Source organism: Panthera pardus, unplaced genomic scaffold, assembly GCF_024362965.1.
Source record: "Panthera pardus isolate Hobbes unplaced genomic scaffold, ASM2436296v1 HiC_scaffold_2, whole genome shotgun sequence".
Lineage (NCBI taxonomy): Eukaryota > Metazoa > Chordata > Mammalia > Carnivora > Felidae > Panthera > Panthera pardus.
This window is the reverse complement of record NW_026526765.1, coordinates 70,379,435-71,532,867: the sequence shown is the minus strand read 5'-3', so window position 1 is coordinate 71,532,867 and position 1,153,433 is coordinate 70,379,435. Positions and strand designations below refer to the sequence as shown.

The following is a 1,153,433-nucleotide window of genomic DNA, read 5'->3' as shown; positions in this document are numbered from 1 at the left end:
TCCTGAGATAGTGTAGTTTGGGGCATGCCCAAAATCTTCCAAACTCCTAGGGAGAAGTATGATTTCATTTTTAAGCCTGGCTTCCTAGGAGTTGCCTGTGGACTAGAGCAGCTTATATTGTCCAGTGTTTGGTCAGAGGTTGTGCTCAAACCGCGTGTGCCAATAAGGCTTCCACCCTGTGTTGAGGGATCAGTGTGCAGCTTGGGGAATAATTTCAAATCAAGCCTCAACTCCTGCTCTGATTGCTGAATAGGTACCTAACATATGGGCACTGCCGTTCTGACCTGTGATTCCAGGAAGGTTATTCTTGGCTCTTTCTATGGTTCTCTCTGTAAAGCTTCTGGCTGTTCTGCTCTTTCACTTGTTGTTGCCAGAATCATGGGGTACAAAACCCTCTTAATTGTTCTCCACCCATATCTCCATTGTTTTCAACAACACCCTTAGGCCTGGAATTCTGCAAACTCTGTTCCAAATACAGTCTGTCCCCTCCCAAAGAGCTATTAACAGACTGCCTCTCACGCTGAGAAGAACCTCTACACTGCTGCACAGGAGCTGAACAGGGACAGTGACCTGCCTCTCTCTGATGATGGAGGCATCATGATGGAGCAGTGGGTGGTAGCCCTTGGTCTTCTCAGCCTGCCACCCACCCCCACAGCATGGAACCTCCACACTGCTGGAGCAGGGGCAATTGGGGTGCCGGTATTCTTGGCTGGACACACTCAGAGTAAAGCTTTTGCTCTATGAGTAGCAGCCAGTAGCAGATGGGAACCTCAGTCCCTTCAGCCACGTCTGCCCTAAATAAAGCCTCTGCAACACAGGATGGGGAGGACAGAAAGGGGGGCCTGCTGACTGCCCCTTATAGGGTGGAGACGTAGCCCTAGACTGGGAGCTGGGGGAAAAAGGAGGCCCCTCCTCTCCACACCCTTGTCTTCTTGGCCGCACTACCCAGAGTAGAACTCCCAGGAAAGTTTTCCAGACACAGAGCTGAGGGGGAGGAAGTCATAATGCAAATGCCATGGAGTCTCCCTGTTCTTACTGAGATTTAGTAGATTTTCTTGAATACATGTTTCTCCATTTGCTATATGCTCTTGGGATAATTTTCAGAGCTTTGTAATGATTATTTTTTATATAATTTTCATCAATTAAATGGTTGTTTTGCTGAGAAAATGGCCTGCCAGTCTCCTCAGTCCGCCATTCTGGAAGTCCCTCTATATTCACATTAACTACTGTTGCTGTTAGTTACAAATCCACGAGTCATAAGCCATTCAAGAGCTTAAAAAGTTATCTAGTCTATTCCTTCTGCCTTTGAGCAGGATAATACCTTAGCCAGCCCAGATAGATGAGAATCTATACTAGTTTTGAAAACCTCCACAGAAAAAAAAATTCACAGCCTTCCTTAATAACCTAAATCAGTGCTTAACAACCCTCACTGCCAGGAATTCCTTTCTTGCATATAACCTAAAGCCCACGTGGTACAGTTTAAAGGCCTCTGCTCTTCATCTGTCCTGGAGGAGATAAAGAACAGCTGGTCACCACACAGCACACTTCCTCCTCAGGAGGGGCAGTCTCCAGCCTCCATTTAAAAAAAAAAAAAAAAAAATCCTTATTTGGCATTGGGATAAATAATCTTAATATTTCCGCATGCTGTTTTTCACTTGGTGAACAACCTCTGTGCTCTCTTCTGAAATCTTTTCATTCTTGCCATTATCCTCTTGAGACTGGAAATATTTCTCAAAGTGAGGTCTAAGCACTCTACTCATGGTTCTCTTAGAGCACTTGCTAGCTATGCAGATTCCCCTGCTTCCCTCTGGACTCAGTGAATCATAATCCTGACTATGGATCTGGGGGTGAGCATGCCTGTCAGATTTCCTAGGTGGTTCCGACGCACTCAAGGTTAAGATCCTCTTGCTACATCATAGCCTATTTGCTACCATTGGATCATAAGTTGCAACACGTTGCCTGCACAGAAGAATCTGATGGGAGCTTTTAAAAATCCTAATGCCCACGCTCACCCTGGAAGTGGAGGCGGCACCCAGGCCAGCTGTCCTTTTACATCTCCCCAGGTGAACTCCACATGTAGTCAAGGTAGTCAGCTTCTCCAAGGCAAGGGCTAACAGTGTTTGCATCCCAGCGCCTACTAACACAAAGCCTACCACAGGGAGTGGTAGCTCTCAGTGTTGTGAAGATAAATCTTGTTACTGTTTGTTTTGGAGAAGAGGTATTTGAAGAGGGAAGGGGCAAGACTTCTAGCTGGGAAACGTACATGACTGGAAATGCTGAGAGTCGCCTGTGTGAAGACTGCTGTAGCCATTGTGGGCCTGCAAAATGGGGATGGTGAGTGCTAAAATCTTCACACCGAATGATGTTAAGACTCACTTTCTGCACTACTTCTGACACACTTAGCCTATCCTGCCTCTGATTCTACCATCCCGCTGGGGGACAACTTGCAAGTTCTACCCGCACTGTCAAGTAGTGTATACTTGATGCCCACAACATTAGCCCCTTTACTCCTACCTAAAGCTTACCCAATGACCCAGAGATAAGGGATAAGGCAGACCCCGGTGGCGATCACATATGGGCTAGCCCTAATTGTGAAGAAGTTAACGTTCCAAGGGGGCAAATCTGGCTAGATAAATTTGTCCCCCTTTCTCCACACCTTCCAGGACCCACCCCTCTGCCCCCACCATGTAATGAGCTAAAACAAAGATTGTAAAGCCTCTCAACGACGTTTCTCGGAGTTACACTTGTCAGTTACACTTAGTGTTGGCCAAATCAGTAGTACTTGCTTGTATTTCTCTCCCTCTGGCCCTGCTTCCCTGCCCCCATCCCTCATTCTTAATCCCAAGTATCACATTCCTTCACAAGAGTAGGGAAGGCCCATAAGCCCTTTCTGAGCAATCCAAGTTAAATAGATGGTATTGAGACAGGTCATTCATTTTTATATCCTTATCAGGGTGCCTACCACAAATTTGGTGACCAATAAATATAAACTGGCAAGGATCAGAAAACTGGACAGAGAAAGGAATGCACCAAAACTATCCATCATGAGAAAATGTGAGAGAATAACTGAAAGATTGTGACTAAACTTTCCCCTCTATTAGCTGTGAGACCATAAATAAACCAGCAGCCTTTTGGATATTCAACTTCTTTATAAAATGGAATTCTGAATTGTATCTCAACCTCATGAGAAAATAATCGTGGTAGTTTCCTGAAAATGATAAAACTAAAGTGTTAAGTTACTGCTTTGGTATAAAAGGCTTATATGGTAGCTTTTTCCCCCCCTTCAGACATGAGGGTAGTTCCATATGTTAGCAATTAACACACATTAAAAAGAATTTTGAATAGCTGTGTGAGAATGAGATAACCATAATAAAGATTGTGAGTGATTACCTGAGATGAACATTTTCAGTTTTTGCTTCATGCTATATTTTTTTAAATATACAATACAGTATTATTAACTGTAGCCACCATGCTGTACAACCCCAGGACTTAATAACTTCATAACTGGAAGTTTGTAACTTTTGATCACCTTCACCCTATAGCCCAATCCCTACTCCCAACCCCTGCCTCTGGCAACTACCAAATCTGGTGTGTGTGTGTGTGTGTGTGTGTGTGTGTGTGTGTGTGTGATTTCTTGGGGGTTTTTTTGGTTTTTTTAGATGCCACATAAAAGTGAGATGATATAGTCTTTGTCTTTCTGTGACTGACTTCACTTAATTTAATGCCCTCAAGGTCCATCCATGTTGTCACAAAAGGCAGGATTTCCTTTTTTAATATGGCAGAATATATTCCATGTATATACCACACTACTTTATCCACTCGTCTGATGATGGACACTGTTTTCATGTCTTGGCTGTTATAAAAAATGCTGCAGTGTACATGGATGTGCAGCTACCTTTTTAAGTTAGTGTTTTTGTTTTACCTGTTTATCCAAAACTGGAATTGCTGAATCATACTGTTTTCCTCCACACCGTTTTCTATAGTGACTGCACCAACTTACATTCCTATGAACAGTGCACAAAGGTTCCCTTTTCTCCAGAGTGTCATCAACGCTTATTTCTGGTCTTTTTGATAATAGCCATTGTAACATGTGTGAGGTGATTGTGGTTTTGTTTTGCATTTCCCTGATAGTTAATGATGTTGACCACCTTTTCATGTACTGTTGGCCATCTTTGGAGAAATGTCTATTCAGAACTTCCCTTTTCTTAATCATATTGTCTGTGTTTTGCTATGGAGTTTTAGGAGTTTTTTATATTTTTTGGATGTTAACCCCTTATCAGATACGTGATTTGCAATTTTTTCCCATTCCTTAGGTTGCCCTCTCATTTTGTTGGTTTTCTTTGCTGTGCAGAAGCCTTTTAATTTGATGTGGTCCTCTTGTTTATTTTTTATTTTGTTCCTTTTGCTCTTGATGTCAAATCCAAAAAACGATTGCTAGACAAATGTCAAGGAGCTTACTGCCCATGTTTTTTTCTAGGCATTTTACGGTTTCAGGTCTTTCATTGAAGTCTTTAATCCATTTTGAATTAGTTTTTGTGTATAGTATAAGAGAGTGGTCTAGTTTCAACTTTTTCATGTGGCTGTCCAGTTTTCCCAACACATTTATGGAAGAGATGGTCTTTTCTTCAATTTACATCTTTGTAACTTTATTGTAAATTGATGACATATGTGTGGGTTTAATTCTAGGCTATTGTTCTATTGATCTGTGTGTTTGTTTTTAATGACTATACCATACTGTTTTGATTATTATAGCTTTGTAACATATTTTGAAATCAGGAAGTGTGATGCCACCAGCTTTTTTTTTTTTTTTGTCAAGATTGCTTTTGTTATTCAGGGTCTTTGGTGGTTTCAAACAAGTATTAAGATTGCTTGTTCTGCTTGTGTGAAAAATGCCCCTGGAATATTGTATTTTTTTCATTTAAAGACTTTTAATATGTCAAGACTCCTATTTTACATGTTTTACTTTATTCAGTACATAATTATTATTTATTTTCTTAAAGAGAAAATGGAGACCTAGAACTATTCAGTAGTTTTTTCCAGATTCACAAAGTAGAAAAACCAGGATTTGAAACCAGATAGGCTGATTCCAGAACCTCAGCCTAAACTATATGCTTCCCCTTTTTGTTTCCTCAGTATTTTTCATTTCATGATTTTGTTTTTCTTTCTTTATTGCACATTTAGACTCTTATGAGAAAATTTTAGATATGTTAAGATGATACTTTAGATACTTTAACATTTATTGTTTTTTTGTTTTTGAGTTTTCAAATTTTATTGAAGAATAATTGATAAACAATATTGACATACAATTTTGTATTTGTGATTCAGTATTTATATGCAATACAAAATGGTCACCACAATAAGTCTAGTTACCATCTGTCACCATACAAAGTTGAGACAATATTATTGACTGTATTCCCTATGTTGTAAGTTGCATCCCTGTGTCTTATTTTATAACTGGAAGATAAACCTCTTAATATGCTTTGCATATTCCCTTCCATCCCCTTCCCCTCTGGCAGCCATCACTTTCTGTATCTATGAGTCTTCTTTATTTGTCCATTTGTCTTGGTTTTTAGATTCCACATATAAGTAAAATCATATAGTATCTGTCTTTCTCTGTCTTATTTCATTTAGCATAATGCCCTCTAGATCTATCCAAGTTGTCACAAATGGCAAGATAGCATTCTTTTTATGGCTGAGTAATATTCCATTGCGTGTGTGTTTATACATGATGACACTTAGGTGTGTCCATATCTTAGCTATTGTAGAGGTCTTAGCATAGAGGTTTTTCCCTTCCTTGGTTAAATTTATTTTAGTCTTTTTATTTCTGATGTAAATAGGATTGGTTTATTAATTTCTCTGTTTGCCAGTTTATTATTTAGTATATAGATACACAACAGTTTTGTCTATAGATGTTGTATCCTGCAATTTTACTGAACTGTGATTAATTTCAACATTTTTGATAGAGACATTTTTGTGTATCTATTAGAGGTTTTTGATTTGTGGTTGCTATAAGCTGCATATATAACAACCTATGTTTAAGTAGTTTATTTTAAGCTGGTGGTCACTTAAGTTCGAATACATTCAAAAAACACTGGATTATTACTCCTTCCCCCTACATTTTAGTTTTTTGATGTCATCTTTTACATCTTTTTATTTTGCATATTCCTTAGCTCATAATTGTAGATACAGTTGATTTTACTACTTTTGTCTTTTAATCTTACTACTAGCTTTTTACATGGTTGATCTACAACCTTTATCATATGTTCGCCTTTATCAGTGCGATGTTTTTCTTTCATGTATTTTCTTATGTCTAGTCATGGCCTTTTCTGCTTAAGGAATATTTCATTAATATTAATATGTCCTCTAAAGTCACATTAATAGTAATGAGCTCCTTTGGTTTTTACATGTCTTTATATATACGTACAATGGCATCTGAAAATAGGGACAGTTTTATTTCTTTCTTTCAAATTTAGATGCTTTTTATTTCTTTTACTTTCCCAGTACCTCTTCCTAGGGCTTCCAATACTGTGTTCAATAAAAGCAACAAGAGTGGGCATTCTTGTGTTTTTCCTGATCTTAGAGAAAAAACATTGAGCTTTTCACTGAGTGTGATGTTAGCTGTGAGCTTGTCACATGTGGCCTTTATTATATTGAAGCCCATTCCCTCTACACTCACCTTGTTGAAGGTTTTTGTCATACATAAATGTTAAGTTTTGTCAAATGCCTCTTCTACATCTATTGAGATGATCATATAATTTTTATCCTTCATTTTGTCAAAATGTCAAAATTACATTGATTTTGCACATGTTGAACCATTCTTGGTCTCTTGAGTACCACTTGAATATGGTGTATGTGTATTACTAATTTTGATTTGCTAATATTTTGTTGGGGATTTTTGCACCTACGCTTACCAGGAATATTGGCCTATAATTCTCTTTTCTTGTGTCATGCTTGCCTGGTTCTGGTATCAGAGTAATGCTGACCTCATGAATAAGTTTGGAAGTATTCCCTCTTCTTCTATTTTTTGGAAGAATTTGAAAAGGATTAGTATTAATTCTTCTTTAAATGTTGGGCATAACTCACCGTAAGCCATCTGGTCTTGGACTTTAGTTTGTTGAAATGTTTTTGATTACTGACTCAATCTCCTCATTAGTATTGGTCTGTTCAGGTGTTTTATTTCTTTAATGATTCAGTCTCAGTAAGCTGTATCCTACTAAGAATTTAGCCATTTTATTCTAGGTTGTCAAATTTATTGGCATTTGTTCTTTGTCATCTCTTGTGATCTTTTTGTATTTCTGCGATATAACTTGTAATATCTCTTTTGTTTCCGATTTTGAGTTCTTTTTTTTTTTTTTTTGCCTTAGTGATTCTAGCATATGGTTTGTCAATTTTGCTTATCTTTTCAAAAGACCACCTTTTCATTTCATTGATCTTTTCTATTGTTTTCTCATCTCTATTTCTGCTCTGATCCTTATTTCTTTTTCTAGTTCTTTAAGTTGTAAATGTAGGTTGTTTGAGATATTTCTTATTTCTTGAGGCAGGCATTTATATTGCTATGAACTTTCCTCTTAGAACTGGTTTTGCTGCATCCCATCAGTTTTGGTATGTTGTATTTTCATTTGTCTAAAGAAATTTTTTAATTTCTGTTTTGAGAACTTTTTTGGAGAACTGGTTTGCCCAATTGCTTGTAGAGGTATAACATAGTGTTAATCTCCACATATTTGTAAATTTTCCAACTTCATCTTGTAGTGGATTTTAGTCTCATAGCACTGTGGTTAGAAAAGATGCTTGGTAATGTTTCAATCTTAAATTTCTTAAGATTTAATAAATGTATAAAATTTATTAAAATAATTTTGTGTCCTAATTTATATTTTCTGGAGAATGTTTCATATGCAATTGAAAAGCATGTGATGTTTTTGCTTTTAAATGGAATGCTATGTACATGTCTGTTAAGTTCTTCAACTCTAAAGTGTTATTTAAGGCCAATATTTCCCTATTGATTTCCTGTCTGGATGATCTATCCATTGGTGAAAGTGAGACATTAAAGTCCTGGGCTGTTATTGTACTGATGGTTATGTCTCCGTATAAGTCTGTTAATATTTGTTTTATATATTCAGGTGTTCTTATGTTGGGTACATATGTGTTTACAGTGTTATAGCCTCTTGCCTGTTGATAAACAGGTCAATCCAGTAATGGCCTTTGTCTTTTATTACAATTTTTGTCTTATTTTGTGTGATATGAATATATCTACCACAGCTTTCTTTTGATTCAGTGTTGAACTATCTTTTTCCATCCCTTTACTTTCAGTCTCTGTGTCCTTATATCTAAAATTATCTCTTGTAGGCAGCATGTAGTTTGGGTCTTATTTTTTATTCATTCAGCCAAGCTGTGTATTTGATTGGAGGATTTAGTCCATTTATATTTAAGCTACTTATTGATAGGTATGGACGTATTGTCATTTTGTTTCTTTCTGATGGTTTTGTAACTCCTTTGTTCATTCTCTTGCTCTCTTCTTTCATGATTGGATGATTTTTCTGTAGTGTTATGCATAGATTCCTTTGCTTTTTGTGTAGGTACTCTAGGTTTTTGCTTTCTAGCTATCATGAGTCCTCCATAAAACAACTTATAACAGTCTATTCTAAGTTGATAACTGCTTAAGTTAAAGCACTATACTTTTATTCCCTCCGCCCATGTTGTATGTTTTTGATGTCAAGTTTTTTTTTCTTTTTCCCCCCAGTTTAATTGAGATATAATTGACATACAGCCCTCGATAAGTTTAAGGTGTATACCATTATGATTTGATTTCTACAGTTTGTGAAATGATTACCACAGTAAGTTCAGTTAACATTCATCATCTCATGATACAAAAAAAAATCAAAAAATGCTTTTTTTTTTCTTGTGATGAGAACTCCTGGGATATACTCTCATAACAACTTTCAAATATACCATACAGCAGTATTAACTGTAGTTATCATGATGTATATTATATTCTTCATATTTACTTGACTCTTAAATAGAAGTTAGCACCTTTTACCATCTTCATCCAATTCCCTCTCTCTATCCCCCTCCCCACTTCTACTAACTACATTATCTGATCTCTTTTCTGTTCCTTTTTTTTTTTAAGATTGACTACTTGAGATTGTACAGTATTTGTCTTTCTCTGTGTGACTTACTTCACTTAGCAAAATGCCCTCAAGTTCCATCAAGTTTGTCATAAATGGCAGAATTTCTTTCTTACTGACTAAATAATATTCTATTATATATATGTACCACAAAGTTTTTAGCCATTCATCTGTCGGTAAACATTTAGGTTGTTTTCACATCTTGGCTATTGAAAATAGCAATGAACAAAGGATGCACATATCTTTTTGACTTGGTCTTTTCATTTTCTTGAAAAAAACACGTGGAATTGCTAGATCATGTGATAGTTATATTTTTAATTTTTGAGAAACCTCTATACTGTTTTCTAAATGGCTGTACCAGTTTACAGTCTTACCAAGAGCACACAAAGTCTCCTTTAATACACATTTATACCAACACTTGTTTTCTCTTACCTTTTTGAGAATAGCCATCCTAACAAGTGTGCAGTGATACCTCGTTGCTTTTTTTATTTGCATATCCCTGATGATTAGTGATAATGAGACTTTACATGTAACTTTTGAACATTTGTATGTCTTCTTTGAAAAAATGTCTATTTAGGTTCTCTGCTCATTTTTTTTTTAATTTTTTTTTTAACATTTATTTATTTTTGAGACAGAGAGAGAGAGAGAGAGAGAGAGCATGAACAGGGGAGGGTCAGAGGAAGAGGGAGACATAGAATCTGAAACAGGCTCCAGGCTCTGAGCTGTCAGCACAGAGCCTGACGTGGGGCTCGAACCCACAGACCGCGAGATCATGACCTGAGCCGAAGTCGGACGCTTAACCGACTGAGCCACCCAGGCGCCCATCTCTGCTCATTTTTTTTTTTTAACGTTTATTTATTTTTGAGACAGAGAGAGACAGAGCATGAACGGGGGAGGGTCAGAGAGAGAGGGAGACACAGAATCGGAAACAGGCTCCAGGCTCTGAGCAGTCAGCACAGAGCCTGACGCGGGGCTCGAACTCACATACCAAGAGATCGTGACCTGAGCCGAAGTCGGACGCTTAACCGACTGAGCCACCCAGGCGCCCCTCTGCTCATTTTTTAATCAGACTCTTGGGTTTTTTGCTATCAGGTTGTAGGAGTTCTTTATGTATTTTGAATATTAACCTCTTATCAGGCATGATTTGCAAATATTTTTCCCATTTGGTAGTTTGCCATTTTATTGATGGTTTTCTTTGCTATGCAGAACTTTTTTTATTATAAGTGAAGAGGCTTACTGCTAATATTTTTTTTTTTTTTATAGTAGTTGTATGGTTTCAGGCATTAGGCTGAGGTCTTTAATCCATTTTGAATTTGTTTTTGTATATGGTATAAGAGACTGGTTCCATTTCATCTTTTGCACATGGCTGTCTACTTTTGCCAGTACCATTTATTGAAAAGAGTTTCCTTTCCCCATTGTTTACTCTTAGCTACTTTGTCATAAATTAATTGACCGTGTGTTTGTAGGTTTATTTCTGGGCTCTCTATTCTGTTCCATGAACTTTGTAATATAGTTTGAAATCAGGAAGCATGATGCCTCCACCTTTGTTCTTAAGATTGCTTTGAGGGGTGCCTGGCTGGCCCAGTTGGTAGAGAATGTGACTCTTGATCTTGAGGTCATGAGTTTAAGCTCCAAGTTAGGCATAGAACTTACTTTAAAAAAATAAAAATAAAAAAGGTTGCTTTGACTATTTGGGGTCTTTTGTGATTACATACATATTTTAGGATTGTTTCTTCTATTTCTGTGAAAAATGCCATTGGAATCTTAATAAGGATTATACTGAATCTGTAGATTGTTTTTAATAAAATGGAGATATTAACAATATTCTTCCAATCTGTGAGACAGAATATGTTTCAATTTACTTGTATCTTCTTTAATATTTTACATCAATGTCTTGAAGTTTTCAGTGTGTAAAGATCTTTCACTTCCTTGGTTAAATTTATTACTAGGTATTTTATTCTTCTTGAATTATAAACAGGAGTGTTAATTTCTTTTGATAGTTATTAGAATATAAAATTGCAACAGATTTTTGAATGTTGATTTTTGTATCCTCAAGCTTTTCAGAATTCATTTATTCTAGTAGTTTGATATAGTCTGTAGGGTTTTTTAATATATAAACATATATTTAAATAATATATTATCATCTGTAAATAATGACAATTTTACTTTTCTAATTTGTATGCTTTTTATTTAGGAGTTCTTTATAATTTTGTATATTAACTCCTCATTAGATATATGGTTTGCAAATATTTTTCACCATTTTGTAGGTTGTCTTTTCATTTCGTTGATCATTTATTTTGCTGTGCAGAAGTTTAATGTAGTTCCAGCTGTTTATTTTTTACTTTTTTATTTCTTGTGCTTTACATGTCCTATCAAAAAACCATTGCCAAGACCCATATAAAAGAGTTTGTTCATATGTTTTCTCTTAGGAGTTTTTATGGTTTCTGATCTTAAATTTAAATCTTAATCCATTTTGTCTATTTGTGTAATGTAAGATACAGGTCTAGTTTCATTCTTTTACATGTGAATATCAAATTTTCCCAGCACCATTTAAGATACTGTTTTTTCTCCATTAAGTATTCTTGCCTCCCTTGTCAAATACTAGCTTACACTTGCATCAGTTTATCCCTGCGTTCTCGATTCGGTTCCATTGGTGTACATGTCTGTTTTTATGTCAATACCCTACTGTTTTTAATTACTATATCTTTATAATATAGCTTGATATCAGAAAATGTTATACTTCTGCCTTGTTCTTCTTCCTTAGGATTTCTTTGGCTATGCAGAGTCTTTGTAGTTCCACATAAATTTTAGAATAGTGTTTCTACGTCTGTAAAAAAAAAAAAATGACACTGGAAATTTCATAGGGACTACATTGAATCTATAGGTGGCTTTGGATAGCATGGACTTTTTAACAATATTAAGTCTTTTGGTCCATAAAAATACAATATCTTTCCATTTGTGTCTTCCTTAATTTCTTTTATTAATGTCTTATGGTTTTCAGTGTAGAGATCTTTCACCTCCTTGGTAAAAACATTCCTAACTGTTTAATTATTTTTTTATGCCATTGTAAATGGGTTCATTTTCCTTATTTCTTTTTCTGATAATTCATGTTAGTGTATAGAAATACTACTGATCTTTGCATGTCAGTTTTGTATACTGCAACTTTACTTATTAGATCTAACAGTTTTCTGGTATAGTCTTTAGGATTTTCTGCATAAGATATTATCTCATCTTCAAATAGAGCCTATTTTACTTCTTCCTTTCCAATTCTGATGCCATTAATTTATTTTTCTTGCCTCATTTCTCTGGCTAGGACTTCCAATAGTTGAATAGGAGTGAAGAGAATGGGCTCTTACCTTATTCCTGATTTAAAGTAAAAGTATTCAACCTTTCACCATTGAGTATGATGTTGGCTGAGGGTCTGTCATATCTGGCATTTAGTATTTTAAGGTATGTTCCTTCTATATCTAATTTAAAAGTGTTATCAAGGAGTGTTGAATTTTGTCTAATGCTTTTTTTTACACCTATTGAGATATTTTTTTCTTGAATTGTATTAATGTGATATATCATTTTGATTTTGCAGATATTGACATATTCTTACTTCTCAGTGATAAATTCCACTTGAACATGGAGCATGATCTTTTTAATGTGCTGCTGAATTTGATTTGCTAGTATTTTATTGAGAATTTTTACATCTATATTCATCAAGGTATTGGTCTGTAGTTTTCTTATAGTATCCTTTACTGACTTTGGTATCAGGATAATGCAGGCCTCAAAAAGAAAAAGAGTTTGAAAGTGTTCCCTCTTCTATCTTTTTGGAAGAGTTTGAGAAGGATTGGTATTAATTCCTCAAATGTTTGGTAGAATTCACCAATAGGCCATCTGGTCTTGAACTTTTGTTTGAGAGGGTTTTCTCTTACTGATTCAATCTCTTTAGTAGTATTTGGTCACTTCACTTGTTTTATGTCTTCATGATTCAGTCTTGATAGGTTGTATGTTTCTAAGAATTTATCAATTTCTTTTACATCGTCCAATTTGTTGGCATATAATTGTTCATAATAGTCTCTTATGATCTTTTGTATTTCTGTGGGTTCAGTTATAACATCTCTTTCATTTCAGATACTATGTTTTTCTCTTGATGAGTCTAGCTATAGATTTGTCAATTTTATCTTTTCAAAAAATAATTCTTATTTCAATTATCTTTTCTCTTGTCTTTTTAGCCTCTATTTCCATTCTTTTTTAAATGTTTATTTATGTATTTTGAGAGAGAGAGAGCATGTGCATGCATGGAAGGGGCAGAGAAAGAGACAGAGAAGGAGAGAGAGAATCCCAAGCAGACTCCATGCTGTTGGCACAGAACCCAGCATGGGGCTCAATCCCACAAACCTGTAATCATGACTGGAGCTGAAATCAAGAGTCAGATGCTTAACTGACTGAGTCACCCAGGTGTCCCTAATTTAGTTTCCATTCTGATCATTGTTATTTCCTTCCTTCTATCTTTGGGCTATGTTTTTTTTCTTTTTCTAGTTCCTTATGGTGTAAAGTTAAGTTGGTATTTGAGAACCTTCTTGTTTCCTGATGTGGATCCTTCTCAGGCCTGCTTTTGCTGCTTCTCATGTTTTGGTATATTATTTCCATTTTCATTATCCTAAATACTTCTTTATTTCCCCTTTAATATCTTTGTTAATCCACTGATTTTTTTAGGAGTGTTGTTTAATTTCCATGTCTTCTTGACTTTTCCAGTTTTCTTCCTTTTATGGATTTCTAGTTATTTCTAGTTTCGTTGTGGTTAAAGAAGATGCTTGGTATGATTTCAGTATTCTTGAATTTGCCAAGACTTGTTTTGTAGTATCACATGTGGTCTATCCTATAAAATGTTTCACATGCACTTGAGAAGAGTGTGTATTCTGCTGTTTAGGACAAAATATTCTATTTATGTGTATTAGGTCCATTTGGCCTGTAGAATTGTTCAAATACACTTTTTCCTTACTGATTCTCTGTCTGGATGAGCTATTTGAGAATGGGGTGTAAAGTCCCCAATCATTATTGTATTTCTGATAATTTCTACATATTGATCTTTTATATTTTCTCTACACATTTAGGTGCTCTGATGTTGTGTATATAACTATTTGCAAATGTTAAATATTCTTGACCCCTTTATTAATATAATGTCCTTCTTTCTCTCTTTTTTAAAAACATTTTTAGTTTAAAGTCCTTTCTGTCTAACTATCCTTGCTTTTTTTTTGTTTTGGTTAATATTTGCTTGAGATATCTTTTTCCATCATTTACTCACAATCTGTATGTGTCTTTAAAACTGAAAGGAATCTCTCACCGGCAGCATATCTTTGGATTTTTTCCAATAATTTCAGCCTTTGTGTTTCTTTTGTTTCAAAAACTTAATCCATTTATATAAAGTAATTATTGATAAGGATTTATTGCCATTTTTTGTTTCTGGCTATTTTGTAGATCTATTGTTTCTTCTTACCATGTTTTTTTGTATGTGTGTGTTTTGATATCTTTTGGTATCACTATGCTGACATATTTTTTTTAACATTTATTTATTTTTATCTTTTTAATGTTTATTTATTTAATTTGAGACACATAGAGCACAAGCAACGGAGGAACAAAGAGAGAGGGAGACAGAATCCCAAGCAGGCTCTGCACTGCCAGTATGGAGCCTGATGTGGGGCTCAATCCCATGAAACGTGAGATGATAACCTGAGCCAAAACCAAGAGCTAGATGCTTAACTGACTGAGCCACCCAGGCACCCCAGTATGCTGACTTCTTAATCTTTTTTTATGTGTGTAATTATTATAGATTTTTCCCTTGTGGTTACCATGAAGCTTACACAAAACATCTTAAAATACATAACACCTTGTTTTAAACTAAGAACTTTGATAACAATTCTAAACTTTACACTTCTATTCTCCTCCCCCTCACATAGTAGGTTATTGATGTAACAGGTTACATATTTTTTTATAGTGTGTCTAATAACAGATTGTGATAGTTACGGCTATTTTTACTACATTTGGTTTTTAACTTCTATTTTTTTAGTTATTCTTTTAAGGTTTATTTATTTTGAAAGAGAGAGAAAGAGAAAGAACATGAGTAGGGGAGGGGCAAAAAGAGGGGGAGAAAGAGAATCCCAAGCAGGCTCCATACTGTTAGCTCAGAGCTCAGTGCGGGGCTCGAACCCTTGAACCGTGAGATGATGACCTGAGCCAAAGACAGATGCTTAACCAACTGAGTCACTCAGGCCCCCCTGGTTTTTAACTTTTAAAGTTAAGTGAAGTTGTAAGTGAATTTCACACCACCATTACCTATTATAGAATCTAACATTGACTATGTATTTATCATTACCAGTTTTATGTTAGCTTATGTTTTTATGATGTTCATTAGTATCCTCTTAGTTCTATTCAATGAACTGCCTTTAAATGTTTTTGTAAGGCAGGTGTAGTGGTGATGAACTCCCTCAGCTTTTGTTGGTTTGGTAATCTTTATCTTGATTTCATTTCTGAGGGACAACTTCACTGTTTAAAATTCTTGGTTGACAGTTGTTTTCTTTCAATATTTTGAATCTATCTTCCCATTCTTTCCTGGTCTGAAAAGTTTCTGCTGAGAAATTTGTCTGCACCCTTATGCTGGGTAGGGGGATTCCCTTGTATTTAATTTTTCTTTTCTCTGTCTGCTTTCAAAATTCTTTGTCTTGAATTTGATGTGTGAATTGTAATGTGTCTCAGTGTAGCCCTATTTGGGTCCAACCTATTTGGAGTCCTTTGGGCTTCATGAATCTGGAAATCTATTTTTCCCCCTCAGGTTTGGGACATTTTTAGCCATTATTGCTCTAAATGTACTTTCTGTCTCTTTCTCTTTTCCTTCTATTTATGGAATTTGATAATATGTATAGTATTTGTCTTGTGTCCAATAGGCCCCATCAGGTTTCTTTACTCTTTTTCATTCTTTTTTCTTCTTGCTCTTCTGACTGAAGAAGGATTTGCTTTCATGTTTTCTGGGTTTTTTGTTGAACTTCTCATATTCTTCATGCTTTGTTTGCTAATTTAATTTCATTTTCTGTGTGTTCTTGTAGTTTTCAAAACTTTTTCTTTAATTTTTTTAAATGTTTATTCACTTATTTTGAGAGAGGAGAGGGGCAGAGAGAGAGGGAGAGAAAGAATCCCAAGCAAGCTCCATGCTCAGCATGGAGCCCAACATGGAACTCCATCTAAGGACCACAAGATCACAACCTGAGCTGATACCAAGCCAATATCAAGAGTTGAATGCTCAACCAACTGAGCCACCCAGGGACCCTTACAAAACTTCTTTTTAGAAGATCATTGTGAATTCTTTTTTTTTTAGTATGTATTCATTGACAACTAGAACTATAGTTATAGCTATATAACCATAATTTTTTCACTACTTTGTCTTTTAACCTTCATAATAGATTTATAAGAGATTAATCCACCACTTTTACAATGTCAAATTATTCTGAATTTGACCATCAATTTACCATTACCAATGATATTTATATTTTCATATATTTTCCTGTTACTAATTAGCACCCTTTTGTTTTAGCTTAAGAAGTCATTTTAGCATTTTTGTAAGTCCTGTCTCGTAGCAATGAGTGACTTTATCTTTTGCTTGTCTGCAAAACTTTTTATCTCTTTTTCAAATGAAGGACAGTTTTGCCTGGTAGTGTATTCTAGGTTGGCATTTATTTTATGGGAGTCCTTTGTAGGCCAGAGGGAGTGATAGGGTATATTCAAAGTTCCTGCTGAAAGTCTGTCCATAGTCTTATGCATTTCCCCTTGTATGTAACCAGTTATTTTTCTTAATGCTTTTATGATTATCTCCTTGTCTTGAACTTTTGACACTATAGTCATAATATGTCCTGATGTGTCTGTGAGTTCATCTTATTTGGAACTCTCTAGGCTTCCTGGATCTTGATGTCTGGTTTCTTCCCCAGGTTAGGCAAGTTTTAAGTTTTCAGCCATTATTTCTTCAAATAAGTTTTCTGCCTTTTCTTTCTGTCTTCTCCTTCCATGAGAGCTGAGTTTGGATCCTCCTACATCACCATCTTGAATCAACTCCTCCTCCACTCTTCTTCTTAGGCTGATAGAAAAATGCTAAACAACAACAACAACAATATCAGGACATGGAAAAATTTATCTTTATTCTTTCTTAAATTACAATTTCAAAACCTCAGATAATAAATATCCACTGGATTAAACCTGTAAATGGGACCAAATCTTTGTAATTGTACCTGGTAGCAATGCCTGCTTGCTTTAGTTTATACTTACTGTATGTCTATTGACTAAATGAATAAATAGGTTGAGCAATTATTCGATGTTTGTTTTTTTCTGGTTGTTACCAAATGCTTTTTACAATCAGGGGCCATTTCATTAAGTGGCAAAGGGATGGAAACAATGTTGAGTCAGAAGTGTGCAGAAAGGCATACAGACATGGCAGAAAATGCTCCTCAGTGCTACCAAAAATTTGGGACACATACTCCTACTCTAATTAAAGACGTTTCTAAGTGGTAGATAGACCTGACATTGAATAACTTTGAGTGCCATATGAAGAAATGCATTTCCCTTACAAAGGTCTTTCAAGCTTTTAGAAAAACAGATGAGACTATCATGTTTCTTCCAAACTTGCCAGTTTATCTCTCTCTCTCTCTTCTCTTTTTTTTTTTTCTTTTTCCCCACTCTCTCCCTCCTTCCCATCCCCTTCCTCCCTTCCACTTTCTCTCTCTCTCTCTTTTAACAAATAGTAAGGCTAGGGCTCAGAGCATTTGGCAGCAAAATTACCCAGCTAGAATTTACAAAAATTGGTTTGGTTTCATTATATTTATTTTTATAGTATGTCAAGACAAGTGATAGTGATTCATCCCTTTATAGTAGGGACATAAATTTTCCTTTAAAAAATATATCCAAAGAATGAAGATATAGATATAGATATAGATATAGATATAGATATAGATATAGATTTAGATATAGATATATATCTCCAGAGTTTTTTAACTGGACCATTTAAGGAAAACATAAGCAAATAATACAGATGGTATGTAGATTTTAAAAGTAAAAATATGAAAGAAGTCCAGGACTGAAGTTTGAGAATCATTATGCAGGCCTCAGTAGAGTGCCTATGCTGTCTTGTTCTCTGGACTATAAAGTAAATGAATGAAGTCTTCCTTATTTTCTATGACTGTTTCAAATTTTAATATTAGTAGTAAAAGAAAAATACAGTCTTTTTTTGTTGTTTTTTTGTTTTTTGGGTTTTTTTTTTTTTTTTTTTTTTTTAGCCTTCGCTAATAGATTTTCTCCTCAAATCAGTCTTAGCTTTCAGTTAGATCTTTATGGGATGCATCTGTTAAGGATAGCACCTCATTAATGTGCATCAGAGAAAGGTCAGAGCAGGAATTCATCTGGCACTCTAGGCTTAATTCAGTAAGATTACCCATCATATTCTTTTAACTATAAGATTGTGCCTATATATACACCTAAATTCATATTATCATTGTTATTTCTATGTCTTATTTGCACTCTGACAATTTACATACAGAGAACTACAGAGACTACTATGAAATAATGATTAAAAGAAATTTTCATGTGGAGTGTCTGGGTGGCTCATTTGATTAAACCTCCAACTCTCCATCTTGGCTCAGGTCATGATCTCACAATTTGTGAGTTTGAGCCCCATGTCAGGCTCTGTGCTGATGGTGTGGAGCCTGTTTGGGATTCTCTCTCTCCTTCTTTCTGGCCCTCACTTGGGTCTGCTCTCTCACTCTCTAAATAAATAAATAAACTTTAAAAAAAAAAAAAAGAAATTTTTACAAACTGTAAGCTGATTATAGAAAAACATGTTAGGCAGAGGGGATTAATTCAATTTTTTTTTCAGACTACTAATGAAATGACTGTTCAAAACACCCATATAAAATAAAAACTTAGGTTCTAAATCATGCATGTATTTATTTGTTTTATTACCTTAGCTGCTTTTTTGTTTCTCTTTTGGTTTGAAATTTACATTGTTTCTTATTTGTCATGTATCTTCTGTCTGGTTATTTAAATATGCCGGATATCTTTAAATAGACCAGAATACATGGCAAATGTTATTCACATAGCAAATAATTGCATAAATTTTTATAAAGTGCAAAATCGGTCTGAACTAAATAACTTTTTAATCAATAAATCTAGACAACTCTATGAAGAAAGAAAAGCATTTTTTAAAAGTATTTATTTTGAGAGAGAGAAAGAACATGAGAAAGGGGCATGGAGAGAAGGGGAGAGAGAATCCCAAGCAGACTCCAAACTGTCAGCATGGAGCCAGACAGGGGGCTCCAACTCATGAACAGTGAGATCATGACCTGAGCTAAAATCAAGAGTCAGATGCTCAACTTGACTGAGCCACCTAGCTGCCCCAAGAAAGAAGCAATTTGGTCAATGTTATGAACTAACACAGAGATGGCAAGATGAAAGGATAGACTGGTTATTTGGAAAACCAAAGGGAACAGTTGAAGGAGGCAAGTAACAGAAAAACTGCCATCACTTAGAAGACGATGAAAGATAGAGTAGGGAATGACATTTTTGGCCTGATTATTGTGATCAGTTATTGACAATGATCAAATTCACTGGACAAGTGTTGACATCATTTTTCTGGTACAGATATAATCACAAGTTCCAATGAAATCATGAGTAAGAAGACATACATTGAGCCAGCTTTGACTTGAATGTTCCTACTAGTGGTTTCCTCTATCCTCTTTATGACAATTATTGTGGGATTCGCATTTTGAGTTTAAACCCCTATGGGATATAAATTGGAATCATTTATTTAAAATTATGGAAATGTGGCACAAAAACAGACACATAGACCAATGGAATAGAATAGAAACCCCAGAACTAGACCCACAAACATATGGTCAACTCATCTTTGACAAAGCAGGAAAGAACATCCAATGGAAAAAAGACAGTCTCTTTAACAAATGGTGCTGGGAGAACTGGACAGCAACATGCAGAAGGTTGAAACTAGACCACTTTCTCACACCATTCACAAAAATAAACTCAAAATGGATAAAGGACCTGAATGTGAGACAGGAAACCATCAAAACCCTAGAGGAGAAAGCAGGAAAAGACCTCTCTGACCTCAGACGTAGCAATCTCTTACTCGACACATCCCCAAAGACAAGGGAATTAAAAGCAAAAATGAATTACTGGGACCTTATGAAGATAAAAAGCTTCTGCACAGCAAAGGAAACAACCAACAAAACTAAAAGGCAACCAACGGAATGGGAAAAGATATTTGCAAATGACATATCGGACAAAGGGCTCGTATCCAAAATCTATAAAGAGCTCACCAAACTCCACACCCGAAAAACAAATAACCCAGTGAAGAAATGGGCAGAAAACATGAATAGACACTTCTCTAAAGAAGACATCCGGATGGCCAACAGGCACATGAAAGGATGCTCAACGTCGCTCCTCATCAGGGAAATACAAATCAAAACCACACTCAGATATCACCTCACGCCAGTCAGAGTGGCCAAAATGAACAAATCAGGAGACTGTAGATGCTGGAGAGGATGTGGAAAAACGGGAACCCTCTTGCACTGTTGGTGGGAATCCAAATTGGTGCAGCCACTCTGGAAAGCAGTGTGGAGGTTCCTCAGAAAATTAAAAATAGACCTACCCTATGACCCAGCAATAGCACTGCTAGGAATTTACCCAAGCGATACAGGAGTACTGATGCATAGGGGCACTTGTACCCCAATGTTTATAGCAGCACTCTCAACAATAGCCAAATTATGGAAAGAGCCTAAATGTCCATCAGTTGATGAATGGATAAAGAAATTGTGGTTTATATACACAATGGAGTACTATGTGGCAATGAGAAAGAATGAAATATGGCCCTCTGTAGCAACGAGGATGGAACTGGAGAGTGTGATGCTAAGTGAAATAAGCCATACAGAGAAAGACAGATACCATATGGTTTCACTCTTATGTGGATCCTGAGAAACTTAACAGAAACCCATGAGGGAGGGGAAGAAAAAAAAAAAAAAAGAGGTTAGAGTGGGAGAGAACCAAAGCATAAGAGACTGTTAAAAACTGAGAACAAACTGAGGGTTGATGGGGGGTGGGAGGGAGGGGAGGGTGGGTGATGGGTATTGAGGAGGGCACCTTTTGGGATGAGCACTGGGTGTTGTATGGAAACCAATTTGACAATAAAATTCATATATTAAAAAAAAAAACCAATCTGACAATAAATTTCATATATTGAAAAAAATAAATAAAATAAATAAAAATAAAAAAATAAAATAAAATTATGGAAATGTGGGGCACCTGGGTGTCTCAGTTGGTTGAGCAGCCGGCTTCGGCTCATGTCATGATCTCAGGGTCCGTGAGTTCGAGCCCTGCATCGGGCTCTGTGCTGACAGCTCAGAGCCTGAAGCTTGTTTCAGATTCTCTGTCTCCCTCTCTCTGACCCTCCCCCATTCATGCTCTGTCTCTCTCTGTCTCAAAAATAAATAAACGGTAAAAAAAAAAATTTTTTTTAATAAAAATAAAAATAAAATAAAATTATGGAAATGTGAAAAAAAGAGACCCTAGAAGTAGTGGGCTTTTGTTTGATTGGTTGGTTTTGGGTTTTTTGTTTGTTTGTTTGTTTGTTTGTTTTTGTTGTTTTCTTTTTGTTAAGCCAAGCCATCTTGGCTTTTGTTAAGCCAAGCCAACTTGGAGAGTCCAACTAAGGGCTGCCATGAGCTCATAGAGTACCGTTGTGTAAACTGGAAAAGGCATTTTTTCGTTTGGGCTTATGCAGCTCCGTTTCACAGCATCAAGCTAGGCAAGTGGAGTGTAAGCTGGATTTCAGCCCTCACTTAGTCCCTCCCTTAGCCAGTAACATGCACAACTATATGGACAAGCCCTGAACAGAACCAAAAATTTCTAAAGCATCATACAGAATATATATTTGTGTGCCTTTCCTGGACAACTTGTTTGAATGTTTAACAACCAATTGAATCAAAAAATTTTTTCAATAGTTAACTACCTTAACCAACTAGGTCACTTACCTTTCTCTATATACTAAAAACCCTTCTAATTTTGTTTACAAGAAACCCACTGCTGGTCTCTTTTGTGAAAAAGAGATGCCCTGTTATGGTAATAATCATTGAAATTTTCCTCAAGGAAAGCAATGATTCAAGACTTCAAATAATTTCATCATTGACCCAGTGGCGGGGGAGCACAAAGCCTCAGATAAGAGCAGAGCTTATATGGCAATTCAATTTCTATCAGGTGGAATTATACTATAAATCCAAAAGACAATAATAGTTAGATCCATCGAATTAACATCTATGACAATAAATACAATAAAAACGTCTTTTAATGCAGTTTGCTCCACCAGACCAGGATTCAGATGTGATTGATTTTAAACCTAAAAACATCTTTAAAATTAGATTTTAGGACTACATTCTATAGTTCTCTAAAAGTAAAATGGGGAAAAATATATTTAAAATATTTTGAGCTGGTTTAGATGTCATTGAGTTTATAATGGGTATATTTTTCTTTGTTCCAGATCATTAGGAGTCTCAAAAACATTTTTTTCTTAAGCATGGGGAAAAAAAACAGAATCAGGAAGGGAGGTGACCTTTAATTTAAGAAGGCTAGAATTACCATATCATGTGGTGTATTAAACTTGCAAAAATGCAATGTCCTCATCTGGCTTGCTTTTGGGAAACTAGTAATCTATAAATTTGACATTATTTGTATAAAATACATTAAAACAAAAAATGTAAGCTGAATTGTTATTAAATTTGTGCAAATGCAGTCACTAAATTATAACAGTCAAGCATTATTATGCAAATTGGAGCTAATTTTACAATATCTCTATCTAATTGTTTACAGAGCAGTAGAATTATGGTATTGTTAAGCAGGACAGGATGTTGTGTGAAAGAGTGTGTTTTTAATTTGAACCATTTTTACTTCCTGTGATTTTTTTGTTTTTAATAGTGAGCATGGAAAAGGGATTTAGCATGGAGAAAACAAGGGCAGATGTCTCCTACATTGTATACTCAAGGACTTAGCTAATTAGTATTTTCTATGTACTTTATATGCAGCCATGGAGATGGGCTCTCCTCAGAGGTGCACAAGCTTCCTCTTCTCAGGCTTTATGAGATGTCAGATAGAACAGTCTACAAAGACCACGCCAAGAAATAGTTTTAAGAGATTTGTTTTGAGATGAAGGGCTACTTGAAGGTGCAGCATCCTAAGTGGTCCTAAGCTTCCAGCTGTGTTCCTTAGCAGAAGGGGTTACAGAAGGCTGCTCCGATGTGACAGCATGGAATTACGTCTGAAACAACACTTAAGGAAAGGTTTAGGGAAGAAAGCAAGACCACTCTCCATCCAGTGGAGAAATCACATTGAATAAACAGTTTTAGCAAGAGGTCAATGAACACTGCCTCAAAGGAAAGACCCTTCATCTTCTTAGATAAGCAAAAATCAGTGTCTGGAATTCATTTGTGGAGGGTATTCTGCTTCCTGTTTCTCTTACAATCCTTATTTTATCCTTCTTATTACTCAGCGATTTCAAATAAGCTAAACTGTCAGCATATGAGAAAGCTCTCTGCCAATGAGATGACTTTTTTTTTTTTTCCAGAAAGCCTTGCCAAGTTTATGAGCCAAGAAATAGCTGAATTATAATGGCTGGAACTTCAAAGAGAAAGAAGAGTGAAAGGTATTATAATATTTTGGTAAAATTTCCTGACTCTTAAAATCAGCAGGGGCTGATCGATAGGAGAATAACAGTAAATTTTATGGTTGGGAAAGGGAGGGGGCTTAATATCTCATGATAAGAAGGTGCCCCCAGGTGGAGCCTTCCTGCCTAGTTATTCTTCATCCCTAGAGGAAAAAAATGTGACTGGGAAATTCGAGGAAGAAACATATCAGGAACAGGATCGCATTGTATTCCTTTTGCTTAGCACGATTTGTCCTGCTAATGTGATCTGCATTTTTAAATTTGTTTTGGAATCTTCCAAAAATCTTAATGCATTTATATTAAAATGAGCCACTTCATTAATTATCTTTTTAGTTGTTTACTTAGTATGCCTTCCATGACATCTCCAAGCACCTTTTATTCACTCTGAAGATTTTTATCTCCACTTTTGTTCTCCTCTGCAAAACCTGCAGTATAGAAATGACCTTAAACTGAACAATGTTTTCTCTCTGGGGACTTGGCACTTCAAGAGAGATCATGCTTAAGACTAAAAAGACCCTTTTCCTCCTAAATTTAGACAGTAGTGAGTATTTTACTTCAGATCTCAATTAGGAATTGCATTTGACTGCTAGTAATAGACTAGAAATAACAATGCCTTGAATAAGTGAGTTTCTCTTCCAGAAAGAAAGTCCAGTGATAGGCATTTAAGGGCTTTGGGTGCTCCACAGTTACCAAGGATGGAGTCCCTTCTTCTTTTCTACACCTTTATCCTGAAAGCATAAGTTTCATCCTGAAGTTCACCTCATAGTCTAAGATGGGTGCTGTTATGATTGCACATCCAGGCAAGAAAGAGGACAGGGAGGGTGTTGAACTATAAAGGAGTCCTAGCTGAATATCTCCTTTTATACTGACTAATCCCTTTTATGCTGTTTCCTGGAAGTTCTCCCCCACCCCCAAAACATTGGCTTACATCCTTACCAACTGTAATTTTTAGCTTCGGAGTATCTCTGCCATAAATAAATCTGAGGGTTTTGCAATTAGGAAAAAAGGGAAGTATAATTATTGGATAGGTGACGAGAAGTTTTTGCTGTGGCACTTAACTGCAAACTCCTGGACAGTTACCTACCTACTTCAGTTATGTCCAAGCCCAGTCCTTGTTGTTGGTCCATTCCATCTCTTTTTTAAAAGACCTGCATTGTAGTTAATCTATGGAATGAAACACATAATCAAGAATGTGGTTCATTCCTTATTCTCAGCTATATCAAGAATATCCAATTAAGCATATTTATTGCTCATTAGTCCTTCATGATTAGGCAAACCTTAATTTTTCACAGTAATGGGACACTAGATTATCATGGATAACAACAAACAAAGGCAGCTGGAGAAATGCCCAAATTAAACTCCAATTTTCAGAGTTAAGAAAAAAAAATTTAAATTGTCAATTGAGTTTCACACATATGAAAGTAAATGAAGAAACCAAGTAACTTTTTTTTTTTTTTTTTAAGTAGGCCCCACACCCAGCATGGGGCCTAACATGGGGCTTGAACTCAGGACCGAGATCAAGACCTGAGCTGAGATCAAGAGTTAGATGCTTAACTGACTAAGCCACCCAGGTGCCACAGAAACCAAATAACTTTTTTAAATAATCTCAAATTCTGTGCTTGTAGACAAACCTACACATGGAAAACACAAATTAGAGGTTGTGAAAATTTTAAGTGCAAAAGACAGAAGGAATTTGTGTTGTTTAAAGGAAATTATAAAGAAATGTGTCTTAATATTTTAGTGTGCTGATGTGAATTATATAGCAGCTAGGGATAAACAACCAAAGTGGAATTAGAGAGGGGCCAAATGATAAACTCTGAAGAAAGCCAGTGTCAAAGACTGCCAGAAAAAACATGGGTAATGATAATCTGAAAGAGCAATGAGAGGACTGACTTGAATCCACAAAGTGTTTCATTAACAGCCACGAAGCTCTTGAATTGGCCACATCGTATTATAGCCTCTTCCCCTTATTCAATTAAGACCTTTCTAGAGGTCAGTTCGTGGCTTTGGCTCAGCCCAGTTTGAGTCACTGGAGCCTTTTGGTAGTTTCTGGATTTCTGTATATACACAGCTGGCTTCAAGTTCTGGCTTTACTCCTTAGGAGACTCTGGGCAAAAGACCCCAACTTTCTGGGGCTCTATTTCGTCATCTTTAAAGTGTTGTTATGGAGATGAGGGAGACAGCGTGAGGGACAGACTTGGCTTGAAAATAAGTTAGGTGCCAGGGAGACAGGGAAAAAATAGAGGACAGTTGGAGACTTTTAGACAAAATCATATATTCTTGTGCTTTTTATAAGGGTCCCACGAGGAACATGATGGTCAGTCAAACATGTGTAATGATTGAAATTAGTTCTACATACTGCACATGAATCATCAACATGAAGGATCAATTGTGAGAGACTATAGTTATTATAAAATATGGTTAATGCCACAGCTATAATCAACATCACTTTAAATTAAGCTAGAACATATAATCTAGGAGTTTCAGGTGTACAATATAATGATTTCATATTTATATATTGCAAGATGATCACCATAAGTCAAGTTAATTCTAGTTAACATTCATTACCAAACATAGTTATAGTTTTTTTCTGATGACAAAAACTTGTAAAATTAAGCAACTTTCAAATATACAATACAGTATTATTTTTTTTTAATTTTTTTAAAGTTTATTTATTTTGAGAGACACAGAGATAGTGCAAGTGGGGGAGGGGTAGAGAGAAGGAAACAGAAAATCCCAAGCAGGCCCCATACTGTCAGCCTGGAGCCCGATGTGGGGCTTGAACTCACGAAACTGTGAGATCATGACGAGTCGAAACCAAGAGTCAGACGCTTAACCGACTGAGCCACCCAGGCACCCCTACAATACAGTATTATGAACTACAGTCACCATGCTAGACATTATATCCTTGTTACTTATTTATTTTAAAACTGGAAGTTTGTACATATTGACCACCTTCACTCATTTCACCCACCCCCAACCCCACCACTTCTGGGAACCAACCTGCCCTTTGTATCTCTGAATTAGGTGAATGATTTTTTGGTTTTGTTTTTTTTAGTTTCCACGTATAAGTGCGATCATAAGATACTTAGCTTTCTCTAACTTCTCTTATTTAGCATGATATCCTCTGAGTCCATTCATGTTGTCTCAAATGGCAAGATTACATTCTTCTTTAAGACTGAGTAATATTCCATTGTACGTGTGTATATATACTTATATATAAACCTCTTTGTTTCTTCATCTATCAATAAGCGTTTAGGTTACTTCCACACCTTGGTTATTATAAATAATGCTGCAATGAGCATAAGGGTGCATATATCCTTTCAAATTAGTATATTTTGGGTAAATTTCCAGAAGTGGAATAGCTGGACTATATAGTGGTTCTATTTTTCATTTTCTGAGGAATCTCCTTACTGTTTCATAGTGATTGCACCAATTTATCTTCCCACCAACAATGCACAAGGGTTCCTTTTTCTCCATAATCCTTTCCAACACTTGTTATTTGTCTTTTGATACTAGCCATTCTGATAAATGTGTGTGAATATTTCTTTGTGGTTTTGATTTGCATTTCTCTGATTAGTGATGTTGTGCATCTTCCCATGGGTCTGTTGGCCATCTGTAGGTCTTGTTTGGAAACATGTTTATTTAGGTCCTTTGCCCATTTCTCTTTTTTAACACAGTGAGCAAACAATTCTATACATTATTCATTGTTCACCAAGATAAGTGTAATTTTCATCTGTCACCTTACAATGTTATTACAGTATTACTAATCATCTTCCCTATGCTATACTTTTCATCCCACTGATTTACTTATAACTGGTTTTTGTTGGTTGGTTTTCTTTTTTAGATCTTACATATAAATGAAATCATATGGTATTTGTTGGTCTTTCTCAGTCTGACTTATTCCACTTAGCCTAGTTCTCTTAGTCCATCCATGTTGCAAATGGTAACATTTCATTCTTTTTTATGGCGAAGTGATATTTCATTGTATATATATGCTTCATCTTCTTTATCCATTTATCTATCAGTGGGCACTTAGGTTGCTTCCATTTCTTGGCTAGTTGCAAATAATGCTGCAACAAACATAGGATAGGAGTGCATAGATCTTTTTGAATTAGTGTTGTTGTTTTCTTTGGGTAAATACCAGTGGAATTCAGGTCCTCTGCCCATTTTTGATTGGATTATTTGAGGGGTTTTTGTTTGTTTGTTTGTTTGTTTGGGTTTTTTTGGTGTTGAGTTGTATGAGTTCTTAATATATTTTGGATATTATCCCTTATCAGATATATCATGTGTAAATATCTTCTCCCATTCAGCAGGTTGCCTTTTTGTTTTGTTAATGCTTTCCTTCACCCTGCAAAAGCTTTTTATTTTGACATAGTCCCAATAGTTTATTTTTATTTTTGTTTCCCTTGACTAAGGAGACATACCCAGAAAAATATTGCTAGGTCCAATGTTGAAAAGATTATTGCCTATATTGTCTTTTAGGAGTTTTAGGGTTTCAGGCCATACATTTAGACTTTTCATCCATTTTGAGTTTATTTTTGTGTATGATGTAAGAAAGTGGTCTAGTTTCATTCTTTTGCATGTAGTTGTCCAATTTTGCGAACATTAATGAAGAGACTGTCTTACCCAGTGTATATTCTTGCCTCTATTGTCATACATTAATTCACCATATAAGCATGGGTTTATTTCTGGGCTCTCTATCCTATTCCATTGTCTATGTGTTTATTTCTGTGCAAGTACTATACTGTTTTATAATAGCTTTGTAGCGTAGCTTGAAATCTGGCATTGTTATACCTCCAGCTTTGTTCTTAAGATTTCTTTGGCTATTCAGGGTCATTTATGGTTCCATACAAATCATAAAATTATTTGTTCTAGCTTTGTGAAAAATACTATTGATATTTTGATAGAGTATACTTTGAATCTGTAGATAGCTTTGGGTAGTGTGGACAGTTTATTAATCCGATCCATGAGCATGGTATATCTTTCATTTGTTTGTTCATCTTCAATTTATTTGAATGACTTAAAGTTTTCAGAGTGCAGGTTTTTCCACCTCCTTGGTTAAATTTATTCCTAGGTATTTTACTATTTGGATGCAATAGAATTGCTTTCTTCATTTCTCTTTCTTTTTTTTTTTTTTTTATGTTTATTTATATTTGAGATAGAGAGAGAGAGAGACAGACAGAGCATGGGCAGGGGAGGGGCAGAGAGAGAGAGGGAAACACAGAATCTGAAGCAGGCTCCAGGCTCTGAGCTGTCAGCACAGAGCCCAATGCAGGGCTCAAACCCACGAACCGAGATCATGACCTGAGCCGAAGTCGGTTGCCCAACCAACTGAGCCACCCAGGCGCCCCTTAATTTCTTTTTCTGATAGCATATTACTAGTGCACAGAAGTGCAACTGATATTTGCATATTGATTTGGTATCCTGAAAGTTGACTGAATTTGTTTATTCTAACAGTATTTCTTGGTGGAGTTTTTCGAGTTTTCTGCAAAATGTCATCTGCAAACAGTGACAGTTAAACTTCTTTCTTTCTGATTTGGATGCCTTTTATTTCTTTATCCTGCCCAGTTGCTCTGGCTAGGATGTCTAATAGTGTTGTTGAGTAAAAGTGGCAAGATCGGGCATCCCTGTCTTGTTCCTGATCTTAGAGGAAATGCTTTCATCTTTTCATCATTGAATGTGATGTTACCTGTGGGCTTGTAATATATGGCTTGTTTTTATACCTACTTCTATACCCACTTTATTGAGAGTTTTTATCATAAGTGAATATTGAATTTTGTCAAATGTTTTTGTACCCATTGAGATGATCGTATTATTTTTATCTTTCATTTTGTTAATGTGATGTATTACGTTGATGTAGGAATCCTTACATCCCTGGAATAAATCTCACTCATGACGTATGATCCTTTTAATACATTACTGAATTTGTTTTACTAATATTTTGTTGAGGATTTTATTATCCCTTATATTCATCAGGGATATTAGCCTGTAATTATCTTTACTTAGGGCATTCTTGTCTGATTTGATAATGCTGGCCTCATAAAATGAGTTTGGGGGTGTTCCCTCCTCTTCTATTTTTGGAAGAGTCTGAGACTGATAGGTATTAATTCTTCTTTGCGTGTTTGGTAGAAACTTACCATTAAAGCCACCTGGTCTTGGAGTGCCTAGGAGGCTCAGTCAGTTGAGTGTCTGACTTCAGCTCAGGTCATGATCTCACAGTTCACAGGTTCAAGCTCCACATCAGGCTCTGTGCTGACAGCTCAGAGCCTGAAGCCTGCTTCAGATTCTATGTCTCCCTCTCTCTCTGCCCCTCCCCTGCTTGCTCTCTCTCTCTCAAAAACAAATAAAAACATTTAAAATTTAAAAAAAGTAATAAAAGCCACCTGCTCTTAGACTTTAGTTTGTTGGGAGGTTTTCTTCTTACTGATATAATCTTGCTAGTAGTTGGTCTGTTCCATTGTTTTATTTATTCATGATTCAGTCTTAGTAGGTTACATATTTTTAGGAATTACTCATTCCTTAGAAGTTGTCAATTGTCAGTTATAACTGTTCATAGTAGTCTTTTATGATCTTTTGTATTTCTGTGGTATCATTTGTAAACATTTCCTCTTTCATTTCTGATTTTTTGAGTCCTTTTATTTTCCTTAGTGAGTCTAGCTAAAGGTTTGTCAATTTTACTTATTAAAAAAATACTTCTTAGTTTCGCTGATTTTTTCTACTGTATTTTTAGTCTCTATTACATTTATTTCTACTCTTATCTTTTTTTTTCCCATCCTTTCACTGTCTTTGGGCTTTGTCATTTATTTTTCTAGTTGTTGAAGTGTAAAGTCATTGATTTGAGGGTTTTTTTTTGTTTTTGTTTTGTTTTTAATGTAGACATTTACCACTATGAGCTTCACCCTTAGAACTGTTACATTGCCTAAGTTTTAGTATGCCTTATTTTCATTTGTCTCAAGATATTTTTTTAAGTTTTTTGATTTCCTTTTTGATCCATTGGTTTATTCAGTAGTATGTTGTTTAATCTTTACATATTTGTGAATTTTCCATTTTTCTTCTTGTAATTGATTTCTGGTTTTATACCATTGTTATTAGAAAAGGTGCTTGATATGATTTAAGTCTTCTTGAAATTATTAAGACTTATTTTGTGGTCTAAAATGTAATAAATCTTGGAGACTGTTCCCTGTGTGCTTGAGAAGAGTGTGTATTCTGTTGCTTTTGGGTTAAATGTTCTGTATTTATCTAAGTCTATCTGATTAGCATGTCCTTTAAGATGAAATGTTTTCTTACTGATTTTCCATCCAGATGGTCTATCCATTGGTGAAAGTAGGGTACTAAAGTCTTCTATTATTGTGTCACTCTTCGTTATATAATTATATATAACAGACTTGTATAATAAATCTATTAATATTTGCTTTATAATATTTAAGGGCTTCTATGTTGGGTGCATATATATTTACAAATGTTATATTTTCTTGTTGAATTGACCCCTTTATCATTATGCAATCATATTTATTTCTTAGTATAGTCTTTGTCAAAAAGTTTATTTGTGTGATGTTGCATATAACTATCCAAGCTTTGTTTTGGTTTCAATTTTCAGAATTACCTTTTTCCATCACTGTATGTCCGTATATCTAAAGTGAGTCTCTTGTAGGCAGAATATAGGTGAGTCTTGTTTTTTTGTTTGTTTAGTTGTTTGTTTATTCATTGAGCCACTCTGTATCTTTTGATTAGAGAATTTAATCCATTTACATTGAACTTATTGATAGATATGGAGTTATTGCCATCTTATTGATTTCTGGCTGTTTTGCAATTCTTCTGTTTGTCTGTTTGTTTCCTGCTCTTGCTGTCTTTGTGGTTTGATGATTTTCTGTAGTGGCATGCTTAAATTCCTTTCTTTTTCTTTTGTGTATATACTGTGGGTTTAGGCTTTATGGTAACCATGAAGCTTATATAAAATAACATATTTGTAACAGTGTATTTGAAGTTGATAAGCTGGATTGCATTCTAAAGCTCTACATTTTCCCTATGTATTATGTTTGTGGTGTCACATCCCTTTATTCTCTGTATCCTTTAACAAATTATTGTAGTTATATTTTTTACTATTTTCTCTCTTAACCTTCATACTAGTTTTATAAGTGATTAACCCACCACTTTTACAACCTTTTATTATTCTGAATTTTACTATATACTTAACTTTACCAGTGATATTTATACTTTCACTTTTTGTTGTTGTTATTTATTTGCATCCTTTCATTTCAGCTTAAAGAGTCCATTTAAGTCTGGTGGTAAGGATCTTCTTTAGTTTTTGCTTGTCAGAAAAAGTCTTTATCTCTCCTTCAAATAAAGGACAACTTTGCCAGGTAGATTATTTTTGGTTGGCTTTTTTTTTTTTCAGTACTTTGAATGTATCAGGTCACTCTCTTCTTTCCTCAAAGTTCCTGCTAGATAAGGTGCTCATAGTCTTAGAGGTGTTCCCTTGTATGTTACAAGTTGTTTTTCTCTTGCTGCTTTTAAGATTCTTTCCTTGTCTTTAAATTTTGACATCTTAGTTATGATGTGTCTTAACGTGAGTGTCTTGCAAACAATTTTGGTGTGGGTTTATTTGAAAGTTTCTGGGCTTCCTAGATGTAGGTGTTTGTTTCCTTCCCAAGCTTAGTGAGATTTTCGAACATTATTTCTCTAAGTTTTCTGCCCAGTTCTCTTTGTTTCTGGGACTCCTATGGTGTGAATGTGGATCTCTGCTGTCTTCCCATGAGCCCCTTTAGCCATCTTCATTCTTACACATTCTTTTTTTCTTTGGCTGCTCTCACTGGGAGAAATTCACTGCCCTGTCCTTGAGTTCATTTTTCCTTTTCTTCTGCTTTGACTATTCTGCTATTGAACCCCTCTATTGTATTTTTCAGTTTAGTTACTGCATTCCTTAGTTCTGTTACTTCTGTTTGGCATTTCCTTGTATTTTCTCTCTTAATTGAAATTTTGACTCCTTTCATCCATTATTTTTAAGGGCTAGGTAAACCTCTTTATTAGTTATTTTGAAGTAGTGTCAGATAAATCACTGACCTTTGTTTTTACCGTTCTTTGAAGTCTTAGCAGATTCTTTTTAAGGACATTTGCTGTTATTTCATTTTCCTTGACTCTCTGTGTTGGTTTCCTTGCATTGGATAAAACAGGCACCATTCCTACTCTTGAAGGAGTGGCCTTGTGTAGGAGATGAAACTTATCATTCAGCCTTGCCATAGCTCTTGGTTGTCTCTCAAATCTTTGTGACTGTCTAAGCAGCCTACTTTATTTTTAGTGGCTCCCAATATTCGAGGGTGTGCCAAGACCTGTTGGTGTCCCAAAGGCAAGGATTTCAATCAGCACCTACATTCAGGCTAATTGAAAACCAGACCCTCAGGCATCAGCTTTTTAAGTGTGCAAAAATACCTCTTTTAGGGGAAGACTGAGAAATGGGGATTTCTTTCTAGTCCCTCTGCACTATTCCATGGCATAATCACCAGATAAGAACTGTTTCTTTGTTACCATTCCATTGGACTCATGAGCACTAGACCCACTGGCCAGGTGATCAAGGAGATTTTATGTGGTGCACAAACACCAGGGCACCATATATAAAAATTGGAGTACCAGATATACATACAAGTTGCCCTCTGGGCATTACTGATACTCTAGAGCATGGCACAGGGACAGACCAAAGATAGTACTTGCCTTCTGGGGTCTCTAGAGAGGATTATGGTCAGCCTTTAGATGTGTGTTAAATTAGAAGCCTCTCAGGACACAGCTATGAAAATAAGCTAATAGGCCTTTTAATAGAAGGACTGGGTGCCTTGGTTTGTTGCCTCTGTGATGTACCCTGGGGGTAGTAGCTTATAAAAACTTTATCCATTTTCTACAGTCTTGTGAGATGTGCATGGACAAGCCCTGCTAGCCACGTAAGCCAAGTGATCTAGAGGTGCCTCTGGGTGATAGTGCAAAAATCAGGGTGTCAGATGAGGGCACCATTCCCTTCTAGGCAACATGGAGTGAGGCAGAGAGAGTGCCAAGATGGCCTCTGTCTTTGGAAAATATTTCGGTTGGTCCTTCCATGTGTGTTACATTAGATGTGTGATAGTCAAGCTAATACTTTAAGAAAAGCAAATAAACCTTTTTCATAGAATGTCTGGATGCTGTTTAGTCAGCTGCCTTTGTTGTACTGGGTGCTGGGATCGGTAAGTCCACACATGTGAGCCCTTTAAGAACTATTTCTCAGTTCACCAGAGCCTTATGGGTCTTGTGGACATGAGTCCCATTGGCTTTTTCAAAGCTAGATGTTTTGGAGGCCCTTTTCTCAGATGTAGGTTCTAAAAGTCAGTGAGCCAGATATATGCTTCAGAGCTTTCACTCCTCAGGGAAAAGCTCAAAGTTGAGTTCCCTTCTGATTTGGAGTCACAGCATCCAGCTGGGGTTTATGATGAGACTGTTTCAGCCTTTCTTACCCACTTGGATATGGGTCTTATTTGCCCAATGTGTAGGAGTTGATCAGCTAGGTTTTGGATTTTGTTTTCATAGGAAATCGTTCAGTGTCTACCTGTAGATTCAGTGAGTCTATTAGGATCCTCCTCTGCTGCCATCTTAAACCAGAATCTATCTCAATTTATTTATTTATTTATTTACTTATTGAGGATGGTTCATAAAGTGTGTTATCCTGTACAGCCTTGGGGTGACTATGATTATAGGAGATTTTCTCTGTACTTGCCAAAATATAGTGGTTAACAGAAAATTCTGGTTGACAAGTTGCCCTGGAATGGAGATGGAGAGCAAGTTTGGTATGTTCAACTCTATCTGCCTTCCCGTGCCTTGCAGGTATTATTAATTAGTTTCTAGGCCAAGATATTTTCACTAGGTCACAAGTGCTTTTGCACAACATGTAACATGCACATCTTGAGCTGATGAAAACAAAAAGTCAGATCCATTCTATAGTAAATATTCCTAATTGCTAAATTTTCACACATTTTTCGTGACTTGGTGTGCTACAGATGAGAAACATTACCATCTCTGCGTCTATCAAGAGTGGCTATAAAGTGATGACTGATAAACATGTATATATATATATATATATATATATATATATATATATATACACATATATATATATATATATACACATACATATATATATATATATATTTTTTTTTTAAACACAAAGGGAGTTAAACAGCCAAAATAGTTGTCATTCAAAGGAATAACTTTTGAAACCCATACTGATCCCAGAAATACTGAATTTATTCAAATATCTTTGGACTTCATCTCAGGAATTCTTAAAATCCATGCAAGAAAATCATATAGACGCTTTGCAGATTACATCTCATTTTGCCTAAAAACAGTACTGCCCCAATAGGTCACTCTCTATACTTACCAGTTTTGGTCTCAAGGACTTCAGCCTCTTTCTCAAAATTAAATGCATCTCCAAAGCACAAAAATTTATCATCACTGAGGACATTGAAAAGATTTTTGAAGCAACTACAAAAGGAGAATGTTTTAAAAAGTTTTTTAAAAGAAAGGTAGCAACATTCAGAGTATGGCTAGGGCCTCCAGGGAACTGGGAGCAAGAGACTCTACTTTGGAGGGATAAATTCCATTGTTGTTCTTTTTATAAAGCTGTCATCTCATTTGTACCATTTATTGAGCCTTCCTGATTCTCTCAGACAGGAACATTTTCATCATTTCCTCCATTCTTAGGGAGTATGAGAAGTGATAGAGACCAGGGTAGAATTTGGGAAAGTTATACATTTGCATCTCAGGTTAAAGAAAAGTAGAGAAAACAGGAGAAGATACACACTAAAAGGCAAAGTAGCAAGAAGTAGTTACTGTGTTCAAATATTTCAGAGGTACTCTTCTTGTTGATGACAGTTATTGGGCATTTACCATGAGCATATAGCCATGCTTATTACTTGACATAGAATAACTTAGATAACTCTTCCAATAACTATATGGAAAGGAGGTGTCCTTACCAGTTCTTTATGGATGAAGAGACAGAGAAATTTTTTCTTGTAAGTTAATGGGCTAGACAAGATTAAACCTTAAGTTTCTCTGATTCCAAAGCCAGTGATTTCTGCAATTGTACCAAGAATCTAACCAAAACCAGCATCTCACTCATGATTTTTAGGAAGATGGCAAGTTCAGATACAACTAAGACACTCTCACAGGGGATCAGGACAGATTGTCACTCTGAGCCTAGCTCAGGTGTGATTTCTATTGATTCCACCAGGTACATTTATTTTAGACTTGGTCTATCTGTTGAGATCTCAAAGCAAATGTTTGAGATCCAGGGAACCACAATCAGGTTGTAACAAGTTGGCCATTGTGGTACTACATGGTACTATTTTATTCTATTGATTAACTTTCTTTTTAAAACTGCATACATTTTTTCCACATAGGTTGTTAGTCTGTGTCTGTTCTTCCCATGACCTTAATACATCTATACCATGATAGGCCATCATTAGGAATTTTATTTTAGAGAGAGAGCATTAGCACGCAAGAGGGGCGGGGGGGTGGGGGAGAGAGAGAGAGAGAGAGAGAGAGAGAGAGAGAGAGAGAGATTCTCAAGCAGGCTCCACACTCAGCATAGAGCCCAACACAGGGCTCAATCCCAAGATCCTGGGATCATTACCTGAGCCAAAATCAAGAGTCTGACCTCAACTGCCTGAGCCACCCAGGTGCCCTGGGAATTATCTTAAATGCCTGTCATAAAGAGTTGACATAGACTAGCACTATTTCTCTACCAATCTTTATTGTCTTGGGTTTTCCATTCTTTTTTTTCTCCCCCCTCTCATCCCACACATCCTTTCCTACTCTTCCTTTGTAAACTGAGATGAAAAGGACAAGAAGGCAGGAAGTCTTCTTTTCACTTGACTTTTGACCACATATAACCACACAAACAGGCTGTTTTAATTGTTCAGTTACCTCCAGTCTCTGTTATGGATGCTTTAACTGTGTATTTAGACATCAAGTCCTTGATAGAACTCATGTCCAACTAAGCATCAAACACAGCTCTTGGCAAAATGCAAGGACCTCAACTGACCAATTGTAATCATGCTACACTTGTCAGAAGCAAAAGCTGGACTCAGGGTCCTGCTCTTTGTCTCAACGTTGTGATTTTTTTTGTCCTGTCCACTATCACCAGACAGGGTGGCCAAATATACTGTTGTCACTCCTGATCGGTTAGAATTAGGTACGTTGTAATGAGACTGTACCTACATAGAGCTCAGCTTTTGTTTGTGATTTAGGTTTTTGAACTGTATGATCAAAAATAGAAGACTGCTTATTTTCACTAAGAGACTTGAGTTTTTGCTGTTAATGAGGTAGCATGGGCAGGGATTTCCTTCAAAGTCTATTTCTTAGTCTCCTTTCTGTTAGTATTTCCTTCCTCTTCTTTATTCTGCCTTTGTCCCTTTGAGCTCTTCCTCCTCTAGCTCTGTTACTAATTCCCTGGGGAGGCAAGATAGGGTCTACCGTGTGAGAATCCAGTTTCCAGTGATTCTTTTTGGTCTATGAAATACCTATCATCGGTTCTTCAAATTTTAATATCTAGACAGATGTATGTGCTCTATTAAGGGAGAAGTGCTGTGGAATGTGATGGGTTGTGTGCCAAGACTAATCTTCTATTCCGTAGATGTTGGTACTCAGTTAGTCTTGGTTGACTGGGCAATTCCCATGTAGCTTTTGCTTAATGTCTGACTAATTGGAGGGAGAAGGACTTTGGTCTTTGTCCTTTTTTGACTTCCTCTTTTTGCACTTTATTTGAGATTATGAGCGGGTGTGATTTCAGATGAGAAACACTTAACAGTGAGTCAGGGAGATGAAATTTCACCGAGATGCAGAACACAGGAAGAGAAAATGTGTGAAAAATCACGTTGACGGGGTTGTCTTGGTAGCTAGTAAAGCGGAGAAAGGAAATTCCCGCACAGCAGGCTTTGATAAAATTGGCAGGCAGGGATGTTGGATTGTGTGAGGAGACTGGTGAGGAATATAGAGATGGAGAGCAAGTGAAGCAATCATGGGGGCCTATTGGACATTCTTTCTCGGCACCTAATTTACTCTTTAAATGAGTCTCCAGATAAGAATTGTTTTCCCATAAATTTGCATCAGTAGATTTAAGAGCATGGTTGTGTACTCACTTCCCAACACAGGGGGTAAGCCAAATATCAGGCAGTATTATGGTTTGGTATTAAAGATTTCCAATCCCAAGGACAGGTTATGAAGAAAGGACATTTATGTGTGTATAAGCCAAACTGAGTGTCTAGAAATTCAGATTCCCAAAGGAGCTAAAGCAGGACATGGTCATTACTTAAGGGATTTATCATGTAATGCTTTTAAAGACACATAAACACTATTCAAGGGCTTGAAGAGTATCATTTGATTTTCATGTAACTTTTCTGGAATATTTATCTATGACATCAGGTAAGCCTATTACCAAGAGAAGTGATGGAAGTCCTACGCCCTTGTTGCCTGGGTCACTTTCCTAAGGATCCAGAAGTTATTTGTTGGACTTATTTTTTATATTCTCTTTCCCCCTACCAGTGTGTAAAACGCTTGACAAAAGGCCATTTGTTTTTTTCTTCAAAGATGTACCCTACATGCCTGGCACATTTTGTGGCATATAGTAGGTGGTCAGTAAATATTTACTAACTGAGTGAATGATCCTGGGATATCAGAGCAAGTTCACCTCACATGAGTAAATCACCTAAGCCAAAGGTGACAGCTAGCCCAGAGGTCCTTGATCTAACCCCCCATTATGTCAGTGGCTGTCCTTTGAGGCCCTGCCAGGCTTCTCATATGGGAGGGTGGTTTCCTCCCAGGGCTGGCTTCCTGAGACCAGGACCTGGGACATAGAGTGTCCCTACATGCCAGAGTCTGGCAGGCTCACATAGGCAATTATTTGCTCTCGATACATGAAATATTGGTGGAGATAACAACTTTAACGTTTACCTTTTAGGAACTTTTGTTAAAGGCTCTCCTTAAGCTGAGGTTGGTAGTCCATGAGTTAGTCTGCAGCCTTCAGAGCAGGCCCAGCAACTTGGGCCTCTACCAACTGCTTTTTAACTAGTAACTGGCTTAGAAATGGCAAAGCAGCAAATTCTGCTGGTGACCCATGGCCGAAATCAATACTGCCATTATAAATGGAAGGTCACTTGACAGCGGTATCTGTCACTCTGAACTTCCTTTGCCTCCAGAGGAGACCATGAGCTTAGGCACAAAGTAGGGATGAAATGCCTATTTTAGCTGATGAAATCTGTTAAAGCGAGGGAGGGAAACAGACCCTCCCTTTGCACCTCATGCCCCTGCTTTGCACTTGGTTCTGGGAGAGAGGGAGGAGAGGCCCTTAGCCCCTGCTGTTCTCAGTGGGGTCCCTCCAAGAGCAGTTCTTGTATTAACCACTTCACTGTTTTGTCCCCTTCTCGTTATCTGTTCTTGTTAGAATCTTTATTATTCATGGATGCAAAAAAAAAAAATCCCATCATTAAACCATCATAAATATTCATAACACTTTGCAATTGTGTGCATTTCATTTAGCCACTTGGCAAAACTTCTCTGAAGTACCAGAGTTTTAAGAAAATCTGGCTAATGAGACCAGAGCCCAGGAAATGCAGGGTGGCTTTTCTACTTTCTGTTATTTGATTTTCACCTGAAAACAAATGCAGAGTATAAATAATAATTAAAAGAGATAAGCAGGGGAGGCGTTCCCTTGCAGTGAAGAGCCACAAATTCCTTGGCTTTGTCTTGATTGTGCTTTTGTGTTGAGCAAAAGATAAGGGTAAACACTGTACTACAAGAGAGGGAATCATGAGGCTGCAATGCTAATGGATTTATACAGGAGTCTACAAAGGCCAGATAAACCCCCTGCTTTGGTTAACGGGGACCTCTCTTCTCATGTTCTGTATAATTACTGACGTCAGGTTGCAGTTGAGATAAGCAGGGCCCTTTTCTTGGACTTACTATGGCAGACAGCCACCCCATTTTTAGTGTCTAAGGAAGAATTATATACATCTCTCTCTCTTCTTCTAATCCAGTTTATCTAAACTGTGCACTCTCCATCAGTACTGAGAGCTTTTCACGGGAGTGAAAGAGAACCCAGCAAACTTCTGCAGCACCAGAGAGGAATTGGAACACGGTGCTTCCCCACTGCCTCCAGTCCAGAGCACACAGATTTAAACCGGGGGGGGGGGGGGGGGGGGCATTTTTTTGTTTTGTAACACAAATTCATGCCTTGAAATGTTTCTTTCCTATCTTTTCAGCCTGAGGACTGTCACCACAAAAAAGGAATTTTTAAACGGTATGAGCTTGTGGAGAGAAAATATTTATACCCGTATGTTTTGTAGCCCTTGCCTGCACTGGTTTAGGGTTCCTCCATGCCATTACTGACAGCATTTATGTTTGAGAACGAGATGCCTTCCCTGCACAACAGCTAACAGGTGCTAGAAAACACTGGTAACATTCAAGGCTGCTCTCAGCAAGTTCTGCTTTCCCTGAGGAGCTTATACCAAGTAGAAATAAGTTACCACCAATCCAAGTGTTAGACTAGCTGTTCGTGTACAGCACTTTCTTAGGAAATGTCACATGTTAATGGGAGAGCGCTCCAGCTTCCCAAGCAGAGGACCAATTAAGGAAAGTTTGCCTTGGTCCCCATTCCTGTGGAATTAGAGTGGGTCCTGTTTTTCCAGTATTGATCCTTGAGCTCATTTGTGGTGTTTGGCATTCGTCTCTTCGTTGGTGGGCCCATCTCAAATACTCTCTAATTAGAGTCTTACTATGGTACCCCTCCCTGTGCCAACTGATAGGGGATATCAGCAGGGAGAAGGGGTTCCTCTCACCATTTATTTTATATTTCACCCTGTCAAGAAAAAAAGAAAAGTCTGAGTCTTCAAGAAAATCAAGTGTGTCATTCTATATAATTCATCATGTCAATTTAGATGTAGTGACCTTTGAAATATGGCAAATTTCCTCAGTACTGTAACATATTGAAATTCAAAATCAGGTTTTCAAATTCTAGCAGTGTTAATTACTCCCTCTGTGCTTCCATTGCACTTTCTTCATAGCCCTCTTATCCTATCATATTTGTTTAATGGACTATTTTGCTTGCAAACAACCATGATTCACTCAGCCTAACTCAAATGATGAGGGCTTATTTTAAGGATGTCAATGCCAATAATGGAGTCGGAGTGTCACGAAAACCTCAAAATAGAAGCCAGATAACGACCAGGCATTATAGTGACAGGAACTAGAAAGTGCTTCTGGGTTTAAGAAAACAGCGCTATGGAACTGAGCAGGTACAAGTTACGGCTTTGCTAAGAAGAAACAGGAGTAAGAGGATTTCTGTATATCTGTTCCTTTTCTTTGTTTGTTTAGCCCCCTCTCTTCTGACTCATTCTATTTATATTACCTCTCAAGAGGGACACATTGATTGTCCTGGGTAATTGCTAAACAGCAAGTAAGAGCAAAGATACTTTCTCCTTGCCAGAACACCCACAGGACCCTGACTAGCCTGTGGATTGGCTGCGTGTGAGTCAGGTGCCCAGTCTCTGTCCAATCAGCTGTGAGCACAGATGTGATGGTGCGATATCTTACATGGCTGCCAGGACTGCCTCCTTTCCCTTCCTTAAAAGGGACTGTGTGTTTGACAAGCTCCTTGACTGATTTGTACAACCTCATAATGACTGGAAGCTTTAACTGGATGAAGCCAGTCTCCTATTAAAAATACCTATAGTGTGTAGCACAGATTCTGGCATATAGTAGGTACTCCGTAATTTATTTATTTATTTATTTATTTATTTATTTATTTATGAGAGGACACACAACTGGGGGAGGGGAAGAGAGAAAGGGGAACAGAGGATCCAAAGCGGGCTCTGCTCTGACAGCAGAGAGCCTGATGTGGGGCTCGAACCCACGAACTGAGATCGTGACCAGAGCCAAAGGCAGCTGCTTAACCGACTAAGCCACACAGGCTCCCCATGCTCCATAAGCTATAGCCAAAAGAATAAGTGAATCTTTATATTCTCCTTTCCTGAGGCTGTGGGTGAAGTGAAGTAATGGAATCTGCATGTGATTTGGTATCATTTACTTGCCAAAGGCAGGGAGTTCCAAAGTTACATAATCCGTTTTGAGACTTGGTATATCTTACTTTACCTCTGTTGTTTCTAGATTTCTTTTCTTGATCTTTAGGAATCTAGCCTTTGTGGAGAGTCAGCAAGTCAGTATTCTGTGAGGCTGTCTTAGCTTGAGCTGCTATAACATAGATCGCAGACTGGATGGCTTAAACAATAGAAATTGCTTTCTCACAGCTTAATTTCAGGCTTCCTAGCCTCCAGGTGCCAGAATGGCCAGGTTCTGGTGAGAGTTTCCTTCCTGGTTTACAGATAGCCATTCTCCTCATTCTCTTGCCGTGTCCTTACGTGGTAGAGAGCAGAGAGTGGGTGCCTCTGGTGTCTCTTGTCTCCTGTCACAGACTCCATCCTTATGACCTAAGGACGTAGGGTCACCCAAAGGCCGTATCTCTAAATATCATCACTTTGGGGATTAGGGTTTCAACACATGAATTTTGAAAGACACAACCATGTAGTCCCTAATTTAGTATAACTTTCCTTTTCAGACGAGAAACTGGCTGTCATTCCCGCTATTCTCTCTAGCACCCCAGAATCATTCTCTGTAGGACACTATAGAATAAACCCACTAGCTTCCGCAGGAAAAAGCTATTTTGAAGAATATAGGTTAGCATTCTGGTTTCTTGTGGATCTGGCACTATTTCTGAGAGGGAAGGCTAGAGATCCTCCTCAGAATATGAACTCTTTCTGCTACACTGTGAGCTCCTCAGTGCCATGGGCAGACATCACAGGTGTTGAGAGTAGGGATTGGGGCAGGAAGAATATGTCAGGTCCCTCTCAAAGGGATTATAGGCACGCTGCATGATGGCTCCCGTCCCTCTATAGATTTGCCAGTAGGATTGTCTCCAAGTGACAGTTGCACCAAGATTCTGTAAGCACAGTGGGCAGTGCAGACACGCAGCACCCAGTAGAGGATTTATTACGCTTTGACAAAGGCCTTTTCATGCCTGGGAATTCCTCTGATCACATCATCATCATTCACTTGCTCCTTCCTCTGTATCCATAAACCTGATCAGGACAGAAAATGGGCTTAGAAGCAGAGGAAATATTGTAGTGATTGGAAAATGAATCTTCCCTTTTACTAAACTTCCACCAAAAAAAAAAAAAAAAAAATGAATATCAATTCCTTTGCGGTAGGATCTTGGTTATTTCCACATAGCTTGAAAGGAGAGCTTTCCAGTACTTGGAGGTCTTCCGAAAGACTGTATATACCTGTTGCATACAATAACTAGGTTTCATGACAATAATTACCTTTGCTTCTTTCTCCACTACCATGTTTGCTTCCCTGAAGCCTTCGGAAGAGTCGTGGTCAATTTCTGTGGAAACGTAGTGCTCACCCACATTTTATTCCTCCTCTCTATGGAGCTGTCAGAGCTTGGGCTAGAACAGTGTGGTATGTGAGCCTGCTGTGAACAACTTAGCAAAGGAGGTTGGTGTCCTCAACTAGACAGAGTAGATAATAAGTCTTGTGGGCAGGATCGATGATAAAAGGAGGGGGGAAAAAAGCTGAACTAAGAGATGGGGACAGCCAAACAGATTCCAGCTAAAACTGGTGCAGCCTGCTAATGAATCCACTAGCCAGTACTGAATTCTTGATACTCTCCTCATTTCTCAAATCAAGTTAAAAAATTGATTCCGTGCCAGTTACAAGGGGCAGAGCTGTCACTTACCAGGGAGATTAACTTGCTTTGTTGAATACTGACAGGGACTAGAGAAGGGCAGGACCCACACAGAATGCAGGGCACTCTGATTTGTGGTAACCTCGAAATCTGAAGTAGAAATAAATTGAGAGTTTGTAATTTGCACCAGCATCCAGACTAAGGTAAACCGACAGAGGGAATTTAAGGAAGTCATACACCAACATGAATTTTTGCCCTCTCGATGGATCCTTTTCCCAGACTGGCCAGCCCTTTGAAGGTACAGATCCTTATCCTCCAGTGTTCAGAGTCTGCACTTTATATTTAGCCATCTATACTGATCAAGAGAGGTTGGGCCCCAAACACTGGTGAAATGATGGCTCTGCCCAGCTCTGGAACATTGTGGAACTCTTGTGGGTGGGGAAGTCAACTGAGTTGAGTAAAAGACACCAAGGATTCCGAACACCAAGTGTTGCCTCTCACTAGTGTGGGCAGTTTTTTGTTTACAAATGGGGCCCTAGGAGATTCTCTACACTCTAGTCACATCCGTGAACACCACAGGGCCTGGCTGGCCATCCCTTAGCAGGATTTCTTTAACCACCACATTTGTGCTCTGTGGCTTTAGATGTTAAGTCAGACTGATGTTTAAATGTATCTAAAGTGACCTTCAGTGTCCTTTTAAATATCACCCTGCTTAGCATAGACAATGCCAAGTAAAAAAGTGCTGTGAATACATAAAGTTAGAAAATATGTAAGACTGTGAATGTGTGCATGTGGCACAGGGGGAAATTACTGAAAGAACTGACAATACAAATTATTCTTCTCTTAAGTTCTTCCTAATTTTTAGAGAAGTTTTAATATGCACAGAAACTGGGGCATCCTGAGAAATTAGAGAATTAAAGTTATCCTTTATAATAAAACCGTTGACTCACAAAAATCTGGGAAGCTGCCTAGTGCCCCTCTCCCAATTACACTGCATTTGAAACTTGAAAAGGGGATAAATGCATTGTTTGTTTTTCTTTAGCTCTTAATCAAGCTCCTAGGAATGAAGAGTAACAGACTGGAGGCCTCTGTCCAAATCTCGGATCAACTTGACTTTGGTTCTTTCCCTGGGCTACCTGAGTTAAGTTGCTTTCTTCTGTTTCTTCAGGGAAGCATGATGACAATCTTCCTTTCCATTTAATTCTTCCCAAGCTTGTTGGAAAGAGCCATTAGTTTATGTTTTATTCTTTATGCCTGTGAGATGTTGGGATGAAATACTCTCGATAAACCACAAAGCCTATTACTATTTTAAGTACCTGCATCTTCCAGGAGAAGGAACACGCTGGCTCCCTGCAGGAGAAATAAATGGAGTCAGCTTTCTGGCTGGCACGCTGTCTTTAGGAAAAAATAAAAAAAGACACAGATCTTCTTGTTCTGTCTCCTGCAGAAAATGTGTCTAGATCTAGTAAAGCAAAGCACAAATTTCAGAGGTGTTACGTGTCCCACATTCTGTGCTACACAAATCGGTTTTTTGTTTGTTTATTTTTTGGTCCAAAAGAACAAGCTTTGAACACAAAAAGGAGAGGATACTAAGGGTGTTGATGAAATGTGTTTTCTAAGATGGGTATAGGAAGAAACACGTTCTTTCTCATTTTAGTGTCTTGTTTCATGGCTGTGAAGGAAAGAAAGCGATTTTGGCTATCTACGTCTCAAATGTTCTGTGCGGTTTGCGGGAGCACCTGGTACTTCTGAACAAAACAGCATGCAGAAATATTTTGTTCTGTTTTCCCATTGTAATCACTCTGAGTTTGGTGTGTGTGTGTGTGTGTGTGTGTGTGTGTGTGTGTGTGTTGGTTCCTCTCTTTGTGTTCTTGTCAAGATTGACAAGCATCCATGTGTTACCAGTGACATGGAGTTCTTGCTTGAATAATCATGACTAAAACCAGGATATTTCAAAACACATTATTGACTCAGAGAGCCACCCACTAGATTGGATTCTTATGAATTAACTCTGACAGCATCGGTGAGGTGGTACTTGGACCCCAAACTGTCAAGTCATCCCATGCTTCTACTATAGCTCCAATGTGGCATCCTTGCTCCAGGTGCTAGGATATGCTTTGTGTTGCTTAAAAGGTTTCTTTAATTAATGTTGCAGAAAATCCCACATTGAGGGATTAAATTGAGTCAAAAAGTAGACCATGAGAAGAGTAACTCAAAGTTCTTTTTATTGGAACTGGGTGGCACTATCCTATTGACTCTCCCTCAGGGTGAACCCTAACTAATGCCTTTGCTGGGAGGAAGATGGCAGAACTCAGGGGACACTTGGAATGGAGCTGGGGATGGTTTTTAATGAGAAGTAATGAAATTGTGTTTCACTCTTAGCATGTACTCAGCACGTACTGAGGTTCTGGGGAGGAGAGCATGACAGTCTTTGATGGAAATTGTCTAAAGGGTCATTGCATTGGGATATGCTGTGCACGAAGCCTTTAGACCCTTGTCTTCTGCCTATTAGTAAGGCGTGGCTCCAGAAATGCTATATGGGAAGGGCTTAGAAGCTGTTTTCCTTTGGAAAGGAGAGGAAGAGAGGGGACTTGCCTAGAAGTAGAATTTGTGCAAGCAAATTCTTTTGTTTACTGAGATGCTCTCTCTCTCTCTTTTTCTTTTTTAAATGAGTGGTTTGACTAACCACCCTTCCCCGAAAGCAAAGAAGCCCATGGGTGATGCCCTTAACTGATTTCTTGGGCAATGCAATTCCATGCCTTTTTTTAAAGCTTGTGCATTCATTTATCATCTGTATAAAAAAAAAAGAAACACAATTATTGCAAAATGACTGCTCACAGGGCCCATCAGCAGTAATAATTCCATTTTAATAGGCATATATGGGGACACCTGGCTGGTTTAGTTGGTAGAGCATGTGACTCTTGATGTTAGGGTTGTGTATTTGAGACCACGCTGGGTGCAGAGCTTACTTAAAAAAATGAAAAGAGTAAAAAAAAATAGACACAAGTATGGATTTAACCACTGGACTTAACATAGCAGAAAGTATCAAACTAAAACTGATGGAGGATATTGGCTTGATTAGTTATTTATCATCATTTCTGAAGCACTTGTTTTCCAAAGGGGAATCAAAATGGGTTTGCAAAAATCATAATGGGTTTCACAGCATTTTTGCCAATGCTTTCTTGAAGGATGCTTCTGTTATCAACAGAATATGAGAGTAAGCTTTGCAAATAATCTCAAAGAAAATGTTTGGCAAATAAGTCCTAAGAAACCAGAACAATCAGTGCATAATCCATCAGAATGATCTTGAACATTTTATGACACCTAGATTTTATACATTCCCATACTGAGGTGATCCAAATCATTATCACTGAGAAAAGAGATTCAAATACATATGTGTTTTATATTCACTAACATTTCCCCTATGATTTTTTTTTTTTTAATTTGGTGTGCTAGAAGACTCAAGTTTTCTACATACTTTGTTATCTACCAAACAAATAAAGTGTGGTTCCTGCAACACTGCTGCTCATGGTACCACCTCTGGTCCAGACTGCTTTCCCATTAGAGTGGGTAACATTATCTGCTGGGAAGGAGCCTCTTCGTCAGGGATTCACAGTCACTTTAAAATTATATTAGCCCCCGATTGTGCATGTTCTGCACTTTATCCCTCTTCTCTAATCTGAGTGTTCTGTAGCCCACCCCTTCGCTGAGGTCCTGGACATCTCACAATTTGGTGTAGTTAGTCTCAGGTTCAGGAGCAGCAGGAGTATTAAGGCCGAATCTAAAATTGTCATCTTTTCATCACTTCCCCTACTTCTGTAGGGCACTGTGGTGATTTCCCTGAACGAACAGCTTCATAATTTCCTTCCGTGCCCGTGCCACTCAGGTGTTGTCTTGGGTTTTCTCATTCCCATGGTCGCCTTTTAGCTACTATGAAAACTTAACTCCACGCATTTCACCATTCTCATACAGCCCACGGTTTTTAAATCAGAGAGTTTTGTTTTGTAAGAAGCTCCTAACCCCATTTTGACAATTTGTAAAGATAACTTACTTTCACTCCAAGCTTCCTAATCTTAAAATCCCAGTCTTCTCTTATTTATGCGCAATATAAATGTTTGAGCTTTAGATTTCCTCCATAAATAGTTACTATGTTACGCTTATACATGTCTGCCTTTTGTAAACTTGGTAAGTACAAATTGTAAACATTAACTTTATTCTGCGCAGCACTGAGCACAATGTCATGATCACTTAAATGCTTTTGATGATGAAGGTGAAGATGATAATGACCATGTAATGCTGTTCTGGTTTGAAAATATCACATAGGTAGTCCGGTACAGCTTTTTTTTTTTTTTTTTTTTCTTTCTTTTAAATGAGTTGTTCCTCATTCTGTAAAGCTGTCATTCTTCATTAGCAAAAAAAGGTTACAGTAAGTTATAATTAGTGTTTAGTGCCCCGTCAAATAATTAAGTATAATAAAAGGCTTTCAGTGAGTTTAATGTTAACATGGTATAATTAAAGCCAAGTCTTGAAATGCATTAGTTGTCTATTATGTCAGATATTTGATGCTTTTTCCCTCTACACATGTGATTTTCAAATTGTGCTTATAGTAATGTCATCAAAGACAAAAACTCACATGACTCAGATGCAAAATGGGCTTTGCAGTGCCCAGCAAGGGCAGTATTCAGAAAATGAAATCACTTAAAGAACTCTTTTATTTACTGGTAAGGAAACTGAGTCCTAAAGATACTGTGTGACTTGCCCAAGGTCACACACTGGTAAGTTAATTCTTCCTGGATAGTGAGAATTTGACATTCAGTGTTGTACTGAAGTGATTATTATTACTGTCATTATTTCTCTGAAGTATGGGATGTTTGCTGGAAAAATGCTCATTCTGTCTCTATTTTGATGGGGTGAGAAACTACACGAGGTGAAAGAACATAATTTTTGTACTTAGCTCTTAATGTATTTAAGTGGTTTTAGGATGCAGGGCTTTGCCTTAGCACCTGTTTTAAGGCTTAGATACAGAGACAAGGCTTGAATCTCACCATTTTCTCATCAGAATAACTGGAATGTGCCCAGATAGTTGGCCATTTCTAACCCTGCATTGTTTGAGCTTCTCAGGCCTTCTCTTGTGCATATCATATAATCTTTTCTATCCACAAAGATTCTGAAAAATCAGCAGAGTACAAGTAGCCCCTGAAATAAAGGCGTCATTCAAGGAACAAAGTAGAAGGAGGGCTCCAATTAAAATGATGAAAATCTTTAATTTTTATTTAGGTATACTTGTACGGACACGTGTATATACAAATACAGATTGTATGGTTTGGTTTGTGTGTGGGTTTTTTTTTTTTTTTTTACATTTTCTTTTATGTTTATATAATGTCAGCATTTCAAAACAGCACTCGATGAGTAAGTGCAAAGGAACTGCAAAGCAGGGCAGTACAAGCACAGGACCACACGGAGCTGGACTTCACACCCAGACGCACACACAATGAGTGGCTTCAATGGGGTGTCAAAAGTAAGCATGGAAAGCGGATTTTGACTCATGGGTAACCTCCAACATGCCAGCATCTATTAAACTGTACAGACAATGGGAGCAAGCCCATTGTAGGGAGATTTGTCTCACATCCGAGCAGCTCTTGGGCAAATGCATGGGAAAAACTCAGTGATGCCAAACCAGAGACAGACCTGCCCATTCACGGTTCTGAGGGAAAATAAAACGTGGGCGGAAGGAAAGAGACAAAAAAAAATAAACATCTAAAAGGGGGGGGGGGTGGTAGGCAAACGGGGGTGTTGGTGGAGGTGGTTTTCAAAAGAAAAAACGACTGACCACAGCTCTGAGAGCAATGAATGGAGGGGAATTTAAACTGTTTTATTAATTTTGGAGAAACTAATGAAAATGGCTGCTGCCGTTGCTAAGGCACCAGAGAAAAACAAAGTCCCTGAAAATCCACAGGTACTGTGCGACTCTTCCTTTCACAATGACACAGGGAAACAGCTCCCATTTAACCTTCCTAAATGGACTGGCTTGAAACCCTTCCCATGCTTGAGCCACGTGGGATTCTGGCACCTCTTCCTGGGGAGAAATGAAACAGTCTATGAAAACCACCACAAACAGAAAACCAAACCAAAATCCAGAACTGTTACTAAATTCCCTAAACCTTTTTAAACCAACATGCTGGGGGAGGAAGAACACCACAGGGCTCCAACATCAGACCTTGAAAACAGTGAGGATAAAATATTGATCAAAAAAGTCATGTTGTTCCAGGTCCCGAGATGATGGAGTCTTACGACTGGGCGGGTGATGACCACACACGAGTCCTGTATGGAGCAGTGTCTCAGCCATTTGTGACTCTTCTTAGCCACGTATACATTGGATGTTTCAAAGCCTCAATGCATGTTTTGTATCCTGAAAGACTATTGTTCTCACTTACAAAAGACATAAGAATCAAATTAATACTTTATTATCAAACACTATATACAACAGAGGTCGCTAAGAATACAGAATTTAAAGAACGCAGTTTTTTTTTTTTTTTTTTTTTTTTAATGTTTTACTTTTCTTTCCTCTGCCACCCAAGAAAGTACAGTACAAAACAATAGTCTAAACTAACACGAACTGTTACCTGGTCTATTAAAGGATACACAGTATCCACTAAACAGACAGATCCTTATTTCCCTGCTTCATGTTGCAAAGCCCTTGGCAACCAGGGGCAAAGGTCGCTGGGGTTTGACTAACTGGGGCTGAGAGGCAGCTAAGGCTGCCCTTCAGACTTTTGAGTTGTTTTTTGAATTAAAAGCTGCTACAAAATTGCATCGACATCCTCCTAAGCCCCCAGAGGGTTGTAACACTACCATAAAAGGCCACCAGCACTTTCTGGACAAGATGAAAACTGTCTGATACCAACCATTTTCTTGGAAACTCCGTGGCAAGCATTACCTACAATTACATCACTTAAAGGTAGAGAAGCACACTGTCTACTGGTGTGGATAGTCTTGCTTTTTTTTTCCTTTTTAAACTTAATTTGTAGTGGCATGATGAAGTAAAGGGGTCTAATTTCACTGTGAAAAATGAAAGACAATGGCAGAGAGGGCCATGAGTAATTATTTTATCATTTGTTAGAGACAAATGCTAGCAAAACCACAGAAGTCACCATTTCTAAAATGAAATTAGCACTGCTAATGTAGTTATGACTAACTGGAATCATTATAGGATCATTTGATTTCCTTGTGGTTATAGAACATGCAGTATTATTTTGGTTCTGACTATTGATCCATTTTAGAAGGTATCCGCCCCCCACCCCCACTCAAATCCCACTGGACCAACAAGCCGGTTAACTATTAATAAAAAGAAGTATTACTGGGTATTACTGAGAGTGCTGAGCATATACAGAGTTAAAGGAAAAAAAAGAATCCAATGCTGTGAACTTTTGTTTCAGTGAAATGGTGGCTGCCTTCTGTGACAAGACTCTGCCACTCCACAGAAGCTCCTGATGTCTGGGGGAACAGCACTGACGGTGTCTGCAAGGCCAGCAGCCTCACTCCCATGGTTCCAAGTGTGAACAGACACGGCAGTAACATCCATTCCACATGGATCAGGTAAGCCCAGATTACATTTCAACATGTGTACAACTCTCCAGGGTGCAAGTGCCTTTACAGCTGCCTTTCATTCACATATTTTTCTAATTCAGAATTACTCACAACTTCGTAGCCAATTCCCATTCATAAAGTCTGTCCATACTGTGACCCCTCTCTTTTTTCATCTAGACATTTTAAAAAAACAAATACATATTTTTAAAAAGCCTTATTTCCTGGACCGCTTCCAACTTTTCACATATGACATAATCATGGCATTTGTTTTTTTGTTTGTTTGTTTGTTTTATTTTGAAAGGCATGGTTTCTATTGACATGCCAGGCAGTTAGTAAAAAGGCTAGATTTCTTTTCATTGGTCTGACACTTTCCCCTGTCTAGGCTTTGGAGCTCAGTTTGTGAGCCTCACCAGTAGTAACCCCAAGCTTGTATTTCCTGGTAACCAACTGGAAATGTCCCTTGTTGGCCATGCTAAGATTCCTCAAACAGGGTCATCTTGCGTTTATTCTCCTTCTGCCCCGCCCCCACAATGAAACAAGATAGCCCCCTATATTTCTAAATGTATCAAGGGATACCACTTTTTTTCTCACAAGTTTAAATAGGACAAGCATATATACTCACTCTCAGCATAAAGTATATCTAAATAATGTATTTTCTATTCTAGTGGATTTTTAAAAAAATATTTTGTTAAAGTCTTTGGGACTCCATCTTGTTTATCTCCCACAGATAAACACATGTTCCCCCTACGCTTCAGGCTGTGTCAGAAAGGGAAAGAATATAAAATCAACACTTGAAATTTTTTTATTCCAAACTTTGGAATTTTTATTCCAAATTTCCCTTTAGCCCTCCCAAGTAGTGCTGACTGACTCTCCTGGTGACAGGGGTGTGTGTCTGAGCCCCTGCAGTTGTGGAGTGTGGAGCAAAACGTGGGTACTAGGGTGGGAGTCGGGGAAAGGCCACAGCACACTGGCGCTCCAGCAAAGCCAAATCACATCTCCTCTGGCCACTGACCTCCTTTGCTTGGTACATATTGTCTCCCAGAGGAGTATCCAAAGCTATTCCATTATACACTCATCAACCCTGGCTTGTCAGCCTTGGGGAAGGTCACTTTATTCATAAAAATGCCTCTTTGAGTTTCTTTAAAAAAAAAAAAAAATTGTAGCACCATGGTGATCTGTATTCAAAGGAAAAAAAAATCTGGTGTGCATTGCCCAGTCACCAAAAAAATTAGAGGCACTCACACATACACACCCCCACCAAACCTAATTTTCTCTGTTCTCACACTTGCTCTGTGCTAGCATTCCCGCACCCGACCTGCTTTCTAGAAAAAAAGGCTTCTTTCATGGAGCATAAGTTTTGCCGTCAAGAATGCTTTAAGACAGTCATCTTAAAACAAAACAAAACAAAAAAACCCCCAGTGTCTCAACCTTTTAGAAGCCTGTTCATTTATGTACTCCTAGAGGAAAGGGTGTAATATTATATCTATTCTTAATACCTCCCCTCTGGACTCGACACGGTGACACGATGCCCCGCACGATCAGCTTACAGTCCTGAATGAGAAGGCATAAATATTGTATGGGAGAGCACAACCCTCCTGGGCCTTGCCGTTCCTGGCTGCATCTGCCACTATTCTTCCTTGTCCGTATACCGCTGACACAGGACGCTAACGGAGGTGGGCTCTGAGAGGAGAATGCACAGGAGCTGACGACCACTGGTGTCACTGTGACAATTTGGCATTTTCATCTGGAGTCCATTTAACTTGGAAGGGGTGAGAGAAAGTCAAGGGCAAGGGCTAGGGGTGGAATGGGGTAGGGGAGCAGCCACTACTTTAGCCCCTCCTGGCCCCAAGTTGTTGCTTAGAATTCAGGCTGAAAGAAAGAAAACAAAAATCTGACATCTGCCAAAAAACCAATAACAAGTCCCTTCTTAGGATGAGCAGTTAGGTGGATCTCTGGTGTTCCAAGACCCTGATGTTTTCTGTGACAGGTGACGGGAGGAGACTGTGCTATAACGTCAAAAGCATCGCCAGGAGGAACAGTAGGATTGCCAAAAGGCGGCTGGGTATCCTTGGTGTTTGTGCCGCGTTCTCACCGCGGGATGGCTCGGCTGACTCATGTACGGTGTCATCTGTTCAAATAGAAAGCACACATTCCAATGAGATTTCACATCCTTAATAACTCTCTTGCAGCAGCCTGCTGTTAACAGACCTCGCCACCCTCTGCAAAGTAGGGTAATGAACCTTGTGCCACCATTGACTTTCATGTCTGCATAATCACTCATTATTTACAGCAAACAAAGGAGAAGCAGAGAAAATTGGACTTTTTCAGCAATATTATTACTTTCCTTAAAGAGTGAGGGGAAAAACTGTACACAGACTGTAACCTCTGGCATGTGATCTCCTTTGGTTTGCTCACTAACACACCTTGCACAAAGCTGAGATACCTGAATGCACCTTTTAAACCCAAGATGCCACGGAGAAGCAAGTAACATGTTTGGCAGGGGAGGCTGTAGTTATATTGGCATGTTGGTGGTTGACCAGAATGGGCTGCCCGTTTCCTGCTTTCTAGCTGTTTCAGAGGATTAGTGTTGAATGCCTGGTTGTTGGTTACCTACGTGAATTGTCAGATAAGAAAAATTAAATGCCAAAACCGCATTTAAATTAACTACACATAATGCCCACTAAACCTCAATAAATGGTGCCCACTAGTTTGCCTACAATTGGGAATCAATTATGGTGCTATTTCCATTACAAACCCTGTATCTCCAGGATTAAATTACTTGAACTTGACTGTTTTTATTTTTATCAGGCTGAAGCTTGGCACATAAATTATCGGCGTGGATGCAAATTTTCCTCTAAATAAAATGGATTAAGTGAGGTAAGCTTCTTTTATTTAGCTATAAAGTGTTCTACGAGGCTGCCTCTGACTTTGGATAGCCTTCCTGATCTGCATGATTAACAGGCTTAACTTTGAAACAGGAACTTTGCAGCAATTAGTACCCAAAGATAGATTGGAGGCCTGCCTGGGAGCCATGCTCTGCTCCAGTTTTGTCTGTCTTCTTCCTTCCTCCTGGCTTAACTTGTGCTTTTAGACTACATGTTCTCTGAATTACACGTTCTTGGGGCCAAGGTGGGGGGGGGGGGTTCAGTTGTAGATTTTATTTCAGCATCAGGGGGCCTTCCTGTAAGAGTGCAGAGACTGTCATCTTGTATTCACTCCAAGTGAGACTCTAGTAATTTGGGTCAGTTTTGTAGACCTCAAAGGATAATTCCTAAATATCCCGGCAGGACCCACGTACAACCCCTTAATGGACTGTTAATTCAAACTCCTGTAGATTGTCACACCACAAGTCACAATGAGGATGCTTTCTTTTTCACTAGGTATCATCACCATCACACTCCCTATTCTTGGTCCTGCAATGACCACTTTTCAGGCTCACAGGCTGGCCCTGCTTCAGACATGCTCAGGTAGGCCGTTCCCGTTCATCACGTTCATTGCCACTCTGAACTAGGCAATAGATCCTGGCAGTGTCCAGGCTCTGCCCTGCAGTGCTCTTAGCACCTGAGCCTGTCCTCACGTAGAAGCTCCTGCATCTCTGTGTCACGTCTGCTCCCCTTTCCTGGACCTCAGCAAACCTGCGTGGAGTGGCTCTTCGCTTAAAAGACCAGAGAAAGTTAGGAAGCAAGAATGGGAAGTTAAACAGATACAGAGGAAAAAAATATAAAGCCCCACATGGTGCAGCCAACGACTTGCGGTCTCTTTTCCTCTGTTCTTCGTCAGCCTTGCAAATGTATTAAATATGTAGTGAGCAGGACTTAGACACAAGTGCCCTGAATGGCCCTGAAATTAAAATCCAGATCACTTCAGGAGCATTGATGTGTTGTCCATCAGAACAATAGAGAGTACTTCAGGTTTAATTTGTACCAACCAGAAACTCTGAGGCTTCCAGATTTCATTTTGAAATACCGTTTATATTTATACACCTGAAATTACATCAGCTGTTGGGTTCTTCTCAATCGTGTTTTCACTACCATGTTACCCAACCCTCTTCCTTGTGAAGTGTGGATGTGTCCTGATAAAAGGTACTTAGGTAATATACAGGTACTCAGCATGCACTGAAAGTAGAGTTGCCCTCCCTGTTCCTCCAAGATGCTCCGCAAGGCCTAGCCAGTGCTCCAGGCAGCACAAGACAGGGTGAATGACTTTGCGGACATTGAGAGGAGGAAAGCTTTTGTTTTACCTACAAGTGAAGCATGAGGTTACATGTACATTTCAGTCTTCTAATTGTGGATCGATTTTTGGAAGTAACCCTTTTCTAAACAACTAACCAGGAAGTGCCACTTTGCACTCAAAGGGGAAAATCTGTCCCTTTAGGGCATGATGGTTCTTCTCTTCTCTCTGTAACAGGCTGGTCCTGGCCCAGGATTCTACAAACCATCCTTTGATTATAGCAGGGCCTCACCGTTGGAAGATTCCATGGCCCCTGCGCAGCAAGATGAAAAACTGGCTGTCATTTGGGTAAATCTGAGCAATTCCAAAATTCTAAGGAAGGATTCTTAAGCAAAATCTATCCCAGTAGAAATCACATCTAAACATCAGAGAATTTCTAACACTCATAATGGTGAGTGTAGCTTAAAAGCAGAAAATATTCCTCCTCTGAAACCAAATCAAGCCTTGCCTCCTGCCTACCAGGATTCTACACTATGAGGGTTTCAATGGTTAATTGAGAAAACACGAGCAATATTTTGGAGCATATTATGTGGCATATGTCTGCCCTGAGATCATCCTGTATCCCTGATGATAGGAAACTGGCAGGCAGAGTGTGCAAGCAAACAAAAAAGACAAATACATTCCAAAGACAGGTGAATTAGTACACATTACCGAGAACATGCAGTGGGATCCTTTCAGGCTTTCTGCATTCATAAAGTCTAGGTCTATACTCAGACATTCAACACAGTGGTGCAAAGCCACAAGTCTGACTGAAGTTTATGAGGAATAAGATGAACTACTCAAAGTTATTACTGCATTCATACAGCCAGGGATGGTAGCTCAACCTTGTCATAACTTTTTTAGTGAAGATGCTCACCAGAAAGCCCTTAAATACAGTCACAACTGACTCCACGAGCTTTTCTTGCACAGATCCCTATACGTGTGCACCCGCATTTCCACTCTCCAACGTATGCACTCACACCACATTCTGTTAAACTTCAAACTTCCATCAGTTATATGTGCGTAGATTTGGGGGCCATCATGGATTTTAAATGCTCAGTGAAAAAACCTGTTTCCCAAAGACCGTGAAATATGCTCACGTATGAATGCATCTTAATATCTTGCATTTTACCATTATTTGAATTCAAAGGTAATTTTCCTAATGCAGAGCAGTCCTCAGTGTAGCTACTGGTTACCAGAGAAGAACACGCAATCTATTATTTCTAAATAGTCTCTTGCTCTCTTGATAGGCAATGGAATTTACCTGGAAAAAAGATTATTGGAAAGATATGCCTACATCTGCCACAATATGCATTAAAAAAAATCCTAATTCAGAATAATTTATGCTTACAACTTAGGCCTGACTCTGCTGGTCATTCTACACCTGACTTACTAAGAAATGCAAAAGAGTAAAGTTCTCATTATGAACATCTATGTTTCTACTGACGGTAAGCAAATCCTACTTTTACACTCACGTTGGGATAGGAGTTGAGAAATTTGAACATTACATTTGGATCAGTCTCAAACTAGTGATGCAGCCTGGGCAAGTCTCAGTTATCAAGGGAAGAGTGTAGACTTTGTGGTCCTTAGGAGACAGCCCCTCTAACTCATACATCCTATGAGGGACCAAGTCCGCAAGCTTGTGAGGAGTCTCGTACCATGAAAAGCCACAGTAATGCTTCCAGATTTCCAGGACACAATTAAAATGGCTCTGTGTCGGCATTCATTCCTTGCAACTTTCTAAAGCAGCTAACTGATCCCTGGGGAGCCAAGAAGGCCTCTCAGAGCTTTCTTGTACACACCTCCCATTTGTGCTGGGGTAAGACGCCTGCCTTAGAAAAACAAGAATGCTTGGGGAAGAAAACCTGACTCTTAATGTGAAAGCTGTTTTATGTCCTGAGGCACCACATTTACTCAGGGTAAGTTTCCCTAAGGCTCACTGACTGTCCTAGTAACAATATTCCAAAGAGAAAGTGGACTACACAACACTTTAATTTCTAGGACCATAAAAAAAGAGAAGTTCCACTATAAATAGATGAAAAAAAAAGTCTCTGTTCACACAAGGTGGGGCGGGAGGGGGGGGCTCCCATCTTTCTGTGAAGAAGAAATAATTTTAATTCCATTAAGCTTTGAGAGTTTTGTGAGAGTTGGGTAAGGAAACCAGTCAATATCTCAAGCCAAGTAGGACAAAGAGAGGAAACCACAGGAAGGTAGGCATATGGGGGCATCAAGGTACAGTCCTCACTGCACAGTGGATATAGGACTCCTATCTGTCTGAATCAGTCTAGTTACATTTATAACCAAATGGATAGTATACAGCACCATTTTATACTCAGTACACTACAGTGTAGTTACAGTGTAAATACTTTGATGAGCGCTTTTGTGGGTTTTATTTTTCTTCAGTGACAGGAAAGTTTGGGTGCGTGGAGATCAGCAGTAGAAAAAATGTATCCTTAATACTTATTTTGCCTCAGCCATCAAGGATCACATTGCACTGGGTCGATGACATAAATTCGGAGGAGCCACAAGTGTGTGATTTGTGTTGGGCAACATGATTATACTTCTTCAGACCAATTGCTACTGATAACAATAGCACAAATAATATTTGAAATGAAGGTCTTTCGATCAGTTCAATGACTGCACGTGAATTGCTAGAGAAAATGAAATATGTTGAATTAGCTGCGATTGTGTGTAACAGTCTTGATTACTTTCATCCATAGATTTGGAAATAATGTAAAAAAATTTATAAGCATACACGATAGAATTTTTTTCTGTCTTAAATGAAAACAGATCCATTAATATTCACAGTGATTCACCAGCATGCTCGGAGGATATGGTAAAAAGTAGTGAGATTTTAGCATTCTGATGGGGCTTCTATATTAGGATACTGCATTACATCAAACCCATGTCCAAAAAAGAAAGGTCATATTTTATCTAACATGCATTACACGAAGATACTGGAGAATGAAGTAGAATATAAGTAATATTAGCATTGCTAGCAATGAGCAAAAAGCAGAGCAACTATAACGTGCAAACATGCGGAGAAGAAGAAAGGAAAAAAAGTACGGAAGCACCAGAGAGAGATGCATTTGTTAAAAGAGATTCTCTAAGCATACTAACCTGCTGGTTCTAATGAATTTTCTACTTTGTCGTTAACATCGAAAACACGATCATGAACACCTATAGTTTTCATACAGCTATCTATAACAAAAATAGAGATAACAGCCAAATATGTTAGTGAAGACACCCTTAAACTCCCATTTCTTTCTTTCTTTTTTCTTTCTCTCTATTTTTTTCCTTTAATTTATGTAGAGATCGTTTTACAATCAATGGCATGTGTCCAAATGCCAATATTGTTCCCATTTGCTGTGCACGTACAACAGTCTAAGAAACAACAAGTTAGCAACTGCTGTGTACTTAAAAATAAAAGCATCATGAAGAATGATGAGAAAAAATTTGATGAAAACTAAAACATGGATGTTGATATACAAAACAGATACCACACAGGATTTAACAGTAAAAAAAAAAAAAAAAAAAAAAGTTTTACCGCCGTGAACCAGACCACACAATAAAGCATGCGCAATGAAGCCACCCTCTGAAGCTCATTCTAGTCAACTTACTTGTTGGTCTCACAAAGACTTTGAGCTTTAGACAGGACCTTCTTCCATTATCTGGGATTGCAGAGGCTGTGGATAAGACAAAACGAGAGAGAAAGGCGAGAACAACAACACATTATTCTTCATTTTCAAATGCAAATGGTCTACAAGAAACTGTTTCCTCAACAACAGGAGCATACTCTACTTTTTCCCAGAAGTTAAAACAAAAATACTTCTCAGATTGATGGAGACTGCTACAAAGAGCTACTTTCCCATCCCTATCTTTTCTTTTCAATACAGTAAGGACTCATGCAAGAATGTTGGTAATCTACAGGAAAATACTTTGGATTTTTATTTCAAAGGCTCTTCCGTTTAACTTTATCTGTTATCAATTTTCTTTAAAATAAGAAGATAATGCTTGAGCCCTCCGGCCTTCATAGAGCTCCTCGGCATCTCCTGCAGGAAAAGGGGCCCAAGGTGAAAGTGCTGGCAAAAACCAGTAACAAATAGTTACAAGGCCAACTTAAACATGACCTATTTTTGCTGGGGAAAGCAAAGCTTTGTCTGTCCTGAAAGCCTGTCTGTCAGTGCTTTGCAGGTAATTCAATTAGAGGTTTTACTCAGAACTTGGCTCTGCATTCTATATGACTAAACCGAGCCCAGCAACTTCCATCATGCTATTATAAGTACAATATGCTATTGAGAAAGCACACTGGTGCAATGGTACATTTATTTTAAGAATTTTGCCACAGAGAAGGATGGAAGTAATAAAGTGGGCTTACCAAAACATGACAACATGTTTCAAGTTATAATTCATTTGAGGAAGAAACTTTCTTCTCCTCTTCAAGATAATAAGACTGTAAACTTTCTCTGCATTGGAAAGATTATCTCCCCTCAGTACACACAGCATAATGTCAAAGGGATTTCCAAGGGCGGTAAGACCCTTAACAATCTCATATGTTCGCTAATGCATTCTAGAAATGACAGAAATTACAGAAACGAGTGCTGCATACTTTCCTCCCTGTGTGTTTGCTTCAAGTGGTTTCTTCAGAAAATGCAGATGACAGCAATTAAAACTCACATGGCTTACGGTTATTTGGTAATGCCCTCAGTGACAAAGTCAGGACCAGTGTTTGATACGCCTTCTCTCTCCTTTATTTTTTATTTTGATTCCTCATGGGAGCCCAGAAATTGAAAACGCTTAGTGCATAGGTGAGGGGATTCAAGATGCAAACTCCAAACTAATTTTACACCAGTCTCCTCCAGTAACTCCAGATCCATGTGCTGGAGAACTTATAAATTCACCACCTAAAAGACATCAAGCTGTAAAGGACCCCTAGTGTCACTATTCAGCACCTGTTGAAAACTCTTAATTCTAAGACTAAAGTATACAGAAAAGAGGTTTTTGTCTCTCCCCTTCTCCCCTCTGACAAGCAGTTAAGAAGTGCTAACAGCTGGCTTTGCTGTAAGCTTTCATTAAATCAAAGTCGGAAAAACTCCCTCTACTGACATTTACAGTAACTAGTGTGTTATTTAGGGCACAATATTTGCACTCTGCGGTTTGATCCAGGAAATGGTGTCCTTCCTCTGGACCCCAACTGCACATGTGCATGTCACAAATACAGTCCGCATAGGTGACTCCAATTCATTAGAAAAACCATGGGTTCTTGAGATGGTTTATATCTTGTTCACGAGAGGTGGTGTGAAAAGGTGACACGTGGATATTTACACTGCCATTTTATGGACTTTGGAGCTGAGATCAACTCACTGCAAGCTTCCTGAACTTGATCTGCCACATGCAAGAACGGACTGAACCAAAGATCCTGCAAGACACAGTAGGCTTGCGGCAGGATCAAGTGTTTAATTATTTTAGTGGGGGCACTTTCTGGGAGTTGGTACAGGTCTTTCAGATTTATATGTCAGAGAAATCCTGTATATCCAGGACAGAAAAATCATTGTAGGGCACACAGGAATAACCAAACAGCAACAGATGATAAGCTGGTAAAAACTGAAGAGCGATCTCTCACCAGCTCTGAGAGATGGACAGTTGGCCTTAGCTACAGGCTGCTAGGTTCTTCTGTGAATTAAGGATATAACACTTAAAAAACACATAATGTACTTAAAACAAAAACCTCTTTTCCGATCTAACTTCTCCATTACATCCTCCTCTCCCATCACCAGAAAAGCTGTAACAATCATGTGACCTACACGTTATACTATAACTATTAATTACACTCTAATCCTGAGAAAAATTGATGAACAAAGAATAAAAACATATAACATGAGTACACAACGCAGATGACATTAAATCAGCTACCTCTGCAACCTCTGACCTGAACTCATGCAATCAGTTCTTAACCCTTACAAGCTAACCTGAAAATGTAGGACATGCCAGGTCAGCGATAACTTTGGGTTCCTTGCTCACCCCACAGAGAAACAAAACCAAAAAGCCTAAAAACTTTTCATGTAAGATTTTAAGAAGCAGGAGTCTGGCTTTATTCCATGTTATGTTCCAGGTTTCTTAATCCCATACTCCCCAGATGACAAATGTAGGATGCCTTTATACTATGTGCAAAACACAACACTATTAATTATGAATATTTGAAGACTAAAAGGTAATCTAAAAAGTGCTTCACCGGTCACAAGTAAACAAAAAGCAGTGGAGTGAACATTAAGAACACCAAATAACAGAGGAATTGAAAAATGTAACCATCACACAAGTGAAGTTATAAAGAAAATCCTCTCGGGATCAATTATGAGCAAAAAGGAGTTGCACATGGACACAAGGGAGTAAAAGCTGAAAATGTGCCTGACTTGTCTCAGGAGGTAGGTAGTGTTAATCCTGATAATTCTAGAGCCATGACAGTTTATAATGGCCAACACTATCTTCATTAAAAAAAATCTGTAACTTCATATCCTCCTTTCCTTAGAAAATTAATAGTCAACATTTGAAAACCGATGGTAATTAACAGCTTCATCCATCCATTCAAATGCTTTAAAATTCCTACTATGTGCCTGCTTCCCTGTTAGGTACTAGGGGTACAAAGGTATGTACGACACACTGTCCCTCTCCTTGTGTGGGTGCTTATTCCAGCCGGGGACATAAATATGAACCACATGAATATGAACCACAGTGTGATAACGGAGGTCTGTGTGAATTGCCAGCAAAGCTTTAGGCATGGACTTAGCTTGGTCTAGGAGTGGGAAGCTGTCCCAGACGTGTTTATCAGAGGGAATTTTATCGCCTACAGAAACCAATCAACAGGATATGGGACAAAAGAATTAAAACAGTTCCTCCCTTGGGGCGCCTGGGTGGCTCAGTCGGTTGACCGGTCAACTTGGCTCAGGTCATGAGTTTGAGCCCCGCATGGGCCTCACTGGTTCCCTCTCTCTCTCTCTCTCTGCTCCTCCCCTGCTCTCTTTCAAAAACGAATCAACGCTAAAGACACAAAAACAAAAACAGAACACATTTCCTCCCTGAGTTGCCACAGTGGAGCTTTAGCAACCAAAATTAAGTCTTAACCAGCAACAGATGAAGAATAGCTGGACCTGAACTCTTCCCATAAACATACATGGATTTTCTAACAGACTTGGTCAAACTAAAATATAAATACAACTCCTGTCTCAAACATTTGTCACATAATCCACATTCATATCCTTTTATTTGGTTTATTGCTGAAAATGTACATTTGGAGTCCAGAAGCTGGGAATAGGGGTAGGGGACCATTAAAACAAGTACAACCTCTCATTCCCTGATCTTAATAGAAACTTTATAAATCAAACCACAGGGTCCTTTCCCCCTACTGATCTGCAAAAAAACAATCAAAATCATACAACACGTAATGAAATATAATCTGAGGGTCTTCTGTGTTTAGAGTATCATGCTAATAAGGCCATGAAGGCTGCATATCCTCAGTCTGTTCCATGACCTCAGACAGGGGCCCCAACTCCAGCCATTCCTGAAAACCTGTTTCCTGGATCTCCTGGGGTCAGCTCAGCTCAGCACTTATCAGCCAATCTGATACATAAAGGGGACCACATTCAGTGCCCCCAAATCAGTACTTCTAGAAGATTTAGCGTTGTAAATGTGACAGTATTCACATCGCAACTCACTACAGGCTTATCAGGTGGACATGGCAAACAGTATAATGGCACCATGCTTTTCACAGGTAGCTTGTGACCTGGCTCCAATTATTCTCACTTGAGAGCGGGCTGAACCTAGCTGTTTTTCCTTCTAACGAGTAGAATACAGGAAATGTGATAGGATGTCACCTGTGAGTGTGTTGCAAAAGACCATGACTTCTTTCTTGCCAGCACTGTTTCTCTTGCTCATGAAGCAAGGTGCTGTAGTGTGAGAATCTCAATGCAGAGGCCCAGTGGCAAGGGACTGAGGGAGACCTCCAGCCAAGAGTGTGCAAGGAACGCAATCAGCCAACAATCTGATGAGGAACTAGAGAGTGAATCCTTCTCAACTGAACCTTTAAATGATTGTTACCTTGTCGGAGACCCATACCCAGAGGACCCAGCTAAGCTACTTCTGGATCACTCATCCACAGAAACTGTGAATATTAAATGTCTTGGCCCCAAGTTTGGGGGCAATTTGTAACTCAACAGCTAACTGATACAGTGCTATATAAAAACAACTTTGTGCTACCAAAAGCTTCCCATGGCCGACTTGAGTAAGACCTTAAAAGCTAAGGCACTGGGGTCTCCTGTCTGGAAAACCACCATGGCCGTTTCCACAGGGCAGCTCCTGCCTTATTCGGCTCCCACGTCTAAACAACTAGATCCCTTCCTAGTTTACTTTTCAAGCTACTGTTACAAGTCCACTTAAAATATGCCTTGAAGAGAAGTAATTATAAACTGCTGTTGAAGAAATACTACAAGATGTATCTATTTGTTTTCACTCCAGCCCTTAAAAACGGTTTTTCATTTTCCTGCCCATGCCACTTAGTTTGTTTTTGCTAATGCAGCCAACCTGTGCTTTTCTGTGCAATTATCGTGTCTCACTTTAACTCCAAATTGCTGGGTGAACTAAAAGGAGCTTTGATACAAAATGTAAACTTAAATCGTAAGACAGAATGCCCTTCCTCAAATAGGAGAAATAGCATGTACAGATGAGCTTAAAAACATGTGAACTAAGGGGCGCCTACGTGGCTCAATGGGTTGAGTGTCCAACTTTAGCTCAGGTCATGATCTCACAGTTCATGAGTTCGAGCCCTGTATCAGGCTCTGTGCTGACAGCTCAGAGCCTGGAACCCACTTCAAATTCTGTGTCTCCCCTCTCTCTGCCCCTCCCCTGCTGGCACTCTGTGTCTCTCCCTCAAAAATGAATAATGTTAAAAAACAAATGTAAACTAAAAGGACTGTAATAGTAAGTTAAAATTCTCTTCGTATCGAAAAGCTTGTATCAATTATCTTATACACGGGCTATTAAATTAAAAACAAACATTTTGAGATTTCAAGCAACTAAAAGTAATCAAGGCAGCAAACATCCTTTTTTGTGAAGAACCAGAAGCTTAGCAGATAGGGTGATATACTCTGGTATTTTCTTTCTCCACATTTTTAGGCCCAATACTGTACTCATCAGTCAACAATATCTCTGCCTAACCTTATTCATCCCCAAATCTTAATTCTAAAAGCCAAAATCCTTCTCCTTTACTGTGTCCCTTGTCAATCTGGGTACCTCGAGAAGTTGTATTTTTAAGAATAGTCAGCCACTTTCTTCTTCCTTTTAAAGAAATGAGTGTGTGTGGGAGCATTAAAAATGCAGTTTTCCATTATGTTTGCCACAGGCAATAGTTCTCAATTTGTGCAAGTCAGAAGAAGAGATAGGCTATTAGTTGTTAGCAGAACCTAGTCTTTTCTCTGCATGTTTTCATGTAGTTTAACATACAACACAGATACATGCAAATTAGACCAGGCGACAGCAGAATTAAGCATTAATATTCCTTTCGCAATAAATGCTGAAAAAGTAAAGTTCACTTAAATAAACAGTACTACTGAAAATGTCTTCCAGAATTTAATGAATCAAAATCCATTTTGTATCTGTGCATGGAGGTAGGGAACAGAAGAAGTGGTGGGTGTAGGATAGAGATTAACAAAAGCCATATGGACTTTTTGGAAAATGGTTACCAGACCACAGAAAAAGTCTTAAAAGTTAGGCCTCTTGTTAGGAAAGAATATCCCAGCAACAATTGCAACTGGCCATCTGCCCTTTTTTAAAAGGCAGCACAACACCTAATTTTCATATTAAGAACAAAATGACCAGTTACGATGGAATACATTTCACCATTTTACCTTTTGAGGTTTAAAACTCACATGTTTTAATAACCTGCTCTTGGCCCCAGGTTTATTAAACTTCTATCCTAAGAGCAACCACAGGAGCTGGCTACATTTGCCCATACCTTTTATCCTTCCCAGCCAGTGGTGTTTCAAGACTTAAATCACTGGCAGGTTAAGGTCAAAGCCCCAGATGTAACACTTGGAAGAGAGGTTACTAAGTAGAGGTAGGAACCTTGAAGAAACTTAAAATATCATGTAAATACTAGAATCTCTGATAGGGCTCTAGGGATGTGTCTTTTTAAAAAAAAAACTAGAAAAGGAAGAGGGGTGTTTCCCTCTGTATACTAAGGGTAGAGCAATGTACTCCAAGAGCTAAAACTTGTGTTTCAACACCAGGGAACTGTAACAGGGACAAATAATTAGAGTAAAGTTCAGGGAGAGGGAAGTGAAATTAGTTCCAGCTGTGCAGCCTCAGACAAAAGAGAAAATAGAAGGTACCACCCATCACACCCATTGCCCCCCTTTCCCTAGCTCTCCACCCCCTTAGGCCAAATTCTCACTGCAAATGCTAATTTAAGTAGTATTTAAATTCCAGGAGCTAAGCCTCAGAAGATCAATTATTTTTTCTTTGCAACCTCAAATAAATGGCTGAGGACAAGTTTCTTGCCACTGATTTCTAGGAAAACAAACAGGACATTATCATGCTTTTGTACAGATTTATTTCAAGGGTGGGCAGACTTTTACTTGCCTCTTAAAGCTCAATGACAATGAACTTATTCCTACTGCTACTCAAAAGGGTAGGGTCTGTCTCATATACTTTGGTATCTATTAAGGCATGACCAAAAAGTAACCTGGATTTTAGAGAATGCTTTTAAATTATCCTCTATACAGGAAGAATTTTCTAGTTCTTTTTAAGAAAAAATGAAGTCAGCTTAAACGTATCTCCTTCCATGATGTGACTGGAAAAATCCAGTCCACATAGGCACAGAAAGCGAGATAATATTTAGATAGTATTTTAATTGTTAACTGCATTACCTCGTGTTCAGAGTTTTAAGTTCCTTCCTGGATATTTTACTTTAAAAAAAAAAAAAAACGGACAGGACATATTTTAACAGGAAAAGTAAGTTTCCTATTACAAATTGTATTGTAACTATTTTCTGAGACCTGGACTAGCCTGAGGCCACACTACTGAAATGACTGTCCCAGGTCATTAAGGTCAGATAGTTCTCTCTCTCTTGTTTGTGTTGATTTTGATGAATTTTGCCTGCTGTACCAGATAAGTATAATCTGACAAAAAGAAAACAAATAAGCAGAATGACTCACTTACAAAAACTCTTCTTCAGCTAGAAGCCACATAATAAAGGTAATAACAAAAACAAAAACTTAGACAAAAGGCAGAATTCCTAGAATCCCAGAGAGGAACTATTTATATTATTCCCTCTCCACAGGCTCTTTATGGCACCTCTATGATCTGTTACTGGAGTTTCTGTTAACTGGTAAGCAATGAGAGCCACAAATTCCATTCCTCATTTTTACAGTATTTAGCAGGAACAGTGTATCATATAGCACAAAGGCAGCAAGACAGTAATAAGTCATCAAGTTAATACAATTCAAAGAAGCTCCAGGAAAAAAGCTATTATTTCTTTGCAGTTTCCATAACCACTATCATCCTGATCTTCCCGAGTGAGGGATCTTGGAATGGGCATGGTTTAGTGGTTCAGTACATGCACAATGATGATCTCAATTTTTTTCCTGGTTCACCTGTTCTGGCTTCTGTGGTGCCTTTCAGTCAGCTGCTTAACCTAAGTGGGCCTCTGTTTCCCTATGGAAAAAAAAAAATTAAGTATGACCTCCTCTAGAGGAGCGGTAGGCTGTTAGCTTGCACTTGGAAATGCAGGTGACAGATCTCTTTAGATCTAGAATATCAGGTCACTATTCCACAGATTGACAGAATGAGTTCTGCCCTTACCGCTCCTTCTGCACTTGGATTTCCCTCAGCAAGTAGTCCCTAGTTCTGAGCATACATTTACAGGAAGGGGAGGGGTCGGGTTATGGATAGTTGTGACAAAGTTCTTAGTCATAAGGAAAACCAGGGGGACACGTGTGACCTTTTACTTGTAGCCTAAATTAGGAAAACTGTATTCTACCATAGTTTTGATGTGGACATGGGGGGTAAAGGGGTTTATGTAAGTGCGCTTTGGAGTGAGAGTTCAGAAAATTACAAAGGGCACTGGATGACCTGTTCCTTTTGAAAATCATGCTAAGATTCTCTGAGTTCTTTTTTCAATCCATGTTAAGAGTGTGACCGTGCTATTGTATTAGAGAGATGCCGACCAAAGACGAGGACGTAGCTCCCACAGAGCAGTTACGATGCCAGGCATGGAGACCGCCTTTGCTGCTGGCCACAGAGACAGAGTGGAGGGAGCCCTGGTGCTCAGGGACCGCAGCCCAGAGGGGAGACAGCCTGCTGCCACGCCCACACCAGTTCATGAGAAAGGTTCCTGCACCCGAATTTGATATTCTTTTGCATCCTATTTGGGTAAATATCTATTTACACATGTCAATTATGTCTTTGTTTTTCTTGGCCAGGAGGCTACGTTCTCGCAATGTCTGCCATTTCTGGAGCTAAGGTAAGTCTCTGGGCAAGGGTAGCCAGGCCCCATGGAACCCCAGAGGCCTGAACAAATGAATGTTCTCTCTTTAGAAGGCTAGATTCCACCAAAGAGGAAGTCATTTAGGTACCAGGACTGTACATTTCGTTTCACACCCAGAATGCTTTCCTTGATGAAGGTTTCAATGTTGACAGAGCAAATAAAATCAAAGCTAAGGCTAAGAACCAAATGCTGGTTTGCTCTGGTTGTCTCTAACTAGGACCATTTCCAGGCAAGTTCATGGCTGTGCACTGCAGGGCAGCACAGTAGCCAGTCTTTCACAGTTGGCCCCAACTTCAATTTCTTTCTTTAACTCTCCCGCTACTCCCTGCTTTAATCCACATTAATAGCTAGTCCCAACAATATTCCCTCCCAGAACCTCCCTGGCTCCCAAGTCTCATATGACCTTTTCCTTTGCCTCTCAGAAATCCCAGCTCTCTCTGGCCACTTGAGACCGTTCCCCATTCTTCCAACACGAAAATCCTCTTCTGGCTTCTTCCATGGATCTGTTTCTATCAGGTAATAGCACCTAACCCATTCTGTTTTGTCTTAGAGCTGTTACCCTGTGTCTCTGCTGCTCGGATTGGGAGTTCCCTACAGAAGGAGACCTGCTGGGTCCTCAGTGCCTGTGAATCCACTGCTTTGTGTGTAACATGTTTTCCAGAAAGATTTGGAGAAGGAGTCTACAAGCCACAAGAATCTGTGGAGCTGTTGACCAAATGTGAACGAAAACTCGGGATTAGAATAAAAAAGAAAATGGAGAGACGGGTGAAGAAAAGAAAGAAAGAAAGAGAAAGAAAGAAAGAAAGAAAGAAAGAAAGAAAGAAAGAAAGAAAGAAAGAAAGAAAGAAAGAAAAAGAAAGAAAGAAAGAAATCTTTTCCTGGAAGGCTCCTCCCCATCTCTGCTGTCTTCTTAGGAAATGATCTTGGAAACTGTGACCTAATAGTCAAAACCTGGGGAGATATACAAAATTCAAGGAGGTATTATTTTTCATGTCTGCAATGTGTGGTTGAGGTGATAAGATGGAAATGAAAGGAATGTGCACATCTTTAGGAGCCAAAGATGTGCAGAATCTCATGAAATGATCAGTCTGTGTGGAGCTGCAGGCCCCACCAGTAAATAGGAGAACAAAGGCAAGGTGATGGGAGGATCCGGTGACCTCACGCTTAAGGATAGAAAAGTGACACTGGGGCATCATAATCAGAGGTGAAGAGTGAAGCCATCCTGCCTGAAATCCTCTAGTCATTAAGAAGGTTTGGCAAGTTAAGGTACCTCAAACACTACCTGAGAGAGTAATCCCAAAATTGTGTTAGGGGATACGGCTGAGTTTAAAAACTAAGCATAGGCATTTTTAAGAGAATCAAATCACAGAGCAAGTATTCTTTGTGTGTTAAAAAAAGCACCTGAGAATGCGGAACCTTAATGCTTTCAAAGCGTATGACAACTTTGGCCATTCAGAGTGGTCAGACATGTCAGTCCAATTTAAAATATGTAATGGAACAATTGCTTTATACTTTTTGACTAATGACATCTTAGGTTACACAGAGTTTTAAAACATTTAACAGAATTAAAACATATTTTTCATTTTCAATTACTGTAAGAATTACTTAAATACTTGGGAGGGTTTTACAGTCCCACAATTCAAGTACTTAAAAAGGAAAGACTTCTCGTGGTGAGCAGTGACTAATGTGTAGAATTGTTTACTCAATATACTGTATGCTGGCAACTAATATTACTCCGTGTGTTAATTGTACTTCACTGGAGATACAATACATTCTCTTTACTTTTTATTTATTTTTAATTGGTTAAAGGAGTTTAATTAACTGAGTTTGTAAATGGAACCAAATATTTAAATTTCCTAGTCTTATATATAGAATAATAAGATGATGTGTAAATGAATGTGAATAGGCTAAATTTGAAAATTTAAACCTTTTAAAAATGTGTTATCTTAATAAGTCAAATATCAAATTTGAAATCCAAACTAACCCTTTAAATAGACTTTCCTGTGGACATAAACTATCCTCTGTGCACCAAAAATATACTTGATACTTTCTTTCAGGCCATGGCTCAAATACTGCCGCCCTAAAGAGGCTTTCCATGACCACCCACCTGACTGAAAGCCTTATTCTTTTTCTCTGTCACTGCATCTAGCTCCTTTTATACGTCCTAGCATAATTGGCAGTTAGAGATTTGTTTGTTTCCTGGTTTATTGTCTATTTCCCAATTAAACTGTATGCTGCAGGTGCAGTAACCATTTTTTAATACATCACCGTGTTTCCAAAACCTAATACATCACTGTGTTTCCAAAACCAACCTTTGCTTGGTACAAAGTAGGCGCACAGAAAGTATTTTTGAAGGAATGAGTAAGTGAATGAATTAAAAACCAAATAAGCCAAAAATACTAAGGTCCATATATTACACAATATAACCAACAGAACCAAGGTGTTCTAGAAATCGGAGATCTTCACAGATTGATTGGCTAGGTTTTCCACTCTGTGAATATTACTTTTATATTTCTCTTGCTAAAATACAGAGCAATTTCATGGCTAGATGAAAACTTTGTCCGCTTTATTGCCACAGCAAACTTTTTGAGAGATTTGTTTACTGTTTGATTTGCCAGAAACCCTAGTTTAGCAAGGAGATAATGCACAGATGGCACCAAGATGCACAATAAAAGGTTTAATAAATCACAATTATAACTTTAACATGAAGTATATTAAATATCTCAATGATGTATTTTTTAGGAGCTTCTAGTATTTGAAAAGTACACAGAATGGAGAAAAGGATTACCATACTTCAAAATATGTTTCCATTTCTTAAGAAATCTGTGAAGCCAGCATATAAATACAAGCGTTCTATCCACTAGCTATGATATTAATACCAGTGTGCTATTTAAGTTTTAAGGAATCATTTACATTTTGATGCTGACTCTACATGTCATATAAATAGGAAGATTTTTTGTATAGCTTAGCATTTTGGGCAAAAAAATTCATTCTATTTTTCTTCTGCTTAGTTGAAGAGAAAGTACGTACTCTTGGGTCAACTTATCTTTTTAATCTAAGAGGTCTCAGTTGAAATTGACTTTGAAGTTTGCTAATTACAAAACTCAACAGGGGTTTTTCCTTATTTGGTATAACTCATATTTCTATTCTTTAACCCCAGTTTTAAAAAGATTAGAAAATCTGAATAGAAACAACTTAAAAGTTTGAAGAATAGCCTCTTCCCCTGTGATATCTTCAGATACTTCAAGTGCAAACTTCCCCTCATACAATCTAATTACAAATCTTTTGTGGTTGTGGAAGGAGAAGGTTATATTCGTACATTTTGAGCTTCCTAACAACACAGTGCAGCAGGGAGATGAGAAATCGGTTGAATTTTTTTTTCATTCCATATATTGGGAAAATTTATGTCTACCTGAGTTACGAGAAAATCGGGGTACTGACGGGCAATCCTGCTAGCTGCTTTTCGTGGGGCCAAGCCACTGGGTTCAGATGCTTTCATTCTGGTGAAAAGATCATTACCAGGCAGCTCCGGGGAAGTTGGCCCTCCTGTAAGTGCGCTCCTTTGTTATGAATATGGAACAGATGGAGCCAAATCTATCTGCTCCGTAGGAACAAAAACACTTACAACCCAGCTCTCTCTATTAAAGACTCTACTTAGCTCCTTTATACCATTGGCTTTCTGTGCACTGCTGTGAGGTTTTGACTTTATAGAAAAAGGCACTTCATAAAAGCAACAGTTCTTACTCTTAAACCAAAGTGGCCTAAGAACTAAAGAAGATGAATACATGGTTTCACCCACAGGACTCCTTGGAGATATGCAGATATTCAATTAGGTGTGTGTGTGTGTGTGTGTGTGTGTGTGTGTGTGTGTAGGAGAAAGACTGTATTCAGTTCTGGTAAATGTCTGCTTTAAAACAACATGAAAATATAAAGGAGAACGATGAAGATGTCATGTTTCTCATTACGAGGATGGCATCTAATTGCTCTAGCATAATAAAATGCCAGGATTTAATTTTGTGTGTATGTCTGTAAGGCTAGCGAGGACTGTCTTGAACAAAAAATATGACCACGCACAACAAAATCATGCGGGTAAATATAATTAGTAATTAGGACCATGCCACAAAACAAAGGCTATATGATGCTTCCTCCCTATGAAAAATAGTAATAATTACATTCAGTATCATGCCCATTTGCTTTTATAATCAGAAAGACGTGAATGCGGCAGGTAAATCCAGTGCTTGTGCCTATTTATCATGCCGATGGGCTGAAACACATCCAAAGGCCATACCTACAATGTGTTCTTGCCAAGATGTGTGTGTTGACAGATAGGTAGGTGAGTCTCACAGGCTTCTCGGAGAGGATGCAGGACTGGGTGTGCACCTCCCCTCCACAGCAACATGGGGAAAGGAGTGTCTGCCTTATTTCATTACATTTATTATACTGATACATTTAAAGTCTGGCTGCCTCTTCGAAGATAATTGAAAAAAGAAATTCTGTGGCAGGATGCTTTGATTCTGACTCAATCAAGTCTTCGGGCAAATTTCCTCCTGCCAGTGGAAGCACAGCTTGCCTGAAGTCGTAACCTTTGTTGGAGGAAAGGAACTGGCCTTGAAGCAGATCATGAAGCAGATGTTTTATGCCAAATCAGAGTCTGGGGATACGTAGGCTACTGCAAATAAAACTCTTCTTCTGTCTGTTCAATCATTTCAATTCCCTGCAGTGTGAAATATGAACTTGCCAACAAATGGCCAGCGTGCTGTGCCTCGCAGCAGGGGAGGAAAGTGCCACAGCTGTGCCAGAGACTGGAAAACTCGAGACGCGCGTGACATGTTCATTATTTCTCTACAGCCAGGGCCTGAGCCAGACCGTTCCCCAGAACCCAGACGGAGGGCAGGAGCTGGACTGCCCAGTACACCCAAGGGTGAAAGACATGATTTCCACCAAAATGAGACACATGACTTGGACTGATCTCTTGGATGACCCCAGAAGGTCAGTCTTTACGACAAGAAACCAAAGGGCAGATCTTCTCTGGGTATGAATAGATTGAAAAAATAGGTCTGCCAATGATCACAGCTTTTTTTCTGATTTTATTAGCAGCCTGCTCTGTGAGCAATAAAAAAAAAAAAAAAAGAAAAAGAAATAATGAAATACACTTCGAGCCTCAAAGCAACTATGGAAGATTGAAATGGCCCAGTGAAGAACTTATCAAAAAGATATCTTGTCTTTATCAGAAAGACGGAATTCTGGAAACCATCTGGCATACTTGTTGCAGGCAAATGTAATACTAGTTCCTTCTAGTGTTCTGCACTGGCCTTCTAGTTCATTCTGCATTACAGTTTCTCAATAATCAAACAGCTAATTTATCTAAATTAAAGAAAAGTAAAATTAACAAGTTTCAGTTTGAGGTCCTTTGCAACATATTGAACATGCATATTCACACATACCCTTATAGCTGTAATCCTAGATTATAAATATCCCATATTCAGTTCTATTGTGAGATTTTTCAAAGGTTATTCACATGCTTTCTAGTGCCACATTCTTTCAAGTTTTAATCACGAGCTCCTTAAATAGAAGTCATTTGCATCTGTAAACATTCCCTTGCAATAGTATTTAGCAGTATATTCTCTTTGTGCAGAGCTACTTTAAAAGGAAAATAACCTTAATATGGAATAACAATCAAGCACAGGCAGAAAAAGATAAATTAGAGGCTTGAGGAGCCTCTGTTGCCCCTTTATGCAATTTCTGAAAAAAAAAATGTTTGAAGTTTCTCAATCTTAAAATAGCCCAGAATCACAGTTTATTTTGGATGATGGATTATAGGAATACCACTCACATAATCCAAAGCATGACCTAAATTATAAGGACATTTTCAAGAAAAGAAATGAGTTTGAAATAATTTATTATTTTGAAAAGAGTCCAAATAAGTACACATGGTTCAAGCTCAAAATGATAGACCATTATCACAACTAATGGCCAAGTCCTCATTAGTTTAGCATTTCTAAATGGATGCCGTAGTCAATAAATCTGTCGCGGAATGGTTACAAATGATTGTTGTAAGGGATTAATAACAAGACCTATATTTTTATTTTAGGATTCTTTTGGCACCAATTACTCTAGAATATTATTTCTCCATAATGTTTCTTTTTCTCTATTTAACTTGACCAAATACAAATTAGAAACATGAAATTATTTCTTAATTGATACGGAGCTTGGTGGGAGGGAACTTCACTTCAGGATGCATACTACTAATATTATTATAATAGCTACCATTTATCTACTCTTTCTACACACCAGGCACTGTGCCAGGTTTATTAAATTTAATCCTCAGAACAGTTCTGCAAGGCAGGTATTATTATCTTCAGTTTAGAGACGAGGAAACTGAGGCTTACTGGGATCAGTAGTTAGCTGAGGACATACGTAACGAGTGTATGGCAGAACGGATATTCAAATCCAAGTCTTTCTGATGCCAGAACTATACAACCTCAGTTTATAGTATAAATCATACTTTTCTTCATGACTGCCCTACTTCAAATATTTGTTGCATAATTTCCCAGAAGCTCTTAAAAGTCCTTCCAAAAAAATCTGGGAGTAGGTTAAAACTTGGTAGAACTTGACTGTGTAATCTTAAGCATTTGCAAGAGGTTTCAGTAAGAAAACCAAGTGGAGGTTGTGCCTGCAGGGACATGCCCTATGCATAGTTCCTAATCAGGTGCATATCAAGAAAAAGCCTTTTAATATTATATTACTATAACTGATGTGCTTCTAAGTACCCATGTGCACCACTGTAGGAGAAAATACGAAACAAAACATAGTAACCAAATGTTCCAAAAAGAAAACAGGGAAAATTGGCTGCATTCTTAGTACACGCTCCCTGGTGCAAGGAGAGGTTTCTCAGCCTGGCACTGTTGTCTCTGACCCCATGGCATCCCTGGGGATTCAGGCAGTTCTTGCCTGTTCCCACCCCTGTGGTGCCTTAGTCTTGGCCTGGAGAACATGCTGACAACATGGTGGCATAAGAACCAACATTAACATATAAAGCAGAACCTCCTCTTATCCAAGACCCAACTGAGAGGGCTCTGTCTGGGGGCGGGGCCTGCTGAGCCCAAAGCCACCTGCCTATTTACATATAGACAGAGTCGGTGGCCTTTCCTGATGCCTCAGAAAAATAACAGATGCAGCAGATTCCCTAATTTTTACTTAAATTCAATAAGGATAGGAGTTCATTGATAAGGTCCACCAAGAACGACTTTGTATCTTTCTATTTTTTTTTTCTCTCTCACTATGTAGGTATTTGATCCACTGTCTACTCAACAGCATATGTAACATTCCTATACCATCTATTTTTCAAAAGCACTTCCCTTTATGGACCACATCCAGAGGATCCCATCCAGCCAGAGAAATAAAGGATTCTGCTCCACTCCAGACATTGGACCGGAGTCCAGAGTGATCCTGGTAGAACCTAAGTCAGATCATGTCATGCCTCTGCTCAAAAGCCTCCAACAGCTCCCATGTTGCTCTGATGAAAATCCTGGATTCTTACTGTGGTCAACCATGACCCTGCCTCCCAATCCATCACACACACTGACACACAGTTACAGAGTTCTCCAACCATGCAGGCACAAAACTCTCCCCAAGCCCTTGCTGTTTTTCTGTTCCCTCTACCTGGACAGCCCTTTGGCCAGGTAGATGCATGGCTTGTTTCCTCACTTCTTTTAGGCCCTCCTTCGAGTGTTAACTATTAGAAAGACCTTCCCTGATCTACCTCTCTCTACCTCTACCTACTTCTCTATTCTACATAGATATCTTGCCCTATACTATAATTATGTAGATGGATAATCCTGTAAGTATATTTAAATATATTTATATATTCTTACATATAAAATAGCAATTTCCCCACTTTTATATTCTCCATTCTCCTATTTTTTTTTTCCATCATAGCATTTGTCAACTACCTGACATATTTAATATTTATTTATTTCCCTGTTTATCCCCATCTGCACTCCCTGGCTCCCCAGCAGAGTGTAGGGTCTATTAAAGCAAGGCTTTTTTTTTTTTTTTTTGCCTATTTTTTTCCTCTACTGCGTACACAGAATCTTAAATACTATCTGTTCAGCACTGTGACACTCAATAATATCTGTTGAATGAAAGAAGGAAAGAAAGGATAAACAGATGAAAGACAAGGTCGCCCCCAAAAATGCTTGTTTGCTTACTGATCTACTATAAATGCGTACAAAATCACAAGGTTGGAGGAGAAAAAGTAAAATATAAAAGCCAGTAACCAAGTAGGCATGTGAGCTTCCTGCAATGTAAGTAGGTCCTTAAGCCTGCTATAAATGTGAATAAGTGGCTTATTTTTCAAGATAGAGTGGTTTTTCCCCCCACATTCAATTAAGATGCACTAAAACATATTTGTATAAAGCAAAATGATTTTAAAGTACTTTTGAAAAAGCTTCTACTAATAACCCGGTGCTTGTTTTCAAGGCATTCTTGTGAAGGGTAAAGGCAGATGACAGCAAAATATCAGCCAAGCATTAAGTCCGAGAAGGAGGTCAGGTTTTTGTCGGTGGCCTTTATTTGGAGTAATGCTGAGCAGCAGCCCCGATTCACCTGGAAATGCATGAGCGGGTAACTCGGACCTGGAGACACGTCTCATCACCATCTGTCAATAGCTAAACATCAAGCACTCTTGCATCCTTAAACCGACCTCCAGCTTAAATCACTGAATCACAAAACTCATGGTTGTGAACCTGGGGGACAACCTAGTTCAGTCTTCTCATTTTACAGGTTTAGAAACCTGAACTTTAGCATTTCAGAGGGCTCAAGTAACCCAAGCAAAGTTTACTGTACTTGGGAAAAGGATGTTGAATAGGCTGCTGTGGCCCAGAGACATTCATCACAAGGAAAAGTGTTCACTCAAACTACCTTGGACAGAACTAGGGCAAAGAAATCATCCCCAAAGCTCCTCTTAAATACAAAGAACCAAATTATTAGGAATTAAATATTTAATGAATTTATAGGATAGCTAGTTCTGCTAAAATTTATGAAATAGTTTAGTTGAACTTTTTATTTGCTGAACATATTCTTTAGAGAGCATGTAAAATCAATGTGTATAATACGTTTATATCCCTTTTATAGAAAAGAGTATAATTTTACTATTTTAAATAACTGTGGAAGGTTATGGCCACTGCATCTTTGCCTCTGACATTGGGTCGGTCATAGTTATGATTTATTTTTTCTCAAATATATGGTCAGAGACACAGCCTCAATTAAGATATTACTCCTGGAGGAAAATGGGAGGCACTTTACAACTCTCTGCTTTATGATTCTATTTCCAGAAAGCACAGTGGTGAAAAGTGGGAGCTGTCTGTGATACTAATTTGAAAAACTAATGAAGTTATAGAACTGTTATTTCTCATAAGTAGCTACCAGCCCCTATTCTCTGTACAGTGTAGTACTGTTTTTTACATGTACAACTCCAGTCAAGGCCAGAGCTATTGTCACAACCCGCCCTCAGCAATACAACACACACACCCAACACCCCACCTCACCACCATATTAGTAAGGAAGAGGTTTATAAAGTTTTATCTCAGTTCTCAGGCATTGAGAATTTCATTGCACTCCCAAAGAAATGTTCTTCCCACTCAGCTACAGCTGCCTTTTCAAAATTTCCAACTACTTTTGCCCCTTGCGACCAATTTGATTCTGAAAAGTAAACGTAAACCGGATTTTTAGAAGTCAGATCATTTAAAAATGCTCTAGGCCTATTGAAAAGAATTCCTCTTCTGTAAATGGAATGATCACTCTGCAATTTATCTTTTGTAAAATCCTAATTTTCGCACGTCATGCTTGTTTAAAATGATACAGACCTGTTCAGATTTCCTCAAGGGGATAAAATCAACACCAATTATTTCTTTCTACCCCATTTCAGTTGAAAAGTTCCTCTAGAATAGAAAGCAGAATTTTAAAAATACTTAGCATCGTCTGCCTTGTCATTTTCTTTAAATATGCATAGATCAAAAATGCCATAAAGCAGGAATCCTCCCTGTCAAAGCCTTGTGGTCTCCACTGGAATCCCTTGGATTCTCACAGAGGTAGATAGTTCAATCCTTCACCTATTCTCCCCTTCCCTTCCTTCTTTCACACTTTGTTTACAATAAGAAAGAAGAGATACACAGTCCCTGCCCTCAGGACATTACATTTTAGAGAGTGAGGTACAAAATTTGAAATTGTCATCATTGTTCTGAAAAAAGAAGCAAGGAGTTTGTTAGACAGGGGTTGGAGGCTCTGAATGGGATGGGGTGGTCCCATCAATTGTAAACTCAAGGACCTAGTCCAATGTGCTAAATTCTACATCAAACTTAGGCACAAAGACGTTAAAAGCCTGAAAGGGCAGATTCAATTAGGACCTTTTGGCAATCCGGATATACTTGCTAATCTGAAGGGAGTATCAGACAGGAGGCAATTAAAAAGCATGTATTGAATACCTATGCTATGTTCACTCTAGGAACTAAACATATGGGGGTAGGGACTACGTTTCACTTTTTGTTTTTGGGTTATAGGTGCAGGAAGCTCCCATATAGCTACATCCTAGAGTAGCTTCCAAAGATATCAAGGCTTTGGTTATGCTTTGGGCCCAGCAAACAGAAGTTAATGATTTAAACCACAGAGGGCACTTTCCACACAAGTCTGTGGGGGAGCAGAAGGACTCAAGAGGTTGCACAGGGGACAACGTAGTGGAGCAGCCATGTAGATGGCATGACGCCTTTTGCAGAACAGTAAGATACCACATGAAAAGATTACCACATAGTACTGGGAAGTGCAAAACTGCCTAATGATGCGTTACAAAAACAGGACTAACAATGCTCAGCACCAACTTTGAAGCCATATTAGGGAATGCCTTCTTTCCTCTAGCCCCCGGCTTAGTCACTTTCCGGGTGTTACTTAATTTTCATCAAGGGACTCGAGATAGATCTTAGACTAGGTTTATGAGTAAATTATTTGGATGGAGTAACTAGCTCTTGAAGACAGCTAGTGAAATGGTACTTTAAAGTGGGATCGAGTTCAAGGCAATCAATGAAGAACAGAATAGCAGAGACTAAGCACAGGTGTATCTCAGGAAAAACAAAACCCACCTAAGCTGCAAACTGAACTTGTGTCACACAGGTCTACTTCTTTATCAGATCTGATCAAGTGTTGTCGTAATGTTTGGGATCTATATTTAAAATAAGGCTTCAGAAAAGTGACAAAATTTATTTTCAAAATTTCAAACAGCTTTCCTAAGAATAGCCAGAGGAATTAAGGTGGCGTGTTTCACCACAAATACATGAATCCTTGAAGGAAGAGACAACTGGTCTGTATTTGTTGCTCACCTCAATGGAGGATTAGATGCAAGGATGTGGATTCAACTATACAGAAAGTCTGATACACTAAGTACATAGAAAGGGCTGGATGATGAAAGGTATTAAAATAGATTCCACATGTCATGACTAGGAGAAGCATATACTTAGTATGTTTTAAAGCTGAGTGGGGTTTTATAAATAATCTAACCTTCCATGGAAACCAGGTCCTTCCAGATGTTCCAGTGAAAGAGAGGTTCCTAAGTCTAATATGTTTGGTGAGCAAAAGATATCTCTCCCTATGGAGAGTTGCAATGCATGGGGGCATTTAACACCCCAAGAAGTCTTACCTTCCCTTCCAAAGAAGGGGAAAAGAATTGACTTCAACCCAGAATTTCCCAAACATAAACTTGATATCAGATATTAGAACATCTTAAATTTCTTGTTCCTTGGGACCGCCAATCTAGATCAACTCCTTCATTTTGTTATTTTTTTAATTTTTTTTAATGTTTATTTATTTTTGAGACAGAGAGAGACAGAGCATGAGCAGGGGAGGGGCAGAGAGAGAGAGAGACACACACACACACAGAATCTGAAGCAGGCTCCAGGCTCTGAGCTGTCAGCACACAGCCTGACGTGGGGGTCGAACTCACGGACCCTGAGATCATGACCTGAGCTGAAGTCGGACGCCCAACCGACTGAGCCACCCAGGCGCCCCAACTCCTTCATTTTGAAAGCAGACTCAGTTACCTGACTGATCCCATATCTGACTAGAGTTGGACAGAGCCATAATGGTACTTAACCCATTCCACTTCGCATTTCTTAAATCCTGCTGATGTCAATGAAAGGAAGCTGTAAATCAGCACATAGGGTATTTTCCATTATTTGTCTGCAGTTTTTGCTTTTTTCCATTAAAATAAAGAAAAGCAAAGGAATGTGACAGAAATTCTAACTGAAAAATGAGTCACTTTCTTTAATTCGTTGGAACATGGTAAAGCGTGCAAAAGTACTAAACAAAGGAAAAATATTACTGTACAACAAACTCGAAATATAAATGTTAAATTGATGCTCTGCCATAGTTGCACATAAAGGATTTGCTACATAGGTTTTCTATTTGTTTTGAACAATTCTACATATTCCCCACTACTGTTCAACAATGAAAGATACCTTTGTTTTGGTCAGTGGTTGTTTCTGCCTATTCAGCATCAATGCCCATCTTCCTTAGGCTCAAAACCAAACCATCACCAAGAAAACTTCGAAGAGCTCCCCTTTCCTGATTTCATGCAGTCTTGGCGGGCTTGTCAATCAAGGTGCTCTTTATTCTTTTCAAAGGATAGCTATCTATGCCAACCAAATTCCTTCTGCCAGGAACTGGAATCCCAAGTACAGTGACACAAGGAAGGGAGACATGTTAGAGATGAGAAAGTAGAATGGCTGGGTCTTGACAAGGTCATTCTAATTATCCACTTGTTTCTAGGTTCTGGATCTGCAGCATTGCCTTGGTTACTGTTCATCCTGAGGTCTTCAGTTAAACACATCAATCTCTTTACTAGGGAGAAAGTTCCTCTGTTTTTGCTTAATTTAGCTAGAAACTGATAAATACTGTTTACAAGCTGAGAACCTTAATGAATATATAGTCCTCATCTGTGGTGTACTTTGCAAATGGAGGAAGCATCACCAAGTATTCATAATTATATAAGGGTCACACAGTTGGTAATGAATTATCCCAGAAAGACAGGATATAGAAATTGCAAGTAATATTAAAGTAACTTAAGTGTGATGGGTAAAATACAGCTGCTAAAATAGCTGGATTAAATAGGCATTTTGCGTATTTTATCTATAAACAAGGTGCCACAATTAAATATACGTATATGGGTTTGGTGATATTAATCTTGGGCTGTGTATTAATTAATCAGTTTCTGATGCTAGAAAGAATCCTACTTTCTCGTGTCTTCATTGTGTAAATTCTATCAGGGAAATGACAAGCCTCGCTTTTCAGAAATGCCTTGAACTGGAGTGTACAGTAAAATACAGATTTCCTCAAATGAATTGCCAAAACCATTAATCTTTATCTAAGGACCCATAATAACAGTTTGTTCTCAGTAGCAGGTGGGGGAGGGAGAGAAAATGTCTTCCAGAAAGCACTTTGGCAGTCAATCTGGTTGATAATAAAACTTGATGAAACATCTGTGATTAATATTAATTCTAATTCTCCCTTTAATGGATAATTGTGAAAAAGATAATTTATCCTATTTCATTTAGACTACAGCTGAGTTTTTCAATTTAGGAAACGAACATTTTTCCATGTTTCTCAGGTACGAGACTCCATTGCGCAAAAAAACAGGTGCAGAAAACCTGTCAAAGGCAATGCTACTTTTCAGTTAGCCCTGGAAAATATTTTGTATGAAATCAACTGACCACTGTGGTCTTGGATGTGACCCACAGAATGGTTCTCTAAGTGGTAGACTGGTATTTCTGCATCTTCACCACTGTAGAACATTCTACATAAACCACAGTGAGCTGACAATATATTTTGATCATATTTGATTCTGCAAAGAGACTGTGAAAAATGCCCTTGTGAGTAAATGACAGTAAGCTATTTCTGACCACCAGTGTATTTCAAACTAGTTGATGATAGGAACTATTTTTGACACATGCAAATGTATAATTCAAAGTACCCATAAAAATTTGTCATGGAAGCTACCATTAATTTTGACAGAAACTAGGAAAGTAACTAATTGCCTTTCAAATATCAATATTAAGAATACCATTTATTAAACTAGCACTCTAACTCATTTATAAATGGGAAACTTGAGGTATGGGTTGAAGCCCCCTGCCCAAATTAACACACCTAGAAAGTAATGGAGTTAAGACCCAATTCTCCTCATTCTTGTCTCATCTACTTTTCTATACTTACTAATATTTAAAAAGGAACATATCAAATAATGGTCTTATTTTCTAGGAATCAGGGCATATTATACAGTTAAAAACATGACTGCTGTCTAACCCAATATATAAGTAGTAAACAGTGATTAAATATACATCACTGTTGACCTTTAATCATAACCGAATCACGGCTTCATTTAGATATACTCCTTTTTTCATCAGACTCCAACTAAGCATCAGGGAGAAGAAAACATAAACTGACAAGCACGAAAGGTCATGGACAATAGGCAGCCCCCACTTCTTCAACGTACCTTCCAAAACCAAAACCCTGTATTATGTAATTAGAATATTACAGGAACTACTCACTATTCTGTCCTTTCTCCCCAAGCACACATTATCCTTCTGAACTGTTGATCCAAAATGGGTATTTCTTACTGCTTGATATCATGCCCGTTTCTTCTCCATTTGCATGTGGCTTTCTGATTCTTGCCCCACTTACACCATTTACCACTAAAAGGAATTCATTTTATAATGAAAATTGTATACAGAAATTAAAAAAAAAATTGTATGAGAAATACAAAAACCCCAAAGAGTCACCTGGTTCTTGTTTGCATCAGTAGGGTAAAAGAAAATCTTATTTATAGATGAAGCAAATGAGATAGTTTGTTTAGTGGAGCAGAAGGAAGTATTTGTATGACAACTGAATGAGCTGCCTCCCAGAATCTTGGTCTATCTGAGTCTTTATTCTTAGACTAGCTTGGTCTCTCTGTCACCAGAGCTCCCTGGGTTGTACACACCTTCACATAACAAAGACTGTCTCTTCTCCACACCAGTGCTGCTGTTCCATTTACTCAAATCTTCCAGTCCCTGCTTCTTTCTTGTCTTGAATTCAGACCCATCTCCTCCCACCCTTTAAGCCAGTGTTCCCAGAGTGTGGAATGAATATCACCTGCTGGAGAAACTGCTGGAGAGCTTGTTAAAAATGAAGATCCCTATAGCAATCTCATAAAATTTAATGAATCGGACTTTCTGGAAGTGGATTCCAAGAAGCTGTATTTTTAGTCCTGTCTGTCACTAAAGTCAGGATAGTGTCTTAAGCCCTGAGACCTGAATTTCACCTTGCTCCTCAAGTCAGCATGTCACGAGGTCTTCCCCCTGAAGCTGTCCTCTCTCTTTTTTGTGGACAGTGTCAATCTTGGAATTTACTTTGTTTCTCTTTGCTGTCATTTTCATGGGTATGTTTTTCTCACATTCAACTGTGAGCTCTTGGAGGAGCAAGATTACATTGAGTGCTTTCTTTTTTTTTTTTTTTAATTTTTTCAACGTTTATTTATTTTTGAGAGAGAGAGAGACAGAGAGACAGAGCACTAGTGGGGGATGGGCAGAGAGAGAGGGAGACACAGAATCAGAAGCAGGTTCCAGGCTCCCAGCTGTCAGCACAGAGCCCAAAGCGGGGCTCGAACCCATGAGATGCGAGATCATGACCTGAGTCTAAGTCAGATGCCCAATGGACTGAGCCACCCAGGTGCCCCACATTGAGTATTTTCTATTGTCACATTAGGTTGTCTGCAACACTGGCCTGATGGCTACACACAGTTCAGTAAGTACTGATGGGTTGGCTAATGAGAAAATAATAATACTGAGGTGTCTCCTTCTATGACCATTGTAGATTGTTCTGTAGCCACAAATTTAATGATGAACATGTACCAACAGCCCATGGAGAGTTTAATGAATGGTTTTATATAGCATTTTTGAATATAAATATTTCAACAAAACAGCTGCAATAAATCTTCTAAAATGGTAAACACATCCTATCAAAAGGTCAGAAATTCTGTTATTTGATTAAATAACCCAGAAAATGTTATTTATGTAGCAATTCTACTTAATAAAAACATCATAAAAGCTGATGCAAAAAAAAAAAAAATTTAAAACTCTGCACCTATGGCAGAGAAGCTGAATGGACACAGAAGACAATATAGAAACAATAGAAATTCAAGTAAAGGGTATTAATATTTAGAACAATTTCTCCTCAAGTACTGGTACTTTTTATGGAATGAGCTTCCGAACATCACTTGTCATATATGGAAAAGAGCTAAAAGCATGAACAGTGGAGTCAGAATCCCTTTGGCTCAACTCAACTCTGGGCTCCACCACTCATGAGCCATGTGGTTTCCAGCAAGTTATTTGACCTTTCTGTGCTTCGGTTTCCTCACCGGTAAAATGAGAACTCTAACAGTGCCTAACACACAGTTGGGATAAAGTATGGATAAGACAAGATCTAAAAATGTGTGGGGATGGATAAGTGGCCACTCTCTGATAGCTATGATTATATAACCGGCCAGCATCTAGCCCTAAGGTAAATTATTTCAATGTATTTATATGATAAGGCCCAAATGAGTTTCCCCTTCAAAAACATGCTACTCCCTATTGCCTTCCAGATAAGTTCTAAATTCCTCCGAACAGAAGTAATGGCCCTCCCTGATCTGGCCCAATCTATCCAGTGGTATTTTTCAAATACTTCCCGTTCCAGTCGGACTTGTCTTTTCATTGATGCCAGGAGTCTGGCTGTTCTGATTTCCTTATCAGCAGAGTAGAGGCAGGTGAGAGAGGAAGTCCACGTGAGGCTCGTTCTCTGGTGCGCTGCTGGGTGGTCTCCCCATCCCTGGCAAGTGCCCCCCTGAACCGGTGCCACACCCTTGCCGTTTGAAACCCTGGAGCTGCCCACAGGTGCCGCGATTTCTGAACTTCGTTCTAAAGATGTTATTAATTCTCCAGGCAGCCCTTCTCCTCGTAGAATCCCTACTCCTTTTTCTTGGATGTGCAAAAATGTGTTCTAAAACTCCAAATTTGGGAAAAACTGGTGGATTTAAAAATAACAGCATCAAGCACAACTGGTAGTAATAATGGACACAGTAATTCGCTGCTGCTGTGCCGCTTACAAACAAGGTAAAGCAGTCCCCAACACGTCATATTAACAAGCTGAGATGTTGACACAGTTGGTCACAAGGCTTTGCAAGATATCCACCAATGCCTACGCTGTGCTATTGATTCTGTTAATCAGATTTAAGCCTCTGAAAAATGACTCAGAGTACCAAAGAGACGTACACTTTCAATAGTCTTGCTAATCATTACATGTTTTCATCACAGTTGAAGTAGGGAGGGTGAGTGACACACTTGATTCTGTATTCATGTTCTGACCCCACAAGCCACTCGATAGTGCTCTACTTTGTTTTGAAAACACATATGGCCCTAGTATGTATGCTGACATGAAAACATCCCTCTAGAGGTCACATGAGCCATTTTTAGAACTGGGTTTGCCTTCGTGTCGGTAGGACTTATGTAAAGACTTGCTAGGGATGCTTGAACTCAGTCTCATTTTAACTTCTTTTAAAATATGTATTATGAATTAAGTGAATAAAGAGCTGAGACTTGGGAGTCTAAGAGGGTCTGAACCCTGACTCTATTACTAACGATAGGATCTCAGGCAAGTTACTTAACCTCGCTCAGCCTGTTTCCTCATCTATACAATGGGGATAATAACAGTACCTACATCTTACGGATGAGAATACAACAAGGGAAAACAAGTCTAGTGCCTGGCACATAGTAAGCTCGCAATAAATGCTAAATCATTGTAATTATGATTATTAGAACTCCTACCTGTCAGTCAAGGTATGAGTAAGCCTTTAGCAAAAGGCTGCTTCTACAATAATAATTGCTCTGAACTAAACTTCATTGAAATCATTGCAATATTCATTATATGGTCTCGAAATGGAATCAACTGCCCAAAATATAAGCAAGACCTTTAAGCGATCTATTAAAAGTTAAAAATAAACTGCCTATTCATATTTTTGGCTTCAATTTTACACTCCTTGTTTAGATTTGTTCTTTAAAACTTAGGTTGAAAATAAAGCAAGAAGTTCTAAATTCAAAGTTGAGGGCCCACTGAAACTGTTAAAACACACAGGGAAACAGCATCCATTCAGATTTAGTCAGAGCCTGTGATAATGTACTTAAGGCAAAAATTAACTTGAAAAAATTTTTGTAAAAAAAAATTAGAAAAAGCAAATTCACATTAGAAACTAGACATTGGAGCTAATAAAAACTGGGCAAGTTTAAATTAAAAACAGTGTATATTCTCTATTAATGACTCAGAGACATGATTTGGTTTTAAAGATCTGGGGTAGAAAAGGGACTGCTAACTATAAACTAAAACTTAGCTAACCTTACTGTAGATCAAACTAGCTGGAAATATTGTACATCTCTGAAAATAGTACAATGAGAAGATAGTATTTCAATTTCTAACAATAATACACTGGCTGGCTATTCTCCAATTTGTGATATTTCACTTCTGGGGCTCAGAATGAATTAATATTTTGTAAAGCTTTAAATTTTAAAACCAAACCTGGATGTGGCATATATACTGAAGTTCTATTCCTGATATGAATTTTCTACCAACTGCCTAAAAATATTCGATGGTAAAGGAAGCCTGTTGCCGAAGTCCACACATTTCCCCTGTTAAACAGAGGTAAGCCATATCCCCAAGAAACTGTATTTCAAGCCCACAGGATACTCATGAACTAAAATAATGAATGATAATGCCTCGTTCCCTGCATTAATATTAAAGAAAAGAGAAAATAGAAAACTTTATAGCCACTATCAGCTCTCTGAACCATAAATCTCAAGTTTTGAGAATTGCTTCCCAAAAGGGTAGGGAGCGGGGGGGATGAGCTCTGAGAGCACTTTGGAGCCTAGAGATATTTTTTAGCAAGCCAGCAAAGCACTGACACAAATTTCTACATATCTCTGGCTGTGAAAAGTCTCATTTGTGGTGATTTATATTTCCTCATAAAGAACTCTGTAGATAATATAAGCCTGCTGTGAGGCTGTATGACAACTTTCAAACCAAGAGTTACATGACCATTCTGTTAAAATAGAGCAAGAACAGATGAGTGGGAAAATCTGTAGAAACAGTATTTCTTCTGACGAAAGGCCAAAATCTGGCTCTTCCATCATGCACCTTGGTCCGAGATTCACCTTTCGCTCTGTGTACATGTCTCCTGGATAACATTTTGGTCGTCTGTATGAGAAAGTATTATATATTTTTTTCCCCGAAGATTGACTAAGCGCATTTGGTGTGTGCGTGCTTGTGTAATTTACAACAAATGACACTTAGACATCATCACACTGGAGTTCAGTCGCCTTAATAAGTTACTAAGGGAAACACAGAGAATAGCATGCTGACAACCCAGAGTCAATGAAGTATAAACACTGTTATTCCAAGTGTCACTGGTGTGTTATTTCCATTTCTCCTGGCATCTGCTCTATGTAACGCTGCACATACACACAACACAGCAGCTCATTAAACTGTTTTCAGTTAACTCTGCGACCAAATTAGTACATTACATGTTTGTAAGGCTGAGAATTACTGCTATCCTGAGAAATTATACAATTAATCAGGTGCGTTATTTCTCTGGGAGATGTGGCCACTTCTGACATTTAGGGATTAAAAACAAACAAACAAACAAACAAACAACAACAAAAAACCCCAAATCCTTTCATTTGTTCCATGTCGGCATTTAGTCTCAGTGTGGTAAAAGGAAGCAAAAGGTGGCATAATTCCTTCCTCCCCCTTAGGAGGTCAGACTCTCCCTGTTCCCCCAGTCTCGTAATAGCACAAATAAAAATTATTGTTTTTGAACTTCTTATCTGAGTGTCACAGCCTTTGAAAACTTCAAACAATGCAAAGAGTACTTACGAGTCTTTAGTGTCTTACTGCTTATACCATGAATTTCCATCAAGCCCCAATTATTCAACAGCTTTTAAGCTCCCTTTGCGAACTTTAAGGCGACTCCCAAAGTCAAAACCTATTAAGCAGGGATGTTAGTTCCAGCTTCCTTTTCCACAGACCTGGCATTTACTTCTCTGATTCTAACAGTGCTTCATCTTTTAGGCAAGTCATTTACCAGGACATGCGTTTCTTTTAAAAATCCTCCCCACCTGACCAAATAATACTGCCAAATTTTTAAAAACAATAAATTGTTCTAAAACATCCTATGCTCCTATTAATTGCCCCCTCCACCTTTGGTTCTACTCAGACTATGTGAAACATGGGTCAAGCATCCACAATCCAACCAGGCCTGAGCTGATGCCAAGCATTCTTGTTCAGAAGGTTAACAGGGCACCTGGCAATAAACAACCGTTTTCGTGAGAGGAACGCACAATTAACATAGAAAAATATCCTGAAGTCTCTCAATATCCTCTTTTATGTTCTTTATTTAACCTTCATTTAAGAGCCCTTGAAATCCATTCATGCTTTCCAAAAAGATGGCTAGGGACAACTTGAAACAGACACAATTCTCTGAACTCATTCTTTAAATAAAAAGGTGCATTCTTGCAGGTTCACTAAAGACCACTGAAGTACACAAAAGAAATAGAACAACTGTTTTCAGACACAAATCTGATGTGTTCTAGATGAACTTCCAGTGTCCAGGTGGACAGCAACTATTCCACTCACTGGATGTTCAAAAAAACCAAAACTTAAAAAAACAAAACAAAACAAAACAGAATAAAATCGATTTCAGTGACTAGGATATACTCTGTATATGAACAATTACCATTTGATGTTTGTGCCACATTCATGCTTTTCCACTTTAGCAAATATTAAAATGTGTCAATTTCCTAACACTGCCCTTCAACTCCTTTCTGTATTAATATAAATATGCCTTTCTCACTACTAAGTTTTGGGTTTACATATTAAAAAAATTATAAGAGGTGAACTAGTATTCGACCACAGTCCTGAAAATTCCAGTTATAAACCCCTTGAATCTCAGCTGATGTATATGCTATGGTATTTAATGCTAAAATAAGGCTCTAGTAATAAAAACAAGTTTTTAATAATAAAAGCAAAATGTGCGCGCGCACACACACACACACACACATTGAAGCAAATATTGAGTTGTTCATTTTAAGAAAGAACATGGTACTTACAGGTCACCTCCCCTGCAAGAGTAAAGACTAAGAAAGATGAAAAAGATTACCTCCTGCTTTGATAAATGTGCCACTTTGACACTCTTGTATTTCAGTAAGAACAACTCAGAAAAAAGGCAGATTGTTGTGAACTGACAGGACCAAAATAATTCTTAATGTCCATTACTAAGGTAAGCTGCTGAAAGACTGGATATCCAAAGGGGAATGAAGACTTCCTTAGGCATATGTAATCCTAGCATAATGTTCCTTCAGAATATAGAGCACAGACTTAAAATGTGAATCTTTCCTAGGCATTTGTGAAAATTTTTACTTAAGTATCAATGAGGGCTGTTCGAGGTGCAGTAACTTTTCAAAGGGCATACAAATTTTTGGACGTGGATTGTGGAAATCATTTTTTTGGTGGTCAACTGATCCTTTAAGAATATTTATTTTAGCCTTGGAAATAAGAAAGACTGTGATGATAAACTATTATTATATACCCATCTTACAGATGAAGAAAGTGAGGCTTAGTTACCCACAGACACATGGCTACTAGGAGTATAGGAAGATTCAAGGGCAAGGCTGCATTTACCAGAGTCTGTGCCTTTTTCTTTTAAAACCATGTTCTACTCTCCCCTTTGAGGTATCCTCATCATATGATCAAAAAACATTATTAAGAAGCCAGGGAAGGGTGCCTGGGGGCTCAGTTGGTTAAGCGTCAGACTTGATTTTGTCTCAGGTTATGACCTCATGGTTTGGGGAGTTCAAGCCCCGCAATGCACACTGTCGGCTCAGAGTCTGCTCGGGATTCTCCCTCTCTCTCTCTGCCTCTCCTCAGCTCATGCTCTGTCTCTCTGAAAAGAAATAAACTTTTAAAAAAAGTTGTGGAGAGCCTGGGTGGCTCAGTCTGTTAAGCTTCCAACTTTGGCTCAGGTCACGATCTTGTAATTCATGGGTTCGAGAGCCATGCCGGGCTCTGTGCTGACAGCTCAGAGCCTGGGGCCTGCTTCAGATTCTGTGTCTCCCTCTCTCTTTGCCCCTCCCCCACTTTCATTCTGTCTGTCTCCCTCTCGAAAGAAACAAAGAAAGAAAGAGAAATAAAAGGAAGAAAAGAAAAGAAAAGAAAAGAAAAGAAAAGAAAAGAAAAGAAAAGAAAAGGAAAGGAAAGGAAAGGAAAGAAAAAAGAAACCAGGGAATTGCGACAGTGGGTTCAGTAAAACCTACAGCTTCCAATTTATCTGTTTTTCTCATACATTAGCATGTAAGGAAAAAAAATTGTTTTTTTTGTCCTTGGTTTACTAATATGGCATTTATTCATTCAACAAATATTTATTGAACACCATTCTAGGTGCTATTTTCTATTTCTTACCAAAAATACACAGTTTTAAATCAATACTATGGTTAAGCAGATTCTCCACATTATGGAGAGTTTGCCTGATTTTAGCAACACTTCTAGAGACACTATTACTCTACGTTCCAAATACTTGACCTGCAAATAAGCTTTTGGAACATATCCACTTGGCAAGTGAAGGACTTTCTTTATGTTAATATTCTCTGGATTTACTGGATATTCTTTTATCTTTTAAAAGGACTGTCAATAACTGTACTGTACATCAAATGATTTCTGAAGCTGATCTTGATCACTCCTTTAAGATATCAGAATTTAGGTTACTTATATTGTCAGCTTTAAAAATTGTGTAGTGCACATTAAAACTGCCTCATAGCTTGAGGCTGTAAACTTTTAACTAAAGCACATAAAGCAAAGAATTAACAGTTTACCACCTGCACTCAAGGAGTTATAAACTGTGGGTTTAAGAATGATGCCCATAGTAACATAGACTGTCCCCATGATTTTCTTTTTAATTTTGAAAAATGTGTACACCAAAAAGACTGGAGCGAGAGTCTTCAGCTCCCTGAGTGTTCTTTTCATTGATGTTTTCAGGATTCTAACTTCAAAGAAATGGCCTTTGTAAGCTCTGCACTTCTATAACCCTATCAGTATGAAGGCTTACGACAAAAACAATACGCATGTACAAGTTTACTTGCCAGTGAGTTTAGGAAGAGTGTGTTCCCCAATAACCTCTCAGAAACTCCTGGATTCTGTCTGGGTGCTGTGACTATAAATCATCTTTTACTCGGAGTATCTTCTTTTAAAGACAATCAACTGTACCTTAGATGTGACAAATGCTAAAAGATTTCTTTCCCTTTTTAGTATCATATTCAGAAAATAACATTTGTCTTCTTTACTGTAGGTCTTGCATTAAAACTCATGCATTCCTGGGGTGCCTCGGTGGCTCAGTCGGTTAAGTGTCCAGCTCTTGGTTTTGGCTCAGGTCATGATCTCATGGTTCCTGAGATCAAGCCCTTAGTCAGACTCCACCCTGATGGTGTGGAGCCTGCTTGGGATTCTCTCTCTCTCTCCGCCTCTCTCTGTCCCTCCCTGCTCACTCTCTCTCCAAATAAATAAAAAAAAAAAAAAAAAAGAAAGAAACTCACTCATTTCTAAATTAAGTGTGCAATCATGCATGATTCAATCTAGAGGCTGAATATTCACTGGATTTAATAAGAATTTATTTGACCCAAATGCTGGGTCAGAAAGTTATCATATTAAAAGGGTCACCCATCTGGGAAGATACAGCTGAAATATTATTTGGAGATGGATGAGTATTCTTTGGAGAGCAGAAAATGCATACGCGTGTTTAAAAAAAATCTATCTTGCTACTATCTGAGTTGGGATTTCCAGCAGAGTTTATAAAGTAAAATTCTCTCAACAGTAAGGCTCACTGATTTTAACCTTTAAAAAAATACAAAGTAAAGTATGTTTTTGCTTTTTAAGCATATGAGACCTAGGACTATATCTCTCCTTCCTTTTAGTTGTTTATTCACTGAATTTCCTCTCAGATCAGTCACTTCTTATCTGTGTGAACCTTTCTCAAGTTACCTAACTTCTCTGTGCCTCTGTTTTTTTGGCTGTAAAATGGGAAAGAAGAACAGTATCTCATCGTGCTTTTCTGAGAACTGCAGGGGTTTAGAACAGTGCTTGGAATAGAGTAAGTGCTCTGTAAACAGTGGTGACCTTTACTTACTGAACATCTACTATGTGCCAAACAATGTAATGCAGGGCACAGAGCAGGCATAGCCATGAACAAACAACCATAAGTACATAATGTCAGGCGTGAGGAGTGCTTGAGGGAAAATAAAGCAGGGTAAGAATGTAGAGAATTATGGAGATGTTATCTTTATATAGGGAGATCAGAATGCCTCTCTGATAAAGGAGTTTTTTTTTTTTTTTTTTAGTGCAGACCTAAAGAAAGTGAGAGTAAGGGATGTGGATGCTGGAGCAATAAGAACCCCAGGCAGACAGAAGATAAAGTGCCAAGGCCCTCCTATGGAGCCTGAGGGAGGCCACTAGACAGGAAGGAGGGAGGGGGTGGGAGTGGTGGTGGTGGTGGGGGCTGGAGTGGAGACCATCAGGCGCAGTGAGAGCACAAGAAGTCCAAGAGGCGAGGGTGGGGACGAGAAGGGTGCCTGCCATGGAGGACCTTGTTAGTCAGGCTGGAGACTCAGGATTTTTGTCTTGCTGAGGTAGAAAGTCACTCTGGAGGGCTCTGACAGAGCAGCAACATGAGTGGGGAAAGCAGGAGCCTGCTGCACTAGTTGAAACCACAGCTGATGGTGACTTGGATAGGTTGGCAGGGGTGAACAAGTTCAATAATGCTAATATGTGTCTCCACCCTGGATTTCCCCTACAGATGCTCCTTTAACTGGCATTTATTGAACACCTACTAAGTAAGGCATTGGGCTGAGACATTTTATAGGGGTTATTTCTTACAGTGATGTACAGATCCTTAGATAAAATATAGTAAGATTAGGATATTAGAGCTCCAAGGAATGTTAAAAATCATCTATTCCAACTACATTATTTTGCAGCCGTGGAATTAGAAATTCAGAGAGATTGAATGATTTACCCAAGATCATACAGTTAGTTAGGTCAAGAGAATGGCCCAGGACTCAGTTTTCCTTACTGTACAAAAGAGAACTTTCAAAATTAGTCTCTTACTGACTTACAAAAATAACTTAAAGTGCCTTATTTAACTTATTTCCCTTTGCTTCTTCTGATTTAAAAATAACAGCAGCAAAACTTTTTTCAAACTTGTTCTCATTAGGTTAATATTTATGAGAATCATTTTTAAAATGAATACTTCTGAAGTTTCTAAAATAACTCTTTGCCTTAGGAAATCTATATAAATGACTATCGCCATAATCTATTGACTGGCAGTTCTGCAAATCTATCATGGATAGAAAGACCACTGACTTTCTGTAATTACTTTAGTATGCCAATCTCTTACCAAAATAACTTCTGTAGATTAAAAACAGTATTTGTCATATTCCAGAATGGGCTCAGTCTGCCTTCGCATAATTAGCCACTGTAATAACTTCATAATACAGCCTATTCCCAAGGAAAGAAGGACATAGCATAGAGTCAGTCTTGGGACAAATAAAGGATTTAGGACAGTGAAGGACATTTTATTTCTAGAGTAAGCAGGAAATTTCATATACTTCCAACGACTTTATTTTCTTGATTTTGTATAACTCACAGACATTAAGAAAGAAAGAAATGTTACTGAGGATAAAGTAGAACTTGATAGGAATGTTCTGAATTGTGTCTTCTCTGAGTAAGTGATGAGTAGATATCCTAGTATGAAATACATGCTCTTTTCTTCCCCCCAAGGCCAAGTATATCTGAATTTTGGTTCTCACCACTACACTCAACCCTCCCTCTAGCACCACCTTAAAGCAGGACTGCCAAAAGGCTACAGCTTTCTTTTTCCTTTTGGAAAACTTGTTAAAGATTTTAAGCCCTGGAGGATCTGAAATATAACCCCGATCCAGGGAAGAACATTCTAGAAAACTGACCGGTGGGTAGTCAGGCTTGTTCCCGAGATGGGCAACAGAGTTTCTTGTAAGGTAATAAGTGTGAAAAGAGCCATTTCCCAATCATCTTGTTCATTCCATGCATATTAGGAGAGAGGAAAATTCAACTGAGGGCCAATTGTCCCCTAAGAATCCTTTAGTTTAATTATGACCACAGTAGATTAAACGTCTGTATGACATCCGCGTTAGCTCCGCCGCTCCTGCTCTTGGCAGTGAAGAAAAGAAACACTTTCACTACTAAAAAGACAGGGAAGCATGCTCTTGTGGTTCTAAAACATGGTTGAAAATTCAATTTAACTGACTACGAGGCCAGTGTGCTTCTTATAAATGAACATCTCTTTGCTGCTAATTTTGTGCTATTTTACCTTTCATTAAAAAAAGTAATTCAGGTTAAACTCAGCTGAACAGCAAAAAGCTCTTGATATTTTGAAGCATTTTGGAACAATTACTTTGACAGGAGCCCTTGACAGTTAAATGACTCCGTTAAATGAATGTTATAGAAGACACATAATGATTTTTAGTGAAATATTGAATTTAACCACAAATGAGGAAAAACCAGTCATAAGCACTATGGGTATATTTGAATAATAACATCTTGCTTATGAACCTCAATGGATTCTATAATTTCTAATAATCATGCAATCAACTAGTTAGCTGGTATGTTTCCTATCTCAGTGCTCTCAATTTAGTTTTGGTTTTTGTTGTGGTGTTTTAATCTGAGAAATCAATGTGTAAATTTTGGAAATGGCAGTAAGTTCCTCTTCCATCAGTAGGATATTTTAGAAGTAGGCAATTAATGATTGCCATCCTGCCAGTTAAGTCTTCCTCTTTCCTTTTTTCCATTTGCTGAATGAGATTCTTTCACAAAGTAAAAAATGAGGAAAAGGCAAGAGCCTGCTGCCTGAGAATGTATGAATTCACTGGCTGCCAGTGTTTCCTCCATCCGTGGGACTCCAATATTCCTTTTCTTATTTTATGGATCGAATGTGAGATAGTATCAAGCCTTTTACGTGTTTTCTCATGACTAATGACCAAAATATGTACTGAAATAATAAAACTGGTACTGTTCAATTTCCTTTTTAAATTCAATCTCAATATAAGTGGGAGTGCCCGTGTATGGTGGTGAAATCCAGCTCATTATAAAATTCTGTTTTCTGGAGAAGAGAAACTAGAAATCCTTGCAGACTGAAAAAACCATGTGGGTGAAGGGTCTGTGGGGACATTCAGGTTGAAGAAACGAGTCGAAAAAACAGTAATGTTTTTGTCTTGTTTGTCTGGCAAAGAGTGGTGAAAAGTCAACGCCAAGCATCCTGGGTAGTATTGCCTAGATCTCTACACGCTATGTGCAGCCACACTTCTGGATTCTTTCAAGCACGTGAGTTACATGTACCCACGTACCCACTGCTGCCTGCATTTACCTTCATACAGCAACTGCCTGTTTACATCTACTCCCCAGCAGATGGTCACTCCCTCAGGACAGGCGTGTCTTTTGATCTTGCATCCCCCAACATTTCTGAGCCACAATAAGTTGTTCAATAAATGTACTTTTGAACAAGAAACGTTGAACTCCTTCAGCTGATACTGAAAATACTTGGAAAAGGCCATATAGTTTCAATATGTGACACGAGTCAAGTCCATACATACAGCATGCTGACTAAATTAAGTATTACTTGTAAGCATACTAACTCAGAGTGTGGTTCACAGACCAGTAGCATCACGTCACATGGGAGCTTTATAAATATGTAATCTTGGTCCCCGTGGCAGACCACCTCAATCAGATCTGCCTTATACCAAGATGCCCAGATGACTTATGCACAGTGAAGTATGAGAAGCCTTTACTTAGCATATATGACCAGTACGATGCCTGAAGAAGTGATGGTGTCCACTGTGGACAAGAACCAAGGCCACGGCAAGATGAAAACTACAGAGGTCAGCTTGAGAAACTTTTAGAGCTCTCTCAGGACAGAGGCACAGGTGGGAAACTCACTTATACCAGTTCCTTTGGAACTTTCTCCATACTCTTCACGCTTTTTCCTGTTTAAAGACACAGCTGCTCTTAATAATTGTCTTTTCTCCTTGGTGCAAAGATAGTATTTATCGCCAGCATGCTGACATTTGCAGGAGTTTTGGCTTTCTCCACTGCAAGTGTGGATGATTGAAAGGATATTGCTGACACCTGAATAAGAAATCCAATGACTCCAAGCTATGTAAATTTAATTATTTCCTTTAATTTTTTTTTTCAGGAATCTCTTTTTATTTTCCTCAGCTTTGGAGAAGTCCTAGCAATTTTCATTTAAAAGAAATACAAGTCAGCAGTGGTTCACTGAACAGGCTGACACGCAATTTCATAGGGGGAGAGGAGCTGTGTCTTTAATCTAATTTGTGCTCTCAATTCCCAGCTAATGTATCTAGGGATCCTGATGTATGCATTTACAAGGAGACATCTGTAATGCAGAGTCCAACTCTCTGCAATTCTCTGAAACATGGGTAAAAAATTAGTCTGGGTTCTTGTAGCTGCCCTCCAACACAATAAATCTTGATATACTCACAGATGTAGAAATATTCCCGGCCTGGCCTGAATTCAAATCCTAGAGAAAAGGGTGTGAAGAGCTGGAATTTTTCAGAGAACTTCAGTGGTCCATTTGGAGAGTGAGGCCGGTTACATTCCCATCTCTTGAACCCCTTGGAAGTATGGTCGCAGGCACTGTAGCCATCAAAGTTCACCATGTAGAGGACATAACGCTCAGTCTTATCTTCTGGGACCGAGTCCTCATAGTGAGGGCAGAAAACATCCAGGTAGTCATTGATACAGACGTCGATGTGGTAGTCACCCCTCTGGAATCTGTTGGAAGAAGAAGAGAAAGATGAGATTATTCATAAGGAAAAGACTTTCTGCTTGGAATCAGTGGTGGAATAACTTTAATCATGCTGGTGCTAAGAGATTTATTATAATAAGTTTTTATTGCAGCCCATTATGATTCAGGATATGTTTCTATTCCAAATACAAGCAACAACAATTTTACAGAGGAATTCTATTACGTTTGTTTCAAAACATGCTGAAAATGGAACTCTTCACATTCATCTTAAGTAGTTAAGATACTGACTTGCTGTTTTCCTTTCATTCTTAAAATCACATATACTGAAGCAAAGTTTTGATATTTCAAAATAGTGTTTCATTTGATGAGTGTTTTTGAATGAATGAATAAGTCATTTAAAGAACAAATGAATGACTGAATTGGTTTTGCTATAATTGCTACCATTCTCAATTTTCTATGCAAATGTAGAGAACTAGAGTTATCAAACTGAGAGAATTAGGACCATAAAATTTAAAGGTTGGAAAGAAAAGTCCTAGGACACTTCCCCATTAGAGGGAAATAAAAATCTAAGGCATAATGTCAAAGCAGTGAGTGACTGAGCTTGACCAGGAATGGTGACTTCAGGTCCTAATCAGCTGTTTCCATTAGTGAATCTGCTTACGTCACAAACTCATTTCAGCTCATCTCTTTTGATGCCCCATCCCTTTCTATATTAAGAAAATGAAAACCAGCTAAATCAAATCATCTTCCTCCCCTTCCCCTCCATTTCTTTTAACTTTATAGGTTGTGTCCTAGGGCTGGACTGACGACACAGATGAACACAGCAAACCCAGGACCACTTCCATCCTGAAATAGTTAAAATAACACACACACACACACACACACACACACACACACACACACACACCTCACCTTACACACTGCACTGTTTCAACTCTTACCTTACAAAAATTTTGCTTATTTGTGTTAACTAATATGTCTTTCCTGATTGGATGAAGAGATTTCTCAGGAACTAATGATGTGTGAAACAGGAATTGTTACGTATACCGCTTTCTAAAGTCAGCACAGAAAAGTCTACAAAACCCCTCTGTTTTTAGCTAGTGAGGAAATTCTCTGAGGCCTTAGAAGATTCATCATAAAACTATGTTACTGCTGAAAGACAAGCTGAAAGACAAGCACCCATCAAGCCATGTAGTCTTCAAGTCAGATGGTCTCAGTGTAAACATGTCAGTGAGCTGGTCTACTCCATTTTTGGACACGCCTACATTTTAGCCAGTTTCCTCGTATATGGAGCATCAATTTGCTTCTGTGTAATTTCTATCCAGTGATCCTACTCCCACTGCCTGACATCGCCAAGAACAAATCTAATTCCTCTTCTACCAGGCACTCCATAAAACATTTGGACGTGTCAACTAGGTCTCTGTATCTTCCTTTCTCACTACGTGAAAATCCTGACTTGTTTGGTTATTTCTGTTCCCAGGCTCCTCACATTCTAGTTTCTCAACTCTCCTTATGCTCTCTAGTTTCCCAGTGTCCCCTTAAAATGTAGCCCCCAAACACAACAGACACCTCCAACAGGCTGTTTTGACCAGCATTCAGCCCAGGAGATATATTACCACCTTCACTCTGGATACTACACATTCATTGAAGAAGCTGAGATTCCTTTCTAAAATGCAACGTGATCAAAGTGGACACTACTCATTTTAGTGAGTAGACCTCAATTTAAGGACTGGATTGCTGCTGGTAGGGTGGGGGAGTCATAAACCGTCTGACCCTCAGTTTCCTCATATGTGAACTGGAACAATCATGAGAATCTGCCTCGCTAACCTCACACAACTGCTTCAAGTCTCCGATGATGAAACATCTAAAAAGCACCATGTGAATGTGCAGCACTATTATCAATATATTAAAGCATATTAAAATCGATAACTAACACAATACTAACTCTTAAGCAACATCAGTAAATGTATATGACAACACCAACGATAATCCCCGTGTCCCTTTTTAAAAATAATATAAAAATCCTACATTCTGTCCTCACATATCAAATGATCCACAGAAACTTCCATTTGATCAATGCTTTTGAAAAGCAGCATGCTGATTTATACGAGGAGAATAAGGAAAGATGATCAGATCACTTTTTCTGTTAGAGGGTCTCAAAATGCATAAACATTTAAAAAAAAAACCCACTTGGAAGTATTTATTTCTTTATATTTACAATGATCACGGAACTAGGTTTACTCTTTCTTCATTACTGGCAGACGATGATTTGTCAAGATGCAAGGAAAGCCTGTGTTGCTTTTAAAAGATTTCTGAACATCAAGGTAACATCACTGCCAAAGTACAAAGAAAAGACACTGCCACGTTCAGATAAAAGGGTGCTGGGATATGAATCATCAGCACTCAAAGTAGCCTGACAGTTCTGGCTGAGAGCCAGGCAAGAAATGCAGCAGGAGGCAATGCCCAGATGCACTTTATATTATTATATTATTATTATAGATTTTAGAGACATTCAAGGGGGAAGTTTTTCCTTCCCCCAAGTGTCACTCATTTGAGCTTCTACTGGCACTTGACACTGCTTAAAAGTGTAGGAAAAAAAAAATTAAAACTGCCACTGTCCAGACTCATTTGTTTATTGCTTTATTCTACAAATTGTCATGACTTTTTTGATGCCCTGAGTTTACTTTCCCTTTTCCGACTTTTCTCCCCGTTAATGCTGCTTAAGTTTCAATAAAACAAGCCATGAAATTGAAGACACATTTCATACTGGGTTGACCTTTTCCCTTTCTGATGACATTATACTCTGTGTGGGGTGTTCAATGAGTCACTGTGAAGCCTATCTTGAGTATGTGATCACCCCAGCGGTTAGTAGTTCTACCCCTCTATCCACATGACAAAGATGATGAGTCACCATAGAATCAACTTATGCTTCTGTTTCACATCTTCAATTTGTATAAATTAGTTTAATAATGTAATTTCCCCCCCAAATGGACAATATAAATATAAAAACATCAATAAACAAAAACTCATAAAAGGCATTTCTATAATATACCCAAGTACGATCCAAAGAAAAGTTTAGGGTTAGATAGGGAAAGATATTACCCCAAATCATGCTCTTTGGCTACAAAGTAGTACTGGACCATTCTTTTTGGGCCTTACTGTGAAAAGGCACATATGTATAGCTAATATAATTGTTTATTATGTTATATTCATTATCTCGATTTAATCTCCATCATAAATCCTAAAGAACACTATACTATTGGTACTCCCGCTTAAAAATGAGGATACTGAGACCGAGAAGTTAAGCAATGTGCTCAATGTCACCCAACTAGTAAATCATGGAGGCAGAAGTCAAGCCCAAGCATTGAGACCTCACTCAGAACTGAAGTTCTTTATTATTCTACTTCCAGAGAGAGTAAATTGCTCAAGTTCTTAGGTCAACCCTTTATTCCCCCAGAAAGGCAGTTCTAATTCTTGATGGGGTTTCAGTTCTCTCCTTCATTCACTGATGCAACAAACACTTGCTGCATCCAGGATATGCTGTGTTATGGCTTTACATGTGTTGTTATATGAAATCCTTATTAGGTAGTTACAATTAGTTTTATTTGAACAATGAGGAAATGACACTCAGGTTGTTATCCTCTTAGATCATTTTTCCCCCCCACAGGAAATAAGCAGCAGAGTTAGGATTTCAACCCATATCTTATCTGGCCCTGAAGTAAATTCTCTTTCCTGCTAAATGCAATGGTTCCAAAGTTTTACCAGTTGTTGTAATTCCCCTGACCTGAAGGAGCCCTTTTAAGGGTTTTGGTGCCATTGGGTTCCCTTATGTTTACATTGATCTTCTAGGGAAGTCTGCTGCAAGGTGTGCTGGCCCTGCTCCCTCCCCACTCCATTGGTCCCAAACTCCTAAACTGAAGGGTGTGTCAGCATCCAGAATACATCTCAGGTCGCAGGGTTAGCTCCTGACCTGTGTATACCAGTCTGTTCTTTGATAGAAGAAAGTGTTATTAAGCTCAGTAGCTGCTGACATAAAGGCATCTTTTTTCCCCCCATCAGGAAACAGCTTTCATGAGCTTTAGTTCCTATTAAAAGAGCAAATTCAAACCTAGGAAGAATGATTCCACATGACAATATTTACAAATGTCATGGGCGGCACGGCCACCACTTTAAACGCACTGATAAATTTCTTGGAAATTTTCTTGTAAAGGTCTCCCCTTTATTCCTTTTCTTTAATTCCATCCACTCTATCTGTGGTGCTCTTCCTCTCTGAAATCATTGCATATTATGAGGCGTAAGAATTTCTGGCTCCACACCAACAAGCCAGCAATAATTACAATACAATCTCTACTAAATTATCACAGTGGCTTACAATGTAAAAGCATGCACCGCTACCACACTTAGAAAAGTGATTACGTTTGAGTAATATGATTACTGCCCTGTGTTCTCATAATACAAAAGTCTCAAATACCAGGAAACATCTTGTATGCATAGAAAGACAGCCCTTGTTCGCCACTGAGTTGCACTGCTACAGGGCCAGGGTTCCACTTAACATACAATATATATATATATACCCTGTTGTGGCAAAAATACATTATATACATTTGCCAAAATTGGACAGTAGGCTGGTTAAGAATCAATGTCATATATATGTGTATATATATATATATATATATATGTATGTATATATGTCACATATATATGTGATATATGTCATATGTGACATATATGTATGTATATATGTCACATATATATGTGATATATGTCATATGTGACATATATATATAATGAAAGGGTCATTCTAGTTAATTAAAAGAAGGAAAATTCAGTATGGCAACTAGTTCTTTTTTTATCAACTCAATTACTAAACATGAGTTATGCACTTTATGGTAGGTCTTGATGTCCCAGAAGCTGCCTGAAAGGTTGGATATAAAAAGCACATTTCACAGCTATTGATAGCAAAAGTAACAACTGAAGATGGGATTTCAACTAGAAGGTCTATTTGCAGACATGTGTGTCTTAGTTTGTCTTCAGTGTTTATCTTCAGTGTTTACCTGATGACATGCCACAGCTAACCGTAGTTTTGTTTTTTTTTTAATTTTTTTTAACGTTTATTTATTTTTGAGACAGAGAGAGACAGAGCATGAATGGGGGGGGTCAGAGAGAGAGAGACACACAGAATCTGAAACAGGCTCCAGGCTCTGAGCAGTCAGCACAGAGCCCGACGCGGGGCTCGAACTCACGGACCGCGAGATTGTGACCTGAGCCAAAGTCGGCCGCTTAACTGACTGAGCCACCCAGGCGCCCCATCCGTAGTTTTGATTATACCTTTAGCACTATTGTTAATATCCCTCTCCTTATTTAACTCGTCTACAGAGAGTGATTCATGACTTGGACTCAAACGAAATAAAGACACAGATAAGGAACAGTCAACAATTTGCTTTTTCATTTAAGTTATCAACAGTGCCCCGGCTTTGTCCCCAGACAGGGACCAAACATTGCTTCCTGACCAGAGTCAGCAAGAACCATGAAGACTTCCCTCGTTCTAACTAAAGAATTCATCTGCAGACTGAAAGAAGCGCCATCTAGTACTTGAATACTCTGGTCCTTTACCAACTTCAAATGGAAGGCCTCCACTTACTCTGACGCGGTCCTTGGTTCCTCTCCACTCTGGTAAGTAGATGTGCCCCTAGCTTTCTTTCTCAGTGGATGGTTCCTCATGCCATTGACCTTACGTCCTCCTCTGCCCCATATGCTCGTGTACGGTGGATACTGACAGCTGGGAGGGCTAACCGCGAAGGGCACGTGGGCAGCGCCCCGGGGTTTCGGGCTGCAAAGGAGCAGCACGGTAACCATCCTTCTTTGAGCTCCTCTTTAGCCCCTTTCCCCTGCGGTGTGCCTCCTCTCCCTCCTTCCTCATCTGCTAAAGCCAAGATGCATTTCATTTTAGTAACTGGAAAAGGAAGGGTATGGTGCATATTTAAAACATTCTAAATTGGCCTTTAGCATATGTTGCTGGCACAGCAGAGAGCCTGCTTCCAGGGAAATATGTACTGAGGTATTTTATCAAGCAGCTCCTGAGTGAAGTTTCTTCACTCCATAAATATAGAAACAGCATTTCTGAAAGGAGACAGAGTAGTTATTAGAGGTTAGGAAGCTGTGAGACACTTTTATCCCCTTTTCATGTAGTGTTTTAAAGGATTCAGTAATGAAAATGTTATTTCTCATGAACTGGATAGTTGATTATTACATTTTAAATGCATTTTAATCTGTCAAAGGGGTGATTGTCTTAATGTTCCTATTTGAACAGAACTACAATGTCACTTCTTTAATTACAAGGCAACTTAATGTATTACATTCTGAAATTGAAATGTAAAAGAAGGATATGATTTATGGTCAAAGATTAAGGAAATTTATCAGCTTAGGGTTCCTCCCAAATTTTGAACTAAATCTAGAGTGAATATATCTTGGCAGCACGGTCTTTTGACTCTACTCTTATTGATTTAAAGGCTAATTTCAGAGTAAGATGTCTCTTCTTAACCAGAAGAATTTCTCATTTGTCCTGGAAGTCCTAATGGGCCCTCGACAGACATGGGGTTTGGTTTATAAACACGTTTCGTGAGGAGATGGGCAGGATGGCAGTCTCTGTCGCAAACATGTCTCTCCTTGTCTCCTTCTGTTATTCTCTCAGCACAGAATGCAAGCCTTATGGCTTTCATATCCTGAGTCTGAAGATGCTCTTTTTGTTTTGTTTTGTTTTCCTGCAGAGGTTAGAGCATGAAATACAAACAGCAAATCAAACTTAGGGTAGATGAATAATAGCACCTGGGGGCTGAAGCAAGATTTGTTTTGCTGGTTTTTAATGTCTTCTTTCTCTCACGGGCTGAAACATGTCTGTCATCCGCATGCATTGGTAACTGACCTTCATTTTTGGCTCTGAGACGGAGTCCTGCACAGTTTCACCACTACCAGGCCAGCTGCTAAGGCTCAATGAAGTAAGTATGAATGAGGTTTGATGACCAAAACACATTTCAGGCAGTCCAATCCACTCTTTCAGGCTCTAGAACATACCAATCCCAACTAAAATTCCCAGAGAAGTGGAGATTTACAGGCTAAAAAATATTCAAGGATGAATTTCAGAAACGTTTCTTACTTATTTTTGCAGTTAAAGCACTGTATGCCATAACACATACACTTTTATCCAACGGAGCACAAGGTACTGACATAACAGTTAGAACCCGGCGCTGGTGTTCTATCTATCCATTAACATCAATTCCAATAAAGTTCTTATGCATGCATGTTTTGGTAATTATAAATTCTGCAGCATAAGAGCTTTGCCTTGAATTCAGTAACTGCTGGTGATGGGAATAAGATGTAATTTGCGTGGCCAGATATTTGGAATTCATTCGTGCTTTAGTACAGTAACCTGTCACCTTTTTTCTTTCCACGTGTGTACGTGGGTGTACATGTGCTTTAACAGCAAGCGGTTTAAAAATTTCACAAAACCTCTACTAGCTTTTGTTTGTTGCTTTTCTGCTACAAGTCACAACAGTCTGAATGACTTTTTACAATCGGTATCTCCCAAGAGTAACACCTGTTTCAAGTACAAGGCCCACAAAATCTTCTCTCCTCCAGTGTTTTAACTCATTTGGAGTTTGTTTTATTAGCTTGACTGAGGAGCTCCAAAGGAAACAAAGCATTAAATTGGCAGAGCCTAAATAAGACTTGCCTTCAAGAAGGGACTGGGAGCTTTGGGTGACAGTCTAATTGCTTCTAAGCCCCCAGAGCGGCCTCACGCATGGAGTAAGAATGTGTCAACATCAACAGGCTAAGTCAGCCAAAGAATTAACCAGGCAGAGTCCCACACACCCAACACACTGCAGATCACTAAAATGGCTTTCCAAAAGGGAGTAAAATAAAATAAAGAATCACAGTGTATGTCCTAACAGAGGTCATTTCCACAAAGCAAAACAGGCTCTTTCTTGACTCCTGCTGGTCTGGGGCTTCCTGACAAAGCTGCCCTTCGTGCCCTAAGTTATCCAGAGTTTTACATCATGTCAAGCGCACAGAACAGAGCACCTGCCACATAAACACGGGTCCAAAAGCAGATGCAGGAAATCAGTGAACAGGTTATCCAGCCGCTGTCCTAGGAGAACAGGATTAAACAAACTGATTCTGTTCAGGGGATGCAGGAGTCAATCAAACAAATAAGCCACCTGCCAAACTGCTTACATACAGGTAGCCCCTTTGTATCTTACGGGGATGGAGTTACCCAGTGGAATTTCAGGCTACTCCCAGTTTTAAGAGTAATTAACACTAATTAACAATAACCAAAGAGCTATAATAAATGTCATTTCTGTTAACCAATTCAAATAACGGTTTAGTGGTTCTTAAGTCCTGATATGCGAACAGTGAAATAAATATTTGTCTTCTGTCTTGATCATAACTTATGGGACATTTTACCATCAAAATCTAAAATCTGGCCCTGACTTTTCAAAAATTCAGGGTGGGGGACCCAAGACCTCTGTGGCAAGGAATTAATCTCTCTTATAAATTTATTGTTAGACAAACAAAAAACAAGCCAGTAAGAAAGAAAGGAAATAACACCTTCTTCTATGTTTGATCTGCACACTGCAAGAGGAGGCATATATTTGGTAATACTAGGGCAAAACACTAATAATAATAGTGTTTCATATAAAGCTTTAGGATGCAAAGCAAACATTGTTGCTGGTCCTATGCAAATTGGCATGGGAGAAGCAGTTACTTTCATTTGGTTGGTTATAACCCTGTGAGCAAGTGGATACAAATCTGGAACCAGAGAAGAGCCTAAGGTAAGAGAACAGAGATCTGGAGGTGAGCCATTAGAGGTGAGGTGGTGGGCATGGTCATGAAAGGTCGTGAAGTCACTGAAGCTCAATACATAGATTTAGAAGGAAACTGGGTCCATGCTGAGAGCAAATCGCTGTAACAGAAATAATGATCATTACTGTATTTTTATACAGACCTTTTTTTTAGAGAGAGAGCTCCTTGGAGATAGTGCTGGTGTTTCATCATCTCTGTACCCCCGGCACATAGCACAGTGTTTGCACATGGCAGTGACTTGACACATGTCCAAAGAAGGAAACTGTATCTGAAGGATATTTCAGGGAATGCTTAAGAAAAGAACTGGGTAAAGTGCCCCATACTCTCCTTCTGTGTCCTGGGTCCCAGTACTAAATTCTGAGAAGAGCTACGTAATATTATACGCAAGGGTCAAGATCAGAAAACAAAATAATGGCCGGCTGCAAAAAGGAAAATTATAATCAGGACCGCGGTTCAAGCAATGCTAGAAAATTATGCCCAGCCGAGTAGACAACTTAAGCACCTAAGGCAGAATGAAAGTTTCTCTCTTGTCATTAAGTCCTCTATTCAATTACCATTTATCGGGGTAATTAAACACTGGAAAGTGATGCCAGGCTAATTGTTAGATTATGATAATTACATGTCTTTGCTATGCTACAGCTGATCAAAATAAGATGTGGTCCCGTGCACTTAGCTGCTCTGTAATCGTCAGACTTTCGTAGAGCGCTAGGCCATTTATTACTAATTCATTACAAATCAGGCGGAGAAGCTTATTATTTGTAATGCTTCTTTTTTCCCCCCACACACAGTCTCCTGAACAAGACTCCCAAAAGGTTAAGCACAAACTGTCGCCTCTCATTGGCCCATTTCCATCCCAATTACACAGCTGAGCAGCATTAGGTGCCTCTATTTGAGAGGGTTCATCAGACTGCTTCACAAAATCCTGCAACCGCCTATCACATTGGCAGCAACAGCCAAGGCTCCCTTTCAGCCTCCGCCAACCACTGTTCTGCTCTGAGCTGTGTCCCAGCAACCACGAGCTAGCAGTCCAGAGGGTCTGTTGCTTCTGAGGCTCCCTTCTGCTCAGGTCAGGACTAGACCGGGCTGGGATGTGCTCAGGGTTTGCTCCAGTTAGCAGGAGTCATGGGGGGTACAGATGGTGCCCCTCCTACCAGAACGTCTGGTCTCTGCCACTCAAGCCAGGGTCAGGAGAGGAAAGCAGCTTTCTCAGGAACTGACCAGAGTCACCTCAAAGCTGCCAAATAGTGACTCAAATCCTTGTCAGGGAAGACTAGGACCAATCCATTATCTTGGGCTTTTCTGGGAGTTAGTAATTTGTTCTTTCATCCCTCTACTAAATACTCCAGGTCCCTGTTGGCAGGTGGGAAGGCAAATGGGACCTGAGATTCTTCATTTGGCTTTATCCTGGGACTTCCCAACTCTCCCCTGCAATCATCGGAATGAGTTCACATGCGCCACTGCTAGGTGGAGGAGGTGCAGAGTGTCAGGTTAAAAGTTCAGTAACTGGTACAAAGTTCAAGCCATGGTATGCTCCTCAATTTCAGGATTTCCCCCCCATCGGGTGCCCTACCCTGATTCATATGTTTAAGTTGCAACCTCCGATGTGAGCCTGTGTTTGGAGATAGGGCCTTTATGGAGGCAATCAAGGTTAAATGAGGCCATAAGGGTGGGGCCTTGACCCAACAGGATTAGCATCCTTCTAAAATGAGTGCCCCCTGACCCCTGCCTCTGCAAGCTATGAACAGTGCTCTTACCAGAAACTGACCTGCTGGGCCTCGACCTGGGATTCCAGCCTCCAGAACCACGAGAATAAATTTCTGTTGTTCAAGTCAACAAGTTTCTGGTATTCTGTCATGGCAGCCTGAGCAAACTTATACAGGTAAAGTTTAATTAATGGAAGGGTTTGGGGTGGGATGGTACTGAATTACAACAAAAAAACCCAAAACACTGATGAAGAACAAGGTAACAATAGCTGGGAAGGAAGGGCGTCGGGGAGGGGAGGGGGGGAAGGGAGCCAATGCCGGCAGCCCCATGGTACCCTGCACACAGGAGACACTCAATATCCATTTGCTGTTCCAAGCAAATGGCCGGTCTGAGGGGAGAAGGCACCTCATTTTCCTAAGCAAGGATAGTTTCACCTCTGAAATTAACTCACAGCACCATGAAAACGACTGTATTATCACCCAGCAACTGTGTTATCTCACTGTTTCAGCAAGGCTTTCACCCAAAGATAGAATGAAGGGTGTTACAGAAAAGTCACAGACTCTATTTTACCCTTCCTAGACCCTGGAAATTGAAACAGAATATGCCACCGCCTTTCAAAAATCCTGTTAAGTGCATTCTGGGGACAACACCAACCACGAGGTACCTTTGTTAACACCAGAATACATAAAACTGTCATTTTATGCACACATTTACTGGTGGCCTGTGGCTTAAGACTGGGGAGCCTAGGAACAAAGGTACTTTGGTTCATCACATAAAAATGGTTTTGCACTACTTAGTATTATTATTTCCTCCCACACTCATTAAAAGGATATTCATTCATACAGCTGGATCCTCTATTTACTTTTATAGCCTGGACCACAGAAAGATATATGCAAGAATAATGCAATCATAAAAAATAAGAAACTAATTGCTCTATCCCAAGGAAACATAAAGGGGAGAAAGAAATAAACAATTCACCATTTATTTCTGAGAAATAAATCTAAGCACTTTAGGGGATTCTCAAGTGCCATAATATCTCTACCTACTTAAATGCTTGTCTATCTCCGTGGCAGAGAATAGAGTTGTTGCCTTTCCCCTTCCCCTTTCATTTTAATAAGCTCCCTTTTAAAATGTCTACCTTGGAAGAGAACTACAGTTCAAAGCCAATGCACATGACCCTCCTCTTGAACTTTCAGAATGTTTGGTCCTGCTACAAGCTCTGAATCAGCCGCTTGCAGGGACTGTGAGGTTTCAGAGGGATGGTTAATGCCAAGACACAAAGATGATGAACTAAGAGGGTGATAACGGGCACTTCATGCTGGGTGACAACTCAGCATCATGAGCCTTGAGAGGACAGGGTCACAACTGGCTTTCTTCAGTGCTGGGTAGTGCAGTCCTAGATTCCGAAGTTTCTTTGACATGCACATTAACATTTTATTGCCCTTCACACTGTTCAAGTCCAAAAGAGAGAGCGAGAATGCAAGTTGCTGTTAAGTTACAAACTCAGTGTGGATGAGCTAGTCAGGAAAACAGCAAACCTCGTATGCAACACAGAGGGGCTGTTAAATGAGCCTGAGACTCAGCATCGAATCTGGATCTAGAAATGGCATTATAGCTCACTGATCACTTTATTTACAAAACAGGACAGTTTCATTTATTGATTATTGATGTTTTAATTCAATATATAGGTACCTACTCAGTGTATGCCAGATACTCAAAGTCTTAGCCCATTTTGTATTCTAAAAGACACTTTTTTCCCCCATTCCACAAACACACAGCATACTTTTCAACCCTATCTGTGGGAAGCAAAGATGTAGGCAAACCAGGAATTCATGTTGATATACTCCAGATTTTCTGTCTCAGAACACTCTGTAGCTGAGAAGAGACTCATCACAGCTAAGACCCACCCAAGGATGTTTTAGGAATCCCAGTCATTAAATGAAAAGTCTAAGTCTTGGTCACTGAAAGTGCTCGTTACTATGGTTTTACAAACACAAGTGGAGAAGGAAACACGTGATACACACTGGTCAAGGAGGCAAGCCTTGGCGCTGTGAACCCCGCCCTGAAGCAGCCCCCATATGCAAGGCTGGCGGAAGGAAGGATGGTGTCCACGTTGCAGAAACGCCTTCTCCTTTTGCTGCGCAGCAATAAAGCTGCGCTGGCACTGCGTTGACCACATGACTGGGACATGACCTGAGGCTTACACACACCTCCATGGGGTTTGGAATCCTAAGAAGTTACCAAGTATTCTAAGCCACTACAGGAAATTAACTGGAAATTAGGAATCATGGGAAAGGCTTCTTTTAACCTTTTTTTTTTTTTTTTTTTAGTTTGAATACAAGTTTCTAGGATAAAAGCTGAAGGAATAAATTATAAATTTACATATGCACAGTAGCACTTCCTGGTAGAGTATTAAATGTATTTTTGTTTATTTTTTAAATCAAGGTGGTGGCTTCGAGATATGATTGATCTCTCTAAAGACGTCAGAGATGTTTGGACATGTCTGGAAATATGAAATATTGCTATTCTCTGTTAGACAATTAAGATATTTAAAAATTTATATCACCTAAGAGGAAGCTGTATTGGTTCTAATGACTAGAAAAATTTATAGGGAATCTCAAGTTTAAACACATTGCTCCTTTTTTTCTAAATGGCATAGTGTAAGCCAGCGTGCCCAAGCGCTCATGGAATTAAAAGTGGAATTCTCAGCATTGTATTTGCAGCTAAATATTTATGTGTGCTATTGAATCTAAGAAAATCATAACTTACCACTCCTTACAAACACCAGGTTATTTACTTTTGTACTCATAGACACCACTACTGTGGACCAGTCTTAACCTACAGTGATTATAAATTCCTGAATGCACACAGCATGCATGACATAGGCTTGTAAAGAGATGGCCTCTAGTTTTCCCTTGGTACATAATACTTGATAATAATTTCACAGGAACACTGCTTCTGCATCAAAACGATAGAGAGAGACACCAGTGGAAGGGACTTTGAGGCACCATCTCTTCCAGCTGTTTCCTTTCAGGACTGTTAATTATCTAGTCTCTTTTAAAAAAATCTCCAGGGAAAGTTTGAGTCTTAAATAGTAGCTCTTCCCAGGACCTGTAGATGTCATTCAAAATTCAATGCATAAAGAAATTCTCTACACAGGGGGACCCAGCTTTCCAGTGTTGATCAGAGAATCTTTCTCACCCCCACTTTATAAGAAGATTTAAAAGAAAAATAGAGGAAATTTAGCTCAAGTTTTCCTAGGGAAGTCAAGCTGATTGTATTACTGTCTACGGCATTAGCAATTTCCAACCGAATTACAAACTGTTTCCCCACATTATATTGCTATTGTTCAATACCATTTTCATTGCCCTAATGAAACAAAGCAATGTAATATAACCATAAAGTACTGATTACAGTTAACCATAATGGAAGAGAGCTAAGGAAAGACCTATTTTTAAAATATGCAAAGAAAAAGATAAGAAATGCCGATACTCAACAGACATTTTTTTTTTAAACTCTTTTTTGGCTTTCTGGATTGAGATCAAAACAACACTGACAAATTAATTCTTCTTTCTTTTCCAACAATACAGATGGTATTTCCCCTAAAATAGAATTTCTAGAAGACTTCCCAAAGAGCGAAAGTTCTCTAGGTGCTAAAAAAAAAAAAAAAAAAAAAAAAAAAAAAAAGGTAGCATTGTGAATTTTACACATATCTTAAAAAGTGCCTACTTCAAACCAGAGTATTCCCTAATATCACAAAAGAGGATATCCAATTTTCCCTGGAGTGCAGATTTCTCCTCATCTATAGGTGAGCTCTTTGAGAAGTGCCATTATGAAGCCAGTAGGGTATTTCTTCTTCAGCCAGGAAGACAAACGATCAGGTTGCTGTGCCGGCCTGAAGCTGCCCGAGTGAGATAGCAAAGCCATGGTGGACATTTCTGCCTTTTAGCCAAGGCAGTGAAGGCTACTTGGCAGCCCCTTGTATACCCAGTTCCTTTCCCAAGACAGAAACAGTAAACCAAGAGTTGGAAGGAACAGGAAGAAGTGGTAGAGAAAGTTCTTGGATGTTACTAATTATTTACTGTGGCTAGAAGCTGTAGTGCCAGACACTTGCTACCCTCTGACATTTGTGCCCGAGCCAGCACACCCCACCCCACCCCACCCCACCCCCAACAGAGTAGCATTGGTGTAATGAGAAAGCACGCTGCTGATCTCACTCCCTGAGAATTCCTTGACCGCCACTGGTGACACTTAATGAAGTTACCGTATGATGCTACAGTGGCGGCTGATCTGTGCCTGCCCAGGTCCTCGGCACCCAGCCACTCTACATCTGACAAACACTTCCTGCCGTTTGCTTAGTGGATATGGCGTAAATGTACAGTGGAGTACACTGAAAAGCCCTGAATGTCAGGATCAGAGACTGCTTTCTCCAAGACAAACCCTGGTCATGGAACAAACCTTCCTCTGGAGAGCTTTGTTATTTATACTGTTATGAGCAACAATAATGACAATGTCATCCATGTGGACATAACATGCTGAATTCTACATACTGTATTTGATACACTGATCTGATTTCAGTGGTTCCCAGCAGCCACCTTGAATGCTCAATTTACTTGCATTTTCTAGTTCCAGTACCCTTGAAAAAAGGTAAAAATAAATCAAGGCGGTGTCTGTTAGACCTCTTTCAATAACGTGTATTGCTTCAAAGATGGAAAAGTACATGCATTTATCTTTTCCTATTAGAGTGCTAATTTATGCAAGTTCATTTGCTTTTTGCGACTATTGATTAGATTCTTGTTGTCTCATCCCCGGCACTCCATTAGAATCCTCGCTGACTAAACAATAATGCAAAGCCACACAAAATCTGTACAGATCTTCATATGCTCTTACATCTACAGCCCTATTTAAAAGTTTGCATAAGCTAAACAGCGTAAGGGGAAATTATGGGTGCCACGAAAAAGTACTTCACGTTATCACATCAGAGGGAGAGTCTCTGAGAAGATGAGAATACTCACTGGAACAACTTCTCTTTTCAATTTTAAGGAGTCATGTCTGAACATTTGAAAAGCATCCTGTGCTACTGTAGGCACGCTGAAGTTAAAATAGAAGCGCAATTTGAGATTACAGATTATAAAACCTTAAGCAAGCACAGCTGCCGTACGCAGGGCAGAAATGGCTCTCCTTTTCTGTAACCACTCGTGTAAGACAGTCAGGCTTCGAAGTAGAATAGCCTTTCCTGTGAAAACTAGCAAAAGGGCTAAATCCCCAGAGGAATGATTTTTCAGACGTGGTTTGCTATTTATTTGCTCCCAGTCTCAAAAAGGGCTTTTATTGAGTGCTTCATTCTGGAGGGGGAAAACAAAACAAAACAAAACAAAACAAAACAAAACAAAACAAAACAACAACAAAAATATATATATATATTACCACATATTTTTCAATATTTATTAGTCTAAATGCCTTATGTTTATGGGTTCAAATAAACAAATCTAATCTGAGTTTTGGGACTAAGGATAAAATCACTTGTTTAAATATAAAGCCATCCAAAAGCTTTTGATAAGACAAAAGAGTACAGACGTTGCCATTATGAGAGATGATTCTTTAAACCCAAAGAGTATTTTAATCCACCGTGTGCAAAGCACACATGTGCTCTATTGAAGGATTTATAACTATCTCTTCCTGTTTTCACTTCGCTGATTTACCTATGTCCAAAAAGGAAGAGGGGATATGCGAAAGCCCAGTGAGAAGCTGCTGTCGTCCTCCTCCGGGACAATTACCGACACCATGGATGTGACAATGGAGAAATCACAAGATGTTGAGTCTATGAACAGGGAGACTTCTCAGCTTATTGAGCATTCTAGAATTGCTCAGGCAGGGATGTTCGACAGGGGCAGAGGGACACCTGGCAGGTGTGGAGTTCAGCCACCTAGACCTCTCTAAGGATGGTTGCAAATCGTACAAGATGTCCAGAAACACTAATAGGCATTCTCTGAACCACTTGGGAGGTGTCACTAATAAAAAGTGGAAATCAGAGTGGAAAGAAAATTTCATTTCTAATCCTCCTCGTGGCACCTGGCTTTTTCAGCACATATGGTTTGTAAAGTTTGCTAATGTCTGGTGGTTATCAAGGAAATCAGAGTTGATTAAAGATATTTCAACTTTATCTTCATTTCCCAGACTTTGCAGGCATCCAGCTGATAACTGAGAGGAAACTACTATCTTATTGGTGTGGCAGCCAGCACAGGAAAGAGGTCAAGAGAAAAGGATTGAGAGCCACCTGCCTGGTTTCAAATCTGGGATCTGTTTCTACTAACTGTGTAACCTTGGCAAGTTACTTTACCTTTCCATGCCTCAGTTTCCTCATTTGTAACATCTGAATAATAACTCTTTGGACATTATTTAGGATTACATGAATGAATTCTATGAGTAAACAAGGATTGAATGGAACATGCTTGGACAGTGCTTGACAAATAGTATATAGAAGAGGAATATGTACAATTATATTAGTTGCATAACTAAGAATATTTTTTGACCAAAGACAAAGAATTTTACTACTTTGAAAAATATCTCAAGAATCTCAAAGACGTCTAGAAATAAAAATTGTGATAATCATTGCAACACCTCGAGTAGGTAAAGTGTAATTATAACAAAGTTTTGTTTACAAAGTAATGAACAGTGATTTTCAAAAAGTTTATAGAGGAGTGCCTGGGGGGCTCAGTCGGTTAAGCTTCGGACTTCAGCTCAGGTTATGATCTCACGGTTTGTGGGTTTGAGCCCCATGCGAGGCTGTGCTGACAGCTCAGAGCCTGGAGGCTGCTTCGAATTCTGTGTCTCCCTCTCTCTCTGTCCCCCTACCCTGCTCACACTCTGTTTCTATCTCTCAAAACTGAATAAATGTTAAAAAAAATAATAAGTTTATAGAAATGGGGGATGAGAACATGCTGACTCTTTGGAGAGACTGCCTATGCAGCCCCAAAGACAAATCAGGTGCCCTTTGTAAGTATGTTGGATATATAAATACACTGAGAAGAGATGGGCAGTTGCCATTGTAGTATGATTTCTAGGACACAAAAGCCATCTTTAAACAGAAATGTCCTCTCAAAAGTGAATTTCAGTTCTTAAATATGTGTAAAGTGTTATTCTGCCTAGAAGAGAAATCATACTTGCCAGCTAATGCATTAATGTATTTTCTTTTTTCTGACTCATTAATACCTGTCACCTTGCAGAGTTAAGATCCTTGAGAGACTAAGGCATATGGTGGGTAAATTTTGATGAGAAAGAGGAAGTGGTCTGCAGGGTCTGGAGAAGAGGGTTCAGGAAGCAGACACCAGACAGAATGACAGGGGTGCAGGGTGAAATACTGGAGAAATACTTGAGCTTCCCAATTCCGCTGAGATCAGCTCTACCGATTGTCATCACAATGCATTAGAATAAATGACATTTCTCTACAAGAAGGTCTATTTTAACTTAAACTTTAAAATTACACTTCACTTGAGCAATATGATATTAGATTGACCCTCCATTCTTTCTTAATTTGATTGACTTTTCACATATTTACGCCCTGCCTCTCTTCGTTAATTAATTCATTCAGTGCATTGACGGCTTCCTGTAACTCAGGCATTGTACTTGAAGGTGGAGAAACAAAAATGAACCAAGACATAGTCCCGACCTACAAAAACTGACACTCTAGAGGGGGAGGCAGGCTCACAAACAAATCAGTGCAATAAAACGTGATCAACGTTAGAAGAGAAATGTGTACCAAATACTGTGGAAAACAGGGAATAGGAACAGACTTTCGAAGAGTTCAGGAAGAGCTCATGGGGAGCCAGGTCTTGGAAGATGAACAGAATTATCCCAAGAGAAGGGGAGAGAGTAGGCTTTCGAGGAAAGAGTGAAGGGCAAAAACCCCAGAAGGCTTGAAAGCAAAGAGTTTGTTGAAAGGGCAAATGAGGCTGCCAAGGCAAGCGAAAACTTTATTTGGAGAAAGGAGTTGGGCAGGCAATTGAGAACCCAAGAAGAGTTTTAAGGAGGTGCAGAACATGAGTGGGTTTGTATTTTTAAATGATGGTTCTCTTAGCCCTGGAGGAGACAGAATGCGTGGGGAGAAAGTCTCAAGGAGGAAGATCCCAAGGACTCCACCGCAACAGACCAAGCCAACATTTACACACAGACATCTCAGGCGGCAGCAGAGGACTCCTTACTTCCCGCGGCTGACAACGGTACCTTCACTTCTCCAGCCAGTCAGCAACTATCTGCAGAGACCCTACTCCCTGCAAAGTACTCTGTGTTGTGGAAACTACAAGAAAAGTCAGATGCAAGCTCTTCACTTCAGTTTCTGATGATTGCCTAGACACGAAGAGCCTGAAGTAGAGCATTTGTGGGATTTTAAAAAAAGGTCAGGAACAAGAGAAAAGCAACAGGCAGAAACATCAGAAGAGGTTTAAAAGAAATCGCTAACATTTGTTCATTGTTTTTGCAATGCATGAGTATGACCAAATGTGTTACAAGTTCAAGTAGAGCAGCTGAAAGAACAATGAATGTGAAGTTAAGAGATCTGGGTTGCAATATAGTCTTTGCTTTAAATGTGGTGTGAATTGGTCAGGTTACTTAATCTCTTTGTACCTCACTTTTTAAAATAAATAAATGGAATACTAGATGTCCTCAGGGTTCTACAATGCTCTTTTAGTTCAGCACAGGGATCACGCAGGACAGGTGATACAGATTTGGTGTTTGAATTAGTTCAGATATTGAATGCTAAGACTTGGTAGAACACTAAGATGACACCCAATTCCACTCCAGATCCCATTCATTACACCCATTTCAGCGGGGTGAGGAGCAGCTCTAACCACACACCCGAAGCTGGTACAACACCTAGCACCCAGGGGACACGAGGAGGTCATGACGATGAGGATCTAGCATGTGATGTGGAAAGCTGCCAAGGGCAAAAATATGACCAAAATCAGGAAAAGGATTCCACTCTTCCCACACAGAAAGTGGCAGAACCAGAGATCTTTTAGGTGGTGACAACTGACAGAAACGTCACCATTGATGAAAAGCTAGAAGAGAAGCTATAGGTACAGTTTATCACATGATCATTTACCCCCCACACCTGCTTTCAACCCTACCAAGGGCCTAAGCAGCGCAACAGGAAATGACAAGCAAAATGATGAGAAAAATCAGTGAGGTCACTGTTGAGAAATCCCCCCCCCCCCCCGAGTATCTTCTGAAACGGTTTCATAGAATCTCATAACACCTGAAGTCCTTGAGGAGCTCTCTGGCTTCCAACATCCCCGTTACAGGGATATAAATATAGAACGTGCACTTAATCAAAATTGTTTTACACCTGTTCCCTCCTACTAAAAATGAGAGAAAAAAAACCCATCTGTATTACCCTCTCTGGACAGATAAAACTTCCTCTCTTCCAAAGTCTTTTGGAAGGTAATTAGGTGCCTTAAGTGCAGGGGTAATTTAAGATTTTGTCTCTCTCCAAAACTGTTGACAATATGTTAAGCAGATGGAGGTCATTTCTTTTATTTTTCTAACTTTCCCTTTTGGTTCTCTGATGAAGGATATGCTGACATAAATGTTTTGTTGTTATGCATGGTAGATAGGCCTGCGGGTCCCAGAGGTGAGGCAAATCATGTCCTTTCAAATGATCTGTTATTTTTGGCAATAAATTTGGATTACCTATGACAGAAAGCCTTGAGATACTTTATATGCCTCAAGTTTAGAATTAGGAGGAAGGAGGGGGGTTCTAAGGGAGACAATGGGATATGCCAGACAAAAAATGTGGTTTTTTTGGTCATTCTGATTCACTGAAACAATTTTTTTTTAAGCACCTTGGGACCTCTGTATATTTGGGTTTAGGATTCCAAAGGCAAAGTTCTTGGCTTCTCTGGATGACAGTGACATTTTGACTTCCTGGAAAACCTGTGCTATCAGCTTAATTGTGACTCGATGTAAATTAAGTCACAGGTCTTCAATTGTGAACTGCCTTCTGCCACTCTCCTGCTCCTCATCTTCCTAAACTAGTTTTGCTGACTAAATAGTTTCTCCTCCTGATGTCTTTAAGCATGTTCAAAGCTGTAATTCATCCATAACATTCATGACAGCCTAATGCCCGAAGGTATTCCTCAGTAACTCAAATTTTTTTCTACTTTTGCCCCTTAAATTTGCTTATAAATGATAAAAGCATGAAACACTGAGCAATTAGAGGGCGAAGGGTGAACACCGGGGCACTCAATGTATGTGGTTCATCTACTAAATCCTCCAACAAAGTATTCATTATTTCACATGAACTGGACTCTGTTTTGTAAGACACACTGGGGGTGTTTAGAATTCTAAAATTATATACTTTTGCAGAGGTCAACCAGAGACCACTCAAACCAACCAGGATAAGAGCGTTTTGCTGATATGTCGCAACTCATAAGTAATATTTAAAAGGCCACAATGCTTTCTCATTTGTTACTTTTTTTAAAGAGAACAAAGGTAATCTGGCTTTTCATTTTCTTTAGACAACTGCAGGAAACCGAGAGTGGCGTGGCCTTGGCATTTGATCCCTTAGGGTTAATCCCCTGGGAAGTCAGAGAGCTCTCTTCACAATGTGTAGAGGATCACACTATTCTATTGCATAAAAGCTATAGAACTCACCAAGATGGAAAACCTTAAATATAGTTTATTAGACTATTAAAAGTTTATGACATCACTCCTCTATTCTCTGGTGTTCATCAATAAACCCCCATTGATCTCTACAGGAATCTTAACGTAGCCTCTTGTACAGTAATACCTATGTGCTCAAGCGTCAAAGACCCATTTACTTCACATGTGTAATTTGCCCACTTATTCCTGCTGAGATAATACTCCTGGTTTAATTGCCCATAGAGCAACTGGATAAATCAGCTACTTTGGTTTGTATTAGCTGTCTCTGCATATGTGTATAGCAAAAAAACATGCAAGATTGTTCAAGCTATAAATGGCAAAAATGAATCACAAGTAAAGCCAACAAGTATTTTTAATTTTGTGACATGTAAAGAAAAAGAAACCTTAAAAATACACTCGGAGAAATCAACTGCTATACAGTTTTGGAGGTGGAGAAGAAATATATGAGAATCATATTATATAGTATGTAGTAGCATATAATAGTATATATAGTGTATATATATATATAGTATACATTCTTTCTACATAAATAAATCTACAAATATAAACACATATTGATTACATATATTTGTAGATTTATTTATATAGAAATAATGAAGATGAATTAATGAATTCACTTATTTAAATTTCACTATTGAGAATGAAAGCTTAAATGAGTGAATAAATATATGCATAGAGAAATTATATAAATTACCCATGCCCAGACCCGCTTAAGAAATGTCACACTCACGAAGGTGACATGTGCTTATAAAAATTGCTTCAATTTTTGAACCCTCATTTTCATTTAATGATCAGAACTATGATGAAAGAAAAATCTTTATATAAAACAAATGATAGTTTCTTATGTATTAAACGCTTAAAGAATCATTTTCTAATTGATCTTCCCTATTAGAGTCATTAGCTAAATATAAGAATTATAGTGCATTTATACGGGCTAACTCATGAACACCGAGATATGAATACACACAAAGACCTAACTCAAAGACATAAAATTAATATTTTAGTAAAATACCTTAATCTTTCAAATAACCACAAAAGAATGCTTATCTGATTTTCCTTTATTCTTTTTAAAAAATTTATACGAACATTGTATCCTTATAAAAGTAGCAAGTCTCACAATGTTAAAAAAAGTCTCTATTTGATTTTCTAGCTTCATTCTGAAGACACTTCTAAATGATAATATACCATTTAAACTGGATATTGAAATGAATGGCATATATTTGACTACAAAATCCTGGAGCATAGTTATGTTCTAGACTTGAGGTCTAAAACTGGAAGAATGCTCAATTAGAAAGATATGAAGGCTATTTAGACATAGTAGATATTAAAGGAGTGTCTAAAAGGCATTGCTTTTTGGGGGGCACCTCGTGGGCTCAGTTGGTAGAGCACGCAACTCAATCTCAGGGTTATAAATTCAAGCCCCATACTGGGTGTAGAGATTACTTTTAAAAAGTCTTTAAAAAGAGAAAAAAGACATTGCTTTTTTGATTAAAAAATTTCTAGCATCTGGTAAAATCAGACAATGACCAGACTAATATAACAAATAAAATCTATTCAGAACAAAATTTATTTCCCTTGAAAACAAAATCTAAATGTAATATTGCCAAATGTGTTTTATGTCATTCTGATTTAAGTAAGCCTTAAAATATTCTAGGCCTATTAATATATGGGATTCTGTCTCCTGTACTGCATCGACATGCATTTTACATAGGATACAAACTCTATAAATTGTGTTCCACAAGTGCATAAGTACAGAAACAAATGGAAATCTATTTATAGGTAATTGATTTCATGATTTTTGGAGCTATTGACTAGGGGATTTAAAAATGGCCTTAGCAATGAGGGCTGCCAAGTTTCCACTTTTGAAAATTTCAATACCTTGTGGTCTCAATTTAAAATAAACAGGAACTCACAAACTCAAGCAAATCCAGAGATGAAAGGCAGACCCCAGCAGCTGCAGGTGGAGCTGAGCAGGTATTATTGAAAACTTGTTGATATGATTCAAGGGTCCTCAAGGCCATCGGATGCTAAGGGCCACATGCAAATCAGCAGAGGTCTAACCTGGCTAATTGTCTCCCCTGATTGTGACAGTTTTGATTAGAACTATAATCAGCTCTCAACAGTATGTAGGCAAAAATGCCAACTGAGAGGTGTGTGTGTGTGTGTGTGTGTGTGTGTGTGTGTGTGTGTGTGTGTGATGGAGGCATAGCTGAATGAAGACACACGACCATTAACCCACTCTTCAAACATTAAAGGGGTTCCAATATGAACAAAAGCAATAATTCCCTTCATAATTAGTGCAAACATTTTCCTTCTGTCACTTTGCAATTGCTTTTATAGAAACTAAAGCAAATGCCAATATTCAGGCTTTCTAAAAGTAAAACTGTATTCCTATTTTGTCACTGAAATTCTGAAGATTGAAAACTGAAGTCATGCAATTCCATAACCCCCTTCTGAGTAGTTATTTTGAGAGAGTTTATGCTACACTCAATGAGAAATTGTTTTAAGATAAATACAACTTTTTCCTTAACAGCTTCTACTTATTTTATCTACATATCGATAAAACGTATATAAATATAGCTATATATTTTTTAAATAAGATGAAGAATAAACATGTAATCACCCAAAATGCTACATAAAAACCACTTCATCATGCGGAGCCTATTTTGTGATCTTCTGCTTCTTTCAATTTTACATTAAAATGACTTCAGCCTCTCATTACCTTTGTGCAAAGAATTCTGTACTTAGAACGGTAATCTACATCAACTATTGTTCTTACAATAGTTAGAAATTTTTAAACCTCAAGCTTTAGAAACAGAGAACTTCCAGAAGTTACTACACTCTTAAAAGTAAAAATTTAGGGAAATTTTGTAACATGGAAATACTAGCATTTTCAGTACCCATAGTAAATTTAAGGTTGTTGTGTTAGAATAAGAATATAAAATGTATTATGTATATCTTTATTTGCTTACAAATTTATCATGTTCAGTATCCTCAAAGATGGGCAGCGGTAGAATAAGGCAGAAAACATTCCAGGAAAAAATATTTTACACCTGTTTTATAAATGTATGTTTTACTTTTTAAACTCTCTTCACATTGTGGCTACAAAAATGAGACCGTGTGAGAAAACTAGAGGGAGCGAGCGAGCGAGCAAGAAACATTTAAGTCTGAAGAGCTAAAACAAGGTTATTTTAAGCTCAATTCTACGGTCAGGGGTGGTTTTATCCTTAGTTAAGTGTTTAAAGACATGTGATAACATTAAATGCAGATTTCCATCTACCTGATGGACTCGACAAAATCTCAACCCCTCAACTGGTGCTTCTGAATGTAACTGTCACTTAGCTGATGTCCAAACCGAATGTCTTTGCCACGGCCTTACACATCTGGTCCCTGTCAGTGTCAACGGGGTTTGTAGGATGTGGTGTTGTGGCAGGCAAGATGATTTATACACACGGAACCAAAGATCTCGGAGCTCATTCTGAGGATGCATTTCATCTGGTGTACTTGCCATCAACAACTGACTGACTGAAATTAAACAAAACCTTATATCCTGAAATCTGAGCAGTCTCTGCTCCTCCCCTCATTCAGATCATGAACATATTTAGTCAACCAGGGAATTCACAAAAGACCCATGTCAACAGTCTATTAGTGAGATAGAAAAAAAATGTGCATTAAACACCTCCATGCGTTAGCCTCTGACCTCCTTAAGCTGGTACATTTTTAAAATTCTTTGTGGGATAAGGATTTACTAACCAACCACACGGGGAACTCATGAAAATGTGGTGTTCAAAACAGACCAGCATTTTCCTTGAAAGTCTTTAACCGAGAGGAGATCAGTCATCCTATACATATATATCAGAAGCAGGCATTGCTTTTATCAAATAAATTATTTAAAATACTGTATCAGAATAGGATGGAAAGTTCTTCACTCTCTGTCTTTAATCTATCATGATTCCATCTCTCTGCTAGGACAAACACACAGGCTTGTAATATAAGACACCCAAAATGCCTCTGTTTCTTTACTAGTAAAGCTCTTAATAGATACTGCTCTCCACTTTACTCAGTGTGAATTACTCTTTTTCACAAGCATCACAATGATCTGTAAAACTAACACTTTGGTCCAGTTAGCATTAGCATATGTTCAGAACAATTTTAATGCAGTAGTGCCCTGACTGGGTACAGCCCAACTTCTGATTTTGAGGACTTCCTGTAGAGACGCAATCCACAGACTAGAAATGCTCCGTACTCTGCTACTGTGTGACTAACACCGTGTTAGTTTGGGTAGGCATAATATACAGTAGACATATTATACGGTACACATATTAACTGTCATTTTAATTTCGAACCCTTAACTGAAAAAAAAAATTGGGAACCCCGTGAACAGCTACACTTGTATATTCCGCATGAGGAGGGCTGAGTAAGAGCTCTCGGGTGCTGAGTGTGTGGTTCAGCTCCTAACAGAAGGTGTCCATATTTACAACCTCAAGTTAATTTAACCTCCCCTAACTAGGGTGTGACAGATATTTTTATCCCAGTGCTCTAGGCCATTTCCCACATACTTCTTTTCTAACATGCTGAAACTTGCTTAAGCACTGAAGGAAGGAAAAAAGTAAGTGACGGCTGTTTAGGTAACATCGGGGCAGTGCACATCAGCTCCTGAGGAAGCCAGCTGTTCCTGCAGTCATCTCTCCAAGAGGGCTTGTTTGAACGTGCAAAGCAGCGGGTTACAGTGCTTTCCATCTAGGTAAAGATGTAAAAAGTGGCATGTGTAGCAGCCAGCAAACAGAAGCAAAATCTTTTCAGATCTTGCAAAGCCTCTAGAGAGCTGAAAAACATTCCATTTTAAGAAGAGATGTTCTGAAACCACGTGCTGATGCAACGGTGCCAGTGATTGGGATATTTGTGTCAGTTGAACACACCGCTCTTGTCCCAGCAAATCAATCCAGTCTCAATGCGGCTTCGGATGGGGGCTGATCCCTCACCACCCTTGCTTCCTCACTGCTCACCTCCTGTCCACATTAGCTCCCTGGCTGCCCTAGCTTTCCCCATGTCCACCATTGCCCTGCAAAAACTCTGTTTGGGGTTTGAAAATCCATTTGCTTTAAGAACAAATGCTACCTATAATCCAGAGAGTTTCCTAAGAGTCTGCATGACCCCGAATGGGCAGTGGCTCGGCCCTCATATACTGCTTATTTTCACACCCCCTGTGGTTTTCTGGTTGGGGAGTCCCCCCATTGGCAGGTCCAGACACCTCTGCACTCTTTCCTCTTTGCCCAGGGTCCATGGGGCCCACAAACTCACAGGCCCTCCAGCCTACCTACCAATGAACAGCCCCAGTGATGCACTCAACTCCACTTGCCAACTACACCCCCTCGTGTTTTGTTTTATAACAGACACAAATGTGGAAATTCTGAATTCCAAATTGAAAGAAACACATCTTTCATGACTTCCCTGTTTTGACTTTTACTGCTGACTTATTATGGTCTCAAGTTTCTTCACCCAAAGAAAGTTCATTTGCCACTTAATATTGTCCTCCATAGAGGTGATAGAAAAAAGCCAAATAGTTGTTACAGACAAAGACATTTACTTGGCTTCTGATCCTATTAATTCCATATTCAACTTAAAACTCCAACAGTTAACTGCTCTAAAAAAGTAAAGTCAATTCATTCAAAACAGCAACAGAAAAACCATAGTGATCTTCTGAAATATGAGCAAGTACATTCACTTCACATACATTAACTCATTGACTCCGTAGCACAACTTGATAAAGTAGGTGTTGCAGGTGCGAGAATAAGGTGAAGAGAGATTCTAGAATTTGCCCAAGGTTACTAGTAAATAGCAAACCTGGATTCAAATCTCTTTCTCTCCCCCTCCAAATCCCTGCTGCTCCCTCCCAACCACGCTGCTTTCTACTGTATTTTGGCCCAATTCTGTTTATCGTTGGTCTTGGCTGCCAGACAGCTTAGAGCTAAATTCAATGCCCCAAGAGAGTAAGATATCACCTTTGACATGTTTGTCTTCCCCTTCACCTCTTTACATCTAACAACAACAACAACAACAACAATTATTAGAATTGTCTCATGCGATAAGCCTTTCTTTGTTAGTCATTCAAAAGCCTTCACTGAACTTTACCTATCTGCTAGGTGTCACATTGGACGTGAGGTAGTAAGATAAATAAGATGACTCCCTGTGCTCCCAGAAACCATCCTAGTCAGAGTGACTTGCAATTATATTTTGAGACGTAAAGATAGGATCCAAAATATATCCTTGGAGATAAGAAAAGTTTTCCTAGGTCAAATTTGAACAAGTGTTATCTCAAGTTAGCAGAGGCCATCTAGGCAGGGTGGACAGCATGAGGAAAATAAAGGGCAGAGAGGTGAGGAACAGGAGCATGGACCACTTATGCCTTTTGGGAAGCAGACGATAAGCCATGGTTATAAATAAATACTTTATTACAGCAATTTTGTGACGCAGAAAAGAGAGTGCTGGAAAACCTTAGCGCAGGTCAGTATCATGAATGATTTGCTGCAATCATGAGAGAAACTAAGCCCTGAACTCCCTTCTGCTTCACAACCCCATTTCAAACATTTGTTAAAGGGACCAGGACTCTCTATGAAGAGTGAGCTTTTCGGCAAGTTTTGTTTTGTGTTACTGCCTCTGTGGTGTGTGCAACAGAAACTTCCATCATTCGTTGTACATCAGGGAAAAAAAACAAAATCATTTTAAGTTTTCTTTGGAAACTTCAGGATCTTACTGATATTTCAATAAATACATTTCAGACCTTTGGTTTTACAGGTTAGATTCTTATAAAAGCTCTCTAGACATACTCTTGATTTTTACCTTGAAATCAAAATACACTTTTTGGTAAATGATCATCTGAAAAGTCTTTGTTCTTTGACCTAAGCGGCATCTCTTCCTTTAAATTTACTTTTCAAATCAGCATTTAATTTTAGGACTTCAACCATCAACTAAAACACCTGGGGTTTTTTGTTGTTTTTTAATGCACAGGACATCAAAAAAAAAAAAAAAAAAAATTGAAATGCTTCCAGGAACAAGGAAAGTCTAGAACTACAGGCAAATAGAAGGCTGAGGTCAAGAATGCCTTGGAGGTCACTCATTCTATTCCCATTGCTTTACAGCTGAGCAAGGGACACCCTGAGAGGTTGAGTCACTGGGTAAAATCACCAAGTTTATTAATGACAGAGCTCAGAGCAGAGGGAGTTCCAGGACAATGTTGCAAAAATCACCTCCTGGAGCTAGCTCTATGAGGGCAGAAGACCTGAACACACACCCCGTGAGGTGGATATTGTCTTCCACAGGAAGATCATCAGTGCACAAACATAGGTGGGAGTGGTCAGAATTGAGTTGTCAAGCAATGTCACAGGGTGAAGAAAGTTCTGAGCTCCAAGTGTGCTGGGTGAGTTCACCCCACTTCCTCAGTGGGACCACACCATTGGCATGTCACACGGGGAGACACGGGCTGACAATGGGCCCTGCAGCTGCTTCTCTGGGGTCCACGGTAATGGCCACAACTCCAACTCCAGCTCCAACAGATACCAGAACCTACAAGACACTGGCAGCTATGAGCGGTGCCACGTCATTTCGTATTTTTTCTTCTGCTGTTTCACTAACTCAAACGCTTGTCCTTAGGATTGTTCAGCTACTGAAAAGATAACATTCTGAGTGCAGTTTTAGCTTTTCTGGTTTCATGCTGTTTTTTGAATTAGGAAAGACTACTGTGCCACACAGATGGCTACTAGAGCCAATAAAGAACCGCATGCAGGAATGGTCTGCTCTGTTAATCAGAAGGCACAGAGACCCTTTCTGTCCCCTTGGTTAACAATCTGTATTAGAGATAAAGCAGAATTGTTTGTAAAGGTTTGTAAAGTATCTGCTTTTTGATTTTGCTGATGCCATCCTCATATTGATGACACCAGAACTAAAAAAAAAAAAAAAACCTACTAAAAATGAATGTTAAAAATGGACCCAGAGTCGGAGGAAAGGATTATGGGCCCCATCCATTTATGTTCCTTGTCTTCTATTATTGCCTGCTGACTATTTCTGCTCATAAGGGACCGTGAACTATCCATGAGTGCAAAATGGATACAGCACAAATTGATTTGGTAACATCACACAGACATGTATGAATAATGAGCTTTAGTGGCAGTCTGTCACACGGCAAGCATATCAGTGTAACTGATTTATCGAAAACTTGACTGAATAAAGTCTCATTCTTAAGAGAAGGTATCAACGGTTTCTTTACTTTTTTGGTTAAAAATAAGTTTTTATTTAGCAAACTCAGACCCTTTGTAATTTTAAATGTAGCAAAACCTGAAACTGGCAGAGAACTGACCTACTTCCTCTCTCTTAACCAAAAAAGGAGGAGGAGGAGGATAAAGGGGAGGAGAAGGAGGCAGAAGAGAAAATGATACCCACATTACCATAAAGCTGGAAGGCTCATCAGAGATGCTAATCAATTTCAAATTCCCTAAGGATAGCTGCGTCTTTGTCTTTGTATGGGTGTCTAGGACTGTTAGAGGAATATAGCTAAGTCATTAAAACAAGAGAAAATGAGCTTCCCATTAACCCCTCCTTTAGAAATATCCTAGGATATTCTGAGGAAAAAAACAAAAGGATTCTCTGCATTCATTCCACATTTGTCATGTAAATATGGTGGGTGTGGGTGTCAAAACCCAAAGGGAGCAGTGACCACCTCAGGCCCAAGTCCAGCATCTCTGAAAACTTTCCCAGTAATCCCCTGGGTCTTCAAAGTAAGGAAATTTCAAATTCCACCACTTGCCCATTTAAAGGAAAGAAGTAGGAACCAGACTACATGACTCCTAAGGTTTCTCCCAATTCCCAGGTTCCAGGAGACCTTGAAGTTTAAAAATAAAAGAGAACAAGGAAGGTTAAGGTTTTCTGAAAAGAGAAAGTGATGGAACGTAAAAGCATGGGTTAAAATACCCATAATTACAACTTGTAGTTCTATGCAATTGTCAGATGAAGCAAGGACAAAGTGTACAGATGTAGAGATTGAACTTGCCTCAAAGTAGAGAGAAAGCTATTCAACAGAATTCTTTAAGGGTACAAAGGTACCACTTAGTAAGTCACTGAGTTCAAGCCCCAAATAGCATCTTTGTGAATCCAGTCGATACACCCCTAAAGAGAGGCCCTATGTGCCAGATATTAAATACAGAGAAAAAGACCCTTTCTACAAGTTGTCATCTAGGCAAGAGTGTATGGGGAGGGAGGTGAAGAAACACTCAACTAAATGGACCAGCAACACCTTACAGATTCAGTGTGGCTTAGAATAACAAAGGATCCTGTTATTACCTCTTTAAATACAGATATATAGATATCTATATATATATATATATATAGATATATATATATATATGGGGGAAATTAGGCAATTTCAGCGATAACTTGATTAACATATTTAGTCACATTGGTTCATAAAAAAATCAATTATTTAATATAGGCATTAAGTAAAAAAAAAAATTTTTTTTTTAAAGCATCTGTAATTTATTCACTTGGCCCTAGGGATATCTTTGGAATCAAAGACAGCTTAACTGAGTTCTGAAGTTCTCACCAAATACTTGTACATGTTTTCAAAGGGCCTTGAAAGCAATGAGACACTTTCTGCTTCAGGCTACACATTAGCTAAATTCCAATGTGCCCTGCACAGAGCAACCTCTTGATCAATTATTTCCTGCAACTCTTCAGAATGTTCTTTCTGCAGAGTGTGTGGTTAGGCCCTGGGATCGCTGCAGAGATCCTGAAAATGCCAGGAGACACACACACACACACACACACATATTCTGGAGCTCCGGGGTCCTAAAACACACACAGTTTTCATCTCTACAGCAAAGAGTGAAGAGTGAGGGACTTCAGAATGAGTCAAGGAGGACACAGTGAGGGAGGGGGTTTGCAGAAAGGAAAAACCAGAGAGGGAGAAAGAGAAGGAAAGCTGGGCAATGGGAAAAAAGAGAGAGAGAGAGAAATGTTTTCTGCTCATATAAACTTTCAGGATTGAGATCTTTATTTTATGTTGAGAAATCAAGCAGACAAATGGGACAAATGCTATTTTGAGGACGGGGTATCACCATTTCAGATAGAAACTTTGTCCCACAATATACACTTACAATGCAGGAAGCCCCATACTAACTGGCTGCAAGTCCAAACTATAAGTCAGACCTAGAGCTTCACATGCAGCTAATATGTTCTTGAGACCCAGCATGTAAGTCACTGATTTTGGAAACACCATCCCTACCAATCTTTCTAATTGCCAAAAACTGAGAACAGAGATGAAAAAACTTGGCAAACTATAAAGCTGTGTCCTGCTGTGAGGGACAGAATTACCCAGAATGGCTGCTTCCTATAACTGAGAAGCGTGACCACCTGCCCAATAAGCAACCAAGTTTGTATCCTTCTTCCCTCTGCTACCACATCCATTGTAGGCGTGGTTCACGCCTTTTTTTGTGCTAAGATTCAAAAGGTTCATGAACCTAAAGTTCGTTCACGCATGGAAAGTAAGACACAGGGCAACGGTTTGTACTGGAGAGAACACACAGCTGGCTGTGATGCAGGGGCTTTGGGTTTCAGTCCTTTTTCTGTCATCAACTTCCAGTGTGACCCTGCATATGTCAGACACTGTCCAGGGCTCCGTTTCCTTATCTGTGAAGAGAGGGTGCTGAAATGAGATGAGAGGAGGGGGCAGTTGAAGGGCTCTAGCCCTACATTCCTTAATGCTAAGGTGGCATATTGTTCATTTTGCTCCAAAATATAACCATAATCTTTCTCAAAATATGTTGAGAAGGTTCAGTTTGGTCACTGATCTAGCAAATAAATGTCTGTCGTATCACTACATGAAAAAGCAGATTATAATACATAAAATAATTTTGGTCATGTTAACATATTCACACATATGTATCTTAAGTTCTGTATAAGAAAATCAACAGTCTCAATGGAAGTGTTAGGAATAAAGTTTACTTTTATCAGCATCCTTTTTAAAAAATGTTTATTTATTTATTTTGAAAGAGAGAGAGAGAGAGAGGAATGTGGAGGGACAGAGGGAAAGAGAGAGAGAGAGAGAGAGAGAGAGAGAGAGAATCCCAAGCAGGCTCCATGCTTAATGCAGAGCCCAACACAAGTACCCATACCCCAACTGTGAGATCATGACCTGAGTCACCCAGGCACCCCTATGAGCATACTATTTATTTATTTATTTATTTATTTATTTATTTACTTACTTACTTACTTATTTTTTACTGTAAGTAATCTCTACACCCAACATGGGGCTAGGGTTCGAGTCCCAAGTCAGGCTCTGCACTGAGAGCCTGCTTGAGATTCTCTCCATCTCTCAGTCTCTCCGTCTCTGTCTCTCTGCCTCTCTGCCTCTCCCCCACTTGCTCACGCATGCGTGCGCTCTCTCTCAAAATAAACACATAAACTTAAAAAAAAAAATACTGCTTTAATTAATTTGCAGGAGTTCTAGCTAGGAGAATTCTCTTATAATCAACTTAAAATTCATTAAGATTGGGCTTTTCTGTATCCTTCCTTATACTTCCATATCTTCTCTTTCCATAAAGTCTGTACCACTTTGCTTCCTGTGGGGATGAGCTGAATTTGCTGATGTGACATCCAAGGCGTGAAGCCACACCTGCCCCAGTACATCGAGGTGCTGATTGTGAGCATGCTGCATGTAGCAAACCTCACACTGGATCGAGGTTTTCTCTGTATGAGAGCAGCAAGAGAAATGGGTTGAAAGCATTAAGAAAATAATGTTAAAGCTCAGGAGAGCTTTCAGGAAGTTGTAATATCAATCTCTGAACCAGAAGCAATGATTAGAGAGAGAGGGGACAACAGGAACTTTATCAGGTTTAAATAGGAGGCAGGGATATAACTTCGGCATCCCTGTCCTGATCTCCTCACCTTTGAGACTGGGCTGGCTTCAGGTCAGCCCCAGAGCCAGCGTATCAGCGTATCTGACTTCGAGAGCCAAAAGGAGTTTCTGTCCACTGTATTGTCCTCTAGGGATGTGTCTCAGCCTGTCCCCATGCTCTTTGTCGCCCCTGTCACAACTCACGCCCTGGGATGCCTTCTGATGAAGATGAAACAGCATCCAAGCCGCCCCTACCTCAGGGTAGACTAGAGCAATGCTGTGTTCTAGCAAAGGTGGGGGCAAAACACGGAGGCGATGCTGCTTCAAAATCTATTGTCTGCACATCCTCAGGGGACAAGGGGGAGAAATTCTGCACATAATTTTCCAGAGAAACAAAGCATTACAGAGGATTCTGGGCCCAGACGCTCTCCTTCCCTGCTGCAACTCCTTTCTCTGGGGTGCTGAACAGTTTCATTTCCTGCCTGAGCTTTCTACAGTGAACTCGAATAACTCAGCCCTCTGCCATCCTGACAGTTTAGTTAAACCCACAGAGCAGAATGTTACAAATAGAATCCCAGGCAAGAGGGGAGTTGCCCATAGGCTCAAATTAACTACCAGTCCCCAAGTAGCTAACCTTCACTTATCACACAGAAAGAACTCTGAAGCAAAACCAAATCCATGAGCAAAATTCATCATGCCAGGAAGGAGAAGAGGAGAAAATAAACACCTCAAGTCCGTAGCTACTGTTTCCAACTCTCCCTCCTGACTCCAGGTCCTGACAGAGACCGCGTTTGTAGCTGTTTCTCTGCCTGGAGAGGCAAATCTGTTTTTAATGCAAAACTTCTTTTCTCTCTCTCTCTCTTTTTTTTTTTTTTTTTTTTTTTGTCCTTGAGACCAGCACTGAGCTCACTGAGGAAGCAGGGCCTAAGGGTTTACACCTGTGACCCAAACTTTCCATTCTGAGATTTTTTTTTTAAAGAAAAACAATTCAAGGCAAGTTTCTGAACCACTGCTTTTTCCTTAGGCCAATGGTCACCAACAGCGATAGAAGAGCTTTCCCCCCCACCCCCTTTCCAAATGTGACCTAAATTATGACTTAAAATACAGCAGACTTCACCTTCAGTGCCTTCCAAGTCCCTCCCCAAGGCCATCTATTCTTGCATACCTGGAAGGAGTGAACATCAACAGTTAAGCCTGTAAAGATCATGGCTGATGGCTGCCTAAAATCACAACCCCATGTCATTTCTTTTCTATTTCTTAGATCTCACTCTGTCACAACACAGGTAGAACACCAGAAGAATTAACATGGCCAGGTGAATCTGCAAAATGAACTGTGGACTTCTCTTACTAGGGTACAACACCAAGGTTCTCCTGTTCTACTCCGAGGATATCACATAAATATGGGGCTCTGCCTCAGAGAGCGTGAGCCGACACAACCGTGAAGCCAGGATGGCATTCAGGAAATTATGGTAGTTAGCTTGTGAGAACTTAAGTCCAACACAAATGAACATCAAATAAATAGGTAGCTAGATAATTACCAGAGGTTTTATTCCCAAGCAAATCCATCAGAGCGGCATTAAAAATGTAATGAATGGTAATAATGATCCTCTTTCTCTCCATCTCTGGCTGTTCCAGTTTGTTTGCAGAAATGTTCCCTCATTTTAAATGTATTGGTGTGGTGTCTCAGTACACCAGCAACAAGGGAGGGGGGTCTCTCAAAGATACACACACAATCTAAGCAAACAGAGGCTTCATGACTGCTGGTGTCAGACTGCACGGTGTGCTCCATGGTGTAGACCCAGCAACACCTGAGGTAAGAACCGATCCCTCACGGCCCCCTCCAGCTTGCAAGGAGGCTCACTCGCACAAGTCACCAGCTTCTTAAGTGCTGGCCTGGGATTCGACCCCAGGTATTTCTGACTCCAAAGCACTCGTCATGACACCGTGATTCTAGAGGTGGTGCCTGAGGTATTTAGAGATGGCTCCCTTTGCTCAAACACTCTGTCCTTGCACTACCCATGTTTCGCTCTGACACCAAAATTCCACTGTGGATTCAGAGACAATGAACAGCTCATAAATCGTGTTAAGCCATGGTCTGTGTCAAAGGTGCAGGTATTAAATGCTGAGTCACTGCTATGCTTTGCAGAGATAATACTTTATCCTCCCTGTCCTCATATTCCAGCCAGTCAGCTAGACTTGGAGAAAAATAACTCAAGCAGAGCTGGGCACCAGTGCTGAAACGATAGAAAAGGTTTCTCTGTCCCGAAATCCCTCCCCGCCTCCCACACCTCTGCAAGCCTCCGTGCCTGCCTGTTTTAATGAATCTCACACACAGGCACACAGCTGATGTCACTGAGCCTAATTTGGGTGAGTGGAACGCTACCCTTCCCAGCTGTGTTGCATCAGGAATATTCTTGCGAAATCAACTTAGAAACACTTGCTTTGTGACACTTGCCTTTTCTTGTTTCTGTCACAGTCAGTGAAGTCAGGTCTTCTGTTCAAAAGCCACTCCCTTGGTGTCTCATAGAGGAGATAAGGCAAGCTCACCACTGGCCATGATGCAAATCAGTGTGTGGGGGGGGGGGTCTGCCAGCAAGATGCACAGAACCGCCAACCTTTGGGGTAGACTGCTAGGGAAGGTGCAGAGGTCTTGGCACTTGAGCCCAGTCTTGTACAGGTGTGACAGCCGGAGTCAGGGGGAGACAAGCAAGACTGCTGGGCACAGAGAGATACCTTACAAGAAATTCCAACCCGAAGTTCATTGCAAAGAGTGTACGTTTGTCTCAAGTCTTTCATTCTTGCACAGTCCGGATCTCTAGCCTGTGCCCTTCTTTGGTGGAGCCTTAGTCTTAATAAGGAAAACCAATCTTTAGAAGACTACTAAGAGGTTACAGAGCAATTTACATTTAAATAGGTAATTACTGAACAAAATCGAAATATAAATCTAAAGGAATGATTATAATGGTGGAATCTGAGACAACATGACAAGTGAGGGGCCCTCTCAGCATCCATCAAATCTCATCACTTGAGGCAGTATTTTCAAAGCAAATGATCTAGACCTCTAGCAGTATTATGAGAACTACAGGTGATACATAGATATAGCATTAACAAACAATGGATCACATAATAGGAAAATTATTCCTGCATGAACCCTCTTTCAAGTCGTCAAGGAGAAAATCTCAGTATGGTGCTAACAGGTCTTTAACACTTCTCTAACAATGGCTAATCTCTACTTTTAACAAACAGAAAGTACAGCTATGTCTGCTTACTTATGGGAAGTAATATTATTCATGACAAATGGATGTTTAGGAGGACATAAAACTTCCATAGAAAACAATTAGGTAAAAAAATCTTAGGCTCTATTAAAAACATATATATTAAGTAAATTCTAGCATAGACAATACATGCACGTAGCAAAAATTCTGACAGTGGCACATGGATGACCAGATTTGGGGAAACAATGTCTCATAGCCTGTTCATAAGGCAGCTTTATGTTTTGGCTTTACTGACCAGGAAGTAAAACCTAAGATTGAGAACCAGAAGGAAAAGCCAGCTCTGAGCACTAATGGCGGCCAGACCCTGAGGCAGGGCATGGAAATGCTAGTGTGCTCGCTTTCCCAGGCAGCGGCAGGAAAGAGAGCCGTGTGACCCACTGTCCAAAGTCCTTTCCTTTGCACAGCAGACCAAAAATAATCAGGAAAAGTAACTAACGTATGGATGCATACACACATCTTGACATCAAGATCAGGCTGAAGGGCTTTTTTTTTTCCTTCAGTAAATTCATAATCCTACTATAATTATAGGAAGGAAAACATTTAAAGCCAAATTTTGAGATGCAACACAGCATTTAGTTCTTTTCGTGACCTATTTATGCTTCATTTAATGCTCAACACCACTGACATCTCTGTAGAATTGTTAATACACAAAGCCATATAACTTTTTTTAAAAGCAGAGTTATATAAAATGTGCTTTAAAACATGTGTAAAGAAATGCAAAATCACAATTTTTTAAAAAGGAAGAAATCTTGGCTGTCCTTTGTTTTGTCAGAAAGAAAGTTTATCACCCAATAAAAAAGAAATTATACTTACAGCTTTAAATGGGCAAGGCTCACATTGTCAAAATGCACATATTTTGTTGAAAACAGTCTCCCTCAGGCAGAAAAACAAAATTGCTCTTAATGACAGAACTTTTTAGATTGTACTTGGGAGGGAAGGGTGTTTATGCGAAATAAAGCTAATGAGTCACAGAGCAAAACAAAATGAATGGAGTCAGTCCTCACTTGTCAGTGCATAACTTGATAAGAACTCGGGCCCTGCCAGCAGGAATCAGTAAAGGTCCATTCTGGGCTGTACCCAGAGCCAGGTGACCTTCTTTAGAATGTGCTTTTGAAATCTTCCAGGGCTAAACAATCACACCTGTAGAAATCAAGGAATGTGCCCCAAGGTGTGAGTTGAAACCTCACCATTTTTGGTATTCCACCAACTTCAACAGGTTTTTGTTTGTTTGTTTGTTTGAAACATACATTTAAGCTTATAGTTTAGGAAACTCCTCTTAATTAATCCTTCATATTTCAACATGAATTCAGAGCCTACATAGGATACAGTAATGCCTAGTTGAAAAGTAAAAACAAAAAAAATGAGGTCAAACAGGTTATTTGGCATCCCTTAAGTACTAGGAAATACAGCTACTTAACTAAATGACTTTTTTTTTTTTAAAGGAACAAGCTTGCAATGTTGTCAAACCAGTTTGTGTGTTGATAAGAGTACAGAATTTAATTACTTATGGGTGGTTGAAGAGAATCAGGCTTCCAGCACGCTTGGTGAAATTCAAACCACGTTCATTGTGCTCAGCAGGACCCACTACACAATACGCAGGGCCCAGGGCAAAAAGAAACCTAAGACCCTTTTGTCAAGAATTACTAAGAATTTCAAGATGGCAGCAACAGAACATTAAATCAAGTGCCAGGCCCTGACTTCACAGGTCCAACATCCACGTGGCCGTTACTCCTCCTTCCAGACCCTAAAAAAGTTCTTTCCAAATCAGTGTCACAGAGGTGCCCATCCTACGTTCAAATGAAAATGCACCATCAGATGCCCCAAACAATATTTCCCTTAACAGATTCTAATATTGATATAATTCTGGTATTTCCTCCTTCTCTCAGTTGCCCCCGCCCCGTGCCAAGCCCGAATAAAGACTTCTCAAAATATTTCAGTTTCCTGCTGCGGAGCTAAGACAGGAATTGCGTGGTTGTGAACAACAGGCAGTTCAGTATATTGTAAAGGAAGATGTTAACAATCATCTGAAAGTCAAGGCCTGTAGCCCACCACTGTCTGGCTGACCTTGTCACAGTGGCGTCTTTCTTTTCTTGTTAATGTGTCTTTCAACACTCAAACAGGATGTCAGCTATGAGAGAAAGTTACTGCCCTTTTCCTATCATGAACCCCAGAGTCGTTTCTTGTTACCACACAGGAATCCTTGTTACTTTCCAGAGATCCCATATGCATTGTGGCTTAACCTCCAAATGAAGTAGATGTGTGATACCTTAAAAGTAGACAGAGGCACACACAAACACCAGGAAGAGAAGTCATTCTACAGATTCTGCCTCGGAATTCTAGCATCTTTTCTTGTTTCTCCATTTAGAAGCTTCAAATTATCCTCTTTGAGTTTAACAACTCTTTCTGGCAATGAAATATGAAGAGGTGATGATTTCCTCCAAATTAGGAGGACATTAACAATTAAGTGTTAATGCGAACACCGTTAACAGTAATGCAATTATAACTGTATTCCACAAAGGGCAATAGGAAATAATTACTCTGATTCTCAAGTGATAGTTCTAGGAGAATGAGATTCTCAGTCTAAAATTCATCAAGAGGGGCTCTGAAACTCAGAAACACACCTACAGCTGGCGGAGCCTCTCCTTCCCTGTAAGGATAAGCCCATCCGGCGCGAATGCAAGCGCTCTCTCTCTCTCTCTCTCTCTCTGTCTCTCTGGCCGTCTGCTTTTGTTCCTGTAAAATGGCTGTAGTGGGGTTCCTGGGACCCTAACTTGCTGCTCTCGGGGCTGTCACACAGTCCTGAACAAGGCTTATCTGAATAGTCATAGATGCCATTTTAAGCTTCCCAGCTGGACCCAAAGTAAATGACATCCAATCATCATTGTATGGCTTCTAAGGATGATGAAGTGTATCCCAGGAAATGACTAATCTCCAATTACCATATGCATGTCAGCACTGAGACTTGACCAGAGAGGTATGATAGCAGATAAACCATTAATGCCTGTCTCAGTCTTATTTGATTAAGATTGGAGAACTACACAGAGCAGCTGATAGAATCAGTCAATTTCTAATGTTTTCCCTTAATGATGCAGAGATGGAAGTTTAAAATGTGCCTCCAAATTCCACAACAAACTTCGATTTTAGCAGTCCTTCCTTCAACCATCCATAAATCCTTCTCCCTTTTCATTTACCAAAGATTATTAATAATAGATGAAATGACTTTTTTGAAATTTCACTTCTCTAGTCCCTACTTTCTGATGGGCTTGTCCACAAGAAGAATCATAAAATGAAATCAGGGGAAAGGGGTCTTTTTTGGTTTTGGTCTCTTTCCTTCAGTATAAGCCCATCTATTAACAAACTCTGAAGATTTCCTTTTTCACTCTCTTGCTCAGAGACATCAGAGTGTATTCTAACACGGCAACTTCATCCAGGACTTACTATCCCATGTGTGAGTTACTGTTTTCATTTCCCAGCAGACTCTCTTTTCCTGCTCTGTTCTCCTCTCCTAGTTCATTAGGACTTCCCAGATGAAGAACACCAACGACTCCCTGTTTTTTTTTTTTATCTTTTAATTTTTTTTTAACGTTTCTTTATTTTTGAGACAGAGAGAGACAGAGCATGAACAGGGGAGGGTCAGAGAGAGGGAGACACAGAATCTGAAGCAGGCTCCAGGCTCCAAGCTGTCAGCACAGAGCCGATGTGGGCCTCGAACTCACACAGACTGTGAGATCATGACATGAGCCGAAGTCGGATGCTTAACCGACTGAGCCACCCAGGCGCCCCCAAGGACTCCCTATTCTGTGAAAGCAAATCGAACTCATGCTTGGTCCTTCACATACTCCACGTTTTAGTACCTTTCCAACTTTAACTCCCAGGACTCTTCTGTCAACCTGGTCTTCTCTCCTGCCCTGCCACCTCCCACCTCCAGCCCTCTGTTGATTCGTCCTTTTCCCTCAATTCCCTCACTGTTCCCCTGGGCGTTTTTTTCGGTGGCTAGGCTCTTCTATAAAGCTTTTACCACCTTCATAGTCCACAAAGAACTCTCCCCTTTCTGAGATCCAGAAGGACTGAGAACATTATTACATGTGAAACATGTGTTTATAGAGATCAGCTGTGCTAAATTCAGGGCATGGTCTCAATTGCACTTCATTCTTATTCCTTGGCATCGATAAGGACCATGTCTCCATCTTCTCTTTTGGGCTACACAGTCTACAAGTTCATGTAGTCACTGAGGATAGAAACATCAGTCCTCTAACTGAACAGTGTAGCCTGGATAACTGATAATGAACCACTTCTACTAATACGTTAGTAAGCTTATATAATAAACAATATAGCTAACTATGAAAGTAAAAATAAATAGCCCTGTCTGGGCTGAAAAACAAAAGTTCTAGAAACTGTAGAAAAAGCTATAGCTATTCATAGAAAACACATACGCACATGCAGAAAACCATACACACAAAATATAAAATATGTTAGTAATTTATGACTCCAGAAAAACAAGAATAAATGTGGATGTTGAAAGAAATAAACACAAATTCCATCTTTACAGTGCTTGGGGCTAGTTTCACCTCAGTAATTGGACATCTTGCAGATCTCGGAACTAGTCAAGCCAGTCCTTCCAAACACTTGTTTTAGTATGTGTTTTATCACTATCTCACAATGGTCATTTAAGGGTCTATGCCTGTAATGGGTTAAGACCGTGTTTCTCCCAGATACTACAAATAATAACATTAATAGTATTATTAATTATAAAAATTTTAATTTTTTGACTGTTAAAACACCTGAAGTTAATGATCCCTTGAGATTTTTTTTCTCAGAACCTAAAGGAGAGCATGAGGCAATTTTTTACATTCCTGGTTCTTCATTAGCAACCATCAACACTCCAGTTTTCATATTAAAAGCATGGGCACTTGAAGACTTGAGCCCATCATAAACTTTGCCCAAAGTACATTAGCAAGAAGCATGCAGCAGGTGAAGGGACAGTGCCTCCCAGGACACTGGGATTTGTCAGACTGTGTAACAGGATCCCACGGACCTGTCTCAATCGAGTTAATTAGAGACATCTGCAGCACAGAGATCAAGCCAGGCTAGCCCTGGCAGCTGATTTGCACCAAAAAGGTACAACTCACGTGGGAGGTAAGAGGGTAGAATGACAAGCAGATAGCAATCAGTAAAGTGAGCCGGCTCAGTCATCTGAGCATACTCACTGCTGAAATAAAGCTGGTAGGACCAAGGGATGCAAATGTCGAGCTGATGAAAGGGCTGAAGGATATTTGAATAAACCTTTGATATTCTTAGCCCTTGCAGGAATCTCAACACTGTAAATGGAGCCCCCTCCACACCAATCCCCAGCACCTGCTTGAACCCTTTATTCACCTTCGCACTACCTTGAAGGGTTGCTCACATTCATTCCGAGGACCCTGACCACTGTTTTCCTACAAACAACTCTGCCCTCTTCCAAGATGTTGTTACTGATGGAGCTCAGGGACAACCGGTGTTTGAAGTTGTAGCCTTTGTACAGCTGACACTTTGAAACTTTGTCTCTAGAACGGACACTCTACGTATCTCAAATCTTGGCTTAAGAAAGCCACATCATTCCCAAATACTGCATTCCAGGCCTGGTTTTTAAGCAGTCTGGCTCTAGTGAAGTTAGTGGAATATGAGTCTTTAAAGTATTTCTTTTAGTCATCCCTTTTGTTGATACCATTCTTAAATTCGCCAAAATGATAGCAGCCAGCTTCTCACATATTCCACTGGATTCCATGGAGTCTGCTTTGCATACATACACTGAGAGGAGCTACATGTTTTCACCAATGATACACAGGCTGTATATGAGGGATGCTGTCTGGTGTTAGTGTTAACTATAGCTCACTATAGAGGGGGATAGAACTATGCCCAAACTCAAGAGTTGTGGTTATGAGAGACCCAATACTCAAAGCTCCATAAATCTGAAAATACAGTTAGCTTAATCATCTATAATTTGGTAGGGGGTGGATGTCATATCATGACACACTTTTCCAGCTCCAGACCATGTTTTGATTTGATATTCTAATTTATTAACAGTGATATCTTCATGTGACTTTTAACATTGATGTAATTAATATACCCACTATCATGGCTTACACATAAGTCTCCATAAAGATGATGGCCTGGTGGCCTATGGGCCAATTTCTTCTCCCTATGTGTAAGTTTTGGCCAGCAGAGTGTTTCTTCAGAGAAATGAGAACCAATATTTAGAAATCCCAAGATTCCATACAAAAGTACATACTTCTGCCTTCTTGTGAAAAATTAGAACATGTGGCATCATTGGTTCCATATTCTTCATTATTCCATATTCTGGAAACATTCTGGCAGAATGGGCGAGCGGCCATCCCCTTCCTTAGGGTCCCTCCTTTGCAGGGCCTGAGGGTAGTTTATACACCAGGCCTAATTTGAGGTACGTGCCTGGCTGCAGCAACCACATAAGCCTGCATCCCCTGCAAAAGAACCTCTGTCTCTGTCACTTCGCAGAGTTTGCCACGTAATCAATAATATTTTACAGATTGTCTTCTACTTTAAGAAATATTCATCAGCACAGAACAGCCGGAATAGAGTTTTCAAGGATTTCAGACAGTCTGAATTCCAATTTTGAATGTAAAAACTCCCCAAAGGATCAGAAACCCTTGCTGAGTTTTCCTACAAGCATGACTAATACAATACAGGAAGGTGTTATCGTGTAACCATACATCTTGGCACTGGCAATGAGAAATGAAGGGCTCACCTGCAATTCTCCCACCTACAGTGTCCTGGGATAGCTTTAACGTGCTGGAAAGCCTATCTCTAGGCCACCGACTTTGTTACAAGGTGCCAGGCCTGTTGCTATCAAATGTTGGCTAATAGAAGGACCAGCACTTTAACCTTACTAAATCTGTTGTGGAAGGAAAATTACTGATGTTGGGCCACTGTGCTCCAGCCGAGGGTCACTCCGCCTGAAGACAGAGGGCAGACTGGCAATTGTTCCAGAATGATGCTGGCTGACCTGCTAGTGGGAGGCGTAAGAAGAAGCCATGACGATCAAAGACGATGGAGTTGGGTGACTATTTAAAGCCACTGTAAGAAAGGACAAAATTATGGCAACTCATAACTGTCCATGCTACAACCATTCAAGGGTTATTAAATTTCCATAAAAAGCATGGTCTATTACAAGACTTCTGCCCCAGTGCTAAGGTAGTGATTGTGCAACGAGGTGACTTCCTGCTTATACACTAGGACTACACCTTACTAAATAAACTTCAGGGCTAAGATGTTTACCTGACCGTGGAATGACTACTTACACGCCACTGAAGCATATATCCTCAAGTTACTACCTGTGGCATTTATAACACGTTCCCTGTTGAGCCAAGGTGTCACAGTGGCGTGGTGAACAAATAGTCCTGTTTTCTTCCTGTAAGTTATACGGTATTAAATGTTAATAATTAATTTGCCTTCGTGAAGTAACACACACGATCTTTTCAAACAGGTCCTGGTGTAACCTCACCCCACCCTTGTGAGATGGCTAATCATCTCATGCACTTCACACTTACCCAGCTCTCAGTATCACTGACCTTAGCTAGCTAAGTGTGAAACGGCAGATGGTTTGCAGTGCTCAGGAACGCCCTAGGAAAACTTGGCACAGGAAACTACAGAAGGTTTCTGAAGGAGGATGGTGGCTTACCTGAACTTTCCAAGAAACTCAAGAAAAACAAAATGCCACTCCTGTCCACGTCAAAGGATTTGGTGAGGGTCCTGGGAGGCAAATACCAGGAGCTTTCGAGGCTTTCAGCAGCACAGTATTTTCAAAGGGTTTCACAAGTTATTTTAATCTGCTGCATTGCTAAAAGGGGTACAGAGCCTGAAAGGCCACTATAATTTTTAAGGCTGCTCAAGGCCTATGTGAACAACACTATAACCTTGCCAAAGACTTCTGCATCTGAAGATAGATTTGTCTAGGGTATCCACAACCTTATTACATATTTTCCACGAGGACGTACCACTTTGACCACCCCAAAGTGAGAAAGCCCTTTGGAATCTTTGAGATTACAGTACTTCAGAGTCTCAAAATGCCTAGGCTGAATGGTTTCTGGAGCAAAGGGATGTTGTTCATTAATATCAACACTTTATAGATCCTTTACAATGTCTAATGTCGAAATATTTTACAAGAGTGAATTTCAAAGTGTGTTCATGTTTTTCACAGCATGGCACCTGTCTGAAATGGTAGAGTTTGAAAATCAATAAAACATGGATGGAAGATATCAGGGTAGCTTGAGAGTTTTTAAGGAACTACACTCCTGAGAGGAAAACAGAGTACACAACTTACAATGAAAATATGTAAACCTTCACAAGTCTCTATTTTCCTAACTCCCTAGTGAAGGGATCCAGTGCTGTTTTACTGATAAACAAAGCCATCAACTGGCTTGTTGAGAGTTTGGAAACAGATTCTGCTATTCCTGCTGTTTCTCCCCTCTGGTTTAGTAAACCATAAAAAAAAAAAAAAAAAAAAAAAAAAAAAAAAAGACCAGTTCAAGGAAAATATCTGAGTAGAATCCTTGGGGGTGGGGGGTGGGAAACTTCATTACCTTTTCATCAAGTCCAGTTTTTGGAAATTTTATGTGTCAGGATTTTTTTTTACTCTAACTTCCTAAATAAATATTTTATTCTTAGTCCATTTAGTTGCTTTAAAAAATGTTTATTCTGTCTCTCTCCCCTCACTCAAAGAAACATCCAAACCATGTTGTTACTGTGTAACAGAGGCATGTTCTCTCCATGTTTATTATTATATCTTGACTCCTTCACAAAAGGATTTGATATGGTTCATAGCTAAGAATCAGCCATGAAGAAACCATTAAACCTTAGACAACTTAAAGACAAAAACAAAACAAAAATAAAAACACAACAAATATAAAATAGGCAATTATTTATAATGCAAAAAGGCTACGACTGTCTGTTTCTTGAGCAAGTATTACTGTGTGCCAGGCGGTGCGCCAGGTGGCACAGCAGCAGGAACAGGAGAGACTGAATGGCAACTGAACACAAAACCTAGCTGAGCTTCCAAGTGGCTGAAACAAAAAGTGAAACACAATGTATCACACGGTTTCAGAACTGGAGGGTACCACCTTATCAAGAAAGTTTTTCTTGGTAAGAGGAGAAACTTAGCGAATAGTCAACATATATATGAGATACTAAACATAATGTTGGTATTAAACGCAAGTGTTTTTGTACATATCTTAAGGCTTCTTCTTCTTCTTCTAAAACAGATCAGATAATTTGTAATGTTGTAAACTAAGCAATAACAGAGTATCATCTGGAGAAACCCTAACCTTTCTGGGCTGTCTACAGGTGCAGATCTACACCTAAAAAGTTCATGTGTAGACTAAAAGAGTAGGAAAGGGCACGTGGGAAAAGGTCTTTCTTTATATAAGGTATTACTGCTCTTGAAAACTGTCGATATCATATTTGTAATTGTAAAAGAATCTCTGGCAATTACATTTATTACATTCTTTTGTTTTTTCAAGTGTCTTTTGGTTATTTATTTATTTCTCTATATAATCCTACTTTCTTTTGGGTGGACCTGATAGTAATAATCAAGCCACCTGGTGAAAGGTGTCTAAGGGTGTGGCTTGACTAACTTTCTACCTGAACTGCTTCCTTTTCATAAGATGGTTCTTATGTGACTAATCTAGGCCACAATATAGGAATATAATTTTTTTTTAATATTTAGGTAAGAGTAAATGTCTCTAGATCTTTAATTATATAGTGCTTTATTTGCTAAATTATGCAAATCAATACCCCCTAAATCAAATACATACCTACTGTAAAGAGAGTTCCCCCTTGGTTTTGAAATTCACTTTAACAAGCTATCAATCAGAGGCTGATATTTAGAGGCAGTATAACTGATTGGTAGCAGTGGGATTTCTGGCCATTTTTAGTGATAACCACTGTGATATAGGAACAGGTTTTCAAGCCCTAGAAAGACTAAAGCCTGACAAAAAAAAAAAAAAAAAAAAAAAAAACAAAACAAACCTGACAGATATATAATGCCATGATAGAAATACTACTCATTATGTCCTACCTAATAATCCACATGTGCCTCATCACACAGCTGTTTGTTACACCCTGTTGCCAAAGAAACCTCCTTGCTTCTCTTCCTCATCTAGCAATTAATATGCACATCAAGCACAGTGGCCAGACATCCACAGAGAAAGAAGAGGCAGGCAGGGGATCTACAGGCATAAAGACCTAGGCCAATAATATTCTCAGCATTATTCGGGAATGTTTAGTTGCTTGCTCAAATTCATCATTAACAAAGGGCCTATTTCCCAAAGGTTTGCACTGTGTAATTAGCAGCAACAAACACTGCCCCTGCTCAGGTCAACCTATGGGATTAGTTACAAAGGTTTTGTAAATTTCAGAAGATATCTACACAGATGTCTGGGAAAAAACACACAAACACACAGAACAGCATAATGGATGCAGCCACAGCCATTAAGTAGTTTAGGATTTGTGAGACTCAGACAACCAATACATTTTATGGGGGAAGTCATAAAAGTCAGACGGGAAAAAATATACAGCATGAAAGTTGCAAACTTCTAGACAGCAAGTAAAAAATGCTGAAAAGTGGCAGGGGCAAAGGAATAAACATACCAACCAGAGCTCATCAGTCTAAATGAATAAGACAGGGTCACCTGAGTTTACTTCTGGAACCAATAGAAGTCTCTTAGTATTTAATTATTTTTCTAAAAGATTGAACTTTTTTCATGCCCCCATTTACTGTTGCCATTAGACAGGTTCATACTTCATTAGTCTGCTTTCTAAAATGTAACTTTCATTTTATTTATGAAGTTTTTATACTTCTCTAAGGCTGCTCCCAAAACATAATTAAGCAATGCTCACCTTTCAATCTGAAAGGCAGACTATACTAAAAGAGATGCAAATACATGTTGACAATTCATATCGACGAAAAGGACTCAAATCATCACATGTACACCTTAAGTATCTTACGATTCTGTCAATTATACCTCCATAAAGATGAAAAATGCCTTAAAGAAAGTAATTTTAATTCTAATGAAAATAATTTGTTAAGTGAGGGGGTCTGAAATAATATTGCAAACAAAAGTTAAAGCTAATGACCTCATCTTAATGAATTACTCCAGTTTGTAGAGATTTGTTCATCCTGAGTAAATATAAATAGCACTGCTCATTTTTTAAGATGGTTATTAGTGCTTAAAGAAGTTTGCAACTTTCAATTCAGAAGTCAAAATTATTTCTTGGTTGCCAACAAAATTAATTAATAAAATGCCTCTCACCCCAGGGTAAATACGTAAGCAAGTGCATGGCAATGGATAATAAAAATAGCACTTCCTTCTACATCTGGTGCTAATTAAAATCTGGTCAGAGTAATAATTGAGCAGTGCCCAGGCTACCCTTGATTTTTCTTGTCAGATTTCAATTGTTCGACACAAATGCACTGACCTCAATAAATGAAAACATTAAAAAAATCCTAAGTTATAGCTATCCTTATTCAGGATAAAACGTGATTCACTGTCACCAGAGGGTTTAGAGGTTACAGGAGACTTAAGTGGTCTAGGGAATCACTCACTACCACTGTTGTTCATGAATCAGAATGCACCAGGAGGTCCATGAGGCTTCTCTTCAGAGGTTTCCCCATCAACTACATACTCTCTCCCTACAGAAATCCCAATTAAAGCAAAAACATAATATTTTCTAACATGCACTGAGTATGTGCTAGACAGTCTACAAAGGGTTTTACTGTGCTATCTCAAATCTTCACAACATCCTGATGGGGTAGGATCATTACTGTCCCCATCTTACAGATAAGGAAACTAAGTCTCAGATAATCTGATTCCAGAATCCTCATTCTTGGTTTGCACACTATCTTAAAGTAATAGGGGGGAAAAAAAAAGTATACCAATATATTTTGCAAAACAAGATAAAGGAAATAGGGTTTCCAGAGAACTGAAAGAGTACTGATTGAATTCTACAGTGCGATTACTAAAACCTGCTTGCTTATATCAGGTTTTTAATGTTATTAGAAAATACAGAGTAATAATTATTTCCCTGTCCAAAGTGCCCTACAGATATGCTTCATACATACAAGGCTTTTGTGAAATTGTAAAAGCCAACATGACTACTATTTTGATTTGTTTGTTTAATGAAATGTACTCTAATGCTCAAATTATTTTTCTATAAATCAACATATTGTTAGAACTGTCTGCATTTTTATCCAATCAATATTCACTCTTTTTATTTAAAATAAAATTCAATCCCATCTGTGTGAACTTACATCTTGTCCTATGAAATGGTACAAAGATGTATCAGAGATGCTCTGTGTTCCTAAGGAGTTTAATGCCAATTATCAAATTTCAACTATAATTAATGGTAGAATATAATAAGCGTTAGAATTTAATTGTTTTTAATGTAATGCACCAGGCTACATGTAAAGGTATGTCCTAGGTACTATATGATAGACACATTTTTAAGTTTATTTATTTACTTTTGGGGGGAGGGTAGAGAGAAAGGGAGGGGGAGGGAGAGGGAGAGAGGGAGAGAGGGAGAGAGGGAGGGAGGGAGGGAGGGGGAGGGAGGGAGGGAGGGAGAGAGAGAGAGAGAGAGAAGAGAGAGAGAGAGAGAGAACCCAAATAGGCTCTGCACTATCAGTGTAGAGCCCGGTGTGAGGCTTGAAATCACGAACCATGAGATCATGACCTGAGCCAAGATCAAGAGTCGGATGCTGAACCGACTGAGTCACCCAGGTGCTCCACGTATGATGAATATTAAGACTAAGGATACAGATTCTTCCCTCCAAAGCTTTTGAGTGGAGAAGAAGTGCCTAATAAACTCGTTATATGAATACCTGGTTCCCTTTGACAAAAAAGGGAGAAGCATAAAAGGCCAACAAAGCCTTAAAGAAGAGCTTCATGGGGACATTCTCATAAACCACAATTAAAAAAGAACCCGATTGCTGAGAAATTGAGAAGACTGAGCCTGAGTGGGAGGACCCAGAAGTAAAGAGTGAACTGAGATGGAATAAAGGGCCAGATTGAAAGGAGCTTTGGATGCCATTAATCATGAACCATCTTGACTCTGTTATGACAAGAAGTGATCTTATGCTTAACAGTATATTCAGATTTGTGACTGGGAAAGCAATTCTGATTAACAGAGTGGGGAGAAAGATTCTTGGAGTGAGCAGTCCAGGAAAGACCAATTGCTGGCAATGCACAAAGGCCTGGTGAGGGGGGAGGGACAGTGGGGAAGCTGACCTCACAGGATGGGTGACTGCTTGGAAGTAAGCAGAAAGGAGAACTTGGAAATGACTGAAATCTGAATCAAAGGAAGGAGGAGAGATGGCCCCAAAAGACAGGACCAAATGAGAAGAAGTCACCTGGGCAGACAAGAGAAGTAGGTGTGGTGACAGACTTGTCGAGTTTGAGGAGCTGATGGGGGACATCCTGAAGAGTCATGCATTTAATTCATTCAGCATATATTTGTTGAATTCCTACTACATGGCAGGCACTGTTCTAGAATCTAGGGATACAACAGTGAACAAAACAGACCTAAGAGATATGCAGCAGGCAGCAAGGAGTTTGCATTTCTTGCTAAGAGGCAAAAGCCAGGAATAAGGGCTGAGAAGTGTCCAGCTGTAAATAAGGAAGCCCTATAGCCTTCCTGGATTCAGAAGAGTTTCAAAGAGGGAGAAGATAAGCTACACATTGAATGATAGAGTGGGGTGGAGGTGACAACTGGCTCAAGGAAAATTGAGATCAGTGGATCTGATAATAAAGATGTCTTCAGTTACTGCTGAGACAGCTTTCTCCCTAGGGCTGGCCAGCATCCAGTGAGGAAGAGATAGTAACAAGTGTGCCTTTAAGAAGTTTGATGATGAAATAAAAATAAAGAAGATGGTATTTTTATGTCTAGTTTTTGTTAAAAAAGAAAAAAAAAAAAAGACAACAGGCTAAAAGTAGAGTCACATGTGCTAAACCCATACCACCAAACCAGGACTGATACCTAACATAATTGCAGTTCCAATCTCTCCTAGGAATGACAGCCATCTTAAACCAGTCCATCTGGAATTTCCAGGTCAGCACCAGTGAAGAAATCCACCTGATGGACTCCTTCCACCCCCTCAAGAAAGATGAGGTGATCTGCTCTTTCCTTGCCTCTGTCCCCTTCGGCCAATAAAGGTTCCCCATTTTGTTCAGTTCATTGGAACTCCTTTCTATTTGCTAGATGGGATGCTGCCTGATTCATGAATCGTTGAATAAAACCCATTTGATCTTTCAATTTACTCAGTTGAATTTTAACATTTTATACCTGGTTCTCTGAGAGCACAGGAAGTAGTGACCCATTCTAAGACCTGGGAATGCTTATGGGAGGGAGCAGGAATGCTCCTGGTTTTGGGACACATGAAGAGAGGCAGAAAAGAGATGATGGAGAGTCAGAGTTACATCAGAGTTCACCTCCTCTCTTAATAACATATTTCTAAGTTAAATCTGCAAAAAGATAAAATGTGCTACATTAGAAAAAGAAAAGCTTACTATTCTAGTCTCCATTAAATAAATATACTTATCTGTTATTTGGGAAATAAAAACAGAGTCTTGGCTGGTCCTCCACTCAGAAAACATGCGACTTTAGGACAAGCCAACAGTAAATCTCTTGTTTGAACCAGGGCATGAGAAGTGGAGCGTGACAGGTGCCCCACCCCACCCTCACTCTGGGTCCTCCCTGCCTGCTCTAGGGAAGGACCCGACTCCTGGGAAACAAATTAAAGATGCATCCACTGAATTGGTCCTGACCACTGTGGGGGCTGCCAGAGTGCTCGGAGCAGCAGCAGGGATTCCTTTGGGCCTTGTCATGACATCATTTGTGCAATGTAGTCTGTGATGGCAGAAAATGAAGCTGGTATTTATACAGGGTATTAGAGGAGGACCCTCCCGCGCCAGGCTTAAGATGACAAAATGTCAGCCTCAATCATCTGACAGGCTTTGGTCTCCCTCTGTAACCTCTTTCTTTTTGGCTGCTCTTTTTTTATATACATATGACACGAACAGAAAAATAAATTGAAAAGGGCACTGAGGCAGAGTGTATTTCACGCACTGGTGCCAATGTTTCATATCTCATGAACCTCGGGAAAACAATTCGTAGAACTAATTAGTTTACAGTGTTTAAGCAGCTTGTTCCTCGTCTTTAATCTTCTTTATGTAATACTGTGAACAAAGCCATATTATCTTCTGATTTTTTTATACAGTTTAACAAATATAATCTCCCCTTTCTTTCTAGAGATTACTTCATTTAGACATCAAACTATGTTGTTGTTGTTGTTATTGTTGTTGTTTCTTCCTGGGGAGAAGGGATATAAATAAATTGACATCCATTCACATAGGTCTCAATGGTCTAGGAGATCCACCCAAACCCTAATCCTCTTTGTTGTCATGGAATCCACCTGGCTTAATTATATTTACAGTTGTCAACCACACCTCGTGGCACGCAGATTTTTCCTGAACCCTGCACATCTGACTGAATCCTGGCTATAAGTCACATCTAGGCTGCTGTCTCTTTCTCAGATCCTGGCTGATGACAAGGCAATCCGTGCCTTGCCTGAAACTAAGCATCAGGTCCCTTAAAGAACAGAGTCCTGTGAAATCTCCCCTCAGGAATTTTTACAGCCCACTGAAGGAACATGATTTAAGGGCCCTCATGACCTAAACCCAAGTGAATGGAAATAGATACATGTCTGCACAAATTAGTTGTGGGGGTGGAGAATCAAGAAAGTACAGAAACTTTAACCTGGGAAAGTTTTACCTTAAAATACGGCTCATCAAGTATGACTTTTAAGAGAAACTAAACCTTTTGGTGCTTTCCTGTTCTAGAAAGCTATGTAATTGCTAAGCTTCTGTGGCTATGATATATTAGTCAGAAACTAGGCAACTGAACTTCAAGAACTGGTTAAGGCTAGTGTTGAAATAATCACTCATCTGGTGGGTGATACAAAACCATGTGCAGTACTAACGATTTGACATCGCGTCAATCTCTGAGCAAGACCCTTTACAAGGGCCAGAAAACCCACTCCAGACTTTTATTTATACTTTGAATCCACATTATTAAAGAGATGTTATGGTTTCGGTAAAGCACAGTACTAGGGGCAAATTTTTATTTTGCTTGCCTGAGAACTCTTTACTGTCCCAGGGTACCGATCTGCCTTAAAGTTCACTCTGTCCTTAATTGTCAAGCAGATTCATGGTAACTCCTAATTAGTGCAAAACAGGAAACACAGCTGCGACTCTGCAACACCTTTAGCATCTATATCAAGCTGAGCTCAGGAGCTCTCTCTGCTCCCCCACCAAGGTTAATGGTCTTGAATCTTCTGAGAATAATGGAGTAGGTGCCCACATTGAGAGGGGATGCCTGGTTTTCCAAACCGTTGCTTCCACTACTAAGAGTCAGCGTAAGAAGTTGCCAGCTTTCAGCAACGAGAACACAGGAGCAATGTTCTTCTCAATGCACGGTCTCCGGATCATGTTGATCTGATTCAGAACTGATAGGGATGTTTTAAATGAATCCAATGCAACAGACGTTGTGCATGTAGACACAGTGGATGTGGAGGGACTTGTCAAAATGCTCCAGTGGCACCAGATGTTCTCCTGAGGATTCTTCTAAGATACATGAGTCAATGACACAAACTAGGTAATTGTGCCACGATTCTACTCTCAGAGCTTCAGCACCAGAGTAAGACTATTAGGCAACCCAGCTCTGCCACTTCCCTGATTTATGACCTCAGGTGACATACAGTTGACCTTTGAAGAAGAGGAGTCTGAACTGCACGGGTCCACAGACACGTGGATTTTTTTTCAATGCAGTACAATAAAAGTACTTTCCTCTTCTTTTTGTTTTTTTTTAATAGCATATTCTTTTCTTTAGCTTCCTTTATTGTATGAATTTACAGTATATATTACACATAACATGTAGAAGTGGTATGAATCAACTGTTCATGCTACTGGCAAGGCTTCTGGTCAAAAGTAACTATTAAAGTTTTGGGGGAGTCAAAAGTTATAGGTGGATTTTCGACTATGCAGGGGGAGGAGGCTGGCACCCCTAACCACAGGTTGTTCAAGGGTCACCTGTAATTAAATGGTATGGTGGTTAAAGATCAGAGATGGGGCACCTGAAGCCCAGGGCAACTAGGTAGGATGCAGGGAAGATGACGAGCCATTACTGTCGTGACGGTTAGGACCATTCTGCATTTGAGACAGCAGTGTGTGCAGGCGAAGGAGGTATACACAGAAGCAATGGAGGTATGCACAGAAGAGGACATAGATCTGAAAAATAAAGGCGCCAAGGAGAATGAACAAGTAGAAAAAGAAGATGGGAAAGACAGGGACAAAAACTTCAGGAGGAATGGAATGACGAGGTAGAAGAAAAAAAGGAAAACAGTAGGAAATAAACATCTGAGAAGAGGGTTTGAGTTCCTCACCCTGTTCTTTTCCCTTGCACTTCTACTCAAATTCCTCTTCTGCATCTACGCTCCATGGCTGCTTCGGACCAGCTTCTACTTGCAGCAGTCTTGAGGCAGAAATGACTAGAGAACAGAGGCTTCCCTCTTAGCCATGAAGGATGAAAAACATCCAAATGCAAATTCAACGTAGAAAAGAAAGCAGGACTATACATACTCTTCACATGAGCAAATTCTCATGCAGACATGGAAGCCAACAAGTAACCCCCTGAGGTGTGCTCGTATAATGTAAGTGTTTCACGTTTGCAGGATGACCGAGCAGCAGCAAGCCCTGCTACTACTGAATGGATCTCTCCTTTTTTCAGGGCATAAAATGTGTGCGGTAGAACTGGTCCTTGAGAAAGAGTGAATTGATCTGTTAGCTTTTTTAGTTGGGTCAAAAATAATTATTGCCATACCTCCTTCCTATGGATTATGCTCAAAAGCTACAGATACTCACTTATTCTGTCTTTATTCTATGGGGAACTCATCGGAAGCAGGGTGTGCTTCACTGACTCTCACTTATTTTAAAAGTCAGGCTTAGTAGGCAAGAAAAAGTCAAAAAGATTGATCAAGAAAGGATGAAATGTGCAGTCTGGGTAAGCAAACACTGTTTCAGATAAAGTGCTCCATGGGTCTCAACCTCACCTTCCACAGCATATGAATTCATTTTGTGATACTCCTTTTTTAAGCGAGATCTTTGTGTGCTTATTTTCAACAGGGGACAGCGATTGATTTGTTTTCTATTGAACCTCGCCAACTGGATGCTGAATAGAGGATGGCATATTTAGATGCTCTTAAACTTTCACATTCACCTTTAAAATGTGCCAAGGCAATGCCACATTCAGGGTAAATGCTGTGCAATTTTTTGTTAGGCCGGGACGAGAAATGAGGGTCCCACAGGCAAAATGACATTAAAGGCTTTACAGTAAAACAGACTCCAACCTCCACTGATTCATTTTAGTTCAAATCAAACTCCAATCATCTGATGGACATGAAATCTGAAACAAAAATGAATCAGGTGATTCCTGAGTGGGTGTGTAAAAAAGTACCAAGGCCCAGATAGAAAAAAGTCAAACCTGCCAAATTCAACCCAATGTGTTTCACAAGCACCTGCTTAGCTTCCAGGCTTGTCCTTCAGTGTCAGGACCCATGAGAGACCGTAAAAGTAAACAGATGTAGAAGACACAAACGCATCCTGGAGAACTTACCAGGTTCAGGCAGCTAGAGAAACAAGACACATCTACAAGAAATTAGTAGAGGATTCTAAGCAGATTCATTATTAAATAGTACCAAGTGTATCAGGTAATATACAGAAATCCTGAGGAAATTAAAAAAGAAAAAAGACAACAGATGATGAAGTGGCAGGGGTCTGAACAGTCCACACATACCCATGTTCTTTGGAGCACACGCAAGTGTTGTAACACCCTCCCACTTTATAGTTGGGCAGAGCTGTGAGCAAAAGGGAGGCAAGTCACTTGGGGACTGAAGCAACACCTTCATGTTCTCCAGCATGGAAGCAGGTGTTGAGATGACAAAGCCACAATTCTGAAGCAGCCTCACTGAGGCTGTGATCGCTGAATGGATCACTGAATCTCAGCATGGAGAACACCTGCAGTAAGAAATAACCTTGCGATGCCTCTGTTATCCCGGGCTGTTTGTTACTGCAGCGCAACCTACCCTGTCCTGAAAGATAGATGTGGACCAACGCAGAGAAGATGTAGGGGAAGTGACACCGAAAATTACTTTAGGATCTCCTCATTGCCTTTTCCCCTCCGGCTGGGACTATTCAAACACTCTTGCCTCCAGCGTCTCTCAATCAAATCCTCTACACTGCTGCCAGGGCATTCTAAGACCCACATCCATTCATACAGGTGTTGAAAGATCCAGGTGGATTTCCCTCACACAAAAAAATAAAGAACTCCTTGGCACAGGAGTCAAGGCCCATGATAATCTGCCTCCCAGATTTCGCCAGTGCTGTTTTTGCCCACTAGCATCCCTGCTATATTCCTGCTACCAGCTTCCGGATGCAGCCACATTTTCCATTCTCCTGTGCCTCCATGAACTGCTTCCTACTGTTTCTGTCTATAATGCTCTCCCCTGCCTCTCCTCCTTGGTGAGCGCCTAATCAACTTCTGGCAAGGTTCCCTTCCTCCGCCGGGCCTTCATCTCCTCTGTGTTCTCTCAGCACGTGGTGCATTCTGTTATAACACAACACACCGTTCCTTGTCTCTGTCTCCTCCCACTAGATGGTGAGTTGCTCACGGCAGGGACTGATTCATTTTTGTTTCCCCCAGAGTACTTAGCACAGCATCTGACAAGCAGTTGGTATTTGCTGAAATAATGAATGAGTAAAGGAAGGAAGGAATGTGTGAATGGATGTGTTCATGACGGTATTAGGCAGAAGACAGGAGCAGGGAGGTCTGTTGGATAGTAGTAAAACATAAATTTAAGCGGCTAGGATGGTGTCAAATTATGAAGACTGGGAATTTTTTATTTGATTCAAAACGTGATAGGGAGTCATTATAACTTCTTGAACAGAGAAATGATTAGAGTTTTGTTCAGCCTCATAGCACCTTGTGCCTTGAGTGACAGCTATGTTTGTACCACTCTTATTCCCCCTTTGACTGTAAAAGCTCCTTGAAAACAGGGGCTGTGCCTTAATCATATTTGTATCCCCTATAGCAACAAGCACAGTGTTTGTATAACAGGTGCCAACAAATATTTGCTGAATTTAATACTAGAAAAATTACTCCCTATGCTGCAAGGTTGGAGAAACCAGCCAGCAGGCTATTGTATTATATACAACATCAGATAGGAAATGGATTTAAAGGGGGTAGTGCCTATGGAAATGTGGAAATAGAAATCTCAGAGTCTAATAGTCCAATTGTCCACCTTCAGGATTTCTTATATAAATGAATCTTTTGAGCCTGGGATCCAGGAAAAAATAGTGGTATATATTACCTCCCAAATGTTGGGAGGAAGGTGTGTTTTCCCCATGGACTAGATGAGCTCAGTGCTGAAGATGTAGCTTCTAAATCGGCAATGGGACAAACAAAAGAGAATGTACTATAGCTACAAGCAGCTAAAAATACTAATTGCAACATGCAAATTTTATCCCCTATCTTGAGATGTGGTTAAATTTTTACTTGTTAATTGATTCATTCATTTCTTCCTTCATTTAATATTTACAAATTACTTACATTGTGCAAGGCACTGTTGCTTCCAAGGCTTACTCAAAAGTCTATTTGGATTTACTGTCTGTTTCACGTTGACCTTTTTCACTTACTCCCCAAAGGCTAAGATGATGTGTGAGGTCAAAGAATGATGTGCCTGTTTCTTCTATGGTGTTTGGTTGCCCAAATATCCCTGGTTATTCACTATCAGACAGCGTTTGTAGGGGCTTCTTGTTGAAACAAATTTTTGAAAGCTATGCCTGTCAACATGTAGTCCTACAGGCATCTAATTATTTTATATTTCTCAAGTCAAAAACGGATCTCCATTTAGAATCCATACCTGGTTTTATTTTGAGCTTCTTCTTCTTAAGCAGATACACACACAAATACGCGCACACACACACACACACACACACACACACACAATTACCTGGTGGAATTAAATCCTTAAAACACATATTAAGAGGGAAAAAGAGGCTATCTCTCTTAAGAGATTGTCTAATACTTGAAACTGAGGGAATCAGTCTTAAATCTTCCAAGGAAGATGATGTATTGGGAACAGAACTCAAGGTATACAATATATTATCAGTAACTTAAACATTACCATTGTTACTCACACATTCAATATGTCATTTAATCTATAGTAAGCTCATATACTGAACTAAACAAAATTTAAACAATAGTTCACAGATCTAAATTGGCCTTGGGTGGATCTTAAAAGGATAGCTGAAGCAGTATCATTCAAATGTAAACTTAGAAGGTAACTAAAACTTCCTTCATTGCCTGAAGTTTCTGAGCACTTCTTGGTTGATACGACTATCACCTGCCACCCACAAGGTTCAATATCAATGTTTTCATTCCTGCAACTGAACATGATCAGTTTTTCAAATACTTTGTGACAAAAGGAGAAAAGGACATGTCCACGGCAAGGACCATGCCTTCACAGTATATCTATTTTTTAAACTCATCCACTCACACTTTCAACGGAACAATTATTCTTTCTCCATGAATTGAATTAGGCCTTCCAAAAAGTCATCACTTTATTTCAGAGGAAGCCAAGTATTTCTTGCACACTTGCTCTGCTGCACTTAACTGCCAATGGGGAGGATGCTACCTTCACTTCACCCATGGCCTGAGGCTGGCCACAACCTATACTCCAGACTCCATCAGACACGGGAGTTCCCAGCGGCTGAGGGAAGGGGGGAACTACATTTGACTCGTGTCTGTCACTACATAGGTGAAGGAAGCTGATACAGGTCAAGACGTCTACATGTGCACACACACAGCCAGTGCATTACAGTGGATGCTCAGTTCATCTTTCCTTGCTGAGCCACCATTCACTGAGGACAAGAAACGGTATTCACTGCAGTTACCCAAACTCAAACATGACATTATCTTAACCATTCTGACAGCGTCATGCTCCCTTTCAGAGATGTTATTCATTACACGTTTCAAAATAGAATGCGATTTCATTAACCCTTTTACTCAATGATCTTAAAATCCAGCTCCAAGAGAGCAAAATGGACTTCATGGCTGCTTGAAATCAGGTTTTAACATTTATTCTCATTCATACCATATCTTGACATCATTTATCAATTAAGAAGCACAAGTGTTATCAGAATATCAAATATTCAGGGGCTCTTGGCTTTGTCACCATTGGGAACAGGACACATGTTGGGTCTTATATGGTCCAGTCAGACGGCCTCCAGTGTAGTGGTTGGAGGACAAGGCTCTTTCTCTGGGCATATTAAAAATTATGAGGTGGCATATGCTCCAAGCAACAGGACTCAATTCTAGCATCTTCTCAGTGGGGATGCAGAAAGCTTCCACTATGGCCTTTCTTTCTTCCTGGGGACCAGAATAAGGGTAGTCGGCAATTTTTATGTTTTTGTATCTGTACCCACAAAACCTATGAACAAAAGTTGCCACTTGAGAGAGGAACTGGATAGGTGGAGAACAGGAGTGAGAAAGAGACTTATTTTTCACTGTGGACCCTTTTATGGCTTTTGAATTTTGTATCATGTCATGAACTCACACTCAAAAAATAAAGACAATTGTAACTTTAAAGGAATAAATCAAAACAAAAAACCTACAAAACTTTCCTAAACTACACTTAAAGGAAATCGCCCAGTGTTGTAAAGTTACATAAATTTTTTAAAAATTCTTAAAAAACAAACCAATACAATATTCACAACCGATTTTGTAAAAATGCTTCAAAGACTTTTTACCTTAAACGCTGCACTTGGATAGACACTATTAAGGAAGAGTCATATGTCATCCTTTTATTATGATTACTATTCAGCTAGAAAGATCATTACCTACTTCAGTATTATAAAAGTTAGACATTTAAAAAAAGAGATAATGTGTTTTAAAAGCAAAGCATGCTATTTTCCTCTCTAAGGTATTCTTGAAGAATATTCAGCATTTCAAGCAAATACATATTATTTCCTCTATCTATTGTGATCATCGTCTTCGCTTCAAGATGACCCAAGAACCTTCCTGAATGTGCTTTCCCACATCATTCATTCTCATACACTAGGATCCCATTAGAGGAAAAAGCCACCTGTTTGTGGTCTTCGTAGACAAAATTAGGCTGATCAGTGAGGTCCCTTAGTTTCAGCCTGGCAAGGAAATTAGCCTAAGGCCTGTTCTTGTGTTTGATTTTCAACTGGAGAGCCAAAAAATGCTAAAAAATAATGGAGTCAAGATTTGAAGCCACCAACTAGGGAAAAGTAACTATGTCCTATTTGTTACTAATGCCCCTCTGCAATAATTACTTTTATTTGTTCATTTTCTGGAGCAGACACAATAGCTTTGTCTTTATCTTTTACAACCAAACACATTTTAGTAAACAGGAGATAAAACACCAATAAAACCTTTGTTCTCCCTCCCTTCAGCCAACCCCTAAGGCCTATTTTATCTCTAGAGTTGTTATCTAAAGTGAATTACTGATAAGAAAAATTAAAGGACTCCAAGCTGCGTGTGTGAGGTAATTGCCAGTGCTTCCCACACCTCGTTTGTGTTCAACCAGGCCCCATCAAGACTCATCACATTCTGACCCACCCGTTGGGCAGGCTATGAAAGGAAGCTGCCTAAGTAGAATGGCTCCAAGGCCTAAATTCCTTTTTCAAGAAGAAAAACCAGGTAAATACCAAGATTCTGGGAAACCAAAGTCATACTTGTACTGTACTTATTTAGATTGCACACTGCTCCGTGGCAGGATAATATTAACTTGTACTTTTAAGGGACGTTTGTGTGCAAACACATTAACTTTCAAAACAACCTGCACAAACTTCACCATGAGTTATTGGAGCTTTTTTCTGGCTCCCTTAGCCAAAACTGATATATGTTGCCTTCAGAATAAAATAGTGTATGTTTACTGAACACAGGCCAAGAGTTTTACATGTATCAACTCATTTGATATTCAAAACAACCCATGGGCTTCATATGATTATGATCCTTGTTTCATAGATGAAGAAACTGAGGTACAGACATTTACCCAAGGTCACATGATTGAAATCCAGGTAATCAGGCTCTAGACTCTGCATTGTAAACACTATTTTGCAAAAAGTTAAATTCTCTTAAAATGACTAGAAACAAAGTATAAAACAACCTCTTTAACTTTTACCTCAGTCATTTTTTTTTGATGTCTGACTCCAGCCAGAAACACCCATCAATTCCTTACTTATTAATATTATTCATTTTTTAGCAAATATTTATTCAATTTCTGGAACATGCCTAGTCTTGTTTCAGATACTGGAGAAGAATATGAGCAGGTATGACAAATAACATGTGTTATCAAGTAGACTGAAACACCTTGGCCACTCTTCTCCTTCAAAAAGGAATTAAAAAAGTAGCAACATTAAAAAACACATTTCTAGTCATTCTTGGAAGCCAGATTCTTCTTATACCCATGGCCTTTGGTATAAAGAGGCCCCCTGGCCTGGTGCTGACTGACTGCTGGGTGAATTTAGGCAGGAGAAAAGTACTGTTCCGAGATGAGACCATGAATTTGACCTCCCGACTGGTTGTCCACCTCTCTTCTTTCCTTCCTACAACCTCAACATATCCCCCCCCCTCCCAAATTAATTTTAAAAACAAAACAAATCCCACAGTTCTTTGCCACAGATATGATGAAAGGATCTAGTTCATACCAAGTTTCTGAGAGGTAAGGTCTTGGTGAGTTTTTCCATTTTAGGCTGTTTGTATTTCAACAGAGGATGATAATTTAACCTAAGGAGGGGTTGTGAAGTCCCTAACACAAACCTACCTATACAACAGGTAGGCCCTACCTCACCCTTCCTTCCTGCTCTCACAAAAACAGATTTGTACTGGAAAAGACAAACATGCCTTTCTTGGGGAAATGTTGCTGACTCCAAAACAACAGTTTTGGGCTTGCTAAGCAACAGAATGTACTTGAGGAATAACGGCAACTTCCCACCAATTCCTAGCGAGGAACATGCCAGAAGAGAAATGTAGCTCAGCAAACCTATGACAAAACTGGATTGGGGGTAGGACTTTTAGCTTCTCCTTCTCACCCCAGGCTATTATTGATCCTGAATATTAGTTTTATAAAAGAATCAAGTAGACACTCCATGTGGTTGGCTTCCACAAGCAAGTCATTTTGCTTTTAGAGTTCTGGCTTTATGCTAACCTTTGGGAGACGATGTCCCCTGGACTCCTCTGGAATGGCTGTCTGCCTTCCCCCTGATCAGCTCTTCCACTGGCCCAAAGTAGGCACTTGTGGTTTTATACCAGCTCCCTGAGGTTGCTTTCATTTATCAACACAATCTGGATCTAGAAGCTGGTTAGTAAGTTGCCTTGGATGAGAGTGGTATATTGGCTTACGCAGTTATCTATCATGAGTGAGGCATTAGTCTGGCAGTATTTCTGTCTGTGGTAGCAGGCACTAGTTCATCAGACAACCATTGACATTCACGAGGGCAGATAAGTCAACACGCCCACATCTCCTAATTCATTTGCAGGAACAAGAACACATTCTGCCAAAAAGAAGTCAGGAGACGGTCAGAGGCAGACGCCCTGGCAGGGAGAGGTATTTTATAATGTTACTAGGCTGGTACAAAACTCCTCTTTCTGGTAACCACATCTAGAAGGTAAAAAGACCCTCACACATCACTGGAGAAAATAACAGTCATGAAAAGGTCTGCTGCCTGAACACAAAGTCTGCCAAAGTTTCTTTGAACAGGTAGAAACTTTGAAGTATGGTGAGATCTAATTAAATGGGAACCTGGCAGGTCATTCCTTTGCATCAGCTAAGACTCTAAAGAAGGCACAGATGTATGTCTGTTTGGTGTGTCTGTGTCTCTAATGCTACCTGGGGAGCATTAGGAGATCTTAGCAGCCTCTTCAATTTGACCCAGTTAAATGCGAGACTAGAGACCATTTGAGTAGGGCCCACCACATAATTTGCAGGGCATGGTATGAACCCAAAAGACCCCCTGTTCAAAAAGCAGGAAAAAGTGCCATTAAGGGCACTAGAATATAAAGCTTTTTCCTTTCTTGCATGGTTTCTCTCTCAAGTTCTCATGATGTTATTTGTTATTTAATGTTGTTCTAAATAGAGAAAAATTAAAATATTTAATTATTGGCATGGATTTTACCATTCACCTTCATATGGTATAATAGTTTTAAATGCAAATACATGAGCTCTTGACTTGTATGTGGAATCATCAAACTATACAACCTGTAACATGCAGTCTACATACGCACACCTGTTGTGTTCTTACTATAGAATTAAGAACACTTCATGAAGCTAACTCCATTGAACCTAGCTCACCTGTTATACTTTCATTCTTTGATGCATGCATATTCTACCAACATGCTATGCAAATGGGCTGCTTCTATAACATGCTCACCTTGTACTCACCTGGAGTCTCCCTCAACTCACACCATCACAGTCTGTGTTTACGGGGCATCACCACTTTAGGCAAATGCACGTTTTTTAATACACCCCTTCACTCACACATGTATTCCACTTACAAAACACTGGTTCAAAGATAAAAGTAAGAATCTGGAGATGGCAACAGCAAAGCCTTAATTAAACCAAGTTCTGAATATGGGGCCCTGTGTGATGCACTGGTTTCCATGATGCTGGCCCTGCAACTCAAACCCCTGGCCATTACTGTGAGAGGGTCCATCCTGATCACTGATAACAAAGCCTTCCAGAGGACCTAGGTTTGATGGCAATAAAACACACTGTGGTAAGGCTGCAGGGGACTGACTGCATATGGTGATTACCCCGTAAATTACCTGTTCATACAGTTTCCCAGGGTTGTGTGCTGGAACCTATAATTACATGAGACTGTCTTCCTTAAGGAGTTTCAGAATGTGGCCTAGCTGCTAGCCCAGGAAACAATCCAGATAATTATTTATAGCAGCCAAAGGAATCTGTCATTTCTCTTACTGCGAGCTCTTCTTTCCCACTGGAAACAGAGATGAGCACATACTTTGCTGTCTTCTCTTTGTTTCAATATGCCATAACCAAAGAGCAAGCACATAGATTTTGGTTAGTCATTTGAAATCAAAAAGGACACCAAAAACTATATAGGAAGATATTGAAATAACAGAAGGCAGAGCAAGATGTGTGGTATCTTCACGAATCAGGAGAAAGTAAAACACACCCTAGATACTTAAATCCCCCATGAAACACACCAAGAAAGCTACTCTTGTTACAGGCAAAGCCATGAGCACACTTCTCTCCTTTCTGGTCTCTGAATAGCAATGGGTTTCAAACAGTTTGAATTAGGGAGCCAGGCTGCATCTGCAGCCAACAGCTGGAATTCAGCAACTGTTGTTAATCCACCTTAATTGCTTATTATTCTATCAATTCTTGTTTGTGCTTTTGTTATTCAAAGTAATTTTCCCTACACACACAACCAAGCATGGTTTTTGCAAGCTGTGGCCAAGGAATTCTTGTGTTTCAATCCCAGGGCTGTTATTGTTTTGTTTGGAAACAAAAACATATTGACAGTGGATTAAAAACGACAACAACAACAACAACAACCCAAAGTTAACAGTGATGCTGTAGATGGGCTAACTCGGGCCTCTATGTACAGAGATGCAGGTATTAGCCACCCCTAAATAAGAACAAGGCTCCTTTCAAGGTTTTAATTAGAGTCACAGTTAGCATGGTTGTTATTTTCCCTAAACAATTCTTCCCCTCCTTGCTTTAGGGGAGGATTTTCACTCCAACACTTTATTGCACTAGTGAATAAATGAGATCCCAGGGTTCCAGGAAGAAAAAAATTACCAATATAAATGCATCAGGTGCAAATTACCAAGGTAAATAGGCCCATGGAGACTGTAAAGCTGGCAACACCAACTGGAGTATCTGAGAGGGGCCAGCAGGAGAAAGCCCACGGGTCGCGGGCCCAGTTCTGCAGCGGATTGCGCAGGCGTCATCCTGCAGCCTGCAGGAAGGAACCCAGAGCACAAGGCAGTTGTGACTTGGCATCGACAATTTTCTCACTAAAGCTGCAGTTACAGCTTTTCTTTCTCACTCTTTCTAATTCTCCCAAATGCTGCTCTCTCAAAGCAGATGCCCCCATCCAAGGAGACCACTGCAATATCCTCTCCATCTAGAAACTGATCCCTAGTCCTAATTTGTACTGTGGGGCTTTGTTTATCATCTGTGATGAGGCAAAGCTAACGCACATTTGTTAGTAACCATAATCTGCAGGTCATGAAGGCTGATCTAGTCTATCCTCCTTACAATTCTATCCCCTACAGAATGCATTTGTGGCTTTGCATATTCTTCTCACCATAGCACTACAGTGCCAAGTCTTTCTTCTTGAATGATTTCGCCAGAATAAGCCTAGTCCCTCTATAGGCTTACTACAAAGCAGAGATACATCACATACTTGTCTCTTCCACAGTGCCTCACTATTCACTGAACTGAACTCAATTTCCTCCAGACAAGAAGAGACAAGACTCACTGTTAGCCTGGCCTTGTGTCTACCTGGCACATTCCTCATAGGGTGTGGTTGTCTTACCTCTTACCTTCTTCCCGGTCCGTCTTGCACACATACCTGTTAGTCTTATTTCTCTCCCTATTTGTGCCACTGAATCACGTCCCTTAAAAATTAGCCTGTTCTACCCTGACTGGAACATGAGACACTGCAGGCAACCAAGCATATGTTCAAATATGATAAAGAGCTATATTATGACAAAGGTCTTTAAGGGATATTTGCCTTGCCCTTAAATCACCTTGACTCTATTTCTTCACACAGCAAGAGCCTGAAAAATATTTAAGGAAAGTGTTTCCTAGGAACATTCTGGCCAGGATCATTCATCCTGGAGCCTACAGGAAGAAACGTATGAACCAGTGGGAGAAGTCACACTAGAGTCAGCTATAGTCTCCAACTCTTATTATTTATTTATACCTGATGTCACCTTAGTTTTTATGCTTCCTGTTTTGGAGCCTGTACCAGGTTAGGTAAAGAGATATTTATGCACAATATAAGCTAGCTTGAGATGATTTCTACAAGCCTTCTACAGCATACATCAAGTGTCATTTCCTAAAGCCCAAAGACCCTTGTTACAACAATTTATTTGTATAGATTAAGCCTCATTCGCAGAAAGTGAATCAACTGCATGATTCCTAGATGTGTTTTAAAAGGATTTCTTTGCTCATTCAGGGTATTTCTTACTGCTTTCATAATATCAACTATGATATCAGCAAAATATAGCCTTTATCTGGAAATTAAGCCTCTTATCCTATTTGTGTAACAATTGTTACATAGTTTGGCAATGATCTGCATTTTAAACACATTATATCCTATTCTATCAGAGATGACATGTAAATGCAAATATTATAGCTTATTAAATCAGCTTCACATTCATCAGTTCAGTAGCCATGAATCAAATTGCCCTGATTAGCAAAGAAATTCCCGGAAATGACTTTTTCTCTTTTAAGATTGGTGATCTTAATCCTTTAAAATATTTCTGTACTTGTATATTCACTATTTAAAATGTTTTTAAGTGTAGTAGTATTTTACCACAGTCATTATTTATTTACTAAAATTTAAGATACAACTCCAGATGACATTTCTGTTGTGGTATCTCAACCCTCACTTTGCTGGACCTGCAGTGATTTTTATAACCTGAATTAAAGAGTGCTGATTTTGCAGGTGAGAGATGGGGGCGGAGGAAAACCCCCCACTTTAATTCATGGCACTAAGAAACAAAAAAATAAAAGCCATTATGTCAAAACGATAGGTCACAACTAGGTGAAAAATGTAGTGGATCTGGTATGCTGTGAGATTTTATCAGATTTAACTTCTTTCTTGCCTTAAAGAAAAGTACTGCAGCTCGGATACAATTCTGAACCTCCCTCCCAACTTAGAAGCTGAACTCAATGAGAAATACCTCGTGTGATGGGTTTCTAAGAGGACCCTGGGCATCTCCTACAGAAGCCGGTTAATGATGCCAACTGAGTGGTTAGCACCCAGGCATCCCTCCGTCTCCCCCCAACACAGGGCAGAAAACGATGCTCTCACCTCACTGATCTAATTGCAGTTTTCAAGTGCCCTGGCAATCTACTGCCTCCTTCCCTCACCTTCCTTCTCCGATCCTTTCAGAAAACGAGATGAAGCTAATTTATGTTCATTTTATCCATTTCCCCTCATGCCTCGCTGCAACAGGAAGCTGCTGTCTCTGCGGTGTTTAGACCAGGCTCCTCTTAGCCATGAGCTAACGATACCATCATCATTTAGAAAGAACCCTCATCATAGTGCAGTCAGCATCGAAACTGTTCCTCAACATTCTAAATTTATCTAGCACATCTTCCCCATCTGATGCAAATGAACCGGCAATAATTTCAGGAGAGGAAGCAGTGCTTTAAAGAATCGTGAGCTTGACACTGAGGAGGTTTACGCATCACATTACGGAGCACAGCTGTATCCTGTTGTTTGGTCTGTGGGGCTTTTGACAGCACATGACTATAGCTGCTGAAAAGCATGTACACGGGGTTGAGAAAAATACACACATACATACGTACTCGCAGCATGCAAGGGAGAATGTGGCCATGCTTTAAGTGTATCAAACTATGACTTCTAAATTCCTTTCCATCAAATGCCAGTAGAAGCACTTGATAAATGGCCCCTAGGAGAGCACTTCTCATTGCCTCAGGATGGAAGGACTCGCAGGCATACGACACTCCATCAATATAGAGAGCTGGCAGATTGAAAGGCGGGAAGGACTATCCCTGATATGGTGCATCTGCTTACTAATAGCAGCGGGTTCCAATCCTCTTCCCATTCATCGCCTACAGAAACCACTCCTCCGAGAGGCACGCCAGTCAACAGATGGTCTCTGGCTAAGGTGTAATCAGGAGCAGCTTGCTAAATTTACCCAAAACAAATAGAATTACAGGCTTTTGCCCGAGTCTGAAATTGAATTGAGAACTGGGGTGGTGGATAATGGAGACTAAAATGGAAGAGCTCAAAATGTGTCACAGCACGTTGGGAAGGGCCAGCGTGGGGAGAAGTCTCTGATGCGAACTTCACTATTTACTATCAGGTCATCTATTTCCAAAAACCTTTTGTCTACCATGCAGGATTGTCTGCCCTTACTCTCACAGTGTTCAGAAAGGGTACAATCATCACCAGCTAATGAAGTCATCTGCCTCTATCAGATGTGTAGCAAACGAAACTCTATCCGGTATTTTGAATATGTTTTGCTCAGTTCCGATGCCTTCATTTTAGTATCAGTAAAATGTCAACACCATGCTTGCCTCAGAAGGTAAGGGTCATTAAGGGCTCTGAACGATCTTAATCAGAGCACTGGTGTTCTCAAGTCTGCTCCCAGCATTCTTCACGGTGTCGAATTATGCACTGCTCAGAGTAACAGCACTGTAAAGCCTTAGAAACTGCCTGAAAAAAGGACAGCATAAAATTAAGAGTAAATCATTTAATCTATGTCTGGATTTCACTACCTATATAGTAAAAAACTGTGCCGCCCATGCATATCACTGTATAAGGACGCTGTAAAAATAAATGAGGCAAAATATGTAAAGACACTTAAGTTCTAAAGAAATAAGGTCTTAAAAGGTAAGGCCATTTTTAACTCAAACTATCAGCAATCACTTGAAAATTATCCTCATAATCATTAATATTTATCAGTAGAAAAACTTGTTTACCCATATAAAAAAAAATCTAAAAATTGCAGACAGCATGCATGAAACTATTTTTAAACCAATAATCAGACAATTTTCCTCATTCTTCATGATTTCAAGTGTCACATTATGAAAAATTTCATTTTCATGCACCAGTCAGACTAACATTTTTAAACATCAGTTATAGGAGAAGTGTCTGAAGAGCTTTCTGGTTTCTTTTAGTATTTTTGTTGTAAGGAACTCTCTACCATGCAGAAAAGGAATCCCCAAAGAAAGGTCTTTCTTGTGGCAGGATGAAACTATTTGGGGAGGGAATATTTGAAAAATTATCTGAATAAGGGCTTCATTATTCAGGTTTGCATTACAGACTAATAATAGTGAAAGTATCTTTTAACATAATTGTTTTAAAAGGTGGAGGTTTTAAAATGAAACTAACTTTTTTGTTAAATGCATCCATTAATGAATTTGACAAAATGTATCTCTACTCTCAAGGAGGACACATTTGTAGTGATACATTATGAAAAGTTAGGTGCTAGGGGAGCCTGGGTGGCTCAGCCGGTTGAGCGTCCAACTTCAGCTCAGGTCATGATCTCATAGTCCGTGGGTTTGAGCCCTGCGTCGGGCTCTGTGCTGACAGCTCAGAGCCTGGAGCCTGCCTCAGATTCTGTGTCTCTCTCTCTCTCTGCCCTCTCCCCTGCTCATGCTCTGTCTCTCTCTGTCTCAAAAATAAATAAAAACATAAAAAAAAAAAATTTTTTTTAAAGCAAAATTAGGTGCTAGACCCACCTTACTAAAATATGTACCCTCTGTATAGAGAACTTTGTCTGCTATCCTCTCATACTGTATAGAAATCAAAAATGGATTACCAAAGTACTAATATTATATATGCTTATAGGAATAAACATCTTGAGCAGAATAATCTAATGTACAAAACAGATACTGATGTCTAATAACTGAATAACTGTGGGCAAATCATTCAGTTTATCCATCTGTAAAATCAGTGGAACAGGCTCCCTACCCACCCATTTCCAAGGTGTTTGGTCAGAGCCCAGAAAAAAGTACCGATGAAACCTATGTAGACACCAAGTCTAAAAGTTCTGGCACATATTTGTGGAAATACAACTATAATGATTTTCATTACCATTCTAGTACATGCTGAATTTTCATCTTTAGGAATAATTCTTACTATTTTATTTTAAAATCCTTCAAAAATATAGCTGTAACAGAAAGCCTACCATACAATTATTAGTAAATTTATGGCTCTATAAATATTGTCGTATTTATTATTCAATTATTGCTTCAGTAAACTACTTCACATACTAAAAAGTAGCTCTTTGTTTTCTGTGTTTTTAATGCAATTTGTTCGCAAGAACCACTGTGACATTAGTAACAAAAGACCAGTCCTGTAAAGAAAAAGCCCCTAACAAGGACTTGGCACTAATCTCAGTTAAAGGCAAAAATGCTATCAATTTTAAGAGGAGGGACTTTTATATACTGAGTAAATATTCATAGTTTATAATTTGTGAAGCAGTAGGCAATGTATATCTGTGAGGATAAAAAAAAACATTGTTCAGTATATGAAAGGCAATTTTAAATAATACAAATGATTTAAGTTAAAATGACTTAGGAGAGCGTCATGACATGCCCATGTTATTAATTTCTTACACATTTCATTAGAGAAGTAACAGTCCTACACAAAAGACGTGCCACTGTAAGGTGCACTGCGTACTGATTCTCCATACAACCAGTCTGCAAACACTGCCTATGGCATGCGGTATCAGAAATCTAGGCAGCTGGAAATCACAGCAGAGAAGAAGTTTCAGGTCATTGATCTCAGAATTGGAAAATTTCCCCTAGTGAGCCAAAATGAACCCAGCATATATCATCGACACACACACACACACATCCCTCCCATACCCTCCAACAAGTAATGTAGCACTGAGAGGTCACATCACTGAGAGGTATCGCCACAAAAAGTATGCTTCCATAACAGACAAAGGGTATGAATATAACTCATTGATTGGTGGCGACGTGTAATCATTCAGTAAATATTCACGAATACCTTCTATGTACATGGCACTGTAAGAATCAGTAGTAAGAGATACAAAAATAACCAACAGTTAAGGACTTTCTATTCTAAATTCTTTGAATTTAACTCATCTAAAACCCCCTCCTCCTCCTTCCTTTTACTCTTTTTCTAGCTTTCTCCAAAGAAAATTACCTTCATCCCCACATTCCATTTGAGAATGGAATAGAAGCACAAAATGACTAAACTACATGCTCAAGTTGATGGAGCTAAGTGACAGAGCCAAGATTGGAACCCAGCCCATCTGACTCCAGTCTGCACACTCCATCACTACACCACACTGCTGGAAAGGAGGACCATGAAGGAAGCACAGCGAATACTCCATGCTCTCTGGCAGTCATGCTTTATTAGGGCAGTTCCCATTGCCTTAAATCACTCCCAGCTTAGGAATCATCAGCCCATGGACCCTCCCCAGATTTCTCTAAGTTAACAGTTGTCTACTCCCTCCTCTGGTCCATCAAGGTGCCCTGCATATAGTCTGATTTTTGCACTTATCAGGTCATTGTAATTACTTGCTTACCAATTTGCCCTTTTTATGTCTGGGGCCTGACCTGGAATCCAGCATCCAATAGGGCAGTAAATAAAAGATCAACCTGTCCTTAGAACACTGCAACATAATAGAAGGAAGAGTCCAAACTTTATTGGAATAAATGTTTGTGTTGGTTAAAGGCAACATGTGATTATGACAAGTAAGAGTAAGGGTTATTTCAGCACAGGCTGCTAAATTACGGATTGGGGTGAAGACAGGACTCTCACTCTGTCTGGTCTTAAAGGCTGGGAATGATCCTGGTAACTGGAGGAGAGGAGAGGCAGTCTGAGGGGCAGAAGAAGAGGGGCAAGGGCAGAGAGAAAGGATTGCCTGAGGCACGTGTAGATGGGATGGGCAGACCAATCTGCAATTAGAATGGTGATTCATGGAGGACTCCTGCAAGGAAGAGCGAAGAAGGCAGGCTAGACTGAGCAGCCAGTCCCTTTAATGCCAAGCTAAGGAGGCTCACAGGTATTCTTTGAACACTGAGGAGTTTCAAGCAAGGGAATGACATGACCAGAAGAGCAGAAATCAAGAGCAGAAGAGCAGATAGAAAAATCAAACAAACAAACAAACAAACAAACAAAAAACACAAATATTTTGAGTTGCAGGAAAGTTAAAGGTGATGGAAGAAAAATATGCAATATCTAGTTTAAGGCTGAAATCCACTCAGAATTTCTTTAGTAAGAAAAAAAGCAGCTGAAGCGTTCACTACTTGCTGAAATACCCCAACCACCAAGCAAACTGTAACTAATGCTTTTAATGTAAAACTAATGTTTTAGTGCAAGTACAAATTCATTTAACATTCATTGCCACCTTATGATCTTCTGTGCTAAGGATACAAAAACAATGCCATCATGTTTGGGGATAAGAATCTCAATTTTTGAAAATGAGCAGAATATGGAATATAAAAGAAATTCATAAAAATTGTCACAGGTTGTTTGCAAAGGTCAGCAAAGGAGAGCTATTATTCTTCTATAATATTATCTGTCAAAAGCAAAAATTCATTTGTTCAAACACAAATTACACAATCAGAACGGGAAAGGACATTAGAAGTAACCTCATCCCACAGCATTTTACAGATCATGAGATTGAGAGGACCAGAAACTTTAAGCAATCAAGCCTTAAGTCACACAGAGGGTTGGTACCATAATACCGATTATAAACCCTTATCTCCTAACAGCTCTGCCTGCGCCACCTCTTATAGCTGTAAATGTGACTATACTATAAAAAGAATTTCTAGTATATTTTGGCACAAAACAAATCTTAACCCTTTAGGAATATCTACATGAACTTTAAAAGCTTAAAACAACAGAGCCAATGAAAATGGAGCATTCATTCATTCTCATCCATTAGTTAAGGACCTTAGCCAGACAATGCAGAGGTAGAGGAAGGTAAATAAGATGCCAAGGCAAGCCCAACTCTCTGGATGTTCACAGTCTCTGCGATCTGTTGCCATTATAAAATACACCCCAGATTTTGAAGAAGTATTATAAAAAATATAAAACTTATTAATATTTTTTTTATTTTGATTGGGTGGCCAAGCACAAAATTGTTTCACCTTTTTTTTATGGTTTAAAAAATTTTTAGCTGTGAGGAAATTTAAAATTACATATGTAATTCACATTATATTTCTGCTGGACAGTGCTGCTCTGGAGAATGAGCCAGATTGACCAGCTGTGGGCTTTGGAATGCCTCGGAAATCCAGGAAAGGAGACAAGATGGAATCTAACCAGTGTAAGGATAAGGATCTTGAAGGAAAAAAAAAAAAACTTTTCTTCAGGGCATTATGTTATCTCACAGGAAAAAATGTGGGGAGTTACCCATGAGAAAGGAATCTTTCCCATCATCTTTGGAACTTCACAGTATAATGCCTTTGGCCAAATCAGATCGCCTCCCTCCTCCCACTGAACTAAGCTTGCACTTTATCTTTCTGCTCTCTGTGGAATCATGAGCCAAGTGAAGTGTAGACGGATGGCTTCTTAGAATATAACTGAAAAAATTCCAGTCTTTATGTTCAAAGCATCCACCTTCAGTGACCACAGATACCATGTGAACCTCATAGGTTCTCATGCACAAGGTCGCCAGATTACAGAAGCAGCTCTCTGGGTAATTAAGTACTTAAGTGTGGATACTCACACACACACACAAACACACATGCTATAGATATCACAGAGTTGTTAGGTATAAAGTACTATTTCCATATATGTCTTATGCTACACAGTTTCTTCAGTTCCTTGGAATGCTTTCAATTTTTGTTTTTTAATGTTTATTTATTTTTGAGAGAGAGAGAAAGAATATACGCACAAGCGGGAGAGGGGCAGAGAGAGGGAGACAGAAGATCCAAGGATCTGAAGCGGGTTCCAAGCTGACAGCAGAGAGCCCAAGGAACTCACAAACCACAAGATCATGACCTGAGCCGAAGTCAGATGCCCAACCAACTGAGCCACCCAGCTGCCCCCCTTGGTATGCTTTTTAAACATAAGCCTGGGCATCATCTATATTACGCCAACCTCAAATACATGATTTGCTGACAAACGTTCGGAATGGCATTCTGGCTATCAAAGTGGCAAGAGCTGAAATATCAAGGTCAATTTTGCTATTTTTCTAATAATCTTTGGGCATTGAGACATAAAGCAATAGCCTTAACTAGCAAATTCTTTTTTTTTAAGATTTTCTTTTTTTAACATTTATTTATTTTTTGAGACAGAGAGAGACAGAGCATGAACAGGGGAGGGTCAGACAGAGAGGAAGACAGAGAATCCGAAACAGGCTCCAGGCTCTGAGCAGTCAGCACAGAACCTGACGCGGGGCTCAAACTCACAGACCGCGAGATCATGACCTGAGCCAAAGTCGGACGCTCAACCAACTGAGCCACCCAGGCGCCCCAACCAGCAAATTCTTAAAACCTAGGGTTAACATTCAAAGTAAATGCAACACTATTTTCCAACTGCAAATAGCATACAAAACGCTAGTAATACAAGTATGCACAATAATAAATCCGGTTTTTTTATTGATGAGAAAAAAATCTCTATACTTCGTTTTACTTAAAGGTGTTTCAATATTTATTTTTAGTAAGTTGTTTTCTCATTTCCAGTATCATCAAGGAATTAGGTTCTCCACTACTTAAAACATTTCATTAAATCATTCATTCATGTGTTTATCTTGTGGTATTTCTTCATTATATGCTATAATCATTCTGATATTAATACTTTTTCAATTAAATGGATATTTGGAGTCTTGTAGTCTAAATTACCTAGGAGCAAGCTTCAATGTTTTAAAATTCTATTTGGACAAAGTGCTATTGAGCTAATCAGAATTTGTGTCACTTACATTATTGACTAGCAGGACATGTCAGTCTTTGATGCAATTTTGCCTAAAAAATTTTGTATCCCTTTAACACCTAAGACTAGACTTCTTTAGGTAACCCTTTCAGACTCTAACAGCTGCTAGTTCTTTTCATTTAAAAGAACATACAAGAATAAACATGGTGTCAACTTTTTCTATGTTCATTAAAAAAACACAAACTTATATTGGTGCAGTTATCAAATGATTTTAAAATATAATTGATAAACAGTGGAATGTGTCTTCAGTGGGCCAAAAATTTTTGCATGTTATACTCATTGCTATATCCCTAGACCCTAGAAGAGTTCTTGACACAGAGTAGGTGCTCACTAAATATTTTCTGTATTGAATGACACATAATAGGCACTCTAAATGGTTAATGACTGAATAATTCATGGTAATGGTGAGGCCATTAGTTATTAACAATATGCTATGTGATCACCACTTCACTGTATGTTACAATGTGAACACTTTAAATGGTAGCTATCAGAAATTATTAAATGTTAATGACAAGTGAGTGCTTAATAAGTTTTCTTGAATAAATGGATGAATAAATAAACTGCAAAGACTGGGTCAGGGTTTACAAAACCAGTCACTGAAACATCATGATTTCAAAACTGCATAGTTATTTTGAAAAGGTGCTGAAGACCAGAATTGCGCAAATTTCTTATAAACCTCCCCAGATGCAAGCTTTAACATGGTGTCCAAAAAGAGCCGTGATCAGGTTTTCCAAAATGACATATAAAGACAAGAATGACAATGAACCATCCAGTCAGGAATTTGTCAGAAACAGAAACCTCTTCTTGATACAGAATATTCTTAGATACTCAAAATTTTAGACTAATTGGTAAGTTCAACCATGTAGGCTACATGGTCATCACAATGATTACATAATTATTTTAACATAACCACATGCCTGGATATAATCCTCTCACACAGTTTGAAAAAATGATGTGATATCAAAAATGATGTTGATGTTTTGAACTCTTAAAGTAAATGATTTAATTGTTGCAAAAAAACATTTGCTTTTAATTTTAATCTTTATTTTTGAGAGAGAGAGAGAGAGAGAGAGAGAGAGAGAGAGAGAGATACAGAGTGTGAGCAGGGGAGGAACAGATAGAGAGGAGGAGACACAGAATCCGAAGCAGGCTCCAGGCTCCAAGCTGTCAGCACAGAGTCTGACGCGGGGCTCAAACTCACAAACTGCGAGATCATGACCTGAGCTCAAGTTGGCCGCTCAACCAACTGAACTAACTGGGCACCCAGATGCCCCCAAAATAAACTTTTGCTTTTAATATGTATTTTGCTGTATTGACTTCCTATGCTTATCCAGTCTGGTAGCACAGCTCTAAATTCATCCTTACCAGAGCTGCCTCTTTACATCAAAACTGTCCATTAAAAACAAACTCAGGGAACCTGAGTGGCTCAGTCGGTTAAGTGTCTGTCTTTGGCTCAAGTCATGATCTTACAGTTTGTGAATTCGAACCCCACATCAGGCTCCTTGCTGACAGCAAGGAGCCTGCTTGAGACTCTCTCTCTCTTCCTCTCTCTCTGTCTGTCCCCATCCCCACCCGGAACTGTCTCTCTCAAAATAAACTTAAAGAAAAAACTCACAAAAATACAGTTACCACCTATCCATGCATGCATACGTTACTTTCTTCAGAAACAACCACCAAATGGAACAGACTCTAGTGTGGCTCACAAACAGGTGATGCGGACACATGGTTTGTTCAAAGGGTGAAGAAGCAATCATAGCCCCATCCACTCACAATGCATTTTCCAAAAGTTTCATTAGTTTACATCATCGTAAGACTTTACAAAATTTTCATTTGAAAAGACCCACTTTCCTTAAGCTCTTGAGGACAAAACACCCAAAAGGTGCATTTTGGGAAAATGAAGAAAATGCCATGATGCTATCTCTGGCAGCCACAGCACTTGCTTTACTTCCTTTTGTAAGAAGAAGAAAGTCAAAGGAGATTTCAAATGGTGGGCAGATGTAAATGGCATTTGGCTGAAAAGACATCAAGCAGCATTCAACAGGGAAGTCCCACCCCACTGAGTTTGTATAAATGCTCACTCCATCTCTGTTGTAGTTGAAGACAGCGGCTGTCAATCAATCCACGCTCTATGGTTCAAGAACCCCACGTAGCCTCCTCAGTAGGGTGTAAATTGCTCTAACAGTCTAGGTAGAAGCAACCGATTTGCAAGCGGAGGGGGGAAAAAGCCTGGTTTATTCTTCACATAGTCTGAAGTCAACGCTCTTCCTTGTTTTCTATCTTCTCCAGAAGCTTAAGGCTCTTGTAGGCCCATCATGCAGAGAGCACCAGAAGGCACAAAGCTCAAATAGCTCACTCAGGTTAAGAAGTTAAGGACGTTGTGCAGATTCTATATCATTGCTCCCATTAAAATGGAGCAATGGGGTAAAGTTTTGTCAAAGCAACGCAAACATGGAGGTATTTTCGCCCAAGTATATACGAGACCTTAACTCTAGGGGGGACAGCTCCTTCTTACTGTGTTGATTGCCAAAAATGTTACAAATTAAAAGGTAACCCTGCCAACCACTGTTTCTGAATACATCACTTAACCTCTTTTACACCTCAGGTTGTTCATTCTGAACTACCTCCACATGGGTTGCTTACTAAATAATAAAAATAATTGTGAAGCTCAGTGAAGACCTAAAATTGCTGAAGGGAAAATCAACTGTGAATGTTAATCTATGTTTTTGGTGAAGAAGTCGTCAGGTGAGCTAGTTTTCATTAAGTCTCTCCTTTGGGCTGTTTCTCCTCGGAGGGGCTCTGCTCCTTCGCTAGTGGGCATTTGTATCCACAGCAGCTGGGAGCCAAACCAGGACCTGAAGAGAGGACAGGAGACTGGCCCCGGCTGGGGACCCTCAACCACCCAGGGTGGTATGTGTTCTCTCCCCTTGCCTCAAGATCCTGCCTCTGAGGCACAAATCCCTCAACCACGAGCCAGGTCCAGCTGCTGTGCTTAAGCACAAATATAGTCACAAATCCTGGACTGGGAAAAGGGAGGACGCTTTTTCCAGAGAGGCAGCTTAGTACCCTTCTGAGCCAAGAGGAGAGTGTTAAACTCGATCAAAATAAAATGTCTGTTGAGATTTACAAGGAAACACTTACTTGGGAGCTCAACGAATAATAAAATGTGGTGGGCATGTTGGTTCTGTGGGTTTTGTTTCCAATATGCTTTCCTATCATTTGCTACCTGCCCCTGCCCCCTTTTAGTGCATTCCAGAAACAAGCACTGTCCCATTGCAAAGATGGGGAAATTAGTCCAAGTGTCCCTACTGTATAGCAAGTGGAAGCCAGATGTCAGAAGCCGTATGCTGGGCAGATGTTAAGAGTTTTAAAATGAGAACTACCTGAACAGCCCTGGAAGAAAACATGGTATTCTAAAAATAGGACACTGACGCCCCACTGAAATCAACTGTTCACTTATTTATTCTACATGACGGGTGCTGTGGGGCACCAGCTTCTTGCAAGCCTGCAAAACTGCGCTCGTGGATTTGTAAGATGCTTCTTAACAGAGATGCAAGTGGTACCTGTCCATTAAAAACAGACCTGTCACCGGGATGCTGTGCTCCGTATTGTTTTCCTTTTAATTCCAAAAACTCAGATGGAGGGACAGAAAGGCTGGGTGGATAGCTATGGGTGGATGAGCAGAGGACAGAGGGAGTAAGTGTCACATGTAAGCTGATCTTGGAGGTACAGTAAGAGTAGAGGATGTTCCAAAGAAGGCCTGGGTCAGTGCCGCACAGGTGCTGGCACTAGAATTCGTTTCCTGAACATCTGTGCTGAACACAAAAACAGCCAGGACTGTGGGGGCAGAAATAACAAACCTCACACTGCCTTAACAAAAACAACAAAAGAGGACACATTCCTGGTTTTTGCTGTGTCTGTCATGCTCAATGACATCCCTGTCCCCAAGTTTAGCTGTTTCTTACTACTTCATAAAACCCCAAGCAACCTTCCTTTCTCTCCCGGCACCAAGTCATCAACACCCCTGATCTCTCAGGGCTAAAGAAAACAGCACTGAGACCAGGCCCCCATCAGGGGGAGGTTTCCTTTTTGGTCAGGATTGAGACTAAATACAGATTGGACTATTCACTTGGGAATTCAACAGAGATCCATCCTAAGGAAAATCCCACGTACACAATCCGAAACAAAGCATTTGTGTGCTTTGGTGCCTCTAGAAGAATGCAAAGGGAAAGAAAAGGTTTACTGTTTCATGTGAAGTGATTTCCTCCTTGTAGTGGTAGGCAGGGTTCACATCAGCCCACCTGGAATAGGAGGATTTGTGAAATGTTTGTGTTTAATTCAAACTTCTCTAACAACCTCAAGAGAGACATAAAAGGGGAGATTTTTTCCATAAGAAGGGAACCATCTGTCCAGTGGCCAGAGGTAACCCTAAAAAACAGGAATGTGTCAACCATTTTTATAGGCAAGCACAAACAAAACAAAACAAAACAAAACAAAACAAAACAACAAGCCCATTATTCTTCACATAGGGGAGAGAAATGCTCTGATCCCTCCCTGGACGCTGCCTCATTCAGAGTGAAAGCCTGAGTCTCCACAGTGGTCCTGGGAGGACCTGCCTGACCTACCTGCCTATGCCCGCAATCTCCTACCCCAGCCTCCCCTTACAGCTGCCTCACCCCAGCCATGCCAGGAACATGCAGTAGCCACAGAGCACTTCATTTCACCATTCCCTCCACCTGCAAGTAAGTGCCTTTCCCCAGAAATCAGCAAGGCTTACATATTCCTGGACTACTCTGGCTCACCGGATTTCACTTCATCAGAAAAAACTTTCCTGACCATGAAATTAAGACGGCTCTGCTATGGCCCTCACTTTGAGCTGCACAGCACATGTCAACTAGCTCAAGGTCCTACCGATAGGGCCATGCCTGGCTCCTAAGAGGTGTTCAAGAATAAGTAATTTTTGAATGGTAATTTACTATTTCTTGAAAAGGGCATCTTCCCAAATAATAGGCAACCTAAAATGTGATTCTCCTTTTCACCTGGTAGCAAGATGTGGGCAGTGGCTTTCTAAGTGCTCTATTTTATCTACTCAAGGCCTGGACTCTGCAAATATAATCAGCGAATTATAATATAGAACTCTGGGTACGTCCTAATCTCATAACGTGGTCCTACTGGTGCTCATACCCCAGAGGTCTTTATCCATCTTTGAGATACACTGTATACAGGAAAACCCAAGACAGGGTGACCGAAAATCATTGCAAAGTAGTTTTAAAATGAACAAGGCTGATTTCATTATGTAGCTTGTTATATCATCCATTTGTTGAATTATCCTTTATGTTGTGTTACTTATCCTTACAATTCAAATGACTTACAGTCCTAGACACTGTTGAGTCTTGTCTGTTAAGCAGCTGGAATATATAGGAATTAAGAGAGCAATTGTAATTCTCAAAACTCAGGAAAGAAAGAAAGAAAGAAAGAAAGAAAGAAAGAAAGAAAGAAAGAAAGAAGAAAGAAAGAAAAGAAAGCAAAGAAAGCAAAGAAAGAAAGAAAGAAAGAAAGAAAGAAAGAAAGAAAGAAAGAAAAGAAAGATAAAACCTCTAGGAATGGAATGATACAGCTACCCAATGCTCCCCAAAACCTGTTGTTCTGCTAACCTGTTAATTAAACAAGCATTTTACCTTTTAATATAAGAAATGATGGCTTCAGTCTATTACCTTCACAGTGTTAACTGCTTTTGTTCGTCTCAAACTGCCTAGATGACCCAGTACCTATGCAGCCGTGAAGAGGCTATAAATAGCATGAAGCCCATATATAAACCCTTAATGATCTGGAAGGCTCACGATGGTGGTGGTGATGTCTCCCTCAATGGTTAACTTCCGAGTTCCAGTACGGCCACCTAGACCTGGTGTTACAGCTATAAACTACAACATTTAGTAAAACCAGGACCTCTGCACTCCCATGGGGGCAGCTTTCGAAGACATTCCAAAGAGGTCTGAAAATAATGAAACATTTTACATACATAAAAGTTCATTATCTAGAACCTCAAAAACATGATGAAAGAAGTCAGACAAAAAAGAACATGTGTTGTATGGTTCCATTAATATGACATGTGCAAAAAAGGCAAGTATTTAGTGAGAGAAAGTAGATTAGAGGTTGCCTGGGGCTGGGGATGGAAGGGGGAATGACTGTGAATAGGCACAAAGCCTCTTATTAGGATGATGGAAACGTTATGAAATTAGACTGTGGCGATTAGATTGTACGACTCTGTAAACATACCAAAATGTATTGAATTACACATTTAAAGCCCTTGAATTTTATGGTATGTAAATTACGTCTCAACAAGGCTGACTTAAAACAAGAATGAGGGGCAACACACTCCAGGATATATAAAAAACTTCCAATTTATGGTGTAGAGGGAGAGATGTGAAGAAATGATGTGTCCATCATGCAAACTATGGCTTCTATTCTCTTCCCCACTCCCGTGTGTTCATGATGAGCCGTAAGAGGGTTTGAGCTGTGTCGTGCACAGCACAGGTACAGGCAGACCTCTGGGCCAGACTGCCTGAGCTCAGCTGGGGGAGATCACTTACTGGTTGGTTCTGTGACTTCAGGGCAAGTCACTTTAAGGCACTTGCCATGCTTTGGTTTCCTCAACTGTAACACAAATAATAATAGCACCTATCTCACGGAATTGTTGTAAATACTAAATACAGTATTTGAAAAACACTTAAGCTGTCAGACACTTCTGAAGTGTTTGTGATCATTATTGCCTTTAGCCTCTTCCAGTGTGTACTATAAAAATTATACTTTTCTGTGTATGCAAAGATATGAGAAAAGTTGGGAACCATTGCACATGAATCAAACTGCTTGATGTCTGAATCATCTTCTACGACAAGTCATGTTATAAGCGGTACTATTAATGTATGTGATAATGTGTGAGAAAAAAATGAAGCGGGCGATATAAAAAGACTTTTTCAAAAATCGGAAGGTTGGAAGCCACTCAGAAACACATTCCTGAGGATCTACTGAACTCACATTTTCATTATAATCTAGTAAGTGTGAACACTATAGAAGTACTTTGTCTACTCAATTGTCAGGGTCAAAGTACAATTGGGTTGGGTTTATTGGTGGGTCTTTTAAAAATACTGTATTTTTCTCATGCAATGAAGTGTACCCAGCAGGGATCCAAACTATATATGCAGCAACAAAACATGATTAAAAGCTTTTTAATGAAGGCACTGTAAACAGCATTTTCCTTCTGCTTTAGAATATTTCAAATACAAAATTAGCAAGCCCCAGAGACTGGAATTTCTGCTACAGGAGAGATGAAAGGTTAACTGTCTAAAAAGGAAAGAATATGTTTGACATATTCTATTTAGAAAATAAAAGCGTTTCCTAATAAAAGCAGAGCCCCACTTGATGCGCCTAATACCCCTTCAGTGTTTGCATACACAACCAAGTAATTAGAAAGCCCCACTCCAAAAAAAAAAAAAAAAAAAAAAAGTGAATAAAAAGCCATTGCAGACATGGGTCCCTTGTTTACCAGGCTTGCTGGAGGCCCCTGGAGGTCAGTGTGATTGACAGGATTTTGGTGTTGGGAGGAGGGTTGATAATGCACACGCATCTCTTGAGAGGAGAGCTCTGGAGTCCCGACCATGGTTAATAGAAGGGCAGCTACTAAGGAGAACAATGTAAGAGGCAAAGCCTGGGGGGCTGGTGGGCGGAAGGATGTTCAAGGATTGCAAATGACATTCCCAGTTAATTAGTACCCATTGGGAAGCTGAGGTACACCATGCCAAAAAAAGAAAACTAAAAATTCCCAGGGCAAGGATCTTCCTTTGCCAAAGGCAAGGCACCCTGTAGCCATTTCCATTAGGTACACTTCAGTAACCCCCAACTCCCAAAAGCGTCCTTATGAGCTGCTGAAGCTCCAGACATTTTGAGAAAAGCAACACTGGTTTCTGTAACATGTGGCAATGTTAATTTCATTAGGCATGTCCGAAAGGCAAAAAACCACAGCCTTAAATCACAAAGCCAACTTTATCTCCTTGTCTTACTTGAATTCCTAGAAACTCAATGAAAAGTATTTTCTACATTTCCAGTCATTGAGAGGAATCATGTGAATTATTCCCAAGGTCCTTACATTTGAAGATCCCAAATTTAACAAGAACATCCAGCCAGCTTCATTTGATATAACGATGTTCGGGTTATGTGCTTACAGAGAATAAAACTATTTCCATGATAGGTTATTAAATTAGTTTAATGAATGTGGCTTCAGCCAAGGAAGATGTCACTCTTTGAGGTACACAGAGACAGCTGCCATCAGAAACTTGTATTTTCTTGTCACTGTGCTAGACTTCCACTTGTTAATGAGACCACCTATCGGCTGCTGCCCACACAAATTTTTAACCATCAAAAAACCCTCATTTTACCAGTCAAAGCCTGGTAAGTAGAATCACGGTCCATTTGCTGATTCTGCTTCATAGCATATCAATTAAAACTACAGGAATATATATGCTGAAATGTAGATTTTTTACAAAATTGGAAATTTTCCTTTTTGTGACTCTTTCACCTGAAAACTCAAGCCATTCCTTGAGGCAAAGGATAAAAATAATCTTGTCTTGACAAGGTTACACCAGGTTTTTCCTAACTTAATCCTTGGAAAACTTTTCACTTAATCTACTTCATCCTGTAGAAAGCCCTGTTCAGAGTTTCTATATGATATTAAAACAATAAACAGACATGTAGGGTGTCAAAGTTCTAAGGGGAAAAATACACAGAGATCTTTAAAAAAGAGTGTTTTCTTTTCCAAAATCCCCCAATTGAGTGTTCTTTCTTTGGGGTACTGAGTGATACGTTCCCCTTAAAAAACACGTACTGCCGAAAAAAATACAAAATTACACATCTAATGGAACACCACAGATAAGCTAAAAAGCAAGTATTCGAAAGACAATTTGAGTTAAAAAAATTTCAACTTGGCTTATGTGAATGTATTTGAATATTTTCCCCTAAAAAATAATTTTAAGAAAGGGTTGTTAAAACATTTTCATTCTGAGACCCCCATAACTGAAACACCTGTGAAGGAAAGCTTCTTTTCCCCTTTGAACTCTAAGCACCGTGCTGGCCCCATGAGGCGTGCTCAAGTGCAGCCACAGTGACAGAGCACAGGGACTCATTTTCCCATTCTCTCACGGTTTCTCATTCATTGCTTTGTCTCCCTTCTTAAAAAGGGGGAAACGACCCTCCAGTCATTTGCCACAAGGTCCACACAGCCATTCCAGGGCTTGTGGGACAGTGTGTCACCAGGACAACTGAAATAAACATGAAAGACAGATGTGAAGGCCGGAATTCTTCAAAGGCAGGAGGGTTTGACACTTCATAAATCACCGTGTCACTCTGCTATAACAAAAGCTGTTCTCATGTACTGTACTCCAGGTTCGCTCCTGCCATACTTGCTGGTGGGGTCTGTTTGCATACCACATCTGGCTTGTCACTGAAAGCTTTATTATAAATGCAACAAATCAACGCCAGGGAGAAAAGGGCAAGGCCTTTGTTCTTAATACAATAAAGCCTTCTTAATAAAGAATCCACGGAGCCAGTTACTTCAAAACTCAAAATACTAAACTGTCCCAGGTATGAAATGAAAATACTTAGAACTGAACATGTACAAAAAAGCCTACGCACGTGGTAAGTTTTACGGTCTCGGTTTGTACACTCATGATGACAGTATTCTCATGAGGGTAAGTACAAAATGGTGAGTAGCTATTGGTACCCATGCTCAGGTGGGTCTAAGTCAACTCTGTCTTTTACTTGGTAGGCAGATGAAGACTCCAAGTGAGTTTTTTAAAAGACTCAGTAAACTATTTGTCAGATTGGACTGAGTAATTCTGTCATCTTAAGATTTTCCTCTTAGAAACAGGTACAGTACTAGAAAAGCTGGCCTTCAAACCATAATTAGCAAGTTTTCAGGAATGTGTGAGATCATGTTTCTGCCTGCTAAGTACCATTCAGGTGTGCCCAAAGCACAGTGAATTGATACTAATGACTACAGATCAAAATGTTTCTGCTGTTTCTTTTAAAAATTGTCTTTACAGTGATAGCTCAGGGTACTTAGTAGTTATTCATATCCTGGTCATACAGTTATACACAATATTTAAATGAATCATATTGAATAAAACACCCTTATTTATTTTCTAAGCTCCCACTCTCTTAAATTTAGCCCATAAATATTAATTATCAGATAAGTGTAATAGGATCTGAATCTAAGGGGAATATGAATGCATGCCATTTTATCATTAGACATAATGTTAGTCTATGCTCTCTTGTTCTGCTAGAAGGGTGGGCCAGTCATCCACGTGCAGCAGAAATGCATCTACCAAAAACTACCAAATACAGCACTGGTGCCCGATCTTTTCAAGAATGGCCACCCCTAGATGAAAGCAGTTGTGTTTCTTTTATTTCAACACCAACGAATGCAAAATGACAAAAACTACTCTAAAGGAGGTAACTTGGTTTTTATTTGTTTGTTTTGTTTTTTTATGGAGGTAACATTTTTATATGAGATTGTATTTTGTTAATCCCAACAGCATGCTTATTTGTTTAAAAATAATTGGGGGCAGGGCACCTGGGTGGCTCAGTCAGTTAAGCGGCTGACTTCGGCTCAGGGCATGATCTCAGAGTTTGTGAGTTCGAGCCCCACATTGGGCTTCTGACAGTGCAGAGCCTGCTTGGGATTTTCTCATTCTCTCTCTCTGCCCCTTCCCCACACTCTCTCTCAAAATAGAAAAAACTTAAAAAAAAAAAAATAATAATGGTATGTATATCTCCAAAACACATACGCACATACTTTATGGCCCACCATCATATTTTGTGGTACAAGAGGATATAAAGACTCCTTTAAAACATCCCCAGGTCATTGAGGACTCTGCCCCACAAAGCCACTCAAACCTGTGTCCTTTGGCTCTTTCTCAGTTTTCTGCTCTCACATCCTTGGGTTTTATTTTTGTATTCAAATCACCACTATCTCCAATTCTCTTGTACATTCATTCATTTGAGGATTGTTTATATGTATCCCTTGCCCCCAAATGAAGCTCCAGGAGGGCAGGGATCCTGCCTTTTTAACAGAAGAGTATTCCCAACACCTCAACAGGGCTCATTGAATTTAAAGAGCATTTAATTTCCACCGATACAGATTCCAAGAGACCAAGAAAAGAGACAAAATGGCTTATCAAGTAAATGTTATTAAGCTCCATCAGTGTTGTTTCTTTTTATAATAATAAATAATATATATTTGTTTAATATAATAAACAATGGGAAATCTTTACACAGCCTCAAATATTGTGTCCTCCCACCCCCGCCTTTTTTTTTTTTTTTGGTTTGTTCTTATCTTTGCTTTAGAAATGGTTTACATACCCCAGGCCCCCTGGAAGGGCAGCTAACTTACTATTATCTCGAGTTAGGAAATGGCCATGATTATCAATCAGTTGGAAAGTGAAAATGTGTCTTGCCCTTATTTTTTTAGAAACAGTCTCAGATTTTCAGTTTGTGTGTCTTCCATTTGTTTAAGTGCAAAACCATCTAAGATGTGTTGAAGACTTTTGCTGTCCCACTGCTTTGCAGCCGGCACACAGCTCACAAATGTGCCTGGCCCTTTGTGCAAATATCCAAAAGGCTACACCACTCAAAAACTCCGGTTCACAAGGGGGCCAGCAGGTGGACAGTGATAGAATCAGCAGTGAGTTTGTGCCTCCTGCCTGCTAAGAAGCAATGAGGTGGCATAAAGAGAGGATTATGGTTCCAGGCACAACATCAGTTTGACCATGAGGCTCAATCATTCACAGAGAATACGGAGATCATATTTAGTACCCAAATTCTACAAGCTTGCTGTAATGCTCAGAAATTTTAAGTGCACTTATCTGTCATCCCTTCACTCCATTTCTTTATTGAAATAAATCCCTTTGTAGTAACAAAGCAAGTTTCCTTCTCCTTATGCAGATGAGCAATGCATGGCTGCTTTCCCATTTGGTTGGTAGGGAAGAATGGCAGGTAGCAGAAGCAGACTGTGGATTACCACTTGCATTTAACAAGAGCAGATAATATCTCCTTTCTTCCAATTCCTTTCACTCTTCTAACAAGAAATAATTAAATCGTGTGGCAACTTATGGTAACTGACTGGTTTCTGAGTATCTTTAAGGTGGCACAAAACAGTAGTGATTAAATAAAAGCTTCTTTTTTAATGCCAGTGGTTTCAATCTTGAAAATCAATCAGGTGTGGGTTCTTCTGTTTTGTAATTCATCTAGTTAATCAACCAAAATAATACCGCTTAACCTCTTTCTGCCCATGCCAAACCTTACTGTCGATGAAGTCAGTGAGCCATTGCACTCTGTAACTTACAATCACCATGAGGGACTCTTTAACTGGAAGCTCCTCACCTGTGTTCCCGGCAGACCAGCTCTGTGAGCACGAAATTCACTGGATATTACCTCAAGGCCATTCTTGGCACCAGCTGTCCCAGTAGGAATAATTACTCAGTAGGTGGGAAGGGATATTAATAATGGCAAAACACTTGTTTGCCAGGTCAGAAGAAGGCCCAGAGCACAGGCTGAGTGAGTCACAGTTGAGCACAAACGGTCTCAAAACAGACAAGTGTCTGAGCATGTTAAAAATGCAACAACAGCCTAAGGTAGGTGGAAAACAAAGGGTATTTTATGTAATTTACACACCATCCACTATTCACTTCGTTAATGTGACCTTAACTAATTGCAGCTCTAATGATATCGATGATATCAGGAAGGGAGAGAAGAACTTTGAAATTATGTTGCTTCACTAAAAGCCAAACTGGGGATTTTGTAAATGAGGTACAATTGGACCCCATAATTCAAACCAAGGAGGGGTAACTTCACTTGGCAACCTCTCAGGCCTGCAGTGAACCAGCAGAAAATCCAGAAATGTAGACCAGACTTCATGTTACCCGTATCCATCTATCTTTGCCTGTACTGATGCCATGTGACATCTTTACTAGCTTCTGGAATAGTTGCTTCACACTCCTAGGAGGTCATGCTAGAAATTTCAATTGTAGTCAATAAATTCATAAGAAATAGTAGTGTATAAGCTCACAGGTTTTAATTATATTAATGCTGTTAATGTAGATTAGGCATGTACATGTGTGTCCTACACAAATTGCACTTCTGAATTATATTGAAAAACCTTAGAGTAATAGCACTGTGTAAGTGAAAAGAACATGAGCTTTGATGTGGGAGATGCTCTGAAGGCATTTTCTTTCCTATCCAGCATTGCCTATGGGACCTCAGACGGAAAAGTTAGTTAACCTCTCTCAGCCTCCATTTCTTACGTAAAAACGGAGATAGTTATATTACAATTTGCGAGGGTTATGAGATTATAAGATTAAGGAGGAAATGTATGCGAGAAAGCACAGTTCTTGGCACACAGTAGATATGTGGATAGCAGATACACCATGGATATGAATATGGTGTATGTGGCATATTCAATATATGTCACTTTATCTCCTTTTCCCCTATTTACATGTTAATGTGAAAATTTCAAGGTTGTTTTTTTTTTTAGGCAATGCCCACTTCACTTAGATGTGAAGCAATATGAAATGCTCAGATTTTCCTAAAATGCTCAGTATTTCCTAAAACCTAAAATACTGAATTTTCTCTTAATGCTTTTGTTTCATTAGCAATCAAATTTATATTGCCCTGCAGAAGCTCTTTATAATGGACATTCAAAAAGACCAGAAACTGCCCAAAAGAGTTGATCAAAAGACCTGATACTAATTTGCTTCTAACCATCAATACAGGATCACAGAAAACAACGGAAAGTTATTATTCAGTTTATCTAGGAAGGTAAAAGGATAAAGAACTTGTATCATGCAGAATGATTCTAGAATCTAGACTGATTTTAAGATGAGGACAGTGGTGTTTTTCTGTTGTTGTTGTTTGTTTGTTTTGCAGTAACAGTAGGTTTCACCTAAAAGATGCAAAGGCTCAGAAGAAGCAGCCTGATTTTGGTTGTAGCTCCGTGAGCCTACAGCCGCAGTTGCATTTTCTCCACATCAATTCATTCCAACATAAGCTTCCCATAGAAACAGTCTTCCTGAACTAGTGCTGAGCTTTACACGGGATTTTTGCGCACTCTGACAGGACAAAGCCAACAGCCCAGACTTGGCTGCATCTCAACATGGACACCCTCTGTCATGGGTTGCTCTGCAGTATTCCAGAAGGCGGAAGCTCCAGGAGTTCTGCCTTTCTAGAAATCATCTTTATGTGTGCTTTTATCGTCAGTCATGGATTATAAATAGATTCTCTGATTAAATAGTTCCCCAAGTGAAAAGTGCATAGAGAATAATAGAACAGGATTTACTTCCGAATGTGAAAGTACATTATTTTATCCTAACAACTAAATCAGTGGAGTAGCAAGTGATCCCAAAATGATCAGGGATGCTTGCAAACTCCTAAATCATAAGGTGTTCTGGTAGAAAGAGGAGTATGAGGATATACTGTAAGTACAATTCTAGTTTCTTCAATTATAGTAGTATAATAGCTTAGAGTGACAAGAAAACATGTCAAGCCTTTAGAAAAGTCTACAACTTATAACAAGTAGTTTAAAGTAGTAAGGAAGAGACTACCTATGCTATTCTTTCAATATAATGAATATAGGTACCACATGTAGTTACATTGTGGATATAGAATAAACAACTAAACCAACTAGGAAATACCCACTTTCCATTTTATCTTCTGTGTAAACCAGGAGAAGATGCTTTTGTGTGGGGAAAAATTATTTGTGCCCTTCCCCCCGCCCCTCCAAGTTTCTGGCCTAAAAGTACAGCCTTACATTTTTGTTTAAGAACTAGAAAAACCAAACATTTCATGTTCTTATGGTTATTGAGATAAACTTTATTTTCTTCTAAAAAGACTAAGATTCTTCTAGATGTGTGTGTGTGGTAGGAGAATGGAAGGAGGGAAAATAATAATTTCAATACCACTATATTGATAAAATTAATTTACCTTTTTGGGGTATTCTCAAGTACATGATCTTATTTCAGAGGGACAACCACCATTTGTGGCGGCTGGGGAGTTTTCATAATCACCTCATTTACCAGATGTGAAAATTAAGATGGAGCACTGTGCAGGAAATAAGAAAGGTCAGGTAAGGACTGACAATGGCCCCATCAGGCAGCCAAGTAGGATTCCCAGTCTTCTCCTCCACCACAGAACATGAAAGATTCTACAGTTTCCACGCCATAAAGTAAATGTTGTTCACATCAGTCTCCGCAGATGTTATTTCAGGAACCAGGAAATAAAGTGACTTTCAGGAAACAAAGCCTGGTGGATGGACCAGAGGAAGCCGTGTTGTCCCTCTTGTTAACACAGAGTCTCATCTCTAAATTGACACAGAGCTGGTGATTTACAGAAAGGCCAGAGGGAATTGTCAGCTTAGTCATCTATAAGATGGGAAGTACCCACCCTGCTCACCCCACAGGGCTGATGTGGCAACTGACTGGGATGACACAGGAAAACATCTTTCCTCACTTACAGACCTCAATGTTGAAACTAAGCCAGCAAGAGGACCTCTGGTCCTTTAAGACTTATTCTGTGGGATGTTAGTTATTAAAAGAAGAATAACAATGGCTTTACTGAGCTAGAGACACACAGCTTACACATGATTAGGAAACAATTTGGGAGGCTTGTTTGTTTTTGTTTTTGTTTTATTGCTATCGCAATCAACATCAATTTAATTTACTCAGAGGATCTCCTAAGTGCTCTTCAAAGTCCATCTTAAAAAAAAAAAAAGGCAAAACTCAGAATTTAATAAAAATGGAAACATGAAACTTGCTTGAGCACTCCAACTATGGCAGTATTAGGGATGTAATACAAGTCTAATTTTTTTTAATGCTTATTTATTTTTGAGAGAGACAGAAACAGAACATGAGTGGGTAAGGGGCAGAGAGAGAGGGGAAACACAGAATCCAAAGCAGGCTCCAGGCTCTGAGCTGTCAGCACAGAGCCCAATGTGGGGCTCGAACCCACGAGCTGTGAGACCATGACCTGAGCCGAAGTTGGATGCTTAACCAACTGAGGCACCCAGGCACCCCTGTAATACAAATCTAAAGTGATGGTCTCAAAACTAAGAAAGCCTCTAGTTAACTTCCATGCACTTCTATCCCTGGTTGCATTAATAGTTCATTAATTTTCTCTCTCCATCTTCTCACAGCTGGAATATTCTTCCTAAATACAACAATAAAAACCATTTGAAAATTGAGTGTTTAGCATTTCTCTCAGCAATGTTGCCATGGTCAAAAATATTGCCAAGGAAATTTAGTATTTTTGTTATATATATTTAGGTTTAAAGGGATTACATTATCATATACAATAAATTGTTATAGATGGATGGATGAGGTATGTTTCAGGCTTTTCAAACTGTGGATCATGACCTATCGGTGGGCAGTAGTTTTTTTTATAACAGAACTGAATGGAACATAGGCACACCAAATTTCAAGTGGTTTAGGGGGTGCAATTCAACCATATGTGGGAAGGTAAGAGAACCAAAGCCTTTGTAAAACGTCTGAATAACTACCATAGAAAATATATGGCGTAAAATTATTTCTAGTACAGGAATCTTTTGTTCTTGGTCTCCTTTCCATTGACCTGCTGTGGTTTTGAAGGGCCTACGTCAAATAGTGAGGAATATGGGAGCTTATCTTAAAAAGCAAATTAATGCACACATTTTAACACTGACACCAAGGCAGAATGACAAGAGAGACAGGGAGATCTGGGCTCAAATCCTGTTCATGCCCCTTTCTAGAGTCATAATCTCATTTAAGTCACTTAATCTCTCAGGCTGGTTCCCACACCTGTAAAGGGGGAAACAACAATATCCGCCTTGTACTTTTATTTTAAGGATGAGAAATAATGTGTGATACTGTTCCACACTAGGACTGGCACACAGGATGCACTGATAAAAAGCAGCTGGCCCTGGTGGTGCTTTACCAGGAGCTGTGCATGGCGTCTCAGGTAAAGACTTTCCTTTTGCCTTATTTGTATATTTTACTAGTACAGCTGCATCACTTTCTAAAGAGATTTTTTAAATTAAATCTGCCTATAAATCAAAGCTATAAAAGAGAACAAATTTGTAATTAGACAAGATGCTCTTTGATAAAGACCTTTAAAAAAAAAAAAATCCTTCATTCAGATTCACAAAAGTCAACTACCTAAGAGCTAAAAGGGAGGGGAGTCTCTACCTTAAGTCAAGTTCATATGAATTAGCCTGCGGGATTTTGGTTAACTGCAAGCTCACCATGAACCAGAGAGACAGGGCTGTGCCCTAAATCCTAGAGTCTGAGTCAAGAGACGCGACTGACACCTTCACCTTTACACAGCCAGATCACATACTGCTGCAGGGCTTGTGACACCCCTTTGTAAACCTCTGCTGACAAATGAAAGGGGCAGACAGGATGGTGGGTCTGCAGGTAGCATGATCGATGAGGAATGGCTGAAAAAAATGGAAATGTTTAGGTTGGAAGGAGACTATGTGAGGAAACACGATGCCTACTCTCTAATACCTGAAGGGCTGTGTATAGAATACATCGCTTTCATTGGTGCTTTAGAGAACAAGAGGAGGAGGAAGCAGCAGGAGGAATTACCCCCTTGGCTGCTGGTGAGATCACGGCCAAGTAGAGGCCAACTGCTGACCTGCTGAGGACATGGAAGCAATTCCAAATGGGCAGGAGCTGGAGCTCAGGACATTTAATGTGCCTTTTTTTTTTCCTTCCCCCCCAACCCTAAGCTTCTATTAGTCTTTGGAGGCACTGTACTTGTTCTAAATAGGCATCCTCTCCTTTCCTTTTTAATAAAGACATTATAAAAATAATAATGTAATGTGCAGGAATTCATTTACACTGCTTATGCTACAGAAATCTTGATTTAGTAGATATCCCTTCAGGTTACTATTTCTGCTGCTGGCTGCAATATAATAAAGATGCTGACAGTTGTGAATTACTTTACTGAGTTCTACAAATTATCAACTCTAATGGTAAATAGGAGAGAAATAAAAGGTAAGGTAGGTGGCTAGGTCAACGAGGGTGAGGCCTGCCTTTTCTGCATAATTTAAGGCCTCCTGAAAATGATGGCTAATAGATGCCTCTTGCTGAGGAAGAAGAGAAAGTATATACGCCTCTAAGTTTCAGGACATAGAGGTTAATGGAAAATGGGAACGGCTTTGTTTTATGGGCCCTACTGAAGATGGATGACTGGGGAGATGGGCAGGAGGAATTATTTCTTATCTAGAAGAAGCTGAGGTTAAGAGATGAGGCAATGGCGTGTGAACGCTGCCCGGGACAATTATTAGTGGAGAGCTCTGACTAAAGGTGAATGGCCTGCTGGGAGATGGGAGACATCTGATAGGTAAAGTCAGTCTTGCCCTGGGGCCATGACCTCATTAATAGTTAAACAACAGCACTGAAAATTAATGACCCACACCTGACTGCCCAGTGAAACGGCACTCCTCTTCACAACCGCCCGGAAATCCTCACATGCACATTCCAGCAGGAAGTCTGGCCGCCATGGTTACAGCAATCCCTTTGGGAACTAGCTGGGTTAAATGAGTAGTGGCAAGACAGATGAAGAAATAGCCTCCATCCGGCCTCCACGATGTAACATGGGATAGAAGAAGCATGGAGCTTCTAAGAAGTAGAGATTGACCATATTGAAGTTATTTAGAAAGGAAAAACCATGAACGCTCCTCTGTCAGAATTGGACGTGTGGACGAATGGCACTAATCTGAGTGAGGAAGGCTGGGCACCACAGTGACCTCCACCCCATCTGCCATATGGCTGTCTGACAAAAGCAATTCGTCAAGCTTCCTGGTTGCCAAATATGCTGGCTTTAAATTGCCAGGTGGAGGGGAGAACATTTTAAAAGAGCAATTTGAACAACCTCGTAATTTTAAAGCAGAGGACTTTTCTCCTTGCCACACACAAGATTACCTAAGGTGTTCACACCACTGTTAAGGTCTGAGGAAACAAAGACCATCCCCACCCCCACCCCTCAGTCTCCAGGTTGTCTTTCTGCTTTGTGCACAGATTTTTGAAAATAGAGTACAATAAATTCTATGCATGACAGCTTACTGCAGCTAAAGAGTGAGCTCCTGAGATGCACCTTTTTATTTATTGGGGTTGGGGAAGGGAGGTGGTAATGTTTCCTGTATTGGATGCCTTATACTTTGCAGACCTTTGGGGACTCATCTCTGCTGAATTCTTTAACAGCTGAGATGACAGGGATGTCCATTACCCAAATGGACAGCACTCTCTATTGATCAGGGCTCCACTTAGCCATCTCATTTGTCATCCTATTGTCTCTCATCTTCACTGCTCTCCCTATGAAGGGGGACTCTTTTCTCAGGTGTTAGAGAGTTAATCTACATTCCAGGCACCACTGAGCAATTAAAACATATAATGAGCAAAACACTTTAGTGCTTCACCTACAGAGAAGCCCGACTCGGGCTTCTCCCTATCTCCCCCATACAGGCCACAGGAAGTTAAACAGGTAATCCACTCCTGGAAAAGCCCAAAAGAATAACTATAATGCTCTTCAAACCTTAGCTGTGTCAAGTGCTTGCTTTGCCTCCATTCCTTCTTTCAGAATCTCATTTTAAGAGATAAAAAGGAATATTACAGGAGGAAAGCCCAAATCCCAACAAAACAAAGGAAGGTCTACCTAATCTTGCCAGTTAATCATTTGGGGAAAGTCTTGCTCTGCATCTAATTAGATCTATGCAGTTAAACATCCATCAAGAATTCTCCCATATAGAGTATGTTTTATGTAGTTCTCATACAAGGGATTAAATTGGGCATGTGGAGAGCAAAGTTGATCCACTTAATGGACTCCCCCAAAATACACATCAGCATCCGTGTCAAGGAGCTAGACAGCTTCTTTATGCTTTCACCAAAATGCAATAACAGAAATAATTAAACATCTCTCAAACCTGAACTGCAGAGTCATTAGGCAACAGTCAATGACTGGAACCACCACAAGAGCCTGAACCACACTTCACCATGGCTTTTCTAGCCATTTCTATTCGGAAAGCTTTCCATATCCGGATTTCCCCTGAGAACCATTTTATGATGCTATAAAGACTGTCAACCAGAGGCAGGAGCTCCCCAACACCTGAGCCACACAGAGAACTATCAAATAACATTTAATTGCTAGATGACACTGTGTGTCTGGGCTTGAATTCTGATCTCCAAATATTATCCATGCAACTGTCTGCAGAGATAAGGTTGTTATGATAACAGCAGATAAAGCCAATTAAACCTGGGAGCAGCAAATACTTCAAGATCTTGACTTTCCCCATAAATAGAGTTTGAGGATACATAAACTCTAAGAGGTCTGATACCATCTCTCTTATGTAAGGAACATTACTGGAGGCCTCTTTCCTTCTGTGTATGTGGGTGAGTGTTTCCATGTAAGCACATGAGCTAAGAGAGTTCAACACATGCAAACTGCATGAGCTATTAATTAATTTTACGGCTAGTGTTGGAAAGCAAACGATGATAAAAAATCTAAATCTGGTTCATTTTTTAATACATGATACCAGTTGTGGTTTCACTGATAGACTCAAGCATGCTATCATAAATACACTCTGCACAATTTTCTCCTTTTCGTGTTTTAGAGGCTTTCCTGCTTTGTAGCTGACAAGAGTCTACTAATGTCTCTAGCTGTTTGTATACATGTTATATCAGCTTTGTGATAGGTTTGCAGTGCCAAAGCCAAAACACCAGGAGGAAGTGCCAAACCTTAACCCCAAGTTACTTCTGGTAGACCGCAGATAAGGAAAACAGCACTGAATTGGGGTGACATGAACAGTGTATGTGAGCTCCCCAGAAAGCTTATCAAAATCTGACAGCTAAAGAGGACACTAGGAAACTTACCAACCAAATGATGTTCTGAGGGAAAACAAAACTGATAGAAAGTAGAGCCGTATAGCTTCAAAGGGAGCCTGATTATAGAAAATGTGAGTTTCTTTCATGAAAAATAAATAAACATATAATGGAAGTTTGTCAGTAAGGAAAATATTCCATTTTTTTTGTAAAAATTACTTTCTATGTTTTCTGAAAAAAAAATATATATACCCTCCTACATGTATGCTTTTCTGAGAAAAAGAGGAAAAAATATTACAGTCCATTTTATTTAGCTCTCTCTCATACCTAGGGTATAAATAGCGGATAATAATCTGTATTGTCCAGGAGAGGAGCTAACAGCACAGTGACATTCAATAGGGGTGGGTGGGTAGGTAGATAGAGGACTGCAGACTTAGAAATGAAAAATAACCTCATGTGTACTAGGTATATAATGACTACATGTAGATACAGGAGAAAAGAGACTGGAGGCCTAATGGCCCCCACCTAACAAACAAACAACATCATGTAGAGTTTAAAAACAAACTAATTTACCAGTAGTATCAGATGATAAATAATACTGAACAACTTTAATGTCACTGTCTTACAATATAAGAGCCTGACTGTGTACCCTTACTAAGACTGTGAGGATCTCAAGGAACAATACAGAATAAATGGAGTCAAGAATAAAATAAGAAAAGAGAAACCTGACCTTCTTAAACTTAGGCTGAAATACCAAGTTCTCTTATAGCAGCACAAATAACTTTTACTAGCTAAAAGAACAAACTTCCAGATTTGGAAAAGTCATACGCAAAGAAAATGTGTCATATGCAAAGAATGTGCATAGTGTCTGGTCCCCTCTCTTACTCAATGACAGTTATCTCTTGTGAGGTTTTTTTGGACTAAAGCGTTGACAATTAATTTTCATCACAAAGATTATTATCATTACTCACAATTAATATTTACGCAACAACTACTATGTGTAAAGTCTAGAAGAAATGCTACCAACATTGCTTGTTTTGCCAACAGCCACAATTCCTTACCCAATGTCTTATCTACCTGCGAAGTTCCTATTTCATCCTCTGAAGCCTTTCTTTGCTCTTTCAAGGCACACTGCACCCCATCTTCTCCTCTGACTCCTTAGCATTTTCCACATTGCTCTACTCACTAACCTAACCCTCATCAATAGCGTCAACCGACCACTGCTTGAGCAAGTCTGCACACTGAGCACAAAATGACCTTCTATGAACGAGTATTCACTGAAATTCTAGACTCACAGGACACCATATAGTTGTTCCACTCCCCCTCTTTGATTCCTTTGCAATATCCATACTGCCAGAAAAGCAGATATTTTAATAGTAAGACATCAAATGACAACGCATGGAAATCTTCAAATAACCTGCTCATTTCATTCTGTGCACCTATACCAACAATCGGCTGACTCTCTATGCAGAAAAGAAATCCTCATTTAATCAGGGTAAAGACCAAGTAGCTGAAATTTGGGCAACTCAGGTGATTGTAATATGTAACTAGGGTAGAAAATAACTGACAAAGAGTTATAACTTCTTTTAAACCTTTTCCTTCATTTCCTACCACAAGCCATTCAACTACATTGTTATATTGCTTGTGGTTATGTATAGTGTTAATAAAAATTATTCTGTATTTTCAAAACTTATTCCAAGCACACCTAGGACACTGTTTATAATCTATTTTTTCTAATAGACAGTCAACATACCAACCTTGAAATGAAGACAGACATGTCCAAATTCTTAAGTCAGAAAGCATTTATGAAAAATATGAAAAACAGAAGCTCCAAAATCTTTCCATCAGCCTACCAATATGTCATCCCCCCCAAAACAAAACACATCTACTTTCCAGCATTATGTTCCAGGCAATGATTCTCAGTTTGGGGATACAGAGAACATAGAATGTTCCCTCAAGGAACTTATATTCATTCAGCAGGATAAGAATCGTTTTTTTGTTTTGTTTTGTTTTAATTTAACAAATGACAACAACAATGTTTTTTTTTTTCCCTTGATGTATTGGTTTACAATTTTGAAACATTTGCCCATCTGTAATCTTATTTAATATTCATGATAATTTTGTGATAGACTATAATTACTTTAGTAATGACAAAGCTTAGGTTCAGAGAGGTAGAGTCATTCGTTCAGTTCACACAGTTATAGGTAACAGAGAATGTAAACAAAGTTTCTAAATGCTTTTCCTAAATCCAGGGACAAACATCATGCTAATTACTGGGTTGTATGCAAAAGGATTAAACTAGGGTCCTGAGACCTCAAAGGAGGCTGCAATCTAGTTATGGAAGGCAGCCAGATAAAATGATTGGAATATAATGCACTGCAGTATTTGCAAACACTAAATAAATGATGGAAGGTCAGCTGTTCTCTAGCACCCCAAAGAAGGAGCAGATTGAGATTAGAAAGATGGGGAAGGCTTTTTTTAAAAAAAGGTGAACCCTGGGCTGAGTCTTAAAAGGATGGATCAAGTTAAATAAGCAGGAAGAGGGGAGGCAGAAGCTCTATAGGATAATGTGTCTCATTATAGTCAATTCTGAAAGTTCCCACTAAAAGTAATTCCACAAAGTATGCATCACCAATTTTCACTTAGTATATGATTTAAAGCCAAGAAAATTTCACCACTACAGCCAAATTCACTGACTATAGGGAGCACCTGGATTCTCTCTCAGAGTTATCCATTCAAAACCACTTTCTTAAAAAAAATAATAATAAATTCATCATTGAGGTATTTGGTGAACCTCTACTATGTGCAAGATAATATGCTTGTGTTCTGTGAAGTACAAAGTATAGTTTTTATTCTCTACCAGTTTACACTCTTGTTAAGTACAGACACAAAAATGTAGATGCTCAAATTAAGTATCATGTGAATAAGGAACTTAAGAATGGCTGGAGCAGTGGGGCTCCTGGGAGGCTCAGTCAGTTAAGCGTCCAACTTCGGGTCAGGTCATGATCTCACAGTTCATGGGTTCAAGCCCTGTGTCAGGCTCTGTGCTGACAGCTCAGAGCCTGGAGCCTGCTTCAGATTTTGTCTCTCTCTCTCTCCTCTCTCTCTCTCTCTCTCTCTCTCTCTCTCTGCCGTGTGTATGTGTCTCTCAAAAATAAATAAACATTAAAAAAATAAATAAAAAGAATGGCCGGAGCATAAGTGCAGCCACCATACAGAAGATGGGATTTAGATATGCTGGATGCTGGGATGGTAGTCCTGGCCAGTTAGCAGCACAAGCCAACAGTGTAAAGTATCAACATGAGTAACATGTATTCAGTAAACTCATCTGACACACTGCACAGGGTCTACTTGGTGTAGGAACTGTGTAAGGCAGGAGTCACAAACTTACCAGGAATGAAGAGCAGTAATAGAAGGCTCAAGAAATTAAATAGTCACTTTACGTTATACTCATAATTTTATATTCCATCAGTCCCGACTCAGCTGCAGTGACATCGTTGAACGTCTGAGTCTGGGTGTAAGGGACTGGTGCAAGAATGTATACCTTCCTATGTAGTAGTTCCTTTGAGACACTCAATTTCTCTCCTTTGTTAAGGCTGCCTTGCTTTGATATGGTTTCTGCATTTCTGGTTTATATAATTGACAAGTGCACACATCAGAACAAAATCCAGTGCCACAACCTTCACAACTTTTAAGCTGTAATATACTGCATGTACACTGGGTACACTACTGAAAAGGCAATCTTTAAAGTCCCATTCGTGCCCAGAAAGGTCATGACACACCGACATACATGTCTTTCGGAGCTGCCTGGGAGACACTGGGTTCTTTGAATGTGGCCCTGATCATTTTCCCAGAAAGATGATCATGCCTTCCATGCCTCGGCTGTTTTAGGGCCACATGTGCTAATTTAATTTATAGTGTTAAGAAGAACCATACCAGTTTGGAGGGCAGTGCAATGTGAAGAGCTACTCCTAGTTTTGTAACCACAAGGGATCCCCGGCTTCTCTGAACAGGAGAGAAGGGAGAGCAATGGAAAACACTAAACTTGGCCTGGTTGCTGGTAATGTACTTAATCCATGACCACCACAGGTGTGGAGGCAGTGTCTGGAAGGAAAGTGAGATTTAAAGGGGGAAGGAGGAAAACACTGGACTCTGAAAGCTCTTAAAAGGATTCAAACCAGTCCACATACCACTGGAGGAAAACTCTGGTTAAAAGAGACAGGGGGGAGGGGTATCCCTGAAAGAAGCATTAATGCCAGAGCTCGAGGTCAGAACAGACTTCTGGATGTGGCCTTTGAAATCACACCTTAGCCAATGGCTTCTTGTTGCAGGCTACACATAGAGATTGTTAAGGCGCTAAGTCTGCCTTTCATGCAGAAATGCTCATCAGCTTTTCTTTAGCCATGGATGATTCCAAGAGGGTGAGAGAATGCTAACTCCTTAGACAGATGACCAGACAGATGGACCCAAGGGAGGAGATGATCTATCCTAGAGGAGAGTTGGGGGCGGAGGCAAGAGTCAAAAAGCAGACAAGAAAAACACAAAGGGCGTGCTACTCTTTACGTTTTACAAATATACATAATTATACTTATAATGAAAATACACAGTCAAGACAAAAGAAACACAAAGTAGTCATTCTGATGTATCATCTAAAACCAGATTGAGAGTGTGTGACAAAACCCGTTTACGTAACAGTCTACTACTATAAAAAAAATCCTGTTTATTCCCTTCACCTATTAAAAAAGGAAAAACAGGCTTATTGAAATGAAATGATGTCACTCAAAAAAGTTGATTGGCCACAACCTTTTTGCCCTAAGTTTATGAAAACATCACTGCAAAGAATATGAGCAGACTGAAGAAATAATGCAAATGTAGAAAACACATGAAAATCCTCTTCCTTAGTGAGGTAATCAAAGATATGGAAAGTCACTTTTGCTACAAATTATTAAAGCTGATGAAAACATCATTCAGTACTTTCAGATGCTTTAGGATTATAAATTTGTAAGAGATTTATTAAAAGCAATTAGGCAATATACACTCAAAATCTTCAAGTGTTCATAGATTTTGACCAAGAGAAGTCCAATTCCAGGAATCTGTCCTAAGGAAATGAATAAAATATGGAAAAATCGTTGTTTATAAGTTTTAATCAAGAAAAAAACTTTTACATAAATATTTTAATGACACATATAATATGGAGAAAAATTAAGACAGAATTATGTTCCCAACATGATCACAACTATATAGAAAGAACAACAAAATCAAAGTTTTCATGATAGACAGAAAATATTGAATGTTAATGTACCAAAGCACAACCAACAATAATCTATGAATTTTTATTTTACTTGTAACTTACAGAACCTTACAAATAGGTTACAAATGATAAGCATCATGATCAGAAAAATGTATTTAAGAGTCTACAACTCCAAAAATAGCAACAAAAATTACCACAAAACTACTCCATGAACTATTTATGAAGGAGTAACAAACATGGGATAGAGTTGATATGGTCAACTAATACAACATTGACGTGAAACTGGCATTGGTTATACATTGTATAGAGAGGCCTATATCATTATGTCTCACAATACACACACACACACACACACGCGCGCGCACACACACACACACACACACACACACACACGGCAGGAAACCTCAACCTCAAGCCCAAAACTGTAACGAGGAAAAAAATTTTCTAAGGAGCCAGAAGCCAACTCTATAGATTTTGTACTTGAACAGTGAATAAGAAAAAAAAATAAGAGATGTTCTTCGGGAACTTGACTGAATTACACATGGGGAATTTTCATGGTTGACCTCGACAAACAAACAGGCCAACTAACATTTGAATCATTCTCTCTATTCTATTGATATCTGCAGACACCCAAATTATTTTTGTATTACAAACATTTGGTAGATACATCATACTTTTTTTTTTAATTGCTGTTGTTATAGGATAGAGTGAGCATCCTTCAAAGTCACATGTTCTCAAGCAGATGAGATACGAAAAAAATTTAACACTGGAAATTCTTCCAGAAAAATTAACTTTCCAAAAACATACTAACATCCTGTGAAAATCTGATTCCACCCAAGCCTTCAATTTCCCGTATGCTCAAGGAGCTGGGCACACAATGGTGACCACATTTTAAGGGAAAAAAAAAAAAACAAAAAACACCAACACACCAAGTCTTCTTAAATGTTGCCTAACTTAAAAGTTTTTAATATCCTAAGATTACTTATAAAAAGTTACAGTCTTGAACCAGAAACGAGAACCCCCAACTCTCAAAACCTTACAGAAAGCAAACTACCAAAAAGAATGTCAAGTGAACTCTGAAAAGAGCTGCATTCTCTCTAGTCCTTAGCGGCACAGCAAGAAACTTCTGGTGGAAGGGACAAGTACAGCTGATAGTAAATTAGTAAAAGATGGCAATGAGAGAATATGGTTACTGAGGGTCTGTCCTTTGAAAATAAAAATGATGAACTCTGGTTTTCAAGTACAACAAACAGAATTTGCTGCTTGCATTCAGGCTGCTCATAAACTACCCACCTTGCTTTACTTTTTATATCTGTGTTCGTGAAAAAGCAGAACACAGAGGGCCTCGCCTTTTCTTTAAAAAAAATTTTTTTTTAATGTTTTTATTTATTTTTGAGACAGAGAGAGGCAGAGCATGAGCAGGGGAGGGGCAGAGAGAGAGGGAGACACAGAATCTGAAGCAGGCTCCAGGCTCTGCGCTGTCAGCACAGAGCCTGACGCGGGGCTTGAACTCACAGAGTGTGAGATCATGACCCGAGCCGAAGCCGGACGCTCAACCGACTGAGCCACCCAGGCGCCCCAGGGCCTCACCTTTTCTGTTGGCAAATATGACTAATGGGTGTACCAGAAGGAGGAGAAAAAGCGCTTCACCCGGATATCAGCTGGCCTCACTCATGTCTCATGGCATGTTATGACACCAAGTATCCAGAAACTCTAGTTGGTATTTAGAGAGATGCCTATCAACTTTCCCAGCATCCAGGCTAATGAATGCACTTCTAATCATTTGCAATACATAGTAGTTCAGTTCTTGGAATTATTTTTAATCACCTAAGAGAAAGTAAACGTGTTTGCCTCACAACGTAACAGGTAGCACATTCAAGACTTCACTGTTTCTATCCTGAACTGCTAGGCTGCAAATGCTCAGACAGCAGATGGATGGTCACAAGTGAAAACAGAAGCAGTGACCTAAGACCAGGCCCACTTATTTATTTCACACTATTGCTACACAGTGTGGTGGCACCCCCAAGCCTGTGCTCCCAAGAAATGGAAGAGGGTGGCAGGAAACACCCACAGGTCAGCCCTAAGCCCTTCCTGGCCAGGGCTCCCCAGCAACAGTTCCACAATTTCTGACACATGTGAGATACATTCCTGGAGCCTCTCCTCTGCTAAGAGCCACCTTTACCTCTCAGTCTCAAAGAACAAAGTAGAAGGGAAAAGAAGTTGAGGACTCCAAGTTAAAAGAAGAAAAAAAAAGAGGTTTTCAAAGCAACTTCTTCAAAGGCCCTTTTACATTTATTTTAAGGAGACATTTGAATTTAAGTGACACTGTCAATCATCTCCTTTTTCAAATATGACAATGCTATTCTACCCCTAACTCTTTCTCATGGCTTGATGGAAATGAGGGGGAAGTTATTTTTCTTACCTAGAAATTCACACAAAGAACATCCTGGCAGGGGCAAGTAACTCAAACGTTTTATTTTCAGTGTTCTTTTTAATTTGGCTTTTTTACATTTACTTAACGATTAAATAAACTTTTATAGAGAACGTGTACAAAATTTTCTGAGGACATCATCTGGCAATATGATAGACTCAAAGAGATGAAGAACACAGAATTCAGGGAGAGTAACAAAGTGGTGAACACTCCAAAGTATAATTGTTTTTTCCCTTATGATTTCCAACTTTTCAGAAGCCATGAAGCCAAATCATAAACTACAAGTATCATATCCTAAATATTATCTTTGGTGAGGCTATCAGTTATATATTTCAATGTTTAATAGGTCTTTAAAAGGAGGTTAAAAATGCTTACCATGTAAGTATCCCATTCCTTCTGAAAAATACAACAAAAAAGTCAAAGGCACAGCGACTGGCTCTGGGTCACTCCCCAAAGGGGGCAGGAAATCAGGGTACAGTCCAAGAGGCTCTGAGTTCCGGGCAGTACAGGTATTTGAGAGAGAAGAAGCTTGTCAGGTGGGCCCTGGAGGGAAGCCCATTATAACTGTGGGGGTCCTGACATTTGGGGTAATCTAAACCTTGTTACTGTGTGAATCTGTCCTGGTGGGAGGGAGATTTAGAATGGATGCCTCTTTACCCAAGCAATTAAGATCATTTAGGAAACAGAGAAAATGGGCAATAAGGATCTCCCTCCTAGAGAGCACTTGCTGGTGTTCAATCAGACAGTTTCAATGACAGCTCGATGGCAGAGATGCAGCATTTGCTGAATAAAACACCCAAATACATGCTGGGGCTCAGCCCCACAGTGGGTTTTGAAAAATCTCTTTGAGGGCCCTGCACAGAGCATCTGAGAGCCGTCACTTTGTGTCCATGATGTCCCTGAGTCCCTGACAGAACTGAGCAGAACAAGGATGGTTCTGCTAGGGGTGACCTCTGAGGGGTATCAGACCCCTGGAGCAAGTTGGCTCTTAGTGGTTGTGTGCTGTGTGTGAGTGAAGATGCATCTCTGAACTTCCAATCACATAAAAGCAGCAATTGGGAAAAGCAAATAATAAATCCTTATAAGCTCCAAAAATGATCTTCCGAGCCTACACAAACAATGAGAAAGGATAAGAGCAGGGGCTGGTCCCAGAGAATCAACCATTCCCTCCTCAGCACTCTTGGAACATTCCTGTTACAGCGCTCCCCGAGTACCACAGTTATTAATCTATTTGCCATGCGGCCTGAAGGTCTTGAGAGCAGAGAGTGTCTTTTTCACATCTTACCTCCAATGCTTAGCACAACACATGGCACATTTTAACTGCTAAATAAATATATGGTAAAAAAACAAAAACGAAAACAAAACTGATGAACTTTTTCAGTTACGTGATAAACCCTAAAAGACTATTACCATCTGATTGTTCTTCAATTCACAAAATGTCTACCCATCATTTTAGGTATTACCGTCCACCTCTCCATCCTTGATGTGGTCTTTGAAGCCATGTGACTTGTAAAAATATCACTAATGACAAGCATAACTGACAACTTCTAAACGGTGAATGACAAGTGAAAACACATGTTTTCTTCTCTCCCTACTGAAGCCCTGCCCAGGTCTCCACTAACAGAGGAAGTAAAAGTCACACACTGAATCCTTTACTTTCCTTAATTCATCAAAGCCCCATCTTTCACAAACATTGCTTGCCTGTCACGGTATCAGGGCTTGGCCGAAGGCCTTAGTGTTGGTTCAGTAACATCGGCTGTAAGCCAGCTGTGTCCAGGGCTGCAGGCCACATTTTCAAAAACACATGCAGTATTTCCGATGGTCTTATATGTTGGGTATATTGAGTATGAAATTGTTTTTCTACCAATCTGATTAAAAAGAAATCACCCGAAGGAAAATATTCAGGGAGGGACTGAGGGAGCGAAACAGAGGCCACAGAAGCACAGTGATAACATTTCAGCTCCACCTGGGTTTTGGCACGTCAGTCCTAACCCCGTCTCAGGGGTAAACCAGCTCTGCTTCTACACTTGCATGCATTCATTAAGAATGAAGATGCATTTTCTCCCCCAGATGCCCTTGGCGGACTATGTGGCTCCTAGATGGTTAATTACTCCAGGCCAGGGTCAAGAACCTGCGGTTGGAAAGCCACATGGAGCTCCTCAGCAGCTTGTATTCAGCTCTTCAATCTGCTGACATCAGACAGTAATTTTCACCAGTACACAAGCGTAAAGGAGTTTTGTTGCAAGAAGACCCTTTGACGGCTCTGTAACCAACTCAGCTTCAACAGGCCTTGTGACAAACTGAAAGCAAGTCAAACTTTTGGAAAGCTGTTCGTTTTCTCCAAGTAAAACACTGTCTCTTGTCTCTCCTGATGCTGTCCCTGCGGAAATGACTTCCGTGAACTAAGACAAATAATTCTGTCTGTAACAGTTTGAAACAGAGCAGAGGACACTTCTGCAATCCTGACATTTGTGTTTTGTTTTGAATTCAAATTTAACATAATGTATTTACTGATCAGGAAAGAGAGAGTGGACCTTTGGGCAAATGGATTTTCAGGAGATTTAACTGCACTGAGAGACTGAAGTGGTTTTCCATTTCATTAAGATCTCCCCAAATGGCTATGTTTTCAAACATGGTAGCACTAGGTAAAGAAAGGCAGCCTTACTTCTTGTCCCACAGTAGAGAAAAGAGCTAGTAGGCAACAGTCTCAGAGATAACAATTTGTAGGGGCTGCCCTCTAGCACTAACATGGCTGCTCTGCTCATCCTCACGGATCAATCTGGTCGTCTCCAGCACATCTGCTCGTGCGTTGACAAATGATGAATTCCATCTCTGAATCCATAAGCAGAAAGAGGCCGGCTGATAAACAACTATGAGCGGAAATGTATGCACCTTTCATAAGCAAGACAAATCACTCATTCTCACCAAACGCTTCCAACAGGAACACTAATTTTGTATTTATTTGCACGGCATATGTACCGCGTCCGAAGCAGTGCATTAAAAAAGATCTCAGGCAGCCAATTGCTTTGATTACATTTATTCATTGCAGTATTACAAGGGCTCAATGACAGAGCAATGAAATAGGAAGCTAGTGAAGACTGAAAACACCTCATCAATGGCTTGTCAGGGTTGGAGATTTTTTCTGGTGCATAACACACACACACACACACACACACACGCACACACACACACACACACATTCATCCCTGATGTAGGGAAGATTTTTTTTTTTATTTTTAAACAAAATACTGTGGCCCTGCATCTTAAATCTGCCAGATGCCTTTCCTGTCAACCAGCAGTTATTTTTATTAATAACTCCAAGAACATATTGTGGAATTCTTTTTGTTTTCGGATCCGGTCACGTGACTCCTTTGGCACCAGGGAACACTGGGTAAATTGTAATGTTCTAACATGCCAATGAATGGTCCCTTTCAAAGTCAAGTTGGTGATGAATTGATATTTGCTAAGGCCTAAGCAAGCACAGGGCACTATATATATACTCCTTCTATGCTCTCTGCAATGATGGATGGAAGCAAGAGGTAGAGAAGAAGTCACAGAGACAAGCTCAAGCTGCCAACCAAGCAACTACAAGTGGATTGTTTTAATCAATCCTCAGAAGAAGTGGCTTTTTGTATTACTTACTGTGGCTTCATTCTCCTACTGTACACATAGATCATGGACATACTGTACCATACTGGCCTGGCTTAAAATTAGAATGCAGTAAAAAAAAAAAAAAAAAAAAAAAAAAAAAGCAAAGAAGATACAGCTTCCTTTAGGGCCCTAGAGGAAGGCTGTTTGGGCAAGGCACTTTCTCAGAGATGCCTGAACTGAAAGTTCATATTCCATCTTCGTGAGAGATCTGACTTTCTAAAGGAGGCTCAAGATGGATTTGCAGTTTTCCTTTAGTGACACTGGCCCTCCCCTAAAACAGAAACCTCTGGAATCAGGACACAGGTGTGATGGGTCACACAGCATCCTCCAAACCTCACAACAAAGCTCCCATGGTCAAGGGTTTTCCGTTTACAGTTTGTAATGTTAGGGCAAGATATTGATGTTGTTCAAAGAAATAGACGCCTACAGCATGAAACCAATGCATGCTGTGCAAATAAATACAGAATTAGTGTTTACCCTTGGCAGGACATTTTTGGTTGAATTGGCTGCAGAACATTAAAAAAGATTAAATGGATTACATATTCACATGAAGTCGCCTGTGATTTTTAGCCATAAAAAAAAAAAAAACAGCATTTTCTGATGATGTGTACTAATTGTGAATGATTACAAGATGTGACTGTGTAATTGTGGGTTTTTTTCCCCCTCTATAAATTTTGTGGTAATATAATTTTGGTAGGATAGTTGAAAAGAATCCACTTAAAGTAAGTGCTTTGGCTTGGATGGAATCACTTTTTTTTTTTGAACAAACAAACAAAAATCATACCCTAAAACAGCATTCCATTACAGAGAAAGTGGTTAATTATTTATGTAGTAGCCTGCAAGTTCCTAAGACAGTCTCCATAAAATTCCGCGATGGTTGCCTAAGTTCAGAGCCACAAAAATCAAGCACTCTACAGTTTGATTTTACAATCAGGAAAATGAGGAAGACAGAGGCAAACTAACCTACCCAAGAAAACATAGCTAGCATAGCTGAAATTAGAGTCAAACTTAAACCTCAGAATGCAATTCATTATTTTAGTTGGGGCAAAAAGCTAGCCATGTTTTCTTTCATTTTAATTCTTTGAAGTTTAGAACCAACATAAACTTTATGAAACAATGGACTTGTAAAACAATCTCTTCCCACACTTGGACTTGTATGGGAAAATTGGATATCACATACACAATGCCACCATTAATGATCAAAATGTATTTTTTTTCTACAATTTTGCCTCATACTTAACAGAAGATGAGTAGTATTTTCACAAGATCAACAACCAAAACTAAAGAAATGTTGCAGATACACCTTCAGACCACCGTTTTTGTTTTGTTTGTTTGTTTGTTTTGTAGGGAGAATATGTTTCTGAAAAGATAACAGGTAAAATTCATTATTTGGGAAATACTTGCTTTGATTCCTGTTACACCATGGGCTACAAGACACTGTCACATAAATAACCCAGTGCTGAGATTTATAGCTGATGTGAGATGCAAGTAGAAGTCTGTAGCAGAGGTAAAGACACTCATGCTGACTATCTGTTGAATCAGGCCTTTGTTCTAGGACCAGATGTGCAAAATGTGAGTCCACCTGTCCATTTCCTCGTCTATATGAGGCAATCTTTCAACAGTGTGTTGGCTTTAATGGATTGTGGTGGTAAAACTAGTATTCCACCAAGTTCAACAGTGCAAAGCAGAATTTTGCAGAGATCCAGCCAAAAAGTCCTTGAGAGAATTTGCTTCAGATAAGATAAAATATCTCCAAGCCCGTAGTGGCTACGTAAAACAGAATTCACACACTGAGTGGGAAAACATACATACTTGTGCCTAACACTTTTTTGCAAATTGGCTATTTTTCTATACTCAAGGAGAGCAAAAAAAAAAAAAAAAAAAAAAAAATCATTCAAAGCTTGCCAAAAATCCTGTTTCCTAAAATAGTCATACTGATACCTTTTAGAGAAACAAAAAAAAAAAGCCCAAATAGTATTTGGTTTACATGATAGTTTCAGTAATGCCTATTTTCTTTTTGACTAACAATTAACAGTGGTCAAAAGGACTGAGGTTTTCAAGTATATAGGTACCTTAGCAATCTCCATCTGCCTGGTAATTAATCAGGAGAGAATTACATGCCATAATCCTTCTATTAAGATTAAACAGACATTATTTCATTTGATCTTCACAAAGTCTTTAAGTCAAAGCAAGTCAAGAATTACCTGCAATTTACAGGTGAGAATGTGGATGGTCATAATTGCCAAACTCATAGAGCTAATAGAAGGCAGCTTTCCAGTCTCCTGGAGCAGACAGAAAGTAACAGATAAGCATCGAGTCCCTAGGAGTAAACTGAGGTTTTCACGAACAGATGGGCCTACACTATCATATTTCATGAGCAACCAAATCTTTTAGTGTCTTCTGCACACTTAGATCTTTTCAGACGTCATCTGAAACATGATGCGTCCGAGGTTTCCCATGGGCGTAAAAGAAAGTGGTGGCCCTGTAGACTCCCTGCCTTGGCGTGGGCCTTGCAGACTAAGGTGTGACCAGCCTGAGCCCTCTTCTCTCCAGTTATGAGGAGCAAGCAGCCACTTTTGTAGGCCCCATACACAGTGACAATTCTCAGCATTCACAGGGCTGCCCCCACACAAGCAGAAACCATGCCTTTCTCAAATGTCAACAGGGATTGCTTAGTACTTGTGGCTCTCTGGAAATGGAAGTCAGTCCTGCTAAGGAACATGTCTACCTTCCAGCATTTAGACTTCTGCCTCTTAGACACATTCTTGGGAAGGCACGCTGCACTCGAGTAGGGGACTGCTTGTTACAGGTCTTCTTCAAGCAGAAAAGACATTAGCAAAGAATACTCTAAAATCACTCTTGGTGCCAGCCAAGTGCTCTCCCACAGTTCCACTACATGCAGAGATGTTTTTAGATGAGCTCTGATTTCTGGTGGGCACACAAAACTGCTGGTCCTTACACATAACTCTTCTCAGCAATACTCTCATAGATGTCAAACATTAATGTAACATAGAAATATTTTAAAAACTTAATTCAGAACGTTTTTTAATGCCATTGAATTAACTGATACTTAATCAGAGGTTACCATTTACACTATCTATCAGAGTTTCCTCATGTATTAAGAGGCGGTGTTGGAATAGGACCATAGGAAATGGGAGTTTATTCGTCTTTAATGGTGTTGTAGATGAGAGTCAATACGTGCTTATCATCTACATTTTAGGCAAATTGGCTTTTCTGTTTGGGCTTCAATTTCTCCCTTCATTTCTCAAATGGGGGAAAACAATCCACATACCTTGCAGTACTACTCTGAGAGCTAAAGGATAAAATGCATGTGATACACCTTAATTATAAGGCACTTGCAATTTTTGCTCCATTTTCTATTTTGAAATAAAATGTATACATTCTATTAGATGCTGACCCAAACAGAGTACCAAACTTTGCAGTTTTACTGCAAGTTTTCCACCAGCATAAGGGAGCCCAGGGTCAGCTGAAGCTACCTCAAATGCCATTCATAATTGGCAATGTGACTTCCATAGTTTGAGAACTTTTCCGGGCCATACCAGTATTTGGGCATTCCAGAGAGAATACTATAGTATTCCAGGTAGTATTCCTCTGGGTCGAAAGGAAATGGTCAGTTTCTGTAACTGTCAATTTAGCAATTTTACAAGTTTTAGAATGTAAATATCCGATGTTCTAGAATTAGAATCCTATAAAAAGTGTCATTTAATCCAACAGTACCTTATATTAGCCAGACCACTTTAACAGTATCATGTAAACCTCACATAGAACTTAGTAAATGCCAGGCAAGGCGCTAAGAGCTTTATTATGTGTATAATTATATGAGTGAACTCATTTCACAGTCTTGGCCATCCTATGCTATTGGTACTACCATCTTCTTGTTACATGTCCAGAGATGGAGATACAAAAGGTTAATTCACCAGTCCAGGAGATGGCACAGATAGGACTGAAACCCAGACCAACTGGCATTAGAGTCCATGCTCTAGACCAGGAGTCTGCCAGGCTTTTTGTTTTGGTTTGTCTTTTTGTTTTTTTTGAGGGGCCACAGAGTAAATACTTGCAGCTTTGTGGAACACACACACTCTGCCACAAGTAATCCATAAAGTGCAGTTTGCCAAGTGCTGCTCAAAAGCATCACACTCTGCCGCCTCTGAGATGCTTTATGATTTTCGAAGTAGTTTGATGTGTAACTCATTTGATTCTCACTATAGTCTTCTATAGTCATGATATGTTTGACTGTTTCCCTTTGGTCAGCAAGGAAACTGAAGCCTGATGTGGATCTCGCTTAGAGCAGCAGCAGCAGGGAGGAGCAGAGACCACGCGCCTGCATCTGGATTTAGAGACAAGGACTCCTTCTGATCTACTTTCCCCACTCCCTACAAATCTCCATATTCTCCACCAGATGGTACTTACGAGATAAGATTATCAAAGTGGCAATGAAGGTCATTTTACTCTTCTGTAGTATTGATTCATTCCCTCTCTCTACTATCCCGTCAGAAGAAATTTTAAAATTTCCTTAATTTCAACAAAACATGTGCTGACAAGTCTTCTAAGACATGATAAATCTTTTAACTCTGAAAAGGAGCTACAAACCAAATATGTAAGCTTAAAAAATATATAACATTTAGGGGCACGTGGTGGCTCAGTTGGTTAGGCGGCCAACTTTGGCTTGGGTCATGATCTCACAGCTTGTGGATTCGAGCCCCGCGTTAGGCTCTGTGCTGACAGGTCGGAGCCTGGAGCCTGGAGCCTGCTTTGGATTTTGCGTCTTCCTCTCTCTGCCCCTCCACTGCTCGCACTCTGTATCTCTATCTCTCTCTCTCACTCTCTCTCTCTCACAAATAAATAAACATTAAAATATTTTTTTAGGGGCACCTGGGTGGCTCAGTCGGTTGAGCCTCCGACTTCGGCTCAGGTCATGATCTCACAGTTCGTGGGTTTGAGCCCCGCGTCGGGCTCTGTGCTGACAGCTCAGAGCCTGGAGCCTGCTTCGGATTCTGTTGTCTCCCTCTCTCTCTGACCCTCCCCCATTCATGGTCTGCTGTCTCTGTCTCAAAAATAAACATTAAAAAAATAAAAATAAATAAATAAATAAATATTTTTTAAAAATAAAATAAAAAATTTTTAGAAGTGAAAAAAAAAAAAAAAAAAAAGCCTGCTAGGAGTGCCTGGGTGACTCGGTTAAGCATCCAACTCTTAATCTCCACTCAGGTCATGTTCTCAAGGTTCATGGGATCGAGCCCCATGTTGGGTTCTTCGCTGTCACCACAGAGCCTGCTTGGGATTTTCTCTCTCTCTCTGCCCCTTTCCTGCACTCTCACTCACTATTTATTTTGAGAGAGTGAGAGAAATAAACTTTAAGAAAAATTTAAAAGAAAAACCTGCTGGATTTTACAAAGCTGAAAGAATCCCCACTATGCTCCTATGACCAACATATTCAGCCATAAGTGTACTTTCAGGGCAATCTTTCTTTAATGTCTTTTTATAATTCAAGTATAGTTGACATAAATTATATTCAAGCATGCACCATAGTGATTAGCATTTGCACACATTACAAAATGCTCATCATCGTAAGAGTTGCTATCATCTACCACCATACAGGGTTATTCCGTTATTATTGATTTTTTAAATTAAGATCTCAACTTTTTTTTTAATACTGCCAAATATATCTACTATTTTAAAAAAATGACTGTTTTTACTATGGCTCTGAGAGCGATATGCAATCCTGGCCACTTACTATGGCCCCAACACTGACTGGTGTTCTCATGGTCTTTGGTAAGTTCTGCTGGGAAAAAATGGGGAAATGCCCAAGAGGTTTTCACTTACCAGCTTTATGGGAAAGGATAGTAGCAAAATGAAAGGGGGTGGGGGGGAAGCTACAGTAATGATACTACGAGTGATTATAATAATTGCCAATATTAACTGAAGGCTGATTATGAGGCAGGCATTGTTCTAGGCATGAGTTAAATCATTTGATCTTCAAGTGACCCAGAAGAGAAACACTATTATCATCTCCACTGAAGAGGAGGAAATTGAGGCAGAAAAAGGCTGGGTAACTTATGAGAGAAGAAAGCTGAAAATTAATAGACCCAGCTGAGAGTGCTGGCTCCCAGACCTAATGTTAATCATTCTTACTGTTAACCATTCTTCCACTGATGAAACTATGTGTAGAGTTTCGTTAGGACTAAGCACTGTTCACATGGCTGGTAACTCAAGTTAGATCAGTCCAAAAACCATTCCTATCAATGGGCTTCACCCTATCATGTAGTTCTTTTCATGAAACTCTATTTTACAAAGCCAAGGTGATAAAGATTTTTAAAACCCAGAAAAGACTAGGTTTTGTTTGCCCATTTGTTTTGTTTTTTTCTATTCCACTTATAAGTGACATCATGGTATTTGTCTTTCTCTGTCTGACTTATTTTATTTAGCATAATACCCTTTAGGTCCATCCATGTTGTCACAGGTGACAAGATTTTATTATTTTTTAAGGCCAAGTAATATTCCATATACATATACACCATATCTTCTTTATCCATTCATTTATGGATGGACCCTTGGGTTGCTTCCCTATCTTGCCTATTGTCAATAATGCTGCAACCAACATAGGGATGCAGGTATCTTTTCAAATTCGTGTTCTTGCTTTCTTTGGGTAAATATACAGCAGTGGAATTACTGGATCATACAGTGTTTCTATTTTTAATAAGGTATGTTTTGATGTTGCCCATGTGCAGATATTGTAGATAACTATCTACAGACGGAGAATTGAAAAAGACTAACCCATGTTTTGGAAAAGCAGTTCAGGGTCCAGTTTCTGGCTCTATCGCTTTTGGCAACAATTTCTAGAAGGTATGACATTAGAGTGATAATAATTTCCCTCTGAGAATTAGTTTGGGGTATAAAAGAGACAACGTGTGTGAGGGCACTTTGTAAAGTATCCAAGGATAAGTAAGTGCAACTAGTTATTTTATTATTACAGCTCTCCTCTAAGGAATTAAGTTTTAGATATAAATCTCCCTCCAGAAGGGAAATCCTGACCACGAGGCAATATAAATACTCCAAGAAAGAAGGAGTGATGGGGAAAGAAAAAGAATTTCTACTGATTCAACTCAACTAAATACCCGGAAACCTAAGACATCTGCCTGGTTTCCCCAGAGACTTTATTAATCTGTGGGCAGGCACAGCCAGCACCAGGATGGGCTGAGCATGAAGTGCTGGCCATGCAATTGCCAGTGGCCCAGCTGTAGCCTCAGGGAAGAAGATGATCTGACACAGGAAGGGGAAAGATGGAAGCCAGGAAGGATCGCATGCCTGCTCCACCAATGCCCTGTTGCCTCCTGCTTTCTAAGCTTGATGACTGTCATCTACCCCAAAAGGTCAAGTCCATAGTAACCCCAGAGCACGTAAACTCATCCATTAGATTTTATATCCCTAAAGGGAAGAAACCATCTCCATTTTACATCTCCCCAAGGTACAGTAGTTTCAACATTCAGAGGAGACCTTGACCTTGCACAGAAGTTCTTGTTGGCCTAACACACACTGCCTTCTCCTAGTGGTAGGGCAATTATCTGGCAGAACACTATACATTGTGGCCATTGCTAGTGACATTAATGTATTTTCTTCGAGATCCAAGCGAATTCTATAGAATTCACTAAATGCATAACAGAGAATTTGATTTTTTTAATGGTTTTCCTTTTACTAAATGAAGTATACTCAATATTAACGTTTTTTTCTAAATTATATATACACTACAATCATTCTGTGGGAGTAATTTTTTATAGTCAGTGAAAAAGCATTGAATGCTTTTTTAATAAAAACAAAAACAATCCTACACCCACAAGGTTCTTCCACACATTATTGTATTTTTTGTCCATATTTGCAGGGTTTTTTTTTAATTGCTATTTTACCTGGGCTGTGAAAATACCTCTTCTGATACTTTGTAAAAAAAGAAAAATACTAACATTTAAGAGTTCAGAAGTAATTCCTTTAAAAGGTAGAATAATTTTATAATGTATTCTGTATGCAGAATAAAGACTTATTTCAAAGAAAAGCCAAGCTGCAATTGATGTCCAGAAAGCCAGCTGGTCACCCTATAATTTGTTAGCCCTGTTTAAAGTGGTCCTGACAATAACCACTCATTTATTGAGGCATTCCAGTCTTTTTCCTATAAAATATTTCAAGGTTAACAAATTACAAAAGGGAGAAATTAATTACTCCAGAATATAAACAGATGTATATTAAAAGCATGCATCTCATTTGTATTAGAAAGAAAAATAATTAAAGCTTTGAGCATCTTTTTTAGAAACCTCCCATTTTGATGTTCCAGTTGAATCTTGTACCCAAAATAGAAGAAGTATTACTGCTGGCGATTTTTCTATGTCACCGATATGGGAGCAATTAATATTTGCATAACACATGTAAGATCCTAATAAAACAAAAACATACTAATGGTAAGTAATTGTGAGGTTTCTCTATTTATCCTCATAGAAACATTAAGTGGAAGAGAGGGGAACAATTATAATCATTTCAGAAAAAAAGGTAGCGGGAAGAAACTAATTGATAGGCACAGAAAAACATCAATGATGGGCATAGAGTCCTCAATTTATTTAATCCTTTGATTATGCCTCCCAATTATCATGTGCCAAATCCTGGGAGATGAGTTTTAATCCCAACAACCCATGAGCTAGGCACTATTATCTACATGTTGCAGGTAGGAAAACTGTGTCTCAGAAAAATTAGCTATCTTGGCCAAGATCCAAACGCTACTATTTGCCAAGGTCAAGACTGTAATGCCTACACTCCGCACACCTTTGAAGGGACACTTGTTGTTCGATTCTGCAACAGCAGCTTCTGCCAGCCGAGAGGTGCTGGGGTCACCGTGCCGTCTGCAGAGCAGTTGGGCATTCCTCTACTGAGTTCTCAACAACTGAGAAATGTTCAGCTCAGTCTGCTGCTGGGCCTTAGTCATTCTGTCACTTGGGCCCTCCTCTGCATCCCCCACCTCTTGCTCTGTGCAGAACACTTTGTCTAACATATCCTGCAGAGACAGATGTACAGTGTAGGGCAGCTTAAAAAATCATGAGTCTTGGCAAACTCTTGGCTTATTAGCCCACACACCAGTTCACAGATGACTGGAATTCTCAAATCAGATTACCTGACAGGCAATTTCATTATCTTGCTCTGGTACACCTTCCGAACCTTGAGATAGCCAGATATACATCGCCCATTAATCTGTTTGGCCAGTCAATGTGTAGCTTTGTAATCCTGTTTGTGCAGTTACCCATGTTCAAGGTTTTCCTAGTCCCTTTGTGTCCACGGTTATATGTCACTGTGTGTATAGAAAGGGAGCAGAGATGGTCTCATATTTTCAACAGATTGAAAGTCATTATTTCATTCTACAGCAATTGAGTCTTAAAGTCATCGATTTAAATTCTTACCGGTTTACTTCTCATCTAATCATCTTAAACCCAATGTTAAACACTCTGCTGTATAAGGTAAGTGCTGACCACACATGAGTTTAATTAACCTGTGACAGAAGGAAGGAATGCAAAGAATGGCTAATAGCTTCAAGTAAGATGTGAGATACACACATTCTATAATGGGAGTATACAAAACTCCTCTGATCTTACAATTCCTCCTCATGAAATCTCAAGCTTAAAATAATGGAAAGGAATTTCTTCCTAAGATACCAACATAGTGCAAAGCTCCATTTCAAGAAAAGAGTTAATACTAGCTTTCTTTCCTGTTGTTTCTCATCTTCCATTCCGGAGGCTGGGAAAGGAAAGAAAGCTTCCTTTGGAGTACCGGGTTAATGTTTTGGCCCTTGTTCAGTATCACCATCCAGCTTACCACTCAACCCTCCCTATGAAGATCAAGCATTCGAGGAAATCAAACAACTCAGTCTTTGTTACTAGACACACTTATGTTCTTTCTTCACCATGCCTCTATTCTCTAGAATATTCCCTTCTTGAACCTCTACACCACTTACTGACTATTTAGTAAGTCAACCCAACAGCCTCTCTTTGGCCCACATGTAACACAAACTGCCTTTTTTGTGGATAAACATCCTGTGTCTATCAAAATCTGGTATGCACATTGTCTCATCCACTGTGGTTTCTCCCACACCAACTAGTTACAAGGAGAACGAAGTTGAACCAGTATTTACTATATACCAGGCACTGGGTGAACTGTATGTATACCTCTTTTCTTAATTGTCTTAAGAGACCTATAGATTTTTTTACTGTAAGACCAAAGACCACACAAGTTATGAGGTGACAGAACCCCAAGTAAAATTCACATTTTCTATTGTACCTGGAATTCTGTTCCCTTGCCCAGAACAATCTTAAATAAATTTCTCAAACTCAGTGGTCTGTCTGCAGTAAGAGGAAGTTACCTGAACCAATGTCCTCATGAAGCTAATTCATCATTCCATTTCACATTCCACTGATGAAAATCCACAGGAAGACATTTTTTGATCAAAATTTTTATCTTATTTAAACCTATTCAGCACATCTCATCGATCTTAAATTATCTACTGTGTGGGAGACAGGTCCCATCAAAGTGGTGACACAGGAAGAAATCAACTGACTGCTTAAGCCCAAACTTCAAGGCTCCTGTTCCAAACCCACCCCACCCCCCCCCCATCCTGTCATCACCTACCTCTCTTTCCTTTACTAATCTCAGTATACCTAGAATTTTATGTGATGATTTCCATAATGTCTACCTCCCTACTGAACAGTCAGCCACATGAGGGCAGCGGCCATGGTTGGTGTCTGTCACATTTAGCCCTGGTCCCTAGCACAGTGACTGGGATGCGATAGGTGCCCAATAAGTGTCTGCCAAAGGAGAAGGGGTGGGAGAGGCAAGGATGAAGACCAGGCAGCACGCATCCTAGCATGAATCTGGACCAAGTGTCACCTCAAGAATTATGCCGCCCAGTGGCTGACCTGACAGGAGCTCAGAAGCTGTGCTGCCTAGAGCAATATGGTAAAAGTTATTTTGCTTTCTCCTATCTGAATCATGGTATTTGTCAGCCAAATACACACAGAAGTGAATTCAGTCCTGGTGAGTTGTGAAATTCTCCCTGTATTCTGCTCGGACTTCTCTCTGTGTGCTGTGTGGTTCTCCTCTGTGCAACGGGGATAAAGAAAAGAACTTCTACCACTGGTATGAAATCTTTTGCCTACCAAGTAAAATAGTAAATGACCTTTCTCAGAGTTCCTTTAAAAACAAAACAGTTTGCATATCAAGTTTTGTTACTACTACATTTGTTTAGATATGTGTTCACCTTTGAATAACTGAAATATTTGGCTTCTTACAATAATGATCTAATAACAAGGCAATCAAATACAGTGGTTCCTAACAGATTTCCAGTCTAAGAAACTTGGGTTCAAATATTCATTGAAATGTTATGCAATGTAAAGTAAACTCCAATGATATGATAGTACCTACCCTACAGTGTTCCTGGAGGAATTAAGTGATCAAATATAAAGTGTTTAGACTATAACGTGCCAGACACATGGTCAGTGTAAATGCTTGCTATTCTCATTATTTTGTGATTGAAAAAATGTGAGCCCTAAAGAGATCAAGTGACCTGCCCAAGTTTATACTGCAAGATGCAAAGATAAGGCTAATAGTTCTCAACCCGCACTCCTGAACTCCATCATACATGGATTATGCTGTTTAAAATATACATATAACCAGCTTTTATTCCTTTTTCCTTTCTCTTTTGCATTTTACACTAAGCAAATATTTTCCTGGCTTTCAGGAAATTGTCATTTTTAAATGCTTACTACCTGATTATATTCATTAAAGATTTCCAAATAGTCCTGAGTCTAGCAAAGTAGAAATCTTACCATGATTATGTTATTACAGAGCGGAGGAGAGAGAATGTATTTCTCTTACAAAACTTCTATGAGAGTCAATATAATTCCCATTATACTTTCTGTGCTATTTTATTATCCCTTTCTTTATTAGAGGTTTAGATTTGAAGCTGCTCTAAGAAAAAGGATAGGAATGGCAAGAGATTTAAATTGCTCTTTGTCCATATTAAGGCCAAAGCTTTAGCAGATAAGGACAAAGGAAAGGTTAAGACACAATGGTCAAATGCTGTGACCTAATTGTCTTGACTAACTTACTTTTTGTCCTTTCATTAATGAGAACCATCCAATTTAGACTCCCTTATTATGCAACAATGAAAGCCAAGTATGTTTAAGGGTATAGTTTTCCCTTGATGTCATTACTTTCTTCTAAATGGGAAATATTTATGGAGAAGAATCTAGGTAGAACCTAAAGAAAGAGAACACAAAAAAGTTGGTTGATATGAGATTGTTTTTCCCTTGTACATGCTCTGGTACTTTCATGTGTAAGCAAAATGTTGGAAGTACCCATGATGAGAATTCTAAAGCCAGATGGGTCTTTAAAGGGCAGAATGGCAAGAAAAGAGGTTAGGGATAATCTTAACAGTTGAAAGAGTTGACACAGACAAAGGTGCAGTGAATCACAGGGATCACAAATGGCCAGGGCTGGGCCAGATGACTCCCAGAGCTGCACACCTTCTCCCTGGCCCCCAGTGGATCACCCTCCTCCCTGATACTCCCCACCCCTTTTTTTTTTATACCAGTCATGCACAGTCCCACTTTCTCCCAAAGTCTTCTTCACAGTGACTTCTGCTGAGAATTTATTTTCTGATCATTTACTGTGACTCTTCTGAAAAGGTCCTAACTCTCTCTTTACTGACAGAGTAACAGGACAGAATGCATGAATTGCTGTTGACAACAATGATGTTTGTACACAGCACTCTCTACAGGCCCCCCACCTCACTTTTTTCTCTCTCCCATGAGGTAATTCATGACAGAATGCTAACTTCAAATTCGATCAAAGACAAGATTACATTTAAGTTCCCCCCAAATCTGAGAACATGAATATACTTTGAAACAAGGACTGTGCATATATATCCTTTGCTTAATATGTGTTCTGAAACTGACTAAAGGAACAGACTCGCTGTGAGGATAATATATTCATATTGGATCCCATCTCAAACGCGTTACTGTAAAACACTTTGGTATTCTGAGTATTAGAGTAGTTATATAAAACTAGACACTCTATTTTCTCAAATGTTACAACATTGAAAATTCAAGTGTCTTATGCTGAAAGTTTATTTTTAAAAGATCACTTTTACATTCAAAAAAGAATGAATTACTTTCAACTTCTAATTTTATCTAATGCTTACCAACCAATATATGAAAGATTTTCAACTTTTACTTAAATATAGTCATTGGCTATACTGTTATAAATAACAGGCCAATAAAAGCTTTTCAAATAATATCAAGTAGAGAGCGACAGGGAGAAGAAATGGTTACCTGATTCCTTAAGCAAGAAATTACCTCTTCTGTTTACTTACTATGTAGTCTCCGTCATTAAGAGCAGGTCAATTTGGCTCTTTATAAAGAAAGATGTAAGCGAAAATACTGTTCTTATCTTTTGATTAATCACATACTCACACTTTTAACATTACCCACCTGTCCTTTCCACTCAATGACTTGAGCCATCTCCCCACTGCTGTTTGGAAGGTGGCTCAACTTTCGGCTGCCCAGAAAAAAGTCAAGTGATCTATTTTTATACATTCTAATTTCATGGATGCTCCTACCTGCATGGGTGACATGGATATGTGACCTAATGCCCTTGCATATCGGATTCCTCACCTGTCAAAATAGGGGCTGGATTCCAATCGGGCTCCTCTCCTTGCCCCAGACCCCAACCACTCTCCATACAATACTGAGGGACGACCCTCACCTACCCTAACAGCTGCTTGCTTGGCCAGCTCCTGAAGCCAGGCTCCCTGAGAGGACAGCGGAGTCTGGAGTCAGCCATTACTGCAAGGCTAGCCTTCAGGCCTGCAGGTATGTATGGGAGGGCTACCTCTAGATCAGGTTCCTAAAGTATGGTGCCCTTTCTTCAACCAATAGAGAGTAACAGCTTTAAACCCTATGATAACTTAACTGCCTATTAACTACTCCCATGGAAAACAGGTGAAGCATTAGATAGTAAAGGGAGGCAGCACAGGGATAGAATCCCTGTTCACTTGTCCAGATTCCCTAAACTCCATCCGTTTTAAGACCAGATAACCCAATTAAGACCCAGTGTCTTCTCTAAATTATAATTCAAAGCTTTAGAGCATCATTAATAAGAAAGAGGCATAAAAGACAATTTACAAAACTCCAAGTAAACTCCATACCCTACCTGATCCCATTTATATTAGGAGCCATGTGACAAATACCTTTTGGTCTTGAGAAAATGACAAGTATATCAATGATCAGGTTTATCTTTTCCCACAGCTACCAGGAAACCAAAAGTCATATTTAATGCTTAAATAGATCTGAATTCCTCCACTAAATTCTCCCTGAAATATTCTCATCTAAATTTCTGAAGTCTTTTAGAATCTTTACTTTAACTGACTTTAGAAATTTGCATCTACTGCTTCAAAATAAACTTAGAAATAAGTGAAGATATCAAAATATATACTAATACCTCAGCCAGTCTTCTCCCCAGGATAAAGACTTAACTCACAAGGCCCAGAATGGTGGCAAAGCAAAATACAAGGAACCCGAGGCATGTGGACCACGCAGCCTCCTTCCCCACCCCCCACCCCCAGGTCTGTGTATCCTGCCATCCACGGCAGTTGTGGCCTGGCCACTGGTGAGGAAGGTGTCCCCAGGTCAGGAAACAGTAAACAGTCCTGGGAACTCAGTGCTGAATTACATCAACCACACAAGCACTTGAGACCTAACCACGCGCAGCTAGTTTTTTTGGAGCTCAGCAGTGTTGCTTCTTGATCCCTTGACAAAATTAATGATGGAACAATTCATTACTGACAAGGCAAAAAAATTTGCCACAATGTTTACAAGTGCTAATAAATTATGGATAATTTACCAAATTAATACCAGTGAAACAAAGCCCGCCTTTTTAGATTTTCATTTATCATTCTATCGAGCTCTTTCCTCCCACCCTGTCTCTCTGTCATCTATATGTAGGTGTCTCTCTCTCTCTCTCTGTCTCCATGTGTGTGTCTCTCTCTTCCCGTGTGTGTATCTGTCTCCGGGTGTGCGTCTCTTCTCTCTCTCAGGCTTCATGTGTATGTCTCTTTGTCTCTGTGTGTGTGTGTCTCCTGTGTCCATATGTGTGTGTTTGTCTCTCTCTCTCTGTCTCCAGTGTGTGTGTGTGTGTGTGTGTCTCTCTCTCTAGCTTGGTATTTGTATGTCTCTGTCTCTCTGCCTGTGTCCCTCTCTCGGTCTCTGGGTGTCTGTTTTTTGTGTGTGTCTGTCTCTCTGTGTGTCTCTGTATGTCTGTCTCTGTGTTTCTTTCTGTATCTCTGTGTGTTGGTCCCTATGTCTCTTGCTGTGTGTCTCTATGTGTCACTGCATATATACGTCTTTGTCTCTTTCTGTCTCTGACACACATGCACACACACACACACACACACACACACACACACACACACACACTTTCTGTAACAGATTTTGACCTGAAATCAAAATTGGAATACAGTCTAAATGGTGTGTGCTGGTGCTGTGGATAACAAAAAACTGGAATTACGCTTAAAGAACAGATTCTACAGGAAGTAAATGAGCATCAGTATTTTTTTAAAAAGGAAGAAATAGTAAAAAGAAAACATTTTCCAAACCTAAACTCACTAGACCACAGTGACAACAACCTTCGGTGAGCACATGCCATGCAGAAGGCTGACTCTTCCATCAAGAAACTTTTAATCTGGTACAAGAAATAAAATTGAAAGAGCTTCCCTTTGTATTTTTTATGTTTTGGTTTGGAAAGAATACACTGGTATATGACCTTATAAAGCCGAATTATTCTTAGCATCCAGATAATTTCTTGTGGTAATAATGGGAAATTAAACTCATAATGTAATATTTATATTGGAAGAACCAGCATTAAATTACTGGGCTGACTGTTTGAGTTGTAAAATGTGAGGGGAAAGGCTTCATTTTCAGTGGATTCACAAACCAACAAGAAAGTGGGTGGGATATGAAAATAATCCTCCCTCTGGCTCTGCAACCGTGTGATGAGGTCATGAGATGGACTCAAATGCTCTCATAAAAATGTACCCAACTTCTTGTGAAAAAAACCAGATTCAGGGTCCTTTGGAGAAACAGGTCTTCATTAACTGTTCGTTCTCTTTGTGATAAAATTGTTTTACAAGAGATCTCTTATTTTCAATTTTTGAGTAATTCCATACTAACACCTCATCCCCAGCTTTCTATCCCAAATGAAATCTGATTTTTCTCCTAACACCCCCTTCCCCAATTCCATCCTTAAAATGTGCCTGTCACCACCTGCTCCTTCTGTGCCCCTGACTGTGGCCAGATGCCTCCTGTTCCAAGTCTTGGAACACCTGGTTTCCTCTCCTTTCTCACTTGTATCCAAACTCCCATCCCTCCATCTCGCACTACTGCAGTGGCCTCGTAAGAAGGCTTTTCTTATGTCTGGGGTCTCCCTACAAGATTAGTCTGTCTAAAGAGCAATTCTCAAATCATCACTCAAAGTCAGCAGAGCTCTGCACTCCATTCCTGGTGCAAACAATTCTGGGACTTTTGTCCAAGCATTTCCTCAATGGGCCCTTGTTTACATCCATCACCCACTAGTCAGACAATCTCAACCACTGTGTTCCCAAAGGATTACATCCTGGAGAGAGGGGGTGGAATAGGGACACGTTGCAGGACCTGATGCTTCCCAGCCTTGAGCAGCTGGGTCTATTTGCCCAAGTCTCCTGCGTAAATTTTTTTCCAGAACATGATCCAGGCAAATTGGGCTGACAAATTATGGTTAAAGGCAGACCTTCTTCTCTCTTTCTGTCTTGGCTCCTAATCTTGCCTCCATTCTGAATTTCAAAATGCTAACATTTCATACCCATCGCTGCTAAGAAATCTTTCCTGACTTCCCCTGACTTTTTTTTTTTTTTTTTGAAAATCCAAATGTTTTTATTAGTATCACTATCAAGTATTTTCACTGGCTTATCTCTCTGTCCCTTCGAAGTGAAATATATCCAATATTGCTTTATTAGACTGTGCATATATTGTAATAAGTAAATGCTACCTAGTTTCTAGGCCAAAATTTAACAGATTAGTTACAAACCAGTGAAGAAACACAAATCTACTTTGGTCAAAATAGAGTATGATTATGTAAAACTTCCTCAATTGACATCAATATTTGGTGGCTAATCTAATAATTAGAAAAATATATTTTTTGTTCTTGGTGCTTGTGATTTTTTTCCATGTACAGCTGACCCTTGAACAACAGGGGTTTGAATTGCACGGGTCCACTTACTTACACACGGAGTGTTTTTCTACACAGAACTGTATTTTCTCTTCATTAGAACTTTCTTTAAATCCCAACAGCAGGTGATCTATATTTGATAGTGTTAATTGTATTAGTCCTGCTTTAATGAATGATAGTGGTACTTGTCCCATTTCCATTTTTAGGCTATAAACCATGTTGTACACCCAAAGTCATAATGTAGGCACCCCATGAATGTTTGTAGGCCCAAACCACAGTTGGGATATTCTTAATTGATTTGCTATTCGTTTTCCGATCTACTACTCTCCATCAGATGACAGTGTAACTCAAGTCTTCTGACAGTACCATCAGTAATGACTCAGGCAGCTCTCTGTAGGGCCTCTTGCCCTTATCCTCAGCCTCTTCCCTTCTTTTCAAGGGTCCTTTATCAGGTTTAGCCTTATTAATGAGCTCAGGATGCATGATAATAAGTATCTAGCACTCATTTCCTCTCACCATCTGATCTAAGAATCAGATCTTTGGCTGGAGGAGTTCCACAATGACTGTAAGGATTGAACATTAAAAGCCCACACTTGCTACTCTTCGTCATCCTCCCAAAAAACCACACACACCATCCCCCAGCATGTGTGCTTGGCCACTGGCTGAGTTGTATGTGACCTTTTTCAGGGGTTTGGTGCTAGAAGATGGAAAACTGGAACTGTTCTGGCCAACGTGAAGACCAATAATATGGTATCATTCCAGCAGAAAGCCACAAACAAAGTCCACACTGGAACTAATTGGCACCAACCAGGAAGTGTGATACAATACTCTCCCTTCCACTGAAAACCTTCTGTGGTTTCAGGGTGAGGACGAAGAGAATTTTAAGAAAATAAACATCATATGAAATTTAAACCACACCAGGAACAAAAAAAATAAGGACTGCAAGACCACAGAGTAGTATTTTTATGGGTAACTTTCAATTTTATCAAGACAGTCAGGAAAATAGTACGTGTAGCTATGTTATGGGACTTAAAAGCCAAGTTTTCATTTTGTTTTTACATTAATATTAGGAGTTCCCACATTTCATCTCTGTGTATGTTTACATAAATTACATTGATATCAAATCCAGATTTGGAGCATCTTAGCATAAATGCTTGGTTAATTCTCCTTAACACTTTCATAGGTCAGCTTTTGATTTTTTACGTTTCTCTGGGAAATAATACCTGTGCGTACAAGTTTAATTCAATCACATTACTATATTGCTACATTATGTTTTCATCATTTATGCAAGAAAACTCGTTACATCTAATATATAATTTATGTCCCTCTAGAAACAGGTATTTTTCTCCCAATTTACAGAAGCATTAGCTAGGTCTATCAAACACCAAAATACCAAAAGGAAACTTTTCCCTTTATCACATTCTTTTCCAAGTGTTAAAGGGGGCATGATTTTTTTTATAGCCTAAGTGGCTAAATCATTAAAGTAGTTGAGGGACATCGGGGGAAAAGAAGAGCAGCACCAACTTTCAACTCTAAGAAAGAGGAGGTGGCGAAAAGGTTAATTTTACATGATGCTGCATATTTTAATTTAACTGCTGTTTCATTCATTGTCTAAAAACACTATTTGGAAATATCCTTTTGTCGTATGTACAGAAGGGCTTTGCTATTGTCCCTCAGGAAGGCTGGCAGCTGGCCCTGCACTCTGACCTCCAACCCTGTCTCAGCAAGGGGCTCATTGATATTCCCAGAAGCTCCTCTCAATTGAAGAAGATCATTTAAAAAAGAAAACCCCACCTCAGGGCTGGTGGTCCTCTCACTCCCACCCTCTGCTCCGGCCCCCCCTGAGTGGTGGCATGCAGGTCTAGTCAAGCCCAACAATCCCTGGGCCTTCATAAACTCACTATTTTTCATGTATATTTGATGGGTCCTTTCCCTCTTATTCAAAGCGGCTTTCACAGTCATGTTACTGGGTGAGAGCCTTCTATTCTAGACTTACATTTGATTAATTTGTGGCATTCATGTGTCTAATTCTCTGCACACAAAGGGAATGAACTAGCTTGGACTCTATCGACAAGCCATTTCTGCCAGGAAAGTTCAAACGTAAAGGAAAAGGCGAGGTCAGTGGAGATGGTTTCCAGCTTGCTAAAAGCAGCTTGGAATCAAACACAATAAAATAGTTTAGTTTCAAAAAAAAAAAAAAAAAGGCAAAACAAAACCTAGCTATCATCTCCAATGCTTTTGCTAACGATACTTTAAAACATGTAAAAAGCAAATACCTAAACGCTGCATTCCTAGTCACACATACGTAGATGTGCACAAGAGGGAGCGCCCAAAACTACCGCAGCTTTACAGACATCACACACATACCAAAAGAGACTCTTGGCTTCCTTTCAAATTCTATCAGTCAACTTTTATCAACCATAGTAAAAGCAGAAGACAATCAAAACTGGCTGCAATATCGTTTGAGTTTTAAGCTTTGGATCACTTCCAGTTATGTTTACAAAAGTGTGAAAGTATTAAGGAACGGAATAGTGACCAAATTCCTTATTCCAACTATGCAGTTAATGCATCCCTAAATGCAATCCGTTGTAATTTCCTTAATTAATCTTAGCTAATCCTTAAATAATAATAATAGCAAAAAATTTAGTGTCCACACTAAACTTCCTACGACAGTTTCCTTTGGTAAGTTCTCATTCGAATCTGATTGGTTAATACTGGCTTTTTAAAAGTCCACAGAATTTTATTCTATGGCTACTTGAACTTTTACAAAATGTTTAAAAGAACTTACAACAAGATACGGGTTATCTGAAGTAGGCAGGGTGAGGAAGGGTTGTCCTATGTGTATCACAACCCGCATGTGTCCTTTCATAAAAAGCAGGACGCTGGTCATTCCATGATGTCACTGATATTCCATACAAAGAAGTCCCCACAGACCAAATTCCACTTCCTTTCTTATATTGCCAAAGATGAAATAAATCTTTAAAAATTCAGGGTAGAAAAACAACATGTATCAGGTTTTTTTTTTTTTTTTTTTTAAGAATATACAGGGGAGTCTGCAGGGAATAATGAGAGAAAAAAAAAGTTAACAACCCTAGCTTCTTCCATTTCTGCCATTTACTTCTAGGACCTTGGGCTTACCCTCCTGCTCTAAGTACACATGCTCAGGCCCTAGGACCTGAACAATCATCTGCCTATTCCGGAAAGGTGAGAGAACACCATGCCAGGTAAATGGAGTTTGTGACCAAGCATCCCACTCCCGTCCCAGGCTGGGATGCCTGAAACCAAGACACCCAAGGCTCCTAAGAAAAGGAAGACACAGGGTAGACATTCCCACAGAGTTCTAGAAGCATTTTCTTTAATCGCACAAGGGAAACAGAACCATTCACCTTAAAATGCCAATAACCAGGCTCCACGAAGAACAGGCAAGGGAAAACCTAGGTTGTGGTCTATGTGCAATTTCTAGGCTACCCTTGGAAATTAAGGCGTGTGGCACTGGGCACTCCAAGTATGTGCTCTTAGGCAAGGCAATGTGTGGTGTAGACTGAAGAGTGTTTTTGTTGTTTCTAACATTTACATTCAAGCTTTAAACAAACGTACATATACTCCTTTGCCTATGTACATGCACCTTCCTGTGGGGGAGTGGAAGAAGTCCAAGAGCCAAAGAGGAAAGCCAAAGATCACGGGGAGAGAACAGCCCATGAGAGAGCCAGGAAAGGCAGGTGGGAGACAGCTGGCTGGGGCAAAGCCTGTGAAGTCCTACAGAGGGGACACTGAGACGGGCAGCAAAAGGGACAGAATAGCAGAATAATGTCCACAAGAGGTACTGTACTGACAACAATTAAAGGGTAAAAACTAAGGAAAGAAGGAAACCACGGGGCACCCAACAGCTGCGGTTCTTAACTGCCTCAGCTTAGAGATGCAATCATTCCCCTTCTTCCACTGCCCATCCTCAGACTCAGGTCTTGAATGTGCCCAAGTGCCTCTGAGCAAGGTTGCCCCAGATGGAAAACACATAAATTGCAACACATGAAAGAATCAGAAGTGCCAACATAAATAAGACTGAAGAGTTTGCTACTTTGAGGCTTGTGATGAAATGGACTACTTGAAAAATATTTAGAAACTTGATGATATAAAGTGTATCTTTTCCACAAAACTTCAGTTCTGTAAGTTCCATAAAATTATCAGAAGCCCTGCATATTTTTATAAATCTATCTCAGCTCCTAGATTCAGCGGATCTGTGATGGCAACTGGTCCTGAGAGTCCGTACAAAGTATAATGTCAGGACAGCCAAAATTATGACTTCTCATTAATTTCTCCCATCCTGATTCTTTTCAGCCTGGAGACCAAGTCCTCTCCCTGAGCTCCTAACAAACACATGCACATATACATACGTAGGGTGCATATGTTGTATGGAAGCACAGGTATCTCTACATATTAACATTAACATATTAGCCTATTAACTCCAAAATGGGCATACAGTCAGAACAGAAGCCAACTCTGGTGAACTTAAGCAGAAATGCTATCTCTGATAAGAAAATGGACTCTCTTGAGGTCCCTGGGTGGTTGAGTTAAGTGTCTGACTCTTGATTTCGGCTAAGGTCACGACTTCATGGTTGGTTTGTAAGATTGAGCCCTGTGTCGGGCTCAGCATGGAGCACGGAACCTGCTTGGGATTCTCTTCTGTTCTCTCTGCATCCCTCCCCCGCTGGCATGCTCTCCCTTTCTCTCTCAAAATAAACATTTGTTTTTAAAGGAAAAAAAAAAAAAAAAAAAAAAAAACACAGAAAAGAAAACAGACTGTCTCAAAAACTCCACTAGAGGATTGGAAGGAAATGGGCCCAAACCTAAGAAGGCAGCCATGGAAGCTAATAGCTTTGGGTACTCCTGCATACTGTCTGCTGAGCTGTTGGACTCAAGGTCCCACAGCCACACCTACACCCCATCAGCAAACCCTGAAGGCCAGTGGCAAGGGAAGGAGCTCTCAAATGTCCATGATTCTGTGGTCCCTCTCCCTAGACTTCAAGTCCCAGGCAGAGACATCAAATTGGTGAGTGCAGGCCATGTACCTATGCCATAATTGCTGGAGATCACAGGGAACAAAAATCTAGCCGTTGGGAGTCTGCTATACTGGAGGTGAGCCCTCACTTCGTTGAAATGGTCTCCAATGGTGGGTATTCCAGCCCTCTAGGAAGGGCCTTCAAGATGCTAGGCACCTCCAAACACCTTCCTCCCCTGCCCCCCAAAAAGCACAAAAAACAAAAAGGTGACAGCTTCACTCCCAGAGACTTATACGCTATGAAGCAACTAACCACCACTGTTTGAGTAAAAAGGGTGGTATTAAACTTACCAACAGAAACTATTGCTGAGGACCTTTTCAAAAGAATACATTACTAGAGGAAATGGTCTGTTAGAGAAGGACAATGAACTATTAAATCCCCCTCCCTAACCAAGTATATAGTAATTCTCACATTGAATTCAAACATTAAAAGATCTTGGACAGAGAGAAAAATAGGCCAGAGTCACCTGGATTCTTGCCCTAACTCCAGAAAGTTGACGTAACATAATCAAGACCTATTTAAAAGCTAGTTGTATCGGTTTAACACAAACTCTGAGCAGAAAGCTACCTCCTAATGGCTAAAGAAACTGTTTCCACTTTCTAAGAGGCAAGACCCATAAAGGAAGGACCTCTAATTTCTGGTAATTACCCTGGTACCTTAAAGTCGGTAATTACATGGAGAACCATGCCCTGAACTGGCCTTCAGTTTGTTCCAAACCCAGTGCATGTAATTAGCCTTGATTAATATCCCACATTTCACATCAACAGAAACAGTGAATCCAAATGATCCCCATATTCTGCTGCCTCAGGAAACCTCGCTGTTCAAATTCTGTGCCTTTATCAAGGGAACATGCTGAGCAAATGGGATCAAATGATGCCTTGGCACCTACCTTGGTCTAACTATTCAGAGGGAAGCAGCAATGCCTTTCATGTAATCATCTTAATCCCTTGTATCAACTAATTAATACACAGAGAAAGCTTTTACTTGCATGTGAGCAATTATACCAAGTTCCTGGTCGGTGTCCAAATGGATTCACAATATAATTCATGAACAATGAGGCAGTGGGAAAGACAGTTTCCAAAGATGACTTTTAAAATGAAAAAGGAGCTGGGGGGACAGGAATAAAATGACTTTGTTAACAGTAGGGAGAGAGGACAAAAAAAGGTCAGTTTCTCAAAAAAATTCAACTTCAGAACCCTATTTTGCATACGACTTGCTTAAACAGGTGAATTTATGTGAGCAAAGTAAGACCCAATAGAGAGTAAAGAGCTTTGACTCTATGTCCTTACAAAGTTGAAATACCATGGAGTTACTTACAAGGGGCTTGAAAACAAAGAAAACTGATGCCATTAAATAACTAGCTTCAACTAAAAATAAGCCAAAATAGACTCACTGCACACAGACTTTTGAAAGGCAACTAAGATTTGAGCTCAATGATTTCACATTCCTCCTTTGGGGTACCTGTTGCATGGTCTTTTTTTTTTTTTTTTTTTTAATGCCAAAGACAGTGCATCAGTATTTACAGCAGCCTGAGAACTCATCCAAGAATTGGGAACACGGAGCAGCAGGGGTTGGGGGGCAGTGAGTGAGCGAGTAGGGAAGACTGCTCGGGTGCCTGCACAAAAGGACATCCAAAGCATCGGCACCTGCTGTAGGGTTTCTGCTCTCGTGTCTGCCCCAGCCAGAGTGGGAATCGCTCCAGCGTCGGGGCAGCTTGTAATCCAATGTGGGGCAGAGGGCACAGGAACCTAGTGGCTCAGGCATTCAAGGAAAGGCTCAGTAATGAAGCACCACATTGTGGTAACGAGCCCCGGGTGTGTGCTGTGAACTTCCCCTGCGCAGATGGCTCACTGTCTGGGGAAAGCATTATCCAGCACAGCACAGTCAACAAGTACACTGAATCCAAGATTCAAGAAACAAAACACTTCTCCAATCACCCCCTACCACCAGACCATGCTGAAGCTGCTTAAAAATTGCCAAGGGTCTTCTTTTTTTTTTTTTTTTTTAAGAGTAAGATGCTGATCACATAGGTTTGGGCTCTCTGATTTAAATACTGTACTGAGCCACCCTGGGAACCAGACAGTATCCTCCCGGCTACAAGGCTAAAGAATGAGCAATCACCAGCCCGTGGAATTTTCATGATCCAGTTTCCCCACCTTCCCGCCGCATACCCACTGGCAGAAACCAAAGGGCTGTCACCCTGATGAGAGAAAACAAAGCTCTGCAACTGTGTTATGAAACAGGTTTCTCCTTTCCCATAGACATTCCTTTATGGCTAGGTCATGTAAAACAGCAAAATGCTCAATGAACACACTTGGTCCTGTTCCCCGCAGGTGACTGTGCCCTTCAACTTGACCTGAGATACAGGGAGAGGGAAAGAAAACCACTGTCCAATTTCTAAGTAAAAGGTGACCAGACAGCAGCTATAGCAAAGCACAGCCTACTGTTAACAACAAAAAGAAATTGAAAGCAGCAATGTGGACAGCACAGTCATACAGGTGTGGGCCAGGACCTGAGAGGGCAAAATAAAATGCTTCTGGGGTCGAATCTGGGGCCAAATTGACTAAAAAGGCCAGACTGGCAGAGAACCTGATTTGAGCGGCTCTGGCACAGACAAACCTGTTCTTATCTGGCAAGGGCACCCCCTGCTGGCAGCTGGGCCGAACTCCGCCTCTTGGTCCAGCTCCAGACAGCCTGCAAATCCCTTTGGAGGAGGCCAGGAAGGGGCAACGAACTCGGGCAAAGAGAGTCTCTTGTAAGGCACACAATGGGAGCAAAAGGTCCTGTCATAGCACAGTCACTGCCCAAAGCCACAATCTTTGTCCAGTCACGGTTCTGTGCAGTCAGATAGATTCCAAGCAGGCTGAAAAGAATGAATACAAACCTGATTGCTATTTTGCATGTGAGAAGTTGAGAAAGTTAGGGAGGAGGGGGGACACAAAAGGGACCATAAAAAGATTCTTAAGTCACTTGCATATACACCGCTTTTTCACTGGAGGAAATCCTGCCTACCCTTTTAAAGGCAAGAGTTTATCAGGACATTCTTAATAGTAATTATTTCAATCCTTAGCCTAGGACGCTGTAGCGCTTGATTAAAATGCATTCCAACATTAGGTCAGAACTTACTGCCAACAAAATAGAAGACTAAAATCAGTTTTGCACTCCCATTGTTTCTCTTGTACATGATACTACCATGCACACACACATTTTCATGTCCCTCCCAAGTTTTTACTTCCCTTCCTTTTCATCCAGTTCTTTTCCATTTCTTTTTCTGTTAAGCTCTTACAAAATCACCCTGTTGTTTTATAGTATCAGCTCACTGCCCCCTAAAATGATTGCCCTCAAAAATCATAGCATCCAATGTCTTCAGCAGAAAATCCTATGTAATGCGGGCTTCTGTGTAAGCTCATTCCCACTGTCATCAATTGGAGATGCTTACTTAAGGAACACTGCCAAGACGTTCAGCTAGGCTCCATCAGCTAAGACAACCAAAGAGAAACCTGTTTATAAAGGCCCAGTGGGTCTCTCCCCTACTGGCACAAATGTCATACATGAGTATCTTTAGCTCACGTTATCTGCCCTTAGTCTCAGTGAGTTCACCAGCTCAGGCTGAACTTAGCTTCTCCCTGGGACCTCAATCTCCTGTCTGTTCCCAGCTCTCAACTTCAAACACAGGGGACAGAGAAGGCAAGGCATCTAGGCGTGAGCAGAGAAATATAATGGGCAAAACAAACATGCTTCATCTCCTTTGGGTCATTTGGTTTGGTTTTCATTTTCTGGTTTACATATGAAACCAGGGGGGTAAGAAATGCCAGTGGCACACAGGCCCCAAGGACAAATGCTCTCATTTCAGAATTTAAAAATAATTTCCAAAAGCTAGAAATCTCAGGGCTTGTTCTTTATTTAATCATCCCTGCTGAAATTTTTAGGTGACATTTCTTCATATCACTGACGCAACCAAATGGCTGTCCAGGTGAAAACCACTTGTTTTTTTTTTTTTTAGCTTGTACCATAGACGTCCATCCCCAGGAATAACATGATTATTTGAGCTTCCATGCTGTGGTTTACACAGTTCAACCTTTACCTATCAAAAGGTCTGACAGTGAGTGTGTGGGTCTATTCTATTCTTATTTATAAGAGGGGAGAACAGAGCAGTTTTAGAATGAACAAAATCAATCCCTACCAGTTTGGGGAATAAGCCTCTGCTTTGAATGAACTGTCAAGACATGTGCCATCTGTTTGGCCCCATGTCCAAGGAGGCTGAAGGTTTCATAATCAAAATGTAAGATTTTTATTCTTTACCACTCAGATAGCAGGAGCCTCATTAGACTTGGTAGGATTTTAGCTATTCTCTTATACCCTAAAGCACAAAAATACACATCTATATTTAATACTCTAATGCACATATGTACAAAATAATCTTTAAGAAAAAAAACCAGAATCGTAGGATCATGCTTGCTTTATTTCATGTGTGGGGATAAGCATGATAGCTATCAACTGGCCTTCTTAGTGAATTTGAGACCTATTCAAACTTTTCCCAATACGGTCTGGTACAAAAAAGTTGCTTGGAAGAATTCTGCGGATTTTTATCATGGCATCAAACATCACTAAATGATAAGTGACATGTAAGTATGAGGGAAAGTGCCTTATGAATCTAAACTTGTTTTCAGATACTGTCCTTTTCTCATATTGTAACAATACTAAGACCCCTCCCTTGCCAAAAAAAAAAAAAAAAAAATCAACAAATAACCTCTGACTGATACCAAACCCCTTTAGATTAAGCTCAATATGCCATTAATATGAAAAGAATTTGACAGTTTACATAAGGGATGTGACCTAGTGCCAACAACCTCTGGCTTCTCCATTCTCCAGATGGTAGCAGATTAGTAGGCAGCCTTTATTCTCCTAAGAAGATTTTTTTCCCCCCATGGAAAAACTATAAAGGCCAATTCTGTTCCAAACTTCAAGTCTCCTTCACAAATGTCTACTCAATTCTGGGCCTTAACTAATGCCTATTAAAAGAAGCCCTTGGGCTTGAAGCTGTGGAAGGGGGGAAAAAGACTAAGGCAAACTTAACTCTAATGCCTGCCTTTAAAAGATCTATTGACAGAAGCAGTGGGGAGAGTTTGAACTAATGTTAACTTAAAGAAAAAGGCTGGTGAGATTCAATTGTGGATGTGAATGCTTGCTTGAGTTTGATCTTGACGGGGCTTAAGATAAGGGAGATAAAAACCTAAGCCTACTTACATATTAAAAAATGCAGTTGTGCTAAATTCACTACATACCACTGTTCTCAATTTGATTTATGCCCATCATCACCAAAGACGTTGAAGGACATCCCTGTCTAATATGGTAAAAAGCCACAGCAGAGGGCACTTGCTCCGCTTTGCTATGCTAACATGAAAAATCATTTCCTACAATGCATGATGTTCTTTCCCATTAATTCTTCAAATGCAACAAAGAATAAAAACAGAATTTTTCTTTGGTCCCTTTCTGGAGGTATAAATAGAACGGTTAATCAAAAAGATCCGAGGGGTGAAAACCAGCTCTTAAGCTCTAAGAAATTCTTCCCCCAACACATAGGAAGTCATCTTGAATAACCAGAAAAAAAATCTTATTTTATAAACAGACTGACCCCAGTAAAAATTTTAAGAACATTCAGCTGCATTTAAAGTCCAGAAAGCTAACTAGATACCTCCTCAAAATGTCTGGCTTGTCCTGAGGTTGCCAGGACACATACTATATTTTCCAAAGGAAAAAAACTGTTTTCTAGGAATCTTTCAAACATGTGTAAACTTCTTTTAACCCTCTACTTCATAAAGTTGTTGAGACACTTGTTATGTAGAGTTTATTATTTCTATTAATATTTTCACAAGTTGGTGACATTGTGGTAAATTTTACCTGGGTTTTTTTCTTCCCATGTAAGTTAGTCATGATCTGTGAGATCCTGAAAACTAGAAAATACTCCTTTTTAAACCTACTATGCACAATGAAAACAAGTAGCTTACAGCACATGGTCCCTAGCATCAAGGACTTTACAACCCACTAGGAAAACTGGACCTGAGAAATGACAAGTGTTAGTAAAAATGCAACGTGTCAGGGAAGAGGACATCAAAAAGAAAAAAGACACACGTCTAGGATCCCCACTATTTAGCATGACCTACTTCCACCAGTTTCCAAAATCATTTAGTTAAGAGAACATCAGCATTTGCCGATAGCAAATATACTTAGCGGTCCCCAGAAATAAAAGTTTTCATGGAAATCTCAAAGGCAATAAAAAGAAGAGATTTATTTAATTTCTTTTCTGTGAACTGCCTCATTTCCTTAAGGAAGAAATGCCAGGCAAACAGTAATTTAAATGATCATGTTAAACACTCACCCAAGAATACCTGTCCAAAATGACGACAGCCCAGAACTCATCTAAAACAAATGTTTGGTTCTCCAAAGGCACTGCATGGTACAAAATGGGTTCTTTTCAAATAATGTTTTCTAGTTTCCTGTTCTTACCACAGTATTCTAACAGAATGTCCATTTCTATGGTCAGTATCCTATTTTTTTTCTTTTTTTAACTGAGAAAAGTTACATCCAGTAAAGGAACTATCCCTCAATCCAATAAGTGGGACCATCCTGGCAATCAGATAATATGTTTAGGAAACGGCTTAAGGAAATGAGCTAATAACTTGACTGAACACAAGCAGATTATCTCTGATTGCTACAAAGAATGCTATTAGGGGGCACTATGTTTTCAAGTGATCATTTTTCCAGCCTGTTGCAGAAAGGTTAATCTGCAGCCTTATTCATAAAATCAATTTTGAATCATGCCAAATACAAAAGAATTACATTAAAAATACATCATCAGGAACTATGCTGACATTTCTTTCAATTGTCTTCAGAAAGACTAATTCAGATATTTTCCTGACCCTAAGCTTACCCATGAAAATAAAGGCTGTATATATGACTTTATCAATGAACAATCTGTTCACCTATCAAGTTGGAATAGACTTGAGTGATGGGAAAATACAACGGTTGTTTATAAAGGCTCTTATAAGGCTGTTAATCTCAAAATTCTTTCGTTTGTGAAGATGAGGGAAAATGAACAGAGAAACTTGCCTTGGTGTTATTTAACTCAAACACTAAGCCTCCTTCCTTTAGAATCTCAGGAGAACTGCTTAGACTATACAGTACTTAAGTGCGATGAAACCTTTCCTCTAATCCACCAAGTGATAGTCAAGTCACCGCGCACATAAACTTCCCTCACTCCATAGATCAGCATTCCAGGGTTATCTCTGGTCCAAAACACAGAACCCTGTTTCAACCTGCCCATCTAGCTAAGCTTGAGTCAGAGAATTTAGGCGAATAGTAAGTCTATAGATTTCACTCTTGGTTCAAAAAGACCCAGTGGTGAGTTGCACCAGTTTTTCACCCTTGGCTGGCAGCAGATCAGATTGTGAGATGTAAATCAAAATACCTTTCACCTGCAAAATGACCAACATAAATGTCAATACAGATTTCCTCAGGCCCCGGGGAGGTTTGTAGAGGCGCTCCAGCCCACCTGGTCACTACACAACGAGTAGATCGAGTAGATCGTGAATGTAAAACTCAAACCTTGCTTGAGAAAGGAGCCTGGGAAAAGGGGAAATCTGCCATTCCCAGATGAAGTCAGTTTCTCAGCTGGGCTGTTTTGTCTATGAACAACATTTCATAGTTCCTACGAAATCTAAATATCAGATACTACTGCAGGCCAAAAAAAGACGAGCTACGTTCCCTTTTCAGACAGAGAAAACCCTGTGAAGTTTTAACAGTAAGGAATGGATCCTAACGGAACACAGAAACCGGGAAATTTTAGGATGCCCCACTCCAGCTGGATTACATCCAATACCCACTTATCTGAGATAGAATTAGACCAAATGTCAAGAGTAAAGAATGGATAGGCTTACCCCTTCGTGTATCGGGAAGAGCTGGTCTTAGTGTTCTGCTGACATTTTAAGTATAAAAGGGTCTTATTGTAAACTCTGGACCCCCAGAAGGGCTGTTTCTAGAGAACTCTGAAAGGAGAGATTAGTTGGGGGAGCCTCAGCATCGGATTCCACCCTTCAATCACGTTAGACACAGAGCTTTAGCCACTTTTTCGCTTAAAGTCATGCATGTGGTCAAAAGTTTAATTATATCACCGGCTGCATCAGCAAGCATATTGTCTGCCATCCACAGGAGGGATAAAACCTTTTTGGAGCACTGGGGTTCAGACATCACTGTGGAAGCCTTCCCAAAATGTTGGGTTATGCCTGACAGTTGGTATTTTTTCCCTTAACTGATCAAAGAACACAGCCTGGATCCTGGTAAGATTATAAAAGGTTTCCCTCAAATTCTGAACTTTGGAGACAGAGTAGGGACCTTACCCAAATAGCTGATTTTTTTTTTTTTTAATGGATTGAGTCTAAACACAGTCAAATTGGCACCTTTGACACAACTGACTGGTTCTTTGCCAACCACTCATTCCTTCATTCAGTCGACAAGAATTTATTAAATCCCCGGGTGTTGAGAAGATGCAAAAGAAGGCCTCTCCTAGAGAAGTTTGTAAGCTAAGCCAGCCAAACACCAAGGCATTAAACTAGTTATGAGTCAAACTGGTTGTACATGTGGACTGGGCGCAAATCCATGAAGTCTGAAGTAACCCTGAGTTTCATTCTGAATGTTGAGAAATGCTGACTGTAATCAGTTTTGGGTTGTGGATTTGAGGGGTACCAGGCAAAAAGATGCTGCCCTGGAATCAGCTTCCAGCCCAGAGAGGACCCAGAGGGGTCCATGTGAGGCCAAAACCAGCTGCCAGTTCTAATCAGTAGAGAGAGAGAGAAAAACAAAAAAAAAAGTTAGAAACTACTCCAGACTTTTCTATAAATAGCTTTTGGTATTAATACAAGTGGTCTGAAAGTTCTAAGATATGTCAAATACCAGAAGAAAAAAAAATGATAAATGGCGTAAGCCAGACTAATCAGTTAAGAGCCATCCTTATAAGCATCCATTGTTATGAACATCTGTCCAGCTAATACCAATGACGACAGATTTCCCTTCCCTGCCTATACACCCTCACCCATACACACTTGCTGAGGAGAATTCACATTTCAGTGAAAGGACATAATGGCAACACGATCCACCAAAGACAAAGCCATTGCTCTGAGGCTGAGAGTGAGCCTGTGATGCTATCCGCCGACTTATAACGGGGCACAGTAGGCCCAGTGCCTAGGGCCCACGCAGTGTTTTCATTTCGTTTAAAATAAAAGCAAAACTAAAATGCAGCTTTGATTATACTCCTCTTTAGGAGTACACAGTCATAAGACAGAATTTTTAGTATTTTTTTTTTTTTTTATGAAGGAACAGGCCCATGAAGACAAAAGTGCTTGGGGCTACATAAATCATACTGTGGCTCTGATCAGAAATGCCACTTTCTGTGTGCCTCTTGGATGCCATGAACTCTACATAACCTCTCTACCCAACAATTCTAGAAGTATTAACATTGTCACTATTTTATATATGTGGATATTACAGTGCAAAATGCTTAAGTAATCTTGATACACAAGAAAGAACATGCATTTTAGAGACAAACACAGCTGGATTGGAATTGTGACTCCTCCATTAAGCAACTATAGATACTGAGCAAGGTACAACCTTCCGCGGCTAAGAGAATTGGATAAAATGTATGCAAAGAGCCTGACACAGAATAAGTAATAAATAGTGGCCATTACCATAATCATTATTATTGCCCAAGGTTAAATAGCTAGCGGCTGAACCAGCATTCTACTTCAGGTCTGCTGTGGAATTCTTTTTTTTTTTCTTTTTCTTTTTTTCTCTCCATGCTACTGTGTCCTCTTCAGACCCATACAACAAACAAGAAGCCCCAAGCATCCTATACTGTATGTGACTTGGCCTTAAAATAAATAAATAAGTAAATAAATAAATAAAACAAATAAATAAAGAAATGAAATCCTTAAATAAAATTGTTCTATGCAGAACAGAAAAAAATGTAAAAGCCACACAAAATACTGCCACTCTTTTTTTCTTCCTCCTCTTAGCAGACATTAGCAATAGGACTTGGTAATTCCAGTTCCAAAAAAAAAAAAAAAAGCATCATGAATTAACTGTTCAGTTAAAATGCTTTCATCCACCAAAGAGGCTGCGCCCTTGATTCACTTCTAGCAGAACTTTTACATACTCCACATTTCACAGCGTGAGCTGTGCTTCTGACCTTTGTGTCATTCAGCAATTTCACTTATTAGTCAATCCAACTCTCCGCAGTTGTTTACAGTGTTTCAACTACAGAAGAGGTAGCATGTCTAATCAACCACAACTCAGAATATTTTTAATAAAAGTCTTTATCCATAAATCTCCTAACAGTTTGCCGTTGTCTATAGCAGTGCCTGGACCTTCAAGACCGATTTTCTATGCCTTTGATGAGGACTTCAACAATAATTCAAGCCCTCAGAAAGGTGTATTAGAGGACTAGCATAATCACACTTCTGAAGGTACTTGACAAGTCTATATAGCTACACAGAAATTACAATTTAAAGAGCTCCTTTCAGTTACCAACTGCCACTGCAATTGAAGATACTTAATTCTACAAGTTAAATCTCTGACAAGACCACATGAACACAGGGAGGAGTGTTCCATTTAGAGGGCAGTGATTTAGTACACCAACTTCTATCTTTGAATTTAAAAATTAAAGACATTTGCATGAGAACAGGGTCTATACCATAAACTCATTTTGTCCTGCTGTTTATTTATCCTTGCCCACATCTTCTTTTCATGATTATCTGAAATGATGAAAAACTGGGGTGAGCAACCACAAGGCACAAAGGTGGACAGAACCCATAACACACACCCGTTCATGGAAAAAGAGAGAGAGGGAGAGACAGAGAGGGAGGGAGAGACAGGGAGGGAGGGAGAGACAGGGAGGGAGGGAGAGACAGGGAGGGAGGGAGAGACAGGGAGGGAGAGAGAGTGGGGGGGGGAGAGGGAGTGGGGGGGGAGAGGGAGTGGGGGGGGGAGAGGGAGTGGGGGGGGGAGAGGGAGTGGGGGGGAAGAGGGAGGGAGAGGGAGGGAGGGAGAGGGAGGGAGGGAGAGGGAGAGAGGGAGGGAGGGGGAGGGAGGGAGAGAGGGAGAGAGGGAGAGAGGGAGAGAGGGAGAGAGGGAGAGAGGGAGGGAGAGAGGGAGGGAGAGAGGGAGGGAGAGAGGGAGGGAGAGAGGGAGGGAGAGAGGGAGGGAGAGAGGGAGGGAGAGAGGGAGGGAGAGAGGGAGGGAGGGAGGGAGGGAGGGAGGGAGGGAGGGAGAGAGGGAGGGAGGGAGAGAGGGAGGGAGAGAGGGATGGAGAGAGGGAGGGAGAGAGGGAGGGAGAGAGGGAGGGAGAGAGGGAGGGAGAGAGGGAGGGAGAGAGGGAGGGAGAGAGGGAGGGAGGGAGAGAGGGAGGGAGGGAGAGAGGGAGAGAGGGAGAGAGGGAGAGAGGGAGAGAGGGAGGGAGAGAGGGAGGGAGGGAGGGAGGGAGGGAGGGAGAGAGGGAGGGAGAGAGGGAGGGAGAGAGGGAGAGAGAGAGAGAGAGAGGGAGGGAGGGAGGGAGGGAGAGAGAGAGGGAGAGAGAGAGAGAGAGAGGGAGAAAGAAGCACACACACACTTATGTTGTGCCATTCCATTAGCTGTGTATGCCCAAAAGTTTGGCTGTTCTGGTCTATTTGTTACCTCCCAAATAGTACAAATCTCTGACCTTAAGATCAGTGTATTGAAAAAAAAAAAAAAAAAAAGCCTAGGGAATTTCCTAATCTCAGCACTGTGCCAGTATATTAATAATTTTTACTGTAAATTTGTGCTCTAGGGTATAACTGGAAAATGACTTCAAACAAGACATTTTTAAGATGTGTGTTTGTGTACAAAATAGATCTTAGTACAGTTATAGCAAAATCCAGCTAAAATTGAGCAATTCAGGCTGTGAGCAATAGAGCCAGCCAGCCCATGTAACTCGGGCCCAGCTCCTTCCTCCCAGCATGCTCATCTGCCAGAATTCCATTAATGGCTTCCAGGACATCATATTTTTTCACCTTGGAAGAAATGAACACGGGGTAAACTGTTTCATAGGCAGTACTGAAAGAGGCTTTAGAAATAACTTAGTCTACCTCTTTCCCCACCTGCTAAAGTTTCATTCCCCTGTGATATGATCCTGAGAGATTATTCATTATCCTGGTCCTTTACCCCTGAGACATATGAAGAAATAACAGAGCAACTGTGCCTTTAGGGATGGTAACAGCCAAAAACAGTAAAAAATTCCACTAGTCAAGAGCACCTTGAATATCTGATTAAACTGCAGGACAGAATTATACTTCAGTTCCAATGCAAACTGTTTAAAATCAGTTCCAAAGTCATCTATGCTGGTGGCCCACTGCTGCTGGAGCCTCCACTGCCAGGTCCAAGGATGGGATTGAATTTCCCCAGACAGTTCTCTACTGCAGACAGTAACAGTTGCCACATTCAAGTTTCATATGTTATAGCACCCTGTGATTTAGACTCAAGTTCCACTTGTACAGCTGCCTGCCTTCGTGTGTAAATAGGCACAGAGAGTAGAGTCTAGGTCCCTAGCGCAGGCAAAACAGATCTTTTTCTATCTTAAGAGACAAACTTGCTGTCCCAGTGCCTCAGGAGAACCAGAACTCTTGTATCATTATAGCAGCCAAAACATCTTTGCTCAATACTCAGAAAAGGATGTAAGTGGCATGTTGTGGATTCTCCTTAGATCACTTATGTCAGCCAAGGTCAATGCAAACAAGTAAAAAAAAAAAATCAGAGACGAAAGCACCTTGAATTTCGTCTCTTCAAAGAAAGGGAGAAAAAAGAATCACTTTTTACATGTACCTTGACAACCCCGGTGGCCCAAAAGTCTCACTTTAGGTACCGGAGTATAAATTAATCATTTATAAGTGGAAGATGGGTGTGAAAAAGACAAACTGAAGACTTTTTCAAACACAGATTGGTCATAGCTCTCACAGAGTCATACAGTATTACTTCCAAGTCCATTTTCACCATTTAATTAGTATAGGGTTTTGTGCTTGTGACATGCTAGAGCATCCCACCTAGTCCCCAGTCTGGCATACAGCAGGTACTCAATACATTTTGGTGGATTGAACAGGTATTTGAACAGGTATTTGAAAACTACTTGTATTTATGAATCCTTCAACTTACCTGCACAAGAATTTAAGCTCATTTGGGACTGGGATGATGTTTTGTTCACTGAAGCATATGTAAAACTCAATGTTACAAATAGCATTTGACTTAATAAATGTTTAGAGCGCAGAATATACGCTTCCTGAAGACTTTAAGACTTGTACATTACATACCCTTAGTTAAGAAAGGTAAGCCAGAAATGTTTTGATGTTGCTCAACCTAAGCAATCAGAAGTAATTATCCAAGGAATTCTGCTATAAGCTCTAGAGTATAATATTTAGGAATATACCTAAGTGACTCCTCCCCCGCCCCCTCCCCAGCTCTTTCTGTTCCTCTCCTCTTCTACTCTCTGCCTGGATCAATGTCAATAAATTCCACATTCCATCTCCAACAACAGATGAATAGAAGATTAGCTTTTCAAGGAAACAGCTGTAAATAACTATAATCTAGTTAGTAGGATTCCTTGTGGCTCAAAGGTTAAAACAACAGGAGTCCTAAGTTTCCCTGATGAAAAATTTTAATTCCCTCCTATAGGAAAACAACGGGACATTTTCTAAAGTTTAAAAACAAGGTCATGTATATAACATTTATATAGATCAACTAGTAATAAAGAACCAGGATTAAGAATTTTAATCCTGTAAAATTCAGGTAAGCAAAGATCCAAGAGTCTCATAACTAAGTATTTTCTGAGAAAAAGTAAGAAGCTAGTTTAAGGTAAATTGGCACTCCTTGTCCTAAGAGTGACCCTCACCCCCAAAACATAACAGCCTAAGAGAATGTACAAAATTTGCTAAGTTTAAAACAACTCAAAATGAAGTAGAAATAACTTGGTCAAAAATTGTGATTCATATTAAGAACCTAAAAAAGGAAAAAATGAAAATATCAGGTTTTAATGGAACACTAATTTGGATATAAAAATATTAATTGTGCACAGCCTTGTACCAGGCATTGGCAAGGCAATGGGAATATGAGGGGTATAATTTCCTCTTTAATGTGAACTTGCTTCTTCAGATGTCTTTCCAATGAATGAGAGCTTTGACGGAAATGATTATTGCTTGTTAAGAACAGGAAGGGCACTCTGTAGGACTGAATCTGCCTCTTCAGAGCACCTGCTCCCTGAAGGCCAGCATGGGTCACAGTATGGCTGGAGAGCAAAGGCAAAATGGACACAAGGGAGAAAAAGCATCAGTAAGTGGGACATCAGCACTGCTATGGGAAATCAGCTTGTACCTTATTAGGCAGACGCAAAAACTGCTTATTGCCAACAAGTACTTTATTTGGGAGAAGACAGATCTTATGTAATTAAAATAGAGGATGGCTTTTGTTTGATGATTCAATAAGGTACAGATAAATTGAGTATTTTCATTCTTTTAACCACCAACTCTGGAAGATACAGCTAACCAGATGTGATAGATGCAGGTCAAACACAGATAGATCTGTGATAGACCACTAAGCTGCACACCTCAGAGGAGAGATGCAGGTCCTACTCCGGTCACAGTTCCACAGGAGGACCCATCATGGATCCAAGCAGCCTCAATGTCCATGAGGAGTTACACAGCTCTAGGGAAGGAACACATGCAAACACTCCCAAAGGTTCCAATTAGCTCCATGGGAATACTGTGGAGTTCCAGGCTGCTCTGGGAATACCAGGACTTTCCCCACAGAACCAATCAGAATCCCCTTAGGCAGTCTACCAAACAGAACTCTGTCCTTAAGAGACCAACGAATTGGGCAGTAAGCCAAGAGCACTGCTTGAGTTGTTTTCTGAAGCAATCTCAACCTCTCAAGGTGACTGGAATCCAGTAATCACCATATTCACCTATACCAATGATCTCTAACCCCAAGCAGTCAGGGTCACTGAAAATGAACCTTTTTGATCACCTCATAGTAGAACTCCCTATCTACAATTCAGTCCTTTTGGGAAAAGAAGCAACCCAAGGCACAGTCCAGGTGGCTGGCTGTATTTTCCCTGAAATTTATATAGTCCCTGAATTATTTACCTTTAAATGCAATACCTGAACATTTTTACTTCAAATATAACTTAAGTCTTTCCTCACCTTCTAAACATTGCCAGTCTCTCCCCAAGTAGTATGAAACTCAACCATTAAGAAATTTAATGGGACAGTGAACATCTCTGTTTGGTTTTCCTTCCCAACAGACAGCATTTGCTAGTACTTATTGATAGCAAGTTGCTCATCAGCAATTTTCATAGTTGCTCTTGCTTGCTAACTATTGGACCTTAGGTGAGTTTCCTACTCTCTGGTAGGTACTCAATATTTGCAGAATGGATGAATGAACCAAGTCACTATTAGAATACTACAAGGCCGTATATCAAGAATCTAAGAAGGAACCTGACACAATGGAGGCACTCAATTATTGTGAGGCAGAGCAGAAGTGGTCGTAATGGTGAGAAGGTGGCCAAAGCAGTCATGATAGTAACACGTCTTTTAGTTTTTCTACTGTAGCAAAGAAGATCAGATAAAGAATTCCCTGGTCAGGCGGAAGTCATCCTCCAATGAACGTGGGAAAAAACAGGGTAGGATTTGAAGAACAGTTTCACACAATATCCATGGCAATAGGTGGTGGGTACAATTTCCTGCTTCTCACCTATACTACAAACTACCCAATGAAAATTCTAAGTTAACTTGTATAAAATGTGAAAGTCAAGGGCCCTTTCACAGTTGCACCCAAGCAACTGGCTCATTCCTGTTGTATCAGACAGAGGGCAAAAAGGATTTACCTCATACCCTCCAATTCTTCCCATTTCTAACAGTACCAACAGCCAGTTCGAGTAGGAAAGAACTTTGGGATCTAGAAATATAAAGTCTTCCAAAGTAAAGAATGGTAATTCAGTCACCAAGTTAGGATACTGATAGATTCTAAATAATGTCAGACCATATGTAAAAATAGAAATATCTATCAATAGCATCTTTTTTCGTACCTGAAAATTGCAAATACAACGAACAGTTTCATATGAAATTGGGGTCAAACAATGACACGAGACCTGATACCACATCCACTACCCAAGATAGGTGAACGAACCACAAAGCAGGGGAGAGGGGGCAGATTTTATGGAGCTAGTGAATCCTTTAAAATCAAATCAATCCCCAAATATGGAAAGGATAATTCTCTTCTCCATGAGAGAGGTTGAGACAGTGGCCATGGCACCAACTAGCCCTAAATATCTCACAACTGTGACGAGAAGTTAAGTCGCCTAAGAACATCTGGATGGCAATAAATTAGTGAAAGATATTCTATGGCATAAAATGAAATTACATTTGGGAGCAGATCAGTTCTCTGATATGTTTAACGCTTTGGGTAGCATGGTAAGTAAAACTGCTGAAATGAAGACTCCCATGTAAAGCAGATCACTCAAAGAGAAAAATCAGACTGACATCAAAATCCCCATCAAACTAATGCTGGAGTGGGGACAGTTTTTTAAATGTGACTTCCCATGTCATTGGACTGAACAAATATTGTGTTTACAGTGTTTCCTTTTGTTTCTGAATTTTTTGCTTGACTCATGGAATTGCTCAAATTCAGGTATTTTTGTTTTATTCAATCATGCTTAATTAAGAATAGAGCCTGCCTAAATAAAACTCACTACATAAAGATCTGCAATTATGGAAATAATTGCTCACAGTAATGGTTTTTAAAGGCATCTCATACCTAGAAATCAGCAAAAATAAGCTAGCCTTTCCTATAAAGACCTAAACAAAAGACAGTAAACAAATACACCTCTAGCCCTAATTAAGGCTATTGAGTAAAATGAAACAGCAGACCTCATAAATCTGTCTTATAAAGAAGAGCTAAAAGCAGGACATTGAAGAAGGGCTTAGAACCATGAATAGAATGTAAAAATGTGGAACACACTGCTCTACCCATGCACCTAGCCCATGAGAATGTACCTAGTGCTACTGTATTCCAGGCATCCTTAGGGCATTACTAATTGATGACTATTTTTACCATCCCGCCCCCTCCCAAATAATTATTATCCATTAATGTATACATATTAAATGCAGGGAATGGTCTGAATGTGTTTTTCAGTTTTATGATACAATTCAATGGGAAAATAGCTTCAATGGTCTTATATTCATAGAAATGCACCTATCTTAAACAAACACATCTATGCTTTAAAGTGAAGCCTCTCAGTTCAGAAAGGGAGCCAAGAACACTTCTTTAAAAATTAGGTATTTTAAGCGAAGAATTTATATTCAAAATTAGAAACAATTTTGTCTTTAGAAGTTTTAGCTTTTAAGCATATCAGTACATTACCTAAGAACACTGCAGCGTCTCTATTTCTGGAAAAATAATTTTAAGAGTTAACCACTGCCTTTCAGAGATGACTAGGTGTAACCTTACATGGACACAGAAGCATTCACCAGATTATTTCTTACCGAACATTTTCAGAGCTGTAGGTCAATGTGGATGAAATGGATACCCCATCTCTTAGAGATCACATTTATTTTCACCTGTGTCTTACCAAAATATAGAAGGCAAGGGAAAATTAGGGAACACAGGCTAATTTTCTAAGTTAAAATCATAAGAGCATTCAATAGCCACGTAAATGATTGACATATACGAAACAGACAAATACTGGGTAACATGCTTAACCAAACCAGGCACTTGTCGTTCTCTGCTTGTCCTCATCTCCTTTTTTTGATGGAAAATTAGGCAAGTAGTCAAAGTAGAAGCCTCTTGGCCTCCAAAGAAACCTGAAAGTTATTTCAGGACTCTCAGAAGACTTCTTGACCTACTTGTGTGCTGGGGGGAAAAACGGGAGGGAGGAAGATAGCAGAAATAATATGCAAGGTTTTCAGAGGCATGAAAAATCAAGAATTTACACTTCCAGCTGTCTGTTTAACAGTGTTTATGCTCTATACCATCAAGACAATGTCATCCCTTTTCTCCTTGCCTTTGCAACCTACCATTTTAAGGTATGATGACTGTTTCTCTCTTCCAGGGCCACCAAGCTGTAACAAGCAGAAAAACAATCTTGGCAGCAGGAGATGCTAAGAGAAGACAGTAAACTAATGACTACGGGACCTATGGTGCCAGGCATCAGGCTGCAAACCAACACGCACAGCACAAAGTCATCAAAACTGGACAGACTGAGGGCTACGGAGCATGTGCAAGGATGAAACTCTGCACTCGCAGTGACCTTTTTTCATGGCCTTTTTTCGTGGCTCATGTGGTAGCTCATTGAAAAATCTGGGTTGGCAAGAAATTAGTCAGACAAACACTGTCTGGGAAGAGTGTTCAAGTTCGACTTGCTGCCTACGTGGTCACAATTAGCCTTGAAGACAACCAGATTTTATTTTCATTAAAAACAAACCAACGAGGCAGCCACTAGGCCCTTTGGCATGCTGCTCCACCGTTACAACACTGGGCTGGGGGGCCTATTCTGGCCACCTCAACTGTATCCTCATGTCCCAGACAAGAGTCTTCTCGTCATTTTTCTTTTCTTCAAGTGATGTTTGTCACCTATTTATCCTGGGCTCTCTGCACTGACACTAATCTGCCTTGAAATTGGCTGATTCCGCTGAAGCCATGTTTACAGGGGAGCGAGTTACATCAGGCCATCCTTGTTCATAGCCCAGTTTATGCTCTAAAGCAGAGAGATTATTAAGAACTATAGATTGCATGCATACACTTGAAAATGACTCAATTTGGGGAAGATAACTGTATCAGATCTGCATTGCTTGGGTTGTTGAAAGAGGCCAGGTAGCACTACAATCTTGAATGGAAATTGTTCCCTAAATATATTATCCTCCCTAAGACACATTTAACAACTGTTAGTGCCCAGGAGACAAAGGCTAAAGGGAAAAAAAAATACACGTATTAGAACATAGAGATGCAAAGACAGGGAAAAGCCTCATTTAAATTATCAAGCTGAGCATTAACCACAAGGAGAGAAAAACAAATGTTCTATGTTTTGCACAAACATCAATTACGTCTAGTAATTTAGCTGATTCCTCTCACTGAACAGGTGCTCTGGCTGCAGTGCAAAGTGAAAAGCATGCACACCACTCTGGCTTCTATGAAAGGTACCAAGGGTCCTCAACTTGCTCTAAAAAAGATTTCCAACAGTCCCTGGCACTGACATTGACTGTTTTTCCAAAACTCCTACCAAGTATGTGGCACTGGGAGAGTGAAACCTAGCCTCGAGACAGCCTGCAGACTTGCCGTTTCAATAGGCTGCAAATGCGGGGCAAAGAGAATGCACTCAGAGAAGAGCTCTGCAGATGGTCATGAATTTAGGCACATTAACCCAAATGAATTATGTTTGACAAGGAGGGGCAGGACGAATGAATTAAGTCTACAGATAGTCACAAACTCTAAATATAAGCAACAGATTCCACTTTCTCACAGACTATGCCCAAAGCTGCTTAAACAACAAAAAGCAGTCATCTGAGTTGAATCCCCAGATCCTCTTCACAATTCCGATTGTGAAAAGCAAAGCGACTGAAAGACCTAGAACTAGTAGGAGGAAAAAGATATAATTAAGCCCCCCCCCAATATCCAAGCAAGTCAGGCAGCCTCCCCAAGATGAAAAATTATAAACCTAGACACACACCAGTAAAGTGAGTAAATATTCTTCCCCATAGTATGTATTTTTAAGTGGTGAAATCAAGTTGAACTATGTGGAATTTCTTCTGCAAAGAGGTACAAAACTAGTAAGTGGAACATCTTCCAAATGGGACCTGAAATAAAAAGGAGGCCATTTGCCTGTATCTTGGTTATTTTATCATTATCTTAAAAAAAAAAAAAAAAAAAAGAAAGAAAGAAAAAAAAAAAAAGGTCCAGGGGCACCTGGGTGGCTCAGTGAGTCAAGCATCCAACTTCAGCTCAGGTCATGATCTCATGGTTCATAAGTTTGAGCCCCGCATCGGGTTCACTGTTGTCAGCACAGAGCCTGCTCCAGATCCTCTGTCCCTCTTTCTTTCTGCCCCTACCCCACTCATCCTCTATCAAAAATGAGCACTAAGGGGCGCCTGGGTGGCTCAGTCGGTTAAGCATTCGACTTCGGCTCAGGTCATGATCTCACGGTCCGTGAGTTCGAGCCCCGCGTCGGGCTCTGTGCTGACAGCTCAGAGCCTGGAGCCTGTTTCAGATTCTGTGTCTCCCTCTCTCTGACCCTCCCCCGTTCATGCTCTGTCTCTCTCTGTCTCAAAAATAAAGAAACGTTTAAAAAAATTAAAAAAAAAAATGAGCACTAAAAAAAAAAAAAAAAAAAAAAAAAAAATCAAGCCCAGAAGAGATCACCCTTTAACACTCTTTGTTTACGGTCTACCTATGTTTTTGATGTTGATCCCAAAGGAAGAGAGGGGTTTCTTCTCTGAAAGAATCGTCTTAGATACTAAGGCATCTGTTGGCTTGCACTTGACCCCTTGCTAAGTGACTTGGGTTGTTCTCTCTCAGATTCCTAAATCCTAATTTACTTCCTGATTCCTAAATTTCTCCCTCCATAAACCCTGCCCAGAAAAGAATTTCTTCAATGCTCCTGCCTTCTCTTGATGATGAATTGCCGTATTTCCTTCTCTTACACAAATATATGGCTGGCCAGTATTTATATAAAATCTGGGAATATAGCCATTCATTCTTCATGGCCTGGCTCCTTCAAGTTCACAGCTCTGCACACGCCAGTTTACACATATCAGCGTGATAGTCTGCTCCAACAGGAGGGATCCCCAGACATGCCTTAATGATGTTGGTATCTCCTTAGAGACAGAGATATTGGAGAGACAAATCAGGTTTCCAGATCTTGGTTTCCTCACCTGCACAACAAAAATGGCTTCTACAAAAACAATTAACAGGGTAACTGCAAATGACTAAGCAAGTCTATAAAAGGCTTTCATAAAAATGCTAAAAGCAACAGGCATAACTCCTCTTCTTTCCTGCAGTGGTAGCTCCTTCCTAGAGCTCCAAACGCTACCCTCCAAACCACAACCTTAGGAGAATGACATTCTTGAAATGCTTCCAAAGACGTTCATCCCGAGGGAGGAGGATTTATAGTTGTGTGTCAAATGTCAGTGATCTGAGAGCTCTAGTCACCGGCATGATGTTATCCTACAAGTGGCGTGGACACATAAGGCAACAATCTCCCATGTTTCAGGGCCATAAGGCTGGACCAGGCTCACTGCAACCACAACTGCTTTCAGAGAGTGTTTTGAGAAATAATGGGACCAGAACTCGTTTAGTCATTGCGATAGTTTATGTGCCCATATTGATGAGCATTTTCCACGCCAATAATCACAGACACTTGTAACCAGTTTGGTTCTTAATGCAAAAATTTTAACAGTTGTGTGGGTGGGTCAAGAGGGGAGTGTCTGTGTGGAGTGAATCTATCACTGTGCATATTTTATTACCATCTGTTGTTTCAATGATTTTTAATTACTTGACATGTAATTCTCAGTGCTGAAATTATATTTAAAAGCAAGCTACCCTGTTCAAATAGTTTCCATGTGTTTGAGGGAGAATGGGGAACAGGGACAGAACTACAAAGATCAAAGGTCACAAAAAGTCCTCAGCCTACACACATGCTTTACTTGGCTGGTGCAGGTTTTTTTGTTTGTTTGCTTGTTTTTTAATTTGAGTCAAGACTTAAAAGTCAGTATTGAATTAACCTAAAAATCTAGATTACTAGTTTCTCATAAAAGTATGGTAACATCTGGCAATACTGATTAATATTCATACCCTGCCATAGCTGAATAACAGCTGCCCCTTGAGGTAGGGCCTGTCCTCTCCAGATGACAGTCCCCCTTTCTTTCTGCAGCACCCTATCTTCATCACTTATTTGTGTTACCCACTTGGCCTTTATTGGCATTTGAGTTTGAGACACCTGAGATAGATCAAGAAGTTTAACACATGGCAGGTGCTTAATAAAGATCTATTGAATGAGTCAATGAAGAATTAAACTTTAAAAACAGCAGAATAGACAAGCCCAAAATATATTCCAGTCTACTTCTCAAGGCAGTTACTTTTCCTACTTTCAATTACATAGAAGTACTAAAGTACTTTTTCAAAGTGGTTTCTGACAATTAAAAACTAGTTTGTAGACAGGAAACTTCAATTCCACCAATGTTCAGTCTCCACTAAATCACAACACACATTTGGTACACAAATCTGACCAAGAAGTCTGTTGATAAATGCAAACACAGCCCCCATTCTTGAAGAAAGCTAAGCCCAATACTCCATAGTTATCTGTAAAATGGACAGGCTTTAAATACTCTAGGAATCTCTCATTCTTTTAATCTGTAATGCCGACCACACCCAAACCCGCTTGCTCGTCTTGATGTAGAGGAAATGAGGCAGAACAACAATTTCTTTCAAATGACTTTACACTTACTAGGTACGGGTCAGGGGAGCACCAGACCCTAGTCCGAACACTGCCACCGAAGAGCTGCGGAGACAGACTCATCCCGCAGCGGTTAGATGGACACGACCCCAGAGCCAGAATAGAACCTTTTCAACATGAAGGAATTTGCCTCAGTGAGCAGTGCTTGCTGGGGCACCGTGCATGGCTAGGGAGGTGAAATTAAATGCTGAACCAACACACTTCCTAGTTTTCCCACCAAAATGACAAACTAGGGAGCCCTCTGCCATTTTTTTTCTGTGAAGAAGTCTGACTCACCAGCCATAGCAGAAATGGGAAAAACTAAGCTTCTTTTGACCCATTTTTCTGAGTAGCCATGAGAAAACATCAAGGAAACAAAATCCGTCAAATTTAACGTTTCACAAAAGCGACAGCAAAAGATAGTAAAAGGGATGTGAGAAACTAACCTCCAGAAGTTGTAGCACGTGATCTCTGTTCATGCTCCTACTTCTCTGTGTAATTCCTTGCTGTCCAAGGATGTACATTAGCACCTGTTTTGAAATACCTCTGAGAGCAGCTGAGTGAACCCACGATTGGGAGAAGATACCCAACGGGGTACTGGGCCAGTATGTGCACTCCTTGCTATCAGTCATCCATCCAGGACTGTGAAAACAAGGCCAGACTGTTTCCAGAAGGCAGCGCCTTCCCAGCACAGGACCGGACTTCAACATCGAGCCATTCCGTGGCTGTGCACCAGGAGAACAAATCTGCTCTCTCTGGAAGGAGACGAGATTTCCAGCCAATCTGCTTGATTACTCTAATTCTGTCAAGAATGCCAAGACCACGATGGGGGAAACTGCACTGCTTTTGACTTAAAATCCAACCTCCTCTGTGGTTCTTAAGGCATGCCCCGTTTTGTCAGAGATTTTTAAACCTCCACAGTGGAGGTTCTCAATTCTAGCGCACATTAGAAACACCTGGGGAGCTTTTAAAACCACCAACACTCAGGCCTCACCTGACTCAAATTAAATCACACTCTCTGAGGGTGGGGTCTTGGCACTCACTCCCCTTTCCCCAAGGAGGTTCTAAATGTGCAGCTAGTAGTGAGAACAACACATCTTGGATGATTAAATTGAAAAAGGCAACAGAATCAGAAAGGAAATGCGAACTCAAAAGAAAAAGGCAGAGGAGGGACATCTGGGTGGCTCAGCTGGTTAAACGTCAGACTTCAGCTGAGGTCCTGATCTCATGGTCTGTGAGATCGGGGGCCGAAGTCAGGCTCTGCGCTGGGTGTCGAGCCAGGTTGGGATTCTCTCTCTCTCCCTCTCCTTTTGCCCCTCCACCGCTTGCGTGCACTCTATCTCTCTCTCAAAAATAAATAATAAAACACTTTTAAAAAGTCCAAAAAAACATAAAAAAAAAAAAGAAAAAGAGGAGAAGATGGGATGTTATGACAAAAGGGCCCCCGACCCACTAAGTAGTTATAAACCCACCCTTGGTTTACCAGGATGGCTCATATCAAATTCCTTTCCTGACCTAGCTATCACCCTCTTTCCACCTGATAACTCCTTCAGTTATTTATAATCGAGGGTTTTTTTTTTAAAGCTACTAAATTAGAATTACACTCTGCCTACTGGAGAATACTTGATTCTAATAAAATAGTTACGTGATTAGTAAGAGGTAAAACAACACAAGGTGTGTGCTTGTCTTCTCATTGCTTTTCATTACTGGCTCTTTGAACAATTAAACGTGAACTGGAAAAAATAAACCCTTTTTGCAAATAATACTGCAAGCGTGGGTATTTTTGCTTCGTTGATACAACCTGCTTCACCTACACTGAAAATGCCAACCTCCATGATGGGTTTTGAAGATTGTGAAGTTCTTTTATCACAGACCAATTTAGAAGGTAAGGTACACGGTTAAAGATTATGTATGCTGACACATCGGTAATTACCTTCTAAATAATGTTGTAACTGGATGAGTCATCAAAGCTACCCCAGGCTTATAATGAGGGGTAAAAAGAAGGGCTATCTGGTGGCGGTACTGAGAGGCACGGGGCCAAGAGCAGGAAAGCAGGAAGGCAGGCGGGGCAGGAGGAGAGAGGAAAAAATGAGCATGGTCACTGCAGGGTGTGACAGCAAGGGGTTTGGATATCTGTGCCAGCTGCTGTAATCACCACCATCCACAAGCCAAACCCTTACATATAAGCTCAGAGATTCAATTTTTTTCAAAAGTTAATTTTTTAAAGCAAAACCCAAGTTAATAAAATGTTCCAGTAATCCCCTATCATCAAATTTTACTCAATTTGCGGTGTGGAACTTCATTTATTCATATTTTTAGCTACACAGTCAGGGCCTGCTTTCTTCCAACCATTTTCTCATCCTTCCCCTCACACAGCGTGCCACAGACATGCCCTGCTGCTGGCCTCGGCAAATGGCAGTCCCCACGCTACGCTATAGATGGTGAGGCGCCTGGCTTGAGATTAGGAAAACAGAAAAAAGAATGGAATACAAATCATTACTCCCAAATACGGATGACATTTAGGTCTTTTCCATTGCTCATTTTCGTGACCTGCATCCTGAAGGAGCCTTCTGGCCAAAGTGGTGGTGAGCGGGTGGGTCACTCCTTTTATTACTGTATCTCATATCAGATAGTTGAACTTTGTGTAATTTGCGGCATATGGCTGGATTACAAGAATAAACAAAATGGAATCAAAGAAAATCGAGAAGAAGAAGAAAGTGGAGTCACTGGTCCCCCTGTTTAGTAGCCAAAAAAGTGCATTCTCAATACCAACACCGAACCTCTGGTTTACATTTTTTTTTTTTCTTTTTTGACTTCGATTACACAGTTGGGTTGGCTTATGAATACGGTAAGAGGTATAACCTTTAGAGTGGAAGGCAGGATGAGCAGACAGAACCTAATTAATAGTGAAAAATTATTAATCTGTCTTACTAAGAGAAAGTAAAATCAGTCGTAACTTACAAAGGAACTTCTCTGTACAATTTAATAATGGCAGGACTCACTGTATGACTGGGGCCTCATTATGAAATGAATATGTTTAATATAAGCCTGCACCAAACCCCAATAATTAACACCACCTCACCCTACCATATAAAGCTTAAAAATACCATTAACATGAAGTCCAGTTGTTAAATACTGCAATGTACCCTTTTAAATCCATTATTCAATAAATACCCTTTACAGAAAAAGAAGCAATAACTCATTTTTGGGAAGCTGAGAAAGGGAAAGATACGCTTAATTTGCTACGAGCTCAACTTTATAATTTCTCAGAAATTACGAAACTTTTTTAGAGAAGGGTTCACATTTGGGTGGCCTCCCTACAAAGCCATAAGTAACACCCACCCCACTCACTGTCACCACCACAGCACGGGGATCAGAAGCACAAGATTGCGACTTGGACAAACGGAGATTTCATCCCCAGCTTTGCTAGTGCCAGCTGTGTGCCACAGGCAAGATAATTAAGCCTTGCAATCCCCCACTCCCTCATTTCTAAAATGGAGGTAAAATTAGTACTTCAAAGTGTCTGGTACATGCATATTCAATAAATGACACCTATTGATAGAAAATGATATGTAAACCTTAAAAAGTAAAAGTGGGGGAAAAAAGCACTTACGTTACTAGGTGGTGATCAGCAAAAAGACTTCTATTCCTACCAGGTGATAATCAAAAGGCTCCAAATATTTATTTTTCTTAAGTCGTCTGGGAGAAAATACTTCCGCCTTTCCATTATTGCTTGTCAAAACAAGATTGAGAAATAAAATCCAAGGGTAAGAAGTAAAGCTACAATTTTACTTATAACTATTTGGTTAGAAGAAAATGTAATTTCCTTACTCAAAAGTGGTAACAAATGCTCTTTGCTTTTTTATTAACTATCAATGATAATTTCTGTGATTTGGAAGGGAGCCCACATTTATCTCTGGCCTCAAAATGGCTGAAAAGTTATTCAACTTGTAAAATTGGAATTCCTTTATCCCCAAAGCAATAGGAGTCATATGGAATTAGCAGGTTGGACCACACTCCTCCACCCTCTCCGGTCCAAAATAGACAAAGGGAAAATACCGAGGCTTCTATTTTTGTCACCACAGAGATTTTATATTCTGAGAAAAATCAACAAAAAAGTAAGTCCTAAAGTGAACTCTCCCTGGCATTTCACTTAGACAAAAAAGTCAATCAAAAACTGGATCAGGTAGGGGTACCTGGGTGGCTCATGTAGGTTAAGCATCTGAGTCTTGGTTTCAGCTCAGGTTCAAGATCTCACAGTTGTGAGACGGAGCCCCATGTCGGGCTCTGCACTGGGTGTGGAGCCTACTCATGATTCTCTCCCTGTCTCTCTCCCCCACCCCCTGCCTCTCCTTCTGCCCCTCTCCTGCTTTTGCTCACTATAAATAAATCTATATTAAGAAAGAAATTGGACCAGGTAGATGAGAACCCCTAAGACTCCAAGACCCAGCATCTAGCTCTGGTACTTAATGACTGTGTGGCCTTGAATAAGTTACTTAACTTCTCTGAGCTTATTTCCTTACCTGTAAATTGGGGTTAATAATACTTCTTTCAGGACAAGCGCAATGATTAAACAAGATAATACAATTAAACAGCCAGGCACCTAAGAAATTATTTTAGAAAACAGCTCGTTATTTTCAAATTTGATTTCAAATACTTCTTACACCACCAACCAAAAAAGAATTCAGTGAGAGAAGTAACAGCTACTATTTTAAACTTTTTTTAAACCTAAAATTAACTATCAAAATGAAATTATATTCTATGTATGCGTGCGTGCGTGTGTGTGTATACACACACACACACACAGCATAAGGTATACAAGAGTATGCAAAGACAGATAATGTATACAGCCTCATCTTGGTCAAATTTGGTTTCTATCAAACAACCTAACAAATTCCAATGTAAGCTTCTACTCAGCCAACATTACTTGGAAATGGATTCATCTTCCGCAAAATTATTTCCTTCCACTGGCACTGACCCATCACCACAAACATCATCTAGTTTTTTCAGAGAACTGAATCAGTAGCTGGATGCAAGAGCTGAAGAACATCTTGAAACACAGCCATATTGTATCACACAGAACATAGCTTGGAAAAATATTACTTTTCACAAACAAAAAACTTGGCTAGAGAAGAGGGGAAGAGAAGATTAAAACAAAATATCTCCAAGTAAAAAGTGTAGAAAAGGAATTGAAACAAAAACACTGAGAATTAAGTGTACTCAAGCCTTGTGCATTGTTGCTGCTTCCAGGAGATGCATTTTGAATATAACAAGATGAATTTCAACAGACCATGAACCAGAGATTTTCAACATGATAAAGGGGAAGCGATATATATTCAATTTTTACAACCACTGAATGAGCAGAAAACTGAAAATTCTTCAGCTGCTGATAATGTGCTGATAGAAATGCATCTCCCAACAGAATTCCTAATGAACTGCCAGTAAAACGGAGAAGTATTAAACAAACTGCAGAGAACAAATGATTATATCATGCTAACATAGATCTCTAACAACTTCTATAGTCATTTTCCTAGTTTTGAATGAGAAAATCATTAACGATCGAATACTTTATTCAACCATTTACAATAACCCTTGAGTCCTCAAAGACAATAGAAATTCGTGAAATAACATATGTAGGAGATAATGTAGAACATCTACTATTTCTACTGTTTATGAGTACCTGGAACATGTCAGACACCATGCTAAGTACTTCACATCCCTCATCACTACCCACCTCTTAGTAACATGGAGGAGAGACACAGTGTCACTTTACATTTTACAGGTGAGAAATCGGAGGAGGTAAGTAATTTTCCTTACCTGGAATCCTGCCCTGGGTTCTGCATTTCTCACATCTTATCCATAATGTCCGGTTCTGATACCAAACCGAGTGGGATAGTAAATGATCCCAAAAGGACAGATGATAAGCAAGAAACTGAATTCATCTATGAATAAAGGAAATTAAATTCTGGGGAAAGACTCGTTATGCTTTAAATAGACAAAAATCAAGACTCAATAATGGACCACAGACTCTTTGTGTAAAACTAGATGTGATGGGAAATATAGCAAAAAAGAAAGACTGGAGAATAAAACAAAATTATTCACTTGAAAAGTTTACAGTCAGAATTCAGAACTGGAATTATGAATCCTGTCTGACCATTATACTTATGACACTAATTTGTTGCTCATCCGGTGACATTTAAATTCTCTACTCTTAAACTCCAATATAACAGTTTTGGGTTATTTTCCTTAAGGTAGCCAACAATTTAGTTAAAATTTTTAATATTCCCTTGTATGGCAAAATACCGCAAGGGTGAACTCTTTAAATACATTTGAATATGGAGTGCTTCTTCTGAATTATGTTCATGGTCTTTTAGCTCACTTCACTGAGTTAAAGATGCCCAAAGAGGCCAGAATTAAGACTCAAAAAAACACAAGAAGTCTGGACTGGAGGCATCCTACAGTTCAAAACACTGCTTCCCTACGTCAGGAAGTATTGTGGATACATTAAAGCAGATAAAAACATCATGCTTACTCAGTTTAACAGTGGCTTACAAGGTCTACAAGGAAATGGGCAAGGAAACAGGATAAAAATCAGTAGGTATGCATTTGAAATAATGTGTGTACAAGGTTATTCACTACAGCACTATTTATATAGTGAAATACTGAAAACAACCCAAGGGTCCCTCACTAGGGACCACCTAAATAAACTACAGCACATCTACACAATAAAATGGTATAAAGTTATAAAGAATAATGAGGAAGTTTTCTATGCACTGATACAGAAAGATCTCCAATTTAAAAAGCAAGGTACAGAACACAGTATATAATATGCTCTGAATAGAAGATGCTTTGAGAAAGAATGTGGGGATTTAAATATAGATATTTGGATATGCTTGTAGTATTTGCACAAAAATAGAATATTCAAAAAACGAATAAGGGAGGTTCTCTGTAGGGGATAGTGAGAACAGGGGAATGAAGACAACAGTGGAAGGCAAGGTTTTTCAATATATATCTCTTTTATACCATGTTGCATTTTTGAACCTCCTGAATGTATGAATCATTAAAAAGTAAAATAAAATAGAAGTTCTACAGAAAATTAAAAATTGATAGTCAACCATACTTCAATAAAAAATGTTTACGAAATTGATGGAAAAATTTTGACAATATGTAGTAACTGTAAATAGCACTGCAGCCTAGAAGGACCTATCAAATATTTAAGGAAAAGTGGCTGCCTACAGATCACATGACAACACAAAGAAGATTTGATGAAGACAGAAGAGTAATTCCATTGTGTGTTTCCAGAAAAAATCTTACTGCAGTGACTTTGCTATAAAGACTCCAGTGAGAGTTCTCATTTGCAGACACACATCTCCAAGGGTGTAATGGCGGCTGCCTCTAGGAACATACCTGGAAAAAACCTGAGAGTATCAGCTATAGTCCAAAGCAGCAGCTTCCCTTCAGGACTCTCACCGATCTCTTGAATACCTTCCAAACCCAGTCAAAAGGAATATGAAGCAGACTCAAGAAATAATTACAACAAAACCCGAATGACAGAAGAACTTGGACACTGAAGTCCCTTGTCATCTGGGTGATGAGTATGAGTGATCAGTGTCAGTCAGGGTTAATCACGGGCTACTTCCCAGAGGAAGTGAATGTGAGCCAGGGTTTGAAGGTGACAAAAGGGAAATGAACGCCAAGTTGACAAGAGATGAATTGCAGTAAGATTTCACAGGGCTATGTGAAGAGACAGAACAGTGGCACAGAGCTGAAATGCGGGCAACTGTAATGGCATGCATTTAAGGGAAATGAATATAAATTACACTTGGAGGATGATCAATGGGCTACAAGGTGTCAGTTACAACCCAAGAAGAGGAACTGCTGACCACTGATGACTATTCACTAAAGATTACAACCCAATATACTGCTGTAGCCCAAGGGCCAACAACAAATGGAGGTAATCAGCTAAAGTATTAAAATGTTTCCCACTTAATGTACGAACCGAAAGTATGTTTACACCTGGTATTCCGTCTCAAATCTGGATCCTACCACCCTAAAAGCTGGAGACAACTGAAAGGAGAGATACCACAGTGATAGAGATAGGGACAGACCCTCAAGAATGCAAGCTGAGAAAAAGCAGTGATCGAGGTCTTGGTACCTTCAAACCCAGTAAACCTGAGAAATTCAAACAAGCAGTCTTTATAAAGTATGTGGCAAATTTGGAGAACCCATTACCCCTAGAGGAGGTTTGGGATGAATCTAAAATTAACTTCTATAGAACTTTAGAGGGGCACCTGGGTGGCTCAGTTGGTTAAGTGTCCAACTTCGGCTCGGGTCATGATCTCATGGTCCATGAGTTTGAGCCCTCATCGGGCTCTGTGCTGACAGCTCAGGGCCTGAAGCCTGCTTCAGATTCTGTTTCTACTTCTCTCTCTGCTCCTCCCTGGCCTATGCTCACTCTCTCTCTCTCTTTCTCAAAAATAAATAAATAAACATAAAAAAAAAAAAAAAAAGACCTTTAAGGGTGGCTAGGTGGCTCAGTTGCTTAAGCATCTGACTTCAGCTCAGGTCATGATCTCGCAGTGCATGAGTTCAAGCCCCTCGTTGGGCTCTGTGCTGACAGCTCAGAGCCTCGAGCCTGCTTCAGATTCTGTGTTGCCCTCTCTCTCTGCCCCTCCCCCCCCACTCTTTCTCTGTCTCTCAAAAATGAATAAATGTTAAAATTAAAAAAAAAAACAATTTTAGATTGTTTTATATGAAATACATTCACAATATATTACTACTAGAGACAAGGATTGTTTTTTAGGGAGGGAATCTTTGTCTACAATCTTTTGGCCCCAGCGGTGAGCAAAGAACCCACAATGCAATCCCACCTCTGTCTCAGCTGTTAGGTCCACTGGCAGGCATGATGGGAAATCTCAAAGGAGAATAAATAAACCACAAAGCAGAGCATTAGAGGAGCACAGGTAATTCCCTACCAGTCTCTGCTCACCATTCCTTTGGGCTGTACCATCTTCTCAGGACTGAAGAAATACATGTCACCGAAAAATCTACCCAAATGAATAAAGTATATAAAAGTTAATGAGGTTAAGAAACCTGTATCATTTAATCTCCAGAAGACTGCAAAATAACAAGAAAAACTTCTCTGTTGATTAGGAGGATAAGGCAATGAGCATCTTTTTAAAAGAAGAGGTGGTAAGATTTAAATACAGAAAAGACTGCCCACAACTGACATGAAGAACCTTTCCTAAGGGACAGTCCCTGAATTGTGCACTTAACCAGTTGCTAGATACTGTGCCAGGTACCCTAAGCTCTTTATGTTTTCATGTTTTCTCCTTTTACTTTGGGTTGATACCTTTAAAGAAACTAGGAGGAAAAAACCTAGATAATGTGTGGGGGTAACGTGGAGTCCTGAGTATGTGACCACACGGTGATAACTCAATGAAACAATAAACTCTGCGTGCCAAAACATTCATTAAACACATTCGATGTTTTCTCAAAAACCTATATGTGTGGATAGAGTCATTCACAGCTTTCCGGGAACTAATTATTTTTCCCTTTCTAGCCTTAATGCATGTATTTAAATTTCCTTAATTTACTGAATACTTACAATGAGCATTACTCTGAATTTAACACTCCAGTTAATCTTGGGAAAGAGATGTGAGCTCAAAAGAAGCAAAGAAGGGATGAGAATTTATGATCACTCAGGAAATGTGCACATTATTAACGGAATTCAAAGCAAAGACATGTTCAATATGAGGAGACCTTTCACAGTCTCTATTTAATACAGGAGTTGAATTTGGAAAATCGACAGACACTTAACTATCGACAACCCGGCCTTTCCTTAAATGTCTGTAATTCCAAATATTGTTGAGGGGTTAGTGGGCTGGATTTGGGACTTCATTACTTCTAAGCAGGCCTGTTAATGTATGTGAATGCATAGTCCTAACAAATCACCATTCCAAGGAAGAGAAACGGCCAAGAGACTATGAACTTGGAGTCTTTAGAAGGGAAAGTGGAATTGCTTCTCGTTTGGCAGTCAAAATTCAGTCATGAAATCCGTAACATCAGAAACAAAACAAAGAACATTCAAACTAAATGAACACGGCCATTGCAAAGCCCGTGTACTTTATCAGGAAAGTGGCCAGCCCTGTTCCTCCTCCCTACCAAACACTTCACAGGTCGGAGATAGGGACAGGACTAATCATCTGTTGTAATTACACAGTAATTCTTATCTGGATTCAACCAGAAATCCTCACATTTCTCCCAGATTATAAACAGAGAAAGGAAAGAAAAAACAATTTGGGATTCTGGAAGTCAGAGCAGGCTTCCAGTAGTTAAAAGGAGAATAGAAATTATCAAAATAGAATAGAAATTATCAAAAGGGAGCAAAAAGAAAGAAAGAAAGAAAAAAAAAAAAAAAAACTAGTTAGAAGAGCACAGTGACCAGAGGCGGTTGGGCTTTGGGGCTAAAAATCCCTAGACATTGGCAGGAGGCAAAAGAACCAGCCATCTGGGAAAAATCATAAAAAAGTCAGGCTAAACCTACAGACCTCAAAGGCTCCCAAGTACATTCCAATATTACCAAAGAGTTCAATAACTGGTGTTCTTAATCAGGGTCCTGGTTCATTGAGAAAACTCACCATACTCTACCGGACGATGTCTGGTAATGACTGTGACATTTTAGAACCATTTGCAAGGAGAGCAGTTATAACTGTTTCATTGTTTAAAGGATTAAGCAGATTTAGGCAGAGCTTCTCTTTCCTGCATACTCCAGATGAATCAGTTGCCCTAAGGAAGGTTGTAGTTCAGGTGTAACTAAGAGTCACTATTCTTTTTAGTAGAACCCCCGCCTCCCCCCAAGGCCAAACACTCCCAATTCCATTTTTAGTTTAGAAGGAAAAGAATACACGGAATTAATTATGATTCTTCAAGAAAACATCTTGGCAATTTTTATCCCTTACTTCCACATAAATTTACAGGCTTTTCTAAGCAACAGGATAAATCACTGTCTCTGTTACATGAGGACTTCTACTTAACACAGATTAATAGGCCATACCTCAGGAGAACAGCGCTCTCCTTCCGCACGATACACGCACCAAAGGAAAGGTTCCATTTCAGTCATTTACTTCCATAAAATGTAAGTCAGTCACTTCAATTACTGCTGTGACTCACCTACTAACTACTGGCCTCAACAACATCAAAAATATTCGTTCACCAAATTTGTCATCAGTGTTTTTAGACACGTTTCCCATGCTCAGTAAAATGCCTTTGTTAAGAGCAGAGAAACGTTAAAAGTGGAAACACACTATCGACACCGTTCTTGTCTTCCTGCCATGCCACTCTACCCGTGAGGAGTTGTGACTTATGCTAGCAAGTGAAAACTGGTAGGCATGAAATTTCTTTTACAAGAGCAATCAAAACGATAGCAGAAATTTACTTCATATGTATAGTTTTACAGAGCTGCAGCACGTTTCCTGCTCATAGAACAAAGTGAGCTAATCTGCTTTGCAAGAGACAATGACCTTTGAAAGCAAGCTGTGATAGGTTTATTCCTTACCTTACAAAAAGACTTATCAGTTCTATAGCAGAATCATCAGAACAAGGTGATTCTGTACAACTAAATCAGGTACTCCTTTTTCAAGGTGAAGTACATACATTTCTCACATCTTAGAGGACATGAACCAGTAGTGTTCTGCACATATGCAATAAAATTCAGATAATCAATAAATCTTGAAGAAGTCATTATTCGAGAGCTAAATATAAGAGAACGACTGTTCCCTGTCACTAACATTAACTTTTTTTTTTTTAAACTGGACTAATTTCATTTTTTAAAAGTCACAAGAAAAAGCCATTGGCTGTGTGAATTTCATGTCTTACTTCTCAGCAGCAATAAGAAATAAACAGGAGCTGGAAGACAGAAACAGAACACTAGTTTCAGTGAAGGAAATAACTTAATTTAGTATTCTGCCTGCCCTGGAAGCATCTGGTTTTGGCCTCACTGTATTAAAAAAAAAAAAAAAAAAAAAAGCATGGAAGAGAGAATGGAGACATGAATAAATCACCACAAAAAAATAATCTAGAACTTTAAAAAATGAATATAATAGTGCAAGTTGAAACCCACTTCCCCTGAAGACATGTTGGAACACAAATCTGTTTAAGTCTACACTCCTCACTCCCAGGGTTGTTAAAATAGAAGACAAACAGACGGGGAAGGATTTGGGCGTGCGTGTGAATTTTTTAAACACTCTAGATCATTCTCGTATGCCATTCTAGGTCAAAACCACTCAAATCACAGTAGTGCACTCTGTGGCTCACAGTCTCATTTATTTGGTCAACTAGTTTCATGGAGTGCTTAACTGGAGGATATTTTGGTAGGTCCACTGGCACCGACATGGGTTCAGACTTGGTTCTAAGTCTCTCCCAACTACAGATGGTATCTCCTTCCTATTCATGGGCACCTGCAAACCAGCCACCTAATGACAGGGAACCTAACCTAGTAGAACTAGCTGATTCTTCCCAACTGTTTGCTTTCGCTCAAACAGCACAGCAGGGAAAGGGACAGCAGCTCCATCGGGAGGAAAGCCATGTGGGACAAATTAGGTGCCGCTGTTAAGATTTAAAAGCTAGGGGCTAAAACAGAGCTAACTAGAGGCAGCTGTTAGGATGTGGTTTCTGTGTTTATGTTCTTCTCCTTCACCCCAAAGCCTCTTATGGGTATTAGGAAGGAAAGCATGTGTATGACCCAATGAAAAGGATCAGCTCTCTAGACTGTACATGAAGCTGGAGACCATAATTCAGCACGTTAGAGACAAAAGTTACCTGCGAAGAGAATGAGGGAAACTGCTGTAAACCTTTATTTGATAATTTTTCAAAATCCTCTCTTATCTAAATACAGTAATACAGCAGAAAATTGCACTGCTAGCAGATAACGGTCATGATAACTAAGAGAAACCCTACAGGAGCAATAAACCTGAGCGAAGGAGAGATTCGGGGCTGACCGACCCATCTGCAATTGGTACATCCTGTTGCTGTTGTGACCTCTGCACTTCCCCCCAATTCCACCTTCAAATTCTCAGCCCAAGATTTCACTATGGCTCACTGCCAGCACCTTTCTCCTTTCTTGGGTGCAAAAGTAGTTCTGTTGATCCATACATATTTCAAGAGGCTTTGACTTTCCGCTTTAACTGAGAATTAATGTCACATACTATTTAAAATAACACAGAGAATGTATTGTTCTTACAAGAACCTCCCTTTCCCCTGCCCGCCCTGACCTCTCTTCCCTTCAATATTGTCCTCAATAACGGGCTTTCTTCCCTCCTTGTAAAGCCAATATGGGTAACTGAGAGGAAGCAGGGGGAAGGGAAGTATTTCTATTTCTCTTGGCACTGAATAAAATGGTTTTCCCAGGGATGGAGTATTACTCCCATTTTAATAAAACTCCTGTTTCCTATATAATATCACTCAGGTCACTTCAAGGCGAGAAGGTGATCAAAAACAGAGACAATAGCAGAAGACCAGACTTGTGCATAGTAAACAACACAGCCCACATGCTGCACATCGACGCAGCACAAGCTAGCTAGCCCTCCACCCAATGCTCGAGCTACTCCAACACAGCAAATCTAACACTTTTATGTACTCAGAAAAATAGCTGTTGCAAATGCCTAATGCAATTAAGCCACATTACACTTAACTTTACAAAAATCCTTTTACTTTCCCAAACTCTAGTATGATCACCTGTAACACAATAAACACCCATCAAAATTGACTTTTCTCTGGCTCCTATGATTCATTTACACACAAAACTTTAATGCAGAATAAAAAACAGACTAGCACAGCATTGGTCTTAACTGTCAAAGTAGCTTTTCTCTCCCCACTGGGTGAATGAGTCAATGAATCCACTTGATTCACAAAGAGAGACTTTTATTCCTTCTTTCCTTCCTCTCATCCATCCATGTATCCATCTTCTTGTTTTGTTTTTAATTGCTTTGATGCTTTAGTCCCTGCTACTCTACCCTGATCATAGACACACATATGCATGTACAACACACACACACAACAGACACACAGACAGCCAGTAATGTGGTGTGGCAGAATTTTTTACCTGAAATACATACTGGCTTGTGTTACTCTGGCAAGCTACATATATTTCCAAAACCTCAGTTTTCTCCTTCCATAAAATCAAGATGATAATTCCTGCATCACAGGGCCACCGAATACTATCACTACATAGCAATGATAGGCACTCTTAAATATTAGTTCCCACCTCTTCCCCTCCCCCCCCCCCAGGCACAGTGCACTTTAATGTCTTTTAAATCTAGACTTTACAGGTCGATAAATAAGAAACGGTTTCTTCTGGAGTTTGCTGATGCTGGGAAAAGTCCTAAACTTTTTCTTTCCATTTTCAGTTTCTTATTTAAACGCTTCTTACCTCTTCTTTCATAAATCTGTATCCTCAGTGGATTGTTTTCTTTGTTTCTCTAATCTTTCTTAAAGGTAAAGAGATCTAATATATCAATAACAAATACCAATTTGAGACAAAGTCGTCAATATAGTCATCCTGTCACTAGCCCTGAGTTTTAAAGCTAAATTTAAAATGTTAAAAATTTCCCACTGCATGAAAAACCAAGATGAAGTTTATGTCCTAAAAGCCACTGTCCATAAGTTCAAATGAAAACATCTCTGAACCAGACTACTAGGACTAATAAGTATTTCAACACATTAGGATAAAACATGGGAGAGGTCGGCGATATCCTCCCACCTGTCCGGAAGGAAGCGGACTCACACACACTTAAATAAAACAGTGAGCGGCCTAATCCACTGTCTCCTAAGGATGGCATTGCATGTATTTTTTCTCCACCTCCTAACATTTGCAGTAGAGTTTGAGCCCAGCTAATCAATATCTTTAAAAAACTTGTTTAAGATAATACCGTCTGTTTTACTTGCTGGCCATTTAATGTACACATGTTTAAAACTAATGATTTTTTCCCCCATGGATTTCAGGTTTTACTAACCTATATTACAAACAATCAGAAAAAATCTGGTGCTACATTTTAAATCAATACTCATCATGACAGAGACTATGATATTGGGCAGCTGAACTTGTATCTTTCTGGCTGAAAATTCAAAGTGTATCTTATTTTTCTTCTCCTCTCAACAAAGTCGGGGGTGGGCTGAGGGGAAGAGTCAGGGTGAGGACACAGGAGAGAAGAAAATGAAACATGAATAAATCTTCAGGGTCAAAGCTTACCACGCGTGGCCCACATCTAAAGAAGGACCTGGACCAGACAAACCTATTCCATCCCACACGGTGGACTGGTCTCCCTGACATGCCTCCGTCTTGCCCCCGACCGAAGCCACCAGCTTCACAATGAAATGCAGAAAAGCTGTCAGAACCTGGTGGTCCAAGCTATCTCCTAGCCATCTGCTCACAAATTTTACTGAGTTGGTTTTTTTTAATTCAGTGCCGTAGGAGGAAAACGGCATTCAGCAACACCAAAAGGAACACACACCAGTTCTTATCTGAAGAGGGCTGGCACCAGGTACCTCACTGCTGCTGCAGCTCATTCGCTCATTCCGAAGCAGGAGTGGTAACAGAGAAATGTGGAACTCTCACTGAAACAAGGGCTTCAAAAACTGATGCTGGCCCCTCGGTGTCTTGTTGTCGTTTGCCACTCAGAACATGTGCCTCTCAGTTCGGTCCCCACACCACTCGGCATTTCCTCACCCATTCTGCGATTCCCACTGGCGCCCCTCCTGAGCAACTGTATTAAGAGACTCGATCTAACTAACCATCGAGCGACAAAACAAAGCCAGATTCCCGTGCTGTGGCCCACGGCTTTATACACAATCTAAAACGGTAAACCTCATTCACTGTGGAAATACACTGCTCAGACCCTAGGCTCCCCTCTCGCTCACGGAGACTACTTTCAGATGCTGTGTCCCACACACGCAGGTCTTTCTGCCTGCCTATTTCAGCTGAATACGCTCTTTGCAAAAGGTTCTCTTTGTCCCCTGCGTGTCACCGTTCCGGGAGTCCGCGAGCAGCGGGGCTCCCGAGATGGAGGCTCCGAGGCCTGGCACACACAAAGCATAACCCAGCTCTCGGCGGAGAAGCGGGAAGGGAGGCAACCTCAACCTCCTGGCCGGGCGTGACCCCCCCTGCTGCTGGGCGAGACACAGCGTCTCCACCACGGCCTGCACAGCCCTGCACACTGCCGCAGCAGAGCCCGGGGTGGCCACGGCCCTCCTCCCTCATCCACCATGGCGCTAACGATGGCCACGAGTAGGCCACTCGGGGCTCGGCTGATTCCAGAGGCTAAAGGAAGACTTCGTCCAAATACCCAGCCAACAGAACACTTGACTAGAATTTGGAGGGCTCTAGGCTTTTTAAATTAACCCTAAACAGTGCTTTCTAATGGCGATATGCCCAGCGAATGGGCACTACAAAACTTCCCTGTCGTCTTCTTCACGCAGCATGTCCTGAGTGTAATATTTCTTCTTGTGAAACATGGATTTTACACATTCCACACACATCTATATGCAGCTACACTAATTTATAAAAGAAAGAAATCTCAAATAATCAAGTGGCTGTTAAATTAGGTAAGAAGGAAATTGGAAGGAGACCAACTAAAATTACACAGTGTAATTAAAAGGGTGTCCTCTCTAAATTTCTAATAAAATGCACTTGGTTGTTACCGTTTATGGCTGCGCACGATTTTTACGCCAGCATTCAATATCACACAAAGAAACAAAAACAATGAAAATTTACTATCAATAATTTCCATTCATTTCAGCAACAACTGAAATCTGTCATTACTAAAATTACCTATAAAACTAGTCATTAAAACTAACTGTCTGCCGTGCCAGCCCAGGCTGCCCTCCTCCCGTTTTCCTCGGGCTTGGCCTCCTTTGATCTTTCTCCCCTGGCTATTAACATTAGTGGCAGGAGTGGTAGACCCACGTCACAGTGAGAAAAATAATTCCTAAGCAGGAGACGGCTTACAACACAGCAAGCGTCCCAGATGCTGATCCATGCAAGCGGGGGGAGCAAAGTCACCCTAGAGCCCATTTGGGGCTCAGAGGCTGTACTACTACGGAAGCCTCACTCCGCGTCCACCATCCCGCCAGTAGCATCAGGCAGAATGAACAGATCGTGGTTAGAATTAGTTCTCCCCAAATTTACCTGCTTCCCAAAGCCACAGTCCTCCAAATATATCCAGCCCTTCAGCCTTCTACCTTAGCACTCCAGCCACTGGGCCCCTGCCGGCCGACGATTAAAATAGGATGACTGAGCCGTGCCTCTTGAAAGGTCGCGATAACAAATCCAATTTACGATTCTCAAAGGGACAAAACCAAAAGGTGGAAGAGTCTGAATAAGTGAAAAATGGTATTATCATTTAATTTTATTCATCAACAAGATCACCTCTCATTTAAGAAGCTAGGCTAGATAGTAATGTTCAACAGAATGGGAAGGGGGAAAATTGCAGGGCAGGGGTGGGGGTGGGAGGGAATACCACCTGTCCTTCAAAGTATAACCCTGAGTTAAATTCTCTCCTATTATCTCCATCCTTAAAATAGTCAGATAGCAAGATGTTCAAAGAAACACAAAGCAGTATAGGAGAGCTGCCTTCTTTCAAAGGGCCAGGGCAGTGATTTGAAGAGTTATTCAGGTCACAGAGAAATTACACTTCTTTATGCATCTATAAAGAATTCAGAGTTTTCCATTTTTATTAGCATTATTACAATATTGAAGGTTTTCAGGCATATCATGAGAGGAGCATTTACAGAGAAATGCTGAGCAGACCAGCCTCACACAGCACCCGCCTCCCTTTATGAGGCTCCACAGCCTGGCAGACATTTTGAAGAGCCTAATAAACACATAGTACTTCAATCGCAAGATCTTGTTAATTTATATCTACACATAACACCAAACACTTTATGTGAAAAAGCAAATGAGTTATTTTTGTCAACTACTAAGACACACCATGATACTTGTCTTTGAGGACGCAGACAATTTGGGGCCACCCTACTTTTATAGAATTGTCATGCTATCATTGGATCGTCACAAAAAAATGTCTTTTTTAAATCCTTTCTTTCTTCAATATGGCTATTGAAAAACTAAAATTACCCTTTGATTCTTTTTCAATGCTTATGGTGTCCAAGTCCCATGTTTCTGATACAAATTCCATGAACACTGAAAATAAACTAACACAATTGTGTCACCAACTGCTCATTTTATTCACATCTCTCCTGCAGTCTCCCCGGCACTTTTTATGGGAGCCCTGATCCTTCTGTAGCGGCACTGAGACATAGGCACATATTCAAAGGTGAGAGACCAAAAAGGTCATACAGCAAGCAGAGAATATTCCAGCAACGCAGGTTTCGATCTTTGCTATTTCAGTGTTATTCCCGCTGAGCCTCGCGTGCCAAGAATACCGCTGGCGCTGTTCAGAGACACTCATGATGACTCAATGGAGAATCAGGAGACCTGGGCACTTAACTATGCGCCTATTCCCAATGATATTCTGTCTCAACTCATTTCCATCCTCATAGAAACATGAAAGTGGGGCAATGACAGATATGAAGCCCAGCATGAACTGCCTGGCAGAACTCTGCCTAGCAACACAGCTTTATCACTCCACCACACATACGAGGCCAGAGTCCACAGGCAGAAATAATGACATAAAAACCAAGCTGGAAATGCCATAGTTTAAGGAAGCGCTACAAAAATCATATCACAAAAGAGAGCGTTTAAAATAGTTTTATATTCAATCAGTAGGTACAAATGAAACGTTAGTAGATATCTTAACCCACAATGAACCAAATGCTGTATTAGCATATGCTTTTTGGCTATGAAAAATCTTGCATTACCTACAAAAGCCTAAGTCTGTAAAAATTCCATGGAAGACAAAAAAAGAACAATTTGCTCAAGCTTGACTTAAAGTTTGGCCCTCTATGTAGGAAAGAAGGTTGAAGTCACATCAATGATCATTCAAATTTTGTATGTAAATACGAGAGGGTGTTCTTTATTCTATTTCCTTGACAGACACTAATGTCCAGAAGGTTATTTCTTTGGGGTTGGTTGGTTTGTTTGATTTAAGGATTCTAGGTACTAAGTGCAGATATGTGAATAGAACAGGTCACAGAGCATGAATTTGCAATTTCTTTCTTTTCAAGGAGAATATGGGTTTGTGATGCTGTAGTCACACAGATTCTCTCTCTCTCTCTCTCTCTCTCTCTCTTGTTTATTTTATTTATTTTGAGAGAGAGCCAGAGAGCAGGGGAGGGGCAGAGAAAGTGGGAGAAAGAGAATCCCAAGCAGGCTCCCTCTGTCAGCACAGAGCCCAATGCGGGGCTCGATCCCACAAACCCTGAGATGGTGACCTGAGCCAAAATCAAGAGTCAGATGCTTAACCAACTGAGCCACCCAGGGGCCCCTTCACACTGATCTTTCCACTGGTTCCAAAGGTAAATACTGGTGAACTAGCAGGCCAGGGCTGAGATAGGCATTTTTAGCCTTGGAAAGGAATTTAACTAGCTAGTCAAATGCAGCCTGAATCTGACCTGATTAGTAACAAAAAGCACTTTAGCAGCAACCAAGGACTACATTAACATGCAAGGTGTAGTGATTTCAAATCATTTTCTCTCCTAAATTTCATTTAAAGAAACTGAATGGCTAACTGCTTCTGTACCCAGCTATGCAACAATTTTGACAACAGAGTAACATAACATTAACACAGGATAGGAGGTGGGGAGTTAGGGATGATTAATAGGTATCCTTCAAATACATCCACTTTTCTCAGGTTAACAAAGAATTTTCGCATAAAATTTACATTTCTTCATTCAGTAGGGAACTTCAAACTGTTTTTTGCTATGGTAGGTGTTAGATACTAGCACCTGCATGAAAATTATCTCAGACCAGAACTATTATTTCTCTTAATCATTTCTGGTGTTTCTTAGGAAGTTAAATTTTACTGGTAAATATGAAACTTGTTTAATTGTAACTTCCATGCCATGTATAATGAGTTATATTACAATAGCTCAATGAAATTGTATGGAATCAGGAAAATACATGAATCATTGAAGAATGTCTAATAAGGACATCTTAATAGACTCTGGTCTCTTACAACCAGGAAAACCTGTATGTTATCAGAACCTGCATTCATCAACAGCCCAAGCAAACAAAAAAGTTGGCCACAAAAGTGAAAATTCTCTTTTCAAAATAGACTTTGAAACATAAAACAAACAAACAAACAAAAAAAAAACTTGGGGCACCTGGGTGGCTCAGTCGGTAAGTGTCCGACTTCAGCTCAGGTCATGATCTCATGGTTCGTGAGTTCGAGCCCCACATCGGGCTGTGTGCTGACAGCTCAGAGCCTGGAGCCTGCTTCGGATTCTGTGTCTCCCTCTCTCTCTGCTCCTCCCCCTCTTGGGCTATGTCTCTATCTCTCGAAAATAAACATTAAAAAAAAAAAAAAAAAAACTCATCCAAAATATTGACCTTATTGGACCTGAAAGCCTACTCGGTAGCTGTTTGAGGCCCACACAGAATTAGTATTAAAGAGTTATCAAGGAGAGCATGCTCTTTGTTTAATCAGGATATAGATGCAAAGAGAATCACTGACTGCAATGCACAGTGAAGATCTGGAACAAAGCTGTGAGCAGCTCTCCAGCATAAAGGCCCTGGTTGTGATATTCCTGTCAGTCACTTTATTAATACAGGGGAAGCCTACTTAATGAACTGCTGAGAACGGAAGAGAGCCACTACGAGAATACATTTTCTGTTTATCAGACTGTAAAATCTGCAATAAGATCCCAGAATCCTCTTAGATGAATAAAAGTTAAAGGAAATAACCTTCCAGGACATCCAAACTCAGGGGCAAAATAGGGGCAAAACAAATTGTGTCCAAAAAAAATTTCAGAAAGACTTGCTGCTTTGGCAACAGCCACAAAAATTTGCTCCATCATCTACAAATCGTGATAAAGTGACACAAACAACGAAAGATAATTTCCTAAAAGACTTGAAACTCTGTAATTGTAACCATTTTCTTTTATGATAAGAGAAAAAAGAAAGGAAGATGAAGGTAAACCTTGGAAAAGCTGTGATTTTGTTCATTTTATTAACTGAGCAATATAAACTTGAATTATATCACTAAGTTTATTTGCTAGTTACTCATTTCTAAGTGTCTCATACTAATAAAAATAAAATCTCAAGTGTTTTATAAAAATAACGGGCCTGGAAAAATTGCTGAGGGTATTTTTTAATATCATGTAAGTTTCTTTTATTTTCATGCCTTTGGGGTTGAAGAAATGGCGTGCAAGTTATTAACTGTAATGTGGCCACTGTAATTACTACCACCAAATTAAAATAAACATAATCTTCAAGATGTTTCAAGTTTCCTAAAAAGGAAGAAAACTCTGAAAATCCATTATAAATTGGTGATTGGATGGCACAGCATGACCCTTGCTGTATGAACTTCTGTTCTCTCTCTATTTCTTCCTGACAGATCATGCCTCTACAGTGAAATAAATTAAAAACAATTTTCAACTGATTGATAGCTTTTTAAACACAGTGCACCCTGAATGAAATAATTTACATAAAGTATTTTCAAGAGTTACATTGCTAAGTTAAAAATCAAAGTAATGACCCCAATAAGAGATTCCTGAATCACTAAGCAATTTCAAATAAATGAAAAGAGAATGAAAGGCATTTTTCTCACTGGATGATAGAGTCCTGATTAAATCTTCTTCTGACACTAAAGGAGGCCTTGTAGTCCTAACAACTCTTCATTTCAACTAAGGTCATCATGAAAAGAGTGATTATCAAATAAAGCCAATCAGAAAAGACCTCAAAATTTTTCAGGACCTCCAATTCCTTAAGATTTCTAAGGCACCCTGACTGACAGTCTTGTAAAACATAAGGGTAATTAAACTGACATGAAAATCACTACCCTGCATAAATCCTAAAAGCAGTTTATCTAACCTTTTGATCCTTAGAGAACTCGTAGTCGTCCTCACACCTGTTCCTACTCGCCGTCCAATGACCTTCATAAAAAGATTAACACCCAACTATCACACCCTGTATAGTTTACACACATAATCCACATCCCCCACAGTATCATCGCTGCGCTAATTATGCAGATAATGCTTCTTGCTGGAACTGATTCACAGCAACTTCAATCTCCTCCCTCGGCACGAGATAGAACTGGATGGGTCTTCCAGATGGAAGCTTTGTGATGTTCAGATAAAATAAAAATTTTATTTTTAAACTATAAAATACTGAATACTTAACATATTAACGTGGGGTTGACACTGTTAACATTTCAAGAAGTTTCACAAAATCAGGCACACATTGTGAGCTTTTTAAAGAAGCTCACATTGTATAGAATTTATCCAACGTAAAATCTGCAATTATTTTTAAGTTGCTGCTGAAATATACTGATAAAAAAAAAAAAAAAGCTAGTCATATGTGGAAACCCTTAACTTTCACTGGCTTTCTCCCAGGCAGAAAGATGTTCAGACCATTTATCATGTGTTCATTTATAATTCTGCCTTATTGTGCAGGCAACACACACACAATCTTTGAGTACCTGCAGCTGACTCTACATAAGGTCCTTTTCTCTAGTAAAGATCAATGGTTATTTTAGCTTTCAGGAAAGCCATGCAGACACAGTCACATGAATTTCCTGTAAGATTCTTAATTGTGTAAACATTCTCTCTCAAAAATCCAGAAACCACTACTGAATATTTTGTGTGATATTAAAGCAAAAAAGGCACAAATCCCAGTAATATAACCAACAAATGTTATTAGGAAGTGATAACACTATGAACAATATATTTAAATGTTCAAACCACTCCCTAACAACTTTGTTTTTAAGTGATACAGAAAAACAAAACCAAACCCTATGTGAAGGGACAGCTCAGCTTTTATTGCTGCTTTCTTTTTCTATGTGGGATTTTTACTTTATCTTGTTCTATTTTGAGTGAAAACAAATCATTTAGGAGCCGCAATATTTCAATGTTGAAAAATACCTATGTGAACCGCCAAGAGAAAATCGGGTATCTACTGGATTTTCATGCAAAAAAGCATTGAGAGAAATAGCCAAGTCCTGCTTCTAAAAAATATTACCACTAACCTCTTTTTCTTCCTTTTTTTTTTTTTTTTTTTTTTTAATCCTGAAAATGACAAGGTAATCTCAAGTTTTAAGGGGCACCTGACTGGCTTGTCAGACTAACGTGGCATATTAACTACACTCATTGTGGCACCAGTGGAGCCTTAGTTTTTATCATTTTGATATCCCCTCCAGGGTTTCAATCTTCTCTCTTGGAGCTCAATCATGCTCTGTGATGCTCTATTCCTACATGAGGATGCAAGAGAACGTCTATTTAAAAATACATTCGGGGAGGGGGTGTCAGGCACTACTGATTGAGAAGGCATTCCATGATGATCCCTATTTTCAGTTAAAATGCGCACTTACGGTTTTGGATTTAACACCCCTGCCTTTGCAGTCAGACAGTCATTTAGCTGGAGTCAATCAAGCGTGTGATTAGAAATAATAACTCACAAGCAATGAATTCAAAAAGATTAGATCTTTGCCGAAATGCACAAGTACAGCATCCCATTATGCATCCTTTTCTCTCTGGTTTCTAGAGAGCAGACGGAAAAAAAAAATCAGCCCCCAAAATTGTCTTGCACTCTAAAAGCTGACTTCTCTTAAAATCTCACTAAAAACTCTCCTATCCCATGATCAGTAACCTCCGCCAGTTGGAGATATAATCAGTACAAGGGGGTGTCTCCTATCTTTTCTCCTGTCTCCCCAATTATGCCACAGACTATGTTTTGCACTGAATGGGTCAGAAACTGGACACACCTTATCTTATTTACATAGAATAAGAAAGATACAGCATGGTTAAAGCCCAAAGATGGTTAATATCTAAAACAAACAAACAAAGTCTTCAAATTATTTGTCACTTACATATCAAGTATTTTATTTAAGTACGGGGTTAGAAAAGTAATTAGAGAAAACTATGTTTGGATTTAATAAGCATTGTATTGAAACCACTAAGTCAAGTTCAATCCAACTTTTCTAGATAGCATCTTTGATCAAAGGATTTAATTTCACTAAGGAAGTTTAAAGATTTAAAGTGAATTATAAGATTTCATATTATGTGGTGTTTTACCTTTAATCAGAGTGCATATAATTCATAGTCAACAGTGTTAATAATGGGTAGAATGATCCCAAAGGGAAAAAGATTGACAAAAATGATGAATATTTTGCCTTAGAATGTAATGTAGAGGGGATGGGTTGATTTGCCTTCCCAGCTATGCTTGGTTTAGGCTGATGTAATGCAGCACACACTGATGACACTAACATAATTCATACAAATGAGGATAGCAGAGAGCAGCCTGGGATTTGACAAATTTCTGCAGATAATTCCCAAGGCTGAATAAACCACATGTGGGTAACTGGGAGCTAATGCAGTGCAGGAGATATAGATGAATAAAGTCCACAAACACTCACTTAAAAAAATAAAAATAAGGAAGTAAAAAAGCTCCAAGCCTTATGTTTTTTTTTTAAACAAGGAAGAAAGAAGAGTCACATTTCAGTTGCTAATAGAAAATACCTTGCCAATTAAGAAATATCTGAACATGTTGATCAGTTAGTCGCACCAATAAAGGTTTCTTTACATAAAGAGCCACTATGTTCATTCCAACTTGTGGTTCTAGAAAATACCACTAAGAAAACTGTTAGGAGCCAATTCATTTTACTCAACAAACAAAACTTAAATTAAAAAAAAAATCCAAATACTAATTTGGATGAGTTTGGGTACTTTCGACTATATGTGAGAACAGCCAGACCTCACAATTTGATTCTCTTCCGGAAGCCAAATAAGGGATCAATTTCTACCCCTTTGCCTGATCTTAACATCCAGGGGCAGAAGGCACATCAGTGGTCTTGTGGAGGAAACTATGATGCCTTATCAATGTAGTTTTTGTTTGAGTTTATTTATTTATTTTGAGAGAGAGCGCGGACGCGTGCACGCACGCAAGTGGGAGAGGGGCAGAAAAAGAAGGGGGGAGAGAGAGAATCCCAAACAGGTTCCGCACTGTCAGTGCAGAGATAGATGTGGCACTCAAACACAAACTGTGAGATTGAGCTGAAATCAAGAGTCAGACACTTAACAGACTGAGCCTCCAGGCGCCCCTAAATGTACTTTTATGGAAAGATCACCAAGAGCCAAATCTAAAGGGTTTTGCACCCTGCATCTCTCCACCTTTAACACATGGAAAACTAACCCTGACTCAACTGATACTACTACTGCCTGTCCTACTGTACCATTATATTTCAACCCATAAGAAAGTGACCATCTCTCCCTCCTTCTCTCCATCTTTCCCTCCCTCTTTCTCTCTCTTTCTTACACATACACCACACACACACACACACACACACACACACACACACACACGGAGAAAATGGCTGTGGAGCAGGGTTCCTTATTCCTTCCAACATCAAGGTTAAGGTTCCATTTAAGAAACATTTGTTCGCCACCAACCAGATACCGGTCACTGCACCAGAAACTGGGAGAAATGCTAAAATCAATAAAATAGGTTTTCTGCTCTAGGGAAGTTTACCTCCTAATCAGCGAAGCAGGTCGAGAGTCACCTCCAGCACCACCCCGTGCTCACAACTTGCCCAGCTATGATCGGCAGCTTCAGATCTTACTATGACAAGAGGCAAAGAAAGTAAAATAGAAAGAAAAAAAAAAACCTCCCAATGAAGACAAGGTTGTCTCAAAGAGTTTGCCTTTGTTCATAAATGAAGGAGAAGAATTGCAAACCACTACTAAAATTAGTACCATTCTTCCTTTCTGCCATCTCCAGTAGGACTATGAGATGCATAACGCAGGGTGAGCACCCAAGTGCTCGGCTGGGGCTCAGTGAAATTCAAAAAGAAGTGAAAACAAAATGCAGTTTAATTTTCTGAAAAACATCCATGTAAAATAGGTGAACATGTTAAATATTTATATTAAAAATCAGGCATTTCAAGAAGAAAAAAGATATATATAAATCTCCCCCAGCACACTACCTACAATCCTTCCTTCACTCATTAAACAGATTTGCTGAGTTCCTACTACGGGCCAAGCCCACTCTAGGTACAACATCTTTGTGTGTGTATCTTTGTGTGTGTGATACATATGCAATCCAAAGATTTCATATTTAATCCTGTCAGAAAATTTTCTCTGTCTCTTAAACAAGTAAAACCACAGAAGGAAAACTTGAAGCTTTCAGTGCTAATTCGAATACAATCTTGATGTATTTCAGTTACTTCATATTGGTAAGAAAATGTGTGAGCAGGAAATTCATTTTAAACAAAATTCATTATATGAACTTGTGACATTCTCATGCACTGGTTTTTTTGCCTCCATTTCCAAACACTAATTGACAGCACTTGAACACGGTGATTCAGCTTCCGCATGTCATATGATTCCCGGGGACTGTAGCTATATTCCTCAGGCCAGTAGACTGACAAATCAAAAGATAAGAAGTACCTCTCAGCTTGAATCAACTGAAATGTGTCAGAAAATACATTTGGCATAATCTTCAGAAATGTCAGGTTTGGCGATGACAGGATAGGCACAGTTTTCCTGACAGTTTTAGCACACCAAAGTTTTAGAGTCCAAGTTAGAACGAGGAGAGGAAAAACACTTTTGTCTGCTATTTTGGAGAAAACTACTACACGCAACAAGAGGAAATGTATGACATGCCACTTGAGTCTCTGACAAAAATGTTATAAAATGCCTGACTATCTAATTAATGAAACATATAACCTGGAAAACGTCCACTAAGATTAAAAGGATTAAGGTATCTTTGAGTATGTCTGCTTATGAAAATCACGCGACTTGCTCTTCAAGACGTGCCCAGCTTCATTTCTCTTCATATTCCCACTGTGCCTTGCACCAGTTCAGTATTTTTATAAATGTGTGTCGAATGAGTGAATGAACCAACAGCATCGAGCGAAAATGTTAAGAAACCCAAGACTGAGCAGAATACGTTCCACGATATGCCTCTACTGGACCCTGCACTCCATCTTGCCTTGCCATGCCTATGCCTTGGCAAATAAGAATAAATGCAAAAAAGCAAATTAACACACAAGCAGGTGAATTCTAATATACATCAGGCTCCTTTATGATTTCTACATGAGCTGGACCTTCCTGTGTCTTTTATCACCACCACCATCCCCCCTAGATGCACACTTATATGATCATATTCTGCAAACTGTGGATAAAAGAAGAAACAACTTAATCAGTTGTACAAAAGGCACTACACAGAGCCAAGACTCACGTTTCTACCTCTGGCTACAAAACTCTGACTCCTCCAATTTCCCATTTGTAAATAGATCTCCAAAAGAAATCAGCCTGAGGGCACTGAATGGCTGTAGATCTCTGTAGGAGCACTGTAGTCTGACAATTGCAAACCCCAATGAGCAGCTCAGACAGGAGATGCAGAGTGCCTCATTCAGACATACCCCTTCCACGTAATCTAACAACTCCAGCGCTGTCAACCTGCATCTGATTTTCATTTACAAATGAAGTTGCACCAATCTGCAACAATAAAGAACAGTGGCAAAATCTCTAACACGTGGCATCTCTCCATTTTCTTAAAAACAAAAAAGATCCCCATTTGGGAAACTCCTAATTGTGCTGGCCATGTTTCATTTACTTTCACACCAATGCAACGACAATCTGTCAATATTGGTACTGTAAATTACCAAATACTCTAAAAGTACTTATTTTAAATGGATCATACAACTACATATTTATGAGTGTTATACACTGAAAGGTAAAAATTATTTCTTTAATGCCTAAGTCTATACGTACTGTCTCCCAAATGAAAGAGGTGCCAAGTCAGTTAAAAGATATACTTAAAAAATACATTTTTCTGACTTAATATGTGTTCTGTATTTTCAGCATGGCTTCACAATCTTTTTCCTTTTCAAAGGAGCAAAGTCAAATGTATTTTTCACTATATTGGGCAAATGTAACATACTGTTACATAATACATCCCTGCAAAAGCCTCCTATTCCACTATATTCCAAGAGTTAGCTCTTTCAGGATATATATTCTTCAGTAAGCATTTATTGAGCATGAACTATGTGCCCATTACCATGCTCGATTAAGGAAACAGAGTGGGGAAAAACAAAGAAAGTCCCTACTATTAACTTACAGGCAAAAGAGAGAGAGAGAGAAACTAAAATGATTAGTACAATAATAGTTTTGTCTATAAAATTTTAGGTGCATGGAAGCAGGAATGACTACTACTATGGCCTGGAGACTTGAAGAATAAACATGAATAACATGGAGAAGAGGGGTAAGAACATTCCAGATTTGGATCACCATGTTTGAAAGGAGGTGAGAAAGTATGAAATTTTAAGAGAAAGGAAAGTAATGTGGAATGTCTAGAAAATAGTGGGAAAGCAATGGTAACATTAATATGAGAAGATGGGGCTAGAAGGTAAAGAGTCATCCTACAGGAAATGTGGAACAGTCAAAGGTTTCTAAGCAAAAGAAAGATGTGATCCCCCATGTTCACCACAGCATTATTTACAGTAGCCAAAACAGGGAAACAACCTAAGTGTCCACTGATGGATGAATGGATAAAGAAAATAAATACCATATGATCTCACTTACATGTGGCATTAAAAAAAAAAAAAAAAGCTCGTCAATAACTGGCAGTTGCCAGAGGCAGGTTTGGGTTGGGCAAAAGGGGTGAAGGGGATCAAAAGGTACACTCTTCCAGTAATACGATAAGTAAGTCCTGGGAATGTCAATGTGCAGTGTGCAGACTACAGTTAATGATACTGTAGTGTGTACCTGAAAGTTGCTAAGAGAGCAGATCTTAAGAGTTGTTATCATAAGAAAACAATTTTGTAACAATCTATGGTGATGATGTTAACCAGACTTACTGTGGTGATCATTTTATAATATATACAAATATTAAATCATTATGTTTTACACCTGAAACTAATGTAATACTAAATGTCAATTTTACCCCAATTAAAAACACACACGCACACACATAACAACAACAAAAAGGGAAAGAAAGATGTGATCAGACTAAATGTCAATTTTACCCCAATTAAAAACACACATGCACACACATAACAACAACAAAAAGGGAAAGAAAGATGTGATCAGATTCGTGTTCTCAAAAAATAACCAGACAAGTTAGCCAGACAGGCTGGCAAAAGAAAACTTTAGCAGAAAAATCTAGCAGAAAATGGATTGGGGGGCAAGAAGTAAAGACAAAAGGACATTAAGAATCCACCACAAGCAAGGTTCCATGGTTCGGAAATAAGGTTCTGTGCTCCCAAGCGTCTGCTTCCATCCCTTGAATCACTGACAAGGGTTCTTGTCCCAGGAAGCAGGACTGGCCTACTCTCTACCTAGGGGAGGTCACTCATCACACTAGGGATGAGTGCCTAATTCAAGGTAAAAAGAAACACTAGTGCCCAAACTTACTACTTTCATCGCCAAAAGAACCCAACTAAAACAATGTGGCCTGGCTAAGGTCAAGTTTTTAAATTAACAAAATTAAAAAACTGATTATGTGTAGAAAGCCAAGGAACACCAAGGTTTTTAGAGAATGTGTTTTGGAACTGGAAAGACTGAATATATCTGCTTGGCTGCACCCCTGCATGACCCTGAGGGAGTTACTTCCCAATCTGTTTTCTTATCTGTCAAACAGGAATAATACCTAATGCATTGGTTGGTAATGAGGGTTAAATGAGAATTACTAAAAACACTATAACTATCATCATCATTATTAAAATGGGGATAAGAAAGAGGAAAGAGGGATGCCTGGGTGGCTCAGTCAGTTAAGTGTCTGACTTCAGCTCAGGTCATGATCTCACAGTTTGTGGGTTTGAGTCCTGCATCGGGCTTTATGCTGACAGCTAAGAGCCTGGAGCCTGCTTCAGATTCTGTGTCTCCTCCTCTCTCTGCCCCTCCCATGCTTGTGTTCTGTCTGTCTCCGTCTTTCAATAATAAATAAACGTTAAAAAAAAAAAAAAAAGAAGAAGAAAGAGAAAAGAGAAGAGGATGTCACACGTACCATTTTGGAAGATCTGAGTTGATCTTAATATAAAAGAAAAAGCAAGTTAATATGAGTTTGGTTTTAGATGAGCTGTTTTTAGAGTGAAGAGAGTCTGGTATTGGAGACAGACGTGCACAGGTTATTGGAGATAAGAACCTCCTCCTGTACATGACTTTCCCTTGATTTGATATTGTTTCCAGAACTTCTACTGAATCCCTGTATTGCCCCATTTTTATCTAAATGCATGGCTGCCTGAAAACAAATAAAACCCTTCATGTTATAGGCTGGGCCTTCCTTGCAGATAAATGATTAAGTAATGGCCAATGTGACACAGCAGATGTGAGAGGATATGCTCCTCTTCATTCCTTTTTCTATCCTGGAGCCCAGAAGTTGAATCTGATGACTAGAGCGTTACGGCCATTGTGAATCATACTGACTACAACTTACCTAATACCTCCATTAAGCTACTGTGGTAGGCAAATCATTTCATATTCATTCTCTAATTCAGTCTCTATATCTCTATAACAACACTCAATATTACCATTTGATTTTTACTTCTTGGAAAATGAAGGTGTATTGAGTTTGGGTAATTGATTTCAGAGTCCCACACGTTAGTAATCAAGTCAGAATTGACTCAATCAAGGCAGTTCTAACCACTGCACAGTCCTGCTAGCATCCAAGCCCAGAACTTTCTAAATCCAAGGTATTCCTCCTAACCACCACATAGTAGTGCTTCTCCAGATGTGTTTTACTTACTTTCATTTCATCTAGGGGGTGCCAGTGAAAGTGCTAATGAGCAGTGAGGTGATGGGAGAGGGAGAAGGAAGAAAAGAAGGAGGACACTGGTAAAGTTTAAGGTCAATCTCCTCTGAATAATGTAGTTAACCTTACTACTTGGGTCCTATGATTTGCTCAACACTGAACCTAACTGAAAATCACTTTCCTTTAACCATCATGTAAAGCTACTTAGTAAAGGTTTACATTTGCTTTCATGTCAAGTTCTCTCTTATCTAAATCCAGAACTGTACCAAGTTCAGATTAAATTCCAAAATGTGAACAGAAGCACCAAATCCTCACCTATTTTCAGCTTCCTGGTTTAGATGTATAAATAAATCATGTGAAATGCATAGAAAAACTCGTCTCTTTCTCTCCTAACATTTAATGATAATTTATAGCCCTAGAACATTTGTAAATTTAACAGCCCATCAAAGTGTCTGAGAGCACACCAGTTCTAAAGACTCATTAAGTGACATTAAACATAACTTTCCATGAAGTACTGTACCGCACGAATGGGTGGGCAGGCTGGTGAACAGCCACCACTACAATAATTTATCGTTTGTAATTTTGCCTTATTACTTGCAAAAACATTTGCTAAAGGGAAGGCAGTCACTTACTTCACTATTTTGTCAATGCTATAAATTACAAAAGAGAAATCCTTTATGGTCATAAGAATGTGCTAATTCTTTCTCCAGTCACCCACAAATGACAAGGAAGAAGTTTTTGGTAAAATCTTGTAGGACTTTAAAAATTCATTTCTTTGAATAGGGTTGTAATGTTTCCAATGCATCTCCCCCCATTCAAAGAACAGCAGCAAAATGAAACCAAAAAGTATAGAATTTTTTCCCAATACACAAGTGGGAGACTCTCCTAACTTTATCCAACTTTCCATAAAATGGAATTTCTTTTGCTCCACAAATAACTAAAGAGATAAGGCCTGTGTATCCAGTGTAACTGGATTTTACAATACCACAAATAGCTACCTCAATTTTGTCAAGCCACTCATCCTACCTTTAATAAAATTGGAACAATAACCAATGTTATAAAAGGGAATATTAACTTGAGGCTGACAGTGACCACAGACTAAGTTATAACGACAAAAGTTGGGTGAAAGTTTAGCATTCCCACTTGTGTAAGAAACACCCTTCCCATGTTTTCCTTAAAACAATCCAAGCAGATAACCAACAACATTATGCAACCGTCACAGTTTTCATTTTTTCACTAAACACTATATGATTGCATATTTAACAAAATTCAAAAGTTTTAACGACAGTGCATTAAGCAAAATATAATAATTGAGCTGATAACATAATTTTTACCAATATAAATGTAGATCACTTATTTGGTTTAAGCTTCGCTTAAAAGTCGAGGTATTTTTTTTTCCCCTCGCCTTCTAGACATGTGGTCCCCAAGTCCCAGCACAACTGTCTGCATTTCTTTGCCAAATCCTGCACATCATTTTTACTAACTTTGTTGATGAAAAATATTCTCTCCACAAATTTCAACAACTTCGTGGTGAATTTCTGCAGCAGAAATAGTTTTCCTATATGAAAGTTAAGTCATGGAATTAATTTCACCTCAAAAGAGCAGTCATTTTGAAAATGACCCCACGAGGGGCGCCTGGGTGGCGCAGTCGGTTGAGCGTCCGACTTCAGCCAGGTCACGATCTCGCGGTGTGTGAGTTCGAGCCCCGCGTCAGGCTCTGGGCTGATGGCTCGGAGCCTGGAGCCTGTTTCAGATTCTGTGTCTCCCTCTCTCTCTGCCCCTCCCCCGTTCATGCTCTGTCTCTCTCTGTCCCAAAAATAAATAAAAAACGTTGGAAAAAAAAAAAAAAAAGAAAATGACCCCACCAAAGTCACAAATAATCTTACCTAATTCACTTTATAGGATTCCTATATATATGTGACGTCTGTGATACTCCCAGAGAAACTGGTGGCTGCTATATGTAACGTGTTGGTTGTTTACCTTTTAAACTTCCTTTCTGAATACCACTATTTAAAGGGAAAAAATACAGCTTTCACAAAGATTGTATTTTACCCATAAAGGTTCACTTGCCAACTACTGAATATAGTCCCAGACAAACAGTTCAAAAGCAATTTCAGTGATTTTTATCAGGCTCATTGTAATGTTTCCATAAACTTTCTGTGCTCAGATATAGCATGCATGAGGCCGACCCATCTAAATATGGCTGACAGATTTGTCAATTGAGAGAAGAAACACTGTCACCAAAACAACTTCCAAACTTACGCTGCAGTAATGAATTTTAAAAATTCTATGCAGGGTTGGGCACCTGAGTGGCTCAGTCGGTTAAGCGTCCGACTCTTGATTTTGGCTCAGGTTGTGATCTCATGCACAGTCCATGAGATCGAGCCCTGCATGGGGCTCTGAAGTGACAGTGTGGATCCTGCTTGGGATTCTCTCTCTTCCTCTCTCTCTCTCCCTGCCCATCTTCCCCGTATGCATGCTCGCTCTCTCTCTTTCTCTCTAAATACATAAATAAACATTTTTTTTTTTAATTCTACTCAGAGCTTGTAATAAGGGAGCTCTTTTTTTTTTCTTTGCCTGAATATACCCAGTTGTTTGACTCAGTCGATTGAATTTAGTTGGTCATTCTGACTTTAAGTAGCTTGGCTGAATATGCTCCAATTTGACAGGTGAGGTGTTTTGATACTGTCTCACGTGCATTTCCATATCTAGCAATCACCAGTAAGTTAGCATGATTGTTAAGTCCACAATTAGCCAATTTCTTCCAATATGTATGTACAAAGCAGAACCAAGACAAGTGAAAAAAATCTTCAGGCAGCATGCTTCTTCTTTCCTGTCACTAATACCAATTTATATAAACTACGTAATATGATAATTTGAAACACTTTGTTCACATCTAAAATTATAATTTTAATTCCTTATTAATTGGTGTTAAGTAAGAATTACCAGATTATTCCAAAGCTAATATCCCATAATAGCAAGCAGACACAGGTTGAGCAGTCATCTAAAATTAGCTTATTCACTGTAAAATAAAGATTGAACGTTAAGGTATAAAATTATTCTAAATCCCCAAACACACCAGAACCAATTGTGAAATTAAATGTGACACTTTCCATAATTCAAACTACAGTACTTGATTTTCGTCTTTCTCCTCAGCTACCTCTAAATTAAATTAGTCTTATTGATTATAACTCAGAAATCCCTGTCTTGTTACCATGATTTTCAAATTTTAATAAAATGTACAATTCAGCTGTACATCGTTAAGTTGGTTTTCTTAAATTACAATATATAGGAGATCAAATATAACCTCTATGAGTATCTCAATACTACAGTTTACAAACACAGTGAAAGGCAATTTCTTTGCCAGCTTAAAACAATTGATAAATTCATGCATCACAAGCCTGTTTTCGGTCTTCCGTGACAGATGATCACTCATTATTGAAGTAAGATCTTATGAATTGATTAGCAGTGTTATGCAACTAAGTGCTGGCTGTACAGAGGTCCTGGAATGAAACAGAAGCCCTAGTCCAATTAATATGTGTTACTATATACAAATGATTGTTAATAACTTTAGTAAAAGCAGAACCACCCAATTAAAATGCACAAGTTGTTATGCTAAGAAACAGAAGAGTACACTGTACATTTTCCATAAATTTGCTAATGAGATACGTATACCATGGATAGCAGCTTTGTTGGTGCAAAAGCCCATACTGGGTACTTGGTTCTGATCAAACATCTCTCTGGTGTTTACATACATAGTAATAACAGCCTCAAAGAACACATGTATTCAACTCAGGCAGTTTCGGCATGACTTTCAACATATGGGGATTTGGATTTGGTTTTGATTTTTTGACTTCAGAGAAAATATTTCTTAACAGCATTTCCTTGACCATCATAGTTGATGGAGCCCTGAATCCTGGTCCTTACTAAGAACAGAGAGGATAAGTTAACCCTCTGCCTCACATCCAGACCATTCCTCCTGCCTCCTGAGTCCAAAGCTGTGAACCCAATTCACAAGCTGTCCTTATTTGTAAACAGTCCTGAGATGACTCTCATCATGGCTAATATTGGATATTATACAGCATCATCAAATATGCTGTAATGATTCCTGTTATTTCATTAACTGTTGCTTTTTTCTATTAAAGAATAGATGTGTACCCCCTTTTCGGTCTTTTTGTTATAGTAATATTTAGGTGATTTATTTCTAGCTTTCATTTTTTCTGTTTAACTTTGGTGAAGTTAATATAAAAATAGCACTAAAGAGAGATATTAGAGGACCTGGAGGAACTGATTTGAGCTCTCATCTCTCTTCTTCCAACAAATGGGGATGAAACATTCATTTTCCCCACACAGATATAATAATAAATGTTATTAGCCCCTTTATCACCTGAGGAATTGTCACCGAGGGAACGTTTAGCATGCAAATGCCTGTATCAGAGTTACCTTCTGCCTCAACTGAATGCAAGCCAAGGTTTCATTAAATAGTGCCTGGTCATTTACAACACACAGCAAAAATAACTGAGGATGCTACGTAAGATGAGAACACATTAGCAGTTAAAGAGCATTAAGCTATTGTTTCTGTGTCATAAGTCACCAATTCTCAGCTGTAAATACATTTATACATTTAATTGTAGTGTTTCATTTATCGAATCATGTATTTAATATTATGATGAATTTCAACTTCCATTACCACAATGATGTTTACACAAGCTGCAAACATTTGTTTTTACTAGAGGAAAATTTAAGTCCTATTCATTAGTACTGCTCACTGTCAATTTATGAAATACATTTATTTTCACCATCAGAGCTATACCATACTTAATTTCAAAATATATGTCATTGCTCAATGAGAACACATTACAATGAAGCGTCAAGATTAACTAGGCTAAATCTACAATAATCCACCAGTCAAATAATAAAAATGAGTACTTATTAATTTCTTACGATGTGCCATGCACGAAACTAAGCACTTCACATACATTAACTCATTGTCATCTGTAAGATAACACTGTGAGGTAAGCACTGTTATCATTCCTATTTTACAGATAGGAAAAAATGATGCAACAAAAAGTTAAAGAACTTGCCTAAGACTGCACTGTCAGTAAGTGGCAGGTAATTAGTTCTAGAGCTTACACTCTAAATTCTAAATAAGCCATCATGACATAATGGCTCTTAAAAAGTCTTACATGGGGGCGCCTGGGTGGCTCAGTCGGTTAAGCGGCCGACTTCAGCTCAGGTCACGATCTCGCGGTCCGTGAGTTCGAGCCCCGCGTCGGGCTCTGGGCTGACAGCTCAGAGCCTGGAGCCTGCTTCCGATTCTGTGTCTCCCTCTCTCTCTGCCCCTCCCCCGTTCATGCTCTGTCTCTGTCTCAAAAATAAATAAAACGTTAAAAAAAAAAATTAAAAAAAAAAAAAAAGTCTTACATGAATCAAATGCTGTGTATTACCAGATCCAGGAAAACTTTGATTTTAAAAACAAAGTAATAGGCTTATTAAGTTATGCATATTGTAGTACTTTAGAAAGTTCACGTTAGGTATAGTCTCAAAAACGTATTCACATATAAAATGAAACTCAAAACACAAAGCAACTCAAAGAAATACTTTGTATAAATTCAGTACCTCTTGCTCTACTTTCCCAAATCTACTCATTATGAAAATTTGTCAGTAGGCATATATAATACTGGAAGTATTTCTTTTTGTTTGCTATTTAGACTACAAGCTATTCATGGTCTGGAAAAGCAGCTAATCTATACATTATTGAAAATGTCACACCATATTGTACCCGGAGAACCTTTGATAAATACTAAATATTACATTGACAATGAGTAATGGCAACTGAAAACAAAATTACAATGTAACTCAAAGATGAAATATGATGCTGAAATAAAATGGATGTGAGTCCCATTTAAGCTGTCCCTTAGTCTTTTGAGGTCTGTGAAAAGAGTAGTCCTTATTTAGGACAAAGGGAGGTCGTATTTTTGAGGTCTGGAAAAGATAATGACAACACTCCTGATTAATTACACAATACTAAAAAATGAATCATGTTTTAGAAATAAGGACAAGCCATCTTATATAGTTATTTTATTTTCTGCATACAGAGAAGAAAATGCAGAAGGACTAGCATATTATCTGAAAGTGTGGGTTTTAGGTATCCTCAATGATTTTCTTAAAGTCTCACTTATTTGCCTCTGGTGAAAGGAACAGGGGTAGAAAGAAAGGAGACATTTTCATTTCATAACTTTGAACTGCTTCTATACTGTTTGAAAATTACTATGTGCATGTTATTACCTACTACTTTAATATAAATAAAACTTTGTGAGTCTATAGTCAATCAAAAATTGTGATACTTAAGCAAATTCTACTTATAGTTGTTTTAAATAAATAGTCAACAATTCTAAATATTCTGCATCTAAAACAATAGGCCAGAGAAAAAAGTACAAAACTGTATGTAAAAATATATATAAGCTTTATACTTTCCAAATGGAAATATGGAATATATATAGGCATATATGTGAATTCATATACATATTTATACTTCTATATGTGTACTTCTATATATACTTATACAATATATAATACATAGAACATAATACACGTATAAACATGTAAATATACATATGTATAAAGTGTACATATATATGTATATAGTACAGACATATATATAACTTTTGCCTATAGTAAAATTAAAAGAGTGTAATTGTATACATGCACCTTGCAAATATAGTTTTCTTGGACAACAAAAAACTACTATTTTACATGAAAACAATTCTTCCTATAGAACACTGATGGATATGAAATAAGTAATTCCTACCAAATGTTTATTTTATACCTACTTTTTTATAGAAGTGAAGTATAATTTGGTGATGCAGAGATGTATATTTTCTAACAAAAGCTAAAGACAAATAGTTATTTACAACCTCTTAAATTATCTCTATACCAGAAAATATTTTAACCATCTTCAAATGAAAAAAGAACTGACTCCCTTAAAGAAAAAAAAGAAGAGGAAAAATAAAGTTATCAGAAGGGCTTTTCAAACCTTTAGTCAGGATCAGATTTCACAAAGCAATACATGCATTTGGATGTTTTGCATTTATTTGAAATTTCTTAGGTATCACTCTGATTTTCTTCCTACATTATAATGGGCTGGAGGCCAGTTCCTAAAGGAAAAAGGAACAAGCCTCTTGAAAGGGAGCCCTGCACCAGCTCCCAGGCGGCCTTGGAGAGGCACTGGCCCCAATACCTAAGTCTCCCAGCCACCAGTGCCCAGCACAAGGCTTAGAGAAGGAAGAACAGATAGGGTGACGTGAGGGGTAACACAGTACAAACAACTGCCTGTTTCATTCACTCTTGTCTTTCTCCTTTCTCTCCTCTTTGCTTTTTCTTCTCTCAAGGACCCTGTCTTTTTTCCCCATCTCCCTTAGCTCTTCTTGTTTTATTCCAGTCTTCCCTTCTCCTCTTGGTCTCACTCACTCTCCACTACTTCCTTCTCCAGTGTATTTTTTCTCTCCTCTGACATATTTCACTTGTAAACGATGCCCGTCCAAAAAACCTTGGCATGCTTGCAAAAATACACAAAATTCTAATACTTTGGGAAAAATATAGACACAGTACATGAGTAAGACTAGCAAATATTGGATCTTTCCTCTCTCTCTTCATTACACCTGCAAGCCCCATCTTGTGGACTATCTACTTTTTCCCTCATTTTAAGCACACTATTCTCTACCTTCTTGTTTAGCCTTCCCTCCAGTGTCCTTTCCCCCTCTTCTTTGTTGTTCTCTGCATCCTTATTACCCTCATTGAAGAACATTCTTTCATAATTAACTGAGTGCTCCATGTCCTTCCACCTCCAGTACACGCAAGATCCCACCAAATTTTATCCAGGAAACACTTCCTTCACTCATCTTTTCCCCTCTCCTTAATAAGGCTACAGCAGAAAATCTGGAGGGTGTGTCTCAAACGAACATTCCCCTGGGATAGAAATAACACTGTGCGTAGCACACTTTTTAACCCACCATAGGGAATCTCCAATATGGTTGTTGAAGACATCCTTTGAAAATATCTTAATCTATTCATATACCCAAAAAATATTTTATTTAAATTAAATTAAAAAATACCAAATTAATTGGGCCAAGATTACATTTTAGAATTCACCTCAAAGTTCAGTATTTCATGTCTCTTTATTTGCATTGAAACCTGCACTAAATTCATTCTCGTTACAAGTGCACTTTTAGAGTATTTTCCATTCCTTGCTTTCCAATAAATGTACACTGAGGTATAGCCAGAAAGAAAGGTCCTTTAATAGTCTAAATTGAGTTCATTTTTTTACGTGCACTCTGCTTTTGAAAAATCTCTTCCTGCTTTCGTTATTTGTAAGCCGTTTGTTAATCTCAATACCAATCAGGCCAAGATTCAGAGTCCTTTTCTGAAGTGAACTCCTCCTCCAAAAACGTAATAAATGTGTTTTTCATGATGAATTACATGTAAACCAGCCAGCTCTACTCAAGAGCCAGGACCAACATGCAATTAGCCTGCAGAAATCTGATGTGCTGACTCTTTCCCCCTTTCCTGTTCCTCTCTGCATGGAAAAAGCAAAAAAGGAAAAATTTCCTGACCAGACGCCAAGTAAGCCCCAAACTTGAGAGGCGTCCTCGGTGATGGGCAGTGGCCCCGCTCCCACTCAGCCCAGCCGGTGGAGCCCCCGCCGCCTCCCTGCGCTGCTGTGGCACATTACTTCCGCTTTTCTAACTTTTCCACTTCTGAGCACCATCAATTATGCACTAGAATAACAGAGGCCTGGCAAGGCAGTGTAACATAAAGGCCGATTATGACGATAAATAATTTAAACACCTGCGTGCCATGTTCCTTTTACCACTGATAGGAGGCCGGGGGCATGTGACTCGCACTGAAGATTCAAATGCACACAATGACCAGTGTGGAGAGAGCGGACAGTACACTCACCAGTGAACCTTCCTGTTCACTGTGCACTGGGAGGAAAGGGACAAAACCAATGCCCTGCTCACAAAGGTACTCACACTTGCTAAAAGTGATTAAGAATTGTAAAAGACACAGATCCTAATAAATGACATGGATTGTTAGCTCCAGACGCAGCCCAGGAAGTGCAGGGAACAATAGTGTAGATGTCTTTGGCATCTTTTATCTTCCAGAAAAAGGTAAACGATTGCAAACACAATGATTTTAAGAAAAAAGCCACACTGTTTTCATGCAAAGTTACTCAAACCTGACTAAAATCCAGACCTGGAGTGCTCTTTACTGCAGAGTTCTATACGTCTGGTGGTAAAGTATAATTGGGGGCTGGCTGGAGATTAACAGATGTAGGGATTTGTGGTCTAACATTTTTTTAAATGACCCTCCCCACCTCTCAACTGTGATTCAGAAACACCCCAAGTATCTCTATTAGTATGCTACTTTTTAAATTGTAATTGGAAAATTCACGGCTGAGAAGAATCTTTTATATGTTCAAAGAGTGCAAAGAAAACAAGTATTCTCCCCGCAATGCTCTGGAAAGCTCAAAACTCAGTAACACGGACTGTGTCCGAGTGCCAGGAAGATATTATTCCTCATCCGCCATAGGCCAGCTAAGTTGTAAACTGGGTCTCTAATGGTGTACACCTAAACAAAAACAATTTCAATCTGAAAAAAAAAAAAAAAAATCAGGCAACTACCAAAGCATCATGCGACATTTCAATGCTTGAAAAGGGTAGAATAATCACAGTAGTCTATGAAAGAGTACAGGGAAAGGAACAAAACTAGGTTCCAGTAAGGACGTTGATAAATCAAAAGCCAACCTTAAAATACATGAAATTCAGGAGAACAGCACTTAATTCATGTCAAATGATACTCAACTTCATTTTTGGAATGAGGCTCCCATTATCTAGAAATATTCCAAAATTAATCCTTAGTCTACATGAGAGCTAATATTACATTTCTAAATGCAAATTGATGAAAACTCTAGGGGGAAAAACCATTTTGAACTGTGGTTTCCAGAAGGCTTCAGGTTTAGTCATGTCAAATTAAAGGGGAGCAAAACTTCTTAAAATAACATTCTTCTCAAATCGCATCCATATGATTTAGCAAATTGATATGGCCAAAGTCAATAAATCATGATGCAGAGTTTTTATTTTAATGTACGAACGCTTTTATTTTATTTTCTGGTTTGAGCCAACTCCTTATAATTTGTAGCCCAAAGTTGGATATATATTCTTGTCTAGGCAAAACAAGATATTTCTCACGTAATGGGTTCCTGCTTTTCAATGTCAACCCGCCACCAATGAAAGAAATCATCCCCAACAGTTCAGCAGGGCACAGAGCTAGCTGCCTCTGTGGTTGTACCAACATGCAACCCATTAACTGCCTTTCAGTCGGCAGCATTTGAATTTGTAGATTTTCACCACTTTTCATTGTGTAAGTGCTTCTTTTTTCTTAACCCCAGGGATTTCATTTGTGCTGACACATACCCAAGAAGCAATCTCCATGAAAGTATCCTTTTAAGGCAAGCGTTTTGTGCACTCCTTAATGATGGGTGTTTAAGAGAAATGGTAATTATGATAGATTTTGAGCCTTAGGTAACAGACAGCCTCACAGTGAGAGGGTTCACTACATTTAAGACCAAACTCCTCATTAAGAAATGTAGATGTATCAATTCAGTTCTGTGCAGACACACTGGCTAGTGAGGTCCAGGTTAGTAACCGCATCCGTCGTAGGATGGACAGTCTCATGAGTGAGCCAACACGCCACAAGGTCATGCTAGTTTGCCTAGACTGTGAGCAAACGAAACTTCTCAGGGACAATTAAATGTAGGAGACATTGCTGTAAATATTAAAAACATCAATGCCCTTTTCTTCTGTTTTCTTCCTATGACTTTAAAACTCTTTTGGCTTAAATGTGTTGTGTAAGCTATCACATTAGATAATCTTCATGCAAAACTATGATTCTGAAATCATAGTTTCAGACAGAAGCAGTCCACATGGTCTTAACTAATGTTAGTAATAAAACTACCATGAAAACACATTTTACATATGTGTGTGTATATACTTTGGATATATATTTCTGACCTAGATGACTCTCTCAAAACACATTCCAGATAAACATTACTGTTAAATGAGGGGAAATAAATGAACCCTTGAACCAAGATGTCATGACCTCAATCCTTTCCCCACCCATGTACACGTAAAAGTTTTCCTACACACCTTGCTTGCAAATATGGCAAACAGAATTTAACTTTTCATGGAGCCCAAAGTACAAAGCAGGTTCAAATTCAATACAAAGAAGTGCTTCATCTCATCCTTTATCGATTAAAGAGCTAAAACTGTAAGAAATTTCAGAAAGCCAAGACGAGTTTCAACCAAATGACATTTAAGTTTCATCTGGTACCCTCACTCAAGTTGTCAAATAAAATGGAAAATCTGATATAAAGGATTTATTTATCAGTTTACTTCAAGATATTGTTTCAAGAAAAGTTTCTCTATCAAGTTACATTATTTATTACAGCTAACATAACTTAGAAGCTTATCCAATTCTTGCTCGAGAAGTTAAGATCAAGTTCTCTAATATGGATGGCATAAGCTTCGTCTCTTGCATGACACGACTCCTACTAGAAAATTTAAAAGCCAAACTCCATGAAAACTGTCTAGAAAGGAAAGGGAAATGTGGGCAAACACGGTCCCATAATAATCAGCAGTGAAGGTTATTAGGTTCTGGCAGGGGAGTGGGCATGATAATACTGACACAGGGCAATAATCTGTAAACCATCAGAAAAAAAGCATGAGAAGTATTTAACATTTTATAAATATTTGAGAGCAAAGCAAGTATTTCTGGTTTAAATCAACCATATTTTAAACTTTCTGGTTTTATAAGAACATCCTACTATAAATCTTTCTAAAATTTGCCTGCTTTTGTTTATTTTATTTTCTTGAGGCCAGTAATGACCACAACAAATACCTAAATGCTGAACTAAGCAAAGATTCTATCCCTAAATTTTATGTGGGAGGCTTAAATTTCTTATGTAAAGCCAACGACAGTAAATAAGTTCATTATTGGTCACTTTCCTTTTGTTACACCATAACCAAAAGAAAACAAAGTAATAAAATAAATAAAAATAAAACCTTTATGGAATCATAAGGGGAATCAAAAGTCTGGAAAAAACAAAATTATTGCCATATTCTCTCCAATCCCTAATCCACCCCAAAAAAGATTTCTAGTTAAAATAAGTCCTTTCAATCTATAATATTTAGAATGACAAGAGAGGTCCTGTGACTCCATCCTGCTTCCAGCATCTGTCAAGAAAATCACAGACCTAACTCTCAATTCATGGGAGAATGCTAACAGGGGATGGATAATGCTTCAGAGGGAGAAAGCATATTATTAGAAAGGTTCAAGACCAAATATTCACAGCACTGCAAAGTTTTGGGTTTTTTTTGTTTTTTTGTGTGTGTTTTTTTTTGCTTTTCAAGTATGAGTTATTGAATTTAAAAATACAGATTAACAAGTTATTTTTGGTGGATAATCCTCAACATAGAAGACAAATATGAGATATACATGATACCTAATGAGATACATATAAATATACTCATGTGTGTGTATCCAGTTTAAAATTTTTTTTTTTTTTTTTTTTTTTTAATTTATTTTTGGGACAGAGAGAGACAGAGCATGAACGGGGGAGGGGCAGAGAGAGAGGGAGACACAGAATCGGAAACAGGCTCCAGGCTCCGAGCCATCAGCCCAGAGCCTGACGCAGGGCTCGAACTCACGGGCCGCGAGATCGTGACCTGGCTGAAGTCGGACGCTTAACCGACTGCGCCACCCAGGCGCCCCCAGTTTAAAATTTTAAAGTCCTGAGAGAGGAAAAAAAAACACAAGCTAACAGTTTTACTTTTCTAGGTCTTTTTTTTTTTTTTTTTTTTTTTGCATTTCAGTTACTTTTAATCATAAAACTGCCTTTAGGGGCTCCCACCATCCAATCTATACACCAAATCTTATCAAAGATACATAAGCTGAATCCCAGAATACTATAGAAGCAGAGACTCAACAATGCAGGTCTGCAGGTACTAAGAATCCAGGCTTCAGTTACAAAGGTGTTTCTTTGAAAGCACAACATGTTACTTGGGGAATTTAACAGTCTCCCACTTTTCTCCAGCCCATATCCTCACTACAGAAGAATAACACGCATACATTGGGATTTAACATACAGGACATGATTGACACTTTCTAGAATATTACTGCTTTGAAAATGGCAGCGATAGAGGTGCCTGGGTTGGGTGGCCGACTTCGGCTTGGGTCATGATCCCACAGTTCATGGGTTCGTGCCCCATGTCGGGCTCTGTGCTGACAGCTCAGAGCCTGGAGCCTGCTTGAAATTCTGTGTCTCCCTCTAGCTCTACTTCTCCCTCAGTCACAGTCTGTCTCTCTCTATCGAAAATAAATAAACATTTAAAAAAACTAAAAAAAAAAAAAGACAATGGTAGCAATGGGCAGCAGTATTCACTTGGTAAGATTAATAATAGGACACATAGCGGTTTAAATAATAGTCATAGCAGAGGCTGCACAGAGAAATGGTAAAAGGTACAGTCTGTGGGGGTTTATAATCCCAGTTCTGCCATTTGCTAACCAAGTAACCTTCATCAATATATTCAATCTATGTCTTCATTTCCTCATCTGTAAAATGAAGGTGGCAATAATGGAAACTACCTCACTATAGAAATTATAGGACTTAACATATCCACAGTGCTTGAAGAGACTGATGCAAAGTAAAAGCTATGTAAATGCTTTCTTATTTCAAGACGGCCATGCAGACTATGAACATAGTAAGCGCTCACTCAGCAAAGGGCCCGATCCAGCACAGTGGGAGCCAGCAGCAACACTTTCATTCTAATGGCACAGGTTAATAAGGGCAAACTTTACCAGGTCCTAGTGCCTTTAGAAACACTGAACAAATAAATAAACAAGCACCTCACCTCACTTATTGATCATCAAAGAAATGTATGTCAAAACAATGGCTCTTTCTTGTTCATTAAATGAGAGCCTTCAACAACAACAACAACAACAACAACAACAACAACAACAAAATACCCAGTTCTGATTAAGAGTATAATGAAACTATAAAGCAATCTGACACTACTACCAAGAATTAATACAATGTTTATGCTGTTTGACCCAATAATCCTACTACTCTATCCTAGAGAAAAACCAAAACGTGACAAAAGCTTTAAGACAAAAAATTTTTCTTGAGTTATTTATGTGCCATTTATATTATGAAAAACCAGAAGTGATATATGTGTCTAATAATAAGAAATAGTAATTCAGTATTTTTAAACAGTAAGCAGGTTTGGAATATGCCACATGTAACTGAATTTCTCCTTCTTGAATTATTCATGATTATTCATATATTACAAGCACTGACTCAGACTTAATGTCATTTCTTTAATCCAGTATTTCCCAAATATACCTATAACAGAAACCTGGAGTGGGAGATAGTTAGTATGTACTATTTGTCATTAAGCTGGAGTGCCATGGAACGGGGTAGAAAAGTATTGGTTAAGTAAGTGATGGTTAAGCTTAATAAAAATTTATACAGCCGTTAACAAGAATAGCTTTCAGTACTACACAGGCTGCTTCCAGCAATATGAGAAGATATTTACTATATGAGGTTAAGGGAAAAAGGGTCAGACTCAATCAATTAATTAATAGTCAAGCATATGAGAAAAGCTCAAATGGAAATATCCCAACATGAGTTGTAGAATTATGTGTAAATATTTCTGTAATGTGATGCTACTTCTCTACTGAAAACAAGTTCATAATAAAAATAAAACCAATGTGATTCAGCGATATCAAGTCCCATCTTCCTTCTTCCCGATTTAGAAGTGTAGTTTGTTTGTTTATCTGGTTGTTACTTTAATAAGGCCTGAGGGGAGAATCCTTACTGAAAGTGACCTGTAACAAGAAAGTAGAAAACAAACAGAGCGATCTTTCAGCTTCACCAGAGGAATACATGGAAGCAGCCAGCCCTGTCAATTTGAAAGAGGCTAATGAAACATTATCTGCAGGTGAGCGGACTGTCTCCCAGCATTACAACTCTAAACTACAAATGATTTCCTAACCACAGAGGTAACCACTATACAGATACTTTGAAAGACAAATGAGAATGTTGCCACATGCAAGGTCAATCACAAACTTCCCAGACAACCTGGCTGTCCCTTCTTCCCCGGAAGATGATCTAGGGGAGCCGGTGGGGAACACACCTGAGAGAGTGACACCACAGTCACTTTCTGAGTGTGGATTTTAGCAGCCTGGCATACATACCTATTTGTATTTGTGTATACACAAAATAAAATTTATGTATAAATTTAAAAAAAAAACATACTGGGGCGCCTGGGTGGCGCAGTCGGTTAAGCGTCCGACTTCAGCCAGGTCACGATCTCACGGTCCGTGAGTTCGAGCCCCGCGTCAGGCTCTGGGCTGATGGCTCGGAGCCTGGAGCCTGTTTCCGATTCTGTGTCTCTCTCTCTCTCTGTCCCTCCCCCGTTCATGCTCTGTCTCTCTCTGTCCCAAAAATAAAATAAATGTTGCAAAAAAAAAAAAATAAAAATAAAAAAATAAAAAAAAAACATACTTCGGAAACTGTGACGTTCATTTTGTTGGAGAAAATAAATAAACAACAATTTCCAATCCTTATAACTGTCTGAAAATGGTTACCACAGTTTCAGGCTATTGTACAGAATCATGGTAAACTAAGAACTATGGGGGTAGAAAAAAAAAAGCTAATCAAGGAGAGACAGTTCACTTTTACCTATGAACGTTATTAATATATCAACTCCCCATGTTTGCTGAGACCGTGATTTTATTTGATGCAATACAATCTATTCAGGGATTTTTTTTTCTTTTCTTTTTATGACCTAATGATGCATTTTATTTTTAATTAAATTTTATTTTAAAGTACAGAGTATGTATAAAAGCCAAAGCAAGTATGCAGCATCTGTTCACTGCATCTGCACTCCACTACCACAAAAATTAACCTTAATCTAAAGAGGCACAAATGGGTTTTTATGCCATCAGGAGACCCAAGTATTTAAAAATCAATGACTGTCCACCCAGACAAAGAACAGCTGTTTCTTAATATTGCAACTCTACATTGAGCCCATGTTCAACCCCCAATGACTAGCCTAAAACTGCCCACACTCTTGCTTTCCCCAGCTGAAACTGTCAGAGAAGGACACTGTCTAAAAGCCATGAACTGGATTAAGTATACACAAGGCAGACTGGACCTGGCCTAACCAGATGGCATTTTGAGAGGCACCTTCTATTGTCATCACTCAACGCTTTAGTAAAATCCTAATCAATCTTACTTCCTGTGTCCAGAAATCTACCTAAGGACATAATTTAGCGACTTGTGTTAAAAAGGCCAAGGAATATTGAGAGTGGAGTGATTCCCAACCCTCTGAAACAGGGGTTCTCTCCCTAGAACCCAGGCGACCTTTACAGAATGTCGGTCGCATAATCAAGGCTGGCCTAACGTCCTCTGAAATGAATGTGCCTTTAATTTTCTCAAATGTTATACGGAGAGAGAAGGAAAATTAGCATGTGCAAAATAAAAAGAAAACAAGCTTGGGAGAGTGGGCACGGTTTTCCTTAGAACACTGGGATTTTTCTAGAAATCCCAGGGACCATTTTAATCCCAGAATTCCATAGGGGAGAGTAGGAGGGAGAGAAATCTCAGAAATCATAGATTAGAAGACAGAGCTATGTTCTGTGTGACATCTAAAATGTCATTTTGCCTCCTACCTACCCCACCTCAAAGCAAAACACTAGATTAGATAAACTTGAAGACAACCCATGTGGCACCATCCTTATATGGTTTTCCTGATTCACTCTAAAAACCAAATTTTAAAAGACACATATTGGGACAAATGATTAGATAATATAAGAACACTACTAGACAGCTCCCAAAAAGAATTAAGGAACAATGACACATTATTTTCTAATTCTGAGGTACTCTGTACCACCTGACTTCCAACAGGCTCATCTCTTTAATTTTTTTTTAAGTTTATTTATTTGTTTTTGGGAGAGAGACCAGGGGAGGGGCAGAGAAAGAACATGAAGCAGCCTCTGCACTGCCAGCACAGAGCCCAATGCGGGGCTCAAACCCACAAGTCGTGAGATCATGACTTGAGCCGAAACCAAGAGTTGGAGGTTTGGCCAACGGAGCCACCCACGCACCCCAGGCTCATCTCTTTAAATGATGTCTCAGGAGATCTAATGAATGAGGTTCTTTTGCCATATTAGAGCCCACCCCTACCATGAGGGGCTCCCTACCACAGGGGTTCTGATAAGCTTTAGACCTTATGACTTAAGTGGTGGCACCCCTGGTTGGTCACAGAATCAGTTCCAGTGATTTAAGGGAGCATGAGTTAAGTGGGTTGAGCAATTATGGAGAGTACCCTCTCCTGACTACATAGAAATCCATCCCTCCGCTTTCTTCCCAGTCTACTCTTTGGGACCCATGGACTCCCCCTTACAGTGATCTGCTATGCCCCTCGCGTCCTGGGGTACCTCCTGGACACAACCATCTGGGCCCTGAAAGGGACCACGGTCCTCAGCCTGAATGGTGATTGTCTCCAGAAGCGTCTTTACTGTGTTTCAAGCATCATGGCTTATTAAAACCCCGAAGGGAAGTAATCCCTGAATGCCACTAAAAGATCTCCAGCTGCTACCGTTTATGAAGTAGGCTTGACAAGAGAGGGGGGAGGAAAAGGAGGGGGGGAAACAGGAAGGATGGGAAGAGAGACGAATTTAGACAAGGGCAAGTTATCCAAACAGAGCCCCCATCAAAAAAGAGTCATGTTTTATCAGCTTAAGCTTTCCTGCCTCCTTTCCCAAAGGTATCCCCCCCCCTCAACTCTCATTAATTCTCCTTTATAGCTGTCTGCTTGCTTTAAAAAATAATAATAGTAAAAGCAGCACATGGCAAGAGAAAGTCCGTGAATGTGTGAAAATTAGAAAGACGAGCTAGATGAATTACCTGGAAACAAGACTGAATACATCTTCCCTAAATACCTAGGAAGAAAATGGTTTTTTCATGGAAAAGAATTAGAGTAGCTCTCAGTATCTGTCTCTCCCTTCTTCATTCTTTTGAAAAGGTCTTTTCATCTCATTAAGTTAAGCTGATTAATAAAAATTCAGCAGTTTGTCCATGGATCCTTTAGAAGTGGTGATACAAGCTGAAAGATGCAGGCAGAAGGTTTTTGTGCTGGACACAATAAGGGGGATGACTTCTTAAATCCATAGTTGTCATTCTCCATTAGAGAGAAATAGTCACCTGGGCTCAGATTCGTCAGAAAAACATAGTATCGTCAGAAAAACTTGTCATCTCCTAGTACCCTTCGGAAAAAGTTTAGTGCTCACTTATAAATAAAAGGAAAGAAAAAGAAACATTTAGGAAAAAAGTACAATGAGAATATTTTGCTTCATTCCCAAAATTATTTACACAAATTAATGAACAAAACTTAGCCTATAGAGAAAGCTTCATTAAAGGGAAAAAGCAGTGTTATCCAAACAAGCAGATAAATTTGGTTATTTATTCATGAATAACTGTTTAGTCTGTCATCAAAAATATTTTTGTTAGTTACCTAGTCAGTACCTAACACACAGCAAATGCTCAGGAGTTCATAAACAAATTTCCTCAACAAATTTTTAAAAACCGTTTACTTTTAGAGATGACAACATTGTCAATTATATAAAACATCATGACTTGCAAATGTTTTCAACTGTTCAAGTACGAGTTAAATTCATCCAGAAAAAAAACCCATAAAATTATGCAATATCTGTTAAGTGACAAGCTCCAAACAAGGGGATAGAAAGATGAGTAAGTCTGCCTTGTAGGACTTGTATTTTCTTAGCCATCTTTAACCTGCGTAACACGTTAGTTGTTAATTTGTATTTTATCCAAAGCATTTTTCCCAGCTGAATAAATTAAATCTACACTACCATTCATGAAATTTTGTTTAAAAGTCCCCCTAAATTCACTATTCACATGTTAACAACACTGCCCAAATTTCTCTCAAGTCTTTGGATATATGTGACAGAGTTTTTACTACCCTCTTAACTAATCTGCCCACAATATATTGGACCAAGTTTTATAGTCTGGTTATATCATTAAATTTGCCCTAAAACAGCAAGCCAAATAAATATTTTTGTCCGAACCTCACTTCAAAAGGATTTGGGGGGAAGTTTTTCTCTTTTACTCTTATGATATGGACATTGCATATATTTAAAGTCATCAAGTCTTTACAAAACCACCCCCAAATATTTCAAGTGTTAGGCATTTTTAAAGATGTAATTCTTGATACATCTAAATAAATACAGTAATAAATAAATACCTAAGCACCATGAAAGACTCATCCTAAGCTTTGACCAAATCAACTATTTAGCTATTAATGTTTCCTCTACATAAATATGGAGGATTCAGTACATTAAAAAAGCCAAACTCATTTGACCACACATTCTCTGTGGCCAAAAGCCTGTCACCTGTTTTGCCATCATCAATCCATCTCTTCAAATATCTAAGAGGCTGAGACCAAACAATCAGCTGAGAAAAACAAGGAATAGGGATCTATTTACACTTCTGTGAAGAATAATCATAGGTTAGCTGTGGCTGACAATTACCAAATAAAAAATGGGTTAACTAAAGCAGAGCCCCTTTCTACGAAATACAAGGTGAGCAGAATCTAAACAAATACTATATGTGTAATGGCATTATCATTTTGATACTTGAAAAATTCTACAAAGTGCCTACTATGTGTCAAGCAGTATGCTAACTACAGTAAACACAGATTAATAAGATGTGACCCTGACCCCAAACCAATTACAATGTATTTGGTGTAACTTTAGTGAAGTGGGTTAGTTGTTATTGAAGGATACCACAGGGTAACGGGGAAAAGACCCTAAATAAACAAGTTGGTGAGAATTCTTCCTTTTACAAAATGTACTTAAGTTCTTGGGTCTCCTTGTAAACACAGAAACAGGACGGGTCACGCATATTCATTCACGTTGTACGTGTCATTTTGAAAGAGGTAGCTGTTGAGAGAACCTCAAAACCACTGCTTCTGAGAAATAAAGTATTTACTTGGAGATAGGGGGAATACTGTTACTTAGTGCCAGTGGGTACTGTTACCGAACACGGTTCTTAAGATGGAATTTCCTTCATTCCAAAGAAATGTGAAAAAAATCTTAGTGAAAAAGCTTCATCATGTAGGATTTTGTGTGTCTAAAGTATCCACATTGGAAATCAGTTCTCCAAGTTCCTCCGAACATAGTAATTTTATTATATAAATTCCACTGAAATGGGGACTTTTGAATATTTCTACCAGCACACCGTAGGCAGCTAACAAGCATGTTTAAGTTAAATATATATGATAGTTATAATATGCATAATAAGAGCCCTATAGTACAAATTAGATTTTTTTCCCCACATAGGATCTTGGTGACGTTATTACTCTGATAACAACATATTAAATACAAGCAAATGGCACAGTAGATAAGATAATTAGCAGGAAAGATAAAATGCAGCTTATGTATGTATTTAAATAAAATTATCTGTTTTGCATATTAACTAATACCGATGCATTTCTATCTTATGCAATTCTGGACACCTAGGAAGCAGACCACCTTTTCAGTGTAAGAATACAACTGCTATAAATAAATTTTCTTCAGCATCTCACAATTGTGCCATAGGTACAACTATCAGATTAATAGTAACCCAAAATCTGTACAAAAGAAACAATTTAAAATCACAGTCCCATAAATAGCATTGTTCTAACAACGAGCTCTTATTTTAAAAATGTATCTCGATACACATAACTATATTGTTAACTGGAAGTGAATATTAACAAAATAAATCTACTTTAATATTCATTCTGATAACCAAAAGTCAAAGATGACACAAGTACAAGCTAATGGAAAAAACAAAAACAAAAACAAACAAACCCAGATTCCACAAAAGTTAAACTTGCATTCTTAAATTTAGTCAGACTGCTTTCATTAGCGACCAAGGAAGTGAAAAACATTAAGTTCATGTCCAACAAATTACCAAATGCAGAAACACACTGGCAAACACATATCCCACTGTCGGTAATGGCAGCGGCTCACAGATCAATCTACTTGGATGAGACCAAGACCTCACCTCTAAGAGGACACATCTTCGTGCTCTGTGATTGTGATTAGTCCACTGAAAACCCACAGTGCCACAGGAAATGGGGTGAATCCAGTCCAATCTACCCATGAAACTGATTAAGAATAATTTGACTACAAACTGCTGAGAAAATAGACCCTGAAGTGGGTCAGGCGTTTCCAAACAAATGAGACAATTTTTTCTCTGTAAGCAGGTCTGTCCCATGCAAGGAGGGCATAAAACAGGTGAGTTGGGTAATAATTACTTATTACTATGTATTTACCTATCTCTACGTTTACCATAATCGTGATGCACATGCATTTAATAACTTGTTAAAAATTTAATTGATTTTCTGACTGAATCACTCTTGCTTGTATAATGAGCTGGCATCTTAAACTCATTTGAAAGATTCAGTGTGTCTTGTCCACTTATGTTTATAATGGTTATTAAAGTAACTTTTGAAATGTTAATTTCATATTACAGAGTCTACCATGATGATACCATTTTTAATAATCATATACAAAATCAATATGCAAAATTAGATGAGCTATATAAAAAAGGACTGTGACAGTGGATTCCTATTTATATAACTTATGATAAAGATTTATATTGTATAATTGTATGCTGTGTTCTATTACTTATACATTTACCCAATTTTCTAAAGTCCCCCCATTCTACTAAGTATTTCCTCCTAAAGACAAAGGAAAAACAAATAAAAACCAAAGTTTAAGTATATCAATTTATGATAAATCTTAGAGCTGTGAACTAAAAAACAATTTTTATCCTAGGTTCTTCTTTCTCTTCTTATGAAACAGTTTCTCTTTTTTTTTTAACTCTTCTGAATTTTTAGAACCAAACTAAATTGGGAGTTTCAACAGACACGATTCAGTCAGATCTCCCTGTATTAAATTTCAGGATTGGACTCATCAACTTAGATGAGACTGGCCGGCTGGTATGGGTAGTTATATACCTGTCATGCATTATTTCTCTTACTGCTTCACTGGAACCTCAGCATGTTTGTCCAGATAAATCCTTGAAATAATGTTCAGAAATAGCAGAAAAAACACTTAAAAAAAAACTGTTAAGTCATGTTTGAAGGTAAAAAAGCAATATAACCTGTGTGTTCTCTTCAAAAATTTATACATGTTATAGATACATATGTATTAGTTCCACTGCACTGATAAAAACTGAGGACAGGTGGGTGAATAAACTGTATGCTTTAACTAAGGAATTTGGCGACCAAAAAAGATTCATGGAAAGTTGAAAATAACCTCCCAGAGGACAACAATCCTCTTATTTCACAGATGAGGAAACTCAGCTTGACCAAGGTTAAGTGACTTGCCCAAGGTCAAACAGTTAAGTAGTGTCAAAGCCTTGACACATCTCAGACCCTCGAGTCAGATGCTCTAGCTTAAGAGATCAACTAATCCAATCACTTTGTTATAAAGATGAATAACAGAGTCCCAGAGCATTCGGTGATTTGCTTAAGGTCAAATATCTAGTGGGTAGAAAACAAAAAATGACATCCATATCACCTGACTCCAGGGCTTGGGGTGTGTGCGTGTACGTGTGTGTTTTAAGATATTACTTCATCTGTCAAACACACAAAATCAGAAAGGAGAATTTTCACACAATTAACACATGAGTTCAGTTAGATTACCAAAACATTTGGCAATAGGCAAGCAAGAAAACGAAATGAATTAAGGAAATCTATGGGCAAGCAATACATCTACAGATTAATACTCAAATGATTAATTCTCCAAATTAATCAGAACAATAATAATAATACCTAGATAACAGAGGGATTATTATAAACCAGGCATTTTGCATGTGAGTACTTTCTCACCGAATCACCACGGATTATACATGCACACTATTTTACAGAAGTGGAAACTGAGGGTTAGAGAAAAGAGTTGGCATCAGAACCTAGGTCACCCCAACACCGCAGTCAGTCAATGCTCTCCCCTTGACCCATTTCTGTATCATTATAAAATTCTTTTGTACATAAAAAGATAATGAAAAAATACAGAAATTCGTTCAGCAGTATTACTAGTTAACATTTTAATAGCCACATACTACGTTCCAGGCATCGTTCTCACGTAACACATCACTTAATCTCCACAGTAAGCCTATCGGGCGAATACATTATTAGTCTTATCTAAGACGAGGAAGATGAAGCAGGGAAAGGTCAAGAACTTGTCCAGGACCACTGACAGCACCTAGTAAGTGTAGGGGCTGAGAACGGTACCCAGAACCTGCCCAGACTCTTAACCATCACGGTCCAGCTCTTGTGTATAGTGTTTCTGCATGCAAACCTGATCCTTGACCCCAAGAATCTTATGATCTAGCAATGGCAACAGAACATACCCAAAGCTGCAGACAGTGTACACAAGCTACACTATTACCCACATACCAACATTATTCATACAAACAACTGAAGTGGAAGGAGGGGCGACAACTTCCGCTGCAGAGGCACAAAGGGCTGTGCATGACAGATGAAAGCACCTAACATGTCCAGGCACACATTTCAACTAAAAGACCTGGGTGAGTCTAACAAAGCAGATGTCCGTAATGGATAAGGTGCCAGAAGTCTTTCTTTCCCCTGCATGTTGTTCTTCTGGAGATTAGGTGGGAATCTGATCCACCCACATCCTATCGGGAGACTTTTGTCTTTGAAACTAATCAGGAATAATTTACTGGCTGTTAAGCAATAGGGCAAAAACTCCTGTGCCGGAAGGAAGCCACAGGAAGGGAAACGAGATGAAGGGTGGGTTGGGGGGGAAGATTTGTGACGCAAAAGAACACAAAGTCCATTTAAGCGTTCACATACTGCTCCCCATAGCTTAAAAAACACTTATTTCTTGCTGAAAATGTGTTCACTGTGAAGTAGGCAGAGTTGCATTCAAAATCTGTAAGTAAATCCATATCGTTATTATGCAAACCAAACCTGACTGAAAGAGCAGGAATTGAGATTAAGTATAGGGGAAAATTTCCTGACCATATGATTGTTAAACTCTGAAACTTTATTTAAGGAATATTCAGAATTTCTTCTGAAATTTTTCAAAAATAGCTCTATCCCTTGGCCAGGCCTCCGGAATCAGGCATACCTGAATGCTGAGGAGGAAGGCCAGCTGGCATGTGAACCACCTAGCAGTCTGATTATTCTTCACATATAATACACACCGTATATACATGTGGCCTCACAATTAGCTCCAAAAACAAACAAACAAAAAAAAACAAAAAACAATCCACAGAACATTTAACCCCTGGCTGTACTGATTATCTGGTGTGAGTGCAAAGTTGTGGTTTGCTACCTCAATTGATTACATGCTCTACAAGGAGGAATGTTTCAGTGTGCATTTTTAACCCTCTTTTCAGATTAGCATACATACAATCCTCTATCATTCCTCGCCACTGTGCCTCCTTGGAAATTCTGCCCAAACGTCACCTTTTAACATTTCACTGAATTCTGTTAGACAAAGTGTGTCCTCACTCCACATAGCCTGCCTAAGCGGTCAAAGGTCACTTAATTGGCCAAGTTCAAAGCGTATAAAACTCCGTTTTCTCATCTGTAAAACAACGATCATTATACCTCCCTCATAAAAGCTGTTTCCAGGATTAAATAAATGATAAGGAATGTGAACTCTGTAATGGTATACAATAAGTGCTCAATAAGGGAAGCTATTCAGAAAGGCTTCCATTTGTAGAGGGGAACTCAAGTACTTCTGTGGCCTAGCAAAGCAAAAGTGAATCATTCCTACTCGCCTCTGAGTAGCTACCGAGGCATTCAGGGGTTTGGAAAATCTGATTCCAAACAGCCATACGAGGGTCCTCACAGGCCTCTCAGAAGGTTGAAGAGAGGTGGGCAGAGCCCCAAGTCCAAGCTCTCCTAAATACAGCCTGATGCTTGTTCGGTGGTTTCTGCTTTTTTTTTTTTTTCTTTCCTGTTTTACGTATTAGGTTTCTGCTAATGATTTTTACGAACAATGTGGTTTTTGGTTTAAAAAGAAGGCTGACGGTGCCTGGGTGGCTCATTCGGTTAAGCAATCGCCTCTTGACTTGGGCTCAGGTCCTGATCTCGAGGTTTGTGAGATCGAGTCCAGCGATGGGCTCTGTGCTGATGGAGCAGAGCCTGCTTGGAATTCTCTCTCCCTCAAAACAAATAAACTAAAAAAAAAAAAAAAAAAAGAAAGAAAAAAGGTTTGAAAACAACTGCTCAGTCCATGAACCAGTGGAACAATTGAGAATGCAAATACAATACAGCACCCCCAAATTCTACCTGGAAATATTAAAATTGCCCTGATTTCTACCACCCTACTACCTAACCACTTACAAAGCAAGCCTAATTTGAAGAACTTCAGCATTTACCCCTATTCAGTACTATTTATAAAGCAATTCAACAGTGGCTAAGATACACAATAGTGTAGAACAAGTATAATACATATGAGAACCCTGTTAATTCATCCACTATAAAGAGTAATTCATCAGAATGACCTTACCTCTTGATATTAGAAACACAGCTTAACAAGGACACCCTAAAACATGGCTAATACACCTTTTCACCTCACATACCTTCATCAGATCCCCTTCACTCTGAATAAACTACTTTCTGTGTATCCCCCCAAACCTATCTACAAGGTTATAGCCAGCATGTGTGTACTCCTGTTGCTATGGATCTCTGTAGTATTCTTCTATTACTTCCCCTCATCTCTATTAGAATCATAACCATCATCCAAAGACTAAGTTATTCTTATAGGAAGTAGTTCCTTTTACCCCTGAGCGGATGTACTTTCTCTCTGTCCATAGCATTCCACGCTTTATTGTGACATTGATTGGTTGTTCATTAGTAGTAGCCTGAGTGAAGCAGAACATTTTGATCACTGCCTTCACAATTAATGAATTTTTCTAATTGTCTTGGCATTTGCCTGCATGTGGTCTTTAGCACTGACATGTTCACATCAAATATCACAGACGACTAGGCATTTAAGATGAAGGGATGCTTACAATATCAGTCAAAATGAATAACAATTCAAATACGCTATTGGTTTTACTGTATATTTATTAAAAAACACTTTGCAGTCAGGACACATGAGGATTTCTTTTTAAGGATGTTTACTTTTCCAGCTAGTAAATGTATGAGGTGGTTTCCACTAAAACATAAGTCAGCCAGCTGTTTGTTTGGGTACTTGAATTGAATGGTAAAAATACAGGCAGCTTTTACTCAAAGTACTCCACTTTAAACAAGGGAATCTGTTCCATATTTAAATGACTTAATTTTCTCTCCCCACCCCACCCCCCCAAAAAAGTAAAAAAAATTTCATATGGTAAGAACAGCTCCTCTTCGAAACTTCAGAACTTTCATTTCAGATGGCATATGGTTCTCCCTCACCCATCTGATACCCCCGGGGGAGGGGGGGGGATGCTGAAGCACTTAGCAGACCCAAGAGAGTGTGTAATCTGACATGACAGCTGAAGGAGGAAAGGCTGACAGAAGCATGAGAACAGGTATCAGGGAGGGAGGAGGATTATTCTGGAATCCAGGTTTACCCCTTATCTTTCTTTCAAGTCCACCAAAATGCGACGTTTCATTTGCCCTTGAGAAGACAGCATCGCTGGCATGAAGGTTTCACTCGGAGACGGGATGACGGACCCACCAAAACAAACAGCTTCATGTACCTTAAACTTCTCTGAAACAGCCAGGGCAGAGTGTTTCTGCACTTCAGTCTCTCAAATTCTCTGTAACCCAGCATAAGCCCCTGCTGGCTTTGTAGTCGTCTTTCCTTTCCTCTATACGGCGCGCATTTACGAGTTCAGCTGTGGGCCCGCTTAATTTCCCTCCGCAGGCTTTCTTCTCCTCCTAACACATGCGCACTTGGGCCTGGCTCTGGGGTGCTAAGGAGGAACAATGGGAGGCTTTGAGCAGGCCTCAGCCCCAGACCCAGTCAATATTTACTTCAGTTTGGAGCCACAGTTTCAAAGCTCCTTCCAAGCAGAACTCAACAGTGGGGGGTCTCCGGAGGTTTCTAGATTTTATTTTAACACGGGGGAGAGAGGGGGCAGTGGAGTTGGTAGAGAGAGAGAGTAAATAGATTATTATCCAAACCACTTTCTCAGAGAAAATAAGGGATGCAGTTCAACGAAACAGGTTAAACTTTCAATACTAATTAGCAATTTATAACAAGAAAAACCAATCGTCTTCCGACACTGATGACTGCAGTCTTAAAAGTGCAAATCCACTTAACGTGACCCCTGGATGTCTTGCCAGCACAGGTCTGATCCTATCAAGCACCCAAGCTTGCCAATGTGTGCCTGCTCTGCCTGGAACGGCAATGCAAGGACCATAGGTAACGGTTAGTCCGCACTCCTTGACTGACTTCCAAAGCAGATCTTACGTATACTACCAATGCGAGCATGTCCTCAAATGAAGCTGTGGTTATCAAACACTGTGAACCAAGAGTATGGTACGGTAGATACCATATGGTATTTCCATATAATAACTGCTGTCTGGGCAGTATCGGGAAGGCTGGTCTATGGCTTTGAAAAGATAAGTGGAAAAACAAGTCACTTTCCCCCTAGTGAAAGTGGCTTACTCCAGGATGGCAAGCAGGAGACGGGCGGGAAGGGTGGAGGGTTGGCTGTAATACTACATCAGACTCAACGGAATTTGCCCATGGATTTACACTGCCTTTTGTTGAGATAAACGTAGAGACACTCACTTAATTAAAAATAAAACTATTTAACTGTAAATAGTTTTATATTTGCCTAGTTGGCTTAATTAAAAAAAAAAAAAAGGCAATTGTAGTAAAACTAACCGGAAGTGACATTTGGGAAATTTTACTAAAATGATTAAGGCCATGTAAAATACTAAAAATTCCAGTTAGATACCTGAGGAAAGAAATTCATAGTCGTCTGCTGTAACCAATTATAAAGCTCATTATTCCATTCAAATAAAAAAGTCATCACCCTCGTCTATATACTGAACATGTAAAATACATTGACATAATTTGGTATTTCACAAAGAGAATAAAGAGAATTCAAACCACCCCTCCTCCAAAAAGTATGAGGTAACACATTAGGTATACTAGAATTGTCTTGTTCAATTATGTTTGTCTAAATTCATCAAATGTATTGGAATATGTTCAGCTCTAATCTTTACTACCTTATTTACTGTATTAATAAAAGCTAAATAATAAAATGCAACTCAATCCAATCATTTCAACATCTTAAGGAATTACTGGATTGCCATACACTCAATTTGATCAATCAATATGCACTCCTGGAAAGAATATACCGAGTCAGCCTAGCTGAGACGAAGTCACTAGCCGATATTTTTGAACCAGTTTATAAGGGTATAAGGAATTATTTTTTCAATAATGCAAAGCGTCAATAAGTAAGTCATCAAAATTTAAACTTCGTAAGTACCCTTTTGCCAAGAAAGGAAGCCTGAACAAGGGAGGGATTGTAACCATCAATCATTAATCAGAAGCTGAATCCAAGGAACATAAAATTACAACATTTTACACTTGAAATAAACACATAGAAAGCTCATTCCCTTGATAAATCGTAACTTCTAACTTAGTAGGACAAAAGAAATCGTACAATGAAATGAAATGATACAAAAGTAACAAGGGTCAGTCTAGCATTCTGGTGAGTTCAGCAATTCTAAATATTAGAATACTGTATTTTTAAGGAAAATCAGTTATGCACAGTTATCAGTGCTCTTTCAGATAATTTTTTATTCAATATTTTTACTTTTATTGCTACCTACCAAGTGCTGCCCTCAGTTGTCACTAAATTTCTGGGCACAGCATATAGGATCATTGATAATTTTCCTTATAAATTACTATTTTGTTTTTTTGGCATAAGTGAGGTTTATACCTTCAGGAGTAAAACATCATTATAAAATAATCGTGTAAGTATATGATTGCAATTTTAAAACAAGTAACAGGCACATTTGCTATTCTCCTAAATAACTATAAACATATGAAGTAAAACCTGCTTTGAATAACCACCAGACAATGCTACAGAAAAGTGGCCCTTTGACAGTAATGGGTTACTCAGGTTTCAATGCATTAAAATATGTGTTCCTTGACAAATTCTGTTTCCTTTCTCAGCTAGATGTTGTTATGATCTATTTATGTTCCTAACATCATTGTGTGTATAATTAATATGTACTAAGTTTAAAAGCAGTCGATAACAGAAGTTTTTTAAGCACAGAGGCGTCAAGAGGCTAAACCCTGTTCTTCTGGCAGCAGGATTCAGAAGAATCCAAGGATCCCAGGGACAGCCGGGCTGCCTGTGAGGAACAGCCCCAGACAGGAATTGATTTGTTTCAACAAGCTCCTCATTGGCAATACAGGCATTCTCCAAGAGGGTGTCGGTATTCATTAATTTCTCCTTTGAGATGGAGATATCTCATTATACCTGTGAAGTCCAAAGCAGAATATTAGGGTTTTAAAAGGCAAGAGGAAGCAACATGGAAGAGACAGAGAGGAGACGAGTGGGCATTAAAAATAAACTTGACCAATGTTACGGAGGAGATCCAAAATTCCCTTCTGGGGAGAAGGGCCTGGAAGACATGCCTCTAGCATGTCACTATTTGCATCTTATTACTCTTGTAGAAATCACAAGATGAAGCCTAAAACATAAGATACAACTCACAACTCAAACTATCTTTTAAGAAGTCAACTCCTCCATGATGCTCTGAAAGTAAGTTTTCATTTGTATTTTCTACACCACTTACAAGAACATAGAGCATTATAATGATGCACCAGTACAAACTAAAGTGGCCTCCTCATTCTCTGTTTTTAGACCTCCGTTTTCAAAGTCCCTTCACAGATATTCTTTCCCTCAAATTTTCACAAGTCTGAGGAAGACATTATTTTTATTATGCCCGTTTCTTTCCTAGAGTGAAGGAATTGAGGCCCAGCTTCATCACTACAAATGGCGTACGTATGAATCCACGAGAGCCGAAATTTAATTTAACAAGTTCTGAAACAAAACCCAAAAAAATATTAACAAAGACAACTGAAGGATCATCGGCTGGTAGGTTTTTAAATAACTCACTCTCTGAGCCCTTGCCTATACAACACCACCCAAACCCATTTAAAGCTGTATCCAAAAGAGCCGCTATGATAAAAACTCAAAACAAAACAAAAGGACATGAATTCATCGCTTTTACTTTATGCAGTCAAAATGTAAATATATCAGTGTTCCTAAGAACTTGATTACAACCTATTAATCTGATGACAAATCACTGTTAGTAACTCTGAGTTAAAAAAAAAACAACTCTTCAATGTATTTATTTTCCTTTTTTATGAAAGTTAAGAACAGTAATTAGAACTACTCAGCATCTTCTACCTCACCGAGCACAGCCACGACCTAAATCTTAAGGGTATCAACTCATTTTTAACAAAACCACTCTTCTGGGGTATGCGAATGACTTCATTTCAACCAGTGAAGATACCCTATTTCTAAATGTAATCATCTTCCAGGCACATAGCATACTTCATTTTTAGGAAACACACAAGTTCATACATGGTCACAGAAGATTCTCAGATTCCTATATGTATGAGAATCATAAAACTAGTAACTAAACAGATGTCACCTCAAAGTCATTGTCTTGGAAGGCTTACTTATATTACACCATGGTGAGCAAAAGCATAAAACTATGAAAAACAAAACCATAGTGTCTGTATTTACTATTCTTCATAAGAGTCATAGTTCTTATAAAATGCTACTCAACATTTTAATTAAATTCAGTTTATCAAGGATTTAAAAATGATTTGCTTCTATTTGATAAATAACTTAAAAATGTTGGTAAAATTTGTTACAAAAGTAAAAGGATACTTGAATTAAGAGTGTTTGCCATCCTCTCCCTCTTTTTTTTGGGGGGGGTTTGTTTTTATTGAAATATAGCTGATTTACAGTACAAACAGTTCCATCTTTCTTTTTATCGTTCCGTAGAGGTATATTTCAGTTAAGTCAGTTTACTCGCTGGTGCTTTCAAAGACTTTAAAGTTCACCTAGGAGATTAGTAATATTGTATTTACACACAGAGTGAAGAACAAAAAAAGATAAGCAGGCAGAGTAATCTGAATTTAACTAGTTCCATCCTTTATTTGTTAATATAAGCATCACATGATATTTGTTTTGCAAATCAAATGATATATATACTTTGAAAAAAGTGGAAGCATGCTTACAGACTACCTGGACTGCAGAGGAACAAAGATTTCTCACAAAGGACACTAGCATGAGAGAATTTTAGAGCGGGGAGGAATTTTCCCCCAAGTCTTTTATAACTCCATTGGAAGTATGGGCTCCTGAAAGCCACCCACAACAAACCCAGCCAGTGGAAGCAGAGATACTATTAGTCATCGTCTATGCTGAATGTAAAATGAACATTTTGGGTTCACTTAAGCATACCAATTTAAATTGGAAAGTGTTAAAAATCTGTTTCTGAGGTGTAATCTGGCATTGCCACATAAAATACATCTGGGGAGGGTTTGCAAATAAATATCCTTAGACGTTTATAACAGGATCCTCCTAAAACTTTTTGGATCAAGGCAGTATTTTCACTCCAGTACAATCTGTCTAAGCCAAACTTTCAACAAAATCTTTGGCCTATTACTTTTGTCAGTGGTGGATTCTTAATGCTGCATAAACCTCAATGTAAAAAACTATTTTATTTGAGATTTGGGAGAAAGTGGCTAAAAATGAAGACTACTAGGCCTTAAGACAAATAACTTTCACTTATGCAAATTCTAAGCCATTTGAAAAATTATAGAGCTATCTAGGAAGTTCAGGGCAAATACAACCAAGAGACTCTGATGTGGAGCCAGAAGTAATCTCTCTCCCCACTCACTTATCTAGAACCTTCCTGCCCAAACTGTGGTGCACAGGCCGAATGCATCATAACACCTGGAGCTTGCTAGAAATGCAGACTATTGGGGCCTGCCCCAAATCTACTGAATCAAAATCTGTATTTCAACAAGACCTCCAGAGAGGATCTGCATGCAATTAGAGTGTGAGAAGCAGTGATCTAGAAATTGCTGATGGAATACTCATGCAGGGAGGCTGTTCACACTGTTTACTGTGGTATCTCCAGTACAAGAACAATACCTGGCCTACAGTGGACACTCAATAAATATTTGCTTAGTAAATCCATATGTGAACACTTTTTATAGTACTTTCTACTCTGTACTGTGGTTTTAAATATAAAATTGTAACTGCACAAAACTTGCAAGTTCCCTCAGGGTATAGATGCTGTCTTCATTTCTGAAGCTGCTGTGTGCCTCCCAGTGCATGCACATATCACTCAATAAATATTTTATCAATTATAGCTTTCAGATATTCAATACAGGAATATGTTATTACTGTTAGATATTAGCTATTATTTTACTTTAACGCAAAGCTTTGGAAAAAATAAGTTAAAATCAATATGTAATTCCTAAATTCACCCATTTGGCTTTGATTTTAAATACACTACAGAGAATTCACCCAAGGAACCAAACCAGTAATGGAAAACATTATATATGGCCAACTCCTAATTCCACATGGTACCAGAGAACAGGGATGGCACGGATGGTTGAAATCCAAAATTGATTCCAAAACCTCATGTTATATAATAGCCTCAAAGTCTTTTCTTACCAAATCTCACACCAAAGCTGCTGTAAGTTTCAGAAATGTCATTTTTTAGTTGTAGTTTCCTTCTCGATTCCACGTACCAATAGGACAGGCCCAGAAATAGTGAAATGGCCAAAGCCATCAAAAGGGAAAGACTGTGATAGAGAGATCTACATAATAAACAAAGTGATTAGTCCTCAAATAACCAGATTATCAACACAAAAATCTAGAGCTATCCGTACCATTTGTAAAAGAGGTAACTGTAAGAAATAATCAGAGATGTTAATAGCATAGATGTATCACTAGCAAGACCATTCCAAAATAAAACTCAAAATAATGAGGTATTCAGAGTCAAAATTACTGCTGGTTCTCTCAGTCCATATAATAAAGTCAGGATACTAAAGGACGGACTCCCTTCCCAATAAAGAATGCTTTGTTTCTCTTCAATTAGCCGAATTAGATTGTCCTTTATGCCTTTTTTTTTTTTTTTTTTGGCTTCAGAGAAGCCAGAGTTTCAAGTTAAGTCACCAGATATGTGACTGACCCCATACATATTATACTCATATGGAATATCCTATATGTATAGGCACCCCTCCCAACACACACACTCTGTCATGTTTTTGTTTTCCCAAGAGTATAGTTGACAATGGTGATAGCAGAGTGTGTAATTAGTTTTCATTGTTCCCCTGACAGCTATAGTTCCATACAAGACCCTTTCCTTTTTATGTTGTAAATGCTATGGAAAAAATACACTAATAACAGGCATTTAATTACGGGTCCAGCAACCATAGTGGGCACATTGCCAAAAGAGAAGGGAACCTCTGAGACAGCAAAAACATATATTTGCAGGGGAGGAAAAAAAACAACAACATATATTTGTTCTTCAGTTGCATTCACGTGCAAAATAGTGATGACAGGCATATGATGGAAAATTTTTAAATTGTTCCCTGAGTCTCTATCAACAGTAAAGTAGATATAAAATGATATACCAATACTAAAACCAAGAATACTACTATATCTATACTAAAATATTAATAAGAATAAAAGCATTGCTTATTAATAAAGGAAATACTCTTCAGAATAGCTTTGTTTTGATACTATCAGTAAAGAGTACAGGATTGTTTCAAATTTTGCTTTTTGCTTTGCTTTTAACAGAATTATATTAGCACTTGTGAAATCAAATATCTGGGTGCTCCATTCCTTGAGGCTTACTTTAATTTGTTCTATACAGTATTTAAGATAAAGCATCCCCCCAGTTGCTGTCATGGCGGACACCAGATCTGTCACTGAGGTCCTTTCTCGCCTGATTAATTAGTAATTGGGAGACACATTTTGGCAGCTTTCATTTCCCTATTATTTTCTCCAGTTTGACACAAAACCCTGTCAGAAGCACCACTATTTGAACTGTACCCCTCTTAGTGCTGGGTCACTAAATTTTAATAAATGGAGCCCCCGCCAGAAAACTACTGAAATAGGCATAAAAGTTTATTGAGGCAGTAAGAGTAAACAAATATATGAAGAAACACTGAATGCCACAGTATCTAAAACATTAATGGTCTGTCTGAACCCAAGGGTTACTGGCAAGATTACAGAACAGAAACTAAAAGAAAAGGCCTTTAATAAAACCACCCTTTCATCTGTCTTTAAAATACATATATTAGTTAAATTAAGTAGACCAACACTTCAGTGCTAGGGAGCCATACATCTGAGCCTCCTCCGTTATCCCAGCCAGACGAATAAATTTATTGGGAGGCAAAGGCTGACAGTGGCTACAGGAATACAGAACCCATCCGGAAGTCACAAAAGCTCTGTCTGAGCCAAACAAAGAAACATTTTTCAAAAAAGGTAAGGGAAGGAACTTAAAACTGAAGCTAAAAAGACTGATACTTCAGAGACCTGCAAATAGCTACAGAATCAGTCTCAGGTTCTCCATCTCAAAGTGTCAGTCACTTCAAAACAGCATCCTGCTACCACGGTGGCTCAGGACACTTGTGTGCCATGGCAGTGGCCATGCTGTGTGGGTCAGAGGTCACAGCTTCCACATTCCGACATCTGTCTGTATTTTCTTGCCCTGAAACAATAGAAGGGGAACCAGGCTCATTTGCTCTCACTTTGTTTAACCTAATTGTTAAACAAAAAGGAACATTTCCCCATATTTAGAATTAGTTTTCCTTTTCTTTCCATCCCCATTTGTTTCCATAAAATTAGATACTATAAAAACTTAACCGAGAGGTTAAGCCCCCTATACATTCTTACAGTTCAGTAAATACGACAAAGTCATACATCCCACTGGTCTCTATGGAACATGAAACATCAAGTGTCATGTCTACCACCATCAAAATCTAGATCACAACTTGCATTATAATTATCCAACCAAAATAAGCCTGGACTTGATTTTATTCAAACCACAAAATTGCATTTTAACATGACAAAATACGCTCCTTATATGTATTTTCACAATAAGAAGCAAGAGCTAAATGTTAACTGCACTCTCTACATAAATAAATAAGTCACTAATAAGACTCAGAATGAACACTCTGACACCTTAGAAGCAACAAGAAAAAACAAAAATATTTGTTAGTCCATTTAAAACAAAAAGGTCACTTTCGACACTCAGTTATTCTAGTCTTCTCCATCAGCCAAAAAACAACAACAAAAAATGGATGATGGATACCAGAGGAAAGTTTTTCAGTACAAAAACTGTCAACTTATACCTGGACTTCAATAAGAAGTCCATGAGATGTATACCCATTCTTAAAACATGCATTTTATTTATTGCCTTTATATTGCATCTGCGATCACCAAAAATCCTACTTCTAATGAACTGAGGCAATCTGTGACATAAGTAGTTTTCAATCTGTGCCCAGTTTAATCAGACTGACTGAGTCAGGTTACTTTGAAATTAATCTTAAGGAAGTTCTGTTTTTACTGCAGTTCATGGGAATAATGTTCCCAGACATCATCAAACAGATGCAGTAGCAAGAAGTTTAGTATAAATTTTTGGTAAACTTTACTAGGCCACATGTTCTTCCAAATGTATCCAAAAATATAAAACGTGGTGGAAAATACAGCAGACTCAGTTGATACATTCTCACATTTTAATAACAAATATGAGTTTACTTCCAATATAATTTTCTATGAGAACCCATAAGAATGGTTTAGAAATGAGAGAGTGAACACCTATATTTCAGGGACAAAAAGGCTCTGATTTCATATAATGTTTCTGAAAGCACCCCAAATGTTTCATTTTTAAAGATACCTACATTTTTATCAGTACCTCTTACTAGAGAAAGATTCTTGGTACCGCTGAACATTTGGGGGAAAAAAATGTTGGCTGACATAAAAAGGACTACTTGGAATAATTAAAAAAAAAAAAAAAAAAAAAAGGAAATCAGGATGGGGAGGGTGACCATAGTGGCTATTAATACATTTCTTTGAAATTAACAATAAACTATAAGCTTCAAGAGAAAAATACATATGTAAACATGGTACAGCCCAACATTTAATGTTAAAATATATCTGGGCTTAAAATGTATTATTACTAAATTAAACCATCCTTTTTTTTCAACTAAACATAAGAAGATAACATTTTAAAGAGCTCACAAAAAACTTGATAGAGCTTTAAATGTAGAGCCCTACCAAAATTATTATCAAGTGGTTTAGTCCTTTTCTATCGTCCATATTCATTTCCAGACCATTTTCATGAAAGAAATAAAATCGGTCTTAAAACAAGATGGCTGCTTCTAAGAGGAAAAAAAAAAAAAAAAAAAAAAAAAACCCCGCTGATTTAACTGAAAGCCAAAAACCTAGCCTTTCTAAATCAGGGAACAAAAACTTATATTTTTTTCTACTCTCCAAACATGTATTCACGCATTTCCACATGGACACCTATAGATTACACTGTGCAGTTATTTAAAATTATTAATAGCAATTTTTAAAAAAGGTTTAATTTTTGTGTGCCAATTACATAATTGTCCAAAGCATAAACACAGAGGTATCACATGACCAAAATTCCCACTTATACTTCATAGCAGAATCATGATCATCAGTCATGGAAATCAGGTCACTTGATAAGTAATGATAGGAATAATAGTGATGTATTTTTACATCTCTTAAAGAATGCCATCACAAAATGTCTGGTGATATCCTGCTATAAACACAACTGTATGGTACTTTTCAAAGTAAATACCCTAGGAACTTAGTTGTTACGAGTCTCTCCTTGAATCGTACTTTGCTGACCTTCCCTGAAGCAAATGGCAGATTAATTCTATGACATACATTATAAATATTAAAAGCATCCTCTTACATTTTGAAATAATTTTTAAATAGATTTTCATAAAAATCACTCAAAACTATTTTTATTTCTCACTTGAGTGGAAAATAAGACCTGACAGTAACATTTTCTTCCACCTGTCAACTGTCAATTGTATGAAGGATGTTTCTAAAGATGACAAAGGTTTATTTTTCCTTATTGAAAATGATAGAATTCTACCTCAATGAAAGCTGAGGTAACCATCACTGTGGTACACTCTGTCTCTCAGAGTGTCTCTCAGCAACTAGCTAACTTAAGTAGGAGTTTTCACTACCTTAAAATAATGTTTTTATTGAAATCTTTGGCTGTTGGAAAACTATACTCAGAAGCCTCAAAACCAAGAGTTTATATCCACACACATTTCAGATTACAAAATAGTGCACAGATTTCAGTAGTTTACAATGAATCCTTCAAAGGACAACAAGGAGTATAGATTATCAAGGATACTAAGATACAGGGAACTTTTTTTCATTCACAATCAAACTATGCATAATAATTATAGTACCAAAGAACCCCACATTATTACTTCGATATTTTGAACTAAGTGGCTCTCTTGTCTTTGCGCTGCCTTGTTTATGACTGACTAAGTTTGAAGACATAAATGCAGACAAATTTAAGAGGAAATAGATCTTCTAGTCGTGAGTAATATCCCATTCAGAAACACTGGAAGTTCAAATTAATCACAAGAAACTTTTCTACCAAACAGCTCAGGATATAGGTTGAGAAGCAAATGAAAATATAACTCTAATAATATAAATCAGGTCTTTAAAAGAGACAGTAATGTATGGATGTTTAGCTGTCTAAGACCACCATCATAAGACAAATTACTAAAACTGAATATTAACACCTCATTTCTTATACTACTCTTAGAGGTTTTTATACCTGAACATGTAGGTGTTATCCGTCACAAATGATCAAAAGGCATTTTTTTCTCAGTTCGGAAGACTTATCCTGTCTGAATATCCTGGGTAAGTGGTAGGGGCCTTCCTCACTGTACTTAGGGACATACAGTCTTCCTTTTCAACAAGAATATTTCTGATCAAAGCTGCTATTTTAATAGTTTGTATACTGTTTCTGAAAAGAATATTGATAATGTGGAGTCTGTCAACACAGACTGGTTCATTACTAAAAATAAATATAGATTTTAAAATCCTTTTTGCTACTGAAAGTTATTCAGAACAAATGCAAAAATGAAAAGTCTTGAATGGCATCTTTTTAAAAAGCAAATCATTTATATTGGGAAAACAAAAAACACTAAACAATAGATAAATGCTACCCACATATATAATTGTTCTTAACATTTCTTATGTTTTGTTCATTTTATATTTTAATGTATTCTCTTTCTCAGAGTTACATTCTTTTAGCATATACTTCTCCCCAGCTTGTGAAGGCCAGGACTCCTGAAGGACTAATTGTATTCATTCATTTTCTTGGCCCAGCATGAAGCTGGTAGCTTGCTTGGTTCATAGCAACAGGGGAGAAAAGAAGGCGCTCATCGTTATCTGTCCCTATCCAACAGGAAATCAGGCCAGTGGACAGAATGCAATGCAATGCCTGTTCAGAAGGCATCTTGCAAGATTAAATGGCAAGAAATCCACAAGGTTAATTTGCCCCCAAACAACTAAGGGCTCCTCCCAAACCTGATCCTCCGCCTTCAAACGTGGAAGCCTCCACAGCTAATGATTATCAGCCAGAACACACGTGGCAACAAGATATTCCTTCGGTGAGCCAATGGTTTAGTTAATACCACTAAAATCAACTAACAGGGAGTAATGAACAACTGAAGGCTCTCTCTGGTTCTTTTAATCACAGGGAGTTTATTGACCTTGGTATCATGCTGGAAATGCCAAACTAGACTGTACAGCCAAGCGTGCCTCATATAGCACTGATGTTCCAGTCACCTAAAAAACAAAAGACAGTTGACTATTTCTGAAAGCATATTTTGAATATATAACATAATGCATAAAATGGATAGAACAATTGTCTCAATAGTTAATTTTGCTTTCAAACTCTTTTGGAAAAGTGGACAAAAACAAAAAGCATATTTGTCTTATAATAATTTGTAAAGTAAAAAAAAAAGGGGGGGAGGGAAAGGATTCACTTCAGGTCTCCTACAAATGGGTCAGAGTAAAAACATGTGATATAAATCTCTGTCATACTGCTTCATTTTTATACAGATGTCCACATAAATTCTGATATAAATATAAAAATAATAAAATTACCCAATTATATCTAATAAAGTGATACACTACATTGAAGCTCAGAGTTAATAAAGTTAAAAGATTCTAAGTAATATTTTACTTGAAGAACTTTTAGGTTTCTAACATATAAAATAGTATTTAAACATTTAAAATTTTGAAAATAAAGTTAATCCTTTACAAGTTTGGTGATAAAATTCATTCAAAACCAGGATCAACTTTCCATCTTTCCTCAAAACAAAATCTTAGATTTAAATCAAACTGATTTCATTTATGTGTCGGTGGAAAAGGCACAGTGCTGGGACACTGGTCGACATATAATAAAACGTTGATGGCTCAGATTTTAAAAAATAAAACCAGTTTTATTTTGAAAGGCAAAGAAATAGCCGAGGGATTATGATTAGGAAATAAAATGTTACTAGCTCTCTCTACTTAGCTGCATACATATGATCTGTAAGCCAGAAAGGTTTTGGAGTACTGACAGAGAATTCACATCACTTTCACAACTCCAAGATTACATGTTAACAAAACTAAATGGTGTCAATTACCTGCTACTCTAACATGAAATGTTTAATTTACAGGTCCCTACAAGAATTTTAAAAGTCCTAAGAAAACATACGATTAGGTTAAAATTTAGTGTATCCCAGGTGAATTACAGAGATATTTTTTCCCATCAAAGTATAACACTTTAAATTGGTGATACTCAGAACCTAACAGAAGCAAAGCACTAAGTGAGGAGAATCAGTATTCTTAAAGTATGCTGGTATTATTTCACTATTCCATCCATAAATGCCAACCAGTAGGTGACATGTTTAATTATCCTATCATCATTTTGGCAACTGGTCAAAAGAAACCAATAACTTTTCAATATACACACAATATTTAAAAGAATATTCTCATTGGAAGCACCAAACTGTTTATAGCACTCTTCAGATTAAGAGGCATGTTCTTATATGGAGTCATCTCTATCTTTATAAGCGTAGCTGCTACAGGAGAATGTAAATAAAGTTTTATTACTGAAAGTCTCTTTAAAAGTTACTTAAAAGCTTTTTACATTCTTAAAGAAATTAAAGACAAATAGTTATATTCTCCATGATTTGGAATTTCATTACTCAAAGTTACTTAGTACCATGCTGATTCAGAATTCAGCATAACATTAAAAGGATCACTCTATTACTCTCACTATTTAGGTGAAATGTAGACAACTTTCTAGATTTTTAAAATATGGAAGATGCATTTAGGCAAATGTTATCATATATTTCTAACCAGATTGATAGTTCTCAGTGGCTATTTCAGAGATTTGTGCCAATTCAAAACATAAAATTAGTTTTTGGCCCGCCACCCAATAAATACTAGCAACTAAAAAGTTATCAGCATTTGAAAATTGAATATCCCCTTTCCAGAAGCGAATACCTAGGATGATAGATTCTAACAGTAAGACTATCTGATCAAGCACTTTTAATATTTTTTTTCCTCTGTTAATCTAGATCTATGGATGCTTGTGGTAGCAATGGAGTCAATTACGAAAACAATAAACTCAATAAACTCAATAAGCTCAAAACAATAAACTCCTAGGATTACACAAGTTACAATATAAGATATTTAAACCCTGTGATCAAGATGTAATACTTAATTTCTAATTGTATTTAAACATAATTTCAAATTTAAGTCCATTAGTATAAGCTAAAATATATTTACTTCATTTTACCAAAGTATCCCTTATTATCAGCTTAAGTGTCTACCGAACTTTTCTTATCTAAGAAAAAAATATTTTTTAAATGTATGGAAGTTACAATTAAAGTTTTCAGCTTTTTTCCAAAGGATTAAATCTTCTGATCTTATTAGTTTAGCCAATCCTAAAAAAATAGGATTTGTATAAAATCAGAAGGCACGGCATGGTTACTTTCCAAAACGATAACATTATTATTGAAAATAAATGAAAATAAATGTAAAATGTAAAATGAATTTATAAAATTTAGTAAACCCCTGCAAATTTTCTAAAATGTTTCTTCACTATCTTATGAGATAAACTGTGTTTATTTTAAGTTAGTTATTTTGCACTGGCTCTTTTTAAATTACATCCAAGCTGAATTATCTTAATACATCAAAAAAAAAAACAAAAAAACACCATCTTCTTCAACATTTCCGAGGTAAATCTGCCTATCGGTCCCTACTTTTATAATTATGTTATTTTTTAAAATAAGTTTTACTGTGACAACATATGAAGATAAATGTACCCACAAACCCCTAAGAATACTAAAGTTAGACATGAATCTCTTAGGCAGGGGGTACATCATTCTTTCTTTTGAACATTATCAAAATGACAATGATCAAATAAAAAGGAATTTCCACAAGCCTCAAATTAGAATACTGACTTGAGAATACCCTTGGTGTTTTAAAATTCTACAGATTAACTTTGTCTGGGCAGGTTCAAAGCCACCATGGCATCCTGAGCAGAGTTTTCTACAGGCAGGGCAAATCTATTAAAAAACATGACCTGTGACAAAAATCAATGTCCTAATCTCAAACCAAACAACAGTATCAAAAGCATAAAACAGAGATAACCTAAGATAAAATGTCCTCAAACTAACTCAGACTAGCTTGACAGGTTAAGAAGGAGGGGTACGTGGGGGTGCTTCTGATTCCTTCTGTTTTAGCCTAGGATGACTGGAACACCCAAGTATCCAAATAAATTAACACTATGGGGAAAAGATCACACTGTGAAGTTTGGACTGGGAAAGAAGACAACTAAGCACAAAATGCCCCACATTCAACTCACCAATTTCACTGGTGTTTTATTTAATAAGGCGCTGAAGTTTAGAAATATAAATTCCTCTATTTCATATATGCTGTTTAATAAAGCCCAGGGGGGAATAAAACCAACCAACATAATGAGACTTGCTTTTAACACCATCACAACTGGAAAGCTTGCTCTATTTGTCTTGTCAGCTTTAATAAAAGGCATCTCCTCTGGCAGGAAGGCTTCTCTTTCTTTTCCTAATAGTGGTAAGTGGCATGTCAAAGAAGAAATAGCTTCCCATCCCACCACCCACCTCCATGAGGCTTTTTTTTTCTTAACCAAACTTTCAGGGATGTCTCCACTTCTGCCAGGCGGTTTAATTTAGGATTTGGGCTACCTGGGTGTAACTATCTTTCCTGAAGTAGCAGGAGGTGGGGGACTCTCGGCCACCGGTAGACCGCTAATGGGGAAATCTGCCCATCTTCATCTGAGCTGACATTACTTCAAGCGAGGAATCCCTCCCATGTCTGCATAAGGGGGGAAGGCGGGAGGCCGACGGACAAGGCCGCCGGGAGGTAGGAAGAACCGGAGGCGCCAGCCAGCCCCCTCTCCCCATGCGCGCTGGGCGCGCAGCAACCAAAAACTATCCCCTGGACCTCCCGCCTCTCTCCTCCCAACTTCCACTCCAGCCCAAGGGAAAACCTGGGATTTTAGGTGTAACCGATGCTATTTCCGTCTTAGGCAGGCACCGAAACCAGCCCGCACCTGGAAGCTGGCCTCCGTCCCAGAGAGGCAGAGCATTATGGGCCCAGCGAGGCCGACTGCTGCCCACAGGCCGGGGAGAAAGTAGGGCTCGGAGCTGCTCTGGATCCGGAGAGGTTCGCCCGGCACTCAGGACAGCCCTCACCCCTCCCCACTTCTAGAATCCCCGAGCAAGGGACGTCTGCTTGTGGCCAGGGTCCAGCAGGCGCGCTAGGGCGCGCCCGGGCGCCCACCTCTAGCCTCCCGCGTACCCGGCAGGCTTCGGGGATGCCCACAAAACGGTTCCAGGTAATTGCGCGTGTTCCTCCGGCTGCACACCGCCAGGCCGTGGACTAAGAGCTCCCACCTCCCGTCTCCGCCAACTCCAGCAGCTCGCTCCGCACAAATGACGTAACCCGGCATTAGATCAAACTTTCTGGCACCTCGAGCCCATGGGGGGTGAGGAGGTGGGAGAATCCTCTCCACTGCCAGGCGCGCCGAGCCAACAGTGGCCCAGGGGCCAGATGATTGCCTCGCAGTTAAAGAGGAAAATAAAAGCCTAAAGCTTCCGCTCCCCAACCCCCCTCTCATCCCCCAGCCCGTGCACTCTCTGAACACACCGAGAAAGGGAAGAAAAATTTAAAAAAAAAAAAAAAAAGAAAAAAAAAAGAAAAAGAAAAAACAACTTTAGGGATGTTTGGAAGGTTCTGCCTGCAGTTCCCCTGTGCACCCACGATCCACGCGGGAACTCTTGGTGGCTCGTACCCGAGGCTCCCAGTGCCCAGGCGCTACGCCCGGATCGAGATGCTGGCCGGCTTGCCCCGGTGAGGAAGCGGAGAAGTCTCGACTCCCCAGCTCCCGCCTTTTCCGAGTCTCCCCGCGCTCTGCAGAGGCAGCGGGTCTGGGCAGCCCCGGGGACTCCCAGGGACTCCCGGCGTCTCTGAGGCAGCTTAACAAAGAGAGGCGCGACGGGTGCGCTTCCTGTGGGCTCCTCGAAAGCCATCAGCGCCCGGGCGACGCAGGCTCCGAGAGTGCGCGCCGCCTGCAGCTGGTGCGCGCGGGTCCCCGCCGCCACCGCCGCTCTTCCGCAGGGCGCCGAGGCCCGAGTATCCCCGGCTCTGCGCTCCCCCTATTACCTTACCTGGGGTTGCTGCTGTTCCAGTAGACGGCGTAGCGGTCGGCGACGGCCTTGGAGCCTGGGTCCTGGCTGAACACACACATCCAGAGCACCAGAAACACCAGCGTCAACATCTCCACGTGCAACATCACGCCTGGCCAGCGGCGGAGCCCCCGACAAGCCACTCCGGGGAAAGAGCAGGGATCCGGAGGGAGGGAGGGAAGGGGAGAAAGAGAGCAGGAGCCAAATAAATATGAATAAATAAGAATGAAGAGTGGCGAGAAAAGAAAGAGGCGCACACCAAGCTGGGGAGGGGAAGGAGAACGAGAAGACGGTGGAGGTTGGGGGGAGGGTGGGGAAGGGGTAAAGACAAACTCGCACCCCCAATGGAGGGTTCAGGAGGAAAAAAGGAATCACAAGATGGAGAGAAGCATGCGTGTGTGTGGTGGCGGCGGCGAGGGCGGGGGAAGGGGTGCCAAGCTGTGTCTCAGCGGCGGCGGCAGGCCGGTCACCCCGGGAGAAGGAGGTGCGCGCCGGGCCGGGCGGCGGCACCGCGGGTTGGGGCAGGCGGCGGCGCACGCTGCACAGTCACCGGGAGTTGCGCGCCGCGGCCGCGGGGAGACATACACTGGCCCGCCGGGCCCGGCTCAGTGTCGGCGCCGCGGGCTGCGCACGGCTCCGCCGCCGCCCAGGGCCCTCGCACTGCGCCCCGCTTCGCTCCAAGTTACTTTGGCGGCCGGTGAGAAACTGCAGGAGGAAGGCTCCGTGTGGATGGAGGGCTTCGCGCCTGTGGCCTTGGAGTGTGAGAAACCCCTTCCCCCTCCTTCTGTGTGCCTTAATCGGGAGACCCCTGGAAATCTCGGAGGAGTCGTAGGTGCTGCGGGTTCGGGGCGGTGCGCCGAGAAGGGTGGGGATTCGAAGCCACAAACCCAGCCCCGCCGGCGTCCTGGAACTGGGTAAGCGGCAGCTAAGCTGGCGAGGAGCGGTCTTGCCTTGCAAACCTCGAAGAAAAGTTTAGCTCTTCGTGTCTTCCGGCAGGTCCCCCGGCGGAGTCGGACTGCGGCGGCGGGAGACGACACCCCGGGCACTGGCGGAGCCTCGGGGATTTCTCGCGCGTGCTTTTTTTTGGCCGGGTGTGGGTGCACCAGAGTGAATGAAGAGCAGAGGTTACGAACCAGCCGGCCAGACGGAGCTGGGAAGCCCAAGCCTGCAGGACGACGCCAACCCAACTGTTAGGCTGGAGAGCGAGAGGGGAAAACAATCACTTTTAAATGAATCCCTCCAACTCCTGGATGGGCTGATGTCAGTCTCCGATCGCCTTCTGGGAGCAAGACTGAGCCCCCAGACGCCGTGCCAAGAGCCTCGGGTGAGCGCTCAGAAATGTCCCTGCGACTCCGACCGGTCCGGCCCCAAGCCCGACAACTTGTAGAGATGCATCAATCAGTTTGAAATGGGAAAAGAGGAAGAAAAGAGAGAGCGCAGGAGCGAGTGGCACCTCCCTGCTGACTACATCAGAAAACCTTCCCGATCCTCCTGCAGCTGCTCCTCTTTCCCTCCTTGGGCACAGCAGCAACAAGAGGTGAAAACCACCAACCGAATCCTAAAACCTCTACCAGGCGGGAAAATAAACTTGAGTGCAGCAGCAGCAGCAACAGCACGAACAGCCCGGGAGGGATTGAAATGACTGGCGAGAAGTGGAAAGAGGTAAAAGTCAGTTTTGCAAAAGAGAAAAAAAAAAAAAAAAGAGAGAGAGAGAGAGAGAAAATGCTTTATGGGAAAAATCTTCTCGGGCACGCCCCCTCGTTAATGACCTGCGTGTAAAGCCGACAGCAGAGGCGACCCAGCCGCAGCAGCAGAAGCAGCAGCAGCAGCAGCAGCAGCAGCAGCCGCCGCCGCCGCCGCCGCACCGGAGCGCAAGGCCGCGCGCGTGAACGTGGACGTGGGCGGCGCGGTGATGGGGGGGGGGGACGCCCAGGCGTGTAGCGCAGGGCACGGGGCAGGCGGGCGGCGCGAGCTCGGGTGTGAGCTCCGGACCTAGCAGGGGGAGGCGCCGCCAGCCCGCGCCCAGCCAGCGCTGCTGCCGCCGCGGCCCGGGTCATGTGGGCTGCTTTTTTTTTTTTTTTTTTTTTTTTTTTCCCCCTTCCCTCCCCAAGCAGTTTACTTGGAAAGCGGGGGGTGGGGTGGGTGGCTGGAGCAGCCAGTCAGGGAACGGCCTGCTGTTTGCTTACAGGTCGAGGTTTTTTCCTCTCTCTTCACTCCAACAGGATTGGTTTGTTCCACGAGAAAGAGGCGTTTTCTTAATCTCCTCCCTTCCCCACGCCTCCTATCCCCCTCCCCGGCCCCACCTTCCAGAAACCTGACTAATTGAATTACTGGGAGTGCCGAGGCGCCCTCTCCTCCGCCCGAACCCAGCAGCCGCGCGTAACCCTTTGGATGCTGAATTCCGTCTGGGCTGAGGAATGATTTGACATCTTTTTACCTGAGAGTGAGGTCTTTCAGTTACAATGGGACCGGTTCCCACCCTGTAGCCGGCGAGCCAAAATCTGTCTCCCAGGCCCCGCAGGTGACATGAAGTCCCAGCAGACAGACTGGCAGGGAGCCTTAATGAATACGTGTTCTTGTAAATCTGTGTCCTGTTCACAACGTGCATTACCCGGCGCTGGGTTATCTTGGAAACCTGAGCTTCTCTCAGGTGCCTTTCAACTCGCCTCTTCCTACCAGGGACTTAAAGGTTCACGAACAGGAAGCAAGACTTTTCTTTATAGTGAGTGATGCTCTGAAAACACGTTTGTTGTTTTTTTTTAATTTTTAATTTTTTTTTTTTTTTATTGAGAGAATCACAGTATAAAGTGATTACAATTCAATGCGATCCTTCAGAAGGAAGGAAATGAATGCGGCAGGGGAGTCCATCAGAAATACCTTACACCTTTTGCATTTCAACCCCGAGGTTGCTTCGCTGCCCACTCCCCGAAGGATAAAGTCTTTGAACGAACCCTATGCGGGAAGAATCGGAGGTCGGGATAGGAGTTGCTTTATTATTGGAAAAGGCCTCGCGTTCCCGGACCTCTAGAGCAGGTTGCAGCGCCTTGGTCCCCGGCGGCCACCGAAGTACGATCGCTTGACAGAGAGACAGTCCCCGGCGCTTCGGGACGCGTCCTCCTGTCTTCTAGCGCCCGGGAAGACAGCCCGGAGCCCGGCGCTCTGGGTCACCAACCCCTGGAGACTTGCCCTTGCGGGGCTCCGAGGGCTCGGGCCTTCATGGTATTATTCCCTCCTGCTCTAGGGAGTTTGCTGCCTCTGTGGGAAGGGCTAATCCCAAGAAAGCAAGCAGTTTAGTTTTGCTTTCAAACCTTCCTGTTTCTCCCTTTACTTATTAGCCCAATAAAATCAAATATCACGTCCTCCCTCCCGTCTTTACAGTTTTCTAACTCAGACTTGCCAGGCGCTTCGAAGCTGTTTGGAAGCGTCCAGACGCCCTCCAGTGGTGGGCCTGAAGTCCGCACCCAGCGGGGGTATTGCCTGCAGCTCAGCCCGGATTGAGTTCCATGGAGAACCTGGGGTCAAGATCAGTAACGACTTGAAGAGAAAGCAACAGCTCACATCGGCTTGGAACTACCTGGACGTAATGAGCTCTTGCCTAAAAGTTGAGTCGTTTCTCAGTTGCAGAAATTTTTCCTACCTGAAAAGATCCTGAAATTTTCCTAGGAAAGTAATTCCTTTATTTACGACTAGGTATAAATTGCACCCTGTGTAATTATAGACTTCGTGGCAGACCACCCCAACAAACCAACCACCTTCCTAATTAAAAAAAAGAAGAAAATTCGGCGTATTAACACAAATGTTTGTCTGCCATTTGTATATTTCACAAAAATTCCAGGAGTGAGAAAGAAGTTGGAAAACCAAAGCCAGTAGATTGAAGGATAAGCAGTTAGTTTTTAAATCAAATTTTTATTTAAAGCTTTATTTACAACACCCCCTCACGCCCCCCCCCCCATCTGTAATCTTGCTGATGTTCAGGTTCTTGGCCTGTTTTATGGTGCATTTGTTTTTTTCCTTTGCAGGGATGATGCATCTCTTAGCCTTTCTGAAGGAGCTGTACTAAGTGCTCAGATGACTGGGGCAGTTTTGCAGGAAATGTTCTGGACTCTTTTAAGGGACATGTGTAGCTTTAGGAAGAAGAGAATTCACACTCCTGTCTTGGGGAAAATGCTGATCCTCATCAGAAAGTCTTTTTAGTCAGGGAAATATCAGGTATCAGGGAGTTAGCAAGCTGGCTTCCTGTGGTGTCAAAGCCAAAGGACTAAAGAAAAAGAAATTATATCCAGTTATTTCTATTTGAAACTCATACTGCAAATGTGAAAATTCAACATATCAAAAGAACATAGATGTCCTAATATTTTCAATATCTCTAATTTGCTTAAAGTCTGGATAATCCAATTTTAAACAGAAAAAAAAAATCATACATTATGGTCTTAAAATGATTCAAGGAGTTGGAATAAAAGATACTGGAATTTACAACTGTTTCAGAATATAGCTCAAATGTCTCTGTAAAATAATTCATAAAACAAATGCCTCCTTCTGGGGTGATATACCTAATTATTGTTATTGGCATAACTAAGCAGCAATGTGATAGATACATACTTAGATAGAAGGACTTTGAAGAGCTGGACTTTGAAGACCATACATTCATCGCTGGACAATTTGACTTTGTCTCTTCAGGGAAATATTTAAGTGATTGGAATTTATACAAATCAGTATTGTATAAAATAGCCATATTATGATCGCCCCAGTGTTACAGTGGCAATGACTCTTAATCAGGCTTTATCAGGTAAATAGCATTCTGCCAAGTGTAGAAGAAGGTTGAGTTATGACAGAAAGAAAACAGCAAGTGAAATACCTGGAGGAATAAAAGGGTAGCGAGTGTTCCAAAAGCTTTGCATTAACAAGACTTGAATGGGGTTGTAAGGAGCTGAGACCTGAAAAGTCTGTTAAGAATGGACTGTAAGAGGATTTAACTGCAATCTTAAAATGTTTGAATTTACAGCTACAGGCAACCAAATGTACTGGTGGTTTTAAGACAAATAGCAAGCAAGTATCATTACATCTCAAAATACAAACGGGTGGATTTATTTACATGCCTGTTTATTTATTTATTCATTATTTTGGCCTTGAACTATCTAGATTGGTGTTCTAATCTTGGCTACAAATTAGAGTCACCTAGGGAGCTTTTTTAAAAAGAACACCATCAGGGCCTCACTTCCTGTTCCCACTTTTCTGTAATTTTTAGAAGCTCTCCAAGGAATTCTAAGGAGCATAGAGAACTGAGAATCACTGAACCAGGTAATTTATTTTTACCTTAACTACTTTAGGATTTCAGGCAGAAAGTAAGTTCTATACTTATTTGTCTAAAATGTTTCAACTAACCATCAAGGCAAGAATGTTGATATTTTAGAGAACTGAACTTTATGATCCTCTCTATTCAAATGAAGTGATCCTTTCACAGGCACCTGGGTGGCTCAGTGAGTTAAGCATCTGACTTCAGCTCAGGTCATGATCACCGTTCCTGAGTTCACACCCCATGTCAGGCTCTGAGCTTACAGTTCAGAGCCTGGAGCCTGCTTTGGATTCTGTGTCTCCCTCTCTCTCTGCCCCTTCCCTGCTCATGCTCTGTCTCTCTCTCAAAAATAAATAAACATTAAAAATAATAATAAAATAGTTTTCACATGGCAGGAAAGAGAATGCCATCTCCAAGATGATATGGGTTAATCTTTCTTGGACTAGTTTGGTTGAAGTAGAGTTCTGCTGGGTCAAGTGTCCAGATGAATAAACGAAACAAGCTGGTAAATCAAACCCCACAGTCCACAGACTAAGCAACTCTTGCCTAATACAGTAAGTTAGAACTGACCCCCAGAAGATATAATAAAGGAAATAAACTCAAGAATAAAGATTAAGGAAATAACAATTAGACACAAAAATTTCTAACAGATGACTAACATAATGGTATTTAAGCTAACCCTGCTATCTAACATCCTAGAACATTGAGGATTCATTCCAAAGCCCCAAGAAACCCAGGTTCTATCACCAAACTGTCACCCAGTTATCCTGCCTGTACACTGAAGTTATTTAATAAAGACTTTGCCCCTCCTCACACCTTTTTATAACCAGTTTCTCAGAATCTTTAGAAATAAATACTTGCTAGCTTCTCTCTCCTTGGAGACCTACGGAAATGATCCTTTTCTATTTCTAATCTAGGTGTCTCTTCTGTGTACAACCTAAAAGGAAAAAAAAAAAAATAGAACAAAACAAAACAAAACAAAAAAGCTGTCTGCTAGAGTGTCGCGTCTCTACCTTCCATCTTGTGACCAACTTCCATCATGAATTTTCCACTTTTCCTCATTCTTTCTTTGCTGGTGCTTCCTGGAGTTTGTTTCATAGCATCCCTTCTCTTAAAGTCTGGGGATAAGTAGGAGCAGTTTTACAAGTTGCTGCAATATTCTGAAAAAGGCATTTAAAAATTTTTTTATTTATGAACTGTTGTTGTTTTGCCTGTTTCAAAACATAGGTTAAATAAGATCTACCTAGCCCACTTTTTAAACATACAGAAGTTTGGGCAGTCATTTTGATAAACAACTAAACTATATAATTAGACACATATGTAAATATGTGTTATATTCCTGCATATCACAAATGAGTATGTGCTTACATGTAATTTAAAAAGAAGCAAACAAGAACTAGTTGATTCAACCAATTTCCACATCACTTTTTGTTATCTAAACTTCACTCTGTATACCATAGAGTTATGTGACCGTTTTTCAACCATAAAGCTGAAATTGGTAGGTGATTTTATTCCCAGAGGAAATTTTCGTGGTGTCTTTACTATTTGAACTGTGTGTACCTTTCACTCTCCTGTATTTCCCCCCTTCGAATTTTTAAATAAAAATCACAAAATAAAATGTATCTACATTTTACAAATCAAATCCATCAACCAGTATAAAGTATACTGTCCTAAAATGTTCTTTGTGAATTGTTAAATAATACTACATTCTTTGCTTAAATGAATATACATGACAATGAATGTATATCACCAAAAAAAGTTTGTATTCATATTTTATTACAATGGCAATCATAGACATCTATAGCATAGCTTTATTTAAATAAAAATAACACAACCTATTCAGAAACAAAGTTAATCTGTGCTTTTTCTCTGTATTCACACTGATAATTAGGATATGTTCATCCCATCAGCCCCATCTACCATCATCCAAAAAGCAAGTAAGTATGCATTGTTATATTCTTTTACTTGTTTAGAGACTCAAAAGAAGCTAAAGTACCTTTATTGTTTATTTCATATATATGTATAGCATGTATAGAAGCATGTAAATATAGATAAAAAGAGACAACTTGTTTTTTTAATCAATTTTCACCCAAGACTTTTGTCAACTTCTGGGAGAATTGTGTTTAAATACAAGTAAAAGATATAACCCTTAGTCAGTGAATATGATTTCATAAAATAGGAAATGCTGTCTCTAAGCCCCTTTTTAGCTTGGGCCTTACTTTTCCCCCTTCCAGATCTAAACTGGCTAACCAAAGCCAAGTGTAGAATTATGGCAAATTAAGAAACTCTTTCCTCAAATTATATGCATTTTTTCAGATAAAAGTGGAGGGATTTGGGTCCTTGTATTTTGGAATGTGGATTTTGCTTTGTAGTCACCTAAAGAATTGTGTCAGGAGGTTTTTTGTTTTGTTTTTGTTTTGTTTTTTTGTGGTTTTTGTTTTGTTTTGTTTTCACTTCTCTTGGCCACCTTAGAAATAATCTTTTAAAATATACTATTAATTTTAGGAGAAAAGTGTCCTTTTACAGCAAATTTATAACTCTGTTCTGAGACTTCCAAATACCTTATGCCAACATTATAAATTTTATTGTGATGTTGTAAAGTTACAGTTAAGGTACAATTCTTTAAAAGCATTTAATAGTTATAAAGCTGGTCACCATAGGAACCACTATAACTTAGGATCTTAGAATGTCAGATGATAATGCAGAGGATTATTGGCCAAAACTTCTTTTAAATGAGAAATATCTAACTGAATTGGTCATTTCTAAACTCAAGTCTGGGGAGGAAAGTGTGCTCTTAAAATGATGGCCTTCTAATCAGAGATGATCATTCTCCATTTCTGTTAGTCTACCTTTTTTTTTTTTTTTGGCATATGCTGTCTACTAAATTAAATAGGATTTATTGGCCAGCTAGATTCTGAATTGCTCTCTTTTCCTGTGGATTAGGAGAGTGCATTTATTAGCCCTTTTCCTTGAAATCCACCTGGATCTTTTTATGTGGACTATCTAGTATTCTGCACACTTCCAATGCTTAATAAATATTACATTACAATATTAGCATAATAATAAATCATCTTAAAGTACTACATGGGCTATTAAGTGAGATCCTATTCAGTTTGAGCCAAGATATCAAAAAAGTTTTATTTTCTCTATACGCATACAAAGTAATTTTAAGACTCTCTTTCCATGAAATGCCCTTGCATCCATAAGATGTCTACATATTAAAAAGTGAAGTGTTGAAATGTGCATCTTCCAGTTATGTATTTAATTTGTTCAGTTTATTAAGGGACCTGAATTTGCAATTTTAATAAGAAGAAACTTCGGGGCGCCTGGGGGGCTCAGTCAGTTGAGCATCCGACTTTGGCTCGGGTCATGATCTCAAGGTCTGTGAGTTTGAGCCCCACGTCGGGCTCTGTGATGACAGCTCAGGGCCTGGAGCCTGCTCCGGATTCTGTGTCTCCCTCTCTCTCTGCCCCTCCCCTACTCATGCTCTGTCTGTCTCTCTCTCTCTCTGTCAAAAATAAATAAACATTAAAAAAAATTTTTTTAAAGAAGAAATTTAAAATTGGGCAGACAAAAATAGAAATAGTGCCATTTGTCAAGTAAATGCCCTTTTCCCAATGGCAATTGTAAAATCTTTATACAAGATTACCAGGCCAACACCTAGGTAGTGTTCCTTTCCAGTAAGAAGTTCTGTTTTGTCTGGGATTGGTTGTGTCACACAGACCTAGAGTAACAGCCACTGAAAACATGAGGATTTTCTTTACAGTTACAGAAACAAAAATGAAGCCAAAAATATTCAATTACTACAATCTCATCCTAACTAGTTGCTTTGAGATAGGTTCTAGTTTGAAACTTCCATCAAGGCAAAAAAATGAAAATATTTCTCCTTCCAAACATATTGTTTGTATATTGTACATTTTATCTACCTATATGTAAAACAAAGAGGATAAAAATGATGCATCATCTGTGGTGGACAGCAAAATAGCCAATGTTCTTGCCCTGTTACAATATAACTTTGTAGTTCACCTTTCCCATCAATAGATGGAGTCTGTTTTTCTACTCCTTGAATCTGAGCTGACCCTGTGGCTTGACTTGGCTAACAGAATGTAGCAGAACAATGTTTTGCCAGTTTTGAACCATGCCTCAAGAGGCATTCAATTTTCCACACTTTATCTAGGAACCCTGCCTAATTACCATGTGGACAAGCCAAAGCTAGCCTTCTGGTTGATTAGAGACACGTAGCTCCTTTACCGGCATGGTCCCTACCAATCCCCAGAAGCAGAGCTATCTAACTGATTGGCAGCTGCCAGCAGATGCATGAGAAATTCCCAGCTGAGGCTAGAAGAACTGTACAGCTGAGCCCAGCCTATACTGCCAACTCACAGAATCATGTTCTGAACAAATGGTTCTTGTTTTAAGCCAATAAATTTTGGGGTGGTTTGTTATACAGCAATAGATAACAGCTACATCTTCTTCTTAAATTATTGGAAATAAAATTTTGAATACTATTCAGCCCAAGTATATGTTATTCTTTTACAACTTTGATTTCCATTACTGAGGTACTTGGTGTTAAATCTGTAATTGGCAATCAGAATTTCCCAAATATTTCTAACAGGAATGTTTCTTTCTCCTACTTTACAAATTTCATAGAGATGATTCTTCTTCTTCTTCTTCTTTTACCAAAAACTTAACCTGGGACCCTAAATGAACACAATTCACATTCAGGCCCTTCTGATCCTCTTAGGATAATGTCATTTGGTTAGAAGAGCAAACCTGAGCAGATGATTTGCCCAGAGGTAAATCATTCTTCTCAGAACATGGTGCCCAGCAGGAAAAATGAAAAGGTAAAATCAAAGGAAGCTATGACTAGCTTCATCTCAAATCTCCACATCACTCACGACTATTGATTTAACATCATGGCACCTCCATATTTCAGCAGGAGGATCTGCCACGAGACTGAAGCTGTAGTGACCCTGTAAGGGTCATCTCGCTGTCAACCTCAAATTACAACATCTCTGCTTTTGGCTGACAGCCATGGCAAGGGCAGGGGAAGCGCAGCTCTTTCTGTAGATAGAATAGATGTGTTTCAAGGAAGTGAGATACAAAGTGAAATTGTATATATCGAGTCTTATCTTCCTGTAAAGTTCTAAGTGGGAGGAGGGCTTTGCCAAGGTCCCTTAGGTGTGCTCCTTCTAAGTCTGGTTACTAGCCCAGCCTTATAATGTGTACCATGTAGGGTGGAGACTAATCCACAAACCCAAAGTTGTCTTTTCAGCATTCATTGTATTTTCATCCTCCACAGAAACCAAACCATTGACCACCCTTCCTTCCTGAGACTTTCTTATCCTTTGTTGTTTGTTATTCCATGTTTTCAGAATCCTCTTTTTTCATCTCCAACTATATTCTTCTGGCTGTCAACTATGAGTCACAGCCCAATGCCAGGCACATAGTGAATACTTAGTATTTGTGGAATGAATATCCATTCCTAAATATAGGTGTTTTCCTTAGCAGTTTTTTCCTTCTTCCCTAACATAATCTTTAATAATTGCATTCATACTCTCAGCTCCTATGACAGTCTCTTTATGGAAGTCTCCCAAGCCTTAGCTTTAGGATCTAATGCTTTCCATCATCAGACCCACACTCCCAGCCTTCTCATTTACTTTTCTACATGACTGTACTCCAATACATCTAAACCAGCAAGCCCCAGAAGTGTATCTGCTCATTCAATATACCCTTTTCCTGGCACTACTGGTCTCTAGTATGCCAAAGTCAGGATATAGCCCATCATCAGTTCCCAAATGAGAACTGCTAGCTGACAGACTTGATAAAGCAGAGGACTCAATATTCTGTGAAGAATGCAAAAATTAGTTTCCTGATTTCTCATTTCTGTATCATGTTGGCTTCTAACTGGTCTCGGCCACCCATTCTTAGCCCTGTCCAATACCTGCTTCGTTCTGCAGTTAGAGTGATCTATTCCACAGAGAAACAGATGTCAACATCCACCACTTAAAGGCTTCACATGCCTCACAAAATAAAGATAAAATTATCAATATGTCTATCAAACCCTGCATAAGCTGATGCCTCCCTTCCTCTCTAACCTCATCTCATAGAACCCTCCTCACACTCACTAACTCCAGCTACTCTGACCTTCTCCCATGTCCTTGAAGAAGCCATGCCTTTCCCTGTCTCTGGGTCTTTGTTTATGCTGTCCCCTTTGCCCGAAACATTTAGGCTCCCACCAGTTTACCTTGTATTCATCCTTCAAATCTCAGCTCAGATGTCACTTCCTTGGGGAAAGCTCTTCAGATCACGTAGAATAGAGGAGGATTCCTCCATATACCCACACGGCACTGAATTTCTTTCCGTTGTACTACCTGTCTCCTGATTTAAATCGTGTATTTGTGTGGCATTATGTCTGCTTCCTCTTCTAGTCTGATTGTTCAGGATCACCTCTCCAGAGCTCAGCATTGTACCCAGCACATAGTAGATTCTGTTAATATATATGGAATGAATGAATGAATGAATGAAATACCATACCAGTACTTGACACTGTGTTTTCCTGCGTGGTTTCCGTGAGGAACCAGATCTCCGAGTTATACACAGGCAGTGGGGATAAGAGGGAGGAAGTCAAGGGCCTCTAATGGATTCAGAAATGAAAGAGTTCCCTTGAAAGTTTGAAGAAGAGAAGCTCCGTACAACAAACCCCAGCAAAAATATATAAAACTAACCTTAAGGAACAACGTGTTACCTAGAGCCAGACCTAACTTAAGGTCTCTCCATTTCTAAAGAAGGAATATGCCAACCTCAAAGGGAGCCAGTCAAAAATGGAACAAAGGAAATGAAATGAACTGAGGCATATTAGCAATTCTAATCCCCAAGTAGTGATGGGGGTAGGGGTTGGCAGGTAAATCCAAAGGGCTCCCCCCAGTTGTCTCCACACAACACCATTTAACCCACATAATGTCCTCCTTTGCTCTGAGGTCACCAAACAAACTTAATAATTTGCCTCCTGTGTAGCTTGACATTCATTCACTCATTCATAAATTTATGAAGCATCTAATAATAATGTTCTATATCTTGAGGATACAGTAGTTAGCAAGACAGAGTTGGTCCCTGCCTTCATGGAGCTTAAAATACAGTCTTTTCAAATGACAAGAAAGCAATAAAAGTGTTGGGTTCCAAAGTATGAGCTTTCCCCAAGGAAGTGACATCTGAGCTGAGATTTGAAGGATGAATACAAGGTAAACTGGCGGGAGCCTAAAGACTCATACTGCCCACTTGCCTAAAATCCTTTCTTTGGAGAACCTCTCCTTCTCTCATCCTTCTGATGCTGATGAAGCTATCCACTGCCACAAATAATATAGCATGCTACATCGACACTACACCCCTATCACCAGTATAGGGTCAAACAATCAGGGTTCTTGCTAGATTTGTAAATGGAGTTGGGATTAAGAAGGCTTCTTTGGGGATTTGGAATTATGTAGATATAGATTCAGGGCTGACAGCAACCATCTTTCCTACTCTGGGAAGTAGGACTGCTAAGCTTTAACAAATAAGACGACAACAGGATCCATCTGGATGTTTTGCTAAGAATCCAAGGCAGAGCAAAAACAGAGAGACCATCAGAAGGCCTCATGTTAAAGATGGAATCTGTTCTCAAACAGTTGCTATTATCATTAATTACATCATATGTATATTAGATAAGTTCTCTATGTCAGGATTTCAGGATTACTATATACTTTCTTATTTTTAAATTAATTATTTTTTTTTCTTTCCTTAGTAGCACCTGACTTTGAAGCCCAACACCACATGGTTTCAGGCTAAGGACATGGTAATGGAGATATTTAATATCAATAAGTGATCCTTCTCCCAGGATTTTTGTTTTAGAAGCATCCAAGAAAACAAGAAGGAAGATTTTAAACATCATCCTTGTTCCCTGATGTCACAAGTCAAGAGACAAGCCCCCTGCAGCCAGAGGGCAATTTGGTTGCTGGTTCCTGTGCAGGTGAATTATGGCTTAACGAATAACAAAAAAATTTGAATTACTAAATAATTCACACTGAAAAAAAACAAGAAGGGAGGAAAGATGCATGTGCTTAGGGAAAGGATTTTATAATGTACCCCAGTCGACTCAATGATAAATGTACATAATTAATCATAGACACCATTTTGGCAAATGATATTTTTAAATGATAGAGGCAATTATCTGTACAATTACATATGCACAGGAATGCATTATTTTCTGACTTTCAACAAGCAGCTTACCTTATAGAATAAGTAAGGAAGAGTCTTACTCACCTAATTTAGCATCCTAATTTGTAACCTCAATCTAAAGAGGACTTTTTCTGGTACTTAGAGGAGGTTCAGAAAGGAATATAATGATACTGGTGTCTTGGTTCCACTACTAATATCTTTGTGTACTATTTAATCACAGAGCTTCAAACCACAAAATATAAGTTATATATTCTCTCTCCTGCACTCTTTAAAGGAATATAAAATAATTTTCCAAATGGCTTTCCAGTAAATATCCTGGAAACAAATAGAGAAACTTGTGGAAATGAAAAAATATTTGCTACTCTATACTAAACTATTCTCTCTAGTGAAATGAGAGAGAAAATTTCAACAACTATGGCAAGCAATGGTGTTTTTTTTAAACACAGACTCTGCTGTTTCTTTAGCCTGATGGTCTTATCTTATAAAGTCAGTATGGCATGGTGAAGGGGTCAGTGTGGACTCAGACAAATGTAGTTACAAATCTGGCCCTGCAATTTACTATGATTGTAACCTCGATAACCTCGAGCAAGTTCCTAACATTGCTAAGCCTCAGTTTCTTTGTAAAAGTGAGTCTGATCGTAGCAATCTCATAAAATATGCTGTGAGCAGTACACAAGATCATGTTTATCAAGTAACTGGGCTAACATCAGGGATTCAACATGTGTCCAGTTCTGTGGGTGTCATTAATGTTAAGTCCTCCCCTTCAATGAAGTTCTTTAATATCTTATCCTTCTAAAATAAATCACAATGTCATCCTATCATTCACTCATTCTACCACGTGTATTGAGTGCTGTGCATATATACAAGATGTCAGGATATAAATGAAAGTCATTTTTGAATTTTTTTTTCATGTTTATTTATTTTTGAGAGAAAGAGAGACAGAACATGAACAGGGGAGGGGCACAGAGAGAGAGAGAGACAGAATCTAAAGCAGGCCCCAGGCTCTGAGCTGTCAGCGCAGAGCCTAATGCGGGGCTCAAACCCACGAACTGTGAGATCATGACCTGAGCCGAAGTGGGACGCTTAGCGAATAAAAGTCATTTTGGATATAAGTAGGGAAAAGGTGGATTATTCAGAAAAAGGGTTGGAGTTACTGGTTGGTAATTTCTATCTCTAACTCACATGGCCTAAAACTGTGTTGTCCAATACAATAACCATTAACCCCATGTGGCAGTTGAGTACTTGAAATATGCTATTTTATGTGAAGATATATTAATATGTAAAATATACTCCAGATCTTGAAAACTCAGTTAAAAGAAAAGACTCCAAAATATGTCATTAAATTTTTTGCATATTGATTACCCATTGAAATGATAATATTTGTATATACTGGGTTACATAAAATATACTATTAAAATGAATTTCATCTCCTTCTCTTTACTTTTTTAATGTAGCTACTAGGAAAATTAAAATTGTGTTGCTCACAGGGGTACCTGGGTGGCTCGGTCAGTTGAGGTGCCGACTTAGGCTCAGGTCATGATCTCACAGTTCGTGGGTTTGAGCCCCGATTCGGGCTGGCTGCTGTCAGCACACAGCTTACTTCGGATCTCTGTCTCCCTCTCTTTCCGCCCCTACTCTGCTCTAGCTCTCTCTCTCTCAAAAATACATAATAAAATTGAAAATAAAAATAAAATCTTTAAAAAAAATTGCATTGCTCGCATTTGTGGATAGCACTATGTTTTTATTGGGCAGCATTGGTCTAAATATTTACAACAAGAGAGGAAGATGAATGGGAAGATGAATGGGAAGGAGGGAAGGAAAGAGGGAGGGAGGGACAGAGGGAGGAAGGAAGAAAAAAGAAAAAGAATCTTGGAGAACTAAAAGATATAAGCCTTAAAAGATGTTACAGTTGAAAAGTCCTTTCTATGCATAACACCAATGGCAGAAAATCTAAGAGACTGAGATTCAGTGCTTATATCACAATGCCCAACACTTAGCAAATGTTCAGTAAATGCCAGCTTGTATTATTTATAATGACCGCCTCTCTTATTTTAGGCAACATACTAGGTGCTAGAGTTACAGTGATAAAACAATCCAGTGTATTGAGGAATACTCAGCCCAATAATGAATACCAACAAGAAAAATTTTTGCAAACTTCTATATTTTATATTTACATTATATTTTTGGACCTGTAAAGATATTATGTTTTAATTTTCTTTCAAAGAATGTGTACATACCTCTCCACATCTGACCCTAATTAGAATGAGAAACAATAATTTCTGTTCCGTGACTGTGAAAATTAACAGTAGTGGGATATTAAAAGGCATTTTTAGTTCCTTTGGCAAAAATTTCATTTTTTAATATACTGTAAATGTGTTCGGTAACAAAAATTAATTTAGAACCACTGGCATATATTTCTGTATCATACATATCATTCTCCCACAAAATGATTCCTGAATCCTTCCACAATATTTCATAACACCTATCTAGGACCCTCCATGTAATTATGCTTGTATATATGTATATGTAAATACGTTTACATACGAATATGCAGAGCAAATATGTTCATTTTTGAGCAGTCACAGCATTTCCCCCTCCTCTTCCACCCCCAGGCTCCAAGAGGAAGGAGTCTTGCTGCTCAGACAGCTTCAGGCCTGGCCTTTTGTCGTGCTGATTAGAATCTGAGTTGAGCTGCTGGATTTACATCTTAAAGGAAAAGGAGCCCTGGCCCCAGAAAAGGATCCCAGAAAGGAGGAGGAGGAGAGAATTAAAGGCTTCCAAGAGGGAGTTGGGAAGCAGAGTTTGGGGGAGTGGAGAGAGAGAGAAAGGAAAGAGAGAACAGTTACCTTGGTGAACCGCATTAAGTATTGAGATGTGAGATGAAATTGAAATACTGGGCTATTGATAAGGGATGCGGTCCTGAGATGTTGCCAGTGAAGAGAGAAGGCAGACTGAAGCCTGGCCGAGGGTTATATAATCCCCTGGTGATTTTCTGAGAGGCTGAAATGAGGATTTAAAATGCTTTTCATTAATTCTTGCCTATTCGACTGGTGTTTCTACTGGCTGTGTAACCACTGACACTGTGATGAGAGCAGTTCTGTTAAATTAATTAAACAAGGAGGCCGTTAGATGGATATGGTTCTAAAGCCCCAGCGGCCTACCAAAGCAACCAAGAACCTAAGCCTGTAAATGCCTCAAAGTTAGGAAATCAAAACGCTAAGGACAACTGATCACAACCAACCAACCAACCAGACATGAAGCTATAGCTAATCAAATAATTTCCTTTCTTTGCGTCTACAATTTCTTTTTTTTTTTTTTTTAACATTTATTTATTTATTTTGAGGGAGGGGACGGGCAGTGAGAGAGGGAGAGCAAGGATCCCCCGCAGGCTCAGCGCTGTCAGTACAGAGCCCCATGGGAGCTTGAACCTATGAACTGAACTTTAAGATCATGACCTGAGCGAAACCAAGGTTCCCATGATTAACCAACTGAGCTCCCCAGGTGCCCCGCTTCTGTAATTTCTTTATAAAAGTCTTTCCTGAGCTCCTGCCACAGGATGCTTGCTCCTAACCACCTCTGGTTCGGCCCTGCCTCACTCCAATCGATTTCTACTCAAACTCTTACAATTTTTAATATGCCTCAGTTTATCTTTTAACAGTTCAAAGCAGCCTGGCTTTCTCTGGGTTCCATGTATTACTTCAGCAACTGTCCTGAAAGTGAAGTCTGTGGGTTCCTTTGTAGTGCAGCTGCAGCTGTGGTGGTTTCTAGCGCCTTGCCCCAACATTTGCTCCATAAATGTGGGTTAAATGAAAAATCTGAGGGTCTGAGGATAGATTCGATGTTGCCATCTCCAAACACTAAATAGGCACAGCAACCAACATATTGAATGTGTCTGTATGGCTCTAGGTAGTGATAAAGCACTAAGCCAAGCACGACTTCTTCCGTCTTCAAGTTTGGGATGCCAAGAGCTGAAATAGACCTGGTTCACAAGTTTTGTTCAGGTTTTGTTCTGTTTTTGTTTTTGTTTTTTTAATATTCAATTATTCCTGGCAAGAAATACACATTCTCAGCTTAAATACACAAGCTCACTTTACTGCAGCCCATACCTCCTCCTGCCCCAGAATTGGGGCTGGGGGAGCAGTGGAAGCAGGGGGGAAATGTCCTAGTTTCAGGGTGCTCTCTCCATCTTGTCAGCATAGGCAAATACTGGGGAGAGGGAGGAGAAGGTATGGTCACCTAGAAGCCTGGGAAAAAGTGTTGCGTTCCAGGTTGGTAGCACATTAGAATCACCATGCAACTTTAAAAATAAAAATAAAAAAAAAAACCACCCTTGTTTAGGCCCAATCCATAATAATTAAAATTGAATTTCTGGGCATCTGTAATTTTTTTTAAGTCCCTGGGTGATTCTGAAGCTTAGTTAGAGATAAGAAGCACTCTCTCCTTCATCCTAACCAAGCTTGAGTCTCCACTTTCTACATCCCAACACTGTAGGTTCAGTCACGGGCCTAGTTGTCAGTAGCCTGGGGCCCTGAAGCTGAAGGGAGGTTCCTTACTTCCTCTCAGATTTTGCCGGTGTCTTGGAAAAATTTCCAATAGTTTCCTCATTCACTCTTGGAAGAGCCTAGATTTGGATGGTAAATTATATGGTCCCTCTACACTTATTAAACAGGAAAAGCCCAGCCCAGGTAGTATTTCCTGAGAACCCTTCCAGCAACAATTCGAATGTTCTTTTAGTCTCTTCCTTCCTCAAATGTCTTTCTTTCCAGTCTTTTCTTTCTCTTGCATCAGATAAGGCTTAAACACCCTCCAAACAATACATTTCCTCATTCTCCCCCCTCCCTCTAGCCCCAAGAATTTTTTCACCTTCACCTTCACCTTCACCTTCACATTTGTAGACTACAGCTTAAAGATTTTATCTTGTTTGTCCTATTTGGGGGCAGGGAGAGAGGGAAGTAACCCCATGTTCTGTGTGGTCAGACCACCCCTTGCTTTTCTCCAGACCTTGAATTACTAGAAAGAAATGTCTATCAAACACCATGCTCCCAAAGAAATGGAAACTCACTAACGCATGAACCTCGGACTACTACAGATAGAAGAATGAGGGGCCCTATGGGTCTTCTAGATTCATCCAAATCACAGACTTTGCACAAAGGAACACAGAGGCCAGAAACTGTCCTCTTCCTACATCTTCCCTATCCTGACCTTTCTTCTGGCTTGACCCCACACTTTGGATCATAATGCCATATCTGATACTCCTTGGGTTTTGGTCATAAGCTTGCTTTTCCCTCTACCTTTGCTTTGCTTGTGTCCTAATTTTTGCACATTATAATCCTCCCTCCTTGGACCGACTCCTAGAGCTCTTCCTGGATTCTATATCCTGGATTCTGTTTCTAATTCTGGTGATTCCTCAAGAACATGGGCCAAGACTAGAAGCTACCGGTTGTGGCAAAGATGATACACAGTCCAATTTAATGACAAAGAGCTTCTGATGTAGCCATAAAGTCCTTGATTTTTCTTCATGTTTACTACCTGGATTGCCCTCTTCTCACCAAAGTCCAGAAGATTTCTTGGCAGGGCCTGCTCCGAGGAAGTGAATCTGTTTTCAGTCTCAGGTACAGTTCGTTTCACGACCCTCCCTTCTCCTTCCATTCAGTCACAGCTCAAGCTCTGCATTCTCTTCGTCACATTTCCTAGCACCCTCCTGAACTGCCTCAGCTCTCCATCTTCCTTCGAATATGAGTTGCTAAATTGGTTGATGAGCCAAAGACTGGGTTCTACTAACCACCAAATGTTTGTACCTGCAGAACTCATTTGTAATGGAGCAGGGGTTGCAAATTCAAAGGACGCTGGGGGCAGCCTGGCCGGGTGACTGAGTGAAGCAAGCTGGGCAGGAATAGAGCAAGCTGGCGTGAGCCTGCCCTGGCAAAAGTGTCCAGCTGCCGTTCTCCTGCAGTGAACTGTTGCCATGGAGGAATACTGGTCCCAAATGCTCTTTTCTTTTTTCAAGAAAAAAGAGATATCCAGATTCTTGCGAGCAGTCTGTTCATTTTTTAAATATTGACAACTGATTTTTAAAAATCTAAATTAAATTCTATCCTGGCTAAACAGAACTCATCTGTGCCTAGGATCTAGTTCTCTGACTGCAGGTTTACAATGGCTTTTCTAGTGTATTCTCAGATAAACTTTTGCATAATGTGATTTTAAGAGGGAAAAATCATCTGAGTCAACCCAACATGAAATTAAAGGGTGTGAAATTGTAAAGGATATCCTGGAAATCTACAGATGCTGGTGTTTATGCATAAAAACAACAGTTGCAACAACAGGAATTCCTATTAGGTGACAAATGGCCACTTAAGAACATCTTTTAATGAAAGGAGATTTTAAACATTCTATAAGAGGTCCACTGTGCATGCTTTTGTGCCTGAACACTTCATTTTTCATAAACAAAAAGCCTCTAATTGTCTTCCATTTTAAAACATCTTCGTCAGCAAAGATATTAAGGAGGTAGTTAGAGGGGAAAATAATGACACTATAAAAGTTGGCAGTGGAATCAGTTAATCTCTTGTCCCTTATGACAGTTTGCATTTTGAGTGACAACTAAGGTTTTCTACTTTACAAATGTGGTTGCTTTATTCTTGAGCAAGGTAATAATAATAAAAAAAAACATTATTTTCCACTATTACTGGACATTAACTTTTTAAAAAGTCAAGATGTAATATTTTACTATTTCAACAAATGCAATACTTTGAAATGCAAAGTATTTCAACCTGGAATGGCAAAAATGGCTGTGTGACTAAAACTCTGGAGCATAATTTCTCAGCCTCAGTACTACTGACATTTAGCGTCAATTAATCTTTTGATGTGGAAGGCTGCCCTGTGCACTGCAGGCTTCTTAGCAGCATCCCTGGCCTCTACCTCCTAGATGCCAGCAGTACCCTCCCCAGCCCCCGTCTGAAACAATCGAAAAGTATCTCTCCAGATATTGTTAGATATCTCCCGGGGACCAAATCTGCCCCCCACTTGAGAACCATTGCTCTAGACGAAATTCTGTACATCACAACTTGGATTTTGATTCTCCAAAAAAAGTCTTATATTGGTCTTCACACAAATGGAAAGAGTGGGAAAAGTATCAGTGCCGACTTCATGTAAGTCCTCAAGGGGACCGTAGAGGTTGGGGAGGGAAGTCTTTAAGACAAGAGCAGTGAGTCTATACTGACAAGAAAATTGCTCTGGGGGGCAAACTGGGTCAGCCCTGGATGTGAAATCCACTCTTTTCCTTGACAATAATGCCTCCACAAGCAGGAACCTAATAGAGATCTATCAGGCTAGTCAGCAACATCTGGTAGATTCCAAACTACAGATGGGGAACTCCAGCCTTCCTCTGGCCAAGTCTGAGGTGAAATTTCAACATTGCGAAAGATGGGTTGATACCGAATGGTTAGACATTTAATAGGGAATTCTTTTTTTTTTTTTTCTTTTCCATTTTGGAAAGAAAACATTTTTCCAGAAAAACATGAAAGGTTATAATAGTGGTTTGAAATCAGTAACTTTCAATTTTTCTTTGTGGTTATGGAAGAAATCATCAATTCCATTTCTCAATAGAACCTTACAAACACAGTAGGCCAAATGCCAGAGCAGAAATTAAATGGCTATGCGATCCTCGAGGGAAGACATACTTTATGAAGTATTCACACCAAACCTTGAGAACAGTACACGAAAGAGAATGAGCTAGAGTATGTGGCGTTCACATTTGCTGTTCTGACGGCACTGTTTGTCAAAATAACTACAATTTTCAAAGAAAAGACTGCTTAATTTTTACTCTATTGCTTTTCTGTCTGGTAGGACCTATAAAGAATAAGTTCACTAACTTTTTGGTTGAGTTTCAGTTTACTTAACTTGTTTCACCAGTTAAATATTTCAAAATGGTGTCTTCTAGTCTTCTTTTTATATTTTGTTAGCTTAAAATCTGTTTTGGTGATACTGTGATGATGGACACATGTCATTTTGCCAAAACCCATGGAAGGTACAACACAGAGAATGAACGCTAATGTAAGCTATAGACTCTAACAATAATGTGTCAATACTGACTCATCAATAACATATGTATTACACTAATGCAAGATGTTAATGATTGGGGAATCTGGGACAGGGGTGTGAGTGGAGGCGGCTATAGGGGAACTTTCTACTCGTTGCCCCTACAAACCTTAAACTTCTCTAAAAAATAAAGCCTATTAATTTTTAGAAGCCCATTTAATAAATTTTATAATAAAAAGCCCAACAACATTACAATTCTGTAAGTATCTTTTAATTAGGCCTTTAAAAATATAATATATATAATTTTATTACAAATTTTTTTTTTTTTAAATGTAGGGGCACCTGGGTGGTTAGTTGAATGTCTGACTCTTGATTTGGGCTCAGGTCACGATCCTAGGCTTGTGGGATCAAGCCCTATGTTGGGCTCTGTGCTGAGTATGGAGCCTGCTTAAGATTCTGTCTCTGTGCCCACTGCCCCCACCCCCTGCCTCAAATTAAAAAAAAAAAAAAATTAAAACCACAAAATGCAACATCCTAAAAAAAAAACCCAAATTTACTATTGATATTAATTCCTACAAGTTTGCTGTGCTACAACACACAAGTCAAGAAATTAATAAAATCTGTATGGTTTTTATACCGAAGCTAATATTGAGCCACACTGGAATTCACATTCTTAGCAAAACAGTTCCCTGAGCACACACTCCACACATATCATTACAGGATAGTCATTTATTCTTCATCTTCTTCCTCATCCTCTTCATCTTCTTCCTTCTCTTCCTCCACATCCTCTGGTTCATTTTTCTTTGAACCTGTTGGTCTGCCAAGGCCCCTCTTTCCTGTTTCACTTTTGCCCTTGGCACAAAATGCAGCAATTTCCTTTTCATATTTCTCCTTTAGCTTTAGCTGCTTTCAGGTCATATAGTCCTTACCTTCTTTGGCTGACTGTTCAGACCACATTACACCCCATTTTTTTGCAGTATCCCCAATGGATAAAACACAGTGTTCACTTTTGATCTTTGGATGATGTTCAGAACAAAACAATAAGAAAGCAGACAGAGACCTTTTAGGAGCATTGGGATTTTCTTTCTTTCCTTTCTTGTCACCTTTGGGAGAAACACAATTTTTCATCTGTGAGCGAGCTTTGTCACTTTTTACCATACCTTCAAATTTCGACTTTTCCTTTGCAGACATGGTCTTCCTTCTCTCTGAACATTTCTTGGAGAATTTGGTGAGATTGATAGAAGAGTCTGGATGTTTCTTCTTGTGCTCTTCCCGGTAGATCTATATGAAAAAGGCATCTGAGGACATCCTGTCCAGCAGCTTGTTAGGGTCTCCTTTACCTATGGTGACAGACAGCATCTACCAGGTGGTAGCTTTTCCCGTGGAGGGGCAGGATCCGCAGAGACTCTGCTTTATCACTAATGCCATCCTCAGCCTCTTGTTTTGCAGAGTTCTCCAAGTCCTGCCACGGACCACACCCCCCTTAATTAGGACTTTTGAAAATTTATCTGAGCCCCGCTTATTCACTGCTACAAGGTGATTGTTCAAGATGAAGTAGAGAGAGGAAAAAGTTTTCTTCCTTGTCCAAGCCTGGCCACAGAGTGCTCTAATTCCAGCTCGCGGAAAATACTATTCGAGCATTGTGAACAGTGGGCCTCAAACTGAATTATATTTAAACATCTTCTTCATCTCGGTAATTTCATGTGCTTTTGTGTTTTCTTCTCACAAAGTCACTTTTAAAGTAAAATCCACTCAGAATTGTTTATAATGCATTTTACACGATAGGCTAAATTTGTTTCCAATTAACAGCATATAATATTGGTAGGGAAACTATAAGTAACGAGGAATCAGAGAGCTTTTTCATGGACTTTATCCATGTAACAGCAAACAAGTCATTGTGCTAAAATATATAGTAAATATGTTTTATCAGTGGCATTCTATTCACCCTGTCATAAAAATTATTGGTTCCAGTTTTAGTCTCTGCCATAATGGGAGATTTTTCAACATGGAAGTCTCTTGGATGATTGTGAGAGGGACGCTCACTAGTCACAGGGGGGCCCAGAGCAGAGCTTCATACCAGATGCTCTGAAGGAAGAGGGCAATCTAAAGAAAATCTTAATAATCCTGTATTCAGAGGATATAGAGTCTAGTTGGAAGGTAAGAACTTACATTTATCACAAACATTAAGAATATACCCAACGCAGCTAAGGGTAAATGCAACTGAACTCAAGAGTAAGCTAGAGTAAGCCAAAAAGTGTCGAATTCTTAGTGTTAGGAGGCACAGAACAAAGTCGTAAACTCACAGACTCTGGACTGCTAAAGACTAGGGTTCTACTCCACGTTGTGGAAGCCTGGGCATGTTACTTCACCTCTGTGGCTTTCAAATCCTGTATCTGTGGAGCAAAGCAAGGTGATGTCATGTCTTTTAGGAGGTAGATCCATGGTAAGTATGTAATAAGTGGTGGTTTTATCATCATTGTTAGGACAACGAATAAGGATAACAAAGTTATGTACCCTGAAAAAGGTGCATTTTTCCAAGAAGGCGAGATATAGCTCTGTGGAAAGTAAAGAGATTTGATTTCAAGGTAAAAGTTTGTATTTCCAAAGCAGTAGGAAGGAACAAGTCACAATTTGAGGTAAGACTAAGAAAGGGAAGTTCCTTTGGGGGATTTATATGAAATAAAATCAATGCAGTGTTGACACCATTTAGGAAATAATATCTGAAGGTTCAGTAGAGGAGAGCAAAATGTAGAGAGAATCAGTTCAGGAGTCAGAAGACCTGTGTTCTAGACTAAGTTTTACCTTAAAGTCTTAATTCCTCTCCTGATTAACTCTGTGACTCTGGGCAGACCAAACCCTCTCTGGGATTTCAGTGTTCATCGGTGAAATTGGATGTGCGGTCTCTGAGGGTCACTCAAGACCTATGGCAAATAAGAGTTTAAGTTCTTGGGCATAAAAGTGACATGATTAAACCAGGAAAACAGCTGTTCCTCAAGCTCTTTGTAGTATGTATCAGAATGGGAAACAGGCAGAGGAGGACTAAGAAAGACAAAGAGGTACATTTACAAAGCCAGTCTCGCAACAGGACACCAGGAAGGACTGAATCTGTTAAGTTGGTGCAGGAATGGATATTAAGAGGCCCATGAGTTGGGAGAATGAAAATGGCATGAAAATTACTGAAATCAAGAGATAGTAGTTATTTGTAGAAGAAAGGGAACATAATAAGCTTATTTTTCAAAGAAGTTAAGTGTCAGGACATGGCAGGATATCATTAATATTGACTAATGAGCAATAAATTAGATTTAATGATTTGATATAAGAATAGATTATATTACACATTTTAATTACCACTTTATCATTTTAAAGATTTTCTAAAAACTGATTATGAAATTCATATAAGTGCACAAAAGTCCAAAGACAGCCAAGACAAATTTGAAGAAGAAGAAAGAAACAAAGATTTGCTCCATCAGCTATCATGATTAATGTAGCACTATATCAACTAAAATAATGTGGTGTTAGGGGTGCCTGGGTGGCTCAGTCAGATGAGCTCTTGGTTTCAAAACTCTTGATTTCGACTCAGGTCATGATCTCAGGGTTTAAGCCCCTAGTCAGGGTCTGTGCTGGTAGGTTGGAGCCTGCTTGGGATCCTCTTTCTCTTCCTCTCTGCCCCACCCTGCACCCCCCCCCCCCCCCATGTGCATGTTCTCTCTCTTCCAAAATAAATAAATACATTTTTAAAAAATGTGGTGTTAGGGGAAGAGCAACATCTCAGTGAATGGAAAAGAAGCCAGACTATCAAAGAATGGAAACACCTAATCTTACTTCAGACTTCAGTGCATGCAGAGGTGACCTTAAAAACCAGCAAGCATTGTAAGTAGCTTCACCATCCATATGGAAAACCATAAAACTACCTCTCATACTTCAAAAAAAATTCTAAGTGAATTAAAGACATAAATGTGAACACAATAAATACCTTTTTTATCATTTGTAGAGGGAAGGAGTTCTGAAACCAAGCTCAGAAAGTAAAAAGCATAAAGGAAAAGACCGATTAATTTGACTGTTATTGTTGATAAGCTTATAAATTTGGAGAGCAATCTGGTAGCATCTAGAAAAGCTGAAGATGCATGTGTTTTAGACCCAGAAACTCCAATTTTGTTATAAACTTCAAAGAAACTTGAAGAGTTGTACGTAAGAGGGCGTGCTGTGGAGTCTATAGTAGTGGAGGATTGGAAGCCACATACATACATATTAGAGGGATGGATAAGTAAATAATGATGGAACTCCCATACCTGTTAAATTTATCTAAACCTAGATCTACATGCATCAATATGGATAGAACTTAAAATACTACATGTCAATTATGGATTCATATACATGTAGTAAAATTATAGATAATAGATGGGCAGGGTGTATTCCTACTTCAGGATAGGAGTTATTTTGGAGAGAGGAGAAGGGAAATAACAACAGGGAGGGGAGTTAAACATTCTTCAACTGTATGTATCTGTGTATTTTTTTAAGAATAAGGAAAATGTGAGTGATGAGTAATGAATATTTATTATATTACTACTTATATCTTTCTGTATGTTTGAAATATTTCAGAATAAAGAATTGGTGTTAGTAAGGTACAGTGGGAAATTTTTATCACTCTATAATTCAAATATTCCCTATGTATAAGTGTTTGAATTTTAAGAAATTATAATTACTGTCTTGGGAATGTTTGGAATTTTTACTTCAAATTTTCAGAGCTTTGGGTTTGTTTTCGTTTTGGTTTTGTTTTTTTGATTTTGGTTTTAGGTCTCTATTTCTTAAATTGTTGAATAAAACTTACATGGGAATGAAATGCCATAAAACACTGATAGCTCTATCCCAAAAGCATTCTTGGCTTATAAAGATTCACTGCATGGCTCCACTTTAATTTTGGCCATTAATTAAATAATCAGAGGCCACTATGAATTGAAAGTATGAGTGAGTTAATAAAATATTCATTTCACTAAAATTTACTTTCTAATACATTTCAAACATGGAAGTGTGTGTAAAACGAGGTATACCTGTAAATTCCAAAGTGTAACTCAGGCTCCTGGGACTATAGACCCCTTTGATCTTGTCACAAATTGGCTCCTGGAAACCAGAGGCCTCCTGGACTCAAGTCTCCAGGGACCTTACCCCTGAAGCATCTCAAAACAAATAAAGTGGCTGAGACAGATGCTGGACCCAGACAGAATGGCAACCATTTGAAAAAATTAACCCCCAAACGATGTGAACAGACAATTCTCCCCATGTAATTATGGCTTTTGTTATTTTTCCCCCATGAAAGCATTCTATTGCTTTGGCTTAAATGCCACAGATAGAGATATTCAGCCTTGGCTGGCAATATTTCTGATCCATATTTCAATAGATTATCCTGAATTGGCCTCCTGGAAGCATTTATGCTGACCAGTTTTGAAAACCTCTCTGTCAGCCCTTACCCTTACCTGCTAACGCCCAGCTCTAATGGATGAAAGCAGGGGGTGATGATAATCACTGTCTGCCCAGCCCTGAGTGCAGTGCCTGAGTCTGCAAAACAGCCTGTCTGGAGGGGGAAAAAAAAAAAAAGGAAATAAAGAGTGTAATTCAATGAATACTTGGGAATCAAGTTTGAGGGTCTCTTTTTCCTTTTAAGGGAGTAGTGATATCAGAACCAGGATTATGAAAAAGAAAGAGTTAGTAAAAATAGGATCTTTGTGAATTAGAATAGCAAGGCCATTTCAAATTGAATTACACAGGATCATGGCAATTAGAATTGAAAAAGATCTCTCAGTCTTTCTCTGTCAAAGCATGATTACTCCCAATGGTATATTCTCCCGAGCTTAGTCTAGTCCAATTTTAAATGATTCAAGTGATGGAGGCTTCTCGGCTTCTCCTGGGATATCATTTCACAGTCTAAAATAGCTAACTACTAGGGGAGGCCCCCTATATATATTTTTTGCCTTATTTCCATTATTCTGCTTTGTATTTCCCCAGTCCACCTTAAAATTACTTGAATTTAATTTTAAATGGGTACAATCTACATTTAAATAATCAAACCCAGCTGAGTCTGGATCTTTTGGGATAGACTAATCTCTCCCTCTCTCCCTCTTCCTCCCTACCCCCCCTTAAATATGTGTATATATACACACAAACATATATGCATCATACATGTGCTCACATATACACAATTAGAAAATATTACAAAGCTGCAATATGTTTATGAGAAAAATTAATGAAAAGACCCCTAAGTTTTAGGTCACTAGTTGATAAAAACAATTATCAATTGCTTTTAACTGATACAGGAGCAACAAACAATAAATCTAAATGTTATGTCACTTTCTGAATATTATATTTATTGTGCATAGGTAAAATCATATGATCTTATAGTGTTTACTATAGCTTATTCAGTGTATATCACAGAGATAAACAGTTTGGTACTGATGCCATAAATATATTTATAGAAATTATTTTGTCCACATTTTTTTGCACTCATTGAAACAATAGTGACTCATATTTTTTTGTGGATGGGCTCATTCTTAGACCATATTTGATTTGAGCGTTGAGTAAGTTGTAGAGCCTGAGGGAACAGCTTGGGGTGTTCAAGGTTAATGGAGGTTGCTTAAGGGTATTTAAATTTGATCAAGGAATGTATATAGCTTTCCATGTCCTTTCCAAAGAGCTTCCCTGAAGTGTTTTTCACACCTGTCAATCAACCATTGGACCAACCAATGTCCAATCAGGTAGGAAGATAGGTATCCCAGAAAAGGAGAAAAAAAATGTAAACATAAATGTAAAAAATGTAAACAAAATGTAAACAAAAAAATGTAAACAAAAGTGATTTGAGGTTTCTTTAGAAAGACAGAATTCAGTATTTTCATGGGCATGGGTGTTTTTTTTATCTCATCAATTCATAAAAATTTTTGAGCTGGAAAGAATCTTAGAGCTGGAAATCTCTGAGCTAGACTCATCTAGCTCAGTGATTACACAGTTGTGGTCTAAAAAATTATAAAGGGAGTCTATGCAGCAATTTAAAATTTAAAATTTGTAGTTGGGTGAATTTCAGTTACATATGTGGATTGAACATGTTTTTACATCAAATTCCTCCATAAATCTTGTAAAGATTACAACAAAGATATTTAAAAGAACAAAGAGAATGTGAGAGAAGACAGTAGCTAAAGAGACATGTCTACACATTTTTTGGAAGATGAAAGTGAATGTATGGTAACTGAATGAGTTGAACAGTGAAAGCTAATAATAGCTAACGATTTTCAAGCACTTATCATGTGCTAAGCATTATTGTAAAAGCTTCACATAATTTAATTCAGTTAACTCTCACAACAACACTGTGAGGTAAGTAGCATTATTCTCTCCATTTAACAGGTGATGACTCTGAGGCAGAGTGGGCTCATAAGAAAGCTGTTAAGTGGTAGAAACTAGCAGATAAAGCCAGAGGATCTAACTTCCACAACTGTGCACAGGGGAAGATCAATGACAAGCAAGACAAACTGACCCACCAACGCCTATGAAAGACTAGAGAGAAAACACTTAGAACACTGGCTCCCCTTTACTTTTCCAAGTAAAAGGAGATTTTAAACATCCAACTAGGTTAGAAGATTGGAGGATTCTTAATGGCAGAAACTGAATGTCCTTGAAAAAATACAATAACTAACATTGTAGGTTCCCATGAAAAAGTCAGTCACCCAATATCACACAGTGGTGCCTGTCTACAATCCCACCCATGTACGGAGAGCTTACAGTCAGATTTTACTGCATCACTCTTGATGTTTGTTTCTGTTGACTGTCTTATCTCTTGCTAATAGGTCGCTTTTCCCTTGCTTTTTAGTGTTCTCATTTTTTAAAAATTTTATTTATTTTGAGGGGTGCCTGGGTGGCTCAGTTGGTTAAGCGTCCGACTCTTGATTTCGGCACAGGTCATGATCTCATGATCATGACATACAGCCCCAAGTGGAGCCTGCTTAAGATCCTCTTTTTCTTTCCCTCTGCCACTCCCCCATGTACTTTCTCTCTCTCAAAAAAATAAAATAAAACAATAAAATAAATAAAAGCTTATTTATTTTGAGAGAGAAAGAATGCATGTGTGGGGGAGGGGCAGAGAGAGAAAGGGAGAGAGAGAATCCCAAGCAGGCTCCATGCTGTCAGAGACCAATGCAGAGCTCAAGCTCATGAACCATGAGATCATGACCTGGCCAGAACTCAAGAGTTGTATACTTAACCAACTGAGCCACCCAGGCACCTCAGTGTCTCATTTTTGACTGAGTGCAGCACAGTATGTGCAGAAGACCAATGGACACTGAAAACAATTTTGTTTGAATACCCATGTGGGAAAAAAAACTGAACATTGACTCCTACCTAATACCACACACAAAATTAATTAAAGGTGGATTACAGACCTAAATTTAAAATAATTAAGCTTTTAAAAAAATTTATTTTTATTTATTTTAATTTTTTTTTTTAACATTTATTTATTTTTGAGACAGAGAGAGAGCATGAACAGGGGAGGGTCAGAGAAAGAGGGAGACACGGAATCTGAAACAGGTTCCAGGCTCTGAGCTGTCAGCACAGAGCCTGATGCGGGGCTCGAACCCAGACCGCGAGATCATGACCTGAGCTGAAGTCGGTCGCCTAACCGACTGAGCCACCCAGGTGCCCCACAATTAAGCTTTTAAAAGTGAAACAAAAATATATTCATGAACTTATAGTAGCAAAGATATCTTAAAAGGCACAAAAGGCCCTAATCCAAAAAAAAAAAAAAAAAACCAAACAGATTGATCTATTAGAATTCATCAAAATTAAGGAACTTGGTTCATCAAGAAACACCATTAGAGAGTGAAAGATAAAGACACAAGCAGGAAGAATATATCTGTACGGATATCTGACAAAATACGTACAAGAGCATGCAAAAAACCTCCTTCAAACAAATAAAAGACAAACTAATGTAAAAATGAAGTGAAAACTTAGAAACAAACATCACAAAAGCACATATCCAAATATCCAATAAACATAGGAAAAAACATTCAGTATCACCAGTCACCAGGGATATGTAACTTAAAATGACAATGGGGAATCACTGTAAAACCACCAAAATGGCTTACATTAAAAAGACTGACTATATAAGTGGTGTACGGGTGGCTTAGTCGCTTAAGCATCTGACTCTTGATTTCGGCTCAGGTCACGATCTCAGGGTTTGTGAGCTCAAGCCCTGCATGGGGCTCTGTGCTAACAGCATGGAGCCTGCTTGGGATTCTCTGTCTCCTTGCTCTCTGCCCCCCACCCCCACTATCTCTCTCTCTCTCTCTCAAAAACAAATAAATACACATTAAAAAAACAAAAAGACTAACTGTATCAAATTTTGGTAAGGATTATGAGCAATTTGAACTTGTTGAACTTGTTGACACAAGTATAAATTGATGCAACCAGTTGGGAAAACTGTTTTGTAGTACCTACTAAAGCTAAATACATACCTATTCTACAAGTCAGCAATTTTACTCCTAGGCATATATCCCAAAGCAGTGGGTTTATATGTCTACCAAAATACATGTAAAAGAATATTCATAGGGGCGCCTGGGTGGCTTGGTCGGTTAAGCGTCCGACTTTGGCTCAGGTCATGATCTCACATCCGTGGGTTCGAGCCCCGCTGGGGCTCTGTGCTGACAGCTCAGAGCCTGGAGCCTGTTTCGGATTCTGTGTCTTCCTCTCTCTCTGCTCCTCCCCTGTTCATGCTCTGTCTCTCTCTGTCTGAAAAATAAATAAACGTTAAAAAAAAATTAAAAAAAAAAAAAGAATATTCATAGAAGCTTTATTCACAGTAGCCTCAAATTGGAAATAATCAAAATACATATTTGTGAGAAAATGGATTTAAAAACTGCAGTAAATTTATATGGTAGAATAGTAAACAGTTATTTAAAAAGTTTTAAAAGAAGAATAAATTACTACTATATGGAACAAAATCAATAAACCTCACAGGTAATATTTTTGGTAAAATGCAGATATAAAAACATACATACGGCATCATTCAATTTATATGAAGTTCAAATACAGTACAAAATACCTATGGTATTAGTAGTTAGAATTAGCAGTCAGGGGAGTCTTATCCGTTGTACTGAAAATGCTCTATACCACGACCATGTGTTAGTTACATGAATTCGTACTTGTAAAAATTCATCAAGTTGTACATTTAATATCAGTGCACATTACTGAATACACATTATTCTCAATGACAAAAATGTGAAAGTTTTTTTTTTTTAAAAAGTGTCATCTAAGATCATGACACATTTGAAGAAAATCTCTAAAACAGAACAAAATGAAACAAAACAGACTACATTTTTTCCGGAGAGTTAGGAAGATATATTCATCTATGAAATAGAAAGCAGGAATTAAACACAAACAAAAAACTTAAGAAAAAAAAAACAGAGAACAAGAAATAGTCTTTGAGAAAAAAAATAAGTAAAAGGTAAAAATTCCATAGAAAATAAAGTTAAGAAAATTATCTAGAAAACAACAAACAATTGGGAGATAGTCAATAAAAGTTAAAAGATGTTTAAACAACTTAGTCATTCTAGGCAAATGTGCTCATTGAGGCCACAATGGTCCTTGCCTTCCATAATTTCAGTCTAATCCTGGGAAGAACCTGGGCATATTCTGTAACAAGGCTGTTCAGTGACTGCAAAACTTTTTTGTGTGTGTGTATGAGATTATTTATTTATGTCAACTCATCTTGGTAACAACTATTTCCTCATGAAATATGATCAGCAACGATAATTTTTTGAAGAAAATTGAGAAGACACATGAATTAACCTTTACTTAATTTTATTTGGTAGATGAAACATTTCAAAATGTGAGATCTATCTGAGAGAAAGAGAATAATAAATATGGTCCCTAGTGGTTAAAACACAACAAAACAGTTAGAGACAGGTGGGAATAGTTCCACACAGTTCTTTTGATATATCACAGTACTTTTTTATCATGTAAGCCTCTGTTTTATCCATTTTAGAATATTGTATGTGATCACTGCAAAATAATTTCTGCTTTCCCATTCCCTTAGATAAATCACGTACATTGTAGAAAATTTGGATAATACTGTAAGACACAAATAGAAAAATCAACCGTGACTATTCTGCACAGAGATAAGCACTATTGATACTCAGTTAAAATTCTTAAAGTCTTTTATCTTTCTCTTTCACCATAAATACATTTTGGGGGACAAGACTGAGATCATATTATACAGATAAGCTTGAGCCTTTTTTTCATGTAATAACATATTGTGGTCATCTCCCTATATATTTTTTTTAATTCATAATATGTCATCATATAGATGGCCCATGATTTATTTATCATTATCTTTTTGTTGGACATTTAGTTTGTTTAAATTTAAAAATATTATCAGTGCTACAAATTATGATAATAACATAAAACATTTGTACATTTTTAAGGCATCTGATTCTTATTGCCAAATTGCCTTTTAGAAATGTTATCTAAATTTTACATTCACATTAGGCACTGAGTGAAGTGTCTTTTTCATTGAGTCCTAGCCAAATCTAGAAATGCCCATTTTTATAAAACCTTCAACAATCAAAAGGGAAAAAAATTAACACTACTTTTTAAGTTTGAATTTCTGCTTATAACATCGTTGAATATCTCTTCAAGTGATTATCAGCATTTTTGCTTTCCTCTTTTCTGAGTTGCCCATTCATGATATTTTCCCCAAGTTTCCTCATGTTAGGATTTTTTCTTCTTTTTCTTTCTCTCTCCCTCTTTTTTTTTTTTTTTATACAGAGAGTGTGTGTGTGCAAGTGACCGAGGGGCAGAGAGAGAGAGAGAGAGAGAGAGAGAGAGAGAAGTGGGGCTCACCCAGGGCTTGTGTTTTTACCCAAAGTGGGGCTCATGCTCACCTGATGTGGGACTTGACTCACCAACTGTGAGATCATGACCTGAACCCAAGTCAGATGCCTAATGATTCAACCACCCAGGCACCTTCTTCTTTTTCTTCTTAATATGTAAGAGCTTTAATAAGTTAAAGCTATTAAGATAAATCATGTCTAAATGCTTTTTCTCTTTTGGTGTTGCTTTTCTTTGTTTGACAAATTATGCACGTTTGCATGAAGTAACATTTATGAATGGAAAGGTAAGTGGAAGAACAGGGTCAAAAGAATTGACAATCTGTACTACCGTAAGCATGGCTACATTTGAAAAGCATAGGTGACAATGGCATTGGCAAATCTAGAAGGGGAAGAAGACTGGAATAAAATGGTTCTTGTGGATGAGATGTATTTTGGGGAGTTTCCCATATATTTGTATTATGTAAGCAGAGCATTAACAAGATAAAGTTTCTCTCAAAAATCTACTCAGAAGTTAATTCTTCAAACCACGATGGAAATCTTTCTTTTGCAGAATGAGTAAGTCTTTTGGCTAAACATGGATAAAAGCTTTTGCTCAATGTGGCATAATAACTCTAGTAGGCTCACAGCAGCAAAGCTAAGTCTGTCTTGAAGTGTCTTATTACAATAAAATAAAATTTAACCTCTTAAACCCAAGACATAAATCACTCACTTTTCTTTTCTTTCAAACAATTTGTGAGTATATTATCATAAATGCTACCTGTCACAAGACTGACAGCTGTCAGTAGCTGAAAAATATGAATAACATCGAAAATGCATTTGAATATGAAAACCATGATAGCATTTTGTAGAGAGGTGACAATAATAAGAGGTTATGGCAGACAAGAAAAATTTTCAGGAATCGGGAAATCAAGAAAAGTTTCTTCAGATTAAATAAGTTCCTAAATCAGTCTCGCCAGAATGGTATTTCACCAAATTTAACAGTCAATAAAATACTTACTGGCTTTTCGTAGTTGGTAGCAATGGCAAATTGAGTTTACCTTGTGAATTTTTATATTAAATCTATGCATCAAGTTGCAGAGCATAATTTCAAAACTGCACAATCTGAGTTTATATAGCTTTCCAAATGATATCTGAAACAGTCATTAATATTTCTCCAAAAATGTAAAAATAAGCTCACCTGAATTTTAAAATGTACTTTTAATCATTAACTAAGATGAGTAAACCCAGATGCCTTTTAAAAGATTCATCTCAATGTATTTCAGATAAAAGAAGTTTTATCCAAATTTCAGAACTCAATTTGTATCTCTTTCGCATTTTCTGATTTAAAAAACAGTATTACATGCAACTATTTGGATTTATCTCAAGGGTATTATGCTAAGGGGAAAAAAAAAGCCAATCGCAAAAGGTTATATACTTTATGATTCTATTAATAGAACATCCTTACCATGACAAACTATGGAGATTAATGGTTGTCAGGGGATGGGGTGGAGGTGGGTGTGACTAATAAAGGGATAGCATAAGGGAGTTCCTTTGTGTTGCTGAAACAGTTTTGTATTTTGATGTGGTACTGGTTACAGAAATCTTTACATGGGATAAAACTGCATGGAACAATACACACACACACACACACACACACACAAATATGTACATATAAAAACCGGCGACAACGGAACAAAGTCTACAGTCTTGACTAGTATTGTAATCAGGTCAGTTTTCTGGTTTTGATATTGTACTACAGCTATATAAGATGTCACTATTGTGAGAAACTGGGCGAAGGGTTCATTGGACCCTGTATATCAATTCTGCCATTTCCTGTGAATCTAATTATTTAAAAATAAAAAGGTTTTTCTTAAAACATGACTTCTACTCACCACATTTTAACCTTATATAGGCAATTGTCAGAAATGAAGCAAATCAGAACTCTTAGCAGCCAAATTATGCCAGAAAATTCATGCACTAACAGTAACTCATTTTACTTATTAGAGAGTTCCTCAGGTTCTCATTCAGTGCCTACTTGTTCTTATTTCAAACACATTTCTAATATATTTGGTAACTGCTTTCCACAACTACAGCAGACACATTCATTCAATCAGCCATTCATGTATTTATGTTTAAACATTCACAATATCTTGCTGATTGTGCCAAGTAATGTGATAAGCAAGATGTTCTGATGAGTTATATGATTTCTGTCCCCAAGGAGTTATGGCTTAGAGCAGTGATTTCCACAAAAAGATACGGAGAGGGATGAGGGAATATATATCAAAAAGTTACAGGCTTTTCAAAATATACACTATTCTATCCTCCAAATTCTTATGTATCCCTTAGAAAGATAACATCCTACTTCCTAGAACACAGGAAAGACAATAAACAGGAAGAGGGGAGGGGTGAAGATAGATAGGACAAGATCAGCAACAATCTTATAGGTTGGAGCTTTGGACTTTACCTTTAAGACAAGGAAGTGTTATTAAAGGGTTTTAGGGAATGGGTTGGGGGTGAGTAATCAAATTTAGTTTTTTTCTAAGATTGTGCAAGTCTAGAGGATGGATGACTAGTTAAGAAACTGTTGCAGGGGCACCTGAGTGGCTCAGTCAGTTAAGTATCTGACTTCGGCTCAGGTCATCATCTTGGGGTCTCTGAGTTCAAGCCCCATGTCAGGCTCTGTGCTGACAGCTCAGAGCCTGGAGCCTGCTTCAGATTCTGCATCTCTCTCTCTCTCTCTCTCTCTGTCTCTCTCTCTCGCTTCTCCTCCAGTCATGATCTGTCTCTTTCTCTCAAAAATAAATAAAACATAGGGACACCTGGATGGCTCAGTTGGTTAAGCAGCCGACTTTGGCTCAGGTCATGATCTCATGGTCTGTGAGTTTGAGCCCTGCATCGGGTTCTGTGCTGACAGCTCAGAACCTGGAACCTGCTTTGGATTCTGTGTCTCCCTCTCTCTCTGCCCATCTCCCACTCATGGTTTGTCTCTCTCACTCTCAAAAATAAATAAACATAAAAAAATAAAAATCAATAAAACATTAAGAAAAATTTTTTTAAAAGAATATATATATATATACATATATATATATATATATAAAAGGAAACTGTTGCAATAATTTTGAGATAATTGAATAATGGTATTGGGATAAAGACAAGTAGACAAATTTTGAATTCATTAGGAGGATGAATTCACAGGACTTGGTGAGCAATTATTCCTTGTATCCACAGAAATGGGGGTAGCCAAAGATGACCCAAAGGTGAGTATCTTCATGAGGAGCTTGGAGCAAAGGGGATTTACTAAATTATTGGCATACACATATTACATTTAATGGTACAGTTTAGGGGAAATTGGACATAAAAGATCTTTCAGGGGAAAGATCTGGACTAGAGATGTATCACTGCAGAGTTAACAGTCAATGGGTCAGTTAGAATCACATGAGGAGCTTTGAAAAAGACCCATGCAGGTCCTCCACCTCAGGCTTAGTGAAGCCTTGACAGTGGGGGGTACAAGCACTGATTTAAAAAGAATGTGCAAGAGTCCCAGGTAATTGTAATTTACAGCCACTGCTATGGATGGTAATTAAACCTACTAGATGAATGAGATCACCCAAAGACACTATAGCCTCTCAACCTTGGCTACATAATGGAATCACTTGAAAAGCTCTAAAAATTATTACTGTCTAATTTTCCTCCCTAGAGAAACTGATTTAATTGGTTTGCCTATAGCCTGGGAATCAGGATTTGTAAAAACAAACTTTCACTAGTGATTATAATAATAATGAAGGTTGTCAACTGCTAATATACACATAGAAAAGAAAAGAGCCAAGGTCAAAACCCCACTGCTGTGGACTGAATCCTGTGCCCTCCCTAAGCCATTCATATATTGAAGCCCTAACCTCCAGTGTGACTGCATTTAAAGACAAGACCTATAAGAAGGAATTAATGTTAAATGAGGTCAAAGGGGTGGGGCGCTGATCCAATAGGATCAGTGTCCTAAAATGACTCACTGGAAATAACACTGTGCTTGGGCAAATGCTCCTTGGATGGCCTCGAGCACTTGAGCAGGCTCTCTCTCTCTCTCTCTCTCTCTCTCTCTCTCTCTCTCTCTCCCTCCCCCTATCCTTTCCTCCTTCCCCTCTCCCTCCCTCTTCCCTCTCTTTCCTCCTCCTTTCCACTCCCTTCCTCCCTTTTGTCTCTCCCAGCCATGTGAGAGCACAATGAGAAGGCAGCTGTCTAAAAGCCAGGAAGAGAGGCTCACCACAAAGGAAATTGGCCAGTACCTTGATCTTGGACTTCCCAGCCTCTAGAATTGTGAAAAATTAAATATCTGTTCTTTATTATTATTATTTTTAAGTAAGCTCTACACCCAACATGGGGCTTAAACTCACAATCCTGATATCAAGAGTTGTAAACTCGACCAACCAAGCCAGCCAGGCACCCCTAAATTTCTATTCTTTAAATCACTCAGTGTATGCTGTTTTGTTATGGCAGCCTGAGCTTATTAAGACATACTGTGGTACTGAGAAAAGAGGTATTGCTACAAGAAATACCTAAAAATGTGAATATGGCTTTGGAATTGGGTAATAGATAAGAGGCTGGAGGAGTTTAGGAATGTATGCTAATAAAAGCCTAGATTTCTAGAAACAGAATGTTGGTAGGAAGAGAGATATTAAAGGCTGTTCATTCTGGTGAAATCTCAGACAGGAATGAGGACCAGGTTATTGGAAACTGGAAGAAAGGTGAATTTTGTATAGAGTGGCAGATAACTTACCTGAATTGTGTTCTAGTGTTTTGTGAAAGGTAGAAATTGTGAGTACAGGAACTGAATATTTAGCTTTGGAGATTTCTAAGCAAAGTTTTGAAGTAATAACTGGGTTTTTCCTGAGTGCTTATAATAAAATGAGAGAAAAAGAAGTGAACTGAAGAGAGAATTATTAAGCAAAAGAAAACCCAGAATTTGATGATTTGGAAAATTCTCACCCTATCCATATGTCAAAAAATGAGAAACGTTGCTCAAAGAGAACACTGAAGGTGTGGCTGAACAACAATTTGATAAAAGAGATTATGAATGCAACTCGTGGACTTAATTGGACATTTCAGCAGAAGCCAGGGAGAGACATGGGAATATACCAGCAGAGTCATTGCCAGTTTGAACAAAGGGGACAGATAAAGTGAGACAGAATGAAGGGAGGCTGTCAGATTTTGTGGATTCTACATGATGTGACCATAGAGTTTTTGGGCTCTGAATGGGCACTATTCTTCAAATAAGGGAAGAATGACCCTAAGGCAATTCAGAGGTCACAGGGTTTCCATTCCCACCATAGGTCCATGGCCAGGGCTGCTTCCCTGTTGGTTTCAGAAGGCAGGGCTCCCAGTGGACCTAGAAGGGGGGACATGTAGCCAAAGGGGATTAGTCTTGACCCAGAACATCTAACAAATGGAATTTGCCTTGCTAAGTTTGAGATTTGCTTGGGACCCATCACCTCTTTCTTCTTTCCTATTTCCTATCTGTGACAGAAGTAAGATTATAAGGCAAACTACTGACCCCCAAATTGGAGAGACAGACAGGAAGGTCAGAGAATCTCAACTTATTGGAGCAGAAACTCATTAACAGAAACCTCAGCAAAACCAATGCCAGGGTAGTAAAACCTAAACTGTAATTCATGAATTACATGGAGGCCTCATAGAGGCTCAGTGGGGGCAAGTCATTGAGTTAAAAACTCCAGGGAACCCAGTCATAGATGGTACAACAATTTGGTTTTGTATCTGTAGGAGTTTTATCAGGTCCTTATAATGAATATCAGAGAAAAATCCCCTTGTGCTTCTGGTAGGGAAAGGGGAAAGGTAACCATTTTGAAACACAACAAAACATTCTGTTATTCTTAATGTAAACTGTCCTCTGGAGAAACTATTTTATCAGACCCTAACCTGCTAGGGTATTATCAGAGCCTAACCTATCTGGGAGAAGGGAAATATCTAACTCCAGCCCCATCTAGCTATCCTGTTCCACAATAGGAGGGGAGAGAGAAAGAAAGAGAGAGAGAGAGAGAGAGAGAGGGAGAGAGAAGGAGAAAGACTGAAACACTCGTGAAGTACAGAGTCCAAGAAAGAGACTCACCAAAGGTTAAGATCTAATAGGTCTTAAGGACTATAAAATGCTTCCCCCTCCCCATGCCTTACATTATATTATTTAAGCCTATTTACTGCAACTCTTTTTTTCCAGCACATCATGTTCACCATTCAACAACAAAAAAAATACGAGTCATTCTAAAAGATCAAAAAGCAAGCCTGATGAGACTGAACTAGCATCAGAACCAGAGTAAGACATGTCAAGAATGCTGAAATTACTGGAAAGGAGTTTTTTAAAACCATGAATAATATGTTAAAGGCTTTAATGAAAAAAAGTAGACAACATGCAAAAAAAGATAGATAATATAAGCAAAGAGATGGAAATTCTAAGACAGAATTTTTAAAATGCTAGAGATCAAAAAGTGTATCAGAAATGGAAGAACACCTTTAATAGGCTCATTAGTAGACTGGACATGGCCGAGGAAAGAATCTCTGAGCTTGAGGACATGACAGTAGAAACTTTTATAACTGAGAAGCAAAGACAAACAAGACTGAAATAAAGCAGAATATCCAAGGACTGCAGGACAACTAAAAAAGGTATAAGATATGCATAATGGGACTATCAGAGCAAGAAGAAAGAGAAAAAGGAAAAGATGCAATAATGACTAAAATTTTCCCCAAGTTAATGTCAGACACCAAACCACAGATCCAGGAAACTCAGAGATATCAAGAAGAATAATTACAAAAAAAACACGCTACACCTAGGGATATATTTTTCAAACTCCAGAAAGTCAAAGGTAAAGAAAAAATCTTGAAAGAAACAAGAGGAAGAAAAACACTTTACCTACAGAAGAGTAAAGATAAGAATTACATCCAACTTCTCAAAAAACTATGCAAGCAAGAAGAGAATGGAGTTAAATATTAACTGCTGAGAGAAAAAAATAACCCAACAACCTAGAATTCTGTATCGTGTGTAAGTATCTTTCAAAGCTGAAGGAAAAATAAGACTTTCTTAAGTCAACAAAAATTAAAGACTTTTTTTTTTCCAGTCGACCTACCTTGCAAGAAAGGTTAAAAGAAGTTTTTCATAGAGAAGAAAAATGATAAAGGTTGGAAACTTGGATCGACCTAAGAAAGGAAGAGCTCTGGGGGAGAATAAGTGAAAGTAAAATAAAAAGTTTAATTTTTCTCATTCTTAATTGATCTAGTAACAGTTCATTCCGGGATATATATATATATATATATATATATTTAATATATATATATATATATATATTTATATATTTAATATATATATATATATATATATTTATATATTTAAATATATATTTATATATTATTATATATATAAATATATATATATTATTATTATATATATTATATATTATATATATATATTATTATATATTATATATATATATAATATATATATTATATATATATTATATATTATAATAATATATATATATTATATATTATATATATTATTAATAATATATATTATTATATATATATATATTTTATATATATATAAAAATATATATATATTTATATATGTATCATGTGATTGTGTATGCTTATGTATAAGTGAAATGAGTGACAGAAGTAAAACAAGAGAGAAGAGGGAGATATTAGGAATATTTTGTTATTATAGGGTATTCACACTACTCATGAAGCAGTATAGTTTTGTTTAAAGGTACATTCGCCTTAGTTGCAAATCTATATTGTGAATTCCAGAGTAATCACTAAAATTTTTTTTAAATATAATTCATATGATAAGAAAGGAAAGAAAATAGAATCACATCAAATGCTCAGTTAAAACCGTAGAAGGCAGAAAAGGTATGGGAAAAAAAAATTTGGAACAAAGAACAAAGGCAACACATAGAAAACAGTAGCAAACATGGTAGATAGTAATCCAGTCATATCACTAATCACTTTGAACGTTAGTGGCTTAAATCCACTAACTAATAAAAGACAAAGATTGCCAGAATGAATATAAAACACTACCCGGCTGTATATTGTTTACAGAAAACCCACTTTAAATATAAAGACACATATAGATTAAAAGTGAAGGAATGAAGAAAAATATACACTAGTCAGAAGGAAGGAGGAGTAGTTATGTTACTGTCAGACAGGACAGATTTCAAGCAAGGGAAATTATTAGGGATAAAGAGGGACACTAGAATGACACTGGCATTAATACCTCCAAGAAGACATAGTAATTCATAATGTGAATGTACCTAACAACAGAGCATCAAAATACATGAGATAAAAAGTGAAAGAACTGTAAGGAGAAATAGATGAATCCCTATTATAGCTGGCGACTTTCACACCACTCTGATAGAAATGGACAGATCTATCAGGCAGAAAATCAGTAAGGATATGGTCAAAATCAACAGAGCCATGAATCAACTCAATGTGATTGACATCTATAGACTACTTTATCCAACAGCAGATATTTACACATTTTTTTGCAAGTTTGCATGGAATATTCATGAAGATAAACCATATTCTGGGCCATAAACTATACCTTAACCAATTTAAAAGAAGAGAAATTATATAATGTCTGCTCTCAGACCACAATGACATTAAACTAGAAATCAACAACAGAAAGATAACTGGAAAATTCCAAAGTATTTGGAGGTTAAACAACATACATCTAAATAAAACATACTTCAAAGAAGAAATATCAAGATAAATTTAAAAATATTTTTTTTTAATTTTTTTAACGTTTATTATTTTTGAGACAGAGAGAGACAGAGCATGAATGGGGGAGGGTCACAGAGAGAGGGAGACACAGAATCTGAAACAGGCTCCAGGCTCTGAGCTGTCAGCACAGAGCCCGACCTGGGCTCGAACCCACGGACCGTGAGATCATGACCTGAGCCGAAGTCGGATGCTTAACCGACTGAGCCACCCAGGCGCCCCTAAAAATATTTTTTTAAGTTTGTTTACTTATTTTGAGAGAGACAGCAGGGGAGGGGCAGAGGCAGTGGGAAAGAGAGAGAATCCCAAGTAGGCTCTACACTGTCAGCCCACAGCCTGATGCAAGCCTCGAAACCATGAACCACCAGAATATGACCTGAGTTGAAGTCAGATGCTTAACTGCCTGAGCCACCCAGGTGCCCCAATTTAAAAGTATTTTTAACTAAATATAAATTAAATACAGGCTATCAAAATTCGTGGGATACAGTGAAAGCAGGGCTAAGGGGGAAATTTAGCATTCATTGAATGCATGTATTAGAAAAGAAGAAAGATTTGGAAACTATAATTAAAAAAAATCTTTAAGTTTATTTATTTTGAGAAAGAGACAGAGACAGAGAGAGGGGAAGCTGGGGAGGAGCAGGGAGAGGGAAAGACAGAATCCCAAGCAGGCTCTGTGCTGTCAGCGCAAAACCTGACATGGGGTTTGAACTCACAAACCATGAGATCATGACCTGAGCTGAGATCAAGAGTTGGAGGCTTAACCAACTGAGCCACCCAGGCACCCCTAGAACTTATAATCTAAGTTTCCATTTTAGGAAACTAGAAAACAGAGCAAATTAAATCCAAAGTGAGCAAAAGAAAAAAAAATAGAGCAGAAATCAATGAAATTGAAAACAGAAAATCAACAAAACCAAAAGCTGCTTCTTTGAAAAGATCATTAAAATTTATAAGTCTCTAAACCATGCTAAGAAAAAAAGAGATGAGACACAAATAACTAATACCAGAAATGAAAGAGGGTACATCACTATGGATCCCATGGACATTAAAAGGATAATAAAGAAATACTGTGAACAACTCTATGAACACAAATTTAATAACCTAGATGAAATGCAGCCCCATTCCTTGAAAGACACAATCTACTAAAACTTAGCAGATATAGACAATCTAAATGGACCTATATTTATTAAAGAAATTGAATCCATAATTAACCTTCCGAAACTGAAAGCACCAGGACCAGATGGATTTGCTGGTAAATTATACCACACATTTAAGGAATAAATTATGGTAATTCTCTACAATTTCTTCAAAAGATAAAAACAGGTAGAATACTTCTTAACTTACTCTATGAGGCCAGCATTATGCTAATACCAAAACCAGACAAACCATAGACCAATAGAAAACTATAGACCAATATCTTGAGCGTAAATGTAAAAGTTTTCAACAAAATATCAACAAATCAAAATCAACAGTGTATAAAAAGAACTATACACCATGATCAAGTGGGATTTATATCAGGTATGCAGGGTTGGTTCAACAATTCAAAAATTAATTGATGTAATATATCAACAGGCTAAAGAAGAAAAATCACATGGTCATAGTAATAGCTGCAGAAAAAGCATTTGACAAAATCCAGTACTCATGCATGATAAAGATTCTCAGGAAACTAAAAATAGAGGGGGGAACTTCCTCAACTTGATAAGGAATATCTTAGAAAAAAAATCTACAGCTAACATTATACCTAATGATGAGAAACTCAAAGTTTTCCCACTAAAATCAGTAACAATTCAAAATAAAATAATAACATATCACTACATACTTACTGGATTGGCCAAAATCTGGAACACTGACAGCACCAAATGTTGACAATGATGTGAAGCAACAGGAAATCTCACTCACTGCTGGTGGGAATGTAAAACGGTACAGTCACTTTGGAAGACAATTTGGCAGTTTCTTAAGAAACTAAACATACTTTACCATATGATCCAGTAATTACTCCCTTTGGTATTTACCCAAATGAACTCAAAACTTACATTCACACAAAAACTTGCATGTGGATGTTTACAGCAGCTTTCTTTAGAATTATCAAAACCTGGAAGCATTCATGCTATCTGTCAGTAGGTGAATGGATAAGTAAACTGTGGTACATCCAGACAAGTGAAAATTAATTATTCAGAATTAAAAAGAAATAAGCCATCAAGTTACAAAAAGACATGAGTGAAACTTTAAAGTCTATTACTAAATGAAAAACACTAGTCTGAAAAGGCTGCCTTATATATGATTCCAACTGTGTGCCTGACTTGTGGAAGAGACAACAAAACTATGGAGGCAGTAAAAAGATTAATAGTTCCAGGGGTTAGGGAGAAGAATGAATAGGCCACGAACAGAGGATTTTTAGGGCAGTGAAACTGCTCTGTCCGGTACTACAATGGACACATGTCGTTATACACTTGTCCAAACCCATAGAATGTATATCACCAAGAGTGAACCCTAGACTATGGACTTTGGGTGATAATGATGTGTGAATGTAATTCCAACAGTTGTAATAAATGTTCTATGCTGGTGGAGGATGTCAACAGAAGGGGAAGTTGTACAGTGTGAGGTAGGCTGCAGAATGTTTACTCGAACTCTGTACTTTCTGCTCAGTTCTGCTGTGTACCTACAACTGCTCTAAAAAAATAAAGTTAATTAATTAAAAAAGTGCGGTTTCAGAAAACACAGCAATTTTTACACCAAAAGTTAGATCTTCCCCACACACTGAATTATCTGTGAAAACTAGAGACAGATGGTTTTATTCAATTGCATTTGGAATCATTAACACCACTAGGGCTCTTATTTTTTGAGCCTTGAGTCAAAAGTTCTTTTCATGGTATAAATACAGAGAAATTCTCTTCTTGTGCTACTTGAGGGTTAGTATACACCCTCTTCCATTAATATAAAAGATTTCCATTTCATATTTGCATATAATCCACATGATTTTTAGAGAGAAAAATATTTTATTAACTGTCTTAAAAATAGTTTCTTGATATTTCCACTAACACTCTAAAAAGAATATATGTTAACAATTATTTTATTAATCTCTTTTATTTAGGCTATCATGAGTATAAAACTATATGTAATTTCACTTTAATGTTAATGCATAATACATTGTGTTTAGATTGGTTATATATTGAATTGTTTTCCAATGTGACTTTTTTTTTATTATTATAGAAGGAGTAATTCAAGTACCAGAAGAAAAACAAAGCAAAATATGTGCTATCAGGTATATTTTCCGATTATCTTCAGGTGGTAATCTTTATGAAGAACTAGGCAATTTTTTTAAAGATATTCATCCCTGGGGCGCCTGGGTGGCTCAGTAGATTAAGTGTCCAACATTGGCTCAGATCATGATCTAGTGGTCTGTAAGTTCGAGTCCCAAGTCAGGCACTGTGGTGACAGCTCAGAGCCTGGACCCTGCTTTGAATTCTATGTTTCCCTCTCTCTCTACCCCTCCCCCACTCATGCACACTCTCTCTCTCTCTCTCAGAAATAAAACTAAAAAAAAAAAAAAAAAAAAATGAAAAAAAGTGTTCATCCCTGAGCAGACCTTTTGCTGTCATCTTGTCTGTGCCTCCTTCTAACCATACCTGTTATATTCAGAGATCCTGTTGTATATAATGATATAATTATCTACTTTGGGAGATTATTGATATGTTATGAGTGAAGGATAATGGATCAGTCACTATGTGTGATTATAATTTTCAAAAAATGTTACCAATAATATTTGGACAATGAACTCCATGGAGAATGAATAGAAATTGATTTTCAAGACTGAGGGAATCCTGAGAACTAGTGAGGACACATTTAAAAGGACTTCCCAGGGTCTCCAAGGCAGAAAGATTCTACTAGTTCACTGAGAAATTTTTCACACATGATTTTTTTTAAAGTAATTCCCAATAAATTTATAGAAATGACTATATGATGTTTCAAGACTCATTCTTCACTGGAGAGTATTTCCTTCATACCCAATTTACTGACCTTCCAATTATTTTCAACCTCATGCTTTTCTGATTTTACTTAATCGTCTGTCCTCTAAAGAATTACCATAAATGGTCCTAATAACTATCTTTTACTTATCTTCCATGATCTCCAATGACTCTTTTATGCATTACTCTCTCTTCTGGTGCTGTGGGATAATGAGCTCCATGCACAGACTCACCTGCTCAGGCCTCTTGAGGGATGTCTGAATGTCACCATGGTGATGGGGTACCAGTGCAAGGCTCCAATGGGAATGGGATAGTACTCAAGGCCTGAGGCATATGTCTGGCAGAATGAGTTGAAATTCTCTTATTTGGGAGAGCATAAGAGGTAGATAAAGTTACATAAAACTACATTCTGATGTTGACAGGCCTTAGAACCAATTTTAAGGCACTATAATTTCAAGGACATAAGTCTTGGTTTTGCAGCTTATCTCTCTATTCAAATGAAAGTGTGGTCACAATTCAGGCCCCAGAAATACTGCTGTGTCATCCCTGTGTTAATGAGCCTGGAGAGAGGTGTGTATGTGTGTGTGGTACTGTAATGCTCCCAAATAAACTAGCCTTAACAACAGGTTCGGAGTCTTCTATTTGTAATTTGGGAATAATTAGTGTCAGGGGGATAAATGATTAGCAACCTCGTTATATCAAAGTGACCTAACATCGGACAAAAAAACGTAGGCCATTTCTTCAAAGACTGATTTTAGATCAATACTGTTAAGAGATATTCCCACAAATGCTGAAAATCTAGGGAAACCTGCTTCATTAAAAGTCTATAATTAATGATGCAGTAACATACAACACAACTGTGGGCTGGCAGATAGAAAAAAATTATCTCAAAACCTTCAATACAGATTTAAATCTAGATTTTTCATTACAAACTTAGAAAAAAAATTCTAAACAATGCATTTTCTAAAATGTCAAAGCAACATCGTTCTCAAATGGCTGCAGAAATCATTTATTGATCAAAACGAAGAAAGAGAATCACTGGCTTAAAAAGGCTAAGACTAAGGAAGGATTTGAGGTCACACAATGTATTTTGAGTTTCAAAATGAATGAAGTAAAGGAATAACAGTCCACGTAGGTAGTATTTTGTCATTCTAATCTCAAGGATTTGGTGTGAGAACTGAAATTAACTCCTTTTTTTTAATATTTCAAATGAAAATTGTCCATTTATTAAGCATCCACAGAGTTCCAAGCATTATACAGAACACTTGTTCACACTCTTTTAGAGCAAAATTGCCTATTTTTTTCACTCACTTTTGCATGCATTGACATTTTAGTTCCACTGTCATAAAATGACCAGTTCTTCAAGACTTGCTCAAGAAACAAGTTTCTGATCCATAGAAGCAGATCATGCAGGAAGTTTCTCCGTGAACTGTTACGCTGAATGTCCTTTCCGTCAGAACCACGACCCCCCTTCCTCCTCTGAAGCCTCCATCTCCACCTCCTCTTGCGAGTCTGAAACCGCCCCTCCGCCCACTGGGCCTCCTCCACCTCTTCCTCCTGCCACCACCTCTTGGAGGTCCCTTCTCACCTGAAGGTCGAGGTAAAAACCTCTGCAGTGGGAGCAGTTTATATGGGTCCATGTGAAATTCTGCAGGTTTTTAAAGGAAAGTGCCTTCATATTTTCTGACAATTTAACGGAAAAAAAAAATCTCTAAATTGTCCACATATGTCATCCACTTTACTAATCTGTTCTTTGCTCTCTAAATAAACTGGAGCGCTGAAGTAAAGCACCTTATTTTTGTCTGCAGTACATTTAAAAACTATGTCATCTCCACAGGGATACAGGTACGCTCCTAATAAACTACATGTTCTGGAGATCGTTGGTCTTGGCCTTTGTTCAACGTCCGTGGCCACTTCCTTGTCTAAATCCTCCTCTGCCACCATCGCTTTTGAAATTACTGCCTCCATCCGGGAAGGTTGTAGCGGCTGCTATGAATGAAGCCGCCACCTCCATTAAGGCTTCTACAACCTCCGCCTGGAAAAGACCTGTTTGCTCTACCAGCCTCATCGCTCCGGGTTAGAACCTCCTCCCCCCGCAAGCAGTGAACTCTTGACGCCACAATTCCTTCCTTCCAGATCCTCCTGCTCCCTACAGCAGCTCACCTGCCTGAAATTAACACTCTTGTGTAAGAGAAAAGTTATAACCCCGCGTCTTAACATGGTTTCCTCTTCCTGATTAGTTCCAAGTGAGTCACTCCCCAGCTAGACCTTCAGTCGTAGTTGTGTAGCATGGTGCTAGGTATGAAAAGGTTTCCTACATCTGGAATAGGTCCTCCAGAAATATTTAGGGATTAGGGAAATTTAAGGATAATAACTGGATTGGAATGCAATTTCCTTCAGGGCTAGAGCAGTGGTTCTCAAACTGCAGCCAGTATCAGAATCACCTGGAGGGCTTGTTAAAACATAGGCTGCTGTACCCAACACTAGAGTTTCTGATTCAGTAGGTCTAGGGTGGAACTAAGAATTTGCATTTCTAACAAGTTCCCAGGTTCCCAGAGGAGCCCAGGTGGAGGGTCACTATTCTAGACCAGTGTCTCAACCTGTTGCACATTGCTATCACCTTAGGAAGTTTTTAAATTCCTGATGCCAAGATTATCACCCAGACTAATAACAGAATCTACGGTGGTCATGACTAGGCTCCAGTATTTTGTTTGTTTGTTTTTATTTTTGAGAGTGGGAGTGGGAGAGGGGCAGAGAGAGAGGGAGACACAGAATCTGAAGCAGGGTCCAGGCTCTGAGCTGTCAGCATGGAGCCCAATGCAGAGCTCAAACAAATGACCGGTAAGATCATGACCTGAACCAAAGTCTGACCCTTAACTGACTGAGCCCCCCACAGGTGCCCCTAGGCTTCAGCGTTTTTTAAAGTTCCCCAGTAAATTCCAATGTACAGCCCAGATTGGAAGACACTGTCCAGTCTCATGGTGGTTCTCAGCCCAGGCTATACTTTAGAATAAACTGAGAAAGTATTTTTTTTTTTTAATTGAGGTATAATTGACACACCGTTAAAGTGTACAAGTCAGTAGTTCTTATTCACAAAGTTGCACAACCATCACCACTATCTAATTACAGAACATGTTTATCACCAACCAGGGAGATTTTAAACAAAGTTCTGATATATGGATTCCACTCTCAAGAGATTTTGAATTAACCGGTCCACTGGGTAAAGGCATCAGTGTTTTTGTAAATTTCTCAGGTGATTCTATTGCACAACTAGGGTTGAGAACCACAGTTCCTGAGTTTGGTTACAGACCTTCCAATACTGTTTAAGGAGTTAATACTTACTTAGGAGCCTTCACTGACCTGTCAGGGATGTTGTAACAATAGAGGAACTAGCACACATTCTGTCTGAACTCCTGCCTGTCCATTAAACTTGCTCAATCACAATACAGGGGGGGACATCATCCTTGATTTCGGGCTCTCAGAGCAGAGAGCTGGGTGACCTTTAACAGGTCAACCTGGAGGTGGCTCTGGTGGTGAGGCCGGCTCTACTGCCTGCAGCATTTCCTTGCAAACCAAAGCTGGATTTTAGAGACTGCCAGAGCCTCTGGAGGGCTCAGTGGGCCCTCAAAAGGACTCAGAGCCGCTAGTAAAATTTTTAACATTTGCTTCTGTATTTTTAAGAAGCCCATTTTGTAGAGACCTTTGGTCGGATGTTGTTTCAATGTTGGCCTTTCGATGATTAAGGCACAGAAACAGAGTTTGAGTCTTGGCTCCTGCAACTATAAATTGCCAGATTTTGGGTAAAACATTCTGAACTACAGTTTCTTCATTGTGCAATATTTCCTTCCTCCCAGAGATGTTCATGATTAAGGGAAATGGCATATTGAGCACATTCACCTCTGTAGAATGGATTCAGTGGAAACATCAGGAGATTTTATGTCACTTAATCTGGATTCCTTCCTGGCTCTGGCCCTTTCCATTAATGTGACCTGGGCAAAATATGAGCTTTTATAATCTATAAAAGGAGAAACCAATAATAATAATAATAATAATAATAATAATACCTAACTCACCTTTAATACTATATTTTTGTGACAATCAAATGGTATAGTTCTAAAAAAATGGTATAGTTCACATGAAAATGTTTTATATACTATGGCACTGTATAAATGATTATGCTTTAGGATATAACTAGATGGATAGACATATGAAAGGAAGAAAGAATGCATAATTTATAAAGTAAGTTGATTTCTTTTGATGTGTAGACAGTTTGAACCTTAGGACCTCAAGAGCAAAAGGCTACTTCCTCCATAGATCATTTAAAAGTAGCCACTGCCTGAAATCTGGATAATGAAACCTCATTTAAATGCTTTATGGAAAAGGAGATCCTAAGTTGGTATCCTTTAAGTAGTCTTTTTTACCCCACTTGCCCCCACCCTTTTTTTTTTTTTTTTTTTTTTTTTTGGTCTTTGCCTATACAGAATGGAGTTAATTATGCTCCCTAGTTCTTACCACTTAATTGGCCCATGCAGGTCCCCTCCTTTTAATGTATTCTTTTCCTTCATCCTCGTCTCTGATCCCAGTTCCTGTCTTTTCACAGATCCCCCAATCTTTTGTTTGCAATGTGAATACTTCCCATCTACCTTCTAAACATTTGTTTATGTGTATATATGTATATCTGTAAAACTGTTTGGTATGTGTGAAAATTTTTTAGAAATTTACACAATTGTTATTTTGCTATAAACCGCATTTATTTCACTTAGCAGTATATTTTATTTTACTGTGAGATCTACCTTCTTAAACTAAGTGTATAATACATCATTGACTCTAGGTATGATGTTGTATGCTGGATCTCTAGAGGTTACTCATCTTGCTTAACTAAAACTTTATGCCTATTGGTCGGTAACTCCCCATTTTCCTCTTCCCCCAGTCCTGGCAACCACCATTCTACTCTTTGATTCTATGATCCCGACTATTTTGGCTATCTCATAGAAATGGAATCATGCAGTATTTGTCTTTCTGTGACTGCCTTATTTCACTCAGCATAATATGCTCAGGTTCATCCATGTTGTCACACATCGCAGAATTTTCCTCTTTTTTAAAGTATTCCATTATATGTATATACCATTGTGAGATCCACCCATGCTACTATATGAAGATCTAATTCATTTTTCTTTTGACACTGCATATTATTCCATCTTAGGCAAGTACTCTATCATATTATTCCTCTAGTGAGGGACACACCTGTTGCCTCCAACTCCCACCACCAAAAACAACCATGCAGTGTTCCCCTGTATGTCTCCTTGTACACCATTGTGCCAAGAGTATACCTTCTGAATCACAAGGTATACACATACTTAGTATCACTAAATCCTGCCAGATTTCAATCCAAAATGATCACACCAGATTATGCTCTTACCTGGTTTGTAAGAGGGTTCCTATTTCCCCATATTTTTGCTAGCAGGTGATATATTCAAAGCTTAAATTTTGCCAATATGCCTAGTATCAAGTGATATCTCCTGATAGTCTTAATTAACATTTTTTTATTATAAGTGGGATTAAACGTCTCTTCAAATTGTTTTTCATTATTAGACTTTCAGTGAATGCCTCTTCATACTTGTTACCCATTTTTCTGTTGGGTTTCTGTCTTTTCCTTGCAGATTGTTGAGAATTCCTTATGTATTCTAGAAACTAATGGTTTGCCTCTTATAGATATTGTAAATATCTACCAGCATATGAGTCACTTTTTATATTGTATATACCATCCCTTATTCAATAGGAACTTTGAATTGTTTTGATATAGCCAAACTCTGTCTCTACTCTTTTTGGGGATTGTACTTAGAGTGACTATTTTAAGGCATCTTTTTCTACCCTAAGGTACCAAAGGTTCTCATACAGAGTCTGTTTCATAACTCTATTATTTATTTGTCATTGTTCTTTCACCAGTAACATACTGTTTTAACTATAATAGTTTTTCTTTATATCTTTTGTATTTCTTAGTATCTGCTTGGTCAAGCTCCTTATTTGTTTTTCGTTCACAAAATTGTCTTAGTTGTTTATGGGCCTTTATTTTCCCATATTCATTTAAGAAGCAATTTTATCCAGTTTTCCCAAAATATTCTGCTGAAACTTTTATTGGAATTGTATTGAATTTGTAGATCAATTTGTGGAAATATGTATCTTTAAATTGTAAAGATATTGCATCTGTTTATGTAGTGTGGCTTTACATTTATTCAAATCTCTTCTTTTAATAGAATTTTAAAATTTCCTCTATAAAGACCATTAGGCCAGCTCATAGTTTTTAGCTTTTGGGTTACTGTAAATAATGTTTTATTTTCTATTGCATTTTCTAATTGGTTATTGCTGATATAAAGGAATGCTATTTGTCTTTGTTTAATGATATTTTTATTTCTCAAACTTGCTGACCTTGAACTCCCTTAATAATTTTCAGAGTTTGTAACTTCTCTTGTACTTGAATGTAAATTATTATATAATCTATAAACAATGGCAATTTTCTCTTCTCCCTTCCAGATTTTATTCCCCTTATTTTAATTGTCTGATTATACTAGCCAAAACTTCCAATACTATGTTGATTAGTAACATTGAAAGAAATTAGCCTTGTCTACTTCCAGACCCAATCATATTGTGGTATGAAATCCACTATTATACATTCTTGGTTAGGAATGTGGTAGGCTTTCCCATAAGGCTTTTATATGCCTGTGGTAGAGAATGGGGAGGAGGCAGGACCTGGCTGAGAAGGAAATATATGAAAAGTCCTAATAATACTTACAGAGGCAGAAATCATACCAAAAGCTGGGTAATTATAGTAGAGATGCATTTTGGTTTTATATGTACTTGAGTGATTACTATAATCCAAAAAATTCCCCTTCCTTTCTTTTCTCTCTATTCTCTTACACCTTAAAAGTGTTCTGGAACTCCTCTATCTTTAAACATGCCCAAACTCTTTCTTAGTGTATGTGCCCATTGGCTTTCCTGTCTCTTCCTCTCTTTATCCTTCTTGCCTATTTTATTAGGTAGCATAACTTAACTTCTCTCCTGGAGAAAAACCAACCCTTCCTTCTTGGGAAGGGGGAATTAGAATATCCAAATAACAAGTGGGAGCAGAAAAAGGGCTGTGAATGTTCCCATTGGTAATTTTTGTCCTTTCTGCTTACATAATTTGGCACATTGGGGCAGATCATTAGATATTCAGGTAGAAATATTTGAAAACTTTAGTTCCTTTGGCTCTTTATGCTTCTTCCCTACCAGCCTAACTATGATTCAATATGACATCTGCCTCCATCACTGTTGTGTCCTATTTATGCAATCTAATGTAGCTTTATTTACTTATTTATTTATTTAGACAGCTGTATCGCATTGCTGATCCATTTTGAAATTACACTTAACTAAGCTTCTAGTGTTACCCAGTTATTTGTATAATTAGTTTTTGGATCTAATTCAAAGATTCTACATTTGTTCTTTTTAAAATTCCATTCTGATGCTCTAGCTTATGAAGAGTTTTGGAAACTTGTCTCTGTTATCCAACATACTATCTAGGGCTCCAATCATCTTGTCATCTGTAGAATTTGATAGGAAGGCCATCAGTGTGCTCATCCAAACCTTTGATAAATATGTCAAAAAGGACAGGGCCAGGCAAGAACCCCGAGGCACACCACTATAAAATTTCCTTCAGGTTGACATGGAATTAGCATTCTTGGACATGGCTCTTCAATTATTGATGAAGTCACCTGACTGTGCTTGCATCCACTCCACATTTATGTATGTTATCCACAAGGATTTCCTGAAAAACACTGTCAGATTCCTTGTTGAAATACTAACACATTGTGCAGCATTTCCTTGACCTACCTGATGAGTAAACCCATGTATTATTCAATTCTACTTCAGTTTCAAATGACAGAATTTCAATTTAAACTAGATTAGGCAAAAGAGATCATTTATAGGTTCACCTCTGTACATTCTATGCCATCAGAACACTGGTTCCCTTTGCCATCCTCTGTGTTGCCTTCATTCTTATGCCATCTCTCCACTCCTAGAATCAAAATGTCTACCATCACGTAGAGAGTTTTTGTCCCAATGGTTCCTCTAGCATCCTAGAACTGAGTCTCATTGTCTCTGACAGGATCATGAACCCATTTCTAAACCAAACCCAGGAAGATATGATGATCTGGGTGGCCAGCCCTGGGCCCCTTGAAGTTGCTCCAACCAAATTACATGAATGAGAAAACCTCAAAGATAGCAATGCTATCAAAAGACAAACAAATGGATATTTTCTATATCTAAGAAAAACGTTTTACTTCTCTGTGGTGTCTCTTAATCTTATTGTTCCAGAAAGTATCTCCGGAACGTACTGTTATCCATAGTTCAAGGATCATTCACATTATATCTACATTTATATACCCAGCTATTTTATTTATCTATATGTATGCATATAGATAATTATTATGCAGTTGAAAACAATGCTCTGCTTGGATAAATAATGTGTCATCAAAAGTTTATTTCTATAGGGATGAGTAATAAGTGTTCTCCATTCTGCAGCTGGCCAACTGATTACAAACCCACTCACCACAGAAATCTGGGCAAGAGAGTCATCTACAATGAAGGATGGGGATATCATGTATGCACTTTGTGGTGAGCTGTTCTGCTATGAAGAGATAATTTCTTGGTCCTGATTCATTTGGATGGCAATGGTAATACATGATCCAGAATACAGTGCTCTTAAAGCAAAACAAAATGCCAGGGTTGAAAGCTATAAGAATAAGAGCTATGTTTTGGCTTTAATATAACTATTAGAAGCTATTATTAGTTGGATCTACTATTAGATGGATTCTCCAAATGCATTTAATGGTCTAATTGGTTTCTCACCTTCTCACCAAGGCACTTTTCCAGACACTTAATTTTCTATGTTCTAAGGACATTCAAATCCACGGATAAGTCTCAGTCACTTAGTACAAACCTGCTAATGAGAAAGTTCAGTGGTAAACATTAGAGAAAACACCCTTAGAAGACACTTTAAAGGATGCTTTTGGAGGAGAAAATCTTGGAAATTTTTATATCATGGAATTGATCTAGAATCATTTGCAACCAGACTCAATGATTAAATGAGGGTGGATTAAATGAGGGTGGTTCAGGTCTGATTGCCAGACAGCTTTCTCATGTACTCCTACTTGGCCACCTCAAACAATACAAGATGGCCTTGGCCTGAACTATATGCCTCTATACATATTGGGTAATATCTGTCCTTATCCTGTTCTTATTTTATAGAATGTCCTGCCTTTGTGTGAACTTGATGTTATACCGAAGTCCATACCTGGACAGCAGCAGAATCACTATATCTCACACTGAACGGTAGATAGGCAAGCAGCAAAGAAATATCAAGAGTATTGCCAGTTATCAGGAATGTATTACACTTTTACTGAATATACTAGATGTAAAAATAAAAGCAAGGAGAACAGTGGATATTTCAGGTCAGGAACCCAGTGGAGAAGACCAACAAATTACTTTTTTTTTTTTTTTGGACAAGCTACAGCCAGGCCATATAACCATGGGAGTGTTAGGACATCTTAGCACTTTTCAGTCTGATCGATAACATTAAATGCTGCAGTTAAGTCTGACAAAATGAAACTAGCAAGAACATATCAATGAACACAAAGAATCTGATCATTATCACTCCTAGGATGTAAAGAACAACAACAAAATTGTAATTTATCCAAGGGTCTTGCCATTAGAAAATAGGGCAGAGTCTTAATTTCCTTTCCCATTTTCACAATAAGAAAGTCAATCCAGTGCTCCAGGCACTATTACATTAAATATTGATATGGAGTCACTGTATAGTAGGTTTTCCTTCTAAGAAATTGATAAATTCTTAATGAAGAATAGGGAGACAGAGCCCAACATGAATGGATAATTTGTTCAAATACAGTTGACTCTTGTCTTTAGAGTTGTTCTTTTTCCATATTATATAATGAATGATTTTCTTTGGAATTTAATTTTTCTGACACTAAAACATACATACTTAATAAATCTTTCTAGATTCTAAATGAACATTCTTGGAAAGTTTTCATTTGGCACAAATAAAAATGAGCAAAACTTAGCAAGGAATCTCCTTAAAATCTGTATTTTATTTGAGGCCAAACGATCAATAGCTACTACTTTGGAATAAAAAAAATATCTAGTTGGCTGCATTGCTACTGCTAAAGCTGATTTCTGAACACTTTGAGGCTATCAGTGTTCTCTATGCTCTAGATACATGGGAGAAATGGTGACTATAGAGTTCTGAAACTAACAGGGCCTTGAGATGACCATCTGTACCGGATTTACACAAAACCATCCAGATGCAAGATTGTCCTTTGCAATTCAAAAGATCAGCTCTGTTCTCTTCTGCTCCACAAGTTTCCATTGAACACTTAAGTACAGAAGTGTAATGAGAAAGCTAGAGACAAAAAAGGTAAAGACACATTTCCAGTCTTCAAGAGGTGTATTATTTAGAAGATATTCAAGCAGACATGAGAGCTCAACAGTCAAGATCACTCTGTGATATTTATCAAGCTAGATGAAGATATTCTAAGTTAGTGGAGTTAACTAAGGAAGATTTCTTGGAACTTTGAATTGAACTGTGAAGAAAATTACAGTGTTACCTTTTGGCCTCAGCTAACATACATTCACATGATATCAATGAAAAAGTCATGATTCAGATATGTGGTAGGATCTGTCTCTGGATAAAGGAAACCACTGGGGAAAACTCTTGATAAGTGAAAACTATGTGCTTTATGGAACTGGATGTGTATTTTTCTAGAGATTCCATCAGGGCACTGCTCAGGGGATGGCTAATGAGATGTTCCACATAACTTCAGATGACCTCTAACAAGATAATCAGCAACTGGAGGGCAGCCCAAACTGTCCATCAGAAACAGCCATGGAATAAGATGATTCCTTCATATGAAAAAGATCACTTGGAGAATAAAACCTATTGGAAAATTGGACAACCCAATAAAAGTGAAAACATATACTGTATTTAGAAGCAGGAAAGCAAGTGTCTTAAAAAATTATAGAGTATGTTTTGAATAAACCGTAACTACAGCATTAAGGTTTAAGTCAAACGAATTAAAATAAGTTAAGAAAAATAGCTATGAACAATTATATGCTAAGATTAACAAACATTCCTACTGATCAGTGCCAAACCTTCTAGGTGTATCTGAACAAGAGACACTCAACCCAAGCTGTGAAACAACTGAACATAGAGTCTTGTATTTGTTTTATGGCTCTGGTCTTGGTATCTTCAATGCCTTTGCTTTTGAGCGTTTCTTTTCTCCTGTGTCCTTCGCTGCCTGATAGAAACTAAAGCTCTACATTTTAGTTGCATTCATCGATGGAGTTTCCTAAGTTACTCATCAGTTCATACGTGTAGATTCTTTCAGTACTTAAACCTCCCTGTGGCTGATTCTTTAATCTCTCATCAGCATGAGGCTATAGAGCAGGTGGTTGACAGTATGACTTTGGAGTTAGGCTGCGATCTCTACATCGTGACCCTATCATATACCATTTGGGTTACCCTAGGCAACTTATATAAAGTCTCCAGTTCTCTATCTGTAAAATGAAAGTAATAATAGACCATGCTAATAAACGGTTGTGAACATAACAGTGATAATGTAAGAAAAGCTAAGCACAAAGTCTGGTCTATAGTAGGCTCTCAAAAATATTTGCTATTATTATCACTAAAATAAAAATAATCGTATTAATGTTAATTAACTTGGTTACAAAGTGAATATTATTGTGCTATAGCTGCAATTTCTTAATGTTATCATCGAACATTTCCCTGCCTGATTGCCCTAGTAGTGGTCAACAACTAATTCCAAGTGAGCTTCTGAATTGTTTTTGGTCTTCCTGAGTCTTTTAAATGGCAATTGATTAAGATCCTGACCTGACTTTTGAGGACCTACCTGAGTTTGACCTTACTTTATACAATGACAAGAACTAAACTACACCTGCAGGCAGGAGATTAACTTTTATCAAACACTTATCCTTTGCTCTTCTTTTTCTCCTGTAGAACTATCTTCTAATTTTGGTAATTGTAGTACTTATGGTTTATTATATGTTTCTCCCACTAGACTGTAAGCTCCAGGGAAAAAGGGATCTCTGCTTTATTCATGGATGTATCTCAGTTACCTAGGTGAGTTCCTGGCACATAGTAGAAGCTCAAAAAACATTTGTTGAAATGAATCCATTACTATTAGTTATAGGGTAATGAACATCACAAAGATGTGAAAGATCTTTATTTCAGTTGTCCTACTTTGGACTGTATTCATTCAAGTGTGGATTAATTAGGGCTGCCATGTCATCATATAGCCTTTCAGTCTGTGCACTGAACAGCCCTCGGAGATGCCTCTCACAGAGAATACAATCTCTTCCTGTTCATGAAATATGGAAAGCAAAGGGTCTCTGAATGAGCAACAATTAAGTGTGCCTCACTTTTGGCTAGTATAAAATATAGTTCTGTCAGCTGAGAGGCTTACAGACCAATTGGAGAGATAGGATAATTATATAGATATAGATAACTGAAACTGTAAAACTCTTAGGAGTGATAGGTATGGTGTTGCCAATGCTGGAATTCAGTTTGGAGAGAATGGTAAAGGAACAGTTTAGAGGCAAAAATATATTGACATGTTCTCAAGATATCAAAAAAAATCTATGGGACTCGGGCAGAAATTGTGAGGAGCAGCGTAGAAGTTCTTAATGTGGTAAAAGGAAGTATTCACTATAGACATCATCTCCTCCAAACATTCATTGCTCAAATACTGACATAGCCTTTGCCCTCATAGAACTTACAGTCTATTGGAGTTGGCATAATTATTTATACTCAAATAAATGTAAAACTACATCTCCTCAGGAGCACTTACCACAGATAACACATGCTATTAAAAATGTGTATACGGGGATTTTACCAAGATCAGGGAAGGCATGGGGAGGCTTCCTTCAAGAAGAGAAAAGAGGAGGGACTTTGCTTATTTCTCCCACTATTATGACTTAAGGACAGAAAGTATTCTATTTTGCCTTTGTGTTCTCAGGCAGTGTAAGAAATACAGAGTATATTTTTGTTGAGTGAATGACTGAAGGCATGCAGATTTCAGAGCCTTGGATGCAGAATAGAGGGTTGAATCTTGTTCTAAATTAGATTTCACTCTGAGCATGCTTTTACTAAGCTCAGAGGAAAATCCATTTCAGTAATTATTTTGCTATTTCCCATTCCTGGATCATATCAGAGTCTAGGAAGCTTCTCTGGATCCTAGAAAAAAGGGATTGAATCTATATTGTCTATTCCAGTCTGAATATGCTAACCATTCTTATTTACTCAGCTCATAATAGTCCCTTGAAGTCTTATGACTCCCTGCTGTTTCAGACACAATGGCATACGGGAATCTTTACTGTGAACATGGTCTCACTGCCTAGATAGAGCTTAAAGCCATTGCTTTTGAAGTCTTGCCTCTTATGGGGCATTGCAGTGGAGGAAACACTCTCTTCCCTATCTCAGCAAACTTGAAGGCCTTTTATAAATCTGAAGCAATCACCCTCTGTCCCCTCTAGCTACCTTCAAAGTCTTCAGGGAACTCAGGTTTTAAGGAAGTGTCTTGTAGGCACCAGTTAGTACAAACCTCTCTACTAAGGAAGAAGAGAGCCAAAAGGCTTGGATACCTTTTTGGAATGGGGAGGAGGAAAATGGACTGGGGAACCCCTGTTAATTAATATATCAAGGTGTTTTCCTGCCACACCTGGATATTTGGAATTTTCCTTATAGACAATGATGCTTTCATTGGTTAAATGATTCTTCTGATAAATGGGTATAGGATGTCTTGGAGTGGAGAAGGCATTGTTGGGAAACCAGTTAGAAGTCTATTGCCAAAATCCAGACATGATGTCAACGATTCTGGACCTTAGTGGTGGCATGGACATGGGAAGCAGAACAGACATTAGAGGCATATAAAGGAGACCTTAAGCCTGGGAAGATGGAAGAGTGGGAGGATCCTAACCTACTTTTTCCCACGGATACACCTAGACAACAGTTACATTAGGGCAACTAACCCAGAAAATGAACAAAAAGCTGACAAAACAGACTCTCCACAGTTAATGATAGAGAGGAAGCCACACTGAAAACAATAGGAAGGATGAAGTCCTGGTTGGGAACCAAACTAACCACAAGTGGGAAGGACATCATAAGCACAGAGGAGGGATAGGAGCAGGCACCACAGGCATGGGGGACCTGCCTTGGGAAGATGAATGTCCATAACATCTGGCTTTGAAAACCAGAAGAGCTTAACTTTGTGAGTTTTTACAATCATTGGGTCTTAACAGTGGGAACCTTACAAATCGGCGGACTTACCTCTGGGAGGGTGATAGAAAACTGAGTCCCTGCCCCAAAAGAGCCAGCATAACAAACAACTCCTCCGAGATACAGCATAGAAGCAGCAATTTGAAAATCACCTGGGGTATACAAGAAGAAGATTTATTTACTAATCCTAATGTGCCCTGGAGGGGCAAGTATCTTCAGAAGTCATCTTCAAGAACAGAAGAGTGGCAGATGCCATTTCCTCCCTTATACCCAGCCCAGGTATCCAGACACTTGTGGGAAATAGCACCAACACTCTCAAAATAGCTTGTTAACACTGTGTGTCATGCCCCTGTGTTTTGCAGATCTACACCATCAGGCCTACCCCACTGGGCAAGAGTCCCTCCAAAGGGATGCTTGACAGGTCTCATTCTGCAAGCAGCTCCAACAGTGACCAGCCCCACTCCAAAGTACTCTTGCCTTGGGGAGAGGGGAAGATATTCATATACATCAGTTTGACTGCATTACCAGCAGTAGATTGGGAGGCAGACATCTGATCTGACTGGACACCCTGCCCACTAACAAAAGCCTCTCCACTGACAATGCAGGGAAAGCGCCCTACAGTTAAGTGCAGTTGCAGGCCTTGTAAACAGGCTGAGGGAAGGTGTCTGGTCTGACCCAACTACAAGGCCATGGTGGCCCCAGACTGGCCCCTTAATGGCACAGGGACCAAACCCTGCTCACAACAGGCAAAGAGGGTCATTGCAGCCAGCTGCACTAAAAGCAAACACAGTTCAATCACAGTAGTCAAGTGCATGAAACACACACAGGAGACATCATTGAAGCACCAGGTTTTAGTGAAAAGGGGTTGTACTACAGTGCACTGAAGGACCTCTTCTTCATAAGGCTACTACTTTCAAGATCAGGAGACATAGCTGGCTTTCCTAATACATGGAAACAAACACAAAGAGTTAGACAAAATTAGGAGACATAGAAATATTTCCCAAATGAAAGAACAAAATCACAGCAAAAGAACTAAACGAAACAGAGATAAGCAATATACCTGATAGAGAATTCAAAGTAATGGTTATAAAGACACTGGACTTGAGAAAAGAGTGGAAAATCTCAGTGAGACATTCAATAAAGAGATAGAAAATATAAAAAAGAACCTATCAGAGGCAAACTCAATAACTGAAATTAAAAATACACTAGAGGGAATAAATAGTAGACTAGAGGAGACAGAAGAAGGGATCAGTGAACTGGAAGACTGAGCAATGGAAAGCAACCAAACTTAATGGCAAAAATAAAGAGAATAATGAAAAATGAGAATAGGTTAAGGAATTCAGGAACATCATCAAGTTAATAACATTTGCATTATAGGAATCCCAGAAGGAGAAGAGAGAAAAGGGAGCAGAAAATTTTATTGAAGAAATAATAGCTGAAAATTTCCCTAATCTGGGAAAGGAAACAGACATCCAGATCCAGGAAGCACAGAAAGCACACCCCCCCCCCCATAGAAATCAACCCAAGGAGGTCCACACCAAGGCAATAATAATAACCAAAATGGCAAAACATAGTGATAAAGAGAGAATTCTAAAAGCAGCAAGAGAAAAGAAAATCGTGACATACAAGAGAAACCCCATAAAACTATCAGCTGATTTTTTAGCAGAAACTTTGTAGGCCAGAAGGGAATGACATGATGTCTCAAAGTGTTGAAAGAAAAAACCTGCAACCAAGAATACTTTATCTGGCAAGGCTACAATTCACAACAAGGAGAGATGAAGAGTTTCCCAGACAAACAAAGTTAAAGAAGTTCATCACCCTAAGCTAGCCTTACTAGAAATGTTAAAGGGATTCTTTGAGCGGAAAGAAAAGGCCACAACCAATAGTAAGAAAATTAAGAAGGGAAAAAATTTCCCCAGGTATATGCAAACATAATAAAAGTAGTAGATTAATCATTTATAAAAACCAGTACAGAGGCTAAAGCACAAAAGCAGTAAAATTAATTATATCTATAAAAAGCAGTCAAGGGATTCACCAAATAAAAATATGTAAAATATGACATCATATACATACAACATTGAGGGAGGGAGTAAAAATTTAGTACTTTTAGAATGGTTTCAAACTTAAGTGACCAACAACTTAATATAGACTACAATATGCATAGGATTTTATATATAAACCTAATGGTAACCACAAATCAAAAACCTGTAATAGATATGCAAAAAAACAAAAGCAAGGAATCTAAGCATATCACTAACAAAATACATCAAACTGCAAGAGATGAGGGTAAGGGGGAAAAAAGGAACAGAGAAAAGCTACAAAAACAACCATTAAATAAGTAACAAAATGGCAATATGTACCTACCCATCAAAAATTACTTTGAATGTAAAAGGGCTAAATACTCCAATCAAAAGACATAGGGTGACTGAATGTATACAAAAGCAAGACCTATCTAAATGCTGCATACAAGACACTCATTGCAGGCCTAAAGACACATGCAGATTGAAAGTGAAGGAAAGGAGAAACATTTATCATGTAAATGGAAGGAAAGAGAAAGCTGGGATAGCAATACTTTTATCAGACAAAATAGACTTATTTATTTATTTATTTATTTATTTATTTATTTATTTATTTTTAAGTTCACTTATTTACATTTTGAGAGAGAGAGAGAGAGAGAGAGAGAGAAAGGGGGAGGAGTAGAGAAAGAGGGAGAGAACAAGTATTCCAGCAGGCTCTGCACTGTCAGCGCAGAGCCAATGCAGGGCTCCAACTCACGAATTGTGATATCATGACCTGAGCTGAAACCAAGAGCTAGACTCTCAACCAACTGAGGCACCCAGGCTCCGTGAAGACAAAATAGACTTTATTGTTTTATTTCTTATTTTTATTTTTTATTTTTGAGAGAGCACAAGGGGGGGGGAGGAGCACAGAGAGAGGGACAGAGGATCCAAAGTGGGCTCTGCATTGACAGCTGTGAGCCCAGTGTGAGGCTTGAACTCATGAACTGTGAGATCGTGACCTGAGTCGAAGTTGGACGCTCAACCAACTGAGCCACCCAGGTGCCCCTGTTTTTAATTTTTTAAATGTTTTTCAGCATTTAAAACAAAGACTGTAACAAGAGACAAAGAAGGATACTGCATAATCATAAAAGAACACTTCAACAAAAAGATGTAACAATTGTAAATATTTATGCACCCAACATGGAACACCCAAATACATAAAGCACCTATTCACAGATATAAAGGGAGAAATTGATAGTAATATAATAATAGAGGACTTTAAACCTCATTAACAGCAAAACTTGTACTACTTGCAAATGACATAATACTATATATAGAAAACAGCAAAGACGCCACTGAAAAACTACTAGGACTGATAAATGAATTCAGTAAAGTCGCAGGATACAAAATTAATTCACAAAAATCTGTTGCATTTCTACACTAATAATGAAGTAGCAGGAACAGAAATTAAGAAAACAATCCCATTTATAACTGCACCAAAATAATAAAATACCTAGGAATAAACTTAACTAAGGAGGTGAAAAATCTATACTCTGAAACTATAAAACATTGATAAAAGAAATTGAAAATGTCACAAACAAATGGAAAGATATCCCATGCTCATGGTGGGAGAGAACCAATATTGTTAAAATGTCCATACTTTACAAAGCAATCTATAGCCTTAACGCAATCCGTATCAAAATACCAACAGTATTTTTCACAGAAATATAACAAATAATACTAAAATTTGTGTGGAATCACCAAAGACCCCAAATAGCCAAAGAAATCTTGAAAAAGAAGGACAAACCTGGCAATTGCACAATCCCAGACTTCAAGATATACTACAAGACTTAGTAATCAAGACAAAATGGTACTGGCACAAAAATAGACATATAGATCAGTGGAACAGAATAGAGAGCCCAGAAACAAATCCATGATTATATGGTCAATTAATCTATGACAAAAGAGACAAGAATATGTAATGGGAAAAAGACAGTCTCCTCAACAAATAGTATTGGGAAAACTGGACAGATACACGGAAAAGAATGAAACTGGACAACTCTCTTAAACTATACACAAAAATAAACTCAAAATGGACTAAAGACCTCAATCTGAGACTTGAAACAATAAAATTCCTAGAAGCAAACATAGGTGGTATCTCTTTGACATCAGCTGAAGAAACATTTTTCTAGATATATCTCCTTTGGCAAGAGAAACAAAAGCAAAATTTTAAAGTACTGGGACTACACAAAGTAAAAGAGCTTTTGCACAGTGAAGGAAACCATCAACAAAACAAAATGATAACCTGCTGAATGGGAGAAGATATTTGCCAATAATATATTTGATAAGGGGTTAATATCTAAAATATACAACAAACTGATACAACTCAACACCAAAAAGCAAATAATCCGTTACAAAATAGGCAGAGGGACTGAATAGAAATTTTTTCCAAAGAAGACATACAGATGGCCAAAAGACACATGAAAAGATGTTCAACAAAATGCAAATAAAAAATGCAAATCAAACCACCATGAGATAGCACCTCACACAGGTCAGAATGGCTAAAATAAAAAATGCAAGAAATAACAAATGTTGGCAAAGATGTGGAAAAAAGGAACTATCATGCATTGGTGGTAATGCAAGTTAATACAGCCACTGTGGAAAACAGTGTGGAGGTTCCCCCAAAAATTAACAATAGAACTACCATATATCCAGTTATTTCACTACTTGGTATTTACCCAGAGAAAATGAAAACACTGATTCAAAAAGATATATGCACCCCTATGTTTACTGCTGCATTATTTACAATAGCCAAGATATGGAAGTAATCCAAGTGTCCATCAATAGATGAATGGATAAATAAGATGTGATATATACATATATATGTACACACACACACACACACACACATATACACACACACACACAATGGAATATTACTCATTCATAAAAAAGAATGAAGTCTTGCCATTTGTAACAACATGGATGGACCTTGAGGATGTAATACTATAATAAGTCAGAGAAAGAAAAATACCATATGATTTCACTAATATGTGGAATTTAAGAAACAAGTGATGAGAAAAAGACAAAAAAAACCAAAAAACAAAAAACAGACTCTTAACTATAGAGAACAAACTGATCATTACCAGAGGAAAGGTGGGTGGAGAGATGGGTAAAAGAGGCAAAGTGGGTTAAAAGTACACTTACCATGATGAGCACTGAACAATGTATACAATTGTTGAGTCACTATATTGTACACCTGAAACTAATATAATACTGTATGTTAATCACACTTGAATAAAAATTAAAATTAAAAAAAGAGAAGACTTTAGTAACTGATTGCATATAGAGATTGTGTGGAAAGGAGGAGTCAAATGCAAGCATGAGCCTTCATGTCTCAGTGAGCGCAAAGCATTGATTTGGAGAGATGGGAATGGGAAACCGGGAACATGATAGGAAGTGTTCCAAGATAGTCATTACAAGAGATATTTAACCAGATGATCAAGCTGTGAGGTTGAAGCTCTGAAAAAAGATTTAAGTGCTAGGGAAGAAAATTTGGGGATTCACTTGTGAAAGGTGATAGTTGAAAACATGAAGACGGATGAGAGCTGAAAGAAAGAGAAAGGAAACCAAGACAAGGCTGGGTCTTGGAGTTGGATGGCATTTGGGCACAGACAGCTAAAATCCAGAAAGTTATCTCATGAGGAAGAAGAGAATCTCCTCAGAGCACTATTCTTGAAGCTTCAGGGTAAAGTTGGGGTCAGTGAAACTGGAAGCATTAAGGAGGATAGAACGAGAATGGGCAACTCCCTATGATTGTTAGGAAACTAATATTAAAACGTGATTAGAGTAGGTTTCTTTTTTTTTAATATTTTATTTATTTTTGATAGAGACAGAGCACAAGTGGGGGAGGGGCAGAGAGAGAAGGAGACACAGAATCCAAAGCAGGCTCCAGGCTCTCAGCTGTCAGCATGGAGCCCAACATGGGGCTCGAACTCACAAATTGTGAGATCATGACCTGTGCCGAAGTCAGACGCCCAATCGACTGAGCCACCCAGGCGCCCCTAGAGTAGGTTTCTTGAATCTTTGTGAGAAGTGATTTAGTCATTTAGTGGGAGAACAAGCAAGGAGTTCAGGAAAAAATAGGTGGTGAAGAAAAGGAGACAGGGCTTGTAGACTCATTCTTTAAGAAATTTGGCACTAAAAGTATGGTGAGAAACATGACAATAACTTAGTGGTGCTGTAGAATAAAACAAAAGATAGTTTTCTCTTTCCATGTAATTTAGGAAAATATCTTTCCTGAGGGGCAGATAGATCGATACTTTAAAGGAAATAACCAGATTTCTATAAGATGTTGCCATTTATGGATAGTCATAGTGGAGGTTGTTTGTCTAGATCATGTGGCTTGGGCTCTTTCATGACTGAGTAAATGCCCATTTTTGTGGCTTTCTGAAAGAGACATTCACCACCACGGCATAGCCAGCAAATAACAATCAATTCTTTATTTTCTGTTACCATGATGGTCATCAAAGTTGACCACTCCTGCCCAGTGGAAGTCAGTTCTGTTGCAGAAAGAAAATGAGAAGTTGGACAGGAAATGTATGCTTCAGTCCCACACAGAGATCTAAAGGGCTGGATCTAGACTTGTGCTCTTTTCAGCATTTGGATTAGAAATAGGCAGAGATGGAATCTTGGAGAACAGCGCCTCTGGCATTATGACTCACTATTTGAGGATTTCATTAGGAGGGGAAGTAACATGTCCCTCAGTCAGTCATCAGGAAATCACGACTGCCTGCTTATTCCACCAAATCCTGCAGAATTTAGCTGGAGAGGGTAAGAGTCTGGGGGTGGAAACTTCGACACTGTAATGATTTCCTTACCTAAATCCAATCTTTTCTATTTCAAGTCACAAAAACACATATTTTTAGATGGATTGATAGACATACACACATACAGAGTGTATATATATTATCTTTTCATAAACATTTACCTGTCAATGTCTGTAACTTAGGGTGCCTTTAAATAAAATCTCAACTGAATTAACCTAAAATAAAATGTTCTCTATACAAGTTCCCAAAAGAAGATGAACCCTAAGAAAGACTACTTAAATTCATTCCAGAGAAAATGGGGAATAAATGAGAATACCAGGTAGAGTTAGAGGGTTATTTTGATGAACTGATTTCTACATAATATAAAGGAAGATTAGAGCTCATAGAGTTCTGCATTTTAAAATAAATCACTGCATGGAAGCAGAGGAAATATTACTAAGAATTTTGTTCTGATGTCTGGTTAACACTTTCCTCCCTTTATAGAATTCAAAATTTTGGAAGGAAGGCACAATTTAAGCAGTCCTTTTACTCAGTCATCAAAAAAGGCATTGAGGGCCTCCCATGAGCCAGGCAAAATGTTAGGCTCTAGGACAAGATGGTGAACAAAAAGAGACCTTTCTCACTCATGGACCTGGGAAGCCAGGGGGATGGGGGGGGGGGGGGGGACAGTAAACAAATAATGGCACTGATGAATGTATAATTACAAACTGAGATAAGTGCTTTAAAAGAAAAGAGTGGAGTCCTGTAAAAAGCAAAGAACAAAGGAGCCCAGGTAGGGGTGCAGAAAGGGCTATTTGAGCTGAGATCTAAAGAATAAGGTTGAGTTAAAGCTAACTGAGAAAGCGGGGTGGGGGGGGAGGGGAGCAGTGGAGACCCAGAGAAGAGCATACCGAAAGGAGGACCCCACCCCCAAGCTCAACCCCGACAGCGGCCTAGCCGAGCAGTTCCTAGTTAATGATTTGGTCTTTATTCTAAGAACAGTGGGAAGCCATTCAAGGGTTTTAAAGAGGTTGGTGACATGATCAGATCTGTGTTTTGAAAGGAGCACTCCGGCTGCAATGTTGAAAACAAATTGGAAAGACATTGTCTAAAAGCCATTGTTTCACTAAGCAAATGCTAAGGCCTGCAGCTGTCACAATCACTTACCTGTGGTCAGCTGACCCCACTAATATTTTTCTGCACCCCTGTGGACATTTGGAAGCTATTTTAGATGGAGGATTAGGAACTTCTTGATCCCAGATTATTACATGATTATGTCAACATTTGGAATAGAGACACAATGCCTTTCTGTCTGCTCAGAATTTTGACTGGCATAACTATCATAACTGTTCTTGTCTGTGATCATACAAACAGGCCTAACAAACATACTTCTGCATTTCACAGTCAGAGGCAATATCATATCACCCTCTCTTCCTTCCACCTCTGTCATTGCACTGCTCCCCATCTTTCTAGTTTCCCTTCTGCGCTTTGACTCTCCATGTGTCAAGGACTCCTGTCAGACTCATCCTGTCCCTGACTTCTCTGGTTTCTCATCACACCTAGACACCACGGTCAGTTATTTCAACAGGGTGCCTGGCTGGGCAGGGCAGGGAGAGGAATGGCAAGAGTAGGGCTGAGCTTGGACACCAGGCAGCATCCAGTCATCCTGACTGGTTTGTAACTTTGCCTTAGAAGGGTCTGATTACAAAGGCCCACTTTCTAGATTTCAACTAAGAGGGGCTAAAACCATGCCCTCATTGGAACGCTGAGTCACCTCCAGGCTACTTTAGGACCTGTCCTGGAGCCCCAGGCAGTCTCAGCTGAAGTATGTGAAGGGAAGCAGAGCCAGGGAGCCAAGGGGGTCCTGATGACCCCCAACCCACCTTTCACCATACCTGCTGCAAAATGTTGCTGTAGAGATGATGCACTGAGAGTTCCTCCAGAACTTCCCTCCGCCAGGTGTAAAACTCTTCAGCATTCTAGTCAAGTGTCCACCACTTAGTGTGAGTAACATGGCTTTAATTGTTATATCTTCCTTACATGGAACCCAAGCAGACTCCTGTCTTAACTTCCACTAACTTCAGTGAATTGGGGCCTCTGCCACCACACGGAAGTCTAATACTTCCTTGACAAGATGGCCCGTTAATACTTGAAGTGACTCATTATGCCTCCTCAATCTTTTCTAAATTAAAGCTCCCTATCTCCTTGCATTGGTGTTTCTCTGGTGAGGTTTCCAGCGCCCTGTTGTCCTGGCTGTGCTTCACCGGATTTGCTAAGCGTTTAAGAAATACCATTCTTAAGACATGTGTAATTGGCTGATTAAACAAGCTTGCCTCAATTAAGTTTATTCTTGTGTCTGTTCTTCCCAAACTAGTTCTTTTCCATCAGTGTGCAAAATCTGAAACAGAAACCACAGGTTTTCTACTTTGGGAAATAATATTAGTCCCTTTTAGCATTAAAAATCTAATAACTCCGTAACTCGAGTCCAATCTATTCCAGTTTAGTCAAAATTCCGAATATATGTCCAGAAGAGATTATGCTGTGCTCCTGCTCAGATCTGACCCAGTCTTTGAAACCCGGAGTTGGGGGACAGAATATGGTTGTCTCCTTTATTATCTTATTGTCCTTCCCCCTTCCTACTAGCAGCTGTTTCTCACCACTCCAAGGTTGTGCTGGGGGAGAAAAGACTACGGGAAACTGGCTGCTGCAGTTATATCTGTTGATGGCTTCTAGTCATAATGGACATGCAAAGCTTATTCTTTCTCTTATGTGGTGCTTTCACATGATCCTCTGGGATGCCTTGCTGGAGACATCTAAATCGGTGCTTCTCAAAAGTGTGATCCACAAATGATGAACTTATTATCACCTGGGAACTTACTAAAAATAACATTTTGGGGCCACTCCATCCCAAGGAATCAGAATTTCTAGAAGTATGGCCCAGGAATCTGTTTTAATAAGCCCTCCGGGTGAGTCTAATGCAAGCTAAAGTTTGAGAAGCACTGATCTAAAGGTGGTTCCTCTCTTCTGGCTGGTGGCTTAAAACCAGGTTATGCCCTAGGTTTCTGGGCACATTGTACCTCCAGGTCTGTGTTTTCCTGCTGAGCTGAGCCCACAAATAAACACCAGGATACTACATTTTCCCTATAGCTAGCAGCAATAGAGTTCCTTCCCAACATTATCTCCTCACTGCCATACTCCTCATAGGTGCCTGCACCTAAACTGTCCATTTCAGACTCATAGGGAGATGAGGGTGTGAGTATTTCTGTGTGCTATGCTTCAGGAGATACGTGCCCAGTTCTCTTGAAGCCTCCCTTTCTTGGTTTAAGGAGCAGATTATGTTTCTCTCTTTCATCTTCTGTCGAATGGGTGACAGGGTAATGCTGACCAAACTGGACTTATGGTCTCTTAGTATGTCCTACAGAAGTGAACTTGGCACCTCATCTATTATTCATGGTCTTTGAGGACTATTTCAAAACTCCAAGACAAGAGATGAGTGATATTGAATATCATTTGAATATGGCAAACAAAACTCAATCCAATAGGGTGGTTGTGTTTGTTCTGCCTGCTACTTTTAGTAATGCAGTCCAAGTTCATGTTGGCTACACCACATCAGTAATATATAAGGGATATATGTCAATTCCCTGAAATCATTTAACTTAAAACTTCTGTTAAATCACGTCTCCCCAGATATATTCTTAGTTAGGTCTTTGGGCCAATTTTAAAATAGATTTATACTTCTCTTTTACATTTACCATGGCTATGTGCCTTTTCTGTCTTCTTGTATTCATATATTGCTGAGCTCATGGAACTTTTTAGACATTGACTTGTCTAAGAGTCAGGCTATCTGTCCAACTACGCTGTACACTTTCAGGTGAAGTAATCACTGTTCCTGTTGATCAGAATTAAGAAGGGATTACTAATTCCTTTGCCAATTCCTCTATATCAGAGAGATGAAATTACCATCAAAGCAAATGAAGAATTATCAGATGTTTTGCTGTCATTGCATTAAATATCCTACAAATGCTCATTATGCATATGTGCTATTCACCCTTCCTGGCTGGGCACTCACTGCTGCTTGGCAATTGATTTCTTGACTGTTCTTTATTGCTTTTCCATGGAGCTTATACCAAATCTTCTTTATCGCTTAAAATCTAGGCACCATTTATTCCTATCACCCCCACAGGTGACTCCCCATACATTTAACTAAAAGTATTAATGTGAGACAATATGAGCTCCTTCAACTTCTCCCTTGTTGACCTCAAAATCTCTCCATAATTTGATTCTTTTACTCCCTTTTTGTTGTCATCTCAGAAGGAAGTCCCTCTTAGGCTTGTCAAGACCATGCCTTAATCTTTGTCACATTTTTATTGGCTTTGGGACTTACATTTATTTTGAATCTTTAATGTGTTTCTACTATCTCCCTGATATTACCCCATAAAGTTTAAGTCTCACGTTCTACAAAACTAACAAGAAAACATTCCTTGACCTTCAAGTTGCCATCATGTTGCTTTCCTTTGCTTCATTTCTGTTGACCAATCTGTATTCATTTTTCTCCATTCTCCAGATAACTTTCCACTCAAAGTTAGTCAATGATCTTCTAATCATCAAATCCAAAGGTCTTTTCTTATTTTTCATTTTCTTGGACCCTTAGCCTTTTCATGTTACACTTTATATTCCTGACTCTCTCCTGGGCACATGATAAGTTCTCAATACATATCAGTCCTGTTATCATAATTGCATCAATTTCAAAACTGTTCCCCCTACTGACAATCTCTCTATCCATCATGTGTTCCACTGCCATAATTATTTTCCTAAAGGAAACTCAACTTTGCTTAAATATCTTAAATAATCTAGTCCCATATCCATTTCCAGCCTTATTGCCTGTTTCTTGATGTACCAACCAAAGTGGATGACACAAAATGAAGCCGTTTCCTCTTTTGCAAACAAAATACTTTCATTTTGCTTATGCTGTTTTTTCTTTATTTTTAAAAAAAAAAATTTAATGTTTATTTTTGAGAGAGAGACAGAGACAGAGTATGAGTGGGAGAGGGGCAGAGAGAGAGAGAGGGAGACACTGAATTGAAACAGGCTACAGGCTCTGAGCAGTCAGCACAGAGCCCGATGCAGGGCTCAAACCCACAAACCCCAAGATCATGACCTGAGCTGAAGTCAGACGCTTAACCAACTGAGCCATCCAGGCACCCCATTTATGCTGTTTTTTTCACATTGAACTTCTCTTCCTTACAAGATCTTTATGTCATAGTACTACTTATTCTTTAAGATCCATCACAAATGCTACCTCTGTGAAGCCTTGCCTGGTTCCTTTAAATGGTAACTTCTTTTCCTCTAAATTTCTATAGCTTATTGGCAACCCTCATATTATAAATTCAGATGCACAAATGTGAATAATTATTAAATTTAGAGAGCATAACACTTTTCCAAAACAACTACATCTTTCCTACATAGGGAAAACAATATAAACTACTCTACCTTTCTTGTCTTGCATTAGTTTAGACAAAACACCATCTGAGAACTGGGAAAACCATAATTTTCTTTAATGTTTTGCCTGTAATTTGTAAAACAACAGAAACTATTCCTGTGGACATGTTTAAAATTTTTCCCAGATGCCATAATTTTAGAACTGTATGGCAATGTCTTCATGACACCCACTGAACATCCAGATGCTGAAAGAGTCTGGAGGACCGGAACAAAAATGATTAGCAATTTTGGAAATAGGCTCTATGTGGAAGTAATTTATAAATGAAGGAGGAGGAGGAGGACAAAGAGAACGAGGAGGGCAAATTATTTGACTCAGAAAAGAAAAGGTAGGGGCAGGAAATGTTAGCAATTAGTTTGTGAGTGTCTGAAAAAACTATTATATGAGTGACAGTGAGCAGCTGTTTCATGTTCCTACCCAGAGGAGAACAAATGCTTCGGGCTATTGCAAAGAGACATTAGGAAGAGTCTCCAGACTCTAAAGTTGGGAGAATTGTGGGGTATGATAGCATGTGGTCAAAGAAACGAAGAAGAGACATCTTTCCGCACTGGGGTCAGGGTGGTACCATGGCTGGAAGAAAAGATACTGGAGATAAGGCTCATTTAGGGTTTTTATTTCAATGAGGTCATACATATGGAGAAAGAAGTGATTCTATCTCACAGTATATTAAAAATTTAGGAATATAATCTATCCTCTAGAAAGGAAGAAAGGTTCTCAGAATATGGCATTATGGGTGAGTGCACAGTCTTCAGAATGATATTCTGGTTATTTCTCCTAGGCCACGTACTTCCTAGCTTTGTGACCCTGGAGAAGTTACTCAACTGCTCTAAGAAGCAGTTTTCTCATCCGCAAAGTGGAGATAACAGTTGTGCCTCCTTTACAGAGATGTGAGCAGTAGTGAGATGATGTTCAATAAATGTTACTGTTTATTGTTTTATTAGATATGTAGAACCTTTTAGATACTATATTAGGCATATTCCCAATCATTTCCTTTATAGAGCTATCATCCAAGCCCTATATAAGATAGGACGATATGATGACTTTTCACCAGAGTTCTGTTCTTTAATTAAAAATGAAAGCCCTAGGTATCAAAGACCAGCCTGCTGAGTTTCCGTACCTTTCCCAACCATGAGACATTTCCCTGATGTCTGCAGCACGTCTTTGACGTCTGGGACAGAAGACCAATTTGCCTCCACCCCCACGTGGCTCCACCTGTCACCATTATTATGTGATCTTTATAAAATTAAACTGAGAATGTACCAACATTTTTTCATTATGCTTTCAACCAAAGCCATTAAGCTTACAAATATGGTGTCTGTTTAAAAAAATGAATGGATATAGGAAAAAATTCCTGTTTTTAATTTCAAATCTTCAAAACGGTATTTATACCAACTAATGTATTCATGTTCAATTTGAGCTATAAATGTATTTCTCACCATCTGATTAATTTGTGATGGGGGTCTATTTGTAGCCAGTGGTTAATAAACAAAGTATATTTTCCTCTAGGTCATTGTTTCTTTCTTCCTCTACCATACACCTTCAGAAAAAGGCATTTTCTCAAGGATCCCAGTGTGTGAATCCTTTAACTCTTCTCTGTTTATATCAAGTGAAGAGATCATCATTCTGATTTTGGCAGCACTTATTGTATATCAATATAGACACCTGGTAAGATTTCAATTCCCCACTTGAGAGTCAGTTAGAAAGCACAGAATGCTACCTGTGTGGCTTTATTAGAGTTTGTATGTATGTGTATGTATGTGTTTGTGTGTGTGTGTGTGTGTGTGTGTGCATATATATTTCTTTTTTTAAGGAAAGTTTAGATTCTCAGGAGCAAGGATAATGAAACATATGTTCCACTCTTAGCAAAACAAAGAGTTCAGTACGAAGTGTTATGTGTAGCTTAATACAAAAATATATTAATGACTATCTCTACACTAATTGTGAAATTAAAAAATCCAAATCATAGGGTTGAATTTATATGGCTGAGTCAGAAAGAGTCATCATAATTGGAATTTCAGCAACATGTTTGGGTGATAGAAATCAGTGGGGCATGACAGGCTTTACTTTGAGTTATACATAAAGATAGCTTAGTACTGGAATGAGACATACATGATGTATAAAGGAATCCTTTGACACTATGAAAATAGTTTACCACTGTGAAGAGAAGAGGGGAAGGTTAAATTACTTTGGCTATAAAACCCCTTGTAATGCAAAACCAACTGAACCGACTTTGTTTCCCAGATGTCTTCAGCACTGCATAATTACAGAAGTTGGAGGAGTATCTGAAGATTTCAGGGTATGCCTTATACAGAAACAGCAACCATAATGATAAAAGTTTTAAAATATGCTAGGATGGACAAAGGAAGTACCATTGTATAGATTTAGTAAAGATGCCAAAAATGTCAGCCTTTGGAGTAAGAAGAATTTGAGTTTGAGCCCTAGCACCACCACTTACAATCTGTTGGACCTTGGGAAAGTCCTTCACCTCAGTGAGCTTTAGTTTCCTTGCCTTTGAAGTGAGCACAATAACAAGGTCGACTCTATGCGGTTGATGTGAAGTTTAAATGAGACCTGAACTAAGCCCTTAGCATAGGGTTGGGGCACAGAGGAAGGGCTCAATAAATGTCAGCTGTGATGTTGGTAATGATAAGGATGAAAATGATGAAAAAGAAGAGAAGGAAGAGAGTGAAGAAGATCAGCTAAACTCAAATCTATAATCCTTTTAAAAGAGATCCCTGAGAAACAATTGTCTGGTGATGAAATGGGAAAATCCTTTTTTTCCAAGGGTAAAATAAAGTATAGCACAGGATTTAGGTGCATTCCTTTCCCTGTCCTTGTAGAAAAATATTCATTGTAAAATTGAAATGGAGACATATGCATTTTGTCAGAATGGAAAGAGGAATTTTTTCCCTAGAATTAAGAACAAACCTTAAATATAGTATTTTAAAACTTCTGTCCCCTGGCTAAAGCCCAATATAGCTAAGAGTTTATTAAAGAAGGCAGTTTCTTTACTCTCTCTAGTCTGTAGGGACAGTGGAGATGGAGTGTGGCACATCAAAAGTTAAGGCTCAGTGAGCAGGCTTTCTTGAAATTGACAAGCTGATCCTAAAATTTATATGGAAATGCAAAAGACTTTGAATATTCCGAACAGTCTTGAAAAAGAAGAACAAAGTTGGAGGACTTACGATATTCTGGGAAGCTACAGCAATCAAGACAATGTGATACTGGCATAAAGACTAGCAGAGCAATGGAACAGAATAGAGAGCACAGTGATAGACTCCCACTTACGTGGGAATTTGGTTTTTGACAAGATGCCAAAGTAAACCAATAGGAAAAGGCAATTCTCATCAATAAATTGTATAATAAATAAAAGGAAATAAATATCAATAAATTGGATAACCATATGGAAAAAGGGTGAACATGACCCCTACCTCACATTATACACATAAATTAATTCAAGATGGATAATAGACTTAAACATAAAAGCTAACATCATAAACTTTTAAGAGAAAATGTTTCAAAGATAGGAAAATATCATGCTTTGGGGGCAGGTTAATTTTTTTTTAGATAGGACAAAAAATACCCCACTAACCATGAAAGAAAAAAAATTAATTCGACTTCCTCAAATGGAAAATTCTCTCATCAGAAGACACTGCTAAGAAAATGTATAGGCACACTGAAGACTGAGAGAAAATATTTGCAAAGCATATATCTGGCAAAAGACTGGTATTCGCATGTAAAGAACTTCTACTACTATAACTTAATAAGAAAGGGGGAAAAAGATGTGAAGACACTTTGCAAAAGAAGATATAGGAATAGCCAAAACTACATGAAAAAAATGCTTACTGTCATCAGTCATTAGAGAAATGCAATTAAAATTGCAATGAAATACCATTCCACACCCACAAGGAATGCTAAAGTTAAAAAGACAGACAACATCAAAAGTTGACAAAGATGTAGACTAATTAGAACTCTTATAAGGTATTGGTAGGAGCAACAAATGGTACAACCTGGAGTAGGTATGAGCTACTTTATGTTTATAGAAATTCCACTCCTAGGCATTTAATAAAAGAAATTAAAGCATGTGATCACAAAGGCATATATATGATAATGTTCATGGATTTATTCATAATAGCTAAAAACTGGAAACAGTTCATCAACAGGATAATGTAGAAATAAACTCTGCTCTATTCATACAATGGAATACTACTCAACAATTAAAAGAGGGAAAACTATATTGATTATGTACAACAATCAATTTTGAATGAATCAAAAACAAGGCTGAGGAAAGAAGCCTTATACAAAGATTCAACTTCCAGAAGTTTTAGAAAAGGCAAACTAATATATGGTGGAAAATGTCAGAAAACTGGGTGCCTGAGGGGGCAACAATGTACTGGGAAGGGGGATGTGGTAACTTTCTTCAGTGTTGCTAATGTTCTATATTGGGATAGGGCTTGTGTTAAACAAATATATACATTTGTCAAAACTTGGAGAATGTTTACTTAAGATTTGTGCATTTCATTATATGTAAATTTTACCTCAAATAATGAAACTTAGCTAATGACATGCATGCTGAAATGTTTGGGAAGAAGTATACTGATGCTTGAACTGTCTTTGAAATTCTTCCAAAAGTAAGATGGATTGATAGATGCATTGAGGGATGGATAGATGGACTGTTGTGTGATAAAGTAGGTAGAGTAAAATATTAATGGTGTAATCTAGGTAGAGGGTATGTGAGTAGTCACTGTAAAATTCTTTCAACTTTTCTATATGTTTGAAAATTTTCATAATAGAGTGTTGGGGAAAAGTTTAAGGCTGAATGGGTTGCCAAGACCCAGCTGAGTGAGTTTTGTCCTTCTCCTGTTGAATATAGAATATGGAGCCATGAAGGTTTTAAGCAGGGCAGTGCTAAAATCAGATTTACATTTTAGAATGACCTCTCTGCCTGAAGTGAACAGGGTAAATTGTAGGCATAGGGGTAGGAACTAACTTCAGCCTAGGAGACCAGTTAGGACACTATTCTAGTATTTTTGTGAGAGATTTAACAGGATATGTCCATCGACAGATGAATGAAGATGTGAGATATATATATATATATATCTCACATCTTTATGTATAATGTATATACATAATGGAGTGTTACTCGACAATCAAAAAGAATGAAATCTTGCCATTTGCCACAATGTGGATGGAACTGGAGGGTATTATGCTAAGCAAAATTAGTGAGTCAGAGAAAGACAAATATCATACGACTTCACTCAAATGTGGAATTTAAGATACAAAATAGATGAACATAAGGGAAGGGAAGCAAAAATAATATAACAACAGGGAGGGGGACAAAGCATAAGAGACTCTTAAATATACAGAACAAACTAAGGGTTGTTGGAGGGGTTGTGGGTGGCGGGGATGGGCTAAATGGGTAAGGGGCATTAAGGAAGACACTTGTTGGGATGAGCACTGGGTATTATACATAGGGGATGAATCACTGGAATCTACTCCTAAAATCATTATTGCACTATGTGCTAACTTGGATGTAAATTAAAAATAAATAAATAAATTTAATTAAAAAAAAAAACAGGATAAGGTCTATAAAATGACAGTAGGTGACAATAAGATATTGGGGGAGAGGGCAAGGAAGGAGTCTAAGATGGCTCCCAGATTTCTGGCATTGTTCACAGAGTGAATGGCAGTGACAACCTCTGAGAGAAAATAGAGATGAAGCAAATGAGGGGTTGGTGCAGGGGGTGAGAAAAGATGTTTCACGCCACATAAACATGTTGACTTTGAGGTTCACTGTTATTCTCTGAGGTGAAGATGTCAACGTGGCATTAGTATGGGTCTAGAACTCAGAGAATAGGTGAAAGTTAGAGATATGGATTTTATTTTATTTTTTATTTAAAAAACATTTTTTTAACATTTATTCATTTTTGAGAGACAGACAGAACAGAGCGTGATGGGGGGGAGGAGCAGAGAGAGAGGGAGACAGTATGCAAAGCAGGCTCCAGGCTCTGAGTTGTCAGCACAGAGCCCAACGCGGGGCTTGAACTCACTGACCACGAGATCGTGACCTGAGCTGAAGTCAGACACTCAACTGACTGAGCCACCCAGGTGCCCCTAGAGATATGGGTTTTAAACTCATCAACTAAATGATGGTGTTGAAGCCATGCCAATGAAAGACTGTCCAGGGAGAGAACAAAGGAGAGAGCCCTACGGTTACTGACACTTTAGGGGTTAGCTGAGGAAGAGGATCATGAAAATGAGGCCAAAGAGGAAAAATGTAGAGCAATATCTATAGTTCTCAAAAGTACTAATGACAAAATTCATATAGAGGGGGTACAAATAACTCTATTATATAGATTTTGGGAAAGGAAGGAGAGAAGTCAGGAAAATTTTCAAACAGGAAATGTCATTTGAACAGGACTTTAAAGGATAAATAGGAGTTGTCAATGCCAACAAGGGAGATAAAAGAAAGGCAGAAGGAACAACATGATAGGCTAGACGCTTCAAAGACTATTTGGGGAATTTCAGGCTATGTCTTTTTAACTTTCACTTGGGGACTGAAATATGGTATTCTCACCAAATATGAGACTATTCACCAAATATGGATATAGTTATGGGGTTTGGGATGATCAGCTTCTATACTTCTCCCTGATTTAAACCACTAGTTTTCAACTAGGGTGCATTGGAATCTGCTGGATTGCTTGTTAAAACACAGATTGCTGTGTCCTATTCCCTGAGTAACTGATATAGTATGTGTGGGTAAACCCAATAATTTGAATTTTTTAGTAAGACCTCAGGTGATGTCAACGCTGCTGGCCCAGGATCACGCTCAGATCCACTGAGGATTCCAGGGAAGAAGACGTGCCACACAATCCCCAGCATCACCTCACAGTGTGTCTTTCTTATCAAAAGGGACTAGTTATACAGGGAGAAAGGATAGTTCCATTGCATAGTCCTCGCATCCTTCTCAGGAGTTTTTTGTTTTGTTGTGTTTGCTTTTGTTTGTTGTAGAAAGATCTTCCTTTAAAAAAATTTTTTTTTAATGTTTATTTATTTTTTGAGAAAGAGAGCGAGCAGGGGAGAGGCAGAGAGAGAGGGAGACACAGAATCTGAAGCAGGCTCCAGGCTCTGAGTTGTCAGCACAGAGCCCGATGTGGGGCCTGAACTCACGAACCACGAGATCATGACCTGAGCCGAAGTTGGATGCTCAACAGACTGAGCGACCAGGTGCCCCATCAGATCTTTCTTATCTAAACTTTAATTTATAGGAATTTGGGGAATTTTTGAGGCTGAGATCCCTTCAACAAAATGACTCATACTCATGGTAAGGCCTAGGCCCTTCTCTGTCCACACACCTTGAGACCTAAGAGAAAATGACTACCATGCATTTCTCCCCATCCTTGGCTGCTCCATGGAACTGATGGCTGGATGAGATTACCAGAGTAAACCTATCTGATAACAATATTTTTTGGGTGTTTTGTACATTTTAAAGTACACTGACATCAATTCATCATTTTATCTTCCTGATAAGCCAGCACTGTTATTACTGGTAGATTTAAAAAAAAAAAAAAGGCAAGCACAAAAAGATGATGGTTGTCAAAATCTCTACAATGGTTCCTGGTCTAGTGGTGACCCCAGTGACACCACAAGCCTCTCCTAGAAACTGGGACAGTTTTTGTTAATTTCAAAGTTTATCTCTTCCACAGGTCTGCAACACATCCACAGCACGATTTAATGCAAATATTCTAAAGTTAATCAGGAATTGTCTGTGGTAGGAGGACAAGGGCAAAGGATTGATGGATTTCAGCTACACGCCACTTGTGGGCTGGAGAAGTAGTGCAGGGCACCACAGGATTTCAGAACAACTGTAAAGTGTTTATTCTCTGCAATCTCTATTTCCACTTGTAGCAAACAGCATCATGACTACTTCTACATTCTAAATGGAAATATTTTCCGTTTTGCCTTAGCAAAAGCACTAAAGCTCACTCCCAAAACTGCTTCTGCAATTTTAATATCTTTAAAACTGTCTGTAGATGATAAATACATTACCATAAACAAATAAAAGTCAGCTTGAGAAAGAGTGAGTATTTTGCATCATGGTAAGGTCAAGGGACGCTCATTCAGTCTTTTATTCAATACTTATGAGTACTCCATATGTCGGGCACTGTCTAGGCACTGCAAATATGTAGATTCATATTAATAAACTGCAGTCCCCGCCTTCAAGGAATTTATAGTATAGTCACATTGGTTAAACAAAAAATACAAAAGATTAAGAGCCACTGTGCAAAATGAACCTAAGGGAAGCCTTTCAATAGTGAATGAGAGTCTACAATTCTACACCTTTTGGCGTGGTCAGTAGCAGCAGCCCTATGGGCAAATTTAGTACAGAGAAGAAACCAATCCAAAACACACATATAAAAAACACTCAGCAGCCTAGAATCAGCCTTGAGGTTGTATAAACATGTTGAGTTAAAGGCACTGAAGGTCACTATACTTTTGAAATGTAAAGTGTAAAGTCAAGAAAGAGCAATCCCTGTGTGATGAAGTAGAGAAATGATTTCTTCAGAAAAAAAAACACACAAAAATTCTTTAGAATAAAATATAATGTAAAAGATAAAAACCTACCTGGCTCTAATTATAGTCATTGTGGTATTACACATATGTTAAGTTCAGATGCGATGGGGTAGATAAACAGCACAAAAGATAGATTGTTGAGAACCTTTTTGAAAACTACATATTATAGTTTAGAAGCTGGATGAAAAAGTCTGTTGCTAAAGATAAATTTCACAAAGAATGTGATACAAAGCGAGAATTCAAGAGATGAAGTTTCAGCAAAAGAAGTTTAAAGTAAAACAAAAATGTCCCCTGTATTCATTTTTTGTGAAATGTTCATGGAGAATAAAGTCTTCCAGGAAGTCATTACGTAGCACTTAAGACATGTGAGTGTTTCAACTCTCCAAAGCCAGATGGTATTCATTGTGGGGTCCCAGGAGGACTCACATGTGAATGGCCATAGCATTGGTCAGGACATAAAATACAGCCTCAATGCTGCGTTCTTACCTAAACATTGGGGTCCACTGGGAGTTTTTTCTTGAATAAAGGTTTGAGAATTGGGTCCCATCATCTGTTAGTACAGAGGGATTATTTCTGGAAATTACAAAGGTGTTTTGTCCTCAGGAGATATAAGAAACTCAAAAACTCTGAGCCTCCTGAATTCTAAAACACTTACTTCAAAGACTAATTGAACCAATATGCAGTTATAACCTTGATATATTCTGAAGCAAAAAATGAAATCAATATTCAATTTAAATTCTTTCTGGGGAAGTACAAAATGGGGAGAATATAACTAATCCAACATTACTTTCTAAAAGTGATTTATATTTTTCTGTCCCCCCCCCCAATTTTCTACTATGAATATGTATTCTTTCTATAATCAGAAAGATGGTTGAGACAAATAACTATAATATGCCAATATTAAAACATCTCTTAAAATATTTGTCTTTAAGAGTATAATTAATCATGGTGGCTTTACTCAAAAAAGATTTAGGATAGCCAAGTATAATAAGCGTTAAGGCAACCACTCTCAAATAAGACTCCAAATAGAGACTGTAAGATGGATAATCCAATACATGGTATGAAACTGAACAGTCTAGCATGATTTTATATTAGAATAGAGAAAAATTAATAGAGATGTTATTGAGCTATTTAAGCTCTAAATGAAATCTGGGCAACTCCTCATTTTTACCTGTATTAAGGAAGAAAAAGGACACTATGAAATTAATAACCAAAAAAGTTAGTAAAAATATAAACTAATACCTCACTTTGCATAGAGCTAAAATATAGAATACTGTGTCAAAGATTACAGTAAAAAAATCATGGAGGTATATATCTTATGATCATTAATTATATTTTTCTCCACAAGTATAAGACATTTTCTATCAAGCTCTCTTTTTTTTACAATTTTTTAAAACATGTATTTATTTTTTGAGAGATAGAGACAGAGCATTAGCAGGGGAGGGGCAGAGAGAGAGAGGGAGACACAGATCTGAAGCAGGCGCCAGGCTCCGAGCTGTCAGCACAGAGTCCGATGCTGGGCTCGAACTCACGGACCACAAGATCATGACCTGAGCCAAAGTCGGACACCCAGATGACGGAGCCACCCAGGTGCCCCTCTCAAGTCCTCTTATAGGTAATTTGAAGCTATCAAAAGCAATAGGATATTTATATTTCCCAGGGAACTGAAAGTGTTGTGTAAAATAACCTCTAGTAAGCATGAGATAACATCTGTCTCCAGGTCAAAGAGATGATATACATTGTTGCAGGACACTGGTTCCTTTTTGTTCCCATTGGATTAAGATAAAGTCAGACAGACATATGGCTTCAAGTGACTGCCCCTATCTTATACCCCAAAGTTTACCCAGGGCCTAGTGTCAATCAACAGTCTGGAGGGCAGAATCTCTTCCTCTGTAACAATAATACTTCATTTTTAACTGATAGCTGACATCCTCCATAAGAGCTATTAGCACACTGCAAACTCCCAGCAATAACCTTGTGGGGGTAAATATAAATAATTATGATTAATGTCTTGGCCAAGGTCAAGGACTACTGTTTTATTGTGCTCATATCCTTAGTTAGCATATACATCTTCTATTAATTTGCTGATCATATATGAACTTCAGACAGTGTACATATTTAAAATTTGGAGAAGTTGATTCTATAGAAAACACTACCCTGTGACCGCTTTAATTGAATTAAAATGTCTAAACAGCCCTGCCAATACAATTCTTCCTTTGCATATCTGACTTCTGAAAAACACACATTCTCTTTGTAGTGTTCAAGCAAGTAGCCTTGAGCTGGAAGCAAGAGTGAAGGTCAAATAAGAAAGGAAACCTCAAATCAGATACATTTCATTTTGCACCAAGAATTTTCTATCACATTTGCCTCTATCAAAAATCAGCCTATCTTTACCGTTTGCTTTTTACCTGGAGTAAAAATTAGAGTTTACAAATTGTAAATATACAGGGAAAAGATAATTTAGCACACTGTTTTATCACTGTCAACTCAGTGGTTTTCATAACTGAATCCCACATATTTTGAGAATGTCATTACTCCTTTGCAGTGTTATAGAGCAGAGTAGAGCAAGCCCACCTCCACCAAAGGTCAGAGAGAGAAACCAAATTATCCAGGGAAGGACAGAATGTGACCTGTTCATAATTAAACCTGCTAAAAAAGATCAATCGAGTTAGGATAGTGGCCAGGGTGGGAGGGAATAAAGGTGCACATTTAGAGAACAGTCCCATTTCCTGAGCCTTTCTTATTCCCCCCACCTACCCTGATGATGCCAAGGTTGATAACTGCTCTTTTAGATCAGGGCATAAATGTTCTTCCTTCAGTGCCGTCACTAGAGCCCGGGGAAGGTGAGGCTCTTGTTTCGTGATGCTAAGATGCACATCTGTTTATTCCTCTGTACCTAGGGACAGAAAAAGGCAAGGGGAGTTTACTCTGGGTTTCAACATCTGTCAATATCCCGGCAGAAATTTCCAGCAGCTGAAGTCAATCAGTTTCTGGAAAGTGCTAAGCAGCCATACCAAGTGCTCCCAACTAACATTACCTCTGAATGTGCATGACCAGGCATATTTCACTGTTCTCTGCCAGGCGGTGTTAGTAATGCAAGCAATATGCAGCTCACTTTACTTGCTGACTGGCTTAAAAAGAGAAAATTAAATACATTTCTCATAAGGATATTTTGTGGAATTTTTCCACATCATTAAATAAAATGTAGCCCTGGTTTAGAGGCATTTCCTGAGAGAAAACATTTCTTAACCTAAACTAACTGAACTATGTGAAACAGTCTGCCTGTATACACCATCATATTTTTTTCCTGATTACGTGTAATGGCTCTCCTATCATCCTGCAAGCTTACCCATATCATTGAATTGTTTCATGGCCATCTGAAAAAATTGACTGCAAACTTTTTAAAGTGGTTCTCGGGAAATGGGCGGTTATTCAATTTTCTCCTCATAGTTACAAAAGACTGGATGGTATCAGAAATGACATTTCTGAAATAATTATGAAAAATAACGACATGCTTTCTTCAGCTAGGTACGTACTTCCTCCACAACTTTGACATAACAAGCTATAACATTACTTCCTTATGGCTAGAATAAGGAAGATAAGCTCAAATGTGACAGAAAGTAGCAAATGCTATAAATAAGTACAGAGTCAAATGAAAAGCTTTCCTGTTTGCCATCAGGATGCATATTTTCACCTTCTTCCCAAAGAAGGGGTTGCATGTCCCTAGTGATGCTTAAATCCATTCCGAGTTAGGTTTTGCAACATTCTGTTTAATTACTCCAGATCCCCAGTGAGGCAAGTTGCTACTCCCAGACTCCTAAGTTCACGGTTCCTGCATAGGGACCGAGGTGCTGTGCACGATTTGCATTTCTTTTTTATTTTCCATCGGAATAGCCACATGAGATGTTCTGATTTTTCAACAGACTCTCTTGGCCTCTGTCTCAGTCAGAAATTTTCTATTAAAAAGAAAGGGAAAAAAAAATGATCCTTACAAGAAGATACCACACATCTTCTGTTTAATCCCAGGAGCCCTCTAGCCAATTTGAAAGTCAACATCAGACAGAGAGGTAATGCTTTTTTGTTTTGTTTCAATCTGAACTCTCACAGTTGCTCAAATTGAATCAAGAAGCAAGAGTTTCAAACTAAGTGGTGAGCTAAAATAAAACTGGGAGACATCCGCTTTACAAGGTTGTGTGGGAGAACTGCTGAGTACACCCTGAAAGAGAAATAAAGGAGGGGTAGGCTTCCGTAAGAGATTGCAGCCACACAACAATCCCCAGAGCAGTGTGTAGGAAGAGAATGTACATGCCTCCCGCAGCATAATCCACGTTGCTATAATGTGGCTTGGTGAAATATTTCAGCACTGGGGTTTTTGAAAGAACTCGGTGAGTGAGATGCCCTCAGAAATAAAAACAAAGTCTGGTTCCAAGAATTTTAGTGATTCTTGTCCCCATCTGGCAACACTCACACACACACACACACACACACACACACACACACACACACATGCACACACGCACGCACACACACGCACACACACGTTAAATGTACCATAGGGACAACGGTGCTGTGTCTAAAGAGAAAAATAGAACAACTTTCTCTCTGGGATGCTGGATCAAATTCCCAGTCTCCTAACTAGGTTAGGACTTTGTCCCTGCTCTGGGCATTGCCTTGTGGCAGAGAATAACCTCCTGCTCCATTCCTATTCCCTGAAAAAATAAAACCTTCAAGAAGAAAGAATGTCCTATTGTTGGAGCAGAATTATTCCTCCAGCTTCTCAAAGAGGAGGTATTTTTGGCATCTGGGAAGAGATTGTGTCCAGAGGGGCTTCTTAGTTTTACAGCTGGGTCCACTCAAACCAGTCCAACAAGCCAGCATTACATAGAGGAGCCCAGCCAAACACAGGCACTTCAATCATGCTCAATTCACTTGGGTTTTGGTAAATGAAATAAAACCCCAAAGCTTGGCTTTTTATTTTTCTTAGGGCAAAGTCCATTTAGAATTGATATAATCGCTTGCTATGGTTACATATGCCACATTTATTTTTAAATAGCTCCACATCCCAAGGGCTCCTGATTTCCATCTACACGGCAGGTAGGATGGTGCAGGAAAATCATTTTCAACACAGTCTACATTTTACCAGGCTCCAAAAAAGCACATCTGGAGATGCACACCTAGGTTGATAAGAAACTGGGCTGCTTGGTAAATGTGTCTTGCATTTTGTGTCCTGCAAAAGGGCACCCAGCCAAAGGCATGGCCGGGGGATGAAATCTATCCTGTAATCTGCTGGCCAAGCCGAGCATCCTGCCATGGGGTTCCAACTGCCTAGATGAAGAGGACTTTTGCGTGCTCTGCATAATATGCCATCCATGTATAACCCTTATGCACATGGGACTGTATCCACAAAGCACCTGAGAGGCTCATATTGGCTCTAAGAGCACCGAGTAGAGTCTGGATCTATTGGAGGAGGTTTCTCTACTGGGGGAGGGCTCAGGTGCCGACTTCTCTTGGCCCCTGTGAGAAGCCAAAGTTGCAGACAAATTTTGATATTCGACACAAGCTCTCCCAACTCTGTTTGCTCTGCTTCCTGGCTAAGTGGTACTTCGTGCTTCTCCTAAAGCAGTTTAGCATGCTTTGCTTACGCTACGCAAGTCTCACGCTTTCCCTCTCTTTCTGATCGGTTCCTTGCAATTAGGAACTGGGTCATACTCATCTTCAAATGCTGAACCTTGCTCGTTAATGTTTTGTTTAATCCAGAGATTGCAAACCGTGGCCTGCAGACCAACCTGGCTGGTTGCATATCATTTGGCCCAAACAGAGTTTTACAAATTGTGAATTAAGCTTTACATTTTACATAGATATTTACATTTATGAACGGAGATATCCCACATTAAAATTTGCATTTCTATTTCTTCAGAAAAATTGGGAGTGCTGGCAATATCAGACTCTCTTTTTCTCACGGCAGCTCTCACCCAGAGCAGAGGAGCTACTGCCCTTTTTGACACGGTGTGTTCTCTGGGTCACAAAGTCACCGTGGTGCCCTATTCTTTCCTGTGAATTGTCTGCCTTGCTCTTCTGGGCATATGGTTTAACTGAATAGGAGCCCATTGGAATAAGTGATCCAGTAATCTCCCTTATATTCAATTACTGGGTGTAATGCTGTAGTGCAGAGTTTATCATCGTGTTTTCCTCCTTCTCATCCATGGAAGATGACTTTCACATGTGCAACACACTCTCAAGGGCACTGTCAGGGTTATTCTAGCTGTTACAAGACCGTGAGAGGGTTGCTATAGCCTGGAAAACTCTCTTCTTAGAAAAAGAAACCAAATACTTTGCAGGCTCCAAGAAAACTATTACTGGCAACAAATTTCTTGTGACATCTCACAACTGATCATGACACACCTGTGTGGAGTGAGAGTACATTGAGAACAGTTCTTGTAGCTGAGAAAGGAAAAGCATAAATAAGTTTAGAGAATTGTGTTTATAAAGCATGACAGAAAAGAAGCATCAACAAGACCTCCAAGTAAATAATTTTAGGTCAGGGTAAATACTAGGTTTACTAACTTCAGTTCAATTTCCCACACATATACTTATAGCCAGGGCCAGCCCACTGCATGGGAGAAATTGGCAGCCGCCTTCTTCTTGTGATTGGACTGGTAAGGAATCTCTACTATTAGACTCATTTCTAGGATTTAGGTAAAGACAGGGTATCCTCTCTAGGAGACTCTTGAAGACAGAGAACACTAGCAGACTCTTTCGGACGCTCTCCTAGAACTTGAATTAGGATTGGTGTCTCAGATTAGTAGTTTGTATCAAGAGAGTGGCAGGAATCTTGGGTATGTTTCAAGAGAGGTGGGGGAGCCTGGGAGCTTGGCAGCAATAGGGAGGGAGAAGCAATAGGTCTGAAGCAGGGGGTGATAGAGCCAGATGAAGGATTAATAGAGAGCCCTGGGGTGCTGGAAACTGATTTAGGGAAAGAGATCCAGGAGATGAGCTTTGGAGGAAGAAGAATAGAGTTGTGGAGAAATCCATGGGGGTTCATTACTCGGTAAATTCTCTCCAAAGTTGGCTTTCTTAGTGATTTTGAAAGTCACCAGTGTTATACCAGTTCATTTAAAGCACAGTTGATGGATTGCATCAGAAGCCAGTCTTTGCCTGTGGAGTAAAGGGAAAGTCAGATGCTAGCCCCTAATGTCGAGTGTGGTTTTTGTCTTGATCACCAATCCGTTTTTCAGGATTTTTAATAGGGTGACTGGCATTTTGCCTGAGAGCAATAGATTTTTAGGGTAAAGTTTTGAAAGTGTGATGTTTCTAGGAATTAGATTGTTAACGGGCACAGTAAACGGATAGGGTAGTTCATTTTTCTTTGTAGGCTGGATTACCTACAAGTTGGCCTGAGCAATTTAGGAACCGTCTATCGAGAATTAAGTATTTATTACTCTGCCAAGGTTTCTTCTAATTCAAAGTGGAAGAATTTTGAAAGAAAAAGAAGGGATTTCAGAGGTTTGTAAAAATGTGGTACAGGCTAACAGTTTTTGTTGTAGCTCTTTAAAATGTTTTTACCACCTCTCAGAGGGATTTAAATTTCAGCTGTCTGAGGCCGGCTAATTACGAGGTAAAGTTAAAAGTTGTTCTGTGCTCAGGGAGGACAGGGGGAATGAAAGCAGTGAACCACAAAACTGTGTCAGGAAAGTTTACTTTTCATGGTCAATGAATTAACGAAGGAACAAGCCAGCTCTGGTCCCTCTCTGTCTGTCTTCACATCACCCTGGGCCTCTCCGCCACAAAGAGAGACACTTGTCAAACCCAAACACCTTCTCCACCGGAGGGGGACTGGCAAAACAGACCCTCCTTGATTAGAAAAAAAAGGTAGGAAATTTCTAATTCTCAGTTTCCACCCACTCACTCACTTAAAATGTGACAAGTGTGTTTCTGGGGTGTCCTTGCAAGGACACAAGGATGAGAGGTCATGGGGCAGAAAACACAATGGCTGCCTCTTTCCCGCCTCTGTCGAAATGGAGAGTGAGCAGATGGCCCCATCTGTAGCCGGAAGGAAGCAATGATTTGGGAAAAGAACTCTATGTGTTTTTTTTCTAATTGCAAAAAAGAATGAGAAGAAAAAGTTAATAGTTGCAGCTAGAAAATATGCCTGACAGAATGGCCTTTATCATCTGCTTTTGAAATAGGGACTGAGAAAGAGATGAAGCCAGGCAGGGAACTGAGAGGGCCAATCAGGCACTCAGAGCTCTGTGGGCACCCAGACACAGTTGATACCTGAGGGACAAACGTTGCTGTAAAGTCATTTCAAACTTGCTCAGTGATTTAGTAGGAATAATTTACATGGGCTTCTAAATGGTGTATCCCTGTTTCATTTCCAGACAAGAATGCAAGAGATGTTTATAAAGATCCCAGCCTCTGTTTAGGGATGTCTAAATACATTCTGGTAATTAGCTTAACTTTGATCCAAAGCAGTGCTTTTTCTTGGTAAAATAAATAAATCAGTGAAAAGTTTTGGAACACTCTCACCTTTGACATCTCTGCCCATGAATATCAATGGATATTGTTAAATTTGACGTTAACTTTTAAAAATCTCAGGTCTGGTTGTCCTGTTAATAGATAGTACTTAATATTTATTAATGAGTTCAAAATGAAAAACTAATCTATTAATGCAGTGTCTATGTGTTTCTGTATAAGACTGCCCACACTTTGGTAAAATTCTTATCGTAAAATGCTTCCCAGTTTCTCACTTTATTGTTGGAGATGCTTGCTTAGTCACATGGCACAAGCAATAAAGAGAGAAGACAGACTTTATCTTCCATACTAATGAATGAATTATGTTCAGCTCCGTTTGCCATGTTTATGTATCCCTCTCCCTTGAAACCCGGAAGGGAAAGAGTGAGATACAATTACTATTTAGCTAAAAAGTCATCACAGGCAAAAGTATATCAGATGTACTGTCTACCCTTCTCATTCCTGTTTCCTGGCATTTCCTCAGCTGTGTTGTCTGTGAAATGGGCTGGCCCCATATTGGACCTGGAAATACAAAAGGAAATACGATTCCTTTTATTATAGGGGGAGAAACAAATAGCTATACTTAAGTATCTGATATGAATGCTTAATTTCACCAATATAGAGCATAGCCTCATTATACTAACAACTGGTATCTTCTAAAGAAAGATTTTAGAATGCTACTTCAATTTGTGTAATTATAAGAGTTTCTAGAATACCATTCTCCTGGACCAAATAGTCCCAGCACCCAAATAATAATCAAAACAGACTTTAAGGAAGAAAATTTACTTGTATCTCACCACTTAAAGATAATCACAATTAACACTATGAACTATTCCCTTTTAGACTTTTCATATGCATATTAAATGCCATTTTTATAAAGTTGGAATCCTGCTGTATACATGATATTGTACTCTGATTTTTTATTCAACATTAAACCCCCTCTCCCATGTCATCATATGTTATTTAAAAATTAACATTTGAGGGGCACCTGGGTGGCTCAGTCAGTTAAATGTCTCTTGATTTCAGTTCAGATCATGATCCCAGTTTTGTGAATTCAAGCCCCACATCGGATTGGGATTCTCTCTCCCTCTCTCTCTCTCTCCCTGCCTCTCCCCTGCATGCACTCTGTCTCTCTCAAAATAAATAAACTTTAAAAAATATTAAAATGATTAACTAAATAAAAATGAACATTCACTTCTTGTAAATGAAAATTACACCTTTACATGCTGGGGAAAAAAATCAATTCACTGGAAAATGTGATGTGATGGGAAGGAATTCTTCCCAATGTAGACCTCAGTTTTACTCCCCAGGGTTAATTAACCATGGTCAGTAGTTTCTTGTAGACATAAGCTTTTAGTGACTGGGTTTTTATCACACTAATGCAATGGGCAAAACATTTCACAGAATTTCAGTTAATGAAAAAGGGAAGTTCCTATGCTGTTCTTTTAAGATGATGTGAAACCATGTCCATTGTTCATGTCAGTAGGATTGTTGTGTGTTAGTGGGCAGGTAAACAACGAGAAATCTGTATTGGTAAGTGCAAACAGCTCTGGAGAGTGTTATTATGGTCAAAGGGTTAGAGCAGCCAGTAACATTGACCCCTAACAAAAAGACCATGGCATCCATGAGAAAGGCAATATATTGTCACTCTTTTTAAAAAATTTTTTTTCGTATTTATTTTTGAGAGAGAGACAGAGAGACAGAGTGTGAGAGGGGGAGGGACAGAGAAAGAGGGAGAGACACAGAATCCAAAGCTGGTTGTAGGCTCTGAGCTGTCAGCACAGAGCCCGACGTGGGGCTCAAACTCACAAACTGTGAGATCATGACCTGAGCTGAAGTAGGACGCCCAATGGACTGAGCCACCCAGGCTGAAGGCGCCCTGTCACTCTTTTTTTTAATGAATATAATTTATGGTCAAATTGGCTTACACACAACACCCAGTGCTCATCCCAACAAGTGCCCTCCTCAATGCCCATCACCCATTTTCCCTCTCCCCCACTCCCCCATCCACCTTTAGTTTATGCTCTGTATTTGATAGTCTCTTGTGGTTTGCCTCCCTTCCTCTCTGTTTGTATCTATTTGTTTTTCCCCTTTCCTTTCCCCATGGTCTTCTGTTTAGTTTCACAAGATCCACATATGAGTGAAAACATATGATATCTGTCCTTCTCTGACTGACTTATTTCACTCAGCATAATACCTTCCAGTTCCATCCATGTTTCTGCAAATGGCCAGATTTCATTCTTTCTCATTGCCAGGTAGTATTCCATTGTATATATAAACCACATCTTCTTTATCCCTTCATCAGTTGATGGACATTTGGGCTCTTTCCATAATTTGGCTATTGTTGAAAGTGCTGCTGTGAACACTGGGGTACATGTGCCCCTATGCATCAGCACTCTTGTATCCCTTGGGCAAATTCTTAGTAGTGGTATTGCTGAGTCATAGGGTAGATCTGTTTTTAATTCCTTGAGGAATGTCCACACTGTTTTCCAGAGCGGCTCACCAGTTTGCATTCCCACCAACAGTGCAAGAGGGTTCCTGTTTCTCCACATCTTTGGCAGCATCTGTAGTTTCCCGATTTGTTCATTTTAGCCACTCTGGCCCGTGTGAGGTGGTATCTCAGTGTGGCCTTGATTTGTATTTCCCTGATGATGAGTGTCACTCTTGATTTAGGATATCATACTCCACATTTCTTCCTAGGCATGCTCTTGCATCTTGAAGGTCACCATTTCAGGTGCCTAGGAGCCAGGGCACATGCTCTGGGCAGGGGCGGGGGGCGGGTAGTTGCTTCTCAGAGTAGTACTTTATGGAAGTGCCATCTAGTATTAACTTTTGATTTCCTTTTTTTTTTTAAGCTTGTTTATTTATTTTGAGAGAGAGAGAGAGTGAGTGAGCAGGGGAGGGGCTGAGAGACAGGGCAAGAATTCCAAGCAAGCTCCATACTGTCAGCACAGAGTCTGATGTGGAGCTTGAACCCACAAATGGTGAGACCATCACCTGAGCCAAAATCAAGTGTTGGATGCTTAACTAACTGAGCCACTGAGGTGCCCCAACTTTTGATTTCTTAATGAGAAATAAAAAACCTAAATTTTCATGTGAATGTGCCCAATTTTTAAAGGTTGGCAATTTATTAACAAATTTACAAAACTGGACTAATGAAACTTGCCTACAGGCTTCCTTCAAGTATGGCCTCATTTTTCTCTCATAAAAGCCGCCTGGTAGAGGACACCCATCGCTTTAGCTTTACTTACAATCCTTGACATCCCCCTCCCCATCTCCTTCCTGACAGGAAGCTGTGTGACACAGCTGGCACTGACCTAACACCCTAGCACAAGTGTAAGCACACCAAGGGCAAAAGGTGGGCAGGACCTCAGGGCAGGGCAGAATGAGGACAGTCCCAAACTTGCCATAGAGAGAAAGTGGCATTTTGACCTCTTGGTTCTACTGCTGTGATAATATAAGGGGACCCCCCCAGGCTACAGGGCTACAGTAGTACTCATTGCCACAGTGCCTGCCCTGTGCCTCCCTGGTGGAATGTTTTTTTCTTTGACAAGGGCGCTCAGGCCAGGGCAATTGTGGGTGAGAGATCTCAAAGTGGTCTAATTATCTTTTTTTTTTTTAAATCCACTTAAGATGATCTAAATTCTTTCCCTTTCCCCTGCTCCTTACCCCCCCCCACCCCACTCTAAAATATTCTTTCTGAAATCCACCCAACTCCCTTTGTTTGAGTTAGCAGATGTGCCCTTGAGTGTGCCTGGGTGAGTTTATTCTGTCACCTAAGAGGCAAAAGAAAGCAAATTCAATTTTACATAAGTAGTGAAAGAAAAATACCATCAGGAAGCTTCAGTGCAGCAACTGTAGATGTTTTTCACAAAAGGAACTTCCAAATGTTCTTTGTAAAAATGACAAAGTTTGATAACAAGAGTGAACAAACGAATCTGGAAGCTGATGGCCCATAGACATGGTGGCCACTTGGCTTGGAATGGTAGCCATTAAGGGCATTGAAACACGATATAGATCTCAGGTCCCATCTTTAACACAAGCAGACATTAGTTTACTCAAAATGGCTTAAAAGTGATGTCTTTATTCCTCTCCTACTTAAAGAGGTGCCTTACTATTTGAATATTGAAACATGGAATCAAACAAACTTATCAATCTATTTTTTTTCTAATTAGCATTCCAAATTAGTGAGATCTTTTAAAATATTCATGTTCTTTGACTTGGTAACACCACTATTCCAAGGAAACAATTCTAAACAATAGTAAAAAATAGAAAACACGTTCAATAGTCAATAATAGTGGAATGGTTAAGTAAGCCACAGTTTATGATATCAGTGCAATGTTATACAACCATTGCAATGATTATAAAGATTATGCAATACTGTAGAAAATACTTCTACTAAAATGTAGTCAGAAGGGCAAGATGCAAAACTCTAAATAAGCATGATTATATATTATACAAGCCATCCAACCAACAAGGAAAAAAAAAAGGAAAACAAATCCTTTGTAGAGGAAATACAGGAATAGACAAAAATGTATTGAAAAGTTAAAAGTAGCTACAACTAACTGATAGTACTTTTTCTCCCTCTTTCCTTAATTTTCTGCATTTCCTTTAATGATCACATATTATTTTTATCATGGAAACAAAGTATAAATGTTTAAAATGGGGCTAGCCCTAATGCTTTAGAAAATGGCAGCTAACACCAAAATGGATTCAACAAAGTGGATTTCAGAACAGGATTTTCTGAAGCAAAGGTTCATCCAGTGCAATGATGATCCCAAAGCATGCTTCTGAGGAGGGAAAATAAATCCCACTCTTCCCTCGAATAACTCTGCCAACACTATGCATAGAATCAAGTTAATCATTCTGAGGATGGTTTACAACCCAAAGCAATAGATTTTCTTATTTTTTATCATAATCTCAGCAAAAGCTTGTATGAGTGGTACAATCGGTCAGAAAATTAACCTTATTAAAATCCAACCACAGTATTAAGTCAGGGATTTCCATGGAAGCAGATTCAGAAGGTTGAATGAATGTAATGTGAAGTGGAATTTCCTTTCATTTTGTACCCCCTTCCCTCATAAATCTCTGCCCTTCAATTTCATCAAGTGATCCTTTGTTCTGACATTCTGGGCAGGAAGTATGCAGAGAACTGATCAGCTTTCCCAACACCTCTCGTGATTTTTGAATATGCACGTGTTTGAATACATCAAACACATCTGCTTCAAGACAGTCCATGCTAAATATTCTCAACATGTGTAATTCATATACCACGGCAGCTCCCTTCCTCTCCTCTCCCCTTTGTGTAATAGCAACTTACACATACACACACCAGAGTTTTCCCAGCCCGATTTTTAAAATGAAGGAAAACAAATTTACAACAAGAATGTGTAAAGAAAGCAGTATGCTTCTATGTCCAAGTAACCACCAAGAGTGAAATAGATCAAATTCAGTAAGTAGGAAGAGAGATGGGAAAGGCAGAGAGGATTGAGGCAGAGGAGAGAAATTTGGGCTGGAAATACAATTGTGTGGTTTTCAGAGGCTTTTCTGAGCTTTCTCTTCTCTATTATCACCTTACAAATAGCCCATTGAGTAGAAGAGAATACAAATATTTGTTTTAGATTTCTTGGCTAATGAAAAATTTTAAAGAAGATATTTTATTATTCTTGTATAGTTTTTTGCTTTATTCCTTTGTAGTGGTAAAAACACACAAAATGAATCCACAAAACAAACATTACTATTGATGCCACATTGACTTACTTTTCATCTTGATTTCTTGGTCTCCGTGGCTCAGAAAAATGTACTGATTGGTTGGCAATTATTCCCAAGACCTTTCCATAGGGATGTGTAAGAATTAAGTCTGCAGGTATAAGAATTAAATTTGAAATAGACCAAGTTCATATTATCTTTCCCCAGTCATTATCATCTTTCCCTTCATTTATCCAAAGTAAATATTACATTCTCTCTCCCTGGCCTCTTTCCCAATTTTCTTGGTTGTATTTGAAAAGTCTTCAAACTCAACATGGCTTATCCTTGAAGGAACAGAATCACTGGCAATGAAAATCTATAACAAGGCTTCAAATTTTGTTCTGAAGGTAATCTGGGAGGAATTATTTTCTGTCCTTGGGATTTAGTTAACCTATTTGGATCCACTCAAAAAATAAGGATAACTACAGAACTTGATAGATTAGAACTCCTAAGAAGTTCAGGTGAACATCACTTTCTGGTAAACCATATTTAGTTCATCCTCCTATCAGCAACACTCAACACGGTGAGGATCAACATCCTACCACTAAATGGTGCCTCACAGCCCCTGGTTCTTCCCTTTCCTGACTAGTTTTCAATTTTACAAAGAGATATGACCTTTACTCTATGGTTTCATATTTCCTTGAAAAGACAGGAAAAAAATATGGAAGACTTTATTAAAATGTCTTATAAAATCCTGCCCATTCCTTAAAAGCTGGCTCTAGCTTCCCAGCTTCTCTCTTCATCCATTTCCATTGGAACTTGAAATCTTACTCTAGTTACCCAAGTCACGGTAGAAGTTTCTCATCATTTCCCACAGATTCCTGTGACCAGAGCATGCATTTAAAATAGCAATAGCTTGCAAATTTGAATATACAAGTCTACAAGAGTTCCAAGTGCCCACTAGACTTGGGGTTACCAGGAGGTGTGGAGACGGCTTCTAAAATGTTAGTAGACTGGCACACTGGTGTTAAAATTAACCCAGTGGAAGTGTTCCTCAATGAGTTATTTCTCAGTTAAAAAAACAAGCCAAACCAAACAAAAGTAGGGTTCCATAACTACTGTGCACTGTGTGAAGAACATTATACATTACTTATTCAAATTTTGAAAGATTCCCTGGTCTCTATGAATCCTTCATTTTCCCTCCCGGGCTTTTCTCCTAGGAGGGATGTTGCTATGTGTGACCCTAGAAGCCACCCCAAATCTTTATTGGTCTCAGCTCTTTAGTAATTCCACTGACATCCACCTCAAAAACGTTGACACTTTCTTTTATAGTGACATTGGACAGACTATCTCTTTGGGATTGTCTTAATGAAAATGGAATCCAGCTAAAACACACACACACACACACACACACACACACACACACACATTCTTCTCTTGCTTCCAAACCCAAATGCTTTTACTTTCCTTTGATTTTCAGCGTGGCTCTTTGGGAGTAAAGACCTACATTGTTTTAGGCAACTTTCAGTGAATGGATCATTTCTCTGCCTTATTTCTGCATTATGAACACACTCATGATAACCATTAATGAGAGGAAGGGTTTTTATGATAGCGTCTAGCATCCGGTTTTCAGCTCTTAAATTCTCCCTATATGCTCACGGATCCTATTACCTCTGGGAGAGCTCTTATTAATCTCAGTGTCAGAGCTGTTTCAACAAATCTACTGTAATAATGAAAAGTCATCTTATCACACTTTGCTCTCAGTAAATTTACCATTCTTTGATAAGGTTGCAAACAACTGGGAAGTAATTGATCTGTAATTAGTGTGGCAACTGCTGAAGAGAGTCTGTGCTGGGGTTTCATCATTTATCTGCCCAGCACAGCGCATCCTGCTCTCGAACACTAAATTATTTAGCACTCCTTTCAAATACAAATGGTCTCAATGGGTTCTCCATTATTTTAAGAACTTTCTGAAGAGGAGGCTACCATTTAAATTTGTGATTATCTGTCACCAGTGCAGTGCTTAAAGGGGTGGGCCTGGAAGGGGATCATTTTTCACACATGACTCGCCTGCGGAAGCTGCCTGCACTATGAATGGAGAAGAACAGGGCTCTTTGATCTGACCAAACTTGCACAATTTATCTTTCAAATGCACTAAAGCTTTTGATAAATGTCAATTTGACAATTAAATTCTTCAAGGGCCACAATATATCACCATCACAGTGTCTATTTTTGAGGGTCGGTCAGCCGTAACATCTTTCAGCAGACTGCAGCAAGCAGAAGTCAGAGGGGAAATGATAGCTCTTAGGCCTCGCTCTTCTACACCAGGGTATTTTTATCTCTTACTAAGTGAAAGAGCTGTGATCTTTTTCTTCAAGACAGGGCACAACTCCAATGGCAGAGTTTAAGGTCTCTCTTGCAACCCAAAGTGATTATGTTCAAGATCTGTTCTCTATCATCCCTCTGATCTTTCAGGGTTGAAACGAATGAACCCTCTCCTGTCATGTGCTCTTTTTGACAGTCTATTGCTATAGTTCATATATATATATAGGTAGATTTTTTTTTCTCCTCACAAAGGTATTTTCCTTTGTGTTTTGCAAGAGACAAGTTAAGGCAAGGCTGTCGTTCTCCCATGTCTCAGAGTTGGTAGGAGGAGGGGGAAGTTGCGACTTTGGTTTGATGCTAAGACTCAGTTTATCCTTTGATTACAAAGGTCACTGATGGAGTCAAAGAATGTGGAGTGTAGCTGCAGGTTGGAGGGAACGGAGAAACTAAACAGGAGGCATGAAGGTTTGAGGTGAGATTTCACCGTCAAGGCCGTTCCAATCATTTAGGGTACAGGAACTTAAAAGTTATTTCATGCCTAAGCTTGGATCTTTCTATGCCTCTTTGAGAACTAAAATAGCTATCAGATCATGAGGAAGGATTGGTCTCTGCCTTCTCAGGGTTTACATTCAAAAGCACTTCTCCTCTTTGCTCTTTTTGCTCCATGAAAATGCAACCCTCTCTGGAAGAATAACAATTGTAATGTGACATTTTGAAATGTTTCACATGAAAGATGATTTCGAACTCCATGGTTACGAAGGAGTTTCTGAAGAGCTGACAAAGGAAGATGCTTTGGACACAGCAACAATGCCTCTGTGATCACCTTTCAGGCTCTTCCATCATCATAGATAATGTCGCCAAAGCCCAGCACAGCCCCACCACCTAGACATTCGGCGTAGATATGATGCTATCTTTTGACAAAACCGACATTTCAGTACGATTGCAAAGAAAACTAAAGCTCCCAGATCAGATGGCTGACCTGCTGAAAATACAGACATAAGTTGCTGTTCTGATGTCTGTGTGCTCTCCTTTCTCGAGGACTGAGGAGAATCACTGTAATCCTTACTATCTCTAAGAAAAAGTGAAAAAGAGCCAACTGACTAAATGTCTTGAGGGCATCTCACTGCTTCCAACACAGATTAATTTTTTGGATGGGCTATCATGCAGTATTGTCAATCAGACCCTCCTCGAATTGTAATGTGACATTAGCCCTCAATACAGCTGGAGTCCTGAGTGCTGAGAGTGAGCGCACACACACACACACACACACACACACACACACAAATTGAGGTCACTTCCCTGACCTTCAAAATGTTTGCAGTTCTCTGATGTTTTGTAAAGGACTGAGAATAACAATTATTTTGTAGTTGGGGCTACCAGAGGATTTTATCGTGTTATTTCAAAATGACAAAACTGGGCGCAATGACAGGGGGTGGAAAGTCATCCTGGTGAATGCCATTTTAAGGTACAGTTCTATATAGCACCAAGAACTCTAGATAAAATTTACCAAGTGATCATTTAGCTTTTCTATGGCAGCCATATGCTATTTAGCTCTTTGCTCTGTTGTGTGTCTTAATTTAAGGTACAAACCTTCCCAACTCTATCTTATTGAATTGTTTTTCTCCAACTCTATCTTATTGAATATCCTTAAAAATATCAGTGGTTAGGTAAATCTCTATTTACTGATGGATAAACAATCACCTATTTTAAGTACTGATATTCAGACATTCCATCTATCATAATATTTTCTTCTAAGAGACTGGCAAAGTCCTTTGCAATGATATTGCTGATGTAATAAACTTCTAAAATATTCTTCTCTGTGTAAATTGTCTTTTGAAACATCACTAAATGAATCAAGCACATTAAGTTTATGGAAATCAGACTGAAAAGTTAATCCATAATTGAGAATTTCACCATTTACTCCAAAATTGCACTTTATAAGTATCTTCTGTTATCTAACAGTCTCTCCTGCTTCTAGAACTTCCCAGGTCTTTGTTCCTTGCACTGTCTTTTGATGCTTCACATGCTGTAGAACAGGCCCATCCCTACCACTGGTGGGTAGGGTCTCAGGCGGGAGCACAAATCCAGGCCAACATATTATATATCTAAATATTGAGAAGTTACACTGTATGTCTGAAAGGTTACACTGATTGAGGTTAGCACGCTCAATAAAATGTTTATTCTTCTATCCTGACAAATAAATGTTCATAATAACAACATTGAGTAATATATAAAAAGACATAGTTCTTATATGACTAAGAGTCTGAAAAATAGTTTAAAAATGACAGAATTCAGTTACTCTTGCACATGTCTGGATGTTTTGTTGATATGCTGCTGTTTGAATAAATAATAAAATAAGACATACATAATTCATAAATTATTATATATTTATCTCCTAAAATTTTTTTCTTGCCTTCCTTTCAGCAACACTATGTTGTTTTATTTATTTCTTAAAAATTTTATTTAGGTGAAATCCACATAACATAAAATTAACCATTTTAAAGTGAACGATTCAGTGGCCGTACATTCTCAATGTGCAACCACCCTCCTATATAGTTGCAATACACTTTTATGACCCCCCACAAAAAGCCCCACAGCTACTAAGTCCTTACTCCCCATTTCCCACTTCCCCAGCCTCTAGCAACCATGAACAAAAATATATTGTAATAATTAAGGTCTTCACATAGTTTTTGTTCTATTGCCAAAAATGATCTGGTGTTAAATGTGAAAGGAAATAGTAATCAAATATGACATCTGAATACATTTGCATCAAAACTTTAAATCAAACATAAAAATTATTTATATTTAGTTTTCGAATATTTCTCAAGGAAGTTAATTTTCTTCTACAATGTTAAAATTATATATTGAAATTAAAAGGCTAAATATAAATTATCATCACCGAACATAAAAATTTTAAGTAAACTTTTAAAAATAATGTTAACTTTCTAATTTACTTTTTGAAATTTCATTAGTTTCACAAAAATTAAATATATGCAATCCTAACATTCAATGTTCAATATAAGATACCTACAGGTACGCAAATTTAGTAGTAACATTAATTATTCAATATTGCAAAATGTTCCCCAGCTACCATATGAAACCTGCAAACACCAGGCTAAGTTGTGGGCACCTCCAGAACAGTGAATAAGGACATAACTAGAAGAAACAAAAACAGATACTTCTAACTAGGGATGTGCTGCTAAACCAGTGAGGGAGGGAAAGTGCCCTGATTAGTAGTGTTTACCAATTACATGGTGTAAATACTCTCACAATGGCTAATTTCAGGCTATCAATGATTTAAAAACCAGGTCTCAAAATTTCCTGCCTCTAACAATTGGCTCTTGGGAGCAGGTATAAGCTAGCCCTAACACTCTGCTGTTTAGCACCTTGAGAAATGATACACTATTATCCTATTATGTAGGGGTGTGTAACATCCATTTTATCTGAGAGGAAGAGCTGGTCTTTTCTTACAACAAGGCATCCTCAGCTCAATGGTCCCCATACTTAGAAACAATCTCTATTTCTTTCTAACGATAAGTTTCTTTTGGGCCATTTGGCTCAATTTTCTCTGGTACACAGGATGCCCACTCAATTTATAGAGTTCGGGATGCTTTTATAATGGTAAAAACATTGAATTATAGAATTATTTCTTTTTCCATTATTGATTCTTATAATTTTGTGAATTATAAATATGTGGATAGTGGATCTCCTTCACTTATCTCCTATATCTATCTTTACCTATAATTTTTGTTTCCAAATGCTTTTTAACTCTTAACATTTCCAGGCTCCCCCCACACACACATTACTATTTTATATTCTCTTTATTGTCTTTCCTTCCTTGGAATCCTTCCAATTTTATTTTTATTTTTACGACAGTTTTGTTTTTTTGTCTACTTCCTCTTTTAGTTCTGCCAAGTCATTTCATCTCTCCATTGGCTCATATCTTTCTGTAGTTTTTGCATTTCTATATTGTGATCTCCCTGGTCCAGCAGAAGGCTACACACAGCTCCCATCCATCATTCCAAACAAAGAAGGTATAGCTTGCCTTTTTCTGCATGAGTCTCACTTTCAGAAAGTGGATTTAAAACTGAGGTGTAATTTACATTCAATGAAATGCACAAATCTTAAATGTTCAAGCTGACGAGTTCACAACTGCTTATGCCTTATACCTTGTAACCCTCACCTTTACCAAGTTATGGGACATTTCCATCGTACCAGAAAGTATCTTTGAGTTTCTTCCCTGTCAGTCACTACTCTCTTCCACCCCATTGTCTTATACATCAACCACTATTCTGATTTTTATCACCATAGATTAGCTTTGCCAGTCCTATGATTTGTATAAATGGAATCATACACTATGGAATCTTTCTGTATTTGGCTTCTTTCACTCAGCATAAATTGTTTAAGATCCATTAAACTTCTGGGTAAGACAGCAGTTTATTCTTTTTTGTTGTGGATTGGTGTTGTATTGTAAGAATAAACCTCAAGCCATTTATCCATTCTCTTGTTAATGGAAATTTCGGTTGTTACCTAGGTTTGACTATTATGACTAAAGCTGGCATGAAAACACTTGTACACATATTTTTATAGAAAAACGCATTTATTAATTTGGAGTAAAGACCTAGCAGTGGAATGTTGGGTCATAAGTATTTTTAACTTTATCACAAAGTTTTCTACAATTTTACATCTGCATGGGAAATGTATGAGAATTCTATTTGGTCCACATTCTCAACAATACTTCATAGTGTTAAATAATTTTCATTTTGTCCATTTTAGTGGACTGTAGTGGTATCTGCAGTGTTAATTTGCATTTCCCTGATGACTACTGATTTGAGCAATATTTGGTGTACATATTAATCAATCACATATCTTCCTTGGCAGAGGGTCCCTTTGCCATTTGCAGTAAAAAAGTTGCCAAGGAAAGTTCTGGCCTTTGTGCTTGTTTTCTGGGAAGTAATTTATGTTATACTTTTGCTTAGGGCATGGGTGCTGGCCACCGAAAGATCAACATTATGAATGGAGGCTGGGTGCTTTGGGTCATGTGGAGTCAGTTCACCTATAGGCTGAGATCAACCATGTAGGCAATCAATCAATCAATCAATCATGCCTATGTAATGAATTCCCATTAAAAAGTATGGATCCCAAACTTTAGATGAGTTTTCCAAATTGGCAGTACTCTGTGTATACTGTCAAACATCAATGCTGGGAGGGTAAAGTATCTTGGGGACAATAGAAATCTCAAATTGGGACCAACCCAGACTCTGCCCTAGCAGTCTCTTTCTTTGGCTAATTTTCTGTATTTTTTTCTATAATAAATTGTAACCAAGAGTATAATAGCTTTTGGTAAGTTCTGTGAATACTCCAGAGAATTATTGAACATGAAGGTGGTTTTGGAACCACCCCCCACCAAACTTGAAATTGGTGTCAGAAGTGAGAGTGATCTTGTGGAAGACTGTGCTCTAAGACTTTGCAGTTTACCTAACTTTGGGTATATCCATTTTTATAGGATTATTTGGTATTTTGTTATTGAACTATAGATGCTCTTTACATATTTTGAATATAAGCACTTTGCCAAGTATATCTAAGGAAAATATTTTCTCCCTGTGTGTGGTTTGCCTATTTGTTTAACAGTGTGATTAAATGAGTAAAAGTTTTGACTTGGAAGGAGTCTAATTCATTATTTTTTTCTTTTATACTTATTGTTTTCTGTGTCCTGTCTATGAAATCTTTTCTTGTTCTGGTGTCATACAGATATTTTGCTATGTTTTCTCTAGAAGTTTTATGCCCCTCATATGTTATCTTAGAATTTGTTGATTATACCTGTCTCCTATCTTCTTACTGAAAAGGATGTTCACTTAAATTTCTTCATTTACTTTCGCTTTTATATGGAGGAAAGAGAGACAATGGTGACCCATGCTGCTCTGTTCATACCAGGAGTCTACAGAAATGTAATTTTAATTTAGAAAAACAGTATCAATATTCCATTAGTTTTGTATATTTGAGATCAGTTGCATTACTAAAAGGCATGAATTTACAGCTCTTTTGAAAGTAAACTTTACTCCAGGAGATTATAGTACCAGCCCCATATAGGTGTATGATATTGAAAGAAACACTTTACTCCTTCTGAGAAAGAAAAGACCAATGGCATGTGCTTTTGACAAGGGAAATGGGGAGTCAGAGACCCAATGGCCCACACTCAAATATTACGGGATGGCACTGAGGTAAAGGAAGAGCAATGGAAGAGACAGGACGGAAGAGTCCATGATCAATTTTTCAATGTAGATGCTTCCTTTTTTCTTAAAAAATACTTAGACAATTTATAATACCTATTTCTATAATAAGCCCAAAACTCCCTTGTGACTTTTAGAAATGCTGATCTGGTCCAATCAGAGGAAGGAGGACTTTACACAGAAAATAAATACTTGGAAAACATGATCTAGAATAAGATTAATAAACTGAAATCATAAATGTATACATGCTGCAGCCAAGCTCAACTTACTGCTAATAAAATGTAAATGGGATCAGAATTTCAGTCTTGAAAGAGCTTAGGCAATGAGTTAGTAAGGCTAATGGAATGTCTATTATAGCAGATTTAACTATTACCGGGCATTCCGTACTTAGCAGAGATCACATCAGAGAGTTTGCTGCTATGACACTAATCAACCAGCAATCCTGGGAAACATCTTTTACATAGACATCTTGCTGAAGTAGAAACCAAAGGGGCATCTATATGCATATATACAAATATGAACGAGGATTATTTGTAAAACATGCACATGGTTTTCCTGTTTATCATTTCTCGTTTAATAATCGAGGGCAAGGGCAAGATCTATAGAGGTTAAGACTAAGTAATTCTCTAATTTTATTTATTTTTCATTTTGAACTTTTCATGGTAAAAGTGGCTAGCTTTATCTATCTATCTATCTATCTATCTATCTATCTATCTATTTTAGAGAGAGAGAAAAAATGTAAGTGGGAGAGAGGGGCAGAAGAAGAGAAAGAGAGAATCTTAAGCAGGCTTCATGCTCAGCAGGAATCCTGATGCAGGGCTCCATCCCATGACCCTGGGATCATGACTTGAGGCCAAATCAAGAGTCAGATGCTCAACAGACTGAGTAAAGGTGGTAGTTTTAAAACTAGAGATGTTATATGAGGTTTGGGTTCCACTTGCAAGTCTTATGATATTTAATTCAGACTCTTTATTATACCCTTCCCCACCCTCATCTTCCTAATATGACAGTCTGAAATTTTTTTTTTTAAATAGGATATAGACCAGAGTTGTCCTTCTTGTAATGGCACTGCTGATGTTTTATAGTCTCCTGTGTTTAGAAATGCAGACTTAATTTTTGTCACTGGCTATAAAATACTAATTTTCTTTCACAGACAGCTGCTGAAATCACTATACCCAACAAAAGAATCTTCAATTGGTTCTTGCTAATATAAGTTCATGAAAAATATGAAGCATAACTCCTTGTAAGATAGAAAATGTTCTTTCTCTTTTCTCTGTTTCCACAAAATGACAAGAGTATCAATGAACTGACAAATGTGCAAAGTACCAATTTCATGTGAGGATTTTACTATTTCAGAAATACAGGTGCAGATTAATATGTCTTTAGATTTATATTTCGAGATGAAATTTTAACACTGCAATACCCTTGATATATAATAAAATATCAATAATATTCAGCTGTTATGTTCCATGCCGAAATTATCCTATCGATGCTCATCATTTATCATTTGCTTCTAACTATGGAAATCTATAACTCTTAAACCGACAAGTTCTAACTCTTTCATTTACTTTGAGACTGCAATTGTGGCAGGATTCATAAATTCGTTTCTTGCCTCAGTTCAGTGGCCATCTATAATCCCTATCTGACATATTTTTAATCCCTTCCCTAATTTCAATAAAAAAGCGTTCTTTAGAAATAACAGAAGAAAAATAAGTACATTATATTCACAGCCATTGATTATCTTCCAGAAAGCTTACCTATTAAAGCCATCATGTCATTTGAACTTTTAATAGAACTGCATTGTGCTAATACTGCTTTCCTTCTAATTTCATTTTGCAATGAAAATCCCTGTAGCAGTTTTTTCCAAAGTGTTTTCCTTGAGTCCTGGAGGATACAACATGTCTTCAGCCAGAATAAAGGGAGGCATGATTTAAGAAGCAAGTGTATTTGAGAAATTCTGGGTTAAAATAAGGTACGGAGTTTTCACCTTTTATTACAGAATTCTCAAGATTTTGGAGATGTTAATGTTATTGTGACTTCCTAAAAAGGTCATGACCTCCAAAACTTTTCCCAAATATTGAGGACTGTAAAACCATTTCAAAATATATTTAAAAAAATGAAAACAGATCTTATTAATCTCCAAGTTCCCATTCTGTTGAGGTACTAAAATCAATCTTAAACATATCAATAAAGGAAAACTAAGTAAATTACAGAATACACAGTTGAATATTGTACAGCCATCAGAAATAATTCTTCAAAGATCTTTGAATGGTATGAGGACATGTTAATGATATAATAATATTGAGTAAAATAATACACAATTACAGAGAATTTGCAATATTACTGAAAGTTATTGAAAATTCGAAAATTATTGAAAGGTGAAATCACATAAAAAATGGCTCATGATTTTATGGCTGATTTTTTTCTTCGCATTTTCCTACAAATTCCACTTCTTAAAAATTAACATGTATGAATTTTATAATATGAAGAAAGTAAAAACTTTCCTTTTTGTTTTCTTTATCATCATCAGCTCATCATTATTTTTCATTTGAACATTTTAATTGACTCTATTTTCCCTTTACCTCCAATCAATCCTTTGTCTTAGGAGTTAACAAATTTTGGCCAACAGGCCCCATTGGGATGCTGCCTGTTTTTGTAAATAAAGTTTTTTTGGAACATGGTCATACCCACTTGTTTGCATATTGTCTATGGTTGTTTTTGTTCTGTAACAACAGAGTTGAGCAGTTGTGATCAAGACTGTCTAGCCTGAAAGTCTCAGTTATTTACTCTGTTGCAGGGCTGGGACTAGGGATGCAAATGAGGCCGTCAAGGGGCACTCACTCTCAGGAGAGAGGCAGTCACTCCCAGGACAATTATGTGCTCAAACATGTGTAGCACTGAACTATCCAGTAGATGCTTGCATCTTGGGCAATGAAAGAAATAGATATGCAATAGATTTATTGGGGGAAATGCCTGTGCAGAGTAAGTGGAAGAAGATCAGGAGTAGGTGGGGAGTTCCTCAGACCAATATGTAGGTCTGGCCTTTTTGACAGGAGAAGGAAAAAGAATCAGTTAAGAGCAGCCTCAGGATACAGCGCTGTTCTGTGAAAGTCTCAGCCTGGCCAATGTGGAGTTCAAGAGTGAGACTAACAGTAGAGGAGTCCCTCGCTGAGCAGGAATGGCCTGAATCTAATACTCCCGCCTTAGTACAAACACCGTGGTGGGCCCACAGGTGCCAAAGTTGGAGGCCATCAGCTGAATATATGTCCACCCAAAGATCTTTTGAAGAAACATCTAAGTGGTACACCTCCATGTCACCACAGTGCTTATTAATACTTGCTTATGTGATTTGAGGTGTGTGGATATTGTGGTTGATTCCTACAGATCATTACATCCCCCCCTTCCCACACACACTTTTGGCTTGGTAGAGATTGACTCTGTTTCAGACTAAGGGAATCAGGGGTATGTCATCCCCAGTGCGATAGTGATTGGTGCATGGGTGGTTCAATCAGAATGAGGTTTAGGATTTTAGTCATTGGGTATAGTTAGAGGTGGGTTCTGTTCCCTTGGATGTAAAGGAAGGATGTAACTCTGGTTGCTGCCAGTAGGACACATTAGTCAAGAATACTTTTGGCTAAAAGTAACCAAAATGCCCGATTAAAGTAGTTGGTTACTGTTAAAAAAATACATCAGAGATGAGAGTTTGTTGGCTTAAGTTCAATGGTTTTTAGGCAACAAGTCCATAATTCACTTTGTCTTATTATTGCAGCAGATCCATTCTTATGCATTTGTAGTCAGCAGCAGGGGGCAGAGGGAGCACAAAGCACAAAGCATCATTTTCCTCATATGCCTTCCTCCTATCAGGAGAAAAAGTTTCATTCTCAAACACCCCTGAAGCAAGGACTGGGTTACACAGCTACCTTTTAAACCAGACTCAGAACCTTGATCTCTGAGATCAGAGGATCTCTATTACACACTAACCAAAAGTAAATTTCCATCTAGTGTAGAGGTGTGAAGCGGTGGGAAATGGCTTCTGGAAGGGTGACATAGAATCACCCACTTAGTTAGCTTGCAAGGCCAGCTGAACATGAAGCTGATAAAAAGAGAAAGATAGAGCTGGGAAAAAAGATAGAGGAATGGAACCAGAGTTCCCATCATATCACACTTAGGGTTCATTCTATCTCAGGAATGTTCTGTTATATGAAACAATGGAACCATATGATGATCAAGTAAGACTGAACTGATTTTCTCTTTCCTACAACTGAAGAATCCTAGTTGACTGAAGGGAAGAGAATGTTGTCTTTAGAGTTTCCAAGACAGAGTAGCAAAGCTGAAAATCAACCAAGGGGGTTGGGCTGTATTAGTTAAGATGCTTTTGGTTGTAAGTTATAAACAAACAAACAAACAAACAAAAATCCCTAAGTCAAAGTGACTACATAACAATGTAATGTATTATCTTTATGAAAGGAAATTTAAAAGGAGGACAGGATCCAAGAATTTGGCAGCTCAAGAACATCATCAACAACTTAGATTCTTAACAAGCAATGGGTCAATAAAGAAATCAACAGAGAAATAAGAAAAAATACTTTGTGATACATGAAAATAGATATACAACATGCCAAAATTTATGAGATGCAGCAAGAGCAGCTCTAAGAGGGAAGTTCATAGTGATAAATGACTACTTAAAAAAAAAAATCTCAAATGACCTAACCCTATACCTGAAAAAACTCCAAAGAGAAAAATAAATAAATCCCAAAGTTAGAAGGCAGTAAATAACAAAGATCAGAGTGGAAATAAATGAAATAGAGACCACAAAGACAATAGAAAAGATCAATGAAACAAAGAGCTGGTTCTTTGAAAAAACAAAATTGACACACCTTTATCCAGAGTCACCAGAAAAAAAAGAAAGGGCTCAGAAAAATACAATCAGAAGTGAAAGAGAAGTTACAACTGATACCACAGAAATACAAAGGATTATAAGAGACTACTATGAACAATTCTATGCCAACAAATTGGACAACCTAGAGAAAAATAGACAAATTCCTAGAAACATACAACCTTCCAAGAGTGAATCATGAAGAAATAGAAAATCTGAATAGACAAATTACTAGTAAAAAGACTGAATCAGTAATAATAATAAAACAAAACAAAACAAAACAAAACAAAACCAAAAACCTCCCAAGAAAGATTTCAGGACCAGACAGCTTCACTGGTGAATTATGCCAAAAAAAAAAAAAAAAAAAAAAAAAAAAAATCAAAGAATTAATACCAATCCTTCTGAAACTCCTCCAGAAAATGCAAGATGAGGGAACACTTCCAAACTCATTTTACAAGGCCAACATTACCCTGATCCCCAAACCAAATAAGGACACTACAAGGAAAGAAAATTACAAGCCAATATCCTTGATAAAAACAGATGCAAAAATCCTCAACAAATTATTAGCAAACCAAAATCAATAGTACATTAGAAGGATCATACACCATGATCAAGTGGGATTTATTTGAGAGATGCAAGAATTGTTCAACATCTGTATATCAATCAATATAACATCACTTTAACAAAGTGAAAGATAAAAATCCTATGATCATCTCAATAAATGTAGAAAAGCATTTGACAAGATTCAACATCCATTTATGATAAAAACTCGCAATGAAGGGGGTATAGAGGTGCCTCAACATAATAAAAACCATATATGGCAAGCCTATAGCTAACATCAGACTCAATGGCAAAAAGCTGCAAGCATTTCCTTGAACACCAGGAACAAGAAAAGGATGCCCACTTTCACCTTTTTTATTCAACATAGTATTGGAAAGTGCTAACCAGAACAATTAGGCAAGAAAAAGAAATAAAACCACCCAAATTGGAAAGGAAGAAGTAAAATTTTGACTATTTGTAGATGACATATTACATTTAGAAAACCCAAAAGTTCCCACCAAAAAAACCTGTTAGAACTAATAAATAAATTTAGTAAAGTTGTGAAATACAAAATAATATACCCAAATCAGTTGTATTTCTATGCACTAATAACAAACTATTAAAAAGAAAACTTAAGAAAAGAAATCCATTTATAATTACATAAAAAATACTAAAATACTTCAGAATAAATTTAACCAAGGAGGTAAAAGACCTGTACACTTAAACACTAAGACATTGATGAAAGAAATTGAAGAAGGGACAAATAAGTGGAAATATATTCCATGCTCTTGATTTGGAAGAAATAATACTGTTAAGCTGCCCATACTACACAAAGCAATCTACAAATTCAGTGCAATCCCTATTAATAGTCCAGTGGTATTATTCACAGAAATAAAACAAACAGTCCTAAAAATCTGTATGGGACTACAATAGATCCCTGATAGCCAAAGCAAATCTGAGAAAGAACAACGGTGGAGATTCATGATGTACTCCCTGATTTCAAAACAGTAATCAAAACAGTATGGTACTGGTATAAAAAAGAGATGAATGGAACAAAATGGAGAGCTCAGAAGTGAACCCATGCATATATGGACAATTAATTTATGCCAAAGGAGCCAAGAATATCTAACAGAGAAAGAAGTTTCTTCAATAAATGGTGCTGGGAAAACTTGATAGCCACATGTGAAAGAAGGAAACTTGACCACTATCTTATACTTCACACGAAAATTAACTCAAAATGCATTAAAGACTTGAGTGTAATATGTGAAACCATAAAACTCCTAGAAGAAAATATAAGTGGTAAGTTTCTTGATACTGGTCTTGGCAATGTGTTTTTGACTCTAACTCCAAAAGCAGAGACAACAAAAGCAAAAATAAACAGGTGGGACTACATCAAACTAGCAAGCTTAGGCACAAAAAAAGAAACCATCAATGATATGAAAAGGCAACCTACTGAAATGGGAGAAAGTATTTGTAAATCATATATCTGATAAGGGGTTAACATCCAAAATATATAAAGAACTCCTACTACTCAATGACAAAAAAATCACAAACAATTCAATTTAAAAATGAGCAGAAGATGTAAATAGACATTTTCCAAAGAAGACATATAGATGGCCAACAGGTACACATGAAAAGATGTTCTGTATCACTAATAGGGAAATGCAAATCAAAATCTCAATGAGATGTCACCTCACACCTGTTAGAATGGCTATTATCAAAAAGCCAAGAAATAATATGTGCTAGTCAGGATATGGGGAAAAAAGGAACTCTTGTGAAATGTTGGTTGGAATGTAAATTGGTATATTCACTACGGAAACCAGTAGGACATTCCTCAAAAAAAAAAAAAAAATCAAAATAGAACTATCATATGCAATTCTACTTCTGGGTATTCATCCAAAGAAAACTAACCACTAATTTGAAAATATATATGCCTCTCATGTTTTGATGAGTCTGCAGTATATTTTCAATAGCCACGCAACCCAAATATCCAGTGAGGGATGGATGAATAAAAAAGATGTGATATATGTATGTGGAATACTATTCAGCCATAAAAAAGAATGAAATGCTGCCATTTGCAACAACATGGATGGACCCTGACAGCATTATGATAAGAGAAATAAGTCAAACAGAGAAAGCCAATACTGATATAATGGTCTCACTTATGTGCAGAATTTTAAAACAACAACAAACCACGCTCATAGGTACAAAGAACATTTTGGTGGTTGTCAAGGGTGGAGTGTAGGAGATGGGAAAAATGAGTGATGGTGGTCAAAAGCTACAAACTTCCAGTTACAAAATAATTAAAACATATGGATATAATATACAGTATGGTGACCATAGTTAATAATAATTTGTTACATATTTGGAAGTTGCTAAGAGAGTAGATCTTGAAAGTTCTGCAGCACCTGGGTGACTTAGTCAGTTAAGCGTCTGACTTCGACTCAGGTCATGATCTCATGGTCCATGAATTCCAGCCCCGCCTGGGGGTCTGTGCTGACAGCTCAGAGCCTAGAGCCTGCTTCAGATTCTGTGTCTTCCTCTCTCGGTGACCCTTCCCTGCTCATACTCTGTCTCTGTTTCTCTGTCTCTCTCAAAAAAATAAACATTAGAAACATTAAAAAAAAAAGTCCTAATCTCAAGGAAAAAAAACTTGTAAACGTGAGGTAAGAGATGTAAACTAGACTTACTGTGGTGATCATTTTGCAATATATACAAATATCCAATTATGTGGTGTACCTAAAACTAATACAGTGTTATAGATCAATTATACAAAAGAAGGAGAAGAAGGAGAAGAAGGGGGGGGGGAAGGGAGAGTGAAAAGAACTGAGATTCTGTCTCCCTGCTCAGCCATCACCACCAAATTTAGCCTAAGGTAAAGATGGCTGCCTTTGGCAACCGAAGCAACATCTAACATGAGAGAGAAAGGGTGTAGAACCTAGGTCTTTCTCTTTAGTTTGATAGGATCAATCTGGACCAAAAAAAAAAACACATGAAGCAAATGATTGTGTAGAGGAGCAGCAGGGCTGAGATTTGGGAATAGCTGAAATGTATATACTGGCGCATACACACACACAGCTAGTGGTCTGTTTCTTCAGTTTGGAATAAATCTAGTCTCAAGTACTGCTTTCATCATCATAATTACATAAACTAATAACTGCTAAGTGTTTACCATATGCCAGGCACTCTTCCAAATATCTTTACATGCACTATCTCATTATCCTCACCAACTGCAACAGCCCTTTGAGGCTGTTTTTATCATCCCTGCTTTACAGAGGAAGCAACTGAAGCCACAGAAACATTAAGTAATTTGGACAAAGTCACACAGCCAGTAAGGGGCAGAACTGGTATTTGACTGCAGGAAATCTGAATACAAATTTCAGTATCTGACACTCCTGGATTTGGATTCTTCCCTCTGTTATTTCCCAGGTGTGCAACCTTGGGCAAGTCACTTCACTCTTCTGAGCATCATGTTCCTGTTCCATGCAATAAGATCACATGATAGATTATGATTTACGTCGTAGATACTCTCATCACTGTGCTAGAATTCCCCAAGACTACCCTCAGATTCAATGATTCACTAAAATGACTCAGAACACAGAAAAGCTGTTTTACTTACAGCTTATTATAGTGAACCGATACATATTAAAATCAGGAAGAGGAGTATAGGGCAGGCACAAGTTTCCAGTTATCCTCTCTCTGTAGAGTTTACAGACAATGCTTATTTCTCCCAGTAATAATGTGTAACAACATGTACAGAGTATTGCCAACCAGGGAAATTTATCTGAGCTGTGATGTCCATTGTTTGGTAATATGGGCATGGGGTAATCCCACCCTTCCCAAGGTCAAAATGATACAACATGGCCCAAGGCCATCACCATCAGTTACATCATTAACATAAAGTATTGGGGTGGCCCAAGGCCCCAGGTATAAAAAGGCATTGTTACCAAGAAGGATATTCCAAGGATTTAGAAGTTATTTCCCAGAGCCAGTCAAGGGCCAGTTTTCTTCTGAACGTGAAGGGTTTGAACATCTCAGGCCTGGTAGTTAACCCTCTCCTTTACCCCACTGTCACAGCCAGGAAGCATTACTTAGCAACTAAGGACCCGAGAGGATCCATCCAGTTTAAACTTATTGATTACCGCTTTACAAAGATTAATATTTGCTATTTCTTGTCCCACAACTCATAAATATCAATAATCTGCTCTATTTTAGAATCTCAAAACCAACACATTTTCTGAAGGTTTATTTATTTTTGAGGGAGAGAGAGACAGAGCACAAGCAGGGGAGGGATAGAGAGAGATGGAGACACAGAATCCAAAGCAGGCTCCAGGTGCTGAGCTGTCAGCACAGAGCCCCACCTGGGTCTGGAACTCACAAACCCTGAGATCACAACCTGAGCCGAAGTCAGATGCTTAACTGACTGAGCCACCCAGGTGCCCCAGAACCAACAATTTTAAAAGGGAAGATTTCTCAAAAGCCATAGTACTTATCATAGCAAGAAGTACAAATGGTTTGGAGTTATACTGTATTTATCATACAATATATGATTGGTGATAAGTACATCAATTTATTTCCTTCTAAAGTCAGATGATCTCTTTTTGTTTTATTCAGGAATATGTAGACAGATCCAGATGTTTATTTTTCTATTTGGACTTTTATGCCAGTAATCTCAAAGGTTTTTTTGAGTGCACACACCCTTTTAATATAACTTTGACCTAGCCACTCTAATTAATGTGTATTAACTTATTTATAAATCATGTGCACTTCACTAAAATAATGCATATATGATAAGTTACACAATAGAAATCTTAAAATGATGAAATTGAAAAGTAAATGTAAATAGAAGTTCTAATATGGTTTTTACTTAATTGAGTGGATCATCTTGTGAATCACTTGGGTACACATCTTCTCTGTGGATATTGTTATTCTACACACTGAAACCGTACCCCAAGTCCTTAATATCAGGCTGTCCTGGATAGCCTGGATCTCTCTGAGACCCTCACCTTAACATTATTGTAACAGCATTATATTATGGGGGATATTATTTGATAAGGTAGTAGGAGAAATAATCGATATGTATGAAATAACACACTAGAACATTAAGCTGTATGGCAAAGAGACTAAGGATTCAAGGCAAGCTCCAGAAGTTGGATTTATCAGATGAGGGAGATCAGGAAGAGTCCACAAAAGAGGGAGGCATGTGGCTGGCTTTTGAGATGAACGGAATCCGGTTGGCAGGTGAACAAAGTGAACTCAAGTGAGCAAAGGCCTGGAGGCAGGACTAAATGTGACCCAAACTGCAGAGAATATGAGACCAGTCCAACTGAAAGACCCAGCCAGGCCCGTCTTGAAGCTCTTCGCCTCCTCTCCCATTTGGCCACTAAAGTGATTCAATCTGCTTCTTTTCCTAACTCTCAGGAGCTGCAATGGCTGAAAGCTGTCCTCTCAGACATCAAGGTAACTAAGTTCTGTCTACTGTCCTCACGTGTCAGCTCCTTGACAATTCCTTTCCTGAGCTTTCTAGCCTCTGGCTGGCTTTCGAACTCTTCCTCAAGTAGTTATCAATCACAGGCGTTTTCTAGGTGGGACTAGGTTGGATAGGTGATAGGAGGAGAATTTTAGTCAGGGGTAAGCCCTCCTTGCGATGGTAAGCAATTCATGTTTTCAAGTTAAAAGTCCTGCCAGTAAGCTATGTATTGTCTTGTGCTATGTGCAGTTTTTATTTAAAAATGTGTAGTGGGTAGAGGCTGAAATAAGATTCCACTGATACATCAACTCTCTCAATAAAGTTCACTTGGGATCATGCCTTGAGAACGTTCCATCATCTGAGAGTAGGTCTGAAGGAAGCTCACCAAGAAGAGAGCAGGGAGGGTGGGTGATGTGGCAGGAAGTATATGTTAATGCAGTTAAAAATTAATTGGCATGTGTGTGGTAATAGGAAAACTGAAAGGAACAGATGTTGAAGAGAGGCCAGTTGCCAGCACACAGGGATAGATTGCCTGTCTTTCTGCCGGTGCTCAAACCGAGCTCCTAGGAGAAATGGTTTTGCTACCTCAAGGTCTTAACGGAACATTAGTCAGGACCGTGGAGACTGAGTTTTTGCCAAGGAGATGTCATCATCAACCAGATTTCAAAGAGGCAGTGCAAGCATACTATGTGCAAAGAGGCTCTGTTCCTTGTACACTGTTTCAGACCAAGCTCTTCCAGGCTCAGATGCTCGCATAGCCCCTTCATGGAAGCAAAACTCAAGAAGCCTGTGTTTTCTCTCGACACTCATTGTGTATGGTCCTTGACACATTCAAGAGTCACCAAATCTCCAGATTCAATCCAGCCACACAATTGGCCTCAGGCTGCACCTATTATTATTTACGGCACTACGATCTGTTAGACCAATGGGACTTCCGCAAAGATATGTTTCCATATCCACATAATTCCATTCATTAGTTAATTCACAATAAAAATATAGTGAGTGTTCCCACAATGCTTTGTGCAAGCACTGGTTATGTACTGGAGATCTATCAGTGAGAAAAAATAAATATTCTTGCCCTTATGGGGCTTATATTACAATGGAAAATAATAACCAATAACCAATAAACATAACAAGTTATATATTACAATGGAAGGGATATGTACTATGGATAAAGAGAAAAAGCAAAGCAGAGTAAAGAGGATAGAGAGTGCCAGGGTAGGAGTGAATGACAATTTCAAATTGAATGATCAGAGCAGGCTTCTACATTACAGGGAGCAAATGGATATTAGAGGGAAGAGAATTTAAGTCGGTGGGAACAGCCAGCAAAAGCCCTAATTTGGGAGGTGCGTGAGCAGAAGGAGCAAGAGAAAGAGGAGAAGAAAATGAAGTCAGAGAAGAATGGGCCCAGAATACCAAGGACCTTTTGGGCAATAATAAGGCCTTTTGGCGTTGGGTCTAGGTGAAATGAGAACCATAGTAGTGTTTTAAGCAGAGGAGATACATGATCTGACATGTTTTGAAAAGATCTCTCTGCTTACAGAATTGAGCTAAGGGGCAATTATAGACACAGAGAGATGATTTAGGAGATTATTACAATGATCTAAGCAAGAGATGATGGCAGCTTAAACCAAGGTAGGAAGAAGCAGTTAGATTCTAGATATAATCTAGACTATCCTCTGCTTTAGTTATGCTTGAGTGTCCTGAAGTATAAGCCACTGCACAGCCTTCACCATGTGAAAGCAATACACTCTGTCTTGAATTTCCCAAACTTACTTTTTCATGTAATATTTATTGTGATCAATGTTGAATGGTGTTTTTTTAATGTTTATTTATTTATTTTGAGGGGGGAGGGGCAGAGAGAGAGAGAGAGGTAGAGAGAGAATCCCAAGCAGGCTCCATGCTGTCAGCACAAAGCCAGAAACAGGGTTCAACCTCATGAACCATGAGATCATGACCTGAGCTAAAATCAAGAGTCAGATGCTTAACCAACTGAGCCACCCAGACTCTTGGATAGTGTTGTTTTAATGTCTAAGCTTCAGGGTAGAGATTGGTAACTGGCCATCTGCCTGTATCTGTTATAAAGTGTTTTGTTTTTATTTTGTTTTGTTTTTTGCTTTTTAAAATGGAACTAGCATCCTAAGAATAAGAGATACAAATAAAAATCTGAATTCCTAGCTTCACTTTAAAAATTGGAATATCTGGGGGCACCTGGGTGGCTCAGTTGGTTGAGTGACCGACTTCGGCTCAGGTCATGATCTCACGGTTTGTGAGTTGAAGCCCCGTGCTGGGCTCTGTGCTGACAGCTCAGAGCCTGGAGCCTGCTTCTGATTCTGTGTCTCCCTCTCTCTCTGACCTTCCCCCACTCATGCTCTGTCTCTTTGTGTCTCAGAAATAAACATTAAAATTTTTTTTAAAAAATTGGAATATCTGGCATTGCATTTTCTCATGATAACCATCAGCTAAAACTGAATGGCTATTCCCATTAAAGCCACCCACTCCCCCAAGTCCCTACATGGTACATGTTGACATTACTTGCCTGGACCATGTAGGCATCAGGGGTTGTGAAAATGTCCTGGTCCAGAAGGAGTTTTGAGGACCAAGAGGGTCATTGATATAGGTCAAGGCCAAAGATGCTACCAGGACATTAGACTCTGGGGTGTGGGACACTCAAGGAGACAAAGAAGTTTAAAGCTCATTTGTACATACAAATACCCTCTTTGGATTTTTCTCTAAAAACATTTGTCTTTCTCCCTGGGTCCCTCTGTCTCCTCTCACACAGTTGGTATGATGAGACAAGCCAGACTTCTTCCAGTTTGTGACAAAGATTACTTCTCTCCCTTCCTCCCTTGTAAAGAACCCAGTGGATATAAGTGGGGCTTCAGGTATCAGAACCCAAGGAGTGGGTGGCAGAGGCCACATACTCTAGACTTTAGGAAGAAGACTACTATCTTGCTGTCGAGTCTACTATTTTCTGCCTTTTATTGACCTGTGACTAGTAATACCTGGTTGACCAACACAGGTATGAGGTTCTAAGTAATGACTTGAGCCATAGACCTTGGGCCCTCCAGCTCTCCACGGTCAGGGGTTCCATGGAGGCCTCTGGGATCAAATTCCTCTAGTCATGAAACATGTGCATTTGCTTAGAGTTTCCCTTGTGAACCTGGAGTGTCTATATTCAAATTGTCAATGAGATGGTGACTGGGGGTTCTGGCTATCTCTCTGCATAAGAGATATGTGGTCCTCAAATGAGAACACTGAATCAATGAAAAATATCTCAAAGGCTTTATTTCTGCACTTATTAGAAAAAGACAAGGAAAGACTCATTCTGTTCTCTATCCCCTTTTGCTATGGATCCCAAGGATGGAGCAACAAGGTCTACCTTACCCATTGTATGATACAATGTCAAGCACACTCCTGCATGACTCTTACCAGAATCATCCATATACTTGAGAAGGCTTGAAATTCCAACAGTCTTTCATTTAACTATTTAAAATGAGATTTGACGTGTAAACCATAGAAGCACTAACCCCCTGGTAGCACTAGGCCCTATTAAGTTCTCAGGGTAGCACAGAGAAAGCAGAGATGATAAGACAAAGAATCCAAGTGTGTTTACTGACCACCTTTCACCACAAAATGAGATCAAGCAATAATCTTGGCCCAGGCTGGACTCAGGAGGAGACATCACAAAAATGTTTTTGCATCTCCTGGTCTTTTCCAAATTCCCATCCTCCCATCACCATGGCATGGCATGGCAACCCACATGTTATAAAGGGAGAAAAGGCGATTTGTGAATCTTAGCTCCCTGACCTTCAGGCCTCTTTAAGTTTTATTCTATGCTTTTGAAGACCAATTACCTAATTTGTACATTGCAAGGGAGAAGATTTCTATGGAAGGATGTTGGAAGTAGCATAGAGTTTCTAAATGGTTAGGTAGAAACAGCAAGAGGGCCATCATGCTAATGACTGGCCACTCAAGGTTATTCCATCAACAGAGGAAGATGTCAGGCCCCTAACTGAGAATGGATGGGACAGAAAACTAAAATGCTTATGACTGATCTAAGTGCACTTAAAGTCCTGTTTGAGTGTTAGACCTTCATATCACTGGAATTTTTCTCTGCATGCTTAACTTATTATTACTGATAAATAAAAACATCTGAGAGAAACTATACACATGCTTTAGATTCTCACTATGGTAGAAACGACTGTTTCCATACCACTCCTGAAGAGCACAGCTTTAAGTAGAGGAAGGGCAATACCAAATCTAAGATCATAGATGAGTACAGTGGAGATAATAAAATCAACTAAATAGGGACACCTGGGTGGCTCAGTCAGGTGAGCATCCAACTCTTGATTTCGTCATGATCCCAGGGTCATGGGACTGTGCTCTGCCCTGAGCATGGAGACTGCTTAAGATTCTCTCTCTCTGCCTCTCTCTCACTCGCATGCAATTTCGCTCTCAATAAACTAACTAACTAACTAACTAACTAACTAACTAACTAGGAGTTAGTAGACAATAGGTACAAAAAACCCTGGAGTCTATCATTTAAACAGTTTGCTTTTAAGGGTGCCTGGGTGGCTCGGTTGGTTAAACAGTCAACTTCGGTTCAGGTCATGATCTCATGGTTTGTGAGTTCTAGCCCTGCATTGGGGTCTGTGCTGGGAGACTGCTTCAGATTCTGTGTCTCCCGGTCTCTCTGATCCTCCCCCGCTTTCACTCTGCCTCTCTCTCTCAAAACTGAATAAATGTTAAAAAAATTTTTTTAATGTTTTAAAATTTTAAATGTTTTAAAAAAACATTAAACATTAAAAAAAAGTTGACTTTTAGATGTATGAATTAACCTTGAGTGTGGAATGCATTGGGCATGTGATGTTTTAGGTATGGTCGTTGCCCTCACAAAAGAGCTTATATAGAGAGTCTGATAGGGTTTTAAATTCCCACACATGTCCTTAATCTGGAGAATAACCTGATGGTTACCAGAGGGGAGGTGCATGGGGGGATGGGTGAAATAGGTGATGGGGATTAAAGAGTGCACTTGTGATGAGCACTGGGTGATGTATGGAATTGTTGAATCACTATATTGTATACCTGAAACTAACATAACACTGTATGTTAATTATACTGGAATAAAAATTAAAATAAATTTTTTTTTAATTCTAGGGGAGGGGTGCCTGGGTGGCTTAGTCGGTTAAGCATCAGACTCTTGGTTTCAGCTCAGGTCGTGACCTCATGTTGGTGAGTTCAAGCCCTGCAGCATTGGGCTCTGCACTGCCAGTGCAGAGCTGCTTGTGATGCTCTCTCTGCCGCTCCCTCGCTCCCTCTCTCTGTCTCTCTCTCTCAAAATAAATAAAAATAAACCTAAAAAATTCTAGGGGTGCCTGGGTTGCTCCTCTGACTCTTGATTTTGACTCAGGTCATGATCCCAAGGTTGTGGGATTGAGCCCTGCCTCAGGCTCTGCAATGAGTGTGATGAGTGTGGAGTGTGCTCAAGACGCGCGCTCTCTCTCTGCCCCTCTCCCCCTCTTGCTCGTGCTCTCCATCTCTCAAACACACACACAAATTCTAATGCATATCCTGATTTGGGGTGAAATAAGCATTAAATCATCCCTGGTATGAGGCAAGTCCTTTCAATGTGGTTCCCAGATGCCCCTTAACAAGCTCTAATTTGAGCCAGGTGCTCAGGCATGATCAATTCCCTATACCTAAGTCTGAGCTATGGCCCAAGTGGCATGTCCATTTTTCTGAGCCCAAAGGGGCAAGAGTCAATGCATTATTGTTAACGAGAACTAGTGACCTTGCAGAGGTCCGGCCCCGAAAGGGTCTGGTGTTATCTCCTTGCTCTGTGTCACATTTGTTACTGACCACAGCTAAAAGAATTGTGTTTTGTTTTGTTTTGTTGGTTCATTTGCAATCTGAAGAAAGATTTGGACCTCAGGATGCAAATGACAAAATGTACTTTGTACCCTTGTAAATGATTTGAGCCCCCTAAATTCTTAGTGTTGTAGTACTGACACGGGGACAAACAGCCCAAAGAATAGAGATATTCTGGGTTTCGAGAGCCATTCCTGTGGATGTCCTGCTGCTCTCAAACAATAGGGGCCAAACAGAGAAACAGGAAAACAAGATCAGCCATCCCGGAAATCAAAAAGAGATTGAGTGGGGGATGAGGAGGGGTAAGACAGCAAACATATGGAAGAGTTTTCAGTTATGGAGGAAGGAAGCCAAACACAGGGGCCATTATTTCAATTTTCTTCAGTTTTCAACCTTAAGAGATGCCCAGGAAATACTTTGTGCTAATTCTCTTTTCTTAAAAAGCTGAAAAATCTTTCAAAACCAGAAAGAAGTAAATGTGGCTTACAACTGCTTTGGCTTTTTTTTAAAAATTTCTTTTCCTTGTATTTCAAAATAAATTGCATTTCTTCTACCCAGGAGTTAACTAGTTCAAAGCTGTTGCATGAGTGACAATTTCACTAAAATAACCAGAAAATATTTGCTATGCAGAAATTCTCATGAAGTTAAATATTGCATGGGACCGTTTTATACAACACCGGATTCATTCACTTTTGAATATCCTGGACACATAGTGGATACCTTCTATTAAGAAGGGCACTCTAGGGCTTTTATTAATTTCCATGGTGCTTCTTGGCCTATTTTCACCTTTTTGTCAGTAATGTTCTCTGTAGAGAAGCAATTTAGCTGAGAAAAAAATAAACAGACCAGAATTTAAAGAACTCTTTTATCTTCATAAGCCTCACATGACTTCTGACTCATATTTCAATAAACATAGTCTAAAATTTTCATGGGGATAAACATGCTTTTGTAGTATTTTTCTAACAAAAATATTCATACTTCTTTTCAGAAATTAATTAGTATTCACAGCCATCAATGTTAAAATTGTATGATTTCTATTATGAAGTCATTTTAATCACTCAAGATACATAAGCTGTTGAGTGTTTCCTTGGATTGCAAGACAAGCCAATCAAAATAACAGAGAGTAAAAAATAATCTCAGGTAAACAGACCCCATGATCTTTTCATACACAAGTGCAAATATGTGAGTGTGTGTGTATGCAAGGTACATTTTAGAACAAATCTTAACTCTCTCAAAATGTCACTTCAAAAACAAAGAAAGATTAAAGGTGAAAATTTGAAAAAAATTACCTCAGCAATAGCTCCAACTTTAAGCTCAGTGACAGTGTCACCCTTTAATATATACTGTTGCTTGGAAAAGAATTATCTTAACAGTCTTCGTCCGTATATTCAAATATTAAAATTAATCATATCTATCATTTATACATCTCTCGGGATCACAGAAATCATTGTATAGTTTGCCACAATCAAGAAGTGAACTATCATTATCAAAAGTGGTAAGGAGAATTGGGATACTCACGGTCCCTTGGCTATGAAATCCACCATACTTCCCCAAATCCTTGTGATGTCAGAATAAATCCTACTAGAGGCTCTGTAAAATACCATACCAATCCTTTAACCAGTGTCAATGAGGCAGGTACTGAAGCCATGGGGGCAGGAGTGCGGGTGGGGAAAGACATCTGCTGGAAAATAATCAGAAGTTCTGCCTCCTATTGCAAAATTGGACAACCTGGCCACAGAGCATGCATTCCTACCAGGATATGTGAGGCAGCATCAGAAGAGCCCTGCTCTCTTTAGACTCGACAGCTCGTGTTGTCTGTAAAGCCTCATACCTTGCCTGTCTCACTCACCTGTTTCCTTCCTCACACCTGTAGGCATTTGAATTGACTCCAACCTTAAAGAATACGTGACCCAATACCCTTCAGCTTGCAACATCCTACCTGGTCTTAGGTGTCCTCATTTCCTTGAGGCCTTCCCTACTCCTCTGAAGTCCAGGGCTGGTGTCTTCATGCCCACAGGGCCCCGCACATATCTCTGTCATTGTGCTTTACAATGATGCCTTAATGTGTTTGCTGCCCAGGGTTAGTATATAGTCCCTACTCTCTGCCGGCCTCCCAGGAACACTAGGATAAGCATATTCCCCAAAGCCATGAAGAGATACAAGATGAAATAAGATAAGGGCCATATTCATATTTAATTAAGGAGATCATGAAGTGGGGGACTGGGGGCCAAGTAGTTAAGCGTCTGACTCTTGGTTTCGGCCCAGGTCATGATCTCATGCCCTGCATTGGGCTCTACACTGACAGTGTGGAGCCTGCTTGAGAGTCTCTCTTCCCTCTCTCTCTCTCGAAATAAATAAATAAACTTAAAAAAAAATGAATTCCCTTCTGGGAAGACCAACGACCTTGATCTTCCAAATGAAGGGGTTGGGGGTAGCACAAAACTTTCAGTGGTACAACTGGGGCTCTTGGTTCTCTCACAGGGAGCCCAGAGGAAAGAGTCCTACATCCCAAGGTAGAGGGGCAGCGGTGCCAGGAAACCGTTGGAAAAGAAGTAATGCTGTAACTGGACAGCAGGGGTGCTAACACAGTAGCAGGCACCAGCATCCCTGAAAGGCTTCGTGAGACACAGTACTGGGTGCCACCCCAGAGTTTCCGACTCAGTGGTGTGGGGTGGAAGCTGGAAATTCGCATTTCTAAAGGTGATGCTGCTGGTCTGGATTCACCTTTTGATAGACATGGCTTTCCAGTGTGCAAAACTCTTCTGTAGGCCTCAGCTCGTTTGCTCCTCCTGATGACCTTGTGGGCAGCTCTGCGACTACTGGGAATGTCCAAGGGTAACTGACGGCCTGAACAGCTGTACCATCTCAGAATAGGGAAGAAATAAAAATGGCTGTCAGACAAGACACTGCCTTGGAGTCCAGGCCCTGGGGATTTATCTGTACTTCCTTGTCAAGAACAACCCTGCTGCTCCAGTATCAGTACACCCTTACCCCCCGGAGAGCTTTTATGCCCCAGCATTCATGAAGTCAGTCTCTTATCCCTAGACGGGATCATGAAAGTCCTGCTTTTTCCCACCATGTGCTGTGCATTGCTTACTTCATGATCCGGAGCAAATGCTTTCTACTTCCCAGGAGTGCTCTTCTAGTAGCTGCCCTGTTCTGGTGTTCACAGTGGTTCCTGGCTATAGGAGAGGAGCTATTTATTTGTAATTAACGATTTCCCAACAGCACCCCTAAGTCTTTATCTGACAGTTTGTGGACGAAGCCAGAGGTTGCTTACATTAGCTTTCATGCATAACTATTGAGGATGCCAGTTGGACATAGGCGCCCAACTTTTACAAAAGAGATGAGAGGCAGAAAGCTTATTTGTATGTATTCCTTATAGTTTACAAAGTACTTGCATGGGTCATGTCTAGTTAATCCTTATAAAATTGCTCTGGGTATATTCCACATTTTATAGATGAAGAGGATAAAATGACATATCCTGAGGTTGTCAGCTAAGAAGCAATGGAGTTGACACACCTCTCTCCTACCGATTGTCTACCTCTGCCCATCATAAAGGCAGAAAGTCCAAGCAGCCTCGTTCTTTCCCATGTATATCACGATACATATATTCTTTCAGATGAATGTCCCGCCTGTGGTATATTCAGATACTAGCCAGACCTTCACACTCCTTATCTCCATAGTGAAGCCCTCCCTCTGTCCTGTAGTTCTTTTACTGCTTTGTACCATAAATGTCACATATACCTGTCTATTTTGTCCACTCAGGAGAAGGTAAGACCTAGCAGAGAGAGTCCTGTATTCCTTCCATTCTCCCTATGGCCCTACCACAATGCTGCATGCATAGCAGGAGCTCTGTGAGCACATGCTGAATGTTCACTGACTAGGGCATAAGAACCTGGCCTTTGTGCAGTTCTATCAACACCAGACAGGGTGAGATGCGTTTTAGTTTTCTATTGCTGCTGTAACAAATGACCACAAATATAGTGGCTTAAAGCAACACAAATTTATTATCTTACAGTTCTGGAGGTCAGAAATTTGAAATGGATTTCATGGGGCTAAACCCAAGGTGTTGGCAGGATCGCATTCCTTCCGGAGGTTCTGGGAAGAATCCCTTTCCTTGATTTTTGCAGCCTCTTGAGACTGCCTTCCTTCCTTGCTTCCTGGCCTCTTTCTTCCATCTCCAGCAACAGGGGGTTTGAGTCCGCACATTGCGTCACCCTGGCCTTCTCTTATGCTGTCCCCTTCCACTTTTAATGACCCTTGTGATTACATTGGGCCCACCTGGATAATCCACGCTAAATCAGCTGATTAACAATCTTTTTTTTTTTTTATTTTTTTGTGTGTATTTTTTTGTGTGTATTTATTTTTGAGAGAGAGACAGAGTGTGAGCAGCAAGGGGGGATAGGGGGTGGGGGGCACAGAGAGAGAGGGAGACACAGAATCTGAAGCAGGCTCCAGGCTCTGAGCTGTCAGCACAGAGCCTGATGCAGGGCTCAAACTCACGGAACACGAGATCATGACCTGAGCTGAAGTCGGACACATAACCAACTGAGCCACCCAGGCACCCCAACAATCTTAATTCCATACTCAACTTTAATTCCCCTTTGCCAAGTAACACAACAAATTCCCAGGTTTCAGGGATTAGGGTGTAGACTTCTTGGGAGGGGAAGGGGAGCTTATTCTGCCTGGCACACTGAGGGAGCCAGAGAGTAAAAGATGTCCAGAAATTGATAAAATTCACACAGACATAACTCACTGAAAGCACCTGCTACCACTGCCTACTGTCTGAGCATCACTTGTAAGGCATCTGCCTCTGTGCTAAGGGCCTTATGTATATTTTGTGCATACATTTAATCCTCACATCTATCGAGTGATATTGGTATTAGCCCCACTTTTAGATTAGGAAACAGAGTCAAAGAGAAATTATGAAACTCGCTTGTGATCCATACAAGCATTCAGTAATGAGCCTCTTCATACCACTCCACACCTAGGCCCCCGGGGTCCTCCTCAGCTCCACACTGTGGGCCACACACAGCTCTGCATTTTCATAGTGCCCGTTTCCATAACTCACAGCCTAGATCCCACTTAACTATACAGAAGGTAGAGTAAAAGGAGACCTGGCAAAACCCTCCAGCAGGTAACTCTTAAGGGATTTGTTTTCCCTCTTATTCTTGTTGTTCAAGGAGACAGATGATAATTAAAATGTCAGAGCCCTTCATGCTTCCCTGATCAAGATAACTACTTTACCACAGGTGATAGAAAGAAAAGGAGGAAAATGTCTGCTGTGGGGGAACATGGGTGATGATTCTGAGAAGGGGGCAAAGCTGGGGAAACTGATTCCCCTGGACTCAGGGGAGAGCCAACTGCAGCTCCAGCTGAACCAGAGTGAGTGCTCCCCTGTAGGGTCTCCAGAGGCCTTCCCTTTCCAGCCCTCCTCCCAAATTCTCATTCTGACCAGCTTGAAGAAAGCCAATTCCCAGCAGATACATCCCACGGCTTGCTAATTCTATCCAGTCTCTCCAATTCAGTTAATTCCCAGTTTCAGTAACAGAAGCAGCAGCTGTCAAGATCAGCAGCTGTGTTCTTTGTCTCTAGCTCTACCTCTCTGCCTTCTCTCTCCAAGTTAACGGAGTGGATCACATACAAACTTCTGGGGGAGAAAAGGGAATACAGGTTCTGGGTAACATGAGAGAAGAAAGGAGAAATGAACTTGCAGGAGCTTCAAAGCATCAGGTCAGCTGGAGACAATAGAGAGAATTCTTCCGCAACCTCCAAGTCCCAGTTTAACATAAAACAATCTCCTCAGTGCCCACACACTCTCTAGAACAGCCAGTTCTCAAACTTACTGTGACAAGGAAGCAGCTTTGTACCTTCCAGTGTATTGCAGACCAGTGCACGGTTCCACTGCGCGTCACCCGTGAGCAAGCTCACACCACACGTGACTCATGTTGCACAGCAACAATACCTGGACTGGCCTAGCCCCTGGTCAAGAGACCATATGCATGGGTGTCAGGCCAATGTCAAGTTGCTATAAAAATTCCTACACATTCTAAGTTTCTGTATTTATCTCATTGACTAAGCCACAATATCCTATACGCTTCATTGAGGAAGTATGATCTGTACAAAGATTTAAAGCATGTTAGCTGGCAAATTTCTGGAGGTAGCTTTAGGCAGAGGAAACAGCAAGAACAAAGGTGGGAGACAAGATGGCTAGAGTTCAAGGAGTGAGGGGAGAATTTAAAACGATGAGTTTCTGGGGGCACCTGAATGGCTCTGTTGGCTAAGCGTCCCACTCTTGATTTAGGCTCAGATCATGATCTCATGGTTGTGGGTTCTAGCCCTGTGTTGGACTCTGTGCTGACAGTGTGGAGCCTGCTTGTGATTTTTTGTCTCCTTGTCTCTCTGCCCCTCTTCCCCCACTCTCAAAATAAATAAAAAATAAATTTAAAAAAAGCTGAGGTTCTGCAAGTGAGGGAGGTAGGAGGTCATGTTGGGTTTTGTAGGTTGTTGAAGGATTTTGAATTTATTTATCTTGTTACTCTGAGCGCAATGGTGTGAATTTTAGGATTTTGAGCAAAGGAGTGGCATGATATAGCTTCAGTGTCAGGGGGCAAGGCTGAAGGCAGTGAGCCCAGTCAGCTGTTGCAATAATTCAAGCAAGCGATATGGAAGGCTCAGACCTGGGTGTCAATGTTGGAGGACTGACAGGAAGTACCAAATTAAATATATTTTGAAGACAGAGGGTGGATAGGTTACTAGAGAAAGACGGGAGCCAGGGATGGTGCCATTGTTTTTGGCCTGAGCAACAGGAAGGGTGGAGTTGCCATCACGGAGTTGGGGAGGGTGTACCTGAAGTCAATTTGGTGGGAAAGAATCAGGAGTGTGATTTTCAACATGTTAAGACTGAAATATCCAATAGACCTCCAAGCTGAGATGAGAGATGCTGAATGGCAGTTGGATAGACAAGTCTGGAGTGTGAGGGGATGTATGGGGAGAAAATATAAGTGAGGGAGTTACCAGTATTTCAAGCCTCAGTGAGGTCACCAAGGGAGTAAATTTAGAGAAGAAAATACTCCAAAATTAAGAAATGAGGAAGAAGAGGAGGAACGGGTGAACAAGGGGTAGGATGGAAACCGAGAGTGTGGAGACCTGAAAGCCAGTGGAGGAGAGTGTCTGAAGTAAGAATTCAGGCAAATGTCTGAGCTGCACTTTCCACATCTGCCAAATGGGGATAGTAATGTCTCAAACAAAGTCACTGTGAGGATTATGAGTTAATCCATTTGATAAATATGTATAAAGTGCAGTTGCTGTTCTAGGTACTTTCATTTGAGTAACACACAGTTCCCTACCTCAAACGGGAGGTTACATATGTATGAAACACCTGGCGCCATGCCTGACCCCGGAAGGTGCTCAATAGATAATGTTACTTCTCTGCTCAGAATAGTAATTGCCTGTGTGTGGCCTATGTGGATTCACACTCTCCTCTGCTTCTTGAGACCAATTAAAATTACTTAGCGCTAATTAGTTGGTATGGATAAGCAAGGGAATCTTTCCTTTCTCTACCACTGCAACCCTTTCACTCTAAAGCTCTAATACTCCATCGAATATGTGGGTTCCTTTTGTGATTAGGGAATGAGAAGAGTCCACTTTGGGAATTACTAACTAGTCTTTACCTAGGCTGATCCAAGGGCCTGTGGTCCCCTGACGGAGGCCGGCAGCCCAATCACACCATGTACACAACTCAGCCCGATTCCCCTCCTCCCAAGCCTAGAAGGAGGTGGAATAAAGCAAAGAGAGTTTCCAAAAAGGGAAAGGAATCAAGGATGGGTAGCCTCAAATATGTGGCCTGGAAGGCCCTTCTTTACCCAAGGCCCATGGAGAGGCTTGGAGTGTCCATTGTGTGTGTTTCCAGAATGTGCATGTGGGTTTATGTGTGTAAGTAAGACTCCTTTATTTCCCTGTAAGCCAAGCAGCCAGCTCCTTCAGTTGTCCCCTTTTGAGTATCCAAGCAACCGACAGCCTGGAACAGCACCTTCCCCTCCTTTCCCTGCCCTCTCTCAAGCCCTCCTGTCGAAAGGATGCATCTGATACTGGGACCCCCGTGGGCCAGGTAACCAAGGCAGCCAAAAGCCCCCAGAGCCTAGGCAGGCCTACCTGAGAAAGCAGTCAAGGTGGGGCAGTTCCCCCCGGCTATGTTCTTTCTCCCTTAATGTTGTCCTGCCCATCTGGGCTGCTGCTGAGGGCAGTCCTGTGGGGCCTGCTGTTTCCTGTATGGCTATGGGTGACATTGCTCCAGTTTCTCTCACATCGCCTTTGTTTTGATCTACAGAAGTCTGCTGTTTCTTTTGGGCCTTGTCATGTTAACAAAAACAAATGTAATAATATGCACTTGAAAAGGCTCGCATGTCTTGATATTTTAATAAGCTTTTGATTCTACAGGGACCTCTGAGGCTTTTAAAAGTTTAAAGTTAATAAAGAGAGTAAAAGAAAAAAATATGAATTGTTTTTAATTATTATTATACAGGATTAACCAAGCCAGTTGTGTATAATTAGACAGTAGCTACCTTGCATTGTAGAGGCAGTAAATAGGCCCACAGGGGGGCTGCCAGAAGGCTGAGGTGTTTACAAGACACTGGAGATGTTTTCGCCAAGCACATAATCCCTGTTGCAGTTACTATTGCTTTTATAATGGATGTGTTCATTACGACCAGAGACTAATCTGTGTATCTATCATCTTTCTAGCACAGATGACTCTGGAGTGGGGGATGACAGTGGAGAGTGTACAATATAATTCGGTGGTAAAATTATTAAGAGAGCCTATTAGCATACAGCTTTTTTTTGTGGCTTTATTTTTGTTGCCATTGCTGAAAGGAATTTTAAGAAGTTAAATAAACAATTGCCAGAGGAGTGATGATTAAGATATTGCTAAGAAAGTTTTTTTTTTTTCCCCTTAAATACCTCCAGCAGTGAAAGCAATGGGCCAGGAGTCCTAGGCCTTTGTTATGAATCCGTCTATGACTTTAGGGAATTCATTCATTAATTTAACATTTACTGAGTGCTGCCATATGCCAGGCATTGTCGTGAGTGTTGTTGGAGGAAAATAATGACTAAGAAATACTGGATCCTTCTACCTAGGTGTTCTCAAACAGAGATATCCCTCAGAGTTGCCAGGGGAGCTTCAACATACAATTAATCAGTGAAGACCCCAGCCCAGACTTAATAGAGCTGGAAGCATTTCCAGGATATGACCTGGGCATAAGCATTTTGAGAAAGTGTTTCAGTAATTCTGAAGGTCTCTGACTGGAGTGGAAGTGAATATAATTACACAATAAAATATATGAGTGCTATGAAAGAAGAGTGTGCTCTGAGCTTCCAGTTCTTTATTTTTATAGTGGCAATAATAATACCTGTCCTATATATCTATGTTAGGTCGGTTTCCCAAGGGAGCACCCTCCAAGAAGGAGCATGTAGGAAGTTTACTGAGGCGTGCTCTCAGCATAAGCCATCTTCGGGAGTGAAATGGACTAGTCATTGGCTCCTCCCTGGCAGGGATGTGATTTGGGGCAAGGCAGCTCGCTCCAGCTCGGGGCCAATTCCTGGCGTGGATCAGCTGACAGCCATCAGCCACCACCTCCACCCGCAGTCCCATTAGGAGGAGGAATGAAACCCTTAGTCTTGAAAGGGCATCTGGGTGACGTGCCACAGCATCCGCTACAGTATCCTACAGAAATAGATGTTGAAATGGAGACTGGGAACTACTTCAGAAGATAAGAGGTTGCTCATTTTCTATTATTAACCCATAAATATATTTGCTTTTGACAGTGGCTTTTGAATTCTATGCATTTTCGATGTGAGAATGATCTATGACATATGTCACCTTGTGATTACCACTGTTGATTAGGCTGAGCTGGCTGGCTGGGCTAGCACTCATTCTTCTCCCAAAGCTTCTTGGATCCTTCTAAAAACTGCACCTGACCACTTGGGCTGAGAAGGTACATTTCCAGGGAGAGAATAATCAACTGTTGATAAGAGACATAACGGGGCTGAGCTCTCCTGCTACACACTTTACACCAGCTGGCACGTTCTACTTGGTGGCATACCGTAGCCACATCAAAAGTGGGAGCTCTTTTATTTACATTTGTTAAATATTTTTCCTACTCAAAGATGAGTTGCTGGAGTCGTCTCATGCATTCAAACAAAGAGCTTAAACTCTGTGCTTCTCCATTCCAGCATCTAGAAATGCAGGGGCTAATTAAAATGACCTTTAAGATCTATCTCTCCGGCTCTAACATTCTATGATCCCTTGAGTATTTATCTGGGGCTGGGAGAACCATATTTCCTCCCAGACAAGAATAGGCAATGTAAGGAGACCTCCACACAGAAGCCTGTTTTGCTAGAGTGGAAGCATTATAAAATTCCTCTAATGTAACAACAAACCTGCAAGGAGATTTTTTTTTTTTCTATGCAGCTTCTCCACTGCCATCTCTTCCATATCTACACTGGAGCTAGGAGGTCAATAAGTACTTAGCCATGACTGCAGGTGAGATGCAAATAGGAAGACAATACCAACAGGACGAAGAAAAATGATTGAAATTGGGTACAAAGTTGAAGCCTCCGCCATTGTCTTGGCTGGACATATATTACAATTAATCCTCAAATCATGTTTACCCATGTTATTGATGCAGTTAAGCAATCAGGATGAGAAGTATCAATTTAAACAAAAAACTTTACATTTATTTAAAGAGCCGTCTATCATCAAGCTGCTCCATGTCTCAGCATGGTCAAGAATATCGTAAATAACAAAATACGCTCCATGCAGCTGCCCTGGAGCCCAGAACTCCCTGTTCTGGGAATTGAAAACTGCAAAGCGGTTCACTGGGGGATAGTAAGCTGAAGTATAAGTGGTTAGAGCTAGATGGATACTTGGAACTCGAGAATGCTGGTTGTAAACCTAGATGGCAAGGTGGAGAAGAGTTTCCAATGTATTCACTTGGTTTTTAGGACTTTGAGTTTCAACCACAGGCCATTGGATATACAAATAGGTATTTGTATAAATACATATCTGTATAACATTTACATAATTTTCTTCCCCCTGGGCGGGAACCAGAGATGAAGCCACCAGGATAACCGGCTAGGCTTGGGACCAGACTACTTTGGGGACCTGAAAAGGAACTTTGGAAGTGAGGCAGTTGCCAGGATTTGGGAACTTGGAAGACTGAATGAAATGACAAAATGGTTTTAAAAAAGATAAAAGAATTACTTTGGAGCAGAATTGGCTAGGAGGAATGCTAATGGTCTGCTTTTATTATGTCGTACAGAAAGAGAAATCCTGAGAAGCCACAAAGAACACTCAGCCCCATGGAATAACTGTGAGGTGTAGAAGAGGAATTTAAAGAGAAAAATTTGAGACAGGCATTAGGGAAGAGACAGAACTTCCATATTCCGAGGGGACAGTGAGCACACTCAAGGCATTTAAAAATTGAGGTTGAATTAAACTCTTGGAAATATTTTCTATTGTCGGCAACGATTCTGTGCTGGCCCACTGGGATGGAGTACATCATCTAACAAGACGTTTTCATTTCTAATTTCTTTAACTCCATGGAAAATCCTTCCTGAATTCTCCACAACTCTCTGGGTGTTTACTAAGTGAAATAACTTAGTGCCCTCCACAGCCTTCACTAACGTACTATCTACTTGTTCCTCCAAATCAATAATAAACACATTAAATAACATTGGTCCCCAAACGGACCCCAAATGCACCACATTATTAACCTCCCTCCACTCCAGGAGACCAACTGACACTCTTTCCTGCTGCTTAGCTGGTTTTGTGAAAACCCCCAGACTTTGATTGCTCCTGCCCAGCTTAAAGGAGAATCGAACTCTGCTTCCGTTCTTTCCTGACTAGCGCTGCATTACTACCAGGCTGGGGGCCTGGACTCCTGGGTGCCGGGGGTTGGGGATAACACCAGTCCATGTGATGGGAGGCCCACATGATTGAGCAAAGAAGGAAAAGAAAACAGAAAAAAAGTTTATTGTTCTTGCTGAAAATTCAATTGCTCTACCATTTTTCAAATCCATTGAGAAATGTCAATGTTCTTTCCCACCGTCTGGCAGTGGCAGATTTGACCAGGTGTCTCCACACAGAGTGGGTTCTCACAGTTGGGCTGCGTGTGTGTCATAAAGCTAAATAAGGAGCCAGTTCAGTCCGCCACCCCCCTTTGCTTCTGCCGGCCAGACACACTTCCCCATATGACAGTCTTATAAATAGCTGCTAAGCAGCTGGTCCTCCTCTCACCTCCTGACTCCATCAGATTCCCCCACCAGAAGCCCCTGACAGTCATGCAGCTGGGAGCTCTCCCTTTTCCTCCTTCTCCCCTCTGTACCCTCCACCTCTGACATGTGGCCACCACCTCAGCTATGTCCACTATAACTACCCAGGGATTGACTTGGGTGGGAAAAGGACTCAAGGAGGTGAGGGCTGGATTTGACCACAGAAGCAAGCTGTCACCCAACTAAACGAGGGGATGGAAGGTTGGGAGACACCGCAGTGAGACACCCGACAGCCTATAGTACAGGAGCCAGATGGCTGACCCAGCAAAAATCCCAGGAATCATTCTGGAGTGAGTCAAACATTATAAATATCTGTGGGTATCTGCTATGCCTCTATATACATGTGCATATTTGAGGATCGTTTTTGGGCAAATAAATATATAATAAAATGCATTATTATTAAAGTTTACAAAGTACTAAGAATATATTCTGAGTTCAAATTGAAGGTAGGATTTAGAATAAGGAAAATATGTAAAAGAATTAAAGATTTGGAAGCCAATATGTAATAAGGAGGTGATAAAGTAGAAGTGTTTTCTTCCTAAATACTGTTGACATTTATAAAAACTCAGGCACTACTTCACATGGTATCAGAGCTGCAGGGATGGCCGAAGGGACTCAAGTCATTTTACAGGAATTAATTGAGTGCCACTATGTGCCAGGCAGGTGATGCAAAGAGGCATCCCCTGGTCTTGATCAGCCCCTGGGCTGGTGACACAGCCAAACAAGTAGAGGGCCAGTAGATGTTGTAGAAGGTGGAGTGGTCAATTTTGCTTTTGGGAAAGAGCATTGTGGGGGTCTACAGAGAGGATACAAGGCAGTCAAGTCTATACGGACAGCAGGAGGTCAGGTAGGAGACAATGTATAGTTGTGGCAGGTCTAGGAAATAGTGAACAAACAGATCTCGATTGTCACCTGAAGAATCCTTCCATTTTCTTGTCTACTTAACATGGGTGGACCTGAATGTTTAAATCTCTCAGAGTTTAAATCTCCTATTAGGGAGTCTTCAAGATAAGTTTCCCAAAATACCCACACATTTCACTGTAAATGCGTAGACATGCCTGCCACTGAGGGACCCTTCACAGACTGGACATAATCTCTGCCACAGCTAATGTTGGCCCAGGACTCCCTCCTGTGTTAACACACACCTAAACACTATTTGGCTCTTTCATGGGCAAGGCAAAGGCCCAAGGGCAGATAGAACAGAGATCACTGTGAAGGGAGAGCACAGACACATCCTGAAGTGCTGGTGGGGCCCAGGCAGAGGGCAGGTAGACAGGGCTGGGCAGAAGCTGGCAATGCCCTCTTCAGAGGTCAGCCAATTTGCCACATTCTCAGGGAAGGCTTTTCCAGCCCTTCATTATATATTTCCATCACACCATGTATCTTTTCTTCACAACTCCATTGTCCTTGTATGATTATTTATTGATGTACGTTCCTTTCTAGAGGACAGTCAGCAGAATGGCTTTCTTTTCCACCGAATTTCCAACTACTAGCACCTGCCTTGCACTCAGGAAATAACTATTTCTTAAAAGATTATAGGAGCTGGCATTTATTGAGAAGTTTATATTATACAATTTAACCTTCAACAACCACTCTTGAAATAAATAATATTAATTGACCCCATCTTACAGATGAGTGAATGGAGAATCAAAGGATCGAGTAACTTACCAATGTTAATGAGTAGCAGAGCTGGGACTGAACTCTGGCCATCTGACTTTAGAGTCCATGCATTACCACCTCGCATGGGCTAGGACAGGCCACCAGGTGGGCCTGGTGGCTGAAGAGGAAAGCAGAGTGGCCCAGCGAGGGGGAAGCAGAGAAAGTGTCAGATAAAGTGGTGGGGGGCATACAGAAATCCACTCATCCGTTTCGGTGGAAGAGGCCTGGAATTCTGGCTTCACCACTAGCTTGCCTCCATCTCAGCTGTTTAGAGAGTATTTTAGCCTGTGAGTGAGGCTGGTCTTCCTTAACAGATGCTGCCCACCCACTTGGACTGGTCTCCCCAGCTGTGCATTGCCGTATTCAAGCTGTTGAATGTTTCCTCAGGTGTCCCAGAGGGAGCAGGTGCCTCCAGCTCCTCACAAAGACTTTCCTACTGTCACCCCTGACCTAAGCCCTGTTCTTGGGAGCCTTGGCACAACAGGTGAGAGGCCAGGTGACTGGGGATTCAAGGGTCACGGAGTTTCTGGGAAATACAGAAGGCGAGACTTACAAAGATTGTCATCACATGGTTAAATCTGAAGTGGCCCGTGACCCCTCAGAGCCTGGGATTTGGATGGTCTCCTGCAAGTCCGAGGCTTTCTCTATGTCAAAGCTATTTCATTACTTCTAAGTATTAATTTGATACCAACTGAACAATATTTTGTAATGTCCTGAAAGTCAGGCTGGCTTCATCAGAGTAGTTTTCTTCAGTGAACTGAACCTGTTAAGTGCTCTCTACTTATTGTCTCGTTTGATGCTCACCTGGTGATTAGGTATTAGTATCTGAAGTTTACAGATGAAGAAACCAAGGCTCAGAGGAGTGACTGTAATTATTGGATGTTGTCAGGGAGTGAATGGTGGTGTTGGGAGCAGAAACTTGATCTTTCTAAATGTAGAGTTCAACATCTTGGCAATCACGGAATTCTGGGTTAATAACTCATTATGGCTGCTAAGATACTACCTGTACATTTTTTTCCATTTTTGGCTCTTGAAAATGAGATTCTTTGAACAGTCAGATCCATTACTTATAATATTGTAAGGAGTTAATTTGAGAGTTTCTTTCTTAATCAACAATTTGATTATTTAATGACTTTTTTTAAGATATGAGGAACCAAACTAAAAATCCCATCTCAGTCTGCAGTCCAAAATCTAGGGGACCTAACCTTTATTTTCTTAAAGAAAAACGCCAGGGGGAGAAAATGGGGGCAACATTGTTTGAATGGTTTCATTTGGGGATTATTATTATTATTGGTGCTCAACTGAACAACAGCTTTTGTCTAAAAAATTAAATGTGACAAGAAATTAATCCACATTGTGATCTAATTATTTTTAGAATTATGAGAAAAATGTAAGGTGTCTCAAGCATTTAGCTTTGAAAAGTGTCTGTGGAAATTAACTTTCATTACCTTTCATAAAGGTTTTTAGTTTTCTTGCCATCCTTAAATGGCATTTTCAACAGTCACTAATACCACTATTGCTGTCATGTAAGGACACTAGCATAGAAGGCAGTGTTCCATAAAAAGCCTGACTTTAAAGAACATGTGACCTGTGATGGTCTGGGCTTGTTCAAAGTGTAATTTATTAAATTCGTGAATCAGAATGTAGAGTAGGATCAGACACCCAGCCAGTTTCCTGACTTCCTCACATCTCTGAAGGATCAACGGTTAAGTACGAAGGAATATCAAACACAGGGAGCTTCCTTAAGGGATGTGAAAAGTAATAGCAATTTGACCTTTGAAAATTAGATTACATTGGACTCAATATAATGCAAAAGTGGAATAGAATTAGTTAAGTGAATTAAAAATATTGGAATTAGGAAAATAGAAATCGTGATTGTGGCATTTTTTTTTATAACAAATGCTTTAGAAATATTCAGTACACCCATCTTCCCCAAAATATGTCCCTCCCTCTTGTAGGCCCCAGTGACCTATCTACTGGTTATTAAAGTTGATCTTTGGGGAAAAGTCACTGAATCCAGAAGACATCAACCAAACTCAAAAGGTAATCTGGGAAGGAACTTGTTTATGTTGTCTATTCTTAGGAAAAGTGGTGTTTATTACACCATTCAGGAAAGAACAAATCACACGTTAACTACCAGTTTTGTACCAGAAGTAGCAGAAGTTCTATTGTGAGGAGAGTGAAGGGAAAGTAACAGGAAAGGGAGAAAACATATGGCCTTCACAAGAGAGGGAGCCACAGTGAGTAGTGAGCGGAAAGTGCAAAAACCCCAGAGCTGAGGGAAGTAAAGAAAGGAGCTCTGGACATGGAGAAAGCCAAGAGATGCTAAACTTTATTTACTACGCAGTTCTGTGGCCCTTTCTGGCATTTGAGATCCAAAGTTCAAAGCTAGCACATGGTTGGCTATCTGCATTCTTTTTTTTTTTAATTTTTTAATTTGTTTGTTTTTGAGAGACAGATAGAGACAGAGCACAAGTGGAGGAGGGGTAGAGAGAGAGGGAGACACAGAATCCGAGGCAGGCTCCAGGCTCTGAGCTGTCAGCACAGAGCCTGATGTGGGGCTCGAACTCACAAACCTCGAGATCACGACCTGAGCTGAAGTCAGATGCTTAACCAACTGAGATACCCATGTGCCCCAGGCTATCTTCATTCTTTAAAAAAATTTTTTATTTAACATTTACTTATTTTTGAGACACAGAGAGACAGAGCATGAATGGGGGAGGGTCAGAGAGAGAGGGAGACACAGAATCCGAAGCAGGCTCCAGGCTTTGAGCTGTCAGCACAGAGCCCGATGCAGGGCTCGAACTCAGGGACCGCGAGATCCTGACCTGAGCCGAAGTCGGACGCTCAACCGACTGAGCCACCCAGGTGCCCCCTATCTGCATTCTTAAACATCTATTCTCCTGAATAATATTGTTAAGCCCCAGCGAAGATTGTCTTAGGTCCTCAAAACAAAAGGCGACCACATCCAAATTCCATGGAGGTCTATGGTTAGGTGGGAGATGATGGGGGTGGATTCTGCCCCAGAATACAAAGAGGAATTCAACAGTGGAAGCACTTAGGTGAGAGAAATGACAAACTAACTTGTCAAATTCATCCTCTCACAAATCTTGAATGCAATGAATTCTTACATAACAAAGCACCATTTCCCAATGGTGTCAAGTATCCGTTTGCTTGCTTCTCTTCTTACTCCAACTGGGGATTACAAGGTACTCACACATGAGCATGGCGTTCACAACACTTACACATGGCTGCCGATGTGTATTACTCTGAAATTTGTATGTACACATGGGTCTATATGTAACATGAATGAACATGATACTGATGCTTTACATTGACGGGTAGGTGGGAATTTAAGAGTAAGGTTGCAAATAGTTTTTTTTTTTTTTTTCCAATGAGACTATATGATAAGATTTATGTTTAAAAACTTAAAATAAAAATCTAGCTTTGATTTTTTTGTTTTTTATTCTCAAGTTAGTTAATATACAATGTAGTCTTGGCTTCAGGCGTAGAATCCAGTGGTTCATCACTTACGTGTAACACCCAGTGCTCATCCCAAAAAGTGTCCTCCTGAATGCCTATCACCAATTCTCCCCACCCCCTCAATCCTCAGTTTGTTCTCTGTATTTAAGAGTCTCTTATGGTTTGCCTCCCTCTCTGTTTTTATCTTATTTTTCCTTCCTTTCCCCTAAGATCATCTATTACGATTCTCAAATTCCACATGTAAGTGAAATCATGTGATATCTGTCTTTCTCTGACTAACTTATTTTGCTTAGCATAATAGCCTCCACTTCCATCCACGTTGTTGCAAATGGCAAGATATATATATATATATATATATATATATATATATATACCACATCTTCTTAATCCATTCATCAGTTGGACATTGGCTATTGTTGTTAGCCAAGAATTGGCTATTGTTGATAGTACTGGCATAAACATTGGGATGCATGTGCCCCTTTCAATCAGCATTTTCATGTCCTTTGGATAAATTCCCAGTAGTGCAATTGCTGGGTCATAGGGTAGTTCTATTTTTAATTTTTTGACAAAACTGCATACTGTTTTCCAGAGTGGCTGCACCAGTTTGTATTCCCACCAACAGTGCAAGAGAGTTCCCCTTTCTCCACATCCTTGCCAACATCTGTTGTTTCCTGAGTTGTTAATTTTAGCCATTCTGTAAGGTGGTATCTCATTGTGGCTTTGATTTGTAAAATCTAGCTTTCGAATGTTTATTTTATAATTATTAAAATGATAAATTATCATAATTCGTATAGTGCTTTTTAATTTTAATAGGTTATTTTGAATATTTTAAAATAAAAATATTTTTATTGTAAAAACACATCACATAAAATTTATCATCTTAGTCATTTTTAAGTGTATAGTAGTGTTACTATATGCTTTTTGTTGTACAACAGATCTTTAGAACATTTTCATCTTGCAAAGCAGAACCTCTCTATCCTTTCAACAATAATTCCCCTTGCTCTCCCCTTTCCAGACCCGGGCAATCATAACACTGCCTTCTGTTAAAAGAAAAATTATTTTTGGGGCGCCTGGGTGGCTCAGTCGGTTAAGCCTCCGACTTCAGCTCAGGTCACGATCTCATGGTCCGTGAGTTCGAGCCCCGCGTCGGGCTCTGGGCTGATGGCTCAGAGCCTGGAGCCTGCTTCCGATTCTGTGTCTCCCTCTCTCTCTGACCCTCCCCCGTTCATGCTCTGTCTCTCTCTGTCTCAAAAATAAATAAACGTTAAAAAAAAAAAATTAAAAAAAAAAAAAAAAAGAAAAATTATTTTAAAAATATAAAACAATTTTAACTTTTTTAAAGTTTTACTTTCATTTGCATTTTAATGAAAATAAATTTTTCAAATTTTTATATAAGCTAATAATATAACTATATCTTAATGTTTTAAGATATTTAGACATTACTCTTAATAGAACACAAATTATATGAAAATGTTACCTAAAACATCTTAATTAATGATTTTGTTAAAATGAATGAAAAATTTTTATGACATAAATATATGATAGTTTATGAATTATGTATATCTTTATTTTGTTATTCATTCAAACACCTTCAGCTCATCAACGGAACACTCAGACATATGCAATAACAATTAATTCAGTCATTTTTGACATTTTGCCAACTTTAGATCATATAAAGGCTATAATTTTACCTATAGTTTTCAATTTTGTCTCTATGAAATATATTTGTCAAGGAAGGGAAATAGAACATATTTTAACAGCTTATTAGCTTTAAATATTTCAGCATATGGTATGTGGGTGTTTATTTGTCATCTTGTCCTGGCCCCTAAAATATGGGCTGCCTGATGATTTCAATTGCATGCCTAATTATCTGTCTTTACCAGACTACCATAAATTTTGGAAGAACAATTATTTGTTTTGCTTATCATTGTATCTCCTGTGTCTGGTATAGACCTGGTGTATAATTGATCCTCCTAGAAATGAGTTGCCCTTCATTGAACTTTGAAGTCACCTTCATTGATGACAACTCATTGAGCTATTGAGCGTGGGCCACTGTATTAAAAATTCACGTTAAGTGCACACTAAGTACTACAGGCAGTAAGTCTTGCTAAATCCAAGACTATAATATGGGGATAATATTACCTACTTCACAGGGTTGTTGTGAACATTTGAAAAGATAATTCATACGAAGAACTTAGCACAGGTCTGGCACAGAGTATCCACCCAGTTAAGTGGTGGATGGTGGCAGTAGTAGAGGGAGTAGTCAGTGAACGTTGGTAGTAGTAGGGGTAGCTGTAATGGTGGTAGTTGTAAGCAGTGATGCTGATAGGGAAGTTCAGCAATGAACTGTATCTTTGGGCTCAGAGGGTCAGGAAAGGCATTATGAAGGAAAACATAGAGGTATTAGAGAGTTGAGGGTACTTGAAAGAATGTTATTTTTTAAAAGATATATCAAGGAGTCTAAGCTGGCATAAAAAAAAAAAAAAAAACTGAAGAGGGGCACCTGGGTGGCTCAGTCGGTTGAGCGTCCGACTTCGGCTCAGGTCACGATCTCAGGGTTCGTGAGTTCGAGCCCTACGTCGGGCTCTGCGCTGATGGCTCGGAGCCTGGAGCCTGCTTCGGATTCTGTATCTCTCCCTCTCTCTGCCCCTTCCCCGCTCATTCTCTGTCTCTGTCTCTCAAAAACGAATAAACGTTAAAAATATTAAAAAAAACTGAAGAAAGACAAAGTAGAGGAACCCACGGGTCAGTTGGAGAAAGAATAGGGTGGTAGCACTGAGTGGTATAATTCACAAAAGAACTGGCACGGAGGGAAAGAAGGCAGGGGAATCACAGTTAAGGTGTAGCAGCAGAAAGCAGAGAGTACTGACTCAGCCTTCCTGCTAGCCTTGAGGCATACTAGATGGGAGAGAATTAACAGCCAGATCTTGAAAGGGGTGAGGAGATGCAAAATCCTTGGGGAAGGTCCTCCCTGAGAACAGAGTTAATGAGAGCACTCTGAGAAATGATTATATACCTGTGGGCTGGCGCGGATGGGGGGATGGGGGGGGTGGAATATGGCAATTCCAGACAGCAAAGTAGAAGTTTTGTTGGTAGCAGGTGGGGACTGGGGAGCTGGGTCAGGAGCAAGGAAGAAAATGGTGATGGAGCAATTCAGCAGGATATGAAGGTCTGAGTTTGTTGAGAATCCATTCACTATGGAGCTTATGTTTGCTGCTCTGACTGATGAAAACAGGGAGGAGAGGTATTGTGAATTTATTTTCACCAGTTTCCTTGGAAAGGAATAATATATCATCACAGTCCTGTCACCAAACGTGTCTGAACTTAGATAAATGATGCAGCTTTCTGTGACCATCTCTTCATTTAAAATATAAACTCAGTAATACTTGCCTTGTGTATCAATGAACATTTAAATATATATTTATTATATATGTTTAAATATATAAAATCTTAAACATAATAAAATTTTAATACATATTTAAATATACATATTATGTATATATACAATTGAAGGCTTAGAAAAAATTTTAAATGCTTTTAAAATATAAGGTATGATTATGATACTCATATATCAAGTCGGATCATGTTCTCAGTTCAAATATTCCAAATACACTAGTGCTGTAAATATGTGGAGACCTGTGAGATATGAGCTTTTACTGCTTGCTAGATTTTTGTGAGACATGAATGATTCAGAACACTGGTCCTAACAATAACCTCAACCATCGATATGTTGCAAGTCAAGTTGGATAAAGAGGTACATGAAGAAAGAAGAGTAAAGATTAGAAGAAGGTAGGCTAAACAACTAGATGGTTCCATGAAACCAAAGAAGAGGTTGTGGTGGAGAGCACTCCACAGATAAGGCTTCTACTTCCCAACTGGAGCCATGGCTCCATTCCATCCCACACAATGCAGCAGTCTTGAGTGGGGAAATAAAGAAGAACTTAACAAGATAGAAATTAAATTAGCAACATGAAAGGACCTGAGTCATATTTGGGTAGAACAGTGATATTACTTCCATGGATGTAGCAATATTTTTTCCCCAAAGCTTGGCTATGTACAGCTTTAGTCATACATCTCTCCAGAAAGTTTTAATTCACGTATTTTCTCCTGTGTTAATGTATCACATTGAGTGTTGACAGACTAGGCATTTAATTATCTCAGATTGCTGTACTTTCCTTTTTGAATAATGAACTGGATCCTGTACCAAAGTGTGAGGTACATACAACTTCTCTGAGACACGGGGGACTCTTCCTGAAGTTGCATGGGGATTCAGCTATTCACATATACCCCAAGGGGGTAAGTGAAGCAATTATCTGGAGATTTCAGGAAAGCTACCGACTTGTCTTAATTATCTGGATATAAGTAAAATCCAATTTCAACAAACTTTAAGACACTAATTGTTTTGAATATTGAATATTGTTTGCAAGAAGTATGTCATCATTTGGGCATTAGACCTCTGTTATATAGGTAGTTGTCATTGTAATGATGTCTGTTATAATCAGATTTAACCTTCTTAAACTATCTAGAAAATGGCCTTAAATGATTTTTTTTTTTAAGATACATAATCCACTTTGAGTAAAGACAAACAGAAAATGCACTTATCAGTGCTATTTGGACTTGCAGACTGTGAACTCTGCCATACTCTAGTTGTGGTTCTTGCAAAATAATTTGTTCCGAGTTCACTGAAATGAAGGCAGCAGTGGGTTTGGCTTCCTTATCCTAGTCAGGTTAGCATTCCAGGATGTTCATTTAAATCAGCTGACACATGGTATTGTTCAGTTGTATCTGAGCATTGCCTTCCCTTAGGCTGGCCCTTCATGTGGACTGGTTATATGAGCTGCTGCATGTGGCAAGGTCATCACTCCCAGTGCCCAGCCTTCCCCCTCAACATGTTTAGGCAATACAACAAGAGGGGTTCTAAGTAGTTTCGCTGTAAGCATCTTTGCCTCAAGCTTTTTCACCGGAAGCATTTTTACCACATAACCAATTGGCTGTAAGGCAATTTTGCTGTAAAAGAAAATCACAAAAAAATAAAAGGTGGACATTCATTAAAAAGGATATAATGAAACATGAAAAATGAATAACAGAATTTTAAAAACTTTATTGCAAAATACAGTCATTTGATTACATTTAAAATGTGTGTAGTTTCACGGCAATACTGTGCAAATAACTGATTTTATTTTGTGAATTGTACCTAAGCACTTGTCTTCTAAGTCTTTCGTTCATAGTGTTATACTTTCTTTTGGTTGTTGATTCATCTTGCTCAACATTGCACTTTTTCTATTTTTACTAAAATTTCTTCCTTCATTCAGAGTCAGTTTCCAAATATTAGGATATATATTTGCAATTGACCTTTGTATTGCCTGTTGAAAGCTTTCTCCACTGCTCTTTGTTCTTGGCATGTTGTTACATGTCCATTGATGGATATTCCGAAGTTCTATGGGAAGCATAGGATCAAAACTCTGCACCAGTGTATAGACCATCATAAGGGCTGAGATTTATATAATATAAAATCGAAGTTCTGTGTCAATGGAGAAATGAAACCAAACTGTCAACCAGTTGATGAAACCAAACTGTCAAACCAAACTGTCAACCAGTTATTTTTTTATCTTTTTACATCAAAATTGCCTTATGGCCACTTAGTTATGCGGCGAAAATGTGTGCGGTGAAAATGCTTGCAGCAAAGATGTCTACAGCAAAGATGCTTATGGTGAAAATATGGAACAGGAGGGTATGTGGGCTTGCCACCTCATATTTTCATGCCACTACAAAGTCTTTAATTACTACAAGACCACAAGGGGTTGAGTCCCATTAAGAAATAGAAGAGCAATACACCAAATTATTATCTGAAGGCCTAGCATAGCATCTTACAACCAGAGGGTGCTAGAATATTTACTAAGTAAATGAGAATGTATCTATGGTGTGCCCCATATTCAAACACAGCTGCCACAGAGCTATCTAAAAAAAAAAAAACCTGCTTCACACACATTTATAGTTTGATCCAACTTTCCATCTCAACTTTAAACCTCAATTTTCAACCGCCCAACTGACATCAGCATTTTAGGGCCCCATAAGCCATTCAAAATCAACATTCTAAAAAGCTGGTATGGCAGGCATCCTCTAAAATGGCAGCCAATGATCCTGATCCTGCCTCTTGGTATTCATGCCCTTGTGTAATCCCCTCCTCTGCAATAGGCTGGGCCTGGCAATGTGCTTCCAACACACAGAATGTAACAAAAGTTATAGGACATTAATGGTGGGTTTAGGTTTCCCAAAACCTCTGGCATTTGTGTTGCGTGCCCTCTCTTGCTCCCTCATCCTGTCTCTCCTTTGTTCACACTCTCTTTTTCTTAGAGCCCTTGCTCTAAGGGGAAACAAGCTGCCATGCTGTGAGTAGCTCTGTGGAGAGGCCCATGTGGCAAGGAACTGATATCTTAGTTCAGCTCAACCAATGAGAACCTGAGGCCTGCCATAGCCACGTAATTGAGCGTGTAAGTGGGTTGTCTGAGACCTCACAACAACTATGTGAGTGAGCCTAGGCATGGATCCCTCTGAAGAAGTCTTCAGTCTCAGTCAAGCTTGAGAAGAATGCAGTCCCAGGTGACACCTTGATTGTACCCTGTGAGAGACCCTGAGTCAGAAACACCCAGAAATCCGTGCCTGGATTCCTGACCCATAGAAAATGTAAAATAATGTTTATTGTTTTAAGCTACTACGTTTGGTAGCTAAAAACAATATATATTAGATAACTAATATAGCCAGTCCTGTGTTTTCTAGGGTATTATAACAGTCAAATAAATGGTATCCTTGCTCCATACTGCATTTTCTTACCACAAATCCAATCATACTCACCTTATTAAAAATATTTTATGGATCCTTATTGCTCTAAAAGAAAAATTCTAAAAATCCAGCACAGAACATCCTAGCTCCTTTGTAATTTGGCTTTTACCTGCAGCTTTTCAACCTATTTTCTGTTAGTGCTACCACTCTAAATGTCTCTGCTCCAATGACACCAAATTACCGGCAAATTCCCAAGCACACCACATATTTTATGTTCTTCTATTTTGTCTTGGCTGTTCCCTCTGCCTGGAATGGCCTCTCCACCTTTCTCCTCTTTCTCCTGGAAAACTGCTACCCATCCTTCAGGCCCCAGGCTCTGATCTTCCTCCCTGGAAAGCCTTCTCTGTTACAGGCAAACTGAGGCACTCCCTCCTCTGTGGTCCCACAGTTTTTGCTATCACATCGTAGTGTCTCTGACTAGACCACAAATTACTCACAGGCAGGAAGCTTGGTTCCTAGAGCATGATCATTAAAAGCAACGAGTTGGGAGCCAGGCTGATGGTGTTAAAAATCCTGACCTTACCTCTTCACTTAGCGGTGAGCCTTGGACAAGCTTTTAAACCTAAGTCTCAATTTCCAAATCTGTAAAATGAGGATGATAAAAGAACCTACCTATAGGGTTGTTTTATAGTTCAATGAGGTATGTGGAAGGTACTCAGCACAGTGGCTGGTGGTACTAAGAGTTCAGTACATGTCATTTTTACTCATATCTATAACCACAGAGACTAGCATATAGTACAATTTCAATTAACATTTCATGATCCTCGGAGAATTATTTGCATTTCCAATGGGGACAAAAGTAGGCAAAGAAATAAATGTTACAATAGTGGAATTTCAGACATTATGGATACCTGTTTTGCTTCCTTCTAAGATTGGTCCTAGGTATTAATATGAAAACAACTAATAAATTAACAGGTAAGAGACAGAGCAGGGTTCATTTATTCAGTGGCAACTATTTGTGAAAAGTCTGGAAATGAAAAGATTTTCCCCAATAATTAATGAAGTGATTGTAGTGTTGAGGATGAATAAACCATTTGCATTAACAAAAATTGCCAGGGTATCAGTTTGAAGGATCCATAGTCTTTGACAAGCTCTTTCAAGTGGTAGGATGCAGTAGAAGAGGCATAGGCTGAAGAGTCTGAAGACCTGAGTTCTAGATCCAACTCTGTATTTATTGGTATGTCTTAGGGGAGGACATACTCATGCCATCTGTGAATGGGGATTGGCAATACCCATTCTTCCTAATTCACAGCAGGTTGGGAGGAGCAAATGAGACCATGTATGAGAAGACAATGTTAGAAAGTTTAAGAAAACAGAAATTCATGATGTCTGTATTTTTTGTGGTTTCCTATTTAAATAAGAAATAGTCAAGCACGTGTAAGGACAGCAATGAAAGACATAATTGATTCTGCTTATGTAAATGTGGTTTTTTTTCTTATATGCTTTCCAAAAAACTCAAAAGGAAGTCATAAGACTAAAAGTCATTTTAAGGAGATTTTTTTTTTTTTTAATTGGAGTAAAAGTGATTTTTCTTTTTTGGAACTAACAGAACACGACTTTAAAAAAAATGAAAAAAAGAAACCCTGAGAGATCCAATATTTATCACAAAGGAACTAAAAATTAAGAGCTAAGAAATAGCTTCTTTACTCAGTGCTTGAGTTCTTAAAGATGTCATTGGGCCAGGTAGATCAACTCTTAAATATTAGCAAGCCTCTGTATTTCCCAGGGGTCTATCTGGAATCTCTCCGTAGTCACTTAAACAACTTGTCTTGAAAGGGGAAACTTACCTGATCTTTTCCAAAACCTCTGCTGTAAGTAAAAAAATCAAATGCAAAAGACAACTCCAGGTAAACTAGATAAACATGATTATCCTTAAAGGGTGATTCATTCCAGTAGAAAACAAATAATGAAAGAAAGTGGTAGACAACCAACATGGTCCACATATTAAATGGGGTATTCCGATTCCAGAGGTTTCTTCTTTGATGATCTCTCAGAGATAAAAACCACTTTTCACAATTTGAAACAAAAGTAAATGGAAGTTTGCAATGCTAAGAACCCCTGTGGAAATAAGGCGAAATAAGACAAGGCCTTCAGACCTGTGAGAAAAATCAATCTGATGGAAAATTGACAAACTTGTTTAACGTGAGGCACCAGAGCTAAGGGCTGACCTCAGAGACCTCCACTGAGACACCCGTGAAGTTCCCGTCAGTTCCCTTAATCCGTTCAATTACACAACAGCATTGCAAAGGGAACCGTTTTTTTTTTAACCAAACATCACTTTAAATTAACTTTTTTTGCCATTGTGCTTTAAGTTCCAATTTCTTTCTCTTCATTCTCTCCTCTATACTAAATTATTAAAATCACCAACTGCTCTAAAATCAAAAATATTTCAGAAAGCAGTGATGCCAAATTTGGATTGACTAAAGTGAAATCAGACAGAAGGAAAGATATTTTGAACATTTCCACGCTTGGTGCATTGTTTAAGGATATGGCAACAAGTAATTAAAATTGACTACTTGGCTTTTCCCCCATGAAACCAACGCTAAGCTCAGTGTTTGGCCCCATTATAGCCTAATTCAGACCAGGCAGGCATCTGAATGAAATGAAACACACTAATATATTTACAAACAGACTGGCTTTTTTCTTCATCTATAACTTGTTTCTTTTTGAAAATATATTTATGAGCTCTAATAAGATGATAAAATAAGTAAAATTAGATTTTAACTGAAAAGCTAAATTGGAAAGTCAGAATGAAAAGACAAAGTAGATAAACTTTCACAACTAGAGAAAGGAAGAGGTCTTGATTGTTTTTAATAAACAGATTTTATGTCACTTAAATGGACCTGCATGTGTAGCTAGCCATCAAAATTCCCATCATCTATTTATACATACATTTACACAAATAAAAATGTATACACAAGCTCACAGAGGGAGAATTTTATTCTGCTTTTACACACAAATTACAGACATGCTCCCATCACTGGCCTTGTTGCCTTGGGTGATCACTGCTATCTCCAGGCAGGAAGTCTCTGTTCATACCTGTCAGCTCCTGGCCTACTCCCTCACTTTACTGTACTGTTACAGTGTTGAGGAAGGTCATTGAAGAGACATGACTGCTGGTTGACCCATGAGCTGGCTGCAGGCAATCCAAGGCTCCTCTTTCCCTTCCCTGTCCTTGGAATGTGGGTTCCGCTTGCCTTTCCCACTCCCAGAGACTGCTCCAAGGACATAGCCTTGAGATAGTGATGTGGTGTTCAGAACACCTGCATAGTATACATGACTGAACCTGGTTAAGGTGTCTGTAAGCTTTCAGATTTGACAGGCAGGTGCAAGGATTTAGTCGTCTTGCTCCTACCCAAGACAGGCCTTGTGTGTAAGTTCCCTTTGCTTATTAAAATTGCCACCTACAACCTGAAGAGGCCTGCCCCTTTCCTTGGCCTCTCCCTGCCCTCTGAGTACAGGGGCCAGTTTCAGATTATACCCGAGAAGCTCCAAGAGGGTTGCCAAACAATATATACACATCTGTTATCCCTATTCCATTGTGCTCAACAATTGAGTTCAACCAACTCACTGAATCCTCTCTGTGCCAAACACTGTACTATGTGCTAGATACACAGAAATGGTCCCTACTGTCAACAAACTTATGGAATAGTGAGTCCTTTACAGTTCCTGCATGGAAGGGCCCTGTACTCCAGGTAGCACTGAGCAGAATAAAATAGGTGACTCCCCAACTAACAAGTAGGTTTTATTTAAAAAGACAAGTGGGGGGGGGGGTTTATTGTTTGATTGGGAATTGATTCACATTTACTTCTCTGAAAAAAAAGTTTGCAATGGTTCTTACATGCCTAGGCATATGAAAGCTTGTTTAACTCCTAATGTGGTTGAAATTCCCCGTGATGCCAAAGAAACATGCAGTTAAAGGAAACTGCACTGTTGTAAGTGTAAACCATGTGAGATATGAGTTCCCTACTTTTTAAAAGTCTGTACTATCAGAGTATAGAAAAGACTTTCGAATATTACCTCATTTGATCCCATGAGTTCAGAGGCTTATTGATGTCAATTTTTATGAATTAAGAAACCAGGTTCGGTGAGACCATGTGACTTGGTAGGGATCACCTAGTTAGGAAGTGGTGGGTGTAGGCCTGGGAACCTCCTGATGCAAGAACCCAGGTTCTTCCTTCTACCTGAGACTGTCTCCGAATATCTCTGCGGTCATATAAGCTATTGCATTAAAGAATTGAATTTTATTTAAAATTAGAAGTAAAATGATTACCTAGAACTTTCCAGTGTTCCTGGTATATTTGATTTCTTCCTTTATCTTCAAAGAATAAATGCTCTTGGAGAAGGACGAATTTATCCTGAAGTGGTTTTTATTGGCAGTGGATGAGCAATGGGTGAACCATATATTACTAGGTTTACCAGTTGTTGGTGCCATTTCTAGATAATGACCATCCTTAAAAATTTTTCTCTTTTGATGTTCAGGTTTCAAAATCAATATACTGATTACTTTAAAAAGAGAGAGAGGAGCTGCTGCTAAAATAAGAAAAAATAAAAGGAAAAGGAAACTGGTCCGATTTGATTTAGACATGGATCATCCAATTTTTTTGTTTGTTTCTTAAATGTTAGAGTGAAAGAGAAATCTCAAGACAGTCATTAAGACATTAGTTGTACATGGGTTGCATATTTTATCAAGCATTTTATGCAAAAGATGAGATCTTCAAGAAAATCAGACTTAAGTAGATTTTCTTTCTTTCTGAGGGATCAAAGGTGTCATCAAATGATTGATACTTGTAAAAACTGACTTCAAAATGAAAATGTCTGAATTCCAGTTCTGGGCTGAGGATAAAGAAACAGAGGCATTTACACCACAAATTGCTAGACTGAGTGTCGGAGGTGAATCTGTTGAGAAATGCAGTATCTCCTGCTGTTTCTAAGTTCACAATACACCTTCTGTATGCAGACTAACTCCCGCCCCCTCCACCCAGCTCCATTTCACTTATACTACACACATAGTTTATTACTGTACCATATAACGGTGACATATTACTTTTACTTTGTGAGTAGCATATTGCACTTTCCCACATGTTCCCAAGCTGCAAGCTTTTGTTAGGTCTCGTGGGAAATTTGTGATGGTGTGAAGTGAACTCCTGTCACCACTCGATGGATTGCAAAAATAGTGTAGTTCTTGCCAAAGACCAAGATCGTATCTTGAAAGATGGCACTGATCAAATCAGTATCTTCCAAGATTTGTTGTAGCCAACCTTATTTCAGTGTATGAAATGCATATAGTATAAGGACACAGAGTTGGCTATCTCCTTTTATTGTATTCTTTCTAGCTAATCCTTTGGCACGGATTTCCAGAAGTATAAAACACCCAAGGTGGGTATGTCCAAACATCTCCGTTGCCACTCTGTGGGCACTGGACTGACCACAGCTGGTGGTCAGTGGTCATGAAGAGGATATCGTGGAGTCCCACAGACCTAGATTCAAAGCCCAGCTCTGTTGCTGAGTGGACATGTAACCTTGGGCAAGCTACCTAACCCTTCTGAGCCTTGGTTTCCTTCTCTGCACAGTGGAGCAGAGCAATAATGTTTACACCACAGGCTTGAGAAGTACCAGGCACACAGCAGGCACACCTTATATGCTAATTTAGTCTTTTATTCCCTGTGAGGCACTAATCTCTTTTTCCTGTATGATCCACTCACTTCTCATCTCTATATTATCCCACTCTTGAGTATATATCTGTACTCTTATAGGTGTTCTTGTATTGTGTGGATTTATGTCTTTATATGCATACCATTGAATATTGAGCTCAACAGCAATTTTTCCTGTGCTACCTTTAGGAATTTCAAAATAACTTTGTTTTCATGTTACTTAACACAGGCCATTTAAAAACTTTTAATTTTTTTAAAATTGCTAATTGGTACAATCAATAAAAATAAATATTCCTTTTAAAATGGGATCCCTGATGTCAAAATATGCAAAAGGACTCATAATTTAAAAAGACTGTCTGAATGAGTTCCATTTACTTGAAGCTTATCTGACAATATGCTGAAAAATTAAGCATGTAAAAAAAAGAGTGTCTGTTACAAATTTGCTCACTTATTAAAGAAACTATTGAACTCTAAATGGGAAAAATGTAAAGGAAAATACTTAGAAGAAATGCTAGAGAAGAGAGAGCAGAATCTTACTGAGGGATACATTCTCCACTTTCATATACATTTTGACCTCAGGATATACCAGGCAGGGAACAAGACAGATAATGCTAGAAAGAGTCCTCGTGTTCATCACCATATTGGTAATATGGTCTTAGAGAGTGTCTGCTGTCCTTTGCTTAAGCAAGGACGTTAGAACACAACTATTTCAGAAAGCAGGAACAAACACGTTAGTGTGCCAAAAAGCAGTCACATTTGAAAAACTAGTGCCAAAATTCATTGAGTTTGCCCAGGGCCTTCATCCCGATACACTGCTATGCTTCGCCCTTTAGCAAGCAGTCATTAGGAGCTTCATCAGAGGGACCCTCTGAGAGATTTTTGTTTATTAAGCTATTTTATCCTTGTGGCAGAATAATACTTTTGAAACTTTAATCAATGTATTTTGTACCCATTCAAGCAGCTCGGCCACTTTATGCTCATTGCTTCAAGGGAAGGATGCTACACAAAGTGGAAATCAGAATTACATTCCTGGCTTTTGTCATCCAAAATCCTGGGCTCTTGCGTGTCCTAAGGAGAAAAAGTGACAAAAAGTTTGAGAGCTATGGATTTGAGGGAGAAAATGTAGAAATGTATTCCTCTTTACCCGTAACTCCTCAGACCAGAAAAAAATTCCCTGAGCTGGAGAAAATGGAAGAGAGACAGGGAAGAATCCATAGAATATAGATGGTGGTGGCTCCTGGACACAAGGGTCTTTTGGCCCTGTCTCCTGGGCTGAGGCCCCAGGGAGGAGAAGCAAGGTGCTTTCCCAAATCTGAGACCAGAGAACACCTGTGCCATTTCCCAGAGGGATGAAATGGCAGTACGGTGAATCTAGGTAGACAGGGAGGGCCTATGATGGCCTTGCAGAGATTTTCAGCTTTCAGAATGGCACGTGGCATGAAAACAGCAAAATGATGGCTCTAACATCAAGCATGGCACTGAACAGTGGAGAGAGATATTTGACCCCACGGGTCCAGGTGAACAGGAGCAAAGGACCAAATATGGACTCCTAAGTAGAGACTTGGGTGGCAGACACTCCAAACACCAAAAGCACCCCCCCCACCTCTTTCCACCTGCCCCTCTGTACCCTCTGCGGATCCCTGGCCCCCAGATGCCACCCCCTGGAGAATGGCAAGAGAGGACCTTAGATTAATGGAGGGTAAATTTCCTCCACCTCAGCAGAGCCAGGGCTTAATCTAAAATTAAGCAGAGTTAAAGACAAATAAATCCTCACACACCTGATTTGTGATGTGCAGTCTCACTGAAGCCCTCATAAAAAGTCCTGAGATGAAACTGGATAGCCCGCCTGAGAGACAAGAGCAGGTGAGAGAAGAAGCCTGAGAAGGAGTAGCCGGAACACGGATGGGGCAACAATGTCTCCTGCGGTCGGAGGCACACCCTCCCCGCTCTCTTCCCGAGTCTCATCTCCAGCTCTGTCTAAGTTTTGAAGCTGAGAGAAAAGAAGGCATGTCAGAGGGAATTGGGGCCTTTAATACCGTGCGCTGCAGTTAGTTCTTGAAGCAGAGTGACTGCCGAGGTGTTTAAAAATGAAGTGCAGTCCTCCACTCTGAGCGCCTCACATGCAGGAACTTCAGTGAGCTCACATCCCTTTCACATTTGTTCCAAAGGCTCCCCTCACTCCTGAGGGTGAAGCTCTGGGTTTTTCAACTGTTCAAATGCAGTGTTTAGAGCCGGGCACAAAGTTTCCGATTCCAAAGCAGTAGCAGTGGAGAATGGAGCCCGAGGCGCCTCAGGGCTTCCTTGCCAGGTCCCGAGCAATGGTGGTGCCCCCAGAAGGCAGCCCCCCGAGGAGCTGTGGCCTCAGACCCTCCAACTGGAGCCACAAAGAGCCTGAGTCCAAAGGGAGCCTCTCTGCTCGTTAAAACACCGAATGGCTGAGCCGAAAAGACTCCATGTCGCTAAATCATGATAAAGCAGGCTTTATTTTACAATATGGTATGGGTGTTGGTCACTAATACTGAAGGCAGCTGACAGATGAGCCATCTACATCCCAGGAAGGAAACAGGACTGGCTGAATTTTAAGCAAAAGCCTTGGAACGACAAACACAAATATGTTAAGGCCTGGCCAAGGGCAAGTCAATAAATAAAAAGGGAAAGACAGACTCCCTGGTGTGGCTGCCAGAGGTTAAGATTGATTACTTTGCACGTGTTGTTAGAGAAGTTGCATGTAATGCACTTCATATTTTTGCTTCTAATCGTACCATTTCTGGCTTTCAGAGGAGTTCCCTGATCCCGGATGCGCACTAGCAGGCCTGGCAGATAAGGGAAATGTATTCCTTCTGGACAGCCTCCCTGTAACGTGTGGTCACAACGAAATCAATTGTATTGTCTCAGGATCCCTCTCAGAGCATGGGGAAGAAGATGACAAGAGCATCTCTTGGGGTCTGCAGGGTCCTCTGAAGCCCGAGAGTAGGGCCTTTGAAGGTACAGATCTATCTGGTAATATTTCAGGGACATGTGGAAGGCTCCTGCCTCCTCCAGTTGCTCCCAGGTACACAAAACTCTTTTAAGTAAATACAATCTTTCTTTCCACTGCTAGAAGGAAGTTCACATTCAGGTGTAAATGACTGATATCAGATTCTTTTCCAAGGATGGCTTTTGAGAAGAGGAAAAAGGAGGGAGCCTGGGACTATTATTGGTAGCTGCCGTTGTGCCTTGGGGAGGAAGGGGATGCTGTGTGGGGGAGAACGATGAAAAATGTGAAACGTGAAGTTGCCAAGTTGATCACTCCATCATTTTCCACAGGGCCGGTCTTATCCAAAAGTAATGACATAGCTCTGCTGTGCCATGCGGAGGTGTCATTTAGGATGATCCATCAATGGGGAGATCTTATATGTTCCACATTATTAACAATGATGGAGGTGGAACTGCCACCAAAACACATGGCCTTCTCCAGCTCTGGCTTTCTGGGTTATTTAGGCTTCGTGTAAAAGACAGTCCTAATGTCTGCCTAGCAGAGCTGACAGCTGAGTCTGGGTGGGGAGGGCAGTGGTTGAAAACCAGCAGGATCTCCTTGGACCTTTTACAAATGAAGGACCCAAAAGGTTCTTGACCAAAAAGTCTTTTCATCATGAATATCTCAATTCTCCTTAAATTAGGTTATAAATTTAACATGAGCTCAGTAAAAGTACTCTAGTTCTTTCCTGGACCTAAACAAATGAGCTGAATTTAAAGTTCAGATGGAAAAACAAATAATCAAAATAACCTGGAAACCTCTGAAAAATAATTGGCCAGAGCAGGGATTTTTAGAGACCAATTCTAGTAGATATTAATAAAAAGTCCCAATATTTAAACACTGGTGTTGCCATGTAAAAAGACCTTTAGACAGAATAGATATTCTAGAAGAAAAATAAAATACGTATACATATAGAATTTAGTATACGGTAAAGACTGACTTTTTATACCAGACATTGGGAACACTGAGTGTCATGTGCTGAGCAATAAAATTGGATCCATACTTTATACTACATACAAAGATTAATTCTTTACATGTGAAAAATGAAACACAAAAATACCAGAAGGAAACGTGGGAGAATCTTGGTGTAGGAAAGCCCTTTCTAATTATGACTGAAAATTCAGAATCCATAATGAAAGAGATTGATAAATTCAGCCACATTAAAAATAAACAAAGTTCTCCATGCAAAAGTAGCATAAAGAAAGTAAAAGAGAAAAAAAATAGTTGCAACTCATATACAGACAAAGTGCTAATTTCTCTATAAAAAGAACCCCTAGAAAAGAAGATAGAATCCAACATAGAATAATGAACAAATAACATGAAAAAAAACTGTAGAAAAAGAAACACAAATGCCAAACATACATCAAAATGATCAGTGTCACTCATTACAGGAGAAAAGCAAATTAAAAATATCCAGAGATGCCATTTCTTTCCATGAGACAAACAATAATCCTGAAGTCAGACAACACATTCTACTAGAGGGGCAGGGAAAGAGGAGCACGTAGCCATTGCTGATTCAGAAGATGAAATGGGAAACTCCCAGGGGAGGAAATGTGACGGTGTCCTTCAAAATAATAATGCATCTGCCCCACTTCCACTTTCAGTTAAGACAGAGTTAAATAAAACTAAATGTATTCTCTCACCTTAAATAACAATAGACAGAAGAAATGTTTGAAGGAAAAATGTTTATACATTGGACAAAAGCAGATAGAACAGCGGTGACGGTTAACTTTATATGTGAACTTGACTGGGTCACATGGTACCCAGATATTTGGTCAAACACTACTCTGGATGTGTCTGTGAGGGTGTTTCTGGATGGTATAAACGTATGAACCATATGCAGTAGACTGGATAAAGCAGATTGCCCTGCCTAGTGTGGGTGGGCCTCACGCAGTCAGTTAAAGGCCTGAATAGAACAAAAAGGCTCCCATGAGTAAGAAAGAACTCCTTCTTCCGGATTGCCTTTGGGCTGGGATATCATTTTTTTCCTGTTTTCAGACTCAAACTGAAACACTGGCTCTTCCTGGATCTCAGACTAAAATTACACCATCTGCTTTCCTGGGTCTTCAGCTTGCCGACCACAAATCTTAGGACTTGTCAGCCTCCATAATCACTGGATCCAATTCTTTATAATAAATTATATATATCATATATTATATATCCTGTTGGTTCTGGTTCTCTGGAGAACTCCAAGGTGAGCCTATGGTTGCCACAGCCTATGTCCGAAGAGAGTCTCCAGGTTCCAACCCAGGGACAGGGGAGTCCCAAATCACCTGCAGGAGGCTAAGTTGAGGAGACAAAATTTAGATTTCAGGGAGGTTAAACTTCACAGGGTAAAGCACCAGGCAGGTAAGAGGTCACAGAGAGAACACTTCAGAGATCCCAGTGTTCCCTTTCATTCGCTGCCCAAGAACACTCTTCATCCACGAGTTGGTCTCAACTGTAGGTGTCATTTATTGCAGCAAGCATCTTTACAGATTGTGACCCTTGACTTTAAAGACCCGTTTTCTACACAAGATAGCTTCTAAGCCCCAACCCACTGCTTCATTTGGTGCACAACTTGAGAAACAAAGATCTACTCTGAAGGAAAACTTGGTTGTGTTGGACTCAGTGGAAGACAGGTGCTTGTTTGCAGCACAGTGCCCTTCTAAGAGATTTTCAGAGACCATTTTGACCACCTGCTATTTTCACCTGCATTAGACTTTATCTCTGTGCGAAATGCAAGTCAAACAAAAAAGAATACTAGATTTTAAGTCAGGAGACTTATAGGCTCTAGTCTGTCACATAACTGCTCTGGGTTTGTTTTCATCCTTACAAAAAGGAAGTTGCTTCATTACGTGATCTCTAAAGACCGTTGAGTTCTACAATTCTAAAAAAATTTCTAATAATACATCACAGTTACAAAGAATTTACAACACTCTAAGATAAGGCATAATTGCACTCATTCTAAAATATATAGTTATGCTACTTAATTTTACAATGAGACTTAATTAATTCTCTTTTCCCACCGTCAAAAGCCCCAGTGGAATAATTGCCTTTGCAAGTAGTGCAGAGATTTGGTGCCCTGATTGGACACTCTGGATCACAATTTGCTTTCATAGCAGCAGGAGAAAACCTTGGCAAGTAGCAATACTTTATTCACTGGAGAAAAGGAGAATGTGGTTGCCATAGGAAAGCCACCTCTATCCCTCTCTTTACAGCCCCAGAAGCCCCTCCTGAAGGGCTGTCGCCAGGTAAATGTTGCCAGGTAAGTGCCATGGGGAGGATTTAGCTCAGTGGATAAATCTTGTTCCTTCGCCTGCCTTGAACAGGTGAATCCATCTGAAGCAAATGTTCCGAATTGGACTTTTTCATAGAGACTTGTTGAAATAATCAGTGCCCCTAGGCCCCAGAGCCATCAGGGAACGTCTGACTTAACCACAGTTTTACTCATCTTTCAGCTGAAGCAGACCTTCAAACATAAACCTGAGTTGTCAGGGGCACTGAGTGGATTTGTGACCCTCCCTGGAGGTGGTTGGCTCCAAACCCCGAGAATGTGTTACATGAAAAAATAAATGCCTTTTTTTTAACCATCTGTGAATGAAAAACATTCTTCATATGTTTAACTGTTTTAAATTGCCATATGTCACACACACACACACACACACACACACACACACACACCCCACATGCCTGTTTTGGGGTTGGGATCAAGTCAGCACTATAGGTTTGGACTCCTCTTTCAACCCTCAGCTTTTCCTTTCAAGGAGGCTATGTAGGTAAACAACTTCCAGGTTTGGACCTACCCAGAAATAGAGCAATTTTAGTCTTAGCAGGGGTGCTATGACTGACTTTTCTGGAATTTCAACCATCTGCTGTAATTCTCCCCCTCCCCTTTCAACCATTCACTAAACTGCCCCCATGCTGCCACAGAATCACAAACATGTGAGGCCCCAAACCATGGCAAAATAGGGCAATGGCACTTTATGTAGTTTTGTTTTATGAGTGGGATAGATGGATAGAGAGGAAAGGGAGAAGGAAGAAACTAAAAGAATTCAACCGTCCCTCATTAACTCTGAATAAAAGAACTCATTGGCTTCTTTCAAAGACTTTTTGTTTGGTTGTTTGTTTGAATTAATTTTTCTGGGAAAACTAGCAAACTAAGTTTTTCTTATTGTCTGAAGTCCACCATTCATCTCTCAAAGCTGTTGGAGGATGAAGGCAAAATCCTTAACGGTACCTGTCGCAGGATCTGTTTTGGTCTGACCCTCCCATGGTGATTAAAGAATTGTCAGTGAGCAAGGTGCTAACTCATGGAGGCATTATTTTCTAGATCTAGAATCAAATCCTCTTATGAAGGACCTTTTCAATAGACTTACAGATATTGCCAAGTAAGTCCATTTATAGCACGCAGAGGGTACTGGTGTTTGCCTACTCAGATCAACCCCCTTCCTGACTTGCTGGCACAAATGTTTCTTCGCACCAGAGTATTGATAGTGATGGATTCTCCCTGAATGAGGGTTTCATTTAGCCATAACCATGTGACCCAATTCGAGACAAAGAGCTATAAAAGACTTGGGGCTTCTGGGGGAAAGCTGTCTTTGGAAGACATAGCTAACGTTCACTATTATCTGGTTCTCCTCTACTAGACATACATGGTAAATTGTGCTTCCCTATTTCCTTGAAGTGAGGCAGGGACTTGGTAGAGTTCTGGCCAATGAAATCTAGGAGGAAGTTACATGTGCCACTTCAGGCCAAAAGATTTAACAGCAGGAGCTACACTTTCCAACCTTCTCTTCCCCTGTCACTGCAACATCTGAAGTTCTTTCTAAGATGAGAGCCTCCAGTTAGCGTGGATCCTTTACAGTGAGTTAGCAAATCTGTGCAAGACATGGAGCATGAGCAAGCAGTGTACTAGTATTGTCTTAAGCCATTAACATTTGGAGGTTTGTTTGTTACTACAATATATAATCTATTTTATCATGACCGATGCAGCTTTTCTTGCTCTTGAGAAATAGACATAAATGCAAGAAGGAACAGTTTCTGGAGACTATTTGGTGAGGATATGACACTTGGAGATGCTGCTGCCATCTTGTAACCATGAGGGGACAGAGTGGATCAACTCAAGTCAGAGGAGAATGCTAACACATAAAAACAAAGCAAATGGGCCCTTGACAATGTCATTGAACCACAAAATTAAACCTGGAAGAGCCTATCACCAGACTTCTTATGTGAGATAATCAACATTTCATTTTTATGCCACTTTCAGCCAGATTTTCTCTTATTTGCAGCCAAAAGCATCTTAACTGATACATTGCAGAAGAGGTTATCTGCCTGTCTCTTTCTCTCTGTGTCTTTCTTTGACTCCATCCATCCATCTATCCATCCACCCATCCATCCATCCATCCATCCATCCATCTATCCATGTGATAAACAAATATAGCATTTAGTTTTTAGGTCATGCCAGTCATGGGAAACAAAACAAAACAAAACAAAACAAAGGAATACTGTAGTTTTAACTGAAGCTATACAAGGATTTGCTGGAACTCCAAATTTCCTGCAAATCACCCCAGTGATCACTGGTGCTGCTTTTATTACTGACCACCTCCAGAAGGCCACACTGAATCTTTTAAGGTAGTGCTGGAAAGCTGAAGGTTGTCTGAGCCATAGGGCCTCTTTGTTGGCTACTTTCAGTTTAGTCCTTCTACAAATATGTCTCCTGTGTATAGGCTTCGTGCTGGGTACTGCCATGGCTGCAGGGAATGACACATAGTCCCTGCCATGAAGAAGAGACAGGATGGCTGGGCAGGGAGGTGAAACAGAAAAATCAAGAGGCCACTTGAATGCAATTGAATGCCACTGTGATCTGCAGATCCCCTGCAGCTTCTCATCACCTTCTCTTCTGGACCCCACTCTGCCCACCACATCTGTGTCCAATGCTGGCTTCTCATCACAGCGGTCTGTGCCTGTCCTATAAGCTCCAAACCTTCACAGCCAAGTATTCATCAAGCCCTGAAATGGCTTTGCTCTGTGAGGTCTAGACTGATGCCTAGAGGTGGATTAGGGTTTTTCTTTAACTCTCTACTGGCCACATTACAGCCCTGTTTTGACCACTCCTAACCAGTGAGTGTTTCAGGACAGTCTCTTACCTGCAAGATGGCTTCTTGAGCACCCATCATGAGGACTGGAAGGCAGTCTTTCTGTCCCTTGATTCCTGGCTCTGGGGCCAACGATCCTCTCAGAGCTGGAAATTCCAATTATGGAATGAACTGTCCCAAAGCAGATGCTTATATAGAATTTGGGGTACAAGATTTTCTTTAGGGAATAATAGCTGTGAATGGAAAGCAGATAAGGTGGGATTGGACAGAGGAACAAGTAAAACGACAATGCTCAGCCACCCTGGTGTGAGTACTGCCCTTCAGAAGATACAGTGTTGGACTGTAATGCCCAGGCCTTCATACTGCTCCTCTTGCTCAGTCTCCAAATGAGAGCTGCCTTGGAAAGAGCATGATCACAAGCAAGGCACCCTCCACAGCTGAGGCTGACCATGACGAAACTGACGGCTGGAGCTGTGTCTGCCGCACTCCCACAGTACAGCAGCAAGTCCTTCCCTGAAGGGGGTCTGGGAGGCACATCTCAGTGTCCACCACAGTCCACCCTTTGAGCTGCTTGGATCTAATTCTCCATATGTGTTCAGGGAGCAGCTCCTCCAGGGTTCCCATGAACCTCTTTTAAAAAGGGGAAATCTGTGAGTAATTACACTCCCAGTGTGGTTGTCTGAGCAAGGCAAGTATTTTCAGGGTCCACAGCGATGTTTATTTTCTTATCTTCCAGTCACCCTCATGTACCACCTCTGCTAACCTTGGTGGCTGGACCCAGACCACCCTCTCCATGGATCATTATATCTTTCTCTAATGGCATTGTTAATTCTATCTATTTAGAGTGAGAATTAGGTAAGGCATAAAAAGCGGCACCCATCTGGTTCCACACATAGTCCTCCCTGTTTCCACATTATAATAGAAGCCCATCTGCCCCTGATGACCAGGGTCACTTATCTCCATAATTCATCTTGCCTACTTCTCCCTGCATACAAGGATCCTATAATGCCTAGGCAGTAGCTATAGTTAGAATTTAATGGGACACTTGCTGTGTCCCCTAGAGGAAGTCTATCTCCTTTGGGACATCTTTGGGTTGCAGGGACATGAAGCACAATGTTCCCTAGTGGGTCGTTGGGAGTGGGGTCCACTCCTATCCCTATGCCTTGGTTCCTAGACACATGAATTCTTCCTATTGGAAGCATAGTGTTGTAGGGACATAATGCCCTACAAAGGCTTTTGGTTCAATGTATATATTATATCCTTCTGGGCAGTGTGGAATATATATGATCAACCCATGGATACCACGGTCACGTGGGGATACCATAGCTTCTTTGAGGGCATCTGCTCAGATGTTCATTTGTCAAGGTCCTACGTTTCCCCGCCAGGAAAACCCTGACCTTGGGTTAACAGATCTTTCTTGGTTGGTTCATCCAATCTGACTTGAAGTCCTGGGCTTGGTCCTTGGCTTGCTGCACTCTCTAGCTAGAGGAGAGGAGAGCTTCACTGTGTGCAAGCAAAGAGGCCCTAGGCTTTCACCTCTGGCTTTCGGTTGCCTTCAGTTGTTTGTGATCTTTCCTTGGAGCATCATGGATACTTAGCAGTAGTCCCCTAATACTGTTATATTTCTGTCCACACCATCATAAGTTTCAGGTGCCTCACATATAGTTGTCACTAGTAAATTCCCTTCCACCAATATGCCATAGCAATCCACCACTGAGGGGAGTTTTAACAAAAGGACCACCACCTGGTGCCCGAAAATGGGCCCTAATTGCCAGTGACGTGGTGAGTGGTTTGGCTTTAAAGCTCTATCTTATCACCCCCTGCTATCTTAGACTTCTCTCAGTATTGAAAGGCTGATTCCCCAGAAGCAGTTACTGAGGCAATTTGGGGACCATGATATTTATTAAGTATTAATACCTATAAAGAGAAGGGGGAGAGAAAGGATTGGTCCAAGGAAGAAGGTGATCTGTGATGCAGGCCTGACAAAGCTTTGGTCAACCTGGAAGAATGCTCTGGAATAAGTGTTGTCTAGAGAGTCTCACACAAGCTTCCCTGGAAGAACGTGAACAGCCAAATGGCTTCTGCAGCTGAGGCTGATGCTGAAGTTGCCGATGGCTGAAGGCTGGCTGCTAGCTTCACTCCCTCCCTATGGCCGGCCTGGAGGACCCTCCATGGATGGGAATCTGCCCAGCATGTGTCCAAGTCTAACACCCAGTTCTCCTTAGGCAACTCAGAGACCTCACGAACAGGTCTGTGGCATTGCACAGGGTGGGGTGGTGCAGGACTGAAGCCACGCTGTGGTTCCTATTGCATGGGTTCTACAAACTCAACCCTTTATTTTCCCATTGTAGGAGGGGGAAGATGACCGGGAGGGCCCAGAGAAAGACTGTGTATAATTTAGGAGGTAAAAAGAAAAAAAAAGCCCACAATGATCTAAGGAAAAGAAAACGGAAAGCTTTCCCTCCCCAAATACTCTCTTTCATTGTCTTTTCTCCCTCATCTTTTTTCATCCAAAACCCAGAATAAGAACATCTGGGTTGGGAATTTCCCTATAGCCTCCAGGAAGAGAACCAGACATGTCTGTGTGGACTTTTCTTCCAAATTTTTGCTGGAAATGTTCACAGGATGGTTGCTCTTCCTTGTACAGTAGTCCCCCTTAACGGCAGAGGATATGCTCTGGGACCTGCCTAAAACCGTGGATAGCACCAAATCCTATACACATATACCTGCGATAAAGTTTCACTTATGCATTAGGCAGAGTAAGAGGTTAGCAACAATAACTAATAACAAAAATAGAACAATCTTAACAGTAATCTGTAATAAAGTTATATGAATGTGGCCTCTCAAAATATCTTACTGTATTGTACTCACCCTTCTTCTTGTGATGATGTGAGATGATAAAATGCCTACGTGATGGGGTGGGAGGTGAATGACGCAGGTAATGATGTAGAGTTAGGCTACTATTGACCTTCAGATGATTCGCCAGAAAAAGGATCATCTCCTTCTGACCGCAGTTGACCACAGGCACCTGAAACGGGAGTGCAAAAGTGCTGATAAACGGGGACTACTGAATTTGGAAATCCAAAAAGGAAAAGAGATATCTCTTACTGTGCTCCATAAATGCCAGTCCCAGGAATCCCACCACTGGTCCTATTTCCCACCCTATCCCTAACCATCTTGTGCCCTCCACCCGATGACCATCCTGCAGGAAACTGATCAAGTGCATCATTTTTTCTGGTGTGACCAGCCATGCGAATATAGTGAGGCATTTTCTATAGGCCTACAACATTGCATGTTTAAAAAGTTAAGACCAATTTAAAGTGCAAGTATTACTCTGAAAATGCTCCCTAATTAATAAATGTTCTACATTTTTATGTGGGAATGTTTAATATTTAATTTTTCAATAATTTTATCATTTATAATTTATTAAATTTATTTTGTGGCTTGTATTTATTAAAAATTGATACACTTCCTATTTTTTTTACTCCAATGTTAGACTATTTTTATGCAAAGTGAAAAAAACTGTGCTTTTAAGTCACTGAATTCTTTTTTTAAAGCCTCGATGGCAGGGTATTAAGGTTCCAATATCCTCAGCCTCCTTTATGATACTTCTCCCAACATTTTCTCAATGACTATTGTGTTTTCTAGGTCAGGGGATCGGCAACCTTTTAGATGTGAGTGAAGATGTTCAGCTTTTTTTCTCCGATGATCTGGGAGCAGAGGTTTTTGCAGTGCTAAATTTCACGGAATAAGAATGGTAGGACTTAGAGCTGCAACGGTCTACAGGTCCCTGAAAACTCAGACCCAAGATGTATGAAGATGGGTTGAGTTGCTGAGTGATAGCTCAAGCATATGCAGCTTGCTGTCAGGCAAGATAAAAGGTGACAGAGAATACTAGGGGTTGGTGGTAAATGTCTCAACCATTCAAAACGAAATGTTTTCAAAGAAACAAAACACGTATGATGTCTGTGGTCTGGATTCTGGAATTCAAGGATTCAAGGAATTCTGGATTCAAGGAAACCCTTGAGTCTTGAAACCGAAGTCTGAATACAGCCTCTGCAAGGAAACCCTTGAGACTTGAAACTGAAGTCTGAATATAGGGCTGTATGTCCTCCTAGGTGGTGGGAATGGTATTATTAAACTTCTTTCTGTACTGTGGATTTGGGGCAGCTCAAGTTGTGATTGAGGTCGGAAGACCACATGTGTGTTAAATGGAGAGAAATACTAGGATAAAATTCGGTAAACACACAGCAGGCCCAATTCATTCAGTGCACATGTGTTTATTTACTAGGTGAGGTGCCCATGAGATCAGATAAAAAGAGAGACACGAGGGGGTGTGAAGGGCATTGTGGTGAAAATTGCAGCATGAACAAGGAGAAGGGAAGCATGATCTTTTTCGCACTGTAAGGCACCAAAATTCTACGAACCAAAGCCAGTTAAACGGGGATGTCAAGTGTTGCGAGGTGCTGGGTTCAAAAATAAGATATAAAATCATTAATGTCAAAATCTACCACTCCCTGCACTTGACACTTTTAATGACAACTCGTTTCCTCACCCCGGCTAGAACCCAGGGCAGAGTCCACATCTGTTTATCTTTATTTCCCGGCATCCCACACAGTGCTTTGCTCACAGTTACTCCCATAAAGATGGGCCAACTGAATGAATGCTTATACCCAGACCATCTCTAGCTTGTAATCCACAGGCGGATAGGGTGTTTGTATTTTTCATCAATTTGCCTTCCCAAGAGCCTAGAACAGTGCTCTGCCCTGAAGGTGCTTGAATGAATGCTGAGCCAGTTGAGGAGAACCCTTTGATACTCAATTCTTTTCCTGATCCAGGCCTCCCCCAGTGCCCTTCTCCCAACCTGGCAAGGCTGAGTTGGGTCTCCTTCAGTGCCAAACACTCCTGTAATCTAGCTGCTGAGCGTCTGTAGCATTTTGATATAATGCATTAAAACATTTCCTCAGCCAAGCGTTTTACACAACATAAAATATTTTCCTATGCTAATGTTTCTTTTATTGAGTTTTTTACAAAAAAAAATTATCACACATTCTACGGATATTCAGCAACACTTACTCAACTGAAACACAAAATAAAATTACAGAAACACCAAATACAGACATTCTCTCAAATTAACCGGAAAGAACTTATTGTTAGTGAAGAATAAATGCCACAAGGTAAACTGCAGCACAGCGCTTGGCTAGGGCTCTCTTCCATCAAGCATCATGACATCGGTGGGGGACCTCACCGGTGGGTCAGTTCTACTGTCCCTTTATCTGCTGACCCAGCACCCGAGACTGAGCACTTCAAGTGTAAGTCATAGAAGAGGGTTTACACTGTAGCTCCAGGCTCCACAAAGCAGACAGATGCTACACATTGTACAGCCTCAAATGAATGGAAATGAGGAGGATATGTAGACTTGGCAAAAGCTACTGGGTTGAGAGAACACTCCCTGCCAGAGGAAAGTAGAAGTGGCCTCACTCTGGGGAAGGACCATTGCCTGGGAAGACGATGATATGGAGATGTCAGAGGTGAGCAGATATTAAAGATCTGTGCATGGAGGGGAGACTGTGACAAGGAAGAGGTGTAGGGAGCATGTCAGATAGGAGGTCAGTGAGAGGACGTCATGTGGAGGTGCCTCTGTTCTGGGAAGTGAGGTCCAAGCTTGTGTATGGCACTCAGGGAAGACATCGAGTAGAGTAACTGTGCAAAGCTTAACTCTTTATGCTTCCATTTGCAACTGTGAATCCCACCAGTTTGGACCCCTGTGAGTCACAGGCCAAGGACCAAGGAGCCTGGACCCCGGCCAACAGGGTTAATGGCGCTTGTGCATGCATATATGCGTCATATCTGATCCTCGAAATCGCCCAAAAATTTGTCATGAGTATTTTTACTTCTGCTTGACAGGTGAGGGGGCCAAGGACCAGGAAGTTTGAATAGCTTGCAAAATGTTGTCCTCCATTGAGAGAGGGAGGTCACACTGGATTCAGTTCCTCCCACCACTCGCCCACTGGTCCTCTCTCTTATTTCCATTACATCTCTGTTCAGATTTCACCCTTTCATTGAAGGTTTCCCTGATTACCATTTATAAGTAGGAACCTCACTCCGCATCAGCACCTCTTTCCCCTTTCCCTGCCCCCAAACTTATGACGCTCAGAAATACTAATACTTCCTTGTCTGCTGTTTACTGATCTCTCTTCCTTCCCCACCACAATGTGGAGTCAACACAAGCAGGATTTGTCTATTATATTTACTGCTATGTCCTCCCAACCTAGAACCATGCCTGGCACATCACTCTTGCCTAATCTTATTTGACATGTATGGACCAGGACTTCTGAATCATCTGGGGATCTTGTGCAAATGCAGATTCTGATGCCTGGGATAGGGCCTGTGGTGCTGATGTGGCCTGTCTGGGGACCGTCTTCCACGAAATCTGGCGTTCCTTTAGCTCAGATCGGGTAGTGGGCGGAGATGGCCATAGAAGAGGGTGAGGCAGGGATAGAAAGGAGGAGAATAATCAAAACGAATCCTGTATAAATAATTTTCTAATCTCAGTAATTTGTCTTTGATCTCATGAGCATCTTGAATGTGTGATATTTCTAAATTATAAACCCCACAGCACTCTGACCAGCCACCAAGCCTCAGATCCACCAGCTTCCCTGAAGAACACTTTAGAAGTTGTTCTGCAGTGGAAAACCTGGTTCAATTGCTAAGCACACCTTAAAAATAGAAAAGCCTCAAAGGCTGCGGCCAAAGAAACCAACTCTCTCAAACAGGGATTTTCTTTAGGGTCTGTTTGGCAAACACGTATGTTTCTTACTTTGAGGCAGGTCATGTCAGCAGTTTAATTTAAGACATCAAATGAGAAACAATCTGTCTGGTATAACCTTTTGCCGGTGAAATGAACAGCCTCTGAGCCAGCTCCCAGAGAACACTCTCATTATCCTGGTCTCCGTGACATGGGACATATTGTCTCTTTTCTTGACTTGACCTTAACACATCACTGATGCAAAACATATTTCTAGTTTGAAAAATAGTCATCTAGAAAATAAAACCATTTCATCGTCTCAGCAACAGTTCTGAGCCTCAGCACTGTTGAAAATGTGTTTTATTTGTTTGATTTGTACCACTGACTGGTTCTAGCCTCTTAAAAAATTAGGGAAATATTTGTGAGCAGAGAGGTACACTGAAAAAATTTATTCTTTCCATTCCAAACATAAGGTCAGCAGACTAAGATCAATGGGAACATGGATTCTTTGATTTTGGTCACCAAAGTTTCTTGGAAACTCAAGGAAAAAGAGGGTGTTGTTTGGAAGTGAAGATTCATGATCAAATTAAAGGGGAAAATATATGAAATCTCTAAAACTCTTTAAAATAGCAAAAACGTGGGGCGCCTGGGTGGCTCAGTCGGTTGGGCGGCCGACTTCGGCTCAGGTCATGATCTCGCGGTCCATTTGTTCGAGCCCCGCGCCGGGCTCTGTGCTGACAGCTCAGAGCCTGGAGCCTGCTTCGGATTCTGTGTCTCCCTCTCTCTGACCCTCCCCCGTTCATGCTCTGTCTCTCTCTGTCTCAACAATAAATAAACGTTAAAAAAAATAAAAATAAAATAGCAAAAACGTGATTTATATCGTGTAGAGTTCAGCGGAATGGGGGGAGAAAGATTAGGGTCCATTTAACTTAATGAGAGACTTTCATAGATGACGAAATTGTGGCTTGCAGAGGGAGACCTGCTCAAAAATATGTAGCTATAGTTGGAAGAGGCAGGACTAGAATTCAGGGCTCCTAGTTTGCAGGTTAATGGCCTTTCCACTGGAGTTACTTTTTTTCCCTGACAAAAATCCTATACAATGGTTATGCTTGTATTTATTGGTGCATTAATTATATGAGGGCTTCACTGGACCTAGATCAGTTAGGATTAGCATCAACTACCACCAACAATGGCTGACATAAGATAAAAATTTATATTTCACTCATTTGAAAAAAGATTGGTGGTAGGCAGATCTGCTGTGGTAACTCCCAAGAAATTAGGGACCCACTCTTAACTTTTTGTTCCATCTTCCTATTGTCAATTCGTGACCCAAGATGGATGCTGAAATTCCAACCATTATGTCCACACTACATGCTGGAAGATGAGAAGAAAGATAAAGGGCAAAGGGTCTTTGTTTTGCTGTCTTTTTCTCTTTTAAGGAGGCTTCCACAAATTTCCAACAATTTCTGCATATATCTCACCAGCCAGAACTTATATTGCCTCAAGGGAGAGTGGGAAAGGTGACTCCACATCAAATTAGGGTTCTATTCCTGAGGAGGAAAGAGAACATGGGTCTTTGGAGGCAATGAGTGGTCTCTGCCACTGGACAGTGTATATATAGCATTAAAAGCACCCCTGTGGCATGTCTACATTTGGCTTCCTTAAAATCAAAACATTAGGAGTTATGGTTCTGCGAGTGGTAGATCAGTTTGTCTTGGACTAACCGTTGCACAGAAAACAATTAAACTCTGGGGGTAGAAACAAAAACAAACACAAACCTCTTGACGTCACAGGAGAACACCCTAAAGTAAGCAACTATTAAAGGGAATTCAGCCATTTAAAGAAAGGAACCACACTCACTTGGGTGAGCCCCACCTTTACATGGCTTTTCCCCTGAGGGCACTCCCCAGTTGTCATGGTACCAAGATGGTTGGAACCTGAGCAGAAAGCTGCTATCTATAGACTTGAAGGCTCAGAAAAGCGTCCAAGAGATGGGACATTGAGCGGGAACATTCTGGAAATAAAAGACACCATCAGAACCTGCATACAAACTCTCCAACAATCCTTGGCTGAGTTCTGTTGTGTGCCTGCATGGGGAAGACCCCAGTAAAAGCCACAATTGGAAGGCTGGAAAGATTAAAAAGGCATTTCAGCTCTGCCAACACAGGCAAGAAAGCGTTTGGAGTCTAAGTCCCTCCAAGTTAGAGGGACTTGGCTATTATTTTTAAAAATATTTTTTCCTCTCCTATTCTTTTCTTTTTTTTTTCTTTGTCTGGGATTTGCACATGTATTAGGGTACTTGTACCACAGGCCACTGAGGCTTTGTTCTTTTTTCTTCCCTTAGCTTTTTTGCTTTCCATTCTTCAGATTACATCATTTCTATTGCTATATATTCACACCCAGTGACTCTTCTGCCAACTCACATTTGCTCTTAAACCCATATTCAATGAATTTTCTATTTCAGATATTGTACTTTTCAGTTCTAGAATTTCCATTTTTTAAAATATAGTTTCCATTTCTCTGCTAAGATTCCCCATCTGTTCACTCATTATGATCATTTTTTTTTCTCAAAGTACTAGGGCATATTTATAATAGTTTCTTTAAAGTTCTTGCTTGCTAACTCCAATATCTGGATCGTATCAGGTCTATTTCGACTAATTTTTTTTCTTGAGTGTGAGTCAGCTTTTCCTTCTCCTGAACATACCTTTTAGTTATTTTTATTATACACAGGATCTTGTAGATCATATGTTGCAGAGTTTCTGTCTTCTGTTATCTTCCTGTGTTGACTTTTAACTTTTTTTCCTTTAGGCAGTTAGATTATTCGTTGATGACCTTGAACTCGTGAGAGAGAGTTAGAGAGAAAACACAAGTCACTAATAGCAGGATGGAAAGGAGGTATCATTATAGATCCTACAAACATGAAAAAAAAACTAACAAGCAACTATTGACGATTTTATGACAATAAATTCTATAACTCAGATGCAATGAAGAAAAAAATCCCTTGTGTTATGTTGACACAAGAGAAAAGAAAAAAATGGAAAACCTCACAGAGAAACTATAGGTCCTATGATTTCACTGGAGAGTTCTTTCAACCATGTAAGAAACAAATAATACCAATTTTACATAGTCTTTCAGAAAATAAAGAAATATTACAAGGTCATAATATAACAGATAAAAATAAATGTGAGAATCTATATGATTATATAATTAATTTAAAAGGAATTTCTTCAGGATAAAGAAAAATGATATTAGAAGAAAATAAGTCATTACTTTATGTAATGAGGATCACCAGAAATAATAAATATGAGGGTAGATATTAAAAGATTAAGAAAAACATTTGACAAAATTCAACACTTGTTTGCAATAAAAACTCTCAGGAACTAAAAATAGAAGTGAATCTTGACAACCTTATGGAGGTCATCTACAGAACCTTATAGCTAAGAACATAATTGTGAATGACTAAATGCTTTCCCCCTCAGATCAGGAACAAGGATGTCAGCTCTCACCAGGTCTATTCAATATTCAACTGGGGCTCATAAGCCAGTGCAATAAATCAAGCAAAATAAATAAAAGGCATAAATATTAGTAAGAAATAAGCACTATCCTTATTATTATGATATTTTGGACTAAAAAAAATCCTAGGAATCTGCAAAACAACTAAGATGTAATAAGTAAGTTTAGCAAGGTTGTTAGATGCAAGACAATAGATAAAAGTAAACTACAATTCTATATACTAGTAGCAAACAATTTAAAAATAAAAAATTTAGGGGCACCTGGGTGGCTCAGTCGGTTGGGCATCCGGCTTCAGCTCAGGTCATGATCTCATGATTTGTGAGTTCGAGCCCTGCGTCGGGCTCTGTGCTGACAGCTCAGAGCCTGGAGCCTGCTTTGGATTCTATGTCTCCCTCTCTGTCTGCCCCTCCCCTGCTCATGTTCTGTCTCTGTCTCTAAAATAAATAAACATTAAAAAAAAATTTAAAAATAAAAAATTTAAATTCCATTTATAGTAACATCAAAGTATGTAAAATACATAGGAATGATTTTAATAGAAGCAGTACAAGACCTCTATTCTTAAAGCTACAAAACATTGAGAAGAATTAAGGTTTAATAAATGGAGAAATATGTTTATGGACTAGGAAGCTCAGTATTGTTGGTAAGTCAATTATCCTTAAATTTATCCAGACTTTAAGTTTATTTATTTTGAGAGAAAGTGTGCATGTGTGTGTGTGTGTGCGCGCACACACACACACACACACACACACAGGAGTTGGGGATGGGCAGGGAGAGAAGGAGACAGAAAGAATCTCACAAACCGTGAGATGAAATCAAGGGTCAGACGTTTAATGACTGAGCCACCCAGGCGCCCCTATCCAGACTTTGAAATAAAATCCCAATTAAAGTTCTAATGGACCCTTAACATGGTTAAATTTAAAACACTGACAACATCAAATGTCAGGATGTGGAGTAATAGGAACCCTCATTCATTGGTAGTGGTGGTGGTGGAAAATGGTATAACCACTCTAGAAAACAGTTTTTCACAAGGTCTATGTTCATATACATATTCTATCACTCAGCAATTCCACTCCTAGGTAGTTACCCAAGAAATTTCACTCCTAGGAATATACCCCATAAGAAGAGTTGTACAAAGTTATTTACAGCTGCATTATAAATAGTAGTCAAAAACTGGTAACAAATTTCAACAGAATGGATTAAAAAATGCGGTAGAGTCACACAATGGACTCATCAATGATTGATACATATAACAGTGTGGATAAATCTCAAAAACAATTATGTGAGGGAAAAACATTATACCCAAAGGATATATACTGTATGATTCCATTTATAAGATGTTCAATAAGAGGCAAACAGAATAGGGGATAGAAATCAGAACAATGGTTGTCTGTGGTAGGGTGAGAGGATTGAGGAAATTTCTGGGTAGTGTATACACACATATGTGTATATGTATACACAAACACACATATACATTATATATATTGTTTTTTTTATAAATTATATAGCTTGTTTGTGGGCTTGTTACAAAAGTCTACACCTTTGTCACAATGCAGAGAACTGTACCTTAATATATATGTATTTTATTGTAGATGAACTACACTTCAATTGAAAAAATGGTATTTTTAAAACATGATTTCTCATCAGTTGGATATCTGTTTTGGTTTAAGCAGGTCAAGTAAAAGCCCTCTGATTAGCAAATTTAGGACAGCTAGTTAGATACTTAATTGAAAAAGTTTATTTAAATATCATTTAAACATATATATGTTCATATATTTTTTCAGTATTTTAATATAAAACATATATACACATCTATATAAATATAAAACACATATATAAACACACATAACTTATATACAAATTTATACTAATATAAGACACACACATACACATTCAATGGCCAAGGCCATTTGGGTTCTACATTGTCATTCTTGTATAAACCATCACCATAACATACCATTTATGATTTCTAGTGTCAATTTCTTTAAAATGGAATAAGAAATTAAATTCATTGTGGAAGCAATCTAAATGCAAACTCCTTCTAGGTTTTTATAATTTTTCCCACATTTGTGAGCTCTCACATCTTGTGAGCTCTGTAACTGACTTGAAAGATTTTTGTGTGTGTGTGCTTTTCCTTTCATCTCAATTTCCAAAGCACTCAACTTTGTTTTCATAGCAGAGAAGTGACACTCTCTTTTTCCCATTCTTATTTGATTGGTTTACATCATATTTAATTTAATTACATCGTCACAATAACCATATAACCTTGCATTAAGGCACTGTTCAGATCCCTGTAACTTCTCATTTAAATCCAAGATAATGGCCTCCTTCCATACATCAAGATGTAATAAAGTCACAGGAAGGTAAAGCTTTGTTTTTTTAATCTATAAACCTCTTTCAGGGTCCCTCACCTTCCTTGCCCTCTTTGCATCGCTTTTGCCCCAACAGCTATAATCCACAGTGAAACTGTGGCAACGCTCTCAGCCCTTTCCTATGTGCTTTCTTTTCTCTGAAATGGTTTAAAGATCTTTACAATCATTGTTTCCTAAGTGGCCAATAAACATGTGAAATGGTACCCAGCTTTTTAAATATTCTGGAGAATGCAGACTAAAACCATGATAAGATATCACTACATGGCAATCAGAAGGAAATAAGTGATCACTAAGCACTTCCATACTCTGCTGATGGATATGTGAACTGGCTCACCCAATTTGGAAAATGGTGTGGTATCATCTAATAAAATTGAAGATAGGCAAATAGTAGCACTTCCTCTCCTATGTCTGTATCTGGAGATGTGTGCTTATGTGCACTATGACACTTGTACAAGATTGGTTTTGGCAGCAGGATTTGTAATTGTCCCAAACTGGAAACAAGCCAAATGCTTTTCAATAGCAGAATGGATAAATAGTAGTGCGTCCACACAACAGAATATTAAGTAGCAATAAAACCGTATAAACTAGAGTTACACGCAATAAAATGGATGGATCCTAGAAACACTATCAAATAAAAAAGAAAGTCACAAAACAATACACACAATATGATTCTTTCATGCAAAGTTCAAAACCAGGCAAAACCAAACTGTATTTTTTAAAGTTTTTTAAATGTTTATTTGTGTGTGTGTGTGTGTGTGAGAGAGAGAGAGAGAGAGAGGGAGAGAGGGAAAGAGAATGAGTGGGAGAGGGGCAGAGAGAGGGAGACACAACATCTGAAGCAGGCTCCAGCCTCTGAGTTGTCAGCACAGAGCCTGATGTGGGGCTCGAACCCACAAACTGCGAGACCATGACCTGAGCTGAAGTCGGACACTTAACCGACTAAGCCACCCAAGCACCCATATTTTTAAGGATGCATACAGGTAATACAGCAAAAATAACAAGAAAATGATTTGCATAGAGTCCAGGAGAGTGGTTGCATCTGGAGACAGGGTGATGCATGGGCCAGGGAGGGGGTACTTGTGGTAAGGGCTTCTAGGGTGCCAGTCATGCTCTATTTCTTGACTTAAGTGGAACTTAGTTCACAACTGTATTACATGAATGTGTTATATTCTGTTGTATTCACAGCAAAACGTTTTAAAACACTGAGTGTTTTCTATGTTTGGGGATCAGTTTCAAATATATAGTTAATCCTTGCAGGCATGAAGATTCTGATCACTAATTTTCTTAGACTGTTTGGTTAATGATTAGAGTGAAGTAGAGCTAAGAAGAAACAGGAACAGTAACATTCAACAGCAGGGAGAAGAGTAGAGAAGTGGACCACACATTCATTAGTATACATTTGAGGGAAGGCAGTCGTCTTAAGTTATCTAATAAAGAGGGGTGCCACTTAATTTTACATTAAGTCAAATTATTTAAGTTATCTATAAGTGTACTTCCCAGTATTTGCCTCTCCACATCTGTGAACCCCGTATAGTAATTCAACTTTTGATTTGGAATCAAAAAAACATTAATAAAAGCTTTATTGAAATCCAATTATCAAGATGTCTTTTCTCCCCCACTTTAGCCAGTAAGTGACTCAGTTGCAAGATGTTGCTTAAAATACCATAAAATTATTTCTATTAACAAAATCAAGTTTGCTGAGATTTCTCCATTTATTTTAGCATTATTTGTAAAAATTACCCTTGTTATTAGCCACCGAGGACCATCAAGGCAGCATATATTTTTATAGCACTTCTTAAAAAGCCCTTACTTTAGGCACTACTTTTTCATCTTTCATTATGTTAATCACTAAAAACTTCAAAGAACAGAAGATTGAACAGACTGCCGTCAGTAGGCATCATTTATGACTGGATGTTACATATGAGCACATGTGCGTGTACACGCATGCGCACACACACACACACACACACACACACACAGGGCCACAGACACACCACTGGGAGATTTAAGGCTGGAGAAAGAATCTGAGCGAGTGCCCGTCAGCCTGTCTCGCTAGGCATTCCCAGGTCACTCAATGTTAATGCCTCTCATGTCCAGATCTCTCAAGTGATGCCAAATGGGGAAAAGTACAAGAAACATCTATCACGTGGTGAATACAAGAGCCAAAACAAACACTTGCCCTTTGGGTGTTTCTCTTTTCTTGGACTGATGGCATCCATACATAGTTTTATTATCCAAGAAGAATCATAAAAAGGGGGATGCTCTTTGGAGTTGTTACAGAGATGATTTTACTGTGCTCAAGTTTATTTTCTGGAGATGGTTGCATTTCAGGGACTGAGGGAGCTATATTGCTGCATTTATAACTACAAAATATATCAAGAAACTAGAAATAACTTTTAGAAGCATGATGCCCCAAACAGAAAGCAACATAAAATCCACCACTGGTAATACGGGTAAATCAACTGTGGTTTATTCATATAATGAAGCGGATAGACTTGACCCTAAAACTGCTCGTTTCAGCGATAGGTTATCACATTATCAGACAAGTCTCTGTATCACTAAAAGGTTTGATATCAGATTTATCTGTGTAATTAAAAATGAAGTGATAATGAAAGGGTCCCCCACTGTTTTACAAAACAGTGTGGTGGTCCTTTGATTCCTGTGGTAATGACATAACAGTCTGCAAGAAATCCCATAGCTGCCTCACCGCCACTTGGACAGCTGTTCTGCTCACAATTCCAACGACAGTCGGCTAGAAACCAGGAAGTTGGGCAACACTGTGCTCCCAGCGCACAAGAAGAGAAGGGTGAGTTACTGTGTTCCCCACCTCTGTCACCATTTAGACACGGGATTGTGTAAACCCTGCTTCACACGGAGCTAACCTCCACTACCAAACCAGGAGGGAACCTCACAATTCTTGATAATCAATCATTTTAAACAAGGTATACAACCCTTTTCCTTTAAAATTTAATAAGATATTTGATACAAAATATTTTTTTACATAAACATACATTATGGAGCAGATTAATAAAACAAATACTCTGAAGCCACCTTCAACTTATAAAATAGAATCTACAGATTCTTTTGAAGTCTCTTTGTGAGGTCCTATAATCCCAACCCACTGTCTGCTCCCCACAGAGGTAACCACAACTCTGAAATTTGGCAGTTGTTACCTTTATCTTTCCTCCTTTTTATAAATACATGTGTGTCCCTAAATAACAGCTTACTTAATTTTGCTTGTTTTCACTTGATTCTAGGATAGAACACACTTTAGGTTTTCTTCCTACCTTTCAGGTTATTCCACCTCAATTTCCTTGCTCTTCCAGTCTTCCAAATCTAGGCATGCCCGGACACAGTCCTTAGACCTCTTTCCAGCTAAATTAATGGGTGATGACCAAGTATGATGGTTACAGACAGGTGTATACATGGTTTTAAATGCCACCGATAAGTCCCTCTTCTGAGCTGACCTTCCGTATCTGACTGCATACTCAACATACTCACTGAATGTCTAATAAGCATCTCAAAATCAACTCATCCAAAACCGAGACTTCGATCTTCTCCAAAAATTTTTTTCTTCTCCAAAAAATGGAAACTCCACTATCTTTTTTTTTAATTTTTAAATTTTACTTAAATCCAAGTTAGTTAACATATAGTGTAATAATGGTTTCAGGAGGAGAATTTAGTGATTCATCACTTACATATAACACCTAGGGCACATCCCAACAGGTGCCCTCCTTAATGCCCATCCCCCATTTAGTCCATCCCCCCACCCAACAACCCTCAGAGTGTTCTCTGTATTTAAAAGTCTCTTCTGGTTTGCCTGTATCCTATTTCATTTTTTCTTCTGTGAGATTAGAGAGATTGTTTGGAAAAGTCTCATACTATATCCATGTGTCTTAATCTCTCAGTCATCCACATGGAAATTATCCATACAAAAGAAAAAAAAGGATTTTCTTTAATTTCTGTTTCACTTTACTCAGATCTACCTTTCAGTTTGCAAATTCCCCCTTTGGCTGAATACCACTACTATTCAAGCCTTCCATCTTAATTTCTTTTTTGTTTTTAATTTTTAATGTTTATTTCTGAGACAGAGAGAGACAGAGCATGAGTGGGGGAGGGGCAGAGAGAGAGGGAGACACAGACTCAGAAGCAGGCTCCAGGCTCTGAGCTGTCAGCACAGAGCCCGATGCGGGGCTCGAACACACAAACCGTGAGATCGTGACCTGAGCCGAAGTCGGACCCTCAACCGACTGAGCCACTCAGGCGCCCCCTTAATTTCAATTATTACATTTTGATTTCTAAAAATTCTATTTAGCTCTTTTAAGAATGTATCTGTTCATTTTTTTGATAGCTTTTTTCTTATATGTGTTTTAAATAACTTTTTTATATCTTTAAGTGTATCAAAACTTTTTGTATTATGGACTTGAAAATTTAATATTGACACCTTTGCAGATGTGTTTGTTTTTTTTTTTTTTCTGTTGACTAGCGACTAGTGTTGGTTTATTTTCTGTTCTCTGTGATTTAAAAATTTTTTTTTAATGTTTATTTTTGAGAGACAGAGAGAGAGACGGAGAGAGAGACAGAGAGAGAGACAGAGAGAGAGAGAGTGTGTGTGTGTGTGTGTGTGTGTGTGAGCGGGGGGGAGGGGCAGAGAGAGAGAGAAAGACACAGAATCTGAAGAGGCTCCAGGCTCTGAGCTGTCAGCACAGAGCCTGATGCAGGGCTCGAACTCACAAGCCATGAGATCATGACCTGAGCTGAAGTTGGATGCTTAATCCACTGAGCCACCCAGGCGCCCCCCCTTTTTTTAAAAAAAAATTCTTTAAAATTTCTCTGTGATTTTAGATTGTGAGTTTAAATTAGTTGCCACTCTATTGGGGGGGGGGGGGTTCTTTTAAGGACTGGATTAAAGGTACCTTTCTCAAAGGATGATTTTTGTTTGCTTTTGTCAGGCAATGAGCATTCCTGTAATGAATCCTTTTAAAATACAAATAAGCAACACAAACTATGCAAGTACTGGAGATTCAGGTACTAAACCATGTGAATGGTAGCCAGTGGCTATTAATTTTCAAGAAAACCTTAAAAAAAAAAACCAAAATAACTCGAGACTAGCCAAGGCTGAAAATGACTATTTGCATCTTCAATTTTGGTTTTGTTTTATTTTAGTTCACTTCAGGGATCCTGGTTTTATGTGACGTGAACTCTTGATTTGTGTCCCAATTATCCACAGGCCCAAAGTTTTATACACATTCTCTAGGCTACAGTGATCAGTATAGTCTCCCAGATTTTGCAAGTTTCCAAGCTTCTCTAGAGATAAAAGTTTTAGCAAGCATCACAATCACCCAGAGGATTTTCTAGAACACAGATTGCACGGTCTTTGCCACAGTCACTCAACTCCGCCGTTGTAGCACAAGAGCAGCTACAGATAAGACATAAACAAATGTGTGTAGTTGTGTTCCAATAAAACTTTATTTACAAAAATATATATCAGGCCAGGTTTGGCCTGGGGCCATAGTTTGCTGACCCCTGTTCTTGATTGATGTCCCTACTCTGTTCCTGGTCACAAGAGGTTCCTTTTGCTTTCTTGCAGGCACAGCTAGTCATTTAAAAAGGTTTAAAAAGGGGTGTCTGGGTGGCTTAGTTCGTTTAAGCGTCCCACTCATGATCTCAGGGTTTGTGAGTTCTAGCCCGGTGTTGGGCTATGGGTCGGGCTATGCACTAACAGTGTGGAGCCTGCTTGGGATTCTCTCTCTCTCTTTCTCTGCCCATCTCTCTCTCTCAAAATAAATGAATAAACTTAAATTTTTTTCTAAAGGTAAAAGGGTTTAAAATTATTTTACTGAAAATTTCAGAGGTTACATAGCAGAAAATCTTTCAGGATCTTCATTCTAACATATTGGCAGAAATAGAAGTCCTGCATTTAAATTTCTACTTGTTGAAAGAATTTAGGGCAAGACTTTTCTAGTGGAAACGATCTTCCTTCCCTACATATCCAATCTCTTTAGTAGTCCATGAAAAGTTTATGATTAGGCTTGGTTTTTCTGTAGAGGCTTTTTCTACTCTCTGCCCCTACGGAACATACTTTTCTATTTCACTTGGCCGGCTACCTACCTACCCAGCTACCTACCTTAACTTGGCTACACCCTGAACTTGCCTTGCTGTCTCATTCCTGCATGACTTTGCACATACTTTTCCATCTTTCAGGTTTGCTCTCCCTTCCTTCCCCACACTAAGTTTGTAAATTCCTGTTATTCCTTCAGCCCTCATTAGAAGTACCTCTTCTGTGAAGCTCTTCCTCTCCAAAGCTGCTACTCTGTCTCATGTGTGCCCTCTAATTATGCCTATTATTACACCTATTGTACTCCACTGCCATTGCTAGTTTTCAAGAATGTCTCCTTGCTAGGCTATGAGAAACAAGGATGGGAATAAGTCTTATTTATCTTTAAATGACCAGTGCTGGGTACATGTTTTTTACTCAATAAATTTAACTGTTTACTTTTGAAAAATTGAATAAATGGCAAAGCAAATGAATGACTGTTTAGGGAATGGGATTTTAAACAAACCACTTGTTTAAACCCTTAAGGTTTTAATCTATCTCAGTAATCACTGGCCAAATTAGAACCTCCTAAACCCAGTCTTGTTCATTATCCTGGTTAGTCAAACCAACATAAAGTCAGGAGTGAAACACACAAGGATGTGGACCGCTGCATGCATCACACCCAACCAGCAACAGGGAGGCCATTTATTGTCTCTAAAATAAAACAAAAGACAAAGTATTTTGTTTCTCTTTTATTGCAACCCATTGCAAGGTCAAAAGATTCACGGAAATATAGAAACTACAAACTGGGTGAATTTCCTTTATCCACTCAAAAAGACATTAAAGACAAAGGACCAGAATTTTTCACTACAGCAATATATTTCATAGTCTTTATTCTGAAAATACTGTTGACATTTTGGAGAGGATACAAAGCCCTGCATTAAACGTGTTCACATATATTTATGACATTCTAAGCAAAACAAGAAACTATATTGCCCAGAAATCATTTTAAGCCTCATTTCAAAGCATCTAATGAGAACACATTCAACAACCATCACAGGATCACTCAAGGTGATGCTTTTTTTTTTTTTTTTTTCTGGTTGTTTTTTTGAGATTAATGCTTTGAGGCTGGATATGATGTTTCTACAGATTTCTACAAATATACCAAAGCAGTTTTCCAGGTTATGTTGCATCAGGCTTTCTGGATTAGTCAACATCTTAAAGAATAAGTGCAAGTTCCCCACCCTACCCCACCCCCAAGCTAAAGCATGTTATAGTGCTGTATTTGAGATTCAAACAACGCAACGTTATAAAAAAAATCAATTTTACACTTCTGAAACCATTTGACAAGCAAACTGTAACACTCTAAAGATGACAACTTTGAACTGAAATGGCACCATCCATATCATCAATGGCTCTCCCTTCTTTTTTTTTTTTTAACTATTTAAAATATAGTGTGACGTATATAAAAATTAAACTTTTGCTTATTCACTCAAGCTACTATTTCTATACATACTGTCTTATAAATTAGTTTTGGATTAAAAACCAGTTAAAATATAGTGAATTAAAATATTTTTCAGTGGTGGGGAAATGAATATGAAAACGATACTATTTGATGTGCAAGATGAACTCTTTTATTAATAATAAACAGTTTTTAATCTTACACAAATTGTATTCCTTTCAAATTAAATTAGTAATCTATCTAGTGATGGAAAAAATACCCTTGGTGCTTACTAAGTAGATTTTCTTAACTGATTGGGATTAAAAGCAAAACAATGCCACATCAGAAACATGTTGACGTAATCAAAGGAAACAGTGTTTACAAAAAAGGAGTCTTTATAAATAAGTGAATAGTATTTGAATGTAAAGCTATATTTTGTTTCTTACAGCTAGTATCATTTTAGCCATATTGGGGCTTACAGAAAGTGAAACTCAAACCTTAGTATATCTGTTAAAGACCAAAAAAAACCAGTTATGTCCACATTGGGGGAGAATAAATAGCAAACTCACAAGTCAGGGTTTTGTATCTAGCTCTACTGTGAAAGATAATCACTCTTTAGCTTAAAAAGGCTCCCTGTGGTCTTGATTATAAATCTAGACACAGGCAAGTTTACTTGAGCCTGAGTCCCTACTATGAATTAATGGTAAAGATGTGTGAAATCAAAACACATATTCATTTACTTATCGATATTGTCTTAACTGAAAGCTGGCAATCTTTAAACAAAGAAATGCTTATTTCTGACAAGTGTAAACAAAATCTTAATGAAAAGACTTTCTAATTTTTCCTCTTAACTCATACATTAACCAGCAATAGATCTTTGCAGTAGCACAAGAACTATTCAAAAATAACATGCATATATCCATAAAACCTGTTCTAAAGCTCAAAGCAAAGCAAAGAAAAAAAAAAGAGAGAAAAGAAAAAAAGAAAGTAATAGGAAGATTGTCTACTTATATCTCACTCATTAATTTTCTATTCATGTGACTACCTCCAAATTTCAGAAATACACGTTCATAATTACCAAAATTAACAAAAAAATAATTAAATGATCGGTAGGGTTGTTTTTAAATAACTGCGCACTATTAATTACATTGGTGCCTTTAATGTGGAGAATGCTAAGGTTAGCTCCAAATATCATTAAAATATATCTGGACCAGTTACTATCCATGAAATAAAAGCTAACACAACGTTAACACAAAACTTCACTGAAATATTCAGGACTCAACAGAACACATTTGCAAAATAATGAATAATTAACTTTTGTGAGCTGGCCAGGGGAGTTCAGATCGTTGCCTCCATATAAAAACTTCACAGAAGGCTTAATTCTCTCTAGTCCCTACATCATCTCCAGATAGCAAGTTGACCATTTGTGGATACAGTGAGTTAGGCAGAGCCACAGTGGATGACATGTTTCCTCAGTGACCTGGAGGAAGGCCCCTGTGTCAGAAATGGTCTAGAAAGAAACTGCCCTGGAGTTGTGTACGCACGCACGTGTGCATGTTTATGAGGGAGTGTAAGAACGTATATGTGTGTACGTGCTTGAAATTTTGCAGGGTACTGGTTTCCTGGTTTCCAATTAGTGCAACATCACTTCTGGTCTGGTGATCATCAGAAGTGCACGATTCTATCTCATCAAAAGACAAGACAGTTGCATTTATTTTGGGGCGTCTTCAAAAGGCAGTAGTTAGAAGCTCAAAATAATAGACCGATGTTTTTTTGGTTCTACAGGAAGAAAAAATTTTTAGAGAAACGAGTCTTTGAACTTAAAAACTAAAAGGTGTGTGTGGCTTTTGAAATCTTTAATTTTTAAGGAAAAAAAAAACCCAGCTCACCTGGGAACAAATAGCAATTGCGCTTATGCTATGCAGTATGCAAACAAGACACAAATATACACACTCGGGTACACCCGTACACGTGGAACAGTTAAAACCCTTCCAAGGGATCGCCTGCCCCAAATCTCCTGCTCCTCTCTGCCCTGCTGACTGATCCGGGTGGACCTACACGGGAGCAGGAGTGTTAGGAGGAGGCAGCAGACATGTTGGGGGTCCAGCCCATCTGATAGGCTCTCTCCAAGGTCCTCTTGCAGTCCTGCAGCACGGTGCTGAAGGTGATGTGGGGGTACTGCTGCACCAGCTGCTCCACTGTCACTTCATTGACCTGCAACCAAAGAAGAGCCATCGTCAAGCACAGGACGGGACGGCTGAGACCGCCCACTGCCCGTGTCCTCTGACTGACGTGCTAATGGTGGTAACAGGAACTCTCACCTCATTCCCCGTCAGCAATGTGAGCCAGTGTTCTGTGAGAAGGTATGTGTCCCTTTTTGCCTGACCTTCCCGATTTCCTGAGTACTACATTCACCCTCAGGGATTTTTTAAAGAAGACATAGGATATCAAGAAATCAAATGTGTTTTCTAGAAGCATAAATGATAGCGACTTGTTGAGATCTTAACAATGCCTACTGAAAAGCTAGTGCCTGGGAGGAGAGGCAGCAGGGAGATAGCATTCTAATGTGCATTTAGCTACATCATCAACCTGACAGCTTTTTTAGGACAAAACTGTAGAGTGGTAGAGAGGATCCACAGGAATCTAGATGGAAGTGTTGGGGGAAATGTTTATTTTTCTTCCCTTTAAATGTTAAGGCATTGCAAACTTCAAGTCCCTTTGTGAAAAGGGCTGAAATGTGAGGAATCAATAATTAAAACATACATGGCTGGCAGGTCAGGGATGGCCCCAATAGACCTTAACCATCAAAGATACCACCTTGATTCTTGATTAGACAAGGCAATCAGACAGGCCTAATTAAAACTAACACCTTTACAATTGCTGCGCTGTGAAGGGATTAATTTGTCAATTATTTTTAAGCTGATTGCAGTTCATATCACAGAAGTAGACAGCTTCCTTCATCCTTTAGATAAATAAATGATTAACCTAAGAACCACAACTTTTAGGTAGCTTTATTTAAAATCTTTATTGAACACCTGGGCATTTTCAAATGCATCAATATTTCATTTATACTGAGTAAGCTGGTCTGAAAGAAGGTGCTTATGATACATAATTTTGTGCTCCCTCTCCATGTCTGTCCATTCTTGAAAAAGATCAGGACCACCAAGAAATGCCTAAAACAACATCAAACCCTTGCTTTTTGCTTTGAAAGCCTGCCTAGAAGTATGACGACCATGACATTCAGTCGTCTATACTTTTCTGAGATAACATGATGTTTTCTGGGTGATTTGGAAAACTGTTATATATAATCTTTTTTTTTTTTAAATTGAGAATTGATATTTCAACATTGCACTGATGATACTTAATCTGTCAGAACACCTCTCTATTCAAGACTTGCTTGTATTAAATCAACTTTCACTCCAAATTCAACCAAACCATGTAGTTAATTCTTTTTGTGATAGTTATGATGTATAACATTGTTTTCAAAAACAAGAAGAAAATCATTTAAAGTAAAAAAGAAAAACTGATATACAAATTAGAGTTGAGAATATGAATTGATGGCCTTAAGAGGATTCTTATGCAACATTTTTAATTTTTTAATTTAAATTTATGATCTAAGTTTTGCTTGGGTTGAGGCAGCCTAAGACAGTACACTTAAGAAGGCCGTGCGCCGTCTGGCTCTATGTATCTCGGTAGCGTATTTTTGATACTCCAGTCACCTGACTTAATCCCAGATGATCAAACTGTCCAAGTTCTTTCTGGCCTCAGGGTCTTTGCACATGTTATTCTCTTTACCTGGAATAGTTTTTTACCCACTTCCCCCTAAAAGCCCTCTCTTCATGTCTACTTCCTACTTACTCTTGAGTTCTTAGCTTCAGTGTCATTTCCCCAATGTCATTTCACTGCCCTATCCCTGCTCCCCCCCACCCCAAATTAGGTAAGGCTTTTAGGTTATTTACTCTTCTAACACTGCCCACTTTGTCTTCATAACACTTATAAAGTTAGTTTATAATTACTTAATTTAATATCTGTTTCTCCTGCCCCAATGTACAATCCACAAGAGCCATGATCATTTTTGTACCCACAAGTCAGGCCTAGTTATTAGTGAAAGAATGATAAAAAAAAAAAAATACCAAAAGACAAGTAAGAAATGGAAACTCAAGAGCAAGGCAAAACCAGACATTAAATACTAATCACACAAAGACCAATTCCCTGAGGAACTCTTATTTGGCTCAGGAATTCCCTCCTTCAAGAAACCTTCCCGAAGCAAGCCTATCTCCCAGAAAGGGTTAGGTACCCCCTTCTCTGTGCACCTGTGGTGGGCACCCTGCATGGTTCTTTCTTTTATTTAAGCACTCTCACTGTGTAATCATCTCTTTACTTGCCTATGGCTTCCACCTGCATAAGTAGAGCCTCTGGGGACCAGAGACTGTCTCTTGCCTTTAAGGCTGTCAAGCTGTGTGCAACGTAGAGAAGAAAAATGGCAACTGTGGTTCATACCATGGACTTGAGAGTCGACCAGAAACAGGTTTGAACCCTCATTTCACTTTACTTCTTTAAGATTTAGTTTCCTCAACTATACACACAGGATAAAACTACTTAAAAGTAACAGGATTGTTGTAAGGCTTAAGTGTAATGATATGCTTAACACTGTGACTGACTTAAAAAGGTCCCCAAATGGTAGCTCTTATTATTAGAGCAGGCACTTGGCAAATGGTTATGAGGTGCATGAGTTAATTAACGATATGCTAGGGTGACTGATTCTCTGTCGTGATGCTCCATATTGTTCAATTTCTGAGATATTTCAGAAGTGAACCTTGGTATCATTAGTTGTAGTGTTCAAAATAAAATAATCATAGGGTGAGAAGTAAGCTTTAAAACATACATCATATACAGGAAGAGTCTATTCTACCTTATTGGTCTCTGGAGGTGATTCCAGAACTTTCCTTAATGGAACAGTGCAGGTTTTAAATATCTACTTTCAGAAAATCCTCCCTTTTCTTTACCTGATGTTCCCTACTTTGCTGTTAGGTTACCTTCCTCCCTTCTGTCATAAACAAACCCATAAGGATGCAGGTCTCATTAAGAAAGAACTGAAGTCATTTGGTCAGACAGGATGCATGGCAAGGGGAGAAAGTCCAGACCACTCAGTATTCAAGGAACAATGACCAGGAAAACAGATAACAGAAAACCGAGAAGAGAAAACATTTAAACCCACTGTAAAGATGGGCACTGTCTTCTGTGCTGCCTCTTTTCTGATCTACATGTGGGCTTGCCCAAAGTCCGATACCTAGGGATTGACAGGCAATCTGTTTTCGAGGTCCAATTTTTAAACACAGAAAAAAAAATCTCTATGTGATAACTGTTTTGTGGGAAGACAGATACAATTTACCTTAAGCAAACTGATATATAAACATAAATTTATGAAGTATATAAATCAGGGGATAATTATTCACTTTGGTAAAGGCATCCACGGTCAGGTTAACTGATTTTCTCTGCCAATATTGTATATATACTTTGATTTACCAAAATTCAATTTACCTATTTCAGTTGCCTAAAATAAGGTATACCCATAGCTGAGAATACAGAGTATGTTAGGCCTCTGGCTTTCAAAGGTTATGGGCAAGAATAGACAGTAACTTGGTTTTGTATAGTTGAATTAAACCAGCAATCCTCTGTGGATATAATATGTCTTCTAAGTAATCTTTTTGCTAACTGTGCTCTGTAAATTCTAGAAAACAAAGCGAAGGGGAAAATGCAAATATTCCATTTTAGAGCTTTGTTGGGTAGAAGCTATTCAGGGGAAATACATGTGTTCCCACTAGGGAAGTTTCTATCTTTTACTTATAGTGTCTCCTGGCGATACAGTGTGACAAATTTTATACTAAAGTTATTTTCATTTACTCCTCAGAAGTACAAATTATGCTCACCTCTTTGTATAGAATCCATAAGCACTTTGGTGCCTTAGAGAAAAAGTTCAGCGTTAGACACCAGGAGGGTCCAAAGCATTTTAAATTGTTACGCCTACATACACATTTCTGCAGACATTTTGTCATGCACAACTCCACTTGCTAGAATGAAAGGAACAATTCTCTGTTCCAACTCATAAAATGTGTGTAATATAAAAAAGGAACATAGATTAATTTTTTTACATTTCTCCATGATCCCTGGTTTTCTGTATTCAATTTCTTTTCCTCTTGCTGAAAACCATCAACGGCAACTCCTATATTACACTTGAGATTTGAAAAATGCAGCCTATCTTCCTAAAGAAATATGCAGTGGTGTCATTTGAAGAAATTACTGTGATTAAAGGAAAAAAAAAAGTGTGTACCACAGGTTATTTTTTAAATATAAGAAAGATTGGATTTTATAGTTCTCTCCAAAGACTGCATAACCATAATTTACATTTTCAAAATTATTATAACTCTTTTCAAGGTAGTAGCAATTTGTCTGGTATTTTAATCTATTTTGAGTTAACATCTATTAGCACTTTTTGAAAATGTGAGGTAAATTGCTATGCTAATTAAGGTAAATCATACCATAGTTTCATTCTCTTCCTGTTACTACTATGGAAGGATGAGAAGAGACTCTTCGAGCTTCGGAGATTCAGTTCAAACAATCTCTCTAGACCATCACACTCATTCCTTCACCTTATCAATACTTTCCCCAGAAAGTTCCAGCTAAGTGCAAGCCCAAATCTGAAGTATCTCCCCAATGATACCTACCATTCAAAAATGCTATTTCTGATAAAATTTTCAGAAAAAAACATTTATGTGAAGTGATTATTATTTCCTCTTTGTCTCATGTTTTAAAACAGGACACGTTTCTTGTGAGGGGGGAAATATTTGACACCTGAGTGTATGAAACTCACATTCATGAATATAATAAACCACTTAAAATCACTTTTTAAAAAAATCATTTTTTTTTAAATGGAGAAAGTTTCCACGCAAAGGTGACCACTACTGAAAATATCAATAACATTAAAATGTATTACGCTATTGCTAGACTGTGTTTCTTGACAGCAAAGAGTATTTGAGTCATCTCTTTGTTTTCAGTCCTTTGCCCACTGCCTGGCATATTCTCGCCCCCATTAGATTATGAGCTCATGAGATAGGAGTTTTTGTTGGTTTTGTTCACTGCCACATCTCTGGCACCTATAGAATGCCTAGCACCTAGTAACTACTCAATAAATATTTGCTGGCTAAATTAATGTAGTAGTTGTTCACTGAACAGGTACAGAGTAAACACAAAAGCACGAATTAGTTCTGCATCAGAAACAGTGGACATAACCTCACCTTGTTCCCAGACTGTTCCCACTACAGGGGTAGCAGTCTCTAAAGTCTGGGCATTATGGCAGCTCCAAACTCCTTTCATCCTTTGAAGTTCATACCTAAGGCGATTCTCTGTGTTACTCTCCTTTCCATCCGACATCACCGGGCGCCTCTTTCCAGATGCACCTTCCCTCGGGTTTCCAATAATTTGGCACAGGACACCAAAGTAGCTCGTGCTGGTGGTTCAGTAATTTCTGCTGGGTCATTCTGCTGTCAGACAGTACTAAGGAAAAGCCTAGGCCATACTGGAGTTAAATGAGGGCAGCCTTCCTTACTGGAGATCAGTGACACACTAGACTGGATGGATAACACTAAGAGACACGTTACTGGTCACTAGATATGAGCTTGTTTCCAAAACGTTGCAAAAACCCACTTCTGCTTCCAGCGTCAGTGCCCTGCTCAGGGCGGCAGGCCCAGGTGGGCCCCACAGAGGATTCTGAAATTTTGTGACATTTAACATGCCTTCTCATGTCACAGTTATCTGGAGGCAGAAGGGGAACTGTGGGCAGATCCCCTGACTCAAAATGATGCTACCTCAAAATAATGCTACCCAATTTCTTGGGCTTCAGAAATTCTACCTGCCTTTACTGCTCCCTGGGGGGGCAAATGGAAATCCGAGGAGCTTTTTGTTGCTATCGCTGGTGTTGTCATCACAGTGACGTGTGGCATTTGTTGTCCCAGATAGCATGAAAATAATACTGCAACTCACAGTACAGTCCCGGGCAAGGAAGAATTCTTCAAACCAAACTGTCCTACGCCCCCCACTGAGAAACACTGTGCTCATCAGAATGAGGCACTTGTGTGGTAGGGGATAAATCAAACACATTTCTTCTCTTCAGCATGGTTTACTTTGGCAAAAAGTTGAACATAATTTGTTAATTCTTCACCATAATGACCAATAAAGGTAAAACGAAAGTATGCCTCCACTCTAGCAAGGAGGGAATGGGAAAAGTATTCAATGAACATCTACTATTTTCCAGGCATATACGCATTAATACTCCTTATTTCACATGAACTGTGGCTCAGAGAGGATTAGTATTTCACACAGGGTCATGTACCTTGTAAATGGAAGCTAGGATTTGAATCCAGGACCCCTAAGCAAAGATGTTCTCTGCACTGTGCCATGTTGCCTTGGCACACAGGTAACAGCGAGACGCAGGAAGTGCCATACTGTGGCCTAGCTGATCACCTGGCCAGTAAACTGTTCACTGACATTCCTTTTCCATCTATGGTACAAAAAATGATTTCAATTTACATATAAGCACATTTCAAAGTCCTTTACAATGTCTTCAAAATGGCTGCTCTGTGGGAATGTAAATTATAATAGATCTCACTTTGCTTGTGGAATATTCCATGGTGCAGCTGTGGTTGCATGAGACTTTGAAACATGATAGAAACGTGATGAAGCTGCAGGACTAACAAGGGACCTTCTGGCAGGGCAACTGCCCATGACATAAACAGGCATTGCTTTTTCTCCAGTCTCCCGCCCATCAACACGTTTTTCTGTGTCCCAGACAGAGGTAGAATGGCCAACTTGACAGACAAGGTTCTTGACCCCTTGGGGCAAGGAAAATGGACAATTATACCGGCAACAGCAAAGCTTGAGGATTGATTTCTAGGGGAAGTGCAGGTTGCTGTGGACAGAGGCACCTGACCTTTTCCAGGAGAGCTGGAAAAGGCTTTCCAAAAGAAGGAATATTTAATTGAACTTCTGGACAAGGAAGCATCAGCCTGTGTACACATTTGTTAAATACACACATATTATTCAGGGAAGAAAGGAAACCCATTCATGAGCCAGAATAAACCACTAATCTGTCCCTTACTTTGTAAGCTTTGTAAGGTAATGTTTCTCCAGCTCATCTAGCAAACTCAAGTGTATAACTTCAGTAGTTCTTGCTTCACATAGCTCCATTCTGAGGAAAGGGGAGTGAAGAAAATGGATCCCCCTATCTTCAGGTGGGAAAAGTAAGGAACCCACAGTACATCTGTGAAGGGGCTGCAAATAGCACATTCAACTCCTCTCTCCTAATTCAGGGCTCTTGCCCTCACACTGGTCTGTCATTCTTCACAGACTCCCTGGGCAATGTCACTCACTGCTAACAGCCCCAGAGGCTGACTCCTGGCGGCCCAGAGGCAGAGTGTTGTCTGTCGGGCAATACGCCTCCGGAATCTGCTTCTCTCTGAGTTTCCTGGATCTGGGAAACTGTACTGGCTATCAGTGGAACCCGGCATTCACAAGGTGTAGCAAAAGTCATCGCAGACAATGCATATTCAAAAGAGGCCCAATTGCTCTTTAAGCAAGTGCCCACTGGCCCCGAGATGGGCACATATTAAAATGGATAAAATAAGGGTAATGTGAATTCTAGTAATATGTCAACTTTGCATGTAAATGAGATGAGTCATCTAAGTGCAGTTTAAAATATTTTAAATAGGACACTAAGAAAAGAATAAAACAGCAGATGATACATTGATTTTCCCAGGACCCTGCACAGCCAACAACATGCAGCAGGCTCTCTTTGGGGATTCTATTTTCTTCCCTTCACAGAGGGACTTCTCATGTCCCTGCTTGGGTGACATACCATGTCTTACCTATGTTTCCCTATGTTAGAACAGGGAGGTCCAGGACACCAAAAATTTGGAGGGACTTTTACACTCTCTTACTTCATTCTCTTCACACTCTTTCTCTTCAGCAGCAAGGCTAAGCTTTCCAGAAGTCTGGAGGAGGATACAGCAGTAGCTCAGTATGCATGAACAGGCTGCAGGCAGAGCCCACAATGAAGATTAAGGGTCTTTCCCAGACTGGTGAGAGCTGTGAAAATGATTCTAGGTGTGAGCCAAAGCACCTGCTCTTTGTCTCTACTCAACAGTCAACTTCGCATTCCTTTCCTTCCCTCTGTCTCTCTTAGTCAAGCCAAGGCCCTTCACCACAAACCCCACAGCAACTCAGACATAACAAATGTTTGATACACATTTATTGACGTGGGATGAGTTAAACTGTGTCTGCAAACAAGAACACAAATAAGAATACAGTGGATCTCAGCATAATTGCTCACTAGAATCACCTGGGGATCTTTTTTTAAAATTTTTTTAACGTTTTTTATTTATTTTTGAGACAGAGAGAGACAGAGCATGAATGGGGGAGGGTCAGAGAGAGGGAGACACAGAATCTGAAACAGGCTCCAGGCTCTGAGCTGTCAGCACAGAGCCCGACGCGGGGCTCGAACTCACGGACCGCGAGATCATGACCTGAGCTGAAGTCGGCCGCTTAACCGACTGAGCCACCCAGGCGCCCCATGGGGATCTTTTAAAAACCCCAGTGCCCAGGTCATATCCCAGACTAACTGTACCTGCATCTTGGGGAAGTGGGACCCAGGCACCAGTGTTTTTTAAAGTACCCCCCCTACCCCAACCCTCCAGGAGATTCCAATGTGCAGCTTGGGCTGAGACCCACTAGGTTAAAGCTTTCAGCTGTGAAGTTCCCAGAGGGCACAGGTGATTTCTGCTCCTGGGAATATGAAGGCAAAGTCTGAACTAAGATTATCTGAAGACAACAAGTAAGCACTTGTCTCCCACGCTGCCCTCTATATTAAACTGAGTCAGGGGTTCTGGAGAAAAGAAATGGTTGCTCCTACAGCTTATTGGCCCATCTTTTTACAAATACTCACCCCTACCCGAAACAAAAGGTATATTCTTTGAATGTGGTAAAAACAGACTGGCTTCCTGTCTGTCACCATTGGTCTTGGATCTCTAGTTGGGCACAGCCCAAGGAGGCCACTTCCTGAGTTTTCCAATAGCTAATGGAAGGGAAGATTCCCCTAAACTCAGCTGTACATGGATGGATGTAGTGTTTCCTCAAGGGACCACCCATGAGGTGAAGGACAGGGCACACATGACTAAGTATTTAATATAATTTTAAGAAGAAAAATTGATCATCTTATTGGAGACTAAAAGCTACCTGTTACATTTGGGAGTCAGGTGTCTACAGGCCACCCACAATGCACTATGCTTCATGCATGAACCTCCCTGAGGCCTTCAAGGATGGATTTTTTTTTAACAGAAAGAGGTAAGAAATATTACTCTTGGGTGGTAAAATACTCATCTAAAAGTCCCAAAGCATGGAAAGAGACAGATACTGAGAATGCAATGAACCTGACAGAGGCAGGCTCATAAATTCAGTCAACTTTGTCAAATGCAGTCATTCCATTTCAGAATCTGCAATGATTGGAAGTGCTATGCTCTGTCAATATCACAACAGGCCTGGCTTCATGCTGTCTCTTTTTCATGAGATGTGGGTAGCCTGTTAACACTAGCATTGCTTTCTATTCACTTGAATTAGCACAGTGAGGAAGCAGCAAAGAACCTGGGAGGATGAAGATCACAGAAACGCCTGCAGTGTTAAGTGAGAATCGGGGCTCGCCAACCTGAAGCCTCTAATTAGAGATTAGTGTGACAGGAGTCCAACAACCAGACTGTCAGAGAGAAATTAGTGACATTTTCATTCCGTTTCTCCAAGCAATCCTCCACCAAGAAGGATGTTTCAAGTCAAGTGTAAGCTCTATGCAGAGCCTTGCATAGGGCCACTCTGAGGCCACTGACCGCTGGCCATGGAATTGACCTAGCGCACAAATGCATACATTTTTTAGTATAGATTTGCATGTGCGGTACAGGTGAGAACCAAAGCGGACCTGTGTGGGACATCAGGATGGAGATAGCTACTTGGTGAGTCATCTGCAATGCTCTAAATGGTTCAGCAAAAGATCGACTATTTGAGAAAAACTGGGCCCTTAATAAGATAATTAATGTAGTCACTAACTGAGCGGTAAGTACAATGTATTTATAGAACACATCTGGGTGTTTCTAAATTAAACTCACAAAGTTAAGCTAAAAAACACAATCGAGAAAGAAAACTCTCAGAACTAAAAATGTCTTCTTGTATGCTTAATGGCTTTCTTGATTTCAGTTTTTATTTTCTTACAGAAAGCCTGGGGCGGTGGTAATCACCAGTGGACACCTGACAAAAAAAAATATCTTTCTAAAATGGCATTTGCCATCAGGTAGAATTTATGGATTTGACCTGTTTCCTAAAACAAATTTATTACCAACAAAAATTTATTCTGCATAAAAGTGATCTGTAAATCTGTAGATTAAAAAGCCTGAAAACAAGTGATATTTCTGGTTTTCAGAAGAGAGACTCTACATAAATCAGAGAATTCCAGGGTTAGGCTCTGAAGGATGCTGAGTCCAATCACACAGCAGATGCCTGAACTCAGTCTGTGACTGTCCTGAACCCCAGGGGTTTTCAGCTACACTCAGAATTCCCCAGCTACAGGAAGCTGGTGTTAAATCCAAGGTGTTACCTTTCTAATTTCCCTCTGTCCAGATACTTCTTATAATCTATAAAATTATCAGGAGGAAGTGAGATCTAATGTTTTTCAAACTTGCTTTTAGCTGTACAATACTTCTGCAAACCAGAATAATAAATAAATAAATACACAAACCAAATAAGTAAACTAAATAAAAACAAAGCAATAAAAGTGGGGTTGCTCTGGCTGAAGTCAGTTAGATGGTAAGGACCAGGCACCCTGCCCTCTTAGCTGCTCTGTCATTCCCAGAGACTCTGAGGAACCTCCTCAGAACCTTGGAGCTACACAGAATGCAGATAAGAAACACAATCCATTCATCCATCATCCAATACATATTTGTTAGGTAACTGTTATGTATCAGCCCCTATGGCTGGGTCTGGCAATATAACAGAAGGAGAAATCCATGGATCTTACAACCTAGTGAGGAGGAGAGTGATGGGGATGAAGAAGGTAGGAATTCACCACCACATGGTTCTTGCTTGCAAATGGTCCTTGCTTGCTTCATGTAAGAAAGTTTACATGCGTTAACTCATTTCTCTCCATAGTCTATGGGATAGGTGTTATTTTTATTCCCTCTTTACAGATGAGAGAGGCGGTACGGGAGATGGAGATAGAAAAGCCAGGATTGTGGTGACATTGAAGGCAAGAGAAAAGCGTTCTCATGAAAGAGGGCATGGTTACCATATGCGTGCAGCTGCTAAGGGATGAGACCAGTTGTGGACAGAGAAGTGGCTGCTGCATGTGGTGACAAGGAAGTCACTGGTGATGTTGAACAGACTCAGTGGCGCGATGAGGATGGAAGTAAGGCTGTAAGGAGTGGTGAAAAAGGAAGGATGACTGTTCATAGTCCATCCTTTGCAGAAAGGAGTTTAATAGGAGAGTGGCAGAAAATAGAACTGTAGAGGAATGCAGCTGAAAGAAGTTGTGGGGTCAAAGGAAGGTTCTTCATGCAGAAGAAATATACTTTGGGGTACCACTTTCAAAAATTAATTTGCAGTCTTACTGCATTGTAAGTGCCCATTTGCTGGCCTGTCTCCCCCAGGCGACTCCCCTACCTATGGGGTAGGAACTGCCTTGTTCGCTGTTTTTTCTGACCCGTCTCCTATCACCGCGACTGGAACCCAACAAGCACACTCAACAAATATTTCTTGAATAAATGGCCAAAATAGATAAAAATTGGGAGAGGGGAAGGAGTTTGGGTTTTTTCTTGAAAAACCACTTGCCAAATAAAACTTTCACTGCAAACCTGCTGCTGGATGGCCAGGTTTCATGTGCGGGCTGAGCCTGTTCCTTCCCAAGGAGTCCCTCAGTCTCCTGAGCCACTGTGCGCTGTCTTTATTTCTATTCTGTGAAGTCAGGTGCTAAGGAGTTCTGGGATCTAATCTGAACCCTGTTAAGAAACTGCTGTTACCTTTTCTGTTTCTAAATTAGAAAAATAATATGATCCTGCAATCTAATTCTTTCATATAATTACTTAAGCCAAATCAAAGTTCCAAGGAGATTATTTACTACAGAGCAATGACGCTCCCTGGTGCCTTTAGGCAAACTCCAACATAACATTCTATTCCTCCAGCATTTGGGGAACAGTAGGCCCTCTGCTTTCTCCTTTCTAAAAAAAAAAAAAAAAAAAAAAAAATCATACATCATTCCCATAATAGAAGTGAGCAAAATATAAGCAGCTCCTTACAGCACTCTCCCTTAAAGCGTTCTAGGTTGATGTCGATTTTCCTGAAGAAGCAAACCAAACAAGTCCCAGCCTGCACACTGAGTGGCCTTCTAACTTGGCAAGTCTTTACTCTGTTTACCCCAAAGGACTGAGACCTATTGGTCTCTGAGTTTCTTCTTCCTTTATAATAAGTGGAATTGTTACTTAATGAATTTTAGCTACGATAAAAATAGATTCTATTTGTTTCTGAGAATTGCTAAGTCTCAGGGCCTGGTGTTTCTCTGTAAGATCTTCGCATGTGAATTTCTATTCATGGCTACAATATCATGAGCCAGGTAGTTCATGTCATGGTTGAATATCACAGACCAGATTCTAGAACAGATACGTATATATGAATAAATATAATAGCACTAGCAGTGGACATTTACTGAGGGCTTGCAGCGTGCATGACTTTGGGCTAAGTGCTTTATTGCAATATCTCATTTAGTCTCATGACAACCCTATGGAGTAAATACATCCCAATTTTTCAGATGGTGAAACTGAGGCTTTTAGAGATTAAGCTGTCCAAAGTCCACAGGCAGTCAAGCGAAGTAGGTAGAATGTAAAAACCCAGCAGTTTGACACCAGTGCTTACCAGTTTAACCTTTGCCATAAAGCTGTGTTTCTTGGTTTAATGCTTAAATACAGGGAAGGCTTTTCAGGTGCCCAGGATTGGCAGAAGAGGAGACGGGAGCGCTTCGCCACAGTGCGGTTGTGAGGTAACCTCTGAATTTCAGCTGATGTGTTTTTCTGTTTCAATTACCAGGAATAATCAGGAGAGGGTTGTAAAAATGTGTTTTAAAGTGTTCCTATGCGAAAATCACCTGGAGAAACTGTTTTATCAGCAAAAGGAACAAGATGCTGATACTTCAAGCGAAGGACTTCAGTTTAGATTTTAGAGCCCCAGCCATGCTGTCACCATTTTTCATCTTCCCTCTCCCTCTGAGCACATGACTACGGGCTGTCAGGGCAATGGTTATGTCGCCTAGGCCTTGGGCTGCACAGTCTAACACAGGCAAGACCGCTCCCACCTTATCAGCACAGGACGGTTTGTTTCGTTTTGTTTTTTCACTTTATTTTCTTTGATAAGGCATAAATTTTCAATTCTCAGTTTTGGCTGTGGGCAATCTGGAAACAGCTGTGCATGAATGGCAGGGAAGAGGGGAGTCCCTGCAGGTACACACTTTGTTTCATGGCTGAATTGCTACCCAAACAGTCCTGGACACAGCGCCCCACAAATTATTTTTCCTTTAAACTGATTTTTCCAGTTAGTTCTGTGTATTAGTTACAGAGTCCTATATTATTTTCCCCATAGGGCTTTCCTGCTCCTGATTCCTAAACAAGCTGATAAAAACTCCATTTTCTCCACAGAAATATTTAGGTTGTTGAGGCTTTCTCTTACCATAATTACTTCCTGAAAAATGCAGTGGTCAATTTTTCCTGAATATTTTTACATTAAATTGGGCACACAAAACTTGGCCCTTGATATTTGAAGGCTGTAAAGTAGATTTCTGGCTTTAAAGAGATGACTGGTTTCTATTACTTGCTTTCTGGGTTGGCTTCTTATTGATTTGATTAAATCTCCCTACCATTTAAATGAGGAACTCTGTGTGAAAACAAGAATTTCTTATGACCTGAAGAAATCATTTCTTATTGAAAGAAATCATCTGTTTCACTCCTCGACTAAGTACTTCAGGAATTGGAGCAGGTGAGGAGAAAGGTCTTGGCAATGGTAGTTTGATGAGAAATGAATTAATTCGATTATTTCCATGGTGTGGATCAATAATAGTCAGCCTCGCAGAGGCCCCTGGCCTGAAGGCAGCTGGATAATCAATAGGATCACACAGAGGCTTCTCCTCCCCCAGCAGCCTCTCTGATCTTTTCTGGGCGGACTCTTCACGCCTGTGTAATTCTAATTTATGTCAACTAGAAATCAAAGAAATTCCAAGAGGCTTTGGTCATAGGACATTGGGGTGGACCTTTCAAAATCTATTTGCGTCTATTCCTTCAGTAATGTGGCCCCCACAACCCTCCTGGCGCCTCTAGAGGCCAAGGAGAAGGAGCCTCCTCCCAACAGAAGGGCAGCTACCTGGTCCCGGCCTAGGCAGAGGGGCGGCGTTAGGTAAATCGAGGTACACTTTCTCCTTCCTATCTACAACTCTCCAGGGACATAAGAACAAATAGGCTTTTTAAGCCAAATGCTTTGCCAAGAGTGGCTCCCTCAATAACGCTCTTTAATGATACCCCAGACGCTGGCATTTTCAAATCAAATGAACAGTGTGTAAAATTAGTTCTGCATGAAGTTTAAAAAAAAAAGAAAGAAAGAAAGAAAGAAAGTGAAAGGGAGCTTTTAAAAGCTCCAGCATTTCTTCATCCAACTGCTTTTCACAAGGGTTTGGCATTTGAGAATTGCTACATTTATGATGTTATTCGCTGCTCATAATTCAGGCCCTCTGTCTCCGAACTTCTGTATTAACACACACTGCAGAGGTTTCCACCACGACTTTTTATCACCGAGGTTTCCCAAACCAGCCAGGCTGCCTCTGGCGAGGTCTGGTTTCTCAGCCAATGCCATGCCACTGGGCTCCCTCCCCTCTCATCAACCCTGTTACCCCAAACATTTTTCATTAACCTTGAACATTGCGTTTCCATTTGCCCTACAGCTTTCCCATGATTTTTTTTTTGTCCTTTTCAGTTTTGTTCTCCATCCAAACGGCCTTGTAAGAAATGAGGAAAATATCATATTATGAGAAGAAACAGATCTATATGGACTCTAGAATTCTACAGAATATTCTATTCTAAGGTTGTGAAAATATTCTCTGACCAAAACCACCTACTGTCTATAATTGTGGAAAGCAGAGTAAACATATCACTCTTATTAGAGAGTCCCGTTGATTATACAAGCAGTTTTAACTAAATCACCAAATAAATGCGTGTTAAGTTGATAGGTGATTTTGGGTCAACTCTAATTCCCAAGGTCAAGTAAGCCTTTGAACAGTCTTTAAGAATATAAGTTCACCCCAATTCATCAAAGCCGTCTCACACAGCGTTTTCTTCTCTTGGTTCTTACAATGCACTGAAGTTTAGGAGATTAAGTGGCGTCGGCTTTAAAACTCAAAGTAATGCCTCTAACATGCTTATCTATCCAGCAATCGGAACAGCTACTCAAACATGGGCTTCTTAACGCACTTCCTAGTTTTACAAGTGTTCAGGGAATGCTGCATTTGTGGAATGGCTGGAGGACTCCTCCCTACAAGTCACCAATGTTGTAGCCAAACAAGTTGTCTGACAGTCTAAGCGCACGTTGCTTTTATCTGCTAAGAATATGGTGAATGTTTCTCATCTGTTCTTTGTTTACCAAATGAGAGAGAGAAAGAACAGGGAGACGGAGGAAAACACCTTTTCCTACAACAAATGCAATGCATTTTGTCATTCTTTCAATTCCTCAAAAGCCCAAGTGAGGAAAAAAGCTCAAGTTCGGTAAAGTATAGCTTCCAAATTAAATATAAGTGGCCCCAAATGAAACTGGCTGTGTGTGAAAGAAAATATAACTGCCTTCACTATTTCGCAGAACTACAGGATCGCAGATCACAAGCCCGGGACACAAAGACATCACAAACCCCATCTTTCCCCCAGCGCAGGGATCCCAGTGACAATATTCCTGACAAGGGGGTTAATGGTGTAGACCACTGAGGTTTCTTGCTCCTCCTTTGGCTCCAGTTGGTGTCCAGAAAGGGGAAGAGCTCAAATTGATGACTGATTAACGGTTAGCAGATTTGGTTAAAGGACAGAGAGAAGAGTGATAGACCCAAATAGTTTTGTTCTTCAATTATTGGTTGGCACAGATGCTCACCTTGAGATAAATCGTGGGTCTTCGTGTCCATATGCTGATCATGATTTCTCTGTGTTTTCTATTTCTATTCTTATTTTTCTCCACTATTTTCTTATTACTCTCTTTTTGTTTCCCTGCCTATTTGAATTGTCTTCTCTTCAATTCAGCCTTTTCTCACCCTGCAAATCTTTCTTTATCCCTACACCCTGGTTAGTAAGTTGATTCTAAATACAGATTGTCCTATGGAGGCATTAGTTTTCCTTTGTCGAGTATGTAAAAAAAAAAAATGTAATTTTGACATCTTAGTATAGAAAATAATAACCTTAATTTTAACTGAGGAAAAAGTAAAAGGGCAGCATCTTTGCTAATCTTAGTTTATTTTTTCCTGTCTAATTTCCTTTCAAAATCAGATAGCAGGCAGTACAATTTTTTCTCATTTGGAAATTTCAAATATCAAAACACAGGTTAATATGACATTGATGATAAGAATAATCAGTAGCACTGAGTATTTTATATATAACAAACATGATTATTCTAAGGGCTTGGTATATGTTCATTCACTTAAATGCTCACAGAACTCTACAAGACAGGTACTATCATTATCTTCATTTTACAAATGAGGAAACAGAGGCACTGAGTAACTGCTGAAGATAACACTACTAAGAGCAGAGCCCAGATGTGAACCTAACTCTGGCCTCTGAATCCATGCCCTCATCTATTAACCTCTTTGTTACTCACATTGTTACTCTGAGTCTTGATAAAAATTTAAAATCTGGAGACAGATTGCATAACACAAATTTTGAAAGCTGAGTAGCTACTTACTCTAGGTTTCCATCCAACTAAATCAACAAACAAGCGATTATGTGCAAGGCTTTATTTGCACTTTGTGGGTGGCTTGGAAACTTCTTCTGTCCTCACAGAACCTCTTGTGTCTGGTTCTGAGCTGCCCTAAGCCTAACGACGCCAGGCAGTAAGGCTGGCCCCAGCATCCTCTGGGCTGGGCCGCACCACAGCAGGCTATGGGCAGACAGCATGGTGCTGGAGCCAGAGGCTCTCAGAGCAGTTCAGTGGTTGGAGACAGGATTCAGAGGCCGCCAGAGGAAAGGGCTAACACTCTCTCAGGGAGACCACTAATCAGAACAGCCTCCCCATCCCATTTTGGACTAATTTGCGTCTGGGTAGAAAAGGATCCTTTCCTTAACTTAAAATAAGCAAAATGCTGGTCAGCAAATATGTCGGAAATAATCTTCTCCTGTACTAACTGGAACATAAACTTTTACCATTCATCTCTGAAGGTGGAGCTGACCTCAACAAATCTAAGGAGTACAGACTAGAAATATGGTAATTTCTAAGAGTGCTTGTGGATATACAGATCCGTTTTGAACGCATACATTTTGGCGTCCTTGGTTCAGGTAGTACCCAGGTAGTAGCAGTTTCTTCTGGCAGACATTGAGCAAAGCTGCTGTCATTGTTTAGCGTTTCTAGAATACTCCGCCTACTGTAGATTCTTTAACTTGTTTTAAAAGAAGTCTTTAAAAAAAAAAGATTTTATTTTTTAAGTAATCTCTACACCCAACATGGGTCGCGAACTCACAACTCTTGTGAGATCAAGAGTCACATGCTCCACTGACTGAGCCAGCCAGATGCCCCTCAGAGGAGTCATTTTAAAGTGAAAGGGTTAGTAGCAGCATTAGGTTAGTTAGTAGTGAAATCTGAGGGAGACTTGCAACCCCTGGGTCTAAGTGCTGTTGCTTAGTAACAAAGTCAGCCAGCTTTTTAGGTTGGGCTGAGAATATATAGTAAAATCTCTCTAAACATAACTAACTGGCAAAGGCCTAGTATAAGCTGGGATTTTAAAGCATTTAAAGCATTTGGAGAAAAGAACTAGGTCAATTAACAAAAATGACAAAAGCACACAAAGGATTTGGGCCATTCTTCTATTGGCCCCCAAATTTGGTACATTTAGAAAATGCATGTCCTTTGAGAGACATATATATTTAGTTTCACTCTCTTTTGCTAGATCTGTCCCTAGTCACCAGTTGCAAAAGTAGCACACATGTGTAAATTATTATAAGATGCTAGCACTTCTGAGCAAGTGTCTGAGGTGGATCTGTTCCCAGGGGGCAGACCCCGTGCCTGGAGACGGCACCCAGGTGTGCCACGGGCACTGGGCCCAGACCCTGGAGACCTGCGGTAAAATCTTGGATGACTGGCCTCAGGCCAGGGTCTGGTCTTACTAAGTCTCCATTTTCTCCTGTTCATAGCACAAATAACCACTTCTTAGACTTACAGGGGAAACATGGAAGCATCTCGGTAGTACTTGGTGATCAATACAGATTTTTATCATTTTCCTTCATAGTCTTCAAGGGCCCCATATTAAACGTGGCACAATTTCCCAAACTCACACTCACATCTCTGGCCAGCGCCACTCACCTTCAGTGGGACCTCTGGGACCATTTCTCATCATGTACTAAAAGTGACATCTTAAGTGCAGAAAGGCACAAATTCCCACATAATATTCCCTCACTGGCCCTTTCTTGCCCCCAGATTGCCACAATACATACATGTTGAGCACTGAAACCACACACTTCAAATTGTGAAAAACCAGTTTGGCACTGTTCTTTCCACCTAACTGTTGCAGGAAACTTGGAATCCAGAAAAGAATTTTACCGTTAGACCCTGCACATTGCTGTGTGATGTGCAAACACTTTTAATTTTGGTCCGTGGACTTAGGGACAGGAGGCCAAATATAATTTGTGCGTATGATTGCTTTTCCTTTCTGCATAAGCACAAAATTCATTTTTAAATAGAAAAATGCAAAAATAACTTCAGATTAGTTTAGAAAACCAGGCATCTTGCAATGCAAGATGTAACAGTACATGTATGTGCACGTACACATACATACATATAGGGGGAGAGAGAGAGAGAATATCATAGAAAGCTATTAACTACAAACTTGATAGGTAACTCTTACTTTATCACATCTCATCAGTCCCAAATATCTTAGAGATTTGCTGCTCTGCGCAATCAGGGTGGCTCCTTGATCTGTAATTTCTTTACACCATCCAACATCCACAGTCTCTATTGTCATGCTGTACCGGCCAATGGCTATCAGTGCTGCAGAGAGGGACAGAAAGAGAGAAAGCAAGCATAAATGTTAGCAGTGTATGGGATCTCTATCTTATTATGACTATTTCTCTCATTTCCTCAGTAAATTTGTTCCTGAAATGTTGTGTGTAAATGAATGTTTTGTAAACGAAATTAAATTTGAAATGCTTTAGGAAAGCTTGCTCTATGACAAACCCTTTCACAAAGTGAATAATCATTCCATAATTCCCCTTTCATTGGAACACAGCTTCTTATCAGTTTTACTCATTACAAGGTTACCTGTACTTTCAAACATTCATATCTGCAGAAGGAATAAATTAAAATGAATTATATATATAATGTTACAGAAAATGCTGAGTAGAAACTAAACTTTACCCAAGATAACTTTAATAAATTTTTTAAAAGAAAAATCCATGTAAGCACCATTTTGAGGTGTATTATACCGCATATAAATTTCTTTACCGATTGGCATAATTTTTTCCAGCTGTTCATGATCTGTAAAATGTAAGACTATATAATATTTTTCACATCAGTCCTTCTTGGGACTGTTAGGAATTAAGAATACATTATACATACAGTTGAATTTAATTGGTGCCATGCTACAGTGGGGTAAAGGGAATGCATTTGTTATGCTGAATTTCCTCACCATTATCAGAAGTCTTCCTTCTATTAACATATAAAATGAAGCCTGTCATCTGAAAACTATCAGTATCTCTAGTCTTCTTGACTGTTTAGCATTGGACCACTACTAAAGGGCAGATGCTTATCCCATAATCTACGATGTGCACCACTTATCACTGCTCCATTACCCAGCACCCTGTCAGAGCGACCAATCAGTGAAGGTGGCTCTTTGCTACGGACTTCTCACTTGATAGACACGCACACCTCTACATTTGTGGAGCAGAAAAACAGATTTCAATACCTCCAGCCAGAATAAGTTCATGGTGCATTGGTTTGTAAAAGAAAACCCTGAAAACAATGCCACACATTTTAAAAAGGACAGAGAAATTGTTTGCTAATTATTTCCTCATTCTAAGATAGGATGAGTTGATTTCTGTGACATTAAAGGCGGATGATATTTTCCAATTGACTAGATTGATAAGAGCAGAGTGAATTACTCATGTAAATAAATGTTAACTCTTACAGCTCACAGAGAAGAACTTGGCAAAATCTCTTTGCCAATTACCTCAGTAATATTTTTTTTACTAGAAAATTCATGCCTATGATTCAAGTATCAAAGTACTCCTAAGTAGCCTGATATTTAAGGTTTACAAAAATACCCATCATCTCAGTGTATTCCAGTGAAAATGCGATGAAGGACACAAATTTTTTTTTTCCTAGAAATTCCTCATGCCACGAATTTGTTCATGCTTTCACCTTTGCCCACCTACTTCGACATTTATTTGTTATTTTTTTTTTAAATTTACTTAGAGAGAGACAGCACAAGCAGAGGTGGAAAAGAGAGAGTGGGAGAGAGAGAATTCCACCCAGGCTCCACACTGTCAACTCAGAGCTTGACACAGGGCTTGAACTCACAAACCATGAGATCATGACCTGAGCCGAAATCAAGTCAGATGCTTAACCGACTGAGCCACCCAGGCGCCCCACTAGTTTGACATTTAGTTTTCAAGGAAGTGGAGCAGGGTAGAGGGGGTTTTGCCAAAGGTTTGCCAAGTGGTCTGAATGATATTTTGTGCGTAGAAGTAATATCCCAGGTTAATCCCATCGGTGTCCCTGCCCTAAGAAAGCCATGATCTCTGGCACGATCATAATTTCACTAGTTATGCTATCCTAAGGATCTCCTATGATGACTGAAGTAGAATATACATAAAAGAAATTTCTTTCAATCTCAAACTATAATTTCAGAAGATGACAAATCACAAGTTGCAGAAGGCCCCAGGTTGGTAGACTGTGTACTTTTATTTACGTTTGAGGCTAGAACATGAAAGCCCTGCCCCGGACAGAAAAACATAAAAATAATGATCTGAGGAGTTTTTTAGAAGCTGCTTTATAAGCAAATGAAGAGTCAATAGCTTTTGATTCTAATTGCTAAGAACACTGGTGTTTATTATTTCCCTTTTTTTCCTTTCTTGTCCAAATTAAAATAAGCAGTAAACAAGACAACTGAAGATAAATCAGGGCATTCTATGTTTGTTTTGACATAGCTCTATACCATAAAGTAAGAACTGAAGTTTATTATTCCTTAACTTGTTCATTTATTCAGCAAACACCTCCTGAGTACTCACTCTAGAGCATTTTGTCTAATGTCTATTGACTATCCATGGGCTAGGCACTGGGCTAGGAATTTTAGGCATATTATTTCATTAAATCCTCTCAGAAACCCTATGAAGTTTTATTATTTTTTCCATTTTAAAGATCAGAAAACTGAGTCACAGAAAGACTGAATGGCCTTCCCTGTCACAAGACACTAAGTGAGGGATATTAGGCTGAGAATTAGGCTCTCAGTCCCGGCTGCACATGAGATCTACTAAGTCAGAACCATGGGGACAGTCACCAGGCAGTTCTAACATGCTGCACCACTGGTGTGTGGAAGTGGAACCGTGGGTGTGACATGAGGGGCCTGTGCTAGGTGCTGGGGACAGAAAGATTCAGAGCTCAGAGGCCAGCTGAGTGGGATGGAAATGAGGAATACCCAAGTAAATAGTGACAATACAATGCTCATCCCCCCTCTCTTCCCATTCCTATCTCATTCTCGCTTCTCAGATCTCAAGTCAAAGGTCAGCTTCTCAAAATGGATCACTCTATCATTTGCCACTACTGGAAACGCTATTATTAATTTGTTTGGTTATTCACTTTGTTGTAGCCCATCTCTCCCATAAGTATGACAGCTCCTATTCACTGCTGTATGCCCAGCCCCTAGCCTGTGCCTGGTGCGGAGGTAGTTCTTAAAAGTGTTAGTGGAACGCACCAATGACTGGAATATGGTTTGGGTCTACTACAGAAGCATGCCAAGGGGGCACCGGAGCCCCTCACTCTTCAAGGGAGAAGAGAAATCATAGGAGCTCTCATGGAAGTGCTGAGCTAGGTCTTGAGGGATGAGTAAGGATTCTCTAGGAGAACAAAGGAGCTTGGGCAAGTATGTTGGGCTAAGGAAACAGCATATGTAAGCATAGAGAGATGTGAAAGGGTAGGGCAGCTGTAGGCCATTCTGTGCAGCTGAAATAAAAACAAGGCCAAGAAGTGGCAGGATTTATTTCAGAAATATTTATTCAATGATTAATGACACTGGAGTAGGTATAAGAGACACAGAGTAGCAAAAACAAGCAGAGTCCTTGATGTCCTTTAACTTACATTCTAGTAGGAGAGACAGGTGTGAAGCAAATAAACACACCACCATATATAAATCTAAATTGTAACAAATGTTCTGAAGGAAACTGACTGATTACTTTAGGAATAACACTTGCGGGGGAGGGGGGGCAGGGGGTGGGCACTAGGGAGAGTCTTCCTGATGAAGTTACTTTTAATCTGTCCAATAGCCCTGCAAAAACAATACTCATTTTATGGTAGAAAACTGAAGTTAAATACTTCAGCCAGGCCCCACCCCTACTAAGTGGCAAAACCAAGGTGCACACCGAGATAGTTTGGCTCCAAGGCCAGTGTTGGTTCTACCATAGCGGCACAGGGGTGGTTGAGGAGCCTGCATGTGTACAGAATGTATTTTTCCCCTTTACCACCATTCAGGACTTAACCATTACAGCTTGCAGGGAGCCAAGTAAAACACGGTGACCATAAAACACGGTCCACCAGAATCTGTAAATTCCAGAATATATAGAACAATTTACATCTTTGTGACTATATCCTACCTTTGAATATTTTTTCATTGTTCTTCACAAGCTAACCATGACACTTGTAGTGTGGTACAGTCTCAAGTTCATTTCCAGGCTCACTACTTAGCAGATGTCTGACCTCAGGATATTTCACTTTTCTGAGTCTCAGCTTCCTCACTTGGACAATGGAGATGTTGACTATATGTCCTGCTTACTTCACAGGGTTGGTCTGAGGTTCAAATGACATAGTACATGTAAGGGGCTCGGCACTACATAAATGTCATGATTTATGTGATATTTTCCCAAAGCATTCTACAGTGGTGCAGTTGATATAAAATGAAAAGACTTTAAAGAGTTTTGAAAAATAAAATGCTCCGGGAAAATGAGAGCATTATGTAAGTATTTAGTCATTATGTCACTGCTAGAGCTCCTGAACTGCCTACTCTCTATTGGTGATCATGAACTTGTAGATTGCACCTGGGATGATAGGGCTGCAAATGTAATGTGTGATTACTACCTTCACTAGGGGCTGTTGACACATTACAATGATATTTATTGAGCCTTGAAAAGAAATAAATTATGCAAGACTAATTCCTAATCTCAATGCAGTTTGAATATACGTTTTTATGTGCTAAGTACAACTAACAAAAATAGTTACATTCTAAAAAAATTATACAAGTTAAAAGCTATAATCCAGTAACTTATATCATTATCAAGAAAATACATTAACCCCCTAAAAGGCATTTCCATAGACAGAGAAAGTGAAAACCATGAGCACATACATATTAAATTTTGACTAAGAAATTCCATTTCCAGGGGTGCCTGGGTGGCTCAGTGGGTCAAGCATCTGCCTTCGGCTCAGGTCATAATCTCGCGGTTTGTGATTTTGAGCCCTGTGTCAGGCTCTGTGCTGACAGCTCAGAGCCTGGAGCCTGCTTCAGATTCTGTGTCTCCCTCTCTCTCTGCCCTCCCTCTGGTTGTGCTCCGTCTCTCACTCTCTCAAAAATAAACATTAAAAAATTAAAAAAAAGAAATTCCATTTCTAGGAATATACCCTGGAAATACACTTTTTGAAAAAGATACTTTTAATAATACTAGGAACTTTTAAATCATTCAGTGAAAAAAGTAAAGGTGCAAGAATTTATATGGTGTGCTATCACCATATAAAAGAGAATACAATTAAAAAAAACCACTTACAAATCTGCTCCTTTGTGAAAAAGGAATATGGGAGAGAGAAACCAGGAAATACAGAGACTGTTTAAGTATACGGGGTTGGTGGGAAAAGGGAGGAAGGAAGGGGCATGGAATGTGGAGGTGGGGATGTGAGGAGGGAGGGACACTTCCTGGAGTATCTCTTTGGATATAGCTTCGACTGTGAATCATAGTAATGTTTTACATACCTCCCAAAATAAAAAAAAAAAAAAATTAAAACTAACAAGGATGTAGGGGAATGGGAAGTAGAATACAAACAGTAACAAATGAAGCTAATTGTATTACAAATTAAGAGCGTGACCCAGACAAATAAAATAACCACACAGAAGAGGATGGGAATTAAGAATTCAGTCACTTTGGAAAACATTATTTTGGCAGGATATTGTAAGGTGAAATCCAAAAAGAACTGTCAGCAAACATTGTATTCCAGTTAGTAATTCTATTTCTCACAGGGCTATGAGGTAGCAATTCAGTAACTACTTTATGTGTAATCTAGGATTGTAAATGATGAGAGCCAGTCTTTTTACTGTCAGAGAAAGAAGTTATAAATAAGAAAAGGGGAGAGGCTTATAATAAACCCTGTGGTATTGATTTGGAATCAGAGGTACTAGAATGAACTGTTGGTTCATAACAGATACACAGATATAGAAATAACTAATAAATATGATGTATGTGCATGCATGGGTTAGTATACATGCATATATTCCTTATCTTTTCAGCTGAGAGAGACTAGGAGCAATGACACTCTAGTAGCAGTGATGTACAGGCACCCAGATCTTGATTTATAAATATCATTCTCTAATAAAAAGAATTAAGTCTTCTTATAGAAATGGTTGATTCCTGCACTGGGGCAGGGAAATACAAGATAAGTCTGAAACACCTTGTGATATCAGAAAAAACAGGTGCTTAAAAGAGTGAGGGCATATCAAAAGGACACATGATCCATTCAGAAGAAGCTGCCAATGGCCACAGCTGGAACAATGTGAATCTCAAAACAAACGAGTGTATTGGACTATCCTTGAGAAAACCAAATAAGCATCCACAAATCCATATTCATAGAGGTAGAAAGATAGAAGATGGATATACAGTCAAGGAAGGACAACTCTTCCTTACAGAAAACTTCCAATGAATCAATTTGGAAAGAATGGGGGAAATACAAAAACATCATCAGGCAAAGACCGCGGTAATAACTGTTGCAGGCCAAGTCCACAAATGGATGCTAAAATCAGTGGGTGAAAGTTTTGGGAGAAACAGAATAATAGCATAGTGCCAAAGATATTTATCAACTGTAAAGGGAAGTCAGTATAATTACTAACATCACAGTGGAGACACCCAGCAGCCATCACCTTAACCAAATGACCAAGGTTAACATCACCAGTAATAACACATACAGACATCACATGTACCACCTGATCACTTCTTCAGTATTCTTGCCAAAATAATCTCAATCCAAACATCACACAAACCTAAGATGAAAAACATTCTACAGATCTAGAGGGTAAGGGTAATGAAATATAAGAAAAGAATGAGGAAGCATCAGGATAGGAGACTAAGGAGACAGGAAAAGCAGATATACTGTGAGATCCTGGATTGGATCCTGGAATAGACAAGAAAATTAGGGGGAAAACTGGTGAAATTCAAATAAGATCTATAACTTAGTTATCTTATTGCTTCAATGTTAATTTCCTGGTTTGATAATTATACTATGGTTATAGGAGTTGATCACACTAGAGGTAGCTAGGTGAAGAATATTATGTGAACTGTCTACTGGTTTTGCAACTTATCTGAATTCTAAAAGTATTTTGGGGTGTCTGGCTGGCTCAGTCAGTAGAGCATGCAACTCTTGATCTTGGGGATGTGAGTTCGAGCCCCACACTGGGTTTAGAGACTACTCAAAAATAAAATCTTAGAAACAGTATTTGAAAATAAAGATTTTAAAAGTGTAGATAAGCTAATCAGACAACAAGTGAATGAACTAAGGAGAGAACTAAAATTTTCTAAGTGAAAGCAGGTATTACTTTCACAGTGAACAATCTGATATATAAATGTTACAACTAAAAATACATTTTTTTCTTCATAGGAGGAAGATTAGTCATACGAGTGCATTAACAAGTAACCTGCATGTGCCATTTTGTCCTTTCCAGTTCTATCTTCTGCTATGGATCTATGTACCTGCAATACAATCAGAAGAAATGCCCTGGTGCTTGAAAGAACTAGGGTTAAAATCTAACAGTGGGATTAACATCTTTCATGTAATACTTGGAAAAAAGGATTTGCAAAGAAATTTCTTGGCATGAATACAAAGAGATAAATATGAAAAGCACTCTTCTTTGTAGATGCCACAGAAGCCCCCAAAACAAAGAAATGACACTTTCAGAGACATTTGTTGTTGTGTGATGGTCTCTGGGAAGGCTCCCTCCACCCTGCAGGGACTATAGCAGTGGTTCCTACCCCTGGCAGTTCAGGAGAATCACAGGTGCCTAGAAAAAGTACAGATGCCTGAGTCCCACCCCTGGAGATTCTGACTCAGGAGAAGCCATAAAAACTCCTGTGATCCCGATGTGCAGCCAGGGCTGAGAACCACTTGAACAGAATAACCTGTAACTCGGGCAAAGTCAGTCAACTAAAAACAAAAGAACTAATTTTCAGAGATATAAGTAGCTTTGTGTTCTGATATTTTAATACAACTTTGTCTCTCAAACAGTAGTGACTTCTTGTACACAATCCAATACTTTTTAACTTCTCTATTTCTAATTTATATCCTTTCCTTCCATTTTGATATATTACTATTATATTCCTCCTATCATTTTTTTTAATGTTTATTTTTATTTTTGAGAGACAGAAAGAGCACGAGTGGGCAGGGGCAGAGAGAAGGAGACACAGAATCAGAAGCAGGCTCCAGGCTCTGTGCTGTTAGGACAGAGCTCGATGCGGGGCTCAGACCCACAACTGCGAGATCATGATCTGAGGCGAAGTCGGAAGCTCAATCAACTGAGCCATCCAGGTGCCCCATATTCCTCCTATTATTATGTAGTAAACCTGACAGTGACCATATGCTATTTTTCCAGGTTGTCCTTTTTAGTAAATATTTTCCTTTAGTTCATTGCACTTATTTATATTTCTAATACAGCACTTATCAGAGTTTGTTTCATATTAGAATTATTTATCAAACACCTGTCTTCCTACTAGATTGTAAAGTCTTTGAAGCAGCAAATGTAGAGAATGCTTTTCTAGGACCTCTAAGTCTCTGAAAATCAAGGGTCATTCATTTTTTACAGCTTCAGTGAATTTTTTGGAAGTATAACATGCATGCAGAATATTGCACAAATCCTAAGGGTACAATTTGATGAATTTTGACAAAGTTAACCCAGCTGTGTAACACTCTCTAGATTGAGAGACAGGGCATGACCATCACCCCTGAAGCTCACTCGTCCCCAACTCCAGTCACTGTTATTCTGCCACTAAGAATAGCTACTATCCTGACTTCTAACCACACAGATTAGTATTCTTGTGTTTGAACTTCATATATATAGAGTCAAACACCCAGTACTCTTATTTCTGGTTTTTCAGCAGTCTGTTATGTTAATGAGATCCAACCACATTGTTAAGGGTATGAATAGTTTGTTCATTCTCATTTCCAAAGTGGTGATAACATTTACATTCTTACCAGTAATGTGTGAAGATTCCAGTGTCTCTACATCCTTGCCAGTACTTAGTGGTATCTGTCTTTCTGATCATAGCCATTCTGGTGGGTGTGAGGTGCTACCTTATTGTGGGTTATAATTTTCATTTCCCTAAGGACTAATGATGTTGTGCATCTTTTCATGGTGTCATACACTGCTTTAAAATCCCAGCATAATATTATGTGCCTTTATCCTTATAAGCACTAAGTATCTATTAAATTAAATTGATGAAGAAGGAGAGGCACGTAAGTTTTCTATTATTAGACTACCTAGCAAAGAATAGCAAAATATCTGTTTCTAGACGACAGATCATTTTCCACATAATTTGAGGGAATGTACCAGTAAAATAAACTAGCCTCTGGAGACACGAAAAAATCTTCAAGTTTCTTAAAATAAGAGAGTAAATTCAAAAAATTTACAGTTATAGAAAACTTTCCAAATGCTCATTTATTTGTGGAATTTCAAAGACTGTGGAGTATGCTTTATTTAGGAACTCTAAATCTCTTACAATCAAGTGAAAAATAAATATAATACAAAAATTGTGGTGGATAACATTGGAGTGAAAATGTTGAATTATGGTAGAATTTTCAAGACACTTTATGTAAGGGCATTCATTTTACAGAACTCTTCTTACTGAGTTCAGAACAGCAACATGCAAGTCTTATCTGACAAAGGGAAGAAGCTGGCTGTGGCCCCTGACCTTTCGGGGAAAAGACTCCTGCCCTATACATCCTGAAATGGAAATACAACATTATTTATAGGCTGCACCTGCTTTCCTTCCTAGGAGATTAGCAAGTTGGTGGAAAGTAAGAGTTCACATGAAGAATTTTTTAAAGAATTTTTTAAGTTCATCAGAAGCAAGGATAAGTATTTTTTATTCTTTATGCTTTCCAAATTATTTTTATTTTAATAGCAGAAAGACACAAATCACATTGGGTAGGTAGAAACTATTTTTGAGTATGTGACTTCTGAAAACGTAATAAACAAAAGGCATATTTAGAACTAACCTTCATTTAACAGGAATCTGATCCACTGCTCTGGTTTTCAGTGGTGCTGTTTTTGGTGGAAACCAACCCTCTGAGAGGAATGTTAGGTTCCCTTGATAATCCCCTTATTAAATTTTGGAATCCAAGATGAGGAAGAAAAAAAAAAAAAGCCTACTCTTAACATTAGCTGAGAACCTTAAAGTCCCTGGTTCAATGATTCTTTTTTATTCTAGCTAGCCTGCATAAATACATATATTACTTATCAAAGAATTATGCATATTTTTAAAAATTCTGACATTATATTAGATTTCCTCACTTTATGAGAAGTGAATTCTGGGCTTCAATATGTTGGTTCATGGATATGGAAAAGTATATTAGTGTTTCTGACACAGATCTGCCTTGTCCACCTTTCTGAGCTGGAGTTTCCAGACGGCCATAAAGATGGAGCATCAGTATCAAGCAGGCATCAGATACAAATATTTATCTGACCCCACGTGGAGCAGAGCAGGATGCCACGGCAGCAACTACCGCTTGAGAGATACCAAGGTTGGTGACAACATATGTGTTACCAGACTGCCCAACAGGCATTGTAAAAATATCTTGACATTGAAGGGAAGGAAACCGAAGGAAGAGGGAAGAACACATGAGGATGTCAGCAGAGTGAATATATCATCTCTTCCTTCTTTAAACAAATACTAATCAAGTGCCTCCTAAGCACCAGGGAATGTTTCAGGAACTGAGAATAAAGAGAGCAAATCCCTGCCCTTGTGAGGCTTGTATTCTGAATACAAATAAATAATTAGAATACTTAGGTTTTCAGGTGGTGATTAGGCTTCTGAGAAAAATTCAGCAGGGCCTAGAGGTGGGAGAGCTACAATTTTAATTAGGGCAACCATGGAAGGCCTCACAGAGAAAATGACATCTGAGCAAAGATCTGAAGAGGTGAGGGAACAAGCCATACAGATATCTAAGGGAAAGGCATTATGTGCAGAGAACACCTAATGCCAAGGCCATGAGGCAGGAAGGTTGCTGGTTTGTTTTAGAGTGAGCAAAAGAGCAAGGTGGTGAGTAGTGGAGAGGAGATTGGGGAGAGTTAATGGAAAAGGGGATGGTCAAAATCATCTCATAGATCATTTTAACGACATTGGCTTTCCCTCTAAATGAAATCAGAAACCACTGGAGAATTTGGGGCAGAGGAGTGATATGATCTAATTTAAACTTTCAAAGGACTTCTCTGGCTTCTGGGTTGAAGACAGGCTGTAAGAGGCAAGAGCAGAAGCAAGGAGACCAGTAAGGAGGCCACTGCAATGATCTAGACAAGAAGTGATAGTGGCTTGGCCAAGGGCTATGTAACAGAAATGGGGAGGAGTTGAACTAGACTACAGTAGAGAGACCCAACAGTATTTGCTGATGGACTGGCTGTGGAGTAAGAGAAGGAGAAGAGTCAGGGTGTTAAGAGAAAAGAAATCTTTTCTTTTCGGCACTTAGATTTAAAAGACATTTCCTGCATGGAATTTTACATAGCTGTTCCTTGGGTACTTTCGTGTCTAAGTGTTCTTGCACTAGTAGGAATATATCAGTTTCTTCTCTTGGATATAAACTCTGAGAGGGGCAAAGACCACCTTTATTCATCTTTATATCATTATCTAGCATAGGGCCTTTATTTGTTAGTGTTCAATATATGTTCATTTAAATATGTACATCTTAGATATCACAATTAAAAGCACTTAGGGAAAAACAACTTAGAAAGGGGTCTTGTTTGCATTCTCTAGAGTTCCTATTCATTCTTTATTCTAAAAGTATTTACTGAGTAGCTACAGTATATTAATCACTATGATGTTTGTAGGTACCTTTGAGGAGATTATAGGTAATAAACATTTCCCCCTATATGTCTCTGCATTTAAAAATTTTCAAGAGTGTGGGCTGCCTAGGTGGCTCAGTTGGTTAAGCATCTGACTCTTGGTTGCAGTTCAGGTTATGATCTCATAGTTCATGAGTTCGAGCCCCACACCGGACTCTGTGCTGACAGCACAGAGCCTGTTTGGGATTCATTCTCTCTCTCTCTCTCTCTCTCTCTCTCTCTCTCTGTCCCTCCCCTGCTCTCTCTTGGGTATGCTCTCTCTCTCTTAAACAAACAAACAAACAAACAAACAAACAAACTTAATTTTTTTTCTAACACTAGGCATGTTTTACTTTACCAAAAAATCGGTTTTTAAAAAGAGGAACTAGATAGATTTCTGAGTTTTACCAGAGTAAAGGGAAGAACTTAACATTTCTTTTTTTTTTTTAATGTTTCATTTTACTTTTGAGACAGAGAGAGAGTGAGCAGGAGAGGTGAAGAGAGAGATGAAGACACAGAACTTGAAGCAGGCTCCAAGCTCCAAGCTCCAAGCTGTCAGCAGGGCTCAAACCCACAAACTGTGAGATCATAACTTGAGCCAAAGTCAGATGCTTAACCAATTGAGCCACCCAGGTGCCCCAGAACTTAACATTTCTGAAAGTGGGGTTTCTCTCTAATCTTGCTCGTCAAGGCAAACAAATTAAATAATTTATAAATAATTAAATAATTATAATACAATAATTAAATACAAAAAGGTGAGTTCACTTACTCCTCCTTAACTATAACCAGAGCAGTTATTACTCAGGGGCCGTTGTCCAGACCATGGATTAGCTTAGATACTGGCAAAAACTTGCTTATGGATCTTTCTGCCATAAGAAGGGAAAAGGAAATAAAAACATGGAATTCAAAGCATTTCAATTTGAGTTTTTCAAGTTTATGGGGTGCCTGGGTGGTTCAGTTGGTTAAGTGCCCAACTCAGGATTTTGGCTCAGGGAATGATCTCATGATTCCGTAGATAGAGCCCCATATTGGGCTCTGTGCTGTGAGGAGCCTGCTTAGGATTCTCTCTCCCTCCCTCCCTCTCTGCCCATCCCCTGGTCATGCACACGTGAGAGGTCACTCTCTCTTTTAAAATAAATAAACAAACATCAAAAAAAAGTTTAGTGGAGAACTAGATTAAAATTCAGGGAACACTAAACTTTCTATATTCTTTTTGTCTTCCAGGGGGAAGAAGAAATCCCAGTTCTCACACTAGTGCAAATGCTCACACAGGCAGGGAGACACAGACACAGACGTATATACATATATTATTCTTAGGCCCTAATTCACAGGTAGACTTATCTTAAAGCTACTGAAGGGCCTTCTGAAGGTCTAACATTTACATGGACCTTCACAAGGGCCTGGTTCACAGAAATGTACTCATAGGGTAATGTATTTTTGTAAAATTCTGTAAAAGCAAGATGCTTTTGTATTCTTTTCTTTAAGAGAGATCTCAAATTGTTTAAACCTCAGGTCCTGAAAAATCCTGAATTTGTCCCTGATCCAACACAGAATATTCTGATTCAGTGGCTTTGGGGGTGGATATCAGGAAGCTGTATCTTTTTCTTTCCTATTTTTTAATGTCACCAAGTGATTTTGATGCATAGCCAGGTTTGGAAATCACTGACGAAGGACTTACAGACTGATCAGTTTAATGAGTCCCTGACATCTAGGTAGTATTTCTACCTGGAGCTTTGCCACCATTGATTGGGACATAAACCATATAACACTATGTAGTTTGGAAAAAGCTGGCAATTGGCAACATTCACTTCCACATTGCAGTGATGAATCACATAACCCTCTGTGCCGAGTAATTAACTATCCATTTGTATGTACTGGCTGTAGCGATATAGTTCTTTTCAAAGAGGAAGGAAGGGAATTTGGACATAACATTAACAGTTGTTAATACCAAGCAAATAGAGTAAATTGGATTTATTAAAAAGAGTATGTGTGTGGATTTTTTCCCTAGGAGTTGATATAATTTGTCTAGCTTTCTAATTATAGCTGGGACAGAAAATGGCTGAACCCCAAGACCTCTCACGGTATCTAATAAACTTTTACTTACAGGGAGAATATTTCTTGGGTTGGAGAATGACAAATAATTTACTAAGCTTTTCCTGAAAGATAGCTAAAGGTGTTTCACCTATATCTAGCTGATGAATTAGCTTTAGCTAATAATCAGTGTCATGAGACAGGGAAGAAGCAGCCTGTAATTACTTTGAAAGGAATGAAGGAACAGATCTGATAAAGAAACTAAATCAGCTAATTCCTCTAGGGGTATATCGAGTGGAGAGAAGCTCACCTCCCTGCCAGTTTAAAGTGAGGCAAAGACAGGGGGCATGGGTAGTTTTCACATGCCCGGCTTCCATTCCCACTTTCTGGTAACAAACCCTTAATTTTCCTTTCCAAAGGTGCACCATGGGGACTGTAATCAAAGGTTCCCTCCCCTTCTCCAACATGCAGGTGGGCATGTGTCCCAAATCCGACTATAAGCATACTCACTTCCTAGTATGTGATTTCTGCCCAGAATGACTTAAGAAGTAAAACAGCTGGAGACACCCATCCTGGGGGAGGTTACCGAAAGAGACTCTCATTAGTCCCAGCTACCTAGAGAGAGATCCCATGTTCTTATTTTTCCCACAGCCTGATTCTGGGAGTTACCTCATCTTCTTCCAATAATTTCTTTGCTTTTGTTCTGGGTTTTGTTTTCACTTAAAGTAGTCTCTGTTGGTTTCTATAACTTGCAACCGAAGAATCTTAACTCATACAGAAAACTATGTGCATGACAACTCAGTTTTTTTCTACAATAACAAAAACCCCATACAGATTCTCAACAATGCCCTGCTGAAAGAGTCACACCAGCAGAAAATAGAAATATGGCTCTGTAAATAAACATTGGTTTTGTTGGTAGATGTTACTAACATATCTGTACTCACTCTTGGGAGAATTAAAATAACTCTATTTAGTTCCACGATATCTTTTTAAATTTTTCAAATAATAACTCTATTGTTTGCACAAAAATGGTTCAAGTTATTGTAAAAGTTAAATCAATGAAGGAAAGTACAATAACACTCTAAAATTATCCCAAATCCCACTATCCAGAAATACCATCACTAATACTTGGTAACCATTCTTCCAGCACCTTCTTCCACATATAGACAGAGCAAAAGAAAGAGAAAAATAATTTCAGAAATCTTGGAAATAATTATGCATGCTTTAAAAAAGTATTTAATTTGTTTTTACTTGAATTTAACCAAAGTAAAGAAATTGAATTGAAAAAGAATCATAGAACTTTGGTAAAATATTTCTTTACCAAGATAATTCTTAAAAGAGTCTACATAAATTCAGAACAAAATGTATGAAAACATGAAGAATTTGGAGTCATTTAAAAGATTCTATACTTTACCTCAGACAAAAATCTATCAACTCCCTTCTAGAAAAAAAAAATAAGAAAACTGGTAGGCATTTCTACCTCTTCCTTCTTCCTTTCATATTCATCACCTCTATTACTATTTTTACATTGTCAGGTTTCAGTGTTCCCACCTGCTTTAGTAACCACAGGTCTCTTTTGTTTTGCTCTGGTTCTGTATTAGGTGGATTAAATACCACGAGTTCCTTCATGATTTTTCTTTTTTCATTCCTGAGGTCTTTTTTTGATTAATCTTTTGGGTGACTAGATACTATCTATAAGTAGTTTTTTTTGTTGTTTTTTTTTTGGAAAGATTCATCATATATTCCCTAAGTTCTGAATGCTTGAAAGACTGTTTGGCTTATGTTTAAGGAACAACATGGCTAAGCCTTAAATTTGGGAGCATACTTATTTTTTACCTTCAGAGCTTTATATACAGGTGTTTCAGTGTTGTTGTGGAGAAACTAAGTCCAATCTGATTTCTTCCCCTTTATACGTGTCTTGTTTTAATGTCTGAAAGCTATATGATTCCTCCTTTATTTCTTAGGATCAATGTATTTATCAGGGAGTGTCTTTATTATTCTGCAGTGATTTATTTTCCTAGAACATGGAGGACACTCTTGATTGTTGTAGATTTAGAACTCTTTAGATGCAGGATCCACATGTTTCACTCTTGTTCTGTTGGCTTCACTTGTTCCTCCCCCCCTCCCTTGTAAATGATGCACTCAAATAAAATGCTAGGTACAGATGCTGTAAATGGTCTTATGTTTGTTCCTTTCAAATTCTTCTTTGATTACCTGTGGCTGGCTATCTGTGTGCAATATGGGGAGGTGAGTAATAAGTTGGAACTAAGAATCTTTGGGTCCAGTATCCTCACCACATGTCTGTTATTTCCTTTATCCTGACATACCTGTTCTTCTCTCAGATTTCTATGTTTAAGATGTTACGTGTTACTAATAACAAAACCGTTTGAACCATTTTTGTGTTGAATTTTAGCACCTTCTGCTTCTCTCCCTCTTTCACCCATTTTGCTTCTGGAAGTCTCTTCTGTTCCAAAGCAAGTGGCAGAAGATGGTGATGGCTCATCAACATGGTTTCTCCTTTGGTGACCTCTTACTCAACACTTTTGGGATGTAAAATTGGGACTCTACATGGGCATAGAGATTCATGGCTTGAATCAATGAATTGTCGCTATCCCTTTCTAAATGGGATATACCTATTACATGTTAATCACAGGTATCCCCCCAAATTTTTTAAAGAATTGTGAGGTTTGAATCAATAATGTTGACAAAAGAGAATTCTTAAACTGTAGACTAATTTGTCTAATATTTATTTTATGATTACTACACACAAAATAACAAGCGAGATAAAAAGATCAGTAAAACAGAGTCCTTGTCCTTGCTTTCAGTGCGATAGGGAGAATAAATTACATAGAAGGCATTTATGTTATTATGATTCTGTACATACTGTTCACTACTGAGCCTAGTGGTATACGATGGTTAAACTTCATTTCTCAATTTTCATGTGGAATTTATATTTGCCTCATATTTTATTTGTTCACTTTTTGTCTATTGTATTTTTTAATGTTATTTATTTATTTATTTTGAGAGAGTGAGAGAGAAAGCATGAGCAGGGGAGGGACAGAGAGAGAGAAGGAGAGAGAGAATCCCAAATAGGCTCCACACTCATCATGGAGCCCAATGCAGGGCTCTGTCTCAGGACTGTGAGATCAGGACCTGAGCCAAAATCAAGAGTCAGACACTTAACCAACAGCCATCCAAGTGCTCCTCATCTTTTGTATTTTTTAAATGTTCCTACAAATAGTTCAAATCCCCATCCATATTTTTCCAAAAGCTCAAAAAAATAAATCAACTGAATAGTTCCATTACCCAACTACACCATCCTGTCTCCATGCCCTCTCTTCTGACATCCTTCAAACTCCTGCTTGTAAGATTTCCTCTTTCAGCTCTCCTATGGGTCCAATGTCTTCTCCTTACCATACTTATTCATTTTTGTGATGAAACACATTTTTTAAAGGGTTAGTGGGAGACAAAATTTGAGTCCTTAAATGCCTAAAATCACCTTTATTTTACTCTCACAATTAATTGTTGGGCATTGTATAGAAGTCTAGATTGAAAACCATTTCTCCTTAGTTGTGAAGGCACTGCTTCATTGTTTTCTAGCTTCCCATATTGCTTTTTTCTCCAGCTTTATTGAGATATAACTGACATAGAACATTGTGTAAGCTTAATGCATACAATGTGTTGATTTGATATACTTAAAATAGTGCAAAATGGTTACCATCCATATAGCTTTTAAGAGATTTGGTGTCACTCTTACTTTTTATCGGAAACATCGATCCTACCTTCTTAGGAAACTTTTAGAATCCCCTTTTCATCCTTGGCAATCTAAATTTTCAAGATGATTTGCCTTCATGTAAATCTATTTTTATACATGGTGCTGGATATTTGGTGGGCCCATTCAATCTGGAAACTCAGGTCCTTTCTTTCATAGCAGCCTCTTCTTTGTCAAGGAAGGAAGTGCTCTTCTTATTTCTGAGAATAGTACTTACAGTTTTTGAAGTCTTCTTCTGCTATCTGCATTGCCTCTGTTTTCTCTTAGCCTAATTTCTCTGTTTGTTTTAATATCTCTCTTCTATGTCGGATGCTTTTCTCAACAGTCTGGCCATCTAAGGATTTTTGACCATATCACTTAGGGTTTCTAGAGTACCTAATGCCTCTGAAGGCTAAGCCTTGCCAGGGTTCTGCAGGCCAACAAGCTCACCTGTTATGGAGTCCCTCTCTAAAAACATTTGGGTTGTGAATTCCCCTGCTTTTGTTAAGATGGTTAGCACTCCTTCTTATTTCTGATTTCTAATAATATGTTGACATCTCTCATCCTTTCTTATCTCCTTTCCTATTTTCTTTGTCTAAAAAAAATCCTTTTAACATTGTTTTAGCAAGATTTTACAACAAAGAAAAGAATGCACGTGGTCTGTTGGCTATTTTAATTGGTGAGAAAAATCATGGGAAAGGTATGGTCTTTCCTAATTGTTCCCCGTTTTAGGCATTCATTAGAAGTTGCTTCCTCTGAGCTTGAATGAAATATATCATTAAAGGAAAGGTCAGTCTCTTTACATGTGTATGTGTTACATACCCAGTCTATTAAAGGCACAGTAAAAGCAGGACAACTCAGCATCAAGGGTGAGCAGTATATCCTGGAAAATGTAAGTAAACCTTCTAATTAAACAATAATATCTTTTTAGTTATTCCTGGCCCCTGACCTATTATTTTCTCTGTATTTAATATTACTCTGCTTTAAATTTAGATTAATCCATATGGTTAATAGATTGTTTAAAAAACATCTATTGGGATGCACTTTAACTATTTTATCAAGTGGAATACTGTATTTACCACTGAGTTAAACAACATCTGAAATTAAATCCCAGATGCTGGAAAATTCTCCATATATTCTCAAGGAATAGTTTCTGTAATTTGGCTGTTTCCTTCCTAATATATTTGAAACACTTTTTCTGGCTTCACCAACACCTTAATAGATTAAATGTTTTTATTTTAAGATATTTGAAAACAAGTAAGTAAACACCTGGTATTTTATGCAAAAGAATATTTTCAGTAAAGAAACCATTTTTGCTAACATAAGTGTATTAGCATGACTTGCTCAGTGCATCTTTTTAGAGATAGAATTCCACTTGGTTAATTGTAGCAAATCTTAATGAAACAGTATTGTGCTTCCATTCACTTCATTGCATCATCTATCCACAATATATGCCAATATATGCAATAGTCATTAAATTCAGCCAACTTTTTTTCAGGTCCAAAGAGAAAGATGTCTTCAAAAAAGTAGCCTATGAGTGACATTTCCCTCAAATCGGTAATATCATAAATATTTATATATACAGTTATAAACAAACTATTATTAGTTTAAGAAATGCAATTTATCCTCAGTGATAATAGCTTTAAAAGTTAAAAAGCAGAATTTACACATTTTAGTTCTCTGGAATTGTATGCTTTCAACAAAAATAAAATGTTCTAACTAAAGAATATCAGGTAAGGGGTGCCTGGGTGGCTCAGTCGGTTAAGCATCCGACTTCGGCTCAGGTCATGATCTCACGGTTCATGGGTTCGAGCCCCGCGTCGGGCTCTGTGCTGACAGCTCAGAGCCTGGAGCCTGTTTCAGATTCTGTGTCTCCTTCTCTCTGTGACCCTCCCCCGTTCATGCTCTGTCTCTCTCTGTCTCAAAAATAAATAAACATTAAAAAAAAAATTAAAAAAAAAAGAATATCAGGTAAGATAATTCTCTATTTGCTAATCATTGCATTTCTTTTTTTTTTTTAGATATGTATACAGAATGTAGTAACCACTAGGCGACTAAAAATTATTTGTGTGCACTAAATAAATTACTTTAAGAACTGTTCAGATGCCAGGAAATGAAAGATTTTAAATAAAATTACATCCCCCAAAGCTTCTATTTAAGTTAAACGCTTCACATTTATTGAAGCTTCTTACAAAATCTACTGAATTTCAGGTAATGATTTCTTTTTAAGATGAACCCTATAAAAGGAGAAAGTAGCACTCATAGAGGGGAACCAACAAAGTGGAATGTAGTTAGTTTCTAGAACATATTTATTAGATGCTAGAGAAAGCCTCTCCCAAGACAGCATTACATCTCAGGGGATTAGAAGATTTGTAAAGCTACTATCCTCTCCTAATGAAGGGCTTATCTACTACAAAATATTTTCAGTCATAACATTCAGAGTATATTATCATATCCATGAACATAAGCTGTATTTCAGACTGTAATCAGGCATGGTACTGTATGTTTTAATAAGATTCATATAATATCTGTAACTGTTCTTTAGCATATTATGAATTTTATTAACCCAGATAAAGTACTCTCTCATTAATATGGAATTGTGGGAAAGAGAGTTCCATATAAAATAAAGAGGTAGCAGACACTTACTACTTTACAACAAATTAATTGATGTGAAGTTGCCATATTTATGGGTCAAAAATTATTAAATATGGCAATTCTATATGGTTCAACATTTATATACCAAATGATTCTTATTTTAACTATTTTGGAGAAAAATAGTTCTGGAAAATTTTAGATTTCTTTATCTTTTAAAATAGCATTTATTGTATCTAGTCAAACTTTTTCTTGGTTATCATGACTTTACTCTACTATAATAAGCCAGGCACAGAATTATAGAAGGGTTCTTTAGTAAGCCCACATGCCTAAAGGGTGACGTAGGTAAATTAAATGAACAAAGTTGCTTTATTACATTATTTGACACACTCTGTTTGCATATTACACACAGAAATATTCTTTTCCTCCTTAAAAAAAATGTAGCTGTTCCCTTTCTTTCTACACCACTCAGCCCACAAAGCCTGTTTCCTCCCATTCCTCCCTTTGATGGAGACTCAGATGTCACAAATATTTTGCTCAGTTTCTTTTAAAACAGACTGTTAAAAATACGTATATACAAAGATAAGTGGCAGCCAGCACAAAGCCTCAGTGCTGGGGAGACAGTGGGGCTGAGTGGGGATTGTGAAGATCAAAATGGCCTCCCTAAATGGTGGAGGGTTGGCAAACTGGATAGATACTCCATACACTGCAGTCAATTGGAACTGCCAAGAGCTAATGCCTTTTAGGAATGTAAATCAGTGCTGCTGGATCTTCAATCTTTAAGAGAGGCTGGAAATCAATTTTTTAGAATGTGAATCTTTTACTTAAGTATTAGCAACTGAAACAACAAAACAAAAAAACCCAAAAAACACTGTGCAGATCAACCTAATGGGAGCTAAACAAAACATATCTGTGAGATGAATATGGCCTAGTAAGCACAACTGTGGAATCTCTGCTCTAGTTGGTCTCATACTATGCTGGGTGGTTTTAGGTCTTTCTACGTATTTCTCTCTTCCCTGTTGTCATAGCTATTTTTCAGTGCCTCCTTAGATTGTTGGACAGCTTGAGAAATCAGATAATCTCACGTGTCACAACAGTATATAAAGTTGGAATGAATGGGCTCTACAGGAGTAAAGGACAAGAGGTTGCTTTGAAAATAACTTAATTTTAATTTAATTTATTGATTTCAATGTGACATCACAGTATGGGTTTTAAAGAAATATTTACTATTGATGCAGTACTAATGCAATTAGGAATGTAAGAGAGACTGGCAAGCAGAATAGTGCCATGCACTCTAACCCTATCACAGCATCCCCCATTTAGGGTAGGAGTTGCAGTCAAAATCGTTAACACTGTGAGATTTCAAACAGCTAGGTTAGGATTATCTTTCAGCACCCAAGCAAAAAGCATGGTAACTCACAGTCTATTTTCTTCCTTCCATAAAGTAGAAAGCTATCTGAAGATGATGCTCTCTTAAAAACCATCTAAAAATATCTTCTCATACTTTCTTCTCATCTGCCTTTATTTATTTTTTAAAAGTTCTTATTATGGAAATTTAAAAACAAAAGTAAGAGATTTTATGCATGTACTTTGTGGTATCTATTTTAATTGCACAAAGTGTTTTTTTTTTTTTTATCATAACTTGCAGGCTTCTGGTTTGTGTTCTAGTTGAAGTTGGTTGGTAATTGATCTCCAGACAATTGAAATTTTACTGTAGTTTAATAAAAATCATCATTCATGGCATTGCCTGAACAAAAAGTGAAGAGAACAGAAATCTGTGTTTTATCTCAGTAATTTATGAGGCTGAAGAACTTTCCTTCAACCTATTTCATCAACCTTTATATATAAAAATGCAAACCATTAAGTAGTTTTGATTTTGTCTTTGTAACTGTAACTTGATTTATAATCGAAGTTTAAAGAAAAAGATTTAGGCAACAAACTTCTGGAAAATATTTCCCATTTCACAGACCTTTTAGTGAGACATTCCCCCTAACACTTCAGATTTTCAACTTAAGCAGTTTTAGTTTTCCTTGATATTTCAAAGAACTTAAATTTAGAAAGAAACTATCATTGCATATAGTTAATTGAGGTACATTTATAGTGGCAGCAGTAGCCAGTCACATAATAATTATTGAAAAAATTATTTACTGAGCACCTTCAAGGTAGATTAAACACAGTATTTCAGCCTCACTATACGGTTGCACAGTATTAGTTTGAACCCCATGAAATTGCTATTTTGGTAGACCAAATACCAGCAATTGCAAATGATTCAACCTAATAAGTAATATTAGCATGAGTCTTATATCACAGCAAAGAAAACTAAGCAGATGCTGGTAGAATGAGCTATCCAAAGCCATGCAGCTCGTTAACAACAAAGCTAGGATTCACAACCAGGTCCAGCTGGTCCCAAAGTCTGTATTCTTATGTGGTGGGGGAACCTGATGACAGGTGTAGGCAAAACTAAGGGGAAAAGGGAGAAGACAGTACCTCAACTGTAAGAGTTTTTGCCATTTGCTTAAGCGGAAAATAATAATATCAATATTAACCAGGAAAAATAGAAACCATCATACCACAAAGTGCAAAATGATTGGACATTTGCTTTCGCACCATGACTTGAGCTTTACTGTTGCAACTTCAGAAGCAATTTTTGCACTGTTTCTATTCGTTCCCCCAAAACAGATTTCCTGAGGCCATCAGGATACCATGTCAAGAGTTGGCAGGAGGGAAGCCTTGGTCATATGATCCAAGGACTACAAGGGCAAATTTCTCCAATGCATTTATAAACACACATTTGTAAGAGTAACATTGTGACTTTGATAATCAGTTTATTCACTATAAAAGAATGAACTTCCAAAGCATTAATGACTCTAAGCCTCCATACCTCTCCAGAGCTCCCCAGTGCATTTTTGCATCTGGGGGTTCCCCTAAATTTTCCAGAGGTATTCAAATGCAACATGTCTAAAAATACACTCAGCATTCTTGACTCCAAACCTCTCATTCTTCCTATTCCCTATCAGGTGATGGCACCAATAAGTTGCCCAGATCAGGGCCGGGAGGGTCATCCTTTGCTTTTCCTCTTCCTTGGCCTTCATATTCAATCAGTAACCTAGGGCTGATTGTGTCTCTTGAACAGCTCTTCAGTCTTCCCCAATCTCTCCATCTCAAAAGCCTCTATTCTAATTTGGATCCTCATCATCTCTTGCTAACCAGTGACCCAGTCTAACTGGCTTCCCTGCCTCCAGGCTCACCCCCACTTCAATCTAGCCTTCACATAAAGAAAGCTTTCTGATATGTTCATTCTCTAGTTTCTAGTCATATCAAGCTGTTTAAAAAGATGAAAAACCACCTTCTTAACTTGCATATGCTAATTTGGGGCTTGAACCCAAAGGCAGGGGCATAATAAATACTAGATAAGTCTATTTTATGGCAGGTAAGTAACACCCACTGACAATAAAGCTGGGCCTATTTACTTAGGTTCTTGTTTAAAAAAATTTTTTTTTTGTTTATTTTATTTTTGAGAGAAAGAGACAGAGCGTGAGCAGGAAAGGAACAGAGAGAGGGAGACACAGAATCTGAAGCAGGCTCCAGGCTCTGAGCTGTCAGCACACAGCCCAACACAGGGTTCAAACACACGAACCGTGAGATCATGCATGACCTGAACTGAAGACAGACGCTTAACAAACTGAGTCACCCAGGCATCTCTTTACTTAGGTTCTTAAGGGAGTGTTTACTTATGCCAATAATCAAATATCATAGCAAAAACCAAGTGTATTTTCCCTAAATAAAGTCCTAAAGGATTAAAGGTACAAAACAATAACAACAGCTACAATTTCAATGCTTATGTCACTTCTATGAATTTAACATAAGCTGAATTGTTATTAGACTTCCAGCAGACTGCTAAAGAACCTTGAATTCTGCTGAAGTACTTCCAGATACTACACCAGTTCCAGGGGTGGAGCAGAAGGAGGAAGAGGATGAAAAACAGCAGCAGAGAGAGAAGAGAAAAGGGAAACTCTAAGTAAGTCAGATCCCTGGTACCTGCTTCCAATCCAAACAGGGCAGCTCAACATTTTTTTTTAAGCTAAATATACTGTGGCTCTTCATCAGATTTAATGATAAAAGGGCAACAATGCTTAAGACAGTAGTTTAAAAGTTACTGCTCTATAGTCTAAAAATTTACAATAGATGAAAAATACTTCAATTTAATGTGTAGTAACTAATTGTTTATGTAAAAAACAGCTTTTCACTAAATAATCATTAACACAAAACCTATCCTTCTTCCATATAAAACGATCTTTAGTGTGTCTTTTTAAAAAAATTTTTAAAAATGTTTTTATTTATTTTTGAGACAGAGAGAGACAGAGCATGAGCAGGGGAGGGGCAGAGAGAGAGGGAGACACAGAATATGAAGCAGGCTCCAGGCTCTGAGCTGTCAGCAAAGAACCCGATGCAGGGCTCGAACTCACAGACTGTGAGATCATGACCTGAGCTGAAGTCAGATGCTTAACCCACTGAGCCACCCAGGCGCCCCCTTTTCTGTGTCTTCTTAAAGATTTTCTGCTTACAAGATACTTAATATATTTCTAAAAAGAGTTTATCCCAGGGGCACGTGGGTGGCTCAGTTGAGCGGCTGACTTCCACTCAGGTCATGATCTCGAGGTCCATGTGTTCCGGCCCCGTGTTGGGCTCTGTGCTGACAGCTCCGAGCCTGGAGCCTGCTTTGGATTTTGTGTCTCCCTCTCTCTCTGCACCTCCCCCACTTGTGCTCTGTCTTGCTCTGTCTCTCAAAAAATAAATAAATGTTAAATAAAATAAAATAAAATCAAAAGAGTTTATCCCAAACTGAAGACTTCATCCAACATCATTCTGATAAATTCCTTTTGCTTTGACTTCTCACAGGCTCTACTTTTGGTTATCAAACAAGAGTACTCTTAAAACAAGGTGCGTGGAGGGGCCCCTGTGTGGCTCAGTCAGTTAAGCCTCTTGAATCGATTTCAGCTCAGGTCATGATCTCATAGTTTGTGGGTTCGAGCCCCACTTTGAGCTCAGTGCTGACAGTGCAAGCTTGCTTAGGATTCTCAGCCTCCTGCTTTCTCTGCCCCACCCCCACCACTTAACACCAGCATGCACACACTCTCTCAAAAATCAATAAACATTAAAAAAAAAAAAACCCAAACGACCCCCCTAAAAAACCCCAACGTGTGTGGAATACTTCCTCAGACTTCTATGTTAATATTTGTTTACTATTTGTGAAATGTGTATACCTATTACTTAGTATAAACTATGAAAATGAGACCTTTAAATAGATCAAATACAGACAACTGCAGACATTTGTAGTTAAATGTGGCCAGTGACAGGTAAACCTGAACATACCATCACAATATATGTGTGTGCCTATGTGTATACGTGTATGTATATGTATGTATATATTTATGTGTGTGTGTATATATATATATACACACACATATACGTATATATGTGTGTATATATATATATACACATATATGTATATACACACACACACACACACACACACACACACACACACACACACACATTTCTTCTTTTTGGATATATAGATGAGGCTATAACTCACCTATACTAAAATATCATTTTTAAGCTTTTATCCATTTGGAATTATTTTTATAATGGAATTTCATATCATATTTTGGGGTGAAGACTTACCTTTTAATAAACTGTATATGTTTCATATTTACTCTGGACCTCATCTACCTCAGGCAGCGGTGGCCTCCTGTGGTAATTTGTGGGTCTACCTTCGTGCCTCTGGGCAACATTTCTTGAGAATGAAGTATGGGACTGCAGTCAAACTCAGCAAGAATATAAGGGCATGGCCACGCTGGGAACCAATCTAATACGATGCCCAAATGAACTGAAAAGGAAGAGAGGCAGACTACATGCCTAAAGCAGACTTTTTTTTCCAGGAAGTTTAGCAAATCTGGTTAAATTCCCTAGATCCAAATGTACATTTTGACCTTTTCTTGGAAACTAGATGACAAGCCAGTCAAAGAGTGAGAATCATTTTTACTAATTCATATTTTTTGAAACCACACTCTTTAAACATCACAAGTATTCAAGATGTGTTCTAGTTAGCACTGCTAAATGTAAATAAGATATACCTGGAAATTATTACTTTAAGCTTCATATACTACAGCAAAATTGGTAAAAACCATTTTAAATAAAGGGAAAATAAAAGAGAAAACAATATAGTGTCCACCAAAGAGACTATGAATAATATAATAATCATGAAAGGAGGAATGGTTTACGACCATGTGCTATCTGGTAAGTGCTTTTATATACATTTCCTCAATTAGTCCTCATCCCATTCTCATGACATAGATGCTAATGGTATTATATAAATGAGGAGGCTATACTCCAAATGAGGCTGAACAACTACAACTTAAGTTCCATAGTTAATAAGAGGTAGGGCCAGGACTGGAGCTCTAGCACATGGTCCATTGACTGTCCATCTCACCTCAGAACACCAAATAATTAGAAACAACTTGGAAAGGAAAGAAGGCAAAAGAATTTGGGTGGTGAGAACATGCCTATGAACAGGTCTATTAAATACGAATTGTTATAAATAGTAAACTAAAGTAACCAAAGAGATTAAAAAACAACTAAGGAATGGGCTATCCTCTCATTTAAACAGTCTGAACAAGACAAAGAAATTACACAGTCATATACGCTATGCAATATTTGGTAACCTATAATACTACTGTCACATTAAACTTAATTTTCTTTCAGTTAGGTGTACATCTCAAGCAGTCTCCATTCTGCATGGATGCTATGATACAAGGCAGATATTTCCCAGTCAGACTGAGAAATATAGTCAACTTTTGAGTCACAATTAATATTTTAGTAAAATAGATAAAACTCCCATGACATGTACAGCAATTCTTTGATAAATGGAGCAAAATACTAATAGCTAATTTGCACCCTCCTACCCTCTTGTCCTCTACCTCTCCTTGACCATATCATCCATTTACACTTCACACATTTACCTTATAAAGATCTATGAAGTGTGACTACAGTGTAATGAATAAGGAATACTTTCAAAAGATGACTAATTTGAAGGAGATGACACTGATCTAAATAGGGAAGTTCTATTATGCTGGTTAAAGATTAGTAACATTACTTTATAGATGTTCTTTGTTCATTGTGAATGAAATTATGCAGTAGCCACAGGCTACTGAATGTACATATAAGCTCAGTACTCAACACCTGTGTAATCCCAGCTCAGGATGGCTGCAAACTAATCCCTCTTCAAAGCAAAGCAAAACACACACACAAAACAGGAATCAACCAAGCAAACAAATAATGCACAGGATTCTACTTGGTATTCCCTTTACTTAGTAATATGCTAATAACTAATTATCACTATTTTGGTTACTTACTCATAAGGAGATTTATTTGCTAATTTCACCAATACTCGAATATTGCCTTCTGCATGAAGAGAAATCTATTCATTTATTCAACAACTATCTAAGTATCTATTAGGTTCCAGGCACAGTACTTAGGCACTGCAATATGAAAGAATGAATTGGGTGGGACACTGATAGAAAATATATTCTTTTTTTTTAAGTTTTATTTATTTATTTGTTTTGAGAGAGAGCAGGGGAAAGGCAGATGGAGGGCTCGAACTCACCAACAACGAGATTGTGACCTGAGCCGAAACCAAGACTAGGATGCTTAACTCACTAAGCCACCCAGACACCCCCAAAATATATTCTTTTTAAGCCAATATGTCCAAATACTCAAATTTAAATGAACCTGGAGCCCTCATTAGAGAAAATGATATATATGAAAACTGAGAAACATAACCAAAAATCTGTATAAAATTAATTCCCTATAAAGAGCCATATGTTCAAAAATAGGGAGAATACCATGTGTGTTAGGGTAGTCAGGAAAGACTCTTGTAGAAGTGGGCTGTAAGCTGAGCCATGACACTGTGGACTGGGAAGGGATGAGGGGGCATTCTAGAAATGGGATAGGTGTTTGGGGCGCCTGGGTGGCTCAGTCGGTTAAGTGGCCGACTTTGGCTCAGGTCATGATCTCGCGGTCCGTGAGTTGGAGCCCCGCGTCGGGCTCTGTGCTGACAGCTCAGAGCCTGGAGCCTGTTTCGGATTCTGTGTCTCTCTCTCTCTGACCCTCTCCCATTCATGCTCTGATGCTCTGCCTCTCTCTGTCTCAAAAATAAATAAACGTTAAAAAAAAAAAAAGAAATGGGGTAGGGGAAGCAAAGGCTCTGGGTAAGGAATGCACATGGCAGCATGCAGTTCAACAATCATATCAGTGATGATCTGATCATATCAGAACACATGAATCTATGGAGAGAAACAACGGGCATCAACGTATGGTCTTCCTGGGAAGGTCGTAAGTGCTAGTCTCAGAAGCTGAACTGTACTGAAAGCCCCCAACAGCCTTACACTTATAAATCCATGACAGTGATCTCCTTCTGAAATGATTCTTCTTGCTGTGCTGACACACCCTGTTGCTGGCTGCAGCATGGCAAGTGGCCACAGTGATAAACTCTGCCCCAGGTTAATTATGATTAACCAAACTTGTGACAATCCCACGTGTACACTTAAATGAACATAAACAGATGTTTACAGCAACGTATATTGAGATTCTGAGGGGAAAATGAACAAAATTAAACAGAATTCTGTACTATAAACCAATGTAGAGCGAGTAAAAATACAGTGAAGTAGTATTTCCAGGCAGACCATTTTGAAGTCTCATTATTAACTCCTTTAAGTGGGTCCTGAGTACTTCACAACAATTGCGCCAAGTTTCCATGGAAAGAACCACAATTTGTGCATAGTGCTTCAAGACTGTCAAATTAGTTTCAATAATGATACCTACTGTATGTGAACAATGTTTATTGCTCAGTGGCTACACATAACTTGAATATTCTTTAGACTAACAGAGCTTTAAACCATAATTAGCTGCCTTGCCTAATGAGCACATTGGAACTTTAGGAAGGTGATTGAATGAAATCGTCTTCAAAATCCTTAAGCAACTGTGTGAATGATGGAAATACAAAGAATAGCTATTAGCTTTGCAGGCCTTTGAAACATTTTCCTCCTGCACTAAAACATTTCGCCAGCCTATCCTGCTTCATAAGCTTAAGTAGCAAAATCTTACTTTTCTCACTAATTAAGGCCTTTTGCCTCAGGGATTGTTCAGGAAAACATAATACAAATGGTAGCATCCCCTTCACTTCCTTGCCCAATGAATTCTGAGACTTTAAATAAAATATAAAGTACGAATGCAGGGATAATAGAGGCAAGTGGAAAGGTGCATATAAAGATGGGAAGGATGTTAAAGTTAACCTATGTTAATGTAGCTTCTCCCAAATAATCCCAGGCAGAATTCTGTAAGCCTCACGCTCCAGGTGCTGGGACCAGACCAGAACTGGCCTCTACTTCAAGGAGGTCTAACCATCTCGGGGATGAAAGTCAATCTTGAACAAGGTAAACACATATGTTTACAATTACATTACAAAAATTGATGCCTAATGGCTTAATATGTAGAATATATATTGGTTGCATTCTAAGAATACTCCTTCCTTAGAAAAGTAAAGACACTAAATTATTCTTGGACAGCTACACACATTGAACTAAAGTGACCTCACCATAAGCCACTCACATCAATGCAGTTAGAATCTTCAATGTCATTTGCTTGTAGGAAGAGAAGTTATCTAGACTGGGTGAAGGCCTGGCCATGGGGGATTAAGAGACAAACTATTCAAAGAATTCAAGAAAGTAACCATTACAGAAAGAAAAATAATAGAATCGGGCCTGACTCTTTTGAAAACGAAGAGAGAAGCAAATAAAAATTAATTAAAAAATCTTACATTCCTCAAAACTTAATCAGTGGAAAATTACAAGTAAAACTACGAGGACTTCCACTTCACAGATGAAGAAGGCTGACACAGACTTCTAAGGCTCATTGTTTCAGTCTTCAAATGTGCAAAATAAGAACCAGTGTAGTATGATACAGGCTCAAGAAAGAGTGTTTCTCTGAAACCCACAGAAAGCAAGCATCAGACTGGAAGGGGTAAAAGTGTAAGTGTCCATTAGAGCCAGAAACATGCCAGAGACATCTCTGATATTCCTAGAATCCAGGACATTCATGGTCCTAGAAAATGGCAATAAAATAAGATATATGAGGCAGGGCACCTGGGGGGCTTAGCTGGTTAAACATCTGACTCTTGATTTCAGCTCAGGTCATGATCTCATGGTTCATGGGATCAAGCCCCACGTAGGGCTCCACACTGACAGCACAGAGCCTGCTTGGGATTTTCCCTCTCTCCCTCTCTCTCTGCCCCACCTCTGCTCATGCATTTGGTCTCTCTCTCTGAGTAAATAAATAAACTTAAAAAAAAAGAAGCTATATGAGGCAAAATATTAGGAGACAAAGATAATCAGGAGTTTCACAAATTATGATTACAAGAGACTCAAACTAACAAACTTTAAAAAACACTAAGAAAGTTTGGGGTACCAGGGTGGCTCAGTCGGTTAAAGAGTCCGACTTGTGCTCAGGTCACAATCTCGTATTTAGTAGGTTCGAGCCCCATGTGGGGCTCTGTGCTGACAGCTCAGAGCCTGGAGCCTGCCTCAGATTCTGTGTCTCCCTTGGTCTCTTCCCCTCCCCCACTCATGCTCTGTCTCAATCTCTCTCTCAAAAAATGAATAAACATTTAAAAAAACCCTGTTTTTAAATACTAAGAAAATTTCGTTAGTGAGCCAGTTACAAGATCCACAAAACCAAATGCATTCAAATTCAGTAACAACCAGTTAAAATTTAAAAGAAAAAGATCTCACTGATAATAGTAAAAAAAAAAAAAAAAAAAAAAAGGTATACAGGAATAAACTTCAAAAAGTATGAAATAGCTTTGTAGAGAAAATTGTAAAACTTTAGTAGAGGGCATAAAAGAAGACCAGAAATGGAGAGCTATGTCCAATTTATGGATGGGAAAATTCACTGCAGAAAAATCTATACACTGAATGTATACCAACATAGTTTTTAAGTGAAATTTAAGAAATTGGTTGTAATATTACTATGGAAGAATACTGTGTAAGAATAGGGAAGACAATTTTGAAAAAGAATTCAGGGAGGATAAATCTACCAGATGTCCAGTTACAATAATGAAAACAGTATTGTACTGGCGAGGGGATAGACAAATAGAAGAGATCCCAGAAATAGGCCCTAATACATGGAAGTGTTGTTTATGAGAGAAGCACCGTATCAAATCAGGGACGAAAAGATATCAATAGATGATTCTGGAGACAATTCACGATCCTTATATAAAAATATGTAGATCCCAACCTCATCTATAAAATAAATTCCAGGTGGATTAAAGACCTGAACTTTAGAAGAAAACTAAAATAATTACTAACTACTATGGAAGAATATTTTTTGACTCTTGGTTGGGGCAGGACTTAATAACAGAAAACATACTATGTCAGCTCTGTGGCTGGCACTTTACATGTATTAATTCCTATACCTCATGACAACCTATAAAGTAGATGTTATTATTATCCTCATTTTACAGCTGAGAAAATGAAGGCATCAAGAGGTTATGTAAGTTGTCTAAGACCTCAGAGTCGGTAAGTGCCAGAGCTAGGATTCAAATCTCAACTGTCAGAGCCTAAAGCACATAAAAGAATAGATTGATAAGTGTGGCCCTATAAAATTCCATCTTTTTAAAGACAAAGATACTTTAAGCTAAGGGAAGTAAGTGGCAGATCGAGAGAAAACACTTGCAGCACGTAACAAAGGACTGGTATCAAGAATACATTTTTTAAAACTTGGCAAAAGTCTACAAAAATAGAAAACTGTACTAGGGCTACAAATAATTTAGAGGGGAAATAAAACTGGCTAAGAAACACATAAAAAGTATTCATCTTCATTTATAATTAGGAACATTCAAATTAAAATATCACTTAGGGGACATTTCTTATTGGACAGAACAGCAAATAAAAAGGTTTGATGATATAATGTGTTAGGAGGAGTAAGGAAAATGAACACTCTCTTATACTGCTCAGGGAATTATAAATCAATGTGACCACTTTAAAGAGCAATTTGGAAGTACCAATTAAACTGAAAATGAGTACAACTTAGGATCCAGACATTTATGATACTAACAGCTCACTTTATGGAGCGCTTACTAGGTGCCAAGCCTGTAACTCAGCACCTTGCATACCTAAACCCATCTAATCCTTAAAACAACTCTGATGAGGAGAATGAAGCTTAGATTGTTTGGGTAACTCATCCAAGGTCCCGTAGCTAGTAAGTCAAGAGCTGGGATTTAACCAGCAAAATACATTGCATCACTATGCACAAGGAGGGCCACTGAGGAATCTGTAATAGTGAAAGCATGAAAAAAGGAACTTAATGCTCTTCAAAAAGGGAGATGAATAAAATATGGTATATTCATTTCATGGAGTTCACAAAGTGGTTAAAAAAACGAGCTAAATCTGTATGTATCAATACAGATGAATCTCAAAACAATATTGTTGAATGAAGAGGCATGTTGTTAAAAGATGTTTACACTAGAATTCCTTTACATAAAAAATAAATACAATACTACATGTTTTTGATGAATACATACACATATGAATATATATAAAGATAGCCTAAAAGAACTACACATATTACAGTGTTTTCCACTTGGGAAGTAGGGTGGTGGCTAAAAGGTATTTACCTGCAACATTATACATGTTTTTAAAGGACAAAGTATTCATGTATTATCAGTGCAGTTAAAATGTAATAATAAAGTTCACAATTTGGCCCAAAAGGCTCGGGTTCAAGTTCCTGCTTTGCCACTTACTTTTCATACTTGCCCAAGGAATCAAATGTTATAAAGAGGTGTACTTTAAGGACTTAAGGAAGACTTTATGTCTGATGTGTAGGCAAGCCCTGGGACCCTTTTAGAGAGAGAGTTTCAGTGGCTTGACTAGGTGGGAAACAGCTATCATAAGATTGTTAGGCGGTTTAAAAGCAGTGACTATATTGAATTTATTTTGTATCTTAACACACCATTTTGTCTTTTCACACAATACCTCACAATAAATATTTATTGAATTATTAGAAACTTTAGGAGGATGTGTGCTTGTATGGGTGGGTCAGGGCAAAAGCTGAGGAAGCTGGTATGGACTCTGAATGACTACAGGACAGCAGCTATGAAGGAGAAAGAGATGGTGACATTTTTGTGGGACCGGCAGATTGGAGGGGTTTGGCAAGCTGCCTTCATTGCATTCTGAGTAGGCAGAAGTGGAGGTATAGAAACAATGTCAAGTCTGGGAGCTGAGCAGAGGACATGGGACGAGAGAAGCACATGCGCAGATCATTGGGTTGAGAGAAACATTTTCTCTGGGATAGGAGCAAAGGAAAAGAAGAACCATGAAGAGATGGTGGGGATGCTGATGATGGTTCCCTTGATCCTCTGGGGACCCTACTTGGGTACAAAAGCTTTAGAGCTGCCTTAAGAATTGTGGAACCTTCAGTGATGCAGATCCAGGATCTCTTCACTGCACCCCACCCTGGAGAAGAGGGGTGCAGGCTGGTAGGGATGAAAGGCCACATTCTAATCCTTAGACTCCTCTCCTTATGTATGTCTAAGGAGAGCATTCAGGGCTTGGCATCATAAACTCAGCACAGAAGGATGCTATCTGCTAAGGGCAACAGTATCACTGCTCATTCTGAAAATACGGACGGTTGGGGGTGGAAATGCAAATCCAAGTTAGGGCCAACTGGGGCAATTTAGGGCTGCTAAAAACATGTAAGACCATGTGCCACACAGGACTGAAATGAACATATTTGGATGAGCTTATTCAGAGAAACAGAAAAAAATAGAGGGGAAAAACTTGCGATTTCATTCTGTGAGGTTTTTTGTTTTTGTTTTTTTCCACACAAGAAGCACTTCACACAATGACATGAATATAAAATGCAACCATAAGTCCATCATATGAAAGTTCAGCATTCTACAGGAATATTTCATTATAGATTTAGTAGGAAATCTGGTAAAATGCTTCCTGTTGAATCTAGCTTTTCTCTAAATCCTACATGCAGTTTGTTGAAACCAGAACAGTGTTCAAACCGGAGTTTGGTCAACTGAGGTGGGCACCTGAGGTACTAGAATCAATGGGGAAGTGACCACTTATGTCTGTGGATCACACCCCTTCTAAATTAACATTTTGAAACAAGATTGCTACGTCGCTACTGAAAACACCCACACAACGGAATTGCATTGTCTGCTGAGAGGTAAAAGAGATGATGGGCAAGATAAACTTTCCCCAACCAATTTAAGCCTAGGTCTGGAAGACACTACTCTTTTTAGGTATACAGTTGCAAAAGATACTCACTGGCTGCCTCCTAATTATTTGGTCTCCATCCTCTTTCCCTTGTTCCAAAAACACTCAGATTTTCCTTTAAGAATTAACCCATCCCCCAATTCTTAGCTGTACCTAGATGGAATTCAACATATCTTCAACTCTGGAGCTAAGGCTCTGAAGAGCTAAAGCACACGTGTGAATCCCATCTACCTGGCCAAAGTGATTAGTGAACATTTGACATTAGTCAATCCCACCAGAGTAAATCCCAGGGCTTCTTGCTGGGAGTGCTGGGACAGACTTTTTCCTCCCTTGGGACAGTACTTATCATGTCTTAGGTCTAGAACCACTATAGCCCTTTTTGTTACCACAAGGAGGGTTGGCCTAAGGACAACACCAATACATTGAGGGAGGCAGAGTGGAAAGAGCTACAGAAATACAGAGCCGGAGGCTGAGAGCCTGGAACTGCTGGTCCAAACCCTATGTGTAGCTAGAACTACCTTTCCAGTTCCATGAGCCAATCAAATTCACCCCTCCTATTTTGTTTAGATCAGTTAAGTCTGTATTTTTATTAATTGCAACCAGAAGATTCCTAACTGAATGTATTTCATTTGTTTGATTAAGTGTTTTAAAAATATAGATAGAACGCCAAAATACATTTTGGTCTTTGATGGAGAGGCTAATAAACTATCTTTTGTGTACAGAAAAAACTAGTTTCTTACTGTAATTGAAAATTTAAAATATATTATTTGCTTAGACCCAAGCATCCCTTCATTATTTTTGGCACTTCCTAAAATTTATTCCATATGGAATACGGAGGGGGATGTTTGAATTCTAAATGAAGAGTCTCAACCATTACAAGCTGCATAAAACATAAGTAAAACATTTTTGCCAATTTTTTTTTATTTGTATACCCTATTTTAGATCTGGGAATCTGACACTAAAAATGGTCTCAGATTTAATGTTGATTTGTATTCAATGCCAACAATAAAAAGAAAAAAGAAGCCTAGTTAATATGTCTTTGGTGTTTTTATTTTAGAGAACTGCTATTTCATAAGAGCGGTTTCCCAGATTGTGTAGGGGCTGGGGTAGGGGAATGGTTTATTCTTTATATGTTAAGAAAAATCTCCACCAAAAGTCTGGAAAAATATACAACAGTCTTTTCTGTAAGAACTTATGAAAGTAATGAGATTTTCCCCCTTTAGCTTCTAAGAAATGTACAGTGAGCCACATTGTTCTTGCGTCATCTAGTCTTGGGACATATAATTTTAGAACCTGAATGTACCTTTTTGCATGTAAAAATAAAAGTAATTTTGGTGCTGATAATAAATCAATAGCTAAACAGGAGAGCTGTGTTTACTCCAGCCGTGTCCGCTGCCTTGTTCAACGGCTAGAACCAAATACCTTAATCCAAACTTGACTTCCCAAACATTTCATCGTTATTGCTAGCTCCTGCTGTCTCCCGTCTGTGTTCAATCAGGCTGACATCTATTGGTTCAGAGACCTTTACACATCTGCCAGCAAAGGATGCTTGGTGCCAGATCTCCACGCTTACCAATAGGCACCTCTGGATTTCTCACCTCATCGCTTTCCAGGTATTTTCTCTCACTATATAAAGGCTCACTTGATACTTTCTTTGCTCCAAACAATAGATTTTTCTTCTTGTGATGGGCAGTCTAATGAGAACCTAAACTGGTTGCTGAAATATCTTCTGTGTAGCACAGACCTCACCTAAGCCCTGCCGGGCAGTGGAGATGGTGTGGTAAACACAAAGTCCAGATCCCAGGTATTATGTCCACATTTAGTCAATAAAGACTAGCTGGTTTGGGACTATAATAATCAATCCGTTGTTTTCACAAGGTTTTATAAAATGGAAGACCACCTAAACATGTTTAAGGTCATGCTTTTAAAGTCTAAAACAAAACATACCACAGAGGTTGGGAAGGCTCTTAGTTGAGGCTGACGTCACCATAAAACCCCACCTTCTCCACATCCCAGGGGAACACAGGGGTGCGTAGGGTTATCTCACTTCCCCCAATCTCTTTTCTGACATCGTGATTTTCCTTAAAGCTGCCTCACTTCCTACTTCCCTTTTTAAATGTAGTTTCATGAGATAAAAATGACACCAAGTAAAGAAGTTTGGGAATATACAATTCTGACAAGACGGTTCTTTCCTCCAAGAAATTCAGCAGTAAATAGGCATTATGTTTAATCATTTTAAATGAAGTCAAGTCTAAAATTTGCTATTTTTATTCCAAAGCACAGGCTATACAAACATCTTTCTTCTTTCTTATATTAGGAAATAAACTTCTTAAATAAGCTAACCTATTTCCCGTGGCTGCTGGGCATAAAATGTGCTATTTAACTGAAGAATATTTTACCTCTTCCCTTTATCTTGTTCATTTCCCACAAAATAATGTACACACTTCACCTTCAGACTGAATACGAAAATGTCTTAAAAATATGTGGTTAAAGAAGTTTGCTTTCTGAATCACAAATACTCAGAATGAGAAACTGTTTTGTCAACATGCTAAAAATTTAGTCTTTGAGCGTGATCAAAGGTATGCCACTAAGACATAGCAACTTTTGGTTGAAGAATCCTATTTAGGATTTCCTATTCCACAGCCTGTCAGGGCATTTCTATCCTTTCCTAAGGGCACTTCAAAGAAACGAGTAAAAGTTTCTTGAATATATATAAACCTTAAATATATTTTACCTTGTTAACTTGCAAATATTAATAGATTACCGCCACCACCACTGCCCCTATTACAAGTATCATTACCAGTTGCCGACAGGAACTGTCAGCTCACCAGAAGGGAACAGATACAGGGTGGGGGAGGGCTTCCTATTTTCCTATTCCAATTTCTAAGATTCCTGAGGGTTTAAAATGTTCTTGTGAGAATGCTGGTAAAACCACAGCTGAAAATCCAGAGAATGAGCATTCTATAAAGCCCGATATGAAATAGTATCGGAAGCTTTAGAAAGCTGTGGGTTTTTTTTTAAGAAGGTGAAAGATGAAAGGAAAACCTGTACAAGTGGCACACCAAGAAACAGATGGTCTTTTTAAAAAATGAACCAAGAGTGTGCCTTCCACAAGCACGCTTCTTAATTGTAGCATACTGAGCACTTCGAGGCAGATTATTTCAATTGCTAAGCACAGAGCCGAATAAACAGGGTTAGCTCATTGACATTAAATGACATAGTGTACTTGAAGCTCATCTACTATTTAGTCTGTAAACACCTGATATGCAAAACTGTATGAGCAAACTAGTGCCAAGACAGTGGTAAGACCAACCAGTGTTCAGTGAAGACTTAAAAGCTTGGCTTTCGTTTTGCTAAAGATGCTCTCTTTCATATTTAATCAATGAACTCAGTTCCGTCTTAAGAGCTTGATTTAGAATGTACGATTTTGTTTCATTTCGGCTTATTCCAAAACAAGTTAAAGGAAGCTCAGAGCTGGGGAGGGGAGGAATAGCTCAAGAACTTATAGGAGTTAAAAAGCAACAAAATTTCACCAGAAAAATTAAAAACAAACAAATAGGTTTAGTGAGTATACCTTCCGCTGGGCAGACTGAGGAACACAGATACAAGAATGATGACCCTCAGCCAAGGTCTTGTGTCTTTCTCACTTTGGTTTGCCAGCTTTGTGTCCCCTCATTGTTTCCTGTAGAAGCCTTTCAGCCAGGGGAGAAGTGCAACTACTGATGCTTAGGAAAGCAAGCTGTTCCTCGGCTCCCTGGTGGGAGGAGTGAGAGCAAGGGGGGCCTCCTCTGAAGGAGAGGCAGATCTCCCTTGCCAGGCTGAGGAGGGCACAAAAGGGGGCAAAGCCGGAAGTGACTGAGAATAGCACACAACTGCTCTCCAGCTTCCTTGGAGAGCTGTAACACAGCCACGGACACCTTTTTGGAGCTGGCTGGGAACTCTGGGCACCTTTGGGAGAGTTGCTGAGATTTTAATACCTGTTATGCAATGCACAGAGATTTTCTTCAAGAAATCTTGCTCAATATATTCTCATTTATTTGGGTATTAAGTTTCCAAAGTGAACTTTTTAATGGACTCTCCAGTTTACTATTGCTTTTACTCATCACAGTGGCCAAACACGTTCTGAATACTAAAATTTGGAACAAGGATACGAGTAAGTTTGTAGCCACATACCTATACTGCTGGCCTATACACACATAAAAGACCATACATTGAAATATCTATATGAATCTATATTTAATATCTCTATACGTTTATTTGTAACAGTTTCATCACTGACATGTATCTCTGCAAATGATATAAATAAAATCCTGGTGCTCCACTGAGTCATGGAAGGCAAGTGCTTTCAATAGACTTTAAGCTCCTCAAAGGCAAGGAATGTGTCATATTCCTTTGTTGATTTAACAGCACTTTGCCTTGCTGAGTGATTAACTCTATCAACCAATCTTTGCTCAGCCCTCCTCTGGATTTTGTGTCTTGATCCAGGAAAGTCATGCATGAGCTCTTGTAGTTCCACTTATATTTCAAACTTGACCCTCTCTTTGCTTGCCTTCCTCATGGATGTACTGGGGGAGGGGCTGTGTTAGAGGGGTGGTATTTGTTAACTTAATTTTCAAATAGCATCTCTATTTTATGTTACCCCCTGGTGGAACTTTGTTGACTTTGCAACAAATACTTCTTGTATCACTTTAGTCTTCTTAAAGACAAAGAAACAGGTTTTCACAGTCAGTAAGAGAAAAAATACATAGGGTCCTGAAAAGAGGGAGATGGGATTTCTTGTTTTGGCTATTACCTTAGCAAGTAATTGGGATTATAAGACTGGCAGTCTTGACTCCTCTCTTGGTCTCACAGCCTTAATTGATCCAGTAGCAAGTGCTGTTGGCTCTGCCTTCCAATGATCCAGAATCCAACTGGTTCTCCCCACCTCTTCTACTACCCTGGGTCCAAGGCAATTTCCTCTCTTGCCTCGATTACCAGTGACTGTGACAGCCTCCTGACCCATCCCTCTTCATCTGCCTTTGTCTCCCTAGGATCTATTCTTATGAATGGCCAAAGGAATTCTTTCAAAGCGAATCAGCTCAGGGTGCCTGGATGGCTCCCACTCTTGATCTGGCTCAGGTGATGATCTCATGGTTCAGTTCGTGAGTTCAAGCCCCGCACTGGGCTCTGCACTGGCAGCAGGGAGCCTGCTTGGGATTCAACCTCCCCCTCTCGTGCTCTCTCTCTCTCTCTCTCTCTCTCAAAATAAATAAATAAAACCTTAAAAAAATGAAGTGAATCAGCTCAAGTCCCTCCTCTGTACATCAGCCATCTGTAAGGGCTCTTACCTCACTCAGAGTATTGCCATAAAGGCTTTATATGCTCTGGCCTCCTTTACCTCCTGGTCTTTATCTCTTTACTGCTCCCCGTCCTGCTCACTCCACTCCAGCCACACTGCCCTCATCCTGTTCTACCAACAAATGAACCATCCTCCCAACTTGGTGGCCTTTGCACCTACTGTTCCCTTTACCCGGATATGCTCAATCCTCCGTCCCCCCAAATCCTCATGGGCTCCACTCTCACTTCTTTCAGATCTTTCTTCTACAGTTTCCTTCTCAGTGAGGCCTTCCTTCACTCCTTTTGTTAAAATGACACTTCTTCCCACCCTCTCCTATCCCCCTTGATCTGCTTTATCTGTCTCCGTATCACTTATCAGCTGATTCTATTGATTTAGTTACATTAGAATGTAACCTCCTCCACTCTGAAGAGGGCAAGGATTTTTGCCTGTTTTCTTCACTGCTTTGCTTACAGTTGCCCTAGGACAAACCTGGGGTACAGTGCTCAATAAATACTTAAAGAATAAGTGAATGATGGCTAAAGAGTGCAACCATGCAACTTTTTAAGATCCAGTTTTACACTACGAGTTGCAAAATGCATATTCAAAAACTTAAACAAAAAAAAGCAAAGTTATTTAGTGTCCTGACTCTTCAGCCATTAGATATTTTTAAATGACATGCTGGTTCTGTTTGACAAATCTGCAATTTGAGAGCTGAAGTGACTGGGCCTGCCACATTCACGTCTGAAGTGTGTATATGAATCTTAACATATGGTTCACAAGTCTTAGCACCACTGACTTTGTCACTTAATCAGCATAATTCTGGTGGCCAGAAAGAGTTAATATAATGTTTAGGCATATATGAAGTACTACAAAGGATTAGAACAACCTGGCTCAGTATGAATCTGGGAAAATTTTTTAGATGGTCCACTTTAAGGACAATGGCATCCACATCCCAAATCCTGAAGTGAACTTTTGAGAAAATTGAATGACTTCTGTATAGCACCTTTTATAAATCTAGCAGAAACCAAATTTACATCAATGCCAAAGGCAGAGTGAATCTTTCTCCAGGAAGTGCCTAATCCTGCAATAAACCTGTTGAAGAGACAGGTTTAATGTTCGGCAAGGCTAAGTGTTTAAGAGGTCCCCGTGGTATAATTTATCACCACTACAAGTTTCTCCTTTCCTTTAAAAGCCATGAAAATTGCCCCACAATCCCACTAGGAACTAAGTTTCTTATGTCAGGACCATGGTTTACAATTCGTTTCTATTTTCATAGCACTTCTTTGTTTATTCCTTGTTGAAAAAAAAATACATGCTATTATATATACTACAGAGCTGCAGGATATAGTCACATGAAAATTCAGAGGATAAAATATTTAAAAAAGAAGACTACAATAAACTGAGTAAAAACAGCATTATATTGTTTATTTGACATGGCACAACAAGTTGAATAGGAGGTTTCAAATGTAAATGGGAATGAAGGAGGTGGTCATTGAATTTTTATTTCCAGCCTAGTCATAAAATTAATTATTCACATACTCTTAGCACAGTGACTATATTAGAGTCCATGAGGTTTATTCAGGAATTCTGTAAAGCTGAACATCCCTGAATTCTTTTCATCATACTAGTTGTAAAAGAAAATGTGTGCTAAATTTACCAAGAGCAATAGTGTTCAAAATTAGTGTTTCAGAAATGTAAAGAGAACTTTTTTTTGTATTTACATGCCAAACACATAAAAAGAATAAATAAAGACACAGTTGGCAAAGACTTATTTTCCTTTTATTCTACTTTAAAAACAAACCAATTTAAAAAATTATGCAAGTCTATAGGCGCACACATATTTATTTGATGTCAGGGTCCATTTTCAGGGACACGCCTGTTTATAACAATACTGTTTATTAATAAACAGTCACAAGAGGACTGGTAGGGCATGAGGAATTTTTTATCATAAATGATAAACTTGAACTTCTCAGATTTCAGTTCAGAATATCCTTTGGTAGGGTTTTATGTAAAGTTTTAAGAGGGATTCGGTGCTAGTCTTTGAAAATTCTGAGTATGTAACCCTGCCTTTTGACTAACGTTTCTGATTTTGGCCCAGAAGTGCTTGCTTTCCAAATGAAACTTGCTTCATACTTCCCTTGCCTCCATTTTATGGACCATATAGGATGCAGAGAGCAGTAGCTGGGCATGTATATTCCAAACTTCATATACATTCCCATATTATGCCACTATTTTCACATAGAGTATTAAGATATCAACAACACAAAACTTGGCATCGATCAGCTCTTCTAATGAATTTTTCTTAGCAGAAAGCAATGCAACTGAGAAGCAATGTGGCAAAGGGCAAGGCATAGCAGGTAGCATGGCATGAAGGAAAGGGCTGGTCATAGAAGAGAATGGAGAAAATGGAGGCAGCACGCCAAAATTTTCATGCTTCTTTTTTTTTTTTAATTTTTTTTAACATTTATTTATTTTTGAGACAGAGAGAGAGAGAGAGAGCATGAACAGGGGAGGGTCAGAGGAAGAGGGAGACATAGAATCTGAAACAGGCTCCAGGCTCTGAGCTGTCAGCAAAGAGCCCGACGCGGGGCTCAAACCCACAGACCGCGAGATCATGACCTGAGCCGAAGTCGGACGCTTAACTGACTGAGCCACCCAGGCACCCCAAAATTTTCATGCTTCTTATACAAAACACAACACATAGAACTTGAGGAGTTAAATCTAAGCTGGCTGTCATTATGGATAATGAAAACTTGGAAGGGGCTGTGGGAGCAGCCAGGGTGAACAGACCAACACTCAGGCATCCCTGGTGAGGGGTTAAAGTGTCTGGGGCAGTCTCCTGTGACCCAGGAAGGGGGCCCAGGATGAACACTGCATCACACCCATGCTCTTGGCCAGGAAGCTGGGTGACTGAGAGGTAAGATCAGGAGAGAAGCATCTGATAATAGAAATCAAGCATGGGTCAGAGATTTGTGCAGGGACAGTCACAACCTGGGATGGGAGAGGGAGACACTCCCTCCTCAATCTATACATAAAGGAGATCTCTTCTCTTTTATTGTGCTTGAGCCTCTATTGAAGGCCTCTATTGAAGCCTGAAATTGAAGAAGACTTGATTTCTCTCTCCTCTGCTGTCACTGCTACTCCTCCCTCTACCTCTTGCTTTCCAGTGAAGATATAGTTCACACAACTCAAACCTGATTTGGCTTGGATTTACTAAGTCCTGATTCAATTCAATTTTAATATCTACAGAGCACCTGCTGAATACAAAGCTCATATTTCCTGTGACCACATGGGCAGATGGTACTGCTGGGAAACAGAAGAGTGAAAGATGGATCCTAAAGCCCTTGGCAGAGACCTGGGTATCACCAGGCAGATTCTGAGCAAGAATGCCTGCCACTGGCTTCCCTACACAGCTACCAAGGGATGGCAGGAAAGCTAGAGAGAGGCCCTTAAGACTTGCTTTCCCTTAGTGTATGGAACATTTTATTTCCAAAATGGATTGAGGTCAGACAGAAATACCACAAGGCATGCTGAATCTCTGAATGTGAAAGGTTTGCAGTGTGTGCTGTGGGCACTGGAGTCACTAATATGTATGAAAGTCCATGGGACTCTTTCACCATGTAATACATTACAACGTCTGAAAAATCAATGTCCTAGGGCACAGAGAGATGAATACAGAGCTTTTCAATTATCTTTTTTTTCCCTAAAAATATTTCTCCCCTCAAACAGATTCAAAGGCAATATGATATTGTTTTCATTTTTGTTAAGAAGATGTTGAGTCTATGCAAGGATCTCACCCGGTTCAATCCCACTGGGTAATGGCCCACTGGGCAGAAGACTGTATAGACCCTGAAAACACGGTAGGTTAATGAAACTCTCCCCGAGAGCTCAATGAATGAGGATGAGATATCTTCAGCAATTGACTTGTCTGTTTAACAGTCTGGCTGCACCCAATTTCTTTCAGATTGACATTGTCTTTTCCTTTCTTTTCTTTTTTTTCTTTTAAGCCAACGTCTTCTGTCAGTAAGTACACGGATCACGGTATTGTTTTAAAATAAAAATTTCCTGTCACACTCACATCTGGGGAAATATAACAGAAGCAATCCAAAAATCCTTGCTTTTTCATATTTCAGTCAAATAAGAAACCAGAGTTAGTTTAATACGACAGCAGAAACCTAACTTTCAATCTCAATTGCCCAAAAGGCACAGGGTCACCTGGTACCTTTGAAGAAAAACAGGCCTGCACATAAATGATGCGATCCCAAGAGTAAACTTTGAACACTTCCAAACTTCTTGGGAGGGCAGAAGGGAGTATTCTAGTGGGATTCATTCTGTGTTTTGGAATAGGTATATTCTACCTATACCTAAAGCACTCTCTACTAGTGTTAATAAGGTGTGAAAAGAAGGCTTGTTGGCCTTGTTACAGTGGCAAAGCCCTTTCTCCAAACCAAATTTTACACAAAAGGCCAATAAATAATAAAACCAAAAGCAAAGTGTCTCTGTAGCAATGGGTATGCAAGTGTGTTGGGGGCCAGAGAAGGAAGAGACGATGAAGGCTGGAGTCTAAATAGTGTTAGTCCATAGGAGGTCCTTGATAAATATTTGTTAAAAGAATAAATGGCTTATCTTTTCAGGAAAGGAAAGACTGGATTGCTCTAAAGTCCCAGAGTGTGTTTACCTCAAATAGACTCAGCCCGTCCATTCCTCTGGTGGCCTATTATGGCATTTTCCTCTATTCCTGGTCTCAGTAAGAAGGCCCCTATAACCAGGGGATGCCTCAGGTGCCTGAGCCCTGAGAAGGTGGGGATTTACTGAGCCTTTGATCCCTCCTGTTTCTTTGCTGATTCACATTGTCTTAAGTCCCTGGTACTTTCCAAATACAGTTCCACAGCTTCCTGGCACACTGACCTTCTGGCCACCCAATCCCTGCATCTACTGTTCCCGTGTCAGCAAATCTGTGCTCAACAGCTCAAGATTCTACTGAGAGGCTGCCTCTTTGTCAGATTTTACATTATTGCTGCAGTGAAATTAAATGCAATTTTTTAAGCTAGAAAGAGTTAAGATTCTTCCCTAAAACACTAGGGTACTTGATATGCTACATTTATTTTCAAGGACACAGGATTCTTAATATCCACTCTTTCATTGATTCATTCAACAAAAATTTATTGAGTGCCTACTCTATGGGAAGCACTGCCCTTGACATTGGGATATCACAATGAATAAGACTGATAAATTCTCTTCCTCCATGGCAGTAACATTCCAGTGCGAGAAGTCGAACATATAAACAAATAAAGGAACATGAAAAAGTAAAGAAAGAACACAAGATAGTGATGAGTGTGCTGAAGAAAATTAAATAGTGAGGGGATGGAGGTGAGGGGCCAGGATGAGGGACCATTTTAAATGGAATAACCAGGGAAGTTCTACTTGAGGAGGTAACATCTGAGCTCAGTGAGACTCGACTTTTGAGAGCATGTTCCTTTGAGACGTCAGTTTATAACTTTCACCAGGAAATACCAAAAATATGAAAGAAGTACATATAATATTTTTTATTTGTCTGCATTTATGTGGTTTAGGTTCCACTAAAAGCTGAGCTTCATGGCAAGGAGCCACATACATTTCTAGTTGGGTATGAGGAGTCTTATTAGAGAAATATTTATTTCATGAAACTGGGTAAAATGCTCCAGATGGTATCTAGGCATTTGCATTGAGCTTCATGTCAAATTAATAATCATTAATTAAGGTTTAGATTACTCAGAATAAGCTGGATTGAACAAAGATAAATAAGTCGTCAGGCCAGTCCTTACTCCCTGTAAAACCTTCAAGCAGACAAAGTTTGGCCTTGAGGCTGCTCTATTCTCCTTCTAGCATTCTCTTTTTATCATATTCACCACCAATGTACCCAGAGTCTTCATCATACTTTACAGTTTAGCAATTCTGGACTTAACCAAGTAATTGAAAGGATCTGCCCTAAAAAGAGTCTGAAGAACCCTCCTTTTAACCTAAAAGCAATTTCACCCGATGATCTGTTTTAAATTGGGTAAACCATCCATCACAAAGTTCTTGAGACCAATTTAAGAATTCAACAAAATTTCTTGTGCCTAATAACACCCTTACTCTGCTGCAGAGGAAAGCTACAAAGATAATATGTGAAATAGAGCGATTCTGAAATCTTTGCATTTTCTGATTTGTGTTATGGTATAATACAATGGAAGAATTGCTTCTGACCCTGTCAAGTGGAACCTCAAGGACAAAGATTTTATCGTTTCTTTTCCTGGAAAATTGATGTAAAGATTCAATTTACTTTGGAGTGTCCAAGTGATTCAGCAACTAAGAAAAAAAAAAGATTGATTTTTTTTCATATAGATGTTAGGTAATTAAGTTCTAATTTGATAAAAGACCTGATCAAAACATGGTGACCATTCTGAAACGTTCCTCGGTGCCAAACAATTACTTGTAATGCTTTTAGAAAGAAAAATGCTCAAGTACATTTCCTTTATATAAGTCAGGTGTTGTGTTTCCATACTAATGCTCCCACCCTTACTCTGAAAAAGGAATTATAAATCTAGTGTTTGTACCCGCCTCTCATGTTTCTATGTATTTTGAGCTCGCCACATACAGTCTTATATTGTGGTTTTTGGGTGAAGAGCTATGTAGCAAATGCTATTGGTGCCCTCCCAGATTCCTTCAAAATCATAGTTTCTGAAAAGGCCAAGCGCTTCCTGTTGCAAGCACCTGTGATTGCTGAGAGCATCTCTGGCCCCAGAGCATGCCTGGACTGCACATGGTGCTGGATGGAAATGCTATGGAATTAACTCCCCAGAAACAGCCCTTGGCCAATGACAAAAAGGCAAGGGTTGAAAAATACCCCAGTTTCTTTTCCCCTTGGGGAGACAACTCAGAGGCATTCCCTATGTCATCTTCCAGAGACCCCCCCAAGTGGGACAGAGTCCCAGCTGCCTACTGCTGTAATGTGTTCATTAATGTATCCTCTAATGGCATTCCCTTCCTGCCCCGTTTTCCATCTCTACTCCCTTACCAGTGCTTCTTGGGATAGCCTCCGAAATAAGCTACTTGCATTCAAATCCTTGCCTCAGAGTCTCTCGAGAATTACAACCTAAAGTAATCTACATCTTAAGTATGCAAACAGACTATTAATGCTAAAGAATAGGCCCCAAACAGACCTTTTTTGTGCATTTCTTAAAACAATGTAGTACTTTGTACATAATATGTGTCATACATAATGATGAAGAAAGCATCTAACAACAACTGAACACATCTATGTCATGCACTGTATCAAACTTTATATCCTATTGACTTTCTCAACAGCCTTGTGAGGTGGATACTATTGAAGGAATAGACTATCTGGTTCACTGTTGAGCCTTAGCTCTTTGCATTCATTAAATACCTGTTGCCTAAATCCCATTTTACAGATGATGTAATAGTGACTTAGAAAAGTAAGTTACTTGGGGTGCCTGGGTGGCTCAGTCAATTAAGCATCTGACTCTTAGCCTTGGCTCAGGTCACGATCTCACAGTTTGTGAGTTCAAGCCCCATATTGGACTCCATGCTGACCGTGTGGAGCCTGTTTGGGACTCTCTGTCTCCTCTCTCTGTCCCCAACCCCTCTCTCAAAACAAATAAAATAAACTTAAAAGAAAAGAAAAGAGAAGAAAGGTAAGTAACTTGCCGATGGTTATGTAGCTGTAAACTGCAGAGATGATTCCAGAGTTCAAGCCCTTAACGCCACACTATCCTAGAGGATGGCCTAGATGAGGAAGAGGACTAAGGAGTCCAGTTAATACATATTTATTTGCTCTAGGCTTGCAGAGAGATTAAGTTATATGTGGGGTTGCTAACATCGTTGTCACACACATAAAATCTGCATTTCTTGTATCTTCATTTATTGATTATAGTGGTCATAATCTTTCTGGCTGCCTGTATCCTTCCTTACTCTTTCTTCTGGTGTCTTCTGAATAAGCAAATTCATGTGTCTGTCCTTGTATATGTATGGTAAGAGTATTGCAACATTCAATTTGGTGATTAACGTGTGTCACAATCCCTTGCCCAATAGCCATTTCTCAGGTCAAAAGTTAGAAAGGCAGAATAACTAGCCTGCCTGTGCTAGGTGAAGAAGTGAGTGGCTCCCTTTTATCATCATCATCATCATCATTATCATGAAAAAAAAAAAAGAAACTAATATGGAGGGAAGCAGGTAGAGGTGATATTAGTGGCAATATTTATTTTCTGCCTCAAAATAAATTAGGAACATTTAGTACGTCAAGAAAAAAAATTCTTTTCAGTTGCTAATGCACATTTTTGAGCTATCTATACCTTTCTTTAATAAGTTAATGATGTTGCTAGCCCATCAACTGGAAACCTATTTGTTTTTGGACTCTTGACTTGAATTTTGTTTGAAAACACAGCACAATAAAATTGCTAATTAAACATGTAAAGACAACAAAACAATTTAAATGATGTATCTAAAAACAATTATAAATTGCACAGGTGAATGAGCAATTAAAAAAATAAGCTAAACTTAAAGTGATCTATAGAAAAGGTCTTAGTGGTTATTAAAATAATGCCCCTAAAGTCTTATGACTTTTAATAAAAACACTCCCTAGAAAAATAAATGCTAAATCAATTTCTCTTCAAATATTTAAAATGTTAAAGGTTAATCTATTTGGGTGAACTAGCCATGACAAACTGACATGCTGTAAATAATAAACGACCTCTAATAATAAGAACTGTAACTACATTACATAATAGCAATATTTAAATTATGGCTCAGAGCCACAATGCATGCTCTAGGCAATTCGCTACAGGAGGAAGAAGTGCAATGGTAACTCGTACTATCGACTTCCGTTACCCATGATTTTGTAGAGGAGCACGTGAGTGAGAGTCTTTGGAAAGCTTTTAAAGTCTGTTTCTTGAGCATCCCATCTGTCCAATAGCTAAGTACAATTGCTTCCTTTTATATAAAAGATTATGAACCAAATGTGGAAACCAAAACATACAGAAAAGAATTCCTCCAGTTAATAAGTTCTCATAAGACTTTAACTGTAAACACACAATGATTCTCTAGTAAATAAAACTCGATATAAAAGAGCATTTTATCTATCACAAGGTTATATTTTTCACTAACATAGTAATTTTCTTCTGAAGAAAAGGTTCTTTAACTTTACATAAGCGTTCTTTATAAGGGACCAAAACTTTCAATAAAAAAAAATTATGAGAAATTAACACCCAACATACGCCACCTTTTCTCTTGAAACTTACTGATTGGTATTCTACATGTCTTCCAAGAAGTTAAGGAGCAAGAATGAAGGAGGTGGCACACTGCTTTTTTTCATATCATGTTAGCAATTACTCTTTTAAATTCACGTGTTCTTATAACTGACCTCATTTGGCACTTAGATATCAAGTATCCAAATATTTTAAGGATGGCAAACAATATTATAAAATGACTAATTTCTTACCATTCATCCTCAGAGCCTTTAAACACATTAAGGTTACCCTGGGAAAAGAAATTCTGGGACAGTTCCTCTCAACCATGACAAAGGAAATTCTAAATAATAATTAATATGAGAAAATATGACTGCTCTGCGAGCACTGGTGTAGGAAACGTGGGTATATCTTAAAGTCTGGTAAAGAGAAGCAGCGTGCAGAAACACATAAAGAGAAAATAGGGCTCCTATGGGGCCTGCTGAAGCTCTGAGGAAAGCTTTTCACTAAGATTAAAGAGGTAGTGGGAGAAAAAAAGCCTTTGACTAGCTTTGCAGGAAAATACATATACAGTAGCAATCCATCACATCCTTAGTTGTGAAACATTTATTCTTTTAAACCTTTATTTACTTAAGAGAGTTTGGCTGTAGGATTTGTTCTAAGAGACAAAAAGCTACTTTGATTTTTAAACAAGTCAGCAAAGATGACCTCCCAAAATGTGCGGTAGATATTCCTTTTGAAGAAGCTATATTGCATTTAAAAATAAAATTACATTTTAATTTTACGTACAGAAACTCAACAATTACTTCTTTTTCTTAAAGGATCTTATATGCTTGGGCTTAAGGAAGGCATACACTTTGCATATTTCATTCACTGCTCAATAGCTTCAAATTTTTACTTTATGGGAAGGACAGTGTCTAAAGAGAAGGAGGTAGTGGTTTTAACTGGATTAATACCTAACATATTATTACTATGTGAGCAAAAGGCATGTATCCCTAATCTTCCGAATAAAGTTATTTCATCTGTTATTTAGCTGTAGGCCTGCCTATGATTATGCAATCATCACTGTAAGTGCATGCAGCCGTTTGTAGAAGACGTGCTCTTAAAACAGAAGTTATGTATTTCCTAATTACCTCTCTGGAAGAAGAATTTCTTGCTAAAGCAGATTTCCCACCCCCCCAAATGCACACTGACACCAGAAAAAAAGAAAACAATCTCCTTGTGCAGGAGTGAATAATCTAAGGCTCTCCATCTCGTGCACTGCCATTTTACCATTTACCTTTCTTTACATAGTTCAGTAGAGGGGAAATAACACAAGGCAATGAAAGGTGAAATCTCTCTCCACCTCAAAGGAACTTGCCATATTGGTGGTGAAAAGAAACTCACTGTCAATATTGAAAACTGTGAAGACTAAACAGACACAATAAGAAAAGTCTTCAGAAAAGAATTTATTTTTAAATGGCTTGTCTTTTATTTCCTTTGAGGTAGGGTGGAGGATATGGAGTCAAGAGCTTTTGAAAGCCTAAATCTAATTATTCTGTGGTTTCCGATTTTTCCTGATGCTTCTTTTCCTACTCTAGTCTCATTACTTAAAATGAGCCGCATTTGTTTGGCATTATTAAATCTGATAAATTAACCTAAATGCTATAAAATTACTTTTACTACTACTTAATGGAAAAACATATTAAATTATTATGAAAACAACATTTTAACTATGATGGGTATGTAAGTGTATGCTAGTAAAAGTGAAAATATTTTAAATACGTATTTTTTTTCTTATTTTTAGAGATTCTAAACACTTTGGCAGATTTTCTTGGATTTTACTCTCAATCTAAAATGTTGATTTATTAAAAATATGGAGATGGAATAAGAGGCAAAAATAGGAGTTGGAATCAGGTACCTATGAAACACAATGGCTCCAAGAAACATTTGCTGATACAATTAGAGGACTACATAATGCTTACAGATCTCTGTGGGAGGAATCAAAGAGAGAAAGGCTCACTCCATCTCCTCCCCCATCAGTGTACGCAAAGGCAAAATGTTTTTGTTATGACCTCCCCAAAGAGGATGCAGCATAGGGTGGAAAAGGAATGGGAGCTAGCAGCTGTGAAATTTTCTTTCCCCATTTCCTTACATTTCTACACCTATTTAGTCTGGATTTTATATATATCCTTTCTGAAAATAATACTCTTAAAAACTTCATGTACTTTCTATCAGCAAAGTCCATTTATTCTGCCTCTAAAATATACTTTGAATCCCTTCACTTTTGTCCATCTCTATGCTTACCATCATCTCTCCTTGGACCACAGCAAGAGTGGCCAAACTGGTCATCTTTCCACCACCACCCTCCATTAATTCTGTACACAGTAGCCAAAGAAAACTTTGTAAACAGTATTTCTGATAGCACTGCTTTGCATAATACTCTTCAATGGCTTCTCATTGCATTTAGAATAAAACCCAAGCACACTGCCACTGCCTATATAGGATAGTCCACCTACCTATCTGACTTCCTCTGTACATTGTCCCTATTATCTGGGTTGTGTTGGAATTCTGTCAGTTCCTTCAACTCACCACCTTCTCTCCCTCTGCAGGGCCTCTGTGGCTATTGTTTCCTTAGTTTCTTTATCCTGCCCCTTTCTCATCTTGGGGTTTAGATATTTCCTTCTAAGAGTAGTCTTCTCTGATAATTCTGTAAGGTTGGACCCCCACCCTGTTCTTTTGTGTAACAGAGTCCTGTAAATTTCCTTAAGAACAATTTTGTTAATTGGTTTGTTCATGTTGTTATGGACCACTCTCCAACCAGTATACAAATGCCAAGTGTTGGGCAGGATTATGTGTGCTTATTCTAGGCTGCAGCCCAGTGGCTAGGAGAGCACCTGGCATTGCCACTCAATAATCACTTGTTAGATGAATAAACACAAGAGAAAAAACTGAGGTGAAGAGGAGGTCTAGCAGCATCCTAGTGTTGTTTTATATTTCACTTCACTGTGTTACCTGTTTATACGAAACTGTGACCTACAGTTCAAACTGTTACTGCAAGCTTATCTATAAAAGGTGAATGATTTTAGAAATTCACACCTTACTAATAAATACTGGAAAGTTATATCCTTTTTTTAAAAAAAAGCTTTATTTACACTAGTTTGTCAATAATTTCTACCTTGACATTTCCTATTGATTGTTAAGCATCTTTTGGAATTTAGCGCTATCACTTTTTCATGCTGAGTAAAAAGTAAATAAGGACATTTCTCCTTGGGGCTATATATACAGCCCATGTGGCTAGCCTTTGTGAACCGCCACTTGTGGTTGAGCTGAGCAGTTAGTTGAACTGAACCAAACAGTAAAACTAAGTGATGGATACTTCTGAGACTCCCAGTTGCACATCTAAGCAGACCAGGCAGTAGGGTTAGCCTCAAGTAGAGCCACTTGATCCTGCTTTTGCTATGAAATATGTAAGAAGCCAAGACCTCTTTAATATTTTTGAGCTATTCAAGTTAAAGAGAATTTTTTAATTGAGTAATTTAAACAGGTATCTTTCTATTTTATTCTTACTCCTTCCAAACATGACTTCATTATGACACTTTTAGTTTAAAACAGACAGAATCTCTAGACCAATATGTTTAGTTAATTTCTGTGAAAATATAAAGGCATCTGAGGCATGGAATTCTAGATAAATATTTACCCATGTGCTCACTCCATGTGATAGGTCATATGTTTACATTTTACATTCATTATAAACATACATTTAAATCAAGCATTTATCAACGCCAATATCACTAGAGTAATTATCACTTAGTGTTACACTAATTTCTTTCTGTGTCTATCTATATTCTTGATATACAGGTGCCTCTCAAATTAATGAGCCTCACAATCACTGAATAACTTGTTTAAAAGTGCATCTTCCTGGGTCCTACCTACAGATTATGAATCAGTAAGTCTGGGGTGGGGTCCAGGGATCTGCATTTTTAACCAATTTGGCAGGTGATGTGGATGCTGATGGAAAGAGGCACACATGCTCAAAGCCACCGGTCTAGTCTTTCCTCCTTTGCAGAAGGATTTTTATCTAGCACTTTTTAATGTCTCCTGCAGCACTTTGCACATTACCTGGCATCTCATGGGCATCAATAAATTTTCACTGAATGAACTAACTGTTCATGAGAATAGAAAGTTTATTATATGATTTTATGAAACAACTAATGGAATATTTTCATTGGTATAATATATCTTTTAAATAGTAACATTGGCAAATACTAGTTTTTTGGGGGGAAAGAGCTACATTTAAGGAATATATTTATGTTTAAAACTTTCTAAGAATACAACGAAACTGGATATTTTAATGACCTGCATGTGGCTAGCAGCAGGTGGAATTACTGTGAAGAATAGGAAAGCACTTTCTCCTACTTGATCTATTTTATGCAATTCCATTAAGCGGCTTGAAATAAAGTGCTGACTGTTGTCTACTGAACTCTCAACCCCAAATATATTTAATAAAACAAATTTGATTTGTTTTAAAAGCATTATCGTATCTCAAGTCATTGAACTAAGACAGTCTTTTTTCTCCTTTAGCATATGGCGAAAAGATTTTTAAGAATCAAAGACAATCCTAAAATATTCGAATTGAACATGATTTATTTCAAAATAAGACAGTCTTTTTTCTTCTTTAGCATATGGTGAAAAGATTTTTAAGAATCAAAGACAATCTTAAAATATTCAAATTGAACATGATTTATTTCAAAATAAGAGATATCTGTTAAGTTTAAAGAGAAACTGGAAAGAACAGCAAAGGGGGGGGGAACCCCATAACTCTCTCTAAAACAGTGTTTAGAATCCAAATTACTCTAAGCCTGAAAAATCTATCACCACCAATAGTAAGGAGCCTGCTAAGAAATACACAGGATGTCTAGTTCAATGTTGATTGTGGATATAAATAGGAATTCTAGAAATTGGGTATAAGGTTATGGTTATTATGAGAGCAAAAATGGAGACAGAGATGGTTTGAAAGGGGTAAATGAGTAGTATCAGAAGACAGGAGGAGATAGATGTAAGGAAAGGACAGGATTTTGAATCAGAAGATACAAGTCTGAGATCCAGATAGATGACCTTAGCTGGACCACTTTAAAAGAAGTCTCAGTTTTCTTACTTAAGGTATGAAATAGTATGGAATTTACAGGCTTATTCTGAAGACATATATGTACTGTTCTGCAGATTTCAAAGAGAAAAATTCTAGTGAATCATTCTTTGACTGTCACCCAATACATTAAATGAGAATTTTATATAAATTAAATGAATTATTTTCTTAATTTCAAAATAGTCAATATGACAGAATAAGCAGATGATCACATAACAGATAAGCAGATCACATGATATTGTAATATTTAAAAAAATATTTTAAAATTATTTTCCCTATGTCAAAATTATTGAAAATTTAGTCAAGCCTGAAAACTTTTTTTGAAGCAGGATAAACTTCACCAAAGGTGTTTTTTCTTTTTGAAACTAGGTACATGCTCCCAATGTTAAATATGGGGCAGGTTTTTTGTTTGTTTTTACTTTCTTTCCTATTTTGTTTTCTTAATTTCATTTTCTTCTCATTCTTTCACTGTGTGCTCTTTATTTGCAGAGTGACTCTGGTTACCAGTTCTGAAACATGTCCCTTACTGGGGAGAGGTGGGTGGAGAGGCAGATTTCCAGCTGTCACCATGAGTGCATTTCAGATTGGGCCCTGACGGCAGGAGTCTAGGAGCTTGATTCTCTTACTATGTACTGTATTTCCTATAAATGCACAGGAATGCATTTTGAACTACTGCCCTACTTACACACATTTTATCACATTTATGTACTTGCAGAAGTACATAAAGTCATGTTAAAAAGGTAGGTGCCAAATGTCACCCTAAAACACAGTGCTCTCATGACTGGAAGTAAAATGGGTTCCAAAAATGTGGACTTCAAGTCAGGTGGCCTGTGAAATGAATTGTTCTAAGGAGTTATTGTCATCTGTCTACAGTAAAGAATGGTCAGTAGAATAGTAAGATGATGTCTTTTGTTTAACCGTACTTTTTACACACAATATGCCATTTAAATAAAAAGTGGTATTTTTATATATTACTTAAATGTATATTTCCTCACAGAAGATGCAAAGAATGCCTAGATTAGACTCTCTGGTTATGTGTGAATAGCTGCCTTCAAAAATCAAGGACTCTGAGGAATTGATTTGAAAGTAATTGCTGTCCTTTTTACGTTAGCAGGAGACTATAGGAAAGGTATATAAATATTACTGACTTGCCTTAGCTTCTCTGTAAAAACCATACTAAAGCAAACAAAACAATGCTCTTGATTCTCAAAACAACTTTAAAATAAAAGGCACACACACACACACACACACACACACACACACACACAGACTCCTCTCAAAAGTGTTGTCAGCGTTAACAGAACACTTTTCACAGTGATTGTTAGGAGTCTTTTTTTTTTTTTTTAATTTTTTTTTTTAACATTTATTTATTTTTGAGACAGAGAGAGACAGAGCATGAACGGGGGAGGGGCAGAGAGAGAGGGAGACACAGAATCCGAAGCAGGCTCCAGGCTCTGAGCCATCAGCCCAGAGCCCGATGTGGGGCTCGAACTCACGGACTGTGAGATCGTGACCTGAGCCGAAGTCGGACGCTTAACCGACTGAGCCACCCAGGCGCCCCAGATTGTTAGGAGTCTTTAAGAAAGAAGGTAAATGAGCTTTCAGGGTTTACCTTAAAAATATTTTATACTCCAGTGTTTTAGAAGTAATGATGAGACAAAAGCTTTATAAAGTAGAATCACATCATTTTTTTTCTTAGACACTTTTACAAAAGGTAAGCATGTTAGCTGGCATGAAAGGCCACTTTCCTTCTACTAACCCAAAACGGAATGTTAGGTAACACATATGAATAGAAATGCCACCACTAGTTTGCCCAACAGGTTCACAAGATCTCACTCTACAAATAAGTCAGAGCAGGGGAAGAAGCAAAGGAGGGGAAGCTAAGATTCTATCACCATAGCAACCTGAGAGGGTGGGGAAAGGCAGGGAAGCACATGCTACCTGCTAATCAATTAGGAGAACTGTTGGCAAGCTCAAGAAATCCTGGAGAATCTGAGCAGTGCTGTAGAGACTGCTATAGATAAAAGTCAAGTAACACAGGAACTTAATTGGGAATTCTCTTTTCAACTTATAACATGCCACCATATTGTTAACACCCAGATATTAATAATACTATATTTCATACCAGCCACTTTGCTATATGCCATGTTTCCAAGAAATCTTATTTCTTTGTTATTACTATAAGTATGATAGCCATAAAAAAGTTGTGCTGATAATTTCCTTTTAGTTTGCATTAAATTGCGCTATTAGATGAGTTTGAAAATGAACTTGATTTTTCAAATGCAGTTTCTCACCAAGGCATCCTGTAGCTTTGATGTTTACATCACTATTTTATATTCTCAAATCTGCGCAAATTCTTAATAGCTTAAGAAGTCAAAGTATAAATTCCTTCCTAAGATTTATTTGTTTCGTGTGGCAAGATTATTCAACTTACTGTTGAGTGGGGTCAAAAAAGCTTATAAGTCACTTAATTTACTATTTATTTTTTCTAAAATTATTCCCAAAGGCTGAGAATCCTCTTAAGTTTGCTACTTTTCTTTTGCCTTCTGGCTAAGTATTCCTCCTCCCCTTGTGTCATCTTCTACCTTGGCAGATCTAACAAATATTCTTTTGTCCTACTTTTCTTGAATTCAAAACTGTTGATGACTCTACATTAGAAAGATGACTGATGTGTTACACAAAGGCCCCTATGTAGGTGAAGTCTGGAGATGTGCTAAGCAGCCCATTATTTTCACAGTACAGTGATCTGCTTGTGGAATTTTCAGAAAACATTTCCAAGGGACAAGACATCAGAGCCTCCACTCCTGTTTTATATTGACTTTTGACCTAACATTGGACCAGTAAATCCCACGTGTAAATATGAGGCTGGGTGGCAAGACTACTTTCCTAAATATTTACATTGGTAAACCCTGCAGGTTATAAATTACAACAGAAACAAGATGATCAGCTTTATCCACCATGAACTTGTCTTTAGCACTTACTTTTTTATATTATATTAAGCAGGTTGGCAAGAGTTTAACTAGCAGTTAAAGAAACTCAAAGAGGAAAAAAATTAAACAATTCATCACTGAAAATAACCATGGATAAGAAAAATGGCTGAGAATAAAACCACAATGGCCAATGTCAGCATAGGAAAGTGTTTCCTGAATTAAAAAAAAAAGTCAAGATAAAACTTGAGTAACAAATCTTATTATTAAGCAAAAATTCTATATTCTCATTTGTAAACACAAAAGGGTATGAATTAACTTAGTGATAAAAACATATTATAGGACGCATGTGAAACATCCAATAATCATCTGAACATAAATAGGCTGGGATGCTCAGTCACCAACTGGTGAAGCAGGGATGCAAATCAGCCTGTCTTATTCAATCTATTGTGTGCAGTGATTCTCTGAGAGTAGAATAAAGGGCTCAAAAGCCTGTGTTAGACTGATTTTTGTCTTCTGGGAAACACCACTTAACAGCTCGGAATATCATTAAAAGCCTGTGAGATAGTCATTCAAGGGCTGCTGTTGTAGGCTGACATGGGAGCTTTCAAAATGCATACAGAGAAAGACAGCTCATGGTTATAGGTCTTTCTGCAGAATAAGTCCAGGGGCCAAAACACTGAAAAGCTTACTGACCTCCAATATCATTTCTTGTCTGTCCCTCCAAATCATGAGATGGACTTTTATCATCACACAAAAATAATGTAAGCTTCTTGAAGGTAGAAACTGTGCCTGTATTTCTTTCTATCCTGTGGCACCTTGTATGTTTCTAGGTGAATGGAAGATGCGCAATACATAGATGCTGAATTGAATTCCACCATAAGATCACGTACTTGTCCCCATCAGCAGAACCCCACATACCACTCACTGCCAATATTGAGATTACAGGGGTCACCGGCAGCACTCTGCCTAATGGTGTGCTGACTGACAGAGTAGAAAATCAAATCAAGAAGGCCAGCATGACCTTTGTGTCAGGCAGACAGGGAACGCACTCACTGTAGCAACAGGGTCAAGATCAAAGTGACGAATGTCCAACCTTCTAGTACGTGGCTAGAGACCTGAACTGACCACATCGGATTATCTGCGCAATTTCATCAGCATCACCTGTGAGTAATACTTAAGCTCCTAGTAAGCAATGGGAGAGAAGCACAAATATCACATTCCCAGACTGCAACAAATTTACCAGCTTGAAGAAGTGCACTTGACAACAGGCTTCTTGTGGATTATGCAAGCCTGCCGATTAGACATGAAAACAACTGTTTTATGGTGACCTGAAATGGGATTAACGTAAGCTGGATGAGTGTTAGAAATTCTTTAAAGAACCCAGTGAAGTACCATTCAAAATGATACAGCCTCACTGTTAAAAAAAAAAAAAAAAAAGTCCTGGGAAAACAGGGAAGATGAGATGAATCTGGTTACCAGTAATCAAGAAATGGGACAGCTCACACTGAGAAAAACTGTGGGAAAACATGGTCCTAGCCATCAAAGTCACTAGTTTCTGTGAATCTAGGGTGACAAGGGTTATTAGTCACTTCTCTGTCTTTTAGCCACATCAATTGTCACGAATGGTAGTCAGAAGCAGTAGCATTATCTTTAAACACTAAGGATATAAATAAATACACTGTATGTAAACATACGTCCAAACGATTTCAGCTATTGAAAAGCTCCTTTAATTCTAAGAGAGATAGTCACGTCAGTAGGTAACTAAGGCACTGCAATTTACATCTGCTTAGTGGTGATATATTAGTCTAATTTCCAGAGGGCTTCCAACTTGATTTTCTCCATATGTTACCCATATGTTATATTACCATAAACATGTCTTCTGGAAAACAGCCATATGCTTCACTTTTATACCTGAATAATAGTGGCCCTTTTTTATCCTTTGGTTGTTATCTCTTCTGTGGATTCTGAAATATTTATGGGAATTAAATTTGAAAAGAATTGTTTTAAAATCAGTTCAAAGTAATCCCTATTATTCACAATACTGCTTTTCTAGGACCTAGGAAATTCTTTCCATAATAATAAAATCCCCACGCTCGAGTATCAAGGTAGTATTATTGTTTAAATTTGGGTCAAAGAAACCTTAGCATGAATTTCAATGTATCATCCCAACCAATGTTCCTAAGTATACTCTAAAAGTAGAGGATTTTCTCCTACTGACGAATGAGTCATGGATAATTATCATCAATCATCTGCATCAATCTCATGAGATTAACAACAGTTTACAGTTACTGAGTACAGATGACAGACCAAGTATTGTGCTATGGAACATAATACGTCATTTTTATTTTACCTACAAGTAAAATGTAGTAAAAAATGTAGTAATGATGTTTATAGCTACATTAGTTAAGGTTGAACTCACTGTAATTTTCAGTCATCACAATGGTGATTTTGCATATATATCAGACCCTGATAATCCTCATGCTTCTAGGGCATGCAACATGAGAAAGAGTAAATAAATGATCTGATTCTTTGATTACTCTCTGTCTTTGTTCTCCATCCTCTTCTTCTTCTAACCTTCTAACTACTAGAATCTCCAGTCTCAGACCAGGGATCAGGAAGGGCTGTGATGATCTGATTTCAATAAATGCCTCTGGGCAGATGACTGTAGCCATAAAGTATCAAGTGTGTATACAATTTTTTATTTCTGCCTTAGAGTCAGAAATTCATAGTAAGTGTCTACCCTTGGTAGATTCTCATTATTTCATGTCAGTTTGGGGGAGAGGGGTTACCCTGTTTCCAGTATTTCCTATTTCTAATCATGTAAAATTGTATAGAATAATTCTGTTCATATGTAATCTCAGTTGTTTCACTCTCTTGCTATAGCATATCCTTTACAAACCCAGGATCCTCTGTTTGTCTTTCAAAGTATCCTATCAAGGGCCTGGCTCAGTTGGTAGAGCATGCGACTCTTGACCTCAGGGTCCTGAGTTCAAGCCCTAAAAACTCACAAAGTATTCTAACAGTCGATTCCATGGAGCTCTGTCTACTCCTTTCTCCCAGCCAGCCAATAAGACCTTGAAAGAAAGGGCAAGAGGGTTCAACCAACCTACACCAGATGAATCCAAACTTCACAGACCACGTTTCGCCTGTTTCCTGCTCTATCACTATCCCACATAGTACTTACAGTTACATCCATATGGAAATCAATGAGGAGGCAGTAAGAATAATACCAGTGAATATTTAATGCTTACCATGCACTAGGTACTATACTAGCCACTTTATAAATAGTATCCCATTTAATTCTCACAAGCCTAAGTAGCAAATAATATTATTCCCACTTAATGGATAATGAAATTGAGGCTCAGAAATATTAAATAACTTGCACAAGGTTACAAAGCTAGTATGTGGCAGGGCTATCACTGGAACCCAGGCTGTCTGACTCTGGAACCCATGCTATTGCTCCCCATAAAATGAGTTTTTAGAATAAATTTCATTTATTCATAGGTTGAGTACTCATTATGTTCTAGGCCCTGTATAATAGTACAAAGAATAGTAAAACATGGACCCAATCCTCAATAACCTCAGTGTTTTAGAGGAGGGGGGCATATAGATAAATAGTGATACATCAGACAACTGAGTACCTGCAAGGTGATAAGGATACACAGTGCAGAGGGAAGAAAACCTCACCCAAGAGAACCAGAAAAGGCTTGCTAAGTAAGGGTGCTGATGCCTAAGGGGCATCTTAAGAAATGGGAAAACTTTGGTGGGCAATGATAGGGTCTCTTCTCCAAAGTATTTTTTAACACATGGAGATGGAGGTAGGACCGCCTATTTGAGAAAACGGAGTATAACTGTGGTAATCATTTCACAATATATGTAAGTTAAATCATTATGCTGTACACCATATACTTAAATAGTGTTGTATGTCAATTATACCTAAATAGAACCGGAAAAAAGTGGTGTAGTTAGAGGGCGTATACAGCAGACTAGCATGAGCTTACTGGACAAGTAGCGAAGCCATTCTATGAAGGATCTTAAATACTAAGGAGTTAGGCTGTTTTCTGTTCACAAAAGTTATAAAGTGTAGAGGCGCGCAGTAGGATTTCCATTTTAAAAGGCAGTGGTTCACAAACCTGACTGCAGATTAGAATCATCAGGGGATCTTTCAAAGAACTACTGGAGCCCCAACTTCACTCCCAAAGAATCGAATTCTAAGGATATGGGGCAGGGCCTGGGCATCAGTATTTTAAAAAGCTCCCCAGGTGATTCAAATATGCAGGCTAGGCTGAGAATCATGTTTCTTGGCTTCCAGTGTCTAATTTATAAAAAAATTCACTTTCATTAAATATTTGCCACACAAGCAGCAAAACATAACCACCAATCCAGAAGATTCCACCTAAGATACAAATCTAAACAATGTCTCACAAAATTGTTGCTAAATAAAGTGAAAATTAAAAACAAAACACTTCTGCTTGTGATTGCATGCTGAAGGTAAGGGTCTGCTGGCAAGATGTGGGCCAGAATGTGTTAAGTTATAGCACTAGATGAGGAAACGGTGTGGAAAAGCCATGACATTTAAGGGGTACAAAGAAAATCAAATGCTCATCTTAAAAACCTTTTCCTCAAATCTCCTACCAACGTATCTTGGGTAAAAATAGGTAAAAATCCTTTTTATCTTCACATTATTCTATGGAATCATGGCTAAGCTCTGCCATGGCAATTGCAGAACACTCTCAACTGAGTTATGTAATGGAAGTACCTGCAGCAGTGAAAGTTATTCTAGCTCTTGGGTAGAATGATGGATGCTCCAGAGTTTCCTCCAATGTGAAGCCACCAGGGACCTAGTTGCAAGCATGCGTTTTTATAGATACCTCAGCTAATGTAAAAGTCCTAATGCAAACTTTAGTGCTTGGGAACATTAAGTAGGTTTGGGATGCTTCCCCAGAGAGTTTTAGTTCCATTAACACAAGACTTGGTGGCTGAGCATGGATGTAATCCTGATCCCATGTTAGAGATAGAGAAAGAGAAATTCTTCACTGTCTTCAACTTAGCACTCACATTTCAAAAGATAAGAAGAACCTTTCAGTGTCAACAGAACTAAAGATTCAAGTGGAACCTAATTTAGCATCTTGCACACACCCTTTCCCCCAAAAGAACTCAAGTGGCAGAATATAGCTCAACTATTTCAACTGTAAGAAGAGAAGAAGAGAGATTTTTTAGGCCTTATTCAGAGACTGTCATGACTGAAAGTTCTGTTGTTGAACTACTGTCCCTTAGTGGTTCTGACAGCTGGCTCTCAAGTGGCAAAAGGATGCATCTCCTTGTGAAAATGTCTGTTGCCAACTTAGAGATGCCATGATGGTCACTGCCCATAGAAGTCCACTGTACACAGATGTTCCCATGTGGAATTTTCTACCTCTTGGCATAAGGCTAAAGTAGCAATACCAGCAAATATGCTGAGCTTGCATAATTGTCCACAGGGTGTGTAACATTCCCTCACTAGGCCTTTCCCTACCACCATGGTCCGTCAAATCATATAAAGCAGGCTCTAAAAAACAAAAACAAAAGCCCAAACCACGACTGTTCTCCTGGAGAGTTCAAAAAGAGGTGACGGGATCTCCATGGACATTTAAGCCTTCCCAGAGATAGATCCCACCATTATTTTCACCTCAATACCAGCCCCTCTCCATTCCAGAACACCACCAGTTCTGCCAAGTATTTCTGCAACATTTACTCAGTCATCCCTTTTTCTCCATCCAGTCTTTTTTTTTCCGTTTCCTTTCTTCCCCACCTCCCCCCCCAGTCCAGCCCAATCATTCTAGGCGATCTTCCCACCTCTGCTACATCCTCTCCTCAATCTGTCTCCTATTCAGTGGTCAGGAAACTATGACCAAGGGTCGGCTCCTGCCTTCTGCCTGTTGCTGTATATGAAGTTTAATCAGAACACAGCCACACTCATTCATTTATGTATTCTCTATGGCTGCTTTCATGCTACAGTGGAGAGAGAGACCACGTGGCTCACAAAACCTAAATTATTTACAATCTGGCCCTTTATAGAAAAAGTTTACTACTGCCAGGATGAGTTTGATTAAAAGTATAAATCTGATCACACTGCTTCCATGCTTAAAAGATTTTTGTGGCTACATTTGGTAGTGAGGGACCAAACTGTAGTTGTCAAATACAGTATTTCTGGCCCACTTAATAAACTCCTGATCTTGAAGGTGACTTGCACATACACATCTTCTTTATTTCCTAACACTTAACATATTGTTCTATTCACATTCATCTCTTGGTATTTCATTCATGCATCTATCTACAGATACGGTTGCCTAGCTAAGTTATAAGAAATTGGCTTAAACTTAACAGGATTAAACTTTCAAATGAACATAATGAAGATTTTACGCTGCTATTTATATTGAGGCTACTGTTATTTCAAAATAGTTTGAGAATTTCTCCTAGATGCCTGCCTTCAGAATCCCTTTATATTCATACAAGGAAAAGAATTTTAGGAGTTTGCAGTCATATCTCATTTTAAGTTAAATAAAAAGTCACTATCCAGCTTCATCACCAAGTTTATTCTAAATGAAATCTGACCTTAAAGGGAAAAATGTCTGCCAATGATGGTAGGTAATAAATAGTTTACAGCAGGCTTTGAATGCAATTTTAAAAAGGGACACACTCAGGGTACCTGGGGGGCTCAGTAGGTTAAGCATCTGACTTCAGCTCAGATCATGATCTCATGGTTCGTGAGTTCGAGCCCCACATCAGGCTCTGTGTGATCACATGGAGCCTGCTTGGGATTCTCTCTCTCCCTCTCTCTTTCTGTCTCTCTGTCTCTGTCTCTGTCTCTCTCCCTGTCCCTCCCCTGCTTGTGCTTCTGACTCTCTCAAAATAAATACATAAACTTAAAAAAGTTATTTAAAAAAATGGGGCACTCTCACAGTTTGTGAGTTTGAGCCCTGCATTGGGCTCACTGCTGTCAGCGCAGAGCCTGCTTCAGATCTTCTGTCCACTCCCCAACTTGTTCTCTCTCTCTCTCTCTCTCTCTCTCTCTCTCTCTCTCTTCCCCCCTCCCTCCCTCTCAAAAATAAATAAACATTTAAAAAAGAATGTAATTAAAAAAAGAGAAATTTCAAAAATATTTTCAGTGAAGGCAGCCATCTTGAAAGAAATACTTCTGTTAGGTTGTTAACTTTGATGGGAACACTCTGTGGTCCAGAACATATTTTTTGTTTAATGAAATGACACTGTGTAAAGGATGGAATACCCAATAACTGGTTAGCTACATTTAAAAAAAAAATTGGATTCAGGTAGATAACAGACCTAGGTATAAAAACAAATTACAACTTTTAGGAGAAAATGATCTTCCTAAATTTTGGATGGGGAAGGGCTCTAAAAGACAAAATAGAAGAAACAAAGCAAAAGATGATAAATTCAACTCCATTAAAATGAAAAATTTGTTCATGAAGATACCATACATAAACTCAAGTCAGATTGTAGATTTAAAGAAGGTATTTGCAAAGCATACAACTGACAAAAGATGAACATCTAGATGGCCTAAGAATGACTGTAAACCAGTAAGATAAAAGCAATCTCCTAAAACAGGGGGAAAAAGATATGAACAGGCAATCCAAAATAAGATTGGACTTGAAGTTCCAATAAACATTCCTAAAGATTCTCTACCTCATCATAAATCAAGTAAATACAAATTAAAGTCATAATGAGATATCATCTCACACCAATCACACTGGCAAACATTAAAAAAATCTGCAACACCAAGTGTTGGCAGGGATACTGAGCAATGAGAAATCTTATACCTGATGGTAGGAGTGTAAATTAGCACAACTTTGAGAGCAAATTGGCAGTATCTAATAAAGCTAAAGATGCACTCATACATTTATTCTTAGACACAAAGATACACACACCCACAGAAGGATATTCATTGCAGCACTGTTTGTAACAGAAAAGAGAAAAATCACCTAAATGTCCTTCAATTGAAGAGTGGAAAATTAAGTTGGGGCTGTTTACAGAATGGAAAAATGAATGAATTAAGACACATATACCAACGTGGATAAATCTTGGAGGTATAATACTGAATAATAACCAAAAAAAAAAAAAGTGAGAAGCAGAATATGTATTAAAAAAAACACACACATATAAAAATTTAAAATCTGCAAAGGAACAATCAATTATATTGTTCAGGGATACATACAAATGAAGCAAAAGTACATAGATGTGTGTGAGAATGATAAATACTAAAATCAGGAGAGTGGTTACTTTTGGAGGAGGAAGGAAGGCATGTAATTAGGGACTTTAATTGCATCTGTAATCATTTGTTTTTTTTAAGCTAAGGTGTATTGATGTTTCTATACTATTTTCTATGCTTTTCTGAATACCTGGAATTTTCACAATTTAAAAAGTCAATCACTTTGAAGACCATTATTGTTGAAGGAAGTTGCCATAACATCTACCTCCAAAATATAAATCTAACAGCCAGACATATTCCAGTCCCTGAACATGGGAATATCTCATAAACTGGTGAGATTTTAAACTACTCAAACAGGGTTTTCAGTCCTAGAATTAGAATTTAAAGGTTGGCCAGTCTAACCCTCTCCCATTTACAAGTAAGAAATGGCAGGAATAACTCAGTATTGTGTATTGGCCAGTGACAGGGTTAGAGCAGTTGGGTCCGTACCCTAGCGGCTACAACCACAGACACAGAGTGTAATCAAACAGAGGGATTCTCAAGCACAATATCCAACATTCCAGTATTATTACTTTTGTCAATCTTACTTAAGCTTGAATCACAACTATGTATCTTGAAACCTTCATTAAGGACAGGAGCCCCTGGATACATTCTGGACTTGAGATGGCTCTGTATTATGACAGTTCTTACTTATCAAATGAAAATAGTGAGGTACAGAACAGCATGTATAATACAGAGCCACTTTATAAAAAAAGAAGGGAAACAAGAATATTGTATTTGTTTGGCTCACATATGCAGAAAAATACCCACAGAGGATAAACCCAAACAGCAGTTAGCTGTTAGCAGGAATGGGTACTGGGCAGAGCAGGTGACATGATTCGGAAGGTGACTTTTCACTATATACATTTTTATACCTCCTCTATTATGAAAGATACATCGTTTTTCTCACTTTCTTCTCTCAATGAATTCCAGTTCCAGCTTCCTTTCATGCCTGCACGACTTTTTCATAGACTTATCAGAAAAGGATGGTGATGGTCAGGGCCTGACAGGTGGAATACAATAGCCATTACCTTGGCAATGCTATAGACCCAAATTTCAAGAGCTCAGCCTCTCATGTACTAAGACTTTCGTTTTCACTCCAGAGTTCAGGTGCTTAATGCCTACTGCTTTTTGCAATTAAGTAAAGCTCTCTAAGCTCTGGCAGGTAACATGGTGCAGGCTTTGCCTGGGCTGTGAGGTGCTCAGGTTCCTTTTGGTGTCTGGAATATGCCTGCCAGCCCACTTGGCAAGCATGTCATACCTTGAGCCCTAGCTCCTGATGCTTACTGGCTCTCATTATCCTGACTTGTTTGGCTGACCTTGACCCTGTGCTGCTGATTCTCACTAGGGTATCTATGCTAAACTCCTTTCTCGTCTCTTCTCACCCATCTCACCTACTGATCCCAAAAATGTGAAGTTCTTGCTGATGTATTTTTCTGATACGATCACTGTCGCCACTCAGATGGAAGCTATTTCTTCCTTAACTTTAAATTTGTTTTCTTCCTCTACAGCTCCTTTCTGAAGCACAGGGTTCTAGATGATGGCTTTAAGAAAATTCATGACCATTGAGAGATCTCTAGACTGAGGATCGAAGACTCCCAGGCTGGATTGGAAGAATTCCTTCTCTGGTCCTTACTTCCTCAACTCAAAAATGAGCAATTTAGTAGACATTATCTATAAGGCTTATCACAGAGCTAAAATTCTATGACTTTCCTTTTTTAAAAAAAAAATTTTATTCTACCTCCTTCTAGCTCTGTTCCTTCTCCTACCTAAACGTTTCAAACATGCTCTGAACAGAACAGATGTGTTTGGACACATGTACCCATGATTTAATCTCATAGAAATATATCAGAGACGACTAAAAAGATCGGAAACATAAAGGAACAAATGAGAATTGTTGTCTGCCAACTTTCCTCATGGGAAAAAGGCATTCTCTCCCAGAGAGAGAGGTATTATGGCTATAAAACAGTCTTCATTTTCTCATAAGGGCATTGTCTTATATAAATTTTTTAAGGATATGATGTAATAGAGAAGTAAACCTTTTGAAAGTAGTATCTTATTTTTAACATACAGCATCCATTCGTTTAGCACCCACTAAGATATTTTCTGAGAACATAATCATCTAAGTAACTAGTTCTCCTTAAGTAATTTGTATTTTTAATCACCACTGTCATCTTGTGGGAGTCACCTCAGAGTTCTCCTTTCCCTTGGCAACAAGTCCAACCAACCACTAAATCTTGACTCAACCTCCATAAGAGACCTTGAACTATCCACTCTCCACAGCTCCCTTGCCCACCCACCCATCTCTTGTCTAACCTTTAAAAGTCTTGAGGTGACCTCTCTGCCCTTGGGCCATCTTCGTCTCCCTCCACAGAGTAGCCAAAGCAACTTTTTAAAGCCCATACCTGGCTGCACCACTCCCCAGGAAACACTCTTCAGTGTCATATCGATGGCTTGCAAATCAAATATACACTCCTTCCCTAGCTTTCAAGCATGTAGGATTTGGTTCCTGTCCACCTTTCCACCATTATCAATCTATATGAGCTTGATCAAGTTATGGAATCTCTCTTTACATTATAATTTTTATGCTATCAAATGCAGCTAAAGAGCAGAACCTTCCTGTAAAGTGCTTATGACACTTCTTGATACACAGCAAGCACTCAGTGAGTGTTAACTATCTGAATATTTTACAGTCAGCAGACTCAGAGAACATCCACTGTGTGTATGACACTAGGCTAGGCACCTCAAAAAAACTAGTAAACTCTTTCTAGTACTTCTCCCACTATACACCCTTTTCTCATTGTTATGCCAACAAGGAGATTACTACATTTAACTAAACTATAGAAAGTCTTACACTTGGGTTAAAATATCAATAGCACCAAAAATGGCTTAGGGCATTTCACAGTTCATGGAAAAAGACCTTATGAATTTTAGGTGACTGCAAGCATGTAAGAGAAAAGAGCCTGGTGGTTTCCAGGCTGCTTCCCTATCCCAATGCACACACAGAAAACAATCTAAAGAAATATTAGACCATGATACTATTTAGAACTAAAGCAAGAGAAGCCACATGTTGCACTGGTCAGGTAACACTCGGTTTTATTCTAGGCACTATATTATAATAGCAGGATTCACATGTGACTTAAGGATGAATTTAGGACAAGTAGGAAGGTAAAGGGCCTGCAAACAATGTATGAGATAGATAAGAGAACCGAGGTAATTAGCCTGGGGAAGGAAAGACCTGACAGAGAGGATGGATGAGATATTTCAAATATTTGAAAAGTCTTTTTATAGAAAACACATTACATAGGTCTTAATGAGCAGAGTTAGACCCAAAGTATAGAAGTCACAAGGAAGAAGACCTGAATTTTCCTTATTAGGACTACTCAAAAAATAGGAGGAAAATACTTAGAGGAGTAACAAATGGCCCTTCACAGGAAAAGTGTTAAGCACAGGCTGAATGATCATCTTCTAAGGACCATGAGGAGAGAATTTCCTTTTTGGACAAGAGAGGGTAATAGATAATATTTACTAAGCACTTAATGATGTGTTAAGAGCTTTACAAAATTACTCACTTAATCCTCACAACAACTCTGTGAGATAGATACCATCATTTTGCCGATGAGAAAGTTGATACAGGTTAAGTGATTTGCCTATAGTCCAACAGAAAACAGTTGAAACAGGAGTCAAGTACAGGCTGCTTAAGTCCAGAATTTGGACTCTTAGCCTCCATGCTACACAGCTTCTAAACCAGCTGATTTCTGAATGTTTCCACCTGTAATTCCCGTGTTTCCATCTCTCACCCCTTTTTGCAGTCACTTGTTAACTGGCATCCTATGTGCCTATAATTTCCTGTTACTAAGATCTGTCAGAAAAGGAAATTTTACTGGAATAGATGAATGTGTACCATTTCCTGGAGATATACAGGAATTCATAGGTAGGAGACATAGCTGCAGCAGAAGGGAAACATTAATCTATACAAACTCTGCAAGAAAAAGTCTCTGTAATCAAAAAGGACCCTATTAGATATCCCTGTGCTTATTCATAAGGAGAATTATTGGGATGGTTTTAGATATGCAATCATTTAAAATATACAATACTTAAGAAAGAGATCCAAGAGAAAAAACCAAAAGGAATAGCAAATAGAACCTTTACAAATATGTTCTTCTTGCCATCAGATTAAAAAATGGTAATTGTAGGTCATTATTAAGACTGGTAACATTCTGAAAATAGAATTACTATACAATATTCCCCATAAGGAGAGAGTTGATAAAGTAAAATTTTTTGGAGTATTTTGAGATCCAGATAAAAATGGGGTGGATAAATGAGATAATGACAAAGAGCAAAACACCCCACAGAATGCACAGATATCTGTTCTGATAAAAACTTCTGGGTGTATTACTATGCTCAAATGTCTCAGATGGTCTCATCTGGCACAATTTGCAGTGACAGTAAAAAATACAATTTGCTCATTTAGAACATGTTTTAGAGCTGGGTGAGAAATAATTTCCCTAAATTGAATATTTGGGAACGAATTACAACCCCAAATCTGCTATTAACCTCAAAATAGGTAATTGCAAGTTTGTGTCTAAATCCATTTGTCATAATGGAGCAAATTAAGAAACACGTGATGGACGTGATTAATGTGTGACAGTTATCATGAACACCATGAGCCAAACTAATAACAACATCAAAGAGAGATTCCAAATGTGATGCAGCCATGAAGGCAAAACTAATTTTCAAATTATAATAGCAACATCCAAGAAAACTAATGTTTTCTTTGTGTGACAGTCACGGCTGGGCATCTGGAGGATGGCCGTCCACTAATGTCCCAATAAATGGCAGGCACACACTGGGAAGGTTGTCCTCATGTGGTGAGCTGAGCACAGTGGTTGCTGCTGCTGTCATAATGGACCAGTCATGCAGTGGGTCACAGGGTGCTGGAAAAAAGGAAGTCTCATTACAGGCTCGGGCTCAGGGCTCTATGTGCCTGTCAGTTCTGACTTACACTGCAGAAACACATTTTCAATGCCTATAAGTAATATTCCTGCTTTATTCTTGTGCAACATTTCTTCCTGATTTTTCTGTTGAGAGAATACCAGAAGACTTGGAAAATACTTGGTAGCGTTACAGCAAGAACTTGCATTAGGCAATAGCCACCTTGGAGTTAAGATAGAAAACTGCCTGTGGCTTCTGTGAGAACAGGGGCTCTAGCTGATGTCACTTGATACCTGGAGGGAGCACTCAGCCTGGCAGCCACTGGCAGGCCTGGTGCTGCCAGGTGAACCACACAGGAAAGGACAATGACCTTACTCTACCAGCCTGAGTGCCAGGAGATCAGAAAGAAAGTCTTTCTCATCTTCACATCTCTGGCACCAAACATGGTGTCTGGAGTAGATGGCCAAGAAAAAAGGACGCATTACATATGAGAGTTAAGCAAATAGTCTTGGAATCCTGGCTCTGCCATTGACGAACCTCTGTGACGCTGGGCAACTTATTTCAGTTAAGTCTCCATTTTTTCTTTGCAAAAATGAAAAACAATTGTGAGGATTAAATTAAATAATGAATAAAGCAGTTAGTACATAGTGGTGCTAAAAACTGCATCAAGTACATTTTAATGATGAAAGCTGCCTAGAAGTATGAGGTAAGGGAAGCCAGAAAAAAAGCCCAGCGTAGTCACTTTTCATACATCAAAGATAGCAACAAAAGTTTCCCACATAGTGCTCTATGGGGTGAATACAAATAACCTGTGCTTGTCTAAAGTACTTAGAGAAAAATCTAATTGGCTTTTTGGCATTTTTCTTGTAATGGCTAAAACTTTTTCCCCCAAAACAGTAAATTCTCATGTGAATAAACACTGATTAGAATTAATATTTCTTGCCTGGTTTTAGCCCAACACGTTTCTTAAAATCTTAACTACTTTACCACTTGTAAAAACTCAAGGACAGGAATACACATACGTTTAAAAAAAAAAAGCAAACTCCTTTTTACTTTTAGTCAGTTGATATATGTAAGAATATATCTGCCAATTTAAGTGTCAAAACATAAAATCATTGATGGCTCCTCTTTTTCAAACATTTTTACATTTACTCCTTGCATTCTTCTGTAATGACCTTTATATGATTTTATCTCTTCGGATAGGATAAAAATTGGATTTTTTTACATTGCTAATAGTCTTTTTTTTTTAGTGTTATTTATTTTTGAGAGAGAAACAGAGTGCGAACAGGAGAGGGGCAGAGAGAGAGAGAGAGAGAGAGAGAGAGACAGAATTGAATTCCAGGCTCTGAGCTGTCACAGCACACAGCCCAACAGGGTCTTGAACCCATGAGCCATGAGTTCATGACCTGAGCCGAAGCTGGACGCTTAACCAACTGAGCCACTCACGTGCCCCTGCATTGCTCACAGTCTTAAAACTCAGGATATTTTAGGTGTTGGCAGTTTTCCACATCTGCCCCCAACATTACTGCAACTATCTTAGTAACATGTCGGAGGATAAATAGCATTATTAGTTATTTGGAGACTCCAGTCACAGAGTTGGTTAGAAATGATGAGTATTTTAATACAATTGTTTTTTACCGAAAGATTGTGCAAAAAGGACTATTAGGCCTTTGAGGAGCTCTACGAATTACAGTTTTCGGATGTATGTCAAATTTTGGGTTCTAGTCTAGAACGTGTCTTTTACTAGATCATCAAATAGCATAGACAATCAAATGATGTGTTCAGTAGTTTTGTTTAAAATATTGGCCTGTTTCCAAAACTTGGACCTGGAATAAGTAATAAGAGATGAAACTGAGGTTGTTCAAACTATTTAAATGGCATAAATGGGCTATTAAAACATATTTAGACTTAACTATACTGGGTGTGTGAATCTGATTTAGCCTAAAGAGGTTCAGCTTTTCTTAGAACAGGCAATAAGTTAATTTGACTTTCCTGATGCATAATATATAAATATTCAATTGATATAACAAGGTGAAATCCATATGTATGTCTTGTGATTTGTGATTATAACCTTCTAAGAAACACTACTCTGGTGCCACAGCACAATGTCTGTCTCATCGGACACAAAGACTGGACAGATAGTCAGGAGACATGAACTGTCACTCCTTCCGTAATTCTCCTTACTTACTCTGCCTAAGCTCTCTGTCATCTCACATGCTGGTCATCTCTTCTCCTTAACCCTATCAACTGCCCCCTGACAACACATTTCTTTCTACTTCATTTTCCAATTTGAAACTGCTGTGTTCCTCCAGACTCAGCCCTCCTCCTTCACTCTCAGTAAGTATCCTCTTTTATCAAAGGCCAATGTCCTTTATGCATTCAACTATGGCTTCTATGTGGGCAAGTTGGAATGTTTCTTTATGAAATGTTAAAATGCAAGGAATCTCAGGACTCTCTTATTTTATACATAAGAAATGGAATTTGGAAGCCATGAAGTCACTTGACTAAACCTACCCACCTAGTTGGCATCAGGGAGGGCAGCAGAACATAGGTCTCTGCCAACTCCAGTTGTCTGCTCTCTAACTATACAATACTGCATCCATTTTTAGCCTTGGTGTCTCATTTGATCTAATGTATTTCTACCTTCTTACTGGATATCACATTTAAAATGTCCAAAACCAGAGATTGTTGACCTTCTGTCCCAAGCCAGATCCCATGACATCTTTTTTACTAATCATATTTCACTCTCCAGGGTATCCTAGCAGGAATCTTTAGATCACTATTGACTCCTTCCTTTAATCTGCTAAATATAATTAATAAGAGATCTTTGGTACAGAGATTATATAGAAATATATATTGTCCATCTTTCAAGGACAAGTGTGAATACTAGCTCTTCAACCAAGCTTTCCAAGGTCATCAAATTACACTGATTTCTCTTTCCTCTGAAATCGTAGAGCATTGCCCGAGTTTACCAATTATTTTGATACTTGTCATATATCTTACTGTGTCACTAATGACCAAACTTTAATAAACTTTTTTGCATTTCTCATAAGACCTAGAAAAGTTCATGCATATAGTAGGTACTTAATAAATCCTCATTATTGAATCATATTTCTTTGTAACTTGTTATTGGCTGACATATCTCTAAAATATGAATAAGATGCTTAAAAGTATTATCTGATAGTTTTGAATATTAAAACAAAGAAACTGAGTTCTGAATAAATATTTCTCTTAGAAGAGCATCTTATTTAATACAGGATTTCCAAGTGAGCAGAAGGTAAATAACAGGCACAAAATAAAATGGATATAAAATAACTCTATCAAGTATTATGGATATTACCAAAATGGGGGCATTTAAATAAATATTTTCCCTGACACATATTTGAAACACACAAAAATAATTTAAAATAGCAACAGCTTTAAGAGGTCAGTGCTGTCTCATTAGGAAAGATCAGTTCAGAAAGTAGGCTGACTGGTGCACTGAATAGCAGTCACTCAGGCTGCAGGGCAATGGAAGGTGCACTGTTACAGAGTGCAGGGGTGCTCAGAAGGAAAACATCCCATTCCAATTTCCCACATCTAACTTGGGGAATCACTAGCAGGCAAAGACAGATGATTTAATTGTTCAGACTGATACACAGGAGAATGACAACCTCAAAAGTAAAGAATTGTTTTCCCCCTCCTAATTAGTCAAGGAAAGTTGACATACCATGGCATATTCATGAGTCTACAGGAGAGGAAACAGATTTTAAAAGGAGAGATGAATGAAAAGATAGCAGATGGAGAGAAAATGGTTTTGATCACAGGAATGAAGGGAAATTGAGATAAACTAGAATCAGAAAGCTGAAATGGTTAGCACAAAATTAATAAATGTGGAAAACAGAAAAGAAGTGGAAGAAGGGTAATTATGGAAAACTTTCTCATTTTTATTATTATCTATAAAATTAGGCTCAAGGAGCTGACTATAGATTGTGCAATGACTGCTCTGATACAAAATAGACTTTAAAGCCAGAGATTTACTCCAGAAGCCACACGGGAAATTAAATCTCATTAATTTACTGATAGACTTTAGATATGTTAAGTATGGAACACATAATGCATTTTGAAAACTGACTCTCTAAATTTTATGCAACTTCAAGGCAAGATTTTTTTTTTTAATTACAAAGCCGTTTCTCACAAGTAAATCTTGACAACTAGTAAACTATAAGGGATTTCATTTTTTTATTATATTTGTTGATATTTGTTAATTTGAAAATAAAATTTGTTATATTTGTTTATATATATTTGTTTGATATTTGATTTCCAATAAATAATAGCCATTTATATCAACAAAATTAATGCATTAAGTAGGAGGAAATACTTGTCCAAAAGAGCCACAAATTCAATACATTTCACAAAATCATTCTCTCTTGCACCTGACTAACCTAGTCTGTAGAGGAAAAAAAAAAATTAGAATGGATAATACCTGCAGCACAAGTATGTGATTTTTTAAAACAAATAACTAAGAAAGATTACAAAGACGTTCCACTTTTAAAAACTAATAACTAAGTTTTAAAAACTAATAACTAAGAAAGATCAAAAAAATGCTTCAGTTTGCCACAAACTGAAACCCTCTTTAATGTTGATTTTGCAATCAGAGTAGAGGCAGCTCAGAGCCAGCGCAGCTCCCAGTGACAGGAGTCTCCGAAGGAGACGAATGAGATCATCCTATTGATAAGGTCGCAATCGATCTGAAGCAGACCTTTTTTAAATTAGCAAAATGTTGCAGCACTTTAGGGAGTGTCAGCCACCGCCTTTCTCCATGAAAAATGTACTGGCTTATGGAAAACTAATTTTTTAAATTAAAAATTTGTCTTATAACAAAAAAGTGTTGCTGCACCTATTTCCCCCCAATTCCTTAGTAGCTCAGAGACATGGGTTCTCAAGGCAGCCTACTCTTACATCTGGTTTCAGAACAGCCCACCTCCCAAAAATCTTGTAGAATTAAGTTGTGCTCACTAATTAAAATCAATGTCTGTGGCTAAGTGTGTCAAAAGAAAGATTCCTCAAAATACTAATAGATATCAATCTTAAATACAATTGTGATCCCATCAAAATGAAAACATCTTTAGCATTACTTGGAATGACTAACTCAAAACCAATGACCTCTTGAATTAATCTGAAGAAAGCAAACCAATGGCTTCAGTTTTCTTGGGAAGAAGAAAGTGGGCAGAGAAGGAATGCTTAGATTGTGAAGGGGTTGACATTAAAGCCATCAACAACTTAACCATCCTGTGGTAAGAGAAGTTGATTTCTTTTTTCCTTCAAGTAAAGATTATTATAGAAACTCTTCCAGATGTCTACACACATGATGAATGGATGAATAGATACATACAGTTAATTTTGGTAATGCCTTTAGAAAAGCAATTCACTGGGGCGCCTGGGTGGCTCAGTCGGTTGAGCGCCTGACTTTGGCTCAGGTCATGATCTCACAGCTCTTTGGGTTCGAGCCCCACAGCGGGCTCTGTGCTGACGGCTCAGAGCCTGGAGCCTGCTTCGGATTCTGTGTCTCCCTCTCTCTGCCCCTAACGCACTTGCATTCTGTCTCTGTCTCTCTCAAAAATAAATAAACATTAAAAAAAAAAAAAAAAAAAGAAAAGCAATTCACAATGTGAAAAACTGTATCAGAATTATCCAGGGTACTTGTTAAAAATTCAGATTCCTAGGAGCACCTGGGTGGCTCCACTGGTTATTTGGCTCACGTCATGATCTTGCAGTTTATGGGTTCAGCCTCGTGTTGGGCTCTGTGCTGACAGCTCAGAGCCTGGAGCCCACAGCCTGCAGCCTGCTTCGGATTCTGTGTCTCCCTCTCTCTCTCTGCCCCTCCCCTGCTCTCTCTCTCTCTCTCAAAAATAAATAAACACTAAAAAAAAAAATCAGATTCCTATGCAAGTACGGCAAAAAGCTTGCAGTATTACAATGCTCCCTGTGTGATTATTTTGCACCGTAAGGTTTCAGAACTACTGCTGTAGTAGCCACTTCACTTGTGTCCAGTGTGCTACAGGTGATCTCTAGCTTTCTTTCCAAAGGCATAAGGTGCAGTGATCAGAGATGTCAGGTAGACTGAAGGCTCCAACTCTTGTTCTTCCCTTTATAATCTAAGAACCTATAGTGTTGAGAAGGTAGCAAGTGAATTTGCATAGATTTCACATTTAAAATTACGACATAATTTGTCACCTTCAGGACCGTGAGATTGATTTCTTTAATTTTAAATTTACATGGTTTCACTGCTTTGCTTAATATAGTCACTTCTTGATTATTCCTTTCTTTCCTTTGTGCTTTCTCAACCTTCTAGTGTCACTGATTAAGAATCCTTATACCAGAAGTATACATCCAAAACGACAAAGGGCACTGGCTTTATAAGTAATCCAGGTGAGGATAATGGAGATAGAGACCCAGGAAGAGTGGGTGTAAACAGCATCTGGTTCCACCAACTGTTCCACCACACTCAGCCAATTAGTGTGATCAGGAAGTAACATGCTAATAAACAGTTCTCACACTGGAAAGGAGAGAAAGGAAACAAGATTTTTTCATTGGTTAGAAAAAATGGCTTCAGGCCAAATTACCAAAAAAAAAAAAAAAAAGAAAAAGAAAAAAAGAAAAATCACCCAGGAAGAAGAGAATCTTTAATTCCTGTTTAGAATATACATTTAGAAATACATTATTTAAAAAGGACTATCCTTAAAACTGATATTTTTGTGAAGAAAACGTTACACGTCATTTGTTGGAGCTTCACAAAGACTTTAATGCATTGGAGATATTAGATTCCTCAAATTGGGGTGTATTCCATGTCTCCATCTAACAAGCTGTGTAGCTCTCTGTCCATATTATCTCAAGTACAACCTAAGCTGCTTTGTATGTCCAAACACAGCATAAGCACACACTTATGTACACGTATAACAAAAGTAAGCACTTTTAATTGTACTTTGACAACAGAGCATATAGCTGGTGATTATTTAAAACATAATTGTGGTAGAAACTTCCTAGTGATTCAGTTGGATTGAGAAAAAACCAGAAATGTTTAAAAATGAACCCCCATTTCCCATTTTCACTTAACAGTTTTAAGATGACCTAGTTAGGGCACCTGGGTGGCTCAGTTGGTTGGGCGTCCGATTTCAGCTCAGGTCATGATCTCACGGTCTGTGAGTTCAAGCCCCGTGTTGGGCTCTGTGCTGACAGCTCGGATCCTGGAGCCTGCTTCAGATTCTGTGTCTCCCGCTCTCTCTGACCCTCTCCCATGCTCTGTCTCTCTCTGTCTCAAAAATAAATAAACATTTTTAAAAAATTAAAAAAAAAAGATGACCTAGTTGATTCTACGGGGCGATGTACATCAACATGTAGAATGCATCCTTAAACAGCAGTTGCTGAACCAGGCATCCTGTGCAAGCCTCAAGGCCCTGTGTCCCTGTGAATTTGTAACTGTCGATGTGGTAGAGAAAAGATCTAAGTGGAAATAGTACAATGGCCATGTAATACAGGTAGAAAGCATAACTGCCTCCTGTATGACTCAGTCAACTATGGTGCATAGAAATGGAGTGGCTTGGGGAAAAAAAAGTGAATCATGAGTAAAAATAGGAGAAAAGATAGCCCAGATTCTTTTTTTGTCAGTTGTTCAAAGCCCAGAGAGATATAGAACTGTTCCTGTAGCTGTCTGTAAGTTTAAATATCCCCTCTCTTCTCATTGACCATCAATATTTCCCCGTATTTGGCTTTAAGACTCCTACTGACTAACATAAAATCTTTACTCTGAGAACTAAAGGTACACCGTACTGATCTCACAATCATCTACACTAGCGCCAGCCAGCTCAAAATTTGAGAATCGACATCTCACATACTTTTCCTACAACCTCTTGTGAAGAAAGAAAAGCCTAAATTATTTATTCCTCTGCAGTAATTCCAGTCAAAATTAACTTGTCCTTAAAAAGCAGGAAAACACAAATGACTTAGCCGTTTGATGTAGAGATACTTGTTATGTGCTCCTCTGTCCTATAGCCTCCTTTTTTTAAATCATCCATTTCCTCTTTAATTATATTTCAAATTGATCTTACTTAACTACTGAGTTCAGTAAAAACAACATGACACATTAGAACTTATGATGTTCTTCATTTTATCTAAAGATGTGAACTATAGCATGTTGCATTTTGTACACCTCAAAAAATACTTTATTAAGAGCTCCTTCCTCATGCCCACATGAAAAGTTATCAGTGTCCTTCCATCCCTCAATAGCTGCTCCTTCAGTGACCACTGCTCATGCCCAAGCTGTGACCTGTTCATCGGCAGCCTATGTTTAATGCAAATGTAATAGAGGTTTGGAGATCATTCAAGCTCTGAGGAACAGCGCAAGGGCTCTAAAATGAACACTCCTGTGCATGCTCCTGGCATACCCCTGAACAATAGGCTCTTCCTCTAGTCCTGGTCTCTTCCCACTTAATGTGGCTGCCACCTAACACCCATGAACCACTCTCCTTACATTGGACAGACCTCTGCTTTCTCAGAGGTACCTAAATTAAACAGATAACTTTCAAAATTACATGTAAAATAATCTTGTCCTAAAGCTAAGACGTAGAAAGTGAAGGAAAAATTGTATCAAGTTCTAAATTTTATAGGGGTTATTGTACATCTTTCAAAATTTTGCATCTTCAGTTTTATGAATGATGAGTAATCACACATTTTCTTAAAATAAATTCTGTCATATTATAGTTTAAAATGTCAGGTATGGTCAAGGTTCTGTGGAAATTAGTGGAGACACAAAGATCAGGTGCTTTAGCATCAGGAAGTGACTTGAATCATGTGGTCTCCATGGTAACAGCCTTGGTGCTTACATCAAAGGGCCTTCTCTTACATGCACAATACCCCATGATGTTTCTGATGAGTGCTTGGGCCATAGGATTGTTCTCCTCATAGGTGGGGGCCCTCTGCATTCAGGGCCGGTTATTAACCTAAGTTTGGGACGCTGATGGTTGAAATTATCAATCACAGAACCCTGGGTTTAGCAGAGTACAAAAACCACTTCATATAAAGAAGAATGTTCAGGAATCATTTAGAAGAACCTCATGTATTTTCAACTTACTTTTATTCAGTTATACAAGAAATTAAAGCGTTTTGAGCCGTGATCATTATTTAATATACGGGGCCGCTATATAATCACACATACAAGCACTTATACGCACACAGGCACATCTTTAGTATCAAGATAAATTTTATTTCTGTATACATTTTGTGATGTGTCTCACCTGCCTTTCACATGGGTCTAATCAATACCCTTATATCTCCTTTCATTCACTCATCAAATTCACTAGCTTATTTGCTTGGTACATTTCAACACTCACACTGTAAAAAGCATGCTAATCACTCCATCTTATGGTATATTTTAATAACAGTAGCTTTTATTATACAAAAATGTTTATATCCCCAACGTACAAAGTTATGTGAATTTATAACATGGGAACTATGTCTGCTGTTTATTACTAAAAACAGTTTCAGGTCCCTTCCAATGTGGTCTTGATTGAAGCAGAATAGAGCTTAAAGTGGTTTGCTAAGGTTGAGGCTAGAAATGGCCTCTTAGTTCCCTGTTTCTTTTATACTGTGGGTTTTTCTTTTCTTTCTTTTTTTTTTTTTTGTCTCTGGAACTAACATCGTCTCACAAAAGCAAGAAAAGCTCTGGGAGGTTTATTCAGCACTTTGTAATAAAATCCATACTTACTGCAGGGAATGTTTCAGTAGATCTGTTCTCAATGACTAAAATTAATCTGTGTACCTTCCTTTTCACGTGACACACAAGTCCCAGGGCCTTATTCTGTTGTGGAAACTGATATTCAGATTAATCAAGAACAGGAATGATATGGGTAGAAGGCAAATTTGGAGAATTTTGTGGTTCCTGTTGGTTTTCAATTCCTTTTTATTTTTGCTCCTCTGAATACATTGATTTTCATGTGGGCTGGAGCTTGCTCATTTATCCATGGTTCTGGGATTCAGCTTGTCCTAAGTCTCCTGACATGCATAGTTGCTCATTCATCAACTTTCTTCTTTAGAGTAACCCCCAAAGGTTTCTGATAGACTGAAAATATAGCAACCCATTGTTCTTGGGTCTGACAGGTTGGCTACAATTGGAAACATTCTAATATGGTAACATTCAGTATGGTATATGGTAACATATATGGTAACAGTCAGTAACTATTTACTGACTGCTTCCTCTGTGCCACGTACTGTGCCAGGATAGAGGAATACAAATGTTTGAAGTCACAATCCCAAACTTTAGGGAGTTCCCAATGTAGAGGGAAAGAAGGATGGTAAGTTTTAATTCTCACAAGAGCGGGATGCAGGCTCCATACCACAGTATAAAAATAGAAAGTTATGGGTGTGCAGAGGAGATGCAGGTAGGCTGAGTGCCAGAGAAGGTTTCCTTGAAAAGGTGAAGTCTGAGCTTAGCACTAAGTGCTAGTAAGAACCAGCCTGTCTGCAAAGAAGTGGAGTCCAAGCCAGGGAGGGACACATAAAGTGAAACAGGCAATACGTACAAGAAGCATAGACATAGGACACTCGAGTGCAGTCAACTTCAGATGAACCAAGGTAATGCGGTAGGGAATGGGCACCAAGAGGGTGGAGCAAAGACAGCGGAAATAGTCATAGGTGATTCAGACTCATGGTTCAAACAAAATCAAAACCTGGAACAATGTGGATTAAACAGAACTAATAGAAAATGTTTTTCTTGGTAAATATGTATTTCTTGAAAGACACCTGGTTTGAGAATGCTTTCATTTAGAGATGGGAGACTATCTCAGTTGCACTGATTTCTCAGCTAAACTTTTCAACTTCAAGTACTCATGGGTTGGGGTTTATGTATGTGGGGTTAGGTGGGAGGGAGCAAAGGATCGGGGATCAGTTCTGGGGAGTCTGGGGAAGAGAAGATCAAGATTTTTATAATGATAACTTTTATTCATTAATTCCTTATGGTAAATGTGACTTAGAAAAGAGTGAAATGCCCTTGGAATGAAAAGGGCGAACTCAATAAATTTTCACCACAGATCTGTTAAATGCATTTTTGTTGTCTAAGTCTTTAAAAATAAAATATTTACACTGTTTCTGTTTGGAAAGTTCTTTAAATGGATGATGATGTTGGCTGCACAACACTGTGAATATACTTAATGTCAACGAATTGTACACTTAAAAATGACTAAAATAGCAAATTTTTTGTTTTGCATATTTTACAAAAAAATTAAAATATATATAAAGTTATGTATAGTAGGGTCCCCCCTTTTCTGTGGGGGATATGTTCCAAGACCCCCCAGTGGATGCTTGAAACCAAGGATAGTACCCAATCCTAAATACACTATGTTTTCCCTATACCTACATACCTATAATAAAGTTTAATTTAGAAATTAAGTACAGTAAGAGATCAACACTAAAAATAAAATAGAAAAATTATAACAACATACGATAATAAAAGTTATGTGAATGTGGTCTCTCTCTCTGAAAAAATCTTATGGTCCTATATTTGCCCTTCTTTTCGTGATGATGTGAGATGATAAGATGCCTACGTGACGGGATGGATTGAGGTGAATGATGCAGGCATTGTGATGTAGGACATTATTACTGACCTTCTGATGATACATCAGAGGAAGGCCATATGCTCCTGGACAATGGCTGACCATAGGAATTGAAACCATAGAAAGTGAAACTGCAGATGAGGGGAAACTACTGTATATATTATATGTGATGTAAAATATATAAAATATACATTACGTAAGTTAGGATTTACAGTACAAAACTTTTTATATAGTGTAAATCAGCATTAACAACATTAGTTAATAACCCATGCCTTCACTGTGACTATAAACAGTCCACTGTATAAATAGCTACCAATTATTGACCATTTACTCCAGCAGGCCCTCTACACAACATACCACACATGGTCTTTGATACTGGTATTATTCCCATTTTACAGATAAGGAATATATACTATTAGGATAACAAAAATCATTTACAAGCAAAATTCGAAGATCATCATATAAAAGTTATTGCTATCACCTTGCATCTCAAATGCCTGTTTCTCATACTCTTAAATGCACTTTAAAAGTTATCTATGAGCCAGGTTCTTTGAAACTAATAACTGAGCAGGTATCAGGTTTTTTTTTTCAATGAACTTCTCATTTTATTTTTTTAAAAAATGCGTCTAACCATAAGCTAATTATTTTCTTCGTAAATTAGAAAAGAGTAGTGGTTATCAATAAATTTACATAGCTGATAAAATTTTTTAATGACTTCATTAATTTCAAGGTCCATATAGGCCTCCTTGTAGATAATGTCTGAATTTGGCAAAAGAATAAAATTTCATAAAGAAGACAGTTGGGGCGCTAGGTGACTCGGTTGATTAAGTGTCTGACTTGGGCTCAAGTCATGATGTCATGGCTCATGGGTTAGAGCCCCGTGTCAGGCTCTGTGCTGACAGCTCAGATCCTGGAGACTGCTTCAGATTCTGTGTCTCCGTCTTTCTTTGCCCCTCCCCCACTCGTACTCTATCTTTCTCAAAAATAAATAATAAAAAATTTAAAAAAAAGACAGTTATTTTAAACAATGCATGCCACCCAATAATCCAGTTCTATCTGAATAATTTCATAGTACAAAATCCATCCTCCTTTAGGGTGGTTTTTAAATTTGTAACAGCAAGTATCTGTTCATGATAGGGAAATATATATGTATATATTATTTGGGAGAGAAAATCATACACTATTAAAGAATATTTTCTTCTTAATATTTGTAGGATTCCAGAATCCTGATCTTTTATTAAACTACAAATATTTTATAAATTCCAGGACTTTACCAGAATACTTAAAGCATTAACTTCAAGTTAGAAGCCTATGGCTTAGGTGCTGGTACACCCATCCACCTTTTCATTGAGGGCCTACTATAGGCCAGACAACTTTTTAGGCACTGATGAATAAGACAGACATAGTACATTATTTCTAAAGTGTGGAATGAGAAATTAAACAAAACAACATATAGATGTAAACTGTAAGTCCTATATAAGAAATATACAAGGTGCTAAGACTAAACATAAGAGAAAGGATCTTTTTGCCATTTTGCCATTAATTTCAATGAACTGGGAGCAAAGGCTTTGAAGTCAGAAAAAACTGGATTTTAATCCTGACTTCTCTAGTCAGTAGCTGTGTTACTTAACAGCTGTGTTACTGAACCTTTCCAAACTTTAGTTTTCTTTACCTAGAAAGTGAAGATAGCACTTCTTTTTCTTTGAGTGTTATTCTAAGACGGATAAAGTATACAAAATGCCTAATAAAATCAACGATATACATAGTGGTGCCATTATTACCATAAGCCCTCCATTCATTATAAAGTACAAAAACTGAGCATGAAACACATTTAACTCTGGGAGCACAGAAAATCATGTTACTTCTCTGTGACAGTCAATTGTTCTGCCATTGTTAGCATACAGACAGTCCCCAACTTAAAAACTGTTCAATTTAGGATTTTTCAACTTTACAACAGTTCAAAAGCAATACATACTCAGTAGAAACTGTACTTCGAATTTTGAATTGTGATCTTTTCCTGGGCCAGTGATGGGTGGTAAATACTCTTCTGATGGTGGGCAGTGGCGGCCACAGCTCCCAGTCACGTGATCACGAGGATAAACAACCCATAGACTTATAACCACTCTGCATTCATACGGCCATTCTGCTTTTCATTTTCGGTACAGTATTCAATAAACTATGCAAGACATTCAACACTTTCTTATAAAACAGACTGTGTCTTAGATGATTTTATCCAACTGTAAGCTAATATAAGTGTTCTGAACACATTTAAGGAAGGCTAGGCCAAGCTATGATGTTCAGTAGGTTAGGTGTATTAAATATATTTTCAGCTGGGGCGCCTGGGTGGATCAGTCAGTTGAGCATCGAACTCTTGACCTGGGCTCAGGTCATGATCTCACAGTTTGTGGGTTCAAGCCCTACATGGGGCTCTAACTGACAGTGTAGGGCCTGCCTGAAATTCTCTCTCTCTCTTTCTCTGCCTCTCCCCCAGGCTCTCTCTCTCCCAAAATAAATAGAAACCTAAAAAAACGTAAATGTATTTTTGACTTATGGTATTTTCATCTTAGAATAGGTTTACTGAGACATAACCCTACTGCAAGTTGAGGAAGAACTGTGCTCAAATTTTGCAGAGGCAAGTCAACAATTTTATTATTCAGAAACTCACCCTAGGGTTTAGGTAACAGAAAGTAAACTGTGGTAAGTAGATTCTTTTCTAGTTAATGAGGTTAATCATCAAATAATTTAGAACAGCTAAAAATTCTGAGTAAATGCTTAAGTTTGATTTCCTTTGCTGGTACAAAAGAGACCTAGCACACTTATCACCTAGGCAAATGTCCTATCACCTAGGCAAAGTTTGAGGAATATGAATAAAGTAGAATAGCTTTTATGTCAGTAAGAGCTTTTTAAGATTTATTATAGTCCCAGTCTAACACACACAGGTGAACTTACCACACAGCTGACAATTTTTTATTTCACTTTGTGTAGGGACAACCTGGCATCAGGCAAAGGTTCCCATTTTCTTTATCCAAATGGATAATTTTGCCCAAAGAGATCACTTTGTCATATGAGCTTTCATGTGGTGAGCTGGCAGATTTGTTGCCGCCTTATATGATCAAACAACAACAATAAAAATCACAGGGGAGGCAGTGCATGGGCAAAGCACAATTAGAGCCATGAATAATTCTCAGGGATAAAAATTATTACTTGGAGAATAAACACTGTGAAGTTACTTATTATCTATTCCTTTCATAAAATTACCCAAAGTGAAGAGTACTTAAATGTAATACAAATATCAAATGTAATACCAATATCCTAACCGGATCCTAACTGCACGATGACAATCCTGAGCCAAGAAGCTACCCCCAACTCTCATAATTTAAATGAAGTATTTTAGTAAAAATGATAGTTCCACTAAATGTTGTTCCATTATCATTAGCACAGATAGCTTTACCTTCAAGGCTATTTATAGGAAGCTAATAACTGAGACCCCCAAGACCTCGATTTGCATAAAAAGAAGGCAAGGCTACATTCACTCAGGTATACAAATGGCAACCACATAGACAAAAGCTCTAAGAACTCATAATCTCTTCTTTTCGGATTTCGTCAGAGATGGCTGGCTAATTGGAGGAACTCATGAAAGTTCCTTACAATCCAATTAGCACTTCAGTGCAATTAAGTGGTAGAGGCTTCCCTATTCTGCAGAGACTGCCTTTGATCTTGCAGTGAAAAGTGTCCTTCCTTAAAGCTGAGGTTTTGATTTTTTTCTCAGTAATTAGTGCTAATTGTAAACCCAAGTCTGACCTGCTATAAACAGAGTGTTTTACCGCATTTGACACTAGGACCTTAAATCAGTGTTCTCTTTTGTCTATATTGTACTTGCTTATTAGAAGTCTGGCTATTTTGCTCATTATTTGATGCACAATGGATAAGTACATACTAAAGTCAGCTAAAACAAATGCCTTGATCTTAAGAGCTTGTGTGGGTATTTTCACTGATGTCTTTTAAGCCCAGTTACCATAAAAGTAGTTGATTGAATTTCACTTAAGGAATATACTGTAGTTTTTCCAAACAAAGAATGACTATTCAAAAGCAATTTCTAAAGAGGTTTAGTGACCCTTGTATGTTTGGAAAATAAAAACAAAAGATGAAAATGGTCTTTTCATGGGAGCAAACATAAAGAACTGCATAAATCAACTGCAGTAGTCTGCTGAAAAATACCTATTATAACAATGTCTGCTAAACTCAACTCATTTGTTTAGATTCATAAAAACGAATTAAAATATAAGCCTATTAGTGAGTAGGGCAATGAGATAGCTCTATATGGAAATAAGATACTGCAAAATAAAAAATCCCAGATTCTTCTCTAAGGTATAGATAAGACCCCCTGAAATTAGCATACATTTTCTATGCAAATTCAAAGCGGCTAGATAGTAGATAGGATGTTTCTCCCCCAAATATGTTTTTAAACATACCCTATTCCGTTACTTAGTAAATGGTTTCCTCAGAAAAAAATTATAAATGAAACTAGGCCCAACTCTGATGATACTATTAGACATTCTGAATTAGGACCAAATTAGTGATCTTGAAGTAGACATAGTCTAGTGCACAGACACGAAATTACCAGAGGGAAAAATAATGTATCTAAGTAGAAACACACACTACACATAAAATATGATGACACCAATTAGCACTCCTTAGAAATGGCTATTTTGGTGAATTTCTTTTCCTTGCAGAAAAAAGTGAAGAATCTAGAAAGAGTAGTCAAGGACATCGTGCCTGAATATGACCGAAACAAATAAAAGCAAGATGTGCTCTTAGAAACTGTCCCTTGTTTTATGTCTTTCAAATTTATTTTAATCATCTAAAAAACTGAAGTATTACATGCATATAGTTTGGAAATCAAGTAAAAGGTCTGTTAAAAACTTAAGAGTGACTAAAGAGAAACAAAAAAACCCCCAGATGCTTAAATACAGAAAACTAACTGGTGGTTGACACAGAGGGGAGGTGGGGGGGGAGGGGTAAAAAAGATAAAGGGGATCAAGAGTACATTGATCACGATGAGCCCTGAATAATGCATGGAATTAGTGAATCATTATATTGTATACCTGAAACTAATGTAACACTGTATGTTAAGTACATGCCAATAAAAAAAGAAAAAAATACCCTTAGGGATATTTATCCCATCTCCTCTTCTCCTCCTCTCCAAAGAAAATGACTATCAACTCTTTCAGTCATTGCTTTGGCTCTTCACCTCCATAGTTTTACAAGACCCGTGCTCTAACCCCTGAGCTATGGAGCCAACTGACCTCCATAGTTTTAAATCAGCTAGGACTTCTCTAGTGAGATAGCTCACAGGGATAACCCCTGACTATCTGTATTCTGGGGCACATCTGGAAAAAGACCTCATATTTAGTAGTAGACTTCCACTTGTGTTTTCAATGTGGTCCCTCATGGTCTTCAGTCCCTGAAGTCTCTGAGGCCTGAGACTCTCTGATTCAGTCTCCCTGACAGTTTAATCTCCTGTCTGGATAGAAGTGGCCAGGTCATCTGACTAGGCACAGAGGAGATGTGGGGGAAAGGAAGATCAGGAGCTCTAGCTGCAACTTGTATACCTTTTCAAGCAATCCGTTTTCAGTACCCTCACTTTCTATTACTAGAAATTTCTGAGCCCTTTCTGAGAAGCAGATTGGCTAGCTGTTCTTTGGTACTTTCAACTTGTAAGTGTTTTTGTTTGTCCTCTCTAATAAATTCTCTCTAGTAAATAACTTATTTTTTAAAATATTTATTGTGGTAAAATATATATTAAAAACTTGCCATTTTACCTATTTTAAATGCACAATTCAATGGCAACGATTAAATTATTATGCAACCATCACCAATATCTCCTCCCAAAGATTTTTCATTATCCCAATCATTTCTCATTCTTCCATTTATTTCTAGCTTCACAACTGCATTCTTGGGCTAGGGTGAGCTCCTACTACTTTAACCACAATTGAACTTTATGTGTGTGCTTCTTTTTTTTCTAGTTTTGGGGTGATTTTCAAGAGTAAGGTACAGAAATGTTTTTATTCTGTCATCGTAAAACCTAAAAGTCCTGTCTCTTTCTTTTAAAGATGGAACAACTCTTGCCTGGAGTTGAGCAACTTGCTCTGGGTACTGATGATTTGCCTAATTACCCACCAGGGCTGTTTCCATCAACTATACCATTCATGTCATTATTGGGGTCCCTGTGAGTTTAGATTTTTTTTTTTTGGTACACAGTTTTAAATTGTGTATACCATGGAGATCAAAGACATAATTGTTGGACAGTTGATGCTTAGGAAATTAACTAGAAAATTAAATAATAGAATTAAATCTCTAGAAATTCCTGGAAGTGAAATCACGGAAGAACTAGACCAATGTCGACAGTTAAACTTATCACCTTCTCCTTGAGCTGGCAGACTTTATTTTAGGACCTGTGTAATACAAACTTTTCAATATTTTGCTGAGCATGCACCCCAAAGTAGATGTAGGTAAGACCTAGATTATCATAATATCAGATTTAGATTATCAATATTAATAGATTAATATTGATATTAATATTAATATCAATATTAATGATTTAGATTATCAATAATATAAAAACAAAAATGATAAAATAACATTTTCTGTATCATGATGTGGCTTTTTATGTTACAAATCCTCACTCCCTGTATGGCAGGTATCACTGTGACCACCTATTTTAAAGTGAGAGAAATTATTTTAATCTCAGGTATTACCTCCTTCACTGATGAACTGGAAAGAAAAAAGAGCCTTGCTAGGACAGTGTAACTAAAATGACACGTCAAGAGTTAAACCTATAGTTGATTTGAGTGTCACTGAAGGAAAGGAAGAAAAAGAGGAGGATTAATAAAGACAAAAACATCAAAGAAATGGAACAACTATGCTCTCAGGTAGGTATCCCTGTACCTATTTTATAGATTTTATAGATGAAGGAGCTGAGGCTCAGGAAAGTTAATCAACTTGCCTTACATCACATAGCTATAGGCGATAGAGCTACAATTTGAACCCAGATCGAGGGTTTTCAACAACTCAGTTCTGTGTGCAGGCTGAAAAGTTCCCAATAACTCAAAAACAAAGTTTGGTTACACGAATAAAGTAAATCTAGAGTAAGCACAAAATATTACAGTAGACTGATCATGGTGAGGGCAGGGCAATTTCTTCTTGTTTGAAAGGCAATTTAGTCTCTTCTTTTTGAGTAGACACATCTGTTACTCTTGATAACTAGTCATAAATATGGAAAACACCGGACGAGACACACTAAACTATGCCCATGAAAATGTAGTTGAAAAATTTGTTGTTACTTTTAAGCGAATTTGACGTCTACTTATAAAAACCCATTCAACCAACTTTTAAGTGAATTTATGTAGAGTTATAAAAGCCCATTGAACCACAACAAAATTATTTTAACACAAAACTTATTTTACACATTAACAATTTGGTCAAGAATCTAGAAATAAATAAAAATGGCCTCTGAGCAAGCATGGAGAAGAAAAGCCAAAGTAAGTGCACTGTGTGCTTTCCCTACTAGAAAGCCTAGGGCCCCTCCCTTGGGAGTCCAGTGACTCTTATTTTAGGTACAATTCTAACAAGTCAGTTTTTTTCTCCTTGTACACCAAAGCACATCAACAGCAATAAACAGAAAGAGATGAGATATTGCCAAAAGAAGGAACACAAGAACATCAAAAAACACAGACAAATGACCATGATGAACTTCTAAAAAATGATTCAAGAAAGATGGTGGCTGAGGTCAGAGGTTGTCAAACCACAGCCTGCAGGCCAAATTCAACTGCTGCTTTTGTTCAGTGACAAAGTTTTAACAGAAATCAGTTATGTTCATTCACTGTATATTTTCTATAGCTGCTTTCACAGGGCAGTGCCAGAGCTGAGTAGCAGTAACAGACACCACATGGCCTGCAAAACTTAAAATATTAATATCTGGCCCTTTAAAGAAAAGTTTGTTGATGGTAGAATCTAGCTCATTAAAAGTGTGGATAAACAGCTTCCCATAACTCACTGGGGCCTATGGGCATAGCATACCTGAGTTATCTAGAAATTACTGGCTTGTGTTTGGTAGGCTTCAGCAGGCATTATTTAATAAAGCATTGAAGGCTATGACCCATTTTATAAAGGTTTCCAGGAAATATTATTTTTAACTAACACAGAACTAACATTTCAGTTAACCAGAAAACTATGTCTATAGAACACCTGAATGAATTATGTTCCTAAAGGAAAATCTAGTATTTCAAAACATAAAGGACTCAGAAGTCAAAATCGTACAGTTATTTACTGGCACAAGCAGGTCAACAAAATGAAATCATTTCAGATGCCCTTGCTAAAACACTTTTTTCCTTTAAGATCAAAGTTTGGGTTCTAATTTCCTTCAGGTGATCCAGTCTCAGGGCTATAGAAGTATCATGTTCCCTAACCTGAGCACACTGGAAACACTGATATCAGACAAGTGAATTGGCATTTTTTGAAGAACTACCGCTGTAATTTAAACTACTCCTTGATCTTCCCCAAAGCATGCTAGAGAACCTAATTTCCATAAAACTTTCTAACCCAATTTGAACAGTATAATGTGGACAGTGGGGAATAAATGGGTTTGATCAATTATGAATTTATATGATATGTTAGTAAGCTATTCAGGCTAAGTCTTACAATTCAGTATTTTGAACACTAATGCCATGCTACCTAATTTTAAAATGGTGCATTTCAGAAAAACCTCACTAGGGCATATTTGCATATTTGGAAATCTAATTAACCCAAGCATATCTTAAAGCTTTCAAGAGAGAACATACAATAACATTTTTGTCAGCTGAATGTTTGCTTGAGGCCATGTAAGGATTTTATCATCTGGTGTAATTTAACCCTTCAGCTCCCAATTTTTACGCAGGAGCTGTTTAACCTAGGAGTGAGGGGTGGGCAGATGGAATCTTCCTTCTCTCTAGGCCTGTAAATGTGGGGCTAAGCATGACCAAGAGGACTCTGACTACATCAAGAACACTATGAAGTGCCTGTGATGACTCTCTCCACTACCAAATCCAAGTCCAAAATGGTCTTTTCTCCCCCACCTTGGATAGCATAACAGAGCTGCTTTTCTTTCAGGAACTACTTGAATTAGGCGGAAAAAAAAAAAAAAACCCACCACATTGCATAGGTGAAAAACATTCTGTTAATATTTTTTATGGGGAGGGGGAATACTTCAAAAGGAGACAGGGGCCCACTGAAGGACACTGCCTGACCCACCTCCCCAGATGCTACCTCCACTGCCCATTAACTATAACTTCCTCCAGTGGGATTTTCCTCTCCCCCTAGGCCTGAATCTAAGTCCACTCTAGAAAGCAGAAAGCAGAAAGTAAAGGCCAGTTCTTTGGACCTACTGGCTCCCTATGAAAATGAAGCCCTTGGATCCCTATATGCATCACTGTCTCTGCATGCCTGGTAGTGGAGACTGATCTTTGGTCAAAACCCCAATCTCCTGAGATATTTCCTTCGCAGTTTTGGCCATTTACCTTACCAGAATGAAAGAAAAGACCTCCTGTCCTTGTTATTGCATCTCCCCAGCAGTTGTTGCAAACATGGGGGCTCAGACTGCAAGACACTATTTGTACTCGCATGGCCTTCACCTGTTTTTCCAAGTTCCCTGTGGATGCTCCCCTGTTACAGAAGCCTAGAGGAAATGTTGTTTGGGGAAGAAACGGAAGTCTCTGTATTAGCATTAATTGAGCAGAAAACAAAATTTATGAGGAATGCTGATATGCCCAGTAGAATCTAAATAAATGATACTTGAAATTTCAGGAGATATAATAAAAAAATTATGAACTTAATCTGCAACCATATACCATCCGTTCGCAATAACGCTCATTTTAAAATAAAAAATCTGTTCCAAGAGGACTGGTATATTAGGGAACACTCTGAGCATAATGTGAATTTTGCATTTGCTTATGTGGAGTTCTTGGTGAGAAATGCTAGGTGAGCACAGAAAACTGCACCCAGCTGAACTGTGTGGAGAAATTTACAAATCACACGTAAGCACACATTTCGAACTTCTCATTTCACTTCCTGTGTTATGACGCAGTAATGAGCCACATTGATGCCCCATCTGCTGTCACAACTTCCCATCAGATTTTAGATTATCCCCTTCCACGACTTTACCCTCTGACTCTGACTTCCACAAGTAAACTCCAGGTCTTTTTCATGGGACACTGCCATATTTATTATAGTATCTAAGTAGCACTGTAGTATTAGTATGTATTCCTTAACTAACTAACATGTGTAAAACCGCGCTGCCATTTTTTATTAGGTTCCTATCTGTTTGTACATCTCTGATGAAGTTTTTTCATGTTTGTCCCTAACCCCCTTTCCTAACCCTAAGCTATAATGTTCTGTGCAGCATGATGAATCTAGAAACATGCATGTCACCTTAAAACAGAACTGACTGTAAATCAGATTCATTGTTTTATTCCAGACCAAAGAAAGGGCAGAGGGCAGAATCAATATCATTTTAGCTGATAAAATGAAACAAATGTTTTTATGTGTCTTGCTAAGCAGAAACAATCAGTTCACATAGGGTAGTCCTCTTGGAATTTTAGAGCACACAGGGCTCCCCTCCCATCGCACCTCGATTCGGCTCAGATGTCATATCCTCCAGCACAACCTTCCCAACTTCCACAACCACCTCAATCTGTATTAGATGCACCCACTCTGTGCCATGTGTTTCAAAGCTGCCTGCTCACTCCTTTGGCACAGGCCTCATCGCATCACACTGCAACTCTGTTTACTTATTATTCTCATTCGCCGCACTGTGAGCTCTTTAGAGCTGTCTTTGCACGTGTGTTTGGATTCTGAGCATGTAGCATAGTGTCTAGCGCAGGGGAGGTGCCCAGAAGATGTTTGTGAAGGAAGAATAAAGGAATGTCCAGTTATTTGTATTACTCACAGCCTTGAGCATAGTGCTTTCCACAGAACAGGCACTCAATAGACACTGTTGAATAAATGACAGAAAACAGAAAACGAGAAGTATACTTGTTTAGAGACAAGAAAATGGGAAGCAAAGCCATTTCTTGAATGTGTCAAATAAAGTCTTAATATAAATATTGTGAATTTGTCTTTATAGATGCATAAGAAAGGAAGAGGAGTACGACATTTTATAACCACGAGAGAACAGTTAAATTCCTCAAGAGGGGTCTGCCTCAGTTCCCCCATCAAGCCGGTTAACTGTAAAGCTTTCCAGCCAGGAAGGCTTATTCCATTTTAAACACCTTCAAAGATTGTATTATGTCTCTTGGTAGCCTTAGACAATGCTTAATGATATTTTATAATCAAGAAATCCCTACCAATGTAAAAGCAAGCTCTCCCTTGCTACTTTAAACTAATTTTCTTTTGTTCTTTATTCTGTAACGATGGAGAACTGGTCAGCATTCTTATTATAAACCTCTGTATACTATAAGACAGTTATTAAGTCATCTCTTAGCTTTCTATTTTCCTGGCTAAGCAACGGAACTCCTTTAATCTTTCCCCACATGACCTATTTTACATCCCATTAAGCACTTCCGTTGTTCTTCTACAGACCTTTCCCAATTTTCACAGTTCTTTTTCAAAGTTGACAAAATAGTTTAATAAAAGCTCATACAACACCAAACATAACAAAGGATTATTTCCTAACTCCCCAAATCCCAGTATCATACGAGTTTTATAGCATGCTTTGCTAAAAGCCAACCAGCTCTTATCACCTCCCTGTGCCTCTTAGTCTACATGCACTCTCTGAATGGGTGGTGTCTGAAGAGATCCTGACACCCAAACTCTCCTTGTGAACAGCTGTTCAAAGGTGCCCTGAGCACATGCGACACCCTCTGTGTCTGTTCCCACCAGCTTGCTGAACTAGGGGTCTGAGTCGCGAAGCACATTCCGTGTGTGCCTCACCTTAATTTTCTGTAGCCCAGACCACGAAGGAGCTAAACATGTCTTTTGCAGAGCAAAGCTGGCCTTTGTAATCTTGTTTTAGGCTGGGCACTACTCTGCTGACTCACCTTGAGCTCACAGTCCTTTTCTTGTCATTGCTGTGCTTGGATAATCTTCCTCCCTCTGCTGATAGTATTGTTTACTTTCTTCTCTCAGAATATAACCTTGAATTTGTTCCATTTTTTGAAATGTGATTTATATAATTTATTAAGATCATTTCGAATTCTAGTTCTAGCTTTCTAAATGTTTGTAACCTCCTGTTAGCTTAGTGTAATCTCCAAACTTAATCAGTATGCTTTTCATTCTGTCACCCAAGAAATAATGAAATGCAGAATGGAATCTAACATAGGCGCCAGGACTGAATCCTGAAGATCTCCAATTAACGGACCCCTATGGCTTATGATAAGGACTTTAGAGGGTAATAGCCTAAATAAAATTTTAAAAAATTAATTTAAAAAAAGCATATGTACCTAATTGTGATGGGATCTATTTAGACATAATCTTCTTATTTAATGATAATGGGTAAATGGGTAGCAGTATATGGGGTAGAATTAAAGGTGATCACAAATAGATAATTACTCCATCACATTGCTTTCCTTTAGTCTGTATAGGTTAATATTTCATCACAGAAGGAAATTATATCAGTTTGGGTAGCTTTCCCATTCGAAAAACAAAAAGATAAAATTATAACCAAGGTTTGTTTGTTTGTTTATTTATTAAATAGGCTCTTTGCCTAACATGGGGCTTGAACTCACTACCCCAGGATCAAGAGCCTGGCATCCCTATAACCAAGATTTTAAAATGGTGGTCTCCTTTGGTTACTGTCACTGTGGAACTTAAAAGTAAATCAACAATTAAATATTTAAAATGTAAAAAGTAAAAAGATTTTTAAGTCAATATAAGAAGCTAAATATAGGGACCTGAACAATCTAAGTAATTGTGATATATAGTCATACTGTCTTGAGATCAAGTTGCCGAATGACTCAACAAAATATTTACCGCGTAACTGTACGGAAAGGCAAAAACTAGTGAAAAGTAACTTTAAAATTAAATATATTCACTAAAAAGATTCCATTACTTTCTAAACTTCAAACCAGATACTGTACACATTTAAACAAAAAAGAGCAAAGCAATTATGTCTTAATGGTTGTAAAGGCTTTCTTCATTGGTAATTTTAAACTAGATAAGTAAATTTAATTTCCACTCAAAAAATATTTGATCCTAGAGAAATTTCCATCAGACAACATTTTTGTCACTATCGCAACCATTTCCAAAAGTCATAAACAATACACTTAGAGACAATTAACAACAATGTCCTTAAAGAACAGTGTTTAGTCAGTTCATCAAAAATAACTATTGACTGGAAATTTGATTGCTATATAGAACCTTACCTGCTTACTTCTTTTAGCTCCACGTTCAGCTATTTTGTTATTTTAGGCTACTAGGTTGTTTTGTGCAGCTGTTAGATGTTTTCAAAACTGCACAGAAATGGGTCAAGGGAAAATTACAAAAAACTCTCTCACTAGAATCAGATTTATGGAATGTTTGATAAAGGGATATCTTCTGTTAACAGAAAAAGGGACATATATGAAAAAGAAGAAAAAAATCTGAGCTGTGCATTCAGCAAAGAGTGAACTGACCTTGGAATTGTATTGTATAAACATACAATTTTCCCCCATTTAGTTTTCTGCTGGCATATACACTCTGTCTGCATATAATGTTAATGCATCATTTATTTATATCAAAAGCCTTCTCTAGACAAGCGTCCTAAAAATATAGTAAGATTATTTTGTTCTGGGAGTAAAGAACTTAAGAAAATCCTCATTCTTAAAATATGCTCTTTTATAAAATCAATTCACAGATATTCAATGTCTAGTCAATAAGCTATGGATTGCCAATAAACATGCTCAAATACTTCTCCTCCTCTTCCTTCCCTTTCTTCATGTATTGGCTTTGACTGCTCATTAGCACACCCAGGACAAGACAAGATGGGTCACACAAATCTATCAATTTAGAAGACTTGCCAAAAACTTCTGGAAATTTACTTCCCTTCAGTAATCTTGTTTTTCATTACAGTTCTTGAAATATGTTTAATTAATGGGATTAAGTCCAAGGTCAAGTAAACAGGTCATATAAAGAAATAATATCATAAAATATAATTTCATTTCTAACATCCCATGAGCTTACAATGTATTCTTACAAAAATACTATTTGATATTTGTGCTTTAACATTTTATATAGTATTCAAGATTAAAAATGGATACATGTTTTTTATTTGCTTGGGCACAATCTACTACATTAAAGAGTATTTGAAAAAAAAATGTGTAAAACCTGAGATTTGGATACTTTTTTATTATAGTGGGTTTTTCTTTAATTGTAATGGCATTAGGATTAATAGAATTTGACTTATGAACTGAACATGCAGAATGAACTTACTGTTTTCTTCAGTAACACACAAAGAATTCTAGAAATCAAAAGATAAAAGATGCATGGAATCTGAATCAATCTAGATGTAAATTTGACAGTTCATTTTTATTACAGATGATAGAGTTTTTGAGATAACAGGCTTATAAATAATATCAAAGATTCCATTTGTAAGGTTCAGCTAGGAGTCTTGCTCAACAATCAGATTGTTCTGATCTTCCTACTTTAGTTAAAGCGGATTTTTCAGAAAAGAAACTTAAAGATGGTTGACCTAAAACAGGTAACAAAGCTTCACAGGGGAAATGTTTAATATTCCAACATAAAGATAATTATACCAATAGTGGGCATGCTGTAAAATCATTTTATAATATCAAAATGAACATAAATAATAGTTTATGCCAGCCCTTTGTTTAATAATACATCCAACAAATGTGCATATGGTAGCAGGAAATTCAACAGAAGTTAGAAAGGTTATGTTTGTATGTTTGAATTCCTGGTGATGGCAATTTTTTCCCTACTATTTCTGTGGTTTTCAAATGCTTGACTATGAATAGCTATCATTTTTACAGACAGATAAAAAGGTGCTAATATTAAAAAAAAAGTTTAAAACCCAAATACAATTCTGAGAAGATTGGAAGATTTCTGCTAGCATTCTCCAAGGGATCATAAATCTCCAGATATTATATATGATGTACGCTGACTTCTCTCAGGGTTGATATACAATCACTTGGAAGAATCATGACTTTATTTTAAAAGTCTATCTTATCTCCACTGGTTACAAGTATAAAGAATATTTTAGGCATTAAAGAAGCAGAAAAACCTAAGATTCTCTATCTGTAATTTTTCCTCACATTGCTAGATTTCCCTCAAACCAATTACTGAAGTTGATATAAGAATGTCTGAAATACAGGGAAAAAAGATATTTGAATCATTCAGGCTATTTGAAGCAAATTCATAACAGTGAGTCAACAAAGTGTTATTGGATTAATTTTACTCACTACTAGATGCTGGATAAAAATGACAAAAAAAAGACCCTACCCTTTTCCTCTCAGGTCTCAGTGATGTGTAAACTCAGAGTCTAGGTGGGGGTGACACTAGTGGCAGGGTCTGAGGCAGGACAGGTCTGCCTGTGATTTCTCGTGATTGTGTAGTTTGTGCTCTCCCTCTATTTGGGGACACCTTGTTCCAGACAACAGTAAAGAAACAATACAGGAGATAAGTTATGAGTAGAAAATGGAGCACGTTTCATTTTTTAAAAATGCTTTAAAAACTTTTTTTTTTTTTTACTCTTTTTGAGACATCTCATGTAATAGCAAGCGATTAGAGGGAAAGAAAGGGTGAGACAATAAAAGAGATCATGGAACAGATTTCAATATAAATAAATAGTGTTTAAACTGAGGTCTCAAGCTATAATATCTAGAGTTAAAACAAGTGATTCTAGTCTTGTGGCGGTGGGGAGAGAGGAGCAGGTATTGTAAGTACTACAATGTACTTTGAGTGTATTCTCATAGAAGAATAAGAGACATTTTAAGTCTATATTCGCCTCCACTCTTTTCCCTCTTTCCAAGGTCATTATCACTGGGAATTGGCTGGAGAAGAGGGTTGGAAATTTCGAGGGTGTTTGCTATTTAAGTACAAGTTTAAAAGTAAAAAATGTGCATCCCTGCCACTATTATAGGACAAAGAATATATAGCTGGGTGTAGGCAGGCAGGGATTAAGTCCTATTTGTATATTACACTAAATTATTCATTGGACATAATTCTTCCTAAGCAGGTTGACAAAGAATCATAATAAAGTGTTTAGTAAAAGTGGGATTTACTAAACTGTGCATATTCCAAATGCAGTTTTAGAAATGAGAGGCAAGTGGGTTATCTCTACGTTATCATTTATTTAGGGGTTATCACTGATTTTCTTTGTAATATTCTGTATTTTTCAAATGATAAAGAATACACACACACACACACACACACACACACATACACAATTTAAGAGTATCCTGCTATATTGCTAGGAGCTTTAAATTTATTACTGCTAAATTTTCAATGATCCCACAGTTTATAGAGAAGAGAGCGAGAGTATAGAGAGAGTTTATACCCCTAAGTTTATAGAGAAAAAAAGACTGTGGCTCAGAGAAGGTTAGCTGTGCTTAAGTTCACACATAGATAATTAAATGTCACAGGTCAGATTTTTTTTTTCTTTAAGAAAAAATACTAAAGAACAGAGATGAACTGAGTATTATTGTTGCTATGAAGGGCATTTGTGGGCCTTGGATATTACCTTGACAAATCTTTCTTTTTTTAATGTTTATTTTTGGGAGAGAGAGACAGAGTGCAAGTGGGGCAGGGGCAGACACACACACACACACAGACTCAAAAGCAGGCTTCAGGCTCTGAGCTGTCAGCACAGAGCCCGACGTGGGGCTCGAACTCACTGTGAGATCATGACCTGAGCCGAAGTCAGACACTCAACCGAACAAGCCACTCAGGTGCCCCACCTTGACAAATTTTGATAGCCACTACCTGAGAGTCTTCACCTGAGTGACAGGGATATCCCATGGATTGGCTCCAAAGAAACATGATTAACAAATTCTACATGAACCTGCATATGTGTCTGGACAAACATATTTGTCTGGGCAGAAAGTTTCTAATTTTCATCAGATAATGATTAAAGTACTTGTTCAAGAGAAACCTTATACATAGTTTCTTCTTTCAATAAACTTAGGCAATATTCCTTGTACGGTTGGATTCATTAAACATAGCAAGTTATTAAAGGATGGGCTGGGGGCTTTTGGAGGGTGGGGTGGAGCTGAGGCAGATGCAGGCTGGTAAACCTGGCTGGGAACTTATGCTTTGAGAATAGTGGAGCTTGATGATTCTCAAACTTCAGCATCATCAGAATCACCTGGAGGGCTTGTTAAAATACAGATTGCTGAGCCCCACCCCCAGAGTTCCGGATTCATTCAGGCTGTGGTGGGGCCCGAGAATCTGCATTTCTAACAAGTTTCCAGTAATGCTGCTGCTGCTGCTGCTGGACAGGGAAGAACACACCGAGTTGAGGCACAGACTCGGGGACCCAATGGGGTTTAAGCCCCTGGCCTACTACTTATGAGGGTGGTATCATTAACAAGTTACTTAACCTCCTCCTACCTCTGTTTTCTAATCTGTAAAGTGGGCATGATTATATCTAATAAAATTAAACAGGATAACATATGTGAAGGTTATTCCAATGTATGACACACATTAAGAACTCAACAGATTTGATGCATAAATCAGTAAACTCAATAGTTCAAAAAACATTTATATACATCTAATAAGGTTATACACACACACACACACACACACACACACACACACAAACACTTGGATTAAATAGAATTATAAAGTACTGAAACAACTCCCATAGGAGAGGACAATATATTAAATCAAAGCAAGTTGAGCATAGTAAGACAGTTTTAATCGTCTTTCAGATAAATAAACCCTTTTCAAATTATTGAGTCAAACTAATCATATCATTGCTATTTCCTTAATTTTGCAGCCTCTCAATCACCACAGGCCCATCAATGCTAAGAGAATCCATGGTAACCACACAAAGTAAACATCCACCTACCCATTAGTGCCAGCAATTATTTGGCATTTGTTATGTTAGTTAAACTGTGTAATGGTGTGTGAGAAATCAGTTTCTGCTTCCTTGACCCTTTGGAAAGCTGGTTTTCCAACCCAGCATGCCTTGCCGAGACTCCAAAGTGTGACAGCTGTGACTCCAGGCACTGATTCTCTCACAAGTCCCTTCTGGAAATGAGGCAGCAAACATCAGGGTCTCCTCCAAAAGAGTAAGAATCTATTATGGGCACATGATTATTGATAATGACCATTTCTATTTTGGGGCTAACAGCTAACTAGGACTTATATTGTTCGTTTTAACAAGTATTCATCATGAACCCTGAACTATCCCTCAGAGAACATTAATTTTGGATGCATGTGATACACAAGAACACAATGAAAGGATTATTTTCATGCCTTTAGATTTCAAGAAACATATCCTGTTTACTTATGTTGAAGATGTACAAAGAGATTTAAAAATAGTTAAGAATAGCTTTAAATGTAAATGCGTTTTCATGCTCTCACAAACCCTTGACCTTAATTCTACAGATATTACAGATCTAAAACTACACAGAAATTTTACTTAATAAAACAACATTTTGTTACCTCAACAGATGTTAACTATGTCTCCTTAGTAAAATCTCCTGTAGTAAATTCTGGGAGAGATACAAAAGTAAGTGCTTGACTGTCATTAAGGAACTGATAATTCATAGAGGAGATGAGATACAGTCATGAGGGGAAAAGGGAGGGCATCTGGGGCATGGCCAGGGTCACAGAGACTGGATTGAGGATAAAATGCTTATGGCAGAGTGAGAAGCAGCCTGGCTTGGCTTGCATAGGAGTTCATGTTGTAGAGACGTAGGACATATGGTGAAATAAAAGAAGACCTGGGGGTGAAAATGAGTTCTGTGGACCTGATCATCCCATTCATAGCCAAAGGTTTCGCTAGCCAGAATCCTAATGTCATCATAACGATGTTTTTTTTCTTTACAGTTTCTGCACCTTTGTGCCACTCATGGATATACATAAGAAGATGTTTACAAGGAGTGACCACAGCCTGGCTTAGAGCTCTTCTCTGTCTCCACAGGCAGAGGAAAGCAACTCTTGCTAGAAGCATAACAGAAAGAGTAGAGGTGGAAAGCTGCTCAGTCAGGGCAGGGAATGGTGGAAGAAGAACTAACAAGGTCATCCCCTACCCCCTCCATTCAGCCTGCAGGGTCCCACTGGTCTAACGAACACTTGCTCTATTCTGGCCTGAAGAGAGCGTGTTCTTTTTAAAGAAATCTGGGTCGGCAGTGGCAGCTTCTGTTTTAAAGCATAACACAATATGGCACCAGGGCAGGGGACAGAATACAAGGAAAATATTCTCCTTGACATTCTTGTTGGCATGTGAAGGAGAGAGAAACCAATGAATAAACATAGTAAGTAAAACCAAATATTTATTCTACAGCCATGCCTAGATGACTTTTTATTTCATGTTGGTTGCCCTCTTCCACTACTTCCCTTCATCGCAGCCAAAACACAATGCCCCTCTATGGATAAAGCTATATGTACATGTGACCTTATCAGAGAAATGAACAAAGAGATCTGAACTAAGCCTGATTAAGACAATGTCAAACATGGCTGCTTGTTAACTGTCTAACATTTCTAATGTAAGTTTAGAGTAATACTGAGTGGGGTCATAACTATAAGGATAATGAGAAGAGTTTCACATAATATTTTTAGGTGGAAAAAAAAAAAAAAGGCAAGGATGAATCCTGAGCACAAAGGTAAATAAAATACATTTGAGAATACTTACTCTCCACTTAAAGCCAGAGAGATTCTCATCTTTAACTGCTATAAAGATGAGAATAAAAATTCTCATCTTTAACTGCAGATAATACATAAATGAATTTTCTTTCATTTGTAAGCAGAAAAGCTTAAAAGGATATTTGTACTTGAAGGTACATCAGGGCATACTTTACAGGATTACAGTACTAGGCCATCAATATTGACCTTATCTATACAAAAGATTTTTATATTAGGATGTCAAGGAAATGTACCAGGTTCATACAGAAACAAATTCTTCAACATTCAGTAACACAACTATGAAGTGAGTACTCTGTTTTATAATCCTTTCACTTGGTGCACTGATGAATATAATACATGGCAATGAACTTGCTATGAAAACAACTGATATTTCAAAATGAAACTTTCCTCTGCAGAGAACCAGAGAAAGAATACATCCATTTGCTCAGGGCGCTGCCTGGCTACACTTCATTTATGCAAATTTTAGGTTAATTGATAGGACTCACAGACAAGGGTTCTATAAACCATTTTACCGAGCATATATCCTGATTATAATGTCATGTTAAGAAATGGAGTGCAATCTGTCTTCATGTCATATTTAATAGATTTCTAGTAAATAGCCCACAAGTGCTCCTTCTAACAGGTGATGAATTATATTAATGCCCTGTTGTACTTTCATAATTAAGGGTCTGGCAGGATTTCCATTACAATCAAGACTCATGGTAGGGAACAAAAGGAGTGGTTTTCATGTTTCCTGGCCCGGATGATCACAGTGCTCCCCTCATGCCCACAGCCACTTTGGGCCATGGGGAATACACCTAGGAGGCTACTCTCAGAAGAAAACTGGGGAAGTTGGCTGTTTGGTTATTAGCAACCTCTGTTGTTATGGAAGCATTCCCTTCCTTTTCCTGGCTCATTTGCTCCTTCTGAGTGTCTGTTCTCTCCTTTTTACTCATAAAAGTCCAATACACCTTCATCAGGAGCAGACATGATGGCTTCTCTTTGATGTCATTTCCTTTCCAAGCCTTGGCTGTTGCCCTGCTGCTTCCTCTGGAAGAAACCTGGCCGCCCTGTACCTGGGATGCACAGTGGCAGCCCTCTTTGCCTTTTGAATAACAATGCATGAAGTTCATAAACAAAACCAATACAGAGATGGCAAAGGGAGAGGTGAATATGATACATGGGAAACCTTTTCCCACGAAACAAAGATGCATTTACCAGAAAATTCAGGGGATAAAACTACAGCCCCTAAGGTCCATTCTAAAGTAGGTCTTCAAACAGTAGGAATGTCAGAAGAGTTAAGCCAAGGGAGGAGGTCAGAGTCCAGGCAGGACTGGAAACTGACCTGGTGTCATGTTCCCTATGTTCTTTTGTGTGGATGTATCACACCCTGCGAGTGTCGAGACTCATCAGAAAGAAAAATAGAAGGGTTTGAGTAGCATGGAGAATAACATAAGTAGAAGGAGAGACAGGAAGAAGGAATACATGATGAGGGAAAAGGTCAGAGGGGTGTTCTGGATTGGTTTAACCTGTTTCGAAGTAAAAAGAATTAAGGTCCAAAAGGGGAAAAATGGGGTTGCCAATCATGCCCCTCAAACATTAGCAATTTTGAAAATTCTTATTAATTTCATCACAGGCAGACTATGTGGTCTAGTGAGCAAGCACAGCCTTGGGGGTTTGTATACGTGAGGTTTCTGATTCTCGGCTTTCCCCCCATGAGCTAGTTGCATCAAATTTGCACAAGTCACCTGGGAATAACGACATTAACTTCCTAGAGCTATTATGAGGGCAAGCTTAGATATTTAAAATACTTTCAAGGAGTCACGGTCCCATTTCCATCTCCCTTCAAGTCATATAAATTTCAAGTTATTTAATTTTAGAAATTTGTAATATAAGTTATACTTAAGTCTTATTTTTTAAAGAAGTTTATTTATTTATTTTGGAAGAGAGAGAGAAAGACAGAGAGAGTGCATGAGTAGGGGAAGAGCAGAGAGAGAGAGGGGAGAGAGAGAGACTCCCAAGCAGGCTCCACGCTCAGCAAGGAGTCCGACACAGGGCTGGATCTCACAACCTCGAGATCATGACTGAGCCAAAATCAACAGTCAGAGGCTTAACTGACTAAGCCACCAAGGTGCTCCATTCTTAAGTCTCATTTTTACAAAACTCAGACACAGTATATTAACTAATGAGTAAATATGGTTGGAATGACAATATTAACAAACGTCTAGTCCCTCATACAGTGAGGTCTGCAGAGGTACTCTGGGTCTGGTTTCAGAGTGTAAGAAGCCAGCCATACAACTTCAGTTCCCAGATGACCATGAGTTCCTGTTACCTCCTAGCTACAACATACACTGTATCCTTCTAATGGCCTTTCCCTTTACTCTTACAACCAAAATAGCCTAAAACAATTGAATCAAAATCAGATAAAAATTAAAAACCGGTTATCATGGCATCCAAGTTCCTACCTGTTTTGCACTGGAATTATATGACCATAGAGGGGAAAATAATTTGTTATGCTTTTAAGGTAGATAAGATATTTAAATATTGAGAGATACTATTCACAAAACTAGTATCCATTTTATTTAGCACGCATAAGGATTTTATGCACACCATTCTCATATATGCATTTCTGGGCAAAAGTATTTTTGTTGCTAAAGTTGCATATACTTTTCTAGAATAAAAACTTTATACTAACCTTGTGGAGAAAATCAGAATGAATTAGTATGGTATATACAATAACCTACTATGTCATCGTGCCAGAAGTTTGACCAATTCCTTTTCATGGAAGTTTGAAAATGTCAAGTTCATTTTTAAACCCATGGCTAGTTTCATCTACTTTAAACCAGAAGTGACAAAATAGGAATTGACTGGGGGGAAAATTCTGCAATCCACTGTTCTTAATATTTGATAATCCATGTGAAGCAGGTTTACCACAAACTGCTGTGACAGAACAAAGATGACAGATAAACTCCTGTGACCAAATTAATTGGAAATAGATGCCTCAGTCTTGTGATCCTATTTCAGTTTTTGAAAGAATTATATGCACCTTCAGAGCATGCCACGTCTAAGGATGATTAGTCCTTGTACTGCTGGCATCAGGCTGATATGGCATCTTGCCAAGTGTCTCAAGAGAAAGCTAAAAGTTCAGTGGAGGTGGTGCAGACTGTGTAGCTATTCCAGGATTACCTCAGAGAACATCCTGGCTTTTCCGCTGAAAGCTTGTCAGAGTTTGATATCTATTCTCTTTGTGCCTGTGATGTGTGTTTTCAGGCTGCCATAAATGGACTTCCTTAAATTGGTCTCTTGTTTTTCTCACTTTTGCCATATTGCTGAGAAACATAAAGTAACTTCAGGCATTTTATCAGGCCATCTATATCCACATATCTGTTTCCACTTTTATTATGATTTATACATGTCAGAGTGATCTGGTGTTAAACTATGGCAACCAATCCCAAAAAGAACTCTTAATAATGTCTTCCACTTGTCTGAAAACAATAACATGATATTAATTATTACGTAGAGGTAAATGGTCAACCATCTATCAGTCTGCAGCCAGCCAAAATAGAGCTGAATATTAAACACAGCCCAAATTAAATGATGAAATATCCTACAAATTACTAATTATAAACATATCATAATGTCTCTTGAATTTGCTTCAAACTAATTCAGTATGCAGGAAGAGAGCAGAGAAGGTGAGACTACAGACAGAACCAGTTTAGCTGTCTATTCAACTACTGAAGTTGGGTACTACATACACAGGCTTTCATTACAGTTTTCTGTAGAAACTTTTGTTAACATTTGAAATTTTCCATGATAAAAACATTTTAAAAACATGAAACCTAGCAACTTTGGAAGGTTACATTATCTAATGTGGCTGAAACAAATTTACTTTTCAGACTAGAAATATAATCTACTGAATCATCAGTATCAAATCTACTCTACACAGGAACCATAATAAATATATGAGATAAAATATATCTGTAGCTAGAGTAAATATTTCAATGTCTCATATAGATATATGCTCTTTATACTGATAAATCCTCTTCTTGCCTTGTCAAACCGACCATAACTAATGTGATATAAGGAAACCAGAAAGAAATGATTAATTTTAAGAGGGACTTTTTTTGTTGGCATGTTTAACCTCAAATCACAAAAGATGTAAATGCTCTCAAATTAACCTTTTTTTAATGCTAAGGAAAAGGATTAGATTAAACATACGTAAAAAAGCAGTCCACTCAAATGTTAGAACAATGTAACACAAACTTGACACTAATTTATACATATTTATCCTTTTATTTGCAATGTGAATAATGTTGTAATAAGTATCCGCATTATAGCAAAAGAATTCAAGTCTCCATATCATATCTTGATATACTTTTCAATGTAACAAGGATACATACTGAAATCCAGTAAACTGTTTAAAACAGACCTAATCATGTCACTTAATGTAAGTTTAAGTAAAATAGTCTTTCAAATCAAATTATATCAGAATTATTTTGACAACTTGGTAGTCATTCTCACTAAGAAAACATATTACATATTAACACACTAAGTGTTTTAGTTAATAGAGTGACACATTTACAACAGTGCAGCCCTATATATAATGACAATTTCAAAAATTATCAGTCACTCAAAAATTAATAATACATTCCAAGAATCAGATCTGAGGATGTAAATATCTAACAAATGTCATAATTTTGTTACTTGTAAGATCAATTGTGGGAAAACTATGTTGATCTGGCTGAGCAAAATTTTTAAGTCTATACAAATTTATTGATACCCTAAATTGAAAATTACTAATAAACTCAGACATGAAAAGTCAGATTATTGAAACTTTAACACATTTTTGATCAACTGCTTTATAAAAAGATGACTGGAGAAGATTTGCTCCTTTGAGAAGAAACAGGGAAACACAGGAGTGGGAACTTAAAAGTATATTACAGTTCATATATTTTAGATATTTTATCTTTATAGTCTTTAATTATTAAAAACAGAAAAGGTGGTATTAAGAAAACAAATATTTTAAAGTGATATATAAGAGCCAAAAACCACATAAGTACTGTAGATTTTCAGCTATTTATAACTGTTACTGCTTAATGTGTTAGCCAACACTCCTCTTTTCTTAAAAAAAAAAAATACATGCACAGAAAAACCTTTAGATTCATAATGGTCATTTCTCCTGTGCTGGGGTTAAAACAAAATTTGTATTTTAAAAGAATAATAGCAAGGTGCCTGGGTGGGCTCAGTTGGTTAAGTATCTGACTCTTGGTTTCCGCTCAGGTCATGATCTCACTTGTGTTTTTGAGCCCAGCATCAGGCTCTGCACTGTCAGTGCAGTGCTTAGGATTCTCTCTCTCTCTCTTTCTCTCTCTCTGCCTCTCCCCTCTTCCCTCACACACATGCTCACTCTCTCTCCCTTTCTCTCAAAACAAATAAACTTAAAAATAAAATGAAATAAAATAAAATAAAATGTAAAATAAAAGAATAAGGACAATTATTGAATCAAACCTAATAGATGTGGTGTTTTGTACAAGTTCTCTCATGACCTCCTTCCTAAAGTCGTGAATTTATTTTCAGATTAGTAAGACAGTAAGTAGTGCCTTGGCTCAATGCCTGCTCAGGCTCTTTGCATACTGTGTGTCCAGAAAATAAAACCTGCCTTCAGTGGGCATCTTGTTTATTGGTTTTAAACAATATTTACAATAAAGGTATTCAAAGCCAAGAAATTTAGCACAATTTAGCACATGTTGAATAGATGCTCTGAACCATGGGTGAGAATGAGAAAACGGAGAAATGGGTTTTGAGCATTCTTGGGAATGAATAAGAAGCTGTGGTCAGGCCAAGCAATGATTAAGTCTATACCCACCTTAATGATAAAAGACAATACTTTGATAGTGTTTAATTCATCGTGGATGTATTAGGTGAAATTAAATTGATGCTGATGATTGAAAGATTTTCTAAATTCATTTGATTCTCTTGTATAAATATTGGCTACAAGAGAATACCACTGGAATTTCTGTGTGTGTATGTATATATGTGTGTGTGTGTGTGTGTGTGTGTGTATACTTGATAACAAAAAAATCTAATGATAAGAACTAAACATCATCAATACAAACAAGTGGTATCACCAGATTTTCTTTAGTGCATAGGGCCAATTTTAATATATTTCTTCTTTTATCAAATAAAAATAGTTTTTAAAAATAAGGATCAAATGACATAAAATTCACAATCTGCCCCATAATATATCCTGTGTGTAATACAACTACAATATCCTGAAATCCATGATTAGTTTGAAACCAAGTAATTCGATATCCAGGAGTCTAGCAAGATATCACCTTTCAACTCATTACCACTTTTTCTGCTGCAGAAACAGATTAATCTGAGAACTTACTGGTCAAACACTTTTCCTTTGCTTTCACAATTAAAAATTTTTTTCAATCATTTTTTTGAAGATGTCATACAGGGTGCTAATGCTTTCATAAGCACAATCAATACCTTTAGAGCACTGAAAAGTTGATATGAGTTGAATATATAGGCTGTTACAAATAAAGTTCTCTTTCTAAGTAGTTCAGTTTTAGGAGTGGTATTCTTGTGAATCCAAACAAATGATTTTATAAAAAGTAGAGCAATACAGTTAAAGATCATTTACTATATATGAATGATACATCAAACACAAATAAACCAGTACTATTGAAAATAGACCAAATTTGAGTATTTAGTTTTAAAATGAGAATATTGATTAGATTAAATTGATTAAAATAAAATTAGTCATCTAGATGTGACAGCACATTTGAATGCTTTGATCCATTAGTTTAAAAATGATTCATTAATTATGGGGCACCTGGGTGGCTCAGTTGGTTAGGCGTCTGACTTCAGTTCAGGTCATGATCTCACAGTTGTGAGTTTAACCCCCACGTTGGGCTCTGTGCTGACAGCTTGGAGCCTGGAGCCTGGTTTGGATTCTGTCTCCCTTTCTCTCTCTCTGGCCCTCTCCCACTCATGCTCTGTCTCTCTCTGTCTCTCAAAAATAATAAATAAATGTTAAAAATTAAAAAAAAATAAAGATGATTCATTAATAAAAAAGAGCATGATAATCTGATCTTTTATTTAGCCTAATGTAGGTAACCACCCACCTGGAATTTAACCCCAAGCTAAATTTTCTCTTAGACAGCAATGAAATTTGGCAAAGAAAGAATTTTGTGCAAAGAAGCCAACTTTTGACTAGACTGAATAAGAAAGAGGATAATCCCTAATGGCTATTTAACCTCATATCATGTCTATTTGCCCATAGAATGTTCTCATCTGAACATCTAAATAAGGGTGTATTTGATGTATTTGGAGTTGCTAATATTTCCAGAAAGATATAAGGACATATGTGACTCCCTGAATTAACTTAATTTCTCCACTAGGATCTCCCTGTTGGAACTGTTTATGGATTTTTACTCTAAAAGGCCATCATTACGGGGCTCCAGGAGGGAGCTTTGAAGTTCCTTTCTGTTCCTCCCCTAACTCCTCCACATTTCTCTCCATGGAGGAAGAGTGTGGACCTCAAGTTGGATTCTAGCATGGCAATTGAGCAACAAGTTCTAGGGATGAAATTCTCAAAAGAGGTAAGAGCTTTTCTTTACCTAGTATGGTGGTTGCCTTCTTCCAGCATCCTTCTGTGAGGTTCCACTCAGCATCTTCCCCACCATCCCTTTTCCTCCAGCATGGACAGACAAAACTGGAGCTACTGCCCCAGGAGTGAGAGGTGCAGATGATCGTGCCTTTTTGTTTCAATGTGGTTACTAATTCTAAGGATTGGTGTTCGGGGGCAGAAACCCACTTGGTTTGTTCTTAGATGAAAGGAGCACTCCATGTTTTTTTTGAGAGAGAGAGAGAGCATGAGCATGAGTAGGGGAGAGGGGCAAAGGGAAAGAGAAAGAGAGAGAAAGAATCTCAAGCAGGCTCAAGGCTCAGTACAGAACTTGATGTGGGGCTCGATCCCACAACCGTGGGATCATAACCTAAGCAGAAATCAAGAGTCAGATGCTCAACTGACTGAGCCATCCAGTTGCCCCATTTATTATTTTTTTTATTAGAGTTCTGTGTTAGGTTTGGGGCCAAAGATTTTCATTATCATTTCTTCATTCAACAATTAATTATCAAGTGAGTAATGATTCAGGGTGCAAACTCTAGAATTAGTCTCTATAATTTGAATGCTAGCTCGATCACTGAAAAAACTGCAGAACTTTGGATATGAATTTCTTTGTGTCTTACTTTTCTCATCTGTAATTTGGGGATAATAATAATAAGTCTCTAGTAGGGTTGTTGTAAGAACTGATTAAGTTAACAAATGTGGAAACTCTTAAAATAGACCTGACATATAACAAGAGCTCAATAAACATTAGTTACTATTATTGATAATTTTTTAATATAATAAATATTGATAATGCTAGTCTTACTTGGCAAGCAGCTAGCAAGGGAGGACACAAATATGCACATGAAAGATAAGGTCCCTGCCCCCAAGGAACCTGTCTTATGGTACCGAGTCTTCATCTTCTTTTTTTTTTTTAATTTTTTTTAATGTTTATTTATTTTTGAGACAGAGAGAGACAGAGCATGAACAGGGGGAGGGTCAGAGAGCAAGGGAGACACAGAATCTGAAGCAGGCTCCAGGCTCTGAGCTATCAGCACAGAGCTCAGTGCAGGGCTCGAACTCATGGACCGCGAGATCATGACCTGAGCCAAAGTCGGACGCTTAACCAACTGAGCCACCCAGGCGCCCATGAGTCTTCATCTTCTTTGGGACTCTAGAATTTGTCTGAAACATGATTCTTGACGTAAAGTACCGTCTTAATACCAATCTAACATTTTATCTTTATAACAAACATCAACTTTCAGAATAAGACCACACTAAAATCTTTTGTATATTTAAAGAGGCCCAACTTTATACTTCAAGCTTGATTTACTAACAAATGATTTTTTTAAATGATAATATTAGATAATAAGACTTCATGAGAATGAATTGAAGTGTACGTGATGACAGATAAATGGAGGCCCAAAACATAAAGGATCCCAACCTTTCTCCTCAGTTCCTTATACCTGTCTTCAAACATGGGGTCTTGTTTTCTAAAAGCGTCTGGTTTGTTCAACATGACTACACAGCTATCATGGCTGTGTATGAGAACAGATGGAGCAGGTAAATGGGCTTTTTTTTTCTAATTTTTTAAAAACGTTTATTTATTTGAGAGAGACAGAGAGAGACAGAGTGCAAGCATGGGAGGGGCAGAGAGAGGGAGACAGAATCTGAAGCAGGCTCCAGGCTCTGAGCTGTCAACACAAAGCCCGACATGGGGTTGAACTCACAAACCGCAAGATCATGACCTGAGCCGAAGTCAGACGCTCCACTGACTGAGCCACCCAGGCACTCTGGTAAATGGGCCTTCTGAAAGCAGAGACAAGAGTGTAAAAGGCTGAGATCAAGGAACAGTGCTGAGGTTTTATGGTCTATGGTCCTGGAGGCCTGGGAAGTATCATGCATATGCCCATAGAAGATGTATTGTTTTTTTCTAATTTACCTTGTTTTGATTTAAAAGAACATAGGGTTCTTTGAAGCAGTGATATCTAAATATAACCAATCGTAAAACTCACCAGAGACTACTAAATAACATTAACAAAAAACCACAGAGCTCTGCTCACCACCCCTAACTGTCACCCTACCCCTGGCAAGAGTCAGATTTAGTAGGTCTGATAGAAGGATGATCACTTGTAGTTTCCCCACTCCCAGAGCTGCCCAGAGTATTTGAAGAGAGTACCAGGGTAGGATGTACTCACCTCAGTTTGATCTTTAGAATTATCATGCAGCCCCCAACTTCCACAGAGACTGTGGTTTTACCAGTCTAGGGTGAGACCTGACACTGGTATTTTAATAACACATGCCCACCTGATTCTAAGGTGTAGTCAGACCTGCGGACCATGGGCCTAGTTCAACAGTTTCCTTCTGAGCAGTTTATAGCAAAACTGGATGTGATTTCTGTGCTTCAAAGCTAACATATGCCATTGTCATTACCAGTAGAAGTTATATGAGCTCTTACTCTGCATTACAGCACTGAGTGAAGACACAAACATAACTTGGGGTACACATCCCAACTACTAATGAAGCCAAATTATAGATAAGATTAAAAAATTAAATTCCAAAGTGACAGATGTACTATGTAATCTTCATCCACTCCCCCAGAAATAACCTGAAGACTGCTCTTTCATATCTAAGTTTCTCTTACTACTTTATCTCTTTCTCTTTTTGGTATTTAGATACTGCTGGTGCTGGGAGAAAAACAATCCTGCATGGTTTATCTGCTTTTTTACAATATCCTTTCATCAGCTTAGAAAAATGAAGAGTCAACATAATTTATTTTCAGGGGTACCCTACATAAAACACATATCCAAGCATTCATTCCAGTGCTTAGGGTAAGGAGATTTAATCATGGTATTTAGTGAAATAAAACCTACCTGCCTAAATCAGAATTTCTTCCAGATGAAGTGAGAGGGGTGATGAAACAGGACCTCACTTATTTGCATCTAAAAATACTGGGATAGGGGCGCCTGGGTGGCTCAGTCGGTTAAGTGTCCGACTTCAGCTCAGGTCATGATCTCGCGGTCCGTGAGTTCGAGCCCCGTGTTGGGCTCTGTGCTGACCGCTCAGAGCCTGGAGCCTGTTTTGGATTCTGTGTCTCCCTCTCTCTCTGACCCTCCCCCGTTCATGCTCTGTCTCTCTCTGTCTCAAAAATAAAAAATAAACATTAAAACAAAAATTTTAAAATACTGGGATAAAAATTAGACACACACATACACACACACACACACACACACACACACACACACACACAAACCCACAAACCCACACACTGACATTTAAAGATATAAAGTTGGGGCAGGTATAGGACCATCTAGACAGTATAATACCATGTAATACTAAGAGTTTCCTTACACCAAACAAGAATTAGGAAGTAGTACATCTCTTTGTACAGTTCAAAGACCAATAGATTTAGTCAGACTGGAAAGGAACTAATTTCCCACTCTGGGAACATATCACAAATATCCAACCTAACATGAAAAGTACAATATCATTAAATACAGACAGTAATGAAATTTTCTATTAGTGCACATCAGATAAGAATACTTTGTCTCCTTGAGACTGGAACACAAATCCCAAAACTCTTGTCCTTGAAAAAGATGTATAAACAAGGCCATGACTCTGCGAATATCTATCATTTTTTTCATGTTAAAATCTTGCCTTTACTAAGCAGATTTTCCTCTTTGTCCCTCTACATAATGTAAATGGTAACTGATGGCACATTGAAAATGGAAGAATTATTCATATCAGTTCCAAATGTACTTTGCGGGACAAATTTTTAAAACTTTTTATCATGAAAAATTTCCAACACACACAAAAGTAGAAAAAATAGTACAATGAACTTCCATGTATCCATCCATCCATCACCTAGCTTCAATAATTAATTAACCCATTCGCAAAACTGTTTTTGTAAACACCCCTACCTACTCTCCCTACCCTAATGGACACACTGACTGGATTGTTTTAAAGCAAATTCCAAATAGCATGGCAGATCACTGGATGGGGGCAGGGGGCAGGGCGGGCAGAGGGCATTTAGTCAAGCCATTATCCAGCATCTGAATAATTTGATTTTGTGTTCTTTTTAAATGCATATCTCTTGTACTTTTTTCATTCATAAAATTTTTTCTCTTATGTTTTAATGCTTTTATAGCTTGCCCAGAAAATAAAGGTTCTCTTAAACAGGCATACTAAAGGTGATGAGTGATCATTCTTCACACATGTGTATTTTAGATGGGTAATCTGAGACTCTATTAAAATAGATCATCAGGTAAGAAATTAGAGATGCAGGGATTTATTAAACACACATTTGCAACTATGTTCTAAACAAAGCTATTAAATACATGTGGTTTTCTCAACATTTTTCATATATCAGGGAAGCTCAACTTTTTCATTCCACTTTTACATTCATTTGACTAAGCAACAAACAGTCTACATAGATGCTTTTCATGTATCTAAAAACCAAGGCCAGCATAAATAGGACAATTTCTTATGTTTTCCTTTTTAATCTAATATATATTTTTCCTAGGGTGTTTCATTTTTACATGTAATGTCTTCCTTTAATATAATGTGTATTCAAACCTTCCTTCAAATCATAATCCTTTGTATCATGATGTTATCCTAAATAGTAAAGTCATGGCAGTACTAAGACAAAATGTGGTGGTAAATCAAAATTTGTATCTGAGAATTCCACAGTCAACCAATTTTTGAACAGAGCCCATCCCACCAGATCAAGCTCACTTCAAACTAACATCTTTTAGTTCAAGAATACATGTTCCCATTAGTGTCCTAGTCAGGACTGTGGTGCAGAGTTTGAAGAGCTAGTAGCGATTTTCAGTATTTTTAGTACTAGAAGAGCTAGTAGTGATTTTCAGTTAAAATCACATTGAAATTATCCTTATGGTTAATTCCACATATTTAAAAACAAATTTTAAAGGTAAAAATTGTATCTTGTTAAAGAAGGCTTGGAAGAGACACAATAACACTGATTCATAAATAGAATAAACACTGATTCAAAAGCTGGATTGTTTTTTCTGACTATTCTGGAAGATTTCAAAACTACTTCCAATAAAGATTAGTGACATGGTATCACAAAAATTGTTTTTAAAAAGAAAATCCTCCATTTCGATGCTAAGTAATTCCAAATGTTAAAAAGAAATCATTGAAATAGTGTTTTCTTGCTATTGTAGTGCTTTAAGTCAGATGAATTTGTGATAGGGCAAAATCTTATTGTGTGTGTGTGTGTGTGTGTGTGTGTGTGTGTGCATGTGCGTGCAGGTACCCACATATGCACAGATTATAAATCTCCCTCCCTCCCTTTTAGGCCACAGGTAATTAATTTAAAACTAGTTTATCTTCAGGCTGAAGACAGCAATGAAATTACATATTTAAAATAAAACATACAAGACAATAATAAATTTTAGAGACTTCTATAATGCTACATTTATTTAAAGAAAAATGCTCTTGCAGAAAAGGAGGAAAAATTAATCTGTGCTATTAGAAGTAATGATACTGATTACCCTTGGGGTAGGGTAATCACTGGAAAGGGTCAGGAGGAGTGAGGATTGTAGTGTGGTGGAAATGCTTTCTGATCTGAATGCTGGTTACAGGGTATATTCACTTTGTGAAGATTTACTGAACTTACAATATATGTGCATGTTTCTTTATATTATACTTACAAATTAAAAAAAAATTAATGTTTACTTATTTCTGAGACAGAGAGAGACAGAGCATGAGCAGGGGAGGAGCAGAGAGAGAGGGAGACACAGAATCAGAAGCAGACTCCAGGCTCTGAGCTGTCAGCACAGAGCCTGACGCGGGGCTGGAACCCACAGACCGCGAGATCATGACCTGAGCCGAAGTCGGACGCTCAACCGACTGAGCCACCCAGGTGTCCCTATACTTAAAAAATTTTTAAGTAGAAAATGAATTAAAAGGATATTACACCATTTTTGTTTATATTTTTATATATCAGTACATATTTTCACATTCGTAAATACACACACACACACACACACACCCAAATATATATATAGAAGCGGTTCTTTTAATTTCAGTGCTGTACAAGGCAATTATTTCTTATTTAACCTGATTTATTTAAAATATATGCTCCTTTGAGCAATTCGGAATAATTTTGGATGTGACTTAGCCTCCATTAGGAGTAAAGATGGCTAAATGAACTCTTTTAGTATAGGATATTTAAACTATCTCTATCAGGTAAACCAAAAGAACCGAAAAACAAAGATATATTCTTCATCAATTCTAACAGGCCTTTTTTAGAGACTACAAAATTTCCCTTACTTTTAAGGAGTAAAAAAAGTAGCATGTTCCATAAAAGTTTGTACATATGTGCATCAATGTAACCAAAAGCCTGATGAACTCAAATTTCTGAGGGCTTTTATAAATTATTCAAGATCTTTGAAATAGATCTTATTATTTAAAAATAAAATAGATCTTATTTTTGAAAAATGATATGAAATGTACAGTAAGATATTCAAGTAGTGTGGTCTCACTTAAAGTTTAATTTAATAATATTATCAGTTAAATAATATTAAATACCCAAATAGTATTAGGTCAATGAACATTTAAATGAATTCTATGAAACCTAATAAAAGACACAAAGCTATTATCCTAAAAGAAGGTGAAATTTCTAGTCATGGAACATTGAAAATGAAAAAAATGCAGACATCAAACAAAACCTGAAATCGGCATCTGGTGAAGTACACAGGATAGCTGAGCGTGGAAGAGACAGCTCACTATAACAGATTTATTTATTTAGACATAATTAGACACTCAGGCAGAGGAAGCTACTTAATTTTAAGGTTAGCTCATGACCAAAAGCTCAATAACTTCAACAAGGTTAAAATGATCAAAATCTTTACCAATTCTGAATATTCTCATATATAGCATATCTGTTTTCTCCTTTGTTCCTATGATACTGCTCTCTGTATTGCCCAGTTTGCCTGCCCAAATCGTTCCTTCGTTCCTCTACCAATCTGACATTCATCCTCTCTGAAATCTTTGATCACACCCCAGCTCCCAATGATCTTTTTCCTTCTCTAGAATCCTCTGGCATTAGGAGCTTAACTTTTATGTAAGATGTGTTTTATGAATGCAACTCATTTTTTTCTGATGGGAAAAGTAAAGAAAGGACAACTTCCATGTACCACATTTTCTCATTGAATCTTTGCAGCAGTCCAATCCACAGATGAAAAAATTTAGAATCACAGAGAGACTAAATAATTTGCCAGTCTTCACAGAGATATTAAAAACCAATATTGGGTTCTGTATACGGAGGCTGCTTGACTCCAAAATATTAGAGCCTCTATCTACCTTCAAGCAGATGGTGATTCTGAAGGACAGAGAAGACTGTACTTCACCATGGTACCTCTTCTAGAAAATGGGTTGCATGACTAACTCCACTACTCCCTGTACATTGCCAGAGATAGATGTCAATAACGAATCTGCACGTGCTCAGACACCCTGTTAATAGTAGCACAGGGACTAGAAACTATCTTCTGGTTCCTCTGCCCCATGTTCCACTGAACACTCAAGGATGAACAATTATATCTAAGTGGACAGCATATTGTGGTGGAAAGGATACCAGATTTAGGGCAGAGAAATCTGGGTTTAAATCCTATCTCTAGCATTACTTTGTATCCTTAGGCAACATTTGCAAATACTCTCAGCCTATTTTCTTATCGGTACAACAACAGTAATAGAGATATTGAAGGTCTGTAATGAGAAGACTAAATGTTAAATTACTAACAAAATACTCACAGCTAGTCTTCTTGTTCCCTCCCAACTTACATGTCACAGTGAAATGCTGAATTCCGGTATTCTACTGAAATGTCATCATCTGCAGGGGTTCATCATAAAGCACAGTCCAGAAATGTACAGTGTATGTCCTCTACAGGGGATCTAGTCCACATGGTCTTCCATGACCCCTCCAGGTGTCTATAAGAGAACGGTGCTCCTGGCTACTCATTACTCAAGAGTATTAAGGAGATGGCATCTTGAAAATAATTTCAAGAATTCATTATCATATCAAATAAGACAGATTTCAATAGAAGCGGGCAAGGAGTTGTGAAGGATATGGGTTCCTTTTTATTTCTGATTTGTTCCAGTCTACCTTCCAGGATGTCAGATGAACAGTCTTTATTTATAAATTATCCTACAGCTGAGAACAAAGGGATGAGATTATAAAAGGCAGGAAAAAGCTTCAGAAAGATGAAGAAGGAGGTAAACTTAAGGTCTATTAACTAGATGGATGAATTAACACCCTGAATCAACAAGGCAATAAAATAAATGAAATCCATGTTCAGTGACTGGTTGCATCATTGCCACAAAGGGGAAAAAAAACAAAAGAAACCAAAAGTCAAACTGACATCCATTCTTCTCATGTTACTAAATTTAGAGTGAATCCAAAAATGGAGTTTTACACTAAAAATGGCTAACCTATAGGGCACCTGGGTGGCTCAGTCAGTTAAGCATCTGACTCTTGGTTTTGGCTCAGATCATGATCTCACAGTTTGTGAGTTAGAGCCCCACATCGAGCTCTGTGCTGGCAGTGCAGAGCCTGCATGGGATTCTCACTCCCTCGCTCTCTCTCTGCCCCTCCCCTACTTGGGCTGTCTCTATCTCTCTCAAAATAAATAAATAAACTTAAAAAAAAAAAAAGATGGCCAATCTAGAGCTGTACTGCAATACAGTAGCGACTAGCCATACATGGCTGTTGAGCACTTGAAATGTGGATCATCGGAATTAAGATTTCAAAGACTTAATATAAAAAAGAGAATGGAATATACGTAAGTAGTAATATTTTTAATTAGTTATGTGCTGAAATAATGATATTTTGGATATGTTTTGTTATATAAAATACATTATTAAAATGAATTTCATCAATTTCTTTTCACTTTTTTCAATGCACTTATAGAAAATTTGAAATTACATATGTAGTACACATTTGTGGCTTGCATTACATTTCTTTTTTTAGTTTTTTTTTTTAACGTTTTTTATTTATTTTTGAGACAGAGAGAGACAGAGCATGAACAGGGGAGGGGCAGAGAGAGAGGGAGACAGAACCGGAAGCAGGCTCCAGGCTCTGAGCCATCAGCCCAGAGCCTGACGCGGGGCTCGGACACACGGACCGTGAGATCGTGACCTGAGCTGAAGTCGGACGCTTAACCGACTGAGCCACCCAGGCGCCCCGCATTACATTTCTATTAGGCAATGCTGGTCTAGAATAAGAATCAAAGATATGTGACATTCAAGCAAGTGATATACATGAGAAATACTCTCTTCAACTCAAATAAGAGGAGTCGAACTTCATTAAGAATTGTATTTGCCAACTGCTTCCTGAGTCACAGATGTTCATGTGATATTATGCAGTAGGTATTTAGCATGTTACTACATTGTCACCCAAAACGTTTTTGATCTTTAAGACAGTGATCTACAGAGATAAGATTTAAAGAACTTAATTCTAAATATCTATTTTAAATGTAAATTCTAAATATATTTAATGACATAGATGTCACTAGAATACCAGATTTCAATATGTGTGTGTGTGTGTGTGTGTGTGTGTGTGTGTGTGTGTGTGTGTTTACAAGGTCAGGAAGTCAAAAGCAAAAGCAAAAGCTCTGAGAAACCTGAGACTTGTCATCTCTTTCCCAGACTATTCCAATGTCTTCCTTACTTATTCGTCTCTTCACTGGTCTCTTCTCAGTGCAACCCATCCTCCACACCACTGCTAGAGTTCTGGTTTGGAAGATTAATTGGATTTTGTCACTTTCCTCCTCAAACACCTCCAACAACTCCCAACATTTATAGCATAAAGTCTAAATTCTTCAGAGTTAAAGCTTGCCAACATCTCAGTCCAAACCTCTTTCCACTCTCATCCCTGAGAATTTTCCACCACTAGCAAATGCTTTGCCCTTCCCAATCATGCCAAGCTTGCTCAGGAGCTCTGCTGCCCCCTGTCTCCTCCCTCTCTGGTGGTGATCTCCCCTTGCCTTTAGTGATATTCCCAGATGACTTGGGATGGCCTTTTCTATACCCTTCGGGTATCTGGTATATTGATATCTTCATAGATCACACTTAACACATTATATTGTACAGGGCTGTTGCCCCACTGAAGATCAGTTTGTGAAGGAGGAGATGAAGACAAGCATCTTGACATTATACCTTTGTGTCCCTAGATCTAGGAGAGTGACAGACATGAACTGGATCTCCAATAAATATTCACTTTTTCCCTTCATCTTAGGTATGACCCACATAAGACTCTCATGTTTTTGAAGCATCTAGTGCTTTCCTACAAATATGACCAACATCCCTACTGTTCTACTAGTTTGGAATGCTTTTCTTTTTGAAATTTGTTTCCTTTTGTTTTTACTTTTATCAGAACAATATATGTATAGTGTTTCCAAAAAAAAGTTAAATACTACAACCAGCAGTCTCATGTTGTACACTTTCTCATTTTCAAGCCCTACTTCCTAAAGTCCATGACTTCCAACTCCTTTAGGTGTTTCTTTCTATTCTTCCCTTCATTCTTATATTTCTTAGACTGTGCTCTTAAGGAGCACAAAGGCAAAAGCAGATTTATCTGAATCTTCATGCTTCCTAAAATATCTTGTAGAGTTCTTTACACATAATAGATACTCAACAAACACTTGTTGGTTGATTGAATGAATGGAAACGTGAATATTCATGTTCTCTGGTGCTTGAGCATAAACTACTCAATAGTTTCGAAAGTGAAAATGCATTCATATACCACTGTCAAGGCAAAGAAATAGGATAAAATGGGGTACCCATTAAGAACAAACAAGAAGGAGATAATGAAAGACGAGACAAGGTGGGCAGAAACCAGGCATCTTCCAAACCAAAAAAATCAGTCAGGGTAGCCGGGGAATATAGGTTACCTGAATGAGTTTTAAAATCGGATACATTTAGATTTGCATTCTAGCTGAATAACCTCAGGCAAATTACAGAACTTTCCTTGGTCTCCATTTACTTATCTGTAATTGGTGATAATGCTCTCCCCCTTCAAGATCTGCTATAAATGAGCTTCTATTATGACCTATAAATGAAAGCTGCTTTATTATTTTGTGTGCATATGGGAATAATAATAACAAAAACAACATCACCCTGACAACCTCAAAGATAAGGCTGACTTCTGGTCTAACCAGAAGCTTCTTGTACACTTACTGCTGAGGCTTCCTCAGGCGAGGGCGGAAACAGAAGGAAGTGGTTATAGTAGGTAATGGCAAATACGTGGGAAGACATGAGGACAGATTCCTTCCTTCTAAAGGCAGAATTCTACTTACATCTATATGTTAATCATCTTTTTTGTTGCTTGCTTCAGAGATTCTACCAAGAAAAATAAAGTCTCTTTTTTAAATGGCACACTCAAAAGCACAATAACAATATTTTAGAAATGACAACAGATATCTGACTGCTGCTAAAATTTAATTCATATACTTGATGGAAGAGTGTATTTCATAAACATCCTATACTAATGTAATCCATACACTGAGTAAAAACTCTATCTTCAACTTTCTATTAAGATAGATACGCCAGGATCTCAAGACAATAAAATCTCACTAGAGAGTATCATATACCAGAACCTTAAATTGCTCTCAGCATCTCCCTGATGATTCACTGCATTAATGATAAGTGATTGGTTAAAAGCATTTAAATCAACCTTATGATCTTGAAATTTTCCATGAACAAAAACAATATCCATTTAGAAAGATCTTGCAAAAATGATTTTGTTGTATAGAAAAAGAGAAACATAGCACAATAAATTATTTTAAAGCATTTGGCTAGTGAAGTAATTTCCTCTACTAGGTGGAATATAACACAAGCCCCTGAATCGCAAAGTGCTTATAGGTGACGGGTAATCCAAAATACTTGTGCCCCCTTCCATCTACCACAGACACATGAAATTATAAAATAGGTGATGCACAAAATCATTAAGCTGATCTGAAAATATAAAACCTCAAAGCCACTAACAATATCAGAATGTTGTCCTCATAGCCCTAAATAACCTAAGGGTGGAGGGAAGAAAAATTATCTTCACATATGGTGGTAGACTTTGCTAGTTGTGCAATATTTTTTATATATAACAACTGTAACTTCTTACTAGTTGTGGTCCACTTTAGAGAAAAGAAGACCCCAAACAGAGAAATAAGGATGGTTTAAGTGGGGATGTTTTTATGTTTTTAATGAAAGCACAGGTACAAAACAAGTCTCTGAAATGGAATTAATTTCAAATTAAATGACTTTATCATTACAACTTTTTAAGTCAATGCTCATTCTAATAACAAAAGTAGAATTTAAGTAATCTGGATTTGGACATTTGAATAAATTAAAAGCGTAATTCTTTCAACTGAATTCTTTGGCTGACAGGGCATAAGAGAAATTCACTTCTTTGGGGCAGACAGCTCCCTGTGTCCTAGAATAAAAACTAAAACAAATGACAAATAAACAAAAATATATTGTGCCTAATACATTTGACATTCTATTGGTGTCTTCCTCCTGTGTTATTAAGGGCCTTTGATGACTATAATAACTACAGAGAGAGAGAGAGAGAGAGAGAGAGAGAGACAGAGGGAGAGAGTAGAAGGAAAGATACACACACAGATATGATCACTGTCTTGCAAGTGGATATTTTCAAATGTCAAAAATTTCAACTCACAAATTTCTGTTATTAAATTGTACATTAAAAACCCAAATAAAAAGCTTCTCTTTCAAATACTGTTATGCTCCAGATATACAAAAAAAAATCTTTTTACTACAAAGTAGCTAGAAATGCTGGATGAAATTTAATAAGCATTCCTCAAAATACACAGCTGACTTTGTAAGAAAGCAAGCAAAAATTTAACATACAACTCAGCAATTCTTCTTATAACCATCCACTCAATATAAAAAACAAAAACAAAAACATGTGCTCATACAAAGACTTGCATGAGAGTGTTCATAGCAGGATTATTCATAATAGCAAAAATTTAGAAACAACTCAAATGTCCATTAACTGATAAACAGATAAACAAAATATGGCATATCCAAAAAACAAAACAAAACAAAATACGGCATATCCATGCAATGGGATACTATACAGCAGTAAAAAGGAATAAAACATTGAGATATGCCACAACATAAATGAATATCAAAAACATAATGCCAAGTGAAAGAGGGAGATGCAGAACACCACACCTTTTATGATTCTATTTATATGAACTGTCCAGACAAGGCAAATGTATATAGATAGAAACTAGAATAGCAGTTGCCTAAAGTTGGATATGGGAAGAGAGATTAACTGTAAACATACAAGAAGATCTTACTGGGGTGGTAGAAATACTCTAAAACTGGATTTTGGTGATAGTCATACAATTGTTAATTTACTAAAATAATTTAACTGTGTACTTAAAATGGGTGAATTTTATGTTATATAAATAAAGTTCTCCTAAAAAGAAAGTGAAAAATTTAAGGACTCCCAAATTAAGAAGAATGCCACAATTACCTGGAAGAGACTTGTTAATCTTGGTAGCCTGAGTTTAATGGCCATGTAGGCCTGAAGGGGGAAAAATGAACTCCTCTGAGAATTAAAGTCCTAAACCAACCTTCACATAAATTTGGACTGTGAATTACCCTTTAATACTGCTCTTGGAAACCTCCACCCAACTAATAAACTCAAACTCACCTGTCCAAATTGGTAGTGCCCCAGAGCTCCTGATGGAAGCAAACACAGATTTTTGGAGGCACATCCAGTAGCCCAAGTCCCACTGGAGTTCTACAGATAAAGCTCAAATCAGAGCTCACATTTAAAACACAAAACAAAAACAAGACTAAGTCCCAAAGGAGTTCAGATTTTAGATTACAAGATCATAAATGTAATAAATGTATATTTAAAGTGTTTGAGGAATAAAAAGGAAACTGAAAACATGAACAAATAAAGACTACATGAAAATGAATCAGAATTTCTACAAATCAAAACCATGATTACCCAAATTCAAAATGCAACAGACACTTAAAGAGACAATTAGACAGAGCTGAAGAAAAAATTAATTAATTGGAAGACAGATCTGAAGACAGTCTTTTATAACCCATGGAAGGATAATATAAAAGAGAGTTTAACAGACAAGAGAGTCTAATATATGATAAACTAAATTAAATTAATTAAATCTCCAGGAAAAAAGCATAGAGGTAATGGAGGAAAGGCAATGTTTGAGAACTTAATAATTGAAACTTTCCCCAAACTGATTAAAGAACTGAGTCCTTAGATCCAGGATGCTCTACAAAGTCTAAGCATGGTAAATAAGAAGAAATATATAAGTAGAGCTGTCAGAAAAACTGCAGAACGCTAAAAGGAAAAAAAAAGGATATTATTAGCATTCCAAAGAAAAAAGGAATCACTAAAAAGGGACGATGACTGTCAGCTCTCTCAATATAATAGAAGCCAGAAGATAGCGGAAAAGTATCTTCAAAATACTGAAAGAAAATAACTATAATTTTAAAATATTATGTACATAGCTACATATCACTCAAGAATTGGGTACCCTAAAATGTGATCTTATATTTTTAAAACATTTCTGCATAAAAGGCCCACCACACATCTTTGTTCGTGAACACAATGTTCCCCATTCTTGAATAAACTAACAAAAATGTGATCCTGCCTAATCTAAGCTATCGGGTAAGAAATTATATATTATTTTCTTAATGTATATAAGAAGTTAATAAAGAACATTTCTAAAATCAGTACACCAAAGAAATAATATCCTTTTATCACATAACATGACTTACTTGAGTAATCAATATATTTTCTACCCCCCATTGTAATTCTGAGGAAAGGTAAGCCTAGTAGGTCTCCCAAAGAAGGCTGACAGTGGGAGGTGGGAAGTCATATGGTCTGTAGGAGAAAAAGGCCTCCAGCTGGGGAAAGAGGACAGCTTGGTTTTGGCTCTGTTTCTTCCTCTGTAAAAAGTAGGGGCTTCATAGACATCAACATTTTCTGACGGCTGCTATGGCTCTCAAGCCTGATAATCTTTTAGCCCAATCCTATAGGATGAAATTTCTGTCTTCCATAATTTCAGAAGCCATAATAAAGCTAGTTGGAAATATTTCTAGGTGGAATTTGTAGCACATTATACAACACATTCTTGCAAAATTTTCCCACTAATAATTGTATTAACTAGAAGTTTCCAGTCTGGACTCCTCATCCCATTCCCCAAGCCCCAAGAGATTTAATAACAGAAACAACGGTTTTGAAAGAGGTTTACAAAACTGACAGCTTTTTTCCCCAAGAATACAGTGCTGGGTAGGGGATACTAGGTGCCAGTTTACAGGTCTTCCCAACAGTACCAAGTATATTGCTACAGTGGCAAATTTTCAATGACTTAGGTGATTTTGCTGCCTGGTGTTGGCTAGGCTTTCCCTCCCATGCAAAAACAAAATGGAAATTGAAAAGTGCTTGTACCTGCCGCTAAGTCTAGGCCATGTCTAAGGTTTCAGAATCCCCAGTGAGGCCAGGCCTAGCTAAACCAGAGTGGTCCAGAGGCTGGAACAGAGGGGTGTAAACACAGCAGTACTATCCCGTCAAATGGCTTACTCCTTTCACCTCAATTTTAGGAGTAAAATGTCTGTTTCTTTAAAACCAAAAACAAAATACAGTGCCAGGCAGAGAAAGCAAGAAATATGGTAGTAAAATGTCTGCCCTCTAATATAACATAATGCTAAATTTAAGGCCAAGTCTAACATGAAAAGATACTCAACATCACTTATTATCAGAGAAATGCAAATCAAAGCCATGAATAGATATTACCTCATACCTGTCAGAATGGCTAAAATTAACAAAACAAGAAACAATAGATTCTGGCAAGGGTGCAGAGAAAGGGGAACCCTCCTACGCTGTTGGTGGGAATGCAAACTGGTGTGGCTACTCTGGAAACCAGTAAGGAGCTTCCTCAAAAAGTTAAAAATAGAACTACCCCACGACCCAGCAACTGCACTACTACGTATTCATCCAAAGGATACAAAAATATTGATTTGAAGATATACATGCACCTGGATGTTTATAGCGGCATTATCAACAATAGCCAAATTATGGAAAGAGCCCAAATGTCCATTGACTGATGAATGGATAAAGAAGATGTGATGTGTGTATACATATATGAATGAATATTACTCAGCCATCAAAAAAGAATGGTATTTTGCCATTTGCAATGTCGTGCATTGAGCTTGAGTATATTATGCTAAGCAAAATAGGTCAAAGACAAATACCACATGATTTCACTCATATATGGAATTTAAGAAACCAAACAGATGAACATAGAGGAAGGAAGAAAAAAAAAAGAGAGACGGAGGCAAACCATAAGAGACTCTTAACTATAGAGAACAAACTGAGGGTTGTTGTAGGGGAGGTGAGGCAGGGAGATGGGCCAAACGGGTGACGGGCATTAAGGAGGGCATTTGTTATGATGAGCACTGGGTGTTACATGTAACTGATGAATCACTAAATTTTACTCCTGAAACCAATACTACATACACTATATGCTAACTAACTAGAATTTAAATAAAAACTTGAAAGAAAAAAAATAAGAAAAATAAAATTAAGGTAAAATCTAACACTGACTTAAAAATCCTACAGTGACTAGAGAGCTAACAAGCTTGTCCCTTTCTGAATGAGAAGTTGACCTTTGGTTAACTTCCTAGATCTGTTCCCCTCAAACGGTACATTAACTATGTTACTAGGCAACACTGCTTATAGTAACAATGGCAGCTAATTGGTAGACAGCATCTAAGTGGTTTAAGAGAACTATAAATACCTGATGGGGACACCACCGCTTTGGATTTCTTTAGTGCAGTCATTCTTGTAACGATTCATGTAACTTTCAGGGATGCTAGATGTGTGCCTATTGACCATTACAAGAGACATTCGTTCATGGGGGTATGAAATTTCTAAGCCAGGGCAGTGCCCACACCCACACCATGTGGATCTCATCTCCTTGCACTTGAACTTTCATCTGGTGGTGAAAGAAAATACTTCCCTGACTGCTGGGTGAGCTGTGTGATGGACTGGTGCAAGGCCTCCTAGAGAAGAGGACTGTCCTCTGGCAAGCGAAGGTTCCCATCCTCATCCTTCTGAATAAACTGTGCCAATGGTGGTCTACGATGGCTAAAAGTCTAAGTGTTCAGTTGAAGGTGGGCAAAGCATCCGAATGTTTAATTTTTTGTGTTTCTTATGGTTTTAGGTCTATAACCCAGGACAAACAGCATAATGCTAAAGTCACAGACAAATTAATTTTAATAATATTTGTATTGGTTCTTTCATTCAAGAATTTTTTTAGAAGGTTCATTGTAGTTGCTCTATGATAAACAGATGGTAAGGTAAGATGACAAATAGGAAATACAATTAAGTGGCCAGTGCAGTTATCAGTGGAGCTGGCTTTATTTGAGATATATTTCAAGAGTAGAGCTGCCCTGGCTTATTAGTGGATGTGATGAGAGGTATAAAGAAGAGTGAAGCATCAGGGACACCTAACTTTCGGCTGGAATAACACGGTGAACAGCAATGCCATTTACTGAGTCAGAGGAGACCAGCAGTGGTTATAAAGAAGTGATAGAAATGGTGGTGAAGAATAAACAGGCTTCTACTCTGCATTTAGATTAACCCCCTGAAAAGTAAGTACTTACATACGGCAGTGTGGGGAAATGATGCTTTGAGAAAAGTGATTAATACGGATCCAGTTTTATAATCAGAATTATATACTTAATTCCTTTTACAGGAAGTGGGGATGAATAAAGAAGAAAAAGTAAGAAAGGCAAAACACAGCTTTAAGTGTGCAGCACATCATGTGTTAAATTGAAACAACCCCAAAGTTCAACTTCCTTTACTGTTCAAGGAGAAAATCCTTCACTATGTACTTCAGGATAAAGGATTTGCAACTATATGGTGCTTGAGAAATACGCTATTGCTGTAATTTAACTCACTGTATGTGGGCTTCAAGATGCACAGTGGCATTCCAAACCAACTTTTAAAGAAAATTGCATGGAATTTTCAAGACATCAGGAGCGTTCTTTAAAGTTATGCAGAGAAAACGGATTTTTGATAGTTATGAATTACATTTAGTGCTGCCAGATTGCAGGGAACACTCTCTTTGCCTCAGTATGGTTAGAATTACTGTTGACAAAGTTTTAATTTACATTTTAAGGATTTAAATGGAAGAATATAGGTCACTGAATTTTCATTCATTGTGTAAGTATTACTAGTGGCAGAAAGCAAGCTTTGTTAGTGAGGGTCCAATTTTGGCCCTGGAGTCCATCTTTTCTGTAGTAGTTGGGAATTGAGTATGTGTTAGTGAGAATAATTTGGCCCTCAGTCAGTCAATCAGTGGACTGAACACGCACAGTTAGAAACCTGCCTGGCACAGAACAGAAGCTTGGTTCAGAAATAATAAATGCATTTGTGAGACAGACTCAAGTCCACACAAATCATTTATTACAATCACAAGCTAGAAGGGATTCGATCTTTCCTAGCAGGTTGTAGATTTAGATAGATTTGCAATAGTTGGAAAACACACTACACAGCCCCGAAGTCTAATTCTACAATTTTCAACTGGTTTCCTAAAGTTGAAAAACAGAGGTAAATATTTGTAGAGCCCACTGCATATAAAAAGATGTTTTCAAGAGCCTTGCCATATCCAGGAAACCATAAGAAATTATAGTAGGTGTCTAATTTAAACGTTGTATCTTAAAATAACAAATGTAAAAGTATATGCTATATAAACTATTAAAAATAAAGACCACTTCCTGGAAGAGGAATTTAAAAACTGTATTTTTTCATAAATCCGCATGAGTAGAGTAAGTTTCAGATCAACAATCTAGCAAAAGGATGAAGTATGAGTAGCACAAGAAAACCAGCATACTGTGGAAAGGCATAGCCTTTTGAGCCTTTGTGTGTGTAGGGGAGAGGGTCTTTCTTCAGGTTTGTGCTGTTTGGTGTCCCATTGTCCTCATTGGCCCCCAGCTCTAGAATCTGTGTTTTCCTCCAGAGAATGATGAGTATAATGGGTAATACTGACACGTATAGCACATACTCGTGTGCATTCCCTAAATGTGCTCTAGCCCCAAAACGTTGTTGAAGTAAGAACACAACAGAAATTTGGAGGGATATGCATATGGGGAGGAGGTGACTGGCTTTCATAATAACACATGTCACAAGCATGTAAATAATTAATAACAGTATACTGGTTAAGTACCACATGCCAAAAGCTGTGACAACAAAGAACCCATAAATTATGTGCAAATTTCAATATGCTTGCTAAACTCACCCCTCCTTCTGCTGCTCAAGAAAATTTTGCCAGAATCCAAATGAGTGAAAAGAAGAAATTACTAAATTTGTTCTAATTTTTAATTCTTTAGAAAATAAATCCTTTCCAAACCTTGATTGCAAGGTGTGTTGTGATGGCAAAGTTGAAAACGAATGCTTTAAAGGATTTCATGTGATTTCTTATGTAAACCAGAGCAGAAGGTATAATTCTCAGAAAAAGCCAAGTACATTTGCCTCAACATAAAATAGGACTGATTGAATTTCAAACTCTTCGTTTATTTTGTAGAGCTGAAATGTTAAGTTCCTTATTGCTGTTCAAAATTGGCTTCAATTGTATGCTATTATATATGTATAATTATATATATATATATATATATATATATATATATATATATATATATTATTCTCATTCATTTGAAAGAAGTGTTTGGTTACTATAGGATGTACGTGATTTAAAATTTCAAATATATTCTCCTCAAGCACATTCAGAATGTCATGCTGGATGATTTCAGCTTGGTCATGAGCTGCTTCACACACGCCGGTCTTGTCCTCAGTACACCAGAGAAGCATCTCTGGACTTCTAATCTCCAAATCTGACTTTCCAAGGCTGACTTCAGAGAGATTCTCAGATAGACAGAGGGCAGGGAAGGGGATGGAGCCTACCAGGGTATTATTGTGATTTTAAATCTAAAAGAACAGAAGAATCCTTTCTGAGAGGAAATACAATATCTTCAAAGCAAAACTGCTTTCTTGGAGAAGCTCCTAGACATAAATGTGAAGAAAGAGATAGTAGGAAGGGAAAAAGTGGGAAATTTCATCTAAGAAAGAGAGAGAGATGATTAAAAGTCATCATTCAATCATCAGACAGTACTCAGCTAGTTTCTACTCATTTTTTCTTCTAAGAATGATGTACCACATAAAAGTATCATGGTAAGCAAGTTGTACATTCTATCACTATAAAGGTCGTTCATTTTGAAAGGCTACATTATATAACAAATAGAAACCTACCCTAACTCACTGAAGACAGACAGAATTTTCTTTTGTTTACTTCTTATTTCCAATTTTTAAAATCTCCTTTTCTCTGCCCACATTCAGTCATTCGTAATAAAAGACAAGTCGCTTTCAGGTACTCAGCACACATTGCACACAGACACACACAGGCTGGATCAGCCACGTCAACTCCACACAATTGTTTGAAAAGTTGAAAAGTTCAAACTATTTATTTAATGTCATGCAGATAAACCCAAGAAAAGGAACATATTTGACAGATAAATTTTAGGTGACTGAGTCTTATAAACCCAAGGAAATGTTTTAGGATAAGCGTTAAAATGAACACTTTAATATTTAAAAGTACACTGGATTTACCAAATTAGGAAATTAACAAAACTACCTTTTTGCCTCAGGAGAAAGTTCCATTTAGTAACTATCTAAGGTGAAATCAATCATCAAGAGAATCTCTTTGGTTCTCTTACTACCAAAGATAGGAGACAGAAGCACCACTAACCCCTTATTCCATAGATAATAAAAGCAACATGTGGGATTTGATGAGCATGGGAAGATTGGCATCTGCTACCCCAAGAAGAATGGTGACCATTCTGTAGCAAGGAAATTCATCAGTTTTCTACTCCTGAGCAGGTCACTGACAGACGTATTTCTTACCTATACACTGAAGGAGAAGTTGAACCACAGCAGCCTCAACTCCTGGTTATTCTGGTAAGTGATAAAATCAATTTAGTGAGAGTCCAACAAGCATTTTAAATGCAAAACGTATTTTTCACGGTAAGATAAGAAAGTATGAAGGCCCTGAATGAGATTATAGAAGACCATACAGTTTGAACAATTTTCTACTTACTTCCAAATGGATCCAAGAGGTCTAATTTTACACTTAACTTAAAACAAATGCAGCAAACAAATCATAAACAAAATCAGAAGGAAACTCCAAAAAGCTGGAGTAGCTAAAATGTAAAATTACTTCTCCCTTCTAATTCCCACCTCTAACTTCTCCAAAAGCAGAACATGCAGGTAAGATGAAGAGAGTGTTGGATACAAGGAACTAGAAATTTCTAGTGTGTTGGGAATCTCTAAATGAGGATGCTTTAAAACTCAGGGGCTGAATTGCTGAGTTGTAATGGGAAGGTTGGACTTGTGATGAAATACAGAATAAGTTTTAAGCTGGAGGAACAAAAGAAAACAATAATAGTCTTATATGGTGACATAAGATTCAGAGCACAACAGACTTTAAAAGATGAAATTTTCTAAATTAAAAAAAAGAGCCTAATTCACTCAAAGAACCAGAGCTCTTTAGAAAAGCAGCTGATGCCACGTCTCTAATATGAAATGCACAAAGCCTGTTGTATCTGACAATCAGTCTATATCAAAGGCACATAGGAACCAACTTGAAGAAGCTTCCATTACCAAAGATAGGACAAACTGACTGTAAGGGATTGCTGAGTTTATAATGATAATTCAACAACAACAACAACAACAACAACAACAACAACAACTCTTCACTGGCACCTTTGGAGGATGATGGAAACATAAAGAGAGGAAAGCTAGTAAATAAGAAGAAAAAGTCATGTATTAGTCTTTTCTTTCCTATATAAATTGAACGCAGGTAGACCAAAAAGTTGATCATGGAAAGTTGTTATTACTATAAGGAAGCGCTGCTAAAAAAAGAAAAGAGAAAGACCTTCTATAAAGTCTGTAAAGCTCAATCCTATCAGTGTTAGTGGACATAATGATGTGAGCCTAACTAGTGACAGACATGCAGTAAAATCAATTATTTTAATGTTCAATTTATATTTTATTGTAAATGCTACCACTTTCTAAGGGGAAACATAATAAGTGTTTTTGTTTTGTTTTAAAATAAATCAGATGCCAAGTATCTTAAGTAGGTAATTAGCAAATAATGAAAAAAGATTTAGTCAAACATCAGCTGGGGAGAGTAAAATCATTTCAAAGAGAGGGTGAAACCCTAGAGAATGCTTGCAAGTGGAGGAGATGTGGTTTGATGCTTTAGAAGGAAGAGATGCAGGTCTCGTTTTTTTTTCTCCCTTTCTACTCCTCCTTTTCATATCTCAGAAAATGGGGAGCTCTAAAATTAAAGGGCATAGAGGAGGTAGAGTGCAAAGCCACACCGAAGAGAGAGTCCATTCTGACTTTTCTGAGAACATTCTTGGAAGAGGCTCTCCTAAGGGAAGGAAAGGAAGGGGCACCTGAGACAGGTGATGACACTGAGGCCCCAGGAACTTCTGGGCTCAGGTTCAAGGGAGATGAACTTAAAGAGGAGCACAACTGCTTATGTTTTTGAGAACGGTATGACTGCTTATCTCTAGAAATAACTGTACTTTTAAAAAGTTGCTATGAAATTATGTCATTTAGTATTGGCTAAAATTGCTTTTAAAGACTGTTTCAATGAAAAAAATCATTTGTATATGAAAAACAGAGACATTTGAGGAGTTATCTACACATAATCCAGTAAATGATTTGAAGTAGGAGATTTTAGTTCCAGATTTGCTAATTAATTAAAACCTGTCTGGGCTCAACTTTCTCCTCTACTAAAAAAGAGCAATAATATTTCTGCTTCCTTCATAAATTTGGGGGAAAATTAAAATTTTTTTAGTGTTTACTTATTTTGAGAGAACGAGAGAGAGGGAGAGAGAGAGGGAGCAGGGGAGGGGCAGAGAGAGAGAAAGGACACAAAGGATCCAAAGCAGGCTCTGTGCTGACAGCAGGAGCCCCACGCAGGGCTTGAACTCATGAACTATGAGATGATGAGCTGGGCTGAAGTCAGATGCTTAACCGACTGAGCCACCCAAGTGCCAATTCTGGGGAATAATTTAGGTAAGAGATGTAAGAAAAATTTTTTACTTATGAAGAATTATATATAGTGTTGAAATTATTAAGAAAATATTTGTTGAATACATGATTACACATTGAACATCAATGAGAGTCTCCATCTTCTGGCTAGGGAATGTTTAATCACAGCATGCAACTGATATTTGGTGCTGGCATTAACAAACTTATGGTGAATAAGCACATTAAACCTATTAAGTTCTGTAACTATATAATTAGATCTTACAGGGTAGCTTTGTGACAGTGTTTGTCCACAGATGGACAAACATGGTGGCGTGCAATTCAGTCACATTTCTTAAGCTCTGACAACTGGGAAAATCTAGCAAAGCTTTCTTAGTAATAAATACTTTTAAGCACATCACTGACCTATGAGTGATTATACAAGAGACTGACTTACTATTAAATCCTTATCATGCCACTACTTAACAATGTGAACCTGAGCCTTTCTAGGCCTCAGTTTCCACATCTGTAGGCCTGAATATTAACAGTACTATCTAAAGTGGGGCATTAAGGGGGTTAAATAATGCCTACAGAAAACACCTAAAAAATGTTAACTATTCTATCATTATGATTATTGTCATGAAAGTTTACATTAGATTTCTTTCAATTGAACTGGATACTTGATTAGTAGTTAGAACCCAAAGTAGTGTTTCCTTTTATATATGTTAAGTGAAGTTGTTACCATGGGAATGGTGAATAAGACAGGAAAAGTTGAGATGAAAGTTGGAACTTACCCTGAATTTTCAACTAGAATATTTTCATAAGGTTTCTTCAAAATTTGCCCGTGTGTGCACGTAATCACTTTGGATGATTTCTGTTCTTTCTTTAGATTAACCAACGCATACAAACTCATCCATTCAGACACCTGTTCTTGCTCTGAGCCTTTCCTAGGGCTGTACTACCTCAAATGCCCTTCCTTCTCATCTCTGTCCTCCCATGCCTCTTCCATTACAGACGCTTCCCCAGTGATTTCAATCCCTGATGACCGGCCCCTCAAAACCCTATATCTCGTAGGGTCTATTTTTTTTCTTTGACCTCATCATATTGTTTAATCTGTTAAAAAACTTTTCACTGTTTCTATCTTCCTTCTCAATGTTAAAGAGTAAACTTCCTATCCAACTCCTATCCTCCACGGCACCCAGCCAGCAGTTATACAGTAAACATCTGCGGAATGAAACAAAACATAAAACCAGTCCAGAATAAATCGCAGGATTAGAAGGAATTTAAACATCATATAGGTCAATTCCTTACTCAATGCTTCCATCTTTCCACATTCTCCTAAAGAGATTATCTCAGCTTGAATAACTCTTTTTTTAAAAAATTTTAAAAGTGATCTTTACAGTCAATGTGGGGCTCCAAACCACAACCCCAAGATCAAGAGTAGCATGCTCCACTGACTGAGCCAGCCAGGTGCCCCTCAGCTTGAATAATTCTTGTAATACAGAACTCACTACTATTCAAGGCATCTATTTTCAAGAAGGTTTAAACACTAGGAAATTGTTTCTCATGTAGGATACTGGAAACATAGTATTATTGCAATTATCTTGGTGTTCATTGTAGTCCCCTTTAGATCTAGTTGTCACTGATAATAATAAAAATTCAATAATAATACAGCATACTACACGGAAAACAAATGCTTAGAATGCATACTCTCAAAAGTGTGTGATTTGGGACAAATTTCTTTATCTATAATAGGCCTCCTTTATAAGATTAATGTTAAAAACAGCTAATTAAAATTAAAATTAAATGCTAAATTTTAGAAATGTTAGAAGTAATTGAGGAAAGTTGGAAAGTGAATATTTTAGTTAATGATTCAATTAAATATAGAAATTTAGTATTTATTTATAAAAAAACTAATTAATTTAGAGCAATAACATACATGCATCTGGAGGTATAAGAAAGTTTAGGAGCAAGCAAATAGAAATTGGTCCATTTGTCTTGCTAATGTAGGTTAAAGGTTTCTTAATTTAAAAAAAAAAAACTTCTTATATTAATGAAGCTAAAGCTGGCCTGTGAATTGGTTATGGGAGCATTAGCTTGAAGAAACGTCTTTAGTCCTTCTCAATAGATTTGAGATTCTGTAGTCTGTTATGTCAAGGCAGAGTGATAAGCATTGTTACTGCTCAGCCTTTTACTTCAAGGTTATGTAGATGCAGTCTTAGGATGACCTAGGAAATAGGGAAGAAAGTCAACAATTTCTTTGCTGTTGAGTAAAGAAAAACATTCAGAAAAAATTGCAATTAAATATCAAATGTTTGGTGAGAAATTACGACAATTACTGAGAAGAAAAAAATGAACATAATATTTGCTAAGTACAACAGTAGGTATATCAATCTAGCAGTGAGGAACTTCAGGAATAGAAATAGAGAATTAGAAGTGAAAAGAAGTAACTTTCAAGATGGACACATAAACAAGGGAAATTTGCAACAATAGAAGATTCAGCAATTTAGTACTATTTTGTTAGAAACAATAAAAGCTATCTATATTTAAATGATAGAATGGAAAGAAAGCATGAATAATCAACAGTAAACAATAAGACATTCTTTTTGACTTGCAAATGTATTTTCTAAAGTTCTTCTCTGTCACTTTACAACTATTAGAGTTATTCCTGCTGACAAAGGGAGCTGAATCTTACCCAACAATCTTGGAACACTTTGAAATACAATTTGAAAATGAAACAAAATGTAAAAGGAAAAACCAGAGATTTAATTTTAAATGGAATATCATTGTATGTAATGCATACCTAATAATATGAAAAATAAAGTAATATAAAAAGAGCAAAATTATTTTTGGTATGAGACTTTTTCTTGAATACTTTATCAGTGTTGGTTTGACAAGAAAAGATGAAGCCCTCTTGATACGAGTGTAATCCAGAATACTTGTCAGGGTTTCTTTTTGTCTCTTCAGCGTGCATACTTGTTTTGATAATGCATCCAGGATCCCAATTTGAGTTAACAAACAGCTGAAGAGATCTGGTATCTCAAGAAGAGGTAGGGAATGCACAACCTATAAATCTTTCAATAATGTTCAAAGTTCAACAAGGCTGGGGTGAGGCGTGGATTACACCAAAGCACAGATTAATGTCAGCAGGCCACTCCCTGCCATTCTTCCGGTCTGGAAGAAGATGCATTACTTTTTTTTTTTTTTCCTTTTTTTTAAATGAGCAAGTTAGTCCTGTCCTCTCAATCCCATCAGAATGAAATCTCCAGGAATACAGAAACTATATATGTCTTGCACGTAGCATGGAACACATCACATAGTAGGTGCTGAATCAATCTGCTGACAGAATGAATACGTATCACGTCTTCTGTGCAGCAGGCCAACTGAAATGACATCTGAAATGATCACCATGGGAATAGTGACCTCCTTCACTTGGGAGACCTTTAGCTCAGAGCAATCCAAAAGCTTTTGTGGCAAGCCTTGAGGTTAGGTTTAAAAGTCCCAAATCAGGCAGAAGACCAATGGCAAGCAGAAGAAGGGGTAACCAAAGACTGTGCTGAAAGAGTAGCCCCAGGGCCTGTGGGAGAGACAGAGGAGCCTGTGGAACAGCACAGAATGACCCTGTGGGTTGTCAGTGACCTTGTAGGCCCCAAATATCGATGTCAGAGTTAAGTGTTTACAGTCCTCTTTAATTAAAGGTTATTTGACAACTTGAGAGGGAAAGCAAAAAGATATCCTCTAGAGTGTATTTCTAGGGCCCTTAGGAGTGCTAAGGTCAAAGGAAATGTGATAACAACCCAGAAAGAAAACAGGGCCCTTTTTACAACTGCTCCCTGACATAGGGCCACACTGGTAAAACTCACTATGGAAACGCTAGGGGAGGTAAGTGCTTTATTCATCCATCCCATTCATCCCACCACATGCTCTGTGCCATGCAGTCCAAGACAGACTGGCTCTGATGCCCACAGGCTTGAAGGATACACATGACTTTCTACACCTCGTATTCCTTTTAATCCCAGGGATACAATTTTCCAGAGGAGAACTTTGAACAGAAAAGCGTTTGAAGGTAAGCAGAAAGTAGGTTAAAAACTATCAGCTGACAAATTCTTATAGGAACAAAAGAAAAGCATAAGGGGAGCCAGGAGAAAATTATCCAAACAAAAATGAAGAAGCGATGAGGAAAAACCTAGGGAGGCAAACGAAAGATTTTAAACTTTCTGCTGCATCTTTCCCTTTATTCCCTACTAATAAGAATGTGGTTGACATAGCTTAGGTATGTAAGTCAATGAGGCAAGTACAGGTCAAACTTCTAGATCATGATTCCCACAGACAGGAAAGCCACACTTGGAGGAAGAGGAGGAGGAGGAGAGCCGATTCTTCTTCAGAGAAAGAGATGATTCTATTATTTTAAGAACTGCTAATTAATGAGTACCCACTTATGCCACTAGGTACAACGCAGATGTTTTATATTCATATTCGCTACCTTTTATGGTACATTTTATTATGTGCTTAATAGATGACAAAACTAGGAGGTTAAGTAACTTGCTCAAGGTCATAAAGAAAAGTAGAAGCAAAGCTGGATTCTAACCTAACTCTCTGACTCCTAAGTTTGAGGGATTTTCCCCCCACGATACTGCCTACATAACATGTATTTGTTCAGGGAAAGAAGAGTGACGATATTAGATTTCTCTTCAGGGAGCAATTTCCCAAGACTATATTTTCCATTTAGCTGTGCCTGAATTATTGATTTGTTTATAATTGCCATCCTTTACCATAAAGATCTATGTTCAATATGGGAATAAGAAGCCTATTAGAATGATAGTTTTCTTCATGACGACTATATCATACATCAATTAAAATGAACATAACTTCATAACAGCCTGGCCAGGTGTTGCTAAGTACTATAATACCGCATTCAACATCTGTGAGAATCTTGACAAAAATTACAAATGACACGCCAGGCGGGCTGCTGTTTCTGAATCAATGCATTCTGCAAAAAACTTCAAAAATCTTGGGATACTATAATGAAAGCGTGTACAAACACAGCATCACAGAGGGAGGAGATGAGGATGAGACTAACTAGCTCGAATATGAGTAAAGCAATAGGAAGCAGAATTATGGAGGAGTCTCTTAAAGGATGAAACTCCCCCAGTATCAGGTATGCATCAAATTTCACAATTTTAAGTAGCCTTAATAATCTAAAAGTTCTACGGAATATATCTCTACTTATCCAGCTAAAGAAGAAAATAGGCATCTGTTTTTCCATCCTAAAATTTATAATTAACACAGAGCAAGGGATCACAGCCAGCCTCCCCCAGCAGAGCACTTACCTCCAATAACACACTGTTTCTCTGGTTAACAAAGGATAATCCTTTTGCTGTCTTTCTGACAAAAATTATTCATGTGTTATCAGCATGTTACCAGGGAAAAAGAGATGAACGGATCTGAACTTTCAATGATTTGTTTTAATTTCATAATCAAATAGCAATTATAGTACAATCGCATAAACTATTGACCTTTACCCCTCCTCCTCAATTGTGCCCCAACATTTTGAAGAACAGAATCAATAGATGAACACTGACTTTCAACATGAACCCTTTGAATACCTAAAACCTCAGGAAAGATGGAAGAGAGATGAGGTGAGACAGAGAGCTTAACGCTGAAAGAACTAAGATACTGGAAATATTGTGACAGATTTCTCATCAACATGGCAAGGAAGTCCCCTAAATGTCCATCTCTGGTGCTTTCAGATGGACTGAATCAGTTGTTCTCAATTTGGCTGATATAACATCATTTAGGAAGGTTTTATAAAACCTTTGCCTGGGCCCCACCTCACAGAAATTCCGATTTAATTACTCTTGAATAAGACTCAGGAATCAATATGCTTTAGAAATTCCCCAGGTGATCCTAATGTGCAGAAATCCACTGACTTAAATAATTCAGAGATATGAATAAATGTAAATCATATTGGCAAGGTTTTAACATAGTTTTCACCTCACTGGAAGAAAAGAATTCTAAAATTTCTAAACACCAAAACATGATAATTTCAATAAACAATAGCAATAAATAATAACAACAGACAACAGCAACGTTAACAATAAAAACCTCTTCCAAAACCCAGGAAAGGAAAAAGGGTAGAAGAATTTTGTATAAAAATTTTTCTCTCTCCACCTCCTATAGAGGAAAGCAACATTTTTCAGTGCTAATCATTAGACCTGGTACCAGGTACATAAATATGAATCAGACATGGATTCCCCATTTTTAAAAATGAGGACACTGAGCCCCAGAGATGTGAAGGAACTTCTCTATGGCCAAAGAACAGATAAAGAACAAAGCTTGAACTTGATCAAGTCTCAAGTCCAAAGATTTTTCTCCTCTCTGTATCTTCTGAATCATTTCTTTGCACTTGCTAACTTAGGTGCTGGGACAGAGTGTCATTTTAGCAATATTTTCCACTGTAGGACCCTTGAAGAGTTCATTCTAAGGAACTTAATCCATAGCTCTAGTGGCAATTAGCAATCTGACATTGGCACTGAATAAGTAAAGAAGAGAAATATATAAAATTAGATTGGAGGGGCAGGTAGGAGACTAAGAGTAAAGGAGCTTGAATGCTAAGTAAAGAGTTTGGAATGAATGAATATATTAGCTGATTAACAAGTCCATAGGTATTGAGTATATGCCCTGGGTTGGACAGAGAGAACTCTCTAAGGTCTAGACAATAGGGAGATATTGAAGGTTTTAGAATTACTGTATCTAAGGGGCAATCTAATATGCCAAACCAGAAAACAAACTATAAGAAAAGAAAAACCTATCAAAACACTCCTTTTGCCTGGTATAAGTAAGAAAAACAAAACAAAACAAAAACCAGCAACCCAAAAACATTATGAATAAATCAACATAAGGCTCATTTACCATTATAAAAAACAAACTCTGAAAAGAAATTAGCATTATTTTAAGACAAATCTTGTTTTATGTTATTTTTTATTATAGCTGCATAGAATTTTTCTAAAGGCTGAATTTAGTAGCCGATAAAATACAACTCTCCAACCCAGGACAGATGGTCAGCATGACATCCTAGGATTGGAGTCATTTATTAGCATATGTCAGAGTTAACAATAAAAAAACTTGATGAATTATTAGTTTCCCTCAAGGTAGAAAGCATATTCTCAAATTTAAATGAACAAATTAAAAAAATCAGAAAAGAGGAAAGAAAACCATTTCAGTCTCCCATAATGCCAAATATCTGCTTAAAACTCTATATTTAGATTAAATATACAAATTAATAAGAAAAAATATATAAATGTGAAAAAAAAGAAAAGGCTAGGTTACTCTTTTATTACTCCAATGAGATGATTTCGTACTTTTCATTTTTTTCTAAAACAACTTGCTCTTCTCCACTTTAGAAAGCTATTGAAAATTAAGGTAATTTAAAATCTTGCATCCAAATGTATACCCTTTACTTTTTACATATCTACGTGTGGAAGTTTCCAATGCTTTAAGAAATTTAAAGCATTAAGCAGCATGCCATTTGGGGTGTCAGCAGGGAATGTATTTGACATGACATTAAATTAAGCATATTAACTCAAGTAATAACTTTTTAGTTATACTTATTATATCAAATATTAAATTATGCTGGTGCTTACTTTCACTGGACAGCTTTTTTAGACATACTTTTTAATCCAATGTGAGTGTGTATGTGTGCATATGCACACAGTGTGTGATTGCATGTGGTGAAAAATTGACACTGCCTGTTCATTTTATTCTGGGCCCTCGTCTCATGATTTCTTAATTTACTTTGGTATCATCAGACATCATAAGATGAGCAGTCTCTATGAGATAGTAGCTCTTGATTTCTTTTAAAAAGTTTCAAAGATTTTGTAACTTTTTAATTCTAGAAAAAGGAATAGGACAAGGACTCATTACATACCATAATCTGTGATTTTACAGGACACCAAATACAGCTCTTTCAGGTTTTGTCCTTCCTTTGCAATGACCTCCACACACCTGAAACACACACATAAAAAGTGGTGAGTTACACTAATGCGTTTCAAGTTAAATTAGCAAGAGTCTGGCCATGACTGTAACAGGAAGAGGTCAGCATTTGATGAATGCCACAGCTCTCTTCTCTCAACAAACTTCTTTCAAGTGTGTCAGGAAAAAGTGTTATATTCTCTGCTTTAAACTCAAGTGTAGTAATACCTAAATGACTTTAATTAAATACATTTATGACTAGTGTATATTTTAAAACCAAAGTGATGAAAAAGAGACGGTTCTGTAAAAGTAATGTCACATTTAGTAACAGATTAGTAAACACAGGCTATATAAAGAACATGTCATTTACATAATAAAATGATATATAACAATTATAATGAAACTAGAATATAGATGGATGGGCTCTTGGTTCAATTATTAATGATGGAGTTTGATAACACTAAAATATACATTTTTGTGTGCTTTATTCCACAAAAATCAGAAATATTTTTAAAATCTATAACATTAATTATAGATGAAAGAAAAATCTGAACACATAAGAACCTTAAAATCTATTACTTTAAAATGTTTAATTCTTAATATTTTAAATGAATTATTGCATAGATATAATAATATAGATAGATATGTAATATAAAGATATGTAAGATTTAAAGTCTTCTCTGGTTTCATTTAAGTTAAAAGGTTTTTGAATGGTGCACTCAGCTCTAATAGCTATAGTGGAACATGTGGTAAAGAACTGAATGAACTTTAAAAATAATGATTAACAACGCCATCCGTTTTGTGGTTCAGTCTCCCATAATATCAGAAAAACCTGTACAGTCATACTGAAATGTAGGAATATGCATCCTTCAATGTAGTCCCTGTTTTAATCTTTATAAATAACAGTTAAGTAAAAGGGTAAAAGCAAAAAGAGTCATTAACCTTTTCTAGGAAGTAAGGATCAAGTAATTTGATACCTGTGTGTATAATCCATCAAAAAATTACTGAGTATCCATCTCTGCCTTGCAGATATTTTATTTGCTGTCTGGCTTATTTGTAGGAATCTTCATAAAATGTCAGAAAAATTTATATGATTTTACTTCACATAATTCATTACTGAAGGTTAAATTAGTTATAAAGAAGACATACTTTTTCCTTTAAGATATTTTTATAGAATATTGTTTTAATGAAATGATAAACATTTCAAAGTTCCTCAGAATAAATGAATAAACATTGTTTTTGGCTTTTTTTAAAAAAACGATTTATGACAAAAACAGAGAAGTTATTCCATGGCTACAACAGAAAACTTAAAACAGCAATACAATGCAATTACCATTGATAGAGCTTATTATGAAGGGAAAATTTTAAATCTAATTCCATGTCATTTGGCTTTAATGTAATATTTGAATAAACTCATAAAAAAGGAAGGGCAAAAGGAGATGAAACATTACAGGCAACAACTATGTTTTATTTACAACTTTAAAAATGAATTTTCACACACGAAGGATAAAAATAAAGACCCTAGATAATTACAAAACCCTTAAATTAAAAGAAATGACTACCTTCTCTCATGCCAAAGGTACGTTTCATCGTCCTCCTCTAACACCTACCAAAAAAGTTTAACAGATGCAGTATTCTGTATGACTACTACAAAATAAAATAAATTAGTACAGAAATAATGTTTGTGTCATTTATTTTATTCTCATGCTCTTTCCAAATAGCCCAAAATGCCTGATTTTACATTTGATTGTGAAAAAACTCTAAGCAGATGCAATATCCTATCTGTGTTCCTGTCACTTGATTCTTTATAAGATATGCCACAAGCACATAGGAACATTAAAGACACACAGAGCAAACTACAAAGAGCAAATAACACAAATTGATTTCACTGTATAAGCCAGATCAAATGCTATTTCATAGGCAACAAGAACCAGTATTCATATAAAATAAGATAATCAATCACTGGATGAAAACTCTTGAAAAACTGATGAAAGGCCATGAGCATCAGGTTTCCCCACTGCGTGTCAGAGGAAAGTTATCATGAATAGATATGGCAAGTAAATTTAGCTTATTCAAGAGGCGACAGCCAAGAGATAACACATGATTAAGAAGGAAGCAGTAAATATCTTTTAGACAGAAAAGGAGAAAAGAAATATAAGAGAAAAGCACTTTGCTTTTACAAAGTATCACCCAGGATTTTTGCTGTTTTTAAAAGTTCAGCTGCATGAGGTTTTCCAAACACTTTTAATTACCCTGTAATCACAGCCAGTGTGCTAGAAGTTACGCACAACACAGAGGTACTCCTTGAATAAAAATTCATGGAGAGAAAAAAAAAACATTCCTTGGAAGATGTGTGGCAAAACTTAATTTTTTTAATGTAAATATCACATCATTCCAAGGTGTGATATTTGAAGCAAGGAACCCCAAGTTCTGTGAATGTAGGCTGAAACTCTTAACACGATATTATGCAAAATTGAGTGTTTCAAATAAGTAGCTAAAATACCTGTTGTTTTGAGAGTTGAAAGTGGAAACGGTTTGTATTGTCTTGTTACCGCAAATTGATGGAAATGGAACCCCACATCAACTGGCTAGTGCCTGAAATCCAGGGATTAGTCCAGGTCTAGTTTCCTAGGCAGCCTGCAGTGACAGCAGGTCATGATGAGACAGACACCTGCATGGTGATTGTCCTTTCCTCCTGAAGCTTTTAGAGTCCATTACAGTATGTATTTACAGGAAGTATGTGAACATAACACTATAGTCTGTGGACCACATTTACTCTAAATAATTCTCTGTTTCGAGTCTTGGCTCTAGTCTGACCTTTAGTGTATTAACATTACAGCATTTCCCAGTTCACTGTATAGCACTATGCAGGCAACAAACAAGGTGGTAAAGCGTAGCAGTTATTGAAACTTTTGACTACAGGTACTTATATAATTTTTTAAGGGTCAGTTTTTAAATGGTAGCAATAAAAAAGAAATGTTTGTAAAGTGATAATCTTTAAGGAGAGCGCGAGAAACAAGGACCACATTTAAAACCTTTGTTTCTCCATCCCCTCTCCTATTCACAGATAATGCATAGGAGGATATCCATTAATTTCAGTGATAAATTATAGTTTTGTCCTGAGGGACAAGCCATGAGTCCCTAAACTCAGAATCTAGAATTCAATTTTTACCCATTCTTCACCCCACGCTTGTCCCCACCATCCCTAAAGACAAACCTCAGAATATCATATGACTGACATTCTCTATGGGTCAGTACATTCAAAGCTTTCTCACTTAATGCATGACAACATAAAGAATTACAAAACTTGGAAAAAGAACTATATCCTTAGGGAAAGAAACAATCTATAAGATTATTAAGGAGAAATTAATAATGAGAAAATGGCATAAAGGAAAACTTCAGATTATCAAATAAAAAAAATATCCAACACAAGTCTGCTAAACTTTTCCCTAAATTCTGAGAAATAAAGTGAGACATATCTTAACAAGAAGAAATAAAAAATCTGGCGAAATATACCCTATTCTCACGTCCATGGACCCACAGAACCACCTAGCTCCTTTGAAAGCCTGTATTATCATTCTCTATAAACATGAGGGCCTATAGGAACAATTTATCCAAATCAAATGTTCTAGGATCAATATATTTTAGTTTCTTCTGAATTGCCTCCCCTCAAATTATTTTCTTCTTTTATGCTTTGGCAGGGTTCTGAAAAAAAATTTAAAATTTGCAACCACTGTAAATTCTTGAGTAGCAGCTGTTGAGTACATATGTGTGTGTATACATACATATATACATATAAACTCTTTTAGAATTCCAAAATGTGACAGAAAACCTGCTCCAAAGTATCCAAAGCATCCAGAATTATTACTTATAATAATGCAATGTTATGCTCACTTGCTTTTGATAATGTTTTAAATGCACCTGAAACATCTGATGAAATTCGAAAAGCAACAAAAAGGTTACTTTTGTCAGCTATAGAGGATTTTTTTTTTCAGAAGAAAAAGCATTTACTTAGTTTCAGTGGAGGGAAAATCTGTCTCCTTAGCAATAGATTCCTAATCACCTGATTTATGTGAAGGGTAAAGGTTAATGAATTAAGCTGTGTAAGCTTCAAAACTATCAAAGGAATTCAAAAGAGCCTTGAATTATGGAAAACAATGGCCCATTCTACATACATACCAAATTTTTATGTTTTTTGTCTCCTACTCAAAAGCTAGAACATGGCATTAGTGACAATTGAAAAGAACTAATGAGGAAATATGACTACATTGCTTGCAAGAGGAGTGTCCTAGGAGACCTTGTTACTGTTTGTGATGTGCTTCAAACCCAAAAGAAGCTAATTGGAGCTGCCAGACACTGGTTTGCAAATCTCACTTTAAAGGACAGGCTCAATCACCTTAGAGGTGTGGAAAGAAACGTCCCCATTAGAGATGCATTAGTATGTGGCTTGGTGAATTTCTAAATAAACTTTAGGATGTTCTTTCCTAAGTCACTTTTATATTTGAATAATAGATATAACTTCAAGGAGAGGAAAAAATGCAACAAGACAAAAACAACCCCGCAGATTTAAAACAAAAAGTATGAAAAGTGCTGTAAAGTAATTGGCAAATAAGTACAATGGGGAGGTAGGTATGTTTAAGGTTGAATAAACATGGAGATCAAACTTTAAAACTCCTGAAATGCAAACACATTGTAAAAGTGATCTATTGGGGGGTTTAAGGAATAGAACTTCATTTTCATCATTTCTTGAAACTGAGCAAGCCAATAAGCCACCTTATGCTATATAGCTTATAAAAGCATAAGAAGCTGCAACTCACAGACACATACAAATGAAAAAGGAATAAAAAGGATTTACAAGATCTAAGGAGAGCAACAACAGAGCAAACTTACTCCAATTCTGTGCTACAAAAGCTCATCCTGACTTCAGGTCATTTAAATGATAGCAGAGGTCACCAAAACACAATTTGGCATCTTATGGAAAGAATAATGATATTTGATTGATTTTTCTAAATCCTCCAATTGAGTTTTACTGAAGAATAATCCAATCCCAGTGCAGCAAATGAATTGGCATGATTTACAGGTGTATCTTGCTTTCAGAAAATGCCCTATATAAACGATTTCTATTTACAAAAAAAAGACACATTTACAGGTAAACGTGTACAAGACGAATCGACCCAATAATCTATTAATAGTACATTTCTCCTTATTACATGTCACTATAATTTCATCTATAAACATTCCATTTATTACTTTTTCTAGTAATAGGACACCTTAACCTCACAGAAATGGTATGCAGTAGTTATTGTTGTATTTAACTTAAACAACTACACATAATGACAAATGAAAGACACAACAGCATCAAAATGATATGCTGAGTGTGCTTTGTATTTTATGATACACTTTTGTGTAAACATTCTTCTAGTCTATTCCATTTACAACATGATACCAAAAAATATGCAAGTCTATTTTCTCATGTAAACTTCCGAAGATATTCTCATAGTAGACATGTTCACCATAAGATATTTTTTTTAAAGGTTGACTTGCAATGAAAATGCTAAAAGCATTTGCTCAGAGCATGTTCTTAATATACCACAGGGGCAAAGACTAGCAGTGACATGCAAAATGTCACCAGCTCCACCAGTTAACAATAGTTATCGTGGGACACTCATTAAGTTCTCAGATATGAAATGTTATTCTCTGGAAAGCCAATATCTGATTAGTGGACCTAAGGTTAATTTAGGCATTTGCTACTTAAAACAGTAGAGAACTGATGCCCATTTTGTCACATGGATAGTGAAAGAGAGACTTACTACAATAAGTAGTACAGTAAGTAGACTTATTACAGTAAGTACCTACTACAATAAGTGACCTATAAATTGAAATGTTATTGAAACCTAAGTCCTAGGGGTTTGCACCTTTAGACACCTTTGAGGAGGCAGAGCAGATGTTGTCATTACTGATCCTTCTGGACCACCCTTTCCGTAAGCATCTCTAACATTAGGTAGGCTTCCCAACTGGAAAGCTAGTAGGAGTCAGTGCTGAAAAAGGAGTACACAACAACAAAATAATATTTTCCAATATATTTAGGAATGACCATTACAAATCAGCTCTAACTGAAATATTTTGCTTCTTCATTTATATAGTAAAATATGTTTTAATATAATTTGGATGTTTCTCAGAGTATTTTAAAAATGTTTTTTGGATAGAATGAAGCCTGTACTATTTTAAAAATGTACATCTTCTTTAAGCTACTAAGAAACAAGATGGTTAAAGGTCCCCAAAGGGAGCTTAAACCAACTAATTTGTGACAAACATGGATTTGGCTTTAATATTTCAGATACATTTATCCAAAGTTTTGTTTTTAATTTTAGCCATTGTCCCATCCTTTTACCACAACTACACTAAATCATTATTTAACAACTTGAGCTCACTTAGTCTGAGCATTCCTCAAAATATGCAAGAAACTGAAAAAAGATCCAACGCTTTTATTTATTTATTTATTTATTTATTTATTTATTTATTTATTTCAACCATGCTTTATTGAGTGCAAACTATGTGTTAGAAACATTAAAAGATATAATCGGAAAGCCACATTATTATAAAATGATGGACATAATACTTATAACCTTGATAAATCAACTGTTGTTTATTTTTGTTATTGTTAATAATAATGTTCCCACCTAGGAGCAAAAAAAAAATCATATCATTGAAAACAGTTATATTTCAGGACTAAAGGAAATCCTAGAAAGAAAGGAGGAAGAAATGTAAAGGCAAGACTTTCTAATTCAGCAGTGTATTCATTCCTCAATGGGGGAAAATGTAGTTACTTTGAAACAGGAGAAGTTAAAAAACCTCCTCTTCCTTTAAACTTTTTGGGGTTCTATCAATTTATTACCAACATCTCTGGGGGAATACGGCACTGCACAATGTTGATACTGTTAAGACTGGTGCTACTTCTATGGTTTTCTGGCATATTTTTAGAAAAAGGACAAAAGAGAAGATTGTATTATTCTACATGTTACAAAAATTTATTGTGTGGAAGCAAAAGCCCAGGCCCTTAAAAAAAGACCCAGGAATATAAAAACATATAAAGCTATGGTCCATTTTAGTGAATAGTAATTCATCAGAAGCCACTCCCCTTCTGAAAAAAAGTGATGCAAGATTCTGGCAAGCTCCACACCACGCCCCACTACCACCACCAATAATAAAGAAAAACTTTAATGTTAAATCTAGAAGAGATTTTTAGGCTTCCAAACAACCAAAATGAAACTGAGGTGGACTATTCCACATATAATTGATAATAATCTCCCTGCCCATTCCTACCCCATTTACCCTAACTGCTGTAAGTAGATAAGAAAGTCTCAATCTAATGGACATCATATACTTCGTGCTCACCTTTGATTTAAAATGGCTAAGACTGAATTATTTTACTGGAATATAAAAGCACCCAGAAGATGAGATTTCAGGCATCATTCAGGAAGGAGTTAAGTACTTCCTTACCAGAAGACACCACAAGTCGGCTTTGTAGTGACTAATTGCCTCTTTAACCTCTGTACTCTGGGAGCTGGCCTGTGCTTCAATACTAGTTCTGTGATAGAGCCAAAGACTGATGTTCAACATAGACCTCCCATGACCTGCGTAGCCAAGGAGTTAACTCAGACAAGATGCTGACAAAAGGTTTCCTTCTCACTTGGGAAGGCACAAAATCTCTTTTTGGATAAGCCAAATTCTCAGAAGACTATAAAACACAGTAGGTAAAGACAATTTATAAAAGTCAAAAGAATGGTTTCACTCTGGCTAACAGTGATTCTAAACATCCAAATGTATAATTCAAAATTTTGCTTGAGAAATGGTTTTAGTGATAAGAAAAAAATAGATTATTTATTTTAAAATGCAATGAAGAGGGCACCTAATTTGATTTCTTTGAAAGCTTATAATTAGATAGCTGTAATAAAACACAAAGAAAGGAGGTCAACGTTCTCCATTCCAAATGTTTCCCCTACGCTTCAAGTATTCATACTCAGGAAGCCTGTACTTTGTCATTAAATTTTTAAGCTTGGAAAATTTCTGGCTTTAGCAAAAGCCAACAAAAGAATTTTTACAGGTGATTTTCAGTAGTGATTACACAAAAATAATTCTGCAATTGGGAGAAAAGCATAGTGAAGGCCTCTTGTCAGGTTCTGAAAAAAGAAAGGGAAAGGAGTGAGTTCTAGATTAAGGAGCTGGAAAAGGGAGGGCACTGGGAACAAAATAACCTCGATATTCATCCACAAAGAAGAAAACAGAAAGCTCACACAGACTTGATGAAGGCAGAGACATTACATACATTTGACTTTACTAATACTTGGCTAGACTGAACTCTGAACCCTTTGAGGCTTAAGGATCATTGCTGCTGAATTCATAAAAACCTATTCCAAAGCTCTGAAACTGCCACTGCTTTATTCTTGTTTTCTCCCATATCATTACATATTAATGTTCATGTCAGAGGTAAAATAATCGTTGCTCTAACACTTATGGGAAAGGGAAGCATTGGGTCATGCTTAATTGTTCTGCTACATTGTAGTTACACAAAGAGATAACTTTTTCACTTTAAAAAAGAAATAATAATTACATTTCTTTTTCAAAAAAAAAAAAAAAGAAAGAAAGAAAACAGCCCACATATTTCTACAAATGACAATAAGGGGCATTGACCAAGAATTCTCTTATGAAAAGTATGCAGTTTATATTTTGTAAATCCCAACAGAAGAATAATGGCTGGTTTCAGTTAATTTTTATCTATCTGAAGGATATAGAAACAAAGTCCTCCAAATTTTCTTCTTAAATAATATTTAAGTAAATACAACAGAATGAAATTCAGAAATTCCAGGGAAAGGCTATTGAATCTTACTTAGCTTTTCTGGCTAAGTAAGAATTTCTGGCCAATTCAATGATTCCTAATATAAAGTTCATTTGCCTATAAAATACACTTCCAGAGGATTCTCTCTTACCTCTATCCATCAATGAAAAGACTTGATCATCAACCATTTAATTTATATTCTGAAGAGCATATAATATATATGTGCATGTGTGTATACATTTTTGAATATAATTCTTTTGTTATAACTACTTTTTAAAAAGTTTTTATTTATTTTTTTGAGGGGGCGGAGGGGCAGACAGAGAGTGAGACACAGAACTGGAAGTAGGCTCCAGGCTCTGAGCTGTCAGCACAGAGCCCCATGTGGGGCTCGCCCGAACCCACGAAGCGCAAGATCGTGACCTGAGCTGAAGTCAAACATTTAACTGACTGAGCCACCCAGGCGCCCCTATAAATGTAATTCTTAAGAAATACATTTTCCCTTACCAATACTATCATTAAATGAGCAAACACATAATTGTTATAAATGCACTTAGTACAAATTTTAGCAGTCTTGACTCTGAAATATCATAATCACTAAAATCCAGGTTGCTCTGCTTGGACTAGTCATCGGTCTATTCCCTATGAAGGGGAAACACATTTCTGCTCCTAGGGAGAGTGGTGGAAAGCTAATGAAACCAGTGTGTAAGACCGATAGAAACCATGGAGGGAAGCATTGCCCAATTTCTCCTTGCAGAAAGTTGCAAAAACATGGGGAAGGAAGAATCATTTCACCATTTGTTTCAGACAGTGGGTACCTTGCAGGCAACATCATGTCTGACAGCAAGAACAAGCAACACTCCCAAACCCAGTACTCAGCTTTATGTTATTCTAAAGTTATATCAAAATGAACAGCACATCTCTGGCATATTTCTCAATGCTCTACTGTTGATTATAGTTACAGTTCTGTCTGCATAAGCAACAAACCATGTAGCAAAGTGGAGTAACAGTATTGACATTCCTGCTCTGCATAAAAAACAAAACAAAAAAAAAAAACAAAAAAAAAAACCCACTTCTCTCAAGTACCCAACTAAATAAAGGAATTCATTCTGCTATTCTGAGAAAAAGCAAGATTGAGAGTTGAGAAGAGAGTTTACTGTTTTTAAAATTAGTGGAATAAAGAGGCAAGAGCAATGTCAGGTGTTTGAAAGGGATGTCAGGTAAATGTGCTTGGAATCTGATGATCAGTTTTGTGCTTCTATGGGTCCTGAGAGTATCATGAGTTCTTCCCTGATAATGACAGAATTGTATTACAAAATAAAATTAGAGCACAAATTCCTTTTTGTGATCTTTTATTGAAAGGTAAATACATAGTCCTCAGAAACAAAACACACTTAGGCCATTTAGCAAAATTTGGGGCTTTGGGGAAAATAATGGCAATTCAATGACGCATCAAACTTTTAAAAAGGTGAATGAAAATATAAAGAGTAATAACTGTATAAGCAAGTCAGAGAATGTGATATAAACTCAGGGATGTACTAGTCAAACTAGTGGCTTCAGTTAAGATTGTGAAAAGAGTATTATAAAAAGGAAAAAGAAGAAAACAATATATACAACATGTAACAATACAAACATATAACATACTACATTACATATAACATATGTGTAATGATTTTTGTTATAAATAACATATATATGTAATAATGAATATATAAAAATACATTCATTTATTTCATCATTAGTAGGGGACTTGAATTTATTTTGTTTACTTACATTCAGGTTTTTTCCACTAGAAATGCATACAAAATTATAAAGAAAATATTTGAGGCAAGAAAGGTAAGAAATATGGATAGTAAAATAATGTCAGGGGTATACTCACCCTGAAGGGATTCATACGATTCAGTGCTGAAAAGCCTCTGCAAGTGGGTTAAGATTTTGGAATAAGCTTTCAAGGAACCAAAGTAAAGAGGAAAGTAGGATTATTTCTAAGATTCATAATATCAATGATTTTTTAAAAATCTAATGTTCAAAAGAACCTACAAAAAGACTAGATAGGCCTGAGGCAGTTCTGGGTAAAGGCTAACGTTTCAAAAAAAAGTATCAAAATATTCTGCATCATTTAGAAAATATCCTCTCATTTCTTAATACCACTATGGACTTAACCCATGAGAAACTGGCCATTCAAAAAATTTAAAAATTAAAACTATATTATACATGATTAATAACAGTATAATAATAAAATAGATTTAGTTACATTGGAATTTTGCTAAATTTTAATGTTTCATATACAAAATCAATCAGTTACAGATACTGGAAATATGTTTCAGATGCTAAGACTGTCATCATCATATGTGAGTGTGTGTATATGGGTGCATCCACTGTCCTAGTGTTGGGAATGGAATTCAACATTCCCAAATCAAACAAAAACATTCCCAAATGAACAAAAAGATCTCTAAATCTTTTCTGTAAAATGGAAATTACAATATCTGCCTCCAAGGATTTTATAAAGGTTACATTTCATAATGTCTGCAAAGATGCTTTTAGTTATTCAACAAACATTTACTAACCCTTACTATGCCCCTAACTATATGGATACAAAGATGGATAAGCCAAGCCTCTTCCCAAGGGGGATTCACAATCTTGTCAACTTTAACATCCTCCACACAAATAAGACAGGGTTATTTAGAATAGAATAGAATTTCCTAACATACATTTCTCAGAAAACTAGCACTCTGGGGCTTTAATAGTTGGCATATGCAAGAAAGAAATGTATGGTTCAATAAGTTCATGCTAAATCAAATTTTTTCTTAATAAAAAATTTAACATAAAACACATAGGACAGCACCTGGTACACAGTAAGCAATTAAATGTTAATTAATATTATTTAGGCCCTAGCACAAAACTTGGCACATAAAAAAAACACCTGTGGTAGGCTGAAAAATGGCCCCCAAAGATAACAATTCTTATTCCATGGAACCTATAAATGTAGGTTTTTTTACATTTATACATTTACATTTTTACATTTTTTTTACATTTAGGTTCTTTTATGTTTAATTTTTAAATGTTTATTCATTTTTGACAGAGAGAGAGAGAGAGAGAGACAGCAAGAGTGAGGGAGGGGGAAAGAGAGAGAGGTAGACTTCAGGCTCTGAGCTGTCAGCACAGAGCCCCACGCGGGGCTTGAACCCACGAACCTGGAGATCATGACCAGAGCCGAAGTCGGAGGCTTAAGCGACTGAGCCATCCAGGCACCCCTAAATGTTTATTTATTTTTGAGGGGGGGGGAGGGGAGGGGACAGAGATGGGGGACAGAGGATCTGAAGCGGGATCTGTGCTGACAGTAGGGAGCCCCATGAGGGTCCTAACCCACAAACCGTGAGATCATGACCTGAGCTGAAGCCCCCTGTTTAACTGACTCAGACACCCAGGTGCCCCTATAAAGGTAACCTTATGTGGAAGAAAGGGTCTTTGCAGGGGGAGATTCTCCCGGACTATCTGATGAGGCTCTTCAAACAATACCTAGTGTACTTCTAAGAGAGGCAGATGGTGAAGTGACACAGAGGGTGGGGTGAGGACAGGTGGAGACCGCAGTGATTTGGCCACAAGCCAAGGAATGCTGGTAGCCACCAGAAGCTGAAAAGAGGAAGAATGGAGAGGCTTCAGAAGGAGGCTGACACCTTGACTTCGGCCCAACGAAACTCATTTTGGAGGTTTGTCTTCCACAGTCATGAGAGAGTAAATATTTGTGGGGTGTTTGTTGATTTGTTCTTTCTTTTGGAAATAACAGACACGTTTAACTGTGCCTGGTTAGAGATTTGTTTCCTTTTGGGAATTTTAAAAGGAAAGGAGGCAAATTTCTCTTCTACAAAAAGTAAACTGACTTGCCTTTCTGCTGTAGGTGGCTCCAGAAGAAGTTAGTTTTGGGGGTATTGCTCTGTAATTAGTCAGGATTACCATATGAAGAGTTTAAAGACAGAACAAAAGTCTGACTTGGCCCCTCGACCCCCAGAGGTCAGGAGGCTGAGGGAGCAGCGTGCGCTGCCCGGTCGCCCCTGTGGCAACACCCTGTGACCCTCAGAGCCATGCGAGCGAGCGAGCGAGCTGTCCGCCCGGCCGCGGTGGCTTCCGAGAGCGCCTGAGCCGGCCTCACTCGCTCCTCCCCCGGACGTCGAGGGTACAAACTGGGAGCAGGCGAGGAAGCGACGCTGGCGGCGGGAGGCTGTGTGTCCCGAGGCGCGAGTGTGTGGGGAGCGAGCTCAGAAGCCGAGAGCGGGCTGACGGCTGACGAGGCGCTGCCTGCCGACTGCCAGGGCGGGCGACTCAACGCCCTGGAACGGCTTCCGGCGGAAAGGACTCTCCATTAGGCCGGGATCCGATCCTACCGGAAGAGTTTCACCCGTTCTTGCTTGCTGGCTGTGGTGCTGAGGAAAAACTATGATTGGATGGAGTGTGCTTCTTTTTTTCTAGAAGATTCCATGAAGCTTCCCAGCAACTCTTTCATTTCCTCCTCGTTACTGTCTGGAACATCCAGTTTTCTAGTAGGTTCTTTGTCTTTGGGTATTGTAAACTTCCTCTCTTTCCAGAATGTGCCTCTCTGTTCTTGAGAACCCTCCTGCCCCACCCGCTCTCGGCGAGACGTGTTTCCCGGGCTTGTCTCTGGGGGGTTTGTCTGTGTTGTGTGAAGGAAGTGCCTCTGTACTCCCGGGTGGGTCTGCTTGCCGTCTTGCAAAACCACCCATCAGAGGTCAGGTTCCACCTCCGGTTTCCTGCTGCTGATTTCCCTCCGAGCCTGCTTCGTGCGCGCGGGGTTGGCCCTGGGCTTCCAGGCGGCGGTGGCCCACTCCCCACATGGGCCTTTAATTTCGGGAATGTTTTACACCCTGAGTTTGGTTTCTTTTTAGAAATCTGCTATGACTGGGTGCTATTTTGGAAAGACTTCGACTGAAATTCAAGTTTCTGAATTCTTCCATTTTTGCATTTTCTAAGGAAATATCACTGAAACCACCAAAAATATTGCACGTTGGATGGCTGGTTTTTCTTGTTCAGGCCATTCTGCCAACGGGCTAACTTTTAGCTGGAAGGACGTGATGAAGGGGAAGTAGAGCGCGCTGGAATGTCGACACCTGTCTTTGTTCATGCTTGCAGCTGATGCCAGGAGAGGACTCAGCCCAGGCCATTCAGTGGGTGACAGGGAAAGCCTGACTAGGAGGCCAGGTATTCTGGCATCTTTGTTTTTAAGCTACTAAATTTGTGATAATTTGTTATAGTACCAATAGGAAATGAATCCAAAGCCTAATAAATGTTATTAAACTAACCATTATACATGTGGCACCAAGGAATGTGATTTATAAAGGTAACAAGCTAAGTGCAATTATGATGATGTTACTGGATAAGACAAAATTTTAATTTGTGAAAGGGACAAAAAAGGAAAACTTTAAAGAATGTAACCACATCTAGAGCCTGAATTAGAATAAATTCCAAAAAAGGTATGTCTTTTTTAGAATAAACAATTATTCCCCCCCCCAACATTTTATTACAGAAATTTGCAAACATACAAAAAGTTGAAAGAATTGTTCAGTGAAAACCCATTATCCACCACCTAAATTCTATAATTAACACTGTCTACATGTGCTTTATGTCACATGTATCCATCCATCTATTTCTCTATCCATCCAGGTATCTATCATCAATTTAACTTATTTTTTGGTGCATCTTAAAGTAACTGCAAACATTTCACTCCTAGCCACTTCAGCATATACATCATTAACTAGAGTTCAATGTTCTTTTTTTTTTTTAAAGTAAGATTTACCTACTGTGAAATGCATAAATCTTAAATGCAATCAGTTTTGACAAAAGCACACATCTGTCTACCTTGAACTGCTATCAAGATTAAGATTATTTGTAGCACCCCACCAACTTCCCACATGCCACCTTTTAGTCAGTCATTGCTCATACCCACCCACAAAGGCAACTACAGTTGTAGATGTTTTGTTATTTTATTTTACCACAGCTTAGTTTTGATTGTTCTAAACCTTCATAAAAATAGAACATACAGTATGTACTCTTTTGTGTAAGCCTTTTTTTTTTTTTACATAGCATAAAGGTTTGAGATTCATTTATGTTGTTTCATATTTCAGTAGTTCTTCCTGATTGTAACTTACAATTGACAAGAGGTATTCCATTATATTAATATACCAAGTTTCTTTATCCATTCTTCTCTGGAAGGGCATGTGAACTGTTTGCAGATTGGGGGCAACTGCGAATAATACTGCTTCTAGGAACATTGCCGTACAATCTTTTTGTAGATATATGCTTTCATTTCTCATAGGTAAAAACCTAGGATTGGAATTGCTGCGTCACAGAGTATTCGCAGTATGTATTTAGTAGATGATTAGTTTTAGAAGAAACTGACAAATCTCCTTCCAAAGTTGTAATACCATTTTACATTGCCACAAACGCTTTTGAGAGTTGTAGTTGCTTCCTGTCCTCACCTGTTGATGTTATCAGACATCTAGACATTCTGGTGAGTATGTAATGAAGACTAAACATTAAAAAACATAAATGTTCTATCACGATAATAATTAAATTTTTTATATCTGTTTTTTGAGTTTATTTATTTTAGCAATCTCTACACCCAGTGTGGGGCTTACACTCCCAACCCGAAGATCAAGAGTCAGATGCTCTTCCAACTGAGCCAGCCAGATGCCCCTACTCTTTTTATCTTTTAAGAAAATATTTACACAATGACAAACTATATTTGGAAATGGATCAATATTTTAAACTTTATCTTTGTATTTCCATAATTTTTTTTAACGTTTATTTATTTTTGAGACAGAGAGAGACAGAGCATGAACGGGGGAGGGGCAGAGAGAGAGGGAGACACAGAATCGGAAGCAGGCTCCAGGCTCTGAGCCATCAGCCCAGAGCCTGACGCGGGGCTCGAAATCACGGACCGTGAGATCGTGACCTGAGCTGAAGTCGGACGCTTAACCGACTGAGCCACCCAGGCGCCCCTGTAGTTCCATAATTTTTTAATGCACACAACATTAAAAGTACATATATATGATATGGATTTACTCATTATACAGACAAAGCTTGGTATAGACTCTTTGTAATAGCTTTTTGGCCCAGATGCAACATTCCATCTGCTAGGTCTTTGGGACATCTTCATGGCTAATTCCATTTCTTTTATCATCTTTATCCCAAGCAGTGTAACTAACAGTAATCAGATAATTTTAGGAAAGAAGTCTTAGTCATTTCATATAGCCCTCAATGTTACCTTATATGTTGCTTTCCACATTCTCTCTCGTAAGTTGAACTAGAAGTTAGAAACTAATTTAAAATCAGCTCCAAACTATGATCTCCTCTATAACCATCAAGCTTTTCATCATTTAAGGTTTATAACCTAAATCGGTATTTGGTGGAAGACATTATAGAATGTTGTGACTTACAAAGTAGGCTGCTTATTCTATTACCAAGAACATTGTAAAAAATATATATAGCCAGAAACTAGATTAGGACTTTGGCATTCGTCAGCAAATAGTAAAAGTTGGATACCGTGGATCTCTCAGAATTTTCTTCAATTACTGGGGATAAAAACAAATGATTTTCCTTTCTTTTACTATTTATAATTATTTAAGTAAAATGGCCAATTTTAAGAAACTTGCAGTCCACTGATTTTCATAGCTACATATAATATATATAAAATAAAAATCTTAACTGAAACATACAGAAAATTTCAAGTGAACATTAAGATGCTTAGTACTGCTGAAGAGATAAAGTCAATGTTTTTCTATAATCATATGTGAACACAGAAAAAGAAAAGATCAAAGAAAATTTAACCTGACAGTTTATCTTTTTCCACTCCATTGTAAATTTTATTTATGTCTTACATACAATGATTCACCTCTGATCTAGATGATTTGGGTAAAGCAACTAAACATCAGGTATTTAAAGAACTCTGTAAACATGGCTTCCAAATAGGATCAAGGAGAGAAATCGTCATGAATCTTTTAAAGTATTCGATTAAGGCTCGAGACATATAAAAGTTCGTAGTAAGCCATACTAAGATGTGCCAAGCACATATTTGAGGATTTCGGCTACATCTGAAAGAGCCTTCTGATACATAACATAAAGATAACTTGAAGATATTAATAACTTTAAGCATATTACTAAAAACATTACATGATCAAAGTCTGGTATTCAGTGAGGGAAAGAGATACCTTTATTTCACAATTATGTAAAACTACAGTAAGAATTCTATGAACTACTGTATTATTTTTCATAATATCAATATTTAAAAATGGAAACCACTAAGAAATAATTGCAAAGTTATTAACTGTGTGAAAGCTTTTAAAAGTCATTTTATACTTCTACATTATTCAATTATCCCATATAACTTTCAAAACATTCAGTCTAATTCTTTTTAAAGTGAACTTTAAACACTGATTAGAATCAATGTCTATAAATCCCTGCAAGGAAAAATAAATGCATGTTTACTGCAAAAATTAATACAGAGCTGAAATCTTTAAGTTTGGAAATCTCTCTTAACAGTACAACCAATATCAAACATTAATTATAAAGAGGCATTCAGAATTATTTGGGGGAGAAAGAAGTCTTAATGGGCATTGGGCTGTGTATTCATATAAATAGTACAGGGCCATATTTGTTATTGAGCCTAACTTCTTTTTTTTTTTTTTTAATGTTTATTTATTTTTGAGAGAGAAAGAGAGAGAAAGAGGAGCTCAAGTGCAGGGGAGGAGTATAAAGAGAAAAGGGAGACACAGAAGCTGAATCAGGCTCCAGGCTCTGAGCTGTCAGCACAGAGCCCGACACAGAGCTCAAACTCACCAACTGTGAGATCATGACCTGAGCCGAAGTCAGCCAAAGTCGGATGCTTAACCAGACTGAGTCACCCTTATTGACCCCAGCTTCTAACACCCATACCCAGTCACCCTGAGTCTGGTCCTCAGCCAAACACCTAGCCCCTCTATTCTTGGAATCTTAAATTTTATTGCCTTATCCAGGCCAGATAAAGATGAGCAGAGGCCATGAAGTCCTCGACAAACAAACAAAAAACACCACATGGTTCTCTCTCACCTGTAACTGCATAACAATTAAAAAATCCACTAAACTGTACAATTTATAAAAGGAAGATCAAAGTTGTTTTCTTTTTTCCCCCCAGATTGTTTATGTTGTCCCCGTGGTGCTGATACACTAAGCATGCACTTGGTCTGCTTAACAATAATCTAGTAGAATGCCTGATCTTATAACGACTGCTACTTCACTGGGAACACTCTATCCCCCCATTTTATGGACTACAATGATTCCGCCACTTTTTTTTGTTCAAATTTTGTTCACCACCTATTTCTTTCAATGTAGATTGAAAACTAAGAATGACTTCTGGCACATATATTCTGCATAACTGTCTGACTTGGTGCACTGAACACATTTATTACCTAGATGTTTTCTCAAAACACTATGCCTTTTAATATATTTAGATCTTACCAGAGCCATAGATATAGAGTCCAGCCACATTTTATATGGCTGAGTCTGTGTTTTAAACAAACATTTGAATATGAATGCTTTTAGATCAGACATGTGCTCTTTAGTTGTAACAGTCCCCACCATTCCCTAATGAATACATTTGATCTACTTTACTCGTGTACATTCTTTGTCTGGATTTTATGGGCATTTAGGTTTGCAACTCCTGAAAATACCATGTATATTCATCCACATTGGTTTAAAACCCTTAATTCAGACCCAAGTGCTGGTCTCTTCTCAGACTGACTATTGATCCTGACCCGTGGTTTTCCTTCTCCTCTGTTGTGACCACTGTATGAAGTATATAGCTCATCATCCTGACCTGACTTCTAGTTCTGACCTCATGCAGGGTCCATGTTTTACTCATCTGTGATGTGATGCTCAGGACAGGTTTGTTGAATGAAATGAGTGAAGGATTGGTGCTGACAAGTCATGCCCTTGTATATACTTAGAATTCTAAATAAAAGGACTAAATACATCACTTTTATTAAGAATAAGTCAATAAGGGGCACCTACCAGTTAGTTGAGTGTCCAACTCTTGATCTAGGCTCAGGTCACTATTTCCCAGTTTGTGGGATCGAGCCCGTGTTGGGATCCCTTCTCGGGATTCTCTCTCTCCCTCTCTCTCTGCTCCTCCCCAGCATGCACAAGCTCTCTCTCTCTCTCTCTCTCTCAAAATAAATAAATACAAACTTTAAAAAAAGAGAATATATCAACAAAGTAGGACATTATTTTTAAGCAGAAAGACTAGATAACTTGTAGTTATGAGGAGAAATATCTGTGAAAAATCTGGCTACCATAAAGGATAAAAAGCATGTAATAACAAAATGTAAAGGGATTTAAAAGGAGAAAAACTGTGTATGGAAATCCATAAAGTTAAAAGTATAATAATAGGATAAGAACATGTACTAGAAACATGAAGTGGGCTCTGCTGAATTCCTCGTAGACTTATCTTCTACACTAGATAAGCCAAAATGATTCAGAAGATGCTATAATATTCATTTTTAGGTAAGCAAAAGAAGGAACAAAAACTGTAATAAACTCTTAAAAAATGTGACGGCTACTGAAAATTATAAATTGCTATTAATTTCAAGGAGCTCATCTTATACTTCTTGATATTGGAAAGGGAATATTTACCTGAGGGAAGTAAATTCACTTTCCATGACAAGTTCTACTTCAGGACAAAGAAAATACCACAATTTGTCAATGTGAGAGTAAATATCACAGCAAGAAAATAAATATGGTTTACAAGGTATAATTTTCAAAGAAGGAAGATGAGGTAAACAACATAGTTCAGAAGTACTTTTTATTTAAAATATATACCCTTTAACATTTATTTGCTTACAGAATTAAGACGGTATGTTTACTAGAAGGATCTGGAACACATTTCTTTTTAGTGTAATTTAGAAATGTCAGTGCTTTCAAGAGGCAGAATGGCAGAGTGCTATGGAGCACAAATTCTGCAGTCTGAGAGCCAGGGGCCAGACCAAATCTGGTCTGTTACTAAACCTCCCTGTGCTTTACTCTGCTTAACTGTGCAGTGGGGTAATAACATTCACTTCAAAAGGATTTTGTAAAGATTAAAATAATATATGTAAGTTGTTTAGAATTCTACCTTGCACATATTAAATGATACATATCTTAGCTATTGTTACTTTATTTAAAATTTCCATTATCTCTAGATGTGATGCACCTCCTGATTTAATTAAGACATATCCGGTACTACCTATCCAGTATATTGCTGAAAAACCAGAAACCTCAATTTAATCAAGCTTCTAATTTACCTATCAATTCATAGGCAATATGGGGGACGGGCAAGTAGCAAAACATATTGTATGATACCATAAGAAGACAATCAGCTAAATCTACAATGTAAGAAATTTGTAGGACAAACAATTCATGATCTTCAACAAATAAATGACATGCAAATGCAGGGGGTGGGGGTATTATTCACCAAAAGAAACTAAAACATGTATCAACCCAATGCAACATGTGACCTAGTTTAGATCCTAATTTATTTATTTTTTTCCTAATTTAAACAAATAAGCTGAAAAAAGACTTTAAAGAAATTAGTGTTGCTTGTTAGCTGTAATAATAGTATTGTATGTGTACACTTAAAAATCTCCATTCATCGGGGTGCCTGGGTGGCTCAGTTGGTTAAGTGTCTTGACTTCAGCTCAGGTCATGATCTCACAGTTCATGGGCTCAAGCCCCACATAAGCTCTGTGCTGGAGCCTGCTTCAGATTCTGTGTCTCCCTCTCTCTCTGCCCCTCCCCTGTTCATGCTCTGTCTCTCTCTGTCTCAAAAATAAATAAATGTAAAAAAAAATATTAAAAAAAAGGTGAGGGGCACCTGGGTGGCTCAGTTGGTTAAACATCTGACTTCGGCTAAGGTCATGATCTTAAGGTTTGTGGGTTCAAGTCCTACACTGGGCTCTGTGCTGACACCTTGGAGCCTGGAGCCTGCTTCAGATTTTGTTACTCCCTCTCTCTGCCCCTCCCCTGCTCATGCTCTGTCTCTGTCTCTCAAAAATGAATAAATGTTAAAAAAAATTTAAAAAAATAAATAAAAATCTTCATTCATTAGAGATAACTGAAGAATTTACAAATGAGGGGAGTACCTGGGTAACTCAGTTGGTTTAAGCGTCAACTTCGGCTCAGGTTATGATCTCGTCCTTCATGAGTTCGGCCCTAAGTCAGGGTCTATGCTGACAGCTCACAGCCTGGAGCTTGCTTCAGGTCCTGTGTCTCCCTCTCTCTCTGCCCCTCCCCTGCTCACACTCTATCTCTCTTTCTCTCTCTCTCTCAAAAATAAAATAAACATTAAAAAAAAAGAATTTACAAATAAGTATTTGCTCAGGATTTAATTTAAAAGACTCCAGGAAAAAAAAAAAGTTAGAGGGAAATCAATTGATGAATAAGAACAGCAAAATGTTGGTAATTGTTTAATTTGGGTGATGGGTACATAAGAGTTCATTTTTTGATTCTACACTTATATATGTTTGAAATTTTCCATGATAAACTTTAAATTTTTAAAATTTATCATATGGTAGTTTAATGTGTTTACCCTAAAATCTCTTTATGCTATCCATATTTGTTCTTCTAATTGTGCAACTTAACTAAATGTTATAATAAATTAAATGTGAAAGTGAAAAAGAGATAATTATTTTTATAAAACTACGTTGAATGCTTTGCATATATCTGATAAAAGTAACTCACTAAAAATGCTTTTGAATTAGGTGTGAGATAATCTTAAAAGTTTAGGGGAAAGTCTAAAATTTAGAAGGTTTGTACTTATATTGCTTCTTAGTGCTAAGAAGTATCTTAGTGCACATTCCACTTTAATGTACTGAAAACTGGATATCCCTGATGATGCAATTGGGGTTGGCAGAGGTGAGATGATATGAACACCCATCAGAACGCTCTTGTACAAATAAAAGGTCTTGGTCCTTCAGCAGAACACTGGTGAATAAGTGGGCATTTATAAAATTTTAAATGATACAAACTACTTTAATATTTTATTTTACAATCCCTACCTCCCCCTTAACTCTTGAAATAAACAAATACTAATCCCCATAAGGGCAGAAAATAAGAGTTTCTACTGAGTTACAAGTTTGTTTTGTTGTTCTTTAATAAATGTTTTGGACCCCCTTTTTAACTTAATGGAATCCATAGATTACTTCTGTTTTAAATCCTGTCCCAAATATTATTTCCACTATTTAAGTTAATTGATTGATTCATAATATCAGATTAAAGTGGTATAGATTGAGAAAATAATATGATGTTTATAGTTTTAGAATGAAGATCATATTACCACAACTATGGCCTCAATAAATCAGAAGTTGGGGTCTTTCTAAATTGCAAAAAGCTGTGTTTTGCATTTGACCAAAGATAAAATACACAGTAAAATGTATTGATATCAACTAGACTTAGAAAATGACAAATTATTTATTTATATTCTGCTTACTTAACAAAAGAATTGGCAGTAGCTTAAAATGAAAGTAAATGTTCATTTTAGCTAGTTATAAGACAATGAGATGATGACTTTGCTCTAAAAGGAAAACAAATGCTTAAAATAAGCTTCCTTTCCAAAAGCCAAGTTATGTAAGATATTCAAAGTCACTATAATAAAGTACCAGAAGTAAAATATCTTTTCCTGTTAAAAATTATCAGTCTTCATTTGTACAGTGGAATATCAGTACTAATTAATTTTGAGGTTTATTCATACACTTTGGGGACAATAATCACAGAAAGCTACCCTAAATCCTAGCTGTATGTTCTAATATACTGAAATAGAAAAAAAAAATTATCTCAGTAAAATATATTTTGCTATAGTTTTGATTTAATTATAGCCCCTATCTCAAAGCTGTTGGAAAACATGACAATGCAGCAAATCAGCATAAAATGAATACATAATAAGTGCCTAAAGCCCCATGCCAGAATTCCTCATCATCATAAATTTAAAAATGACATTGTTTGGTACTTTATTTAAAAATAGTAAAAATGGTGAAGATATTACTTTACATCCTGGGAAACAAAATAGAAAACTTTATATTTTAGTTTCTCTAAACCAAACTTTCAAAATGATAAGAATTACATATTTAGGTATAATAAAATCTTGAATTATGAATAAGCATTTAGAAATCTGACACTGCCTTTTAAAACTGCAGTGGATATTATGACTGCTGTCTAGGAGCCACCCCAAACACAGCTGCCGCTATGAGTTTTGATCATTTGGAGCTTCTAGACTCACTCAAAAGGCAGTTTATTTATAAAAAGACAATGTGGACTTAGTTGTCAACTTTCATATCTGGCTGTGGGAAGGATATGGGGAAACAGATACACATGTGGCAGGAGCATAAATTATCAACATCATTCTGGAATGTAGTCTGGTATTATTCATCCCTTCATTTTATATACTTAAGGACCGCCATACATGGCCTAGGGATATTCTGGATCCTAATGATATAGGATGAACAAAACTAAGAAAACTTTCAGTGACTGTGTCCTATGACACAGAAATTCTATTACTGCAAACATAAATAGAATAGGTTAAATAAAATTATGGTATCCAGATGCACACATGTAATAGGATGATACATATTTTCCTTGACATGTCAAGATTTCAAGAAACAGTCACAAATAAGAATATGTCACAAAGTCACAAAGCAGAATGAATAACATGGACCCTTCTATATTACGGCTTTTTAATATTTCTTCCATCTTCTTTTTTTTTTATTTTTTTTAACGTTTATTTATTTTTGAGACAGAGAGAGACAGAGCATGAACGGGGGAGGGTCAGAGAGAGGGAGACACAGAATCCGAAACAGGCTCCAGCCTCCGCGCTGTCAGCACAAAGCACGACGCGGGACTCAAACTCACGGACTGCGAGATCATGACCTGAGCTGAAGTCAGCCGCCCAACTGACTGAGCCACCCAGGCGCCCCTCTTCCATATTTTTAAATTGGTTTAGATTTAATATCTTTCTTTCAAAACATTAATTACCAAAAGATTTGTAGGAATAAGGAGATAATTTCTGAGGTTTTGTGGGCATGAGATTTTTATCATGAAATTTGACTATCAGACATTAAATATTTAAGAATATAAAGGTAGAGTGCAGATTTGGTAATGTAGGAGTGATTTGGTTTAGATATTTGGGGCAATAAAGCAACTATAAAATTTGTAACAATGTATCAGTAGATATGGAGCATTATAGCACAGGACTTGGAATCAGAGGTCTAGGTTCACACATGGTTTTGTCTTGTGATGTATGACCATGAACCAGATTATTTAACCTCTATGGTCTATGACCTTAACAATAAAATGGAGATAATGGCTTCACAGGATTATTGTGAAGATAAATGGTATAATACACATACAGTGATTCATAATCATAAGCACTCAATTATTATTTCAGTTGTTAGCCATTATTAATACTTCTAAATCAGAAAATATGTATTTGTAAAATATTTTAAGGGTTTTTTTTTTCTTTAGTATTTTCTTACTAAATTTAAATTAAATTACATCTTTAGGGGGCATCTGAGTGGCTCAGTTGGTTAAGCGTCTGACTTCAGCTCAGGTCATGGTCTCACAGTTCCTAAGTTTGAGCCCCACATTGGGCTCTGTGCTGACAGCTCAGAGCCTGGAGCCTGCTTCAGATTCTATATCTCCCTCTCTCCCTGACCCTCCCCAACTTGTGCTCTGTCTCTCTCTCTCTCTCAAAAATAAACATTAAAATTTTTTTTTTAAAATTAAAAAGATTTTAAAAAATTAAATCTTTAGTATTTTATTATTAAATATTAAAATTATTGGCATGAGAATGTTCCTCTCTCCAACACAGGAGGCTCATGTTTAATCAAATTTCACGACTAGGTGTTAAGCAGAAGAGATTTCTCATGCCATGGTTTTGATATAGTGCTGTGCCCAGAGATGGAACTTAGCATACAGAAATTTATGGACTCACATGCTCTACAATAAACTCCTATCAAAACATCTATGAAGCACTCTTTGTCATCATTTATGGCATGAAAATAGACACCTGGCCTATGATCTTTACCAATTTAAGCATATCTTAGATGGAACACAATGTTACCAATGATTTACATGTTTTGAAATATTTTCTCAACAATTTTAAGACTTTTTCTGTCTACACACTTAACTCCTACAGGAAATTACAGAATGCCCATCTAACTATCGACACTTGGAAAGCGAACTATGAATAGATGGCTGCAATAAGCATCCAGGGCTTTAGAGACATATCCCAGAGGAATCTACATCTCTCTCCTAAATATCCAGTAAGGAAATGGAGATATATCAAAAAAGACAGGTAAGCTATCAACCACCCAAAAGCATTTTGCAAATGCCTTCAAAACCCAAAGTCTATTCAAGAGATCAGATATACAAATGAAAAACTTATGAAAAAAAAAATGTTTGACATAATGTAAGATAAACATATGTCTCAAAATAAAATTTAAATTTGTTTTAAAAAATTTTGTTTTGTACTAAACTATTAAAATTTGACATCAGAAATAAACTTTCAAAACAAAATGCTTTAAGATAACTTGTACAAAATATCAATGCCAATAGTATCTTTGCATTGTGAAATTAATGATTTTCATAATGGTGTGTCTTTAATGTAATAGAAGAAATTAACATCATAAGTTTCATTATGAAAATTTCAACATGAAATTCTTTTCATGTTAAGAATTTACCAAGAGTTCGTTTCCCATAGTTCTAAAATGTAGTTTTAAGTGTCTCAAAAACACATTTTTTTAACGTCTTTCCCATTTAAAGTTCCCAAAGACTTATAAATTTTTAACTCCATCTCCCCAGGCTGTATAAATTCTCTTTTTGGAGGCTTTCTGATGCATGGATTTGATCTATATACAATTTAGCTAAAAATTAAATGCATAATCTTCAAAAACTCTAAATCTTTTACAGTTGTGCTGTTGAAGATGAAAGAACTTGTATACAAATGTTTAAAAGTATATAAACCTTCCTATGTAAGGTGGAAAACAAGAGGCTCAGTACTTTTTCTTAAATCTGTCCAAAGGGATTTTGTTAAAATAGTATGCTTAAACTTTCAGCAATCTCATTACAATAGATATTTCACTGGCAACAAAAAGGTTCCACTGTCAGAGTAATAGTCAATAATAATTTTACTGCTACTAAAAAATGGCATTATTAATTGGTACTTTAAAAATCTTTTGAAATTGGGGCACCTGACTGACTCAGTTGGTGGAGCATGTGACTCTTGATCTTGGGAGTGTGGGTTTGAGCCCAATGTTGTGTGTAGATTACTTAAAAAAATAAAATCTTAAAAAACTGAAATTAATTACACATCTATTATCTTAGTTTATACTTGAAAACACTGTGTATGTGGTTTTATTTTCATTTGATAATTGCGAGGACTGAGTTGTAGGGATATTAAGTCCTGGGGGCAACAATATTATATGTTGTGATAGTAGTAAAGGAATGAGACCAGGTTACTAGTTCCTATATCTAGGACCTCTCTGCTAGATAATGAAAGAATTAAGGCCAGTAACATTAGTGAGCATTCAATAGCTGGTAATTTGCCAAATATTTACCTATTTAATTCTGTGATATATTACTCCATTCTACCATTTTCCATTTTCCAAATTCAGAAATAGGAGTACAGCCTTACTGTTATATCCAGTAAGTGGCAGATTTAAACTGAGGTTGGCATGATTATGATTACAAAGTGTGTGCTTTTTCTCTAAGAGAATAAACTTAAAGCTAGAAATAATTCAGAATCTATGATATGCACTCCTTCCCTACTAGTTATCTACACGGACACTTTCTTATATGAGAAAAGGGAGGGGAATGGAACTCAAAACACCAGGTAAATCTGGGCCAGGTCTGTAGCTTCTTACTATTCCGATATTTCTACACATCTTCCTAAAACTGAATTCCTAGCCTAATGCTTTGAGAGCCTTCCACAAAAGTTGTTTCTGGAGACAAAAGTAAGCTAGGAGAAGGGCAGACTTTAGGAAGAAAAACACTCACTATATTTGATGATTATTTAGCTGAATACTGAGAAGAGCCAAAAACATTGTTTGCCAGAATGCAGAGACTTTCCAAACAAAAAAGACAGACTTCGTTCAAATCAGTTGAAAAAACTGATTTGGGTCACAATGCATATAAGCACAGAAAAAGCTCTGAACAGTATTGCAGGCCCATTTCACTTGACTTGACCAAGTATTTTCCCAAGTGTAAATTGTTCTGGGGAACAACTTCTGATATTTCAAACTTGACTGTAATAATAATCTACACTATGCTTTTTTTTTTTCCTTTTTACAATAATTACTACATAGAGGAATATTTATTTAGTACATTATCCACTAGGTACAGACCTATAGTGCATTTTCTAAAGGTATAGACAAAGACTAGCTCCAGGGCAGATGAGGCTAAATGGCATAATCTCTGGATATTAAATCTGGCAGGGACTTAAGGGTTTTATCATCCTTTCATTTACATATGAAGAAGCAAGAGCCTAGAGGGATTGAGGACCTGCTCCCACATCACTGGACCCTGGAAAGTGGCTGCACTGCCAATGAGTGGTGGCCTCTCCTCATCGGGTTTGGCCATGGTGCCTTAGCAGGAGGACGTGTCAGAAGCTTTTTATCCAGCACTTCCCTGGCATTCTCTGCAGATCTGGTCCAGAGCCACCAGGCTAAGCAGGAGTAGCTACGGGCACTGAAAAATATTGCCTCAGGATGCTGTTGTTCTGCTTTTTTGCTATGCTGCTTTGTTCTCCAGAGGAACCATCACAAACATCATGGTCAGGTTGCAATTTTGAGCATGAAATGTTTGCAGTGGGAATATCAGGCAGGTGTCTGACATCTTAGATATTTGTTTCTAGACTAATATACCCACAATTTTCCCCCAACTACTATATTGACAGGCATTTATGACACTCGAGAGTATTTCTAAATTTTATAAGGATAATTTGCTGGGGGGGGGGATCAAGTGCTTTTCATCATATCTACATAGGGAGTGATTTTACACTCTACACAGGGGAAATAAATATATATACCTTGGAACTCAGGAGGAAATCGTCAGTATATATGTACTACTATTTGCTAAGTATATATCTACATTTTACCTAAATATCACTATACCCAAATATGTGTATATAGAGACATTGCACAGCTAAAAAATATATTGACTGGTATTAGTAAATTCTACTTCATGCCATTTTTCAGTTAGATGGAAATTAAAGTTTTTCTTAGAATTAATTCAGTAACTATATTACTTAGGAAATTAATCTGGTTTGCATTATAAATGGCAGAGAGATATAGTGAGATCACATGGACGTCCCTTTGGTGTTCACCCAATCCATTATTTGATATACTAAGCTCTCAGCCACCCATCTCTAATAAGAGTCTATGGAACACACAGCACTTTTTAGCCTATTTTTTTCACCAGACAGAATGTGTCACATGCCAGCAAATTCAATAATCTCTTACAGATTAGTACCTTAGCCACTCGACTCTCACTATTAGTTACACTTCTGAAAATCCTTTTCAGAAAACTACCTTCCCAAAGACTCATTCATCACGGAAAGCAACGACCTCTGACCTCTACATTTAAATCTCTAAATTCACCCATCACTCTCTCAAAGACACAGCCTTCTTTTGTTTTAATTTTTCTTGTTCCATCCTCGCCTTCACATCCTATGCCTTCCTTCTCAATGTAAGTCAAACTCCCCCCACTTTCACCGCCACCCCCACACATATTAAACCAAGTCTGCACAACACCACCATCACCAAAAGTGGAGGTGGCAAAAGACCTTCTAAGTCCTCCCCAAAGCCCTGCCCACAGACCCAGTGCAAGGCAGGTTGAAAACCACAGACTTAAGTCTAGACATACTCAAAATAAGATGGTCTTTTATTATTATTATTATTATTATTATTATTATTATTATTATTTCCCTATTTTCTGTCAATCTCTTACTCGCGCTTTTGAATTGTACCACTGAGATCATTTATGTCTTTGGCAAAAAAAGAAAAAAGAAAAAAAAAGAAAAGGTGGGGGGAGGTAGGGGAGGAAAGATAGGAGGGAGAGGGAGAGGGAAAGATGGAGGAAGAAACAGTGAGATTGATTAAATGAAGGGGGCTAATTCTGGAGACGGGCCTTTCTGGCTGCCCTACTAGACCCCATATAGAGGCTGCTCTTTCTTTGACCCTTTCAACCCTAGTAACACTGAAAAGCCCGACCCTAAAAAGACTTTTCCTTTCCCATTGAGCTCTTTTTATAATCTCGATATTTAAAGGCATTAAATGAATTAGTCAAGTTTATGAAGTTACTCTACATTAGAGCTCATTTTTGTTATGTTACCATTTCCCCTAACTGACAAGAGTGTGCTAGTATTAATTTTTACTCTCCACAATTTTGTTACTCTTCAAACATTGCATATAAATTGATATCCAGGTCAAGGAATCCTGAATACTTTCATAGATATATATTTAATTAAAATCACGACTTCCATTGTTGCAGGTGTGGGCCTCCTCCAGTCATTTAAGCTCTCTAGACTTTATTTTTCCTACTTAAAAAAAAAAGCCAGGGGAAATGCTACTTATGCATAAAACACTTTGAGCTCCCCAGATGAAAGCCCGCATATATAAGTGTGATGCGTGTTTATTGCCTCTTCTCTGATGAAAAGTGGCAGCCTTCTGCTTGAAATGGGATTAGAAATTCTGACTATAACAGAGAAGAGAGAAGCACAAATGAGTAACAAGCAGTCAGAATAAATAAAATTGAAAAGATGGAGAGCACTCCTTTTACAAAAGGAACAGCAGTTGTGAAACTTGTGGTTTAATTTGGTATGCTTTCCACTTTTAAAAAATTGGGCTCAACTGCATGTATAATGAGCTACAAGCAGAAGGTACATTCAGTAGTACATGAATAAAAAATGACCTTTTCATTTGCTCTTCCGTAGCTTGGCATTCCTATATTATTAAAATATAATGTATTAAAGATTAAGTAAGCATATTAGCATACAGACATCATACTTATGTGGCCATGGATACGAGGGCTATACAACATAAAGCTAGAAATCCAGCTATATAAAATTCATATTTTTAAAAGTATAGGTATCAATTAAAAAGAACACAAACTTTTCTAACAACAAAGTTGGCAATTCTACCAAGGATGAAAAACAAAGGAATGAGAGGAGAATCTCCAAAGCGAGCCACAAATAAGAATCACAGACTATTCAACAGCTGGGAGTAAGCTGGATTCTATGTTCTAGGGAACATACTAAATAGATAAACTCCCTAGCCTAATGAACCTAGTATTCTCAATCTAGGATTTAAAATGCTAAGGCAATTTTCATGCCAACATTTTGGAGGGGGGCAATAGCCATTTATTAAATATTCTTCTGGCATTTATTCTAAATTTTCTATGGCTTATTTTCCTTTCTCACTTTTTCTTTTTGACATTATAACATACAAATTTATAGAATATTAAGATTGCACAAAGGAGTGACTGCAAAAACATAAAAACATAAAATTACTACATTTCCAAAGGACAGGGCTTTCTTTTCACCTCATTATTATGTGAGCAATACAGGTTCATAAGAGAAAAGTTAGAGTTCAGGAAAATAAAAAGAGAAAAAAGAAATAATCCTATGAGTCTAATGCAGTCACCAGTCACTGCTTATATATTTCCTCTTATTGTTTTCTAATAATGTAGCTTTTTGTGTTTGTGTATGTGTGGGTTTTTCTCTCTTTTATCTCATACACTGTTGGAGACACAATGTTATATCACGCTGTTTTCAGTTAGTATGTCAAGAAACATTTTACACCCAAAGCATGCGTTTCTGTTTTATTTAAAGTTCATTTTTTTCATTTCAAAAAATTGCTTTATCCATCACAATGGAAAGTTGACATTCCCCAGAACTTTGTCATTTGTCCTACAGACTGTTCCCCAATGGCTTGAGAAATGATGGTGATGGTCTTATTTGGAACACTCTGAGAAAAGGAGATGCTGCAATGAATTGGTTATCTAAACCTAGAGAGGCACCATCATTTCTCCTAGTCGGCTATTCAAGAATTTAGCCTCCTGTCTCATTTACAAGCAAGCCTGAGGTGAGGTTCAGTACAAAGCATAGGCCATTCAGTAATCTTAGTTTAATGTGGCTTTTAAAGACCTAAACTGTCAATCCCCTACCTTCACGGCCTCTCATTCTACTGTTTTCACTTGAGGAGATAAGAAGCCCAGTCTTTGAACTATATTCCTTATCTGTCACAGTCGTGAGTGAATGATCTGTATGTGTACCCACAATGCAACCATGTATTGGAAATTCCTTCATGCATGCATTCATTGAAATGAATAAAATTCTTTCCTACGTTTAAGAAAATAGGTAAGACAAAAATCAAACAAAGAGGAAAACTAAATTGAAAAGTTGATGGAAGAAGCAAACCCTTGCTTTTAAAATGATGTAAATATGAAACAGGCATTTATAACAGATATGTCTTTCTTGTTTTCCCTGTCATTCTCTTGCATCAAAAGCAACGGTGATTTTTTAAAACAGTTTGCTATGAATAAAATTTATCATCTACTGATGCATTATTTCTCACTTTCTTTTTCATATTATCTCTCAGAGATAAATGGCAATAACAAAGACATTAAAATGACACTAAGAACAGCTTTTTATAGTTTTAATTATTTTTTCCTTTTTGGCAATAAAAATGATGTGGTATGTTTGCATGTGTTATATATTGAGAAGCAATAATACTGTTTAAATATTCATAATTGTGGAGATAGTTTTTACTTGATATTTTAAATATGAAATAGATTGCTTCTGGTCCCTAATATTACGGCCCTGTTTATTAATATATATTGCAGGCACACCTATATTTATGTCAGTCAATCACTTACCATGCTCTTTATTCTACTCTGAAGTATTCTCCACACAGATAATATTCTTTTATGGGTCCATCAAGTTTCACTTTCTGAGAAATAACTTCACAATTTCTAATGTAGATAATGAGCACTCATTTTCCTACTTCTCTTGGAATCTGAGCTCATTTTAGTCTATGAAATAAAAACTAAACTTCAGGGCAAGGGAGATCCTGATGGGTGGCAAACAACATGTGTACCCAGCCCTCCAACAGTCACAGAGCAGACATGGCATCTATGGGTGGGTGCCCAGCGGAGGCATGGCAGGCCTCTTGAGGATGACACTTCACCTGGGTCGGCAAAGTTGGGACCTAGTCCTCAGTACTCCAGGAATGATTTTGTGCTTTTAGGGAAACTGGGAAGTCTATCTGGGATACACTCATGAAAACTCAATTCCTATAATGCTACCTTACCAATTTAAAATGACACCTTTCTGAAATGCAAGCGGGGTCCCTGGCCTGGTCAGATGGGTGCATTCTCCCCCACATGGAAACTTACAGGTCAGAGTTTGTGAGATGGACAGTTAGACCTAAAGGGCTTGGTGTTCTTATTTCAGGGTTCCTGGGCTTAACAGTTTGGGGCAGTCTTTCTTCCCACACCTTTCTTCCATCAAAGGTTCTCACCTGGCCTGCTTCTTTTTACTTTTAATTTTAAACATCCTATCTATTTTTAGATATATATTTTAAGAGAGATTACATTTAAATGATACAGCTGTAAGACAGTGAAAATGAAGTCAGACTCCCCCACTCTTCTATCCCTAAATGCCCTGTTTCTCTCCTTGGAGGCTAGCTATCTACCCTTTAGCAATTTCATGAATAGCCTTCCACAGATAACCTATGCATTTACAAATATACGCCATATGTGTGTATGTGTATATATACGTGGGTAAGTTATATATATACATATTCATATGTATGTGTATATATATAGTTTGTCTCCCATAAATAGCAGTGCATACATGCTGTTTCTGCATTTCACTCTTTTTTTTTTTTTTCTTTTTTAATAGCTGAGTCACAAGATCATTGGGAGAACTTTTCTTTGGACATTTTACCAACTTCCGTCTGTTTTGTTTTTGTTTTTTTGTGTGTTTTTTTTTGTTGTTTTGTTTTGTTTTTTGTTATTTGTTTTTTTTTTTTTTGTAGAGCTGCCCTGATTGTGTTTTTGCCCTCTAACTGTGTCTTAGATAAATTTAGTTTTCCTTCTACTGGTGTCTTGGGCTTTTCTTTACTTACTCTTTTTCTGTCTTTGACAGTTAAATACTTGGACTTTATCCCCTGAGATGTATCTACTTATCAAGACAAGTTCTGCAGGAGAAATATCTAAATCAACCTCCAATATTAGTGGGACCAGAAAGTCTGATGGTAATTTCCCAGTGATCTTTTAGTTCTTTTTTTTTAACCTGAATAAAAAAACACGCTTATAAATTACTTACATAGTTGGACTATATACCTCTCTAGGTATCTTTGACTAGAAACTAATTTCAGCTTTTAAGAGGCCTAGACCATCTGAGATCATTCTTTTAATCCTAATGAAAATTTATAATGCCTAAAAGAAAGATGCATTTTACTTTTAAACTTCTCATATAGAACTTGTTAGTTTTACCTTGTACATACAAATAACACATACAGTAAGCATCCTTAAATATTATTTTACACACATGGTTATTTGTTAGATAAGTACCTCAAAGTAGAATTCCAGGTCAAAAGGTATACACATTTTTTATTTGGAAAGTATTGCCAAGTACTTTCTCATATTTTATAATGGTAAAAACTTGAAATTCGAAAACACAATGTAGCAATTGACCCTTTCCATGTTGTGACTATAGAATGATTTACTATGAATTTTTACAGAGGAGGAAGACAATTCAAAATTAATAAATTCTGCTTCTAGTTAACCTCTTACTCTTGAAGCTAATAATTCAAGGTATATGTTTGATTCCTATCCCTAGATAGGAAAACAAGAAAACTACTTGGATTGAACCTGAAAGAAAGGATTTTAAATCTCAGTTTTAAAAGAGTCCTTCTTTCCAGTAGCCTTCAAATTGTAGGGCAAAATTCCTCTCAAGGAAGAGATGATGAGAAAAAAAAAAGAAAAAGGAAAAGGAAAAAATGAGAAAAATGAAATAAAACCACCAGGACTTGAGCTAGAAATCCTATGGTTACCAATACATCTCATATGAGAAAGGAAAGGCTACCAAAGAAAAAATGGACAATACCTGAGGAACGAATGGCTTCATAAGGAGACAGAGAACTACTGAAAGTCAGGTTCCTGGCAGGGATTTTTACTTTATACCGTTGCTGATGAGAACGTCTTCCAAATGCTAAGAAGGGAAAGAATGGAAGAGAAACTGGGCAGACCTAGGCTCTGAAACTCAAAATGCTTTTCCTGGGGGACATCATGAAATTGATTATAAGGAGGGTTATGAAATCTTAGAAATCACTCAAAGTCTGCAAACTACTACTGTTTATTATTAACTAAGTCCCTATATTGGCCAAAGAAAGAAGCATTTTAAATTTCCAAGACATAATAACCATTAATGTTAATTTATGTAACAGGTAAGTTAAATATCTAGATTATCTTTTAAATCTTTTTTTACTTAAGAAGACGCCTGGGTGTCTCAGTCAGTTAAGTGTCTGACTTCAGCTCAGGTCATGATCTTGCAGTCCATGAGTTTGAGCCACGTGTCAGGCTGTGTTGACAGATTAGAGCCTGGAGCCTGCTTGGATTTGGTGTCTCCCTCCCTCTCTGCCCCTCCCCTGCTCAGTCTCTCTCTCTCAAAAATAAATAAAAATTAAAAAAAAAAAAAAAGAAGTTTGGCATATAGGGGTACCCAGGTGGCTCAGTTTGTTGTGCAACTGATTTGATTCCAACTCTTGATTTCAGCTCAGGTCGTGATCTCATGGTCATTAGACTGAGCCCCACAACAGGCTCCACACTAGGTGTGGAACCTGCTTGAGATTCTCTCTCCCCCCATCTTTGCCCCCCCATTCTCTCTCTCTCCCTCTCTCTCTCTCTCTCCCTCTCTCTCTCTCTCTCCCTCTCTCAGAAGAAGAAGAAGAAGAAGAAGAAGAAGAAGAAGAAGAAGAAGGGAGGAGGAGGAGGAGGAGGGGGAGGAGGATGAAGAGGAAGAAGGAGAAGAAGCAGCAGTAGTAGTGGTAGTAGTTTGGCATATATACTTGGCCTGGTCTCATGCATACATGTACATGACCCCACCATCGTATCACATACTTAAAATAAAAGCATTGATCATAGTGCTTGCTTCAGCAGCACATATACTAAAACCGGAACAGTACAGAGAAGATTAGCATGGCCCCTGCACAAGGATGACATGGAAATTCGTGAAGCTTCCATGTTTTTTTTTATATATACAATGGAATACTACTTGGCAATGAGAAAGAAGGAAATCCTGCCATTTGCAGCAACGTGGATGGAACTGGAGGGTATTATGCTAAGTGAAATAAGTCAGGCAGAGAAAGACAGATACCATATGTTTTCACTCATATGTGGATGCTGAGAAACTTAACAGAAGACACTGGGGGAGGGGAAGGGGAGAAAGAAAAAAAGTTACAGAGAGGAAGGGAGGCAAACCATAAGAGACTCTTAAATACTGAGAACAAACTGAGGGTTGATGGGGGTTGGGGGAGAGGGGAAAGTGGATGATGGACATTGAGGAGGGCACCTGTTGGGATGAGCACTGGGTGTTGTATGGAAAACAATTTGACAATAAATTATATTTAATTAAAAAAAAAAGCATTGATCATAGTAATTATAATCTCCATTCTAAAGTGACTTCAAACAACTGTATAATTCTTGGGAACTATAATGCAATCTTTTAAATTAACTATATATGAATTTTCCTGAATAAAGCAGGTTTCAAGTGTATAATTTGTATCTAAAATTTGAGGCCAGTGTCAAAACTTTAAAGTGTTCTTTTCATTATGTATCATTTTGGAAGGTGAACAACTGCAATTTTTCTCCATTTTATTATCTGCTTTATAAACTTGGATATTTTCACAAGGCTATCACTTGTTTTATAACTACACTGTTTACCTGAAGTAGGATTTAAGAATTTCTCACTTTTATTCTCAGTTATTCAAAACACAACATATATGCCTTTAGAGTATGGTTTTCTGATTCATATATGGAAGTAAATGAGATAATTATATCTTACATTAAATAAAGCACTGGATCTTGAAAATAAGCACTGAGCATATAAGTGTAAAATCTAAATAACCATTTAAAGCAAAAATAAATTTTACAAATGGATTATTTAGTTTATCTTCTAAAAAAATAAATTATTAATTTTCTTCTTAGATGTACAATAAAGCAAGGTCATGGTATCATATAACTCTGAATCTAGACTATGTTTTAAATAGATGTCCTAAAAGACATAAATAACTAGATTATATCTCATTGAATAGGTATTCTAAAAGGAAAGTGGTGGATATCAGTAATAATTTAAATAACAGAAAAACTTGTTATCATAAGAATGTGGGGGGGGGGGGTGGGTTATGCACTAACTAGAGGGTCTGAGTCATGTAAAATAGACAATACCTACCTCTTATGACTACATTGTTATATGTGTACTTTTTAAAATCTTCTGTCCAGGACCATATATATCATTGCATTCCTATTAGCAGGCACCAAATCTCATAAATATTAGCAGCTCAATAAATGATCATTCACTGAATACTGAATAAATGAATTGACTATAACATTCAAGTTTCAGTTAAAACATGCAAAGGCACTCCTAAAGTAAGTGGTAAAATAAGAAAAAATACTTTTTTATGTGACTAGAAAGTGAAAACTTAAAGGAATAATTATAATCACCAGAAAATTAGTTTCTGTAATCTTCAAGCTTAAGGGCCTCTACGTTCCATGAGCCCTTCTAAGGCCTGGGAGCAATCCTTGCATTGTATTTGCCTGGTCATATGTTCTCATAAATTTTTTGTATGATATTTTAACTACAACTAAGACTACTGCACATTTAGAATTCAAGTTTTTTATTTATAATTTTGTGTTTGATTTCTTAAGGAACGGAGGGAAAGTTGTAAACCTGACAGGCTCTACCGACTGGGATCTGCTCCTCCACAGTTTCCTACCACCCAGAGCCGAGTACACCTTAACACAAGAATTGAAACTGAACCAACAGTGGGTCAGGAAGTCCAGATTTAGTGTACATTCATAAATATTTGTCACTGTTTGTAGAAAAATAAAAATATGACCGATTCTAAGTTAACAGGCGAGCACAGTATTCTGAAATACACTTTATCATCTAACAGATCACATGGTGAGATTCCAATCATGTATCAGCACGTGTTCTCAAATTGCAGTCTTCTTTACTGGCAATTATGCTTGGACATTTATTGACAGATAACAGCTGCTCTAGTACCTCACTTATTTTACTTCATGTGTTGACATTTCCCATTTCCTCATATTTTCAGAAAGCCTAGAGTACTTGAAGAAAACAGACACTTTGATATTACTTCTTAAATCCTTTATGTTTCATTCAACATGTGAAAATATCATAAAGTTGCTAATTCCTGCCTCTGTGATCTAACATGTCTCATTTTAAAATGTATAGCAATTAAAATACACATATAGCATTCAATTTGCAGTTAAATGTTTTGACATGCATACTCTACCAAAATATCTAAAGTCAACTATCATGAAAACACCATGAAATACTTTGAGCCAATGATGCTTTTGTTAAAGCACAGCACACAAAAAAAGTTCTCTTTATACAAATAAAATATAAATACTCCTAATTGCTCACAGACTTTTTCTGACAAGTGTTAGTCCAAAACGAATATTTACAGTCTATGCTGAGCAATGAATGCCTGGAAAATAGCATTCGCAGTGCAAACACTGACAGTTTTAACCAAAAAAACAAAATAAAACAAAACAAAACAAAAAAACAAACAAAAAAACCCACACCAAAACAACAAAAAACCCAAAAAGCAAACTTGTACATTGGTGCTAACTAATGGGGCAACTGAAATACTCTCGGCCTTGAAAGGATGTAAGAAAATATTTCAAGAACATCTGATTCCGCTGAAAATAAGATCATTAGATTTCTTCTTAAAACAAACGCCTGAAGGTGTGAGTGTGATATTTTACACACACACCACACACACACACCATGATCTACAGCAAGGAATATTTTGATCCTTTTCATGTGACATTTTGTTACTTGGGGAGTAGAAGAGAAATATGAAAAACTGCCACGGAGAAGATGTCCTAAAATGTACAAATGAATCATGTTTACTGCAGCTATAACATCATTTGCTTTTCCTCCCTGTGCTCTGCTATACCTACATTTAATGAGTGATTTTTTATTTTAAAGGGGGAGATATTAAGGATTTAAGGACTTAATTTAACAGTTTGGCTATTCAAGAATGCTTATTTATTCTGAAAATAGAAACCTTAAGGACATACCTTTTTTAAGTCAAAGAAGATAAGGAATATGAGTGATGTCTGTGTATAAAGAAAGAAAAAGGGAAAATCAGTTTTAAAGGATAATTTTGTGTTATCTCTGCTAATGTGCTTTTGTATATGCATCATGCCAGCAGTATGCATACATAGAAAATAAGGACTCATAGGACAAAGTCACAAAGAAAATTATCCTCATTAAAAAGCTGGATTTTATAACCTGTAAGTCAGGGTATCACAGAGGTAAATTTAACTTCTTACTGATCATGGAGAAAAGGAAGATTATTTTTCCTGCACCCTCACTGCCCACCTTGGACTGGTCAGTAAAGAAGGGAGTCTTATTTTTTTTGGGGGGGTGGTGGTTTGAAGGGTGTCATGCCCCCACGTAGCTGGAGGAAGAAATGAGAGCTGATGACTCTTTACATATATCTTTCTAATTTCAAAACCTTCCTCATGCAGATGCCTGAAATCAAGTTCTATAGTATTGATAACTGATTTTCTTCATTTTGTATTCTAGATTACTACCTATAATTATTTTGAAGTACTCCAGTGGTCAAATAACAAAACTAATCTGTATAGAATATTCTTACAAAGAGAATTACCCATCTATGTTAGTTGCTTGATTCTTCCTTTATTGCTGTCCTAAGAGGTTTCTTTGGACATATAGCATATATTTCAAATTAAAATATTATGCATTAAAACAGCAGATTAAGTACAAGTATTTCTCCAAATAACAGATTTGTATATGAATCTACCAATGTTGGAAAATCTCAGCATAAATTAATATATTCACTATATCATTCCATTTATACTCAGTCAGGTCCTGCAAAGCCAAATTTGGCAAAAGATTTAATAACACATCCAATCACAAGGCTCTGAGCAGGTTAACGATGGTTTTCTTCAGGATTACATTCATCTCCATGAAGTGCGGCTATCTTTGAAAACTCCTGTTAAGTTCAGAGACAGTAACTTTTAAAGATACTCTTAACAGGTCTTCCCTATTACTAAAAATCTTATCTCTCATGCTAGCAAATGCAAAGAGCTTTTCATGATAGCATGAAGAAAGAAATTGCCATAAAATGAAAACTGAAAAATTACACTGTTTTTAAGTCACCGACAGGGTTTATTTCGCAAGGGTACACTTCATCACTACAAATGCTTCGAACCCATCTCACAAGATGTATCTGCTTTCCTGCTGTTGTTTCTATTGCATAAATCAAACCAGTACTCATTAGTGTAAACTCATTAGGGTAAACCAAACCTCAATTGCAAGGATCTCAGCATTTTTGAAAACATAGATATAAAGATATCCAAATTAATGTCACTTAATTAAAAATATATAGTTTGCTTTGGACAGTTTTTACTAACTCTGATCCTTATTATCTGGACTAGTGAGATTAAGGTAATTTAGGGCTGTATAGTTCCAGAGTGCAGCAGAGCATAAAGACCTTCTAAAACAGAGAGGCCCAAACCCATAATAGCCACTACCATGTAACTAACACTGAGAAATGCAATTTTAATTTGCAGCAGGAGCTTACGGAAACACTTTGGTGTAAATAAAAGTGAATCCTTAAAAAAATTAAAAAAAAATTTGGTAATTTTGCACATGAAGTGGATAAGGCACTGACATAACACTTTCTTTTTAAACCAACGAAATACAGTTTCTTGATGGAGAAAGAGCTGTCTGAGCTAATCAGAATCCAAAGCATCTTGAGATCAAAACAAAAAAATCAATGTGTGAAACATTATGTGCTACTGAGATACAAATGGCACTAGCATCTTAGGTGGCACTGCTGGGACAAATTCAGTCTCCCTGAAATTCCCAAAGTGTAACTTGGCTTTGTTGCCAAAACACACATTTTAATATACTGTTTTGAAAGTAGAAATGTAGACACTAAGAATTTCATGATCCTACTATACTCAAACGAAGTATATCTGTATGAAGTTTTCAGGTGAAAGGCAATGGAGCACAATCTGTAACAGGAACGACCTGCTTCAAGACTCAGTAACGCTGGAAAAACAAAACTCCATTTGTGTCACATATCTCACGCTTAGGCTTGAAATTAGATGGAAAACTGCATCTCACTCCTGGCATCTCCAGTTGTGAAGATGACTTCAGCAAACTGCATGGGTTTCTCTCTGTCCAGTCTCAAGCTAGCTCTAAACTGACACAAATCTGATTCCAAGTCACCTTCCTCATCCACAACCCCTGTGAGTAGGTGGGTTGGGAGAGTCATTCAGTCCTCTTCTAAACTTGCTTTGATGTCACAGAGGAAGTAGCTCTACTCCTTTCCAAGCCTAATCTCTTCAGTCCCTTTGTGATACCATGATTTATAATAAATATGTATCTGGTCTTCCTCCTTCTTTCTATCACAGAGCTCCTAAAACCCTTGGGGGATATCCTAAGTGAAGAGGGAGATAAAGGTGTCTTTTGTTACGTTAATGAGGTGGTTTTTGGTCCTGTGCCCAAGGAAGGGTCTGGCTGCCAGGAGAACCAGCCCTGTGATTGGAGGGCTGTAACTTTCTGTCATTGCCCCACCACACCCCTGGAAGGGGAAAGAGGCTGGAATTTTAATCAATTCCCAGTGGCCAATGGTTTAATCAATCATGCCTATGTAATGAAGACTCCATAAAAACCTAAAAGTATGGGGTTTGGAGAGCTCCAGGGTTGGTGAACACATGAAGCTTTTGGGGACAGCCATTCAGGGATAGCATGGAAGCTCCTTGCCCTTTCCCGAGACCCTGCCCTCTGCTTCTCTTCCATCTGGCTATTATCTGCTTTTATATATCCAGAGTTATATCCTTTTATAATAAACCAATAATCTAGTAAATAAAATGTTTCTCTGAGTTCTACGAGCTGCTCTAGCAAATTAATCAAACCCAAGAAGGGGGTTGTTGGAATCTCCAAGTTACAGCCAGCACCGGTAACAGGTGGGCATGCACCTGGCATGTGAAGTAGACTGAGCCCCTCATCTATGGGATCTGATGTTATCTCTGGGTAACTGGTATCAGAATTGAGTTGAACTGCAGGACATCCAGCTGGTGTCAGAGTACTTCTGGCTGTGACAGAGATCCCCAAACACTGAAATTGGTGGTCAACCTTACCTACTCATTCTAGACTTGACCATTTTTTCTCTCTTATTATTCTGTCCCAACCTTAGTCAGCCTCTCGATGCCTCTGTGTTTCTCAAATTCTAAAAGGAACTTCCCTTATTCTACTTTACTGTGAAATCATCATCACACATGTTCCTGCCCTTCGTGGTTACAGGCCAAATCATTTACACTTGCTGTCCCTTCTGTTTCTCTTTCATTTACTCCTTGGTACATGCTAATTCAGTTTCTCTTCCCTACATTTTAGAGTACAACTCCAGTAAAATTGCCTATCACAGAATTTCCTAAGTCAAAAATCTAGAACAGAATCTCATCTTAACACAACTTCCACAATGTCTGGATTTGCCAAAACTCATTGATGAAACTGTCTTCTCCCGGGCAGCCATCAGATTCGTTCTTTTCCTATCTTCCTGATTATTCTGAGTTTCCTAACACAATGTTGGAGATGTTTCCTCAGCTCCCTTGAATGGAGTGACCTTATCTATTGCAAGTGATGGGTACATGACTGCCTGAATGACTCCCAAATGCATCCCAGGCCCTGAGCTTTATTCTTAATCTTTATGCCCTCAAAACATCTCTACATACACTTTGAGATTCAACTTGTCTGAAACCCGTTCATCATCTTTATCTCCTTATACTTTAACCTAGATAAAACTTTAGACAGCTCATTTGAAACAAATCTAATGAGTTTTAAAAAATCTTATTAACACCCCAAACTCTCACAATACATTGTATAAATGAGAGAGCTATTACTACAAATCAAGTACGACCAACAGCAAGTCAAAAACAGTTACACAGTCATGATCTGCAGAAACTCTCCCAGAAGGTATGACATGGAAGTCCTCAGCCATATCTTGATCCCAACCACTAATAACACTTTCTAACTCATCCCTCATTAACTCTTTTGCATTAGAAACATTTGAGATGTCTAGAGCCAAGCTAAGGGGCACTCAGCATCTCTCTCAACATGAAATATGTTGCTTTTAGTGGAAAGATGTTAGGGAGCTAAACAAATAAAAGGACCTCATCTTAAGTGAAAAAGATAAAGGTATATAGGCTCATGTCCATAAAATTATTACATATGCTTATTTAATGATAGCCTGCTTTCACTTACACATATTTTTGCTTCAGGAAGAACACTTTTAGTCGTCAAGTTACAAGAGTTAGAAGGCCAGTAAGGCAATATTTTAACGATATTTCATGGTAATAGCTGGTTAAATGGCAGAGTAAAGAGGATAAAACGAAAAATGAAAAATTCTGTGTATATATTCCTACATTGAATAGCACCAAATATAGGACAAACTACACTTAATGGGTAAAGATTGAACTACATTGGCTTTGAAATTTAGACCTAAAATGAGGACAAGGGGTGAAGAGAACAGTATTTTAAATAGTTATTACCACCTTACTTTTTGTAGCAGCTGTGAAGACTTGAGACACAAGTAAAATGAAAGAAAATGTTACTCGTGAATGTAATTACTACCAGTTATAAAGTATTATGTGTAGGGACGTAAATTGAAATCAAAACCTGTCATGAAAAAGATTACACATGAGGAAATGAAAGATAACCAAAACTGAAAAATAAATAAGTAATTAACCTGCTCTACCTGAAGGCTTAGGAGATGATGATGACTAAACAATACGGAGGCTTTCATCATAAGCAAGTTTCCCTCTAAATCCCACACAAGAAGGCTCTTACTATGGAAAGCATTCAGCACTATATTTACAATGCATTTTCTATACTTAGACTGACATAGATATAAATTCTTACTGAGGATTAGGTCAATCTCATGAAACAGGCTCCAGAATTTAACTATATTTAGCTAGGAGAGAAGTAAAAAAAAGGAGGGTACAGTATTACAATTCTAAGGTAATGAAAATACTACTGGAAAAATTAATACGAAAATCTTTTCACAGTTTCTATACATGTTTTATAATAAGTCATATAATAACCATATCATGCAAAACCAAGTAGATTTTTATCATTTTCTTGCTAGAAAAAGGGTGAGACACTGAAAGCTATATGGGTGCTCATTCATTCACTCTTCATCCAATATTTACCTGTTATCCATTAACTGATGGACTTGTTGCTAAGTAATAATGAAGACAGTACCTTTCCTCACAGAAACAGACAAACAAATAGCAAGTAATATGGTGAGGGCCATCAAAAATGTTTGTGAAGGTGCTGTGGAAGCCTCGGGGAGATGTACATAACTGAGCAGGTCTCTCTTGTTTAATGTGAAAGAAACTCAGAAGTAGGCTGGATGCAGAGAAAGAGGATCTCTTTTTCACTGCTGGTGGGAATAAACACTGGTGCAGCTACTCTGGAAAACAGTAGGGAGGTTCCTCAAAAAATTAAAAATAGAACTACCCTACAACCCAGCAATTGCACTACTAGGTATTTATCCAAGGGATACAGGTATGCTGTTTCGAAGGGGCACATGCACCCCAATGTTTATGCAGCACTATCAACAATAGCCAAAGCAGGGAAAGAGCCCAAATGTCCAAAGATGGATGAATGGATAAAGAAGATGTGGTATATATATACAATGGAGTATTACTCAGAAATCAAAAAGAATGAAATCTTGCCATTTGCAACCACGTGGATGGAACTATGGGGTATTATGCTAAGCGAAATTAGTCAGAGAGAGACAAATATCATATGACTTCACTCATATGAGGACTTTAAGACACAGAACAGATGAACACAAGGGAAGGGAAGCAAAAATAATATAAAAACAGGGAGGGGTACAAAACAGAAGAGACTCATAAATATGGAGAACAAACTGAGGGTTACTGGAGGGGTTGTGGGAGGGTTGTAGGTAAGGGGCATTAAGGAATCTACTCCTGAAACCACTGTTGCACTATATGCTAACTAACTTGGATGTAAATTTAAAAAATAAAATAAAATAAAATAAAATAAAATAAAATAAAATAAAATAAAGGAAAAGAAAAGAAAAGAAAAGAAAAGAAAAGAAAAGAAAAGAAAAGAAAAAAGAAGTAGGCTGGATGCCCTGTCAGAATGGTTAAAATTAACAACACAAGAAACAACAGGTGTTGGCAAGAATGCAGAGAAAGAAGAAACCTCTTACACTGCTGGTGGGAACGATGCAGTCACTCCAGAAAACAGTCTGGAGGTTCCTCAAAAAGTTAAAAATAGAACTACCCCATGATCCAGCAATTGCACTACCAGGTATTTACCCAAAGGATACAAAAATACAAATTCGAAGGGGAACATGTACCCCAATGTTTATAGCAGCCTTATCAATAATAGCCAAATTATGGAAAGAGCCGAAATGTCCACTGACTGATGAATGGACAAAGAAGATGCAGTATGTAGTTATGTATGTATATGTACATATTATCATATATATGTATATATATATGAATATTACTCAGTCATCAAAAGGAAATAAATCTTGCCATTTGCAATGATGTGAATGGAGCTAGAGTGTATTTTGCTAAGTGAAATAAGTCAGGCAGAGAAAGACAATGCCATATGATTTCACTCATATGTGGAATCTAAGAAACAAAACAGATGAACATATGAAAAGGGGGAAAAAGAGAGAGACAGAAAGAAAGAAAGAAACCATAAGAGACTCTTTAGGATAGAAAACAAAAGGAGGGTTAATGGAGGGAGGTGGGCAGGGGGATGGGCTAAATGGATGATGGGTATTAACGAGGGCACTTGTTGGGTGTTGAACACTGGGCGTTACATGTACGTGATGAATCACTAAATTCTACTCCTGAAAACAATATTACACTATACGTTAACTAACTAGAATTTAAATAAAAATGTGAAAAAAAAGAAGTAGGTTGTATGAAATGCCAATAAATTGGGTTCCACACAAAAGTAAGGTACATTCAGGAATAACTGAAAGTAGAGATACTGAAGTCCCTTTCTGTCTTTTTCCTTTTTTTTCTAATATAATTTATTGTCAAATTGGTTTCAACACCCAGTGTTCATCCCAACAGATTCCCTCCACAATGCCCATCACCCTCTCTGTGTCTTTTTCCACTTCTCTCTCTAAATTGACTTCATTCTCTCAGAATCATTTTGTCCACAATGCAGAACCATGGCTGAGGAAGCTCTGGGCTCACACTCTCATTCTTTGTGCTGGACTAGTGAGCTTGAGCTATATTTACAGTTGATCCAGAAAAATCACTCTCAGGAACACGACCTTAGAGGTTCAAAGCCAAACATATCTGATTTTGGGGAAGATGGTGGAATGTGAACAGCAAAGGTCACATGGCTAGTCCTGGTCCAGCAGGAATTGTACTTCCTGGATATGCTTACTTTTAGAAAGCTGGGTGCTTCCCAAAGAGACCAGTGGGAAACTTTTACTGAGTATCTTGACTATTTTGCTGAAAAATAATTTGTATAACAGGGCAGAGTGATCCTGAAACTCTCTCTGTGAGGGTCCTTTATAGAATTTTGGATATATTCCTGAAACAGGAAGTCTCAAGATATAATCGCCGATTCCTGATTAATAATAAAATATAAATAATATATTTCATGTTGTTTGATGTGATGAAAGGTATAGGGTGGAATTTCAGTGCTGTTAAAGAGAAGACATTCTTTACCTGTATTTTAATCCCCTATACTATACAAGAACCAGAGAAAGTCATTAGAGAAAAATAAAATGACCTCAAAATCAAAAATCCCATCATTATTAACCTCTGTTTGAAAAAGTTAAATGTGTAATTATAGGCTCACTGGGAAAACATAACCAACGTGGTTATAAAAACCTGTATGGTTATTTTGTGGGTGCAAGCAATGAGGTTTTAAGGATTATCTCACAGGGGGGTTAGAAATGGCAAATTTGTGATGTATCTTAGGTTGCATAAAGCTGGCTTGTCTCCTGTTTACTACCCAGCAATTGCAATGGGCCTAATTTACACAACAATTACTTAGAAGTAACTCCTTTGAAATGCATTGTGTGATTAATTGACTTGGCTTCAGGAATGCAATGTTGTTTCTACATTGTTGTTCAGTTCAACCTAATGCCCCCTAGAGCACTGATCCAATTAAGAAACAAGGCAGGAAGGCAGATATTAAGCATAGTATTTCTATATTACACAGCACTTTGTACAGGATCGAACACCACCATCTACTGTCTGCAGGCACTTGATTTATTCAGTGCATCCTTGTGACACTGGACATATGGCTCATGGAAATGAATAAATAGGATTTAAAGTAAGTATCTTAGAGAAAAATTAAAACCAGATAAATTTAACTTATTGAAGCATGCTTTTAAAAATAAAACCCTGTGGGGAAACAAAAACAAACTATTGGGACTTCATCAAGATTAAAAGCTTCTGCACAGAGAAGAAAACAACCAACAAAACTAAAAGGCAAACTTCAGAATGGGAGAAGGTATTTGCAAATGGCATTTCTGATAAAGGCTAGCATCTAAAATATAAAGAACATAAAATATAAAGAACTTAATCAAATTCAACACCCAAAAAACAAACAATCCAGTTTAAAAATGGGTGGCTGGGTGCCTGGGTGGGTGGTTCAGTCAGTTAAGCATCCAACTCTGGATTTCGAGCTCAGGTCATGATCCCAGGGTTGTGTGATTGAGCCCTGCGTAGGGCTCTGTGCTAAGGGTGAAGCTGGCTTGAGATTCTCTCCCTGAAAATGGGCAGAAGACATGAGTAGACATTTTTCTTTTTTTTCTTTTTTCTTTTTTTAACATTTATTTATTATTGAGAGAGAGACACACACACACACAGAGCATGAGCAGGGTAGGGGCAGAGAGAGGGAGAGACACAGAATCCGAAGCAGGCTCCAGGATCTGAGCTGTCAGCACAGAGAACTCACAAACTGCAAGATCATGACCTGAGCTGAAGTCAGTTGCTCAACCAACTGAGCCACCCAGGTGCCCCTAGTAGACACTTTTCTAAAGAAGACCTACAGATGGCCAACAGACACATGAAAAGATGCTCAACATCACTCATCATCAGGGAAATACAAATCAAAATACAATGAGATATCACTCACACCTGTCAGAATGACTAAAATTAACAAAAAAGAAACAACAGGTGATGGGGAGGATGCACAGAAAGGGGAACCCTCTTACACTGTTGGTAGGAGTGCACTGGTGCGGCCACTCTGGAAAACAGTATGGAGGTTACTCAAAAAGTTAAAAATAGAACTACACTATGACCCAGTAACTGCACTGCTAGTTATCCAAAGGATAAAAAAATACTGATTCAAAACGATACATGCATCTCAATGTTTATAGCAGCATTATCAACAATACCCAAATTGTGGAAAGAGAGCAAGTGTCCATCAACAGTGAATGGACAAGGAAGATGTGGTGTATATACACAATGTAATATTACATACCCATTAAAAATGAAATCTTGCCATTTGCAATGATGTGGATGGAGGCAGAGCGTATAATGCTAATTGAAATAATCAGTTACAGAAAGGCAAATACCATATAATTTCACTCGTGTGGAATTTCAGAAACAAAATAGGTAAATATAGGGGGAAAAAGTGAGGCAAAGCAGAAAACAGACTTTTAACCATGGAAAACAAACTGGCAGGGGGATGGGTTAAATGGGTGACCGTTTTTAAAGAGGGCACTTGTTCTGATGAGCACTGGGTGTTGTATGTAAGTGATGAATCACCAAGTTCTAATATTACGCTGTATGTTAACTAACTGGAACTTAAACAAAAACTTGAAAAAAATAAAATGAAAATAAAAGCTTAACTACAGTTAAAACTTATTTTTCTCATAGAAGTAAAAAGGATAATGATCTGGCCTAAGGATTACTCCTGTCTGTAGTAAAAGAATTTTCTTCTGGCATTAGATGTCTCCAAACAAATTGCCATGGGGAAACAATTCTTAAATTTCAACAAGGGTTTGCACTTCCCATTATTCTAAGAAGAAATCATCTACTTGGTTAGTAGAGACAAAGTCTGGACTCAGCAGAGTCACATACCAAATGCCCATGCAACACAACCTTTGCATTTTGATAAGTTAGGGCCCTGCCTGCTAAGACTGCCTTCTCTAAGGTAAACAACCATACGCAGTCACAGGGTCTCCTTATAATCCTATGTTCAGATAGTACTCAAGCTTTGCCTGGCAAATAATGTCCAAGTCATTCCCCCAGGCCCTGGTCCATCTGTACCCAACCTCCCTTCCTTTTCTCTCCTCTCCAACTAACTTTCCACTCTACCTGCTTAAACTTCAGCACCCTCTGGGCTGTAACATCATCAAGAAGAAAAAGCTTAAGTCCACTCTCAATTCTAGATACAGCTTGAGGAAAGAGGCTTCCTGGTATAACACATCTCCAGTATTACCAGGGAAGAGCCCCAGAGGATGAGAAAACCTGAAACCAGAAGCACACCGGCTTAACTGTATTCTACCTCTATCCGTACCATCTGACCCTGGGAAAGATACTCAGTGTCTCAGAGCCAGTTACATATTTAAATATGGAGACATTTGTAAAATGAGAAGGGTGATAGAGGATTTCTCAAAATTTCCTCTGGTACCAAAACACTATTGCTGTAACGTAGAAAGACAGTGGTTTCATCATGTTCTGTAGGCTCACATTGCTTGGTTCAAATCTCACCTTCATCACTTCCTAATGGTAGATGTCTAGTTTCTCATTTCTAAAATGGCAAGAAACCTCATAGCATTGTCATGAAAATTAAACTACTTAATATTATTGGTAAGTGCCTAGAATAATACCTGACACATAGTAAGTACTCAATATATGGTAGTTGTTCTCCTTGTTACTCTAAAAATTTCCAACCAAAGACAGGTGTACAAGGAGACACCTGACTTGCTGCTTCTGTCTCACAGTAGACAAAATTCCACATAACAGCAATCTCGTCTACTTATGTCACATTTTCTTATTTCCAGTTGCAGAAATATTCCTTCATATTCTGCAATGTGCTCTAAGAACACGAACCCCCGTTGACAACCCAAAGTGATCTACAAATTCCTGTTAGCAAAACATCAGAATAATAATAATAATGAAAACAAAAATATCATATAATAGCATTGTTGTTTTGTCTCCAGTACCCTTTGCAAAATTTATTTCCAACCTTTGATAAACAGATTGAACTATGCTATGACTGGATCATCTTTGGTCAAAAGTATTAAGAAAAGACTGTGGAGCAAAAGTGAAAATAGCTGAATTCTTGCAATACCTAGCAGGAAGTGGAGCCTTTCAGCAATATCTGGATAATAAAATTTGTTATTTAGAGAAATATTGCACTTGTCAGTCAGCTATTTGGATTTGTTTAGGAACCAACATTATACATCAGTATTGACAAAATTTTATGGAATTAATGCATTAATTTGTCTTTGCCCATGACTGAAGGTGGGGGAGATACAATGAAAAATATAATCTTATAATAATGTTTAAGAAGGTATAAAATGTGAAAAATCTTTAAATGGTAGAAAACATCCACCAAATGACTGTTTTGGGAAGAGGAAAATAAAGCAAAAAACACCCCTCTCCGTGGCTTTTCCTTCACTTTTACCTCAGAAAACACACACACGCACGCACGCACATACCTTAAGGTAACAGCTACTTTGATCATGCACACAGGAATAAACATTTTCCATTCCTTCCCCAGTTCCACAAGTACTCACAAAACATTACTCTCTAGGATTTTCCCATTTGTGAAACAAAGCATCAGTCTCATTGTTTATGAAACCATTAGACTATACTTAGCTTAAAGCATACTGGAAATGTAAATGTTCTCATAAAATAAGATTAGACATGAACAAAAATATAAAAAACATAACTGCACCAAACAAAACAGAGCAGGCAGTCATATATTGGGACCTGGACCTTGAGTCCTGACCAAATTTCCATAATTTGGAGACCAGTGCTTAGTATCATCCATGTAAAGGATCTGACTGACATCTCAGTGAAGAAAGGGGGGAAAAAAAGCAACTTTGCAAATGGAAAATAGTCTCAGACTGATTTTCATAAGAAAGGTGGAAAACTCACTGTGTTTAATCGTTTCTACTTAGCAAAGAATTTATCTTTCATATTCTTATAAAGTGGCTTTCTTCTGTGTTATCAATAAAAACTAACACTGACCTTCCTCCTGGAAGGTTAAACTTCTAGCTTCTGTTTGAAACGCTAGAGTGCCTTTTCTCAGAAGAAATGCTACATATACGTGCCGCAAGCAATGAGAAAGAATACACCATCTCTCCGACCCTTCATTAGTCAGAGGATCTTGGCAACAGCAATGCTACTTGTATACGGTCTCTGCATGAAAAACTGTTTTCAAAGGTAACCTTGCCAAGGGCTATGTTCTGTCTTGGCAAAAGGAAGCAAACTTTACTTTTCTACCAATCGGTTTGCTCTGCATGAGAAACAGGTGTTAAGGTATGAAACGGGGCTCGGAGCAGTAGCAAAATAAAACTCACCCAAAATAAGTTTCATCTGGAAAAAAATACAACTCAGATAATAAGCCTGCAGGGCCGACATGTTTTTGCAAAATGCAAATCATGAAAACTGGTTAAGGGATTAAATGCTCTTTTGCAAAAATGACCATGGAGATTATAATCATTAATTAAAATCATGTAAATAATTTTCTGAAAGAACTCTCCCTTTTTATCTCACAGGTTTCAAACAGCCTAATGGTAAAAAGGTTTAGTCTCAGAAGACATTCTCTAATTAAAACCAGAAATCTGGTATAATTAATAAGTGTCAGTCTGCAATCTCAACCACTTAGTAAAGGCAGAGAAATCAAATGCTGATATTTTTGTAAAAACTCCAATAAAACCTCCAAGAAAATGAAATTTTTTATAGAGTCTACTTCCTATCTATACAATAGGTGTCCCAAATGGGACTAGGAACTTGTTAAGTGGATAAATATTTTAACACTTACAATTCCTATATGTCAGTTTTATTCATTTTTCTTTTCTCTTTGGGCCCAGGAACAGACCACAGCTAAGTCTCTCAGCATCTTCTCTACCTCTGCCACTGGACTATGCTCCTGCATTCAGGCAGAGTGGTCCCGGGACTATGCCTGAGCTCTCCTAGCACATACATGATACTCCTTCCAGCTCTGGCCTGGGTGGTATGCAGACACAGGTCCCTGACCTTGGCTGCCTGCTCTACCAGAGGTCAACCAGAGGGAAGAGTCTGTGGTATGCTGAAGATAGCAAAGAGAATCCCAGAGAATGGAGCTGGAGCTGCTGGATTAAGGAAACTGGGAAGGGCCACCTGACCTCTGGGTCTCTGTTTGCATGAGCCAATGAAGTTTCTGACCGAAGTGACTGTAGCTGCTTATAACAAAGAATTCAAACCAATATAAGTATATACAAAGCATTCGATTCAAATATGTGGAAAATTACATGACAGTAACGTTAGAGACAAATGAGCTGCTCAGATCCTCCTTCCAGCAACGGCTTGCTGCCAAGTTTGGGGCATCGGCAGCACCAGACTCAGATGCTGGCCTCTGCCACAGGGTCGACCTCCCTGTAGACAGCCACTTCGCCTAAGCAGCAGTCTGCGAAGGTGGCTGAGCGGGGAGGGGGGGGGGGGGGGAGACGGGACATCAAGAGCCACCCATTCAGCCCTAAGCAGGACACCTGGACAGAAAATGCTGACTCCGGAACTCCGTGCAGGGCTGGCCAAGACCTTCCTACGGCTGCATCAGTTTGAATTTTCCCTCAGCCCAAGCCTTCCTTGCATGCTTCCTTTCACAAGGCTTGATCCCTAATACACACCTTAGACCCTGACCTCCATCTCAGTGCCTGCAGCCAAAGAACCCCACAGTGACAGACACAGTCTCTATCCAAGTGAGCATTACAACATATCGTTAACAAAGTAAGACAAGAGCATAAAAACAAGTATATATGTGAAACCATATAAGGAAAATCCTCACCAAATCTCTACAAACAAAATGTACAACATAGATTCTCTTCTGTCCCACCTCAGCCTCTCATTTTCCAAACTTTCTTTGATAATACAAATTCCTTCAGGCACATGTAGAGGAAATCTTCATAAGGGAGAAAGGCATTATTTAATAAATTGGATTAATACTATTAAGTTAGCTGGGAACCTAGTTAAAATCGACAAGGCTATGAGCAATGTGATATTTCCCATGAGTCACCAGTTTTGCTTTTTTTAGTCACTCTGAATGTTGCAATGATAACCTTTTTTCTCATTATTGCTGTTTTTTATTAAAGGGGATTTGATGTACAATCTGGGTAAGATTTAAGTATTTAGGTGATGGCAAATAGATGTTTTCAATCAAAACTTGCTGTGAAGCAAATTTCTTTTAAGTGAATCCTATTTTTTTAATTAACTGCCATTATAAGAGATCAATTGAACAATAAAAAGATCACACCTGGGAATGAAGTTTTTCTTTAAAACTAATATAGTTAAAGATATAAACAACTTCAATAAAACAACCCCAATTTAGGAATTCTATCCTCATTGCCTCATCAAAACATTTCTTGCTCTAGACACCAAAGACATTCACAGCACAACCCCATGGACACTCGTTAATCCTTTCCTACAGACTTAATTTTCTGAAGTATTATCACTCCGTTGGCAATTCTCTCGAACATCTACCACATAACACTCTTGGCTTCCCTCTCACCTTTCTCCTTTTCCTGTACACTTTCCAGGCTCGTTCCCTTCCGTGCAATCATGAAAAGACATCACTTCAAGGTTGGTCCAAGGACCTTAGCCCCCTCTCATTCTATAAGCAATCCTTAGCGTCCACACCATACCATGGTTCTAAAGCAGCATCCATCCAGAGATACACATAATCCACTCATACACAGACCACTCACAGAACACTTCAGATAAATGCCTCAAAAGCACCTCCAGTTCCACATGCCAAAGACTAAACTCCTGACCGCCATTCTCCCAAGTTGCCTATCTCAGAGAATGGTGCTACGGTTCATCCTATATGAAAAACCAGAACCAAATAGCCTTAGTGACATCTCCCTCTAGTTCACTGTCTCCCCACATCCAAATCCATCATCAAGTACTGGTGGTTCAGCCTCAAAAATTTTCACGTGATGATAAATTCTTCATATTTATTTTTCCAACATGTGAAAACATAAAAAGCCACTTTTAGCTCTTGGGCCAATTTTAGCTCACAAGCAGTGAGGTGGATTTGACCGATGGGGCTGTAGCTTGCTGACCTGGGTCTTATAAGATACACTACGGGGTTCTCAAAACCGCATGCCTTACTAAGTTTATATTACATGAGGGTTTCTTAAGGGGTTTTCAAATGTCTGGTTCTATTTTGTAGGTTGTTACACATTAACACAACACACAACACTCTCTCTCTCTCTCTCTCTCTCTCTCTCTCTCTCTCTCTCTCTCTTCTTTATATACTAAAATAACCAATGAATTAACTTGTGCCACCAAGTTTTCTTTTTTGCTCCAGTGCGGGGAGGGGAGTCTGCTTAAAGGAATATCTTCTCTTGCCATCTTGATTTAACTGAAGACTATCATAAGGTGATATCAGCAAAGCCAAACTATTAAAACCAAACAAAACCTTACCATGTAAAACTATTTATCTGTGTGAGTCAAGATTTTTCTCTGAAATGTGGAACCTGAACAAAATACAGAAAAGAATTGAAAGCTGAGGCTAACATTGTATTGCAACTGCTATCCAAAGCATATAATTTAAAACTAATAGCAATCACAAGAGTAATTAACATTTATCGAGTCCTTACTATGAGCCAACCCCTTTGCTACTTATTTAAATTCTTTGGTTCATTTAAATACCCTTGCTTTTTAAATATTTTCTTGAGTAAATATCACATACATCTGAACTTGTACAACAAAATTAGAGCACAAAAAAACCCACATTTCTCTGTCTTCTGTGTTGGCATTTTGCATAAAACTTCACTTGGGAAGGGAAGCCTGTATTTTTCCTTTAATATGCTACCCACTTTGACACTTTATTGCATATTCTTATTATTTGCTGCTCTGCTGTTTGCTTTGTATAAACCTTGCTCCTTCTAGGATCAGGCTGTCTTTGAGGACAGGCATCAGGCCTTATGCGTTTTCTCCCACTCTTTATACTAACTCTTCACTCCTTACACACAAAGCCTGTATCCCACATACTCCCCTAAAACAGGGCTTAGCACACAGCAGGTCCCCAAGAAATGAACTACTGCTTATGCATGTGAATTGTTAACATAATTTGTGAATTCTTCAGTAGTACATTTTGTTTAAATGCACTTCAGTTAAACTGAGGTGCATATAAAAATTCTTGTAAATTTTTAATAAACTCTAATCCTTATATTACAGATCAGAATATATGTGGGTAGCAAAATAAAATATTTAGTTTTAGTAAAAGCAAAAAAAAAATCTGTAACAACTTGTTTTCTTTTGTTAATTTATGTGTCAAACTCTCCTATCCAGAAAATACAATGCCCCTCCTATGTTTATACTCTGGCATTAGCTTTGCAATCTGCTAGGCTGGAAAAAAAGTGTGACTCTGGACACAATTAGTTCCATATATTACTTTACAAACTAAAATTTATTTGAATGTGCCAACGAAAATTAATCAGTGTCTTTTTTTGCAATGAAAAATCAGAGAACCTCTACAAAGCCTCTACCTTGTACACTTGGACCAGGCTATCTGAACTTTTCCTAATGACTCTCACACGCCAGAGAGAGGTAGGTATTCACAATGACGACAGCTAAATGAGACAAAGCATTGGTCTTGAAAATCTAGAGGGTGAGGCTGGAGCTGAGTGGGTCTGTATTTATATAAATATGAAATTTACAGAATTTGGAATTATTTTCTTTTCATTGCCAAGAAACATTTAAACGTCTCATTAAAGGCTTTCCCCTACGTAAGTACACAAACAGGTCTTTTCAATTACATACCTGAGGGATGAATATTTCCCAAAGGGAAGAAAATGAAAACAAGCAGTAACTACTGGATTTGTGCATACTGTTAAGATGTATTACATATTTTAGAAAACTTGATCACTTTTGTTTTGTTTTAAAGAAAGAAAAGACTATGAATTGAGGAATTTAATTAGAGTATGTTCTCTTCAATTCCCAAACTAAATAAGTATATAATCAATCTGTGAGATAATTATGTGGAGAATCAGCAATGGAGAGCAAAATAAAACATTTCTAAACCATTTACTTAGACAAATGATAAAGTATTTAATAATTACATGTTTAACCTTACACACACAGACCTCTTCATACACATACTCCTCCCCAGTACCACTGGTCATGCATACTTCCAGGTATCCTTTTAGGGAGACTCATTTAAAATTTGGTTTTCATAATTTGTTAAAATTGGTAAATATTCCACTGTTGAAAAGATTCCTTTTTTTTTTTTTTTTTTTGTATTTTACATGGCATAATCAACTTTTATGATAATAATCCCGCTTAAAATCTTAGTCTACTTTAAAAAAATTAAATGCAGTAGTTTAGCACAGTTACTATCTTCCTTCCCCTGGAACTACTGCCCTTGTGAGTTTTATAAGAAAACTCAGTCCTTCACCACGCCCCACAGCATTTTGCCAGTAATTTACTAAGAAAGAGAAAAACTTTATGAGGAAGCAAAGTTGAATCCACTGATGGGGAGCATTCAAATGATTACTAAAGAAGATTTCCTTTGAATTTCTAATAAGGAATTCATCTTGAAATGTATCCAAAAGCTGAAAAGGCAATTTACACTGCCAGATATTCCCTAGGGGTCACCAATGAAAAAATATTATATCATACAGTGTTTAGTGTCTTAGCGTCCTAGGATAATTTCCTTTACTCCCCATTCAAGTTCACAATCCCACACTGACAGTTTTTAACATCTTTTGATTTAGTAATTTTACTGCATTTATATTTGCCATGATTATATGCAGACCTGAGAGTTAAGTGGGTGGATCTGTCTAAGGGTAAGGACAATAGAATAAGATTTAAAATCTTTAACTCAGTAGGGTGTCTATGTTTTATTCTAATGCCTAACTTTATTTCAAGATGTAATGTAAATGTATGATAATGTGGAAAGAAAGGAGCACGATGTTTAAAAAATCAAAGCCATCAAGTACTTAGAAAGCCACAGATTCAGGATGCTAGAGCCAGAACACATCTGCATGTACTATAATCCTTAATTTTAGATGTCCATATTCCCCTTTGTAGTTCTTTGAACACTCGGTGTGCCAACATAGCATAAAGTCAATGGTTTAAACATCAAAATCTGTACTTGCACATAGTATGCTCTCTAAAGGCTGCACAGTCAAGACCCCTGGGCCCAGAAACTTAAAATGATTACTAGAACACAGGTATAAAACACAATCTGTGGCACTTAGCAGGGTGTGCTTTTTCAGTCATTATTTTGTGCAAATTAAGCTCCCTGTGACCAGTTAGTTCATCAAGAAGCAAGGGCAAGACACGAGGGACAAGCTCTTCTGCACAAACAAGTTATGAAATCATCTTTCTGATAAAATGGTTAAAATTAATTATGTATCTCTGTGTATCTTACATCCAGGAAGCTGTCCAAACCCTGGTAAACTCAGCGATTCTAAGAGACAGAAGCAACTATTATATGATCAAGTTTCCATCATGCAAATGCCAGCAGGACAAGCGTATAACACTGGGTAAACAGCATGTGCGATTTGGAGAAAAACCAAGGGAGCCTCTCCCTACTCATTCATTCTCTTTCTCTCCTTTATCTTTAGAGAATACCAAAACTATTCCTCAACTCCATTTTGCATGTTCATGTGAACAATAAATATTTAGAAGTTTCTCATTCATGTATAAAAATGGGTCTTATGGTTAAATAACACAAACAAAAGCTGCAAGTGTGCTATTGTTTTATGAGAGAAAGAGCTCTTTGCAGTTGAAAATGGATTACTTACAAAATCTGTATGGGCTGTCATATTCTGCTCTAAAGATGTTACTGTTCTAAACCATTTCTGGGGACTAATTATTATATGATTTGCTATGATTAGGAACCTATGGAAACTGAAGCAAAGTGAAAATGATAAAACCTAAAGTTTGAAAGGCTCTCATCAAAATTGATAGAAACAAGGGTACAACTAAGTAAATCAGTGATGATCTCTTATGAAAAATCAACCTAAGGTTTAGCGAGGCCTGCCTATTTCTTATGCATTTTATCAGAGCATTTCAAAACGGATAGGGAAGCAATGCGACCAATCATCACACTGAGGAAAAAAAAAAACCTGCTTCTCTGGCCACATATGTTAAGTGATATATTTAGTTTTTCTATTTTATATATAAGTGAGTCTTCATAGAAGGCAAATGTGTTATTTATAACATTCATTTAAAAATCATAGCACGTTGTATGTTTACCCTTGAGGGACAGGAGGACTTGTATTTTTCTTCCTATTAATAGTGTTCTACATGTGCTCAGAATCCTACTTTTTATCTCTAAGCAACTTGTATAAATACCATCAGATGGCAAAGTTGTTTACCTATAGTATGAAAATGAAGAAAGAACGGGGAACAGAAATCAGTGGAAACCTCAGACGCTTTCTCACTTAATATGTGGTGTTTATTTAACCTTTACCATACTGTTAGAAAGAAAAAGAGGGGATGGTATTTATGCCCATTATGCGGGAAAACAAGCTATGTAAAATTTAAATACGTTATTTTAGTAAGCTATTAACAAAGAAATTAGAGAACAGAAGTTTCTTCCAGCCTTAACCCCACATACTATATTGAAAAAAATCAACTGAGTAGCTATTCTATTCACATTAACAAAATGCTATCTAGCATCTGACTTGATAATTTCCTGACAACTGAGAAGCTTTTCCTGTTACTTCAACAAATCTTAATAATACGTGTTGTGTTAGAAACACATTATATGTTAGGAACTTTTCTGTATCATTCATCACTGTTAATATGAAGCCAGAGGTAACAAATGGCAAATGTAGTTACATTTTATTCACAATAAGGGCTGATGTGATGATAAATGGCATCATTCATAGAGTTTTCACCTTTAAGTCAGATGTCAGAACAAAATGACACAAATTCAATTGTTTGAAAAGAACTAGGGAATTTTATGAAGAGAACTGTCTTCTTAGAAATAAGAAAAACTGATAAATCAATATCCTAGACAGGTAAAATCAATGCCGGACATGGACATGCTATCTATGCCAAAACATAACTTTAAAAATATAAACTTATTTTTTTTTTTAAGTTTAAAATTCTAAAGAGCTGAAAATGTTCTGGGTGTGTTTAAACAGCATGATTACCATATCAATCTACTTATCTTCCTCAATATAGACTTAGTGTTCTAAAACTGTTATGCTTGTTAGCAATATCATAAAGTTAAGGAGTGAAAAAAATGTGATTGATTACTGCAATACAAAATATCCTATCTGATTTTGTTTTTAAATGTTGGTCATCCTGTTGTATAGGTACTGAAACAATAATTTATTTAGGCATGGAGATCTTACACATGAAACATTAGCAAAGTGATCTTTTCAGCTCAGTAGGAAGCCATTAATTCATTATTGGTAACATTGTTACTGTCCAAGTGGAAAATACAGTGCTTTTCAGACATGAGCAGGAATAGTACTTAATTTAGACAGTTAACCCACATAGGACAACCTTAGTGTTACAAGACTCATTATCTCCATAATGTCTTTGGTAGCAGTCCAAAATTACGACCAAAGTTGTGGACCTTGTCCCAAAGGACCACCAGAAAATGTGCTTATGTTACCCTGAAGGGAGAGAGCATGATAGCTCGGGGGAGTGGAGTGAGTGACAGAGGAGAAGGTAGTCAAGCTTTCTGACATTCACATATTGGCTCAGATCTGGACATTAGATTATCCAGGAGTACCCTCTGGAAGAACAAGAGTTTGGCATCAAGCAGACAGAAGAAAACAAGTCAGATTTCCCTTATTTTGGGTGTGAGGGTTTAGGCAGTACCAACAATGTACCTGGATGGTCAGACACATGGAAGAAAAATATCAGGAAATAAGGAGGTTTTTGAGCAACCAGAAAGCAGTATGAAGTTCTGGGGGAGAGGGAAGGCCCCACAGCAATGGCTGTAAGGCCAAGAGAAACACGCCACACATAAGCATCCTGTTTTGAGTTTTGCATTGGAAGTTAGAGAGAAGGGCTTACAATGTGTTATTGAATGATGCAGTGGTGTGGATTCAATGCACTTCTGTGGAACATTTTAACCAGTCCACTGATTGGTCAAGTAGAATCAAAGTATACCTATTATTTGGATAAAACCCTACCACTATGAAAGTGAGGGAGAGCTTTAATATTTAGTTTTTAACACAAAGAACTAAGCAACTCACTCCTGCAAGATTGGCTCTGTGCCATTCAGATCTCAGTTTAAACATTAAATCTGCATAGGTGCCCTCCCTGACCACCCAACATTTCTCTCCTGCCACTCTAACTCCCGGAAAAACATTTTATACTATCTGATCAGTTTCTTATTCACCTACCCACAAATCCTAAAACAAAAGCTTCATGAAAGCAAGGAACTTGCCTATCTTATTCACCGCTGGATCTCTTACACACTTAGTAAACTCTTACTAGGAACTAATAAATATTAGTTGAATGAGCACATGCACAAGTGCATGGTCAGATGAATGAGCACATAGTTACTTCAGCATATCTTCAATAAATATTTGATGATTGATTGTACTGTTTAAGGACCAGAAATTTCATCTAGACTGCCAGGTACTACAGACATTTTTAATACCTGTTTATAAAAATCCACAGTGAGGGGTGCCTGGGTGGCTCAGTCGGTTAAGCGTCTGACTTCAGCTCAGGTCATGATCTCACCGTTCATGAGTTCTATCCCCACATTAGGCTCTGAGCCTGGAGCCTGCTTCAGATTTTGTGTCTCCCTCTCTCTCCTCCCCTCCTCTGCTTATGCTCTCTCTCTCAAAAATAAATAAACATTAAAAAAATTAAAGAAAAAGTCCACAGTGGTATCACAGATGCATTTAAAAAAAATCAAGGCTTCAATCTGAGAGCATTTGCCTCCTGTTCATTTTAATTTGGAGTTAACTTGCCCCAGAAACTACTATTTTTTTTAAATCCCTCTTGAACAGAATGTTACCAAACATTCCAAACTGAAAAAAATAATAACATATTTAAAAATTTTTTTAATTTATTTTTTATTTTTTAACATGTGTTTATTCTTGAGACAGACCAAGCCAGAGCATGAGCTGGGGAGGAACAGAGAGAGGAGGAGACATAGAATCTGAAGCAGGCTCCATGCTCTGAGCTGTCAGCACACAGTCAACGTGGGGCTTGAACCCACAAACCATGAGATCATGACCTGAGCCAAAGGTGGATGTTTAAATGAATGAGCCACCCAGGCGCCTCCAAGATAATAACTTATTTTAATAAAGAGGAAATAAAAGATTGTAAATATGAATACATGAAGGATGTAGCATTATTCAGAGTTTAGAGAACAGAGGACCAGTTACCTAGACTCTTAAAATACTTTACTCAAGCAAATATGAAGAGGAGCACCACAGCAAAAAAGTCATTAAAGACAAATCATGCTTACTTGAGTCATCAGCATCTACCTGATGTTTGCTTTGCCTCTGACACCAAAATTAACAGCCTCATTGGATTAAAGCTTTCCCACTGGGAATTCACCAAGATATGCTTATTCTCCAACTAGACAATACTATATACATAGGATATTTTTTAATGTTTATTTTTGAGAGAGAGAGCATGAGCCTGCACGTGCAAACGAGGAAGACATAGAAAAAGAGGGGGACAGAAGATCCCAAGCGGACTCCTCCACAGACAGCAGAGAACCCCATGCAGGGCGTGAACTCACAAACCTTGAGATCATGACCTGAGCTTAAGTCAGACGCCTATCCGACTGAGCCACTCAGGTGCCCCTATAAACAGTTTTAAAAACTGAACTATAATGTAGTTGATTAGTGGTTAAACTAAGCCAAAGAAAAATGAAGTATAAAATAGTTTATTATATGACATAAATAGACATTAACATACTTATCAATTACCTTTGGTACACAGAACATCTTTCATTCTGTTAGCTGAGACTCTATTAACCAAAACTTTTCCATGTCCACAACAGTATGGTAAGTCTTAACCATAAAAATGTACCATTTTCTTAATTACTTTATGGAGAGTAGATTATGCCTGATATGTGCTTACTGCTTGTATTACAATATAGCAGGGTTTTAGAAGATTGTTCATCTGTTTATAACCTATATTAGAGACAAATTAAACTATTCTAATTATGTCAAGGACCTTTGCATTTCAGTTAAGATACTATTTATAGTATGATTTTTATATCTATATCTACCATTAGCATTCTAAAAACAGTCACTGAAGGAAAAGTTATTTATGTATCATAGGGTTATTTGAATATCACAAAAATTTTTAAAGTTTTTAAAGGTATTTTACATTTTGAATTTCTTTACCAAGAGGACATTTCATTCCATGAAACCATTCTGAACCACAAGAAATTATTGTTTAACTTTTTATTATGAAAAATTTCAACCATGTAAAAAAGTAGAGGAAATAGTATCGTGAACATTCATGTATGTACTGCCCCCGGTCAACAATGACCAACTCATAGCCGATCTTAAGTCATTTATACACTGACCTAACTTGTCCCCAACTTCCGTGTCCACTTCAAATTGTTTTTTAAGCACATCTGAGAAATTGTTATTATATTTGTAAGTATTTCAAAATATATATGTTTTAAAATTTTTTAATGTTTATTTTTTTGAGAAAGAGACAGAGTGTGAGCAGGGGAGGGACAGAGAGAAAGGGAGACACAGAATCTGAAGCAGGCTCCAGGCTTTGAGCTGTCAGCACAGAGCCCAATGCGGGGCTCGAACCCACGAACCACAAGATCATGACCTGAGCTGAAGTCAGACGCTTAACCGACTGAGCCAGCCAGGTGCCCCTCAAAATATATTTCTAATAGATGCTCAGATTTTTAATATTTATATACCACAGCTTTTTGATGGTTTCATTTATCTATTTACACCATACTAGGAGCCTGGTTTTATAACCCAGAACTAAAAGATGCTTTAAAAGGGCTTGTTAGGAGACTCTCCTCAATAATTTAGAAAATCTGAACCAGTTTTAAAACAGCTAAAATAAGTTTCTATTCTGGCTTCTTCAGGTACTTTCTGGCAGGCTCTGATTACAGAATTTTTGTTCTGTTTTTAAGAATAAAAATTAGAAAGGAAAAGCAAGTTATAAGGTCATAGTTTTAACCAATCACTAGGGCTTAATTTTTCTTCCTTTCTTTGCTTTCAAGGCGAAAATACTCAGAAGAAGATCAATTCATTCTTAGAATTTAGATGTACTGAGACAAATTTAGACATTTCAGTACAAATACAGATGGAGCTGTAAACATAAAAGATCAGAACATCAGAAATTCCATAGCAAAAATCTGTGGTAAATTACCCCAGCTTTAAGAGGGAAGACATTTTATGGAAGAGAAAACAGTGAATGTCCACACTGCTCTCTAGTTTAAAGAGTTTGTTCTTCAGGTCTTTGATGTGAATTTCGGAGAGCTATCAAATAAAAGGGTTGGGCTATGTCATTTTTACATCAGCCACTTGTTTCTGGGCATGCTAGGAGGAGAGGCATTCAAGAACCTCTTCAGAACTTCTCTTTCAAAGTTTAATTATGAATGGAATAGCATAGCAGGAAGACAGAAATTCAATGTGTGTACATAGACCTCTGTCCACAGGCCAAGATTTTATTTCCAAAGGACACAAGGCCTTCTCATTGAACAATGCAATGGTTAGCTCATCATACTGACACAGGGCCTGTGCCAGGACATTTAAGCCTTTCGATGTTCCACTATTCATTACTCTCTGATGCTTGCCAAGGACCAGACTGAGCCCATTCAGTATAAACTTAGTGCTGGGCCTAATCAAAGGGGTTCAAGGAAAACATGAACAAGTGTTTTGTATGCAGAATCCAGCCACTGGCAGTGTCTATTAATGTAACACTGTTCCCAGCTAATTCTCATTTAGAAAATGGCTTTTGAACTAAATTGAGTTACCTCTCTCCTGTATTTTAACATTAACTGACACAAAAAGGAGAAAATGTTTATGATTAGTCATTTTAAAATGTACTTTATAATAGTGATTTCCCAACCTATCATCTCCTACGCTTTCAACGGCACTTGGGCAGGGAAACCAGACAACAAGTAGCAACTTTTAATCATCACCTACACTAATCTGTTGCTTTTATTTTAACTAACAAAATTATTCAAAGCCACTAAAAATATAAAACGGAATGTATAAAGGATGCCACTTCAGTTGGGAGAAATGCTAAAGATATACTTGCAAAATTTTCAAAATAGACATCACAGAAGCAAAAAGCTCTTGAGAAAATGGTGTATGTGACAGAGACCTGTGTGAAGGGGTTCACCAGTTCCCAGGGTAGCTGAGCTCCTGAGCAGCTGGGACTCAAATGAGATGAAGTGAATCAGTTTGGGCAGCCTGTCCTCAAGGAACAAGGATTAAATACAGTCTACCACACCACTACCCCTACCGCCCACGAAGAGGTGGCCATTACAGACTTAAAGGGTTTTTGTCTCTAGAGAATGAGATTCATGAAAATGGGATATGGAGCGATTCGGGGACATCAGAGATTCTAACCCGAAAATGAAACAAACTTGTAACATGTACTATTTTTAAATAGTAAAAGTTTTAGTCCTAAACTAGTTTTCAGTCTCAGATTAGGAAAATAATTTATTACAAGTTTCGATCCCCTCTGACTGAAAGTGGCTTTTTTTTCTACCAAACTTTTAGAATTGAGGAAACAAAATCCTAAGTGTGATGATAAAAGGGACAGAATTTTGCATCAGACATACCTGAGTTCTATTCCTGATTTCAACACTAATTGGGACCTTGGGCAAATTATTTAATCTTTCTGAGCCACAGATTCCTTATGTGTAAAATGGAAATAATGCCTACATTGTTACTTGGAATTTGGAGTGTGTGACGGTGGGACTCTTTCCTTTTCAGCTAAGTCCGCACTTGATCAGGAATGCTCCAGTCCAAAAGCAACTGTCGCACTGTTGGCCCTGTCTTTGGTTTTGCTCTCATTTAAGTTCACCGGTGTACATGCGGCTCAACAACAAAAAACGGAAGACAAAAAACCTTCCTGACAAAACATTTCTGCAAACAGGACACAGGCATAGTTTTTCCTGTGTTTCACCAACGCTTAATTGTCTAAACGGTTCCTGGGAGAAGAAATATTTAAATCATACCTTTTACAAGACTGAGGCTCTTATGACAAAGCAATTCTCTCGTGAAATTTTTTTCTGCCAATAACATTTACTATTCCAAACAATGTAAAGTCAGAGTTGAGAGACTAAATAAAAGAGGTGATATTGACTAATAGGAAAAGGTAAATATGCTATAAGCACTACAGTGAAGCCAATCAGAGGGGGAGAAAAAGATATTTGCCATCAGAATTACTGGGTGCTTTGCAAATATGTATAACACCTTGTGAAGCTGTGGGACTATTTAATTTTTCTGTCTTTAAAGGTTTTATTTTATGTGAGCCAGTTAATCTGTCCTTACTTTGCTTAAAACCAGCATCTGTGAATTCACTTGGCTAGAATTTAGAAAGCAGTCTGAGCAAAAGACACCCATTTCATCAGCTTTATACAATTATGGAGAAGGTAACCTGTATTCAGTAATCCAACTTCTAAAACTTCAGAAAATTTGCTCCAGCATAGGGTTTTAGGCTGCAGCCACTTCGCTTTCCAGTGGCATGAAGAATTTTCAAATTCAAGAAGAGTTCATTAGAAAAAAGCATAAGGCTGGGCTATTGCCTCTGCCTCAAAAACAGTACACTAGTTATCTTTGTTGTTGTTTAAATGGTCCCTTGGTCAGCGATCCCATCACTGGTACCTTCAATGTAAACCTTTAGTATAAAACACTACTCATCTACTTTAAGAAAAAAATAAAATATAACACTAGTCAACACATGATTATGAGCATCAAAAGTAAAGGAAAAAGCTGTGAGAAGATTAACTTTGATTTTTTTGTCATGTCATGTATTTTATTAAGCAATCTCATACACTTCTGCAGTAAAGTTATTTTATTTTTCAAATGTTTCCAGCCAATAAGGTATTTGCTCTTTCATTTACTGCAAAGCTTATACCTTTTTATTTTGATGGAATACGTATTTTGGGAGGCAGTAGGGTGGTCTCTTCCACAGTGTTTGTATTGACTATTTTACTTCTCAAGAAGTCTCCCTCTATTCACCTTTTTTTCTCAGTCTACAACAAGTTATTCTTTGGGTTTTTGTCGATTTTCCCTTTCTATTCCCCTCCAGCTGCTATCCTTTTCCTTCTTCCACAAAGCAAACTGTGCCAGACACCAGCCTGTGCTGGACTTTCTCAAATTCCCTTCATAAATTTTATTGTCTTCCATCACCCAAATATTAATTTCACTGCATTTCTAAGTGTTGTTTTCGTTAGAAAGATTATCTACAATGAAAATAAAGAAATTAATCAATCCTCTAAGGATTCTCCTGAATTTACAGAAGATCACACTGAGATACAGGCTCAAACGTCCAACTCAACCTACAATCTTTAGTATCTCCTAGAAGACAGACCTCTGTGCATGATGGGGAAGAACAAAAGCTGAAAATACAGCCTCTGTCCTCCAAGAAGCTTCTTATTTTAGTTGGAAGAGTAAGGCTAACACACATGCGAAAATTAAATAAAAACAGATGAAAGAGTAAAAGATTCATTCAATGAATGTAATAAATGATTCATAGTTTTATGACAGAACAAGTGTGACAAAACAAAATGAATAGGATGTTTCCACTTCTGTTAAAAATGTATTTGGCTATATATTAAAAATGATCAGGAGTATACATACAAAGAACTCTGGGAGTAGAAAGGACTTCACCTTTTTCTTCACATAGTTTGGATATGCCAGATTTTTTAAAGTATGAATTGCCATTTGTATTAACAAAGAACTGACAATAAATAAAATGGTCCATATGAGTAAAGAGAAGAGAAGGCTTCTTGAAAAAGGCAGAACATGAGTGAACCTTGAACAGGCAGGGAGTGATGGGCCAGGCTGGTGGCAGAGAAAGCTCAAAGCACTGTGGGAGCAAAGTTTTGGCACTCGCAAAAGATGATAATTATGCCAATGTGGTTTCAGAAGATGATTCAGGTAAAATTTCAGGAGAAAAGTCGGGCTGTTGGGGTGCCTGCGTGGCTCAGTCTGTTAAGCGTCTGACTCTTGATTTTGGCTCAGGTCCTGATCTGAGGGTTGTGGGATCGAGCCCCACACTGGGCTCTGGGCTGATAGTGTGGAGCCTGCTTGGGATTCTCTCACTCCCTCTCTCTCTACTCCTCCTCCTCTCGCGCACACACACACACTCTCTCTCTCTCTCTCTCTCTCTCTCTCTCTCTCTCAAAATAAATAAATAAACTTAAAAAAAAAAAAGTCAGGCTGTTGTCAAAGGCTTTGACCTGATGTTGTTATTAAGCCACTAACTAGATCTTACATGTGTTTCTGAAAGTTGCCTTTAACTACAAAAAGTGTAAAGGAGAAAACATAGCTTTCTTTGGATACATATCCAAGTTACAAACATAAATAGAGCAATTGTGGGAAAAAGCTTAAAATGTTAGAGAGAAAGCTACTTCAACTCTTAATTTTTGAGTATGTTATCGATTATGTGCTTCATTTCTTATCCTCGGCAAGTTATAAAATTCTTCCCAAAATGAATAGGACAGAGACAAACTTTGCTTTCAACATGTGTGCTAATACAACTACTTCTAAAGTTAATCAACAATAACGATGGGAGGAAAGAAACTTATTTTTAGAGTTTATACTGTATTAGAAAAAGGTCTTTAAAGCAAAAATACTTAATATCTCCATTTACTTAAGAAACAAGTATCAAGCAGAGAGTAAAAGAGATGGTGACAAGAAGGAACAGCAAGAAGAATCTGATGCTCTATAATTTGCAAATTATTTCTACATATTATTTTATTAGACCATTGTTGGAAAGTGGGGAATTAATCCTACTTGAAACAGTGGAAGACTGAGGCTCTCAGGAGTGAACTGATTGACCTACTCAAGGTCACTCAGGCTGGGTAAGAAGTAATCAGCTGGATCTAGAAGCCAATTTGTCTAAGTTTAGTGTTCTTTTTACACCACAGCTAACAACTGCACCATAGTATGTGGCAGGAGAACTAAGTATAAAACAACGAAGCAGGACAGGAATCTAGTTCGTCTAAATATGAAAATTAAAGGAAATGAAAGTTAAAAGACAGATAATAAGTATTGGCCAAAACACAGAAAAAATAGAACCCTTATATAGTGCTAGTAAAATGGTGTAGCCACTTTGGAAATGAGTCTGGAGTTCCTTGAAAATATTATACATAAAGTACCATATGACCCAGCCCTTCTACTCCTAGGTGGACAGATATATATATATATATATATATATATATATATATATATATATATATATATATATATAATCTCCAAGGGATGAAAATATATGCCCACATAAAAACTTGTACACAAATGTTCATAATAGCATTACTCATAAGAGCCCCGCCCCAAAAAATAGAACTCAAATGTCCATCAACTAATGAACGGATGGACAAAATATGGCATATCCATACAACAGAATAATATTTCCAATAAATAGGAATGAAGTACAGATAAATGCCAAAACCTGGAAGAACACTGAAAAACATGTGTTAAGTTACAGACACCAGATGCAAAGGGCACATGTTATATAGTATTCCACTGATATGAAATATCCAGGTAAATCTATAGCAACAGAAAGTAGACTGGTTGCCAAGGGCTGGAAGAAGGGGATAATGGGGAGTGACTGCTACTGGTAACAGCGTTTCTTTTTAGGTTGATTAAAATATCCTAAAATTAGATTTGGTGATGGTTGCACAACCTGTGAATATAGCAAACACCACTGGATTGCACACTTTAAGATGCTGGATTTTACAGTATGTGAAATACATCTATGTAAAGCTGTTATTTTAAAAAGAGGTGAAAAATTAGGGGTGCCTGGGTGGCTCAGTCGGTTGGGTGTCTCAGTCGGTTGGGTGTCTGACTTCAGCTCAGGTCATGATCTTGCGGTTCTTGAGTTCGAGCCCCGCATCAGGCTCTGTGCTGACAGCATGGAGCCTGGTGCCTGCTTCGGATTCTGTGTCTCCCTCTCTCTCTGCCCTTACCCCACTCATGGTCTGTCTGTCTTTCTCTCAAAAATAAATAAACCTTAAAAAATTTTTTTAAAGAGGTGAAAAATTGAAAGAAATAGAAAAATATACATATATATACATACACACACACAGTATCTTTCTTAACAATGTCTGACTTTTAAACACAACTGTGGGTTTTTTGTTGTTGTTGTTAATTGACATAGCGAAATGAAGGATTTCCAACTCTGATTAGGCAGTATTTTATTTTATAATTCAGCTTCCTTTATAGTTGGAAAACATCATTTCAACAGCCTCCTATAAGGGAAACCTCACTCTTGTCATTCGCCAGTCTTAAAGACATGAGGAAGGTGAATTACAGAATCAAACTATCTTTGGAAAATACTTCATTTGAATGGAATACGGAGAGAGAGATAAAGTGAAAAATATTTGTAAAGGGAGGGAGGACACATACATAAAGTAAATATGCCTCGGGAGCCATGAGGACTTTGACGGGTCAGGATGGGCACCCATTTTCTTTTTTTTTTTAATTTTTTTTTCAACTTTTTTTTTTTTTTAATTTATTTTTGGGACAGAGAGAGACAGAGCATGAACGGGGGAGGGGCAGAGAGAGAGGGAGACACAGAAGCGGAAACAGGCTCCAGGCTCCGAGCCATCAGCCCAGAGCCTGATGCGGGGCTCGAACTCACGGACCGCGAGATCGTGACCTGGCTGAAGTCGGACGCTCAACCGACTGCGCCACCCAGGCGCCCCTGGGCACCCATTTTCTTAGGACTGACTCATGTAAGTCCTTCCCACCTTTTTATTCAGCTCATCTCTCTTCAATGACATGTATCCTTCTAATGGATGTCTGCCCCCAAAGCCTCTTATTTTGATACTGTTTTTATTGAAACTGATTAATTATACCCTAGGCAACATTTTTTTCCTAAGCTTACATCCCTTTTTGTTTTTCTAAAACTTGAAAATCTGTACTATGAAATGTAAGGAACATTTTCCCGTTTCATTTGAGCCAACACATGTACTTATTCCTTGTGAGATGTATGGTGTAAAGAGTAAGAGCAGAGCAGCAGAGCCAGACTTCCTGGGTTCTAATCCTGGCTGTGCTATTCATTAGCTCTAATTCTATAAACCCAAGGTAAGTCACTTGACCTCCCTGGGGGGTCAGGTTCCTCACCTTAAAATGGTAAAATAATAGTAACTTCCCTGCAAGCTGTTGAGGATTAAAATGAATTAATATACATAAAGCACTTTGATCAGTACCATGTACATAATACAACATAAGCACAGCCTAAGAGTTAACTAATTCCTTAATAATGAAAACAGGAAAAATCTGCAGTCCCTTAATTTATTTACAGCTTGCACCAGGGTCAGCCTTATCCCAGCTGAGCATCTGGGCTGACAGAGCACAGGGCAAGGAGCTGGACTATTACCTGTGTTCCCTATTTCACCTACTCAACTGAAACCACTGAGTCACCTTTTGCTCTGTGGGTCCATATCAGAGAGAACAGATGTTGGGTCCATCACTAGAGAGAGAAGAGTATGCAGCAAAGAAAGTCTGCACAGAAACTCATTTTAAATTCCCAATGTTCCTTTTCGCTATCCATTTATTGCCTCTATTTTCTATTCTGTCTCTGCTCTGTAAGAGTCCTTTCTAAGTATTCCTCTAAAATTGTACATGGCTGTTAGTCACTCATTGCTATACTACTTGGGAATGGTTGCATGTAATAGAAGGGAGGAAACAATCTTAAAGAAATTGATCTAAAATCTTGAGTGTGTTTCAAAAAAATGAAAATTTCTGTAATCTTCACAGTGATAAAATAATGTGTTCATTATATTTGTAATGTTGATATCCACAATATTACCTCCTTATTTAAATGCAGAACGGTCTTAGTTTCCTGAACAGGAGGAAATGGAAAAAACGATGGATTAGAAAAAGAGTTCAACATTTTTTTTTTTCTGAGCTAGCCTAGGGTCTGAAACAGAAGAAGGCTTGGGAAAGTACATTTGACCCTGGAACAACACAGGTTTGAACTCTGCAGGCCCACTTGTACACAGATTTTTTTTTCCCACAGTACTATAAGTGTATTTTCTCTTCCTTATGACTTTCTTAATAACATTTCCTTTTCTCTAGCTTACTTTATTGTAAGAGTACAATATATAATACACCTAGCATACAAAATATATGTGAATCGACTAATCAACTGTTAATGTTATCAGTAAAACTTCCAGTTGACAGTAGGCTATTAGTTATATGCATATTTTTGACTGTGCAGGAGACTGGTACCCTTAATCTGGAGTTACTTAAGGGTTAACTATAAATAGCACCTTGGAAACTCCATTCCTTAGCTGCAGTGTGGACCAGCTGCATAGGGTTGGTGTAGGTACCAAGAGAGGTCAAGAGAAGCCATTCTCTACTCTTCTCTTTAGTTCCCAAGACAGGCTGTAGCCTTAGAATGCACACTCTATCGGACCACTTGCCACAATCTCCACTGCTATCATCCAGGCCCCCACCACCATCAGATCTCATGTAAGCTAATACTGCGTAACTAATTTCCCTGCTTCCATCCTTTCCTTGCTTTGTATTCTCAACTCATCAGCCAGCATGATTCTTTTACACCATAAATGAGGGGCACTGGGTGGCTCAACTTTGGCTCAGGTCATGATCTCAGGGTCCATGAGTTTGAGCCCCACATTGGGCTCTGTGCTGACAGCTTGGAGACTGGAGCCTGCATTGGATTCTGTATCTCCCTCTCTCTCTGCCCCTACCCTACCTATGCTCTCTCTCGGTCTCTCAAAAATAAATAAATGTTAAAAAAAATTAAAACATAAATGAGATCATGCCATTCTCTCATTCAAACCTTCCAACAACTTTCCATCATATCTAAAAATTCAGACCCCTTCACATGACCTATGTGGCCCAACACAATCTGCCTGCCGGCTAGCACTCCAATCTTATTTCCTACCACCCCTCCTTCCTTTACTGAGTTTGCTCTGGCTACACTGCCCTCCTCTCTGTTTCTCAAACATACAAATGTGGTCCTGGTTCAAGTCTCTGCTCCAGTGCCAGCTCCTTGATGAGGCACATCCTCACCACCACAAACAATAACAGGCACATCCACTGAAACTCTTACACTTGTCTTATCACTATCTGATGTAAAGAGCATTTTGACTTGTTCATTTTCCATCCCTCCTACTAGAATGTAACTCCACAAAGGCAGGGTCTGTTATGTTCACTGTTGTAACTCCAGTGCGAAGAATAGGGAGCTCAGCAAGTATTTGTTGAATAAATGAATAAACAATCAGATGAGTCTCAGTGAAAGTGCTTAGAAAACTATGAAATATCATCAGCTCTTCAGATACAGCAATCATCTTAGTGCCCTTAGGGCTGAGCATCTAGTAATTCTGAAGGATGGATAGATGGATTTATGAATGAATGAAGTTATTGTGTTTAAATATAATCAGGTTAGGATTGAGCTATATATTTGAATAAAGACATGAGTAGCTATTACTAAAGGGTTTTAAAATTTCCTTTGGCTTTCCTATTATATATAAAAAAATTGTTCATCTCCATTTTTTTCAGCACTAAGTAGAACACACCTTACATAACCAGTGTCCTTACTTAAAACAAGACAAATTGGGGGAAAGCACACCCATTAGATCTCATTCCCCAGTGGGCCAAAAGACTCACACCCTCAGATAAAGACCTATTAGGAAAGCAGAAAGGAGAGCAGACAGAGAAACACATGAGGTTTGCAAAAGATAGGAGAAAGGGTAATAGAATATAATACTTGCCAGAGCTCCAATTCCCAGGATTCCCAAACATGTCGTTTTATGATCCATATTCTTTTATTGCATATTCTTAATATAAGCAATATATACCAATAGAAGGGCAATATATGATTAAAACACTGTATGATATTAGGAATACTACCTAATACACTGCCCCCCTTCCCCTACCATAGAAGATGGGGTAAGATGGACTTCAAGCTGTACTACAAAGCTGTAATCATCAAGAAAGTATGGTACCGGCACAACAAACAGACACTCAGATCAATGGAATAGAATAGAGAACCCAGAAATGGACCCACAAATGTATGGCCAACTAGTCTTTGACAAAGCAGGAAATAATATCCAATGGAATAAAGACAGGTCTTTTCAGCAAGTGGTGCTGGGAAAACTGGACAGCAACAAGAAGAAAAATGAACCTGGACCACTTTCTTATACCATACACAAAAATAAACTCAAAATGGATGAAAGACCTAAATGTAAGACAGGAAGCCATCAAAATCCTCGAGGAGAAAACAGGCAGCAACCTTTGTGACCTTGGCCGCAGCAACTTCTTACTCAACACATCTCTGGAGGCAAGATGAACAAAAGCAAAAATGAACTATTGGGACCTCATCAAAATAAAAAGCTTCTGCACAGCGGAGGAAACAATCAGCAAAACTAAAAGGCAACCAATGGAATGGGAAAAGATATCTGCAAACGACATACCAGATAAAGGCTTGGTATCCAAAATCTATAAAGAACTTATCAAACTCAACACCCAAAAAACAAATAATCCAGTGGAGAAATGGGCAAAAGACATGAATAGAACTTCTCCAAAGAAGACATCCAGATGGCCAACCAACACATCAAAAAATGCTCAACGTCACTCACCATCAGGGAAATCCAAATCAAAACCACCATGAGATACCACCTCACAGCTGTCAGAATGGCTAACACTAACAACTCAGGCAACAACAGATGTTGGTGAGATATGGAGAAAGAGGATCTCTTTTGCACTGCTGGTGGGAATGCAAACTGATGCAGCCACTCCAGAAAACAATATGGAGATTCCTCAAAAAATTAAAAATAGAGCTACCCTATGACTCAGCAACTGCACTACTAGGTATTTATCCAAGGGTACAGGTATGCTATTTTGAAGGGGCACATGCACCCCAATGTTTATAGCAGCACTATCAACAATAGCCAAAGCAGGGAAAGAGCCCAAATGTCCATTAATGGACAAATGGATAAAGAAGATGTGGTATACACACACACACACACACACACACACACACACACACACACACAAAATGGAGTATTACTCAGAAATCATAAAGAGTGAAATCTTGCCATTTCCAACTACATGGATGGAACTAGAGGGTATTATGCTAAGCGAAATTAGTCAGAGAGAGACAAATACCATATGACTTCACTCATATGAGGACTTTAAGATACAAAATAGATGAACATAAGGGAAGGGAAGCAAAAATAATATAAAAACAGGGAGGGGGACATATTAAGAGAGTCTCATTAAGAGACTCTTAAATATGGAGAACAAACAGAGGTTTACTGGAGGAGTTGTGGGAGGGGGAAAGGCTAAATGGGTAAGAGGCATTAAGGAATCTACTCCTGAAATCATTGTTGCACTATATGCTAACTAATTTGGATGCAAATTAAAAAAAAATAAATTTAAAAAGAAATGGAAGAAGAACTGAATGGAACTGATAACAAGTTAAAATATAGTAACATAAAATTTCTCAATGTGAATGTATGAGTGTGTCATGCACGTATATATATTTTAATTAATTTACCCGAAAAATAATATTAGGCTCTAATAAGAATTTTACTTTAAAAGTTGACATTATGTACCTCCAAACTTAAAGGTAAAGTATAAAATAAAACTAAGTATGTTTTCATTATACTTTCCTACTTAGATCAATATTAACCACTCAATTATTTAAAAAAAAATTCCACATGAGCATATATGCTCTTTGAGGAGTATTAAGCATTATGTGAGGTCCAAAGATTAATAAGGCATTGTCCTTGCCCTAAACTGATTCAAAAATTGTTAAATATAATGTTGCTTAAGCATTCTCACCATACACACATACATAAAACATTATTTATGTTAGGGGATAGATGTGTTAATTATCTTGATCTTGGTAATCATTCCTCAGTGAATATGTCTATCAAATTATCACATTGTATACTTTGTATCACATTATATACGTTGTCAATTATCCCTCAATAAAGTTGAGGGAAAATAGATGTAACCTTCAGGATGTATCCTAATATGTTTATACTATTGTTATAATTTACAACTATGTTGGAGCCATAATTATTATTTAGAGTGATTTTTCATTTCTAATTTTTATTATTTTTAAAGCATAATCTTCTTCTACTGAGGTAATATTTACCACAAAGATTTCAAAATTCAAACTGGTTTTAGAAAGATTTATATTTCCTTTCATTTAAAAAAAAAAGTTGGGGGAAGAGGGGCACGAGATACATCCATTCTGTCAAAGTCAGAGAAACAATTCTTTTCTGCATAATAAAGATTTTCTTTTAAAAGTCTGTTATATGCATAACATAAGGTACAGAGAAGTTGAATCACTATGTTGTACACCTGAAACCAATAGAACATGGTGTGTCAACTATAAAAAAGTTTTAAGTCTGTCATATGACAGAGTCAAATGCTGTTACTCTCTTCTAGCTTACAGACCAATAAAGCAATTAACATCATAATTTACAGACGCTAAAGTGTGACCCCTGTTCGTCTCACAGCTCCTGGATGGGATGGGTGTGCCCCCATCTCACCCTGGCTCCCGGGCCTGCCTTGCCAGCCTCTCACTGTTCTGTGAGCCCTTGTTCTCACTCACCTTAAAATGGATACGAAAAAGATCCGTGGATTCAAGAACACCCCAGAAGAACCTGAAGTACAATTTTGAATTAATCTCTTACAAGATTGTCTCTTTGAGTTTAATTTGAAACAAATTCTTCAGGAATGCCAGATATTTATTTATATTAACAACAGAAATGGACTAAGATATATATTTCCAAATATAGGATTCCTGAGATTTCTTAACTGGACATTAATAGAAATAACCACAGTCTATTATAATCAGCTATGCCATTAAAAAAAGAAGAAATTAGGGGCGCCTGGGTGGCTCAGTCGGTTAAGTGTCCGACTTCGGCTCAGGTCATGATCTCGCGGTCCGTGAGTTCGAGACCTGCGTCGGGCTCTGTGCTGACAGCTCAGAGCCTGGAGCCCGTTTCAGATTCTGTGTCTCCCTCTCTCTCTCGGCCCCTCCCCTGTTCATGCTCTGTCTTTCTCTGTCTCAAAAATAAGTAAACGTTAAAAAAAAATTTAAAAAAAAAGAAGAAATTAATGAATTCATACATGTATCATAAGCAAAAATGCTATCTGACTGTAGGAATTAGATTTTAATTAATGGACCCTTTATCAAGTTTGTAAATAAAGTTGACTTCTTAAAAATAGTTTCCTGTTTAGAGTCCTACTTTCCACACAGAGGAAAAGAAGGCTTAGAATGATTTCAATTTTCAAATGCTGAGTAATGTGGAATATTTTGTAAGTATTCTTTATTTTACTATTTAAGAATTTGTTATTTTTGATGAGAATCATCACTTGCCAATCCTACTGCGGCTTTCTTTCTTTCTTTTTAGTACACTGGCATGCTTTGAGAAAGGGGAAAAAAAGCAATTCTGTGCCTGAAAAATATCACACAGCCATTTGCTGTACCTTAATTTTTATAACACAAAAAAGCCCCACACATTTTAATTAGGATGGCATTTTATGCATTTCCTTGATCCTAATTAGTGGTTCAAATAAAATATCATAATAGTTACTAAACCTGGGATCTAAGCCTCCTTACCCCTCTCAGCCAGTACTGAAGAGTCCGTATTCACCAGCATCAAGCCTCTTTCATGAGGACAATGGCAACAAGAAATCTTCAACAAGTGCTGGCCTGACCCCCTTTCTTTTTCTACGATCCAGCTGAGCAGCAAAAACTGCTTGAAATTCAGCAATCACATTTCTCACTGTTCCAGAATGACCTATTTCGCACTAGAATGAACCAGTGAATTCATACATATAAATAACTATCTGCAGACACTGCTTTTCAAAATACGAACAGGAATAGCCAAAAAAGGGGGAGCAGCAGTTAAAAACGAAGGTTTGACTGAATGGGTACTTTTCGACTGTTTGATATGACAATTAGAAACAAAGCAGGTCTGCAGAACTTAGATGTCAATGTTGTATTTAAAGTCTTTGAAATTATCAATACATAATATCCATGACAGTACTAGCTAAACCAAGTTAGATTTTTTTTTTCTTAAAACATGTATTATCATATTCCTAGTGTGTATTTATTTAAACTGTCTTTTCTAGAGAACTAAGAAATAAACAAGTTAACATTTCTGAGCAGAATATGCTTCTGAAGGATCTGCAGCATCCTTCATCCACAAGCATTTATTGAGTGCTACTCTGTGCAAGATCTAATTATATGTTACATCCAGCAATCACAAAGTGTTCTAAGACCTTCTGATCTCTCAGGAAGAGTCTTCCCCATTCTCATAATCATTCAGTCAATGTATAAAATCGTACACGCCAGCTTTCTCCACTAGGCTATGGGATCATGCTTTATTCATTTCTGCATTCTCCGTGACTGACAAAATCCGATCACATAATGAACTCTCAATGAATATTTGCCAAATGGATTGATTACTTAGTCCCAGCTCTTCAGTTTACAGAAGGTCAGGCATTGTTCATGGAGAAACCACTGAATGACTCATGTTACAATTCTGTGTCACAAATTCATAAGGTCCTAAAACCTATCTTGAACTGACTAAAAATTCTGACTTCAGGCTTCTTATCAGATGATCAAAAATCTTAAATAAATTAAATTCACGTTAAATATTTTTAAATGTTATAACAATAAAGTTTCAGTGGATTCTGTAACTTCTGCTTCTAGCCATGATGAGAAAAGAAACCAGATTTACCCTCCCACCTCAGAAAACCACTACGCTAGACAACATATATAAACAAACAAACAAACAAACAAACAAACAAAACTGGTATTCATACATTAAACAGGCAATGCAGGACAGTGATCTCTGAGAGAAGGGAAAGAAAACAGGTGAGCCCTACACGTAAAACATTCCTGCCTAGAGAGTTTCCAGCTTGATGCATGGGGCAGGAGATCCCACACAGAGCACAACAGCAGTGCTCAGTTCAGGAGACAGAGTTCAGAGTTGTGAAACACCAAGGTGGCCAGACTCTGCTGGACAGAGTGCCAGAAAGGACGGAGCTGCGTAAAAAGAGCAAATGAGCAAGCTTTGGAAATATACACAGAAGTCTGGTCAAGTATTTGTATGAGTACTGGTCTGACTGTGAATAAAAGAAAGCTACTGAGGCTAGAGAAAGAATCATAATTAAGAAGCAACTGGGACAATCTCTGGAGCACACAAAGGCCTGGAAATATTTGAGTTTTCCAAGAGCCAGGATAGAAAGAGCTCCTAATCTATAGGGCATCAAGTCAAGGCCTCAGAAGGGCAATGCCTCACTGCTGTAGCCAAAATTTCCCTTGGCTAACGGTTGTTCTGGATGCACCTAACAAAGCTTAAAAGCAAGCCACAAATGATCAAACTGTGTCCAAGTAACTTAATTGCATCCCAGGACAAAATCCAGAAATATTTAAAGGAATACAAAAAACCCAGTGCTCGACAAATTCATATTCACGATGTCCGGCATCCAATCAAAATTACTAGTCATGAAAAGAAACAACAAAATATATCCCATAACCCAAGAGAACAATCAATCAACAGAAATAGACAAAGAAATGACATAAATGATGCCCTTAGTGAAGAAGGATATTTAACCAGTGTTATAAATGTATCATTGCTCGGAAAGGAGAAGAGAAGCATCAGCATGAAAGAACTGAAAGATGTAAAAAAAAGATCCAAATTGAACTTCTGGAGATAAAATAATATGCTGATATGCTTTAAGGTCAAAATATTCTACATTTTAAAAATATCATATTTTCATAAATCTTTCTTTAACTTCTTCCTCTGATTTCCTCTGATATTTGAACTCTAAAATAAGGGTAAAGTAGGGGTATGTCACAGCCCATTGGTTCCAAACTTTCTCTTAATCTGATATTCATAGTCTTAATCATTCTTTCTAATATTTCTCATCATTGCACCCCCATTTGCAAGTAAATAGTTACTCTTCTAAAATTACATAGCATACAGTAATCCAGTTGAACGTGATCTAGATTTTCTTAATACCTCACCCTCTCTTTCTCATACTTTCACTCTAATCTAGATCTCTATCCTCCAGATGTGTTGGTGTTATAGAGGAGGTGTGGGTAGGACATCAGGAGACATGTACTCCCATCTGGTCTCTGCCTCTGTTTGAAGACCTCAAGAGCATATGCCTAATGTGGCCGGATCTCAGTCTCTTTACCTGAGAAGATAATCTTTGATTTTAAGATTAAGACCTTAATATTGTCTGGTGCGCCTGGGTGGCTCAGTTGGTTGAATGTCTAGACTCTTGTTTTCCGCTCAGGTTGTGACCCCAGGGTCATGGAATCAAGCCCCACAATGGGCTCTGCACTAAGTGTGGATCTCATTTAAGATTCTCTCTCCCTCTGCCCCTCTACCCTGCTCATGCACACTCTCTCTCTCTCTCTCTCTCTCTCTCTCTCTATATATATATATATATGTATATATATATATAAAGAAAAAAAACTTAATATTGTTTTCATCAGCAATTTTAAATACTTTCCAGTCACTGAGTCCCTTAGGCTAAATAAGCAAGACACACATATGCCATCCTACTCTTGGAATGGGTATATTGGAGAAGAAGCACAGGAGAAGGGATGAGACAAATCCCTTCTCACATATTCCATCCCTTCTAGTTCTGGTTATCTATTTTTAAAACTATGGATTATCTCCACTAGTCACCTCCAGTGTCAGACTTATTCACTCATTCATTTACACGCACTTACTGAGTATGTGCTATATGTCAGCTATTGGGTAAGGCAATGGGATATAATGGTGTGTATGATAGCATGACTGTCCTTTACAAGGCTGTAGATGAAGGAGGAAAGATGGGAAGGATGGAGAGGAACAACATACCATCTTTTATTAGAGTAGGGTGATCGAGTGTTTATTAGTATCAAATTACTATGCTATATCACTCTGATAATCAGAAAAACATTGCTGGATTGCCCTAATCTAGGTCCCATATATAGGCCAGTTTATTCCTAATATAGTCAAAATTTAAACAATGAGTATTTGTTACTAATAGTCCTGGTAGTTTTAAAATGACTAAAGCTGGTATCTGTGAATATAGAACGAAGTCATTTAACCATTGCAGATAATATAAAATCATGTGTTGGAAAAATTCTACCTTCTTAAATTTGGCTTTGAATACATAAAGAATGAGAGGAATTATGAACAGGGGTAATATATATGAATCAATCCAATAAGTAATAAATACTGGCACATAAAAGAAAGAAAAAAATACTTCTGCGATGTCTTTCTCAGGGGCAGGAAAACTACTAAGGGACTCTCAAGCAGACACCAAAACACCATCAAAAATGGATGAGTCTCTGAGAAATATCCCCTTACAAGTGAACACACCTCACATTAAAATAATCCAATTTTAGGGATGCCTATTTTAAAATCATCCTTTCACTGTTAAAAACTGAGAACAAACTGAGGGTTGATGGGGGGTGGGAGGGAGGGGAGGGGGGGTGATGGGTATTGAGGAGGGCACCTTTTGGGATGAGCACTGGGTGTTGTATGGAAACCAATTTGACAATAAATTTCATATATTAAAAAAAAATAAATAAATAAATAAAATGATTAATCTAAAAAAAAAAAAAAATCATCCTTTCTTGTTTGTTAAAAAGAAAAACACAGGCCCAAAGACATCACTTAGGTTAAGGTCCCAAGTCAGTAAACCAAGACTTAATTTCCTGGTCAGCACCAGGAAATTTACTGATAAACCGCCTCTGTTCCCCTTAGGAGGGCGACCTTGTCTAAAACAATGGATGCTTTGCTCATAATTTCCTATTCTCTGCTCCCTCTCTACCTTTAAAAACCTTTCCTTTTCTGTAGCCCTTTGGAATTCTCCTCTGCTTGCTAGATGGTATACTGCCGCATTCATGAATCAATTAGTAAAGCTGATTTGATCTTTAAAACTTACTCAGTTGAATTTTTGTTATTTAACATTGAGAAACTGGAAAGTCTGTCCCCAGAATCTCTCTACACACTATGTCCTTCTGCCTTGAGATAACTCCTGAAGACTACACCTGAAATAAGCAAGCTAGGGATGTAGCTGTGTAAGCTATTCTTCAGAAAACTGGTTTTTCAAAAGAAAAAGTAAACAGAATTAAGGCACAAATGATTATGAAACATCGTTTAAATTTCTTCCATTTCTTTTAGAACTTGTGCATAGGGAAGAACCTTCTAATACTTTTGTAAATTATTTAAACAATAATCCTTTACATTCTTTCAGTTATAGAAAAAGAATTGTGGCAACAACTCTTTGGATTACACAATAGTGTTATACATGAAGGTCATAAAGCTGACCTTGATCATCATTATCCATAATAAAAAAACTAGAAAACACCCTCCCCCCAAACAGTTTATATGTCACTTTGTGATTATAACATGTATAGATTGTATATACTCCAACTCCTAGAACTTCCCAATTGTTTATAGATTTATTGTGCATGGTAACAATGTGTTTACTCTTAAAATACTTTTGATTTGTTAGTGTCTTAGTGAATTCATTTCTTCAATTCCCTATAAGTTGTTGTCTGTGGCTTCCAAATTACTATAAATTCAGTATGACATCAAGCATAAATCATCATTTATATTAATTGAGTGTTATTATTATTGAAAGACAATTAGGTACACATCACTAAATGTCTGATTGAAACAAATTAGGCAAGAAAATAATTTTATAGACAATAATGAGGAATAAAGTTGTTGTATGTTCAGTAGCCCCACATTCTTTGTTTGTGATGGTGTAGGATATCAAGTGACTTTTATATTCGTATCTGTGGACATTTGTTTTTCAAACTATGTATATCAGAAAGACATTCAAATGGGCAAATTTTACCCTGATACTGAATGGAGCACACAAATGCTTGGCACATTGCAAAATGTTTCAAGCTTGGTTGACTTTTAAATGCCTGAAAAGGGAATTAGAGATAGGCCACTGAATGCTAATCACACTGCTACATCTACTCACCACAATTTAAATTCTTAGGGTGAACATATTTATCATTGACTTGTGATGCTACATCATTTTTTAATATTGCTCTCAAGCTGCTGGATAGAATTTCATGTCCTAAGTCCAGAGAACCAAGGTAAATGACAAACATGTTGCAGATTTCTTTTCTTATCTGGAATATTAATAGAGTGCCTCTAATCCTATATAAAAATGCAGTCTGAAAAACGCAGCCATTTCAATATGGTATGCACTCTTTTCAGTGTATACAGGATCACAGTCCCCAAGCAATTTTCTAAAAGAATGCATCAATCACACGACAATTGGGCAAATTCAAGACATATTAGAAAAAATTGAGGAATAATCATTAGGAAATATACGTGCAGGTGCAATAATCTGATAGAACAGTAAGTATTCAAGTTATGCAAACAAAACTATTTGCCCCTTCCAAGAACCCATGGTAAAATCAGAAAGTTCTTACTAGTGGGGAAACAAAACAAAAACAGGAAAAACATGGGCTTTTATTCATTGGATTTTTTAACGTTTACTTATTTTTGAGAGAGAGTGAAAGAGAGACAGAGATAGAGCGCACAAGCGGGGGAGGGGCAGACAGAGAGACAGACAGAATCTGAAGGAGGCTCCAGCCTCTGAGCTGTCAGCACAGAGCCCGACGCAGGGCTCAAACCCACAAACCGTGATATCATGACCTGAGCCAATGTCGGATACTTAACCAGACTGAGCCACCCAGGCACCCCTCATTGATTTTTAAACTAAGTTTTTTACGTGTGAAAATTTAATATATATTCATGCTGATTCTGGTATATAAAATGTCTTTATAGTAAATTAATTTTTTTTCTTTAAAATGCACATACCATCACATACATAAACATTAATCCTTAACTTCTACACTGCCTCATTTTTTAGACTTGTTTTTTGGTATAGCTCATAGGCTCACTTCATTACAAGAAGAGTGTGGTGGGGACTAGGGCAAACTGGAAAGCACAGGCCCATCTATCCAGAGGTGGTAATGAATATTCAGCTCAAGTTGCCTGGGGAGAAGTGGGAATGCAGATATGGTATTTCCACATCTTCCAATTTTTAGGAAAAAAGAAAAGAATTTAAATCTCTCAATTTTTAAATTATTGAAACTATTTCAAAATTGAAAAAGTTATTTCTCTGAGTAGTTTTAGAAAATGACCACATATATAGACCACGTCAGTAGTAAGCAACTGAGCAAGAAAAAAAGGAACAAGAATTGGAGCCATCAGAAATGAAAGAGAAGGTGGGGTGCCTAGTTGGCGCAGTGGGTTAAGCATCCGACTTCCACCCACATCATGGTCTTGCAGTTTGTGGGTTTGAGACCTTACATTGGGCTCAATGCTGTCAGCACAGAGCCCACTTCGGATCGTCTGTCCCCCTTTTTCTCTCTGCCCCCCCCCTCAAAAAAAAAATTAAAAAAAGGAAATGAAAGAAAAAAAATCCAAAATACTGCCTCATTTGGACCCTGTCCTCAGTCAGGTAAGACTAAGTTTAAAAAGTTTAAAAAGCTGACATGAGGGGCACCTGGGTGGCTCAGTGGGATGAGGGTCTGACTTTGGTTCAGGTCATGATCTCGCAGTTGATGAGTTTGAGCCCTGCATTGGGCTCTGTGCCAACAGCTCAGAGCCTGGAGCCTGTTTCGGATTCTGTCTCCCTCACTCTCTCTCTGCCCCTCCGCTGCTCATGCTTTGTCTCTGTCTCAAGAATAAACATTTAAAAAAAAAAAAAAAGCTGACATGACCAAGGCTCAAAGGGATTAAAATAAACACAATCACACTGAAATTAAATAACATAACACAGTTTGGCCACTTTCCATGACTGTTTTTTGTTTGTTTTTGAGCCATATAAACACAGGTTTACAAATATCTTTTCCCATTCCATTGGTTGCCTTTTAGTTTTGTTGATTGTTTCCTTTGCAGTACAGAAGCTTTTATCTTGATAAGGTGTCAATAGTTCATTTTTGCTTTTTAATTCCCTTGCCTTTAGAGATGTGTCGAGGAAGAAATTGCCATGGCTGAGGTCAGAAGGTTTTTTCCTGCTTTCTCCTCTAGGGTTTTGATGGTTTTGTGTCTCACATTCAGATCCTTCATCCATTTTGAGTTTATTTTTATGAGTGGTGTACGAAAGTGGTCTAGTTTCAACCTTCTCCATGTTGCTGTCCAGTTCTCCCAGCACCATTTGTTAAAGAGACTGTCTTTTTTCCATTGGATATTCTTTCCTGCTTTGTCAAAGATTAGTTGGCCATCCATTTGTGGGTCCAATTCTAGAGTCTCTATTCTATTCCATTGGTCTATGTATCTGTTTTTGTGCCAATACCACACTGCACTGATGATTACAGCTTTGTAGTAGAGGCTAAAGTCTGGGATTGTGATGACTCCCGCTTTGGTTTTCTTCTTCAATATTACTTTGGCTGTTCGGGGTCTTTTGTGGTTCCATACAAATTTTAGGATTGCTTGTTCTAGCTTTGAGAAGAATGCTGGTGCAATTTTGATTTGGATTGCACTGAATGTGTAGATTGTTTTGGGTAGTGACATTTTAACAATATTTATTCTTCCAATCCATGAACATGGAATGTTTTTCCATTTCTTTGTATCTTCTTCAATTTCCTTCATAAGCTTTCTATAGTTTGCAGCATACAGATCTTTTACATCTTTGGTTAGATTTATTCCTAGGTATTTTATGATTCTTGGTACAATTGTGAATGGGATCAGTTTTTTTATTTCTCTTTCTGTTGCTTCATTATTGGTGTATAAAAATGCAACTGACAAATGACATATCGGATAAAGGGCTAGTATCCAAAATCTATAAAGAACTCACCAAACTCCACACCCAAAAAACAAATAATCCAGTGAAGAAATGGGCAGAAAACATTTCTCTAAAGAAGACATCCAGATGGCCAACAGGCACATGAAAAGATGCTCAATGTCACTCCTCATCATGGAAATACAAATCAAAACCACACCGAGATACCACCTCATGCTGGTCAGAGTGGCTAAAATGAACAAATCAGGGGACTATAGATGCTGGCGAGGATGTAAAGAAATGGGAACCCTCTTGCACTGTTGGTGGGAATGCAAACTGGTGGAATCGCTCTGGAAAACAGTGTGGAGGTTCCTCAAAAAACTAAAAATAGATCCGCCCTATGACCCAACAATAGCACTGCTAGGAATTTACTCAAGGGATACAGGAGTGCTGATGCATAGGGGCACTTGTACCCCAATGTTTATAGCAGCACTTTCAATAATAGCCAAATTATGGAAAGAGCCTACATGTCTACCAACTGACAAATGGATAAAGAAGATGTGGTTTATATATACAGTGGAATACTACTTGGCAATGAGAAAAAATGAAATCTAGCCATTTGTAGCAACGTGGATGGAACTGGAGAGTATTATGCTAAGTGAAATAAATAAGTCAGACAGAGAAACACAGATACCATATGTTTTCACTCATGTCTGGACCCTGAGAAACTTAACAGACGACCACGGCGGGGGGGGGGGGGGAGTTACAGAGGGGGAAAAAAAGTTACAGAGAGGGAAGGAGGCAAACCATAAGAGACTCTTAAATACTGAGAACAAACTGAGGGTTGATGGGGGATGGGAGAGAGGGGAAAGTGGATGATGGGCATTGAGGAGGGCACCTGTTGGGATGAGCACTGGGTGTTGTATGGAAACCAATTTGACAATAAATTATATTTTAAAAATAAACAAACAAACAAACATCGGTTTGTTTAGAAATTTTACTAAAATGGTCCTGGCTTGAAAAAAGAACAAAAATTTTGAAATAAAGAGGACTGTGAATAAAATCTCCTTTGAAGGAATGTAGTGAACCAGAAAGAAAACAGAAAGAAGAAAGAGAAGTCCTAAAGTCAAGGAAGCACACAGTGTGGGAGGTGGGAAGGCCTGCAGCCGGAGAGCAATAAAATGACTCCAGAAGGCAGCTCTATGAGAAAGATGGGGAAGCAAAATAGGAAGTAAGTGAGAACTAAGCCAGATCATGAGAGACTACCAGCAAGCCACAAGGGGGTAAAGAATATCAGCAATTCAACTAGGTAATTAACAACAGTAGAAGAGGTTAAAATAAAGAATAAGGGATGAAGGATGCATAACGCCATTTTACAGAAGAAGTTATGGGCACAAAAAAATCTCATCACTCTGTTCAAGCAGCTTAGAGAGATCCATCCTGCAATGAACACCCAGGTTTTTCATTTCCAGTTAGGCCAACAACCCTGAATCCTTAGCTTCAGCAAGGCTGGGACACTTACTCTTTCACATATTTCATCATGTATGTGACTCTACAACCCCAAAAAGAGAAAGGACACATACAAAAATCATAAGGTAGATCAAAACAATTTTAAAAATCATACTTTTGTTAGGGTTAGGAATGTTTTGTTTGATAGTTAGGGTGTCTGAAACATTTAAGGGATTCTGACATCTTAGGAAAGCTGTCATTTTAGGCTTGCGACTTTTATTTAAAATACTTAAGAGAAGTTGACTAATGGTAAACTTGAGATTTTCATTAGAGATATTTAAGGATAGTTTGACTAAGCTTATACACAGTGTTTGAAAAACTAATTGACTGACATATATGTTAAGCTTTCAATTTGTAAATTGTATTTAAGGGCTCAGGAAGATTTCTGGAAGATCTCTAAGGCTATCTTGCTAGAAGTTTAAAATGCTTGAGAAAATTAAGTATATTAGAGGTTAAAGTTTGAAATGTTTACAGGAATTTAATTAATCAAGTTTAAAAATGGTGTAAAGTGTTTAGAATTTGTCAAACTTATAAGCTAATTAATTGATCATTAATCAAGGAACACATGAAAGTGAGTATTTAAATCTAAACTAAAATTACTAAGTTTTATTTTTTTTTAGTAAGTCTTATTTATTTAAGTAGCTCTATACCCAACGTGGGGTTTGAACTCATGACCCCGAGATCAAGAGTCATAAGCTCTTCCAAGTGAGCCAGGTAGGCACCCCTAAAATTACTAAATTTTAAAATGACAAGATTAAAAAAAAATTTTAATGTTTATTTATTTTTGAGAGACAGAGACAGAGACAGAGAGACAGAGTGTGAGTGGGGGAAGGGGCAGAGAGAGAGGGAGACACAGAATCCGAAGCAGGCTCCAGCCTCTGAGCTATCAGCACAGAGACCGACACAGGGGCTTGAACTCATGGACCACGGAGATCATGACCTGAGCCAAAGTCAGACGCTTAACTGACTGAGCCACCCAGGCACCCCTAAAATGACAAGATGTTTAAATTGAGCTTAAAGGCTTATAAAACTTAGGTTTAAGATTTCAAACTTTAAAAAAATGAATAATAATTAAAAATGCAAGGAATATGAGTTTTCCTTTCAAATATAAGAGACTCTCAAAGATTAAAAGCCCAAATGACTGTATGAATGACATTAATTTCCCCAATCAAGCGATAAGCATTTTTTTCAATACCTTGAGATATCAATACTTAATGCATGAGGAGAAAGGCCTGTTGCTTAAAATGAGAAAAGCTCAGGGGGCACCTGAGTGGCTCAGTTGGTTAAGTGTCTGCAGCTCAGGTCATGATCTCACAGTTTGTGGGTTCAAGCCCCGTGTTAGTCTCTGTGCTGACAGCTCAGAGCCTAGAGCCTGCTTCAAATTCTGTGTCTCCCTCTCTCTGTGCCCCCTCCCCCACTCACACTCTATCTCTCTCTCAAAAATAAACATTTTTTAAAAAAAGAAAGAGAAGCTCAGGAAGAAGCTATCAACTGCCTCCCTTCCCCTAGAAATTTCTAGTGTACATTCTTAAAGGTTTTAAGAAGTCCTGGAATAAAGTAATGTTTCACTTTTGCTTTTTTCAACGTGAAAGTTCATTTAATGCATTTTAACATCTTGCAGAATTGCAGAAGGTGCTCCACAGAACAGAGTTTGGGAAACCCTGTACTAGATAGTTGTGAAAAACTCCTTCAAGGATTCTTCTTTGTCAGAATACTGGAACCATAAGGAATCAAAGAGCAGTTATAGGAGATCAAGGTTTCCATTATTTGGTACTATCACACAACAGTTGGCAGGTAGGTTGCCTTAATGAAATGGGATAATGTTCATATATTTATTGTCAGGGTCCACAACCAGTGTTTGTGCTTTCCTGAGTATTATACACGAGCCTTCTCTTTTCTTTAAGCCCCATCCATATGCATGATTTTCACTATCATCTACATCCTGGTGGCTTCAAAATCTTTATCTTCAGTTTGACTTCCATCTTTGGATTGGGATGAAACTTTTTAGGTATTCCTAAGGGACATCTCTAGTCCTTCAAGCCTTCATATCACTAAGACTTGGAACACTCGTAATGACTCTCAAATTTATCCTTTCCTTTCCATTCTGCTTTTTACTACTGATGTTCAGGATGTCCACAATTTCTCCTGGACCTCGGCGATAGTCTTCTATCACGTCTCCCTGCTTCTGACTGCCCTCTAATCTACTTTATATAACTCTTTGGCTTTTTGGTACAAAACATTCAATGCCTCCCCATAATCTATACACAATAATTTTTTAAATTCTCAGTATGATACCACTATCCCTCATGCTCTGTCTCCTGTTTACCTACTTAGACTTCCCTCTCATTATGACCGCCACACGTAACCCTGTGTTCTAGACACTTGCAACTTCTTACACTCCCTAGTATCTGCCATGTCCCTCCAAATCTCTAAATGTTTTCACATGAGGCTTTCTCTGTTTGGAGTGCCCTTACTATTATTCCTTCTTCCAAAAAACTCCTACCTCATTCATTAAGACTCAAGTGAAATGTCTCCTCCTCAGGGAGCCTCCCCTGCCCTTTGCATACTTCCCAGTCTGGGCTAATTCACTGCACTTTATTCAAATATGTAAAAGGCACTCATTTCAAACTGCTGCAATTATTTGCTTTACATCGCTGCCTTGCCCACTAAGACTGAGGTGGCATGGATTACTTTCTAGGTATTTAAAATATGTTTTTAATTATCTAGTACACTACCTACATTGAGTCAGTATCTCTAAAATAAGTTTTTAAAATCCTAAGTTTGCAATGTGATCATTTCCTTCTTTGCCTTGTTCTAATAACCCTCTTCAAAACTCGAGCAGAAATCCTTATCTCCCATCCTCCATCTATTCCCTCAACTGATTTTCTTTCCTTCCCTTCTAGTCCTTTCCCCTCCCTTCTCTTTTCTTTTCTTTTCCTGGCCAATAATAAATCGTAAATGTCTCCTTCTGTCTTCTACAACTAAAGCACAAAATATACTAAAGTTTCAAATACCTTAGTTTTCATGTGGGTCTCTCTTGGTCAGAAATCCTTATGCCTGAAGGATATGAGAATCTGGAGGTCCTGTGCTGACTCTGCTGACAGTGTCAGAGACCTCAGTCTCTCTTCCCTTAAGGAGAAAACTGATTCAATTCAACAAATGTTTACTGAACAACCACTAAGTAGAAGTTACTCTTAGGAGAGATGCAGCTCCAGCTAAGAAGACACAATTTACCCTACCGGCCAAAAACTACTCATGGCAGCTAGCCTTCCATTCTTTTGGACCCTACTGAAATATTCTAGGACTTCTAGTACAATTTACTATCTACAAGAAACCTTTCCTAGCTACCTTCTCTCTGTGATGTGTCCTTTGTGTTTAAATATAACTTAGGTATTTGGTTAGATCACAGTATGTACGATTTGATTCATTCATATCTTTTCTTCCATTCATTTCTCAATTTCTCCGTATCTCTAGGTTTTTCTTGCCTCAGGAACAGAAACATTTTTTCCTGTTATATTTTTGTTGTCGCAGATAGAACTTAGTATAGTGCTCTGCATACATTATAAACTCAAAGAACACATGTGTTCTAAAAGGCAATATTCCAGAATTATGATTTTCATGTATTAATATCGTTCATCTAACAACTCACTGGGTTAACATCCCTTTTGTTAATCAAGTTACTATAAAGTCAGGCTCAGATAAAAGCAAAAGATGTCCGTACCTTATTAAAAACACAAATAAATGTGAAAGAATGTGACATTCCCATAGCCTCTTATCACTCTTGTTAAGTGCTCAGGGTGAGGACTGCGCAGGGTCAGATGGGAAGCTCCCACCTGACCCTGGCATGGATAATCATGTCCTGAGGTTGTGCAAGAGGAATGCCACTAGTCCCAAGTCAACAAGCTCATTCTATTCATAGCCTGGAATAAATTAGGCACTTCAGGGAATGGAAACTGCTATTCTCCCCAGGAGGAACCAGGGCTATATGAGCAGGTCAGAGTACCTGCCTTGGGCATGTCAGGTGCCCAGCCAGCTGTGAAGTTCTTCCTAGCCTTGCTCAGTTGGAAGCAGCATAATAGGGCCCATTGTTAACACTGTGAAAATCAGGAGCCTCAACTTTGGAAAGAATGTGTTTTCCATCTCTCCAAAACTCAATGAAGAAAGTTCTGGAATGTAGACCTTAAGGATTAATAAAATTGTAGCATTCATATTTTTGCCAGAAAATTAAATAAGTACATCTAGTACTCTAATGAGGAGTTGGCTGTATAGTAACTTGTTAACACGCATTAGATATTTTGCAGAAGTTTCTATGTAATGAGAATACAGGCAAGCATGATCGACTCATTTTGATATTTATTTGTCCCCTTACATCATAACAAGAACAGCAATTCCTGATCATTTCTCTACATTTTCAAATAATTCCAGAGAACCAGATTTTAAAAAGATTACCCTGTGTAGATTTCCGTGGTATAGAACTTTACAAAATAGAGAAGGTGGCCATGGAAATAGTGGTATCTGATGAGCCATCCACTGGCTCCAGGGCACTGCCTGATCAGGCCCTGGCATTAGCCTTGCTCCATATGGTGCATTCACCATTGAAATGCTATAGTGTTAACATATGCTGCATTTGTGCTATTCGTGTTGCCTTTACAATTAACATTCATCTACCCTTCATCCCATTCCAAAAGCAAGGTGCTAAAGAGAAATTGACTTGAGAGAAGTAACTTATCTTTACTAGGAGGAACACAAATTCCCTGTGGGGCCGAAAATTCCCCAATCCCAGCTCCTGGGCCTACTGGAACAAAGAGGATGGTCCACGGGCTAAATAAAACTATTTTAAATCAGGTAGCAGGGACCACTTATTCAAACTTGATGAAAACAGTGGCTCATGTCAAGATGGAAGTTCTATGAACAATCCCATTGTGGTTAATCTCCCCTTTGTAAGAGATACTGTGTACAATATCTAAGGTATTTTATGGAAGAGAATAAAAAATCATTTGAACTACATAACACAGGTAAAGAAGAACTCAGTGACCTGAATATGTATCTGGATGTTATCAATAATTATGACCATGAGAAAAAAAATGTGTTAGTTTAATTCTGACCCAAAACTTTCACTGATGTATCCTACAGCCTAGAATAGTTCAAATTTTAACTTGTTGATTGAATGGGTCTATCCTTACCACCATGATTATTATGTTCTTTATATTAGTCAAAAGCTCAAAAGGATAAAGGGGTTTCAGATTTAGTCTGTCACTTTACATACTTTCCAAATAAATAGGCTACAACATTAATAAAATTTTAATGTTTTTTGGCAATGGAATATATAAAGTGATAATAGATAGACACACATGTATACTCTCCGCATAAACAAAGGCTTGACAAAAACAGAAAAGAAGAAAAGAAATATTTCTAACTCATATGAATGGGGCTATGCATATTTTAATGTATAACTGTTCATTATACAAAAGGAAAAGGCTACATAAATCTAATGCATACAAAAATGTGGTTACAATTTAAATGTTTTCTTCATGTTATTTTTAAAGTCCCTGAAAAGTAACACTTTATTACTACTACACTTGGTATTATGATAATTCAGCCTAAACATTTTAAATTATTTTGGATAAGTAATACTTTAATTCCATGCACTGGAAGAGAGTGGAATCAAATTAATAAATAGTAAAAACATCTGTGAAAGTATTAAAATACTATTTTCTAAATTACAAGCCAAATGTTGACACTATATTGGGCCTTCAGAATGAAAATACCAACAATAGCAACAGCAAACTCTTATGAAGAACTTATTATGTACCGGATAAGTAGTATCTATGCTATATATAATTTTTTATATAATTTGTATAACATAAAATAAAATACCAAGTTATATATAATACATATATATGCATATGCATATTCATACACATGTACATGCATAAATATATATATTTGGTCCTCATAAAAATCCTATGAAGTATATGCCATCATTTCCTCCATTTTAAACATGAGGAAACTGAAGCACACAGAGGTTAAGTAATTTGTTAATAAGTCACAAAGCTAATAAATAACAGAGCCGGTATTTAAGTTCAGACAGTCTGGCTCCTGAGTTCATAATATAAATCACTATGCTGTATTTCACAAAGCAATGATTTTAATTTTGGGGGAAGGTATCATAAATTAAGTACATTGTTAGAATATGTAAAGTTAAATATGTGTAATATCTTCTAATAATTCCACTAATGAATTGCCCTTAAAATGTGGACCTAACCTTTATTACCACAAACAGGAGGTACACACATACAGGAGGCAAGAAACAAATAACCTCTAAGGACAAATATCTAAAACTAAAAAATCAACATTATAGGACTTTAGAACTATATGCCAATTTTGTATTCCTACAGAAACAAGGCCTTTGAGTAACATATACTCAAAGTCAGTGAGGCAAACGCAAATGACTCTCAATAGTGTCTGCTGCATTATTTGTCAGCAAAAGGCTTTACAGAAAATGCCCACGAGGAGCTGCTCAGACAGCATTGCCCGGCTTCTTCCCATGGTGTGTTCTCATTCCTACGGCATTTCAGAAAAGTACGTGCAAGAAGACAGCATGCTCCCACGGTTACCCCCTGATTATTGGTGGGGCTCACACATTCAATAGTCCAACATTTAGTTCACGAGAGCATCTGCTTTTGATACGGCCAACACACGACCTTAACCTGGGCTGAGGGATGCAAACATTATTATTTCTCATCTCTAGCCTGATTTTTACTCCTTATTCCTTAGCTGCATAGATTTCCTACTTTACCATGCTGGATCTTTTAGGAAAAAGGTGTTTTTGTGGTGATGCTACTTTGTACACGTATGTACTTGGTTGAGCTTTTTGCCTTTTTCTTTTTTTAATCGCCACCACACAGTTTTGGCAAAATCTTCCACAGGAAAGTCAAGATTCTGTAGGAATTACTCAAGTATCTCTATTTTTAATATAGCTTTCTCTAAGGAGAAGTGCATTAGCCTGTTAATTTCCCTCAGCCTCACCTCTTTATTCTCCTCTCCACAGGCAAAGCTCTGAAAAGTAACATCAAGCAACTTCAAGCAACTCTTAAAGTAATCGAAGGATGCTACCTAAAGATTAGCAATTAAGTATGCACGCCAATTCCTAAAGATAAATCTTCAATATCACTGTGGGCATAGATACATTCTGCTACTATGTGTACATTTCCATTTGATAACTTTAAGGTAAACAAATTACATCCTGGTGTTTTTGTATTATTGAATTCTTAGTAGAGACATATCATGAAGTCTTTCCCTTAGAGCTTACTTTCCAGAATGAAAGAAAAAAAAATAGCTGTCTGAGTGAAAGCAAAGCCTAGTTTTCATCCTATTTCAACACTCCTCAAACTGTCGCCTCGTTGTCGCCTTTCATTAGCTGATGCTCCCTATTCCCATGTCTCTTCTATATACCAATAGAGAAAAAAAATACTGCAAAGCATGAGATTTCCTAGATTCTGCTCATGGGTAAAGGGGAAGCAAAATCAAGAAACTACACTCTGAAATGGTCAGTCAAAATCAATATCTTCATATACAAAACACATCACATTATTATTAGGAGAAGCCACTCACAAAATGAAGAATTGCAATTTCCTATGTAACCTCAGGCTGTAAGTTTCTCGCCTGAGTCCCAATGACACAGCACCTACCTGCTAGTATTCTTTTTGAGATTATATTAAAGGATGTACTAAGTTTGAGTCAGTGACTGCCAATTTATTTGGGGTAAAAAAAAAAATCACACTCCCGTTGTCGACATTACTAAACTGCCTTGACAAGGTGAGATAAACAGTGGATTTGCCTGTGCTTACTTTGTTCTATGGTTTTAAAGTTTTACCCAACTTCAAGTAAGTTCTACAAATTCATCTAAACCACTGCAAATTTCAGGTCATCTGGAGGTTAAATTAAGCTGATAAGAAGAAGAGGCATTCATATTCCTGGAATAAACATATACTAAGCACAGCAATTTCCTAAGGTAGGAAGTAGGTCGGAAAAGAACCAAAGTAAGTAATGAAAGAAAACTTAATTTTAGTTTCATTCATGCAAATTTCTAGGTCTCTGACCTTGGCATATATTCCTTAACTCCTTAGGCCTCAGTTTCTTCCTACGGAAGATAAAAAGGCTGGACCAGATAAACTCTATGGTACCTTAAATTTTTTAAACTTCAAATTTAAGCAAATTTATCAGCGTTTTAAAGAACAAACATAATTATAGGTATTTAAGCCCTGAAATGACTAAATTGGCCTATTACAAAAATATACAATACTACTGAAAACATTTCACTTTGGCTTAAAATGTTATTCTACTTTAATAAGAGTGCTACCCAGCTAGTAAGCAAATACCTGTACATCGAAAATATTTTTACAGCAAGCATAAACAGTTTGACAGTAATTTGTATCATTCTCACGGGAAAATAACTTCTCCAATCTCATCTTTCTAGTCTATGTAGCAGTGCCAATTTATAGGCATATAAAATTCGAAATCTCTTCTGTGCATCAATTATAACTTACGCAGCTCCCTGAGCAGCATTTAAAAAGCAAAGAAGTGCAAACAATATTCTGCTTGCTGACATAGTAAAAAATTTAGCTAACATAGCTTTAGAACTTCACAATTTAACTGCAATCAAATATCCTCTTTTTGAGAAAGTAAAACGACTAGGGTAATATCCAAAGTAGAAAACTCCATGTCCAACTAAACCATACCTGAAATTATCTAATTACCCAACGAAAAGGGCTATGGGTTGGATACCTGGTTAATAATATTTTTCCTTGTTATCAAGGTACTAGAAGCCACAAAATCCTGCATTTTACTTTTAAAAAGGAATGCAATTAAAATCACAGATATAGATATCTATGGAACATACAAGAAAAGAAATTAATGCAACATAAAGAAGGGATTGTAATCACCGGAGACTTTCCTGCGTTTCTGCACATACTATTCACAGAGACAACAAGATAAATGTAAATAAAAATAAACTAGACAAATTTGAAAGTTTCATGAAAGTTCCAGAAAAATCAATAAAATCAGATCAGGGTCAAAACTGAACAAAATGAGTAAGACCTAACATCAATTAGAATATAAGTTAGACAGAAGTAAGAACTTCCTGAATGAGATATTCAAAATTTATATCTATGAGTAACTATAGGAATCTTTGAGGGGGGGGGGGGCGGTTAGCTAATGGAATTCTATGAAACCTTTTAAAAATGGCAGGTAGTTTATCAACAGTGATAGCTTTGGTAGGCTATGTTAATGGATATTTTGGCAGACATTTGCATATAATTTTTATGGCGTTACTAGAACTATTTTACAGTTTGTGTAGGGGAGTGAGGGGATTCTTTCTAAGTTAGATGAATTTCTGCTATTGTCATTCAAATAATATCCAAACCCCAGAAGCAACTAGAAAACCTTTCCTTAGCTATACATGTTCTTCTATTTTCCTGAGAAATGTAACCAAGTGAAACACAACACCTGTATATTCTCATAGTCCAAAGGGCCCAAAGAGTCAACAAAAATTCTGAAAGCCCACAAGTGTAAAAATTCTATTTCTCAACTCCTTAATTTTAGATTGCTCTGATGGAATGGAGCTTTTGAGAGTTTTCTCTAGAGCAATCATGTGCAGTTATGAGAGATGCAGAGGCAAGTAGTTTCTGGTCAGCTGTCGACCAGAGATAGACCTAGGTTCCCTGCTAATAGCACATGGCTTAACTAAAATAGAGAGCATAATTTAGCCTCTAATTTGATCAGTTTAAAAATCAGGTAAGAAAAAAAAAATTGGGCCCTCGCCTAGAACCTGGCATTTGAGATATCAGCCCAAGGGCACATTTTCTTAAAAACTATTTCGAGGTTTTGTAGGTAAAATTAGCTAAGGTTTACTCACTTCTCTCTCTTTTCATTTAAGATTCAGTTTCTTTTGTTAAACCATGAAGTGTTTTTTTTCAATTTATCTGCTAAAGTACTAAACCTGAAATTTTCATAATTCAAATCAGACTATTTTTACTTCAGATTAAAAATGAGTTAACATTCTAGACAGTTAAGACCCTATGAGAAACTGCCAGTTTGTATTTTTATCATAGTTATAATTTGTTTTACACACACACACACGCGTGCGCACGTGCGCACGTGTGTGTGTGTATCATTGATTCTTAGAGCAAACATGCAGTATGGGTCAGCTAAAGGCCTATTTTCTCAAAGAAGGGGCAGATGAAAATACTTGCTGACTTTACAAGGCACATTTTAGATAACCAGGTTTGGTTTATTCTTTAGTTCACTGAAAGACACATTTGTGGGGAAAAGAGTCATTGAGGGTCAAAGAAGAGAAGAAAACATCTCTGTGGTCAGTGAAGACAGTATTACAAACATCATCAGACAGATTCTATTTAAAGCCACCAGAAGCCTTTAGGTATCTAAAATCCTCAAATGAATACAATTTCAATATTGTCTTTGCTTCTCTATATTGTGCTTTGTGGTGGTGGTGGTTTGGCTTGTGCCAATAGGAATAAGAAGAAAGAGATCAATTGGAAATTTAAAAAGTCATTTTTGTCTAAATATAATTACAGATTTGGAAGATTCAGATAGGTATGTCTTTGTAGAAGGAGCTTTCAAATTGCCTATCATCCTCACGATAGAACAAGTGAGGCAATGGTGAGACCACAGTGTCAAATTCTGATACTCAACTACAATGGTGATGAATACCAAACTGCTGTCATTGTCCTGTCCAAAACATGATAGGAAGGAAAACAGTGTCGAAAAGCTGTGCAGCTCCAGGGGGTCATGCATCTTGATTCCCTTTTCAAAACTGCCATCACTGCTCCCTCCACTCATATAAGTGAGCTGCAGAGTCAGCATAACTAATAGGACTTTAAGTTTCAAAGGTTATTGACACACATTTGTTCCCCTGGAGAAAGGGAGGTGCTTTAGTGTTAGATGATGAGAAGAGGTGCTTAAAAACATAAAAAACTAGGAAGGAGGAAATTCTATAGCAGGCCATTTTTCCAACAACAACAAAAAAACCTTCAATATATTTTTAAAATTCTGCTTCAAACAACTCTATGTACTAGAACTCTATGTACTAGAACTAGAACTATGAACTAGAGATCACAGTTTTCAGCATTAAAAAAAAAAAAAAAACTTCTTCCCTAATACCAATTTCTTTTAATTAAATCAAACTACTAAAAAACAAGCATCAAGTAAAAGTTGATTTTTAAATACGCTATGTGGAAAATTCACTGAAACACTGAAAAATGTTTGGATAACAAGCCCACATAAGGTTTTTTAATTAGAGTTGTGAGTTTTTATGAAACAATTTGTTTTTCTGCTTTTTCTACTTATCAAGTATTAAGAATTCCTCCATAACCTTCCATTAACCAGAAAATTCAATCATTGCCGTCATAACTCTGCTTTCCTTGGATTTCTCCTGTGATGAAGGTCAATGTTTTATGCTCTTCATTTCTGGTATTGTTTCCTCTAACATTAACAGTCAGTAGTGCTACTGGGGATACCTTAGTCATTGAGCCTGGCCCAGCTTCAATATTAAAAATGCTATTACAGTAAGAAAGAAGGCTATGAAACAGATGACAAGTGAAAGGGTTAAGATACCGACAATAACTTATCACCTTATTATGCCTTGCCCTGTGGCACACGCAAACTCGATGATAAAAACAACAGCCAAGAAAACTTCCTTTAATTCAGCACTTCTGATGTCCTGTCATGATAGCTGATTAAAATACCAAAACCAACAAGGGTCTACAAAGCACAGTTAAAAATTATGTGAAGATCCATAGCACAATTTTTTTCAAGCACTTTAAAATTTTAATGAGATATAGATCGCACAACACTAGCTAAAGAATGCAACTGGGATACGCCGGGGAGTACAGCTACCAATGTATAATTTCTGCAGATAATGCCAACTGTAAGGAAAATAAACTTTTCAATATGATATATAATTTCAGCAGGAACATCTGGATATTTAAATATCTGCAATATAAAAACAAGCTAAACCAAGTTCAATTATTACATTTATGTTCACAGTATGTAGAAATTCATTTCCCCATCTAGCTATTTAAATGGAATTTTCTGGTTGATGTGATTTTTAAGTAGATGTGATACCAATCGCTACTGAAAATTGCATTCCCAGAGAATTGCATCAAATAGATTGACTTAAAAATGCTCTCAAGTCTTGATTATTGTTAGCAGAAAATCTGAATTTAAGTATTTTCTTTCAACTGTAAGCAATCAATCTACCTATATTACCTCCTGACGGAGCACATGAGTTAAGAAAGAGAAAACCAAAAGAAAGCCTCTTTTAGCACCATCTTTTCACAAAGTAGGATTTTACCAATTTGTTCTGCAGTTGTATAGGGTGTCAGGTATTATGAAATCAATGCAATGTATTCACTAGTTGTCAGTCACAGGATGACAGTATTGTAAATTAAGGGGATGCATCTTCGAGCAGGGTTGCATACATATTTCCAAGGAATCCATTTGCAGTCTGATTTATGCTCTTAAAATAGACAACCTACCACTATCTGTTGAAAAGTCTCGCAGGTATGAAATTGTCTAATTGAATATCATTTTCCTTTATAATCAAAGTAGGCTCCCATTTAGCTTCAATCACTTTGCAGTTTTAACCTTAATATTTTCTAAACAGTGAAAAGGAGTCAAAAGACTTCACGAACAGTTTTGAATAACATTACTTATTTAAATATGTCTCTACTGAGATGAAAATTACTGAGTAAAAATATGTCATGGTAGTTACGTAACTCCTGAGAATATATCAAATAGTATTCCTTAAAGCAGTAATTCATTACCATGGTAGATGGCTAAATCTATTCTAAAGCCTGACTAGAACAAGAATTTTTCAAAATAAATGAAAATAATTACTGGCTGATATACTCCGATCCTTTAAATTTAAAATAATGTTAAATTACCTTTTTTTTCAGAGAGGTTTTTTTTTTAACAGGCTGCTTCACAGTCTGTTATCTAAATAAACTATGTCTTTTAATCACACATGCTTAATAATCTAATAAAAATAACCAGTATAAATGTAAGAATTTATACAAGTTCTGGTAAGTCTATATAAACAATTCTATATTTCATGATTTTGTTTATTAAAATAATATTTTAACAGAAGAAAACTTGTTTTAAAGGAAGGATAATTATATGTAAATTATTTGTATTTTCATGTTCCCATCCAGACCGTGTCATACGTTTTTATATAACCATTTACATAATAATAAATATAACTGATTTTTGAAATGTAATTTTTATTATAGGTGAGAAAACAAACACTAAAAAGGTTTCATGACATCAAAAGTGAGACTTGGAATAGAAAATAAATGAGAAAAGGAAAATTTCTCTTTCTCTCATATACACATGTGAACTTGCCATTCTAACCTAAGAGTTGCAAACCTTAAAACTGACAAAAAAATCACATATCTCACCTAGTGGGTGGGCATGGGAAAGAAAAAAAGAAAAAATAAAAAAAGTAAAAATATTCATAAATATCTGCAAGTAGTAATATAATTTGGGGAGAGGTCCTTAAAACGACACTGAAATGATTATGTGTCAATCCTATGGATAGGATACCAAGGGCTGATATTATACACGGATTCAATCTATATGGATAAAAGAAAAAAAGGCTATCTGTTCAAGATTTTACTCCAGCTGGTTAAATTTATAAAGTCTCTTTTTCTATATGCTGCAAATTTCCCAAACCAATTCTTTTCTATTGCTGCCTTTTTAAAGGCATATTTATCAACTTCTAGGGTTTAAAGGATTAAAAAAAATCCGTTTTAATATCCCACCTTGTTTTTTTTTTTTAAACTTTACATTCACTGTCGGTTGTGTTCTAACTTCATAATGAAATTTATGCACTCAAAGATGGCCACGACCACACTCGCCAGGTGTGCTGAGATTAGGATGGTTCTTACAAATTCATTAATAGCTCACTATTGTTATGACCTCACCTAAAAGACTGACTTTAAGTTCCAGTTCTCATTTTTCATTTATTTCTTACTTAGATTTTGTTTCTGAGAATGAAAATAGACTAAGCAATATTTTTTATTATTCCAGATTTTGCAATCTTTCTAAACCTTCAAATTTTAGAAAAACAGCAAAACTCAAGAGACATACTATCCATATAAATCTCTATGCAATTCTTGACTCTGCTACTGAAATAAATAACGTATTTCAAGCAGGAATAGGAACAATTTTGCAGGTTTAAATCTACTCCTGTTTTATGTCTATTCTGACACAAACTTCTTGGTTCAAGTTATTCCTGACACCAGTAAATTATTACTTCCTGGTTACATTAAAAGGTTCCTTAAGCATCTAATGAATCTTAAATAATAAATGTGTTTCCTTGACTATTCACCATTGGAAGTTCTGAATTCTATTATAAATAAGTCCATGACTGTTTGGTAATAATATTTTGCTCTAAGTGTGATTTGTGAAAGATTTGCAAGCAGCCCAAGAATTCAGGTACCAAAATCACAAATGAAGAGACCCCCAGAGTCCTCATTAATAGGATGACTATAAATGATTTAAAATTGTAGTGAGGCAGATGCTTCCATAGAAAGACCACTTACATGGGCACTATTGGTTTTAATAATGAGAATCCACACCTTTGAAGGAAAATCCTAATAAAACATTCCATTAGGAAAAAAAGTGGGAGAGAGAATATACTCCTCACAAGCTAATCACCACTGTGAATTCTCTTACATTCTCAGAGCAGCAAGAGACCATATTTTCATCAAAATATAAATTCTTACTACAGAGGGAATTTAGAACATGGACTGGTTAGTAAGACAGAAATAATTATTATAGTATTTATTATAATTATGAATGCTAATTATCATATAGCTATTGTAATTATGGTTCCATTATAACCTCTAGTTTTCTCTTGTAATTTCTAAAATTATCTCAATAAATGTCAAGGCTGAATTTTAGTGATTTTTTTCATAAAATCCTTTTAGTTATTTAGAGAAATTGGCACACAAATTTACATGTACAATCATACTCAAACTAGTATTCTATTAGAAGTATAATCATGTGTTTTCTCCAAAGAATTATTTTATATTAACTTTGACTGAAGGTAGTCCCCTTTAAGAAATGCAAAAATGTGAACAATTCACATGTAGCTCTGAAAACTCAAGTTATCTCTTACATACAGATAACAATGACCATATTAGACTAAAATCTCTGAGCTGTTATTAATGCTAAATACAAACTAATGGAAAACCCTAATTAGTTAATACACTAATATTTATGCCTATTAACAGATATTGGCCAAAGTGAACACTTTACCTAGGAATATTACTTGGGTGTGTGTTGTTTTTTTATGTAAACTCTACACCCAACATGGGGCTTGGACTCACAATCCAGAGATCAAGAGTCATATGCTCTATGGTCCGAGCCAGTCAGACCCCCCTATTTGGGTGTGTTTTGTATAAATGAATACACTTTTTTTTTTGCTTTATATAACATGTTATGTTTATAACAAATATTCAAAACTTGTATAAATAATATTTTTTCTTTAAGAATTGCTAGAAGGATTTTCTAATTGATTTGATTGGCAAATTTAAAAGTTTACATTTCAGTAGACTTTCATTCAAGTAAACCATGATCTGCAACACACCTTTACCTTCATTATTACCTCTTCTTAACAAACATGCCATTTAACTAATAACAATCGTCTTACAGAACAAGAAGTATTCTGATTCTCAGGACAGTCTGCGTAAACATCACCACAAACCATTTAAGCTTACTTAGCCAGATCTCACCAACACTCTGTAATCCCAAATGTGAATAGAACATCTCCAATTGGATATCCTGCATTAGTTTACCTCAAACCCACCACATAAACATGGAACCAAGAGAAAGGAATGTTATATCCATAAAGGGGTTGCCTGCAGTATTATAAGCAGTGGGAAAAACTAGAAATAAGTTTAATAAATTATTCCTAGGAATACAAGCTGGTGCAGCCACTCTGGAAAACAGTTTGGAGGTTCCTCAAAAAACTAAAAATAGAACTACCCTACAACCCAGCAATTGCACTACTAGGCATTTATCCAAGGGATACAGGTGTGCTGTTTCGAAGGGACACATGCACCCCCATGTTTATAACAGCACTATCAACAACAGCCAAAGTAGGGAAAAAGCCCAAATGTCTATCGATGGATGAATGGATAAAGAAGATGTGGTATATATATACAATGGAGTATTACTTGGCAATAAAAAAGAATGAAATTTTGCCACTTGCAACTACATGGATGGAACTGGAGGGTATTATGCTAAGTGAAATTAGTCAGTCAGAGAAAGACAAAAATCATATGACTTCACTCATATGAGGACTTTAAGAGACAAAACAGATGAACATAAGGGAAGGGAAACAAAAAGAATATAAAAACAGGGAGGGGGACAAAACAGAAGAGACTCATAAATATGGAGAATAAACTGAGGGTTACTGGAGGGGTTGTGGGATGGGGGATGGGCTAAATGGGTAAGGGGCACTAAGGAATCTACTCCTGAAATCATTGTTGCACTATATGCTAACTAATTTGGATGTAAATTTAAAAAAATAAATAAATAAAGCAAGTTAAATTACAAAAAATAAAATAAATATCTTCAAAAGAAAAAAAGAAATAAATAATAAAATAAATTATTCCTTCAAAGAGGAAAATGGAAATGGTTACATAAAATGCAGTAAGTATCTACTCAGAGGCACAACTGGTAGCAATCTAGTCATTAATATGATCACTCAGAAGATCCTGCAGTAACATGGAGGCAAACAGTGAAACTGCATAAGCACTATGATTACTATTTAAAAACCACTACCAATAAAGGGATGAAAGAAGAAAACATTAAAAATTTCTGAAAAAAATTTTAACGTTTATCTATTTTTGAGAGAGAGAGAGGAAGAAAGAGAGAGCACGAGAGAGACAGAGAAAGAGAGAATCTCAAGCAGGTTCCACACTGTCAGCACAAAGCCCGATGTGGGGTTGGAACTCACCAACCGCGAGATCATAACCTGAGCAGAAATCAAGGGTTGGATGCTTAACCCACCCCAAAAAGTCTGAAATTTTTAAGGTAAATTTTAACCTTCTCTCATAAACTATTTCCTCTCTGAACTATCCTCTTTCAGATTGCCCATACATCTAAAAATTTTTATATTAAGTTTAGCTTTTTCTTTGAGGGGTCACCAAATGATACTATGCCTGGAGGAAGTGGCCACCATTGAGATTTTAGTACAATGAATTTAAATATTTCCTAATAGGTTATGCATTTGAATTCTATCTGACAATTTAGTCTTATTTACTAATAGCAATAATAAGCTATTCGGAGTTATGAAAGAAATCTAAAGTTCTATTTTGTTTTCTCCATTCATTCATTTTTTCATTCACTCATTCAGAGTACAAATGAGCAGCCCATTCTGGAGACTGAACTTTAAACCCCCCAAGGGCAAGCCACATTGAATTCCTCATGCCAACCACAGTGTCAGGAATCCAGACAGTATACAGAGATTTGTTGGAAGAGAAGAAGAAAAAAATGGGGGGGGGGGGGGGGTGAGAGGAAAGGAAGGAAAGAAGGGTGGCCTGTATGTAGCAAATCAAAAGAAGGAAAAGAAAAGATAGAAGAAAGGAGTTAAAAAACATTTTGGCTTTGTAGTCAAACATCTCAGCTTGGATTCTATATCTATTCTTACCAGTTGAAAATCTTGAATGTATTTAAAATGCTCTCTTTTCCTTCCCAGTTAAAATGAGAGTCAAATGAGGTGGCATCTGTAAAAGGCTTAACAGAAGTCCGAAACATAGTAGGTGCTCAGTAATACCCTACTACTACTGCCCTACTAATACCTACTAATATACTTTGAAGAATTTGTATTTTAAAATCACTTCTACTGTTCCAATACTACAAATTTAAGCACTACAAGTAAAGTGAGGCTGAACATTGGCTGTCCTTATTAGCTGTTTTGAAGATATATAATCATTACTTGGAAAAGCCCAAAGACCTAGCTTTAATTTCTTCAAAAATGGCACAAAATAATAAAGAACAAATTTTTGATCAGTCCAATAGCAAACAACTTTAGTACTTGCTATATATGACTATAATAATCCACTGAGGGAAATTATATGTAAGGAAAAAAAGCCCTCAAAATTTGAGTTGAAAGCAAATATATGAATATATATGTGGTAAGAAACATAGAAAATGTACCAGGGGATCCAAAGAGTGACTCTTCTTTTTTGTTTTAAGAAATCATTCTATAATGAAAATAATCCCATCTTAACTTTGTCTCATTTTTAAGTTTATAATTGAATATATCAAGTTTTTCTTAAACTGGGGCATACTTGTATATCTACCCGTAAGTTTTAAAATAACAGATAGATGTAATTTCAGAAAATGACAAATAAAAAATGTAACTGCTTTTTTCCTCAAACCATGTAACCAAACTGTAGCCACTCTTTCTGGGATAATAACAGAGTTCTCTTTCCAAGGAGTGTCTGGCACAGGATAGTGAAAAAAAGAAAAGCACAAAAAAAGAAAAAGAAAAAGAAAAAGAAAAGCACACGGTATATGCAGAGGCACCACAGGGGACTAACAATGTGACAACAGTAAATACTGCAAGTTCTCCATGAAGGAGTCGATTTGAAAATCATACATATGTGTAAGACATGTGAAATATGGATGTATCCACTGATTTCCAATCCTAATTCCAACAGCCTCCTAGCTCCCAAAGTCTCCCACAGGTTGGCAGTTTCTTCTGTAGAAATCCTCAGATCATGATTCCTTACCCTCCATTCTGTTGCATGTTAAACCTGCATTGCATGTCCTTTTCTTTCTCTTCCTTATTGACAAATAAAGCTGCTAGGAACTTAGTGAAGTGTTTAATGAGTTTGTATTTTAATAATCACAACAACATCTAAATGATTTTTTTTTGTCATTCCATGTTTAGGTAGAAGATATTACTGCTATTTCTTATCGTCTAAGAAAATGCTTTGCGATCAGAGAGTTAAAAAGGTTAGCAACCATCTATCTAATATAGTCTATTGTCTTTAATGGCAGCTTCAGAGTTTCATTAGAGAAGGGACCCGGGGGGTGGGGGTGGCGTCAATCAGATGGGAGAAGGAACATCCACAGAAACCATCTTACCCGTGTGTTCACATAACTGCCCCAAAGCTTTTATCTGTTCATTCAGCATAGCTCTTAGAGGGAGAAAACTGGTGGTGGTTCTGAGAAGAGCTAAGACCCCCATAAATCACTCCTTGATACAGCTCCTTCATGTTTAAAGGGGATGGTTTCAATAAGGAGTAGGGTTGAAGGTACGAGTCAAGAGAAGTTTACTCATAGTATGCTGCTTTTGTTCCTGGTCATAGTACCCTGACATTCAAAAGGGTAAGAATTATGCAAGCATCCGGATTTTGATGAGAAAATGGCCTTGGTTAACTTCACATACCCTTGAGATTCAAACCATGTTTGTAAGAGATTCAGTCCTTCACTAATGCCTTAAATACTCATCAGTAGTGAAATGAACAAATCTAGATTCTCCACTGTCGATTCTCCTTCACAATTTTTATACTCGTAAAAATTTCTTTCTATTTAAACAGTAAGGAACTTACGTTACACATGGAATTTTGACAAAACCAGAGAAGAAAGGGGGCTAAAAGGATCTTTATCTTAATTGTGGCATCTGGGGGCACCTGGCTGCCTCAGTCGGGGGGGCACGCAACTCATGATCTCAGGGTCATGAGTTCAAGCCCCATGTTGGTTGTATAGATTGCTTAAAAATAACACCTTAAAAAATAATTAATTAATTAGATGAATATTTTATGAGGCAGCAGGAAAGGGGCAAAACATTGTAAAGTTGTAAAACATTCACCTTATCCTCTTACAGCATCTACTTGTCAATGCTTCCAACGTAGGTCTTTGTAGGCACCTTGAGAATAAAGGGTATTTGAATCATCAATGAGCAACAATGGTTTCTGTTTCAGCATAAGTAGGATTACTTTTGAAGAAAACATTTTGTTTTCACCTCAAAATATATGTATACATGTGTGTCGTATATATGAAAAAGAAAAATATTGCAGATAGGTTAAACCTCTTAAATTTACCTATTTATAAACTTAACTCCAGAACTAAGTCAAACTACTACTGAATAATGTTTCTTTTTTTTTTTAATTAGTCACTTTATTTATTTATTTATTTATTTATTTATTTAAATATAATTTATTGTCAAATTGCTTGCATACAACACCCAGTGGTCATCCCAGGTTGATTAATGCTTCTTAAATCATTCATTTCCTCTGAATAAGTTTCATTCATTCTCACAAAAGGGAAAATGGGCTAATGTATTTTAAGCTTGCTGCATGTAAAAAAATTAAGTATTCAAATATCAAATTCAAAACCTAAGTTATAACCACTAAGTTATAGTGATAGCAAATTTCAGTAACATGTTTCTTGGTATGCTATAATCAAGTTTAAACAATGGTATTTCTTTGGGGCTGTGGACATAACTAGTTTTTCTTGCCCATTTGAGCAATACAGAATGAAAGACTATGGCCAAAGAAGTGGCTATAAAAAGTACTGTAGCCAATCCATGCAAACACAATTTGGTAGCACTCTGCTCACATAAAAAAAAAAAATACACACACACACACACACACTAATATATAAAATTGATCCTTCGGGGGGAAAAAAACATCGAAAATCATAATAAATTCGCAGTGTGCAGAGAGCCCAACCTAGCGAAAACTTAAGAGGGCTTGGTAATTACAGAATTTTCTAGAAGTGATTATTATTAGGTATGTGGTCTAAGCTCAGAAGGAACCTCATGTTTCTAAGTTATCCTGAAAATCTGTTTTGATTATTCTAGTTTTTTTTAATACAGCAAAAAAAGTTAATGAATCCAGGAATAATCCAGATTATTTTGAAATCCAGCTTCAATGTATTGATTACTTTAAAGCTATAACCTAAAATTTTATATATGTTACTATATAACATACATGCATATACATATACATGTACCATATGTATATATATAGTAACATATACTTTAATTTCTAAGAAACTTTTCAATAATCAGATAACATCATCCAGTTTTTTAAGCAAAGGACAAAAAGATTTAAAACCAGAACCCTCAGGGGGCGCCTGGGTGGCTCAGTCGGTTAAGCATCCGACTTCAGCTCACAGTTTGTGAGTTTGAGCCCCGCATCGGGCTCTGTGCTGACAGCTTGGAGCCTGCAGCCTGCTTCGGATTCTGTGTCTCCCTCTCTCTGTTCCTCCTCCACTCGCGTGCTCTCTCTCTCTCTCTCGCTCTCTCTCTCTCTCTCTCTCTCAAAAATAAAGATTAAAAAAAAAAAAGTAAAAAAAAAAAAAAACCAGAGTCCTCAGAAATTAGATATTAACCTTAGAATTGTAAAAGTTGCCATCAACTGGAATTTCCTAGGAGATAAATACATTTCCTCTATGATGAACATCATAATGTTAATTGTGAAATAGGGAAAAATCCTAAAATGTAACTCAGTGTACATTCAGTATGATCTCTTTTAAGTATACTTTATTTCATTCTAACTCTGTAGAAATTGGTTATCTGTGCATGATATATAGCACGTGTTGGCAACCTGAGGCTGGGGGGGTGGGGGGGGAGGGTACAAGGATCAGACACGGCTCTCTCTTTTGCATTACTTGGAAAAGCCCCCTCCCTGCTCTTTGCCTCCACACTGTGACATGTTGCTCCTTATCTCCCCACCACCCACATTCACAAAATCAGGAACATCACTAATAACCTCTGTGTTTTTAAAAACTAGCATGATTGGATCACCTGCTAGTAATCAGGCATGAGAGTAAAGTGGCATTGCCACTTTTGAAAAAGCTGCTGTAGATGATAACTGCCCACTGACGAGAGTACTTAATTATCCTCCAGCTTATCACTGCCCGACAATTATCTGCTTCATAAAATGCACTACACTTGTAAATTATCTATTTGCAGTGAAAGTCATGAAGTCAGTTTGATAACCAAAATTTCTGGACAGGAATCTTAGCCGTGCCCCTCTTCCTCATAATAAATAGTCTAACGTAACCACTTATACATTTATTTTGTATATCTGTTGAACTAAAACTTCAAATGATGGGAAAAAGAGGAGCATCACATTTAACTCTTGGTCCAGTGAAAATCAGATGAGTTATTAAGAGATGCACTATATACAAAAATACCAGCATAGAATCTAACATCAATAATGGAAATTTTAACACTATATTATTTGCCCACATACATGAAACAAAACAGGTTATTTATTAAAATGTAAATTTAATTTAAAAAATAAAGATTAGAAAACCTTAGAGAGATTGTCATTAGTTTCCGTGGGATATCAAGTCAACAACAACAACAAAAAAATGGGGTATCAAATTGCCTTCATGTCATTAGTGAATGTCACTTTGTCAAAAGGGCCTATACCTAAATACTATGTAAATAAACCTTCTGTTTTCTATAGTTTTTCTGTAAAAAAAAAAAAAAAGGCAAGATATATACCAAGCCTATTGATGATATGGGTGTAACACTTCTCTCTTTTTTTTTAAGAGATTATTTTTAGGTAATCTCTTTACCCAACATGGGGCTCAAACTCCTGTTCCCAAGATCAAGAGTCGCGTACTCTACTGACAGCCAGCCAGGCCCCTGGGTACAACACTTCTAAGACAAAAGCCCAGAGCTATTAAAACTATTTATAACTGCTTCCTACTTGAATTTTAAGCTGCCTTATTTTTCTATAATTTTTGTGCCTATTTTTTGTAACTTCCCATAGTTTTCAGAAGTAACATCTTTTATGATACCAAGATAACTTAAAAATTCTAAATCAAAAGGAAAAGATTATTGGCAAGATAATACTGTTCAATAATTTGTCCAAAGTTATTTTAAAAACAGACTCAAGCTAATTGGGGCAGTCTTATAAGCAAAACAAGGTCAAGCAAAGAGAATATGTTTTAGACTGCAAACCTCAAGATTACTGACATTTTTAGAAAACCTTTACTTCTTCCCATTTTCTTTTTCTCCCTACTATGTCTGGCTAATTTTTCATTGGCTTTGTTCAAAATATGCATTATTTATAGAACTTTAAGCATAGAAAAGAAAAGAGAAAATTTACAACTCTCAATTTTCTTTTGCCCATCAGTAACTTTGGTAAGACTTTGGGCTTTTGGATTGTATATGGATTTTATGCTTTTCTCCATTCCAATGCCCAGAATAATTGGGTCTGATATCAAACAGATAAGTAAACACCTCTTCTTGAATTGGTCACAGGTAAACCACATGATACTGCAGTGGGGAAAAGAGGTAGAAAGAAATTAGAATCACAAAGTTTTATTCTTCCTTTCTCTCACTCATCGCTTTCACACTGAAGAAGTAATAAGTTATTCATACATTTATTATTACTTTTTATTCATGTACTTATTATTTACTTACTGCTGATTCAGTGTCTAATTTGGGCCAGGCAATAAGGAGACACAGGAAATAAATACAGAGATGAGTAAGACTCAGTCCCTGTATTCATGGAATTCAAAAATATACAGAAAAAGTCATGAAATTCTGTGACAACTGCTGTATGGACAAGGTATGGAAAAGAGGCTGTAAGAAAAGGCAGGTAGAGGAGATCAGGTTATTTGTCCAAAAGGGGGAAAAACCTGAGACAGATTTTAAGGAGAGGGCCACATAAGAGCTAGACTTTGAGGTAAAAAGTGTCTTAGATTTACTAATTCATTTGGTAATAAGCATTTAATTCCCTTCAAGGGACATCACTCATCCAGACATAAACTCTTATTCTTACATGACCAATGTAGAAATTTTTAATACTCAGATGAAATGATCTGACTGAAATAAGGAAACTTCCAGGTATAAAATAGGCACTGGACTTAGAATTAAGATCACATCCTTGGGGGAGTGGGGGAGGAGGGTGGTATGCGTGGTGATGATGCACAGTGTTTAAGTAACTGAGGATATTCCTGAATAGGAAACACTAAGTGGAAAACAAATTATGTCTACTTAGGACCCAAGATACAACATTTGTTAATTTTAGAATTCACAGAATTATTCAGTCTACTCTGAAATCTACAAATTTGAATTCATGGAATTTGATAGCTGTCTTATGCCATCCTTGGTTCACAGAATCTCCAGATTCAGTTTCAATCAACATTTTTTGAGTTTTCATAACTGGGCTGTTGAGTTCTGCTGGAGGAAATACAACAATCATGTTGGACTGATGCCACTACAAATTTATGGTTTCCAAGCTCGCACAACCACTCAGCAATTCTACATTCTGCTGGTCAGCTCCCTCTGCCTCAGCAGCTCTTCCAAATGTTAGCTCCTGTCCCCAGGGGCCTACCCAACTCCCTCCTTTCCTCAGGCTTTTATCTCAGAACTTGTTTGGCTTCAAAGAACAATGAGGGGCCATCAAGTTGCACTCTTTCAATTTCTTATACTCCACAAACCCTATGAGTGTTTACTCAGCATCCACCCTCTCTTCTCAGAGGTAGAGGGTATCTCTTGGTCTTTCTTCTCAAGGTTAATTCCTCCTGACTTCTCGTATTCCTAACGGGTCCCTTGAATTCCTCTGAGACCTCACTTCATGAACCACCCCCTTTTACTTATATCTCTCTCCTTCTCTTCTTTCCTTTGCCTCCTCTGCCAAACATACTCAAGTGTCACCCACCTTAAAAAAGCACACAAAACTCCTCAATCCACTATAATCTGGGGTTTTTCCCCTACCACTTCTTTGCTAAAACAGTTTTCACTAGAATCAGCAAGATCCTCTGAAATGTTTAATCCAAAGGTCTTTCCTCAGTCCTCAACTTCATACCTACCGCTGAAGCATCTGATACCTCCCTCTTCCTTTGGTTTCAAGTAACATCTGACATGCTTCAAGAAGCATCTGACACCTCTCTTCCTTTGGTTTCAAGTAACAACAACTTGCCTATTTTTCGGATAACCCTTGTTCATTCTCTCTCTCTGGGGCATCAGCATCCTCTACCCACTCGTTAACCAATGGTATTCACTGAGGTTAAATCTGGAACCTTACATTACGGTACTCTCAAGAGAGCACATCCACAACCCAAGGTTTTAACAGCCATCAAATATTGATATCTCCTAATACCTGGCTCAGATTTATTTCCCAAGTTCTACTGCCTAGATTCAATAGCCAAGTAGGTATAAACTCAAGGATACCCCACCTTATTCTGTGAATGGCACACCCAATTACACACACAAGAAACCTGAATCATCCCTTTTCTCCCTCCCCACATCACACCAGATACCAAAACTCATTAAACCAACCTCCTAATTTTTTAATGTATTTCCCCTAATACTTCCTCCCTAACCCTGCCTTAAGCCTAGACATTGTCATCTCTTGCCTGGACCACCCAAATTGTCTCCCTACATCAATAATCCTGAATCCTGATCTTAAACTTCTATTTGTCCTGACATAGAAATGTGATGACATCACTCCTCCACTTAGGTGGCCCCTGTCTACCTCTCTTGTTTCATCTCCTACCCTTTATACTCTAGAATCAGTAATCTATGTCTATTTCCTGCTATGGCCTAATTCAGTCTGCCCAAAGTGACTTATTTACCTGGCAGAATCTCCTTGACAAAATTCTACTCAGCTTCCAGGTTTTAGGTCCAGTGTAAACCATCTTTGAATTCCCTCCTCTGACCCTCTACCAACACACATACAGACCTGGCAGTTTCTCACATTTCTTTCCTTTTTTTTTTTTTATTTATTTAAAAAAATTTTTTTTAACGTCTATTTATTTTTGAGACAGAGAGAGACAGAGCATGAACGGGGGAGGGTCAGAGAGAAGGAGACACAGAATCCAAAACAGGCTCCAGGCTCCGAGCTGTCAGCACAGAGCCCGACGCGGGGCTCGAACTCACGAACCGAGAGATCATGACATGAGCCGAAGTCGGCCGCTTAACCGACTGAGCCACCCAGGTACCCCACATTTCTTTTCCTTTTATCAAAATGACAGCTCTGACTGTAGACCTTTCCACACTATATTCTATTTTGTTGAAATGCCTGTTTGCCTGCTATTCTGTGAGCAGGACCAGTTCAGGTTTTCTTTGCTTTGTGACCCCAGAGTTTCAAATCATGCTCAAGCCACTGTAGGAACCAATCAATAGTTTTTCAATGAAAATAAGGGCACCAATCTTTTCTCTTTCCGATTACTTTTCTCCTTCCATACACCTATGAGTTCTACTTCTAAAGGCAGATCTGATCAGGTTACACCCCTAATTAATCTAAAGGCAATGAAGAACATTTGAAGAAATTTTCAAATACCTCAATTTGGCATCCAAGCACTACATGACCTACTTGATCCTTGTTTGCTTCTCCACAATCCCTTTCTACCCACCCTTACCCTTAAGCCAGACATTCTAGCAATATCAGAGTACATGTTGTCTTATGCCTCCAGGCTTGCACACATGGATACTTCATTCCGCCAGGGTCCCAGTAGGAAAATTCCCCTCATGCTTCAAGACATTACACCTCTATGAAGCATTTAGTGTCTGGGCATCACACCTCTATAAAGCATCAGAAGGTCAGAAATCTGACCTAACTACTGCCATCCCTGGCTAAGTTGATTCACCTGCTCTCTGGGATACCTTTCATGTATTTTCCATTCATTTCATGCACTTTAACTTATTTGTTTAAAAGTTTGTTTCTCCTACTAGAATGTTAACTCCTCCAGAGTAGAGACTGTAACATTTATCTTTAAATGTCTGGAACACAAAAGCCTACGTTTCACGTGGCTGAGTAAGTGTCAAGGATGAGTAAGAAGATGAGCATTGTACAAACACAAAAATACAAACACATTCTAACTCACTTTAGTTGACATTAATTTGTCTACACTTAAAATACTCTCCCCTTCCTCCCCATCTATTCTTATCATATTAGCACTGGCACTTTAGAAACTATAAGAGGCTATGCTTCTAATGATAATTATTTTGAATTCAACATTTTGCTTCCCCGGTAATCTTTTTTGCAAACAGTAATTTTTCAAAGACTGGTTAGGGAATTTTTTCCCACTCTGCTTCCAGAAAAGGAAATTCTTGAAAGGTGTTTAATGAGCTAAATCTGTACAGACCCAAAAATGATACAGTAAGTGGTAAATCAGTTGGGCTTGAATTTCCAGATGCTCCTTATTATTTCCTTAAATCAACTCAAAGCAGCAGTTCTCCGGCAATCACAAGAACATCTCTGTCCAAAAAATGCTGTCTGTTTATAAATAAATATCAATTTGTTAACTGATTTTTTCCCCTGGAGCATACATAAGTAATACTAATTATTGCATTTAAGAACTAATTGGAAACAAGGAAAACCACAGGAAAAAAATGTATTGATGAGGAATGCGGGCAAGATTTCTTTTAACTGTAAAAAGTACTTATATGATGAATTCCAACGCTAAAAAAAGAAGTTTCTGTAGTTGCAAGTATTGCCATGTAGAATTATTCAGATATTAAATATATTCTTCAATAAACAAATACAGACTACTAGCGTGTCTTAACAGAAGAAGAGCATTCACATATTCATAAGAAGAACATGCCATTAATTTATTTATTCATTGCTACAGTGTTTTATAAAGGATTTCAAATGCAAACAAGCATCCCTTCATGCCCAGACTTTCTACAACAGACATTCGGTCATACGAAATACTTGGCCTTCTGACTATACCCTGCTCTCTCCTGCCTCTGCTTGTGCCAACATCTGCATCAAAAATCCCTCCATCCTCATTCATGTATGTGAATATTTAAATATATTTTGAAGCCCAACAGCCCTAACAAAATCACATCCAGTAAACCTTCTTTGAGCCCCTTACTTGAAGTGAAGGTGTTTCTATCGCTCTTTACACCTGTGACCTTACATTTTTCATGAAAACAGAATATACGCAAGCTTCCTTCTTAAATGGACACACATCCTGCCTGTGGGTGCTTCTGCAATATGCCTCCATGTGAAACTGGGGGAAGACCTCATTTTGGCAGGAAAAACACAATTCACATTCTTTAATTCTTGAATTTGTGTCCCAGGAAGCTAGTAAAGAGATCCTAATTAAAAAAAAAAAAAAAAAAAAACTGAGCTAATGGAAAGAACTTATGACTGAAGAATTATAGAGAAATGTTGTAACATCTTTTCATTTGCAGCTTTTAAAAAATCGACTAGCAACTCATGTTTCTAAAGTCATAGTAGCACCAAGGATGTGTGACGCCTTTGGAAACCTCTCTTTAGTTTTATAATTCTTTGGTATTTCTGACAGACTTAGACCAAATTGAAAATAATCAAAAGCTAAATAAAAGTTTTTTATTCAAACCATTTCTCAGAAAAAGGAAACTGACTACTTCACTAGATTAATGTAATCTAATACATTCTATTATACTCCAATGCCCTCCACGAGCTAATGCATGTGCTATGAGGGAAGGTGATTCTTAAAAGGTGTTTAATGAGCTAATCCTATATGAACCTAAAATGATATGATAAACATTAAATTATTTGGCTCACATTTATGTACTGTCATGGACCCATATAAATATACTGGAATTATTTCTAACATGAAAGAGCCCTCATTTAATCATTTGTCAACTGGAGAAAGCAATTTCCCACAGCTAAAAATATTTAAAAATCTGATATGAGAATAAAATTGTATTAAAATGGCATAATACATGGACTGGCAACTTGCCAAGGGTAGATACGGACTTTTGCAGATTTCTCTTTCAAAGATATACCAAGCATTCCAACATTTCTAATCATTTGATAGTCAACTGCTGTAGGCAAAAAACTGTACCTAGTAATTCTGTACTGCCAATATATTTTAAACTATTTCATAAACATTGCTCATACAGTATGTCTAATAGATTTTGCATACTTTTTCTTATCAGAAACTTCTTTAACACATACAATCTACAGAAATTCTCAAACTAAATTAAATCATAATAGGAATGAAACTGACAAAATCTTTTAGTTGGCCTATTTTACCTGGAGAAACTAGTAAAACAGGGCTCATGACTGAATCTCCATATATATTGAAAATAAACATGTTTAATATTCAAGTAATTTGGTTACACTCACAGGCTGATAATTTTGCAAACTTTTCTATATTTAAAAATGTAAATGTGATGAGAAGCACAGTAACATTTTAAACACATTGTTTTAGAATTACTGACTTTCAGCCCAAACCCACCAGAACCAAGACATTAATAGCACTAAATAGAGAAAAGAGTTGCTTCATTATCAGAGTTTCACAAAGCTTTTTTTTTTTAAATGGTAAAACAGGACCCAATTTTCCATATACTTTGATGTATTCTAGCTTATGGCACTTGCCAATGATGAATTGAGAAACATAATTTGTGACTTAAAAAGTATGCATGAAGTTTACTTGACAGACCATTTTCTACTTCTGTCATCGTGCATTAAGAAATACTTGTAGAATAAATACATCAAGAACAAAACAATCAACTTCATAAAAGTAAATGAGTAGGGATCACGTGGCAACAAGCAGAACTCGATTCTTCAAGGACACCAGCATCTCAGATCCCCTCTCTCAGAAGTGTTAGCGCTAGACAGAACTTTGAAGTTTGTATAATCCAATGTCAGATAGGTCGAGACAAATTCCATTTTATCGCCTCACCAAACCAGCCTACTTAAAAATTTCCCTCATTAAACACATACTACATTAAACACATACTAACTCACAATTTCCTTCATTCTCCACTCACTTTCATTTAAAAACACAAATGTTAAAAAGCGTCTTACAATGTTTATTACTGTGGGAAGTCAAGGATATGAAACAGGTTATATTTTTAGACTGAGTTCTGCAAATAAAGAAAGTGAATTATTAAATAAAGAGAATTATACTAAATAACAGAAAGGTCAGTTTTAAAGACTTATTTGAAATTAGAACTTTAGGCGCCTCAGTAAGTTTCCAAAGGGTCTTTTTAAAGGACAGAGAAAAAACCCTTCTAGAATATAGGATGATGACAACATCTCGGTTACCTTAATTAAAAACAAACAAGCAAACAAACAAAAACCTTACAAATTAGAGTTAATCACTATCAAGACTGATAGAAAAATGCACAAAGATACTAAGAGTAAACATAAGCTATTAAGCCTCTCACTGCCAAAGCAGAATCTTAGAATCTGAATTAAATTGTCACTCTTTAACATAAAAAAAGGATTTTCAAATCCTCTTACTTACATGAGGATTATCTTAATTCATGGCCTCTAAATTAACTCTGGGGTTACTTTCTGTTTATCACTAGAGTAGGACACACCAAAAGTTTTCCCTTCCAGCTTAGGTCCTAGTATGCCATGTCCTTCCCCTAGTCCAAGTGGCTAGGACAATCTACTGCACAGTCCTAGAGAAGGGATCTTAGGAAAACAGAAGCAAACTCTTCTTTGAGTTTCACAAACCCAGGCTTTTAAGTTGCAATGACCTGGTTTTTAAGCTTCAAAAGTCTTACAGACTTAAGCTATGTGGTTTACGCCATCAATCAACGATCTGTCTAAAATTTCCCCACAAGAGGAGGAGCTATAAATTCAGAAATGTTGTGTCCTGGGGTGGGTGCACTGGTAGTGTAGGCTAGAGACCCCCAAACAGGTTCAAGCAGAAAAGAATCTACCAAGCTGAGATCCTATCTAGCAAAGGCTAGAAAAACGATTATAAACTCGGAGGTTTCCACATGGAGCATGAACTGGGAGCAGAGTAAGAATCTACTAACGTAACAACATCCTCTTCTCTCACTCTCCACTTGCTCTCCCCCACCAAACATCAGTAGCAAATATTGTGCTTAGGAGAAAACTGGCAGGAACACAATTTTGATGACCTTTCCGCACAGAAAAAAGAAAACAATTACATTCTCACCTTTTCAAAATAAAATACAAAACATTCATAATTTATCAAATCCTATTTTTTCATTTATGTTTTATAGAGTTAATTTTTTTTTTTTTTTTTTTTTTTGGAGAGAAAGAAAATCTTAAGCAGCCTCCATGCACAGGGCAGAGCCGACCACAGGGGTCTGCCCAGGACCCTGGGATCATGGCCTGAGACAAAATCAAGAGTCGGCTGCTCAAATTACTGAGCCACCCAGCTGCCCCTCTACAGAGTTACTTTTTTTTACAGATATTCCTTTTTGGGTATTGTTAAACTATTTACATTTTTTGAAGGCTTATTTCTGTCTCTTAAATATGTATATATACTTTTATATAATTTTTAACAATGTGTAATTATAGTGTTGTTATTTTAAAGTTTTTTTCTCCCCTCTAAAAGAACTTTCCTTAAAATAAAATCTATGGCCATGGTTTTTATTTCCTTTAAAGGACCTTTCTGTTTTGTTCATTACATGCCTTCTTGAAATTTAATTGAATTTTAAAAGGAATATCAAATTGTTCATCAATTCAAATTCAAATAAACATAAGTGTTCACTGATAATGAGAAGAAAAAAAGGAGAAAAATTCAGCTCTAGCTGAAGCAGGACTTTAAAAAGTAAAAGATTTCTTTTAAACTCACATTAGAAAAATTTGATACAGATGACAGACAAAAGGTAAAAGATGTAAAAAAGATTTAAAAAAAAAAAAAAGAAATAAAGAAAACCTTGAAGTTAGCCCTCGTTCTGTTGACTTGCTTTTCAAATTAAGAAGTGACATACAAGATTTTTGTGAAAGTAGAAAATAACTTTAGATACAATAAATATAAATCTCAATCCACATAATTATTTATGCAAGAAATGTAATTTTTTCACTTTTCTATAGGACTGTGTGATTATTCTACTGGAGTAAGCTATGGAGACAAGAGCAAGTTAATTCACTTTCATGCTTAACATTTTATTGAATATAGTACTAAATCTCAGTTGCCTTGACTGTATTTTTTTTTTTTTTTGTAATTTAGAGACTATCAAAATCAAGACCAACATAGTTCAAGATAAATCTGAGGAAATTATCCAGAATGGAGCACAAACAGATGGACACAAGGAGAGGTAAAGAGATATGGAGTAGGAGTTAAATAGGAGGAAGCAACACATATGTAATCAAAACTCCAGAGAAACACACAGCATGTGGGAAAGTGAAAATTTTCAAAGAGATAATGGCAAAGGTGTTTGGCAGCTGATAAACACCAATCCTCGGACTTAAAGAGCTCAATGAATTACAAGCACAATAAAAAGAAAACTGAACCTCAATACATCATGAAATCACACTATATGAAAGACAAAGAGGAGGAGCGCCTGTGTGGCTCAGTCAGTTGGATGTCCGACTTTGGCTCAGGTCATGATCTCACAGGTTCATGAGTTCCAGGCCTGCATAGGGCTCTCTGCTGTCAACTCAGAGCCCACTTCAGATCCTTCGTCTCCCTCTCTCTCTGTCCCTCCTTCTGTCTCTCTTTCAAAAATAAATTAACATTAAAAAAAAAGAAAGAAAGACAAAGAGGAGATGTTCAAACCTGCCAGAATGTAAAGACTGATCATCTACAAAGAAATATTAATTGGACCTAAAATGACTTGGTAACAGCAACAAAGAATGCCAGAGGGCACTAAAATAATATCTTTATTGAGCTGAAATAAAATAACTTATAAACTAGAATTCAACACTCAACCAATCTTCCAAAAGAAAAATGAAAAAGTTAAGACATATTCAGAAGAACAAAAACTGAAAGAGCTTCTCATCAAAGCAAATTCTAAAGAATACCTTTGAAGGAGGAAGGAAAATGATCCCAGACAGAAAGAGAGAAATGCAAAAAACAAGGTTAATGGAAAATATTAGTAAATATATTGTACATCTAAATAAACATCAATTTTATAAAACAATAATTTCTGATGGGAGGGAAAGGTTAAGTTTGACAAAAAAGTACACATTGATTATCTTTATACCTTGTTAATTATGCATATTAAAATAGGTATGGTAGGGGCGCCTGGGTGGCTCAGTCGGTTAAGCGTCCCACTTCAGCTCAGGTCGTGATCTCGCGGTCCATGAGTTCGAGCCCCACGTCGGGCTCTGTGCTGACAGCTGAGAGCCTGGAGCCTGTTTCGGATTCTGTGTCTCTCTCTCTCTGACCCTCCCCCATTCATGCTCTGTCTCTCTCTGTCTCAAAAATAAATAAAGGTTAAAAAAAAATTAAAAAAAAATAGGTATGGTAACCATTAAAAGTACAAACCCAGGGTGGTGGGGGGGAAGGTCAGTGAATCCAAAAGAAGACAAAAGGAGATGGGGGAAAGGCTGGGAGAGAGAAATAAATAAAAAATATAACTTTATCAGGGGTGCCTGCGTGGCTCAGTCGGTTAAGCGTCCAACTCTTGATTTCAGCTCAGGTCATAAGCTATCTCAGTTTGGAAGTTTGAGCCCTGAGTCAGGCTCTGTGCTGACAGTGTAGAGCCTGCTTGAGATTCTCTCTTCCTCTCTCTCTGCCCTCCCCTGCTCATGCTCTTTCTCTCTCTCTCAAAATACAGTTTTTAAAAAGGCTTAAAAAATATAATAACTTGGTCCAAAATATCCAAAATATGGACAGTTTCCAACTTACAACAGTTTAACTCATGATTTTTCAACTTTACAATGGTGTAATGATACCCATTTAGTAGAAACCGTACTTCAAATTTAGAATATTGATCTCTTCCCAGGCTAGTGATATGGGATATGGCACTCTCTCATGACTCTGGGTGTGGTAGCCACAGCTCCCAGTCAGCCAAGTGATCACAAGGCTAAACAACCCTTAAGGGCACAAAACTTAAAACCACTCTGCACCACACAGCCATTCTATTTTTCACTTTCAGTATAGTGAAAAATAGGACTCAATGAATTACTTGAAGCATTCAACACTTTATTATCAAATAGTTTTTTTGTTAGATGATTTTGCCCAACTGTAGGCTAATGTGAATGTTCTGAGCACGTTTAAGGCAGGCTAAGCTAAGCTATGATGTTCAGCAGGTTAGGTGTATTAAATGCATTTTCAATATAATATAAATTTATCTTAAAATGAGTTTATCAGGACCTAACTCCACTGTAAGTCAAGAAAGATCTATATTAGAAGTCACACAAATGCAAATAACTCAGCAGCTAAAATTAAACTACGTAAAAAGAAAGCCAATCAGCTATATTAATATCAGACAAAAGATACCTGACGTTAAAAGCATTAAAAGAGAAAAAGAGCATCATGATAGAATAATAAAACATTCTCTTCAACAGAAATATACCGACATTCTAAACTTGTAAGACTCTAGTAACAAAGCCCAAAGCAAAAAGAGTTACATAGCAATAGGTAAGAAACAAAACTGCCATCATTTATAAATGTTGTGACTGTCTATGTAGAAAACACCAAAGAATCTAACAGATAAGATAATAAGAGAGGACATTAAAGTTGCTGAATATAAAAATCAACAGTAAAAAGTCCACTGTATTTCTATATACCTGTAAGAGTTACGAAACTTTTTTTAAAAATACCATTTACAGCAGCAATACCATATCTAGGAATAATTAACAAACTATGTACTAGTTCTTGATGCAGAACATTATAAAATCTTATTGTAGGACATTAGAAGAGAACTAAATAAATTGAAAAGCATGCTATCTAATCCAGAAAATGCAAATTAAACTACAATGAGATTTCTTTTTAAACTTTACTAGTTCAAGCAATAATTAAGAAGTTGGTTTCACAAGCATTTGTGAGAATATGAGGCAAAGGGACCCTCATCTACTGCTGCTTTGAGTGTAAAATTATTCAACGACTTTGAAAAACAGTTTGGCATCCCATTGGGAAAAGGCACAATCCTACAAATCTTGAGGTATATGACCTCAAGAAACTTTTGCATATGTGCTTCAGAGACATGCATGAGAACATTCACATGAGCAACATTGCTCATAAGACCCAAAAATTGGAAACTATCCAAATATACAAAATAAAATAGATAAATTAAGTGCACCCACAGATTAGAGATTATTATCTCAGGGAGTTTTCGAAGGGCACAAAACATCAAGTAATTTCAACCTCTACATCAACATATATAATTCTGAGAGCTGCCATCAAGCGGCAGTTGATGCTATAGGTTCTGGAGAAAATATAGAATAGGGTCACAAAGATAGCATTATTATTATTATCTATGAAGTGCTAACTGTGAGTCAGTCACTGTGCTATGTTAGGACATTATCGCTCCTCATGACTCGGAAGCGAAGAGGGAGTTTCTCACTTTGCTCATGATAAAACCAAGATTCACTTTGTCAAGGTTACATAGTATATGGCAAATGATAGGATTCTACTTATGTGACTTCAAAGCCTGTTCTCTTACCACCATTGTTTTGTGGCATGTACCATGGTGCAGCTTGTAGGATAACCATGATTTGCAAACATTCCATATCTCATTCAACAACCTATAAATTCTAAGGGTAGGATTCACTGTCCTTATAGCCTTCAAGATAAACATTCAATTTAAAAATACCTGAATTATGTATGGAGTAAACATTTAAATTTCTCTACCCTTTTCACACACATGATCTCATTTAAACCTTGCAACAATTTCTCTGAGGAGGTACACAGAAGACATACTGACTGCTGAGTTGGAAGGTCTAGGCTCAGAATGAACCATGCCACCACCATGCTCAACCTACTTTGGCCTTAAGTCGAGTCATTTAATGATGTACATTCCATAGGCTTTAATGGAGAAGGAGGAGACTTTTATTAAAGAACTGAAATAGAACAACTAAATAAGTGACTGAATGTGAATAATCGTTACATATAAACATTAAGAGAAATTGTCATCTGAGGTACGTCATAGCTACAAATTTTTTCCACTTTTTTAGTGTGTCAAGCATGTGTGAAGCATAAAGGAGCTGGGAGCTGGTTCTAACTTCATTTCCTACCCTTGACACATGAGTCTCTGGATAGTCGGTGCCAGGGGCAGCCGCTCTGTATTCCAAATACCATCCCCCAGGGTTACCAACAGATGCTAACCACAGTCCATACTCTTGGTACTTTCAGGAAGTCACAGGCATTTCTTCTCATACTAAAGTCCAAGTTAATTATCCGTTAATTCATTATAATTAGAAAAAAGTCCTAACTTCAAAATATCCCATATTCTTGACACCTGGGTGGCTCAGTCAGTTAAGCGTAGGACTGTGACATAGGTCACGATTTTAGGGTTCGTGAGTTTGAGCCCCATGTCGGGCTCTGTGCTGAAGACAGCTCAGAGCCTGGAGGCTGTTTTGGATTCTGTCTCCCTCTCTCTCTGCCCCTTCCCCACTCGTACTCTGTGTCTCTTTCTCTCAAAAATAAACAAACATTAAAAAAAAATCTTTTTAAATATCCCATATTCTCTAAGTGTTTTTTCATGTACCATATGACTTGTGTTTTAAAAACAATCCTCATTACTTTGATTATTTTTCCGCCCCTAACTCCAAGGCATACAGTCCAATGCAGGGAACTCATGGGAGATTTCCCCTTAAATTTTAATCCTGTATTAATTAGGGATCTGAAGCTTACTTGTTTGATTTTGGCTTTTACTTTTGAAAATTTGCAAACATGCTGAAAAGACGAAAGAAGAAAATGTATACCTATAAAACTTTCACCTAGATTTATCAATTGTTAACATGTCACCAAATTTGCTCTATTGCTCTCTCAAAATATATTTTTTTCCTTTGCAGAATCATTTAAAGTAAATTTCAAACACTAAAACATTTTATCTATAAATACTTTATCTATAAATACTATAAACATATCTCCTTAGAACCAGGACTTTCTCCTATTAAATAACAGTATCTTCTCACACTCAAGAAATTTAACTTTGATACAATCATGTTTCTCTAATACAGTCTACCTCCATTTGTCCCAATCATGTTCTTTTTTTATTTTTTTTATTTTTTTAACGTTTATTTATTTTTGAGACAGAGAGAGAGAGCATGAATGGGGGAGGGACAGAGAGAGAGGGAGACACAGTGTCGGAAGCAGGCTCCAGGCTCTGAGCCATCAGCCCAGAGCCCGACGCGGGGCTCGAACTCACAGACCGCGAGATCGTCACCTGAGCTGAAGTCGGACGCTCAACCGACTGAGCCACCCAGGCTCCCCGTCCCAATCATGTTCTTAACAAAAGTTTTTTTCAATCCGGGATCAAATGATGGATTATTCATTACATTTAATTGTCATGTTTCTTTAACTTTACTCTTGCCTTTCATTAAGCTACATTTTTAGGGAGTCCATGTCAATTGTTTTCTGGATGTCCTGTAATCTCCATTTGTCTTACTACTTTGTGATTAAATTCAGATTAAGCATTTTTGGCAAGATATACTGTACTTCCCAAAGGATCCCAAATGAAGGTACATAATGCCATTTTCTCCAGTATTGGCGGTAATGATTGATCACTCGATTAAAGTAGAGTCTGCTGGATTTTACCATTGTAAAGGTACATTTGCCCTTTACAATTAATAATTTACCCTTCACAATTAGTAATTATAAAACTATCTTTTCCCCAACAATTTTCCATACAATGACTTTCGCATCACTGATGAATATGACAACCTTAATTTTCACATGGGCCCCTCATTCCTTATGGTTGCTACATTAACCAATCTGTCCTCAAAATGCCTGCTTAAGTAACACACCATAAGGTCCTTTTGTGAGGCCTATAGTTTTAGCATAATGGTCTGCTGAAGTCCTCAGTATAAAGAGCCCCTCCCTTTTTTCCCCTTTCTAAATCTTATGAAATTTCTTTTAATAAGAGCTTCAAATATAGTATTTTACACAGTAGTTGTCTCATCGCTCATACTGAACAAACTCTAGTCTATTTGCTGGCCTTACCTTCTATAAAAAGAAAAAAAAAATCATCCATACACAAGCAGAACTAAACTAAACCCATCAAACTTGAGCCCGTCTGTCTCATTGGTTAATAAAGAAAATTCTCTTTGCTTCACAAAATTACAGGACAATCTGTCAATCAAGCTCTTAGCTTGTCTCCTAAAAGACTTGTACCAGGCTGTCTGTCATATTTCCAGTGTTCTGTATTTGCTATGGATCTTACTTTATCAGCTCTAATGAATCAAGCTGCACAGGAAGGTGAAATAAGGTTTCTATCAAAATCTTAATTCCCAAATCAGAAGTCAAGACGGCAAGCACAGGAAGAGCATAGCCATCTGTAGACGCCTACAAGAAACTTCGCTAAGACATAAAATTACAATAGTAGAACTTTTTCAGAAAGTAACTGTGACCTAGGCTCAAATGTTACCCATAAAAATCAAAACTGAGCTTTCTATTATGCAAAATGGAAAAGCAATTTTAATAAAGACACCTATTTTTCCACTTGATATTTTTTCCTCTAGAAAAACCTGCAGACTTTTTAAGTAAGTAATCTAGGGATGAACAATGTGCATTGACACCTCCAATAATGAACACCGATATGCTCCAATGACATTCTTTATTCTCACGAACTTTAATACCAAAGGTAAAAAAAAAAAAAAGTTTGATTTAAACTATGCATTCTCCCACAAGGGAGCTTAACTGACCAGCAGAAACCACAGTGAGCAAGGAACTCTAGTCTGAACTTTGCTACTGTGATCATTTCTTCCTCTATGAAAAAGAGGATTAGATTTGATGAGTTCTAAAGATGTTATTTTCAGAGTCATCTATGAACCTAAATGTATTGCTGACTAACAAATAAAATAACCCCTTGCATTTCCCCCAAAAGATTTAACCAGAAGCACAAGATTTAAAGAGGCACTGAAAATACTCAGTAATCAAGATAATTAATAGTTTAGTACAATATTTTTTAAAAATAAAAATAATGCAAAAATCCATGATAAACAAAATACCAAAATGTTAATAAACAAAGACAGGTTGTTGTTTGTTTGATGACCCTGCATTACTGTATAACAGGAACAGATATTTACCATCAGCTGGCAGTTCCCAGTCCAGGAGGCTGTTTCCTGCCAGGAAGGTTTATTTATAAGGGTTGAGAAAGGTGTCCAACACATTAAGCAATATGTCTTTTATATATAATCATAATTTTGTTAGAGAGCTTTTTCCACTTGATGCAAAATATGGGAGGATATTTTGATAAGTACATACAAGGGCACACATTTTTTTTAATAATTATGCCTTAGGCTCTAATGTGGTTCAGTAAGGCACTGGATTTAAGGATTCATTCTTTCAATAGGCAAAGGACCAAAATGTTTAAAACTAAATTCCTCTATTCTAGATTTCAGTCTCAAAGAAATGGAGAGTCAGTTTTACAAAAACGTAAAATGAAATACAACGTACCATAGAGAGAAAACAAAAATCCTAGAATTCAGAGAGACCAGAGCTTCCTGTTTGGGAGCAGGAGTGGGGTGGGAACTAGAATTAGGGAAACAACCTTAGAAGTGGGGTAGAGCCCACAGTTAGCAAATAGAAATACAAACATTGCATGAGATATATTTCTACTAAAACATACTTGTTGTTTTTTATCTGAAATTCAAATTGAACTGGGCATCCTGTTTTTTTTTTTTTTTTTGCAATCCTAAAGTGGTAGGTAGTATACAACGTGAATCATGAAATATGGATCTAAATAAGAAATTTCTATTTTACTATTGTGAAATTACTATTCAACAAATAGGCAGCATTGTGACACAAGGCACTGAACTGAATTCAAATACAATTCTAGCACCAACTAGGTGCCTAACACTGATAAATTACTTCTGTGTAACTTCACTATTTCCACTCAATATTTTAATATTATTTGCCCTACATACCTTACAGAGTGGACAGGCTCAAGAAATTTAATATTTCTGAAAATGCCTTATGGGGCATAAGCATTAGAGAAATAAGATTTTAAGATAAAGCATTGTTTTATTGTGGAAGCCAACATCTTTCCAATCTAACAGGCGGTAACCCCACCATTCAATGGAATAGCACTTGGTCCAGGGACCGTGACATCTGTGACTAAGAGTTGGATAATTTCACTGAAAAAATATCAAGAACTAGCTTGCTGTCTTGAAAACAAAGTTTTATCCTCTGAGTAAAGGGTAAAATTCACAAGAACACTCACTTTCACTGTTGTCAGGACTGCTGACAGAGGATCAATTCTTATGTAAAAATATGTTTAAAATTGTTTTTTAAAGTCCAAAATGCTCAAACAACTTTGACACTGAGGTCCATGTGTATTACCTTGGTGTCCACGGCTCAGTCAAACTTTTGCAAGTTTCCCTTGCAGGCAGTACTTTCTTCCCCGGGCTGTGTAGGGACTTCAACACATTCCAAAGACCCACTTGTCAAATCTGCTAACTGGACCGTCAGGTGAATGTCAGCATGATGTCAGTAGCAAGGGGTGGACTTGACTATGTTCCATGCACCACCAAACACCCAAGATGTGAACACTTGATTTGGAAGACAAGATTAACTTCAAAAGGGAAGGGTGGAAGACAGACAAGAGAAAGGGAAAATATAGAACCAGAGATAGGTAAACTCAAGACAGGAAAGAAAAAAAATGGTGTGAAAAGGATTACAGATCATCTCAAAGATGAAAAGAAAGAAATGGGGGTGAGTGGGAAGGAGACATGACAAAAGAGACCAGAGAGTGATGTGGAAGAACATGAATAAAAGGGGTAAAAAGAGGAAACCTGGAGATTTGCCCAGCCATTAGCCCTGAAGAGACCTGCCTAAAGAAATCAGGCAGGACCATAATCTTCCCAGACTGCTCTGAAAGCAAGAAGACAAAACTAGAGTCAAGAAACTACTACTACAGGATTATAAATAGACTACCTTTTGTAAAAAATGGGGCACCGATTAAAACTTAATTTTAATTTAATTTAATTTTATTTTTTTTTAAATTTTTTTTTAACGTTTATTTATTTTTGAGACAGAGAGAGACAGAGCATGAACGGGGGAGGGGCAGAGAGAGAGACACACACAGAATCGGAAGCAGGCTCCAGGCTCTGAGCCATCAGCCCAGAGCCTGACGTGGGGCTCAAACTCACGGACCGTGAGATCGTGACCTGAGCCGAAGTCGGATGCTTAACCGACTGAGCCACCCAGGCGCCCCTTTAATTTTAATTTTAAAGAAGCAACTTATATATAGTTCTGGTTAGTTGTGTATAGCCTTATCCACCATAGACTATTAAAATTTAGGATGAATATTTGCTACAATCCTGTTAAGGTTTTTTGTTTGTTTTTGGTTTTTTGTTTGTTTTTTTTTTTTGCTTCTCATGACTTCTACTATAATAAGCATCATATCATACTATAGCTGTTCATTCATAAATCTGCCTTTCTACTTACTGACACCTGTGAGCAACTTAACACAAGAAATCACATTATTTATTTACCTTTTTGTGCCCAGCACTTAGCACAGTGTTAGAATAAATGCCTAATAGGTGCTCAGTATGTATGTGTATCTATGGGGCATAAGCATTAGGAAAATAAGATTTTAAGATAGAGCATTGTTTTTTGTGGAATATATATATATATATATATATATATATAGAGAGAGAGAGAGAGAGAGAGAGAGAGAGAGAGAGGGAGGGAGAGAGAGAGGGAGGGAGAGAGAGAGGGAGGGAGAGAGAGAGAGAGAGAGAGAGGGAGGGAGAGTTCTTGAGTTCTTGAAGTTAATTGAGAGGACAAAATCCTCTATGGAATATAAAATGTAAATATATTCAACCTAGTAACAAAATCTGTGTACTTGATATCAATCAATAATTTCCAGAGACACGTACATTAATGTTGTCCTAGCTATAAAATCCTATTTGTATATCCTAGATATACTATGTTGAAGTATAAAAAAGAATAGTTGTCTTTTTTTCACAACTTAAGGATTCAAAAATTTCTGGAGTACGGAAAGTATCAAAGCTTGCTGGTATTTTACCATCTTACTCTAAATCAACCTCTATTGTTTATTTTTCCTTACTTAGAGAAATTATAAATGTGTTGTTATAAAAGTACTTGATATCAAGTTTTCAACAATTTTCATACAGACAAGTTTTAGGAATCATTTTATGATTCTGTCTAAATGAAGTTTTTCTTAAAGTATACATCTAGCTTTACATGTCAAATAAGAAACAAAAACAAAAATAATAGTAGGAATTATACTCCTGCTCTATTCTGAAGTTCCAAGAATAATAATTTGATTCTAATATACACGTTAGCTCTTATGCATGACAGACACCAAAAAATAAGGAAATTAAAATAGTGAGGATCAGTATTAGTTATACAAAGGGCTAAATTTAAAATCTCTTAAGTTACATACTTTTATTTTTAATCATTCTTGAAATGATCAAATAAAAAACAAGAGTTTTTTAATTCAAATAAAAAACAAGAGTTTCAGTAATTTACTTTATATAATGAATTAAAACACAGAGTTAGATCTAGCTGTTAGATATGCAAACATCCACCATCTGGTAATATGCATCGTGTAGTATTTGATTTTTCACTTCATGCACTCCTATGAATGGCACTGAACAAAGTAGAAGAAAATAGTAAGCTAAGGACAACATAGAAATGTGAAATAACTGGGTAAGTTTTTTAAAATAAACAAATGGAAGGGGGAATGATTTTTTTCCAAAATTCTTTTCCATTCCAAATAATTAATTTTGCTGTGCAACAGAGTTATTAAAATACATTCTGTCAACAAATATTCTACAACTCTAAGTCACTAGGAAAGTATGTTTTAGGAAGATCTAGTCAGGGAAATAGCCCAAGTATCTCTTACAGGAAGGTTCTTTTTTTAAAAGAGAAAATGTAACAAAACTCAATCCAACACTATTTTATCTTATTTTATTTTATTTTATTTTAAAGTTTATTTATTTATTTTGAGGGAGGGAGGGAGGAAGAGAGAGAGAGAGAGAGAGAGAGAGAGAGAGAGAGAAAGAAACAGGAGAGGGGCAGAGAAAGAGGGAGAGAGAGAATCCCAAGCAGGCTCTGCAGTGCCAGTATGGAGCCCAATGCAGGGTTTGAACTCACAAACATGAGATCATGACGTGAGCTGAAACCAAGAGTCGGACACTTAACTGACTGAGCCACCCAGGCACCCCAACACTTTTTTATTTTAAAGATCATGTTTATTGTGCTCTATGGAGTTTTAGGAACAGTCTTTAAAGACTCAATAACCAGTGAATTCAACCTTGATCTTTCTTAAAAAAACTTTTAATGTACTCAACCATGACATATTCAGATTAGGAAGTTCAAGACAATAGCATCTGAAATCTAAAACTAGAAAAGAAGGCCTTGATAAGTTTACTCAGCCTTACATTTTCTCTTGAGGATAGAAGACACTAGAACAGGCAAATACAGCAATGGGAAGCTTCAAAGGCCCAAAGGTACAGCTTGAACCCTACTCAACAAAGAAAAGGGAACCAAAGTAACAGGTTCCTATAAAGTAAATAGTGGTATTTTAATCAGCAATCCATCTTTTGGATTTATAAAGGACTCAGAGAATAAAGATCAAAATGTGCTTGCCATAATATCACAAACACCCTGAATACAGATATCTACTCTAGAATATCAAGTGGTAGGTATGTTCTTATATCCCTCACAAGTCTAAGCTGGACAAACTCAACTTTCCCACCCCCTTTTTCATTGTTCCAAACACTATGCAATTTGATTTTAAAAAACTACTGTAGTAAAAGGATTACTTAGGAAGACAACCTTTCCAATTTGTATAAATCTGGTGAAATGTGACACATCCTACATAGCATATAAAGATATATTGGAAGTATTTTCAGACTTTTCATAAGGGGTGAAATTAACACTAATATTTCATTTTCTATTATATTTTCTTAACTTGTACTAAATCCATGATGTCTTGTTAAAAATCCATAAATACTACATGAAGATATAAAAGTGAAAAGAGCAATGATAAATCAACTTAGATCCCAGAAATATTTTCTCATTAGGATAGTAAAAGTTTATACATTTTCCCCATATATAAAATAAAACACAACCACAATGAGAATTTTAGTTAAATAGTATATCCCTGAAAAAGTCACTGAAAAAAAAGTAAGAACACCTAAATCTCAACAGATTATTTTACTTTTGTCCAATACCTAAAAATAAAAGAATCAACCAGTGACTTGGAGTGCCTATTTCTACTCATTATAGTGGCCGGGTTTTACAAAATCCAGATCCTAAAATCTATGAGTGAAAAGATGCACAATTAATACAAGTTGCTTGCAATAATCTCTTCTCTGCAGTACCAAAGGCCTTTAATAGGGTGAGTGTACTATAATACCAAGATTAGATTTATATATCCTAGAAAATGGGTTACACGCTGATGAACAGCATTAAATTGACATAATGGCTCTTAGTGGTTATAAATGCAGCTTTTTTCCTACTTTAATTGGCAATGACTACACTGACCTTTTCTCTATAATTGTAACTACAGTACAGTAATTAGACAAACCACTACTTACTTCTGAAATAAAGAGTAGAGGAAGAAAGCTCTCAGTCACTAGCTTTGAGGATGCAGAGTAAAAATGGGATTGGCATTCTACTGGGGGAAAAATGAGTTATCAATAAGAAAAGGGTTTTCACAAATTATATTCTATGTTTAGTTTAACATCTGAATTAAGGACAAAAATCCCAGAGGAAAAGTCCTTTTCATATACATAGAGGCAATCCCCCTACTTGAGGGCAAAAACTAGTACCGGAAACATGTTTGAATGATAAGGGGTGTTTGGTTGACTCCATCAGTAGAGCATGTGACTCTTGACCTCAGAATCCTGAGTTTGAGCCTCATGGTTAAAAAAAAAAAAAGTAAAAACAAAAAGAAAAAAGTCAGAAACCTGAATTAAGGATATTATTTGAGACAGTTGGAAGAAGGGCAGGAGTGGAAAAGTTTAGTCCCAGTGATCTAAAAATAATAATGATAAAAATCCCTAATTGTGGTCCAGGCAGGCATGCCTTCCTTGGGCCTACTTGATTCCACAGGAAGGTAAGAACCTTGACTGGGGCCTTGGAGAGAAGTCAGCTGCCAGTCATACCAGAGGACTCATGACTCAGGCTGTGAAGCAAGCAGTATCCCCTACCTGAGAGCAACCACCCTTTTCTCCACCCTGTTTCTGGGCCTCCAGAAAAGGTCAGCCAGCCCTCAACCCTTCAAGCCTCTATAGTGGGAAACATGAGGTCCCTGGAGGAAAGATGCCAGATGTCTTTTTCATCAGCCAAGATTGTGCTTCAGCGATCACCTGTGTGAGAGACCCTGGGGAGAAAATCATGGCGTGTTGGAAAAAAACAAAACAAAGCAAAACAAAAAAAAACCCAATGCAAGTCAACCAGTGGGTCAGTTCTTGCTGCAAGTGGCTACCCGCTGGCATCTCAAGGCTTCCACACAAGCCAGACTCTTCCTTACCAGCTGCGGTAGCTGGCAAATAGTCATACCACTGGGCAATGATGAACCAACTCAAGACTCAGGATTACTTTCCCATTAGGACAGTAAAAACTTACTCATTTTCTCTACATGTAACAAGAAATACAGTTGGAATAGGAATTTTAAACAGTATATCCCTATGTGTCACTGAAAATAAGTTAGAAAATCTACATGAGAGCCAGGTACCATCTTTTGTCAGCTAGAATAATGAAATTTGGCATATGAAAGGCAGTTTATTGAAGTCACTGTACAATATTTGAAAATCCAGGTGATAGGAAAGTGCAGTGTATAGTAATTAAAAACTATCCACACATGCAAACTGGAGACCATTAATTTTGCCAATTATAGGAATAGCAAACAAGGCTTCAGAGTGTGCTCAACAGAGTTAAAAGGAGTAGAAATGATGAAAATGAAAAGTAACAGAAGTATTATACAATTATCCAGAAATCCCTTGACTATATCAGAGGCAAGGATTACTAAACTATAAACTCTGTGAAGGCAGGGAACACAAATGGTTCTGCTCACTGCCCTATCCTAAATGCCTAGTCCTGGTAGGTGCTCAACAAATAGCTGATAAATGAATAAATGAAGAATAAGTGATATCGTACAGTAATTTTCCCTTACATACTCTTGGATTACACAAGTAATTACTTCTTATAATGCTTTTCAAACACAAAGCAGACACATGTGAAGAATGCTTCTCAAAAGAATTCACTTGGGATAGAATGCTGTATTCTACCTGTGCGACATTGGGCAACTTAATCTCTTGTGCCTTGGTTCGCTCACTTGAAAAACGGCAATAATGGGGCACCTTGGTGGCCCGGTCAGTTAAGCTTCTGACTCTTGATTTCGGCTCAGGTCATGATCCCAGGCTCCACGCTAAGCATGGAGCCTGCTTAAGATTCTTCCCCCACTCCTCCGCCCTCTGGCTCCCCTGCTCACTTGTTCTCTCTCCCTCTCTCTCTCTCTCTCTCTCAAAAAAAAAAAAAAAAAAAAAAGGCAATAATAACAGTATCAACCTGACAGCATTATTAGGGGTTTAATACACAGAAAGTAGTTAGAACAATGACTAAGTAAGCATTAGTGGTTTCTGCTGTTATTTTGTAATAATGTCCAAGGATGTTTTTAAAACCCTGTGGCTAGTCACTGGTTTTTTTAATCTTTTTTTTAACATTTATTTATTTTTGAGACAGAGAGAGAGCATGAACAGGGGAGGGTCAGAGAAAGAGGGAGACACAGAATCTGAAACAGGCTCCAGGCTCTGAGCTGTCAGCACAGAGCCCGACGCGGGGCTCGAACCCACGGGCCGCGAGATCATGACCTGAGCCGAAGTCGGACACTTAACCGACTGAGCCACCCAGGCGCCCCAGTCACTGGTTTTATTAGCCCTTTTCCTGACCCCAGGGCACAGACCCATTTCTTAGTTAATTATGTTTTGCCAGTACTAAGCACAATGCCAGGCACAAAATAAATGGTCCAAAAGAAAAAAAGGAATACAAATTGTGCCAAATCAAACACTAATATTACAATACTCTCATCAGAAAAAAGTCATCTAGGCCTGTTATGATTCAGAGTATGAATTTCCTACATAATAAATCCAGATGTGATAAGCATTCTCCTCTAACATTTGATAATATCTAATTAAGAGACAGTTATAATGAAAGAGCTTAAAATATTTCATTTTTGCCAAGGCTCATCATACAGTCAATCTCTCTTCCTCTATCCTCTTCCTTACCATTTATTCATCATGCAAAAACTAAACTCTCAATCCTTTCAATGTATTACTGTGACATCAATGACAAGGATAGCAGATAAGAAGGTTCAACTGACAATCAAATATTGGGAATGGGCTAAGATGTCAACAATGCAGGACATTAAAACATTTTTAAAAATCTGGACTGAAGATATGGAGAACTATCCATTGCTCCAAATGTGTTTAGCATTACAAGCACACTTCTGTGCAAAATAATGTTAGAACTCTAAGAAAGAGTGGATTTGTTTTATTTATAAATCTAAAATTTTCCACCCAACTGCCATTATTCACCCTGAAATATTTCTCCCTTTGGTTTTAGAGAAATAAAATCTCAATTGCTACCTCAATACAACATGCTGAATCATCTAAAACCTGGCAATAAAAGTTTTCCGTGGTTTCCCTCCTAACATTTTAAGCAGTACATGATAGGGTAAGAATTAGCTTTCCCCTGAGCACCTAGAAATAAGACTGTCTCCTAAGTTAAACCATGAAATGAAAAAAGAGAACAAATGAGCAATGATAGTCAAAAGAACTATATTGTGACTACAAATAGTCAAAAGAACTCCCAGGCTACAACAAGAATTTAACATCACATCGTCATCACAATGACAACCACAGAAAGAAGATATCAACTGGCAACAGGGCAACCGTATCATTTATCATCCAACCATGACATTAAGCCAGACATAAATCAGGACCATGCTACACCAATTGAGACATACGATCACCCTACATTACAAAAAGTTTTGGTCAAGGTGGAAAATAAGAATACAAAACAGAGAGCAAACTTCACTATTGCCTTTCCAAGTACTCTAAGAGGGTCCTGTTGCATGAATATATCACATATTTGGTAACTCGTAATGTTTTAGCCCAAGTCTGTTCTGACGATGTAGTTTTGTGTTGTTATATTTAACTTACATTTGTAACTTTTCATTTATTTATGTCTTATTTCTTCTAGTATATGGTGAATGTTCTTGATCACTGTGACAATGTCTCATGGTTTTTTTTCAAACTGCACATTCCAGCACGGTATACTATATGCTACACACTGTAGATAGAAATTGAATGCTCACTGGCTGACAGTAATAATAATTCTTATTCTAGCTGGCATATGTTGAGTAATTAACTATGTGCCAGAAACTTTTCTGAGTACTTTACATGTATAATCACATTTAAATCGTACAAAAACTTCCTAAGTAAATATTACTGGAATCCCAAGTTTACAGATAAGAAAATAAGAGAGGTTAAGTAACTTGCCTACTGACAAACGTGTAGGAAGTGGCAGAGCCAGGTATAAATCCAGACTGTGTGGCCCCAGAGCCTGTGCTTATAACCACTACGCTACACTGTCTCTTAGTGGAAAATACACTTGTGGCTACATAATTTATTACAAGTTATTTTTTCAGCTATTAAACCTTAAAGTCATTTTTAAATGCTCCAAAATAGTTGTGAGAGCATCAAGAATTGGCATAGATATGGAGAAACAGACACTCTTCTGCGGGGATCCAGACTTACATATTCTACAGGGAGTTAAGCACGATGTATAAGAAATTCAGGTATGTATTCACTTAGATGCGGAAATTCCCACTGAAGAATTTAACCTTAAGGACAAAAATAAAAGTGTACAAATATACAGGTATAAGAATGTTTACTTTACAGTTATTTATAGGAATAAAAAGTGGAAATAGCTGAATGTCTACCAATAAGAAATTGTATAAATACATTGTGCTGAAACACATGAAACCATAAAAAATGGTGACATAAATCTATATTCATTAAAACAAAAATAAATCCATAGTACACTGCTGACTTTCAGACACAGATTGCAAAATAGTATGCACAATGAAATTCCAAAAAGAAGTAGGGGGAGTACATATACATATGTGTACATCTGAAAAGATGTTCATCAAAATGTAAACAGTAGAAATGTCTGAATGGCAGTAATTTAGGTTGTCTCATTGTTTTAAAAATATTTACTAAAAATTTACTTAAGTGTGTGTGTTATTTTGTCATTCAAAGGAGCATACAAGAATTACAACAGTCTACAATCCAGAGACGCATTTTAGGCCATGAAAGAAAATAAGTGTTGGTGGCAAATAAGTGGCCAGCTAATAAGAACAATGAGAAAGGAGCTCAAGCAAAGCGGGATGCAGCAGCCTATGTATGAGTCAAGAGGAAGCAGCATTCAGGCACCACCTTCACCACCAGCAAGCTGAGTAAAGCTTGACAAGTTACAGATGATCTCTGCACCTGTTTCAGAACTGCACAATGAAGGAGCTACATGGGGTATTCTCAGAAGTTCTTTTCATTTCTAATGGTTTGTGGTGTAAATTTTCAGAAAGAACAGATATGAAAAGGACAACTCCTCTATCCCTTGCTAGTCACAAGTGGATTATTTTTTTTGTTTGTTTATGTTTATTTATCTTTGAGAGAGAAACAGAGTGTGAGTGGGGGAGGAGCAGAGAGAGAGGGAAACGCAGATTCTGAAGCAGTCTCCAGGCTATGAGCTGTCAGCACAGAGCCTGACGGGGGGGTGGGGGGGGGCTCGAACTCACAAACTGTGAGATCATGACCTGAGCCAAAGTCAGACACTCAACCGACTGAGCCACCCAGGGACCCCAGATTATTCTTTTTGTTAATGTCTATTCATTTATTTTGAGAGACAGAGAGAGGGTAAAAGAAAGAAAGAGGAGCAAAGAGAGGGAGAGAGAGAATCCCAAGCAGGCTCCACCCTGTCAGCATAGAGCCCAACACAGGACTTGATCTCACGAATCATGAGATCATGACCTGAGCCGAAATCAAGAGTCAGTCGCTTAACCAACTGCACCACCCAGGTGCCCTGGATTATTCTGCAGTTTGTTAGTATACACTTTAATTTGTTTGTGAAGGATGTGAAATATCAAAGTCTGGAAAATGAGAACAACAGTGCAAACCCACAAACCCACTCAGACAACTTGTTTTTGGAAATATGATTGTTCCTCAGAGAGTAGGATAGTATACTCTCCTAAGAAAGGAGCCCCCAGGAGACCCTCTCCAACCCAATAAAAGTTCATTTCCAAACAGCTGACAGTTCATTTATAACATTTCACATTTATACAGATAAAAAAAAAGTCTATATGATCCATCTGACATTGCAGTATTTATCTGTCTACTGACAAAAATCTAAGGAATAGTCAAGTGAGACTTTGATGTTGCATTCCACTGTTATTCAGATATATCAATAATCAAATCTGGAGAGCTGCCAATAAAAGCAGAATAAACATCATTAGCATTTTAATAAACCTGCAAGCCACAGGGCTGGAAAAACAGAGCGAGACAGAGCAAAGGGAAATCAGCATGTGCAATGTCTTCCCTCCAGCGGTTTGCCCTTTGGCAGCCCACTATGTCCTCCCTGCTCCACTCCCGCAAAACACACACTCCGGAGACTTCTCTGGATTTTAAAACCTCTCATAGACCTGTCCAAGCTCTAAAGTTAGGAGGGTGTATCACAGTTTTTTTAAATCAATAATAAATAACCTGATTTTAAAAGCACTTTAAGAAACTGATCTTGTAGTTATAAGAAGCATTTTGAATGTCATATAGTCAGAGTATGATTTTGTATGTTAACTAAATAGACCCAGATGATAGATGAAGGAAAAGGTGGTATGAAGATGGAATGAAAGAGAGAGAGAGAGAAACACAGAGACAGAATATATGCAATGGATGAAGAGCCAGGAGCTCAGGAGCACAGAAGGCTGAAACTACTTCCAAATCAAATCCTGTGACTCTTGGAATATATCAAATTCAGAATAACATACAAACATTCAAAGTAAATAGCTAATTTTTCTTAATTTTCAGTCATTACATTTTTTCAACTGAACTAGAAATTAGAAATTAAAAGCCCTGCTTCATAGAATATATTGAATTTCACATAATCTCTCATTACCCACATCGTGCATGTATATGTGTGTGTGTGTGTGTGTGTGTGTATGTGTGTGTATAATGTTAAAGTATCTTTTGAAAAGTGTAACTCCTTAAAATACATTTGGATAAAAGCTGTGAGTGAAAAACATTTCACAAAGGTAAGTAGCTATATATAAATTATTTTATGGCAATATAAGTAGGTGACACTGTTGTGTTTCTTTTTAAATCTCTACTTCTGAAACTGAATGTACTTTGTCCATTTAATCTGAAAACTCGTTTGTGAAAATATATAACAATTAGTACACTCTAATTGTCTTATTGTCTTCAGATAATTGTAACAATTGCAAACACTTCAGTGTTACTATACGATTAGCAATTAAGTAACTTTCAAGAGTCTGCTACTATCTTAAAAAACATGACTTAAGATGTCCATTGTCAATTTGAAGGAAACTATGAGGCTATAATGGTGATGAAGCATCAGTCATAACTGGTACCACCCAAGCCACCATTCTAATAATGAACTAATGATTCATACTCAAGGTGCTTTCGAAACATGATTAAGCCTCCAAACATTCCACTAAGGTAAGTTCTCATTACCCCAATCTTATAAAAGAGAACTTAAATAAGTTTACCAAGGTTACACATACAGTGACTGACTCAATGACAAAAGTTTGGAATAACAGAAAAACAAGAACACAAAGGGCCCCAGACTCTCAACTCCCACTGCAAGCCCCTATTCGTTAGTATTGCAGAGAAGCCTTTCAAGAGTAATTTATTTCTAACTGACCTTCTCTGGTAGCCACAGGCAAGTGTTTGCCAAAATGTCACTGACCAAAAAACTCCATACAATGCCATATATTATAAAATGAATATGTCAAGAATCAGATGAAAATGTCATCAGTGACACTGACAACAATAAAAGAAAATATTCTACAGATTTAAGGAACGAAAGAAGATCCAAGTTAAAGGGGGAAAAAACCACCTGAGAAAATGTCATCAGTGACTACAGCAACAAAAAATAGACCACAGCTTTAAATAAAAGAAGAAGACACAAATCAAAGGGGAAGAATTACCTGAGAGTCCAGTGCTCTCTAATGGATCAGAAAGGAGAATAAAGACTCCTTTTATGGAGGCTTGTAGAAAAACTACGTCTCCTTTAGAAATCATGCTCTTTTTTCTGGGAGGGACGGGAATAGGCAGTAGATGGAGGCAACATGTCTGAGCACCTGTGAGAGCTCTTTAGATCTGAATCCCAAAGTCAGTCATTTTCTCATTTGCATGTCAAAATGAATGACATAATTTGTGAATGTCATAAGTAGTCACAGAAAATTAAATAGAAACTGAACAAAAATTTCCTCCTTGTTGCCCTTAAGATAGAAAGTCAAAAGTTATTGATTGTCCCATTTTACAGTCTTTGGAAGTAAGTTTCACTTGTAAAAATACTTAAAATTAAACAATCCAGTTGGATATGTTTACCGTTTTGAAATTTATATAAATATATATGATATATGTGTATACATGATTTTATTGAGAAAATTATTTTACACTAAGATTTTGGCTTTTTTTCTAAATGGACCTAGTTTAAAAAATAAATTCATTAAATTAAATTTAAACAAAAATGTACCTAGCTTCAAATGTGATTATTGAAATCAGTGATTACAATCAATGGGGCTCCTGGATGGCTCAGTCAGTTGAGATTATTGAAGTCAATGACTGCAATTCATGGGGCTCTTGGATGGCTCAGTTGGTTGAGGGTCCAACTCTTGGTTTCAGCTCAGGTCACAGTTTGTGGGTTCAGGCCCCATAGCAGGTTCTGTGCTGACAGTGTGGAGCTTGCTTGGGATTTGCTCTCTCTCCCTCTCTTTCTGCCCCTCCCCTGTGATTTCTGTCTCAAAACAAATAAACAAACTTAAAAAAAATTTTTTTTTAATGATTACAGTTCATTACTGATGATCAGAATATATTTTTTTCTATAGTCTGGAATTTTCATCTGCATATGATTGGCACTTTTAAATAAAGCTTTAATAGAACCTTCAAAATAACACATTTACACTTTTGATTACCTGCCTGAGGATAAACTGTTCTGAAGATTAACCACAGTCCAAATTTAATTTTAGGCAGTTTGTTCTAACTAAATGCTCACAGGACACCTATCCTCCCAACAATGAAGCAAATGAATGCTAATATGAGTGTTAACAAAGCAGAGAGAGGTGCGCATTGGAATTTCTTGCTACCAACTACTATCCCATGTTTCTCTCATATACACTCCCAAGCCCATCAGTGTGGATCATCACAAATTCTAAAAACTTTGTCAAATGCAATACGCACATACAGAACTTACTTAGTGGACTGAAATATACTGTGCAACAGTGACAAGTTAGTGAAGACAAATGCAACCATTCAAAGTAAACATTAGAAAAATACTATCAATGGGAAAAGAATCACAAGTAAAATAAATGTGCATACAAGAATCAACAGGGGTGTAACACTGTGAAGTTACTGTGACCTTGTCCCTTCCTAAATAGCTACATTTTCAAAATGGGAGAGGACCTTCCAGTAGCAGCAATGTCTGTGTGGATGTCTAAATATCTGTCAGGGCCTCCTTGGTGCTACTTTATACTTCTCTGCCTCTTACAAGCTTCACTGTTACATTCTACTTGGAGATGGATGTCTGCCAAGAGACATCACCCCCAAAAAAGCGCTTCTGTAATATAATGATGTCTCCATACTGAGAATAAACTTGTGAAGAAAAATCTCGGAACCAAAAAGAAGATGGACATCTCTTTAAAGACATAAACTACTAAACATTTCTAATTTCAGTAAGACTATAATGAGCAAAATATTAACTGTATGGTAAGTAATGTATATTTTTCAAAGACAGTTATCCCATAAATGTCTATAAATCTGCAGAAAGAAATGTAACGGAACACAACTCTCTTTTTTTTTTTTTTTTTTCCCAAATTGATTATTCAATTTAATGAAGCCAGGGCATTGTCTTGACACATTTTGTCATCCCTTTTCCCAATAAATGGCTGTCACAAGGATATCATGTTTCTTCTGGGTTTTTCTTCCCCCTACTCCACCTTCTTCATTCAGTTTTCTTATTTCCAGTAAGGTTAACATGTTGTCAGTTAGACGAAAATTGTCTCCACATATCTCACACACAAACCACCACTCTCTGTTAGAGAATTCAGTTAGTGTCTCTTTAACTCTTCAGTTAGAATCTCTTTAACTCTGCAAGCGTTTTTAAAGGTTATGTCTATACCCATTAAATGAAGATTACTATTTTGAATGACTTATTTTGACTTGCTCTATTTCTTGACCAATTTGAGCAGTTCTTTTTTTTTTTTTTCCTTTTACCTTGAACACAATCTTATGGTCTGATTGCCATGTAATCAATCAACACAGATTTACTGAACTTCCGGTTAGGAGCCCAGGAACATGGAAAAGTCACAATGTCCAGATACAGTTTTAATACCTATGCTGCTATCAATGTAACATTCTAAGAAATTTATAAACCATCTGAGTGTAAATTAAAACTAGTAGACAAAAACGCAACTTCTCTCTCCTCTCCCCAAACATCAAGTAAGATTTTCTAGATATATATTCACACAAAGCAAAATATTTGTTTATATTCATGTAATACAATAAAATATCAAAATAGTAAAATACACTGGGATTTATTGGTTGAAAGAAGAGATTAAGCAAAACCAAAGATAAGATTTCAGCTTAAATTCAAATTAGAAGGAAAACAAATGGAAACTGCTTTTCCCAAACGAAACCAGTTCTCAAAATACTGTAATAAATCATGGAGGAAACGCTCCCAGACTTTATTTAACAGGCAATAAAACCCTGAGGCAGGTCCGATTAGTGTGCTGTTCTGGTAAATGATAAGATGAGCACTGATACATATGTCAAAATCAACTACTACTATTAACTGGTTTATTGATGTATAGTTATTAAGGTGATACTTAAAACTAACAATAAAAGCATTTCAAAAATGAAAAGATCCTCGCTTGTATTTGTGGGATTTCTGTGGTAGGTATTAAGTGCCATTACTTACATATGCCCTAGAAGCTATGTCCTTATAAGACTTATTATTAGAAGATACAAATGCTGAAGGTAAAAATATGGTGATTAAGCTCCAGCCACAACACTTCCTTCTAAGAGAGGGTCTCTTCCTTTTCATTTCTCCCTAACGTGACAATTGAGTAAAACAGAATATACTATTAAAACTATAAAACACCTAAAATTGTTTTTAATATAGGAATTGACCACTGAACAACCAGATTTGAACCACAATGGTCTGCTTTTACACAGATTTTTTAAATAAATACAATACAGTACTATAAATGTATTTTCTCTTCCTTATGAGTTTTAAAGTAATATTTTCTTTTCTCTAGCTTATTTTATTATAACAAGACAGTATATAATACATACAACATAGACAAATTGTGTTAACTGACTTCTTATGATCTATAAGGCTTCCAGTCAATGGCAGGCTATTAGCAGTTATATTTGGGGGAGTCAAAAGTCACACGCCAATTATCAGATGTGCAGGGGGTCAGCACTCCTAACCCCCATACTGTTCAAGTCTCAACTGTATGCATAAAATTGAGACCTTATATTTATGTATTTTTAAATCTATATTCACACTGTTCCCTTCAGACTCAAAGCTCGTATGACACCAGTAGAGCTGTCTTTGTTTCCACGCCATCTTTTAGATGAATACTCAAGATTAAATAGTATCACGAGAAACTGCAAATGGATGTTATTTTATTGTAATATTTATTTCATTCAATGATATTTATTTTATTATAATGCTATTTAGCTAGCACTTCGATTCAATAGATTCCACTGGTAGATTTAACTGCTTATGGCAACCCAACTATATTTTTAAACTCAGAATAAGCTGTTGGAGGCAGTTTGATAGATGGGATTGAGGTCAGACATATCTACATTCAATCCTGACTCTGCATTTACTAGCTGTGATCGTCAGCAAGATACTTTACCTCTGTGAGTTTCATTTCAGTTCACCTATAAAACAGGGTATAATGATACCTATGTCATAGAGTTAATGTGATGATGAAATAAGATAATAACTAAAACACTCTTGGTACCTTACCTAACAATATAAAATTCTCAATACAGAGTCGCTATAAAATCTCTGTAATTAACTGCTGTATAACAAACTACACCAAAACTTAGTAGCTTAAAAAAACAAAACAAAACAAACAAACAACAACAACAAAAAAAACAGCGCTTATCTGCTCACTACTCCATGGGCCAGCAATTTGGACTGGGCTTAGCTGAGTAGTTCTCCTGGTCTCATTCACTATACGGGACTGCAGGAATCCAAAGGCTTGACTGAGGCTAGTCTTGGTGCCCCTGTTCACATATATGACAGTTGATCCTTGCTGTTGGCTTGCCCTCCATCTCCATGTGGTCTCTCATCTTCAAGAGACTGGCCTGGGCTTCTTCAGGTGATGGCAGCATTCCAGAAAGGCGAGAACAGAAGTTGCTAGGTCTCTTAAGCCAAAGCTTGGAAGCCTCAGAACATAATTTCCACTATATACTATTGGTTAGAAAAAGTCACAAAGCCTGCCTAGATGCAGAAGGATAGGGAAATGGATGCTACCTATGGATGGGAGGCTAGGCAGCATCACACTGCACAAAGGCATGCATACAGGGATGGGAAAAAGTTATGGCTGTAATTTGCAATCTTCTGAAGGGTGCAAAATAGTGACAAATTCTTACAACTTTAAATAATTGTAGAATTATTTAAATTCTTATTCTTTAAATAATTGTAGAATCCAAGTTTGTAGAAGGCCAAGAAGAAGTACTAGCTTGAGTTTTCCACCAAACATTTCTTCTGCTGCTTCAATGACAGATTTCAAAAGATACCCAACAACCAGTCCCAGTGACTGATATCATCATGTAAGCTTCTTTGGTTGCTTTTCTGGTCTAAAGGTCCTCAGCATGTTTCTATTGAATTAATCAATACATTTATTTTCATCTGACTTGATGGCTTTACCTTCAACAAGAAACTGTCTAACTGAAGATTCCACAACAAACAGCATCACCAAGAAATTGGGATCGAGTATGAAGTACTTCTAGAGACTATGAAATGTGTAAAAGAAAATAAAGAAAAATCTATCACTGTAAAAAGTATATACACTTTTGTTCTTCTCCATGAAAATGATCACTAGAGAAAAATTTAGTTTTGTGATACAGTCAGCTAGCTATTCATCCTGAATTCAGGAGAAATAAAAAGAAATAAATTAAAGACAACAATTTTTATATCTTTCATCCAACAAAAAGTATAATGTCAAGCAAAACTTGAAACTTATCTTTAAATTATTGTGTCAAATCTCATTTTAATGAATATCTTTCTAAATTTCTTATCACAGCCTCGGAAAGTCACAAAATGATAACTGCTACCAAGACTTTCTTTAAGATGTGTGTCTCTGCAAGATTTATCTTGAGCCACAGTCCTTAATACAATAAAATCTGTTTGTTTTGGAGAATTTCATGGGGCAGGATATGCCACCAAACACACTGAATGGTAAGAATTGCTCCTTATGGAAGGAGAGAGGTGAAAGAAAGAGCTACTTGCTGTTTGACAATATGGTGAGCAGAGGAGGGGTCGGGTAATGGCTAATTCCCCCACTGACATTTCTACATTTTCCAATGAAGAACTCATTCCTAAACTTGCCATTTTTTTTTTTTCAGCTGAGAATCTGTTACAACATTGCTTCATAGAGAAACAGTTGGAAACTCAAGTAGTTTTCAATTTTAGACAAATTGATGCTGCCAAAATTATAATACTCAATAATGGAAAACTTCAATAACATGAAGTATGCCTAATCTGGTTTTTAAGACATTAAAAATCCTGATTACTTTATGAGAAGCCACATGAGAAGCCAAATACACATTCGGCTAGAGGAAATATCACTAGCCGGTGCCATCTTCGGTGGCTAGGTATTTCTTCTCCTATGTGAACAAGGCAACTTAGCATGCATATTGAAATTAGATAATCCTAACTGATAATTAAAGATTAAAGATAACCCCATGATACAGCTCCTGTACAGGTAATCTACTTCTCAATTTATTTTTATAGGAAATCTTGTAAATATCTATAACACTCTTATTTTGCTTTAATTATTTCGCAGCCCTACACGAGTGATAGATACACTATATAGGTTAGTATGGAATAGTTACCACTTTTGAAAAATAGTGACTATTCTAACATTCTTTAATTATACTGCTTACTAATCTTAATTGCCACGATTTCAAAAGACAGTTCCAAAGTGCATCTTGAACAAACAGAAAAGCAATTAGCCTAAATTAATTGCTTTGCTGATGTGATTTGCAGTAGGTATGCTTGGTGGTTTTGAAACTCCTGCCAGTGCTTTCACAACTTGATGTTCTGATGATTTTTTAGCCTATTTTTGCACCAGAGCAATTAACCAGATAATTGTTCTAATGTGAACCTGGCCTTAATCAGTATGTTTAGGTTCATGGTAGCAATTAACCAAATATTAAACATACTTTAAAGAACAGAACTTAAAAGTGCTACAAGACGAGTTAAGAACAAAACTGTGTTGTTTTTTTTTTCCCTCAGACAGTCATATTTTTCTCACCAAGAAGCAGAAAAAAGCTGTAACTGTCTCCTTTGCATCTTTTCAATTAACACAAGGTATCATTACATATGAAAGACAAGTGAAGTTTCTGGTTCTTCATTTAGAAGTATTCCAAAGACCCTATTAAAAGGGCAAACCCAAGGATCCCACATTAAAATCCTATCTTTGTTCAAAAAATGAGGCTACGGGTTTCAGATAAATAGCATGCAATACATAAAGCAAGCTCTATCCGAATCCAGACAATGACATTAAATCCTCACCTTATGAAGTTTCAACTTTATTCAGAAATAAATAAATCTGGAAGAAAGAGGGCATTTGAACCAACCGCCTGGATTTCAGCCAGAGTTCAAGCCAGATTTAAAGGCAGATTTATACATCCTACAAAAGCAGCATTTATAATTCTTGCACCATGCAGGTATTAAATGGCTTCTCTGAGCTGGGCCCTACACGAGATGCTAGGGGGTGCTGCGATGGGGGCAGGGGGCCCAAGATGAAGACACAGGTCCTCCTTACCAGGAGAGAAACTCATACACAAAACATTATGCAGCCACAAAATGATCTACGCCACCAACAGAGTGACTGCTGTGGATTCAGCCAGACAGTAACACGATACAGCACTTCATTACAAATACCATCATCATTTCTTCTTTTCTTTAAATATAAAGAAATTCACATTCAATTTAAGGGAAATCATCAGTAGTGCAACCATAACTGTTAATGAAACAAGTCTGATCTTTTGGCTTCAGTAAGTGAGGAGTTATTTTATACTACTTTAAATTAAATATTTTATCAGCTGGGGAATAATATACCTAAAACCTTTCTGTTTTCACGAAGCAAAGGGTTCAAGCTGCAAGCACTCTGTCATTCTTCATGTCTCCACGTCTTCGTGTCCTCTTTCTTAATTTCTGAAAGGACTGTCACACAGAAAATAGCCCAGGCACATATGTGTCAGGTCTGCCATTTTTAATTATTACCAATCAAATTCCAGCAATTTCTCCTCTGGTTAAACATGTGTGTACCTATCTGCTAAAATATTTCTTTATGCCACAGTTCATAAAATATTTTAGGCTGATGCAAATCCCTTGCACTAAATTAATAACTAATCACAGGAGATATTTATCATCTCAAGCCTTTTACAGGAAAATTGTCAGATTTAATCACCTTTCTCATATTTTCACTATTTACTAGGCTTCATTTATCATACATTCAAAAATTTTGACAACAGTGAGTTATTTTAATTACCATTTCTGGTTGGGGATTAAGAAAAAGACAACTCCTGGGGGAAATGGAGAAGGGAGGGATGGTCCTAAGTTTGTCCGAGCAATCAATAAACGATTACCATTTCGTCAATAAATGAAGATTTTCTTCACTGTTGGCAATTTTAAAGCCGGTTTGCGGTTAGGAAGCCTCTAACTCCATGAGCATATAGCGCTGCATCTATCATCGCATAAAACACACCCCATTCTTCCCATACTCTGATCATGAATTCGGATTTTATACTATGCAAGACATATGTTTTTTTTAGTCCCCCAAACTGAATGATTAATGTATGTTTACTTACATTTATATTGCCTGAAAAACACAAAAGCAATAGCAGTGTTTAGAGTACCACATCCAGGAAAGCTAGTGATATACTTGTATGGAAGCTCTGTTAATTATTATTTACAGAAATCTTTACTTATGTATTTATCACACAATAGGAACCACACACAAAGCAGAAATTTAAAGTTGCCATTACATGTCAGAACTACCATAAAAATTCACATTATTCTGTAAGACAAAATAATGTGAACATGGAGAATCAATAAGACAAACTCATCCACATCAAATCCAGCTTCCATCCCATCTTCAGAAATGCAGTTAAAAATTAAAGCAAGCTGAGACATATACATCTCATACAGATTTTCCTTTCAAGTGATTTTTGTTAGGTTAAATACTTTTGAACATATATCAATTAACATTTCCTTAAAAATGAGACTTAGCCACTAGATGTACTAAAAGAACAAATATCCAGTATCACTATGTACCAAACAATGAAAAAGTTCCTTTCATTTGAATGCACTAAAAATTTCATCTGAGGATAGATACACAAATCATTTTATCAGAGATTTTGCCTTTTGTACAAAAATATCATCAGTTTTGTGAAAAATCACATATACTGGGAAACCGGTACAGACTAGTTATAGCAATTATTTTTTGCCAAAGGTACTGAGACATTCAATGAACTTCCTTCTTTTTAACCCAGAGACAACTTACTCAAAATATACACCCAGTATTCTCCTTTACTCTGCAATGGTTAAGCATTTGCTACAACTGGGAGGGAGCTTTTATAGATAATGAAATATCTGTAAAAACAAATGTGTGTCATCACATGCGTAAATAAATCCTTATTCAAATTTCATTTGTGAAATTCCTGTTGATACCAACTATGAACGAGGTGTGGTACAAGACACAAAAATGGGCAAGACTTTCTACTTCTCCTCAAGGAACTTAGTATGAAATGAAGAGTATTTACAAATAAAGCCGGTGGGGAAAATTTGCTCTTCACTACAAAATTAGCTGTTTTGTAAATCCACTTTATGTACACAGTAAGATATCCAAAACTTGTCACCTATCAAATATCCCAAAGGGAAAAGAGAAGGTAGCATTCTGATGATGTTTAGAGTGATCAAGCACAGCATGATGCCTGAGATAGGATGACCATATAATTTATCACACACACCAGGACACTTTGGACCACAGAAGGGAACAGTGAAGCACAAATGCTAAACCTGACAGAATTTCAAAATAACAAGAATGGGCTGGAAATGTTCTAGCAAATGAGAACACTAGGTCACTCCAGGTCTGAGGCAGAACGAGGTACTGGGAGAACATGAGCCCCTCGTGGTTACAGCTCAGACTTTGAAAACATATTAAAATGAATTCATTTTAATATGGATTCATTTTAATATGTTCTACCACTTACTACTTGTGAGCTATCTAACCTCTCTGGACCTTAATCCTTTCATTTGAAAACGGGGTTAATTTCTTCCTCAGGGCTGTTGTAAAGACAAATGAAACACTGTGTGTAAACACTTAGCACAGTGTATGGCACAAACTATAATAAATGATAGCTATTATTAGCTATCTTCATTATCCTTGGTTCAAAAAACAAAAGGGAGAAAATATTATACCCTCTGGCCTCTCTAACATTACAAGAACCAATCACAGTTTTAAAAAGATGGTCTAATGGATAGAAGGACACAGAAGACATATTTACAGATAGCTTGAGCATCTGAATAGTAGTTACTCTAATATCATACTATTCTTTTAGGGACAGTCTTACAAATAATTGTGAATATAAAAGAGAGTGTCAAAAAATATGCCAGGCTTAAACAAGTGTCACTAGCTCAGAAAGACTCCGTTCTGTCCCTAAAACTCCCTCGGAACTCAATAAAACATTTCTTATTCTTTTTGCAAAAAATATGAATATCAGAGAAAGCATACAAGATTATTCAGATTACAAAAATATGCTAAAATTCAGTTGCACAAAAGCTGGAGCTGAGCAGCCCAGCCACAATATTAGGCACCAAAAGTATGCAGACGGAGGGCTCCACATACTCTACACACGCAGGGCAGTGCTGCTGTAAATGCCACCACAGCGTTGCTTCAATAGTCAGTGTTATTTTTGCTGCCTCTTTATTTCCAAGTTTTCAGACTTTTATAAGAGAAAATTGTTCAAACTTCACACCACTCAATACTCCAAGGTGAAAAGTATTCCTCTCCTCCAGACCACTTAACTTTAATAGAAAACAAAATATTCTCAAACTCAAATTCAACTATGCCTGCTGGATTTAATGGATAGGTTTGTCCCCCCTGGGCAATCTTTAAACCTCAGTCTCTAGGAGAATTAAGTAATATTAGGGGATTGAAATGAAATAAAATTCTAAGTCCACTGTGACATGACATTCACAGGAAGATGGTAGATTATCCACCCAGTCCTCGAACACTTATAAATACAATATATAGCATATGCTCACAAAACAATTCTTAGAAATAAAACACAATGGACACTCAGCAAATAGTTTATATCACCAACACCTGCTCAAATCCTCTCTGAACTTTATTTCTAAATGTCACCGTTTTTTATTGAATCAACGGAAATTTGAAAGAAGAAACAGAATAAACATCCAGAGAAGATCAAGGGAGTTAGAAAAATCTTTATAGAAAGCCTCATTGAGTTTTCCATGAGCCAGGGCGCTGTCAGTCTCCCTCAAAGGGGTGGTGGAGTAATCTGTCATTCTACAACTTCAACCTAAGTACACCTAGAAGACTAAATAGGGCTACCCACAGAAGAAGAGGAGAAAGAATAGTATTAAGATTTTTCTCAATGCTACAAACAAAGAAATCAAGATTCAAATACTGAGCACTGGAAATAAATTCATTTCATTTTAAAATAAGTAACTTTAAATCACAGCCTTGAAGTTGGAGGGAATTTAATAAACTAGCTCAGCTCTCTTTGTAATTCAGGAAACTTTTTTTAGAACACTCTTGTTTGAACACTGAGTGGAAGTGTCCATTTTGGATGGCAGTGGATGAAATTAAAGTGTTTAGCTAATTTTAAGCTGAATTCTGTCTCTTGCTGTAACTTCTACCCTTTGGCCAAAGCTCTGATGCCTAAAATAATGAAGAACTAATTTAAGTAGACCAATTAACTCTCTATTGTCTGTTAATATAGTTTATCAGACTGGACTTAAAAAGAACGATTTGTTTTGAAATAAGAAATACCCTTTAAAAACCTCTACATTCTTGATTTTCAGCTTGTAGACTGGGGATAGACAGATAATACAAAAAAAGTACAAAAGTACCATGCCTGGTAGGAATGGTGGAGGACTGGAGAATCGCCAGAGAGAATAGCTTATTTGTCTTCCCAGAAAGACTGAGTCCAATGTTGCTAGATCTGCAAATTTCCAACAGAGAGCCCAACTTCATAATTTTTATGTGAACTATTCCAATTTTTAAAGTGTTGGCAACTAGTTCAACTTTTTAAATATTTTATAGGCCAAACAAAGCAGCTTTATGGACTGGACTCAGCTGTAGACCACCAGTTTGCAGCTTCAACTTATTTAAAAGTGTCATTTAAAGAGAAACTATCCATAATTACTATTCTAAACACTAGGACATATAAAGTGAAATGTTAACATATTATAGATGCTATTTCATGTTTGAAAGAAATCGGTCACAGTAGTCTAAGATTTAAAATTCTCCAAATTTTAGAATGTCCACTGATAGAATAGACATGAATAGAAGATTCACACAGCACAATTAACTCCTTTACATGAATAGCAGATTCAAACAGCACAATAACTCCTTAAAGAAAGTGTTCTCAGTTACTAATGTTCAACAAATTTAATACATTCAATTTTTTTAACTGCAAATTCAAAACATAAATCGCTAGCTAGGCAAGTTCGACTGGTTGGCAACATAACTTACTTTAACAACCAACCTGGTATTTATTATGTTTTGTGACTTTAGCTGATAGATGCTAGAGAAATTTTCATTTCTCTTATATTGTTATCCTAATTCATTAGCAAGCATGGTCAACTGTTAATGAGTGGATCATATATTTGATAATGGGTATACATATCATGCGATTGAACTTTTTTCAAGACTAATGTTAAAAACTGAAAATGGGAGATTTATTACGTCTTTAATAACCAATTTAAAAATTTTAAATAGTTTTTGTAAAGATCTATTAAAATCAAGTAGATTTCATTTAATTCTTCTTGGCAAAAAGGAACAAAAGAGCCATTATAAGCCTATCACTAAAGATGCTCAGAACCGTTCAGTTTTTTACATATCAGTTTGTTATATCCAAAGCATGCTGCTTTTAGACTCTGTGCCAAACATACAAAAACGAAGAAGACCAAATTGGATGTGAAATAACAAAAGATTTATATCAAATACAAATAAACATTTCACTAAACTTAGAGTCAGAGAGAGTAGGGTAGATATAACAACCAGACGTTTAATTTAAGTCACTGATAGAAATAGTGTCCTCTTTTCATAAACCACTTGGATTTTATTTGTATTCAAAAGCAATGGTAAATGTCAAGTGACTACTAGACCATCCTTCTGAATACAAGAAAATATCATGCTGTTTAACTCTCTAAACACAAAAAGTGCTTTTAGAAAAACAAAGATAAAGAACAGCATGTCTTAGTCATACACATCGACAGAAGAACCAAAAAATGCTAAAAGATACAAAGAGCATAACAATAAAGACCTTCAATTACTACATATTTTAAATTTTTGAACTTCAAAAGAAAGCTTACAGATAAGAATTTTTTAGTTCAAGATAAATCTTATGCGTAAAGTTCTGAATATCAAAGTTTATCTTCATGTAAGGATTCCTTTCTTAAGGCTAGCAGCATTAAACACAGATCCTTTTCAAATGTACTACATATAAAACAACATCTAAAGTTTCTATTATACTTTTATTAGAAAAGAAAATAATGAGAGTCCTTTTAAAAATTAAGAAATTTACATATTAATGTCAGTTGTGTGTGAATCCCAACCATGAAATGGAAAATTGACTCACTAGCCACCATGTGCTTTTTCTTATTTGTCCTCACCCAGTTTTTAATGCAGCAATGATGGAAAAAACATCTGCTGGAAAAGCTAAAGAAAAATCATACAAAGGTCTAAATTTAATAGGAATAGTATGACCTTCCACTAAACAAAAGATCTGAAAGAATTAAAAGAGAACATGTATAAAGTGCCTATCAATTACCTGGGTAGTAAAGGTTACTTTCCTCCCTTCTCTCCTTACAAGGCTCACTACACTCATTAAGTCTTCTGTCACCTAAAGAGAGCAACCTTTGAGAGCATGAGGGACTCAGTGACCTACAGTCAGAGACACAGTACCAAGTATTTAGTAGGGGGTTAATAAATGCTTCCTGATTTACTAGAGGATAATAATAATGAACAAATGTAAAACAGACGCTAATTGATAGGCTAAATGCATTAGTGCATTCCAGTGCCCTCTATATGAAAGGTTACTAACCCATCTTGGCTAAGTGCGGAAATTATAATTAAGTCTGACGAGAAGTCCTAGATTTATACCAATATAATTACGAATATTACTTAGCTTAGTGATAGAGTATGGTAAGAACAATGAGATGAGTAATTTAGATGATACTGCAAAGTGGGTTTTAATGTTTGAAACTTCTATTACAGTACACAGGATAAGTGCAAGTAGTGTAATTAAAACCTAAAAGAGTCTGATTTTTAAAACTCTACCGCCCAGCCTCATTAAAATGCATGTTTTCTCAATTAATCCAAACTTTTCCATTAAAAACATAAAAATACACTTTCATTCCTTGCAAATAAATCTCTACAGTACATATATTTAGGATCAAATACCAAATAACCATTACAGTTAAGTAGGAAAAAAAATTATTGAAATAGCAACAGCTTTGAAAAGATGGAGCCTAACAAAGGAAAGGGAAGGGAAGGGAAGGGAAGGGAAGGGAAGGGAAGGGAAGGGAAGGAAAGGAAAGGAAAGGAAAGGAAAGGAAAGGAAAGGAAAGGAAAGGAAAGGAAAGGCAAAGTGAGGGGTGCCCATGTTCTCATTTGGAAATATCCAGTTAGGACTACATAAGCATTTGAAGAGCCAGAAGATTAGAAATCCCTAAATATCTTTATTTAAATGATATAAACCTAAGCAAAATGTTTACTTAGAAGACAACCTTTCTAATTATACATGGGCTGCTTCTTATTTACCTCTGTATTCTTTAATTACTGATTCTTCCACATATGTCAGCTACACAGAAAATTGTTGTGGAATAAAAGGAAATCATTTTCATAATCATTTTGTTGAAGAAACAGTTTTTTCCTTTTAATTCGTTGTATTACTAAGTAGTTTATCTCAATATTAAACTAAGGCAAAACATCACAGCATGTTCCCTTATGCACTTTATCTTATTAGATGTTATGAGAAACACTTAAAAGATTATTTTAAGATGTCATAAAATTGTAGAAGAATGTTGATTATAAAGAAGAATTCTTTAAAAAACATTTTTATCAATTTTCTGTAGATTTCAATATACTGTATATGGCAACTATTACTCAAAAACAATAAATACCTTTTATAAATGATGACCATGTGATCTGGATTAGAAAATTTTTCAAGAAAAATTTTACTAAGAAAGAGTCAAGTCAAAGGTTATCACATAACTGTAAGGATAATGTGGGTTAAGTTACAAAACTGTCACTAGAACTTACCATAATGGGGGAAAATGGAGTCCATGTAACTTTAATTTTAAGTACAAAATTAAAAGAGGAGGGGAAAAGTATTTTGATTTAAAGCATTATCTGACACAAACTTAATAAGTCATTGCTCCTATTTATGCAAAAGTATTTAAATTTAAATAGGTACTAATTTTAACTGAAATAGTACTATTCTGAAAGCAAACTATTTTTGGTGGCTTATCTTTAAAAAAAACAAAAACAAAATTTATCCCTCAAAGTTACTGGACCAACATCTTGTCTCTTGTCTGTATTTCAGAACCTACCTACATTAATCAGTAGCAGCGGAATAGTCCTACTCCACACTTGATTTCATTATAAAGAAGTCTACTCAAGGGCTCCTCCATCTAATTTTCTTTCATGCAATAGTTCAAAGAAAAATGGGTTTATCATTGCTTACAAGAAGAAAACTACCCATTTTATACATTTTGACACTATGTATTAAACTGTCCACCACGTGACTTCCATTTTTAAAACTAATTATATTGATGCAGAGAACAAAATGTCATCCTTGAGAAAGGACCTGAATGCATAATACTTGAAATCATTTCTTAGAATCATTCTCCTTGATAAGTGAACAGTAAATCAAGCACAAAAGTTGCAAAAATATTAGAGTAACAAACAATATATCCTGGATGGGTGACAAAGAAAAATTCAATAGACTGCTGTTATAACTGTTTAGGCAAACATTTGAATCAAAACGCATAAAACCTTGTTGTAAATATAAGCAGTGGATGGATTAAAAGCATACGTCTAGATGGTTTTCAAATCTTAAATATATCTATTTCAAAAGGCATGGCTACATTAAATTTTCCTTAAAATTGTCATGCCTTGTTATAATGATAATTAGTATTTGGTCAGTAGAACACATGTTTCCCTCTGGAAAACTGTTTTCAAGATGTTACAATGGTTACCTGTCATTTATGATCCAGTTCAGGCAGAGATTGAGAGAGCTAAGATTTTTGCACCTCTTGACAATTTCCATCACGGTTTCATTATCCAGTTCAGTGATATGACGTAGGTCCAAGCTGGAAAGATTTCGTAGCTAATGAGATAAAAAAAAAGTGAAAGATGAGAAAGATAAATGCTACATTCATTCTCAAAATTTATATAGTTTATTACAAAGTAGAGCATCACACTGTATGATACTGAAAATAGATAACAGTCTAATCAAGTTAAACTCATTCATATAATATTTTATGTACTAAATTAGAAATGAATGGAGAAGTATATATATATGAATGGCAATATATATATATATATGAATGGCAATAAATATTAAAATCAAATAGATTTTATTGACATTTCATAAGAATCAAAAATTGCAACATTATACGTGGGAAAGCTGTTAAACATATCACATTAAGTACCTACAGTTTAGTAAGATTATTCTAACATTGTTCAATTTCAGATATTTATCTTCAGGATTATAACACCACTTTTGTATAGGTTTTTGCACTTTTTAAAAGATGAGATATGAGTAAGTGGTTAATTCGGAGATACTCTGGTGATATTTTATCAATAAACTCCAAATAGAACTATTACGTGTAGTGTGTTTTACCAAGTGGAAAGCAATATAAAATGCTGTTTAAGTAAAGATTTTTCTCCAGGTGTCACCTTCCCCATTTCTCCCTTTTCTCTCCTCCTTTCCTGAGGTTTCTTGTCTTCCCCTGATGTTTAGTCTCCAAAGAAAATTAATAATATCATTTAAACAAAGATGGAAATCATCCTCTTCAAATAAGCTACAAATCAAATAAGGTATTTTTGCTTAATAACACGTAAAGAATTATTCTGGATGCAAGTGATAAACCAAGTAGCACCCCTTCCAAATATGTCTAAGCCCTAATATGTTACTTACTTGGCAAATGAGACTTTGCAGATGTGATTAAAGTTATGGATTCTGAGATGGAGAGATTATCCTGGATTAACAGGGTAGGCCCAATCTAATTACATGAGCCTTTATATGCAGACCACCTTTCCCAGCTAAAGTCAGAGAGATGTAATGGAAGGTGGTGTAGGAGACATTAGAATTGTGAAAGGGATTCAACTTATCTTTATTGGCTTTGAGTATGGAGAAAGAGAACTAGGAGCTAAGGATTGTGGGCATCCTCTAGAAACTGGAACAGCCCTGAGATGAAAGCCAGTAAGAAATAGGGACTTCAGATCTACAACCTTAACTGAATTCCATCAAAAACCTGAAGGAGCAAGAAAACAGATCATCCCCTTAAGCTGCTAGAAGGGAACACAATCCAGCCAACACCTTGATTTTAGCCTGGTGAGACCCATGTTGTACTTCTGACTTATGCAGCTATGGGATAGTACATTTGTGCTATTTTATGCTACTCAGTGTGCGGTAATTTTTATGTCAGCAGTAGAAAATGAGTATAGGGCATTTCTAGCACTGTGAGGGAGCTTTCCCAGAACTAGCCAGTCTTCTCTATGCTTACTCTCAAATCCTTCCATAAAGGGATCAGGTTAGTCCTGTAGGAAGCTGACCTGCAGGTGTAACCCAACCCAAAGGCCTCAGAGGAATGAGACAGTCAAGTTCCACCCAAAGGTTCATTGAGCTTCAATCCCAAGACAACGTAAGACACTGGAATCTCCACTGTTGTCAGGCTACAGGGAAAGAAATGCTCTAAAACAGTATGGTCCCAGAGAACTTTCTGATGATGGAGATATTCTATATCGCTGCTGCCCAATATGGTAACCATAGTCACATGCAGCTACTGAGCACTTAAAATGTCACCAATGTGAGGGAGGACCTGAATTTTTATCTTATTTAATTTTGTTTAATTTACATTTACTTTTTATATATGTATGTGGCTAGTGGCTACAACGCTGGGCAGAGCAGCTCTACAGAACTGAGTCCACTAGGCAGCACTCAAACCCTCTTTTCCACCTCAGCTCACAAAGGAAGTAGTGACACAGAGAAGGTTCACACAGAGCAACTATTCACTGCTCCCTGATATATGCTGCAGAACTGAGGAAAGAAACAGAGATAGCTAAGAGAGAGGAAATATGAAAATGTCCACAATAATAGGTACATTCTTTCTAATTGAGACAGCAAGCTTCTGTACACTAAGGGCTGCATTCTGAAGATTCATAAAAAGATTTAGGAAAATGTCTCTATAATCAGCCTATAGGGTCAGATAATCAAAGCCACCAATCCAAAGTGAGACTCAGGACAACACTCCAGAATGGAGGCAGAACCAGGAAAGAGGAAATGGATTCAGGGGCACCTGGGCAGCTCGGCTGGTTAAGCATCTGACTCTTGATTTTGGCTCTGGTCATGATCTCACAGTTTGTGGGTTTGAGCCCTGCATCGGGCTCTGAGCTGGCAGACTGGAACCTGCTTGGAATTCTCTCTCTCCCATTCTCTCTGCCCCTCCCTGCCCTTTCTCTTGAAATAAATAAACATTTAGAAAGAAAGAAATAAAGAAAGAGAGAGAGAGAGAGAGAGAGAGAGAGGGAGGGAGGGAGGAATGGGTTCTAACAAAGTTCCTACTCAAGTTACCATGGTCTCAGAGCCTTACCAACAACAGAATATGATCGGTACTTGGCAACCAAAGTACACAGGGAATGCACTCACTTTGTTAAAATAAAACAGACTGTTCTAACCACTTCAGTAGCTTCAGATAGCTCACCAGTCAGAATCAGGGCAACCTCCCTGTTTCCCCTTCCCCAAGGTTCTCCTCATTCCTCTCTCTGATGACGAGAATCAATACCAAGCCCAGGGCCCAGAGATGAGCTGCTCAGGCTCTAACATTCTGCCTCAAACGTGACTCCTGATCCTTATCCTTTACCCCTTATATATAAGGCAGACTGGCATTAAATAAAACAACAATGATCAAAACCTTTCGAAGTATCTACAGGAACAAAAAATAAATACATAAAATACAAAATAAACAGCAAAGTATGGTTTTTTAAGTTAAAAAAATGTTTATTAATTTTTAAGATGGGGGAGGAGCAGAGGAAGAAGGAGAAAGAATCCCAAGTAGGCTCCATGCTGTTCGCGCAGAGCCTGATATGGTGCTTGAACCATCACCTGAGTTGAAATCAAAAGTCAGACGCTCAAGTGACTGAGCCATGCAGGCATCCCCAAAGTTTTTATAGTCTTTCTGATATTACTAAAATTCTAATAAGGAATCAAAGGGCTAATACATATGTTCCTTATTATGTTTTCTTTCTGACATATCTCTATGTGATGGGCACAGAAACTGAAGTCATTCAGAGTAACAGTTGGGCATGGAACAAAATGGAAGGCTGTGAGTCAAGTGCCAAAATCTTTGGCATCCAATATCTCTATGAAGGAGCAGGAGACACCAGGAGTATAAAAGATGGCAGTAAAATGGGAGACAACAAACACCAAATGGCACAGGTCTCAAAGTCTCAGTGTTTTATTAATTATATTTATTGTTATTATTTTTCATGAGAGGTAGAAGATTGATAATCTGAAAGCAGCTGAGAGCAAAGATCTTGCCCCTACCTACTGACCCTGAGAAACACAGTGAGAAAATAAACAAGTATGGAAGGCAGAATGCCAAAATAACCCAATGATCTAGGCCCTGGTATAATCCTGACCCTGTGTGTGAATAGGATCTGTGAATATAATGGGGGGTATCTTCCTTATAAGGTGAAGCTGAAGGGATTTTGCATCAGTAATTAAGATGCCTGACCAGTTGACACTGAATTAATCAAAAAAGACCATATCCTGGATGGGGCTGACCTAGTCAGGGTCTAGACTAATGGTCTAGAGGTCAGAGACATTCTCCTGCTGGTCTTGAAGCATTCATTACTCAGCCATATTGTGAGAGGAACTGCAAGAAGCCTATAGGAACTGAGAGAAATCCCTGCATGAAGGCCAGCAAGATGATGGGGACCTCATTACTACAACTATAGGGAATTGAATCCTGCCAACAACTACATGAGCTTGTAAGAGGATCTAAGTTCTAGGAAGAAATGCATCCCCAGTTGAGACCTTGATTATGGCCTTGTGAGACACTGGAAAAAAGGCCACTTTGGAGTGTCTAGACTCCTGACCCTTGGAAATGTACATTGTTTTAGGTTCTAAATTGGTGTTAATTTGTTATGCAGCAATAGAAAATTAATACAGAACAGCTTCAGGGTTCTCTATCTTTGAAAAGAAGCCAAGTTTCTTTTAAGACAAGGGTAATATCTTTAACCACCTTAAACACTGAGGCCCACTTCCCTCCTTTAGATGTAGATGCTCACAAAGGCATAGAAGGAGATGCATGGTCCATTCAGCCTTCTCCTCTAGGTGTATCTTCAAAGGCCAAGAAAGTACTTCCTGGGAAAATAGACAACTTGAATTGGCCACTCCTGTTAGCTCCATACTGTAGTGAGGGGAGGTCTTGTTAAATTTTTCAAACCAATCCTCACTCACGAAAGATGAATTTATTAGAATTGCTTCATGAAAATGTTTGCATATCCCCTGGGTTTTACTCAATTTGTATTTCTTTAAATTTTTTGTTTATTTTTTTGGGAGAGAGAGCGCAAGTAAGGGAAGGAAGAAAGAGGGAAGTACAGAGGATCCGAACTGAGCTCTGGTTGAAAGACCAACAGCAGTGAGCCCCATAACTCATGAACCACGAGATCATGACCTGAGCTGGTCAGACACTCAACCGACTGAGCCACCCAGGTGCCCCCTCAATTTGTATTTTGTAAACAGTCACATTTCCTATAACTATCTTAATAGTGTAAGGACCTGTCTTTTTACTTTCACAAATCTTTTATTTTTCACAAGAATTTGTACTGGGACTTAAAAAAGTAGCTAATTGTTTCTTTGGTCAAGTTCTCTTGTTCTCAGTTAAGCAAAGATGAACTTGTACATATCAAGGATCAGTCACTATTACATTTGATACTCTTATTATTAAAGCTCCTCTTAGTAATGTATCCTATACTTGTATTTCCTATATAAAAAATAACCATTTTCTTAAACCACATTATTTTTATAGTTAGTTTTCTTTACAGGATATGTTTTTGTATATTTAAACTGAATTATAATTAACATACAATACTGCATTCGTTTTAGGTGCACAACATACTGATTCGACAATACTTTACGCAAGGTTCACGACAAAAGTATAGTCACCATCTGTCACCATACTATGTTATTTTTGACTATATTCCCGGACTTTTCATCTCCATGACTTATTTATTTTACATCTAGAAGTTTGCACCTCTTAATCTCCTTTATCTATTTCAACTATCGCCACCCCGCAACACATGCCAAATTTCCCTTTGGCAACTACTTGTTTGTTCTCTGCATTTAAGAGTTTGTTTCTGTTTGTTTGTTCATTTGTTTTGGTTTTTAGATTCTACATATAAGTGATATCAGATGGCATTTGTCTTTCCTGACTAATTTCACCCAGCACTATACCCTCTAGCTCCATCCATGTTGTCACAAATGGTAAGATCTCTTCTTTAAATGTTTGGTAGAATTTACCTATGAAGCCACCTGGTCCTGGACTTTTATTTGGTGGGAGTTTTTTGATTATTGACTCAACTTCATTACTAGTAATTGGTCTGTTTAAATTTTCTACTTCTTCCTGATTCAGTTTTGGATTGTATGTTTCCAGAAATGTATCCATTTCTTCTAGGTTATATATCTGTTGGCATATAGTTTTTTTTATATATAATATTCTCTTATATTCCTTTATGTTTCTATAGTGTCAGTTGTTATTTCTCCTTCTTCATTTCTGATATTATTTGAGGCCTCTTTTTTTTTCTTGATGAGTCTGACTAAAAGTTCATCGATTGTGTTTATCTTTTCAATGAACCAGATGTTGGTTTCATTGACATTTTCTTTTTTTTTTTTTTCACTCTCTATTCCATTTATCTCTGCTCTAATCTTTATTATTTCCTTCTTTCTACTACCTTCGAACTTTTTTCTTTTCCTAGTTCCTTTAGGTGTGAACACCCGAAAGTCTGTACTACTGTTAAGTATATACTGTTCTGGAAATGCATAAAGAAACAAATAGCCTCTTTGAATTGCAGGTGCTGGATGGCTTGCTGGGCTTATGTCCTGACATATCTGTACCACAACAAAATCAGAAATACACAAAATGGACCCATAGAGATGCTAGAAAATACTTTGAAGCATGACTATTAAACCTGAGTGTTAAGGATGAATTTTGCTATGTGTAACCGTATGCATATGTGAACTATTAAATATAGCCATGTATAATACATATACAGCATCACTTTATTTCCAATTATTCTTTATTATAGTCCCTAGGAAGACGCACATTCATAAAATTTTTACCCAGTCACATAAATATTTCCTACACATGTATATTTTGGAGTCTACCACAGCTTCTGAGACAAAGTTTCTATGTGAATTCTTACATATCTCTTAGGTTCCTTCACTGTAAATTATCTTTATCATAACAGAACAGTGTAAATGTACTTGGTACCACAGAATTGTACGCTTAAAAATGGTTAAAAAGGTGAACTATGTATGTTAGGTACATTTGGCCAAGATACAAAAGAAAAATCACTTCATCAACCAGGACATAGAAGGAGGCTGTAATAAAGTTGTGTAAAGAAGAAAATTTAAAGCTGTTTGTGCAGTTCAGTCCCCTCACATTACGAAACATAACTGAGGACCAAACAGGTTTGAATAACTTATTAAGGAACAGATAACAGGGAGAGAGATGTTAGCAAATCTAAATTATTTTACAGACTTAAGAAAATCCAAAGATATCTTCTAAAATTAATGGAATAGTAAGAAGTAACAATTCCAAAAACTATCTCTATGTAATAAAACCTCTAATTTTAGTTGGTTGACTCTTTAGCTTTTAGAAATCCTGCATCCAGGACCATTCCTCACTGCAGGGCAGGTCAAATGATGACACTGGCCCACCTGTGGCTGATGCCTCCCTGTTTATTGTCCATAAATGGAACATTTCTTACTCTTACAATGGAGCTCAAACTCATACGTGGGGAAACAAGTTTACTTCGGCTATCACATGCAGCATTCTGAGATCTTGAAAAGAGCGTTTTACTCTCGGATCCAATTAAGGCTCATTTTATTATGAGCTGACAGTCATTGACTATGCTCATGTGGTCTTCCCTATGACTATTTTGGCCAGTTCAGCATGAAATACAACAGTATCCAAAGGCAGTTTCAGAAGGCTAATTCCTGGAAACCAGCATTATTACAAGACACGTACTGAGGACTTTTTATTGAAAACTCCACAAACAGCTCTGTCAAATTTATCACATTGCTTCCCTTGCTATGGGAATTTCATAATAGTGCCCTCAAGTGTTTCATAAAAAGTTACCTAAAATAATCCTTCATAGTATAAAACAAATAATTACATTTAGGAAACTGGCATTTTAATTAAACTTACTTTCCTTATAAATTCACTGGTAGCTGGGTTATACAAATCACTGAGGATCTGAATAAACAAAGTTTACAACCAAGATCTTCTAAACACTTCAACTCCAATTCTTAAACATGTAGTAAGGTATTTTAAGAGAAGCCCAAGTCAGAATGTAGACTATAGGTAATCAACTTTCAGTTTAATTTTGCTTTTATTGAGAAAAAATATTACTTGTAACTAATTTAGGTTAAAGACTAAAATTAGTCAATGATTGGTATGGCCATGTATGTACTTAAGTATAAAATGAGACACTAAAATGTTACCTAGGAAACAGTCTTGAAGGTTTATAAAAAGACCTCAAATGGCTTCCAAGTTCTCGTAAGACTCTGGAAAAGTAAAAAATTAAACAAAATCCTCAATTGTGCAAATTGACTATGGTGGATGAACCAACATAAGAGGACTCACGGGACCTTGGCAGAGGCAGCAGGGATGTTCCATCAATTCAGGCTAACAAGGATAATTCAGATGAAGCCAGTTGGAGGTAATAATTTTTAAAAAGAATAAAGACTTCTGCATGGTTTAATATGTTCAAAGGTCAACCAGTCCTAAATTACTTCTTACCAGCCCTGCAGATGTTGGTTTTATTGGGACTGGGTTTCAAAGCAATCAGTCATAATCTTTAGGAAGCAAAGTCAAGGGTTAAGACAGGCTGCCTTGTGATATCAGGGTTACTGGGGCTGCAGATCAGCACCACATACTCATCTGCCAAGATGGAGGTCATGGGAGAGAGCAGAGGCACAAGGAGACAGAAGGATCAGAGAAAGACAGTTTCTCTGGGGAAGAGTCTCCTATTAGCGACAGGGAGGGAGACACAAGAAATAAAGGAAAGGAGTTGTAGCACAGGTCTTGCATGGGAAAAACAGGAAAAAAAGCGGGGGGAGGGGAAAAATTAAGACTGCTGGGAATGGGAAGGAAAGGGGCAGAGAGGGAATTTCTGTCCCTGAGCATAGGATGGCTTCTACATCTTCACAGGGTCTGATATCTACATTTAGAGGATCTAGTTGGACAAGAGAGAATGAGCGGCATCCCTTCTGCTCATCAACTAGCTCTGAATCTCAGCTTGGTTAAGGCTTGCACTCAAGTATAGAAATGGTAATAAAAGCTAGATAAGCTACATTTAGGAAATCAGGTGAAACCTTCCCAGCACCTCACAGAACCAAGAACCTCAGGGTGTAACTGAAAGCTTTTAAACAGCCTGAGATCCTGGCATAGACAATAAAAATTTCTAAATCTAACCATGAAAACAGGACTTTCAGGGTATTGAATGCTGTCACATACACAGTAGCTACTATGTTAATTCTCTGACACTTTGTGTATTCCTTCCATCCACTGCCTTCTTAATCACACTGGGCTGCTGTTTCTTTGCATTATTTCCAAATCCAAGGTCTGTTTCACTCTGCCATTCTCCTACTAGATCTGACATTTTTTGCCATTTTATTCACATCCTGTTTTGCTTTCTAGCACACTTTACTGCACTGTGTCTCAGAGCTGTACCTTCTAACTCCTTATTGGCACATTACCAGCCAGATTAATCTTCCTTAAATAACTTTGACCATATCTCTCACCTTCTCTGAAACTTTTAGGAAACAAAAATATTTCAACTGCAAAAAAGAACCCCAGAACTTGCCTATCAAAGCCCTTCACTATCTATTACTGCCATTTTCTGAAATCTGTTAAGCTAGCTGAAATCTTTCCCCAAATTTTGAGAGGCTAGTCTCAATGTACTCAAAGAGCTGTGCTCATTACTTTAAAATTGCTCTCACTTCACTCTTTTTATGCAGGTAACTTGGAAGTGTGTCTTCTTCTCTCCCTGACACTTATTCAACTGCCTAGTTCCTACCTCAACTTCTCCACAAAACCTTCTCAATTACTTTAGAGAGAGTAAAAATTAGTGAGTATACAATACTCACTTCAAGTATATTGAAGTGAGTATATACTCACTTCAAGTATATTGAAATACAATATACTTGCCTAACACAAATTATTAACCAGACAGTCTCCAATATTAACTATGCCCTTTAGACAGGAACCATCAATTGGCAGCAGCTGCCAAGGGACCAGGGTCCAACCTTCCCTTCCTGCTACAAGTACCTGGGAGACCCCTCTTTGTCTTTCCCAACTCTTTCACTTCCCCTCCACCTCCCCTCCTACTCAACCAGCCCTTCCCAGGCTCTTCTGCTCAGGAACAATCTTTCACCCCAAACACTTGCCATCCAGTCTTAATGCTTGAGCTGGTCCATATCTGGATAGTTGTGAATTTTCATTCATTTGTGCCTACTTACTTAAATGTCTCCTCGACACCTGACTCTAACTTGGCTGCACATTAGGATCACATGGGGAATTTCTAAAAAAATACTGATAACGAGGCCCCATCCTTAGGCATTCCGATTCACTGACTTGGGGTAAGGCCAGTCATTAGTATTTCTGAAAAAGATAGCCAGCTGACCGCAGCCTAAATTGGGAACCACTTCTCTAATACAGAGCTATTGAGGTTTAAATCCTGAAAGTGTAAAACTAATTCATAAAGCTCAGCCTCTTCAATCGCTCAAATAAAGAATGCAGAAGAGGGGCACCTGGGTGGCTCAGTCGGTTAAGCGTCCAACCTTGGCTCAGGTCATGATCTCACAGTTTATGCGTTCAATCCCCGCGTTGGGCTCTGTGCTGACAGCTTGGAGCCTGGAGCCTGCTTCAGATTCTGTGTCTCCCCCTCTCTCTGCTCCTCCCCCGCTCATGCTCTGTCTGTCTCTCTCTCTCTCTCTCTCTCTCTCTCTCTCTCTCTCAAAAATAAACATTAAAAATTTTTTAAAAAAGAATGCATAAGATATTATTCATATGATCAATAACTATTTATTGGGCACCTATCATGGACCAGACGCTATTCTAGTTGCTAAAAATACAACAGTGAACACAGCAGACAAAAAAACCCTGTCCATAGGGTGCTTATATTCCTACTTGGAAAAAAGTGAGGAGAAAAATAAATAAGTAAGTAAATTATATAGTATGTTAAAAGTCCTATATAAAAAAAAGTACTATAGAAAAAAAAATAAAACAAGGCAAGGCAGATGGAAAACAGTGGAGGGAAGGGATGAGATGGGGTATGATTTTAAATAGGCAGTCAAAGATGATCTCATTGAAAAGATGATCATTGAGCACAGATTTGAAGGAGGCGAGGAAGCACACAAAACATGTTGATGTCTGGGCCCAGACTTAGTGCGAAGACCCTGGGATGGGAACAGGAGGAGCATTTTGGAATGGGGAGCCAGAGGTATTGCAGCAGAATCAACAGAAAGAAAACTAACAGGAGGCATAGCCAAAGAGGTGAGTGAAGACAGGGAGACTGTATGAAACCTTGTAGGACAAGGTAAGGATTTTAGCTTTTGCTCTGAGGAATTTGGGAAGCCACTGGAGGGTTTTGTGTAGGAGTATGACATGATCTAACTTACATTTTTAAATGACCTTCTAGCTTCTGCGTGAGTCTATAAGAGAAGCAAAGGTAGAAGCAGAGAGAGGCTATACTGAATGTAGTCAATCAATATCTGACTTGGTCCACAGTGATAGCAGCTAGAGGTGGTATGAATATCAGATTCTGGATATATTTGAAAGAAGAATCAACAGAATTTTTTGACAAATGGATTATGGAGCATGAGAGAAAAAGAAGAATCAAGGATGATTCTAAGGTTTTTGATTTGAGCTCCTGGAAGGTATTGCTCCAATTAACTAAGATGGTTTGGTAGCAGATAGGAAAAGAGTTTGATTTTGAATATGCTATGTCTGAGATGCCCATTAGATGGCCAAGAAAAGAGGTCAAGATAATTTGGAAGTCATCAGCACACAAATGGCACTTACAATTGATTAAATTCGTTGGGTTAGCTGGATACAATGATAGTAGGGTACAATTAACAGTGAGGGAAAAAAAATTAATTGATTGATTAAATTAATATCCAAGCATACAAAAGCATAGTAATAGAATATAATACATAGTCGGCTAATCTGATTCTAAAAAAAATTTTTTTTCAACGTTTTTTATTTATTTTTGGGACAGAGAGAAACAGAATATGAACGGGGGAGGGGCAGAGAGAGGGGGAGACACAGAATCGGAAACAGGCTCCAGGCTCAGAGCCATCAGCCCAGAGCCTGACGTGGGGCTCGAACTCACAGACCGCGAGATCGTGACCTGGCTGAAGTCGGACGCTTAACCGACTGCGCCACCCAGGCGCCCCTAAAAAAATTTTTAAATGCATTAACAGCAATAGTATCCTGAGCTACCTTGGGGCAGTGACAGGCTGGCTTCATTTCCCATCAAAGCATAATTCAGCCTTCACAGCTCCAGGGCACATCCTCTGTAAAATCATCTGGGATGCCCATTGTCAGAGTCAGAGACTGCCCTACGTACACCCACTGATGGTGGTCATTCTCCCACCAGGGCCTTCAACACGCTGCTCTACAGTTTGGTCTAATAAGTGTTCCTCCCACTAGAGTCAAAGGCAAGCTACTATAGGTCAGGGCCATGGCTATTCACCTTCATGTCACCAGTGCCTTACACGGTATTAGGTATATCAAACTCAATTCATTAAATGCTCTTGCTGACTGAGTAAATCTGAAATTAGGGTCAAAATTTTAAAGATATTTTCATTTATTTACATTTCCAGAAATCAGGTATCTGTCCCTCTAACTCTATCAAATGCAGGATCTAAGGCTCTGAAGCTACGTGTTTTTAAAAGTGATATTTTTGAACATTAGTGAACATAAAGTTCACTAAGATGTAAGTATTAAATAATAAAAAAAAATCTCATTCCACACAATTAAAGGTCATTTTAGAACAAGAAGCACAATCAGTTCTCTATTTACATATTTGTTTTTAAAGTGAAGAACAGTTTTTCTTTTTTTCAAGCCTCTGTAAATTGTCAGCATTTTGATGTGTGTGGCAGGAATTCTGAAGAATTCACCAAAATTGTAATCACTGTCTTCTGCTGCAGAAATGTGAATTTGTTAATTGGATTTCTGCGTCTTGGTGTACCAATTCAGAATGGATGCTCTGCTCCTCATCTTGTACTCTGGCAGGCAGCAGTCTCTAATTGACTTTTTTCTAGGACTTTCCTTTCCACTAGATCCCTTTCTTTTCTCCACATAAGATTCCTGGAGCTCATAACAAACTACAAACAGCACTTAAAGTTAGCAGCACTAAGCAGCCCTGTCACTTTTTTACCCGGCAGGAGCTAAGAAACAGAACTTCTCCTCAATTAAAAAAATAAAATGTTCACACTGTTTCACTCACATAGGAAAAAAAAAATCAAAGCTTAAATAAACTAAGGGCAAATTAAGTCAAATGTGAATGCAAACAAGGAGAGATTATTTCATCTAACTGGACTGGTTGGGTACTTGTCCTTCATTTCTTTGCAACAAGGTCCGAGATCTATTATAAAAACAAAAGACAGTCCATGGAATTTGAAACCTATCTCAGTGACTGGCATCATATACCAAACTTCAGTGTGTCAGAAGTTTGGGAGGTACCTTCCAAATAAAAGTTTCATGACCTAATTTTTTAAAGTAGGAAAATAAATGAAACTTAGCCCAGGACAAAAGCTTGTCATATCCAAGCCAAGCGACCTGTACGTTGACCTCTTGATCACATGCTACTCAGGCAAAAGTCTTATCATTCCAGTCTTTATTTTTAAATGTATGCAGCTGAAAAACAAAAGGATGCCATTAATGCTTTTTAACTTAAAAAAGTATTCTGACATATATATTTTTTTGGCATTCGAGAAATGTTACCAAAATGTTGTACCTACTCTGTAAAATAAAATGTCTGTTTTTTTCTTTCTTCCCAATTTAGAATATGCAACTGGGACTCACCTTCACATCGAAAATCTCATAGCCTTACACTCTCATTTCTGGGCCTCAGCCTAAAGCCACAGTTCAGAGGGAAAAGTGCTTAAATCTTAATTTCAGAAATGATTCTTCCTATTCTGCGACCAGGTACTGTGTCAGGGAGTGTGAACCAAAAAAACGCTGGTGCCCAGAATAACCACCAGCGGGGCCACCGACCAGTGTTTGGCCTTCCATGCCACCACAAAAAGACTTCCTAACACACATGGCGGAACAGCATGGGGCCTCTGTCAATAGGTACATGCAGCTTCTCTCTGAGGTTTGCCCTATAAGTCTGGAGCACCCTGAGCCACCAAGGAAGAAAACAGCTCACCTAGGCATCCATCAGCAGCATTCTCTCCTCTCAATCTCAAAGCCATTTTTATGAGAAGAAACATTCCAAAACATATTTGTCACACTTCTTTCTACACTCCCCCTTACAGTACCCAAGTAAAACCCCAAATATTCCTTCTAGTTGGAAGACACATCTGATACTAACAAACTTACAATTAATCAATTGGATCACCACTACTAGCGAGAAAGGAGTCACTGAATCCATCCAAAAAGAAATCAAGATGTAAGTTGGGAAAAAATGCTATTTCTTCCACAGTGTTCATTTCTGGCAATGTACTTGATTTAATTGTTCATGGTACTATCCAAGTGCCCCAATCACCTATGATAATGAAAGAATGAACACTTTCCACGTGAGAAAAATCTTAGAAAACTCAAACTTTTTAAAGGGCATGTAAAGATGTGTACTCAAAATCCAAGTCAGGAACTCTCCAAACACTAAATCAGATTTCAATTGTTTTACCTTTGTTCTATAATAACCATTTTGAGAAGCAACAGCATTTGGTTAAAATATATTTAAATTTGAAATTGGTAAACTTTAGTTCCTCACTCTGCTAATGGCACTCAAGAGCTAAAAGTGAATGATCTAAAAATCAAGGTTAATATCTATGCTACAGGCAGCATATCGGTTATCAGTAAGAAACGGTAATCATGGGACTCCTGGATGGCTCAGTCGGTGGCTTCCGACTCTTCATTTTGGCTCAGGTCATGATTTCACGGTTCATGGGTTCGAGCCCTGCACCAGGCTCTGCACTCAAAGAGCGGAGACTGCTTGAGATTCTCTCTCCCTCTGTACCCCTGTACCTCCTTCTGTACCTTCCCCATTCACACACACACTCTGTCTCAAAATAAATAAATAAACAAACTTAAAAAAAAAGGTAATTAAATAATATAGACCATGAAATTACATTATCATTAAATAGAAAATACAAGTTTTTCCAAAGTAAGCTGCAAAAATTTTATAACTTTGCCTTATATGTTAAAATATCACATTCTGATACAAAGAACTATCCTTCTGTAATGCTACTCTCTCAACCTATTTTGTCCATCTATGAGTAAAAGGCTTCAACCGAGATGAATTTAAAATAAAATAGCCAGTGTACATCTAAGGTATAGCTTTAATATCAAGTTATGGTTTACTTTAATAATATGTACTCTGAGTCACTTATGCCCTCTCATATCAATAAAAAAAACCATGACCAAGATTTTTGAAAATGAAAAAATAAACAGAAGTAGACATGATAGCATGTTATTTTTAAATTATCAGTCAAAACCATCTAAGATGTAACTTAAATTAACTAGTGACTAATAACCAATAACTCAGATAACTAGTTCACAACTGCTTATTTAGTCAAATATTTTTCTTCAAATTTGCCTCTATGAATGGACATTATAGATTATAGCACTGAGAAAACATTTAAATTTTGTCTTTCTAGGAGCATGTATACAAACTATCTTTTGAGAATTAAGCAGCTAGTCCATCATCCTATTTTGGGGACTCACCATGGCCTTGTAGCTTCATTGTTTTTAACTGTCACATAGCTAGCTGTCTCTATCTCTCTGGCTATAGCTTGTCTAGATCCAGAGCAGAAGTACAGGTAGTGATAATTCTGGGAAGGGTCAAGACTAACTTAAATCTTACATTATGTGCAATTCTCTGCTTTGTGCTTTTATCGCCACCATTACAAGATCCTCTGAGAGGAAATAATTATTGGTTCTACTCTCTTAAAGGGGGTCTCATATAAGAAACATGGAATGATGCAGAAAGAAAGATGCATTAGGATCAAACAGGAAAACAGAAACCACTATAAGTATTTATTAAAATTACACGAAGGGAATTTCATTAAGGAAGTTGGTTATTCTGGTGAAGCAGAGGCTGAGAAGAAAAACTGGAGAGGCTAGTGTAAGCCAGAGATTTTGCAACAGCAGGAACAACATGCACCCAAGGAGGGAAGGACAAAAGGATGGGTCAGTGTTATTGGAATCCATGGGCTATGGCCATCCAATACAAGCTGGAGCTGCAGGGGATCTGTCCAGGGCTAGAACCATGGAGGAAATAAAGCTGTTGCCAGTAATATTACCTGAGACAGAGAGGGAGGGAGAGAAATACACTAGTTTCTCACTTCCTTTGGCCTAGCTGCTTCCCACTGAATGCAGCCTGGAGAATGAAGCCCTCTGTGATGCAGAAGCACATAGCTTAGAGAGAAAAAAGGATCTGAGGACTAATAGACCTAGGGGTGAGAACAAAGTAAAAGGAGAGGGTTAGGAGATCCAGTTTCCAACAATAAAAAAAAGTAGTCAATCTAATGGGAGTTCTTTATAACAACCCAGAAGCCTAACTGCCAGAGTATTCCTGCAACTTGCCTGAGAAACACAGAGTGCTAACCAACTTTGTTTTCTTTTCCAGCTAGATGAAATCTGTAAAAGTCATCACTTGTGCTGCCTTCTCAGGCACGGGGGTATTGTTTCATTTTTAAAGATCCAAGATTGATAGCCAATTGTATGTTGAAAAAGTACCTCTGATCAAACATAATAACCAAGCATTTCCTCTAGTGAATATAAAAGAGAAAGCTCCAGTGGAAAGCTTTCTCTTGGGAAAAAAAAAAATGTTGATGGCCAATCATCCCACTAGGATACAATCAATTGAAGGGAAGTCTACAGGAGGGGAAGCAGCTACATTCCTAAAGGTTTTGTAAATACAGTGTGATCAACAGCTTTTGTGTAAATGCCTGTGATACCTCTGGGCTGGATAGCAAACATGTGAGAAGCTCAATTGCCTTTAGTCAATGGACTCGATTGGCCTCTATTATTGGGCCACGGTGTCTGGAGAAGAAGGAGCTCAGAACCAAACTTTATTCCAAAAATGATTATGGAAAATAATGAGTAAAAATATGTTGGCTCAAATTCTGGTTAAATACTGAGGATTCAAGCTAAAATTTCAGAACACATACCTCTACTGTCACATAAATAAATTAGCTTTTGACTAACAGAGAGTTACTATGGAAATGAATTCCCTATTGTCCAAGAATGCGACTATAAAAAAGGCACAACATAATTTATCTTCCTTTCAGTATCCAGGAGCCCCTTCATCATTATAAACATCATACAATATTAAGCAAAATTGTAAAGAAAAATCTGGTTATTTGGTTTCTGAGTAATGATTAATGATTGGCATGGTATGGGTGTGTACCGTATTTAATTATGTGTGTGAATGAATATAATATGTTCACACATAGGCACTTCCCTGTGGCTAACATGATCTGCCCAGGTGCAGTGAAATTAGTACTTAAGTACACAGTTAAATTAATTAAAAATAAAACGCTGGTAAATATTGTATAATCATTCAAAGCTATTAAGTGAATATAACTGTCAATGGTTTTATATAATTGACTATGTCCCTTAAATAAATTTGGTTTCTATTTAGCTCTAATTCTCAATAAATGTTTATTTTAAATTAATAAATGAGATCTGCTTACTTTATTTTTTCCCAGTAATATATTTCCTCATTAAGTTTCATTATAATTTATTCTCATTAGGCCCCAAATATGGTTTCTCTAATTCGGGCAGTCTGTTCTGTTGGGGCCCCATCCGTGTCTAATATTTCAATTTATGTATAAACCACAAGACTGAGTGAAGTAGACTCACACTGTTCCTTAAATAAAATTTCTCTCACAAAACAGTGTGAACGAATTTGAAAGTCTAAGAAAGCATGAAAGCAACATCTCCTAATCTTTCTTAGATAAAGACTGACCTCATGTGTTAGAGACCTGATAAATAAAGTTGAAATCCTTTTTCATAAGAATATAAGAATATCTGCCTCAAAACCACAATTTATGAATAAGAAGTGTGTGATAAAAATTCAAGGGGTAAAATGAGGATAATATAAGCAATGTAAAACAATATTTAAAATATAAAAGCCAAGATCCAAGAAAGACCCTTTCAAAAAAGATTGCCCACTTTCTTCATTTTATATTATATATTTATATTAAAGCCTGAAGCAACCATTTTATCAAAGGATAGATATAACAAAGAAACTCATCTGCTCATTTTACTTGTTAGGACTTTCACAAACGGAGTCATTTGAAAGATGAATTCATTTATTTTACTCGTGTCACATTGATACATCCTGCCACTGTAGTTGTTGAAATGAAAAGGTAGCACAAACAAATATGTATTACAACTAGAATGTGAGCAACAGGGTTATAAAATATAAAAAGAGTAACCTCATTGGACAGGTGTTACTGATTTAACAGAATAAAAAACTAAATGTGATAAATTGCCATAGCTTATGTAGATACTGCCTATACTAATTTAGCAAAGTAAAAATCAAAGTCACTAATTTGTGCAATAATAATAAGGTACAACAGTATATTCCGATTCAGTGTACTGCTGCAGTTAAGAATTTATTAATAATTTTATTAAAAATACTATTTTAGTTGTTCAGTGCATGAACTTACCCATAAGGGTGTTGGCAGGGAAAGGAAGAGAACAAAACAAAACAATGAAGAGCACACATATGGTTATTAATCTTAAGATTCAGTATTGGCACTGAGATAGAAATAAAAGGATCATAAAGATTTTAAGTAAGATTTATTTTCACGAAAATTTATTTTACATTTTTATTTTAATGAAAGAATAGGAGTAGATTAGGACTAAAGAGTTACCAGGAACTTCTGGACACCAAGATGAATATTTTTCTCATTACTTTATTTATTTTATTTTTTGACTACTTTAGTTACAGCCCAAGCACACTTCCTCTACAACCCGAGCAGCAGGTAGACGCTATTATTATCCTTATTTTATAGATGAGGAAATTGAGGCAAAGAAATTAGGTGATTTGCCCCAGGTCATACAATTAGTCATCATACCATCAGCTTTGATGACAGCAGTAAGTGGTTTGCTGTCCATTGCAAACTTCTAAAAAAAAATCAATTAATGGATCACACCAGATCTAGATAATCATCGCCAATATTTTCAACATTCAGGTTTTGGGCTCAACTCCTAACTCTGGAGGCTAAATAGAACCAAAGCATGGTCATCTAACAAACACATCTTCATAATACTCACTGGCTCATACTTACTACAAAATATTTTAGAGCTGAATGAATTTAAGAACACGTATTTTTCCATATCTCACAATAACACTCAACTACTATAATTACTTAGAAACAAATGAAATGATAATCTATAACTAAACAGCAACATCATCCTTAAGGCAGCAAAACATTTTATTCTAACTGTAGAATAAAGTACTCTAAACTGATCAGTTGTTTGGAAATTTAAAAGGCAAGAAAGTTCATCTTTCATTTCTAGTCTCTGGATACACAAGAAAGGGAAGACAAAAATTGAGTTAGTTGCATGAATGAACATTCTTTCAGTTACTTAAGTTAAATTGACTGAAAAAAATCAATTTTGTTTTTCTTTAGAAAACATTTCATACTTTCAACCATAAGCACTTTTAAAATACGTGTTTTTTTTTTTTTTTAAAGTTCTTTAAATGTGATTATGGCCCCAAAAAATATCAGAAGTTTGGGCATTTTGTTTAGTTGTCTGTTACCTTGCCCAAAAAATTCTGTTTAAAAACGGAAACAAACATTAAAAACTTCAACCAAAACCATACCTGACATATCCCAAGAATTCAGGTCATGTTTATAAACTGAATAACTAAAGCAACAATAAGACCTAATGTAGCATCAGAATTATATTATTAACTAATTAACACTCACAGCTTTATAATATTTAGTAATCTTACTATATTCATATTTTAAAATAATATCAACACTCATAACTTTAAAATATATCAGCAATCTAAAAAATACATTTACCTTTAAGTTATGACAAATATGAATTTTTTACATGGTATATAATAAAAGTGAGCTTTTTGTCAAAAATTCTTCCCCACCTTCCATAGTAGTAATTTATTTTTTAATTTTTTTTAAAGTTTATTTATTTGAGAGAGGAGCATGGGTACACACATGCACCCAAACAGGGGAGGGTCAGAGAGAGAGGGAGAGAGAATCCCAAGTAGGCTCTGTGCTGTCAGCATGGAGCCCCAACATGGAGCTCAAGTTCATGAACCGTGAGATCACGACCTGAGCCAAAACCAAGAGTCTACGCTTGGTGTGCCACACAGGTGCCCCCGTTAGTAGATATTTAAAGTAAGATCTAATAAAAGATTAAAATCATTTTAGCTGATCTGATGTAAACTTACAACGGATCTGTGGCATTAAATTCACGAACCCACAGCATTTCGGAAGTTTGTACTCCAACTACAGGTAAAAATAACTTTCCACTTTGACATTTCAGACTCCATAGATCTATCTGTTCAACTGATTTTTAAATTAATATTATATGCTAATATAAATTATTGTTAATTATTATCTTGAACACTTCCCATGTTCATATGCATTCTTAAAAAGTATGATACTGAACGGTGTGATTTTATCATGTGACATTAATATCAACATTTAAAAATTTTTGACCTCTTAAAAGCTTTTTTTATTATTGTGGAAATTTTCAAATTCAAACAACAGTAATGAGGATAAGGTAATAAACCTCCATGTCCTATAATCTAGCTCAATTATCTATAGTTTGCCATTTTTCATCGGGCAATCCACGTTTTCTTCTTTTTATCTTCTTTGAAATACTTCAAACCAAATGCCTAAACACTGTGTTACCAGTAAATACTCATGTGTATCTCTTACTGATAAAGTTTTTTAGTTAGATTGTTTATTTATTTTTTAAGTTCTACATCAAACATGAGGTGTGAACTCATAACCCTGAGATCAACAGATGCAGGCTCCACCAACTGAGCCAGCCAAGTGCCTCAAAGTTTTTAAATATAACAAATATTTGGTAGAATTCACCAGTAAAGCAATTTGGGCCTGGAGTATTATTGGAGGGAAGATTCTTAAGTACAAATGCAATTTCTTTAACAGATACAGAGATATTCAGATTATGTACTTCTTGAGTGTGCTTTGGTAATCTTTCAAATGAATTTTTCATTTCATTAATTTATTAAATTTATAGGCATAAACACATACAAAATTCCCTTGTTATCCTTTTAACATCTGTAGAATCTGTAGTTATGACATGATATTGGCAAGTTGTGTCTTGTCTTTGTCTCTCTGTCTCTCCTTTTCTTAATCAGTTTAAGTAGAGATTTATCAATTTGATCTATTTTATCATAGAACCAGTTTTTAATTTCAATGATTTTTCTTTTATTTTTGTTTTCCATTTCATTGACTTCCACTTTGATCTTTACTATTTCCTTTCCTCTGTTTACTTTGAGTTTAATTTGCTCTTCTTCTTTAAGTTTCATAAGGTAAAAGTTTATAACATAGAAAGTCACCAAATTCAGATGTTCTTTTTTTTTCTTATATAGGTGTTTAGTGCTATTTAATTTTACCTAAAGGGTAATTTAGCAGGATCACACTAAATCATCAGTGTTGTGTTTTCATTCTCATTCAGTTAAAAATACTTGCTAATTTCTCTTTTGATTTCTTCTGTACTCATGGGTTATTTAGGATTGGGTGCGCAAAAGAGATCATCTACAGACCTCTGGGATTCCCTATGAGTTCTCTATGGGGTTCTCTCCACTCTGGTGGTCTGTCCTCTGAACTCTGGCTGCCTTGGTCTCCCTGGACTTCCTGTTCTGTCTTAACTCAAGAGTGTCTGCTGAGTTTTGCCTGGGTTACCACCCCTCCCCCATGCCCACCCTGTGCTATGTGCTGGAAATTCTTTCAATGCATTAGATGGAAGCAATCATAGGACTCCTCTTGCTTCTCATATCTCAGGGATCACTGTCCTTAGTTGTCTGACAGCCAGTGTCTTGAAGACTACTGTTACATATATTTTGCCTGGTTTGGGGGATATTTCAAGGAAAAGAGTAAATCTGGTCCCTATTGCTCCATCTTAGCTAGAAAAATAAATCATTTTATTCTGTTTTTTATATATCATTATGAATTCAAGATTTTTGTACATTTGGTTTGCTTTAACCCATTGCAGCCATTAGGAATGGCTTTTGATATTCAAAGTAAGCCAACTTAGGCCACTGGGAACCATTTCATGTTTACTTTGGGTCCTTTTGACGTGTTTCTATTAGTTCAGTGGCAAATGATATTTAGGCACCACCATCTAGACGCTAGGGGTTAATTACATATTTGCATTTGCTAAATCTGTTTTTGAAGAGTAGGAGGGAAAACAATATAGAAATATTTTATATTTATAAACAGATACATTGCAGTGAAAGAACAAACATACCTGTGTTGGAGAAGACTCAATTCTGTCACATACAACACGTCACTAAGATTCTCAACTGTTAAATGGAGACCTCAAAAGTTCTTATTATTGCTTCTTAAATATGGGTCTCAATGTTTCCAAACACAGCCTAGTGAACCTGACTTTATCTTCTCAACTTGGCTGCATTCAGTCTTAGCTATTTCTGGACTCTAATTTGCAGTCATAGGAGCCTAGAAGGAAGACCTCCTATTCAAAGATTATTTGATATTAGCAGAATTTATCTGAAGACTAAGGGTATTTCGTCAATAAATATTGCAAAATGAGTAACAGTCTAGTCAAGGCTAAGAGCATCAAAGTAAAATTGAGCCCAATGAACCATAGTAATAGGATATCAATATTTTTCCACCTATTCCAAATCTTCCCCAATTTTCCTTTCTAAATTATTAATTTGGTCTCTTAGTTTCAGGGAGACCCCCCTCATAGTCCCTTCTAAGTTAATGATTCTGTTTTTAAATTTATTTATTTAAGAGAGAGAGAACAAGCATGTGCACAGGAGAGGGGGGAGCAGAGAGAGAGGGAGAGAGAATCTCAAGCAGACTCTGCACTGCCAGCACAGTGCCTGACACAGGACTCAATCTCAAGAACCATGAGATCAAGATCTGACCGAAATCGAGTAGGACTCTTAACCGACTAAGCCACCCAGGTGCCCCATAGGTCAATTACTTTTAAATGCATAGGTTCTTCTGGGTACAAAAAACTCTAAAGATAGATCATCTAATTTAGACACATCTCTTCATAGACAGGAAACTAAATCATGGAGGTTTTATGTCATTTGCCTCTTTTAGCAAACTGAGAGCCAGAGACTTAGAAAAGTAATATATTGGAAAGAATTTCTAAACCATATAAACTTAAACATATTTACACCAATAGCTCTCAACACTCTGCATCTCACATCTCTTAAATCATTAATTTAAAAATTACATACCACGATGATAAGAAGGGTAACACAACTTCCTCAGAGCATTTATATATTTATAAACATTTTGTGAATGTAAATTACATTTTGTGCAATATCTGAGTATGAAAACTGTCAGAATGCAAATATTTTAACCCAAAAGCTTTTATTTTATTAAAACCTGAGTTCTTTTTTAAATTTTTTTAATGTTTGTTTATTTTTGAGAGAGACAGAGACAGGATGTGAGTGGGTTAGGGGCAGAAAGAGAGGGAGACACAGAATTTGAAGCAAGCTCCAGGCTCCGAGCTGTCAGCACAGAGCCCCATGTGGGGCTCAAACTCACGAGCTGTGAGATCATGACCTGAGCGGAAGTCAGACGCTCAACCAACTGAGCCACCCAGGTGCCCCTAAAACATGATTTCTACCCTTAGTTTTCAAGAGATAAAAACAATTAAAATAGCTTTAGAGAAGCTATGCATGCTTAAAATTCTATCTTGCCTTTATTTGAATCCAGGAAAATAAGCAATATTATACCACCAACTAGTCTTCTCATCAGAGCAAAAGACTTTATTGACCAACAAAGAATGATCCTCAAAAGTCTGTGGACTGGCTTTGATATTAATCCAGTAGATTCGAACTACTGACAGTCCAAACCACCAATTCTGGCCTATAATCTTCAGAAGAACATTCGCAGCAAATTCAGCCCTCCAACGCAGACATTTGCTATTTGCTATAGCTGCTATTTTGTCACTGAGAGTAATTCTGATCTTCTAAGTACCAGTGTACCATAATTTTTGGCCATCTCAAAATGCTCAGGGAAGCACTTACTGATCTAATAAGTCTTGTTTTGTCTTTAATGAGTACAATTTCTAGCGATCATAAAAATCCCACATATGGTCATTATAACACTTGTTGTGCACAATCTGTTCATCCAAAGGCATTTCTACTCTACACTATAAACAACATTAGATGTGACTAGAAAAACATTCATCCACCAAGATGTTCCAGGCCAAGGTTATAGGAAATGAATAAAAATTATGGTCATGTATGGTCTTGGTTACACTAAGATATTCTGATAGAACAATAATTGAGAATGATGTGTTTTTCCTCTCCACCAGCTTTAGTCTCTGATCCTCAAAAAACAATTAAAGTTGGCCAGTTATCAGTCATTTAAGACACAGGACAATCACAGGATCTGTTTCAGACACACCAGACCAAAACAGTGATTTGATATTCTTCTCTCAAAGTTTGCTCTGATTTTCAAGCAACTTAGATATAACAAAATCCATTTTAATATTAGGAGTAACATTAACTTAGCATTTACTGCAATTTTGACACTGAGGCAAGCACCTTGCATGTATTATTTCAATTAATACCCTGAAAAATATTTGTCTACTCAGCTAATAAGTGCCAAAGACAAGATTCAAACTCAAGCTAACAACAGAGCCCAGGCAACTATCCCCTGTGCCTTTATTGGAGAGTCCCACGTAACTCATTATCATTTGCTCTCTTCCTAGAAAGAAAAGAAAAAGATTATTTCCCACTAAACTGTAAGCTTAAAGAGACCTGAAGAGACCAAGCCCTAAGAAACCTGGGATCTCAAACGTTTTATTTCAACATTGTGCTGCTAACACAACAGTTTCCTAAGAGTAGTGAAATGAAGGAAAGGTGAATGAAAAGGTTACTCAACTACAAAGTGGGAAAGGCAAGGACTCATACCCATTATCCTAAGTATAATATGATGCAGTTGAAATCTATCCAATGACAAATTTCAGGTAATACACAGGTAAATTTTATAGTCATCCATTCTTCATTACACACATGTAAGAATTAGCTCCTAATTATTTTAAAGCTCTGGAGTAAAGATGAGACATAAGTGAGAGATTACAAAGGAACTGGCATTTTCATCATTGCCAAAATATGATATTTTATATATTTGGTATAAAAGTGAACTCTCCTAGAAGGTTAATTTTTGACATAAATTCACCTCTCTTTTCACCTTTCATTTTCAGCTTAATCATATGCTGAAAGTATATATGAGTACATATGAGCCATATGTACTTCCTAAAAGCCAAATGCAATAAATTAACATTTAAATAATTTTTGTTAGATAGATCAGTTTCTTTAATGCATATATTTATCTCATAGTCATTGGCAATGAAAAAGCAAGAAAGTAAGCTTTCTTGTTTAAATGAATGTTCCATTTAAGAAAGGATAAATTTTGTATTGTTGCTTTAAACTGATCTCAACTACCAAATCCTAGTACACTTTTATTTTTTTTTTTAATGTTTGTTTACTTTTGAGAGAGAGACACACAGAGTGTGAGCAGGGGAGGGGCAGAGAGAGGGAGACACAGAATGTGAAGCAGGTTCCAGATTCTGACCTGTCAGAACAGAGCCCGATGCGGGGCTCAAACTCAGGAGCCTCAAGATCATGATCTGAGTCGAAGTCCGATGCTTAACCAACTGAGCCACCCAGGCACCCCAATCCTAGTACAGTCCTGTAATGGTCTGACTGTTCCTCACTCAAATACATTTACCAATGCTAGGGTGCTGATATGAATGATAGAAAGGCTAAGGAGATGCAGCCACAGAACCTACCTTGGTTAGGTGAATGACTCCTTTAGAAGTAACCGAACAACCCATGAAGCCAACGTACTGAAGTTCAGGACAGTGCTCAGCAAATGCTTTCACTGACTGATCTGTTACCTAGGGAAGGGACATGAATAAAGTTATTCAAGGTGGCATCCCAGCGAGTTTAAGGATTTGGCTCCTGCAAATTCCCTCTGCCCTACCTCGCGTCATTAATATTTCCCTTTCCGTTGGCTCATTTTAATCTGTTTACAAACATGCAGCAATATCTCCTGTGGGTTTTTTTTAACTTTATTTCTTTTTCAAGTAATCTCTACACCCAACATGGGGCCTGAACTCACAACCCCAAGATCAAGAGGCACATGCTCTTCTGACTGAACCAGCCAGGCACCCAAGATGTCAACACTCTCTCTCCATCACCACTTCTTCCTAACAATCTCTCTCAATATACATATTTTCTATTGACATATAATCCACACACTATAACATTCACCCTTTCAAAGGGTACCGTTCAGTGGTTTTTAGCATATTCACAATTGTGCACCCATCTAACCCTAGAACATGCTTATCACCCCCAAAAGAAACCCCATGTCCATTGGCAGTCACTCCCCTAATCCACCTCTTGCCCTCAATTCTTGGCAACTTTCCACCTCTATGGATTTGCCTGGTCTGAACATTTTTTATCATGGAAATTATATAACTGGTTCCTAAAAGACAACAATGGTCTCTTTATAAGGTTTCTACCTTCAAGTGTTTCTTTCAAGGAATCTGACTTTGCCCCTCGCTGCTTCAAATTCTTTAAATTTGGGTGGTGTGATGATTAATTTTATGTGTCAACATGGCTATACAATGGGGCACCAAAATATTTGGTTAAACAGTGTTCTGGGTATGTCTGTGAGGATATTTGTGACGAGATTAACATTTGAGATGGTGTACTGAGGAAAGCAGACTGTCCTCCCCAATGTGAGTGGGCCTCATCTAACCCACTGGAGTTCTGAATGTAACAAAAAAGCTGAGTAAGGGAGACTTGGCTCACTCTCTCTCACTCTAGCTCTTTTGTTCTCGCTCTCGCTCTTTCTCTCTCTACCTGGCTATCTTCAAGCTGAGACATCAGTCTCCTACCTTCAGATTCAAACTTGGACTAGAACTTACACTGTTGGCTCTACTGGTTCTTATGCCTTTGGACTCAGATTAGAACCATATCATCAGCTTTTCTGTGTCTCCAGATTGCGACCTCAGGTTTTGGAACTTCTTGGCTTCCATAAATGTGTGAGCCAATTCCTTACGATGATCTCTTTATAGAAACACACACACACACATTTTCTCTCTCTCTCTCTCTCTCTCTCTCTCTCTCTCTCTCTCTCTCTCTCTTTCTCTCTCTCTCTCATACAGATTCTGTTTCTCAAGAAAACCCTGACTAATGTAATACATATTAGAATTCCCTGAGGAGTTCATTAAATATTCAGAGCCAAAAGGGTGAGGCCCAAGAATCCCTATTTTTAATAAGCCCCTGAGTGACTCCTAGGCATGTAAAAGCTTGAGGCCCAAGTGCTGCCAAGAAGTTACCCTGACAACTTTTGACATTTCCACCTGGCCCTGCTTTAAACAAAGGGCAAAGTGAAATTCCTTTTTTGTCTTCCCCCACCTCCAGAAAATTTCAGTGTATAAAATTATCTCTTGTAATTGTGCTAAAATTCTCTTCACTGTTCCACAAAGTGGTATTTTATAAAAGAAGGTCCAAATATTCTCTACCATAGGCTTCAGTTTCATTTTCTTCACAATCAAGATGAGATCAACAAGTTAAACACCTTTGTTAGTTTTTCAAACAGCAGTGACAAATCTCTTTTGCATTAGCTTTAATATGGGTGACACTTTGTATCTTCCTTATCTATTCTGAATAGATATTGGAAAATAAAGGTATGTGGGTAGCATTAATTCTAAAACAATCACAAGAACATTTTCCTAAAATAATGAAACCAACAGCATCCATGGTACATCTGATAAAAGATTAATTCTGCCCTCAAAAGTAAAGTATGCTTTAGCATATTAAGGCTAAGGGTGCCATTGATAAATTAAAAATGGGCCTTCCTGACACTCAGCTTTCTAAAAAACATTATGTTAACAAAGAATGTTTCAAGCACTAAAATCGCCTGAAGCCTCAATGGAAACCAATTTCTATTTTTTAAAAAGAGGGTAGGGGTTAACAGAGGTTAAATACATATGGTCAGGTGGTTAAATACCCTGCCCAATCTCACTCTAACATCTAGCCTTTCCTACCTCCATCTTCAAGGAGGGGAGAGGAACTCAGATAAGGATTAAGGACACAAGAAAGCTCAGGTCCAAGGTGTTAAATCTTGCAGAGAGAAGAAAAAAGGGTATTAAAAATTTGGTTTGCGGGTCTTCCTCGTTCAGCTCAAGCAATCAGAACAAGAGAACTCAGAGGAGCCTCCAGCACCAACAGAGTCCTATAAGTCAAGCAAGACCAGAGTAAGTCCTTGGGGTATAGAAACACTCTTACTACGCTTGGGTATGTTTTAGGAGACTAATCAAAGGGCCTTGAAGATTCGGGCAGGGTCTGGCTCCATTCCGAAGAATAGAAGATATGTTAGAAATTTGGGGTTAAATATCTCACTTGTTTCAGGCAGAAATAAGTATAGACTGCAAGCAGCAGGTACTGGTGAGTATCAGCTTCTCTGGGACCCAGTAGTCTGCCTAACTCTTTTCAAATCCCAGGTGGACCACTTATTAGCTGTGTGATTTTAAGCAAGTCATTTCATGTCTCTATACTTTGTTCCTTCTATAACACAGAGAAAATAACAGTACCTAGCTCACAGGGTAAAATATGAGGCTAGATAAATGCATATAAAATGTTTTGAACAGGACATGGTTCATTGTAATTGCTTAACACATTTTAGCTATTATCATCATAATCATCCCAGGCTCCCCTTTCTTCTGTATTCTAGTTCTTAGCCAGGACTAAGGGGTTGACATGTGTAAGAAAATAATTCAAAAAAAAAAAAAAGTGTAGTCAAAGCCTGCTGGCTTACCCTCCTACTTATTCCAAGAGATTCTGATCATAATTTGGGGGCTCTAAGTTTTGGGCTAAACTGTGGGACAAGAGTGAGGGAGACATTGGTAGAAGCTTATTATTGAACCATTATGGTAAAAAGAATCCCATTTTGTTAAGGTTCTCAGCCTGACTGCATATCAGAATTACCTGAAGAGCTTCCTGATTTAATTTCTGGTGGAGATCTGCCTTAATTTTATTCTAAAAGCTACCCCCCAACCCAGAGAGAGTCTAACATGCAGCCTGAGTTTTGAACAAGTTCAAAAGCCTTTCATTCAAAATGTGGCCAACAGCACTGGCATCAACTTGGAGCTTGTTAAAAATGCAAAATCTCAGACCCCATCACAGACCTACTGAATCCTAATCTACAGTTTAGTAAGATCTCCAGGTGATTCCTTGTTTATTTGTTTGTTTTACTATTTATTTAAATAATCTGTACACCCAATGTGGGGCTCAAAATCACAATCTCAAGATCAAGAGTCTCATGCTTTACCAACTGAGCCAGCTAAATAGCATCCCCCCCGCCCAGGTGATTCTCATGTACCTTAAAGCTTGAGAAATACTACTGAAGGGACAAGGAGCTATGACATCTTCTTGGGGAGAGGGAAGCAAAAACTGGGTAGTTATCTCATAACCCAAGTGCTATGGAGAATTATTTAAACATATTTATTGGGGTATAGTTTATATACCATAAAATTCACTCATTTTATGATATAGTTTATTGAGTCTTGGTAAGCTTATACAGTTGTGCAACCATCACCACAATGCAGTTAAAAAAATTTTTTTTAAGTTTATTTATTTTGAAAGAGAGATGGTGCAAGTGGGGGAGGGGCAGAAAGAGGGGGAGAGAGCGAGAGAATCCAAGCAGGCTTCTGCTGCCAGCACAGAGCCCCACGTGGAGCTTAAATTCCCAAAATCGCGAGGTCATGACCTGAGCCAAAACCAAGAGTGGGACGTTTAACCCACTGGCCACCCAGATGCCCCACCACAATCCTTTTAAAGTGCCTTGACTGCACCATCCCCAACATGCCCTTCATCCTTTTTGCCCATATGCAGGCAATCACAGCTCCCACCCTTAAGCACCCATTGGTCTTGCTTTCTATCTCTATAGTTTGCCTCTTCTAGAAATTCCATATAAACAATTGTACCATAAGTAGTCTTTGGTTTCTAGCTTCTTTCACTAGCATAATGTTTTGGAAGTTCACCCTTGCTACATGGATCAGTCGTTGGCTCATTTTATTGCTGAGCAGAACTCCACTGTATAGCTCTACTACCTATCTATTCACCAGATAATAAATATTTGAATTGTCTCCAGTTTGGGCTTTGATAAATAATCATGCTGTGATCATTCACATATAATACTTTGTATGGACATATATTTTCATTTCTCTTGGATAAATATCTAGAAGTAGAGTTGCTGAGTCATGTAAGTTTCATTTTTTACACATTTTAAAAACTGGTTTGTTGTCTTACTAAGTTTAAAAGCGCTTTATATACTCTAGACACAAGTCCTTTATCAGATATTTGTTTCATAAATATTTCCTTCCATTCTATGCCTGGTCTTTTCATTTTCTTAATAGTGGTCTTAGCTCTAACCTTTAGGTCTATTGTGCTCTAAGAGTTAATTTTTGTGAATAGCGCAAAGTAAGGTAAATATTCACTTTTTTGCATATAAATATCCAACTGTCCTACCACCATTTGTTTAAAAAATTACATACTGTGGTTTCCAGAGTACAGATCTTTTACCTCTTTGGTGAAGTTTATTCCTAAGTATCTTATGGTTTTGGTGCAATTGTAAATGGAATCGATTCCTTGATCACTCTTTCTGGTGCTTCATTCTTGGTGTATAGAAATGACACAGATTTCTGTATGTTGACTTTACATCCTGTGAATTTGCTGAATTCATGTTATCAGTCTAGCAATTTTTTGGTGGAGTCTTTGGGCTTTCCACGTAGAGTATCATGTCATCTGTGAAGAGTGAAAGTTTGACTTCTTCCTTGCTAATTTGGACGTCTTATATTTCTTTTTGTTGTCTGAGTGCCGAGGCTGGAACTTCCAGTATGATGTTGAACAATAGTGGTGAGAGTGGACATCCGTGTCATGTTCCTGACCTTAGGGGAAAAGCTCTCAGGTTTTCCCCATTGAGGATGATATTAGCTGTGGGTCTTCCATATATGGCCTTTATGATGTTGAGGCATATACCATCTATCCCTACTGTGTTGAGGGTTTTTACAAAAATGGATTCTGTAGTATTTTATCAAATGCTTTTTCTGCATCTATTGAGAGGATTGTATGGTTCTTTCCTATCTATTATTAATGCAGGAATGATAAAAAGCTCCAACCTGGAATGGTTGGCCTTGAAGGATCACACTAACTCAAAGACTGTGGGAAACCAGGCAGCACATAGGAATTACTATGCAAACAGAAATGTAGCTCAGGTTTTGGAAAGAAGCAACAAAAAATAAGGGAAGAATAAGATCAGCTTACAAAGCAGATTTTAATCTTTGAGTCAAAGCTGTGATGGAGAGAAAGAGGAAGATGAACCTCAGATTCAATAGCATTATCTCTTCACATGGCAGAGGTAGAGAAGAACCATATCCCTAAACTGGCATTCTAAAAGCCAGGCTACACTTTTATATCTGCATAAAGAGGATGCAGGTCCATTTAGTGTTCCAATGAGAAAAAGCAATGATGGCAAGGAGTGTATGTCTTCAGAGTTGAGAGAACCATAAAAAGCCTGAATAATACAAACATGCACAAAGATTCTAGTAGAGCTTCAATCTGTGAATCTTTATTTAAAATTTTTTGAAGTTATTTATTTTGAGAGAGAGCACAAGCAGGGGAGGACGAGAGAGAGAGAGAGAGAGAGAGAGAGAGAGAGAGAGAGAGAGAGAGAATATCCCAAGCAGGCTCCACACTCTCAGCGCAGAACCCAATAAGGGGCTCAAACTCACAAGCTGAAATCAAGAGGCAGATGCTTAACCTAATGAGCCACCCAGGTGTCCCTTAGTTTGTGAATCGTAAGAGGGCCTTCTCCAGTGCCTAACCTAGAAGTAAATGAAAACCAGAAATGCAGGGTACAAAGGGACAAAGGAAAAAGATGTTGGTTCTCATAAGCTCTTGGGAACTACACTCGATCAGATATATTTCTTCTGAGATCTAATTGTGGAGACAAGAGAGAAACATCTTCAGGAGGTAGAAATAATGGGCTATGGGGCACCTGGGTGGCTCAGTCAGTTAAGTGTCCAAATTCGGCTCAGGTCATGATCTTACAGCTGGTGAATTCCAGCGCCACGCCGGGCTCTGTGCTGATAGCTCAGAGCCGGGAGCCTGCTTCGGATTCTGTGTCTCCTTCTCTCTCTGCCCCTCCCACACTCACACTCTGTATCTCTCACTCAAAAATAAATACTTAAAACATTAAAAAATAAAAAAAAGAAAGAATTGGCCTAGAAAATTCTAATACAGGGGAAGTGTAATAGCCACTGTGGCAGAAATGGCCATATATGACTGAAAAACTCTTGTCTGGAATAGAAAGAGCAGAAGATGGACAGTACAGGGTCACCAATTTTGCTTGGTGAGTAAATGTTTATAAATGTGCTTTTGGATTGTGTTTTCATCTCTTGACACAGCTCACACTAAACCAAGATTAGGGGTACTAGCAGCCAAAGAGTTGAAGAGGGAGTAGGTAATAAAACAGCTAGATAATAATAAACGGCCCTATTTACTAAGGCAGTACTGTATGCCACACTAAGTCTTCTCTATGCATCATCTGGGATCTTCATAAGAGCTTTAAGAAGCATCATAATTTCCATTTTATAGGCCCCTAACATAGGCCTATTAGAAATTGACTTCCTCAAAATTACACAGCTAGAAGGTGGCAAAGTGGGGCTTACACTTTAGTCTTTTAGGTTTTGAGACCCATGCTCTTTACCTTATACAAACTAGAACCCTATCCCTAAACTGGCATTCTAAAAGCCAAGCTACACTTCTACATCTGCATAAAGAGGATGCAGATCCATTTAGTGTTACAACAAGAAAAAGCATTGGTGGTAAGGAGTGTCTGTGATTCATTTCATGGTGCTAATCTCACTCAAATGCAAGAGCTAAGTCAAGGCCTTCCCTTCAGCCCCAAAGAAGCAGAGTGACAGGGTAACATATAGTGTAATAATGACTTCAGGAATTGAAGTTAGTGATTCATCACTTACATATAACACCCAGTGCTCATCCTGGGTGCTCTCCCTAATGCCTATAACCCATTTAGCCCATCTCCCTACCTAACACCCCACAAGCAACCCTCAGTTTGTACTTAAGAGTCTCTCATGGTTTGTCTCTCTGGTTTTACCTTATTTTTAGATGCAATTTATTCTTATTTTAACACTTAAAAGTTTTCTTGGAACTTGGGAGGAGAGATCTATCTTTATCAGAATAAGATAGATTCAATGAAAGGGATTTTTGTAATCTGAGCTGAAAGATTAACTTTGGGGAATGATTGTTAGCATATCTGGGAATGAAAGGAATTTTTAGTATTGACTCTAAAAAGGTAGAGCAACCTTTCGATATGTTTATGCTGCTGGCATTATAGAACGTACGAGTGTACTAAATAGTACATGAATGCACTAAATAATATAAAATTATTTCTTGACCTTGCTCAGAAAACTTCAATGTTTTTCCTAAACTTCACCCCAAAACTACTAATCCAGGACCCAGAAATACACACTTTTAACAAGTTTTCTTGATTCTTATAGAATCCATCCAGAAATAGCCCTATTTTTGCAGTCTTTAAAAAAAATTTTTATTTAAATTCCAGTTAGTTTACATACAGTGTAATATTAGTTTCAGGTGTACAATTTAGTGGTTCAACACTTACATACAACACCTGATGCTCATTATGACAAGTGCACACCTATTTAACCATCTCCTTCTCCTCTGGTAACTATCAATTTGTTGTCTTTGGTTAAGAGTCTGTTTCTTGGTTTTCCTCTCTCCATCTCTCTCTCTCTCTCTCTCTCTCTCTCTCTCTCTCTCTCTCTCTCTCAAAAATAAACATTAAAAAATTTTTAAAAATAAAGATAAAAGAAACAAATGATCAGATAAAAAAGAGACAGACAGACAGAAACAGAGAGCATGAGAAGAGGAGGGGCAGAGAGACAGGGAGACACAGAATCCAAAGCAGGGTCCAGGCTCTAAGCTATCAGCACAGAGTCAGACACGGGGCTCGAACTCAGGAACAGTGAGATCATGACCTGAGCTGAAGTCGGAGGCTTAACAGACTGAGCCACCCAGTGGCCCCTGATCATTTGTTTCTTTAATTCTGCATATGAGTGAAATCATATGGTATTTGTCTTTCTCTGACTGACTTTACTATAATACTCTCTAGCTGCATCCATGTCGTTGCAAATGACAAGACAGAAACAATCCTATTACTAAATCTAAAAACCATAGCTAACTACAACTTTCAAATATTAGTATTTAAGATGGTCTTGGGTACACTTCAGGGTTATCTCTTTGCCACCTCTACTGCCACAATACACCACCATGGTCCACGGTGTGCCAGCCTTCTCCTGCACATTTTCAATATCCTGCACACTGGACCTCTTTCTGCCTGCCCTTGATTCCACCTATCTGTTTTCCACCCATCAAGCCACAGTGATCTTTCAAAAAAAAAAGTGATTTTAAAAATTAGATGTCAGTCTGCTATTCAAAATCTTCCACTGGTACCAATTACTCTAAGAATGAGATCCAAACTCCTTCTATAACCTACAAAGCCATACATGATCTGCCTCCTTCCTGTCTCTTATCTCTCCTTTAATCCCACCGTCCTCTCTCCTTGTTCACTATGTGATGGTCTCCCCATCTATCCCATTCACACAACTGTATCCTCAGTGCTGGGCACAGGACCTGGCACACAACAGAAGGTCCAAAAATAAAAATGAACGAAGTACTGTTTTGTTTTGTTTTTGTTTTTGTTTTTTTTAATTTTTTTTAACGTTTATTTTTGGGACAGAGAGAGACAGAGCATGAACTGGGGAGGGGCAGAGAGAGAGGGAGACACAGAATCGGAAGCAGGCTCCAGGCTCTGAGCCATCAGCCCAGAGCCTGATGCAGGGCTCGAACTCACGGACCGTGAGATTGTGACCTGAGCTGAAGTCGGACGCTTAACTAACTGAGCCACCCAGGCGCCCCAACTGAGCCACCCAGGCGCCCCCGAAGTACTGTTTTGATGCACATTAATGGCTTGTTGGCCCAGTATTGAAAAGCAAATCCTTCTAATGCCAAGAAAATGTGAATTGTTGGTCTTATTTGTTCCAAGAGTCTAAGAATGAGACAAACGGCTTCATGAAGTGAAGGACAGGATTTTCAAAGAAAGCAACAGCAGCACTTCGATTCTGGAATGGACTGGAAAACTAAGGTGGGGAAATTATTGGCATGACTATCTAATCTCACTCAAGACCTCAGAACCAATTAAAAGCCTTCTTTCTATCTCCAGGAAAAAAGAATAACAAGGATCAAGGGCAGAGTCAATCTACTTCCTAGGGAATTTTTCAGGAGGAATGCTAACCTTTAATTATTTTTTCCATCTCTTACAGCCAGAGTGGTCAGTGGGCCTGTAGAGTACCCTCATCTTCTGAATGCAAAATAAAGCCAGCATAAAGCAATCTGCTTAGGTTGGGTTCTAACTGAACATTATAACCAAAGGGCAAAATATTGCCATGTGTTCCAGTTTACAAGATTCACCAGAGAAGAAAAGCCTTATGGATTCTGGGCAAAAGCCAGGTGGAAAAGAGTTTGGTTGTCTGAGTAATAACCATTTGGTAATAATCATTTGAATGAATTATAAGTTTAAGAAAGAAAAGTGACCCCAGTAGTAAATGACTACCCGAGTCTACTAAATCAGCAATATCTTTAGAAATAAAGACACACTTACAGTGTTTTTAAGGAAGGGCTTATTTCACTCAGGGTTGCTCAGTTTCTTAAGCCCCTTTCAATCACCAAATATTTGAGTACCTATGATAGTCATACCACCTCATGTTAAGCACTAATGCAGTATCAAGATAAGGTACAGTCCCTGCCTCTAAGAACAGAAGCTACATGTTGGAATAGGAACAGATCTAGCTCCCACAACTATCAGAAAGCTTCCTGGGAATATTTCAGTCTGTATACTGCATCCCAATTTAGTGGAGTTCAGTTTCCCAAGGCCTTCTGATTAGATCTGAAGCCAAGATGGAAGACGTAACCAGATTACGGAGGGCTGAAAACCAAACAGGATACTTAAGACTTGATAATGAGGGTATCTATCCTATTGGCAATGTATGAAATGTAAAGCTAACACATACTGCAGGCCCATGACTAACAGAGCCATTAATTAAAGGCTTTAAGAGAAAGGTGATGAAGGGAGAGTTGTACTTCGAAGTCCAGCAAGTACACACAGAACCAGCCAAAGGGAGATTTTGGCCTCAGAGAAGCAGGCCAGAAGGCTATCACCACAGCAGGGTCCATGCCCCCTAGGAAACAGCAGAATACCACACCACAGGTTACCTCGGTTAGGCCTAGACACATGCCATAATCAGTAAGCACCCACATCTGACAACTGACAAAGAATATGTCAAGTACCATAATGATAAAAATCCCAAATGAAATAAATTTTATTTAAATACCCAGTGACTATACATTATACTTATAGGAGCTTTAAAAATGGAACACAACAGGGGTGCCCGGGTGGCTCAGTCAGTTAAGTGACCAACTTTGGCTCAGGGCATGATCTCGTTTATGAGTTCAAGCACTGTATTGGGCTCTGTCCTGACAGCTCAGAGCCTGGAGGCTGCTTCAAATTCTGTCTCCCTTCCCTTTGCCCCTACCCCACTCATGCTCAGTCTCTCTCTCTCTCTCAAAAATAAATAAACATTAAAAAAATCAGAACAGAATAAAATGTCTCCTTTTGTTCATTCAAATATTGAAAATCTACAAAAACTATTTCATTTCCATCTTCCTTTGCTTTCCTATATTATACCTTTCAACAGAGTGCAGTAGGTACACTCACAATTAATGCATTAGAAAGCTTTCTCCTTTGACACAGTATTGCAAAAAAAAACAGCAAAGAATCGCACTTGTCACATTAAAGGAAATACCTAATTATGAAGACAAACACTTAGTATAGCTTTGTTTTATAAATCATTTCAGTAAGACCTTCATCACTGGGCTCTCCATTTAATAATAATTTCGTATCTTTAATACATTTTTAAATGAAATCTAAAGGCAGATTATTTAAACATAGTTTTCTCTTAAACCATGACCACACAACAATATTTACTGAGCATATGTTATATTCTACACACTGTGTTCCACACAATGATTAAGACCTACAGACTGACTTCATGGAGTTTACAATTTAGTGAGAAGGACAAATGTTAAACATTTGTTACAAATGTGTTCACTCTATTAATATAGTCATTAAATTATTATTTTCTATATATGCCATACTTAGGTAGTTCACATGGAAAGGAACCAAAAATATGACTAAAAATTGTACTTGTTACAAATAAGGTTTTTCCCAAACACTTTAAGCTGAGTCTTAATTACATGCCTCATATCTTTTTAATAGAGAGCTATAAAAAATATTAACTTTTAAAATTTTTATTTTTAAGCAATCTCTACACCCAATGTGGGGCTCGAACTCACAACCGCGAGATCAAGGGTTGCACGCTCTACCAACTGAGCCAGACCGGCTCCCCTGATTTTATAGATCATGAAAAAGACAAGGATTTTTTAAGACTTCACATTTGCCAGTACAACTCTGACTTTAAATTAGCATGACACAATTATTTCACTAAGTATATCAGAAACACAAAGTACTAAAATTTAATTTTAGGTTTTTTTTACTATTGAACTGTAGTTTACAATGTTAGACCAGTTCCAAGTATACAACATAGTGATTCAACAGTTCTATATATCACTCAATGCTCACCACGATAAAGGTAGTTATCCTCTGTCACCATACCACATTATAACAATATTATTACTATATTCCCTATGCTGTACTTCTCATCTTCGTGACCTATTTACTTTATAACTGGCAATTTGTATCTCTTAATCCCCTTAATCTCCTTCACCTATTTTACCCATCCTCCCACCCACCTATTTTTATTATAAAAAATATCAACAATTTACAATAGTAGGCAAAACAGTAAAATAAACCTGTGTTTGCCAATCATCGAGTTTCAATAATTGCTAATTCATGGCCAACCTTGTTTCATCAATAGCCCCATCTACTTCTAAAACATCACAACTATCAGCAAGTATTTCAAAAGATCTCTAAAAGATAAGGCTCTTTAAAAAATCATAGCCATAATACCATTATCTTTTCAGTAAAAATGTTTATGTGAGACTTAATATGAACTATGTATCATTTTTTATGCAGATAATAATCCAACACAGTGATTTAAAAATCTCATTAAGATTTTACCATAATTTTACAAAAACTGACCCTTTGTCAACAGGGCATTGAAATTCATAACTAATCATTTTCTAAAAGTCTAAAATTCCATTAGTGTCCAATGAGAATCTGATCATTTGATTGCTTATTTGACCTTCCCTGATTTTTACTCATTCTATCTTCCTTAATGTTAGTCTGGGTTTGGAAAAGTCAGATTGGCTGATAAAGAGATTTATAAGTTATGCATTAAAAGTCTTGTGAAATGGAAAGACATTGGTCCAGAACTAATGGCATAGATATTTGTCCCTATTAAAAAGATGTATGATAGGCTGGGTATGACTTAACCACTTCCTTGCAATTTGCTGACCAAGTTTCTTTGACTAATACTGCTTTAGTTTATTGAAATTCAATATTTGGATAATCTAAATGAAACAGAAGAATTAGTCTATTCTGTATCTGCTCATCTTTTAAGTAATGGAAAGGGGAATCTAAAAGCAATATACTAATGTAACAACCATAGGTGTATTTAGCAACAATATCTACAAGGTATTTTCTAGTACACATACACATTTGCATACTCACCCAGTGAGATAAACGGGCAGGTGTGATTTCAATTTTACAAATAAAGAAATAGATAAAGTAACCTGTCCAAGTTTACATATCAGCCCAGTGCTCTTTTCATTGCAAAATAATCAGTAAGGTACTTAAAATAAAACCAAATAATCTATTTGAGCACTAAATTTGGAATCAATTAAGTAATAAGTACACATAATTGAAAATAAAGTAGTTGTTTCATAAACATATAATTCATTCTTTGGTCATATCACCAAAAAAAAAAAAAAAGTTTCATTCTCTGAAAGTAAAGTCTCTTCTATTCTGTCAAACTTTATTTTGTTTGTAAATAAAACCTTTAAATTAACAGATATGGCTAGTTTGAGGATTCATTTCAAAAGTATAAAAGAGAAATTCACAAGAGTATGATTGAAGACTAAATTAAATCCATCAGACAGATCACTTACCAAAATTTCATTATGCAGATGTGTATCATGAGTTATGTAAGAAAATAGGAAAAAAAAGAATATATACAACTTGAATTCTGAATCATCCAACTTTGAATGAAGTTTCATCATAAAGGATGAAATGAAATTAAGTCCCAGAGGGCTAACACACAAAGAAGAGTGAAAGAACTGTGAATTGCAGAAAAGTTAGTATTCCAAAAGGCACGCTGAAACTCACAAAGCAAGGGAAAAGCCAGCCATGAAAAAAGCAATTTTACTTAGACTTCTAAGCTGTCTCTGGTTCTTTCCTTACCTATGTAACTAGCATTCTCTGCTTCCTTCCTCAACCTCTGCCAGAATCCCTCTTCGTTTGTTGTCCTCTCCCCTTTCAATCAGTCACCTCACCTCACCTCCTTTCTCTGGGTCCTTCCTTTCCTTTTCCTCATGTTTCTTCTGCATCTTTTATGGCCACTGTCATACGTTTTCATTAGTGACTGGTCATAATGTGGCATGAAAGCTTTTTAAATATAATTATTGCATTAATTTCAAATCAGTGATATTACATTTTTTATTTATCTCAAAAAGAAATAGCAGTATTATACAGCTGTCTAAGAAATCACTGAGCCCAGACTGCCTGGGTTGCAATCCAGATCAACCTCTCTCTAGCTGTGTGACTTTAGGGAAGTTATTTATTATCCAAAAAGTGTGAAAATAAGATATGAACCTAATGGAATTCTTATGAGCATTCCAAGAGACGTGTGCTACACACCTACCATGCAAAGTGCTCAAAAAATTTAGCCACTACTCAATGTATACATTTCCTTTCCCCAATTCCTTGGAGCTAGAACATTACTATACTAAGTTAATTTTATTGCTACCATCGTACTTGATAGAATGTAAATCGGCACTTAATGAAACTCTCTGTTATAATATGTCCCACCTATCCACCACCAAGTCATTATAAATAGAAATACCAATACCTAAACTGTTCTACTCTATACATGTCCACCAGTCTGAAGTTTGGTATCGAAGGGAAAAAAACACAAGTTAAATGAGTCTTTGGGTGGTAAAATATCAGTAACAAGTTTAACTGTACACATCAGGTTTACCTGTATTTTGCAATACATTTTAAATAATAAGTAATAAAAGGAAATAACCCAAATAACTTTATTTTGTTTGGGTACATTGATTCTATTATTAATGTTCTAACTTGACAAATTATTTTACTCTAAGCACTTAGGTTTGACAGCATATTCCTACTATTGTTAAAGACTTTGTAAGGCACAACAAAGTATACACACCCAAAATGAGGCTTTGTAACAAGCTTCTAAATATACAAGGTGCTGGGTAATAAGTAGAATAGCAAATTTTTTTTCACCTGTGTTTATAAGGAAGGTTTCTACAAGGTGTTTAAGTCATGAATATATAAGTAGACTTCATTTGAATGTACAATATTCTATAGCAACAAAGAACACACCCCTCTCTGAGAGGCTGATGTATAATATGCAAAAAGACAATGCACAGAAGCAAGAGCACAACCTTCAAAAAGTCACTTGTGTTTGTGAAAATATTTCAGATTAGGCTTTAATATTTTAACAGGAGAAAATGCTTCCCAGGATGAATAAAATCTACCAAGGTATAAAGCCTTAACAATCTGTGTTTTAATCATAAATGAAAGACAATAATGACTTGTTTTAAAAAAAGAGTACAAACACCCTAATGTATGAATATAGAACATTTCTTACATATTCACGTTAACATTCTTTAAACAAGAAAACCTATCATCAAAAAACAAAACCTAAAATTAGGTTATACATTTTTCATCATGTCAGACAAATACATTCATAGCTCACTAAATGTTCTTTCTTACATTTCAAACAGCTTATGAAATCCCACCTCGTTTAATAAGGTTCCCACAATAATTGGAAGTAAGATGGTGAGTCCATTACCCACCCTTGACCTAGTCCACTTGGTACACACACTTAACCTTCACAAAAGATGTCATGCTAAGTAACATGAATGCAAAGGAGGCATTTTCTTTGTCAATTCTGGCAGAAAAAAATTAAAATGTCAATTGTATAAATCTGTTTCACTTCATTTTTTTTGTAATTAGAAGCTCAGAAGGGGAGAGCTCATGTTGTACAAGATCAAGAACTGATTCATTTCTCTAGGTATAGGGGTCAAGGAAGTTTTCAAGTATTTCCATGATGGTTTCCCCAAGTCCAAGTTAACATGTACCAGTAGCACAGGGCCTGACAGATAGTAGGTGCTCAATAAACATCTACTGAATAGATGAACGGATGAATAAAAGAAATCCAGGAGGGGCAACTTGCTACCTTGGTAGGTAGAGTATGCAACTCTTGATTTCAGGGTCACAAGATCGAGCCCCACTTTGGCTATACATTTTACTTTTTTAAAAAAAATCCTGGAAAGGCAGGTAGTGGAAAATCAATTATCAATGAGGATGAAACAAATAAAATGCAGGATTTCTACTGTTAAGAAAAAAGTCAGTATTTGAGTGCCTATTCGCCAGGTACTATGCTAGATGATTTCATTTATATTTATTTAAACTACAGTGTAAAGTCTTAAAGATGTTTACACATTTTAACCCAGGAAGAACACTTCTGGGGACCTCTATACAACAGGCTAAGCAGAGAAGCAGACAGATTTGTGGACCAGAATGCTCACTGCAGCACTATCTGTAGTAATGAAAAAACTAAAAGCTCCCAAATGTATTAAAATGGTTGAATGATGGCATATATTTTTGATAGAGTGCTACATGGCCAGGAAAAATCATATTTCTTAAAACATTTAATGAAGTAGGAAAATATAATGTAAATGAAAAAGCAGAATATATAATTATTAGTAGTAGAAATATGATTCTATTAGGTATATATGCAGAGAGAAAAAACTGAAAAATAAAATGTTAACTACCTCTTTGGGGTGGGATTATCTAAGTGTGATTTTAATTTTCTTTATGCTTTTCTCATTCTCCAAAGTTCTACATCAATATTTTTATTCTTATAGTCATAAAAGAAAACTGCTAATAAAGGAAAAAGCACAGGAGAGGGCTTTTTAAACTTTATTCTTTTTCTAAATTTTCCAATTTAGAAAAATTTAAGAAAAAACATAAATTTTCTTAGAAATTGGAAAAAATAGAACATAAGTTATTTTAAGTTTTAAAATATTAAATGTAAATTAGTACTATACTTCTCCCCGGCCTTTATTTTTTTAAGAGTTTATTTTTAAGTAATCTCTATACCCAACGTGGGGCTCAAACTCACAACTCCGAGATCAAGAGTTGCATTCTCTACTGACTGAGGCAGCCAGGTGCCCCAATGGCCTTTATTCTTCTAAAATTGCTTCTATAAACTACACAATAAGAAGAAAATATACTGGGTTGCTCTGTTGGTTAAGCATCCGACTCTTGATCTTGGCTCAGATCATGATCTCACGGTTTGTGAGTTTGAGCCCCATGTCGGGCTTTGCGCTGACAGTGCAGAACCTGCTTGGGATTCTATCTCTCCCTCTCTCTACCCCTCCCCTGTTTGCTCGCTCTCTCTCTCTCAAAATAAATAAACTTAAAAAAGAAGAAGAAGAAAATATACCATAAAGCAATATATAATACATCTAAGTACACTTTGCTTGGATAGACCAAAGCCAAGTTTTTAAGAATCTGCTTATATCTTTTTCCTATATAGTAAAAACATGTAAATTTTTAAAAATTATTAAGGAACAAGAAGAATACTATATAGTCAATTCACTAATTTAGAACCAAAATACAAATAGGAAAAATTTCCAACACACAGCTAGATTACAAAACAAGATATACGCTAGAACTCAGTATTAAAAGATACTTTCAATGTACAGAAATATATGATGTTTAGTGGAGGGATGCATTCCAGGGATTCACAAAGCAAACCGCTTCAACAACATAGTGATAATATGCTTGTATCACACAGCTTCTCACCTGTATTTTGTCTGAAAACAATACAAATCAAATGTATCCCAGACCTCACTCATATGGGACTATAAAATAGGGTCAAATTTGCTTTTAATGACCTAATTAGGGAGCTAAAATTTCCCAGTTGCCTGATGCATGGAAATTAGCAACTCTAAATTTTCTCCACAGTCATTTGTAAGGTGTCCAGAGTAATGCCTCACTCCTGCCCCAATGCCCATCTGTTAGATGCTATTCCCATAAGGTGTTGACCTGTTCTGCTCCTCCTGCTCTGGCTCCTGTTGCTCCATGTCTGTTACAGCACAGCCTCTCAACAGAGCTGCAGGTTTGTCCTGGCTCTCATGACCGCCCCAGTGTCACAGGGTGATCTCCCGCAGCTCCATTCCTGGAATCTCAGCAGAAGTAGAACCAATGGAACCAGGGCAATCAGTCCTCCATGACTTTTGCCAACCCCCTTCACCTGAATCACCAAAGCTTTTCTGTTGGGGCCCACTACCTCACAATGTCTGTCTGTCTCTCATATAGCTTCAGGCCCCTTCCCTCTAACCACAGAAATTAAAACCAAGTACAAGGTGTTGAATGAGGAAGAGATTACATACAACTTGCCCCTTTCCTTAGTCCTCTGACCACAGATCTTTCCCACTTCTTCCTGTTTTCAAAATGCACACACCAGACACTGGCAAACACTATGCGTATAAGCATGTATATAAAAATAAATGGGTGAACAGCATCTCTACAACTTCAGATGGTTAAGACTTGGATCTAGAGTTACAAAAATTGGATTTGAAATACTAATTTACCACATACCAGCCACATACTTAATCTGTCCAAATTCCAATATTGTCATCTTAAGTAGAGCGACTATAGTATTTGCCCCCATCAAGTTGTAGTGAGAATTAAGAGATGATGCATGTAAAGGACCCATGTATAATACAAGCTCAGTGTAACTGCTTTCAAATGAATCTGTTAATTTGGCAAAAGATAGAAAAGATTATATGTTAATCTGGAGTAAAACCTAAGTTTTCAGAATTTCATAAAGAAAACAAACCACTAAAGCATCAAAACAAACATCTTTGTTCAATCAGGCTTTTGGTTTAGTTAGGTGAAGAGGCTTGGTCTCTTAAAATCTTGGGCAATTTGTACCTACCCAACACTGTATACTTCATTATATTCAGAGAATGCAATGCAAAATAGGAAAGTAAGTCCCTAGCTGGGAGTCAGATTTTAATCTTAATTCAGTTAATAAAAGTTTATCATCAACTATGTAAAGGATCGCTCTAACATGTATGTGTGTGCAGCGGTAGTGGAGGGTAATATACACAAATACCCATAATAACATGAGACAAATGCTAAAATAGTTTTGCAAAATTGCTTTGGGATCACAGAAGACAAAGCAATTTGTTTTATAAATGTGTAAAGGGACCAAATGGTATCATGAAAGTTGAAAAAGGAAAGACCTTTAAAAGATCATTCCAGGCATGGAGGTAAGGAAGGACCACAACAAAATAAGAGGCTCAAGGGCCTAGAGATGTGAATATAGAAAGTATATGGAAAGAATGAAAACATCCAGGTATCAAATTCAGCTGTGCCCTAGGCAGTACTGTGGCCACCTTGGATACATTACTGAATCTTCTGTACCCCAGTTTTGCCTTCTGTAAAATGAAGATAAGACTATCAGATTAAGGCTTTTTCATAAATAAGGTCACTCACATAAAAATATAAGATATTATAATTAAATTTTTTTCTGTTAATATCAGATTTATTCTAACCTCAGATTTGAAATTTTTAACACACTGCGCCCTTAAAATTAATGTATATAAATTTATGATATTCAAATTTGATTTTTAAAAAGTTTTGAGCATATTTTAATTTTTATTCATGCCACTTAACTTTTACTGCCTTCTAAACATCTTCGGAGGGCTCATGGCTTCTGACAAAGCTAGGAAGGGAGATGATTCCTACCCATCAGGTGTCAGGGATTAACATTCAAGCTAGCACTGTGGTTCCAGAACAGGATGAACTATTCTACTCTTCCTCCTAAGTACAGCAAAAACCCTGGGCATCATATATAAAACAAACACATTCAGACTCTGATCCTTTGACCAGAAACAGTAAGACAGCAGAGTTTTCCTGAGGCCATTTTCTGAGGGGTTTTTCGTTTGTTTGTTTTTTGTCTGTGCTCATTGATGTTTCCAGATTGCTGGCTTCTCCAGCACCCAGTCAGGGATATATAAGGTAAAAAATAATCCAGAGAATTTAGCTACTTAAAAAAATTAGTTAAAGAAATAAACCTACAAATTCAAGAAGATGAGTGAACCCCAAACAGGACCAAAAAAAAAATGCCAAGATGTATCATAATCAAACTCCTAAACATTAAAGACCAAACAAAATCTTGAAAGCAGCTAAATCTATTGTGGAATTCAAAAAACAATTCAATATTACAATAGGTTTCTCAACAGAAACCATAGACACCAGAGGCAAACGGGACAATATTGTTCAAGTGCTGAGAAAAGAAATGCAAGCCAGAATCCCGTAACAAGCAAAAATATCCTTCAAGAATGAACTGGAAACCAAGACACTCACAGATAAAGAGAAACTTAACAAACTTTGTTGCCAGCAGACCTACTCTAAAGAACAAGAGGAAGTTCTTGAAATGAAAGGAAATACTAAAAGAAAGAATCTCAGAACATTGGAAAGTACAGAGGAGCAAGAGAAAAAGTTAAAATATAGACTAATACACTAGATTTTCCTTCTCTTGAGTTTTCTAAATTATATTTGACATAGAAACATTAAAGCAGGAACAGGCTGAGAAAAATTCAAAGCCAGATTCAACCAGGGAGCCCATTGCAATCTCCATTTCCCATTCCCTTCCCTCTCTCAACCAGCAAATGGACACATGATCTTGATTCCCTGGCCTAGAGACCTAACTCCTTCTGATCCTGCACTGTAATGACTGAGCATGCTTTACCCCCACCCTTACAGCTTTAAGAAGGAGGATTTCAGTCTCTCTCTCTCTCTGCTACAAAAGGGACGCAACAAGCCAGGAAGGCACCTGACTTGGAGAAAATCCTGAACATTATTTTTAACTATGGTAGGAACAAAGGATTAAAAATGAAAGCTGATTCTACTTATGATCTGGCCAAACAGTATAAAATATACTGTTTTATTCTGTACCAGCATGTTAATTTACAGAAACATATCTAATCAGTATTACATACAGCACCATGCATATTTTGTTGCATGTTAGGAGAACTCTGTATTTCACTTATTTGCGGTTTTTTAAATTTTTTTAATGTTTATTTTTGAGAGAGAGAGAGAGACAGAGTGCAATCAGGGGAGAAGCAGAGAGAGAGGGAGACACAGAATCCGAAGTAGGCATCAGGTTCCGAGCTGTTAGCACAGGGCCCAACCCGGGGCTCAAACCCAAGAGCTGTGAAATCATGACCTGAGGCAATTCCAGACACTTAACTGAGTGAGCCACCCAGGTGCCCCTACATTTAACTTATTTGAAGAGTGAAGATCTGCTACCTTTGTAGGTCATCAACTTGCATAGGAATGCAAAATATACAGAAAGAAAATGGAACACTGCTCTCCTGTATTCAGAAATACTCTCACCTCCATTCATAATCCACTACTCCAAGCAAGATGCCCTGAGGAGCAGTGCAGAGCTAAGACCCGTATTTTCTGGAACATGCTATTAGAGGTCACCTGCCCATAATGAGACACGTTCCTATACTAACAAAATATGAGTGCAGGGAAAATCCACTAGAGCCACCACATTAGAGCAGGGAAACCACCTTCTCTTTCCTTTACCCAAAAGTAAACCCCAATGAATAAAGAGATTGTAAAAACAGTTAAGGAAAGCTGACAACTCTCCTCTACATCTAGGAAAATACATTTTTCGCATGCAAGAAAAAAGTGACCTTATTATTTTTTAAGAACTGTTACATATCTAAGACGCCATATAAATCTCTTCAAAGGTTTTTAAAAGGTTTAAAAGCCAGGAAATTTAGATGTTTCAGCACCATTAATGCTAACCTTGGCACTGTGACTGCTACCAATCAATTTTTTCCTTTTAGAAAGAATGAATAATTTTGACGAATACTATTGCAAATTACACACCAAAAACATAATTTGTCATACGAATGGGGCCAATGTCTTTTGGCACGCTTGTCACCATCACAATATAACTGCTAATCTTCAAATACAGTTATTAACAACTTCAGAAAATCATTTAGAAGACCAATTCTCCTTTTTAAGGTCAATGATTACCACAGTTAATGACCAATTGGCTTTAGCCATTACTGTCCTGACCTTTGCATCATGTTTTAAACTAACAAGACAATAAATAACTATTAATAATGACCTATTTTGAAGGGTGTTTTTCACCGTCTCTGCTCACTGAAAACATAATTGTTTTTGTGTTTTAAATAACCCCTCAGTCGCTTGCTGATTTTTGTTTGTTTCCTTGTTGTAGCTTGTGTCATTTTATCATTAAAGGAGGAATGAGGGTGGAGGGTGAGGAGACAGAAAATCTGAGGTAAATCCTATTGCCATTTTAAAAAACATTACATTAACACGTCTTAGTTTAAAAAATATGAAGTGTAATTAAAGGTACAAAATGAAAAGTAAAAGCCTTCTCCTCTTCATTTTCATCACCCAAAAGTAATTATTCTTAAGATTTCTTATAATCGCTTATAAAAAAAATTGTTCGATGTATATGCTTGTGTATAGTATATGTACTTGTTTATTTTTCCTTTTAATTTTATAAAATGACAGTTTCATACTTGATACACTGCTCTGCAGCTTTCTTTTTTCACTTAAAATATCTTAGAGACCCTTCTATCTCAACAAGCAGAGGTCTATCTTAATCACTGCACCGTATTCTATCATGTGAAAACACAAATTTATTTAACAAATCCTATACTGATGGATATCTAAGTTGTCTCCCATTTTGTTATTTATTTTGTATTGCTATTGCAAACAATACTTCTGTGAATATCCTTATTTATAAGTATAATTTAAAAAGCATGTGCAAGGTATCAGCAGTTGCTCCTTAGAGTGTGACTCCTGGATCCAAGAATATGTGCCTTTTTAATTTTGAGAGATTTTGCTACACTGTCTTCCAGACAGACTACACTGATACGAGCCACTGAAGAGAATACCCCTTCCTGCACATCCTTGACTCGTGAGAATTATCATACTTCTCACTTTCACCAACCTCCAAAGTAAAAAAGATAACAACATTGTTCTCATTTAGGGTTTCTTCATTATTAATAAGGATGCAAATCTCATATGTTTATTCAAAGATGGCTGTTTTCAGTTATTATTATTATCTTGTTTAGTGAGAACAAGAAAATCAAGTCTGATCCCTTTAGTTTGGAGCTTGATATATAGCAACTACTCAATAAATGCCTGATTCTTTCTGAGATAAATAGAACAACAGTTTAATAGAAATCTTCCCCCAGCCAGACTTTATTATTCTGATACAATCTAATATCTGCTTTTGTAAATTCACAAGATTCTTTGATACTGAGCCAAAAGAAGCTGGCAAAACTACAGGACAAGCAAGTTACAAACAGAAGGATGCAGAACAGTAAACACATTATACAGCCACTTCCCTGGAGCTATAATCATAGACAATTTTCTACTCTGTTATACACAACACACATTTCTCCACATTGTATAAGCCCTTTGTAAAGCCAAATAATATTCCACCATCACATAAGTGGTGTTTTACAGGTTTTATTATCTATATAAATCACATATTGTATATATATCCTTCTACAATTTGCTTTCTACAATTTGCTTTCATCTTTTCATTCAACATTACGTTGCTGAGATGTAGACATAGTGATTGATAGAGAGCTACTCCACTAATTCCTTCCTATTTCATTTTTGTTTTCTTTACAAGAGAAAATGAATAAAGTATATCGGATCTTGCCACCAGATGACCCCCCTATTTGGCTCATCCTCCTCGGTTCTAACACCTAGCAGTAGTCATAAGGGATAATTAGAAGTAGCAACACTTTAAGAAGTAATTAGGCAAGTAATTTAGAATTTGTAAAGAAGTATCCAGATACAAGCACTAATAAATGTGAAACCACCTTTTCCCACAATATAGGTATGCTTAGGTAAATTTGCATTTTTGTACTCATGGAAACAAGACAAGAATACTTTTTATAAAATTTAAAACTCCAAATTAAAAGAGTTTCAAGGTACATTACATTAAAAAAAAAAAACTTACTGGTAAATGAGAAACTTACTAGTAAAATAGCTCTTAAACAGTAAACTGTGCTTCAAAAAGAGAAAGAGGAATAAAGTTTAAAAAAAATTGTAACATATTCAAGTCCATTTCCCCAGTTGAGCTTGAGTTGGCTAAATTACATATTCTCTTATGTTTCAGAAGACACAAGACACCAATTACTAATGTCTAAAATTCTCTGCCTATACATAGCTTCTTCCCTAATTCAATACCCACCTAGAGAGAAAACTCTGTCCCCCATGCTTTCCTTTTTTCCACTGTTTAAATCACTGATGTGACTAAGTTTGAAGATCCAGTAAGGACACGAAATAATCATCAAGACATCCTAAAGACATCAGTTATTCCCAAAGGGTAAATCAAACAGAGAGAAAATGGAAATCATAAATGCCTCTAATTTCTCAAGCATCAATTCTATAATATTGAAGAGTGACAGATTCTTATTTAATTGTATTCCAAGGAAAGATACAATATGATAATTTGTAGAAATAAGATTTAATAATTTAAGATAAGCTATAATTTCACAAAAATATACTTTTATCCCACAAAGGTGAGATAAATTATAATGGTGAGAACAGAGAACAAAGGACAGCCCTACCCTCTGCTTTTCCCTCCATTAGGGCTTTCAGAGGTACTGCATTATGCTCTTCAGAAAACCATTTAGTATCAATGTTTAAATTAACTCTAATGTCCTCCTCCTCGAATTGGCTACACATATGCTACTCAGCTATGAGATTTATTGCAATGGAGCACTATACAATCTGCATACGAAATATGATGCTTTACTCGCTCATCACTGCTATGTGAGATAATTAATGTGGCTTCTGTGAGTGCACAAAGAACTTGTACAACTTAATGGAACAGAGTGTTGAGCAATATCTCCATCAAAGAGATTATGTAATCAATCTTAAAGAAAGGTCCATATACACATATCTCAACATACATTTATCGTTTATTCTCTGGCAAACAGAGATATATTTTTTTCTAAAATCATGAAGAACATTAAGGCAGAACATAATTGTGGCAGAAGATAATTATTTTATAAATAAAAAGAAGTATGTTCCAGTGTCCTGAAGGCTTAACATGCAGAGTATTTTATTTTTTTTAATTTTTTTTAACGTTTATTTATTTTTGAGACAGAGAAAGACAAAGCATGAACGGGGGGAGGGTCAGAGAGAGAGGGAGACACAGAATCTGAAACAGGCTCCAGGCTCTGAGCTGTCAGCACAGAGCCCGACGCGGGGCTCGAACTCACGGACCGCGAGATCATGACCTGAACCGAAGTCGGCCGCTTAACCAACTGAGCCACCCAGGCGCCCCCAGAGTATTTTAATATATATACATTGTAAAATAGATTTTAACTTTTTCATTTGGTTGTTCCTATAATCTTTTCTTTGTAGTATTTTCTAAAATCAGAAACTTAGAAATTGATAGGATTTTTTAATACCTATCACGAATCCCTACATTTAGGTAGATTCAAAAGCAAATTCATAGAAGAGAAAGAATAGGTTTCAGGTGTGTTGGGTTTTTTTTTCTTCAACACAATCCAATAATTGACTTTTAATTCAATAGCAACAGGTTTTCTTACTTCCTATTTTCCCACAATAGGTTTGAGGGAATATAACAGAACTATGTTGGGTTCATATTTAGTCCCAACTCCAAGCAGTCCTCTGGGTTTGTGCTCATAAAAGACTGATCAGGCCCACTACGTGATCTAGTTCCAGTTCCTAGGATGCTATTTCTAACATGTCAAACAGGTTAACTTATTTCCACACATTAAATTTGTTTACACAGATTATATTACTTTAAATTGGTTGTAAATCAAATAACAAGGGTCTTAAAACCCAAAATGATGTAAACTTTTCCAAGGTTTTGTTATAAACAACACATCCTTTTTCTAAAGCATCTTTCTAACAAAGCAACCTTAGATAAATCACTTGGGAAAACTCAGATTTGAAGGTGTTACTAAAAACAGATTCCACATTTTTTTATCTGGTCACTGGAGAGGGGCAGAAATAAAAACACAGAGATCTTGTGATAGAATGGAAATCTATATAAAAGTGCTTAGCAAAAAAACAAAACAAAACAAAACAAAACAGGCACATGATAAACATGTACAAATTTTAGCAAAAACTTTGAATACTGGCCCCTCTGTTGACTCCAAAAATAACCAGCTCCCTGCCCTTAAGTAAACCATTAAACCTCCCTAGGCCTGTTTTCTCATCTGTAAAACCCAATGTCTGGATTCTAACCCTTTCAGTTAGAAGAATTTCTGACTCAAAGGACTGGTCTGGAAGGAAATCTGAGAGGGTGTCTTGTTCTTATCTCATATATTATAAACAACCTTTCAATTACCTTTACCTCTGCCCATTATAGGTACTCAAAAAACATACTGACAAATAAAGAAACATCTGCTCTCGTCTAAGAGTAAAATTTGAAATGAAAATGGAGCAACTGATGAAGACATCCTGCCTCCTGGATTTCTCTGAGCAAATGTCTTCCTAGGTAAAGTCCACTCAAAAAAAAAAAAAAAAAAATGCTAAGAAGCCATGAGAAAAAAAGGGCCAAGATCACCAAGACTGGAAACAGATGAAGACCTAGAATTAAACCAAGTCTGCAAATCACAAACAAGGCCAATATCACTAGAAATGTGAGCTATATTGTTACCCCAAGGCCTGAGGCAAAGCTCAGAATCAACAAGGCTCAGGAAAGCCTGCTCTGCTGGTAGGTATTCTGTACTATCTTCCATTTAGGTTATTTACATATATCTCATCTCTGACTAGATCACAACTTCCTTGGAAGCAAGGATTATTGTCTAATTTACATTTATATCCCCTGCTATGCCTAGCACATTCCAGGCATTCAGTTAATATTGGGCAAATTAATTAACTATGATGCCTTCTAAAGAAAATCAATGCTTATCTTGACATTCAAACAAAACATCAGCTAACTTAAAGTCAAAATATTTATGATTGGGCAAAAGTTTGTTTATTCTTTATTTCTAGCTTCATTTTATTAAAATTATATATGTATCTGTCTTGAATTAGCAAATAACTTCAGAAGGTTTATTTAAAAAAAAAAATTGCAGACCTCTCTCCCCCACCCCCACCCTCATTTCTCCTTTCCAAAAAGTAATAAGGATTTTCAGTTCTTTCAGATGGTTATTTGAATGTTCATTATGTCCACTAGTTTGATGTGCATTATGACTGTTGTGGCCCTTTGGCATTTTTAGAAGCACCACAAATATTTAATTTGTTCTTAACAGTATTTTAGTCACCAACTTCTTGTTTCACTGAACAGGATGCTGTTATGTCTGGGTAACAAATTACCTGGGCTTTATAGGAGTTTCGGATATTTAAAATGTTACAAACTTCACACTAATCAGATATCATTTGAAAGTGCTGAATTGTTTTTAATGAACTGTAATTGAAACAGCACAAGATATGGGGGCAGAGAGACCTGACAGAGAATTCTGGCTCAGCTTGAGACTCAGTTTCCTCATCTATAAAACAGGAGTGCCTGGCTGGCTCAGTCTGTTAAGCATCCACCTTCACTTCAGGTCACGATCTCAAAGTTTGTGGGTTCAAGCCCCACATCGGGCTCTGTGCTGACAGCTCAGAGGCTGGAGCCTGATTCAGATTCTGTGTCTCCCTCTCTCTCTGCCCCTCCCCATCTCGTCCTCTCTCTCAAAAATAAATATACATTAAATTTTTTTTAAAGCAGGAATTGTTGGGATATTATGATTCCTGATGTCTCTACCACTAGAATAATTTAAGAATAAAAAAAAAACTGGATAAAATAGGCTATAATCATTTACCCTTCCAAGACACAATACAGAATTAATTGAAATCTACCAAGGCCTTAAGGGACAAAGGGAGAACTTTTTACGTCTACTACAGAGAGTAAATGAGCTAGTCATTTGGGCCCCAAGAGTCAGGAGGAGTAGCAAAATAAGATGATAATAATCATTATTAACTGAATATTTACTATTCAGGAGGCACTGACTCCTTTATTCCTCAGTGTCAGCAGCTGAGAGGTAATTTTGTCCACCTTACCGATGAGCTGAGGCAGAGTGACAAACACCCTGTCCAAGTTTACAGACACTAAGTGGCCAAGCAAGGATTCAAATCTAGGAATTCTCATACCAAAGAATGTGCACATGTGCACTCAATCATGACCTGATAATGACTTCCACCAAGAATTAAACAGCAATTTAAATGGGTAAAATGATCTTAAACTAATAATACACATATAACTTTTTACATTAATTTTTATATGTTTTTTTAATTTATTTTTGAGACAGAGAGAGACAGCATGAGCAGGGGAGGGGCAGAGAGAGAGGGAGACACAGAATCCGAAGCAGGTTCCAGGCTCTGAGCTGTCAGCACAGATCCCGACGCGGGGCTCGAACTCATGGAGTGTGAGATCATGACCTGAGCTGAAGTCGAACGCTTAACCGACTAACCCACCCAGGCGCCCCACATATAATAACTTTTTGAAGGAAAACCCTGTCCTTGCCTGATTTAGGGAATTGGGAACAATCCTATGAAACTGTGTGTGCTTTATCAAAGGTTGTGGAAGAAATTGTGCTTACATCAATCTGCTATCTCCTCAGACCTTAACAGTGATCCATTAAGAATTATAAGGCAGGCATGTCAGCAGCTCTAAGGGATGCTAGCTACTTCACAGGGTTATGATACACAAAGCATGCTATGGATTGTTTTGTGTTCCTCAAAAATTCATATGTTGAAGCCCTAATCCCCAAGTGACAGTATCTGGAAATAGGGTCTTTAGGAATTAATTCAGGTCAAATAGGGTCATAAGGGTGAGGCCCTTATGGGACCAGACTATGGCCTTATAAGAAGAGAAAGAGATGAAAGAAAGGAAAAAAGAAAAGAAAAGAAAAGAAAAGAAAAGAAAAGGGAGGGGAGAGGAAGGGAGGAGGGGAGGGAAGAGAGAGGAGGGAAGGGAGAGGAGAGGAGAGGAGGGGGAGGGGAGGGGAGGGGAGGGGAGGGGAGGGGAGGGGAGAGGGGAGGGGAGGGGAGGGGAGGGGAGGGGAGGGGAGGGGAGGGGAGGGGAGAGGGGAGGGGAGGGGAGGGGAGGGGAGGGGAGGGGAGGGGAGGGGAGGGGAGAGGAGAGGAGAGGAGAGGAGAGGAGAGGAGAGGAGAGGAGAGGAGAGGAGAGGAGAGGAAAGGAAAGGAAAGGAAAGGAAAGGAAAGGAAAGGAAAGGAAAGGAAAGGAAAGGAAAGGAAAGGAAAGGAAAAGAGATCTTTCACACACACTCTCTCTCTCTCTCTCTTTCTCTCTCTCTCTCTCTCTCTCTCTCTGTCTTCCTCCCCCATCCCTCTCCCTCCACCTTCCCTTCCCTTTCTCTCTCCCTCCCCCTCTATCCCCCTCCCCCACCAGGTGAAGACACAGCAGAAGTAGCTGTCAAGAGAGCTTTCACCAGACAATGAACTACATCTTAGACTTTCCAGACCCCAGAAGTGTGAGAAAATAGATTTCTATTGTTTAAGCCACCCAGTCTATGGTATTTTGTATGGCAGGTCAAGCAGGCTAACACAGAGCATCAAAGGAGAAGGGACTTAATAATGTTAGCTCTCTTTTTTCTTTCTACACTTTCACATGTTGGGGGAAAAAATAAGTAGCAAAGAAGTAGTCAGTTGTTGAAAAGAAAAAAAATGTGAGATCCCCTACAAGAGAAACAGATTCAAATAAAAAATACAAACTTTCTCTGTACCATTCATTAAGGAGATTAAGTGGTATAGTTTAAAGAACCAGAGTTGGAGTCATAAAACCTGAGCTCTGGGGAGGCTTAAGCCCTTATTTGTAAGATGACTTTGGCCAAGTCATTTAATCTTTCCATTTGCTCAGATATAATCAAGGAAGTCAGGCTGGATGACCTTTAACTTCTTTTCTGCTAAAACACTGTAGGATCCTATAATCTAGGTAGTAGAAAACTAATCAACAAAGAGTCTACTCTAGATATAGTCCTAGAGTGATAACAAAGAATTTAAAAGAAATTCCAATGACACAAATTAGATGCCAGTAATCAAGAGAAAAACTAAACATAAAAAAAAAAAAAAAAACCTGTGAGAGGCTAAATCCAGAGACTACATATTTCCAAGGCAGTCTATAGATCATAATGAAAACAATTACACAATTTCCATTTAAATAACCAGTTTCTATGATTCAAAAGTGGCAGATGCCCCCCACCAACAAGAAGTCCTTGGCTGCTATCAGCTATTTTCTCAGCATAATTTGAATTGGAGAAATTTCTTTCTCCAACACAAACAACACTGTTTTTCAAGCTGTGAAAATCGGGAATTGAAGAGATTTGATCTAGGAGAAAAGTCAGGTACAAAGCAAGTATGTTGGTTTTTTAAAAAAAATCCAGTACAACCCATCAAAAATGCCTGTCAATATAGAATATGTGGGTTTGAGAAAATCTTTAACTTAAAAGTTTCTAAGCGGCAAAAACTGTGAAACTCATTTCTCCACAAAAAAAGAATAAAGAATAATTTTCAAAGAAATCAGAGGATTCTAATATGAAAAAAACTCCCAGTGTAGTTGTAGTGTAGCAGACAGAGCCATGGAACTGAAGCTGGTCCTAGGTTTACATTCTTGCCTTGCCATTTGTGTCATTGTGTCCAAAAAACTTGACCTCTCTGAGCCTTACAGTTTCCTCCACACAATGTCAGTTATAAATGAATACAATTAATATATGTGAAAGAGCTCTGTAAAAATGTTGTTGCTAAAAAATGTGACACCTTCCAAGAATCCAGGGCATGTTCAATTTCTCAGTGTCGAAGATGTGATAATATGAGATATAAAAAATACAAAGCCAAACAAAAGGCAAAAGGAATTCCCAAAGTGATGGAATCATATGAGGATACAGAGTACCCTAAAAGAAAATTTTTTCAATAGCTAGTGAAATCAAAATATAAATACCAGAAGGCAATGCAATAAAATACCATTTTTAAATTTACCAACTGGAGACTAATTGTTTTTTAACCTAGGCTAAGAAAAAATTTGCTTCGTGGTTACCTATAAAGTAATATATTTTCTTGTTCCTATCAAGATGGCAAACTCCCTCTACTACTGACTTCTTCCACAACAATCAATTCTGGGCAAAACCATAGCTTGATGAAGGAAGTAGTTACATGGAACTTAAAAAAAAAGAAGAAGAAAAGCAGACAAACAAAAACAAAAAAAACTATGTTAGAGTCAGACTGCTGGAGCCTATGTTGGAAGGAAACAGGCTGTTGGAAAACTTTTTATTTCTACCCCTGCCTCTCCTCTGAGATAAGCAAAGCATTCACCTTCACCATACCATAGAAACTAGGCAGTAGGTAGCTGGTCATTAATGTCAGCAAGGTAATATGGGGCAGTTTATAAGTTCTTGTGAGGTGGGGATGAAACTTCTAGGCAGAAAAGAGGCAATGAGTGATCAACAGGAAGTCAGTGGTGCCTGTAGTTCAATGCCGGATTAACAACCACAAGAGGCTGGCCGTCAGCCCTTCCCAATTCATATTAAGAAACATAGAGATTATATCCTAGGAACAAGATTAGATCTAGAAATCTAGATCCTTGGACAACTATGAGAACATCCACAATTAAGTAAATACACAAATCTAAACATCTAAGATGGACTTACCTCTCTGGGATGAGTAAGGAAAGAATGGGAGATAGGGAGTGAAGGGGAAGACAAATCCATGCCGAGCAACACCATTCCTAGAAGCAGGGAGGGAGAGAGTGGGTTCCTATACTCCTCTATTTTTCCCAGACTAATCATTCCAATCGGCCCCACAAAATGAAAGACAATTAACTTAAAATTATATTTGCTGCTGCTGCCTTGCAGCTCACAAAAGAAAACTAAATTGTGCCCATGGAAATTTAAGCCAGAAGAGGCAATGGCCAGTAGGGAGCACCAAACCACAGCAAGGACCAGGACAGAATGGGCTGTCAGTGCAAGACCCAGAAATCCTGGATGGCAAACTGCACAGGCTTCCTCTAGTTATTTTATCAATATCAACATCACACATTCTTGCACCTACATAATTAAAAATTTGGACTCTCTTATGATCTTCTGGAGGAGTTTTACGTATCTACTAAAGCAGAATTATTGGAATAGTTGTATTAATAATTTAAAACAAATACAATATAGCTATGGCAATAAAGAAAGATATCAGCAACGTGAGTCATAAATAAGAAATCATTAAAAATAATTTAAAATATTGGTATGGGGTATTGCCTGGGTAACTCAGTCGGTTAACCCTCCAGCTCTTGATTTTGACTCAGGTAATGATCTAACGATTTCCTGAGTTCAAGCCCCACATAGAGCTCTGCACTGAAAGAGCAGAGCCTGCTTAAGATTCTCTCTTCCTCTCTCTTTCTTCCCTTCCCCCACTTGCTCTCTCTCTCTCTCAAAATAAACATTTTTTAAAAAGACACTTAATATATATGTGTATATATATATACATATAAAATATAGCAGCTGTAATAGAAAATACAATAGAGGAAATAAATAGCAGGATGGATACCACTAAGAATGAACTACGACTTAGAAAATCAGATTGGAGATTCTTCCTAAAAGGCAATACAAAAGGATAAGATATAACAACACAAAAGGGAGGCCAATAGATGGAAGCAGATGTGAACAGCCAGATAATAGGAATCCCCAGAAAAATGGTGGAGAGAGGGAAGTAGAGAGAAACACTGAAAATTTCTGAAGGAATAATTAAAATAAATGTTCCAGAACTAAAGAAAGATGAAATATCTCCAAATGATCAGAGTCTTTAAAAGAACAAATAAAGACTCTATACCATAACACACCATGGATAAATTTGAGACCAAAGAGAAAAAGACAAAATTCCTAAAGCTTCCAGAGAGAAAGGAGATAAATTTTGGAACAACACTAGATACAATATAATATAGTAACATTTTAAAGTGTTTAAGTAATATTCACTCTAGAGTTTTATATCAAGCCAAATTATTTCTCAAAGGTAGGGCAGAATAAAAATCACTCAGGCATACAATGGATCAGACAGTTTGCCTCACAAAAACCCAAACTGAGAACATTCTTAGAGAAGGTACCCAAATTAAAAACAAACAGGGGTGCCTGCCTGGCTCAGTAGGCTGATCATGGGACTCATGATCTCAGGGTCATGAGTTTGAGCACCACTCTGGGTGTAGAGATTATTAAAATATAAAGAAACTTAAAACAAGCAAACAAACAAAAAAATCAGGAAGAAAATGAAAACACACAGGATTATAAGGGTTATCAAATATCTTACTGTTATTGTCCTATAAACTAAACACAAAGAAAAGGTGAAAACAAAGAATACTCACAACTGAGAACAAAAACTCTAAACAAAAACAAGAAGCAAAGATATAACATTAACAAGAACAAGAAGCTAGGAAATAATAAATAATAGAAATCAACAAAATACCAATCAAAATATCAACATAACAAAGATTGCTTTTCACGGATTAAGAATATTAACAAATATTGACAATCTTTTCATCAAAAATAGGTGTGAGGTTGGGATGTGGAACAAAGAAGCAAAATACAGAATGAAAAGGGGGAGTATCAAATGCTAGATTTTTTTAAAGTGGTATAACAAAGTTGAATATTGAGATGAAGTGGATAAATTCCTAGAAAAATATAACATACCAGAATTGGCAAAAGAAGAAATGAAGACCATGAATATACCAAATATCATGAAATAATTTGAAATAGTCAAAACTCCACTCACTCTCACAAGACCAAAACCCAAAAGGGGGGTTTTAATAATGACTTTCTAATATGAGTTGTACCAGCAAATAGGAAGGGTGAAAATTCCCAGTTCAATTTCAGAAGCTATTAATGGAATCTTGATTCTAAAATCAGATATTATAAGAAAAAAAAGGCCCATTTCACTGATGAGTTAAATACAGAAAAAATAAACCAAAAAGAATCTCTAAATAAAATGTTAGCTAACTGAATCTACAATTATATTAAAAAATGATAATACATAATGACATTATGAGGTATTCTATAATGCAAAGGCAGTTCAGTATCATATGATTATATCAATTAATACAGGAAAATACTTGATAAAGTAAATTCTTATTAAATTACTTATTTGTGATTTTTTTCAATGGAATAGAACTTCTTTAGGTTGGTATAAACTATACAGGGACACTGTCCCATCTGAACTTAGCTGCACCCCTACCAGTGAAACTCAGTAACAAAATCAATTCAAATACATTTTCAGTTTTAAATTTTCCTCATTATCTTACTTCTCACCACTCACTACTCAAAATTTATGAACCATATATAACCAATTAATTGAGATCTCCTTGCTCTACCATCAACTAACTGTTTAAATTCAGGCTCCAAGCAATCTTGGATAGCCAAGAATACTCGTATAGCAAAAACCTACAGGAAACATTATATTTAATGAAGAGTCTTTAAGATTGAGAACAAAAGAAAGGAGACTACTAGCATCACCGCTCTTAAATTCAGTTCTAGAGGTCATGGTTAAAATAAAATAGAAAAGAAAAGGAAATGTGTCAAGCTTGGAAAGGAAGGGAAAAAAACATTATTTTTAGATGATATAAATATCCACCTGGGGGGGGAACATTTTTTTAAGGTTCCAAATAAAAGAGTTCAGGAAAGTTGTCAGATAAAGGGTTCTTGCCATAGAATCTGTTACCTCTAATGGATATGTACATTTGGATGGAAAAATAAATTACATTTTTATATTCAGTAACTTATTTACTTTCCCTATAACATTTTACTTTCACTTTCCTCTACCTAGCACTTACTTCAGTTATGAATATAGGCAACAAAATACAGTGGTTATCACCAACAGAAATCATGGTTCTTTCCACATTATATTATAGCTGTTGCAGATATCTTGAAATGGCATTGATGTTCATTACAGTTTCAAAATTATCAGTTATTAGCCAATATTATTATTTAATACATTAAAAAAATACACATCTACGTATTTTCACATATCTTTGTATTTTAACTTTATCCTGAGAAAGTTTCCATAGTCTTCACCAGATTGTCAAAGTGTTCATAACACTAATTAATTCTTCAAAACCATAATTATGGAGAAAGAGAAAATTATCTTGATTTGAACACACTATCCAAAATGGAAAGAAACATTCAGTATATAATGTGGAGTATTTGTTTTTAAAGAATGCCTACAGCTTTTTTCCATTAACACATTCTTTTCAGTAACTTGTTTGGTCCCAACTGAGTCAGAAAGACAACGGGTACTCTTGTCCTAGTTTGGTCTCTATAATTTAAGAGCACTCACAACATTCAATGGGTCAGGTGCTCTGTCCCAAATTATCAAAACATAAGGGGAAAACCAGTGATGAATAGAAAAAAATATTAAACCAAATTTATGAATCATTACACAAAGATAACAAATTAGTCCCTGTCTCTGTGCTGCTTCTTTGGTTCAGTGTTTATAAACTTATAGGAATAAATAGGGTTAAAATGAAAATGAAGTGATTCCAATTCAAAATAAGTTAAAATTTTCTGACACTGAAGTGAATTACCAAGTATGCAAGATTTTCATATGGAAGACTTTCTAAATAGATTTTCATTTGTTAAAAAAAAGGTTCAAGGCTGAAAGAAAAGACAAAATAAGTTAAGCTCTGCCAGCTTTACTGATCCATGACAGTAACTTCAGTAGAACAAATCTACTAGTATGAAAGTACCAATCATAACTCTTTAAATATCCATGAAAGATGAATAAACCAGTCTTTTATTTTCTTTTAAGATTTTTTAAAGTAATCTCTATACCAAACATGGGGTTTAAATTCACAATCTCTACACCCATCATTGCTGTCAATCACAGGATCAAGAGTCACACATTCGGGCACCTTGGTGGATCAGTTGGTTAAGTGTCTGACTCTTGATTTTGGCTCAGGTCATGATCTCACTGTTGCTGGGATCGAGTCCCATGTTGGGCTCTGCACAGACAGCACGGAGCCTGCTTGGGATTCTATTCTCATTCTCTGTCCCTCCCTCACTCGCTCTCTCTCTCCCTCAATTATTTATTTTGAGAGAGGGAGAGAGAAAGAGAAAGGACACAAGCAGGGGAGGAGCAGAAGAAAGAATGCCAGACAGGCTCAGTGCTGTCTGCGCCCTCCCTCCCTCACTCACTCTCAAGAGTCTCAATCAAGAGTCAGGCACTTAACTCACTAGGCCACCCAGGCACCCCTACATAAATAGACATTAAAACAAAAGTCACATATTCTACTGATGGAGCCAGTCAGGAACCCCACCAGTCCATTTTCTATTTCCCTAGTTTACATTTCCTAATGCTATGTAATATTAGTAAACATAAAAAAATTGTGAAGAATTATAACAACAATTGAGAATATATTTTCAACTTTTATTGACATTGTGATAGGACCAAAGCCATATTTCTTTTATCCATGATCCCTGGATTAGTTCTATATTCAAAAACTATTAGATGAATTAATACTATCAAGAACACAAAACTCTATTGTAGGAAAAGCAATAGAATAATTTAGAATTTTGTTTTAATCAATGATTTGTCTACATTGAAACATCTTTTCTGTTTTCATGTTTGGACACTTACTATTTCATCGCCCTTTTAGTTGCTTTGATGATATGACTAACCCCAGGCAGTTGTTCTCTAAAATACTGATTTATCATTCTACGTAATCAGGGAAAAGAACAAAACAAAACTATTGGTACTCATCTTCAGGAAAGGACTTTCATTTTGATATTCAGTGATCCTGATACAATTCTTAAATCTAGACAACTGACCCAATACATTTTTTAAAAATGTTTTATTATTTATTTTTGACAGTGAGAGAGACAGAGCACAAGCAGGGGAGGGAGGGAGACATGGAATCTAAAGCGGGCTCCAGGCTCTGAGCTGTTAGCACAGAGCCGGACACGGGGCTCGAACTCATGAACCACAAGATCATGACCTGAGCCAATTTTGACCACTTAACCAACTGAGCCACCCAGGCATCCCTGACCCAATATATTTTCAAGTGACAGAGCCAGAAGCCATTATTCCCAAAACTACTTACTCTTCTCAACTATTCCCATTTACTATATCTAGAGTATGTTCAACCTAATACTATTTTGTAATAAAGATTTAATGGAAAACACCAGCACACAGTGAAAAGATCCTACTTGTGATTTCTCAAAGCTCCACTGACTTTTGTCAATCTTGTATCATTTACAAGAGATAACTGAAGCAACCACTGTTCTCAGGGCTCACATAAACAGTAACATGCCTACTCCCAGCCAGACTTATGGAACTTGTGTTATTATTAAATATCTAAATCTCTGAAAAACAATATTCACCACGCTAAAGTCAGGTCCTGTTTTCGTTTTTATTTGACCAGCTTATTCTAAACCAGAGCACCTCAAACTTTAATGTGCATACACATCACATATTGTTAAAATGCAGATTCTAACACGGCTGAGCCTGATGGGGGGCCTGAGATCCTATAATCTCTAACAAACCTTAAAGTGCTGCTGGTCCTCAAATCATATTTTGAATAGCAAGGTTCAAGACTGCAATTAAGTTTAACTTCTACAGAAATGTAATATACTTCTCTTCATATACAGAAATACTTAAATGTCCTTTGGCTTTCTCTCACACAGGTGAACTAATTCCAATTCCTTCAAGTTTACAAATTTTAGAATGTGACAGATGAGTGAGTGTGGTTGAGTTGAAATATAGATACTACAAGAATCTTTTCAAGACTTAAAAATATGAAGCAAGATTTCCTTGAAATTTCACACTGTAGCTTTACGTAAGGTGCAACTATTAAGAGTAACCACATTACTAACTTTAATGTTTGAATACTGGGAAATAATTTTTAATAACTCTAATGATTGGGAAATGTAGATTTCTTCTACAGCATAATAAATTGCAACTACTTACAGTTCTCACAAAAATTATTAAAAAAGTTTTTTACTATTAAAGATAGTTAACACTATACTAGGAAAAATTTTTAACTAGCATAATGTTTTCAGGATTTTCCCACAACAGAGTAGTAATAACTATGTAGGGGATCACTAAAAATCTAGTTGGCATTACAGAACCAATTTCTCTAAATAAAAGTAACAACTTGAACTAAGAAAAATTAATTCTATTATCAATACTTTGTATATGTTGCATTATGTTACATAAACCAAATATCAAACAAAAACTGTTTACATCTAAATGTTCAAAGTATTTGTGGAAAATCCTGCATAATGTGTACACCTAATCTTATTTTTCTGGATTGTATGGACTAAAGGTTTGTTAAACAACACTTGCAAATGCCACTTTGAAAATACTGTGAAGTCTGTAAGTGCATTTTCTTTTTTTTTTTTTAATTTATTTTTGAGAAAGAGAGAGACAGAGCATGAACGGGAGAGTGGCAGAGAGAGAGGGAGACACAGAATCAGAAGCAGGCTCCAGGCTCTGAGCCATCAGCCCAGAGCCCAACGCGGGGCTCGAACTCACGGACCGCGAGATCGTGACCTGAGCCGAAGTCGGACGCCCAACCGACTGAGCCACCCAGGCGCCCCCTGTAAGTGCATTTTCTAAAATGTTTACCCCTACTATTATTCCTAAATTTACACACACCAATCTCAATATTTGAGATTAATTTTTTCAATAAACTTCTCAGTTAACATGTAATAGAAAATCTAGAGTTTCTGAAAGAGCTATATACAGAATTCTCCAAACATAGCAAAAGCAGTATTTCAAAGATACGCTTTAGAACATATTTATAAAATAGACCAAATTTTTATTACTGGACTGAAAGTCAAAAAACTCCATTATGAAATGACACATAATTACAAATTATTTCACTTCTAGTTTATACACAGATTAACAAATTTAGGTAGTTGGAAATTCTTACTTATGTAAATTGTCAACACTTAAGATATGCATTGTAAGTTTCAGGGTGTTACTCAATCCTACCCCCACTAGGAGTAATTTAACCTTGGTAAATTATTATCTTTAATTGTTACTTTTTACTTGTATAGCACAGAGAAAATTGCTTCCTTTGTCTATGGTTTATTTAACAAATATTCTGTGCCTACTCTGAAGCAGGCACTATGCTAGAGTAAGACCAACTACCTCCACAGCACTTGTAATATAAACCAAAAGACAATACACAGGTGGACAGATGAATTAAATATGCCCTATGAAGACGGATGAGTGAGTAAGTATGCTTTATTAGTCTGGGTTAAATCAGGGAAAGCCTATCTGAGGAAGTAACATATGAGTGGAGACCTACCTGTAGGATGTTATGAAAAATTAATGATCATGTTGTTTCAACTACATTTTCTGAATTTTATTATTTAAAAAGCCAAATTTCTGAGTTCTTGGGTGGCTCAGTCAGTTGAGCATCCAATTCTTGATTTTGGCTAAGGTATGATCCCAGGGTTCTGGAATCAAGCCCCGTGCCAGGCTCTGCGCTGAACATGGAGCTTAAGATTCTCTCTTTCCCTCTGCCCCTCTCCCTGCTCACGCTCTCTCTAAAAAAAAAAAAAAAAAAAAAAAAAAAAAAATTTAAGAAAGTCAACTTTCATTTATCCCTTATAATAATAAATAGGAACAGCATAAACAACTATATATCAAAGACAAGTCTCAACTAGTTCTGGTTCTTAGTTTGATCACTGTCAACAAGGAACAAAGTTGGCTAATTTAAACTGCTGTGTGTCCAGACACATCCCACCCTCTAGTAGAGTTGGTAATGAGAAAGAAAAACTAGAGGTTTATGAGTAGGCAGCTGATGGGCCAGGAGAAGAAAGAGAAATAAAGTGTCTGGATGATCCATAAACTGGATAAGCAGCTCATGAATAAATCATGAGTAAATGACATTTCTATTTTCATTTTATTCCAAAAAAGCAATAATTTTAATGGAGTAGGGGGTGTGTGTATGCACACATGCATATATGTGCCATGTCTTTTATACTAAATTCACCCAGCACTTTTCTCTTTTTACTTTCAAAGTATTTTATCTCAAAGTGTAAGGTTTAAAAGCAAATCTGTAACTATGAAACGGCTCTGGTTCAACGTTATCAGAAAAGGACCAGAACTTTAGATTATATAAATTCTCATGTTTTTCTTCCGAGATGCATCAGCCACTTGGCACAATACTTCAGTTATTGCAGAAAGCCTGATTCTTCACTCCTTCCCCGATAAACTGTTCAATCAGAACTATGCTGGATTTACGTATCAAACTAAAAAGCTAGAATTTAACCCCTGAAAAAATGTCAGAGGGGAGAAACTCATTTTCTTTAAAGATATATAAACATTACTCAAAAAAGGTAGATATCACTTATGACATGTTATACTCTTTTTTATAGGTTTTTAATTAAAGGACTTTAAAATTGACTATAGGAATTACCTTGGAATGTATTATTTCCTTATAGTGTTATGAAAGTTTTCAATCTATAACTTAGATGAGATCCATCATCACAGCAAAAGTACTGAGACCATTATCTCATGATAATCCAAGACGGGAATAATCTGAAGAATTTAATGAGAAGAATGTACACAACAGGGCTAACTCCATCAAGTTTAGTTACTGGAGACAGATGAAGAAATGTGTGGATTCCTTCATTTTTTTAATGAAGAATTTCTGTTTTGGGGTCACCTGGCTGACTCAGGTGGTGGAGCATGCAACTCTTGATCTCAGGGTTGTGAGTTCAAGCCCCACGGTGGGTGTAGACATTACTTAAAAATAAAATCTTAAAAAAAAATCTTTTTAGGAGCAGTTTTCGGTTCACAGCTAATTGAGGGGAAGGTGGAAATATTTCCCATATATCGCCTGTCCCCATACATGCATAGCCTCCTCCTTTATCAACATCCTCCACCAGAAGGGTAAGTTTGTTAACAACTGGTGAACTTACAATGACCAAAGTCCTAATATTTCACAATATGGTTCACTCTTGGTGCTATACATTCTATAGGTTTGGAAAATGTATAATGGCATATATCCATAATTATGTGTCATACAGAGTATTTTCACTGACTAAAATCCTCTGTGCTCTGCCTATTTGTGCCTCCTCCACCAAATTCCTTCATTTTTATTTACTTTATCTTTTCAATGCAGGTTGATTTTTTTTTTAAATTTTCAGTAATCTCCCCACCCAACATGGGGTTTGAACTCACTAGTCTGAAATCAAGAGTCTCATGTTCCAAGGGCTAGGCCAGCCAGGCATCCCCATTTTATATACTTTTTATATCAGCATTGGCCCCACATGATCATAAGGCTGGTGCACAGAAGAATCTTGATTCCCCATACTTGTAGCAATCTGAGGTGAGGCAAGGATATGAAAATACGATTATTGGATCTCCTCCTCACCCTCTCTACCCCTCTTCTACAACCCAAAGATCTTCCAAAAAAAGAAGACTATGCATTGGTTATCTCTGAAACTCCAGCACCTAAGATAGTACTGCCATGAAATATACATTCAAAGAATAAAGAATATTAACTGAAATCTTTTAGATGAGGTTTTCCTATCACGTTAATTTATTACTTGAAATACCAAAGAAAATGTTGGTACTGCCCTGAAACGCACTTCCCCCTACTATTACTACAAATATCCGTGTGAAGTATTGTGGCTGTAGCCTGAGAGACTAGGTATTGAGAGACTAGGTGAATCCTGACAAAACCAAAAACAGCAGCAATACCAAGTATCCAAAGCGAAAAAGTCTCCTCAACAACTCTGAAACTAAGTTTTGAAACATATAGATTGAAAGACATTACGCAAGTAAACAATTTTTATTATCTCCAATCATCTATAAGACATCCATGGGAGGGGCGCCCGGGTGGCTCAGTCGGTTAAGCGTCCGACTTCAGCTCAGGTCATGATCTTACAGTTCTTGAGTTTGAGCCCCGCATCAGACTCTATGCTGACAGCTCAGAGCCTGGGGCCTGCTTAGGATTCTGTCGTCTTCTTTTTCTACCCCTCCTGCGCTCATCCGCGCGCGCGCTCTCTCAAAAATAAATTTAAAAACATTAAAAATTAAAAAAAAAAAAAACCACATCCATGGGAGGTAAAAAGGAGGGATGCCAGGCACGTTACTAGACAAAGGGTTAGATTCTTAAAAACAGTAGAAACACTTAAGAATAAAAAGGAACCTTAAATAAGAAAAACTCTCAATGTCTGTAGAGCCCTATGAAGAAGTGATGGATTTCTTTACACCCCATTCCAGTGTTCAGCTGAAAAGAGGGTGCCTCCCTAGCTCATTTCCAAATGCAGCTAAGTCATGCATTTAACAGCCATTTATATAAAATGAAAAAGAGTAGAGCTTTAGATTCCTTGTTTGAAAAACCACACGTTTCTAAGGAAATTTATCTATTAAAACCAAAGCAACAGAACATTCATTAGCCATAAATCTTGAGACTAAATCCCATTTAAAATTTCTTTTCTCAGTACAAAGTTTACATACACTTCTATGTTAACAATATTTTATTAAATTATTCCTCCCATATCCCCTTTCAATATTACCAGGAGGAAAATTACTTAAAGAATAACAGATTACTGAAATTCACCCCAAAAGTGTAATTCTTGGTAAACATCCTTTTCTGTCTCCTCTCCCCTTCCCTTACCCCTGGTGGGCACATGCACACACACCCCTTCCCAATAATTACATCCAAGCAAGTAGTAGAAATGATGAAGACAAATGATTTGGTAAATAAGGATGATGTAAAAAAAGAAAAATAAGAATAGCAACAGCAAAGAACATAAATAATGAAATCAATATCCAATAACGAAACAAATTATAATAGAAATCATGATACCTGATGGGCTCATTGTTCCTCATGAACCACTGAAATAAACAATTCAAATTGGAGCTTTCTCCCCTGTTAAAGGTCTATCTTCTCTAATATCCTAAAATGTCCCAGTCACATCCACATGTGGCAGCTGCTTCTCCTCCCACTTTCCACCTAATATCTGTTTGATTGTGATGAGAAAATTCATTTCACCCATTTACTTATATTAATTTATCACATTTTTATTAAGGGCCTTCTCAATTCCAGGCCAACCTCAACTAGAAAAGGTTCACTGCTGAGGTTAAGGAAAAATGAAAAGGAGAGAGGTTGCTCCAAACCCAAGACTAACTCCATGGAATAAGTCTGGACTCTCTTATGCTTTTTCTGTTCCTCCCCCACCCATTCAGGAATCTAGTAGGTGGTAGGTAGCACCCACACATGCGCATAGGCGTGGATAGCACAAAACAGCTTAAAATTGCTAATGAGCCCCTGACACCTGTTAAAGCCATAGAAGTACTCTTTATTCATCACAACACAGGATCAAATGCTAGAGAAAATATTGGAAGGTGCTACAATGCACACATTGTGAAAGATGAGTCTTTACCATGAAGGAAATTATTATTATAGGCAACTTCATGAGAATATATTTATGGACTGGTACATGCTTTGAGTTGGCTATATCTGCCAAAAAACTACAAACTATAACAACTATAAAATAACCTGCTCAGGGAGACTCAGTTATAAATGCAAGGTTTTGCCATGGATCTATCTTATTTGTGACATCTTAATATTTCATGGAGTTCCTTTCACCCAGTTGGAAAACACCTTCCAAGTACTTGGTAAGAGAACTGAAGAGGAAGTGAAAGTAGGAACTCTTCAAAGATCTTCAAAACAAGGATCTCTGGCTCCCCCATTTACCACCTATGTGACTTTGAGCAAATTAATGTGTCTCAGTTTCTTCATCCATAAAATGTGGCTGATAACAACATGGACCTCACAGGGTCAGAGTGAGGATTAAATGAACTAATATACTAGCATAGTGTGGGACATATACAAAGCAACCAACAAATGCTATGACTTTTATATCAAATTACCCCACACTTTACAAGTAACAGGGTCTCTTACTTCACTCACAATAAAACTAATACTCTCTTTGTCAGAAATGTATTATGTATGATTAGTGACTTAACTATAAAAAGTTACATTATAAATAGTTATTTTTTATATATGTGGACATGTATATAAAAGTAAATTAATCCAGAGTATGGTATGAAAACCGTAATTATAATTAACAGTCAACAATAGATACTCTGTGTATATTAGGACTTTTACATGTATTATCTTTTTTAATTGAGATATAATTAACATATACCATTTTATTGATTTCAGGTATACAACATAATGATTCAACTATTTGTATATATGTGAAATGATCACCAACCAGTCTAGTTAACATCAATCACCACATATATTTTGTTTGTTTGTTCTGAAAGAGAGAGAGAGAGAGAGAGAGAGCTAGCATGCACACAAGTGACAGGAGGAGAGACAGAGGGAGAGACAGTATCCCAAGCAGGCTCCATGCTTAGCATGGACACAGGGTTCAATCTCATGACTCTGAGATCATGACCTGAGTCAGTATCAAGAGTCAGACACTTAATCCACTGAGCCACCCAGGTGCCCCCATCACCACATATATTTATAAATTTTTCTTATGATGAGATCTTTTAAGATCCACTCTCTTAGCAACTTTCAAAAATATAATGCAGTAGTGTTAACGATAGTCACCATGCTATATACATTGCACTCCATGACTTATTTTATAACTGGAAGTTTGCTCCTTTTGGCCACCTTTACCCACTTCTCATAACTGCCAATCTAGTCTCTACATCTATGAGGTGGCTGAGTTTTTTTGTTTTTGTTTTTTTTAGAGTCTACATGTAAGTGAGATCATATGTTATTTGTCTTTCTCTGCCTGACTTATTTCATTTAACATATTGCCCTCAAAGTCCATCCATGTTGTCGTAAATGGCAAGATTTCTTCTCTACAGTTGAGTAATATTCCACTGTGTGTATACGTACACACACATATATATACACACAGCTGACCCTGAATAACATGGCTTTGAACTTTATAGGTCCACTTAAATGCAGATTTTTTTCAATAAATACAATATAGTTTTATAAATGTATTTTCTCTTATGATTTTAACACTTGTTTCCTCTAGCTTACTTTAGGAATGCAGTATATAATACATATACAAAATATATGTTAATCAACTATCTGCTATCAAATCAACAGTAGGCTATTAGCTGTTAAGGTTTAGGAGAAGTTAAAAAGTATACATGTATTTTCAACTGCACAGAGATTTGGCATCCCTAGCTCCTGAGTTTTCAAGGGTCAATGGTATATATAACACATTTTCTTTATCCATTCAGTCACTGATAAGACACTGAAGTTACTTCCAGGTCTTATCACGAATGGCTGCAAAGAACATGAAGGTTGCATGTATCTTTTCAAGTCAGCTTTTTCATTTCCTTCAGATAAATACCCAGAAGTGAAATTGCTAGATCATATGGTAGTTCTATGCTTAAGTTTTTGAGAATCTCCATACTGGCTGCACCAATTTATATTCCCACCAGCAGTGCAAGAGGTACCTTTTCTCCACATCCTCACCAACACCTATTATCTCTTGTTTCTTTAGAATAGCCATTCTAAAAGTGGTGAGATGTTATCTCACTGTGGTTTTGATCTGCACTTCCCTGGTGACTAGTGATGTTGACTACCTTTTCGTGAAACTGTTGGTCATCTGTATGACTTCTTTGGAAAATGTCCATTCAGATTCTCTGCCCGTTTTTTAATCAGATTGTTATTTTGCTATGGAGTTGTAGGAGTTCTTTATATATTTTGGTTATTAACCCCTTATTAGATACAGTAAAACCTTGGTTTGGGAGCATAATTTGTTCCAGAAACATGCTTGTAATCCAAAGCACTTTATATCAAAGTGAATTTCCCCATAAGAAATCATGGAAACTCAGGGGCACCTGGGTGGCTCAGTCGGTTGAGCGTCCAACTTCGGGTCAGGTCATGATCTCACTGTCTGTGAGTTTGAGCCCCGTATCAGGCTCACTGCTGTCAGCGTGGAGCCTGGAGCCTGTTTCAGATTCTGTGTCTCTCTCTCTCTCTGCCCCTCCCCCACTCATTCTCTCCCTCTCTCTCTCTCTGTCAAAACTAAACAAACATCAAAAAAATGTAAAAAAAAAATAATGGAAACTCAGATGATTCATGCCACAACCCCAAAATATTCATATAAAAATGATTATATTACTGTAATATAATACAAAATAATAAAGAAAACCCAAAATATAAAGAAATAAATAAATTAACCTGCACTTACCTTTGAAAACGTTCATGGCTGGTGTAAGGGAGACAAGAGAGAGGAGGATTTTGTGCAGGACTGTCACTATCACTAACAGAATCACTGCTATCTACTGGCCGAATGGAATCTTTTCCTTTTCAGGCAACTTTAACAAGGAACCTATCCAATGAACCTGCTTTTGTCTCCTTTTGAGTATTTGCAGAAATGTAACACTGTGTTGCTGATCTCCCACAATCCCAAAGCAAGCCAGCAAGCAAGTGAGCAAGAGAGATGGAAGAACCAACCAATGGCTCAGTTGTGATCATGTGACATTCAGAGTCACATACTACTCACATTGCAAGACATAGCTCACTTATCAAGTTAAAATTTATTAGAAACGTTTGCCTGTCTTGAGGAACACTTCACAGAACAAGTTACTCACAGTCCAAGGTTTTACTGTATATGATTTGCAAATATTTTCTCCCATTCAGTAGGCTGCCTTTTCATTTTGTTGATGGTTTCCTTTGTTTATATAAGCTCTGTATAGTTTGATGTAGTTCCACTTATTTTTTGCTTTTGTTGCCTTTTGCTTTTGGCATCAAATCCAAAAAAATCATTGCCCAGGCTGATGTCAAGGAGCTTACCATTTATGTTTACTTCTAGGAACGCTATGGTTTGGGGTTATATGTTCAAGTTTTTAACCCATTTTGAGTTAATTTTTGTGCATCATGTAAGATAGGGGTCCAGTTTTCCCAATACCACTTACTGAAGAGACTATCCTTTCTCCATTGTACATTCTTGGTTTCTTTGTCATAAATTAATTGACCATACATGTGGGGTTTATTTCTGGGCTCTCTATTCTGTTGTACTGACCTATGTGTCTGTTTTTATGATACTACTATACTGCTTTGACTACTATGGTTTTTAATATACTTTGAAATCAGGAAGTGTGATCCTCCAGCTTTGTTCTTTTTCAAAATACATATACTATCTTCTTTAATTAAAAACAGAACCACAAATGTCATTACTATTAGTATCCTAATTAAGGATATAATTAGGAATATCCTATTCCTATATAAGGAAACTGAGAAGCAGAGAGGTTAAATAACTACTGCTTAAGTCCACACAAGGTAAGTGACTGACTCACAATTAAAATCCAGGTCTGTACAACCCCAAAACCAGAACTCCTCAACAAAATTAACACTCCCTCCACAACTATCAACTTGCTCAGAATTCCAGATAGATAGATAGAAAGGCAGAAATTAATGACCTTTAAGATTACTTACCATGAATGCTGAATGAAATGCAAATGTGTAACTTATAAAGTAGATGACAAGGGTATTTCCTTCACCATATAACTACAGTGATAGTTCTAGTTGACTGAGGTAGTGCCTAGGACACAAGACTCCAACAAATCATTTGGTCAAATAAGCTAATCCAGGTTTTTGTTTTCTATGGGGCGAGGGGGCAGAGGGAGATACATAGTAATTTAAATCAAAACAATTACATGAAATCACTAAAACAATTTTTTAAGCCACAATTTTTACTTTCTAATAACCTTGGCCTATGGTAAGCCTTTTGCGACTAAATCTTGAGTATATTTTCATTCAAATGCAAAATAATAACCATGCCTCCCTTCTACCTACCAATACTGGCATTTTAGAGACCAACTGTTTTATTATCTTTGTTCTCATACAGGAGAAGTGAAGAAGTAAACTAAATATCTTTGAAATGCTACTTTGTGTCCAGAACTGTAAGTCTCCTACAAAAGCTATGAGATTAATCTTCACAACCACCACATTGGCAAGGTATTATTATTATTCTCACTCTGCAGGGGCAAAACACGATATTTATTCCTCTAAATTAGATCACCCATCCAGCAAAAGACAGAGCCTAAATTTGAACCCAGAACTACCTCTAAAGCTTTCTCAACCAGTGAGCAACATTTACCCTCACTTTCTTCACCAGCACTACTCTCCTAACTCAGCAGTCCTCCTCATGTACTATCCCAGAACTAATTGGATGGGGAATCTGGGTAGAAAGGAATTTATATGTAGATTTCTCCCTCAAGATAATCAAGAGAAAACAATTTGAAGAGTTGTTAAACATAAAATTTTTAACACTGTATTAAAACTTGAAAACAATTAACAATAAAGTGAATGTGATCCAATATCAAATTACCTTTTATGTGTATTCCTTAGCCAAACACTTGAGTAAACTATCACTGGCGAGAAAACAATATGCCTAATTCCAAGGATGAAATAAAATGCTTAATGAATTAGCTGGACTTTTTTTCATGTTTCCTAACCTTTTAAAACTTTGTATTTCACAACTTCATTGTACCACAGAACTTTAGGAATTGGACACAGTAGTTTATTTAAAATACTAGAATTGCTTTGTTATAATATGAATACTTTCAGAGAAGCTATCAAATGACCTTGATGATCTACACAACATTCATTATAGACTGGTAAACATTTGTGAAAATCCTTGCTGTGATGATTGATTGCATTTTTCCCTGCTTCAGTTACCTCAAACTAAATTGCCTGTCATTAAAATGATGACTTCTGTCAATGTAGTTCCTTAATCCTTCCTCAGTCCTTTCTAGCAATGACAACCTTAGAATAATATACTGTAAGTCTTTATGGATCAATAATGCTCACTATAAAACACTGCAATCTACCACCAAGATTTTTATCCCCCTATTTATAATGATGTCTGACAAGCTAACTAACAGTAAAATTTCTTACTAAGAAAAAAAAAAAAGACATCTAACAAATAAGTCAAATACAATACTATAAACAGCATATGCCAATCTAAACAAGTTAAGAATTTTGAGTGAAGCTCAATGTTAGCAAAATGCTTTTATCCTAAAGTAGTTAATGACTGAGATGTCATTTGCAGACTACTCAAGAAAAAAATTATTATGCAGGCCCTTACTTAGACATTTTGAGATGATTTATGGGAGGTTATTTATGTGAAAAGGCTTCTCTGCAATGTCAGAAACAGAAAGCTTCCACTTAAAAACCATAAAAGATAAACCAACGTGCATACTCTGCCTAATTTTTTTTCCATAGGCAATTATAAAAGACTTTTTTTCCCACTTAACCTATATTTAGATTGTATCTTGGACATCTTTATATGGAAATTAGATTATAATTGCTTTTAAACACTACAATTTAGATGTTTTCATTTAAATCAAGAATTATTTAAAGTAAATGCCATTATATCAATGAAAACAGAGCCATGACACTCTTTACAACTGATATTACCTCTTTTATATAAGGAGTTACATTAACCATGCTTTCTCTAAATCTTCATGTGCTTCATCATTTTTTAAATTCAACCTGAAGTCTTTGACAGTAGTAAACTGGAGGGGAAAGTTTCAACAAGGTAACAGTTCACCATATTTTTCCTCCTAAATTATTTAATTATAGGATAAGAAACAATTTGTTTTTACCATTGGGCAGTTTGAAAAAAAAATCAGATTTTATTGTAGTTACAGAAGAATTAACTCCACATCAATGTATCACTTTAAATTCTCCAGGGGGGAAAATGTAACCTCCATGCATTCTTCCTCAAAAAACTATCAGAGGAATTAAAATTGAAGAATTAAAACAAGTTAGAGAAAAATATATATACCAGGAAAAACAGGGCTCTAAAACAGAAAAGAGACACAAGAAATCTTAATTGGGGCGCCTGGGTGGCTCAGTTGGTTAGACGTCTGACTTCGGCTCAGGTCATGATCTCACAGCTTGTGGGTTCCAGCCCCAAATCAAGCTCTGTGCAGACAGCTCAGAGTCTGGAGCCTGCTTTGGATTCTGTGTTTCCCTCTCTCTCTGACCCTCCCCTGCTCACGCTCTGTCTCCCTCTCTCTCTCTCTCAAAAATAAAAAAAAATTAAAAAAAAATTTTTTTAAAGAAATCCGAATTGAAGGAGGGCTTAGGGCTCCAGAAAGAATGTCTCTAAGAAAAAAAAACCAAACACTAATTATGTTATTAATTTGATCATATTGAGATGAGTTCTATTTTGCTCAGAATTTAAGGTAAGAATTAGTAATTTGTACAATGAAAACTAAGAAAATGGTGGGGGGGGCAGTTAACAATTCAAAAAATTCACAAAAGAGAAAAAAAGTGAACATAGAACTTTATATAGCTCTGTTGTAAATATTTACAGTTATAATAACGTGATGTAAATACAACAAAAAAATGAGAAAAGAAAAAAAAAAGAAAACAAAATGGTGTGGGGGGTGGGGGGGGAAGAAATGCTAAATCATTGTCTTTCACAGTAGAAAGACATAATTAAAATTGAAAAGTCAGGAAATACCAGAGTCAATGGGGGATGTAGGGGGGCAGATATAGAAGTAAATAAAGGGGGAAAAAAGAGCACCAAAAGTTGAGAGCAGGGGTGCCTGGGTGATTTAGTCAGTTAATTAAGCATCCAACTCTTGATTTGATAAGACTCAGGTCATAATCCCAGGGTCGAGTGATGGAGCTCCATACTGAGCGTGGAAACTCCTTGAGATTCTCTCTCTCTACCTCACTCCCTGCTCCTCCTCTGCTTATGCTCACGCATGCTCTCTCTCTCTAAATAAGTAAATAAACATTTTTTAATATATATATGAAAAGCAGTTGTCTCTGTGAGAAGGAGTAAGGAATGGAGAGAGAGGTATCCATTTTTCACTCTAAGCCTAACATATTTTGACTTTTTAAACTAAGTACACTTACTGGTTTCTGAAAAATTTTAAATTAATTGAAGTGGAGCTACATGAATCAATACTGACAAAATCTCAAAAAGAATATTGGGCAAAAAAAAAAAAAAAAAAAAAAGGAAAATTTCAAACTGTTGAGTTCACTACCGAAGTTTAAAAGCAAACAACCAAAACAGACAGTGAGGAGTGTAGCCATTGTTAGGCAAACTGTAACTCTTCTTCTTACTAGCAATGACATGGTGGACTAACTGACTTACCAGCTCGCTGCCTGAGTCTTCTCATGTAACAAAATAAAGATAACTATAGTACTGATGATTATGATTATGTTACTTTACGGACTGAGATAATGCATGTGAAGTGCTTGGTACATAGTATATTCTTCCAAAATATGTGTTATTAATCTTTTTTACTCACTTTTCAATTCTTCTGTCATGAAAATATAAATTCTTACTTGAAATTATTTTTCCAAAATGTTCAAAAGTTCATTGAATTAAGAAGTGGCATCTACTATTTAATCTATTAGTGGTGTCAAAAAAATAGCCTCAACACCTACCCTGTGCTGATCCCACACAGAAATAAACATTGAACAAATATTTAAAGAATTATTGAAGAGGTGCCTTAATCTCCTCTAATTTTACACATCCACCTAGTAGGTTTAAGGAATAAATAACAAGATATGGGGAATACAGAGATACAAAACACATGGTTTCTGCAATCAGCTAGCTCACTGTAATCAGGGTAAGGGAAGCAGAGAGGCAGAAATGCAGTGTGATGTGGTATGTCATGGCTTTGAAGTCAAGCAGTCTGGGGGTCCAATCCTGGTTTTGCAATCTTAAACTCCAAGCTCGTTTCCTATGCAAAAATTTGGATAACAGTAATTGCCTTGCAGAGCTGCCTAAAGATCAAGACAATACCCTTAAAGCAACTACCATGGGACACAGAGTAGGTCCTCAATATTTGTTAACTCTCAGTCCTTTTAGAATTACTGTTGATGATACCTACACTGAGAAATGGGAAATCTGAGAGGAAAAGGCTTTGTACACATCTGTTGTAAAATTTTCACAAAAAGACACAAATAAATGCTCTGCAAATTCTTAGTGAGAGAACTTATTCAGATAAGAGAAACCAGGGAATATTTTTTCTGGAGACACTGGCATTTTAAATACCATGTTCCAAAGATCCTAAGACACATATTTTCATGTTTTAACATCTCTGAAACAGAACATATCCAGCAATGATGATGTGTCAGTTCAATTGGCAACTTTTTTTTAGTGGTATATAAAATAATAATGCATTTTAGATTCAGTAAAGTACAATATATATGGATGAAGGGAATTCTGTAGAGAGTGGCAATACCCAAGGCACAGTGTTGCAATTCCCAGCATGATGTTGGCATATATAGTTCGGGTTGGCTGGCATATAATTGTATACAAAGAGGAGTCAAGAAATAAGGATGATGAGGTACACTGTTCCATCAGTTTGTTTACCTGTATGTCATTATCATTCTAGCTAATTTACTGTTGTTTTATGTGGCAAAGTATAAATTTGATATGTGCTAGGATGAGTCTACCCATACTGTACTTCAAAACCAATTCGCTCTTCTTGACGCTCTTCTATGTCAATTTTTAAATCAGACTGTCCTAAGCACACCACCCCTGAGGCAGGAAGGCTGTTCGCGAAGCGCACAGCGCCCCCTCGTGGCGAAAGGGCGTTTGCGCATGCGCAGAGCGCCCATTCGAAATGGAAGGTTATTCGCATATGCGCGCAGACCATGCTGGGCGAGGTAGGCCATCTGCGCTAATGCTGAAAAAAGCTACTAGTTGGGATTTCGATCAAAATTGTATTGAACTTAATGGTTTCATTTCGGGAGAATTTCTATTCTTGTATTCCCATCCAAAAACGTGGTATCTCCATTTATTTAGATCTTACATCTTTCAATAAAGTTGGGTAATTTTTTCCATAGAGGTCCTGTACATCTTTTGTTGAATTTAGTCCCTGGTATTTATTTTTGGGATCTGTTATTATAAATGGTGTTTAAGTTATGTTCGGTAAATTTATGGAATATTTAGCAATCTCAAGTATATAAGACAATACATTTAATCTTGTTTTCCTATGTTTATACATATCACAATTTAAAAATTAACAAAAATATTTCCATGATACACAAAATACTGCAACTTCAAAAGTCCAAATAAAAGATTCATAACTCATATGCAACTTCATTTAAAATAACTAAAGCACAGATATAAACTGTCCTGGAAATAACATAGCATCCAAAATTATATACAATACATATAAAATGTTGGATTAAATACTGGATTAGATCTACTTCTGCAATTTTGAAATAAATAATGGCATCAAAACACTTATTCTTGCTCACTTTAGTGATTTTATTCTGTCAACTCCCTATTTGCCATACCAACTGAAAGAAACATTGACACATACAACAACAAAAAAGCAGATATTGTGCCCACGTGAGTTAAATGTACACTAAAAAGTTAGGCATCCCCTAAATTTGTAGGTATCCAGAACAGCTGGGTCATTATCCACTCTCCTTTCCCTTAAGACAACTTCACCGATCACATGAGATAGATGGTGGCAGGGAACTGAATTTACTGGCAGGAGAAACAAATCCCAGATAGTTCTCTTAAAATCCAAAATAGACTATACACAGACATTTCTTTTCCCAAAATTTCTCTGACCCAATTTCTAAATTCTCCTTACTCTTTTGCTGTTTTTCTTAGAGAGTCATTAACAAGCTAAAAAACAAAATCAACAAAATGAGTTTGGGACCAGTTTGGCTAACTTCCAAATTTCTATCTCTTGGGCTCCAGATATTTGGACGTACCTAAGCTAGCGTTCTCTCACATCTCAAAAATGGCATGCTTACTACTAAAGTCCAACCCTATGTCAAAACTATGTCCTCTTTCCATTAGTCCCAATGTCACTGGGTAGTAGTTCAAACTAGATACCTGTCCTTGAGTACTCAAAACAAACAAACAAACAAACAAACAAAACATCGTGAACCTCAACAACCAATTAATCATCAAGACCTGCTGGCTGACTCTAACTCCTTAATACCCTCCTTTTCTACTCTCGCTGCCACTTAGTTCAGGCACTCTCTTTCCTGTATTGCAGTAATTTCCTAAATTGCCCTTTCTTCCCTCATCCTCCATAGTATGACCAGAATAATCTTTCAAAATGTAAATGGGTACATGTTCCTCTCCTGGTTAAAATTCTTTAATGCCTCACCAATGCCTCCAGGATAATATCCAAAATTATTAGCATAACGTCCCAAAAAGTTTTATAGACTATATCTCTAGTCAGCCTCATGGTCCACAGCCCCCTCTTTCAAGCCCTGCTCTCTAAATGTCCCCACACCTCTGCACATACTGCTCCCTCAACCTCAAACCCCTTCTTTATTTTCTAATACCACCTGGAAATATTCTTCAATTCCTTGTAAATGAGCTGAAGCAAAATAATCTCACAAAAACCTTCCCTGAATCCTTAAAAAGACTTAAGCACTGCTCCAAGTTCCTTTTGTACCACTTCTTATAGCACGTATAACACTGCATTTTAATTCTCTATTATGTTTTTCTCTTCCTAAATAATATTTCATTAAGAAATATCCCAACTTAGGGGGTGCCTGGGTGGCTAAGTCGGCTAAGCGTCTGACTTTGGCTCAGGTCATGATCTCACGGTTTGTGAGTTCAAGCCGCGCGTCAGGCTCTGTGCTGACAGCTCTGAGCCTGGAGCCTGTTTCAGATTCTGCATCTCCCTCTCTCTCTGCCCCTCCCCTGCTCGTGCTCTGTCTCCCTCTGTCTTTAAAATAAATAAACATTTAAAAAAATTTAAAAAAAGAAATACCCCAACTTAAATCATAGTGTTTATTAGACACTGAAGTATTTGTTGAATATGCATTGTATTTCTATTAGCTTATTATTTTGAAAATATTGTCATTACTGATATTTTAAAATTAAAATATTTCTTGGTAGGAATAACAGTTACATCTTACAATGAGAAATTTTCATTATAAAGTGAAATGCTACATATTAATATGGGTTATATATTGAATATAAAAATATAAAATTGAAATATTTCACGCTAATGTTAAGTGGCTTATTCATTTAAGAAATACTGAAAGCTTTCTGATCTAAACAAAACTGTGAAAACTAAATCAATAATTAAAAGGTATTTTCAAGTAAGGAAAGATGTATCATTTTATTCCTAGAAAATAATTTTAAAATATTTGTTTCTTCTAAGTTTTAACATCCCTATGTTATTCTGAATACACAACTCTTAGGGAATAATATACGATTTACTAAGCAATAAAATAAAATTCAAGATTATAAGTCTTCAGACTGTATTCATCCTTGAATGTTTAATTAAATTCCCCAAATAAATTAATTTACTAAATTATGGCATCTTTTATAATCATAAGATGAAATAACATACAAAGAGTCAACAGAAAGCCATTTGCAGTTAAATTATTAATTGTAGACTGCACAAATTATTTAAGAATATTATCAACAGTAAGCATCTCACTCAGGAGTAATGTATGTCAATCAAAAAAGAAAAAAATTCAAAGCAGACACACATAATATTAAACACAGACTGTCAAAGGTATACTTGTTTCCAACATAAGCATTCACAGAAAGAAAATGATACATATCAAGATATTTTAAAGTTATGCAATATGTTAATGATACTAGATTACAAAATATAAGATCCAACCCCACAAAGAATCAAATTTCTTTTTACCCCATTGTCTGAAAAAACACCTTTTATAATTCCAAGAAGTTGTAAACTCCTTAAAAATACCTTGCGTTTACAATCTAAGCTAATATTAACATTACGCAGTGATTCTCATTCATTATGAATGCTTTTATGAATTTTTGAGGAGAACTGTCTAGATTCGGAGGCCTATTTCCCAATGGATGTTTTTAACCTTTATCTCCCAATGCCAAATGGTAAATAAAGATTTCTAACTAAAGAAATAAAATTTAACTATAACATCATATATTATAAAAAAATTGACATTTCCTTATGTACCCATCTATCCTCCCTCCAAAACCATGGAAAGAAAATCAGGGAAATATTTACTTTGAACTTGGCTGGAAATGATGAGGAAATTCATCAAGTCATTAAGGATGGAAGAAAGTAAAAACAAACAACCAAAAACACTAGTAAAGCTAAGACTGTCAAGTCACAAGGAAGTCTATTTCTGCCATAAGCCTTGTGATAGAATGACTTATTTCAAACATTCCACAGTTGTCTTTTAAAACCTTCTACTAATATTACTATAATCCAGACTTTGGAGGTGGGGGGAACCTATGCTAGGCCTTCATCTTTTAATTTAAAAGTCTACCTAAAAAAAAAAGGTGTCAATTTTTTTATTTATCTTCTTAACAATATTTCTCTGTAGCTGTAAAAAACATTTTGGTAAATAGTTTAGAGTGATATTACTTTAACATAATATGACAACTTTAAGACAAGACTAAGCAGTTATTTGTATATGTACACATATTTTATTAAACTCTAAAGAGCAAACTCACTAAAACTTTAAACCATTCATTACTCAGTTACAATGGTTTTCATATAGTCAATATTTTAAATTAGCTTTAAAATGTGGTATTTTACTACAAAAACATCTTTAAATAATTGCTTCAAATTTGTGTACTTCCCCCAATTTTGAATATATTAAATGGTTTATTTTGTTTTGTAAATGTTAACATTTATTGAGCCTTTATTATGTATCAGGCACTGTTCTAAGCACATTACACATGTAAATACATTTAGGGACTGAGTAATTAAGTAAATTGCTCTAGGAGACAAAGTAGACAAACTCTTTAAGTTTATAGCCTCTTGTGTGCCAAGGACTATGCCTGGGACTTAAAATTCAAAATTCAAACAAACAAACAAACAAAACCACATAGTCACCGGTTTCAGGGACTTCATAACTATTTATACCAGTATAAACTAACAACTCTTTCAGTAATAAAAGACCTTCTAGTAATATGATCCAATTGCTGGTAGAGCTCAAATTAGTATAATTAAATTCTTCAAAAGACTGTTCACAAAGGAGAGGACATTTGGTTTCAGTGGGTGGGAAAGGGAAGAGGAAAAAGCAAGGCAGTAGATTGGAACCTGATTCTAAGGTCCCAGTAAAATGCCATCTGAAGGAATTTAGATTTGATTGCATAGTAGGCAATTGAGATCTAAAGAATAATTTTAATATGACCAGCCAAGTGTTTTAGTAGAAAAACAAAACAAAAAATGTCTCAGTGCTATTGAAGATAAGATGAAATAGAAAAGAGATTAAAAACAATAAAATTAGGTAGCTACTGGAATAGTCAGAGGAATGAGGAAGATTGAAGCAGAGCAGTAGTATGGAGAAGAGAATGAAGAGTCTTTGCCAGTGCTTAGAAACTGAGTTTGATGGGGAAGATGAGACAGGACTGACTCTGAAGTTTCTAGCTTGGAAAACTAGCAAGAAGTGATAACATTAAAGGGATATAGGAAAAAGCAACAGGAGTTGAGGGGAATTGGTGTATGATTCATGATTTGAAATAATCTAATATAGCTGACACTACTAGTCTTAATGTTTATATAAAAAGTCAGTTACTTTCAGTTATGATATATAAAATACCAACGTAAATTTCTTAAACATTTCTTTTGGCTGTATTTATACTGTTTTCTTGGCAAAAATACATCTAACACTAAGCATGGAATTTCTTCTTGGAAAGTATAACCTAAAATAAAAAGATCAACCTCCCTAAAACCCAAAAGGACTGATTTATTTACTGTACATTATTAATGTATGAGGGGTTAAGACTTTGATACAGCTGTAGCACTCACTTTGATGTCAGTACTGAAAGAAGTACCACAGTTGCCTTCTGCAACTAGTCTTAATGAAAATACAGTTTTCACATCTCTGAGAGTATCAAATGTCACTTCAGACCTTTTTTGCTTTGCTCTGAGTAGTTTTATTAACATTCGTATTCATATCAATTATTAAAATTAACATTTTAAAATTAGTAATTTGCTTTATTAATGTCTACTTGAGTTATAAGTATGCATTTCAAGCAAAATAAAACATTCAACATGACAGTGTAAAATTATTTTAAAAGCTGCAATAAAAACAGTAATTGCTTTTTCTAGTGTAAGAATTCTTACTTTCTTTTTACTTCAAACTGTTACTAAGAAAGAAAAACAAATAGAAAAGGATTTCTTTTTCTAAAACATTAAATCCAGCAGCATTCAGCTAATGCATAGATAACATAGGAAACGTCAAACTGTCCTTCCTCAATTTGGTAGTTTCCACATAAGGCAAATAAAATAATTATTTCTTTTAATAACTTAATAGGTACACAGAGGGTTAAGACCATCCACTTCCTTAAGAGGGTAACATATAATTCAGCAGAATATAGCAATAAAGTTAGGAAAACTTACTTATACAGTAAAGACGATAAAAGTGGATCATTTTATAATCTGTAATAATAAAGGCATTCGGGTGAACTTTATGAAATACAGTTTTTAGACATAAATCTATACTGCGACAGAATTATATAAGACCTCTGTTGTTAAGAAATGTAATTACTTAACAACAAAATATTTTTGCTGAAATCACAAATGAAAATACATATGTTTGACCAACAGGTGGTGCTCAATTTCCACTTACAAAGAAAATAAATCTTCCCCAAAGCATTTCCAGCACAATGAAATCATTTTCAGACTATGTGGCAATTTTAAAAACTCAAACATCAGGAGAAAACCCAATGCATAAACATTATTTTAACTGTTTCTATTGCACAGAGAAAAATAATTTTGGTTATCTTGCAAAAGAATTTTAAGACTGACACTGACCGCCCATTCATCTACAGAAGAGTGCTAAAACAGTTTTAAAATTTTGCTGAAACATTTCTTTTCAAAATTAACACTGAATACTGCAAAAAAAAATGTTAAGCAACTCACAAATATACTTTAAAAAATTAACCAAATTAAAAAAATAATTTTAGGTCATTTTATACCAAATCATGCTTCAGAATTCTAAGTATTTAACATTCTATCCTTTGCTGGAAAGATAGCTTTAAAAACAAAAACAAACAAACAAAACTAAGAAATTCAGCTAAGCCAGAAATCAGTATATTTCTGAAAATTTAGGCTTCTATAGGCCATTATACTCTTTATTCGTAAAAAACAGTTGAAGCCCCAATTGTCTGGCTGAATTCTAACTCTAAGTGCCATTCTCACCAAAAGCAATGCTTTTACTTCTTACCAGAAGAATGATAAAACAATTTCAGTCTTGCATTTCCACAAATACCCAATTAGGGCTTCTATTATACAATTTTAAATTTATCTATTATACAACTAATTCTTTCTTCTTCTAATGGGAGAAACAGAGTACTACAGAAATTCTGCAAAACCTAATAGCATTATATATGATAAAAAATACTCCAACACAATAATCTTTAATCTATTCAAGCTACACTGTTCTTGCTATTTAATGTAAAGATAAGGCAAAAAGTATTTGGCTACTGAATGTCAAAAAGAAGGATAGAAGACTTTAAGAAAATTTACTTTTTTGCATAAAACCTGTGCACAGAAAAAGGCACTGCTAATCTATTAGTCAAAGGGAGAGCTATAAAGCAGGATAGACACAGATTTAAACTAAAATCCAAACAAAACAATTTCAATGGCTTTTTAGTTTTATTGGAAGCACCCAAAGCCCTAAGTTTTGCTTTACAAAAATTAAATGCCACTGATTAGTAAGTTGCTTAATGGTGTTAAGAAGAAATCAGTTCAAATTCAGTCTGAGAGATGGGAAATAATGTTATAATTGCAGAAAATAGAAATAAATTTTTAAAAATAGCGAAGCTCCCGATCAACACAAAACACAATTCATCCCTTGATAATACACTATTTTCTCATACAGAATTTTAAAGCGTCATAAGTCTTAACAATTCTTAATTCATTCTATTTGATTTTTAGAATCACTCTTATTTATTCCCTGTTATTAACTAGTCATTAATCAAAAACCTAATTTAGTTCTTACATATTTTCAAAAAGCAGCAAAAAAATTTAAACTTCATACTTTAACATTTAAAAATATATATATTTATTCTTGCACTTTATAAGGTGACTCTTCCACATCCACATCAAAATTCTGGCTGGCTGAGCTAAACAATATTTAAAATTAACTTTCAGTTTTATAAAGTGCCATTATTTCATTACAATACAACATAACAAATTTTCTTGTTACCTAACTGCCAATAGAGACACCTAATTATAATGAGTACACATCGAAAAAGTAGCCCCAATTTTTTGCTGCTATTCTACAGCAGTCTGATTTATACCAGTTTTTAGAATTCTCTAACATTGTTAAAGTCATTTAGTCAAGAGTCTACCAAAATCTTGTTTTTCTTTTAAACTGATGGCAGAATTATACCTTTATGATATACAAGATAAATTCCCAGTTTGCAACTAGTTTAAAGCTCCTCAAATAAATCCCTCCCTTCTACTCCTTAGTAAACCCTCACAAGACACCATATTTTGTGCATACAGAACAGCTTCTCATTGTTTTCTTCATATCTACACAAGCATGTTTACATTACAGAAATATGTACCAGAAAACAAAGATATACTTAGTTTAGAGACAGAAAAATGTTTCAGTTACAATGTAAAAGTTACTGAATATGGAAAGAAAAGCCAGCAGGTAGTTAGGCTCACTTCTACACAATCTTTCCACTTCAGATAAAGATATGTATTTCCTACAGAAAACTCACTGGCTTTACTTTTCAATAAATTGCCAAAATGAGTATCTATACTTTAAAACGCAAAAAATATAAAAATTTAAGTCAAAAAAAAAAAAAAAAAAAAAAAAAGGCCAGTCTGTCCCTGTTCACAATTGCCTGCTTGTCCAGCAAGACCTGGGTCCCTAGGTAAGTTATCCACTCTGCAGAAGCTGATGAAAGTAGTGCATGTGAAATTCGGAAGGCTCCAGAAGGAACTAAATAGCGTGGAACACAATAACACGATAAAATGTCAGTCGAGAATCTGAAAAAAAGGGTAGATGTCATGGAAAAATCATTAGATATTTCTTCCCAGAACATCTAAAATGATGGGTAAATGAACCTAAATGTGCAAATTTAGACCCTAAACTTAAAGGTTTCAGAAAATGAATTTCTTAGAGCTCAAAAGTAATGTGTCCATTCTCACAGGGAATTTTGATTACAGTTCCAAGTTTGTACAATCTATAGTTTCTAAAGCCAGAAATAAATGGTTACATTTCAGACTCTCATTTGAAATTTTCAAAAAATGTTTTAAACTAATCACTGGTTCTGCTAATGATTAGAGTACATGGTTTCATTTTTATACCTCTGGCTCAAGAAATTTTAGTGACATAACTAAAATAATTTAATATACACTTTACTATTCAAAAATCTAAAATGAATAATTCTTTACACAGAGACACACTCTCTTTCCCCTACTTGTTCAAAGTGGCCTAATTTAGAGACAAATAGATTCACAATTTTTTTCATGTACAACTTTTGGAATTGTACAATAAATGTGTCCAAAAAGAAAGATAATGGTTTTAATTAAATGTGCAGACCAAATTACCTACTGTATTATAGGGCAGTTGTTAAAAATTAATGGCTATAAAAGACCTGATTCTTTTATATTACTTAATTATCTCCATATGGAGATTTTTACTGTAAAGTAAATATGTTTAACAATGTTCTATATACAGAAAAGATGTATTCATTCTATGGAGTTTTACTTAGTTTTATTTTGCTATGGTAGCAATTTGAGAAAACCTAGAGGGCAGCTCCTAGACCTAAAAATTATTCATTAGTATGAAATAAGTCACTTAGCTTCTTTTACACACACACACACACACACACACACACACACACACACACACACACACAAAGCAACAAAGAGAAAAGAAAAAAATAAAGATGTGTATTTCTGGCTACATTTTTATTACCTAGAATTTATATAATGAAGGCCTACATGGAATTGTTTTATATATATAAGGGTAGAATTCTGCTAGTTCCAAAATATTGTTGACTCAAAATGATTTATAATTAAAGATCACAGTTAGGAAAATAAAATGTATATCAAAGAATATATGTATGTTTAAATATGTTTATAGTTTAAAATAATAGCTTAAAATATGGTCTATAATTAGATTATAGACTGTAGTAAAGTATATGTACACATAAACATAATAAAAAGCAACATACCTACTAAAGGTTTTTTTCTATGAAATGAAACTGATTCATAAAGTAACCACTGTAGCATTTTAATTATACCTTTTCACTGCATTTTTGTCTACTGAATGTAAGAAACAGTACAAATAAAACTCAAGGATCTCTGAGTTGTTATTTCTACCACTTGTTAATTCTGAGACCTTTGGCTTTATTTTGTTGCTCGGTTTTCTATCAACTACTCTCAAAATGGAGGAGGCACATATTTATATAGATAAATTAAGTGATAAAAACCTAAAATGAGTTTAAAAGCTTTAAAATGCATATTAGTAAGTGGAATTTTTAAAACAAGTCACCTTTTCATGAAGAACTGCTGGCACCATCTGAATTACACAACAATTTTAAGCCAGTAATTTTACTACATTTCTTTTAGCACACAGTTACTACAGTTTACCTATGCTGCAAGATTCTGACATCTTTCTTACACAGCACTTGAAGTCACATTTCTCATGGACAAAGATTTAAATACTATGTTAACTACTATCTTTATATAATGGAAATTTAATTGAGGTAAGTTTTGTATTTTTGTTTTTATTTGTAATTCTGTAGATCTAGTCTTAAGAAAAAAAATTAAAAGCTGGAGAAATAATAACTTATTCTTGCATCGATGCTAAGTGATAAAGCTTCATTATTCCTGGAAAATTACAGTTATCAGCATAAATGGAGTTATCAGTTATAGTCAATTATATCAACTATAAGTTATCAGTATCAACAGAGTAGGTTATTATTTACTCAGAGACATATTTTCCTATTTAGAAGAAGAGTAAAAAATTCAGAATCCAAAGAAGTTTGGCACATTAATTCCTCGAATGATAATTTCTATGAATTTATAAATAAACTGGTAATAACAAAATCTAAATATTTCTCATTCTTAATGGGAGATATAAGTATTGATATAACAGGATAACTAATTTTAAGAATACCTCCTAGTAGAACAGGCAATCCAACCATTTCTCATGTCGTGATTGAAATATGACATTTCTGTGCGCCAACCCATCATAAGTCTTTCTGAAAAACATGCCACAAATTTGGACCAATCAATAAAGCAGTTGGTCAAGGCTAATTTAGCTGAAAATACAGATGTCATCAATGTAACTAAATTGACACATCCAAGGAAAAACAAAAGTTTACACAAGGAAAAACAAAAGTTTACACTAAAATAGACAAAGATAGTCTAATGATTACTCCTAAATGAATATAAAGTCATCACTAGTCAAAAATACTTCAAAAATGAATTATATCAATACAATGTCATTGAGTAATTTCCCTAAAAAAAGTGAGCGGAGGGTTCATCTTTGTTTTTGGAATAATTACTTCAAACAGAGTCTCAAAAAGAAAGTTAGAAATCCAGATTGCTTCCTGACTCTACTCAGTTAAGTTGTTACAAGACTCTCCAAACAAATCTTTAGCCTGAAGAAATAATCACTTCCAAATTAGCCCTTTTAAAAAAGTGAGTTAGCTCATCATTGCCTAGGCCTCAGAGAGGCATTGAAAAATTAAGATACTTAGAAAACGTAATTCTACACACAAAACCTGAAAACTTTCTTCTAAAGAAGCAACTATAATTAAGATAATAATTTTCCTCATCAAAACGCCTAAACCTAATTGAACCATTTAGGAAATATATGCAGTATTTCAATTTAAGTGATATTTACTATATTTAAATATTTTAAGGAATAGTATGTTTGTAATTTGTGGGATATTTTAATTCAAAGTGTTTCACAGACATTGGCATATGGCCCTTATACATATACACATACACACTAAGTTTTTTTGCAATGTACTCTATGGAATTCATATGTAGATATAATTTGTTCTTGTTTTGTTTTTTTTTTTTTTTAAGAAAAACCTATGCTGAATGAAAAACTGGTGATAATCCATAGTTCAAAATAATTTTTTTTATTTTATAAAAAAGCCACAGAATTGAGATGCCTGGCTGGCTCAATCAGTAGAGCATGTGACTCCTGAAACCAGGGTCATAGTTCAAGCCCCAGATGGGGTGCAGATTACTTAAAAGGAAGGCACAGAATTCCTCTCAGCCAAAAATGTTACAATTAAGTTAACATGTAACTCAATGTAAAGGGGAAAAAAAAAAAAGGTGATTTGCATGCACTTACTAAATAGAGTACCTAATACATAAGGGGCAAATACTACCGACTTTTTAAAAAAAACAGTTGTAGGGGTGTCTGGGTGGCTCAGTCGGTTTCAGCTCAGGTCATGATCTCACCGTCTGAGAGTTCGAGCCCTGCGTTGGGTTCTGTGCTGATAGCTCAGAGCCTGGAGCCTGCTTCTGTTTCTGTGTCTCCCTCTCTCTCTGCCCCTCACCCATTTGCGCTTTGTCTCTCTCTGCCTTTCAAAAATGAATAAATGTTAAAAATTTTTCTTTTTTTTAAAAACAGTTGTACACCAAGTTGTACAGCTTCACCATTACATTAAAGTCCCTGGTTCAAATCCAGCTAGTGTTAGTAACAACACAAAAGTGCTTAAGTCGTAATATAAACATCCTTCCTAACGCTCAGAAAGATTATGAGATTCTTTCATATATAAGAATGCTTGAAAATATACTCCCTTTACTAACTATGGTCTCTAAATTACCTGGTATAGGACTCAAGTAACAGCCATATAGTGAACCACAATGTATGGCTAAAAACAGAGCAAAATGACCACCATTAGATGAGCCACAGAGATCACATTTCCAGTACCAGCTCAATTCCATTTGACCAAAACACTTCTCCCCAACACACACACACACACACACACACACACACACACACACACACACACACACACACCTACAATCAACACTATCCATCTTTTTTTTTCTTCATATTTTGGTCTTCCAATCTAAAACTAAATACAAAGTCAACTCAAATTGCTTTCTTTCATTATGTAAAATAACTGAATTTAAGAGTGATGAGTTTGCTCAACATAAAATATACACATTCTGAAAATGGTTTATTTCTTGCATCAACTTTAGAAGACTAAAGTCTTCTCCCATTTAAAATAAAGAGTTTCAAAACAGAATTACTATAACTACAGGAGCAGTCTTCAAAGTTTGATCCAGGGTTTCTCACTCAGGACCTGATCAGGATAGCTATAAAGTCAAAACTATTTTAATAATATGGCTAACAGGTTAAATGCCTTTTCTACTCTCATTTTCTGAGTATACAGTGGAGTTTCTCAGACACTGTATGACCTTGTGATAACATAATCACTCTGATGACTAATGGAATGTATGTTTCTATATTCAATATTTTTTTAATTTCAAGTACAAAAAATATCAATAGACATAACAACATAAACAAAAACTCGTTGGTGTCCTGAATAACTTTTAAAAGTATAAAGTGGTCCACAGACCGAAGAGTTTGAGAACCAATGAACAGAAATTTGGTGCCCACAAATAATGCTTTTAACATAGGAGGTAGGGATCATGTATCATGTTCCTTTCCCTCTATCTTTCACAGACCAAAGAAATATATCTCCATCCTTTCTCATTTCATTACAGTTTTAAACACAAATTATCTGTCATGGATACTAAACACCTTCAATACAGTTGTTTTAAATAAATATGAAGCAGCCAAAACTGTCATGTAAATTTATATCTACTACCCTATGCTTCTTTAATTAAATCTGCTTTTCTTCAGGTACCAGCATTTGAGAAAAACTATTTTAGTCTTCATTTGAATCACTGACTTTACTTTAATAAACATATTTCAATAGTGTTATCTATTTTTATTACATAATAATATAGAGTAGTTCAACCTGATATAACCTATATGAACTAACTAAAGAATATAATTATCACTTATAATTGTTTTCATGAGAAACCATTTTCTAGATTCCAATCAAATTCATAAATACACTTCTGGAATATAATCACTTTTCAGTCAAGATTTCCTCTACTTAATTGAAACTAAGCTAGCAAATATATGCAAATATACAGGTCTGCTTTAATTTGGACCTTTAGGTCACAAAGAACCAAAAATCAATTCAAATGAACTCCAGAGAAAGGAAGTCTCTTACAGTTATCAACACAAGAATGAAAAGACCTAGCCACCAAGAGAGCCCTTACCCTCTCTCCTCACATGGTGTTTCGACCCCTCATATTCAATTATTTCCTTTCCATCACCTTCAATCTCAGCCTCATACATAATAAAAAAAAAAAAACAATTTCCTTCCCCTGTGTGGAGGGAGATCTCTTCCTGATCTTGCTCTATGATAAAATAAAAATAAAGTTTTTCCATTAGGAACTGATTCTCTACTGTATGTCTACAATAAAATTTTTCTATGAGGAATGGATTCATTTTCCCAATTTCTAATTTCTAAGACAGAAATTTGATCAGTTCTTGAGAAAGATAAACTTTCTAAGCTTTAATTTCCTCATATGAAAAATGTAGAGATAAGAATACCTACCTGATAAAGCTGTCATAAACCAACAAGTCTTAAAAGATGAGCCTGATGGAAAAGAGGGGAAAGAGAAATTTGAGCAGGAAAGTAAGTGTGAACATCATGTCCAGAAAACTACACGTGAATTCAGCTAAGGCACGGTAGGTTTGTAAGGGCATAGTAGGAGCAAGATTTGCTAAGTGGAAGTCAAGCCAAGAGGGATACTGCTAATCATTCTAAGGAATGTGGAATCTCTACGGAAACAAACATTGAAGGATTTCACCCAAGAACAAGAACTCAAAAGAAAAATAGATTCAAAGAGATAGATAAGATTATGAGTTCAGTACAACTGAGCTTTGAGCATTACTCAGTTTGAACTGAAAATAAAGGTTTATACAGAAAGAGAATAAGACTAAGAATTATTTAGCAGTCTCCGTTTACAGGAGGTAGTTGGAGTCAATACTCAAGCAGTTGCTAAGGGTCCTTTTCCAACAGTTTTGAGCAATCTCCACAGAAAGAAACATCCATACATTTACCTATCTAGTTCTGAAACTAAAGTTTCTCAAAACAATATTGATCTTGGTACACCTGGGTGGTTCAGTGAGTTGAGCGTCTGACACTTTATTTCGGCTCAGGTCATGATCTTGCAGTTCGTGAGCTCAAACCACACATCAGGCTCCATACTGATAGTATGGCGCTTGCTTGGTATTGTCTCTCTCTGCCTCTCTCTGCCCCTTCAACTCTCTTTCAAAATAAATAAATAAACTTAAAAAAAAATATTGACCTTTACTGTTTAATACATCTGCTCACTTCCATTCCTATTTAAAACAACAACAACAACAACAACAACAACAACAACAACCAAACCTGACAGTTTGGATCTACTACATTTATATCCAAACCTACTGCTTGAGCCTTTACTAGCAAAGTAAAACTGATCTAAAAGTACCACTGTAGTACTCAGAGCAGACTCTGATATCTAAGGGCCATTACACTGGAATTTTTAAACCTTATTCATAATTGTCTACATTAATGGAGATACATGAATTTGTATATTTTTAAAGGATCTTTTTACTTTGGGGGTAAATTTTTATACATTTTCTTGAAAAACATGTAAGTATATTTATTATTGTTATTATCCTATGAGCATTTAGATATAGGGAAAATATACTTCCCAGTGCCTCAAGTAGGCCTAGAGATTTAATTTTGTAAAATTAATTTGAAATGAAATTTGAAATGAATGAGAATGACACAATAGTGGTTATACATTTAATATAAATTACTAAAGGATACAGGTCTCCAAGAGGAATTTTTACTACTTTTATGCCTAAAACAACATTGGGCCTTATTTGCTGTAACAGAGGCAGCACAAAGTAGTGGTTAAGCACATGGATTTTAATGAGATAGTGTCCAGATTCTAAGTTTGGCCCTGAAACTTACTAGCTTTCATTTCTCTGTGCTTCAAGTCTCCTCATATGAAAAATGGACATAATATTACCTACCTCATAGAGATGGTATGAGAATTAATCTAGTTAAAATAGGTAAAGTATATCACAGAGTGCTGGATTCACATGTTAAGTATTATTATTTACCTTGGAGCAAGTTATCTAGCCAGACTCTTACTTCTTTTAAGTAAAGGGGCCTTTCACTGTGGGTCTGTCAAGTACTTTATCGTTCTCAGTATAAAGAATAAGGCTGCCATTTTTCCATCATGATGTCCATAGAGTGTTGAATCATAGTATTTTAAGTTATGTGCAATTTGAAAGTCTTACATAAAAGAGAACTTGAACCTTCATACTCTCTCTCTTCTCTCATTATCACTAGTTGGTATACAAAAAACCCAAAGTACTGACATTAGTAATTGTTCCATGCCATTAAATATATTAATTCACTGTCATGATTATGTCTACTTCAATCACTGTCATTTATTGGTTATTACACTATCCCTCTCTTTTGTACTGAACACATTGTTTTTAGGTATCCATCATGAAACCTAAAAAATAATGGTCTGGGGCCACTGACTATCAAGTCAAGTACTCCTATACATATTGATAGTTATAGTGATGACCCTGAATCAACCAGAAAGTCTATCTTAATATATTCTCTTTAACAAAGTATTTTAGAAAGGTTGAAAAAGGTTTAAATTTAAATGAGTGACCTTTAGTTATCTACTCTATGGTGTAAACTCTTCTGTAGATGTTCTCCCAAATTACTTCTTGTTATAGGATAACGTTTAAAATATATTAATTAGTGAAGTCATATATAAAACATAACATTTTTTGGAAAATACAAATTATATTTACATAGAAAAATCCTGACAATATTCATTCAGGTATAAACAGTGATTGATTTGTCTTTGGGTTCTGGGTAATTTGTGATTTCTGCCATTTTGGCTTTGTGTTTTTCAAGCTTTCCTTAATGACGATGTACTGATTTTGTAATTTAAAAAAGCAAAATAAAGAAATAAAAGGATTCTCTACCTCTTCTCATCTGTTTATGTTTAAAATAATACTCCATATCTAACAATTCAAACGAAAACTATTCTATTTAGGATAAGTCTGACAGCTAAAAATCACTAAAAAGTTTTTCTAAAATTTAAAATTTCTATCAAATGCAAAGTATCATTCTATAAATTAAATATTTAAGGTCTTTCAGGGCAGGTGAATTTCTGTGCATTAAGAGCTACTTTTAAATAATTGTTTGAGAATTATTCAGGCCTTCCTAACCATCACCAGGATGTTCTGAAATAGGATATCCTATAGAAGATCACAGTTTTAAAACTGCAAGGTCTCACAAAACAGGTAAAATTTGTGAGTGGACTACCATTTCCAGTAGCTGCAAAAGGACAGTGAGGTTAAGAAAAAAGCACTTTCCACACTATTCATTTACCCTGACCCATAATATATGAACTATTCCTTTTCTGCCCAAGTAGCTCCCTATTACCAAACTTAAAAACTGTTTTACTCTAAGAAATCATTTTTTGAAAAAATCCTCTACTCCAAATTTACCCACCCTGTTTTCATTTAATAATCCTCTTAGACTATCTATATCCCACAATGTTTAATTACGTCAGAAATTGCCCATTTAAACTGTGTAGCTTCAATAAATAACCTAACTATGGTTGCAACGTGTATCATTTGAAACTTTAGCAAGTTTCTTACATTAAAAAAAATTCCCTTAGAACTCTTAAGGTATTTTTTTTAATTGTCTCAAAAAAAAAAAACCAATTTAGAGCTATATCTACTGAAGAATCAATAAATTATGTATGTTAGGATACTTACTTAATTTTCTTGCAGGGCCCTCTACCACTGCCCTATTAAATAACCATTACATCATTATTTAACATCAAAGTGTGGAACATAGGCTTCTTTTGCTTTAAACAAAAAGCAGTATGTGACTTGCAAGCATCACCTACTTACACATGTCCTACATGGCCCAAGACAGAAAATCCACGGATAATTTTCCTTCACTATCTGCTGCTGCCTGTAGAGATTTAATCTCCTTTCCTCTCCTAGCCAAACTGTCGGCAAACTTCTTCAGAGAACTCCAGCCATCACCATTCTGGCTTCAAGTAGGGAACAAGTCAGGACCAGGTCAACACAAATTAAATTTGGGACTAAAGAGGAAATGGAAATAAGGGAAAGGTAAGCACCACTGAAATGATCGCATTCTACTTTCAGTTCCCCATTGCAAAAAAGTTAACCTACCTACCCTTCCTTCACATACATTTTTAACACTAATTCTTTTCATGATCTCCCTTGGAGATGCAACAATGAAGTCTATACAGAAAATGACTTTTGGTTTCTGAATCCCCAAATATCCACCACTGCTATCTGTCCTTGGACTGAGCTTTCCCTAAGTGTTTTTTATTCCTTCTCCAAATCTCTGTTATTTGTATAAACTCTTAGAAAACCTCAAAAAGATAGAAGACTTGCTCTGATGATAGGAAAAGAGAAGGGAATACTAACACTATTTTGTGTCTTAGTTGAAGAAAGGAAAAAAAAATCCTAGTTACAAAAAGAGTGGATGATAACAAGAGGCTAGTAATGAACCTAAGAAAAGAAGAGATGAAGGCCCAATGCCAGAAATAATGAGTGTGTTTTAGGTATTTTCAATGGAAGAATTCTAGTCAGACCCTTTAGTTTCCAAAGTAAAAAACCTGTTCCCCAGATTCCAACACCTACTTCTGTGCCCCCAGCTAGCTCACTGCTGAAGTTCCTGTCCAGGTCTTTGGAGTCATCATGAAAAGGCAGAAATGTGTCCTCTGAATCTCCTAACCTAGTGCTCTGAAGATATTTTTCTATAGAAATATTCTTATCAAAAGCAGCTAGGCCTCATAATCGCAGCAGTATTATAGTTCATAGGAAATGCTACGTAGACTAGCTTAGAAACACATTACATAAAACACTCCTAGGAAAAGGTGTTCCTAGTTTCACTCAACTCCTTAAAAAAAAAGCACATCTTTAAAAATTCAATGCTGGAAACTGCTCATTTGTAGGTCATGAACTACCTCTACTTCTGATGCAACCATAGCTAGTATGGCAACCTTTCCATGTAGAAAAGCAAGTTCCCTTATTCCTATTTAAAAAAAAAAATAGAATCTCCTTTTTCTAAACTTAAATATCCTTAGTAGCAGATTGCCTGATTATAGCAGTACAAGCCATTGCTGGAAGGCAACCCAACAGTGGGATGAGAGTAATTTCACACGTATCTTCTATTTAAGCAGTCACACATGTTACGACACTGCACAAATGCCAAAGTGTGAGCAAAAACCCCTAACTTTTATAAACCTAAGTTTCAGTTGAAGAGCCCTGTAAAACTTAAGGAAAATAAGCCTGCTATTCTAATCCTGAATTTGTTACTTAAAAAGTACTTTAATGGAGTAAAATCATTTCTATCCTTAAAAATACAAGTATGTAAATTTTTCACTATTCTGAGGAAACACAAATATATGTTATTCTATATAACATTCACAAATATATATTCTTTTTTCAGGACCTTCTAATTAAAATGCCCAATACTGACAATTTCAAAGTTAGTGCCTAGTCATACCAGTAGTTACAGCATACTCTTCCCTCATTCCACCATAATAAGCTAATGGCAGTCATCGATTTCCTGTTTTCAGGTCAGACCAAAATTACTTGTATGAAATACAACTGAATTTAAATTGAATCACTTAACAAACTCCAATCAACTGATTGTTTCTGTCATATTTTTAAGTGGAAGTGAACATTTACATACAGCCAAATCTCAGTTGCTAAAGATTCAACAACTATCCAATGCTCATGCTACTTTATTTGTCCTTCCAACTTCCACTTTCAGTTCTTCTTCACTTCTTACCCATTGAATAGACAGGAGAATTTTGTTTTCAAATGGTGCATAAATTAGACAATTGCAAGGTGTTAGAAAGAAGAATTCACCTCTCCCAACTTGCTACCTGATAATAATTCTTCTAACACCACCAATGTATATATAAGCCATTCTATTCAGGTAAGTAACTGGGATCACAATTCTTCTGGAATAAGCCCTACCAAACACCTACATTTACTTCCAAACTTGCGCACCCAGGCTGGATAAACATGCTTTGAAAGCAAATATTTCAATGTGAAAACAATGGGCCATGTATCTTCAAAAAGCAGAAGCTTAAGGCCATTTAATGCTAACTCTACCTTTTGCTACATGGAAATACATCACTGTGTTAGTGAGGAAGCAATTAAAACAGACAGACCTAGTTCTGTCATTCATTTATAGCAAGCTAACAACTGCAAAATATAACCTTAGTAGCTATACTAAACTATTCAGCTCATTTACATTTCAGCAAGAGTTAGACCTCAGCAAAAGAAGGATGAAACAGTCTAGTATTGAGTTTGGTAATTATCTTCAATTGTTTATATTTATATATTACTATATTTCCATTATTCCTCTACCCACTACTAAGATAAGAGCTATCGTTTCACTCGTCAGCCTCAGTGAAAATGAACACAACAGATTCTGTAAAATATTTAGGTTCATATCGCCATTTATAATTCTGCACACTGTATTTAATGCCTCAGTCCCAAATATATCTAAAACTATTTTTTGAACATCCAATATAGTAACTTTATAATAAAAATTTTACAAAAACTATGTGAAGAAGGTTCTGATAATAAAAGATCTAGAAATAAAAATCATAGTACTATGAATAGTTACCATAATGAAAAATGCATTCACAGTCAAAATAGAGGATAACGGGAAATACCATATTTGGTGGCAAAATGCTAAAAATTAATAATTCTAGGCAAAGGGTATAGGACTACTTTGTACTATTTTTGTAACACTTCTACTTTGAAATTATTTCAAAATACAACAATTTAAACACCTAAAATGAAAGCAAAAAAAAAAGACCGTATTTAAAACATTTTCCTTAAAATACTACTAATACTTAATAAGTAACTGAGTAACCTTAAACACTAACATTTTTCTACAGTCTTCTGAATATATTCCCCTGAACTGTGGTAAAGAGAAAAAATCTATGACTTCAAAAATACTCTTAAAAATAACCATAAACTTTACACTGTCGGCCAGTATTGAAATGGTATAGTCAAGAAGTTTTTAAACTATGTTTAAAAAGATTCAATTTATAATTTGGTGTGAAACAGCAAATTGCTAAGATTTCCCATAAGTGAATTCAGAAAAATAGCACAAGGGAAATAATTTATAATTTAATGTTCTACTATAATGACTGGCACATTTGATATTATAATTAACAAATAACAAATTGATATTATTAACTTTAATCCTAAATTTTGTTTTTAATCTGAGTATTTCTTCTTCCACATTACAAATTTAATTCAGATTAATATAGTATTAGAAACTTAAATGGTCTGTCTATACAACCTAGATATTAGCCCCCACAAAAAAGCAAAAAATAACATTCAGTTTCTGAAATTACTACTTATAAAAGTGATAAAATACATTTATTTCATTTCATCATTCTAAAATAAGGCAAGAAAATCTCTGGAGTCCTAACATTTGGAGTAATAATATATTTATATAACACTTATAGCTTATAAAATCCTTTAAAAGCTCTAATCTTGTTTTAGTCTGTAATCTTACATCCTAGGTAGGACAGGTATCATAACACCAATTTAATAGGTGAATTTTATAACCCATTGAAATATTAAGACCATTTATTGTCTTATTTTCCTATTTTAAAAAGTTTTTCCATTTTATTTAGTTTTATGAAGAAAAATATAAGTGCCATGTAATACATCATTATGTTCAATATGACAACTATCTCTAAAAATCACTTAAGAATGATAGATGAATATTTTTTTTTGAAACTGATCAACTAACAAGGTTGCAAAAATGCAGCTCATTAGAAAGCAAAAATAATAAAAACTTAGGAAAAGAGCATATCAGTAAGGTCACATTATTATTGAAGCAAAAAAGAAAAATACATTCAAAAAAATTGTAATGTATCTTCTTTAGAATCTATCTAGAGCTTATAAGATCTAGAGAAGTAAGAAGAAAATGTGCTTGAGTGACCTATTTTTGGTTTTACTTATTTTGAATCTGTTGTTAAAAACAGAAATACCTTAGTAAGATCAGGAAGATTCTCCCCTTTATAATTTAACTTTTGTGCATCTGAATGGTGAGGTGAAAAGTTATATATAATTTTAGTAATGTTACAGTCAATAAACTTTAAATGTACTATATTTCAAAATAGTTTTCTTATATCAAAAAAGTGAAATAGCACACTAAATATCACCCCAAACTTGCATAATTTTAATCAAACCTGATAATAGTTTTCTCTCAGTATTTTTCTTCCAATCATAATACAACTAGGAGACTTTTTATTTTCTTCCAAAAATATGAAAGTGTCAAAAAAGAAAACGCTTCAAAAAAAATAATTAAAAAAAAAGAAAAAAAAAGAAAAGCACTTCAAGCAACCAAGCATCAAACATATTTAATTCGGCACCACATTCTCATAAAAACTCAAAGACTCTTCAACTACAATTAAAATTCTGCTTGCTAATGTATATCATTTGATAATTCAATTAGGATATAAATCTAACATCTTCCAATATTTTAAAATACAGAGGGTATTTAAAAACAAATTAACATGTTGTAACTCTACAGAATACTTTAGAATGGATAATAGGAAACATTTATCTTTGATATATAGAGTAAGTGCAATAAGTAAATAGCCTTCATTTTTAAATGCCCCAAAATGGACACAATATATAACTAATGTCTGACCACAATGCTGCGCTGTAAACACACACACCTTGCTGATGAGGCCATCTCTTGACATCTATTTAACAAGGGTCGTCAGTAATGAGACTCTTTAAGATAAGTTCCACACAGATCTATCCCAAATGGGATGTATTATGATTCATGAAAAATGACATAATATGAACTCAATGAAACTCTACCCTTAGGAAAGATTAAGACTTTCAGTAAAACCCATCCTGCTTACCTGACCCTCTAAACTCTTTAAAGAAGAAAAAAAGATGATCGACTATGATTAAAATACTTACAAGAGAAACACATTTTTAAAAGATTACCAACACGTACTAGAATTGTATTAGAAATGTAACCCATTTTTATAAGGCAAAATCAAGCTCTAATTTCTCATGAAATAACTCCCTGTAACAACAAATTTCTTCTGTCATAGATCACAAGTTAAACCTACAAGACACTTAATAGATGATTAATAAAATCCTACCTTTCACAACACAAGCACTAGTCATCATTGTATAGAACCTTTTATACAGCAGGTATTCAAAAGTTTATACATACAAATGATAGCTATCTTTAAATATGAACTGTAAAATTTTTAACATTAAAATATCAAAACAAAAAAGTGAGAAACATCTTCACATTTAGAAGACAACACTGATTTCTCGTGTTGAATGATGCCCACTCATTATTAAACAAACTAGATTCCATATAGTTTAGCCTTGCCTATCAAATAGTTATTTTTAAACAGCAAGGCCATGTTGTAAATACAATAAACAAATGAATTAAATAACTGCACACCATTAGGTACCATAGAATAAACACAAAATGGAAATTATACTATTGATTTTTTAGAGATCAGTAATCACTAAATCACACCAAATCATTAAACTATTAGCAATCTTGTAAGTTATTGTAAACCCAACTAATCACACAAAATACCACTTGTGATATGGAGCCAATATACATTGTTCCATTTTAGGTTTTTAAAACTTAATTTGTGTATGTATTAAAACCATCACATTTAAAATTCTTTATAGTAATAATTACCAATCATACAAATTATCTCAATTTCTAGTTCTGAGTTATGTTTCTATCAAGTCCCATCAGGTATTAAGTGAAACAGGTGTGTTGCTAAATGTTAATTTCCTGTATTATATTTTCGATTAAAAAGTTTTTAAAAACATGTGAAGTTGACATATTAGTTCTCCAAAAACTAAACCTATGTATATTCATTTATTTGTTACAATCATACTACCAAAACCTTAGTCATAACTTTTAACGAGCACTTTTAATGATAACAATAATTTTCCTGCAATCTGCTAAAGAAAACACTCTTAAGTATTTTGGTATAAAAATTAAGATATGTTACACTGAAGATTAATCACCTTAATTAAGTACAATAAGAAAGCATTTCCATACATCTTAACATGCCAAATTCATTAAAAAAAATATGCCAGTATCCACATAACACTTAGTCATATTAAAAATGTTATCGTAAAGCAATATTAAATATCTATCCCAAAACCTGTAAAGAATTTCAGCAATCAAATGGAACAGTAATTTTAGTATAAAAGTATATGCACCTTACATATCCAGTGATTTAAAGGCAAAAGCATTTTATGTATGTATCCTATCTATCAGTCTATGTATTAGCAAACAAATAATCACATGAAACTTAACTGTTTTTACTGGAGCTGTATTTTCCAAAATAAAATCTTTAATAGATCATTAAATAACAATAAAATTAAATATATGGTTCTTGTCTAAAATGACTTTCATGAAGCAATTCACAAAACATTTCATTTCCTGTACATACAACAAAATAACATACTAATTAATAGAAAGCTATAAAAACTGTGAACGTTTTTCCTTCCTAACAAATGAATGTTAGGTTCTCTAAAATTGAGAAAAAGACCAACACAAACAACAAAAAGATGACCTATTTTAAAATAATAGTAATGAAGTACATACTCATATATCATGTTCAAAAACAGAGCAATACCACATCCAGTAACTTAATGTCTTAGCAGGTTTTCACCCTTCCTACAGCTTTACCAAAACAGTAAGTTGCACAAATATCAAGCAAAAGTATTTACCAAACTCCTATTATACACATTATATGGTGCTATGTGTTAATAACTTTGCAATCATTTTTATTTTTATTTTTAAATAAATCCCAAACAATCCAATATTGTTTTAAAAAGAGTATATAGAAAACAATGTTCTTCAATAACCAACAAGCAAAGAAAGAGGCCCTGACATTTCTGAGGCAAGAAGTGAAAACTGGTTTTAAAAACTGATAGCATTTGGTAACTTATACTATTTGTATATGATATTTTCAAATATGAGATATTATTTTAGTTCTTCCTCATCAAAACTGTGTTTAATTAAGCCTTTCTGAGTACTGTATGCAATCATAAACAGAAAACAGTAGCCCAATTTATCATAGGCATGAGAGACTTAGAATTTAAAGTATATGGAATCAACAGCACACAAGATAAAGATACAATACAACTGCTCTCAGAATGAAATGTTTAACATTCTCATCCATGGCATTAAAACCATAAGCCAAACAAGTAATGGTTATGAAAACAACTGTCTAACATCCATCATATTTGTGATAGGGTGATTGCAATTAATTACTAAAAGGTTTTTAACACTACTGTTTTAAAAACCACAGCAGAAATTAAATATTCATTTAAAAAATAAGTTATAGCACATCCCCAAAACAAGGCCAAACCCAACCATGACTGACTATGCTTGATGTGACACAGCTGGAACATTCTGCTTTGTCTACTCCCCCTTAGAGACACAAGGTGGGGACAAACAGTGCTTGCCTTCCAATGTTTTTATTCTACATATACAGACAACAAACGAAGTATTTTAAATAAGCTATTCCACTTCATTTTTTCTTCCATGTAATAGTGTTAAAATTATATTATCAATCTCATTCTTGAAATTGATCATCTAAGTACAGCATGAGCAGAGTTAGCAACAGGAAAAAAAATCACCATTCCCATTAAGAGATTTTTAAATACATTAATATGTACTTTCTCTGAAATTTTCTTTGATAGTAAAATTAACAATGTGGCATTACTCCTAAAATAAAACAAAATTAAATATCATATTTCTTGGATTAAAGCATTTCTAATTTGGTTAGGACAAACAACTACCATTGTGGAGAGGTTATATCTAGTGAATTTTATCTGTGCACTGCAATGCAGAAAGTATTCACAATGAGACAACTTGAGTTACTTAACTTTTTCAGCAGAATTTACTTTGTAAGACATTTGAAATAATATGAAGATTTCAATGTTTTCATAGCAGCATTATATTAATATTTCTTAAATGTAAAATAATTTTGAAAATAGTTATAAACATCCCTAATATATTCTAAATAGACAAAAATCAATAATCTAAAAGTAATTACTTTAGTTGGATAAAATTATCTCAGAAAAGCAATTTAAATTTTGATAACTTTCACTTTTTAAATTAGTTATTTGCAAATGTGCAACTATTAATATACAACCTAGAATAATTACCTCTGGAATCCAAGCTAGACACTACCAAAAAGTGAACAGCAATATTTTTCCTCAAATAAGTGTATCTGAAATGTGTGCAGTGAAAAATAAGTTTATCAAACATGATCCAAAACTGTTCCCTAAGATCCAAAAGTGACCTATTGGCACTGCTGTTTATACATCATTAAAAAGTACTCAATTTTGATAATATATTCTTTAAAAAAATATCTACTCTCTTAGCTCAAAAATCATTTTCTGACATGATAATAAGACCTTTCTTTAGAACGTTTAGCACTCTATACTTATCTCTCCTTACTACTTTGAACTTATTTCATCATTTTTAATCCTCAATGTTTTCCTGTTCTTTTACCTTGAACATTATTCCTTTCCTTACCTTCTTTTATGCCCTTCTTTTTGTCTTTTCATATTTCATTCTTTCTTTAAGCCAGCAGCATATGAAGCCAAAGTGACCTATGTCACCAGGTCTGAGATAGCTATAAAAAACAAATTCTTACTGTTTTTAAGGGAAGATAAACAAGGCAGTTACCATCTGGGAGAGGATGAGGGGATTTTAACCCACCAGCAAGCCTGTCCAATAAAACTCAGACTCGAATCAAGTGATTATAACTTCTCATGCACACACATAGAGCTCTTGGAAAGCATCCAAAATTTTTTTTTGATTTCTTCTCTCTTGTCTAGAAAAGAGAACTAAAAGCATAATTGGGCTATAATAATCCAATCTCTTTCACAAGTCTATTGAACTCAAAAATGTTTCAAATAAAGTCTTTATAAGCTAAGACTCTAAATGTCTTGAAAATTTTTAATTTTATTTAAACATTTAAATCTGAGGGAAAGCTAAACTGTTTTATGCTTCCCACAATTTTTGCTCCAACTAATAAGAATATCAATTACTAAATATGTAATTACTACATTATTCAAAAATGAAAACCCCAGATTTTGCAACTAAAAAAAATAGATAAAATAATTCCCAAAGCCTTAAAAACTTGATTTTCAACAATCTTGTTTGAGTAGACTACTTTCAAACAGTGTTTTTAAAAACAGATTAACTTTTAACAATTTAAAGATCATGATTATTTTAATTTGAGAAGAATTATAAAAATTTATTTAAAGGAAAAGCACAGGTTTAATGCCTATCTCCAAACAAAGCTTTATAATAGATATCTAAAATTAAATAATCACCAAATAGTTCACTTAGCAGGGGTGTCCTAAGGGTATGTATTCAATAATATATCTAATGAAAGTAATTTTCATGCTGCCTATAATTTTTGCTCATAAAAACATTATTATTAATATCATTACTACTACTCACCTGTCATATGGGTATGCATGCATTTGTTGTGTTATGTTTAAATCTATAACAATACTAACATTTCAAATCTTTAATTACTGAATATATTATCAGTAAAGCACTGAATTACAAGACATTGATATCAGTGACTCTAACTAGAGATACAGTCACAACTTCTAAAATATTTATTCTGCTGCTTCTTTGAGGACAGATGAGTGGAGAAAGAGGCTTCTTCTCAAGCGCTGTTAAAATTAAGTGCATGTCTTTTGTTGGTGCAGATTTAAAGAATAATGGTTAGACATCCTTTCCCTACTTCTTTCACATTAAAAAATGGTCTCTGGTTTATAGAAATGTAGACTGGTGTTGAATGCTATTATGTAAGAATACATCTGCATACTGTTGCCCTAAAAATGTTCCAATGTCTCTGCCACACCACCAGTTGTACAATTTATGTTGCTAATGTTCCTATTACCTGAGGCTATTCCAGTCCATTCAGAAAGTACTGCTTCTGCCTTTCTAACTATAAAACTAACTTTAGAGGCCAAACAAGGAAAGGCGATAAATGTAACTTAAAAAAATTAAAATAAAAAACTTCTGCATGGTAAAAGTGCTACGGGCAAGGCTAAAGTGAAATGACAAACTGGGAAAAAAATATTTAGAACTCTAATCACATACAAGAAACTAATATCTTGAATAAATAACAACTGCCTAGGAATACATAAGAGAAAGATCTGCAACTTGGTAGCAAAATGAGCCATGGATGAATAATCACAGAAAAAGAAATCCCAATGGTCTTTAAACATATGAAAAGATGCCCAAACAGACTTTTAAAGAGGGAAATACAAATGAAAACTAAGTAAGATACCATTTCTTGCCTATCAAAATGGCAAAAACCTAATATACTGAAGACATACTACAGACAAGACTGTGGGAAACAAGCACTCTAAATCCATTTCCACTACTTATAGGAATACAAAATGACACAACCCCCAGAAAAGAAAATCTGATAGTATCTACCAAAATCACAGGTGTCTGCACCCTCTGACCTAACAACCCCACTCTGAGAATCTCTTGACAAAGACACTTATATTTGTACAAAATAATGTATGTGTAACTAATCTGACAATTCTTGTAATAGCAAGAATGGATACACCCTAAGCATCTAAGAATCACATGCTGAATGAATTATGCTATCTCCAAATAATAAACTACTAGTTACAGAAGATGAGAGAAAAAATGAGTGATATGTTATGTAACTGTTATGAGAAATCTGTGAAATATAATACACATGGTAATTTAACATTTCTGTAACTAACATGCATCCCTTTTTGTAAATACTAACTACTTTTTGTATAAAAAATATATAAGAATATAGGCTTCTACTTTCTCATATTTTCATAAACACTGGTTACACATAGGGAGCAAGATTTCCTGGGGTATGTATTTTTAAAAAGAATTTTATTTCTGAACCAGCAACCTTTCCAAAAAAGTGGTGACTGCCAAATATGAGTGGGAAAAACTAGGACTTTAGTTCTCTCAAATCATTTGTAATATTGCCATCAATTATTTAATACATGTTTCCAAACAGGATGATAAAGTAGCAAGTGCCACATCAATGCCTATACTGTCATTAAAAATATTACTTGAGGGGATGCCTCGGTGGCTCAGTCTGTTAAGCAGTTCTTGACTAAGCTCAGGTCTTGATCTCAAGGTCATAAGTTCAAGCCCCGCACTAGGCTCCCTGTTGGGTGTGGAGCCTATTTAATATGTGTATATTCACACACACACACACACACACACACACACAGAATAAAAAATATTACTTGGGAACTTAATGTATGCAAGCCTGCTAAAAAAACAAAAAAACAAAAAAACCAAACTTTATTTAATGCCAATACAGCAAGACTAGTTTATAGCTAGAAACAGTACTCTTTATTACGGAATGTGAACAATACTATTCAGTAACAAGTGATAGAAAAGGCCCACAGCTAACATCATATTCAATGGTGAAAGAGTAAAAGCTTTCCTTCTAAGATTAGGAACAAAGCAAGGATGCCCTTTTTTGCCGTTTCTATTTAATATGGTACTGGAAGTCACAACCAGAGCAATTGGGTTTGCGGTAGGGGAAAAGCATCCAAATTGGAAAGCAAGAAGTAAAATTATCCCTGTTCATAGACTGTATGATCTTATATATAAAATAACCCGTAGAATACACCAAAAAAACTTTTAGAATAAAGTTACAAGACATATAACCAACATACAAAAATCAGTTGTTATTTCTCTATACTAAAAATAAACAAATCAAGAAAATTAAGAAAACAATCCTACATATAATAGCATCTAAAAGAATAAAGCATTTAGGAATAAACTTAACCAAGGAGGTCAAAGACCCGTATAATGAAAACTACAAAATATTGCTAAAAGAAAATAAAGATATAAATAAATGGAAAGAAACCCCATGTTCATGGATTGAAAAATTCAATTATGTTAAAATGTCACTACCACCCAAAGTGATCTAGAGATTTAATATATTCCCTGTAAAAATCCCAATGGCACTTTCTTCAGAAACAAACAAAAAATCTATCCTGAAGCATATATGGAATCTCAAGGAACCCTGAATAGTCAAAACAATCTTGAAAAAGAACAAAGTTAAAGCTCTCACCCTTCCTCATTCCAAAATTTATTATAAAGCTACAGTAATCAAAAGTATGATACTGGCATAAAGACAGACATACAGACAAACAGAATACAAAGCCCAGAAATAAATTCTCACATATGTAAGTTAAATGATTTTCACAACAAAGGTGGTAAGACCATTCAGTGGAGTAAATCTCTTTAGCAAATGGTGCTGGGAAAATTGGACATCCGTGTGGAAAAAAAAAAAAAAATGAAGCTGGACCCTTACTTTCACCATATACAAAAATTAACTAAAATGGATCAAAGTCCTAAACACAGAACTAAAACTATAAAACTCTTTAAAAAAAAACAAAAAAGAAAAGCTTCATGACAGTGGATTTGGTAATAATTTTTTGGATATGACATCAAAAGCACAGGAAATAAAAGTAAAAAGAGATGAACTGAACTCTATCAAAATTTAAAATGTCTGTGCATTGGAGCATATAATCAACAAAGTGAAAGGCAACCTACGGAATGGGACAAAATATATGTGAACCATATTAATTTCTACTAAGGGGTTGTTAATATCCAGAATATATAAGGAACTCAAAGAACTCAACAAGAGCAACAAAATGACCCAATTTAAAATGGCAAAGGACTTAAATAGACATTTTTCCAAAGATATACAAGTGGCCAACAAGCACATGAAAAGATGCTTAACATCACTAATCATGAGAGAAATACAAATCAAAACCACAATAAGATGACATGTGACACCCATCAGGATGGCTACTACCAAAATAACCAAAACAACAGTTTTGGCAAGGATGCATAGAAACTGGAACTGTTTTGCAATGTTGGTGGAAATGAAAATGGTGTAGCTGCTGTGGAAAAGCATATGGCAGTTCCTCAAAATATTAAAAATAAAATTTACCATATGATCCAGCAATTTCACTTCTGGTTATATACCCAAAAGAACTGAAAAGTAGGGGTCTTGAAAAGATATCTGTATACCCATATTCATATAAGCACTATTCACAATAACTAAAACATGGAGGCAACCCAAGTGTCATTTAAAAAATGAATGAATAGGGGCGCCTGGGTGGCTCAGTCGATTAAGCGTCCGACTTCAGCTCAGGTCACGATCTCACGGTCCGTGAGTTCGAGCCCCGCATCGGGCTCTGGGCTGATGGCTCAGAGCCTGGAGCCTGCTTCCGATTCTGTGTCTTCCTCTCTCTCTGTCCCTCCCCCGTTCATGCTCTGTCTCTCTCTGTCTCAAAAATAAATAAACGTTAAAAATAAATAAATAAATAAAAATAAATTAAAAAATAAAAAATAAAAAAATGAATGGATAAACAAAATCAAGTATATAAGACACTATTCATCCTTAAAAAGGAAAGAAATTCTATATGCTACAATATGCACAAATTCTGTGAGGACATTATGGTAAGTGAAAGAAGCCAGTCACAAGAAGTCAACTATTGTATGATTCCATTCATATGAGGTACCTAGAGAAATCAAATTCATAGAGACAGAAAGTAGAATGACAGTTGCCAAAAGCTTGCGGGAGAAGGAATAAACCTTGTTGTTTAGTTGGTATAAAGTCTCAGTTTTGCAAGATGAAAACAATTCTAGAGATTGGTTGCACAATAATGTGCACAAATTTTTTTAAATAAGTGTTTATTTATTTATTTTGAGAGACAGACTGTGAGCAGTGGAGGGACACAGAGAGAGAGAGAATCTCAAGCAGGCTCCATGCTGAAAGCAGAGCCTGAAGGGGTGGGGGTGAGGCTCGATCTCCTGACTGTGAGATCATGACCTGAGCCAAAGTCAGGAGTCGGACACTTAATCTACTAGGCCACCCAGGTGCTCCTCAATGTGAACGAATTTAACACCAGTAATCTGCATACTTAAAAACGGTTAAGATGGCAAATTTCATGTTATATGTATTTTACCACAATTAAAAATAAAATAATTTTTAAAAGAGATGAAAAATGAATATAAAGGTACTCCCTTCCCATGCAGTGTCACCATCAAATTCAGTCAAGGAGGAAAAGGAGTGATCAACCAAGAAACATCACCTCTATGATGTTCTTCCTTACAAAATAAGCAGAAGGCATGAATCTTACTTCGAGGGAAAAACAATCCAGAGAGGCAAAAAAATAATGTTGAGAAATACTCAGCAAGATGATAGGCAAAAACCCGATCTTAAAAATAAGTGAAAGGACCTAAAGAATAATTGAGATTTATTTCAGCAGGAGGAAAAGGGATAGTATTCCAGGAAGGAGAAGAATAAATGAAGATGAAAACTATGAAAATTAAAAAAAAAAAAAAAAAAAGAGAGAGAGAACTATTAAGATAACAGATTCTACCTTACCATGTATAATAGAGCTTTAACTGGTTCTTATTAAGGAAGGACCAGTGAGAGAGTAAATATCTTACTGATTTTTTTGGAATTGATTTAAAGGCAAACCTAACAAGCCTAACGAGATACTGTAATTCACACAAAAATAAAGGGGCTAGGACTAAAGAGTTAGCAGTAGGACTGAAAAGCAAGGAAGCAAAGGAAACAAGCCAGTCTAACAATGAGTGAAGTACAGAGGAGAGAAGAGAGTAAGACATAAACAATGGCTAAAATATTTTAGTCTATCACACCAAAATAATTCACTCAAAAATTACTTTAAAGCAACTATCACATTGCCCCATTCTTCTAGACAGAGAATACATGAGTGAGTCAGACAGATGAGCTCCCTACTCCTACTGAGTTTACACCTTAGTGGAGCAGCATAATACACAATAATAAAGAAAAACAGCTGACACTAAGCAAAGATTTTACACAAGACACAAAGCACTTACCATTGAGGAAAAAAAAGACAAATTTGACTTCATCAAAATTAAAATCTTCTGCTCTTCAAAAGAAAAGGAACGGAAATGAAAAGGAAAGACACAAAGTAAACACAGTGCATATATTTGACACAATAACCTGTATCCAAAACATATAAAAAACTCTTACAACTCAGTAAGACAACGAAATGTGTAAAATAAATAAATAGGCAAAATATTTGCACAGATACTTCACAAAAGAAAAGACAGGAATGGCTAATATGCACATAAAAAGGAGTTCAGTATCATTAGACATGAAGGGAAAAAATGTAAAACACAGTAAGGTACCATTACACACCCATTTAGAATTTCTAAAGTTAAAAAGTCTGACATTACCACCTGTTGATGAGGATATAGTCAAACAGAGCTACCAAACATTGTTGGAAACACACAACCACCTTGTTAAACTCTTTGGCAATTTCTCATAAGGTAAAATTTAAACAAACACTTAATATCCAACCCAGTTATATGAATCCTAGGCCTTTACCAAAGACAAATGAAAGCCTTTGTCCACTCAAAGAGTTATTCATGAATGTTCATAGCAGCTTTATACATAACAGTTAAAAAATTGTAAATAGCCAGGGTACCTGGGTGGCTCATTCGATTAAGCATCCAACTCTTAATTTTGGTTCAGGTCATTATCTCACAGTTCATAAGATCGAGCCCCACATTGGGCTCCATGCTGACAGTGCAGAGTCTGCTTGTGTTTCTCTCTCTTTTCCCTCTGTCCCTCCCTCAACCTCAGACGTGCACACGCATGCACACTCTCTCTCTCAAAATAAATAAACTTTAAGAAAATCGTTTAAAAAAATTATAAATAACCAAAATGTCTGTTAACAGATGAGAAGATAAACAAATTGTTGCATGTTTACATTCTGTACCAACCATCAAATTGAGTACAACATTCTCACCAATCAAAATGAATTAATGATGATATACACACAAAATATACTTAGGAATTGTTGTCAACCATCTTTGAACTACAAGTGGATTCAGATTTAGATGAAAGATGACAACAAAGCATAAAACTAAGAGTCCAAAAGAACCAGTTCTATAAATAAACTGTCAAAGACACTGAATCAAATCAACCCTAAAGTCTAACTACATCTACATACTTATGAATAAATGAATAAACTTAATTGAGCAAGTTGAGTCAGGTTTTCTGTTGCTTGCAATCAAATGAATTATAGATGATATGAGGTAGCTCATACTTAATGATTTCAATATCCCCCATTAAAAAGTAAGAGAATTTAACTTCTGAGAATGAGGATTCAAGACAAAAAAAAATTATAGGAACACGGGTGCCTGGGTGACTCAGTTGGTTGATCGTCCAACTTCAGCTCAGGTCATGAGCCGGTTCTTGAGTTGGAGCCCCACATCGGGCTCTGCTATCAGCCCGTCAGCATAGAAACTGCTTTGGACCCTCTGTCCCCTTCTCCCTACCCCTCCCTGCCTTGTACTCTCCCAAAAATAAATAAGTAGTAAGTAAATAAACAAATAGATAAGAAAATGATAGAAAAAAAATCAACCAGAATAACCACTGTACATAAGTTACTAGGAGTACAAAATATAAAACTAGTAACCTTCTTATACCAAACACAAAAATAAATTCAAAATGAATGAAAGACCTAAATGTAAGACAGGAAACCATCAAAACCCTAGAGGAGAACACAGAGAGCAACTTCTTTGACCTTGACCAGCATGTTCTTATAAGACATATCTCCAGAGGCAAGGGAGACAAAAGCTAAAATGAATTATTGGGACTTCATCACAATAAAAATCTTCTGCAAATTGAAGGAAACAATCAACAACACAAAAGACAACCTAAAGAATGGGAGAAGATACTTGCAAATGACATATAGGATAAAGGGTTAGTATCCAAAATCTATAAAGAACTTACCAATTCAACCCCCCCCCAAAAAAAATAATAATGCAGCTAAGAAATGGGCAGAAGACACAAATAGATATTTTTCCAAAAAATATATACAGATGCCAAACAGACACATGAAAAGATCTCAACATCACTCATCATCAGGGAAATACAAATCAAAACCACAATGAGATACCACTGCAAACCTGCCAGAACGGCTAAAATTAACAACAGAGGAAACAATAGATGTTGGCAGGGATGTGGAGAAAGGGGGACACTGATACAGTGTTGGTAGGAATGCAAACTGATTTAGCCATGGTGGAAAACAGTATGGAGGTCCCTCAAAAAGTTAAATATAGCATTACACTACAACTCAGCAATTGCACTACTAGCTATTTACCCAAAAGATACAAAATTTATTTTGAAGGGGCACATGCACCCCAATGTTTACAGCAGCATTATCAACAATAGCCAAGCTATTGAAAGAGCCCAAATGTCCATTCACTGACGACAGATAAAGAAGATGTGGTATATATACAATGGAATATTACTCAGCTATCAAAAAGAATACAATCTTGCCATTTGCAACAACTTGGATGGAAATGGAGTGCATTATACTAAGTGAAATAAGTCAAAGAAAGCTAAGTACCACTGATTTCACTTATATGTGGAATATAAGAAACAAAACAGATGAACATAGGGGAAGGGGAAAAAAAGAGAGGGAAGCAAACCATAAGAGACTCTTAACTATAGCAAACAAACTGAAGGCTTGGAAGGGGAGTTGGATAGGGAATAAGCTAAATGGGTGATGGGTACTAAGGAGGGCACTTGTTGTGATGAGCATCGGGTGTTAAATGTATTGATGAATCACTAAATTCTATTCCTGAAACCAATACTACACTATATGTTAACTAACTAGAATTTAAATTAAAATTTCAAAAAATATAAAAATTAAAAAAAAAAAACTAGTAAGAAGCATAGGTGGAGTTTTGAAAATATCAAGCAAACACTAGAGGTTAAAGATCACTCTTCCAGAAATTCACCACAAGATGAAAGGTTCACTGAACTCTCTCAAATACATAAAGCAACCATCAGTTACTTCTCCCCCTTTCTAAGTTGCTAAAAAACAAAAGTGTTCACTATTAGCAAGCTCTAGCAATGATTTCCTTCCTAATTTCCTTTGGTCATGAAGAGAGAGAAGAGATATGGCAGTTGGGAAGTTAACAAGAAAAGAGGGGAAGCTATTATTTCATGATGCCAAGATGTTTTGTTGGACAATTTACATATACTATACTTCAGTCCATTTAATTTTCTCAATGCCCAAAGTATATGATATCATCTCCAATTTATAAACAGAGAATCCAAAATATTTAAGTGCTTAAGAAGGAATCTATAACTTACAAACTGGTAATGCTAGAACTGGAATTTCTATCTGTCTGACACAAAAGCTACCTTTCTGCAAAACTCTTGATAAGAGTAAACATCAAGAGGTCTGTCACAATGTCCATTGGTCTGGCCCAAAGAAAAGCATCAGTTACTTTTCACAAAAAAAATATGTTCCTTAATGATATGACTAAGTATAGAGTATCAAATATTTTTTAAAGCACCTTGTTTATTCTAGTATCTCTGCCTCCAGGTGTTAAACTATTTGATGGTCTCAAAAACATTCCAGCAGATATGGTGGAATTAAAAGAAAAATAAAAGAAAAAATATTTAAAAGAATAAATAGAAACATGAGGAATGGAGATAAAGGACCATATGTAGAAAAGACATGCTTCTGGGTTTTACTAAAATTATCAACAAAATATCATAAAAAGGCACGTAGGAAGATACATTTTTCTAATGAAAACCACTGAAAGTTGTGGCTTTATCATTTGTTATAGGGGGAAAAAAGAAAAGTGCCCAGCAAAAATGAAGTGCTCTAGAACAGAACATGTAGTATAATTTTTTTAAATAAAGACGTATGTATACATATTGGTATATGCATTAAAAGTTGACTGAAAATAATCACCAGAAGGATTAGCAAAGTTTTTCACTTTTCATTTTCTACTTTTCTATATTAGAATTTCATAACCATGCACATGTATTTTTTTTACAATAGTAAGGGTTATTTAGGTCTATTTTCTTATATTTCCCAGTATTATGTAAAATCCTCCCAAATATTTTTTTATTATGGTTAGCTTTTGATATATAACAACAGCTTGACAGATAAATTTCTGAAGGAAAAATCTTACTGATCACTTAACATGAGACTACCACTTGAACATGAACTACCTGAGATAATATTCTCATTCATGCTACAAATGAAAAAAACACCTCAGAAGCACTCACTCAAGGTTACTCAACTAAAGGATACAGGTAATATTTAAACCTGTATCTTCTTAATTCAAGCTCCAAAGCGTTTCTCATTATACCACAACTGCCTATTCAAAGAATGTATTTTAAAGTTAAAATGTGCTTATGTAAGTACTTCTGTTTGTATTAAGATCTATTCCTTCCCTTTCCAAAAAAGAATTGAGGCAATTCATGTAAATAAACCCTACAGGGAAAAAAAGTAGAAGAAAACTGAGGCAAGGGAAATTAAGGGTTAAAATAAAAGTCACTCTATAATAAAAGACGGAAGTTGTGAATGTTTTGTCCTAGATGAATTACTAACTTGTTTCTTGATATCTAAGATGCCACACTAAAGCGTGAAAGGAAACCAAAATGTCCTTTATAAAATTCACAGTAATAAAATAATAAAGGAAAATAATTGCTCAGAAGTCTAGCTTTCCATAGTACTATGACCAGAGGGAATATTTAGCTGAAAATTCTCATAAGGGAAGATTCTTTGTGATACAGTTAACAATGTCCCTTAAATATCCTAATAATAATTAAAATTCAGTTCAGCGGAATAATGCCAAAACTCAATTCATTATATTTAATTCTTTAAGTATTACAACCCATATACTACCCAAGTACTCCTATGGCTCAATGAAGTAAGTCTTTCTTTAAAAGTAAAACTTCTGATAAACAGCTAATAGAAACTTCAATTTAAAAAAAAAATTTAAGTTAAAAAAAAAGACCAAGTCATTATAATATCATGTTTTATGCTATTTAATAATATCTCCTTTAGTTTTAATTTTCAAAATATTTCATCTTAATAAAGATGAAATAGACATGAAATAACTTCAAGGTTATTATTATTAAGTTATTAGCAAATAAAATATTATCTACATTCCATAATTCTCAAATTCTTACTCTTAAAATGTAGTATTCAATATATGAAAGTTTAAGAGTCCAGGCTCTAGAGCAATGGCTTTGACAGGGGGTATTACTACGTTCTACATCAGGCTCTTTCATAGATAAATACAAGATAGGAAGAAATTTCTCATAATCCTTAAAAGTTACTATAAAGTGAGTTGGCACACTAGATAAATGGGTCTAGAAACATGGTGCTGTATATGTAGTTAGTACTCAAATGCTTAAAATGAATGAGTGAATGGTAAAATACTGGCCTTATAAAAAAAAGTAATTGATCCATGTAGCTAATAACTATAAAGAAGCCAAGGAAAATTATTTTACACAATTATATCACCTGAAACTGCAGCATCACTTATTTCCACGTTTTCAATATCATTTACTAGAGCATACAATGTCACTCCACTCTCAATCTCTACCTCTAACCTTACCTTCTATTCTCCCAAACCCTAAATCAATGTATTTAATGACCACTATAAACCATGTGATAACTTTTTAGATTAAATTAAGAAAAAACAAAGAACTATATCATTATATCTTTAGAAAACTATTTGACACTTTTAAAAAGCATGAAAGGGTAGGATGCCTGGGTGGCTCAGTCGGTTAAGCATTCAGACTCTTGATTTAGGCTCAGGTCAGGATCTCAGGGATCGTGAGTCTGAGCCCCACGTGGGGCTCTGCACTGATAGTGTGAAGCCTGCTTGGAATCTCTCTCTGCCCTTCCCCGCTCACGTTCTCTGATAAATAAACTTAAAAAAAAAAAAAGCATGCAAGGGAGTATTATTTTGCTTCTTCAGATGTACCATACATTACAAAACAGCGAATAAAACTCAATGGAATGAACTAAGTGTAGCTTCTCAAACTACAACCTACATACTTTCTGCCAATTGTATTTATCATTCATAAGCGATCTCACCAAAATGTATTTTGGAGAGAAAAGATGAACCAACATTCAATATGGACCTCTTGGATACCATAATAGAGCAAAAAAGCATAGTTCATCAGTATAAAGAAGGAAACAAAAAAATCTCCCTTTTAAATTCAAATTACATTAACCGAAATCTCTTTACCAAGTTTATTTTATAAATACATACATATACAAATACATGTATGCTTGCATGCATACACACATATTTACACACACACAAAGGGATGTGCATGAGCTTTCCACTTAGATCAAAAGTCTCCTGCAAATGAAGACTGCTATAAAAATGTATATTCTACATTCTTGTAAATGTGATTGATCATAACTTGCTCAAGAGGAAAAAAAATCTGTGCTAATCAAAGTTGAAATGTGCTAATTTGATCTCCAGTAATATTAATTAGCTCAGTCAATATATTTGCAAATCATTAGCCATTCTGAATATTGACTATTCTTATGTATTATCAACTGTATTTCCAAAGGATTACCAAAAACATGAAGACAATATGAATATTGATTTTTAATTTACAAGGACTACAGTTAAAAAAATAGAAACTGGAGTAAAATCACCTGTAGTCAACCAAATATGCTATATGATTTGATTTCACCAAAACTTGTATACCAGACCAATACTGAATTACCAACCAATCTAATGAACTATGCTGAGAGAGGAAAACAAAAAACAAAAAAACACTTTTCTGCAAATTAGTAGCTCTGAAATCATAGGAAGTCTTAAAAACCAACCTAAATATATAATGTAGCTTTCTCTACACAACCCGCCCCCCCACCACCACCAAAAGCTGTTTTTAGATCAATTGTATATCTAGCAATCAAAGAAATTTAGCTCAATCATTTTATCCTTAGGAAAATGGCAATGGTTGTATTTATTATATTACTAATGACACATTAAACTAAGTAAAACATAAAGGTCATTTGGTAAGCTTAAAATCCACTTACTTCCATACCAAACTGGTAATTATTTAGCTATTCCTGATCAACTATTTCTATCACCAAAAAGAGGAACTTTTCTTTTTTTTTTTTTAATGTTTATTCATTTTTGAGAGAGAAAGAGACACAGAGCATGAGCAGGGAGGGGCAGAGAGAGAGAGAGAGAGAGAGAGAGAGAGACAGAATCTGAAGCAGGCTCCAGGCTCTGAGCTGTCAACAGAGAGCCCGACGCAGGACTCCAACTCACAAGCCGTGAAACGATGACCCGAGCCGAAGTTGGAGGCTTACCCACAACTGAGCCACTCAGGAGCCCCCAAAGAGGAATTTTTCTAAACTGTACACCAAGTCATAGAAATTGCTACAATTGTTATAAACCAAAACTGAGAAAGAAAAGGCTTCATCCTCTATATTTATAATTTATAAATGGAAGATTCGAATTGCAAGGGATCAACATACAGATACTGTACAGTCAAAAGATCTAAAATGAAAATACAGCAGAGACTATCTCACAAATTAGATTTACTTTAAGTAGTATCAAGTTTAAGTTCAGAAATATTTCCTTATATTGACTAAATTACATTACTTTTAAATAATACATTGAAATATCTGAGAAAGTACTGTTTTTACCAGTTCAACGGCCCCTTTAGAAATGTACTTTAAAAAAAAAAAGTAGGGGCACCCTGGTGGCTCAGTTATTAAGCATCCAACTTTGGCTCAGGTCATGATGTCCCGGTACGAGAGTTCAAGTCCCACATCAGGCTCTGTGCTGCCAGCTCAGAGCCTGGAGTCTGCTTCAGATTGTGTGTCTCCCTCTCTCTCTGACCCTCCCCCATTCACACTGTCTCTATCTCAAAAATAAATAAATATTTTTAAAAATGATAAATTAAAATTTAAATTTAAAGAAACAAGTAAAAACTGAACTACTTATTGTTTAGGCACATATACATATGTAACAAAATGGGAAAAATTATTAACATAAAATTCAGGATAGTGGTTACTTCTGGTTACCTCTGAAGGGGAGTCAGAGATGAGAGAAAGGAGGAATACATGGGTGGTTGAAAGTTACTGGTAATATGCTATTCTTAGAGGAATAAGCTCTTGAGTAAATGTTAAATAATTTTTAGATAAATTGGCTTTTATAAGGAAATAAGAGCATGCATGGACTAATGATAGCATGCTATAAAACCAAAATTATGACTAGCAAAATTTTATACTGAAGTCCATTTTGAAAAAACAACTGGAATTTCCTTATAGAAATTTACCTTTTACAAATGTTTCTTCCTAACAGTATTAAAATATTGGCAAACTCAAATCCATTTTGCAAATATTCAGACTGAAGGGCAGACTGGAGAAATGTTCTCAAAGAACCAAGACCCAAGCCAAAATTATTCTCCTCCTTTAATCAGAGTAATATTACCATATTGGTTTCAATTTGCAGTTCTTCAGAGGCTGTTCAGGGCAAACATGTTAGAAGTTATAATGCTATATACCTGAAATTTATATAATAAAAGAAAGTAAAAAAAAAATGAGTCTAATTGTATTTAGATGTGTGATGTATCTGTATTAACATTTTTTAAATTTCATAAAGCTTCAGATATATAGAATCTTAATTTATAACACATTTTACTTCAAAGAAAATAAATCAAATAAAAAAATTAAAATGCATCTTATTCAATGTCAACATAAAAACTCCTAGGTCAAACTACCTTAAGAAAACCCTAAACAAACATATTTATGATTATTTATGAGCAAAGTTTGTTTAAAAGCCAAATCAGAAATATCAGTAGTTAGCAGTATGCTCAAACACATTATTCTGAAATTTCTCAAGCATAAAATATATTTATTATTAACAGTAATCTAGAAGCCAAATACTAATTTAATATGAAGGTAATACAACATAATGTATATCATGTTTTATATTTCTTTATAGATCTAAATGTACAAAAGAGGAAGATTTAGGTTACCTAAGAGTATCAAAAACAAACAAATGTAAGAGTTCATGCAAAGATGTAGAGCCAGACAAGTTATTAGATTAAAAATCACTTTTAAAAGGCAGAGGCACTAAGACTCTTTATTCTTCTTACTAGAAAATCAACAATTTCTAATACATTCTTACTGCTAGAATTTAAGAACAAAATGACTTTTAATTGCCAAAAGTTGAGACAGTAAAGAACTAGTAGGGGTTAAATCTTGGCTATTAATATAAAGGAAAACACCATAAATGAAATTTTTAGAAATAGGTCTCAATTGTCAATCTATCACCACAGCAAGCTAATGAAAGATAAAAATAGCATCCTTCTTCTAGACTTTAGTCATATGCATTAAACATGAAAGGGCATGGAAAAAGAACCATACATAGAAAACCCCAACAAGATTCTCTTTAAATTTTCTTTTAATTGACTTGATTAGAAAGCGTTATCTGAAGAGAAAATATAATAATAAGCACTTAAGGAGAAAGAATTAATTCAAACTCATTTGAAATGACTTACATAAATTCCAAAATTATACAATGAAGGGACCTACTATGTGACAAGCTTAGCACTATCCACTTTGTATTCACTATCATAACTATACAAATGCTCTGCGTAAAGTTGTAATTCGATACTGAAAAGAAGAATTTGGTAACTTCTAAAGCCTATTCTATACTGTACTGAAACTTGCTTGTTTATTAGTACTTACCTCTAAATATATAGTGTTAACAAAGTTAGTATGGGTAAGCTTTAATATTTAGAAGAGAATGACTTCTCTAACTTCTAGACAATTAAAGTAAAAAATTTAAACACCCAAATTGCCCAAGAACTAGGAAGTAAAAATCTTCTGTACTCCAGTTAAGCTTCCATTCCGACTTCTAATTCACTGTACATCAAAGAAAATCAACTTTCCCTGACACATAAGGACTATTCCCTTCAGTGATCAGGCAGGTGTTGAGGCCAGAAAGAGAGCCTATTTTCCACAGCCCTTTACCTTGTTTGATCACTGGTTACTTTTGATCTGACACTGCCCTCTCTCTAGTAATGACTTCCCCCTCATAGACCCTACCTCACATCTGTCAGAAAGAATAAAGGGCATCAAACTGAGACCTGACAACGCCTATGGGCCATGCGATGGGCTGCCAACTGAATGTTCCCCAGCTCCCACAATTTCCAATTCAGTTTCTTTTGTTCTGGTAGGTACAGGGTTAGGGTACCAATGACAGCAGAAAGGATTATGCAGCAACTGTGAAACCAAGCCTTCTTGAATGTGTATCTTTTATCTTTGCTTCTTCATCTTCTTAAATGCTGCAAACTTCATGGTGGTTACTATGAAATACATATTCAACAAGTGCAATAGAAAGTTTGTTTAAATCCTTTTCCAGGAGAAAATAAAGGACACAATGTATTGTAATTCAACTATAAAGCTTTAAGGAAAAAGTTTCAAGCCCATGGTGTGAGATTAGTAAAGGCCAGCTGTCAAAGAGCATGTTAATAGTAAATGAAACCACAGAAGTTTTACGGGAACCACTAACTTAGTGGGTATTGCCATACACCACCGAAAAAAGGAAAGGTCTCCTAAAACAATGCACATATCACAAAAGGTGATGATTTCAATTGTTAAATTACAGATTTTCAGACTAATTTGATGTGAGAATAAGCTTCTCTAGTCTTGTTTAAATAATGTGCTGAGTTTATGTAACCTCTCTTTTAAAAAAGGCATTAATTAATAACCTAAATGCTAGAAATAAGAAAAATCTGGTCAAATATCACTTTGGAATATTATTAATAATTTTTAAACTCTCATTAAAATATTGCATGAGTTTTTGAATATTTGTCAATAAATCACCCTCTCCACACAGATGCACATTGATGGACAACTCATTATCAGGCATGCACTAAAGGAATTTGTAGGAAGTGGGTTTGGGAGCCTTCTAAGGTCACTTTCAAGGTTAAGTCATTACCATTTTTGTTTAAGAAACAGGACTTTTCTTACTTTAATAAGTAGGGTCAGAAGAAGGAAGTGCATTATCAATAAGACATGCAAACAAATCTAATGTACCTTTAATATATATAATGTATTAAGACAAATGAATAATTAACCTTAGACATGTACAAATATAGAATCTCAAGAATGGGAGGTAAGCACTGAGGTGATTACAAGTTGGCTGTAATAACTGAAAGAAGTTACTTTCCACAACAGGTAAAGTAAGGTATGCTTTAATAGAAAGAAAGGGAAAAGCACAAACATCTGAAGAATTAACCTGTGACACTAGGGAAATGCAGACAGTAGAATGAAAATGATTCACCACTATGGAAAAGACTATATGGAAATACCTCCTAGTCTTACACTGATCCACAGTCAGCACAAGTACTTTATCTTTAAAAAAAAACAAAACTGTTCTTGACTGTAATAAAAAAAATAATAATATAAAGTACATTAAAAAATGTAACTGGTTTATATAGACTTTAATATATGAAAAAGATGAAATATATATATATATATGTGTATATATACACACATATAGATAGATATAGATATAGATATAGATATAGATATAGATATAGATATAGATATAGATATGAAAAAAAGAGGATTCCTATATGCTTGGACTTACTTTACAGACAAAAGCCATCTAGGTGTACTAGAAAGAAATATCACTTCCAGAATGAAAAAACACAATCCAAGGTTAAAATACAGTTGGTTGAACAAATACTTGCCCATTTTTTTCCTTAAGTCTTCCAAATGGCACTTACTCCTCCAAGAAAAGAAAGAAACAAATTGCATTGATTATTCTAGTCAGATGCCTATTTACGCTTCTTTCTGAGTATTCTTTCCCCAATTTTTGATTCTACAAAACCATTAGAACATTTTAAAGAACAAAAAGATAATAATATAAATGGAATCAATTTATGAAATTAAGAACTATGACTTTGACAGAAAGTATTTTTACAAGAATACATGTCAGTGTCATTTCTGCACAGTATATTACCCTCAAAGCATGCAGTATCAGTGTTATAACTAAACTTAACACCAGATTTATTTGGTGCATTTAGCTAGTATCAAGCAACCAAGATATGCATCAAATATTACACTTTATCTATCTCTAATTGTAGCAACAAAATCAAACTCATCTAAACAAACTCATCCACAGAAACAACTTGGTAACTTTCATCTCCTGAACATCCAAGTGATTAAAGTTTGACAAAAGAAAAAAAAAAACACAATTCTCAGCAGTCTTGGAGAGATTTTTGTTAGAGTTGTCAGAAAGCAGGAAAAAATGCATTGGTGGAAGCACTAAAGTCAAATATTCTCAACAAGATGTAAATCAAGAAATGCCATTTACAATAAAAAGATTTTAAAGACACAAGTTCAACGTTCACTTTTAAGAAATCATTTCCTAAAAACTACTTAATTCTTGAAGAGGGTAGACTTCTCTGGGGTTTCACTTCCTCAAGCTGTCACTGCCATTCTTCTGGTATAAACACTAATGAAGAATCAGTTGACACTGCTGCAGAATAAAGCTTATTTCACCAATTCAGTTGTTAATAAAAATTTATGTACCACAAGCTAGGCTATGTGTACATACCAAAGTATAAATAATCATCTTTAAAGTTACTGACATGTGTTTCATTGAAAATGTTAATTTTTAATAGCTTTCCTTCCTGTCACAAAAGTAATTTTTCCAGAACTAAATCAAAAAGACTTGAGTATAAAATGTTTCATCTTCATTAACAGTCATTTTCAAAAACTTTACAATTTTTACATAGAAGATCTTTAATTTTTAAGAACTTCTAATATCTATTTAAATAGCCAAAACATTGAGAGATGTAGTCTGATACTTAACTACATGTTTTAAAATTTAAAAGACATTATCATCCCCATTTACAAAGAGCTTACATGACTAAACTGAAACCTTGAAACCTACAACAAGGTATCAATGGATTAATAAAAAATTATAAAGTACAGGAAAAGCTGATAGTATATGGGAAAGCAATAAATGTGGAATTCCTAAAGAAAATTTGACAAAAAATATTTAGCTAAGCTTGAAGGTATTGAACAAATATTAGAAGCAAGATGACAGCAGAAAAAGAAGAGTAAATGAACAAGTTGAGAATATAATGAGAATAGAGACTAGTAACTAGAGAAACCTGTGAAGAAAGCCATTACAGATCTTCTGAAATGATAAATAGTATTTTATCAAGAGGATTCCTGGGTTGTGGATGTGAAAAACAAAAGGTCAATCTACGGAAATGTCTTAGGTCATGACTGAATTCAGTGGTATACCTTTCACGCTGTTTTCCATTAAGCTCTTCATTCATAAGCCTAAAACAACTTTAATTTATGGAATGTATATTAGATTATGTAATAGAACTGCCTACAATTATATATAATGAGAAAAATATTTATTAATATATCAGCGGTAGAGGGGTATGTACATGTGTGTACAAAACTATGTCCTGTAACAACTTAAAACATATGACATATCAAGCTATTCAAATTACATGCCAATATTTAAAGTTAACATCAACTTAGTGAAAAGTCACAGAAATACATTTTGACTCCCCATTCAGAGAATCTACAAATCAAAACTTAACCTAATTCTATCATGTTCTCTGATGAGTCAAAATGAAGGGCTAGCATAACATCATGCAAATAATTTTACAATCTGTAGGTATTCAGATAGGCATTTAAAGAACACTGAATATAAATAAATGCCTTCCTCTTTATTTTTACAAAGACATATTCAAAAAGAAAAAAATAAAAGATTTACTCATCACCCAAATGTAGTTCAACTAGGACTCTGATTTATAACTATTTTTCTTTGAATTACATATTCTTAATGTATCCATGTATATATCATCTTAGAGTGAATGATAAACACCTAGATTTTATGCTTAAATCAGAAACAGTCAGTCCCATAAAAACCTGGCAACAGACACTATAAATTTTCTACCCCAAGAACTCTTCTGAAGTAATCCACTTCTATCATATTTTAGAAACCAAAAATAGTGAAGTACAGTAACTACTAAAGAAAAATACCATGTTGATCTTTTCTGCAACCTAAATTTGATACGGCTACATAAATAAGATGCAATAAGAGAGTTTAAAAAGTGAGTAAATATCAAAATAGTACAGACTTCATCTGGCTTTTCAAGTTCTCAACTACTAAAAACCAGAAGACACAGTCCAAGGCAAAGAATTTACTCCAACACTCTCAGGACAATCCATCCTTCCACCCAGGAGGCAACTCCATGTTTAGACTTTTATCAAAAACTTCAAGAAAGACAACAAAGGAAGACAATCTACGCAATATGAATAAGCAAAGTATGTAACAGAAATAGGAACAGTACTCACCACACAAGTTACCTAGACAGAAGCACAATCTGTACACCTTTTGCCTGAAGAAGAATCACTGGTGAAAGCCCAAGTAGCATAACACTTTCATGGCAACTTATCTTTTTGATAACAGCTGTAAGAAAATGCTAGGAAAGATGCATCCTGTCACCTGGTAGCCAGACTCAACTAATGATATTCAGAAGGGCAAACCTAAAAAACCAAAACAAAAACACTAATTCTTTTCCCCTTAAGCTTAACGGCTAAAATAATAAATGGGATTAAGTCTTGGATATCCTAAGACCCTAGCACCTCATTACTGTGGAAAAAGAAACACATAAGGCAAAACTTCTCCCTAGATCCAAGTAATACATCTTACTTGGTGACTGACAGTCTAGAAAGGTAGCTGAAGAATATGTGCTCATAAGTGACAGAATTAATGTACTCCCAGCATCCCAATGCCATCCAACACTATAAAATTTCTATTTGCTAAGTCTGATGACTAGGCTCTTTATCTCAATCCAATATCTCCTGTTACCAACATTTGAGCACAAAGCCCTAGACAGCACTTTCACACTTATAGCTGAGAGATAATTTGATTTGCTCCAAATCTTTCTGATTTTTTAAAATATGCAGTGCCAAAAGAAAAGTAAACAAAAATTACATCTTTAAAGAAAAAGCAAGATCTAAAGTATAAAATATATAAGTGAAATAACATCAGCAAAAGAACCGCAATACTAGAAATAACCTACCAACTATAAATTTTAAACCAAAACAAGTTGGATATTTTTAGCAATCTAGAATATCACCCAAAAAATTTTTTTTAAGAATATATAAATACCACTTGGAGTCTCCTATTTTTAACCATAATAAATTCTGCATTGTCAACACTGGGTATCTGTATTGGAGTTCTTAATAATAGGCTAGCTTCCTCCTGAGATGCTTTTTGCATTTGAGCATCTCCTATCATCACTCGTAAGTCCCAAGTTTGTGAACTAATTTTAATACTACTAAACTAATACAATTAGGCAAGTAAATATGCTGGGTAAAAAAAATTACTAAATTCCAAAGAAAAATTATTTAGTTATTATCCAAGTCACTGCCTGCCTGTGTCACACTGGTACACAGGAGAACACACACACACACACACACACACACACACTTTATGGTTTTTTATACCTTCCAAATGACATAATACAGTTCATTTATGTTCTTACCAAAATACCTGATAAAGATACCCAAAGAAGTACACTTATCATGATGGCACTGGGTAATGTACTGAATTGTTGAATCACTATATCATACACCTGAAAACCAATATAACATTGTATGCCAACTACAGTGGAATTAAAACAAAACTTAATAGAAATTTCTTTAATTTTTAGAAAGAGAAAAAAATAATTTTTAATTTTTTTTTAACATTTATTTATTTTTGAGACAGAGAGAGACAGAGCATGAACGGGGGAGGGTCAGAGAGAGGGAGACACAGAATCTGAAATAGGCTCCAGGCTCTGAGCCGTCAGCACAGAGCCCGACGCGGGGCTCGAACCCACAGACAGTGAGATCGTGACCTGAGCCGAAGTCGGACGCTTAGCCAACTGAGCCACCCAGGTGCCCCAAAAATAATTTTTAAAAAAAGCATAAAAAAGGATATCCACACGAGAAAGATACCAACAGATTAAAAAGACACAGGATAAGCTTTAGCAAAGAATATATAATGAGTTCATTGTATTCTTCAGATTGAAAAATATACCAAATAATCTTTTAACTTCGGTTTTCAAGTTATTTGGATGCCAAATAACTTTTGCTTTTAATTAAAATTGGTCCTTCAAATACCATTGAGAAAATAAAACCAATTTTATTAACAATAAGGATATACAAGTCCATATAATTCTGACAAGAATACAAATCATATTCTAGTTGTTGCTCAAAACTGCATTTTGTTAAAAATCCACCATCCTAGAAAATACCTCTTGAGTACTTAGTGACAATGGCTGGATAAATCTGATACACAAAGAATGGCATCATTAATACCGTAACTAAATCAAAGAAATTTACTTATTTGAAAAGTCAGAGGAGGCTGGGTGGCTCATTTGGTTAAGAATCTGACTGTTGGTTTTGGCTAGGGTCATGATCCCACAGTTCATGAGATCGAATTCCACGTCAGGCTCTGTGCTGACAGTGTGGACCCTGCTTGGGATTCTCTCTCCCTCTCTCTCTCTCTCTCTCTCTCTCTCTCTCTCAAAATAAATAAACATGAAAAAAGATTTTAAAAAGTCAGAAAACTACTGACTCTGAATCTGTAAGCTATTTTTCAAGCTTTTATTTACATATGTAAATCTATCTTCTTTTTAAAGTACATCGCCAAAATACTTGAAAAAATACATTTTAAAGTTTATTTATTTTTGAGAGAGAGCATGAGCAGGGGAAGGGCAGAGAGAGACTCCCAAGTAGGCTCATGGGGCTCAAATCCACAAACCGCAAGATAACGACCTGAGCCAAAATCAAGAGTCAGACACTTAACTGAAAGTGAAGTTTCAGTTAACTTCAGTTAACTTAACCGACTGAGCCACCCAGGCACCCCTGGAAAAATACATTTTAAAAGCATGTTCAATTCAGTAGGAACCCATTTGTCACTAAGCCAACACTTATTGAATGTCTATTACGTGCACAATGAGGGGTGATGGATAAAAGAATAAGTAGATACTCCCTGCCCTCAAAAGAGTTCATAATCCATCAGCAAGATAAACCTGCAAAGCATGATTTTAATTACTCCTGAAGAGCAATTTGGCATGATCTAGTAAAAATTGGAAAATCTACATTTCTTAGCGCCCTATAATTACATTTCTAGGTATAGACCCTAGAGAAATTCTTATACATAAGTGCAGGAGACTTACATAAGGATTTTATTGCAACAATACCTGTAACAGAAAAACACTGGAAGCAATGCAAGAGTCCTTCAGTAAGGAATGGATAAACAGGATATACATATCTATATAGAACACTAAGAGTTACAAAGAATGAATTACATATTATCACTAGATCTCAAAAACAACTTAAAAAAGTAAAAATGCCACACTATATAAAATGTATGTTAGCTAACTTGACAATACATCATATTTTAAAAAACTAAAAAATAAGTAAGTTTAAAAATAAAAATGCAAATTGTTGGCTGATAATTTGTAAGAACAGATATTTAACAATACAATATCAGATATAAACTATATGTGACTACAAACTAAACAATACTATGTCATTCATGGTACCAATTATGTCTATTAAAGTTTTTTTTTTTTTTAAAGCATTTTAGGTCATCATAGTAGTTGTCTCTAGGAGACAGTGGGAATGACATGGGGTACAAGACAACAGAGGCTCAAAGTTTATTTCTTTTATTAACTCAAAAAAGAAGCAACTTGAACAAAATGTTTAACAACTGTCAATGTCTAGATGATGGGCATATAAATGTTATTACTTTTTATTATTCTATATTTTTCAATTTCTCAAAATAAAAAAATAATACAAGACCTCAAAACCTGATCGCATTTCACATTTGCTGAAACCCCATGCTATAGTCCCCATTACCTAGAGACATACAAATTCCTTTAGCATGATGCTCAAAAGTCTCATCCTGATCCCTATCCTCCTTTACAAACCCAAATATCAACACTTCACCCACCACCCTGCCTGTAAAACTAATCTTACTTTAACACCCACCACATATTAAACATTACACATATTTTCCCAGTGCCTTGTATTTGTTAGTGCTGTCTCTCACAAATGCAAATACCCCAACAAAAATGTTTACCTGCATCATAATATCACAGCACTATATATCATTCAAGACTCAGTTCAACTGTCACCTACTACTTATAGTACAATTTACAAACTACTTTTGTCATTGGTATTTCCACAGCACTTATAACTAGACAGGAATCTCCTCCCTTTAGCAATAAAACTTAATTTCTCAACACTTCTCACAGAGCCTGGCGCACGCTAGTCAAATATTAAATGAACCGAATGAACATCTGAAACAATATTAAGGAACAGAGTAGAAGGAAATCAGTTCATTGACTTATTCAAAATTCTATTAAATCTACTGGACAAAAATAAAATGGTATTTAGCTTCTGAATCCAAATTTCACAAAAAACTAAAATAAAATACTATGCTTTTGCAAAGTAAAAAAATTTTGCATAAATAGTGCAATTCTATTAAAGTTAACTATGATCATACTCATACAGGATTAAGATGAAAATTAAATGCAATCTTGAAACGCCTTTCTTCTTTGATAAGTTTACTAATTTTCTAGAAAAGATTTCAATATGTCTCCATTGGTACTTCCCCTGAAATCAGTTATCATCCTAGCAAAAAGATCTTCTGCTCATGATAATAAATAATTTCTTTCTTTGATGTCTCAAAGTACCTGTCAGCAAGTGTTTTAAAGGGGGAAAATGTCTTTTAGAAATTACTGTATGGTTAAAAGGCAAATAGATTATTAGCTCCATCTGTGATGTATCCATGAAAGGGCTTGAGGACAAAGGTTTGGGATTCTAACAGATCTGGGTTAGAATCTTAACTGTGACACCTGTTTGTCGTTACTTAACCTCTCTAGGTCCCAATTTCCTCATCTGTAAAATAGAATAAAAATAAACTACCTCATATGATGGTTTTGAGGACTACTTATGTAAAACTGCACACTGCCTGGCACATTATAAATACAAAAAGAAAAACCTAACTATCAAATATTTTTAAATATCAACAAGTGACAGCAAAATCATGAAATGTAGCATTCAATAATAAGATAAAGCCCAGTATCTTTAGGTCACCTATTTTAGAGTGCCACATTCATGCACCGTGTCTACTGGAAAGTAAGTACCACTCTGGATGTAAGTAAATGCCTCGTCCATTAAGAGGGGAAAGGACAATGAAGGCAAGTATCTACTGTAAGAGACCTGGAAGTTTAAATGAGTATTTTGAAAAGGGAATCCCTCACAAATATAAATTATTTAAGTCTGGGATTACAAGTAAACTTATTTCACAAGGAGTATTTCAGAAATAAGATATAAGAAATGTAGTGGGGTGTTGGGGGTAAAAGGGGAACCAAATCCCTTAATATATTAACTCTAAGTTGAAAAGCAAAGAGTCAGGAAACGCAAGCCTTAATATAAATGCTGAATTAGCTACTGCTATTTAAATTCTGACGAAAATGTTTACCTCACATACTCCAGTTGATGATAACATGGTTACCAGTGTATTCACTTAGCTGCTGCAACAACCTCAAATCACAGCAAGCAGCAACCAGGAATTAAACTGTGAATAGGTGTGAAATCAGAATATAGTAGATGATAGCCTTAATTCAAATTGGTAGATTCCAGAAAGTAAACTCTGGAAGGAAGAGGAAGTAAAGTAAACTTTACAGAAGACTTCCTATTTTGGGGACCATAAAACACATTTGCTACTTTACCTCTTAATCTCATTTAATCTCTTTAATACTCATAAGAACACATCTGAGGTAGCATTATATCCTTTCTGCAAACAAAGAAATGAAAGTACAAAAATTAAGGTAACTAATCCAAGTCACATGACTAAGAAACCTTAGGATCAAGGTATGAACTGAGTTTAGTTCAACTCAAATAGGGCATTTGCCTCAATCACCCCTTGAAATGCTTCCAGGCTACAAGAAGGAGGTCTGAAGAGGTGAATTTAGATCCTACTTCATACATGTAAGCCTCCAAAAAATTATAAAATGAAAAAATAAAAACATTATTAAAAAATTATGGTAGCAGTCAAAGAACTCTATGCCATATAATTATAAAACTAATAAAATAACAATTCACCAGGAGACTGAAAAAAAATAAAAGTTCACAATTAACTCTCAGGACATCAAGTTTTAACCAGGAAACATTTATCACTTCCCTAAAACTTTCTAAAATCTATTCATAATACATTACTACTTTCTTGGTAATTGAGACACCCTATACTAGATCACAACCCAACTCTATAGAATAGAAGGTGTTAAAAAAATAGACCAAATAAACACAATACATATAGATCTAAATAAAATATACTGACCCTAGGACTTCACATAGAAGCTATTTTCTAAGTAAATTATAAAATCTTAGTACTTTAAAGCATCAGGTTGGATGACAATTGACAGATAATCCATCTGATCTTGTCACAACTAAGTAAGAAGCTGCCCAAAGAGCTTCTCTGTCCAAAGAGTAAAGAAGAGGAATCTGGAGCAACAAGAGTAAAGAAGCAGACAGAATACATTTAAAGAGGTGTCTAGATCATCAATAACTGTACATTTAAGTAAGTATGGATTAAAAAATAACTTTGTAGCCAGTACTGCACAGAAGAGATACAAAAGCTATCACTAAGAAGGGAGATAGTTGTATACAATATGCTAGAACCTCACTATAGTTGCATTCCTCAAATCTATTTCTAAAATCTATACCACAGTTTTATAGCAAATACAAAACATGTCATATAGGAGCATGGCAACTGTATCACTCAAAAAGAAGTAAAACAGAAATCTACTCTCTTTTGAGTAAAATTTTACATGGAAGTCCTCAATTCTTTGCCTCACCATAACTCACTGAGTCTTAAAATGTAAAGTCATTGTCCTCACTTTCCACCGGAATAAAACTCACTCCGATAAACACAGGAATCCTTCCCTAAAGTTTATCTTACTTAAATCAGTCCCACAAATAAGAATGTTCAAATATCTTTCTATTTTGTGTAAAATAGCAAGTTCATCTTTAACTTCTAAATATAACTAATATTTCAAATTATTTTAAGAAATTTTCCCATTAAAACCACCTAAAGAACAAAAATTGAAAACAAACCATAATACCTGCAGAAACTATGTATAAGCATTCTACCTTTATAGTTATATCAAGGACACAAAAGCGATGTCACTGAAATATACAAAGACAATGCTGCCATCTAAAGGCCAAGATACAATATGAAAAAAAATGTATACTCAAATACTGCCAATATATAAAAACAATTTGATATTTTAAAGTCAGCAAAGTTTACACTTTTAAAGAAACTCTATGCTATGACTATTTTTAGACTATAAACAAAATTCTAATACTCTTTTGAGAAGATTCAATTTAATAAGAGAATTAGCAAAACAATTTCATTAATGATTGGTATCTGCACAGGTCAAATTCTGTTGGCATCCTTTCAGACACAGCATTCTCCTAAATATCTCTATTAGTTGTTAACTTACAAAATCTGTCTTATTTAGTGATGTTTAGTGATATTTCCTACCTGTAATTACATATGGAGTATAAATATTTTTATAAATATATACTGCATAAAAATATAAAAGTATATAAATATAATTTGCCTTTAGCCAGACTGCTATTATTTCTACTCACCCCATTTAAAATATTTCTTGTTAAAAGACTAATAATAACAGTTCTCAGAGTGAAAACACCTGAACTACTTAAAATTATAGCTTTGCAAGGATTCAAATATTTCTCATTGTTCCACAAATTCTAAAACAACAAGGTGTAGCTCCTATGGGAGGATAGATAATAATTCAACTGTCCAGTATGAAGAGCTCAAATGTTTCTAAGATTCCTTTTCTAGAACTTTAAATTGAAGGAACTTTATTGAACCGAACTTTAAGATTTAGCAAAATTACTTCAAATTTCCAATGAAATCAAATGTTTACTGAATAACATGACATACAAAATTGATTTCCTTATCATTTAAGTATTTCATCTTTTTAATGAACCACAATAATAAGGAAAAATGTGAATGTAAGTAGAAACTTCAGAACACACACAATTAGTTCCTCTGGGGAACCACGGACTAAAAATGTTAATGTGTTAAGAAAAATGTTTCTCTGTGTTTACTCAACAAGGAAGCAAATATTAATCACCCAACAAATATTCCCAGTATGTGAAGAATATAAAAATCTCAAGTTGGGTTTACCATCCTTTCATTTCTCTTGAATGTAAAGTGGAAACCAACAGACAACAAATACAGACAGGATTTCATAAAAGTTACTAGTTTTAGTGTCGCTTATGGGTCAGCGTTTGTACTAGACAACGTAAGGACATTATGCCATTTAATCCTCAGAGCTACAACCTGCAAGAAAACAGGTATTAGTAACCCTGTCTGCAGAAGAGGTTCATAGAGCAATTTCCCTAGAATCACAAGTGATTGTACACCAGGTTTAAAAAATTCACCCTCTGACCCAGAAAACCTTATTCATTCTATAAGATCATACTGCTTTAAGAGAGATTATTAAACCTGTAATAAATGTAAAGAGAAATGTGGAGGATTTTTACTATATAATTTCACAGGAAAATATAATTCTATGTGGTGATAAAAGCATTTCCTTTTAACTTATAGTGTTTTGATTTTTCTAACTGGAATCTTGTTTTAAAGTACATTATCTCATTTGAAGTGCTGATGGTTCTAGAGACCTTTTAAAACTTACATTAATTTATGAGACACATTTATCAAATATTGTAAACTGATCCCAAGAAGCAACAAAAAGATTCCTTTATTTGGGGAATACAATTAAGAGCAGGTCTCCTTTGAAAATATGCAACATATTCAGTACCACCTTGCCTACATTTTAAAGTACACGATTTCTCAACCTTGAGAAATCTACTAGTACCTCCCTAATGATAACCTGTTCTGTTAACTTTTACTAAGCACCCATCAAATCAAAATTTTAAAGGTTTGGAGTATTATTCAACCACTAAAAAAACTGAAGCTCTGATATATGCTACTACATGAATGAACCTTGAAAACATTATGCTATGTCCAAGAAGCCAAATACAATATACCACATACTGTGTGATTCCATTTGTATAAAATGCCTAGAACAGGCAAATCCACAGAGACATAAAGTAGATTGCCAGGTGCCAGGGGCTGGAGGAAGGGGGAAATGAGTGACAACTAATTAGCAGACTTTCTTTGGGGGTAATGAAACTGTTCTAGAATTAGTGATGATGACTACACAACTTTGTGAATATACTAAAAACCATTAAGTCGCAATACTTTCAAAGAGTAAATTTTATGGCAGGTGAATTACATCTCAATAAAAGAAAATAAACAGCTGTAAATATATATATTAAGTATGAATGAGTTACACATGTATATCACTAAAATATAAAATCTATATAACTAAAAAGATTATCTGCCTCAGCTTACTGAATCTCATTTTTCACCACACTAAGTGAAAAGCTTTAGTTCACACGTACACATCTTTCTGAACCATAAAAAAAAAACAAAAACCTAACTACCTAGAATTATTACAATCCCTAGGAAATCAAAAGGAACAACCACCACAGACTTATGTTTAGCAACTAAATTTTATTTTTTCCAATTTACCTGAGTTAATTAATTGCCAGAATTTAGACAAAAACCTATTAGCACATGCTAATGAGGAATTTTTAACACACAAGTACCACATGCAAGTACCTACAGAGTTATAGGATCAATTTATAAAACCATTGTTTTGAGAGGATTCTTGTTTTTAAGTAGTATTTGCCTCTAAGCCATCAAAAGAAGCAGATAAAATTTTATTATAAGTTATAAAGAAATCAAAGGTTAGAAACAAAATTTTTAAAAATGAAGATTATAACAAGTACTTACTAATTTGTTTTCCTGCATGTATATTCTTTGTAATTTCAGACAGCCCTTAGCTATGACGATCATGCCTTCATCTGAGATCTTGTAACATTGGCCGAAATGAATATCTTTGAGTTCTCTGCACTTTGAGCCCAGCTGTAAACAAAGAGATTTAGCTGAATGCTCAGAAAATAACAAAGATAACATATTTCTAGTGGAATTTCCATATAATTTTTTAAATAGCCATACCAAAGTTAAATTAACTGCTTATAAACTACTTTTAAAATAAAGTAGAATGTAGGCGATCTATAACTTAAGATAGTATTGTGTAAGCCTTTTCATCTGCTAATTACTTCCCTGCTTCAACTACCTCATACTATATGCCCACCTAAGGCGTCCAGATTTCTTAACACCTCAAAATCACATCTGTATTTCTCTTGAGTCAATTATATTGTTACACTGGTGGAGCCCAGTTACAAGGAATAAAACAAAGTTCCAAGAAGCAAGGCAAAGGTCTAATGAGTGAAAGAATATTTAATTCATTAGATCTACTTCTACTCTTGACGACCCCAATGAATCATTTCCTTCCACTGGCTCATTACCCTGGGAAAAAAGAAAAAGTCTAAATATGCTGTCGGTAATATTTTAGAGTACTTATTTACACACTGTACTGCATAAACTGAAAACAAAAGGACTATTTCCTGATTGAAATTCCAACTGTACCTTAGTTACCAAACAGGTACAATGTTCCCATTAAAACCATCAAGTATCACAGAGAACAAATTATATACATTTCCTTTCAAAAGCCATAGTGTAGATGATCAAACTATAAATGAATGCTGTCTCATGAGTACTACATATGAATGGAGTCATTTTAGAGTTAAAATAAGCAATCTCCTTTAGTAACAACTTATACATCAAAAATTATCTAAAAAATTACATTAAATAATAAAACTCAGTGTCAGCAAAGATTCAAAGTGTGATGATATACCACTGGTAAGAGTGAAAATTAGTACTAAAAAGTTTCCTTGGAGGGGAACCTAGCATAAATGAAAAAAAATTTGTGTAACTGAAAAATGTACAACTCAGCTTATAAATATTTGCAAAAAAATTAATGACAGAGGGATAGATAATTAGATAGATTATATGATAAAGTAAGCATACTAAAATGTTAATTATAGGGTGGTGGGTTAAATGGTGATGGGGATTAGGGAGTTAGGGAGTGCACTTGTCATGATGAGCATAGGGTAATGTATGAAACTGTTGAATTACTATATTGTACACCTGAAACTAATAAAATGCTGTATGTTAACTAACTGGAATTAAAACTTTTAAAACATATAAAAAAGATATTATACAATCCAGATAGTGGGTATATGGGCATTCACTGTAAAATTCTTTCAAATTTTCCATTAATATAAATTTTTTCATAATAAACTGATGGAACAATTAAATAAAAGTTTTTGGTAAATTTTAGCTACAAGCAATTAGCAAATGGGAATTTTTTAAATAGTAAAATAGAGAAAACAACCTAAAGATACAAATAAGTGTTTTCATGAAGCTGAATATTGTACAGCCATTAAAATTGAACACTTGACAAATAAAAATTAAAATTTTATATGTTTTTAAAATATAATCCAACTGAATTTCTGTAAACAAATTATGCACATTTAAATATACATATGTGTATATGTGTATAGAAAAGAGAGTGGGGGCACCTGTGTGGCTCAATCAGTTAAGCATCCAACTTTGGATCCTCTGCCTCCCTCTCTCTCTGCCCCTCCCCTGCTCACACACTCTCTCTCTCTCCCAAAAATAAAAACATTTTTTTAAAAAATGTTAAAAAAAAAAAAAAGAAAAAAGACTGAAATGTACACCAAGGTTTTAATGGTGCATTTTTTTTCTTTTCTGCCTATCAATCTTCTCACATCTTTTTAAAAGTAAATGTTACTTTAGTAATTTAAAAAAACTTTAAAGTTCTGTTTCAAGTAAAGTAATGACATTATAACAAAGACATGCGAATTCCATTATTTTCCAGGGATACATAGTTAAACTATGTTATTTTCATCTAGACCGCACTATAAACAATTACATATTCAACTAGAAATGGAAGTTCCACAAAGACAGAAGTTTTCCTGTTAACTATCCCTGGTGCCCAGTGTCTTCTGCTTAACTCAGCTGATACTGAGTAAATATTCGCTGAATGAATGAAAAGGCTGATACATATATGTAAAGAAGCCTCTTTGAAAAATGGATGAATATAGGAAACCATGATTATGGTCTCATATCCAGTTAATCCAGGAATTCTAAATTGAGTCCACAGGTAGACTTCAGGGATTCCAGGAAAGCAGATGAGAAAAAAAAGAGTACATTTTTATTTTCATACTATCCTCTAAATGAACTCTAGCCTTTACTTCACTTATTAATGTAAACAAAAAAATCACAATAGTTTAGCAGTACATGTGATTTTGTAAACAATGGAAATCAAAGATAATTTCTTATAATATCACTGCTGTTGCAGCTATCATGAAATTCCATTTCTGTTCATCAGTATTCATTACACAACCAGATCTTATAATGCATAAAAGAGGCACATATATTTCTAGAACAAATGTATAATGGCACATTACTTACACCTAAGAAAGCTAATCCAAAGCCAACAGCAGGGAAGATGGAAAATCAACTTGATAATCACTACAAAACTCCTCATAGGCTCACATATGTCTGGCATTGAGGGCAAGGATGGCATTAAAAACACCAGAATTCTTGAAAGTGTACTTAAGAAGTGGTTAACCACTCAGATCACCTACCCATGACTGCACAGCCTGATCTTGCCCACTCTCTCACAATACAAAAGACTGGAGTAAGTAAAACACAGGGTTTTTGGACTGAGGTGCACCATGCATAGCTCAAAGCAAAAGCATACTCCAGAAAATGTGGGGATGACATGAAAGTTTCTAAGGTGAAAATGAAGAAATTCAAATAAAGAATTCTGTAAGATGTTCCAGGATTAAAAGATAGTGACTTCTGGACTGAAAAAGCACATTCACATGTCCAGCACAAATGACAAAAACAGACCAATGACAAGGCAAATCACCATAAAATGTCAGAATTAAAGGGTATAAAAAAAAAAGATTCTACAGACTTCCAGTGACATATTTCATATAAAAGACTGCTATTAAAAAGGCATCAAACTTCTTAATGACAACACTGAAAGAAAGCAATAGAGCAATGCCACCAAATTCTCAAGGACAAGTATTTCAAACCTAGAATCTATGCTCAGGATTGAGACTATGAATTAAGTATGAGTATAAAAAGGAGACATCTTCAGACACGCAAGTTCTCAAAAGATTTACCTCCTATATATTCTTTATCAGGAAGCTACTAAAATCTGTGCTCTACAAAACAAGAATACACCAAGAGAAAGAAGATATAACATCTAGGTAACAGGATATCTAATACAACCACAAGATCAGGAAAACCTTAAGGATAATGGTGAAGGTTAAATACTTTGATGACCACTAATGCAAGAGCACTTGTATACAAGAAGTCCAATGTGGACCCTACAGACTATGCCAGGCAAATCTGCTATATGAAGATATATATTAACTAAGTATCCACATATAGATATACTAATGCAACTGTGGAAAAGCTTTTGACTCCATTCATGATAAGACTATAAAACTCAGTAAATGGGGTGCCTGGGTGGCTCAGTCAGTTGAGTGTCTGACTTCGGCTCAGGTCTTGATCTCAGTTTGTGAGTTTGAGCCCCACATTGGGCTGACAGTTCGGAGCCTGGAGCCTGCTTTGGATTCTGTGTCTGCCCCTCCCCCACGCGTGCTCTGTGTGTCTCTCTCTCTGTCTCTCTCTGTCTCTCTTTCAAACATAAAATAAAAACATTTAAAAAATCATAAAAAGTCAGTAAACTAAATCGGATGAGAAAATTAATTTCAAGAACCACAAAATTCTATAGAGAAAAAAGGCAGGTATGTAATTATAAAATGTAAATACCAAATACTTAATCAAAATTATGGAAGAATTATGTTGGGAGGATGCGTGAATAGGAGACCGGGAAGGATAAGTAAGCTAAATTCTCATCTTCCATAGCAAGGAATCTGCCTAGATGGTCTAAAATGGATAAATCAAGAAAATACAGATAGGCGTAGAAGAGTAATGCTTCCTTCTTCTGGAGAAAGTTCAATTAGTCTAATTCCTTATCTCTCCACTGACTAGTTTGTGTTTAATACACTGGACATGTTCAGCTCATCTCTATCCTTCTTCCCCCTGGAAACAAACTGCCCACAGCAAACAAGCATGCACTTCTATATTTGCAAGGCCACTCTGCTGGTGTGGCCGAGTTGATGATGAGTGGGTCTGCTGGCCAACCTCCAGAGTTAACAAGCCTATTCTGCTCCATTTTAAGCAATATTCTCCAATCTAGCCTTTCTGAGTAATAAAGTTGACTTGATATTTTTTCCTCTGTCCCTATTACCTTCTCTTGTTAATTTGTTCAGATCCTAGGAAGTAAAGAGGCCTCAAAACTTAGTGCACCAACCAGGACCACTGAAAAAATACAGAGGAGTCTATACAGGAGTGAATGAGGTATCTGGTAGGAATGCAGACATTAGTTTGTATGAACAGGTTGGTAGAATCTCATGTCAACACACGTAAGTCACACTGCTGCATCCTGCAAAAGAGTTTGAAGCTGATCACCTGGTATTTTGACTTATCAAGTGTCTTTTGGTTTTATATAAAAACAAGTGACTTTCCATAGAAGTAGAAGCAACATGGGCTTCAAGAGACATCAGCAGCAGGATAGCCTCAGAAACTTATCAAAAAAGAGTGCCTCAGGGGATAATTACTGTCATTTAGTCTCACTGCAGAAACTGATGTTCTGTTTTAAACATCATCACTGGACATGATAGGCAAGACTGCATTTCCATCAGTACTTATTTGAACTAATCATCATTTTCCCAACCGTAAGTATCCTAAGGTTCCAGACCATCCAATCACCGGAGAGTCAATCATTTTACCCAATATATTTCCCAGTTCTGTTAATGTTGTTCAGATCTCTCAATGCTGCAATCATCTTGTCCATTGTCCATAGGAAAACATTGAGAGGGCATCAACCTATATGAATAGCCCTGTCACGATTCCCTAAATTTCATACAATTAGTCCTCTATCTAAAAACTATAGAAGTTGTATATAACTCGTCTAAAAACAGAATTCTCTATTCAGAAAGAGAGTGCTAGAGATATTAAAGCTCTGGCCCTACCAAAATGGAGAGATCTTGATAAGAACACTGGCTTTCAGATGAGACATGGAAAAGGTGGTACTATGGAGTAAGAACCAAGCCCCAGTATAGGGACTATTCTAGATTATTTAAGTTAAAGACGCTGGACTTTTCACTAATCTACCATATTAAAGCATATGACTGAGTATAAACAAGATCAAAATCATCATCCAGTAATAGTAATGCCTTTAAAAAAATTAACCTGCAGTTTCTAGTCCAGCAGGTAAGGAATTTAGAAGTCACCACTCCAGGGGCACCTGGGTGGCTTAGTCGGTTGAGCATCCAACTTCATCTCAGGTCATGATCTCATGGTTCGTGAATTTGAGCCCCGCATTGGGCTCTGTGATGACAGCTTGGAGCCTGGAGCCTGCTTCGGATTCTGTGTCTCCCTCTCTCTCTGCCCCTTCCCTGCTCACACTCTGTCTCAATCTCAAAAATAAAGAATTTTTAAAAAATTTTTAAAGAAGTCACCACTCCATACTAATAAGAAAGGAAAAAACTTAACTGAAAAATCAACAACTCTTCTTACAGAAATGAGGTTACAAGAAAAACCAGTGTCCCCAAAACTGGAGAGACAAAACGGTGGACACAGAAAAACAACTTGCCAGAGCAGAAACCCACTAGAAGACACCTCTACCGGAACTAATGCTAGGGTAGGAAACACTAAATTATAATCCATCTCCTCCTATATCAAGTAAATAATCTACCCCCATTATTCTTATCCCAGCAAAAATCAACACCTAAAGGATCTACAAACATCTCAAAATTATCTCCGTATTACTTCCCACCTTACCAAAGAACACTGTGAAATGATAACTACTCATCACCAGGTAAGAATACCTATCTGGTTGATGTTGACTAGATGAATATCAATACTTACCTTGGCTGGATACTGGAAAACTGCTGCCTGAAGGCCTTCCTAGGTAATGGAGATTATTAACCTTGTGGAATTTTACCTCCAACCACACCTCTCCATTTTCATTCAACCTGCCCTTTATTTCTACTTGAATCTGGCACCCATGTCAGGTGCAATCCTAACTCTCACTCTTCACTCAAGTAAATGGTCTTAGTAACCTAAGATATAGAACCCAAGTTTATCATTTAAGAGGTTCTGAATTTTGGGGCGCCTGGGTGGCTCAGTCGGTTAAAGTGTCCAACTCTTGGTTTTCCCTCAGGTCATGATCTCACAGTTTGTGAGTTCAAGCCCCACATCAGGCTCCAAGCCAATAGCTCTGAGCCTACTTGGGATTCTCTCTCCCTCTCTCTCAGCCCTTCACCCACTTGCATATGTGTTTGTGTCTGTCTCTCTCTTTCAAAATAAAGAAAGAAATTTTTTTTTAAAAGAGAAGTTCTGAATTTTTATCGACATCAGTTCAATATCTGGCTACCCATGAAAGGTAAAAATCAGATAAATAGTAATAGAAGACCCCTCTCTAACTCAGGAAGAACAATAGTATATTAAAGGCACTCAGCAGTCAACCCTGAAGGCAAGTGTTTAATGAAAAGCATGCTGCTGGTCACTCCATCACCTAAAAAGAAGCTACTCCATCCATCCATTAAACCATGGTTCATTTTCACATGTGACAGTAATCAGGAGTACAAATGGACTGAAGTAAACAAATATAACAGAAAATAGATTGCCCTTGATTAATTCTCTTCTTCTTTATAATAATTATTCAAGATTATTCACAAATTTGCTCTAAAACATCCGAAGGTATTTTTCAAATTTTTCTATAAAATGTTGGGAGGTGATTTTCCTAGCATCTCAAGTTTTAATTAAAATATTGCATACTACCCTTGGGCATTTATAAAAGAGAATTTGTTTTAAGAAGCCATCTGTTATTACCAGGTTATTTTTATAATTAAAAAAAACACCTTAGGAAGAATATACTTCAACGGACAATGAATTTAGACAACTGAAACCACAAAACTGGTGTGGGATAAAAACAAGAGTAGGTCTTCCAATGTCACATGAAAGTTGCTCAAAATCAGTATTAAGAAAATATTTTTAAAATATGCTGCCTTCACTAGAAAAGGAAAGTTATTCCTTCTACTTTCCATTCCCAATATGTCACTGCTGTAATTATTATCCACATGCAAATGAGAACAGTGAATAAAAGTCAATCCATATCAAAAATGCTATTTCAACACCAAAACACACCAAAAAAACCTTTGTCACGACTAATGTTTCAACTAAGAAAATACTGTGATTAAAACTTTTTCAACTTCATTTTTAAAACATAGAAAGCTATTAAGTGTCCATCAACAGATGAAAAGAAAAAATGTAGTTTATACATACAACAGAAAATTATTCAGCCATGAAAAGGAATGAAACTCTATTATATGCTACAACATATATGAACCTTAAAAACATAAGCCAGACACAAAATATTTACTGTTGCATGATTCCACTTATAGGAGACAGCTAGAATAGGCCTAGAATTCATAGACTCAAAACAGAGCTTACTAGGGCATGAGGGAAAAAGGAGGAATAGAAAGTAAATGTTTAACTGGTATGGAGTTACTAGTTGGAATGATGAAGAAGTTCTAGAAATAGATATTGGTGATAATCACACAATATTCTATTCTTAATGCCACTGATTTATATGCTTCAAAATGATTAAAATGGTAAATGTTATGTATATTTTATCACAATGAAAAAAAGGAACACATTGAAATAGCAAATGTCAACAAAACTTGAGAGAAAAAACTGCCAAGAGGCAGGGATGCTTGTTCCCAAATCTGTTTTTTCTAATTGTAATTTTTATAACACAATTGCGTTAAGAAAAATAAATAAATGACTTCAATAAGAAGGAAAAAAGAAAGCTGTAGCTATAAAAACTAGGTTGAATGTTTGCATTCAATAAAAGGAAGCCATAAAAAGCTGCTGTCATATTAGTTTTGGGTAAGACAACCATATGGTCCAACCTAGGATGGTTTGCCTTATGATCTCTTTACTTTAAGATGGTGCCAAAGCAATACACATTCAGCAGAAACTATTCTTCAAATTTTGAACTTTGATCCTTTTCTAGGTTGGCAATATGTAGTAAGATACACTCTCATGATGCTGGGCATGAGCGGGGAACTGCAATTCCCAGCCAGCCATGTGATCATGACAGTAAACAACCTGTACACTTAAAATCATTCTGTACCCATACATTCTATTTTTCACTTTCATACAGTATTCAATAAATTACATGAGATATCTGACACTTCATTATAAAATAAATTTTGTGTTACATGATTTTGCCCAAATGTAAGCTAGTGTAAGGGTTCTGAGCAAGTTTAAGGTCAGCTAGGCTGTGATGTCAGGTAAATTATGTATACTAAATGCATTTTTGACAGGGTATTTTCAATTTACAACAGGTTCATTGAATGCAATCCCATGGTAAGAAGATGTGTACTGGAAAGATCATATTCTGAATTAAGATGCACTCATATTCCTCTGTTAGTAGTTTTAAGTTCCTGTATCACTTAAATGAAAAAACAACTGAAAATCACGAAGGTGACAGCATTGTAATAGTTGAACCAAAGAAAGCCAAAACTCTAACTAGCCATTTCTAACTCAAGAAAAAGGCCTTAAACCTATATCAAAAGAGTCATGAATGAATTACATTTATATTGCTTTTTAATTAAAATGTTTATGACACACACTGATTTTTGTGATTCCTTAATTTAATTAATTTTCAGTTAACTGACCAACTTCCATTCTCAGGCCCATCATCAGGCTTATAATGAATTATAATAATGCCTACCTATACCTCACAGAGTTGCTGAGAAGATTAAAAATGACACTGCACATAGAAATGTTAATTAGCATACTGTAAGGCATATAAAAGTGCTTAATAAATGTTGTATATCATTATTAATCATTATTAATGGGTAAAGAAGGAAGCTATTACAAAACTATTCATTAGGATCCATGGGAAAGGAATGTTTTAGAAATGCTATACAGATGAATTTCCTGAAAAAAAAAAAAGCCTCTTGACATTTATATAAAAGCTCTACATTTCTAGTTATCACATGATTCAGAGATCAAAAAATTGAAAGAGAATATTAGCTCCATACCTTCCTAGCTATGTGAACCTGGGCAAATAACTTACAAGAGATTCCATTTTTCATCTTGAAATACCACCTCAGTTTTGTTGTGAAGATTAAATTGTGTAACATATATAAAAAGAACCCAATATATATTTACTTCCTTTTGCCAATTGTGATGCTAATGTAGAAAGAATACCTAAAATATCCTTTAACTAAACACAACACATTTTGCCAAAAAAGGTTTTTCAAGATCTCTAGTTTTTCAGTCTTATTATTAAACATCAATCACCATTATGAGGGTAAAATTGTGCCATGTCATCTGTAAAGTGGAGGGAATGAACTGAGTAGATTTAGTATGAATTCTAGACACCCCTGGATATGAGTCAGTCCTATCACTTACTACTTCAACCTCAGATAAATAACTTACAATCCCTCTATAACTGCCTCCTCATCTCAGAATAGATGTGAATCAAAAGAGAAATTTAATATGAACATGTAGTTAGAATATATAAACAGTGCCTGACACATAGTACATGCTCAATATACACCTCTTCATTCCCTGACTGAACATCATTGGAACATGTAAAGATAGATTAGGGGAGACTGACATTTTCCTTTATCTTACAGAAATTTTGAATCTAAAAACAATTAGATATTTTATTTTTTTCCTTTACTGTGATAAAATGTATAGAACATAAAAATTGCCATTTTAGTCATATTTAGATATACAATTTAGTGACATTAATTACATTCACAGTGTTATGCAACCATCACCATGCCTCCTTCCAAAACTTTATCACTCCAAACACTCTACCTATTGATTTTTTTTTTAATGTTTGTTTTTGAGAGAGAGAGAGACAGAGCACGAGCAGGGGAAGGGCAGAGACAGAAAGGGAGAAACAGAATCTGAAACAGGCTCCAGGCTCTGGGCTGTCAGGACAGAGTCTGACACGGGGCTCGAACTCGGGAACAGTGAGATCATGACCTGATGAGATCATGACCTGAGCCGAAGTCAGATGCTTAACCGACTGAGCCACCCAGGCACCCCAACGCTCTACACATTTAGCAAAAAGTCCCCATTCCTGACTTCCCCTATCCCCTGAAAACTCCTGTTTACATTACATCTCTGTGAATTTTTCTATTCTGGGTATTTTATGTAAGTATAATCATACTATATTTGTTCTTTGTATCTAGCCTACTTAACTTTGCGTATGTTTTCAAGGTTCATTCATGCACTAAGTAACATGTATCAGCATCTCATGCTATTACATGGCTAAATAATATTCCATTATGCATATATATTTTCTGTTTACTCATTCATCTCTTAATAGACATTGGGTTGTTTCCACACCTTGACTATTATGAATAATGCTACAAAAACTAATAAACAAGTATCTACTTAAGTCATCTTTTTCAATTATTTGGGGTATATTTTGAGGGCACAATTGCTGAGTCATATGTTGACCCCGTATTCAATCTTTTGAAGAACCACCAAACTGTTTTCCATACGAGGCACACCATTTTATATTCCTAACCAGCAATGTACAAAGTTCCAGTTTCTCCAAATACACAAAGCCACACTGCGTTATTTCGTTTTGTGGGTTTGGGCTTATTTACACGAGAATAGGTATAAACTGGTATCTCATTGTGGTTTTGATTTGCAATTCTCTAGCGGCTAATGATGTTAAGCATCTTTTCATGTGCTTCTTGGCTATTTGTATCTCCTCTTTGGTAAGGTCTATTCAAGCATTTTGCCTGTCAACTGAGTTTTGGGGACGGCTTCTGTTGATGTTGAGCTGTAATAGTCCTCTATATAGTCTACATATTAAACCCTTTTCAGATACACGATTTGCAAATATTTTCTCAGATTTTGTGGGTTGCCTGTTCACTCTCTTGATAATGTCCATAGAAACACAAAAGTTTTTAATTTTAATCAAGTCCAGTTTATCTGTTTTTTACATTTGTTGCCTGCCTTTTTGGTGTCGTATTTAAGAAATCATTACCAACTCCAAAGTCCTAAAGATATACACCTATCCCTTCTTCAGAGTGTTATAGTTTTGGCTCTTAAATTCAGGTCTCTGACCCATTTAATTTCTGTATATGGTATAAATAATCAAATTTCTTTCTTTTGTATGTGGACATCCAATTTTACCAGCACTTTTTTTTTGAAAAGTGTTCTTTCCCCCACTGAATGGTCTTGGCATTATGGTAAAAAATCAATTGACTATAGATGTGAGGGTTTACTGGACTCATAATTCTATTCCATTTTTCTATACATCTGTTCTTCCACTAAGTATCACACTGTTTCAATGACTATACCTTCATAAGAAGTTTTAAAATTGAGAAGTATGACTCCTCCAACTTTGTTCTTCCTATTCAAAAATGTTGTGGCTGTTCTGGGTCCTTTAAAATTCCTTATGAATTGTATAATGAGTTTTTTTAATTTCTGCAAAACCACCAGTGGAATTTTAATGGGGATTACATTAAATCTGTAGATCATTTTGGGTAGTATTATCCTCTTAAAAATACTGTCTTCCAATTCAGGAGCTCAAGATGTCTTTCCATTTATTAGGTGTTTTTTAGTTTCTTTCTAACCTGTTTTGTAGTTTTCAGTGTGTAAGTCTTGCATGTGCTTCGCTAAATTTGCTCCTTAATATTTTATTTGTGCAGCTATGGTAAACGCAATTATTTTCTTAATTTCTTCCTTGGATTTTTCACTGCTAGTTTGCAGAAATGCAACTAATTTTTGCACACTGATTTTGTATCCTAGAACTTCGCTGAATACTTTTATTAGCTCAAACAGTTTTGGGAAGAGTTTTTTTAGGGTCTACTCTATATACAGTCATAGCTCATTTTATTGTACTTCATCTTATTGTACTTCACAGTTATTTTTTAACAAATTTACAACCCTGTATTGAGCAAGTCTATCAGCACCATTTTTTCAACAGCATTTTCTCATCTTATGTCTCTGTGTCACATTTGGGTAAAATTCACCATATTTCAAACATATTCATTATTATTATACTTGGTATGGTGATCTGTGATCATTGATCTCCAATGTAACCATACCCATATAAGACGGCAGACTTAATTGATAAATGGTACATATGTTCTGACTGTTCCACCAACTAGTTGTTTTCCATTTCCCCCACTCTCCTTGTGATTCTTGGTCTCAGGACCATGAGTTCAGCCCCACACTGGGCAAAAAGCTTTTTTACAAAAAAAAAAAAAAAAAAAAATTAAAAAAAAATCTTCCAGAAAGGATTCACCATTCTAGACATCATTAAGAACATTCCTGATTCATGGGAAAAGGTCAAAATATTTACATTAATGGGAGTTTGGAGGAAGTTGATTCCAACCCTCATGGATGACTCTGAGGGTTCAAGACTTAAGCAGAGGAAGTAACTGCAGATGTGGTAGAAATAGCAAGAGAACTCGAATCAGAAGTGGAGCTTGAAGATGTGACTGAATTGCTGCAATCTGATGATAAAACATTAACAGATGAAGAGTTGCTTCTTATGGATGAAGAAAGTGGTTTCTTAAGAGAACTGCCAGAGCCACCCCAACTTTAAGCAACCACCACTCTGATCGGTCAGCAGCCAACAACACCAAGGCAATCAGCAAAAAGATTATGACTCCCTGAAAGCTCAGATGATGGCTAGCACTTTTTAGCAATAAAGTATTTTTTAATTAAGAAATGTACATTATTGTTTTAGACATAGTGCTATTGCACACTTAATAAATTACAATTAGCATAAGCATAACTTTTATATCCACTGGGAACTTAAATTCATTTGACTTGCTTTATTGTAATTTGCTTTACTGTGGTGGTCTAGAACCGAACCTGCAGTATCTCTGAGGTGTGCCTATATAAAACCATGCAAACTGAGATAGTTTTACTTCTTCTTTTCCAATTTTGAAGGCTTTTATTTCTTTTTCTTGCCTAATTACTCTGGCTGGAATTTCCAGTACAATGTTGAAGAGAAAAAGCAAAAGTGGGCATCGTGGTTTCATTCTTGAACTTAAGGGAAAATTTTTCAGTCATTCACCATTGAGTATGATATTAACAATAGTTTTGATGTATATGGCCTTTATTACGCTGAGGAAGTGTCCTTCCATTCCTAGTTTATGGCATGATTTTAACATGGAAAGATACTAGAATCACCAAATGCATTTTCTACACCAAGTAAGATGATTATGTGAGTTCTTCCTCCATTCTAGTTATGTGATATAGCACACTGATTGATTTTCATCAGTGGCTTGATTGAGCCACCTTTGCAATCAAGGAATAAATCACACTTGGTCATAATACATAATCCTTTTAATATGTTTCTGGCTTCTGCTTGCTATTTTTTTGACATTTTTTTGCATTTATACTTATCAAGGATACTGTTCTGTAATTGTCTTTTCTGGAAGTGTCTTTGGCTTCAAAATCAGGCTAATGCTGGTCTCATAGGAGTTAGGAAGTACTGCTTGCTGCTTCTTAAATATTTTGGAAAAGTTTAAGAAGGAACGGTATTAATTCTTTATATGCTTGAGGAAATTCATGAGGGAAGCCATCTGGTTTCTGTCTTTTCTTTTTGGAGAGGATTTTTATTACTGGTTCAATCTCCTTACTTGTTGTAGAAGATTTTCTACTTCTTCTTCAATCAGTTTTTGCCATTTGTGTATTTCTAGCAATTTGCCCATTTCATCTAGGCCACCCAGTTTGTGGGTGTATTGTTGCTCTTAATTTTCTTATAGAACTGTTATTATTTCTATAAAGTTGGTGGGAATGTTCATGCTTAAATTTCTGATTTAGTGAATTGAGTCTTCTTTGTTTTCTTACTCAAAGATTTGTCATTTTTGTTAGTATTTTCAGAAAAACTAGTTTTCTGTTTTCTGCTTCATTTATCTCAGATCATTATTTCCTCCCTTCTGCTAACTTCTTTTTCAAAATCCTTCAGGTGTACATTTAGGTTACTAATTTCATATTTTTTTTGTAATGTAAGCTTTCACAGCCATGAAATTCCCTCTGAGCACTACTTTTGTTGCATCCCATAACTTTTTGTGTATTGTATCTTAATTTTCATTCATTTCAAGGTATTTTCCAATTTCCCTTATCATTTCCTCTATAACCCAATGGCTGTAGAAGAGTGTGTTGCTTAACTTCCACATATTCATACATTTTCGAATTTTCCTTTTGTTACTGATTTCTAGATTTGTTTCACTGTGATCACAGAAGAAACTTGCATGATTTCAATCTTTTCAACTTTCTAAGACTTGTTTGTGGTCTAATCTTGAAAATGTTTCATGTGTACTTGAAAAGCATATATATTCTATTGTAGAGTGTATTATATATGTCTGTTAGGTATAATTGGTTTATAGCACTGTTCAGGTCCTCCATTTCTTCGTTGATCTTCAGTCTGGTTGTTGTAGCCATCACTGAAGTGTAGTATTAAAGTTTCTAATTATTAATGGAGAATTACCTATCTCTCCCTTCAAACCTTTCCACTTTTGTTTCCTATATTTAGGAGCTCTGTTATTAAGTATATATATGCTTATAAATGTTCTATCTTCCTGAGAAATTGAAACCCATCAATATATAATGAGCTTCAGTGTCTACTATAAACTTGTTTGACGTAAAATTGATTTTTTTCTGATGCTAATATAGCTACTCCAACCATCTTTGGTTATTAGCATTTGAACAGAATATCTTTTTTTTTTTTTTACTTAAATTCAAGTTAGTTAACATATAGTGTAGTATTGATATCAGTAGAATTTAGGGATTCATCACTTACATGTAACACTGAGTGCTCATCCCAACAAGTGTCCTCCTTAATGCCCATCACCCATTCAGCCTATACCTCCACCCACCTCTCCTCCAGCAACTCTCAGTCTGTCCTCTATAAAGTCTCTTATAATCTGCCTCCCTCTCTGTTTCTATCTTATTTTTCCTTCTTTCCCCTATGCTCATCTGTTTTGTTTCTTAAACTGTACATCTGAGCAAAATCACGTGGTATTTGCCTTTCTCTGACTTATTTCACTTAGCATAATACTCTCTAGTTCCATCCACGTTGTTGCAAATGACAAGATTTCATTCGTTTTGAATGAAACAATGGCTGAGTAATATTCCATTATACATGTGTGTCACACATGTATCCATCAGTTGATGGACATTTAGGTTCTTTCCATAATTTGGCTATTGTTGATAGTGCTGCTATAAACATGGGTGCATATGCCCCTCTGAACCAGTATTTTTGTATTCTTTGGATAAATACCTAGTAGTGCAATTGTTGGGTCATAGAGTAATTCTAGTTTTAACTTTCTGAGAAACCCCCACCCCATGAGCTTTCCAGAGAATACATACAAATGGCTAACAGACACATGAAAAAATGCTCAGCATCACTCATCATCAGGAAAATACAAATAAAAACCAGAATAAGATACCGCCTCCCACCTGTCAGAATGGCTCAAATTAACAACACAGGCAACAACAAATGTGAGCAAAGATGCAGAGAAAGGATAACCCTCTCACACTGTTGGTGGGAATGAATGGAGTATCTTTTTTCCATCCTTTACTTTCAACTTCATTCTGTCTCTATCAAAAAATGAGTCTCTTATAGACATGATAGGTACAGTTATCTTCTTATCCATTCTGCCAATCTTTGTCTTTTACAGTATAATCTAACTTTTTTTTAAGTAGACTCCACACCCAATGTGGGGCTTGAACTCATGACTATGAGATCAAGAGTTGCATGCTTAGGGGCACCAGGGTGGCTCAGTTGGTTAAGCAGCTGACTTCGGCTCAGGCCATGATCTCACAGTTCATGAGTTCAAGCCCTACACTGGGCTTGCTGCTTTCAGCACACAGCCTGCTTCAGATCCTCTGTTGCTCTCTGTCCCTTCCCTGCTCGCACTCTCTATCTCTCAAAAATAAATGAACATTTATTTGGGTTGCATGAGTGGCTTAGTCAGTTAGGCGTCTGACTCTTGGTTTCAGCTCAGGTCGTGATCTCACAGTTCATGAGTTTAAGCCCCACATTAGGCTTTGAGCTGGTGGTGTGGAGTCTACTTGGGATTCTCTCTCTTGCTCCCTCTCTCTGTCCCTCCCCTGCTTGCACTGTGTCTGTGTCTCTCAGAATAAATAAACTTAAAAAAAAAAAAAAAAAATGAACGTTAAAAAAAAAAAAAAGGAAGAACTGCTTGCTTAGGGCACCTGGCTGGCTCAGTCGGAAGAGCATGTGACTCTTGATCATGAGGTTATGAATTCAAGCCCCACATTTGGTGCAGAGAGTACTTAACATCTTAAAAAAAAAAAAAAAAGTCACATGCCCTACGACTGAGCCTGCCAGGTGCTCCAATTAATCTATTTGACTTAAAGTAACTACTGATAGGGGTGCCTGGGTGGCTCGGTGGGTGAAGTGTCTGACTCTTGGTTTCAGATTAGTTCATGATCTCACAGTTTGTGTGTTCAAGCCCATCAGGTTCTGAGCTGGTGGTGGGACTCTTTCTCTCCCCACTGCTCTCTGTCCCTCCCGTGCTCTCTCTGTCTCAAAATAAAATAAACTTTAAAAATTAAAAAAATAAATAAATAAAGTAACTACTGGCAAGGAAGGATTTACTTCTGCCATTTAGAAACTATTTGCTTACTGTAGGTCTTAAATGTTTTTTGTTCCTCAATTCCTCCATTACCACATTTTTTGTATTTAATAGATTTTATGCAGTATACCATTTGATTCTCTTCCCATTACTTTCCTACACATATTTCAGTTATTTTCTTAATGGTTACCATGGAGACTACAATTAACATCATAAACTTATAATAGCATAATTTGAACAATATCAACATAATGTCAACAGTATACATGATGGTGCTATGTCTCTACTCCTTCTACTTACAGTATTATCATAGATTACACTTTTACACATTACATGCCCATTAACATAGATTTATAATCTTCATTCTATACATTTGCTTTTCTTCAATCACATAGGAAAAAATGAGGAGTTACAAACCAAAAGTGAAGTAAAACTATCTTTTATATTTACCTATATAGCTATCATGCTCTTTTTAGCATTTCATGTAAAGCAGATTTACTAATGATGAATTCCTTTTTTTTTTTTTTTTTTTTTTTTTGATTTTTTTTTTTTTAAGTAATATCTAATACCCAATTCAGGGCCCAAATCTACAGCCCCAAGATTAAGAGTCACATACTCCACTGACTGAGCCAACCAGGTGCCCCTTCCCTCACTTTTTGTTTACCTGAGAATATCTTAATGTTGACTTCATACTTAAAGAATAGTTTTGTCAAATATCAAATTGTTTGATATTTTCTCTCTCAGAACTTACATCAGCACACTGCTTTCTGGTTCCAAGGTTTTGCATGAAAAATCAATTGTTAATCTTATTAAAGATCCCTTGTATGCTAAGAGACACTACTCTTGTTGCTGCTTTCAAGATTCTCTATTTGTCTGTGGCTTTTGACAATCATACTATCATGTGTCTCATTGTAGGCTTCTTTGAAATTAATCTGCCTGGAGTTCATTGAGTTTCTTGGATATACAGATTCATGTCTTTCACATCAAATTTGGTACGTTTTAGTAATTATTTCTCCAAATATTCTTTCTCTTTCTCTCTCCCTTCTCCTTTTGGGACAATCATAATGCAAATGTTGTTCTCCTTAGTGATATCCCACAGGTCCTTCAGGCTCTATTCACTTTTCCTCATTCTTTTTTTCTTTTTCTTCTCAGACACAATAATTCACTTTGTTTCATCTCCAGGTTCACTCATTCTTTCCTGCCTACCCCTATCTGATGCTGCATCCCTCCAGAAAATTTTTTAATATCAGTTATTGTACTTTTTAGCTCCAGAATTACAATTTAGTTCCTTTTGATAATTTCTAGATCTTTATTACTATCTCAATTTGTTGATACATCATTTTCTAGAATTCTTTTAGTTTCTAAAACTTTTAGTTGTTTGTCCATACTTTCCACTAGCTCTTTGAGCATGTTTCCAAAAATTGATTTAAAATATTTGCCTATGGAGCACCTGGGTGGCTCAGTTGGTTAAGCTTCTGATTCCAGCTCAGGTCATGGTCTCTCATGGTTGTGAGATCCATTTGTGAGATCCTTTGCCAGGCTCTGGGCTGAGAATGGAGACTGCTTAAGATTCTCTCTCCTTCTGCCTTTTTCCCCCACTCCTGTGCACTCTCTCTCTTTCTAAAAATTAAAATTATATGTATTTAAAAAAGAGCCATGAAAATCTGAAGCAAACATCTAATCATAAATTTATAGGTTCCAAGATATCTTACATTCTAGAGAAGTTGTAGAGGTTAGATAAATTCATGGTACTTGATTGGCATATTAACTCTTGTTCCTTAAAGGACTTTTTATTTTCCCTCTATTTCAATCATAGTTATCTTATTCTTACCACAAACACCCTTAACAGTCTGCTCAACTGTTCATATTATATCATGTTTAAAAATACAACAGATTTAGTCAACTTTATAAATACACAGACCTCTATAAATGTCTCATTATAAAGTATAATTTGCCAACAGATTTCTATCACAAAAAAAATCATGCCATGTCAACAAAATTTATAATTTCCCGTTAAAGATTAATTTGTTCTAATACATATAAGAACTTCATTCCACTAGTGGGTGATCGTATATATAGCAGAAATGATCAGGACAGATATTAAAACAAATAACGGTGTTATTGCACAATTTGCCTTTGCAGACAGAACAGTCTGCATTTTAGCATTTTTAATACATAAATTAGATTGACACACCCAGTACTGCTTAAGACAGAATCTCCCCAAATTCCTTCTAATACTGAGCTTTCAATTAATTCATATGTAATGTTTAAATTTAGCGATCTTCTTCTAAGTTCATTTCAGATCAGATTTAAATCTAGGACTTTGCCAATATTCTGCTTTTACTGGGAAGTGTCAGGACTACACCCCACTTCTAAATTTAAACTTTAATCCTAACAAGTTCTTGAATGAAATTATTAATTAACTCTTTCTTTCAAAAATGTTTGTCAAGAAAACCGTAGCTGGAGTGGGAAACGTGCAGGGCCTCTGCCCTCACAGAGCAGGCCCCCTTATTCAAAGTCTTTTGGAGTGGGAAAGTCAAAAGATGGAAGAGATTTTGGAGAATCTAAGCTTTAAACCCCAGTTCCACCACTTGCTAAACATTAGGCAAGTTAATTAATCTTTCTAACCTTTAATTTCTCCCTTTACAAAATGAGTTTAATACCAACTATTTCACAAAGTTACTTCAAGGGTTACATGTTAAAATACAGTAAGTACCTAGTACAAAACTGGGAACATTACTAAATATTCACAATATTCACAAATCTAGAGCCTGGCACATAGAATCCATTCAATACTCATGAATGAATAATCCACTCTGAGACAAAAAAATTTTAAATGGCATTTCCAAAGGAAGTGCATCAAAGATAAAATATAGTATTTTAATCCAATTATTGTTCCAAATATGGGTAATGAGCAGCTTTTACTTCATTCTACACTCCTTAATTTGGACTTTCATTTATGCTTTAAAATATGTATTTTGAAGCACATAAGCATATCATCTAGTAATGTAAAAGGGGAATTAAAAGTCAATTTTTAAAACCTCATACTAACCCAAAATGCATACTATTGGAACCTAAAGCCAAATTTGGTATAAAATTTAACTAACAAAAAAATAAATAAAATGGCTTGTCCCAGAAATTCAGGCACTCACTACAAAACACACCAAAGTTATTTATCAATTTTACTGAACCAACCACTCATGGGTACAAAAAACAAGATGGCTTATTTTAGTCTCTGAGCATTATTTTTAACATATAATAATGTGTTAAAGTGTAGCTTCAAGCAAACATTTTGAGTTAATCAGAGTAAAACCATTTTATAGATGCTAATATTTACCTGTTTGAGTCCTTCATCAGTAAGTTTGTCCTGGTTGCCTACATGAACTTTCTGAAGTAAAGGACAATGAGAGGCAACCGCAATAATAGAAGTGTCAGAAAGCTGTTTACACCTGTAGGCTGTATACCTAAGAAGTCCAGGACACTTAAATGCTAGAACACATACGCCTGTATCAGACATACTGCGACAATCAGAAATGTTGATTTCAATTATATTCTGACTTCTTGATGCAATTTTTTCCAATAATTCATCAGTGACCTAGGAGGAAAAAAAGGAATAAGTTTAAACTTTTGCTAAAAGTAGAAACTTACTTCCCATTCTTTTATTAAGTTTTCCCCCAATAAGTAATAATTAGATTACAGCATGAAAACCACAATCAAAAGAAAACCTTCTTATTGAATATTAAAGCATAACAAGAACTGTGGTATAGTATAAAATGCATACTTAGTCTTTGTTTCTAATTCCTAGAACAGAGCCTCCACAACTCTTGGAATTTCCTGATTGATAGGAGTGTCCTTTGTTATTCATAACAAGCCCCTTTTGACCACACCTGAGTTTATACTAATGAAATGACTTAAACGGGGGCCCCTAGATGATACCTTTAGGATGAGGTCTGGTCACCAGAAAAACCATGTGATTAGAAAGTGGTAACTGTCAGCCTCAACCCCTGACTTCCTGGGAGGGTACAGGAGCTAGAGACTAGGTTAGAAAAACTTTTCAACAATGAAAATTGAAGAGCTTCTAGGTTGGCGAACACCTTAAGGAGCCAGGAGGGTGACAGGCCCACAGACTCTATGGAAGCTCCACATCTTCTCCACCCCCCGTACTTTGTCCTAGGCATCTTTTCCATTTGGCCAGTCCTGAGCTGTATCCTTTACAATAAACCAGTAAAAGTATTTTCCTGAGTTCTGTAAGTCATTTTAGCAAATTATCAAACCTGAGGAAAGACTAGAGGGAACTCTTGAAGTCACAGCTGGTCAGTGAGAACTACTGGTGACTCCTGGGACTCATGAGGGGTATATGAAGAGGGGACAGTCTTATAGGACTAAAGCCCATAATCGGTGAGGTCTGCATTAACCCCAGGAGTTGGTGTCAGAATTGCACTGAATTGTTAGATACCCAGTTATTATCAGAGATTTTTTTAGAATGAAAAAAACTCCACACATCTGGTGTCATAAGTGGTATGGAAAAACACCAAGCAAAAATATATGTGTTAATTTTCATTGAAAGCCTAAGATCTATCCTTATCAGGAAAGTTACTTTAACTTTCAAAGTTAAATTTTGAAAAAGTTTGAATACACAAAATTATACTGAGATTTTAATTGCTTTGTTTTCTATTTTTAACCCAGCAAACAGTGTGTATCAGTCATCACATTATATGAATTGTAACTTATTATACCTAGTATTAGATGATCCCTACCACAAAATATAAATTTTAATTGTTTTACTACTTTTTAATTTAAACTTTATTTTTTATTTTTTTAATATACATTTATTTTTGAAAGAGAGAGAGAGAAAGAGACACACAGAGTACAAGTGGGGAAAGGGCAGAGAGAGAGGAAGACAGACTCTGAAACAGGCTCCAGGCTCTGAGCTGTTATCATAGGGACTGATGTGGGACTCAAACTTGGGAATGGCGAGATCATGACCTGAGCTGAAGTCACCACTTAACCAACTGAGACACCCAGGTGCCCCTTTAAAAAAAAAAAAAAATTAACGTTTATTCATTTTTGAGACACAACGAGAGACATAGCATGAGTGAGGGAGGGGCAGAGAGACAGGTAGACATAGAATCTGAAGAAGGCTCCAGGCTGTGAGTATCAGCACAGAGCCTAACACAGGGCTCGAACTCACAGATGCAGAATCATGACGTGAGCTGAAGTAGGACACCAAGCCAAACAGGTGTCCCTTTACTACTTCTATCAGAATACTACCTCATATATATATATAGAAAATACATCATTTTGTTTATGAACACATCCAAGATTACATACAAATGTCCATATCAAATACCTTTTATCAAAAAAACCCTCAAAGCTAGAGGTACTTTAAGTGTCCAACTCAGCTCAGATCATAATCTCAGGGTTCATGGGTTTGGGCCCCACATCAGGCTCTGTGTTGACAGCTCAGACTGGAACCTGCTTCAGATTCTGTGTCTCCCTCTCTCTCTGCCCCTCCCCTGCTCGCACTCTGTCTCTGTCTCTCAAAAAAATAAATTAAAAAATGTTAAACAAAATTTGTTTTAATTTATATAAAAAACATACCTCAAAGCTAAGTATGAGTAACCTTAGAATTCATGTGGTAAAAAACTCACATGGCCGTCTGAATTTTAAACATAATTTTTAAAAAATCAACCTGTACATATTCTATACCCAATCATGGAATAAGTCACAGGGATGAAAGGTACAGCATAGGGTGTATAGTGAATGGTGTGGTAATAGCCTTGTACAGTGAGAGATGGCAGCTACACTTGGGATGAGCACATCATTACGTATAGAGTTGTCAAATCACTATGTTGTACACCTGTAAAAGTATACTTCAATAAAAAATAAGTAAACAAATAAAAAAGAAAAAGAGGGTTAATATTATTCAAGTCCCCTGAGTACAAATAATGGTCAAAGAAGATGCACATGATGAAATTTATTTATTTTTTTTTAATTTTTTTAACGTTTATTTATTTTTGAGACAAAGAGAGACAGAGCATGAATGGGGGAGGGGCAGAGAGAGAGGGAGACACAGAATCGGAAGCAGGCTCCAGGCTCTGAGCGGTCAGCCCAGAGCCCGACGCGGGGCTCGAACTCACGGACTGCGAGATCGTGACCTGAGCTGAAGTCGGACGTTTAACCGACTGAGCCACCCAGGCGCCCCGCACATGATGAAATTTAGAACAGAAGTAAAGAACTGTAGTGCTGAGGAGCACTAAAAGTAAGAGACAAGGCTGAAACTACCTTTATGCTCCCTGGAAAAAGCATAAATATAGACAGTTACCTTCAAAGTTAAAACCTGGACATAGCTCTCCTTTTATCTTTTCTTCTTTTTTCATCTCCAGACATAACCACCAATAGAAGGGTAAAGCTATTCTTAGCCTGAGTTTGTAACAAACAGCTCAGATATCCAAGAGTACTAAAGAGCCAATGGATTATTTCACATTACTTCTTTCCACTCTACCAGCCACAATAACTAAATACTCACTATTCTCCCTGGACACAAATTTCATGGACCCAGGCAGGGAAATGACTAATTCCGTAATTATTTCAGCTTCTAACCAATGAGGCAGAAAAACAAAAAGAAAACTTACACATAAATGTCCAGGATTTGCTTATTTTGTTTAAAGTGAACGAGTGATACACACACACACCCCCCACGTAAACTACTAGTGGTATGCTGCATGCAGTTGGCTTGTACCAACTCACAAGAGCCTGCAATGTGTACCTCTTTCCAAATCAGGGACATCACCGCATTCAGTGATACCACATCCGTAGCCTCAAATAGGCCATGGTGGGAGCATTTGCACCACAAAAACTAGCAAATATTACAAATTACAGCTTTCTATTTGTTTGTTTTTGAAAGGAGTTGTTAAACATGTGGCAGCACACCAGTACCTAACAGTATCATGGATTTAGAACAGGTTCAGTACTCCAATAAAATCCTACTCTTATTGAATATTTTTATGCATTTCAATGCCAAGTTCTAACAATCAAGTCCAAAAGAAGTTCTAACAACCAAGTCCAAGTCCAAAAGAAAAAAACAACAAGTCCAACAAATTGTATGTAATAAGCACTATTAACTCTACCTTTTTTCCTAACTTATGCCACCATATGAACACATTGGGCAGCCAGGCAATAGGGAAGATTAGAAAATTAATCAAAAGGAAAATAAAAACAAGATATCTTAGCCCATTTTGCTTCTATTTATTCATCTATAACAGTAGTGTGAGAATGCTTAAACTATTGGGGCACCTGGGTGGCTCAGTCAGTTAAGTGTCTGACTCTGTTTCAGCTCAGGTCATGATCTCACGGTTCATAGGATTGAGCCCCACATTGAGCTCTGCACTGACAGTGCAGAGCCTGCTTGGGATTCTCTCTCTTCCTCGCTCTCTGCCCCTCCCCCGATCTCTCACTCACACACACACACACACACTCTCACTCTCTCACTCAAAATAAACTAAAATTCTTCAACAAAAAAATTTTTAAAAAATACTTATACTATTCACCTATAACAACAGTGTAAAGATACTATAATTAATAGTATAATAATAACACATTAAAAGGGATAATAATAGTATCAACTCAAAACGTTGTTGGAAGGTTCAAATGCTTTAGTATGTGTAAAGCCCAGAGAACAGTACATGGCATATCAGCAGTACTATATATACATATGCCATCATGTTCTACTACTAAACTAAAATTCATGATATAATTCCTACAAAAAGGGGGGGAAAGCTTAATAACTTTCTTTAAACGTAATGAAAAAAGGGAGAAGACAAAGAGGACTTAGACAAAAGGATTAAAAAGCAACCCAAAATTACCAATCCACATTAAATATCTTCTTCACCACAAGAACCTAGCTATAACATAAATTCACACAAAAAAATTACTGAAGCATGGAATTATAAGTTACAGTCATTCGAACTATCTTGAAAAACTCCAACATGAAAGAAATGATTTCTGAAGAGAAATAAAGATATTTGTTGGGTAGGCCAAGGTGTTTCTTAGAATTAGATTCCATACCTGCTGACGACTACTAAGATCCAGCTGCTTCCAAAACTGGAAATCTAAACAAAGGTCACGCCAGTACTTGCAAACCAACGAGGCAGAAAGGCAACGCTCATCCAGGGATAAATTGGAAAATATCTGTAAATAAAAAAGGAACCATATAATATGTGCTAAATACTTCAAAAGCACAGGAACAGGTTTTTGTTAATTAGAAAAAATTAACTTTTAAAACAGAAAACCATCTTGAATACAAGTGGCCATTGTTAGAAAAGTCATCATTAGGGACAGCCCTAAAGAGGGTATGAGAGTTAAGAATGTGTGTTAACATTACCTTCTATGTAAAAAGAGTGGGTGTGAGAGCAGGGGGATTTCTTTCTAGAGAGAGAAAATGTGTGTTTGCCAGTATTAAAATTTTTACAATTAAGGTATGTATCAATAAATACAATGTGTGGACCATATTGGGATCCTGAACTGAACCAACTATAAGAAGGTTCTTCTGAGACAATCAGATAAAACTGAACACAAGATATTAGAAATCAGAAAATTATTATTCACTTTCTAAGCTTTGATTATATTGTAGTTATATTCATACTGTGGTTACGTTTTATAAAAGTATTATGCATTTTAGATATATACTTTAGTGTTTATAAATAAAATGATATCTAGAATTTGCTTTCAGATACCTTATCAAAAACAAAAAAAAGTTGGTGAAAAAGAAAACAAGAAAGGCAGAATACTGAAAACTAATAAAACTGGTTGAAGATACATGGTGGAGGGCAGGTTAATTATAGTATTTTCTACTTTGGTTTGTATATGATAATTTCCATAACACTAAGTAAAAATTTTAACCAGAACATGTGCTCTAACACTAAATTGTCTTATGCTGGGTTTAAATCATGGCTCCACCATTTATTATCTATGCAACCTTGGACAAATTACTTACTCTCTCTGTACCTCAATTTATCTTTAAAATGGGGATAATAGGGATTGCCTGGGTGGCTGACCTCATCTCAGGTCATGATCTCACCATTCATGATTCTGAGCCCCACATTGGGCTCTCTGCTGTCAGCATGGAGACCACTTCAGATCCTCTGTCCCCCTCTCTTCTGCCCCTCCCCTGCTCTCATTCTCTCTCAAAAATAAACATTAAAAATAATAACAATGATAAATAAAATAAAATGGGGATAATATAGTATTGACCTGATAGAGTTATTGTGAGGACTAAAGGAGTTCAAAGTTTTGGAAACAGTATCTGGAGCAGAGTAAATAGTATATAAATGATTCCTATCATTACTATGACCTAAAGTGGTAAGCCTCTGGGCAGGCAAAAGTTGTAGACATCTCAGCTAGAATCTCTACTATATTTAAATCTTAAGCCTGGGGAAAATAACTACCTTCTCTTCACAGCTACCATTCTTTTTCCAAGGGTCTACTGAGAAATAAAAAATATGTGTAAGAATCACCAGCAAAGATGACATTAAGCCCACTACAATCTCTCACTCCCACTCATGACAACTAAAACCTATGGACAACATACTAAAAGCAATTAACTCAGGACTCCAAAAGGTTAGTAAATAGGGGCACCTGGCTGGCTCAGTCAGTAGAGCTCACAACTCTTGATCTTGGGGTTGTGAGTTTGAACCCCACAGGAGGCATAGAGATTACTTAAAAATAAAATCTTTTTAAAAAGTTTTTAAACATTAAAAATAAATAAAAGGTTGGGTGCCTGGATGGCTCAAATGGTTAAGCATCTGACCTTTGATTTCAGCTGGGTCATGATATCACAGTTAGGGAGACTGGGCCCTGAATCCAACTCTGCGCTGATTATCACAGAGACTGCTTGGAATTCTCTCCCCCTCTCTCTGCCCCTCCCCCATGCTCTCTCAATAAACATTAAACTCAAACTCATGCTCTCAAAATAAACATCAAACAAATAAATAAATGTTAGTAACAGATGGATTGGGGAAGTGAGCCAAAACTTAAAGAATAGTCAGTAATAGGAATGAGTTTCCTGAGTTTTTTTTTTTTTTTCTCCCATCATGGAATAGGATGGCCCCTGTGCAGAACTGTACATAAGACACAACTAAACTACAGAGATAAAACCATCTTTCTGGACAGAATGTGAGACAGAAAATGTGAGAACCTTCATTTTGGGTTTTCTTTCTTTTCCCTTTTCTTTTCTCTCTCTGTTGGCCATGTCCCAATACAGCCTAAGTCACAGAGCTGCAATGTGGCAGCTGTGTAGACACCTAAAACTCTGAAAGTAAAACCATTTTTCTGGCCAGTAGAACCAGCAAAGAGAACTCTGTGGACCAAAGAGTGTGCAAGGAATCCTCACTACCTTTTTTGCCACAAGGCAATGGGATGACATATTTAAAGTGCTGAAAGGAAAACTGTTAAGAACTCTGTATATCTGGCAAAACTATTCTTCAAAAATAATGGAGAAATTAAAATATTCCCAGATGAGCACCTGGGTGGCTCACCAACTGACTTTGGCTCAGGTCATGATCTGATAGTTCATGGGTTCGAGCCCCGCATCAGGCTCTGTGCTGACAGCTCAGAGCCTGGAGCCTGCTTCAGGTTTTGTGTCTCCCTCTGTCTCTGCCCCTTCCCTGCTCATTCTCTTGTCTCTCTCTCTCAAAAATAAACGTTTAAAAAAATATATTAAAAAAAATATTTCCAGATAAATAAAAACTGAGGGAGTATGTCACTAGTAAACCTGAGTGTAAGAAATGCTAGAGGGAGCTCTTCAGACTTAAATGAAAGAGCATAAGCCAGCAGCTTGAAATCACATGCAGAAATAAAAAACAACAGTGGGGCGCCTGGGTAGCTCAGTCAGTTGGGCGTCTGACTTCGGCTCAGGTCATGATCTCATGGTCCGTGAGTTCGAGCCCCGCGTCGGGCTCTGTGCTGACAGCTCAGAGCCTGGAGCCTGTTTCAGATTCTGTGTCTCCCTCTCTCTCTGACCTCCCCCCATTCATGCTCTGTCTCTCTCTGTCTCAAAAATGAATAAACGTTAAAAAAAAAAAAAAAACCAGGAAAGATAGGTGTTTGTGTAGGTAAATATAAAATTTATAACTAATGTATTTTGGACTTGTACCCCTTTTATTTTGTACATGATTGAGAAGAAAACTACAAGGGCATCTGGGTGGCTCAGTTGGGTAAGCATTCCACTTTGGCTCAGGTCACGATCTCCTGGTTCATGAGCTCGAGCCTCACTTCGGGATTCTCTCTCTCTCTGCCCCTCATGGGTAGTCTCTCTCTCTCTCTCTCTCTCTCTCTCTCTCTCTCCCTCTCTCTCTGCCCCGCACTTAGTCATACTCTCTCTCTCTCAAAAATAAAAAAATAAAAAATATGTAAAATAATAATTATAAATCTATGTTGCTGGGCACAAAACACATAAAAATATATGACAGGAAGTACATAAATATAGAAACAAAGTTTTTATATATCATTGAAACCATGGTATTTATATTTGTAGGTTAAGTGTCTAACAATAAGGGTTTTTTTTCAAATTTATATTTAAATTCTAGTCAGTTAACATACAGTGTAATATGGTTTCAGAAATAGAATTTAATGATTCATCACTTACATATGATACCCAGTGCTCAATACAAGAGCCCTCCTTAACGCCCATCACCCATTTAGTCCATCCCCCACCAAGTTCCATCAACCCTCAGTTTGTTCTCTATAGTTAACAGTCTTTTATTGTTTCTCTCTCTCTTCTCCCCCTTCTCGTAAGTTCATGTTTGTTTGTTAAATTCCACATGAGTGAAATCCTATGATATTTGTCTTCCTTTGACTTATTTCACTTAGCATAATATACTCCAGCTCCATACATTGTTGCAAATGGCAAGATTTCATTCTTTTTGATGGCTGAGTAATAATCCATTGTGTATATATACCACATCTTCTTTATCCATTCATCAGTCAGTGAACATTTGGGCTCTTTCCATAGTTTGGTGACAGTAAGATTTTTTTATTGTAGTGGGTCTAACATTAAGCTTTTGATCGCCATGATATCCATTTCAAAAAACATTTATCTTGAATAAACATATTGCCAGCTGTATGACACAGCTACTAGAAAAACCACCACATAAGCAATGAGGCTGCCCCATCTGTGAAGTTCTGTCAGAAAACTCCAGGTAACCTAAATAACTGACTACATGAGTGACCCTATTTTCTCCTTCCTCAGGCCCTAATTCCTGCCTTTCTGCTTTAAATTAGCCAATAGAGTGAATGAGAAAAACCCTAGACACTCCATAACTGGACCCTAATAAAGGCTGAGCCCCAAGTCTGCTTTCTCTTTCTCTCTGCTCTCAACCTGGCTAGATGGCCCTTGGCATGTTATATATATCATAATAAGAACCCACAGAGCTGGCCCAGCAATAAACGGTGGCCCTGGTTGGTGAAATGTCTGTGGAGTATGCCTTGAGTAATGTGTGCCTGAGTGAACACTGCAGGCATTTCTGACATAATGTACTACCATAGACAGGCTCAAGACCAACAAAACAGTATTAATTCAAACTAGGTTGTTATAAATTATGATGCTTATATCCACCAGAGCAAATATTAAGGAACTAACTAAATATACATACATAGAAGAAAAGAGAAGGGAATCAAAATAGTACACTTAAAATATTTCATAAAAAGGGCAATGGAGGAATTGATGAACAAAAAGTATAAGACAGAAAACAAGAAAAATGCAGAAATATTTCCTTATCAGTAATTACATCAAATATAAATACATTAAACTCTCCAATTCAGAAACAGAGAATGAAAGAATGGAACATAAAGATGATCAAGGGGTGCCCAGGTGGCTAAGTTGGTTGAACATCCGACTTCAACTCAGGTCATGATCTCACCATTCATGGGTTTGAGTCCCATGTTGGCCCCAAGTTGGGCTCTGTGCTAACAGCTCAAAGCCTGGACCTGCTTCAGATTCTGTGTCTTATTCTCTCTGCCCCTCCCCTGTTTCCCTGTGTTTCTATCTCAAAAATAAATATTAAAATATTAAAGAATAATAATAACAATAAAGATGATAAAATTACATACTGTCTATAAGAGACTGACTTTACACCCCAGGACATAAATGGATTAAAAAGATGGAAAAACGTATTCTATTCAAATAGTAACCAAAAGAGAACTGCAGTGTCCCCATTAATGTCAGACAAAATAGACTTTAAGACAAAAATTGTTACGAGACCAAAAAAATTTACAGAATGATAAAAGGTTAATCCACTAAAACGATATAACAATTAAATATGAACATGTAACAGAAGTCCAAACTAGATCAACCAAAAACTGATTGAAGAGTTGAAGGGAAAAATAAATAGTTCTACAAGAGAAACACCAAACCCCCATTTTAATAACAGATAAAACAACCAGACACAAGATAAATGAGGAAACTGAAAATGTTAACGCTTAAACCAACTAGGCCTAACAGATATTTATACAGCACTCCACCCAACAACAGCAGACTACACTTTCTTCTCAAGTGCACATAGATAAGCCATATGTTAGCCACAAATCAAATCTCAATAAATTTTAAAAGACTGAAATCACACAAAATATCTTTTCTGACCACAATGGAATGACATTAGAAATTAGTAACAAAAGGAAATATAGAAATATGTGGAAATTAAACAGCACATTTGAAAACAATCCAAAAAAAATCACACGGAAAAGCAAAAAGTACTTTAAGATCAATGAAAACAAAAACACAGTATCCCAAAATTTATTTTTTCTTAGATTTTTTTAATGTTTACTTATTTTGAGAGACACAGAGAGCATATAGGGGAAAGGCAGAGAAAGAGAAAGAGAGAGAATCCAAGCAGGCTCCACACTCGACATGGGACTCGATCTCACGAACTACAAGATCACAACGTCAGCCGGAATCAAGAGTTGGACACTTACCCTAATGAGCTACTCAGGCACCCCTAAAGATTTTACTTTTAAGTAATCTCTCCCACCCAACATAGGACTGGAACTTACAACCCTGAGATGAAGAGGTTCATGCTCTACTGACTGAGCCAGCCAGGTGCTCCCAACATCCCACAATTTATGGAATATAACTGTAAATAACTGTATTAAAAAGAATAAAGATCTCAAACGAATAACCTACCTAACCTTCCACCTTACAGAACTACAAAAGGAGAAGAAAACTAAATATAGGCCAAGGAGAAGGAAGAAAATAAAAATCAGAGCAAATGTAAATGAAATATAGACTAGAAAAACAATAGAAACAAAGAAAACATAAGTCCATTCTTTGGAAAGATCAACAAAATTAACAAGCCTTCAGCAGATTAAAAAGAGAGAACACTCAAATTACTAAAATATGAATGAAAATAGAGATATCGGGGTACCTGGGTGGCTCAGTCAGTTAAGCATCTGGCTTGGGCTCAAGTCATGATCTCGAGGTTCTTGAGTTCGAGCCCTGCATTAGACTGTCTGATATCAGCATGGAACCCACTTCAGATTCTCTGTCCCTCTCTCTCTTTGCCCCTCCCCTACTAATGCATGCACACTCTCTCGCTCTCTCTCAAAAATAACCATTAAAAAAAAATAGACATCATTGCCAACCTTACAGAAACAGAATTATAGAATACTATGGCAACTAAACAACCTAGATGAAATGGACAAATTCCTAGAAGCATACAAACTTAAAAAAAAATAATAAAACTGACTCAAGAAGAGAAAATCTGAATAAAAAGTAAAAATACTAAATCAGTAATCAAAAAACTTCCAACAAAGAAATGCCAAGGAACAGAGGGCATAATTAGTGATACATCTGAAGAACAAATACTAATCCTTAAATTCTTCCAAATTGGAGGATGAGGGAACATTTCCTAACTCATTCTATGGAGTCAGATACCAAAGCCAAACAAAGACATCCCGAGAAAACTACAGACCAATGTCTTTTATGAAAACAGATGCAAAAATCTTCAACAAAATATCAGCAAACTTATACCAGTACATATTAAAAGTATTATATACCATGGCCAAGTAGGATTTATCACAGAAATGCAAAAGTGATCCAAAATGTAAAAAATAAATACATTTAATGAACCATATTACTGAAATGAAGGGGGGTTTTCTGTATAAATTTTTATTTTTATTACCTATGAATTCTACCCTCCTCCCCTAGATCAAGAAGGCAGACACAATAGCATTTTTGATGGTTTGCATTCCTTTTTGAATATACAAGTTTCCATTTGTTTCATTGCTTTTCAAACTAAAATACATCTTTTAGAATTTCCTGCAGCTCAAACGAGTTGATGAACATTTTCTCAGGTTTTATTCATGACATAATATCATTGTTTCTTTTTTCCTGAAACAATTGTTGATCGTATATAGAATTCTGGGTTGATAGTTTAGGGGCTTTTTGTGTGTTTTTTTTTTCCCACTCATCACTGTAAAGATGTTGGTCCAATATCCTCTAAAATCCATTATTTTTGAAGCTATGGATCCTTTGAAAATATTGTTCCATTTAGATACAGTGCAATTTTCCTCTCACCGTTTTAGATGTTGAAGGGGTTTTTTTAATGACCATCTCAACAGACAACAGATACACAAAAGCACTTGACAAAATCCAATACCCTTTCTTGATAAAAATACTCATAAAACTATAAATAAAAAGAATCTTCCTTAACTTGATAGATGGCACATCTATTAAAAACCTACAGCTAACATTATACTTAATGATGAAAGATGAAAGGCTTTTCCTGAGATAAAGAACAAGACAAGGCTGTCTGCTGTCTCCATTGTACTAGAGATTCTGGCCTGGGCAACTATGCACGAAAAAGAAATGAAAGGCATCCAGGAAAGGAAGAACTAAGGTGTTCTCTAGTCACAGATATCATGATCTTATATATTACAAAAATCCTAAAGAACACACAAATAATTTAGAGCTAATAAGTATTTCCGCATATTAACAATAACTCAAAAATGAAAACATTTCCATTTATAATACTAAAAAAATAAAATACTTTTTTATAGATTCCATTTCCTTCTATTGAGAGTCACCATTTGTCGGGTCAGTATCATCATATTCTGCTATCACTTGAAAACGTTTCCTTCTATTCTTTTAACATGTTTATAATAGCATTTTGAAGTTTTTATCTTTTAAGTCTAATATTTGAGTCCACTCAGGTATTTTCTATTAACTGCACTCTTTTCTCTCAGTATAGGTCACGTTTTTCTGACTCTTGACATGTCTCCTGGCTTTTTGTTAAAAACAAGACATTTTAGATAACTTATTATCAAAAATATACCAACTCTGGAATTTTTCAGAATTTTTTGAAAGATTTTATGTTTAAAGTAATCTCTACACCCAAAAAGGGACTTGAAATCACAACCCTGAAATCAAGTCATATGTTCTAATGACTGAGCCTGCCAGTCACCCCCAGAATTTTTTAATTTCCCTGGCCTTAAAGAGTGGGATCTATGTCTCCTGCAGTGTCAACATCTCTGCTCAGGTTTTAATACTTACCTATTTTTTTTTCACTATGGCTTCCTAAGGAGGTTACCCTTTATCTGCATAGCTTAGTTTTCAGCTAGTTATCTGGGCAAAGGTATGCTCACACATTTCAAACCTGCTCTTCAATCTGTGTGTGGGATGGGAAGAGCACATTCAAGCCTTGGCCAGTTCTCAAGTTTGCCTTGGCCCCTGCTTTCTGCTAGACACTTTCAGGTGTCCCCAGCACATATGCATTGTTTCACCAGGGATACATGGAGAACTTATCCCTTTATGGTATTCTCAATTCCAAGGTCTGCCTGTTAAAAACCTGGCTGGTCCCCCACGCATCCCAATTAGCACCACAATCTCACACTTGCAAATAATGTGAGTTTTCCCTGTTTCCCATCAAGTTCATCACTTTAAGTTGACAAATACATGTTTTCACTTGCTGCCACAAACCAGCAGGGCCGCTGGTTTCCCAAACTTTCATTCTTGCCACAGGAACTGGGGAGAGGTGGGGCACACAGTAGGGGTCTTCATGCAAGAATGCTGTAGATATCAACCGTTCTTAAAAGCTCTAGCTGTTTTCCTAAAAATAAGTGCTTCTGAATTTTTGCCTGCCAAATTTCCATAGCCCAAATAGTTTCAGACAATTTTACCTAGTTTTACTTTATTTTTGTGGAGAGCAGTCACCAAACTCTTCATGCAGCCATAGCTGGAAGTCCCTCTCTTGTGGATGTTTTTTATGCTCACCTTCCCCATTTTATAAAATGAGAAATAAAGATTCTGGGAAAGTATATCATTTGTTTAAGGTTAAAGGACTTATGTGGTTTTAAAGGGCTAATTTGTCCCTTAACAAGTAGAAGATATGTGGAACATGGTCAGTGGAACCAAAAAGCACCTTGTTTAAAATACATCTGACTTTGGGGGTGCCTGGGTGTTTCAGTCTGTTAAGCATCTGATTCTTTATTTCAGTTCAGGTCATGATCTCACAGTTCCAGTTTGTGAGTTCAAGCCCGGTATCAGGCTCTGTGCTAACCAGTGCAGAGCCTGCCTGGGATCCTCTCTCACTTCCCCTCTCTTTCTTCCTCTCTCTCTCTCTCACTCACTCACTCTACGCTCCCCTGCCCCCCATCGGCCTGCCCACACCCCCACTCCCTGCATGCTCTCTCTCAAAATAAAGTTTACAAAAATAAATATGTCTGAATTTGGTTTGTACCTTCCTTGAACATTAGTTTTCTCTTTTGTAAAAGTGAGATGATTGTTCTAATCCACAGATAATTGACTAAATCTAGGTGGAGCTACATGAGTCTTAGTTATCCAGCTGAAAGGAAATTTAATAAGCAGGTGAAGTGTAGATAAAACCAGTACTAGGAAAGATGGGTATGAGTAAAAAAGTAAAAACACTAAGCTGATGTGCCAACGCATACTTAATAGATCTTTGCATATTGTTTGTGGTAGGCAACCTGCACAATGGTCCCCAATGAGCTCACCTCCTGATATTTACACTTGTGTAATCCTCTCCTTGAGTGTGAGCTGGATTTAATGACTCACTGATAAAGAACAGAGTATGGCAGAAGTGACAGGATGTTACTTCCAAGATGAAGTTAAAAAAATGCTTCCATTTTTGGGTGTTCTAGGATCTGTTGCTCTGGAAGAAGTGGGCTGCCATGTTGCTATTATCTCTATGGAGAAGCCACAGGGCATGGCAAGGAAATTAACCATCTAGCCAACAGCCAATGCGGACCTGAGGCCTGCCAAGCATTTCACAAATAAGCTTGGACAGGAATTCTGGAGCCCCAGTTGAGCAGATCCAGCCAACACCTTGATTACAGCCTCATAAGAGACCCTTGACCAAAGGGACCCATCTCAGTCTCACAGGGATTATTATCCCACAGAAAATATGAAATAATAAATGTTTGTGGTTTTAAACTGCTAAGCAGTGGGATAATTTGTTACATAAAAATAGATAATTAAAATAAAAATTTTCCTGTTCTTGTCATTAAAATGCTCTCTCTCCCATATCTTAACTCCTCAAAAAGTAACTACCTCTCTCCCAAATTATCTTAACTCATTTAACCAACATTTGTGTGTATGTACCCAGGTTTCTGCTGGAGACATTAAGACATGAGATGCATTCATTGGCTTTAAGATTATATAGTCAAAGGCATTTCCAAATTATCTTTGGATAATTTAAGACTTAAAAGAAAGAGTATTTCAAAGGTTGTTTTTAAAAAATTTTTTAATGTTTATTTATTTTTGACACAGAGAGAGAGAGAGAGAGAGAGAGAGAGAGAGACACAGCATGAGTGGGGGAGGAGCAGAGAGATAGACCCAGAATCCGAAGCAGGCTCCAGGCTCTCAGCTGTCAGCACAGAGCCCAACGCGGAGCCCGAACTCACAGAGTGAGAGATCATGACCTGAGCCGAAGTCGGACACTCAACCGACTGAGCCACCCAGGTGCCCCCGAAGGTTGCTTTGAATAAAGAGACCACAGGTCAGTAAAGGACTAACCAGAAACAACATTTTTGTTGAATAAAGGAAAGTACAAAGGGAAAAAATAACATTGGAAAAAAAACTTGGATGTTACTTGCAACAAGCCAGGAAATTGCTTACTTTACCACAGGCCTGTTAGCAATAACTTGAACATAACAGAAATCCAAACTAAGGAGGTGTAGGTATTCTAAGGATGTAGAAGATCCAGGGATCCATCATCTTGTACCTTGTTGCTCTTCCCTCACTGCCCTCATCTACAGAGTGGAAAATGGCTTACTCTTATAATCCAGGTGGTCTAGCCCTGAAAAACGGAAGAAGCAAAGGACAAACAGCTACTTTTATGGTATGACTAAGAATACCGTAAAAGTGGACAATACTTCCACTTACATCTTATCACCTAACATTTAATCTCATAGCTACACCTATGTAGAAGAAAGGCTGAGAAACAGTTTCTAATTAGGTGATTATGTGCCAAGCTAGAACATGGTAGATTCCGTTACTAAAAAGAATACGAGGGAATGGCTACTAGAAAATAGCAGTGACTTCTAAACAGGACCTGGGTTGAAAACAATATTCTTGATCTTTAGTGGTGAATCCGGAAAACACAACTAAAATATGAATTACCAGGGGCGCCTGGGTGGCTCAGTCGGTTGAGCGTCCGACTTGGCTCAGGTCATGATCTCGCGGTCCGTGAGTTGGAGCCCCGCATCGGGCTCTGTGCTGACGGCTCGGAGCCTGGAGCCTGTTTCAGATTCTGTGTCTCCTTCTGTCTCTGACCCTCCCCCATTCATGCTCTGTCTCTCTCTGTCCCAAAAATAAACAAACTTTAAAAAAAAATTTTTTTTAAATATGAATTACCAGAAAAGGTACAAGTCATATTACAGATATAATCTGAACTAATCACCACGAGGTGATAGCCAAATATTTCTAATCTTTAAAAGATTCTATTTTTAGGGGCACCTGTGTGGCTTAGTTGGTTAAGCATCTGACTTCAGCTCAGGTCATGATCTCCCAGTTGGTGAGTTTGAGCCCTGGGTGAGGCTCTGTGCTGACAGCTCAGAGTCTGGAGCCAGCTTCAGATTTTGTGTCTCCCTCTCTCTTTCTGCCCCTCCTTCTCCCCCTCCCCCCCTAAAATAAATAAACATTAAAATTTTAAAAAAAGAAAAAAGATCCTGTTTTTAAGCAGGGCATCAGTATAAGATTTCAAAGACTTCACACTGAAGAAACTTTGAGAGAATGCACTGTTGCTTAGCACTTGGGTCATACCTATCCCACAGAACCTTAGAGTACTTGAAAATCAACCAACCAACACTTATACTTGGCCATTTTATTTCTTGATAAAGAGGTCTTATCTGCTATCAAATATGACTGCAAAAGTTTATGACTAGGCAGGTGGCATGCAAGTTATAGAAATACTTGAAAAGACTGGGGCGCCTGGGTAGCTCAGTCAATTAAGCATCCGACTTCGGCTTAGGTCATGATCTTGTGGTTTGTGAGTTCAAGGCCTGTATCAGGCTCTGTGCTGACAGCTCAGAGTCTGGACCCTGCTTCAGATTCTGTGTCTCCCTCTCTCTCTGCCTTTGCCCCCCACTCATGCTCTGTCTCTCTCTCTCCCTCTCAAAAATAAACATTTTTAAAAAAATTTTTAAATACTTGAAAAGAAGTAAATCTGTGCAGCTATTTTATACGGGCTCCTTTTGTGGCAGGGACTATGCTAGGTGTCGTGAGAGAGACAGCGATATTAAAGATACAAGACAATATTCTTGACTACATAGTGTATGATGCTATTTACATGAAATTTCTAGAAAAGGGAAACTATATAGGCAGAAAGCAGATCAGTGGTTGCCTGAGCTCCCTAGCTGCTCATACCCCTTATGAGCAAAAATTTACCGCAAAGCAGCATAAGGGAACTATTTGAGGTGTTATAAAACTCAATTATAATGATGGTTGTACAACTCTACATACTTCCTAAACTCAAAGTGTATACTTAAATTGGGTAAATTAAATATCAATAGAGCTGTTTTTTTTAACAGTCCATGAGCTCTGTATTTCTATCATTCCATCATTTTTCTTCCCAGAACCTTTGATTCCTATTGAGAAAACATACACACATACACACAACAATCACATGTTATAGTCAGAAACAAAGCAGGTAATATTCTAAAGATTCAGATAGATTCCCTCTTTGTAATCTTCTCAACATGAACTATTTCAACCATATTCAACTTTTCTGGTCTTTTCCATTTTTTTTGCCATGTGTATCATACCTTGCCTCTTAAATGTTCTACTTGCATTACCTGCCAAAAGCTCGAAAGCAACATTTATTAAGCAGTCTCTTGAATAAAGCACCATTTAGAAAAACAGAGGCACAAAACCTATTTCTGGCACTTTTCTAACTACATAGCCACACAGAAGTCACAGACTCGAAAACTATTTTCTAATCTATAATTTAAAATAATTTCTCACAATTTAGCGATTAAAATTTAAGGCACAGCAAACTTACAAAATCCCAACTATTACTACAGAGTGCTACTCTATAGCAAAGTATTATGAAATTTACACAAGAATGAGTTATATTCTAAAGTCAGTCACAGAATTCAATAAAATACAAAACTTTTAAGTATTTTGGAAGGAAATACTATGAAATGATGTGTCCTTCTGACACATATCTATTATCCTTTGAGCTCTTCATTGTGTTCTAGCACAAAATGTTCTAGGCTCATCTTGTACATTCTTCGTATCAGCTCTGTAATCAGCCATTTCTCCAAGAGCACAGATTCCTTCTAGTAGAGAATGGTTTTTAGAAGCTAAGATATGGATGCTAAGTGCATACATCATTACTGGGTATTGCTGCTCTAAGGCCCTCTCATATGGACAGAACTAGAGAATTTACATATAAATGTATGCATGTAACCATCACTCAACACTATTCTAGCTTCTTTCTCCACGTAGATGCACTTAGCACACCACTTGACTCCAAACTGGCCAAGACTTGGGCAAGACTCTGGACAAGCATAAAATAAGATATTTAGACAAAATTAAACAATTTTTAGGAAATTATTATGCTAAATTAAATACTTCCAAATATGCCTTCACTTACCTTCTCATATTCCCTATCATTTATAGGACTTGGTATTCCAGGGTTAGCAGAAAAATTTGGCTCAGGGTTATCATCTTAACAGCTACTCATCACAAGGCACCAAAATTTATAGACTTCTCAAGATAAGAAGAAAACAAATCTCACCTTTTATGCCTGATTAAGTTAATCAAGATTATCTGGCATTCTTCAGCAAAGAAAAATCTTGAACCTGACTTCCTCACGACATTCCATTTCAGAGCTGACTAAAATCATCCAAACTGCAGAGACATACCTTCTAGAGGTAATCTGGTACTGAAGGCTTAAATCAAGCATTCATGAAATGTTACATATTAATTTAGTTTCTCTTACTCACTAGTAATCTACATTCAAAGCTTTAAAAAGTGATATTACTTCTTTTGTTTGACTCCCATTTCCATTGTTTTCATCCTTATTTTCATATCTGGAAAAAAATAGCAAGTACATAAGCCTTCCCCCAAAGCACATTTCTCTTATAAAATTCTTCCTCGATCACTAAAGCAACCTGTTGGTAATAAAGCTGTAAAAGCAAAGATTTAATACCTAATGACACATTATCAGGGGCGCGTACATGGTGAGGCAGTTTTCTAATGGTGGTAATAGACTTTGGATCTCTCACCTCATTTCCTTTGTAAAGAAACAGGTCTGCTGACAGCAAAATATCTAAATATAAAGCACACAAAGTCTCTAAGCCTTAATATAGATCTCAAAATACGCAGTCACTCAAATAGTAACTACTTGAAGAAAAGTATTTCACAGCTATCATTTGGTAAAACTGTTGCATAGTGGTTCCACAATATAAAAATCTAATTGTTGGGGGTGCCTAGCTGACTCAGTCCATCTGACTCTTGATCTCCAAGCATCTGACTCTTGATCTCAAAGTCCTGAGTTCAAGCCCCACATTGGGTGTGGAGCCTATTTGAAAAACAAACAAACAAACAAACAAAAAAACATAACTGTGATATCAGAAGGCAGAACTGCTTTAAGTTCTGAAGGCAATAGGTACCAGAGACTGAAGCTACCTTATTTGATTCAAAGCAATCCATCAACCAGTCAAATATCAACTATAACAGGCATAAGTACTAACAAAAAGCTATTCCCACAGTTGACCTTTCAAGAGTCATTCCCTACTTCTCAAATTGCTTATATTTACAGGCCACAATTCAACCCTACAGACCCAATTATAAAATTAGCCTCTGACTCATAAGAGCTTACAGTCTTCTGGTGTAAGCTCCTCCCTGCCATCCCCAATTCAGGAATCTCTTTCATAAAAATCTCTGAAAGAAGATTACTCAGACCCTCTTTCACAATATACTGAAAATATCTCTAGACCTGGACACAGTGAGAGGGGTTCCAGCCCAGTGTCTGCCTTTCATTATCTAAAATGTCTTGGGGAAGCCATTTCACTTCTCCATGCCTGTTTTTACATGCAGAAGTGGGGAGTAACCAGATGATCTCAAAGACCCCTTTCTGTTCTGAAATTACGTAATTATGATTTTCGGTGAGGCTCACTATTTCAGGACATTTTCACACAGTTCTTATTGTTAGAAAGGACTTTTTAATTCCAAATATATACATTCTTCAATCCTAAAATTTCACTTCTTGAAAGCTACCTTAAAAAAAAAAAAAAGGACTCTATGTGCACAGAAAACATGTATTAACATTTTTTGCAGGGGCAGTAAATTGGAAACATTCAATAGTAGAGAAATACAGTATAACAGTATGGAATACTATGCAGCAGTTAAAAATAATGAAAGGGTACCTGGCTGGCTCAGTCAATGGAGTATAATATGGCTGTTGATCTCAGGGTTTTGAATCTGAGCCTCAGGCTGGGTGTAGAGATTACTTAAACTTTAGGGGCACCTGAGTGGCTCAGTCAGATAAGCATCCGACTCTTGGTTTCCACTCAGGTCAAAATCTCACAGTTTCTAAGTTTGAGCCCAGCATAGGGCTCTGTGCCAATAGCTCAAACACTGCTTGAGATGGTCTCTCCCTCCCCTGCTCATACTCTTTCTCAAAATAAATAAATCTTAAAAAAATAAATAAGTAGGGGCGCCTGGGTGGCGCAGTCGGTTAAGCGTCCGACTTCAGCCAGGTCACAATCTGGCGGTCCGTGAGTTCGAGCCCCGCGTCAGGCTCTGGGCTGATGGCTCGGAGCCTGGAGCCTGTTTCCGATTCTGTGTCTCCCTCTCTCTCTGACCCTCCCCCGTTCATGCTCTGTCTCTCTCTGTCCCAAAAATAAATTAAAAACGTTGAAAAAAAATAAATAAATAAATAAGTAAAATAAACTTTAAAAAAAAAGAAAACAATAAAAGAAATCATATACACTGCTCACTAGGAAAGAAAGACTTCCAAACCATGCTGTTAACAAAAAGAAAAAAAGCAGAGCATGCACAATTCGGTGCCATTTATTAACAACAAAACAAAACAAAACACCTATGAAGGCTTACACAGGTCTTTCTTCAATGATGAAATGTTCTGATCTGTACAGTCCAGTATGGCAATTGTGACTGAGAAACTAAATTTTAAATCTGATTTCATTTTAACTACTTTAAGCTACTGTTCTAGAAGCAGTTCTAGAAGAACAATCTAAACTGGTAAGAGTGGTCAGTTACCTCTGGATAGGAAACTAGATGGGAGGGTAGGGGTGCACCTAAGCAAACTTTTGCCTTACCTGTGTTAATATTTTAAGGCAAGTTACATAAAAATAAAATTTAAAAAGAAAATCTTGTTGATATGGAGCCAAAAATCCGCCCTATGAAACACCATAAAAAAAATTTAGTGTTTCTCTTTTGCTGTTTGCCCGGAGAAACTTTTACCTGGAAACAATCCCTTAAAAACAACCTTTAAATCACATTTCCTTATATTTCTCTCCCAAACTCTCCCTCCTCCACATCCCCTTTACAACTATAGTAACTTCTGGTATAAAGATACAGCAATACAATCATAAAGGCTACTGACCCACTATTAGGGAAGAAGGGCATGCTTTCTAAGAATGTTTCCAATAGAGGTGATGGATTTGTACTTCTCTACCCAACAATTCTTCTTGTACTATAAAACATTGTAACAGCTCCCAAAGTCTTCTTTTCTCCAGGCCAAACACCTCCAGTTCTTACCAGAAATAGAGCCAAAACCTTTTCACCATCACATGGCTTTTATTGAGACTCAAAACAACTCAAGTCAGGACATAAACATTTCTTAGAGACTGCTTAGTGGCATGGCACAGTCACCCACAGTATCAGCCTAGACATCCTGAACACCTGTCCATTCATTTGTGCATAAATATTTACTAAGAGCTACTTCACACCAGCCACTGCACTTAGGGAAGGAGATAGAGCAAGAAACAAAATATATGTTGACAGAGCCTCTGCTCCCAAAAGCCTTATCCCTAAAAGTTGGAATGGATTAGTAAACACTGAAAACCTCTATTTCCAATATTTCAACAGTCCCAACTTCCTTTGTGCCGAATACCACTAAGACCATGAGATCCATACGAAGAATCTTTATTCACGTTTCTATTAACAAGGAAATCTACCCAACATGTCTAAGGCAAATCCAGTAGGTAAAATTCTCAAATATCCCTTAGACCAAGTTCTCAACAGTCCACAAAAAAATATGAAAAAAAATGTTTTTTGTAGATATTCTATTCTAGCAAAATTTATTCTTTACAAATTTTCTTTATTATGAGATCATGTACTTTTTTTTTTTTTTAATTTTTTTTTCAACGTTTTTTATTTATTTTTGGGACAGAGAGAGACAGAGCATGAACGGGGGAGGGGCAAAGAGAGAGGGAGACACAGAATCGGAAACAGGCTCCAGGCTCCGAGCCATCAGCCCAGAGCCTGACGCGGGGCTCGAACTCACAGACCGGGAGATCGTGACCTGGCTGAAGTCGGACGCTTAACCGACTGCGCCACCCAGGCGCCCCCTTTTTTTTTTTTAATTAAAATGTTCTCTACCTCCTGAAATTATGATTTGGGTAGAAAGTACCTGGGTTTTGTTTTGGTTTGCTTTTAAACAGTCTTACTGAGCAAGAAACAAGAGTAATCAAACTTCTATACCAAATATTTGTTGATATTTTGTCATTACTGATTTAAAAGGACTCAAGAAAGTTCGCTCTGCCCTAAAATGCACACCCTGAACACAGAGGAGGCAATTACTCCTCCAACAACTACAACTCCTTAAGAGTTAAATCATTACATTTTGACTCAAGAACAGGTTATGCTTTCCCATTCTTTTGCTGTATCAGTTACAAGAACATTACAGTAAAACAAATCTTAACGCACAGGATTATAAACGTTCAAAAGGTCTAATCAGAAAAGTATATTGGTGGCAGTAACACTGTAACTGAAGACAATTACTTCAGTAACAATAAAAGTCGCCAAATTCTTATCTAGGTTATTTTTGACTAAGTATCTTAAATATCTTAGTCTTAAATATCACCCACAGTGAAAAAGGAGGTTTATATTTATTAAGTTCCAGGAAGGGGCTGGGAAATGAGGAAAAAATAACTTGCTAGCAGTAACTTAAAACTAACTTTGTCACTTAAATTTCTCAACTAGCATTAACAAAAGTGCAAATTTAACTTAGTAGTTGAAAGTGTCCTGTAGTCTCCCAGAGGACACCCACCTCTTCTCCACTCACCCATTCCCCCATGAAAAATACATTTGTCTCTACTTTCTGGCAAACTGTATGCTTCTATATAAGGGTTAAAATGTAGGAATGCAACAAAACATAGAATAAATCACAGGGTTTTCAAGTCCAAAAGGCCTAAATTCCCCCAGATGTGCCCTTACTTTGTGTGTGTGACCTTGGACAAGTCAAGCTCTTCAAGCCTCGCTAGACTCTAAGCTCCACAAAGCAAAGACCACCTCTGCCTGAGTTACTATTTTGCAGTATCAGTGTCTTCGTGTATAAAGTGCGGTTAATATTTCATAGTGTTAATTGGAGGATTAAATGAGGTATGTATATAAAGCTCTGGCATACTGCCTGACCATAGTAAATGTTCAATTAAAGGTCATCGTAACTGACCTCAAGTAGTTAGCTACCGAATCGGAAAGTACGGTTTGAATACTGTCAAAAACTAATATACGAAGTCTTTACCAGTAAATGTAAATTGCTTCAAGCGATAAATATTTCGCAGAACATCTACGAATAATTTCTAAACCACTGGGAATAACAGATGAATCCTGAATTGTTGTAACAAACCCAAACTATTAAAAACCACTGCCGAGACTCCAAGTTTTTCTACTTCAAAAGAGCAGGCCACAAGCATCTTCCCCATTGGCTTTCCGATCTCCCCTTCGGACTTCTCTGGCTATCAGGGAACCCCCTCCTCCACGCTCAGGGGGAGGAGAGAGAAAACCTCCGAGGCGGGGGCCGGAGTTGGGGGAAAGCACGCATCCCTGCGCCACTCGCCCAGACCCACCTTGAGCAGGATGGATGGCGGCAGCTGGTTGATGTCTGGGGTTTCGGGGGGTGGATCCCTGTGACAGTCGCAGGGGTTTTCGGGGGGCTCCTGACAGTCCGCGTCGCCGCATTCACGCTGCTGCTGGGCGGGCGAGGGGGCGGTGCCCCCCGCTCGGACGGCGTCCCCGCCGGCCTCTGTGGGGGTACCTTCGGAAGTGGGAGAGGAGGACGGGGGGCAGAGAGGCTGCGGTGGCTGCTCGGGGCCCTGGCAGCAGCCGGCGTCGGGGGGCCGCGGCGGCGAGGCGCCTCCCCCGGCAGGCCCGCCACCGCCGCCGCCGCCGCCGCAGCCCCCACCGCCGCAGCGGGGCTGCTTACACGGGGTACAGGCGGGGACCCCGGCCCCCTTCCGCTTACACACCATCTCTGGGGGCGTAGGGGGCTCGGCCGGCGGCGGCGGCCCCCGGAAGAGTTGCACGGCAGCGGGCGGCCCCAGGAAGCGCACGGGCCCCACGCTGGCCAAGAAGAGGCTCCGGCCCTGCTGCTCCCAGGCGGCGGCCGCGGCCAGCCCCAGCTCTTTGCAGCAGGAGGCGGGCGACGAGGCCGAGGCGGCGGCGGCGGCGGCGGCAGCGGCAGAGGATAGCAGGAAGCGGCGGGCGGCGGCAGCGCAGTCCTCGGCAGCCAGGGCCGCGTAGCGCCGCGCCAGGTGCTGCGAGGAGGCGGCCGCGGCGTAGGCCCCGTCCCGCGGCGGCGGCGAGAGCGGCGGCTCCTCCTCTGGGCCGGCGGGGGCGGGCGCGCCGGGGCTGTGCACGATGAAGCAGAGCATGCAGGGCCCGCGGAAGAAGCAGTCCCGGCTCCGGGGCGCCGCCGGCTGGGGGGGCGCCTTGGCCGGGGTCCGGCGGGGCAGCCTGAGGAGAGGGCGGCGGCGGCGGCACCAGCTGCAACAGCGAGGCCTCTTCTGGTTCGGGCGGTTACGCGGCTCCTTCGAGAGAAGGTGGCCCATATAGAAGGCCCCGAGGAGGGGGACCGGGACAGGGAAGTAAGGAGGCCCCGAAAGGCGAGCTCCGGCAGCGGGGCAGGCCGCTCTCTGGCTCGGCCTCAGGCCCGCTGCGGGGTCGCCCGCCCTGCGCACACACACGCACACACGGGCACACACGCGACGGTGGGGGGTGGGCGTCAGCTGCGGGCCGCCCGGGCGCCCGACGGGGGCTACATGCTTTGCCCCGGGAAGCCGGGAGAACGATGGGCGCGAGGTTTGGGGACGCGACGGATAGAGCGAGCCTGCCGGCTGGGCGACCAGTCCAAGCCTGGTTCGCCGGCTCAGTCAGTCAGTGCGGCGGCGGGGGGAACGCGAGGTCCCGCTCGGACCATTTTAACTGCGGCTCCGCCGGCGGCGCGCGCGCCCGCGACACTGCTCGGAGCCGCAGGAGCGCGCGGCCCGCTCGAGGAGGGGGCGGAGCTGGCGGCGGCGGCGGCGCGCTCGGGGCGGGCGCGCGGGCGCCCGGCTGCTCACCAGGGACGGCCGCTAGGCAGGGACTGCTGGGAAGAAGCGGAGCGGCTTGCGCGCGGGGTTCTCGGGGAGCGGCGCGCGCCCCTCCCTCCCTTGCCCAAGGCTTCGCGGAGGCCGCTGGGCCCACGCCTCTTTTCTGAGGCGGGAGGAGACGCTTCCGAGCCAGCTGTGTGACATCCGTTTGCTGACGTCTGTAGGTGTAAGTTCAAGAACTGCCATTGGCCGGGAGCCGCTGCGCTCTTCCCCTCACCCCCTCCCCCAGACTCGGATACCGAGACCACTAAGGAGCTGTAAACAGGGTTCCGCCGGAAACCCACTTGGCTCCCTGGTAGCCTCTCCGGTGCAGTACTAGATGCGTGGCCCTTGGGTGGTGTGCCCCTGTGTTCTCACGTGAGTGGCTAATTAGTGGTGCCGCAACCGCTGTGTATTTCACTTGTGTTTATACTTGTTGCTGGTGGCCAACTGCAGAGTTCATAACTTTATTTCAAAGTGAAAGCGTAGATCACGTTACCTTTGCACGCCAAAAAGATACAAAGTTTCCCAACCGAGTGAGTCATCCGGCATCCCAGACTACAAGCTACAGACTACAAGCTACAGAGTGCTACTATCGTCTGCACTCCTGGAGTCCCATCGACCACCCATCGTATACCTTGAAAATGATTGTGCAGTGCCTACTATAGAATAAAGGGTTCTGAACGGACCTTGATGATCCCCAAGAGAAAGAGGGAATAGGCTTTGCAGACAGCCATTTACAAGGTTTGAGTGTAATGGGATCCAAGAAGTAGGACAATGATCAGAGCAGTACCTAGTATTGAGAGAAGGTTAGGTTTCACGAGGGACAAATTCGAAAAGGCTTAAATGATGGGAATGCGTCAGTATAAGGGAGGAGATAAGCCAGCAAGGCCCCTGAGATGGTGGAATGGCAGAGTATCTTAGGAGGAGTATCGTCTTCACTGATTGGGAGGAATAGGGAAAGATACATAAAAAAATGGCTACAGATAGGGAGATATGAAAGTGAGAAAGTTCCTGTCACATAGTCTCTATTTTCCTTTAAGTGGAGCCTGCTTACCTGCTGAAGAGTGGAGGCAAAGTGGCAGGTGTTTTTAAAAGCTGCTAAGGATAACTTGAGAAAACTGAGGAAGCAATTATTTCAAGATTCAAGGCCAATCAGTGTAGAGACCATTGTCTGAGTCTGTGTGACTCCCACCCCTGTGGCCAACCTCCCCCAGCCTTTGCTCAAACATACCATCCAACCTTTGCTAATAACGGCTTCTTTGTCAAGAATGACTTTTATTTTAGACCTTCCAGCACTCCGGGATCTCCATTTCTGAGCTTGATCACAGCCAGGTAGAATCCCTGGGAACCTAGAGGCAAATACTTGTTGGAGGGTTTTTACGTATCACTCACTATCAGAAGGCACTGCCCAAACTACGTTTCTGCAGATGTTATACACACAGCTTTCATCCCTCTGGGACTGTATAGGAATCTTCTCTGGCTCCAAAGGTCCAATACTGAGGAGGAGAATTAAGAGGTGACAGGGGTTGCCTGAGGCCTTGTAACAACAGGTCCTTTGTGATCTCTACCAAGCTGCACTCTGAACAAAAGTTGATGTTCTAAATCTTCTTATTACTTAATGTCAAGATTATGGACCCATTAGTTTCCTATTAATTAAACATGCACTATGACATAACAATTCCACTCCCGTATTTACTCAAATATAAAAGCCTATATGCACAAAAAGACCTGCACAAAAATATTCATAGCAGTTTTATTCATGATCAGCAAAATCTGTAAACAACCCAGATGTCCATCAGTAGAGAATGGATAAATAAGCTGGTACACTAATTTGATGGAATATTACTCAGTAATTAAAAAGAAAGAAAAAAAAACAAAAAAAACATGGATAAATGTCCCAAACTTAGGCTAAATCAGATTCTTGAGTTGGGGCCCTCAAATCGCTACCTGATTTTAACAAGCTCCCCACGTGATCAATACCCAGCTTGACACCATGCAGATCTATCAGAACTGCACATATAATCTAACTCCAACTTCTTAGCTTTCAGAATATGAGGCAAGTGACTGAAATTGTTGAAAGGGTTTCTGAAATTCATGGAACTAATTCTTCCAATTCCAGAGGCATTCAACCACAAACAGGTGGCTGTTTTTCTCTTTACCACAGCATGTAGCAATCTTGTGTATTTTAGTAATGATTAAGTAAGCTACTGCTGTGGTCATCAGAGCTGTGATGAGTTTTAGAACTAAGTATCCTAAATAATAACACTGATAAATATTCAGGAAACAGTTATGAGTAAGAGTTGTAAGTAGCAACTTAGAAACAAGTATAACACTTGATGGTTTTGTTAGAAAAATAAAAGCAGCTTCTGAACAACCAGAAGCTGGCTTGGAACTCTTAGCTAGGCCTTGGTGTCTCTGGCATTCTCAGCTAGGTCTGAGTGTTCTGTTGAACGTAAACAATCTTACAAAACATCAATATCAGTCATGGCCACTCTGTAACCATAATAGACAGGCCCAATATAAGACCCCTCCTGGATGGCTCAATTGGTTAAGCATCTGACTTTGACTTAGGTCATGATCTTACAGTTTGTGAGTTCAAGCCCCATGTCAGGCTCTATGATGACCTCTCTAAAACTAAAAATAAATTAAAAAACAAAAAAAAAAGACTCCTCTATAATTCTGTCTAAACAAAGCAAATACAAGAACATTTTTCAAACCACAAAAATGACCAAGCATTTCTGGTTAATATAAATGACCTGTTTCTTGACCTATTACAACCTAACCTTGCTCTATTCTTCCTACTAGAAAACAGTTATTAAAATATTCCATCATAGAATTACCTCTGCTTCCTGATAGCAGCCAATCCAGAGGAAAGCCTTGAACCTTTCTAGAATCACCTAACACAAGCCCAGTTATAATATATCTTTTACAACACCTTTTTACTGAGATTCTCCACAGTTTCTCTTGTTATACTTTGTCCTTGTGACAAGTCAATAAACCCAACTTGGTTTGACTATGGGTGTATTCCTGCTGACATTGGCTGAGGGTCATTAACATTTGTTATAATCAAAGGTCACCACCCTACCTAAAATTACTCCCTCTTGATGCACACACTCTGAATTTATAGTGCTATATGTCAGTTATATCCCATTAAAACTGAATTACTCCCTCCTTTAATCTTTTCTTTTACCCTAATTCTATTTTCTTTACATTCAATATCACATGTTTGACTTTTTTTTTCTTTTTTTACTTTCAGTCCCTTCCACTAGAATGTAAACTCCATGAGGACAGGAACTTTGTTCAGTTTTTAGGAGCATAATCTGGTAACTGTATAAAAGAAGGGCTAGAGAAGGAAGAGGCTCTTAGCAGGAAGACTAGTTAAGACTGTTCAAAAGATCAATGGAGAGAACTTAAAAGCATGAATTAAGGCAATCATTGTGGGGAGAATGAAGTAGGGGTAGGACTGAAAATTATTTCTTATGTGGAGTTTTCAGGGTTTTGTAATTTATGAATAAGGTAGAGAAGAGGGGATGATGGATAGGGAGGGAACGAAAAACACCGAAATAGTGACTTGTATATTTAAGTTATTTTATTAATGTGTAAATAATTGTGAAATAGTTCTAGAATATAAAATATTTTCATATTTGAATAAAGCTCTTACCTAGGATAGACATGTGTTATGACATAGAATCACACTGAAAGCCAGTATATAAATTTAAAATGTTGAAAGCACAGCTTTTCATTTAAAGCTTTTTCTTTCTTCTTTGCTGACCAAGAATGTACCTACTTTGAAATTCACATTTGCCTATAAGAAGACACTTATGTATAAAATGCTTTAATGCTTGCATTTGAGTAATGATGGTTGTTGTAAATAGCTACAACATCCTATACCTCCAGGGATACAAGCAGAACACAAATAACATGCTATTGATCCCACTGATTGTGGTATGTTCAACAGATGACCTAAAAGAACACTCTTTAGGAGAACACCTTGTTTTATGCGTGGAAAAAGCATACAGCATCCCAAGCGTTCAATAAATTTAATTCCTTATTAGCCTTCTTTTTGAAATACTCAAAACCAAAGATAATACACAGATCGGCTTTTCAAATACTCAAAGCCAAAGATAATAGAGAAAACAAGCTTTTGGAGAACTCCCAGGAGGACAATCTGTACTCTTCCATAGTTTGTTTCAGACATGATATAAAAGTTCAGCTGCTGCTGGGGCGCCTGGCTGGTGCAGTCAGTAGAGCATACCACTCTTGATCTCAGGGTCATGATTGAAGCCCCATGTTGGGCATAGAGCTTATTTAAAAAAAAAAAAAAAAAAGTTCAGCTGCTGCCTGCACTGTTCTTCCCTCAGCTCATCTCATGACTGATTGATGCTCATCTTCTGGGTCTCAGCCCAGATATCACCTGTCACAAGAGCTCTTCCCTAGTTGCTCTGTCACAGTACATTGTTCATTTCCCTCACAGCAGCTACCGCAGTCTGCAGTTGCAGTGTTTCAGCATTGGTTGACTGTTGCCTGCATCAGAATTAAGCCCTACTCCCAAATTAAGTTTACTCCTGAGTCGCCAGCACCTACAGTTGCTAATCAGTTGATTTTAAAGAGAGAGTGTTTTGAGTAGGTATGGTGTAATCAGGTAAACTCTTTAAAAGTAAGTCTAGAATTCAGAGTCAAGGAGAAGTCAGAGAGATTCAAAGCAGCAACAGACGCTTTACTATTGGCCTTGAAGAACCCAACTCCCATGTTGTGGAGAGGACTATGTGGCCCCGAGGAACTAAGTAGCCCTGGTTGATGGCCAGCAAGAAGGCCAGGCCTCAGTCCTGTAGAATCCTGAATTATGCCAACAAATACGTAAGCTTAGAAGAAGATCCTGAGCTGCAGAAGGAACACAGGCCCACTGACACCTTGATTTCAGCCTTGTAAGAACCTGAGCAGAGAATCCAGTTGGCCCCTTGCCAAAACTTCTGATGTACGTAACTATGAAATAATAAACAAGTGCTGTCTTAAATACTACTTTTGTGATAATTTGTTGTTGTGGGAATAGGAAATGTATTCAGCCAGCAAACATAGTCCTCTGGAAACCAAGACTTAAGATAGTCTACCAGGAGAAAGCAAACAATTCATACCTCTTCAAAGATTCATTCAGGGTCATGAAAGCAACCAACCAGGACTTAATACAGTGAATTCCTTGTTCTCCCACCTTTATATGAATTAAAGCAATAATTGAGGCAAAGCTGGGGCTTTAGTTTTCTTTCTCTCTTTTGCTTAAGAATCACATATTTACCTTCTACTTAAATTAATACACCACAAAGATGTTCTTCCATTTATACTTCCTCAATTCTGTGTCCAGCTACATTCTATATTGTAATTGATATTTTCTCATTTTCTACTGCTAAAACAGGAACTTTAGATAAAAGAATTGAGTTACATGTGTTTCCCTAACAAATTTTATATTTATCCTCTTAAGTTTAAAAGTTCTTTTTATATAATTTTAAAATAGTTACCTACTTGCTCACAATAAACAAAGAAAGGCCAGATAATTAAAATTACTTTTAATTACTCAGAAATGGCAAGCCACAATTCCACATGTTAACAATTTGTAGGCATCAGTACAACAATCAACTGAATGTCAGTGCTCTGGCCTTGTTTGCTTCACTTCCAAGTCTGATTATTTGTCGCAGGTTGCCTCTTCCTAGCCCATTCCCATTCATAACCAGCATCCACAAACTGAAGGGACTAAAAAAAACATTCAAGTTATATGTGTAATGCCTTCCTGGCACAGGTTGAGGACAGAGGAAGGGTGGCAGGAGTGGTGATGTGGGGGTCAAACTCACCTCTCCTCTGATATTCCCATACTGCTGGCTGTATTAATCCCTGGATTGGGGGAAGTTTATGTTGCCTCCTTAGCCAAGTGTTGAGACATTGTTCTTTGTCTCAGGGAATGAATAATATGCCTTGGATATAGAAAGGGATAAAAGTACTTTTTTTTTAAGTAGGTGTTAAACAGAGACCAACACAGGGCTTGAACTCACGATTTTGAGATCAAGACCTGAGCTGAGATCAAGAGTAGGCCACTTAAACAACTGAGCCACTTAGGTGCCCCAGGATGAAAGTATTTTGTTAAGTTTTTTTTCTTCTCTAAAAATAGACAGTTAGGGTCATACCCATGTGTGAAAGCAATGGAAGAAATGACTTGGAAATCTCTTTAACCTTATAAATTACATAAATTCCCTCAACTTTCTGGAAGGACACTTCATCAATACATCACCTTTGTTATATTAAGTAGCATTGGGTTTCACTTCTGTTCTACTTGCTTTTTAATTATATATTACATTTTTAATCATTTTAAATTTAGTTTGTTAGTTTAGTGTCTTTGTCCATTATGCTCACAGTATGTGATAATGCAAATGCATCAGTCCAGTTTGGGGTCCATTATTTTCTACTAACTACATGTTAAGATCCAAGTAGAGGGAATAAAAATTATGTTGTCTATAACGCAGTTGTTAAAGCAAACATAAACATAATCTTTTTTAGATGTGCTTGGTCAGTAACGCTTGCTTTTGAGTCCCCTCTCCTACCCTCATCTGAAAAATGGGTGTGTGTAAAATGTGGATGTCAGGGTCTTTTGTCACCGCCAAGAGAACTGATCCCAAAAGCTTGAGAACCACTTTTAGGAAGCATACTGTCCTTTGTGACTTCTTTTCCTCTCCCCACCACCTTATATATTAATTTCAGTCTTATTTTCTGGAAGAGTGTGTGTGTGTGTGTGTGTGTGTGTGTGTGTGTGTGTGTGTGTGTGTTGGGAAGTCAGGGCTTCTTCCCAGTTCCTATTGTTTTCCCAGTGATTTTCCCTGATATATCAACATATTTTCTCTGTTTTCTTCCATGTTTGTAAAAATTGACAGCCCTAAACATAAATGAATTAGGTCTAGCTTGAATAATTTGAATCTTTATTGGACTGTACATCAAAGGTGTTTCACTGCTGGCCTACTGACAGGTAACAAGTGCAGATAGTGATAGATGCCATTTTTAAGGGCTGTAGACCTAGAGGAACTATTTCTAAAATTAAGATAGCACTTTCCATGTCAATTTTGAAAGGATAATAGTTACTCAGTCACCAACCCTGTACACATTCTTATAAATTAAAAAAGAAGAAGAAGAAGAAAATTTACTTTAGAAGTCTTAGGGCCACCAAAATGTGTTAGGATCTTCACCAAAAAGGTATGCGAAACACATAGCTGGTAGAAAGTGACTAGAATCTATAAAGAATTACAAGAAAGTTTGTTATTTCAGAAGAAACTCTAATTCTAAGGGAAATTAACCCTAAGACCTAGTTTAAATTGTATTGCCTATTTCATGCTGTTTCATCTACTTTCATTAACAACCAGCCTCCCATCACCCCTGAAATGTCTGTCTCATTTCTGACTATGCCTTGCTATTCCAGACTATACCTCAACAATATTGAGATTTGTTTCATAGTCTCTTCTTAGAGATGTAGTTTTGGAGAAGAGTCTATGAAGAAAATTAACAATCCTTTTCAGGCACATTATAGGAAATATTTGCTGAGATCAAGTTGGATAATGATTACTCTGAATGGAAATTTTGAAGAGTGGGTTAATGGAGGAATAATGGTTTCTAAAATAGGGGGGTACCTGGTTGGCTCAGTAATGGGAGCATGTAACTCTTAGTCTCGGGATTATGAGTTTGAATCCCAAATTTTGTAGAGATTACTAAAATAAATAAAAACTTTTAAAAAATTAAATAAAATAAAATATGAGCCTGGGAAGCCATCAGTTTCTGGGAAGCCATCAGTTTTTAGACTACTGGAGGTATATGGGAATGTATATGTGTGAAAGAGCGAGAAAGAGAGAGAAGGCTTCTCCTTGTGTATTATGCTACCATCAAAAATAATTTTCAAGAAATACCAAACAATTTCTAACGTTAACTCAGTCTCTTCATTTTGTAGAGAAACTGATACATATAAGCAAGTAAGAGTTTTCAGGGTTGGAAAAATTCTGCAGCCTTATGACTAGACTGAGATAGGCATTGGGGCTGGGTTTATAATCTCAGCCAAAAGAGAGCAAACTTGAAAGGAGAAAACAAAAAAGACAATAGAGAAATGACTTTAACATTTTGGTGGGGTCTTTCTAATGGCACACAGTCCAGAAACTATCAGTTCCTGTCCCTGAGACATAGACCTCAAAATCATTACAGTAATTTAAATTGAACTCATAATGCGGTATCATCACACACACCTACTACTAGAATGGCTAAAATTAAAAAGATTGATCTAGCAAGTGTTGGCAAAGATGGGGAAAATGTAAAACTTTCATGTACTGATGGTAGAAATACAAAATGGTAGCCACTTTGGAAAACATGCTGCCAGTTTCTTATAAAATTAAACACACAGTTACCATATGATCTAGCAATCTCAGTCCTAGGTATTTACCAAAGAGAAATAAAAATGTATGTTTACACAAAAGCCTATATGCAAATATTTATAGTAGCTTTATTCATAGTTGTTAAAATCTGCACACAACTCATTTTTCCACTGGTGAATGGATACATTGTGTTATATCCACAACAATGGATAAATCTCAAACACATCTTGCTAAGTGAAAGAAGTTAGACTCGAAATGCTACATAGCATACGATTCCATTTATATTACTTTCCCAAAAAGGCAAAACTGTAGGGACAGAAAATAGAGCCATGGTTACTAGAATGGAACTTTGGGGGGAGTTAGCAGTATTCTATAACTTGATTGTGGTGGTGCTTACAGGACTAAAAGCATTTGTCAAAACTCACAGAACTAACCACTAAAAAGGATGAAATTTACACTGCATAAATTATATCTCATTAAACTTAACTTTAAAATGAGGAACATAGGACATTAATTTGTGAGACATCTAACCTAGACTCTTCAAAAATTCAATATTATAAAAACAAAAAGTAGGGTATCTGAACTATATTTAAATAGACTGAAGAAAGAAAAATACCAAATGAAATATATGAACCTAGAATGGATTCTGGTTTAAAATAATGTAACAAAACAACTAAGAAAATTATCTTTGTACATATGGAATATTTGAATATAGACTGGGTTTTAGATGTTATTATATAATTATTGTTAATTTTCTTAGGCATTAAAAGAATATGATTATATAGAAGAATGTCTTTTTTGTTAAGAGACTCATACTAAAATATTTAAGGTAAAATATAATATAACTTACTTTCAAATGGTATTATAAAAAAGGGGGAAGGGAGACATGACAAATGCTGATCTTTTTATTTTTTTAATGTTTGTTTATTTTTTTGAGAGAGAGACAGAGCATAAGCAGGGGAGGAGCAGAGAGAGGTAGACACAGAATCTTAAGCAGGCTTCAGGCTCTGAGCTGTCAGCACAGAGCCCAACATGGCCCTCGAACTCACAAACCGTGAGATCATGATCTAAGCTATAGTCAAAGGCTTAACCAGCTGAGCCACCCAGGCGCCCCAAATACTGATCATTTTCAAAACTAGGTGAGGAATCTGTTGACCTGAGTTGTGCTTATCAGAAAAATGTCTTCTTAGTGATAACAGTCTGATCTAAAATACTACCATTATTGGGGCGCCTGTCTGGCTCAGTCAGTAGAGCATGCAATCCTTAATCTCAAAGTTGTAAATCCAAGCCCCAAATTGGGTGTAGAGACTGCTTAAAATAAAATAAAATAAAATAAAATAAAATAAAATAAAATAAAATAAAATAAAATAAAATGAAACAAAATGAAATAAAATAAAATATTGCCATTATTATATACCAAATGTCCACAGTGGTTATGATTAAAAGGAAAATCCTAGAAAAATATATATTGCACGATTGTAGGTTTTAAAAATATGTGTGTGATTAGTGTATATAGATCTATCTTTATAAGTTCCTAAATAATTTGGTGTTGATACACATGATAACAGGTAGAGGTACCTACTGGTAAATGAGATGAAGAAGCAGAAATTGGAAGTACCCAAGTAGAAATTTTATTTAGTACTCTATACTTAACACTTTATACACTTTAAAATGCTGAAAGGCTTTTAGGTGATCTCTACTTTTCTTGTGGTAAAAGACTCAAGGTGGAAAGGAGGTAGAGAGGAAATCATCTAAAACCTTATTTTTGATCCTTAATTTCACATCTGTACAATGAGATTATAATTCTTTCCAAAAGACTTTTGACTCTTTGTAAAACCAAATCCTCCTAAAATCAATGAATATCTACATTTAAGTACTCATAAGAGAGCACTTCTACATTTCAAAGCAATCTTAAAGAAGAATTTCGAGAAATCTTTCCAGGAATAACGGTATCATTGGAAAAGGATATGCAATCATGAATGATATAGGCAATTTCCAATGCAACAGCGTAGTTGAAAATTCATTTGTAAATTGTTACTAATCTTGTAGTGAGACAAAATTATGGAAGTAGGACCTTTTCCTCTTCTGTTTGAGAAAGCTGTAGAAATGTTACCAATGTTTTTATTTAATCAACAGAAGTTGCTTGGAATGTACAACACATAACATTTCCCCCATAGCAACGTTGTTAAGCACGTTGGTAAGACATGAATGCCAAGTATGATGGAGCTGTAATGCTAACAGAAGGCTTCAGTAAATATCTATAGTATGAGAGAGTGAGTGAATGAATAAATCAATAGGAAGGACCAGTAGATTCGCTAGATTGTGAACTCTAAGAGAAAGGAACTGGATTTCCTTATTCATGTTTATATCCCCAACATTCTGCCAATCAGTAAGTGTTGAATGGATAGAATATCCAAGAGCTATCCTCACTTTAACTGGGTATGGAACTGGACTTTAATAGTAAGTTATGTTTGTCTTAACCTATTGCTAAAGGATACTTTTTCTTTAAAGATAATATCATGAATATGTTGTACAAAAATAAAATAAGCATGTGTTAAAAAATGTTTTAACTAAGTTATTGAGGAAACTAGAAAAGTATAAAAGGCCAGTTCAAAAAGATTGGGAAGGCAAGATGCAAATAGAGGCATTCAGGAGTGCTAAAATGAATTTAATACATGAAAAAAAAAAGATCAAAATTCACAGGGAAATAGTGAAGTAATTTACTATAACTAACAGTGGTAAAGAGTCAGACACAATGAAAGATACAAATAATGAGGAAGAGTGGGCTAGACAACACCTGGCATTTCATAGGACACTCAAAGATACTTTTTCTTTTGTCATTTCAAAGTCTTTCACAATCTTTCTGGACAGTCTCTTCTTCTGAGAATGATAATTTCAAAGATTACTCTTAATCACACAAAAAGATTGGTTTTATTAGGTTTGGCTTCATTGTTTACATAGTTGAAGCAAAGGCAGGAGTTAGCTGTTAAAAAAAACAAAAAAAAAAAACAGGAAACCCAAAATGGAATGCTAAACCCACATCACCGATGGGAGACTTATACCTAACCTAACTGTAATTTCAACTTCTCCTAGGAATGTTATCTTAAACCAGCATATCTGGAATTTCCTGGTCAACATCAATGAGGTAATCCACAATATAGACCCCTGTCCCCCAAAGAAAGTTAAGGTAATCCGCTATTTTCTTGTCCTTGCCTCTTTCTGCCTGTAAAAGTCTTCCATTCTGTTCAGCTGTTCAGAGCTGCTTTCTGTTTGCTAGATGGGATGCTGCCTGATTCATGAATTGTTGAATAAAGCCAATTTGATCTTCAAATGTACTCACTTGAAATTTTTTGTTTTTTTTTAACACAGCAAGCTACAACCTGTGGGCTGATTTCAGCCTAAAGCCTGTTTTTGTACCTCCTGGAGCTAAAGATAATTTTTACATTTTTAAAGGGTTGAATAGCATCAAAAGATACATAACTTTTTTATGATACATGAAAATTATGTGAAAATCAAATTTCGGTCTTCATAATTAACGATTTATTGGAATACAACTGTGCTCATTCATCTACATATTGTTTGTGGCTGCTTTCTCTAGATAATGGCAGAGCTGAAAAGTTGTCACAGGTCCACAAAACAAGGCCAGAGCTAGGATGAAACAATTGAGGTGCCTTGGGCACGAGATTTAAGGGGGCACCAAGAACTAAGTAATGAAAAGAAGCACCTGGATGGCTTAGTCAGAAAGGCATGCAACTCTTGATCTTGGAATCATGAGTTTGAGCCTCATGTTGGGTGTAGAGATTAATAAAAAAAAATAAATAAACCTAAAAAAAAAAACCTAGCAATGAACAATGAATGAATTATACTTTGATGCAATTTTTTTAAAAATCAAAAGGAATGTAAAAAAAAACCCACCCAAATGTCAAAATTTTAAACAAAGACAGGATGAGTATTACTGATTTTCCCATTTGCCTCAGGTTCCAATATGGCTTGGCAAAACACTGCTACATTTCACTTGCCTCACCCTGATCCTAGCCCTATTGAAGGCTTAAATTATTTATTACTGATTACTGAGAAAAGTTTATAAACAACAGTTATTAACCGACTATATAACCTGCCTTGAGGCTGCTATTCCAACTTAAGCACTAAGCTTTAAGACCACAAAATAAACTTCTGATTGGGAGATTTCATAAGGAATCTTAGATTGGAATTTTAAAAGCTTCTATTATTGACTATCCTAAGGATAAGAAATCAAGTGTCAAGGGGCACCTGGGTGACTCAGTGGGTTTGGTGTCCGACTATGGATTTCAGCTCAGGTCACGATCACGGCTCATGGGTTCAAGCCCGGCATCGGGCTCTGCACCAACAGCACAGAGTCTGCTTGGGTTTCTCTCTCCCTCTCTCTCTGTCCCTATCCTGCTCATGGTCTCTCTCTCTCTCTCTCTCTCTCTCTCTCTCTCTCTCAAAAATAAAATAAACATTAAAAAAAAGAAATCAAATCTCAAAACCTCTCTCCACCAGATTTATTCTGTAGTGCTTATACATTCAGTGATTTCCTCATTTCTGAGGTCCCCCAAATAGGCTAAGGTTTCTGGCCTCCCAGTAAGTGAACTTATTCTTATCATTTGTCAACTTTTGTTTTCCATTAAAATGACCTATCCTTGCTCATTTAAAGAGTACCATTCCCAAATCATAAATTCCAGGCAATTGGCCCTCAGGCAAGCTTCAAAGCTACACAAATGAACCTATGTGTAGATTACAGAGCCTCAATGGCTATGGTTCATTTATTACTGCACCCAATAATTTCAGAATGGAAGAAAGTAAAATTCTCTATTGGGGTGCACTGCATAACTATTTCATGAATTGTATTCTGATTTCCCTCAAAACTAAAAACATTATATACAGCAAGGACACTGACAAACCTCTGGGGATGTCCCATAAAGCATGCAAGTTCTGAAAATATATAATAACATTTGTCTATACAAATCTATGCTAGAGAAGATGAACATCTCTTCTGATCTGACAACTCTTCCCATCCACTTCTCACAATAGGAACATTTCAAAAATGCTAATTATTTGTAGCATCTCTCTTTTTATAAAATAAGAAAGCAAGTCTTTGTGATATTTTTCTTGGGATCCTTTGAAAATCTCAAAGATACAGGTGTAAAAGTTATCCTGAAATGTTTATTTACTTGTTTGTTTACTTATTTATGAAATTAGGGTTCTGCTTTGAGGAAGGTTATTTATTTTTAATGTTTATTTCTGAGAGAGTAAGGGAGAGCCTGGGGGAGGGACAGCGAGAGGGAGACAGAGGATCCCAACTAGGCTCCACCCTGACAGCAAAGAGCCTGATGCAGAGCTTGAACTCACGAACCACGAGATCGTGATCTGAGCCCAAGTCTGACGCCAAACCAACTGAGCCACCCAGGCACCCCTGGGGAAGGCAATTTCAAAACAGTTGTCAGAGGATCTGTAGATACTTAAGGTAGGATCAAGGGTTACTGAAAAATAATACTTAGTTACTTATTTAATCAAAGTGACAATAAAAGATTTTTAAGGTAAACCTAGAAGGTTAATATGATTGTAAAGAACTTTAGCTCTTTCAGGGGTGCCTTGGTGACTCAGGTAAGATTCCGACTCTTCGTTTCTGCTCAAAATCTCACCGTTCGTGGGTAGGAGCTCTGCATTGAGCTCTGAGTTAACAACCACAGTAGAGCCTGCTTGGGATTCTCTTTCTCCCTCCCTCTTTGCCCCTCCCTCCATGTGTGGGTATGCATGCTCTCTCTCCCAAAATAAAAAAAAGAAAAAAAAAAAAAAGAACTTTAGTTCTTTCAAAAGTGGAAAGACTGTTCTTTTTTCTTTTCTTAATCACGAACACAAAATCAACTTAAAGCACAAATAAAATTATTCTAATAAGCCACAGAATCTTTCCTATGTAGTCAGATAACATAAAAGATAAAGAGTGAGCTTTCATCTTATAAGTGATAGTTATTAATCAGTCAACCAAGGAAGTAAGCTATTAAAACTGAGTTATCTTTGCTAAAATTTAACATATTTTATAGCCTCTTTCAGACTGAAGTATTATAAAAACCAAAGAAAATAAAATTCCCTTTATGAGTCTTCTCTGTTATTTTATTTTATATTCTAGAATAAATTGACCCTTTTCTTAAGGATTATCTTAGTTCATTTGGGCCGTTGTAACAAAGTACCATGGCCTGAGCAGCTTAAATAACAAACATGTATTTGTCACAACTCTGGAGGCTAGGAAGTCCAAGATAAAGGCACTGGCAGATTTAGTGTCTGGTGACAACCCTCTTCTTGGTTCATAGACAGCTAACTGTAGTGTCATTACACTGGCTGGAAGGGGGTAAGAGAGCTTTCTGGGGTCCATTTTATGAGAGCACTAAACCCATTCATGAAAGCTTCACCTTTATGACCCAATCACTTCCAAAAAGCCTCACCTCCTAATACCATCACATTGGGGATTAGGTTTCAACTTACGAACTTTGGGAGGACACAAACATTAAGTCCATGGCTAGGGCAGAGTATGGTCTCAGGACCCGTAGGGTCCCTAAAACTGTTTTTTTTAAGTTTATTTACTTTGAGAGAGAGAGAGAGAGAGAAAGAGGGAACAAGCTGGGGGAGGGGCAGAAAAAGAGGGAAAGAGAATCCCAAGCAGCTCTCAGCGCAGAACCCAATGCAGGGCTCAAACCGACAACCCAAGAGACCATGATGTGAGCCGAAATCAAGAGTCAAATGACTAACTGACTGAGGCACCCAGGCACCCTGGTTCCTAAAACTCTTTTAGAGGATGCACCAAGTCAAGACTATTTTCATAATAATATTAAACTATTATTTGCCCCTTTCACTCTTATTCTCTCACAAGTGTACAGTACAGAGTGTGATATCACACTCTGAATGATGCTTATCTATTAATTAACTCAATTTAGGGGCACCTGGGTGGCTCAGTACAGTACAGAGTGTGATATCACAGCAGACTAAATGCAGTAGCAGGTATGAGAATCCAGCTATTTTCTAGTAAGTCAGACATTTAAGAGGTTCCCAATAATGTAAAACAATGCCATTCCTCTTGAATTTTTTGGTTTTAGAAAACAGTTATTTTTTATTAAAATGTTATTTATTTTAACATGCAATGGGTTCATATGATATTGCTGTTTTCCAAAGATTCAAAATATAAATATTTTTTACATTTCTCACATAAACAAAAGCTCTGGAGTCCTCAATACTTCTTAAGTGTAAAAGAATATTGAGATTTTTCAAAAATTGCTTTGTTTTAAAAAGATTTTATTTATTTTTATTTATTTTAGAGAGAGAAAAAGAGAGTGACTGAAGCAGGAGCTGACGGAGAGGAGAGAGAAGATCTTAAGCAGGCTGCACTCCCAGCGGGGAGCCTAACACAGGGCTTGATCCCTCAACTATAAGATCATGACCTGAACCAAAATCAAAAGTCAGACACTTAAATGACCGAGCCACCTAGATGTCCCCAAAATTACCTTTCTTAAGGGAAAAAACCCTACTCTTTTTCTTTGAAAAACAAAAACACATAATTTTATTTCTCTGTCATTCTTGCCCCTGTTATGGTCTCAACCACTCCTAGTAATTATAACTTTAGGGGTGCTTGGGTGGCTCAGTCAGTTAAGTGCCTGACTTTGGCTCAGGTCGTGATCTCATAGCTTGTGAGTTCAAGCCCCGCATCAGGCTCTGTGCTGACAGCTCAGAGCCTGGAGCCTGCTTTGGATTCTGTGTCTCCCGCTCTCTCTCTGCCCCTCTCCCGCTCACACCCTGTCTCTGTCTCTCTCAAAAAATAAACATTTAAAAAATTTAATAAAAAAAATTGTAACTTAAAAAAAAGAAATTGGCTTTTATTTCAAAGAGAAAAATGATGGTATGGGGTGAGCGATTAAAATTACTTTAAGTTTCAAACATCTGACCAATCAGCAGCCACAGAAGGAAACATTTAAACTGAAGAAGAAACAGTAAAACCTTGGATTGTGAATAACTTGTTCCATTGAGTGTTCTACAAGATGAGCAAACATTTCTAATAGATTTTGACTTGATAAATGAATGATGTCTTGCAATACAAGTAGTACATGAACATCACATGACTACAACTGAGCCAAAGGTTCTTGAAATTCGCTTTGATATACAAGTGCTTTGGATTACAAGCATGTTTCTGTAATGAATTATGCTCACAAACCAAGGTTTTACTGTTCTCCCCTAAATATAGCCGCCATTGACCTCTCTGAGAGATTTTCTCATTTGGAAGAAGATTGGTCCTTACCACTGGGAAGTGCAAAATTAGCTGTTCATTAGCATAATAAAGACCAATAGAATCTTCCATGGTTTCCAGTTGAAGCCCTAAACCTATCTCTTTGTGAAGCTGGTATATATAAACAGTTACCTCTGGCTATTCAGTGAGTTATTCATTACTGGTGACTTCTGTGAGAGTATGTAAATAAACTTTGTCTTTTCTCCTGTTTGTCTATTTTTAGTTAATTTGCATGTCCCTATGAAATGAGCATTAGTGAGTACAGGAAAAGTTTCTCTCCCAACAGGGATCAATTGTTTAACTGTCTGTCATACACCATCATTTGAGCAACTAGCATGTGAACACATATAACACAACTTCTACAACATACATCTCTTTTATACCTTGTTAAGATGCAAAAAGGAACACTTCATTAACATGAATGAAAGATATAGCCTCTTTGTAGCATATGACCTAGGATGAGAAGTAGATAAAGTTCAAACTTTGCTTCATAATCAATGATTCACTATTCTGGTTTATCTAGAAATTGTCCTGGTGTTGAATGATGCTTATCTATTAATTAACTCAATTTAGGGGCACCTGGGTGGCTCACTTGTTTAAAATCACGTGTTAATCACGTCTACAAAATACCTCCCAGTGGGGCGCTTGGGTGGCTCAGTCATTAAGCATCTGACTCTTAATATCGGCTCAGGTCATGCATGATCTCAGGTTCATGAGTTCAAGCTCCACATAGGGCTCTGCGCTAGCAGCATGGAGCCTGTTTGGATTTTATCTCTCCCTCTTTCTCTGATCCTCCCCCACTCATGCACTCTCTCTCTCTCTCTCTCTCTCTCTCTCTCTCTCTCTCCCCCCCTCTCTCAAAATAAATAAATAAACTTTGATAAGAGTCCAAGGTTTTAAGTTACCTTAAGATCTTGGAAATTATCTTGAAGGTGACATACTGGAATACAAAATTACTGTTGAAATTAAAAGTTTGTCAGAATAAGGACTTAACTTAGTTAAACAATATTTACATTTAAAAAATTCTAATCATGTAGAAGTGATGTCAGCTTATTTGATTAATGAAACTGTAGCTTAGGAAAAAAACAAATCCAAGTAAAATAAAATGTACATAAAGGGTATAAAAATGGCATAAAAATGTGGCATAAAAATTATTTTGAGCAGAAGGCATTTGAGTTTCTGAATTCCTTATCTGCCTAAAAGCAGAACCTCTCTGAAACTTAAGGGAACCCAATTGTCATAAATTCCATCCCTGGAAGCAAACAGGTAAGACTGACTCTTATCACCACAGATGAGGAACCTCTACATTACCATTTAACAGAGAAGTTTTTCTCCTGTCTATTGCTTATTTATCTTTCCAAAAACCATTCATTTTCCCATAAGTGCCCTGATCCGTCTATATACGCCAATGGAGGAAAAAGTCAGCAAAGTTAGTTTTGTGGTTGTTTGGTACTCACCTATGGGAGCCACAGTATTTTGCTGGGGCTGCTTTTGAGATATGCTTCTCCATGATGCATGTTCCCTGGCTCTGCCAGGTAAAGCCATTGGGCATCTTGGAGGATGAGCTCTTAAACTTTTGAACTTTAAAATTTTGTACAAGGAAAATCACAGTTGTCAATCAAATGTAACATGAACATGTGTCAAAGATTTTCTACAACCCATTAATCAATGAGAATCAGGACGGTGTTAAAAAAAGTCAAAGGAGAAATCAGAGAGCAGCCAAATGTATAGACAATCAGATACACTGAAATGAATTTGGTAAGAGATCAAGACTGGGTAACATTCACAGGGCAATAATCAATCACATTACCAGTAGCAAAACTTCACTTGTGTTTCTATAAAGAAGAATTATTTGTTTTTTTGAAGAGGAAAGAAGTTTCCTTCTACAAGTTTAGGTGCCTGACTGGGTCTGAAAATTAAACTGACAAAGACAGATTAGCAGGAAAAAATTATGAGTTAATTTACTATTAGATTTACATGACAAGGGAGGCTTCTTAAGGAAATGAAGACCTAAAGAAGTGGTTAAGCCTGAGTGTTTGTATGCTAGATCTGATGAAAAGTGAACAGTCATGGAGAAATAAGATAGGACAGAGAGTAATAAATGGTAGGTGTCATATATGGGAAACCAAGCAAGGCCTGCGTGTTTAGATTCCTCTTGGTGTCCCTCTGTCTTGGAGAGAAGGATAATTCCTTTCTTCTGGGTATAGGGAGGGCACTTCTCAAAAGAGGGTCTTATGACCTACTTCAGTGAGAGAGGCCATGGAAGGGAAAGTCAAAGATACATTTCTGCTTCCACTGTTTCCTCAAACTGAGTTTAAAATTTTCAATATGCAAGTTGCCACTTTTAGGGCTAGTGTGTTCTGAACCCCATCATATTATTATCTGCTTACTACAACTAACAGAGCAATAAGATAGCTCTGAGACAACAAAAGATGTAGATAACAAGGAAGATTAGGCTAGAAAACACCCAGCATTCCATATAACCCCCAGTAATCTCTTACACCTCTTTTCAAAGTCTTCTGTACTCTTTCCCGACAGATTTTCTCCCACCTCTCAGCATGCCTCTTCCCCAGTATCCTCACAGAGTCAGCTCAGTGAGATCTACCCTTTCCTTTCTCCATCCTTCTCCTCCCTTAACATCAGTCCCATTCCCCTTTGGCTCCATCTACTTTGTCTCTGTTAACTTTTGGAAAAACCACTAGAAACGAAATACTTTACAAGAAGCTCTTAACCCTATCTATACACCTTGCCTGCCCCAAAGTGCGGATATGTTAAAAGAAACAATAATGATGATGCTTGTCCTCCGTGAAATCTCTAATTCAAACTCTTTTTTAATGGGTAGCAAAATGAAGTGAAAATTCTTCAGACGGTTTACAGGGAACAAGTTTTTGATGTGGGGCAAACACATAGGCAGTCCAAACTGGACTGTTCTCGACCTTCAGAATTTCTGACTTCACAGACAAGTTCACAGCAAAGGTTATGTGATCTCTAGTGGTCAGGGAAGTAAAGGCGAGGTAGAAGCAGCCCAGGTATATTGGTGGGTCTTAGGTAAAAGGCATGTTTAGAAACCTGGAATTGTGTGTTCTTTGAAGGGGACAGTGATCACTAGGTAAATGACTAAGTCATGGTGCAAGTCATCTTGTGGTGACAAAATGCTATGGTGGTATGTTTCCCATTCTGTAGAAGGTAGGGGAATTGTCATGAAGTTTTTTATCTACTTAAAACAAAAGTAGATACTTTAAGGTGGTGATTTAGATTAATTTTGTAATATTTTTTATTTTTATTTTTAAAAAAGGGTTAAAATAATTAAAACTTCGGACACCTGGGTGGCTCAGTCAGTTAAGCTTCTGACTTCGGCTCAGGTCACAGTCTCAAGGTTCATGGGTTTGAGCCCCATGTTGGGCTCTGTGCTGAATGCTTGCTCAGAGCCTGGAGCCTGCTTCAGATTCTGTGTCTCCTTCTCTCTCTGCTCCTCCCCTTCTCATGTTCTGTCTCACTCTCTGTCTCTCAAAAACAAATAAACATCTAAAAAATCTTTAAAATAATTAAAAATTCAATGTTACAGTATTTAATATTATTTTTATTTTCACATTGTTTCATCTCCTGGCATTTTTAACATTTTGGAGTTTATTGAAACTTACTATGTATGTCTATTTTTAAGCTATTGGAAAATTTTCTCCTGCCGATTATGGCAACACAGCTTCTTCACTTCACTAAACTTTAGTCAGGCTCCTGAACATTTTCCTAGGCCTATCTGTGTACTTCCTTGTAAAATCTAGTTGTAGCAAGAGCTCCATTAGTTTAACAAGAACCCCCTACTCTGCGTATCTGATCGCCCCTGATATCTGATCAAGTTCACCATCCTGTACTTACTCCCAACCCCCCCCCCCCCCCCCCCCCCCGTGATATCTGATCACCCTGGCCCCTGTCTTCAGCAAGAATCCCGTTAGGTTGGTTTAGCCAGAATCACCTTCACCTCTGATGTTTCCTTAGTAATTCTTCATTCATGGACCTCCGTTCTGCCTCCCAGCTATAAATCGCCACCAGCCTGTGCTGTATTTGGAGTGGAGCCCAAGCTCTCCGTTGCTCACTGTAAGATCCCATTGCAGTGGCCCCTACACCTAACTTGATGGTCCTGAATAAAGTCTGCCTTACCGTCTTTAACAAGTGTTATTGATTTTGATTTTCTTTAACAATGGTTGAGAGAGAAATTCTGTGAGGAAATTTATGTATTTGATTTTCATTAATTAAGGAAACACAAGAAAAGAAAGAAGTGAGGACTGGTGGTATCTTAGGAAAGATTCTCATTATTGTCATTTTTGAGAGAAAGCAATCAATAAAGATTAGTATTCATTTTACCATCTTTTCAATCCCTAATTTTATGATCTGCTATCTTCAGACAGCTAGAATTCATTTCTAGCTCTCATCACTTTCCTTTCTCCAAACGGAATTTCTAAGAATATTTTGAGGAAGTGCCAAAGGTATATGTCAAAGCCATAGCATTAACAAATTTTTCTCATTTTCTCTCATTTGCCTCTGACGGGAGTTAATGACTCACCCCAGCTGTGTCAAAAAGTCATAAACAATATCCACCATTGCCCAAATGTTTTAAATGATCCTCAAAGCTTGTAAGATATCAATTGTATCTTTGAAAGACACTAAAATAGGTTTCCTCTTTTTATACATCTGGTAGAAAGCTTAAGGATATACATGGCAAATTTTGAAGTTGAATATGACAAGATTCCCTCATTTGAAGAACTAACAAGGGGGAGCAGCCAGGAATAAACAATTAGCTAGGAAAGAGACAGAATAAAAGGAATACTGAGGATGAGGAGTAAAACAAGTCTTTTGGAAGGCCGGAAAAAAAAGGATCAACTAATCCCAATGAGGGAGTGAGAGAGATCTTTTGAAAAGACTTCTTCAGAATAGGGTAGCTGAAGGGGTTTTAAAGGATGATACTGATAATGACAACAATTAACATTTGTTAGTTAGACGCACATCAATGCTGCCTATTGGTGGTCTAAGGCTGGAATGAAAGATAACCTGGGAAAGGTAATTTAAATCCAGGTTATGTAAAGTCTGGAATTACACCTAAGGAATCAGCAATAGATAGGCAAACCTTAGCAGATCTTGACTGGCATAACCTGCCAGACAAAAGTCACTGTTCTCCTCACTCGATATCCTGATTTCTCTACTCTTCCCAGGTTAGTATTTTTATGCTCTCTCAGCTGCTATCACACAACTACCCACAGTTTTTCAGTGAATTTAGTGACCCTTCAAAAATCCTATTTGTCACAATTAACAATTATAAAAAGTACACAATCTTCCACCTATATCAACCCCACAGTTTTATGTAAGAGTAGGAAAAGAAGTTTTGTTCTTGTGATTGGTGGTGATAGTGTCAGAATTTCCTAGGAGAGGTTTCAGTTACTTCTTAGAAAAATACTAATAGTTTGTGTAACCCAAAACTCACTCTGGCCCCTTGCCTTCCAAAATTTTTGCATTTTGATTCTACCTTCAGTCACTTAGTACTTCAGTCAGTGGGTACTTCCCCTACTACCCCCAACACACACACACACACACACACACACACACACACACACACACACACACACACACACACATCCTCTTTGGGATGGTAATAGTGCATTTAATTGGTTTAAAGGCAGCTATCCAAATCCCTCAGATGGAGATAGGATTCATTAACATCTCAATGATGGCTATCTCTAATCTATACCTTTCCTGCTATGCAAAGGAAAAGTCTATTTAAATCCATTAATTCTCTGATAGAGCCTCCACCAGATCATTTATAAAGATGCTAAGTAAGACGGATACTACCACTAATCCTTAAGAAATGAACTCCTTACACTTCTCATTTATCTCCTCCATTCGCTTCCTTCCTCCAGGCCAGCTATCAGTTTTCAGCAAATCCCACCCATTTCCCTGTCTTCTATGGTGAATCATTAGGAAAATTATAACGTCAGTCCTTAGTCCCCTTTATCCACATTTTCTGCTTGGTAGAATTCCAATAAAGCGAAATTTCACTATATATTCACTTAAATTTCATATGATTTTCACCAAAGTACATTTCACCAATGTACTTGTTTTTTGTTTGTTTGTTTTTGTTTTTCCATTTGGTAATCCTACCATTTATAAACCCACTAATTTCTGTGCATAAGAAAGTAGGAGAAAGTTAAGGCAGGTTACTTCTCCTGGAGTCAATTTCCTTATCTGTAAAAAGGTCTGCACCACAGACCTTTTAAAAGGTTAATGAGCAATTAAGAGTGAGAGGCCTTGCCTAACACAAGGTCTACAGGTTCTTAATCACCGTGTTCTTCTCCAGCCCAGCTGGAAACTGCCTCTTCTCTGGCACACCATGGATCTTCTCTAACTGGCTTCTGAGGGTCTACCGGTATCATAGGTTTGTGGGGTCTGGCCAACAGTCATTGAGTTTTATCCTCAAATGTCTTCACAGTTCCCAGATATTTTACTCATTTTTTTTTCTGCCTTAAATCCTTTGATTAACCAAGCAGAGTAGTACACAAACACATGCATATATTTTTTCAACGGAACTTGCAGCATTTTAGATGAATCTCTGTTTGATTTAGTAACTCACATATATACAGTTTGGGTGATCATTTATTCGTTCAATCAGCAAATAGTTTGAGCATCTACTCAGAATTGAACAATTCTAAGATAGTGCTGAATAAAACTTTCTTAACGTACCTGCTCCCAGGGAACTTAGCTTGTAGAAAAAAGAGTATGTATGTTGGGGGCTGAGAGCTATTTTAGATAAGGTGGTTATGGATAGCCTCTAGATTAAGTAACACTTGAACAGAGCAAGGAATGCAATATGTAAGTAGGCTATGCTGTTATCTGTTGGTGGGAGGGAATGGAGAGTCCAGTAAATGCAAAGGCCCCGAGGTGTGAATCCCAGAACAGCAAGGAGACAGTATGACTAAATCAGAGTGACTAAAGGCAGAGTATAGTAAAAGTTACAGTGGTAGGTAAGAGCAATATCATGAATGACCTTCTTAACCATGATAATAACTTTGGACTTCATTCTGAATGGTGTGGAAAACCACTAGGCAGAATTCCATTTCCAGGTGGATTTCTCTGCTTTAAAAAAGGACAAATGCTGAAAATCAACTCAATCTGTACACCATTTTATTTCTACCCTGGAGCAGACTTTTAATTGTATGATAATAATCTGATGTAGGGATCAGCAAACATTTTCTGTAAAGGACCAGATAATAAATATTATAGACATTTAGTTCCATGTAGTTTCTGTTGCAACTACTCAACTTTGCTTTTGTAGTGCATAAGCACCCGTGGATAGAAGGATGTGGAACACCAGTAAAACTCCATAGACACTGAAATTTGAATTTCATATAATTTTTGTGTATGAGGAAATGCTGTTTTTCTTTTGATTTTTCCCCCACACATTTAAAAATGTAGAAACCATTCTTAGCTCATGGGCCATACGGAAATATGTGTTGGCCCAGATTTGGCCCACAGGTCATAGTTTGCCAACCTCTGACTCAACCATAACTTATTATAATAATTAGGTTTTTATTAATTTGGCAGAAAGCGGAAAATTAATTCCATTTGAAATCTCTTGAGTAATGCATTTATATGTTTAAGACAAACATACTTGAAAATGTACTGAAATCTTCTTAGGTGAATACAATATTAAGTCTTTATGGCCAGAAATATATAAGATTATATATAAAATAGGAAAACATATATAGATTTCGTAAGTAATCTGAAAAAGATACCTATGTTTTAATAGCTCAGAAGTAAAACATAGGGTATATCCAGAAATAAAGCTGTAAATGTGGATTTTTCTCAAGAATCTAATGCCAGAGTGGACTTTACTCTAGGCAATAGATGACTACCATCACTGAGTAATTTCCAGGGTGATGGACAAGTTTCAGTGCTGTTAGAGTAGGCAGTTAATTAGGTCCTAACAAGATAGCTGGAGGTCAGCAAGGAGGATGTCATGGCCAGCTATCACGAAAGTCAGAGGTCTGTCCATGCAGTACCCCAGAAGAGGTCAGATCTAACCAGACAGGCCCAAGATGACAGACACCATGACAGGAAACCCTTGACCAAATTAGGAAGAAAAAGCAGGAAACCCTGCTTTCCACCCCAAGTAAAAAGTATTCTGCACCCTACTTAATAACTGTCAATAAAAGATAGAAACCCAACCCCCAGGGTGCCCAACTCTTTCTTTAGAACTCACCGGCTCTCCTCATATCTCAAGAGTGGACTTTTTGCTTTAATAAACTTTCCCACTTGTGTTACTCATCCATCTGCTCTGTTTTGTCTCCTTGAATTCATTCTTGTGGACCAAAAACCTTGGGTGACTCCTTGTAGTTTGGCTGCATCAAGGCCCCAGGGTTCAGGGACTCCCCAGTTCACCCAGCAACAGCACATTCCCAAAGACTTTCACTATGAATTCATGATACCTGAAGTTTCTTTAAACAGATGAATCTTTTTATTCCATAAATATAAAGTTTAAAATAGAGTTAAGTTTTGAAAGATAACAATAGGTATGCATACCATGGTTATAGCTGAAAACTTTCAAGTACATGCATTTACATGAATAGTTTTACAGGATATCAATATCCTTATGTTTTTCCAAAATTGAGCTCCCTGAAATAGCCAACTCCCCATTGTTATACAAGGATGGCATGCCTATCTTCCTCTCCATCTCAAATCTTACTACAGTGCTTGGCTCTGAAATGTAAATACTTCTGAGGAGCCAAACAAAGAAATATTCAAATTTTTGTTCAAGGAAACCCCTGTCAATTATTAATTAAGGCATATGTATCTTATATGCCTTTCTGTTAAAGGTGAGGTTCTGAGGGGCCTCTAGCTGGGTCAGTCAGTAGAGCATGTGACTCTCAATCTCAGGGTTGTGAATTCAAGCCCCACATTGGGTGTAGAAGAGTACTTAAAAATAAAATCTTTTTTAAAAAGAAGGTGAAGTTCTGAGAAACAGGGTGTTTGACCCATGTTGAGGCATTGAATTCACAATAGGAAAGGAAGTGTGGATAATGATTCTTATTCTTTTAAACAGAAATGGCATGCTTTGTGAAGCTACCAAAATTTTGAGGTATATTGGATAAAACCCACAGATAAAAATGTAATATCACTTCTTTAGGTGGAATATGCTTATTCAAAAAGGTAGTTTAGACCTGTTTCATCAAATCTTATCTTCATTCATTGATTCCAATTATAATCAATCGTCAGTTTAATCTTATAAAATATTTAAGGGGCGCCTGGATGACTCAGTCGGTTGAGCGACCAACTTCGGCTCAGGTCACAATCTCACAGTTTGTGAGTTCGAGCCCTGCGTCGGGCTCTGTGCTGACAGCTCAGAGCCTGGAGTCTGCTTTGGATTCTGTGTCTCCCTCTCTCTCTGTCCCTCCCCCACTCATGCTCTGTCTCTCTCTGTCTCAGAAATAAATAAACATAAAAAACATTTTTTAAATAAATAAATAAAATATTTAATATTCGGTATCTTCCATTAACAAGCAACAAACATTTAAATGTATGATAACATTTTAGCTGTTAACTTAAAAATGGGCAAGAGAGTACACAGATTTCCATATTTATTTCAAAACTTTTGAAAACAATTGGCCTAGAGAACTGGGAGGGGCACTTGGTCACTGCCGGGAGAGCAGGAAGACTGGGAGAGGGAGAGACCTTGGGAAATTTGGAGACAGCACAAAGAGGTTGCTGAAGAACCCAAACACACACATCTATTTTGCAATTTTCCCACAGAACGGCCCTAATGCCATCTACTAAATCTACCCCCTTCCTGCCCCTCCATTTGAGATTGGGCAAAACAGAAGGGAAGTGGAAATCAGCTTTATTGGGGTTTTCTTGGGCAGAGTAACAGTTTAGGATTGGCTAGTTTGAATAATTGCAGCCCCAGATCTATAGAGGTGGTCTCTGGTTGTCTGTACCTGGCCCTGGGATAGTTTAAGGAAGGGGAAATATTGGCTTGGCGTGTGAGAGTTAGACAAGGAGCTGGTTGGGACGATTGATTTGGGAGTGACTGGTGTGCATAAGAAGATATGCTCCCAGCCCAGTCTTTGCCCTCTGAAAGAATTGGCTAGTCCTGGGAGGGTCAGTCTCTCCCATGCTAGCAAGCTTTGTAAGATGTCAAAACATCACAAAATAGAGAAAAGTTTTAAAAAATGATTAACCAAATTATTTGCTCATTTGTTTAATTTTTTTTTAACATTTATTTATTTTTGAGACAGGGAGAGACAGCATGAATGGGGGAGGGTCAGAGAGAGAGGGAGACACAGAATCTGAAACAGGCTCCAGGCTCTGAGCTGTCAGCACAGAGCCCAACCCGGGGCTCGAACTCACGGACTGCAAGATCATGACCTGAGCCGAAGTCGGGTGCTTAACCGACTGAGCCACCCAGGCACCCTCTTTTGCTCACTTCTTGATTGAGTTGTTTGTCTTCTTACTACTCAGTGGTAAGAGTTCTTTGTAAATTCTGGATAAACACAGATTTGTGTTGTGCAAATACTTTCTCCCAGTCTTTGACATGTCTTTTTGTTAATGATTAGACAATTATTTTTTCAAAGTTTATTTATTCTAGGAGAGAGAGAAAGAGAGAGAGAATCCCAAGCAGCCTCCACACTGTAAGTGCAGAGCCCATGTGGTGCTCGATCTCATGACCCATGAGCTCATGACCTGAGCCAAAATCGGGAGTTGGACACTTAACCAACTGAGCCATCCAAGCGCCCCAATTAGACAATTATTATTGAATTCACTATATCTTTCCTTAGTATAAAATTACTTAGTTCATTGATTCTTAATCCTGACTCACACATTAAAACCACCTGAACAACAAATATCTTTGCCTGCCACCTCCAAAGTTCTGATTTCATTTTTCACTGCACCCCCCCCCCCCGACCAATTGTTTTTTTCAAGTTCCTTAAGTGATTCTTATGGGTAGCCAGGAATGAAAACCACCATGTTGGAGAAAGCATGTAACAAGACTTTTATAGGCATGAAAGTAGTCAAAGAAACTGGCTTGTTTGATATTCTCTGTTCCCACCAATCAATACCCCAGCTACCTGATCAACTCTCTTTGGTATCAGGATCTGATTACTTCTCCTCTGGACACGTTCCTAGATGCCAAGTCCAGTGTTTGGCACTTTTATGTATATCATCAAATTTAATTCTCCCAACATCTCTTGAGGGAGTAGATATAATCCCCTCTTCAGCAGATAAAGGAAATAAGGTTGAGAGAAACCAAGCAAATCAATTACAAATACACAGTTAATAGGAGGTAGTGACAAAAAACTTGAACTCTGTATTCTGACTCTAAAACCCATGTTCTTTCATCTATCCCTCAATTTCACAACCACAAGGCAGCACCAGGTTGAGTCAATTCTCATTACATGATGTCGTTCTTCATCGGAGAACACCACCTCATGTCTTAAGGCTTGGAGAAAGAACAGGGTATTTGAAGTGGAAACGAAGACTACAGCTTCATGCAAAACTTCTTCAATAATTAATTCCCTAGTGCCTTTGAGATTTACTAAAGCAGATCTCTCACCAGAAGCCAGTAACTGTTAAAAGTGAAAAAGAAGCCGTGAGACCCAGAAAATTTTCATGTTTAAGAAATTCACCCTCACTTTTTAAACTACGCTACTAGGAGGGGAAAACCCTTCATTAAAAAACCTCTTTCTAGCTCAGAGGAAGGAAAAAAACTTCTATTAAGTAGAAGAGAAAGAAGTAGTTTCCGGGACAGCCTCCTAAAGTATTCCCCAGGGCCTCCTTTGGAATTTTCAATTTACGTCCTTATGGTCAGGCAGACAAGAAAGAAAATACTGAGAAAGAAAAAAAAAAAAATCAAATTACTCTGAAGCCTCTCATTTAGAAAAATCTACCAAGGTCTTTAAGAATATAAATTTGGCAAAGAAAGAGGAACGTCTTTTAAAAATTCTCCTAATTTTCCAGAACCCCTAAAGCTTTCACAAAGACTCTTCAGAATGTTTAAAGCTCCATTGATCAAGAAAGAATTCACTGAAAATTTAAGCAAATAAGCATTTATTTGGGCAATTAGAATTGCAATTTGGGAGACAGAGATTCAGGTAGAAACCTGGATCATGTTCCGGGGAAGAAAAGGAGGGGGCAGAGTTATATAGGTAAAATACTACTAGCATAGTCCTCATTCAGGCCCTCTATGATCAGGGATTAAAACCAGGTTAACTGGGATTGGTTGGATTAATATGCAAATGAGAGACTGAAACTTCTTAAAACACTGGCACTGGCTCCTTTTGAAGGGAAGAATGCAGATCACTAAGGTGTCTTGATGAGGAGGAAGTTAAGTCCGGGCTGAGGACCTACAGCTGGCTGAAAAGTTGTTTTTTTAAGTTCATGGTTTCCCTGATGAGGACTTGAATAAATTCCACCTCCCTTATGGCCTCCTTAACCTAGTTTTAAAAAAAGACTCTTTTAGTTAGGCTTGTTTGCTCCACTTTAAAATCTCCTTTTACAACTCAAATGAAGAAAATGGTAGAACTTACTTAAAAACATACAGTCTTAGGTCTTTTAAGACTATGAGTAAGTCAGAATATTTGTAGGGAAAATAGACAAGCTCCATGAAAACTTCCAAGAAAAGAAAAGAAAAAAGCCCCAGGTGCAAAATAAAGAGAGGACAACACAAAGACAACACAAAGAGAATACATTTAGTGGGAAAAAATGAGTAAATTCATGCAAAAATCTACTGAGCTGTTTGAGGATATGGATTATACCAACCTGACATTTTTAGGCCAGGCTGCTAGAAAGATAAGAGGCATCAGCGTTGGATGAAAAGTTCACAGAAGTAATTATTTTAAAAAAATTTTCCCAAAAAAAAAGAAAAAAGAAAGAAAAAGAAGAGAAAGAAGAAAAGCCATTGTTCAAGATTTCCTAAATAATTAATTCCCCAGCGCCTTCAATAATTAAGATAAACTACTTCAGAGGGGGAAAATACTGGAGAAAGAAAAAAGAGTATTGAAGAAACTATTTTTGCAAAATGACAGGTTTTCTAAATGTAGTGTAGTATTTAAAGCTATACATTTAGAGGAGAGGGTTTTTAATGTAAATGTTTTGTAAATAAATTAATATGGTATTAAAAAACAAACCCATCCTAGGCTTTATACTATGCAAATACAAAGAAGATTCAGTTTCTCTTTTTAGCTAACTTATCAGTCTGGGTAATTGATTCCCAACCATAGTCTCATATTAGAATCACATAGGGGAATTAAAAACAAAATGTATATGCCAGTCCTCACCTTCCAGAGATTTTGATTTAGTTGGTCTGGTATAGAGAATTTACACTATTTAAAAAAAATATTCAGAGGTGATTCTTTCAAATTATTCTCGTGGACATAGCAGAGGTAGAGGACCAATGGTAGCACAGAATGGAGGATATGTATTAAGAAACTGTTATGGCCAATTTGACAGAAAAATTTTGTGCTATAGAATTTAATGGTAAAATATTTTGGCTTGTATTTTATTTGCTTTTATTTTTATTTCTTTTTCTAATTAATTGCTTTTTAATTTACCAACCTATTGGTCTACAATAAAGTGAAATCTCAAAATCAAGAATCACTATTATAAAGGCCTTAAATATTTTCAACATGGATTTTAAAGATTTTGCTGAAAATATAGAAAAGTCTTTTTCTAGCAGAAAGAGCAAATTACTTTTTCTTCATGATGGAAGTAATAGTTGTTGTAAAGTCAAAAGGGTGTTCAGAAATTAACTATACAGAGAAGTGTAGGTAATAGCATGAGCAAAGGCCCTTGCAGTAATCATACAGACCCCAGAGGAGGTCTAGAGGGCAGGAAGAGAAAGTGGTCAGCATCTTTGTCCTTGATAGGTGGATGTGGTTAGCTGTGTGCCTCTGTGGAAGGCCCCAGCTTCTGTCAGATGCCCCTTCCATTTCCCTCCTGCTTGTTTTATCTGCTCCCTTTACTAATTTCTCAGGCCAATGATTGCCAACCTCTACCCACTTTCCTTAAATCCTACCCATGTCTTAAAGTGTTGTCATATTACCCTGTTTAAGGGTGTCATCTTCTTCAAACAGGCCCCTGACAAACACTATCTCCACATTTTAATACTTAAAAACAAGACAAAGCCACACATGTCACATGTCCCGATTTCCTTGTTTTCTTGAATGCAAACATGAATGAAATTCTACCAATCGGATGTAACCTTCTGGGATTTGCATTTGGGGCTGAATTTTGCAGGGAAACAGGTGGGGTACAGGACATCTTTTCTGCTGTCATGGATTATTGGAGAGGGAGTGTTTCAATGAAGTTCATTCAGGGAAGCAGAACCACTATGAGTATACGAAATATGAAATTATAGGAGTTGGACAGTACACAATTAGAAGAAGGGCTGTGCCAGTAAAGATGTCCCCAACACTGGAAGATCAGGGAAAAGGACAGTGGTTCTGAAGCACTGGCACAGGTGGACAAGTCAGAGCTTATGGGAAGCCAGGCACATGCAGCTGCTAATATGAGCCCCTGAAAAGCTGGTATTGAAGTCCCTGGAAAGCTCTTCCCTCTTCTTGGCTGACATCTCTGAGTTCACAGTAAACAATTGGTGAACTTTTGCTATTGGTCAGAACTGCCAGCTGTAGGGCAAGACTGGGAACTGGGGCCAGAAAGAATGAGTACAAACTGGATCCTACCTCTATGTCCGTCTCTCACATGGTCTCTAACCACAGTGACCTTCAGAGAGCAATGGCTGCTGCTTCACTTCTGCTTTCTAGATCTCTTTCCTATTTCTCTTTTGGCCAACTCCAACCCAGAGCCATCCCATGTTCTGCAGGCTTTCAGGGAGTTTTAGGGTCTGCATTTCCATTAACAGTCACTAGATGACAGTAAGACACTGATTAGACTCCAATGTGTTGTTAATCTGCAGAATCACATGCAGCCCCAGATTTGGTTGGCTGTCTTCACAGATGCTGCGTTGGCTGAAGTTGAAGTTATCCACATGGGGTTTGGCAAATGTCTATGAAGTTTTCCCCTGTGGCCCCAGGGTTATGCTAAGTTGTCATTAATATTTTGACATCACCTGGACAGTCATGTGACTCCACCTGGCCTTGCTGGACAGACCACAGCAGTGGGAGAGTTTGTTGGCGTGATTCAGGTTGTACTTGGCATGGTGAAGAAAAGCCCCTAGAAAATGGTGACCATGTGATCTGCAAGGCTCTCAAAAGGAATATCACATTCATTTTGTCCATTTTACCTGCAACTAAATTCTTGCCCCAACTGGAAGCTGCTTAAGAACTGGCACCTGAAGATACAGAATTTCTAATCTATTATCAACTAAGGATGATTATTCTCTTCAGAAGAAAAGGAAAACCTTCATTTAAGAAACAAAGCATGGGTGTCATCAGTTGTAAAGCAAAAGGTTTAACTACATAATCTGCCTTGTGAAGAGATTTACTAGAGAAATCTTGTAATTTGCCTCTGCATTTTCTCTTTATAAAATATTTGGCAGTTAAAATTAAACGTTGGGGCACCTGGTTGGCTCAGTTAAGCATCCACCTTCGGCTCAGGTCATGATCTCATGGTTAGTGACTTCGAGCCCGTGTCTGGCTCTCTGCTGTCAGTGCAGAGTCCTCTTCAGATCCTCTGTCTGTCTGCCTCTCTCTCTCTCTCTCTCTCTCTCTGCCGCTCCCCTGCTTGGGTGTGCGCTGTCTGGCACTCAAAACTAAATAAACATTAAAAAAATTAAACATCAACAAGAGTATATAATGTGTAAAGTATAAAGAATAAAATAAAAGCCTCACTCTCTTAAAGGAAGAATGATTCATTCAGCGAGTTGTAGGAAATCTGTAAAGATGGAAATGCATAAAGATAAACGTAGTCCTAGCCTCTCCACATCTCCCTCGGGGCCAGACGTTTTTCTACATTTCCTTTCATCCAGCTTAACTTCAGTGGTTTATTGTTTTAATAACGCCTTGCCTTTTGCCATTCTCTAAACTATGTCCTTTTATCTTTTCATCCCATGTCTGGCAAAACCTTTGTCTTGGATAAACCTAACTACCCACTCTGTTCATGTCTGCAAAAGTACAACTGAACATTGATGACAGAAGTCACACAACAGAGATTATACCCACTACAAACTCGTGATTATTGGCCTCAAACCTGCTGGATTTATTTGTCTGGGCAGTTCACTGTCTTGCTCTATGAGGCTATTTCTAAACTTCCAACCTACCTGGTTCCCCTCTGCATCCGCTCAAACCCCCAAAACCTTCCTCTTTGCTCTAAGTAATGACCTCATCCCTTACTTCATAAAGAAAATGGAAGCAATTAGGGACCCTCCCTTATCTTCCCCCTTCCAAACATTCAAACTCCACCTCCACTGTGCTCTGTACCCCTCCTGTTACGCTGGCACAGAACTTTATACCTGGGCAGTCCTCGCCACACATTTTGACTTCGTCATAATAATATGTGAAGTGAGTCTTATAATTCCTTTTTCTAATTTTTTAAATTATGAAAGTAATCTTGTTTATAGTGTTTGCACTTTTCAGAGCTCCCCTCTTAGTATTTTATATTCCTTGGGGCCTGATTCCCTTGACTGAAAGTGTTTAGCTGGGGAGAGGTACAAATGTAGGCCCTAGTTTGTGCCATCCTAGATTAGTTAGACGTGGTGCTTTGTTGAGGAATAAAGCAATCTGGGCTCGACCACTCATTTATCTCCTAGGGCTACTGCTCAGAGAAGAGAGGCTGACTCCCTTTATTATAACTGCCTAGCCCATGGTTATTGGGGGTAGAGGGGGTGGAGGTGGATACCTATTTCTATGATGACATAGAAAGGGGGTGAGATGGGAGAATACAAGCCTGCATGACCCTTATCAGCTCTGGCCTGTAGCTGAGTTCTTGCACAAGCCAAAGTGACCCAACACCCCTGGCTGGCACTTGGATGGGGCTGCTACACAATGCGTTGCAATATCCATTGGGCTTGTCTGGGAAATGTGGGGAGAAAAAAGGGAGGAAATAAGGAAGCCCTCCCCGGCCCATGCTTGTTCCTGGCATCTGGCCTTCATCTCCTCTAACCTACACATTCCCCTCTCTTCCACAAATGTATCCCCTCCAGGCACATTCTCCATGACCAATGTACTTCCCACAACTTGGAGGTTAGCACTGGGACAAACCAACCTCTCCCTAGCTTCAGCACCACATTTGTAGGGGAAGACAACAGAGTCCATGATTGCTAGGAACTGGTGCTACTGCTTTCTAATATGCTTTCTTTTCAGTTCAGAATAACTTGAGAATATGTTTCTATATCAATAAATATAACTCTGTGACAGTTTGGGTGCAAGTGGTTTTATTTGGAAGGTGATCTCAAGAAGCACAAGCCAGAAAGTGGTAAACGTGAGACAGGGTGACAGTGAGAAGAGTAAAAGTGGACAGTCATTAAGAGTGCATTAAGGAGCCTGCCACCACCAGGAGAACTGGGTCTCAGGCCTGGCAGAGCCTTCTGAGTAAATGCTTGGAAAATACCACTGAGTTTTAGTCTGGAGGGGGGAAGGATGGAGCATTTAATCATCCACTTCTTTCCTCTCTGCTTTGCCCCTCAGGGGCTGCAACTCCCCTATACTGCCAGTTACACCTGCTGGCCAGGAGTAAGCTCTTTCTGTGCCATACAAAGCTCTCAGGCAGAGAAGTGAGCCCAGGCACTGGGGGCGGGCACCCTGCCATGCTGGAAGCTGTTCACAGCAGATGCAAGTAAACACATGGGGCTGAGGGGACGGGAGATGGGGACCGACCATCCTTGCTGCATACAGAGTGACAAAAGTAGCAGGAGGATGGCAGGAGGATGGCTTAGGGAAAGGGTAATTGATAATCAGACCTTTCATGTTTTAAGAATTAAAAATAAAAATGCTGCTTACCTTGTGGATTGTTCCATATAGTGAAAGGCAGACATGGTTCTGACATTATGAAGAGACCAAAACCAGAACCTGGTCCCACCTCAGTATCACTGGCCTAAGATAAACCCTGGGAGAGGTCTGTGTAGGAAAAATGGAAAGACCTGAGCACAAAAATTCCTCTCCAAGGCGCCCAATGAGGGGACAAACTTGGCTGGGATAGCATTGAGGGGAGGGATCACTCACTCCCTTTCAAAGGACAATATGCCCCTACAAAAATCTGTGTCTGGAGTCAGTGAATTTCTTTTTAAATATTTTATTGACTGATTGTTTTATAAAGTTTATGTATTTTGAGAGAGACAGAGAGAGCACAAGCAGGGAAGGGCAGAGAGACATGAGGACAAAGGATCCTAAGCGGGCTCCTCCTTGGATAGCAGAGTCCTATGCCCAGCTTGAACTCATGAACTGCGAGATCATGACCTGAGCCAAAATCAAGAGTCTGATGCTTAACCAACTGAGCCACCCAGGTGCCCCTATTTTTTGTATCTCTTTTCTTTCCTAAAAAAAGGGATTCCTCTTTTTGTCTTTTTCCTCTGCTTTGTGTGGATATCTTAAATGGGTCTCAATGTCATTGGTTCACTTTACTGTAAGGTAATATCTACTCCTAATGAATTGGACGTCCTGTAATGCCATCATTTTCCTCCTAAAACACTTCACTGTATTTTTATTTTATTCTTTTTAAAAAAACTTTTTTAAAGTTTATTTTATTATTTACTTTGAGAGGGGGGTGGAGCAAAGAGAGTGGGAGAGAGAATCCCAAGCAGGCTCTGCACTGTCAGTGCAGAGCCCAACACAGGGCTTGAGCCCATGAACTGTGAGATCATGACCTGAGCAGAAACAAAGTGTTGGATTCTTAACTGACTGAGCCATCCAGGTGCCACTATTTTATTCTTTTATGTCAAATTTTCTCTGACATTATTAAGCATCGTTTTCTATTTTTTTCTATTTATTGGAATAAGCTTCTTCAAGAGTATGCTCTTTGGATACTAGTACTCACTTTCTTTTTTCCTTTTGCTACACTTTGCATAGCGTAGCACTTTGCATCGTTAAAGATTATCTCTTTTATTCTCAACTTTGAATCAGAATAGTTTATTCAGGATTATGATTTACCCTCCTAATACCATATATGGCTTCCTTTTGACTTTCTTTCTTATTTCCTTGGGTACTATTTTTGAGTCTTCACCTACAGCCAGAAGACTAGATATGTTGGTTTGTATTATCTGTTCAATTATGCAGCTGTATGAGATGGATGGGGAGGAAGCTACATCTATAGTCACTCGTATTCAGGGAAATATATTTCTGCTCTCTCTTTCTTCATAATTCTGTTGAAATTCCTGCACCCAAGGTTAGCTGAGTTGAGATAGTGATATTTTCTAACCAAGTATGAGGATATGTTACCTTCAGGGTTTTGCTCTTCTCTTCAGGAGAGTGAACCACTTTGGTGAACAGTTACAATATTTTTTGTCGTGTGTGTGTGTGTGTGTGTGTGAGAGAGAGAGAGAGAGAGAGAGAGAGACAGAGAGAGACAGAGAGTGTGTGTGGCTGTACTTATATTCCTGCACTTATCTGCCTTTATTTGCCACTATCACTCAAGTTCGAGATAGTGGTCCCTGGGAATTACCCCCATCTCTCTCCCACTTTGTGGTGTATCTAGGGGAAAGCCTCTCCTGTTTGGTTTCTCTTCTAGCTTCTATGTTGGAAGGTTGGCTAGAGGACTTCACAGAACATAGTCTGTATCTTTTTCTTAGTATGCTACTGTCCTCAGTTCTGGTATTCCTGAACTGGACAGAAGTTTTGTTTGTTTGTTCGTTTGTTTGTTTGTTTTACAATATCCTACACTACCATCTTTCTTGACCTTCCCACAAAGGAAGCCCTCTTTGACTTTGGTATTTACATTTACTGTGCTCTAAATTGAATTATTCATTATTGATGCCACACGAAGTTTGTAGACAAGATCAGATATGTTCCCTTTGTTTAGTATTGATGATATTGTCTTTATACTTTGCTTTTATTTGTTGTTGGATTTTTTTGTTTTGAATTCTTTTAAATTCATTTATGGGAGGAATCTTCTGTAAAATCCCCATATAGTTTCAGAAGAATCAATATGCTTTTTGTAACACAAAAAGCAAGTTTCACCTCTCCTACCAATGAAACAAGATGTATCTAATTGCCATTTTTTGTGCTTTTGAAGTTCAAAATATTCCCTACCTGATTTTCATTGTACAGCAAATCTCTTACTACTTTCATAATCTTTTACATGTTTTACCTTTTTTTTTTAAACATTTATTTATTATTGAGAGAGAGACAGAGCATGAGCATGGAAGGGGCAGAGAGAGGGGAGACACAGAATCTGAAGCAGGCTCCAGGCTCTGAGCTGTCAGCACAGAGCCTGACGCGGGCTCAAACTCACAAACCGCGAGATCATGACCTGAGCCTAAGTCAGATGCTTAACCAACTGAGCCACCCAGGTGCCCCAGTTGTTATTATTATTATTATTATTATTATTATTATAATATATTTTTTGAATTTTATTTTATTTATTTTTGATTTCACTTTATTTTTTATTTTTTAAAATTTACATCCAAATTAGTTAGTATATAGTGAAGCAATGATTTCAGTAGATTCCTTAATGCCCCTTATCCATTTAGCCCATTCCCCCTCCCACAACCCCTCCATCAACCCTCTGTTTGTTCTCCATATTTATGAGTCTCTTTGTTTTGTCCCCCTCCCTGTTTTTATGTTATTTTTGTTTCCCTTCCCTTATGTTCATCTGTTTTGTCTCCTAAAGTCCTCATATGAATGAAGTCATATGATTTTTGTCTTTCTCTAACTAATTTCACTTAGCATAATACCCTCCAGTTCCATCCACGTAGTTGCAAATGGCAAGATTTCATTCTTTTTGATTGCCGAGTAATACTCCATTGTGTGTGTGTGTGTGTGTGTGTGTGTGTGTGTGTGTGTGTGTATATCACATCTTCTTTATCCATTCATCCATCAATGGACATTTGTGCTGTTTCCATACTTTGGCTATTGTTGATAGTGCTGCTATAAACATGGGGGTGCATGTGTCCCTTCGAAACAGCACACCCGTATCCCGTGGATAAATGCCTAGTAGTGCAATTGCTGGGTCGTAGGGTAGTTCTATTTTTAGTTTTTTGAGGAACCTCCATACTGTTTTCCAGAGTGGCTGCACCAGCTTGCATTGCCACCAACAATGCAAAAGAGACCCTCTTTCTCCGCATCCTCGCCAACATCTGTTGTTACCTGAGTTGTTAATGTTAGCCATTCTGACAGGTGTAAGTTGGTATCTCATTGTGGTTTTTATTTGTATTTCCCTGATGATGAGTGATGTTGAGCATTTTTTGATGTGTCAGTTGGCCATCTGGATGTCTTCTTTGGAGAAGTGTCTATTCATGTCTTTTGCCCGTTTCTTCACTGGATTATTTGTTTTTTGGTGTTGAGTTTGATAAGTTCTTTGTACATTTTGGATACTAACCCTTTATCTGATATGACATTTGCAAATATCTTCTCCCATTCTGTCGGTTGTCTTTTAGTTTTGCTGATTGTTTCCTTTGCTGTACAGAAGCTTTTTATTTTGATGAGGTCCCAGTAGTTCATTTTTGCTTTTGTTTCCCTTGCCTCCGGAGACGTGTTGAGTAAGAAATTGCTGCAGGCAAGATTAAAGAGGTTTTTGCCTGCTTTCTCCTCAAGGATTTTAATGGCTTCCTGTCTTACATTGAGGTCTTTCATCCACTTTGAGTTTATTTTTGTGTATGGTGTAAGAAAGTGGTCCAGGTTCATTCTTCTGCATGTCACTGTCCAGTTTTCCCAGCACCATTTGCTGAGGAGACTGTCTTTATTCCATTGGATATTCTTTCCTGCTTTGTCAAAGATTAGTTGGTCATATGTCTGTGAGTCCATTTCCAGGTTTTCTATTCTGTTCCATTGATCTGAGTGTCTGTTTTTGTGCCAGTACCATACTGTCTTGATGATTACAGGTTTGTAGTATAGCTTGAAGTCTGGGATTGTGATGTCTCCTGCTTTGGTTTTCTTTTTCAAGATTGCTTTGGCTCTTCGGGGTCTTTTCTGGTTCCATACAAATTTTAGGATTATTTGTTCTAGCTCTGTGAAGAATGCTGGTGTTACTTTGATAGGGATCGCGTTGAATATGTAGACTGCTTTGGGTAGTATCGACATTTTAACAATATTTGTTCTTCCTATGCAGGAGCATGGAATGTTTTTCTGTTTCTTTGTGTCTTTTTCAATTTCTTTCATCAGCTTTCTATAGTTTTCAGTGTATAGATTTTTCACCTCTTTGGTTAGATTTATTCCTAGGTATTTTATGGTTTTTGGTGCAAGTATAAATGGGATTGATTCCTTGGTTTCCTTTTCTGTTGCTTCATTGTTGGTGTATAAGAATGCAACCAATTTCTGTGCATTGATTTTATATCCTGCAACTTTGCTGAATTCATGAATCAGTTCTAGCAGTTTTTTGGTGGAATCTTTAGGGTTTTCCATATAGAGTATCATGTCATCTGCAAGAGTGAAAGTTTGACCTCTTCTTGGCTGATTTGGATGCCTTTTATTTCTTTGTCTTGTCTGATTGCAGACACTAAGACTTCCAATACTATGTCGAATAACAGTGGTGAGAGTGGACATCCCTGTTTTGTTCCTGACCTTAGGGGGAAAGCTCTCAGTTTTTCCCCATTGAGGATGATATTAGCATTGGGTCGCTCGTATATGACTTTTATCATCTCGAGGTATGATCCTTCTATCCCTACTTTCTTGAGGATTTTTATCAAGGAAGGATGCTGTATTTTGTCAAATGCTTTCTCTGCATCTATTGAGAGGATCATAAGGTTCTTGTCCTTTTTTTTATTGATGTGATGAATCACGTTAATTGTTTTGTGGATATTGAACCAGCCTTGCATCCCAGGTATAAATCCTACTTGGTCGTGGTGAATAATTTTTTTAACATATTGTTGGATGCGGTTGGCTAATATCTTGTTGAGGATTTTTGCATCCATGTTCATCAGGGAAATTGGTCTATAGTTCTCCTTTTTAGTGGGGTCTCTGTCTGGTTTTGGAATCAGGGTGATGCTGGCTTCATAGAAAGAGTTTGGGAGTTTTCCTTCCATTTCTATTTTTTGGAACAGGTTCAAGAGAATAGATGTTAACTCTTCCTTAAATATTTGGTAGAATTCCCCTGGAAAGCCATCTGGCCCTGGACTCTTGTTTTTTGGCAGATTTTTGATTACTAATTCAATTTCCTTACTCATTAGGGGTCTGTTCAAAGTTTCTATTTCTTCCTGTTTCAGTTTTGGTAGTGTATATGTTTCTAGGAATTTGTCCATTTCTTCCAGATTGTCCATTTTATTGGCATATAATTGCTCATAATATTCTTTTATTATTGTTTTTATTTCTGTTGTGTTGGTTGTGATTTCTTCTCTTTCATTCTTTATTTTACTTATTTGGGTCCTTTCCTTTTTCTTCTTGATCAAATTGGCTAGTGGTTTATCAATTTTGTTAATTCTTTCAAAGAACCAGCTTCTGGTTTCATTGATCTGTTCTACTGTCTTTTTGGTTTTGATAGTATTAATTTTTGCTCTAATCTTTATTATTTCCTGTCTTCTGCTGGTTTTGGGTTTTATTTGCTGTTCTTTTTCCAGCTCCTTAAGGCGTAAGGTTAGGTTGTGTATCTGAGATCTTTCTTCCTTCTTTGGGAAGGCCTGGATTGCCATATACTTTCCTCTTATGACCGCCTTTTCTGCATCCCAGAGGTTTTGGGTTGTGGTGCTATCATTTTCATTGACTTCCATATACTTTTTAATTTCTTCTTTAACTCCTTGGTTAGCCCATTCATTCTTTAGTAGGATGTTCTTCAGTCTCCAAGTATTTGTTACCTTTCCAAATTTCTTCTTGTGGTTGATTTCGAGTTTCATAGCGTTGTGGTCTGAAAATATGCACGGTATGATCTTGATCTTTTTTGTACTTACTTAAGTCTGATTTGCGTCCCAGTATATGGTCTATTCTGGAGAACTTTCCAAGTGCACTGGAGAAGAATGTATATTCTGCTGCTTTAGGGTGAAATGTTCTGAATATATCTGTTAAGTCCATCTGGTCCAATGTGTCATTCAAAGCCATTGTTTCCTTGTTGATTTTTTGATTAGATGATCTGTCCATTGCTGTGAGTAGGGTGTTGAAGTCTCCTACTATTATAGTATTACTATCTATGAGTTTCTTGATGTTTGTGATTAATTGATTTATATATTTGGGTGCTCTCACATTCGGTGCATAAATGTTTACAATTGTTAGGTCTTTGTGGTGGATAGACGCGTTGATTATGATATAATGCCCTTCTGCATCTCTTGGTACAGTCTTTGTTTTAAAGTCTAGTTTGTCTGATATAAGTATGGTTACTCCAGTTTTATTTTGTTGACCATTAGCATGATAGATGGTTCTCCATCCCCTTATTTTCAATCTGTAGGTGTCTTTAGGTCTAAAGTGGGTCTCTTGTAAACAGCATATAGATGGGTCTTGTTTTCTTATCTGTTCTGTTACCCTATGTCTTTTGATTGGAGCATTGAGTCCATTGACGTTTAGAGTGAGTACTGAAAGATATGAATTTATTGCCATTATGATGCTTGTAGAGTTGGAGTTTCTGGTGGTCTCTGGTCCTTTTTAATCTTTTGTTGTTTTTGGTATTTATTTATTTATTTATTTATATTTTCATCTCTTCTCCCCTCAGAGAGTCCCCCTTAAAATTTCTTGCAGGGCTGGTTCAGTGGTCACAAACTCCTTTAATTTTTGTTTGGGAAACTTTTTATCTATCCTTCCATTTTGAATGACAGCCTCTCTGGATAAAGAATTCTTGGCTGCATATTTTTCTGATTCAGCACACTGAATATATCCCGCCACTCCTTTCTGACCTGCCAAGTTTCTGTGGATAGGTCTGCTGCAAACTTTATCTGTCCTCCCTTGTAGGTTAGGGACTTTTTTTCCCTTGCTGCTTTCATGATTCTCTCCTTGTGTAAATATTTTGTGAATTTGACCATGATATGCCTTGTTGATGGTCGGTTTTTGTTGAATCTAATGGGAGTCCTCCATGCTTCCTGGATTTTGATGTCTGTCTTTCCCCAGGTTAGGAAAGTTTTCTGCTATGATTTGCTCACATAACCCTTCTACCTCTATTTCTCTCTCTTCCTCCTCTGGGACCCCTATGATTCTGATGTTGTTCCTTTGTAATGAGTTACTGATTTCTCTAATTCTTAAATTGTGCTCTTTTGCCTTAATCTCCCTCTTTTTCTCTGCTTTGTTATTCTCTATAAGTTTTTCCTCTATATTGCTGATTCTCTGTTCTGCCTTGTCCATCCTTGCCACTGCTGCATCCATCCATGATTGCAGCACAGTTATAACATTTTTATTTCATTCTGGCTATTTTTTACTTCTTTTATCTCTGCAGAAAGGGATTCTAATCTATTTTCGACTCCAGCTAGTATTCTTATTATCGTGATTCTAAATTCTGGTTCAGACATCTTGCTTGTGTCTGTGTTGGTTAAATCCCTGGCTGTCATTTCTTCATGCTCTTTCTTTTGGGGTGAAATCCTTGGTTTTGTCATTTTGAAGGGAGAAAAGGAATTAATGAGGTAGAAAATATGAAATTAAAAAAATTAGAATTAAAAAATATTAAAATTAAAAATTAAAAACACACCCACACAAAAATCGAATAGATGATGCTAGATCCTAGGTGTGTTTTGGTCTGGGTGTAGAAAGTGGTTTGACAGATTAGAGAAACAAACAAACAAGCAAGCAAACAAAAAAAAGGGGGGAGAGGAAAAAAAAGGAAATCGTTTGAGAATTTGGAAAAATGAATACACTAAAGTAGACTAAAATACACAAAAATTAGAGAATATAGTAGACAAAAATTATAGAAAAATATTTTTAATAAAAATTAAAAAGAAATATGAATTTTTTCATTTTCTGTATTTCAGAAAAAAGAAAAGAAATGAAGAAGAGAAAAAAGATAGAAAAAAGAAAAAAGGAAAAGACAAAAAAGGAATCGTTTGAAAATTTGAAAAAGTGAATACACTGTAGTAGACTGAAATAAAATGATGGGAGTAAGATAGAATTTGAAAAAAAGTACATAAAAGCAAAAAATATAGTAATAAAAATTAAATAAAAATATTTTTTAAAGAAATTGAAAGTAAAAATGAAGTTTTTCTCTTTCTGCATTCAAGAAAAAGAAAAGAAATAAAGAAATGAAAAAGAAAAAAAGAAAAAGAAAAAAGGAAATTGTTTGAAAATTTTAAAAGGTGAGTACACTGAAGTAGACTAAAATAAAATGATGGAAGTAAAGTAGAATTTGAAAAAATTTACACAAAAGTAAAAAATACAGTAATAAAAATTAAAGACAGATATTTTTAATAAAAATTGTAAATGAGTTTTTTCTCTTTCTATATTTAAGAAAAAGAAAAGAATTGTAAAAGAGAAAGAAAAAAATTGAAGAGATGAACCTGCTAACAGATTGAAGAAGGACTGAAATTGCTTTGTTTTCCCCCAGAGGTCAGTCCATGTAGCTCTTTATAGTCCACATAAGCCGGCGGTGAGGTTTGTGTTCTTGAAGAGCGAAGTTGGCCCAGTTGGGCAGGGCTCGGTGTAACAGCTCCGCTCTCCCCTAGATGGCGCTGTTGGCCTACTGGGATGAATTGTTGCGGTACTCTTCGGTGCGCATAGGCATGCACGGGGGCGCTGAAAAATGGCGCCACCCAGCCACCCAGTCTGTTCTCCTGGATCAGCAGTCGCACACCGGTCCTCTGTCTTCAGCTCTCGTCCACTCCCCGCTTTTCCACTCTCCGTGACCAGGCCCCAGGCAGTACCTGTCTCCCAAGTTTTGTCTCAGATGCAGCTGTTTTCCCCGGCTGCTTACTTCCAAAGGACTGCAGCTTTGACCCCCTTCGCCCCTCTGCGGGAGGGTCTCACCCAGCAATGGCCAAATGAGCGATGGCCGAATGAGCAATAGCCGAATGTCGGCTGCACCCAGGAATGCCTGCTGGATCCTGCTGTTGCTGGTGCCCCGAGACTGCAGCCAGGTGCCAGCCTGTCACCCCAAAAAATCGTGAGACAGTGTAGCCTCAGACTTTCAGGGACCATGGAAAATTGCAACACACTTCTGGCACCAGGCTTCACCTTCAACAACCTTGCCCCAGCACCAGCGAATGTGGCTGCCTTCCGGGGTCTGCTGGGACCAGGTGGCTTCAACAGTCTCTACCAAGTGTCCTTCCACCAGTGGAACCGCTTTTCCCAGTGTGATCCGAGAACCTCCCGGACCCCACTCTGTTCCTGGGGATTCACCTTTCCCATCAGAACACCGCCAGGTATGGAGCTGCAGAGTTGCAGCCTTTGCGCTCCCCTTGTTTACAGTCTTAACGGAATTTAAACCCTCTCCTTTCTCTGTTTTTAGTTTGGTCCCTGCAGCTGTTTCCAATTTTCCACTTTCTCTCCAGCTGCTTTTGGGGAAGGGTGCTTTTCATGTATGCTACCCCCCTCCCCAGTTTCCGTCCTCTCTCCACCCACAAAAGGGGTTCCCTTCCTTTCGGGGCTTCTTGCTCCCCAAGTTCAGCTCTTAGTGTCGCGTACCTACTGAATTCTGTGGTTCAGGTTGTGCAGACTGTTGTGTTAATCTTCCAATCGGTTTTCTAGGTGTGTAGGATGGTTTAGTGTTGGTCTGGCTGTACTTCACAGATGCGAGACACACAAAAAGCTTCAATGCTGTTCCGCCCTATTATTTTTTAATAAAAAGGGGCCTTAAATGAAATAATTCCAAGGAATAATTAAGTGTGATGACCTCATATGACCACCAGGTGTCAGTCTTGCTCCATGCCATATTTCAACTAGTGCCTCTACAGAAAAGTTAACTGCAATGCTGGTTTTCGAGTGGTGAAATATTTTTATCACCAGAGAAGCCTTATATCCTCTAATTAAGCAATAAGCCATAAAAGGGAATTCATTTTGGTACTAGAAATACAAAACAAAAAGAATCCCTTCCTGATTAGCTTTAATTATCAAAAGAAAGAGGTAATTCTTTAAAACATGTGTCAGCTAAGGAATGAAGAAATTATCTCATGGAGCTTAGCTTGTTGTTAATTATATACTGGTTTTATTAAATTGACATATACAGTGACTGCTTCCTAGTTTTAATTTATGCTAGCACAATTATGGTGGAAATTTAAAGTATCATTTTCTCCTAAGTTTTGGCAGAAATGATTAAGTACAAACTGGAAATTCTTATAAATGTCTTGAATTTTCCTGTTAAGGAAATACCAAGGGTTAACTTTTTGAAGATCACTCTTTTCAATGTTATGTAGGATTATTTAATTTCATAAATGTTATGCAAAAGTTATCTTAAGGATCTGCACATTTAAAAACAAATTAATGTCAATATATTAAATTGCATTTCAATTCTAATTCCCGACATTTATTGTGTAATCATTGGATACCAGGCACTATTCAAAGCCATTTTTATGTTTTCACTCCTTTAATTCTCTCAGTAAACCTATAAGGTCCACACTCATCATTTCTTTTTTAGAGTTGAACAAACTGAGTCTTAGAAGAATTCCATTAACTCTTCAAGGTCTGATTTTTAAACTCTTCTGAAGTCTGACTCTGGGACCTATTGCTATGCCATCCAGTAAACTTTTATATACCAATCAACTTTAAAAAATTTGTAGATGTTAGGACACTATGTAATATAGAGTAGCTAGCCATTTTAGAGTACTTTTACAAGTGTGGTTATACATTAGAAAGCTTTACACCTCAGCTTACAGGCTTGATTATTTTTGTGTCAGTCTTGCCTACTCACTTGTTCTATCAGGGAACACACTTAAACACTGCTCAGCAGCTAGAAGAAAAAAAATATAAAATTTGCTATTAAAACTATTAACACTGCTAGGTTAAGATGCCGAAAATATGACAATGATATTGTCACAGATAGACAGATGGTAGCTACCCTTGTGGTCAACACAGCATAATAAATTTATTGAATCACTTTGATGTACACCTGAAACTAATCCAACACTGTGTGTCAACTATACTCAAAACAAACAACCACAAAAAATACTGACTGGGATAAGATGGTGCATCTAATTTAATTCCTTACCCAAACCATATTAAAACTACACACAAGGTATATTTTCAATAATCAAAGCCCCTCAATGTGGTGACAACAAAATTTTGTAAGGTGGAAAGCTAGTGGTTGAGGGCAAATTAACTAGAAGATCAGATCTCAAGCTAACAGCCTAGAGGCTGTGAATAAATACAATTCACAATTTACTCCAGAGTCTTGAAGAAGTTCAGGAACTGTTAGTGCCAGGTGCATTTGGAGCTGGATGTGAACTGTATCCATTTATGGGTATGTGTGTATTGGAGTCATGCTATAATAACAAATATGGGTGAATGCTGTTCGAGAAATGGTTAGATTTTGAAATTTCCTCCTTCTCTCTGTCACTCTGGGTAAAATGTCCATTGTCCATCGAGGTAGAGGATTAGAGGTTTAATTCTGGAAAGTGTAAAACAGGATCAGTGCCCTGGAGGTGATGGGAAGGGGCATTTTAAACACAGTTGAGGGAACATGGCTACAATACTAAAAACAAGGAGAATGGGTGGCCATATACCTAGTGTTGAATGCAGAACCCTCTAGCCATCATCCCTTATGTGGCCTCCAGAAGAGTCAGCTAGACTCTCATTCTCCAGTCAGTGTCAAAATATTCTTAGAAATATGACTAGGCAAAGAGGAAATATCTAAATATATCAACACCAGGGCTTTCCTAACAAATGGCCTGTCCAGATAAAGAGAAGCCCATAGTTGATAGGTCTCATTCACATGCCCCAAACCTCTTTTTAGTTTCCTATTCTTTTTTTTTCAATTGAATAGTCTTCTTTTTTTAACATATCTGTCATTAGCAGAATCACTCTTCAGCATTCTTGTGTGTGTGTGTGTGTGTGTGTGTGTGTGTGTGTGTTACCACTTTATTTAATTTATTTTTTTCATTTATATCCAAGTTAGTTAGCATATAGTGCAACAATGATTTCAGGAGTAGATTCCTTAATGCCCCTTACCCATCCCCCCTCCCACAACCCCTCCAGCAACTCTCTGTTTGTTCTCCATATTTATGAGTCTCTTTGTTTTGTCCCCCTCCCTGTTTTTATATTATTTTTGCCTCCCTTCCCTTGTGTTCATCTGTTTTGTATATTAAAGTCCTCGTATGAGTGAAGTCATATGATATTTGTCTTTCTCTGACAGACTACTTTCGTTTACCATAATACTCTCTAGTTCCATCCACATAGTTGCGAATGGCAAGATTTCATTCTTTTTGATTGCTGAATAATACTCCATTGTATATATATACCACATCTTCTTTATCCATTCATCCATCGATGGACATTTGGGCTCCTTCCATACTTTGGCTATTGTTGATAGTGCTGCCAGAAACATTGGCGTGCATGTGCCCCTTCGAAATAGCATACCTGTATCCCTTGGATAAATACCTAGTAGTGCAATTGCTGGGTCATAGGGTAGCTCTATTTTTAATTTTTTTTTTTACGTTTATTTTTTTATTTTTATTTTTTTCAACATATGAAGTTTATTGTCAAATTGGTTTCCATACAACACCCAGTGCTCATCCCAAAAGGTGCCCTCCTCAATACCCATTATTTTTATTTTTATTTTTTTTTTAATTTTTTTTTTTAACGTTTATTTACTTTTGAGACAGAGAGAGACAGAGCATGAACCGGGGAGGGTCAGAGAGAGAGAGAGAGGGAGACACAGAATCTGAAACAGGCTCCAGGCTCTGAGCTGTCAGCACAGAGCCCTACGCGGGGCTCGAACTCACGAACTGTGAGATCATAACCTGAGCCGAAGTCGGAGGCTTAACCGACTGAGCCACCCAGGCGCCCCCCATTATTTTTAATTTTTTGAGGAACCTCCATACTGTTTTCCAGAGTGGCTGCACCAGTTTGCATTGCCACCAACAGTACAAAAGAGATCCTCTTTATCCACATCCTCGCCAACATCTGTTGTTACCTGAGTTGTTAATGTTAGCCATTCTGACAGGTGTGAGGTGGTATCTCATTGTGGTTTTTATTTGTATTTCCCTGATGATGAGTGATGTTGAGCATTTTTTGATGTGTCAGTTGGCCATCTGGATGTCTTCTTTGGAGAAGTGTCTATTCATGTCTTTTGCCCATTTCTTCACTGGATTATTTGTTAGGTGTTCAGTGTGATAAGTTCTTTATAGATTTTGGATACTAATTCTTTATCTGTTATGTAGTTTGCAAATATCTTCTCCCATTCTTCTCGTTGCCTTTTAGTTTTGCTGATTGTTTCCTTTGCTGTGCAGAAGCTTTTATTATGATTAGGTCCCAATAGTTCATTTTTATTAGTTTCCTATTCTTAATGAAGGGCAGGCTGCCAAGGATTTCCAGGCATATGAGGAAAGCTAACAAAGAAAATAAGGACAAAACAGAAAACAAAACAGCAAGTTGGAAGAAACAGAAGCTATCTAGGTAGAAAAAAACTTAAAACGAAACTAAACCAAACCCCAAACCAAAACTATTTTTTTAATATTCTTAGGGAGATAGAATGTTGTAACTATGAAACAACAATATGATGCTAAAATTTTTATAAAGAACAAAAAAAGAAAGAAGATTGGAAATTAAAAACATTATAGCAGTGGGAAAAAACCAGAACATTAGGAGATGAAATTGAGGCAATCTCTCTGTAAGCATAACAAATATATAAAGAGATGAAAAATAGAAATGAAAAGATAAGAAAATTAGAGGAATAGTCTGGGGAATCCAATGTCCAAATAATAGGAACTTCAAGTAGAGAAAACAGAACTGAGTCAGTAAAAAACTGAAGAATGTGAGCTTTCTGATTGAAGGGGACCAAGAAGTATCCAGAACAATGGGTGCAAATAGGCAAATAGACAGAAGGGCAGTGGGAGGAATAGCTAAAATTCTCACTGTGGTACTAACTGTGAGTCATCTGGTCAACAAGCTAACTGGAATCCAGCTTACTTTCTCTGCCAACTGGAGTCACTGCACCCACTTTCAGCTTCCCATGGGATCAGTGACTTCTGTCCCCTGGAATAGGGGGCCCTATGCCTTTCCACAGTCTCCATTATCCCCAGCTGCAAGCAGCTAGTTCTCATAAAACTCCTATAAAAGCTGGCACCCCCAAACCAGAGTATGTAGTCCCCTCCCCTTGCATCTAGCTAGGCTTGCCTAAGAGACTTGCTTGAAGAATAGAATGCAGTGGGCATGACATTCTGGGATGTCCAAGGCTAAGTCCTAAGAAGCCTTGCCGCTTCCACCCAGGTCTTTTAGAACACTTGCTCGTGGAATCCAGCTCGTGGTGGAGAGCTCAAGCAGCCCTGTGGAAAGGAACTGAGGCTCCCCTAAAAATTCCAACTAGCCTTCCAGACAATAGCAAGTACCAACTTGCTGGCCCTATAATGAGCTCACCTGGAAGCTGAATTGCTAGCCTCAGTCCAGCCACCCCAACAAAAGTTGTGTGAAACAGAAGTGAAGCATATCTACCAAATCCAGCCCAAATTACAAGTTCATGAGCAAAAAATTATCGGCGTTATGTTTTTTTTCCTTTTAATCTGTTAAGATGGTGAACTGTGTTAGATTTTCTGATATTGAACTCCTTATGTTTTTGGAATGTACCCTTTTTTATCTTGATGTACTGCCACAATTTGGGCACTCTACTGAGCATCATCATCTCTTATGGGAAAAAATAAATTTACCAAACAAGTTAATAATGTAAAAAAAAATGCATGAAAAATGTTTCCCCTATTTCAGAAAATTTCAGACGCAGGGGTAGAATATCATTAAGTAGTTCAGAGCAATCCCTGGCTGGCAACACTGAAAAAACAATTTGCTTTATTTTACATAATTGGAATTTTCTTTAATTTGGAACACTTACTCCAAACAAGCTAGTTTCTCCTACATTTTCAGCCATTTTGAAGGTTGCATTTGAAGTTCAGTTTTTCTGTTTGTCTTTTTTGAGATTCAACTTAGGGACTTGATTAATGGCATTCCATTTAGAAATTAACTGAGGCTTCACTAATCTGAAATAATCAGAGGTGGAATTCTCTCTCTCTTGCTCTCTCTCCCTCTCTTTGTCTTATCCCATTGAATGTTTCATTTAATGAATGTAATCAACTGTTTATGTAAAAATGGAGAAACACAATAAGCCTTGAAAGGCTTTTGAAAATGAGAAGAAAAAAAAAAAAAGTAACAAAGCAACCTACATAGAGGCTTTGGGCTGCTCTAGTTTGAAAAATTTATCAAGTGAAGTTTTTTGGCTTTTCTTTTTATTTATTTATTTTATTTTTGAGAGAGAGAGAGAGAGAGAGAGTGTGTGTGTGTGTGTGTGTGTGTGTGTGTGTGTGAGAGAGAGAGAGAGAGAGGGAGAGAGAGAGAGAGAGAGAGAGAGAGATAATCCTAAGCAGGCTTCATGCTCAGTGTGGAGCCCAACATGGGGCTCAATCCCACAACCCTGGGATCATGACCTGAACTGAAATCAAGAGTTGGATGCTCAACAAACTGAGCCATCCAGGCACCCCTGCTTTTCAAATACAACAATATTTAAGAGAGAACCTTCTACTCACTCCCTGGTCTCCGACTCTCCAACTCCTACCCCAGCCACACACACACACACCCCAATCACTCACTCCCCTACACCTCCCTGCCCCTTTAAGGTGATACTCTTTTAACTAATTCCCCAAAGTGTTCTTCCTAAGACAGAACTGATGATCCCTCCCCTTCCTCCACCACCCTATCATCACCACCTTAAGAAACTGACTTTCTAGGAAAAAGAGACCTAGAGAGAGAAACCTAGAAGCCTTAGCAAATTCTCTTTCAGTACATTTCCATTCCTAAGTTTTTTCAGTAAGAATTTCCTCTAGAAAACTGCCTTCTTGGAAAAATTTACTGAAGTCCCAAATAGTGAGGGACTGGCATTTATTGCCAGAAGTGACACTAGCTGAAAGTAGAGCTCCCATCTGGGAAGCTGTCATTATGTAAATGTATCCTTGTGACAGCCGTTGGAGGAGGACAAATGACTTGTCAGTGACTTCTTAATCAGCTTGTCTCTAGCAATAATAATCTAATCACTGGTCACCTAATTAAAAATGAAAGAAATTAGTGCCTTTCCAAATACTGAGCTTCTAGAATCTCAGGTTGCAGACTGTCATTAAGCAGAGAGCTGTCAGCTGTTTGTGTGTCACACCACAGAGAGGCAGAACTTTGTGAGGTGCCTCATGTTCATGTCTGTGATTTGATTACTCTTGCCATCATTCATTTAATGCATTGATCTGGATGATTTGCTGCTATGAGCCCCTGGTCATTTATTTATTCATTCATGATTTCTACCACAAGTATTTATTGCAGGCTTACTGTATGCTAAAGGTATATCCTGGGGATTTAAAGATTAATAGGAAACTGTTCTAGCCTTTGGAATATCTCACTGTAGGGGAAACAGATATAAAAATATTTAACTGTGATCTAGTTTGATCACGATGTATTAGAGACAACAAATATGCATGCATATTGCATATTATGGAGTAGACAAAATGATGGCCCACTGCCAAGAACCAAGCCACAGAATCTGAGATCCTTTGATTTGGGGTACGTGTTCTTCAGGTTACACAGTCTCTAGCTGTCAGCTACTGACTGAGCCGCTCTCTTCATATAGTCTCTCATTTTCAAGGAGAATGCCTCGGCTTCTTCATGTGTTGTTGGCATGTGAAAACTGAGAGCAGAAACTGAAGGGATCCTTGAGGACCAGGATTGGAAATTCACAGGTTACATCTCTTATACTTTCACTGTGTTCAGCCATTGGCTAGGAACAGCTATCTGGTCTTGAACCAAGAATCCAGAGGTGTGTCCATCAATAATGCTCCTCATGGCAGGTTCTCTGAAAGGGAAGAATGGACAGTGTGCCTCCATGGCAGCCACATAGATATGTTTAATACAATAATTAAAAATCTTTCAGACTTTTGCTATTAGTGAGAAACCATGCTGTTGACTTCTATTTTGAGTTTTCAGTGTTTATGATTTCCTCTTCCATGTATCATATAAAGGATTCAAAATAAGAAAGAGGATATACCTTTTGGGTAGGGACTCACCTTTACAAAACCAATTATCTTATCCACTGATCAATTAACTCACGCAGAAATTGTAAATTCGTTTCCTGATTTTTGGAGAAATTCAAGTACATTTTTCTTCTAAACAACTAGCTTTAAATGACTATCATTAAAACAATGAAATTATATAGTGGAGATTAAAATTTTTTAAATGTTTATTTATTTTTGAGAGAGTGAGAGGCAGACTGCAAGCAGGGGAGGGGCAGAGAGAGAGGGAGAGACAGAATTGGAAACAGGCTCTAGACTCTGAGCTGTCAGCACAGAGCTCGATGTGGGGCTTGAACCAATGAACTGTGAGATCATGACCTGAGCCTAAGTCAGATGCTTAACCAACTCAGCCACCCAGGCACCCTAATATAGTGGAGATTTTAAAAGACATTAAAACAACAATTAACTTCTGTTTATCAACTCTGTTTTTCAGCCTAAGGGTGTAGTGTTCAGAATAATATTCATTCTGATTCTCTCCCTTCTGCAACACAGTCCATCGTCTCTGAGTATTTATCTTTCGTTCTTCAATTTTTTTTCAATATATGAAATTTATTGTCTAATTGGTTTCCATACAACACCCAGTGCTCATCCCAAAAGGTGCCCTCCTCAATACCCATCACCCACCCTCCCCTCCCTCCCACCCCCCATCAACCCTCAGTTTGTTCTCAGTTTTTAAGAGTTTCTTATGCTTTGGCTCTCTCCCACTCTAACCTCTTTTTTTTTTTTTTTCCTTTCCTTCTTCAATTTTTATCTGGGTATATGGCTGCCACTAATGAAGACTAGTTGTAGTTGTATAACTAAGTTCTGGGAAATGGGATTTTGGTAGAAGTGATATATGTGACTTCCAGAAGTGTCTGTAAAGAGAAGATTAGTGCTCATCTCTTCTTCCTTTTCTCCTTCCTATTGGTTTAATGTAGACAAGACAACTGGAGCTAGGGCAGCCATTTTGAATTAAGTGATAGCTGCATGATGAGGTTGACAGAGTAGTGAGGTAGAAGAATCCTAATGCTATCATTCCAACCCTAGATCATAGATCTAGACATTTTGATGAGAGAAAAATAAAATTCTATCATGCTAACGTCATTGTTATTTGGGGGTTTCTGTCATTGCTTGTTAAAGTGAATCCTAAGCATTCCTTTTTATTTGCTTGTTTTTGCTCAACATTTTATTGCCAACATCTGCTATAGGATGTGATGGGAGCTGAACTATGATAGACAGCCATCTAGTAGGATAAATATGATGGGTTTTTCCTAGCCTGGAAAGGGAGATGTAAAAATAGGAGTTAAAATTGAGGACAAAAACCATCTCTAGCATAAAATATACAGTCAATAAATATTTGCTGAGTGAATTAATGAATATAACAGGTAGCTGTCATATTTTTGAATCAAATATTAAACCTGTCTAGAAGATCTTTTTCCTATACCAATTAGTCAACTCCTACTAATCTCTCAAGATCCAGCTTAACTGAAACATTTCTGTCAAGCCTCCTCAGCTTCTCCTGGCATTGGGTAGTGCTTATCTCCTTGAATATGTCAGTGCATCCCTTATATCTATCTCTGCTATCATCGTATCATATTGTAACTTCAGAACAGTGCCTGTAACTTTTCTTCTTTGTGCCCTTAATACTCAACATGATGACTGGAAGGATGGAGGTGAAACAAGGAAACAATTCTTCCAAACATACAAAAATTCATATAGGACTTTCCTCTGAAGATTTACTTTTTTTGCAATTTAGGAACTGCATATATATATATAAATATATATATATATATATATATATATATATATATATTTGCAATTTAGGAACTGCATATATATATGTATATATATACACACACACACATACGTATATATATTTATGTATTTATGTATTTATATTTATATATTTATGTATATATATACATACACATACACACACATATATATGTACATATATATATATATTTACGTAGAGAGGGAGAGAGATTTTCTTTAAGGAATTGGCTTATAAGGTTGTGGGTTCTGGCAAGTTTGAAATCTGCAGGATGGAATGGCAGGATGGAGACCCAGGGATTGAGTTGATGCTGCAGTCCCACATCTCAAGGCAATATACTAGCAGAATTCCTTCTTCTTGGGGCCCTTACTTTTTTCTTTAAGGCCTTCAACTCATTGGATGGAACTTGTTACAGAAGCTAATCTGCTTTACTCAGAGTCTGTTGATTTAAATGCTAATCATAATATCTGGATTGGTGCTTGATCAAAAACAAGGGTACCATGATCAAGCCAATTTAACACATAAAATTAACCATCAGAGGAACAATAAAGAGATGTGAGTTTATTTACTAATTTTAAGTTCATGTAGTATTATTTAGATGACCTTGGCCAGGAAAGTTGCATTTATTATTCAGTATTATAGCAAGTCTCCATGAAGCAAGAAAAAAACAATTGATTTTGACAAATGAGAGGCCCTACAGAAAACAATTAGAAACATAATCAAATGTGTTTGATAACTTCAAATTCATTGTTACTGCTTATATAAAGAAAGTTCACTCTCACAGAGAGTTTGTTACATAAAAGAATTAAGCCAAACTCATGTAAACCAAGAGCTGTGGGAGAAAAACAAAAAGAATGTGTACATCAGCAATTTAATTTAAGCTTAAAAGATTTTTACTATCAAGATTTTATCTTGATTTAAATATCAAGATTTATTTTATCTTGATTTAAATATAAAGATTTAAATCAAATTAAAAGATTTTAATCAACTATTTGAAAACCTGAAGATATAATATTTTTTTTGCCCAGGACAAGATGTCCTATTCATAGTGCAGACGAAAACGATATAAAAAGAGGGAAAGGAAAAAGTGGTCCCTAGTATGTGTTGATCTAGATTAATAGTTGCAGTGTGCAATGTTGTAAATTTAACTTTTCTTGCTGTTTGTGCACTAAAGTGTACCCAATTGGCCCAAAAGAATTCATGCAACTTCTAAAAGTAGGCCAACTAATTTATAGGCAATAGCTTACATACCAGGAAAACTGGATCAATAAAGTAATGTTATATTTATCTCCAAGAAACCTAGTAATATTTTTCTCATTGAAAAGTGAGCAGGAATGAAGTCAATCATAAAGTGCTTTTTTTCTGACAGTGGAATGAGCATAAGAAAACACCTCTGAGGAAGGTGTATGAATCACTGACCAGGAAGGCGAGGAGGAAGAGAAGGAAAATGCACATGGCAGGAGAAATCTGATAAATCTTTCTCAACCTGGCAGAAGGAGAATGTAAAGATCTAGGAATTGGGTCAAAATTAAGGCCAACACCAAGAAAGAAAAAAAATAATAAACAGTCCTGACATTATCATTACCGGAATCCCATTCATCCTCATTTTTATTCATTCATGTATCAATCTTCTGTTTATTCAGCTGTAATTTATGGAGCACACACCAGGTGCCAGAGCCTGATCTGGGAACTGAGGCTATCTGGGAACAGGCCTAGTCTACGCTGTTCTTGCCTGGCCCGTGTCTGCCCAGTGTTCTCTGGAGGCTGCTGGCACACAAGTTCCTACAGAGGCTGATAGCTGCTTAAGTTTCTTTGCTAAGTGTGTTTGCCAGGCCTGTGCATGTGTTCAGAGATGTGATAACACCTCTGACAGGCTCCTTCACCAGTGGGTCCCAGCAGATGTTTGGTAAATGCCCCAGTCTCCTTACAGTTGGAGGACTGAGGCCCATTTTGCTTCCCAGTGTTGACCTGCTCATTGAGGCTTTCTTTATTGGTTTTCCTCCCTTCCCTGTCTCTCTTCCCTGTTCCCTCCCTTCCAGTGTTGCCTGGGCTTACCTCCCCATCACTAAATATTTTTCAATTTTGAGGGTAAACCAAACTAAGACAGGGAAAAAGGCAGACATGATCCCTTCTTGTGGAACTTATCACTTGGGAGAGAGGGCAATAACAAAGTGAAAGAAATTTTATTCTTATTATTGTCAGAACCTAAAGAAGGTAACAACCAGGACTTTTGAGGAGTTAGAGGAGAGTGGGCCTTGTCTGGGTGCGCTTGGAGGGCTTCAGTGAGGAGGTGACTTATGAGCTGAGGCCTGAGAGAAAAGAGCCAGGTATGTAAAGAGATAGGGGAAAATCCCATTCCCATGAAGCTCTTTCTTCTCTCACTAACATCCCAGGGTCCTAGTGACACTTAATTCTCTTCCAGAGTTGTCCCCCATCCCCACAAGGTCCAAATATATTTGTCTGTGACACCACTCCTGGTTCTGGAATGTGCTCTATGTCCACTGAGAAGGAAGGGGGTCCGCAGAGCAGCATGGGATTTATTGCTTTGGGACCAGGCACCACAGGACTTTGGGTTAGGTTTGGGGTACCTGGCCTCCCCAAGATCACGGCCTGAATCCTTGGCTCTGTGGTAAATGGCCTTTGCTCAGATCTAAGCCCCTTCTCTGGATCCATCCTTTTCCGTCCTGCACAGCCAGGAGGGCCTCACGCCCACCCCTGATCAAAGGACAGACGACTGGTGTGGAAGAGGGGCGAATCCGTGGCTGCAGCTACTAGGACTTTCTCTCTCCCTTTCTGCTGGCCACAGCCCCATGAGGCTGCCACTCTGGGCTGCTTTGGATGAGGCAGAAAAGCACGTGAAGCCAGAGCAAAGGGGTTTTCGGATACCAGGTTTTTCCTTTATTCCTTCCATCAGAGGGGAAGGTGAGGCAGGTTCTCACCTGTGTAAATTCTGGGGCATTACACAGGTATTGTGATTACCTCGTGTTAATACTGTATGTTGTAAAAGAGGGTAAGAACAGTCCACTGAGTTTGGTAATAAAGGCGTCATTTTCTAAGGAAACATTGCTTACTTCTTTATAAAATCACATCCCATCCTGCACTGACTGTGGTGGAGGACAGAAGCGGGGGGTATCCCCCTTTTTAGCCTGCAGTGGGCCATCTCGCTCCTGCACGCACACCAGCCGTTTACAGCATCCGGGTCCTGCAGCAACGCCTAAGTCCTCTGCGTAGACCCGACTCCTCAGTTTGCGCAACCGCTCCTCTCTGTCCCCTTCAGAGTTCCTGTTTCCGGTGTAGAGACGGGGACTTGCTTGTTCCCCAGTGACTGGCGGCCTCTGCTTGGAGGGTTGGTCTCACCAGAACAGCTCGCAGAGCGCAGCGTACTTAGCTCCGTGTTCCCGAAGGTTGCTCGGGCCATGTCTGCACCAGGTTTGGTGGGGGTGGCAGTGGGAAGGAGGTTGTTTTGCTCCCCTTGCTGACCTTTGAGAGAACAATTTCAACATTGATATTGTTTTGGGAACGGGGTTATGACATGATGGGAAGCCCTGGGCAAGAGGAAATAGGGAAGAAAAAGTGTGTGCATCTGAGACGTGGGCCATGAAAAGAATAGAAACAAACAAAAACAAGAATGGGAACTCGAGGAATCCACAGGGTGAAGGAATTTTTTAATTTTTAACGAAGATGAGAGATACTTGAGCATATTAGACAGGAGAGGGACTGAAAGAGGAGAGACGAGAGGATTAATGAGGGCAATTTCTCAGTGTCACAAGCCTTGTCTTACTTGCATTGCGCAGTCCCCAATATTGACAGCAGTCTCCTCCTCCATCACTTCCTCCTCTTTTGTCCTTCTCCCTTTCATTGTCTTCATATTTCATGCTGGCTCTGTGTAGAGAGAATATATGATATAAAAGATAAAGTTCTCAGACTCTGCACCCCAACCTTGAGATAATTACTGCTATCAACAGTTTGGTAAATATTTCTACAGATTTTTTAAATATGTTAATACACACACAAATGACTATTTTTTGCAACTTATTTTTTCAAATATCAGATCATATTATATGTTAGCAGTTCTTTTCTACTGTAATGACATATTTCAAAGTTTTAATATACCTACCATTTCTTTTCTAAGAGGTATTATTGCCCTAGTGGTTAAGAGAAAATGTTCTGGTGTCATACTGCTAGTCTTCAAATTCTGGCTAAGCTATTGCAGTCAATTCTTTCTTTGCGTGAATTTCAGTTGCTATGGTTTTGTTAAAAAAATACCAGACTCAACAACACAATTCATATTTCACTTACCATGCGAATAATTGCATAAAGAACAAAATGTTGCTGCTAGCTCTTCAAACCACACATCTGTATGTAAAAATAGATATATATTATGATCAGTCACCAATCACATCACTTCTTTCAAAATCTGTTGATGATTGGTCATTGTACATCTGTTACCAATTCACACACAGATAATAAAGCACATATTGTTTTTTAATATTTATTTATTTTTGAGAGAGAGAAAGAGAGAGTATGAGCAGGGGAGGAATAGAGACACAGGAATAGAGAGAGAAGCAGGCTCCAGGCTCTGAGCTGTCAGCACAGAGCCCGACACGCGGCGTGAACTCATGAACCATGAGATCATGACCTGAACTGAAGTGGGATGCTTAACAAACTGAGCCACCCAGGTGCCCAATAAAACACATAGTTATGTTGCTTCCATGTTTTCCATTGATAAACCTATGTGACATTTTGGAAAAATGGGTACGAAAAAGAAAGAATTGGCTAAAAAAGATGAAAGGGCAGCAAAGAAACAAAAAGTAATAGTGCTGAAAGTGAAATTCGAGTAGAATTTCTAGAAGGAATGACTGACCAGGGGAATGTTAACATTGCTGCTATGTGAGAGACCCTAGATATGTAGCCAAGGAACTCAGTGAGGGTGCATTGACATAAATGAAGAAAGTGCTTGTGAAGGAAGGGAGGAAGATATCCCAGAAGAAGTGACACTTACAAAAACTTCACAGCACAGAAACCATGAGAAATATTTCACAATATTGAAAGCATTAAGGATAAAATATTGGAAAGTTATCCAAACTTAAAAAATGACGTTACACGGATGCCTGGGTGGCTCAGTCGGTTAAGCGTCTGACTTCCACTCAGGTAATGATCTCACAGTTCATGAGTTTGAGCCCGGAGTTGGGCTCTGTGCTGACAGTTTAGAGCCTGGAGCCTGCTGTGGATTCTGTCTCCTTCTCTCCACCCCGCCCCCTCTCGTGCTCTCTCTCTCTCTCTCTCAAATATAAATAAACATTAAAAAATTAAAAAATAAATTGGAGTGTATTAAGTATTATTTGTATTATTTTCTGTGCATTTATAATAGACAGCATGAGTATTTTTAATATTTTGATTAAAAAACTTTATATCAATTATTTTCTTATTGATTATCAAGCTCACCTCACCGTATTCAGTATGCATGGTCATTGTATGGTCCTACATTACTGTGTAATGCCGGGACTACTTACATCCAGCTGAGTATCTTGGGTGAGTTATTTCAACTGTTTATAGTTCATTTTTTTCCACCTGAAAAATGGAGATATGATAGTATCTACCTTATAGGGATGCTGTGATAGTTATCTGAGTTAATAACTATAAAGCAACTAGAACAAATAATAGGTTATTGGTAAATAGCATTAATTGAATGCCCTATTATATTTCATTGTATGGCCATATCTTAACTTTCAAACAATCCCTTATTGTTGGATATTTATGTTTGTAAATGTTTGTAAAAATCTTCTGTGATAAACATTACAATGATCATCCGTGTACATAGATCTTTGAACAGTCTCTGTTTCTATTAGGTAAATTCTTTTTTTTTTTTGAGAGAGAGAGCATGCCTGTGTGGTGTGCATGAGTGGGAGAGGGGCAGAGGAAGAGGGAGATTTTTAAGTTGCCTCCATACCCAGTACCAAGCCAGAGGCAGCACTGGATCTCACAATTCTGAGATCATGACCTGAGCCGAAATCAAGAGTTGGATGCTTAACCAACTGAGCCACCCAGGCACCCCTGTTAGATAAATTCTTGAGAAGAATAGTAGCATTACAAAAAAATGACCACAGGGCTGTCTGGATGACTCAGTTGGGTAAGCATACAGACTCTCAGTTTGAGCTCAAGTCATGATCTCACGGCTGGTAGGATCTCTAGTCCTGTGTTGGGCTCTGTGCTGACAGTGGGGAGCCTGCTTGGGATTCTGTCTCCCTCTCTGTCCCTCCACCACTTGTGCATGCTCTCTCTCTCTAAGTAAATAAATAAACTTTTAAAAAGTTTATTAGGTTAAAAAAAAAACTCTTAAAAATTTAGTAAATATTTCCAGATTGCCTTCCAAAAATGTTCCAAGGACGCAGATCCCTATTTCCCTATAGTCACACAGATGCCTTTAAAATTTTTGCTAATGTGAAAGGCAAAAATGATGTCTGATTTTAACTAGTATTTCTTTGATAAGGAATGGGCTTGATCATTTTTCACGTGTTTTTTTGACCATTTTGTATGTCTTTTGCTGAAAGGTCTGTTCTAGTTCTTCGCTTTTTTTCCTATTGATGTGTCACTTTCATAGTGATATTTTTCCTCTTTTAATTTATTTTCACATATTAAATAATGAAACATTGCAAAAACAATTGCATATACCATCTAACTAAGGTTAAAAGCAATTTTTCCATATTTCGAAGTCCTTCATTCTAGGCAATAACATATTTCCTCATAACTTAAAAAAATCTTTGTTTTAAAACAATTATAGACTCCTACAAAATTGCTAAAACAGCACACAAAGCCCTGTGAACCCTTCACCCAATTTATCCCATTGATCACATTTTATATAGCTGTAGTGCAATATGAAAACCAGGAAACTGATAATGGCACAAAATTGTTAACTTGATTACAGACTTTATTCCATTTTTATTCCTCTGTGCATGTAAAGTATTATGCGGTTTTATCTCATATGTAGATTTGTGTAACCACAACCATAATCAAGATAGAACTCTTATCTCTGAAAAGGACTTTCCAATTTGTAGTTGTTCCCACACTCATCCTTGTCCCCTAGCAACCGCTGATCTGTTCTCCATCTCTATAGTTTCGTCATTTTAAGAATGCATACAAGCACAAACGTACAGTATGTAACCATTTGAGATTGGCATTTTTACTAAGCATAATGACCCTGAGATCCATCCAAGTTGTTTGCATCAATAGTTTATCCTTTTTACTGCTGACTAGCATTCCATTATATGGATATACCAAGGTTTGTGTAACCATCCATCCACTGAAGGACATTTGGGTTGTTTCCATTGTTGACAGTTGTGAATGAAGTTGATATGAACATTCATGCACAGGTGTTTGTGTGAATGTAAGTTTTCATTTCTCTGGGATAATTTTCTACGAGTGTGACTACTGGGTAGTAGTATAGCAGATGCATATTTAGTTTTATAAGAAACTGCCAAGTTATTTTTCAGAGTGGCTGTACCATTTTACATCTCACCAGTAAAGTATGACTAATGTAGTTTCTCTGCATACTTGCCAGTATTTGGTGTTATCAGTAATTTTTATTTTAGACATTCTGATAGGTGTATAATGATACCTCATTGTCGTTTTAATTTGCATTTCCCTAACAGTTAATAATGCTGAACATCTTTTCATCTTTCTTAGTTAACCATTCATAACTCATCTTGGGTAAAATATCTGTTTACCCATGTCTTTTAGAGTTGTTCTTTCTTATTGAGTTGTTTATTTGTTTTTGCTATTGAGATCTGAGAATTCTTTATAAATTCCAGATGAAATTCCCTGTCAGGTAGGTTGTTTGCAACTATTTTTCTCTTGTCTGCAGCTTGTTTTTTCATCTTCTTTTTTTGTTTTGTTTGTTCATTTATTTATCTTGCGGGGGAGCACGTGAGCAAGTGGGGGAGGGGCAGAGAGAGCAGGAGAGAGAATCTCAAGCAGGCTCTGCACTGTCAGCACAAAGCCCAACGTGGGGCTCAATCTCACAATTGTGAGATCATGACCTGAGCTGAAATCAAGAGTCAGATGCTTAGCTGACTGAGCCACCTAGGTGCCTCTCACCTTTAAAAAAAAAAAAAAAGTTTATTTATGTATTTTGAGAGGGAGTGTGCGCGTCTGCACTTGCATGTGGACAGAGAGAGAAGGAAAGCAGTAGAGGGGCAAAGAGAGAGGGCGAGAGAGAATCCCAAGTAGTCTCCTCGCTGACACCACAGAGCCCCAAGTGGGGCTTGATCCTGTGAACTTGAGATCAATACCTGAAGGGATATTAAGAGTTGGACACTTAGTCGCTGGTGGTGCCCCCTCATCTTCTTAATAGAGCCTTTCACAGAGCAAATGTTTTAGTTTTTGTTAAAGTTCAGTTTATCAGTTTATTCTTTTATGGCTTTCGTATTGATTTTTAAGTGCTCATGTATTAGGGAAATAGGACCAGTCCTGTGACTGGTCAGGCATGTTAGAAATAGTTTTTTTTTTTATATAAAAACAAAATTTTAATTTGGTTATTGATGGTACTTTGTTCCACATTAAAGTTTTTCTTTCTGTGTAGTCAAATCTTCATCATTTTAGTCTGTTGCATCTTTTGTGCTGTGCTTTTTTTAAACCTCTTCCTTAAAATTCTTGACCTTTTGGGCTTCTCTAATATGCTCTCTGATTTTATTCAGCTGCCCAAAAGTGTAAGTCTTTAGAAAAAACTCTTAATTATTGACATTTTAATACACTCACTTTTTTCTCTCCCTGTATAATTTTTTCCATCTGATCTATGCATTGTCACAGCTTCAGCTATAATCCCTAGCTTTGATTTGTATTTACAGCTCCAAACTGATTGGACTTTTTCACAAGGCTATCCTTCCATCACCTGAAATTCAGATGTCCTCAGGGGAAATCATTATTCTCTCCCTTTGGTTATCATCCTAGGCTAGAAACTGCAACATCATGTTAACCTTTTCCTTTCTCTTATAAACAGATATCAGTAGTCACCATTTCCTGCTGATTTGTTTTGCAGGATCCTTTAAATCTGGTTTTCTTTGGTTCAGATTCCAGTTATTACTAATTAGAGATGAGATAGCTATTTCCTAAATGGTCCCAAGTTTGTCATTTTTTTCTGCTCAAAATTCTACAATAAATGAGAAAGTAAAAAGGATGTAACAGTAATGATTAAAAATAATACATAACCATGGGTAGACGAGAGACTCAAACTTTTATGGAAGAATATTATGTACAACTCTATGACAATTTAAAAATCTGGGAAATTGATGTTTTTGTAGAAGAATATAAATTACCAAAATTGAATAAATAAAAAACCTGAATAGGTCCAGATCATGAAAGGGATGCAGAAGATTTATCATTTGAAAAGGTACTAGGGCTAGTGTTAGCTGCTACAGAGGAGAAAAAAATCCAAACATACCCTCTACCTACAATGAATTTAAGGCCCACTATAGAGCACAGGTTGAATCAAGCAAAGCAAGAGCATGAGACTGGTTAGATGACTTCTTGATTCTTTTAAATTAATGGCCTTCATGATTTTTTTCCCCCAAATCGAATACCTTGTATATAGAAACAACAAATAGACACAGGGTTTTTTTGTTTGGTTTTTCACATTATTTTTGTTCTCTGGAGACCTCAAGATGGCAGCATTTTACTTTGGAAGAAGCTGTTTATTGCCTGTAGTGCCCATCATGCTTTTCTATTCATAACAACACCCAGAAGCCAGGTTGTCACAGGAGGAGGGGGTGGGAGATAACGTGTTATATGTACTTCAGAATATTGTGACCTTTTACACTCTTCTCTAATTTAGCATCCATCCACAAAGAACCTCTGTAAATTGGTACTTCAGGTAAGCCTTCAGGTGAGCAGTTTCTCTACAGTCATTGTAGAAACAGGTATTTTATTCTAGCTGCATCTTTTCCGCTTCAGCTAAATGGCTGATTTTTCTGTTCCCAACATGGCACTTGCACAGAAACAATTTTAGTTTCATCTTGGATATTAGGCAGTATAGAGTCAATATTTTAATAGTGCAATAGTGTCATACCTTGCCCAGATTGAAATGGTCTCCTTGCCTCCTTAAAGCCTCTTTTCCGGACTTCCTGTCCTGTCACTGTCTTATTCCCAACTATCCTATGGCTTCCCATTGCAATTAAAGTAAACGCAAACTCCTTACCGTGACCTGCATGCTCTGTAGGGTCTGGCTCTTCCCACTTCTGTGACTTCATCTTTTATCATTTTCCCTCTGACCTTTTCACTTTGTTCTAGCTACCATGGTCTTGCTGTTCTGTAACACAGTGAGATTTGTGCATCTCAGGGCCTTTGCACTCTAATTTTTGCATGGCTTGCTTTCTTATTTGAGTTTCAAGTGTCAGTTCTTCAGAAAGGACTTCCCTGATCACTATCCTTCTCTCCCCAACCTTGTCCTTATACTCTTTATTTTTCTTCATTGGAGGAATAATACTACCTAGTAATTTGTTTTTTTTTTTTCTTTCTCAAGCAGAATTAAGTTCCTTGGAGGATTGGAACTTTGTCTTATTTACTCCTGTCTCCTTTTAGAACCTAGAAATATGCCTGACACATAATAGGTGCTCCAGAACTAGTTACTGAGTGAATGAAAAAAAATGAAGCAAAGTTCAATCAATCTGGTATCTCTATTTTATCTCTTTTATAGGTAGCAGTAAGCCAGATACTTGGAAAGTAGAAGTCTAAACCCTAGTGAGGCAGTCTTATTGACACTAACTCATTAAATTTTTTTAGGCACCCATGATTATCTACATTTATTTTTTTTCTTAAGGACTTCTGATTGAAAAAATTCTCTCCCAAATCGTCCTAAAACAAAAATGGTCAGATAAATGATAGCAGTTAGGTATCTTTAGCATTTAAGTAATTTAAAAAATGTCAAAATTAGCATCAGATTATTCCATAATAGATTTGTGGAATTAATTCTTAAATGAAGTAAATTTTACTGAGACATTATGTGAGTTACCCAAAAGAACTTGTCACTTATGTCAAAAGAGTATCTGCATTACTAATCCTGGATGATATTTTGTCTGCAAAACAGCTCTGAGGCATAGAATATTCAGGCTGCAAAGAGAAGAGTGTAAATAATTAAGATGTAAATTCAATTATGGCTGTGTCCCTATTACAGTTCTTTTTTTGGTAATAGCAATATACCGTGTCCTCAATTTATAAATGGAATTTCATCGGATGTAAGCATGTGGAAGGAGAAATTATGAAAAGTTCTTGGTAAATAAAAAGCAATTCATTAAATATTCCCAGCTGTATGGATCTAGTTGTACTCAAAATATTTAATTCAGTTTTGCAGCTACATAGAATCCCAAAATTTAATTATATCATAATTTAAATAGTATTCTGTTCTGAAACATATTAAGATAATTCCCTACTTCTTTTTTTTTGCAATAATAAACATTCATTAAGCTGAAATATATTAAATACCATCTTTTTAAAAAAAATGTTTATTTATTTATTTTGAGAGAGAGACAGAGAGATTGAGAATCCCAAGCAGGCTTTGCACAGTTAGCTCAGAGAGGGGCTTGATCCCATGAACCTTGAGATCATGATCTGAGCTGAAATCAAGAGTTGAATGCTTAACTGACTGAGCCACCCAGGCACCCCTAAATACCTTCTTATATGAAGTGGAATTGGGAATTAAAACAAATGGCTTGTTTTTTCATAGTAACTGAGTGTTCCTGTCATTTTTGTAAATACTCATTAGCTTAACTCTTAGTATTTAAAAAAAACATTTTGATTGTTTTGTTCATGCTTACCATATTATAACAAATAATAACATCTATAATCTGTGAAGTGTTTGCAGTGTGTTAGGCTCTATATTAAGCACATACAGATTACTTGATTGATACTAATGGTCTAGCCTTGGAACCCAGTCTCCATTTCTTATACATTTTCAATGGGAAAATGGACTCAAATTTTAAAAACACTGACTTACAAATGAAACAAGTTCTTCTGCTTCTTCCTCTTCTCCTTCTTCTCCTTCTTCCAAATGAAACTTCTTAACACAATATATTTATAAGAAGAGAACTATTTAAATTGGGTAACAGCAATGAATGGAAACCTGTGTAGCATGACAAATTGGATTAAATTAGGGTAACTTTTGTGTGCAGGAGAATATTGAAGTTCTTTCTTATTTTATTTCCAAATAGCATTCTCGGCATTAAAGATATTACTGCTGACAACATTGTTCTCTGCCTATTTGCAAAACTACAAAGTCTGATGCATATATTATTTGCATTTACTTTCACAGTAAACATTATCATGTGAGTTTGACCTGTTGACTGTGATGTGGCAAAGTACTTTACTAGCAGTGCCTCTTTGCCCTCTCTGCTAAAGGTTGCCTTTGCCCAAATTAGCCCCACCACCTATGACTGCTATAGTTGCCTAAGTTTTCTGCTGCTACTGCTATGTCTACACATCTGCATTGATATGATTCAGTGAAACCTTGTTAATGTTCTTCAGCTTGCTCTTGTTTGATTCAGTACAGGTTAGTCCATTATAAGGAAGTCATTTTGAACTCAAAATCTGCTTAAAGTGATGACAAGATGGCAACTTATTCTGGCATGCCAGGAAAGAAATAATGGACATTTGTGGCTTATCTGTACTCAGCATCTGTTTCCCTATATCGGGGTAAAAATATTCTCCTATAGGGAACTACCCTCTTTCATTGATTCAGTTGAGGCCTTTGGTTCAGCTGGAGTTGAACCTGCCTCTAGAGCCAGTGGTTGGTGCATGGAAGTTGAGAGCAGTATATGCCGTGGCCTAGAGACTAGTTCAGAGGCAGTTTATGTGATACAGGCAGGCCAGTCACCGTTGTAAATATCAGTTTGAGACTTTCTGCTGGAACCAGTGGTAAAGAGAAACTCTCTTCTGTTTTTTGGGTTTGCTAAGCCTATACCTTCTTACGGCCATTTTGCCACTACTTGAGGCCAGCCTGAAAATGAAGGCAGCATGGGGTAGGCCAAGCTGGGGGGTGGATGGAGGATATACAAACTACACCGCTTGAGTACCTAGATCTAGCTTCATGTGAAGCCAGTAGTGAACCCTTAATATTATGGTAGCTTAGGTTAGTTGAGTTGGTTTTTGCCTTTTGCAATTGAAAGAATCCTGAATAACGCAATGGTGAAACCATACACCAAATCTCAAGAGCATGATATGCCTATATTTGCCTTAACAAGGATGCAAACAGTTACAGTGAAGACTTCTGTTAATATTGTGGAGGGGGCCACAAAGTGAGTTGTTGACATTTTCCTGTAGAGCAAAAAGTGTACTCTAGGTTGCTGGTGTTGTGTTTTAGAATTCTGCTTTGCTGTCCTTTACCCTATTTGTAAAACTGGAGTGACAGATAGCAATAATTAGGGAAATATTGGTGCTGTATCATCTTGTCAATGCTATAATCATAAAACAAATCTTAGTATTTGGTTGAAAGGTACAGTAATTAATCAGTAGAAGAGGAAATTTCAGTTGAGGTACCTAAGAGTTTCCATGTGATAGACATGCTTTGGAATTTCGGCTCTGCTTTCCAGCTTTGTGATCATGGTCAAGTTACTTAATCTCTCAGCCACATTTGCCTTGTACTTAGATCTAATAATCCTGTCTAATAGTGCTTTTTAAAAAAAATTAAATGGGTTAATTTAAGGAACAAGCTTAGAACAGTACCTGGGCATAATAAGTAGTCAAAATACATTGCTATGATTATTATTCCCCCCTTGTTTTTAGGCATTACAACTTGTGGTGCCAGAAAGGAACTCTGGATTTGTACACGATGATTCCATCCTCATCTGTGTTTCCTGACACGTTTGGACAGGAGTCTGGCAGCCCAAGGTACAAAGAGAGACCCTGGGCTACACTTTAGCATGTTTTCAGTTTCTTGTGGGTTAATGGTTAATATAGAAATGCAACAAAGTATGACTGCTTTATCAGGGTTGCGTTCAGCCTTGAAGCAATTTCCATTTTTATATGTTCACTTACACCAGTTTGTATGATATGAAATCAATGAGAAGAGAACTGTGTTGGCAAGAACTCTGCCTGGTAAAAAAGAGACATTTTCTTAGACCATGTATGCCTTTAAACACTGTTATTTAAAAATTTGTTATTTCCTTGCAAAAACGTGATTACAGCATTACAAGGAAGCTATTGCAGTTGGACAGTAGCCTTCTTTCAGCTCTCTTTGAGCAAATATTCTAAATGTCTAGTGTGAGTGCAGTCACATGTTATAATGGGAAACTAAATAAAAGGATATAACATTTAAAATTGGTCAGAAAGTCAGAGAAAGGTTGGCTTTTTGGTACATTTTTAGATCATCATTGGTTGGCTTGAACTGCTTCATGCTGTTATAGGAACAAAATTATTAGAGAATGAAAATAAAGCATTCAAATGATTTAATGAAGATTTTTGTTTTACTGAGGTAATTGACCTCAGTTTCAAGTAAATACCCACATCTCTCAATTAATAACTATTTTTAATACTTTTTCTGCTTCCTTCATTGTCTCACTGCCAACCATCAATTATTACAACTGTGAGAACGCCCGAATCTAGAAGCTACCCCTTTTAATTTCTTGCTTCTAATCTGCAATGGAGAGGGGAGTTAGATCATTTCTAAAATAAGAGTGAACAAGCTCTGTGTGAAAGTCAGTTTTCCAATGGTGAATGGGGTAACCTTAGTATATTGGTTTGTGATTTGTACCCCCTGGATATTTAAAGGCTCCTGTTACTTACTTCGAATGTTCTCAACCATGTCCAGATGAGGATGCAACTTTTGGTTAAGTAATATGCTTTTATAACAAATTAAAAATTTCAGGGACATCAGGCTAGCTCATTTGGAGGACCATGCGACTCTTGATCTCAGAATCTTGAATTGGAGCCCCACATTGAGCCTGGAGCCTACTTAAAAAGAATAAATAAATTAAAAAAAAAAAACAAAAATTTTAGGGACTTTTTATATAGCTAAGCTCTATACTTGTACATAAGTTATTTTCACTTGGTTATTACCTTGCTCAAACCTTCCAAGTATTTAATGTCAAGAGAGTATTTAATGTCAAAAGGAACATATCTAGAGTCTCTATTTTGTATGTCTTATTCTTCTAAATTGACCCCTTTCCCTTCTCTACCTATTTGTGACATGGCTTCATTGTTTCCTGGATATCCCTTGCTTGCTTTTACCTATACACAATATTTAAACTGTTGCTTTGAGTTAAGGCAAATTTTCCTACCTTCTCATCCTTTTAATTGCCTGTAACTGCATAGTTTTTCCCATTGGGAAGCTGATCAAATACTGTCTTTGAGTATGCTCTTATCTGCTCTGAACAAATGTATGTTCCTTCTTCAGTAGGAAGATTCTTCAGAAGGAAAGAATATTATTATCTCTTTTATGTTCTTCCCATTATCTTGTCTTATGTCTGGTACGTCTATTCAGTCAGGGATGATGGAGCAACACAGGAAGGCTAGTGATTTGAGCAAAATTGTTTTCCCTTCTTTGTATATATCTTTACTTCTCCTGGCACAAGCCTTCTTTGTGTAAAGGAGCCTGAATGTTGTCTTGCTACATCAGAATGGATGGGAAAAAATGATTACTTAATCACTCATGTATATGTGTGCAAGGCTTTAAAGGAAACGGGTTCGAAAAATCTGGTTGCATGCACAGAAGGTGAGACACCAGGTCCACTTGTAGACATTGGATGGTTTCTGGCACTTTTTTCAGATGAGAGGATTTCTTGTCTCCAGTATATGGTTCACATATATGACTGATACACTCTCTTGTCATGGACCCTTTATATATCTAGTTATATAGGTAATTTTTGTAATTGTTATTCCCATCTCAACGTTTATATTTTGTCAAAGGGAATCTTTTCCATTATGTTTCTTCTCCATTTTGAAACGACTCTAATGGAAAATTTGCTGTATTTATTTTTTTACATTCAAGATGAAGGTTATTTTACTCTACTTATTAATGAGTCACATAAATCCTGTAGGTTTTCTTGACCCAAATTCCAAATGTTTTATTATTTTTTTTAATCTCACAACATGGTAAACACTTATTAGAGATGAATGAATCCTTCCTGGAAATAAAATGTATATCATTAATTGGGCAAGCCATCAGACTCTCCACTTAATAATTCATGGAACCCAGCAAAGGATTCAAAGGTATCTGAGTTGTTTGGTTACAAGATGCTAATGATGGTAAGGTCAAAAGAGCCTCATTTCTGCCCAGTTAGTTTTATGCTGATGAAATTTCTGCTTTAAACATGTACACTGTTTTTTCAGTGTAGGCAGCCATCTCAGTGATCCACCTGCCCTGTCAGGAAGGAAGAAAACTTGAGTGGCAACCTCACCACTGCGAATAAAATTTTGAAGCAAAGTGCCCACAATTCTAGAGATTCAGGGTCAATGTATGTCATACCATCATTATCTATTTCTAAATAATCCTAGAAATTAAAGATCTCTGTGATGCTGTGTTCCAATTGGTGTTGACTCGGCCCCTTTCTTTTTTTGGCACCATAACTAGTCCACAAAATGACACAGGGCATCAACCTGCCATGATTTCACTACCCGTACTCCTACATTCTTCTACAAAGCTTATAAAGGAGAGTTAATTACAGATCTGACTAACTACACAAAGCTGACACATATAACATATAAAAAGCTTTTTATTGCCAGATAAATGCTTTCTCAGTTGCAGTGATATTGAACAGCAAGTGATGATACCAAAGGTAGCTAATTACAGGTCTAAATTCCCAGTAGATTATACTGAGGTACCCTGGACTCTGCCTCCTTTTTCAATGCAGAGGCATGAATTTGAATTAGGTAAAACGTTTTGCTATACCTGTTATAGCTAAAAACTTATATTTCATGACTCAAAAGGGCAAAGGATTAGTGTAAACTTATTTTACATTTAAAATACATTAAGTAACCAGATAATGCTGGCATTTGGCATTCTTGTAATTTTATACAAAGAGAACCCTGATACTCTCATTTTTATTTCCCACGACTTTCTTGTGAAAGACTTGTTCCTTTGTAATCTTGGTGGATATTTGGAAGTTGAAAGGGAAAATGTTATATAGGAGGAAAGGTTTGAAAAATAATCTAAATTTTTATTCTCGAATACTTACAAGTACCTTTTGAGCTCTTATCACTCTTTAGATGTCTGATGGAAAAAAAACTTTACAGTGCTTAGATTGTTTATGTTGTCACTTTCTACTTTCTGGCTATTTTCCAATTGTTCATTTATTCTTTGCTTATAGAGGAATGTGGTTCAACAATCATACAGTAGGCCAAGCTTATCATAACATCAATTTTCAGTGTGGCTACACATTAATGAAAGCTCTCTTGTGGAACATTTTTATGTTTTGTTAAGAAAAGGATCTCTTTGTACAAGATTATTCTATCTGCAATTTTGGGTGTCCTGTTGACATCAATTATCCCATTTAAAAATTTAAAGCTTTATTTGTAAATAAGCAACACATGCACATGAAAAAATTTTAAGAGTTATATACCAGTAAAAAGGAAGTCTCCTTACTCATGTCTAGGGCAACCACTGTTACCAACATTTTTTTTTTAATCTCAGGAGATATATTGTGCATATATACACAAATAAGGAAAATGGTCCACTTTTATGTATAAATGGCAGCATTATATATTACATTTTTACAACTTTGTTTTTTGTATAACCATGTAACTTGGAGTTTTCTTCATATTCAGCTGTTATTGGCTTTTATGGTGATATAATCCATCACAATTCTTAAATACACAAAAGACCTCTGACCTTTTAAGGCATATTTATGTATTTAAAAAAATTTTATTTACTTTTGAGAGTGACAGTGTGCAAGCAGGGGAGGAGCAGAGAAAGAGGAGACAGAAGATCTGAAGTGGGCTCTGCACTGATGGTGGAGCCCCTAATGTGGGGCTCAAACACACGAACCGTGAGATCATGACCTGAGCCGAAGTCAGATGATTAACCAACAAAGCCAAAGACATATTTAAAACAAAAATACATTATTTAAAGTTTATTTATTCTGAGAGAGAGTGAAAGAGAGCATGAACTGGGGAGGGGCAGAGAGAAGGGAGAAAGAGGATCTCAAGCAGGCTCCGCCCTCCTAGCGCAGACCCCAATGGGGGCCTGAACTCATTAACTGTGAGATCATGACATGAGCCGAAATCAAGAGTGAGACACTAAACCAACTGAGCCACCCAGGTGTCCCTAAAATGAAAATACATTTCTTTTCCTGGCAATCGGAATACATGATGGTTTTTCTTCCCATTCTAATTTAAAATATTTTTGTGCAAGAAAATCAGTATGTTGCAAATTCAGTATGGTTTCCAGTACTGACACTTTCTGAGTGACTTTGGACATGTTACTCTCTGAATATGAGGTTTGTTTTTTTTTTTTTTTTTCATTTGTAAAATGGGAGAGTGCATTTCAAAGGATTGTTGGAAAGATTAAATAAGCTTGTGAGCATGATACACTTAAGCTCATTACATGGCACATAGTGCTGTGTCTAGAACATTGACATCTGTACTTATCTATGTATCCATAGCTGTATCTGTTTATAGCTATACATACCTGTGTCCATGTCTATAAGAATACCCATATCTTTACTGTGTGATGTTAAAATTAAGATGACTACCTCATCTATAACAAACCCCATGTCTCTGTATCCTTTTTCTAGGCTTTATTTTTCTCCATAGCACTGAGTGACATGTAAGTGACATAGCATACCTGATATTATATGTTTATTTAGTGTCTGTTTATACTAGAATATAAGCTCCAAGAGAGCAAAGACCTTGTCTACTTTATATACTACAAAGTCCTATAGAGCCTAGAATTATGCCTGGCATGTAATGGGTACTCAATAAATATTTGCTGAATGAATTTAATAATTATTTATTAAACTTGACTCTTAGAATTAAAGTGTACATTGAAATATATTTACTTTCCTTTTAAATATGGTGCATGCTATGTGATAGAATCTTAGAATCAAAGCAATGTGATATTCTTTTTTTAAAATTTTTTTTAACATTCCTTTTTGAGAGACAGAGAGATGGAGCATGAGCAGGGGAGGGGCAGAGAGAGAGGGAGACACAGAATCTGAAGCAGGCTCCAGGCTCTGAGCTGTCAGCACAGAGCCCAACATGGGGCTCGAACTCATGAACCATGAGATCATGACCTGAGCCAAAGTCAGACGTTTAACTGTCTGAGCTACCCAGACACCCATGTGATATTCTTGATGTGTACTATCACAGCTTCTGATCAAATAAAATAATTAGCATTTGTTAGACTCAGATTGCAGCAGGTGAAAGGGATCTGAGTGATTAGGGTACAGGTTCTTCATTTCACAAATAAAAAGAATTCAGTATGAGGAACAAATCTTGAATTAAAAAATGAGATCTGACTCAGGTACTTACTACCATATTAGTTTGGTACTGATGTGTGTTCAACACTGTACAAACCACTAGGGGTATAAAGCAAGGTCTCTGTCCTCAGGAACCTTATTTGAAAAGATAGGTCTAGCACATGTGAACTGTTAGAGAATATGAGGAGACAGCACAGTTCTAAAGGCTATAATACATAGTAAACTAATTCAGAGATGGTCAAGGAAAGGCATCATGGGAGTCATGGAACTTCACCGAGGCCAGGAGAAATGAACTAATTTAGATGGGAAAACTGGGAGAAATATTACAGACAGGGAACACACGTGGAGAACATGGGATGAGCATGAGCGTTCATGAATGAGAAAGACGGGAAGCAGGTGACACATTGCAGAAGTACTTGATAGGTAAGTGGTGGGAAATACTGTTGGGATGGGGATGTTGGGCAAGTAAAACAAATGTTTTTCACATTTGTTCCTCTGTGATATAAGAATTGAGACTGTTCACTTTAAAAAGGAACTGGTGAAGGAACTGGTAAGAAATGGAAAGATGTAAGAAGGAAACTGAAGTCTTGAAAGTAGTATTTGAGGCCAGTAGGTGTGGCAGTGGTGTGCTGAATAGTTTAGGTGGCACTTAGGGCAGCCAGAGCTATGGAGGGGAGATGTCATTTCTGTGTTGCAAACTTTTTGTGCCTGCAGCTCTTCACTTGCATGTCATTAGGACTGGCTGCCCTTTACTCCTCTTTATCATTGTCAGCTATTTACTTCCTAATGTAACTTTTTCTAGTAACTCTGGCAAGTATTACATTCTTGGTGAAGTCTTCTGTGAACTTGCCAAATTGTTGACTACACCTTCTCCTTTGCCCACTACAGTTAGGTGGGTATTCCATATCAATTACTATTTATCACATATTAAATGGGATATATTTATTTACCACTTTTACTCTCAACAATATTGTACACTCTTTTAGTTCATGTAGGGTCTGACCCATCACTTAATGCAGTACCTGAGGCAGAGTGGGGCTTTATATTACTTCATCAAATGGTTGCATTATTCCTTACCTGAAGTCATTCTGTGTGACATCAGTATCTATCTATTCTATTAGCATTATGTTTGCCTTAGGATTCCTACCCTCTGTGGCTCTAAGAACTTTTGCCACCTCCCACTTAGTCACCTGCTCCATGGCTGATCCTTGAACTAGATTGGACCCCACTTAAACATTAGACCCCTAAATGTTCTTATATGACTAGGACATCCTATCATTTTGGTTCTCTTACTGCCTTATCCCCTAATATCCTGTCTCTTAATCCCTTCATTGTTTCTCAGGCCATCAGCTTGGTCCTGGGTCCACTTCTTCCTTCTGGCAGAGATCCATGATCTACAGATACTCTTAACTCTTTGGTCCTTGTTTTCACTGTACCAGCCATGGAGAAGAACCACACAACTGGTTTGGTATGGAACCTTCATGGATTGATGGTCTCCAGTGTATGCTAATCTTCCTTGCTGCCTGGAATTTATTCAGCTCTTTCGCCATCATTTTGGTGACTATTTCAAGCCTTCATTATTCCCTTCATATCTTTTTTTTTTTTTAACATTTATTTTTGAGACAGAGCGAGACAGAGCATGAATGGGGGAGGGGCAGAGAGAGAGGGAGACACAGAATCGGAAGCAGCCTCCAGGCTCTGAGCCATCAGCCCAGAGCCCGACGCAGGGCTCGAACTCACGGACCGCGAGATCGTGACCTGAGCTGAAGTTGGACGCTTAACCGACTGACCACCCAGGCGCCCCTCCCTTCATATCTTCTAACTCATCATTGCTCTCAAGAAAGGATCTTGACTCCCACTTTACAGACAAAATAGAATTAATAAGGCAGAAACCTCTTCAGTTTTCCGCAAGAAACCTACCAATTTAATTGCAATGTGTATCTAGAGCTGATCTCGCCATCTCTGCTCACTGTATTCATACTCCTGCCTTTTCATTTACTAGTTGGTCCACTGCAGTCTGATTCTGCCTAAAGCCCTCATCTTGCCATACTACTGAAATTTCTTTTGCTAAGGAAATTTATTTTCTTGTAGTTGCTAAATTTCTTAAACAAATTTCAGTCTTAAAATCTCAGTTATTCTCTGTGTTTGACCCTGATAACCACATCGCTGTTTTTTGGTCTTTTCATACCTTTGGTTTTAGTAACTTGTCTTTCTTTGGACTTTTCTTCCTTTCTCTGATTATTTGCCCTTTATTTACTTTAAGAGATACTCTTCTGTATTTTTTCTCTTAAATGCCACTAGTCTTGAGCTTCACCCCTTCTCTTTTCTCTTCTATCCTCCTCTCTTTTTCTCTTGATGTATGCACATCCTGTAAGTCATGTCATCACAACTCATAGCTTCAACTATTGTTGATAGATAGAATCTCTATCTCTACCTCAAACTGCCCTTGTAAACTCAAGAAAATATAATCAACTGAATAGTTCCATTTTGATGTCCCATGGGCACTATAATCTCAACCTGTCAAAACTGATTTCATTTTCTTTCCTATACTTCTCCTTTTCCACCTTACTTTTGCCACCACAAACCTGAGAGTCAATTAAGACTTCTCCTTTTCTGTCTTACAATATTGAACTAGTCTTTATTTTTTATTAACAAAAAAATTTTTTAAGTAAGCTCTGTGGCCAGTGTGGGACTTGAACTCATGACCCTGAGATCAGGGGTCACATGCTCTATTGACTAAGTCAGCCAGGCGGCCCTGAACCAATCTTTAAGTCCCATCAATTTAAACCCCAGTATATGATCAATTTTCTTTATATCCCTACTGCTACTAACTTAGTCTTGCTTTACAGGATTCCTGTGTTACTGCAACAGCTTTCTAACCAATCTCCTGTTTTCAGTTGTGCTTTTCTAAATTGTCCTTAAGGTATTGTCAGTTTCTAAGAAGCAAAACCATCATGTCCTTCCTATGCTTAAAATATTTTATTTGTTCCCCATCTCCTTCAGTATAAAATTCAAATTTCTTGGCATGGTAAAAATAAGACCTTGGTGATTTGGCTCCAGCCTCCCTTTCTACCTTGCCTTTTATTTATTGAGAAGCAAAGAATATGTGCCAAGTGCTCTGCTAGGCAATGGAAACACAGAGAGAGTGAGAGGCAGTCCCTGTCTCTGGTGAATTCACAGTATCTAATAGGGTAGAATGACACATAAACAAATGTTTCCAAATGGGGTAGCAGGTAGAATACCAAGAGCTTGGACCAGGCCACCTCTATAGTCTAATGTCAAGCTGGGCACACAAACACGCATGCCACTGACAACTCAAAGAGCTGAATCAGGTTGGAAGATCTATTATTTTCCTGTGGCTGTTGTAGCAAACTGCTATGAACTTGGTGGCTTAAAATAACACAGATTAATTATTTTCTAGTTCTAGAGTCCACACATTTGACATCAGTTTCACTGGGCTAAATTTAAGGTGTTACAAGGTTGGTTCCTTCTGGAGGCTTTGGGAGAGAATCCATTTTCTTGCCTTTTCTAGCTTCTGAGACTGCCTGCATTCTTTGGCTCCTGACCCCTTCCTCACATTACTCCTGCTTCACGCTTCCATCATCTCCTCTCCTACTTCTCATCTGTAATCCAAATCTCCCCATTTCCCCCTGTTCTAAGGACACTTGATACTACATTTAGGGTCCGCTCAAAGAATCCAGGATGATCTCCACATCTCAAGGTCCTTAATTTAATCACATCTGCAGAATCCCTCTTGCCACATAAGGTAACATATTTAAGGTTCCAGGGATTAGCATCTGAATATCTTAAGGGCCATTATTCAGCCTACCACAAAATACATAATATGTTTGATTTCACCTACTGAGTGGTATTAAAAAAAAAGTTGCTGACAGTGAAAAAGTTTAAGATATTACATAAACATCCAGATTCCTGGCTGCCTCTGGCCTCTCTGGGCCTGCAATCCCACATGGCCACTGTAGGCTGGTGCCTTTGAAGTGGCCTGCATTCCCCAGTCAGCTCACTGCCTCCCAGTTTTTGCTGCTCTGCCCTGAGCCAGCTTTGCTCATCCAGACTGACTTTGGGACCTGACTTTGGAACTGACGTTGGAACCCCCTGGAATCTGTTTCTTGTCCTCAACTTTCCACCTTTGTAGGTGTTCATCCCTTTCTGCTGGAGTTCTTTCCCTTATTCTCCCTCCTCTGCAACCACCTAGGTACTCCTGCTCATCCTTTAAGAATAGGTGGAAGTGTCTTTCTCTGGGAATCCTTCTCTACGTCTCCTGTTCATGTGAGTTAGTACCTCTTAGCACCGCTGTTTTAACATTTGGTCCACCGTATTTATTCCCCCATGGAGGCAGAGCTTGAGTCTTTTTCTGACTTTAGCATATCACCCACAGTAGGAACTCAGTAAATGTTTGCTGAATGCATAAATGTGATGTGCAAAAGTGGTGACACTATTGGTGGGTGCATTTATTGTGAAGTAAAAAGTGCTATTAAGAGTTTTTGGCTATAAACCTGGATAATTTAAATTTTCCACTATAAGCAGCTTCCTGGAAAGACACGGTGGGACCGGATACCAGAAAAGATTTTTAATTCAGGGAGAGTGTTGGAGACTATGGAGAGGAATCAGGGCAGGTTCAGGGAGAGTGGGAAGTCCTGAAGCAAGGCTAAATTCTGGGATTTTGCTTTGTCCAGGAAGACCTGGTCAAACTCGGCTTTGGATCAAGGCCTAAAAACAGATCTACAAAGTAACATCAGAAGGTGTGATGCCTAGTATCATTTCAATTCTGACATGGCTAAAGTGCTCTAAAGAGACACAGTCTGAATAATAAAACTGGTAAAATCTTGTGGAAGACACAGAAGAGGTGGGAAGCTTACCTGAGTCATGAATTATTCATGCTTCGCTGGAGAACAATGAGGCAGAACTTGGCTTTTATTACTGCTTCTGATACAAAGTGATTAGTTTTAATTTAGATGATTGCACATGCTTATGTAACACACTAAATTCTATTTGGTTATTAGCATTTTTGTTTTGACCATTCCAATTTGAGACGATTTACTTGAGGTTATGGAATTGTTTCTTCCTAATGAATGCATTAGAATTGAATATTAAGATATATGGAAGACTTCTTCCCAGTCCTCACAGTTAATCAAATAAAGTAATTTTTTCTCTGATGCAGAACCAGAGATGAATGACTCTTTGAACTAAAATTAGATTAAATTGACACAGTCATCTGAAGAGCAGAAATATACACACGCTTTGCTAATATTTATTACAAGAGAACATTCTTGTTATTGCTGTTGATCATAGGAGCTCTGGCTATACCATACAGTGAAACTGAACCTAAGTCACAAGTCTCTAAAGTTGGCAAAGGTGGTTTGGCTGGTTCCCTACAGCTAAGAATATGAGCTATATAATGGTAAATAGAAACAATTTATTTTTTTTATTTTTTTTATTTATTTTTTATTTTTTATTTTTTTATTTTTTCCAATAAATGAAATTTATTGTCAAATTGGTTTCCATACAACACCCAATGCTCATCCCAAAAGGTGCCCTCCTCAATACCCATCCCCCACCCTCCCCTCCCTCCCACCCCCCATCAACCCTCAGTTTGTTCTCAGTTTTTACCAGTCTCTTATGCTTTGGCTCTCTCCCACTCTAACCTCTTTTTTTTTTTTTCCTTCCCCGCCCCCATGGGTTTCTGGGTAAATAGAAACAATTTAATGTGAGTTGTTGACCATAATAATCATAATATGAATTTAGCCATAGATAACCTGTTCAATTTTTGCTGATTCCCAGTTGCCAGAGGGCTTTTAAATCCAGATTTTTTTGGTTTTCTTGTTTGTTTTCTGCTTGTTTTCAAGTTAGGGAGAAGTAGGTATGGATCCCTTATAAAGCTTATTTGAAAACTCGTGGTACTTTTATGTATATTAAAGTAGACTCAGTTACTTATTGTTTTGCACTCCTAAAAATAAAGTTAATCAAAGCAGAGAAAATGGCCATTCTCCCTGTGATATCCTAAGTTCTGTTGCTATAGGGAAAGTCAAAAGAATGGCTGTAATAATTTAGAAGACAACTGGATGAAATTATTTTTCAGTTAACTAAGACATATGAATAGAACTATAACATTCAAAATCCTGATTTTAGTATTGAGGTGATAATAACCTTTAATCATATGATCAAGACTTAATTAGATTCTCAGGCAATTAGAAAATAATAAGTTTAAATGCCTTTAAGCCTCTAGTGATCACAGACTGTAAACCTCCGTCAGAGTAAAATGAGTCCCAATAAAATGAGTCCCACGTATCTCTCAAAAAGACACGTGGCCTGGATCCGAAGAAAAGTTTTAGGTTCTACATTTTGAAACATGGGAAGATTTAACACAGATTGCAGAAAATGATTTTTTTTAACCTTGCTTTATGCATTTTTGAACTAAGAAGGTATATTTAGATCCAATAGTGGTTGTAGAATTAATTATATACCCAAATGCATGTCTCTGCTCAGATCACCTGTTAACTTGTCTACCGTTTTTTGCTTTTTTTGTTTTCTGAAATAACAGGAAACCTACACCCTAATATTTGGAGATAATTTCAGTGATTTAATTGTATTTAATATGAACTGCCTGGGTGGCTCAGCCGGTAAAGCATCCAACTCTTGATTTTGGCTCGGGTGATGATCTCCCAGGTTTGTGGGATTGAGCCCTGCCTTGGGCTGTGTGCTGAAGCACAGAGCCTGCTTGGGATTCTCTCTCTCCCTCTCTCTCTGTGTATGCACTCTGTCTCTCAAATAAATAAACATTAAAAAAATATGAACAAAGATAATATTGATTTAGGAAATCTAAAATGTAATATTCTCTCCCAAATTATAAGGATGAAGATTCATTCCTACCAACTCTTTCAATTGACATTTCTTAAAAACCCTTTTGATAGAAGACAGGAGATAACAATATATTTTCAGGGACAAGAATGACAAAGAGGCTGCTGTTTAGTTGCCCTCAGTCTGGATCTAGCCACTAGTGGCATATCTTCTACTGTTTTTTGTAGGTGTGTCCTGTCTTGCCATTTCAAGTGCATTTTCTCATAGCACAAAGTAGAATGCTCTCCTCTCCTTTCTGTCTCAAGGATTATTGTGGTAATGTCCCTTCCTCATGCTTCATGAGAAGCACTGGCTTTCCCCAACTAATCAAAAGAGTTGAAGATCTACCACCTGCTTGGCCCCTCCTCAGCAAGCTGGCCTTAGTCATAACACAATCAATCCCTCCCCACCCCCATGTTTCCCACTCCTACACTTTGAAAACTGAAGCCCATCGAGACAAATGACCATTAGGATATTGATTCTGAAAGATTGATGGCACATACTTGAGAGACTTTGATCAGATTCTGAAGTTCTTTCCTTTGTCTTTGATATTTTTTGCTTTAGCTTCTCATGTAATACTTTCTCAACTGGAGAAGCAATTCAGTGGTAACATCTACTTCCTCTTATCATCATTTCTAATATTGCTTTTGTTTGCTTACTACTTGAAGATTCTTGGAAGAAAACTGCTATGTGCTTATAAAAGGTATGAGATTTTTTTTTTTTCTATTTGTGAAGAGATTTACCAAATCGAATGGCTTTTAGATTGAGATAGAACAACCTTGCCTGGAGAAGAAAACCAGGAAAATGTCAGAAAGCAGTGTATTCTTCTGAAGCTTTAAAAAATCTCTGTGAGTTCAATTTCAGATTTTAGATGGGGTCAAAACTAGAGTGAGAGATTTGGTTGTGCTCAGTTCAGTGGGTTTCAGTCCTCAGTAAGGACTCTTGCTTAATGTCCTTGGCCTTTATACCTAGAGAGGAATCCTTCTTGCCTAGCTTGAGGAGTTTTGATAGTGACAGCAAATCTACAAACCATGATGTCTGAAAACATGTGAAGTGCTTGTAAGGGATCAAGTGGCTCTGATACACTCAGATGACTACTGAGGAGAAGCACTGGGAGGACCTAACACACTCTGAGACCTACTTTCGGGAGAAATAATCACATTTTATAATGTAGTAGGATAAAATGCTATATTCTCCTCTTACTCTGAGGAAAAAAGTTCCCAATTTTAAATTTGCATGGGAGAGAAGTTAAAACCGTGGGAAGAGGCAACATCTATGTCTTAAAGAGGGTAAGGTGTGTTTATGATAGACATAATTTACTCATTCATTTATTGGGTCTATAAACATTTATTGAGTAACTAGTGTTATGTGCCACGTACTGTTAATTCATAAATAAAGCATTATGCCTCTCAAAGAGGGATTCAGATCAAAGGTAGATGGACATATAATGAAATAGTTAATTATAACTGTTTAGATGAGCTTTTCAGAGAACAAAAGTGGCTAATGTTTTAGACATTGTCAGATGTAATTCTGTGACAAGTCATATTCTACAGACCTTACTATGTCTTTTCTATATGGATATCATAGGTAATATTGTTGGCTTCTTGGCAAGGCCTTGGCATATGGCCATAGATTACAGGTGCCTGCTGTGTTCTGGAGACAGCTAGTGCACCACCTACATAGACCAGATGTGATGTCCCTGTGCCTAGGAGGGATGACTTATGGAGTACGCAATTTATATTAGGTAGGAGAAGAAGGAAAGGGAACTGTAAAGGTGAAGCAGTTTTCTCTTGTTTCAAAATAAAGAGGTCTTCATAATAATAGAGAGCAACCCCTTTATAATAGCAGCAGATATTTAAGAATAAAGTTTAGAATTATCTAAAATCTTGGGGCACCTGGGTGGTGCTCAGTCAGTTGAACATCCGACTCTTGATTTCATCTCAGGTCATGATTCCAGGGTTGTGGGATCAGGCGCCACATTGGGCTCTTAAGCATGGAGCCTGCTTAAGATTCATTCTCTCTCTCTCTCTCTCTCTCTCTCTCTCTCTCTGTTCTGTCTCTCTGCCCCTCTTCCTGGCTCATGCTCTCTCTTTCTCTCTAAACAAAACAAAACAAAAATAAAGAAACGTTCAAAACCTATGTGAAGTAAACTTTAAAACACTTCTGAAAGACACAAACATGGACTTGAAGAAATGCAAAGTATATCCTCTATTCTTGAATAGGAAAACTTAAGACAGTCTCACTACATGAATTTATTAATATGATGCAACTCCAATAAAAACACCACCAGTCTTTAATATAGGGGTAGAAAAGTTGATCCTAAAGTTTCTGTGGAAAACCAACATATAAGAGTTGCCAGGACCAAAAAACAAACAACCAAAAAAAAAACCCCACTAAATGAGGAAGGACTACTCTTACCAAGCATTAAAACATAATACAAAGTTCCTATAATTAAAGCAATGTCATACTGGTATATGAATAGACAGAGAAGTAGAACAGAATAGAAAGCCCAGACAGAGATCCAAGTTCCTACACAAATCCAGTATATGGTAAAGGTAGCATCTCAAATCACTGGGTCAAAGATGGACTTGGGTAGCCATCTGGGAAAAGATAATATGAAATATCACAATATACCCAAGAGTAAACTTCAAGTTCATCAGAGATCTAAGTGTAATATTCTAACAATTTAAGTACAAAGAAAACATGGGTGAATACATCTTTAATCTTATTATGGGGAAAGCTTTCTAATTATTCAAAATCTAGAGACAATAAAAAAGTGATAAATTTGATCCCAAAATCAATATTTTTTCCTCATCACTTCTGTGCTATTCCTACCAAAGGCACTTAACCCTAATTTAATCATAAGGAAACATTAGACAAACCTAAATTGAGGGACATTTTACAAAATAACTGGTCTGTAATGTTTTAAAGCAACAAGATCATGAAACTCACTGAAAGAATGAGTCTCCTTCCACACCAAAGGGATGTGATAACTAAATGGAACACATGATTCTGGGCTAGATCATTTGGCTGTAAAGGACATTTTGGGTACAATGGGTGAAACCTAAATGAAGTTTGATGATAAGATGGTGGTAATATATCAGTGTTAGTTTCCTGAATTTGATGCTTGCATTTTGGTTAGAATAGGGACTTTCCTTGTTTGTAGGAAAATGACACTAATATTTGGGATAATGATGTATCATGCCAACAGGTTACACTCAAAGGGTTTATGGAAAAGATAGACACTTTATATTTGTAAGTGTTCTGTAAGTTTGAGATTTTTATTTATATATGTAATATATATAATGTTGATATTAATATCAGTGATATCAATTAATATCAAAACATAAAATGTTTAATTTCATAGAAAAAATTAAACTAGCAAAACTGATCTTAGAAGAGATTTGAAAATGCAAACAGGAATTAGCAGAGAAGAAGTATGGAAAGTTGTCAGAAAGCAACCCCAAAGCATCATTAGGTCCAAATGTTCTCACAGGCGCATTTTATTTAGCTCCTAAAAGTCAGAGTTCCAATGCTGTCTAAATTGTTACAGAACATAGAAGAAGGACTAACGCTTCCAGATCCTTTTTATAAAATGAGAAAACATTGATACCAGAATCCAAATACGACAGCAAAAAAACCACAACAGAAAAGAAAATGACAGATCAGTCTTATGACTATGTAATACATTAAATAAAACATTAATAAACAAAACTCAGCAGCACATTAAAAGGATAATAAATCATGACCAAATGGCATTTTATCTAGAAGTATAAGAATAATTTAACATCAGAAAAAACTAATAATATTTATCATATTACTCAAAATGTAAACTTATGTGATCATCTTTATAGATGCTGAAAATATATTTAATAATACTCAACATCAATTCTTTATTAAATAATAAGTAAAGTGGGAATCAATAGATATGTTTTATCATGTTAAGGAAGAATTCATCTCTACCCTCAGGTGACATCATGTTAATTGAAGATTGTATACTGGAAGTAGTCAATAAAGTGACAAGCAAGACAAGGATGTCCCTATTAATATTGTTCCAGAAGTTCTGGTCAACGCACTTAGATAAGACCAAGAAACCAAATGAATGACCATCGGTAAACAGGACGTAAGAGCATTGTTATTTCTAGGTGATATAATTGTAAACATTACAGTATCATATGTACATCATTATATACATTTTATACCTAGAAAACACCAAAGAAACAAATAAAAAACTATAGCAACACTGACAGGATACAGTAAGGCAGCAGGGTACAAAATTATATAGAAATATAATATTTCTATAGAAATAGAAATAGATACAGATAAACAATGTTGAAAAACCCAACTATGGGTGAAGAGCTTTAGCATTTCTGGTAACATTTTTGGGATTTTTTCTTTATTATGTGGAGACACTTCAGAGGCGAGTTACCCGAGCCCATTATTGTTCTTTTGTAGATAATCTGACTTATCTCTGGTAGTTTTTAGGATTTTCTCTGTGATTTTAATATTCTCAACTTCATTATGATGTGGTTAGATGTGCATTAGTTTTACTGTCCTCAGGACGCAGGGTGCCCCTTTTGTCACCGCATGTCTCTTTACAGTTGGGAGAATCTAAACCATTTTTTAAATTTAAATATTGCCTCTCCCCATTCTCTCTATTCTTTATCCTGAAACTTCAGTTAGATAATGGACTGATCTTTCTGTTCCCCATGTCTCTTATTATTTCTTTCATATTTTTCCATCTCTTTATGTTGCTTTTGAATTCTCAGTGAGATTCCTGGATCTGTCTCCCAATTCATTACTTCTTTTTAGAATGTATTTAAGTTTGCTGTTCAGCTTGTGTATTGAGGCTTTAAAAGTCTTTTTAATTGAGATTATATATTAAAAATTTTTTAACTTTTAAGTGAAATTTTAATGTATTTGAAGCAGAGGAGAAATATTTCACAAGCTCAAAACTGTCATACTGACCAGAAGGCCATAAACATTTTTTAGGTGTGAATAAATATTCATGATAGCATTAATTTATGGCTATCTAATATGCCATTTGTTTAACATTTTCCTATTTTTGACTACTGAGGTTATTTCAAATTTTTGGTAACATAAATAATTTTGAAATGAATGTCTTTATGCATGAGATTCTTTTATTCATTTTAGATTATCTTCTTAGAAACTATTGAACCAAAAATATGTAGTTTTAACATTCTGACTGCTTATTGTCAAATGTTCTTTAAAGGGATGAGCCAATTAAAATGTGGTCGCTTGCATCAGAGTGACAGATTGCCACTTCAGCAGCATTGGTTATTTTAATTTAATTTAATTTTTTTGCTGATTTAAGCGATGAAAACAATATCTTGTTTTTCAAATTTGCATTCATTGGGTTACTGGTAGGAGTGAACATTTCTCCAGGTTTGCTTACTGGCTAAATTTACTCTTTTGAGGGTTGTCCTTCCATGCATTTGATACTTCAGTTATTAGAGCCTTTCTGATTTTCTTATTGACGCGTATCACTCTTTTTATAACACCCATATAAAGCTGCTGTCATTTTTGTGGCAGTTTCTCCCAAAGAAAACTCCCAAAGAAATTTATTTATTTCTCCCATAATAAAACTTATGGTTTTATTAATCCATAAGTTGCTGTGAATACATTCACTCTCCTCGAAACAAAACCAATTCTGTGTTCATTTTAGTCAGCTTAAAGCTGAGGAATGCATTTTCTTCATGGAGACCTAGAAACTGCAGCTCTGATTTCAACTTGACGCACTTCAAAATGGCCTGTAACGGTGCACTTCTGAGGAGTGGAGATGATAGTGATGTCCTCAAGACAAAGCTGTGTTGCTGCAGCAAGGGACAAGTAGGGGCTGGCCACCTGAAATAATTATGGCCGGTGTATTTTGGCCAATGGAGTTATTACAAGATCACGCAAATCCAAGCTAGTTCATATAACTTACCTCTGAAGTGTATTCACATAATCAGAAAAATTCCAAAAGAGATTATTGGAGATGCTGAATAATCTGCCCAGTTAAGTTTCAGAATGTAAACCATGGAAATGCATGTATTTTGAGGTTGAGCCATTTTCCTCCCTCAGGTAGTATGGGCTGAATTATGAAATAAGCACTTAGCCCAACCCTGATTTTTTTTTAAGTTTATATATTTTTGAGAGAGAGAGCGGAGGAGGGGCAGGGAGAGAGGGAGAGAGACAGAACCACAAACAGGCTCTGTGCTGACAGCACCTTGTCAGCTACCTTGACAGTTACCTTGTCAGCTTCAGTGCTGCCTGCCATTAGGAAGAACTCCGGAGTAATAAACTATTGTGTTGACAGCCCACACAGGGCTCAAGCTCATGACCAAAACCAAAATCATGACCTAAGCCAAAATCAAGAGTCAGACACTTAACTGATTGAGTCACTCAGGCACTCCAGTCCACCTCTGTTTTAAGAGTATCTGTGTCTGGAAAACAGTGTGGAGGTTCCTCAGAAAATTAAAAATAGACCTATCCTATGACCCAGTAGTAGCACTGCTAGGAATTTACCCAAGAGATACAGGAGTACTGATGCATAGGGGCACTTGAACTCCAATGTTTGTAGAAGCACTCTCAACAATAGCCAAATTATGGAAAGAGCCTAAATGTCCATCAACTGACGAATGGATAAAGAAATTATGGTTTATATACACAGTGGAATACTGTGTGGCAATGAGAAAGAATTAAATATGGCATTTTGTCACAACGTGGATGGAACTGGAGAGTGTTATGCTAAGGGAAAGAAGTCATACAGAGAAAGACAGAGACCATGTTTTCACTCTTATGTGGATCCTGAGAAACTTAACAGAAACCCATGGGGGAGGGGAAGGAAAAAAAAAAAAGAGGTTAGAGTGGGAGAGGGCCAAAGCATAAGAGACTCTTAAAAACTGAGAACAAACTGAGGGTTGATGGGGGTTGGGAGGGAGGGGAGGGTGGGTGATGTGTATTGAGGAGGGCACTTGTTGGGATGAGCATTGGGTGTTGTATGGAAACCAATTTGACAATAAACTTCATATATTGAAAAAAAAAAGAGTAGCTGTGAAGGAGCATCTGGGTGGCTCAATTGGTTAAGCATCTGACTTCAGCTCAGGTCATGATCTCACAGTTCGAGGGCTCAAGCCTGGTGTCGGGCTCTGTGCTGACAGCTTGGAGCCTGGAACCTGCTTTGGATTCTGTGTCTCCCTCTCTCTCTGCCTGCTTTGGATTCTGGAGCCTGCTTTGGATTCTGTGTCTCCCTCTCTCTCTGCACCTCCTCCAGTCACGCTCTGTGTCCCAAAAATAAATAATAAACATAAAAATTTTTTTTTAAAAAAAGAGTAGCTGTGAAGACTCACAGGTATGGCAGATATATTCAAGTAGGTGTTACACAATTTGTGAATATAGATAGTATAAGAGATTAAACAGGGCATATTAGAGAAAACATATCATATGTAATAATCAGCATTATTCAACTTGGAGCTAGTTGGTCCCAAACAGCCAAACCCAAATCATTGTCAAATGACTGAAATTGAACTGGCTGTGGCAGCACCACTAATGCCAGTAAAGCTAGAGGTGAAAGAATGCTGTCCCTGAATGGAAATAAAAATTACATCCTTAAATGTAGATTCTACTTCCCTTTCCCAGTAGAATTACTTAGGTTACCCTCAAGGGTAGGCATATTTGAGGAGTGAGTGGGGGCAGGGAGGCTTTAAATGTAAATCTACTTGTCTGTATATTCTAGTCTTCCTGCCCAGTGCAGGGTGACTCAGAACTGAATTTTTGCTACTGTACAAGAGTCAGTGTTGTCTGGAGGTCCTTCCCTTCTGCTCAGGGATCCCAGTGACCTTCTCCAGGGCAGCAGCCTTCAGACCCCACACAGTCTCCCAATCCACTTGTACAGACAGTTGTAATCAAAAGAAACCAGAGCCCCATCCTCATCCCTCTTATTTCTGAAAGCTAACTGGAGTGATGAATTTTATTTCAGACTTCCTACACAGAGCCACAAGATTTATTTTCCACTCCTTGGCTTCCACTTCTCAATAAAAGCAGTTAAGCTGACCACGGTAATCAGGTCTTTTCACTAGCAATAAAGCACAAATATCACAGGTTTGAGTTCATTTTTAAAAGAAGCACAATTTAAAAACCTTTAGAAAGTTGATGCCTGGAGCTGGGTGGTATAATGACCTCTCCTTTCAAATCAACATTAGATCCAGATTGCATTTCCAAGTGGGAAGGCTGCTGGGCTACGGAAAGTGACCTTTGGCTGAGTGACTACTTGTTACCTTGTCAGCTTCAGTGCTGCCTGCCATTAGGAAGAACTCCGGAGTAATAAACTATTTACAGCCTGCACTTATCTATCCCCTACAGGGCACTTTCTGAGCAGGGAAAAAAAGGCAATTGATTTTCTCTATTCGATAGTCATCATCTTATAGTTAGGTCATCTAACTGCCTAGTACTGCTTATGTTCAATTCTCAGGGTACCTTCTGTAACAAGGGCCACTTTTTTTTTTTGACAGATTTTAAAAGCCTCGTGCTTTTGTACAACATAAAAAAAAAAAACAAAAAAAAAAAACAAAAACCTAAAGCTGTAGACAAATGAGGTGCAGAGACAAGGAAGACAGAAAGAGGCTCTCCTGTCCTAAAGGATCTCATTTGAACCAAACTATAAAAGGAGTGTCTAAATTCTCTCCCCATCCACTCCAAATATTTTTATTCTGATGAACTAAGAACTATCTTGAACTCTGAAAATTTCCTTTGGAAAATGTCTTTAAAAAATGAGTTCACTTAATCTCCAAGTCTTGGTTTTCACATTTGAAAAATAAGATAGTTCTTTTCACCTCTAAGATAGTTTAATTTTAAGAAGTAGGTTTGAATAACATGTAGCAAGAAACTTCAATTTTTATGATTAGTTTATGTGGTAGAACACACTTTTAGACAAGGAAGCCAATGTAATATTTTTAAAAAATAAAAGTAAGTTGCATGTCAATGTTTCAACAGGTATGTATTTTGAAGATATATTCACCGGCATCAGAGATCACCAGAAGCCTAAGACATGGTTCCTGTCTTCAGGTCTTATTGCTGGAGAGATAAGATGTGTAGAAATATAAACCAAGTAGAGATCAAGATAGCACACATATTCATCTGGGACTAACAATAGACAGGACGGACTACTAAGCCGGGTGTTGGGGTATAGGTTGGACGTGAGCTGAGTCATCAAGTACAGTGAATGTGGCTTACGGGAGAGGCAGAAAGCAAGCTCCCACATGGTCTATAGGACTTATATTTTGTGGAAGATAAATTTAGAGAGAGGGGTGGTAAGAGGTTATGGAGGAGAAATATGATCTTGAACTTGGACCTTGATGCTCTGGGAAAAGCCTTGTATTTTGGGCCTTTAGATCAGTAGTCTCCAGTAGGGTGCACACACACTAGGAGTGTCACAACACAGTTCACTGGGATGTGGAAAGAAAATAGAACTTTTATTTATAATTGTGTCTATAAATAGAAATACTGTGTTGCATCCTTCAGACAGTTCTATTTTAACACATTGGTGTATGTGGATATAATTTATAAAGGTATATATATATATATATATATGTTGGAGATACACTATTCAAAAATTTTTTTCTGATGGAAGTGAATAATCAAAGATATTTGGAGATCATTGCTTTATATCATTGTCAATATCATAATAATTGCTGCCATTTGTTGAGCATTTAATAAGTGCTAGGGACTGTATTAAGTCCTTTATGTCACTATGTTCTTAAATCTAACCTGTACAATAACCTCTGTGAGGTAGGTAGGTAGTGTATGTGATCCCTATGGAATTTGAACCTCATACAGGTAAAGTAACTTGCCCAAAGTCACTCAGATGATAAATGACAGAGCCAGGTTCAGACCCCAACCTGCTGGCTGGCTCCAGAGCCTATGAAATACATTTTCATTTTTTTGGTCTGACAAAGACTTAATTGTCAGATCCTTGTTTGATACAAATGGTTTGGAGTTTTTACTGTCTCAATTATAGAGCGAAGGTGAACTATTTTCATAATAATAGTTTGTACTCACAAACCACGTGGCAGGAAGCTTTCAGATTTTTTAAAAGTATTTTTTTTGCGTTGTATGGTATGCCAATCCTAGTGTAATTCCTTGCAACCAGTAAATACAGTTGACCCTTTATGAACTGTGTGGATCCACTTACATATGGATTTTTTTGATAAATACAGTACATCACTATAAATTTATTTTCCTATGGTTTCCTTTCCTTTAAGGAAGCTTTTTTTAAAAAGTTTATTTATTTTGAGGGACAATGTGCACACGTATGCACAAATGTGCATGGGGGAGGAGCAGAGTTAGAGGGAGGAGTATCCCAAGCAGGCTCTTTGCTGACAGCACAGAGCCCAACACAGGGCTTGAACTCTGGAACTGAGACTATGACCTGAGCCAAAATCAAGAGTAGGACACTTAACCAACTGAGCCACCCAGGCACCCCCCCTATGGTTTTCTTAATAATATTTTCTTTTTTTTTTTTAGCTTACTTTATTGTAAGAATACAGTATATATTACATATAACATGCAAAATATGTGTTAATCAGTTATGCTTTTGGTAAGGCTTTGCGTCAACAGTAGGCTATTAGCAGGTAAGTAAATTTGGGGGAAGTCAAAATGGATTTTTGTCTGCACAAGGAGGGGGGATGTTAGTGCCCCAAATGCTGTGTTATTCATGGGCCAACTGTAATTCTATTGATTTGTCAGCTAGTTCTCTAAATCCTTTGGGCATTTTGGGGGTAGAGTTAAGAAGTGATTTAGCTCTATATGTCATACCCTTGGCAGCCAGGAGAGGGCACCGTCTATATAAAGTTAAAGGCATGGAGCAGACCTCCCGTGTTACTTGAAGGTAGAGCATATATGGAACACAAAACTGGAAAAAAATAGAGAAGTGAAAAGTTAAATTCTGTTCTGTAGAATCCCCTGTGGGGACTCTTCTACTTCTCTGTGCTGCCCAGGACCACACTGACTGAAAACTACTGAAACCTGGGAGTGGCAGGGACTAGCTATGGGGCCATTTCATAGTTGGGGGGTAGGGAGACATTTTCCACCATGTTGCACACACCCACAGTTGGGAATTTTAGCAATTGTAGTACACGGATACGGTGCTTGAAACCAACCCAATCAAAATGGTCCAGTATTGATGCAACTGTAGGGCTAGTTGACCTGAAGACTATAAGACAGAAACTCTTCAGTAATGGAACATATTAGAATCCATGTCCTCTCTAACACATTTACAGCTTCTGTGACGTGGGATAATTCTTACAGAAGCCCCTAGCATGTATAAAATCGTGTATATTATGATCATATATGTAATTTTGGAATAAATACAACCACAAATATATCTAAGGCAAAGATACTGAGTTTGTGACTAAAAAAGAAGGTAGCATGAGTCTATGTTTGCTAGAAAATTGCCTAATAGTTTCTCTTGACTGCCTAGTTAACATCCAGGCTTTGGCAAATTGTAGTCATTTACACCACTTTTACCATTAGAAGGTCCATGTTGCTAACAATGCTGTATAACACAGTTGTTTTTCCTGGAAAGTTGGTTCCGCCAATTGTTTAGCTGTGAGATTAAGGCAAATTACTGGACTTTACTCATTGTGTTTCTAATTTGTAAAATGGTTAAAATAGTAGTTCCCAGCTCCTAGGCTGTTGACAGGATTAAATAAGGTAATATGTTTAAAATGCTTATCTCAGTGCCTATCTCATGCCAAATGCCCAATAAATATTAAGTATTGTTGCAGTTATTTAAAAAACTTCTGAATGGCCTCTTGTACCTGTTATCCCCAATTCTACAGGGCATGGGAGCTTTGTCTTTGGAGCTGAAAGTTTTGCCTCAGTAGTGGTCTTCTATCAGTGAACCAGGACTGTCAGGCACCATTGTTTAGGGTTTGCTTACCAGAGAGAACTGTCTTCTCTTTGGCCCATGCTTACCACCTCCGGTCTGCAGAACAGTGGTGCAGAGGGTGATCAAAGAATGGGTGGGACAGTGCAAGATCCTGTTTGGCTGACATAGGGGAGGCAAACATGTTTCTGCCCTTTACCTCCATTTTAGAAATGGTGACCTTCTCACTGACTAGGGAGAAGTCTGGTGTGGCTTGTCCTGTCCCTTTGGTTTAAGAGGAAGTTAGAGGTTCTGAGGGAAGTGCCAGGAAGTGATGTAGAGCCAGGGGCTTGAAAAAGGTCAACTTTACCAAAGACCTATTATATGCCAGGCACTATTGTAAGTGCTGAGGATATAAGCAAAATAAACACTCTTCCTTCCATCAGAGAATTTAAGAGATTGATGAGGAAGGAAAAGCATAAGAATTGATAGAATCAGGGCCTGACCCAATCAGGAAAGTTCTTCTTGAGGAAGTGACATTTGAAATAAAATCTAAAGATTTGATAAAATACAGGTCACTGAAGGGATGGCCACAGGAGGTGGTAGTTAACTGATGCCAAAGACCTGAGGCAGAAGAAGTAGTGTTCCCAGATCTGAAAGAAAGCCATTGTGAATGGAGTGCAGAGAGCAAAGGTGAGGATGTGCTAGATGCAAATGGAGAGGTCACCAGGGCCAGATCACACAGGATGGAGACCATGGAGAAGCTGCTGCAAGAGTCCTTGCTAATGGTGAGAATGCTGTGGACTAGCAAGGTTGTCCACCAGATGCACTAGATGTATTAGATGTTGTGGACAGGAAGAAACCCTTATCTGTGATGTTTGCTAGGTTCCTGTTTTGCACTAGTGGCTATATGTTTGTGCTGTTTACCAAGGTTTCAAGTGCAGGAAGAGGACTGGTTTGAGGGAAAAAGTAGTCTAGTTTGGAATATACTAAGTTAGAAACACCTTTGAGATATTGAAGGAGAAGTTTTGCATTAAATGAGATTTCCAACCCAGGGCCTTTACCCTTGCTGATTTCCCTGTCTGAAACTTCCTTCCTTTAGGTATCTTTATGACTTGCTCCCTCATTTTGATCAGGTCTTTGTTCAGATGTTAACTTATGTGAGGGAGCTTCCTGACCAAGTTGTGTAAAAGAGCAGTCCCATTGCTCTTTGTTATACAGTGTGAGGTCCCTGCCTTCTCTGGCCTCTGTTGCCTTAGGATGGACAATCCCACCTGATGGTTTCCTGATATCCCTTCCATCCACAATGGCCATTACCTTCCCAGGTTTCTTCTGCTCTAGCAGTGGCCTCATCTTGTACTGAAGCAGTAGCTATATCTTTTTCCAAATATCATAGTTGTCCTGGGATGATTTTTTTTGGTTGTTTTTTAACATTTTTTCAAGTACTAAGGACATGTTTGATCTTTCTAAGGGTTAACCCTAGAAAGCCCTAATAAATGTGTTAGGTTATTTCATTTTTCCCAGGTAACTGGAACACTTAACATTGTCATGAATAAGAACATGATGGTTCAAATCTATTTCCTTCCTGAATTTCAGAAAAACAATTTCGGATTTTTTTTTTTTTTTCCATTTTGGTCAAGAACTTTTTGCTATTTGTTTTAATTTTATTTTTTTAAAATTTACATCCAAATTAGCATATAGTGCAACAATGATTTCAGGAGTAGATTCCTTAATGCCCCTTACCCATTTAGCCCATCTCCCGTCCCACAACCCCTCCAGTACCCTCTGTTTGTTCTCCATAATAAGAGTCTCTTATGTTTTGTCCCCCTCCCTGTTTTTATATTACTTTTTCTTCCCTTCCCTTATGTTTATCTGTTCTGTATCTTAAAGTCCTCATATGAGTGAAGTCATATGATATTTGTCTTTCTCTGACTGATTTTGCTTAGCATAATACCCTCTAGTCCCATCCACATAGTTGCAAATGGCAAGATTTCATTGTTTTTCATTGCTGAATAATACTCCATTGTATATATATATACCACATTTTCTTTATCCATTCATCCATCGGTGGACATTTGGGCTCTTTCCATACTTTGATTATTATTGATAGTGCTGCTATAAACATGGGAGTGCATGTGCCCCTTCGAAATAGCATACCTGTATCCCTTGGATAAATACTTAGTAGGGCAATTGCTGGGTCATAGGGTAGCTCTATTTTTAATTTATTGAGGAACCTCCACACTGTTTTCCAGAGTGGCTGCACCAGTTTGCATTCCCACCAACAGTGCAAAAGAGATCCTCTTTTTCTGCATCCTTGCCAACATCTGTTGTTGCCTGAGTTGTTAATGTTAGCCATTCTGACAGGTGTAAGATGGTATCTCATTGTGGTTTTGATTTGTATTTCCCTGATGATGAGTGAACTTGAGCATCTTTTCACATGTTGGTTGCCATCTGGATGTCTTCTTTGGAGAAGTGTCTATTCATCTCTTTTCCCCATTTCTTCATTCGATTATTTGTTTTTGGGGTGTTGAGTTTGATAAGTTCTTTGTACATTTTGGATACTAACCCTTTATCTGATATGTCATTTGCAAATATCTTCTCCCATTCTTCTGGTTGCCTTTTAGTTCTGCTGATTGTTTCCTTCGCTGTGCAGAAGCTTTTTATTTTGATGAGATCCCAGTAGTTCATTTTTGCTTTTGTTTCCCTTGCCTCCAGAGACATGTTGAGTAAGAAGTTGCTGGGGGCAAGATCAAAGAGGTTTTTGCCTGTTTTCTCCTCGAGGTTTTGATGGCTTCCTGTCTTACATTTAGGTCTTCCATCCATTTTGAGTTTATGTTTGTGTATGGTGTAAGAAAGTGGTCCAGGGTCATTCTTTTGCATGTCGCTGTCCAGTTTTCCCAGCACCACTTGCTGAAGAGACTGTCCTTATTCCATTGGATATTCTTTCCTGCTTTGTCAAAGATTCGTTGGCCATACATTTGTGGGTCCATTTCTGGGTTTTCTGTTCTGTTCCATTGATCTGTCTGTTCTTGTGCCAGTACCATACTGTCTTAATGATTACAGCTTTGTAGTATAGCTTAAAGCCCGGGATTGTGATGCCTCCTTCTTTGGTTTTCTTTTTCAAGATCGCTTTGGCGATTTGGGGTCTTTACTGGTTCCATACAAATTTTAGGATTATTTGTTCTAGCTCTGTGAAGAATGCTGGTGTTATTTTGATAGGGATTGCATTGAATATGTAGACTGCTTTGGGTAGTATCAACATTTTAACAATATTTGTTCTTCCTATCCAGGAGCATAGAATCTTTTTCCTTTATTGTGTGTCATCCTCAATTTTTTTTCATAAGCTTTCTATAGTTTTCAGTGTCTAGATTTTTCACCTCTTTGGTTAGATTTATTCCTAGGTATTTTATGGGTTTGGTGCACTTGTAAATGGGATCGATTCCTTGGTTTCTCTTTCTGCTGCTTCATTGTTGGTGTATAGTAATGCAACCGATTTCTGCGTGTCGATTTTATATCCTGTAACTTGGCTGAATTCATGAATCAGTTCTAGCAGTTTTTTGGTGGAATCTTTAGGGTTTTCCTTATAGAGTATCATGTTAATCTGCGAAGAGTGAAAGTTTGACCTCCTCCTGGCTGATTTGGATGCCTTTTATTTCTTTGTGCTGTCTGATTGCAGAGGCTAAGGCTTCCAATACTATGTTGAATAACAGCGGCTAGAGTGGACATCCCTGTCTTGTTCCTGACCTTAGGTAGAAAGCTCTCAGTTTTTCCCCCATTGAGGAGAATATTAGCATTGGGTCTTTTGTATATGGCTTTTATGATCTTGAGGTATGATCCTTCTATCCCTACTTTCTTGAGGGTTTTTATCAAGAAAGGATGCTGTATTTTGTCAAGTGTTTTCTCTGCATCTATTGAGAGGATCATATGGTTCTTGTCCTTTCTTTAATTGATGTGATGAATCACATTGATTATTTTGCAGATATTGACCCAGCCCTGCATCCCAAGTATAAATCCTACTTGGTCGTGGTGAATAATTTTTTTAATGTATTGTTGGATGTGGTTGGCTAATGTCTTGTTGAGGATTTTTGCATCCATGTTCATCAGGGAACTTGGTCTGTAGTTCTCCTTTTTAGTGGGCTCTCTGTCTGGTTTTGGAATCAAGGTAATGCTGGCTTCATAGAAAGAGTTTGGAAGTTTTCCTTCCATTTCTATGTTTTGGGACAGCTTCAAGAGAATAGGTGTTAACTCTTCCTTAAATATTTGATAGAATTCCCCTGGAAAGCCGTCTGGCCCTGGACTCTTGTTTTTTGGCAGATTTTTGATTACTAATTCAATTTCCTTACTGGTTAGGGGTCTGTTCAAAGTTTCTATTTCTTCCTGTTTCAGTTTTGTTTGTGTATATGTTTCTAGGAATTTGTCCATTTCTTCCAGATTGCCCATTTTGTTGGCATATAATTGCTCATAATATTCTCTTATTATTGTTTGTATTTCTGCTGTGCTGGTTGTGATCTCTCCTCTTTCATTTTTTATTTTATTTATTTAGGTCCTTTCCTTTTCCTTTTTGATCAAACTGGCTAGTGGTTTACCAATTTTGTTAATTCTTTCAAAGAACCAGCATCTGTTTTCTTTGATCTGTTCTACTGTTTTTTTGGTTTCGATAGCACTAATTTCTGCTCTAATCTTTATTATTTCCTGTCTTCTGCTGGTTTTGGGTTTTATTTGCTGTTCTTTTTTCAGCTCTTTTATTTTATTTTATTTTATTTTATTTTAACGTTTATTTATTTTTGAGACAGAGAGAGACAGAGCATGAACGGGGGAGGGTCAGAGAGAGGGGGACACAGAATCCAAAACAGGCTCCAGGCTCTGAGCTGTCAGCACAGAGCCCAATGTGGGGCTCGAACCCACGGACCACGAGATCATGACCTGAGCCGAAGTCAGCCGCTCAACCGACTGAGCCACCCAGGCGCCCCATCAGCTCTTTAAGGTGTAAGGTTAGGTTGTGTATCTGAGATCTTTCTCCCTTCTGTAGGAAGGCCTGGATTTCTAGATGTCTCTTATCACCGCCTTTCCTGCATCCCAGAGGTTTTGGGTTGTGGTGTTATCATTTTCATAGGCTTCCGTGAGCTTTTTAATTTCCTCTTTAACTTCCTGGTTAGCCCATTCATTCTTTAGTAGGATGTTCTTTAGTCTCCAAGTAACTGTTACCTTTCCCAACTTTTTCTTGTGGTTGATTTTGAGTTTCATAGTGTTATGGTCTGAAAATATGCACGGTATGATCTTGATCTTTTTGTACTTGTTCAGGACTGATTTCTGTCCCAGTATGTGGTCTATTCTGGAGGACGTTTCATGTGCACTGGAGAAGAATGTATATTCTACTGCTTTAGGATGAAATGTTCTGAATATATCTGTTAAGTCCATTCAGTCCAGTGTGTCATTCAAAGCCATTGTTTCCTTGTTGATTTTTTGGTTATATTATCTGTCCAGCGCTGTGAGTGGGGTGTTGAAGTCTCCTACTATTATGGTATTACTACCAATGGCTTTCTTTATGCTTGTGATTAATTGATTTATATATTTGGATGCTCTCACATTTGGTGCATAAATGTTTACAATTGTTAGGTCTTCTTGGTGGATAGACCCTTTAATTATGATATAATGTCCTTCTTCATCTCTTGATACAGTCTTTATTTTAATGTCTAGATTGTCTGATATAAGTATGGCTACTCCAGCTTTCTTTTGTTGACCATTAGCATGATAGATGGTTCTCCATCCCCTTACTTTCAATCTGAAGGTGTCTTTAGGTCTAAAGTGGGTCTCTTGTAAATAGCATATAGACGGATCTTGTTTTCTTATGCGTTCTGTTACCCTATGTCTTTTGATTGGAGTATTTAGTCTGTTGATGTTTAGAGTGAGTACTGAAAGATATGGATTTATTGCCATTATGTTGCTTGTAGAATGGAGTTTCTGGTGGTGTTCTCTGGTCCTTTCTAGTCTTTGCTGCTTTTGGTCTTTATTTATTTCTTGTTGTTGTGTGTTTTGTTGTTTTTTTTTTTTTCATCTCTTCTCCCCTCAGAGAGTCCCCCTTAAAATTTCTTGCAGGGCTGGTTTAGTGGTCACAAACTCCTTTAATTTTTGTTTGGGAAACTTTTTATCTATCCTTCTATTTTGAATTACAGCCTTGCTGGATAAAGAATTATTGGCTGCATATTTTTCTGATTCAGTACGTTGAATATATCCTACCACTGCTGGCCTGCCAAGTTGCTGTGGATAGGTCTGCTGCAAACGTGATCTGTCTTCCCTTGCAGGTTAAGGACTTTTTTTCCCTTGCTGCTTTCATGATTCTCTCCTTGTCTGAGTATTTTGTGAATTTGACTATGATATGCTTTGTTGATGGTCAGTTTTTGTTGAATCTAATGGGAGTCCTTTTTTTGTGCTTCCTGAATTTTGATGCTTGTGTTTTTCCCCAGGTTAAGAAAGTTTTCCTCTATGATTTGCTCACATAACCCTTCTACCCCTATTTCTCTCTCTTCCTCTTCTGGGACCCCTATGATTCTGATGTTGTTCCTTTTTAGTGAGTCACTGATTTCTCTAATTCTTAAATTATGTTCTTTTGCCTTAATCTCCCTCTTTTTACTGCTTCATTATTCTCCATAAGTTTGTCCTCTATATCGTTGATTCTCTGTGCCTTATCCATCCTTGCTGCTGTGGCATCCATTCGAGGTTGCAGCTCAGTTATAGCATTTTTCATTTCATCCTGAGTAGCTTTTACTTCTTTTATCTCCACAGAAATGGATTCTAATCTATTTTTGACTCCAGCTAATATTCTTATTATGGTGATTCTAAATTCTGGTTCAGACATCTTGCTTGTATCTGTGTTGGTTAAGTCCCTGGCTGTCGTTTCTTCCTGCTCTTTCTTTTGGGGTGAATTCCTTCGTTTCATCATTTTGAAGGGAGAAAAGGAATTAATGAGGTAAAAAAATTAAAGTAAAAAAATAAAATTAAAAAATATTAAAATGAAAAAATTAAAAACAAACACATACCAAAAAAATTGAATAAATGATGTTAGATCCTAGGTATGTTTTGGTCTGGATGTTGAAAGGGGATTGATAGATTAGAGAAAAAAGGGAAAAGAAAAAAAAAAGGAAATAGTTTGAAAATTTGAAAACATGAATACACTGAAGTAGACTAAAATGAAATGATGGAAGTAAAATAGAATTTGAAAAAATTTACACAAAAGTAAAAAATATAGTAGAAAAAAATTAAAGAATATTTTAATAAAATTTAAAAAAATGAATTTTTTCTCTTTCTGTATTGAAGAAAAAGAAATGAAAAAGAAAAAAGAGAAAAGGAAAAAGGAAAAGAAAGAAAATTGAAAAGATGGACCTGTGAACAGACTGAAATATGACTGAAATTACTTCGTCTTACCCTGAAGTCAAACTATGAAGCACTTTGTAGTCCATAAACTAACCAAGTGGAGAGACTTGTGTTCCTGAAGAGCGAAGTTGGCTCAGTTGGGCAGGGCTTAGTGTAATGGCTCCATTCTCCACTAGATGGTGCTGCTTAGCTTCCTGGGGTTGATTGCTGTGGCCCTCATAGGTGCGTTTGCCCATGTGCAGGAGCAGTGAAAATGGCATCACCCAGCTTCCCAGTCTCTAGTTAATCAGAACTCTGTTCTCCCCGGTCAGCAATTGCGCACCCATCCTTTGTCTTTAACCTCCATCCACTCTCTACTTTTACACAATCCGTGACCATAACCCAGGCAGCACCTCCCTCCTGAGTTCTGCCCCAGACGAGGCTGTTCTTCCCGACCCCCACTTCTGAGGGACTGCAGCTTTTACCCATTCTGCCCTCCCCTGCAGGAGGGTCTCACTGAGCAATGTCCGGGTGCTGGCTGCACCCAGGAACGTTTGCGGGACTGTGCTGCTGCTGTTGCCTAGAGACTGCAGCTGGGTGCCAGCCCACCTCAGAAAAAATTCGCGAGATAGTGTAGCAAAGTGTTTCAGGGATTATGGAAAATCACAACACATTTCTGGAACCAGGTTTCACCCTTAACAACCTTGTTCCAGCACCAGTAAATGTGGTTGTTCTCCCGGGTCCACTGGGGCCTTGCCTTTGGGGCACCCACACAGCCTCTACCAGGTGTCCTCCAGCAGGGGAACTGTCTGTCTCTATGTGGCCTGAAGAACCCCAGACTCCACTCTGCGCCTGGGGATTCGCCCTTCCCACCAGAGCACCGCCAGGTATTGAGCTGCAGAGTTTCAGACTCTGTGCTCACCCTTTTTATAGTCTTAATGGAATTTAAACCCTCTCCTTTCTCCTATCTCCCTTTTTGGTTCAGTCCCTGGGGCTGTTTCCACTTTTCCACTTTCTCTCCAGCTGCTCTTGAGGGGGGTGCCTTTCCCATATCCACCCCCCCCCCCCGTCTCTGTGCTCTCTCTGCATGCAAAAGCGGCTCCCTGCCCTCCGTGGCTTCTCTCTCCCCCAGTTCACCTCTCTGCACCACATACCTGCTGAATTCTGTGGTTCGGGTTGTGCAGATTGTTGTGTTAATCCTCAGATCAGTTTTCTAGGTGTACAGGATGGTTTAGTGTTGGTCTGGCTATATTTCATGGACATAAGACACACAAAAAACTTCCATGCTGTTCCGCCATGTTGGCCCCTCCCCTCAGGGTTAATTTTTATCTAAGCAGTATATTTATGTAGCAATGAGAACACCAAAAAAGAAAAGTTGTATAAAGGTTTATAATGAAAAGTAACGATACCTAAGCCTATTTTTTTCCAAAGAAGCAACCAATTAAATGTCCTCTCTCTGCCCCCAACTCCGTAATTGTTTCCATGCCACTAAATATACCCATAATACTCATTCTTATTTGTCAGTTACATGATTGTCTGTACTGCCTGCCTTGAAAGATAAGGACTTAGATAAGTTCTTTTCCTTAGCTTATTTTCTACTTATTCCAATTTTTGATAATTATTACTTTAGTTCTTTTGGTTACATTTGAATATTTAAATATTTATTTAAATATTTCCCCCTGTATTTCTTTTAGAATATTTATTTAAAATTTTTCTTAAAAAATTTTTAAAAATAAAGTTTTTCTTGACTCCTACTATATTAGATGAGAATATTTACATTTTTCATTGTGTAAAATATGGTCCATTGAATAGAAAAGGAGTGTGCTGGGTCCTAATGTCATGACCTCTGGGTCACTCAAAGACTAATATTCCTGTAAAAAATATTCCTACATGAATTCTCTTTTAGTATTTTACATTAAATCTAGCCATAATTTAGTTTGCTTATTTGGACCATGAATTTTATAGTTTGTTTTTTTCTGAAGTTTATAATTTTTTCTTCTTGAAGGAGGAAACTTTTTTTATCATGTCACAAACATCGTCTCTTCCCCTTTTGCTGTTTACTGTCTTGAGTCTGTTCAGTTTTGCCCAAAGACATTTCTTCTAATGGTTGGTTCCATTTTCATAGGACTTTTGTTTTGTTTATACAATTTCTTTTTTCTATATCCTCCATGCTGATGATTTTCTTCCTATGTCTGTGATGTTTGACTGTGTTGATTGTTCCAGATAACTGGTTTAGGGTGCCTGTGCTGTTTTTCCATCTGTTCTGTAGCCTCATCAGAATGGCTGACCAGGAGTTGTGTAGACATGGTGGGTAGAGGCTAGGAGGGAGCTGGCCATAAGGCCGTGTTGGCCCCGAATGTCAAAACAGTAATGGCTGCAGTTATTAAGCTACCCTAATAACTCTAATTCTCCTCAGGCAGTTCACTAAATTCTTAAGAGAAGGTCCCCGTGATTTTGCCTGGGAATAACTTTTGCCTGGGAGTAACCTGGACAGAAAGGTGGAGAGCAGGGGAAGGAGACTGCAGGTGGAGCTGTTCAGGAGAGAGCTGGTCTATCAATGCCTCTCTTTTTGGTTCCTACCTTCCCATATTATCTGTGTCCCTCTTTTTATCTTCCAGAAATTTCTCAAAATCTCTCCTCCCTTAATGTGATAGGGATTTCTTCCTTTTTTTAAAGTGAAGTATAGTTGGCATACATTGTTGTACTATGTTCAACATAGTGATTTGACAATTCCATACATTATGTAGTGCTTACCATAATAAGTGTAGTTATCATCTTTTACTAGGTTTATTCCTTTACTATATTATTGGGGTCTAGGGAAAGAGAGGAGAAAAGCACTTGTTCTAAATTTGCTATTGAACAGGAAATCCCAATTTGTTTCTTGAAATATATGTGTATCATATTTCTATAGAACGTTAAATGTTTGAATAAGAGATTTAAGTATTTTACTCATTGACAATGTCACTTAGATTGAGAAATTTTGGCCTAAAATAGAGCTTCTTGCACTGAACCCAAGCTGAGAAAATCATACTGTATGAACTTCACTGGCCTAGCCTTTAGATGAAATTTTAAATATGGCATTCAGATAAGTACCTCCTGTAAAATATAAAATGCTGACTAAGCACACAATGGTAAAACACTCATCAGACCCAAGCTCAGATAAAATGGAAAACTTCTTAGGAAGCAAAAGCATGAAAGAATATGGAAGAGGGTAATGAATTCATGAGTCAGCTAGTAGAACTTCTTGTATCAGAAAAATGAATACCACATTTTCCATAAACATTTAATTTCCATTTGAATGTTGCTATTGGGTTTGCTATAATTACCTCTTTAGGAAAATGGTTCCACTTTCTGACCATAATTAGCTCCAGGAATATTTTCCCAATTTCAGTTTGAGTCTGCCCTTTGCTCTTGCTTTACTGTTCTTCAGACCTCTTCACTCTAAAGTCTGTTTTCCTCTCAAGTCCCTCTTTTTAAGTGTTTTGCTACCTGAAATGTCATTTCTTTAATCTAAATAAATCAGATCTCTTGACTTCTTTTTGGTAGCTTTCTTCTCATACTAGCAACTGTTTTTGTTTATTTCTAGAATTTAAGGTTTCTCTTAATATTCGATCTGTCAAATTCAATTTTCACATAAATGTATAAATGAATCTTTTATCCAAATATAAAATAGCACCCTAACCATTTAGTAGTGAAACCCTTGCACCACCTTTCAAATCACAGCTGGGTAAACCTTCCTTTACTAGACGCACATGTTTTTAGTGTGCTTGTAGATAGGTGTCTTGGGGTGCACTCCTAAGGCAGTTTTGAAGAAATGTGCTATTCACTGCCTTATATAAACTTTTTTTTTGTGCTGTCACATCATAGATTTTGCAAGGTTACTTTATCAACTGATAAGACCCACAGCTATTCATGCAAACCCAGTCATTTTTTCAACACCAATTATGTGTTAGCCACTATAAAGCAGTAGTGAATTACAAACAAACTTGATCCCTACTCTCATGGAGCTAGGAATCTAGTAGTGGAACAAATGTCAACTGTGATAAGCACTATGAAGGAAAAGCATGGAATTAACTCTGAATGGACAAGCAGTGTTCAGGAAAGCTTGCTTGGGATCACGGGTACAATATGCAAATATATTTTTTTTGGGTGCATGTGTGTAAATGATATTTGAGGAGTATTTGGGGCTTAAGCAGTTTTACTTTAAAAAAAATTATTTATTTCTGAGAGAGGGAGACAAAGCATGAGCAGGGGAGAAGCAGAGAGGGAGACCCAGAATCCGAAGCAGGCTTCAGGCTCTGAGCTGTCAGCACAGAGCCCTACGTAGGGCTTGAACCCATTAACCATGAGATCATGACCTGAGTCAAAACCAAGTTGGTCACTTAACCGACTGAGGCACCCAGGTGCCCCAGCAATAGGTTTTAAAAATAGATTTGTTGGAATATTATTCATATGACACAAATTCATCCATTTAAAATATACAAGCCAAGTTTTTGGTATGTTACATTATTAATTTTTAAAAATTGTGGTCATATATATATATATACATACACACACACACACCGTAATATATATATATATATATATATATATATATATATATATACACACATATGTAAACCATAAAATTTTCCATTTTAATGATTTTTATAGGATTCAGTGACATAATTACATTCATACATTAATACAGTGTTAGGCAACCATCACCACAAGAACTTTTCATCACCTTAAATTGAAACTCTGTTAAGTAATAATTCCCAGTTCCCCTCCCCATCCCCTGATAACCTCTATTCTAATTTCTGTCTCTATGAATTTGCCTATTCTAGGTACCTCATATATTTGGAATCATATAGTATTTGTCTTTGTATGCCTGGCTTAGATAATGTGTTCAAAATTTATTAATGTTGAAGCATATATCAGAACTTCATTTTTATAACTGAATAATATTGTGAGTATATATACCTCATTTTGCTTATCAGTTCATCTCTTGATGGATACTTGGGTCATTCCCACCTTTGGCTATTGTGAACAATGCTGCAATAAACATTGGTATGAGGGCTGCCTGGGTGGGTCAGTAGGTTAAGGGTGTGACCTTGGCTCAGGTCATGATCTCCCGGTTTGTGAGTTTGAGCCCCATGTCAGGTTCTGTGCTGACAGCTCTGAGTCTGGAGCCTGGTTCAGATTCTGTATGTCCCTCTCTCTCTGACCTTCCCCACTCGGACTCTGTCTCTGTCTCTGTCAAAGATTAATAAACATTAAAAAAATTTTTTTTAAATCAGTACATGAGTATTTGAGTTTCTTCTTTCAGTGCTTAAAAAAATGTTTATTTATTTATTTTGAGAGAGACAGAGACAGTGCAAATGGGAGAGGGGCAGAGAGATGGGGAGAGAGAATCCCGAGCAGACTGGGTGCTGTCAGCTCAAAGCCCGACACGGAGCTCAAACACAAGAAACCATGAGATCATGACCTGATCTGCAACCAAGTTGGCCACTTAACTGACTGAGCCACCCAGGTGTCCCTTTCAATGCTTTTGAGTAAACATCTGGGAGCGGAGTTACTGGTTCATATGATAATTTTATGTCTAACTTTTTGAAGAATCACCAACCTGTTTTCCATAGTGGTTGTACCATTTTATATTCCTGTCTGTGATTTATGATTACCCCTCACCCACACCTGTTATTATCATTTAAAAAATTATAGCCATCCTAGTAGGTATGAAGTGTGTTCTATCTCTAACTTTTGGGGAAAACATCAGACTATTTTCCAAAGTGGCTACATCACTTTACATTCCCACCAGCAGTGTATGAAGGTTTCAATTTCTCCATATCTGGCCAACACTTGTTCTTACCTGATGATTTGATTCTAGCCATCCTAGTGGGTATCTCATTGTGATATAAATTTGCATTTCCTTGGGGGCACCTGGCTGGCTCACTCAGTGAAGCATGCAGCTCTTGATAGTGAGGTTGTGGGTTAAACCCCACGTTGGGTTGTAGAGATTACTTAAAAAAAAATTGAAAAATTTTTGCATTTCCTTAATGACTTAATGATATTGATCATCTTTCCATGTGCTTATTGGCCACTTGTATGTCTTCTTTGGAGAAATGTCTATGTAGATCTTTTGCCCATTTTTAAATTGGCTTATTTATCTTTTTATTATTGAGTCATATAAATTCTAATAGCAGTAATTTCAATTCATAGCTACTGGGCAATGGTTCAGAAAGGAGCTCTTCTTCAGCCCAGTAATAAAAAATGCCTGTCTGTAATACCTGGGATGTTTTTATGAGTCTTTGATTCCTTTGGGGTTTTCACATGAAGTCAAATGATTAATTCTAAAAAAGAAGAGAATCTCATTTTAATCAAAAGTAATAGTCAAATAGCTAAATCTTACTGTTTCCCCCCACAATTTTTTTTTTATTGTTCTGTACAACAATTTTCCTTGAGTTTTCAAAATTGTTTTTGGTATAGTGTTTAGCTATTTCCCAAAAACTTATATTTTATTTCCACTATTTATTCTTTCTTACTTGGTTAGAATTATTGAGTTTCACAATATGTCATTTATTTTTAAAATTTTTTATTGAGGTATAATTGATGCACAACATTATATTAGTTTCAGAGATACAACATAATAATTCGATATTTGTATATATTATGAAATGATCACCACAATAAGTCTAGTTAATATCCATCACTGTATGTCATTACAGATTTGTTTTTTCCTGTGATAAGAACTTTTAAGATTTACTCTTTTAGCATGTTTACAGCATGGCAATGGTAGTTAATAATACCGTATTGTATAATTATATCATTTATAACCACTCATGGGTCATAGGCAATTTTCATGTCAAATTAATTCACATTTGACTAATGTCAAATGCATTCAAGGTTATTAATGAGAAATCATACCTGGGATTTATAAAGCAATTTCTGCATACAAAGTACTCTTCAGATAGTAGCTAATTATACTTTACAATATACCTGAAAGATAGATTTATTATTAATAATATTTGTCCTGATGTCAAATTCCATGAAGCACCCACTTGACACAAATGTCTAATGTGATATAAATTAATTGAGAAGAATCTTTGCTTCTCAAGTTTCAGGCAACTGTTTATCCAGATATCACATCATTTATCTCTTGGCAGATGTTTTTTCCAAAAGCAATACTCAAAGTGTTACAAATACTTGATAAATTATACCTTGTCTTAATAGAGGAACCATGAATAAAAATCTGCCTTTTGGTATTTGATTTTGAGATAAAAGGAAAGGAAAATTATTAGAAATGTTTAGTTTGAAAGGTGAATGTCTTGAGAAGTGATCAGCCTCTTCAAAGCACTGTGAATTTCAAGTGGGTTATTTGAATACATAACAGTGGAACAAGTTCAATGATTACTTAAGATAAAGGGAGTGCTAGGGCCCACAAGAATTGAGTTCTAATTTAAACCCTGACATTAAGTACTTTAGTGATGTTTGGGCAGGTCTCTTAACCTCAGTTATTTTACTTATATGATCATGAAGTCACTATAACATAGTTCTATAAACTAATAGTCTGAATGCATTCCTAATTAGGAGTTGTTCATCCCACACAATATTTCTTTTAAAATTTGATCTAGTGTCCTAAATTTTTTAAAATGGCAGATCATGTGTACAAATTCAAATTTGTGACATCTCTTGAAAAAGGTGATCTGGCAGTAGTTATCTATGTGCTTGACTGACATTTGCTTGGGAGTAAATAGCTACCTACTCCCTCCCTTCCCACCCCCAGCTCAGCAGAGCATGGCTGTATCATTTGTCACAACAGGTTACTCGTTTTTTTTTTAATTTATTTTTTTAAATTTACATTCAAGTTATCATATAGTGCAACAATGATTTCAGGAGTAGATTCGTTAATGCCTGTTACCCATTTAGTCCATCTCCCCTCCCACAACCCCTCCAGTAACCCTCTGTTTTTTCTCCATATTTAAGATTCTCTTATGTTTCATGCCCCTCCCTGTTTTTAAATTATTTTTGCTTCCCTTCCATTATGTTCATCTGTTTTGTCTCTTAAAGTCCTCATGTGAATGAAGTCATATGATATTTGTCTTTCTCTGACTAATTTTGCTTAGCATAATACCCTCTAGTTCCATCCATGTAGTTGCAAATGGCAAGATTTCATTCTTTTTGATTGCCGAGTAATACTCCATTGTATATATATACCACATCTTCTTTATCCATTTATCCATTGATGGACATTTGGGCTCCTTCCATATTTGGCTATTGTTGATAGTGCTGCTATAAACATTGGGGTGCATGTGTCCCTTTGAAACATCATAACAGGTTACTCATTTATGTCACCTGCCCAGCTTCTGTAGTCACTTCAGTGTACTACAACGACAGAAAAATAGAGTATTTTAAGTTAAAAAAAAAAAAAAATATATATATATATATATATATCTGTGGTATCTATGGTAGAATTCTAAGATGACCTTAAGATTCCTACACCCTGGTGAGCAAACTCTGTATAATTTTCTCTCTTGAGTGTGGTCTGAACCTGTAAAAATGATGGATGTCACTGTTGTGATTATGTTATCTGGCAAAAGAGATATTATAGATGCAATTAAGTTCCTTAAAGTTTGACTGTGACTTAATCAAAAGGGAGATTATCATAGGTGGGCCAGACCTAGTCAAGTGGGCCCTGAAAGAGACAAGAAGCAATAGCAGATTCCTTGTTGTTAATCTCAAGGAAGAAGAAAACAGTCATGTTGTCAACTGCCCATAGTGAAAGGTGGTCTTCTAGTAGCTGAGGTCTTTGATCCCACAACTGCAAGGAACTTAATTCTGCTATCAACCTGAATGACGTTGGGAAGAGGACCCAGACATTACATGAGACCCCTCTCTTGCTGACATCTTAATTTCATTCTGGTGAGACCCTGAGTAGAAAATCTAGGTAATTCGTACCCAAAGTCCAGCTCCAAAGAAACTGAGATAATAAAAGGCTATTGCTTTAAATTATTAATTTTTGTGGTATTTTGTTAGGTAGCAATAGAACACTGATATATTATCTATGAAGGAATAATAAAAAGGATACATATTTGTAAATTAAGGTATAGGCTAAAAAATTGAATCTTTATGTAGATATTTATTTCATTTAAAAAGAAAGTAATTGGGTGCCTGGCTGGCTCAGTCAAGAATAGCAAGTGACTCTTGATCTTAGGCTCAAGAGTTTGAGTCCCACATTGAACATAGAGATTACTTTAAAAAAAAAATAAATAAATAAATAAAAAGAAAGTAATGACTATAAAGGGTTAGCATCAAAGAGTTTTTTGGGTGATGAAACTGCTCTATATTCTGATAATGATGGTGGTTACCCAAATCTATCCATAAGTTAGAAGCCATAGAACTATATACCAAATGAATAAAAGTTCAATTTTACTGTAAGATAAAAAGACAAAAAGGATGTAAAAAGGTAAAAAGAGAACATAGTGACTTAAGATGAGGATCTGAGAGATTAAAAATCCTGAGTTTTTATTTTTATTTATTTATATTTATGTACTACTTATTTTATTTTTTGAAGTTTTATTTATTTAAGTAATCTCTACACCCAAAGTGGGCTCAGACTCTTGACCCCAAGATCAAGAGTCAGATGTTCTTCTGACTGAGCCAACCAGGTGCCCCCATCCTGAGTTTTTAAACAAGAGTTTGTTTTGACTACATATTTACTTTTCAAAGGCTCAACATTATGAGTCATGATTCTCATAAGGGCACTAATCCCATTCATGGGGGGGTCCACTCTCATGACCTCATTTAATTCTAATTACCTTCCTAAAGCCCCATCTCCAAATGTCATTATATTTGGGGTTTAGAGTTTCAACATGCGAATTTTAGAGGGACACAAACATTCCGTGTATAACACTGCACTATTTAGCATTATTCTGGAGGCATTAGCCAATATAATTAGACCGGAGAAAACAATTAGAGGTATAAGTACAAAAAGAAAAAGAGAACTATCTCTGATTTCAGGTTACATGGTAGTATACCTGAAAAATTCTTGAGATTCATGATGAAACCAACAAACAAAGAGCATGGAAAGGAAGTGACATATACAATTAACATGCAAAAATAAATAGAACTTATAAACAGGCATAAGAACTAGTTACAAGATAAATCAGAAAAGCCCTATCCACAATAATAGCAAAAAATAGAAAATATTTAGGAGTAAACCTAACAAGAAATGTTAAGAACTTATGTATTAGTTTCCTATTGCTGCCGTGGCAAATTACAATAAATTAAGTGGTGTAAGAATTACACATTTATTATTTCACAGATCTGTAAGTTCAGAGTCCAAAACAGTGAGAAATGGACTATAATCAAGGTATCTACAGAGCTGAATTGATTTCTGGAGAGGCTTTGGGAGAATGGTTCTTGCCTTTTTTAAGTTTTTGATGCTGCTTGCATACCTTTTGGCTCATAGCCACCTTCCACCTTCAAAGCCAGCCATTGGTTGATTCTTTCTCATACCATGTCACTCTGACATTGACCCTTCTGCCTCTCCCTTCCACATTTGTGCACTTCAGAATCTCTCCCTCTTTCCTTCCCTCCCTCCCTCTCTCTTTCGCCCTCTGGTGTGATTATGTTGTGCCCATCCAGATAATTGAGGATAATCTCCCTATTTTAAGATCAGCTGATTAGTAACCTTAATTTCATCTGCTATCTTAATTCTCCTTTTGTCATTTAATGTAAAATCTTCACAAGTTCTGAAGATTAGGATGTAGGCATCTTTGGGAGGCCATTTTTATGCCTACTGCAACTTATATGAAAAAGAAAACACTGCTGAGAAACAAAAAGTAGATGTGAACATTAAAAAAAAATCCCTTGTTCTTGGTTAGAACTTCTAAACATTATCAAGATATCAGTTCTCCACTAAATTAATATATATGTGTTGTATTACCCCAACAAAAATTCCAGCAAGTTTTTTTAAGTTTATTTATTTATTTTGAGACAGAGAGAGAGAGAGAGAGAGAGAGAATGTGCATGGAAGGGGAAGAGTGAGAAGTAGAGAGAGATAATCCCAAGTAAGCTCCATGCTGTCAGCACAGAGCCCATCATGATCCAGCAAGTTTTTTTTAAGCGAAGCCAAATAAGTTTGTTGCAAGATTTATGCGGAAAAATGAACACAAAAGAATAGTTTGGAAAATACTGAAAAGTAACATTTCTGAGAGGGGACAAGCACTACCAGCAATTAAAACATACTCCAAAAGCTTTTATAATCAAAACAGTGTGGTATTGGTGCAAGGATAAAGAGATCAATGGGGTAGATAAAAAGTCCAGAAATAGAACCAAATATATAAAAATAATAGTATATGATTAAGGTGGTATCTCAGATCACTGAGTCAAACATATATATATATATATATATATATATATATATATAAACTTTTAAATAGATCAGAGATCTGGGGTGCCTGGGTGTCTCAGTCAATTAAGCGTCCGACTTTGGCTCAGGTCATGATCTCATAGTTCGTGAGTTCGAGTCCTGCATCAGGCTGTGTGCTGACAGCTTAGAGCCTGGAGCCTGCTTCAAATTCTGTGTCTCCCTCTCTCTCTGCTCCTCCCCCACTCATGCTGTCTCTCTCTCCTTCAAAAATAAATTAAAAAAAAAAAATAGATCAGAGATGTAAATGTAAAAAAATAATACAGGTATTGAAACAAAGGTGAATTGCTCTGTGGAGAAAAGTTGAGTTAAGTGGAATTTAAGTCCAGAGGCAATAAAAAGAAAACATTGATAGACTGGATGACATAAAATTTAAAAACTGCATGGCAAAACACACTATAAGCAAATTCAAAAGACAGTTATCAAATTGTGGGGAAAAAATTGCAATATATACCACAGGTGAAGGGCTAATATCCTTAATATATAAAGAAATTTTAAAAATTAAGAAAAAAAGGGCTTGATAGATAAAATTGAGCAAAAGAAGTAAACAGACAATTCATGGGGTGTCTGGGTGGCTCAGTCAGTTAGGCATCAGACTTCGGCTCAGGTCATGATCTCAAGGCTTGTGAGTTCAAGCCCTGTGTTAGACTCTGTGCTGGCAGATCAGAGTCTGGAGCCTGCTTTGGATTCTGTGTCTCCCTCTCTTTGCCTCTTCCCCAGCTCACACTCTGTCTCTCTCTCTCTCTCTCAAAAATAAACACTTAAAAAATTTAAAAAAAAGTAAACAGACAATTCATAAAGATAGATATAAAACTGGCTCTTTAATATTTATAAAGATGTTCAACATCACTCATAATCAGATAAATACAAAATAAAGCTACACTGAGACAGCATTTCTCAACAGAATGACTAAAATTCAAAAGTTGGATGATACTTTCTGTTGATAAGTCTGTGGGAAAATAGGCACTTTCACATATTTCTGATTGGAATTCAAAATGGAAGTGAGTTTGGCAATGTCAAACAAAATTACACATTCATTTATCCTTGGACTAGAAATCTCACTTCTAGGAATCTCTCCTAAAGATACACCTCCAACAATTTAAAAATGTGTATGCATAATTTTCAGATCACAACACTATGAAACTTGAAATCAACCACAAGAAAATATTTGGAAAGCCTCCAAATGCATGGAGGTTAAAGAACATCCTACTAAAGAATGAATGGGTCAACCAGGCAATTAAACAAAAGAAAAATTAAAAAATATTTGAGAGCAAATGAAAATGAAAATATGACAGTCCAGATCCTTTGGGATGCAACAAAGGCAGTCCTAAGAGGAAAATACTTTGCAATCCAGGCCTATCTCAAGAAACAAAAAAATCCCAAATACAAAACCTAACCTCACACCTAAAGAAAGTAGAAGCAGAGCAGCAAGAAACCCCAAAGCCAGCAGGAGAAGAGAAATAATAAGGATTAGAACAGAAATAAACACTATAGAATTAAAAAAAAAAAAAACAGTAAAAGAGATTAATGAATATAAGAGCTCGTTTTTTGAAAGAATAACCAAAAATGATAAACCCCTAACCAGACTTCTTAAAGAGAAAAGAGAGAGAACCCAAATAGATAAAATCACAAATGAAAGAGGAGAGATCACAACCAACACCACAGAAATACAAACAAGTATTAGAGAATACTACGAAAAATTATATGCCAACAACTGGACAACCTGATAGAATGGGACAAATTCCTAGACACTCACACACTACCAAAACTCAAATGGGAAGAAATAAAAAAATTTGAATAGACCCATAACCAGCGAAGAAATTAAATCAGTTATCAAAAATCTCCCAACAAATAAGGGTCCTGGGCCAGATGGCTTTCCAGGGGAATTCTACCAGACATTTAAAGCAGAGTAAGTACCTATCCTTCTCAAGCTATTCCAGAAAATAGAGATGGAAGGAAAGCTTCAGACTCATTCTATGAAGCCAGCATTACCTTGATTCCTAAACAAGACAGAGATCCCACAAAAAAGAATTACAGGCCAATATCCCTGATGAACATGGATGCACAAATTCTCAACAAGATACTGGCAAATCGACTTCAACAGTATATTAAAAGAATTATTCACCATGATCAAGTGGGATTCATTCCTGGGATGCAGGGCTGGTTCAATATTCACAAATTAATCAGTGTGATACATCACATTAATAGAAGAAAGGATAAGAACCATATGATCCTGTCAATAGATCAGAAAAAGCATTTGACAAAATATAGCATACTTTATTAATGAAAACCCTCAAGAAAGTTGGGATAGAAGGAACATACCTTAATATCATTAAAGCCATATATGAAAAGCCCACATTTAATATCATCCTCAATGAGAAAAAACTGAGAGCTTTCCCCCTGAGATCAGGAACATGACAGGGATGTCCACTGTCACCACTGTTGTTTAACATACTGTTGGAAGTTCTAGTCTTAGCAGTCAGACAACAAAATGAAATAAAAAGACATCCAAATTGGCAAAGAAGTTAAACTTTAACTTTTTGCAGATAACATGATACTCTACATGGAAAACCTAAAAGACTGGGGCGCCTGGATGGCTCAGTCAGTTAAGCTGCTGACTTCGGCTCAGGTCACGATCTCGAGGTCCTTGAGTTCGAGCCCCGCGTCGGGCTCTGTGCTGACAGCTCAGAGCCTGGAGCCTGTTTCAGATTCTGTGTCTCCCTCTCTCTGACCCTCCCCTGTTCATGCTCTGTCTCTCCCTGTCTCAAAAAATAAATAAAACGTTAAAAAAAGAAAAAGAAAACGAAAACCTGAAAGACTGCACCCAAAAGCTGCTGGAACTGATACATGAATTCAGCTACAGTCATAGGCTATAAAATTAATGTACAGAAATCAGTTGCATTTCTATACACCAATAATGAAGCAACAGGAAAAGAAATTGAGAAACCAATCCCATTTACAATTGCACCAAGAACCATAAAATACCTAGGAATAAATCTAACTAAAGATGTAAAAAATCTCTATGCTGAAAACTATAGAAAACTTATGAAAGCAATTGAAGAAGACACAAAGGAATGGAAAAACATACCATGCTCATGGATTGGAAGAACAAATATTGTTAAAATGTCAATACTACCCAAAGCAGTCTATACATTCAATGCAATCCCAATCAAGATTGCACTGCCATTCTTCTCAGAACTAGAACAAACTACCCTAAAATTTGTATGGAACCACAAAAGACCCTGAATAGCCAAAGAAATCCTGAAAAAGAAAACCAAAGCAGGAGGCATCACAATCCTGGACTTTTGCCTCTACTACAAAGCTGTAATCATCAAGACGGTATGGTACTGGCACAAAAACAGACACATAGACCAGTGGAATAGAATAGAGAACCAAGAATTGGACCCACAAATGTATGGCCAACTAATCTTTGACAAAGCAGGAAAGAATATCCAATGGAAAAAAGACATTCTCTTTAGCAAATGGTGCTGGGAAAACTGGATAGCAACATGCAGAAAAATGAAACTGTACCACTTTCTTAAATGCTACACAAAAACAAACTCAAAATGGGTGAAACACCTGAATGTGAGACAGGAAACCATCAAAACCATAGAGGAGATAATAGGCAACAACCACTTTGACCTCAGCTGCAGCAACTTCTTACTCAACACAATTCCAGAGGTAAGGGAAGCAAAAGCAAAAATGAACTTTTGGGACCTCATCAAGATAAAAAGCTTCTGCACAGCAGAGGAAACAATCAACAAAACTAAAAGGCAATAGACAGAATGGGAGAAGATACTTGCAAATGACATATCAAATAAAGGATTACTATCCCAAATCTATAAAGAACTTCCCAAACTCAACTCCTGAAAAACAAATTCCAGTGACGAAATGGGCAAAATAAATGAAAAGACACTTTTCCAAAGAAGACATCCAGATGGCCAACAGACACATAAAAATATTCTCAACATCAGTCATCATCAGGGAAATACAAATCAAAACCACATTGAGATACCACCTCACACCTGTCTCAGTGACAGGTGTCACTACAACATTAACAACTCAGGAAACAACAGATGTTGGTAAGGATGTGGAGAAACAGGAACCCTCTAGCACTGTTGGTGGGAATGCAAACTGGTGCAGGCACTCTGGAAAACAGTGTGGAGATTCCTCAAAAAATTAAAAATAGAATTGCTCTACGACTGAGGAATAGCACTAGTAGGAATTTATCCAAAGGATACAGAAGTGCTCATTCACAGGGGCACATGTACCCCAATGTTTATAGCAGCACTTTCAACAATAGCCAAATTATGGGAAGAGCCCAAATGTCCATCAACTGATGAATGGATAGAGAAGATGTGGTTTATATATACAATGAAATAGTACTTAGCAATGAGAAATGAAATCTTGTCATTTGCAAAAATGTGGATGGAACTGGAGAGTATTATGCTAAGTGATATAAGTCAGTCAGAAAAGACTATGTTTTCACTCGTGGAATTTGAGAAACTTAACAGAAGACTATGAGGGAAGGGAAGGAGAAAAAAATAGTTTCAGAGAGGGAGGCAAACCATAAGAGACTCTTAAATACAGAGAACAAGCTGAGGATTGATGGGGGTGGGGTGGTGGGAGAGAGGGGAAAATGGGTGATGGGCATTGAGGAGGGCACTTGTTGGGATAAGCACTGGGTGTTGTATGTAAGCAATGAATCATGAGAATCTACTCCTGAAGCCAAAAGCACACACACTGTATACCCTATATGTTAGCTAACTTGACAATAAATTATATTTAAATTAAAAAATAAAAATAAATAAATAAAAATATGTATGCATAGGTTATTTACTTCAGCATTATTTATAATTACACAATATTGGAAACTGCCTAAATATTCCAACATAAACTATGGTACATAAAATGGGGACACTATACAACTGTAAAAAGAATGAGAACCATCTCTATGAAATTATATAGGTATGTGCAAAAGAAAAGACAATAAAAAATCATACTTGCCTCTTGTTACAAAGTAAAAAAGATCAGAAATGATAAACAAGAAACCAATTTTTTTTAATGGTGACCCATAAGGTGTGGGTGTGGGGGCATAGTGTGGAAAGGATACATGTGAGAGTAATACTTCTCTGAGTGTAACTTTTTATATAGTTTTGGCTTTCCAAGGCATGTTAATATCTTATATATTCAAAAGTAAAACTAAATCAGTAAGTATGAGAACAGGGACAAAACCTTAAAACTGAAAGAACTTATTCTGATTTTACCTCAAATAAATACCAGAACCATACTCAGGAAGAGAAAACAAAGAAATCAAAAAAGAAGTGATACAAATAACTTATGCACATGGACTTTCCCTGTATACCCTCAGTTTGGAGTAGGGAAAGGCTGGAAAAGGGGAAGAATTGCAAACAGGCCATGATCACTTCTTTTTTTAAGACTTTTTATTTTTAAATAATGAATGTTTACACCCAACATGGGGCTCAACTCACAACCGCAAAATCAGGAGTCACGTGTTCTTCCGACAGAGCCAGCCAGGCACCCCTATGATCACTTTTAAGTAGGTGTATTTATGTCATGGTATGGCAAAAAGTTCTGAGAGGACTTTGGATGCCTAATAGGATTAAGCTAATAAGTAAATATGTTGATGTTGGAAGCAAGAGTTCTTTTTTTAATTTTTTAATTTTTTATTTTTTAATTTACATCCAAGTTAGTTAGCATATAGTGCAACAATGGTTTCAGGAGTAGATTCCTTAATGCCCCTTACCCATTTAGCCCATCCCCCCTCCCACGATCCCTCCAGCAACCCTCTATTTGTTCCCTATATCTAAGAGTCTCTTATGTTTTGTGCCCCTCCCTGTTTTTGTATTATTTTTGCTTCCCTTCCCTTATGTTCATCTGTTTTGTATCTTAAAGTCATGATATGAGTGAAGTCATATATTTGTCTTTCTCTGACTAATTTTGCTTAGCATAATACCCTCTAGTTCCATCCACATAGTTGCAAATGGCAAGATTTCATTCTTTTTGATTGCTGAGTAATACTCCATTGTGTGTGTGTGTGTGTGTGTGTGTGTGTGTGCGCGCGTGTATGTGTATATATATTTGTCCATTCATCTGTCGATGGACATTTGGGCTCTTTCCATACTTTGGCTATTGTTGATAGTGCTGCTATAAACATGGGGGTTCATGTGCCCCTTCGAAACAGCATGCCTGTATCCCAAGGATAAATACCTAGTAATGCAGTTGCTGAGTTGTAGGGTAGTTCTATTTTTAATTTTTTGAGGAAACTGCATGTTGTTTTTCCAGAGTGGCTCCACCAGTTTGCATTCCCACCAGCAGTGCAAAAGAGTTCCTCTTTCTCTGCATCCTCACCAACATCTGTTGTTTCCTGAGTTGCTAATGTTAGCCACTCTGACAGGTGTAAGGTGGTATCTCATTGTGGTTTTGATTTATATTTCCCTGATGATGACTGATGTTGAGCATCTTTTCGTGTGTCTGTTGGCCATCTGGATGTCTTCTTTGGAGAAGTGTCTATTCATGTCTTTTGCCCATTTCTTCACTGGATTATTTGTTTTTTGGGTATTGAATTTGATAAGTTCTTTATAGATTTGGGATAGTAATCCTTTATCTGATATGTCATTTGCAAGTATCTTCTCCCATTCTGTCTGTGGCCTTCTAGTTTTGCTAATTGTTTCCTTCGCTGTGTGGAAGCTTTTTATTTTGATGAGGTCCCAAAAGTTCATTTTTGCTTTTGTTTCCCTTGCCTCTGGGGACGTGTTGAGTAAGAAATTACTGCAGCTGAGGTTCAAAAGGTTTTTGCCTGCTTTCTCCTTGAGGATTTTGATGGCTTCCTGTCTCACATTTAGGTGTTTCATCCATTTTGAGTTTATTTTGTGTAGGTTGTAAGAAAGTTGTCCAGGTTTGTTTTTCTGAATGTTGCTGTCCAGTTTTCCCAGCACCATTTGCTGAAGAGACTGTCTTTATTCCATTGGATATTCTTTCCTGCTTTGTCAAAGATCAGTTGGCCAAACGTTTGTGGATCCATTTCTGGGTTTTCTATTCCTTCCATTGATTTGAGTGTCTGTTTTTGCACCAGTGCCATACTGTGTTTATGATTACAGCTTTGTAATACAGCTTGAAGTCCAGGATTATGATGCCTCCTGCTTTGGTTTTCTTTTTCAAGATTGCTTTGGCTATTCAGGGTCTTTTGTGGTTCTATACAAATTTTAGGATTGTTTGTTCTATCTCTGTGGATAACGCTGGTGTTATTTTGATAGGGATTGCAGAAGCAAGAGTTCTTGATGAGGAAGAAGGGATGCACAACTGTGGAATGTGAGAAGGGATTGGAATTGGAAATACCAGTATATACTCATGGTTTCTAAAGTGTGTATGTGTGTATGCATATATTAATCTATAGCCCTATAACTATCCTAAAGTTTAGCAGCTTAAGACAACAATCATTGTTTATAGTTTCTGTGGGTTAGGAATGCAGGAATAACTTACCTGGGTGGTTCTGACTCATTGTCTCTCATGAGGCTGCAGTCATCTTCAAGGCTGATTAAGGCTAGGGGATCCACTTCCAGGCCTACTCATAGGGTTGTTGGCAGAAAGCTTCAGTTGTGCATTCTGTGGGCTTCTCCATAGGCTGCTTACAGGGCATCAGACTTTTCTCAGAGACAGTAAAGAGAGGGAGAGGGAGAGAGGAAAATCAAAATGGAAGCCACAGTGTCTTTAATAACCTGATCTCAGAAGTGACATATCATCAATTCTGCCATGTCCTGTTGGTCACTCAGACCAAACTTCTCACGAAACTTAGAGACAGGGATTGTTGGGGGCCATCTTGGAAGCTGGGTATCATAAAATATGTGTATATATCTGTATGTCTATTTGTTTGTATGTATGTGTATGTATATGTGAATACACATACATATATTTCCTAGCTCTGTCCACTGAAGGAGCTAAGAAGTAAAGGCATGCCGGTAGCAGTCAGCATACCTAGCATCCAGAATTTGGTCTCTAACATTATTGTCAATAAAAACAACTAGAGCTTCTTAGATAAATAGCTGATTCTGGAATTGGAGCAAGTAGGTACAAGATGATACAAGAACATCTTTTGTTACTCCAGAAAGTAAGGAAATACTAAAACACATGATAGGGAAATGTCACAAGGATCTACCACCAAATCTGTGACCATTTGAACATCTAATTAATTAAGTAAAATAAGTCATCAATGATTGAAAAAATATGAACTTATGAATTCTTACTGATGATTGATAGGTAGGTAGATAGATAGATGACTTCTCTTACTTCAAGTAGAATGACTGGGCCTTACTGGTAAATGTAGACTGAATGTTGGATTTAGGAAATTATCACTTGCAACCATAATGGTAAATACTAAATCATATAAGAATCATCAATGCATGTTAAACTTCGGAGGAAAGTTTAGTGAAAAGCAGGATATTTGCGTAGTCTTAAAGTATCTCCCCCACAGACCACTTATTGGTTGCAACTGAGGAAAACATCCAGTAATTACAGAGTGGGAAAATTGGACAACACCTTGACCAGGTGATCAAATTAAGATCATCAGTGAGGGACAGATGCACATTGTGTGCATCCCAATGATACACTCCACCCAAGAGTACAAAACTTTAATCAATAGGGAACATCAGACAAACACAGAAAGAGAAACTTTCTATGTAAAAAGAAAAGTATACAGAGCAACAGTATTCTTTAAATATGCCAATGCTGTTGGGGTGCCTGGGTGGCTCAGCCGATTAAGTCCAATATCAGCTCAGGTCATGATGTCACAGTTTGTGAGTTTGAGCCCTGCATCAGGCTCTGTGCTGACAGCTTGGAGCCTGCCTGGATCCTGCTTCGGATTCTGTTTCTCCCTCTCTCTCTGCCCCTCCCCTGCTCACACCCTGTGTCTCTCCATCTCAAAAATAAATAAACATTTAAAATTTTTAAAAATAAATAAAAATGTCAATGTTGTAAAAGAGAGAAAGGCTGTGGAGATATTTTAGATTAAAAGAGGCTAAAGAGGCATGGTGATTACATGCAGTTTCCCAGCTCTAGACTCAGTCCTGTGCTAGAGAAGGGGAAAGTGCTATACAGGTCAGCTGGCAAAATTGAAATATGGGCAGTAAGTAGTTTTTACGTAAAAGTACTGTGGTAGAAGAAGATTGGTCCATCCTGTTGGCCAGAGATTGGTTTTAATGCTAGGTCCATCACTCCTAAATGTACAATCTCTGTGTCTTTGCTTCCTTGTCTCAAAAGGTAGATAACTAAACCTACCTCATGTAGCTATAAAAATTACTCAGCCAAACTTAAGTGCCTGGTGCAGAGAGGCCTTCAATAAATGCCTTGTCTTCGACAGCAGGAACACCAACTGATAATTATCTGTTTAGTTTTTTTTTTCCATGTAGAAAACCAAATATAATCACTATAAAATGATCTCTCTACCCTAATGGTATGAAAAATTTAAATAATTTTCCTAAGCATTCATCTTACCACCGTAGAGCAGTCAAGGCCATTGCAACATGTGCTTTTATTTTTTTCTAACTACTTTAATAAATGATGTTGGCACAGTCGCTCAGATTGACTGTATAGCCCCACCATTTGATAATTAACTTCCAAAACCAGGTTTGATTATTTTCAGAGTGTTAGATGCCTGCTGAACACAAAATAAGACATGACACTAACCCAGCAAGCTGGTTGTCTTAATGCCAAGACTGTCTTTTCTTGTGTTTTATGGCTTCTATTTAGGGCATTCTGTAAAGGGCATTCTTCAGAAAGATAAGCAATATTTTAATAAATATAAGATTGAACTAGAATATTCAATTAGAATTCAAATTAGAATAATAAAGGATTGAGTTAGAATATTGAATTAGAGCATCTACATTCTTTAACTGATTTCTGGGATTTCTTAGACTAATGAAACTAATATTGAAAGAGACTACATAATTCCCTACCACAATTTTTACCTATTTAGTAGTCTTTTGGTAATTTGACTGATGAGAAACACCTCATTAGAAGTGTGAACAGTCTCTAAAAATCAGCATAAAGTACAAAACAAAACAGAATCTCTGGAATTTTCACATAATTGTGCCCCATACATTAATTACATCTCCCACTGATCCTTTAAAACAGGATGAGATCAGTTTGTGCACCTATAGTGCTTCTTATCTATTCCAATCTTTAAGGCATTTTAGTAACACTTAAAGGAAGAAATTCATGGGCATATTTTAAAAAATGTATCCTTGTTTAAAATAAAAAATGTATTTTCGAAACAATACATTCACTTAGTTCAATGTTCAGAAGATGTAAAAGGCCATATAGTGAATGTCCTTCTTGAGTTTCTGTTCCCAAACCACCCAGTTCCCCTCTCTGAGCAATGGTGGGACTTTCTTGTATATCTTTCCAAGCATATTTTGTGAATATACATGAAAATATTAATATATACTGTCTCTCTCGTGGGTGAATGATAGTGTACTGTACACACTATCCACAACTTGTTTTTATTTTACCCACAGTAGTTCTTGGAGATCCTTCTATATCAACTCACAAAGAACATTCCCATTCTTTTCTGGGGTTGAGAATATTTCATTGTGTGACTGTGCCTCCAGTCTACTGAGAGACGTTTAGGTTGCTTTCCATCTTCTGCTCTTGCAAGCAATGGTGCCATTAATATTCTTGTATATGTGTCACTCTGCACATGCTTAAACATAACTGTAGGTTAAATATTTAGAAGCGGAGTTGCTATGGCAAAAAAATCCATTTGTAAATATGACAGATACCATCAAATTGTCCTCTATGAAGATGTTACCAGTTTGCATTTCTCTACAGTAGAGAAGTATGTCTGTTGATCTCCTTGATGTTACCACATAGTGTGATCAACCTTTTTTTTTTTTCATTTTTACGATAATTCTTTTTTTCTTTCTTTCTTTCTTTCTTTCTTTCTTTCTTTCTTTCTTTCTTTCTTTCTTTCTCTTTCTTTCTTTCTTTCTTTCTTTCTCTCTCTCTCTCTCTCTCTCTCTTTTCTCTCCCTCACTCTCTCCCTCCCTTCCTCCTTTCCTTTTTGAGAGTCACAAGTGAGCAAGGGACAGAGAGAGAGAGAGAGAGAGAGAATCCCACGCAGGCTCTGCACTGTCAGTGTGGAGCCTGAAGCTGGTCTCCAGCTCACGAACTGTGAGATCATGACCTGAGCCAAATTTGGATGCTTAACCAACTGATCCACCCAGGCACCCCAGCCTTTTCTGACTTTTGACAAGCTAGTAAACACAAAGTGCTGTTTCAATAAAGTCTTATTTGCATTTCTCTTGTTCTAAATGAGATTTAACATTATCTTATATGTTTAAGATCCACTTGTATTTCTTTTTTTTTCTGTGAACACTAAGTTCATATCCTTTGCACAACCTTTCTCCTTGGGTTTTGGATCTTTCCCTTTTTTATTTTATTTTATTTTATTTTATTTTATTTTATTTTATTTTTTTATTTTATTTTTTTAATGTTTATTCAATTTTGAGAGACAGAGAGAAAGACAGAGTGAGAATGGGGGAGGCGGGGGCAGAGAGAGAGAGAGATGCAGAATCCAAAGCAGGCTCCAGGCTCCAAACTATCAGTACATAGCCCCACCCAGGGCTCACACCCCAAACAGTAAGGTCATGACCTGGGCCGAAGTCAGACGCTTAACCCACTGAGCCACCCAGGTGCCCCTCCTTTTTTTTTATTTTAGAAGGTTTATATATAATTAGGAAAATTAACCCTTAGTCTTTGATATAAACTGAGAATATTTTTTCCAAGTGTATTATTGTAGACATTTTTACAGCAAGTATTAAACAATTTATTGAGGTATAGCACACACACAAAACATACTTAAAGTAGTGATTTTTTAAAAGAAAAGTGAAAACACTCATGTACCTACCATCCAGATCAAGAAATACAACATTTTCAGCATTCATGGACATGTTAATTCCAAGAAAAAATGCCACAATAAGTCAAACAGATAAACCATTTTGGACAGATTAGAGACTATCAACAATTAACATTTTAATTTTCATTATTTAGTGGAATTGTTTGGATAGTGTTATCAACATGGTGTACTTTATAAAACAGAAAATTGTAACGAATAATGATTTTTTTTCTGGCTACATTGCACATTTTAATACCAGCCTACTCATATTCTTTTCTGATTAAGTAAAACATCCCTACAGTAAGTACAATAGAGATTGGCTTGAAGAATATTAATTTTAGATGGGCCCCAGAAGAGTGATTCATCACTTTGCTCTTGGAGCAAGATTTAGGGATGTTCCACTGTACTCAGATTTGCTACTAATTATTTTAGGATTTCTGAAGCATTTTAAATAACATAGAAGCTTTTCTTGTTTGGGCCAATGATTCATTCAAATGCTCATTTCCTCTGAGTATTCTAAATGTTCTAAATGATTGTCCATTGAAACTTCTCTTCAAGTACATCACTGAGAGCCTGTGGCAGCAACATCCAAGCAAATAATTTCAAGGCTGAACACACAGCATCAAAAAGGCCTCTTTAAAATATCTTGATTTTAAAAGGCATGCATGAAGTTTGACCTCAAACCATTACTAATGGCTATTAAGACTGATAACCGAACTCTTTGAACAAATACAATCCAACCATAATCTCAGATTGGTTCAATTATGTTTTGTCTTCCCATTTTAACTTAATTTTTAATAAGAAATCTTCACACCCAATCTGGATTTTAGAAATGCCCAAATTTATATCAGCTTGGTAGCCCATGAAAATCGCAAATGAGGAACAGAAGAGCTCCAACTGCAGGAAGTACAAGTAATCTGTAGCAGTACAGTGTGTTCCAGACTAAATTTGATCATTTTGATTTTTGGCTTTGGCTGAGCCCCTGGGGAATCATGGAGAAAATGTATCAACTTTGTAAATTTAGGTGTTTTTTTTTTTCTTGCTTGCTTTACATATCAAACACACCAAAGACTCCTTTCTTGCATAGCAATATTTTAAACTCCCATCATGGGTGATGTCCTTTGTATAATAAGACTTCCCTGTAAAAATGAAGAAATCAGAAAATCAAGGCTACAGAGATTAAGAGAATAGCTAGAAGCCATAATGCATAGAAGAATTTTTATAGATTAGGAAAGAGCTTTGCCAGCTGTGAGACAATTTCACCTCTCTTTTTTTGTAACAAGCAGAATGTGATATCATGAGCAAGAAATCCTCTTTTCAACCCCAGGACAAGAATAGCAATATCCTCACTGTGGATATTCAGATATGTGCTCTGTATATGTGCTTTGAAGAGCTTAGGGTATCTTGCAAAACTTCACTAAGAAGGGGCACACATCAGCTTTTTTTTTTTTTTTTTTTTTTTTTTAAATTTTTTTTTTCAACGTTTTTTATTTATTTTTGGGACAGAGAGAGACAGAGCATGAACGGGGGAGGGGCAGAGAGAGAGGGAGACACAGAATCGGAAACAGGCTCCAGGCTCCGAGCCATCAGCCCAGAGCCTGACGCGGGGCTCGAACTCACGGACCGCGAGATCGTGACCTGGCTGAAGTCGGACGCTTAACCAACTGCGCCACCCAGGCGCCCCACATCAGCTTTTTTTGAGGCGAGTTCAGTATTTCAAAATATCCAAAATTTGACTAAAATATCTCTTAGTCAAATTTGATCAAGAGCTAGATCTCAGCACAGTACAAAAGCAGGCAATGCTTTTTGTCCCTGTCTTCCTTGTTTGTACCCACACTGTTAGTATTCAGAACTCAGCCTAAATCATTGAGGATCCTTGACCCCACTTCTACAAAAACACCCACTCTTGTCTCCACCATGAAGAGGCAATAGGGTGAAGAAAACACTGAATGGATATCTAGGTTTTATAGTTCTGACTCTACAATGAAGTACATGTCAGCTAAGATGTTTCTACATTTCAGTGGTCTCTAAGTATCCCAGATATCAGCATTCTGTATTTTACACTGAAGTATAAATGACTGACAACCAGGTTTGTTAATTTACTTCACATAAAGTAAGTTCAAAACCTGGAAATAAAAGTCTGTCCTTCATCTCAGCCTGTTTGTTGGAATTGGGGGAAGACAGAGCAAAGCAGGGACCACATAAGCATGCAGGAAGAGGGACAATGAGAAGAGAGCATCAAAGGTTATATGCTGCTATTTCTGTTGCTTCTGTTCCTTCTAAAGAAACCAACACAAGGTTGGCTGGAGGTGGCTAGAAGCTGGGTTATAATAGGTATATCTGGCTTGAGTGTTGCCAGGCTAAAAATAAAATATTGGCCCATATTTCTATAGCTCTGTTGCCTCCTTTGATTTTTTACAGAAAGTATCGTTATCTTTCCCTTATTAAAATTTCATCTGAAGAACAGGCATAAAGACAGACCTATAGACCAATGGAATAGAATATAAAGCTCAGAAATAAATTTTGGCAAATCCAATTATTTTTGACAGGAATGGCAAGACTATTTATTCAGTAGTCTTTTCAACAAATGGTGCTGGGAAAACTGGATATCCACATGCAAAACAATTAAGTTGGACCCTTGCCTTACAGCATATACAAAAATTAATTTTAAATGGACCAAAAGCCTAAATGTAAAAGCTAAAACTATAAAACTCTTAGGAAAAAAAAAAAAACATGGGGAAAAATCTTCACGACACTGGATTTGGCAATGAGGTCTTGGATATGACACCAAAGGTATAGGCCACAAAAGAAAAAATAGGTTGCACTTCATCAAAAATAAAAACCTATACATTATTGGACACGATCAACAGAGTGGAAAGCAACCTGCTGAATGAAACAAAATGTTTGCACATCATGCATCTGATAAGGGATCAATATTGAGAATATATGGAGAACTCCTAAAGCTCAACAACAGCAACAAAGAACAAACAATCAGATTTTAGAAAGGCCTTGAATAGCCATTTCTCCACAAAAGATATAGGAGTGGGCAAGAAGCCCATGAAAAGATCCTTAATATCACTAATCATCAGGGAAATGCAAATCAAGACTACACTGAGATACCACTTCACATCTGTTACTGTGATGGCTACTATAACAAACAAAACAAAACAAAACCTTAAAATAACAGTGTTGGTGAGAATGTGGAGAAATTGGAACACTTGCACACTGTTGGTGGGAATGTAAAACAATGCAACCACTGTGGAAAGCAGTAAAGTGGTTCCTCTAGAAATTAAAAATAGAATTGCCATACAATCCACCAATCCCACATCTGGGTGTATACAAAAATTAATTTTAAGTAGGATCTCAAAGAGACATTTGTATATCCATGTTCCTAGAAACATTATTCACAATAGCTAAGACATGGAAGAAACCCACGTGTTCATTGACAGATGAGTAGAGAAGCAAAATGTGGAATACACATATAATGGAATATTATTCAACATTAAAAAGGAAGGAGATTCTGATGTGCTATAATATGAATGGATCTTGAAGACATTATGCTAAGTGAAATAAGGCAGTCACAAAAAGACAAATACCATATGAACCCACTTATATGAGGTATCAGATAGTTGTAATCACAGAGACAGAAAGTAGAATGGTGGTTGTCAGCAGCTAGAGGGATAAAAGTTAGGAAGTTATTGTTTAATGGGGATTGAGTTTCAATTTTGCAAGATTAAAAGAGTTGGATATGGATGGTGGTGATGGGTACACAGCAATATGACACTATTAATATTATAATACTTAATACTACTGAATCGTGCCCTTAAAAATGGTTATGATGGTAGCATTTTATGATATGTGTATTTTACCACAATAAAAAATTAAAGAAAAAAGATTTATAGGGGTGCCTGGGTGGCTCAGTCAGTTAAGCATCTGACTTCAGCTCAGGTCAGGATCTCATGGCCTGTGAGTTCAAGCCCTGCGTCGGGCTCTGTGCTGAGGGCTCAGAGCCTGGAGCCTGTTGTGGATTCTGTGTCACCATCTCTTCCCCTCTCCTGCTCACTCTCTCTCTCTCAAAAATAGATAAGAATTTAAAAAAAATCTTTTATATATATATAAATCTATATAAAGAATTCCCAGATTAATTTTAACCAGATAAGGGTTGCACTTTGAACTTCACATACGTAAGATGTGAGGCTATTGGCTAAGCAATGTACTAGACCACCCAGTCCTTTACCAGTCTGTGAAATCTACACTATTCATCACTAGATCCTTAGAACCCAACAAATGCTTGTTCTGTAGCAAATGCCCAATAAATATTGGTTGAATGAAGATACAAACTTTGGTTGAATGAAGTTTTTCTTTTTCCTTTCTCCTTTTGTTTAGTGGAAGACAGGGAAATTAGAAATTAGTAGAGTGTTAGAAAAAGGGCCAGTCCCAGTAATTATTCATCATGCTGAAGTGCTCAGAGCTAGCAGTTGTGAGAAAAAAGTTTTTGATAACCACTGGTTTGATTCTGGAACTATCTTCTAAGATAGAAGTTCTTAGCCCTAGCTGCACACTGAAATCGTCTGAGCCATTTAAAAAAAAATGCAGATGTCCAGATCCTATGAGAAAATAACTGAACCAACTCCTAGGCATCAGTGTGTTTTATAATTACTCCAGATGGTTGTAATGCATAGTGCAGTTTCTAGAAGCAATATAGCTTCCAAGGATAATTTAAGACAAGTTGGAAGACAATTATTAATACCACATGGAGAATTAGCCAGAGAAATATTAAACTATGGCATCATAACAATTTTAGGATTAATTATTGGGAAAGGTATCAAATTATCTTTTTCAGGCAATAACTCATTTCCTTGTTTGTTTTTCTTCTCTCCCATGAGTTACTTCAAACAATTGTCCTTACATGCAGTTCCACCCCATTTGGAATCCATTCCAGTAGGAGGCAGTAACAATATGGAGAGTCATCTGCCATCACTTGGTGATGCTTGTACTTCTGACCAAACTACAACTGTAGCACACTCCCTCTTCAACACAGCCTATGACTTAAAAAATAATTATAGCTAATGTTTATTGAGTTTTTACTGTATGCCAGGGTGCTATTCTAAGTGCTTTATATGTGTATTTATGCTAGTCTTCACAACAACACTATAAGTTAGGTGCCATTATCATGTCTGTTTTATGTATGAGAAATTTTAGAGAGGTAACTTCAGTAAGTTGTAGAGCTGGGAGACCATTCTTGGTTGTCGGGCAAGCAAGCACAACCTCTGTGTGTTCCCAGCTTACTCCTTCCTCTCCACTGACCCTAGTTTGCCAGGGTCCCCTCATCCTTTGCAGCTGATCCAACCCCTCAATTAACAATTTAATGTCTTTATTTTGTTGGAAGTAGCTGATAACACTAATACAATGAATATTTTTTAGATCCTCACAATGTGCTGTTAAGTGTTGCTGCTGTGTAGGACTCATTCTTTCTGAATACTTGCTTCAGCACTACCAGCTCACCCCCACCCTGCCCTCTGAAGATCTAGGGTGCATCCATCTGAGATGTCAGAGACAGGTGCTGTCAGTCACGAGCTACAGCAGATTGCTCTGCTAAAGCTACCTCAAAATGTTGACATCCAGAGTGATAATTCCATGGCGGAAAGCTAAGGTTCAAGTACATTGAGAAAAGAGTGGAAGGAAGGGCTTACAGAGCTGGGGATTCAAAACCAAGTCCATGAGGTCAAGAGTTAACATACACTGGTAGGAGCTCATAACTCACATCTGGAGGTTTATTTTACAAACACCTTTCAAGATGTGTTAAAAGCTAAAGTTCAATGCTACATTCTCACACTAGAATGATACTTCCACGAGGGCAGGGTTTTCTCTACTCTTGCTTATATCTCCGCTATCTAGAGCTCTGCCTGCCATATAGTGGATGATCATAAATATTAATGATAAGCATTTGTGGAATGAAGGAATGAATGAATGAATGAATATGTGCCTCATCATATTGTAATGTGCATGAAAAAAATTTTAAAGAACCACCCATCTGGTTTGTTTATCAGCTTCCCAACATCCTCTGGGCTCTCCAAGAGTTGGGCCACTGATTTTTAAAATTCCAGGGTCTAGGTCCCACTGGTTTTAAGAACTCATGAAATTCGGTCTCTCTCACTTTCAAAATAAAGTGTTATGGGAATCTGTCTTCTCTTTGTGGGCTTGCTGGTGTGATAGTCATTTTATTCCTTTAACACCCATTTACCTCAAAAAGGCTAAGGAAAAAAATGTTTTCCTCTTTAAAAATTATAGTGTCTTTCCCCAAAAATACTCTATGGCATATTATATCTAAACAATGCTACCGCAAAAAGACTGAATAATAAAATGGGGAAATGATGAGTTAAAATTTTCTCACCCTTCTCTGCACCGCCAACTCCCTCCTGACCACAGATAGTCTGTTTAGCTCTCAAGCCACATCTCTGCCTTTTACTACATTCTTTCATGTGGCCTCCTCTCTCCTTTTTTTAGTTGTAGAGTTGGTTCTGCCAATCTTTGGGTCATTTGGGGGGTTATTTATGGTGATGTGAGTGTTATCTAGTTATATCTGTGGTATGAGGTAAGTTTAGGGCCCTACTACTCCACCATCTTCCCAGCCTTCTCCCAGAGAAATCTTTCAAAAAAAAAAATCTGATCATATTAGTTTCCCTACCTATCTCTTCAGTCTCACGCACACCAAAATTATCCCTGGATATCATGCAAAGTTCCTTCATAAATGAGATAATAAAATCAAGTTGGATAATTTGAGGAGAGGTTAATAAAGTTATAGGCAGTGTTAATGGCTCATGGGGCTAGTAGTAATGATACTGGGACCACCTGATGTCTGATGGGGCAGGTGGGGGAAGAGTCACCGTTATAAGGAGATAGTAACTGTATATAAATATGTGGCTTTGGTTAGAAGGAGACAGATAATCCATGACTACCTGTCAGGGAACGTGCTGGGGGAGCAAGTAATCTGACTCATTCTCTTTCTACCCTCTAGCCCCGTCCTGGTGCCTCTCATTGGTTAAACTCAACTGAAAGTCAAGGGTCCAAAAGAGATCATTGTGACCATGCATCAGCCTCCAGGGACCCTCCAGAACAGGGCAGAGAAGGCTAGATAATGACAAAGGGACAAATGGAAGATAGCTAGGATATTTACTAACTCAGGAAGAATTTTTAAATACAGAAAGAGTATCAAAGCAAAATAAAAACCACCTTATACAACCAATAAAAAGCAATCATAATCATAACTTCAGATAGAATAATAGTCTACTTGATGTGCTATATGCAGTTCCAGAACATGACTTCCCAGGTATTGCAGAGTTCTTTTTTCCATTAGCATTGACTAAGAGTTACACTTGCTTATGTTGTCGTCACTAACCCCCCCCCCCCTTTGCAGACATTGGACCCCTCCTTCTATCTGTGTTAGTCGACCCAATTCACGAATGTTCCCTCTCACTAAGCCTGGCCTAACCACTTTGGAGATTGTTCTCTTCTTTTGCTTTTTAACTACTTATTGCCTCTGAAATATTTCCCTTTGTTTTTATACTAATGAAGGAAAAATTGGTTAGTTTTTTTTAACCTATTAGGCATGTGTGGTTATTCTCTATTTAAAAAAATTAAAAATATGTTTATGTAAACAAAAATGATCATATAAGATATTCACATTGAAACAAAGTGAGTTATTTAGATGAAATTGATACATGTCTTTAAAAAATCTAGTAAGTGGGGAACCTGGGTGGCTAAGTCAGTTAAGTGTCCAATTTGATCTCATAGTTCATGGGATTGAGCCCCACTTTGGGCTCCACACTGACAGTACAGAATCTGCTTGGGATTCTCTCTCTCCCTCCCTCTCTCTAACCCTCCCCTGCTCACTAATGTGCATGCACGCTCTCATTCTCTCTCTCTGTGTGTGTCTCTCTCTCTCAAAATAAATAAATAAACTTAAAAAATCTAGCACGTGTTTTGTAAATATTTGTCAGCTATTTAAATTGTGACAGTCTTATGGGAAATGACTGTATGCTTGTGCTGCCTACAATATATTTAGAATATTGAGGAATTACTTTCATAACTTTTACTTCCAGAAATTTGGCAGATTAGATGTTCTGAAAAACTCTTCTGCTATAAGCACCTTGAAATGCTGCATACGGTCAAATATACATCTTTAAACTGTATACATGAGCTCACAATAAAACAGTAGAAATCTACAAGTGTCAAAAATGGAGAGAGAGAAGCCCCTGGGTAGTGATGTCCACAGGCCACCCTGGGGCATCTCAAGTCTTGAAAAATCAAGAGAGGAGAGGCTGTGTGGGGATCTAAGACTAGGCATAGGACCCTTTCCACGTGGGGAGCTGGAACTCACATACCTACATGAAGTCCAGACCCTCAAAACGTCAGTATTTCTCTTTTTCTTTCTAGAAGAGGATGATAGATAAAGTTTTTAAAAATAAAAACTTGTATTGGATATTGGGGGAGGGAGATACAAATATAAAGACCAAATTCTGCCTATGGGAGGAGGATAAGAGGGAGAGTGAAGGAAGTGAATGCACTGAAAAAAGGACACTTCTAGTATATGTGCAGTGTTTTTTACCTCTTGGGGTATGGCCACCTCAGTTTGTTATATTTTTGTTTTGTCAATTATTTTAGAATGAAAGACCATAAAGAAATAAACAAGGTCACAAAGTAGCATATATGGTATGTCTGTCTGTATCTGTGCTATGTAAATGTGCAGAACTTCTAGAAGGATGAACTCTTAAACATAGACTTACACAAATTGCAGAAGGAGTCATATAGTTAGGTAACACAATTTAAGACATGGAACAATACTATCTATTAGCACTTAAAGATACTTATCTACATAATACCATTAGTATAAAGAGATTATATATATGAGAGATTATATATATATGTAATATATATACATATTATATATGTATATTATATATATATTGTATACTATATATAGTATATTATATATAGTATATTATATATATACATTGTATAAATATATATACATTATATATATGTAATATATATACATATACATATATATTACATATATATGTATATATATATATACACACCTATGTATATATATATTACATATGTGTGTGTGCCTATGTATAAAATATGTAAAAAGAGGGGTGCCTGGGTGGCTCAGTCAGTTAAGCGTCTGACTTTGGCTCACATCATGATCTTGCGGTTCATAAGTTCGAGCCCTGCATCAGGCTCTGTGCTGATGGCTCAGAGCCTGGAGCCTGCTTTAGATTCTGTGTATATACATACATGTATAAAGAGATTGATGAACACCAAATTAAGTATAGTGGTAATATTGCAGGGCAGGGTGGAGAAGGCACCTACAAAGGGCCACCCTAGGTGAATTGGAACAATTTTGATAATATAATTGTCTCTAAAGCTGGGTGGGAGTAGTACATGAATTTCAGTTATGTTATTCTTCATTTCTCTTTTTTCTCTCTTAAATATTATAAAATATACTGTAAAGCTTTTATAATGAAATATTTTGGTGTCATAATCTTCTGAATAGCACTTGGGCATGCTTGAGGTCCTAAAGAAATGCTGGTGATCTGATACTTTTATTTATTTTTTTATTATTAAAATTTTTCTTAAGTTTATTTATTTATTTTGAGAGAGAGAGAGAGAGAAGCGGAGAGAGACAATTCGAAGCAGGCTCCACACTGTCAGCACAGAGCCCCATGTGGAGCTTGAACTCATGAACCATGAAATCATGACCTGAACTAAAACAGAGTTGGATGCTTAACCAACTGAACTACCTACGTGCCCCAATCTGATACTTTTATGGAGTAACCACCTCAGCTCAGAATTGCCTCTTTGATTTTTTTTCTAATTCAATGATTTATTTTATTAATAGTATTTATTGAACTCCTACAATGTCTCGGTCCCTGTTTTACATGCTGGAGATACATCAGTGATTAAAACAGACAGAAACTGTAGTCTAGTGCATATCAGATTCAGACAATCTTAAGAAAGTCTGGAATCTGCAAGAAAAATTGTTGGATATACTCTCTTATCTGCTGTTAATGGGGTTAGTAGATAGTTGGTAGAGAGTGCTGGAAGGTTTTTAGATTCATTTCTGAGAGTGCTGTATATCCTCAAATCTAGAAATTGCGATCAAATCCTGTGTCAGAATATGATAAAGTGCACCTATAATTACTATATCACATCCTATTTGGGTAGACTCATCAGATAGGCCTGGAGGAAAATTGAGTTAGAATTAAACTGAATATTATGACAGTTTTTTTCATTTATCAGTTGTCCTGATAAGATAGTCTTGATATTGCTGTGGTTTAGATTTGCATCCTAGAAAACACACAGGAATCTTCTTCTGAACCTGAGAAGTCATCATACATCACACTCCCTCCCAAATATTGATTATGATTAATTTGTTCCATATTACTGACTGATAACAAGTATCTTTTTCAAAGGAGTAGAGGATCATGCCTTCTTTGAAGGATAAAACTCAGTCTACTTGCTTGTCCTGTCACCCATCCTCTCACTTAACAAACCACCTAAAACATGATGCCTTACAATAGGGGTGCCTGGGTGGCTCAGTCAGTTGAGAGTCCTACTCTTGATTTCATCTCAGGTCATGAACTCATGATTTGTGAGATCAAGCCTGGCATTAGGCTCTGCACTGACGGTGCGGAGCCTGCTTGGGCTTTCTCTCTCTCCCTCTCTCTCTGCCCCTCCCCTGCTCACATACACATACTCTCTCTCTCTTTCTCAAAATAAATAAATAAGCCAAAAAAAACCTATGACGCCTTGTAACAATAGTCATTTCATTAAGCTCAAAATCTGTAGGCTAGGAATTTGGACAGTGTTCAGGTAAGCAACTTTTCTGCCTCATGGAGCCCTGATTAGGGTCACTCAGTTGTATTCAGCTAGTGGTTGTTTAGATTTGGAAAGTCCAAGAAGGATTAATTCATGTGTCTGTTGCCTTATTTGTATTGACTGATGTCTAGGCTCAGCCAGGCCCCTCTCCCTTTTTTTATAGTTTGAGGGCTGTCTACATGGTTTCTCCACAGGGTAATTGAACTTCTTACATGGTGACTCAAGACCCTAAGAGAGTGTGTTCCTAGAGTCAGGAAGTATGAGCTACCAGTCTCATAAGGCCTGGACCCCATACTGGCACAGCACCACTTCCAACCCATCCTATCAGTCAAAGCAGTCACAGAACACACCAGATTCAAGGGGAGTAGACATATATTCCTGAACATATACCAGGGAGGAAGGTCAGTGAATTTGTGAATTTGTGACCAATCTTTAATCCATCATACGATCCTTTATCCCTGTTAGCTAGTGAAACTACATTAGGGTCATTGGTATTCATTGTCAGAGCCCATACATAGGCATAGCTCACTGAGACAAGCAGAACTCAGTCAAAGCACAATTGGTCAAAAGGTGACTGATATATCAAAGTGTCTCTTGGGGTGCCTATAAACCAGAGGAAAGCAAGATAATGTAATATTGGGCAGCAGGCCAGCCAATTAGCTGGAACAATGACTCAGCAACTGGGAGTTAGGGGTTACAGCCAGAATGTCATTCCTTCATTTATTCAGTCCATTCCACTTAATAAATACTTATTGAGTGCGTAACCACCTGCCAGGTACTACTAGGTGCAAGGGTGAGATACCTGTTCTCATGGATCCTATAGTCTGTTGGAGGTTAACAATAAATGGGTAAATGATTCAGTAACCTACAAAACATTACAGATTTGGCAGAGAGTAAAAATCTATTCGTTGTCAGAAATAACTCTGTATAGCATCCATGTTTAATCTGATTATCCAAGTGGTACCGAAGAACCAAGATCAGGAGGAAGCACATTCTAGAAAGAGTAAGAAGAAAGCGCAAGGTAGGAGGAACTGGATGAAGGTCAGTGTGTTTGGAGCACTATGAATGATGAGAAAGTTGTAGGAAATGAAAATGGAGAAAGATGCAGAAGTCAAATAACTGAGGGCCTAAAACTGTGGTTAGAGGAATTTGGATTTTATTTGGAGTGTGAAAGGAAGCCAATAAAAGAGTTTGATTCAGGAGAGTGGCATAAGTGATTGATGTTGTAAAAACACCTCTGGTTACCGTGTGGGGAATGGACTGTGAGAGCACAAAACTGGAGGAAGGAGACCATAGATTAGTGCAGTGTGTGTGTGTGTATGTGTGTGTGTGTGTGTGTGTGTCCCGATAAGAACTGAAGACCAGGTATTAGTGGTGGAGATGGAAATAACACATGGGTTCAAGAGATATTTAGAAGGAAACCTCGATAGGGCTAGGTGATAGATTGGAAGGGTACAGAGGGAGAGGAAGGCATCAGAAGGAGTGCTAGGTAACTGGGATCCCCTGTCATCTCAGCTCTCTTCTCACCCAAGTTAGGAGAGAATATTTAGATCATTATTTTCACTCATCTCAAGCTCGCTTTTGAGAGTGAGGCTTCTGTATCACCAGGTGGCTTCTGTAAATGCTACCAGCAGTGAGCCCAGAAATGTTCAGAGACACTAAATATATTTTCAAAGTGCCTTTCAATTCACTAAGGGAAAAAAAGAGGGGAAGTGCCTTCCTCACCTTTTCACTGTCAGCATATTAGGCTAAGCCAAGAAACATGAGCTTTCCCTCCATATGAGTGTCATAGTGCATCTTTGAAAAGTAGCTAACCTGATTATGGAAATGAAGTTGAGAGACTCAAGCTCTGTGGGAGACTATGACTTGTTCCCCCCGCCTGCCACAGAAATAGCTCTAGGATACCTCACTTCCCTGCTACATGGTGCTATTCCTCTTGATTTATTTTCTCAGGTGAAGGAACATTGAGTGATCACGACTCCAGCTTTGTGCCATTGCGCCCAGCTTTCATCAATCACAGCTTCAGACACTGGACCAAACAAGATGCCAGAAAAAAATCTGAGAATTATTTTTGGGGCATATCTTTACAATTCTTCAGGTTGTCATTTATCATATTCTAGTCTGAGTGGGGGTGAGTTTGGACTCACATAAAAAAATAAAACATAAAAAAATGTAGAGTGGAGTTATGGACAGGCATACCCTGAAGACACAGCAATGGAGGGATATAAATGTGCTCCACCAGCCAGATGTTGTGGTCTCTGACAAGGAAATGTTGTGGGTTCAAATTTCAGCCTTCTTAGCTTCACAGCTTAGCTCTTGTTCATCTCCCTTGTTAAAAATTTCTCCCTTGTTAAAAGATTCATGTGAGCAACTTGTACAAATAAATCTAACTATCAGAGTCAAAGCACTTTGGTATTCAAAAATCTGTGGTTCAAAAAATCTTTGGTCCTTACTTCTAACCAGTAAATTTTGCTTCAACTGAATTGTTTCTCTGTCTCTTCACATTCAGCAATATGCTCTGCTCAACTTAGAGCAAGATATTTTAGAATTATTTCTAAATCAGTCTAAGATATGCACAAATAAATAGAAATTTGTGATCAGTAACTTCTGTTCTATCTGTATACCATGCTAACAGTTCTAAAGACCATAAATGTGCAGAGTAAATATTTGACACTTGGCCACTGCGTGGAACACTCCAGTGGATACCATTTGTACTGTCTTTGAGTCCTGGCCACTGGATAGTTAGCCAAGCGAGGCCCTTCACATGCCCCATGAAAGTTGTGGAATGGGCAGCCTTGTTGTTCACCATCCATGAATCAACTTCATGAACTTATTAAATGCCCCCTTCCTGCCTGTGGCATCTAGGGGAAACCTCCAGGCATTCCTGGACTTACCCAGCTACAGATGTCACCTGATAGTGTGCTTATATAATTTATACCTTGGCTTTTGCTTTGGTTTCTGAATGTATTCTGTCCTACTGTATGAGAACCCTAACCCAAGCCCCACCTAGTTATTTTCATTCTCTTTTCCAGGGGAGTGGAATCTGTTCCCTGTGGCCACCCCATGCTGTATTCCAACACTTGGCTAGGATCTTGGCCTAGCAAGCCTAATTTGCCTTAGTCTCCTCCAGAAATTCTTTCTGTAAACCTCATCTGCCAGATCCAATTCAGATCAAGGCCAGGTGTGCTCACCCCCTAAAACTCTGTACCTTGTCCTATTGTGAAATCATGCCCAACCTTGATTCTGACATTTTGGGCTTAGTCCCCACTTCTTGCAGGATCACCTTCAAGGATCTTGTGGGCAACACAAGAGATGACATTATCCCATCATAAATCCATGTCATTGGACATGTAAGTGTGGGCTAAGTTATATATAACTTCAGTTAAGAGCCTCTTGACACAAAGTTTTAAATTTAATTGCTGAAACATGTCAATAAATATCACATATTTTCTATTTTCATTCTATATGAAAAGCATAGAATATTTGGAAGATCAGTTCACAAGCATTGGATCCTCTTGCATAGGGTCAACTAGTGACAAACTTTCTCATCCTGAACTGTCATTCTCTCCTTTCCATCCAAGCTCCCCTATCTTTTCACCCTAGGGAACCCTTAGCAATTTGGACCAAAGGAGGAAGTTTGATATAAGAGATGCAAGCCACAGGTTATCTTCAATTGTTGTTTTCCTTTGTGGTGAGGAGAATGAGATCTGCCCTTGTCTTCCTAAAGAGACTCATAAGGCTCTGGACATAATGAGTTCTATTCTGGGAAATAAACCAAAAAATGAAATTTGGATTATTTTAATGCTGCGCTTCAGTGATCCAAAGAAAACAATGAGTTGAATATTTGCAAATACTGTAATGTGACTCAGTTACACCATTGCAGTCTAGATACAGATTTAAGACACATGAAATCCCTCTGCTTCCTGGTGGCCCCCCAGGGGTGACATCACTTGTTATGAAGTTAAGAGGGAGTAGCTCAAAGAATGTAATGGAAAAATCCCAAATTCATATGTAATTGGTTATGAATTCCAGAAAGTTCACTGTGTTTACCCTGGAAGACTGCATCTTTTAGGAATCAGGAGTCTTTTGTTGAACATGAAACTGTTGAAGATCCTATTCCTCCTACTTACACACCCAGATTTTGTTGATTTGAAGCTCAGATGTAAGCATGGGGACCTTCAGCCGCTCCCTTTTTGGCAGGAATGGGAGGTAGGATATCTCAGGACAAGGGGCAAAACCCCACTGCTTGTCTTGAACAACCTCTCCCCATTTTCAGAATGGGAGGGTTTGGGTAAATGGCCAAAGACTGTTTCCCTGGTTGTGTGCAGTAGGCACAACACAGTGAAAAGAGCAGTGCTTTGGTGTTGGGCTGCTGACCTGAGTTTCAACCCTATTCCTAATCCTAGGAAAGTGCCTTGATCTCTCTGAGTCTGTTTCCTTATATGCAAAATTGGGGATAAAAATACTTACCTTTCAAGAATTGTTGTGAGAATTGAAGATAACTATTTTTCATGTTTCCCAAAGAATAGAAATTCATAGCCAATAATAGCGGTTATAAGTATTTGTGATTATTATTACTACTATTATTATCTTATCATCTCCCTCTCCTAATACTTCCTTCTGAGAATTTCTTACAAATTCCCCAGTGATGACCAAGCTCTGAGAAACATTCTATTTCTTCTTTTGTCTTCGGGTGGACTATCTCCCAAACTTACCCCAAACTGCTGAGATTTCCTCAGCCTGACTCACACCCCACAAGGGTCTTCCTACTCAGAACCTGAATATTGCTTCACTCACCTTTGCAGAGCCTCCTGTCTCATGCTCAGAGAGCCCCAGAGACAGTCTTTGCCTCCACTGTGGTGGTTAAAATCAAGCCACCAGCATGAAGCACTACATCTCTTCAAAGAAGACTCAGTTATTGTTTGTGCCTTGAATAAAGGAATTAGCTTAATCATTACACTTTGCTATCAGAAATGGCCAAACACAGTTTCTAACTTTCAATAATTTTTATACCATAATCATAACTCTACCTATGACCATAGATTTTAAATTTATATATGACGTAAGTGTAACTTAAGTGTAACTTTTATAAGTGCAACTTTTTTATATCTCCATGATTTAATTAAACTAACTCGGGACTCTATCCTATCCCCACTCACTGTAGAGGGAAAGATGATCTTGATTTTGCAGATTGGACGTAATTTAGTCACATTCAGTTGAAAATTTAGCCTCTCAGTTAATTATATTCAATTCAGGATTTAGAGGCACACAATTCAAAGTTTGTAACCTTTCCTTCCATTTGCCACTCTGTACTGTTATGTCGGGGTAGCATGTCTGGTCTACGGGCCAGCCTCAGCTCTTCAGCAGCTGCCATCGGCTTTTTAGGGATCTACCTCTGAAGTACTCTATCTGTTGCTGATGTATCTGGTTGGGGATCTTGGACAGAAATATGATTCTGATGTTTATTGTCCCTGCCAGAGCCTCTGGTGAGGGATCCATGTCTTCTGCATCCTTCTCACCCTGACTGGGACTTCTTTTAAAAAAAATTTTTTTTTACATTTATTCATTTTTGAGACACAGAGAGAGACAGAGCACAAGCATGGGAGGGACAGAGACAGAGGGAGACACAGAATCCGAAGCAGGCTGTCAGCACAGAGCCTGAGTCTGTGCTGAGCTGTCAGCACAGAGCCTGACGTGGGGCTCGAACCCAGGAGCTGTGAGATCATGACCTGAGCTGAAGTCGGACGCTCAACTGACTGAGCCACCCAGGTGCCCCTGACTGGGACTTCTTTTATTCCTCTGTCCCTTATGGCCCTTCTCAGTGCCATATAAAGGATGCATGAACTTCTGGATAACCACCGTATTGTTCTTAGGTCGTTTCCCTGCTTAAACATACCACCCCTGCCTTCCTACTCCACTCCATCCACCCTGTGACAATGCCAGCACATTGAGAGGAAGTCTCCTTTCACAGATCCAGACAGCAAGTGGAGCAGAAACCTTCTCTATGTTCAGCCTACTCCCAAGTTACCTGGGATTTTTGTAGTCTTAGTTCCTTCCTTAGACTGAGGCCCAGGGGATGGGAAACATTGCTCGTTGCTGTTCTGATAGCTTTTCATCTTGTCTTTCTTGCTAAAAGAAACCCAGTTTTGTTCAGGATACCAATGTGGTTAGTGTCAATATTCACCTTTTCAAGTTTCCTTTCACTAAGGATGGGCAATAAGGTATAAATGGGGAAAAAAAGATATAAATGGATATAACTGGATAGGCCTCTCCGAAGGTATTGTTTCTAGGACTTAAAAAAACTTAAAAAGCTGATATGTACCTTTGACTTTTCTCCTTCTTAATTATTGAAGTGCATCCATGATGACAGGAGGTAGAGTAGTCACCTTGTAACTGACCAGCCATAGGCTAACATGGCAATCGGATGCCAGGAGAAGTCTGGACCGTTGATGAATTACTTACCTTCAAACTTCTTGTTAGAGGGGAAAAATAATCCCCTACTTACGTGAGTCATTGTGATTATGTCACTTGTACTTGTAGCTAAAAGCAATAAAAATGATCAACTTGGACACCATATATATCCTAGTCTTGCCACTTCTAAATATGTGTGAGTTTTCAACTTCCACTTGTACCCTTAGACTAGCAAGTGTTTTTATTAACATTCTATATGTCAGGAAACCGCTGCTATATCATTGTGGGGAAATGAAACTTCTCTGGATTCCTCAGTGCTCCTGCAAAAAGCTCCAGTCGCCTGAGACAGAGAAATGTGAAAGATACAAAGATAGAGAATACTGGCTTTCACTTCCCCTGGATGCATTTTCACATGCCATAAGGATTAGATCTGTAGCCATTTGTTTTTCTAATGATGTAGCTAATTGTTCTGATCTGAAAGGATAATACAACTTCTCTTATCTCCTCCAAATCCAAACATCCTGAGATAGGCACTTAGATTAGCTCCTAGGAATTTATGTATAAAAAGAGATGAAAAACCAGGACCTCTCTAGGTTGGAACACACCAGGCTTTTTGACTCCTGGAGAGATTTTATTTACAATCCAAATAGAGTGAGAACCCAGCATCCTTTCCATTCTCAAAGGATCAGAAGTTTTTAAATTTCTTTCTTTTCATCTTTTATTTGGGGAAGGACATAGAGGTGGCAGCTTCTTTCCTGTGTGTAAATGGAGAAAATCCATTATTCTCTGCCCCTGCCCCACACACCTAAGTTAAAAGATTCCATGGCTCTCATTGAGAAGTTTGGGGATCGGTGTGAGGGACAGACTCTGCAGTCGTATTCTGGTTGTTGATCTGGTTGTATCAATAAAGAATTCCCAGATGCTTTATGTCCATAGGATTCGCATATAAAAAGCACAAGTAGCATAACACGTCCCCAGTTCTTGACAAAACAATCACATCTTTATCCGTACTACTCTGTGGTCTAGTTTATAGCCTCTATTGTTTGATTCCACTAATTTCAGACTCATTTAAAACTGCAAGTTCTACTTACTCTAAACCACCCGACTTTTTTACATTCTTACATGAAATGGACTTCATGAACTTAATTTGGAAGTCCAAGTAGGAACATTAAATCTTTTATCTTTGCTGTACTCTTCCCTTACTCTGAAGAGGGCCTTTAGGGAAGTAATCTTACAGGAATAAAATATCCATCATACAATATTTCAAAATATGAACCTGTTGTACTTTTCTGTGTTAGCTAGTATGATATAATGTCACGTGATGCTGTAATCTCTCACAACATTGTAAATTTAAACTGTTGTCAGACTTCTTCAGAACCACAGTGAGCAGTACCTCTGCTGACCTTATTGTTTATTTTGTGCTAGGCCATTTCCCTCTGTCTCTTTTTACAATGTCTTTCTTGCATGACATGGTGCTTTGCATCTTGTGGTGGTGTAATGTGTGCCCATCAACCAGCTTATCTTCTTTTTCCCACAAATTCTTTGATCCTTTTCCCATTGAGAGGTGAGGTCAATTTTCCTTCGCTCTGAATTTGTGCACCGTCTGTTAATGGCAACCGTAGAATACAGCAGAAATGACACCGCACTAGTTTCTGAGTCAAGGCCCTAAAAGATCAGCTACTTCTGCTTCATAGGAAACACTCCTGAATCTTAGCCACCATGTAAGCAACCCAATTACTCTCCAGAAAAGATCACACGGAGAGGACAAGGGTCCAGCTTAGCTCATGTTTCTAGCTCTCCTTGTCAAGGCATTGAGCCTGTGAAGGAAGCTATCCTGAACCGTTCAGACCAATTCCAGTTAAATACCCAAGTGACTCCAGTGGATATCTCGTGGAACAGAAGAATTGCCCCACTGAGCCTTACTTGAATTCCTAACCCCCCAAATTATGAGATATAATTAAATTGGATGTTGTTTTAAGCCACTGATTTTAGGAGGACTTTATTACACAGCAGTTGATATCCAGAACGCCCAGGCTCATCTCTGTCCTTCCTCTTTGTCACCAGAATCCATTTTTTCCCTTCTCCTGAGGACAGTCTCATAGCATCCCCAACATTGATTATATCGAAATGCTATTTATTATGATAACAGTGGTTCAAGGAACTGTATAGAAAGTTAATTGCCAGACAAATTGCTTAATAGCCTAGAATGTGAATTGTAATAATTATGTTTAGATATCTGCAGGATCTAGGTCTGTCTTCTATTTGGTTAGACACTGTGTTCACTAAGAAATAGATTTTTTAAAAGCCAAATCAACACTATCATTCCTTATGCTGACGGAAGTATTAGTATTAATAAACCCTGAATAGCCTCAGGGGTTGATTTCTTTTCCATTTAGATCTATTAGGAGTCATAAAACATAATTTTGGTTAATGCAAAGAAATACATCCAACATGCAATGATGCAGTTTTTGTCCCAAAGCTTAGAGGAAAAAATAACATTTAAAAAATTTAAAGCAGAATCAAGATTGAATTTCTGTTTCTTGGAAGGATTTAGATGAGAAAGGAGGAGGTGAAGAGGTTGCAATGTGTTTGCATAATCACGCTGTTTTGATTTTCCTTTGAAAATTTTAGAGTCCTTCTTCCTCCAAAGTTCTTTTTTGTGCCAGAGCCTACCCAAGTGGCACGGTAGACAAATCTAGGTCCCAGGTCCCTCCAGCAGTGAGTATTTGTCCAATCGGACCCAAACCCCCTTACTGTCCTGAGATGAAATTCATAGGTAACATAATCTATCTCTGCAAATATTTTGAATAAAATATATAATGCCCTAATTTTAATGTAAAAGAGAAATAGAAGGAAATAATTTATGACACAGTATTTTAACATGTAAGAACTTGCACTCAATAATACTGCAAGAATAATGAAGAATCATGTCCTTGTACACACATACACATAGAAGCACTGTGATGGTGACAGCCACCAGTGATTCAGAGGTGATATATTGGTGACTCAAATTCCACAAACTCTGTTGCCACGGGTGATATGGTTTTCTGGGATGATGGATTGCCATTAGTAACATACTGAACAAAAAGTAAAATTATCCCTTAATATACATAGTTGTTGCACTCTTATTTTTAAGATTCCATTGCATGTTAAACTCATTATACATTAAAACCATCCCAACTTACTTTGTTTTCATGAGTGTCCAGTGGGATATTCAAAAGTCATGTGGCTATGAGACAGTTTTCTATTATGTAAGATTGTTTAGCACATGAACAATATCCAGCATCCCTACTCCCTCCTTCATCACTGTGATGAAAATATTTCCCTCCACAAATTTTGGAAAAGCTCCCTAGAGTAGAGTTGCCAGATTCAATCCAGGATGCCTTGTTATATTTGAATTTCAGAGAAACAACAAAATATTTTTCAGTATAAATATGTCTCGTGAAATATTTGGGACATGCTCTCACTATAAAAATAACTGTTTCTCTGAAATTCACATTAACTAGGCATCCTGTATTTTTACTTACTAAATCTGCAACCATACCCTAGATGGAGGTACCAATCTCTTGAGAACCTCTGCTCAGCAGGCCACTCGCAAGACTTCAACATCTGGAATCCTGGCCCTGGGAAACACTGAGCATCTCATGAGGAGAGGCATAGGGTGTGAGGACACAGTCGCTTTCCCTCTGTTTCATCCATTGCCTGCAACATGCAGAAATTCTCTAACGCTGGAACTGGTTTTTGGGTTTGTCCAAACTTGCCTGTGGCGCTGCATTTTATTTGTAATTCAGTTCTCTATGCTAATTTTCATTTAAAGGAAATCAGAAAGGAATCCAAGTCTGAATTTTTCTGAGAAACCATCTAAGACGTTTCCTTTGTGAGGAGAAAGGGACAGTTAACCTGTCATTGATTTTCACGTTGGCATCTTTTCTCTCTGGAGATAATGAAGATAAATAGAAAAATAGCATAGCACTTTATTGCATCTTTTGCTGCACATATTTCTTCTGAATACCAAGTACAGACATGGGTGATATTAAGAGAAAGGAGAAAGGGGATAAGGGGGAGGAATAAAGGTGTACATGTCTGTCTCTCCTATATGACTAAAAGATTTTCTGAGGAGGGATGTTAGGATTCTTACTCATATGTCTCCCCAGAGGTGTCTAGCATAGTACATGGTACGGTGGAACTTCGGTTTCTCCCTAATGTGACAGAAACAATCAAAGGCACCAGAGTAAAGCAGATTTCATATTAAATAACATGACATATATGAGTCAGAAGTAAATTATTTTTACAAGACCTAAAAAAACAGTTTTGGAGCAAATTTCCTTAATTTTACAGATGAAGAAAATAAGATTCAAGAGGTCTTAGCTTCTTAGAATAATATGTTGGACCTGGAAGCCGGGCCTCCTGACAATGTCTCCAGAATTTTATTTCATTAGAAATATTTTCAGAAGGTTCGAGCCCCAATTTGCCACAGTAGCCACTGTTATCACACACACACACACACACACACACACACACACACACACACCTCTTTTTTTAGCTTTTTTCCCTGCCTCTCTCACGTCCTCACACCATCACTTCTAAAATAAACTACTTATACTTTTTCTTATCTCGGATTCTGCTTTTAGAACCCAAGTGAAGACAATGGTGTGATGGTATAATTTTCTTGTTTTATTATTTTTTAAAATTTGTCATCTTATGCACTGATCTTTTTGTAATTGGTGAATTGGCCTACAGAGACCAAAGTGATTTTATTGCATAGACAAAATGTGGTTGTCATTGGGGCTATTGGCAAATGTTTTGTTTCTCCTCTTTCTAAGCATGTAGTGGCATTGCATGCCTCCTCTCCCAAAGCAGATATTATGGCCATTTGACTTGATATGGCTGATGAATCTTTAAGATGATGTATCTTTAAGAGCCAGTGCATGGCCCCTTATGTTAACTAGTTTTTGTTTTTGTTTTTGTTTTTTTGTTTTTTGTCTTACTGTGTGGTGGACAGACTCCAAGATGACCCCCACTGATCCTCACATCCTACGGTTCGTGTCCTTGTGCAGTCCCCTCCTCTTGAGTATAGGCTGTTCTGGTAACTTGATACTAACAAATAGAATATAGCAAAGGTGTTGGGAAGTCATTTCCATTATTATATTTATTAGATTGTAGATTTGTCTTGCTAGCATATTCGCTTCCTTCCTGGCTTTAGTGAAACAAGCTGCTATGTTTTGAGTTGCTCTGTGGTGAGGCTGACACGACAAGGAACTGAGGCCCCCATTCCAACCACGTGCAAGGTACTAAATCCTCCCAAAAACCACATGAGTGAGGAAGTGAATCTGTCCCCATTCAAGCTTTCAGATGAGAGTCCTAGCCTTGGCTAACGTTTTAATTACAGTCCTGTGAGAGACCGAGAAGCCAATAACCCAGTTAAGCCATGTCTGAATTTTTGACCCAAAGAACCTACAAGACTCTTGTGTGTACTGTTTTAAGCTGCTAAATTTGTAGTAATTTGATATACAACAATAGAAAACAAGTTGGCAATTGTGGTAGTGCAGAGATATAACCTCCTGCAAACTGGGTCCCAGCTGAGCAAGTGAACATGGAGCGCTGCTGAAAAATAAAACTTTGGGGGAGGAGTGCCTGGCTGGTTCAGTTGGTGGAGCATGCAACTCTTGATTTCCAGGTTGTAAGTTTGAGCCCTATGTTGCGTGTAGAGATTACCCTCCCCCCCCCCAAAAAAAAGAAAAGAAAAGAAAAAAAGAAAAAACTTTGGTATTTAAGACTACAGTGGTTTTGGAGCTGTTGCTGAAGCATAGTTTAGCCTACAGCAGCTGAATTGCAATGCAAGTCTTTTGCTTTCCCCACCTGTTTACCTACATTATTAAATAAAGAAAAAGTTCCAAGGGCACCTGGGTGACTCACTCAGTTAAGCATCTGACTTGGGCTCAGGTCATGATCTCAAGGTCCGTGGGTTCAAGTCCTGCATCAGAGCCTGGAGCCTGCTTCAGATTCTGTGTCTCCTTCTCTCCCTGCCCCTCCTCCACTCATACTCTGTCTCTGTCTCTCTTTTTCTCTCAAAAAGTAAATAAAAATTAAAATTTTTAAAAAAGAAAGAAAGAAAAATTTCAGTTGCGATATATGATAGTCACCTTGAGTTATGCAGAGAACAGAATTTTGAATGCAACCAAACTTAGTTACAAAATCTCCTCTAAATTAATATTCATCTATAATAATCTTTGTCTTTCTTAGCTACTTGTTTTAAAACGTAACCTCCTCAAAGTTAAGGCCTATTCAAGTCTCATCTTTGACATGCAAATACCCTAATACTAAGTGCTAATATCCTGCCAAATTTCTGAGTAGTTGCCTCAAACCTAAAACAGCTAGTTCTACCCTTGTTGAAAATAACAACAGCCCAGCATCTTGCTGTAGCTTGGTGATTTGCCTTTCTGACATTTTGTGTTTAGCAGGAGGTTAATTAGACACAATTGCCACACTGCTGTGCTGCCCTAGGGCACAACACAAAGGGCCAATTTGGAGACAACTGTATCTCGGAAACCCTAGGAGATACCAGCTTGAAATTTCCAGCAGGTTTAAAACAGAATCTTCTTTACAAATTTAGTAGCTTTATTGGAACCTTAGGTCTGCAGCATAAACCGTAATTGGACTAAAGTTTTCACGGCAATGATCTGCTCAAGGACATAATGAAAAGTCAACTTTTCAATGTGTTTATCTACTTCTTGACTCCTAGGCACAATTGGAAATGCTAATATCCAGATGCCCTTCTACAGAAAAAAAAAAAAAAAGAAAAAGAAAAACCTGAAGGCGTTTAATTTGAATGATAGAATGCGTTTTTTTCTGTCCCCAAAACTAACTCATACGTTCAGACCACCAGTGAAAGAGAAAGCAAATATAAACGTGGGAAATGAGTATAGTAGAGACAACTGCTTAGCGCACTGTATGCTCTAACAAAAGGAAGAAGTAACCACTCCTGGGATTTGAGGCATCTCCTGGGTAGGCAGGCAAGCCTGAGGCTCCCACGTCAGTCCTTTGTTACCTCAGATGCTAGCTCTGAAAGCCCTTGTTCTTCTTTTGGCCAAATATGCCTTCCTCTAAGACTTGGCATAGGTCATGTCACTTCTCCCTGAGAGTCTAATTGGTCCTCTAAATTCAAGTCATTGATGGAGACAGGTCTGATTCCAGTCCCAGACCCCTCACTTACTCATCGCATGAATTTGATCAAATTACTCTGTCTTTTTAACTTCATTTTCCGCAAATGGGGATAATACTTAAGAGGTTGTGGAGAAGATTAGGTGAGACAATAACTGGAAAGTCCTTCTTGGCCACCAGCTAGGTGCTTTGTTAAGAATTTGACCAATTTTTTTTTTCCAAGGATGGAAAATTTATTCAGGTAATGTTTGAGAATTCATATGTGCCACAATAAGATACTAAGAATGAAAAGGTAGAAATCTCACTCTTCCTTAACCCTGTCCTACTGCCCAACCAGATCCAGACACTGCATCACTGTCACTGCCATTTTGCTAAATGGAAGCTGGCAGGCACTAATCACACAGGCAACTGCGTGTGTCGTAAAAATGCACAACTTTTCCATTAAAAGCTGTCCTTCTCTTTCTCTCTGGCTACACTGGCGATTCTCCAGTTAGTTCAATACTTTAAAGCCTGCAGCAGCATGCAAAAGAATTTCATTTCATTTTGTTTTTTGTTTTTTTAAAAAAAGTTAAGAAAGGTCTCCAGGAGATGGTGAGTTTTATTGTCTTGTCTGGACAGAGGTTTGATTTGCTCTCGAATGTTCCAGGGTGGAGAGACTAGGAGGAAGCACAGGATGCAGAGGTCTATTCGTGTAATCTTCTCCCTCATTCTCATCTTCGCCATCAATGGAGAGAGCAGCATACTTGCTTGCAGAACTGAACTTGGAAGCTGGATTTTCTTCAGGTTTCTTTGGCTGAGGTGCAGATCGGGAGTCTTGATCCTTTTTGCCATCTTTCCTATCTGACCCCTTCCAGTGGTGTTGTTCCCTCCGTGTCCTGGACCATGGCTGGAGTGCCCACTTTGGCCTTTTGGGACACTCACCCCATCTACTTTGCTTTCATCTTTCCTTGCTGGTCCTTCCTCAGATGGTTGAGCCGGAACTACTTTCCCCCCACCACTTGTAGGGGACTGCTGCTCTGTGTCTGAGCTCTGAGATTGAACAGGAGGGTTAGAACTTCACTTCACCCAAGCATTCTTCTTTGGCGGAGGGGCTGGCTATGCCTTTAGAGGTTTGGGAATTTGACTAATTTTTTACACCACTCATTCTATTTAGCAGTTAATTAATTTGGGCTTTGAAATCTCTGAAAAAGTGTTACACTTGTCATGTTTGTATCTTGCTCCTCAGCTATCCAATAGATTTTGTAAAAGCAAGGATGAATTGTCATTATTCTTTAGGTCCAGCCAACTCCTACCATGCAGTAAGAGTTGGTTTTATGGTATAAATGGGAAGGCATTCCTCCCACGGCGACCTGGACCTGTCACAGGGCCTGGCTCTCAAGAGTGACTTAATATATTGAATGATTGATGAGACACAATAGAGAGGTCACTGTAATGCTGATTTCAGTGACCTTGATGGAATATGATAATTTCACTAATGTGAATTGTAAATGTGAGCATTTAAAATGAATAAGTTCTATTTTCAACATCTGTGGGCAGGAGGCATTCAGTTTGCTGTTTTAGAAAGTTAGAGTCATTTGATTTGTCCCTATATGAGTGTTTTCAGGCACATTCCTGTATTAATTAAGTCTGGTTTTTTCAGGGATTTCCAGCAGTACATGCCTCATGTATTCAGGCATGAAAGGCAAAATCGTCTATACATATACATACATATACATTTGGAGAGGAGATTTGGAGCTTCTCAGGAGAGGGTAAAATTGTGGCAGGAAGGTCTCAGATGCTCGAGGCTGTTTTCTCTTCCAAGGAGAAATTCTCACATTGGCCTCTTTTCCAAACTGTACAAAGGAATACATGCATCTATGAAACTTCTAAGACCCAGAGACATTGCTCTGAATCCAGTGTGAACTCTTTTGTGTGTAGCTAAACAGGACTAGTGAATAATACAAGTATACTAATATATTCCATTGCTGCACTAAAAATCCTTGGAAATGGAATTGTAAGAGCAGAGAAATTTAAAGACAACTTCACTGCCAGGAGCTCCTGTCAGCCTGCAGCTGCCTGCAGTCTGAGGAGTGGCAGAGAAGAGGCCTGATCCACAGCAGTCTGAACAGGTGATGGATTTTACCTACAGGCACAAATTGGATGATGCATGTTATTCCTCTGCCTTTTTGCCCTCTGTGGGTGGTATCTTTGCCTGCAAGTTTTATTGAAACTGTCCGTTTTAGTCTAAAGATATATTTAGTACCAATTACTTAGCAGCAAATGTGTTTCTAAGAGAGATAGAACTTGTGGTTCCACACTTTAGCCACATCTCTCCATTTTCATTTCCCAATCACATTCTGGCCTTTTTCAAAGGATCTGGGGGCACATCACCTCCTCTCCAACACTCCAGTCTTTAGTGAAGAGATGTGAAATCTGCACATGCACGTTACTCAGCACAAAAATGCTGCTCAGGGTGCACATTTATCATTGTAACCTGCACCGTGTATTGTATTGCATGCATTACAGTGTATGCTGTTAATGTTGATTTTTTAAATAAAATCATCTTGACATGAGCAGTGTATTAGTAGATACATCAGGTGATAGCAAATATTATATCATGAGGACAAAGGTAATGATGATGATTATGCTGGTTCTCACAGTAGGTGAGGTTTTCTGCGTTGTTCCATCAGTTAGGACATAGGTTAAGCTGTGGTAACAAAGAGATCCCAAAATACAGTGGCTTAAATTAGATAGAAATTTCTTTCCTTTTCGTGTAGCAATCCAGAAGCAAACATCTATGTGACTAAAGGGACATATGTTCATCCAGAGACTGGACTGCTGGGTTGGCCCAATCATCCTTAATATACAGAATTACATTCAATTTAGAATCCTTCTCTGGTTTTGCTAACTGATAAGTGAAAGAGGTCACTGTTTCTAGAGCTGAACCCTTTCTCTAGTTTCATGAGGCATAAATAGCATCAGGTAATTATTGATCGGAGTGTAAATATGCTTTTCTTTTTGTTAGCTCCATTGCCTCCATTTATCTAATTCAGGGTTCTTTTGGTTTCTGCACATAGCTGATGAAGGAACAGTCTTCTGAAAGCAGAGATTTAATAATTAAAATGGTCAAATTTGTGCAGAAAACTTTTTGGGAAAATATGTATTTTTAAAATGTAACTACAAAGAAAAGTAAATATTATAAACACATTTCTGTGATTGAATTTTATGCAATTTCCAAAGAATTACGTATGTTAGTGTAAACCTGTTTCTACTCTTGGATCTATAGTCATATTTGTATCACTGTACTGACCAAAATATATTTGCATTTCAGAGGTAGGTTGATATTTGTAAAATATCATGTCACTTATGTTTATACATAATAAATTCCTTAGCTAGTTAGTAAACAATTCTCAAAATGGGGAAAGGGGTAGAAAATTTGTTTAGTGTAATTACAGAACACAGAAAAGCCTTTAAAGAAAATAAAAGACTTGTTTGTTTTGACTCACAAAGTTATAATATAGAATTTTTTTTCATTATAAATGATTGAAAATTAATATTAGACCACTTTTCTCTTTTAAATACTCTAGTGAATTGAATTATATAATGTTGCAAATAAAAATTTAGTCATGTACAGCAGATTCTTAAGTGTTTACATGTGATGAAGAAAATAGATTTCCAATTCTCAGATTGCTTTTCAATTTTCTTGCTGTTAAAATAAAAAATGTCATTGAATTTACACTTCTGACTTCCTCTCATCCTCCTATGGATCAGAGACTGAAAGGTCTGGTTGACTGAGTTTTATAATATGAATCTTCAAATCAAATCCAATTAGGGTGGCCTTCAAAAGGACTAACCAATTCTATATTTACGCTGGAATTCAGCCTCAACTTGTAAAAAAGCAAACTATACAAGCATGTTGGCTAAGACTTAGTGAAATTTAAAGTCTGTAAAGATTTCTTCTGGGATGTTACATCCAAAGTTGGGATTTAGTCTGGGACCAAAAAAGTGAAGCCTTGCAGAAGGCAAATAACGGCCAAGAATTGGGAAGGGGAAGTAAGCACAGAATCAGACAGTCTCAACATCACTGATAATTGATGATGTTGGCCATAAGCAGGTAGTATGATAAGACTAGAAATATCAAGGAGTGGAGTGACAGAGGAGAGTTAGCTGTTTATGTTGTATAAAACGAAAAGAAACGAATTTGGTTGGGAAGATGGCGGCGTAGGAGGACGCTGGGCTCACCGCATCCTGCGGATCACTTAGATTCCACCTACAACTGCCTAAATAACCCAGAAAACTGCCAGAAGACTAGCAGAATGGAGTCTCCGGGGCCAAGCGCAGACGAGAGGCCCACAGAAGAGGGTAGGAAGGGCGGAGAGGTGCTGCGCACTACACACGGACTGGCGGGAGGGAGCCGGGGCGGAGGGGCAGCCCGCTGGCCAAGCAGAGACCCCGAGTCTGGCTTGCAAAAGCGGAGGGGCCAGACGGAGTGTGTTTGGACAGCAAGCGGGACTTAACATCTGGAAGGTTATAAGTTAACAGCTCTGCTCAGAGAGCAGGAAGGCTGGAGGACAATGGGAGGGAGAGTTGTTGAGCCCTGGACGACAGAGCTCAGCTTGGCGGGGAACAAAGGCACTCACCAGCACCATCTCCCTCGCCCATCCCCCGGCCAAAATCCCAAAGGGAACCAGTCCCTGCCAGGGAACTTGCTTGCACCGCGCAAACACCCAACGCTGTGCTTCTGAGGATCCATCCCTCCATCGGCGGGTCTGACTCCCTCCTGGTGCCACAGGACTCCTCCTGAAGCAGGTCACCAAAGGATAAGTGAGCTGAGCCTGCCCCTCCCGCCCCTGTGCACCTTGCCTATCAACCCCAGCTAATACACCAGATCCCCAGCACCACAAGCCTGGCAGTGTGCAAGTAGACCAGACAGGCCACACCACCCCACAGTGAATCCTGCCCCTAGGAGAGGGGAAGAGAAGGTACACACCAGTCTGACTGTGGCCCTAGCAGTGGGCTGGGGGCAGACATCAGGTCTGACTGCGGCCCCACCCACCAACTCAAGGTATTCAAGACAGCACAGGGGAAGTGCCATGCAGTTCCGCACCACTCCAGGGACTATCCAAAATGACTTAACGGAAGAATTCCCCTCAAAAGAATCTCCAGGAAATAAGAACAGCTTGCGAACTGATCCAAAAGGATTTAAACAACAATCCTAAAATTCATACGGAACCACAGAAGGCCCCGAATAGCCAAAGTAATTTTGAAGAAGAAGACCAAAGCAGGAGGCATCACAATCCCAGACTTTAGCCTCTACTACAAAGCTGTAATCATCAAGACAGCATAGTATTGGCACACAAACTGACACATAGACCAATGGAATAGAATAGAAACCCCAGAACTAGACCCACAAACGTATGGCCAACTCATCTTTGACAAAGCAGGAAAGAATATCCAATGGAAAAAAGACAGTCTCTTTAACAAATGGTGCTGGGAGAACTGGACAGCAACATGCAGAAGATTGAAACTAGACCACTTTCTCACACCATTCACAAAAATTAACTCAAAATGGATAAAGGACCTGAATGTGAGACAGGAAACCATCAAAACCCTAGAGGAGAAAGCAGGAAAGGACCTCTCTGACCTCAGCCGCAGCAATTTCTTACTTGACACATCCCTAAAGACAAGGGAATTAAAAGCAAAAATGAACTATTGGGACCTCATGAAGATAAAAAGCTTCTGCACAGCAAAGGAAACAATCAACAAAACTAAAAGTCAGCCAATGGAATGGGAAAAGATATTTGCAAATGACATATCAGACAAAGGGCTAGTATCCAAAATCTATAAAGAAAGAGCTCACCAAACTCCACACCCGAAAAACAAATAACCCAGTGAAGAAATGGGCAGAAAACATGAATAGACACTTCTCTGAAGAAGACATCTGTATGGCCAACAGGCACATGAAAAGATGCTCAACGTCGCTCCTCATCAGGGAAATACAAATCAAAACCACACTCAGATATCACCTGACGCCAGTCAGAGTGGCCAAAATGAACAAATCAGGAGACTATAGATGCTGGAGAGGATATGGAGAAATGGGAACCCTCTTGTACTGTTGGTGGGAATGCAAACTGGTGCAGCCACTCTGGAAAACAGTATGGAGGTTCCTCAAAAAATTAAAAATAGACCTACCCTATGACCCAGCAATAGCACTGCTAGGAATTTATCCAAGGGATACAGGAGTACTGATGCATAGGGGCACTTGTACCCCAATGTTTATAGCAGCACTCTCAACAATAGCCAAATTATGGAAAGAGCCTAAGTGTCCATCAACTGATGAATGGATAAAGAAATTCTGGTTTATATACACAATGGAATACAACGTGGCAATCAGAAAGAATGAAATATGGCCCTTTGTAGCAACATGGATGGAACTGGAGAGTGTTATGCTAAGTGAAATAAGCCATACAGAGAAAGACAGATACCATATGTTTTCACTCTTATGTAGATCCTGAGAAACTTAACAGAAACCCATGGGGGAGGGGAAGGAAAAAAAAAGAGGTTAGAGTGGGAGAGAGCCAAAGTATAAGAGACTCTTAAAAACAGAACAAAGTGAGGGTTGATGGGGGGTGGGAGGGAGGGGAGGGTGGGTGATGGGTATTGAGGAGGGCACCTGTTGGGATGAGCACTGGGTGTTGTATGGAAACCAATTTGACAATAAATTGCATATATTGAAATAAATAATTAAATAAACAAATAAATAAATAGAAAAGAAAAGAGAAAAGAAAAGAAACAGATTCTTTGCCAGACTGGTCATATTTGGAAGACATTTTCATATTATAATTATTGTTTTGTGTGTGCATGTTCCTCACTCACTACTGTATATATAGTTGATGGTGCTGAGTGCTTTATTAAATATCTTATATTTCTAGATGTTCTGAAGTGCCTGATATGTGTTGAAAATAGAGATTATAAAATCTCACATTTTGTCAATGTATTTTTATTAAAATTCACATGCAATATTGTTTTGGGGGGGATAGAGAATATATCTCTTTAACCAGGAAAATTGTATTTGTGCACTGTTCTGGGGAGGGAGAGGAAATGCAGAGACCACTATTCCACTGTGTTTATAATGGGGCAAAATTAACCATTGTTCCTTATGTCTGTGCATTTTTTATTACTCTACAGGATATATAGTGTATAAAATAGACAATTGAGTTGTAATTTATAATATCCAGCCTTTCTAGATGTTAAAAGAGATTGCCAGTCTATGACAAAAGTAGAGTTAGTAAACTAACACATTTTGAAAAATTTGTGCTAAAATTCCAAGGAAAGATTGTCTTCTGAAAATTTGAACATTACAGTCCCCTGGGTTAGTGGAAGAGGGAGAGAAAGGAAGGATTTTAGGCCAGAATGTTCACATTTTGACGACATTTTCATATAATAATTGTCATTATATGTGTGTGGTTTATTCAAGACTGCTGTGTATTCAGTTGGCAGATGAAGTCTTTATTTGAAACATCTAGTAGAAATACTGGATGTATGTTAAATGTAGAGGAGGTAGTAAAGTAGCACTTTGTAAATATTTTTTTGCTAAAACTCATAGGAAATATTGTCTTTTGGGAGTGGAATTGTTAAATCACCTGTGTGAGCTTTGTACTACTATTTGTACTGGCTCAATGGTTTGAAGGAAGTGGGAAGGAAAGAATTTCAAAAGTTAATAGGCTAATGTTTTCATCAACATTCCCAACAAAACTGTTTTTCTGTATGTTATGTGCATTTTTTTGGCTGTATATAGTTTAACTAATGAACAAAGAAATCCTGATATTGCAGTGTCTAGTCTCTAGATGTTAAAGAGCTTACCAGTATATGGCAAAGTAGTAAAATTAGCACATTTTGTACCTTTTGTCTTGAAATTCAGAGAAAAGCTTGTCTTTTGTAAATGGCTTTTGGATATAAATTGGTTGCATCACCTCTAAGCATTACACATGCCTGTGCTTGTCTACTGGATTGGTGGAAAAGATAGGGAAGTGAGGAGGGAATGTTATAAGGCCAAAATGGTTATATTTAGAAGATACATCAGATTATAACCATTGTTAAATGCATGCAGTTTTCTTTAACAGTGCTGTATACCTAGTGGGTAAATAAGCTTTTGTGTGAAAAATGTAGTCTTTTTAGATATTTATAAGTGCTTAATGGATTTAAAATCAGAAGTAGTAGAATAACACTTTTTGTAAACAGCTTTAAAAACTTGATGGAAAATGTAGTCTTTAGAAATGGAATTCTAAACCACCTCAGTGGACAGTACACTCTCTGTACTTGTTCATTGGGTTAAAGGAGGCAGG

At 37.8% G+C, this 1,153,433-nt stretch overlaps 2 protein-coding genes, 3 long non-coding RNA genes, 1 other non-coding gene and 2 pseudogenes across 9 annotated transcripts; 3 read left to right on the top strand and 5 right to left on the bottom strand.

The window, feature by feature from the left end:
- Nucleotides 1–50,063: 50,063 nt before the first annotated feature.
- Nucleotides 50,064–324,800, bottom strand: EFNA5 (ephrin A5). 2 transcript variants are annotated; one of them, XM_053907157.1, is made up of 5 exons: nt 322,982–324,668; nt 96,625–96,917; nt 59,038–59,103; nt 58,538–58,618; nt 50,064–53,336 (listed from the first exon to the last, which is right to left on the bottom strand). In XM_053907157.1, exons 1-5 carry the CDS (start codon nt 323,104–323,106, stop codon nt 53,215–53,217), a joined length of 687 nt encoding a protein of 228 aa, XP_053763132.1. In that variant the 5' UTR covers nt 323,107–324,668; the 3' UTR covers nt 50,064–53,214. The 2 variants fall into 2 exon arrangements, with proteins under 2 accessions (XP_053763132.1, XP_053763133.1); XM_053907158.1 differs by lacking the exon at nt 58,538–58,618 and having other exon boundaries at nt 322,982–324,800.
- Nucleotides 53,934–56,854, top strand: LOC128778277 (uncharacterized). Its single transcript, XR_008423785.1, has 4 exons — nt 53,934–54,085; nt 54,589–54,675; nt 55,616–55,726; nt 56,668–56,854. It is a non-coding gene; the product is annotated as an uncharacterized LOC128778277 (long non-coding RNA).
- Nucleotides 324,801–325,088: 288 nt separating the features above from the next.
- Nucleotides 325,089–330,126, top strand: LOC109267626 (uncharacterized). The gene is made up of 2 exons (XR_008423784.1): nt 325,089–326,600; nt 327,019–330,126. It is a non-coding gene; the product is annotated as an uncharacterized LOC109267626 (long non-coding RNA).
- A 15,143-nt stretch (nt 330,127–345,269) lies between these two features.
- Nucleotides 345,270–345,899, bottom strand: LOC109267409 (high mobility group protein B2-like; annotated as a pseudogene).
- A 24,582-nt stretch (nt 345,900–370,481) lies between these two features.
- Nucleotides 370,482–371,188, bottom strand: LOC109267408 (H/ACA ribonucleoprotein complex subunit 1-like; annotated as a pseudogene).
- Nucleotides 371,189–502,317: 131,129 nt separating this feature from the next.
- On the bottom strand, nt 502,318–997,745 carry FBXL17 (F-box and leucine rich repeat protein 17). 3 transcript variants are annotated; one of them, XM_019450532.2, is made up of 9 exons: nt 996,765–997,745; nt 977,283–977,405; nt 972,553–972,810; nt 952,324–952,455; nt 843,639–843,746; nt 818,133–818,263; nt 664,414–664,490; nt 524,227–524,369; nt 502,318–505,235 (listed from the first exon to the last, which is right to left on the bottom strand). In XM_019450532.2, exons 1-9 carry the CDS (start codon nt 997,743–997,745, stop codon nt 505,095–505,097), a joined length of 2,094 nt encoding a protein of 697 aa, XP_019306077.2. In that variant the 3' UTR covers nt 502,318–505,094. The 3 variants fall into 3 exon arrangements, with proteins under 3 accessions (XP_019306077.2, XP_019306078.2, XP_019306079.2); XM_019450533.2 differs by lacking the exon at nt 843,639–843,746; XM_019450534.2 differs by lacking the exon at nt 952,324–952,455.
- LOC128778399 (U6 spliceosomal RNA) lies at nt 699,510–699,616 on the top strand. The gene has a single exon (XR_008423989.1). It is a non-coding gene; the product is annotated as a U6 spliceosomal RNA (small nuclear RNA).
- Nucleotides 904,230–909,870, bottom strand: LOC109267625 (uncharacterized). The gene is made up of 3 exons (XR_002080205.2): nt 908,065–909,870; nt 906,393–906,477; nt 904,230–904,252 (listed from the first exon to the last, which is right to left on the bottom strand). It is a non-coding gene; the product is annotated as an uncharacterized LOC109267625 (long non-coding RNA).
- Nucleotides 997,746–1,153,433: the final 155,688 nt, after the last annotated feature.

Excerpts from the sequence above, each read along its gene's own strand:
- EFNA5 (XM_053907157.1), bottom strand. The coding sequence starts at position 323,106 with ATGTTGCACGTGGAGATGTTGACGCTGGTGTTTCTGGTGCTCTGGATG. Across the intron at positions 58,619-59,037 it reads AGTCTTTGTGAGACCAACAA|ATAGCTGTATGAAAACTATA; the intron begins GTAAGTTGACTA and ends TTTTTGTTATAG. Across the intron at positions 53,337-58,537 it reads AAATTCATTAGAACCAGCAG|ATGACACCGTACATGAGTCA; the intron begins GTTAGTATGCTT and ends CTATTTGAACAG.
- FBXL17 (XM_019450532.2), bottom strand. The coding sequence starts at position 997,745 with ATGGGCCACCTTCTCTCGAAGGAGCCGCGTAACCGCCCGAACCAGAAG. Across the intron at positions 977,406-996,764 it reads CGCCATCCATCCTGCTCAAG|ATATTTTCCAATTTATCCCT; the intron begins GTGGGTCTGGGC and ends TTTTATTTACAG. Across the intron at positions 952,456-972,552 it reads CTGATGAAGGACTCAAACAG|CTGGGCTCAAAGTGCAGAGA; the intron begins GTAAATATTAGC and ends CTTTGTTTACAG.